Raw genomic sequence first — 1121129 nt, 5'->3', positions numbered from 1 at the left:
TTGATGAAGAACTGTGAATGACAACTATTCTCAGCAGTAAATGATCCAAGATCCAAAGGACTAATGATGAAGCATACTATCCACCTCCAAAGAAAGAACTGATATTGATTGAGCACTGACTGAAGCATGCTATTCTTTCATTTTTTTCTTTTATTCAAGTTTTCTTATACAACAGGACTAATATGGTAATGTTCTACTTAGTTACATATGTATAACCTATATCTAATTGCTTACCAGCTCAGGGAGTAAGTAAATCAATCAATCAATCAATCAATCAATCAATAAATAGAACAGGTTGTAATAGACTCCAGAAGACAGCAGGTTCCCTCTCACTAGAAGCCTTCACGCAAAAGTTGATTGACCACTTCTTGGATATATTGTCATTCCCTTTGAACTCACATTCATAATTCTGGGAAGAGATGCTTCAGATGACTGAGGATCTTCTGACTCATGCAAGCTAGATGTTTCCAGACTTCAGGGTATAATCTTCATTCCAAGGAAGCCATTCTGTCTAATGTTCCCCCACAGACTGGAAAAGATTACAAAAAATGGGTATTTGAAAGGGAGGGGGAAGGAGCAAAGAGATGTGGAATTTCTAGAAGTTAAGTAAGAGAAAAAACCAAGCTTCTGGTTCCTAGCTAGAAAGACTAATCCATATTTGAACCATCTGCCTCTCCCCTCACCACAGTGGCTACCATGAAGAATTTGGCTCACTGCCCTTGCCCTGAAATGGGAGCAGCTGAATAGGATTCCAAAGTAAATCCTGCAGTGGGATGGAACTAAATTAATTGAAAAGACTTTGCAAAATACTTTTTAAAAAAGTGTGGGCAGCCAAAACCACATTAAAAATATAGGGGCCTGTATCAAAGGATTCCTTGTGACACTGTGAACTCCAGGTAAACATGGAATTTTCTCACTAATTTGCCTCTTTGCTCTCACCCAGGCGTAATGTGAGAAATTTATTATTACCATATGCCTCCCAAGAAATAGCTGGGTGTCAATTAAAATGACTAAACTAATGACTAAACTAGACTAGACTAAACCAAACTAAACTCAATTAAAACTGACAGTTTGACCACTTAGTAAAACCAATATCCTAATTTTTCACAGCCTGTACAATCTCTAAGGGATACCCCTGGAATACTCCACCATGGGCAAGTCATTTAATCTCTCTAAAATTTACTTTCCTCATCTGTAAAATGAGGGTGATGATATCCATGACTGCTCAGTTTGGAAGAAAAGATTCTCACAACCTGTGTAACCTTGGGTGAGTTCCTTAGTTTCTTCATCTTTAAAAGTAGTCAATGAGGGGGCAGCTGGGTGGCTCAGTGGATAGAGCACCGGCCCTGGAGTCAGGAGTACCTGAGTTCAAATCCGGCCTCAGACACTTAACACTTACTAGCTGTGTGACCCTGGGCAAGTCACTTAACCCCAGTTGCCTCACTTTAAAAAAAAAAGTAGTCAATGAGACAAGTCAATGAAATATGACTATGGTTTGACTCTAAAGGACCTTTCTTGCTCTAAATCCACAATGTGTGGTATCTATCTCATAGAGCAGTTTTATATAGAGTACTTTGTAATCCTTAAAGGACTATGTAAATATATGCTCAGTTAAAGGAAATAAGGATGTTTTCCTGGAGAAGTCCTAGGGAGTAAAGGATTTCAAAAATCTTTCAAGCAAAATATTGCTAAAATGTTGAGAGAGTATCCCTGTGTTCTCACATAAAAATGTCCTGAAAACATATCAGTGAGCAGAACCAGAAAAACACTATACAAATTACAATATAAATGAAATGAACAAACACAAAGAAATTGAATGTTGCATAATTAAAGTGATAAAGGTGAGGCCCTAAAAAAGAGATGAGAATGCAGAGATATGAGAACATCCCTCCTTTCTTTGCAAAGATAGGGAACTGTGTGTGTGAAACATTGTACCTACTTTCAGGCTATATTGATGCTGAGATGCTTTTCCCCCTTGGTTTTGTCATTTATGTTCACCCATTCTCCAATTTATGGACACACATTTTTATTTCAAGTTCTTTGCTGGAAAAGAGTGATGCTATAATTATTTTTGTACATATAGGCCCTTTCCTTCTATAATTGATCTCTTTGTGTTATATACATAGTAATAGTGTTGCTGGGTCAACGGGTATGCAGAATTTAATAATTTTTAGAATATAGTTCCAAATAGCTTTCCAAAGAGATTAGACCAATTCATAGCTCCACTAATGGTACACCAGAGTTCTTATCCCGTAGCTAGTTCAAAATTTTAATTTTCTCATGAGATTCAGTACTCTCTATCTAAGTTCTGTTAATAGTCTGTCTTATTCTTTAATGTAGCTTTCTGGTAAGCTTTTTTTTTAAATTATAAAAGTATTTTATTATTTTCCAGTTACATGTAGAGATAGTTTTCAACATTTGTTTTTATAAGATTTCTAGTTTCAAAATTTTCTCCCTCCTTCCCCTCCTTCTTCCCTTCCCCAAGACAGTAAGTAATCTGATATAGGTTATAAATGTACAATAACATTAAACATATTTCTGCATTAGTCATATTTTTTTTTTGGTGAGGCAGTTGGGATTAAGTGACTTTCCCAGGGTCACACAGCTAGTAAGTGTTAAGTGTCTGAGGCCAGATTTGAACTCAGGTCCTCCTGAATCCAGGGCCAGTGTTCTATTCACTGTGCCACCTAGCTGCTCGCATTAGTTATACTATAAGAGAAGAATCAGAGCTAAAAGGAAAAACCTCAAAAAAAGAAAAACAACAGCACAAAAAAATAAAAGAAATAGTATGGTTCAATCTACATCCATATTCCACAGTTCTTTTTTTTTCCTGGATTTGGAGAGTCTTTTCCATCATGAGTCCCTTGGAACTATCTTGTACCATTGTATTGCTGAGAAGAATCAAGTTTATCATAGTTGATCAACACACAACGTTATTGACACTGTGCACAATGTTCTCCTGGCTCTGCCACTCATCATCAGTCCTTGAAAGTCCTTCTGGGTTTCTCTGAAATCTGCCTGCTCATCATTACCTACAGCACAATAGAATTCCATTACATTCATATACCACATCTTGCTCAGCCATTCCCCAATTGATGGGCAGGCCCTCAATTTCTAATTCCCTGCCACCACAAAAAGAGCAGCTATAAATATTTTTGTACATGTGGGTCCTTTTCCATTTTTTTATGATCTCTTTGGGACACAGACCTAGTAGTGGTATTACTGGGTCAAAGGGTATGTACAGCTTTATAGCCCTTTGGGCATAATTCCAAATTGCTCTCTAGAATGGTGAGATCAGTTCACCACTCCACCAACAATGCATTAGTGTTCCAATTTTTCCACAGCTTCTCCAACATTTATTATTTTCCTTTTTTGTCATATTAGCCAATCTGATAGGTGTCAGGTGGTACCCCAGAGTAGTTTTAATATGCATTTCTCTAATCAATAGTGATTTAGAGCACTTTTTCATATGGCAATAGATAGCTCAGATTTCTTCATCAGAAAACTGCCTGTTCATATCCTGTGTCTGGTAAGCTTCATTGGTATGGTACCAACTCTATAGATTAATTTAAAATATTGTCATTTTTATTATATTGGCATGGTCCAACCATAAGCAGCTAATATCTCTATTAATTTAAGTCTTTATTTCAGTAGAGGGTAAAGTTTATTCATATAATTCCTAAGTGTCTTGGTATGTGAATTCCTAACTATCTTATACATTCTGTAGTTATTTTGAATTTCTTTTTCTAGCTATCCCTTATGGGTCTTGGTAGCAACATAAAGGAAGGCTGATGATTTATATGGCTTTATTTTACACATTGCTACTTTACTGAAGTTCATTATTCTAATTCCTTAGAGTTTTCCAAGTAAAATAGCATATTATTTACCAAAAAATGATAGTTTTTGTTTCTGCATTGCCTATACTTATCCTCTCAATTTCTTTTTCTTGTTTTATTGACATAGCTAGAATGTCTAAGACTATATGAAATAATAGTGGTGTTCTAATTGGAAAGTCCTTTAGATTTCTCTATTAAAGATGAGATTAGCTCTTGGTTTTAGGCATATACTATATAATAATTTAATGCAAAGTACATTTACTCTGATGATTTTTAATGTTTTGAACATCAATGTGTATAGTATTTTGTTATGTATCTTTTGAAAAAGATGATTTTTATTGTTTTTCTTATGTATTATGTCCATGGTTTTCCTAAAATTGAACTTACTTTTCATTCCTAGTATAAATCCAGCATACTAATAGTGCATCATTTTAAAAAAATTATACATTTAGATTTTTCTGGTATTTTATTCAATATTTAAAAATCAATATTCATTAATAAAAGCTTGAGGTAAACCCAGAAGAAAGCCTATAGTTGTTCCTACTCTTCCCCCTTCCCCTCCTCCCACTCCTGCTTTATCTCACCTTGGTTTAAGTAACAAAATTATATTCATCATAGAAAAGGATTTTAGTAGAATACTTTTCTTATATTTGAAAACAATTTATGTAATATAGAAATTAACTTCTTTGAATGTTTAATAGAATTGATTTGAAAATTCATGTGTGGAGTTTTTTCTTCTTTGGGAATTCATTTATGGCTTGTTCAATTTCTTTTTTTCGTGGACTAGATTGTTTAAATTATCTGTTTCTTATCCTATTGATCTGGGTATTTTATATTTTGATATTTCATGTTTGCAACTGCCCAGTCATTACATGTAAGATATCTGCTTTCTTGACATATAATTGGGCAAAATAGTTCCTAATAATTTTCTTTTTTATTTTTGCTTTACCTTTTGTGCATCCCCCTTATTCATTTTTAATTCTGATATTTTGATTTTATTCTTTTTTCATCACATTAACTAACTTGATCTTAAAAAAAAACTTTTAGTTTTATCAATTCAATTTTAAAGTTCGATTTTATTTATATCTTATTTAACTTTCAGAATTTCTATTTTTATATTTAATTAGGATTTTTGATTGACTTATTTCTTTTTTTTTAGTTGTACACTTCCAAAATTAGATTTTTCTAGATCTCAAAGGGGTACATTGAAATCTCCAATGATTACAGTTTTGCCATCTATTTATCTTTAAGTACTTTAAGATACTATATTATTTGGTGTATATGTTAAGTATTAATACTATTTCATTATCTAGAGTACTTTTTTTTTTTTTGCAGGGCAATGGGCGTTTAGTGACTTGCCCAGGGTCACACAGCTAGTAAGTGTCAAGTGTCTGAGGCTGGATTTGAACTCAGGTACTCCTGAATCCAGGGCTGGTGCTTTATCCACTATGCCACCTAGCTGCCCATCTAGAGTACTTTTAAGCATAATTTATTTTCTGTGATTTTCTTTTTTACCTGTCTATTTTATCTTCAAATGTCTAGATCATTAGTACTTCCTGCTTTTAAAAACTTAACCTAAGATACAACAAATTCTGTTCTACCAGCCCTCCCCCATTTTAATTCTATATGAGTATTTATGTTTCAAATGTGTTTCTTATAGACAAGACATCATTGGATTCTACTTTCAAATCCATTCTACTATCTATTTCCATTTTATGGGTGAGATCACACCATTCACATTCATAGTTGTGATAGTTAATTGTGTTTTCATTATTATCCTCTTTTACTTCTTTAGGCCCCCCCCTTTTTTTTTTTTTTGCTTTACAGGATTTACAAACTATCATCTTCTGTCTTCTGAGGTATTATATTCTAATATTTTTCTCCTTTTTAATAGTTGTAGAGTTTGTGATCTTGACTATGGATCTGTGGTGTTTGAATTCTAATTCTGTCTGCTTGGAGAATTTTTTCTTTTGATCTGAAAGTTCTGAATTTAGGGTTTCATATTCATAGGCATTTTTAATGTGGGGCTTTTTTCAGGATATGATTAGTAAATTCTTATTTTAAATATGCCCTCTGGTTCTAATAGATTCAGGTTTTTCCTTTTGTAATTTCTTGAAATACCATATTCAGCATTTTAGTCATAGTTTTAGGGGAGCCTGATGATATTTTAAGTCTCTTATACTTGTTTTCCAGGTAGGTTTTTAAAAAATATTGGTTACCTTATATTTTCTTCTAACTTTTTGAATCTTTTGACTTTGACCTACTATTATTGTTGTCACTCAGAATCATTGAATTCTGTTTATTTCATTCTGTTTTTTAGGAAGTCTACTATATAGATAAGTTTTTCTACCTTCTTTTCTATTTGTCTCTTTCCTGCTCCAGGCATTTTCCTATGGCATTATCTGGATGTTTTTTGGAGTGATCGTGTCATGAGTTCGGGAGCTCACTGCCTTTCCTTTGCCATCTTTTCTTTGTCTCTTTCCAATTTTACTCTTTACAAGCTTTCATTTTAATTGTGATTTCATTTTTTTTTCAATCTCTTGCTTCCTTTCTTCCAGCCACTCTTGGACTTGTGGAGTTATTCTCTTCTTCTGGGTTTACCTCTTGTGCTTTTCTTAACCCATGGTAGTTCTTCATTGTGTTCCTTAAGTTCTGTTTGCTTTCATCTTCAGCTTCAATTTCTGGATTAAAACTTTAGGCTAGGACCAGGCTCTGTGCTCTCTTGTACTCTTGGATAGGTTGTACAGTCCCTATGTTTTCCCATGGTTGCTGCTATGTTGCAGTTCTGGATGGGGCAACTGAGACCAAACTCCATTATCTGCCACAATCCCTGGTTTATGGCTACTCTCCTGGTAGCTCAGGTAAGGTATTGGCCTTAACCCACTCTCTCATTTGTCTTGCACAATCCCCACCTGGGAGTTGGTTCTATTTCCTGCTATGGTCCTAATCAGACCCAGTTAAATAAAAGAAATCACAGTGGTCTCAACCCTCCTTCAAAGCATCCCAACAACTATGCCCAGTCATCAAGCTGGTCTTTTATTTTGCTTTGTCTCTCACTATTTGCAGAGCATACATAGCCTTACTCTGTCTCTCTACTCAATTAGAATTGAAGGCTGGTTCTGACCCCAGCTGTTGCTCCAATAGGCCAGGGTTTAGGTTTTTGGGCTTTAAACCCCAATTGCCTATGCTTTTGCTGGTTTCCACATCTTCTGGTGTTTTCCCACCCAGAGTGCCTGCACATTTCAGGTCTTGTGAGATCAGGCTGGTTTTAGGCACTTTAGGTACTTTCCCACTCAGAATGCCTTTTGGTTCCTGGCTGTCTTCTTGTGTACTATTCTGGCTAGATAGAAAAGCTTACTAAAATTTCCCTTTGGTCTTATTTACTAATGAACTACACGACACTCTATTATAGCTTTGGGGGAGTATATATAAGAAGAGCCAGAATCCATTGCAATGTCATCACTTTAACTGGTGGTATAATTTTTTAAAGGAGTCCTATACAGATTCAGAAGTCAGTGGACATGACAAACATTGAATATGAGAGAGAGAGAGAGAGAGAGAGAGAGAGAGAGAGAGAGAGAGAGAGAGAGAGAGAGAATGCATTAAGTGCAAAAGAGCCATCTAAGGAACATGTGCCATGTAATGTTCATGTTTGTTTATGGAACAAAAATAAGAAATGTACTTCTGGGGGCCGCTAGGTGGCACAGTGAATAAAGCACCAGCCCCGGATTCAGGAGAACCTGAGTTCAAATCCAGCTTCAGACACTTGACACTTACTAGCTGTGTGACCCTGGGCAAGTCACTTAACCCTTATTGCCCCACAAAAAAAAAAGAAAGAAAGAAAAGAAAAGAAAAAAAGAAAAAAGAAGAAAAAAAAGAAGAAATGTACTTCTTCTGAATCAAGTTTCCTAAGTCAGACATGATTACTTCATATTGATTTGGTACCATTTTCAAATAAGTTGGTACATAAAAGAGCTGGAATGATATCACATTTTAACCATTCTCACTTTCTACTCTGACCCCTCACCCTCACCACACCACTGAGAAAGCAAATATACAACAAACTTTTTTGTGTGTGTATGGGGGTGGGGGGCAATGAGAGGACTAATAGTTGAAAGTTACAGGAAGTCGGATTATGCCTCAATGTAAAGAAAACTTTTCAATTAGAGCTTTTCAAAACTGGATTGGGCTACTTCAAGAGAGACTCCCAGTTCCTGGAGTTGCTGGAGTTCTTCCAACTAAGGCTAGATGATGACTTGTTGAAGTTCATTCTGAAAGGCATGCTTGCTCAGATATAGAGGTATATCTAGCCTCAAAGCTAGAGCAGGTAGTTGGGTACAGTGGATAGAATGTCAAGCCTGGAGTCAGAAAGCTTCATCTTCCTAAGTTCAAATGTTTCAGACACATACTAGTTCTATGACCCTGGACAAGTCACTTAACCCCGTCTGCCTCAGTTTCCTCATCTATAAAATGAGCTGGAAAAGGATATGGCAAGCCATTCCACTATCTTTGCCAAGAAACCCCCAAATGGAGTCATGAAGAGTCAGACACAACTGAAAAATGACTCCACAATAACAACAAAGCCTCCGTGGTTCCATTCAGTTGTATGAGTCTACGATTGACAATTTTGTGGTCCTGTGATACTGTAGAAGGAATTCCTGGCTAGATGACCTTAGAGGTCTTGTTGAACTGCGAAATTCTATGATGCTCTTCTTTCCCGTTTTAGTTCCTCACTCCTCCTCTACCCCTTCTCTATTTGTCTTTTCTTTTCTTTTTCCTTCATCTTAGTTTAACCCCAAATCCTTGCATATATGTAATTCCATCCTTCCTATTAGATAAAACTATCCTTACTCACAGGAACTGTATCTTTCTTCCATATTTTTGTCTTTGGAAGGGAAAGGTAAGATTGTTAAAACATTCTAGATCTTTACTTCTCCAGCACCAAGCTTGAAAATGGCACCAAGGGTCTCTGATCGGCTTTGCTTTTGATGTGGAACAACTGTCTCTAACTTAGGAAACCTAACTCAGAAGAGTTTTTGTTTCATATCTCATCTCCATTCCTTAAAAAGGCATAAACGTTTCGTCCCACATTTCCTTTGTGTAGCTCATATGGCCTTGATGCATTTTCAAACCATTTGTATTTAAGAGCATAGGGACACTCGCCCAACATTATAGCAATATCTGCCTGTCATGATACTCTAGAGATTTTTGAAATGCAAGCTGTTAGTCACTTTACTTCTAAATAAAAAATGCTTGAAATGCATCAAGATTACTTGAGTACTTCTACTGAGGTGTAGGACAGGCAGAATAATGCCAGTTTACTGATGCTAATATCTTAGAAATGCCCACAGGTACATACTCAGTTCAATCATTTCTCATATGACCACTACCCTGGCCACTTATATTCTATTTTCACTAAACATCAGTCACATAGAGCACCTTAAGTTTATACAGTATTTTGTAGCTTATATAGCTCTTTCCTTACAACAATCTTATAAAGTGCATTGTGTGAGAACTTTTGTTCCTGTTTTAGAGATGAGGCCAAGGCTCAAAGGATTTAAAAGACTTACCCACAAAGATGTAACTAGTAGATATCTAGAGCCCAGGTTTCCTGATTTTAAATTAATCAATAAACATTTATTATCGTTGTTGTTCAGTCATTTCAGTCATGTCTGACTCTTTGTAACCTCTTTTGGGAGTTTTCTTGGCAAAGACACTGGATTGGTTTGCCATTTCATTCTCCAGTTCATTTTACAGATGAGGAAATTGAGGCAAACAGGATTGAGTGACTTGCCCAGGGTCACATAGCTAGTAAGTCTGAGGCCAGATTTGAACTCAGGGAGATAAGTCTTCCTGACTCTATTCACTAGCCCAGTGCTCTATCCACTGAGTCACCTAGCTGCCCCTACATAATATGTTAATTCAATGTATCCCACTCATGCATACTTTGGTGTTTCCAAAAGACTTGGGCTTGATGGATAGAATGAGTTTCTACAGGGCAAGAGACAAAGGACAAGTAAATCCATAGGATCATAGATTCAGAAACACCTTAAAGGTGAGTCCAAGACCATCATTTTACAGATGAGGATTCCAAAGAAGTTAAGTGACTTGTCCAAGGTCACACAGGTAACGTGGTAGAGCTGCAATGTCAAGTAGTCCTTAGGCACCATAGCCAGCACTCATTCTGTAGCACCACACAGCCATTTTGATTAGGAAGCAAAAATCCTAGATTCTCCTGTTAATCATATTCTTAGTTATCATTATTATGATTAAGGTCAGAACTTGTGGTTCCATTGGTGTGAGGAGTTCCTGGAGAGCAATTTCTACTGCTAATGCAGGTCAGTCCCTTCTCTGCAAATTATTGTCTTATAGAGCTCTCTATGAGGAAAGGTTAAGTGACTTGTGCAGAATCACACATCCATATGTGTAAGAGATAGAACTTTACCCAATGCTCCCTGACTCTGGGGCCAGCTCTCTATCTACTATGCCCTGCTGTCTCTCTCATGATGACCATTGTTACTATGGTCATTAATATTTAGCCTATAGAAATTCTAAAAGTGACAAGGCGAGGATGCCAAAGTCCATGAGAAGGGCATGTCACAAAGTAGGGAGGAATATTGGCAAGGGAGCGTTCAAATAGCTCGGGTGGGTTTAGTGTGGCAGAATTCTGGGCATGCTTGGGCACTTTGAAAATTCTAAGCCAACCAGTGAGTCAGTGAGCATGGATTACATGACTACTATGTGACAGGCACTGTGTCAAGTCCTCAAGGAGCTCACAGTTCAGGGGACTGACCAGCTGGTAGACAGATATATTGGGTATATTTATATTCTTTGCCTAAAATAAAATGATTCTACTATTTTTTTGTTAAATAAAAGATAAATTCAAAAGCATTTCTACTCCTGAGTAAAAAAATAGCCAAGGAATTTTCTAATACCCATTCATGCTATTTCCTGGAAATAGCATGCTTTGTGCTTATCACTCTCCATATAAACCCTGCTAAATCATTCAAACCATCACTGCCTCAGTTTCCTCATATATAAAAAGATGGGACTGAAAGATACAGTGACATTAATATGGTACTTTAAGGTTTGTATAGCAGTTTACATAATGACTTAGAAAAGTTGAATGACGGGCCCATGGCCATACAAATAAGTAAATGTCAGAGGTGGGAGTTAAACCTAGGTCTTCCTGACTCTAGGTATAGCACTCTCCCTTCTAACTGTCCTCAAGGAACTTATCATCTTTAAATATGTGAAACACTATTATTTGAAAGAGGGGTTTGATTTATTCTGCTTGGTCCAGAGGACTAATAGTTGAAAGTGACTGCAAGTCAGATTATGCCTCAATGTAAAGAAACCTTCAGTTTAAGCGTCTCTATATAAATGGGGGGGGGGTAATCTTTTGTTTGTTTTTAGGCAGCTAGGTAGTCCAATCGATGGAAGACCTGAGTTCAAATTTGGCCTCAGATACTAGTGCGTGACCCTAGGCAGGTCACTTAACCTTTATTTGCCTCAGTTTCCTCACCTGTAATAATGTAATAATGGGGGTAATAATAGCCCCTACCTAGTCCTAGGGTTTTTGTAGGATCAAATGAGAAAATAATTGTAAAGTGCTTAGCCCAGAGTCTGGCACATAGTAAGTGCTATATAAATGTTAGGTATTATTAATATTTGTAGCTGCAGAATGAAAGAGCATTTATTAAGCATTTACTATGTGCAAACTTCTGGACTTGTGATTTAATTGGTAGAGGAAACTCCCAGATAAGAGGACTCCCTTTACCAATGCTGGTCAATACCTTCTCTGCAAATTATAGTCTCAGAGGATTGCCTAGAAGTCAAGTGACTTGCCCAAGGTGACATAGTTGATATATCTCAGAGGCAGAAATTGAACCCAGTTCTTTCTTGCTTTAAAGCTAGTTCTCTATCCATCACAGGAGCACTTTTAAGTGCTCAGGACACAAACTGAAAAAGGAAAACAGGCCCAGATCCAAAGGAGTTCACATTCTAATTTCTCAAAGATCAAAGAAATAGTTTACGAACAATGTTAGCTCTGACCTCAAGAGCCCAGCATGTAGGCAGCTCAACACCATATGCTTCTGTACTTTCCTTTTCATTCTGGACAACCTGAAAAAAAGGGTACAATTTCAGTTCTCTCCCTGGCCCTTTGACTTTCAGAGTGCCAGTTCTTTCAATCAGGCCTTGCTTCACCAGTTACCAATGGACTGTTGAAACCCCTTTGATTTTCTCAAGTGGAAGTTTCCCATGGTGAAAAGATAGTTCCCAGGTTGCTCCTCCTTGGGTTACATGGAGAGAACAGATTCAGGAGCAGGAAAACACCAGTACTGCTACCAAATAAATCATTTTTAATGACCCCTGAAATAAACTATTGCAAAACCCCAAGCAACAAGCTGGATATTGGAAGGTGCAGCTATGAAAACATGAGGTGGGAAAGGTGACATATAAAGGCTCATTCCACTTGGGCAGAATCTCCATTTTCTCCTTCCATGGATCATCGTGTTTGCTCTTTTGTCTGCCTGCTGCAAGGAAGCAAATGTGTCTTACCTGAAACACATTAAGAATTTACAGTTAATCTTGGGTTGTGATGAGCCTTATCAATCTTGGTGCTGGTACATTTTCCATAACTGTGCCGCCTATATGCTCTGAGATTAGACTATAAACAAAACTCCTGTAGCCAATGGCAGCCTTCTCTTAGAATGTTAAATACTTAATGGAGCAGTAGCTGAAATGTAGAGCTCCCTCTCTTTCTTCCTCTCTCTGCTGTCTTTAGGTCAATAGCATTTGCCAGGGTTCAAAACCTATGCATTTGTCGAACCTGCTCTAAAGAGGTGGATGATTTCCTCCCAGGCATTTCCTTCAGTCCCTCCCTGATGAGGCCTGGGCCTGAATAGGTATTCATGATGCTGAGTGAAATACCCTGGTTTGGAGGAGAGTGAGGGGAAGATATCAACCAAGAGCTTCCTTTTGTGGGAGCAATCGAGATTCCAGTGACAGGGAGCCAAGATCAGGAGTCCAGTAAACAAGCTGAACTGCGGAGACAAAAGTGGGGGAAGCAGCACTAAAAGAGAAAACGCTAAGGTTTTGGAGGAGCTGTGAAATCTCAGATTCAAATTATATATGTTCAGTGCCTGGCAAGAAAGTATGATTTAAACCAGATTGAGGAATGATCTCAATTTGTTGTACTTGCTAGACTTATAGGGAAAGATACATTTTCAGCCCAGACATACCCTCTGGTCTCATCCATATTCCCTTTCCCATCACCATCACCATCACCACCTGCATTAATAGCCTCCCTCAAGCCTGGAAAGTATACAGCACATTAAGTTAAGCAGTTATTGATACTGCTTTCAATTTACTAGGATAGACTTCAATCTGTTTAATCAAGGCCAACAAATTTCTAGACCGTTTTGGCATTAGATAAAAAATTGCCTATCTCAGGTATTGGGGGCTAATAGCTCACATATATTTAGCCCTTTTAGATTTGCAAAGAGCTCTACATTTTATCTCATTTGATACAACTGCCCTGTGAGGTAAGAGCTATTATTATCCCCATTTTACAGATGAAGAAACTGAGGTGGAAACCAGTTAAGTGACTTGACCAGGGTCAATCTCCTGGCAAGTTTCTGAGGCAGGGTTCAAACTAAGATATTCCTGACTCCAATTCCAGAGTTTTATTTAATAAGTCCTCTAGGTGTCTAAGAGTTGTGTTAAGAGCAATGCAAAAGGATAGGGTTGAAGTCTGGGTAGGATACCATGTACTCAGGTGCCAGACACCAGTCACCATTATGCCTATCTTTCTAGTAGCTGCCACCACTTGAATAATGGTGTCTTGTGTTTATGCAGACAAAACAGTTATACTTATTGGTTCCTTTAAGTAGTGGGGACATATGCCAGGTAGCAAAGGGTTGACATCTGATTGATAACACAAATAGTACTGCTATGAATATTTTGTTATATACAGACTTTTTTTTTTTATCTTTGTCTTTTATCTTTTGCTTCCAACAGTGGGATATGGACTTTTCTTAAAGGAACATTTCTCCCCTTTTCCCCCCTTTGGGCATTTAAAACTCAATGTTAATACAATGTAAACTTTTAAAAGCAGTTTATAAGAATTCTTTCTCTAATTTCTCATGTATCAGAACCCTAGGATATATGATATATTAGAAATATGGCTGAACCAGGAGTAAGGACACCTAAGCTTTAGCTCTAGCTCTGCTGTTTGCTGGATGTGTGGCCTTGGGTAAGTAAATCACTTAGTCTTTCTTATCCTCAGTTTTCTCACTTGTAAAAAAAAAAAAGTGGACCACTTGATCCCTGAGGTCACTTCTAGGTCTAAAGCCTATGATCCTATGTCTATGAATCTTCCGTTACATATAGAAATAGAGTCACTTGGTCACGAACACCGGTAGCTGGGAAATGCAAAATAGCAAAGTTGGGCATTGCTATTTGTCAGCCAAGTCACCTTGCCAAATTATTTCCTATTCCCACTCCCAACTTGAATTTCCCCATCTATAAAATGTAGATGATCTCTCTAGTCCCTTTCAGCCCTAAAGCACATTATCCTATGATCTTCTGCCCCATAATCTTCTATTAAAATCCTATTTCCAGACCTATCATTTCATCTTACTCTCCTAGCGCTACACTCATTCATCTATGTGGCTTCCTAGAGCAAAACATCCTTTCCCAGCTACTCTTTTCCTTTGTGTCTTGTCTCTATCCATTAGAACTATAAAATCCTTGAAGGTAGGAATGGTCTCATTTTTTAAAATTTGCATTCCTAGTGCTTAGTACATTGCACATAGTAGGCACTTAATAAATGCTTTTTTCTTTCATTCACTCACTCATTCATTTATTCATAGATAATTTTTAAGAGATCTCCAAAATTGATTCATGGCTACCTAACATTCCAGATTTCAGTATTGCTTTGATTTCCATCTCTTCCCTGAATCCTGAATATATTACTTTTTCTTGGGTTTTCCTTTACTCTACCTATCTAATTTGGACTAGGCTTATATGCAGTCCTTCCCATAAAATCACAACTCCATCAATTGGATTTGCATTTACACAGAGAAGCAGAAAACATCTCCTTGATCCCAGAAAGAGAAGATAGGAGCTTTGTCAGCAAACAATTTTGTGAAAGCTTTAGTTCTGCTCTTACCTTCCCTAGGATGACATTGTTCATCAATTGCATTTGAACCTACCTTATAGAAAAGCATTAAGAAAAAGAGATATCCATATTTGATTATTCAAAACAAAACAGACGCTTAGTTACAGGGACACTATACCATAGGAACAGATATTGGGCTGTTCATGCATCTAGGAAGAACAAGGTGACTTTAGCCTAATGTACAGTCATTATTTAGAGGTTGGTTATCTGTTGTGTAAATGATCCAGACTTCTTACTTATCATTCTTGTTTCTATAGGCTTTTATCAAAGTCAGTTTTTGGTAGTATGTTACTTGAAGGTAATCTGAGAATAAAAAGTGAAAATTCAGTATAATATCAGTATTTCTGGAGAAAAAAATGTTGGAGAGAAAGAAAACTGAAACTCTTGGTTTAGAGATTTGGGCTTATCTGGGTTTCAACTACCCAATCTATATGTGACCACTTTTAACAAGGACAAGTAAGATTTCAGTGGAACTGATGAAGAATCACAAAAGGACACTGCCCTCCTACCCAGTCCTTTTGTATTATTTTTAAAAATATAAGTGAAGGACTTAAAGCTTAAAAGGGATAAATATAATCTAATTGAGTGCACCTCAGGAGCATAAATTTAGAGCTGAAAGGGACCTTATACATCATCTAGTCCTAGTTTCTAATTTTATATATAAGGAAACTGGCTTAAAGGCATTGGGATTTGTTAGAATGTGAATTCTTTTATCATAGGGATTGTTTTATTCTTTCTATTTGTATCCCCAAGGCTAATAGCACTTAATAAATGCTCATTTATTAAGGTGGTTGGTTGTCCAAGGCCACACAGGTAATTAACTGTTAGAGCCAGGATTTGAAACTAGTACTCTTTCAAATATGAGATCTTTTGAAATCCTGGTTTTTGTTATTCAACAAAAGTAGAAATTCTAGCTTTGTTCATCTACAAATCTAATAAGCATGGCATTTATTCTTTCATTTTAAGTCATTGATTTAAAATATTGAACAAAATAGGGTCAAGGACAAGACTTGATTCTCTCTACTAAGGCCTTCCATTAGTGTGACATTGATCCATTAATCAGCAATTGTTGGCTTTTGTTATATAATTTATGCCAAATCCATCCATATGCACTATGTGAAGTCGTGTGTGTGTATGTGTGTGTGTGTGTGTGAGAGAGAGAGAGACAGAGAGAGAGAGAGAAACAGAGAGGCTGAGACATAGCAACAGAGAGACAAAATGGCAGAATGATAGCTGTTATTCTAGGTTAGAGGTTCTTAATCTGAGCCCCAGAGACCCACAAGGGATATGTACATGGATTTAAGAGAATCTGTGAACTGGGATGGGAAAAAACGCTATCTTTATTTTCACTAACCTCTAACTGATATTTAGCTTTTTCTTCAATGATGAATTAAAAAAAGATATCCTCAGGAATCCATAGATATTACTAGGCTGCCAGATGGGTCTGTCCACCCCTACACCTCTGCAAAGGGTAAGAACCCCTGCTCTAGAGCCACTTTCAACACTTTTCTGTTGCTCTATTGTCATCAGCAGTAGCATAATGTGAAGGTCCAACCCCTTGGACACAGAACATGCTTTGATGATGATTCTGTCTCTGCAATATTCATGCTGTTGTATCTAGTATACTGGTGGTGCATAGGAGTGGATAGGAAGGAATTGTACAGGTGAGGACCATAGCATAGATCCACAGAAGAAAAAGTAATTCTGCATTATGGGGGTGCATGTGTTGGATGAGGGCAAAGTGCAAGTATATCAGAAGTGGGGAGTGGCAAACTGTTCATATCAAGCCAAAGGATACTACCCAGACAGTCAAAGAGAAAAGCCATGCCATTGGAAATGGCAAAACTGGGAGTCAAAGTCTTACAGGATGGGTGGTACCATTTCATGATTATATGACTCTAAAAGCAGTAGGAAGGAATAGAAACTAGCAGAGACTGATAAATTAGATGAATTAGAGTGAACTCAAGGTATCAGGAAAACCAAGAGAGTCCACACAATTCAGAAACTTTAGGAGCCTGGCATTGAACTGGTTTTAAACCATTGTTCCAAATAGAAACAAAAGAGATCTATGGTTTACTTATTCCATTCACAGCTTTAATTCCAATATCCGTTATGAACAGACTCAAGGTCATCTCTGTTTTGCTCCTACCTTCTCCTCATTCCTTCTCTTTTCCCTCTTCCTATCATGGAATTTCAGAAATGGAAGAGACCTTGGCATCCATCTAGTTCAACTTATATTCGAGAGGAATTCCCTACAATACCATAGCCAACCATTAGTCATTCCACTTCTCCCTGAAGACCTCCAATGAAAGAGACCCCTTATATTTTTAGATACCTCTAACTGTTAGGATACTCTTTTTTTTCTCCCATTAAGCCTAAATTTGCCCCTTTGTAGCTTCTGCCTTCTGTGACCCAAGAGAACAAATCTAATAATCTTCCACATGAAAATTCTCCAGAAACCCTCAAACAAGCTTGCCGGTCCTCTCCAACCCTTTCTTGTTACCTGCAAACTAACCCCCCCCCCCCCCGTTCTTTCATCTACTTCTTAGATGACGTGCACTTAGACACTTCATTATTCTCTGGATACCCTTCTCTGGATGTTTTCCAATTCATGACTATTGTCTTTATATGATAGTACTTGGTGGGGGGTGGGGAGGGTGGGCACAGCTAGGTGGTGCAGTGGATAAGGCACTGGCCCTGAATTCAGGAGGACCTGAGTTCAAATCTGGCCTCAGACACATGACAATTACTAGCTGTGTGACCCTGGGCAAGTCACTTAACCCTCAGTGCCCAGCAAAAAAAAAAAAAAGATAGTACTTGGAATGGAAAACAATACTCCAAATGTCACCTACTCTTGGCCTCTGTCTAGCCCCTCTCCTGAACCTGCTCAAACCCTAAAGCTGCAGATAGGGCTCCAAAGGCAAGCGGAGTTTGAAGGGGTCTGGCATTAAGCTGGGGCAGGAATCCTCCTGTTTTCTTCCTTTCCATCTTTAAGTCATGTTGTACCAGCCATTTCTACAAACTGTTGGTGGAGAGGTGTCTTCTGGACATTGTGTAGCTGCACTTCTGCTTAAGGAGTAAATATAGAAATTACAGGCATCTAGATTGTCCCCTCTTTAAGCTAAGATCTTTCATAGTCTTATTACTCTGTCTTCCAGCTGTAGACTCTTTCTCATCTACTTTGTGTATGTATCCAACCAAAGGTTAAAAATGTGGTGATGGGGGACAGCTAGGTGGCACAGTAGATAAAGCACTGGCCCTGGATTCAGGAGGACCTGAGTTCAAATCTGGCCTCAGACACTTGACACTTACTAGCTGTGTGACCCTGTGCAAGTCACTTAGCCCTCATTGCCCCCCACCAAATACATACACACACATATATACATATACAGATAGATAGTGTGATGAAATAATGAGATTTAGCAGATACTCAAAGACCCACCTGTAGATTAATCTAGACTGATTGAATCAAGTGAGAGTGATTAACTTCAAGTTAACTGGATTGTAATCACACCTTGAGAACACCTTCAGAACCAATGGATTTGGATGATGCCAACCAATCAGCTTGAAGTAGTGTGTAAGGACCGCCTCTGTTCCAGACCTATAAAAAGCTTCCACAATCAGCTTGCTAGAGAGTTCGTGATTGAACAGGCTTGTGGCAGAGGACTTGAGGAAGAACCAGACCAGGCTGGAACTCTAGGCTAAATAGGCTTTTTTCTTAACTTTCTGAACTCCATGGGAATATCTGTATGCTTTAATAAATGTTTAATGCCCAAGGACTGGTGCTAAAGCTTCTAATTTAAGGCGACCACAATTTAGATTTTAAACATCACAATAGATAGATAGATAGATGGTTTACTCAAGCTACACTATGCAAATACCTTAAGTCTCAGCAAGACTGGAATTCTCTTTTGTCAACCCAGTTCCCTTAATTTAAGAATTTATTTAGGAAAAAGACAAGAGCTATTATTTCCCAATAGAGAAATGGTCGATGGATATGAATAGACAGTTTTCTAAGGAAGAAATCCAAGCTATCAACATTAAATGCTCCAAATTACTAATAATTAGAGAAGTGCAAATTAAAGTAATTCTGGGGTTCTAGTTACATGCATTAGATGGGAAAAGATAATAAAAAAAGAAAATGGCAGTTATTGGAAGGGCTGTAGCAAAAGGGGGATGTATATCCTTAGAATTTGTTTTGCTTAGAACTAATCCCTCCCTCAATCTAATCTCCCTCTAATCCAGCCTCCTCTATGTATTTCTGTGTTAAATGAAATGTATTTCTGTACCCAACTTGGTGTGTATGTGTGTGTGTGTGTGTGTGTGTGTTTATTCTTTCTTCCTTTAACCAGGTCAGATGACAGTGAGATTGAAATGTCAGCTCTTCCCTCCAAAGCCTCTCTTTCTTGTTTATATAGATGTCTACTTGTATACCCTTAAACTTCTTTTCTCTTTCTCCTGCTCCCCAGTGTACTTCTCTTCCCCCTTCTTTCCATTTCTTTTTTTAAGATCACCAAGACATAATAGAACCACTCCTAGGACTAGACTCTCTATTATTACCCCTGATGATGATAAGGATCATATGGGACACAAGTATTATCTACCTATATTAGAACATGAGCAAGCTATCCTTGTTTAACCAATTATTGTTTTTTATTCAGGTTTGCTTTTTTATGTTTTTCCTTAATTCCTGTGTTTAAAACTTGAAGGTTTCTATGCAACTCTGGTCTTATCATTACAAATTCTTTGAAGGCCTCTATTGCATTAAAGATCCATTTTACCTATAGCATTATATTCAGTTTTGCTGGGTAAGTTATTCTTGACCATAAATTCAGATCTTTTGCTTCTAGCATATCATATTCCAAATTCTCTGCTCTTTTATAATGGCTGATGAATCATGTGTGATTCTAACTGTGGCTCCTTGGCACTTGGGTTTTTCTTCTTTCCTGAATGTGTGCAGTATGTTTTCTTTTGACTTAGAAGATCTGAATTTTAACTATGGTCTGCCTGGGAGATTTCCATTTTTTTTCAGGTGGTGACTTTTAGATTCTTTCTATTTCTACTTTGCCCTTAGAGTCTATGAGATCTGGGCATTTTCCAGGTCAGTTGTTTTTGCTGAGATGCCTTACATTTTCTTCTAATTCTTTCTTTGTCCCTTTGACTTTGTTTTAATGGAGTCATTGGCTTCTATTTGGTCCATTCTAATTTTCAGGCAGTTTATTGCTTGGGTAAGTTTTGCACCTCTTGTGCCAAGATATTAATTCCCTTTCCAATTCTTTCTTCCATCACATTTATAGTTTTTCCACAGTTCTTTCTTCTTCATCTTTCTTCTGTAGCTCTCATTTCTTTTCTATATTTTCCCCTCAAGTGCTCTCATCTCCTTGATAAAAACAACTTCAATTAAAAAAAAACCCCAAACTCTTGCTTCATCTTTTCCAGGAATTCTAATTGAGTTTCTGCCCAAGCTCTGTTTTTTCTCTAAGGCTTAGCTTGTATATGTTATGGTACCATTCTCTTCTGCATTTGTGTCTTGAGAGTCCCTGCTACTGTAAAAGCTCATTATGGTGGGGTTCTTTTTTGTTTGCCCATTCTTCTAGCCTACTTCTTGTCTTCAGACTTGGTGTTAGGGCTGTGTTCTGCACACTTTTGTAAGGAAGGTCTGGGCTAGTCCTGATGCTTCTTTCTTAGCATATTAAATGTTCTTAAGTGATCTCATGGACATGCTAAGGATCTGAAAGCTTTCAGCGCTACCTAAGTGCTTTGATCCAGGCAAAGTCTGATTGCTAACCTCCTGGTCTAAGATCTGCAAGTTTCTGACCTACGTTTTAGGTAGAATAACAATAGAATGCTTCCAGACTCACTCCTAATCAGCAGTTAGGAAGTTCTTCTAGTTCAGAATGTCAGAGGTGTAGGTTCCTCTTTGGTCTGGGATTCCTGGCCTGGTTTTCCTCCACAGCTTGAGCTACATGCTGGTGCTAGACGCTAGATCCTGCTCTGTTTCTGGGGTCTGAAGCAAACTGCTACTGCTTGCTTTTGAACTGCCTCCTTTCTCAGTACACCATCCAGGATCTCCTTCACCAGGAATTACCACCATGCACCTGATATGGGCCCTGGGAACACATTGGAATGGATCAGAGACCCCCCTCTAGCCCAGATGCACAACCTCTCCTTGGGCCTTGTAATGCTCTGCTCTGGCCTGACCTTGTCCCTAGTGCCAGCAGTCTTCTTTCTCTGACTCCCTGTGCTTACCTGGATAGGACAAAGGACTTGTGATTTTTTTATGGATTTCCCCATTATGACTGATTGGATCTGATGCATTTTCTAGGTCTGTTTTGGAGTTTTATGGATAGGAGCTGGCAATATTACCCTATGCTTATCATTTCTCACAACAGTCATATTCCATTACATTAGTGTACCGTGGTTTATTTAGGCAGCCTCCAATTGATGGATTTACTTTGTTTCTACTTCTTTGCTACCATGAAAATTGCTACTATAAATTGTTTAATGTTTTTAAAAAAAACATTCATGTTCTTGGGATATATGCCTAAAAGTTGAATCTCTGGGGCAAAAAACATATAATCATCGCCATTTTTGCATATTACCAAATTGCTTCCCCGAATGTTTGAGCCATTTCATAGTGGAGTGAACTGGAGGAAATATATTTGAATCTGAATGATAGAAGCAGAGGGAAAGTCTAAAGGTGGCAGTGGGGAGAAAAGAAGATGCCATTTCTTCATCCTGGTTCTGTGTTTCCTAGGTTGTAAGAGAAAGAACAACTAGTGCTGTAAAAAGTGCCAAGAGATGTAAGCTATATTTGAAAGACCACCACAGGAAAGAACTGTCTGAGGCCAGATTTGGGCTTGGGTCCTCCTTTTTTTGTGGGGCAACGAGGATTAAGTGTCTTGCTCAGGGTCACACAGCCAGTAAGTGTCAAGTGTCTGAAGCCAGATTTGAACTCGGGTCCTCCTGAGTCCAGGGTGGATGCTTTGTCCACTGTGTCACTTAGCTGCCCCATGATGACATCATTAGGGTAAAATTGAGGGGTGAGAGGAATGCACTGGGGGAGGGGGAAGGGGAGAGATAGAATGGGGTAAAATCCCACATGAAAGAAACAGGAAAGGGCTTATGGAGTGGAGGGAAAGATAGGGGAGGAGCAGAGCAGTAAATGAATCTTATACTCATCAGAATAGGCCCAAAGACCTTAATCTCATCAGAGTTGGCTCAAGGAGGGATTAATATAGACACCCAATTGGGTAGAGTAATCTAAATAATCTGGGCAGTGAATGAGTCTTACACTCATCAGAATTGGCTCAAAGATCTTAATATCATCAGAGTGGGTTTAGGGAGGGAATAACATACACACTTAATTGGGTGGAGTAATCTATCTAACCCTGCAGGAAAGTAGGAGGGGAAGGGGATAAGGAGAGAAGGGTAAAAGAAGGGAAGGCAGATTGAGGGAGGGGGCAGTCAGAAGCAAATCCCTTTTGAGGAGGAATAGGGTGAAAGAAGATAGAAAATATAGTAAATATCATGGGGAAGGGAATAGGATGGAGAGAAACAGTTAACAATAGTAACTGTGAAGAAGAGAAAAGAAAAAAAATTGTACAAAGAATATTTATAGCAACTCTTTGTGGTGGCTAAGAATTGGAAATCAAAGGAATGTCCATCAATTGGGGAATGACTGAACAATCTGTGGTTTTTTATTGTAATGGGATATTATTGTGCTATAAGAAATGACAAGCAGGATGATTTCAGAAAAAACTTGGAAAGACCCATATGAACTGATGTAAAGTGAAGTGAGCAGAACCAGGAGAACATCATGCACAGTGACAGCATTATCTCTCTAATTTCTATGAGCAATTGTGAATAACAACTACTCTCAGCAATGCAATGATCCAAGACAATCCCAAAGGACTAATGATGAAGTATTCTATCCACCTCCAGAGAAAGAACTGATATTGATTGAACACAGATTGAAGCATGCTATTTTGGGCTTTCTCTTATTTTTTACTTGAGTCCTTTTAGGTAAAATGACTAATAGGTAATGTTTGACATAATTACACATGTATAACCTATAGTGATTGCTTGCAACCTTGGGGAGGGAGGGAATGAGAAAGGGATAGAATTTGGAACTCAAAACTTTAAATAAATAAATGGGAAAAAAGAAAAAGAAAGAAGGACTGTGAGAGAAAGAGATCTATGAAAAATTTGTTAACAAAAGAAGAAGGTTTCATAGGGCACAATGGAAAGGGAGAGCAGAGAAGCCCAGAGACAGGAGAGGGATAGAGTTGAGTTGACTATTTGTAGCCTGGGTGACAGACTACCTTTGCCACACCCCTTCTCACCATCTCTTGTTCCTCCTGGGGGTTATAGAACGGGTAGCACCTTGGTGGTAGACTACCCCAGTGGTAAGGTGGCCTGGGATGGGATGTGATGGCCATGTGACCTTGGGGACAGGGAGAATGGCTCTACTACCCTGTGTTTGATCTAACTGATAGTTAATCTCTACAAAGGTAGAAAGTGCATTCTCAGATCCTTGAAATAAGTCCTTTTATGTTACTTATCCTTTTGAAATGTTATTCAAGAAGGTTTTTCCTTACTGAATTTTACAGCTTTCTTAAGGACATAACCCTGTCATGTTCATGTCTTTCCCTCTTCCTATAAACTCTCCTTTCCATGAGTAATATCAATCCAGTGATTCTTTTTTTTTTTTTTAGTGAGGCAATTGGGATTAAGTGACTTTTAGTAAGCATCAAGTGTCTGAGGCCAGATTTGAACTCAGGTACTCCTGAATCCTGGGCCGGTGCTTTAACCACTGTGCCATCTAGCTGCCCCAATCCAGTGATTCTTAATATTTTTATCTGTTCTTAAAAAGGTGTCCTGCCATATACCTGCCATTACCTGCAGCACTCTGTAAGCACCTAAGTAGGTGTTCTTCTTGACCATACTGGAATTTGAACTTTTGAATTTGAACTTTCTTGCCATATTCTGATTTCCAGGGCTAGTTGTTTTCTCAATCCATACTCTGACTTTATGAAATCTCAATTTTGACTTTTCCTCAATGTCCCACAGGGTCCAGACCCAGACAAGAGAAGGATTTAGGTGCATAGATTTCAGGCTAGTCGATGTGTGAGTGTGACTTTTATTTGAGTTAGAATATCCTCTTGCTAAATTCTCCTAGGAGATTCTGGGCTGAAAAACATGAATGTGAACAAGGAAAAGAAAAAAAGAAGCTGTTGTACTTTAGGAGGAAGAAAATTATATGCTGCTTTTCTGAGGTGACCCATTTATCATTTTGCTAATATACAAAATAAGTAATTGCCAAGAAAGTAATGAGACTAAGAATACATAGTGAAATGATAGTTGCTGATATATCCTTGTCATCTTTACAGAGCATCCTTCCGGGCCACACTGACTCAGTGCATGTTTATGACCACCTTGAAAGTGCTCACTATAGGGGGCAGCTAGGTGGCACAGTGGATAAAGCACCAGCCTTGGATTCAGGAGGACCTGAGTTCAAATCTGGCCTCAGACACCTGACACTTACTAGCTGTGTGACCTTGGGCAAGTCACTTAACCCTCATTGCCCCACCAAAAAACAAAAAAACAAAAAACAAATGAAAGTGCTCACTACAATAGGTACCAGACTTATTTGTCATAAACCAAGGCTAAGTTAAGTCACAACATACCACTTTAAGTTAAGCCCTAAGACTTCTTGAAGAGGGAAGCCAGGTTTGGGTGGATTCTGTCACCTGTGTCCCAGTGTAAATGAAGGGCTGAGTCTTCACATTTTCCTAACTCTTTTCAGAAGAAAGAGATTAGGTGACCAGGCCCTTCTGTCTTTTGTGATTTGGTCCTAGAATCTGTTAATAATTGTTTTCATTACCTGTCTTCTATCCTTTCTGGGCATCTCTTGTCTTCTCTGAATCCTATGATAACTAGAAGATGCATTCAGTAAGGGAAATGGAAGGGAACAAGCATTTATTAAGCACCTATTATGTGTTGGGCACTGTGCTAAGTGCTTTACAAATAGTATCACCTTTTGATTTTTCACTCCTTATCTCTATTTTATTATAGTTGAAGAACCTGAGGCAGACAGAGGTTAAGTGACTTGCTCAGAGTCACACTACTAGTAAGTCTCTGAGGCTAGAATTGAACTCAGTTCTTCCTGGCTCAAGGCCCAGTTTGCTATCCACTGTACCACCTGCCTCCAGAGAACAATGTCATCAGAGGTAGGGTTAAAAAGCCTGCGTTGCATACAGAGTCAGAGGAACTGGGTTCAAATCTCTTTTCTATTATTTTCTAGTGATGTGACTTTGAGCAAGTCCTTTAACCAATCTGGATTTCAGTTTTCCCATATATAGATGTGTGGATTAAACTAGGTGTTCATGTTCATCTGATCTTATTTCTACTTGAGACTTAAAAGTCCCTGGAGGGGACATTTTTGTCATGTTAAAGGTTACCAGTCTCTCCCATCTATAGTTAATTCATCTTACCCACCACCACCAGATTAGGAGCCTAAGATCTAGAGTTGGAATATACCTTAAGGAACATCTAGTCCCACCCTTACATTTTATAGATGGGAAAACTAAAGCTCAGAGAAGTTAAGGGATTTGCTCAAGGTCACCCAGGTAATGAGTAGGAGTCAAACTCAGATCCCAATTTTCTCTCTTTTTTTTTTGGGGGGGGGGTGAGGCAATTGGGGTTAAGTGACTTGCCCAGGGTCACACAGCTAGTAAGTGTCAAGTGTTTGAGGCTGAATTTGAACTCAGGTCCTCCTGACTCCAGGGCCAGTGCTCTATCCACTGCGCCATCTAGCTGCCCCTCAGATCCCAATTTCCCCCAAACATAGCATTTCCTCCTGTTCCAAAACTTAAAATGCTTCCCCATTTTCTATAGGACAAAGTCAAAATTCCTTAGCTTGGTCTTAAATATTCTCAAAATATAGCTGAACCTACATTTTCTAAAAAACTTTCTTTCTCCTCAATGTGTCCTCTTGGGTCCAAACAGACTTATTGTCCCTAAAACATACTATAAACATTCCCATCTCCTCATAATTGCTTCAGAGGTGTTTTTTTTTTTTTCTATTACCTCTCCAGGTCTGGCCTAACCTTTAAGATTGGACCTATCTTACCTTTTCCATGAAAACTTTCCTGATCATCTGAGCTCACAGGGACCTCTTCTTCCCCTAAATTCCTATGCCATTTGATGATCTGGATCCCACATCACATTTATTTAATCATAAGGAATGATAGAAGCATTGCATTTTATAGTTTGAATAACCCTTAAAAATGATTAGTTCAAAGCTTTCTTAAACTGTGGGTCATGACCCCACTTGGGGTCATGTAACTGAATGCGGGGATCATGAAAAATTTGGCAACAGTAAACGTTATATATGCCCATTTTATACACCTATCTACCCAGGGTCACATAAAAATTTCTCAGGCAAAAAGGGGTTGTGAGTGGAAAAAGTTTAAGAAGCCCTGATTTAGTCAAACACCCCCCAACACACACACACACACACACACACACACAAACACACAGAGTTTAAAAGCTGAGGAAGGGGCAGCTAGGTGGCGCAGTGGATAGAGCACCAGCCCTGGAGTCAGGAGGACCTGAGTTCAAATCCCGCCTCAGACATTTGACACTTACTAGCTATGTGACCCTGGGCAAGTCACTTAACCCCAATTGCCTCACCCCCCAAAAAAAATTAAATTAAAAGTTGAGGAAAATGAGTGCCAGGGAGGTGAAGTGATATGCCCATGATAACACAGCTAGTTACTGGGTTGAGCTGGAATTAGGGTCCAGATTATCTGACTCCTACATGGCTTCATCTTCCATCATACCACACTATCTCCCTTATTAGCTTGTATTATTCATTAATTGGTGTGTGTGTGTGTGTGTGTGCCCATTCATGTCTTATTTCCTTAGCCACACTGTCCTTGAGAGCTAGGGCCAGATATTATGCTGCTTTCCAGCTCCCACAATATGTAACACATAATAGTTACTCAATAAATATTTGTTGAGTGAATGCTCAATAGACACATTGTTATTATTACTATTGTTGCTACTATTAATAATAGCAATGATAATAATAGCCTCCTAGCAATCTGTTTTAAATAGGTGCCAGGCTCTGAAAGACTCTTTTCAAATGTCTTCCACCAGCTCGTTCCCCAGAGAGACAGAATGAAGTTGATAATGAGATTCTTAGAATGATCAGAAAAGGGAGAGGAACGATTGCTGAGTCCTGCCAAGTTTTGAATCTGTGTAGTTTTTTCAGCTGTGGTGGCGAGTAGTATGCTTTTTCCTGGGTTTTTCAGAACTGACACGTGAGCATCAAGGGGGGAATGTGATGGCGGGGAGGTTCACAGCTACACTGACCATGGATTTTCTCTTCTGCATGTAGACCTTTGGAGTCTATTTCAGCTCCTAAAGAGAAATTAAGTAAAACTGATTGTTGGGGCAGCTAGGTGATACAGTAGATAAAGCACTGGCCCTGGATTCAGGAGGACCTGAGTTCAAATCCAGCTCAGACACCTGACACATAATAGCTGTGAGACAATGGGCAAGTCACTCAACTCCCATTGCCCTGCAAAAACAAAGAAAAAATAAAAAATTGATTGTCCATGAAGAACAAATGTATCACACACATGCCAGTGTGTATATACAAACATTTAAGTCCATATCTGTGATTTCATTGGTTTAGGGAACTACTGATATGGAACCTCTTCTCACTCAGTCAGTAAGCATACATTAATTAATTGCCTACTGTGTGCCAAGTGCTGTACTAGATAGTAGGAATACAAAGATAAAAATTAAGCAATCTGTGATAAAGGAGCTGAAATTTTACCTGGGAGAAAACATGTCATATTGTATATACATGTTAAGTGTATGTATGTATATATATATATATAATATATATATATATATGTAGAAAATGCCATTTTAATTGAATGTTGGAGGGAAAAAAGTGAAAAAAAATGTACTGTTACCTGTCTGTAGAAAATAGGATTGCCGAATGCCATATGAATAGGGAATTGATTAATTGCAGGTGGTGACACCAGATTATTTACTTAGTAAGAAATTGTTTCCAGAAATTTTATCTTGTTTCAAGTCTGTGTTGTTGCCTTATTCAACTTGCAAGATTTTAAACTAGAGGTTAATGCAACCTCATGTTGTTAAGCTTTGGTGATGATAACAGTGGAATCAGCATGAAGGGCAGGAGGTGCTCGAATAAGATAATTGAGTGGGGACTGATGACATTTTGTTCCTTTGGGGCTTTAGCTTGCTATGAAGCAGGGATGAAAGGAAAACAGGAAAAATTGAACATAAGATAATCTGATTCCTTACCTAACATTTTTCTCACTATGGACTCTGGAGGCAGATGTGTGGATAGCAAGAATATCAATGTCATATTTGAGGAGACAATACGGTGTCATGGGAAAGTATACTGGGTGAGCCAGAGTCCAGTTCTGCTTTTCAGTAGTGCTGGTGTAAGTCCAGTTCAACCACCTGCCATGTGACCTTCACCAAGACACGTCACCTTTCTCAGGACTCAAGTTTCTTTTTTCTTGGCAAAATGAGAAGTTTGGATCCCACTGTTAGGCATATACCCAAGGGGATATGAGAAAAATAAAGGCCTAGGTGGCACTTTTTTGTAGTAGCAAACAACTCAAAACAAAGTAAATGCCCATCTATCAGGGAATGACTAAACAAAGTTGTGGTACGTGGATGTAATGGAAAAATACTGAGCTCTAAAATATAATAAGTACAATGTGTACAGAGGAGCATCTGAAAACATATATGACTTGATACAAAGTAGAACAGAAAGAAACAGGAAGCTATGCATAATGATTATCATAATGTAAATGGTAAGAACAACAATAGCAAAATACTTAAAACTGAGCAATATGAAATGATAATGGCCTAGCTTGGCCCCAAGGGAAAAATGTGGGGAGACATCTTCCCCTTCTTCTGTGTAGAGATGGTGCACTCAGGGTATGGAACACTATATATATGGTCATATATTTTCATTTGTTGGTTACTTCTGAACTGCTTTTCTTTCCTCCTTTTTAATTATTTGCTATTTAGAGATAGCTATCTTGTGGTGGGTAGGGGGAAACATTAGAAGATATAAATGATGTAAATACCAAAGATACAAAAAAAATTTTTTTAAATGAAGGGGTTGACTAAATAGCCTCTGAAATCCCCCAAATTAAAATTTTTTTTTTCTTTTCTTTCTTTCTTTTTTTTTTTTGTGCAGCAATGGGGGTTAAGTGACTTGTCTGAGGTCACACAGCTAGTGAGTGTCAAGTGTCTGAGGTCGAATTTGAACTCAGGTCCTCCTGAATCCAGGGCCGGTGCTTTATCCACTGTGCCACCTAGCTGCTCCATAATTTAAATCTTCTATGATTTTTTTTTAAAGAATGAATCCTGGGGGCAGCTAGGTGGCGCAGTGGATAGAGCACTGGCCCTGGAGTCAGGAGTACCTGAGTTCAAATCCGGCCTCAGACACTTAACACTTACTAGCTGTGTGACCCTGGGCAAACCACTTAACCCCAATTGCCTCACTAAAAAAAAATTAAAATTAAAATTAAAAAATAAAATAAAATAAAAAAAATAAAAGAATGAATCCTGGAATCAGAAGAAAACTGAAAGTCCAACTTTTGCCTCCAATCCAGGCAACATCTGAATAGGAATTTCAGCTGTAACATCCTTGACAATTAAGAAGCTGTTTAACTTCTACATGAAGACCTCCTCTGATGAAAAACCCACTGTCTCTTGAGATGCCCTTCTACTTTCAAGCAATTCTAATTGTTAGGAATTGTTTCTTTACATTTGGCCAAAATCTACTTTTTTTTGCCATTTCCTCTTGTTTTTCCTTGTTGTACTTTATCAGAACAAACCGGATCCTTTTTCTGCATGATGGCACTTCAAATATTGGAAGGCAGCTATCTTGACCCCTCTCTGCCCCTATCATTTCTTCTCCTTTGTAGGTTAAATACCTCCAAGGTGTAAGGGACTAAAATTCTAGCTAAACTACCTAAAATCTAATGAGTGGTCGCTAATAAATTATAAGCTTTAGCAAGAGTATTTAAATGTTTAAGTATTTATTAAAGAGCATTAGGATCAGAGAGAAAGGTAAAAATCTAACTATTTCTAAGAGACCCTATCACCCCACCCATCATGGCGAGTTTAGGAACCAAAAGAGAGAGACCCCCCCCCCCCGCCCCACTCTCCCCCTGCCAGCGTCCGCTCCTTACTTCGTGTCCTCCTCCCAGAAATGGGAGGCTCTTCAAATTGATTGGCTGGTAGCCTTGATAGACAATACCCACGAGCAAACGTCACTTCCTGATGCCAAAGAAAACCCACATGGCCTTGCCCTCAGAGGCCTTCTCCTCATGGCAGAGCCATCCTACAGTCAGTCTCCAGCAGGTGGCATCATTCCAATCGTTACAAAGTCATACTCATATGACATGGTTTTTAGTCTCTTCCCTGACTATGCTGGTCACTCCACTCTGAACAAACTTCAGTTTAAGTGCACTTGGTATCTAGGTGGCACAGTAGATAAAGTATTTGGACTGGAATCAGGAAGACCTGAGTTCAAATCCAGCCTCAGACACTTACTAGTTAAGTGATCCCTGGCAAGTCATAGCCTTTGCCTGCCTCAGTTTCCTCAACTGTGAAATGGGGATTAAAATGGCACCTACACCACAGAGTTATTGTGACAATAAAATGTGATAATATTTTAAAAGAACTTAACACAGTGTCTGGCACATATTAGGCATTTAAAAAAATGCTTGTCATGCTTACATCTGGAAAGAAAGTGACTCCATGTTTTCTGAATTCCTCAAGGAATAGAAAAAAATTGGAGACTGTTGAAATGCAGATTTATTCAACATTTTTTTTTTTGGTGGGGCAATGAGGGTTAAGTGACTTGTCCAGGGTTGCAAAGCTAGTAAGCGTCAAGTGTCTGAGGTCAGATTTGAACTCAGGTCCTCCTGAATCCAGGGCCACTATACTACCTAGCTGCCCTGAAATGCAGATTTAAAGTTAATTATTATTATTTTGGGTTCTATAACATTATTGTGGGAAAAAAGTTGTTATGCAATACTTAATTCATACACGCACCACAAGTTAATGGTAGATTAACACGGGGGGGGGGTGAGGGTGGGCTGAGCATCATGCTTTTGTCTATATACTCTTTGAGCTTTTTAAGTAAATTATGCCTGAACTGTGGGATCTTTTATCCTTTTTCCTTAGACTATAATATATAGTCTGTCAACCTGTGAATCTTCAAAGTCTGATTCAGGTATTATTGTATTCTTTGCTGTGTAATAAAAATATTTTTAAAAAATTGGCACTCCTAAAAAATGTTTGTTCCCCCCTACTTCTTGAAATGTTTCAACCAGTGTTGGAAAAAATGTTCTAGATTCTGTGTTGTTTTTTTTTGTTTTGTTTTTTTGGTGAGGCAATTGGGGTTAAGTGACTTGCCTAGGGTCACACAGCTAGTAAGTGTTAAGTGTCTGAGGCCAGATTTGAACTCAGGTCCTCCTGACTCCAGGGCCGGTGCTCTATCCACTGAGCCACCTAGCTGCCCCAAATGTTCTACATTCTGACGAAGACAAAGTATGTGATAGTCATCACCTGTGTTTTGTGACTGTTAATGTAATCAAAGATCAAATGCATTTTTTTGGTTGCCATGTCACATTATTGCTTCATATTGAGCATGAAGCCCACTAAGGCCACTGAATCTTTTTCATGTGAATAGTCTAGAACTATCTCCCTCATTCTATATTTGTGCTAGTAATTTATTAATCCAAGTGTATCACTTCACATGTATCATTATTTTATTTAGTCCTAAAAGATTCTGTTCATTGTCAGTTCCCTGTGGAGACAGACTTGCATCAAATAGGTCAACAGCTATCATGAAATCAAGAAGGTTAATGGATTTAATAAGCATGCCATCAATACTTTTATTCCTCACATTGGAAGTCTTCAAGCAGAGATGAACATGGCCATTTATTAAGCTTGTCTGAGTGGAAAGGTCCTTTTAGTATGTGGATTAGATTAGATGGTCCATGTGGTCCCTTCCAACTCTAAAATGTTGTGATGTCATTGATTTAAATGTTGAAGAGCAGGGACCCATCCCTGAGCAGCATGCTAGAGATCTTCCAACATAGTGCCATCAACTTCTTTTAATTATTACTTTTTAGTACTAGTTATTCAAGCAGTTGGGAATCTACCTGACTGTACATCATCTAACCTACATCCCTCCTTTCTTCAGCACAGCAAGAACAGCATGGAATGTGTCATTGAGTGGTTTTCTAAAATATAGGAATGCTATAGTGACGTCATTTCCCTGAGCTACCAGCCTAGTAACATGTCAAACAAAGGAAATGAGGGGAATTTTATTTGGCCTTTCCTTTTTTTTTTTTTTTTTTTTTTTTTGTGAGGCAGTTGGGGTTAAGTGACTTGCCCAGAGTCACACAGCTAATAAGTGTCAAGTGTCTGAGGCTGGATTTGAACTCAGGTACTCCTGAATCCAGGGCTGGTGCTTTATCCACTGTGCCATCTAGCTGCCCCCTATTCTTTTTTGAATAAAAGTATTTTATTATTTTCCAGTTACATGTAGAGATAGTTTTCAACATTTGTTTTTATAAGATTTCCAATTTCAAATTTTTCTCCCTCCTTCCCCTCCCTCCCCCCCTCCCCTAGACATCAGGTAATCTGATATAGGTTATATATATATAACATCAAACTTATTTCTGCATTAGTCATGTTATAAGAGAAGAATCAGAGCAAAAAAATAAAACCTCAAAAAAGAAAAACAACAGCATGAAAAACAAAAGAAATAGTATGGTTCAATCAGCATCCATACTCCACAGTTCTTTTTTTTTTTTTCTGGATCTGGAGATCCTTTTCCATCATGAGTCCTTTGGAACTTTCTTGTACCATTGTATTGGTGAGCAGAATCTAGTTTATCACAGTTGGACTTGGCCTATTCTTGTTGAAGTCATGCTAATTCTTAGTAGTTAGTTCCCTTCCTAAACCTCACAAACTGTCCCTTTAATCATATATTTTATAATTTTATCAGGAATTAAAGCCAACTTCACTATTCTATAGCTTACTGTCAACCCTCTTTACTAATTTTTTTTAAGTGAGGCAATTGGGGTTAAGTAACTTGCCCAGGGTCACACAGTTAAAGTGTTAAGTGTCAGAGGCTGGATTTGAACTCAGGTACTCCTGACTCTAGGGCCGGTGCTCTATCCACTGTGTCACCTAGCTGCACCTCCTCTTTACTATTTTTGAAAATTGTGACAATGCTTACCCATTTCCAGTTTTGTAGTACTTCAAAAATTCTCCATGATTATTGACAACAACTCAACAATCACTCTGGTCAATTCTTTCAGAAGCCAAAATGCTGTATATTTGGGCTTGATGACTTCAATTCATTGAGACCAGCAGTTCTCTTACAAGCTTCTTATTTATCTTGAGTTTTACTCCCTGTCGACCATTTTTGTTCTATTTTTCCCAGATTGTAGATTATTCTCCTGTATAGAGAAAAAAATCAATATAACCATTAAATAATTCTGGTTTTCTACCATCTGTTATCACCAAGCTATTTCCATCTAAACACCAGCCTAATCCCTTCTTTCATTTTTCTCTTGCCCCCAACATAGCTAAAAAAAATCCCTTTCTATTGCCTTTGGCATTCGGCCTCAAGGTTTCTTATAGGAATGTTACAGTACTCTTACATTCATGCTGTTGTTTTATCTTCTGTACATGGCCTTTAAAAATATCTTGAATGGGGGCAGCTAGGTGGTGCAGTGGATAGAGCACCAGCCCTGGAGTCAGGAGTACCTGAGTTCAAATCCAGCCTCAGACACTTAACACTTACTAGCTGTGTGACCCTGGGCAAGTCACTTAACCCCAATTGCCTCGCTAAAAAAAAAAAAATATCTTGAATGGTCAGTGAGTTACCTATGCATCCGCATTATCTCTTAGACAGATTCACCTTTTCTTCCTCATTCTAATTGTTCCATTAGAATTTTAATCTTGAGTCAGAAGGAGAACAGTGTAGCACAGTGAATAACAGGTTCTTAATAAATATTGTTTGAAGTCTTTGTTGAATTGAAATCAATCCTTCTGAATTTTAAAATCAGTCCTCAAAAAGGCCTTCCCCATGGTCTACATTTAAATATCATGTGCCTCCAGGAAGAACTTCAGAAAAATTTCCCTTACCCTTTGTTTAAAAAAGTCAGGAAGGGGGCACTAAAGTTTCATGCTGCAAAATTGTCACGATTCTTGCTGTGAAGTTTTGTGGGCACCATTTTTGCTTATATCTAAAACATGTTACCTTTTGTTTTTAAACCCAAGTCCAAACTGAAGAACAGCAACAAAGTCCAATACGGGTACTGTCATTTTCATCAGCATGTTTATTGAAAAGTAAGTCATATACTTAGTTCTAAACTGTATACAAAAAATATTGTGGATATTGTAGTTCCAAAGGAAAGAAATGGGGTTAGGAATAAGGATACTTGGTTTCTAGTCATGACTCTCCTTCTTAATTAGATAGTTGAATCTGAAAAATCACTTAACTTCTTTGCACCTCCATTTGTTCTTCTATAAAATGGGGTTAATTACATCTTGTCCTATCTACTTTATGATCAAATGAGTGAAAAATTATTTATTAAGTGCTTAATATGAACCAGATTCATAAACCACTTCATCCTGAAAGATTTCTTTAGCACTGGAATTTCCACTTCAGAAATACATCCTGCCCCTTTGTTGTCTTCCTCTGCTTGTATGGCTCCTCCCCAAACCTCCATTTAATGAGGGCACCTGGGCCAGACATCTCTTTATTTCTCACCAGGCTACCCTTGAGACTTTTCCATCATGCCCCCTGGACTGGTACCTCACCACCTCCCTTTTAGCTCTCTTTTATGTGTGGTTTTACCCATCTTAGAATGTAAGTTCTTTGAGGAGAGGGACTGTCTTTCTTTTTGTTTGTATTTGTAGTCCTAGTACTTAGCACAGTGCCTGGAAGTATTTAATACATGCTTGTTAATTGACTGGCTTTACTGATCAGTCCCTGTACTAGATACTGGGAATCCAAATAGAACCAAGCAATACAATCCCTACTGACAAAGAGCTGGTGTTCTAACAGAAGAAAGCAGCATATATTTGGGGTAGAGGGTAGCCAGGGAATGGTTTTGATCAGGGAAGTCACAGAAATGGTGGGTGGAGTCATGGAACAATGGTCCTTTTCAGGAATGGTAGTGTTGATTTGTTTGTTGTTCCAGAAGTGAAAAAGGGGAAGTTGGGTTACTCTTGGAAACATGACATGAGGTCAGTCATGGAGAAGCCACATCATGGTCTGGGTTCAGCTATAAATGGTGAACGATCACCCATGGCCCTAGGGAGGCTGAAGGAGTGCCATGTCTTGGCTATATAGATGTGAGATGACTGATAGGAAGGTTCTTTGGAAAATAAATGAAAAGCCCTGTGCAAATGCACAGCTGTCATCATTGTTAGAGCATTTGGTTGGAGAAATTAGAGTTCCATTCACAACTCTTCTACTGACTCTCATAGGTGCCTTTTGTTTTCATCTCCTTTCTCTCTGGCCTCCCAAGTAAAGTCAGCTTTTCAACATAGGTAGCCCTTCTGGATGAATAAACCAGAGGAACTATTAGCTCACCCACATTAGCCTGTGGCAACTCTCCTTGCTAACTCTTTTCAGCATACAGTCATTAGTTCTAATAAAAATACTTTATTGGAAATAAATGTCATCCCCCTGTTGTACCTGATATTATTACTCCTGACAGAAAGAGTGCATTACTCAGTGTCTCTAAGCAAGAGGACACAATAACCAAGAGGCACAGCAGTAAACTGAATTATATTCCAGATGGTATTTCCAACAGAGTGTGGAAGACTCACAAATGAAACAGTAATAACATATGAGATATTCTTTTATTATTTTTCAGGAGGGGTGTTTCTTAATGTAGATCTCTCCAAAGGGTTTTAATTAACTTGACATCTGATTTAGAGGAAAAATGAGCCAGAGAGGAGACTAGAAGCCAAATTAGATTTAGAGTTTTTGTTTTCTTTAATTTTTTTTTTGGCTATGATTCATTGTTGTTGTGGGAAGAAGATATACAATTCCCACTCAATATTTGTTGCACCTAAGAGAATGGTACATAAACTAATGGTATAGTGAATAAATAGCTGGTCTCAAAGTTAGGGATAGCCAAGTTCAAGTACCACCTTTGACACATCTTGGGTCAGTGATTTCACCTATCAGTGCCTCAGGCAGTTCTATAAAACTGTAAGTTTAAGAAAAGATTCAAACCTGTATTTGTAGAGGAAGTTTCTTCATTCAGGACTTCCTTATATCAGTGATATTATAGGTCCGGTTCCTATCCTTAGGGTAGAAATGAGAGTTCAAGATAACTTTTTTTTTTTTTTTTTTTTTAGGCAATGGGGGTTAAGTGACTTGCCCAGGGTCACACAGCTAGTAAGTGTCAAGTGTCTGAGGCCGGATTTGAACTCAGGTACTCCTGAATCCAGGGCCGGTGCTTTAACCACTGCGCCATCTAGCTGCCCCGATAACTTTTAATGGATGCAAAGTTTCCCAGAAGGAAATTGACAGGCTCCATTTCTTTCCCTACCAATATGTTTATTCCTCTAAAGTCCAAATCACCCTCCCTCTGGGGCCTCATCAGAAGTTAAGCTGGATCCTTAGCTCTCCTAGAAGTGGCAGACATTTTTCTCAGCCACCTGGGCTTTAAATATTAACTTGAGCTTCCTGGAGTCAATCCTCAGATGTCATTTTCACCCTTGATGCACCTGTTGATTCAACAACATGCCAGTGCACGACTCCATCTGTCACAATGGCGTGTTGCCTTTTCTGTAGAATGGCATGCCAGCATCCACCAGCCCTAAGCACCAGCCAAAGTGGTGTTAGCAATAATGCCCTTCATGATACAATAAATTGTATACCTATTCAGTGAGAATGTCCTCTTGGGGATTGGAAGGACTGCCAAATTAGGAACACATGGCCCATTACAGTGAGGAACACATGGTCCATTACCATGTGGACACCATCCCACCAGTTAGCTTTTTAAACTCAAACTGCTGTGATCGAGAGCTCCTTCAGACCAAGGAGTCCTGCCTTTCACATTTCCTGTGGAGAGCTGCCAGTCTTCAAAATATCAGGAAGTAACTCTCCAAAAGACTGCCCTTGAGGTTTATTCCATCCTTGCTTTCATTTACATGACTCTGTGTGTGTGTGGGGGGGGGCGGGGCTACAAAAATGAAAACATCATCCCTGTCCACAAGAAGATTAAAATTTAGTTATACATTAAAAACTCACTGACCTTAAACAAAGAATGATTTGAGACATTGTAGGATAAAGTGTTAAATAAAACATAATTAACTACCTTTTATTATTACAATAGGACAGCTGAATTTGCTCTTCTGCTTGAAAAGGCAATTACCACATGGACCAAAATACATCTTTAGGTTAGCCAATCAGGACTTTCTCTGCCTCTATCTCCATCTCTCTGTCTCTGTCTCTCTGTCTCTCTTTTTCTGACAATACTGGAGAGACATTGACACATCCATATTCCTTGTCCTCTTTCTAGATGCCTTACAAACCATGAAGTATATCTTGTCAGTCACATACCATAATGTCTAAGATGATGGTTTTTCTTAGTTGAATTACCTCAGCTAGTTTAGTGTGATTTAGGAGATTCACTACTCTCTTATTGAGATTCAAGAAATGCTCCAATCGTTACAGCACTCCAATTGCAAAACCACCTCTTCAGATGAATTACTTCTGCAGATGACCAATCTTTTCCATTTCATGTTGACCGTTGTTAGCATCAGTTTCAGGAGGTAACATTTTCTGATCTTGTTCCTCAGTTCTGGAGATATGCCTTATTTGGAGCTTGTGGCTACTTATTTGCTGATGTTTGTGTGAATCCCCAACATTCCCCCAAAAGATAAAGCTTGAGGGGGAGATTAGAAAATAATATGAAATAGTGCTTGATACTAATGGAGAAGGAGTTAAAAAGATTAAAGCATATAGTTGGAAATATCATGTGCATATGCATTTATGTATATGTAAGTTTGTAAAGTCAAGCATAGCATCTGGGTTACCCCCTCACACATGGTCCCTCAGAAAAATTAACCCACAACCAGGGTGCTCTTGTGCATCCATTCAAAAATCCTATCTCCTGAGCCCCCAACAATGCACTTAGTTTTATTAATCAGCCAGAAGATGTAATAAGCTCAAAGCAGACTTTTAATGAAATATCATTGAAAGAAAAAAATCAAAAGAATATTTCCCCACAAAAATCCAGGATATATTCTCCCATAAATATACAAATCATCAGGTTTTGGTTGGTTGGTTTTTTGTTTTGTTTTGTTTTTTGTGGGGCAATGAGGGTTAAGTGACTTGCCCAGGGTCACACAGCTAGTAAGTGTCAAGTGTCTGAGGCTGGATTTGAACTCAGGTCCTCCTGAATCCAGGGCCAGTGCTTTATCCACTACGCCACCTAGATGCTCCCAAAGCATCAGTTTGAAGTAAAAAGTGAATGTACAAAACTATCTGGTACTGACTAAGAAATAGAGTGGAGGATCAATGGAATAGGCTAGGCACAGGAAACACAGTAGTAAACGACACTAGTAATGTAGTAGTTGATAAACCCAAAGACTCTAGCTATTGGGATAGGAACTCAGTATTTGAAAAAAAAAAGTGAATGTACCTAGGGAACACTCATGAAAGGAAATGCATGTAGAAAACATGTATAGCACCTGCAAGGAGGAGGTAACTCATGCTTGTACTGCTGTGGGGCCATTGGTGCTTTATGCTTTTGCCAAACTTGTTTTCTGCTGCACTGTGGTGTACAGTCTCTGATGGCCAATATTCTGCTTTTCTCATCATTGCTACTAGGCACTATTCTGCTGGTTATGGATCTTCTCCCTGTTTCTAGCTTCTGGATTCCAGTGGAATTCTCAGGTGACACTTTGCCTCTTTCCTATAAAAAGAGGGGGAATCTACCATCTATGTTAGTTTCTACTCCTGAGGCCCATCACATATCTACTATCAGAGACGACCTTCTACATGAAGCCTTTCTCAATGCCCCAATAATGCTGTTGATTATCTCCATTTTACTTGTATGTGTTTTATTTATACATAGTTGTTTGTATGTTGTCTCCCCTTTTAGTTTGTGAAATCCTTCTGAGCAGACTATCAGTTTCCTTTTATTGTTTTCTTGGTGTTTAGCAAAGGGACTGGCACATAGTAGGTGCTTAATAAATGTTTATTGACTGACTGGTTATGAGGAAACCCTCAACTTCATTTTCTCTATAAATATAACCTGTCAGTTCCCAGAATTTTAAATGTGTGTAGCTTTTCTCTCTAGAAGACTCTTTGCCTCCAGAGACAGACTACTCTTTTGGAGCATAGATAAGCTGGTCAGATGATTAATGTAGAGTAATTTGCCTTGAACTTACTTCATCTCAGGCTGAATTGCTCTTTTGTGTCAGAAAACTATCTTATAGAGGGTTAGAAATTCCTTATAAATTTGGTTTAAAACCTTATGAGAATGCTGTGTCCTCAACTCTCATTTTGGTGAAAATCTTGCCAAAGAAATTCCACAAGAGTAGTATGGGTCTCAGAACCCAGGGTCATTCCTTCCTCTGTTCCTCCAAGATCCTTTAGTCCCCTATTTAATTAAAAGGGAGTAAGGGAAGATAAGGGATGAATGAAGAGAGATGGAGCTAATGTCACCATCCACCTCAATCATTTGTTCCAAATTTCTTCCCCAACTTTGGGCCACCTTACACAAATAGCAACACATAAAACACATATAACTTTTGCTACAAGTAGTCAGAAAGGGGAAAGACAAATGTTGGTAGGAGTTATCAGAGAAGGCTTCACCAGAGAATGACTTTGAGATAGGCTGACATAGGTCCTTTGTAGTAGGTTCTCCTTCACTAGAGAACTTCAAGTAGATGCTGGATATCTACTTGTCAGGTATATTATAGAGAAGATCTTATTCAAGTACAGGTTGGAATAAATGACCTCTGAGATCCCTCCCTGTTCTAATATTCTGTGATTGACCAGATTTGGATAGATGGCACTTCAAGTGTGTGAAACAGCATGAACAGAAGTGAGAAGAAAGGATTAAGACTAGTGACAAACATTCATGGGAACCATGAGGAGGAGACTGGTCTATCTGATGCAGTGGATGTAGGTAAAGGAGTATCGGTAGAAAGAGAAGGTAAAATCAGATTACAAAGGACTTGAGTGTTAAGATGAGGAGTTTGGACTTGATCCAATAAACAATGGACAGTCTTTGTAATTACTTAAGCAGTGGAGCTGAATGATATAGGTGGTACTTTAGATATGTCGGAAGAGATTACAAAAAGAATCCAGACCCAGGGTTATGAGGACCTGGAATAGGAGCAGGTAATGAGAACTAAATGTAAGAATTTAACCTGAGAGATTCTGCAAAGAAAAAATGGATAGGATAGCACATTCCTCATCTGGGGTGAGGCTCCAGGAGCAATGCAGCTACGAGATAGCTGGGTAGCACAGTGGATAGACTACTTGGACTGGAGTCAGTAAGACCTGAGTTTAAATCTGGCCTCACACATTTACTAGCTGTGAAACCATGAGCAAGTCACTTAACTTCTGCATGCCTCAGTCTCCTCATCTGTAAAATGGGGATAATTTTAGTATGTACCTCCCAGGGTTGTTGCAAAAGCAAGATGAGATAATATTCGTACAATTTTTTGCAAACCTTAAAGCAAGAAACTGCATCTTTTCATTGGATGGAAGGAGTGTGGGATCATGGTTAGAGGTCAGAATATTGGTTTTAAATAGTAATTCTGGGGGAAGTTGTTGATCTGGTCTGTAGATTCTAGAACAGATTGTAGAAAGGATCTTCTCTTCTGCTTTATTATTTTCTTCTTAGGCTTGAATGGAAAGATTGTCTATTCCACCTACTTGAGTATATATCCTGTAGGAGGTTCAGGTGCCTGAGTTGAATTTCCAGTGGCAAGAAAATTACTTCACAGATGGAGTATCACAGAGTACAAGGAACTCCACCAATTAGAACATTTCCATTTCTATTAAAGTTATCCTCCTTTTCTAGTATTTAGCTTTTGCTAAGTAACTTCTACCATATGCTTCAAACACCACTAATGCTCCATGATTTTAAAAATGAATCCCTTTTGGCCCTATAATTAGCACCACCAATTCCTTAATGCATATGTTGGGGGGGCTTATAGTAATACAAATGTTTTTAACCTTTGACTTGAACTAATGAGAATGAAGCCATTGTAGTGTAATCAATTCAATTTAATTCTACAAGATATAAAGTCAAAAATAAAGTGTACAAAGAAAATTATTATGAAATAATACTGGAAAGGTAATTGGGAGCCATGCTAGAAAGTGTTCTAAATATGAGGTTGAGGATTTTGCATTTTATTTGAGAGGCAATAGGGAGTCACCGCAAGTTATTTAGTAGTGGAGTGATCTCAACAAATCTGTGTTTGGGGCATACAAATTTGACAGCTTCATGGAGAAAGGATAGAAGTTAGAGATTAGATGCAGGGATACCAGTTAGGAAGGCATTGCTTCCTAGTCTAGGTTCCTATTTTTAGTCTAGGTGAAGAGTGATGAGAGCTGAGCTAGGTTGATGGCAGTGTGAGTGAAGAGAAGGGGACAGATGGCAACATTTTATGGAATGATGAACAGATGAAATTTGACTTGATGACTGACTGATATAGGGGGTGAAGGAGAAAGAAGAGTCAAAGATCACTACAAGCTTACAAATTCAGTTATACAGTAGGATGTTGCACACAACAGAAATTGGGAACTTTTGAAGGGGAGGTTAAGAAGAGGAGGAAATGATTAGTTTGATTTTAGACATTTTGAGTTTAAGATGCCAATGAGATGTATAGGAGCTATTTAGTAGGTAGTTAATAATATGGAACTGGAATCCCAAAGAGAATTTAGGGCAAGAAATATAGATTTGAGAGTCATCTATATAGACATTATAATTAAACCCATGGGAATTGATGAGCTCACCAAGAGACAAAGTATAGAGAAATAAAAGAAAAGAGGATAAAGCCTTGAGTAATACCCTGGTTGTACATTGGCAAATAGATGATGAACCAGCAAAAGAGACTAAGAAGGAGTGATCAGACATGTATGCGGAGAACCAAGAGAGTAGTTTCACTGAAGTCAAAAGAAAAAATAGTGTCCAGGAGAAGAACATAGTCAATATTTTAAAAAGTTGCAGATAGGGGGGCAGCTAGGTGGCACAGTGGATAAAGCACTGGCCCTGGATTCAGGAGGACCTGAGTTCAAATCTGGCCTCAGACACTTGACACTCACTAGCTGTGTGACCCTGGGCAAGTCACTTAAGCCTCATTGCCCTGGCAAAAAAGTTGCAGATAAGTCAAGTAAAATGAAAACTGAGAAAAAAAGTGATTTGAATTAGCAGTGTAGAGATTCTTGATAACCTTGGAGGAAGCAATTTCAATATAGAGGGAAGAGCACTGGATTTGATACTAGAAAATCTGAGTTTTGTTTCCAGTTCTGACCCATACTGGTTGTGTGACCAGTCACTTAACCTCTTTAAGCCTTTGTTTCCTCATCTGTAGAATGGGGATCATTGTCCTTATATCTCCTACCCTGGAAGGCTGTCATGAGGATCCATGGAGTACTTTTGAGACATTTGAGGATTTATAGCAAGGATATAACATTGGAGTCAGAGAACCTTAGTTCAAATCCTGCCTCTCATGCATGTTACTTGTATGACCTTAGGAAAGTCACTTGACCTCTTGATGCTTCACTTTCCTTATCTGTAAAATGAAGAGGTTAGAGTAGATGCCCTGTGAGGACCCCTCCAGTTCTACATCTAGAACCCTACAAAAGAAGAGGGAGTCAGTAAAACTAATACTTCCATGATTTTGTTTATCCTATTTAGTTTGAGTCAGAATTAATGATTTTACCTGGCTTTCAAATGTTCTTAGAACTTATTCTGACCAATGTGGCTACGTACCAATGGTCTGTGCTATAAATACATCTACCCCTACCACTCAAGTGCTAAAAGTAGCTCTCACCCTAGTTCCCAGTCTAACCAGAGTAGCCCACTCATTATCTTCCTCATAAGTAAGCTCTATCAGGAAGTAATGGAATCCCCTCATACAAGTCCTGCTCTGAAACCTCTGTAGGGTGGAGGTGACCTTGGGTTCTCAGTGCTTATAGCCCACTGGAACAAAACACTAACAGGTTCCATCATGCTTGAGAGGCTTAGAGGATGGCCTTTGCAACAGACTATGCCTGCTCTCTGAGGACCAGGCTGACCTGCTCCAATCTGCCATTCCTGGGCTCTTTACCACTTACAAACCTGAATGGAAGCCATGTTTTTTGGTGAGGCAATTGAGGTTAAGTGAGTTGCCCAGGGTCATACAGCTAGTAAGTGTCAAGTGTCTGAGGCTGGATTTGAACTCAGGTCTTCCTGACTCCAAAGCCAGTACTCTATCCAGCCTAGCTGCCCTGGGGCATACAAATTTGACAGCTTCATGGAGAAAGGATAGAAGTTAGAGATTAGATGCAGGGATACCAGTTTTACAGTAAAGAGAACAATTGTGGAAGAAAGTTGAGGATATGTTAGAGTTAGCTTTCCTTAATATAGGGATTCTACAAAGTACAATGTAAGGGGCAAGAATAAGAGTAAGTAACCTAGAAAAAAATGGTAGGGTTGAGTTGGATAGGAGAAAAGGGGTAATCAGGTTGCTATTGCAGTTTCCCAATGAGGAAAGGCCTGGGCTGCTGACATTTGCATTCGGAGTTAATCCTAGAACCACTTGAGCATCTGTAGAGGATTTAGCTCTTTCATGAGGTTTGACCTTTATGGTGAGACTCTTGAAGTGGAAGACTGAATTTCACACCTGGAATAGTTATTTCTGAGTACTTGGTGATGTTGTTCAGACTCTGCAGAACTGCTTACAGCATTTCAACACTTTGTCAGTGATGTTCCTTGGGACTTGCTTGATCATTCATAATAGCATGCCTTGATGAAATCTTAACGTTTTTTTTTCCCTTAAGAAAGCCTCAGGGAACACACCAAGGACATCCATCTTGTCTTATAGAGCCTCAGACAACATTATCTCTTTAAGACAATAAATGTAAGCTCCATCAGGAGGAAATGGAACCCCACCCCAAATCCTATTTTGAAGCATCTGTAGTGTAGAGGTGACCATGTGTACTCAAGGTTATGCAAGTGGGGTTCTACCCTGCTACAAAGGCTCAGAATGTGGTCCTGCCACAGACTGTGCCTGCTCTCTGAGGACCAAGCTGGTTAAGTGCACAGAAGTTCATCATTAATTAGAACAACACAGAGAAGATCCATAAAACATCTTCCTTGGGGGCTTTCAGAGACACCTCAGTAAGATCAGCACTATTAACTAGGAAATACCTCTCTTACCCAGACTTGCCAACTTTTGTAACTGGTTATTCTAAGGCAGTGATTCTTTTTTTTTTTTTTGGCGGGGCAATGGGGGTTAAGTGACTTGCCCGGGGTCACACAGCTAATAAGTGTTAAGTGTCTGAGGCTGGCTTTGAACTCAGGTCCTTCTGAATCCAGGGTCAGTGCTTTATCCACTGCACCACCTAGCTGCGCTGAAGGCAGCTAGGATCCCTTTAAAAGGGATCCATAAACTTATATTTTTAGTATTTTTATAATCATATTTCTTTTTATATTTCAATATGATTGATTTCCTTTGTACTCCTATGTAACTTATTTTATGCATTTAAAAGCATTTTCATGAGAAGGGGTCCATAGGCTTCAGACAGCCTAAGGGTTACATGGTACAAAACAACAACAAACAATTTTAAGAACCCCTGTCCTTTTTTCCATATGATAGTCTTATTTTCAAGGTTTCTTCCATATTTTAATAGAATATAAAATCTTTTAGGTCATCACTGTTTTTATCTTTCTTTGTCTTCCTAATAGTGCCTAGTACATATTAGCTTAACATAGTGCTTAGTACATATTAGCCACTTATTAAATATGTTTTAATTGCTTGGTTGATCGAAAAAAATCTCCTGGAGTTAAAACATTTCCCCCTAGGGAAATTAAACCTAGGTTCCATCAAACTAATTGTGACTGGTCTGTTTCAAAGAGCCATAGCTAGGGAAAAGCATCCAGGACTTTCCTCCAGGAACTGGGGACATACATGCTTCCTCTCTATAGTGTTCCAGAGAAAACTGACTCGGTGCCTTGTGGTTGTTTCTCTTTCATCCTGAGTCACCTTTAGGAGGTCTGTGTGTCGTGAGAGTAGAGGGAAGTCTCTGAGGAGAGTAAGGAAAACAGGCTGAAATTCAGGTCAGGAGGAGAAGTATGAGACACATCTCCCTCTCTAAACACTGCAACTATAGTAGACTGGTATCAGAGCACCATAACCCCCTACCAACTAATCTCTGTCATCCCATAACTCAAGTTAATTTGCCCTAGGTGCTGGACTTTCCAGTTAGAGTCTGTTGTTCCAGCACCAAAGGCTAGCACTTATTATATTCTTTCATTTTCCATTTGGAACAGCTGACACTAATGGGATAAAATTGTAACATCTAGGTCTGCAAGCAATTATCCATCAAGATGACCTTCAAAGAAAGGAAACATCTAATCAAAGGTGCATAAAAGACATCCAATGTGTTAATCACTCACCACTCTAGTCTTCTTATAATCCATGAGATCTTTATCAAGTCCAGGGGGGCTTATTATTCTTTTTACTTTTTAGTTTTGTAGTCATCCATTGCAATAGAAGTCAAGAATGGTCACTCAAAATGGTGTCAGGGGAAAGATCACTGGATTAAGATTCAGAGGATTTGTGTTCGGTTCTTGGCTCTGCTGTTTACTAGCTGTTTGATCTTGAAAAAGGCATCTCACCTCTCTGGGCTTCAGTTACCTCATCTGTAAAATGAAGAGGTTGGACTGGAGGGACCTATAAGATTCTTTCCAGTTTTACTATTTCTTGCTCCATATCCAGCTGTTAAGGTTGACATCCCCAGTATCTTGTGCTGTGGCCGGCACATTGATACTTAAATGCCTAGCAAATGAATCTAATAATACTTGCCAACTCCACTTTGGATATTGATTTCTTAGACCACATTTAACAAGCATTCATTGCGATCTCTTTGCTTCCCAGAATCAGCTTGACTCTTAAGAGAGGGGCATAGTCTCATCTGACTTTTAGATATCCTTTCCTAGGACAAAGTAAAAATCCCTAAAGGAACCTTTAATCAGAAGAAGAATGGCTACTATTCTATCTTCCACCTGCATAGTCAATGTAGCTATAAATAGAAGTGTCACAGCCATGGAAATCACAGGAGAGCTTCTCTCCCCAACAGTAGCCCCAGAAGATCAGAACTACAAGGTACTTTATTAAACAGCAATTGATATCCTACCCTCTTTCTCTCCTCTTCTCTTCATCTCGATTCCTTTCCCTCTTTACCTTCTCTACCCCTCAGCTACTCTAATGTAATATTATCTCTGGAGAGCAGTGTTAAAGTGTTACAAAAATCAGCGAAAGATGTATTTCAAGACTGGCCATGAGAAACCTGGTCCTCTGCCACCTGGCAGAGAGCTGTTGAAGGATGCAATTATATAAACATTTCTTAGAAGCCTACTAGGTTCCAGGCACTGTGCTAAGCACTGGGGACACAAAAACAGGCAAAAGACAGTCCCTGCCCTGAAGGAGCTTACAATCTAATGGAGGAGACAACACACAAATATATACAAAGCAAGCTATATGCGGGATAAACGGGAAATGATTAAAATAGGGGGAACACTGGAATTAAGAGGGGTCAGGGAAGGCTTCCTGTAGTGAGTAAGATTTTAAGTGGGACTTAAAGGAGACCAGGGAGGTCAGTAGTCAAAGCAGAGGAGAGAGAACATTCCAGGGATGGAGGAGGTCAGCCAGAGAAAATGCCTGGAGAGAAAGAGACAGAGACAGAGAGAGACAGAGACAGAGAGAGACGGAGGGAGAGAGAGACTTGTTTATAGATCAGACAGGAGGCTAGTCACTGGGTCAAAGAGTATATGTTGGGGAGTAATGTATAAGAAGACTAAAAAGGTAGAAGGAGGCTAAATTGTGATAGGATTTGGATGCCAAACAGAGCACTTTGTATTGGCTATTGGAGGCAATAGGGAGCCACTGGAGTTTATTGAGTAGAAGGGTAACATGATAGGACTGGTATCTTAGAAAAACCACTTTATTGGCTGAATAGAATGTATTGGAGTGGGAAGACACTTCAGACAGGCAGACCCACCAGCACACTCTCAATAATCAATAACTCAATAATCTAGGAATGAGGTGATGAGGACCTGCACTAGAGTGGTGGCAGTGTCAGAGGAGAGAAGGGAATATATTTGAGAGATGTTGCAAATTGACAGGATTGGCAACAGCTTGCATGGGAGGAACTCAGGATGACTCCTAGATCGTGAGCCTGAGGGACTGGGAGGATGGTGTTGCCTTCCATAGTAACTAACAGGAAAGGTAGAAGTAGAGGAGGGTTGAGGGGGAAAGAAAATGAACTAGTTCCCCAAGAGCATCAGAGATACCTTAAGCATCCAGAAATATAGGATTATAAATTTATAACTGGGAAAAACCTTGGAAGTTGTCGTTTTTACAGATGAGAGAACTGAGGGATAGATGTAGCTATAGAGATGGCTCACAGATCTATATATCCAGACTTCATAAATTGCCCAAGGTCATAGTGCCAGAGCAAAGGATTCAAATCCAGATCTTTTGCCTTTGGATTCAGTGCCTTCTCTGCCTCCTGTGATCCTCTGACCCAAACCTCCATCCTATTGAATCAGGGGGTGGGTGTTGGGCAACCCTCACTTCCCCTTTTGTTGCAAATCTGTATGCTCCTCTTGGAGTTGGAGTCTCAAAATTTGGTCTTGGGAAAGTGGATCTGATGTGTAATATACCTGGTAAAGAAGAGTTCCTTTTCACATCATGGCTTTCCTGCATGTGTTCATGTTGGACCAGAGAGATTTGGAGGTACGTCCTGAGCCAGCTACTTTAGCTACTTTAGCAGGTGTTGACATTCATTGATGAGAAGTTGACCTCAGTTCTGCCTGCAGATTCTTGTTCTTAGGCTTCCTCCTCACTTTAGCAGAAAGAGCAACTGAGGAGCAGTTAGGTGGCACAGTGGATAGAGCACTGGCCATGGATTCAGGAGGACCTGAGTTCAAATCCAGCCTCAGATACTTGACACTTACTCTGTGTGACCCTGGGCAAGTCACTTAACCCTCATTGCCCCACCAAAAAAAAGAAAAGAAAAGAAAAAGAAAAAAAGAGCAACTGAGATTGAAACAAACCTTCAGGGGCAGCTAGGTGGTACAGTGGATAAAGCACTGGCCCTGGATTCAGGAGGACCTGAGTTCAAATCCAACCTCAGACACTTGACACTTACTAGTTGTGTGACCCTGGGCAAGTCACTTAACCCTCATTGCTCTGCCAAAAAAAAGAAAAGAAAAGAAAAAAAAGGAAAAACAAAAAAGAAACTAACCTTCACAAATTAATCCATTCATTCAGTCCCTAGAATGGCCCCATTCAGGAAGATGGCAGAGAACAAGGGTACCACTTCTGCTAAAAGGAAGCTAGTTTCTGTAGGGTACAAGGCATAGCTTCCTTTTTATCCTTTCTGCTTTTTGAACTTAAACAGTCATTGCAAACAGAAACATTTCAAATTACAAAGAAGAAAGGGAAAGAGGATGAGGAGAAACCATGAACTTCTATTACCTATAGTTATTTGTTTGTTATTTTTTTTGTTTTGGGGGGGTTGTGGGGCAATGAGGGTTAAGTGACTTTCCCAGGGTCACACAGCTAGTGAGTGTCAAGTGTCTGAGTGTCTGAGGCTGGATTTGAATTCAGGTCCTCCTGAGTCCAGGGTCAGCACTTTATCCACTGTACCACCTAGCTGCCCCCCGTATATAGCTTTTAAAATATAGATATGTGTGCCTGAAGTTTAACAAGGTAGCAACAAAAATGCTCCACGTTATTTTCAGCAAATTTTCTTCTGTGCGTATAAAAATGTTCTTATGCTCTTTTTAAAAATAACTATCACTACCCACTAACCCACCTCTCTCCCCTAGTAGAAACTCTTCCTTGTTTTGCTCTCTTCACTCTGTATCACTTCATCCAACCCTACACTGCTCAGAATCTGTCTCTACTCTTGAGGGAAATGGAACTATCATAAGGACCAGCTACCCACATCCATTTCATGTACCAGCCAAAGTTAATTCCTTCCACCTGGCCTACCCTGACAAGCCAAAGTCATGAATTATGGCTGAGTTCTGTCATGATCTACATTTAACTCTGGCCCACAGTCCTTATGCCAGTCAGAATGGCTGTTTCTTTAATGTAGCTCAACTGAACACATTGAACTGGCCACGTGCTAGGATTTGTTTCTTTACCAGGAGCAAGCACGTGAATGACTTTTCAGTTGAGGAACAAGATGGCAATGCTCTCTGGTTTGCCTTATCCTCTGATAACAAAATTGGTTTTCGTTGTTGTTATTTTGTCCTTCATTTTGAAGAGGACCAATGACATCATGGGGTGATGTCTTGGATCATGCATGAATTGGATTTAAGTGAGGAAGAGTTGCACAAAGTTGTCAGCCTCACTCTCTTTTCCATAGTCTTCGAAGTCCAGTGGCAAGACAAAAGTCAAGATGACTAGCAATTCCCTGGGGTGCAGTGGATGACCTTGGTATCTTCATTGTCTGACCAAGCTCTAAGCACTTCACAGTGCCTACTTCAGCTGCCTTCATGGTTGTTGGAACAAATTGTTCTCATCTAGCCATTCCATTAGGGGAGGTCTTCACATACTTGGGAGAGACACCCTGCTAAGTCTCCCATGGGTTTGAGACCTGTAGATTCCCTTAACCTGGTTTAGCTCATCTTCTGAGACAGTTTTCCAAGCTGTGGCACGTGCTACAGTTTCTTGGAGCCACAGGAACTGCCAGGTAGGCACCAAAGGTAGATAGATGAGCAGCCCTGAAAAGGGCTCAGCAAGTCCTCACACCAGAGGTGTTGGTCCTCCTTGAACATCCTATACACACCTAAATATTGCCTGATTCATGACTCTCAGATTTCCTTGAGAGTATCTCTGCATTCTCTGGCTCCTTATACCTTGCCAGGTTACTGACCAACAGCCTTGGTCCTTAATTGTTGGTACATTTCTAAGGCTCTGTTCTGGGCCCTCTTTTTTCTATGTACTCTATTTCTTGGTGACCTCATCACAGGTTTAATGATCATCACTATCCAGATGGCTCACATATCTATATATCCAGACTAAGTTTCTTCCATGAGTTTTAGTGTCACATCACTAATTGCCTATTAGACATTTCCAACAAGAAGTCTCAGAGACATCTCAACCACAGCATGTCCCAAACTGACAATCTTTCCACCCAGACATACCCCTTTTCTGAACTTCCATATTTCATTTATTTATTTGTTTGTTTGTTTGTTTATTTATTTTTCAGGGCAATGAGGGTTAAGTGACTTGCCCAGGGTCACACAGCTAGTAGGTGTCAAGTGTCTGAGGCCAGGTTTGAACTCAGGTCCTCCTGAATCCAGGGCCAGTGCTTTATCCACAGTGCCACCTAGCTGCCCCAACTTCCATATTTCTTTTGAAGGTATCATTCTTTTTCCAGAACGCCAGGTTCATAACCTCATTGTTATCTTCAACTCCTGCCTTCTTGCTGTTTCTACTCCACAGCAGCTCTTTCACTCAACCCCTACCCTATGCACACACAGCTATCACTTTAGTCCCAGCTCATACCGCTTCTTGCCCAGATTATTGCAATAGCCTATTAGGTGGCTGCCTTGCCTAAGGTCTCTTCCTGCTCCATTCCATTCCCAACATTGTTGCCAAAGTCACTTTCCTCTAGGATAAAATACAAACCCCTTTGTTTAGCTTTTAAAGCCCTTTGTAATTTTACAAAGGCTTTACTACCTTTCCATTGTTATCATACTTTGCTCCCCTTCACACACTCTACACTCTAGCAAGACTGACATTCTCTCTGTTCCTCACCCAGAATACCCCATCTCCCATCTTTTTGCCTTTGCCCTGGCTGTCTCCCATCCCTAGAAAGCACTCACTCCTCATGTCTACTTCATAGATTCCTTCTCTTCATTTAGGATTCAGCTCAGGGTCTATCTTCTACATGAATTTTTTTCTTATTCCCCCTATTATATTTAATTTTAAAAAATATTTATTTCCTCTAGACTCATCTACATAGTGGTTGTGTCCTCTATTAGAATCCTTGAGAGTAGAGCTTATTTCATTCTTTTTATTTATATCCTGTTTGGTGTTTAAAGGCCTTTGTCCCCCTTCTACATTTCCAATCTCCTCTCACCATACTCACCCCCATGTTCTTCAACAATACTGACCTTCTCAATGTTCCTTCCACAAAACATTCCATCTTCTGGCTCTGGGCATCTTCATTAGCCATCCCTTGTACTTGGTATTCTCTCCTTCCTCATCTCTTCATGGCTTCCCTGGTGGCTTCCTTCAGGTTCCAACTAAAATCCCACCTTCTGGGACAGCTAGGTGGTGCAATGGATAGAGCACTGGCCCTTGAGTCAGGAGGACCAGAGTTCAAATCTGACCTGAGACACTTGACACTTACTAGCTATGTGACCCTGGGGAAGGCACTTAACCCCAACTGCCTCAAACATCCGGGGCCATCTTCAGTCATCCTTATGTATATCTTGCCACTGGACCCAGATGACTCTGGAGGAAAGGGTAAGGCTGGTGATTTTGCATAGCCCTCCTTCACTTAAATCTAATTCACCTCAAGTCATGACATCACCCCCATGTCATGGTCCTCTTTGATAATGAAGGACAAACAACAACAAAATCCCACCTTATACAAGACGTCTTCTCTATCCCCCTTAATACTAGTGATACTAGTGATGTTGATCATCTCCAATTTATACTGTCCATATCTTGGTTGTATGTAGTGGTTTTCATGTTGTCTCCTCCTTTAACCTGTGAGCTCATTGACAACAATTTTTTTTGGCCTTTCTTTGTATCTGAAGCACCTAATAAATGCTTATTGACTAACTGACTGATTGAGAACCTAGCACAGTCCTTGGCATCCTATAAACACTTAATAAATGCTGATTAATTACTAGGACTTATATGCTCCCCAACTCCTGTTTATCTGACTTCTCTCACTAATTGTGATTACCAATATGTAGGCCTTCTTGGGGATGTCTCATTGACTTGCTAGGGGAACTAGACTTGAGGCCATCTGCCTTCAGGTTATCTGTGCTTCTCCTAGAGATGTGAAGAGTTGTTTCTGCTAAAGGCAAGGACCACAAGCATCATGAATTTAACATAGAACTGAGGAAGAGCCATGCCATGAAAATTATTACTAGGGTATTTGACTTCAGGAAAGCAGATTTTGTGGACCCAAGTAATATTGTCAGCATGAAGTGGGAGAAGGAAAGCCCAGAATCCAGGTGCTGTAATAAAATCTCAGTAGGCCCCAGTGCCCCTGAACATAGAATTTCAGGGACAAGAAGCATCCAGCATGGCTTCTGAGAGAAAAAAAATAATTTGTAATGGGAGGGAAGAGAGCTGAAAAAGGAATAAACTGTTATTACCAGTTAAGACTCTTGGGAGGAAGAGGCAGAAGGGCAACTGCTGAGGCAATATTCAGTGATCTTGCATGCCTTACTGAGCTAAGCAAGGGAACAGGAAAACAAGGTTGTCGGTGATGGACTGGGGGGATGTAGCCAGAACCACTTGAGTTTCCCATACCAGGCTTTTCCCAGCAGTAAAGCAGAGAATGTTCTGCCTCCCAGGGGATGGCTGTCAGGGAGGCTGTGAGGCACAACTGATGAACATAATCATAAAACAATTTGCAAACACGGCAGCTCACTTGTCTAAAGGTGTATTTGTGTATCCCTTGTGGAGATCTGGTTTCAAAGAAGCTTCATGTCAGAGAGTAGAAAATAATTTTTTGTTTGATTTTCCTGAATATGAGAGGAATCAGAGTTCTGAGCCTAAGAAGTAGTGAGGTGGAGTGGATAGAGTGCTAGATGTTGAAGTAGGAAGATCTGTGTTCAATTCCTGCCTCATAGACTTATGGGATGTGTGATGGTGAATGAATAAAAAACCATTTAAGTGCTATATATATATATATATATATATATATAGCACTGGGCTAAGGCTTAGAAAAAAGACAGACAGTGCTTTGAAGGAGCTTACATTTGAATAAGGAGAAGTAACATATATAGAAGGTTCAGCCAGAGGATGGAGGGAAAAGCCAATAGTCCTGAAGATACAACAACCAGGGGCAGCTAGGTGGCCCAGTGGATAAAGCACCGGCCCTGGATTCAGGAGTACCTGAGTTCAAATCCAGCCTCAGGCACTTGACACTTACTAGCTGTGTGACCCCGGGCAAGTCGCTTAACCCTCTTTGCCCCACCAAAACAAAACAAAACAGAAAGATACAACAGCCAGGTAGATGATACAGTTCAGAAGTCTGGAGGTGCAGTAGTAGAGCATGCCTGGAGGTCCTTAGGGCGGAAGCCTTTTCTCTTTTTATCCTTCTTTCCTCCCCTCCTCCCTTCCCCCCTACCTACCCTCCTTTTTTCCTCTTTCTCTTTCTTCCCTCCTTCCTTCCTTCTTTCCTTTCCTCCTTCCCTCCCTTCCCTCCTTCCTTCCATTATTCTCTCTTTTCCTTCCTTCCCTTCCTTCCTCCTTTCTTCCCTTCCTCACCTCCTTCCCATTTTCTCTCCCTCCCTCTTTCTATCCTTCCATCCTTCCTATAGGGGAGGTAGTAAATTAGGAAATTCCAGTGATTTCAGTGGCAAGTAATCCAGTTTGTCTAGAGTTTATACTCTAGGGCAGATAAAGCTAATGTACAAATTAATTTTCTTTAATGTAATTCTCTTTCTTTTTTTCTTTATTTTTTTGGTGAGACAATTGGGGTTAAGTGACTTGCCCAGGGTCACACAGCTAGTAAGTGTCAAGTGTCTAAGACTGAATTTGAACTCAGGTCCTCCTGAATCCAGGGCCAGTGCTTTATCCACTGCACTACCTAGCTGTCCCTTTAGTGTAATTTCATGTGTTTTTTTGTTTTCTTTTGTTTTGTTTGTTTTTGGCAGGGCAATTGGGGTTAAGTGACTTGCCTAGGGTCACACAGCTAGTAAGTGTCAAGTGTCTGAGGCCGGATTTGAACTCAAGAACTCCTGAATCCAGGGCCAGTGCTTTAACCACTGTGCCACCTAGCTGCCCCCTTTTTCTTTTCTTTTTTTCTTTTTTTTTTTTGGTGAGGCAATTGGCATCAAGTGACTTGCCTAGGGTCACACAGCTAGTAATTGTTAAGTGTCTGAAGCGGGATTTGAACTAAAGTCCTCCTGAATCAAGGGTCAGTGCTCTATCCACTTCACCACCTAGCTGCCCCAGTGTAATTTCAATGAACAAAGTCATATACATTTCTAGCAAGGAACCATTAAACAATGTCAAGGATTTAGCAAAAAGAGAGAGAGAGAGAGAGAGAGAGAGCGCTTTCTTTTCCTTGTCTTCATCTTTTAAGCTCTCTGAGCCTGTTTCCTCAACTAAAAAATAGGGATGATAATAGGACCTATCTCACAGGGTTGTTTTAAAGCTCAAATGAGATGATGTACATAAAGCACTTTATAAACTTTAAAGCAATATATAAATCGTAGCGATTAACATACAAGATTTAGAACATTCTGTACCACTCATTTTACAGAGAAGAAAACTGAGGCCCAGAGAAGTTAAATGACTTTCCTAAGGTTACAAAGGTGGTGATTGCAGAGTTGGATTCATACCCAGGTCTTCTGACTCTAAGACCTCATACTCCATACAACTCCAAAATAATGTTTCAATATAACAATCTCTGCTTTTCACCTTTTTGCCTTGGCCAGCTACTAGGAGAGCCATGGATCTGATCTTTAGAGGAGGAGAATGTTTTTGGCCTGGTAAGTGTAAGAATCTGCTGGAGTTCAACAGAACATGATACTCCAAGTAATGTCTTGACTTAGCTCCTACAGGGATATACTTAATAAATAACTACTAGTGCTACTTGACTATTTATTCAGGAAATTTTTAAAAGTACTCCTGTTGCATCATCACCACAATCAACATCAACCCATGTTTCCCCAGCCACCTAGTGTGTGCCAGGCACTAAGCAGGACAATCAAGAGATCTAACTCAAGGGGCATTGTCTTCACAAGAGTTGTGATTTCACTGGAAAGATAGGACACATACTTAAAATGATCTGATAACTGGGAAGGATCTCTGACTTAGGCTGCTGTGGGGAATGCATTCTGCCAATGCAGATCACAACCATTTTCCAGGAAACTTCAAATTCTCAGTGAAGACACACCCTGGGTTGAAGGATTCTCTCTCTCCTTGTTTTAAATAAATGATTTTGAAGCATTGCACTCTGGTGGAAAACACACTAGCTCTGGAGTCAGAAAGCATGGATTCAAATACCAGCTGTAACATGAACTTTATAGCCTTAGGTGAACCATTTTCCTTCCCTGGGACTCGCTTTCTTCATCTGTAAAAAAGCTGGGATTGGATTAGATGACGCTGGGTCCTTCCAGCTCTAAGTGTAGCCTTCTATAATTTTCTATGTGAAGTCTCATATAGCAAGATGCCAATATGTCAAGGGTTGTTGATTTCATTGATGAGAGAATCCCCTCTAGTGTGGCAGAATCCACTAGGTCTGTAATTTGGTTATTAAGTCCTAAGGAATTGCCCAAGGTGGGTAGAAGTGAAATGACTTGATCAGGGTCACATAGCAACCAAGTGTCCATGACAGGATTTGAACTTGGGCTTTCTTGACTCCAAAACCAGCAGTGATAAAATAATGGGTTTTGCGGGTCCCAGAGGCTTTCCCACTTGAGGTAGCCTTGCCTGACTTGTTTCAGAGCCAGCCCAGAGTCAGTAAAGTTGAACCTTGGACTCTGAATAGGGACAATGGAGATTAAAACCACACCTACCTGAAAGCCCTTCCCATCAGAGGGTCTGTCCTCTGGACTCTGACCTCAGCACCTACTGCTCATTTTAATATGAACCACCCTTAAGTCCAATAAGCTAATAGATTTGAATGATGCTAGCCAATTAGCTTTGAGCAGTGTGTAAAGGCTGCCTCTGCTCTGGACCACAGGGAGTTGATGCTCTCTAACTCTCTCTCTTGGCCTGGGACACTGGAGGAGGCAGCCATATGCCTCCCCCCCCCATCCTAGGTAATGTAGGGCTTCTGAACTTTCAGAGCCATGTGCTCTCTCATTACTAATATTTAATATGATTTAATAAATGCTTAATGCCAAAAACTGGTGCGGTAGCCTCTAATTTATAAGTAACAATATATTAGAAATCCCAGCTAAGTTCCCTAAAACTTGGGACAGAGATAGGCACCCCCATGTATTTTCAAATGACACACTACAAACTACACCCTTCTGCCTCGATATATAAAAAGATAGATAACAGTAAAAGGGAGCATAACATAAATGCTAAATAAGTGTTTCAGTCACTAAGCACTACAGGAGTTAGGAAGGTGAGACCCTAAAGGAAAGAAAGATCCCAGTGTGGGACTGCGCCAGGATGAGTAGGAGATGAAGAAAGAAGAGGGGGGAATGTTTAGGAGGGAGCCTTTCAGGCAGAGGGAACAGCATGAGCAAAGCAAAGAGGCTATTGTTTGGAGCGTGCACATTTTCTCTTTAATCCAAGGAGCTCTCTGTGCCTTACAGACATTATTACCTCATTAACTCCCACTGTATCTCTTGGGGGCTGGGTTTTGTGACAAGTGCCATTACCCATGGAGTAACTGAAGCAAAGTATGTTCCAAACACAGCTGCCTGAGAGCCTTGGGTTCTGACAGGTCTGGGAAGTGAACCCAGGCCTGCTGCCTCTCAGCTCACTGCTCTAGTTCCATCACGAACCACTGCCCTGAGAATGCATGCGATTCCATTTTTGAAACAAATCTCAGATTCCAGGATTACGAAAAAAGAGAGAATTGACCATGAGCAAAACTCCTCTCCTCCCCTCCCACCCCTGACGAGGGCAGGGTGCTTCCAAAGAGAACAGATAAAATTAAAAATCACTTATCCTTGTGCAGTGACAAACTGAAGTTGCTATAAATGTCAAGGCAAAACAATACAAAGAAAATGGATGTAGTTACAGGAACGTGTTCATAAATTTACGTGACAATTGTGCTGCATGCATTCCAGTCGGCAAACAGCCTGATCTAAGGCAATATTAAGGCACAGTGTAATCTAAGTTAATATAACATTTCTCTGCTATCCAATTTAGATTTATGCCCTCTGTAGTTTATGGGTTTTAAACAGCTTTTTCTTTGGCATTAAATATTTAGCAGTTACAGTTAATTTGTCACTTTAATCTCGATTTTTTTTCAGCCATGTTGGGTGACAGAAGTTATCCAAGAGGAAAGAATGATGAGTCTGTAGCTACAGGTCATGGGAAGGAAAGGGAATGGAAGTGCAGAGGCCAGAAAACTTCTGTGCCAATTTTCTATATGCAAAATGAAGAGATTAAAGTCTTTTGTAATTGGTATATAAATGGTCATGTTGGATGGTAAAGTGGTACAATGGATGGTGTCCTGGATCTAATAATCTCTAGCTGTGTGACAATGGACAGATTACTAGCCTTCTCTGAACACCTGTAAAATGGAGATAATAATACTTGCATTCCTTACCTTGCATGGCTGCTGTGAAGAAAACATCATGTAAACCTTAAAACATTATAGAAATGTGGGTTATTCAGCATTTCTGATAAAGGCCTCATTTCTAAAATATATAGAGAACTAAATCAAATTTATAAGAATGCAAGTCATTTCCCAATTGAGAAATGGTCAAAGGATATGAACGGGCAGTTTTCAGATGAAGAAATCAAAGCTATCTATTGCCATATGAAAAAAAATGCTCTAAATCACTATTGATTAGAGAGATGCAAATTAAAACAACTCTGAGTTACCACTTCACACCTATCAGATTGACTAATGTGACAAAAAAGAAAATAATAAATGTTGGAGAAGCTGTGGAAAAATTGAACACAAAATGCATTGTTGGTGGAATTGTGAACTGATCCAACCATGTGGAGAGCAATTTGGAACTATGCCCAAAGGGCTATAAAGCTGTGCATACTCTTTGACCCAGTAATACCACTACTAGGTCTGTGTCCTGTTAAGGGCTAAAATTCTAGCTAGTCTGTCTAAAATATCTAATGAGTGGTCGCCAATAAATTATAAGCTTCAGCAAGAGTTAGACTTTTAAGCATTTATTAAGGAGAATAATAATTTGGTAAAGAGAGAGAGAAAGGCCTAGATTCCTATCTATTAAAGGGAGAGCACATTTCTAGCTCCGCTCTCCACCAGCGTCCTCAGGAAAAAGCGCAAGACCGAGCGCCAGTCTCTTCCTTCCTCCTCCCACTCGTCCGCGTCACTTCCTGATGCCTGGTCTTGCCCTCAAAGACCTTCGCTTCATGGGCAGAACTCTTCTACAGTAAGTCTCCAGCAGGTGGCGTTATTCCAATCGTTACAGTCCCCCCTGTTGTTCCTCAAGAAACAAAATGTTTCCTTGACGGAACAGTAAAAACAATATGATAACTATTGCTAACTAATAATATGTGAACAACAATATAGAAAAGGAAGAGAGGAAAGTTTTGTCCAGAGGAGCGATTTTTTTTTTTTGTCCTCATGAACCGACGCTTTGACATTAGTCTTGCAAAGGGAGGGCCTCTGCAGAGAATACACGTTACAGATGGTGTATATTATAACAGAAAGAGAAAAAAACAACAAATCAAAACTGTTCATTTAAAGTCTCTGAAAGTCTTTTCTCAGATGTCCTCTAGGTGTAGTTGTAGAATGGAAGTCTTTTCAGGGGTTGATGTGTGGATGCTGGTAATCAGCCAGGAAAATTTCCTACAAAATTGAGCTTAACACAACTTTAAAATAGCTTTGTCAATAATCAAATCAAACAATGAAAGTTCTCAAAAACATGTCTAAGGGAATATAGAATCTTAGTTGTTAACACGTGAAACATACAATAAAACAAAAATTGAACCATTCTTTAAAATTACATTATTATTACTATAGTCCCCCCCTTATGGAGGGTAATTGAGAAGACAATTGCTGCGATATTAATTATTAAAAATAATTTTTTATCTTTGTTTCATCACTTTTTGCATCATCTGCCTAATTATCCTCATGCCATTATGAGAAATTTAAAAATCTAATATAATTGGTAACAGGTGTCAAGGCCAAATTCAGCACTGTATTTATCATGACACCTGAGATAATTATGGGGGTTACCATAAAAGAACAGAGAAATGATGGGATATGAGCATTCCCACACTTGAGCAATATGTACTGCCCATACAGTATGCCAGGCTTAAAATAGGTGGATGGAATATATGTCCATGCCACCGAACATATTGGAGGAAACTGAGTCAGACTTAATCAGATGCATGGGATTGAAATGTCCATGGCATCAGGCATATAGGAGGGAGCATAGAAGCCAGGTGTAGAAGTGAGATGGGTGGGATGAATACTTCCAGCCATCTGTACAATATTGTGGGGAAAAAGAGAATAAAATATTAAACCAAGAGAATCCAACCTCAACATTTGTCAAAAGCCGTTCCCTCGGCCATACCTTGACTTCATGCATGTCTCCCCTCATGTGACAGTTCAGTGTCTGCTCTTGCATGTATTCCTCTTGTGACTGGATGGCATCTTGGTCAACTGGCATCTGATAACTCAGAATAAAGGCAATTAATGTCTTAAATGATAAGTTCCCATAATCCAAGTCTCATATGGATTTAAAATTGAGGATAATAAATGATTGCAAAAAATGTGAATACATCTTGACTCAAAATATAATATATAATTATGCAACAATTTCAAATAATACCCTTTTTTTTTACTTAGTATACAATTACTTTTGTGAAAAATCAGAACATACTTAAATACAAGTTAAAGCACAACAGAATCTCAAAGAAAACTTTTTTTTTGAAAAAAGAAAACTTTTACAAATGTTCCCCTCTTTTTTTTTTTTTGGAATATGCTTATCAAAAATAATACTTCTAGAATCAATTTACACTTGCCATGGCAACCAATTTGCCAAGGAAATGCTTTAAAGAGTTTGATCAAATAATCAGTTGAGAAAAAATAACAAAAACAAACAACTCAGAATATGGGAGCACAATACTCCTAGAATTAACATTGTATTATGAAATCAATACCATCTCTCAATTTTTTTTTAAATTAGATAAATGAATAGAAGAAAATACACATGGAACAATAAAAAACAGTGAAATTCAAACTAAGGAAATCTAAATGAGCATGAATTTAATATCAATAAGAGTATTATAAAATATAAACTTGATCACATGACTATAAAAAGCTTTTACAAATATTCTCCTTGTTTTACAAACTAAGTATAAGACACAATCTCAAAAGCCTGAAAATCTCTATGAAAATAAACCCATACCATTAATTTCAAAATGTATATGTAATAGCATAGAAATCCTATGTAACCTCTGAACTGATACTATCACTCTGAATGAATTCAGAACACTTTTGATTCCGATATCTAAAATCCCCAATACTCATATCAATACCTTGCTGTTTACTTCTACATTTCTGTAAAATATATATACTTCCATGGCAAAAGAAGTGGAGTCTTGAACTATGGTGATGATTGTCATTCTTATTCAGCTTAAGTTTTTCTTCTTTAACCCCTCTATATTGTCTGTCAGTCTTTTCACCATACAAATGCTTTATAAGATTACTAATTAAAGACAAAAGCAGGTTAGCAAAATTATGAACAAAACGAGCATATCTGGAATTTAAAGGGTTTTCTAAGGTTGTCTCAGAAGCACAGCCAGGCTGGGGAAGGGCTGAGCCTGAAGCTGCAAATGTAGTTAGAGAAAGTTGAGCATGCGCATTAGATCTTTGGACTTCCCGGGCAGGGGAAGCAATGGGCTTGGCCATGGGGGGAGTAGAGGGTGGGGTCTGGAGAGGAGGGGAGGGACCAGCACAATTTGAATCAGACTTGATTTTGAACTCAGGCCTGGATTCCTCTTCCCCCACTTTGCCTCCAGGTGCTAGGGGATTAAAAACTTCTAGAGGGTGGGTCATTGCCTCCAGGCATGCAAAATTAGAGCAACAATTAGTGTTAGAACTGGGAAAAGCTGCAGGAATCTCTTCAGGTTTCTCTGAAAAAGCATGGTTGGGAGAGTGGGAGATATTTCCTTGTGTGAGTATGTTGCTGGCTCTTTTAACAAAAATAAAAAGAAAAATAGAAAATCCAGAAAAACAAAGCATTAACATGATCTTATCTCCCATTTGTCTGGTTAAACAGACTAAAATCAAAAATAGGGTAATTAGGGAGTTTAAAAGGTCCATTTGAAAAAATTTAAAGGGAAAACACAGCCAGTACGCCAGTACTTAGCAGTTAAAGGGAGAGGGTAGAGAAAATGCCTTACCCAACCAGAAGATCAGAAGACTGAGGTTTAGCTTTCCTCTTCGTGGTCAGCCATCTGTTAAGGGCTAAAATTCTAGCTAGTCTGTCTAAAATATCTAATGAGTGGTCGCCAATAAATTATAAGCTTCAGCAAGAGTTAGACTTTTAAGCATTTATTAAGGAGAATAATAATTTGGTAAAGAGAGAGAGAAAGGCCTAGATTCCTATCTATTAAAGGGAGAGCACATTTCTAGCTCCGCTCTCCACCAGCGTCCTCAGGAAAAAGCGCAAGACCGAGCGCCAGTCTCTTCCTTCCTCCTCCCACTCGTCCGCGTCACTTCCTGATGCCTGGTCTTGCCCTCAAAGACCTTCGCTTCATGGGCAGAACTCTTCTACAGTAAGTCTCCAGCAGGTGGCGTTATTCCAATCGTTACAGTCCTAAAGAGATCATAAAAAAATGGAAAAGGACCCACATGTACACAAATATTTATAGCTGCTCCTTTTGTGGTGGCAAAGAATTGGAAATTGAGGGGATGATCCTCAATTGGGGAATGGCTAAACAAGTTGTGGTGTATCAATGTAATGGCATACTATTGTGCTGTAAGAAATGATGAGCAGGTGGAGTTCAGAGAAACCTGGAAGGACTTGCATGAACTGATGATGAGTGAGATGAGCAGAACCAGAAGAACATTATACACAGTATCATCAACACTATGTCTTGATCAACTGTGATAGATTAAATTCTTCTCACCAATCCAATGGAACAAGAATGTTCCAAAGGACTCATGATGGAAAAGGCTCTCCAAATCCAGGGGGGAAGAAAAGGAACTGTGGAATATGGATGCTGATTGGACCATACTATTTCTTTTGTTTTTGATGCTGTTGGTTTTCTGATTTCAGGTTTTTCCTTTGTGCTCTGATCCTTCTCATATAACATGACTAATGCAGAAATATATTTAATATTATTATGTGTATTTAACCCATATCAGATTGCCTGCTGTCTGGGGGGGGGAGGGAAGGGAGGGAGGGAGAAAAATTAGAAATTCGAAATCTTATATACACAAATCTTGAAAACTATTTCTACATGTAACTGGAAAATAATAAAATACTTTTATTTAAAAAAAAAAAGAAATGATGAGCACAGGTGGCACAGTGGATAAAGCACCAGCCCTGGATTCAGGAGGACCTGAGTTCAAATCTGGCCTCAGAGACTTGGCACTTACTAGCTGTGTGACCCTGGGCAAGTCACTCAACCCTCATTGCCCCACCCACCCCACCCCGCAAAAAGGAAATGATGAGTAGGTAGATTGCAGAGAAACCTGGAAGGACTTAGATGAACTTATGCTGAATGAGATGAGCAGAACCAGGAGAACATTGTATACAGTATCAATAACATTGTGTGACAATCGACTGTGATAGATTTAACTCTTCTTATCAATACAAGATAATTCCAAAGGACTCATGATGGAAAAATGCTCTCCACATCTAGAAAAAGAACTGTGGAATCTAGATGCAGATTGAACCATACTGTTTCTACATTTTTTGTTTTGGTTTTTTAAGGTTTTTCCCTTTTGTTCTGATTCTTCTTTCACAACATGACTAATGCAGGAATATGTTTAATGTGATTGCACATATATAACCTATATCAGATTACTTGCTGTCTTGAGGAGGGGGGAGGGAAGGGAGAGAAGAAAAATTTGGAACTAGAAATCTTATAAAAACAAATGTTGAAAACTATCTCTACATGTAACTAGAAAAAATAAACTACTTTTATGATAAAAAACAAACAACAAAAGAAATGTGGGCTATTTTATGGCAAATTCATACTATAAACTTGTTTAAGGGAGGAAAGGCAGGTGCTATTATTCCTATTCTAGAAAAGAAAAAACCTGAGGTGCCACAAAAAATTCTCTTCAGATTATAATTAGCAGCCAAGATCAAGACAGAATCAATCTTAGAGTTAGAGTCAATAGTTATTCCCAATTTCTCTGACTAATGGTCACACCTTTATCATTGTTGGCACAAGACTGCTTCGCCTAATCTTCCCAAGGAGGAGAATGGAAGTCTATTTTCTTAGCTCCAGAAGTGAAACCTAAATTTTTATTTATTTGGATCAGACCTGTGATTTCAAGGAAACAGAAAACTCCAGATGAGAAAATTGCCCAGATACCAGTGCTGGTATTTACCTGCTCTGCAATTTATAATATTAGTAGCTTGGGGGCACTGAGAGGTTAAATAAAGGACCTTAATTGGGCAGAACCAGGACTAACCTCCAGAGATAATAATGGGCAATGATGCAAATTCAGATCTCTTTCCTTTAATATATGCCCCCACCCTGCAAGATTAGGAGCAATATTTGTAAAGACAGAGGAAGGGGACAGTACTAGATATCAAACCACCAGAGTACTGATGACCAAGAGCCTGACCCTATTAAGTGAGGACAGTCAAATGATAACAGTTTTGCACTTTCCTCAGTGGTTATACAGTCTACCAATACAGAGAGGCCTCTGGGTTAACACTAAACTCTCTCCAGCTCTCAGAGAACTGGCTACTTCTATCCCTTGCAGTGTTCATCTCATTAGTCTAGGGGTATGGTGTATATGAATGTGAATCGTATAGATTCATATGGCTCATGGAACCTGCATCCATTGGGAAACTCCAGAATCTTCCCCTGGCGGCTGAGATTTGATATTCCTCCTTGTGGAAGCAGGTGCTACTGAATTGAACAGTATGCAAATGGTGGACCCAATTTAATATAGTGATATGTAATAGGGATAAATGTAAAGTCCAATACTTGGGTTCAAGCAATTAACTATGTGGTTATAGGATAGGATAGGGGTGGTGGGCTTGACTAAATAGCAATTTAGTTGAATATTTTTTGGTGAACAGCAAGCTCAAAATGAATCAACATTATTATATTAATAGAGGCATAACCAGAACACAGGGTGTAATGGTCTTTCTGTACTCTGCCTGGTCACACCACCTCTGGAGTATCCATTCAGCTCTGGGTATTATGTTTTAGGGATGAACTGGAATGTGTCCAGTAGAGGGAGGCAATATGAAGCACTGAGGATGCTTAACCTAGAAGAGAGGAGACGTGGGTGTTGGAGAGGAGGGAGAGACACAATAGCTATCTTCAAGTGTTTGAAAGGCTATTAAGTGCAAGAAAGATTTGATTTTTGTCTGCTTGGCCTCCGACTGAATGAATGCATGAATATATGAAAAATCATTTCTTTCAGCTCTCGCTATGTTCAAAGCACTGTGCTAAGCCCTGGGGATAGAAATAGAAATGTGGAGATAGTCCCTACTCTCAACAAACTCACATTCCAATAAAGGGAAATAACAAATATAGGTTTCAGCTACATCAGGTGAAAAGGCCCCATGGTCCTTAGGGTACAGCACCAAAGTACATGGTAATGTGTCTTTTTTAATGTTATTTCCTCTGATAAAAACCATATCTATTTTTGATGTTGAATAATGTGACAGTGTCAAAGACTTTGGTGGCCAGAATTTTCTTTTCTGGGTCTTCAGTGACTGTGTTTTCCGAGGTAGCAGGGGTTGCATCAACCACAGAAGCAACTGCCGGATCACATCACTCCAAGGGTTGTTTCCCAGCATGATAGCTATGGAGACTGGGCTGGAATCAACACTGGGGAGTCTGTGGATGCTGCTTCTTCAGGGGATCATGGATCGAAGCTGTAAAGAAGCAGATTTCAATTTGACATAACAAAAAGCCTGCTAGTAATTAGAGTTGCCCGAAAGTGAGATGGGCTGTTTTGGGAGGTAGTTTAATATAGTGGAAAGGTTAAACAATTGATGCTAAATTAAATAACCAACTTGGTGCAGTTTCCAAATATAACAATGGTGGGAAAATATTTTCAGTGGTAGTTCTTAAACCATGGATTTAACTCATATCTTTGATTTGTTGCTTTCCTTAAGAACAATGAGTAATCATACCCTTGAATGATCAAAACTAGCAGGAACATTAAGGAAATTGATTGCAGTGTTTGGGAGTTTAGAATCCGCCGCACACTCCCCCCATTCTGTCTCCCATTTGGCAGGACCTTGGCACCCCGGCTCATTTTTGACAGGAAGATGGAAGCCAGGGTAAGGAACTAGCAAAGAAAAGACAAAAAAGAGATCAGAAAAGAGAACCATTTCAATCAAACATGAGACGAGGGACTTCGATGTTCAAAAATTCTCATCCCAACATCCCTACTGATTGGCTGTACTGCCTATAAAACAGAGTGAGCGATTTCCACTACCTCTGAGAGCTATAGTGAAAATGAAAGGATTTAAACAAAATAGATGTCTCCATAATGCATTATCCACATTGAACAGAGAGAAGGGGAGAGCCATAAATTCTAGGCATGGATGATCGAAATCGACATTAACTGTTGGTGTCATCATTTTGCCCAGCCTTTCCTCTACAGCCCTAGGCTATGTATGGCAACTTGAACTTTCTGTCTTTTACCCTATTTCCTTTGTTTTTCAAAATTTTATTTTATTTTATTTTTGCGGGGCAATGAGGGTTAAGTGACTTGCCCAGGGTCACACAGCTAGTGTCAAGTGTCTGAGGCCGGATTTGAACTCAGGTCTTCCTGAATTCAGGGCCGGTGCTTTATCCACTGCGCCACCTAGCTGCCCCCTACCCTATTTCCTTTTGAAAATGCTATATTTTTTCAATCTCAAATTCATATATACATACAAACATAAGTGTGTATATATGTATATAAATCTGTATATGTGTGTATGCATATATATACAGATATATACGTGTATGTGTATATATATATATATATATATATATATATATATATATATATATATATATATATATATATATATATATATATATATATATATATATATATATATATATATATATATATATATTAGTAGGCTTCTGCCAGTCGCAGACGACCATGGATCAGTGCCTTGAAGAGCCACAGGCCACAGTGTGGCTGTGCAATCCGATATGGAGCTGCAGCTCCTGCTGCAATGAGGACATCAAGGACATCGGAAAACTGCGCTCTCTGTTGCCCGTCAGTTCCTGTGTCTCATTTGTTTTTCTTCCTCTCGAGCTTGAAGGCTCATCTCAGCTGCATGCAAGGAGCTCCTGAGTACTGAACTCCATAGGGCGAGGTCCTAAGCCATCTCCTCCCAGCTGCCGATGTCTATTCCCAGAGCCCTCAAGTCTCACTTGCATATATCTCTGTAGCGAAGCTGGGGGTGTCCAGCAGGTCTTTGGCCTGAGGCTATATATATTTATATGAAACAGGATGAATTACAGTGATTTCCTCACACACATACAGACACACATTCAACTGTAATGAAACAGTTAGGGGGAGGGTGCTGAGACCTGTACTCGGTTCCATTTAACGGTCATGAAGCTTTCCATGATTCTCCTGGTCACAGCTCCGTCCGTGGCAAACAGAAACACAGGTTTGCTTGCCAAGTTCCCAGGATCCTCTAGTCTATCAGGTTCTGGGAATTCAGTACCACGTTCTGTTTGTGTTTCTGTGTGTCCTTGAAACTTCCGTCTCTAAAAGAGAGTATTGTTAAAATGTCCCATAGGAAAATTTCAGAAACACCAGAGGAGAAATAAATTAAATAGAAAACAAAAATACTATAGAAATAAACAAGACTAAAGCTGATCCTTTGAAAAGACTAATCTAACTGTAGTATGGTTATATGGTGGTATACTGTGCAAATAATCCAGGTTAATCATTCTCTCTTGCTTATCCCCTATCCTGGTGTTAATTGGGCTACTCCTTATAAGCCATTCCCTTGGATCATTACTTCTCAAGGAGTGTTTTTTAAATAGCATTTTATTTTATTTTTCCCAATTACATGTAAAGATAGTTTTCAACATTTATTTTTGTAAGATTTTCAGTTCCAAATTTTTCTCCCTCCCCCCTCCTGAAGACAGCAAGCAATCTGATATAGGGTATACGTGTATAATTATGTTAAACACATTTCTACATTAGTCATGTTGTGAGAAAAGAATCAAAACAAAAGAAAGAAACCCACAAGAAAGAAGAAACAAAAAATCCAACAACAAAAGTGAAAATAGTGTGCTTCAATCTGCATTCAGACTCCATAGTTCTTTTTCTGGATATGGAGAGCATTTTTCATCATGAGTCTTTTGGCATTGTCTTGGATCATTGTATTGCTGAGAACTAAGTCTATCATGGTTGATCATCACACAATGTTGTTGTTACTGTGTACAATGTTCTTTTGGTTCTGCTCATGTCACTCAGCATCAGTTCATATAAGTCTTTCCACGTTTTGCTGAAATCTGCCTGCTCATCATTTCTTTTCTTTTCTTTCTTTCTTTTTTTTTTGGTGAGGCAACGGGGGTTAAGTGACTTGCCCAGGGTCACACAGCTAGTAAGTGTTAAGTGTCTGAGGCCACATTTGAACTCAGGTCCTCCTGAATTCAGGACTGGTGCTCTATCCACTGCGCCACCTAGCTGCCCCTGCTCATCATTTCTTACAGCACAATAGATTACATTCATATATCACAGCTTGTTTAGTCATTCCCCAATTGATGGGAATCCCTGCAATTTTCAATTCTTTGCCACTACAAAAAAGAGCAGCTATAAATATTTTTGTACATGTGGATACTTTGCCATATTTATGATCTCTTTAAGATATAGACATAGTAGTGATATTGCTGGGTCAAAGGATATGCACAGTTTTATAGCCTTTAGGGCATAATTCTGAAGAAATATTTCGATAACTTGCCTAATTTGGGGGGCTAATCTGACCAGGGTACTTAATCTGGGACTGTTGACTAACTGGCTATCTGACTGCTATTGTTTTAATATGGGCCGTTTATAAAGTTCCACCACACTGCTCCACTCCCAAAATTGATAAGCAAAAGATTAAGAAGCCTCTTAACTAAATAATCAAAGCAGAGTTTATTTATGAGATACTATTTAAAATTAAAAATACAGGGAAATAAAATGTACAACCTGACTGCTTTCTGGTGTCTCTTTCCACCTGCTGGGCCTGGAACTTTTTTAATACAATAAGGGCCTTAGCTACCTCTTGCTTCAGGGTATGTTCTACTTTCACTGCTCAGCTCCTTCTAACTCCACACCTCTTTCATTTTGTAAATCCCCCTGCTTCTAGCTTTCCTCTCCTTACTGCCACAGCTGAACCCCTGTGTTTCTCTCTCACCGACCTCTCCTTCCGTTCTCCTAGTGCTCCAGTGTCCTTCTGTTCTCTTAATCTTCGCTTTCTCCAGCCTGTACCCTGTGCTGACTGCTTCTGTGCTCTCCGCTGCCTCCTGTTCTGTCTGTCTGCTCTGTCAGTCTTGTCCTTCGTGCTCTCTATACTCCTAATCTTGTCAGTCTCTCCTTTTCTCTGTTCCAGTTTCTTCTCATCAGCCGGCCTCCCCTGAGTCTAATTCCCAGGTCTATATGTATTTTCCTTTTCTCCCCTCAAATCTCGGGGCTTTTTGTGCCCCCACAGACCAAGCTAATCCGCCAGCCAGGGGTGCGGCTGGGGCTGGGGGGACACTCGAGCATCACGTGCCTCAGCACAGGCTACGCCAGAGCCCAGCCTGGACAAGCCCGGCATCTCTCAGATAGATCCACTCAGGGCAGAGGGAGCTGGGGCCTTTTTTCCCCCAGCTGTCTGAACTGGCATTTCATACAGCCCACGGGGCTTTTTGGCTCAGCTGAAGTGGAGGGGGAGGGGCACCAGCACCTCCCACACAGAAGAGACCCTGAGGGCCTAAGGCTTTCTAATCTCAGCCCAAAGGTAGGGTCCCCAAATCAAAATAAATTTCCACAGTTCCAAAGTGCTCTCCAGAATGATTGGATCAATTCACAACTCCATCAACTGCATTAGTGTTCTGATTTTCCCACATCTTCTCCAACATTTATAATTTTCCTTTTTTGTCATATTAGCCAATTGGATAGGTGTGAGGTGGTACCTCAGAGTAGTTTTAATTTGCATTTCTCTAGTCAGTAGTTATTGAGAACATTTTTTCATATGGCTATAGATAGCTTTGATTTCTTCATCTGTAAACTACCTATTCATATCCTTTGACCATTTCTCAATTGGAGAATGAATTATATTCTTAATGATTTGATTCAGTTCTCTATATGTTTTAGAACCGAGATCTTTATCAGAAACACTGGCTGTAATGACCTCAACCCAAACTCGTGGGTTTTCCTTACTAATATGTTTCCCTTTGAAGTTTGTATAAGTGTATGCCCCCTATTGTTCATAAATACTGATCACATTTGTGAGAGGGTGGAACCCAGGTTTATGTGTGAACTTTCATGTACTGATTCTTTATGAATTTGCTCTATATTGATTACCTATGATGTACTTATTATTCCTGCTTTTGCCTTATTGTTTGGCAAATCATCGTGTTTAAGATCTAATAATATCATCCTTGCATGTGCCTGGTTTTATGAAAATGGGAATCAAACTAGTGGGAGATTAAGATTTACAGTGATGGACAGGGGGTGGTTTATTCCTTCACGATAGGACCCTGAGGGAAAATGAATGTAACTGAGTTGTGGTCGTAGTCCTTCTCTGGGAATATAAACCTACCAGTGTGAGGGAAATTTGGGGTAAGTGAGTCAGGCTGCACAATAAGTGTGAGATTCCATACTACATAACCAATAATGCTACACTTGCTTTATTAATAATCAATAACCATGCCTTCTATTGCTTTTGCTAACCCACACAATACCAGTTTGTATGTAGACCAGACATCTGATAAAACTATAGGTCCCTTCTAGCTTGAACCCTCTTTGATTCTATCATTCCAAATGGTTTTTGACTGACCACCTGCAAATTAGGTGAGGGCAAAGAAAGTCTCAGGCTTCACCTGAGTGACATTTACTATACTAACTGGATGGACCATCCTTAATAATTTGGAAGATTGCTACTTTTATTTATATCAGTATTTCTTCTGTCTGCCTCTGTGCCTTATTTGATGGTTTCATGAGTTAAGTTGTGGCCAAAAAACTCATCAATTGGAGGACAGCCTACTGATGAGTCTTTCCAAAAATAGCTAGATTGGTCTAAGGATAGCAGATATACAGTCTTTCATCAAGATTGTACTCAAAGTCTTTCCAGATTCACAGCACCTGAAGGAATTTTCACTGCTGACATAACCCAGGGCTACCTCCATAATATCATGAGGCATCAGAGTATGTTCACTGAAGTCATATAGCAACAATAACAGCAGTAATAGTAATAGCTGGCATTAAGGTTTACAAAACACCTTACAGGTATTATATAATTTCATTTTCACAACATTTACAGATGAGGAAATCCAGGCAGATAGTAGTTAAATGACTTACTCAGAGTCACACAGCTAACAAGTGTTTAAGACCAGAATTGAATTTTACTCTTCTTAACTCCAGGTCCAGCACTTTATTCAGTGAGTAACCTAGCTACCTGTTTGTGTTTGTGATATTTGCCAGGCTGTTGGGGGGTTGGGAGTGGAGGTACACTGCAAGCTCTACATTGTGAAAATTGTGTCCATGTGCCAAAGGACCTAGGGCTGTAAGGTGATGGTCTTTTTTTTTTAGTTCCCTTAGTGTCATGTTGCCTCTTGAATGGAAGTTGATCCACTGATTTATGGCTTCTGATTAGTTTCACAGCAATCAATTTTAGTCATGTTGAAGATTGACTCCTCCATTAACTGTTACTTACACATAATACAAAAGGGGCAGCTGTTTGACTTGCTATATTTGTTTCCATGCTAGGCTTCAATACTTCAATGAATCTGTGATCTCATCTATATGGGTCATTCCTCAGATTTGATGGATTACAACTCACAGACATTTTCACATCCTGAGTCACTCTTATTCTTATCCTTCCATAAATTTTCCAAGTGGGTCCATTCAGTGCTCTAGAGGCCTTCCTCCAGGTCATTTGATTTGCACGGATACTAACAGAATACATGGACTTTCCACTGTTTTTTTTCCTCATTCTTATTCTTGTTATATGACTAGCTGACCTCCTTTTCCTGTCATACCATTCTATAAGAATATTTTTTACCCTGCCTCTCCTGGGCAGTTCTTTATCTGTGATACATTGCAGGCTAATACCCACCATTCACCTCTCTTCATTGGCCTCCATTTCTTCAACACTTTAAATCTTCAGAGACAGTGGCCTAGCTCCTGACACACAGCAGGTGTTTAATAAATGTTTATTGATTGACTAACTGATATATTGATCCATATCCATATAGCATCATTGGAAGAATATTGGTGGTTAAAAAGATAGGCTTTTATTTCAGGGAGAAGCTGATGGGGTCATTGAAATATTGTGCAATTTTTCAAAGTCAATGTAGCATACTTACCTCTTCCTTTTCAATTCTGAGTATAGTTTATTGTCTGCCCAAGATAACCATATCTATATCTATGTATCTATCAACACACAGCTATAGATATATCTATATAAAGATATATACTATACATCTACGCATAAGATAAATATGTACTATATATGTGCATGTATGTGTGGATATGCATGCATTCATACAAGTTTGTATTTAAATATGTATATACAGAAGTTCATCCAACTGCATATCATAGTCTAGACGATAGAAGTTTTCTTTCATATGGTTTTTTCCTGTGTGTATAATTAGTCTGAATTCTTTTAAGCAGCTCTGAATTGTTCTGGGTCTGATTGACTCAGTATAAAGTTATTTGTAAAAAACACTATCCAGAGGACCTCATTATCTATAAGGAATCAATCTTTCTTTCATTTGAACTCTGCACTAGATATAGTCTATAATAGTGGGAAATACTTTTGGCAAACATGCCTCCCTCTCTTATTCCTTGCTTGATATTATTAATCAGAGAGTTATTGAACAAAGTTATCTCTGTAGTTATATCTTCCAAGGAAGCTTATATGATTTTGACATATGCATGAGAAATACCTTGTTAGAGAAGAGTCTGTAAAGCAGGATTTTGTTATGCCAAATCAAATGCTTCTTTTATAGTTGACAAACTATAAATTGCTCTAATCTTGTATTCTCTATACTTTTATATCAATTGTGTGACTAAAGTAAAGATGTGGTCTGCTGTAGAAAATCTTTCATCAAAGCCTGCCTGTTCCCTTCTCATCTCCAATGATGGTTGTGTATATTATTCATTTTATTAAATTTTGTAGTGATGGGTTGATCATTATTGATATTTTCTCCATTGCATCTTCTTTTTTGTTGATAATACCCATTTTTTTCCTTCCTTAATAATTTATTATCTTCTATCCATTCACAGAGGGCTTAACAATTAATGACTCAACATCCTAAAAATCATGTCACCTGCAGCATGGACCTCCTCTGTGTATATTTGATGTAGGGGTGTAGAGAGGGTTTAGGGAAGACTAGCTCTTCTGCTGTGAGGGCTTGCAGAGCTCTTTCCAGGGCTGCTCATCCACCTTTGGCGTCTGCCTTTCACCCAACTCACCTGTGCCTCTAAGAAGCTATTGCATGGGGGCAGCTAGGTGGCACAGTGGATAGAGCACCGGCCCTGGAGTCAGGAGTACCTGAGTTCAAATCCGGCCTCAGACACTTAACACTTACTAGCTGTGTGACCCTGGGCAAGTCACTTAACCCCAATTGCCTCACAAAAAACAAAACAAAAAAAAAAAACCCAACAACAACAAAAAGAAGCTATTGCATGCACAGTGGTCATACCCTGGTTAACTGGCCTGGCAGATGGGCTAAACCTAGTTGTGGATAACCAACAGGCTCCCAACCTGTCATTGAGATTGGGGGATGTCTACCCCAATCATGTGAAGACTTCCCCTGGTGGAATGGATGGGTGAGAATAATCTGTTACAATAGCCATGAAAATGGCTGAAGCAGGTGTTGTAAAGTGCTTAGAGCTTGGTCAGACATTGAAGACACAAAGGTCACCCACCACATCTGGGTTATTGCCAGTTGTCCTGACTTTTGTCCTGCCACTGGACTTCAATGACTCTGGAAGAGGGAGTAAGGTTGGCCATTTTGTGCAGCTCAGATTCACTTACACCCAATTCATGCACAAGTTAAGACATCACCCCATGATGTCACTGGTCCTCTTCAAAAGCAAAGGACAAACAACAACAATAATACTTGATTTAGTTCAGCTCCATTTTCATCTTTTGCTTTCTTTGGTGTCATTTGTTTCTTAGGCAGCACTTCTAGAACTGTGATGTCAGAGTCCAAAGGAAGTAGCTCTACTGTCATCAATAGGGGTAAAGAGTTTGTCATAGAAATTTTAACAGATTTTTTTCACTCATTTTTATCTTTTCATTTTCCTTCTTCCAATTTCATCTTTAAATTTGGGGGGGATGATATGGCTTGGTTAGGTCTCTCATAGACCTTTCACTAACCCTGTTTTTTTCTTCACTACTTCTTAGTGTTTTGTGAAGCAATACTGCCCATAACCTTTCCATTGTCCTTCTGGGTTAGGTTTTACAATTGAGTTTATGTTTTAAACTGGTATTGTCCTTGGCTGTTGCATAGCTCTTTTTGGAAAAAGGATCAAGGGTTAACTGGCTAAGTTTTTAGGCTTTTTGATCTTCTCATTGGGGTGATTGACTTATAGCCATTAAACTTCCTTTAAAAATGGTCTGGGCTGATGTCTGTTCTTTTAACCTATTTATATAAATTTTTTTGCTTCAACAGTGTGTTAGGTGAAAGTTACCTTAATTGTTCCCTATTTTTCCTAATATTTTTATTCTTCCTTCTTATTTTGTATAGTTTTTATCTTTGCTTTAACACATAAGTTGGCTTACCTTAGAGATGACTGATTTGCAAATGGCTCCCACATTGATAACCTTTCCTTCTTTAAAAGGTGATTGACTTCATTTTGGGGATATTATTTGATGCTCACCATATCGATCACTTTTCAACTCTCTTCTTGAAGAAAATGTTCAGGATATGTGGGCATGAGGTTTCTATATGCTCTCCAGAATTCTACTCTCTCCCATTTCTTATCCCTGACATGTTTACATGTTTTTCAACATGCTTTCCATTATCCTTCCCTAAACCCACACATTAATTTGTCACCAAGGATTAAAATACATGTTGATTTAATTTGGAGAATTGTATTGAATTCTACATTAAACTGCTCTACTTTTTTCATCCTCTGCCACAGATGTTGGTTTATAAGCTACAGTTATTTTCATGGTACTAATGCTCCTTACTTTGTGGATACTTACCCAGAGTACTGCAATACAAGATGACACAGTGTGCCATGACATGATCTTTTTTATTGCCTTTGAAAAAATACTATCAATTCCCTTAGGTGTCTCTCCAAGAGGAACCTGTGTGCCATCCTTTCATCTAGTTGAAATTTCCTCTTGTCTTTTGGTTTCACTTAGATAATTTTCATATTGATATGATCTATGTCTTCCATCATCACATTTATTTATTGGTTACAGGGAGTTCTTAATCTGGAGTTCATGAACTTAGGTGAGAAAAATACATTTTCATTTTCACTTAACTCTCATTGAGATTTAGTGTTTCAATTATGGATTTTTTTTTTTACAAACCCATTATTCTGAGAAGAAGGTCATAGGCTTTACCAGAATGCCTAAGAGGTCCTTAACACACACAAAAAAATTTTAAAACTGATAGACTAGATGACCTCAAACCTATGATTCTTAGTATTCTATGCTTGCTTCTCAAATTCCCTGCCACCCTCACCATAAAAGTAGAATGGGCATATCCAGGACTGAGAACCATTTGGTATTTTCCTTTGTTTTATGCGTCTCTATACCCAAAGAATTTATCACTAAGTGACCACCCTGCTGGTGATAAAATCCAATACACTTGGCTAGGCTGGGTCTCTGAAGGTAGACTTAATTTGTTTCCTGACCTGCATTTGAAGTATTTCCATGACAGAACCTGCCAGAGCTTGTTCTCTGCTGACTCTGTAGAGATCCATGTTAGGCACTATGATAATATAATGGCCCCCTAGTCCAACCAATAATATATGAATGCCCTTTCTTTTTTCTGAGAATTTCTAAATCCTCTGGTCATTTATTGCCATGCTAAATTTCTTGGATTAACTCATCCTCACCTTGAAAGCAAGGCCTAGGGTAACAGTTGTGTGTGCCGATCTCACCAGAAGAGGAAAATTCCAGGCATTTCAAAGTCTTTGTTATTAAAACTGCACACACATTGGGGTGAAATAATGATTGCAATCTGATCAGGCAGCATTACTAGCCTAGCTTTATATAAATACAGATTATATTACTCAGATGACTTCTGCATTGATTTAGTTGGGACTGTTATGATAACTATCTATAAGCTCAGCCTAAAGGATTTATCACCTAGTGGTTCTGCTGCTGAAACAAGAGTCCACCTAAGATATGATCAGGGGTTGATTCAAGAAATTGAAGTTTAATATGATTTTCCTATGAGAATTTATCATCCTCACTTCCCATCTTGCTTGTCTGAATTCTCTCTGTAGGAGATAAAGGAGATATGATAGTTTCAAATCAGCAAGGTCTTAGGACTTTCCACTGTTCTTGTTCATAGGACAAACTTTCCACTGGATCTGAGCTCTGGAGGGGAAATAGAGACACTTTTTTTTTCCCCCGGGGCAATGGGGGTTAAGTGACTTGCCTGGGGTCACATAGCTAGTAAGTGTCAAGTGTCTGAGGTCAGATTTGAACTCAGGTCCTCCTGAATCCAGGGCCATTGCTTTATCTACTGCGCCACCTAGCTGCCCCCAATAGAGAGACATTTAAAAGAGGAAGAAGCATTCAAACAGGGACAAACTTTGACAGTAATCAAACCTGGTCCAGCTACAGGATGCCTCTTAGCAGGTGATTATTGCCAATGGATAAAAGAAGCAGCTGGTAGTGGGAGCTGTCCAGCTGCCGCAGAGCTGGAGGGCAGGACAGACCTCACATAATGGGGCAGAAAAATGTTTGTGTTCATAGAAAATGGAGGGCAACACATTCCACAAACTAATCCTTGGATCTCTGCCCCCTCCCTCTTATCTATCTCAGTGTCAGACCTCTGCAGCCTGACTTCATGTCTTCACTCATTCTTTCAGACTTCATTCTTTTTTTTTTTTTTTTTTTGGTGAGGCAATTGGGGTTAAGTGACTTGCCTAGGGTCACACAGCTAGTAAGTGTTAAGTGTTTGAGACCAGATTTGAACTCAGGTACTCCTGACTCCAGGGCTGGTGCTCTATCCACTGCGCCACCAGTCTGCATTCTTGATCCTAGTGCTGAAGTTATTTCCACCCTAGTGTATTCTGCCTCTGCTTCTGCAGCTCAGCTCCAAGGAACCCCGTTATCCACACTGACTTATTGTGGGATGTTCCTGCCTCAGAACTCTTATGAACTTCCAGTCTGTAGTTTTACCTTACTCCCCAAACAGGGAGGTATCAGTCTCTGTCAAAAAGCTTTAGCACATGGCAGGTCTCATACCTGACCTAGATGGAACAGTACACTCTCTACCCCACGCAGAAAGATGTGAAAGCTTATCGTTAAGAGAGAAATTCTTTCTACTGTCCCAAGTGGTAAGTACCTCACACAGTCCATGATGTCTAGGTGCCCCCAGGCATGCTTCACTTTACTCCTCTGTCATCTTCTGGATAACCAACCTGCTACAGAACCTTCTAAATAGAGATTATTCCTTAGAAGACACTATTATTATTATTATTGAGGGGCAATGCGGGTTAAGTGACTTACCCAGGATCGCATAGCTCATGAGAGTCAAGTGTCTGAGACCAGATTTGAACTCAGGTCCTCCTGAATCCAGGGCCAGTGCTTTATCCACTGCGCCACCTAGCTGCCCATTTCCTTAGAAGACTTAACTCTTTTCAGATTCATAATTCCTGACCTCTCTTTCTCCACAATGTCTCAATTAGTGAGTACTTCACATGGCCCATTACATCTAGGCAGCCTCTGCCATGCTTCATTTTAGTATTGCTCACCTCCCACAGACGTTTTCTCACCAGCCACCCTGCCATGGCATGTACTCTTGCCATCTCCACCCAACCCCACTCCCCACTTCCAATTCTGGAACTAAAATCAAATTAAAACTACCACTGCAGGGCAGCTAGGTGGCACAGTGGATAAAGCACCAGCCCTGGATTCAGGAGGACCTGAGTTCAAATCCTCAGACACTTGACACTTACTAGCTGTGTGACCCTGGGCAAGTCACTTAACCCTCATTGCCCCGCAAAAAAAAAAAATCATCTGATGTAACCCTTGTATTTTACAGACCAGGAAATTATTGCCCAGAAAGATCACATACAAGCAGGACATAACAGAGCCTCCCTTCAGATTCATGTGGTGCTCCTTCCTTTGCTCCACACCACCTCCCAAGCAGGAGCCTGTATCCTGGACCCACAGACTAGAGAGCTGTGAAGGTCTCTGAGGGACCAGAATAGGTTTTTTCCCTCTGGTCCTAGGGTTTTTCACGACTCCACTCAAGATAAACTAGAGTAAGCACATTTGTGGACTGAATTTCCAAGATGGATTTGAAAGGGGAAGGGGCGATTACTCTCATGTTTCAGAGGCCAGCATGGGGGGGGCGGGGGGAGAAGACAGTGGGAGGCAAAGAAAGATCTCCATTAGTAAAGAAGTGCTGGACAGTGGGTGACAAGGAACTTGATTACAGGAGCAGCTGCACACACAACTCTCTTCTTCCCCATACTTCCCTGTCATTTAGAGAAAAGACAACATGCTTTTTAAGGACACAGAAGATTGCAAGGGATTGATGGACCACCGTGGTTGGCTGGGCTGGTGATTTTGTAATTATGAAGCAGGTTTTTTAGACAGAATGGTTACCCCAACAGTGTAATTAAGAGGATCGTTAAGAAATGTTGCTGGGCTTTGCATCACCCTGGGGCTGGAGCAACCACATGCTTACCGTAGAACAATGCAATCAGGCTACATCATGGGGGTACTGCTAATTAATTGAAACAAATATTTGCGCTAACAATTCCTTTGCAAGATATATGTGAAGCATTTGGATGCTGCATAGATCCATGGGGGTCTGGTCAGAGCTAAAAATTCCATTAAAAAGATGCAGAAACCCTTGGGATAGAGGTACCCAGCTATGACTTTTAAAATGAGGTAGTCACAATGTAGTTGGGTTAGGACTATACTTTGTGGCAGTAGGTTAAGCCCTTGTTCTATTCAGCCTATTCATCTTCAGAGGACTGTGGAAAAACTGGAGTATACCCAGGAATCAGGAAAACAAATTAAGGAGTTGGAAAACAGGGCCTATGAAGGAAGGTGAAATTATTTGGGGATCTAGTGAAAAGAAAGCTGGGTGAAGAAAAGATAAATATATTCAAATGTGTGATGGGTTCTTTGAGGGCAGGGTTAGTGCTTAGCAAAAGTTCAATTAAAGTATTTTTGTACCACCTTGCATTTTAAAAATGAACCCTTTATCACCATCCATGGCAAGATTTAAGACTTCACTATTAACACTATCAATGTAATGTTTTATAACGTCAATCAATACAGTGTTGCATGGACTCAGTTGTTGCCATGGAAAACAATCAGGGAGGTGGTGATAGTAAAACTCCTCTTAAATGAGGGTTTCAGAAGAAAGGGGAAGGAGGGATTGACTACACATAGTAGGACATAAAAACCACACAAGACAGGCCAACTGCTAATGGGAACTGAAGATAACTATTACTCTAGCTTACCTTCCAATTACTTACCCAGTACTGAACTGCGGAAGCCTAAAACCTAGACCTTGCCTCTCAGTGCTCTGTCTCCTGTCAGGCCTCCTTGTGATATTCCTGAGATAATTTTGTTTCTGCTTCAGATGCTGTTTCCTACCTATACAGTGCTCTGTTTGGTATCTAAAATCCTAACTGGCTCCTTGTGTTTTTCCAGGCTCCTGACACTTTGCTCCCCTCTGTGAACTCTGCAGTCTAGCTACTTCAACTTGACTCATGACTGTGTTCCCCATGCTTAGAAGGCTCTCCCTCCTCACCTCCACCTCCTAGCTCCCTGGCCTTTCTTCCTTCACCACCCCTGGGCAAATCACTTCTTCTCTCTTGTGCCTCAGTTTCCTCACCTGGAAAAATAAGGGGATTACGTAGCCTCTAAGATCCCTTCTAATTCTAAATACCATGATCCCCACTCCTCTACTAGCTCCTTGAACTTATCAGGGGATGAGTAGTCTGGAGAGGGACTTTCAAATTATGACCATGGTGCTCGCTTCGGCAGCACATATACTAAAATTGGAATGATACAGAGAAGATTAGCATGCCCCCCGCACAAGGATAACACACAAATTCGTGAAGGAAATTATGACCATGGACATTGCTCAGTAACAGTCCTTGATGAACACAACTCTCAGCCTTGCTTCTGATTGGGGCCAGAAAAAAAAATAATATATGCCAGAGAGAGGAGACTTTTAAGAATCAAAGATAGAGGGTAGTATTGTGCCTCAAACAGCATCCCACCTTCCTAGCCCTGTTCTGCCAAACAAAATGGTAGAACATTTTTTGCTAGGAATATTTTAAAGCAAGAGTAGATACCCATTTTTGAGCAATGTTGTACAGTGGAAAAAGTAGTGGACTTGTAGTCAGAAGACTAAACTCAATTCATCTCTGGTACTTACCATCTGTGGATCTATGGGTAATTCATTCTTTCAAGTCTGATTTTTTTTCTAGTGTAAGTCAAGTCAAATCACTCAACCTCTTGGTGATCTAGGTAACTCTCTAAGATGAGAAGATGTAGGGAAGGTACTAATCTGCTTTAACAAAGGGAGTTTCCTCACCTGCAAGTTCCCATTTCTAGCAAAATCACAGGTCCAGTTCTTATCCTCAGTCCTAAAATGTATTATTCATTGTGTGGGATATACATGTTACAATGATTGTCTTGTCCTCAGGGAGTTCATATTCTCAATCAGTTAAAGGACAAGCATTTATTAAAAACCTACTATATACCAGGCATAGTACTAGACCATGGAAATGCAGATAGAAAGAAATGAAACAATCTCTACTCTCAAGGAGCTTACATTCTGTATGAAAGTATATATAATATAATATAATGTAATATTATCTCACATCGTAGTAATGCTATATGATATAAGTATAAAAATGATATTATATATACATATCATATATCACATTGTATTTGTTGCATATTATATAATATACAGTTATATTCATGCTATATTATGTTTATTGTGTAACATGCATATTATATATATTATATTACATTTAATTTATATACTTACATATAATGATATAGAGAATATTTGGGTAGCTAGTGGCATAGTGACTAGAGTGCCAGGTCTAGAGTCAGGAAGACCTAAGTTCAAATCTGACCTCAAGCACTCACTAGGTATGTGACCCTGGGCAAGTCACTTAACCTTGTTTGTCTCAGTTTTTTCATCTATAAAATGAGCTGTAGATGGAAATGACAAACCACTCCAGTGTCTTTACCAAGAAAACCTCAAAAAGAGTCATGAAGAGTCAGATACAACTGAAAAAAAATGTCAAAACAAGAGAAACGTGAGTATTGGTTTTTGGGTTTTTCTTCAGAGGGTCCTGCAGGAAAATAGGACTGACGGCTATCCTGCCAGAAGCTCTATACAGAAAACACCAACAAAACCACAAGCAAACCCCTTAAAATGGGAACTCTTGCAAACATGAAGGGAGCCTATTGTGAGACAGTGCTACCTAGCAAAGGGCAAGGAGCTTCTCTCACCTCTGGCTGAGAAATGCTTCTAGGGTGAAAAAAAATGGATTCGAAGAGATCTTCTAGTGAGTGCAAAGACATGATGTGCTTCACAGGTAGAGTGGCTGTTTTCTAGGAATGGAACAGAGTGGAGGAGCAGCAAAAGATGCTATTTCTTCCACTTCACTTGCATAGCTCAACATCTCAGTAGGAGGGGCCTGGCCACACTCAGAGTAGAATGTTACCCAGGGTTCCATTATTCAGGAACACAACCCTTTACAATAAGGTATGCCCCCACATGTTGTCCAGCCAGAGAATAGCCTCATAAGTCTCACGAAAACCTGAAGACCTCAAGTAACCCTGATCACCAATAGCTTGGCCTCTTCCCCAAGGTGGAAGTGGAACATGCTGGGTTTGGGGTTTCCAAGAGTGCCTGCTGGTGCAGCTGTGTGTATGCAACCTAGCATGGAGGAATGGCTTCAAAGACATAGAGAGAGCCAATTATCCAAGCCAGCCAGCTCTCCCCAGATCACTGACAGAAGCAGGATCAGTTAGGAAGCTGGGCTTTCTGTTGTGATGAGTTACTCCCACCGCGAACCTGCTGCTTTGCAGGCAGGACACGTAGCATCGCATTATACATCTCCCAGCTTGCCACATCCTGTTATGTTGCATCCTATCAACCTAAGCCATGATGGAGGCAAACACAACCTGTGGTGACATAAAGCACTTTGTAATGCGTTGTAGCATTTAAATGTACATCAGCCAAGGTGCACACATTGGCTTTTACACTGGATGCTCATTATCCAGGAGAATGTGATCTAATGTGCAGGAGCTGCTGGCTGAGGGGATAAAATGTAGTCAAGTGACAGCTGCTGTGTTCGACTCCATCTGAGCACTAGAGTTCATCTACCACCTTGAATTACTGAGAGTCTGCCCTCAGTTCTCAGCTTCTGAAAAGTCCACAGCCATTGGACTGAGATGAGACAGGATTAGGAAATGGCATCAGTCTTCATAAATGAAGATGGTATTCCTGCTCCAGTGTTAAATGGTATGGGCCCTTGGATTTATTCCTCAAGTAGCAAGGACCAGTGACCAACAGGGTGCCTTTGTAAGATGGCTCCCATACTAAAGGCTGGATGGCAGAGCAAAGATAATTGTCTAATTGTTCCCCTTGGGCCTTCAACCTGTGATGTTGGCTTCATCATAGCTGTATTCTAACCTATTGAACCTAAGGAGAAGGGGACAGCAGAGGATGAGAGGGATAAATAATGTCATGGAAGCAAAAAACATAAGTTTGGACAGACTTTGAGAGATAGTAGAAGATAGAAGTACCCAGCATGCTACAGTCCATAGGACCATGAAGAGTTAGATGTGACTGAACAACTGAACAACAAAAATACCTGTTAAGTAGATGGGACATTGCAAAGGAATCAATACCCACTAAATCAATGAATGAGTATCTTGAGAAACTAGGAGCTTCGATATTGAAAATGACTCCCTATGCCTCATAGGCACAGGTAAGAAGCCACATAGGTGAACTAAGTCCTTTTTCAAGCTACAAAGACTAATATTATTTAGCCTCAGAGGTCAGCAGTGGTGCACAAATGAAGAATTTGGCTTGCTGTTAGGAAAAAACAAGTGTTGTCAAATAGGTTTTTCTGGAATAAGATGGATCCCTTCATTGGGGTCTTCAAAGACTGAAGGACAATTTATCAGGGTTGTCATAGGAGGGATTCCTGTTAAAAGACAAGCTAGGGGCAGCTAGGTGGTACAGTGGATAGAGTCAGGCCCTGGAGTCAGGAGGACCTGAGTTCAAATCTGGTCTCAGACACTTGACAACTTACTAGCTGTGTGACCCTGGGCAAGTCACTTAACCCCAATTGCCTCACAAAAAAAAAAAAAAGACAAGCTAGACAGGATGACCCTGGAGGACCCTTCCAACTCTAGGATTCTGACATTCTGAGAAAGCTTGAGTTCCCCAAATTCCAATTCAAGAGACAGAATAGTTGGGAGATTTGAAACCCAGTTGTTGAGAGCTTCTGATACGGTGCCAGAATTCAACAATAACAATGAGAACAAGGATTTAGATGCCACTTCAAGGTTTGCAAAATGTTTTACATGTTATTTCATTGTATCCTCATAACAAATGGAAAATCTAAAGCATGATAAGGAACTCCAACTTTTCTTAAGAGACTTGGGAAACTCTTCTTAGGAGAGTCTGGAATAATTTTGTTTGAGGAATTCCACAAGGACTCTAAATCTTTCTCTACCTTTAAATTAGAGAGAATTTCCATCCTATGCCTCCTGGAAAACCATGCTTGTGGAGGCAAGAGTTAGTGTTTCTTGCTCTACCTGTGATTTTTATGGGGCTCTTACATCTTATATATGGGGCTCTTAATAATAATAACTAGCATTTCTATAATGCTTTACAAATATTATCTCATTTTATCTTCTCAACAACTCTGGAAGGTAGATGACATTATTATCCTCATTTTTATTCTCCCCCCGCCCCCTGCCTCTTGAAGAAACTGAAGCTAAGAAAGATTAAAGTGACCTGTCCAGGGTCACACAGCTAGGAAAGTACCTGAGTACAGATTTCAACTCAGGTCTTCCTGACTCTGAACCCAGTCCTCTATCCACTACCACCTAATGTCTCCAATAAATATTTATGAATTTCTTTCTATGTGCCAGGTATGGGTCTAGATATGGGATATTCTGATAGTAGAACAGTTGTTTGGGCAGCTAGGTGGCACAGTGGACAGTGCACCGAGACTGTAGTCAAGAAGACTCCTCTTCCTAAGTTCAAATCTTGCCTCAGATACTTACTAGCTGGGTGACCCTAGGCAAGGCACTTAACCCTGTTTGCCTCAGTTTCCTCATCTATAAAATGAGCTGAAGGAAATAGTAAACCTCTCTAGTCCCTTTGCCAAGAAAACCTCAAATGAGGTCATGAAGAGTCAGACACAACTAAAATGACTCGACTACAACAAAAAAGTGTTTGTGTTCAGTAAGCTTACATTGAGCTTGGAGGACATGTCATGTACATCCATGCTATAGGTGCAGAGTAACTTGGGGAGAAGGCACTAGAAGCTGTGGCAATTAGAAAAGGCTTCATGTAGAAGGTGGTGCTTGAGTTAAACCTTGAAGTGTGATGATTAAAAATTCTAAGAGACATAATTTCTGAGTAATTTAATCATTTTATTAATAAAGGCAGCACATGTATTAATACAAGGATGGTCATTTGGCCCTCTCTGCTAGACCAAAGACAATCATGGTGATGGGCTCCTAGTTTATATATCCTTCAAAGAGATGGTGTTCACCAGGGTGGGAATCAACCCTGAAATATTACAAATATTTCAAATACTTAAATAAAACAATTATCACACTGAGGGGCTGAAAGTGACATTAAGTCACTATATAGTGACTATAGAGACTCTATATACCCAGACCACCCCAGCCTTGGGCAATCTAGACAAAAGGATCTGTCTCCATCCAAGCTTGATTGGATGGAATTCACTCTAGACTTAGAGATTCCTTTGTAGCCCTGGGTTGGGTTGGGTTGGGTTGATTTGGATGGAGAAGTTTAGCTGACCTTCAGAGACTGAGGTCTTGAAATGAGGACAGAGCAAAAAAGGGAACTCTCAATCTCTCCAAATCATTAGTTATTAACAATGATTTCTCTCAGAAGGAAACCAAGGATTCTGATATACAGAAGTGAGGAAGGTGTGTATTTCAAGCACAGAGATGGAAGAAGTGTCATGTATTGAGCTGCCTATGTAGGTAGATGAAATACATAGGAAGATTGTTGTTTGTCCTTCCTTCTCAAAGAAGACTGGGACTTCAGGCAAGTGATATCATGACTTGTAAATGAATTGGATTCAAGTGAGGCAGGGCTATGCAAAGTCACTAATCTTACTCTCTCCTCTGGAGCCATCTGGGTTCAGTGGTAAGATATAGATCAGGACAAATGGAGAAGTCCCTAGATGTGGGCAGTTGACGTACTTAGGAAGGCATCTCTTTCTTTTTTTTTTTTCCTTTTTTCTTTTTTTTTTTTGTGGGGCAATGAGGGTTAAGTGACTTGCCCAGGTTCACACAGCTAGTAAGTGTCAAGTGTGTGGGGCTGGATTTGAACTCAGGTCCCCCTAAATCCAAGGCTGGTACTGAGGTACTGAGTACTTTATCCACTACGCCACCTCAGTACCGGCCTTGGATTCAGGAGGACCTGAGTTCAAATCCAGCCTCAGACACTTGACACTTACTAGCTGTGTGAACCTGGGCAAGTCACTTAACCCTCATTGCCCCACAAAAAAAAAAAAAAAGAAAAAGAAAAAGAAAAAGATCTCCCCACCCTTATCCCCATTCCTTACATGAGAAGCCTCAGTTATACAGCCAGTGATTTGGTAAAAAGGTCACTGAGCCTATGTCACTCTGTCCTATAATCCATGTGTGTGGCAGCTTGAGATAGTAGGTAGACTGCTGGGTTTGGAGTCAGAAGACCTCTAGGTTCAAAATCTGATTCTGACAGCAGCTATGTCATTATGGGCAAATCACTTAATGATGGGATTGGACTAGCTGACTTTCCCGGTCCTTCTTGCTCTAAGACTGTAATCCTATAATTGTATGACCTCTCACTTCCAGTTTCTGCATCTATAAAATGGGGATAATACTTATACTATCTAACTCAGAAGCTTATTATGAAGACGGTGCTTGGAAAACCTTAAAGGTGTCAATAAATGTGTTATCTTTTGGTTTTCTAGTCCCTTCATCTATCTTCTGTCTTGACTAAATTTTTATCTTCTCTATATTCCCATCTAGCTAACATCCTTTTCTATCTCTATATATGCTCCATCTTTTCCCATATCATATTGCCCTACCCCTTATCTAAACTCCACATACTTATTTCCTTTCCCCCATGTCTCATTATCATTCATTCATTCATTCACTTATTAAGTGCCTATATTCAACACCCTACTTAGAGTTGATGGTGATACAAGCTTTTTGTCCTTCAGAGATGGTCTCCAAATCCACTTTCAGGAAGATTTTCTTGATTAAACAGAATGAAGTCCAAGATCAAATGCAAAATCCTATGGCATTTAAAGCCCTTTGCAACTTGGCTTCTTTTTACTATAATGGCCATCTGACACCTTATTACATTCACCGTATATATAAAACCCTGTATTTCCCATCTCCGAGCCTTTGCTTTGGCTGTCCCTCATTCCTATCATGCCCTGCCTCCTCATCTTGACTTCCTACCTTCCTTGACTTTCCTTTTTTTTTTTAAATGTAATAAACATTTTTATTCCTTAACTTTCTTTAAAATTCAGCTCAAATCTCACCTTCTTCAGGAGGCCTTTCTCAGGGCCTTCCCCTACCAACCCTCCCACCCTGCTTTCCCAGTCCCTTCCCTCTGAAGTCATCTTCCATTTACTCTGTATCTATATAGTGGAATTATTTGACTCTTGTCTCTCTTATTTAAAAGTGAGCTCCTTTAGGGCATGGACTTGATTTTTTGCTTTTCCTTTGCACCACCAGTCACAGTGACTGGCACATGGGAAACACTAACTGCTTATTGACTAATGGAAGTGTGTACACGTTACACAATTACAGTCTTCAAAAAGCCACAAAGGTTGTGTCCAAGCCCAAATCAATGATTCAAAGCTGAGCAGTGTGGTTGTGGCACTTGTGGGAGAGGAGGCATTAGGGAAAGGGCTGATAGCAGTACAAGTATCAAATTGCTTCAGATTTGAGCTAAGAAAAATAAATTAATAATGGGTCTATAGAGGGAAACAATGAGACCTGTAGACATTACAGAGATGACTTTGAGATGTACTTGAGTAGGACCCCTCTGGAAACAGGAAGGCAGGTCTCTGCACAAGGTAGATGGGTGGCTTAGTGACCTGCCACCTACTTCCACTATCTCTCATGTACCAATTTGTAGAGAGTTATGAAGGTGGCAAGATAGGAGGAAGAATTTATTGGCTGTTTTCCAGTGTCTGGGAATGTTGAGAATAGATATTTAGCAAGTGAGATAAGGAATCTTGTGTTTAGAGGGTGTTATCAGTATTATCACTCTGAGACATTACCACTTGTCTGCATGCCTTAGGCCAGCAAAAATTAAAGACAGAATGTTACTCTCTCTTTTGTCTAGACACAGTAAACTGAAAGGGAAAGAAGTGGGTTATCACAAATAATATTTTGGCTTTGGTACATATGTGTAAAATACCACAAGAGCTAAATAAAATACAAGGTGTTCCAAAAGTCTTAGTGCAGTTTTGAACTATTAAAGCTTAAAACTACTCTAAGAGTTTTGGGACACCCTGTAGAGCAATTCCATTTTCCCCCCAAAGGGAAGAAGAGTAGGGAGCTGCAAACATCTGTGGGTGGCAAAGCATTGATTGGCTCCCACCCTTTTCCTGGAGTATCCTTCCTTCCTCCCTTTGCCTCTTGAATTTCCATATAACTCAGTGCCCTTCCATGAAGCCTTTTCTGAATCCCTGCCATTCTCAGGTAATGACCTCTTTCTTCTCTTAGGATCTTACCATAATCCTATGTTTTGTAACTTCCTAATCTGCTTCTCGTGTAATACTGTGTTTTATAGTGTGTGTGTGTGTGTGTGTGTGTGTGTGTATGTTAGCATCTTACTCCCCTTCTAGCCTGAAAACTCCAAAAGAATAAAGGCCGAGTTTTGTCTAATCTTTATACCCTACCTCTACCACCTAGCATTTTGCTTTGTACACAACAGAATTCTGAAAAAATCTTGGAAGGACCCAGGGTTTTGGAAATTCTAGAAATAATAGGAAAAGAATTTTTACTTCAAAGTAGAATCACAATATCTCCTTTTAATTGTTTTTATTTAAAATACATTTGACCAGGGGGCGGCTAGGTGGCGCAGTGGATAAAGCACCGGCCCTGGATTCAGGAGTACCTGAGTTCAAATCCAGCCTCAGACACTTGACACTTACCAGCTGTGTGACCCTAGGCAAGTCACTTAACCCCCATTGCCCCGCAAAAAAAAAAAATACATTTGACCAGATAGAAGAAATTAGAGTAAATTAGAGTAAAATTATAAGAAATTATTTTAAAATTCTCAGTTTACACATTTGACCCTTTGAATTTAACAGATATTTCATGAATTATATCTTAAGGGTGTCTCATAAAATCTGTGATTCTAACATTAGAAATGTTTGTGAACTCCAGGGAAATTAGTCCCTCATCTTTCTTGGGAAAGGAAGTAGAAAGAAAAAAATGATTTTTTCACCATTTAGAAATGTACAATGTCCAAGTTTGCAGGAGAGAATCATGTTCAGTATATTCTTGATAAGATCATGAGTTTTGAACTAGAAAAGAAAGACCTTAGAGACCTGGTCGTCCATCCCCATTATTTTACACATGTGAAAAGTGAGGTCAGAAAAAGCTAAATGACCTGCCCAAAGGTACATACATCGTATAAAAAACAGCAGGGATTCAAACCCTGGTCCTCTGACTTGAAAACCAGCAAATTTTCCATCCAGAACTACATCATCTTAAGTTACTTTATTTGCCACAACTTAAAATTTGAAATTTAGCTGTTGGGTCCAAGCTCTGCTTTTGACTTCATTCACTCCAATCTCAGTCATGATTCTTACTCATCCAAACTGGAGTTGTACAAATTGCAAGCCCCTGAGCTAAGGCTTGAGAATGGAATTGGGCTAATCTTAAAAAACAAAACAAAACTGTGATGCCGCCTAATGGGTAGGGCTTGCCTCTAACAGAGCTCCAGCACTGTTTATTCTTCTATGCCCGTTAAGAAAATAATAGAGAAAATCTCCTTGAGTCATATATTAAATTATTTTTATGTCATTCATATATTTTATAGTCTTTTTTAAAAAGAAAATTTAATTGGTATTTTTTGTTTTTACATCCCTTAAATTTCCCTTTGTATTCTTCCCCCACCCCAAAGCCATTCTCTTATTTTTTTAATTAAAAAATTTTTAATTTAATTAAATTAAATTTTTTTCCAATTACATGTAAAGATATTTTTTTAAGTTCCAAATTTTTCTCTCACCTTCCTTTTCCTTCCCCCTCCCAAAGCCAGCAAGCAATCTGATATAGGTCATACATTACAATTGCATTCATTTATTTTTGAGGCAGGTAGGTGAGACAGTGATTAGAACACTAGACCTAAAGTCAGACAGACCTTAGTTCAAATCAGGCCTCAGACACTTAGTCACTCTGGGTAAATCATGTAACTGCTGTTTGCCTCAGTTTCCTTAACTATAAGTTGAGGATAATAATATAACCTACCTCTCATAGTTATTGTAAGATCAAACAAGACCTTTTGGTTTGTTTTTGTTTTACGGAATATTTTATTTTTCCGAATTACATGTTAAAACAAATTTTTAACATTTGGTTTTTTTAATTTTTGAGTTCTAAATTCTATCCCTTCCTTCCTTTCCTTTCCCCTTTCTTGAGACAGTAAGCAATTAGATATAGGTTATACATGCACAATCATGTAAAATATTTCTATATTAGTCATTTTCATATAAGAAGACTTGAAAAAAAGAAAAGAACAAAAGAAAGTGGGAAAATAGCATTTTTCGGTCTGTATTTAGACAATCTCAATTCTTTCTCTGGAGGTGGATAGTATGTATGCTTCATCATTAGTCCTTTGGGATTGTCTTGGATCATTGTATTGCTGAGAAGAGTTAAGTCATTCACAGTTCTACAAACAAGACATTTGTAAAGTGCTAAACACAGTGCCTGGCACACAGTGGGTAGTATATGTATACACATGTTAATCACTACATTATTATTCATATAATTGTTGTGATTTATTCATTAACTATGTAAGATTCATTGAGCGCTTACTATACATAAGGAATTATATCAGCTTTTATGGGACATAAAATATTTCATGAAGATAAAGTCTTGGGGGCAGCTAGGTAGCGCAATGGATAAAGCACTGGCCCTGGATTCAGGAGGACCTGAGTTCAAATCCAGCTTCAGACACTTGACACTTACTAACTGTGTGACCCTGGGCAAGTCACTTAACCCTCATTGCCCTGCAAAAAAAAAAAAAGATAAAGTCTCTGAACTCAGGGTGCTCACAAGATGTTAAGGGAAATGTCAAATGTACTAAGAAGTATAATATAAGGCAAAGAGTCAACAGATGTGAGGGAAGTGGCCTAACCCTTCATAATAAAGGCTAGACACCCGGATTGGATTTAGTCACGCTCAGGTCAAGAGAATAAAGGAGTCTTTTAGGGAGAGGGAAAAGGAATGTGTCCTACCTTCTTGGGCACAGCAGTGATAGGGTTACACAAACATTAGCAATGTTCTGAGAAAGTATACTTCATTCTGTAACTTGAGTCACCTCTCTGGCAGGAGGTAGGAAGCATGGACCACAGCTACCAAAGACCCAGAACAGAAAGTTTTTCTCATCACCAAAGTCCTTTCAAATGACTAAAGATCAGAGGCCATTGTGGCTTTCCTGATGGAAATTATAGTAGAAAAAGATGCATTCTCATCCACTGTAATGCTGTTCCCAAAGGACCCCTGGACCTTCCAATCTATTCTGTATCCCAGCCCTTTTACATGTGCCATGTCCCAGCATGTGAACTCTGAGAGCAAGGACTGTCTCAAGTTTCTCTCTGTATCCCCCAATGCTTAGCATAGTGTTTTGTATGTAGTAAGTGGCTTGGTAAATGCTTTTTCAATTATTCATTCATTCATCTATTGTGAGGGTATTATTAGCTCATTCCACGGAGAGACAGGAGAGTGGTTAGATGCAGAACATTTCCATTCTGCTTATTTGAACCCAGTAGACAGAAACAGGCTATGAAAAAATGTCTTGTTACTTGATACTTGGATGTAGACAAGCCATGGCATACCACCAGAAGAAAAGGTAATCCTTGACCCTCACCCTCTAGAAGGCTCTGTAGAGCCTCTAGAGCACTTCTGATGAAAGAGTATCACATTGCATCTGGCCAAATTGGACCTGACAGACAGGTAGGTTGTTTGGTGGAAAACAAGTATAACCAGTGGCTGGTAGAGATGTCTGTTGTGGTACCAAAGAGATAGCTGGCTGAATCTTTGAACATCATGGCTCTATTCCTCACCCATGGGTGGGTATAAATATCATTCATGTCACCATGCCTTTCAGATAGATGCCAGATAGAAGCAGAATAGAGAGACCCTAGTGACTGTAGCAGGCTACCCAAATGCTGCTAAATCCAGGGCATTATGGGCTCTTATCTTCCTACAATTAAACAGATAATTAAGACATAACAGCATATTTTCCCAATATAAATTGATAGATGTTGGTTGGTAATGTTAGCATTAGGAATAAATTGGGTCATAATCGGCAAAGGATGTTATTGCTATTATAAAAATAAAGATCTGTCTCCACAACCAATCAATTCAGCAGATATATACCAACAATCAAATTGTTAAAAAATGACTTCTATAAATTACCCAGTGTTCCATCTAATAGTGCCAGAAGCAGCTGTGATACAATTTAGGGCTGATAGAACCATACGTTGAGAGCGTTTTTTCATTCTGATGCTTTTCATTCCCTTCAAAGTGGTTATACCAGAGCTGGCATCTTTGTTTAATGTCCCCATGTGAAAACAAAGTGTATTTCACACCAGGTTAGTGGAGTCATTTTGGCAGAAACACTCAGGAATAGATACATTTAATATGGGAAGAATAATTCAATTTTCCTTCTATTATTTCAGCAATACTGAGGCAATATCCTTAATTCTTCATTAAGCCCTCTGGGTTGCAAGGAAGTTGCTATTCTTTATGAGCTGCCATGCCTCTTTCAAATGAATGTGTAAAAGACCCACAAAGGAATGGTTATAATCATGTATTTCTTAGTCATGTCTACCAGCCGTTTCTGTGGAGTCGGAACAGTTTAGTACCTTTGCTTGGTACCTACAGCACTCCCACGATCAACCTGTCCAAACTTTTATTGTCTGTGTTATTGTCTAATCGCCAGCCCTCCATGTGATTTTGCCAGTGGTCCACTTTCCTTTGCATATTCATGGCAACTGGAAAATGCTGCTAAATGCTGGCTGAACTGAAGGAAATTTTCCCAGCTGGAAACCCTCATACAGCAGGAATCTGTCTTTAGTGTGATGTTCCCAGGCTTAGCTCTCACACTGTGGCATAACTGCTCCCTGTATCGCACAAGGCAGCCTGAACTAGTGCCCAGGCTGGAGGAGATTTGGGTTTCTCTAAATATCATTAGAGAAATGACACAAAATTTAGATTATTCATGAAGAACTAAGCATCTAAAGACTAATCTCCCATAGGACAGATCTGCTTATTGAAAAACAATAACTTACTTTCCCCTCAAGGGTAGAAGTGGGATGCAAAGAAACCTAACCTTTCATCTTCTTCTTTAAATGGTGTGCTTCTCTCAGGGAAGGCGATCATCCCATTTCTTAGGTTTGCAAATTTATCAGCCAGTCAACTAACACAAGGCATTGTCCTACAAGCTTGGTGGCAACACAGAAATGTCCCTGGCCTCTAGGAGTTTACAATCTAGTTGGGGAAAGAAAGTCACATGATCATAAATTTAGAGCTAGAAGGGACCTTCATCATTATCCGATCCAATCCCCGCATTTTAATAAAATTATTATTGTTAGCTTTTATTTTTTTCAAACACCTTGATTGCCGAATGTATTCATTCTTCCTCCCCTTTGCAGCAAGCCATCCCTTGTAACAAAGAATAGAAAAGAAAGGGGTGGGGTGTCAGTAAAACTGGCACTTCAGACAAGTCTGACACCATATGCGATATTCCACAACCATAATCTCTCACCTCATCAAAGAAGGGAGGGAGGCATATTTTCTCAACCATTCTCTAAGGTCAAGTTGAGCACTGTAATAACATGTTCCATTTCTTTCTTTCTTACTTTTTGAGGTTATCTTCACTTTTATTGTAGCCTTTGTGTATCCTGCTTCCACGACAATCCCCTTATTTTTTTTTAAATTTTTTTTGTTTATTTATAATTTTATTTTTACCCCAATTACACATAAAAACAATTTTAACGTCCATTTTAAAAACTGTTTCAAATTCTCTTCCTCCCTCCCTCCCCCCCACCCCCCCCCCAAGAACTCAGGCAATTCAGTATAAGTTATAAATGTGTAGTCATGCAAAACATTTCCACATTCATCAGGTTATGAAAGAAAACAGACCAAAAAAAAAACTTAAGAAAAAGAAACTAAAAAAAATTTTGCTTCCATCTGTATTCAGATACCATCAGTTCTTTCTCTGGAGATGGATCGCATTTCTCATAAATCCTTCAGAGTTGTCTTGGATGATTACATTGCTGAGAATAACCAAATCCCCTTATTTTCTTTCTTTTTAGTGAGGCAATTGGGGTTAAGTGACTTGCCCAGGGTCACACAGCTAGTAAGTGTTAAGTGCCTGAGGCTGGATTTGAACTCAGGTATTCCTGACTCCAGGGCCAGTGCTCTATCCACTGCGCCACCTAGCTGCCCCATCCCCTTATTTTCTAAATGAGAAATTGTGGCCCCCAAGAGGTGGAGGGACTTGGCCAAGGTCATATGGGTAATTGGTGGCAGAGCCAGGATTTAGGGATTTAAAGGCACATACTCTAGCTCCAAATCAAGGGATCTTTATATGGTGCATAGATGCAAAAATAAGGCAAAGTAAGGCAAGAAATTTATGCAGGGGGCAGCTAGGTGGCTCAGTGGATGAAGTGGCACAGTGGATAAAGCACCAGCCCTGGATTCAGGAGGACCTGAGTTCAAATCTGACCTCAGACACTTGACACTTACTAGCTGTGTGACCCTGGGCAAGTCACTTAACCCTCATTGCCCTGCAAAAAAAAAAGAAAAAAGAAATTTATGCAGGCCAAATAAATGGCATATGCAAGGGACATTTGGGAAACATGGAGGCAAAGATCACTTCAAGGAGGAATAATCAAGGTAGGGATTGAATCATATTTGTATATAATCTACTTCATAACCAGAAAACACCATGCCCTTGAGGAACTTCTGCTCTGGTGCCACATTCTCCTGATTGATGACTGTCTCTTTGCCAGCCAATTCACAGATAAGTGGGCACTCTTTCCACCTACCCTCCTCCCCCTTTTGGAATCTTGAACCATGACCAAATCACATCTGTTCTTGTTCCTGCAGGGGGTTTGTTGGTCCACTTCCCCATTGCCTGAATCACTATCCCTGTAAACTTCCACAGCAAAGTGTCTTTTCTTTGGCTATCACTCCAATATATGAGCAGTTTCCCCCATTATAATATAAGCTCCTTGGGGGCAGGCGCTTATCTTTTCTTTTGTTTTTATAACCACAAGACTTAGCAGTAAGTGTTTTTTCATGAATTCATTATGATTTGTTGTATGAGCAACATTTCTTTCTGTCATTGACTTCCTTGGAGTGTAAAGTGTTCTAGAGCCACTGGATCAGAGTATGAACAATTTAGTGATTCATTTTAAGTAATTCTAAAGGGTTTTCTAGAGCAATTATACCAATTAAACAGTTTTAGTATGCCTGTCTTCCCCCCAAAATCCCTTCAACACGAACTATTTCCATGTATTAACTTCTTTGCAAATTTGATGGTTGTTAGGTGAAATGACAGAGACATTTTAATTTAATCTTACTCTTAGTGATTAGGATTACTTTTTCACATGGTTTCTGCAACATATTTTTCATCTCATTATCAGATTAATATTCCTCATATATAGATCTTATCATGTCACTCCTGTATTCAAAATACTTTCATGGCTCCCTAATTTCTACCAAATGAAATAGAAATCATTTTTCTGGTGGTCAAGTCCTTAAACAATTTAGAACCACCTCATCTTTTCCGGATATATTATACTACCAGGCACTATATACTCTATGGCCCAGCCAGACTAGACTAGTTATCATTCCCCCCTACAAGTCCTGTGCTTTCCTAATCTGTGTCATTCACACAATCTTTTATACCAGAAATGTCTCCCCTCAAATCTCTGTATATTGAAACCCTACCATAGATATGCATAGACTGTGTGGCTCAGGTATGCCAGAACACCCCAGGATGAGTTTTACCATTGGCCTTCTGCTTCTCTACCTTTCTTTCATCATTTCTACTTTGTACAAATGTACTGGGGCTTTGTACTGGATATTTTCTTCCTTTGTAAATACAGGGAAGGGGGAAGAGACAATGGAAATGCTTACCCCAGGGTATATCAGCATACCCAGGCCAAATTCTTTGCAGGCCTATGAACCCAATATATTCTTCAAGAGCCATTCAAATGCCACTTCTTATATGAAGATTTTGAGATTCCCCTCATTTGGAAATGCTTTTCTTCCAAATATCTCATATGATAGTTTGCTTACATTTTATGTCAGTCTCACGTTCTCACCAGCTATGTGACCTCAGACAAGTCACTGAGCTTCTATCTGCCTCAGTTTCATAATCTGTAAAATGGGGATAATAATAGCACTTACCTCCCGTGGTTGCTGTGAGGACAAAATAAGTCAATATTTGTAAAGCAATTTGAAAATCTTAAGGGATTATATAAATGTGAGCTATTAGATTTTGACATCATAATTATTACTGTATGTGTACCTTGCTAGATTACATCTCTCCCAGTTCTACAGGTATAGTAACCAAAAAAACCCTCCAGTAAAACTCTGTAGATGAAAGGGAGAAGGTGGAATTGCTTTGCAAGTGACTGAATCACCATTTCTAATATATGGAAACAACTTGCTAAAAAATTCTAGGACTGGAAAGGGTATTTGCTGTTGCTGTTAGCTAGTAAGCTGACTCCCATATACTGTAGCTTTGGGCATCTGGGGACTCAAAAAGAAGTTAGCCCAGAAAAGAAGAAGAGAAAAGGCAGGTATTGCTGTTTGGGTGATCCAGGAGTGGAGGAAACCAAAAGTGGTGGTCCATTCTTCTCTTAGCTTCCTGGTCTCTGTTTGCATGCAAACTTGATGCAAGACAGACAGAAGAGAGATTAGAATGTTAGTGTCTTCTATTCCCTCCCTCATTTTTTTGTGCTGTGACTGCAATTGTTGCCTATAACAGTGTTCCTAGATGGGGAAAATCTCTGATAACACTAATCCAGAATCAACCACAAGTTTGCTTACCTGAATAAGCACTTTTAGACTTCTTTCCCCTTCTTTAGGAGTATGTCTAAGTGATCCTCATGCATGACAATTGCTTAGTACAATGTTCTCCCTATAGAACATGCTTAATAAGTGTTTGTTAAATATTATAGGATGAACTAAGTCAGAACAATCTTGATCTTCTTGCAATAAAGGAAACCAGGAGACCGAAAGAAGTTGATGCTAAATGGAATGTTGGTTCTCCTTGAAGAGGAAAATAAGGACTGACAGAGGTCATTTTATCATATGACCAAATGCAAGAAGAAATGTCATTTCACAGAACATTTGTTCATCTTGCATTACAATGCTTATGATAAGTATTTGTAAAATGACACCATGAAAATAATTATATCTCCTTCCTCCTGCCACTGTAGACATGGAAGACTGGGGTATGAAATACTGTATATACTGTCAGATGTGGTTCATGAATTACTTAATTTGATTGAACTGCCTTTTTTCTCTTCCTTTCAAAATCTTTGTTACAAGAGAGGGCTTGGCGAGGGGAGAACATATTTGGAAATAACAAGTAGCATTTATATAGCAACTTATTGTTTGCAAAGCACTCTATATCTATATCTACATAGAATTTTGATCTCCAATCTTATGAGATAGGTGCATATTACTTTTTTTTTGCAGGACAATGAGGGTTAAGTGACTTGCCCAGAGTCACACAGCTAATAAACTAATGCCTTTTTTGCAGACAAGAAAACTGAAGCATACAGGTTATGTGACTTGCCTAGGGTCACATTGCTAATAAGTATCTGAGGCAGGATTTGAACTCAGGACTTCCAGAATTCAGGTCCAGGGCTATATCAACTTTGACAACAAGTGACTCAATAAATGTGATATAAAAAGAAAGTGGAGGACAGCTAGGTGGTGCAGTGGATAGAGCACCGGCTCGGGATTCAGGAGGACCTGAGTTCAAATCTGGCCTAAGACACTTGACACTTATTAGCTGTGTGACCCTGGGCAAGTCACTTAACCCCAAGTGCCTCACTTTAAAAAAAAAAAGAAAGAAAAGAAAAAAAAAGAAAGTGTACCAGTGAGTGGAGAAAAATCACACCTTATGAAATAACATTTATTGCTGAAGATAAGATCAAGAAATCTTATAAAGAACTGAATAAAATCCTCAAAATTAAATCAACATATACTATGATACTTAATGACTTCAGTTTTAAGATGGTAATACCTGAGGGTGGTGAGACCCATCTAAAATAAGAGGGATAAAGGAATAAGGAATGAAAGAAGTCAAAGATGTATAGTATACACTGAAAATCTGTGTGTGTATATTATAAACACCTTCTTAAAGAATAGAATTGGGAGGCCCTGGACATGGTAAACAATGAATATCACCATAGAAGAATGAAACTTGTCATATAGGTTAGATATCACAGATAGGAAGGATCTTGTTACTGATGTGGGAGTTATTCCTGAATAAATTCTGTATTAGCAGAACACTCATGTATGGAACAAATATCAAAACTAGTACAAAGCTCAAAGAATAAAAACAAAAAAAGAAAAAGGATGCAATTAAAATAACTATAACCTGACCCACTTAAGCAAGTTTTAAAGTTTTTTTTTAATTAGTGTCTTTCATTTTCTAGCACCTTTGTTTCTAAATGTATCTGCCTCCCCCACTGAGGAAGCACTTGTAATAAATTAAACAAGTTATTGATGATAAAAAATGAGACATGGGTGGAAGAAATGACTGATACTAATTACAATAATTAATATAGACATTTAATCAGTATAAGTCAATTGCCATAACAAGGAAAACAAAAGATCATAAAAGACACCTTAGCAAACATCTGACTTACTCCCCACACAAAGAGAGATGAAAGCCAAAGGTAACTCCAGTTTAGAACATAAACTTGTTTATAAAATCTTACTGCAAAGGATAATGGAAGATTATGGGCAGTATCACCTCATAAAACAGAAAGAAGCAGTAGAGGATAAAACCAGTTTAAAGGAAGCTTGCCAAGATATTCAATGAAGAAAAGTCAACCCAAGAGCATTTAAAGATGAAAACAGGAGGGAAATAAACAGAAGAAAAACAGAAGAGAGCTACAAGGTTTGGTTTGGTTTGGTTTGGTTTTTAATCACAAACTCTTTTCACAATCAAGGATACCAAAACCTCCACACTTGGACTCTAACATCAACAATCTGAGATGTGCTCATAGGGGAGGGAGAAAATAGCAACAAAGATATCAAAAGTAGGGGTAGCTCAGTGGCATAGTGGATAAAGCACTGGCTCTGGATTCAGGAGGACTCTGAGTTCAAATCCAGCCTCAGACACACTTGACACTTGCTAGCTGTGTGACCCTGGGCAAGTCACTTAACCCTCATTACCCCCGCAAAAAATAAAAAATTATATATATCACAAAGGTAGGAAGACTCTCTGGATTAGAGCAAGTGTACATGCTACAGGTAATGAAATTTTGAGGACCAGGAGAGATCAATTTACAAGGTAGCTGAAGGAGGAAGATATCAAAATGCATATTAAAAAATTCCAGACCTCATTTATGCAAAAAAGACAATCAAAAGAGCATTAGCATTTACCAATCTAAATGCCTACTTTCCTATCTATACACATTTTTAAAATGAGAATAACATACATACACATCAAAGGCATCCTTGATGAAGTTATTAGGGAACAGAGAAATGTTTTCAAGCAATATTCCATGGTAAACCATGCTTTTATGATCATATAATTAACTAAGAGATATAGAAAATAAAAGATCCTGCTGTGCCAAATTAATGTTTGCCCACTATTAAAGAAGCTTTTGTTCAGGTAGAGCAAAATGATGACTTCAAGGCTCTCTAACAACAAAGTGTCTCCAATGTATGCATCAAAATTATGAAAGGTTGAACACGCAGTTTTCTGATGAAGAAACCAAAGCTATCTATTCCCATATGAAAAAATGCTCTAAATCTCTAATGATTCGAGAGGTGCAAATTAAAACAACTCTGAGGTACCACCTGACACCTATCAGATTGTCTAAAATGACAAAAAAGAAAAATAATAAATGTTGGAGAAGCTGTGGAAAAATTGGAACACTAATGGATTGTTGGTGGAGCTGTGAACTGATTCAACCATTCTGGAGAGCAATTTGGAATTATGCCCAAAGGCTGATAAAGCTGTCCATACCCTTTGACCCAGCAATACCACTTTTGGGTGTTTTTCCCAAAGAAATCATGGAAAGGGGAAAGGGACCCACACGTACAAAAATATTTGTAGCTGCTCTTTATGTGGTGGCAAGGAATCGGAAGTTGAGGGGATGCCCATCAATTGGGGAATGGCTGGACAAGTTGTGGTATATGAATACAATGGAATACTATTGTGCTGTAAGAAACGATGAGCAGGAGGAGTTCAGAGAAACCTGGAGGGTCTTGTGTAGGCTGATGATGAGTGAGATGAGCAGAAACAGAAGAACATTGTACACAGTATCATCAACATTGAGTGTTGATCTACTGTGATGGACTATATTCTTCTCACCAATGCAATGGTACAGAAGAGTTCCAGGGAATGCATAATAGAAGAGGATCTCCAAATCCAAGAAAAAAAAAAAAGAACTGTGGAGTATAGATGCTGAATGAACCATACTATTTCTTTTGTTTTTGGTGCTTTTGTTTTTTCTATTTTGAGGTTTTTCATCATTGCTCTGATTTTTCTCTTATAACATGACTAATGCAGAAATATGATTAATGTTATTATGTGTATATATATATATAACCTATATCAGATTGCCTGCTGTCTAGGGGAGGGGGGAGGGAGGGGAGGGAGGGAGAAAAATCTGAAGTTGGAAAGCTTGTATAAACAAAAGTTGAGAACTATCTTTACATGTAACGGGAAAAAAATAAAATACTTTATTTATTTAAAATTAAAAAATAAAAAATAAAATTATGAAAGGTTCTCTGAAAGATATAATAGCAAAGATAACCTAATTTGATGACCCTATGACCATTGATATCAGGAGAGACATAAAACAGGGAGAGAAATTTTCACCAAAGATGTTCACCATTGTCATGGAGTGTGTGTGAGACAGACAGACAGACAGACAGAGAGAACACTGTTCACCTTCTACCACAATTCTATTTTCTCTACTAAAAAGAATGATCTTCAAACTGGAAAAGGGTGAATAAATTTGGTTGAGAGGGCCTTAAAACCCAAGGGTGGCTAGCTGCTTTTAAATGAGTTCAATAATCCTGGTCCTAGCAAATTATATTCCAGAGTCAGAGGGGTGGAGATATGGGGCAAACCTTGTCACTGAAATAATAATAAAATCATAGAATTTTAGAGTGAAAAATGTCATAAAAAGCCATCTAGTCCAATTTTTGCCTAAATCACAAATCACATCTTCAATGTGTAGACTTTGATGTTATTCTTGCTTCCCAGTTCTTGGACCAAAAGGGACTAAGGAGGCCATGTGACATTAATGATTTAAAGCTCATGTTTAACTCTTTTTTAAAAAAGTATTTTATTATTTTCCAGTTACATGTAAAGATAGTTTTCAACATTTGTTTTCATAGGATTTTTAGTAAATTTTTCTCCCACCCTCTCTTCCCTCCCTCCTTCCCTCCTCTCCACAACAGAAAGCAATCTGATATAGGTTATATATATACAATCACATTATATATATTTCTGCATTAGTCATATTGTGAAAGAAGAATCAGAACACAATGGAAAAAATTCAAAAAAGAAGGGAAAAAACAGCCCAAAAGTAGAAAGAGTATAGTTCAATCTGCATTCATAATCCGCAGTTCGTTTTTTCTGGATGTTGAGAACATTTTCTATCATGAGTTCTTTGAAATTATTTTGGATCATTGCACTGCTGAGAATAGCTAAGTTGTTCATCACACAATGTTGCTGTTATGATGTACAATGTTCTCCTGGTACTGCTCCTCTTAGGTAGCATTAGTTCATTTAAGTCCTTCCATGTTTCTTTGAAATACTCCTGCTCATTGTTTCTTACAGCACAATAGTATTCCATTACATTCATATACCACAACCTGTTTAGCCATGTCTCAATTGATGGATATTCCCTCAATTTCCAATTCTTTGCCACCACAAAGAGAGCTGCTATAAACATTTTAGTACCTATGGGTCCTTTTCCGTCTTCTATGATCTCTTTGGGATATAGACCCAGCAGTGGTACCACTGGGTCAAAGGCTATGAACAGTCCCATAGCACTTTGGGCATAGTTCCAAATTGCTCTCCAGAATGGTTAGATCAGTTCACAGCTCAACCAACAAATGTTTAACTCTTAATCGTGGAGACTTATAACAAGGATAGGCTAGTACTTTAAGTCCTGCTATCAGTGAATACAATGAAAAGTGGTATTAAGAAGTAGATGTAACCTTAGAGATCTTCTAGGCCAATATTGATGTTACAAATAAAAAATTGAGGGCCTTGGTGGTTAAGTGACTTTCCCCAAGATCACACAGGCAGTTCTTTGGACCTGGTGATCGTTTTTGTTCTTATGGGAGCTATCGTAATGATCTGGATCATTGTTGGGGGAGAAGACCTGAGGAGGTACACCTGTCAATGTGTTCATATGTAGCAAAAGAGTTGTTATTTTAAAAATTATCTGCCTCATTAACTCAGTCTCTCCAAATCTTGACCTTGTGAAATGAGTGTGAACCTGCCTTAAAATACATGCCTTGCAAACAGCTTTGCACACATGATTGATCACATTTGATTCTCACAGCAACCCTGTGAGGTAGGAAAGAGGTCAGACCTTCTCAGTACTGCTTTGTCTAGTATTCAACAGAAGCAAGCCTTAGTGTGTTTTGCCTATGAGAGGGGCTAAGTGACTTGCCCAAGTTCACACAGCTAGTAAGTAACTGAGACAGGATTCCTGACTCCAAGTCCAACACCTTATCCACTGTGCTTAGGTGCCTCTTCCATTTATTGCCTGCTGAGTAAATTAATGAATTAAATTATATCCTAAGCCACATGACTAGTAAGTAGCAAAGCCTGGATTCAAACCCAATCTCCTGTCTCCCACTCTGATGCTCTTTCTACTCCTTTACTTCGAAATTTCAGACTTTTAAAATTCTAAAATGCAAACTGAACACAGGAGGGAAAGCTGACCATCTCCTTTTGCCAGATTCCTAGAAACCCAATTCAGAGGATGGTGAAGAGCTACTACAGTGCCCAAGACTAACCAACGCCCAAGGTTAAGAGTGGTTGAGGAAAGAGGTCATTTTAAAATTCCAATCCTTTCACCAGATCATCAAGATGGCCAGATGCTTGGGAAGCCTCCCATATTCCCTCCTCAAGGATGAGCTTATTTGACTCTGACTTAGCAGCAAGAGCTCCCTATGGATTTGCCAATGAATCAGAAGCTGCTTCAGCCCAGGTCCCCACAATCCACAGCTTGTAAGTAACTCTCAAATCTAATTTATTAAAAACTCATTTATTCTCAACAACACCAGATTTCTGATTAATTTCCTAGCACCATGGGTTATTTAATGTAGTGAGTTTCATTGTCATTTCAGATTTCCCAAAGTGCTTGATTGATAGAAGCTATTGTGGGCTTAGTCTACTGATGTATTGTCCCCCTGTCAGATGACAATAAGAACCTTATTGATGAAATTGCTAGGTGTCTCTTAAATAAGGCAGTCATTGTACAGCACTGCTTTCTCCTCTTTCACCCTTTCAGGTGCCCAGAAATGCCCAGAGGAACTGGCAAAATTCATGCCAAAAAAGTTGACCTCAATTTAAGAAGAATTCTTCCCCTTATACACACATACACACACACACACACACACACACACACACACACATACACACACACACACATCTTCCCACCCACAATGATTTGCCTGCAGTTGTGTCTCCTGATCTGATGTTAATCAAGGAAAGAGGCTCCTTTTATTTTCATTTTGTCTTTTTATGAGGGCTGCAAAAATGAAGTGATGTAGATTCAGGACCATAAATCACTTTTAAATTAAATCAGCCTTTTGGTGTTTCTTGGAGGTTTTTCTTTAAAGCTTCCAGAGAGTTAAAGACCCACTGGGATGACTTTGAAAGTACCTGACATGACACCTTATATCCTTGTAAAGAAAAATAAGTTCCCTATGTCCCCAGGTTAAGAAGAAGACCAAGGGTAGTTCTATAAAATTCATACTTTAATATTTCAAGGAATAGTGAATTCTATTAGTGAGGGTATTCCCTCCAGGTAGACATATTATAACCTCTCCACATTTTAGTAGATAGCTTCAGGATTTGATCCAGCCTCCCAAAACTCATCATTGACTATCTTGGAATGAGCGTCTCTGAACTAAGACTGACTTAGATGATAGCTGACACAGTTCAAGGCTACACTTGAAAACTTTTCAGCTTGGTAAGACTTGCCAGAGTTTGTTCCCAACTGACATCACCCCCATGGCATAGTGAGGTATCAGAGTAGGATTTCAGTGAAGGCATGAGGTTTATACAAAAATAATTCCCAGATTAGGTAAACTGTTAGCTCTGTCTCACCAGTCATTTTCAGTCATGTCCAACTCTTTATGGCTCCATTTGAAGTTTTCTTGAAAGAGATACTGGAGCAGTTTGCCTTTCCTTTTCCAGCTTATTTTACAGATAAGGAAACTGAGGCAAATAGGGTTAAGTGACTTGCCCAGGGTCACACAGCTAATAAGTGTCTGAGGATGGATTTGAACTCATTAAGATGAGTCTCACTGACTCCAGGTCCAGTGTTCTATCCACTGTACCACTTATCTGTCTCACAACTTTGCTGTCTCCCCTTTGGTCATGGGATGGCACTTTAGAGGTCATATAGTCCAACTCCCTTATTTTATAGATAGAGAAATAGGCCCAGGGAGGTTAAATAAATACAAAGCAATTTCATTGGAAGAATGGGGTAAGCACTGACATCTGCTAAGATGAGGAAAGGCTTCATATAAAAATGGATACAAGGGGTAGCTAGGTGGTGCAGTAGATAAAGCACCAGCCCTGGATTTAGGAGGACCTGAGTTCAAATCTAGCCTCAGACACTTGACACTAGCTGTGTGACCCTGGGCAAGTCACTTAATCCTCATTGCCTTCGGGGAAAAAAAAGGTGGACACAAGCTGAGGCTTGAAGGGGTCAAAGGATTCCAAGAAGTGAAAAGTGGTGAAAATGAGGAGGAATGCCACTGTAGGTATGGCCATTCCAGCAAAAGGGCACAGAGGAAGAAGAGGAATACCTTGTATAAAGAAGAACAAGTAAACCTGCTTGACTGGAATGGAGGGTATTTGAGAAGGTCCTCAGGTATGCCCAGGATTGTGGCAGGTCATGACATAACTAAAAATAGCAGCCAGTCTCCTTTTTAAAAATCTGAGCTCTTAGTACTTTTCTTAAAACTGAACCTAGTATAAGAAGCATAGGGGGATTTATAAGACCATAGATTTAGTGCTGGAACTGGATCTCAGAAGCCATTTACTTCAACCATTCCTCTCCTCTTTCCTATAAGTAAGAAAACAAGATATAAATTAAGTCAACTCTCATGATCTCAATACGTGCTACATTTGTGGAACTGAAAAATGGGGTTCCTATGAATTTCTAAGAAGCCCTTAAATACTGAAAAAGAGAGGGCTATACCAATGTTTTCAAGTCCCTTGACTTCCAGAGCTTGGTAAATTACAATAATGCCTAGCATTTATATGGTGATTTAATGCCTGCAAAGCATTTTGGAGATATTTTGTCTCTTCTGAACTTCACAAAAATCCTGTGAGGTAGATACTACATCTATCTTTATTCCGCATTAAAGAATGAGATGAGGAACCTTTGCCTGGTCACATAGAAATTACAGAAAGCAATATTTATTTTTTAAAAAGAAATTGTGTTGATTTTTTTGTTTTATATTATCTACATTCTAGCAGCAGCAGCAACAGCATCCCAACTAGCATTTATATAGAACTTTAAGATTTATAAAGAGTTTTACAATATTATCTCATTTTTTCCTCACAACAACCCTGGGAGGTAGGTCCTGTTATCATCCCCATTTTATACATGGGAAAACTGAGGCAGATAAGGTTAAGTAACTTGCCCAGTGAAAGGCATTGATTATTCACTTTGGCTGGATTTGAACTCAGGTCTCCTTGATTTCAAGTCCAGAGCTCTATCTACCATACCACCTAGATGCCTTATATATTAATGACATACTGACAATCTATCGATGATTTTTTTTCTTTAAACACTGACAGTTTTCATTTTTTCCCTTGAAAATTTGAGAATCAATGTGATAATTTGGAAACGTTCCTATTATTTTCCTCAGAAAAGCAATATATTTGGTACTTCCAAAAAGATTGCCTGCAAATTTTTATTAGCTTCTACAAAATGGGCTATATTGTTGCTAACTGTGTTGGTTTCTTATCTCCTAACTACAGGAAATCTAAAAACCATATGATTTAAGAATTCTCTGCCTCCCTTTTCTACCCATATGCCACCATCACTACAAGAGTAGAAAGATGTTACAGAGGACTAAGAACCATTTTGTATTTTTCTTTGTTTCATGTATTGCTAGGGCCAATGAATTAATCCCACGGTCTCCAGGCTACTCATGAAGAAACTCTAAATACTTATGTAGGTTGGTCTTTGGACAGGAAGTATAGATAGTCTATACCTAGGACCATACTCAGTCTTTTCAGCATTGTAAGGACTGTCAGAGTCTCCACTGGCACAACCTTTAAGAACCTATGGTCACATCTACATCATGATGAGGCATTGAAATAAGACTTTAAGTACTCTTCTCAGTGTACTACTTGCCACTCAAATGTCCAAAGGAAAAAAATGCAAACTATTAGTGCTTATATAAAAAATGCTTAATCACTCATAATAAAATAAATGAAAATTAAGGTTTTACTTCATACCCATCAAATTAGTAAAGATGATTAAAGAGGGCAACAGTCAATGTCCCAATAGGACTAATGGGAAGACAGAAGCAGTAACACATTGTTATTAGAGCTGTGAATTAGTCCATCTGTTCTGGAAGACAATTTGGAATTAATGTTAGAAAACTCTCCACTATTATTTGATAAAGTTCTGGAAATTCTATCAATAATAATAATATGAGAAGAAAAAGAAATTAAAGGATTAAAGATAGGTAAAAAAGATGTAAAACTATCCCAGTTTGCTGATGAAAACATGGTTTGCTTAGAAAATCCTAGGGAATCAGTAAATATACTTATTGAGACAATATTTTCAGCAAAGTTGCAGGATACAAAATGAATCCTCAAAAATCAACAGTATTTCCAGTAGAAAAACATAAGAAGCTGTGATGTTTAAAATCTAAATTGTGTGGTCACCTTAAATTAGAAGCTTCCACACTCAGTTTGTGGGTAGTTTGTGACTGAAGCAGGCTCATGGCAGAGGACTTTAGGAAGAACCCAACCAGGCTGGAACTCTAAGCTAGATAGGCCTTTTCTTAACTTTCTGAACTCCATGTGAATACTTGGTATACTTTAATAAAATGCTTTAATGTCCCTTCGTGGTTGCCATCTTCAAAATATAACTCATACTCAAACTTTTTATTTATATATATATAACATCACATTCCCTTCCTTTGGAGTTTGAAGGGACAGGGTAGGGGAAATTTCTTACCCAACCGGAAGATCAGAAGATCGAGGTTCAGCTTTCCTATTTGTGGTCAGCCAAATTCCAATAATTTTACCACAAAGCAATAATAGGTAGTGAAATTCCATTCCAAATAACTACAAAATGCATAAAATATCTAGGCATAAACATCTAAAAGCAAACAAAATAATTCTATAGATTCAATTACAAAGCGTTTCTTAAATAAATAAAGAAAAACTTTAAAAGTTGGGAAAATATTCAGTGTTCATGGCTAGGCCATGCCAATATAATAAAAATGACAATACTACCAAGATTAATTTACACTTTTAATGCAATACCAATTAAATTGCCAAGGGAATATACTTTGTGGAACCTGATAAATTCATAAAAATTTTATTTAGAAAAACAAAAGATCTAGAATATCAGAGGAAATGATGAAATGAAGCAGAGATGAAAGGGGAATAGCACTTTCATATCTCAAACTATATTATAAAGCAGAAGTCATCAAAAACATCTGATGCTGGCTAAAAAATAGAGAGAACTGTGGAACAGACTAGACAAGAGAGTGTCAGAAATAATAGAACTCAAGTGTTTGATAGAAGTAAAACATAAATTACCTAGGGAAAAACTCCTTAGCTCATTAAAAAAAAAATCTCCTGGGAAAACTGGAAAGCAGTCTGGCAGAGATTTAGATTATACCAACACCTTGGGCCATATGCCACAATATATTCCAAATGAATCCATGACCTTAATATTAATGATCATACTATAAAAAAGTTAGAAGAGAGACATATCATATACCTCTAATAGCTATGGGTAAGAGATTTACTCTTAAGCAAACAAAGATATAGAGGCAATTACAAAAAATAAGATAAACAACTGATTACTTGAAACTGAAAAGTTTCTGCACAAACAACATTAGTGCATCTAGTATAAGAAAGGAAGTGGTCAAATGGGAAAACATCTTTGTATAAAATTTCTCTGATAAGGGTTTGATATCCAAGATATATAAACAATTCAAAATACATGACCAATACTCATTCCCCAATAGATAAATGGCCAAAGGATATGAACAAACATTTCTCAGAACTATAAAGTATTCACTACAACATGAAAAAAATGCTACAAATTAGTAATAATAAGAAAATTAAAATCAAAACAACCCTAAAATTTCAAACCATACTCTGCTAACTGGCAAAAATGACAACAGATGGCAATAATGGAGTTGGAGCAGAAGGCTAGCCACACTACTATATTGTTGGTAGAGCTGTGAAACAGTAAAAAAATATTTGGGAAGGTAGTTTGGAATTATATAAATAAAGTGACTAAAATCTCCATACCATTTAAATCAAAGATTCCATTAATGGACTTATACCCCAAGGAAGTCATCAATAAGGAAAAGAATCCTCATATCCTCCAAAATATTTATAGCAGCACATTTTGTGATAGTTAAGAATTGGAAATAAAATAAACACTCATTAACTGGGAAATGGCTTAACAAACTATGGTACATGAGTATAATGGAGTATTAGTATGCAGTAAGAAATGATGTATGTGACAAATACAGGGAAGCATGGAAAGTTCTAAATGATCTGATGCAGGGTGAAATAAACAGAGCCAAAAACCCCCAATATTTACAGTAACTACAAAAATGGAAATGGAAAGAACAACCATATACACAAACATCAAAGGTAAATATTAAATTCATCACTTTTTTGGCAAGAGGTGAGTGATATGAAAATATCTAAATTTAAAACAAAACAAACAAAAACCTCTGGATGTGGCCCAACATGTTTTTAAAAGTGATTTAGAGGCAGGTGTGATGGAACACACATAATCCCTGCTATATGGGAGGCTGAGACCGGCAAATCTTTTGAGTTAGGGTGTTCTGAGTTATAGTAACGTATGCCCATTGGATCTCCACACTAAATCAGGCATTAATATGGTAAAGTCCAAGGTACAAATAGATGCCAAGTTGCTGAAAAGGAGTCAAATCAGTCCAGGTTGGAAATGGAGCAAGTCAGAGTAACCATACAGATCAGTAGTGATATCTTCCTCTACATGGCCCTTGCATTTCTTTTTGTTTTTGGAGGGCAATGAAGGTTAAGTGACTTGCCCAGGGTCACACAGCTAGTTAAGTGTCAAGTGTATGAGGCTGGATTTGAACTCAGGTCCTCCTGAATCCAAGGCCAGTGCTTTATCCACTGCGCCACCTAGCTGCCCTCTGGCCCTTGCATTTCTAACCTGGGCAAGATAAGGAGACATAGTCTTTTTTAAAAAGTATTTTCTAAAGTTAAATTCAAAGTACTATATGAGTTCTGAAGGGAAAGGTCATAAGTGATAGGGGAGTAGGAAAGGTTTCCTGGATGGAGTAGAATTTGATTTGGGTTTTAAAGAAAATATAGGAAATCAAACATAAGAAAAAGAGGAGGGAGGGTTTTCAGAAATGGAGAACAGTAAGACTGTAGCATGTGTTGGAGGGGAGGGGCAAAAGTAGCCCAGTTTAGTTGGATTATGGAGTACATAAAGGGGTGTAATATAACACAAGGCTGTAGCTTCATGAAAGCATACAATTGTAGAGGTCATTGAATGCCAGGCAGAGATGTTTGAACTTTACTCAGTAAGAAATTGAAATTGCTGAAGAATTTTGAAAGAAGGAATAAAATGAGAAAGATTGTTTTGGGAAAGATATGAAGGATAGATTAGAAGAGAATAGAGAGAGAGGGGATACAGAGAGATGAAAACATGTAAGTAGACTATTAAATTAGTCCAAAGTCACATTAGTCCTATGCCAGGGTGGTAGCAACAGAAGAGGAGAGGATAGTTTGTAAGCCATGTGGTGAAGCTGGAATCTAAAGGATTTGGTAAGAGATTAAATGTGAAAAGTGAGGGAGAGATCAGTGAGGGAAAATGCTATCCACATCCAGGAAAACAACTGATGAAATCTGGATGTGGATTAAAGCATACTATTTTCACTTTATCTGTGTGTGTGTGTGCGTTTCCTTTTGGTCTATTTCTTCTTTCACAACATGACCAATATAGAAATACATTTTACATGATTATATATGTATATATATACATGATTATATGTGTATATATAAAACCTATAACATGTAATGATTGGAATGACGCCACCTACTGGAGACTTACTATAGGAAAGTTCTGCCATGAAGTGAAGGTCTTTAAGGGCAAGACCAGGAGTCTTTTCTTTGGCCTCAGGAAGTGACGTTTGCTTATGGGAGGAAGAAGGGGGGAGCCTGGAGCTCTGAATGGGGCTTTTTCCTGGGGACTCCAGCAGAGAAGGGAGCTAGAAATGTGCTCTCCCTTTAATAGATAGATGAATGTAGGCCTTTCTCTCTCTCTTTACCAAATTCTTATTCTCCTTAATAAATGCTTAAAAGCCTAACTCTTGCTAAAGCTTATAATTTATTGGTGACCACTCATTAGATATTTTAGACAGACTACTTGAATTTTAGCTTTAACAAATTGCTTACCATTTTAGGGAGGGAAGGGAAGGAGAAAAATTTGGAACTCAAAAATTTTTAAATGAATGTTAAAAATTGTCTTTACATGTAATTGGAAAAAATATTATTCAAAATACTATATAAATAATTCTATGTACAGCATACTATATATAAATAAAAATACTCTATAAATTTGTATATATATATGTGTGTATGTATATATATATATACATATACACATACTACAAATAGAAGCTTCTTAAACTGTGCGCCCTGACCCTATATGGGGTTGCATAACTGAATGTGGGGGTTGTGAAAAATTTGTCAACAGTAAAAGGTTATGTATGCCTACTTTATATACCTATATAACAGGGGTTGGGTAAAAATTTCTTGGGCGAAAAGGAGTTGCTAGTGGGAAAAGTCTAAGAAGCCCTGCTATAAATAATACTCTCTCTCTCTCTCTCTCTCTCTCTCTCTCTATACATATATATATATATATATATATATATATATACACACACACACACACACACACACACACATATACATATGTAGAAAAGTAAGGGAGAGGGAGAAGTCAGAGATAGATACAAAGTGGTGAATATGGGAGACCATGTTCTTCCTGAAGACAGAACCTTGGGAAATGCTCAAATTAATGAACCAGGGGAAAAATGAGTGAGTGGTTCAAAAGGGAGAAGAAGAACCAGAAAAGAAGGTGACATAATTTCTGAACCTAAGAGAGGAAAGACTTCAGTAGAGGTGGGTCAGTAGTGTCAAAACCTGTAAATAAGTGAAGAAAAAAGAGGTAATGATTCAGTCAGTCTTTGATGATCTCAGAAAGAATAGTTTCAGCACAGTGGTGGGGGTTAAAGTCAAGTCTCTAGAGGCTGAGAATAAATATTGAGGATTTGCAAGCATCAAGTGTAGACAACTTTTTCAAAGATGAGTAAGGTTGCTAACCTGAATGACCAGAAAGATGGTAGTGCCCTTGACAGAAAATGAGAAATCTGGAAGAGGGGCAAGTTTGGAAGGGAAAGGAATGAGTTTGCTTTGTACACGTTGAGTTTAAGATTCTTATTGAACATCTTTGGAGGTGTTCAAAAGACAAGTGGTGCTGTGGTGATCTGACCTCTAAAGAGAGACAAAGGCTGGATCATCTAGATTTGGGAAGCACATGCATAGAGAAAATAATTGTGCTTGTGGAAGTGTTATAGAGAGAAAAGAGAACAGCATCCAAAACAGAGCCTTAGGGAATAGACACTGAGTACTGGAAGCCAAAACTCAAATTAGGTATAGATTTGACATAAACATCAATCCAGAAGATTCTGGATCATTTCCATGAACTTTAGATGTACTCTTCCCCCAGGAGAAATATGCCACTTTCTTTCTCTGATTTTTGAGATTGTCCCCTATTCCTGGAAATGAGAAGTAGAACATCATACAGAAGAAAAATGTCAATTTTTGAGGGTTGGGACTATTCATTGTTTTTGTCTCAACAGTACTTTTGACAGGCAGTTGGTGTAGTAGGTAGAGTACTTGACTTCAAACTAGAAAAGTTTGAGTTCAAATCTTTGCCTCAGACACCATGTTAACCTCCCAGCCTCAGTGTCCTTATCTGCAAAATGGAGATAATAATAGCACCTATCTTACAGGGTTCCTTTGTGTCTCAAATGAGATAGTATCTGTAAAATTCTTTGTAAACCATAAAGATCTATGTAAATGCTAGCTCTTATTACTATTTGACAGGGCTAAATTAATATTTACTGAATCATTCAGTTTAACCTCTGCAACTTACTATATGTGTGACACTGGGAAAGTCACTTAATCTATGGGGTCTTAGTTTTCTCATCTGTAAAATAAATAAGTTGAATTAGATGATTGCTGTTTCTTTTCCATTCTAAATCCTAAGTTGTTACAGAAAATAGTCTCTGATTATAAATAGGCTCTTTCACACATTACTTGGCTTAGATTACAATACTGCCTGCAAAGGAAAATATTTTCCTTCATTCTTGCCAGAAAAAAGAAAGAGCAGGACAGGTGAGTGCTGGGAAGCACTTTCTTTCTCCCTCCACAAAGCACCTTCTCCATCAGTGGGCTTCACTCCCAGGCTGTTGTCAACATTTTCTGTGTATTTCAGCCTCTGAGTTCTCTCTATCCTTTGCTAAGTTGCCCCAGGAATACTAAGGGCATTGTGAACACCTGCCTACACAGAAACAGCTAGAGGAATTGCCAGCCAGTTTCACAGAAGCCACTGAGCAGCCATTAGATGCTAATGATTCTTGGCCGCCGAGCACCTGGGCTGGATTGGAAGTTGATGCAGTGAGTGGAAATCTACCACAGCTCATTGCCATTCCCATAAGCTATCTGGGTCCCCAGAGGCCTCTCAATTGTAGTTTGTCAGCTGACTAGGCTGTTCGATGTCCATTTTCTAATCTCATTGCTGCCCTTCATTGTATAACCAGAAGTAGGTGTCTGCCCAACCATTTCCCATTAGCTCCTTAGGTGTTATTTCAAGGTCAGTCTTGAGGTCTACAATGGCTTATTCAAATCATACATGTGGCCAAGCTCAACATTACTGATTGAATTGCATGTGGTCCAGGTGCCCTGGTTCTCAGTATATCATTTCCTTGATTTAAAAATAAATACCATATACCCCAAGCCTGTTACACTGATTCCATCAGTTGTGACTTCCTAGCAACTCTTCCCCTCTTGTCCATGCAGATCAGAGGTGGGCCTTGACAGGAAGTCATCGAACAATCAACATCCCACCTGCTTGTGGCTGGATTATTGAAAATCAGTCTGGGTTGTTAAGCTGCCTCCAGGAACCCACTGCTATGGGCTTGTTAGACACTTTGTGAGGCTGGAAGGCAGGTGGCTTATAGCCTTAGATGCTGTAACACAATTGCTTATGTCTTTGGGTGCTGATTGCCCTGATGAGGTTGTAACATGTCATCAGGCTCTTGATAAACCATATGGGGATTCTCCATTTAAAAAAAAATTATCCATAGTGCTTTTAAAAATTGATCCAGTTAGGGAGCAGCTACGTGGCGCAGTGAGTAAAGCACCAGCCCTGGATTCAGAAGGATCTGAGTTCAAATCTGACCTCAGATACTTGACACTTACTAGCTGTGTGACCCTGGGCAAGTCACTTAACCCTTATTGCCCTGCCAAAAAAATTTAATTCAGTTGGTACTAATGAGGCCAAGTTTATGGGTTTGATCTTTACTTGAGTTCACATCCTCTGCTTCTGCTCCTCTGATCCAGTACTCAACCCTTTGCAATTCAGCTTCCAACCTCATCACTCAATTGAAATGGCTCTCTTCAAAGTTACCAGTGATCTCTTTATTACCAAGTTTAATGATCTTTTCTCAGTTCACGTCTGATTCCATCTTTCTGTCGTATTTGACATTGTTGACCACTCTCTCCACCTGAATACTCTCTATTCTCTGGGTTTTGTGACAGTGTTTTTTCTTCCTCTGTATCCTTTGCTGGCTCATCATCTATATAATTTCTACTAATTGCAGGTGTTCTCCAAAGGTTCTGCCCTAGGCTGGCTTCCTCTCTTCTCTCTTTCTCTCTCTCTCTCTCTCTCTCTTCCTGATGCTAGTACTCTCCCTCCAAAATGATCCTGTATTTAGGTACTTTGTATATATTTGTAATTATTCATTTTGCATTTGCTAATATGCAAAATGCATATTATATATTTTATTTAAGTATGTTATTTATATATTGTATATATATTGTATTATATATATGTTATTTATATATTGTACATTTATTTTTATATTATTTATATATTATATATCATATTAGCATTTGCTAATATGCAAAATGCATATTATGTATTACCTGCTCTATATATAGGGTATCCAAAAGTTTTAGTGAATCTTTAAGCTAATAAAATTTAAACTTTAGAGTTTTAAGCTGAAAAGCTTAAAATTATGCTAAGATTTTGGGAACACTTTGTTCAACACCTCCACCATCAGAATAGAGTTCCTTGATGATAGGGATTGTTTCATTCTTTATACTTTTATACACTTAGTACAATGCCTGAGACATAGTAGGCACTTAATAAATACTTGTTAATTATTTAAATGGAATTAAATGTCCTCCTGAGCCTTTGCATTTACAGCTAAAGGAGGCTTTCTGGATCTTCTGAATAAACTTGAGCTGTGAACATTTCTATCTCCTGCTAGCTTTTCCCTAATGGGGAAAAAACAAAACAAAACTGTTTGTCCAGGTGCAAACACTAGCCCTCTTCAGATGTATGCCACTGGTCACAAAGGGAGCTGGACTGAGAGGGGGACAATTTGAATGATTTAATGTAAATCACTATTATTTCAGGAAAATCAATCTAAAGTATATATCAGCATGAAAAAAAAAACTAATCTCTGTCACTTGGACCCTAGCCCTTGACATAATGGAAGATAAGGGCCTCTCTCAAAAACAATCTCCATAACTCATTTTATTCCCACCCAGAGTTTCTTCTTGGAATTTTAGAATTTGGTTTGGATATCTCTAAGGTCCCTTAGCTCCCTTTACCAAACGTTCATTCCAACAAAACATCAGATATAGGACCAGTTTTATTTAACTTAGCTAAAAAGCTTTGCCCCAATCCACAGGATGAGCTGATGTCCAAGTCCTCTCAATGGATAAGAAAATTCAACTTCCCTTATTTGAGGACAAAAGCAATCCTCTCCTCTGGTGGGTTCCATCTTCCCTCTGGGTCTGTACAGTCCATATGACTCAGTACCAGTCCAGGCTGCTCCTAGGTGATTGTGATTCCCTAATGTGTCAATCCTTCTTTCCCTTTGGGGCCACACAAATGCTGTCCAGTGTCCTGAAGGTCTCATTCTAAGTATGAGACTGACCATTTCATTCTTGTCTATTGATTTCTGTAATTGAGGCACTGAATCCCTTTCCTCTCTGTCTCTGTCTGTCTCTGTCTCTGTCTCTGTCACTGTCTCTGTCTCTGTCTGTCTCTCTCATTGAGGCTCTGTCTCTTCTTCCATATCTCTGTCTGGTTTGGCCTCTAGATTCATGTCATCCACACCTGATTTAGAAAATTCTACTAAATGGTTAGTAGAGGGTGCATATTTGACTCTTCTGTGTTTTTACATCTGGATCTGCTCACTATGCAAAAACTGAGGAAAATTATTAATGTAGGATTTAGTGCTAAGATTTTAGGGATCATCCAATCCAACTCCTTTGTTTATTTGATTTAGAGGCAGAGAGGTAGCACAGTAGATAGGACACTGAAGCTAGAGTCTCAAAGACTTGTGTTCAAGACAAGACACCAGCTGTATGAACAATAGCTGTATGTACAAGTTACTTAGCCTCTGTCTGCCTTAGTTTCCTCAGCTTTAAAATGGGCATAGAATAGCATCTACCTCCAGAGTTTTTACATGGATCAAATGAGATAATAGATATAAAACTCCTTTGCAGACTTTGAATTGCTCTTATTGGGATAAGGAAATTAAGGTGCAGAGAAGTTAAATGATTTGGCCAATGTAACATAGCTAGTAAGTAGCAAAGTAAGGATTCTAACCCAAATCCTCTGATTCCAAATCCAGCTGTCTTTATACTATGCTCTGCTGGCTTATCTCTCATTTCTTTTCTTCTTCTTCTTTTTTTTTTGGTGGGGCAATGAGGGTTAAATGTGTGAGATTAAAACTTTCATATTTTTTACCACAAGTGACTTGCCCAGGGTGACACAGCTATTAAGTGTCAAGTGTCTGAGGCCAGATTTGGACTCAGGTCCTCCTGAATCTAGGGTCAGTGCTTTATCCACTGCACCACCTAGCCGCCCCATCTCTTTTTTCTTTATTAGAATATCCTAAAGGATTCATGCATTCATTCATATATATAGTCATTCATTCAATAAGTATGCAATGGTTACCTACTATGTATCCTACACTGTGCTAGGGATTTTGGGGTTGATGAAAAAAAATGGAAGACAAGGTCCCTGCCCTTCTAAAGCTCACTGCTTGGTTGGGGAGGCAAGAAATATACATATGAAACAGCTAAGTAATTATGCAATGTGACCAAGCCTTTCATATAAAAAAGTCTGAAGGAAGGAGAATTTAACAAAAAGATAAATCCATTTGTTATGCATTGGTTTCAGAAATAAAAAACAGTCCTTCACAGTGTGTGTGTTGGGACTGAGTAAAGAGAGGAGAGAGTGAGTGGGAATGGGAATCTGGCCCTTTTAGAAAAATATGCTTTAAAGGTTAGTGGATTTCACAACCCTAATAAACCTAATCATAGAGTTTACTGTTAAAACTTAACTCCATCATTCACAGTGAGCTGCAGAATCTATAAAAAGTCTCTTCCCACACTGCCATTGCATTTGACCAATTATCACAGTCTTCTATCAGTCTTCCATAGACTTTCAATGTCAACATATACAATTTGAATTTTTCTTTGTGGGGAAGGGTGAAGAAGAAGAAGGGCAAGGTAGACAGGAAGAGAGTTAGTAGGTATAAGGATAAAGGTGAGAACATGCTTACCTTGACATAGATCTAAGTCTCTAGAATTATTAATCTAACCAATAGAGGCATTTTTATTAGAAGGACAAACCAAGAATTCACAAAACAACTGGTCAGATACCCAAGGATAAATTACAGCCTAAGTTCTCTATTGGCATATATAAAATGGCAAGAAGACTAAAAGGAAATCCTTGGAACATGGGGTAGATCCCCTGTGGGGGAAGGCAATTATTTACAGGAGAATTTATAGGGGGAGTTGCCTTGGAGGAGAGAGCATGGTTAGTTTCTTATCTGTACCATTGGAGAGTGTGTCTTTGTCAATAAGATTACAGAACCTTTGAGGTGGAAGTTTTGAAGTACCCAGGGATGCAATAAATTTTTAATTTTTGTTATCATTAGCTGGGGGGGGATATGCCTCTTGTCCCCAGTTGATTATAGTTACATTTTGCCCATTTCTCTATCTAAAAAATTAGAATATGCAAATGTTAGTTTAAAATATGCCAATATAATGGTGATTTGACTGGGAAGAGAACAATGGGGCCAGGTAGCCAACTGAGTAATGCCAACAGCCTAGGGAAGGTCATATGGATGAAGAGATAAATGAAGCTCTTTAAGATATGTGGGCATGGGGGGCAGCTAGGTGGCTCAGTGGATAAAGCACTGGCCCTGGATTCAGGACTACCTGAGTTCAAATCTGGCCTCAGACACTTGACACTTACTAGCTGTGTGACCCTGGGCAAGTCACTTAACCCTCATTGCCCTGCTCCCCCCCAAAATTATATATATATATATATATATATATATATATATATATGGGCATGGGAGGCAGCTAGGTGGCCCAGTGGATAAAGCACTGGCCCTGGATTCAGTTCAAAGCCAGCCTCAGACACTTAACAGTTACTAGCTGTGTGACCCTGGGCAAGTCACTTAACCCCCATTGCCCCTCAAAAAAGAAAAAAGAAAAATAAAAAAAAGATGTATGGGCAGCTAGACAGAAAAATATCAACCAGCTGGGCTAGAAAAAGCTTCAGAGTAGGGTACTACTTCAGAGAATTTTCCAAGATGGGGGAATGTTTCTAGAGAAGAGGAGAAAGTACTTGATGGTGGGATTTGGAGCTGGAAGGATCATGGGTCTAGGGCTGGAAGGGGCCTCAGAGCCATTATGTACAATCTTCCTTTGTTACAGATGAATAAACTGAGGCTCAGGAAGAATAAGGGGCAGTTAGGTAATACAATGAATAGAGTGCTGGGCTTGGAGTCAGAAAGACCTGAGTGCAAATCTGGCCTCAGATGCTTCTTAGCTGTGTGACCCTGGGCAAGTCACTTAACCCTGTTTGCCTCAGTTTACTCATCTGGAAAATGAGCTGAAGAAGGAAATGGCAAACCACTCCAGTATCTTTGCTTAGAAACCCTCCCCCGCCACCCCCGAAAAGGGGTCACAAAACATCAGATGCAACTGAAAAGGACTAAACAACAACAGTAAGAATAAATTACTTGCCCAAGGTTAACTGGGTAATAAGCATCAAATTCGTGAATTGAATCTGGGTCTTTTGACACCAAATTCAATACTCCTTTTACTGTACCATGATGGAATCTTGAATATCCTTCACTCTAAATCTTTCATTTTATAGATAAAAAATGAGGCCCAAACAGGTTTAGTTCCTGCTTGAGGTTACTCCAGTAGTAAATAGCAGAACTGAAATTTAAATCCAGATCCACTGACTTCAAATCCAATGGTCTTTTCACTATATCACAATGCTTTTCCTACATGCAAACTTGTCACGAACAATTTCTTGGGCTGTGTGTTAGAAAGAAGACTGTTTTATAGGAGCTGTTGTGGAAATGTTCAAGGGGATGAGAAGGAAGCTAGTTAGGGGCTTCCAAGAGCCTAGAATTGGGGAGTGGGAATGAGAGAGGGGTGGATTCAAAAATAGAGAGGTACAATTTACAGAGAAGCAGAAAGAAAGAGAACATGAGTCCTTATAATGTGGGTAGATAAGTTTATTAAACTGAATCAAATTGAATTAAATAATGTGACTATCTCCAATTTGCCTACTTGAATATAGTTTGCATCCTAACACTTCTACATGGTATTAAAGAGGTTTCTAACTTTAACCAGATGACCATATGTATGGTACTAGAGACTTGTATGGAGGAAAGAAGCATAGAAAAAAGATTATGTTCTCCTAGTTGTGGTCTTTAGAGGAAAAAACTGAGTCTCTGATGGTAAACAAGATGGTTACCAAGGTTCTTGAGAATCTCCTTTCTATCCCAAAGAGATCTGCACTGCAATTTTGTCCTACTAAAACAATTACCTAAAATCTTTCCTAGAACTCATTTCTTTTACACTCAACACATCCTTTTTGTTTTCTCCATCTTCCTCTTTTCCTCTTTCCCCACCCCAATTGCTATTTAATGTCTTTATCTTTCATTTTTACCCTCTTTTAATCTTCTTTCACAGGCCCAGAAGAGGAATTTAAAGTGTTCATCATTCAACACTTTAGATTTAACTGGGTTTTGATTAATATCTGTAGATTAAGGTCAGATCCTTCATCTGAGATCTCTGGCATAGTGATGATGAGAGTGTAAATGAAGTTCTGCCTTGAGGCACCAACCGAAAATGCTACAGTAAATCTTACCTCTCCCAAACTCTGACTACCCTCTCAGTAATTCAATTCCAGATCACAACCACTGGCTTGTTTGAAGACAGATTCCATCGAACAGAAAACTAGCCCAACAAATCACCTGTCAAAAAAGTTATATCCTGTAACAGGATCATAAGGGCTAGATTCATAATTTCCATAGGTCTGATTTTTACTTTATCAGGCTCACACGGTAGTTCTCAAGCAAACGCTATCCTCCATAACTGCAGTTTTTTAGTGAAATGCTTTGTCTGACAGGTTGAACAAACACATTGGGTACAAATTTTTCTTGGTGGCATAGGTTAATTAAAAGGCATCATAGCAAATCACTTTATCCAATAAGTCTCACCTTTTCCAAACTCTGTCTACCCTCTAGGGCAATTCAATTCCAGATCAGACTTACTAGCGGATACCACTGAAATCTACCATTCCAATGATCTTTCCATTTCAGAGATCCTGAAATAGAGGGCCTTCCACATGACCTCCTATTCTGCTCTACACATATAAAACCACACCATAAGTATCTTGGGGGTAATTCTAACAAGTATTCACTGAGAACTATTCCAAAAAAGATGTTATTTTATAGGATAGGTCTATAGTTAATTTCTGAATCTTATTTTAGCACTGTCTGTATCAGAAAATCCAAGTTAAAATACTAGATGCCACAGTCAGAGCTACATGGTGATATTGGTCTGCTGAGACCCTTTATGAAACTAACTATATATTTTTAAAACTGAGAAAATTTTCCAAACTCATCTCTATTTGAAATTGTATAACTTTTTCCCCCAGATAATCCCTTGGGTCACCTCTTCACTCTGGAAGTTTTTTAATGACTTTTAAAATTTTTTGATGTTTTATTTTCTGCCCAATTACATGTAAAAACAATCTTTCTTTTTTCTTTCTTTTTTTTTGTGGGGCAATGGGGGTTAAGTGACTTGCCCAGGGTCACACAGCTAGTAAGTGTCAAGTGTCTGAAGCTGGATTTGAACTCAGGTACTCCTGAATCCAAAGCCAGTGCCTTATCCACTGTGCCACCTAGCTTCCCCCACATATAAAAACAATCTTAACATTTCTTTTCAAATTTAGAGTTCCAAATTCTCTCCCTCCTTTCCTTCCCACCCCCAACATTGAGAAGGCAAGCAATTTGACGTAGACCATACATATTTTGCAATGACTTTTGACCAAAGGCACTAAAAGTGTCATGGAAGTCCCAGTGTTTCCCCAGTAGTCAAGTCAACAAGTTAATAAACATTTAAAGTGCCTCCTCTATGGCAGGTATTGTCCTAAGATCTAGAATTATGGAAAATACCGCCCCTTCTTTTAAGAGGTGGGGTAGCATAGGTGTAGAAGAGTGTCTAAGTGGAACAGTGGGAAAACATCAAACTTTTTTAGTGAGCTGTTCAGTGTTCCTAAAACTTGTTTTCCTCTTTTTTGTTCTTTGTTATAAGGGATGGTTCTCTAGGGGAGAAATGTGAGATGTAAGTAATGCAAAAACAAAAGACATCATTACAAATTAATTTTTTTTTTTAGTGAGGCAATTGGGGTTAAGTGACTTGCCCAGGGTCACACAGCTAGTAAGTGTTAAGTGTCTGAGGCCGGATTTGAACTCAGGTACTCCTGACTCCAGGGGCCACCTAGCCGCCCTGACAAATTAATTTTTAAAAGAAATTACTTTGTGACTTGAAAGCTCATTGTCTTCAATAATGTTATGCCATTATCAGCTAACAGCTTACCAAGATTTAGTCGACAACAAAGAAGAAAAAGTTTTGGGTACAATTGAAATGCCCAGAGGCAGTGTCTGGGATGCAAAGGAAGGATTGCTACTCTTCCCTCCAAAAAATGGATAACTGCAGCCACCTTCAAAGTAAGTCCATCAATTCATTGTTCCTGAGGTACGCAATTCTCTCTGTATATATAACTAGTTCCAACTAGTTTCTGCTAAATATTTCATAGCTCAATGATTGAGGTCATAGCTTGATTGTTTTCCACTGAAGGAGGTAGGAGGAGGCATGATGAGCAGCACACTATTGCCTTAGAGTTAGCCTCAGACTGGTTCTCTGTGTGAAACAGATCATCAGTCCATATCTTCTCTCTCCATGGTGTTTTCATGACCTTTCTCTGAATAGCCTTCTCTGGCTTTGGATGTGAAGCTCCCAAATTCAGATCATGCTCTCCTTCCTACCCCCTTCAGATTGCTGCCTTTTGACCTGGAGACTGCATTATTGGTTATTCTCTTGGATCTCTTTAATAGGGCATTGCGCTTAGATCACACCTCTCAGGCATTCCATGTGGGATAACCTAGATTAAGTGAGGGTCACCAAGGCAAAAAAAAAGGCAATGTCTTAGGTGATCTCACTGACATTAATAGATAGAGGCTCAAACAGGGTTTTTGCTCATCCAGAGTTTTAGGGTATCCTGGCAGATGCCTTCATACTATATTACATCTTAAGTACTAATATGTCCATTAATTTTCAAAAGCAAATAAATGGAAACACTAAAATAACATTCAAGATGGTATAAATGGCTATGTATTCAATTCAATAACCTAGGAGATCTGTGGATTTGTGGTATAGTTTGGGTCAAAGCAGCCATTAATCTGGCCTCCTGAACCAAGACCTAATTCTCCTTCATTACTGAAAATCAGACTATTAGAAACTATAGCTTCTTCAGCTTTAAAGTGTATGTGTCACACGTTGGCAAATATGGCAGCTTTCTATATTAATAAGTTTAAATTTAGTCAACTCAATAGTCAATAGTCAATAAATATTTATTAAATACCTACAAGTGCCAGGCACTGTGCTTGCTGAGTGCTAGGGATCCAAATACAAGAAAGAAAGACAGGCCCCCAATCTAATTGGGGAAGAGAATATGCAAAAGAAAGCTGAAAGGGGGTGTGGAAGGGGAATACGAGGAAGGTGCCTGGTGCTTGAAGGTATAGTAGCAGCCTGGTAGACCTGGGTCCAGTTAGGGATGCTCTGGCCCTGAGGGGGACACTATGACCATGGAGAAATACAGTTGATCAGCTTTCTGGGGTCAGTGAGAGATTACTCTTTCCTTGAAGAAGCAAAGTAGTCAATTAGCCAGATAGTGGTTAGTCAAACAGATAATAAAGTAGACATGTCAGGGACACCCAGAAAGCTGGGTGCCTTGAATTTTCAGCATGAGCTTAGTTGGAAGCCAGTTGTGTCTGCTATGTGATTAGGACCAGGTAGTAACAATAATCTCAAACTAGAAATGTGGAATTTTTATTATTCATATATCTAGATAGCTAACATCATTATTTTCCAGGCCAATGTAACTTTTCAGTCTTAGGTCTCTCCCCCCACCCTCTTCTTGCCTCTATAAAATTGTCATCTTCTCCTTTGTTCGGGGAGTTGAAGTTAGACTTCTTCTCCCAACCATATCTCTATGTGCTGACTGATTAAGGAACATACCATAAACTTGTTCCTCCCCAGGAGTTGAAGTCTAGGCTTCTTCTCCCAGCCATACCTTTGTATGCCAAATAATAAAAACTTTTACTTAAATTTTGATTGGATTGTGTGAGAGAGTAATTCTTTGAAAGAGGAATATTTTCAGAACCAATTTGGAGGGACCAAAGGCATAATGGAAAATTTTAAAAAGTAGAAGTGATTTTTGCCAGGTAAGAAATGAGAAGTCCCTCCTATGCCCCTTCCTCAAATGGAAGTTGGTGAGTTCATGACTCTACCTTCCAATCAGAGGGGCAGAGCTACTAATGAGATGTGAGTACCAAGGCTGATTGGATCTTGCAGGATGATGAGATGTCTCAATGGTGAGGTTCCTAGGGACAAGGTGGAGATGTCAAAGAAGTCCAAAATGAAAATAGCCAAGGGGGAAATGAAGAGGGCATTGCCTTTCCACATGGAGCATCAGCTGTACCTAGGTACAGATGACATTTCCAAGGCAACATGCTCTTGGGAGCCTGCATATCCCAGCATACTACGGTCCAGTGGTCATGATTTTTGTCTGAGTACTTTGTGACTTTGCTTGCTTATAGAAAAGATAACACAACACCCTTCTCCACATCCTGCAGCAGTTCAAATGGGCATCTTTTATATCTTTGGTTGTTATTGTTCAGTCATGGTTTGCCATTCCTTTTCCAGTACATTTTACAGATGAGAAAACTGAGTCAAACAGGGTTAAGTAACTTGTCCACAGTCATTCAGCTAGTAGGTGTTTGAGGCCAAATTTCAACTCATATCTTTCTGACTCCAGGCCCCGAGCTCTATCCATTGTATCCCTTAGCTGCCCACTCTTTTATATCTATTTCTAGTTGAATAGGCTAGGAACGTTAGCAGAAAGACAAGAAAATGTCTTTAAAGTTTCTACCCTTTCAAAGACTACTGCAAAGCATTATGGGGAGTCAAAATGTCCATCTTCCATTAAGACAGAAATCAAGTCTCGGGATCTTTCCAAATAAGTTTGTATTAGTTTGTTTATTGGTGAACCTACACTAAAGGCAACCACTATCTCTCACTGCTGTGATTTCACAAAAAGGAATTTTCAGAACTAATAATATCTTGTTTTCATATCTGGGCAAAAACTTAATTCAAAGACTTTTATTTAGGGGCAGCTAGATGGCGCAGTGGATAGAGCACTGGCCCTGGATTCAGGAGGACCTGAGTTCAAATCCGGCCTCAGACACTTAACACTTACTAGCTGTGTGACCCTGGGCAAGTCACTTAACCCCAATTGCCTCACCGAAAAAAGAAAAAAGACTTTTATTTAGCCAGGACTAAGAGTTCAGATTCTTATTTTGTATTTCATTAGTGAATAAGCATGCCAATTAACAAAAATATATTTAGAAGTACTTTGGTAAATAACCACTTGTCCATTTGTCTTGGGAAAATGATAATTTACATTAAGCAACTAGTACAGGGATTTGATTTCATTTCTTTTATTATCTGGACTTTTTAAAGGGAATAGTTGATAGACTGAAATAAAATAAAATATGCAGACTGGTCAACCTGGTCAATATCATATAATTAGAAAAACCTTAGAGGTCACCCAACTTAATCTTCCAATTAATACAAAAATTTACATCTGGGATAGTCACCTAGCTGCTTCTTAAATATTCCCAGCAATACAGAGTACACTTCTTCCTGAAGCCATTTTTCCATCGTTGGACAACTCTAATTTATCCAATGATTTGCTTCACATTCAACCCAAAGATCTTCTGGTTCTTCCCTGTATAGACAAAAGAGAATATCTACTCTCTCTTATGCATAATAGTGCTTTCAAATATTTGAAGACACCTCAAGTTTTCTTAGCTCCTTACTTGTCCCTTCCACTATTCTTCATATTTCAAAATGTTTTTACCATCGTAGTCATCCTCCTTGGGACATGCTCTAGTTTCTCATTCTTGAAGGTATTTATTAGGTAAAGTAGAAATGATAGTATCGGGGCAGCTGGATGGCGCAGTGGATGGAGCACCGGCCCTGGAGTCAGGAGTACCTGAGTTCAAATCCGGCCTCAGACACTTGACACTTGCTAGCTGTGTGACCCTGGGCAAGTCACTTAACCCCAATTGCCTCACTAAAAAAAAAAAAAAAAAGAAAGAAAGAAATGATAGTATCTCCAGAATCAAGTGTAGGTGGGGAAAGGGGGATGAGGCAGAGTAGGTTCCTGGAAAATAAAGAGGTAAGAAAGATTATTTTACTGAAATAATTTCCTACTGTAGATTAATGGTACTGAGCATTAGCAGAAGTAGACTTCATGAAGGCAGAAGTAGCTAGTAGCAAATCCACCAACAAAGAATGAGATACAGACATAATTTGGGTTCAGGGAACAGAACCAGACTAGAAGCTATGCTCAGCAAAAAGTAAGAAAAGTCCTTTCTGATCTTAGTGATTTTTGAGGGCTGATATATACATCACTGACATTTGTTACTAATGTGAGGGGTAAGAATATAGACTGGATCTATGATTTCACTGGCAGAGAGAACTCCCTCTATCAATATGTCAATACTTTCTCTGCAATGTGTAGTCTTAGGGAGTTGCTTAGAGCACAAGAGCTCAAGTGCCTTTTGAGAAATCACAGAGTCAATACATGTCAGAGGCAAGACTTGAGCCTTGGTTTTGCTGGGTCCCTAACCACTATCCCATACTGTCTCTATCAATTATCTAATTATAGCAAGTACATGGCTTACATGTTGGTATCATCAATGGCAGTGACAAGAGATGAGGCAAAGTCCAGCAACTGGAAATGATCTAGAGGTTTGAAATTGATGAGACTTGGTCCATTTACCAACCAAATGCAGGATCTGATGTCCACTGTGGGGCAGGATCTGTAATTATAAAAAAAAAAACCTAATATTCACAAGTTCCTACTATTGCTATATTTTGTCATACTTGGAAAACCAATTATGTCTACATCAGTCACTCCTCAACATGTTCTTGTGCAAAGTTACCTCTTCTCTGTATAGCACTCTGTTGGGAATGGATTTGATTTTTTAAATAAAATTGTCAACAAATTGTCTGAACATGCTTTAAAGGAAAGAGTGTGTCCAAAGGAACTGAGAGGAAAAATGGAAAAGCTAATCTCCTGCAGGCTGCCCCTCTTCCTCCTCCTTCCTTTTTCTGCTTATTTCCATGCCCTCTTCATTTATTTGAGGATCCCAACTGAGAACTTCTTTTCTATCCCAGAGAGAATTGGAATGGTAAGGCCTTCTTACTGATGTTAACCACCTCCTACCTTAGTATGTGAACATTTTCCATTGTCTCCAAGGTTTGCATGGTTCATGTTTGTATAATTTATACAGCATATATGTAAATGTTACCACATGCAGAAACCTGCCCTTTATAGCCAGCTGGGCCCAGTTCAAGTGTATTTGAAAGTAATCAAAGCCCCCTGTCTCACAAGTACCTTCTAATGGATTCATAATCTTGTTTATATTTGTTAGTCTGAAGCAACTTGATAGTAATGCAACTATTTGTTGAATTGAACTGTCAGCTGCCTTCCAAAGTGTGTTGATAATAGTTGGTTTTGAATGGTTATAATTGGCTCTTGGCACTTGGACAGGGTTCACCTCATCAGTGTAGCTAAGTCATTTATCTATGAGAAATCGGGCATTTTTCCATCTATAAATGACAAAGAGAGACTCAAATGTGTTCTTTCCATCTGAAGATGATGCCTCTCACAGTGATGACTATTGGGTTTGCAATATATGACTGGAGACACACATACAAGCTAAGTTATCTTCCATATTGTGTTCACATGGTGAATGCTTTTGGGTTTTTAGTAAAGTTTAATGTTTGAAGATCCAATGGCTGTTTGAAACATTACCCTTTTAACTCAGCTTCATGGAGTGGTCAAAAAAGGTTGTTCTTGGTTGCTATACACTGGGCTTGTTTATCCCCTGCCCTTGTTTCCTAGCAAATCATAGCAGTACCCTGTTGTTTGAAGCAATGTTTCAGAGCATCCTTAATGGTTAAAGCTATACACAATCCAGTCAAGGGCAGTCTCTAATGGGCAATTCCATCTGGTAGCTAACCTACCACTGGCAAAGCACAGGTAAAGTGTGTATTTGATTTGTCCACATCCAGTCCAGCATCCTTGTGATACTGTAGATTCAGGATGACTCACTATTTAGTAGCTGAAGCTCATAGACAATAGTATTAGCAAAGTCATGATCTCCCCACTTAACAAAGCTAATCCAAAAAATCGAATTCACAATTCTGTGGATTCATGCACTGGTGAGGCTCTAAAAAGATTTCACTCCCATGCTGAAGAGTAGTGGGTATTACTTTTCTACCAAGTGGTTTTTGTTCATTAAAATAATTAGGGATTGGCAAAAAACTTGACTTTGTGGAAGAATGAAACATGGGTGGGAGGAGAGGAAGATTCTTAAACTGACCTGAGCAAGATCAGCCTTGAAACCTTTTGTAGATCTCTGGGTCCGGTCCTCTGGGACTCCCTAACCCATTTTCCTCACTTTTGTTGCTGCTAAGGCTGCTGTTTTCTGACCTCTAGAGCCTCTATGGAGTTGTGAACTGATCCAATCATTCTGGAGAGCAATTTGGAACTATGACCAAAGGGCTATGGGACTATGCAAACCCTTTGACCGAGTAATACCACCCCTAGGTCTGTATCCTAGAGAGCCTCTAGAAAACATTCCTACAATGTTTGGGTGATTCTGTGCAAGGTATTTCATCTTCATTCAATATAAATGGATTAAGGGACACCTCAAGCCAAATTCTCTCCTTAATTTTCTTTTACAGAAACAATAGGTTCTCCCCAAATAGTGCATAAAGCAGAAGCAAATGCAAATCTAAATCTAAAATTTTAATAATAGATTTTAATAGAGCTGGAAGGAACTTCAGACATCACCTAGGATAAATTGCCACAGGTGGATGATAGCGCCTGGGTTAAAGTCACGTAGTAGATGCAGATAGGTTTCCCACTGGCAAAAAGAATACAGAAAACTTTATACATACTAATGTTTTTCTATAAATATAACTTTAGCAATAAACTATGTTTACTGACAATACAGGTAGTACTTAATTTTTTACTCCTCATTTTGTCAGTCCACTGATTTGACACTACCTAATACAGAATAATTTATATCACTATCCAGATAGAGAAGTCAACAGTAACACATGGGTAATCAGTACAAAGAACATGTGGTCAGATTTTTGCCATATATACAGTCGGGAAAGCTTTATAGCCTTAAATAGTTTATGCCCACATTGACATATGATTTGGAGTAGAAACATAAACACTTAATATACTAATTGGTACTTTCTCAATATTCCCTAATTTTAAATAGTTACTGCTTCACCTAAATACGGTTCTACTATATCTTTGATCTTAAATATAACTGTCCATGGCATATCCGCAACCTTGAGGCTTTGAACCATCTCCACTGGCAATCAACACACCTAGAATCTTTCTTCTGCTCTAGACTTTATCTAGGAAACTTTTCATCACCCCAGGCTCTGCTAAGGGCACCCAGGTGGTATAAGTGGATAGAGTGCCAGGCCTGGAGTCAAGAAGACTCATATTCCTGAATTCAAATCTGGCCTCAGACTCATTAGCGGTGTGACTCTGGGCAAGTCACTTAACCTTGTTTGCCTCAGTTTCCTTATCTGTAAAATGAGCTGGTGAAGAAAATGGCAAAATATTCCAGTATCTTTGCCGTGAAAACCCCGTTAGGGGTCACGTAGAATAAGATACCACTGAACAACTGAACAAAAGGCTCTACTGCTTTGCTAAAGCAATTCTTACTATCTAGGTTAGGTAACTAAACTAAGCTTCCAGGTGTGTGTATGTGTATGTGGTTTTGTATGTTGGAGGAAATGACTTTCTATTGGTTTAGCATACTGAAAAGAGCTATCTTCCCCCACCCATTTAACTACACACTGCAGCAGCAAGAATCCTCCAAAATGGTCCTTTTACAATTAAAAAGTAGTTCCATATCTTTTTTAAAAGGTAAGCTCCCCCTCTGCCTTCCTGATATTTACCCTACATTTGCATACAATTGGTCTCCTTAGAAACAGCTCCACCAGGCTTCTTTTTCTGCTGCTCAGTTTGGCCTCTTTTCACTGACTATTCTTAAAGGGGCCATACACCACCCACACCCCCAACACATTTTTACAGAACGAGGTCTTAAAACAATTAACTGACAGTGACTTGTTGAAGTATACTATCATTCCTACAAAGAAACTTTCTTTTTCTCCCACCTTTGTGAAGCCTGGAGTTCTCTCTGACAGACTTTCAGCACCATGGCTAGCACACATTTACACTTCTACACCTCCTTAAAGCCAGCTAATCTCATTTCAAAGCCAATTTATCAGCTTTATCAGACCCAAACCATTAAATCCTGTTTTTCCTGTTGAAGCAGATTGAGGGAGTTGTTCAATATCAAAGACACTGGGGGAAGTTTTTCTAAAGTCCCTGCTGTAAAGATGGTAGCAGTGAAAGGGTTATGTGAGGACTTTTAGATAAGCAGAAAACATGCCAGCTCCTGCTCCTAGAACTGTCCTAGCATTTAGGACAGGGGCCAAACAACATGTGATCAAGAGTGGACAGTGTTGATAACAGTGTAGTTGATTGACTTACTCTGATTTTAGTGGATGCTGAGGAAATTAGAGTACTATATATGTTGCTTTCATGCCCCTTCCTGGTTCTAGAATCAATGAGAATATAAAGGACAACTGTATTTAACAAGGCATGCTCTCTCAGGGCCAGGTCAAGTACATCTCCCTCCTCCTGAGAACCCTCTTCCCAGGGTACCCTAAAGGGGTTGAAGTGTCATGTCTTTTCTCTACCTTTAACTGGAGACCTCACCTGCTGTGTTCTCTCCTATGGTAAGGGAGACAATGACTAGCACCCTGAATTAAATAATTAGCATCAGGTTAGCTATTATAAAGAAATATTTACTTCAAGTTCTCTCTCTTCAACACCTTTGTATTTACGTATTATTCATGTTGTATATTATGTACATTTTGGCTTGCTTGATAGAATGTAAGCTCCTTTAGGGTGAGGATTAGTTCATTTGGGGGATTTTTTTGTACCCTCAGAGCATAGCACATAGTAGACACTTAATAATGCTTACTGACTGATCAGGGTTAAATTAAGTTGATTAGATTTGGGATGTCACAAAAACTCACATCTAAGTGCCTAAACCAATGAAATCAAGGATGCTGGAATCATTGAGGCAAATCTATTTTTTTTTTTTTAGTGAGGCAATTGGGGTTAAGTGACTTGCCCAGGGTCACACAGCTAGTAAGTGTTAAGTGTCTGAGGCCGGATTTGAACTCAGGTACTCCTGACTCCAGGGCCAGTGCTCTATCCACTGTGCCACCTAGCTGCCCCTGAGGCAAATCTATTTATAGAAAACAGAGAATAGGTAACCATTTTCTCACCTATCCCTGGTGAAACTGGTTACCGATCCTATGTACACAACAAGGTAGTAACTTCCTGAAAGGCACAAGTTTCCAAAAGCAGGTTAATTACCTCTCTCTACAAGGTCCTCAGGGTAGGAGGGAGAAGGCTATAATTTTGGGTATAGACCACTCAAGCTGCCAAAGAATGCTACAAGGGATATGCACATAAACGTCCCTGAAGACAAAAAGCCTTGCACAGTGGTATCTGCATTTATCTGTACCTGCTAAATTATCTGTAGCATGGTACCCTGCCAAGTCATCTTGAGACCCCTCCTTAAAAGTCTCCATCAGGACCTCCTCTTCTCAAGGCAAAAAAAGCTCTCAACTGGTAGAAATTGTTCATGTACTTGAGCAATAGCCTCACTTCCTGCCTATAATCACAGAACCATTACCAGATACTCCACTTAGGACAAAAGTCAACATCTCTGAGAAGGCTTTCAGGGAGATGGAAGAGAGTAATTTACTTAATGAACAGAACCAGGCAAGGAGAACAAATCCCAATAAAAACTCCATTCATTAGTGTGGGTACTCCATCCACAGACACAGATTGCAACCCCCCTTATACCTCTGCAGATGGTGTTTGGGAGTTTTTGTGATCTCAGAAAAGCAAGCTTCTCAGTCTCTATAATCTGGCTCCAAACCATCTTTCCAGCTTTTTTTTTTCCCCGGGGCAATGGGGGTTGAGTGACTTGCCGGGGGTCACACAACTAGTAAGTGTCAAGTGTCTGAGGCCAGATTTGAACTCAGGTACTCCTGAATCCAGAGCCAGTGCTTTATCCACTGTGCCACCTAGCCGCCCCCCAGCTTTTTAAAAACATTATTTCTCAAAGAAGACTGTTAGCTTTTCTCTGTTGTTGCATAATACAGTGGAAAGTATCCTGCATTTGGAGTCAGAGGAACTGAGTTCAAATCTTGTCTCTGGTATTTAATACTTATGAGACATTGGGCAAGTTACTTAATGAGGGTATTGGACTGGATAACTTTCAATTTCCCTCTCATCCCTAAATCTGTGACCCTGAGTATTGTAACGATTGGAATAACGCCACCTGCTGGATACTTACTGTAGAAGAGTTCTGCCCATGAAGCGAAGGTCTTTGAGGGCAAGACCAGGAGTCAGGAAGTGACGCGGACTGGTGGGAGGAGGAAGGAAGAGACTGGCGCTGACTCTGGGGCTCTTTCCTTTGGACTCTGGTGGAGAGCGGAGCTAGAAATGTGCTCTCCCTTTAATAGATAGGAATCTAGGCCTTTCTCTCTCTCTTTACCAAATTCTTATTCTCCTTAATAAATGCTTAAAAGTCTAACTCTTGCTAAAGCTTGTAATTGATTGGCGACCACTCATTAGATATTTTAGACAGTTTAGCTAGAATTTTAGCCCTTAACAGTATCATTCCTCACCACCATGGGTACATGCTATCCCCATGTGTGAAATACACTCTATCAAGAATCTTCTTTCAATGTAATGGAATACTATTGTGATATAAGAAATGATGAGTGGGCAGATTTCAGGAAAACCTGGAAAGACTTAAGTGGACTGACTGATGCTGAGTGAAGTGAACAGAACCAGGAGAACGTTGTTCACAGTAACAGCAATATTGTACAATCATCAAATGTGATAGATTTAACTCTTCTCAGCAATGCAATGATCCAAAACAATTCCAAAAGACTCATGATGAAAAATGCTCTCCACATTCAGAAAAAAGAACTGTGGAATCTGGATGCAGATTGAACCATACTGTTTCTGCTTTTTTTTTTTCTTTTTTGAGGTTTTTCCCTTTTGTTCTGATTCTTCTTTCACAACATGGCTAATGCAGAAATATGTTTAATGTGATTGTACATATATAACCTGTATCACACTGCTTTATGTCACGAAGAGGGATAAGGAGAGGGAGGGAGAAAAATTTTGAATTTGAAATCTTATAAAAACAAATATTGAAAACTATCTTTACATGTAACTGGAAAATGAAAAAAAAACTTTTTGGGGGCAGGGCAATAAGGGTTAAATGACTTGCCCAAGGTCACAGCTAGTAAGCTAGTAAGTGTCAAGTGTCTGAGACCAGATTTGAACTCAGGTCATACTGAATCCAGGGCCAGTGCTTTATCTACTGTGCCACCTAGCTACCCCTTATCAAATACTTTTATGATTAAAAAAAGAATCTTTCAAAACTCAGGTCAGGTCCCATCTCCCTACTGAAACCATTCCTGTTCTCCTAAGGTATATTAGTTGTCTCTCCTTCCTCACCTCATATTTACTTATTTATATAGTTCATAATACCATTTTTGTTCAGTCATTTCAGTCATGTCTAACTCTTCATGACACCATTGTGATTTTCTTGGCAAAGATGCTGAAGTAGTTTGCTATTTCCCTTTGCAGATCATTTTACCAATTAGGAAACTGAGGCAAACAGGGTTAAGTGATTTGAATTCAGGAAGTTAAGTCTTCCTGACTCTAGGCCTGGTGTTCTATTCATTTCACCATCTACCTGTCCTTTATATTCCCCTACATGTTGTAATGGATAGAGTCAGGAAGACCTGGGTTTAAATCTGACCTCAAACACTTACTAGCTCCATGACCCCTGGCAAGTCACTTAATCTCTGTCTTCATCAGTTTCCTAGACTGTAAAATTGAGGTAATAGTAGCACCTACTTCCCAGAGTTGTTGTAAGGATCAAATGAGAGAATACTTGTAATTACCTTCTCTAGGTGAGTAATGTGGGTCTGATACTCTTCTGTCTGAAATTTCTTCTACTTCTACCACCTTGAATGTAAGCTGTGAGATGCAGAATTCAGGAACCCAATTACTTTACTTGATAGAAATCCTTCATAGTCTGTATAGTAAAAAAGAAAAGCTCTGATGATTCTTTCAAATAAGCTTTTCATCTGCTAATAATGTGAGGGGTTGGAAGCATCATCTTTTCATTCTTCAAAAACCTTAAAACTCTGCACTGACACAATCTGTCTTGAGGTCTCCTTGAGGTGGGAAAACAGGGTCCTTTCTTGTCTGCTGTAGTCATCTATTATCCAATAGGGAGAGCAAGAGATAGACAGGAGGAAAGGACAGATAAACCGCACGGACAGAAGAACCTCCTCTTTGGGGAGAAGAGTAAAGAGAATATTTCCATCTTTTAGGAAGAAAGTATAAGCCGAAGATCTCTAGGATCTAACCTCTTTTCAAAAGGGGAGGAAAAACTCATGTCTCAACTTTAAGGGTTTTTTTTGTTTTGTTTTGTTTTGGGGGGGGTTGGGGTTTTTTGTGGGGCAATGGGGGTTAAGTGACTTGCTCAGGGTTACACAGCTAGTAAGTGTCAAGTGTCTGAAGCTGAATTTGAACTCAGGTACTCCTGAATCCAGGGCCGGTGCTTTATCCACAGCGCCACCTAGCTGCCCCCCATGTCTCAACTTTAAAACCCAATTTAAGATGCTGAACTGATCTATCTTAAAGTTGGTTTCAGGAACCAGATCCTTCCAGGAAAGGTTTTTAACTGATTACTTTCTTGGTGGAAGCAGCATAGCATCCTGGGTTGCACAATGGGTCTGGAAAATCTAGATAAACATCCTAGCTCTGAATTTGCTATCTGTGTGGCTATTCATTTCACCACTATGCCCTATGTGCCTTGAGAAAATGTCTAGGATTTATCAATTAAGTCATAGGTGAGTTGTCAACTCTGATGGAGGGATTTCCCTCACTGACAAAATCATAGCTTCCTGAGCCAGGAGGATGTCAGTTACCTTCTTGGTGGTTAATGTTAAAATGAAGTGGATAAAATGCTAAAGTAGTTTATGGATGTAATTCCTAATCACCTTTTCTTTTCTCACCATGTCTCTTCCTGGGTTTTTCATTTTAGGTGACTGAGCTTGTGTGATCAATGTTGCCTTCAACGGATACCATGGAAATAACCTGTTTATCCCTTTGTCTTCCATAAGCCTTGTGATTCCTTGATTAGGGTGGCTTGGCTAAGTGATAAATGTGTTCCTTGTCTTTTCCAAGGCTTATATTGGCAGTTCTTAAATTGGAATGTCACCAGGTGCATCTAGGTCAGCTGTTTTATCTACAAAGACTGATATTTTGGAAATACTCTGTTAGGGTGAAGAAAATGAAGCATTCCCAAGAGCCCTGATGGAGCAGGATCCAATGTGGAGGGAACATAGCCAAGGCTGAAATACAACCAAATAGAACTTATCCCATAGAGCTATACTTTGTAAGGTACTAACATTTTCTTTTCTTTTCTTTTTCTTTTTTTTTTGTGGGGCACTGATGGTTAAGTGACTTGCCTAGGGTCACACAGCTAGTAAGTGTCAAGTGCCTGAGGTCGGATTTGAATTCAGGTCCTCTTTAATCCAGGGCCAGTGCTTTTACCACTGCACCACCTAACTGCCCCCTAATTGAATCAATTTTTTAAAGCATTATGGATAATTCCCCAAAAATGGAGAATCCCCACATGGTTTATCAAGAACCTGTTAACACATTACAACCTCGTCAAGGCAATCAGCACCCAAAGACATAAGCAATTATGTTACAGCATCTAAGTATATAAGCCATCTGCAGGATGTCCCAAAAGTCTTAGTACGTTTTTTGGTTTTGTTTTTATGGGGCAATGAGGATTAAGTGACTTGCCCAGGGTCACACAGCTAATAAGTGTCAAGTGTCTGAGGCTGGATTTGAACTCAGGTTCTCCTGAATCCAGAGTTGATGCTTTATCCACTGTGCCACCTAGCTGCCCCCAGGTACTGGTATTTTCATCAGGGTATTTATGGATGCTGGGTAGTAGGAGCACTGTTAGTATACAAATCCGTGAACACAGAAACTGTTTATTTGAGGTGTGGAATAGGTGCACTAGAAGGGTGTATCTACTTGGTGTAGAATAGAGGGCATTACTTATTGTGGAGATAGCACTTAGGAAAGGTAGAGAAATACCTGAAGAACTGAGATTCATTGAAGCTGAGAGGTTCATGGAAATGGTATCTGAGAATAGAAGTGCAAAGAAAGAAAGTATGTATGTATGTGTATATATGTATATGTATAGTGAGCAGAACCAAAACAATTTATACTATAATAATAACATTGTAAAAACAAACATTTTGGAAAGATTTATTATGAATTCTGATCAACATAATAACCACTATTCCAGAGGATTGGTGACTTAGAATGCCACCCACCTTCTGACAGAGAGGCAATGAATCCGATATGAATAGTGAGATACAAATTTTTGGTCTTGGCCAACGTGGGCATGTATTTTGCTTGACTATCAGTTTTCATTGCATGTTTTTTCAATGAGGGGAAAATTCGGACAGGAAAAGGGTAGAAGCTCATTAATTAAAATATGTACATATGCCCCACCCCAAAAAATTGTCATCACCACCATCATCATCATCGAGTGGAATTTATTTATTTATTTTTTGTTTGTTTGTTTATTTATTGCACAGGGCTATGGGGATTAAGTGACTTGCCCAGGATCACACAGCTAGTAAGTGTCAAGTGTCTGAGGCCGGATTTGAACTCAGGTACTCCTGAATCCAGGGCTGGTGCTTTATCCACTGCACCACCTAGCTGCCCCCTGTTTATTTATTTTTGTGAGGCAATGAGGGTTAAGTGACTAGCCCAGGGTCACATAACTAGTAAGTATCTAGTATCTGAGGTCAGATTTGAACTCAGGTCCTCCTGAATCTAGGGCCAGTGCTTTATCCACTGTACCACTGCGCCACCCCTCCCCAAACTGAATTTATTTTTAAAAAGACACGTGGTTTGAAACATATCAAAAGATAATTGATAAGGCAGGACTTATGGGATATAAGAGAGCTAAATATATAATTCTGAGAATCACCTATATAGAGATGTTGGTTAAAGAACTATACAAAGAAGAATGGAGATACAGTTCAGTTCCTCTCTCATTTATCCTTAACCAATATCAGTCACTGCTTATCATGTTAATCTTATTCCTAGACTTGATTGTAAAGCTTCTTTCTCATCATCCTACATACTTATCTCAGAATCAGTTCAGTTTAGGGTCAAAATTCCTTCAAGTTTCCCATAGCTCTTGGTTCTGTGTATAGCAGTTTAAGAAATTATTTTCATGACTGTCCCCCTTCACAGCTGCCACTGAAATGAGTTCCCAGTTTCTAGCTCCCTCAGATTTCTTCTTTCATCTCTTCCATACAACAGGAAGAAGAAAGATTACAGCTGCATAGGGCATCCAAACACTTTAACATGAAACCACTAATGACTAATTCTCTCCAATCCCAGGTTTCTCTCCACCTGACTGCTTCTAATCTTTACCAGTTTTTTCTTTTTGAGAATATTTTCTTCAAGCTTCCCCTCTTCCTTTTGATCAATATCTTATTTTGCAAACAATGACTTCCCTTATTAACTCCCTAACAACTTGCAACTTTTATAAACTGTCTTTATAGAAATTGCTCACTGAAAGAGCTGCTATCTTTACCACAGAGCTTTATTTTTTGAAGAATGTTTTTAAAGAAAATTTAAGGCTTTTAAAATGAGATTTTTAATGATTTCACGACAACAGGATTGGAGCAATTATTGGGATAATGCAGGTAAAAAAAAGCCAGTGGGGACCTGGTTTTGAATAGACTACCTCTTCTAAAGGAAGCCCTTACTCTTACCCATAAAAAAGAGGATTCATCTGTAAGGCTCAGGAGGTTGCCACAAATATGCGGTCCTGGGAAACTAGCATTGGGGAATGGCAATTCACTTCAATTCAGAATATAAAACATACATGTATTAAATGTCTACTATGTATAGTAAACTCCACTGACAACCTTCTCTGATGGGCAAAAGTCACAGTGTTCTCTAAGGTTATGCTTATATATCATAAGGTCTGAAATATCCTACTAGACTGGAAAAGCTTTCAGTAGGGGATAGACTGTATGCCCATATGGTCTGAGGGTCAGTCTAATGAAATTTAAAGAGGCTTATCTCCAGGCTGACTGCAACGTTATGAACTTTTCAGCCACAAATCTTTAAGATTGTGTATGAAGGGGCAACTAGGTGGTGCAGTAGATAAAGCACTGGCCCTGGATTCAGGAGGACCTAAATTCAAATCCAGCCTCAGACACTTGACACTTACTAGCTGTGTGACCCTGGGCTAGTCACTTAACCCTCATTGCCCTGGGGAAGAAAAAAAATTGTCTATGAAGTTGGAGAGAGTCTTTGGAATAATGTAAAGATAGCTGGACTTGGATTCAAGATGCCCTGGGTTCAAATACTTCCTCAGACACTTGCTGACTGTTTGACCCTGAGCAGATCACTTAACCTCTCCTGGACTCAGTTTCTTCTTCTATGCAGTTCTCACTTTAAGTAAGAGCTATTTCACAGACCTCTACATAAAATAATTTTTTACTAATACAGATTTGCCCCAACATGTTGGGAAGGGAGAGAGGAAGGAAGGGGGTCCATACACATGTGGAGGGAGGGGACAGAGCAGGAGGAATGCAAGGGGGCCAGGGACAGACAGGCAGTACCCAAACAGGCTTGACTTGCCATCAGGTGGGGAGATGGAGCAAAGGTCTCTTCTCTTGGTGAAGGAGGTCTCAAGTCAATCCCCCTATCTAGATGTGGCTGCAGTGGTCTCTCCACCCATTCTTCTGCTTTCACTTGGAGTGCTTTTTTAGGGCTTTTCTTGGTGGGTGGGTGGGGTGGGAGGCCACAGAGCACTGAACTGAGGGTTGAGAGAGAAATAGAGAGACAGAGAGAGAGAGATAGAGAGACAGAGAGGAAGAGACAGAGACAGAGAGAGAGAGAGAGAGAGAGAGAGAGAGAGAGAGAGAGAGAGAGAGAGAGAGAGAGCACAGTACTGTACAGTAAAGTTAACATAGATGGGGGTTTTTTTGGAATGGGGGTTTAAAAATAATAATAATAAACATTTTTTTTTAAGTTTTGAGTTCCAAATTCTATCCCTCCTTCCCTCCCTTCCCTCTCCCCTCCTTAAGCAATCAGATATAGGTTATACATGTGCAATCATGTAAAACATTACCATATTGGTCATTTTGTATAAGAAAACGGAAATAAAAGAAAAAACGAAAGAGTGAAAATAGCATGCTTCAGTCTGTGTTCAATCAATATCAGTTCTTTCTTTGGAGGTGGATAGTATACTTCATCATTAGTCCTTTGGTATTGTCTTAGATCATTGTATTGCTGAGAATAGCTAAGTCATTCACAGTTCTTCATTGAACAATTTTGCTGTCACTGTGTACAACATTCTCCTGGTTCTGCTCACTTCACTATACATCAGTTCATCTGAGTCTTTCCAGGTTTTTCTGAAATCATCGTTTGTCATTTCTTATAGCACAAAATCATGTACCACAACTTGTTTAGCTATTCCCCATTTGGTGGGTATTTCCAATTCTTATCCACCACAAAAAAAAGATCTGCTATAAATACTTTTGTACAAATAGGTCTTTTTCTCTTTTGGGGGGATATCTTTGGGATATAAGCCTAGCGGTGGTATTGCTGGATCAAAAGGGTATGCACAGCTTGAGAGCCCTTTGGGTATAGTTCCAAATTGCTCCCCAGAATGGTTGGATCAGTTCACAACTCCACCAACAGTTGATTAGCATCCAAATTTTCAGAATGGGAATTTCCTTCAGAATTATTTATGTAAAGTAAAATTTATGTAATGTGAATTTTTGTAAAACAAGAACTGTCTGTAAAATGAGTGGATTGAACTCAATGACTTCTAATGTCCCTACTAGCTCTATATTCAAGATCCTCTGGTCTGAGGTGTTTCTGGCAGTTCTTACACTAATGAAATTAACGGAAACTTTAAGGATAGCTCAAGGTCTGGGATGCTTGATTCTGGCCTATTTATAAATAATAAAAGGAGGAATGTGGAACAAAGAGTACCAAGTAGAAGGACATCTCATCACCACAATTTCACCTCAGATTTTCTTTCTTGCTTTTCCCTTCACTTTCATTTGCATGGTGATATCAAGGAATATCAGGCTGAGGACAAGTTAAGGTCTTCTTTCTGGGGTTTCTTTAGCAGATATCCCACCTAAAATGAATATAGGTAAACTCTGAACAAGGAAATTAAATGATAAGTACAAAGAATTTTGTTTGGTTGGTTTTTGTTTTGGGGGGAGGTAATTGGGGCTAGGTGACTTGCCTAGGGTCACTCAGATGGTAAGTGTCTGAGGCCAGATTTGAACTTAGTTCCTCCTGACTCCAGGGCCAGTGCTCTAAGTACAAGGAATTTCTCATCCTAAATAAGATTGTTGTCTGGGGTAATAGACTGTGATTCATCTCTAACACAGTAAGTTCAGAGATAAATGCCTTCAGGAAAGATTCCACAGTGTGATTCTGTATTCTGAAAGATCTTGGCCCCTGGAAGCAGAGTGTTTCTGGAGAGAAAAGTCATGCATAAGGACTCCAAATATTGACAAATAATACTCATTTCATGGGGAGAAAGGCATTTAAAGGTTATTCGTTAGTCTGATACTAGATTCAGGTGGCCTGATTCCTCAAGAGGCTCTGGGCTCTGAGATAAAAGACAACCTATTTTTCTTATGGGGAAAAGGTCCTCATTGGAGGACTCCAGGGGAATCTAGAAATCACAGAGAGAAACTTCTCCTGCAGCTAGATGCCCGACAGCAACCAGAGAACCAATGGAAAATCACCCAGCAGAGAATACAGCACAGAGGAGACCAACAGGGAGCAGGCCCAATGAAAGAACCATGAAGACATCACCAGAAGACCTTGTTGGCCTGTAGCATCAGAAGCATAAGTTGGTACTCTCTGCACATACCCTGATCTCACATATTCCCAGCATGTATGTTTTCCCATGTTTATGCCTTGGCCACATATTCCTATGTGTCTGTCTCTTCATTCATATCTGCTAGGTATATCCTCTCTTTCCACTGACTGTATGTATGTGGGACAGTGTACTACCCCAGGTTTGTAAATAAAATGTTCATTTGCGACTTTCTTATTATGCCACTTCAATAAATGCCTTTGCTTTGAATTAACTGTATCCTATGGTTGACTAACAAAAGAAAATACATTGGTGAAGGCTCAGGAGCTACAGACTGACAGAGTAATTTTTGTTTTGTTGTGAGGCAATTGGGGTTAAGTGACTTGCCCAGGGTCACACAGGTAGTAAGTATCAGGTGTCTGAGGCCAGATTTGAACTCAGATCCTCCTGAATCCAGGGCTAGTGCTTTATCCACTGTGCCACCTAGCTGCCCCCAAAGGCAGCTCTCTTTCACTGCTCTTTTATTCCTCCTCTGTGCACACGTGGCTCCTAAATCCAGAACACATTTTTCTGCCTTCCCTCTTTCTGTTTCATATGATATTTTGGTTTTGATCTTTGAATTGTATCAAATAGTTGGCTATTTGGACCTTGGATGGGGCATTTTACTTGGATCAAATAACTGGGTCCCTGAAAAATTTGTAATCCTTCTCCCTCCTGTTAAACGTGTACAAATCTCTTTCAAGGGAGCTAATTCCCTCCTGAAATTCACAGGAACCAGTGACTACTATAATCTCCAATTATGCAATCATGGGCATCCATTTCCTATTCTTCTGCTAACATGACAACTCTGTTGAAGTCCCTTTTCTACTTCCTGGCTCATTTTCCCCACCCATAAGAATGACTTTTTAGGATCACAGCTAAAATGAATAACAAGAAGTCACTTTACTTCATTCCTTTGAGTTTCTTCAAGAAAAAAAAAACATGCATATACATGCATATACACATATGTGTATATGTATACACACACAAATATGCATTATGTATGTATACACACACCATACATACATACATACATACCCCATGGACAGCTAGGTGGCACAGTGGATAGAGTGCCACGCCAGAAGACACTTACTAGCTATGTGACCCTCCTTAACTCATTTAATCCTGTTTGCCTCAATTTCCCCATCAGTAAAATGAGCTGGGAAGGAAATGACAAACAACTGGAGTATCTTTGCCAAGAAAACACTAAAAGGGGGTCAGGAAAAGTCAGACATGACTGAAAAATGAGTGAACAACAGTAATACATGTGTACCTATATTATATAGATGTATGTATAAATATAGGTATATGTCAATATACCTATATACTATATGTGTGGATATTTGCATATATACCTATATAGGGGGTGTGTATACATATATGTGTACATATATACAAATGTGTATATCTAAATATAGTTAAATACACACATATGGATATGTGTGTGTTCATGCCAAAACAAAGGACCAAATCAATTGACTGATAAAAACTTATTCCAAACAAGACCAACCCTCAGCTGCTGAAGAAATGCCATGGTCTTGGTATTTTATTTAAAGGATCCAAAAAGGCAGGGTCAAGATGGGGGCTCGGTTTCCTAGAAAACAAGCAAACATTAGCTCTTAGAATATGTGCAGAAATGCAGTCTAAAGTTCAGAGGATAAGAGAGTGGAAGACGTTTGGGACACAGTGGCAAGGCTGGGTAGGCAATTCCAGGAATGAAATTCACCCAACCCCACAAGCAAGCAAAGAGCCCGATGAACAGAGGAGGCCTTCTCCCTACTTTGCTCACTTGGGAGCTACATCTGGCAAGCAATCTTTAGATAGTGTTTCAGTTGAATATTTCTTAAGCATCTGACAGTGGGGCTTGGAGGGAGGTGGGGCTGGTCAATTTGTGCTCTAATCCTGGCTGAACAGTAAGAGCATCTGGAAGGCTTTTAAAGCTGCAGCAACAGCCTTGGCCTATAAGGTAGGATATAGAAGAACTTTTAGAACTTCTAAACTGGAAAGTACCTTAAAAATCAGTAATCTTCTGGTCCAGTCCCTGCATTTTACAAATAAGGGCATTGAGGTATACAGAAACTAGGTAGTACCAAAGCTCTTTAATCTTTCCTACTGTGTAGGTTGTTTGGGTTAGAAGCATATTTAAGGGCAGGCATCTAAGTACCCAGAATTATTTGTCTCTGGAATATAATCAATCAATCAACATTTATTTAGTGTCAACTATGTGCTACACACTGTACTAAGCGGGGAGGGGGGCACAAAAAGAGGCAAAAGACAACCCCTGCTCTCAAAGGGCTTAACAAACATACAAAAATGCTATATACAAGATAAATGGAAAATAATTAACAAAGGGAAGGCATTAACATTGAGAGGGGTTGGGAAAGATAGAATTTTTGTTGGGACTTAAAGGAAGCTAGGGAGGTGAGAGAAAATGTCTAGAGGTGAGAGATGGAAAGTCTTGTTCATGGAACAGCAAAGAGGCTAGGCAAGGAGTGAGATGTAAAACTGGGGAGGAGGGGGATAGCTTATAAGAGGCTTTGAATGCCAAACAGAGGTTTTGCATTTGGTCCTAGAGGTGATAGGGAGACACTGGAGTTTATTGAGTCACCCCCTAGGGTGACATGGTCAGACCTGAGCTTTAGGAAAATCACTTTGGTGATTAAATGGAAGATCAATTGGAGTGGGGAGAGACTTGAAGCAGGCAGCCCCACAGTAGGCTACTGTAATAGTCCAGGCATGAGGTGATAAGGGCCTGCACCAGAGTGATGGCAGTGTCAAAGGAGAGAAGGGGGGGGGGGGCCGTATGATATGTTGCAAAGGTAAAATCAGCAGACCTTGGGAATAGATTGGATTGCGGGGTTCAGAAATAGAGAGAAGTTGAGGATACCTCTTAGTTTGCAAGCCTGAGGGACTGGTGTTACCCTTTCCAAGGGGGGAGGTTTTAAGGGGAAAGCTAATGATTTCTGTTTTAGACATGTTAATTTTGAGATGTCTCCTGGACATTCAGTTTGAGACATCTAGAGGGGAATTAGAGATGTGAGTTTGGAGATCAGCAGACATGTTGGGGTAGAATAGGTAGATCTGAGAATTGTCAGCAGAGAGATGGTAATTAAATCCATGAGAGCCAATAGGATCACCCAATACAATAGCATAGAGAAGAGAAGAGGACAGAAACCTGTAGGGCACTACTGTTAGAAGACATGATCTGGATGAGGATCTCGCAAAGGAAACTGAGAAGGAGCAGTCAGATAGATAGGAGGAGAACTAGGAAGATCATCTCAAAAACCTAGAGATAAGAGAACATTAAGGAGAAGAGGGTGATCAGCAAGGTCAAAGGCTATGAAGAGGTTAAGGAGAATAAAGACTGAGAAATAAAGACTGAGAAAAAGACCATTGGGTGTGTCAACCAAGAGATTATTGGTAATTTAGGAGAGATCAGTTTCAATGGAATGATGAGGTCAGAAGCCAGATTATAAACAGTTAAGAAGAGTGTAGTAGAGAGATAGAGGCACCAATGGTAGAGAGTATTTTTAAGGGGTTTAGCCACAAAGGACAGAAAAGACATAGGATGATAGTTAGCAGGGGTGGAAGCATCAAGCAATGGGTGTGTTGGGTTTTTTTGAGCATAGGGGAGATATGGTCATATTTGTAGGTAGTAGGGAATGAACTAGTAAACAGAAAGAGATTTAAATAAGTGAGAGTGGAGATGAAATCAGGAGCAATCTGTTGGAGAAGACAGGATAGAATTGGATTGCTTGAGCAGGCAGAGAGTTTAGCCTTGGTAAGGATTAATGCCACCTCATCATATGAAATGGGTTAGGAGGCAGTGGCAGAAGACATATAAGTAATATGGGATAGGGGAAAGGGGAGAAGGGGAGCTCATGAGAATGGCCTCAACTTTTTCTGTAAAATATGTTTCTTAAGGTTCTTGATTGAGCGTAGGGGAAGCTATGAGAGTTTTGAGAAGATGAAAAGGTTTGGAAAAGCTGCTGTGGAAAATAAGATAGTGAATTGATAAGACAGGTTCAGAGAGCAGCATTGAGGGCCCATTTCAGGTTATATAGCCAAATTTTTAGTGGATCCATTCAGAATAGTTGCAACATCTTCTCCATCTTCATTCAGTAACATGAGTAAGAGAATGGAAGTAAATGGTGGGAATGACTCAAGGCAGAGGTTTGGCAAAGTGTAATTGGTGATAAGGGGACTAGAGATTCAAGAGAGGAGGACAATATAGAGTTGAATTGGTTCACCAAGGGGTCAAGATGGGGAAAAGAAAAGTGGCTAGTGCAGGAGAGATAATCTAGGAAGGAACTGAAGGGTCAAGTAAATAGAAATCTCCTCCTCAAATCAGAGCATGCACAGTATTCTGTTTTCTGCGGGTTGACTTGGTGGTTTAGATTGCCATCATGAAGGTGACTGAAGCAGACTCTGGTGAGTGCTTAGATCTTGGTTGGACATCAAAGACAGCAAGGGCTGCATCTGGTGCTATCACCCACTGGTCATCCTGACTTTTGTCCTGTCACTGGACTTCAGTGACTCTGGAAGAGTGAGGCCGAAGATTTTGTGCACCTCTGCCTCACTTAGATCCAATTCACTTGCAAGTCAAGACATCACCCCAAGATGTCATTGGAAACAAAGGAGGAACAACAACTTAGGAGTAATAGAAAGCCTTTTATGGGAGGTGAGTGTGCATACAAAAGTCTTGAAGTGAGGAAAACACAAATTCACCAACAAATACTTTGTTTCAGCAAACATTTGCTCAGTATCTCCTGTCAAGGAGTTTGTAATCTAAGAAAAAAAATAACCACAATAAAAATAAATTATTAAAGTTCAGTAAGAATGGTACAAATATGCCATAGGAGTTTGGGAAAGATAAATCACTAACTAATTGCTTGAGGGGAAGGGAAACTCAAGAAAGACTTCATGGAGTAGATGGTAGTCAAGCTAAACTTTTAAGGAGACTTAGACATTGTATAGGCAAAATATGCATGGAACATGGAAAAAGAAAAGCCAGGGAACATACAGGAAACAACACTTTCTCCCTCTTAAAATAACTTTGCATATGCTTTATTATCTACTTACTTGTGTAGATGTCCTAAGCCTGCTGGGAGTAGGAACATTTTTGTCTTTGTATTGTCTATCTGGGAGGTGCATATAATTATGGATGTGCACATAAATTATTTTTAAGCATTTGTTGAATTGAACTAAACTGAATTTTATAATCCTACAGCCATAGAAGAGATAGATATTGTATATGATCCTATGCAAAAATTCTTTATATGGTTAGAAATGTTTTTCCCAATTTAGCAGGTCTATCAGGTTTTTGAAGGAGAGTATTGAGAGAAAAAGTAGGTCAGAGACAAACATGGAGGCCCTTGAATGGTAGGCAAAAGAATTTTGGACCTTTTTCCAAAAGTCCAGTAGGTGGTGGGAACATGTTAACCATTTTTAAGCAGAGTGAAGATCTTGGTGATAAGGCTGGGGGAGGTCAATTATAGCCCTTTTTGTACAGTGTCCAGGTCAACAGTAATTGAGGGATTGAAAAGAAGCAGACAGACGAGATAGATTGTACAACTCTAATAGAGTTGTACAAAATAAGTTTTGTTTTTTAAGATATGGGAGAGGGGCACTTTTTTTTCATGGAGAAGGAAAGATTGAAGGCAAAAGAGGGAGTTAAGAGGTAGTTAAGTCACAAGGATCTACATTTTCTTTGTATGGTATTTGTTAATTTATTTACCTCTAAGGATTTAGTGTTACTCCTTTTGGTGTATTATTTTTAGATAATTATTAAGCTTATGCTTTAAGAGTCAGTCAATGAATGCCCAAAGGGCAATAAAGCTGTGCATACCCTTTGACCCAGCAATTCCACTTTTAGGTTGTTAAGGGGTAAAATTCTAGCTAAACTGTCTAAAATATCTAATGAGTGGTCGCCAATAAATTATAAGCTTTAGCAAGAGTTAGACTTTTAAGCATTTATTAAGGAGAATAAGAATTTGGTAAAGAGAGAGAGAAAGGCCTAGATTCCTATCTATTAAAGGGAGAGCACATTTCTAGCTCCGCTCTCCACCAGAGTCCAAAGGAAAGAGAGCGAGACTGAGCGCCAGTCTCTTCCTTCCTCCTCCCACTAGCCTGCGTCACTTCCTGACACCAAAAAAAAAGACTCCTGGTCTTGCCCTCAAAGACCTTCGCTTCATGGGCAGAACTCTTCTACAGTAAGTCTCCAGCAGGTGGCGTCATTCCAATCGTTACAAGGTCTTTTGCCCAAAGAAATCATGGAAGGGGGAAAGGGACCCACATGTACAAAAATATTTATAGCTGCTCTTTACGTGGTAGCAAGGAATTGGAAGTTGAGGGGGTGCCCATCAATTGGGGAATGGCTGGACAAGTTGTGGTATATGAATACAATGGAATACTATTGTGCTGTAAGAAATGATGAGCAGGAAGAGTTCAGAGAAACCTGGAGGGTCTTATGTGAGCTGATGATGAGTGAGATGAGCAGAACCAGAAGAACATTGTACACAGTATCATCAACATTGAGTGTTGACCTACTGTGATGGACTATATTCTTCTCACCAATGCAATGGTACAGAAGAGTTCCAGGGAACTCATGATGGAAGAGGATCTCCAAATCCAAGAAAAAAAAAAGAAAGAAAGAACTGTGGAGTATAGATGCTGATTGAACCATATTATTTCTTTTGTTTTGGGTGCTGTTGTTTTTTTTTTCTATTTTGAGGTTTTGCATCACTGCTCTGATTTTTTCTCTTGTAACAGGATTAATGCAGAAATAGGATTAATGTTATTATGTGTATATATATATGTGTGTGTATATATCTATATCTATATGTATATGTATAGAAATATATAGATATAACCTATATCAGATTACCTGCTGTCTAGGGGAGGGGGGAGGGAGGGGAGGGAGGGAGAAAAATCTGAAATTGTAAAGCTTGTATAAACAAAAGTTGAGAACTATCTTTACATGTAACGGAAAAAATAAAATACCTTATACATTAAAAAAAATAATAAATTTTTTAAAAAAAGAGTCAGTCAATGAACATGTATTAAGTATCTACTATATGCCAGGCACTGCACTAAGAACTAGGGATACAAAAGAAGGGATAGGACCCTCAAGGAGATCACAATTTAATGGAGGAGATACATAAGAAGAAGCTAAAAAGGACAGGGGAGGGGGGCAGCTAGGTGGCATAGTGGATAGAGCACCTGCCCTGGAGTCAGGAGGACCTGAGTTCAAATCCAGCCTCAGACACTTAACACTTACTAGCTGTGTGACCCTGGGCAAGTCACTTAACCCCAATTGCCTCACTAAAAAAAAAAAAGAAAAGAAAAGAAAAAAAAAGACAGGGGAGGGGCAACTAGGTGGCTTAGTGGATAAAGCACCGGCTCTGGATTCAGGAGGACCTGATTTCAAATTCGGCATCAGACACTTGATACTTATTAGCTGTGTGACCCTGGGTAAGTCACTTAACCCTCATTGCCCTGCCCAAAAAAAAAAAAAAAAAGACAGGAGAAGGGGGTTACCGAGGCAAGGCATGAAGTCATTCATCAGGCTGGGAAATTATATGAGGAGGTTTGAATTTCTGAGTTGATTTCATCTTGCAGAATGATGAGTTTCAGTAAAGTAGCCTGGTAGGAAATGATCTCACTGACATGGGTATATGCTCCAATGAGGCAGATCGCCACTCACCTATGACTTCCCATTCTTTATGACTCTTATTCATATCTGTAATTCTTCCATAGGAAGTATACCCAATGTGCTGGGGCACTTCTTCTAGATCTCTTGAAAATTTGTGGGTACTGATGGAGCAAGTAAGCTGTCCATGACTTTTAAAAAATCTTTTTAAACCCAGCTACCGTGGTTCACAACCTTAGTTTCATCCTTTTCCCCCCCCCCAGTTTTTTTATAACGTAAAGGTATTTTATTATTTTCCAGTTACATGTAGAGATAGTTTTCAACATTTGTTTTTATAAGATTTCTAGTTCCAAAATTTTCTCCCTCTGTCCCCTCCCACCTCCCCAAGACATAAAGCAATCTGATATAGGTTGCATATGTACAATCACATTAAACATATTTCTGTATTAGTCATGTTGTGAAAGGAGAATCAGAACAAAAGGGAAAAGCCTCAAAAAACAAAAACAAACAAAAAAAAGTAGAAACAGTATGGTTCAATCTGCATTCACATTCCATAGTTCTTTTTATTTTGGTGAGGCAATTGGGGTTAAGTGACTTGCCTAGGGTCACACAGCTAGTAAGTGTTAAGTGTCTGAGGCCAGATTTGAACTCAGGTCCTCCTGACTCCAGGGCTGGTGCTCTATCCACTGTGCCACCTAGCTGCCCCCTACATAGTTCTTTTTTCTGGATGTGGAGAGCATTTTCCATCATGAGTCCTTTGGAATTATCTTGGATCATTATATGAGAAAATAATAGGGTTTTGGGAATTCCCAAAGGCCCCAACTCAAGGGGATTAATTGGAGTAAGATTGATCAAATTGACTGACTTTGCTGATTAACTCACTTTAAAGTTAATTCAATTAAAACCCACCTGCCTGGCCCTCAGAGGGTGTGTTCTCAAGAGGGTGTGAACTCTGACCTCAACCCGGAACCACCCTCAAGTCCAGTAAACCAATAGATTTGCATGATGTTAGTCAATTAGCTTTGAGCAGCATGTAAGGACCACCTCTCCTGGATGCAGAAAAAGCTTCCACATGCAGTTACTCTCAGTTAGACACTCTCAGAGGCACTCTTGGTGGCAGAGGACTTAGAGGAAGAAGCAGACCAGGCTGAGCTCTATTCTCTCCTCTAGGCTAGACAGGTCTTTTCTTAATTTTCAGAGACATGTGTGCTCTCCTTACTAATATTTAATATATTTTAATAAATGCTTAATGCCCCCAAACTGGTGCTAAAGCTTCTAATTTATAAGTAACAAGTATATTAGGAACCCCAGCTAATTTTCCCCAAACTTTGGGACAGAAATACGTCGACCACATATAGTTTTACTCCCCACAATTGTATTGCTGAGAAGAGTTAAATCAATCACATTGACTATCACACAATGTTGTTGATACTGTGTACAGTGTTCTCCTGTTTCTGTTCATTTTGCTCAACATAAATTCATGTAAGTCTTTCCAGAGTTTTCTGAAATCTGCCTGCTCATCATTTCTTACAGCACAATAGTATTTCATTACATTCATATACCACAACCCCAATTAATGGGCATTCCCTCAATTTCTAATTCTTTGCCACCTTGTTTTATCCTTGACTCTTTATTCAGCCCGCATATGGAATCATTTGCCAAATCTTGTCATTTCTACCTTCATTGATGTTCCAAGACTCCAAGTTGCATGAAAAAAATGTCAACCTACATTGGTAGAGGGAGTTTCCTTATTAGGACTTCCTTATTCCAGTATCATCATAGATCTAGTCCCTTTCTCTTATGTACCCATTTATTAATAAGTTGTTTCCTCCTTTAGAATATAAATTCTTAGGGGTGGCTAGGTGGCGCAGTGGATAAAGCACCGGCCCTGGATTCAGGAGTACCTGAGTTCAAATCCAGCTTCAGACACTTGACACTTACTAGCTGTGTGACCCTGGGCAAGTCACTTAACCCCCATTGCCCCGCCAAAAAAAAAAAAAAAAGAATATAAATTCTTCAAGAGCATAAACTGTTTGGGCCTTTCTTTATATCCCTAGCACTTAACACAGGTGCTTGGTAGATAACAACAAATGTTGATTAACTGATTGATTGACAAGCATCGCTGGTGAGTATCAGAGCCCTTGACCAGCCTCTGGGAAGTTTGAGACTGGATTGGGGATGGCTGAAACAACAAAAACAGCAGCAACCCTGACAGAGCTGACCTGGGGAGCTGATGCCATAGAGTCCTTTGTATTTCTAATAACCTGAACCAGTGTCAGTCTTAAGGATTTCAGTGGCAACTAAGTCTGTACCTGGAGGGGAAAAAAAAAAAAAGCAACCTCAGCTTCTTGAATTAGAAGGATGTCAGTCCAGGTCTTACAGCTTACTTGATCCTCTCCCTGCTGAACTTTATAAACATTGCCTGCTGAGAAGTATAGAGATCCATAATGGATAGAGGTTCTGAGTTCTGAGAGGGGGAATACTTTGTGTCAATCATGAAGGTCAGAAATGGAGGCAGTAATAAACAACCCCAAAGGCTTCCCATTTCTTTAGTCCAGTGTTCCTTAGACTTAATTGCCTTGAGTGCTTCCCAGGCTGCTTTCAGTTGTTCCCAAATTCTGCAGTTAAATTGATCAACCTGTTCTTTTATTGATCTTTAAATTCTTGGCCGAGATTTATGGAGCAGGCTATATAGCATTGGTTAAAGATTGGTTTTATTAGGGTTTAAAATATATCTATTTACACTACACGTTTGGGCTCATTAATATTAGCTCATGGTTTGATGTTTTAATAATCAGGGCTGAATGTTAAGCCCTAGAAGGGAAGAAAAATTAGAAAAAGAGAAAAGGGAAAATAAGCATCACTAAGTAGGCTCTTTGAGGCCAATGACTGTCATGCATTTCTCTTGTGTCTGCCTCAGAGCACAATGTCAGGAACAAAGCAGGAGCTCAATAAATACTTGCTGAATTGGATTTTAAATTACTACACTGCAGATGTAATAGTTCCATGTATTAGTTGTAGAATAGCAAATGAAAGAATAGACAGGTTTTGAGTGAGAAGACCTGAACTCAAATCCCAGCTCTGCAATTTACTAGCTATGTGACCTTGGGCAATTAATATAAACATGGATTAAGAGCTGGTAGGGACCTTAGATGCCATCTGGTCTAATTTCCTTATTTTAGAGTGAGGAAATTGAAGCCCAGGATAAATAAATATTCCCATTGTCCTACAGGTAAGTCAATTAACTTCAATGGGAATCCATTGGAAGTCCCCAAGACTCTTTTAGGAGGGTCAAAGTCAAGACGATTTTCATAAGAATACTATGACATTATTTTCCCATTAAAAAACTCCTCCCTTCTCCAGCTACATATCTGTGTGAGGCCAGATTTTCTTCATATACTTCAACCAAAACAATGTATTGCAAAGATTGAATGCATAAGCAGAGAAGAGGATCCAGCTGTCTTCTATTAAACCAAACATTAAAAAGATTTGTAAAAATATGTAAAACAATGTTACCCTTCACACTATTTAAAAATATATAAATATAGTCATTTTAATTCAAAATGTTATTTATGTTATTATATCATGGATTTATTGTTTCTATTTTAAAATAAATGTTTTTAAATTAGGAGTTTCAATTTCTAATATAGTAAATATTGATAGAAGTTATGTGAGGTACCACATAAACAGAAACTCTTAGGGATCCTCAGTAATTTCTTATACTATATATGGTTATGGTGATGGAATGTTAGTGTGCTATAAGAAATGACAAGCAGGATGATTTCAGAAAGGCCTGGAAAGACTTGTATGAACTGATGTATAGTGAAGTGAGCAGAACCAAGAGAACCTTATACACAGAGACAGCAATATTGTTTGATGAAGAACTGTGAATGACTTAACTATTCTCAACAATACAATGATCCAAGACAATCCCAAAGGACTATCGATGAAACATACTATCCACCTCCAAAGAAAGAACTGATATTGATTGAACACAGACTGAAGAATGCTATTTTTTACGTTCTTTAATTTTTTTCTTTTATTCAAGTTTTCTTGTATAAAATTACTAATATGGTAATGTTTTACATAATTGCACAAGTGTAACCTATACCTGATTTCTTACTGCCTCAGGGAGGGAGAAAGGGAGAGAGAGAAGGAAGAAAGGATAAAAAGTGAAACTCAAAAGTATAAATAACAATATTTATTATTTAAAAAGGACTTTATATGGGTTCCAAAGTCAAAAAATTTGAGAACAACTGAACTAGATTATCCCTAAGATTGCTTACATCTCTAAAACCATGATCCTAGATTCCTTCAAAATATGTCTTATGAGGAAAGCAGCTTGTGCAGAGCCAAGATGGAGGAGAAGAGGCAGACACTCACTGAAACTCACCCAAATTACTCTCCTAACAACTTAACACCTCAAATCAAACTCTAGAGAGCCAATAAAATGTTGAGATGAAACCATTTTCTAGTCCAAGACAACTTAGGAAATCAGCATGAAAGGTCTGTCTCAAAAGGTGGTGGTTGGACCCAGAATGCAGCACCAAAGCAAGCCTTGGAAGCAGCTTCAACAGTATTGGCAACAACAGCTTTGGGAATTCTGTGCCCATAGATGAGAATGGGGTCAGACAACTGATCAGAAAGAGATTACAGGGAACCTTTCACTGACACTGGATGAAAAATCTTGTTATATTACTCAGATGCAGTTCCAAGTCTCAGTTCAAGGATGAAGAAGAATTACCACAGGGAATTAGGGTCCTTGGTCTCATTTCTAAGCAGAAAGGAGAATTAGCACTTGTAGCAGCAGGAGAGCAGGGAAGCTGGTCACAATTCCAGGGTCAAGAGGAATATGCTATCGACTATAGGGGAACAAGTTCCTTTCCTTGGTAAAGACCAGAGCACAGTCCAGGAGAATAATGACCATGCCTCTTCTTAGCTCATGCCACCTTGGAAGCACAAAAAAATTACAGAACCCCTCCCCCCATAATTAGTTCTGAAAACAGCAGAGAAAAACTTTAACATAAATCTAGAAATCAAGAAATAGGTTGCAATAAAATGAGCAAACAACAAAAAAGGAACCTGACAATAAAGTTACTATTGTGACAAGGAAGATCAAGACACAAACTCAGAAGAAAACAATGTAAAAACAGATACAAACAAAACCTCAAAGAAAAAAAACTGTGAATTGAACACAAGCCCAACAAGAATTCCTAGAAAGCTCAAAAAGGATTTTAAAAATAATTTAAGATAGGTAGAAGAAGAATTGGGAAATGAAAGTGACACAAGAAAATTGTTAAAAGTGAGTCAATAGGGGCAGCTAGGTGGTGCAATGGATAGAGCATCAGCCCTGGATTCAGGAGGACCTGTGCTCAAATCCTGCCTCAGACACTTAACAATAACTAGCTGTGTGACCCTGGGCAAGTCGCTTAACCCCAATTGCCTCACACACACACAAAAAAGTGAGTCAATAGCTTGATAAAGGAGGCACACAAGGACAGCTAGGTGGTACAGGGCAGCTAGGTGGTGCAGTGGATAAAGCACCAGCCCTGGATTCAGGAGGACCTGAGTTTAAATACCTCAGATTCTTGACACATACTAGCTGTGAGGCCCTGGGCAAGTCACTTAATCCTCATTGCCCTACCAAAAAAATGAATAAATAAATTTAAAAAAGAGGCACGCAAAAATACTGGGGAAAAAAACCATCTTAAAAACCAGAATAGTCCAAATGATAAAAGAGGCACAAAAATCCACTGAAGAGAAGTAAAAAAGTGGAACTAGCCAAATAGAAAAGGAGGTACAAAAGCTTACTGAAGAAAATAATTTCTGAAAAATTAGAATTGATCAAGTAGAAGAAAGTGGCTCCATGAGTCAACAAGAAACAATAAAACAAAGTCAAAAGAATGAAAAAAATGGAGAAAAATGTGAAATATCTTATTGGAAAAACCACTGACCTGGAAAAGATATCTCTCCAAGAGAGATAATCTAAGAATTATTGGACTACCTGAAAGGCATGATAAAAAAGATCCTAGACATCATCTTTCAATAAATCATCAAAGAAAACTGCCTTGATATTCTATAACCAGAGGGTAAAATAGAAATTAAATGAATCCACACATCACCTCATGAAAGAGATCCCAAAACAAAAACTTCTAGGAATATTATAGACAAAGTCTTAGGTCAAAGAAAAAAGATTACAAGCTTCTGGAAAGAAACAATCCAGACATTATAGAGCTACAGTTGAGATCACATGGGATTTAGTAGCTTCTACATTAAAGGATCAGAAGGTTGGGAATATGATATATTGGAAGGCAAAGGAGCTAAGATTATAACCAAGAATAACCTGTGCAGTGAAAATGAGTATAATCCTTTAAGGGAAAAAAATAATATTGAATGAAACAGAAGACTTTCTAGCATTCCTGATGAAAAGACTAGAGTTTAATAGAAAACTGGACATTCAAGCTGTGAAAATTGGATTGACGTCCCCTGCTGGAGAAATACTGTAGGAAAGCTATGCCGTGAGGAGAAGGTGTCTGAGGGCAAGCCATGTGGCTTAGAAGGTTAGTTCCTTGGCGTCAAGAAGTGACGTTTGCTCATGGGTACTGTTGATCAAAGCTACCAGCCAATTAGCTTGGAGCTGTGTGTGGGTGGACGGGATGTTTCTGGTTTTCACAGGAGGCTTGTGGGATGAAGAAGGGGTGAGGCCCTCTCTCTCTTTTGCCAGGACCTCATGAGGAGTGGAGCAGAAATGCTGGCTCTCTTAAATAGATAGATGTAGGCACCTCTGCCTCTTTCTCTCTCCTCACCAAATTCTTATGCTCCTTAATAAATGCTTAAAAATCTAAACTCTTGCTAAAGCTTCTAATTTATTGGCAACCACTCATTAGATTTTTAGACAGTATAGCTAGAATTTTAGCCACTTTACAGACAGCAACTATTCAAAGCACAAGACTCAAGAGAAGCATAAAAAGGTAAATATAAAAGAGAAATCATAAGGGAGTCAATGAGGTTAAATGTTTGTATTCCTATATGGGAAGATGATAATTTTAATTCTTTTTTTTATAATTGTAACTCTTAAGAATTTTATTACTATTAAGACAGTTAAAAAAGGTATATATAGACAGAGGGCAAAGGTATAAGTTGACTATGATGGAATGATTTTTTAAAAAATAAAATTAAGAGATAAGAAAGAGGGATGAACTGGGAGAATGGGATAAAATTATCTCAAATAAAAGAGGCATGAAAAGAAGAACTTTTTACAGTAGAGTGGTAAAGGAGGAGTGTTAGGCAACAGTTGAACCTTACTATTATTGGAATGGGCTCAAAGAGGGAATAACCTACATACTCAGTTTAGTATAGAAATCTATCTTACCCTACAGAGAAATAGGAAGGAAAAGGGATGAGGGGGGCAGATGGAAGGGATTAAGAGAGACAATGGTCAGAAGAAAAATAGACTTTTGAGGAGGGACAGGGTGAAAAGAAAGAGAAGGATAAATGGAAAAAAATAAGATGGAGGGAAATACATAGTAATCATAACTAAAAAATGAAGAGTGAGTTCACCACCAATGAAGATGAAATTAAAGCTTTATTAATAGCTATTTTGCCCAATTATATGCCAATAAATCTAACAATCTAAGTGAAATGGATGAATACTTAGAAAAATATAAATTTCCCAGTTAACAAAAGAAGAAATAAAATATTTAAATAATCCTATCTTAGAAAAAAGAAATTGAACAAACCATAAAGACCTCCCCGAGAAAAACATTCCTGGACTAGATGGGTTCACAAGCAAATTTTCTACCAAACATTTGAAGAACAATTAATTCTAATACTATATAAACTATTTGGAAAGAAAGGCAAAGGAGTCCTATCAAATTCCTTTTACAACACAAATAAGGTGCTAATACCTAAAGCAGGAAAAGCAAAAACAGAGAAAGAAAACGATTGAAAAATTTCCATAATGATTACAGCAGGTGTGATTTCTACCAGGAATGCAGAGCTGGTTCAATATTGGGAAAACTATCAGTATAATTGACCATATCAATAACAAAACCAACAAAAGTCAAATGATAATCTCAATAAGATGCAGAAAAGGCTTTTGACAAAATACAACACTAATTCTTATTAAAAACACCAGAGAGCAGAGGAATAAATGAAGCTTTCCTTAAAATAAAAAGTAGTATCCATCTAAAACCTTGAGCAAGCATTATCTGTAACAAGGATAAGTTAGAAGCCTTCCCAATAAGATCAGGGGTGATGCAAGGATGCCCATTATCACTACTATTATTCAATATTATACTAAAAATGCTAAGGCAATAAGAAAAGAAAAAGAAATTAGAATAAGCAATGAGGAAAAAAAACTAACCCTCTTTGCAGACAATATGATATACTTAGGAAATCCTGGGAAATCAACTAAAAAACTGGTTGAAATAGTTGACAACTTCAGGAAAGTTGTAGGATATAAAATAAATCCAATGAATCATCAGTATTTCTATGTATTACCAACATAGTCCAATGGGAAGTGATAGAAAGAGAAATTCCATTAAAAATAGCTGCAGACAATATAAAATACTTGAAGTTTACCTGCTAAGACAAACCCAGGAATCTTTTAAATATATTTACAAAACACTTTCACAAAATAAAGTCAGAACTAAACAATTAAAGAAATATTAATTGCTTGTGGGTAGGCTGACAATTCTACCTAAATTAATTTACTTATTCAGTGACATACCAATCAAACTACCAAAAATTATTTTATAGAGCTAGAAAAAAATAATAAAATTTATCTAGAAGAACAAAAAGTCATGAATATTAAGGAAATCACCCAAGTTCATAGCCTGAGACTTATTCTTATCTCTTCTCTCACCCTTAGCCTGCAAATTCTATCAGTTGTCCAGTATTGTTAATTCTACTCCTACAACAACTCTTGTACATGTCTTCTCAAATGACCACCATCCTGGTTCAGGTCATCATCATTTCCTACCTAGTCTTTTGCTTGCATTGTTGTTTAGTCATTTCAGTTGTGTCTGACTCTTCATGATCCCATTTGGGGTCTTTTTTGGCAAAGATACAGGAGTATGCCATTTCCTTCTCTAGCTCATTTTACAGATGAGGAAACTAAGGCAAACAGGGTTAAGTGCCTTACCCAGGGTCATACCTCTAGTAAGCATCTGAGGCCAGGTTTGAACTTAAGTCTTCCTAACTCCAGGGCCAGAGTTCTATCCATTGAGCCACCTAGCTGCCTTTTTTTTTCACTTGTATAGCTTCTTAATTGGGCTCCCTATTTCCAGTCTCTGCTGAGAAGGTATATCCTCTACCCAGCTGCCAAAATTTACTGCCTAAGTCATGGGTTTGATTTTCACCCTAACTCTCAGTGGATTGCTATTGCTCCTGGAATAAAATGCTCAACTTGGACTATCAGACTCTCCATGTACAAGGCACGTTTTTAGGTGCTAGAGATGAAAAGTAAAAAAAAAAAAAAAACCAGGAAACTGTCTCTGCCCTCGAGGATCTTATATTCTATTGGACAAGGAGAGTGATGAATAAATAAGTGTGGACATTGTCATTCATATGGTGCTTATGAGTATTTGATGTGTTTTGAGCCTCACAACAATCCCATGAAGCTGGTACTGCATATGTTCTTGTATCTATTTTACAGATGGTAAAACGAAGGCTCCAAGCTACTCAATGAGTTACCCTTAGTCACACAACCTACTGTCAGAAGTAAGACCTGATCCCTCATTTGTTTGATCACTAGCACTCTGTCCATTATAACACTAACATTGGTGATATGACAAATAGGACTTTAGCAATCTGTAATGAAAAGTGGCATTGAAATCAAAGGGGATAAGACAGTTACCGAGACAAAACCATAAGGTGTGACATATCCCAACTAAATGTTTATTTCTTATCCCAAAGGTTTTCTTCTTAGGGAAGATTTTAGAGAGGAAAAAACCAATCACTCATTGAGCACACAAACTTTAAATACATCATTTCCAAAAATGTCTTCAAAGATGATCATTCAAATGCTTATTTTTCTGCATATTATAAAGCAATTTGTCACTTCTTTTGTGTTTTGATAGATGTTTCCTAGTGTTTAGCTCCAGAAATGCTTCCTTTCATGCATTTGAAACATTGTCATTTCCTAGAGATTCAAGGGATGCTTTTTAAAAATAATGCACAGCTCTATCTGTGTGACCCTCTCTTTGAGGGAGGTACCTTACACAGGAAAATGAGAACCTGCTAGTTTGTCAGAGTCAGGACTCTGCCAAAGTTAGTTAACAAACGTCTGTTAACAGTTGTGTGCAGAGCCCTGGGGCTAGGAGAAAAAAGAAGTGAGGTGGGAAAATAGAAGAGGCTGCTTGTAGTGGTGGTCAAGAGTAACTATAAAAAGAGAAACATTATTGTAAAGGTGGCATTGTCAGAGTGGCGTGGATAGAAAGTTGACCTGGCAGTCAGAAAGGTTTGGATTCAAGTCCTGCCTGTGATGCTTACTGGCCACAGGACTCTAGGTAAATCATTTAACCTCTAAGCACCCACAAATGACTCTCTAATATCCTAAGTCATAAATGGACTATCAGTCTATATGAGTGAGGGAATTTTCATACAGATGAGTGAAATCATAGGTCCAGATCAAATAACAATCATAATTTTAGAACTATTTCTGTTCTCTGTATGACAGTGGTATCAAACTCAAATAGAAACAGATCCCTACAGACTGCATATTAACTTAAAGCTCATAAATTGGGGCAGCTAGGTGGCACAGTGGATGGAGCACCAGCCCTAGATTCAGGAGGACCTGAGTTCAAATCCAGCCTCTGACACTTAACACTTACTAGCTATGTGACCCTGGACAAGTCACTTAACCCCAATTGCCTCATCAAAACAAAACAAAAAATCATAAATTGGGGGCAGCTAGGTGGCGCAGTAGATAGAGCACCGGCCCTGGAGTCAGGAGGACCTGAGTTCAAATCTGGCCTCAGATACTTGACACTTACTAGCTGTGTGACCCTGGGCAAGTCACTTAACCCCAAATTGCCTCACCAAAAAAAAAAAATCATAAATTAATGTTATCAGTTTTATTGTATTTTTTGTTAAACATTTCAAAATTACATTTTTTTGGTGGGACAACTTAACCCCCATTACCCCACCAAAAAAAAAAGAAAAAAAAAGAAATAAGTTACTCATTCAATATCCAATTCTTATTGTGCATTGGGTACCTCGTGTATTCCCCAATTTGTGGCAGCTATTAGACTTTGGAGCCACAACCTTTGCTATAATTGTCTCTGTCCCTAGGATTGGAGTTTTAATGAGCTTATGATTGTGAATAAGAAGAGTCATTTTTCAATAATGGAAATGTTCACTCACCACCTAACCTGGCACAATCCACGATGACTAAGTTCAGAACAGGGAGTGGTACAACTGTTCAGTCTCTATTGCCTCAGCAACAGTTTTTTCTTATTTTTTTTTCATAAATTACTTTATTTTTCCTCTTGTAAATAGTATTTTTCCAATTACATTTAATTTTGGGTTCCTAATTTTCTCCTTCCCTCCCCTCCCTTTGCCTCCCCCTCCCTAAAACAGCAATCCATTATAGTCATAGTTGTGAAAGAAGAAACAAAAAAAGCAAAAAACCATGAAAAAAAAAAAGAAAGTGAAAATAGTATGGTTTGATCTGCATTAAAACTTCAGAAATTCTTTTTTCTGGATGTGGATAGCATTTTTTTATTTTTATTTTTTTAGGCAATGGGGGTTAAGTGACTTGCCCACGGTCACACAGCTAGTAAGTGTCAAGTGTCTGAGGCCGGATTTGAACTCAGGTACTCCTGAATCCAGGGCTGGTGCTTTAACCACTGTGCCATCTAGCTGCCCCCTGGATAGCATTTTTATCATGGGTCTTTTGGATCTGTCTTGGTTCATTGTATTACTAAGAAGAGCTAAGTCAATCATAGTTGATCATCGCACAAAGTTCCAGCAACAGTTTTTTGGTGTTAGTCATTTCTGACGAAATTTTGAAACCTTACTGTGATGATCCTCACGAATGAAAAAGTTTAAGTTTGTAAGACAAGCTAAACAGAGGTTGATTAAGCTCTTGTAGGTTCTATGCTAGCTGATTGGCAACAGGCCCAAGAGCTGAAGTCTTCTTGGCCATGGATAGCTCAGATAAACAATTATATAGTATGTTTTTCCTCTGCTATTGAATTTCCTACTAAAACAAAACCCAACCAATCATATATTTTGCTCAATCTCTAATTTTTACACATATTAAATGTTAGACTTGGGTCTCACCTTCTAATACATCTTAAGTCTGGTAGCAGTCATGCATAGATACACCTACTTCTAATTGGAGTCACAAACTTTATTTCTACTTCTCCAGGCTTATTTTTTTTAATATAGTTTTTTTAATTTATTATTATTTTTTTTTTTAGTGAGGCAACTGGGGTTAAGCAACTTGCCCAGGGTCACACAGCTAGTAAGTGTTAAGTGTCTGAGGCCGGATTTGAACTCAGGTCCTCCTGACTCCAGGGCTGGTGCTCTATCCACTGCACCACCTAGCTGCCCCCAGGCTTATTTATATTCCAAACATACCTAACTTGAATTTGCAGGCTTAGTGTGGATCACAGGTGGAAACACAATACAGTTATGTACAACATTAGCAGGAGACCCACCTAAGCAGTCAACTTAAAATTTTAACTCTGTAGCATAAGCATTGCAATACTTTACTGGGCACCATTTGTAGACAGAGGACATTAGAGAGAAAGTTCTCAGATGCCAAAAAGAAACTTTGCCTGATTTATGGTTGTATCTAGAGCTATTACACAGATTTCCTCTACTATTTTTTTGGTCTCCCTTTCTCTGCTAGTCCCTCTATTCCAGCTATCATTCTATAGAGCCAATAAAGAGTAAAATGTGTTCATGGTATCACTACCATCATGAATCCCAGACATGGCAAGCCTGGAAATTCAAGACAGATGTGGTTGGGACAGGAACAATTATGAATAGGATGCTTGAACTTCTCAGGAATTTCAGCAAGTAGATAGAGTTCTAGTAAAAAATCCTAGCATGGAGGGAATAAAATATCAGGACATTATAAATCCATGCAATACAGAATTGTTGAAAGATTTTTATTTGTAGCAGCTTTTTTGAGGTGGCAAAGAATTGGAAACTGAGAAAATGCTCATCCATTGGAAAATGGCCAGGGGCAGCTAGGTGGCACAGTGGATAGAGCACCAGCCCTGGAGTCAGGAGGACCTGAGTTCAAATCCGGCCTCAGACACTTAACACTTATTAGTTGTGTGACCTTGGGTAAGCCACTTAACCCTCATTGCCCAACCAAAAAAAAAACAAACAAACAAACAAAAAGAGAAGTAAGAAAATGGCCGAACAAGTTGTGCTATATGATTGTGATGGAATAGTTTTGTGTTGTAAGAAATGATGAAGGGGATGGTTTCAGAAAAACCTGGGAAGACTTACTTCATCTGACACAAAGGAGCAGAACTAGGAGAAAATTTTACATAGTAGCAACAATATTGTAACAATAACCAACTATAAAATATTTACTCTGATCAATCCATGATATCCATGGATTAATTCATGATAATTCCAAACGATTCATGATGAAAATTGCCATCCAAAGCCAGAGAGATGGACTCAGTACAGATTCTAGCATATTTTTTTCTCTTTTAAAATTCTTCTTGCTTTTTCTCCACAACATGGCTAATGTGGAAATATGTTTTGCATGATTTCATATGAATAATGGGTAGGAATAATATTGAATACAATTTGAATAATAATGAATAATATTTCTTGCCTTCTCAATGGATTGGGGAGGGATAAAGAAAGGGAGGGAATTTACAACTAAAAATAAACATTAAATTAAATTTAAAAATTAAACTTAGTCCCAATTGCCTCACCAAAAAAGAAAAATTTAAAAAGAAAAACAAAAAAGTAAAATTAGCCAATTCATCAGTCTATAATATAGTGCCAGAGAAGGCCCTACAGAGATAAAAGATTGAAATTGCTTATTGCCCATTGAGGAGTTGGTTAGGCTATTTGGCGAGCAGGAAGAGAAAAGCAGTAAGTCAGCTAAGTGGATTTTAAGAAGAGTCCACCCACTAGTTGTAGATGTTAAACTGGATATTTCATGTGAAGGCTTCCAGATAATTGACTTTGATGGGGGGGAAAGGGGTGGGAGAAACACTATGCAATGGTGTCCAACATAAAGTTAAAGACAAGTCACTCAAGTCTGTTCTGAACCATGGGGGCCACTTTCCAGCCAGAGAAATAAGGATGAACATAGAGAGCATCCCTTCCTTGTCTAAAACTCCAGCAATCAAGGACCATAGGAAACATGTGGGCCCTAGGCCATCCCTTATGGTTAAAATAATCATAATCAGCCTTGACCAGCCACAGGCTAAGATCTAAACTAGGAGGGCTTACAGTACCAGGTGTACAGAGCTATACTAAGGTAACAGTGGAAATGCCGGTCCTATTTAGTGAATGATCAAATTATTTTATGATATTTTAGTCTATTGTTGGAGTGCGTGTAATATGCAGTTTTGTGCTATATTCATGCTATGTTATATTTCCTTGCTATATATGCTTATATACTAATACTATACAACTTAATTGCAAAAATAAGAATAGTTGAGGATGAATGAAAAAAAAAGTCTTTATTAAGTACATACCATGTACAAAGTACTGCTATAAGTCCTGGGGATATAAATACAAAAGCCAGACATGCTCTGTCCTCAAGAAGTTGACATTCTAATAGACATTCATTCAGATAGGGGACTAGCTGTGTGACCCTGGGAAAGTCACTTAACCCTCATTGCCCTGCAAAAAGAACACAAAACAAACAAACAAACATTCAAATAGAGGAGTGGTAGCTGGGGAGGGGCATTTTGCTTTGAAAAGTCTCAGGGATAGTCATAGTAAGCAGAGCCAAAGGAGTGTAGATTGATATATCCTTTCCAATAGCAATAGTAGCATTGGTTTACTAAGTAAAAGCGGAAAAGGAGAGGGTTGGGATATGGTGGGACAGTTGGTCAAAGTTTAAAGTGCATTATAATTGGGGCTAGCTAAATAGAGTGGATCGTGGTAGATACCAATAGGTACAGCATAGATACCAAGATGGGAGAATAGTGAAATTGATGTGGGATGGAAATAAGGTGATCAGATTGATCATGAGGCATCCCAAAGGAATTACAAGACTTGGTGACTCAGTTTCCCAAGTTTTATTGCAATACTGTGAGGGACCACAGGGAGAGCACTCAAAGGAGAAAGGTGTCTTGAATAGGGGGATAAAAATAGTTATATTTATAATCAGAAAATAATTTATCATCTCCTCATTATCCTAATCTCCACTTTAGGGAGGTACAGGGGAGGGACTATCCTAATTTGGAGTTCCTGGGGACTTAAGCTAACCCCTGAGGCGGTACCTTTTTCCCTGGAGCTGTGTTTTGGGGGTTTACGTGTCATAAGGTGAACCAAAGGACACATTTGATCCTTTCTGCACATGTTCCTAAAAACATACCTCAACCTGTGAAGGTCAGAGTCTCTGTGTTTTTGATCTCTATTTAGGCCTGGTTTCTGGGCATACTGTCATCTAATTTAAACATTTCAATTGTTGATTACCAGTTAGGGTCTCTGTGACCTGTCTCTGTTAATAGTGAAGGTTGATAGGGACAAACCCGCTTGGTTACTATAAGAACACAAACCTTAGTTTCTCTGTTAACCCTTTTAGGTACTATTGATAAGGACTCAAACCTCAGTTTATCTGTTAACCCCTTTTTGCTTCCTCCGTCAAAATATGTGTGTAAACTTTTTGCGTGTAAGAATATGACAATGCTACTCCCCCCAGAACGCAGAGATATTCTCTGCCTATTTCTCTGCTATATATAGCTCATAATAATATTAGCTTTAAATAACATGTTAAGATTTGTAAAGCATATGCAAATATTATCTGGTACATTTTTTTTGGTGCATTTTATTTTATTATTTTGTTTTGTTTTGTTTGCAGGGCAATAAGGGTTAAGTGACTTGCCCAGGATCACACAGCCAGTAAGTGTCAAGTGTCTGAGGTCGGACTTGAACTCAGAACCTCCTAAATCCAGGACCAGTGCTTTATCCACTGCGCCACCTAGCTGTCCCCACAAATATTATCTATTTTATGCTCATAATAACTCTGGGAAGTAGGTGCTATTATTTTTTCCATTTTTCAAATGGGTACACTGAGGCAGATAGAGGTTAAGTGACTTGCCCAGGATTACACAGCTAGTAAGTGTCTGAACCCAAATTTTAATTTGGGTCTTCCTGACTCCAGGCCCAGCACTCAACCCACTACACCACCTAGATGCCATCCCTGAGCTGAGTCTCCTCGATTGATGGCTAAGCCTGAAAAGCTGATGCCATGGGCTCCCTACTCAGCAGCTTTTAAAAAGACAAGATATGATTAGAGTTGGAGGAAGCTGGAGAAAGGAAGGCCCTCCTCTATTCCAGCTTATCAGTGGGACTGGGACCCTTATAGGCTTGCTCCCCAGATGGAGCATTTACTCAACTCACAGAGGCCTTTGGCTACTTTTCCTTTCCTTTTTGAATTTCCTTTCATCTAGCATTGGCCTTGTGAATGTCAAAAGGTCCTAGAATGCCTGCTAAGGGCCCTGCCAACTGGAACAGTAGCTGTTGCAGCAACAGCAGCATCAGTGGGCTTGTCACAAGGAAAGGGTTGGCATCAGAGAGGCAACCCTTCTCATGCCCCCAGGAAGATCCCACATGATGTTTAATAGCACTGTGCCCAGCGGAGGTGAGATGTAAATGGCTAATTAGCAGCCTTGCAATTAAGAAGCATTCACTATTAGCCTCCCAACTGATTGTGGTATGACTAGTGATAAGTTAATGGATTCTGTTTTAATCACTTTTTGGTTCTTTATTCCTCAAAGGAGTAAACTAGTGAGTCAGTAAACATTTATCAAGCACTGACTTTGTCCCAGGCACTGTACTAAATACTGGGAATGCCAAGAAAGGTAAACAACAGCCTCTGTTCTTAAAGTGGCTCACAGTCTATCAGGGGAGACAGTATGGAAACAACTATGTACAAATAAGCCAAATGCAGGATCAATTTTAAATAATCAACATAGTTAATGTCTGAGTTATGCTCCCCTTTAGGAGGGGAGACCCTAGACTAGAGCCAAGAATAGGATTGTCCCGGGAGTAGTTGAGGGTAGTGTGGTTGAGAAGTCAAGGGATGTGAGAATTGGGGAGCTTAATTCCTCTATCATATTGTTATGGGCTTGGGGGGAACCTCAGAAGAACCTTCTCCTTGAGAAAGTAAACCAAAGGACAGACACACCTAAAGAGATGAGTAGCACCGGATCTGGACTGAGATAACTCCAGGACCATTACCCTTCATTCCAGTCTCCCCCACCCCTTGAGGAGATAATCCTATCAGGCTTGGCTGCTGCCAAAGTGGCAGGAGGGAACAGAACAATCGCTTCCAACCCATCACCCAATAAGGGGACTATCCACAGTCAGATGATTCCCCCCATCCGATCACCATGGTCCTCTATAAAAGTATCTGCTCCAGGGGCAGCTAGGTAGCACAGTGGGTAGAGCACCAACCCTGGAGTCAGGAGGACCTGAGTTCAAATCCGGCCTCAGACACTTAACACTTACTAGCCGTGTGACCCTGGGCAAGTCACTTAACCCCAATTGCCTCACTAAAAAAAAAAAAGTATCTGCTCCAGAGCAAATAGGTATCTCAGAGAGCCATGCCTCTGTGCCATGCCTTCTTCCCATGAGAAGAAGTCCAAGGACTTCTCTCTTGGTTTCCTTTCCCTAGCACCTAAATAAACTTATTTTATTCTGAATGGATTTGCGTGCAAGAGGGTGCAATTCTTTAAAGAGGAATTCCTAAGAACTTATACCCCAAACCTCCATCTATTTCCCCCATAACAATATTGTCAGGTAGCCTCAGAAAAGAGAACACATGAGAAACCCCGAGGTCAGGTAAAGGACAGGGAGTGGTACAGGTCATCAGTCCTTGTGGCCTTAGTCTTCCAGTTGCTTCTAGTCTTTATTTTCAACCTATCTATATGCTAGTTGTATTCTCCCAGTAGAATGTAAACTCCTTGAGGGCAGGGACTGTTTCTTTTTTTTTTTTTTTGTCTTTGTATTCAAAGCACTTCAAATTGTGCCTTCCATATAGTAGGTGTTTTTAAAAATAGTTACTTTCTCCAAATAGTCACACTTCTGGAGTAATTCAAAGGAGTGAATCTGATAGAATTTCAAAACTAGTGTCTAGATAGGGGATGCAGATGGGAGCCTCCCTAAATTATACTCTATAGATGGGCTGCCTTTTTAATTTATAGCCATGACCAGACACAGATATGTCAGAGGAAAGGAGGAACAGCTTATACCTGGGTAGCTTTCAGTTATTTTGCTGAATTTTTCTTCAGAAAAGTATGTGCAGGTTATGTGCTAGGTGGCGCAGTGGATAAAGCACCAGCCCTGAATTCAGGAGGACCTGAGTTCAAAACAGGCCTCAGACACTTGACACTTGCTAGCTGTGTGACCCTGGGCAAGTCACTTAACCCCCATTACCCCACAAAAACAAAAAACAAAAACCCAAAAGTATGTGCAAATAGCTTTAGAGTTATAGTTGATCTTTTCGGATGTTGGCCTGGGTGTGAACTGAGAGCTAGATTGAACAGTGATTCAGCAGGTGTTGAGAACATGTTATGATCTGGTTAAACTGGGCTCCATCCCCCAGAGGAAAAAACTTCTCATAGCTGCTCTTCCTGTTGAAATTTATTGTTACATGTGCAGGAGCATGTAGACAGAAACAGCCTAAATGACTGATGGATCCATGAAGCTCCTACGCTCCTGACACCAAAGAAACTTTACCGAGTCCCGCACGGCTCTTATCTGGCCTACTCCTGAGGAGTATTTGTGATATATATTTTTTTATTTTGAATTTAACAAACACCAGATAAAAAAAGAATTTTCGTTACGCATAGCAGAACAGAAAAAAGAGGACTGCACACAAAACTAGGATTTATTGTTAGGTACAGCTTGTTTTTCTTTTAAAATATATAGTAAATTCAACATGTTACTTTCAAAGCTGCCCTGCTTGTGTGTGATTCTTTCTCACCTTCCTTCTGTTCTTTTCTCCACATTTACAAGCATGAGAACAACACTTCCACTAAATACGTCAGTGATCCTCCCTTCTTTTCTTTTTCTTTCTTCAATTTTTTTAAGCAACCTTATTTCTTAGGGATCCTCTACCCCCTAAAGCTCTCTGCCATTCCCCCCCACCCACACTCCCCCTCCCCCAGCAAAAGGAGGCTTCTCATCATTGCTTTTCATGTTAGTCTCTCTTGCTGATTGGTGGACTGACAGTATGGAAGGGAGGCCAATCTCCCGTACATAGTCCTCCTTGAACATGGATTCACTATGCATCTAGAGCAGAGCAAAGATCCTAGACTCTGTGTGTGGATGTGTGGATGTGTGTTCACTCTCCTTTCTCCTCTTTCCCTCCTCTCTGTCCTTTTTCTCTCCTTTCTCTTTCCTTTACCTCTCCGTTCTCTCTTTCCTTTATCTCTCTTTTCTTTTTGCTTTCTCTCTCTCTCTCCTCTTCCCTCCTTCTCTCCCCTCTCTTCTCCTCCCTCTCCTTCTCCCCCCTCCCCCTCCCCTTCCCTCGACCCCTCCCTCTCCCTAACCCTCCTCCCCCCCCTCACAAATCCATTCCTACATTGAGTCTATGTTAGTCTGCTTCTCAAGAATTATGGTTGGTTATTAGATTGATCACAGTATGATCATTCAGAGGTGATTGACATCTGCTCAATAGACTAGTACATTTGTTCCATTTCCTTTTTTTCTACTTTCCTATAAAACTTCAAAGACCCTAAGGCTCCAGGCCAGCCCTCAGAAGTAGTCTGCAAGATTTGGGGAAGGGCAAGTTGCCAAGGATTATTATGTAGGCTGCTTCAGCTCTTCAGAGCCAATACTGAGCTCCAAGGAGGTAATTGAAGCATATATATCATCAGTATCCTGTGTGCACTAGATTGATTTATCTACTATCAATTAACCCTATATTTAGATCAACTGAGCATAAAGCTATGTCATTGTACCTTGAAACTTGGGACCAGACTAACAGAGACTTAGTAGAGGAAGATGTTTATGAATAATTACACACACACACACACACACACACACATACATGGGGACAGAGACAAGGCATACATACTAAATCTAGGAGCTTTGTCCAGCTCCAGATGTATGGTGAGTCCATTTTGAAGGAGGACTCTGTCTGAGAATCTGTGTTCTTGTGTGTAGTCTATCTTTTCTCCTCCTCCCCAACCCCCAATCAGCGAGAGAGACCAATGTGAAGAGCCATGAAGGGAAGCTGCCAAACAGATATGGTTTCCTATCACTTAAATGAAGTGAAATTGGCTATGTTTGGGGAAGACAGTGCTCCTGAGGCACACCTAGATAATGTGGCAATTATGATTACAAGTATTAGGGTTCTTGGATATTGGCAATTTGCATGGGTTCTTCAACATTAAAGCATCTTATCTACATTTGATTGACAAATTCACCAGGCGAATTCCTGTGGACAACTAAGGATTGGCAGAACTCCATTGTAGGGCTGGGATGAAAGTTCAACTGGCTAAGGTGAGAAGGCACCATGGCAAGGTGGAAAGAAAAATGGGCTTTGGGGGTAGGAGAACTCAATTGAAGGCCTAGTTCAACCACCAACTAGTGTGGAAAAAAAGAGTATGGAATTTGAAGTCAGAGAACCTGGTTTCAAATCTTTGGCCCTGCCACATAATCATAGGAAAGCATCATGGCTTCATAGTTAGACTTAGACCCAGGAAAACCTGGGTTCAAATCCCACCTCTGACATTTACTTACTGTGTCACCATAGGCAAGTCATTTACCCTCTCTAAGTTTCAGTTTCCTTATCAATTAAATGAGGATTGGATTTTCTGGTTTCTAACATCCTTTCTAGAAAAATGCATTGTTAAGGAAGGAAACCAGCTACTATTTGTCAGGCTGGACTGAGACTTTACAAATATTGTCTCAAATGTTGTTTCACAACAACCCTGTATTATCACCCCCATTTTATAGTTAAGGAAATGGAAGCAGTTAAGTGACTTGCCCAGGGTCCAACAGCTAATGTCTGAGGCTAGATGAGAACTCAGATCTTCTTGACTCTAGACCTGAGTGCTCTATCCACTGCCCATCTAGCTGCCTCCTTATTAAGTGCTTTCTGTTTGCTAAGTTCTGGAGATATAAACAGAAAAGCAAGACAGCCCCTTCTCTCAGAGAGCTCACATTCTAATAAAGAGAAACTGTATACATCAAAAGTTTTACCCTCAAGTTAAATGAAAAGTCCCCAGGGCTCTCCGGACACAGCTACAAAGTACAGGATGATACATCTTCTTTCACATTATTTCCATTGATGAAACCATTTCTATTTCTGATGCTGAACCATTTGGCAGTGCCAAGGATTTGGGCAGCCAGATATTGTTGCCCAGGATCTGTGTCTGTTGAGGAAGTTGGGGCTACAGAACCTGCAGAGGCAGTCATCCCACTTCATCCTCATAATGACTGCTCCTCTAGATGATGTCTGTGGAGACCTGTCTGGAAGAAAATCCTGGGGTCTGAGAAGTGCTGAGTTTGGAAGGGAGATGGCAGTTGAGGTGCCAGTAGTTTGAGCATCTAGTGTATGCCTCCCCCTGTGCTAAGGACTTTATAGCAATTATCTCATTGTATCCTCAGAACAAAACATTGGGAGGTAGGTCCTAATATCAACCCTATTTTACAGTTGAGGAAAACTGAGGCAAAAAAGGTAAATGACTTGCCCAAGGTCCTTGGGCCTGTGAGAATTAGAGCACTATCAACCTGTTGAGAAGGATACTGTAGGAAAGCTCTGCCATGAAAAGAGAATGCATGTGACTTAGCATCAGGATGGTCAGATCGGCGTCCGGAAGTTACCGCCTGTTAGTTATGTCAATCAGTGCTACCAACCAATTAGATTGGAGCTGTGTGTGTGTGGGTGGCCCTGCTTCTGGTTTGGGAGGGGGCTTCTGGGAGAAGCTGCTGAGAAGTGGGGCCTTTTTCAGTTCCGGACTTTGGCGTGGTGGGGAACTTCATGTGGGCTGCTAGGAAAGGAAGGTTTTTTCTCTCTGGCTATACCAAATAGATGTAAGCTAGGATTTTCCATGCTATAAGGAATCTGTTTTCCTCTCTTGCTCTCTTCACTAACTTCTAATACACTTTAATAAATAATTAAAAGGCTAAAATCTTGCTAAAGCTTCTAATTTAAGGTGACCACTCATTATATTTTAGACATCACAGCTAGAATTTTAGACCTTACAGGCCCAAGGCCCAAGGTAAGTATCTAAGGTTAGATTTGAATTTCAGTCTTGCTGACTCTAAGCCCAGAATGCTATCTACTTCACCACCCAACTGCCTATGTAATAATAGGTAATAGTAGCCAACTTATATAATGCCTACTATTTGCCAGGCACTGTGCTAAGTGCTTTTCAAATATTGTTTCATTTTATCTTTCCTACAAGCCTTGGCAGTAGGTGTTATCTCCATTTTACAGTTGAGGAAACAGGCAAATAGAAGTCAAGTGACTTGCCCAAGGTCATAAAGCTAATAAGTGTCTGAGGCCAGATTTTAACCCAGATTTCCCAATTCTAGACCCAGCACTTTGTATACATTATGTCACTTGAGCCTCATAACAACCTTGTGAAGTAGGTGCTGTTATTATCCCCCACCCCTTTTATTTTATTTTATTTTTTTTAGTGAGGCAATTGGGGTTAAGTGACTTGCCCAAGGTCACACAGCTAGTAAGTGTTAAGTGTCTGAGGCCGGATTTGAACTCAGGTACTCCTGATTCCACAGCCAGTGCTCTATCTACTGTGCCACCTAGCTGCCCCTCCACCCCTTTTATTAAACATATGTGGACTCTGAAACTCAGAGAGCTTATGTCCTACACCACACCCACTACATCACACTGCCATTTACTTAACACCTGTGTGACCTTGGGCAAATCTCTTAATCTTCTTGGGTGTCAGTTTATTCATTTATAAACTGAGAGAGCTGGACTTAATGACCTCAAGAGCTCCTTCCACCTTTAAATCTATGTTCCAGCTTTGGTTCTACTTTAATTAAAAGCTCCAAATCCTGGTCTTTGAATCAATATGGTACTGTCTTATTCTGTGTTTGTTTTTAGTAATTAGGACAGTGGTTAGGTAGCTAGGTAGCACAGTGGGTAGAGTGGCAAGCCTGGAGTCAGAAGGACTCATCTTTCTGAGTTCTAATCTGGCCTCAGATACTTCCTAGCTGTGTGTACCTGAATAAGTCAATTAACCCTGTTTGCATGATTTTCTTCATCTGTAAAATGAGCTGAAGAAAGAAATGGCCAACCCCAAATGGGGTCATGAAGAGTTGAAGATGATTGAAAATGACTGAACAACAAAAGTTGGGACAATAAAGCTACCTGGCCCTTGTTACCTATTTCCTCTAGATGCTGAGAGGCCTTGTGAGATAAAAGGTACTTTAGGATTCAAGGTGAAAAGTGCTGTAAAATAACAAAGTGTTATTATCCAAGCACACAGCACACATTACCCTTTTAAAACTATTGCATTTAGACAGACTGCACAGAGTATGGCCCCCTGGGAACTTGCACTTTCAACAAGAAATGGTTTATTATGATAATGGAGCATTCAATTACTGGGACTGGGGGGTGGGGGAGTCTGGAAATTCATTGTATTAATTTAGAGTTTTTTGGAGGAAAATAATTAAAATTGTAGGACACCTATGGGTGCTACATAATGCAGATGATCTAGTGTGGTTATAATGGGAACATAATACATTTTATTTATGCAGTCTCTAGCCACAAAGAGTATATTAAGTACTTTGCAGTAGGGCTCAGAAGCCAAAAACAAACAAGATGAAAATCAGCAATAAACCAGATCACTAGATTCAATAGTACAGCTCAGCAATAAATCCAATGTAAAAACCTACGTGATGGGCCAAAGGGCTCTGAGCATCTTCTCTAGAAAGATGCTCTGTGATGTTTTGGGTTAGGGATATGAGGAGTGGAAAGAAAGTCTGGATGGTTCTGTGTGTGTGTGTGTGTGTGTGTGTGTGTGTATGATAAAGGACACATTAATATGGGTAGAATAACTGTAATCATCCATTTATCTCTCTTCTAGGTGTTTTCTCCTCAAAAGAATATCAATTCCCAGAGAGCAAGGGGATTTTTTATTTTTGTTTTTGTATGCTTAGCACCTTACCCAGTGCCTATCACATACTAAGGACTTAGCAGAGGTTTGTTGAAGTGAATTATAGAATGTTAAACTGGGAAGAGACCTAATTATCACCTAATACTAGTCCCTTGTTTGGTGCCCATATATGCTCCCTAAGTGGGAGTAGCCCTTTCTATTGGTACATGTTATTTGCAACTGTGTCCCAGGTTCATAGGGGGAAATACTTTATTGCTACTTTTCTTACTATACTGTTTCATTAAGTACTTACAAAAAAAACAACCCACCTAACTCTCTTCTCTGACTGCTTCAGTAGAAATAGATATGTTAATAGGGGCTTGTGACCTATGGTTTGGCGTGAATATAGACCCAGAGAGTCCATCAAGACTGGGGTTCCTTTGGGGGATCTATGTGCAAGGTCAGAGGTCCTTGTTGGCTTTGTATAACATGGCATTTTAGTATTCCATAAAGTTTAATGTGCTACATTTTAATCATTCTTACATTATTGGACATTTAGGTTGTTAATATTTCTTTATGTCTCATTTCCTGGTCAAAATTGTAGGTTGCTGGCACCTATTTTTAGATTTCCTTCATATCTTACATAGGATAATATGGGGACACAATAGGTTGCTATTTTAATGCTAGGTATTTTTTTATATATTATATATATAAATCCATTTCCATAGTAAAGGAACATGAAAAAATTTCTTCATCACTTCTGCTCCTAAGATGTTTATGATTCTTAGTATATGGAAAAAAACGAAGTCACATCAGAACTAGGACTGGAAAGATGAAAGTTTTGAGTAGACTCATCTGAATCTAAGGATCTAAGAGGAATGTAGATATAGACACCTCCTGGATCTCAGAGGAGTGTGTGTACATATGCATGCACATACATACACATATACACATATGCACCCATATATACACACAAATATATTATATATGCATATATTTCTCTATATATGTGCCTCTTAGATCAGAATATAACTACATGTATATTTAAATATTATTTATTTTTAATTTATGGAATAAAACAAGCATTTCCATAACTATGAGGGAAAAATTCATCCTCTTCTCAATAATTCTCAGGAACTCATTAGCGAGGTGACAAAGGCTTTATTTTCTTCTCATGAGAAGGAGGCACCCTAGTGTGCAGCTAGTGGATGCCCCGAAATGGGACTCAAAGGCCCTGTTTTATACCCTAGTCCCTAACACAAATGGACCCTCCCCTTTTTCATCACTGGTGAGGTTACAATCTGAAAAAAACTAGCTAATCCGGATGCAGTATTCCCACCCCTCTTCCTTGTATGGGCATGATTCAGGAGTGGACCTTATACTCCCTTATATGGACATAACTCTGGAGCAGACCTTATTGAGACCAGGGCTCCTTGAACCATGTGACCTTGCTAACCTGAGGGGGAGGAGGGGATCTGAGACCTTTGTCCTACAAACAGGTCAGGGGGAGTATGACTGACTGTTATATCCACATTGAGAGGAGACAACTACCCATTTCTCACAATAACATACTATAATAAAAAAGATGATTGCACATGAAACTGCAAATCTATTATGTATGACTTGCTATTGCTTTTAAATATATAATAAAATTATCATATAAACTTTTTTCCTTTTTTTTTATTCTTTCCCCCTTCCTCTCTAGAGATGACTACCATTAGGTACAAATAGGTAAACTCTTTACACGTATATACATATATTTCTCTGTATACTTCTATTTGTCATTTCTTTATTTGGATGCAGATAGTGTTTTCCTTCATACATCCTTTGTAGTTAATTTGAGTATTTATAATAGTCAAAACGACTTTTAAGAACAGCTCACAAATCTGACCATATCATGCCCCTCCTCAAGAACCTTTAAAGGCTCCCATTACTTCTAGGATAAAATATAAACTCCTCTGTCATTTAAGCCCTTCACAATTGGATTCCAATTTATTTTGGGGGTTGATTACACTTTACTGCCTTTCACAAATGTTCATACTCCAGCCAAACTAGCCCACTTTATGTTCACTGTTCAGAGAATTCCAATTCCTTCCTCCCTGCTTTTGTCTGGGCTGTGCCCCATGCCTGCAATGCCTTCCTTTCTCACTTCTTCCTTTTGCAAGACTCAGCTCAGGTATCACCTCCTACAAGAGGTTTGTGGGGTTTTTTTTAATTGCCTCAACTATTAATGCTACCACCAACCCACAAAAGCTATTTTGTATACTTATTTTGTATAACTATTGTAATTTTGAATCAGTATACAGTATTTGCTATTTCCTCCAATTTGAATGTAAACTTTTTGATGTCAAGGAATGGTTTTATCTTTTGTTATCTCCATGGTACATAATGGGTGCTTAATAAAAGTTTACTGAATGACTGACTGACAGTCAAGGAATGGTGTCAAAGTCTGAAAAGTCAGAAGTAGAGCTCAGAGAGAAGGAAGGATGATTGTCCTTGGCTCTTCCTCAAAATGCATGTTCCTGGAGGAATTCACTAATGGGAGAAGATGTTTCCAGAGTAAAGAGGCCATTAGCACTTTATCTCCCACCCAGCTGATTTCCAGAAACTCACCATCTTGACAGCTTATATCAACTCTGGAATTTCCACTTCTTCAGTATCTCCAGCCCCTAGGTCCCCTCACTCCCTCTAATTAGAGGGGTTGGATATTAGAGAGCTCCTCCCAGATTCTCCTTTTAAAAAGGGTGTCCCGGGCAGCCATCTCTTTGTCTTCCATCCAGCTATACTACCCCTGCTTTTCATCCTCTTTTTATATGTTGACTTCTCCATTAGATTGTAAACTCCTTGAGGGCAGGAACTATCTTTTGCCTTTTTGTATCCCCTGCATTTAGCACAGTGCCTGGCTCATAGTAGGTGCTTAATAAATGTTTATGGATTGTAAAACACTTGTTGTTGTTGTTTTGTCCTTTGTTCTCCGAGAGGACCGTGACTTTAGGAGATGATATCATGACTTGCAGAGAACTGCATTTAAGCAAGGAAGGGTTGTGCAAAGTCACCAGCCTCACTCTCTCCTCCAGAGCCATCTGGGTTCAGTGGAAAGATATACTGATTGATTGACTGACTGACTGAGGGAACTTCCAGGGTGAGAAGGTCCCTGGCAAAGTGTCAATGTCTGGTGAATCAGAAGCAAGGTCAGGTGAGGAAAGAAGTTCTGCCTTTTTAAACTTTAGTTTTAGTTGTGCTCTTTCAAGTGAATTGGAAAGGTTCTAATTCCTCTTCCATAAGACAGCCCTTCAAATAGGTGTACCTCTTTATGCAGATCTCAATTATTCTTTTTGTTGTTTGTCCTTCAATAGGGGTTGGAATGATCATTAGTATATCAATCAATTACCATAAAGGACCATCTGTGTGACAAATATTGTGCTAAGTATTAGTGATTCAAAGACTTTTAAAACAAAGGTCTTTTCCCTCAGAGAGCTTACATTCTCTAACTATAAGCACAACTGTAAAGGCTATGGCAGAATTTATCTTCCTTACCCCTAAAATACAGACTGGGGCAATAGAAGGAGGGCTTGCCTCAGCATTAGGAAAACTTGTATTTATCCTTCCTCAGACACATGCTGGTTATGTGAATGGGCAAGACGCTTAACTTCTTAAATAATCTAGGCAGGTCTCTAGATCTTTACTGATGAGCTGTGGAATAAATGAATTAAAAAAGCCTTTCTTGAGAGCTTGTCATGTGCCAGGCAGAAATCAAATAGTAGCAAGCAAGACAGTGCAAGGAGCTGACGTTCACATAGGGATGACAAAATATAAAGAAGAACTAAAGTTGGAAAGGTGGGGCAAGGTATCTGTTATGGGGGAAATGGGATATAGGGTAGGATTAGGGGTAGAGGTTCTTAGGAATTCCTCTTTAAATAATTATACCCTCTTGCACACAAAAGCAGTTAGAATAAGATGGTAGTTTATTTAGGGGCAAGGGAAGGGAAGGGGGGCTGGGGGAAGGGAAACCATGAAAGAAATCCTTGGACTTCACATGGGGAGAGAGGTAAGGAACAAAGCACGTGGCTCTGAGGTACCAATCTCCTGAGTAGGAGGCTTTTATAGGGGACTGATGGGAGTGACCATCTGCCTGTGGAAAGTTCCTTTAGTGAGGGAGGACCATCCCCCACTGGTGGTGGCTGGAGGAATTGGGTGAGGAGTGGAGGGCCATCCTCCACTGGTAGTGACTAGAGGAAATGGGTGAGTGGTAGCTAGGGATCTCTCAAGCCATCTCTCTCTTCAGGACACAAAGGCCGCAGCCACACCCAAAGTTATCTCCCCAGGGGTAAGGGAGATCAGAATGAAGGGTGGAGGTCCTGAAGCTAGCTCAGTCCAATCTGGTTCTGCTTATCTCTCTAGGTGTACCTGTCCTCTGGTTTAGTTTCTCAAGGACAAGATTCCTTGATGTGCCCCCGAGAACTTCTGGGGTACTTTGGGCCCACAACAGTATCTGTGAGATTTGGAAATGGCAACCTGGTTTTTGGCAGTCCTCTGTTCAACCAGCAACATACTTGCCACCTCCACTCTGATCATCACCCCCACTATCCTGCTTATAGGAACCCTGGACTCCACTCCTGAAACCATTCTGGGCTCTGATAGGCGATCTTTCACCTTATCTTCCCTAGAATAACCATGCCCTCTTCTAGCTCCCCTTTATATCTAAATGTCAGTTCCTTAAGGGCAAGGATTGTCTCATTTATATTAGTATCTTTAGCACTTAGCACAGAGCCCAACACATAGTAAGCACTAAATAAATTATCTATCTATCTGTCATATGTCTATGTATCTATTTATCTATCATCATCATCTAACTAATTAGGTAAGATGAAATCACACTTATTAGGACCCAAGGTTTCAAGGGCAAGAGTCCAAATTCCAATGGGAGGAACAGAAGGGCAAGGGTGGCTGGGAAGTACTATGGGGACCTAATTCCAGAAGTTCACCTAGTGGTAGCTCAGGGTGGTCCAAGGGGCAGAGTCCAAGTTCATTGGAACCTTATGGTAAATGGAAATTCCCTACATTAATCTGAAGTCCCAACACAATGAAAACAAAACTCCTAAAGTGCACACTCTAAATCTTCTCTAACATTCGCTGCTGTTTTATTTTCATTTTTCCCCCCACTTTGGCAGGGGGTTGAAGAATGTTTCTTTGTAATTCTTTAGTAAATGCATTATAGCAGCAGATATTTTTTTTCTCTCTCTTAGCATTTGCTATTGTTTTTTCAGTCTTGAAATGAGAACTCAAAGTGCCTTAGTTAAATGGATTTGATGTTGACTTTCCGAGAAGTGTGTTGTAGTCCCTGATGAGCTAGGTTAGAATGTTCTCTTATTATACTGGGTCTGGGCCACTTATGACAGGGTTAGCTTTATATAAAATCATGGAGTAGATGAAGCTTGTTTTCAGAGGCCATCACTTTCTATTTTGGCATTTTTGGCTTTTGATGATACTCCCTCTTAGCTGTCGTTGCAATTCCCCCACCTTCTTTGTGAAGCCTTTCTTGATTACCCAGGCAACTAGGACCTTTCCTTCCAAAATTAGCTTGCATTTATTTTGTGTATTTCATTATATGTTTTTGATGGTGATGATGACAATAACAACTAGCATTTATGTGCTAGAGACAACTAGGTGGTGTAGCTGATAGGGCAAAATTTGAAATCAGGAAGATATGACTTCAAGACCTGTTTCAGACATTTATTATATGACCCACGGCAAGTCATTTAACCTCTGTCTGCCTCAGTTTCCCCATCTGTAAAATGAGGATAATCCTAGAACCAACCTCTCAGGGTCATTGTGAGGGTAAAATGAGATAATATTTGTAAAGTACTTTGTAAACCTTAAAAGCTAGCTATTGTTATCATATAATGTTTTAAGATTTGCAAAGTATTTTACATGGGCTCATTCATTTGCTCCTCACAATAGCATTGTGAAGCAGGTAGAGTTATATCCATTTTACAGATGAGGAAACTGAGGCAGATAGAGGGTAAGTGACTTGCCTAGAGTCACAGAATCAATAAGTATCCAAGGCAGGATCTGAACTCATGTCTTCCTGATTTCATGCCCTGTGATCTACTCACAGTGCCACCTAGCTATCTACTTATCTAGAATCGATAACTAGAACTAGAATACTAGTTCCTTGAGGTCACAGGGACTATTTCATTTTTGTCTTTGTATCTTTCTGAAGCATAGGCAGGCATACTAGCACTTTGCTCATAGGACACAGGGAGCTAATGATGATGGATTAATTGAGTCTTAAGGGGACAGCTTCTTCATTGTCTGTGAACTAATAAACTAGCTCTCTTGCTTGCTTTTGCTCTCTTGTGGACTGTGAGAAAACAAATTAGTATGTAGTAGAGAGGATTGCTTGATGGGGTGGCACAATTTCTTTCCCTGAGAAACAGAAAATAGTGACTTGTGGCAGAAGCACATGGCAGAGATAGAAGTGTACTTACATGTATTTTGAGAAAGTTCATGTGTCATAATTGTAAATTTCAATTCCTATGTAGGAAGAAGGAGAGTTTTGAATTCCCTAGGTATCATAGTCCCAAAAATCTATCTTCTTAGTCAGAGAAGGGGGATTGACTTAATGCAAACTCTGAAAAACATAACAAAAATGACATGAATTTTTCAAATTATTTTGAAAAGGAGATGAGCATGTTTAGAATAAAAATTTAAGAAACCTTTTTGAGTTTGATAACATATATTCTAGTTTAAGATGCTTTAAATTTATGGATGATGGGTTAAATTTTGAGAGAGCTATTGTTATTATTAATACTATTCTTATTACTGGGGTAGTTAGGCAGCAAAATCGATAGAGTTGCTGGCCTGGAGTCAGGAAGATGAATCTTCCTGACTTCAAATCTGGCCTCAGACATTTACTAGCTGCATGACCCTGGACAAGTCTTTTTGTTTGTTTGTTTTTTCGGGGCAATGAGGGTTAAGTGACCTGCCCAGGGTCACACAGCTAGCAAGTGTCAAGTGTCTGAGGCAGGATTTGAACTCAGGTCCTCCTGAATCCAGGGTGTTTTATTCACTGCTCCATCTCGCCACCCCGACCCGGGACAAGTCTTAACCCTGTTTGCCTCAGTTTCTTCATTTGGAAAATGAGCTGGAAAAGATGGCAAACCATTCCATTGTCTTTGCTAAGAAGATCCCAAAAGAAGTCACAAAGAGGTGAAACAACGTGAAAAACAACTGAACAACAACAGCAACAACTCATTACTATTATCTTGTTCTCCTGTAGAGTTTTGGGGGTTTTTTTTGGTGGGGGGGGGAGTATAGTTCAAATATAAATAGTACCAGTATTGTTCATAGGGCCATAGATTTAGAATTTGATAGCACCTTAGAGGCCATTGAGTCCAAAACCTCATTTTACAGATGAAGAAACTGAGGCAGAGAGAGATGTTAAATGACTTGTCCAGGATCACACAGCTGGTAAGTTTCTGAAATGGGATTTGAATAAAATTATCTTTACTCCAAGTTCAGTGCTTTATTTACTATACTACTTATTATTGTTGTTATTAGTCATCATAATCTTCATCATTCATATTATTAATTTAATGTTTTGGAGATTGCTGACTTGGTGGATAAAATAACTGCATTTTGCATTTTAGTAAAAGTGTTGGGATTGTGATGTTTAAAATCTAAATTGTGGTCGCCTTAAATTAGAAGCTTTAGCACCAGTCCTTGGGCATTAAACATTTATTAAAACATACATATATTGTCATGGAGTTCAGAAAGTTAAGAAAAAAGCCTATTTAGCCTAGAGTTCCAGCCTGGTCTGGTTCTTCCTCAAGTCCTCTGCCACAAGCCTGCTTCAATCACGAACTCTCTCCAGCAAACTGATTGTGGAAGCTTTTTATAGGTTTGGAACAGAGGCGGTCCTTACACACTGCTTCAAGCTGATTGGTTGGCATCATCCAAATCCATTGGTTCTGAAGGTGTTCTCAAGGTGTGATTACAATCCAGTTAACTTGAAGTAGGCTAATCAGCAGTTAATCACTCTCACTTGATTCAATCAGTCTAGATTAATCTCCAGGTGGGTCTTTGAGTATCTACTAAATCTCATTATTTCATCACAGGATGTAAGTTTACTTTCTATAGGCTTACTGAAAACGTCTTCAAGAAAAGTCCAATAGCCAACAAGGTGATGGTAGTATACCTTCTCTTTTGCTCAAGTGATTTTGATCATTTAATTTGTTTTGTGGATCAGTGCTATTCTGGGGCTACTCTGGGCATCGTGTCTAATAGATCTTTCTATACCAAATGCTTATAATCTCTGGGCAACATAGAAGGAAAAATATTCAAAGTATAGAGCCCAAGCAAAAGAAATCATCAATAAAAGACTTAACACACCAGGATGTCCACCCCTTCCCTCTAATTCTCCTGTCTGTACTAAAGGGCCAGACTCAATACAGTTTATTTGTTGACTTCTCAAGGATATTTTGAAGTCTGTATTTGTAGTTATGCCTCGAGGGTAGGACCCCTGGGAATGCTACCCCAGGCTATGCAAGCAACCCATGAGTACAGAACCATGTGTCTGTCTATCATTTACAGCCTTAGATTGTTGCCTGTGCCAAAGAGAGGTTGATTTCTCTCAGGACCACACACCTAGCATATTTTACAGATGGAAGATCACAGGATGTCCTGACTTCCAAAGTGACCCTCTCATCATGACACCATGTATGGAGTTGCCTTGATTCACCTATGGGAAATTGCAACCATTGAAAACTGTTGTCAAAATTAGTCTGGAGGTTGGGATTTCAAAATAATTAGTCCCTGATAGGGAGAGCCAGGGTGACAGAGGCTCCCCGAGTGCTGACTACAGGGCTGGCTGCTCTACAGTCTTTCTCCAGTTTATTCTCTTTGCAATATAATTTGCAGCCCAGATAGATGCCTAGCGAATAGTGATTTGATACAGATCCCAAAGAGGCTGCTGAACTGCTAGGCTGGCTTCACTTACACACTTCATTTATCTACAATAATAAGAATATCAATACTGTGGATTTATCTTCAGCTTTTCATCTGAGGAGGTCAAAGCATTTTAATTTAATTGTATGTTCCCCTGACTTTAAGACCCACTGGGTGTATTTACAAATGTAATAATAAGAACTCAGCTCCATCCCAGTTCACAATTGAGCAGAAAACATCAAATCAAAATCTACACTAGTTCCTGCCCTGACTACACAAGCACCTCAAACAGCTTAGCCTGGGGTTCAAGAAACTGCATTCATTCTAAATTCAGCACACATTTTTTGATCACATACTGCATGCAAAGGGAAAGGTTGTGAGGCTTAAGAGATGGAGGTGCAGCCTTGGAGTCCAGAGGACCTGGGTTCAAGTCCATCTTCTGACATCCAGTTGTGACTGTAGACAGGTCACTTAACCTCTCAATGCCATGGGCAGCTTTTTAAGAGTGAATTGCTGGGGTGGCTAGGTGGCACAGTGGATAGAGCACTGGCCCTGGAGTCAGGAGTACCTGAGTTCAAATCTGACCTCAGACACTTAACACTTACTAGCTGTGTGACCCTGGGCAAGTCACTTAACCCCAATTGCCTCACTAAAAAAAAAAAAAAGAGTGAATTGCTGAGGAGTTGGGGATTGATGCTAGTAGAGAGAGTTTACACACTAGTAGTTCCTACTATAATGAAATCACAGAATCTTTTCCTCCGACCTCTGGAAATCCAAAAGAGAAACAAACCAAAAGTCACTTATAGTCCTTAACACAATGGCTTCTCTGATGAGCCACTGTCCACCTACAAGGCTGTGCCTTTGCTTGCTGCTCCCTGCTAATTGCAGTTTATAAGTTTTTACTTTCCCCTCCCCCCTTTCTAATCTGCTAGTTGACAGGGCATGCCCAAATGCCCAGTCTTAATTCCTGGTTCACCATTTTCTAGAAGGAAGTGAAGGCAAATCTTTACACCTCTTTAATCTTTGATGAGGTTTAGTCGTCCTGGGTTTTGGCCTCCTAGTTTTTAACCCAAGGTAGATGTATAGAGTTTGATGTCTTTCCTGAATTCTGTGGCCCAACAGTTACTTGATGAGAAAGGGAGCAGTATAAAGAAACTGGGGTAGCAAAGGCTGAAGAGCCCTGGGCGTTATAGGTTGAAGTTTTAATTTAGAGTTATTGATTCAAGGTAGTATATCACTAAATCATCTACTTGGCCTGCTGCCTTTGTTCCTTGCCTGACTTCAATTAAAAAAAAAAATTGCAGTCTTTGGAGAATGCTGATTCATAACACTAGGATGTCTGAAACAATTTGATTTCCGTTCTTCTCAGAAATTCTTTAATCTTCATGGTTATGTGTGTGTGTGTATGTGTGTGTTTTTTACATTTCTTGGAATGATCTTTTTTCCAACTTCTCCCTCTTCATCTTTTCTCTCACTTTTCTGTCCTTTATACTTTTTCTCCTGGCTTTTTTTTTTTTTTATGCTTCCACATTTGACATAGTGAATGAATCTGTTGTGTGAGACCTAAGAGAGCTCACTGAGTAAGGTTATTAAGTTTCAAGTAATGTAAAAAAGCCAAAAAAAAATTTAGCCAGATTAATTATTATCATTTTAAATCCCCTCTACTTCATTCTGCCAGAGGAAAGGGTAATTTTAAAGTTTTAGACAGTTAAATTGTACTTCCTCTCTGTGTTTTTAGTTTTATCTGGAGATGCTGGAACATTGGCATAAGCCAAATGTGTAAATCAACCCCCCAAAAGGGTAGAATTAAAAATGTAATTTTAATACAGCCCCAAAAGAAATTTGTATTTTTATTAAATTTTATACACTCTTGGGTCTTGAGTTAAAATGCCTTAAATTTAAAAAAATCAAACTTCTAGAAAATAGGATTCTGACTGTTTAGGGATACATCAAGACTTTTGTCCCCCTATGTGATTTTTCCCCTCTGAGAATTCCTTGAACAAGTGGATAGTAATTTCAAAAACTCCACAAAGATCTTAAAAATCACGTGAAAAACAACTAGGTCAAGTATAATAAAAAAAATTAAGACCCGAATAAAAATAAATGAATAGCAATGATCGTGAGACTTTATGAAGTTGTCATTGACTTAATTTTCCCACGCTTCCAGCGCATGCTACAGGGAAATGATCTTGACAGCGGAAATTCAGGGTTCATTGACAGGACTACAAGTACCAACATGCTTTGCGGGAAAGTGCTTGCCGCGCCACAGAAGCTTGAGACGCACGATCCCGCCTTCCCACTTTCGCTATTGGGTCTTTTCACGCACAGCAACGCCCCAGCCCTCTTGAGATTGGTAAAAACTCCTAACGGGTTCGCGCTCAGTGGTTGCTCGTCCTTTTTCCGCTTCTTCCCTCCTTTTCACCTCTTCTCCCCGCCCCGTGCCAAGATGGCGGCAGAAGCAGCTGGTGGGAAGTACAGGAGCACAGTCAGCAAAAGCAAAGACCCCTCGGGGCTGCTCATCTCCGTGATCAGGTGAGGGAGGGCAGAGGCAGAAGGCCGCACTCAGGGGCCGGGGGCCGGGATGTCTGGACCCCGGCTAAGGGACAGGGGAAGGGCTGTCAGTGGTTCTCATCCTCTGGACCCTCCCCTTGCCTCCCTCCTCGCCTCTGATGGGAAGCTCGTCCCAGGGAAGGTATTCCCCGCCTTCCCCCAACTCCCACGGTTGGCAGGGGTGCCCCTGCGGTCCCTTGGCTTCCAGCAATGCCAGCTGGGAACACGAGGCAGAAAACCAAGGGGTTTCCATCTTTCCATCCATCCCTCCATCCAAACATGTACTTGGGGCCCTGAACGCCGAGTTGTAGGAGTGGAGCTCAGGGAGGTGGTCTGCAAACCTTGCCTGGGTTTTGGGAGTCTCTGAGGCTCCCGTCAAGAATTGTAGCAGCTGCCTTGGCTTATACCTCCTTGGGCACCCAAGGCCACAGGTTTGAAATACAAAAATTCTTGGTGAAAGGAAGGCATGAGCATACTCATCTTAAGGAGTTATATCTCCTTCAGATCCTGTCCAGTCTCCACCCAGCCTGTCCCCTTAACAGATTCTATACATTTTATTGCCTTGGTCTCTGATTTCTTAGTGTTAGGCCTTACAAATTAAATAGTTTTCAAGTCTAAATGAATTGACTGGGGCAGGGTTGGGGCTGGAGAGGACAGAAAAGGAATCCTTAGGTTCAGGATCAAATGAGATAAAGTACCTAAAGAAATAAGACACTGTTTCAGCCGGAGTTGTGAGGCTCATCATCTACTCCATTATTTAGTTTTGAGAAGGCAAATAGGCAGATTTCATTTTGCATTTAGTCAATTTCATTCTAAGCTTCTCCAGCCCTAGACTGATTCCCCTTTGTGTTTCTGCATTGCCAGGGGATGTTCCACATATAAAGAATTAAGTAAAAAACATGTTGAATAAAAAGTTTTTTGGAGGAGGTGGGAATAAACCTCACCTCTTTTTTGGGGTGGGGTTCACTTGATAATTCTTTCCAAAATTAATATTTGAATTTGCACTGAGGTATTCCCAATTAAAAAAAAAACAACTGTAAAAATAAGGCCCAATTTTCATTGATGTAAAATGTAGCAGATGACACCGATAGATTAAATGCCACAATTCATTTATTCTTTGAAAAAATGTTTACTGAATAAGTTTTGTCTTTGGCACTTAGTGGCATCCATATAAGACCTAGTCCCTGGCCTTAAGGAGATAATGAAATTAAACCCATCTATCTAATTCATTGTAATTTTCTGACCCTATTTATGAAAGTAAAACTGGAGAAAACCAGGATGAGGATCAAAATTTGTAACATTAAAACATTTGCATCCTTCCACTACTATAATTTCCACAAATATAGAGAAGCATTTGCCGTTAGTGTTGCCATTGGTTTCTAATCTTTTTGCTATGGACTTGTGGGGCAAGAGAGGGGTGGGGTGAAGACCTGTAATCCACTTCTGTGGTTTTTTTTTTTTAAGACAGAATAAAACATGTGCACTTGAAGAATTTCTGTGTTTGTGTTTGTCATAGCTAGGTTGTTATGATGCATAGTGACTGATTAAGGCTGATGCACAATTGACCCATGCCTGCCATCCATGGGTCCTTGGTTCTTTTGTTTAGTAAATATTTTCATCATCTGTCAAGCGCCTTAGCATTTTGTGCTTAGAGTGTGATCATTAAAAAAAAAAAACTAGTTCTAGTGCCTCAAAGTAGGATTTCTTATGGTTTTATATTATTATTGTATATGAGACTCTACTTGCTTGGTCAAAATAGATGGATTGTAGAGAAGATGGTCTAAGACCAGTACAGGGTTTCTGCCTTCCAAAGAGGAGAAAATTAAATGTCTTGGATATGACAGAAGGGTTTCTCATTTCCTTTTCTTCCCTCATATTTTGTTGCTTTTTTTCCCTGTATTGAGTCACTCTGTAAGAAATAGAAGTTATGAAAATGGCTATTTGAATCCTTGGGACCCTGAATTTGATGGTGAAATGAAATCACAGATCCATAAACCTTTGTCACATAATCTTAGATTCTTGATTTCACAGAATCTCAGAGTTGGGAAAGACTTAATGGATCCATCATTCATTCATTATTCAACAGACTTTTATTGAGTGCCTGCTATATACAAGGCAATGTATTCAGTATTGATGTTGCATTCAATTTCAACTACCAGGACAACTATTCAGTCCCAATGACCTATATTTTCCCCTCATGCTTAGCCATCCCTCTTTTCTATCTAACGAGGATCTCCTTTTAGTCAGTTCACATCCCATGATTGCCCTAAGTATGGGGCTAGAAGTTTTGATAATTGAGAAGGACTTCAAATGAGAATGGAAGAACAATCCTCCATCTGCTACCTCAAATACTGCTGGCTACCTTTATGCTGGTTAGAACATGATATTGCTATCGTTAAACTGATTACCATTCAACTTCTTAACACTCTGCTCTTGCCCATTGGGTGAAGGCAACTGGGGGAACTGTCATGTAGTAAGATTGGGATAGAGAAGGGTGGGATATTGTGGCATACAGATTCATACTGAATGTGAAGAAGCTGGTAATCCTCTGCCTATCTGCTCAAAAATCCCTGAGTAGTATTATCATACTTGGGGCCTAGGTATTTGTTCATTTTGATTTCTTTGCCCCTGTGTGTTACTGACTGTTCCTTCCTGTTTCTGTCTACTCTAGACCAAAGGGACAGTGCTTTCTATCAAAAGCTGAGGATGAAAGGGAGTACACATGCAGGGTGATTATGTTGTGAACTGGGGGATGAGGATCAAACCTTTACCTCATTATCCACAAATGTGGGTTAGGTTGGTGGTGTAATGTTTTTATCCTCCTGTCAACATTTGCTGAGTGGCACTCGGGAAAACTCAGACCTGTTGTCCTTAGTTGTCTTTCCATTGAAATTAAGTTTCTGTTTCTACCTCATACCATAACTGGGGTAAAAGTCAGTGTCTGTGGATGAGAGAACAGTGACATCAATCGCTTTGAATGGAGAGAGAATGATGAGAGATGTTTTTTTAGGTACTTCTGGGGTGAAAGTTTTACTGCTCCAGTGAAAATACAGTTTGCATTTTTGGTAGCACCCACTCAGTTGGGACTATTCCATTGCTTCTTACTAACCCAGATGAAACTCCCTCACCCTATCTCTGAGCACTTCCAAATTTGACACCAAAGGTTGTAGCTAAAGCACACTGTGTATGAGGATAATTTCCTTGGTGTTCTTGTTAATAAACCGAAAGAATATAACTTGAGCATTTTCATATTTGTTTATGCCATAGTAGCTATTATAAAACTAGCTGTAGTGTAAGTACTCTTCTTTTCTAGGTATTCCACATTAGTGGGAAGCTCTCACAAGAATCAAAACATTCCAAATACCAGATTCTCATGCAGAATTGGGAGTGTTGTGGGTAGGACTTTGTTGCTGCTGAGATTACCTGGGTTAGTTTGTCTAGGTCCGGTATTCCCAACCTGTAACTTATGAGAAGCTTGTCAGGGGGCTGTGCAGAATATTTGTTAGTTATTTTATCCTATTTGAAATCAGTTAATCTTTTTATTTCTTATGTGCATATGATTGGCATACATATTTCTTATGTGCATATGATTGGTATGCCACTCTAGTTATTTCTTTCACTTTCAAAAGGGGATATGGAAGAGTTTTACTTATGTGTTATATATGGCAAAATTTTTTTCTTTTATTTAATTAATAAAGTATTTTATTTTTTTTCCCATTACATGTAAAGATAGTTCTCATCTTTTGTTTATACAAGCTTTACAATTTCAGATTTTTCTCCCTCCCTCCCCTCCCTTCTTCCTCCCCTAGACAGCAGGTAATCTGATATAGGATATCTATCTATATCTATACACACACACACACACACACACACACACACACATATATACATACATACAAATAATAACATTAATCCTATTTCTGCATTAGTCATGTTATAAGAGAAAAAATCAGAGCACTGATGAAAAACCTCAAAATAGAAAAAAACAACAGCACCAAAAACAAAAGAAATAGTATGGTTCATTCAGCATCTATACTCCACAGTTCTTTTTTTTTTCCTCGGATTTGGAGATCCTCTTCCATCATGAGTTCCCTGGAACTCTTCTGTACCATTGCATTGGTGAGAATATAGTCCATCACAGTAGATCAACACTCAGTGTTGATGATACTGTGTACAATGTTCTTCTGGTTCTGCTCATCTCACTCATCATCAGCTCACGCAAGACCCTCCAGGTTTCTCTGAACTCCTCCTGCTCATCATTTCTTACAGCACAATAGTATTCCATTGTATTCATATACCACAACTTGTCCAGCCATTCCCCAATTGATGGGCACCCCCTCAACTTCCAATTCCTTGTATATGGCAAATTTTTAGAATATATTTCCTCTCATATTGAATAGGATGTAGGGGAATATTTATGGAAAGCCAAGGAACATGGGGACCAAAAAGGTTGGTCTAGGTTGTAAAAATTAGTTAAACATTCATGTTCAAATGATGTAGAAAGAAAAGGATTGTAGAGAAGCACAGAAGGGCTTCATTTTGCTCCTGTGCTGAGAGTAGATCTCTTAGATCTCTTCTAAAAGTAAAATCAATATGCTGTGGAAAACTTAGACATTAGTGATATTGCAAGTGTGTGTTAGTGCAAGAGCTTTAAATGGAAGAAATAGAGGGAGGGGATGGGGCAGCTAGGTGGTGTAGTGGATAGGACTGGCCTTGGATTCAGGAGGACCTGAGTTCAAATCCAGCCTCAGACACTTGACACTTACTAGCTGTGTGACCCTGGGCAAGAGACTTAACCCTCATTGCCCTGCAAAAAAAAAAAAAAAAGATAAAATATGGTGATATTATAACAGTACTCTACATATATTTTATATGTTTCTGAGTTCCTAGGCTTGAAGTCAGGAAGATCTGAGTTCAAATCTGGCCTCAGACACTAGCTATATGGCCTTAGGCAAGTCACTTAACTCCCCCTGGCATCTTGGGCCATTGCCACTCGTCTTGCCCTTTTTCTTGCCACTGGACTTCAATGACTCTGGAGGAGAGAGTGAAACTAAGGACTGTGAAGTTTTTCCCATTCATATCCAATTCACGAGTAAGTCAAGCCATCACCCTTGTAATGTCATTGGTCCTCTTGGAGAAAGAAGGATGAACAACAAGGATTCTGCATGATGTCTCTACACAGAGAGAAGGACTTCCAGAGAAGGTGTTGTTTCTTAAATATGTGCCTCATTACAATTATGGTGATTTAAGTTTACTCCTCCCATGGAAGCTGTATTTATGGGAAGGAGTGAGCTAGATTCATAGGAGAATTTTTTAAAAAATTAACTGTCTTTCTATGTTATCTTAGAAAAGTTGGGGACTGCTGCTATTTCTCCAGCTTATTAATCAATCAATCAGTTAATTAATTTGCTTGCTCACTTATTTCTTTATTTACATTGATTTTCTTTTTCAAGAAGCTGGGACAGTTCACTTTTTGTCCTTTGTGGTTTTCAATTTTGATTTCTTGAAATATTGCCCTGGAAAGACAGACTTTTTAAAAGCTCATTGTGTTTTAAGTAGAGCTACTTGACTCCACCTTAAAACCCAAATACTCTGGCTTTCATTGAATAATAACTTTGGTAATAACCCCCCAAATAGCCATTAATAACCCCATCCCAAGCCTCTGTGGCTCATTATTTAGGTTTTGATGGCTTAAAGAGTGTAAATAGCAATTGTTTTCATTTCTGGTCAGAAACTTTGAGGATCTTCACTTCCCGTATTGATGTCTATATGATGATAAATTGAGCCATCTTTTGTTTCAACTCCTACCCACCCCTCAGTCTTTGATTGTGCTCAGCCTTAGGCAAACTGAGACCTGGGAAAGACCTTAATTTAGAAAGGCCAAGGTCACCCACTGCATCCAGGGCCATGGCCGGTTGTCGTGACCTTTTTCATGTGATTGGACTTCCATGACTCTGGAGGAGAGAGTGAGACTGATGATTTTGCACAGCTCTGATGGCATTAGTCCACTTTGAGAACAAAAGATGAACCTCAATACTTAACTCCTGTTTGTCTTATCTATGAGATTGGGACATACCGGAGAAGGAAATGGCAAACCACACCAGTATCTTTGCCAAGAAAATCCCATGGACAAAAGTCTATGAGATCATATAGAGTGGGCTGTGACTGAATAACAGAGTGACAGAACAACAACATCATCAGTAGCAGCAGCAACAACAACAACAACAACAACAACAACAACAGCAGGCGGGGAAGACTGCCAAGCTAGATACCATGGAGAGTAACTTCAGTATAGGAAGAAGAAAATCAGGAGAATCACTCAGAAGTTCACAGAAAACAAAATTCAAGAAAAGAGCTAGTAACAAAACCTATTGCCTCAGATTCCTAACACACAAAGTACAGTTATCCCTTCCAAATTGCAGGGGTTAGTGGAGCAGCCCCCCTGCAATCTGGAAAATTCACAGAAAATTTGTTGACTCTCCCATCATACCAGAGAAGAAGTCTGAATTGTTATGGTATTAAAAGATAAAATATATTGATGTTATAACAGTACTCTACATATATTTTATGCATTTCTGAGTTTCTAAACTTTTTCAGTGCTGTCTTCTTGCCTCTGTGTGTTGTCTGAAGCTTCCACACAGCTCCCCCCAAATTCCCATTTAATTTCTTATGCTGACCTGTGATATATCAAAACTGAAATGGGGAGAGTTGCAATGTGGAAGGGATAACTATATAGGGAGCCAACAAGATGGCCCAGAATGCCTATTTGCTCGGAGACCTCATTAGAACTTTTCCAAAAAGGTTGTATGACCACTTGTCAGTTATGTTGTTCAGAGTTCTTTTCTGTGTGTGGGTTACCCTAGATGTCCACTGAGGTTCTTTCCAAATCTGTCATTCTGTTATTCTGTGCAAAAAACAAATTTGACCTCATGAGTATTGCTAAACCTTGGTAGAGTGAAAATGATGACTGGAATATGGCTCTGGAAGGGCATAGCTTATTCAAAAGAAAGAGCATGGGTAAAGGAAGGAGGAGCATTGTGTGTTAAGGAGATATACTCAGTGAAGAAATTCAAGAATCTGAGGGTGAAAACATGGTGGAGAGCTTTGGGTTAATAAAGACAGGAATTGAAAGGTACTCAAGCCAAAAAGGAAAAGAGGAGGAGTTCGGGAAACATCACAAGCTTGGCAAGAGCTATGATATGGTAGTGATACGGCATTTCAATTTATCAAAGCACCTGCTGGAATTCTCTCACTGCCAAAAGCAGAGCAGCTAATAACTTCTTGACTTGACTTAATTTCATCCCTAAGAAAGGGGAGAACTTACAAGGGGGAGACATTCTGGTCCTGATTTTCTCAACAGGATAAAACGTTGGGCCAAATCTAATCTCATTTAGTAGAGATAAGTAAAAAAAAAAAAATCTCATGCTTCGGTTAAAAACAATCAGCTTCATGAATACAAGATGGAAGAGGCATGTCTCCGTAGCATTTGTCTTAAGAAGGGCTGGGAATGTTAGTAGCTTGTGCTTGATATGAGAGCAGTGATGTGGTAACCTTGAAAGCTGTTTTAATCTTAGGCAGCATAGAAAAGATATTCTAAACCTGGGCCCTGTGAACTTGTTTTTTCAATAGTTTGATAATTGTATTTCAATAGAATTGGTTTCCTTTGTAATCCCGTATATTTTATTTTATACATTAAAAGTTTCATTCTGGCTAATATGACAAAAAATGGAAATGTTGGATGTTGGAGGGTATGTGGGAAAACTGGAACACTCATCCACTGTTGGTGGAGTTGTGAACTCGTCCAGCCATTCTGGAGAGGAATTTGGAAGTATGCAAAAGAACTATGAAACTGGGAATGCCCTTTGATCCAGCAATGCCACTTCTATATCCTAGACATCCAAAAAAAAGGGAAGGGACCTATTTGTACAAAAATATTTATAGCAGCTGTGGTGGCTAAGAATTGGCAATCAAAGGGATGCCTGTCAATTGAGTAATGGCTGAGCAAGGGGTAGTACATGATTGTAATGGAATATTATTGTTCTATAAGAAATGAGAAGCAGGATGATTTCAGAAAAACCTGGAAAGACTTACATGAACTGATATATAGTGAAGTAAACAGAACCAAGAGAACGTTGTATACAGTAACAGCCATACTGTTTGGTGAAGAATTATGAATGACTTAGCTATTCTCAGGACAGTCATAAAGGGCTAATGATGAAGCATACTATCCACCTCCAGAGAAAGAATTGATATTCATTGAACACAGACTGAAGCATGCTATTTTTCACTTAATTTCTTTCATTTTTCCTTTTATTTGAGTCTTTTTATATGGAAATATTTTACCAAATTGCACATGTATAACCTATATCTAATTGCTTATTGCCTCAAGGAGCGGGGAAGGGAGAGAGGGATAGAATTTGAAACTCAAAACTTTCAATAAAAATGTTTACTTAAAAAAAACCCCGTATTTAACCAGAGGAAAAAAAGAAACAAAAAACATCATTCTGAGAAGGGGTCTATAATTGTTTCACCAGACTGCCAGAGAGGTCCTGATATTAAGGTTATGAACCTGTGGTCTTACACTTAGGGAGGAGATTGTCTTTTGGTGCAATACTGTGTCTAGTTTGGGTTGCCTTAGTTTTAGGAAGTGCATTGCTAAGTTAGAGAGCATTCAGAGGAGCATAATGAGGATAATGAAGTGCCCTGTGTCTATGTTATTTGCGAATCATTTGAAGGAAGTAGTCTGAAGTATTATCTGAAATATTTAGTCTGAAGTAAAGAAAGCTTGCAAGGGTGGGAGCTGGCTGGGTTCACAAACACTTTGTCTTCAAGTATTTGAAGGGCTGCTCTCTGGAATTAAGGAGAAATGGGTGGAAGTTACAAAGAGGCCAGTTTAGGCTTAGGATGCAAAACAAAAGAAATCCTCATAGAGCAATCCACAAGTAGAATGGGTTTCCTTGGATATAGTGGGTGTCCCTTCCATTGGAGATCTTAGTTCAGAAGTGAGATGACCATTTCTTGTCCTTATTGTAAAGTTTATTCTTGTCCAGGTGCGGATCGGATTAAATGGCATTTGTGATTGCTTCCAACTCTTGAGGTTCTGTGATTCTGGAGTCAGTGTTTATATAAAGCAAGGAAAATTCTTTTCTCCCCTTCTTCCCCAACAGCTTTTGGGGTTGCCCAGACAACTTAAGTATTTAGACTCAACTTTTCCAAAGCTGAGCCCATCACTGTCTCAACATTTATAACCTGTCAATGATGTGGAAGTATTGCCACTACTACGATCCTGCTGTAGACTGTCATCACCTCATGCCTGAACTACTGTAGTAGCCTGGTCTGTCTATCACAAGTCTCTTCACTCCAGTCCATCTTTCATTCAGCTGTCAAAGTGATCAGTGATTTTCCTAAAGCCCTCGTCGAACCATGTTATTCCTACTCCCTTTCCCTCATTCCCGTCAATAAACTGGAGTGTCAGTAAACTTACCTTCAGGATCAAATGCAAAATCCTCTGTTTGGTCTGTCTTAACTTAGCCTTTCTTTCACCTTTCCAGTCTTATACTTTACACTCCCCTGCCCCTATATTACTGGCCTTCTTGCTGTTATTTTTTTTTTTGTTGTTGTTGTTGGTTTTTTGTTTGTTTGTTTTGTTGGGCAATGAGGGTTAAGTGACTTGCCCAGGGTCACACAGCTAGTAAGTGTCAAGTGTCAAGTGTCTGAGGCTGGATTTGAACTCAGGTCCTCCTGAATCTAGGGTGGGTGCTTTATCCACTGCGCCACCTAGCTGCCCCCTTGCTGTTATTTCTTGAAGGAAACACTCCATCTCTTGACTCTGGGCATTTTCACTGGCTATCCTCCATATCTAGAATGTTCTCCCTCCCTGTCCCCACCTCCTGGTGACCTTGGTTTTCTTCAAGTCTCAGCCAAAATTCTCTTTCCCTTTTTTTTTTTTTGGTGGGGCTGCGAGGGTTAAGTGACTTCCCCAGGGTCACACAGCTAGTGTCAAGTGTTTGAGGCTGGATTTGAGTCCTCTTGAATCCAGAGCTGGTGCTTTATCCACTGTGTCATCTAGCTGCGCCCCCCCCCCCAGTCCCTCTTAATTCTAGTGCCTTCCTGCTATTGACCATTTTCTATTTATCCTGTATATAGTTTGTACATAGTTGTTTTCATTTCGTCTCCCTCATTAGATTGTAAGCTAATTGGGGGTGGGGTGGGGTGGGAGGGAAATGCTGTCTTTTGCCTTTTTTTTTTTTTGGTCTTAGCATAATGCCTGACATAGTAGGCACTTAATAAATGCTTATTGATTGATTTGCTGGTGTATAGAGAACTTGGTTCCTTATCTGAAAGGCATAATGGTTTTTTTCTCAGGAATTTTATTGAAAGGATAGGAAGAGTAGGCAGGTACATATAGATAGATATAGATACACACACACACACACACACACACACACACATATATATATATATTTTTTTTTTTTTTTGCAGGTACATATTTGTAAAGCACCTGGAGGACTTTGGAGGAAATTGATATTGTTTGTAAAACTCTGAACTTTGGGGAAAATATTTGTATTTATTCTTTCCCAGAGTGAAACTTAGGGGTATAGGGATGACCTCAGGTTTGCATAATGGTATTTTGAGAAAGCCATAGAAGTAACTGAACAGGATGAGAGAGAGGGGATTCTTAAAATTTCATTATATACCAGAAGGATGTTGGGTCACAGTGCAGCCATTAGATCAAGGTTTTGGTTGTTTAACCTTGCTACTAGCCTTTTAAAATGGAACTAATTGGATGGACAGAGTTCTGGCTACCTGCTGTTTTTGTTTTTGTTTTTGTTTTTTCCTATATAGAAGACATTCGCCTCCATTTATATTGATTTTTCCTAACCTTTTGTTTGGTCTGAAGTTTGTGGAGGCAGCCTTTTTACATGTAAAATAAGCAAGCTGGCATTTTGGAGATGCTGTTTTATTTTTGCTAGACATTGTCAGATTTTTAATTGGAGAATGTGTCTGCCTCTTACAGTTAGGTGATTCGCTTTCCAATTAAATGTTGTTTTTTTACAAGTTGGCCTTTAATAGCTGCTTTAATTGGGAAGACAAACTTTGGTTGTGACTTGAGAAAGAGACCTCATTGAAACCTCTGAGCAGAGCTTTTCAAGATCCAAATTCTGGTTACAGATGACAAGGAGGATTGAAGACAGCCAAAGTATCAACTTTTATGTCTTCACGGAAGTCGGACTTTCAGAAATCCTCTGAAAATCCTTTATTTTAGACACCTATAAAATCCCTTTCTCAGAGGATTTTTTTGGTTAGCACAACATTTAATTCAAAGGCAACTTTGCAGCAGAGGTCTAGTCTTTGATGAAATCTTTGAAAAAACAACCTTGATGTCAGTGTCATGGTTGGTGGAAAGAAAGGAGCAACCTCCATATGGTGGCCAGGGTTCATAGCAGAGTTGTCAGAATTGTGTCCAACGCCATTTCTGGCTCCTTTTGCATGTGTTTGGGGTAATATTTTAATTTTTCTTACTACATTTCTAGTTGGGCTGGGGTATACTCCAATTTTTGAAAACTATTTCAAGAATACCTACTAGCTGTGTGACCCTGGGCAAGTCACTTAAGCCTCATTGCCCTGCAAAAAAAAAATACTTAGAATTTAATTCTTCATAATTGAATTATTCATAGAAAATCTCAGAAATTTCAGAGCATTTGGATGACAGATGTGAGTTTAAAGGAAAATAAATAATCATGTTTTTAGGAAAACCATAAAGTACTAAAACCTTAGTTATCCAGAAATCCCTACGTGTAGCTTCTGTTCTAGGTTCTTTCAGTCTAGGGCAGGAGAACATTTCATGGTGGATAGGAAGAGGAGTGCAAGTTCATCTCCAAAAGCAAATTAGGTAAGATTCTGTGTTGTCCATATTTTCTCAAAAGTAAACTGATGTTTCTACTGCCCAACCAGTGAAAACACAGCTGAGGCAATTTTAGACTAGGCAGTTTGTTAAGGACTGTTAAGAGGTCCCTTAAACGTGTCTTTTTGAGTTGTCATATGTTCTGGAAACACTGGACTAAGAGCATGCAGGAGGCCTCAAATGTGTCAAGGAAGAATCTGACCTAATTTGTTGTTTGCATCCCAAACTAGACTCCCTGTGTGTCTTTGGGAGTCAAGACAGGGTTCAGATCCTCTGCACTAGGCTTGTGCAGTTGGGCCCTTGTAGATAAGCAGGCCATCATATCTTCAAGGTCTAGCAGTTCTCAAGGGAAAAGAATGTGACTTTTGTCCTTGCCTTGCTCCTCCCCTTTGGGTGGCTCCTCCCTTTTGGATGGCCACAAAAGGGAGAAGAGATGTGACAGCAGCAAATAGAGATGGACAGAGCAAATGAAGAGTTTTTCGAGGGTGGAGGAGATATGGGCATTTTTATAGGTAATATGTAAGGAACCAGTAGACAGGCAAAGATTGAAGACAAAGGAAAGAATAGGGATAATAGAGGGAGAAATCTGTTGGAGAAGACAAGATAGAATAGGATCACCCATGCACATTAAAGGATTGGTCTGGTCAAGAGCTATTTCATTTGAGATAGCAGTGAAGGACCAGATGGTAGTAGAAGGAATAGCATGATGGGAGATGAGGAGGGGGGAGAAGAGGGAGCTGCTGACGAATGGCCTCAATTTTTTTGGTTAAGTATGAGACAGGTTCTCACCTGAGGGTGGGGGGGAGGAGGAACTATGGAAGGGTTTGAGGAGGATAACAAGTTTGAGAAAAACAGCTCTTGTGGGTAGGATAGTAAGTAAATGGATTAAAGAGGTGTGAAAGGATTGCCTTTATGCAGTGAAGGCTTGGTTGAAATTATGCACCATAAATTTCTAGTGGACTCAGTCAACATCATTTCATGATTTTTCTCCATCTTTGTTCAGTGTAACTAGGAGCAGGGGCTGCAGATGGTGGAAATATTATGAAGCTGAGGCTTGGCAGAGCAAGACTGTTGACAGAATAAGAGATTCAAGAGAAAAGGCTAGAGTAGAGTTGAACTGTTTTAGCAAAGGGTCAAGCTAGGGAAGGAGGGGAAGTATAGCCAGTCCAGAGGTGAAAAAGCTGAGGGACAGTAGTTTGCAGGAAAGATGAAGAATAGGGTTTGGGGTGGCAAGGCAGAGGGAGAAGTGGCGTGACAACATATGGCTGTCAAGTAAAGGAATTTCAGATTCATGACCATAGAAGTGGAGCATTTTTAGATGATGACTTACACCTCTGAGGTGGGGTGGAGTATGTCTTGGGAAATGAGTAAATTGAGGAATTAGGAAGTAGGGCATTTGAGGGAGTATCAGTATGTATGTTGAAGACCCCTAATAGGAAGGCAGGAATTGGGGAGGAGAGAAAGACCATGAGCCAGGCACTGAACTCATTGAGGAAGGAAGGAGAGGGTCCTGGAGTCCATAGAGAATAGCCATTAGAATCTTGACTGGGTGATAATTCCTAGAATGCATTTCTTCCTTCCCTGTGCCTCCCAGAATTCTTTTCTTCCTTCAAAATGAAATTCAAGCACCATCTACAAAAAAATCTTTCCTGATTCCGTTCACTATTTTTTTCTTGCAGGGCAATGAGGATTAAGTGATTTGCCCAGGGTCACCCAGCTAGTAAGTGTCAGGTGTCTGAGGCTGGATTTGAACTCAGGTCCTCCTGAATCCAGGGCCAATGCTTTATCCACTTTGCCACCTAGCTGCCCCCACAATTAACTTTTAGTATCCTTGCTTCCTATCCTTTGTATTCTTTTTATTTTCCTTCTATATACTTATATATGTATTTGTCTTTCTGTTATGGTGTAAGCTCCTTGTGAATAGGTAATTTCTTTCTTTATACATTTTATTTTTGCATATTGTATTTGATTCCTACAGTGCTCAGTATACAAGCACTTAATAAATCAACAAGCATTTAATAAAATTGGAAAAGGAAATGGCAGACCACTCCAGTATCTTTGCCCAGAAAATCCCATGGACAGAGGTCCATGAAAAGTTGGATACAACTGAAACGACTGAACAAAAACAAAATTTAATAAATTCTTGTTGATCAATAAGCTCCAATAGTATTGATTATGACAGTAAGGCTTTGTCATGCCAGGCATTCATGCTCCTAGCCACTGTCTGGTTTTACTTATTGAAAAGTTTTGTGTTATTTCTTCATCTCCTTGAGATGATCAGGTATCAGTGAATTAATTAATGCCAACTTAAATTCAGAAGAGATGATTTGCATATTAGCAGTTCATTTATTAATTTATAATAAGAATCGTAACTGCCAAGATGGAATGTTTGTATTGACTGTCAGCAGTTTTCTTTGTAGTATGAAATTTGATTAAGATCAAAAGATTGCTTCCCTGAGGGCAATTATTGTTAACTTTTGGTCCCCAGTGCCTTGGACATAACCAGCATTTGATCAATGTTTGTTAAATTGAATTGAATTGGTGTATATAGAATCATAACAAAAGGGAGTAGAGACTTTTAAATATGTATCAACCTTCTCCACCAAAAGGATACTCATGCCAAGTATACTGGATGTATCTGTTCAAAAATGGCAGTCTCGGAGCTGGGGAAGGAGGTTGAGACTCAGGCCATCTAATTCAATTTGTGCCTGAAAAAGAATTCCCTTTATGACCAAGTCAACACATGGTTTATGCAACTGTTTCTTTTTTTTTTTTTAAAGTAGTTTTGAAAAATTGATTTCTGCCCTTTTTTTTCACATAACATCAGTTCTCTTATATTTTCATTCCCCAATTTCTCTATATCTATTTTTATTAACATTTCTTTAGTACCATGAAAATGTCTGCAGCTAATATTTTGGTATCTGTGGGGTCTTTCTGTCTTTGAGGTGTATGTCTAACAGTGGAATCTCTATGTTTTCACTTATTTTCCTATAATTCTAAATTTCCTTACATAATGGCTGGATCAGTTGATAGCTCCACCAGCAATATATTCATTTGCCTTTCTTTTTGTAGTCTCTCCAGCAAAGATGATGATTTAGTGAGATGACTGAGAAGGAATTGTCAGCTATTTAGAAGAGCCATGAGTGAAAAAGGAAGAAGTCCAAGAAAAGGCCTCTTCATTGAACAATTACATGATTTCTTTTGAAGAGCTGTCATCTGGAAATGTGATTAGATTTGTTTTACTTGATTCCAGATTAGAGAATTAGGTGGAAATTTTACAGTGGAAGATGTCAGCTTAATGTAAGGAGAACTTCCTAATGGTTTAAGTTGTCCAAAAGTGAAACCAAGAGGTTGTGAGTTTGCCACCACTGGAGATTTTCTAGCTCAGGCTGGATGATCCCTTTTGGGGGATGTTGTAGAGGGGGATCCTGCTCAGGTACTGTGCTTAGGTACTAGATCTTACCTCACATGGAGGTCTCCTCTAAGCCCAAGATTCTATGATTCTTTGAAATGTCAAGAATTCCATCCAATGAGTGACCTGGTGGGATTTGAGTTGGTCCTTCACAAATGAATAGAATTTGGATAGACTGAGGGGAATGGAATTCCAAGTTGTCAGTGGTAGTATAACTGTGATATCTGCCTTATGTGTTGTAATGGGGCTGATTTTACTTAAATTTGGATACATTCTTTTCACTTGACTCTGCAATTTATAGCTCATTGTCACCAGGAGTGTTCTGTATAACTGAGTTAATTGAAATATTGAAAAACTGCTTGTGTCGTGTGTAGTAATTGGCACTAAGTGCTGTCTGGAGCAAGACACCAGTGATTTTTCAATTGCTATCAAGAGGGAAATTGTTTACTGTCACTTTGTATAAAATGGATCTCTTTGTGCTGAATTAAAGGATGGGGGGTTTAGTGTGGGAAAATGTTTTCAGAGGGACTTTCCCCCATGTTTATGGAGTCTGATGAAGCCAGATAGAAATTTGCAGTAAGAATATAACCCTATCACAGAGTAGTTTGATGGATTTTTGTCATGCTTTGGATCAAGTCCTATTCCTTGGGTACATAGTGGCGCTCCTTAGAACCTCTCTCACCCTGCCATGAAGAGCCCATAACACATGATTCTTAGCTACCTATACTAGCATTATGATGGACTTCTGTTATATTTGTAGTTCACCGGTAGTACTAATAGTGTCCTTACTTAACACTGACTAAGTGCTCTGCTGAGCATAGTTTGGCAAAGATCATTTACTTACTTTCCACCCGGGTGTCTAGTGCTTAAATACTTTGCAATCTCTTCTCAGTGTCGTCCTCTTCAATCTGCAGTTTTACTCAGCTAACACTTTCAACTGACCATGAGTAATACCCATGCTGACAAAACCGGTATATTCTGCTGTCAGACAACAGTCTTGAGTTGGCTAGTGCACACTTTAAAGAAACAGAAAATCTGTGAACCTGACACCTTGAAATGCAGGTTAAATAGATGGTGTAGCCCAATCTAATCTCTCTTGGTTATAGGCAGTATGGGGAAGGAAATGGAAAAAAAGATTATGAAAAAACATGAAAGCTGGAAGACATCATCCTTCAGTTAATTTAGCTTAGTTATCAGTTCACCCAGATGGGCACACACACTTGAAGCTCTGAACATAGTAGAGTGCTAGGGAAAATGAATGTTATGTCCCTTGACTGTCTATGATTCAAGATAGTACTTTAGGTCCTACTCCTTAGAGAGAGGACTGAAAACCTGTTTATCCTTGTTGCATTCATTTACAGTATTTAGTTTTAACTTAAACATCTTTTGTGAGTATCACGACTTCTCTGGGCTTCAGGTTTCAGTTTCAAACTTATAACATCAAGACTGTAGACAAATCTCATCTCCTATTCTGTGTGAATTATCATCTAGATTATAACCAGCCTTGAGGTCAGGGTCTGTTTATACCTTCTATGTTGTGTAGAACTTGTAGATTTAATTGATATCAACAAATCCCACATGTAGTGGTGGCGATTTCATTTTTAAAATTGATGCCTTTTTAAAAAAATGCCTGTTATTTCCTCATAGATTGTTGTTCCCTGCCTCTTGTTAACCCATTCTTCAAGTTCATCCTTTGTTCCAGGGAACCAAGACCTTTCATTGAAGTTATTCTGTGTTCAGCTACCTTTTTGATATTTTTTTTTGGGGGGGGCAGGGCAATGAGGGTTAAGTGACCTGCCCAGGGTCACACAGTAAGTGTTAAGTGTCTGAGGTCAGATTTTAATTCAGCTCCTCCTGAATCCAGGGCCTGTGTTTTGTCCATTGTGCCACTTAGCTGCCCCTCCTTTTTGAGTTTTGACAACAATGTAGTCATTGTGTATATTGTTTTCTTGGTTTTGTTTATTTTATTTTGCATAACTTCCTGTGTCTAACTATTTCTCATGTCTTTCATTTCTTAGGACACATATTCTATTACTATTTTATGTCCATAACAGTTCTCCAAATGATGGTCACCCACTTTCTTTCCAGTGGATTTTGTGTATATGTGTTTGTTTTTGCTGCCAAAAAGAGTTTATTTTGACATATACTTTTGGTAGACCATTCTGTCATAGACTTCTTTGGGTTTAGCATCAAGCAGCTAAGTTCAGGTGGGAAAGTCTTCATTTTTTTAGGGTGGGTAGTACAATAGTTTCCCACATAAGTGAAGGTAATTTACAATCATTGAATTATTTTAGAAAGGTATCTATCTGAGTTACTTCTTATCTCACAATTGGAGCCTTTTAATTTTTTTCTTTTTGGTCTTAACTTTTTTGTGTGTGTTATAGACTCTGCATCCAGGTCATTGAATAGTTAAATTAGGATAATCCAGGTAAGGTTTGAATATAAAGACAGGTAGATTCTTTGTGTTCACACTTAGAATGAGTAAAGGAGAGAAGGCAAATGCCTTATATGTGTAATGTCATTGGGAATGAGGCTCCACATAAATGGGGCAGCTAGCAAGTGTTAAGTGTCTGAGGCCAGATTTGAACTCAGGTACTCCTGACTCCAGGGCCGGTTCTTTATCCACTGCACCACCTAGCTGCCCCCACCCCATGCAGTCTTAACCCCATACCCATACCCTAAATGGCCCAAACCTAGTTTTTGAGGTCTTGTGTCTTGTGTCTGCTTTCTCTTTTATTGTATTTATTCTTTCTTCACTATTCAGGTATCAGTTGTCTTTTCTTGCTGTTTGTTGGCTCACTTATTCCTAGTTGTGCTTTCCTCCTTTTATTTGCTTCATCTGATCTGCTTTGAGTTTAAGAAAATAGAGCAGAGATTTTTAGAGCTGGAAGGGAACCTTTCAGATCACCTGATAAAAAAATAATTATTCTGGTGCCCTCATTTTGTAGATGAGGAACTTGAGGCCCAGAGAGATTAAGTGAATTACTCAGGGTCCCCAGGGTGGTTAGAGGCAGAGCAGAGCTGGATTCTAGAGCTGCATGCCTCTGCGATGTCTCTGAACTTGGTAGACTTGGGGCTAAATGCAGAGTGTATTGATATTTGGGCCTCTGAGGAAAGTGCATGTTACTTGGGCTTTTCAGGGGCCCATTAATTCTTTCTTACTTTCTTGGGTTATCAATCATGTTTCCTATAATTGGAGTCATGAGATTAATGATTGCCAAAGTTTTTTGATCAGAGTGGCTTCAGTAAAAAAAATTTTGAATACCTCCCTCTTCACCTATGTGCATCTTTAACTTACAAATGATACGCATGCACTAAAATTATAAAACTTACACAAAAATAGAAATTAAAAAAGGATTAAAGATGAAAAAATATTTGATTCCATAGTCCACATGGTTATTGTTGTTGTTTGTCCTTCATTCTTGAAGAAGACTAAGACATTGGGGTAAAATCATGACTTGAAGTGAATTGGATTGAAGTGAGGGAGGGCTGATAAAGTCATTAACTTAACTCTCTCCTCCAGAGCCATCTGGGTCCAGTGGCAAGATATATATAAGGATGATTGGAGATGGCCCCCAATGTTTTTTAAGTCAATTGGGGTTAAGTGACTTGCTCAGGGTAATGCAGCTAGTAAGTGTCTATGGTATGATTTGAACTCTGATCCTCCTGACTTCAGGGTCAATGTTCTATCCACTGCGCCACCTAGCTGCCCTGGCATGGTTATTAGATGTGCTTTAGGAGAAATACTTTGGCACCTCTGTGGAAGGAGAGCCTAGTAGACTTCCACCAGTCGCGGATGACCATGGATCAGCACCTTGAAGAGCCACAGGCCACAGTGTGACTGTGCAATGCGATACGGGAGCCGCAGCTCCTGCCCCAACGAGGACATGGGAAAACTGCGCTCTCTGTTGCCTGTCGGTTCCTGCATCTCATTTGTTTTTCTTCCCACATCTGTCTCTCTGTGTGTCACACAGCCACTAAGGTCCTTATTGCCTCTCCCCTGGGCTACTGGACTAACTTCCCAGTTTCCTTACCTCCAGGCTCTCCTTTCTCGGGAAGCCACAGGTGGCTGTGTAGAATGGATTACTATTCACATATGTGTTGATCAGTCATTTTTTTTTGTCTCCATCAAAGCAATGGTCAGATAGAAACATTCTTGAATTTCAGCAGGTTTCTGGATATCATGTTCATGAGATGTTGAAAGTGGTGCCACTGTAGTGCAATCTCCTTTCCTCATGTCAAGTGCCTCTAGAAGTCAAATAATCCATCCTTCTGTCCTCAAGCATTATTTTGTTACAATTCTGCTTGAAGGTAGGAGAGGGATTATTTGATTCCTAGAAACCCTTAAAACTCCGGTGATTTGTATTTACTAAACATTTAGTGAAAAGTGGAAGACCACTTTGAATAGGCTATTCTTGTTTATAGTATCATCTGGAGGGGACCTCAGGGATCATCTATTCCAACACTCGTGTTACAGTTGAGGAAACTGAGGTTCAGTGAGACAAAGTGACTTGGCTAAGGATATAGATAGTAAGGAACAAAATCAGGATTTGTACCCAGATCCTCTGACTCAAAATCCATTTTTCTCTCCTCTCCACATAATGTACACCAGGACTATACAGAATTTTTTTGGGGGGGTGGGGCAATGGGGGTTAAGTGACTTTCCCAGGGTCACACAGCTAGTATCAAGTGTCTGAGGCCGGATTTGAACTCAGGTCCTCTTGAATCCAGGGCCGGTGCTTTATCCACTGCACCATCTAGCTGCCCCTCCCTTCCCCCCCCCCCCACTATACAGAATTTTTAAAAAGTGTTCCTGCCTCCTATTCACAAATAAGGGTTCTGAGGTAGCTCAGGATGGAGGTGATTTGGAGAGCCTTTGTGTTCTAAAGGTGCTATGACAGTTCCTATACCTTAGTAATATACTTATTTATTTGAGTTGCGTGGTAACAAGGGCTCTCTTTCTTAGCATGTAGTAGTGTTTTTAGTGATGCAATTGTAATGAGTTTGTTGGGGGCAGAATAGAAGGTCTTGATCCTGTTACTCTTTGTTGGCTACACAGATGGTGGTTTTCCTCCTGAGTGACAGATTACACTTAGGAAAAACTGATCTTATTTCCAAAGATTTGTTTTTTCATTGCTCTTGGGTGCCATCCATCTTTTCAGGGGTATACTGACTTATATATTTGGCCTTATCTGGATTCCATTACTTTAACAAAGTGAAGACAAAATTATATCAAGAAGGAGCCAGTGGCAGTGACTAGCTATTTTCCTTTCAAGTTGCTTGATCCATCTTTTTGAAACACATGAAAAGTAACCTGACAAACTCATACTTACACCTCCATGGTTATTTGCAGAGGTTTATATGCTTGACTGTAGGACCTTTTTGGAGTTGACAGCTATGGATTTAGTAGAAGAAGCACATTGTACATTAGTGTTTATATTTTGTATCAGTTTTGTTAATGCCAGTACCATGGATAATGCATTCCAGAGCCTGTTGGATAAATAAGTGCCTCCCTGGGAAACAATTAGACATCTTTGGAGAGGTATTTTTCTATTTACTATTATTTAATTAATTTATTTTTCTAAGGAAGTAATTTACTGAAAGTGCTCAAGTTGCTGCACAGAGTCTGGCTCATTATATCTAGCATTTGGTTTAATATGTTTGTCTTCTGTGAACTTAATCTTGGTTGTCATCAGATTTTTGAGGTAGAAATGGAAAGATCCAGAGGGAGGCTCAGTGACTTCAAAGAAGACTGGGATGACGGAGCTCAAATCAATTTTGCCCCTCATTTCTGAGTTCATGTTATGTATGCCATATCTAGTTACAAACACCTGCTACCTTTGCCCTAGACTTAAGACTCTTGCAACTTTAGAAGCTGCTTGGAGATTTCAGTTATGCTTCGGACTTACTCTTATCTTTATTAAGTGCCTCTAGTTGACCACTGCCTCTCTCTAAGGTACTACTTTGACATTAACTCTTTTGATTGAGAGTGAGATCCAGCACCAGGAGTTGAAAGCAGGACATGTTGTAGAAGACAGGTTTTTTTTTTCTTCCTGGTTTGGTTTTTTTTTTTTTTTTGGTGAAGTTTAAGCCTGGGTTTTTTTTTGTTTTTTTTTTTTAGTGAGGCAGTTGGGGTTAAGTGACTTGCCCAGGGTCACACAGCTAGTAAGTGTCAAGGGTCTGAAGCTGGATTTGAACTTAGGTACTCCTGACTCCAGGGCCGGTGCTCTATCCACTGCGCCACCTAGCTGCCCCAAGCCTGGGTTTTTAACAGGGATAAATATGAAGTCTTCAAAAAATAGATGTGTAAGTGTAGAATGGGAGAGATCTGTATTGGCTGAAGTTTATGTGAAAAAGGCACTGGGATTTTAATTAATTAGATACTTAGCTTGAGTGTGGAAAAAAAGATAATTTAGTACTGGTGCTTGTAGTGATTTTCAGCATCTTCTATCTCACCTATGTTCTATCTTTTAAAAGAGTAGTTGGACAATCAAGATCATAAGGAGTCTGGATAGTATGCCATTCAATGAATAAGGGACTGTGGATAAGAAATCTAGTGATGGATGAGAAGACAAAATAGAGATATGAACATTTTCAAATGTCCAAAGGGCTATCATAAGGAGGAATTTTGCATTGTTCTAGAAGTGAGAACTAAGACCAATAGATTTAAGTTATAAGAAGGGTTTTGGATCAACATAAGAAAAAACTTTTACATACTTAGAGTTGTCCAATAATAGATTAGAGACAATGGAGCAGATCACATTGATAGGTATTGAGTTTCCTGTCACTCAGTAAGAGGCTAGATGACTATTTTTCAGGGGTATTATAGAAAGGTTTGATGCATTGGATGGGAGGTTGGAGTAGAAGTTACTTCTATTTCTTTCTAATATTAAAATTCTCTGAATTCTGTCAAATAACTTAGTTACATTACTTACCAAGACAGCTGTAGTCATACTAATATGACCTTGAACTTTGCTTGCTGCATGTCCTAGTAATTGCATACATCATAACTTTCTATAATGAATTAGTTTGATGAATTCAATTTTTACTTAGTTACCCTGCACAGGGTTTTGTTTTTGTTTTGTGGTGAGGCAATTGGGGTTAAATGACTTGCCCAGGGTCACACAGCTAGTAAGTGTCAAGTGTCTGAGGTCAGATTTGAACTCAGGTCCTCCTGAAAACCAGGGCCGGTGCTCTATCCACTGTGCCACCCAGCTGCCCCCCTGCACAGGTTTTTGGCCTTTATTTGATCATTTTGCAGAAGAGGGAAGTGAGGCATAAAGTAGCAGTTGCTTCATTCAGGAATAGTAAAAGGAGGTCTGTTTTCTAACTTCCTGGTTCAGATGACCATGTATTTCAGTTTCACATTTCCCAGATACTTGTTTCTGAATTCCCACTGCTCACAGGCTGTTCCCATCTGTTATTTCTAGATGGCTATTACCCTCTCTCTATATGACATGTAAAGAAGTCAACATGGTGTTGCTTTGATTCATTTGCATCTCTGTGAGTTGAAGCCTTTTCCTTGGCTTCTTAATTTTTGTTTTGCGGAACATTCTGTTCCTTCTACTGTAACTGACTAGGAAAAATTTGAAAAGTGACCTTGCCTAAATCCAAGGAAGGGAGAATGATATGTATATTTTCACTTGTTTTTTGATATGGATGTTTTCTCTGTATTTGAAAACACAAACCAAAACCAAAGTAAGCATAATTTACTCTCTAGTTTGCATATCAGTAATCCTCTCCATGTCTTAAATACCTCATATCTACCTCTAACTTGTTACTGTGGTAGTTGACAGAGAGGAGTGTGTCTTCTCTGGGCCTTTTAATTAATGGATATTTCACTAGTTAACCTAAACAATGTGAAATGTTTTGTACTTTTCCTCTCACAAATGAATAATGTAGGGGATATAGAAAGAAGCATGTGACAGGGGAGAATAGAGAGAGACTCTTGTAAAGCTGTAGAGTGATGGGGAAATTGATCTGGTGGAGCCCTTAGCATACTGTTTACTTTTTTTTTTTTATTACCCCACAGTGACAGCACAGTTAAATATTCAAGAAGCCATTCACCTTGGGACATTTGACAAATTGAAAGAGTTTTAGGATCTTGCTTTGCATTGGACTTGCCGCCTGGAAGCCTTCAAATTTAAAGAGCAGAGCTATGCATCACAGATGCAGCTGATAGACTTCCTGGGCTATTATTCTGGATTTCAATCTTGAAAGTAATCTTTGTAATCCTAATTTTGTAGTTGAATTTTCCAAGTGCTTTTCCATCTTTGCTTATTTCCAGTCCTTTCTAGATGCTGCTCTTTCTCTGTAGATACTTTATAATTTCTACTTATTGCTTGATGACTAACTGATTACTTTTCACCCTATACCTAGTCTGTAGGATCTTTAATTCAGCCTTAAAATGGTAGTAACTCTGTGACCTTGGACAAGTCATATAACTTCTTTGAGCCTCATGTCCCTCATCTGTAAAATGAGGGGAATTTGTACTGGATGATCCCAAATCTCCCTTCTAACTCTTAATCTCCTGCTTTGTAAATATTGAGGCTGCTCAGATTTCCCCTAAATCCCTGGTAAGAAGGAACATTTTTATGCTAAATAGCTCCTGAGTTGAGATCCCTTGCTTAAATGACATTTTGAAGAAACTTCTGTATTTTTCTTGGAAATATCTGAAAGTGGATTTATAATTGACTTACTGACTGGCCCATCTCTTAAAGGAGCTCTATGATGGTCCCATAAATGAGGGCATTCATCACTGAGAGTCTAAAGTACCCCTCCCAAATTAAAAAAGAAAATGAAATACGCTGGGCTGAGGGTACAGAGGGAATTTAATGAAACACTTGAAATTACAGTAACTAACAGATAAGGGGAAGAGGGCTTTTTTCTCTGTTACTGAGTATAAAAGTGAATTGAAAAAAATTACACTGCACATAAGATAATGGAAGAAACAAAGATTTGGCTCATGTATCAAACTAGGTTATTGAGAGATTTTTTAATAAGTGCATCTACCTTATCCTTTGGTTATTGTTCATGTCTATCAATCTCTTAATGCTGGTGTTAGAATAGTAAATACAGTGACAGTTTTTGTGTAGAATTCTGAATTTTGCAGCTGCAATATTTTCCCAGTTCATGTAATCTTTTGTTCTGGTCCAATGTTTGTATGATAACTAGTTCAGTAAGATCAGCTGTTCTTAATCCTCTGAGAAAGGTTGGTAGTTTGCAAAAACCACTTTTGTTTCATATGTGCAACATGCTCCCTCTGCTGTAGGCACAACCCCTCCCCCTGCCTTGCACCCCCATTTTGCCTCTTTTCTGGACTCTCCCAAAGCTGGAAGGCTCTGTATTGGAAACTTCCATGCTATGGTAAAGTGAGAACCTCACTGGCCAGTCTCTAGCATGTCTTTCTGAGAACAGGAACAAGGTGTGTGAACAAGATTCTTTCCATCCTCTGTTGTTAGGGGACCCTTAGGAAAAACAAAATAAAATGGAACTTGGCACTCAATTATATTACAGCGTTGTCTAAGTATAGAGGATGGAATCTTTTAATTAGGAGGAGGGATAACTGTTTCGTTATTATAAACCTAGATTATCAAGGCCTGAGAATGCCCTCTCAATGGGCCATTGGTGATCCCCTTCCCCTTTTTTTCATGGCTTGGAGATTGTCTTCATGCCTGAGACCCCAGGTGACTGAGACCCAGATGTATCTTCTGCCCTGAGCTTTTCCCCCCTGCCCTGATCCTCTTTGCCCCAAAGCCCTAATTATTTTCAGTTAAGCTATAAGGAAGGCCTACTGCTTTTAGTGATACTGGCCAGTCTGACTCTTGTGCCTCAATGTCCTGAACTAGGTCAAAACACCCTTTTTTTTTCTCAGGAAGTAGTTTTTCTTTTGGTTTAACTAATTTTGGTCTATTTGTTGCAATTAAACTTTGGATGTTTTTCTAGACTGTTCTTTTCCTTTTTTCCTTATCATGCATTCTCTGTCTCTGTCAGGACTCTATCTACGAGTGATGATGTGGAAGACAGAGAAAATGAAAAGGGTCGTCTGGAAGAAGCCTATGAAAAGTGTGACCGTGACCTGGATGAGCTGATTGTCCAGCACTACACCGAGCTCACGACTGCCATCCGCACCTATCAGAGCATCACGGAACGCATCACTAACTCTCGAAATAAAATCAAGCAGGTGAATGTCTGACTTTTGTTTCCAGGGAGCGTCTTTCTTAAGTAGAGCCGCATGGTGTAGGGGCCATGTCAGGTTATTTTCAGCCCTTATACAAATTCACAGAGCTTTGCTTTCACTCTTGTTTCTACCCTGTCCTCTTTCCATTTCTCTGCCTATGTGAGGTAGCACAGCATGGTGGGGCAATTATTGGATTAGGAAGCACTGGGTTTGAAACTGCCCCCTGACACTTGTGCCACCCTAGGCAAGTCACTGAATCTTCCTGAGCTCGGAGTCCTCACCTATAAAATGGTCCTATTCCTATCTATAGTATGGACTTCACGTGATTGTTGATGGCCTCAAGTGATGGTCATTTTCCCTTTTTTATGATCTCTTTGGGATACAGACTTAGTAGTGGTATTACTGGGTTAAAGGGTATGCACAACCCTATAGCCCTTTGGGCATAGTTCCAAACTGCTCTCTAGAATGAATCAGTTCACAACTCCACCAGTAACAGATATTAGGCTTTTGGTTCTGGTGTGCCTGGAGCTGTGATTTCATCAGTAGGGAGCCTCCTTCACCAACACAAAGTGGCTTGTTCATGGTCATGTGGCTCTTATGTGTCAGAGGCAGGACTTAAGCCCGGTGTTTCTGACTAGAGTGCTGGCTCAAACTGGGAGATTGCCTCAAAAGAAAGTGTGTTTTTGATGGGGCCAATGCAAGCTGATGAAATAGGTGCCACAGGATTTCTCTTAAGTTACAATTATGTTTGTTTGTCTTATCATTTTACTAGGTTGCAAGATCACGGCGGGTAGAGATTGTGCCTTAGCTAAATTTTCTCTCTCTCCCAATGCTCTGTACATAGTAAGTGCTTAACGTTAGTTGGATTTAATATCTATTAAATGCCTGCTGTGTTTGAAGAATTTATCCTTTGTATATTGTTTTTCATCCAAATGAGAAACTGGCTTTAACTTTCATAGATAGTAAATAATGGAATGAAAGTATTTTGGTTATGTGCTTGCCCCTGGGGTATCTCTACTTTCATAGCCACAGCAATTCTGTTTCCTATATTTTCTGTCCTTTAGAGCTTACAATGTTGAGATTTTGGAGGCAGATACATAAATTATTGTTTTGTTTGAGGAGAGCTGTGGAGATCATGGTTTTCCACCTTTCAGAGCATCACTGTGGAAGCAGTAAGCCATAACCCTATTTGAGACAGAATGCTGACCTTGCCACCTTGTAAAATTAACTTGAGTATTTCCAAAGGGAAGGCTGCAGCTCTTATCCTTTACAAGTCAAGAGTTCATCCTATGGATTTATGTTTGAAACCAGGGGAAGCTTGAGATCAATTGCCCTAGATTTCAAATAAACTGTAGTCCATTTTGACCTAATTTTTACTAAGCTCCAGAGGGGTCAACAAATGAATGTATAGAGCCACTGACCTTTTGGCTTTACTTAGAGTAATCACAGCTTGGGTGAAGGATCTTTTGATATTTGTGTTTTCTGATTAGTTTTGGTTGATGTGTACTAAAAGGACTTTGTTGTAATCTCGAGGGAAGAACCCACAATGATACCTGACTTGACTTCTCTTCCCTTTGAGTTGATATTATCTTTGTGGCTAAGAAAGAATGTTCACATTGGAACAGACTTGAAAAGACATCATTCTGAGCTGATTTTTCTAATCCCTTTTTTGATTATTTCTGATGCTTGTATTGGGAGCCAAATCCTTTTCTACCACCTCATTCTCCTTCTAAGTTTGGCAACAAAAATGTAAACACAATCATTACACTAGGTAGTTATCAGGAAAATAATTGCCACATAAGAAATTCCAAATTTTGACAACTCTCAGATCATATGGGAAAAGAATTAAAGGGCTAGAGCCCTTTAAAAAAGGATAGATACCTTTACTAATTGGCAAGCATGTGAAGAAAAAATGATAGAAAAACAAATGAAAGGTGAGTGGATTTGTTTTAAATTGGATAATTTGACAATTTCTTACCATGAAAGTCCAATTTCAATGCACTAAGGAAACACTGACATTTCTTTACTAACCTTTTCCTCTTGCTTTTTGGTTTTAAGAGAGTCATTGATTTATATATATATGCCATAGTTGTTAAAGATATGAATGTGAATGATTTCGTTGTCTGGCCAATTGCCCAATGGATTATTTGGTTCCTTTAGGGACAAAGACAGCAGAACATTGAAAAAGCACTGGGCCATGAACTAAAATTTTCTTCTTGCTCTTAGCCAACAGAGTATAATTAGGAAATGGCAAATTCTTTCTTTGCTGTCATGTAGAACATGACACCATAGTATTTATACTTTGAGTGGGGTGGCAACATCCAGATACTGAGTTATGAGAGTGTTTACATATAGTCTCATGAGGCTTTGTGTATTTGGTAAAGTCTAAACTCTTTTTGATAATATAGATAGACAAATGGATTTGCATTAGGATTAACCAACTAGTACTTTGCCAAATGCAACTGATTCCTTTTTCAGATCATATAAAATTCATTGGAAATTTTGTCCAGTTAAGAAATTTACTTTCCAACAAAATGACACGATATTTATTCAGTCCAAATGTGGATTTTTAATCAGAGTTGGACATTTTTGTAAATAAAGTCTTATTGGTCTATATGAAATTTCAGCTGCTTTGAAACCAGTTGATTTTTAAAAAACCTTTATGGGAATTAGAGTTTTTTATAGCATCAGAACTGTAATGGGTAAGTACAAGTTGAGGCAAATGAGTTGTGATGCAACAAAGACCTGAGATTGGAAAGGATCTGAGATCATCTAATCTAACCCCGTCATTTTACATATGAGGAAACTAACGTCCCAAGGTGTGGAGTGATTTAGCCAACTCCACATAGTTAGAAAAGAGCAGATCCAGTTTTGCTGACGACAAGTCCAGGGTTCCTTTTCATTTTACTAGATTAGATTGCCTTATTAGCCTTAAAGCAGATGTGTTAAGGTCGGTTTTGGAATAGTTTTTTTTTTCCTTCTTCCCTATCTTGAGATCATTTTAAAAACAGGATAGGTTCTAGTTTAGGAACAGGATAGATGAGTGATCTCTCAGCAGTTTTTCCAGTCTTAGGATTTTTAGCTTCCTACTATTGTTGCTAGTTGGGAAAATGTTGAAAGTCAATGGTAATCTGAAGATATATTGTAGAGCCTTCCTCACTATTCTCTGTAGACTCTCTTTGTATATTGGAAGATTAATTAAATGTTAATACTCTTGAATTTCAAAAGTGGCTCTTGAATCTGAAATGGAAAGACATTGAAAGAAATCTAATCTTAGGATGTGTCCTGGTAACTTTTGTCTTGGAGCTTATTTATCAAAAAGGACAATTTCTAGTCACATTTTCCCCTTTAAGTCAGTTAGGATGTATATACATTTCCCTGTGTTGATTTAAATAAAGCTCTCCTTGGAGGCATATGACCCCTTGGAGTCCCTTTAAGTCTGAGGATTCTCTATGGAAGATTAGAGAGGAATAGCAGCGTAAAGTTTTCATTTCAGTCATTTCCCCATGAAACATATTTAACATTTACATAGCACTTAATATTTTCAAAGTGCTTTATATCATTAGTTATGTCTTATGGATTCACTCAGGGGTAGGTCAGGAGTAGTATTCTCATTTCACAGCAGAGAAAACACAGACAGAGAGAGGCGAAGACTCATCGAAGTGAGTCAGTGTCAGAGCCAGGATTAGAACTCAGAAAACATACTAACCCAGAGGATTAAGGAAAAGTGGGAGTTAGCAACTGTTAAGTACAATTAGCACCAAGGAACAATGTTAACTGGTTAGTGGGCTTAAAATGGAGAGAGTTTGGACTGAATCAAGATTGAAATTGCTCTTTTCCAGGTCAAGGAAAATCTGCTTTCCTGCAAGATGTTGTTGCATTGCAAACGGGATGAACTCCGGAAGTTGTGGATTGAAGGTATTGAGCACAAGCATGTCCTAAATCTGCTGGATGAAATTGAGAATATCAAGCAAGTGCCTCAAAAACTGGAACAGTGCATGGCCAGCAAGCACTATCTCAATGCCACGGACATGCTGGTAAGATGTAATTCCTTCTGCTAATGGACAGTTCTTCCAGGGCCCAGAAACACTCCTGGTACCTCAGAGCCTTTTTAGTCTTGCTAAATCTGGTAATGCATGCATCCTATTACAGATTTTCCTTTGAGGATTCAGTAGTTCTTGGCAGGTGATATGGAATAGTCTTAACTATTACTTTAAGCTTTTTAAAAATCATCCTCTGTCTTTGGAAAGCTGGGCTTGGCACCAAGTCGTAGAGTGGTGCAAACCCAGTACTTAAATTATGTTGGGGGAGAGGCACAAAGACTCTTGGTTTCAACAAAAGGTAGTAGTTAAAAGGTAGTTGTGTTTTGTGTTCAAGACTCAAATGAACATAGGAGGATAGAGTAGTACTCTTGAATCGGCTTGATTTTCCTGGAATTCTTTGAGAGAGCTAACAGTAGGTCATAAGACTGTTGGCCTTTAAGTAGATAAGAAAGGAGAGGGATTGCTGCAGTTATTGTGGGAGGCAGCCTTGGTCAGGAGGTCAAGCAGTAGTACTTTACAGCCTGGACCCTTCCCTGAGCCCTGCTACCTCCTTCTTAGAGATGAAATGAAGGCAAGGTGGCATTGGAAGGTGGGGGTTTGGTCTAGCCTTAAGAGCAACCTAGAAGAAAAGAGAAAACACCAAGTGTGCTTTCTACTTAAACGCTTTTCTCAGTTCTGTAGGGCTTTCTTTACCCTAATTCTGTGAAGCACATATATGTAGGATTCTGGTTTTACACAAGAAAACTGAGGATCAGAGAGATTACACGTTTTGTCCACATCTGTGCAGCTACCAGTTTCTGGAGCCAGCATTTGAACCCAGGCCTTCTGATTCATGCTCCGTACAGTTTTCACTGTGCCACAGCCTCCTATGTCTGTGACCTTTATCCAGTGCCCTGCCGTCTTGCTTCTCATTTGTCTCTACTCTTTTTCTTTTTTTTCTCTTACATCTTAATCTTCCCATCTCTATTGACTATTTCCCTACAAAGATGCTCAGATTTCTTTTACTCTGAGTGATCTCTTGAAACAAATTCCAAACTTTACTTGATCCTGACATCCCCTTATCACTCCTTTTTACTTTCTGTCCTCTTCTTGTCACTTCTAGTCAGACTAGTGTATGCTTACTGCTTTTATTTGCTTAATATCTACTCATCCTGTAACTCTTGTTTTCTGATTTCCAATCCCATCACTCTACTGAAATTGCTTTCCTCAAGGATAATAGCCACCCCTGAATTGCCATCCCCTGGCTACGTAATATTTCTTTTTTTTTTTTTTTTTAGTGAGGCAATTGGGGTTAAGTGACTTGCCCAGGGTCACACAGCTAGTAAGTGTTAAGTGTTTGAGGCCAGATTTGAACTCAGGTACTCCTGACTCCAGGACCGGTGCTCTATCCACTGCGCCACCTAGCTGCCCTTTTTTTTCATTTGTTTTTGTTTTTTTAGTGAGGCAACTAAGTAATATTTCTAATGCACAGATTTAATCATTGCAATACTCCATTGTTCAAAGTCTTTCAGTGTCTCCTCATTGCCTGCCATGTAAAATAACAAGTCCTTTTCCTAAAATTTAAAGACCTTTATATTCTGCCTCCAGCCTGTCTTTCTAACTTTATCTTATCATATTCTTATTCATATACTTGAAACTCTGACCAAACTGGTTTACTCCTTGATGGCTTTTCTTAGCTCCTTGTTTTTGGACATACCATCCGTTTCCCTGAACTGACTCTTTATATCGCAACCTGTTGGCATTGGACCTTTTTTCGTTTTTTTCAGACCTACCTTAGGTAGTTAGTTCCTCTTTCATGAAGCCTTCCCTGGAAGACCTCCACTTCAGGTGGTTTCTCCTTCAATCTGTCTGTTTGTTTTTTGAGGGGCAGTGAGGGTTAAGTGACTTTCCCAGGGTCACATAGCTAGTAGGTATCAAGTGTCTGAGGTCAAATTTGAACTCAGGTCTTCCTGAATCCAGGGTCAGTGTTTTATCTACTGTACCACCTAGCTGCCCCAGGCCATCTGTTTGACCTCTACTATCCATTTAATTATTTTCTACTGGGCATTTTCACTCAGCAACTTCTCTTTTGAGATTCACCCTATTATCCAGTTCTGATCCTTGTTTTGGTCATCTACTGGCTTTCCCCCTCAAGTTGTTTAGCTTTTGCCTTAATTTTTTGGCCACACCCAGCCTCTGCCTTTGTGTTTGGGGGATTCAGTATGTACATGGGAGTCCCCTTAAAGTGAGTTGGTGTCACAGGTTATTTATTGTCTTAACTCCCAATATCCATTATTTTCATTGTCCTTTAGCTTACCCACAGATATAATCATACTTTATATCAGAGGTTCTTTTTTTTTAATTCATCAAATATATTATTATTTATGATTCAATACATTTTGCTTACATTTATATGCCACCTTTTGTTCAATTGTTCCCTAATCACTACACATATTTTAATTTTCCTTGATAGGACATAATACAATCTGGGAGTAAGCTAACTTGTCCCTGTGTTGTTTTGGAGAGATGGGAAATGCTAAGATAAGAGAGGTTTATTGTTCCCTCAATAGGATGAAAGGCTGAAGGCTTGTTTTAAATGTTAACTACATCAGCGATTCTTAACCTGGAATCTGTGAACTTGTTTTTAAAAATATTTTGATAACGAATTTTCAATGTAACTTATTTTCTTTGTAATTCTGTGTTTTATTTTAAGCGTTTAAAAACATTGAGGAGTTCTTTAGGTTTCATCAGATTACTTCGGTGGTCCGTGACACAGAAAAGGTTAAGAACCCTGTGTTAGACCTTAGCGTCACCCACAACCATGCTACTTCAGGGATCCTGATCTTTCTTTGAACATAACCTCTACTACTTCCATCTTTCCTTCTATCTTAGTCTTCCTGAATCCATCATCGATTCTCAGCATAACTTTCAGTTTTTACCTCTGATTTTCCTAGTTCATCCCCCATGCTATGGTCTCTCTTTCATCCCTTCATAGTTGTCTGCTTGTCATTGACCCCTTCAACTAGTCATTGTCATGTACCCTTGAAACCCTTGTCTCTTTGTCCTGTTTCCATTTATACTTTGCCAAATCATAGCCCACCACCTGCTGCTTTCTCTTCTGTACATGTAAAAAAGAAGGAAGGAAAGAAGAAACAAGCATTTATTAAATGTATTTTACGTGCCAGGCATTTTACAAACATCATCTCATTTGGTTCTTACAAAACCCTGGGAAATACCTGCTATTAGTGCCCCCATTTTATATGTGAGAAAAATGAGGTGTACAGAGGCTATCTAAGTGACACATCCAGAATCACATAGCTAGGGTCTGAGGCCAGATTTGAACTCGGATCTTTCCTGCTCCAGCCCCAGTGCTCTTTCCACTTCCATCTGTTTTGCTGAATGAACCTAGAGGAAGTCATTCAGTCATGTTGCCTAGGCCCATTACAAATTTATCCGATTTCAACTAGGCCTTCATTATTTGATGACAATCCTTTTGTGTCATAGATACTGTATTACCCTCCCTGGAACAACTCTTGCAGACTTTTTCTTCTTTCCTCAGTCTCATCATTCAGCTCCTTTCTCCCTCCAATTTAGTAGAATACCTTGCCTCCTACTTTACTAGCAAAACTATGTTATTCACTGTGAATTTCTCCTTCTATATGTATATCTCAAAACCCCTCTGCCATTTTTCACCTCTTTTGCTTCAGTCTGTCTGTTTGTGTATCTATTGCCGTGTCCCTATGAGAGACTATGCTCATTAAGAGAAGAGATTGTGTTACCTTTCACTTTTGTGTTCTCAGCACTGAATACAGCACATTAAACATAATACGAATGAGCGGACTGTTATCCACAACTCAGAATTGTTCATGGTTATGGGCCACACAGGAGCTCAAAACTACATTTAGAGTCAAAGGTTGTACAACTCCATGTTAACTCTATAGTTATTTTTCTTTGAAAGAATGGAGATCCTCTTTTTTTGTTATGCCAAATTAGAGGAGCTTGCAACACTAGAACATACATGGAAAGTGACTGGAAAGGGAAAAGGTGAAATGATCTAAGTGAGCTCTCAAGTCTTATTTCTCCAGTCTAATTTATTCATCCTTTCAAGAAGCATTTTGATAAAAGTCCTTTACGAGACGCTTTTAAGCAGATGTGGTAGCCATGAGGTGAGAAGTGCTGTGACATCCTGTCATGGACTAAAACCTGCTTATGGCTTAAGGAATCACTGGTCAATTTTCACAGCGATTCTAGGTTAATAGTGTTCTGCCCTTGGGAGTAGTACAAGGAATGCTGCTGATTCACGGTAACTTGCTCAAGGTGATAGCATCTGTAATAATGTTGTACAGGATTCCAATGGAAGTCATCTTTCCTTTAGTATTGGTTTATGGATTTTGAATACATGTATATTATATGGATGTCTAAATGTAAAAAGCTTATTCTTTGTTACATTTCTTATAGTTTGTGGCTGTTTTGGATTAAGTACCTTCTCCCCCCCCCCCCCTCCCCCAATCCAGCAGAACATCTATGTTGAAGGCAAGGAAGAATAAGGCATGGTCTTAGCACTCATAGAGATTATAGTCTAGTAGGAGAGATAAGACATGAACATGATTTTCTTTTAATGTAGGAAGTCAGAGAGGTGCGAAAAGACACCAAATATCATGGGATCTTAGAGGAAAGGGAAAGATAATTTTCATGTTCTCCAGGTTCTTACTTCCTGCCAACAAATATGCAGATTTCTGAGGGTATAAGCTCCTTTATTTTTAAGATACATGCCAATTAAACTTGTGATGTGAAAAAGTAGAAGACAGATTAAAACAGATTTGTTGTTGAAACACTTCTATGTGGTCCAGTTTTGAATTAGATTCAATTTCAAGTGTAGTCATAGTAAGTAGGTCATTGAAATTTTTTTCAGATCTTTATCCCTTTTAAGATTTCACATTTCTGGTTTGAGCTAAGTAAGGAAAGACTTATCTGTTTACTAATTAAAAGTTAAATATTGAAAAGACTTCCCTTTGCCTCTGACTCCTTGATTTATATTGTTTTGGAAAAACCTCAACAAGGCCTTAATAGGCTTCACTTTATATTTAGACACTGACTGTAGGAGATGATATAAGGTAGAAATTTATGTAAGTGACAGTCAACTAGCTAATCTTGAGCAGTTGAGTCACAGGATTGTACTGTATATACATAGTATATATTATATACAGCTCCTGGCTCATTTACTGCAATCCTTAAAAGGGATTTACTGTTATCCTTAAAAGGATCCATGATTTCACTTGGCCCAGTTCATATTATAGCTCCTTGACAACTTAGTAAATTATCTTCATGAGTTGATGTGGCCAGACAGATTCACGTGTTAGAGACCAGCCCTGTGTTGATGGGTAGTGAGCTTACAGTATAATGGAACTTGAGTATTCTTTGTGGCAGGGTGTTTTCATAAAGCGTTTTGTACACACCCTCCCCCCACTCCCAGGGGCATAGAGGTGGTATTTGGTACAGAGAGAGAAGGTGGGAAACTCAGATGGATGGGTAGACTGTGACACTGTAAGCCTAAGGAATCCAGTTCCAGTCTTGACATGGGAAAGGTTTGGTTTCTGTTTCCAGGGAATCCGGTAAAGTTTATATAAAATTATAATTATATTGTTAAAAACACCCTACAGCATTCTTAGTATCATATCAATTCACTTCTCTGTTACGTGAACTTGACAGTAGAGGGAGTTGGAGTATTTGGACAAGTCGAAGGAATGGCACAAGTCAGGCTAAGTGCAGATTTGTTCATGTGGGCTGGTAATCCCAGGGATGGTCAGTCTCTCCTGCCCCTCCCTTGGGCATCTGAGGCTGCATTAATGGCAGGACAGTGTCCAGTGCAAAGACAGTGACAACCTCACTATAGTGTCCCCCTCTAGGTGCTGAAATTTAGAATGGAAATTGCCAAACTGAACTGTGTCTACAAGAATGTGACCAGGATTATGAGGACTCAAATCTAGGCCATGTGCAGATAAGATGAGGGAAATTAAGGTATTTAGGTTGAAGATGAGGTGACTTTACAGCTGTTTGTAAGAGCCGCATTTCTCTCCCATCTTGAGAAGAAGTAATGGGAGGGAGCTAGGACTGGTTTCACAGTTTTATGGTGCTGGAAATGTTGTGACTGGAAGTCCGTGGGAGAGGAGAGGTGTTCTTTGTCATATCTTTTGCTATGCTTTTGGGGGGGGGGCAATGAGGATTAAGTGACTTGCCCAGGGGTCACACAGCTAGTAAGTGTCAAGTGTCTGAGGCCAGTTGTGAACTCAGGTCCTCCTGAATCCAGGGCTGGTACTTTATCCACTGTGCTACCTATGTGTCCCTTTTACCATGCTTTTAAATTTTTATTTATTTATTTATTTTTGGTGGGGGCAATGAGGGTTAAGTGACTTGCCCAGGGTCATACAGCTAGTACTTGTCAAGTGTCTGAGACCGAATTTGAACTCAGGTCCTCCTGAATCCAGGGCTGATGCTTTATCCACTGCACCGCCTAGCTGCCCTGCTATGCTTTTTTTTTTTTTTTTTTTTTTTTAGGCAATTGGGGTTAAGTGATTTGCCCAGGGTCACACAGCTAGTAAGTGTTAAGTGTCTGAGGTTGGATTTGAACTGGGGTCCTCCTGAATCCAGGACCAGTGCTTTATCCACTGTGCCACCTAGCTGCCCCTCCTGCTGTGCTTTTAAGTGGCTTTTACTTTGTGGGGGAAAAAAAAAGATGACTTGGGAAAGTCAGAAGAGGAATTAGGTACAGTGCAGTATTGTTCAAATATTTAAATAAAGGACTGCCGTATGGAATTAGGATTATTAGTCAACAAGAATGTATTTTAAAATTCAGCTTTATTTTCAGTTCTGAATTGTCTTCCCCTCTTCCTTCTTTATGAAGACAATAAAAACAAACCCATTTCAAATATTTATAGCCATGCAAAACAAATTCCTGCATTAGCCAAGGTTCTCCTCCCCTCATTCCTCCAACCCCCCCCCAAAAAAAAAAGTAAGAATGAAAGAAAAGAAAATATATGTCATTCTGCACTCTGAGCCTATCAGCTCTCTGTGTGGAGGTGGATAGCATGTTTCATCATGGGTCTTTGACACTGGTTGGTCACCGTGTTGATCAGAGTTCCTAAGTCTTTGAAATCGCTGAGCATTTATTAAATGACTACTGTATGACAGGCACTGTACTAAGTGCTAAGGAAACAAAGAAAGTCCCCCCCCCCCAAAAAAAAAAGTCCTTGGAAGGAGCCCACAGTTTAATTGGGGAGACTACATGCAAACAACTACATATAAATTAGACTTATATGCAAGCTAAATGGAAGATAGTCTCAGATGGAAAGCCCCCAAATTAAGGAGGACTGGGAAGGGCTTTTTATAGAAGGTAGGACTTTAGCTGAGACTTGAAGCCAGGGAAGCTTGAAGGTGGGGATAAAGGGTGGAGAGAGGTTTAGTTATGGCGGACAGCCAGGGAAAATGACGGGACTCAGGAGATGAGGAAGAGCAAGAAAGAAGGCTGGTGTGCCTGGATCACAGGGTAGATACAGGGGGAACAAGGTACAGGACTGAAGAGGTGGGAAGGGGTCAGGTTAGGAAGAGCTTGAAAGCCAGATGGAGGATTTTATATTTGGTCCTGGAGTTAATAGGGAGCTACTGGAGTTTATTGAATGGGGAGGGGGGGGGGGGATAACATGGTCAGAGCTGCAATTTGGGAAGATCAATTTGTCAATTGAAAATAGAGTGGCCTGGAGTGGAGAGAGACATGAGACAGGGAGATCAATTACTATGATATTGCATTGTATTCTCCGAGTGAGGTTCTGAGGGATTATACCAGGGTGGTGGCAGTGGCAGAGGAGAGAAGGAGGTGTATACAGGAGATGTTAAGAGGATAGAAATGACAAGATTTGGCAACTGATTAGATGTGGGAGGAGTTAGAATATTATATTACGAAGAGTTAAGTATGATCTCTAGATTGTGAGCTTAGGTGACTGGGAGAATAGTGGTGCCATTCACAATAATCAGGAAGTTTGCAACTGGGCTGGGGGGTGATTTTTGGGGAAATAAATTGAGTTCCATTTTAGACAAGCTTGAGTTTATGATGGCTATAGTACCTCTAGTTCAAGATGTCCAATAGGCAGCTGAAGATGACACCGAAGGTCCAGAGAGAGGATAGAACCGGACAAATAGCTCTGAGAACCTGGATCCATGAAGAAGTGAACAGGGTCCAGGGCAGAGCCTTGGTACATACCCACGTTGGGTAGACATGATCTGAATGGACATCCAGCTAGGGAGACTCAGGAGCTGTTAGGTAGGAGGGGAACCAGGAGAGCAGTGTCAGGAAAACCCAGAGAGAAGAGAGAGAGTATCAAGGAGAAGAAGGTGACACCAGTGGTGTCAAAGACTGGAGAAAGGTCCAGAAGGATGAGAACTTAGAAAAATCCATTATTACTCTTCTGCTTAAGCTCAAAGGTCAGGGTCAGAGGTTGGAAATTGTGCAGAGGCAGATTTCAACTTAATATAAGGAAAACTTACTAACAGTGAACATTCTTTAGCTTTTCCATTTCATTCCTTTCAGTGTCTTCCCTCTCTAACCCATCTGTCCTCTCTATTTTCTTTATTATATTCACACTTTTAGGAAAATCAGCTGTCCAGCACTTGTTTAGGGGTAAGGGTGAGGGAAGAGGAATGGAGAATATTGGCATTCTGATATTTGCTACTTCCATATTCTCTCTTGTGTAGTTACATATCCTTGCTAATATAAATGTTGCTGCCATCTGAAGAAATGGCACCTACTCCATCCTCTGTGGTTGAGTGCTGCTTGGCATTATCAATGTGAAATCAGTGACTTAACAAGCATGCCTGTGCTGGGTGAGGGAGGGCTGCCTCTGTTAAACAAGGAGGGGATGATCCTCCAGGGGAAAGCAGGGTATTCTCCCCAGGTGATGCTCTTGTCCTGTCCAGGGAATTGGGATTAGTGGCCTCTTTGCCATAGGTGTCTGCTCTCCCATCCACCATTGCATACTTCCTGCCATTTCCAGTCAAAGAATCGATGCCCATTTTCATTACGTGACCCAAGTGGGCAAGGACCATCACCTTTCAGAAGAAAGCTGGAAGGAGGAGAAGACGTCTTTCCCGTCCCGACTGTTCTCTGTTCAGATGACTAGGAATATCATTGGCTCCAGCCTTAAATCTTGAGAACAGTTTTAATACCTTTTGTGGAAAAACTACCTAACTTCCTGGAGGGACTGGGGAGGTTATGGGATTTGCCATCATTATTGTCTGGAGATACTTTGATTCTTCCTTTATCGACTATCACCCTCTCTATAGCTGTCCTCAGTCCTTCAAAGCCTTTTCCCACCCTGTGTCTCCCAGTGGATCACTCCACTTCCTACTTTATTGAAGGCTCGTCTTGCATGAGGTATATAGTAAATGTTTGTTGCATTGAATTGAAGTAGATTGTAAACCAAAGATTTAAAAAACAGAGTGATAGTGTAGGCAGCTTAGGCAAGCTTCCATTGTCAGTTCTACTGCATTCATTTGACTCTATTGAATTAAGGTCTTTATAGTCAGTTTCTACTTTTTTTTTGGTGGTGGTGGGGGGGTGTCGTGTTTTTGGGAGTTGGAGTGGAAAAACAGAATGGCAAACAAATGGTTAACTTGGCAGACCATGCATTCTTTTTGGTGATCTCTTTGGGATACAGACTATTATTGGTATTGCTGGATCAAAGGGTATGCACAGTTTTATAGCCCTTTGTACCATATATTCTTTTGGTTAGAAACCCTTAGTTAAGCCTTGAACTTTTACCTCTTTTCACCACTAGATGGTGCATCTGTTTTCATATAAGGAAGGTGAATTGGTGAGATTTCTTTGTGCTTTTTAAGGGACCCCTGCTGAAACCTGACAAATGAGGGGATTAAAGAGGTTGAAAACAGAAATATAGGTCTTTTTTAAAAGCTCTGTTGAATGAGTGGAGCACCAATATGCAAAGGATTAAAAAATCTGTGCATTGCCTCTACTTCATTTTTTGGGGGCCATATTTACCTGCTTATTCAATGGTTTTCACCAAAGTAGTAATAGTAATATGTAACATTTACATAGCACTTTAACATTTGCTAAGTGCTTTATTTACATAATCTCACTCATACCTCATAATTACCCAGGGAGGTAAGTATTACACTATTACAGGTATTTTAAATCTCCTTCATCTAAAAGGAAACTGAAACTTGCTCAAGGTGATTTGCTCAAGGCTATTTAGCTAATAAGTGTCAGAGGAGGTGTTTGAACTCAGACTTTTCTCATTTGAGGTCCAATATACTCTCTATGATAACAAAATATTCTAGATGAAGAAGACCGCCAATGTGTAGCCAGGACCCAGCCTGTGCAAGCTGATTCACGTTTTGATGCCTCAGATTGGGGTCTCATCTATAAAATGAGACGATCGGACTAGATGATCTTTAAAAGTCATGCCAGCCCAAAGTGTGTATCCAAGGTCCAGCCTAGCAAGGATCCAACACTTGTTTAGTTGGGATTGACTACACTGTAGTCTTGCTACAAGTGCACTGTCTCTACAGTACATTGGATCTGAAACTAGGATTCACCTATAAAAGCTGCTCTGTGTATTTGGGAAAGCTTAACTGCTTCTGCACACTATCTATCTATCTATCTATCTATCTATCTATCTATCTATCTATCTATCTATCTATCTGTCTGTCTATCTACGCACACACATACACACATGGCAGAGGGGAAGAGGCATTGGATTTGGAATCAGAAGACTTGGATTCAAATCCCAGCTCTTCTGTTTACTCCTTTTGACCAGAACTGTCAGGCCTCAGTTTCTTCATCTGTAAAATGAGGGTGTTGGGTCCCTTCCTTGCTCTAAATCTGTGATTCTAAACTGCAAGAAAACTATCTTGGATAGGTTATAAGCAAAGCTCTCAGGACACGTGGAAGACTTGGAAGGCCATGATCAAAAGTTTCATTGGCATTAGAATTTGGACTGCTAGTTCTAGAGAAGAAATTCTTAGCAAACGTTAATTAGGGCTCTGTTTTTAGTTCTTTTGGGAAGCATTTCCCTTACTAACTTAGGTGACAAAGCTGTCTGTCCATAGACATTGGTGAAGGTAGGCCCCTACTAAGAAATGGACTTGTCCCTTTTTCAAGTACTTATAAAATTCAAGCACCACCTTTTATTGACAGGCACGAATGCTTTTAATAAACCTGAGACTTCATTTTAACAGACAGCTGTTTCCAGTTAACAAATAAATGTAAAATGGCCTAATTAATGGATTTGTTGATGGCTGTTAACCTGGTGAAGGATATTGGCCCAAATTCACTGTCATCTGTTTGGATGGGGGTGTGTGTGAAGGGAGTGGGACAGAGGGAATATATTAGTAGAAGAGGTTGGATGCCAGCAACATTATAATCATTTTGGTGTAAGACTCTGGAATCAACACTTGAGATTTGTTGGTGGGAAGAGAAGAAAGGGTAGACTCAGATGATGTCTGTGACATTTATTCCTATGCCAAAGAGAGGCCCTTGACTGAAAATGTTTGAGAGCTACTGATGTAGAATTAAGTTTAGAGATCTATTTTGGTTAACATTATCCTACCTTTATAAACTTGATTGCAGTGGTTTGGCTTCCACAGTCTTATTGCCATCATGTGAGCTCAGGGGAGCATGAGTTCCCTTTTAGGGTAATAGAGAGAGATTAATATCTTCAAATATTCCTCTAAGCTGATTATGCACCTTCTATGCATATTCTTTTTAGGGGGACTTTATCAGTTTGTTAATCATGAAACGACTTGATGTTACTTTGCTGCAGTGTATAGGAATCCATTTCAGTCTGAAATGTAGAGGTTCTTAAATTTTTTTTCAAGCAATCCGTTTTTATTGTTAGATGCTGGGGGTGAATTCTGCTGGTGAAAATAGGATGAAGGGTGGGGTGTGGAGGGAAGTGTCAAAAAGTTTGAGGCTTTCAATACTACTATCTTTAAATAATTGTCATTCTAATCGGGGAGATGATATATGAAAATATGTCTAACAATATGAGACAGTAGAATGAACAATTCCCACATGAGAAGAATGGTTAGCAAGTGCAATTGGAATTCAGAGGAAGGAAGGTTCACTGTGGGAAGGCTTGGTCAGGGAAGAATTTATAGAATTAAGATTAGAATTGGCCCTTGAGGTCAGTTGAGATGATGTAGGTAGGCTAGATATGGACATAAGTAGGCTGGGTTAACAAAACTAACAAAGATATGTTGGTGGGAAAACATGAGAGAAAAAAGTTTATGAAAAAAGATAACACCTCTTTATATTAAAAATATTAAAAAGCATAGAAATCAATGGATCCTTTATTAATTTAGTAAATAGTATTTGTTTAAAATCGAGAGCCGTTGCTCTTTATGTGGTGGCAAGGAATTGGAAGTTGAGGGGATGCCCATCAATTGGGGAATGGCTGGATAAGTTGTGGTATATGAATGTAATTGTGCTGTAAGAAACGATGAGCAGGAGGAGTTCAGAGAAACCTGGAGGGTCTTGCATGGGCTGATGATGAGTGAGATGAGCAGAGCCAGAAGAACATTGTACACAGTATCATCAACACTGAGTGTTGATCTACTGTGATGGACTATATTCTTCTCACCAATGCAATGGTACAGAAAGGTTCCAGGGAACTCATGATGGAGGAGGATCTCCAAATCCAGGGGGAAAAAAAGAATTGTGGAGTATAGATGCTGAATGAACCATACTATTTCTTTTGTTTTTGGTGCTGTTGTTTTTTTATTTTGAGGTTTTTCCTCATTGCTCTGATTTTTCTCTTATAACATGACTAATGCAGAAATATGTTTAATGTTATTATATATATATCCTATATCAGATTACCTGTTGCCTAGGGGAGGGAGAGGGAGGGAGAAAAAGCTGAAATTGGAAAGCTTGTATAAACAAAAGTTGAGAACTATCTTTACATGTAACAGGAAAAAATAAATAAAATACTTTATTAAAAAAAATCGAGAGCAAGTGTTATGTGTATTCAGAAAAATCTAGAGCCCTTTGCAATAAGATTAGTCATAACAAGAATACCCACTGTCATTTCTCTATAGTTCTAAAGATGCTAGTCATAGCAATAATACAAGAAAAGAAATTGAGGGAAGGAACATAAGCAAAAAAAAGATTGATTTTTGCAGATAATATGGGGACCTGCAGAGTCGACTAAAAATCAATTGAAACAATAACCAGTAAAGGAGCAGAATATAAAACAGCCAAAAGATCCTTAGCCTTTCTGTAGATTGCTAACAAAACCTAACAGTAAGAGATAGAAAGAGAAATTCCATTTAAAAAAACTATAAACTGTATAAAATATTTGAGAATCTACCTAACAAGAAAAAAAATACAAAAAGTATTGAGTATTCTTTACAAAAATAAAGACCTAAGTAATTGGAAAGATTAATTGTTCATGGTTAGATTGTACCAATATAATAGAACTGACAGTACTATAAATTAATATAGTGATTCAGTGCCATACCAATCACACTACAAATAGTAACTTTATGGAACTAGAAAAAATAATAACATTTCATCTGGAGAAACAAAAGGTTAAGAATATCAAGGGATAATAAGAAAAAAAAGTAGGAAAGGAAGGAGTCTAGTACTACCATGTCTCAAACTGTCCTGCAAAACAGTAATTTTCCAAACTATTTGGTACTGGTTAGAAAATATAAAAACTGATCAGTAAATCAAGATTCAGAAGCAATTGAACATAGTAGCATGGTGTTTGATAAGGCCAAGGACACCATTTACTTATTTAAGGATTTACTATTTAACCCAGAGTGCTTGGAAAGCTGGAAAGCAGTCCGGCTGAAATTAGGTTTAGATTAGCATGTAATACTATATAACACAATCAGCTCCTTAGGGATAAATGATATACTTATATACAAAAGATTGGAAGGAGGGAGGAAATTATTAGCTGGGGAAAAAAATCTTTGGAACAGATTTTTCTGATAAATGTCTGATATCTAAGATATTTGGGAAGTTGATAGAAATATATAAGAAAAAAAGCCATTCTTCAATAGATAATTGCTCAAAGGATTTGAACAGGACAAATAGTCTCACCAGAATTAAAACAAAGAATGGTTCTGGTATTAGTGGCACACTGTTAGGAAAAATATTTTATTCTAGAAACAAAAATATAGATATTATGTTAAATTAATATGAGGAATCAGCCTGGCAACCACTTAAAGTCAAACTTTGGCAACCAAACTTTTTAAAAATAGTACTTCATTCCTCCCACCCCCCCAATTATATGTAAAGATAATTTTTAGCATTCATTATTTAACATAAATATTTTTATTATTTTCTAGTTACATGTAGAGATAGTTTTCAACATTTGTTTTTAGAAGATTTCTAGTTCCATTTTTTTCTTCCTCCTTCCCTTCCCTGCCCCCTCCCCAAGACAGCAAGCAATCTGATCTAGGTTATATATGTACAGCCCCATTAAACATATTTCTGCATTAGTCATGTTGTGAAAGAAGAATCATAACAAAAGGGAAAAACCTCAAAAAAGAAAAAAAAAGTAGAAACAGTATGGTTCAATCTACATCTAGATTCCACAGTTCTTTTTTCTAGATGTGGAGAGCATTTTCCATCATGAGTCCTTTGGAATTATCTTGGATCATTGTATTGCTGAGAAGAGTTAAGTCTATCACAGTTGATCATCACACAATGTTGTTGATACTGTGTACAATGTTCTCCTGGTTCTGCTCATTTCACTCAATATCAGTTCATGTAAGTCTTTCCAGGTTTTCCCCTCAATTTCCAGGTATCCCCTCAATCTCCAATTCTTTGCCACCACAAAAAGAGCAGCTATAAATATTTTTGTACATGTGGGTCCTTTCCCTTTTTTTTTATGATCTTTTTGGGATAAAGACCTAATAGGGGTATTGCTGGGTCAAAGGGTATGCACAGTTTTATAGCCCTTTGGGCATAGTTCCAAATTGCTCTCCAGAATGGTTGGATCAGTTCACAGTTTAACATTCATTTTTACAAAATTTTGAGTTCCAAATTTTTCTCCCTCCCTCCCCTCCCTTTTTTCTAAAACATTAAGCAATTTGATATTGGTGATATATGTATAATCATGTAAAACATTTCCATATTAGTCATAGTTGTGAAAGAAGAAACAGACCAAAAGGGGAAAAAAAAAACCTATGAAAAAAACAAAGAGAAAATAGTATGCTTTGATCTGCATTCAGAGTCCATCAGTTCTTTTTCTGGATGTGGAGAGCATTTTCCGTCATGATAAGTCCTGTGTAATTGTCTTGGATTGTTGTATTGCTTAGAATACCTAAGTCATTCATAGTTCTTCATCACACATTGTTGTTGTTATTGTATACAATGTTCTGGTTCTTCTCATTTCACTTTGCATCAGTTCATACAAGTTTTCCCAGGTTTTTCTGAAGTCTGCCTGGTAATCATTTCTTATAGCATAGTGGTTTTCCATTACATTCATATACCACAACTTATTCAACCATTCCCCAATTGATGGACATCCCCTCAATTTCCATTTTTTTTTTGCCACCATGAAAAGAACTGCTATAAATATTTTTGTACATGTAGGTCTTTTTCCCCCTTTTTTTGTGATCTCTTTGGGATACAAGCCTAGTAGTGGTATTTACGCACAGTTTGATGGCAACCAAGCTTTCTAACATATATTTTTTAAAATTTTATTTATTTATTTTTTTTAGTGAGGCAATTGGGGTTAAGTGACTTGCCCAGGGTCACACAGCTAGTAAGTGTTAAGTGTCTGAGGCCGAATTTGAACTCAGGTACTCCTGACTCCAGGTCCGGTGCTCTATGCACTGCGCCACCTAACTGCCCCTCTAACATATTTCTGTGTCAGCTTTTTGGGTAATATATAATTTTTTTTTTAAATAATAAATTATTTTTTTTCCTGTTATATGTAAAGATAGTTCTCAACTTTTGTTTATACAAGCTTTCTAATTTCAGATTTTTCTTCCTCCCCCTCCTCCCTCCCCCCTCCCCTGTAAAAGACTCTGCTATCATTTACTAATTGCCTTATTCCAGTGACTCAGCAGGCAGAACAAAGATTTAGGTTGTGGGGTATATGTAGATAGAAAAATAGGTAAAGAACCTTTTTTTTTTTTTGGGTGAGGCATTTGGGGTTAAGTGATTTGCCCAGGGTCACAAAGCTAGTAAGTGTCAAGTGTCTAAGGCCAGATTTGAACTCAGGTCCTCCTGAATCCAGGGCCAGTGCTCTATCCACTGTGCCACCTAGCTGCCCCAGTAAAGAACTTTTAAAGTACTTATTGCTAGGCCCTGTGCTGAGTACTGAAAATACAAATACAAGGAACCCCCTCCTCCAAATATCCCTACCCTGAAGGAATTTATATTCTAATGAGGGAGCTGAGAAGTTTGAGGGGTCAGTGATGGGAAATACCTGTGTAGTGATAAAGACCAAATGGAGCCTGGCAGAGTGTTGGGCTATACCATATTTGCATTGAGCATGGTTGGTTTGGAGGTTTCCTAAAATGGAAGTTCAGGGATGAACTAACCAATCAGAGGAGGAGACTGAAGAGTTAAAGGTGTTGCCAGAGTGAGGAAGGCTGCTGGGGTACAGGTAACATTGATTACAATTAGTGAGTATGTCAGGTATTTTTGTGAGCTGGAATCTTGGAACTGGTATTAACCATTATTTTATACGGCAGTTATCTTACCTATATGTATTTTTTGTGTGTGTTGCAATGTATGTTATTTGAGTTTTGATTAATCTGTGTTGAAAGACTTAACACCAGTTAAGGTTCGTTATTTTGACTGAGGCATGCTATAGAACATGTAGACAAAATGACCATTCCTTTAGAAAGCTATTGGCCCATCTTATTTCCTGGCTGGTTTTCTAGATCACCCTTTAATATTTCCTTCTTTTTTTTCCTTCCACAATGACATCTCTTCATAATGATTTGGTATGTAGTTGCTACATCATTTTAAAAAATGACTTACTTCATGGAGGAAATGGCCCAAAGTGAGCTTTGAAGAGGGATCTTTGGTCTTGTTTTCATTCTCTAGGACTATGGCGAAAAGGACTACAAAGGGCAATAATGGCCCTTTTGCAAGGCTTTCGTGGAAAAAAAATATATAATTACATTTCTTTCTTGCCTAGTCACTTTGGCAAGCAAAATCTACTTATGGCCTCTCAAGGGATCAAATGGAAGTCTTTGCTGAAGGATACCATAAGGAAAGCGATGACAGAACATAGTTTAGTTCTTAGATGTCAGTTCTTCCTTTTACTTTTTTATCAAAAGATTTTATATCTTCCATTTCAAGGAAGATGCTGAGTATATTACACAGGAAGCGCAGTAAATGTAATCCCTATCAAGAGCAGGGTTACTAAATCCAAAGTAAATAAATCAGTGGGTTGCCATTGGGTATTGCCAGCTCCTCTTATCTCCTCTTCAACATCAGAATGATATGTACATCATCTTGACTGGATTTATTTTTACTTTTGATATGGTAACTCAAATATTGTATGAAATAATTAAATTGTCATAACTAGGAATGTTTGCAAATAGGCTTGTCCCTTTGTTTCCTTCTTCAAGGTAAACAGCTGCTGTTGGCTTATGAAAAGCTAAAAGTGATCCGACAAGAAGCCTGTTTCCGACACATTGAAATCGGAGACTTGATTAATATTGTTGCCTGTAGCTTTGTGATATGTACAGTCTAAATTAGACCTTTGCAGTCATTGTGCTGGGTGGATGCAAGCACATTAATGACATAATTTCTGGTTGCTGCATCACATTTCTGCAGTCTGTCTTTTGTATTCCACTCACATTAATTGAAGTAATTTTGCCACTGAAGCGTGTTTCAAACCTCTGCATTTAAATTGAAATTTTAATTCCCTTATTGTCTTGAAAAGACGGCTGAAGATGCCTTGTTACAGGTTTCATTATCACTCAAAACACTCCAGCTGCTGGTTCTAATGTACAATGACTGATTAATTCTGGGAAGAATTATTAATATAAGAATAGCAGCTTTTCCCTGGTGGCATAAGCTAGCCAGGAAGGTATTTCTGTGACAGCTCATATTTTTATGAACTTAGGTTTGTATTTTTTAAAAGAAGTTTTTGAAAAAAAAAATAGCAGTTTGCATCAAACTAAAATTGCACAGATGAGATTTGAAAATCACTTATCCAAGTTCTGATTTATCAGCCCATAGAAGTCAATTCATAATTGCAATGAAGCACTGCAAACCAAGCCAATGAGAGTAGTTTGGGAGCACTTTAGCTGACAGTCACAAGGCTTGTGACTAAAATAATATATATTTTTTCCCTTTTCTAAACCTATTTCAGCATGTGAAGCTTTGAATGTCTTTTAATCATTTTATTTGTCTCTTTTTTATTTATATGCCTTTTTAAAGAAAACTATAGCTGCACAGTCAGATAAGGATTATTATGATAATTATAATAATAACATATTTATATAGCTCTGTTCCTCCCTGAGGGTCCCAGAGTACTTTGCTGACAACGAGGATTTATTTGACTCCTACCATTGACATGAGGTTATATCTGGATTAGATTGAGTGTGGCTACTCTATTAATTGGGTAGATTTTGTTACAGGGTAATGGAAATATGCTGCTGAAACCTTTTCTGTTTTCAAAGCTAGGTTAGGTTAAAGACATGGAGGTAGACTCCATCTTAAAATGGAGGAATTGGTTTGGTGGTTGAATTATAGTATTTTCTTTTGAGTCCTTGAGGGAGTTAATATAGAAAGATTAGCATTCTGACTCCTTATCTTCCTGATGGAGAGAAGCAAGGGGAAAGACCCAGAGGCCATCTGCTTGGCATCATTTTAGCACATAAAAGTTTTCTTTAAGACTTTTTATGGTTCTCCATTATGGGGATAGTGGAGCTGTATGATGATATGTGCCTGCCAAGTCACAAATTTAAAGTATAATTAATATCCTGAGTTTTATTTTTGGTGGGAAAGGGTAGAGGTAATATTTTGGTCATTATGTAGTATGTCTAAATAGGATATTCAGGGATCTCTGAATAAAGACATCTTTATTACTGCCATGTATGTATATGAAGTTGTACACAGATATGCAGCAAAGAAACAAGACATGCTTCACACATCTTATTTTATCTGATCCTCACAATAACCTTATGAGATACAGTATCTCAGTATTATCATCTCCATTATGTAGATAGGGAAACTGAGGCAGAGGAACAAAGTGATTACATGTCAAGCAATTACTGACTTAAACCTCCTGAGTCTCCTGTCTTCTGGGACTGGACTCTTCATTATGTTCTGCTATTCCTCTTATGCAATTGAAACCCACCCCAGCTTCACATTAGAATCCTGCAAGGGCGCAGGTATCCCCAGGAATGTTTGAGTGCAAATCTTAGATCAAGAGTGAATAAAATGCCTGGTGGTTGTGTGTCACACAAAAACTTTCATTATTTAGAAGTCCCATAACTATTGGAAGGGCTTTTGGTATAGCTTGACAAGGCTGATTTCAGTGGTGGTGAATGGCTTCTGGTCAAGCATCTCCCGCTTCAGGCAGGCCCAAGACCTGAAATTCTCTAATTGCTAATGGTGTTTTTGTAATCTCTGACTCTTGTCCTTAAGCAAATATTTCAGACTAGAGATACATGCATTTAGCATATCAGAGTATATAAGAATACTTTAGCATTTATTCAGTAAACACTTACTGGGCCACTGCTGTTTACAGACTATTGAGCCAGGCCCTGGGCAAGAGGCAGAGACACAGCCCTTGCCCTCAATGAGCTTATAGTCTTGTTGAGTATTAAAACACAAAGTAGACAATACTCTGCATTATAGTTTATTAGTTTTAAAACTGAAGTGCTGGGTAAAATTCAAGGGAGAATTCACTTCTACAAAGACTATGGTAAACAGGGTATTTGAAGTGGGATTTATAAGATGGGTAGGAATTTATTAGATGAAGTAAGAAAGGGGGAGGACATTCCAGCTACTATAAACAGTAACCACTCAGGGCCTGGACTCCTTCCTTGGGCCCCAGTGGGCCCTTCCTTTCCTTCCATCAACTGCCACATTCCATCTTCAGCAGCCTTATTTTGCTTTATGTATTGGTTACCACTTTAATCTTAAAGCCAGTAACTTTCCTACTTAAATTCCTCTATTAACTCAAAGGCTGGAGACAGTTATTAGAGTCAGCTGTTGTAGGTCAGGCTCTATGATGGGCTCAGAGAGCCCTTTAACAAATGTCTATAAATGATCTGTTAAGTAGCAAGCACTGTGCTGGCTTCTGGGGTTACCAAGACATAGGTACAGACAAAGGCAACAATTGTAACTGTTGAGGGCTCGATATACCTTTCCATATTCTCTTAGCTGTGGCTCCCTGGCAAACAGAAGAGCCTCTTGTGGTTCGATTTTTAAATTCAAAGCAGTTTCCACTGCAGAAATTCATACTCAGGAGACTGAGGAATGTTTTTGCCTTTCTTTATATTTCCAGCCCTTTGAACAGTTCCTGCCACATAGTAAGCCCTTAAAAATGCTTTTTTTTTTTTGACCCATGGAAACCTGATTAGAAATTAAAACAACAACAACAACAAATCCCCAAAACTTGTTAAATCAATGACCTTGACTTTACACACACAATATGGAGTAAAGAAGAAAGTAACGGTGCTTATAGCCCTCTCCAACATAGTGAAGTGCTTGTCTTTAATATACCTACTGCTCAGTCCTTTTCACTTTTAGCTTTCAAAGCTGTCTTGCTGGAAGTCTGACCACTGCATTTGTGGAACATTTACCGGACTAGCCTTAGTTTCTTTCTGATGTTGAAAGAAGATATTTTGATGTAAAAAGTAATTTTACTTTTTAATCTTCCTGTTCCTTTATTTACAACTTGTATAGTTGGTATCACCTTTTGCCCAGTTGGAAGTAACATGAATGTGTTCCCTTTTGTGGGGGTGGACAATACTGACTTGCTGTTTTAGTTTCCTAGCATTTAGATCTCAGAGGGAGCATCTGGTCCTAATTTCTCATTTTATAGTTGAGTAAACTGAGGCCCATAGAGGTTAAGTGACTTTGCTAAAATCATATAACTAGTCTGATTTGTGTTTCTAGTAGTAGGGGTGGGTCTCTGATATAGTTGTCTTTGGGAACCAATTGCACATTTTATCATGATGAAGGGCTTCCTTAAAGTGGTAGCTTGTGGCAATGGAACAGAAGAAATCTAAATGTCGGTTTTATTGGAGGTTACCCAACTGAGCTAACCAGACACAATCAAATGTTGAACTCTTTACATGATATATAGACAGACCTTACCCTCATGGTCATGTTCAGATTTCCTTTAAAAAATTCTGTAACATTGGACTTGCTTTGTTGCCACCTTCTGTTTTAGCTCTGTAATTGAGCTGATGGAGATTTCACTAGCATTTGCATTTCATTGAGTGTTCAGGCTGACATAATCTGTTAAGAATATGAGCTTGGCTTGTTGTTAAATTAGGGCGTTTTTGATCTTTGTGCTGATTTAACATGCTCCAAAGCTGCCATGTTTACCTTTTGCATCCTGATGCTGTGATATTGAATCTTTGCTATGGTTTAGAATCTCATTTATTGAAATGAAGCAAATTTCTACATAACCTTGCCAAATTGTTATCACACCAGCATCTCCTTTGTATGCAGATCTCTGCCTCTGGTGGCTCTAATGGATAGAGCACAAGACAAAATTGTTGATGGACAAAATGCTGAGAATCCTAATATATGTAGGAGGACACCCACTCAGTAAATTGAAGAAGACCAGCATATCTTTCGGGATGCTAGTTAATGATGTGATTCCAATGACAAACCAAAATAAGAATGCACGGAGCATTTCTAGTACACACTGGTAATTTAAGAATATTCCAGGTGGTTCATGTATTAGTTCAAAATGCAAGGTTAGGGTGGGTCTGATCTGGGCTACTGTTTCCAGCCAGAATAAGGAAAAGAAAGGTGTGTGTAATGAATTGGGGAATGTGAGAGCACTATTTACTCTTAAGTGATTTTATTGGTGGCAATTTGTCAACCTAACTAGAACATTGAACCATTTCTGATCTGCTACTGGCATCATTGCTAGCATAGGTTTTTTGTGGTTGTTGATGGGTGTTCTATGTCTGGACTTGATGACGGGACCTGATGATGCTTTGGCTTGGCTTGGCAAGATGAGAGCTCATTAGGGGAGTCAGTTTTGTTTGAGATTCTGTCCAGTACTAATTAGTTGTTGTTGCTTAGCTCTTAAAAATTTTTTTTTTTAAAAGCCATATTCTATTGAGATTCCCTTGTAGGATTTTAATAGTTTATATCAGTAAAGTGTTACCAGGAGGCTGAACACTATTAATGGAGTTGGGAGCGATCTTGCAAAGAGTAGGAGAAATTGCTATGATTTCAATGCAACTCTCAAGTGAGTTTCTATGTTCTCTCTTGTTAGCCCTTTTTCATCTTGATCATGGACTTTATATACGTAAGGTACCCGAGACATCATTAAGTCCAACTACACTGTGACAGATGAGGAAACTGAGTCCTAGAAAATTCATGTATTTTGCCTAAGGTCACATAGCTAGTGTCACAGTGAGGATTTGAGCTATATATGGTAGAAAAAGGGCTGGATTTGGAATTAAATGACCAGGGTCCAAATCCTGCTCCTGATACTTATTACATGTCACACAAGATCAGGCTGACAGATTCCTGGACAGAAAGGAAGTGCACTTATCAAAGGTTGGCCAAAATGTGTTTCTAAGGGGTTTGCGAATTTAAACAAAAAAGACTTTAAAGTAGGAGGAGAGAACACTGCCTCTATATATCCCCCAAGTTAGATAGCATAGTGAGTAGTCTCAAAAAAGTAATAAGATTAGCAGCTGGGACACCCACAGACTCACAGGAAACAAAATTCAGGAAAGAGGCCTATAGTAAAGTCCAAGGCCTCAAGCTTCTATACAGAATTTAGGGAACAAACAAAAGGAATTATAGGTCCCAACACAAGGGGCCAAATTTGATCTAAGTGATATCACTAAAACTTGGTGAGATGAAATCCATGACTGGATGATGGCTCTGGATGGGGATACTTTGTGCCAAAGGAGGATGAGGGGGTAGCTTTTTGTTACAAGAGTACACTCACGTGAGGAAATCCAGGAGCCAGAAAGGGAAAGCATGATGGCAAGTATTTGGATGAAAGGCAAAGGGAGGAGAGACAGAAATGGTTTTTGCGTGTGATTGAGCTGCACTGGCCTGCTTGCAGTGACTCAAACGCAACACTCTATCTTCCATTTCTCTGCCTTTGCAATGGCCATCTTTCATCTCTGGAAAATTTTGCTCCCTTAGCTCTTATTTTCTTTGGTTTCCTTAAAGACTTGGCTCAGATATCACCTTTGGCAGGAGGCCTCTTCTGGTCTCCCATCTCCTAATTTCAAATTACTGTCATCTGATCTGTAGATGTCTTATCTGTACCTAGTTTTATATGTACCTATGCTTACACCTATATATATCTATATGCATATGCACACACACACCTATACCTATATATATATATATATATATATATATATATACACACACACATACACATGTAATATATTACATGATATATACAATATAATGCATTATATTATATTTATATGATACCTGTATTCAAGTCATTTCTGTCATGTCCAACTCTTAATGACTCCATTTGGGGTTTTCTTGGCAAAGATGCTGGAGTGGTTTGCCATTTCCTTCCCCAGCTCATTTTATAGATGAGGAAACTGAGGTAAACAGGGTTAAGTGACTTGCCCAGGTCACCCACCTATTAGTAGGTGGGTGTCTATTAGTAGACACTTACGTGTCTGAGGTCAGATTTGAACTCATGAATATGGGTCTTTCTGACTCCAGGCCTGGCACTATCTACTGTGCTATCAAGAACATACTCTTATTGAGGACAGGGATGATAGTATTTTTTATTTTCTTTCTCTTTTTCTTTATTTCTCTAGCACTTCTCATAGCGCCACATGGTAAAGGCTTGTTGACTGATCTTTGATGTGACTACAAACAATACTAAAAGTGTTTTGAATATGTGAACTATTTGATGTATGCTAGAGTTGTGGGGTCTATTTGAGCCCTTTTTTATATTCTTAAGTGATTATTTGGATTCTTTATGCCTTCGTTTCCACATTTAGAAAACAAGGATGGCAACAGTTGCCTTTTAACTTCCTCACAGAGTGTTGTACAAACAAATTAATTTTTCAGACATAAGAATACTTTTAAAAGATTTCCTATAGAGATTGGGCTTGTGTAAACACAAGAAGGGTGCTTAATTATTATTATCATTATTTCCTCCAAATGATTTTCTTTTTTATTGATACTTTTTGTTTTGACAGACACATTCCAACAACTTACCCCCTCTTCCCCATTCAAAAGTGGTTATTGATTATAGGACCAATTATGAAAGTTGGGCATGACATGCTGTGGTAAATTATGTAGTTATATGATTTACATTCCAGAATCAGTTAAACAGGTTTGCCAGCCAAATTAATTTTCACTTGCCTTGCATGAAAATTCTAGCACAGTAATGCAACTGATGGCAGTAAGTATAACTAGCCTGTAACTTAGTGCTTAATGCAGTGGGTCATAGTGTAGACAATTTCTTATTGCTTGAGACTGATCATGTGGCTGATCCCACTCAATTAACATTCTCGCCCACTTTTGCCCATTAGAGGTTAGAGCATTGGTCTGGAGTCAGGAAGATCTGAGTTCAAATCTGGCGTCAGACATTTAATAGCTGTGTGACCCTGGGCAAGTTTGCCTCGGTTTCCTCATCTGTAAAATAACCTGAAGAAGAAAATGCCAAACCACTTCAGTAGCTTTGCCAAGAAAATCCCAAGTGGGGTCACGAAGAGTTGGATCCAACTGAAAAGGACTGAACAGCATCTTAAGATGATCTCCATGCCTTTGTTAGAGTGGAATCACTTCGAGGGCATGGATCTATGCCTTTATTTCATTTTCTTTAAAAATAATTTCTATTGATTCATTTCTTTTTTCTCTACCCCCTTGAGTCATATCTCATGATAAAAAATTTGAGAAAACTCAGAAAAAGTTAAGAAAACTTAGAAAAAAAAAGAAACCACCCCTGGTAACATATTCTACACCTATGATTTCCCCCCACCCCTTGACTGAGATGAAGGATGGGAATGTCATCATTTGTTCTTGGTAACAAAAGCAGTGAATTTAAATTAATTTGAATTTAGATTTTTGATATTGTTTTCATTTACCTTGCTGTTTGTCATTTTGTATGTACTGCTTCCCCCCCATTCTGTATCACTTCATGCAAGTGTTCCTATGTTCTCTGAATTTTTGAATATTTGTTGTTTCTTATGATGTAGTAATATATCATTATGTTTATATACTAAAGTTTGTTTAGGCATTCTTGAATGAGTACCCATGTTTTCCAGCTTTTTGCTACCAAAACTAGAGTTGCTACAAATACTGTATATGGGATCTTCCTTTATAAAAGCTCCCTTTGGAGTACATGCCTCATAGGAAGATGGTGAGTTAATGGACATAAACAGTTTAGTGACCTTCATTTCTTTTCTTTTTCCTCTTAGTCTCTAGTTGTAAGTGTACAATAGGTGTTCAGGAAAAACACTGTTTATCCCTTTTCTTGCACATTTTGATCTAATTTCAGAGAAGAGAATTGGTGGGAGATCTTGACCATGACTCCTCAGTCTTTCTGAACACTTGTGTGCTTCTTAACACAGTTTCAGATTACATTAGACTTCTTGGCTGCCTCTTCATAATATTGATTCATATGGTATTTTCAGTCTACTAAAACTGCAATATCTTTTTCATTTAAACTGCTCTCTAGACATGACTCCCTTATCTTGTACTTGTAAAATTGATTTTTTTGATCCCAAGTATGACTTTGCGTTTATCCCTATTAGATATCATCTTACTATATTTAGTCTGTTCTAGTATATTATTTTTTTGACTTGGTACTATTATGACATGTTGACTATCCTTTCTAGCTTTGTGTCATCTATAAAATTGATAAACATGCCATCTTTACCCAAGTCATTGATAAAATTGTTGATCATTACACTGCCAAGCACGTGACACTGATGCTGACAGAAGTATTAATGAATGCCCTTTAGATCTCACCTAATTTTATATAATTTAACACATCTCTCCTTGTGCTTAAGAATATCATGAGAGACTTTGTCAAATGCTTTGATAAAAGTCAGTCAATAAACATTTTTAAAGTGGTTACTATGTACTGGGCACTGTGCTAAGTGCCAGGGACACAAATGCTAAAAACAAAGACTGCCTCTGCCCTCAAGGAACTTACCATTCCAATGGGAGGAGACAGTACAGAAAAGGAAGCTGAAAAGCAGGGCAGTGGGGAGGTACCTGGCTGGGGGACATGTTGGAGAACTACAAAGTCGTGAAGCTGGCCTGGGCCTCCTCCTTCAATGGAGCTTTTGGGAGGCACTCTTTGCTGTACCCTCTAATCAGAGCAATCAAAGAGGCAGAGCATACTAATGACATGTGAGTGCTGAAGCTCATTCAGTCTTGTGGGATCATGAGGTTTCTGATAATAGGATTCCTGAGGGCATATTGGGTATCCAAAGGAGTGCAACCAAAAAGGAAATGAGGGCCAGCTTGACTGGATCTACAACATTGCCCTGATACATAAAGGAAATGAATTTAGTTTGCCTCTTTGATGATCTGTAACTGTTCTTTTTAATGATATGTTTTCTAGATTGTTGCCAGCAATTAAAGTCAAGTTCATTGGTTTATATTCTTTTCCCTTAAAAAAAAAAAAGTTGAATCCTTCAGTCCTGTAGTATCTCTCCTGTTCTCCACAATTTCCACTTGTCACTGAGTGTATTTTTTTTTTTATTTTTAAGAAAGTTACTAGGGACAAAAAATTACAGTTTAACAGTTTGTCCTCAGACATAATATTTCTTGTACGGTGTAATAAGATCATTTTGTCCAACTTATTTGTTGAAGGTGTTTGTCCATGTCATTGAAACTGTCCTGCTTAATGTCCACAAAGAGAAGGTTTGTCTCTTTGTGGTGTTCTTCAATTCCCAATGACATTATACCATTTGCATCTAGTCCTGGAATTCTGTTAAGCCTCCTTAGTGAAATCCACAGTACTGCAAAATAGCATGGTCCAGTTGTTCACACTGAAAAAAAAAGAAAGAAAAGTGCATATTGCTTAGCTCATGATATGCAGCTGGATGGGCAGCCTGTCAAATTAGTCCTTCAGTAGATCCATCCTGGACAAGTGCTACAGATGGTTAATGAGTTGGGCTGGGAATTTAGTAGGAGGAGGAGATTGGGCTTGATTGCATTTGGAAAACTGTGCAGTGCTTTCAGTGATCCTAAAATTTCTTTTACTGCAAAAACCCATTTCTTTAATACCAGTATTTTCCCAATGATACTATCTGACTTTGAACCTTGAAATACAGTGTTTTCAGAAGAATTAAAATTATAAACAAACAAAAAGACAGTGGAAGGTCAAACAGGTAGCAACATGTTACCACTAGCAAAATGCATTACAGGAACTGTCATAAAATATTTTTTAGAATTTCTTTGACTAGGAAAAGAAGTGGGATGGTTTTGTGTCAAGAATGAAAAGCAACAAGTGGACAAATAAATTGCTTCATTTATAATCTCAAGCTATATGCTGAAAGCCAGTGTCTTGTACTTAGTAGGCATTTCATTTTGTTTGTTGAATTGAAGATGTTAAAAGAATGAGAGGAAGGCCTTGGGTGCATTGGGTAGATATTAATTTTTTTTTATTCATTTTGAACTTAAATACATGAAGGCAAAAAACAAAACAAAAAGAGAGACCATTTCCATGTACACAGCACAACATAAAAAGAAGATTGAATACAAAACCATAAATTTCCATTTCACAGATTAGTTTTTTGAAAAACTATGTAATAAGTACTACACATTGTTTTCAAAGCTACCCTGCTTTTCTGTACTTCCTTTTTTTTTAATAAACAATTTTTATTTACAGTTTAAAGTTCCAAATTCTATCCCTCCCTCACTTCTTCCCTCCCCAGAAGCAGGAAGGAATCAGATATAGGTTATACATGTGCAATTATGTCAGTTTGTATAAGAAAGTTCAAATAAAAGAAAAAAATTAAAGAATGAAAGTGAAAAATAGCATGCTTCAGTCTGTGTTCAATCAATATCAGTTCTTTCTTTGGAGGTCGATAGTATGCTTCATCATGAGTCCTTTGGGATTGTCTTGGATCATTGTGTTGCTGAGAATAGTTAAGTCATTCCTAGTTCTTCATTGAACAATATTGCTGATGCACAACATTCTCCTGGTTTTGCTCACTTCACTATATATCAGTTCATGTAAGTCTTTCCAGGTTTTTCTGAAATCATCCTGCTTGTCATTTCTAATAGCACATTGTTTAGCCATTCCCTACTCGACGGGCATTCCTTTGATTTCCAATTCTTAGCTACCACAAAGAGAGCTGCTATAAATATTTTTTACAAATAGGTCTTTTTCTCTTTTTGGGGATGTCTTTGGGATATAAACATACCTGTGGTATTGCTGGGTCAAAAGGTATGCCCAGTTCTATAGCCCTTTGGGCATAATTCCAGATTGTTCTCCAAAAATGTTGGATCAGTTCACAGTTCCACCAACAGTGAATTGGTGTCTTAGTTTTCCCACATTCCCTCCAACATTTGTTGCTTTCCCTTTCTATCATTTAGGTCAATCTGATAGGTTTAAAATGATAGGGTAAATTCTTTATGGAGGACTTAGAGGGGAGGTTTGGACAAGCATTAATGTAGAGTTAATGTAGAGTGAGCAAGCTTTGTTGGCATTTCCAACCACATCAGGTAAGTAACTAACCCACACTGATAAAATCATGGCACCATCAAAGTATCATGAAGTTTGAGAAATTATATCATTTTGGGAGCTCTTGACAAACAACATCTTGGCAACTTGGGAAAAAATAGATTCAGCAAATGCTTAATGAGTACCTGTTTTTTGTACCTGATGCGATCCTTGTTCTCTAGGAACCAAAAAGCAAAAGGATGAACTTTGGCTTTAATAAAATGCCTTGGCTCTTTAACCTTGTTTTACTTGTCTTTCATTGATTTCCCCCTGTCCCTCCCCAAAGACCAACTCAAAAAACAAAACCTCTGTGCTTTTGAAAGAAGCAGAGTACTTTTTTTTTTTTTTGGTGAGGCAGTTGGGGTTAAGTGACTTGCCCAGGGTCACACAGCTAGTAAGTGTCAAGGGTCTGAGGCCGGATTTGAACTCAGGTCCTCCTGAATCCAGGACCGGTGTTTCATCCACTGTGCTACCTAGCTGCCCCAGCAAAGTACTTTTAATGAGAAGTTTGGTACTCTAGTACTGGTTCAGATAATTATTTATATATATATATATATATATATTTTTTTTTTTGGTGGGCCAGTGAGGGTTAAGTGACTTGCCCAGGGTCACATAGCTAGTAAGTGTCAAGTGTCTGAGGCTGGACTTGAACTCAGGTCCTCCTGTATCTAGGGCTGGTGCTTTATCCACTGGGCCACCTAGCTGCCCCTAGATAATGATATTTTTGGTGAAGCTGAACTGTGACATTTACTTGCTCTTGGGTTTTATTTCCTGTGATAGGTTTGGAAGAATCTTTAAGGTAGAAATTCACCAGTAAATGGCCTTTTCTTTGACAGCACTTTATCTGTCAAACCTCTCCCCACTTCGTGCACTTATCAATAACTTCATCTCATTTACTTTATCCTGTAAATTCCATTATCTCTGAGGCAGTCTATTGCATTAAGCTGTTAGTACCTCATATCACCTCATTTACATTGACACATGCTTGACCTCAACCCTTCTACTCTCTTAGTTAATGCCCCAACAAGCACTGATATCCCTCTGGAGCATTATCATTTGGCTGTTAGCTCAACTAATAACAACCATTCATTTGAGCTGATGAAGGTTTATTAAATAAAAACATGCAATAACCCTGGCAGTAATGAAGGTAGAATGGCAGTAGATAGCATCCTGGTTTTAATGGTGAGAGTGTGCTGAGTCCACATTATAGATATTGGGTTTCCTGAGGGAAAAGAGAGGGCACCCCTGAAAGTGATCAATATTTTGTTATCAAACTGATTTAGAAACAGGTCTGTCTAAATGCCTGAAATGCTTATTGATGATTACAGTACAGACTAAATAATAATAATAATAACAATAATAATGATAGTAATAATAATACATTACTTCTTGCTCTAGGTAGTTGAAATTGCCTTTGTGATGCATCTTCCTTAGAAAGTTTCTCTTCTGTTTTCCATTTGGTAGCCTTGAGGGCTTTGGATACAAAACAAGCCAAAATGTCTCTGTGTCTTTTCCAGTGAAATGGAATTACCTTTCTGAACCTCACTTTCTTTATCTGTAAAATGAGATGGTTGAACTAGAAAAATCTTTCAAGTTTCTTCCAGCTCCAAGTCTGTATGATAGTTTACATTTATCTAGGACCCCAACATACCATAGTTATCTTATTTGATCCTCACATAGCTGTTTATAGGCAGTGTAACTGTTCTCCTTATTTTTATAGGAAACTGAGATTCTGAGACATTAAAGGGCTCACTTAAATGGCTCCTCTGATTTGTGGACTAGCTTTCCTCATCCAAGCAAGTTACCTTTCAGATTTGACTCTATGGGTTACAAGGCCAGTGCATTAGGACAAATAAGGGCAATAATCTGAACTACTTCCTCTTTGAAATTTGAAATTTGTACTTGTATGTAGCATTGTATCTTTTTTTTTTTCCGAGCAATAAGGATTAAGTGACTTGCCCTGGGTCACACAGCTAGTAAGTGTCAAGTGCCTGAGGCCAGATTTGAATTTAGGTCCTCCTGAATCCAGGGCCTTTTCCACTACGCCACCTAGCTGCCCCAGCATAGTGTTTTAAAGCTGAGATTTTTAACCCTAGAGTACTATTGACTTAAAACTTTTATGCTGATGTGCAATAGGCTTCCTCCTCCTTTCTGCTTTTGTTCTTTTGTGTTAGTGAACAAAAATAAATCAATGCTGTAAATTTATAGAATCTGGTTAATGATCTTTTTTCCTTTCCACATGTGCTGGTCCAGATGATCACAGTCATGCAGGCCTAGAGATCTTTCTTTAGCTGAACCAATATATTTCTTAATTTGGTAACTCCTGGGAAATTGGTGTCTTCTCAAAGTTATAAAACTGGGAGCCTTTATTTTGTAGCCAGTTTTCTAATACGTGATATATGTTAGATTCTTTCACCCATGGAGCCCCTGGACAAATGGGAGCATTTTATTCTTGAGGTGATAGTAAATGCATCCTTGTCCCTAAAAGCTTTTGTTTTGGCCTGTTCGTTATGTCTCTGAACTATTGGCTCCAGTGCTGGGAAGTCTCAGGAGGATTTTGGTAATATAAAGTCTCTATATTTTGGGATTTCTATTTTCTGTCTCTAATCTCTCCCAGTATTGGAAGATAATTGGTTGTGACCAACACATGTGCTCTGATTTCCCTTGCTTCTACACCCCCTCCCACATCCATCTGTGCCTCCTTAAATATCTCTCCCAAGTGCACTTGGGTCAGGTACCATTAATATGCAGTACATTACCAACATTAGTTTTCATTTCACGTTTTTTTCATGCCTGGGTGGTTTTCCCTGCCCCCCAACCCCCACCCTGCCCCTGAGTTTTCCACCAGTTTCCTAGTGACTGTCTTTTCATGTAAAGGTGGTTAGTTCCTGTATTATGTAGCTGAGAAACTGATCCCTTTAAATGAGACTTAATCTTGCTATCTCTCTTTCAAAATCTGTTTTTCTTCTTTCTGGTTCTGTCTTTCCTGCTGGAGGAGCCATTTGTAGCTTTTTAATTAATCTTTTTAAAAAGTGCTTTGAAGATAAAAATGCTCTATAGAAGTATTATTATTAATTTGTTACAGACAGTGTGACTGCCAAGTACTGAAACCTGTAAATAGATTGCTGCAGGGGATGGTAGTTTTGTAAGCTTTCTAGGGAAGCTGTATTTCTATTTGTTGAGTCTGGAGGATAGTCTGTATTTTCCTCCTTCCTTCAGTTAATAGAATACTCTTTTGACTCTAATGAGTTTATAGAAGTATTTCAACATATATTATTGAATATACACTGTGCTGGGCTGTCAGAGAGATGCAGAAATGTGGAACACAGCCTTGTTCTCAGAGTTTTATAAACTCTGTTTAACGATTATTAAGCACCTACTACATGCAAAGCATTGTTGTAGGCACTAGCTATACAATGAGGAAAAACAAACCAGTTCCCTCAAGTTTATGATCTTGGAGGTTTGTATGTACACATAAAAAGGTAAATGTCTGGGAGTGGTACCACTTGCCTGTAATCCCTGCTCTTGGGGGATACTGAGGTTGGTGGATTGTTTGAACTTGGCAATTCTTAGCTGCAGTAAGACTAAAGCTGATTCTGTGTCAACACTGTGGAGTGGTGGCCCACCCAAGGGTGAGCCAGCCCAAGTTGGTTATAGGTCTTGAGTGGTTGCTGCAATTCCAGCCGGGGCAAGATGGGGAGACTCAGTCTTTCTTTAGGGAACAAAAAGGATAATTGACTTAATTTCGTGCCCCTTATTTCCTAAATTTAAAATGGACTTTTAAGATATGTTTAGAATTGAATAATAGGGGCAGCTAGGTGGCGCAGTGGATAGAGCACCGGCCCTGGAGTCAGGAGTACCTGAGTTCAAATCCAGCCTCAGACACTTAACACTTACTAGCTGTGTGACCCTGGGCAAGTCACTTAACCCCAATTGCCTCACTAAAAAAAAAAAAAAGAATTGAATAATAAAATCACTGGTTAGCACTAGACTAGTGGTCATTGGGTCCAGTCTTTTAGTTTTATAGATGAGGAAACTGAGACCAACCAGATGTTGTCACACAATGAATTCTTGGCAGAACCTAGATTAGGACCTGTATCTCTTGACTTAGTGTCCAGTGGTCTTATCACTATACCATAGTATCAGCAATTTAGATAGCCCTGGCCCTGGTTAAGTTGCTTTTAAAGACTGTGTGGTTCTGGGTCGACCTCAGCCTTCATTTATCTATAGCCATATTGTACTTGTTTATGCAGGACTACTGGGATCTCAGGAGGGAATCCAGTTCTAGTAGTACCTGTAATGATCCAAATCAGTGAGCTGAGACATGTAGTGCTTTATAGGAGCAGTTTGAGGCAGTGACATTGTATTTTGGCGTTTGCATAACTCAAGCTGCCAGATTACAGAGAATAGGAGATAGGCACTGAATGTTGAAGTGTGACCTTGGTTTCTTAGAAATGTTGCTGTTCCCCATGATATTACCAGCCTGTCATCTGTAGATTATGACCTCTGAGATGTTTTTTCTCGTGTTGACGATCTGGAAGAAATGTGGAAAAGATATCGGATAACATCTGATCAATTATGAAGTTTTTCTCTTAATTGCTATTTGCCTGCAGTGATGGATAATGGATGATGGATTTCCTGGAACTACCCATACACACTATCTCACCCAGTTCTCTTGGGGCCAACTGCAGTCTATGGGAGCAGAATTTTTCACTCAGCTGCTTTGTAGAGGAGTATCTTGTCTTCAGCAAACCCAGCCTAAGAAAATATACACAAAAGATAAAATTAGGGAGCTCATCACAGAACTTTAAAAGGCTTTTGAGATGATCTAGTTCACCCTTCTTATTTACACAAAATGCCATTGAGACCCAAACACATTAAGTGACTTTCCTGAGGTGGTAATTTGTAGACTGTTGGGATTCACTGTTCTCAGTTCAGTCCATGTGTCTTGGCATCTTACTTCCTCTCTCCATCGTAGACAAGAGATTTACAGTGGGATTTTTTTAAATAGAAAGTTTTCCTCTTGCAATGAAAATAAGATTTGGTTTACAAAATTTTGTTTTATTTACAACTTTGAGAAAACACATATTGCATAGCTCCCCAGGGGGATACAGTGTACAATAGTGGCCTCATTATTAATAACAACAACAGCAATAAAAGACAAGCTTGCATTTTTATGGTGCTTTTTCGTTAAGAGTACTTTCATGTTATCTCATTTTAATCCCATTAGTTCCCTGCTTTAACTAGGTGACCTAACAGGCTCAGGTGTGTTGTTTCAGGCAACAGGAAAACCTGCTATACTATTGGAGCTGTTCTGTTCTTATCTTTTGCTGTTCTCTTTCTGACATAGAGACAGACATGGGGTGATTTCTAGTCACAAAGTAACAGGAGTGCTAAAATGACTGCTTTAGAGAATGGAGTGTTTCCAGAAGAGAAGGACTGAGAAAGTAACCTGGGTTTCTTGTGGTAGTCGTACAGCTTCTGCTGGGCCATGAAAACCTCACCCAAACAGAGCTGAATGAGAACACCAGAAGTAGACTAGCTTGGCCATGGTGACTGGGGAGACTCAGGTAGCAGGTCTCTGGAGGAAGGTCTTGGGGGACAAGAAGGTTGATGAATGAGTAGGTACATCTTTCCCAAGCTGAGTGCTTGTAACTTGGAAACTTTGTTTGTTTAGTTTCAGAATTAGTGCTATGCCTCTTTCTCTGTATCATCTATCTTTTTAGTTTTGGTGATCCCAGTCAGTAAAACAGAAAGATTCTGAAGCATCTTGTGTCTCCTTAGACATGTTTATGTATCATCATGTTACTAGGAGAAGGTATAAATCCTCTGTAGTGCCATCTGGTTACATACATATAAACTATATTTTAAATTTTATCTAAAGAAACAATTACAGAATGCCCACATTGTCTTATTGGTGAATGTTTCCAGGAGAGGTCACATACTGACTTATCAAAAGTGACAAACCATATTAAAAGTCTTTGGTTATCTTGACAGTCATAAAAAAAATGTTTATTTCGGCCACAACAATTCCCCCCCCCCGCCACCCCCCAATTTTCTTTCGGAAAACAAAAAGAAAAGTTACTAAAGAAAATATTTTATTAAGTAACAGATGGTATAGTTGTAAAGATGTTAAATTTTTTTTGGCCTAAATCAGATTCTTATTTAGAAACACTTGCTAATGTCAACTACCTTTGAGTGTCTTAGACAACATCTCCTCCCTAGGTTTCTTCTACAACTTTTCTCTAATGAAACAGGTGTTGAAATTGGCAAAGCTTGTCATTGCCTCCATTATATTTCAATTGGTCCATCCAAACCAATGAAGATAAATTATTTCTGTTTAGCTGGCATTTGTGAGAAAGACTGAGAACACATTTTAAATTCTCTTCTGTTCACTATAGAAATAGCAAATGACACCTACATTTTTGGCCCTGAAATGAGAATGTGAAATAAGTTATGAGAAAAAAAAATATTTATAGATAATATTTCTAACTTGCAAAGATTTTTGTTGTTGTTGTTATGTTTACAATTTATCTTCCAAAGGGTGAAACCAATAGGTTGTTAGAGCAGGAAGGGACTTCAGAGATCATCTGGTTTGTTCAACTTCCTTATTTTACAGATGAGGAAACTGAGGCCCAGGAAGGTCAAGGTTTAAAAATTTTTCCATAGATGGCATAGATCACAAGCAGTGGACTGGGATTTGAACACAGAATTGACTCCACATTGAATCCTCTTTCTATTAGATTAGATGGTTAGATTTAAATGCAAATAGCAAATCATCAGCTTTATGCTTCAAAGTTAACAGATGACAGAAATCTGTTATTTAGAATTTAAAACTGTGCTTCCTGTATTTTTTTTTTAAGTTCATGTTACCATCAACCCTTTCAGAAATTTATACTTTGAATGGATCTGTGATCTCATCAGTGTGGGTATTCCTGCCACCACTGTCAGCTGCATCTTAGTCAGACCTTCTTGTTTTGTGTCTATATCATTCCATCTGTCCTCTGCAGAAGATCATACCAACATATTAGAGGGAAGATGCTTACACAAATATTCATCTGAATTCTGCACAGTGCATAAATACTATTTAAATAGGATGCCATAACTCAGATGAGAGGAAATTCCTGGAAGCATAAATTTTGGAATTAATTTTAAGAAAGATCCTTTGGTAGCATGGCTTTTAGCTGTCATACTGCTCTTTGTGCACTTTGGCTAGCATGGTGAGGGCAAATGCACTATAACTTGAATAGCATCATAACCTAAATTAGTGACACAACTGGGAAGAGGATTGAGGATTACCTGGGATCCTGTATGTTGAGGAAGATCATATCCCATCATAGCAGCATTAAGACTTATTACTATATCTGCTTTTCTTTTTCTTTTCTTTTCTTTTTTTTTTTTTGGTGAGGCAATTGGGGTTAAGTGACTTGCCTAGGGTCACACAGCTAGTAAGTGTCAAGTATCTGAGGCCAGATTTGAACTCAGGTCCTCCTGACTCCAGGGCCGGTGCTCTATCCACTGTGCCACCTAGCTGTCCTATATCTGTTTTTCAAATAAGAAAAGTGAACCCCAGAGAGGTTGACTTGCTTTTGGTTCCATAATTAATTAGTTATCTTAGTTAAGATGAAGGCATCATCTTAAGGTAATCATTCTTCAACCTGTTCAGCTGAAAGTAGAAACTGTATTAAAAGCAAAAGGTATTTTTTAACCTAAGGATATTTTTAATCCTATAAATTATGGACCATTTTCTTTGTGTTGGTAAAGGCACCTTTAAAAGTTTTAAGCTGATATAGTAGCTTAAAAAGACATTGAATAGATTTTTTTTTTCTGTCAGTCCACATGGGAATATAAGAAATAGATTTCCCCTCTTTCTTTTCAAGTGTGGGAATATTAGATGGTAAGATAAAAAATCCTTTTGAGTGCCTAGCTTTAAAAAAGGTAAAATACAGACTTAAAAAATCCTACATTAGTGGAGCCCAGATGTGCAGACGTGAAGATGTTGGGGTTGGAGCAGAAAGTAAACTGCTACTTAGCCTCCAGTGAAGCAGCAGCATCCATTGGCTTTGGAGAAGTTGTGTTTCCAGGCTTGTCTATGCAACCTGCTCGTGGGACTTAGAGTTTGAAAAGACCCTTGAGACTGTCCAGTCCATCCCTCAAGAGACAAGTATGAAGGATGTATTGGATGGATGATATAAGCAGGCTAATAGAGTGGAAAGAATATTGAATTTGGAGTGTTTCCTCCTTATCTGAAATGTGGGGGCTGTGAGATTTAAAATTGGATATTAGATCATAAATCTCCCCTGCTTAACCTTTCCCTTAATTTATCTCCCAGACTAGTAAATGGAAGAAGCTTCTGGTTTTCTAGTTAGAGCTTTTATTCTATGGTAGTCACAAGGTGATGTTGATTAGAAGGATAGGAAAATAGAAATACAATACAAATTGTCTTAAGTCTAGGCTTAGTCTATATTCTGTATAAAACTCACCAAAAACTGAAGGCCACCTTTGGGGAGAGAGACCGAGTCAAGCACGTGCTGTTAACCGAGAGCCGGGCTGAGTCAAACTCTAGTCCGCGTCTGTCTGTGCAGCGCAGCCAGGAGACCAGCAGAGCAGGAAAAAGATCCCACTTCCGTTCTCTCCTTGCCTTTTAAGCTCGCACCCCGGAAGTGGAGTGCTAGCAGGCCGACTGGCGTGCGTAGCTCATGCCGTTGGTCTCCTCCCCGAAAGGGTGGTCCTTAAAGAAAAACTGGCGTCTCTCCATTATCGCTAACCATTATCGCTAACCGACTGTTAAAACTTTTTACCACACGGCATTAGACTAGATGATCTCCCAGTTCCCTTCCAGTTATAGACTTCTATGGAACTGAGTTCTCCTTAGTTTGTGAGATTTGTGTTGGGATCTATCCAAAATCAGATCGGAAAATGGCAAACCTTTGATGATCTGGAAATGGGGTGTTGAACTGACAACCACTTACTTTAGATTGGGGGTAAAGTGCATAGAGAGCCAGGCCTGGAGTTAGGAAGACTCATCTTCCTGAGTTCAAATCTGGCCTCAGACACTTACTAGCTGTGTGACCCTGGGCAGGTCACTTAACCTTGTTTGCCTCAGTTTCCTCATCTGGAAAATGAGCTGGAGAAGGAAATGGCAAACCACTCCAGTATCTTTGCTAAGAAAACTCCAAATGGGGTCATGAAGAGTAGGGCACGACTGAAATGACAGAACAATAATACTTCAAATTCATTGATGTGCCACTTAGAAAGGTTAGAGTTATGGAGGACTCTGATCTTACAGAGTGCTTTTGGTATAGCTCTACAAGGATTTTATTACATGAAGTCTTGTGGTAGAGATTCATGTTTTTTTCTTGAGTGGAAATGAAAGATCTGGGGAAACTTCTGCCTGGATTTGTATATCTCCCACATTATTAATGATGAATGTAGGATACTGATGAAGAGTAATTTTGCTCATTATCAGAGCCTCTTAAAATATATTTAACGCATTTTTGGAGGGAGTGTAACTGATTTAATAAGAGCTTTGAAGCATGTTTTCGACTGTGCTTGGGTGTGGCATTAAAGCCAAAGTATTTGTAATACTTATTTTTCCTGAACTGGCATGTTTCCTGAAACTAATGTTAACTTTTCAACCAGTATATTTTTCTAATTTTCACATCTCACTTCACATTTGCTATTTCTAAATTTCTTATGCTTTCCTAGAAAGCCACTGGAGTTTTACATTTTTCTGTTGCCATAACCTGAATACCTGAAATCTTCACAGAGATTAAACACCATGCGGTGCTCAGCACCTGGAGATTTAGTAGCTTGTGACAGTTCTGAGTCCCTGCCTCATTCTATATTGCTTCTGGCCACAAGGAATGTTATAGAGCTAAAGTATGTGAAAATGTCTGAAAGTGCAAATGGTTAGAAACTTCACTTAGAGGTTGGAATTTGTTTAGGGCTGGTTTTTTGTTTGTTTTGGTTTTTTGAGATTTCTGTATACATTTTTGGCACATTGACAGAATGGGCCTTGTCTCTGTCAGGTAAGAAGGTCTCCATATATTGCCCTTTATGGAAGAGGAAACTTAATTGAGAGATAAAGTGTTGGAATCTGATCCTGTTTCTCCCACCTTTATCCAGTTAGCCTTTTTACTGTTTGAAAGGGATTGAAGGCCACTTACAAGGTTTCATTGCTATCCACTGGTCCTCATTTGTGTAATTATTAAACTTCTAAAGAAACCTCCATGCAGAGGTGAGAGAGCTTGACTGCCTTTTAGGCCCTTAGTTTGGTTTGGAACTCAGTACTGTCTATGTTGCTATCCTGGTACCTGTCAGCTCCCCTATGTACAAGGTAACATGTTTAATTAAGCCGTTGACTTACTTGACTACTTAGGGCTATAAATATACAAATAATAATCAGGAATATTGCATTTGGAGTTAGAGGACCCAGCTTGGATAGTTTGAACTTTGGCAAGGTAGTTGCCCTCTTTGGGACTTAGATTCCTTATCTGAAAAATGAGAGCCTTAGACTAGATTATCTTCCAGTCCCCTTGCAGTTCTAGCCTACTCTGGAAATGAGTTTTCCTTAATTTGTTAAATTTATGGTGTATTTTATCCAAAATCAGATTGGAAAATGGCAAACCTCTAGTGATCTGCAGATCAGTTGTTGGGTTGACAACCACTTACTTCAAATTGTGCTGCTTACTAAGAGGGGTGGAAGGATTGAAAGTCATAGTGAGGACAAAGAATAGAGGGAAAGATGGAATTACAAAATAGAATAAGAGAAGGGAATTTTGGAATTCACAAACAAGGAAGTGAAGCATTTGTGTGTGATGGCAGGACTAAGTTTCTGACTGTTTCTGGGTGTAGGCGAGGTGGAATGTCTCAGTAGGTCATACCTATTGGGTAGATTGGAGAGCCAGGAAGTTAAGGTATTTATATTCATTTATATTAGTCTCCTAACATGAAGGCATGAGTCAAGGTGGGGAGAAAGACTGAGCTGGACACTTCATTCATTAAAGAAAGGAGAATGTCCTGGTGACTGATATATAATAACCATTAGGATCTGGATTAGGTAATAAATTTAAATAGTTTGAACCTCAAATGAATAGATGGTGCTGAGTGATAATGAAAGAGGGTGAGTTTGAAAGAGCCAGTGGGAAGGAAGGGGTATTTATTCCTATCTCCCACCACAATCAGTGAGTTGGAGGCATGAGTGAAAGTATAATCAGTGGATAGGATGGTGAGGGGTGCAGTGGCATCAGGAAGGAGCCAGGTCTCAGTAAATACCACAAAGATGAAAAGACTGAGAGAGGAAAAAGTTTTAAATGAGAGCTAATTTGTTAATTATGATGCAGATATTCCAGAGACCACAGCAGAAAGTGTGGTTCGGTCTGGACTGAACTAATTGAGTGTCAGGGTAAAGGGGCATGGTAGTGAGGGACCAGGAAGTTGAGGATGAGGAGCAGGGTTTGCTTTACAGCAGGGGATTAAGAAAGACTGGAAATGGGGAGAATGTGAAGGTGGGAACATGGTAACCATTGAGAAATGAATTAGGGCAGAGCATCGGTATCCTAGAATGGTCTGTTGAGGGAAACAGGTGATTAGACCATTTCAGGACCTTCTCTTGGAGGTTACTTTGAGCAGGTAATGATGTTACATCCTGAAAGGTCTAGGAGGACCTTCTCCATGGCATTGTACACATATAAGTAGAAATAGAATCGATTGTTCTTTATACTTTTCCAAATAATGTGTTTTGTATCTCCTTGTGCTCTAAAACCTCATTTAAGTTCTTGAAATAACTAATTGTAGATGGCATTCATCAGCTGATAGGAAAAGGTTCTAAGCTTTTGACATTTTTAATGACATATGTCACTATGGTTGTTGCAGTCCTTTCTAATAATTCCTTTGGTTTTTATACAGTCATTTCCCAGTATGCTCCCCCATCCACTTCTACCCACATAAAAAATGAAAGTAGTTAAAGAACCGAAACAGTGAAGGGCTGTGTTTGCGTTGTGCCTCAGAGTTCCTCATCATTACTGAGAGCATGGAGAGAGAATGGAGAATGTTTCCTTTTCTGGCACCAAGATTAGTCATTTCAGTTAGTCTAAATCTGGTTACCTTTTACTGTTGTTTTCTTTACATTATTGTAGTCCTTGTGAATGTTACTCTTCTGACTGTGTTCTCTTCCTTCAGCATTAGTTCATACATGTCTTTCTATGAATTCTTTGTATTCTGAATTTCTTATATTGCAATAATATATTCAATGACACAGATATACCATACTTTGTTTAGACATTCCCAAGTTGAAGGGTTGATGATTTTTGCAACCTTAAAGAATACTTTTTTGGGGGGGCAGGGCAATGAGGGTTAAGTGACTTGCCCAGAGTCACACAGCTAGTAAGTGTCAAGTGCCTGAGGTCAGATTTGAACCCAGGTCCTCTTGAATCCAGGGCTGGGGTTTTACTGTGCCACCTAGCACAGTAAAGAGTACTTTTTTATGAGTATTTTATACATATAGACTTTCCCTGTATCATCTTTTATCATCTTGCACGTATGCCTATTAGTTGGTAGATGTTACAAGATACATACAGCTTTGTGATTTTTTTCCCCCACAGGATTCCAGATTGTTTTCTAGATTGAAAAATGTTGGTCTTTTGGAAATGTAGTATTTTTCATCTTTGTTAAGAAAGTATATGCAAAGACGGGCTTAGATGCTCACATAAGTAATATGGATCACAAAATGGGCTGTTACTGATAGTTATTTCCTGGGCTTTCATCATTTCTAGAATGAATTGTTAGTCATTGGGTAGTTTTGGAGGTTGTGCTTTATCACGTAATTGTGTATTTGGATCATGAGCTCATGAAGGTAAAAACCTTCTTGCAAATTCCTCCCAACAAATTACATGTATCTGCTCAGGGGGTGATTTTAAAGCTCCAAATCTCATCTGGCTTTGATTATCTTAAGGGATAAGGCTGCATGATGGGACAGTTTACCAAATCATTTTTTTCATTTTCTGGATCTCGATGTCGCTAAAGGTTAATTCATCTTCCTTTTATTGCCCAAGACATGGGTTAAAATTTATTCTAGAACGCCAGGACAAATATATTTATTGTTCTCTTTCTCCTTGGGGAATGTTTGATCATTTTGTGAAACTGAATGAATTTTCATTTTGGAGATGTTGGCAGCTTGCAAGTAGCCCAGGGGCAATGGCAAGTCAGACTGAAGACAAACTGGTTAGCTTCACAAGGCAGAATTGGCTCAGGGATTATCAGTCCTGGATCTCTGGGAGTTTATCGTTTTCATAGTCTCTGAAGTTAAGGAAAATGTCTTTGCTACTGACATTTGAATAGAGAACTCTTTGCAAAACAAAATATTAATTCAACAGATATCTATTATTAATAAGTACTTCCTTTGTGAAGAACACCAAACGAGACACTGGAAGAGAGAATACTTTTTTTTTTTAAAGTCCAGTCCCAGTGCTCATGGAGTTTATATTCAAGGCTTGTAAGATAAATGTAATATACAACAATAGAGATCATGGAAAAATCCAGACTATTGTGATAAATGTATTAGAGACTTCTAAAACAACTGCTATGTGGGGTAGTGGTGTGAGGGGGAAGGAAGGTGGTTTTTGTCCAAGTGGACATCATGGACAGGATCTGGAAGAGGTGGCATTTGAGTTGGATTTGAAAGGATAGCTAGCTAGGAAAGGAAGAGGGCATAAACAGCAAAGTGTAGGGACCAAGGTATAGAAGCAGGAGAGTACCAAATGTGTTGGGGAAGCATAGAGTAATCCAGTTTTGGTTTAGCATACAGTGTGTAGAAGCTAGCAATGGAAGACTGGGCTGAAAATCAGGTTAATGCCAGAGTGTGGAGGGCCTTATGTATTAGGCAGAGGGATTTGAAATTGACCTGGTAGATATAGTAGGGAGGCACGGAATATTTCTTCAGCAGAGGAGGGATATGACTATGCATATAAGATATAACTATGCATTTAAGAGATAAAATATGTATGTATTTTGTATGAAGTAGCATGGATTGGAGAAGGAAGATCTGTGGGAAAGCTCTTGTAATAATCAGGGTCATTTGAAATGAGAGGTGGGAATAGATAAGTGAGAAAGCATGGGAAACTCATTGTTCAGATGCATGGGACTGGATTTGGTATGAGGCTATATTTATAGATGGGCTTGTCTCCTTTTTTGGCCTTATTTCCTTAGTCAGGCTTAATGCTTGATGCATCACCTTTCCTGGACCACTGACTTTGGTTCTGTTTGTACTCTCTGGGCTCTAGAACCAAGTGTAGGACTTGAGTGAATGCTTTATGTTCTGATTAATTTTCTTTTTGGTCACTATTGTATTTTATGGTGCACATAAAATTTTGGCATAATTCTATCCAATATATTCTAGTCAGGCTCCTTTAAACTAGGGCCCTGTAGGATATTAAAATGATTTTCAGCTTTTAGCTCTGTTCTTTTTCATATCCCCAATGTTTTCCTTTCATTTTGTAGTTCTCCCTTAAGAGAGTACCTGCTACATAGAGTCTATATTTGTATTTCAAGCCAGGGTGTCTTAGATTACCTGAGTTCTCCCACCTTCTGCAGTGAGTTGCTTCCAAAGCTTTTTCAAAATTTCTTTATGTCCTTGGCATACTTAGCAGTACTACTCTCTAACCTGTTGGGCTCTTTTCTTTCATCTTTCTTTATTCAAATGCTGCCTCATTCATGAAAATGGATAGAATTGGGGAGTGGGTAAATGACCTCTCCTGTCCTACGTTGCAACTCCCTTGGCTCACCACCTCTTAAATTTTTGCCTTTCATATGTATATGTTATGGCTAACGGCCAAACTCTGGCTAGTGGCCACCTAAGAGGAGAACAATTAGTAAATTCATGAATTATTCTTCTATTTATCCTATTCCCTAGAGTAGTTGTTTAACTAAAGACTTGTACATTGATTAACACAGTTATTCCACAGTTATGTGGAAATGTTTTCTGAATTTTCAAGTATGGGAATGGAAATTCAGATATGCTGGGATGAATGCATAGAATATTTCCCTTTGTTAAGGGTCTTTTTCATACCTATATCCATTCATAGATAGAATATTTTTAGACTGTCCTTTTGCAATTTTCTCTGTCCATATAATTTGTGTCAGAATTGTTTCTTAGATTTAAAACCCCCAAGGGCAGGATCTAAGTCTTTCTGAATTACTCCAGGGCAAAGCTTCTTAAACTGTGGGTCAGGACCCCATTTGGGGTCACATAACTGAATGTGGGGGTCATGAAAAATTTGGCAACAGTAAAAGGTTAAGTATACCTATTTTATATGTCTATATACCTGGGGTTGCATAGAAAAAGCTCAGATGAAAAGGTGTTGCTAGTGGAACAAGTGGTTGTTCTTGAAGTCAATCTGAGTTCACAGATCTTTGAAAGTCATTTGTCTTTAAGATATCATTATTTGCTACATTATTCTGTTGGCTCTGTTTACTTCACTTATCAGTTCATACAAATCTTGTTACATTTCTTTGAAATTATCCCCTTCATAATTTCTGGTGGCACAATAGTATTCCACTTCATAATTTCTGTTGGCACATATAGGAGATTTGTATACCATAATTTTGTTCAACCTTTTGTCAACGGATAGACAACACTTTAGTTCCCAGTTGTTTACTACTACAAAAAGAGCTCCTATAAATATTTTTGTATTTTGGGGTCCTTTTTTTTCTTTGATTTCTTTGGTGATGTAGGTCTAATAGTGGTATTTATAGGTCAACAGGGTTGTATAAATTAGTCATTTTTACATGCAGTTTCTACAGAAAAAGGGCTTAGCTACAAAACCTTTGGGAGCCATGGAAAATTACCAGGAGAGAAATAGGAAGGAGTTACATTATGCAGAATGGGAAAAGAGCTGCTGTGGAAATTGATGAAAGATGACAGGGAGCTATGACCAAAGCTGCCTGTTGGGAGCCTACCTTTTCAGGCTTTACTTTGCACCCCTCTATGCACTTTGTGATTCAGTGACACTGGTCTTTTTGCTATCCTTTGCATGAAGTACTCCATCTCCCAACATCATCCTTTTCATTGGCTGTCTCCCATGCCTGCAATAATCTCCCTCCTGTTCTCTGCCTTATGGCTTCCCTAGATTATTTCAAGGTTCCATTTAAATCATCTCTTCTGCAAAAGGCCTTTTCCAGGTTTCATCAGTGCTACTGTCTCCCCTGTGAGGTTACTTACAATTTATCTTGTATATATGTAGTTGCATGTTTGTTTTTTTTTAATCCTTAGGCCTTAATATTATACTGTCTTGCACATAGTGAGTGCTTTATAAATGTTGCTTTGACTTTTTGATTTGCTAGTTCTAAATTGCTTTTTAGAATGGCTGAACTAATTCACAGCTGTAACAGTAGGGCTGTTAATTAATGTGCCTATTTTCTGTCAGCCCCTCCAGCATTTATAATTGGGGGGTTTTTTGGGTCACCTTTGCCTCACCAAAGGATGTGAGGAAGAACCTCAGAGTTGCTTCAAATGGACTCTTTATGCATTACTTTTGTTTTTTGAGTGGGGTGAGGCAATTGGGGTTAAGTGACTTGCCTAGGGTCACACAGCTAGTAAGTGTTAATGTCTGAGGCCAAATTTGAACTCGGGTCCTCCTGACTCCAGGGCCAGTGCTCTATTATCCACTGCGCCACCTAGCCGCCCCCCCCCACATTACTTTTTTGTTTTTGTTTTGTTTTTGTTTTTGCAGGACAATGAGGGTTAAGTGACTTGCCCAGGGTCACACAGCTAGTTAAGTGTCAAGTGTCTAAGGCTGGATTTGAACTCAGGTCCTCCTGAATCCAAGGCCAGTGCTTTATCCACTGCGCCACCTAGCTGCCCCCACATTACTTTTTGGTGAGGTATTTTTCTCATCTCCTTCATTCATGTTGTTGGAATGCTACTCGTCTGTAACTGGTTTCCTTTTCTTTTTCCAGGTGTCAGCAGTAGATTCTTTAGAGGGCCCTCTCCTTCAGGTAGAGGGGCTGAGTGACCTGAGACTGGAGCTTCACAGCAAAAAGATGAACCTTCACCTGGTTCTCATAGATGAGTTGCACCGACACCTGTACATCAAATCAACTAGCCGCGTTGGACAGCGGAATAAGGAAAAAGGAAGAATGAGGTTGGTGCCAAAACAGTTCCCTGCAAACCTAGTATCACTACTTAGGGATCTGTGGAATGTTCTGTTTTCTACAAGTATCTGTGTTTCTTTTGTCTTGTCTTTTACCTCACTGATCTCCTTTCACTACATTGATGATAAAGTAAACAATAATTATGCTATTATATGTGTACTAGGTCTGTCTTACCAAAGTCTACGTTCATGACTATAATTTTCTGGAGTGTTCTAAGGGCACAAGGAAAGATGGCTGAGATGAAAAATTCATCGATGCTTCTTTTTTATTTGAAAAAGTAACTTGTGTGGGGAATGGAAGAACACAATTGTTTCTCATTGTTCCTAATTAGGAAATGCAGTGATATATAAGGAAGTCTCAAAATGCTTGTCTTCTTAGGATAACATTCAGCTTTAACAAGTTTTACCTTTTGGAAATTGTTTAGGAATAATATGAAGAATAATAGACTTTCCTCCCATTTCTGCTTTGGTTTCACCATAGTATTTAAAAGGTGCATGTTAGGAGTTGGATAATTCAAGAGGGTATACTTGATTTTGCAGTATACCCAGCAGAGAATTAACTTTGCCCCCAAGTTAAATTTCATCTTGTGATGGCTCATTCTCTATAATGGAGGATCTTTGGTGGGTGGGGCTTCAAAACTTGATATCAATTCTATATCTGACTTGGCTTCCTATGGAAAGAAGCTGATTGTTTTTTCATTTCATTTCATTTTGTTTTGGATTTAAGTCCCATGTATTCTGAACCTATTTTCCAAATGATCTTTTCAGATTGAAGATTCTGTAATTTTACCTCAGTGTTGTCTATTGTCTAGGTATAAAATCTGTTTTCTTCCTTGTTATCTTTTATTTTGACCTTTTCCCCTCTTGGCATCTATTTTTCTTGCATCTGTCTCATTTTTGTCTTGCTTTTCTTTTCAAATCCTATGCTTTTATCCATAACACATCATTACAACCTGTCTCTTTATTTTTCATTCATTCATTCACTCACTCATTCATTAAACAAAACTTTTCATCTTGGAAGATCACTTCAATCCTGGAAATCACACTTTGGTAATGCCAATTCCACCCCCCCCCCCCAATCTCTAAATGGCTGGCTCCTCTCAGAATCTCCATTTAGGGAGGGTGCGCCCAGGCCAGCGTCTCTTCATTTCTCACCATACTGAGCTCTGGAATTCTCGATCATGCCCAGAGCTGGCTACCTTCCTCTCCCTATGCCTTTTCAGTCTCCCATTACATGTTGTCTCCCTCCATTAAAATGTAAGCTCCTGGAGGGCAAGGACTCTTTCCTTTTCACTATATTTGTATTCTTGGTACTTAGCACAGGGCCTGGCCCCTCATGAGCTTGGAGTGATTGTCAAGAACAAATATTGATGAAAAGTTTACTATGAGTAGAGAACTGTTAGGTGCTGGAAGAGAGGTTTGAAAATGCAATAAAATGTGATTTCCTTATTATCTTAGAGCTTGCAGTCTGATATATAACACATATACAGGGGGCAGCTAGGTGGTGCAGTGGATGAAGCACTGGCCTTGGATTAAGGAGGACCTGAGTTCAAATCTGGCCTCAGACACTTGACACTTAACTAGCTGTATGACCCTGGGCAAGTCACTTAACCCTCATTGCCCTGCAAAAAACCCCAAAACCCCCAAACCAAAAACACACATATAAATACCTATAATATAAAATAATAAATCTTAAGTGTAGGAGAGGTATAAAAAAAATGTTTTGTGAGATTAGGAAAGGAGGATTATTTCCAACTGAGGAATAAAGAAAAGTTTCCTGAAGAGATGATGTTTGAGACATAGTGACTGTGTATCACTTCTATAAATTTGAGAGTCATTTGTGTACAGATGACACTTGAAGCCATTAGTATGAATGAAATTTTCGAGGAAGAGAGGATAGGAAAGAGGAGGTAATCTGATGGAAAACCTGTAATGGTCTACCACTCTCTTCCTCCTCATTTGATCCTTGTCCTGTACTTTGAGACTGATCTAAAACTCTGGCTTTGGGTACAGTTGGGTTACAAAGGTATAGATATGTAGTGGGATGCTGGGCATTCCCTGCTTTGGGCCACCTCATGTGGGACTTTTTTTTTTTTTTTAGTGAAGCAATTGGGGTTAAGTGACTTGCCCAGGGTCACACAACTAGTAAGTGTTAAGTGTCTGAGGCCGGATTTGAACTCAGGTACTCCTGACTCCAGGGCCGGTGCTCTATCTACTGTGCCACCTAGCTGCCCCTCATGTGGGACTTTTTGTTGTTCCTTTTCCACCGTCATTTCCTTTGTCTTACTACCAAGGTTTTGGCAAGTTACTCCTAATTGTTAAAAGATTTATACCCAAGGGCCTGCTCATTGCCTGTGCTTTTTAGTGTAACAATAATCCCCTGGCCCCTGATTCAAGATAAGCTGTAATTTTTTCACAGTTGGACCTACTAAGTGCTGGTGCTGAAATTAATTTTTTTGATGAAAGCAAAACACTTCTGACAAGCTATGAAAGCTTATAAACCTCCTAGATAAAACACATTTATCTTTGCATGACCCAGAAGCACTGAATCAAAGTTCCTTAAAATTAGACTCCTGCTGGCAACAGCTATTTAGCTTGTTGATAGTTAGAAAGTCTTGAAGTGTGTGTGTGTGTGTGTGTGTGTGTGTGTGTGTGTGTATTAATTTACTACAATACCGTTCCTCTTTTCACCTGTGGTTTTGGTTACCTTTGCAGTTATAACCAATAAGCCTTATTTAGTCAGAATGTCTACAGCATTGAAAATCTTCCTGGTTAGAGCTATGCTGGATTCCTGCTTCCTGTTGGCTAAAAATTATGAGATTACTATTTCCAGGAAATGGTCTTTGTGGCTTAAGTTAGTCTGAGAATTTAGTTTAGACATGAGATAGCATATGCTTAAAAATAAAAATAACTACGACCCACTGATATCCCTTGCAAAATGGAGTATTTGGAGCATTTCTGATGATTAGAATCCCTCCCCACCCCAACAGAGTGGTATCATAATTTTTTGTTTTGTTTTGGCATCTTTTCTCCGAGACATTAAAAATTTCCTTATGGATATTAATTAATCCATTGCCAACTTTCCTTGTGATGTATGGAGAGGAGAGAGATTTTTATACCATTAAGCCCAGATGGAAATTGAGGCATAGTATATTTAAAGACGCTATTGGGGCAGCCTTAGTGCCTTCTGTGGCCTCTTTGGGACAATTCATCTTTGTGCTTCCTGATAATTCAGTGAATAACTGGGACACGGATGGGGCTTTTTCTCTTGAACTCTTTAAAACAAATCTACCAATTAAAAAATCCTATACAGAACTACTTGCCTTTGGGTCAGTGTTCACAGAGGAGAAAATTGAAGCCTATGGGAAAAATTTCAGAGAAAAGGAGAGATAGATATGAGCACATGAAGATAGTTTTGAAGCAAATTGGCTTTCCCCCTCCTGGCACCTGTGATAATGTCTGCAGGTGATATTGCTTTAAAGCTATGCTAGATAGAGATTCATTATCCTGTATATAACTAAAATATCTTTTAAATTTATGGCCGAAATATCTGTAGATTTTATAATATCAGTATGAACACATATATGTCTAGAGATATATGCAACATAGGCTTCATTGGCAATGTTCTCTAATACCTTATTGGAACATGGAGGTGACCCAAGTTTTTGAGAAGTGCAAACTCTGATAGACCTAAGCTAGAAAAGCTTTTGATCCAGGCCTTAGCAGTTCATTGTGTGTCTTTTGTCTGTGAAGCTCATTACCACAAGTTTGGTTACCAATTAATGGGGTTTTTGGCCATAGCGACACATAAAGATTGTTGGCTGATGTGTTGAAAGTTTTACAATCTGTCTTTGTGGAGAGAGGACTTAAGTGGATGAAAGCACTGATCTTTTTAAAACAGAAATCATAATGCCCACATATGTATATGTTATATATAATGCATATGTAAATCTATCCATGTATATATGCGTGTATATATATTATAGATAGATAGTTTGTGTGATATGTATGCACATTTACTGGGCATCATCATGTAATGATGTGTTCCATATAACTGAGTGTTCTGTATAACTATTATTTCCCCCTTCATACATCAAAACTTTTTTATATATGTTTACCAGTATTGGTGAAAATCTTATGTTTTATCCTCCCCTTTGCCTTCTAGTGTATGCTCAATATAATTTAACCCCTTTTTTTATTACTCTAACTCATTATTTTGAATATCAGTGGTTGGGCTTGGTGTTATATTACCCTAAAGTAGTGGTTCCCAATGGTTTTGTTGTTGTTGTTGTCATGCTTTGAATCCTGTTGAATAACAACAAAAATTGTGTGGTGAATTCCCATGGTAATTTAATAAACTACATGTAACAATATTCTTTTAGAATTATTCATTAAGGGGGCAGCTGGGTGGCTCAGTGGATAAAGCACCAACCCTACATTCAGGAGAACCTGAGTTCAAATCCAACCTCAGACACTTGACACTTACTACCTGTGTGACCCTGGGCAAGTCACTTAGCCCTCATTGCCCTGAAAAAAAAATTAAAAAAGAATTATTCATTAAATGTTTATGACAGGGGCAGTTAAGTGGCACAGTGGATAGAGCACCAGCCCTGGAGTCAGGAATACCTGAGTTCAAATCTGGCCTCAGACACTTAACACTTACTAGCTGTGTGACCCTGGGCAAGTCACTTAACCCCAATTGCCTCACTAAAAAAAAAAATGTTTATGACAACTACAATGGTAATCTTGCCCCCTCCCCGAAAATTTACATTATATAATTATGTAATTTTATTTTGCCTATAATTATGAAAATGATAAAATTATAAACTCAAATTAGAAAATATTTACTAATATTTTTAGACATTCTGTAAGATTTAAACGATTTAATTCAGCAAGATCTCACGTATTTACCGTTTTCTTTAAGACTTCATCTTAAATTTATTTTACAAATTTTGTTGAATATAAATAGCATTTTTTTTTTTTTAGTGAGGCAATTGGGGTTAAGTGACTTGCCCAGGGTCACACAGCTAGTAAGTGTTAAGTGTCTGAGGCCGGATTTGAACTCAGGTCCTCCTGACTTCAGGGCCGGTGCTCTATCCACTGTGCCACCTAGCTGCCCCGAATATAAATAACATTTTAAATGAACTAAGTTGCAACTTGGAAGATGTTTAACATTCTAAAATCATATAGAAACTTTATTTCAATGTTGAATTTTTTTATTTATACAAAGGTTTCCAATATTTGACTCAGCACTAGATAAGCAGTTTTAAATTTGATTCCACATTGAGTTTTTTTTTTTTTTTTTTGGTGAGGCAGTTGGGGTTAAGTGACTTGCCCTGGGTCACACAGCTAGTAAGTGTCAAGTGTCTGAGGCTGAATTTGAACTCGGGTCCTCCTGACTCCAGGGTTGGTGCTCTATCCACTGCGCCACCTAGCTTCCCCCGAGTTTTGATTTAAAACAAAAATAAAGTGAAAATGTGCAGTCACATAAATATGTGGGAAATGGCAGAATTTTATAAGCTCTCTTGCTGAGAGATGGAAATTAACTTTTAAAATTGTATATGCCTAACAAGTTGATGAATAACTAGTTACAGTATAAAAGTTATTTTTCTATTGGCTAATGACAAGCACTGTATTAAATGATAAATGAATGCAAAGTTCAATTGATTTTTAAGTGTTTATCTTTAATTTATCCATAATTTAACCTTTTTAAGAAAATAACTTCTTTAGATGGGACTTTCTTTTCTTCTAACACTTGCACACTGGCTACATTCTCACAGAAAGTCTACTAAACCCCTGACCAGTGTTGCCAGCGAGTTCATTTGAAAATATATCAGATAGAAGAATTAAGCAGAGGATCAATTTAAATCAGAAAATGATCTTACTACTGCAATGAGACAATCAATATCAGGTTTGTTTCAGCAGAACATTTGTGATGGTCCATGAAGATTTTGAGATGGCTTATTACGTGCATGCTCAGTGATCATAGTTTTTAAGTAGCTGACCTTGGTGCTGCAAGAATTGAAATGTTGGTAGTATCTTGATCAGTTTTTGATGACCTAACTGATAAGGTACAATTAGAGGGTAGCAGAAGGGATCCAGGGGACTACACTGGTCTAGTGTCTAGGACACAAATGAGCTAGGTGCAGGTGTCTGCGTATGTAACCCTTAGGATGGTTTGGAAGCAGTTTCATGATAAGGTGGCAAACTGTGAGAACAGGTTGCACTTAGAAGTGCATGGACACCAATATCATTGTACCCATTATAGTGGTTATTTAGCATTGCTGCAGAAACAAGCCCATAATGACTCAAATATACACAGTCGTTGTCACAGATGAAAAATGTATTTGTAACATAAGTGCAGAGCTATTGATTACTTAAGGTACCATTAAAGAATTTTTACTGTGAATCTTTTGGACCATCATGGGACAACTAAGTGGCTACCATTGCCCTGAGGGGATATTGTGTGTAACTGTTTGTTACTACACCAAATTCCCCTGGTCTGCTGAGCTTTTCGAGTTTTTGTATCTGCTTCAGGTTTCCCTCATGTCAACTATTCCATGTGCCTACTTCTCCTTCTTTGTTTATCACCTAATTTAGTACTTTTAATTACCCTAGGTTGGGAAAAACAGAGAATGAAGCTTTTTGTAACTCTCTGAAATAATAGTAAACAGGCCCTGAGTCTTTTTTGTAAGTGTAGATGAACTTTAGTTTATAGATATTTGTTACTTTGTCCCTTAGCTCTAGACGAGGGTCATTCAGATAAGTGGGTGAGTTATGATACTGTACACATTGATATATGCTCTCATAAGTATATGTATGAATTGGAAAGGTCTGTTTTCATGTTTCTTAAAGAGTAGTGTGGTTGTCTTATAATGGTTTGAACCTATTTTTTAACCACAAAACTACTATAGAATAGTGTTTGCCTGCATTCCACCTCGATTTTATTTGAGTATTTATTTTTTTTGGGGGGGAAGATGATTCATCTTTAGATATTTAAATTTCCTGTGATTGTCCATGAACCACTAGAACTTTCTTTAGTAGCTGTCATAATGTAAATTCTTCATGATGGTACAGCTAGGCACAGGCCTTTTGAAAAGCTTATACTTTACAAAAATAATGAAAAAATGACAAGGAAAATGGGAGAGGAGAGAAATAAAAGAGGACTATAAATGAGAGGAAAGCAAAAGGAGAGAGGTTGGAAATAGTGATGAGAGACAAGGAAAGATTGGAAAATTCTTTTTATTACTTGGCTTTGTTGGGTCTGACTTCAAGGTTAATAGACAGCTGTACCTGGGCTTCCAACTCTTGCTACTTGGATGAATTTTTAATTTTTTTTTAAGGTCATCTTTTTCTGAGGCACCTGACACAAAATAGGCACCTGATTGATTGATTGATCCAAATTACAAACCTATATACACTATCTCATCTTGAGAGATCATTGTATACATTTTTAATCTATCATTTTTCATAGAAGAGCTATGTAATACATTGAAGCATTCTGTTATTATTATTTTTAATATCTCAGGTTTCCATTGAAGAACTTGGGCCAGCTATTTGCTGGTTATCATTTCAGAAACATGACTGGCCCTACCTTCTTTTCAGGTTATTCATAATAGTGGCTTATGTTTCCAGCTTATTGCTGGTAACATGATGCAGCCCACTCAAAGCCACTGTGCATCTTTCCATTGCTATTGGAGCTATTTTACTTTTTTCTAAGACCATAGTCTTCTCTGATTCACAGTCACATAACTGAGATTTAAAAAAAGAAATAATTATGTATCGGATGAGCTTTTTTCAGTAGTGAGTGGTTTGGGATCATGTAAGGTACCATATTTTCCCAAATTTGATCTAATAGCCTCCTTCTTTCTGTCAATTCCTGACTCGTTTATAGTACATGTCTGTAGCATCATCTTACCATGTTGATAGATTCATTCAGCAGTCTTCTTTTCTAGGTCGGGCAGTATTTGCTTTGTGCTCCCTTTCTTTTCCTTAGGTTGACGGTTATTTAGCCCAGTGTCATCACTTTCAATGAAGAAGCTTGTAGTACTCTGGGGTTTAGTATGATTAACACAGTGCTAGCTGCCAACAAGAACATGTGCAGGTCAGACAATTGGGGCACACCCATTTCTTCTGCATGGCTCTGTTGACTTGAGAGGTTCATGGTACTTATCCTCTCTGGTGCCAGTGCCCTCGCTGTGGGGAAAGGGGGAGCTGGATAGGACTGTATCATGCATTTCCAAAGTTAAATACTTTGCCAAGTCCTCTCCTTGGAAATTTTTGTTACCCCAAAACCAAATTTTCAGAACAAACTTTTAAAAACTCTTATTTGTTATAAAATAAACAAATCTCTAGTTTTACCTGCTTTGACTAAAATATGTAAATGCAGTGCTTTGTGGCTTGTAAGACTGTGTTTATATGAAGGATATTTAAGCTTTGGTGTAGTCCAGCACAGCCCCTGCCTAGCTAGGCCAGGAAGGACAGAAATAAGCATTTACTAAGTTCTCACTATGATCCAGGTACAAAAATTTTTTTTTGTAAAATTTATCAAAAAATTATGCAAAAATTCTCTCATTTAATATCCACAGAAGCCTAGGGGTGGTGGTGGTTGCTATTATTATCTTCATTTTACATTTGAGGAAACTGAGGCAGACAGAGGTTAAGTGATTTGCCCATTGCTAATAATTGTCTAAGACTAGATTTGAACTAAGATCTTCCTGACTCCAGGCCCAGTGCCCTACCGACTTGCACCACCTAGCTACCTCTCTGGCAAAGTAGATAGTCAGCCATTCAAAAAATAAAGGTTTGGGTTTCTTAGGAAAAGGAGGATCACTACTTAAGTTACATGGTTAAAGGATGCCTTCAGTCAGTTGTCTCTTGAAAAGAGAAGTGTTTGATATACCAGTTGGGAAGGGTGTCTTGTGTAAAGAGCAGTAGTGACAGAAAGGAAGGAGTAAGAGTTAGACCACAGCATGCTGCGAATAGGGGCACACTTCAAAATGGGGGATAACATTGGAGCAAGTGCTAAAGTCTGATGCTTTCTTTCTCTTCCTTGCAGCTCTCTTGTGAAAGATTCTTCCCCAGTCCCCCTGATCGATGTCACAAACATGCCTACCCCTCGAAAGTTTCTCGACGCTTCTCAGTTTGGTACTCCTGGAAGCTCAACTGGTGAGTATCAAGTTGTTCAGTTACTCAAGTTTGTGTTGGGTTTTTCACATACTTTTATCTTTTTTCATTTCTCTGTAATTAGATATGAATTATTCTCTACTTTGATCTCCGTAGAAACAATTGTCCATATTGGTTGAAATGTATCTTAGCAAACTACAAGGGATTATCCAAATTTAACCCATCACTCAGTATTATGTATTTTTTAAGAGCTTACTGCTAGGTTAGTGGGACTACAGACACAAAACCAACTTGCTCGAGGATCTCGAATTCTAATGAGGGAGACTACATGTGCATCTATAAATCTGTAAAGAATAGATACAAAATAAATGCAGGGCGATTTGGGGAGCTTTTTTAGCAGCTGGGGGAATCGGGAAGGGCTTCATGTTGAAGGTGATGATTATGGTGATTCTTGAAGAAATTAAGGGATTCTAAGAGCAATAAGTGAGGAAGGAGGGCATTCCAGGTATGACGTACAGCTATTTTAAAAACTCGGAGGTAGGAGATGTATTGTCATGTGTGAGGAACAGCAGTATGTTCAGTTTAGGACTTCTCAGAATGGAAGTTAATTATAATGAAACTGGAAAGGTAGGTCAGAGCTAGTATATGGAGAGCTTTTAATGCCAATTCTAATTCACAAACATTTATGCATTACCTATTATTGGCAATCTCCACTAAAGTACTATTTGGATGACCTCTTGTGACAAGGAGGTGTGGTCTAGGGGTTCTTTAAATAGAAGCCAACAGAATACGTGTTCTGGCAAGCCCTTGCTAAGCTTGAAAGCATGTAAGCGTTGTCCCCGTGTACTTGTCTGAGAGGCAGCCAGCAACATTCAAAGAGGCCCATCTCCAAAGCATAGGTCCCCAGGGGGCATATGTTTTTGGCCACAGCAACTCACAAAGACTGTCTATTCAAGCTTGGAGGGTTTGCCATCTGTATTGGTAGCAGGAATCCCCACAATGATCAAATCGCAGACTACTGAAATATGTGCAAATGATTAGCAACAATAATAATAGTAACCATGATAATAACTGATGGGGATTGTTCTATGGTTTGCATATATATTCTCCTTTTCAGTCTTCATAATGGTACTGTGGAGTCAGTGTTACTACTTTCATTGTACAGATGAGGAAGTCGATGCTCCTAGATTTTAAATGACTGACTTGTAATCACATAGTAAATGAGGGAGGCAGGATTGGAATCCTGGAGGGTCCAAATCTTCTTGGTTTAGAGTCTAGCACTCTTTACACAGTTTCCTATTGACTTTTTTTAAAAATTTTAGTGAGGCAATTGGGGTTAAGTGACTTGCCCAGGGTCACACAGCTAGTAAGTGTTAAGTGTCTGAGGCCGGATTTGAACTCAGGTCCTCCTGACTCCAGGGCCGGTGCTCTATCCACTGCGCCACCTAGCTGTCCCTCCTATTGACTTTTAAAGTCGTGTGTGTGTGTGTGTGTGTGTGTGTGTGTGTGTGTGTGTGTGTGTCTTTCAATTGAGTAAAGTGGTGAATTGTATAAAAGATTATAGTATGCCATGAAAATTCAGAAGAAACATTTTTTTTTTTGTGATTTGTCTGCTTTTATTGAGAATGCATGCATTGCCTGTGGTTTGGAAATCATCTTTTTCTTCGAAGATATTTATTGCAAAAGAGTTGACTGCTGAGACAACTAGGTAGCATAGTAGACACAGTAAAGGATTTATTGTAAAGGATTTGGAGTCAGGAAGATATGAGTTCAAATCCTACCTCAAACTTTTACTAGCTATGTGACCTGGAACAATTCAGTTGGCTTCTCTTAGCCTCAGTTTCCTCATCTGTAAAATGAGATAATAATAGCACCTGCTTCACAGGGTTGTTGTAAGAATAAAATACAATTAAGTGCTGTGCAAACCTTAGAGCTCTCTCTCTATGTTAACTGTTACTTTTAAAATTATTTTCTAAAAAATAGTTCAAACACAATTCATTAGAATTCTTTCTTTAGATAGACAGGAGGAATTAAAGAAAAAATTGCATTTAGCTTGTATTTTGTCTTGTGGGGAAGCTAAATCTGTTACCCTGGAGGATGGAATTTTTAAAAAGTAAAACATGGGGCGGGGTGGGGGGGGGCAGCTAGGTGGTATAGTGGGTAAAGCACCGGCCCTGGATTCGGGAAGGACCTGAATTCAAATTTGGCCTCAGACACTTAACACTAGCTGTGTGATCTTGGGCAAGTCACTTAACCCTCATTGCCCAGCCCCCCCCCCCCCTGAAAATTAAAACACTCATTTGGAAGCACTTGTGCTTACATGTAGGCAGCTTCCAACTTACTGAATGGAATGCATTCTGAAAACTTAGCAGTAAGTCAGTTTGTGGGAACTTGCTATGGGAACCCATTGAATTTTATATGGTTGAGTTCCTGTGCTAGTCCACAAAAACCTATTTAATCCACAATGTATTTCAAGTTTCATATTATAATAGTTTATTTTATTTTATTTTTTACCAGAGAAGCTAACTACTTTGCGTATTATTGTTTCTTTGGAGAAGTGAATTCAGAGTTAAATATTGGGAAATCTGAAATACATCTTTCTTATGTGGAATAAGTGTATCTCCCCATATGCCTACTAGTAAGTGGATGTGCGGGGTTCTCCCACTCTCAAGCCTACCTGTGACTTCAATAGCCTAGGTCTGGGCTCATTTGGGGGGTGGCTGAGAGGATGGTGGTGGAGAGAGGGGCAGTGAGAATAGATTCCAATGATGACTGGGATAGGGATAGAACTGTATGTAAAACTTTCAAAGCATTACTTGTAGGAAATCTGCTGAAACAAAGGCATGCAAATGGGTATGCCTTAGTAGTGCGTAGACTGATTTGGGTGGAGCTAGGATTTATGTAGGATAGTACTGAGTGAGAACACTAGGAAGGTAATTTGGGGAAGTCTTTAAATCCTGTGCAAGGAACGTTTCCTCTTGGGGGGAGCTTTTGAATTTTTGGGGGGCAGATTTGTGACACAATAAAAGTAGTATTTTTATAAGATTAATTTCTTAGAGGCACCAAGATGCCAGGATAGATTGACTGGCATCATGAGAACATGGCGGTTATACAAAAAGAAATTAGGATGAAGCATTAGTTTTGGTGGAAGATGATGAGTTTGAATTGGCTTTGCTGAGATTAAGGTGAAAATGGAAAATCCAAATGGAAAGGTCTAGTAGGCATTTGAGGATTCGGGACTGGAGCTTGGCACAGTTGTTAGGCATGGAGATGTGGATTTGGAAAATCAAGTCACGATCCTTGAAGACACGAGAAATGGCTCTGATCTTCAAGAGACAGATGAAATAGGAGCAGAAGGCTCAAGACTGAGCCTTGGAAAAGGTCCTTATTCACATATGAGAAAAAGAAGAAAAATTCAGGGTCATAAATTTAGAGACAGATTCTTGGAAATCGTTGAGTATGCCCCCTTCACATTACAGATGAGGAAATGGAGGCTCAGAGAAGTGACTTTCCCCAGGGAGTTACTTAGCTGGTAAGTGGAAGAGCAGGGGTGTGAACTCTGGCCCTTCTGACTATCATACAAAGGTTTGAGAGGTAGAATGAAGCAGTGTAGAATAATAGAAAGTACATGTGGATAATCAACCACTTCTAAAACTGGGAGCTGGTCAAGGAAAATAAAGATGAAGAAGATGAGACCAGTTTCCTTTCAGGTGCTAGAAATAGGCACTAGACTTAAGCAGGATGGAATGATGAGGAAGAGACCAGGTGGCAAAGGAGCAGAACTGAAGGGGTTTCCCTTTGAAAGGAAGAAAAAAAAATACAGTGGTAGATATAGGGGGCATTATGGCCAAGAGATTTTTTCATTCATTTATTTATTTACAATTTTCCCCCACCTCACATGTAAAAACAGATTGTAACATCAATTTTTAAAACTTTGTGTTCCAAATTCTCATCCTTCCTCCCTATTTCCCCCATAAGAACTCAATCAGTATGTTATACATGTGCAGTCGTGCAAAACATAGCAGACCAAAAAACTTTAGAAAAAGGAACTAATAACAACAACAACAAAATAACTTCCATCTGTATTCAGGTACTATCAGTTCTTTCTCTGTAGATGGATTACATTTTTTATAAGTCCTTCAGAGCTGTCTTGGATCATTACGTTGCTGAAAATAAGTCATTCGCAGCAGATCATCTTACAGTATTGCTATTATTTTTGTATACAGTACATTTCACTTTGCATCAGCTCATGTAAGTCTTTGCAGATTTTTCTGATAGCATACTGCTCATCTTTTTCTTTTTTAAATAGTAAACTACATTTATATAGTACTTAAAGGGAGATTTCCTTACAAAACACCCATGAGGTTGATTATTACAACAACAATAATAGCTAACATTTATATAGTACTTTATACCTGGCAAAGAATTTTCTTCACAATAGCACAGCAAAGTAAGTACCACCAGCACCAGCACCATCATCATCATCTTATATTGTTCTTGCCTCTGCTTCAAATTTTTTCCCCCAGTTACTATAGCTAACTGTTTTTCCCTCCATCCTATTCACTCCCCATGATATTTATTCTATTTTCTTTTACCCTATCCCTCCTCAAAAGTGTTTTGCTTCTGACTTTTCCTCCCCCAATCTGCCCTCCCTTCCTTCATCCCTCCCCCCTTATCCTCTTCCCCTTCCACTTCCTGGCAGGACAAAGTATATTACTATACCTGTTTGAATGTGTATGTTATTTCCTCTTTGAGTCAATTCTGATGAGAGTGAGGCTCATTCACTTTCCTGCTCCTTCCCCAGCGAAGATTTTTTCATACATGCGGCACACATGCATGTTTTTTGTATATATATTCATTCATTCATTTATTTTTGAATCAATCAGGATTAAGTGACTTCCCCAGGGTCACATAGTTAGTAAGTGTCAGAGGCCAGATTTGAACTCAGATCCTCCTGACCCTGGGGCCGGTGTTTTATACACTGTGCCACCTAACTGGCCCATATATATACATGCACGTTTGAAAGCAAAGGAGAACACCGAAAGAACCGTCTGCATTCTGACTTGAGTAATGGAAATGAAAAAGCCACCAGCAGAAGGCCAAATTCTATACACCTGAAAAACTGAGAAAGTCTCATTAAATGAAACATCCTCCTCATAGCAGAGAAGAGGAGGCCTCCAGGGGCAGGATATGATAAATACCAGTTTATGCAGGCATGATCCTGGACAATTTTGCTTTGTCACAAGAGGGAGGGCTTAATCTGGAGGAGGAGGGGTAAACTTCCCCTTCCCCCTCCCCACCACGATGGTTGGGATTGAGAGACAAAGACATATGTTAAATGTGTGTGTGTGTGTGTGTGTGTGTGTGTGTGTGTATTTTTTGTGTGAAATGTGTATATTTTTAAAGAAAAGTAGAGGGGAAATCTAGAGAGCAGTAAAAGAATTTAACTGGAGAGAGCAGTCTTGGAGGAATAAGGAAGGGATATAACCGTAAAGGGGATAGCTCTGAAACAGTGAGTGGACAAGGTTTCTTGGGATTAAGAGGTAAGGAAGACCCGGAGGAGAGAATATGTGTTTTGACAGTTTAGTTGATATGAAACTTTGTATGTATAGTAACAATATTTTCATAAGGCATCCCATTTAATTGCTTCTTTGAGTTGCTGTACTCAGTGATCTCATATTTCAAGATAAAATTTTCTTATGCCTTAAGCTTAATTAAAAACAGCTTCCGGGGCAGCTAGGTGGTGCAGTAGATAGAGCACCAGCCCTGGAATCAGGAAGACCTGAGTTCAAATCCGACCTCAGACACTTGACACTTACTAGCTGTGTGACCCTGGGCAAGCCACTTAACCCCAATTGCCTCACTAAAAAAACAAAAAACAAAAAAACAAAAACAAAAAACAGCTTCCAACGTTATGTACAAAGAAATGTTTTTGTTGTTCAGTCATTTTCAATTGTGTTTGACTCTTTGTGACCTTATTTGGGGATTTCTTGGTAAAGATACTGGAGCAATTTGCCATTTCCTTCTTCAGCTTGTTTTATAGATGAGGAAACTGAGTCAAATAGGAAAGTGACTTGCCTAGGGTTACACAGCTAATAAGTATCTGGGACCAGATTTGAATTCAGAATTATGAATCATCCTGACTCAAGGTCTGGCACTCTGTTTACTATGCTACCTAGCTGCCCTTACAAAGAAATATGGGGATGCCTGAAATCCAAACAAAATTCTAAAAAAATTAGTGTGTGTGTGTGTGTGTGTGTGAGAGAGAGAGAGAGAGAGAGAGAGAGAGAGAGAGAGAGAGAGAGAGAGAGAGAGAGAGAGAGAGATCAACTATCAACTTGCGTTAGTATATATTTCCCTGCCTTTGTTGAGTACCTCTCTCCTTTTACAAAGCACTGCAGGTATTTTCATCCATGCAAGAACACTCTGAGTGTCTCATTTGTACAGTGTTTGGGAAAATGTTGCCACTCCCGTAGACAGTTCAGAGAAATGTATACAGAAGCAGATCCCGAAATAATTCTATGTAGAGACTTTACAATATTCATTTCTTTTATTCTTCTATTGTTGAAAAGTATATATATATATAAAATAATAACCTTTCTTTTTGGCTATCTCCTAATGAATAATTTTTATATAATATTCCAAATTAGTTCTTTAAAAAATATTATTATACAACTCTAAAAGGATTGTTATTGCCTCTGTTCCTGGAATCAAGAAAAGTATTTTGCTATATGGTGGAGTTTATTCCACTCTTTGCAATCTTATATAGTTTTAGAATTAGGCCAGACCTTCTCTCCTTGCCTCAGGTTGATATTCCCAGTTGTTACACTGATGCCTTTTTCTAATGTGGATCACCACATTATAGCTCCGACAGGTCGTCAATTAGATGTATTACCAAGCCATGACAAATGATTCTGTTTAAACATCCTAAAAACCTGCCAAGTGAAATAAAAACTTCTTACTGTTGATAAAGAAATAATTGGGAAATATTGCAAATGAAAAGTACTTTAGGAATACCAAATATCAAATGATAATAGTGGGGGTAACTGCAGTTAAGTGATAGTATTTTTATCTTATCCATTTTCTAATAGGGCAGCTCCTTTTCTCTTGCTGGTAAATTTTTTTCCCCCAAGCTTCAGAGCTTGTGGTTAATTTTGATTTTTGTGGTGGAGATCGTGACAATTCTTGTGACTCTAGCAACCTGTTTTCCCTTTATTATGAAGATCTTTAAAAACTCCAAATGATGGTTCTCTGTCCTGGGGGCCATGGTCATCTGTAGAGCTATGTCAAATAAAGTGCTCTTTTCCCAAGAGACATTTGCTTTGCAGACTGGTGTTCCTGTTTTTTTCTATGAGGCAGTGAAAGAGAAGCCAGTGAAGAAATGTAAAAGAAAGGTAAAAGATTTTCAGCATGGCTCCTGCTCCATCTAAAACTATTTTCACAAAGCAGTGTGTATGGATTAGAGACCCTGAAAGTGAATCAGGCAAAGACTTTCATCACATTCCTAGACTTTAGGATCCTATCAATCCGTATCACCTTATCTAAGAGGATTAGTGCCAACAAAAGGGTATAATTTGGGATGCCATAAATCATGTAAGGAACTGCGTAACATTTTACTGGGTACATGTACAGTCATGGGACTAATGAAATATACCATGATAAATGGCAGCAATTTGGTATCATTTTTAGGGTTGAAGAGTCAGCCCACAAAGCTTATTCATGACTGTACAAGGTGGTCTGGTATATAGCAGTTCTTACAAGCCGGACTTTAACAAGAGGCTTTAAAGTTTCCTCCTCAGAGTGTGAAAGAGCAGACATGAGGGTGTCATTCATTACCAGCGGCATTTTTATGAGGTATCTTCCAACTGGGGATCCTATAGCTGAATGGCTGCTTCTTATGAATTAAATGAAAATTTTGATTGTTTGAGAATGGCCTTTTTCAGATGTCTTATTCCATTGCAGAGTTCCAAGAAAGACTTTTTGTTGAGAGTAACCACTTCATTCAGTTATCAAGGCTTACTCTTGCATTGTCTTGTCAGACATTGTGTTTACAATGCAAGGGGGAAACCAGTGTCTAATTTAGATAGAGTAATTCAAACATAAACTGGGTAGAAAGGATGGAAAAGTGTAGGGGAAAAGCCAATAATAGTAGCAATTTGTTGGTTTAAATCTTTGGACCCACAATATATTTTTTCATTTGGCAAACTGCCTTTGAAACATTTAAACTGAGCAATTACTCCCAGGGCACACAGGCATTTCATTTGTGGTTTCTTTATTCATTTTATTCAAACTCCTGTTGGGATTGCTGTGAATATGACTGTAATGAAACTGGAGGCCTTGCTTCTTTTCTCTTTGGTTTTGGCAAAGGTTATGCAATAATAAAACCTTTAGAGAACACAAATCAAATGACTTGTTACAGTGCTTATTTAACTGTCTCCTTTCACAGCTGTTATCTTGACTTACATTTTCTTTCATAAGGCCTTGTTCAAAGATGGGATTTCTATCTTCAGAATTTTGTGGTCCAAGATGCTTAAGATTCTCTTCATGTAGAATGAGAGAGAATATGTCTTAAAACCTCTGGGGGGATAAAATTTGTCTTCTTGACAATCTGGCAGAGGATTGGGATAGTGGAAGTCTTGATAATTACTTATTTGAGCTACTCCCAGTCCCATGCCAAATCCTCCTGGCATTTTCAGTTCACCTTTTCTGCATTGTCTGCTGTGGTTGTTCTTTGGCCATCCTTTACCATCTTGTTTGAGAATACTACCAGTCAGGTAGAGGGGAGTTGGAGGAATATGAGACAATAGAGTGTTAGACTAGACTCCCTTTCAGCCATTTGGAACATGACTCCCTCCCACAAGTCCTGAGGTCTAGCCAAACGGGCTTTCTTGCTGCTTCTTACACAAAAGGCTCCCTCCTGCCTTCATAGAGTATTGCCCCCAACTGTCTCCCCTGCCTGGAATGCATTCACTCCTCCCTTTGCGAGTCCTGGGGAACTTCAGGACTCCGCTCAAGTCCTTCCTTCTGCATGAGGCCTTTCCTGGTACCCACACCCTGCTTTGGCCTTTTCATCCCCGGGGTCCAGTATAGTGCCTGGCATAGAGTAGGTTTTCAATTAATGTTTGTTGACTGAACATTTTTAAGTGAGAACTTTCTGATTGTGTTTTACTTCTAGCATTTTGTGAGTAGAGACTTAAGCCTCAGTATAATCTTGAGATCAAAGTGCCCGTTCTGTGACCTACTCCTTTGGAAGCTGTGAGAGGGACTATGGGAAGCCATGTGGTTCGGTGGAAAAATCCCCGGGGCCTTTGGAAGGCCTCAGTTTTTTCATTTATAAAATTAGAGAATTGGACTAGATAACCTTGCAGGTCCTTTACAGTTCTAGATTTTAAATTCTCTAATCCATGGCTTTTCTAAGCTTATTTTTTTCCTGTAGTCGCAAGTGCATTTTTGATACTTCAGTAGACCAAACTATTCTGGACAGGTCCTTGATTTTTCCCCTTTCTAGCTAAACTTCTGTTGTAGAGTGAAAAGTGTTATTCCAATTTGACTACAAATCTAGTGCTCTCTCAATTATGCTATTTAGACCCACTGAGGTATGAAGAGGCTGCCCAGAAAACAGAAATAGTGATGCCTGGCCTTTGCTAACTTCGCAAGGATGTTGTCAGTAATTGTTAGATTAGACTTTGAGTTCCCTTTTCAATTTTCTTCCTATCCATTTTATTTCGATTTTCATTTTTGCATTGATGAACAGGCTTGGTTCTTTTTGGGATTTCTGATTTAGGAAATCTCAAGAGGGAAAACACAGGTGTTGCCAGAAGATATAACCATTTATTTCAAGACTTTTAAATTTAGTACTAGATTGTGGACTCAGTGAAGACTTGGACTGTCCTTTGTAAATATTGTATTTCATTTTTCTCATCCTTCACCTTCCACCTGGTACCTAGTAGTATTAGGTACATCATAGGTACCTGATAGTTATTGATTGTTTTCAATCAGATTGACTACTTGATTTATTATCACCAAATAAAAATTGAAAGAAATTCCAGAGTATAGCTTCATAACCCTTTTCACATAAATCAGGTTTCATTTGGTGGTTTATGTTCCCTCTCCCGTATTAGTAGGGAATAATTTGTCCCAACCAAATTGGTTAGTGTTCCCTTGCTCTCTGCAGCTCTCCTTGTAAGTTTTGCTGTATGCTGAATTCCTTTGTCCCTCTCTCCTTGAATCGACTTCTTTCTTATATGTATTCCTTTTGTCCTATCACTCATAAATTCTAACCTCTTCCCTTATCGTATTTTCCAAGATCTTTGTATTAACTGGACTTAAGTACAGTCTTTTCCTTCATCTCATCTTGAATTCTTCTACTTCTCTGTATTTGTGCACACTTTCCCCTTGGGCAGGACAACATTTCCTTCTCATTTCTCCTTTCTAAAATCTATCACCTTTTTCAGGTGTGATGCAGCAATAAAAAAAAAAAATGAGTACAGTGATAGAGTACTGGGATTTGAGTCAGGAAGACCTAAGTTCAAATTTGGCCTCAGACACTAACTGTGTGACCTTGAGCAGCTCACTTTACCTCTGCCTGCCTCAGTTTCCTAGGTATAAAATGAATATCATAAGAGCACCACTCTCTTAGGGTTTTTGTGAGGATCAGATGAGATAATACTTGTAAAGCATTTAGCACAGTGTCTGGCACATAGTAGCCACTTAACAAAAGCTTATTCCCTTTCCAAGTTGCCATGTTATGTTAGGAGAGGCATAATTAATGTCCATTCCAAGGTTTTGCAGTAAGAGAAAGATAACACTGCTACGGACACGTCTGAATGGCCTACAGAATGTGAACACATGGCAAATATACAGGTCAAGGGGAAATGTTGATATGGTGTGGGAAGCAAGAATAAAAAGTGTCGTCTTGGTGTGCTGATTGAGTTACGTCACTAGACATCCCGTGTTCTCTAGAGGTGAACTTGTAGGGCTTTTATGTAGAGACTTAGACCTGTGCATCTGAGATGTTACAAGTTATTCGATACATAGATTTCAATGCCTTTCTCGTTCCACTGAATAGAAGAGCTTACTTTTTATAGTCTTGTGCATTATGGTTATGGAAGAGGTAGCAAAGAATTAGAAAGAAAGATAGTTCCTATTGATTGGTGAATGGCAAATAGGAGGAATTCAGAAAAACATGGGAAGATTTGTATGAACTGATGCAGAGTGAAATAAATGGAACCAAGAAATGAATGAACACATTCAATGACTACAACACTGTAAATGTTGTCAATACAAATCACTACAAGGAAGTTGAGCTCTGAGTAATGGGAAAACTTTGAAATTGATTGTGTGACATAGGAGGCCCTGGTGCAAGACTGCCTAGCATGGTGTGCCCTCCTCAGAGAAGGTGCTATGCTCTGTGAGAAAAGTAGAATTAAAGTAGCTCAAAAGAGATGTGAGAGACACAGATTTAGAGCATCCACCCCACATGTTCACATGGACTATTTGTGCCTGACCTGTGGTAGAGCCTTCCGAGCTCTTTTTGGTCTGATCAGACATACTGTAACTTGACTCTAACATAGTGATGTCATTTTGGTCCTCTGAGAACAAAGGACGATAACAAACCAATGGAAGAACCAGTGAAAGTTCTGAAGAAGAGTTTATGAAACATATGTTTTCCTTCATGGCAATGATATGAGAATGAACTATTACAGAACATCATATAGTCAGTCATGGTCTCTATTGGATGTTTTTGGTTAATTATTTTTTTGGTCACAAGAGAAGATATAGTACTGAAAGAAGGAAATGGGAAATGACCACAGTGTCAAGACAATTTGATTCAATGAAACTTTTTTTTAAAAAAAGAAAACAGTGCCTTTTGTGGGCCTCAGAAAGCTGAGGTTTTTCAAACTTACTCAAGGGAAGTTAGAGATTTAAGGAAAAGGAGAAGCTATCATACATGCCTCCAGTTTTCACTCTCGTTTATGTCTTTGTAATTCTTCTTGTTCATTCTGGGAAGATAATTGGTTATTTCTAGACTACTTCTTTTATTATTTTTGTAGGATCTTTCACTGGTGACAGTTGTTATTCAGAGAACCCTTTCTTCAGGATCAGCAAAGACTTACCATCTTTTGTACTGCATATATGTATCCCATAGAAGAGAAAAATGATTTTAAAGAAGACTCAGTTCCTTATTTCTCTCCCCTGAAAGCTTTTCTCTTTCTGAAGTCCAGTGACTTAGCATATATGGGGAACTAGCTCTTCTGTTGTTTTTATCTCTGCTGTTTTAAATTTAATTATTTATGTGTTTCTTTTAAGTACTCCATTTTTTTTCATTGTCCTGAGATCTAAGTAAGTGATCTGTTAGTTGACTTCAGGTAGTGACTTTCCTCTGAAGTTTACAGTGAGGATGTTTAGTTTTCTTAATCAGTTGACAGACAAATGAAGTGACATGTTAGGCAGTTGAAGATTCCCCATGACAGACTTGCCAACTGTTTGTTTAATTGTTATAAATATTTCCTGTCTTTCATTCTACATTAATTGAGATGATGCAAATAGGGATATGAATGTTATTTTGAGAATGTGGGATAGGTACTGTACAAATATGAAGACATATTTCTAATGAGGACATCTTCATTGGTTACCTTGTTCCTCCTAAGGAAACATGAAAAATAGCCGACTCGTTTGGTTAGGACTGCCTTTGTAAATACCAGACTTTTTACATTTGATGTTTTGTGTGATTTTCAGTCAGAGAAATGAACCTGCAGGACATCAAAGAAGATTTGGAGCTGGATCCAGAAGAGAAGAGTAACCTCTTTATGGGCATTCTCATCAAGGGGCTAGCCAAACTGAGGAAGATTCCAGAAACAGTTAAAGCCATCAAGGAACGCCTGGAACAAGAGCTAAAGCAAATTGTTAAGAGGTCCACGACTCAGGTAGCAGACAATGGCTACCAGAGAGGTGAGAACCTCTCTTTGGAGAACCAACCAAGGTATGTGTGGGATCATTTGTGGCATAAAGGTCTGAATACTTTGGCTTTACCTGTCTCTGCCAGTAACTTGTGACTTCTCCTGGCTTTAGATTCCTCCTTCAGATTATAGGGTTTCATTTTGTGATCCATAAGGTTACTTCTCAATCTCAGATTCTGTCATTTCATTATTTCTCCCAGTATACCTACACCAATCATTATGAAAACAAATGTTGTAGGTCTGCATGTTGGCTAACCAATCATCTTGTTTCTAGATAAATTTGAGGAGGGTAATAAATTTGGAAAACAAAATAAATTCCACCCCTAAGTAACCAAATGAAATCCTCTTTGATGATTAAGAAATGTTATATGTCCAAGATCCAAGCTATTTCAGGAATTTATCAATAGGAGACCCAGGAGCTTCAGCTATACAAAATAGCTAACAGGATTTAGAAAGACAATCCTGTTGTATAGGGAGAAAGAAAAAGACATCAAGGGAAAATACAGATCCTAATTAGGTTGTACCTTTATCCCTGATTAATGCACAGTCCCCTGGGGAAAACCGGGAGTGTATGTATAATCCGGGAGTCAACCATGCAAAAAACAGAGAGAGACGGAGGGAGAGAGGAAGAGAGGGAGGGAGGGAGGGGTATAGAGGGTTGAGAGGAATGGGATTAAAAGTGGAAGTTTCATACAAGAGCCCTTAGTGCAGAGTAGGTTCATTTACTCAGTGTTTGCTGGGAAGTCTGAAAAGTTATGGAGGAAGAGGGGTTGTGTTTCCTCACAGTATAGGTCAACCTGTGTTACCTAATTGACATCTTATTGTCACCTTTTTAAGAAAATGTGAGATAGTTGAGGACTGTTCTTGAGTATTGTATAGTTCTGCCTTTGTATCTCCAGCCTTATTCAGTACTTGGCATGTAGTAAGGACTTCAAGAAATGCTACTGACTTGTCTTAAGTTTCAGCTTCTGAATCTTGAGACTTCAAATAAAGAGGCATTTCTTTTTCCTTAATTTATGCAGTCTAAAAGCTCCTGGATTCCCTAAAAATTTTATTAAATACTCAAGATATTAAAACAAAGGTTTTCCTCCATTCACATTTTAGGTTCACTATTTTGAATCATGTTTAAAAAATCTTTCAGACATTAATTCTCCTGAATGGCTGTAATTCATGTGTGGTGGTTTTTGTTTGTTTGTTTGTTTTTGAGGGGGTGGAAGGGGAAGGGAGAAATAATTGGCATGGTAGGAAAAGGGGTTAAAAAAGAAAATAAAGTTTTAAAAGTCTGAATTCTTTTTTAAAAAGTCTGAATTAATTAGTAAGTCACTGGCTGTAGATAGATAGCAGTATAGACCACTCCCAACTTTCTTAGGTTATTCATGCTGTAATAGGGAGAAACTTAGGGAAGGATTCTGAATTTGAGCTTTCCTGTACTGTGTCCTCCCCCATGACTGAGTTCTGGCAATGACCTGTTTGATTCCCTCTTAGACACTCCCATACAGGGGCTTGCTATTTACCCTCCTCCAGTGCTCCAATTCCTCAGATAACCACAATATGCTTTCATAGGGAAATACATTACTAAAGTATATATTGGAAATAAAACAAAAGGGCATGAATCGATAGCTTTTCCACAGAACTCATTATAGTGCCCTTAAAAGCACTGTATCTTTCCCAATATTTTAACTTCCTCCTCCTGCCTTCTGTAAGCCCCTCCAGAATTCACACATAGAAATTACTGCACCAGAAGTGGATTTTCAGTAGACTGCCCCAGGAAATAATAAATGTTCCTGTACAAGGAATGAGTCAGCAGGAGTTTTTATTAGTTTTGTCAGTATTTAAGATGGCTCTTGTCGGCAGGACACATTGGACACTAACTAGTGAACAAGCTGTTTACTGTGGTTTCTGGTTTGTGATATGACCCCATCTTGTAAAATGTACAACTCCCACCTTTGTTATCAGAAAACCTTCTGTGACTACATAAAGTAGTGGAGAACTTGTACGTTTTTCTTTGAGAGATTGGAATTTAAATTCTTCAGTTATTTCCATTGAAGCTGATTACTTTGATCCAATCTCCTACAGCACTGTGGTACCACCTAATTTAGCTTAATGGATAGTGTCTGCTTCTAAAGCGATTTGAGAATTGGCTAATAATGGAGATTTAAGGTTAGTTTGCTAGTCTGCTTTGTCAGAATTACATCTGTGAGAAGCTTACATTCATGATTTCTTGGTTTTGTCAACTTTGACTCTTGTGAGGATGAATAGCCCTTGCTTTATAAATAATTAAAACCCCTTAACTTGTCAGACTATAATATAGCTAAAAGAACCCTAGTACTAATCTCTAACTATAAGGATTCTTTCCATATTCTAGCCTTAAGAAAAACTGAACAACAGCACATGAAATACAAACCCTCCCATACTTCCACCTCTGAAACAGTCTCAAAGTAGAGCCAAATATAGTAATTTTCCCTAAGGGCATCATTGTAGAACATAATCTCATTAAATACAATCTGGTTGTGATGCATTACATCCATGTTTGCATCTGTCTTTATGTAAAGGGAGTTAATGTTGCATGCTGGTTTGTGGGAAATGCATAAGAGAGCAAGGTAGTGAATCATCTTGCTTTAAATTCTTATGGAGGCTGGACAGTTTTTTCAACCAGTTCTCACCCACTTAGGAGAACCCCTCATTAATGTAGTTTTGCTTCTAAAAATGTCTGTTCCCTGTTTTCAGCTGAGGCACCCTTTCTCCTCTCTTCCTTCAGTTTCATCGTGATTTTGTCAGCTATCTCTCAGCTACCAGGGTCTTTTTGGGAGGAAACTTGAGCATACTGTTGTCTTCCACGAAAATAAACAACCATATATGATGTTTCTACCTTAGTGCTGCCACAACCACCTGCCTCCTGTTGTCCCCAAAAGCCCTGCCTCCTACTACAATTCTGCAGTCTGTTTCTCCAACCTCAGCTGTCTCATTACTACTTCTTTTCCAAAATAAGTCTAGTAACTTTGGTATTTCCTGTTTTGGAAGAGCCCTTGTTTCTAAAATTCGTAGTGAATTAAGAATGACTTGAGAAAGGGTTTAAAGGTGTGTGGGGGGGAGGGTTTCTTCTACAGGTGCAGTGCCATGTTTCAAGGATAGGAAACAGAGGAAAGTAGATGGAACAGACAATTAAAGGTATGATTAGTGTGTGTTTGAGGAAAATACTGCTTATCTCTGGAATTGCTCTCTTTAAACATATTTTGAAATCTTCTGAAAGCAAAAAGTGTTACCCCTTTGAGAAAGAGCCAGAGACCTGATCTACCTGAGGAAAGAAACCTATCTATGGAGTGTTGATTAGACATTCATTGAGGGGGAATTGAATAAGTGAAGAATTTGGCTACTAAGGAAATTCTTTTTTGTTTGTAGAGAGATCAGTATTGGATTTTTACATAGACTCAAGGGACTTCATTCATTCATTCATTCTTCTTTCTTTCTTTTACTCTGGATGACTAAAGAGAGAGGAACTAATAGGGGAACAGTGGTTGCAGGGTAAGGGGGATGAAAGCCTTACCTGATGGATATTAGTAGAAATCCATTTCTCATTCATATACACAGAAAGATCAGATGGGGCACTCCAGAGCTTATTAGGAGTCCCGAGGAAGCAAATTAAAACCTCCTCTTTGATAAGTTATGAGCAAGTTTAAAGTTTAAATCAAAGAAACTGGAAGCTTCGAGGCACATTTCCTGTTCAGCTTCTGATTCTGAGTAAAGCTTCAGGATGAGTTTTCTGATTGAGCCTAGGAATTAAAAAGCGGGATTACATTAGGCAGTGATTTATAATAGTTGAAATGCCATGGCAGAACAGTACCATTGTACTTCGGCATTTTTATTTCTCTAATTCTTTTCATATTCTTGTCTCTCATTGTTTATTCTTAGAAAATAGTGATTATATTAGATTGCAGACGGGCAAAGCCTCAGTACCAAATTGTTTGCAGGTACAGAAGAACATCCTTTTTGGATGCCAACTCTGGAACACATAGCATGGATTAGAAAGATGCGTGGCGGACCTAAGTAGGCTGCACCATGTTGCCAGCAATGAGAAGTGACAGAAAAGACATTATTGTAGACAGAGGTCACACTGGAAAACAGGGTGGACCTGTCATATAGCAGGGATGAGAGAAAAAAAAGGGATAGCTGGAGGAGTATATTTGTACCCTCAATATACTAAAAGATGGAGTGGAAAGCCTGCACTATGATGGGTTGATCCTCTCTGAAGGATCCATAGGAAGGCATACACAAGAACTAGACAAAGAGAAGGGAAGTATGGAAGAGTTGTATTCATTGTCAATGGAGGGACTAGTCGCTCACAAATAATATCATAGAATTACCAAAATTGAATATTGAAACAAAATTTGTTTTTATTGAGGCATATTGCTTTTGTAGAAAAGATATTGGCTAGATGAAAATTGTAGGCATAGTGCTTAAAAGAAAAGGTGATTTTAGGAAGCCTAGTCTTTGAGAAATAATGTCTTAATGTGAAAGGCACAAACGTGGGTAGGAATGAGTAAAAACAGCACATAGTGCAGGCACTGAAACCAAGAGTATCTAAGTTATAGGACAACTCTTTACAGACTCCCTCTCTCCTTTTTTCGCATTATGAAGGAATATGGCATGTATGGCCTCAATTTTGCCATTGTATCTGTAGCTTGACTTCTGCTAGGGTTCAGTTACTTAGCTCATCCTTTCATCCTAGAACTAAATGGAAAGACCTTTAGTGAAGTTTCAGCTGTGATCTACCTGCGACTGTAAAGGACAAAAATGGGTGATAGGGAGTTGATATCTGAGATGAGTAAATGGTTAGAGAATATCTAGCAGTCTTGAAGGTCATTGTACCCACATGAATTATAGCCATGGGTATTGAAAGAACCGACAGTTGTGAGATTTCTGAGCCATTGTCAATGATGTATGAAAACTTTAGGGAACTAGAGAAGTCCTGTAGTACTGGAAAAAGGCACATGTTCCACGGATTTTTTTTCTTAAAGGGAAAATGATGGAGTTTTCCAACTCCAGTGAACTTGACATTGCTTCTTGGCAAAATTCTGGATCATATGATTAAAGAGATAATGAACAGGGAGAAGCCATGATCAGAAAAAAACAACTTGTTTTCATTAAATACAGATGATGGCAAACATTTTCTTTCTTTTTTTTTGATAGGGTTACTGTATTAGTAGATCAGGAGAATACTGTGGATATGGTTTATTCAAGTACTGTTTTGGATTTTAGCAAAGCAATTACAATTTTTCTCATTTTATTCTAGTGAATGTCAATAGTGTGGGCTACATCTCAGTCTCTGCTACTTCATTTGGAGGGGGTAGCTTCCATTATTCTCCTTCCCTTCCTCTTTTCTCTAGGTTTGTGGCTGCCTCCCACCAGCCAACTAAAAGAAAAGTGTTTATAACTTTGATAATCCACCTTTCAAAGGGTTTTGGCCTCCTGATTAGGTGTAGTGGTGCCAAGGAATACATTGTTTCATGGAATGTAAGCTATTGGGCAAAGATGCACTGAAACTTAAAATAACCAGATTTGTTAGAGAATCCAATTCAAAATAAGGTGGATCTATCTTGTATCCCATCCCAGGCAGGATTTGATGTCTTTTGTATCCTAGTGATGTCCTCTGATAAGTTCCATTAGATTGTAAGCTCCTTGAGAGCAGGGACTGTATTTGTTTTTGCCATTCTTTTTATCACCAGTGCTTAACACAGTGACTTGCACATAGTAGGTGTTTAACAAATTCTTCTTGTCTTGACTTGGTATCATTTAAGAGAGAACACTGGTATGGACTCTATACCCCTGGGACAGCATTATAGTGAAGGTAAAGCATATATCTAAAGAGAAATTTGGTAAGGGTGGCTTATAATGCTTAGTAGACCTGCAACAAGCATCAGACTTATTTCGGTTCAAACATAATAATATTCCCTTTGGTCTTTCTTTGCTGCAATAAGCATTTTTTTCTTTTAAGTATCTGAAGACCCTGTTTAAGATATTTGGGGAATTGGTTATTTTCATTTAAGGAAGAATAGTTGAAGAGCAGGATTGAGGCAAGGTCAAGAAGAACCTGTCCTTGGGGCCTCTTGTAGCCATTCTCCAGCAGTGCATGTAGCACCTGGACATGCTTGGAATCAGGAAGGTCCTGAAGGGCATTGAAGTGACTGGTTAATTCGAATCAACGCGAGGGAAGCAAGCAAATTTAACTTCAGTGATTATGATTCCATTTGATTAAGTCTCTACTTTTGATTGCATGTGACAGTGGAAAGATGCTTTAAATATACCCAAGAACCAAATATGGGAATGGATGAATAGTTTGAACAGGGGGATACATAGATGAAAACCTCCATGCTGAAACCCCAGTCTATTTTCAGAATGTCTACTAAGATATTTTTAAAAGACAAATGACAAAAGTTATATGATTTGAGAGCAGGGTGGGACCTTAGATATCTTCTAGTCATAGTATTAGAGATTTAGGCATGGCAGATTGCTCCTATGTTACCTAGCCCATCCCCGGTCATATCACAGGTGAGAAAACTGAGATGTGGAGAGGAGAGGGCTGACCTCCCACTTCATAACTGTGATAACAGAGACGTATTGAGCTTCCTTAGGCTCATGTAGTCAGTGAGTAGAAGAGCTAGGACTAATAACAATTCACATTTGTATAGCATTTTCCTCACAATCGTTCTTTGATGTCTAGGGAATGTAACTATTATCACTAATTTTCATATAATGAAACTCAAGCTCATTGAGGTTCAATGTCTGCACATCTAGAAGGTAAATGGCAGGAACTGGATCTTTGGACATTCTTTTGGGTGCTCTTTCCTCAACATCAAGCTGCCTCCTCATTAAGAAGGAATATTTCTTTACATCTTGGGGAGTAAACACAGGGAACTTGTTACTTTGAGACATGGTATTAGCCAGAAAATATCTATCATTTCAGGAAGGGTTCAATTCAGTTTCATAAATATTTATTGATCACCTACTTTGTGTAAGGGATTGTGCTTGGTGCTGGGAATACAAATACAGAAATGAAGGAGCATGGTGGGTGGTGAGGATGTTGTATTTGTGGCTAGAGAACTCAGCCCCTTAGGGTCTTTGTCCTTTGGACAATTCAGTTACTTCTGGATTTCAGTGTCCTCATCTGTTAAATTAGGTTTAAATGAGATGACTTCTCAGTTCCCTTTCAGCTTTAAATGAAGGCAAACTCATCTAACCTAGATTTAGTTTGCCCCAGACATCCCATTCGACCCACTCCTCCATGGGTCTTACTATTTGTCCTGGCCTTCTTTTTCTCCCCACTCCATCCCATTCCACCAGTCTTTTTACCTCTTGCTGTGGGAAGAGAAACCAAACTAATACTACCATTAGTCTTGAAAAAGGCATGACGGTGGCTACTTGTGACAGCATTCAACATCCTTGTGACTCCCCAAACAAATTCCCTCCCCCAAATCTCTTCGTGTGTGTGTGTGTGTGTGTGTGTGTGTGTGTGTGTGATCTTCCTCATTAGAGGATGAACTCCTTGAGGACTGTTTGACTTGTGAGCACAGTGTCTGTCACATTGCAAGCACTTAATAAATGCTTTTCTATTCATTCATCATGTAGTGGAACTATATGAGATTCTCCAATAAACCTCCATCAGCCCTGCAACAGAATATAGGCTGTTCTGCTATAACAAAACATATATGTTCCCTAGAATTACCACACTATAAAAAATTGAGCAATAAAAACCACAGAACTTATGGGAAGATGAGGTTAGGGACATGATGCTCAAAAACTTCATCAGTAACCTTTTTTTTTTTGGGTGGGACAATGAGGGTTAAGTGACTCAGGGTCACACGGTTAATAAGTGTCAAATGTCTGAGGCCAGATTTGAACTAAAGTCTTCCTGAATCCAGTAACATTTTTTTTTAAAAGATAGGAACTAAATAAAAATGGTCACAAAGTTTTATAAAAGGTTAAGAAATATATAAATATGATAATAATTAGTGGCTGCATCTGTGGCCTTGGGCTGCTGCTGAGCCTGCTCTCTGGGCTGTAGGAGCAAGTTAGGCAGGGCAGGCCACAGCTGTAGGCTGTGACAGAAGGGGTAGGAGTGATGTGGACCAACTGTTCTGAGTTCCCTACTCCTTCTGTACCTTTACCTCCACAGAGACCTGAAGAGAGCTTGCGGAAGTGAACAGCAGAGGGGTTGCGGCTTGTGAGTTACTGTGAAGAGGTGCAGTTTTCTGCATTCTTGACATTTCTCTTGTAGAAATTCAAGTTGTGCTCAAAATGTTTCCTAACATATCAACTGCATTGGAACAAAGTCACATTTTTGAAACACAAATTATAGCAGAACTGCCTGTATTAATACAGAGAGACCACCGGCGTAAGCACATCTCTGTGCCTACATAATCATATTTTATCAACTTGAATTCCAAGTTAGAGACCAGACCAATAAAGGAAATATTGATAAAAATCTACTTAGTGAATTGTTTGATAACCTCATTCAATTACCAGCCATCACATTGTATCAAGTGGTAGTTCTTCATTGGGCAGATAGGGAGAGCTGCCTCAGGACTCATCCCTTTCTGGTTGTGTATTTGCTAGGTGCCACAATAGGGAAAATGCCCCTGACCTAAGTTCTTGCACAGGCTGAGTCCCACTTTTTTTACTTCAGATGCCTGCTTGGCTTAGGTCCTTGAACCTAAGAGGGAAATGCTTGTGTAGAAAGCAATTCATCCCTTGATGGTGGTGGTTGTGTTGTGTATAGTTTGGAGTAGATTTATCGTAAGAAAAAGGGTTGGAGGGGGGAAAAGCCCAGAGAAAATAATGCCACTTAGTGTAGTTAGTTCATGATATTCTCCTTTTTATATAATCTAATTTATATTCATGTAATGGTATGTTACAATATCAGGGATAGAAATATCTGTGCTTTCATTGGTCAGTGAGGAAACGTCCTCTTTCCAGGGAAAGTCAGTACCTAATTGTCCAGAACACTGAGTGGTTAAGTGATTCCACTGGAGTCACACAGCTAATGCGGGTCAGAGGTGGTACCCGATCTCAGCTCTTCCTGTCTTCTTAGTTGGCTCTCTTTCTGCCATGACTTGTTCCCTCTCAGTTATCACTATAATAACTCCACATAGTTCTAAGGTTTGTGTAGAGCTTTCTTTTAAAGGAAGTGATATAATGAGGTCCACTAGCATACATGTGGCAGGTACTGTGCTAGGCACTAGGAATGCAAATATAGAAGCAAAAAAACAAACAAACCAAAAACTCCTTCATATGTTCTAATGGGAGAAGACAACACCTAAGCAAAGAAGTTGAAAAAGATGGAGAGGGAAGAAGTGGAAGAAAGTGTAAGGGCTAAAATTCTAGCTAATCTGTCTAAAATATCTAATGAGTGGTCGCCAATCAATTATAAACTTTAGCAAGAGTATTTAAGTGTTTAAGTATTTATTAAAGAACATTAGGATCAGTGAGAAAGGTAAAAATCTAACTATTTCTAAGAGACTCCATCATCCGACCTGCCATGGTGAGGTCAGCAACAAAAAGGAACAGTGCTTCCTTCTTCCTCACCAAAGCCTCCTCACACACACAGCTCCAAGCTAATTGGCTGGTAGCTTTGATAGACAGTACCCACGAGCAAACGTCACTTCCTGATGCTAAAGAAAAGCTACATGGCTTGCCCTCAGATGCCTTCTCCTCATGGCAGAGCTTTCGTACAGTAACTCTCCAGCAGGCAGTGTCACTCCAATCGTTACAAAAGTCTTGAGTGTCAGGAATCTAGCCTGGAGACTAATGAAGGGTGAACATGGCTAGACTGGGCCCATCCTTAAAGTGGAGGTTCTGGGACTCAGGGCTGCAGGAGTGGAGAGATCTTCCTGGATGAGAAGGCTGCTGGCACATGGTAGAGAAAGTAGTCTAGAGTCAGGAGCAGAGCCTGAGAATATAGGCCATCCATTGATCTGTAGTATCTTCACTTTATAGATGAGGAGCATACAGCTAGAAGGCCTCAGAACCAGGACGACAGTCTGGGGTCTTTACTCTTAAGTCCATTGTATCACAAACGTATAGTATCTCATTTGCGCCCTTTAACATCTCCTGAAGTAGGAAATTCAATTATGTATCATCTCCCATATTATAGGTCATTCTTTGGACACAAATTGGAAGTGTGAAATACATTTATTGATCCTTTTCTATTTCACATATTAGGCATCTGTATGTAGGCTCAGAGAAATTAAGTGACTTTCTACAACTCCTATGGATTATGATGGAGAGAAGACTAACACCTCAAGTTTCCTGTTTCCTAAGCCAGTGTTCTTTCCATTAAACCAAAATGCTTCCCGTATTTGTGAAGATTGCTGACTAGAACATCTACTGATTTTCCCCCAAGAGTGGTAATACATTTCCCCACATCCATCCTCATTCCCATGTAGTGCTCATTTTGATTAGATATAGGCATTTGTGAGATAATTGTTTATGATTAGTGGTACAGCCTGTGGACACGAAACTGAATAAAACTGACTCACTCACATTTACACACAAGCCATTGACCTTTGCATCTTCAGAACTTTCTTCTAACAAACTTTGCTGGAATCTCTATATATAGAGTCTGAGTTAGAGCAGTTTGATTGAAAGTCTGGGGGCCTAGGTTTATTTCCCTATTTTAGTCACTGATTTTCCACATGACCTTAGAAAAGTCTATTGGTTACTTTGTGACTCAATTTCATGACCTTTAACACAGGATGTTTTATGGTATGGCATGCTTCCAAAGCGCTGTGAGCTAAGGTATGGGTGGGGAGAGAATGCAATGTAAATGTATAAAGCCATTTAAAAGTTATTGATAGAGAGACTAGAACGGATATTCAATTTAAGAACAAAAAGTAAAGTGACAAAGAATATTTTAAATTTTAAGCCAAAGCTGACTAACATAGGATTATGCTGTTATGATATAATGAAATATATTGAAGCTACTAGAAGCAGGAAAGAGAGGCAGAGGGAGGAGTATGCCAAGAAGAGATCTTTGTGTTTCTCTTCAGGGAGGCTGTGTTGTAGGTCTAGAAGGGAATTCAAGAGGCTGTCCATGCCAACCCTCCGGTGATAGTCTGAGGGTGATAGTCTACTGAAAGCATTTCAGACAAATACCAGTCTTGTTATATTCCTGAACATCTTTAGGAAAGAAAATTGAAGAGTTTTTCTGTTAGTCTAGTCATATTTAATCCTATAGTTTTTGTTTTTGTTTTTTACAGGGCATTGAGGGTTAAGTGACTTGCCCAGGGTCACACAGCCAGTAAGTGTCAAGTGTCTGAGGCCGGATTTGAACTCGGGTCCTCCTGACTCCAGGGCCCATGCTCTATCCACTGCGCCACCTAGCTGCCCCCAGTCTAGTCATATTTTAAAAGATCAAATACAACGTTTTTCCTATGTCTGAACTATATTACCTTTCTGTAATTTTTTTTTTTATTTCTTAGAATCTTCATATTTTAGAGCAGGAAGGAGACTTAGAATCTAAATCTGTCCTTATACAAATGAGGAAAGTCCAGCTCAGAGAAGTTAGGTGACATCCCTAAAGTCACATGACTATGTAATTCCATAGTTCAGATTAGGACCTAGGTCTCTTGAGTTGCACTCAAGTTCTTTTGTGTGCCAGCCCCTTCAGGGGCAGTTTCTTCTTGTCTGATTCTAAGTGGAGATGGAAGCTGCTGGTTATGTTTCTGTATTGTCTCTTCCCTTTTCACTTAAAGACCTATTAATGAATTATTGCCATTATGGAACTCAACACTCCTGAAAATAGGCATTATATAACCTTTTAGATGATTAGTGACCTACAGTTCTTTTTTGGGGGGTGGAGTGGGGCAATGAGAGTTAAGCGACTTGCCCAGGGTCACACAGCTAGTAAGTGTCAAGTGTCTGAGGCTGGATTTGAACTCAGGTCCTCCTGAATCCAGGGCCAGTGTACCACCTAGCTATTCCCCCTATAATCCTTTTGAAGTCAAAAATAACTACTGAGTAGTCAGCATCATTGATGTATGGTGAGAATAATGTAGGAAGAGCTGAATCCATTGATTTATAGAATAATTGGTGATCAGTTTATTTTATAACTTAATTTATAATAATCTTTTACATATAATTATTTGATTTACTTCATATATTTACATATAATTAATAATAGTCATTTATTAATAATAAGTATAGTATAAGATCTGAGCTCAGGGTTTGCTATTATTGCACATTTCTGGACTTAGCAGTAGAGGAAAACTCCTTGGTTATTGTCTTTGCCTGTCAATAGGAAAGTAGAGAACCCTGAAATTAAGTTCTCAGTAGGTCTGTAGTAGAACTGAACTGATTTGTACCTCATGCATATCTTTGCTTCGTGACCAAGTCAGGCATATTTTTGGCTACAGCACTGCATTTTCTGGCCAAGTGACTAATTCAAGGTTCTTTATGTGCTAAATTTAGGTTTAGGGGACTTTTTCCCCATACCTTACAAATTAAGCATTTTTCACAGTTTGATAAAGTGTCTTTAGACCATATATACTCTTCTTGTCTTTTTTTAAAACCATCTACACATATTCCTTTAAAATATCTCCTTTCTACCATTTTGCACTTTTTAAAACATTTTTATCCTTTTTTTTTTTAAATTTTTTTTTTTGGTGAGGTAATTGGGGCTAAGTGACTTGCTCAGGGTCACACAGCTAGTGTCAAGGGTGTGACGTCCGATTTGAACTCGGGTCCTCCTGAATCCAGGGCCAGTGCTCTATCCACTGTGCCACCTAGCTGCCCCTGCACTTTTTTTTTTAAAGGAGACACTTAAGGATTAGTTATCATAGGGGAAGTACTTGGTATAAACAAAGCAAAAATTTGTGATTTTAATGAAAAGAAATTAATAGATTAACTTTCACTCCCTCAGAATCAATCAGAGAATCAGAGAGATTTTAAGGATGCATTCTTTTTCTATCTTAGCTCCTTTTCTTTCATATTCTGGCCTGATTGGCCATTGTTTGGCCTCTTAATGGCTCTGAGTGAGTGCAAATAGCAATTGTGTCTGTTTTGGCCAGAAACCAAGAATGCCTTCTCCTCCCAGACTCCTTCCCTTATATCATATTGTTTGATCCTCATGACAATGCTGTGGGGTTGGTGTTAGCATTATTCCTAATTTACAAATGAGGAAGCTGTCCTCAACATTCTAGAAAGATTTTTTATTACAGTATTGAGGTTAAGTTGTATAGGCTGTCTATGTTCTTCAGCTTATAGATATTTCATGTTAATATTTAGATGAAGAAACTGGGCTCCTTAGTAGGAATTCTATATGAAATATTTTTTTGTAAACTATGATAGCTGTTCTTTGTCATTATTATTTACTTAAGAAGAAAAAGTAGTCTTAAGTTTCTGGAATGAGTAATTGACATGCTCAGATTTTATCCTTTGACAATTAAATCTCTCCATAACCATTTATAGCCCTTTTTTTTGGTATCTGCCACTTTAATAAAGTTGCACTCATTAAAGTCACCAGAGACTTGCTAATTGTCAAATCCAATGTTTTTTTCTAAGTCCCTGTTTTCCTTGACTTCTCCATAGTTTTTTATGTTTTTGACCTACCTCTCCTTTTTTTAAAAAAGTCTCTTCCCTCACCTTCATTGACACTACATAATCCTTGTCTCCCCAGTATTTGTTCTTTTTGCTATTCTTCCTTCCATCTCTCTTTTCCTAAATTCAGTCATTCCGTGTGTGTATGTGTGTGTTTAGAGAGAGACAGAGAAAGTGACAGAGGACACACAGAGAGAAATACAGACAACCAGGAGAGATCTGTTTCCCATCACTTTGATGTGGGGAAATAGGGTAGGGAGTTTGGGATAGGAGTTGGGGTTAGGGGTCCTTAGGAATTCCTCTTTAAAGAATTACACCCTCTTGTATACAAAAGCAATAGAATAAGATAATAGTTTATTTAGGGGCAGGGGCAGGGGCAGGGGAAGGGAAACCAAGAGAGAAATCCTTGTACTTCTCATGGGGAGAAAGGCATGGCACAGAGCATGACTCTGAGATACCCTCGAGCAGGAGACAGGCAGATACTTTTATAGAGGACTGATGGTGGTCTGATGCGGTGATCACCTGACTGTGGAAAGTTCCCCTATTGAGGGAGGACCATCCCCTCTGGTGGTGGCTGGAGGAGTTGAGTGAAGGGTGACTGCAGATCTCTCAAACCATCTCTCTCCTTCAGACACAAAGGCAGCAGCCACACCTAATCCTATCTCCCCAGGGGTGGAGGAGACTTCAGTGAAGGGTGGGGGTTCCAGAGCTGGCTCAGTCCAGTCTGGTTCCACTTATCTCTTTAGTGTGTTTGTCCTTTGGATTAGTTTCTCAAGGAGAAGGTTCTTTGACATACCCCAGAGAACTTCTGGGGTGCTCTGGGCCCATAACATCTTCACGAGGTATGGCTATACTAATAAGTCTCAAATTAATATTTCTAGCCTTGTCTTCCCTCCTAATATCCAATTGTGCATCTCTCTCCACTTGTTAACATCTCTCTTTTTTAAAAAAATTATTTAGGGGCGGCTAGGTGGCGCAGTTGATAAAGCACTGGCCTTGGATTCAGGAGGCCCTGAGTTCAAATCCAGGTCAGACACTTGACACTAGCTGTGTGACCCTGGGCAAGTCACTTAACCCTCATTGCCCCACCAAAAAAACCAATTATTTAAAGTTTTGAGTTCCAAATTCTCTCCCTCCCTCCTCCCGCTCCCTCATCCCTGAGGTGATAAGCAGTAAGATATAAATTATACATATGCAATTATAACATCTCTTTTTTTGCCTCAGATTCAGCATTTCTAAACTCACTCCCCTCTCCCCTCAACAACTGTTTACAAATATATTGTTTGCTCCTCATGACAATTCTGTGGGGTTGGTGTTAGCATTATTCCTAATTTACAAATGAAGAAACTGAGACTGAGAGAGACTTTTGCCAGAGACACATGGCTAGTGTTTGAGGTGGTCTTTGAGTTCATGTCCTCCCAGCTGTCTGGACATTGACTTTTAGCTTTTTTTTTTTTAAGTGATTCTTTGAATCACTTTAGTTCAAGATGCAGTGGTTTCCTGCAACTTTCTAACTACTTTATTTGCTTCTAATTTCTTTTCTTTCAGTCTACATTATTCACCACAGCCAAATTATTCCAGAGGTCTATCACCTCTTACTTTTCAAATAATTTCCTTAACTTCTTTCTCATTTATTTTATGGTTAGATTTATATAACTGATTAGAGAAAGAATAAATTGAGATCTCCTACTAGTATAGTTTTACTGTCTGTTTCCTATAAGTCATCTAACTTTTCCTTCAAGATTTTGTATGCTATGTCATTTGGGGAACAAATGTTCAGTACTGATATTAATTCATTATATATGGTACCTTCTAGCAAAATGTGGTTCCTTGATTATCTCTTTTAATTAAGTCCATTTTTGCCTTTTCTTTATCTGAGATCATGATTGCTATCCCCCACATAGTAAGCACTTAATAAATACTTATTAGTCAATTCCTTAATACTTCAGCTATCTTGAATAAGTATGTAACTGGTCATTATTGTTAAGGGCTAAAATTCTAGCTAGTCTGTCTAAAATATCTAATGAGTGGTCGCCAATAAATTATAAGCTTTAGCAAGAGTTAGGTTTTTAAGCATTTATTAAGGAGAATAAGAATTTGGTAAAGAGAGAGAGAAAGGCCTAGATTCCTATCTATTAAAGGGAGAGCACATTTCTAGCTCCCTTCTCCGCCAGCGTCCTCAGGAAAAAGACCGAGACTGAGCGCCAGTCTCTTCCTTCCTCCTCCCACTAGTCTGCGTCACTTCCTGATGCCTGGTCTTGCCCTCAAAGACCTTCGCTTCATGGGCAGAACTCTTCTACAGTAAGTATCCAGCAGGTGGCGTTATTCCAATCGTTACAGTCCCCCCTGTTGTTCCTCAAGAAACAAAATGTTTCCTTGACGGAACAGTAAAAACAATATGATAACTATTGCTAACTAATAATATGTGAACAACAATATAGAAAAGGAAGAGAGGAAAGCTTTGTCCAGAGGAGCGATTTTTTTTGTCCTCATGAACCGACGCTTTGACATTAGTCTTGCAAAGGGAGGGCCTCTGCAGAGAGTACATGTTACAGATGGTGTATATTATAACAGAAAGAGAAAAAACACAACAAAAACAACAAATCAAAACTGTTCATTTAAAGTCTCTGAAAGTCTTTTCTCAGATGTCCTCTAGGTGTAGTCGTGGAATGGAAGTCTTTTCAGGGGTTGATGTGTGGATACTGGTAATCAGCCAGGAAATTTCCTACAAAATTGAGCTTAACACAACTTTAAAATAGCTTTGTCAATAATCAAATCCAACAATGAAAGTTCTCAAAAACATGTCTAAGGGAATTCAGAATCTTGGTTGTTACACATGAAACATATAATAAAAAAAATTGAACCATTCTTTAAAATTATAATATTACTATAGTCCCCCCCTTATGGAGGGTAATTGAGAAGACAATTGCTGCGATATTAATTATTAAAAATAATTTTTATCTTTGTTTCATCACTTTTTGCATCATCTGCCTAATTATCCTCATGCCATTATGAGAAATTAGAAAATCTAATATAATTGGTAACAGGTGTCAAGGCCAAATTCAACACTGTTATTTATCATGACACCTGAGATAATTATGGGGGTTACCATAAAAGAACAGAGAAATGATGGGATATGAGCATTCCCACACTTGAGCAATATGTACTGTCCATGCAGTATGCCAGGTCTAAAATAGGTGGATGGAATATATGTCCATGCCACCGAACATATTGGAGGAAACTGAGTCAGACTTAATCAGATGCATGGGATTGAGATGTCCATGGCATCAGGCATATAGGAGGGAGCATAGAAGCCAGGTGTAGAAGTGAGATGGGTGGGATGAATACTTCCAGCCATCTGTACAATATTGTGGGGAAAAAGAGAATAAAATATTAAACCAAGAGAATCCAACCTCAACATTTGTCAAAAGCCGTTCCCTCGGCCATACCTTGACTTCATGCATGTCTCCCCTCATGTGACAGTTCAGTGTCTGCTCTTGCATGTATTCCTCTTGTGATTGGATGGCATCTTGGCCAACTGGCATCTGATAACTCAGAATAACGGCAATTAATGTCTTAAATGATAAATTCCCATAATTTAAAATCTCATATGGATTTAAAAATTGAGGATAATAAATGATTGCAAAAAATGTGAATACATCTTGACTCAGAACACAATATATAATTATGCAACAATTTCAAATAATACCCCTTTTTTTTACTTAGTATACAATTACTTTTGTGAAAAATCAGAACATATTTGAATACAAGTTAAAGCACAACACAATCTCAAAGACAACTTTTACAAATGTTCCTCTCTTTTTTTTTTTTGGAATATGCTTATCAAAAATAATACTTCTAGAATCAATTTACACTTGCCATGGCAAACAATTTGCCAGGGAAATGCTTTAAAGAGTTTGATCAAATAATCAGTTGAGAAAAAATAGCAAAAACAAATAACTCAGAATATGGGAGCACAATACTCCTAGAATTAACATTGTATTATGAAATCAAAACCATGTTTCAAAATTAGATAGATGAATGAATAGAAGAAAATACACGTGGAATAATAAAAGACAATGAAATTCAAACTAGGGAAATCTAAATGAATATGAACTTAATATTAATAAGAGTATTACAAAATATAAACTTGATCACATGACTATAAAAAGCTTTTACAAATATTCTCCTTGTTTTAAAAACTAAGTATAAAACACAATCTCAAAAGCATGAAAATCTCTATGAAAATAAACCCATACCATTAATTTCAAAATGTATATATAATAGCATAGAAATCCTATGTAACCTCTGAACTGATACTATTACTCTGAGTGAATTCAGAACACTTTTGATTCCGATATCTAAAATCCCCAATACTCATATCAATACCTTGCTGTTTACTTCTACATTTCTGTAAAATATATATACTTCCATGGCAAAAGAAGCGGAGTCTTGAACTATGGTGATGATTGTCATTCTTATTCAGCTTAAGTTTTTCTTCTTTAACCCCTCTATATTGTCTGTCAGTCTTTTCACCATACAAATGCTTTATAAGATTACTAATTAAAGACAAAAGCAGGTTAGCAAAATTATGAACAAAACGAGCATATCTGGAATTTAAAGGGTTTTCTAAGGTTGTCTCAGAAGCACAGCCAGGCTGGGGAAGGGCTGAGCCTGAAGCTGCAAATGTAGTTAGAGAAAGTTGAGCATGCGCATTAGATCTTTGGACTTCCCGGGCAGGGGAAGCAAAGGGCTTGGCCATGGGGGGAGTAGAGGGTGGGGTCTGGAGAGGAGGGGAGGGACCAGCACAATTTGAATCAGACTTGATTTTGAACTCAGGCCTGGATTCCTCTTCCCCCACTTTGCCTCCAGGTGCTAGGGGATTAAAAATTTCTAGAGGGTGGGTCATTGCCTCCAGGCATGCAAAATTAGAGCAACAATTAGTGTTAGAACTGGGAAAAGCTGCAGGAATCTCTTCAGGTTTCTCTGAAAAAGCATGGTTGGGAGAGTGGGAGATATTTCCTTGTGTGAGTAAGTTGCTGGCTCTTTTAACAAAAATAAAAAGAAAAATAGAAAATCCACAAAAACAAAGCATTAACATGATCTTATCTCCCATTTGTCTGGTTAAACAGACTAAAATCAAAAATAGGGTAATTAGGGAGTTTAAAAGGTCCATTTGAAAAAATTTAAAGGGAAAACACAGCCAGTACACCAGTACGTAGCAGATAAAGGGAGAGGGTAGAGAAAATTTCTTACCCAACCAGAAGATCAGAAGAAGACTGAGGTTTAGCTTTCCTCTTCGTGGTCAGCCATCTGTTAAGGGCTAAAATTCTAGCTAGTCTGTCTAAAATATCTAATGAGTGGTCGCCAATAAATTATAAGCTTTAGCAAGAGTTAGGTTTTTAAGCATTTATTAAGGAGAATAAGAATTTGGTAAAGAGAGAGAGAAAGGCCTAGATTCCTATCTATTAAAGGGAGAGCACATTTCTAGCTCCCTTCTCCGCCAGCGTCCTCAGGAAAAAGACCGAGACTGAGCGCCAGTCTCTTCCTTCCTCCTCCCACTAGTCTGCATCACTTCCTGATGCCTGGTCTTGCCCTCAAAGACCTTCGCTTCATGGGCAGAACTCTTCTACAGTAAGTATCCAGCAGGTGGCGTTATTCCAATCGTTACATTATATAAAATATATTTTAAAAGCTACTAGGAAAGAGGAGAAGATTTCATGAGAAGATTTCACTATCTCTACATTTGACAATCTAGCATCTTGAAAAGGTAAAGCTAGAAAAAGTAGCTGCACCTGATTTGAGTTGCTAAAGAAGAAATGTTTGCTGCTTATACTTGGGTATAAAATCTCAAAATGTCACAGAAGTGGAAATATGGGGTGAGGAAAGTGGGAAGTGTATCCCAAGAAATGGGAAAGACTAGGGATGACATTGTTTAAAAAAATGAACAAACAAAGCCAGCAAGGTCACAGTAGCAACATCTGAATTTTTCTAAAACATTTGTATGATGATGGTTTATGCATGACAGGTATCCTTGATGAAGATAGAAGGGAGAAGACAAGATTTTAACAAATAGTTTTCTGTAATTGACCACATCTTTAAAGTCACACAACTGAATCAGAAGTGTTAAGAAAAGAATATCCTGTTCTTGATTGTTTATTGATTTCTAAGAATGCATTTGATTCAAAGTAAAATGATGTTTCAGAGGTGCTTCTCAATTAAGGTCTCTTCTTTGTGTACATTAGAATCAAATAGGACAGACAACCATGACTAGATGTGATGGCAGAGCTAACTTTATTTGATGATCCCATAAGTATTGATATCCAGAAAAGTTTTAAATAGGTGTGTGTGTGCGTATATATATATATATATATTCTCCAAAGGACTTTGCTTGTATCACAATTGTCCTCTGTAAGATCCAAACAAAAGAAGGATTATTGGTGGTAAGACTCTAAATGTTGCTTCCCCATAACTGGATAGCATTTTTTGTTAACAGTGGCACTGTATTTTTTATTGTGTCATGTCTGTCTTTAGTTCATTGTTAATAACTTTTTGATCTCTTTCTTTTATTCCTGTGCAAAAATCAGCAATAGGATTTTGGGATCACAGAGTACAGCTAGACGGAGCCTTGGAAGTCATCTGGGTTGGGGTGTGTATATGTGTGTGGGGGGGGGAATTTTAATTGAGTGACTTTCAAGGAAGGAGAGGTTGTCGAGTGATGGTATTAAAGGGAGAGGCTAGAAGTGGCTGTGGGGGAGCCAGAAGTATTCCAACTTCCTCTTCAATGCACAGCTAGTGATTGAGACGATCACTGGAGATACAGTGTCATCATAGGGAAGACAAATCTCACTGAAGATTAGTAGATGGAAGGAGTTTGAAAGTAAGGGGTCCAGGATAAATGGACATTTTTTCACTATGGCATGGGAATTACATAGGGCACAGTGGAAGTAGTGTTTAACTAATAACATAGTTAATTGGAAGGTGTCATATTCAGTCATATTTTTCTTTACATGATGCTAAACAAGTCTTTTCATTAGAAGCATTTTTTTGGGGGGGGGGTGAGGCAATTGGAGTTAAGTGACTTGCCCAAGGTCACACAGCTAGTAAGTGTCAAGTGTCTGAGGTCAGATTTGAACTCAGGTTGTCCTGAATCCAGGGCCAGTGCTCTATCCACTGTGCCACCTAGCTGCCCCAGAAGCATTTTTAAATTTTTTGGTGGGGCAATGGGGGTTAAGTGACTTGCTCAGGGTCACACAGCTAGTAGGTATCAAGTGTCTGAGGCCGGATTTGAACTCAGGTACTTCTGAATCCAGGGCCAGTGCTTTATCCACTGTGCCAACTAGCTGTTCCCAGCATTTTGTTTTAAACTAAATTTACTCCTTTTGGTCTTGGGTATAAATGTAGCCTTACTGGTCTAGTGTAATGTTTTCTGAGTACAAATATTATTTGAAATTAAGTTTTACAAATTAGATCCTAACCCAGAACTTACTCCTCAGGAACATTACTCTCATCTGTCTTCCCATTGGATGACATTATGAGAACATTTCAACAACATATATAGAGGAAGCAAAAATTGGCATAGGTAATTGTGTGTGTAAATATCAACTGCAGACTGGAGAGGATAAAGAAAAACCTGCCGTTTGAAAGGTTAGAATGATTGCTCACCTGTACTGTTTTATATATGTACATACACAATGTAGACCAATGTGTAAATTTCCATCGATTCTTTCTCTTCTAAATTACAATGTCAAGTGTAAGTTGGTATTTTATCACAAGATAGTTATGGGCTGTTGCATTGGTACATTAATTACAATAATTGGGCAGTAAAGAAGCCATAGGAACAGATTATATGCTGTACGTTTTGATGAGGTTGTAGTTATGGCCTCTTATGTATGATAATAAAATCTTGTTAATTGACACTTCTGATGTGCTCTCTTGCCTCTCATTTCTACTTTTCAGGTTGGTTTATAAATCTTTTCAGGAACTGTGCATCTAGAGTTTACAAATGAACATTTCCTCTAATCCTCTGTTGTTACACATTGAACTCATTTGTTCATTCATTCAACAAATACTCATTGAGCACTTTCTGTGTGCAAGGCACTATGCTAGGCTCTGAGAGGCACAAAATCTATTGAAGTCAGGGCCCCTGACTTTAATGAGCATTATAGTCTAATAGTGACTATTGTATGAATTACCATAACATAAAGCAATGTGTAATAATTGGGCACAAAGTACTATAGTTTTGTAGAGAGTGATTGATCGGTGAAGGCTAAGAGGGAGATAGTTTAGTGGTGGACAGGCTTGGGTTTTTTTTGTTTGTTTTGTTTTGTTTTTTGTTTTGCAGGGCAATGGGGGTTAAGTGACTTGCCCAGGGTCACACAGCTAGTAAGTGTCGGGGGTCAGATTTGAACTCAGGTCATCTTGAATTCAGGGCCAGTGCTTTATTCAGTGCGCCATCTAGCTGCTCCTTTCCTAGTTTTCTTCTTCTTTTTTTTTGAAAGAAGATAAAATTTAAAAAAATTGTTATGTAGCATCAGTTTTACTTCTTGATTCCTATTCCTTGTCAGAGATCCCTCCTTTTTCATTTAAGCACAAGAGATGAAGCCCAGTCGCCATAAGTGAACAAAGAGGAGTCATCCTCCTCCTGTTTTCTTATATGTAAAATGAAGGGGTTGGACTCAAAGATCCTTTGCGGCCTTACGGGTGTTGTGACCCCTTTCTACTCGATATATTTGGGTGTTTGTTGTTTCTTTTCCTTGAAGCAGAATGAAAACCGTTTCTCTTATTTTGTTGTAGATTGCTTCTGGAGCTTCTGGAGCTTCTGTTCGACAAATTCAATGCTGTGGCTGCTGCACACTCGGTGGTCCTGGGATACCTCCAGCAGACTGTTGTGCCCCCATCAACTCAGCATGAAGACATCAAGTTGTATGATATGGCAGATGTTTGGGTCAAGATACAAGATGTCCTGCAGGTGAGGTTCCCTTCTAAAAGATGTTGGTATAGAGTAGGATCTTAGAAAAGTGTCACCTCCCAAATAGGACCTTTAATGAAAGGAATAGGCTGAGAAGATAATGTCCTTATATCAGGTGACCTGGTGCTGCCATGGACATCTACCAACAACCAGACATCTCATGGCCAAGTTTTTGTACTGCACATGAATAGACTACTGGCTCACAGCTTTTCTTTCTTTCTTTTTCATTTTCTTTTTTTTTTTGCGGGGCAATGAGAGTTAAATGACTTGCCCAGGGTCACACAGCTAGTAAGTGTCAAGTCTCTGAGGTTGTATATGAACTCAGGTCTTCCTGAATCCAAGGCCCATGCTTTCTCCACTGTGCCACCTAGCTGCCCCCAGTTCACAGGTTTTCAAATGGAATGTGATATCCAACTATCTCCCTGTCTTGCCCTTTAACTCACAGAAATCAGTCACATTTCTGGATAATTTTGTAATTACTATGCTTTCTCATCTCACTGTTTTATGGACAATATGAGCTTGTGTGTAAGTTCCTTTGATAGGCTTATAGGAGTCTAAGTTATGTAAGGAGGATTTTAATTAATGAATTAGTACATAATGGCTTCCTTTTTGCACGATGAGCTATATATTTAAGAAATGAAACTCCATTAATGCATACTGGTCTTATAAATGGGTATTGATGAGATATTATGTTCATAGCCAATTTTATTATGAAGTCTTTTGAATTGTACTTTTCATTTTCCTAGTTCTCCACATAGTTCATTCCTTATAAATTTATATTTCAAATTACACAGGACAAAGTATGAACATGAAACCTAGGTAAAGGGCTGAAATTTTCCATAGCAAAAATATACATATTAACTTACCTCTTTTAATTAAAACCTGGTAATGTCTGTTTTCTCACAGTCCTTCCCAGGAGTTAGCAGTGGTTTAGAAAATCAGTTTTTGAATGTATTGAAAATATTGTAACTTGTTCATTGGGATACTGTCATGTACTATTTGATCAATGGAAAATAGATAGTAGGTTAGATGTGCAAAGTAAGAATGCTACTCATGGGATCAAAAGCTATGCTTTTTTTTTTTAAGTAGGATAAAGTCTCTGATATTGTAAAAATGGTTCACTCTTCTTCTTTTTAAAATTTCTTGTCCTTTCCCCATTTTTTTCTTCTCTTCTTTTTCTCATGCATCAGCACTTTAGGCACAGTTCCTTTAACCCACATTTCATCTCTGTGTGTGCTCTTTGCTTACTAGCTCATCCCTCCATGTCCAGTGTAATTCCACTCACCAAGTTCATAAAGTGTTTTGGGACAAGAGAGGTGATGTGTTAGCTTCCTGGTCATTATCAGACTTAGTGCTTTTCTTCAAGTTCATCAGTTATTCTAAGCAGTAGTAGATATTCAGTCTTTCTGTAAAGAAATATTGATTGAGCATCGACTGCCTGTAGGTTATGGCAAAAAGAAGATGACATGGTCTCACCCTCAAATAATCAATCAGCAAGTATATTTTAAGCTCCCAATGGGTCCTAGGCACTGGGAATACAAGTATAAAGAAGGAACAGTCCCTATTTAGAGGTACCCTCTATTCTAAAAAGTACATAAATAAATATATACAACATAAGCCTACAGCACATAAATACAAATAGTGTGTCCCAGAAATCTTAGTTTAAGCTATTAAAACTCAAGACTTTTGGGATGCCCTGTCAATGCAATGTAGTTAGATACAAGGTGGGTTAGGAGGGAAGGGACTAATGGGGGGAGTGGTCAAGAAAGGCTTCATATAGAGTACATTGCTAGAGCTGCATCTTCAAGGAAGAGAAGAATTCCGTGAGGTAGAGAGGGAGCACATTCTAGGCATGGCACAGATAATGGAGATGCAGTATCACATGTGAAGAAAAGAGAGAAGACCTGGTTTTTTGGATCAGAGTGTAGGAGGAAGAGTCATTAATGTCCAGTGAGACCTCTCCAAAGAGATGTTGGAGCCAGGTTGGATAGGGGTTTAAAAACTAAAAAGACATTTTTATTCTAGAGACAATAGGAAGATACTGGAGTTGGCTGAGTAAGGGTGTCATTCATTGTCAGATCTGTATTTAATCTTCTGTTCATTCATTCATTCATTCATTCATCATCTATCTATCTATCCATTCATTCATTTGTTTATTTGTTCATTAATTCATTCATTTTTGTGGGGGCAATGAGGGTTAAGTGACTTGCTCAGGGTCACACAGCTAGTAAGTGTCAAGTGTCTGAGGCTGGATTTGAACTCCGGTCCTCCTGAATCTAGGGATGGTACTTTATCCTCTGCACCACCTAGCTGCCCCCTCAGATCTGCATTTAAGAAAATTATTTTGGCCGTGGTATGTAGGTCAGTGTGGAATGAGGAGAGACTTAAGGTAGAGAGGCCATTGCGATAATTTAATTTAGGCGAGAAGTGATGAAGACTTAGACTAAAGCGATAGCTATGTGAGTTCAGAGAAGGAGGTCAGATGTGAAAGTTGTTGTGTTGCTAGAAACAGCAAGATTTAGTAACTCATTGAATATAGGTGGGTTGAGGAAGAGTGAGTAGTACAGCATTATACTGAGGTTATGGACCTGGGAGACTGGAAGGATGTGGTGCCTACAACAGAAATAGGAATGTTTAGAAAAGGAGAAGGCTTAGAGAGCAAACTAATGAGTTCAGTTTTGGGCATGCTGAGTTTAAGATGTCCCTGAGACATTCTCCTTGAAGTGACCCCTAGGCATTGTGGGCCAGAAGCACAGGAGAGAGAGACTTGGACTTGAAATACTCATGTGGGAGTCATCTGCATTTAGATGATAGTCAAACTCATGGGAGCTGGGGAGGTTACCAAGAGAGATGTTGGAAGAGCAGGAACTGGAGCCTTGAGGAAAACCCACAGACAGGGTTATCATCTGGATGGTAAAGCTGCATAGAAGTCTGAGAAGGAGAAAATCAGAGATGAGAAGGGAACTAGGAGAGAGTAGTGTAACAAAAACACAGAAAGGGGAGAGCATTCAGGATGGGAAGGCCATTCAATGTGTCAGATGCAGCAGGGACACAAATTCAAATCAGTGTATGATAACTGCCAAATGAATGCTTTTGTCTGCCCTGGGAAAGGAGATGTCTCTTCTGGTTGGTGTGGAAGATTCCAAAGAAGAATTGTGATGATGAGGTCATCTTTGGGTGATGGAAAGAGGCCACGGGTATTCAAATGCACATAGGAATAGAAGAGGGGATGGTACTTTCTCAATGGGAAGAGGAAAAACATGAACGTATTTAGGAAACAGTGAGTGTGTCGGGCTTGAGCTAGGGGTTCATGCAGAGAAGTAGTTTCAGGTAGAATTGAAATCACGTGGCAGGCCTTAAGTGCCACATTAAGGAGTTTGTATTTCATTCCATAGGCAGTTAGCAGCCTTTGAAGATCTTTGAACTGGAAAGGTGACATTAGAAAAGTGCCATTTTTTAAAAGATTAATTTGGTTAGAAAAGTGGGAGACCGGAGTCAGGGGAGACTTTATCTTATCGTTAATGTCGAAATATTCAACGTTAACCTAGGAAGCAGTTTACTCTTCTACAGTATTGGACATGGCATATTACCCTAGGCAGTGGCAAGGTTTGATGTGCACTTTGTTTAGTCGGCTACGGCAAGGAGGAGAGGGAATAACTTTTGTTTCTTTCTTATCGTCTTATAAAAATGCACAGATGTTCCAGGGTCTGTGCCTCTTCAGTTCCAGCGCATGCAAGGATATTCACGGTGAATACCTGTCCACTTTCATTTGAGCAGAGTCCTCAGCACTGTGGCTTTTTCCTCTGGATTTCATAATGGCAGTCAAAGGATGGTACTGAGAGGTAGCTAGAACATAAATTATGTTAAGGTCTTTTTATGTGTAACGTTTAGGAAAGACTGCTTTTGTTTTAAATATTTCATAGACTTTTATACTGATAGTTTCATTCTAAAGGAGAGCTGTTGGTGAAATCCTCTTTGGATAATATAAGCTACTTTTGAGAACTCATTATTGGTTTGAGAAGAACGAGACACCTGCTGCTAAGTATGAAACAACATGAATCACTGAGGTAGCATATTATGATTAATGGAGTTAAACATTTGGGGGACAGAATTAAGGATACTTACTTGAATTATCTTTTTTTTTTCTTTTTCTTTGTCAGAACGTCGAAACATTCCTTTGCAGAGTAAATTTTAGAAAAGAAAATATTGCCTGGTAGTTAAAAGATGCTGATGGTGGAATTTACATTTTTTCTATGCCTCACCCAGCAGGTGGCATCCAGCCTGTGGTTGGAAGGCTCATTTGTCTCAGCATGTTTGTGTCTGAGGAAAGACAGCTGGGAGACAAGGCCATGGCAGTAACAGGGTGTCACAGCTTCCTCCTGCCTGGTGTCAGTCCTTCGACTTCACACCATTGCTCTCCGTTTTCAGGTTTACACTCTTTTGGAAACTGTGATAATAGAAATACTTGTCTTGGCCTTCAGAGCAACAGTAGCACCTTCTGAAATGTCACCTACTTGGTGGCATGCCTGTCATCCTGTCGACTGCACACTTTCAAGGTATGCAACTCTGAGGTTCACTGGAAAACACAAAACATCCCATTGTGTCATGCAGTACAAAAGATGTGGCAGGATCACTTTGAATGAAGTATGCTTCTGGTACTTGTGCCTCAGAAAAAATAAATGTAGAACTTGCTGGAGACAGGGTCCCATTTTAAGACAAAATAATTCACATAGCTGTTGGGGAATGAGTTTTGTATCTAATTGTGTGAAGGGGTGGCTGTGAATTATGTGTTATAGAGGTTTTGAATTTTGATAGTAATAGCTCGTATTTACTTGGAGTGCTTTAAGGATCACAGAATCAGGAGTGTAGAGTAGGAGGGAACCTGAGAGACTGTGCATTCCAAAGCCCTTGTTTTTTTAGATGAGGAAATGAGGCCTAGAGAGGTTAAATGATTTGCCCAGGCTCATACAAGTCGTGAGTAGCAGAACTAGGAAAACAAATATGTACAAGCAATGCATGCACAGGATAAATGGGAGGTCTTGATTAGTGCAAATAACTCATTCTCTCTGAAGTGATCCCATTATCGGAATTAACACTGCATGTTTCCAGTGCTCTGGAAACAGTATATTTTACATCTGTAGGGTGTGAATTTGGATGCTAGCATCTCCTTCAGGGGATTCATTATTTGCTTTTGTTAAGACTTGGCTGAAACCAACACAAGGTAGATGTTGGCAGGCATGGAGGGGTGGAGTCCCAAAAGGCTTGTCATGGAAAAATAGATTTTATGTGGGACTTGAAGGAAGCCCAAAGGCAGAGACGGGGAGGGAGAGAATTCCAGACATTGGAGATGACAAGTCAAAATGCTCAGAGTCAAGAGATGGGGTATCTTGTGAGAAACTGCAAGGAGACTGGCACCATTGGGTCAGAGCAAGATGTTGAGGTGGAAGGTGGAAGAAGATTCAGATAGGACCAAGTAAGCTTATGACGGGCTTTGAACTCCAAACAGAGGATTTTGTGTTTGTTCTTGGAGATGAGAGGGAGCCACTGAAGTTTGTTGAATGGTAATGCTGGTGTGTGACAGACTCAAATGTATGCCTTAGAAAGATCAATTTGATAGTCGATTGGAGAATGGACTAGAGTGGGGAGAGACTTGAGGCAGAGAGACCAGCTAGCAGGCTATTGTAATAGTCCAGGTATGGAGTGATGAAGACCTGCACCAGGGTCATAGGGATGAGGGGCCATATATGGAACGTGTTGAAAGGATTTGGCAACAGATTGAATTAGAGGTGTGACAAAGGGATCAAGGATGGTCCATACATTATGAGTCTGATTGACTAGGAGGATGGTGGTACCTTCAACAGTAGTAGAGCTTAACCCTGATTGCCTTGTTAAAAAAAGGGGGTAGGCAGCTAGGTGTCACAGTGGATAGAACACTGGCCCTGGAGTCAGGAGGCTCGAGTTCAAATCTGGCCTTACACTTGACACTTACTAGCTGTATGACTCTGGGCAAGTCACTTAACGATGAGTGCCTTGAAAAAAAAAAAAAAAACACCAAAAAACCACCCCTCAAAAAACAGTAGTAGAGGAGTTTGGAAGAGGAAAAGATTCATGGGGAAAGATAGTGAGTTCAGTTTTGGACAGGTTGACTTTAAGATGCATACAGGAGACCCAGTTTGGGATATCCAATAGGCAGTTAGAGATGTGAATCTGGAGATTGGGATAGAAGTTAGGGATGGATAAGTAGATCTGAGAATCATCAACATGGTGAAGATGTTTGAATTCAAGGGAGCTGATGAGATCATTAAGTGCAGTAGGAGAGAGGAAAAAGAGAAAAGGGCTCAGGACAGAGTTGTGGGGGCCCTCCCATGGGTAGCAGGCATGATGTGGATGAAGGTCCTGCAAAGGAGCCAGAGTAGGAGCCATCACCCAGGTAGGGGGAGAACCAGGAGAGAACAATGTCAACAAAACCTTAGGGGAAAAGTGTCCAAGAGAAGAGGGTGACTGACAGTGTCAGAGGCTGTAGAGAGTTCAAGAAGACTGAGCACAGAGAAAAGACCATTCAGTCTGGCAAATGGAAGTCTTTGTAGCTTTGGAGAGAGTAATTTCAGCTGACGGGTGAGCTTGTGAAGGCAGTTTGTGAGAGTTAAGAAGAGGGAGAGGAGGGCAGCTAGGTGGTGCAGTGGATAGAGCACCGGCCCTGGAGTCAGGAGGACCTGAGTTCAAATGCGGCCTCAGACACTTAACACTTAACTAGCTGTGTGACCCTGGGCAAGTCACTTAACCCCAATTGCCTCACTTAAAAAAAAAAAAAAGAGGGAGAGGAAAGGAGATGAAGGGAGATGAAGGGAGATGAAGGGATTGATTGTACACAGGCTTCTCCAGGAGTTTAGCCTCAAAAGGGAAGAATGAAAAGTGAGGATAGCTCGAGAGGATGGATGGATAAAGTGAGGTGTAGTTTGCTCTTTTTAAAGGATGAGGGCATAGGCATGTTTGTAGGTAGCAGGGAAACAGACAGTGAGAGAGCAGATGTCATAGAAGGGGCAATCTGCTAGTCCTTTCCCCCGGGTGATTATTTTCAATTAATCCTATATAGATCTAATTTGTTCATAGTTGCTTGCATGTTGTCTCCTCCATCAGACTGTGAGCTCCTTGATAGCATGGGTCTGTCTTCACTTTTCTGTGTCCCCACTGCTTAACACTGTGCCTGGTACATACCTGGTACTTAATATATGCTTGCTGACTTGACTGATTCCAAATCCATTGTGCTTTCCATTATACCATGCTGCCTCAAAAGACTTGCCAAACAGGAATTGGAAATTGAAGTGTTGCCCATCAATTGGGGAATGGCTGAACAAGTTGTGGTATATGAATGTCATTGAATACTATTGTGCTGTAAGAAACGATGAGCAGGCGGATTTCAGAGAAACCTGGAAGGACTTGGCATGAACTGATGATGAGTGAGATGAGCAGAACCAGGAGAACACTACACAGTATCATCAACATTATGTTTTGATCCACTGTGATAGACTTGATTCTTATCAGCAATACAACAATACAAGATAGTTCCAAAGGACTCATCATGGAAAATGCTCTCCAAATCCAGAAAAAAAAGAACTGTGGAATATGGATGCAGATTGAACCATACTATTTCTTTTGTTTTTTGATGCTAATTTCTTTTTTGAAGGTTTTTCCCTTTTTGCTCTGATTCTTCTTTCACAGCAAGACTAATGCAGAAATATGTTTGATGTGATTGTACATATATAACCTATATCAGATTACTTGCTGTCTTGGAGAGGGGGAGGGAGGGAGAAAAATTTGAAACTAGAAATCTTATTAAAACAAATGTTGAAAACTGTCTCTACATGTAACTGGAAAATAATGAAATACTGTTATAATTAAAAAAAAAACTTGCCAAACACCTTTTCTCAAATTGACCTTGTAGGCATGGTGAATATTTTTATCCCAATTTTATAGGTAAGAAAACTGAGGCTAACTTAAAACTTAAAATTAAACCTTCAAGTTTAAATGGCTAAGGGGCAGCTAGGCGGCACAGTGGATAGAGCACTGGCCCTGGATTCAGGAGGACCTGAGTTCAAATCCGGCCTCAGACCCTTGACACTTACTAGCTGTGTGACCCTGGGCAAGTCACTTAACCCCAATTGCCTCACTAAAAAAAAAAAGAAAAGAAAAGAAAGTAAGAAAAAAAAAGTTTAAATGGCTTGCCCATTATCACACAGCTAGGAAATATATGAGGTGGGATAAGATCTCCTTATTCCAAGCTCATCCCTTGGGCCACACTGTGATACCCTGGGCCAGTAATTTTCCTTTCAAAAGCTCCGTTTCCTCAGTCAATTCACGTGGAGAGACAATATAAAAATCATGGTGAGGCATCTGAGATATGTCAAGTGCTGCATGAATGTTTAATGGTGATAAAATTAACCTGCTGGACAGGGAGCCTGAAAGCTGCTGACAAAGTTACGAAAAGTAGCAAAGACAAATGATGCTGACTTGTGGCCTGGAGGGCATTTTCCAGGAGACAAATGCAGTTTTTGTTCTGTGTCTAAGTCTAGAACTGGGTTATTCCGAGGTCTTTGCATATTCTGCTTAGTAGAGAACCGTACTTTTGCAAGTGAAGTTAACTTCCCACAGTGTTTTAGGCCACATAACATATGAGAGGAAGGCTGGATAAGCTGTTTTTCATCTTTGTTGGCCATATAGACAGCCCCTGTTATTTTGGGGATCTTAATTCTCTAGGAAGACGTTATAGATTGCATGATTTTCTTTTCTGCTACTACATTTATAACTTCATCGCTGGATGATGTTTTACTCAGATAGAGAACCTGGTGATTATATATACTGAAGGATATAAGACAGCTTGTGAAGCTTAAAATGAAAACATCTTCCCCCAAATTAGTTTACAGACTAGACATATTGGCAGCTGAGTCCCCTGCCCCTATCTCTTGGCAGCCCTTGATGCTTAAAGCAATAACTAAAAGGTGGTATGGGGGTTCTGTTAGTCCAAGTTCCCTATAGCTGATGAGGTACAGTTTTTTGGCTTTGATTTTTGTTTTGGTGCTAGAATATTTGATTGGTTCCGTTGCTTTGATATGAATGAGTCTCAACACACTGAGCTGATTTGGAAACCACAGAACTCTCCTAGTCACCCCAGAGTTGCTGGTAGGGATTGAAGGAGGCCACTTCGCTTGCAGGTACTAGCTACCCTGAGAATGCTACTAAACTTCTCTTATTTTAGCAGTTTCTAGAAAAGGCAGTGATGTTGCAGTAAGATGATTGCTAGATAGCAAGTCAGAAGACTTGAGTTTGAATCCTACCTTTCCTGCTCACTAGTTCCATGACGTTGGACAAATCATTTAATTGTTTTAGGCTTCAGATTCCTTATCTTTAAATTAATTCTAGATGTCATTATTATCTCTAATTCAGCTCTGAGTCTGAAATATTATGGGTAGAGAGAAGGGTGAGTGATAGGTTTTCCTTCAACTTGTTGTTGTTGTTGCCATTCCTCATTGTTTTACTTTCTGTATTCCTGATTCTTCTGCTTACTTTTCAGCCTAGAAGTTGCAGCAGGAGTTGAAGGCCAGAGTGTTGCTTCATTTTTGTCTTTATACCCCTAGCACCCAGTAGACTTCTTTTCCAATAAGATGCTTAATAAATGCGTTTTGAATTGAACTGGAGAGTTTATTGAGATTTTAAAGAATTTTCATTTAGAAACCAAGAATGCTCCCCTCGGGAAATATGGTCCTAGATTTAGAGCCCACAAGTACCTTTAGGGGCCAGCTAGTTTCATCACCTCATTTTACAGATTAGGAAATTGAGGACTAGAGAGGTTAAGTGACTTCCTAAGATCATACGTGCTTTCTACATCCCAGTCACAGTGGCCTGCTGGTTGTTTCTAGCACGTTTTACCTCCTATCTCTGTGCCTTTGGACAAGATGTGCCCTATACCTGGAATAGATAGAGCCTCCCTACTTTTTCCTTATTAGAATACCTACCTTTTTTCAAAACCTAGGGTTCACATGCCACCTCCTGTAGTGAGCCTCCTTTCATGATTCCCCCAGTTTCTAGGGCTCTCTCCCCAGAAATTACTTTGTTTATATGTTTGGTAGTTAATGTCTATGTACATATTTCCCCCAATAGAATGTAAGCTCCCAGAGGGTAGGAACTGTTTCATTTTTATATTTGTATTCTTAGTGCCTGGCCTGGCACATAGTAGGTGTTTAATGCATACTTATTGAATTCAGTAATTGAGTTATAGAATTGCTTCTGGTACTGAGAGGTTAAGTGCCCTGGGTCACACAGCCAGTCTGTGTCAGGGATGGGAATTGAACCTAGGACTTGGAGGCTAGTCTCTGCCAATCACCTCAATCTGTGCTGCCTCTCATTCAGTTTTTCACCATTTAATTATTAAATGCTTGTTTTATGTCAGGCACTGTGGATAAAAAGAAAGTAAAAATGCCACGTGGGCATAATAGGTAATTGTATTTCCTAGTGTTGCTTTAATTAGAATTATGCATAGTCCATGTTGTTTATGGGGGAAAATATTTTAGCTTATTTGATTCAAAATAGCCTTTGGTTCCAGTTACAAAAATAGTCGTGATTGACTTCTTTGAGTTTCCTTTTAGTAACTGAACCAGCGCTACACCGATGTGAAACTTTTGCTAGGTCTTCATTACAAAATAAAGGTCAACATTTTATTCCTGCTTTACCTAGGCTTAATTGGTTGGAGAGCATTGAAATGTATAGCCAGCTCAGGAAATGTTAACAGCTTTGGTCAGATTGAAGCAATCACCATTAAAGAAACATTGAGAGAAATAGCAGCACCCTCTCCCCCCCACTTCCTTTTCTTCCTTCCAAAATTGTTAGGCACTCAGTTTCTGAGGATTGTTAGAGTATATTATACTCTATATTTTGTCTGTCACTTTGTTTTAAGGAACAAAAATTGATCTATACATCTTTTCACAAATCTTCCTTTTTTATCATTTGTCACATTATCACCATTATAGTTAGGGAAAGTGAGCCATGAAATTCACCTTCAAGCGGCAGTGTATGGTAGTGGTAGGCTCACTGGCCTTAGAGTCAGGAAAGCCTGACTTCAAGCTGTGCTTCTCATATTTACAGTTGTGTGACCTTGGGAAAGTCATATAAGTATGATGTGGCTCAGACAGCAACCTGGTCCACCTGGCTCCCTATTCAGATAAAGCTGGAAAATAGTACACAGAATTTAGGTGTAACGATTGGAATGACGCCACCTGCTGGAGACTTACTGTAGAAGAGTTTCACCCATGAAGCGAAGGTCTTTGAGGGCAAGACCAGGAGTCTTTTCTTTGGCGTCACTTCCTGACGCGGGCTAGTGGGAGGAGGAAGGAAGAGACTGGCGCTGAGTCTCGGGCTCTCTTTCCTTTGGACTCTGGTGGAGAGCGGAGCTAGAAATGTGCTCTCTCTTTAATAGCTAGGAATTTAGGCCTTCTTCTCTCTCTTTACCAAATTCTTATTCTCCTTAATAAATGCTTAAAAGTCTAACTCTTGCTAAAGCTTATAATTTATTGGCGACCACTCATTAGATATTTTAGACAGACTAGCTAGAATTTTAGCCCTTAACAGATGGCTGACCACGAAGAGGAAAGCTAAACCTGTCTTCTGATCTTCTGGTTGGGTAAGAAATTTCCCCTCCCTCTCCCTTTAACTGCTAAGTACTGGTGTACTGGCTGTGTTTTTCCTTTGAATTTTTTCGAATGGACCTTTTAAACTCCCTAATTATCCTATTTTTGATTTTGGTCTGTTTAACCAGACAAATGGGAGATAAGATCATGTTAATGCTTTGTTTTTGTGGATTTTCTATTTTTCTTTTTATTTTTGTTAAAAGAGCCAGCAACTTACTCACACAAGGAAATATCTCTCTCTCTCCCAACCATGCTTTTTCAGAGAAACCTGAAGAGATTCCCGCAGCTTTTCCCAGTTCTAACACTAATTGTTGCTCTAATTTTGCATGCCTGGAGGCAATGACCCACCCTCTAGAAGCTTTTAATCCCCTAGCACCTGGAGGCAAAGTGGGGGAAGAGGAATCCAGGCCTGAGTTCAAAATCAAGTCGGATTCAAATTGCGCTGGTCCCTCCCCTCCTCCCCAGACCCCACCCTCTACTCCTCCTATGGCCAAGCCCATAGCTTCCCCTGCCTGGGAAGTCCAGAGATCTGATGCGCATGCTCAACTTTTTCTACCTGCATCTGCAGCTTCAGGCTCAGCCCTTCCCCGGCCTGGCTGTGCTTTTGAGACAATCTTAGAAAACTCTTTAAATTCCAGATATGCTTGTTTTGTTCATAATTTTGCTAACCTGCTTTTGTCTTTAATTAGTAATCTTATAAAGCATTTGTATGGTGAAAAGACTGACAGACAATATAAAGGGGTTAAAGAAGAAAAACTTAAGCTGAATAAGAATGACAACCATCAACATAGTTCAAGACTCTGCTTCTTTTGCCATGGAAGGGTATATATTTTAGAGAAATGTAGAAGTAAGCAGCAAGGTATTGATATGAGTGTTGGGGATTTTAGATATCGGAATCAAAAGTGTTCTGAATTCACTCAGAGTATTAATGTCAGTTCAGAGGTTACATAGGATTTCTATGCTATTATATATACATTTTGAAATTAATGGTATGGGTTTATTTTCATAGAGATTTTCATGCTTTTGAGATTGTGTCTTATACTTAGTTTTTAAAACAAGGAGAATATTTGTAAAAGCTTTTTATAGTCATGTGATCAAGTTTATATTTTATAATACTCTTATTGATATTAAGTTCACATTCATTTAGACTTCCTTAGTTTGAATTTCATTGTCTTTTATTGTTCCATGTGTATTTTCTTCTATTCGTTTATCTATCTAATTTTGAAAAATTGCAAGATGGTTTTGATTTCATAATACAATGTTAATTCTAGGAGTATTGTGCTCCCATATTCTGAGTTGTTTGTTTTTGTTATTTTTTTTTCCTCAACTGATTATTTGATCAAACTCTTTAAAGCATTTCCCTGGCAAATTGGTTGCCATGGCAAGTGTAAATTGATTCTAGAAGTATTATTTTTGATAAGCATATTCCCAAAAAAAAAAAAAAAGAGGGGAACATTTGTAAAAGTTTTCTTTTTTCAAAAAAAAAAAAGTTCTTTGAGATTCTGTTGTGCTTTAACTTGTATTTAAGTATGTTCTGATTTTTCACAAAAGTAATTGTATACTAAGTAAAAAAAGGGTATTATTTGAAATTGTTGCATAATTATATATTATATTTTGAGTCAAGATGTATTCACATTTTTTGCAATCATTTATTATCCTCAATTTTAAATCCATATGAGACTTGGATTATGGGAACTTATCATTTAAGACATTAATTGCCTTTATTCTGAGTTATCAGATGCCAGTTGGCCAAGATGCCATCCAATCACAAGAGGAATACATGCAAAGAGCAGACATTGAACTGTTACATGAGGGGAGACATGCACGAAGTTAAGGTATGGCCGAGGGAACGGCTTTTGACAAATGTTGAGGTTGGATTCTCTTGGTTTAATATTTATTTTATTTTTCCCCACAATATTGTACAGATGGCTGGAAGTATTCATCCCACCCATCTCACTTCTACACCTGGCTTCTATGCTCCCTCCTATATGCCTGATGCCATGGACATCTCAATCCCATGCATCTGATTAAGTCTGACTCAGTTTCTTCCAATATGTTCGGTGGCTTGGACATATATTCCATCCACCTATTTTAAGCCTGGCATACTGTATGAGCAGTACATATTGCTCAAGTGTGGGAATGCTCATATCCCATCATTTCTCTGTTCTTTTATGGTAACCCCCATAATTATCTCAGGTGTCATGATAAATACAGTGTTGAATTTGGCCTTGACACCTGTTACCAATTATATTAGATTTTTTAATTTCTCATAATGGCATGAGGATAATTAGGCAGATGATGCAAAAAGTGATGAAACAAAGATAAAAAATTTATTTTTAATAATTAATATCGCAGCAATTATCTTCTCAATTACCCTCCATAAGGGGGGGACTATAGTAATATTATAATTTTAAAGAATGGTTCAATTTTTGTTTTATTATATGTTTCATGTGTAACAACTAAGATTCTGAATTCCTTTAGACATGTTTTTGAGAACTTTCATTGTTTGATTTGATTATTGACAAAGCTATTTTAAAGTTCTGTTAAGCTCAATTTTGTAGGAAATTTTCCTGGCTGATTACCAGCATCCACACATCAACCCCTGAAAAGACTTCCATTCCACGACTACACCTAGAGGACATCTGAGAAAAGACTTTCAGAGACTTTAAATGAACAGTTTTGATTTGTTCTTTTTGTTGGTTTTTTTTCTCTTTCTGTTATAATATACACCATCTGTAACATGTATTCTCTGCAGAGGCCCTCCCTTTGCAAGACTAATGTCAAAGCGTCGGTTCATGAGGACAAAAAAAAAAAATCGCCCCTCTGGACAAAACTTTCCTCTCTTCCTTTTCTATATTGTTGTTCACATATTATTAGTTAGCAATAGTTATTATATTCTTTTTACTGTTCCGTCAAGGAAACATTTTGTTTCTTGAGGAACAACAGGGGGAACTGTAACGATTGGAATGACGCCACCTGCTGGAGACTTACTGTAGAAGAGTTTCACCCATGAAGCGAAGGTCTTTGAGGGCAAGACCAGGAGTCTTTTCTTTGGCGTCACTTCCTGACGCGGGCTAGTGGGAGGAGGAAGGAAGAGACTGGCGCTGAGTCTCGGGCTCTCTTTCCTTTGGACTCTGGTGGAGAGCGGAGCTAGAAATGTGCTCTCTCTTTAATAGCTAGGAATTTAGGCCTTCTTCTCTCTCTTTACCAAATTCTTATTCTCCTTAATAAATGCTTAAAAGTCTAACTCTTGCTAAAGCTTATAATTTATTGGCGACCACTCATTAGATATTTTAGACAGACTAGCTAGATAGGTTAGAGAGCCTTTCTCCTCTAATTGTGTAGACCTCTCATTTCCATCCCAACTTTGAGTACTTCCCTGTCCTGCTGCCATTTATTTAAAGGGATTTTACACAATTCTGCTAATAAAGTGAACGGAACTTGAACTTAGGAAGGAAGTGTGTGTCACACAATTCTCTTGAGGCAGTTTTTAAAACTGGCACTATAGCAGTCAGATGGACAGCATTTGGCTTTTGACAGCTCAGAATGAACTGTTGGAGGTTTTCTGTTGATCCTTTTTCAGTGAGGTAAGATGTTGACAAGGCTGTTTTTTTAGTGTGCTCTTTTCCAGAACCCATCTCTGTCTTCTGCAAGAAACTATGGCAAGAAAAGATGTGACATTACTTCTTGTATTCCTTGTTTATCCTAGTTGTATGATTGTATTTCAGGTGATAATTCACCCAACTGCTTCTCAGTGGTATATTCATTTGATGGTCATTTTGGTTTTGTTTTGGTTTAGGTTTTTTGTGGGGTTTTTTGGTTTGTTTTTGTTTTTGTTTTTTTCCAGGGCAAAGAGGGTTAAGTGACTTGCCCAGGGTCACGCAGTTAGTGTCGTGTGTCTGAAGTCACATTTGAACTCAGGTCCTCTTGAATCCAGAGCCAGTGCTTTATCTAGTGAGCCACCTAGCTGCCCCTGATGGTCCCTTTGGTAAAAGGGTTGCATTAAGCATTGAAGTCCTCCTGGAGGACAGAGCTCTTCCCCCTTCCCAGTGACAAAGCTTTTCCCCCTTCCTAGCTCAGTCTTCCCTTTTCCCCTCCCCACCTTCATAACTGCTACCGTGTATGTCCTATATACTTTAGAGTATATACTATTCTTGATACCGTGGGTGGAATGGCTCATTAGGATTGCTTTCTTTTTCAAAAACTGAATCCAATGGCTCTGGTAGACTTTGTATGGCTAGGGTGACATCATTAAGGGAGCCATGCAGAACTGGGAAATTTATCTTCTATACAGTGTTTTAGAATTGGGGGATATTCCTTACTGCGTATGTGTGAAATTATCTACTTCACATTGTGTGCTTTTAGGATATTTAGGTTTTTGTAGGGATAATAATTTGATTTTATCGATAACACAGTGTTCACCAAGGGAGAGGTGATCAGTGTATTTTGGTTGATTCTGTGATTGGAAATTCTTGGATTCTTCATTCATACTTTTGGACTTCCCTTTTATTCATCCCATTCATGAATCGTCTGTTACTTCACAGGTTAATCTAAATATGACATCATTCCCTCCTCTGACCTGCCTTGACACACTACCATGTGTTGGGATGTGTCTTTTGTTTGTCTTTTGTTCTTTCTCCTTAGATGGATTGTAAATCCCTCAAGGTTGGGGACCACTTTGACTATTTCGAGTACTTAGGACATGACTATTAGCAGCAGCTATAGCTACAGCAGTGACTATGACATTTACATAGTACTTTGGTGTTTACAAAGAGCTTTATATACATGAGCTCTTCTGAGCCTCACAAGAGGTACTACAGGTATTATCGTCACCATTCTTTACAAATGAAACTGAAGCTCATGGAGGTAAAGTGTCCATTGTCACATAGCCAATAAGCATTGGAGTTACGATTGAAGCTGGGTGTTCTGATTCCAAGTTCATCTTTCTCTCTGAGAATGGAAATGGTGGTGGTAGTAATGGTGGTGATGATGATGGTGGTGGTGGTGGTGGTGATGGTGATGAATACCTTTTCCTCTCTGGGCTTCAGTTTCCTCATGAAAAATGAGGCAATTAGGCTAAAGGACCCCTAAGGTTTGTTGCTTTAAGCTCTAAATTTTATAAATTCTGAAATCATTAAGTGTGTATTTGACATCTAGCTATACTTTATCATTGTGCAGGGTTTTGTTTTGTTTTTAAGTAAAACAGTAAAGGATATGACTGATGTACCTTGCTTTTATGTAGTACTTATCTGCAAAGAACTCAGATTACTTTCATTTAATGTTCTTGTTGTGCCTTAGAGGGAATGAATCAGTCTTCTTCCTAGTTGCCTCTCCGTTGATGGGATGCATTTTAGTAGTGACTAAAGTATTTGTTTAAAGGAGTTGAAATTATGAGCATAATTTGAGTATGCAAAGCTTAATTTTAAAATTGAATAGAAACTAAGTTTCTGGATATTAATGTTTTATGACCTTAACCTCAAACCTTCTGAGGCAAAAGGCAATGAAAAGTTTGCTATTATAATATTCTTTCCAATTTGGCCTATAAAATCTCTGTTAGTTAAATGGATTCTGCTAATGAAAGAAGCAATGAGCATTTCTCTCAGTGGTGCTTTTGGCTGAGAAGGGTTGAGTTGCCATGGTTAAGTGGTTGGTGAGAAGTTTTGAAGGTTCAGAAGGCAGAGACAAGGCCTCTTGTGAGCATTTGAAACCCACGATTCATTCAATTTTTTTTCTTATAAGTGTGTTTAATCCAGTTGGATATATCTCCTGGTTTGTACTGCAGCAGTGATTTTCAGTCTTAGTTATTCGTTTTTTCTTTGTTTTTTTTAGTTTTTCCAGTTCTCTTAAAAAAATATTTTAAAAAGATTTAAAAAAAATATGGCATGTAGCACTTTTGAAAGGGAGGGTACATGTTTGATAGGTATTTCAAAGGAAAAATAAATAGAATTCGATGAATGATAGGAGATGAAGACAACATGAATCAAAGATGACTGAGCCAGGGTGACAAGGAAGATAACAGTGTTGTTGCCATGAATGTGGACTTCAGCAGGAGGAATTAGTATGAGAGGAAATTGCTGTTAGATTTAGGGGTAGTAGCTGGGCAGTGAAGTTTAAATGTGTAGTGGGTGGAGCTTTGATGGAGCTTGGGTGAAAGGTAAGGGCTTGATAAAATGTATGTTTGGGAGACTTCACTCCTAGCACCCTTTCTGGTTGGAATTCCTGCCTTGGGCCCCTGTTGTACTGATTTGTGGTCACCTCATTCATCAGGATCAGCTCCAGCCCTGCTTCATTTTAGTCTTTGCCCATCTCATCAGGTGCCATAGCACATCCAAGTAACCCCTCTTCCCTTTCTACTTGTAGAACCATAATCCAGTCAAGTCTATGGTTACTCCTGGAAAGGGTGTTCCAGTTCCTTGTGGCTCTGCTAACCATTTCTGTAACTTTTGAAACCAAAACGTTCCTCTTTGGCCACCACTTCCCTATATGTGCTGTCTCATCCTGTAGAAGACTGGTGATGTATGGTTTTTCCTGTTCCAGATTTCTCACCAGTACTTGTGGATGATGCTAATGACATGTCATAGAGGTAAATATTATTATAGTCTCCTCTGGTACCTAAGCAGAATACCATAAGATGAATTAACTAAGTAAAGCTTTTGAAGTGTTTTGAGTATTGAAAAATTAAAAAAAATATATTGCACTTAAAATAATTAGCTCTTAATAGTAAGGAACTTGCTGCTAAGTGAGCTGCAGCAAATCAAGAAAGCTCTTGTGAGGGCTATCTGTCCACACTGGGGACATGCAGGGGTGATAATTGACAGCAGATTAGTGTGTTAGCAACGTGATATGGCATTGAAAAAGGCCAGTGCTATTTTTGTTAGCGCACAAAATGTAATAACGTCAGAAAGCTGAGAAGCGATAGTCTCTTTATATAGAGTTCTGGTTATGGCATATGGTTCATTTCCTGCAGTTTTGGACATGTCAGGACCAAAATCATACAGACAAGTGACTGGGAATCCCCAGCAGAGCAGCCAAAACAATTCGAGAATTAAGCTGAGGAAAGATTTTGCGTGTGTGTTTTAAAAATTTGAGTGAATGGTATGCACAGGATGGTGACAGTGGTAGATTTTTGGGTCTAAGGAAAAGACTTCCTAACAATTAGAACTGTCCAAAATTGAAATGGGCTGCCTTAAAGGCAGTGAATTCTCCTTCATTTGAGTCTTTAAGTTGGGGCTTATTGACAACTTTTCAGGCATATTGTAGTGTGTTTTCCTGTTCAGGTATGGGCTGGACTAAATGACCTCTGACCTCCTTTAAAACTCTGGTTCTTTCAAAGGGAAGAAAGTGATAACCTTTATTGACTGGGGTAGTAAACTGCTATTGAAATAATAGCAATGTTAAGCTAGACACTGGAAGTGAGTTACAGCCTCCTAATAAATTTTCAGTGGTTTAATCTCCACACTTCAGTGGAGTTACCTTGGCATTTTCACAGGTGATAATAAATAGATTGATTTAAGTCTTATATACAGCAGGGGCCAACAGATTTCTTCAAGGACCCTGATGTTATTTACACTTGTTTAGGTTTTTCTAGACCATCCTCAGGTCCAGTAGACTAGAACATTTTCTTGAACATCAGACTATCCACCTGTGTCATGTTTACCAAAGGACAAAAAAAGGAAAATATTTTACAAGGAAAAATGATTATTGCAGGTAATGTGCATTTTATGGGTATTTCAGATCCAAGCTTAAAATTTGGAAATGATTGAGTTTATAGTATTTTTAAAAATCCAAATATAAGGAAAGAGGAAGAATTAGTCATCTCCCAGAAAGGACATAGATGAGGTACAGCAGAAAGGAATCAAATGCAGACTGTAGGGAATGCCAGGGGAAATTCCTGACAGTGAGAACAGTTGGGTTGTAGGATACTCTCCAAGGGAATTGGCATTGTATTTCTTTGTACATTTGAACCCATATTGGAGTGAATGTAATATCAGTAGGGTTACTGAATGAATGGTCTATTAGATCTTTTTCATTTCTTCTTCCTCAGACTTTGCACCTGTGATGCTGAATTGATCACCTACTGTGATCAAAAAAGGAATTGTGTCTCTTGGTTTTATAACCCTGGTCCATTTTTAATGTTGCTGAGGTTGGCAATGACTAAATTGACCTGTGGTGTTGACTGGGACACCATTCTTCTTGTTTTTGGGGGTGGTGGAGGAAGGAGGATTTCCTTTCCATAAAAGAAATGTAATAAGTAATATGAGACTTTGCTGGAGTGGGATTATATTAGTTCTGGGAAGTCTGGTCCATATGAGGTCAGATTTTGATTTTAAAGAGAACTGAATTCATAGGGAGTGGAAGCTTTATGTCTGGTGGGTGTCTGGCCTTTGGAATTGAGCAGCTGCAAAAGTGAGTGAAAGCCTTGGTTAAATCTTCCAGTAAGCAAGATTTTATCTTGAAACTCCCACCCAATGCTCTCCAGACTAAGTGACCACTGCCTCAGATAGTGCCAGACTCTCATCTCAGTGCCTCCTTCTATTTCTTCTTCTTCTTCTTAAAAGTGACTTGCCCAGGGTCACATAGCTAGTAAGTGTCAAGCGTCTGAGGCCGGATTTGAACTCAGGTCCTCTTGAATCCAGGGCTGGTGCTTTATCCACTGCACCACCTAGCTGCTCCCAGCCTCCTTCTATTTCTAAGGGAACACGTGTTCCTAAAATGTTGCCTGTTGTTTCCTTGTTCAGAAACCTTTAATACTTCTTTACAAACTATGCAATAAAGTCTAAATATTCCTTAGCCTGATGTTAGAGACTATTCACTGTAGTGGAAAGAGCACTGAAGCTAAAATCAGGGACCTGGGTTTGAATCCTGATTTTGCTACTTAATGTGTAGTAATAAACAAACGAGTATATAACATCTTTGGGTCTCACTTTGATAGATCATATGAAAAGTTCCTTCGAACCCTGAATTATGATTCAGCAAACACTCATAGAATCTCTTCACCTTCATCAGTCTCTGTTTTCCTATATGAATTCTTTGCTTCAGTAAAACTCTAATGTAGGGATTTTTTTTTTTTTTTTTGCAGGGCAATGGGGGTTAAGTGACTTGCCCAGGGTCACACAGCTAGTAAGAGTCAAGTGTCTGAGGCCAGATTTGAACTCAGGTACTCCTGAATCCAGGGCCGGTGCTTTATCTACTGTGCCACCTAGCCACCCCTAATGTAGGGATTTATAACTTTGGGTCCATGAGCTTTTAAAAAATATATATTTTAATAACTATTTCAGTATAAATGATTTAATTTGTAACCCAATGTATTTTACCTTATTAATTTAAAAACATTCTGAGAAGGCAAATTTCACCAGACTGCGCAACAGAGGTCCAAAGAAACATTAAGAACTTCTCTAATGGAAAGTGACTTCTCTCTTTTTTCCATTCTTAGATTATTTGCTTATAGAGCTTATTGCATGTGTTACATATTGCTTCATGTTGATAGTTTCTTTTTTGTGTATTATCTGATGCCTCCAACTCCCTTATAAAAACTCACTATGGGCAGGAATCCTGCCTTTATATTTATTTGTGCTTTAAAAAATATATTTCATTAATGCCTTTTGTTCCACTTAAAGTTCCACTCAGTTCCAAATAACCCTGCTCTCAAAAATGAAAGGAAAACAGTGAAGCCAAAATGAGTGACAGCATGATTATATTTGACAGTCTCTGTAGCACTTCTACCCCGGAAGACCTTCCACCTTCTTTCCAATAAGAGGGAAGTGTATTTAATCATCTCTGCTCTGGGACCAAGATTGGTCATTGCAATTAATTTGATTTCAGCTGCCTTTGAGTCTTGTTTTCTTTTACATCATTGTACTCATTGTCTATATTGTTCTCCTGTTTCTGTTTTCTTCCCTCAGCATTCATTTCCACGAACCTTCCAGTGTTTCTTTGAATTCTTCAGATTCACTGTTTCTTAATGTGCAATACCATCCCATTACATTCTTGTGCCTAATTTATTTACTCATTCCCCAGTTGATGCCTACTCAGTTTCCAGTTCTTTGTTAACACAGAAGTATTGTTATAAATATATTTATATATATTGCATTTCATTTGGGTATGTGCTTCAAATGGAGATCACTAGGTCAAAGAATACCTACAGTTCAGTGACTTTTCTCATATAATTCTAAATTGTTTTCTGAAATGGTTGAATTTCCTCACAATTCTACCAGTAGGGTATTAGTGTATCTACCTTCCACTTTATTTATGTTTCCTTAGAGTGGTTAGCGAGTCTCTTTGCAAGTATTGGTTACATATTAATTATATATTGATTAGCATAGTGGGCTTTCAGATGCCATGTAAAACTGGTGTTCTTTGGTGGGTGTCAAAGTTAGTTTTTCATCATTAGAAATTTGTGTCATAACATTTAGGTCAGATTTTAGGAGGTCAGCCCATCCAGCTTTCTGTCCCTTGAAAGTCATCTTCTGAAATCATGCTAAACTGAAGAATATCATTCAGATTCATGCAGGCTTGCCAATATGGAGCTCAAATGCTAGGGGCGAGCAAAAGGTTAATGAACAATGTTACTGTCATGTCACCAGTGCCTGGCATCATGCATTGTTACTGACTGCATTGTTGCCCTGTTTCCTTAGTAAGTGTGGGAAAGGTAGTCACAGTTTTAAATGTGGATAAATTAAAGAAAAACCCCCCACTGTTCTCACAGTTAGCCTATCATTTTCTTAAAAAGCTTCTGGTACAGGAGATTTCACATCCACCCTGTCTATCATCCTGCTCTGCCTCATCCTTGGCTAAATAGTTCCTCATCATATTTTCACCTGGCAGCCTCTGTTCCTTCTGTTCCTCTTTTGTCGTCAATTACTTCCTCCAATTCTTCCTTCAATATCTTTTGAGTTTCCAGTCTATAACTCTTGAGTAGTCAGGCTATTTAATCAGGGAGTGCATTTCACCTGAGGGGCAGCTATACTTCAGTGGTGTCAGAGGGGTTTCTCTAAGTGTAGTTTGTAATATGTTTTTGTGGTCCTCTGGGAGGAAAGGTGCTATAGAAATGTAAGGCTATTATCATAACTCCAGTGCTACTATCCAGAACCGTGCTAACATCGTTGATGATTCTTTTGCATAGCCAAAGAATTAAACAAAAAAGTCATATTAATTTTCAGCTCCATTAGAGATGCAGGGGGAAAAAAAGATGTTTGCCAAATGGAAAAGGGCTAAATTGGTAAGGGAAAGAAATTTTAATTTCAAGCTTCATGAGAATATTACAAATAATGGAGTGTAAAAAAAAAAAGCTCTACCAAAAAGTGCTTGACAGTGTCCTTTTAAAGTCCAGTTTAAAAACAAAAAGAGACAGAAAGAAAGAACCAAAAGAAGATGAAATTCAAATTCCTTTAATTGTGTCACTTTATGGTAGCAAATGACTTGTGAGAGCATAATTTTAAAGATACCTAGCTGATCTCTAGTAATTAGTATCATTTTAGTCATGTTTACCAAGTATTTATTTTATAGTCACTGGCCAAATACTTGTACCTTCTGGATTTCCCCTCTCTGAAGGGTTGAAGAGGACTTCTAAAGAGGACGGTCTTTAAAGGGGCAGAATTAAACTGCTTTCTTCTGAGTGGGACAGTGAGGCACAGTGTTCATAAGAAGGATTGAAGCCCATATTTACCATATAAAGAAGCAGTGGGAGAGAGGTGGGATAGAAAGAGCACTGAATTTGGAGTTCAGAACATGAAGCTTGGCCCCAGCTTTGGCCCTCACTATCTATGGACCATGGTTATACCTAGCTACCCCACCTGCAAAATGGGGATATTGATGCTTTCAGTTGAAGAGCTATGTAAATAGCAGCTCTCATAACTTTTCTAACCTACAGATAAATGTAGTGAGCAGGGTTAATAAATGAGGTGGTAGTGCTCATCTTCTAGGACTATGAATCAGCACAGGTGAAGAGGAGAGATGTGTAAGTATATGCCATTGTGAGTGTTATTCTTTACTTTTTCTTTTTTTCTTTTTGTTTTGGTGAGGCAATTGGGGTTAAGGGACTTGCCCAGGGTCACACAGCTAGTAAGTGTTAAGTGTCTGAGGCTGGATTTGAACTCAGGCCCTCCTGAATCCAGGGCTGGTGCTCTATCCACTGTGCCACCTAGCTGCCCCTGTTCTTTTCTTTAAACACACACAGACACACACCCCCCAAAACAAAGCTGCGATGTCTGTCAAAAAGTCTGCAAAGTCCTCATTAGTTATGTATGGCATTCTCAGCTTGGACTTTTTAAGATTCTCTGGCTAACCAGGATCAGGTTGCTTATGCATGGTTTGCAGCATTGATGGGAGAGAGTTAAGGGAACCACAGAAGTATGGCAGTTGTTGATGTGCTGAGCTTCTTCACACATTGTCCCGTTGTGACTAGCTCTGGAGGCACGGAGATGCATCATCCAAGAATATATGAAAAAGATCTTTAGATTGGGAAAAGGCCATATGCTCCTCATGCCCACGATCAGTGGGGTCTAATCTGACAGTGAGTCATTTGGGGTTTGTGCTGGATAAACCTCATTACTGTTAAAGAGCTGCTGACACCTTCTGGAAAACAGAAAAACTTTCTGTTTAGAGATTACTCAGACAGATGCTTCTCCCCACCCCCTTTTCTTTTTATCACATATGTACCTTCTCAGGGCATAGTAAGAAAAGGCTAACACAGCAACATACAAATACTTTTTGGCATTAGCCTTTTTGGACTGCATCTTCATTAAGAGGAAGCCTCAGAGTTATGGCACTTTCTGAGGTCTGAAAATGTGATGTCAGGGAAACAGCCCCAGTATTTATTTAATCCAGCTAGCCCTGGTACTTACACTTATAATCTAGTGAGCATTTCTCAATTGGCTGAGAAGCCAAAAAGTAATTTTAGGACTTTAGAAGCCAATTATTGGCATAATAGATGCCATTGGTGGCAAGATGGTAGTATTAGTAAGAACATTGGACTTTGGGTCAGAGAACCTGAGGTCAGATTCCATTTCTGTTCTTTAACTAGCTTTGTGATCTTGGATCTCATTTTAAATTCCCTCATTTTATGAGATGGGATTGGATTAGATAATCTCTAAGGACCCTTAAGGCTCTAACCCTTCTGCTCCCGTGATTAAATCCCAGAGCATCAGCAAAGAATGTGTACATTGAACTATGTTCTTAACAGTCCAAATCATTGGCAAACAGAAAGGGTTAATATCAGCAAATCCTGTCTCCTGACACTGAGTAGTGGTATGACCTTTGAAAGTCATTTTGCCTGTTTCTGCTCCTTTCTTGATATCTTAAATGCAGTCATGAAGTGGCTACACTATCTTATTATTTCTCCAAACCTCCCCCTTGCAGTCAGTAGTTGAGACTGGGATGATAAGGAGAAGAATTATTTATTTCCATTGATGCTGAACGATAATCATAAGTTTTGTTTTGTTTTTATACAAATAAATAAGTTATATCTAGGCAATTGAGGAGTTAACTAACGAGCTAAGTAATAAGTGCAAAGGGAGATACTCCTTTGTTACTTGCTCTTGACCTTTTAATAAGCTTGATGTCTTAGGCACTTTTCTACCAAGAAGCTCCAGGTACTCCCTAATGCTTATTTTTCCCTACTAAACTTTAAGCTAATGAAGGCAACAGACACCTTTATCTTCACTTTGTATATCTCTCCATAAAACACTCCTGTAGTGCTTTGCTCCAAGTGCTTAATTGTAGAATGACTGTTGAGTCATACTTTTACTCACAAGTTCTGTATGAGGTATGTAAAATACCCATTTTACAGTTTTCTTACCCACTAAGAAATCTAGCATAAAAATGAAAGTCATTTGGAAACTGGGGGAGGTTATGCTATCTAGCTCTGCCAGACAGAGCTTGCTTATGTTACAATTTTTGCCTCTTCGTTTGATTTCCTGTGAGAGCAGATCTGCTATCCTTTAATAACAGCTATGAACAAAGATGAGAAACAGAAGAAACGATGAACAGATTTCCCCAAATAGAATGTTCTCCCTAGAGTTTCATGTACAATCATATATTTCCTTCTTCCATAATATTTCTTCTATTTTCCATTTCATTTCCATTGCCATAGCTTTTATTCCCTACCTTCAGACTTATTCTTCAGTCCTGTCCTTTATGCCTAAATCTATTTCTCACATAGTAGATAATCTTTCTCAATCTTAAAATTGGTTTTTGGTGTCAACATGTTATTTAAAACCTTAATTAAGGCCCCTCAGCTGTGAACTCAGCTATTTTTATATGACCTAGTACAGGTCTACACAAAAGCAGGCACCCAGTGAATTACTACTCTTCCTCTTCTTCCTTCTTCACTTCCTCCTCCTCCAACTACATATTAGCTTGATTTTTTTTTCTGTCTCGGAAAAGTAAATTCATTAAATTCCCTCACTAAAATTTCCCTGTGTCATTCTTAAAGTTCTGTTCTTGCCATTCTTCTAGTTCAAGCTGACATCCCTGTTCCTTGTTCTTCAACCGTAGACCTTCTTTTTTTCAAAATTTTGCTTACATGAAATCTGGTTGCTGATCCTGATTGACTGGTTGACTGACATTAGGCAAATCATGGAACCCGCAACTGATCTCAGTTTCCTCATCTGCAAAATCGCTTGTAAAATTAGGGAATTGGGATAAAGGAATCCTAAGGTCATTTCTAGCTCTAAAATTCTGTCTGTTTAAATCCTCCTTCACAAAAGAGGAGCTTCTAGTCACCTCCATCATTTCAAAAAATACTGTGGCTATGTCCATACCCACGTTAATGATGCCAAAGTTTTCAGTGATTTTGTCATAAGGGGAGAATTTTTTTAATCATAAAAGTATTTTATTATTTTCTAGTTATATGTAGAGATACTTTTCAGCATTTGTTTTTTTATAAGATTTCTAGTTCCAAATTTTTCTCCCTCTCCCTCCCCAAGATAGCAAGCAATCTGATATAGGTTATATATGTACAATCACATTAAATATATTTCTGCATTCATCATGTTGTGAAAAAAGAATCAGAACAAAAGGGAAAAACCTCAAAAAAGAAACAAAACAAAACAAAAAAAATCTAGAAACGGTATGGTTCGATCTGCCTCTAGATTCCACAGTTCCTTTTTCTGGATTTGGAGAGCATTTTCTATTATGAGCCCTTTGGAACTATCTTGGACCATTATTATATTGCTGAGAAGAGTCAAGTCTATCACAGTTGATCAACACAGTATTGTTGATACTATGTACAATGTTCTCCTGGTTCTGCTCATCTTACTCAGCATCAGTTCATGTAAGTCCTTCCAGGTTTCTCTGAAATCCTCTTGCTCATCGTTTCTTACAGCACAATAGTATTCCATTACATTCATATACCACAGTTTGTTCAGCCATTCCCCAGTTGATGGGCATCCCCTCAATTTCCAATTCCTTGCTACCACAAAAGGAGCAGCCATAAATATTTTTGTACATGTGGGTCCTTTTCCCTTTTTTATGATCTCTTTGGGATAAAGACCTAATAGTGGTATTGCTGGGTCAAAGGGTATGTACAGCTTTATAGCCCTTTGGGCATAGTTTCAAATTGCTCTCCAGAATGGTTGGATCAGTTCACAGCTCCACCAACAATGCATTAGTATTCCAATTTTTTCCACAGCTTCTTCAACATTTATTATTTTCTTTTTTGTCACATTAGTCAATCTGATAGGTGTGAAGTGGTAACTCAGAGGTGCTTTAATTTGCATATCTCTAATCAATAGTGATTTAGAGCATTTTTTCTTATGGGAATAGATACCTTTGATTTCTTCATCTGAAAACTGCCTATTCATATCCTTTGACCATTTCTCAGTTGGGGAATGACTTGCATTCTTATAAATTTGATTTAGTTCCCTGTATATTTTAGAATTGAGCCCTTAATAAGAAATACTGGCTATAAAAATTGTTTCCCAGCTTTCTGCCTCCCTTCTAATTTTGGCTGTATTGCTTCTGTTTGTACAAAACCTTTTTAATTTAATGTAATCAAAATCATCCATTTTGCATTCCATAATATTCTCTATCTCTTGTTTGGTCATAGACTGTTCTCCTTTCCATAGATCTGAGAGGTAAACTATTCCTTCCTCTCCTAATTTACCTATGGTATCACCTTTTATGTCTAAATTGTGTACGCATTTTGACCTTATTTTAGTGTATAGTGTAAGATGTTGGTCTATGCCTAATTTCTGCTATACTATCTTTCAGTTTTCCCAGCAGTTTTTGTCAAATATTGAGTTCCTATTCCAGAAGCTGGAGTCTTTGGGTTCATCAAACACTACATTCTATAGTCATTTACTACTGTGTCTCCTGTGCCTAACCTATTCCATTGATCCGCCACTCTATTTCTTAGCCACTATCAGATAGTTTTGATGACTGCCACTTTATAGTAAAGCTCCAGGTTTGGTACCGCTAACCCACCTTCCTGTGAATTTTTTTATTAGTTCCCTTGATATTCTTGACCTTTTTTCTTCCAGATGAATTTTGTTATTATTTTTTTCTAGCTCTATAAAATAATTTTTAGGTAATCAAGGGAGAAAATTCATACCACTTTTCTAGTTATAATCTGAAGTGGGGTTTTGTTAGGGTACTCAAGTCATTCCATAGGCTTTTTGGAATTCGAGTTGGAAAGGACCTATGACACAATTTGTTCCAACCCATTCATTTTCTAGCTGAGGGAACTGTAATGCAGAGGTGACCCATTTCTTCCCAAGATTCTACCACTGGTAAAGAGTAAGAAGGACTTGACACTTACTTCTCTGACTCCAGTTCCATCAGTCTGCTCATTGTATGACCTTGCTCCCTCTGTCTTGGAACTTTGACACACAAACTATTAGTCCAATATCTTGGTGCCTTGTTTTATTAATAATCATCTACTTAAAGATTTTTTGTTCTTTCATCTGCTCCCATTCGCAGCAGTCTCTATAATTTTCATTCAGTTGGATTGCACTTTTACTTTGGGGTAAAGATAGGGAATGGGTCATAACCTTATTTTAATTCCATTTCCATTGTAGAATTCTTTCCTGCATCTCAGATAGCAAAGGGAACAGATGTGAAGCAAGACACCTTGAATGAATGCCTTCTGGTTTAATTCAGCTTGCTACACACACACACACACACACACACACACACACACACACACACACACAAACTCCTCTCTAAGCTGTGGAAGCAGACTAAATGACCTTCAGCCCTTGTGTGTGACCTTAAATAAGTCACTTATCTTTCCTGTGCCTATTTTCTCAAAAATGGAAATGTTTACTTAAATTACAGGAAATGCCCCGTGGCTTAATTAGTATCTCTAAACTGATTAGAGAATGTAAAGCAGCATTCAAGTGCTTATTATTTTTTAATTACATTTATAAAGGTTAAAGTATGGATAACTCAACTATTATTATCATCATCATTTAGAATTTGTATACCATTTATATTTCCAAAGTGCTTTCCTCATGATAATTAGCTCTTTTCATGACATTCCTGTGAATTATGCTATTATTATCTTCAATGAAATGTTGCCATTTTTCCTGTTAGCCATTATTCTACCATGCTAAACTTAGAGAGGAGGATGAAAATGACAGATCTCTTTGGTATTGAAAACTGCAAGAGTAAATATCCTTTAACAGCCTTCCAGATAACAAAGAACCTGGAGCTCTTTAAAATGACTGTCAGGCCAGTAGTTAAGATGGCAGCTATGGGCAGCTAGGTGGCGCAGTGGATAAAGCACTGGCTTTGGATTCAGGAGGACCTGCGTTCATATCCCGCCTCAGACACTTGACACATACTAGCTGTGTGACCCTGGGCAAGTCACTTAAACCTCATTGCCCCACAAAACAAAACAAAAACCAATTTATTTAAAAAAAAAAAGATGGCAGCTATGTTATTTTTTACTTTAGGTATAGTAAGTGCTAAATCTCCCCAGTCACCCAGGCTTGATTCTCAGAGTCATCTTTGAATGCTTTCTCCCTCATCCCCTACATCCAATTTATTTCCAAGTCATTAAAGAATTTTCTGCATCTGGCTTGTCCTCTCTATTTTACTACTTTCACCTTAGTTCAGCTCTTCATCATTTCCCACATGGAATATTATAATAACCTTTCTTCCTTGCTTTAGTCTTTCCTCTCTAATCCATCCTTCACATGAGTCCCATACTGATAAACTGGTTTGACCATGTCTCTCTCTTGATCAAAAACCTTCAGGGGCTCCCTGTTGCCGATAGGAGAGAATACAAAGTCTTTGGTTTGGGGTTTAGGTCTAATTCTCCCTTTCTAGACTTATTTATGAATATTTTTCATGTACTCTAGATTTCATTCATACAACTACTAGTTGTTACCTGATCTCTTTATGAACTGTCCTACCTTCATGTGCTAAGGTAGGCTGTCCCTTGAGCCTGAAATGAACAAATCTCTATGTTTCTAGTTGCTCAGTTCAATTCAGTTCATTTATTGTCTGTTGTCTTGATATGTCTCTTCCTTTAAGACCCAGTTCAGGTACCATTTCCTCATTACATAAACTTAGGCTTGAAGTCATGAAAAACTTCCTGATGATTAGAGCTGTCCAAAATTAGAATGGGCTAGCTTGAGAGTTAGTTGATACGTCCTGTTCCTGGAGGCCTCTGATTAAAGAGGCTACTTTAATTAGCTACTTGTTGGATATTTTATAGAGGAAATTCTTGTTGAAGGGACAACTGAGTGGTTCAGTGGATAGAGTGCTAGAACTTGAGTCAGGAAGACTCATTTTCCTGAGTTGAAATCTGGCCTCAGACACTTACTAATTGTGTGACCCTGGGCAAGTCACTTAATACTATTTACCTCAGTTTTCTCATCTGTAAAATGAGCTGGAGAAGGAAATAGCAAACTTCAATATTTTAAAACCCCAAATGTGGTCACAAAGAGTTGGACATGACTGAAATGGCTGAGCAACAACAACAACAACAACAACAACGTTCTTGTTGAGTTATGTGTTGTGCAGAGTAGAATGTTTCTGAGGGCCCCTCCAGCTCTGAGATTTGGGTGATCTACAATAAAACTTTTCTTAATGTAGTGTGAAAGGCATTGTAGGTTCCAGGGATACAAAACAACTAAACAAAATTAAACAGAATGCATTCTCTGTCCTCATAGACCTTAAACCCAGTGAGGAAGACAGAACATAGACATTATGGATATATATGAAGGAAGAAAATGTTATTTTCATACATGAAAGTCATTCATTCCTTTATAGTTTCACCATGAATAATGAACAAATAGATATGTATTTATATATCTATAACCAACCCTTTATTACTATTAACCAATAACCAACTGGGCAGTAAAGACAATAAGTAGTATCAGTTCAGAGACAAGAAGATCACTTTGAACTAGAGTAGAGAAGGGAGGCTTTGTAGAACAGACAAGCCTCACTTGAACTTTGAAGGAATGGTATCAGTTAGACAATTGGAAGGCAAGAATAAGATACCTCTGCCCAGGAAAGTGGGATGACCTCTGATGGGAAATTGAATGGTCTGCTCTGTAGTCTTCTTAGTAGTAGAATGGTTTGGCCGAAGTAGAGGTGGATGGAGGAACAATGGGAGAGGAAGTTCAGGGATTGAATCATGGGTCATCAGATTTTGGAGGACCTTAAATACCAGGTATGGGAATTTGGATTTTATTCTTAAGACATTTGACAATTCTTGAAGGTTTTGTCCCTTTTCAAGATCCAGTGGGATATAAGACACAAACACAGAATTTTTAGGAAGATTCACATGGCCATAATGAGTAGTTTGGAGAAAGTAGAGAATCGAAGCAGGAGTAAACCATAAGAACAATAGAAAACTGTTGTAGTAGTTCTTTTATGACTTGATGAGAGGGGAACCTAAGGGTTTCTAACTTATGTCTATGGATTAAGTTATTGAAGACCTTCACTGGCTAAAATGGGGACTCTGATCCTGGTTATCCTGGATATAAAATGCATATTATAGGAAGTCATCCAAATAAATATAAACTAGTGGAGGTGTTGCATTCACATAATCAGCAAATATTCAATGCTTCCCTATTGTCTACCCAGAAGTGTAATGACACAAAGAATGAGACTCGGACCATTCAGAATGGTGCACAATGATGTGCTTCCTGCTTTCTATTTCAGACCAAAATGACTGTCATTGACTTAGTATCCACTTGACTGAAGGGTCTTATCTCTTTCCTCAGTATGTTGCCACCACTTCAATATTAGTAACACTACATCTTTACATTTGCATTTGGCACATTACAGCTTATAAAGCACTTTCATAAATGCTATCTCATTTTTTAAAAACAATTATCAACAGCGAAAGCAGGCATAATTATCCCTGTTTTATAGATTAGGAAACTGAGGCTGAGAGAGGCTAATTAATTGGGCTACCATAACACAGCTAGGACTTGAATCTTCTGTTGCCTAGTCCATGGCTCCCTCCATCACACCATATTGCCATATATCATTGCAAATCCTTTGCTCCTCTCTTCCTTTTCTCTTCTCACTTCTTGACAATGGTGACCAGATCTCTTTCAGGACTTGCCATAGATCTTTTTTTTTTGTTCCAGAAACTGGTAGAAGCAGAATCCTTCTACCTGCTCTGTATTGCATGATTAATTGGAGCTACATGGTGGGTTGATTAATGAGGGAATGAAAGGACTTGTATATAGAAAAGTAAAAAGATGAATGTAGAGATACATGGAACATGTAGGTGATAGATGGTAGCTATGACAGGGTGAATGGTCAGGAGAGAACAGGAAGCAGAAGAAAGGAAAAGAGGAAAATAAAACAGAGGAAGAAAAAAGAGAGTATGTACAAAAACGGGCAAGACAAAGGGCAGAGGAAACTGAAAACACAAGAGACATAGGAATGTTGGATTTCTGAATCTTCTAGTTGAGGTTAAGTTCTTGTCCCTTAAAAAGTGCTTGCAAATGCAGAAGGGAACACAAATTTTAGTTTTGCTTCTATTAAGCTTAATATATACCTAGATAATGTAGCTAGATAATGGAAGCTTACAGTTTCTTATAGAACCCTCTTTTCTGTTATTTGTATCTTGAAATATTTGTGTTTGTTAATGATTAATTTCATAATACAAAATAGGTTCGTGTTTAAAAAAATTAGTTTTGATCAATGCTAGAGAAATCTAGAGTAGTAATAGAAGCTTCTTAGAGACTTTTTCCTCAACCAAATGTATTATCTGATTTTTTCATACCATTCTGGAATGATTCTTGAAAGTAGTGATCTTTTCAAAAGAACATCAGTTGCATTCAGCATTTTCCTTTGGTTTCTGTTTTCTACTTCCAGTCTAACCTCCACTCTCTTGAGCTTTTGTGCTTTAAAGAGGTTCATGGCTCTTCCACTTCAGTATTCCAAAAGGTCAGAGACGACTTAATTGGTCTCTCTACCTTTGAAGATTTCAAACCATCATATGTCAGTTTAGAGTAAGTAGTCTTCATGAGTTGTTGTAGCAAAAAAAAAAAAAAAAGAACAATAAACTGAAACCGAAAAGACCTCATGGTCTGGTGGACAACCCTTTTTAGCACGCAGTAGGTTATATTGCATTTATAGGGAAAGCATTTAGATAGGGAAACTCTTCCCCCTGATTTTAGGATAGTTGACATCAGATATTACTTAAAAAGCTGCCTTTCCTTTTTTCTGTGTCCATCTGTGACATGATTTAAGCTTCTGCAACTTCTTAATACATTCCTGAATTTATTATTTTTAATAGCTGCTGTGTTTATATTAGAACTAGCATATTAATTACCCCTTTTAAGGCAAGTCACTACCCAAAACACATTAACTTCGTCTGCACTGAGAACTGTGGCAACACATTTTCACCTGACAGAAGGGGGTGGAAAGGAAATTAACTAATGAAATAGTTGTTCCAGCCTGGTCTGTAATTAAAGAGACTTTGCAAAGCTCTTTGGGAAGCTAGATTACTGGGAAAGTGTTAGAGAAATAGCAGTCATATATTGCAATACTAAATGAACATCTAATAGAAATGAGTACTTTTGGAAAAACTATTTAAAATGAGAATGTCAGAATTACATTTTTTCCCCACATGGTAATCTAGATGAGAAGCTATACATGAGCCCAGAACTTCATTTTCATATCTCTCAGTTATTACAAAGTACCTATATAGCTCTTTATTGTGCCAAACTTTTATTAATTAAATCTAGAAGGCATTTATTAAGCACCTGCCCTGTGCAAACCCCTCTATTATGTACTGGGGAATACAAAGACAATTCTTGTCTTCAAGGAGATTACATTCTACTGCAATAATACAGCATGTACACACGGATAAGTAAATACAAAGTCATTTTAAAGGGGAGAGAAAACCAGCATTCATGGGTCCATTTGGTTGAAGTTGAAAGGGACAGTAGAGGCAGGGTTCGTTAGTGGATGGGCTTGGAATCCAGAAGTCCCAGGTTTAGTTCCTGCTTCTGTAAAGTCTGACCACTTTAATATATCCTTCACAAAGCTGCCAAAGTGGATTCTCCTCAAGTACATGTTTGACTCTCTTATGCTTAAATAGAATCTTTTCTGACATTTAAAAGTCTTTACAACTGACCCCCTTCCTGTCTTTCCAGTTCTCTTACTTATTACTCCCCCTTCATACACACCAACATCTAATTGTGTTGGCCAATTGCCTTCTCTCCCCTAAATGGTCAGTCTCTGGTCTGCTTCCCTAGACACTGGCCCTCTCTCTCTCAGCTTTTCTTGGACTCCTTAAATTCCTTCAAGACATAGCTCAGAAGGGGGCAGCTAGATGGCGCAGTGGATAAAGGACTGGTCCTGGATTCAGGAGGACTGGAGTTCAAATTTGGCCTCAAACACTTGACACTTACTAGCTTCCTGACCCTGGGCAAGTCATTTAACCCTCATTGCCCCGACTGGGGGGAAAAAAAACCATAGCTCAAAGGTCTACTGGGGGGAAGTGTTTGTGGTCCTGCCTTCTGCTTACTCTATATTTATTTGTATCTACTAGTTATTTATATCTCTATCAGAATGTAAGGTCCTTGAGGGCCAGAACTGTTGTTGCTTCTTCTCTGTATTCCTAGCACTTCACCCACCATGCTAGGCTCATAGTAAGTGTTTAATGAGTGATTGTTGATTGCTTGCTAATAAGTGCTCTAATATTTGATGTTTATTCTGTTACACCGTGAATTAATAGCAGAATTTGATGAGTGTGTGTGTGTGAGTACTTGCACGCTCATGCTTATATGGTGCCTGGGACCCATTGTTGGTAAGCTTCCTGAAATCTGTTTTGCTTTTTTCACTTGCCTTTTGGAATTTGGGGCTTCCTATAGAATTTTAGAGCTGGAATAGGCCTTAATGAATTAAAGGTATTATCCAACTCATTGCATATAAATAGTCACTTATCACATGTGTGTATGCATCATTTTCTTCACAGGTTAGGTATAAGTTTATTAGGTTCCTCTTACTTAGCCTATTTATGCTTATGTCTCTGGGAAGAAAGAGGGACTTCTCAGTTATGTGGAAGTCAGTCTTAAAGAGATCTCACCAATCCACAACATTGCTGGATAGTAGACTATGAGCAACAAATGGCTACTTGAGTAGCTAAAATTAGAATCATAAAAATTAAGAGCTGGACAGGACCTGAGAATCCATCCTCTTAATTTCAGATATGAGGAAATTAAGTCTCAGAAATCAATTTGCCCTACATCACAAGTGGTTGTCACATAGTCCACATAGTCAGTTCGGTTTGACCATCATCTATGAAATGCTGCCTGTGTCTATAATAGTAGACTTAACTCCATATATCATGGGACCTCTCTCAGGTCTTATTTATTCCTTTAAAAACCAGCATCTTTTGTTTTTACAACACCTTCATTTCCTACAACCTGCTCTAGATAGCAGTAACGTTCCTGGACCAGCTCGCCAAAGTCTATTGAACCAGTAGGATAACTGAAGTTTAATTCTTCTCCGACTAGCTTGAATTCAGAGTCCCTAAAGGAGGCAGCCATGTGGTATAAAGTGAGGTGCAGAAAGAGTGATTCATCTTCTTTTTTGAGCACAAGATTACTGTTTGGAAAAATGTTTAAATTAATAGATTCTATATAGGTTACTCTCTCACCTCCTGGTACCCTCTTGCCCACATACTTAGAGCCCACATAGCCTAAGCCTCCCACTGTGACAATTCTAGCTACCTCCACCTCAGAATATTCTTTGCTCTAAAATTATTTACCACCTTTGCCTCCCAACTAAAGCTCCCATTCTTTTGTGGTGCTAAACTAAGAAAGCAGTCTGATTGAAATAATTCATATTGTGTAAATGACTTATAGTCTCTTAACATTCCCAGAGTTACTTGCATTTTTAAAAAAGGATGCTTATTAACTCAATGAATCTTAAATTGGTGGAATTTCAGGCAGTGTGTCAAATAAAAAAAAATTATGGAGCATGAGAAAAGATATTTTTAGCAGGCAAGCCTGCCTGGGATTCTGCCCCCAGGGTCAGTTTCGCTGTGCTGTTCCTAAAATGTTTCCTATTCTTTCATCTATAAACCTACTGATTTTCTAGAAGCTCTCAGCTTTTTCATAATGACTTCTATAACAGGCAGAGTTTAAAAATATATAGGGATTGCCATTTATAAACATGGATTTTTACCGTAACACTGTCTATAGAAGTCACAGCTTATTATCTTTTATTGGGAGTAAGTTTTCCACACCCGTTTTCAGGGCCTATTTACTCATATTTTGCACATAATTCTAATAAGCTTGACTATGTGCTTTCCCAGCTTAAAGCAAATTAGAAATATGGATGGAGGGACAGGCCTTTTAGGAGCACTGACAGCGACAGCAAGGTATGACAGCTGACAGTATGACAGCAAGGAAGATTTAGGAAAACTTGAATATTTAAATTCAAGAACTCCAAACACTTAAATGACATTCTGGGACCATTTAATATGGGAGCAAACATCTTTATAGCTGACTCTGAGGTATTATAGCTTAACACAATAATTGGTATCTGTAATTCATCAAGGAAAAGTAAACTTCTGGATCAGAAAATGATGTTTAGCATTGGAAATGACCATAGAATGTTATTTAATTCAGTCTCTGTCATTTTACAAGTGGAAAAACTGAATGCCCATGGTCTCACAACTAGTTAGTGGCAGAGGAGGAGCTTATTTTTAAGAAGGTAGAGAGATATGTAGAATATTTCAGAAGGATTTCTTTCAAATGTAGTTTCAAAATGGCATTTAAAGTTCAGTTATGAGGGGAAAAATCATTTACACTGAACATCTCATTCCTCAATTATGCTGGACAGGTTATAGTTATGACAAGATTTATGCTTTCAATTGGGACAGTCCAATAAGCACACCTTATTAAGCACCAACGATGTGCTTGGTGAGAAACAGCATGGCATAATAGAGAGCTGACTTGGGAGTCAAGAAGACTTAAGTTTCATCTCTGACACCTCCCAGCTGTGAACCCCAGGCAAGTTACTGAATTTCTTAGTGTCCTAGGAAACTTTTCCAATTTTAGAGAAGGTACTGCTATGCCCTGCTAGAAGAAGTTTCTTTCTGTTAATTCTTTTTTGTTGTTGTTGTTGTTGTTGAAGAAATTACAGGTCCAGCTGAAAAGAAAAATGTACTAATGCTTTGATCAATGTCTAATGACCTGTCTCTCTCAAAAGAGGCTAGAAATTGGAAGAGGCCATGGGCTGAGGTCTCTCCGTATGCCATCTTGGCTTGAATCTCCCTCTTAGGACAGAGTAGGTCTTGTAAGTTTTCTGAACCCTCCTTGAGACCATGTGCAGTCTCTCTGTGAGACAGCTTGGGTCTTCTGGGGCTTTTCTCCTGCTCCAGTGAACTGCCATGCTTAAGCCCTCTCCCTGCTTTCTCTACCATGCAGTCAATTCTTTACTGGTATATAATACCAATAAAATAATAGTATGCTGAATCAAAACTGGTATCTATAGCCAAAGCAATTAATTAAAAAAACACACATAGTTTTAGCTTAATTTAGAAAAACAAATGGGAAAACCCCCCAAACCTATTTAGTCATTGTAGTCCATGCTAGGAGAAAAAATGATTCTGGTCCTCTATGAATGAAGACACAATTGACTTGAAAGAGATTCGTTTCCTCTTAGAAAAAGATGTGTATAATTTTAGGGTCCATTTTGAATTCCAGTCCTCATATTAAATACAAGAAATACAACAATTTTCTTGAAACACCCACATACATAAATACATACTTACGTGTATGTAAACATACACACATGTATCATTTTATTTTTCCCCAATTACATGATAAAACAGTTTTTAAACATTAAAAAAAGTTTTGAGTTCTATATTCTATCCCTCCCTCCCTCCCTCCCTTCTCCCCTCCCTGCGACAGTAAGCAGTCAGATATAGGTTGCACATATGCAATTAAGTGAAACATTTCTATATTAGTCATTTTGCACAAGAAGACTCAAAAGAAAAAAATGAAAGGAAATGAAAAATAGCATGCTTCAGTCTATATTCAATCAATATCAGTTCTTTCTCTGGAGGCAGATATGCTCCATCATTAATCCTTTGGGATTATTTTGGATCATTGTATTGCTGAGAATAGTTAAGTCACTCACAGTTCTTCATCATACAGTATTGTTGTTATTCTATACAATGTTCTCCTGGTTCTCATCACTTCACTTCTTGAAACAGTTTTAAAGGCTTTTCTGCTATTTGGTGACATCATTTAGGATGTTTGTGAAAGACCTAACCCAGTCTAGGAAGGGTCTCATTGAGCCCTATCAGTTTCATGTGGATTCCAGGTCTTTCTGTGAACCTGATTCAGACAACCTTTGCCTTTGACCCCAGACCTTTCACCTTTATTGTTTTCTAAATCTAACCCTCACCTATGGCATTGAGACTCCTGTATTTTCCTGGCCCTTGAGACTTCTTTACTTCCTAGGTTCAAAGATTTGCCTCACTTAATCCCTTTCTTCCCCTTGCTATTGCCACTGGGTCTTGGAGCCTAGTTCTAGTACCTACAACCTCAGTTTCTCTCTTATTCTAGTTGGTACATACTCCATGTCACAAAAGCATATTTGGTAGGATTTATTTATGAAAGAAAGTGAGGCAGAGGGGAGTACTAGAGCACTGGTCTTAGAGTTAGGAAGACTTGGGTTCATGTCTTGCCTCTTACACATTGGTGGCATAATCTTGGCAAAGTCAATTAATCTCTCTGTTCTCTCACTGGCTAGAATGTTTGGAACAGTTGACAGTCTGTATTGTTAGAGTGATTTTTCACTGGTAGTGCCCCTTACATTCAAATTCAAATCAAGACCTGAATAGTTAACGGAATTGGGATTCAAATCTAGTGTACTTTTCCCAGTGTACCATGTTGTCTCTCTCTACTCCAACCTGCTGGATCAAGTGCTTTCACCCCTTCTACAGTTCCCAACCTACCTTTCCAACCAATTCAGCTATGAACCATTAGCTTACACTTTTTATGTTGCTTTAAAGTTAAATATTTATTTTGCCTCGGATAGCATAGCAAGTTACTGGTGATCCACCAAATAAGTAGATAGATAGTTTCCTCTCTTGGTTTAGGAAAACAAGCAAATGCAAAAGGCATGGCAAGTATTTCCATCACCTGAAAAATAAAGAAATCCAATACACATTAACCTCAATTTCACAAAACAGAGCACCTTTGTTTTCTGAGTACCTCTGTTCTCTGATAATACTTTCTGATAAAAGTATTTTATTTTTTTCCAGTTACATGTAAAGATAGTTTTCAATATTTGTTTATATAATATTTCCAATTTCAAATTTTTCTCCCTCCCTCCCCCTCTCCTAGACAGCAGGTAATCAGATATAGGTATATATATATAAAATAACATTAAACATATTTCTGCATTAGTCATGTTATAAGAGAAGAATCAGAGAATTGAGGAAAAACCTCAAAATAGAAAAACAACAGCCCACAAAACAAAAGAAATAGTATTGTTCAATCAGCATCCATACGCCACAGTTGTTGTTTTTTTTTTTTTCTGGATTTGGAGATCCCCTTCCATCATGAGTCCCCTGGAACTCTCCTGTACCATTGCATTGGTGAGAAGAATCTGATAATACTTTCTTCCAGTGTCATATCTTCTTTTAGGTGGGCCTTTTTTTTTTTTAAATATAGTCACAATTGATCAGGTAGAAACTCTCCCCCCCTTTTTTTTTAACTTCTGCAAAACCTACCACTTAATTCATTGCACTGAAAGACCTTTCTGATCTAGCTCAGGTAGCCTGCGTTAGGTAATCAGTACAGGCTATTTCCTTTGCTCCAGCTATTGGGAAGGGCTGCATGAGAAGAGAAGTGTAATCAAAATCCGATAAACCTCCCAGTAGGTTAGTAAATAGATCAATCATTGTTGTTCTTACTCATAAGCTTGACTCTCTCCATTGCTCATAAGGGATTGTAAAATAAACTAGCTGATTTATAAATGTTTAGCTAAAATATAATAACAGGATGATCTCCCTTTACTGCTGTGATTTGGAACTGCCTTTTCTTCACTGGCCACCATTTTGATGGCCTCCTAAAAACATTAGCATTCTAGCCACATTCTCTTCTGGGTTCTGTCAAAATTCCATTCTCTTGTGCTAACCTCAGTTGATGCTCTATCCTAATTCAATGTGGCAGTTTTTTCTTCTGAACCTGCCTATTATACTAGTGAGAGCAGAATCACGCATATGAATGTCTGCATCACACACTGCAGCTTCCCTTCTAAGCACAGAGAGTTCTCTCCCCAACTCCCAGACCCCCATCTTCTGAAAGCAGTCATGTAGAGTACCATGAGCTGGGAGAGGCAGGTGATGCTGGAGGCCATTTTATTTTATTTTATTTTATTTTATTTTATTTTATTTTATTTTATTTTATTTTATTTTATTTTATTTTATTTTATTTTATTTTATTGGTGAGCTACAAAATGTTTTCAGCAATGGTCAGAGGAATTGATTTGCTTTTGTTTTCCTGAATATTTTCATAATTGTTTTTCTTGAGATCACTGAGAAGAGCATTTATTGCCTTCTGTTCTCCTCATGTTACCCCTGATACAACCTTTTTTACTGTAATATTTTAGCAGCTGGCCTTAATCAGACATTTGGCAACCTGGCACATAACTATGACCACTCAAGTCATTCTTTCTTTCCTTCTATATATTTTAATTACCCATGGGACCTGGTGTTTGAAGAAAATTTCTCTTTGGCCATGAGAAATATTTGAAATACTCCATGCTTCATGCCTCTGCTTTTAATTGACTTGACCAGGGACTTTGAACCATAATACTTGAAACCACTGGACTTTGTGGAGAATCTTCCTGGAAGTTGCATTTTGAGAGTTTGACATTTTTAGGAGGGTTATGCTTAGTAATTAGTTTGTACTTACAGTGTTGCTTTCAGAAAAGTTAAGACTTGATAACTTTTTTGTCAAAGAAACTGAGGCAAGGGGGCAGCTAGATGGCACAGTGGATAAAGCACCGGCCCTGGATTCAGGAGAACCTGAGTTCAAATCCAACCTCAGACACTTGACATTTACTGGCTGTGTGACCTTGGGCAAGTGACTTCACCCTCATTGCCCTGCCCCCCCCCCAAAAAAAAGAAAAAGAAACTGAGGCAAGGAGAACAGGCTGTGCCTGGATTTCCATGGCATATAAGGAATTTCTGAGATTTCATCTTTCATAATCTATTTTGCTTTTCCCTTTCTTCTCCTCCTTTGCTTCCTCAGCCCTGTCCTTACCATCCAGAGATGATAGTTTACTGAGTAATTGCCCAGAAAGTATACATTTTAAATGGATTTTCAAAATGCCTTGTGAACAGTTCATTTGGAATAGTTGTGTTAATGGTTTAGGCATGTGTTTTAAGGTAGGTCAGAGTCTTATTTGTGCTTCTTAAAACTCACAGTATATCAGTTTCAGAACTGGTAGGAGAGAAGGAAGAAAATACTATATAGAGAAATATGCTCTGGGCTGGAATTGCAGTAGAAGGAATTGAAGATATTTTTTTCAAGGTCATTTAACCAAATGTATGTAGAGCTTTAAGTTAGAGGCAAGTGTGTGTGTTTCTGTGTGTATATTCAGACATGTATATGCATATATTATTTGCTCTCTCTCTCCTATTTTCATTCTTTCCAACCATAAGGTTAGGGTTATTTCTAGGTTTTTTGGGGGGAGGGGCGTGGCAACAGCGGTTAAGTGACTTACCCAGGGTCACACAGCTAGTAAGTGTCAAGTGTCTGAGGCTGGATTTGAACTCAGGTCCTCCTGAATCCAGGGCCGATGTTTTATCCACTGTGCCACCTATTTCTAGGTTGGTTTTTTTTTATGGGGCAATGAAAGAGGAAGGTGGGGCTATATGAAAATATATCTACATCAGCAGATATAAATTTATATTTCAGTAATTCAAAAGTTCTGTGATATCATCACTATAGAGATTCTATCTTTCAGGGAAGATTGCAGCCCCTCTCCACTTTTGTAGAGTAAGTTTGTGAGTTGTGGTGAGTAAAAAAAGAAAAAAATGGTTACCTTACCCCAACCTTATGGTGACAAGTCCTGTGATGGTGGACATAAAATCTATTGCCAGGCCCATACTCAGAACCATTTCAGCTTCATCAGTAAGACCTGATAATCTTCTATTATGTAACCTTTGATAACCCAGTTACCTTTATATCATGAGGAATCGTCTGCATAAGACCCGATGATTCTCAACTTTAAAGGAACCAAACAACATTCTTAGACAATCTTCTGTTATTGAAGGTTCAAACCTCCTGTGGCTTCACTGTGTTTGGTTGTTTCAAACTTTGCTTGCTATGAGTTATAAAGAGGCAAAACTCCTGTGGTTACATTGAAGAATATCCAGCCTCTTCTGCCCCCTTCTCCAAAATAGGTCAAAGTACATGTCCTCTCTACTGACAGAGTTCCCTAACAATAAGAGCTCTCCAGGAGTGGAAGAGGCTAGCGTAGTAGGTAGTCATTTTCCTGTCTCTGGAGTTTTTCAGTCGGAGGCTCAGAGATGGCCACTCACCAGGAACGTTGTAGAGGGAATTCTTTCTTCAGTTAGGAGTGGGTTGGAATAGATGACCTCAGAGGTCTCTTCCAGCTCCAAAGGTTGCTGATTTAAGATAAATATAAGTTTCTAGATTCATAACTCGCTCTTTCTATGGACCACATTACCTTCCTGGATCACTTTTTGCTGCTCTGCTGTCTTCAGTGGTTTGTGATTAGATTCGGAATACCATCTTGAAATCTCTTCATTAAAAATAAATGTTAATAGTCAATTACTCATATTATATACTCTTTCCATTCCAGTATTCTTCCTAATACCTCCCCGTGCCGTTAGCACATCCTCTCACTTGTGCTGAATGCTTACCAGGTGCTCTCTTGGGTTGTGTATCCATAGACATACTGTGTTTAGGACTTGGGCATCAGAAAGAGAACAATTGGAAAGTCTTTGCAAGTCATCTAAACACATATTGACTTCTCAAGAAGGACATTTATACAAAAATCTCAACATCAAATACCCCTACAGAGCCATCTGCAGATTATAAGGGACTTATCTCCAAGGTCACAAAAGTATGCTGATTTTAGTTAAAGATGTGTCACAGTCAAATGGAACGTCCTAGTGTATGGGGGGAACATGGGCTCAGCTGTTCTGACTGAAATGCTTGACTGCGAGCTAGGCGACTAGACTACATGCCTGTACTTATTGCCTTTTATAACACAGAATAAATGGTCAAGGCAAATGTTTTTGAATGTCTTGAATGTTTTTATTTTGGGTAATGCAATTTATATCCTTACGTAAGGCGTGTGAAAAGGTGTTGAAGTCTCTGTCTTAAAGTGGGTGTTTAAAGCACACAAGCATTATTTATGGGAATTCCTTTTTATGTGTCATTGTTCGGCTACCGTGCCCAAGTTAGTCTAGCTTTTCACTGGATTTCTAAGGTGACAGAACAATGTGTTAGTTTTTGCACATCAAGTACTTTTTCAGCAAAATTCTTACACTATTTGGCCAATCCTTCATATACTGGAGGTATTTTTAGGATAAGTAATGGAGTTCTGCAAGGGGTCAGTTTCTAAAGGAAGGGTAAATTGCTTTCTTTTCATTAGATCTAAATATGTTTATGTTTCCAGCTCGTTCCCCTCCCTTTCAATTATGAACCCCTGCATTTTTTCTATCCAAGTTTTTATAATGACTTTTGGACTTTGGCGTGGCATCTATTTATTGCTAGATATCCAGGAATAGATTTTTAGCCTTTGCCCAAGGTGACAGCCAACACTGATTCGGCAGCTAAACAACTGAATGTCAATAAAAATCCTAAGGTATAAAATTAAATCCTCTTTGAATTAGCTTATTAAGATAGTATCCAGGTATGAGTTTAAATTCAAGGGATTCTGGTTATGTATGTGTATGATGAGCCTTAGAAGATAGTGGAAATGTCATATTTATTGACTTAATGAAACTTTTCAATAGAAGACTAATTAGTAACTAATATTCAATTCCAAAGACTGAATTCAGTCACCCCTCCTCACTTTGAAAGTGAAATCCCAAAGTAGGGCATTATTGTCAAAACTAATTCAGAGCAGTAGTAATCTTGATTGCAGACTACTAGGCAAGGGCCACATCTTACTCTCTAGAATTCTGTGCCAAAGGAATTGTTGATACTTATTCCATGTTTAATAATACCATTATTTGCCATTGAAATGTGGCACGTATACTTGACTTAATGCCACTGCTTTTAGGAAAAGGATGATTGGCATTTTAATCAGTGCAAATGTTTAGAACCTCTGTGTTGCTTCTCATCTGAAGGAGTGTATTTTCAATAACATAGACTTGTAAGATATGTGGTTCAGCACCAATTCAGTGGGGAGAGCTCCATCTACTGAAGCCTTATTTCCAGTGATTCTTTCTGTTCAATTCAGCGATTTTCCCCTTTGCACACCTCATTGAATTTTCCTTTAATTTATAAGCTCCAGTGAAAGTTGTGCTTTAACTGGTCATTTGGTGATTTCCAAACCAAATCCCTTGTCACTTTGCTTAGTGCTTAAAGCCAAAGGAGTTTGCTAGTGAGTAAAGCACTGTATTTAATATACTTTTTTTTTTTTTTGCAGTGCCTCTGCTGTTATGGTAGTTTTATTCTTTGTATTCCCCCAAGGGAAATCTTGCCATAGGAGATCTCCCCTGTTGTTGCCCCCTATCCCTTTTATCTCTATTTGATGTCTTTCCTGGATGCCTCATCCCCTGCTTCCCTGGTGTTCTGTCTACTTAAATCTTTCCATTCCTTGCCTTTCACATAAGACTTCTTGCTATCTCTTCTACCTCTTCAATCTGGCCACTGATGCTGGTGACTGAGAGAAACTCACTTCAGGTTGTCAGGAATGGCCTTGGACCTCAGTGGTAATGGCAGTAGTCAGCGATCTGGTGGCTGTATATAATAGTTACTTTGAGGCTCTGTTGTATGGAATGTTTAGGCAGAAAAAAGTAATAATAAAGTCCCTTTGGAAAGTAGGACTTATCTCTACTATGTGGCTTTGTGGCATCCGCTCAGATTCCAGTGTGCCCATGGCATGGGTTGTCTATCCATGATGATAACTTATATTTATATGATGCTTCAACGTGTAGGATACAACATGTTTTTTGCATAACAACCCTGTGACATAGGTAGTACAAGTATTAATCTCATTTCTCATATGAGGAAACAGGCTCTGAGCAGTTAAGTGATTGGCCTGTGGTTACACAGACACCAAGCATCAAACCCAGCATTACACCATAGATGTTTCCTGTCTCTAAGTCTAGCATCTTTCCTGTTGCATCATGCCATCTTGGCCTTGCTAGTGGACTCAATTACTCTCTTGGATATCAGATACACAGTGATGTATTCATGTGTATCCATATACACGTGTGCATCTATGTGTGTGTATAGACACAGAATATAATTTAGATAGAATTAGCATTAGGCTCTTCATACTAGTAGGTGATACCGGCATCATTTTTGCACAAATTGAATTGTTGCTACAGTATAACCTAACTTATCTAGATTGTTTTGCTGTGTAACCCAACAGGCACATGTCTCTCTGTTCAGCCCTTCCATAAGGGATTTTTATATTGAAATAGGATACTTGGAATGCCCCATTACCTTTTTACAGAGTGGTCTGTCTCCCTGTTACATAAAACATCTCTAAACTCCTCCCCATGCAGTGGAAGAATTCTGAGATGTCTGCACTCATTATTCACAGCTGACCCAGACATCTAAATATATGGGATGGGGGGCAGCTAGATGGTGCAGTGGATAGAGCACTGGCCCTGGAGTCAAGAGGACCTGAGTTCAAATCTGGCCTCAGACACTTAACACTTACTAGCTGTGTGACCCTGGGCAAGTCACTTAACCCCAATTGCCTTTAAAAATAAAATTCCAGGGCTATAGAAGCCCCCCCCCCAAATAAATAAATATATGGGATGGAATTACATGGAAATGTTGGCATTACTTTAACCATTTGAGGTTGTCTTTCCATCTGAAGTTCTGTCCTGTTTGGATGATTATAGCATAATTTTAGTTTCTATGATATAGTACAATGTTTTCTCTTCTTGCCAAAATCTGGAGTTTGAGACTTAAGGTTGCTATAACATACTATATAATATACTATATAACATGCTATAAGATACTTGTGTTAAGCATTATACCAGAGCCTTGGTCCAGCTATATGCTTGATAAACTTTGTTTTAGGGGGAATCTAGGGGAGTTTTATTTCAGAATCTATTAGCATAATTGGGGAAGGGGAGAAGAGATATCTTTGAGAATTCAGAGTGTGACTCTTGTTAGGCACTTTGGGGGAATCATAATTATTGCCCCTAAAGGATAAAGCTCTACCTTTCTCCTTGGGCATTCATGTAATAGAGAGAATAACTGCTCTGTTAGAGCAGTAGTAGAACCTTTTCCCCTTTGTCCCCATCCCTTATAAACTCTGACTCCTGTATCTGTACAGTAGAGAGAGACTGTGCCAGGCTTTCGCCTGTGGCCTTGGTTCAGTAGAAGTACCCCAAAGCAGTCCTCTAGTGTACTGTTCCAATTGCATTCTCCACTAACCTGTTATTTCTCTCTGTTCTAGTGAAAATGAGGACTGAGATTAATTTAATTGTAGTAAAAATGGAATGAAGAAGTTGGACTAGATGACCTCTCAGGTTGTTTCTAACTCCTAATATCTCCAATATTAGGAAAGGAGGCTAGGGCATCAGTAACAGAATTATGTCACTGTTTGAATATGGAAAACAGGGGTGGACAGAGTAAACAAAAACTAGAAGGCAGCTTGAAGGTTGTGAGCTTGAGGTATTAGAAAATCAAAGTGACATTCTGTGTGAAGGAGGAGTGGGAGAGAAAACAAATGCTTGTTAATTTAAAAAAAGGTAAAATTTAAATTAAAAAATGCAAAATGGGGGCAGCTAGGTGGTGCAGTGCATAAAGCACCAGCCCTGAATTCAGGAGGACCTGAGTTCAAATCTGGCCTCAGATACTTGACACTTAACTAGCTGTGTGACCCTGGGCAAGTTACTAAACCCTCATTGCCTGGCTCCCCCTCATCGCCCCACCAAAAAAAAAAGTAAAACAAATGATAAAGAAATAGAGAGTTAAGCAGAGGGAGCCACTTTTGCTTTTAGACACTTTGAATTTGAGGACAGTGAAACAGCCAAGTAAGGAGAGAATTTGATGAAATTTTGGGTAGTTTTCTTGGGAGGTCAAGAAGAAACAATATTAGCCAATTTGGTGATTATTGATAACTTTTGAGAGTGTAGTTTCAGGAAAGAAGTGAGGAAGGAAGCCAAATCTTAAGGCATTAGAGAGTGAATGTGTTGAAAATGTAGACAATTGGTATAAAACATATTGAAAAAAGTTTATCAGTGATTGGAGGGAAAGAGGTCTGTAGCTTGAGGTGCCTCTATAGGCATACCTTGGAGATAATTGTGGGTCTGGTCCCAGACCACCACAATAAAGTGAGTTACATGAATTTTTTGTTTTCCTGATGCATATAAAAGTTATGTTTATACCATATTGTAGTCTATTAAATGTATAATAGTAGTATGTCTTAAAATGTAAATACTTTAATTAAAAATACCTTATTGTGGGGCAGCTAGGTGGCGCAGAGGATAGAGCACTGGCCCTGGAGTTAGGAGTACCTGAGTTCAAATCCGGCCTCAGACACTTAACACTTACTAGCTGTGTGACCCTGGGCAAGTCACTTAACCCCAATTGCCCTGCAAAAAAAAAAAAGTAATATGCCATTTATAATGGGTGAAAGAGACTGGTATATTGGTGAGGGTAGTATTGAAGTGTTTGATCATGGAGACCAAGGAAGTCAAATTTAGTTGGAGTGAAGGATAGTGGTGTAATGGCTTGGGGAAAATTGGAGGGGCCTCAAATGACTATACATGGACATCAGCAGTTGGTCAGTATAGAAATCAGATTGATAATATACTTTCCAGCCAAAGGTGGAGAAGCTCTATAAAGTCAGTTAAAACAAGGCCTGGAACTGACTGTGGCTCAGATCATGACCTTCTTATTGCATAATTCAGACTCAAATTGAAGAAAGTAGGTAAAATCACCAGACCATATAGGTATGACCTAAATAACATCCCTTATGCATATGAAGTAGAAGTGATGAATAGATTCAAGGGATTAGATTTGGTGCCTGAAGAACTATGGACAGAGGTTTGCAATACTATACAGGAGGCAGCAGTTTTAAAAAACAAACAAAACAACCTCCTAGAGAAAAGGAAGAGAAATATGCAAAATGGTTTTAAAAAGAGCTTAGGGAAGAAGGAAAGCAAAGATATATATCCAACTGAATGCAGAATTGTAGAAAACAACAAGGAGAGACAAGGCTTTCTTATCTGAAAAGAAATAGAAGAAAGAATAGGATGAGAAAGACGAGATCTCTTCAAGAAAATTGGAGATATCAAGGAAATGTTTCATGAAAAAAATGGGGATGCTAAAAGACAAAAATGGAAGAGACTTAGCAGAAGTAGAAGACATTAAGAAGAGGTGGCAAGAATACACAGCACTATTTACTGATCTAGAGCCAGACATCCTGGAGAATTAAGTTAAGTGGGCCTTGTGAAGTTTGCTAACAATTAGGCTAATGGAGGTGATGGAATTCCAGTTCAGGTATTTAAAATCCTAAAAGATAATGCTGTTAAAGTGCTACACTAAATCCATTAGTAAATTTGGAAAAGTCACCAGTGGCCACTGGATTGGAAAAGATCAGTTTATGTCCCAATCCTAAAGAAGGGCAATGGCAAAGAATGATCAAATTACTAAACAGATGCCTTCATTGCACACACCAGCAAGGTTATCCTTCAGATTCTGCAAGGTAGGCTTCAGCAATATGTGAACCAAGAATTACCAGAGGAGTAGGCTGGTTTTCAAAGAGGCAGAGGAACCAGAGACCAAATTGCCAACACTTAATGTATTATGGAGAAAGCAGGGGAGTTTCAGGGGAAAAAAATCTATTTTTGCTTCATTGACTACATTAAAGCCTTTGGCCCTGTGGATCATGACAAAATGTGGCAAATCATCAAAGAGATGGGAATACTAGATCATCTTACTTGTCTCCTTAGGAACCTGTATGTGGGCCAAGAAGCAACAGTTAGAACTGAACAATTATTGGTTTAAGATTGGAAAAGGGTACAACAAGGCTGTATATTGTCACCTTATTCATTTAACTTATATGGAGAATACAACATGGAAAGTGCCAGACTGGATGATCAAAAGCTGGAATTAAGCTTGCTGTGAGAAATAGCAGCAATCTCAAATACCAGATGATATCACTTTAATGGCAGAAAGTTAAGAAGAATCAAGAAGCCTTTTGATGAGGACAAAAAAGGAGAGTATAAAAGCTGGCTTGAAGCTTAACATAAAAAACAACAGCAACTAAGATCTTAACAACTAATCCCATCACTTTTTGGCAAATGGAGGGAGAAGAAATGAAAGCAGTATCCTATTTTATATTCTTGGGTGCAAAGATCACTGTAGATAGTGACAATAGCCATGAAATTAAAAGTTGCTTTTTCCTTGTAAGGAAAGCTATAGCAAATCTGGATTGCATGCTAAAAAGCAAAGACATTACCTTGTTGACAAAGGCCAACATAGTCAAAGATATGGTTTTTCCAGTAGCAGTGTATGGCTGCGAGTTAAACAATAAGGAAAGCTGAGTGTTGCAGAATTAATACCTTTGAATTGTGGTGCTGGAGAAGACTTTTGAGAGTCCCTTGGACAACAAAGAGATCAACTCAATCAATATTTAAATTAATTCATCACTAGAAGATCAAATACTGAAGCTAATGTTTAAATATTTTGGCCACATAGTGAGAAGTCAGGACTCATTGGAAAAGACCCCAATGTTGGGAAAGATTGAAGGCAAAAGGAGAAGGGGACAGAAAAAGATGAGATGGATAGATAGTGTCATGGAAGCAAGGAACTTGAGTTTTGATAGATTTTGAATTAGTGGAAGTTAGAAGGACCTGGTGTGCTATAGTCTATGGGGTCATGAAGAGTCAGATATGACTGAATGACTGAACAATAACAAAAACATGACTAGGGATATTGGTAAAGGCAGAGAAATTTAATTTGCCTGAACTTTAAATACTGTTGAAGAATAGACAGTGTAAACCTTCCCTCTTCTCTCTTTTCTCTCCTTCCCCCTTATTTCAATTCCCTTTTCTTTTTTCCTTCCTTTCCTTTGTTTACTCTTTCTGTTCTCTTCCTTTTCCCCTTCCACTTTCTCTCCCCATACTTCATTCCTCCCCCCTCCCTTTTTTCCTTTTCTAATTCTCTGCCTCTCCTCCTGCTTCTCCCTCACTTCCCCTTCTGAATTCCCTTATCTCCTTTTCTTCCCCTGATGGTAGGGGCTGGGTTTTTTTTTTCTTTCTTTTCATCCCTAGCACTTTGCACAGAGCCTGGCATATAGTAAGTGCTTAGTTAATGATTGTTGATTGGCTGAAATCATAAATTACCCTGATTAACAGAGTACTAGACAGATATTTTAAATAATTGAATTTCAGAAAAGTTTAAGTGAACTAGTAACAAAATAAATCCATAAAAATTAACAGTATTTCTATATAATAATAACAGAATCTAAGAGGGAATAAAAGAAGGAAAGGTTCCATCAAAATCATTATGAACTTCATAAAATATCTGGAAATTAGTTTACCAAAGCATACTCTATGCCTATGTAGGTATAGTAGCAAAATGACTCCTTATTTTGGTTGTTAATTTAAAAATTTTTATTTTCAGTTCCAAATTTTCTCTCACTATCTACCACTTTTCCATTTCATTGAGAATGCAAGAAATACCCATTAAAGATATGAAGATATAGAAACATTTTCATATTAGTTATGTTGCCAAAAAAGAAAAAAATCAAGAAAACAAAGAAAATGAAAAAAAAGTATGTTTTAATTTGTACTCAGAGTTCCTCAGTTCTCTCTTTGGAGGTGGGTAACATTTTTCATCTTGAGTTCATTGAAACTGTTGTGGATTGTCTTTCATTTTTTATTATTGTTCCAGTATTACTTTTATTTTGTACAATGTTTTCTTGATTCTGCTCACTTCACTTTACATCAACTCATATAAGTCTTAATATTTTTATCTGACATCATCTCCATCAATTCTTACAGCACAGTACAATATTCCATCACATTCATATATGACTACTTGTTCAGACATTCCCCAGTTCACGGGTATCTCCTCAGTTTCCAATTCTTTGCCACCACAAAAAGGATTGCTATAAATATTTTTGTACCTATAGCTCCTTTCCCCTTGATTTCTTTGGGTTATAGACCTAGTTAGTGATATTATTGAATCAAAAGGGTATGCACAATTTTATAGCCCTTTGGGCATAGTTCCAAAATGTTCTCTGGAGTGTTTGGACTAGTTCATAACTCCAACAATGGTGTATTAGTGTACCTACTTTTCAGCATCCTCTCCAGTATTTGTCATTTTCCTTTTCTGTCATGTTAGTTAATATGATGGGTCTTGTGTACCTTAGAATTGTTTTAATTTGCATTTCTTTACTTATTAGTGATGTAGAACATTTTTTCATGTGATTATTGATATCTTTGGTTTCTTCTTCTGAAAACTGCCTGTTTATATCCTTTGACCATTTAACAATTGGGTAATAGTCAATATTTGACTCTTAAAGAAGTAAAGTATAACTTAATAATTGGAGAGATATTTTCTATTCATGGCTGGGTCGTGCCAATATGATAAAAGTAAAAATATGTTAGAAGGAATAATAATGAAAGTCTTCTGGAGAAATAATCTAAAATTTCAAGGGAGGTAATATAAAAAATAAAAATAGGAATGGGGGGGGGAATAGCACTGCTAGACTTCAAACTACTTTACAAAACAATAATCATCAAAACTCTTTGGTACTAGTTAAATAACAGAGGACTAGGGGCAGCTAGGTGGCGCAGTGGATAAAGCACCGGCCCTGGATTCAGGAGTACCTGAGTTCAAATCTGGCCTCAGACATGACACTTACTAGCTGTGTGACCCTGGGCAAGTCACTTAACCCCCATTGCCCCACCAAAAAAAACCCCCCAAAAAACCAAGAAACAGAGGACTAGGGGGGCAGCTAGGTGGCACAGTGGATAAAACACCAGTCCTGGATTTAGGAGGACCTGAGTTGAAATCTGACCTTAGATACTTGATACTAGCTGTGTGACCCTAGGCAAGTCAGTTAACCCTCATTTCCCTGGAGAGAGATAGAGGAGTAAAATAAGAGAACAGAAAGTCAAGGAAATCTCAGAAATAACTGAACAGAGGAATCCACCATTCAGTAATCCCAACATAAATCACCTAAGAACAATTCTCTGTTTGGTAAGAACTTCTGGGAAAATTGGAAAGCATTGTGGCAGAAATAAAATATAGAACAATACTTTGTATTATACGCTGCAATAAACTAAAAATGAAAACATGACCTGAATATTAAATATTTTACTATAAAAATGAGAAAAGAACTAAATCATGTACCTTTCACATATATGACTGGAGAAAAATTCCTAACTCCTTAGGAAATAGAGGTGATTATAAAAAAAATAAAATAGATAACTTTGATTACATGAAATTGAAAAGCTTTTGCATAAAAAACCTAATGCAACTAGAATAAAAAGGAAGTAGCCGACTAAGAATAGAGATTTTATCAATCATTTTGCTTAAGAGTTTGATATACAGATACTTAGCCAACTAATAGTAATATGTAAGACCAAAAGCCATTCCCCAATAGAAAAGTGGTAAGAGGATTTGAAGGAAGGATTCTTAAAATAATTGTAAACTAGTTACAACCATATGAATGGATGCTTTGAACTGATGATAAGAAGAGAAATCTAAATTTAAAAACCCAGAGATTTTGCCTCATATCTAGCAAATTCTAAAAGCTATATAGCTATATAGGACAGGAATAATCAGTTTAGGAGAGGTTTTAGAGAGACATATTAGAGAAAATTGTTGGTAGAGCTGTCAATTGATCTGCCTGTTATGGATAACAAATTGGAATTATGCAAATTAAGTGATTAAAATGTCTGTGCCACTTAACCCAGAGATTTCACTGTTAGGCATATACTCAAAAGAGATCAATTACATAAATGAACCAAAATATTTATATAGCACATTTTTTTTAATAGCAAAGAAAAAGAAACAAAATACTGTTTAGTTGGAGAATGGCTAAGCCAATTATACATAAAGCTAATGGAATTTTATTTTACACATGATGTGATGTATATAGAGAAGCATGGTAAGATCTTTGATATGATGCAAAATGATGTAAGCAAAACCAGAAAAACAACATTTTTGCAGCACACAGGCGTATACACATACACATATTTATGGCTAAAACAAAATAAATTGAAAGAGAATAATGAAAAACCATTGGAAATTAATATTGTGAAATTATAATGTCCAGGCTTAGAACCAAAGCATAAAAGGCCCCTCCTCTTGCCTTTTTTTTTTTTTTGGTAGAAGTTGGTTACTGTTGATATAAACACTATATATAAACTAGATTTTTTTTCAAAATACTTTGCTTCTCCTTTTAAAATGCATACCATAACAGCAACATTGTGCAATGATCAACAATGATAGACTTAGCTCTTCTCAGTAGTACAATGATCCAAAAGATTCATGATGGAAAATGATATTCACATTCAGGGAAAGAACTATGGAGTTTGCAGATTGAGGCATACTATTTTCACTCTTTTGGTTTTTTTTCCCCAAAAAGGGAGTTAAATTATATAATAGAATGTATTTCTTTGATTAATGTTCTTGAAATAATAAAAAAAGTATCCTTCATTTTCTTTGAGGTGTATGTGTCTACTCATCTGTCAAATATTTGAGTTCTTTGCTCAAGATTACAAACATCTAGCTTTTCAAATTATTTTCCTTCCTTTGTTTAGAATCTGCATTAGGATAGACTTTTGCCTTTGAATACAAGCAATTTAAGAATTTATAATCTTGTTCTATTTTCTGTATTTTAACTTCACTACCAGCTCCCTTTCTTCTTGATTTTTAATTTATAATTCCTCACTAGTAATTAAGAAGCCATAGCAATTCTCTGGACTTACTGCATAAACAAAATCCTACCAATATATTTTTGAATCCAATGGCAAGGGGCAACCTATAGAGGAAGTGTCTGAGTAATGATTTTTTTTTCTTGGCTCAGTGCTTAACATACCCAAACTCCATCCTGTCCTATTTTCCCCCAGGACTCCACAATCAACTCTCTTTCTCCTTTTAAAAAAATACAGTACATTTAGTGCTCTGAAATTTGCTATTACTGTCTTTACTCTTTCCTCATCTGAATGTGAAAGTAATTGAAAAGTAGCATGGATTGTGCATTTGGCAAGTTAGGTCTTTTTGCTTACTTTGCTTTTATTTTAGTCTTTGGACAGCTAGGTAATCAGACTCAGAAATTACCTTCGTGTTCTTCTGCTGAGACATCATGGTATTGAGGTCACAACATTCTTTAAAAAGAATTTCTTACCCGTATTTTTAAAAAAGAATGTTCTAAGAAGGAGAGTTTGGTAAGCTGCAGAATGTTCTGGTGAATAAAGTCTAGATATTAAGGTTAGATTAGGCCCAGTTATGTACTGATTCAATGGTAAAGCATGCTGTTAGCAAACTTATTTGAGAGGAGTTTTGTCTATCTTAAAATTAAAATTATATTCATGGGATCATTTTGTAAGAAAGTTGAAAAACTGTCCAGAGTTCAGCAAATAAGAAGTTTGCTTTCCCTGTATTGAAAAATGATTCAGGTGAGACTTCCTGGAAAAAATGAACCTGAAGAAGTAATTTGAAGAAGAAGCATACTGAGATGTATGCAATGAATTGTAGACGAAGACATGTGTCAGGTCACAGGACAGCCAGGAATACCCAGAGAGGGTCACAGTGGGAAAAGTGTCTTAGATATAAAATTTTATTTCAGTTCATTAAACATGGTGCCTGGCACATAATAGATACTTAATAAATCATTATTGGTTGTTGTCATCAGAGGGATTGTTGAAATGACCAACACTAGCACTTTGTGTAATTTTTGGTAGAAGAAAGAATAGGAAGGGTTAAAGAGATTGTAAATGATTTGGAGGAATCATTGTGACTGGTTGCCACACATAATTTTATGTGTTATGACACAATGAATAGAGTGGCACACTTGGAGTCAGGATGGCCCTGGTTTAAATCCCACCTTTAAAACCGGAAGTGTGAAAGGGCAGGACATTTAATTTCTCAATTTTCTTTTTTATAAATAAGAACAACACTTTCCTTATGGTGTTGTTGTGAGGCCCAAGTGAGAGAGTGTATTTGAAAATTTTAAAACATTTGATAAATGTCTGTCGTAACAATAATGAAAAGAAAGCTTTAGAAAACAGAATATATATTTTTTTGGCTGTCCATGATACTTCTGTTGAGCTGATTTAAGGAATTAAGCCACCACCCAGATGAAAGTGAGAATCTAGGAGATGGTAAGGAGCTGGAATTTGCATAAAAGGGTCTTAATCTTAAGGGCAGTGTTATGGGAAACTTTTTTTTTTTTTTGTGCAGGGCAATGAGGGTTAAGTGACTTGTCCAGGGTCACACAGCTAGTAAGTGTCAAGTGTCTGAGGCTGGATGTGAACTCAGGGCCTCCTGAATCCAGGGCCAGTGCTTTAGCCACTGCACCATCTAGCTGCCCTTAAATTGTTAGTTTTTTTGTTTGCTTTGTTATGGAGAACTATTAGCTTTGGATGAATGAGGAGTGTATATAGCAATTAGACATTTAAATGGAGTCTTACTGCTGTTTCTGTGGCTATATAGGAACAATAAAGGCTGTAAATTAGTATATTAAAGTTAGAGAGGGATTGTACCAAATTCTATATCTCAGGGATAGATCAGTGTCCCAAGATGACCTGAGGAAATACATCACTGTCCTAGGAAGCAGACTTTAAATACCAACCCAACCCAAACCCAAACAAAAACCTGTAAGCCTAAGCTCAGGGACATCCCCTGCAGGGCAAGGATACTTATTAACATGCCCAGGCACTAAGTGGGTTGATGGGGTTAGCAGATGTGAAGGGGCTAAAAGAGTTCAGTATCTCTCCAACAATTCTGTTATCTTTTCTTTGGGGAAGGGAGATAGTTAACATGCTGAGGTTGAAGGTAATCTGGGGCTCCAATGGTTCAGGTGATAGGTAATTGGATATGGAGTGCTTTTTCTTTGGGCCATCAGTTCACATCTAGTAAGAAGATGTAGAGGTGAATAGCTGTTACTGTCCAGTGGCTCCGTCCTGACCTATTTGAAATGAGTTATTGCCATTCCTACTCCAAGTACTTAAGTGTTTATGACACAAAACCACCACCTCTTTCATAATCTTTGGCAGTTTCCATGGAAAAGAAACTAGACACCTAGTCCTCTTAAAAGAGAGAAAATACTGTATATGTTGTTTGGGGGAAGGCTTGTAGTATTTCCTTCTCTTTATCTTTAAAGGTTTTTCTGGTAAATCCAAAGATATTTTATTCCACAAGCTCCAGTTATGTATGTGTTTTCTAACCTTTTCTCTGTATGTACCTCCTGTGTTAAACTCCCGATTCTGTCTTTTAAGCCCCCTTTCAACCCCAACCCTACTTCTCCCTTCCCTAATAGGTATTGATCTTGAAATTGCATTAATTTAAGATATATGGATGAGAGCAACAACTATATTTACCTAGTAATCTAGCTAAGTGTACCCTAAATATAAAGGGAATGCATAGATAAAATCTTGTTATAACAGTGGTACCAGCAAATTAATCTTAGTAGAATTTTGTTTAAATGGATGAGTTATCAAGAAAGAATACCTATTTGCAATAAGCTTATAGAACTGCAAGAACGTTAGGGGCAATGCTAATCTAACTGAAGTGACAGTGTCCTTTTTTCTTTTTCTTTTTTTTTTTTTTTGGTGAGGCAGTTGGGGTTAAGTGACTTGCCCAGGGTCACACAGCTAGTAAGTTGTCAAGTGTCTGAGGCTGGATTTGAACTCAAGTTCTCCTGACTCCAAGGCCAGTGCTCTATCCACTGTGCCGTCTAGCTGCCCTGACAGTGTGCTTTTTAAAAAAAATAATTTTTTTCCAATTCCAAATTCCCTTTCTCCCTCTTCTACCCCCCTCATTAAGAAGGCAAGAGAAATAAATCCCATTACAAATATGTATAGTCATTTGAAATAAATCTGCACATTAGCCATGTCTAAAAAAATAAAGGAAAAGAAAAAAGTAAGTCTTCAATCTGAACCCATTAGTTCCCTATCTGAAAGTGAATAACATGTTTCCACTGTTAGTCCTTTGAAATTATATTTAGTCATTGCGTTGACTGGAGTTGCTAAGTCTTTCAAAGCTGATTATCTTTCAGTATTGCACTTATCATAAACATTTTTCTTCTGGTTCTACCGACTTCACTTTATATTAGTTCAGACAACTCTTCCTAAGTTTTTTTGAAATGGTATCTTTCATCAGTTTTGTTTTGTTTTGTTTTGTTTTGTTTTGTTTTGTTTTGTTTTGTTTTGTTTTTGGTGAGGCAATTGGGATTAAGTGACTTGCCCAGGGTCACACAGCTAGTAAGTGTTAAGTGTCTGAGGCCAGATTTGAACTCAGGTCCTCTTGACTCCAGGGCTGGTGCTCTATCCACTGCACTACCTAGCTGCCCCACCTTTCATCAGTTTTTAACAGCGTAATAATAGTATTCTATGACATTCACATACCATAATTTTCTCAACCGTTCTCCAATTGATAGACTTTCCCTAAGTTTCCAATTCTTTTACACACACACACACACACACACACACACACACCTGCTAGAAATATTTTTGTACATGTGGATACCTTCTGTCTTTGATCTCTTTGTGGGTTTTTTCTTTTCTTTTTTTTTTTTTTTGCAAGGCATTGAAGGCTAAGTGACTTGCCCAAGGCCACACAGCTACTAAGTATCAGATGTCTGAGGTCAGATTTGAACTCAGATCCTTCTGAATCCAGGGCTGGGTTTTTATCCACTGCGCCATCTAGCTGCCCCTTCTTTGATCTCTTTGTGGTAGAGACCTTGTGGAAATATTGCTGAGTCAAAAGGTCACAGTTTAATAGCTTTGAGGGCATAGTTCTGAATTGCTTTCCAGTATGTTTAGACTGGTTCATAGCCCCATCAGCAGTGTTTTAGTCTACTTATTTTTACCATATCTCCTCCAGCATTTGTCTTTTTCCTTTTTCATCATGTTCACCAATCTAGTGAGTATGAAGTAGAGCTTCAGAGTTTTTAAAATTTGCATTTCTCTAATTATTAGTGATTTAGAATATTTTTCCAGTCTTAATAGCATTTTATTTTTTCCAGTTACATGTAAAGATAGTTTTCAACATTCATTTTGAGTTCCAAATTTTTTTCCCTTTCCCTTCAGTTCCCCTCTCCCCAAGATGGCAAACAATCTGATATAGGTTATTTATATACAATCACATTAAACTTTAGTCATGTTGTTAAAGAAGAATCAGAACAAAAGGGAAAAACCTCAGGAAAGAAAGAAAAACAGAAAAAATTAAAAATAGTATGGTTCATTCTGCATTCAGATTCCACAGTTCTTTTTCTGGATATGGAGAGCATTTTCCATCATGAGTCCTTTGTAATTGTCTTGGATCATTGCATGGCTGAGAAGAGCTAAGTCTATCACAAATGAAATTTAGAACATTTTTATATGACTATTAATAACTTGGATTTTTTTCTTATGAAAACTGACTATTCATATATCTTTGAATCTTTGTCAAATGGGGAATATAAGTTTGACCAAGTTAACTTTGTATCCTATAAATGAGACTTTTATCAGAGAAACTTGCTGAAAATATTCTCCTCAGTTTCCTATTTTTCTTCTATTTTTAGCTGCATTGGTTTTTTTTTGTGCAAGAACTTTTAAATGCTATGTAATTCAGATTATCCATTTTACCTCCAGCAAATATCACTATTTCTTGTTGGGTCATGAACTCTTCTATCCACAGATCACATAGATGATTTCTTCCCTGCTCCACTATATTGCTTATGATGTCAGTTATTCAGTCTGTAAATATTTATTAAGCGCCTCCTATGTGCCAGATACTGTGTTTACCACTAGGGTTACAGATAAAAACAAAGATAGTGCCTTCTCTCATGGAACTTACAATCTAATGGAGGAAAATAACCTTCAGAAAGAAACTGAAAAGTGTGGTTGGGGGGAAAGGAATTCAATGTGGAGGCATGATGGAAAGTTCCAAAGAAGTACAAAAGTAGTGTAATTGTTGAGAAGGAGAAAAACTGTGCTTAGCCCTCTCTTTAAATAAAGACCCTGAAGTTAATGACCCTGACTTTTGGTCCGAGTCCAATCAGAGGGGCAGAGGGTACTGATGAGATGTAAATACCGGTAAGATTCAATCTTGATGTCACTATTTCTAAATCATGTATCTATTTTGAGCTTATCTTGGATATTGTGTAAGATGCTATTCAATACCTATTCATACTACTTTCTACTTTTCCTAACAGTTTTTGTTGAATAATGAGCTCTTGCCCCAATAGCTGCAGTCTTTAAGTTTATCAAACACTGGATTTCTTACTACATTAATTTGCTTCTGTGTATTGTATAACTAATCTGTTCCAGTGATCACCCTCTCTATGTCTTATCCAGCACCAAATTGTTTTGGTGGTTATAGCTTTGTAGTATAGTTTGAGACCTGTACACCAGGCCCCACTCCTTTACATTCCCCCCGCCCCCCCCCATTAATTCCCTGATATTCTTGACCTTTTCTTCCTCCAGATAAGTTTTATTATTTTTTGAAAATGTACTTTGAAGGAAGTCTATTATTATCCTAAATGTCTTTTCTTTTGACTTGTGATAAGTAGACTAGCATGTTGAAAAACTCATTTATAATATATTTAAAGTTAATTAGGCTTTAAAAATTTTGGTTTCATGAATTTGAGAGAAATTTAAAAAATTAGTCAAACTAATTCCTGACTATTTTAATTCTACAAGACAAACACACACACACACACACACACACACACACACACACGCAACTTTTTTTCTAGCTTAAGTCAGAACCAATAAATGATCCTAATGATTTAAAATGTTCCTTCATGTGATGACTCTGTGCTGTTGGGTACTCCCAACCTTACCATTTGCTAATAGTACTTAATAAAATACCCTGCTGGAAATTAAAATTTCAATCTGTGTAGAAACTGGAGTCATAACAGAATGAACTCTTAGCTTCTTGTAAGACTGAATAGAATTAAAAAGGTAAAAGAAATGTTGAGGGGCAGCTAGATGGCGCAGTGGATAGAGCACCGGCCCTGGAGTCAGGAGTACCTGAGTTCAAATCTGGCCTCAGACACTTGATACTTACTAGCTGTGTGACCCTGGGCAAGTCACTTAACCCCAATTGCCTCACTAAAAAAAAAAAAGAAGAAAAAAGAAACGTTGAGTCCTGTAAAGGAAGGAGGGGAGATACCATATATGTGTGTGGCCTACTTGCCTGCCCTACTCTTCCCTTCCTATCATTTTTCCTGCCTCTACCTTCCTAAGGTCCTACAACTTTTTGTGTGTGGGAAGCTGTTTTAATATTTGCTGCGGCCCGGGGGGGGGGGGGGGGGGGAGGCGGCGGCGGGCAGCTAAGTGGTGCAGTGGATAAACACCAGCCCTGGATTCAGGAGGACCTGAGGTCAAATACAACCTCAGACACTTGACACTTACTAGCTGAGTGACCTTGGGCAAGTTACTTAATCCTCATTGCCCCCCCCCCCCCCCAAAAAAAAAAAAAAAAAGATTTGCTGGGAGAGTTGAGGTGGGTTTGTCCTGTAGATTAGTGTAGAGGCTTCACCTTTGTTCATTTTTCTCTTTCCCCTAGTACAGAACAAACTATGGACTATATCTTCCATATATATAAATATATCTTACAAGGATGAGTAAAACAGGCTTCCAGAGCCAGAAAGAACCTTAGAGATAGTTTGTTCCAACTCCCCTAAAGCAGGGATTCCTTTCATTTGAAGCTGCTGATTCCCTTGAACAGATTTGTTATAAAGGATTATTCACATCAGAGAATTTGTTATAAATGGCAACAAAGCATGATTAATATGGGGGCATCTATGAGAAAAGTCAATTTAATAAAATAAAAATTATTATGTAGTTCATAGTATCACAGGGATTAGATTTGTTTTGTTTAGCCACTGAGGGCAATGTGTAGAAGCTGCTGGAGTTTCATTTTGTTGTAATGAAAAACTTCTTAACAATGAGAGCTGTCTAAAAATGAAAAGGACTGCTGAGGCAAGTAGTAGTTTCCCCCTAACCAAAGGTCTTCAATAGTTTCCCTTTAACAAAATAGCAAGAGTTCTAGAGGACAGTCCTCCCCACCCAAGGGGAACAAAAAAAGCAAGTCAGATGTACTCTCTGGGAGATTTACTGAAAGTGGACAAACGTAAACAGATTAAAGTGTAAACAGGTTTTGATCTTTACCATTAGAATAGTATGGTACCTGTATGCATGATATAATGGATCTTTTGAAGTGTGGAAGTGTGTATAAGATACTATGCTAGAATGTAGAAATAGATTTATCATTTAGAACACTTAGGATGATAGAAATTTTATCTATGTATTGTTCTGGAAAGGATATCTTTTATGTTACCTGCAAATTGTTGAAGGTAGGAGGTTTAGAGAATCTCAACTGTTGTTTGCATTACTTCTTATAGTATGAGAACTTGGGTTTAAACTCTCTGCTCCTTAACAGTTTGATCTTGGATTTTAGCTTCTTAATTGTAACATGAGAGTTTGACTAGGTGACCTCAAAGTTCTCTTGAATATCTAAATTTATGATCTAATACTATGACCTATGAATACATTAACCTCTAGCAGTACTATATTTGAGAGTCCTTTAAAAGTTGCTTTCAATTTCATGCTTTAGTTTTAGTATGTTCAAAACCTGTCACCTAAAGTTGATTTTAATCTTCACCAATACTTTTCAGGCATCATCCTCCAGCCAATCATATGTCTTTTCATAATAGGAAGGCAAAAAGTTTGCTGTGTAGGCTTCTTTTTATTAAGAAAATACAATAAAATACAATACAATAAATTTAATATACGATATAGAAAATACAGTTGAAAAAACCCAAAACTCAAATTTTTAGTTGTTAAATCAAATTATTCAGTCATTTTTGGTGATTGGTGATTGGGTGAGCCAAAGGCTGAACTCACAAATCGTTACAAGGGACTAGCAATACAAAGAGAAAATAATATATTCCCTACCTTCAAGGAGCTTTTAATTTAACAAAGGGGGATACACAAATAAATGATATAAGGCTCAATGTGAGAAAGGTTTAGACAAAGTGTTGTGAGTAATTGGAGGAAAGAAAGATCTTTTTTTAGGGGGAGGGGAGGGGGAAGAAAGAGAACCTCACATTGGAGGGGGCAGCTCACTTCTTGAAAGGGGGGGTGGATTACAACAGGTGGGTGGTTAGAGTGCAGCTTCATTCTAGGTATAGGGGGTATGGTGAGCAGAAGCACAGAGGTGAGAATGAAAACAAGTAGGATGAGAATGGATTACTGTAAATAATACAATTTAGCTGGAACATGTAACAACAATAGCAAAACAGATATTATTTGTATAATACTTTAAGCTTTGTAAACTGCTTTGCTTTATATATGCTATTTCATTTGATCCTCATAACAGCCTTAGGCGGTAGTTGCTGTTATTACCTCCATTTTACAGATGAGGAAACTGAGGGTGAAGATTAAATGACTAAGATTAAAAAGGTGGGGTGGACCCAAATCTTTATACTTTATTCCTAGACATTGGGAAAAAAGATACCTTGTATAGTGTTACAGAAGGCCGAAATCAGTGAAATTATAATCATACTGCATAGGCCTGAGTTTAAAACCACAATTTCTTAACATAGAGGTTATCTAGGTTACATGTTTTACTGGCTCCTACAGCATTTCAAAATGACCCAGTTCAGAATGACATTCAACTTAGAGAAAACTGATTGAAATGGGCATTTGGCAGAAAATCCTTTGGGGATTTATGGAGCAATTAAAAAAAGCCAGGAATCTCATTCTTTTTAATAGTTTAAAAAGGAAAAGAAAACTCTGGCAAGAAAGGGTTTTAAAGAAGTAGATGAAGGTTACATCTTACATGGAAATTTTGGAAAAGGTATATGTTTCTTTTTTAAAGGAGGGAAGAATACATAATTGGGCCTCCTTTTAATTCATAATTTGGGCAATTGATGGAATTAATGGAATTGGCTCAAGATGAGCTAAACGATTATTTTGTAAGAAACTTTTACTTATAGTAACACTAAAAGAACTCATACAGAGAAGTGAAACATACAGATCACCTCAATCCCAGTTTGAACATTTTATCAACAAAGTTTTGCAGAAAATCAAATTTAGTACCAGCATCTGGTATTTAAGCTTTTGACCGTTTATTTAATATGTCATGTAGCATATTATTCTCAATAAATAATAATTGATGAGGAGTTTGAACAGCTTGATTATTTTTATTTATTTATTTATTTTTTATATATAAGGTGTTTTATTTTTTTCCGTTACATGTAAAGATAGTTCTCAACTTTTGTTTATACAAACTTTACAATTTCAGATTTTTCTCCCTCCCTCCCCTCCCTCCCCCCTTCCCTAGACAGCAGGTAATTTGATATAGGTTATATCTATATATCTATATACATATCTATAAATATATATCTATATATATATACACACACATATATATATCCATAATAACATTAATCCTATTTCTGCATTAGTCCTGTTATAAGAGAAAAAATCAGGGCAGTAATGCAAAACCTCAAAATAGAAAAAAAAAAACAACAGCACCCAAAACAAAAGAAATAGTATGGTTCAATCAGCCTCCATACTCCACAGTTTTGTTTTTTTTTTCTTCTTGGATTTGGAGATCCTCTTCTATCATGAGTTCCCTGGAACTCTTCTGTACCATTGCATTGGTGAGAAGAATATAGTCCATCGCAGTAGGTCAGCACTCAATGTTGATGATACTGTGTACAATGTTCTTCTGGTTCTGCTCATCTCACTCATCATCAGCTCACGCAAGACCCTCCAGGTTTCTCTGAACTCCTCCTGCTCATCATTTCTTACAGCACAATAGTATTCCATTGTATTCATATACCACAACTTGTCCAGCCATTCCCCAATTGATGGGCACCCCCTCAACTTCCAATTCCTTGCTACCACGTAAAGAGCAGCTATAAATATTTTTGTACATGTGGGTCCCTTTCCCCTTTCCATGATTTCTTTGGGAAAAAGACCTAAAAGTGGAATTGCTGGGTCAAAGGGTAGAACAGCTTGATTATTATACCCATTCTTTCGCTCTGAAGTTTAGCCCTTCTGTTTCTCTTGCCCCATTCAGATTCTTCTCCCTGTAACCCACCTTTGACCCAAGTATGAAAATACTTGAGGTCATTTATATATCATCCATAACTGCCACTCCCTTGATCTTGACCTTGAAGCTTCCCTTTCTTATTAGATTTCTTTTTGCCACCTATTCATCATATTCACAACCTCCAGTTTCTTCTTCTATTCCTATTATCCTAGTGTATTACCACTGTTCTGATCTCACCTTCCTGCATTCAGTCTTGACCCTACAGTTAACTAATTCAACGTTATTATACGCCACTCTTGTATCCTTTGCTTCCTTCTCCTACTTTCATTTATGTCCTGTCCATCCTTAATTCTGAACACTCCTCATCATTTAGCTTCTCTGCTCCTATTGTCGTGTTGCTGAAGAAAGTTGCCTTTTTTTAACTGCATACGCTTTACATTTATGTTATCTCATCACAGTTGGCTCTTCTAAGTGGAAATCTTTTTTTTTTTTTTTTTAGCCCTTCGCTGACTCTTTTATATATTACCAACTGCCTTTCTTCTTAGTCCCTCAGGGACAACCATAAGAGACTATCTCTTAACAAATCACATTTACTTTTTGGCTTTCCTGAGAAATTCAAAGTCATATCTCTCTATCTCTCTACATCTTCAGCTGCAGTCTTCCTCTTTGGTCCTGTCCCTGAGGAAGAGATGGTCTTTCTCCTTGAAAACCCCCAAACCCCTTTCTTTGTCCCTTTGATCCCATTCCCTCCCACCTCTCCGGAACTCTATCCCTTCAGGTTCTTGTTCTTTCTCTCTCTCCTTCTCTGTCTGTCTGTCCTTCTCTCCCTCCTCTCCCCTTTTCCCTTTTGTCTTTCTCCTCCCTCCCTATTTCCTGGCTTCTTCCTTGTTGCATACAAAACATTCCTGGCTCTTACCATCCTAGGAAGAGCAACTTGATCCTAACATCTGTGATGAAATAATGGGATTTAGCAGATACTCAAAGACCCACCTGGAGATTAATCTATACTGATTGGGTTTTTTTGGGGGGGTTGGGGTTTTTTTTTTTTTTAGTGAGGCAATTGGGGTTAAGTGACTTGCCTAGGGTCACACAGCTAGTAAGTGTTAAGTGTCTGAGGTCGGATTTGAACTCAGGTACTCCTGACTCCAGGGCCGGTGCTCTATCCACTGTGCCACCTAGCTGCCCCTATCTATACTGATTGAATCAAGTGAGAGTGATTGACTGCTGATTAAGCCTACTTCAAGTTAATCAGATTGTAATCACACCTGGCTATCCCTTAAGAAGGTATTGTTCTCAGAAACTAGACTGTGAACTCAACTTGAGAACACCTTCAAAGACAATGGATTTGGATGACAACCAATCAGCTTGAAGCACTGTGTAAGGACCGCCTCTGTTCCAGATCTATAAAAAGCTTCCACAAACACCTTGCTAGTGTGTTCCTGATTAAAGCAGGCTTGTGGAGGAGGACTTCAGGAAGAACCCAACCAGGCTGGAACTCTAGGCTAGACTGGAGCTGAAACTTCTGATTTAAGGCGACCGCAATTTAGATTTTAAACATCACAATACTCAGTTCAGGCCAGGTTGAACGTATGAATAAAGAACTTAAGAGTATGATTGGCAAATTATGTACTGAAACCCATTTGAAATGGCCTGATGTTCTACCATTGGCATTATTCTATCTACACAGCAGACCAAGAGGAGAACTTCATATATCTCTTTATGAAATGCTTTTTGGTCACCCTCCTATCCAAGATAAAACTTTTCCTCCAGTTTATACATCACTGGTGGGAGGTGATACTTCTGTTGCCTCCTATATACAGGAATTACAGACCAGACTACGTGAACTCCATGAGGCAGGAGCTGTGGTCCAGGCTGGTCCTTTAGATTTTTCCTTGCATGATTTAAATCCAGGAGACAAAATATATGTAAAGAATTTTCAGAGAACCAGTAGAACACAGCCTGCTTGGGAAGGACCTTTTCAGGTATTATTGACAACTCCTACTGCCATTAAAATTGGTGAAAAAGACTCTTGGATTCATTGTTCTCATGTAAAGCCTGCACCATTCATAGGTAAAGAGATTTCAGATAAAACTCAAGTAGATGCTAAAGAGCAAAAAACCCTAATGATAGCAACTATTAAAGAAGTATAATTTCATGTGTTTTTTTGTTTTGTTTGTTTTTGGTGGGGCAATGAGGGTTAAGTGACTTGCCCAGGGTCACACAGCTATTGTGTCAAGTGTCTGAGGCCAGATTTGAACTCAGATCCTCCTGAATCCAGGGCCAGTGCTTTATCCACTGCGCCACCTAGCTACCCCTGTAAACAGAATTTCTAACTATAAGATGTATTAAATGCATCCAGTTTGGTACAGAAGTAGGGTCCTTCTACCTCTGATATTTGGTGTATCTATCACTATATTTCAAGTTTTGATAATTCCATGTTTACTTTTAAAAATTGGTGATCCCAGCCCTTATTGAGGATGGGAGATGGTATATAATCCCTTGAATTTTACTACTAATTAGACTGCTGAATCTAACTTCTTGCGTTTCTACAGATGGCTTTGAGTCTGTCAAAGAAAGAGTAAGATAAATATTTTCTTACAAATATAAAAGGAAGAATAAAACACTTATTATTTAGACACTAAGCTGATAAGCATATTACATTGTTTGAGACACTAGAAATAAACAAATTAATTACATGCAAATAACTGTTACTTAGGAAGAGTTGGATATTAATAGTATCTGTTTGAATGTTTATGGGCAAGTTTATTTACAATATGGTTTGATTTCCTAGCTTTTTTTTTCTTTCAGAAAATTATAAATATTAGTTTCCATTCTTTTGCTTCTGTCTTTCAGAAACATTGAAATTTTTTGAAAAACATTAACCAGTTTCAGTATCATTCCCTTGCCAAGGACAAACCTAAGGATAATATTTCTGTGTTTTGAATTAAGGACTATTATTCACATGTTTTTTGCAGCCAAGAACTGATGAGCATCATCAGTATTGTCATCAAGGACATACTTTCAAAGGACATGCAAAAAAGATCCTTGTTATGTTAAATTACTTTTTATGTTGACCCACCTGAAATTGGTTTTCCGATCATTTTTTTCATGGACATCTGATGTCAGTTTATTGGGGAACTTGGGATACATTTTTTATATTACTGGATTAGGGCAAGACATATAACTGAGCAGTGCATGTTGACAGTGTGATTCCCTCTTGGGCTGTCTGTGTCTTCTCAACCCCAAGGCTGAGATGGGTAACAATTGTCAGTGTTACCTGACTTCCCGCAATTGCTTTAGGTATTGAACGATGTTCACTTCATGTGATTCAAAGGCACACTAAATTTAGAGTTAAAGGTTTTGGCTTTCAAAGCCTGACTCTGCTACATGCTACCCATGTGACCTTGGACAAATCTCTTCACGTCATCGATGCCTGGTCTGCAAGTTATATGATGAGGAGACTGGATTAGCTGATTCCTTAAGTTGTTTTGAGGTCTGTGCCCTGTAATTCTATGAATAGTCTGTACTTAATTGGAAAATCATGAAATTTTAGATATTTATTTAGATAAAAATAGAAGTTTTAAATTGAAGTCTCCTTAGGAGTACATCTAATGGGAAAGCTGAGTACATCAGATGGGGTAAGCTAGTACCCATGCTGGTAAGGAAATATGGACAAGGTGACATGACCAGGAAATGGCAAGGCCAAGCCAAGAACTGAGGTCTCCTGTTCGGTCTAGTACAGACTGAGCACAGCATGCTTTCCTGCCCTTTGACTAGTATTGCATTTTGAATGATTTGTTTGATATTCAGCATATGCGTATTGACTAGAGAATTAGGCTTGCTTTTTATGAATTTTCATAGGTAGCTGTGACCTTTCAGCATGAAATTTTAAAAAATCTTACCTCATGGATGATGATAAACTAGTCACTCTAATTACTCATGATTTGTGAGCCACAAAGTCGCATTTGCTTCTAGACATGGAATTCACCTTGTGCTTTGATTGGTTGTATAGCAGTAATTTTGTATTTAATTTAAAAAGGAACACTGAAGCTGAGCACTAGAATGTGTATACCAGTGGTTCTCAAACTTTCATGCTAACAGTGGACGATGTAACACAGACTAGTGATGGGGGCTTGGGCGCTCCCACCACTAAGTGTTATTGTGTAAAACCCTCATCTTCCCTTTCATATTTCTGTATGGGGATTGTCACTCCTGCTTTTGTTTCTGCCACTTTTACTACCCAGTGATTGCCACTTTGGAGATGATTTGGGGAGGCTAGTAGTTTAAGAATCTTAGCCCCTGGGGGCAGCTAGGTGGTGCTGTGGATAAAGCACTAGCCCTGGATTCAGGAGGTCCTGAGCTCAAATGCGGCCTTAGACAGTGGACACTTACTAGCTGTGTGACCTTGGGCAAGTCACTTAACCCTCATTACCCCTCACCAGAGAGAGAGAGACAGAGAGAGAGAGAAGAGAAAGAGAGTCCAAGCTCTTGTCATTGTCCTTCAGTTTTTTTTAACCCTTTCATTCAATTTAACAAACATTTATTAAATGCTAACTACGTGCACAGTGCAATTAGGTGGCACAGTATTTAGAGTGCTGGCCCTGAAGTCAGGAACATCTGGGTTCTAATCTGGCATCAGGCACTAGCTGTGTGATCTTGGGCAAGTCACTTCACCCTGTTTGCCTCAGTTTCTTTGTTTGTAAAATGAGTTGGAGAAGGAAATGGCAAACCACTCCAGTATCTTTGCCAAGAAAACCTCATATAGGGTTATGAGGAGTCAGATATGACTGAAAAGACTCAACAGGAAAGTGCACAATACTGTGCTAGGTATTGGGGATACAGAGCTATATTAGGCAGCTCTTGGGCCTTGATTTGAGATCTGCTGATATAGATCAAACTTAAAGCCTGTTTTTGAAATAAGAAAAATCGATTAGTTGATATCTGGGTAATATTCAGTGCACTCATAAAAGAGGGTGAGCGATATAACTCTTTTGTTTGCAAATTATTTGCTTTCAGCCTATGATGCTTTCAGAGGTTTGAAATATGGTATTTAACTTCTCAACTTATGACTGATAGGATCAGGCTAAAAGTGCCTCAGCCTAATGGGAGTTTATAATGTGGCTTTCAGAATTGCTGGATCCCACTTGACAGTGATTTGTATGTCTTTGGATTATTAAAACTTCAGCATGGAGAACGGCCTAATTTTAAAGTTTCCAATTTGCTTTGCTTTGTATGGATAGCAGGAACTTTTATCCATTGCCCTTGACATTAGAATCTGTGCTTTCAATTAGGGTGGTTGGTCTTTGATTAGTGCCCAGCAAATAGAAGTCTTGAGACTGTCTATCTCTGACAACTCAGCCAGAGTCGCTTGCTTCCCCCCCCCCCCCCCCAGTCTTGAATTCGGGCTACCAGGCACTCGCTTGTTACTGATCTTTGTAATTTTGCATAAGTATGCATGTGCACACACTCTTGCAGTGACACAGACACAGACACACCATAACCCAATCACTTGAAGTGATTACCTAAACACCATTTGCTGGCAAATAGTGATCATACCTTTTTGGTATTTTTCTTATCTACTGAAATGGCTGCAGAAATTTGATACTTAAATATGTGCAATATCAAAACTTATAAATCATGAAACTGATTTAATATATTTTTTGAAGACTTTCTTAATGTAATTTTGGAGTGGTATCTGTTTTATTATGCAGTAAATTAAGTAATAGACAAAAACATCAATCATTTATTCCGGAAATATCCATCAAACATGTAATAGCAATACTTAACGTGCCCCATATTGGATTCCTTGCCTTTTCCTTGAAACTACTCTCGCTCCAGTTTTCTCTCTTGTTTGAGGGCAATACCATCCTCATAGTCAACCAGACTTGAAGCCTTTATGTCCTCTTTAACTTTCCCTTTTTTGCTTCACTCGGTTGTCAACTCCTGCTGACTCTATTCCCATGATATTTTCTTTATATCTTCTTTGCTCCAATTACACTGAACTCTTGCTCATAAAACCTTCGGTGACTTCCCAATGACTATAGGATAAAATTTAAACTCCTTAACCTGACATTTAAGTCTATCCACTGGTTCCTATTTACCTTTCCAGTCTTATCTCAACCTCCTTTCATTTATGCCCTCTATGTACCAACCATATGCACTATAATTCTTTCTTTTTTTTTTTTTTTAGTGAGGCAATTGGGGTTAAGTGACTTGCCCAAGGTCACACAGCTAGTAAGTGTTAAGTGTCTGAGGCCAGATTTGAACTCAGGTACTCCTGATTCCAGGGCCAGTGTTCTACCACTGCGCCACCTAGCTGCCCCTGCACTATAATTCTTAATTTTGACTTCTCTCCATATATTCACACAGACTTGTGTCTATAACAATCTTACTCCACAACTCTGTCCATTAAAATCCTTTCCATCCTTTTAAAATACTAGTTTTCTTTGATCCTTCCCAATTGAAAGTGATCCTTCCTACAAAATTTTTTTTTATGGCTTATCATGCTTATTTTGGGGGGATGGGCGGGCAATGAGGATTAAGTGACTTGCTCAAGGTCATGCAGCTAGTAAGTGTCAAGTGTCTGAGGCCGGATTTGAACTCAGGTCCTCCTGAATCCAGGGCTGGTGCTTTATCCACTGTGCCACCTAGCTGCCCATGCTTATTTTAATATATGTTTTATCTACTTTATTAGCTTGTAAGGCAGGGACTGTTTTTCATATTGGTATTATCAGTGCTCAATGCAGTTCTTTTGTATGTAGTAGACATGAACTATGCGTGTATTTAATGAATAATACCCTTCCATCTCCCAAATGCTATAAACGTTCTTTTTATAGAAAAATTATCTTATGCGTCCTATAAACAAATTTGGATACTTGTTGATCAAAGGAAATGTAGAAAAGCAAAAGTTCTACATCTCAAGACCAGAGAGAATAAGGACAGGAAGACCTAGACAGACATGAGATGAAAGGGATTGAAATGACTAGAAAGGTGGACTGGAGGAAAGAAATGAAAAAGCAGAACCTGGAAGGCCATTCGTGAAGTCAGAGTAGGAGAATTAAAACAGTGACAAACTGGGTAGAAGAAGAAACCTCACATAAGTGTGTACAATTTCCGTGGGGACAGTCGCTACCCAACTGTTTTCAAAAACAAGAACTGAGAACTGGAGGTGAGATGCTTTGTCCATTAGGAGACATAGCCGACTTAAGTGTTAAGCCAGATGAAGCTTGTCTGTTACTATATACCTTTAGAGAGTTAGACTACCAACATATCATGCAAGGCTCGAGTTCCTCACATTGTAGTAAAGTAGACTTTGGGTTCCAGATGGTTTGCTGTATTGGTCCTTTGTTCTCAAAGAGGACCAAAAATGACATCACTGTGTTGGAGTCAAGGTAGTGTGTCCAACTGTACCTTATCAGAGCAATATGAGCTCGGAAGGCTCTACCACAGGTTGGGCACAAATGGTCCATATGAACACTTGGAGTGGAAATGCCTCAGCCTGTTTTATCTCAGTTCCCTCAACTGTAAGATAGGGACAATAACAGCACCTCTCTCACAGGATTGTTGTGAGGATCAAGCGAGGCAATATTTGTAAAAGTGCTTAGCACAGTGCTTAGCACACAGTAGGTGCTCATTCTCTTCCCCATGGTGGCATTCCTTAGGTTTTTGAATTCTTATCCTACTCTGGGATTTTGAGAAGGAGGATGGTGGTCCTTTGCATAGAGGATCTACTTTAATACAGAATTATGTGAAGTTAGCATAGCAGGTACCCTTTACAGCTTCTCAGTCAGTCAGTAAATAGTAAGTACCTACTATGTTCCAGGCACTGAGCTCAGCATTTATCATTCCATTCAGCTCATCCCTATTCTTGTTTTAGACCTTACACTGCTGTGCCAAAGGGAAAAACTTTTAACTTTGCTCTAATGTTTTAATTCATTTTAATGTTATTTTAATACTTACTCATAAAAAATTAGCTTCTTTTTCAAATATTTGATTTTGTTCTAAAGTCTTAAATTATTTATTAAATTGTGACCAGTTTTTAAAATTTTTTCCTTCTGAATGAAACATGGCTTCAATTTTATAGTAAAAGTTAGTGAGAAAGTCGGATTCAATAGCATAGACCTCTTAGAAACAATCTTTTCAGGAATTTTTATTGTGCAAAGTGAGGCTCAGCTTGGTTACAAAAAGTGAAATTGAGATAATGAGAAACTGGAAGAACTTCCTCAGGAATTATTATAGGTGGCTTTGGAAACTCCATACCTGGACCTTTTTAAGAAAAGGAAAAGCATAATTTCAACCACTCAAGCTTTAGCGACCACCAAGTATGTGCTAGGCCCCAGGAATGCATTGACAAAAATGAAATGGTCCCTTATCTTGAGGAGCTCCTTTCTTACAGGGGAGATGCCATCTACATATGTCAATATGCGCAAAGCTCCTGCAAAGCAGGGACACAGTAGCTTTAGAGGGGATGGCCCAGGCAGTTGGAGGACTAGGGAAGGCATCGTGTGCAACTTGGTGCTGGAGCTTAGTCTTAGAAGAAGCCAGAGACTCCAGGAAGTAGAGTTGAAGAAAGAACATTTTAGGCCAGGAGGATAATAGCTAGTGATGGGCAGTGGAGTGTCATGTATGAGGAATAGTTATTATGACAGAGAGGCAGCATGGATTATTCTACATGGAGTCAAAAAGACCTAAATTCAGATCTCACTTCAGATGCCAGCAATGAGATCCTGGGCAAGTCAGTTACTTCTTCTGGGTCTCAGTTTCTCATCTATAAATGAAGGGGGCAGGGTTTAAATTGAGTGACTTCTAAGGACCCTTTCAGCTCTAAATCCATAATCCTGTGATCCTACAAGTAGCCCAATATGGCTGAACCAGAGAGTACTGGGTAAGATGGCTGTAAAGTTTGGAACAGTCCAAGTTGTAAGCAGGTTTGGTTTTGTTTGGTTTTGTTTTTTGGCTGGGCAATGAGGGTTAAGTGATTTGCCCAGGGTCACACAGCTAGTAAGTGTCAAGTGTCTGAGGCCAGACTTGAACTCAGGTGCCCCTGAATCCAGGGCTGGTGCTTTATTCACTGCACCACCTACCTGCCCCTGTAAGGAGTTTTAAATGCCAGCCAGAAGCATTTATATTTGATCCTAAGGATAATGGAGAACCCACTGAATTTTATAGAGTATAATGGGTAGGTCATGGGGAGGTAACATGGTCACCTTTACTTTAGGAAAGTTAGCTTGGCAGCTGAGCAGACATTGGATTGGACTGGAGGGAGTTGAGGTTCTGATATCACAAGAGTTGAAGCCATTGTAGTAGTCCAGATAAGAGGTGAAAAGGACTTTAATGAATGTGGTGGGAGAGAGAAGGGATGTATGTGGGTGTTAGAGAGACAGAAAAGACAAAATTTGGCAATTGGTTGGCTATTTATGGTGAGGGAGTCACTTTTGTTTAATGACAAGTATACTTCATAGCATACTTGTATACTATAAATATAGTATACTTGTATATGAGGGCAGCTGAGTGGTACAGTGGATAGAATGACAGGCCTAGAGTCAGGAAGACCCATCTTCTTGCATTCAAATCCAGCCTCATATACTCATTTACTGTGTGACCCTGGGCAAGTCACTTCACCCTGTTTGTCTCAGTTTTGTCATCTGTAAAATGAGCTAGAAGGTATCTTTGCCAAGAAAACCCCAAATGGGGTCATGAAGAGTTGGACATGACTGGAAAACAACAGCATGCTTTATATCAGTGGTGTCAGATTCAAATAGAAATAGGACCACTAAACTGTGTATAAGGCTCCCTGAAGCTGCATGTTGACTTAGAAAACCACATATTAACATCATCTATGTTTTATTGTATTTTTGTTTATTTTTAAGAAACATTTCCTAATTACATTTAATTTGATTCAGCAGTTTTTGTGGGCCTCCTGAGCATTTGACACCTCTGCTTTGCATACCTTTTTGGCTCTTTTACTTCTCTAGAGATTAAATGATCTATATTTTGTTGCATTTGAAAAAAGCAACCACTTTATACCCAGTCTTCTTTCTGAGCCAAATGGTTCAGAGATGACACAAAACCACCTAGTACATTGTTTACTGCCAGTTTTTATCACGGTGTCAAGGGGGTTTTACTGACTTTTAAAGAGTGTTTTTGTTCTTCTGAAGTAATTTACATGTTTACTGCTGAGGACAGCACTCACAAAACAAGAAAAACAGTTTAAATAACTGCATTTATTCGGGGAAGATAAATCGCTGTCGCCCCATCAATAAATAGATAACTTTCATAGCTGCCAAGATTATTAGATAGTAGAAGACAATAAATTTGCATGCTCCCTCATGAGTCACAATGTCTTAAAAAATTCACAACTAATTATCTTAAAGTGAGACAAGCTAATGCAGGTTTGCTATCTGCTAGTTTCCCTTTCTTTCCTAATCACCCCTGGGTATGGTAGGAAACCAGTCTGTATCAGGCTTTTTTCCCCTCATCCCCCATTTTTTCCAAAGTAATATATGTATAAATTAAATGTAGCATGGCGTAAGTAAGCATAGATTACTCAGTATCTGCAGCAGTGTTCATGGAAGCCACATTTGCATGTTAAGTGGAGTTGGGTTCCATGAAGGATAGGTTTATAGACTGAACCTGTAATGAAGTCGAGAATTGCTGTGCCGAAGCTATGGATGGTAGGTAGGAATCTAAAGCCTTCGAATACAAAGAACATACATTTCACTTTCCTTTGACAAAGCCTTTATTTTATGTGGGTTTTTTAAGGAAGCATTTGGTTCAAATACTTTAGTAAAAAATTCACACCAAGGGAGGGACGTTAAGACATTGATTGAAGATACTTGCTTCTTTTCACTTGAAGCCTTTGGTTCAGACCAGAAGAGATGCCCAAGGTAACCCAGGCAAATAGGTTAATGAGCTTTCTATTGTTTGATGATGAAAGGACAGTGCTCTTGGACCATGTGTTAAAATGAAGGACCTGTGTGGCTTGTGCTCTAGGAAAGGCCATTGTGTTTGATGTAGGAGGCAAAAAAGGGTTAATAGAAAAATCTAAGACCCAAGCTCTAGTACAGATATTTGCTCTAAAAGGGAGTCAGATCCCAGTTAATGGATAACTTATGTTAGGTTCTCATACCCATAGTGATCAACATCCATAAGGGACCAGAACGGGTCAGGTCAAAATAACAATAATGGAAAAAGACAACCTATAGAAATTCTAATGAAAAATGATGCTATTTTGAAACTAGCCATGGGAATCAGAAAGAGACATGCGCAGAAAAGGCCAAATTTGTCCCCAGATTCACCTTATGACGTATAAACCCCCAAAACATACCTCCACTGAAAAAGGCACCCACCTAGGGGTTTGGCTTAGGACCCCCAGGAACTCCAAATTAGGATAAGCCCTCCCTTGTAACATCCCTAGGCGGAGAATATTATAATGAGGACAGGCCCTCCCCTGTACCTCCCCAAGGTGGAGATTATTATAAACAAACTGATGATCAATTTATCCATACTATAACTGTCTTTCCTTTCCTTATTTGAGAGATACCTTTCCAATATTCTGGTTCTCTCCCTGTGGTCACCCACAGTATTGCAATAAAACTTGGGAAACTGAGTCACCGAGTCTTGTAATTCTTTTGGGATGACTCACTATCAATTTGACCCCAAATTCTACCCCACATCATGTTGAGAACATTGCCCATGCAGTCCTTGCAGACTTTGGGGAAACCATCAAAGCTGGGTCCTTCTTGAGTGGGCAGGGAGGGGGCTTCTACAGAAGCTTTGCACAATTCATGTATCTTCTTATATCTTGTTCATTCTAGGTACTTAATAAGTGCTATCTTTGGTTGTCTTCTGTTATACCTCCAGTTAGAAAAGTTCTTTCCTTAGACTTTCAGAGCATTTTGTTTCATTTAGGCACTGTCGGTATGGTATTTGTTATATGTTGATTTCTCTCCCCCCCCCCCCCCCCCCCAGCTTCCTTTTACCTTCCTTTTAGATTGTAAGACAAGGATCCTGTCTCATTGATCATTTCCCATCATCCTCAGTGTTTAGCATGGCGCTTTGCACATAGTAGGTGCTTAGGAATTGTTGCATGAATGAATTATGCTAGTGCTGGAACTATTTCTAGTTTACTCACATGCTGATACTCAGTGACTCCTCGTTTTCAGTAGTCTTAAAAGTAGATTCATTACTAAAGATTCATTCACTTTTTCTTATGGTTACATATGTTTGAAATGCTTCTCAGCCTCTCCCAGTTTCTGTTTGGGATTTTGTCATTCCCTCAACCACCACGGGCTGAAAGTAGCTTCATCCCATCTTTATCATCCCATCTCCAAACATCCACCAACAGTTACTGAGTCCTCATAGGATAATCATCTCAGAGGCAGAAGTCACCTTGGGAGTCCTCTAGTCCAACTCATACTTAAAGTCATACATCGTTTATTTTTATTTTTAAACAGTTTTCTAGTATCTCTGAAGATTTCTAGTGACGGGGAACTTGTAACTTCAGGAGATTTCCCCTTCCCCTTGGAATCTGTTCCTTATTTTCCATCTTCACTTCCACCAGCCTAGTCCAGGTACTGACCACTATGATTCAGTTTGCTATTGGGAACTCGAAGATCCAATAGCAATCTAGCGGCACCTCCACATCTTATGGTCTTCATTTCCTAGAACACTGAGAAAAGATGCTAAGTGACTTGCCCAAGGTCACATAGCCCTGGGTGTCACAGGCAGGACTTAAACTTGGGTCTTCAGCTTCTCTGTCCACTGCAGCATACTCAAACTGTGCAGTTTGTAAAAAATATGTTCCCATTCACAACCTTCACTGGGATACCTGCTTCTATTCCTTTTCCCATCCATTCTGTAAGATTTCATCCTATTGTTTCCTTGTTCAAAAATCTTTGATGCCTCATCCCTGACTTAAGTATCAAATCCAAATTCCTGAGCCTAGAATTAAAGACACTTGGCAGTATGGTCTCACTCTAACAGTCCAACTTCATTTCCTACCTGGGATGCAACCAGGCTAATTCCCTCACTCCCTGCCCCCCAAACATGCTATGATTATTCTGGGTTCCAAGCCTTTGTTCTTGGGGTCTGTCTACCTGCCTCCCCCCCCCCCAACTGAAATGTTATTGTCCTTTCTTTACCTTCCCCAGGCTAAACCTTTCTCTATCTTCAAAGCCCAGCTTGACTTCATCTTCTACCAAACCTTCCTGACCCCTCCAGCACTCACTGATCTGCTCATTTGAATTTCTCTACCACTGTTTGTAACACAGCCACATATCGCCTTCAATTGTTACTTCCCTGTTTCATGTTTGTTATGTCTTGTCTCCCCAAGGGACTAGAGCTTACATTTCTTTTGTATCCCCTTCAGTATTTCTTAAAGAACTCTTATGTACATGCGAGATGTTTGGTACATATTTGAATAAATGAAAGTTTTAGAAAATCTGCTTTCAGATATTCTAATACTCTAATGTTTAGTTAATTTTTCACTTAGACTCAAAGTTCTCTCCAGACACTACACTATTTTGGTCAGATGCTGCTCATTGAACAAGCTTTTCCCCATGCTTGTTACAATTATACATGGAATAATACAAGCCCACTGCTTCCAGACCTTTGATCTCACCTTCCCCTATGCACACACAGACTGAGCAAGTCTTCTACATCTCCTGTAATTTTAGCCCAACCCCTGCCCTCCATATAGTTTATGTTAGCACATTTTCATATTTTAATTAATATTAAATAATTTTTCTTATGCTTACTCTTATCTCACATTCTGTATCCCTGTGTACCTTATATTTTTTCTACATTTAGTTACTTTTTTCACTTAATAGCATTTTATTTTTTCCCAATTACATGTAAGGATATTTTTCAAGATTAATTTTTGTAGGGTTCTGAGTTTCAAATTTTCCTCTGCCTGTCCCTTCCCTCCCCTCTCCTCCCTAAGACAGCAAGCAGTCTGATATAGGTGATACAATACAATCATGTTAAACATATTTCCACGTTTATCATGTTATGAAAGAAAAATCAGAACAAAAGGGAAAAACCATGAGAAAGAAAAAACAAACAAAACAAACCAAAACAAAGTGAAAATAGTATGTTTTGATCTACATTCAATCTCCATAGTACTTTCTCTGGATGTGGAGAACATTTTCCATCAGAAGTCTTTTTGGAATTGTCTTGGATCTTTGTACTACTGAGAAGCGCTAAGTCTATCATAGTTGATCATCTCACAATGTTGCTATTCTACATTTAGTTATGAAGCTTATGACAAAATTTTATCATTAAATCGCATATCCTCTATTAATAGACATGTTATAGCTATTTACCTTGAAACCATAGTTCAGTGAAAATTCAATAGTATGAAGTGCCTTGTATAATATGCATTTCAGAGAGTAGGCCATGTGCAAATGTGGTTTGACGCTGGAGCTGATGCAAGTTAGACAATATAAGTAGCCTATCTCTCTCAAAGCACTAATCGCAAACCACTAAATTAGGGTGCCCTAATCAGCACTCTGCAGCAGTAGTTTAGTGCTCCTCATTAGTCATTTGCTGAAGTTGGGATAGCTCCCGATGGTGCCATACTTACATTGCAAAACACAATCTGTTCCCCATCTTCCACTTATATCCCTAATGAAATCTTATTTTCTTTCAGCATTCCTATGAGGCAGGTAAGTTAGCATGCCTGTCAGGCTGTTGAAAGAAATCTTTTGGTTCCTTGAAAATATAACATTAAGTGAAGCAATGTTGCAGGAAGCAGTTAGTTCCATAGGAATGATGGATTTTATCTAAGTAAGTTAGCGTTAGAACCATGTTAAATGGGGTTTCTCAACTTCAAATTGTGTTTGTTATAAAGTATTATGATCTTTTTTACAAAATTACATTGTGTGAATGTGTGTCTGGCAGTCTTATCAGTCAACAAGTGCCTACTATGTGTTAAGCACTGTGCAACGGTTTACCTGTTTTTCACATAGAGATTTTTAAAGAAAATCTCCTTTTGATGATAGTGTGTGACTTTGTGGGAAGATCTCAGAAGTCTAAAGCTTACATCCTAGCTCTAGGTATTAGACCTGCAACAGTGAGAAAATGCTTTTCTCTGGGCCTCAGTTCTATTACATATCACATGTAGTTATAGTTATCTTATATTGGCTGATTTACGTATATGTTGTCTCTCTTCTCATAAACAGGCTATCCACAAAGCCTCAGTGTGCAGATTTAAGCTTTTAAAAGCTTTTATAGGCTTAAAAATAGCACTAAGGCTTTGGGGACACCTTGTATAAGCTCTTTGCGGGCAGTTTTTTTATGTGCTCCTATTGGACAGCTAGGTGGCACAGTAGATAGAGTGACAGGCCTGGAGTCAGGAAGACTTCCTGAGTTCAAATCTGATCTCAGACACTTACTAGCTCTGTCACCCTGAGCAAGTCATTTAACCCTGTTTAACTCAGTTTTCTCATCTGTAAAATGAGCTGAAGAAGGAAATGGTAAACCATTCTAGCAAGAAATGGTAAATGGTAAACCATTTTTTGCCAAGAAAATCACAAATGGGGTCATGAGGAATTGGATAGTACTTTGCATATAGTAAGCACTTAATAAATGCTTGTTAATTTATTTATTAATTGATTGATTGATCTTTTAAATTCTAAAGATATATGCAAATGTGGTTCCCTTTGTGCTGGATAAAGAGGCACTGGGCCAATATCTCTGGTGTTCCTAGTAAAGCCAACAGTATATTGACTTGACACCCATTTCAGAGCTGAAGACTTTTTTTTTTTAAACTGGGTTCCTAATAGAGCCACACATCATATTACAGGTTCAGTTAAAACACTGCTGAATTTAGCTGATGGGATAGGGATTCCACTTGGTATTGTCTACCTCCATCAGCTCCTTGTGCATTTGGATTGAGATGCTGGGCAGAACTAATGGTATTCTCTACCTGTTGGATAAAGAGGTAAAATGTAAGGGAAGATGCAACAACAAGCCTGTCAGCCTCATTCCTCTTTTACTATGAGGATATATATTTTTGTTCCTTCTAAATACTCAAGACATAATCTTACTAATGAAAAGAACCCAATAAAACTCAATTAATTTGTCTTATTAGAAATGAAGGAATTTGAAGGAAGTCACATACTCTCTTTAAGATCATAGTGATATAGGCCTAATTCTGTCTCGGGATCTTCAGAATTATTGGGCAACAATTCTTTTGTCGAGCTTCATTTTGCAAAGAAAATTGATGGAAGGAGGAAAGGAGGTTTGAAGCTGAAGGGGGTTTCTTGAAGCAGAGATACCAGGTACCAACCTGCTGTCCATTTGATTCTGTTTTTGCTGGATGTCAGGGTTGCTAAATAAAAAAGGGAGGGGAAGGGAAGATCTGTTTAGCTCAGAGAGTGTGGAGAAAAACAAGCAAAGCTGATGAACAGACTACTACTCCTTCCCCCCCCTCCCTTGAAAAGAAATTATTTGAAAAGAGAAAAGGGTTAATGCATGAAAGCTTAGAAGGATTGCAAACGTCCTTGCCACCCATTGTACACAGGAGAGTTCCCTTGGCGCTGAGCTCCCCCCTCTGGCATTGGAGCCACATTTGTTTCTGTTTTGAATCCTCCAAACTTGAGAGCTCCTCTGTGCCTTCCTGTCTTCTTCCCTATGTCATGGGGGATGGCTGCTCTTTCTGATATCTAGACATGGAGGCAAAGAAGGACGCAGGGGGCAGAAGAACAGACTTTTTCCAGCTGAGTAGAAAAACTGGAAAACTCAGTGCAGTGCCGTTATCGCCTAAGCTGGGCTTGAGGAGCCCTTTCCCAAGTGTGCCCTGCTGCTTCTGTGTAAGAATCCACATGTAGCTATCCCCCCAGACTCTCAAGCACTGCCTATAGGAACCTCTGCTGTCCCATGAGACTAGATACAGGAAAACCCTTTCCTTTCAAGGCAAAAAAGACATCCTTAGAACTTTTTTTTTTTGTCCTAATGTTATTTTTGTTCCAGTGGACTATTACTTTCTTATGGTGGTGCAATGGAGAGAATATTGGAAATGAACAAAAATGAAAAGAAAGAATATGGGATTTGGAATCAGGAGACCTGGATTCAAATTCCAACTTCTCATTTAGTAGCTGTGTGGCTTCTAGAAGAGTCCTTTTACCTTCCTGATTTGGGTCACTTTCATCTTTTTTTTTTTTTTTACACTTTCATCTTTAAAAGGGTGAGGTTGGACTCTATAGGTCCTGCCCATTCCCTCTCAAAATCAGTTTGGAAACACATTGCTAACCACACCTGGTACCTTTTCTCTTTCTTTCTTTCTTTCTTTCTTTCTTTCTTTCTTTCTTTCTTTCTTTCTTTCTTTCTTTCTTTCTTTCTTTCTTTCTTCCTTTCTTCCTTTCTTCCTTTCTTCCTTTCTTCCTTTCTTCCTTTCTTCCTTTCTTCCTTTCTTCCTTTCTTCCTTTCTTCCTTTCTTCCTTTCTTCCTTTCTTCCTTTCTTCCTTTCTTCCTTTCTTCCTTCCTTCCTTCCTTCCTTCCTTCCTTCCTTCCTTCCTTCCTTCCTTCCTTCCTTCCTTCCTTCCTTCCTTCCTTCCTTCCTTCCTTCCTTCCTTCCTTCCTTCCTTCCTTCCTTCCTTTCTTTTTCTTTCTCTCTCTCTCTCTCTTTCTTTCTCTTTCTGTTTCTCTTTCCCTTCCTTCCTTCTTTCCTTCCTTCCTCCCTCCTTTTCTGAAAAATGAAATATGCCCAGACCTAGTTTATACAGAATTGTGTGAACATGAGGTATTTCACATAAATGAATTTTCAGAGAACCTGTTTATGGTAGTGTTAAACAAACAATGGGCTCAAAATCTCTAGGCCTGGATTCAAATCCTGTCTCTGAGGACTGATTATATATTAGCTTTGTGAATGTGGGCAAATTGCTTACTCTTTCTTTCCTGTTGTCCCAAACAGCATCTACCTTTCCTAATATGGAAGTTAATTATCCAGCATTTGGAGCAGAGCCAAAAACTTGTAACTATTATCTGCTACATAAGGAATTAATATTGTTATTTTTAGCAGCTTTCCCCATTTTTTATCGTCAACACTATTGCTTTAATGGAAGTTTTTATTAAAGTGATTTCATGCATTTTATTTTAAAAATACGCTAAACATAATTGAACTTTTTCTTTATCCCTTAGGATTATCATTATGAGTGTTAATGATGATATTATACCTGAAGACCCTGATGTGTGGCTATTTGTCTTACATTAAATGGCCCCAGACTACTTTGCCTTTTTTATTTTGTTGCAATGTTCATTTAAAAAAGCTTTACTCATGCCCCCCCTTTTTTTTGCATCATTCATATTCCCTGCTGAGCCTTCCTTTGTGACTCCCCCCAAACCAGTAGGTCAGCCAAACTGTCTGACAAACATGACTGTCAGGATATGCAGCATTCTGTATGTGTGGGTCCTCATCTTTCTACAGGTGTGTTCAGTACCAAGAATAATCATTATAACTAATCTGATACAGCTGCCTTTTACTGTTGCTTTCAGTCACATCATTATAGATATTATTCTATTGTTCACTGTATTCGGCACCTTGTAAAATTTTCCCATGTTTCTCTTAATTTCTCCTATTTGCCATTTTTGAAAATGTCACAGTAAGATCTTATAATATTCATATACTTCAGTTTGTTTAGCCTTCCTTCCTTCCTTCCACCCGCCATTCCTCCTTTTCCCTCCGTCACTGAAAAGCTGTTAGAAATGTTTTGGTATGTATAGGACCTCCTTCCTATCTTTTACCTGTTTGGCAGTAGGTGTGTAGCCGTGAGATCACTGGGTCAAAGATTTTTCTCACATTACTTGAAATTCTTTTCAAGAATGATATGATCAATTCACAGCTCTCCAAATAGTATATTGGTGTGTCTGTATGCCCATAGCCTCTGTAACATAGCATGTTTGTATTTTTTATCATCCTTCCCAATTTGATAAGTGAGATGAAACCTGATAGTTTTTTTAAATTTCCATTTCCAGTAGTATTAGTGATTCTTTGCCTTTTTAGCCTTGACTAAACTAAACTAGGTTTTTCAAAATTATGTTAAACTAGGGTTTTTCTTTTTCCTTTTTTGTCAAGAAGTCAGCTTCCCTTACTATTTATAATTACCCTCCCCTTCCTAGGTTAGCAAACTCTCTGGCTTCTTTAGGATTCTTATTCTATTTAAATATTGTATTATCATTAATGCATGTGATATATAACAATAATGATGATGTATTAGTATTCCACTTTTTGGCAGGTAAGAAGATAATCAATTTTGGTAAAATTATGTATTTTGTTATTATTTTGCCTCCTCTTTGAATGAGGATTTGAGATTTTCTCCTAAGGGCAAAATGCATGATCTAGTACATGAACACTTGGCAGTCATTTGACAGCCTCTAAATGTTTTGTTTTTTTTCTTGCTTGCTTCTTGGCTATACTATATACAATTAAAAATGAGGGTCTCCAGAGAAGTAAGTGGTTACTATTTTTACATTAAAAATAATATAAGACATGTAGCATTATTCTGGATATATCTAGGTTTAAATGTCTCAAGCATGGTGCATATTTCATCCTTCTCAAGTATTCCATAATCTAGTGAGTTTTAAAATTTCTGACAGTATTAGATCTGTATATCATCTTTTTGATTTCTATTACTTCTTTTTAGCTTTTCAAGTTTATTAGGACCCCTGTCTTCCTTATGGTTCCTATTCTATTTTAAGATTTTTATCTCTTATATGTTTTTGACATTAAGCTACATGTAGAGCCGTTTATTTTTCCTCTTAAATTACTTTTTGATTACTTAGATTGCCCTTTTCTTCTTCCCCCTACCCATGTTGGTGATTGAGGTTTTAAAAATTATTATATTCCCCAAAGGTAGAAGAGTTTGTCCTTGGTAGCTGTTACAGTAGAGTGATCCCGTCTTGCCATCCTGTGATTTTCTAAAATAATGTCTTCTGTTCTCTTCAAGCAGGAACATGATATGGGATAATTTGGGTCGTGAGAGATAGTTGGGCCTTCCTATGTCTTCATTCTTCACTCAGAGTTCTTCAGAGTTTGTTAGTCTGGAAATGGATTGAACATATACTATCCCTGACTTTTTTTTTTGGGGGGGGGTTTAATGGTTTTTTTTTTTTTTAATGTGGGGCAATGGGGGTTAAGTGACTTGCCCAGGGTCACACAGCTAGTAAGTGTCAAGTGTCTGAGGCTGGATTCGAACTCAGGTCCTTCTGAATCCAGGGCCATTGCTTTATCTACTGTGCCATCTAGCTGCCCCCCTATCCCTGACTTTTAAATTATAATTTCCAAAGGGGTCTTTTCATAAGCATCTCTTATTCCATCTGCTAGTCCAAGGCTCTAGTCCCTTTCTAAATGATATAGCTGCTGGTTATTGTTTCTGAACTTGTGTTTTCCTTTTCTTCCCCATCAGAGATTGATAAGTTCCTAGACATATCTCTGATTCTTCAGAATTGTCTTGGTTGAGGATACAAATGTTCTCTCACTAGGGAGAAGAGGAGTCCTGTCTTTGTATTTCTGCTGCAGGCCAAAGGATTCCCACTCTGTGGAGCCTGAGAGTTGTAAGATTCCCTTGCTAATTTTATAGAAGGGGCCTTGTGCACTATGTCAGACCCTAACTCTTTAAAATTTGCCCATTTATTATTTCACATAAGATTGTCCCTTTTTTCCCTCCAATTTATATCTCATAATTCTGCCTCACTTTCTGTCAACCAGTGCCCTCTCATTCTGGGCCGTGTTCCCCTTAATATGTGTTCTTTCCAGACAATGACCTGTTTTTTTCTCCGTCCACGCATGGGTGTGTTGACTGTGTTTCCATTTTCTCCTTTCCTTACTCTCTATACCAGATGAATTTTTGTCTCTGTGGAGGAAATAGGCATCAAGTTGTCTTGAACCTTGTTCAGGTGTTGTTTGTGGCCCATGAGGAATCTTCCCCTGTGGTAGTACTTCTTCCCTTGGATTTCTTATTTTGGGGAAAATATTTGAGATTACTAGGGAGGGGCATTAGAGAAATATTTCCCAGAAAAGATAGGTGCTTTTTTGTGAGTGAGGGCATGGTGTTACTCTTCATTTTGGGTGGGGTGGGGTGAGGCAGTTGGGGATAAGTGACTTGCCCAGGCTCACACAGCTAGTAAATGTCAAGTGTCTGAGGTCAGATTTGAACTCAGGTCCTCCTGAGTCCAGGGCCGGTGCTTTATCCACTGCGCCACCTAGCTGCCCCTGTTACTCTTCATTTGCCAATGAAACTATAAGCTAATGATCAACATAGACAGTTGAATTAAGTCTGAATTAAAAAAAAAATCCAGGTTATCTGTAACACTGTAGGGATGCAAAATGCTCCAGAAATTAGGGACCCAGCCTTAGGGGTAAATCACTGCTTCTTCCAGGGACTTTTATTCAATAGCGCCCAAATGACTTCGGGGGAATCCAGGACTGGAGACAGTCTTCATTATCTTTGGATCTTTCCTATCTAGACCACGGAATAGATAATTAGCAAATGTTTGTTGTGCAGCTTTAAATTGAAACTAGAGCTTCCCATTTTAGATAGAAAAGATTTAGGAAATCTTCTCCCTCTCTTTATCTCTTTTTTGCAGGACAGTGGGGGTTAAGTGACTTGCCCAGGGTCACACAGCTAGTAAGTGTCAAGTGTCTGAGGCCAGATTTGAACTCAGGTCCTCCTGAATCCAGGGTTGGTGCACTGCGCCACCTAGCTGCCCCTAGGAAGTTCTTTCTCTATCTTCCATTCTGGAAGAGAAATATTTCAGTCAGGAATAGGTGGAAACTCCTCTCCACTTTCACTCAAGAATCCCTTCCATAAAGATGTTTTTCTAGGGAGTTATTGGCACAATCTTGGATGAATTGGGAACATGCCCTTACCTTCAGTTTCTTTCAATTCCCAGCTTAAATCTTACTTTCTATAGGAAGCCTTTATGCAATCTCTCTTAATGTTGATTTCCTACTTAGCCTGTGTATATAGCTTGTTTGAGCATGATTGTTCACATGTTGTCTCCCACATTAGACTGTGAGCTCCTTGAAAGCAGGGACTGTCATTTGATTTTCTTTACATTCAGAACACTACGTGCTTGGCACGTAGCAGATTCTGGTGCATAATAGGTTATTTACTGGTCAACTAACTGATGCTTGTGGGGACAGAGCAGGAATATCATGCATTTGCAATAGATCTTTGCAGAAATGACCGTAACATCATCATTGGACTATTGCATTTTAAAGCTGGAAAGAAACTTAGAAATCATCTGTCTAATTATTTTATTCGTGAACAATTTGAGACTCAAGGCACTAATAGAATTTGCTCAAAATCACATCCTTAATCTACAATAATTGAGATCCCTGGATGCTTTTCTTTGGAATTCTTGATCAAATACTTGACTCCATCTTTGTCGGCTTGATTTTTCATATAATTGATGTTTATAATTGCTTATATAAAATCTGATCAGATTTAGTACTTTTCCCTTATTTTGTGAGGTAACTGTTCCTTTGAAAGATTCCCATCTGCATGACAAGATTTTTTTTTTTTGGATCATTCTCCAAAATATTTATTTTGTCCTGTAAGCAATACAATATCATATCATTCTCCCCCTTCCCATTTTTAGAGCAATTTGAGATCCATATATTGTGTTTTTCAGTCTGTTCAGGTAAGATTTCCTAATTTTCTAGCAGGTGAAATGATACAAATGATTTTTCCATGCTGTGTTGGTCTGATTCTTTTTTTGGTTGTTTGTTTTTTGGGGGTTTTTTTTGTTGTTTTTTTAGTGAGGCAATTGGGGTTAAGTGACTTGCCCAGGGTCACACAGATAGTAAGTGTTAAGTATCTGAGGCTGGATTGGAACTCTGGTACTCCTGACTCCAGGGCTGGTGCTCTATCCACTGTGCTACCTAGCTGCCCCCGGTCTGATTCTTAATAAATTGAACACTGGATAACAAAAATCTACATGGTAACACCCTTGATTTATTATAATTAAAGCAATGAAGTTTTGGGTTTGTTTTTTTTTTTGCTATTTTAAAATTTTCTGTGATTTTTTTAATGATGTCCCTTTTGTTTTAGATTATGTGGCAGTTGGTTTTCAATTCATTTGTTTGACAAATGAGCTGGAATTAATTTTTCCAAAAGAAATTCAACTACATGTTGCACCTACAGTGCAAATTTATGACATTCTATCATTATTCTTTCATTTTTCAATTTTCTCAAATATGTTATCTTTGTGTTTATGCATTTTCTTCTTTTGGGGGGATTTTCTTCTGTTTATGGTTTATGATTCTGCTATTCTCCAGATGTTCAAATATTTTGCTGTTTTCTATTCCATTATTTCACAGAATTCAGGCACAATTTAGTTGTAACCCCTTCCATCATAATAAAAGTTTCTGCTATAATGAAATGAAAATGTAGGGAGACTTCTGTTAAGAAGGCTGAGTGAAAAGTGGCATCTAAACCTAGCTTCCCCTCACTCAGAACAGGGAGAAATATGCCATATAAATAAACAAAAAAAAAAGATAAGTAAGGAAATAATTCCTCACAATGTTGAGCCTATAAAAAACCAGCAACAAAGAAAGGCACATGATTGATCATGTATTCTCCCAGTCCTGCAGAGGACTGCAAGTGGGCAGTGAGCAGCCCAGCAATGCTGGACCTGATCCAGTGCTTTCTGGAACAGAAGAGAAGGAGTTCTTAGTCAGAAGACAGAATAAATGTATTTTCTAAGATTCCTTCATCTCAATATCTGTGATCCTAGGATTCTACAAGAGGGTAGGTATAAGCCTAGCCCCTACTTGGCCCATCAGAATAACTAAAAAGGAACCATTTTGAATATATAGTAAAGTACTATAGCATAAGAATGTAGTAAAGGAATGATTGAGTGAAGGAATAATGATGAATTGCAAAGGGGAATTAGGATAGAACTTATCACAGGAAGACATCACAGATAAACCAGAAAAGATACTGATAAAGGAGGAAAAATGAACAAAAAAGTTTTAGAAAAGAAGCTAATACATTGAGTAAAAATAGTAGAAGTAATGAAGGAAAGATGACTGAAATTTCTGATGAAAGAAATAATATATTTCATAAGATTCTCAGAAATCACAATGGAACTATGTATTAAAAATCTCCAGCCTAAATGTACTCCCGAAGTCATTGAACTTCGTATATCCATTGACCTATTACTACCACTCCTAGGCTTATATCCCTGTTTAGAAATCAAGAAAGGATGAAAAAGATATGTACATAAAATATTTATGTTGATTGATTTCATAGTAGCAAAAATGTAGACACTAATCAGATGCTCAAATATTATGGGAATGGCTAAAAAATTGACATGAATATAATGTTATTATGTCATAAGAAATGATAAAATGAAGTTTCAAAGGATAATGAGAAGTACCATAGGAATTAATATAACATTAGGTAAAGAGAATGAAAACATTTCCTACAATAACAACATTATAAAAATGAAGGACTTTAAAACCACAATTCCAGAGGAATCTGCATGAAAATGAGGCACAATGCTCACCTCCTTACAGAGGGAGGATGGACTCAAAATACAAAACGAGACATACATTTTTTGAACATGGCCAATGCGAGAATTTGTTTTGATTGATTATGCATATTTATTATGAGTGTTTTTTTCTTTTTATTCATTTGGGAAGGGATGTAAGGGGGGAATGATTATTAATTGGGAAATAATTAAATTTAATTTATAAACATAAAAATCTCCAGTCTGGAAAATATGAATAATACAAAAATTTCATGAAGACAAAGATAGAAATTGGAGGTCTTAAAGAAAAAAAAAGACAAAGCAAATATGCAATTTAGAAAAAAATTGCAGAAAACTCAAAAAAAGAATGTGTTCTGAAGAAAGATAATGGCAGGTTTGAAAGCAAAAATGCATAAGTAGAAAAAACTTGAGAGAACAAATTTTTTTTTCTCTTTTTTTTTGGTGAGGCAGTTGGGGTTAAGTGACTTGCCCAGGGTCACACAGCCACCTACCTGTCCATAAGGATATTTTGATTTTTTTTTTTTTTTGGGCGAGGCAATGGGGGTTAAGTGACTTGCCCAGAGTCGCATAGCTAGTAAATGTCAACTGGCTGAGGTCGAATTTGAACTCAGGTCCTCCTGAATCCAGGGCCGGTGCCACCTAGCTACCCCTACAAAATTTTTAAAAAATAGAATTAGAAGAATAAACACCACACTAGCCAAGGAAACTGAGTTTACAGATAGGATATAAAGAGACAATGAAAAATTAACTTTTTTTTTTTTTAAGAAAAATACATTTAAGAATCAGAATGCTATACTTCTGGAAATCATACAAGAATGTTTCCAAAATGAATTGATAACAGAGGGTAAAAACACATGGCTAGAGCCAATAGTAGAAGATTCACTAACAGCAAGTAAACCACTAGCTTAAGAATTCTCGTGTTAAATAACAAATATTGAAGGCAGCTTAGAGAATCCTTTTTACATATCAAGGAAAATTAGTCCAAAGTCTCAACTACTTCTTGTTTATGAAAACTCAAAATCAAAATTGGAATGTTATATTCTAATAAGGAGATGGTTTCCTCTACCATTCTCCTAAAAATACATCCTACAAATCTCTGCTTAATTTTTGTTTGTTTGTTTTTTTGTTTGGTTTTTTTTTGCAGGGCAATGGGGGTTAACTGACTTGCCCGGGGTCACACAGCTAGTGACAAGTGTCTGAGGTCGGATTTGAACTCAGGTCCTCCTGAATCCAGGGCCGGTGCTTTATCTGCTGTGCTATGTAGTTGCCCCTCTGCTTAATTTTCAAAGAAAAGAGAGGCTTTTGAGATAAGGGAAGAAATGGAGTTATTTTTTCAACAGAAATCAGAGTTGATCAAGGCATTTGATATGCAAACTCATGAAACAAAAGAAGCACATAAAATGTAAATATAATTATCAAGAGGAAAAGGTTATGAAATCTATGCTTTCATGTTTCTATGGCTAGACAAAACTCTAGACAAATATGGTTTGAAGACCATTAAGGAAACAGTAATTGATTTTGTTGTTGGTCAGTTGTGTCTGACTCTTTGTGAGCCCCTTTGGGGTTTTCTTGGAAGACATACTACCCCCAGCTATTTCATTTCTTATAAAAAATTCTCACCCAGAGTAGTAAATATAGTGATGACCTGAATTATATTCACCTATTCCCTTACATTTAAGTTTACTGGCACCCAAGATGTCTTTCCATCGCCTGTTTGACCATATCTAGCTTACCTCGGTTCATAGAGCTTATATTCTGGGTACCTATGTAGTATTGATCCTTACAGCCAAGGACTTTCCTTGTCACCAGACACATCCACAGCTGAGCTGTCTTTTGAATTTGGCCCAGAATCTTGGGGGGGGGGGCAGTGAGGGTTAAGTGACTTGCCCAGGGTCACACAGCTAGTACATGTCAAGTGTCTGAGGCTGGATTTGAACTCAGGACTTCCTGAATTCAGGGCCAGTGCTCTATCCACTGTGCCACTTAGCTGCCCCTTGGCCCAGAATCTTAATTACTCCTAGAGCTACTTGTAGTTGTCCTTCCCAGTAGCATGGTAGACACCTTCTGACCTGAGGGGCTCATCTTCTAGTGTCAAATCTTTTATCATTTTAATATTGTCAAAAGAATTTTCCTGGCAAAGATACTGGAGTGATTTGCCATTTCCTTCGGCAGTGGTTTGCCTTTTGACAGAACTGTCCACTATGAACTGTTTGTCTTGGATAAACCTGCATGTTATAGCTCTTGGTTTCAGTGAACTATGCAAGTCCCTCCGCCAAGACAAGGCAGTGATCCAGAAGGGCACGTAAAGATGTACAGATGGCTAAATTTGATTTCAAAGTCGCTTAGCAAATTGTGAATGACAGTTATAAAGAGTAAATGTATGTCATGAATGAATGTAAAAAGTCAAACACGTTAAACACATTACTTTTAGAATATAATACAATAAAAGAGCAATTAATAGAAACTTGAACAAAAGACACAAACAGAAGTTAAGTGGATCAGAGAACAAATGATAGAAATCTTAATAGTGTGATAAGATGTAACAATTTAGGTAATGCAACTAATGGTCCTTAAGAGACAAATTTTCTTTTAAAAAATTAACCAAAAAGAAACAATGAATTAAGAATGAAGCTTATAAAAACAGAAAACCAATAAATTAATCATATTCAAGTACAAAAATCTTTTAAGAATAAGGAGAAATAGATAAAAATGGAAACTAAAAGACTTTTGAACTGATAAACAAAAAGCACTGACTTTTAAAACCATTAGTTAACTAAATTTAACCAGATTTTAAAATAAATAGGAAAACCAGATTACCAAAATTAAAAAGAACAAGTTGCCCTCACAATGTAAAATAAAGACACAATTATATGCCAACAATACTTGGAATTTCAATTAAATAGATGCTTACATACAAAAGTAAGAAGTACTTAAATTAACAAAAAAGAAATAGAGGTATTTAATAATTCATAATTTTTTCTTAGAAAGAAAAATCTAGGAAATCTTAAATGAATAATCAGCATTTTGGGAGAAAAAACCTTTATCCAGATGGCTTTACCATCTTTTACCTTTTCCTTTTTTTTTTTTTTTTTTGCAGGGCAGAGGGTTAAGTGACTTGCCCAGGGTCACACAGCTATTGTGTCAAGTGTCTGAGGCCGGATTTGAACTCAGGTTCTCCTGAATCCAGGGCCGGTGCTTTAGCCACCTCGCTGCCCCTTTACCATCTTTTACTACCTTGTGTTTCAGAATGATTTATACCGATAGCACAAATAATATTGAAAGAAGATATTTTACCAAACTCTTTAGGACAAATATGACCTGATATATAAACTAGTGAAGGATCAAACAGGGACAAAGAAGCATAGAGTAAAAAATATAAATATTGACACAAAAATGGAAATAATGGAATTACTTAGGAATTTTTAGGAATGAAACTGTAGAAATATTAAAATTATTTATGTCTTCTGATTTTGGCACTCTACACTACTTGACACTGTTGACCATTATCTCCTGCTGAAAAATCTTTCTTCTTTAAGGTTTTGTTTGCAGGCTGGGAGGCAGAGAATGATGCTCTGTCTTGCTTCATTTCCTATTTGTATTATTATTCTTCAGCCTTCTTTGCTGGATTATCATCCGTTTATTCATATCACCAGTGAGCATAATCTAAGACTGCCCTCCAGCGTCTTTTCTTTTCTCTCTGCACTTTTTCACTTGGTGATCTCATCAGGTATTTATCTTCTCTATGTAAATGATCCTAGATTTATCCATCTCGTCATATTATCTCCCCTCAGCTTCAGTCCTATATCACCAACTTTTCTGCTGAACACATTTGAACTAGATGTTTCATTTTCATCTCAAACTCAATATATCTTTTTTTTTTTTGTGGTTTTTGTTGTTGTTGTTTTGTTTCGTTTTTGTGAGGCAATTGGGGTTAAGTGACTTGCCTAGGGTCACACAGCTAGTAAGTGTTAAGTTTCTGAGGTCGGATTTGAACTCAGGTCCTCCTAACTCCAGGGCTGGTACTCTATCCACTGTGCCACCTAGCTGCCCTAAACTCAATATATCTTAAAGAAGACTCATTGTCTTTCCCCTAAAGTATTCCTCTCTTTTCATATTACATGTTACTGTCACAAGAACCATTAGAACCACATCTCTTCCTTTGTCTACTCTTGTAGCCAACATCCCCGTTCAGGTCCTTCCTTAACCTTTTTTGGAACTATTGCAGTAGTCTCCTATTTGAGCTTTATATTTTAAATTTTTCTTCTCTCTTCTACATAAGTGATTTCCCTAAAGCCAGATTTCATCATGCCATCCAACCACTTAATCAATTCCAGTGGGTCCATATAACTCTGGGATCAATTATGGGGCAGCTAGGTAGCATAGTATATAGAGCACTGGCCCTGTTGAGAGGACTCAAGTTCAAATTTGACCTCAGGCACTTAGTAACTGTGTGACTTGGGCAAGTCACTTAACAATAATTGCCTTAAATATATACTATCTGACAAGTAAACTAGCTATTCCTTGCTCTCCTAATTTGCTTATGGTATCACTGTTTTTGTCTAAATCATGGATCCATTTTGACCTTATCTTGGTATATGGCGTGAGATGTTGGTCTATGCCTAGTTTTTGCCATACTATTTTCCACTTCTTCCACCAGTTTTGGTCAAATAGTGAGTTCTTATCCCAGAAACTGGAGTCTCTGCGTTTATTTTTATTTATTTATTTATTTATTTATTTATTTATTTATTTATTTATTTATTTATTTATTTATTTATTTATTTATTTATTTATTTATTTATTTATTTATTTATTTATTTATTTATCTAATCTATCTATTTATTTATGGGGCAATGGGGGTTAAGTGACTTGCCCAGGGTCACACAGCTAGTAAGTGTCAAGTGTCTGAGGCCGGATTTGAACTCAGGAACTTCTGAATCCAGGGCCAGTGCTTTATCCACTGCACCACCTAGCCACCCCCTTTGGGTTTATTAAACAGTAGATTACTATAGTCATTCACTACTATGTCTTGTGTACCTAACCTATTCCACTGATCCACCATTCTTACTTGGTACTTAACTAGTACCAAATAGTTTTGATGATTACCACTGTGTAATAATAGATCTGGGTTGCAGCTAGGTGTCACAGTGGATGAAGCACCTGCTCTCAGTTCAGGAGCAGCTGAGCTCAGACAAAGCCTCAGGCACTTGACACTTACCAGCTCTGTGACCTTGGGCAAGTCACTAAACCCTCAGGGGGGGGGCAGTGTATGGGGGGGATTAGATCTGATAGGGCTAGGCCATCTTTCTGTGCATTTCCCCCATTAATTTACTTGATATTCTTTCACTTCCATCTTTGTATCCTTAGTTTTTATCAATTAGTAGGCACTTAATAAAGACTTATTGATTGTTTATGCCAGTAATGTTAGGATGGTTCAACATTAGGAAACAAAGCTTATACAATTAATTGCACAGATGAACTAAAACACGCAAAATGTATCCGTAACGAGCTGAAAAAGCTTTTGACAAAATACTGCCCCATTTATATTAAATACCTTGCAAAACAAGCAAAGGCCCTTTATTAATATGATGAAATTATATCTCTGAGACCAAAAGATGCTAACATTATTTTTCAGGGAGAAATACCAGAAACTTTATTACTTTTTGGGGATGAACCAAGTATTCTCTGCTTCCCCATTGTTATTTAACATAATATTGAAAATACAAGGTCTAGTCATAAAACAAGAAAAATAAATTATGGTAATAGGCATCATCTATATTTTCAGAGGCTATGATGGTTTATTTGGAAATAGGAAAGTTCCTGGATTTGTACCCTTGGGTCATACTCTAAACTCTTCATTTTTCCTCACCACATATAACAGTTCAGTTGTGAAATCTTGCTACTTTTCCCTTCACATCTCATGCATCTGACCCCTCCTCTGCCCAGTTCAGCTTCCACCATAGTTCAGGCCACATCACCCTTTGCCTAGATTATTATAACAGCTGTCTTAATTAGACTCCTAGCCTTGAATTGCTCCTCACTCTAGTCTATCCTACGTAGGACTTCCTATATGAAAATATGACCATGTGAAAGCCCTAGCCAGCCAGCTCTAGCTTTTTATTACTTCTGGGATGAAACACAAACTTTTTTGTTTAGTTTTGGAAGCCCTGAACAATCTGACCTCCATCTGTTTATCTAGCCTTATTGGACATTACTCCTGCCTACACACTGAGATCCAGCTAAACTGGCCTTTTCTCTGTTTCTCTCACATGTCATTCCATCTTACAGCTTTTTGCCTTTCACTGGCTATGCTTGGGGTGTTCTTTCTTACCTGGTACTTCCAGAGTACATTTTTTCCTCTTTAACACACTTTAAGCATACCATCTGCATCAAATTGTCATAGAGAAATTGACCAAAAGTAGACTGAGGCATGTTTTCTGGCAAGCAAGATACTATTTTATTAACAGAGGTACTACCTGCTAAAAGACTCATTAAATGGGTGATTCACATTAAGCCAAAGACCCTGAGAATGGAGACTTAGCTCCTTTTTATAAGATTAGAACAGTGAACAGAACAGAGTAGGTGAGGAAATAATACAGTTGGTTACTTTGGATAGCAAACCAGACATCCTTGAAGGACGGCTTTGTGGTATAAAGATAGAAAGTAGACCAAACTTCCTCATGTCCACCAGCATCCCCCAAGGACAGCTTATACAACTTACCTTGAGCCAAGAATAGAGCAGTGATTAACAGAACTGGATTTCCAAACTTAACTCAGTATGACAGGTCAACTAAGTTTAGAGACAACGAACCATGATTTTGACAATTACAGGACAAAATCAATGAAATGTTCATAAGATCCATAAAAAATGATACAGAATCAATCTAATCTCAAAATCTTTCCTGATTCCCCAAATTGTGAATATCCTCCTTTCTAAGCTACCTTGCATTTAATTTATTCTTATAAATTTCCATTTACTAATTTTTTTATTTGTGCCATATGTTTTGATATGTACTTTTCTTTCCCATTAGAAAGTAAACTCCTTGCTAATAGGAATTGCTTTAATAATGGCTCATTATTTGATTGATTTTTCCTATCATTTGGCTCAGTGAGCCTACTCCTGAGTTTATGTATATGTCAAAATATTATTAGTTGTGGTTTTTATAGTTGCAAAAATCTGGAATTAAAGTAGATGTCCATTGGTTAGAGAATGACTGAACAAGTTGTTCTACTTGAATTTAATGAAATATTTTTATGGCCCAAGGAACATCATCAAATATGAGTAATTCAGAGAAACACAGGAAGACATATCAAATAATGCAGAATAAAGAAAGCAGAACCAGGAAAACCACATGTAACTAAATTACTTTAAATAGAGCCAACATTAAAAGTCAATAAAATTCAAATTAAATGCAGTGACTGAAGGTAAAACACACCTCTTTTTTTTTTTTTACTAGAGATGATATAGACTACCTGGTCTACAGTGTTGCATATACATACACTCAGTTGATTCATTTTAAAATTGTTCTTGTTTTATGAAGGAGAGGGTTCTGTGGTGGTTGTCGTGGGGTGTTGGAATGTGATTAGGGTGTAATATATAAAGTGCTGCAGCAATATAAAAGTTTAAAAATGAAATGTTTACAGTCTATACATTTTCTTAAAGGTTCTTCTATAATTAACATTTATTGAGTACTTTTTCTATGCTATGTGCTAGGTTATGATGGGGAATATAGAAATACTATACATTAGTTCTCTCATGGATTTTACAATATACAGGAATTGAGGAGATAAAATAGACACACATACGGAAGGGGCACCTTTTAAAGTTCCCTGTAATGAGATCTCACTTGTGTTGCCATAATCTTGTCAGAAAGGAGATTTCCATAATTGCTCTTTTTAACTACTTTAAGATTGATAGTGTATTTTCCTATTCAATTTGCCCCTACCCCCATCTTCAAATCTTTTGTTTCCCCACCTTTCAGTGATATTTCTACTGTGATTGTAAATGAATCAGCAAGTGTGTGAACCAATTCCCTTAGGAACCTAAACTTCCCATCATCCAAGCTTCCTGATGGGTGTATGTTCAGCTTTATCAAGTGCTCCCCATCTGCTTTTTGTCAGTCATTATTTCTGCAAAGTCTTCATTCTCTCCTAATTATACAAATGTCTTCATTTCTCTTGTCAGAGACAAATTAAAAAGAATTAGTTCAGTTTGGGAGCTAGTTTAGCATCTTCATTAATTCCATGCCCTACCACATTTATAAGTAGCATTTTTCCACCCCAGGCTTTTTTTCCCCCTTGATAATTTATAAAAGCCTTTCTTATGCCTAACTCATTTGTGTAGCATTAATCCATTCACTACCTGTACCTTTGGCTGGTAAGCTTTGACTATAACAAAGATATTCTGTGTCTTTTGCCTTTTGTACTCATCACCACATTCACTGTAGTTCTGTCTTTGTCTTTGGATACTTGAGTAGTAATTTGTGAAGACTGCATTAGGTGTTTCTTGTTCGTTATCATTTCCTTACTTCCCCCAGAGGAATTATTATCCTTTGTGCGTTAATTATTTCATTATCCTAATGATGTCTCAAGACACTCTTGGCATCTTGCATGCTGATGGATTTTAATCCATCGTCCTAGGGCATCCCATAATTCTTAATTCTTTAAACTTTGCTCATTTAAAATCTAATATCCTTTCTAAGAATTGGTTAGCTATGACTTTTTCTCTTTAATACTCAAGCACTTGAGAATCGCCTTTCACTCAACCAATGTACCAATGAGTATTTATTAAGCATCTATTATGTTCCAGCTATGGAAGACAAAAATGCAACCATCTCTGGCTTCAGGTTGCTTAATGAACTGTTAGGGGGATATGGTGTGTACAAATGAGTATATTCAAAATAAAAAGAAGGTAATGGGGGGCACTGCAACTGTAGGGATCAGTAAAGGCTTAATGCAGAAGGTGACATGTGAGCTGAGTTTTGAAGGTAGGAAAATATTTTAAGGGATAAAGGTCATGAGAGGCTCCATTTCAACCATGGGGCATATCTAATGCAAAGACCCAGAGATGATAAATAGACTTTCATATGAGGAACAATAAGAAGACCAGTTTGGATGGATGGGTCTGTCTGTCTGTCTGTCTGTCTGTCTTGGTGAGGCAATTGGGGTTAAGTGACTTGTCCAAGGTCACAATATATATTTTATATTATATAATAGGTGATGATAGTATATGTGTATACATGTTATAGATAATACCATGGTATATTAGAGTCATGGACTGAAAAGGTAGGTTTGGGCCAGGTTTTTTGTTGTTGTTCATTTCAGTTGTATCTGACTCGTCGTGACCCCATTTGAGGTTTTCTTGGCAAGGATATTGGAATGATTTGCCATCTCCTTCTCTGGTTCATTTTTACAAATGAGGAACTGAAGCAAACAGGGGTGTGTGACTTGCCCAGGGTCACAGAGCTAATAAGTGTCTGAGGCCACATTTGAACTCAGGAAGATGAGTTCCTGACTCCAGGCCCAACACTCTATCCACTATGAGGTTCCTTTATCAGATCTGGGAATCAAGTGATCATTTATACATTTTGAGAGAACAGTTTCAACTGAGTGATGAGGTCAAAAGACAGCTAGCAAAGGGATGAAAAGAAAATGAATAGAGGCAGCAAACATAGATGGATTTTCAAGCAGTTTGACTGAAAAAAGGTTCCTCAACTGTAAAATGACAGGATTGGACTCAGTGACTCCTGAGGACGTCTCCAGCTTTAAACATATAATCCTATAAAGAGAAAAGACAGGGAGACAGAAAGACAGACAGAGGACAAAGAGGGAGGGAGGGGAGAGGGGTGGGGAGAGAGAGAGAGAGAGAGAGAGAGAGAGAGAGAGAGAGAGAGAGACAGAGAGAGAGAGAGAGAGAGAGAGAGAGAGAGAGAATGAATGATAGCCTACGAGGTGGGTAGAGTCTGCCCTACCATCTCGTGTATGTTTGAAGTGAGCTGATAAACAATCAGTACATAGGGAATCCTTAAAGACTAGAGAGGGGGGCAGCAGCTAGATAGTTCAGTGGATAGAGCACTGGCCCTAAAGTTGTGAGGACCTGAGTTCAAATATCACCTCAGACATTCACTAGCTATGTGACCCTGGACAAGTCACTTAACCCCAGTTGCCTTAAACATCCAGGGCCATTTCCAGTCATCCCGATGTATATCTTGTCAATGGACCCAGATGGCTCTGGAGGAGAGAGTGAGATTGGTGACCTTATACAGCCCTCCCTCACTTAAATCCATTTCACTCTAAGCCATGATATCACCTCAATGTTATGGTCTTCTTTGAGAAGGAAGGACAATCATCAGAGAGAGAGAGGGAATTATAGTAAAGGGAATCTGATGGAGAAAACAGGAAAGGATAAGATTAAGGATACATATATACTTTTGATTTATTTCTTTTCCTTGTGCCCATACAAAACCATTCTTGAAGTTCTCATTTTCTTTGGTGTTTATTTTGTAAAGATATTTTGATATTCTGTTTCATTAGTACCAGGTAGCTCATGGAAGTAAGTCTCCATTTCTTAACATAAGCCATTAAATAATTGTGGCCAACATAACTGAAGGTTACATTTGCATTTATTTTACATTAGATATTTTAGGAGGGGTATAATCTAAAGACATGTTATTTTCATAATTATAATTTATTATATATGACTTTTTATGTTTGTTGTCTTATCTGTCTATTGATTTACTGGTAGCTAGGTGGCTTAGTGGATAGAGTACAGGGCCTGGAGTTAGGAAGACTTAAATCTCAACCTAGCTATGTAACCTCTAACAGATCACTTAACTTCTGTTTGCCTCTGTTTACCTAACTTTAAAATGGGGATAATAAGGGCACCTGCCTGACAGGGTTGTTATGAAGAGAAAATGAGTTACTAGTTATAAAGTGCTTGGCATGATGCCTACTATACAGTAAGTATTGTATAAATACTAACTACTCTTATTAGAGTCCTGAGGAGATGATGCACTGGAGAACACAGGAAGAAAAAACATTTGCTGAGTATATATAGTCATGCTAATGGCACAGTGAGGGCACTATGTTTTGCTGACCTCTCCCTGGGGATGCAAATACAAAGATGAGAGAGTCCCTGCCCTCAAGGAGTTTGTAATTTAATAGGGGGAGAATGATAACCAGGGATGAATATTTTGGTTTTCTTAGTCTTAGGAGCTGGTAAGTAGAACCAAGGAGAGTTGCCCCATCAAACAGCAATGGTAGTATTGCTTTTGTTACAGTTCCCAGGGGAAGAGGTCAATGAGGGATTTGGAATAGAGGAAGAGGAGGATATGTGAATGGTGGCAGTGTAGATAGCTGGGATGGATTCTGAAGCATGACTGGCATTGACAGGAGATAATGAGCCATCTCTCCATGTGAGTCTGTGCCTGAGCACTCAGCCTTAGCATAGTCAATTGTCCTGGGTCAGAGTTCTAAAACTGAGGGAGTGGGGCAGCTAGGTGGTGCAGTGCATAAAGCACCAGCCCTGGATTCGGGAGTACCTGAGTTCAAATCCGACCCTGGGCAAATTACTTAACCCTCATTGCCCTGCAAAACAAACAAACAAACAAATAAATGAAAACAAAGCTGAGGGAGTTAAGTCCTCCTAGGACATGGTCTTTGGAGATGTGGAGGTTCAGAGACTCCATTGGCAATGGTGATAGCTGGGATGGGGCATCAGGTATGGCTGGGGCCAATGAAGATTATTATATCCCCATACTTCATGAAGGTCCATATGTAAAATTAGATTTGGAAACGAAATACAAGCTTTGGGGTTCTTATTTCTAATTCTAGAACTTCTGCAGGATTGTGACCCCTGTGACCTGGGTCAAACTTCTTCCTGTCTCCATTCCTTTTACTTTGAGATAGACACACTTGAAGTTAGAAAAAGAAAATATCCATACAATGAGGATCCATCATTGTTTTCAGTACAGGGAATTCCCTCTGTCAATGCAAATAGATTACTGTTCTGCAACTTTCAAGGTATTGTCTGTGGCCCTCTGAGGTTCAGTATCTTTTAAAAATATATAATAAACAGTTGTGGGGTTTTTTTTGGGGGGGCAGGGCAACGAGGGTTAAGTGACTTGCCCAGGGTCACACAGCAGAAAGTAATAATGTTTATATCATTTATGTAATGCTTTACCCATGTTACCTCATTTGATCATTACAACAGCATTGTGAAGAAGATGCTAATATCATCCTCATCATACTGATGAGGAAACTGAGGCTGGAAGAGGTTCAGTGATGTAGTCAGAGCCACATTGCCAAGATGTATGTGTCTGAAGCAGGATTTGAATTGAAGTCTTCCTGACTTTTAAGTCCTTTTTGCTGTGCCAACCAGCAACTTTTAATCAAGAGACAATTCCAGTAATGAATTTACAGTTTACTGCCTTTTGAAACTTGGGCAAATTAACCTTTCTGAGAATCTATTTATCTATAAATGAGGATAATAATACTTGTACCTCTACTTCTTAGAAGAGATACTAAATATGGTGAGGGGGACAGCAAATACAGTCACTCTTAAGAGCAAAAATTAGAGTCAGTGATGAAGAGGGAGAAGGTAGTTTGTAGAAAAAAAGATGAGGGTCAAGCAGCTTGCTCTGCATCTCTGAAAGCATGAATCCATCACATCTGTAATATATTATCTCATATGTTGTGAAAGTTAAGCACCTTTCTTTACCTTAGTACCACAGGGCACTGATGTGCCATGCTCAAAGAATACATACAGGTACTACCACAATTAAGATGTAGGGGATTAGGAAGGGACTAGGATTGGGATTGGGGTATATGTCTAGGAGTAAAATTATCTAAGTCATTCAAGTCTGTACCTCATCATTTATTGCTAACATCCAAAACTATTTTCATTAATGATCATAATGATGAGCTAGAATCTTCAGAACAGAGTTCTTGGAATCATACTAAGTAGTAGAACCCTTAGTTCTACCCCATTTTTATGGGCCCAAATCCATTGCTCTTTAGTATTCCATGGTATCATGTTCAACATGCTCTACTTCAGAAAGGAATATACATACACAATAATTGTAAATTTATATGTCTATGTATATGCACATATTTACATGCCATAAATTATATATTTTATATTATATGTTTATATATATAAAATTTTAGAAATATTTTCATTAAAATATAAAAAGTTTCCAAACTTAAAGGGTTAATCCCTCCCCAGTTATTTGGATAGTTACTGCCTATCCATAGTGACCCTTTTCCCAGATAATTCTTCTAAACACAAAAGATTTTGTAAAATTTTCAAGTCAGAGTGCCTGATTTCTCTGATTCTTTAGTCTCTTAAGTCCTGGAGCAAAAGAATTCTTTCTGACCATGAGTGTTTGAATCCCTGGCATCATAGATTGCCTCATAGAAGCTGATGGCCTAAGAAACGTGCTTAAAGTTATAATAACCAACAAATGTCATTTGTATGGGAACTTGTGTTTAATTTCAGCAAAAGTGCATTCTACAAATGTTTGAAATATGCATCCTCCTTTTAAGCGGCACAGGGTAGTCTCTATTTGTACAGTTCTATATTTTATTTTAAATAGCCTTTTCTATGTGCAGGGTACCTCATGGCACCAGTGGTAGTTCACTAATCACACTTCCATTGAATGTTTGAGCTGTGTGTATCTGCCCAGTCAGGTAGACTACTCTATGTGTATATCTGGATAAATAATGTGTGTGACTTCTTGGCATGTTTACAGTATGTTTTTATTCTTTGTTGGAATGGTAGAAGCCATAAATATGAACTAAATTTATAAAGAGCCTAAACATAAATCACTAAGAAAAATTATTGTGCAACATTTTCTGAGAATATAGAATGCTCTATAAATAATAGATAATACAGTATGGTAATGCCAAACAATTTATTTGTAGACAGGAATGCTTTACTATTTTCCACATTTGGACTCAGTAATCTAAATCTGACTGGTTTGTCTGGGCTTTCAGCAGAATACAGTGAAAAATTCTGTTCAGAAGCTTATGGGTAAATTGTTGATAGCATGGAGCATTGATGCCCGCTTGCTGGCAACATATTTACTTTGTATTGGTCTCAGATACTTTGTTTTGTATTCTTTAGAGAAACCTCAATTTATCGGTAGCTGTGGTTAGATAAAGAAATCAAGTTTTATTATAGAAAACTGTAATCTTTTTCAGAATAAAAATTTTCCCTGTAGGTTTCAGTACTTGTTTTATGATCTCATTTTATTAAGAGGCAATGATTGAGGCATGGGTCATTTCTCTGAGATGAATGATTGAGTAAGAGTACTTTGGGCGGCTTGTTTTGTGATGTGTCTAGCAAACCCATTTTATTAATCATTTTTCTGTTTCATTTCCTTAAATGAGATTTTTCAAAGGAAAATTAATCTTAGAAGCATAACACAAAGGTAGTCAACCTTTTGTTTGATGGATGCTATCTTTTATTAATGCATACAGGGTAAAATCTTCTATACTACCTACCAGTGGTAGCTTTTCAATAAACTTTTCATCCCATTTGTTAATGACTGTTGCATGTTCTTTAGAATATTGCATGATTCTTAGGGATAAATACTATTAAAGTGAATAACTTTTAGATGGTTATGTAAATTGAAGAGAGAAAAACTTTGATGAGGGAGCATTTGCATCATTTTGTATGAAATTTACATTGTGCACACCAGTAGAACATCAGTTAGTAAACATGTATGATATCCTTAACACTGTGCTAGGCTACTTGGGGAATACAGAAGGAATAAAATACATGACCTGTGACTTTAGACTCCTCATGTTTAGTGGGAAGATGACTAAATCCATATTTCAGCTGCTCAGTTAGAAGATTAAGTTAATGCTTAAGCACCACTTTCTACAGGAAGCATTTGCTGTCAGCTCCTCCTCCGCCACTACCACCATTGACTGTTGGGGCTTTCCTTCCCAAAATTTACTTGTATCTGGTATTTATGTATGCACGTATACATGTATGTATGTGCATGGATGTATGTATATTTGTATACATGCATATGTTATCATATAGAGGCAGCATAGCATAGTGGTTAGAGAATTGTCCTTGGGTTAAGGAGAAGTTGAGTTTAAATCCTGCCTTTGACATATAAAATCTGTAGGATGCTGGGTAAGTCACTGAAGCTCTTAGTGCTCCAGACAACTGCCTAAGACTAAGTTATAGAAAAGGTGTGGAAGTTCTCTGTCCCAGTGAAATATCAGGTCCAACCCCATCCCTATCCTTTATTTATGTATACATATATGTGTGTATGTGGATATATGTATACATGTGGATATGCATGTTTTCTTCTTTGTTAGAATGTAAGCTCTTTTCATTCTTTTTTTTTTTTTCAAGTGAGGCATTTGGGGTTAAGTGACTTGCCCAGGGTCACACAGCTAGTAAGTGTTAAGTGTCTGAGGCCGGATTTGAACTCAGGTACTCCTGACTCCAGGGCCGGTGCTCTATCCACTGCGCCACCTAGCTGCCCCAGAATGTAAGCTCTTTTAAGGCAGGAACTATTTCATTTTGATATTTTATCCTTAGCAGCTGCCACATAGTGGCTGCTTATTATATTCTTGTTGATTGATTGAAGGATGAGTAGGTGAAAACAGAATTGTGAAGGGAACTGTATTCATGAAAGTACACTGATTGGAATCAGTTTTTCCTGTTTGTGGGACAAACTGGCTAGAGTAGAGGGTATATGTTGGTTATAGTATGTTATATAGATGGAATGAGGCTATAGTTTGGAAACTTGTTTGTTTCTTTCCTATTCTTATATCTTTCTCCAATTCATTTGGAATGGTTAATGTTATTGAGGGCAAAATTATGGGTTCTTTTTTAAGATTCCTTTTAAAAATGTTTGCCTTGAGAAATTTTATTTTATAGATGGTTCTCCCATGCTATGAGTTATAAGTGATATCAGGCAAGAAATGTATAAGAAGTGCAAATCTGTGCCTGTCCAGCTTGAAACTCAGCTCTACTCTAGTCATCTTATATCAGTCAGTAAATAGGACTCGAACCTATTAGTTTGAATTGGGCAAAGTACTCTCAAACTGTTAGGACAAGAATATATACACGTATATATTTATCTATAATGGTACATATGCATATATGTATATACATACACATGCATACACATATACACACATACATGCACACATGCACACATACACACATACATATCTTTGTCACCATATCTAAACTCATAGGATCCATAGTCCCTGAGCTATCAGATTGTGTCATTCTCAAGTGGTCATTGAAAAAGAAGTTTAAACCCTGTAAGAGAGAAACAAGCTCCATTTAGCTCCATTTGCCATAGCAAATTATAGAACAATGCACTCCTTCCTTGTCTTTTTTCTTCCTAAAGCAGATCAAGTGATGTTTAATATATGTAAAGTTTTACACTGTAGAGTTAGCTGTCATTAGCCTTCTCAGCATCCCCATCATCTTCATGATATTAACTGGCTCCATTGACTTTGTCTTTTGACTTAAGAGGTTTTCCAAGGTAGAGCTCTGACCTCTTCTCTGTTAAGACTCTATCATTGGTCTGTTAATAGCAGAAATAGTGGTAAGAATTTATACTTTTGTTGCAGAAAACTCATTGCAGTTTTCATTGACTTTTTATGGGTGGGGAAGGACATTGAGGGTTAAGTGACTTGCTCAAGGTTACACAGCTAGTAAGTGTCAAGTGTGTGAGGCCCGATTTGAACTCAGGTCCTCCTGAATCCAGGGCCGGTGCTTTACCCACTGCGCCACCTAGCTGCCCCTGAATTTCAAAGTAATGAACATTTCTCAAACCTAATCTAAAAGGGAAGCAGAAGAATCAGAGAGAAAAAGATAATAATATTAATTCTTGCATGACCAATTTCATAATATTGTTGTGAGAATAAAATTCAATGATTTATGTAATTTACTGAAATATAGATGGGCAAAAGTGGAGGATCGCAATTTAATATATTGATAAGGGCAGCTGGGTGGCGCAGTGGATAAAGCACCGGCCCTGGATTCAGGAGGACCCGAGTTTAAATCTGGCCTTAGACACTTGACACTTGTTAGCTGTGTGACCCTGGGCAAGTCACTTAACCCTCATTGCCCTGCAAAAAAAAAAAAAAGGTAAATTTTAAAAAATCTACATTTCATTAAAATTTTATAATTTAATTTGCTAGATTTCATTCTTGATTTAAAATGCTCTTTGCTTATTTCTTTTATTTATCCTTCATCACAGTAATTGCTGTTATCTCTCTGTTACTCAGCTGGACAATCTGGAAATCAAGGTTATAGTTGACATGAGAAGTCTTCATGGGTTTGAGATCTCTCCTTTATCTCTCTTGAGCACACTGCCTCTCACAGGCTGCTTTTTGTAGTGCACCCCAGGGACACAGTCCTACTTTTTTATGGGGTTGACGCTATAGTTGCTCAAGCATGTTCTTTCAGAGAATCATAAATTCTTCTTGGAATTTGAAGCTGTGTCATGTTCATTTTTCAGCATGTCATTCCAGGGACACAGGTGCAGCACATTTATGGAGGGAAGTAACTTGTGTTTCTCCTTGTGATTGAAATCCTCTGTCTTTAAGATTACTCCTCAAGACAAAGCAATTAAGGCTCTCTCAGTATAACACATTGAACCATGGTTGTAAGGGTTTCCTGGAGCATAGATAGGGACCAAGTCTTGAAAGGAAAACAACAAACTTTTTTTTTTAAAGACCTGTAGATACCTTCTCAAAAAAGAATACCAAAGCACTGGTGGAGCGAATATTGTACATTTTTAGTCAAGTATGTGATTAAATTTGACATTTGAAAATAGAACTTCGCGTAGAAATAAGTATGGTACTTCTGCATGTTTAATTAAGATGTTTAGTTCCTGTCAAGGCTGATAGTTTTTTTTTTCTTTTACTCTGTGAAGGGCAATATATTCTCAACTTCTGGAATTTCAGAAACCTGTACTTAACCTTTAATCGTCATTCCATTTACATAGAAATCTGATTAATAACTTTTAAAGTTCAGGAGCTCCTGGTAAATGCAATTAAGACCTTTTTGGAGTCTGTTATTAAGAACTGGCATTTAATGAAGACTGGGGCCAGGCTACCATTTCTGTCTCCACCAGAGCAGGTTGTCTCAAACAATTAGCAGACAACATGAAATACATGAATTGTACTGTATTATCTCTGAGTTAACATGGTTGGTATTTAAATAGCATGCTGCCTTTTTCTCCAGTTCACTTTATTGAATGTGCTTGTTGTCCAATGATAGAATAAGACTTTGGATAATTAGGTGGAGTCTGACACTTCTCACTGCTTCTCTCAACAGCAAGGGCTCCACGTGCTCTGTGCTTGGGATGCTTCAAAGTTGTGTTTACAAACATGCCCTCATTCATCCCACTGAGCCAAGTTAATAATGCAAATAAATTGTACTGGTGGTGGTGGGGAGATAGACTGGAGGCTATTACAGCAGCACCATTAAGAGAAGCCCATTGGAAGAAAGAAAGGAAATATAATTCACATATATTATGTTGACCTAACCAAAGAAGAGGAGCTTGAAATTGATGGTGAATGTCATGGCTAGTCTAGGTTAAACTTTTTTTTTTTTTTTTTTTTGCGCGGGGCAATGGGGGCTAAGTGACTTGCCCAGGGTCACACAGCTAGTAAGTGTCAAGTGTCTGAAGCCAGACTTGAACTCAGGTACTCCTGAATCCAGGGCCAGTGCTTTACCCACTGCGCCACCTAGCCGCCCCCCTCCCTTTTTAAATAAAGTATTTTATTTATTTTTTTTTCCATTACATGTAAAGATAGTTCTCAACTTTTGTTTATACAAGCTTTCCAATTTCAGATTTTTCTCCCTCCCCTCTCCCCTAGACAGCAGGTAATCTGATATAGGTTTTATATATATGTATGCATATGTATATATATGTGTGTGTGTGTGTGTGTGTATATGTATATATATATAATAACATTAAACCTATTTCTGCATTAGTCATGTTATAAGAGAAAAATCAGAGCAATGAGGAAAAACCTCAAAATAGAAAAACAACAGCACCAAAACCAAAAGAAATATTATGGTTCCTTCAGCATCTATACTCCACAGTTCTTTTTTTTTCCCCCCTGGATTTGGAGATCCTTCTCCATCATGAATTCCCTGGAACCCTTCTGTACCATTGCATTGGTGAGAAGAATATAGTCCATCACGGTATGTCAACACACAATGTTGTTTTTTTTTTTTTTTTTGTGTTTTGTTTTGTTTTGTTTTAGTGAGGCAATTGGGGTTAAGTGACTTGCCCAGGGTCACACAACTAGTAAGTGTTAAGTGTCTGAGGCCGGATTTGAACTCAGGTACTCCTGACTCCAGGGCCGGTGCTCTATCCACTGTGCCACCTAGCTGCCCCTACACACAATGTTGTTGATACTGTGTACAGTGTTCTTCTGGTTCTGCTCATCTCATTCATCATCAGTCCACACAAGACCCTCCAGGTTTTTCTGAACTCCTTCTGCTCATCGTTTCTTATAGCACATTAGTATTCCATTACATTCATATACCACAACTTGTCCAGCCATTCCCCAATTGATGGGCATCCCCATAACTTCCAATTCCTTGCCAGAACATAAAGAGCAGCTATAAATATCTTTGTACATGTGGGTCCTTCTCCCCTTTCCATGATCTCTTTGGGAAAAAGACCCAAAAGTGGTATTGCTGGGTCACAGGATATGCACAGCTTCACAGCCCTTTGGGCATAATTCCAAATTGCTTTCCAGAATGGTTGGATCAGTTCACAGCTCCACCAACAATGTATTAGTGTTCTAATTTTTCCACAGCTTCTCCAACATTTATTATTTTACTTTTTTGTCATTTTAGCCAATCTAATAGGTGTCAGGTGGTACCTCAGAGTTGTTTTAATTTGCATGTCTCTAATCATTAGTGATTTAGAGCATTTTTTCATATGGGAATAGATAGCTTTGATTTCTTCATCAGAAAACTGCCTGTTCATATCCTTTGACCATTTCTCAATTGGGGAATGACTTAGATTCTTATAAATTTGATTTAGTTCCCTATATATTTTAGAGATGAGGCCTTTATCAGAAGTACTGGTCATAAAAATTGTTTCCCAGCTTTCTGCCTCCCTTCTAATTTTGGATGCATTGCTTCTGTTTGTACAAAACCTTTTTAATTTAATGTAATCAAAATCATCCATTTTGCATTTTATAATATTCTCTATCTCTTGTTTGATCATAAACGTTTTTCCTTTCCAAAGATCTGAAAGGTAGACTATTCCTTTCTCTCCTAATTTTCCTATGGTATCACCTCTTATGTCTAAATCATGTATCCATTTTGACCTTATTTTAGTATAAGGTGTAAGATGTTGGTTTATGCCTAATTTCTGCCATGCTGTCTTCCAGTTTTCCCAGCAGTTTTTGTCAAATACTGAGTTCCTATCCCAGTAGCTGGAGTCTTTGGGTTTATAATACATTACATTACTAGTGTCATTTACTACTGTTTTTCCTGTGCCTAGCCTATTCCATTGATCCTCCACTCTATTTCTTAGCCAGTACCAGATAGTTTTGATGACTGCCACTTTATAGTAAAGCTCCAGGTTTGGTACCGCTAACCCACCTTCCTGTGAATTTTTTTTTTCATTATTTCCCTTGATATTCTTGATTTTTTGTTTTTCCAGATAAATTGTGTTATTATTTTTTCCAGCTCTATAAAATAATTTTTAGATAGTCTGATTTGTATGGCACTGAATAAGTAAATTAATTTAGGTAGTATTGTCATTTTTACTATATTAGCTCTGCCTATCCATGAGCAATTGATATCTTTCCAATTATTTAGATCTGATTTGATTTGTGTGAAGAGTGTTTGGTAATTGTTTTCATAGAGTTCCTGGGATTGTCTTGGCAAATAGACTCTCAAGTATTTTATATTATCTACTGTTACTTTAAATGGAATTTCTCTTTCTATCTCTTGCTGCTGGACTTTGTTGGTCATGTATAGAAATGCTGATTATTTATGTGGATTTATTTTATATCCTGCTACTTTGCTAAAGTTGTTAATTGTTTCAAGTAATTTTTGACTTGATTCTCGAGGATTCCTTAAGTATACCATCATATCATCTGCAAAGAGTGATAGTTTTGTTTCCTCCTTGCCTATTCTAATTCCTTTAATTCCTTTCTCTTCTCTGATTGCTAAAGCTAACATTTCTAGTACAATATTAAATAATAGGGGTGATAATGGACATCCCTGTTTCACCCCTGATCTTATTGGAAAGGCCTCTAATTTATCTCCATTGCATATAATGCTTGCTTATGGTTTTATGTAGATTCTGTTTATTATTTTAAGGAAAGCTCCACCTATTCCTAAGCTCTCTAGTGTTTTTATTAGGAATGGGTGCTGTATTTTGTCCAAAGCTTTCTCTGCATCTATTGAAATAATCATGATTTTGGTTAGTTTTCTTATTGAGGTGGTTGATTGTGTTAATAGTTTTCCTAATGTTGAACCAGCCCTGCATTCCTGGTATAAATCCCGCCTGGTCATAGTGTATTATCCTGGTGATCACTTGCTGTAATCTCCTTGCTAATATCTTATTTAAGATTTTAGCATCAATATTCATTAGGGAAATTGGTCTATAATTTTCTTTCTCTGTTTTTGCTTTGCCTGGTTTTGGTATCACCACCATATTTGTATCATAAAACGAATTTTGTAGAATTCCTTCTTCAGCTATTTTTCCAAATAATTTGTATAATATTGGAATTAATTGTTCTTTAAATGTTTGGTAAAATTCACCTGTAAACCCATCTGGCCCTGGGGATTTTTTCTAAGGGAGTTCATTAATGGCTTGTATTTTCTCCTTCACCTGATAATTCTGGACTTTGGCTACAATATTCCTTGGAGTTTTCCTTTTGGGGTCTCTTTCAGGAGGTGATTGGTGGATTCTTTCAATGATGATTTTATCCTCTGATTCTATAATATCAGGGCAGTTCTCCTTAATAATTTCCTGGAATATGGTGTCTAGACTCTTTTTCTGATCATGGCTTTCAGGCAAACCAATGATTCTCAAATTGTCTCTCCTGGATCTGTTTTCCAGATCAGTTGTCTTTCCAATGAGATATTTCACATTTTCTTCTATTTTTTCATTCTTTTGATTCTGCTTGACTGATTCCTGGTGTCTCATGGATTCCTTATCTTCCAACTGTCCAATTCTAATTTTTAAGGCATTGTTTTGTTCAATGAGATTATGCACCTTTTTTTCCATTTGGCCAAATGAATTTTTTAAGGCATTGTTTTCTTCAGTGAAATTATGCACTTTTTTTTCCATTTGGCCAGATGAATTTTTTAAGGAATTGTTTTCTGCAGTCAATCTTTGTGCTTCCTTTTCCAAGCTGCTGATTCTTTTTTCATAGTTTTCTTGTTTAGCTTTTATTTCTCTCCCCATTTTTTCTTCTACCTCTCTCAATTGATTTTTAGAATTCTTTTTGAGCTCTTCCAGGAAGGCTTTTTGTTCTTGAGTCCAATTCACCTTCCCTCTTGAGGCTTCACATGTAGGCAATTTGAGGGTATTGTCCTCATCTGAGTTTGTGTTTGCCTCTTCCCTGTTGATACAGAAGCTCTCAATGGAGAGGGCTCTTTTTTGCTTCTTACTCATTATTGCAGTTTATTTATTTATTTTTCAAGTTGAGGTCTGCTCTGGGGGTACCAGGGTCCCTGTTTTGGGCTTCTTGTGCAGGGGTATAGGTGCTGTGTGACCAGCTTTTTACACTGAGTCCTTTATGGTGTGTGCAGTTCGCCCCCCGCTTCGTGTCTGAGCGCACTAGGATTAGTGGCCTAGTTGTGCCAATCCTGTTCGTGGCTCTCCAGCTGGCAACTTGCCCCCTTGGCTGGTGCAGGTAGGTTTTCCACTGTCCTGCTGGGCCACCAGATTGTTGAGCCAGGATCCAGGGGCATCAGTTCGGCTGTGGCCCGCAGCTTTCTGCTGACTTGCCCTGACGCCCTCGGAGCTGGGCTGCTGCCCTGTGCTGCGTCTCCCTTGCGCCCGAGTCAGACCAACCTTTCCTGCAGTCTTCTAAATTATCTCTAGTTGGAAGACTGTGTCTCTCTGTCTCTTTGCAGGTTCTGTAGTTTCAGAATCTGTCCAGAGGCTTGATTTAATGTTCTTTTTGAGGGAACAGAAGGAGAGCTCAGGCAGCTTGCTGATTCCTCTCTGCCATCTTGGCTCCGCCCCCCCCAGGTTAAACCTTGACTAAAACCTAACAATTTCTGGCAGTGTATTAGAAATTACACTGAGTCAGGGAGTAAAAACATCTTATTTGTCCATGGAAGGAGTTTCTTCCTAGGGGTAAGGCACTTTGAGAGAAGTTTTAACTCCCTTAGATAGTCACACAGCATTCACTTAAACTAAGTATGCTCTTACTTAAAACCAAGATGCTGACTCACCTCTTTTGTGAATGGATGGGGGTAACCAACTGGCATTTCTTAAGCACCTGCTTTATGCAGGATATTTGACTGTGGAACCTTATAGAAGCATATTCAGTTGAATAGGAACCTACTATGTACCAAAATTTGTTCTGTACACTGAGAAGACAGTGACAAAAAATGAAATAGATTAACCTGAAGGAGGTTATATTTTACTGGGAGAGCACAACATGTACAAAATAGAGGCAGAATAAATAGAAAATAACTTTGGGGCTAGGATAAAACATTAACACCTGAGCAGATCAGAAAAAGGCATCTCAGCTGTGCTTTGAAGGAATCTAGAGATTTTGCAAAACCAAGGAGAGGGGAGAGAGTGTGTTCCAGTGTGGAGATAATTTTTGTGGGAGGTAGAATGTCATGCATGGAAAACAAGAAGTAGTCCAGTTTGGTTGGGCCAGAGATTCCTGATGTGGAATAATGTGAGATTGATCTGGAAGAATAGCTTGAGTAACAGATATGGTTCCTTCCCCTGAAGAGCTTACAGTGCGAGGAGAGAAAAACCAGTTAGTGCTTATGTAGAGTATGAATAGTACTGAGAAACAGATTGAGGCCTCTTGTTACACATGCATGTTTTCTAATTTCAACGTAGTCCTCATCTACATTGTAATCATTTTAGTTTTGTTTGAGAGTCTTCTATTATATGAGCCACAGTATCTCTTTTTAAGTTTCTATTCTCATCTCTATATTATTCTACTGCCGGCACTGTCACCTCCTACTTAATTGAGAAAATTGAGACTATCTCTTTGATCCTGCTTCACAGTTCAGAACCCCTCTGTGCTATCCCATTTCCTCCTCCTTTGCTCCATTCTTGGAGGAAGACATAGACCTTTTCTTTGTCAAGGTCAATGTCTCTAATTGTCTACTTGACCCATTTCCTCTGAATGATTTCCTCTTTATAATTATGTATTTTTCATTTATCTTCCACATCCATTATGAATTGGCTTCTTCTTTGCCACTTATGAATGTTCCCAGGTCTCTCTCATCCCTAAAAAGTACCCCTTTACTTGATACTTTAATCCCCTTAAGACACTTTCCTTATTCCTCTCCTTTCACATTAAAATTCTTAGGCTTCTATACACTGATTGCCTTCATTTTTTTCTCCTCCAACTCACTTCTCAAACTCTTCCAGTTTGACTTCTGATCCTATCCATTTATTGAAACTTTTTTTATCTTAACTACTAAGCCCTACCCCATGACCTTTTCTCAGTTCACATGCTCCTTGAGTTCTCTTTAGCTTTGGACACTTGGTAAACATTATAACTTCCTCAATATTCTTTTGTTCCTTGGATTCTGTGATACTCTTGTATCCTGCTTATTCTCCAATGTGTCTGATCAGTCCCTAGTTATATTATCATCCATCTCTCATCCATTAAACATACATGCCTCATCCCCAAGTCTTGCACTCCCTTTTTCTCTCTGTGCTTTCTTTCTTTATGCCTCATCAGCTTCCATGGGTTCAGTGACCATTTCTAGGTAGATGACTCCAGATTGTCATATCTAGCTCTCATCTGTCTCTCAAACTGTTTCCAGTGTCATATTTCTTACTGATGGATGGTCATTTCCACCTGGGTAATTAATGCATTTATATTTCAAAGGCAACATATCTAAAACAGGACCTCATCTTTTTCTCCATAAACATTTTTTCTCCAACTATCACTCTTTCTGTGGAGGGCACCAACATCCTTTCAGTCGCCTTGTTTTGCAAATTGGAAATCTTTGATTCTTTCCTTTCATTCACCTACCATATCAAATTAATTGCTAAGTTTACTACCTCCATCACACTTCTCCTATCTACCACTCACATAGCCATTGTTTGATTACCCCAATGATATCTTACTTTGACTCTTTTTACAATAGACTACTAAGAAAGTTCTCCAGTCTTTTCTCTCCCTAACCCATTCTCTACCCTAGCTATGAAATTAATATTCCTAAATTACAGATCTGACCACTTTATTCCTTAGCTTTAAATATCTTCCACCCCCACCCCCCAACCCTAGTGGCTCCCAATTGCTGGTAGGAGGAAGTATAAACTACTCAGCCTGGCATTTAAAGCCTTCCACAAGCAGAATCCTATCTACCTTTTCAGAACTACTTCATATTATTTTCCTTTATGTACTTTATCTGTCAGTCAAAATGACCCATAGTTGTTCCCACAAAGCAGTATGCCATTTCTCTTCTCAACATGCTTTTGCATAGACTTCCCCCCTTGCCTGGAATCTACTTTCTCTCATTTCCTCTTCTCAGAATCCTTAGCTTCCTTGAAAGCTTCTTCCTTCTCAGGGGACGCTTTGCTGAACACCTTTGTTAGTGTTTTCTTCTGCAGTGAATTTGTATTTATTTACCTGTCTATGTGTTGTATCATTGGAGTGGGATGTAAGCTACTTGAGGGCAGGAAATGTTTTGTTATTGTCTTTCTTATCCCCAGTTCCTCACACAGTGTCCTGCCCATAGTAGGTATATAATAAATGTTGGTTGAATTGAAATGGAAGAGGGAAATTTGTTCTAAAATATATTGATTCAAGAGATATTCCAGTTTGGGGACTCTTATATTTCTATATTTAAACATTACATTTGAGTTAGCCAGACAGCCAACTTGTTTAACCTTATTAGAGATGGGGCAGATGGGGCAGTTGCAGGAAATGAAGTGATCTTTTGCCTTTTTTAAAAAAATATTTGACATTTGACATTCCTGGGAGATTGGTGTGTATTAGTCATTGCCCCATTTTGGATCTGGCAGTAAAAGTGAAATTGACTTCTTACAGAATCAGAAATGTTCTTTTTTGACCTGAATGCTACCGGATGGCAGTTGGCAAAGGTAGGTGGTGCAGTGGATAGAGTGCCAGGGCCAGCAGTGAGGAAAACTCATCTTCCTGAGTTCAAAACTGGCCTCAGACACTTACTAGCTGTGTGATCCTGGGCAAGTCACTTAACACTGTTTGCCTAAGTTTCCTCATCTGGAAGAAGAAATGGTAAACCACTCCAGCATCTTTGGCAAGAAAACTCCAAATGGGGTCATGAAGAGTTGGACATGATTGAAAACCAATCAACACTGAAAAGCTTTCACTAGTTTCTATCTAGCCTAGAGACTAGGCTTTATCACTTTCAGATGTTCTAGTAGTAGCACTTGTGCTGTGGTCAGATTTTTCTGGTCCTTAGCCTGAATAAGTGGAGGCCAGGAAAAATATTTTTCTCAGTCAAGATATTAAGAAGCATTGTCATATATTATAGGAGAGCTCAGGATGAAGAGTCAGGAGACCAGGTTGAATCTAAAGCCTTAGTTGAGTTATCAGGGTCAGTCTCTCTCCCCCCCCCCCTACCCCCCCCCCTCTCTCTCTCTCCCCCCCTCCCTCCCTCCCCCCCTCTTCTCTCTCTCTCTCTCTCTCTCTCTCTCTCTCTCTCTCTCTCTCTCTCTCTCACACACACACACACACACACACACACACACACACACACACACACCCCTCTCTAAATTGAGGGGCTAGACCACATGATCAGCTCTCAAATTCTTCTAACTCTAATGGTCTATGACTGAATGCCTCACTTATGTACACCACCATTTGAAAGGATTATGGTATTTGTAACTTTAAGAAACCTTGAACATCATCTAGTCGAAGTCCTTTATTTTAAAAATGAGAAAGCCAAGGCACAGGAAGTTGAAATAGGTTGTTGTTGTTTGTCCTTTGTTCTCGAAGAACCATGACATGAGGATGATGTCTTGACTTGTAGTGAATTGGAGGGCTGTGCAGAGTCATTAGCCTCACTCTCTCCCCCAGAGCCATTTGGGTCCAGTGGCAAGATAAACATCAGGACAACTGGAGATGGCCCCAGATGTTTAAGGCAATTGGGGTTAAGTGACTTGCTGTTAAGGGTTAAAATTCTAGCAAGTCTGTCTAAAATATCTAATGAGTGGTCGCCAATAAATTATAAGCTTTAGCAAGAGTTAGACTTTTAAGCATTTATTAAGGAGAATAAGAATTTGGTAAAGAGAGAGAAAAAGGCCTAGATTCCTATCTATTAAAGGGAGAGCACATTTCTAGCTCCCTTCTCCGCCAGAGTCCAGAGGAAAAAGCCCCAGAGTCAGCGCCAGTCTCTTCCTTCCTCCTCCCACTAGTCCGCGTCACTTCCTCCCGCCAAAGAAAAGGCTCCTGGTCTTGCCCTCAAAGACCTTCGCTTCATGGGCAGAACTCTTCTACAGTAAGTATCCAGCAGGTGGCATCATTCCAATCATTACATTGCCCAGGGTCATACAGCTAGTAAGTCTCAAGTGTCTGAGGCCAGATTTGAACTCAGATCCTCCAGACTCCGGGGCCAATGCTCTATCCATTGTGCCACCTAGCTGCCTCTTGAAGTTGAAATAAATTATCTAAGGTCATACAGAACTCTTGTGTCATACAAAATTTTCTGTCCTTATGTTGCTTATTATCTCATTAGGAAGATAAGGCATTTGTAAACAGAGGATTATGATATTTTTAGTCAAATGCAAGAGATGCTTGTATATCTAAAATTTATGATTAAGCAGTTAGATGGCTCAATGGATATAGAGCACTGGGTTTGGAATTAAGAAGACTCATTTTCCTGAGTTCAAAATTGGCCTCAGGACACTTACTAGCTATCTAACCCTGGGCAAGTCACTTAGCCCTATTTGTTTGCTTCAGTTTCCTTATCTATAAAATGACCTGAAGAAGGAAATGACAAATGACTTCCAGTATTTTTCCACGAAATTCCCAAATGGGATAGCAAAAAGTCAGATATAACCAAAAAATCGACTCAACAACAAGCAATTTACAAGTAATCAGCAATCTGGAGTGGGAAAATGCATTAGTTAGATAAAAGTTTCATAGATGAAGTGGACCATGAATTATAATCTGAAGTATGATTTCCATTTGTACTGGTCAAAGGAGATGGTTAGAAGGACTACTGTGGAAGCCTCCTCTTAAACGAAGTGGGGAGTGAGTGAGAGAGGTTAGATTATTGAAAATTAGCTTATTCTAGCTCTTACCCTTACCATGCACCCCCAGGGAGTACTTTCCTTTTTTGATTTGCCCTGTATTTTTATTAGAAATATTCCAAAAATAAGATATCAAAACTTTATGGATTCTTCTTATGATCAGGCCAGTATTTCATTTTCAAAATAGCTTCCTAATGTTTTAGGCTATACATCTTGCCAAGGGCAGGTGTTTTTTTCTTTGGATCCAGCTTGCCGTAGATGAAATTCACTACTTTGTAAATCATTTAGTAATGCTTTCCCATAGAGGTGTCAACAGTACTACTTTCTTTTGAACAGGTAAATGTGCTTGGGCTATAAATAAATTTTATATGTCTTTTTAGGAACTCTTAGTTTCAGCTTCTTTTACTTGAGTTTGTATGTTGAAGTAAAAATGACCTTAAATGTATTACTCTTGTTTTTATTAATAATAACAATTCCTTTCATTTATATAGCACTTTATAATATGCAGAGTACTTTCATATGCATTATCTTGTTTGGCCCTTTGGGCTAAGTTATACAAGTATCATTATATCCACTTTATAAATGAACAAACTGAGGCTCAGGGAGTATAATTGATATTCCTCGAGGCTCTCAGCAAGTAAGTATCCAATTCAGAACTTGAATCCTGGTTTTTTTACTCCAAGAATAGTGCTCTTTCTTGCTGCAAAAATGAACTTTGTGTTATAGTCCTTCCCAATCAGAATTTTGATATGGGATCATTTTTGATGTCACCCACATCTTGGGACTGCTCGTTTTCTCCTGCACACGGAAGTAAGGGACTATTCTCAAGTTCATACTAATGGCTGTTTTAATTGAACAATTGACTTTCATAATGAATGTAATTGAGTTCAAAGCTATTCTATTACTGAAATGACTGTGTTTATTTTATTTTGTTTCCTTATAAAAATACTTCTCCATTTCTATACCATAGGGAAATTGGGCTTCAAATTCCAGAAAATTAATTCTTAACTCTTTCCCTGCTTTTCTTCCTTATTCCTCTGGGTTTCGTTTTGTTTTCTGCTCTTGTTTACTTTTCTGGGGTTGTTTTTGCTGTTAAAATTACATACATGGGGGCAGTTAGGTGGCGCAGTGGATAGAGCACCAGCCCTGGATTCAGGAGGACCTGAGTTTTCAAACCCGGCCTCAGACACTTAACACTTACCAGCTGTGTGACCCTGAGCAAGTCACTTAACCCCAATTGCCTCACCCCAAAATAAATAAATAAATAACATGCATAACAGAGCATAACACAAAAGCTTGATATTAATTGCTATCTATATGGAACCAATAATGTGTTCATTTTCTTCTTTGAAATGAATGTTCCCAAGGCTATGATATGATGCTTGGGATATGCTGGCAAATTGTTGTCAGATCTAGCCTTTTGTATCCTTCATTACCCTACTATTGTTGGTAAATTGCTTATGAGCAGTGCTGACTCATTATCAAAGGTTGAATGAGTAGAAGTAATAAGTAGGAACATTGGATTTCTGAGTCCATGGACTGGGACCTGGTTGTTTGCATAGTGACCACATGAGGAGGGTTCTGCACAACAGAAGATGCCATATAAACATGAACTTGTTCTATAGGTAACAATAGGAATTGAGAAAAAAGTATTTGAGTCAGAGAGACTGGGAACCAATTCTAAACTGATCAGTTTTTTTTTTAAACTTAGACATTTATAAATATAACGTGACACAACATATAGAATTCAAACTCCCTACCCTGGTTGTCAGACCTTCTCTAGTCCTCTATCAACCTACATTGTATATGGGGTGTTCAGGCAACACTAACACCTCTGATATGAGGGCTTGTCAAGATCTTTTTAGGACTGCCTATCTACCTTTGGTGTCTACTTGCCACCCAACTCTCACTTGTGACTCTAAAAGAAGCTGTAGCATGCTCAGTGGCCATACCTCAGTAAAAACATCTTAGTAGATGGGCTAAATTAGGTTGAGGGTAATTGGCAGGCCTCAAACCCATAGGTAAGGTAGGTGGATATCTGCCCCCAAGGATGTGAAGACTTTCCCTGGCTGAATGGGGAGATGAGGGTGTTTTGTTCCAGTGGATAAGAAGGTGGCTGTGGAATGCTTAGACATAGTTTAGACATCAAAGATGTGAAGGTCATCCATTGCATCCCATGCCATTTTCCGTTGTCTTGATTTTTGCCTTGCCACTGGACTTTGATGATTCTGGAAAAGAGAATGAAGCCGACGATTTGTGCGACTCTGCCTCACTTAAATTCAATTCTAGAAGGGGCAAGACATCACCCCGTGATGACATTAGTCTTCTTTGAAAATGAAAAATGAGCAACAACCAACCTACCCTTTCAGCCTTATTTTTAGCACTATTTTCCTTCACAAATTTTAAGCTCAAGTCACTGTGTACTGTTGGCTCTTTCACAAATACAACTCTTGAGTTCCCACCTCATTGTTTTTACTCATACCATTTTTTGTTCCTGAAGCTTCCCATCCTCTTTAGAGAATTAAAGAACAACTTAAATAACCAGCGGAATGTTTGGTGATCATGACTGGGCCATACTGTTAAGGGTTAAAATTCTAGCTAGTCTGTCTAAAATATCTAATGAGTGGTCGCCAATAAATTATAAGCTTTAGCAAGAGTTAGGTTTTTAAGTATTTATTAAGGAGAATAAGAATTTGGTAAAGAGAGAGAGAAAGGCCTAGATTCCTATCTATTAAAGGGAGAGCACATTTCTAGCTCCCTTCTCCGCCAGCGTCCTCAGGAAAGAGCGCCAGACCGAGCGCCAGTCTCTTCCTTCCTCCTCCCACTAGTCTGCGTCACTTCCTCCTCGCCAAAGAAAAGACTCCTGGTCTTGCCCTCAAAGACCTTCGCTTCATGGGCAGAACTCTTCTACAGTAAGTATCCAGCAGGTGGCGTCATTCCAATCGTTACAGTCCCCCCTGTTGTTCCTCAAGAAACAAAATGTTTCCTTGACGGAACAGTAATAAGAATATAATAACTATTGCTAACTAATAATATGTGAACAACAATATAGAAAAGGAAGAGAGGAAAGTTTTGTCCAGAGGGGCGATTTTTTTTTTTTTGTCCTCATGAACCGACGCTTTGACATTAGTCTTGCAAAGGGAGGGCCTCTACAGAGAATACATGTTACAGATGGTGTATATTATAACAGAAAGAGAAAAAACAACAAAAACAACAAATCAAAACTGTTCATTTAAAGTCTCTGAAAGTCTTTTCTCAGATGTCCTCTAGGTGTAGTCGTGGAATGGAAGTCTTTTCAGGGGTTGATGTGTGGATGCTGGTAATCAGCCAGGAAAATTTCCTACAAAATTGAGCTTAATACAACTTTAAAACAGCTTTGTCAATAATCAAATCAAACAATGAAAGTTCTCAAAAACATGTCTAAGGGAATACAGAATCTTAGTTGTTACACATGAAACATATAATAAAACAAAAATTGAAACATTCTTTAAAATTATAATCTTACTATAGTCCCCCCTTATGGAGGGTAATTGAGAAGACAATTGCTGCGATATTAATTTTTAAAAATAATTTTTATCTTTGTTTCATCACTTTTTGCATCATCTGCCTAATTATCCTCATGCCATTATGAGAAATTAGAAAATCTAATATAATTGGTAACAGGTGTCAAGGCCAAATTCAACACTGTTATTTATCATGACACCTGAGATAATTATGGGGGTTACCATAAAAGAACAGAGAAATGATGGGATATGAGCATTCCCACACTTGAGCAATATGTACTGTCCATGCAGTATGCCAGGCTTAAAATAGGTGGATGGAATATATGTCCATGCCACCGAACATATTGGAGGAAACTGAGTCAGACTTAATCAGATGCATGGGATTGAGATGTCCATGGCATCAGGCATATAGGAGGGAGCATAGAAGCCAGGTGTAGGAGTGAGATGGGTGGGATGAATACTTCCAGCCATCTGTACAATATTGTGGGGAAAAATAAAATAAAATATTAAACCAAGAGAATCCAACCTCAACATTTGTCAAAAGCCGTTCCCTCGGCCATACCTTGACTTCATGCATGTCTCCCCTCATGTGACAGTTCAGTGTCTGCTCTTGCATGTATTCCTCTTGTGATTGGATGGCATCTTGGCCAACTGGCATCTGATAACTCAGAATAAAGGCAATTAATGTCTTAAATGATAAGTTCCCATAATCCAAGTCTCATATGGATTTAAAATTGAGGATAATAAATGATTGCAAAAAAATGTGAATACATCTTGACTCAAAATATAATATATAATTATGCAACAATTTCAAATAATACCTTTTTTTTTACTTAGTATACAATTACTTTTGTGAAAAATCAGAACATATTTAAATACAAGTTAAAGCACAACAGAATCTCAAAGAAAACTTTTTTTTTTTGAAAAAAAAGAAAACTTTTACAAATGTTCCCCTCTTTTTTTTTTTTTTTGGGAATATGCTTATCAAAAATAATACTTCTAGAATCAATTTACACTTGCCATGGCAACCAATTTGCCAGGGAAATGCTTTAAAGAGTTTGATCAAATAATCAGTTGAGGAAAAAAAAATAACAAAAACAAACAACTCAGAATATGGGAGCACAATACTCCTAGAATTAACATTGTATTATGAAATCAAAACCATGTTTAAAAATAGATAGATGAATGAATAGAAGAAAATACACGTGGAATAATAAAAGACAATGAAATTCAAACTAGGGAAATCTAAATGAATGTGAACTTAATAAGAGTCTTATAAAATATAAACGATCACATGATTATAAAAAGCTTTTACAAATATTCTCCTTGTTTTAAAAACTAAGTATAAAACACAATCTCAAAAGCCTGAAAATCTCTACGAAAATAAACCCATACCATTAATTTCAAAATGTATATATAATAGCATAGAAATCCTATGTAACCTCTGAACTGATACTATTACTCTGAGTGAATTCAGAACACTTTTGATTCCGATATCTAAAATCCCCAATACTCATATCAATACCTTGCTGCTTACTTCTACATTTCTGTAAAATATATACCCTTCCATGGCAAAAGAATCGGAGTCTTGAACTATGTTGATGATTGTCATTCTTATTCAGCTTAAGTTTTTCTTCTTTAACCCCTCTATATTGTCTGTCGGGCTTTTCACCATACAAATGCTTTATAAGATTACTAATTAAAGACAAAAGCAGGTTAGCAAAATTATGAACAAAACAAGCATATCTGGAATTTAAAGGGCTTTTTAAGGTTGTCTCAGAAGCACAGCCAGGCTGGGGAAGGGCTGAGCCTGAAGCTGCAAATGTAGTTAGAGAAAGTTGAGCATGCGCATCAGTTCTCTGGACTTCCCAGGCAGGGGAAGCTATGGGCTTGGCCATAGGAGGAGTAGAGGGTAGGGTCTGGAGAGGAGGGGAGGGACCAGAGCAATTTGAATCAGACTTGATTTTGAACTCAGGCCTGGATTCCTCTTCCCCCACTTTGCCTCCAGGTGCTAGGGGATTAAAAGCTTCCAGAGGGTGGGTCATTGCCTCCAGGCATGCAAAATTAAAGCAACAATTAGTGTTAGAACTGGGAAAAGCTGCGGGAATCTCTTCAGGTTTCTCTGAAAAAGCATGGTTGGGAGAGGGAGAGATATTTCCTTGTGTGAGTAAGTTGCTGGCTCTTTTAACAAAAATAAAAAGAAAAATAGAAAATCCACAAAAACAAAGCATTAACATGATCTTATCTCCCATTTGTCTGGTTAAACAGACTAAAATCAAAAATAGGGTAATTAGGGAGTTTAAAAGGTCTATTCGAAAAAATTCAAAGGAAAAACACAGCCAGTACACCAGTACTTAGCAGTTAAAGGGAGAGGGAGGGGAAATTTCTTACCCAACCAGAAGATCAGAAGAAGACTAAGGGTTAGCTTTCCTCTTCGTGGTCAGCCATCTGTTAAGGGTTAAAATTCTAGCTAGTCTGTCTAAAATATCTAATGAGTGGTCGCCAATAAATTATAAACTTTAGCAAGAGTTAGGTTTTTAAGTATTTATTAAGGAGAATAAGAATTTGGTAAAGAGAGAGAGAAAGGCCTAGATTCCTATCTATTAAAGGGAGAGCACATTTCTAGCTCCCTTCTCCGCCAGCGTCCTCAGGAAAGAGCGCCAGACCGAGCGCCAGTCTCTTCCTTCCTCCTCCCACTAGTCTGCGTCACTTCCTCCTCGCCAAAGAAAAGACTCCTGGTCTTGCCCTCAAAGACCTTCGCTTCATGGGCAGAACTCTTCTACAGTAAGTATCCAGCAGGTGGCGTCATTCCAATCGTTACAATACCAACATAAAAAAATGACAGTATTCTCAAAATTACTTTAGAGTGTTAATGCTATACTAATCAAAGTACCTAAGGAATACTTAGAACAGAGGTCAGCAAGCCATTGTCCAAATCTCGGCCACCAAAACTTTTAAAGGAAAAAAAAGATCTAGGCTATCAAAGGAAGTATTAAAAAGGTATTTATGAAGGAGGACTAACACTCCTAGATCCTCAAACTATATTACAAAGCTGTCTTCATTAGGCCAATTTGGCATTGGCTAAAAATTTAAAAAGTAGATTATTCTGAGAAACTAGACAGGGGAGAATGGGAAATGAAACTCAATTACCTAAGTGTTCAATAAACCCAAAGACATAAATTACTTAGGAATTAGCTCCATGATTGATATGATAAGAACTCATAAGAAAAACTGTAAAGCAATCAGGCAGAAGTTAGGCTTAGACCAGTAACACTCTATATTCCACAATAAATCCAAAATGTATCTATGCCTGGAATACTAAAACCCCTATCATGAAAAAAATCAGAAGAGTAGCAGATTATATTCCTTTCATAGCCATGTGTAAGACATGAATTCTTTTTTTCCAATTCTTGGGGGGGGGCAGGGCAATGAAGTTTAAGTGACTTACCCAGGGTCACACAACTAGTAAGTGTCAAGTGTCTGAGGCTGGATTTGAACTCAGGTCCTCCTGAATCCAGGGCCAGTGCTTTATCCACTGCACCACCTAGCTGCCCCCAGGAGATGAATCCTTGAAAAAAATTTGGTATCCAAGATAGGTAGCTATCAGAAATCTATAAGACCAAAAAGAATTTCCCCAAAAGAGAAGTGGTCAAAGAATACTCAAAAGAATTGCAAAATATCAATTACCCCCCAATCATCAAATATGTTGGAGTTATAATATAGGCACACTAATGCATTATCACTAGAGCTGTGAATTAGTACAAACATTTTGAAAATCACTTTGTAATTATGCAAATAAAGTGGCTATAATGTCTACATTTTTTGACTTGGAGATTCCACTCCTGGTCATATACCCCAGAGCTATCACTGATAAAAATAAATGCTCCAAATACACCAAAATATGTATAGCTCTTTTTTGGGGGGAGGGAGGGGGTTTGAAAAGAACTGGAAAAAAATATGGGCTCATAGATTAATGAATGGCTAAACAAATGGTGGGGCAGCTGGGAGGCACAGTGGATAGGGTGCTGGGCCTGGAGTTAGGAAGATGTATCTTCCTGAGTTAAAATCTGGCCTCAGACATTTACTAGCTGTGTGATCCTGGGCAAATCATTGAACCCTGTTTGCCTCAGTTTACACATCTGTAAAATGAACTGGAAAAGAAAATGGCAAATCACTCCAGTATCTTTGCCAAGAAAACCCCAAGTGGGGTCACAAAGAGTTAGACATGACTGAAAAGCAACTGAACGACAACAAATCAAATTGTTGTATGTGAAATATAATGGACTGCTACTATGCTGTAAAACATGGTGAATACAGAGAAGTATGAAAAGACTTTAAAAAATGGATACAAAGTGAAGCAGAGCCAAGAAAACAAATGCCAACAGTGATATAAATAGAATTAACAAGCACAAAACAAACGAAGATGAATGTTGTTGAAAATTACAAGGAACAAGCTTGTCCCCAAATAAAAGATATGAGAAAATTCCTTCCTCCATACCCTTTTGCAGAGGTAGTGGGTTCCTGAATGTGGAACATTCAATATACTGTCAGATGGTTTTTGATTTATTACTGGCTTTGTAGATTTTATTCATTTCTTATTTTTCTTTTAATAAATAATTCTTTGTTTTAAGAGATTACTCTAGGAGGAAGAAGGGGGATAGATATACAAGGAAATTTAGAGTCATCATAGAAGAGGAAGATAACACTAAAAATTTATTTTAAAAAATAAAGGCTTATTGTTTGATTCAAGAGTGAGCTTATAAGTTTCCTCCTTGAACAATTTTCTCTAATATTTATGGTCAGAAATGATCTTCCTTTCTTGGAATTTTCATCATACATTCTTTGTCTCTCTCGTATGCTTAATACATTTCACTTTTTATAATAGGGTTGGGTTTTTTCCCCCACATATTTCTGATCTCCCTATTGTCCATTGCTAAACATTTTATTTAGGGTAGCTAGGTGGCACAGTAGATAGAGCACTGAGGCATGGAGTCAGGAGATTCCAAGTTGGCATCACACATGAGCTATGTGACCCTGTGCAAGTCATTTAACCCCATTACCTGTTTCCTCATTTGTAAAATGAGCTAGAGGAAGAAATAGCAAACCACTCCAAAAAGAACCCCAAATGGGGTCATGAAAAGTTGGGCACAACTAACATGACTGAACAACAACAGCAAAAAGTACCTTATTTATCATTTTACCTCCCTCAGTGCCTAGTACCATGCGGTGTATGTGGGTGTTTTATAAATGTTCGGTGAATCAAAGTAGGGGTGGTTGAATTCTAATATTTTAAATTCTAAATAGGGAATACTTGTTCAATATGGCGATATTGTAGACTTTCTATTGAGTTATAAATCTCAAAATCCTGTCTCAGATTTACACATCATGAGCTTTTTGACTGATATCTTAGCAACTGCTAGTAAAATGTTACAGCAGACATTAAAGAGAACAATAGTGTTATATAAATTTTCAAGTACTTTCCAACTGTGACTTTTTTTGTGTGGTTTTGTCACTCCAGCTAATAATGCCTTTTAGATTATTTTAGAATCCCTCATAAAATATGACTTTTATTATGTTAGAGTGCTTACCTACCAGAGAGAGTTCTTGTTACTTGAATTCAGGAAGTAAAGAATACCAAAGATTTAAAGAGACTGATAGTTAACTAGGATTACAGTATGAGCTATTTTACATTTTTGGTAGAGATTGGAGTGTGCCTTGTGTATCTGTGAACATCAAAGATGTAATGTCAGCTGATTTCTTTAAGGATAACTTTAATGTGCCTCAGTTTTCTTATTTGAAAAAATAGAAACGAATTCACAGGGGTTCAAGGAGGAGTATTTGTATAATAATTGTAAGCTATAATTCATCATGTAAACTTGGAAGTGATATTTATAAAGGAGACATTAAATGGTTAGCTTCCATGAACTAGCTAATATGATTTGCTTCATTGTTCTCCTTTTGGAAGATTCAGCATAATCCAAGCTAATTTCAAGCCTATCTAAAATACAATATGAGATTGTCCCATATTAAATCCCATTTTTTTTCCTGGGATTTAAAAAAACAACTTTATTCTTAATGTCTTGCTGCTATTACTTTTGCTGTGAGAGCAATGCTTTATATGTTTAAAAAGTATGTTAAAAAGCCAACGCTTTGAGCCATTGACAAATAAGTAAAAACTGCCTCAAACAAAAACCCCAGTTTTTTTTTTTTAAACCCAGTTCTTTGTGCTACGTGGGACTTTATAGGGAAGATTGCTGTCTTGCTATGTATGGAGTATGCACCTCTCTTCATTATTTAACCTGTAATTTTCAGTTGATATATAGCTTTGTATTAGTAGCAGCATCTTGCCACATAGGACTTATTATTCAATTAATCAAACAGTACATTTATTGAGTACTTACCAGCTATACTAAGGCCTGAGGGTTATACAAAGAATCCTAATCATTAATGAGGCCATTAGGTGGCATGGTGGATAGAACACTAGACCTGGAGTTGGGAAGAACTGAGTATAAACCCTGCCTTAGACACTTGGTGACTATGACCCTGGACAAGTCAGTTAACCTTCATCTGCCTCAGTTTCTTCCTTTGAATTAGGAGGATAATTCCATAGGGTTGTTGTAAGGATAAAATGAGATATTTGTAAAGCACTTTTCAAATATGAAGTACTACATAAATATTCACTGTCTTTTGTTACTATTAGTAGTAACCCCTTCCTTTGAGGAGCTTACTTACAGTTTGGTTTCAGAGACAACATCACAAAAAGATAACTGATAATAGGCAGTACATGAGATGAGTCATTTTAGTGCTAGAGGTAATACATGCAATTCAGGTTCAGTTTGGAGGAGAGGTCACTGTGGAATGGGGGAGTCAGAAAAGAGTAACATATAAGTAGAGGAAAAGACTTATGTTTGGGCATTTAGGGGAGGCAAAAATGAGAAGGCGGATTAGGATTAGATTGTACAGTATCTTGAATATTAGACCTATACATTTGGACATCCTTTAGAAGGTTATTGAAGGTTTATGAGCAGAAGAGGAAGTGATGAAAGCAGTGATTGAGGTAGCTTAGTGTGGCCTTTAGGTGAGTTAGTTATTCATTTGTAGGTAGGACTGCCAAAAGCTTGGGCTGTTATGCTGACCCACCCTTTGAGAATCCAGGCTCACCTTCATTCTGCTACAAAGCAGTGGGGTAGGACTTGGGTGGAGGGTCCTTATCTCTAAAGTAGAAATAAGAACTGCCCTACCTGTTTCAGAGGGTGGTTGTGAGGAATGATGAAATCAGAACACAATGGGTGTTCTGTAGAGTAGGAGGCAATATAGCGGGGGAAGTGGCAAACCATGCTGAATTTGAAGCCAGCTTGGTCACTATGATTTTAGGCAACTAATCTGATATCTCTCCACCTCCCTTTCCAATGAAGTGTTTGTCTTGGTCCGTATCTGGGGTTGTAAAATGAATGGTACAAAGCATCATTAAATAGGCGGTCCTATTGCCCTTCTACTTCGAGGACACTGCCACCATTGCAATGAAAAGCAGAGACCATTAAATTTGGAGTCAGCTCTGCTTTTTCCTAACCTCTGTGACTTTGGGCAAATTACTCAGCCTCTTTGGGCCTCCATTTCTAAAATGAGAGAATTGAACAAGGGGACCTCAATCTTGCTGCTTCATTCAGCTATCCCCAAACAATACCTTATGGGTTTCCAATTGTTTGGGGGGTGCGGTGGGTACTCAGGTCAGCGCCAGGTTAGCTTAGGTTCCACAATGAGGTCAAAATAAGACAACTACAGGGAATTTAACAGTGAACCAAAGGAAGTTTACTTAGCCGTAGTCTAGAAAGCATAGTCAACAAGCCTATATCAGCAGTTAAGCTTGTATATAAATAGCTCCCCTTAGCTCCCAATGGAAATTCAGGTGTCAGCAGGGCAGGTGTGATCTTGGGACATCTGTTAAGTGTGAAGGGCCCCAACTCCAGGTGATTGAACATTCTTATGCTTTTAGTTGACCAGGGAGTTGCCATAGAAGATGTATCAAGGGAAGCATAGCTTGAATGAACCTCTCCTTGCCACCCCCTTCCCATCAAATCCTTGTTTCATTTAAGTTTCAGGGACAACTGTGTAACCTTTTAGGATGAAAAAAACAACAAAAAATACCTAGCCTAAAATGTAGCAGAGGGAAAGGGAAAACCTTTTAGCTATTGATCCTGTCATAATATCCCATCCTACCACCCACCTCCTCATGTTTTCTATTTCTAGCTGTGGGAAGAGTAATCAGATCTACTGTGATTGCTCCTGGAAAACTATGCCAACTCACTGACTCCCCTGTGACCCCACTCACCATCCCTGTGGCTTCCTAGACCAATACACCAGACCAACACTTCCTTCTTATATGTGTTGTCTCTTTTCATTAGCATATAAGCTCCCTGAGAAAAGGAACAGTATTGCTTTTGTATCTGTTTTCTTGGATTTAACACAGTATTTATCATCAGATAAGTACATAAGAAATGTTTTTCATTCATGGCTTTAAATCTGTGTTCATTTGACCTAGTCTGGTACATAGTCATCTGGTCTCTAAGCTATAAAGTGATTTGTTTTTAGATTTTAATTTTGGTTATTATTATTATTATTATTATGGCAATGAGGGTTAAATGACTTGCCCAAGGTCACACAGCTAATAAGTGTCAAGTGCCTGAGGCCAGATTTGAATTCAGGTCCTTCTGAATCCAAGGCCAGTGCTTTTATCCACTGTGCCACCTAGTTGCGTCCGGTTTAAAATATTTAAAAAAAATAAATGCCTAAGGGATGTGAACATATCTTTTTGCCCATGTCCTAACTATTCCTTGCCCTGTTATTTTTTATTCTTAAACAAATCATTTTAAAGTGACAATCTTGCTTCCACTCTGTGCCAAAAGTATCACCCAATAACTAATTGTAAATTTTCTAGGCTTTGTGTTTTGTTTACCTAGGGTCCCTCTAACTCTCCTCTTTGCCAAAAGCCTTTCCCCCACCTCAGGTTCTTTTCTCAGTTCTCTTAAAAAGGAAGCTAACAGGAAAGAAAAAAATACACCCCCCCCCCCAACCATCAAAAAAACCCCACAACACTTCCCCTGTGACCCTCTGGATGATCACTTCTCTTATTGCTGTTATTTTGTCTCACAGGGAAGATGTAAAAGGTTTTTTGCTAATATCTTGTTTTCCCAGCAAGAAAGAAACATTTTCCCTCTTTACTGTCTAGGAAAGATTGTAGGATCAAAGGATTTATAACTAAAATGGACAAGAGATAGAACAATGCTCTTCCTTTTCTTTTTCCCTTGTCTTTTAAAATTAAATTTACATAAGATCTCTGACCTGACTTAGCTAACAGTCTCTTTTACCATGTTGCCCTTAGGATTTGGCTTTAGATATAACTGCAGTTATGCAATTTAAAGTGGCCCTATCTTTTACAATAGAACAGATTTTTTAAAAAATTAAGTTATTTTCTTTTTAAAAAAAATAACAGTAAACTTTTTTATCCACAATTTGGGGTTCCAATTTTTATTCCCTCCCTTCCCTCCCCCTTCTCTGAGGTGGCAATCAATCAGATATGGGTTATACATGTATGATTATGTAAAACATTGCCATATTTGTCATTTTGTACAAGCAAATTTGATTAAAAGAAAAAAAATGAAAGTGAAAAATAGCCTGCTTCAATATTAGTTCTTTCTTTGGAGGTGGATAGTATGTTTCAACAGATTTTTTTTTAAGGAAGAAATTAACAATAAACCCAAACTTATTAAAACAGTGAATATATTAATGTATTTTTATAATTCACATTAATGTATTATCACATTAATGTATTTTAGGGGAAGGAGAAGGGAAATAAGCACTTATATAAATTCTTCTGTGCTAAGCACTTTGCAAATACTATTTTATTTGATCCTCACAACAGTCTTGTAAGGTAGGTGCTGTTATTTTCCCCATTTTAAAGCAGAGGAAACTGAAGCAAACAGAGGTTAAGTGACTTGCCCAAGGCCACGCAGTAAATGTCTGAGGTGGTATTTGACTCATAGAGTCTTCCTGACTCTATCAACTGTACCACCTTTTTGTTTCTATTTCAGGCTGGTAAATTTGATTCTGTTTACAATGGGAAAATTAGGATCACTAGGTCTGTAAATTCTTTAACTATGATTCATTCATTAAAAACCTTGGTACTGGAAAAATGTCAGTTAATTCCAATCCATGTGAAGTTCTGGAAGTGGACTTCTGGTTAAGTGGATATAATTATGTTCCCCTGCCTTAGCAAGTAAACTATATTGTACTTAATTGGACTTTTTTTTCTACAGTTGAAGGTATTATAGTTATTTCTGAAACATCAATCTCATTGTATAACATTATAGATGCATAGGAAAATAGCATTTAGACTGAATAACAATAGCTGAGGTTTATATAACACTTTCAAGATTTCAAAGCACTTCCATATGTTTTCTTATCTGAACATGTCCTTAGGAAGTTATAATTTTTTTTAAAAGAACATATTAACTCCTCATACTGCCCTCTATTTTATAGAATTAGATTGTTGAGAAATTTTAGTTAGGTTTTGCTAGGTATTCTGATTAATCAAGATTTATATTATAATGTATCAAACTAGGAGGGACAAGAAAATATAATAAATTCTATCACATTTCAGCGCTGTAGATATTAAACCCGTGTGCTTTAAAAATACTTGCCCTAACAACTGAAGTACCTTCATTTTCTCCCTTTATACTGTTTTTTTCCTCCTGTTTAAAAAACATCGCCTAGGTCTTAAAAAAAAAAAAATCTTTCTTGACCCTGAAACTCCTCCAAGCTTATTATCCTATGTTATCTTCTCCCCTTCAACCACAAAATAAGTAAATAAATGAATGAAAAAACCGTAAAAGACTTCATGTTTTACTCCATTTTCTCCCCTCCCTTTCACTTTACATTCCCAGGCTATCTAACTTCTGACCTTGCCTCTTAAGTAAAATTTCCCTGTACAAGTTTGTCAGTGATCTGTTAATTGCTGAGTCAAAAATGGCTGCTTCTCATTTCTTAAATCTTGGCCTCACACTTGACTTTTCCTGTTTCTTAGGGCCCATATCTAATCAGCTGCCAAGGATCCCATGGTTAAGGATCTAGAGCTAGAAAGGGACCTTAGAGTCTACCTTGTCCAGTCCCCTCAGTTTGTTATTGTTCAGTTGTTTCAGTCATGTCCACCTCTTCACGACTCATTTGGGGTTTTCTTGGCAAAGATACTGGAATGGTTTGCCATTTTCTTCTTCAGCTCATTTTATAGATGAGGAAATTGAGGCAAACAGGGTTAAGTGACTTGCCCAGGGTCACTCAGATAGTGAACCTCTGAGGCTAGATTTGAACTCAGGAAAATGAGTCTTCCTGACTTCAGGCCTGGTGCTTAATCTACTGTGCCACTGAGCTGCCCCTCATTTTACAATTAATGAAACTAGGAGATTAAGTTACCTGTCTGAGGTCACACCCCTGAAGCACTTGGAGCTTGGTCAGGCATTCAAGGCATCGAAGTCATCCACTGCCTCTTCGGGCAGTCCATGCTTTTGTCTCGCCACTGAACTTTGATGACTCTGGAAGAGAGAATGGAGCTGATGACTTTGTGGAGCTCTGGCTCACTTAAATCCAATTCATCTATGAGTCGTTGCTCCTCTTTGAAAAGGAAAGGGACAACAACCATCACCTGGTTTATCTGTTTATTTCCTTTTGCTTGGACTATTGAAATAGCTTTTTTCAAATTGACCTTTCTGTTATTTAGACTCTCCCTTCACCATTCCAATTTCCCGATGTCTGGAATGCCCTTGTTCCTCAATTCTGCCCCCTTTGAATACCTAACACCCTTCAGAATACAACTTAGGAGCCACTTCCTACATGAAACCTTTTCTGATTCCTTATTTTTTTTGTGTATTCTTTCCTTTTGAAGTTACCTTGTATTACTTTGTGTTTGCTTATCTGTGTATTTGTTGCATCCCTTGTTAGAATAAGATCCTTGAGGGCAGGGACCTTGGTTTTTGGTCTGCAATGCCTAGTACAAGGCCTTTCAAAAGCAGATGATTAATAAATATTCGTTTAAGTGAAGGGCATGTCTTTGCTCAATCACCCCTTTGGTTAGGGTAAAAACCTTTCTATCTCCTCTTCTTCTACCATCTTGTTCTCCTTCCCCTAACCCTTTAAGTGAGGGGAGCAGGAAATTGACCAGTTATTAGAATAGTCTTCAAATGAGAATTTAAAAAAACAAACAACAACTATGGAAAAACTGAGACTACCTGGTTTAGTACAACTTTGGCTGTAATGAGATGGAATTGGATTGTTTATGTATTTGCTGATTTGTGTCTTGTTAGCTTATTAGAACTGTATATATTAAACTGTTTTGTCTATTTGTTAGATGCTGCTGACTGAGTATTTGGATATGAAGAACACTCGAACAGCTTCTGAACCATCAGCTCAGCTTAGTTATGCCAGCACAGGACGGGAATTTGCAGCTTTTTTTGCCAAAAAGAAACCTCAACGGCCCAAAAACTCCCTGTTTAAGTAAGTAGTAAGATGGCAGATAGGAGCAAGTGTTACATCCCCAAACCCACTAGGACTTAGAAGTTGCTTGACAGTAAATTACAATGTTCATTTAAAGCATTGGTTTGAATGATGTCATAGTAAGCTGATTTCTAAAGGCTTTCTTCAGTTCTTTGCACTACTGTTTCTTGTTAGTTAAAGCTGTAGTGTCTGAAAGTGATTCTTGGAATATCCTCACTGTTCAATAAAAAATTCAAGGAGCCTCGGGGAAATTAATGGGAAAGGAATATTCTACCTTCTGAGAAAATCTCTAATCTGAAGTATTTATTCTTTTTTAATAAGACTCCACATTATTTTTGTTCTTTCTTGCTCTTTGGGTACAATATTGATTGGTCAGAGGAGAATTTCTTTCCCTTTTTTCCCTTTTCCACCCTGTTTGTCTCAGTTTCTTCATTTGTAAAATGAGCTGGAGAAGGAAATAGCAAACTACTCCAATGTCTTTGTTGAGAAAATCCCAAAAGAAGGTCATGAAGAGTCCGACACAACTAGTCAATAACAACAACAAATCCTTTCTTTCCTTTTCTTTAATATTATTATTATTTAGGAAAAATTCAGTTTCCACTTTTTTTGTTATAACTGGTTTACTAGCACATAAACACTGTCCACACTCCTCCATTCTACCGAATATGAGTGAAACACATACTATCTGTTTTCTCCATTTAGTATATGAACTGGAAATGTAGTTAAGATTTTGTTGTTGTTGTTTTTTAAAATTGAGTTTCTATTTCTTATATATAGTTGAGCCTTCTGTACACTTTATTGAATTAATTTTGGAATTGATATGCATTTTATATTTTGTAAAGAGTTTAATTTACTTATTTTGTAGTTTGTTCATTTCTCTTTTCCATAGGAATTATTCAGTTACATATAGCTGGCATGGGTAGTGTGCTTCATGCCTTCTACTAGTCTTTATGTGAAGCATATTAAGCAGTTTTAAGGAGTTTTAGGCAAAAGATTCTTGACCTCTAATTCTCAGCCCCAAGTTTCACACACAGCTCTGACATATCCATGATCCTCTTGAGATTGTAGGTCATTGACTGCTAGCAGCTAGAAAGGATTTCAGAGTGTCCAAAAATCTTTAGGTTATTAAGGGTTAATATGTTGGTGAAATCCCATTATTCTCAAGTGCAAGAAGTACTTTATTATCTTTCATTAATTGTCTCTAGCTAAGGTTAATTGTGTGTATTTAATAGCTGTCTTTTCTTAGCATGTTTGTCTTTCCCTTTTCACAACCCTGCTTTTCTCTTGGTCTCTGGCCAGCAGCTCTCACTGTGCTTTTTGGAGGTCACTCCTATCTCTTCTGCAGTTGACTGGCAGGTAGCATATTATGGTAGAAGTAGCCCACACCACCTTACAGCAGGCTTTCGGTGCCCATTTAGTTTTTGACTAGTACACAGAAAAGCATTAAGTGTAGTGATTATTTCTATTAGAATTTTTTGCGTAAGTCAGTTTATTCCTTTCCATTGCCCATGAATGACCTTTCTCAGTCCTCTAGTTGTTAGGTAAAAATATGATCATGCAGCTCCCCTGTAATGTAACCTAGCTCATTATCATCTCTTAGTGACAATGATAGTTAAGAGGCTTTCTCTGTGTCTGACAACTGTCTGTGGAATTTTCGTGGCAAAGATATTGGAGTGGTTTGCTCTTTCCTTCTCCACTGGCAAATAGAGGTCAAATAATTTGCCCAAGGTCACACAGCTAAAAGTTTCTGAGACTGGATTTGAACTTACCTATTTCTGATTCTAAGCCCAGCACCGAATCCACTGCACCACTGCTGCCTTGCCTGTTTACTTTTTCATGTCTCTAGCTTTCCTTTTTTATTCATTGTTTCAGATTTCAGGAACCTGTTCAGTTTTGTTTTGCATCCTTACTTTTGATTTAAGGCCCTGAGTATTTTTCTTATGTTATTCATTGTTTCAGATTTTAGGAATCCATTCAGATATGACATGAATTCTCTCTATGCCTCCTCTTTCAGGGCTTTATAAGGTAGATAGCGACAACTTCCCAACTTGGTTCTTATGAAATTGTTTTTGTGGAAGATAGAAATATTCATTTTACAATTCTTGTAAAAGTGTTTTACTTGATACTTGGTAGAGCAAAAAGTGAATGGTATTTTAGTAGACATATTGTCTCAAGGGCACTAAATTGCAGTCTGTGGCTGGTCTTTTCTTTGGGGTAGTTACATTACAATATTTCTAGAGTACTCCTGATAAACAGAAGCTTTCTGAGAATGACAAAACCAGAATTGTTGTCCAGTAACAGAGAGCAGGATTTTTAGGTAAGGGGGAGCTGTGAAATATTGAACTGGGCAGTGATATGCTCATGATGACACAGAAAATGACCCAAAATTCTGGTCATGTCACTTGCCTGCTCAAATATTACCAGTCCCTCCCTATTACCTATAGGACAAGGCTTCAGCTTGACATAGTATTCTACAATCTGACACCAATCTCTCTCTGCACACATATTTTATGTTACTTCTTTTTTTGTACTCTGTGTTCCTGTTCCCTGCAAATCAGTGCTTTTGCACAGACCTTCCCTATCCTCTTTTGTGCTCTATTAGAAGAACTCTTAGCCCCCCTCAAGGCCCCTGGTTATTAGGTTCTATCTATCCTTTAATTACCTTGTGTTTACGTTGTAGTGTTTATTGGAGGAAACATGCTTTTATGGAGAAAGTATTGAACCCGGAGATGGGAAAACCTGTGTCCAGATCCTGCCTCTGACTCTTCCTACTTGTTTGATCATGACTGGATTATTTAAGTTTTCTGAGTTGTTTCCTCCTCCATAAAAGGCAAATGATAATATCCACAGCACCCTCTCTTTAGGATGTTGTGAAGTAATGTATGAAAGCACCATACCAATATTAGTCCTACTGTTACTCTCTCCTCTCACCCCCAATATAAGGTCAACTTGTTGAGGACAGGAACTGTCTTGTACACCTATCTGTTTGCCTTTTCATCTTTGCATCTCTGGCATCTTGGGTAATGGCTTGCACATAGCAGTCACTTAATGGATCTTTGTGGGATTGTTGATCTATTGAATATAGATTAAACTAACATGAGAAAAGGCCTGCCAGGATACTGAAGAGAGATCGAACAGTTCAGCAGAAGTCAGACACTGACCTAGGTCTTGTTACCTGTTGCCATCATCATTCTTTACTTCCCATTGTTTTCTTGGCCACGGCTCTGGAGGAGCAGTTGTGGGTTGATTGGGGTGGTGGATTTTTGGTGTTCTGTGCTCTTCGTATGTAAACCTTTCCTGGCCTTCTGTTCCACTGTAGGTTTGAGTCATCCTCCCATGCTATCAGCATGAGCGCCTATTTGCGTGAGCAGAGAAGGGAGCTGTACAGCCGCAGCGGAGAACTTCAGGGTAGGTAATAAAACTTCCGAGGCAAAGTTATTTTGATGGGCAAAGTCTGAAGCTTTTCTGGCTTGTGAGTTTATAGCCTCTATTCACAGGGTACTTTCAAGATAACAGAAACTTAAAGACTTGATAATCTGTTTCTTCTATCGCTTACCAGCATCTGCTGTAGGGCAGCTCAAACTGTCACTGTGGCCACAGAATTCAACCTAGTTGCTATTCAAGAAGGAGCTCAAGGCAAAAGATGGGATCAGACCCTCTATGCTCAAAGCTGGCAGACTTGGGCCTCGTCAGACCCCAGGAGAATTCCAATCGTCTGCTTCTGTCTGTCACTTGATTTTCGCTATTATTTTTGAGGATTCCTGGAGGATACAAGGCATGCCTGAGGATTGCAAATGGAAAAATTCAAAGCCCAATACTATGAAAGGCAAGAAGGATAACTCTGGAGGTTATAGGCCAGTCAGCTTAATTATGATACTTGGAAAGATACTAGAACAAATTATCAAGAAATTGATTTGCAGGCACCTAGAAGAGCACAAGGTAAAGGAATCTTACATGAAAGTAAATAATCTAGGTTTATGAAAAGCAAATCATCGTCCTAATAACACCGCCTTCTATGGCAGAGTGATGGTCTTGATAGGTAGAGAAGAAGCAATACATGGTGTGCGATTGAGCTTTGCTAAGGATTTTGATTTTGTATCACTTCATATTCTCAGTAAATGATACTATGGAACCTGAGTCAAAAAAAAAAAAAATCAGTTCCGCGGGCGAAGAAGTGGTCAGACTGATGTATCCAAAGGCTAGTGATGGATGGGGCTTCATCATTTGGGGGAGAATACTTGTTAATTGGTGAAGTAAGAGGTCACTTTTGGATTCGGTTTTATTTCATATTTATATCATGAGCATGGATGGTAGAAGTAGAGGTGTGTTTATAAGGTAGGGAATGTAGCTTGATTGCTGGCTTGGGCTCATCCTTTGGATCACCAACTGAGTGCAAGTCAGCAATGCAGTGCTATTCATGTGATACTGGAGCAGATTAGTAGAAGCATGGTAGCCTGTGGATAAGTAATCTTTATTTTCTGCTTTGTTATTGACTGGATACTGAGAAGAATGCGGCATCATATTTGGATTTTGGATCCTGCATTTTATGTGGGATATGGAGAAATTGGAGGCTTCCCAGTATAGAGGAGCAAAAGTGACCAAAATGATTAGAAAAAGAAATTGTTGTGAAGGTTGTTAGGTTGCGGATTCAGAGAAGATTAAAGGTTTATATCATAACTCCTTTGAAATGGAATTCATTTAACCGACACATTCTTGTTGAGCACCTGCTGTATGCAAGGCAATATTTGTGGCCTGATAGTAGGCAGGAAATTAGTGTCAGGTATGTGCTACAAATAATAAATGAGTACTACAGGATCTCAGGGTATGGAAAGGTAACATTTTATTGCAAATGAAACCACAGACAGGGGTTTCAGCTAAATGACATATACTAACACTCCTTTGCGTGATTAATGATGATTTAAATTGTTTTTCTAAAGGAGATTCATCAGTTGAGGTATAACTTCTTGTATGAGTGACAAATATACAGTACAGAATACATTGGAGCTGAGCAGGAATATGAGAATAATGGGAACCCACTCAAAATGTGGTACTTGGCAGAAATATTCTAATGTAATAACTAATGCTTACTGAAATATAAGGAAAGAAGTAGTGTGCAAATAGGTTGAACTAACTGTTAAAGAACAATTTTGGCTCTTTTGCCAAATCACCTGACAGGAAAGCTACCCTGTCAGCTAACCTGATCTTTTAAAAAGTTTGCTAATATTTCATTTGGGAAAGAAAGTTTCTATGCTCAATGGTTTTAACATTTCAACAGGCAAAAAAAGGAAAAACCCTACCTGCTTTCCATGATGAACGATTGTTCTTTTTCAGCCTTTCTATTAATCTACCTGATCCATGGACCATAGTGATATCTGCATTTTAGCTTTACCTTGAAAAATTCTAATTGAATTGTTGAGTCAGATTGGTAGACAGTGGTGGAAGGCTGTCTCTTCTGTGAATGCCGCACAGTTGTAAGTTTCTTTTCACAGCAGCTTAGGCCACAGGGGTTGGCTGTTCCCACTACTCCATAGGAGCATGACAAAGAAACCTACCAAAAAGAGCATCAAAGTAACATTAAAAATCTCATATTTTAAAAAAAAAAAGTCCCTGCCAACTTTTCCTCCTACTTCTTGTTCAATTAAAAGTGTCACCCATCCCAAAAGTAAAGGAATTAAAAAATGAGCTTTCCACTCTATCAGGTCTTCCCAATTGGGCCTAAACATTGTGGTACAGATGGTTCATTATCTCTTCTATTTTTAGGGGTGAGCAAATTCATTTTGAAGTCCTATGGGATAACAGGTAGACGGCAGACTTCTGTGAAGTTCTCTGCTTTTGTTGGTAGCATCCTGTTTCTCTGAATCTCTCTAGGAATGTCATTCTATTTAAGTAAGTGTGTTGTAAGATAACAAGAAGGATAATTATTTTAATAAATATTTAGTATAACCATAGCTTCTTGAATCTTAAATTGCCTGATAGATATTAAAATACATAAAAGTGGTAGTTTACCTCACTTTTTTTTTTGTTCAATTCTACAGGAAAGGAAGGTAATTGATTAATAGAGGATTCTTTGGGAAAAGCCTGACCCCATCTCTGCCACCAATCACTTGGGTGACCTTAAGCGAAACCTCTTATACCATTCTTATATTTTCCTCATGTGGAAAGTGGGAATAATTATACTTGATTTACCTGCCTTACATGTTGTTATGATAAAATTAAACTATATATAAATATATGTGCTCTTAGAAAAAATTTTTTAAATGTCAAAGAAGTTAAAGTGGGGCTATTATTTTTGAACCTAAGAATTTTGCTTTCTTTATTTCTGAATCTTATCTTACTTATCACAGTAGGTATGCATCTTACATATTTGTTTAGTTGTGAATCATAGTTTATAAGAGTCCTTGTTTTCTCCCATTGAGAGGGGAAGGGACATGAAAAATGGCTAAAAGTGCTTTTACTTGCTTTGATTTAAATGGAAATAATGCCATGATGATTACTACTCCTGCTTCCACGTCTATGACTACTTTGGACTTTTGTAATATATAGTTTAGACTATTGAATGATCCAGTCTTTGGAATAATCTGAGCTTATTGTTTTAGAATTGATCTCCCAAAATAGCATCATAAGAGTTGGGAGCCAGGAATACCCATGAACTAACCTGGCTTGATCTGGCTTTTGGCTTATTTTTTGAGCCTATTACATTATAGTTTATTGGTTGGGTTGTGAAGCCTTAAAATTTTTGAGTAGTGTAATTTTCATCTCTACTTATGCCTTGCCTTATGTATAAAAATCTATATTTATGATGGATCAACTATTTACTTTGCATAAAAATTCACTAAAAATACTTTGAATTAACAAACCCATTAATAGCATATTTAAAGAACTACTTCATTTGTACACAACTTTTCAGTGACATGCATTTTACATAAAATGAGGTACCTTTGTGTGGTAATTTTATACCTGTGCCATGTAACCCTATCACATGTATAGCTTTATTTGTTGAAGCTGAGTGAGAAAATATTTAAAGATTTGTTCACTGTTTGCTTCGTGACTGGGCAAACTATGCATGAAAACATAAAGAAATATACTTTTTTCTAAAATGTGCATAGTTAACTGTACAATTGTTCTAGACTTTCATGTGCCTACACTATTTCAGGCCATAGAAATTCATATAAAAAATAACTGCTGAATACCTACATTTAGGTTCTTGGGATTTTAACCTTGCCACTTAGTTTTAATCAACATAAATATAACATTTACTCAATAATAAGATATACTTTTTATTTTTTGTGAAGGGCAATGGGGGTTAAGTGACTTGCCCAGGGTCACACAGCTAGTTAAATGTCAAGTATCTGAGGTTGGATTTGAACTCAGGTACTCTTGAATCCAGGGCCAGTGCTTTATCCACTGCGCCATCTAGCTGCCTGAGATATACTATTATAGATACTTAGACCTAAAATCTCTACTGTGGAAATTTCCACTACTGGTACAAATTATGTACATTTCTATCTCTAAATTTTCTTTTTATTTTTTTCTTTAAAAATTTTTAAAAATTTGAGTTCTCAATTCTCTCCCTCCTTCCAGATAGCTCCTCCTCCACCCATTCTTTCTCTAAATTTTCTATGGGAATACACCCATTATTCTGGAGACCTTTAATATTTCTTGAATATGAAAGGCAGTAAATACTGGAGCTATCCATCCACTATGCCTCATTCTTACAATATGGCTGCTCCCCTTCCTTTCTAGAATCATTGGATAACTAAGTTAGATCTGGAAGGGACCTTAGAGATCAACTGGCACTTCACCTTCCTTTTCATATGAGGAGGTGATGTGATTTGCCTAAAGGACACTGAATTTCATTCCAAGTATTGATTATTGATGATTTGATCTTGATTTTAAAGGTCAATATGGATTCTTTTTCTAGTTTGCAAAACATTGTTAAGCCCCAATCATTAGGATCATTCATAGTTTCAATAATTATGCTCTTTATTCAGTCACTGGAAAAATACTAAGTAATAACTTAACTGCCATGAGATACAGAAACAATTCAACATAAAAACAAAAGTTTACATGCGACTGTATGTAGTATGATAAGATTCCAAAGGAAACTAATTATCTTGAAATATCTTTTAAACTATCAAAATAAAACAAGTTCACTAAATCCAGGTTAAACCCATGTTAACACTGTTTTAGATCATAATCTTTAAAGAAGGGACCTTACCATTCATTTGACAAATGAAGAAACAGAGCACCAGAGCACTTGCCCATGGATGGACAGGTTGGGCCTTGCTTATATATTTTTCCCTGCTCCTTATGGGCAAATGATGATTGGTAATATGGTACAGTGCGTGCACCCCACCATACAGTTTTCAGTTGTTTTTTGTGTCACCTGTGGTTGTGATTTTTCTGAGATCATGATGTTCATAATTTATGGCCATATATAGTATCTGCGAAAGAATATAGTCATTATAAAGATGGGCTTTCCAAAGAACTAAATACAAATTAAATGCACTTTGAGGGAATGATTAAACAAGCTATCGTACCTGAAAGTAATGGAATTTTACTGCATTGTAAGAAATAGTGAATATAAGGAATTATGAGAAGCACAGGAAGATTTGTATGAACTAATAAAGAATGACATGAGCAGAACCTGGAGAATAATATTCAAATGACCATGATGATATAAATGACAAAATCACTAAAGCAAAGCTGAACTCTTAGGTGACTGTAATAACTTTTCCTGACCCTTGAGATCAGATGGTAAAATATACTCTCCTCATCCTTTTGATAGAGAAGTAGGAGACTGAAAATGCAGAGTGTTGCACATCCATTAGATGGGACAGCTGTTTTCACTTAATGGGTTTTCTGGTACAAAGGCTGGGTAGTCATTGTTCATGTTAGGATTTGTATGTGGAAATGACTGTGAAGCAAAAACAAAAACACAAGAAGGCATCAATGAAACTTACTTTATTTATTTGTATAAAGAATAATAATTGGCTTGTCAATTTTCCATGGATGGTTCTTACCTTAGGTATAGTTAGGACAACCCTGACCAGCTGCCTCCTTCTTCATTCCCCACTGCTCTGCTTTCTGAACACTGTCCATCTGAGGTGGGGGTGGGAAAGGGATCTTGGAAGTGATCATAGATCTGGCTCCAGAAGTACCCTCCAAGGTGGTCTCATTTTACAGATGCAGAAGTGGAAGCATAGAGAGATTGTGACTTATTCAGGTTCATATAACTCTGAAGTGTTTGAATCACTCTTTGGACTTGGGTTTTACTGACTTCATGTCTAGCACTTGATCTGCTCTATTATTCAGTTGCCTGATTTTAGAGATAATCTTGCTGCCCCTCATTCTTCTCTAAAGACAACTAATGGAGTTATCTTTGGATAGCCCAATCAGCTAAGAAAGCATTAGAACTGCTTTTGTTACATGCAGATCAAGAGATTATTTACTTCAGGGTCCTTGGGACTTTTTAAAAATTGGGATGCTGTACCAGGAAGCTGGCGGCTCTGAACATAGTTCCCCTCTCTGTTACTGTTGGTACTAGTTTGATCCAGATGTTGTAATTTCTGGACAAAGAGGAATATGTAGAGGGCTTAGGCTATACTTCAAGATCTCCAGGGCGAAATCCAACCTCAAATTCCTGGATTAAAAATAGAATATTCATCTTAGACTGCAGGTGGTGGCGGCAGCTTGGTTATGTATGGAGATTGCAAAGTTCTCTGTGCATATTTAATTTTAAGCTTTTAAAGTTGTGGTATGGCTGTAAATAAATGCAGAGTGACTTTTGGCTTCACCACAATTTTAGGCTTGAAAAGCTTATATTACAGTAGTATATGTGAATGATATATGAATATTGTAATAGTCATAATATAGGATGTTCATTCGTAGATTTGTGATGACATCTTCTGAATTACAGCCTGCTCATTTGCATATTCCTGTATGATTAGCCCACATAAGTCCCATTTTGTTTGCACATTAAAGCTTTCTTCTGACATCAGTCAACTAATTTACATATTCCTATTTGGTTGGATAGTAATATTCAGCCACAGAATACAAGACTCTACTTATAGGCAGAGTAGTTTTTAGCTTCACATCAGTTCTAAAATAATAAAGACTGGTGAACCCTTCACAGTACTGGTCTGTAGTATGGTATCCCATCTCTACTGCTGATAGACCTTATTTTAACTCTTAGCTTCCAGTGTCAGAGGCTGAAAGATAGAGAGGGCTTTCCCAGTCAGAAACTTAGATGCCTTTGTTCACTTTCATTTATTTATTCATTTATTTTTTGTTTGTGTATTTATTTATTCATTCACTCATTCATCCATTTATTTATTTATTCATTATTTTTTTAAATTTAATTAAAAAAAAATTTTAGTATCCAGTAACACCACAGGGTCCAGTGGAAAGAAAGCTTGACTTTGGAGTTAGAAGTCCTGGGTCCATGTTCAGGATCTCCCATTTATTCCCAGTGAAACTATTTCAGTTTTCTGGACTTCAGTTTCTTCATATGTAAAATGAGAGATCAGTTGTTTCAAGCTTAAATAGAAACTAGGGCCACTAAACCATGGATAAGGATCCCTGCAGGCCACACACTAACATAGAAAGCCACATACTATTATCACCTATGTTTTCTTGTGTTTTTACTTATTTTGTTAAACATTTCCCAATTACATTTTAATCTGATTTGGATTGCATTTTGCATGCTGTGTGTTGAGACCTCGTGTTTGGTATCTCTGTTTTAGATCACTGGAAATGAACCTTCTAGCTATAGTTCTGTGTCCTTGTGATCTTGCTGCAGTCATAAAAACACATTGGACTTTGGGAGTTCAAACCTATGCACAAGTTAGGTATATTATAGATATTTTTATCATACCAGTGGTTCCAAGCCTATAGGCATTGGGTCCCTGGATTGATAAGGGAAGGGGTTTGTGCACCTACAAGTAAATTCATAAACAAGCAAACATATCTTCTACAAACATACAGTCTGTCCCCTATTTAAGTGTAAGCTCAGTGTGAGTAAGGATTGTTTCATTTTTTATGTTTGTATTCCCAGCCCCTATCAGAGTGTATGATTAATGTGTATATCATTCTATTTTTAAATGCATAGAGATAATTACTGTGATTCATAAAATCCAAGTTCTTTTAAACTTATTATCACATTCATAATGGCTTCTTTTTATTATGTATATTCATGGTTTATAAAAACTTAACAGTACAATTGCTATCCTGTGTTTATACATATACTCAAAAATAAGAAAAGTAGAGAGAACTAATAATTGTTCCTCTGACCAACAGAAGTACTGGGATTTTTCTCTCTACTTCTTCCTCCTGGAAAAATTGAGGCATCCTCATGCTCTTCATTGTTCTGTTTTCCAGGGGAGGAGAACTAAGCTAAGATAGAGAACATGGTCAGAGCAGGGCCGTGAGGCTGCAAATTTGGTTGACCAGAAGGGAAGAGAAAGGAAATTGAGGGAAAAGGCCCTGGAAGACCCGGTTAGAAGTCCTCTCTATTACTTTTAATCCAATTCTATTCTCTTACTCATATATCTTCTTGTTAAGATCCAAGCAAGCTCCTCAGATCTTTTACCAGGGATGATCTTATCTACATTCTAACCTCTGCCAGAGAAGGAATCAGTTTTGAATCAAAAACAGTCCACTGCTATTCATATAAATGGCATTAAAAGTGTTACAGAAATCTAAAATCAAGAATCCTCCCACGTTCATAAACAGAAAGCTGTCCTAATTTGGGACCCATTGGTGAATACTTTTTAATTGGCTGGAGCCAAATAAGGAAGGAGATATCTCCTCCTCCCATTTCAAAGGACTAGACATTGTCAGTTTTTAGCTACTGTGTTTCCAAGGACAGATGAGCTGAGGAAACCTCCCAACAATATTGGCCACATTAGCGGAATACATTATCCCCGTCCTTAAATTTTATAACAAAATAGTCTTGCTGCTTTCCTTTATATTATCTATGTATTTAGCTCTTACTTTAACCAGTAACATTAGAGTAACTGTGGCAACAGTCACTAGAGAATTCAGCCAGAAATTGATTGTAATCTAGCACTGACAAAGGCTCGCTTAAGACAATATTTGAGAGAGTCTAATGGACCCATTCGATGACCTTTTACATTCTCCAGGTGTTATTTCTGTATTGATAGATTATCAGAAAGCAAAGTATCTGCCTTGATTTCTCTCATCCTTTTCCATAAATGCCCTCATGAGTCACGCCAGCATACCATGCCACCAACATTTCTAGAGGGTCATGGAAGAATTTTCTTTTTTGAGTAGCACTGATTGCTTTTGTATAGCTGTAGTTAAAAACCATAGGCTTGGGGTTACTGAGGGACTTTGATACAAAGATCCATACAATATATTCTTCCTTGAGTTCAATTCCAGGGAAAAAATTGTCTCTACAAATGAATTTGCATACTTTCTTTTGTAAGACAATAAATACCATATAACCCAGCATGTTTCTCTTTTTGCATTAGCTGCCAGGAAATTTGAAGCTAAATTTAGTAATTAGCTCATCTAAAGTGCCTGGTAACTGCTATTTCCCATTCTCTTCTTAGGTTATCTTTCCTGATTTGAATGGCTAATTTTTATTTTCAAATTGTTAATTTTTGTGTATCTCCTCAACTCCTTTTGGACATAGATGGAATTTATTTATTAATCAAACTTAGTAAATGGAGACTTTCTTCAGTAGCCTTACAACCTTTAACCTTTGATCTGGGATCCTCTTTTTTTTTTTTTTAAGTCCCTTTACCATTTACCCAGTATCCATTAACTCTCCCTCCTCCACCCCTCCCAGATATTACCCCATCAGATATAGCTCATCACAGTGGTAGGACACATCAGTGGTACTGTTCCACTGATGTAGATAATCCCTCCAGTGATACAGGTTGAAATCTAGTTAGTTCCTTTTTATACTATGTGACTCTTGTCCATGTGCTTCTATAGTTCTCTATGGAAGCACTATACCCAAAGTGATAGGGATCTTCTTCTATATCACCTGATATATCATGTGCTGATTGTATTTGATCACACTACATGACCATCTCCTTCTTTCTCCACCCCCCCCACCTTTCTTGCTCTCTCATCTCATCTTTCTCTTAGTTAATGTTTTGACTCCCCCTTTTTAGGAGCAGTTTGCCATTGGTAATAAGCTATAGCCCATTTTTTCCCACCATGAGTTTCACCATTACCCTTTGGATGACCTGAAATTTTGATTCATTAGAGACTCTGAATATCCCATGACTTGTAGTCATAAAAAATTGCCAGAAAAATACTGATATTAAGAAGAATATTTTAGGGGTAGAAGCAGGGCATGGAGATGCTTAAGATCATTGAAAATGCTATACAATTTCCCAGATTCAATTGATCCTGCTCTCTCTTCCTCTTCATTTCTGGGCCCCCTTTTTGTCCATCAGTCACCTGGAGACAATTGGGAACATGCCCATACGCACCCAGATTATGAATAGATCAGTCATGTTTCCCGCTCAGATAGCATGCACACTGCAGTGGAATGACTGCTGACTTTGGGGTCAGAGGAGCTCAGTTTGAATTTTGCCGCAATGGGCAAGTTATTCAGTCTCTCTGGGTTATTGTTTCTTTAGCTGTAAAATGAAGGGATAGGACTAGATAACTTCTAAGTCTCCTTCCAATTCTAAATCTAGTGTCCTTTGACTCAAAACCTAGCAATCTTTCCAACCAAACATTGATTCTTTTCATTTATATTTTAAAATAGAATCCTTGGAACACCTCTCTGAAGATGTCTAAATATCCTCTCTTCTGTCTACCCCCAACCTTGTTCATCTTCTGGCATCTAGGCCCTTGAAGCTCATGATCCTATTACTAAATATAGGTCTAATACAAAACCATTCTGGTAGAATCATGATTCTATTATAGATCAATGGTTTTGATCACCCCTGGGTATAATCCTCCAGTCCTTAGATTCACATATTCCTAACCTATTGCCATAACCTATTTTATTTATAACTAAATACCTAAATAACATGGGGAGTATGATAATTATTATTCTGAAAAGTTATGTGAACAGTAAGAAACTAATTATGACTCAAGGTTTCTATATCTAGCTCATTTTCCTGTGCCCTTTCCAAGTGCTCACAGGCTTTCATGATCTTACTCTGATCAGGGACCTTGTCTTTCCTAAGGCTTCCTGAATGTCATGTTTCTGCTGACACTAGACAATAATAGACAATAGACAATCAATTCTGCTGACACTCCCTTGGGTAAGGTTGTGACCAGTGCCACGCCTAGTTGGTTGGTAAGGTATAGCGTTTAACTTTTACTGAACTTTGTCTTGATTTGCCTACAGAAACATAGGTACGTTATACTCATTGTTACAAGTCATCACAAGGACTCTAAAGGTAAAAGAGATCGTCTTTTTCTTCACAAGATCCTCCTCTATTTACTCTTAGGCAAATAATTATCTCTCATTGCCTTTCTTCCCTCCCCCTTTCAGCAAGAAGCTGTAACTTTTTATTACTTTAGTAATATGTGCTTCATTGTTGTTGTTTTCTAATCTGCCAAGTATTTCCTCAGCAGGTTAGTGGGGATTTGCTTTCTTGTCTGGGTCTGTGATCTCTATAAAATCTGTATTCTCCCGAAGAAAGTAAAAAAAAAATATGTAACCCATTCTTCCACTCTACTACCCCCACCACTAGAAAATGCTATTACCTCCAGTTTGCTAGAATTTCTTGGGTTTTGTGAGAAAATAATAGAGTTTTGGGGACACCCAAAGGTCTCTCCCTCCTCCCCATTGATTGGATTAAGATTGATCAGATTAACTGACTTGCTGATTAACTCACTTAAAGTTAATTCAGTTAAAACCACACCTGCCTGGTCCTCAAGAGGGTGTGTTCTCAGAGGGTGTGAACTCTGACCTCAACATGGGACCACCCTCAAGTCCAGTGAACCAATGCATTTAGTTGATGCTGGCCAATTAGCTTGAAGCAGTGTGTATGGATCGCCTCTCCTCCAGACCCAGAAAAGGCTTCTAGGTGTAGTTATTCTCAGACTCTCTCTGAGGTGCTCTTGGTGGTAGAGGACTTGGAGGAAGAAACAGGCCAGGCTGAGCTCTATTCTCTCCTCTAGGCTAGACAGGCCTTTTCTTAACTTTCAGAAATATGTATGCTCTCTTTACTAATATTTACTATACTTTAATAAATGTTTAATGCCCCAAACCTGGTGCTAAAGCTTCTAATTTATAAGTAATGACTATATTAGAAACCCCAGCTAATTTTCTCCAAACTTGGGACAGAAATAAGGTGACCACATATAGTTTTACACGCCACAGTTTGGTGTAGAATTGATACCAATCTTATAGCTTTTTATGGTATATAAGGCTAACTATAGGGTTATTATGTTTAGGGAGATACGATTTAATCTGTGACATATCTAAACCATAAGCTTGTAACATAGTTTTCATTCATAGATTTTCCATATAAGCATGCATTAGGAAGTATGTTGATTATTTTGATTATTTTTTTATTATTGTTTATTTTTATTGGCAGTTATTGATGCATCCATCATTAAGTGTAACTAAAGATTTGGGATTCTTTCATCAGTGCTAGAATTAATTCCTAATTCCTCTGCCTTTGCTTTATTAGCCCAGAACTTTTTCCCCTAGGGAGACAGTATAATGAAAGGAATCCTGGATTCAGTGTCATGCTGGGTTATAAAAAATGAAAACTTAAAAAAAAAATCCTAACTCAGTAAGATGCAAAATATTATCCAAACTGATTAAATCCTGGTCCTTTCATAAACTTAGAGTCAGAAGATCTGGATTCAAATACAAACTGCCTCTTCCTGGCTGTTTAACCTTGTTACCTTCAGCACATCCTTCTACTGGGCTTGCATTTATTCAGCATCCATCTTTACCAGGGACAAAGCAAAGCAGTAAGAACCTCTTCAAGGATCTTATAGTCTTGTGAGAGGAAACAACAGCTACACACCTACATCATTACCAAACGTATGCAAAGTCATGACAAACGTAATTTGTTAGGGAAAAGCCATAAAATTTTGGAGGGGGTGGATCAGGTAAGGCTTTGGATAGGACTTGAGTTGTGCCCTGAAAGGAGCTAGAAGCAGAAGGTGAGGAGCGCTCTCCATGCATAAGTGACAGACAGTCTGTTCAAAGGCCCAGAGGTGGGGAATGGGATGGGATGTTATGCAATGTTATCCACAATAAATAGGAAGTAGACCAAGAGGAAGAATAATCTCCTTAGTCCTCCTTGGACCTTGGGTACCTGATACTGCTGATTTTATCAGGTGTGGTCAGGCTTATTGGTTGTCCTTTTCCCCTTTGTTACAAAGAAGGGCTCAGTGGGAGACAAGGGTGGATATAGGGAAATCATTGCAGAATAAAAACAAAAAGGCATCAATAAAACTTTTTAAAGACTTCAGTAAAATGGGCATGGGGATGAAGTTGCCTAGATGGTTCTGATCATCTTTTTCCCCTCTGTCATTCTTTGGCTGCCAACTTTTATGCAATTATTGAAGAAAAAGGAACAGACTCTACAGTCTTACAAATCATTCTAAAAAAAAAAGTGCTCAGTACCAATAATATAGATAATATATGTTGTTGTATCAGTCCAACATCTTCTGAAATTGGTTCAACATCAGTGGGTCCTAGATGAGCACTGCTCTATAAATGGAAATTCCCCATTTAATAATTAGAGGAATAATGCAGTGTTCTAATTAAGACTTTCTTTTCTGTGCGAGTGCCACCTTGGCAGCAAATGGCATCCCAAACTGATGAGCTGTAAATTTAAACCTGCAGAATGCCAGGTCTGGTCTGGGGGAAATGAAGTTATGTGTAGGTGCCTTGTTCCATTTAAATTAATCAAAGGGCTGCTGGTGTAGACCAGCTGTGTTCTCTGATGACAAAAACGAATCTTGACATTTTGGATAATGAAAATTCAGTTCAGCACCTCTTGGAGATATATATGATAATATATTGTCAGTCTGAAGCAAAGGGAGAGGGAAGCAAAATCCTTGTCTTATTAAAATAGACAATGTGACAAGTGGACAGTCTCAGATCCCTAGTTACCAGCTTGGGGAGGGGTAGGGGAGGGGGAGCTAAGGCAAAGCAGTTCAAGAAAATGGTGGGAAATGATGTTTCAGGAAGTGAGGAGAAAGCCGTGACATGGTGCCTTACCTCATTGATAGTTGTCTTTGTCTGTGATGCTTCATTCTATGGCTTATTTTGTTGGGGTGTGGTGAGGTCCTGGGAAGAAGAGTCACTTTTTGGGTTGACAGTATTAATGCAATCATCTAGTTCATACCTTGTAAGCCCACTTATTATTTCCTCTGCGTGTGTTTTTTCTGGTTTAGCGGATTAGCTGTACTGTCTCTTCAAAGGCTATCCAATCAAGGAGGGGTTATTAAAACCAGGGCGCTTTATGACTGAGAATTAATTAGAGAAGCATTTTCATGCAAAACATCCAATTTTTTGATTAGCAATGGAGCAGGGCCGCAATTAACACTCTAGGAAGCTTAAATTTCCAGCTTTTTGATTCTCAGGAAATGAGATTATCAAACCAGGGTCAGGCACTTGACAGCAAAAGGGGAGATTATGTGTTAAATTTTTTTTTTTTTTGTTCCTTGATTTTGCTTCTGAGATTGCTATTAAGGCATTGGTAAATTCAGAGGAGGGGAAGAAAAAAAAAGATCCTGAAAATACAGGAAACAGACACTAGCTTCATTAGTCCCCTATTTGCTATGCCAAGTGTCTGCCTTCCATGTTTGACTGAATATAATTTGAAAGCACAGTAATAATTTTTTATTACTGTATTATTATTTTTTATTATTCAGCCTTTACTAGTAATTCATTTGGGGGTATTTGGTGGTTTTAAAATATTCAGGATATTTGTTTCCTTTGTAAAGTGACAAATCTGTCCCCTTGCTCCCCCCCCCCAAAAAAAAACACAACAACAACACAACTCCAAAAGATTTGTATGTGAATGGTACTGTTCTGCTGGTGAGCAAGTATATTTTTTTCATGTGGCTCTTGGAAACCAATTTAAGCCAGAGTTTAGGTAGTGAGATGTCTCTTGATATAGATTACTGCTTATTAAAGCATGCCCTTTGTCAGGTTTAGGTGTCTGTGATAAGAAACAGGGCATCCCCAGAACTGTTGTAAAACAGTTGCAACATCAACATAATTAGTGCTCCTCAGGGAGGTGAAATGCAATGAAGAAATTGATTTGGTGCTAGAAAATATCTCTTTTCCTCTTTTTGCTCATAATTCAGATTTTTTGGATTGGGAAAAAGGAAGAGAAACCAACCCTTCATATTAGATGCTCCTACCACTTTATAATCATATTTAGATCTGCTTCCTTTCCCCTCCACTCTGGTGTTCCAAAGTCTAACAGTTTGTTTACTATTTAAGATCTCCTAAATATACATCTTAGAAAATAACATATTATTTAATATTCATCTCTTGTCCTTAATATCTTCATCTGCAAAGTGATGGAGTTGTACTAGATGGCTTTTATGGTCCCCAGTTCCTAAGTGCTGAAAGTCCACAATCATAGGAGGCAACATGGGACAGTGGAGGGAGCACTGGATCTGGGGGCAAAGGAGGACCTGGGTTCAAACTCAAGATCTCCAGCTTAGTACTTTTGTGACTGTGGGCAAGTCACTTAACTTCTATTGCCCTCAATTTTCTCCTGTTATTTTACTTATATGACCCTATGATTTTTTTTTTTTTTTTAGTGAGGCAATCGGGGTTAAGTGACTTGCCCAGGGTCACACAGCCAGTAAGTGTTAAGTGACTGAAGCCGGATTTGAACTCAGGTACTCCTGACTCCAGGGCCGGTGCTCCATCCACTGCGCCACCCAGCTGCCCTGACCCTATGAATTTTTTTTTTCCTGGTAGTTAAAGATTTCCTTGTATTTTAAAGATTGCCTTAATTTCTAAGATTTTTTGTTTTTTCCTCTAATTAAATTTATGTGACTTCTGCCATCCTTTGCCTTGGTATTTCCATTTTCAAGGAAGGATGGCTCTTATAATAGGGATTTTCATTTAAGAATAACTGCTTGGAATAAAAATTATACTGTGAGATCCTTAGATGTTATGCCAGCCCAATGAATAGAAGTGAATATATAATTTCCATACCACCATTGGCTTTAGTTATTGAATTTTCCCCCTAAAACATTTCTGATTTAGGAACATGATTCATTGATCTAGCTTTTCATCCATACAATCCCACTATGGATCTCAGCTTTGTATGTCAGTCTTGCTTAATCCTCCTTCCTTTGTTGTTGAACCGAATCTATCACTCCTTGGATGAAAATTGGCTGCAGTTTAATCTTGAGGAAAGAGAAGAAACTGTCAATCAGAGCTTGTAGAGTTGATCTTGTCAAATTTGTAGCCTTAAGCCTCCATGTGGATCTTCATGTCTTTGAATGGTGATGGTGATAGGCTTTTTGGTGCTCAATAAATATTTGCTGAATGAATGAGCTTACAGTGATGTATTCATAGGCCTTCCCTTGTATTAGGAAACTCCTCTGTCCATTACAGGGTCCTTTGTTTTCTGTTGGCAGAAGGGCAGATATCATGTCTTCTTTTTCTTTTATATTCTCCAATGATATTTAACCCAACACTCAGCTCAGTAGAGATTTGCCTCTACTTTTTATAAAGCAAAATAATGTTTAGCAAATTCTTTCAATTGATTTACACTATACAATTAAATGATAGGAGAAATAGACTCTACTTTGCAATTGAATCATTACTATAAGAATTCAGCAAATGTTATATAATTTAGAGAAAAATAACTTTCCGATAAAAATTTACATTTGTGAAAAAGATCCCATACCTAAGCCTTTTCTGTTCAACTTAGATTTAAAAGTGTTCAAAGGAAGGAGAAAAAAAAATTAATCTGAAAGAGTGAGTAATGTAAGGAGAAAAGAAGAGCTCCTTATAGTATGAACTTAGTCACCCAGATAGCGGAATGTTGTTTGTAAGAAAGAGTCATGTGATTGGAAGCAGGCTTTCATAGCTGGTGGAAAAGAAATTCATTGTGATTATTTATCTTTTTATCTTCTGACGTGGAAGCAGAAATATCATAGTTGACTTGTGAATTGCAGACAATAGTGCCTCTGAAGAATTAACTAATCTCTAGGGGACATGACTTATGAATTCAACCCTATTTTAATGATGACAGCAATGATACTTGAAGTAAGAGAATATCATTGACATTGTGTTAGATTTGAAATACTTGAAAATTAAAATAATGAAGGTAAAATATTTCAGTTATTGCTATCTCTGCAGCTTTAGTAATTTTAAGATTTTTTTTTTCCTGGCCTTACAAATCTTTACATGTGAAATACTTTGGGGAGGAGTGGAGGGGAAACTTCCGCCATCTTTTGAACATATTAGTCCCTTTCCAGACATCTTTACCTAATTATAACTGTACAGTTTATTACAGAATCCTTGAATAGGAGGAAGCTATAGCAGCACATGAAGCTCAGGACTAAAATATTCTGTCCTTATTTAGCAATTCTGTCTCGCTCCTTTGTCTCTTGGGAGATGTCTGATAATTACCTAATGTCTGAATCTAGAAATTAGAATCCTAGAATCTTATAGTTAGAAGAGGCCTTTGAGGTCATCCAGCCCAGCCATTACCTAAGCATCAATCCCCTTTAGAGCATGTCAGACAAGTAAGAATACTGCTTCCACTTGAACACCTCCAGGGACAGAGTTCTCACTGCCTTATGAAGATTCCCATTCTCTATTTGGACAGATCTGATTATTAGGAATGTTTCATATTATATTGAGCATTGTTTACTCACTCTCTCCTACTCCCAAAAGAGAGAGAGAGAGAGAGAGAGAGAGAGAGAGAGAGAGAGAGAGAGAGAGAGAGAGAGATTGATTCACTTCAAAGTTATTTAAATACATTTTCAGGGTTTCCCCAAGAAAGATATCAGAAAGGTTCTACTGAATATTGACTATTTACTTTGGGCTATATAATAGTAGTGAGGGAATAAGAAAAACTGCAGATTCAAAACTAGGGCCAATGATATAGTCCTTATTTATTTATTAATATCTTTTGTTTTTACATAACCTGAATTTCTGAATATATTCCTTTTGCCTTCCCTACCCAGAAAGTCATCTCAGGGGCAGCTAGGTGGCTCAGTGGATAAAGCACTGGCCCTGGATTCAGGAGGACCTGAGTTCAAATCCAGCCTCAGACACTTGACATTTACTAGCTGTGTGACCCTGGGCAAGTCACTTAACCCCCATTGCCCCACAAAAAAAAAAAAAAGAAAAAAGTCATCTCTTGTAAGAACTGCAATGAAAATCTAAAGTGGGTGAATAAAAGCAATTCAGAAAAACTAACAAATACATCAGCTGAGCTGGGAGTAAATATAATGTTTTATACTCATCTTCTTCTCTCTCCTGTCCCCCACCTCTGTAAGGAAATGAGGAAAATATGTATTTTCTTCATCTCCTATCAAGGGCTATGTGTAATTTTATAAGGAATTCTATACCTTTGATCAGGAGCTAATAGGAATTAGGCTTTGGAGCCAGAGTGACAGGACTCTGCGTGACCCTGAGCCAGAGGTATTTTAGTGGAGTAAACTAAGTGGTCTGATTGCATCCTGGGAGGTGTGTAGTTCTATGAGAGACCTAAACACTTAGTATTGGAGTTTTAGTCAAATAATGTTATCACATAGGTTGCAGAGCTGGAACTTGAGCCCAGTTCTTCAGAATCCTAATCCAATTAGGACCCAGCAGTATGGAATTGACAGGGTTAATAGTGTCTGAGACCAGCTAAATGAGGGCAAAAAGTTTGACTTGTGCCAGCAGAGTAGACTTTTTTTTGGAGACATCTGTTCTCTGCTTTGTTGGAGAGAATTACTTAGTGGGAACTTGTAGATCAAATATTCAGGATTCATTCCTCTAGGGTGGGGAGAAGGCAGGATACATGTCTGATGAAACGAGTGAGTCAAGTGAAGAAGAAAGTCGGGACACTTGGGGCCAAGGCAGAACAGGAATACTAATACAGTTAGAGGTCAGAGTCAAGGCAGGCCCAAGGAAAAAGGATAGCATGTCAAAAGTAAATCTAAAACCAGAGGAATCTGGGGAGGGTTATAGGGTGAGGGAATGCCTTTCGAAGAGATGAGTGACCCTTGTGGCCCCACATTGTCTGATTCTTTAAAGGGTTGCTACCTTTAAGTTCCCAATAACTGGTTTAGATCTAACATTTATCATAAGATGGTTAGGTCATAATTTTAGAGCTAGAAGGGACCTGGAAAGATCATACAATTCAACCTACTGTTTTATAGATGCAGAAACTGAGGCCCAGAGAGGTCATATGGTTTGTCTGAGGCTTCACAGGCATCAAGTAGAAGAGAATGTGGTTAGGTTTCTCATTTCTTTTTCTTCCTATCCACAAAAATGGGCGGGAGGATCATAATCCTTGTAATTAATAATTGTAATCAATGAAAATTAAGCTTCTCATTTGCCATGTCCAAAAATTTTTGTATCATTTTGACCTTGAATCTAGCAACTTTCTTTCAGGACAGGAGTGACATACTTCATAGGCCCTTTAGTGTCAGGACTGGTCATTGCTTTCATCTTTATTTTCCTTTCCAGTGTTCTCCTGGTTCATCTTCAGTATACATCAATTCATAAAACTCTTCCCAGTATTCTCTGAATCCATCTCTATAATAATTTCTTACAAAGCAATAATATTCCCTTATAGTCATAGACCATTATTTGTTCGGCCATCCCCCAATTCATGGATATAGTCTTAGTTTCTTGTTCTTGTTTAATTTCTTATATTCTTTTAGTTCTTTTGGCTAAACCATTATCCCCCCCCTCCCCCCCAGTTTGTACTTTTAGTTGTTGTAGAGTTATTCTTTTCTTCTAGGTTTACCTCTTATGTGTTTCTTGACCCATAACATTTCTATGTAATGTTCTGTTGTCTTATATCTCCTTGCTTATTTCTTGATTTGGGACTTTGGCCCAGGTACAGGGGCTACCCGTTCCTGCCTTCTTGGATGGAGGTAGTCATTTCCTGTTTTGTCCTAACGTCAATATCTTAGGCTCACCCTGCTGGCTTCTGCCTCTCCTTGTGTCATCTTACTCAGTGCACTGATAGCTTTCAGATTCTCCTGGGTTGCCTTGGATCAGTGCACTGTAATCATCAGGGCCCTTCAAAATGGCCCAGCTCAGATTGCTGTAAACTTGTGGCTCCACCGGGACATCCTATTCTTAGAACTCCTGTCTGCATCGCGCTATGGGTTTCCAGCTCCCTCTTTTTCTTCCCCATCTGGGTTTCCTGTCTCTTGGGAACAGAATGCTCTAGTGACCTCAAAGCACTTTTGGTCAGAGTACTGGCAGCGTTCTGGGCTTGTTTACCTGCACTTGTGCTGCCTTCATTGATGCCCACAGGCTCTGGCTGACTTTTTCTGGGCTGAGCCAAGGAATTGACTTTGTTTGCTTTTGAGTTTTTTAATTATTATTTAGTCTGATGCCTTTTTACATTTTTACTAGAGTTTATATAGGAGAGCTGGTGTCTATAACCTTTCGTGCTGCCATTCCAACCAGAAGCTCCCCTTGTTTAATGATGACATCATTTCTTTAATGGAAATGGCCTGTTCTTGTGGCATTGACTCACGAAATCAGTATAGCACGTCAACTTTCCTTTATAACAGCAAATGTCTGTCTGTTTACTCATCATGAACCTTCTCTGTAGCCCAGCTGGTTGCAATTCCTCCCAAGTTACTGAGAGAAACCCACGCTAATTCTGTTTCTTCTAACTAACGACTACTGCTCAGTACTTTTGCAGATCTCATTAGTGTTTTCAAATTTCTCTCTAATTGCTTGATGGTATAATAACAAAAGCTTGATGTTCTATAGCTGGATTCCCTTAAATAATATCAAAAATATTATAAGTGATTAGAAGCTTGGATGACTTCCCGTGTTTCTCTCTGGGAATTTTTAATTGCTGTGATTCTGTGGTTGTGTTCAACTTAATTGTCATTAACTACTGCTAAAGTCCTCAGCTCATTCATTGTAAAGTCATTGCCTATCCACAGCATTTAGGGAAGGGTGAACAAACAGTCCCTTCTTTGTGTATTTAATGAATATATAAGTACTTTCAAATGGATTCTCCCCAGACTGGAATTTTTGTTTTTTTTTCTAATAAGGAGAAATATGCTGGAAATAGATTTATAACACCCAGTTTGGTAGTTGTAGAATTTCAGTCAGGATTTAGAGTACTTGAGTGGATTAAGAAAGCTTGTATCTTGAGAGAGATGAAAGACCAGATGCAAGATAAAAGTATAGTTTCCTAATATTAATTTTTCTGTACTCACAGTGATGTTAAATGTACAAGTGGAAATTTGAGGGTGTAAATCCCCTAGAAAAATGTGACTTCTGTGGTGTGTGTGTGTGTTTTTAAATTTAGCCATCTCTTATATTTGAAAAGCTGAGCCAGGAAGAGTGAGCCTAGAGTTCATTGAGTTTGCCTTTTTTCAGGAATGTTTTCATCTATATGGGTAGATGTCCATCTCGGCTTGCTGAATTTTAGCACTTGATGCATTTTATAAACATCTCATTTTATTGGCACAGGTGACCTGTGTAGTAGAGTGTATTATACTATAATCCAATTTTACACGTGTGGAAGCTAAGATTCATAGAGGTTTCATCAGTAGCTAGTGACCCACATCTAGGAAATGGTGCCTTTGAGGACTCAAAGCTGTTTCTTCTCACCATCACAGTGTGGTGGGAAGTTTTTTGGCTCTGGATTCCAAGGACCTGAGTTTCAAACTCGCCTCTGATGCTTACTTCCTTTGTGACCTCACAAAAGTAAGTTACCTTCTCGGAGCCTGACTTTCTTCATCTGTCAAATTAGGGCTTTGTAGTGGGTGGCCTTCAAGGCCCCTTCCAGGTCTAACTCTGTGATCCCTTTCCATTAGACCTTACTGCTGAGAAAAGAGATCCCACGGTCCCAATTGGGTAATTTCTTAAAGTGTTTAATCATCTTTAGAGAAGTTGTTTTGCATAGTCATCTATGACTTGCCATGCTACTTTAACACTGTGACCCGTTCAACAGAGTATTCTTTCTGTTATACTGTTACCTAGTGACATTTTAAAGGGGACCATGACCATAGTATTCCCCATAATTTTGAACTTAAAAAGTTTTTCAGGGGCAGCTAGATGGCACAGTGGATAGAGCACCGGCCCTGGATTCAGGAGTACCTGAGTTAAAATCCAACCTCAGACACTTAACACTTACTAGCTGTGTGACCCTGGGCAAGTCACTTAACCCCAATTGCCTCACCAAAAAAAAAAAAAAAAGGTTTTTTCATTACATCTCATCTAAATTCCCTAAATTTGACAAAATGCCTTAACAAACTGATTTAATAAAAGCATATATTTGTAGTAGCTGGAAAGTAAGCAGCAGCAAGATGCTCTCTTCTCCCATACATTAATATAGCAGATGAACCTGGCCTACAACTGTGGATCCTCATGACATCTCTGTAGGCTAGACTGGGAGTTGACATAACCTGCATTGTACGGTATCTGCTGAAGGTCACACCGCAGCAGAACCAGAAATTAGAAACTGATTCTGGTTTGATGCTTTATCCAAAAAACACAACATGCATTACCAGATTATAGGACCTGGTTTGTTTTCTGTGCAATATGTGCCTGCTTTCTGGTGGGTGGTTATCTGTACATGGGAGAAGAATAAATGCGATGTTCTGTTAAGCACTGTCCTTGTCAAGTTATTCTACAGCATTTTAGGAAATGACAATAACTTAAGATGACAGGAATTCTAGTGTATCCCAAAAAGTTTCATTTTATTCTACAGATCTGGGTGTTTGTTGCTAAGATGTAAGGTGATGATTCCTCTCCCTTTTCCCCTTCCCTCTCTCCCCTATCATTCATTTTGACCCTCCCTCTCCCTTTGCCCTCCCCTTCTTCCCTCTCAACTTCCCCCTCTTTGTTTCTCTCTTTCCAACTAGAAACACATTAAAAAAGCCACGCAAGTGTAAGATTTAGATCTAGGAGGCAGCTAGGTAGTGCATTGGATAGAGTCCTGGGCCTACAGTCAAGAAAGATCTGAGTACAAATCCAGCCACGCACACTTATTAGCTATGTGACCCTGGATAAGTTCCTTAACCTCCGTTTGTCTCAACTTCAGATGCAAAACGGGGATAATAATAGCACCTACCTCCATGGGTTGTTGTGAGGATAAAATGTGATAATATTGATAAAGAACTTAGCACAGTATTTTTGCTGTAGGTGCATATAAAGGCTTATTGTTGTTATTCTGAAGAGAGCTTAGAGCTCCTTTAATCCTTGTCCTTGGCTTTGTTGCCAGTTAATTGAGCTGGTCATTGGCCAGGGGTTGGCATTGGCCGGATTTGTGGATGCAGTTGGGTAGGGGAGGATAGATGCCAGGTCCGTTGGGGGCTTTTTGCGTTCTGCTTTTTCTTTCATTCCCAGAAATATCAGCTCAGAGGCTGTTTTATGCTTACTACCTGAGTGTCGTTTACACGTTCAGGTTCTCAGGTTTAGCTGGTGGTAATGACAGGACACCCTACTTTTGTGGAGTGGTACATGACAACTAACATGGGAAACGGTGTTATAACAGTGGTTAGTCCCATGGCTGAGAATTAGCCCAAGGGAGTTAATGTCACTGCCACTCAATTGCTAACCAGAATCCTTGCTGACCACTTGCTTTTCTTTTGTTTGATAGCCCAAGCAGGCAGGCTTTTGAGTGTTGCATCAGAGTTTGATTTAATGTATTTATTTTGACATTGGGAAATAACGTGGTCAGGACAGATTTCTACAGATTATGCTAGTATTCATGAAAGGTGACAGTATGATACTGAAGAGAGCTCCCTCCAGGGAGGACATTTCCAGGTTGAACTCCTGCTGGCTGTGTGAGCTTGGCTAAGTCACTTAAAGTCTGAGTGCCCCAGAAAAAACTATTTAAAGCCATTCATTGGAAGAGGAAACTGGCTCACTGAGAAACTCCCTCCACAGATGAAATCATTTGTATGAATCCTGTACAAACCCAAACCTGCTTATGGGAATTACTGATGTCTTTATAGTGATCTGTAAACAACACATCACATACTCCCTACACTCCTAACATGTACAGAACTCCATGCTAGGCTCCACAGTGTATACAAAGTTTGAATGGAAAGATATGGTGTCAATCCAGTTACCTATAATAGTCAATATAACATACATGCTTTAGAGATGTGTCATCACAAAGTGCTGTGTGAGATATGAGGGGAACATCCTAAGTAGCCTGGGAATTGGTCTATGTGACCAATTGTCAAAATCCACTTCTTCACAAGAAGAAGTAAGGAGGGAGTGGGAAGGAGGAGGGAGGCATCTTTAATGTGTTTTAATATTCTTCTCTCTCCTTTGGATATATCTTGAACTTAACCAAACATATTTTGTTTCTTCTGAAGGCATGGTCAAGAAACATTATAAATAACACAGCATGATGAAATTAACTGAGGAAAAAAAGAGATGGGAGCTTTTTTTCCTTTCAAAATAGATGCAAATAGAAGCTGATAAGCAAATTCTCATGTATTTGATGAAAGTCTCTGCAGTTGGAATTATAGGGTTTGATTGTATGTATTCGGAGTTAATGATGCATTTGGGCTGAAAGGAGTGTAGGGGGAGGGAGAAGCATGGATGTCGTCCTGGAGAAATGGAGATGGTTAGTTCAGACCTTTGATACAAGAATGTTGTTATTTGGAGCCATCAATGCAGAGTATTGGATTGTTTCCAAGCATGAAGTTAACCCTTTAAATAGTACCTGGCTGTTGTGTAGTGACACGGTAGTGCTGATGACTAGATATTTTTTTCATCCTTTCCCCACCTCTCTGACTGCTGAATCCTTATTCCTGCTTTAAAGTGGACTTCAATGCCATTAATTATAGGAAGACTTCCTTTGACTTTCTTGCATCTCCTCTATAATGATTTCTTCCATAGCAGTTAATGACATTATTCTCCTTAATTCAATTCATTTAATTCAAAAACCATTTGTTAAGTGTCTGTTCTGTGCAGATGTCTACACTAGGGGCTTGAGATAAAAATGCCAAGAGTTAATCAGCACCTGTCTTCAAGCAGCTTCATTCCACTAGGTGAGCCAGTATCCTGAGAGAAGGAAACAGGATATTTGCCATCATACCCCATATTATGCCTATACCTTTCTTATACACTTAGATATCATTTTTGTTTAATTGAATGTCCATGTTGACAACATGGACAATATTTTATTTCAGTTTGACAATGTTAATAGGAATCTATTTTTATACTTATAATCAATCATACTATCTGTAACACAAAAAATTCTGCCCTACCTCTACTCCCAAGACTTGTGTATCTAAGAGAATGGATCTCAGAGGTCATTTAGTCTGACCCTTCCTCAAATTATTAGTCTCATCTACAATATCCAGTAATAGAGAATTTACTACTGTTGAAAGGAAAATTCTTCCTTTGGTTTATGACCCTGGTTAATGATGCAAAACTCAGGACAAAGAAAATTTAAAAGAGTTTATTACAAGTACCTCCAGGTAGCATCACATTAACTGGCTGATCACTGGAGATCAGCAGTGGTTCTAAGGTGGAGCCAGCTTTTACTGGTGACTTTGTAGTGAGGTAAAGACAATTTAGATAGGTCCCTGTCAGCCAGAGGTTGAACTCTTGTATCTCAGTTCCTCATCCAGCTGGCAAGTATGTGACAATTTCCAGGTAGGGGTTAGAAACATCACAGGGAGGAGTATGTAGCAAAGAGCAGACAATGTAAAAAGCTGCATACATAGCATCGCCTTCCCAGCCAAGCCTTCACCCACACCAATGGACAAGCAGGGCTGGTAACCATGGGCCACTGAGTCAACCATAACTTTTAATACTACCACCAAGCAGCCTATGACATTTGGGATCTCTCTCGTTGTTAGCAAGTTCTTCCTTACGTTAACCTTACAATCTTTAAATATTTTTTCATAAGGAATTCTCTTGGATATTTGTTCTAGTAGATTTTGTGGTAGAAGTGCTGCTGAATGATAGAGAGATCCCTTGATCTTTAAATTACTGTGGGCAGAAAGACACAGAGAATGAAAGTGAAAAAAAGGCCCAAATTTTGCCAAGCCAGGATAGAGTATCACAGTTTCTGAGTTTAAAGGGATTTCAGAGCACATACAACTAGAGGAGAGGAGAGTGGAGGGCTCATGATACGTATTTCAAGGGTAGTCTTGTGGAAGAAAGATTAGAATAGTTCCTTTGGACTCCAGAGGGCTGAACCAGCAACCACAGGTAGAAATTTGTAAAGAAGAAAATTTAAACTTAATGTCAGGAAAATTTCCTAACAGAGCTGTCCAAAAGTGAAATGAGCTACCTTGGGGGTTAGTCAGTTGTGTTTTTTTGTTTTTTTTTTCCCTGAAAGGAAAAAGCAGCAGGAGCCATTTCTAGTACAGCTTAACTTCCTGAACATTATACCTTTTAATGTGTTTTGAGTCTTTCCACAACACAATAATACATATTTGTTTGTGTAGGTTTCAACCATACCTTAGTTGTGATTTTTCTCCATTACGTAATGAATTTCAGAAAATACATAATGATGGTTTTTCCTGGTTACAGATAAAAACATTAATAGGATGGAGTGATCAAATACAAATGCCTTTTTAATTTATTTATTTACTAAGAAATTTATTCATGTTTTATTTATAAGTCAATTGAAGGCATTTATTTTGAATGGAAGCCTTGTTTTTGTGAACAAAAAATATGATATTATCATAAAACAGCATTCTGGGGATGGGGAGGACGTGATGAAGACTATACTTAAGTGGATTCTGTGGTCACAATTCAAGTGATTATGCAGTGTTTGTTTCTCATAGAGTAATTATTCTGACAACAACGATACAAATCTGGTGGGCCTAAAACACTGACCAGGTCAGAAAACACACATGCTCTGTGCAAAGAGAGAAATGGTATGTTTCTCTTCAGGTACAGAATACGCAGATTCAAAGATTCAGAAATACCTTTCTTACAAAACCTTGCATACATAGTACTTAGAAAGGATTCTGTTATAGGACTGCTCAGAATAATTGGGGAGCCAGGCTACCATCAAGATGTCCTAAACTAAACTCATCCCTAGACATCTGGTGGAATAGTAGACAGAGCCCTGCTTTTGGAATCAGAAAGATGGGAATTCAAATCTAGCCTCAGACACTTACTAGTTGTATGACCCTGAGCATATCACTTAAAATGGGAATAACAGTGGCATGTACCGCGCCCCCCCCCCCCAGATTGTGAGGATCAAATGACTTCTCTCTCTTTCCTGAGGAGCCAGCCATTATAACAAAGAATGTACAGAAGTGAAAAAAAAATGTAAACCAAAACTACAGTGTCAAATTTTGACATTATACTCAGCGATCTGCATCCATAGTTTCTACCTGCTACACAGGTGAGGGGAAGAGGTGCTTTCTCCTGTTTCTTCTTTAGCACCAAGCTTGAGCGCTATAATTTCATAGCATTCTTTTTTTTTTTTTGGTGAGGCAATTGGGGTTAAGTGACTTGCCCTGGGTCACACAGCTAGTAAGTGTCAAGGGTCTGAGGCCAGATTTGAACTCAGGTCCTCCTGAATCCAGGGTCGGTACTCTATTCACTGTGCCACCTAGCTGCCCCAGCATTCATTTTTGCTTGTTTTGTTGTTCTTCCCATTTTTGTGTATTGTTTTCATGGTTCTACTTACTTTAAATAATTTCATATGTCTTGCCATATGTGTTTGTGTTCATCATATGTATATATATATATTGTTTCTTATAGCATAGTAATATTCTATTTACATTCATGTTCTATATGGATGATACTGGTTTATGACTTGGGGTAAGTCACTTCACTTTTATTTTTTTGACATTCCCAACTCATAGGCTTGCTTTCTATATCGTTACTACTATGAAAAGTGCTACTAACTAATTTTTTGATGACTGTGAGATTTTTCTTTTTGTTTTTGATCTCCTTGAGATATATTGAGAGCAGTAGAATCTCTGGTAAGGGTCTGAACATGAGTCATTTTCTTCACATGGTTTCAAATTGCTTTTCAGGATTGTCGGGCCAATTCAGAGCTCCACCCAGAGTGTCTGCCTTCCCACAACTCCTCCAGCATCAATTAGCCCCATCTTTTGTCATCTTTGCCAAATGTGACATGAAACTTCAGAGTTGTGGGAATTCGCATTTCTCTTAGTGATCTGAAACATTCCTCTATATGGTTGTTAATCATTGTAATTTTTTTCCAGAGCTATTTGTTGGTATCCTTTGACTATTGGGAAAGTGGCTTTCTGTTAATTGTCTCCATATCTTGGATATCAGACATCAGATCTTTTTTGGAGATATTCATTGTAAAGGTTTTCCAGTTGATCACTTAATTTCTATTCTAGTTGCATTAGTTTTGTTCATGCATAAGCTTTTCAATTTCATGTAATGAGATTATTTTTTTGTAACATTATTTAATATTCCATTCTAAATTTGCATTTGCAGGTAAATGATGCCATTAACTAACCAAAAAATCATCATTACTATTACTGTTCAACCCCAGCTAAAACTCTTTTCTAGTGGTTATAATGTTGTGTATAGATTACAGTTTAGACTGTGGTAGTAATGGCATGAAAATTTTACTTCTAAGTTACTTTAGGAGAAGAGATTAGACCTAAGAGAACAAAATATCTCAACACATAGAATCTGATATTCATAACAGATGAACAATGATTACTCAGTAAGTCAATACCTCTGGCAAAACAAACTGAAAATATATCTAACTGCAAGAAGTATTTAGATAAATTGTTTGGGTTAGAAAGTAATGGTAGTCCTTTTAGGGAAATGATCAAGCTTTTGAGCTGGAAGGCCTCTTTGAGATTACCTGGTTCACTTTTTCATTTTACTAGTGAAAGAACTGAGGTCCACAGAGATAAAGTAGCCTCCCCCACCCAAATCAGTTGGAAGCTTTGTGTAGCCGAGAGTCAGTCACAAAACCAGGAAGTCTCATTGCAGACTGGTACCTGCTTTGTGGTTCTGGGCCAAGTCATTTCACATTCAGGGTTCTAGTCAGCTCCCCCAAACCAGAATTTGCAAAGAAGGTGCGGACCTGCATTGGTAAAAAAGGGCTTCCTATGCCAGTAAAATAATGGGTCTATTCTTTAGCTCTGTACCTGTCCTGATTCCTACTTTGGGTATATCCTTGTGTCTGAGCAGATTATAAGGACAGTACGGCATTCATTTGCATTTTGTGGTCTAAAAAATATTTTATTTGCAACAACTCTTTAAAGTATATAGTTTATTATTATCCCTGTTTTTACAAATGAGGGAATTGAAGCCTGTTAACTGTCATGCTCTCCTATAAATTGTTTATTGACATCACTGTCAGAGAAAAACTGCTGGATTGGATGAACCCTGAATGTTGTCTCTGTTTGTTAATATGTTTAGTTTTAAGGGAAGGGAGGCATGCTATGATTTAAGGTACAGTAATGTTTAACAATTCCAGTGTTACAGGTTACAAAAATTAGGGTATGGCAGTTTTTCAGAGCACTTATCAAAAGGTTCTTTTTGTGATTTTACTTAATGTATTAAAATATAAATTACAAATTATTTCACAAGTATATCCTTAGTAGATATAAATTAGAAATATAAAAATATACCTTAAATCTTTAAAGACCCTGATTTTATAATATCATAGGAAACAATTTCCAAATCTAAGTAGAGTTTGTTTTGTTTTTTAACCTATTCAGTCTTAAAAGAGAAAGGAAATTTGTTGTTCAGTCATTTAAGTTAGATCCATCTCTTTGTGGCCCCATTTGAGGTTTTCTTGGCAAAGATACTGGAGTGGTTTGAAAATTCCTTCTCCAGCTCATCTTATAGATGAGTAAACTAATAACTTCCTCAGAATCACACAACTGGTAAGTGTCTTGTGGCCAGATTTGAACTCAGGTCTTCCTGACTTCAGGCCCAGCACTCTATCCACTGATACACTTTTCTGCATACAATTCTTTTAACAAAACATTAATTCTGATAACTTGTACTTTTTCTAAAATAATAACCATGAAATAAACCATAAAATGCAAAACACAAAATAAAACTGGTAACATGAAAAACATTTTTTCTCTTTAGTAATCTCTGAGAATTGTGATTTTTTTGTTGTTGTTGGTAATATCCCAATTTAAAACATTGATTTCAGACAATTTTCACTTTTTAATAACACTGAAACTATAGTATCAGAAATACTCTACCCCATTTGAAAAAAAAAAGGAACAAAGAAAAATAAAAGCCTTGTAATAAATATGCTTAGTCAAACAAGACTAATTCCTGTATTGGCCTGTCTAAAAATATGTCTCAATCTGCATCCTTAGTCTTTGGATAGCCTGTTTAATTGTGGGTCCTCTGGAATTGTGGTTATTCATTGTATTAATCATAATTTTAAGTCTTTCAGAGTTATTTTTATAATGTTGTTACTATGTTATAAATATAAAATGTAGTCAGTCCCTAATAAGGGAGCATTACATAAATGGCACCAATGCCAACATACAAACATCAGAGTTGGTTTTGAATTTTCAGATATTGGAAAGATCATCTGTGATTTCCTCAGCATGGGGAACATCTAGTTTAGAAACTTCCTCTACCAAATGAAACCATGACAGTGATTTGGCATATACTTGATTTTGATTTTTTGTTTGTTTTTTGTTTGTTTTTGGTTTTTGGTTTTGGGGCAGGGCAATGAGGGTTAAATGACTTGCCCAGCTAGTAAGTGTCAAGTGTCTGAGGCCACATTTGAACTCAGGTTCTCCTGAATCCAGGGCCAGTGCTTTTTACCACTGTGCCACCTAGCTGCCCCCAGATTTGGCATATACTTGAAATAACTGCCTATCACTTCTGTTTGTTTGTTTGTTTTTCTGCACAGCAATGAGGGTTAAGTGACTTGCCCAGGGTCACATAGCTAATAAGTGTCAAGTGTCTGAGGCCAGATTTGAACTCAGGTACTACTGACTCCAGAAGCAATGCTTTATCCACTGTGCCATCTAGCTGCCCCCCTGCCTATTACTTCTATAGCAGAGGGTAAGCTCCTTGGAAGCAGAACTATTTTGTTTCTGTATTTTTATATATTTTGGCACTGATCAGAGGGCCTAGCACACTGTAGGTACATAACAAATGTGTGTTGATTTGGGGGAAAACCACAATAAAACATGGGAGTCAAGGGTAGGTTTAGGCAGAAGAAAAGGTTTTAGTGTCCCTTAATACTGTTATCTTTGATACGTGAAAGTGAATGAAATCTTAATATAGAAAAACGGGATAGCTGAAAGATAGCCTTATGCTTTTTATATAGTGGTTGATGGCCATAAAGAATTATAAAGCAAAGTCATCAGAATTTCCGTGAAAAATGGACTTTTGGGGTTCATTTATAAATATAACTGAGAGTTATCTCTTCCTATTTTTAGGGACAATAAAAGGATTTAGAAATGTGCAACTCATCCTTATTCCCCCTTCTGTCTTAACAGTATTTCAAACATATGCTGATAAAACAAAGCTTTTTATGATTTGTTATATACACATGTAAATATATACATATGTATGCATATATGTATAGATTCATATATATGTTTTATAGTAGCAGTAATGATTCATTCAACTCATGATCTTTGAGTTCAGTGATAAATAATGTTTATATGACTAGCGTGAGTGTCATATCTAAACTGGAGAGAGAACTTTTGGTTCATAGGCCCAGTTTGTAGTTGTGTTTTCCCCTAGTTTCAGCCAGCCTGGAGATGAAAGATATTTAAATCTTCTTAGTTGGCCAATCAGATTCTAAATGTACAAGTGAAACTACATATGGCAAGCCTCTCACTTAAGACTTTTGGGCTAAAAACACAATCAATAGCTTCTGTCTTAATTCATGCATGCTGCATTTCGATGCTGAAATATGCCACTGTACCAGTATCTACATTTCATAGTTTGTTAGGTTCATCATTAAATGTTTTTCCCTAACCTGAACAGTCACTGGAGTTTCAAATTTTATTCTTTTCTCACTTAATTTTCAGATTTTTTCCTATGCCCAAACTTTTGGAAGGAAGAGTTCCTCTTCTAACCTATTGTTTCATTCATTATCTTGATAATTTAAGGTTTTATGAAATTTTATTACAAAGAAGGGTTTTATGCGTGAAGGTGGTCATTCGGTAGTGTCTGTAATGTTTTTAAAAGGTAGCATCAATAAAACTTGCACAAAAGAAAAAAAATAGACTAGACTGGGGAAATAGTTCTTCCCCAGGGTGAGGAAAAATAATTTATCAGCATACCCAAGTCCTCAGATCTAGAATTCTTTGGCTAAGCAAGGGTAGAAGAAACTAGAGAACATATACTCTTATGGGGGGAAGAATATGAAATGATTTTTTAAGCACATGCCACTAATATAAGCCCCAGATCAACTCATATGTAATTGAACTTTTTCCCTGCACTCCTGAATGGCTGGAATTTGTACATATTGGTTTTTATTCACAATATATTTAGTGTTCTGAACAGCAGGGAATAGAATATAGCTCATTAAGACAGAAGATGTTATGCAAGGCTCCCTTAGCATGCAGAAGAATAGTGAATATGTTCTGTAGTCTAAGATCTCAAGTACCCATTTCTTTACCACCTAGTGTTTTCTTGCTTTTATTCCGGCCCCATTGCATCTTTGAATGATGTTCACAGTTTCTACCAGCTGTTGCCTCTTTTTTATTCTGTTATCTGTCTCCTTTGGCTTTTTATTAAGTTTATGGTGTATCCTATGCCCGATGCAGTTAGTACTTGCTTAGTTTGACTTTTTTTTAACTGAACTTTTGATTTCATTGGTATATAGGGCTTCTTGCAAGGAATTTTCTCTATCAATACAGGTTGGCATCTGCTCTGCCACTTAAAGTCTTAGAGAATTGCCTTATTTTGACTTATCACTGGTTTAATGGAACCAGCAGGTCATTCAGTCAGCATCTAACTGAGGTTTGACTCCAACACAGGTCTTTCCACCTGTGAGATGAGCTCTCTCACCACTAAGTCAATGTTACCTCTCTTATTTTATAAATTAAGCTGTAAATATAAAACACAACATTCCAAGAATGATACTCTTTCTTAACAGGCATGCATACAAATGTACCGTAGGGCCCATGCTAAGGACACAACATCATTAACTACTTATAGACATTTTAGGCGACTGAGACTGACAAGAGAGTATTCATCCAAAGGAGTGCAGCTCTAGAGAGATCTTGTGATATGACCCTGGTGGAGCTAAGAACTTTCAGGGTTCTAAACCTAGGACAGAAATCTTCTATACCATCAAGGATGAATATCATCATATATACACATACACATACATACATACACACACATATGGCATATGACATCTGTGTCCATCCAGGTACCCTTATATGTTCTTTCTTTGTCTTCCTCTTACCCTGTATGACCTCTCTTCCTCATGTCACCCTCAACGCAGTGCAGTAAAGTAACTACTGGAGTAAAAGCAGCTCTCTTGCTGGCCCAAAATTAGCTATGTCAATACCCCATCAAGGCCTTCCCTCGTCCCAGTGCCTTATGATCCAAAATTATCTGAGATGTTGCCTCCCCTTTTCTCCTTGACTCAAAAAACACCTTACACATACCACAAAATAATTTCCTTTTCTCATCTGGATCCAACTTCTCCTTAACCTTTCTTCCCATGCCACCTTCTCCTTTTCCTCTCCTGGTTTTATATTAAACCTCATTATCATTTAGAAGACATCCTTCTGTATCCCACCCATCCCCTTCCCCCATTAAAAAAACAATGAAATGGGCTAAAATGAGCCTCAAGAAAGGAAAGCTGAAGGAATCATTAGAATAACTCCATAGGTAGAGATTCTGGAACTCAACCTGTGATGTCATTGATTTAGGGAACTCCTGAGTGAGAAACTACTTTTATGATACAAGGAAGCACCTTGTTTGAAATTGACAACTCATTGAGTTGCCTAGAATAGAGGTGTCAAGCTTCTCAGAGGAAACCAGATTAAAATGTAATTGGAAAATGTTTAAAAAAATAGAAATAGGGGGCAGCTAGGTGGCACAGTGGATAAAGCACTGGCCTTGGATTCAGGAGGACCTGAGTTCAAATGTGGCCTCAGACACTTAACATGTACTAGCTGTGTGACCCTGGGCAAGTCACTTAACCCCAATTGCCTCACTAAAAAAACAAAAAACAAAAAAAATGTAATTGGGAAATGTTTAAAAAAAATAGAAATATAATAAAACATAGATAACATTATATTTTAAAACTAAGTAAATATGTGGCCTGCAAGATCCCTTATGCATGGATTAGCATTTGAGTTTTACTCCACTGACTAGAGCATTGGGGAAGTTCAGTATCTTGCCTCCATTCTGTATCTGAAGAGGAACCTTAACCTGGGTCTTCCTGCCTTGGATACCAGCTCTCTTCTATTCATTATGTCATGTTGCTTCTCTTAGAAATTGAGTTCAGAGAAAAAAATGGAAACTTGAGAAAAGTTGAAATATAGTTTAGGAACATATTTTATATAACTAGAATTAATGATAAAATAATCATATTTGGTATTTGCTATTGAAAAGGATATTTTTAGATAATTTCATACTTAGTAATTGAATTTCCTTTTGAATATTTAACTTTTTCTTATAAATTGAGCAAAAGTTGTTGTACTTTGAAGAATCCTGCATTTTAGTTTTTCTTTGTTTATGAGAGGCAACCCAAAACTTAAGAACATGAGGATTTTAGATTTTTTTTTAAAAGGTATTGCTACTTCCACAGAGCTTGATGGTGTCCCAAGCCCCAGATTCCAGCTTCCAGCTAGGAATGAAGGGGATATGGCTAACATGTTTCAACTATAAAATAATATAACTTAAATTATCAACTGTGTGATAAGTGTTGTTGTTTGTTTATTTGTTTGTTTGTTTTGCAGGGTCACACAGCTAGTAAGTGTCAAGTGTCTAAGGCTGGATTTGAGCTCAGGTCCTCCTGAATCTTGGGCTGGTGCTTTATCTACTGTGCTACCTAGCTGCCCCAATTGATGAGTGTTTTTAAAACTTTCATCCATGACCCCCATAATACCTTGAGTAATATTTGAACTTACTAACTTTCTTTTTTTTCTGGATTTTCAGTAGCCCTCCAGTTTTGTTTTGTGAATAGAATAGCATGTGAATTTTGATACCCTGATTCCCTAAAGAAAATAGAAAACTGTATTTACTAAATTTGTCTTCTAAAAAGGATATGGAATTTTGGTTGTAGCATTCCAAATTTACCTAAGCACAAGTTCAAAAACTGAACCTGAAACAAAACCTTAGAAGGAGAAGAATGGTTTACAGCTATATAATTATTTTGTTCTGTAGAGTTGATAATTGACTTGTTCAGAAATAATGAGATAATTCAGATGTAAATTTATTTTTGAGAAGGCATTCTAATAATGGATAATTAACAAAATTGTGTTATAAGTGAAAAAAAAAAGACTATTTACCAAGGAATAAGGAACATTACTGTTGGAGGTTGAAGCCCTCCCTCACTTTGTTGCTAGAAAGAGATTCTGTAAATACTGTATGTTCTGAGATTTGGGGGTGAGAATTACATGGATTGAACTTGACCCAGAAACAGCCTTGAAAGTGATTGCCACTGGGAATGCAATGATTAAAGACCTGCCTCTTCTGATTACAGAAACATAGGGTGGGAGATCCTGTTTTCTTATTTCTTTTGTCCTTTTAAGAGTGTTTAGGAATTTTACTCTTTTCTATCTCCTTTCCTTGTATTTAGAAAGTAAGTGTCATTTGAGGTGCCAGAGTGGGATCTTTTTGTTAGCCTAAATAGTACATTTCAACACTTTTGGGTCCAACACTTAGTAAGGGATGAAGATCCCTTACCCCATTGGAGTCATGATTTTTTATGGCTGAAAAAAGTCACCACCTGGCATCCAACCTGAGAATGTCCTTGCTTACTTCTTGGATGACAGGAGCACATATTGTCACTGGGCCCATATTTGAAGTCTTTCCACCTTGATAGGACTTGCTAGATAGAGCTTATGGTGAGCTGGCACAGGGGAAACCCAGAGTCACTTGAACACCACAATGAGCCATCAGATCTGAACTTCATTGGAGTTAATATTGTCATCAGTTGTCAAGAAATTATGCATGAAAGTTTATGTTGTGGCTGACTCTCACGCCTTGCTGGAAAAGTACTTGTTTTCTCATTTTTTGTTCTATTTAATCTCTTTTCTTTATGGATGTTTCAGCTTAAATAGCTCTTGTTGCACAATGCCAAAATGATATGTGGCTATGCCTAGATAATGTAGAAGTCGAGTGTTAACACTTTTCCTATGACTCTCTTGGGTATAGTTTAGCATCTGATGCTGTATGGCAAGGTTTGAGTAAAACTGTCTTTGGGAATTCAGTTTAATGTGGTCAACAGTAAAAATCGGATGATACTATCCAGTACCGAGCATGAACCATGTATTCTTATGTTATACTTGGGCAGTGTCGTGACTCAGGCAACTTTGTGTCAGGTGTGCCTGGTGGCAGAGCCTGTAAAATTGAGGAAGTTGTGGCTTGCTCTTCTTCTTTCATCGGCTTTGCATAGATGTCACGGTATATTCCATAATAGAAGAGGGCAATGTCATGGGGACTGATTTATGATGGTGCCACTTCTTTTTGCACTTGCACTTCAGGAAAATCCTTGTTGTACTTCTGGGACCATTGGCCGGAGTGAGAAGGACCAGGTGGAAAAAACAGTCATAAAAGTGGCTAGTCCCATTTTGTTACCTGCACATTTTAGATTCTAGTTCACTCTACTCAGCGATTCTTCTCATGTTCTATGACACCCACCTTAGCCTCCTTGCTTTGAGTCCTGGGGAAGATATTTTTCTATGTTACTTCCAAGGATTATGAGCATATGGTGGGTGTATGCACACATGTACACACGCACATAATTCCTAGGAATACTTTGATGAGAAAATCCCAGGTTGGCTCATTCCCTGCATCTTTGAATACCTTCGCTTAGCTTATATCACTGCAATCTCTCACATCAGCTCTGAGAGATCTTCAGTTTATTTGTAGAATTTCTTAGCAATTTTATAATCAAACAGAAGCCTTTACCTATATTTACTTCCGTTCAACGGACATTTATTAAATGCTTTGATCAAAACTTTCCATGTATATATTCACGCCTTTGCTGCTGACTGGTTCTGTGTAGGTCTTGATTGGTAGTTCTATGTGTATATTGAACTATGTCCTCTGGCAGTATGTAGTGGGGCTTTTTTAATTGCCTGAGTTCGTAGATCATCAGGAAACACATATTTTTCTTGTTTCCTCTCTGTTTCAGATGTACAAGTTTGACCCAGTTGTTTTCAATGCCCTTCCATTTTGTCCTCAGTTGAAGAACCTTGGCTAATTTTAATCAACCCTGAGCTGTCAATCTTGTTCATCAATGTCACATTAACATCATTCCAGTTCATCAATGTCATGTTAACAGAAAATCTGAACTCACTGATTAGCAAAGTGGATGGAAATCACAGCTCTGTGTGTGGCCAAATAGCTACTCATCAGGCAGGCTTGTGATGGGGACCAATCGTTTAATGCAGGCCTTAATCAAGGTCTGAGCCTTGTTTTCGCTGCACTTAAACTTAGTAGCTTTGAATTACAGTAATACATAAACGCACTCATATACGTGTACACACAGACAGAGCTTGTTTTATGTCAGTGTTAAAAGGCAGTCAGACTTTATCAAACAAAAGATGCAAATCAACAGAAATTAAAGGTACCTTATCATTGATCACAGGCATGCAAATAAAGACAGTGCACTTTTGATCCCAACACAGTAAGAAACTCTGATTTGGGGGTTGTCAGATGCTGCACATTGAGAGGTAAGCTATTAAAATCTTAGGAGGTGCCAGAGTGGGATCTTTTTGTTAGCCCAAATAGTACATTTTAACATTTTTGGGGCCCAGCACTTAGTAGGTGATTGTTACTTTGTGGTGACCCCATTGCATTCATTTCAGAGCCTCCAAAGATCTCTTTTTTCCTTAGATCCCTAATTGTGCAGGCCAAAGCCTGGTGTGCAAAAGGTGGGATGGTGCAGTAGGAAGAGGGTGCTGGCCTTTCGGTTTGGAGACCTCTGGGAGTGTCCTTGTGCTGACTCTGTGGCCATCTATAGGGTACCTCTCTGTCTTTCAGTTTCCTCTTCTATAAAATGAGAATAACAGCACCTACATCCCAAGATTGTTGTGGTGCATAGTGCTATAGAAATTTTAGCTGTTAATAGCTATCATCACCATCATCTCATACTACTTATCTCATTGGGTAAGGAAAATGCTTTGTAAATTTTAAAGTTTTGCTTGAATGTGAGTTTTTACTAATCTCATTCCTGCTCTATATCAGGAAAATTTGTTTCTTTTTTCCTGGTTCACTCTTTAACTTTGGGCAGATCTCCTAAATTCTTTGGGCCTAGTCTTCCTGTTTAGGTGAATTAGTAGTTGTCAGAGCCAAACCCATCAAGAATGTAGACAAGTCGAGAACACGAGTAGAATGGTGGCCATTCCAAAGACAAAGAGAATCATGTGTAACTAAGTGCTGAACGTTTGTAATTTATATTATTCAGCACCTTTTTTTGATTCTCCAGTGTATACTGAGCTGGTTAATATTGGCCAGTAATATATACATATGAGGCTGATGCTTGTAAGAGATAGGCCCATACTAAGTTAAGAGACACCACTTACCCTTGCTTCGAGCTCCTATTGGAATCCATACACATTTTTCTCTTTTTTTTTTCTCCCTCTTCCTTTCCCCAAGGTTCTATTTCTTTCTTAAAAAAATATGAGAGAAGATGACAAAAAGAAGCACTGAAATATCCTTAGTTCTGCCATATGACTTTTTTTCATAATTTCTATTCCAAAATCCTGACTGTAGATAGTCCTTATCGATATTTGTCTAAACCCAGAAGGGTCTGTGGCCTTGTCAGTGGAATTCTGTATTTGTGGCTTTGAAGGGTACCTTTTGATTACAGATATATTTTGTGACTGCTAAGAGAAATACTTCCCTAGAGCAAACTCAGAACACCAACTGTTCTACTTTTACACAATACTTCTTCAGATATTTGAAGACATTTGCCATATTTTCATGAGTTTTTTCTTCTGAGAATCTCCAGTTAGTTCAACCATTCCTTACAGGATGGTGTTTCCAGACCCCTGAATATTTTGTGTCTGTTAAAATATAATCCTATCTTTTGAATATAATACTTCATAATACAGTACTCAACTCCCTTGCTAGTTCCCCACTAGCTGACCAGCCACACAAATGACAAACCTAGCCTGGGAGGACTTAGCTCTTTCATACCTGTGGCTCCTGCCCTGTGTTCCTGCTGTCCTGATTGATGTTTGTCTCAGCTGTCCACTATATCTAAGCCTGAGCTGCAGGCAATAACTTACATCCATTTTCCCAATAGTCACCTTGCCTCTATAATTAAATAAACTCTTATTGCTCCTGGTAAGGATGTGTCCACTCACCAACCCCATAACTTTCCAAACTAAAATACTTCCTAGCCACAATTCCCTTTTATGTGTCATCTCTTTCTTATAGAATGGAAGCTCTTTGAGGGTAGGAATTTTTATTTATTTATTTATTTTTGGTATGTCTGTTCCCCCAGCTTAGCATGGTGCTTGGCACAGAACACGTACTTAATTAGTACTTTGTTATTTATCCATATCTGGTCTCAGGACAGAATTCTAAGAGAATAGGAATTTTAAAATATTTTTAAAATTTTTTATGCTATTTGTTTTTATATCATTGTCATTTGCGAGTCTATTAATCCTTCTCCTCTCAAGCCTTCCTCTGAAAAAGAATAACAACCACAAAGAATAACTTAGTGACCACCTCCAACAATATATGCAACATTTCCCATTGACAGTCAGGAAAACAATAGGGAATAGAGTAAATGGCATGAGGAGGGAATAGGATGGAGAGAAATACAGTCAGCAATAGTAACTGTGAAAAAAATTTTGAAGCAAGTTTGTGTGATAAAGGCCTCATTTCTCAAACATATAGCGAACTGAGTCAAATTTATTGAAATAAGAGCCATTCCCCAATTGACAAATGATCAAAAGATATGAAGCGTTTTCAGAGGAAATAATCAAATCTATTTATAGCCATATAAAAAATATGCTCTAACTCACCATTGAATAGAAAGATGCACATCAAAACAGTTCAATTATACCTATTAGAATGGATAATAGGACAGCAGAGGAAAATGACAACTATTGTAGGGGATATGCAGAAAATGAAACATTGATGCACTGTTGGTGGAGTTGTAAACTGATTCAGATATTCTGTAATTAGGAACTATGGCCAAAGGGTTATAAAACCATGCATACTCTTTGACCTAGCAATACCACTACTAGCTCAGTATCCAAAAAGATTAAAATTGTTTTTACTTGTAATTGGGGAAAAAATAAAATTTTAAATAAGAAAAAAAGAAACTTAATGCTATGAAATGATAATGGCCAAGCTTGGACCTAAAAAGGAGATAGGAGAAGACATCTCTACCCCCTTATTCTTTTTTTTTTTTTTTTTGTAAGGCAATTGGGGTTAAGTGACTTGCCCATGGTCACAAAGCTAGTAAGTGTTAATTGTCTGAGGCCGGATTTGAACTCAGGTACTCCTGACTCCAGGGCCGGTGCTCTGTCCACTGCGCCATCTAGCTGCCCCCTACCCCCTTATTCTTAAGGTTGAGGGGGACTACAAATTTTATAACATTCTACATATAATGTCAAATGTTTTCAATATATTGGTCAATTTAGCTGAATTGTTTTTTTCCCTCCCTCTTTTTTATTGTTTATTATAAGGAATGATTTTCTGGAATAGAGAATAGGGAAGTTTTTAATAAAAAATTAGTTTTTAAAGTTCTGCTGTGGATATTTTGCTGTATCTAGATTAAACTAGGACCTTCCTTATTGTCTTTGACTTTGGGGAATACTCCCAGAATTGGGTTCTCTGAGTCAAAGGATGTGAATAGCATAAGTTGTTTTTTCATTAACCGTTAGGTATAAAGCCAGATCTTCTCTGTCCTGGTCTAATATACTTGATTTTTTAATTTGAATTTAAGACCATACACATATCTGTTAAATTTCATCTTATATAAAATTGCTTCTAATATTATGGTTCTTTGAAATGATTTTGATTCTTTTGTATACTATGGAATGTTAGCTCCTGCTTCTAGCTTTATTTCAAATGAAAATTTGATGGGTATATCATCTTCATGCAAATCATTGATTAAAAATATTGTTGAGCATAGGGTTTGTTTCATGCCCTCCTTTTGGGTTCACATTGTACCATTAGTCAAGACTCTGGCCACAGTTTTTCAACCAGCTATGAATCTACTTTAAAAAGTGTTATACAATTAATGTTTTACTATCTTAGTCACAAAACTGTTATGTGAGTCTGTCATATGCTTTACTGAAATCAAGTAATAACTCTCTTCCAACCTAGTTTAACCTATCAAAAAGGAAATGAGATGAGTTTGGCATGGTTTATTCTTTGTGAACACATGTTGACTCTTAGTGATCACTTTTTTTCCCCTGAATATTCACATACCATCTGTTACAGAATTTTTCCTAGGGATTGATATCAGATTTATTCATTTGTAGTTTTCACAATCTATTCTTTTCCCTTTTTGTAAATCAGAATAACAACGATTAGTTTCCTATCTTCAGTGACCTCCTCAATTTCCATGGTTTCTTAAAGGTTATTAGCACTTGAGCTGATATTACATATATAAGTTCCTTTAGCATCCTAAGGTATAATTTAAAATTTCAACAGGCTCTCATCTTGAGAAGCAGATCCTTCTTTGTTGCTTGTTCTATATACTCCTTTTAAAAAAGACCATTCATTTCTCTGGAGAAGAAAAAAGGAGTCCTTAACACCTCCACATTCTTTTTTTTTTTTTTTTTTTTTAGTGAGGCAATTGGTGTTAAGTGACTTGCCTAGGGTCACACAGCTAGTAAGTGTTAAGTGTCTGAGGCCGGATTTGAACTCAGGTACTCCTGACTCCAGGGCCAGTGCTCTATCCACTGCGCCACCTAGCTGCCCCCACCTCCACATTCTTAATCAATTTATTTGTCCACTGCTCTGTTTTGAAATTAATATAGGAACTCTATGTTGCTTAAAAATGTTAACAAGGCATCTTTCCTTTTAAATTATTAATATGCCAACAGAAAGATAATCTCCCCACCTTCTCCAATAACGAATCTTATTTCTATTACATTTTTCTCATCACTATTAAGAGGGTATCATTTAAAAAAAAGAAAAAAATAAATAAGTGACCATTCAAAAAATAAATAAATAAGTGACCATTCAAAAAAAAAAAAAGAGGGTATCATTTATAGTCTCCACATGATTAGGAGATCTGTTGTATGCACCCAGATAACATTACTTGTTTCTCTCTTCTACTGTTACAATCTCAGTGCACTTTTTTGTGCTCTCATACCCAGGCTTATGGATTCCCTTCTTTGTCTAATAGTTTCCTCCTCTCTCTCTTTTATAAAGATCTCTTTTAGATTTAATAGATTCTTAGTGGTGCCACTATGGCCGTGTTATCTGAGTTTGCTTGTGTTTTGGGAGATCTGCTCCAGGACTGAAGGAGCTCTCATGTCCTCCAGAATCCCTGCCTTTCCTTAAATCATGCTTCAAATTCTTTCATCAGAGGAATCCTTTGAATCTGAGGTAGGATGGTGCTTTACACCTTTAGCATTTGAGTTTCCTGTCCACTGAGTCCTGATCTGACATATTCCATGGGGAAACCTTGTGGAGGCCCAGGAATACAGCATTTCACCTTCTTTCTCTGTGCCTTTTGGTATATAAGGTCATCCTACTTGTCCAAAATGTTTTACCTCTTCCCTTCTGCTCCTTTTAACCCTTAATGCTCTTCAAGGTTCAACTAAATTCTCTTTTCCTACAAGAGACTTCCCTAATTGTCAATGCTATAGTTTCTATTTTGTATTTGTTTATCTTTGTACTTGCTGTCTAACTCCCTCCCCACCCCTAACCTCATTTCCACTCCTTGAGGGTAGGTACTGTTTTCTTTCTGTTTCTGTTGTCTTAGTACCTAGTACATTTTCTGGCACATGGCAGGTCCTTAATAAATGCTTACTGAATTGACTCGATCCCTTTTGAACAAAGTGTACCCTTACATTCCTGTAGCCTAAAAGGCAGAAAATTTCACTGACTCTGAGGTACAATCATAGATTCACAGAATCATGGCATTTCAGAGGGACATTTGAGCTGCTGAATGATCATTTTATCCAGCCCTGACATCTTATCGACAAGGAAAATAGAATGTGAAGGGCCAAGTGCCTCACCTGGTAGTGAAAGCTAATTAACAAGAGAACCTCACCTGGAGTCCCAGTGTCCAGACTTCAGATCCAGTGCTCAATTTCACTTTGATTGTTATCCCCAGTGTGTGCATTGGGACAGAGATGTGGGAGGCAACATTTCTTTCTTTCTTTTTTTTTTTATCTTTAGTATCCATTTATGTACACACAGGCATGTAAATATACATATATGTATATATTAGTAGTATTTGTTTCTACACAATAGGCACTTCCCAACAACTACCCAAAGTCAAACTATCTATCTATCATCTATCTATCTATCTATCTATCTATCTATCTATCTATCTATCTATCTATCTATCTATCTGTGTGTGTATATATATAATGAATTTTATAATACATGGTATTATCTACTATACACCTATATAATAGCTTTGTATTATTCTATAAATATAACACTAATAAAATGCCTATTATTATATTAATGTATATCAGTATATATTATATAATATGTATACATACAGATAAATATATGTATATAGATATACATACATTTAGTGATATAGTTTGACATAATAGACACTTTTCAACAAATACCCAATATTTATGTGTATATATTACATTTATATGTGATATGCACGCACACACACACACACACACATATTCAGATTGTAGCACATGTAGAACTCATTGGCCTTTCTTATTTTCCCATGATTAGGGGCATATTAGAAGGGTTGTTTGTTTGTATCATATCCTTCTGTTTCAATTTGGCCATGAGAGCATTTATTTCTTTTCTACCTTCCTAACAAGTGAGAGAGCTGCAGAAGAGGTCATTAGAGAGCAGTTATGTATATTTCTCAAGGGCTGGAAGTGCTTTCTGTGAAGGGGGCAAGGGATGCCCTTGTGCTAACATTTTATGACATATGTTCCATCAGGTTGTGGGCTGGGAATTCCAGACCAACTTTGCCTGATATTGCTGGATCAAATTTGTTTAATTCCACTTTGATAATGGGTAAAATTTGACCCTATAATTGTTCACTCTTGAAGTATATCTTCATATCATCCAAGCGCAAAAGTAGCATCTGTATCAGTTAGGTGGGAATTGTTTCCTGGTTAAAATTAAAAGGAAGAAAAAGAATGGGGTCCTCAGAGAAGCCCTGCCACAATAGACTACTCACTAATCCTCAGCTGTGTCACTTAGAGCCATTATTGTGGCTTCACTATAGCTTTTATGAAAACTTCGGTGAGCAGCCTATGAACACCAGTCTCCAATGGACAAATGGTCAAACAATAGAGAAAATGTGAATATGAGGAAAATTAATATGATTCTGTGTTCTATATTTAATATTATTTTGTAATATGCCCTTTTGGGGCAAAACTCCCATCTTTATCATTCAGTCATGTCTGATCCTTTGTGACCCCATTTGGGGCTTTCTTGGGAAAGATACTAGAGTGATTAGGGAGCAGCATTTCTTTTCTTTCTTTTTAATTTAAAAGTTTAAAATTTAAAAGGAGAGTGGAGGCATTATTCCTAACCAACTTTTTTCTTATTTTTCTATTTAGAAATACTTGTCTTGGGCAGCTAGATGGCACAGTGGTTAAAGCACCAGCCTTGGATTCAGGAGGACCTGAGTTCAAATCCGGCCTCAGACACTTGACACTTACTAGCTGTGTGACCCTGGGCAAGTCACTTAACCCCCATTGCCTGCAAAAAAAGAAAGAAAGAAAGAAAGAAATACTTGTCTTCACCTCTACTTTCCTGCTTACTGCAATATTGTTCTTATCATATGATCATAAATTGAGAGTTGAAAGCGACTTTTTCTGTCATTTACTTTAGCTCCATCCTTTTATAGGTAAGAAAACTGAGGCCCAGAGAGGTTAAATGATTTTTTAGGGTCATAATTTAGGTAATAAGTGATAGAGCCAGGATTTTAACTCAGGTCCTTTGAGTTCTCTAGGTCCTACCATAAATCCCTTAACTTTTTCTACTGTTCCATGCCACCTTCCTTCAGTGTATATGCTAAAGTTAAAATCATGCATCTTTCTTTAAAACATCTCTGAGGGCATCTAATTTGAACGGTGCCTGTGAATCATACTTAATTTTCTATTAGAGCAGGGGAATATTGTTTCTTTTTTCAAATTCTGGAGTGACCCTTCTTGAGGGGAGCCTCATTTCTTTTCCTTGTTATCAGATATTATAATCTCCAATTCATCTACCTCTTTCTTCTTATTTTCTTCTACGTTATTAGAATGTTTTTTCCTTCTAACTTTGCTCTTTCTATCACAGTGAGAAAAGGGTGATTCCCTGGCCTCAAGAAACTGAAGATGTCTTGAGAGATAAATAATATGTAGAACAAATAGTCTACAGCTTCATCTTATGGAATCATCCAATATGGTACGATCTCTGAGTGGGTGTTTTGTTTTGTTTTGTTTTGGGTTTTTTTGCAAGGCAATGAGGGTTAAGTGACTTGCCCAGGGCCACACAGCTAGTAAGTGTCAAGTGTCTGAGGCTGGATTTGAACTCAGGTACTCCTGAATCCAGGGCCGGTGCTTTATCCACTGCGCCACCTAGCTGCCCCTCTGAGTGGGTTTTTAACCTCCTCTTCATTCTCCTTCATGCCCAGACCCTTGAATATGTGCTGACATTGGCCATCTCTATCTGTTCTGGAGACGACTGCTTCTTTGTCGTATTTCCACACACTTAGGCTTGATTTTTGTTTCTTCCAGTGTGGTACTTCTTGCCACAGGATCATATATCTTGATCTGAAAGGACCTAAAGGGCAGATTTAGACATGTTTTAAAGGATCCTGTAGTCCCTTAATTACAGGAGAAAAGCCGTGGAGTGCTTTTGGGCTCCAACAAGGAAGTGTGCCTCATCCTCTCCTACTTCAAACACTGATGTTTTGATTAAACAAAGGTCTTTCTCTCTCTTAGTATTCTTAGTTGGTTTCTGAAGACCACTGCTGCTTCTGCTGCATCTGTTTTTACCTTTATTGTTACCTCTGAGGCCAGCATTTTTTCATTCCGTATGACAAATGAAAATCTCTAACCTTCAAAATGAACACACACTGGTTCCAGAGAATCACATTCCTTTGTCCTTTGTCTGATTGTCAGTGCTTACATGTTGTTGACTTAAAATCCCTTAATAATGTAAAAAGAAACAAGCTGAGTTATTTAATATCAATATAAAACATGAAAAAAATGTACCCAAGCTTTTTTTTTTTTAAAGGCTTGTTGATGGACCAGAGTATGATTATATGTTTTGAAACTACTTTGGATTTTTTCCTTTTATTTCATTATGTTAATTATTGATCATATTATTAGTAGTAGTATCTTATTATAATTGTGTTATACTAATTATCATATTATTGTTGTTGTTAATATTTTTGAAAGATGATATGCCAGGACATTGGAGAAATAGTGGTAAGTTGCTGACCCTTGTGAATGTAACCAGGAAATGAACTATTGCTTTATACTAGATTGGACCAGTTAACCACTAGAGTCTCTTCTGGTTTTGATATTCTCAGATTCTATGAGGAATTTAGGTTCTTAATAAAGTTTGTGAAACACTAGAGCCAGAGATTTGTGCAAATTCCTTACCACAGGAATTTATGTATATATTCTGATATCATGTGAGTGTCTTCGAAAAGGCAGGATGCAGGTATAATCCAGTTTTGGCAGCAATGGGATGCAGTAGATGACCTCTCTGGGACTCTTCTGTCTTTATGAAAGAAGAGTTCCTATGGCATGCCATTTGATAATTCAGCACAAAACCCTCAGAAACAAAAACCCCTTACAAACTACCTGAGGAGGAGAAATTAGATATTGCTTGCAAAGAGTTTTGAGCACTTAGAAGAAAGGCATTAGATAAACATAAGGCATTTTTATTATTACTATTGCCATTACTTGTTATCATTTATGTAGCACCTGGGTCACTAATGCAATTGCTTACAGGAGCTGCAATTTTACTCCTGATGGCTTCTTTTTGTCATTATGTAATCTGTAGCAAACCACAAACTATCTAAATGTTTCATTGGATTTCTTTTTACCACCTAAACACTGGTCCAAAAATTCTATTTCAGTTCCATTTATCAATGAGCCACTAATGGAAATTTTTCAGCAACACATAATATAGGGTGCTCAGAAAAAAAGAAGGCATATTAACTAATACAACTTGAACTGATTACCCCATCATAGTTCTTATTACTTCAGAAAACTATTAAAAGTGCATTAATAAGGTTCTTGTGCATGGTTTCATTTTTTGTAGCTTGCCAAATTGCCATTTTATTCACTATCAAAATGACAAACATAAATTTTAGTCCTTATGATTCCCTTACTGATGCCTTACTCTGCCTATTGGCGTGTATCTGTTGTTCTGATTTACTGTCATTTCTCTTTTGTTTTTGTCATTTGGGTCTTTTTACCCTGACCAGAGTCCCTGTATCATAATTGAACCATTATTGGTTTCAGAACTACTAGCAGGCCTCAGTTTGCATGTTGTGGCACATTGTGATTAACTGATGGACTTTGTCAATTCCACTTGCAGAATTATTAACTTCCCCTTATATAGGAGAGAATGAAATTTTTATTCAAAAAAATAATGCATTGTTTAAAGTTTCATCAGCATAGTGTTATTTTCTGTATTTTGTATTCAAATTAATTGATACTTTGTCTTTTCCCCCAAGCCCCTATTTTTTATTTTCCTTCGTTTAAAGTGTTGTCATGGCTGAAGATGTGACCACTTACTTAATCATCAGCCTACTTATTATGTTCTTCTCCATAATCAGCTAAGTTGATCTTTGAGAAATTGATAATAGTCTGTTGCTAGTACCATACTCAAAGTCTTCCCAGCATATAGAATCTTCCAGAGCTTGTGTTGAACTTCCATTCTCTCTAGGAACCCAGTAACAAGGCATTGACATAAGAGTTTTGTGATATGAAGTCAGATGGACAGCCTACACAGCTAATCCATCATTATACACCCTTTGCACAAACATAACCAGTGGACAGTAAATTGGAACAGGAATTGGTCCAACCCAGGAGAGTGAGTTGAATAGCATTAGTGAAATTGTGTTCCACCTTCAGTGCCCCTCCTCATACCCACCTCAGCTAATCCTTGAAAAACAAACCCATCTTTTAAACTGAAATAGAACTACGAGCTCCTCATTTTGGGAGTTACACCAGTGATGTATATCTAAACCCATGACCTCCCATGAGGTATCTGCAGGAAGTCCACCAACATTCTAGAGGCTTTCCTTGCTTTTTCCTGGTATCGTAATGCTACCAGGGGAGAAATCTGGCTTTCCACCTGTAATTTCTTGTTCTCACCATATTATCAATACATCTTCTCCCTTTATCCTACATCTCTCTAATGACATTCCTTACTCTTATTCTTCAGAATTCTTTGTTCATTGTATTGCATCCTGATTACACTGACAGTGCATTTCTCTATCCTTCTTTTAAACACCAGCACTTAATTAACTTCAAGGAGCATCATTCCCTGTTTAGTTAGTCCATCTTCCCTTCTCTGCCCTCATTGTCTCCCTTTCACAATTATGACCTTTTATTAATAAAGGAGTGTTGACAGACTGATTGTAATTTATCATTTCAACTATACTCTATCCTCTTCTTACCTTCCCACCTTTTCTTATCATTATTTATGTGTTATCAAACCCCAAACCTGAATTTTTGTGTTGTTCAGTAATTTCAATCATGCCCAACTCTTTGTGACCCCATTTGGGGTTTTCTTGACTAAGATACTGGAGTAGTTTATCATTTCTCCAGCTCATTTTTACAGATGAGGAAACTGAAGCAAATAGGGTCAAGTGACTTCCCTAGGGTCACACAGCTACTAATTGTGTGTGACCAGATTTGAATTTAGGAAGATGTCTTCCTGACTCCAGGCCTGTACTTTATCCACTGTACCACCTCCTCTACCATATACTTTCTCAACTTCAATTCATATACTATTTAATACTGTCAGAGAATTACATAATCATTCCAATTAGATACCCTGCAAATTATTATTTGATCTCCACTGGTTGTCCTTTTGAATGGCAACCCTTTTATTTCTTCCTGATTTACTTTCTATCATACTCTCCACAAGAACTAATCTAGATCCTCTTTTTCTTTTCAAGCTTTCTATATCACTCCTTTCTGTCTCTTCCCAGCAGAAGTTACTTCGTATTTTACTGAGAAAACTGAATGTATCTGTACATAGCTCCCTCTTGTCCCTTAATCCATACCCCCAGACCCTTCTACACTAAATTCCCATTCTCATCTCCTGTGCCTAATTTGTATTGAAGAGGTAGCTTTCTTCTAGCCAAGGTCAACCCTTCCACTTGTGCCTTGGAGCCCCTCCTCTCCTATCTTCTCCTACAGCATACATGTATGACTCCTTTCCTGGTACCTACAACACCCAATCTTTAGAAACCCTTTATTTAACCTTGCTATGCTGTCAAATTGTTCTCTCTCCTTCATAGCCAACTCTCAGGAAAAGTCATCTAGGTTATTGCCTCAATTTCCTTATCCCTAACACTTCTAAATCTCTTAAAAATTGGCTTCAAACCCTCTCCTTGACTTGTACCATTCTCTCGAAGGTTATCAAATAATCCCTTTACTTTAAAAGCTTTTAACTTTTTTACCCCTCAATCCTTTTTCTGTTTGATCTCTCTGCAGCTTTAGATACTATTGACCGCATATAGAATGCTTTTCTTTTCTCCTATTTTTTAAGAGTTTTAGATGGTATAAGAAAATGTTTAAGTCCTAGGTGTGTGTGGGAGATTGTTTTTGGCAGGGGTAAACCTTTTTGGTTTACCTTTGGTAGACCTGGTTTACCATGCACAGATAATATCTACCTCTGTCATGGAGAGAGTGCATGCTGACAGTAGAAGGGAACATCTACATGGAAATACTCAGAAAGGTCTGGTAAGGTGATTGTGTTTTAAATTGCTGGAAGTGAAAATTGTTTCCTCTTCCATTCATTTACCAAAACAATTTTGCCTTTTTCTTCCTAAGTTTTTGGCTGTATAGACACTTCAGCACCAAACTTGAGAGTATATGCTATTGTGGGGCAGCTAAGTGGTGCAGTGGATAAAGCACTGGCTCGGGATTCAGGAGGACCTGAGTTCAAACTCGGCCTCAGACACTTGACACTTACTAGTTGTGTGACCCTGGACAAATCACTTAACTCTCATTGCCCCACAAAAAAATAAGTAAATAAAAAAGAATATAGGCTATTGAATGTGTTAGGAGGAAATATACTGGTTCTACATCTTAATCTCTGCTCGTGAAAGTGAATAGTTTAAATGGATTTCTTTCTGAGCATCTATCTCAGTGGAAGCATGACAGGCTTAGGACTTTTCATACCTGCTCCTGAAAAACCCTTGGCCAGATTTGGGCTTTTGTTCTGATCGTGTTGTCGTATAGGAGGAGGTTTGAAGGTTTAAGAAGATGAAGAAAAATTCCTGAGAGCTTGGTTCACAATCTCACTGAATGAATTTCTCTCATTTCAACTCAAATGACTCCTCTTTGGATTTATAGAGAATGGCAGAATAACAGAAGTGACAGGGACCTCTTGTTGTTTCCTAATTTACCTTCATGGTGCCACCCAGCCAAGGCTATACATAGCACCTGACCCTCCCACATAGCTTACCAGTCTTTTTCTATTCTAAAAGGCCTTCAGGAAAAGATATTCCATGTCCTGTCAATGCCGAGCTGCAAGATAGATAGACAGACAGTTATAGAGATAGATATGCATGCACTCAGAAGTTTCTTTTTACATTTACTGGAATCCTTTCTGTCACAATTTAAAGCCATATTCTCCTGGGTGGTTTTCTTTGAAGAGCAGCTGCTACCATCCTCCATGTAATAAGCTTCCATATATTTGATAGCTATTATTAAGTTATCTCAAAACCTTCCTTTCTCCAAGCGAAATCACCCCCGGTTCCATTAAACATTATTTACAAATTCTCTTTTTCCCTAAGCCTTTGTAATTTTGGTGGCTTTTCTTCTAGCTCTTCTTGGGAAAAGACTAGTATAAGACAGTAAAATGAACCTGCTGTTAGAGGTACCATCTGCATTTATCCACTATACCAGTCAAATGCTTTGTGGTCCTTGAACAGAAGGCTCCATGGAAACATTTATTATTTGTTCAAGTATGGCCATAAAAATTGACTTTCCAATCATATTTGAATTCTCTTGACAGGCCGTGAGTGACAGAAACTAATCTTATCTGCTGGGTAGCATTTTAAAAATGATAAATGGACCCTCAGTCTTTAGTTAACCCATAGATGAAATTAGGTTTATCTTATTTAGCCCAAGAAATAGCATTCCTTAGAAATTTTTGAATTATACTGCTGTAGTAGAAGTTAAATAGCAAAGGCCAAGGGCTACATTTTGATGGTGATAATTTACATATATTTTGGGGCCATCTCTGAGCACCAGATAGTGGGTGCTTTGGGAAAAGAGATTTGGTTAAAGGTCCCAGCATTACCTCCTCTGAGCAGAATACAGGATTCTGGATGCTCCAAGTATGAGACTGAACCTTTAAAAAAAAAAAATACCTGGGTCGATTGAAAAAATAATTGTTCAAGGTGAATTTTGCTGTGCACTTGTGCTCACCTGAGAGTGTATCATAATCCCAGTTTCATTTTTAGAACGTAAAATAAATTTTTGAAATGTGTATAATCACAGCATGCCCAGGGCTAATATCTTCATTGTTTTGTCTGTGTTCTCCCTGGTCCCTTAATCATTTTAACACCAAGTTAAATTGATTTCTGGTAAAATTCATGCTGTTAAAATGGCTTTTCTTAGTGACTTCCTCAATCCATTTGTTTCCCCAGTGGGAAGCTGATTTACCTGGCTTCTCCATGCGATTCTATTATCTTTGTTTTGAAATTGTCTTTTCTTTTTCAATCTGGATCAAGGACTTCAGTACCCATTTTTATCACTCCTATAACAAATTAAATTAGGTCACCTCACAGTATCCCCTATTTTTTTTTTTTATTCTTTCATCTTAACTCAAATTTCAGGGCACCAGCACTGTTCTTTTTCCCCCTATTCTATTCTTGATCACCAGGACCATGCTAATAAGTTCATTAGATGGTTTTGTGCAGTATGTGAGGTTTAGCCGAATGATGGGAATTAAAGCAATAACCTTTTGTATTCTGCATCTTCAGCAACGGGATATTGATGTGCTGGGATGAGGACTGTGGGAAAGCTTGTTATCCTCAGGTTTTGGACATTTCCTCCCCTTTCCTGGTCAGTGGGCTTCAGGGCCTTTCCCTTTGGCCCAAATAAAGGAACATGGAGATAGAGGTTGGCTGATTAGGAGGATGACTCTTTGCCTTTTGTTCCGTTCCTTCTCATTCCATTTTACTTTTAAAAAAGTCAAGGGACCTGAGAAGGATTATTCTCTATTTGAAAATTTTAAAGCTGAGTAAAAGGCTCTTTAAGCATTACTACTGCTTTACAGATTAAGATATGGGATAAAGTTATTCTGTTAAACTCATAATTTAGCTCCAGCTTTTCACAAGGACTTCTTGCTTTGGAGAGAGTATGTCCCATCTATTGGATTTGTTTGGGGAATGAGACATTTTGCATAAGGGAATATTGCAGATATTTGAGGCTGGCCCATTTAAACAGTAGTACTTATAAAAGTTTGACCATTTAAACGAGAATCTTACAAAAATATTTTGCTCACTCCTCTACCTTGAATGTTGTCTGTTGATTATTGGATCTTTTCTGTGGATGATTATACTGTGCTGCAGTACAGTACTCATAGAAACCATGAATGTAGGTTGTGTACTTAGAAGTATGTATGTTAACATGTAAGGTCTCTGTTCCTCTATTCAAATGACTCCATATCACTTATGTTTCTCTTCCTCCTTTTCTCCTTTTCCTTCCTTCTTTCCTTCTTCCCTCCCCTAGTTCACCCCCCCCTTCCTTCTTTCCTTCCTTCCTTCTGCCCACCTTCCTCAGACCAACCACTCCCCCAAAATGCTTCCTTTCATCTCACATAGGTCAGGATTTCACAGTCCAGTTTATTCAAAACTACACAAATTAAGCTTATTCAACCCATGTCTAGCCTTCAAGCAAATGAGGTCTCATTAAGTACCTGAAGAGAAGTTTTATCTTTAATAAAGTATATGTGCTCTGTTTTATAGACTTGAATTGACTTTTTTTTTTTTTTTTGGCAGGTCCACAGATATTTTTGTTTTTCCCATTTTCTTTGTTTCTCAGATATGGTCCAGGTATAGCAGAGGGTTATCAGTAAGTGAAGTATTCCTATATGAATACTATATCAATAGATTTTTATCTCATCAGCGATAGAATCCTGCATTCAATCAACAGATATTTTTAAGTGTCCACTATGTGCCAAGTACTATGCTAGTACTAGTATTTTGTGCGGACATGTTAAGTTGTTTTTTAGTCATGTCTGATTCTGTGACCCCATTTGTAGTTTCCTTGACAGAGATACTAGATTAGTTTTGCCATTTCCTTCTCCAGCTCATTTTTCAGATGAGGAAACTGAGGCCAACAGGGTTAAGTGACTTACTTGCCCAGGGTCACCTGACTAGTAAGTGTCTGAGGCCAGATTTGAACTCAGGAAGATGAGTCTTCCTGCCTTCAGGCCCAGTACTCTCTGTATTGTATCACCTGGTTGTCCATTACTAGTACTAGGCTTATAAAAACAGAAATGAAGCAGCCTCTCTCTTCAGCGATCTGTTATTCTATTGGGAGCAACAACATACGCATAGAAAAGTAGGCCCAAAATAAACATCAGTAATCTAGGGTGGGGAGGGAGATTGGAAAGAGCTCCATGTAGAAGGTGGGCCTTGAGTCTTTTCATTCTCTGTATTTCTTGCAGTATCTTTCTATAGACCCTCTGTAGAGTAGCATCCCAGGGCCCTGGAGACTTTTAAATGTTTCATGGACACCAGTGCAACCCCTGGATTATTATCCCTGACATTTGCTACTTGACTGGCTCATCTCAATTTCTAGTCCTAAGCATCCTTGATCATGAGTTTTCAATGAATGAGTGGATCAGTCCTTTCCTAGGCCTTTCTCTCTCTCTCTCTTCACCAAATTCTTATTTTCCTGAATAAATGCTTAAAAGTCTAACTCTTGCTAAAGCTTATAATTTATTGGCAACCACTCATTAGATATTTTAGACAGACTAGCTAGAATTTTAGCCCCTTACAGATGGCAACCACGAAGGGACAGGGTAGGGGAAATTTCTTACCCCACCGGAAGATCAGAAGATGGAGGTTTCAGCTTTCCTGCCATGATAGTGTCTTACATTCCGTGTGATGCTACATGCTTCACAGTGGCAGACCTCTTCTCTGCCTTTTTCTCCATACCAGTACATGAGGACTTCCAGTATTTATTTGCTTTCACCTGGAAAAATACACAGTGGACCTGGACTAGACTCCCACAGGGGTTTGTAGACAGTCCTACATTATTTTCCCAAATTTTACAGCAGGATCTGGCTTCCATTGCCTTTAAAGGCTCCACTTTAATACAATATGTTGATGACTTACTTTTAGCCTCCCCTAATGCTGAAATCTGTCAGGAAGATAGCCGTCACTTATTACTAGAGCTACACAAGAGAGGCCACAGGGTGTCCAAGTCAAAGGTACAATGGTGTTTGCCCCAGGTAGAATATTTAGGATTTATTCTGGCTGCTGGAACTCGCTCTGTCTCTCCTAAGCAAGTCCAGGCCATTCAACAACTTTCTGCCCCCACTATGAAGAAGCAGTTAAGAGCCATTCTGGGAGTAGCTGGGTATTGCAGACAATGGATACCCTCTTTTGGTGAAATTACCAAACCTCTTATAGCTCTAACAAAAAAATTCTGTCCTAGAAGCTTTACAGTTGGATTCCCAGCATCTCTCAGCCATAACAGAATTAAAATGGGCCTTACTATCAGCACCTGCCCTAGGACTCCTAGATTACAGTAAACCCTTCATTCTCTTTGTGCATGAACAAAGGGGGGTGGTTTCTGGAGTTCTGACTCAATCACTGGGGCCTAAACAACGCCCCATAGCCTACTATTCAACCCAACTGGACCCTGTTGCATCTGGGGCGCCACCTAGCCTTAGGGCAGTGTCAGCCACAGCCCTTTGGTAGAAAGAGCCTCTGATTTGGTTCTAGGTAACCCTCTAATTGTGCAATGCCCTCATGAAGTAGAGGCTCTCCTACTAAGTCATAGGACACAAGCCTTTTCAGATCAAAGGCTGGCTAAGTATGAAGTAACCCTGTTAGGCAACGAGAATATCACTCTAAAACGTTGCACAGTCCTTAACTCAACAACGCTACTCCCTAACTTACCACTCTCAGGGGAGCCATTGCATGACTGTGCTTATTTAGTAGATATGGCTGAGAAACCCTGTGAAGATCTTTTGTATAACCTTTAGAAAATCCTGATATTATCCTCTATATGGCTGGTTCTTCATTTATGAAAGAGGGGACCCATTTCACAGGAGCTTCTAAATCAGTATTAGTAAGCAAACCAGACCCTGGATGTAAAACTGTAGGATCTTTGAATGTGGTAGGAGTCTCGGGAAAAGCCCAAAGATTGGCAAAATTAACCCCTCGCATGGTATCTATGGGGCTTTTAACAGTGGAGCATTCATTTTTACTTATGCCTGATGCCCCTGTTAATTTATTAGGTCGTGATCTCCTATGCAAGCTCAGAGCAACCATATCTTGTGTTCCATATGGGGCTGTCTCCCTACAATTGCCGGAGAATACTGTTCATTTATTACGAATTTTGCTTATAGAAGCTCAAGGAGCAGTAAGGGATGTATCCAAAATCCCTTCTGACATTCCTGAGTCTTTATGGGCCTCATCCCCTATGGAGGTGGGGCTCCTTAAATCTGCCATGCCTGTTACCTTTAAAGTTAAAGGGGGACCACCCCCATCCATTCCACAATATCCATTATCTAAAGAAGCCATAGAATGGATCACCCCTTTAATTGAGGCTTTGAAAAGCTGGGGTATTATTGTTCCATGCCATCACTCTCCATGCTATACTCCCATTTTGCCAGTTAAAAAACCCAAGCCTGGGCCAGATGGTAAACCTGTTTATCGTTTTGTGCAGGATCTTAGAGCGATTAACAATCATGTTATTTCTAGACATCCTATCATCCCAAAGAGTCCAGATTTCCTGATGAGTCTAGACCAGAATCCGGACCAGAGTCTGGTTTTTTTCTGATGACCACTCCAAGAAGACAAGATCTCAGAGACTTTAAATGAACAGTTTTGTTTTGTTGTTTTTCTTTTTTCCTTCTGTTATTATATACACCATTTGTAACGTACTCTCTGCAGAGGTCCTCCCTCTGTAGGCCAGAGTCAAAGCGCCGGTTCATGAGGGACCGCCCCTCTGGACAAAACTTTCTTCTCTCCCTTTTCTATATTGTTATTAACATATTGTTTGCTAGCATAGGGTATTATATTCTGTTATTTTTGACTGTTTCATCAAGGAAACACCCCGTGTTTCTTGAAGAAACAAAGGGGAGACTGTAACGATTGGAATGATGTCACCTGCTGGAGACTTAATGTAGGAAAGCTTTGCCATGAGGAGAAGGCGCCTGAGGGCAAGACTTGTGGCTTTTCTTTGGCGTCAGGAAGTGACATTTGCATGTGGGAGGAAGAGGGGGCGAGGCTGGTGCTTGCTCTCTTTCGCCAGGACTCTCATGGAGAGCGGAGCAGGAGAACTGTAGCTCCCCGAGATAGATAGATGAATCTAGGCCTTTCTCTCTCTCTCTTCACTAAATTCTTATTCTCCTGAATAAATGCTTAAAAGTCTAAACTATGGCTAAATCTTATAATTTATTGGCAACCACTCATTAGATGTTTTAGACAGACTAGCTAGAATTTTAGGCCCTTACACTGAGAATATGAGACCCAGACCTGTAAGTGACTTGCCCAAGGCCACAAAGCTAGTTGATACTTTCCATTGATTATAAGCAATATGAATGCCATTCGTTTTCTTGTTTAACCCTTTCTTGTGAATCAAATCTGAAAAAAAAATAAGTTGTAGAACAGTTCTGTATTTTAGTTTAAAATCTTTTTTTGTTGTTGTTATAAAAACCTTGTGGTTAAGGATCAGGAATTGAAAAAAATGTTACCACTACCTATACTGCTCTTTTCACTTTCAGGATTCCAATGATAATCATTACAGCAGACCTTGAGTGGCTTATGTTATTATGCAGTTCTAAGACTCTCCTTGTAATGTTGCCTGATTACAGACTGTATCTTCTTCACCATTGGAAAACCTGTTAGGAATCACCAGTGTTTTTAGTTTGCAAGAGAGGATCGCTCCTTTGGTAGTAATTTTTGAATTAGAATTCACTATTACAGAACGTATTCCACCAAGGAACTGAATCAGTATCTTACTTAATAACTTTTTTTTTTTTAAATAGCAGAATCAGATCTCTATGGTTATATTTCAACATATCCTCTGCCATTACTTCATTTTCTGTTTTATGTGTCCTGGCAAATGCATTTCCTATTTCTTCATTTTAGGTTGCATTTGATATGTTGACCAGTACTGTGTTCCTGAGTTTCTAAAATTTTTTGTGGGAAAATTGAATAGATTATATAGTTGGTATACAATCAGGAAAGCTGAGCAGCCAAATCAGTATTCAGCTGCCCACTCTAGGTAGTTCAGCTAATGAAAGCAGCCTCTCTAATTTGCCCCCTTCTGTGGCTTGCTGCTGACGTGTTACCCCAGAGGACTGAACTCCCCTAAAATATCTTTTGCCAAGGAGAGAGTTTCATAATATCTATATATTGAGGAAGTAAAACTACTCTTGTGGGACAGTTTTTAGAAAGAGATTATTGCCCTAATCCAGGAATCAAGAAAAAGGAAGTAGTTTGCCTCTCTTCCTATCTTTTTAACTTAAGAGTGACTTTATATTTACATAAGCTTACCATCTTTTACCACTTCCTAGTAATGGGGAGAGCTCACTCAAAAATATAACATCCTACCATCAATATAAACTCTTCTAAGCGTCATTCCTGAAAAGGGCCCATATCTTTTTAAAGCAAAATTTAAATAATATAAAAGCACAGATTTTTTTTTTAATCCATCTATTTTCATGATGTAAATGGAACAAATCACCTTTCCTTTGAATGAATATGTTTCTACCTGAAATGTGGCCCCTAAAATATCCTACTTGATGCCTCCTACTTGATATGAGGATTAATAAAATTCTTCTTTTATCTTTCCTAGTTAAAAACCCAAAAAAGATATTTGCTCATCAGAAAAAAACAACACTGTAAGACATTTAGCAAATATTTGTAAAATGAGAGAATAAATCAAGACCACATGATCTGGTGGATCTTGGAGATCTTGTCACACACATCCATTCGATAAGTGTATGTGTGTGTGTGTGGGGGGGTGGGTGTGTGTGTGTGTGTGTGTGACATAGTGGATACAGGAGTTGTAGTCAAGAACACTAAGTTTCAAGTCTTTCTAACACATACTAGCTGTGTGACCATGGAAAAGTCATTTTTCAGTATTCTAGATAACTCTATAAGACTATAAGCTGCAGAGCAATTATTGATCTGTATCAGAAAGAATTTCCATGCTGAGAGTTACATAGATGAATGTAATCACAGATCTGAATAAAGATAACAAAATCTTCAATATACTGTATAGAGGTGAATTGTTATCATTATTTATCAAAATTACAGAGTTTGGCCTCTGATACACACTTGACTTAAAGTGAGGTAGGTGGAGAGAAAGGAGTAAACATTTATTAAGCATTCACTATTGTGATATTTAAAATCTATATTTTATAATCGCCTTAAATTAGAAGCTTTAGCACCAGTCTTTGGGCATTAAACATTTGTTAAAGCATACAGGTATTAACATGGAGTTCAGAAAGTTAAGAAAAGGCCTATCTCGAATAGAGTTCCACCCTGATTGGGTTCTTCCTCAAGTCCTCCTCCATGAGCCTGCTTTAATCAGGAACTCTCCAGCAAGCTGATTGTGGAAGCTTTTAATAGGTCTGGAACAGAGGCAGTCCTTACACACTGCTTCAGCCTGATTGGTTGGTGTCATCCAAATCCATTGGTTTTGAAGGTGTTCTCAAGTTGAGTTCACAGTCTAGCTTCTGAGAACAATACCTTCTTAAGGGCTAGCCAGGTGTGATTACAATCCAATTAACTTGAAGTAGGCTAATCAGCAGTTAATCACTCTCACTTGATTCAGTCTAGATTAATCTCCAGGTGGGTCTTTGAGTATCTGCTAAATCCCATTATTTCATCACACTATATATGTCAGGAACTTGGCTAAGTGGTTTATAAATATTATTGCATGTGATCCTCCTAACAGTCCTGCAAGATAGATGTTTTTATCCCCATATTGCAGGTGAGGAAACTGAAATGGAGGTTAAGTGACTTACTGAGGGTTACATTGGCAAGAAGAATCTGAGGCTGGGTATGAACCAGTTGTTCCTGAATCCAGGCCCAGTGCTCTATCCACAGTTTGTTCTACCTAGCTGCCAGTATGGTACCATGGAAATTGCCCAAGGATTTATCTATTTTGGATCGTCTCTTACTCTGTCTGGATCTCTATTTCCTCACTTGGAAAAGAAAGGAGTTTTGAGGGCAGATAGGTGGCACAGTGGATAAAGCACCAGCTCTGGATTCAGGAGGACCTGAGTTCAAATTTGGCCTCAGACACTTGACACTTACTAGTTGTGTGACCCTGGGCAAGTCACTTAACCCTCATTGTCCCACCAAAAAAAAAAAAAACCCACAAACAAACAAACAAAAAAAGAAAGAAAGAAAGGAGTTTGACTCAATGATGCCTAAGATCCTTTCTAAAATCTTCAGTCTATGGTTCCATGATTCTCTTTATTTCCTAGTTTTTGTTCATATGAGCATTTCTTGGGCTCAGAATATAGCACAGATCTGTTGTTGTCATTGGGTGTTGGAGTTTGCCATGTTCACTTTTTGGAAGGAGAGGAAAGAAGCTGCTGTGCATTTTATGTTTACTGCTCAGTAGTTAGTCTTAGAATATGTCAGAACTAGGTTTAAAATGGAAATGTTTGAGGGTTCCAGTCCAGGGAATTGATACAGAGGATATGTCAGTTGTTCTGAAGTAGCATTCCAGGATTTTGTCACATGTTGATGTCGTGCCAAAGCATATGGATCTCCATATGGTGTTTCTTTCTGATTTTATACCACCTGTAATTTAGCTGATTTTCAATCACTTGAATTTGCCCAAGAGGTAAAGCAAAATAAATATGGAAATGAGAATAAGATGCCAGTGTTAAAATGCTGAGTTTTGGTGTGAGTTACTGTTATTACAGTAATTACTAAAGGAAAAAACAAATTTATTTAATGAGTGCATTAGTAATATAGAAGTCATGTTTCTAATACCTCATTAGCAGCAGGGAGCAATGTATCCATTTCTGAATTGCTGAATAGAGAATGAAATTCATTTTTTTTATTTTATTGAGTTTTCAGGAGAAGATGGAGTTAGTTCATTTTGGGCATCTTTAAGAGCAATAATAATAATAATGAATTTAAATGCGTTTTCATGGTTCAGGAATAATGGTATTGTGAATGACATTTGGCATTTTGATTGAATATAAAAAGTAATAAAGCCGGTTGTATTCTGACTGTATGATATTTGCAGTTGTTTTATGTCATTAAGAAAATGTGACTTCAAAAATAGGAAAAAGATGGCTTTATTGAACCATGATTTTCATAACTCATAAAAACGGTCCCTGAAACTTGAGAAAGAGTTATTAGTTTATGTGTCATCTAGCATTGTTTTACATCACATTTTAAATGGCTTAGGGTTTATTTTTTTGTTTTGTTTTTTTAAATAATTTTTTTCCCAAAGCAGGATCAATTCAGTGAGGCTACACATACAATGGATATCTACATCTAGTCCTAAGGTAAAGTGGGATTATTGCCCTAAGACTTGTGCTTTTTCAGGTCTCTCTGATTCTCTAGTCTGGGGCTTACTAAACTTTTTCCATTCGTGACCCCAGGTACATCGGTATAGAAAATAGGTGTATATAATCTTTTACTGTTGCCAGGTTTTTTGTGATCCCCACATTCAATTATGTGACCCCATATGGGGTTGCAACCCACTGTTTAAGAAGCTTTGCTCTTTGTTAAGTGGTTGGACATGAGATGCAGCTCATTGGCATGGGAAAAACACGAGATTTGGAATCAAAAGAACCAACTTCAAGTTCAGTCTCTCTGAGCCTCAGTTGTTTCATTTGTGAAACAGGTTGAACAATACTTTCACAGCCTCTTTTACAGAATTTAGGGGATAGAATGTGGGTACGGTACATACACCAACACATTGTATTAGCCAAGCAAACTGCAGGGATCTATGCATGTGACAGACCCCCCATTGCATGAGGAAAGCAATTTAAAGTACTATATATACTTTGTAAATGTGAGGTATTATTATATTTGAAAATGCTATGTAAATATGATTTGTGATTATGTTTAATAAGGATCAAAATCAAGGCAAATTATCAGCAGGATAGTTAGTGGACATCTAGAAAATAAAGTGGTGGTTATAAAAAGCTAGTATTTCTTTATCAAGAATGGGTACTGGGGGGGGCGGGGGGGGGGAGGCGGCTAGGTGGCGCAGAGGATTAAGCACTGGCTCTGGATTCAGGAGTACCTGAGTTCAAATCTGGCCTCATACATTTGACACTTACTAGTTGTGTGACCCTGGGCAAGTCACTTAACCCCCATTGCCCTGCAAAAAGAAAAAAAAAAGAATAGGTACTGGGGCAGCTAGGTGGTGCAATGGATAGAGCACTGGCCCTGGATTCAGGAGGACCTGAGTTCAAATCCAGCCTCAGACACTTGAGGCTTACTAGCTGTGTGACCCTGGACAAGTCACTTAACCCTCATTGCCCGGGCGGGGGGCGGGGGGGGGGGGGAGAATAGGTCCTGTAATATTAGCTTCAACCCCAGCATAGACATAACTTGTGCACAAAGAATGGGAGTTTCCCTTAGGACAGTGAACCATGGAGGACACTTAATTTAAAATAATGCTTTTAAAAGATTGTGCTATTCTAAAATTTTTATCATTTTCATTTTGATAGCACTTGGACTCCTCCAGCAATTTAGAAACAATAAGCTTAATTAATATATAATTAGTAAAAACGAATCTGTTATAATAGAAAACTATGAAATGGCTCACTCCTTATCCCCAGCAGTCAATCTCCATGTGAACTACTTCCTGGCATAGCTACACCCTGATCCGCTTTGCATTATACAACCCTTTCTAGTTTTCCCAGCAGTGACTGAGGCCTTCTGTGGTCTTTCCTTCAGTGGTTTCTCCCACTCTCTCAGTCCAGTACCCAGGGGTCTCTCCTCACATTCAGCTCACTTACTTTAAGTACTATTTGTATTATTTTCACATCATGAATTACAAAGCTGATTTGAGGGCAAAGTTCATTTTTCTTGCTGCTTTGCTCTAGGCACCAAAATAGTTAGCTACAGTTTTGTTGACAAGGTTATTAGATTGATAGATGAAGGGAATGACTTAGATGTAGGTTACCTAGATTTTAGAAAAGCTTTTGAAAACATGTTTCATGCCAGTTTTGTGGACAAGATGAAGAAATATGGTCTAGATAGGTACAGTTAGATGGATTTGGTACAGGTTGAATGATTGGACCCAATGAGTAGTCATTAATGTTTCAGTGTCGCCTTAGAAGGAAGATTTTACTGTAATGCCCCAGGAATGTCCTTGGCTGGTGCATGTGTGTGTGTGTGTGTGTGTGTGTGTGAAAAAGAGTTTTACTTGGCAAATTCATTTGGTAACTTGATTATTATATGATTATCATATTCATTAGTTCAGAATAAAAGTGGAAATTGTATATTATGCCTTTTTCTAAAATGCATTCATATCATAATTTTTGTTAATTTGTAAATGAAAAATTTGAGGCTTCAGAGAGAGTTATACTCTAGCTCTGAGGTTTTTTTCCTCTTTTTTCTCCTCATAACAATTCCATACTTACACTAAAGTATGCAGGGACATCAGTTCATATGAGTCTTCCCAATTTTCTCTGAATCCCTTGTTGATCTTTTTTTGATGCAGTAATAATTCTATTACATTCCTATACCACAATTTGTTTAGCCATTACGCAGTTGATGGATACTTCCTTATTTTCTAGTTCTTTATTATAACAAAAATGTACCTGCCTGCTTTTTAAATTCAGGTACTTGGGGCTAGCCCCATCTACCTCTGTCTCCCTAAGGAGACCCGTGGTGAGAGTCTTTGGCCCACATGCCTGTGAATGAGAAACAAACATGTCAGAAATTGTGGCAGACAGATGGAAGCCACAACTGGAAATCCCTTCCAATCTGACTTATTTGTATTTTTATATGCCCCATAGCTATTTTTGGCCCCCTTAATACAAATCTTGTCAAGGATATGCTTCTTATAGTACTCCAAAAAAAAAAGTAGATGGCCAAAAAAGAGTTTCTTTGAAAAAATATATCCGTTGTTTTGATATTTATACACCAGTATTAGAAAGGCATCTCTAAAACCTTATCTCTTTCCTAGACTAAATAAACCTTGCTTTCTGTCAATATTACTATATTTTCCTAATTCCACTAAAAATGTTTTTAAGACATTTTATTCCATTTCTTCTGTGACATTTTTTTTATGGTTTCAATTAAAAACAATTTATTTTTTCTTCTACCTAATATTGAAAAAAAGAAAAACAAAAACCTTGTAAGAAACAAGCATAAGTCGAGCAAAATAGACCCTTATATTGTGTCTGACTCTTCATGACCCCATTTGGGGTTTTTTTGGCAAAGATAATGGCGTGGTTTGCCATTTCCCTCTGTAGCTCATTTTACAGATTGGGAACTAAGGAAAATCCTGGCTAAGTGACTTTTCTTGGGTCACGGCTATACGTGAATTCAAATCCTGCCTCAGACACTTCCTAGTCTAAACTTCTCAGTCTGATTTTCCTTACCTGTAAAACAAGAATAATAATAACACCTTTTTCACAGTGTTGTTGTGAGGATTAAATGAGATAATATGTGTAAAGTTCTTTACAAATCTTAAAGTGCTATAGAATACTAGCTATTATTGTCATCACTATTGTCAACTATTAATATATTTTAGATTATAAATTATATGATGTCAGAAACAAGGCTAACAGCTCAAATAAGTGTTGCAGCTCAAATAATCCAAGTAGGCAACAGAGTGTGGTTGAAGGCTTCTTTAATATATCTTCACAAAGGTGAGCACTCTCCTGAATGTGACTAGAGAGTACACAAAAGTGATGACTCACACAGCTATTTATACACACAAAGGGTCTCTTCCTGACCAGTTGTATTCCAGTATTTACCATCCCCCTATTTACATACAGTTTCGACCAATCACATTGTACCAAATTGACATTCCACCAAGTATCAACCAATCAGATCGTACCGTGTTGACCAAATACATTGTACTGAGTGTTGACCAATCACATTTCAGTATTTACCATCCCCCTATCTGCATATAGTATTGCCCAATCAGATTATAACAAGTTGACCAATCACATTATATGAAATACGATATCAGTTATTTACATAATCTGGGCAATAGTGTCTGCTCCTTTTTATCACAATGCTCTGTGTTAGCATACCTTACATAACTTTCAAGAAAGGAAACTTAAGTTGGGATTTGAAACTGAACTTGCTTTCTGTTATGACTCTGAGAAGAGTCCAAATATGGTCTTTTCTCTCATGAAATATAATATAGAAATTTAATTAATGTTAATATATAATCACCTGTAATAATATAATGATCAATATTGAAAATAATAATAATAATAACAATAGTAACAACCACAAAGTGCCTTCAAGGCCCTATGCTACTAAGAAGACAGAGCCCTTGCTGTATTGTACATGAACACATGACCTCCTGGCTATATATTGCCTATTTGTATTATCTTTAAATCTTGAAGATCGTCTCCTTGATATTCACTTAAACCAGGTTTCAAAACGTATTCAAGGGAGCCTGGTATGGTTTCTTCCGGGTTTATGACAAGTTGTAGCTTTTGGCTAATTTTCAGGTGTCAGAGAGCATGTTGCCCTCTTGGTTGCTCTTCCAAGTCTAGAGGCAGCCTCCTCTCTGTCCTATAAATAAGACTACACAAAGAAAAATGCCGACAATGGTCCGCATTCCTGGAGTACTTCACAGTTCTAAAGTGCTTTTGCCTTATTTCTTCCCCATAATAGCCCCAAGAGATTGGAAGTTCAAGTATCATTTTGCTAGTTGGACAGATGAGGAAATAGAGTTGGCTTTGCCAAGATCAAAGAGAAAATACAAGTGGCTGTATTAGAACTGAAACCCAGATCTCCTAATGCCTAGTTCAGAATTCTTTCCTATTATTCTACCTCTTTGTGATTTATCTATTTTTAATATTCTGGAAAAGCTCTTTGTCAATTAAATCATAATTTAAATACTTCAGAGGAGTTTACCATTTAAAGGAACAATATAATGCTTTTTTTTTTTCATTTTAGTAAAGTGTAAGATCACTGCTTATGTGCAAAGATTACTCCACAGTTTTTTCCAGGCTTATAACTTTGGATTTCTATAAATTGAGTTTTCTCTTATCAAGTCATGCCTGTTGGATGGTGGCACCTCTAGGCACAGTATAATATTGAAGATGAGTTCCATTATAAAATACAATAAGACCCTACTAGAAAATCTCACTTATCAAATGTTTTCATATAAGCGTGGTCCAATTTTTAGGTCTTGCCTCTATGCCCTTACAATGCCATTTTCCTTTGAGAAAGTTTCTCTGAGTAAGTTTGGAGGATCTAAATATTTGAAAAGATCTCAAAAGCAGTGTTGAATGTTTAAATTATAGGGCCCCAAATTAAAAGAAAAAAATCCAGGATAGTCTTTTGACTCATTCCTAATCACAAAAATTTTGAGTCTGTTAAAAAAAAAAAACCCAAACCTAAATGAAATTTATATAATTAAGATGACCAAGGTTGGCTCCAGAGAAAATGTACCTCCCTTCTTTCTTTAAAGAGGTATGGAACCATGCATATTAATATCGTATATCCTATTGGACATGGATCACATCACTGGACATTACACTTCTTCCTGTTTTATACAGTCCAGTGAAACTGGCTTTATCTGTCTGTTGTACCAGGTACTTCCTTCCAAGTTTCTCTGCACTGGTAATCCCACATGCTCGGAATGTACTTCCTCGGGGCAGCTAGGTGGTGCAGTGGATAAAGCACCGGCCCTGGATTCAGGAGGATCTGAGTTCAAATCCAGCCTCAGACACTTGACACTTACTAGCTGTGTGACCCTGGGCAAGTCACTTAACCCCAATAGCCTCACCCCCCCCCAAAAAAAAGAATGTACTCCCTCCTGCCCTCCCACAGTCCCTCTCTTCCTTTAAGCTGTAGCTTCTTTTTGCATAAATCCTTGATTTCCCAGAACTGCTAGTGCTCTTCCCAAATTCCTGTGTATTTAACTTAGTCTTTATTTGTACTTTAGTTATAGGTCTTATATTTATATATGCACTTACTGTTTTCCCATTAAAATCTAAGACCCTTGCAAGTAAAGACTGTGTCATTCTTTGTACTCGTAAACCTAGCACAGTACCTGACACAGTAGGTGCATATTAAATGCTTTTTGATTGATTGGTACTTTTTCTGAAGTGCTTTTCTTGCCCTCTTTGTTTAATTTTAATTTTTATTATAAGAGATGGTTCACTGGGTAGAGGAGAAGGTGAGACATCTTCAGAAATCAATGTAATGTAAAAACAGACACCATAAATAAAAATAAGATTTAAAAACAGAATCTGTACTCATTTCATTCCCCCATTGGAGCAGTTGCCTCATTAGTATTGATACCTATACTCATTATGCTTTCTAATATACTTCAGAATAACTTTTTTTTTTTTAAGTGAGGCAATTGGGGTTAAGTGACTTGCCCAGGGTCACACAGCTAGTAAGTCTGTAAAGTGTCTGAGGCCGGATTTGAACTCAGGTCCTCCTGAATCCAGGGCCGGTGCTCTATCCACTGTGCCACCTAGCTGCCCTTAGAATGACATTTTTTAACGTGATTTTCATGAATCAGAAAACTTGTTATTCAGGCCTCTGTATTATTAAATATGTGGAAACCCTCCCTAAACTGTTCCTCATCCTTCCTCCTTGATAATGGAATAGCTATTATCAGGCCTTCTTCCTCATTATAGTGATTTTGGTTTTTTTGTTTTTGTATTGTTGGTTTTTGGTGAGGCAATTGGGGTTAAGTGAATTGCCCAGGGTCACACAGCTAGTAAGTGTTAAGTGTCTGAGACTGGATTTGAACTCAGGTCCTCCTGATTTCAGGGCTGGTGCTCTATCCAACTGTACCACCCAGCTGCCCCCATCATAGTAATTTGATGATAAAATTATGAAATAGGAGCAGGCATGTCTGGTTCTTTGGGAAGGACCATTATTGGCATCATGAAATGGGGGGCAATCACACTTTCAAAAGGCACAGAGAGGAAGTATCGAAAATGGTACAGAGACGGCAGCTAGGTGGCGCAATGGATAAAGCACCGGCCCTGCATTCAGGAGGACCTGAGTTCAAATTCGGTCTCAGACACTTGACACTTACTAGCTGTGTGACCCTGGGCAAGTCACTTAACCCTCATTGCCCCACCAAAAAAACAACAACAACAACAAAAAAAATCAGAAAATGGTACAGAGGCAAAGATCCATGGTGTTGAATGATGGCAGTGTTGGGGAAGAGGAAGGGGAAGGGGAGAGGCAGAGAGTATCATTTAGAGTAGGAAGCTCTAGGTAGCATGGACCCAATGGAGATGGAAGAGGGCTGGCGATGGGTGGGGGTGGGGTAGGAGTTTGAGGTCTCATTTTTATAGGGTTTGGGGGGAAAACAGTCAACTCCTCTATGTTCCACTTTAGTTCATTAACATATCCAAATCTTCTCAAAGTTGTTAGTAAAACTTCAAAAGCACCATCCAAACTCATCACCACATTTGTGATGTGCTGTGGAGGTATGGATTTTGTCTGGAATTTATATATCACAGGACCAGAGCTTTGTTAAGCAGTGCCTACATGGTTTACCCTGATTCAGCAAATATTACCATGATGTGGATTTTCGTTAATATATGGTACAAATTGTAAATTATATTCCTTTGATCTTTGGGACAGTTTGTATGTGACTTCCAGTTCCCCTTTGACCAGAAGGGGAGGTGGTAGTCAGGGGGACCAGAATAGGATACAATTTTAACACAAATGCTTACCAAATATAGTTTTTAAAGAGATTTACCATTACCTTGACCATCTATATCCCACATGTCACAGGGCAAAGAGCCCTGGATTTAGAGCCAAAGGACCTAATTTTGTGTCTCCTTTAATACATCTATGACCTCGAACAAGTCTTTTAACTCAGCTTCTGTTTCCTCATCTATAAAATGGCAAGTTAGACTCTGTGACCTCTTAAGTCCCTTTTAGTTCAAGAGCTGTGATTTCATGATTTCTTATGCTGGTTTTTATTAGGGAAAGAAAAGCCTTTTGTATTGATACAATGGCCTTTATACTTCTAATATTGAGATGAATGGGGCAGGTAGGTGGTGAAGTAGATAGAGCCCCTCACCCTGGAGTCGAGGACTTGAGTTCAAATCTCACCTCACATACTTACTAGCTGTGTGACCCTGGGCAAATCACTTAACCCCAATTGCCTTAAACATCTGGGGCCATCCTGATTATCTTTCTGTCTGTCTGTCTATCTATTTATCTTGCCATTAGACCCAAATGTCTCTGGAGGAGAGAGTGAGGTTGGTGACTTTGCACAGCCTTCCCTCCCTTAAATCCAATTCAGTGCAAGTCATGACATTACTTTCCGTTGTCATGGTCCTCTTCAAGAAGGAAAGACAAACAACAACAACATTGAGATGAATGAGATGGAGTTTCTGAGTAATTAGTAATCAATTTATTAATTAGGCTACCTGAAAATCAATAAATTGATGGTCAGTGGTTTTTCTTGGTAACCAGACACCTAATGGAAATACTGAATGCCTTAAGTGTTGTTAAAAATAAGGGAATGCCCCTGACAACAGCAATCAGCCATGATTGGTGAACAGTTAATAAGGGATTGGACATATTAATGAGGAGGTGGGCTAAAAGTTTTCAGCTCCTCCTGTTGAGAAGGTGGCTTCATCATGAGACTTAGCCACCTCCACCAATCTGGACAAAGGAATCTCTCTCTACCTAGACTGCTCTGGTTGGTTTTCTCTTTCTTGAGGTGGGTTACCCTATAATGCTTTAGGGCTGGAATGCACCCAGATTAGATTCTGTTTATACTCTAAACAAAAGTAAGGTCTTCTAGCTGGGAAGGGTCCTGCCCAAGATCAAGGTTAATGTTCGGGGGATTTGGACAATCTCATCTATCAGCAATGTCCGTCAGAGACTGCCTGACTGGTCCACAGGGGCTGGTCCCTGAGTGATGAAATAGGAAAAAAACCCCTTAATCCTAATTGAATAATTGCTTATTAATATAATAGAAAAATAATAAATTGTCTCAGTACACTGTAGGAAATCACTTAGCTTCTCTAGATTTCTCATCTGTAAAATGCAAATAAATATTCTTTTCAGTGCTGTGCGGAAAGTGCTTTTTCAATTTTAAAGCTCTGAAGAAAAACACATTGATGATGACAATGATGATGATGGTGGTGGGCAGTAAATAGAACTCTTGACTGCAAGTCATGAAAACCTGAGCTCATGTGCAGCCTTAGACTCTTCTTAGCAGTGTGATCTTAGTTAGGCAAGTCACTTAAATTCAGCCTCTCTGTTTCCTCATCTGTAAAATGGTGAGAACAATAGCACCTACCTCAGTAAGTTGTTGTTAGGATCAAATAAGGTAAGGTTTGTAAAGCACTAGATACACCATGAAGAGCTAGATAAATGCTAGTTTATGATATAGAAAATATTTAGGGATATACTCCTTTAGATACCATTAGAGAAGTAGACTATACATCAGATTGGCCTAGAGCTTTGCATTTCACTGCTTATCTGGGAAAAATCTGGTTTAAATGACTATCAACAAACATTTTTTTGAGTCACTATTGTGATCCAGACTGTGCAATTGGTTTAAATGTGGGAAGTAGTTATCCAAATGTAGAGGTAGCATGAAAGCAGTTTTTCATTTTAGCTAGCTTTGGCCAGTGGGTAAGAAATAAGTAGACTATGGGGTGGTTAGGTGACACAGTGAATAAAGCACTGGCCCTGGATTCTGGAGTACTGAGTTCAAATCTGGCCTCAGACACTTGACACTTACTAACTGTGTGACCCTGGGCAAGTCACTTAACCCTCATTGCCCTGCAAAAAAACAAAAACAAAAAAAAAGAAAGAAAGAAGTAGACTTTTAATTTGAACGCAATTCACTTTCCCCTAAAATGAGAAACCTATGGCCTTATTTCTTCTAGAATTTAAAACCAGTTCGCTTTTCCCTTTGTAATAGCTGATTCAGTTATCCATCATTCACTCATATTCACTCACTCATATCTTTATTGAGGGTCTATAATCTGCAAACCTTTTGGAGGATAAAAGAAAAATAAGATATGGTCCCTGCCCTCAAGGACCTGCAGTTCCAGGAGTTATAGTCCATTAGGGGAAATAAACCCTATACAGAGATAACTATACCACCAGGCATAATGTGAAAGTGTAATAAGATAGCTCCGGAATATAATGGGAAGAAGAGATTACTTAAAGCTGAAGTGATCTTGTCAAGTGTCCCAAAAGAGATAACATTTGAACTGAAAGTAGAAGGGTGACTTGGAAATAACATTGTCATTGTGGTGGTGGTTATCATCAGCATCAGCATCCCTTGAATTCATATAGTGCATTTGCAAAACACTTTTCCAATATCTCCCTTTATCTTTGTAATAACCCTGGGACATAGGCACTGTATTATCCCCACTTTACAGAAGAGGAAATTGAGGTAGAGAGAGATTAAGAGATTTGCCCAGGATCACACAGCTAATATGTGTTTGAGGGCAGATTTGAGCTCACGTCTTCCTGACTCCAGGTCCAACCCTCTATCCATTGAGCCGTCTAGTTGCCTAGTTAGACTGAGGTGAAGAAGAAAGCTAATCTCCGTGGTGTGGACAGTGTGAATAAAATCATGGAGTAGCAAGGCATGGGGATGTTTAAGAAGCACTTGATATTCCTGTTTGGCTATTGAACTCCAGGCTCCTGTGTCTCCCAGTGGTCAACAAACTGCTCTGCCTACAATAGCTACGTGGGATAGGTGAATGGTGATATGAAATAAGACTAGAAAGGTTTGGTGGTACCAGATAGTCAAGGATCTTGAATGTCAGAATAAGGAGTTTTAGAGTTTCATTTGTGTGTAGTAGCCATTGACAGATTTTGAGCAAAAAAGTGAAATTGAAATACAACTGTACAGTGTTTTAATCTGTTAATAATGTGCATGATGTTTTGGAACAGGGAGAGAGAGACTTTAGGAGACTGTTTCAGTCAGGCAGGTGAGTTTGTATTAAAATATTACATTGAGGTTTTTCCCCATTGCTCTGATTTTTCTTGTAACATGACTAATGTAGAAATATGTTTAATGTCATTATATATATATATATATATACACACACATATACATACATATACATATATATGTATATACACACACACACACACATATAACCTATATCAGATTACCTGCTATCTAGGGGAGGGGGGAGGAAGGGAGAAAAATCTGAAATCGGAAAGCTTGTATGAACAAAAGTTGAGAACTATCTTTACATGTAACGGGGAAAAAATAAATACATAAATAAAAAATGTTAATTATAAGTAGAAATACAAAGAGAGGACAGGAAAATCACAGATTCTCAGAACTTCAAAGGTTATTTAGTCCAGCTCCTCCCCCAAGCCTGAATACCTTGTGCATCATCATCAATAATGATGAGGAATTCTCTGTCTCAGTAGAAAGCTTATTCCACTTTTAGATAGCTCTGGACATTTTCCTCTTAAGACACTGAAAGATTTTCTTCACCTTCCAGATACTACAGGGGTAAAAATCTAGATTGAACATCTCCTGTGCGCTATCTACTAGATGTTACTGGGGAGTTGGTGAGATTTTTTTTTAAAGAGATGTTTTCATCTCTAAGGGATATTACATTGAATCAAGGAAAACTGTTTTCTAAACAAGTGTTACTGGATATTTCTGTAAACACAGTTCATAGTACTTGGCAACTAGTAGGCGTTTGATAACTACTTGTTCACTCATTGCGACACAGCTTCATGGAATTTCATATTTGGAAGGACCTTTGAGAGTTCACGTGGTCTAACAGATCATGACTTCTCCACTTTTGTTGTTAAGGTGACATTTTGGACTCAAGTTAGACTAAAAAGAAAAATTCTCTTTTCCCAGACATAGAATGTGGGTCTCCGTTTTAATTACCATAATATTGAAAATAGCTGCCTCTTAGTTTATGTATTAACTCTGCCTTTCTCCTGAGAATTGACCAGACATTCTAGGCTTTTCCTAGCTGAAATGAGCTGTACATCACAGAGAAAATAATACTGACCGAGGTGATTTTATACCAACTTCATCGTTCCTGTCGGTTGTTGCCCTTAGTTGAGTTGTTGCAATACTGCCTGGTACCTGTACTTTTTTACTTGTCACCAGATGTGTTTCTAATGGATTGTTGTCACTTTAATGAAATCCAGTCTTGCTGAATCACTAAACTCGCTTTCTTCTGGAAGGCTCTTTATTGGGACCTGACAGATCACCTCTCCAGTGCTTCCAGACGGCCTGGCTCTCTAATTCTTCTCCATAACGAGTTTTGTGCTGCATGATAAAATATTCATGTTAAAATAGGTTCTAAACTAATTATCTGCAGCCAGCAGTTGCCTCTGCAGTCATTTGCTGTTAGCTTGGCTGAAGTTAATGGCTTATATTTCAGTACAAATAGTCCCTTCTGGCTGTTTCCTGTCGCTGATTCTTATCCTAAATGGAATTTCCATACATATCGAGGGTTAATTCTTCTTATTTTGAAAGGAGCTTTCTTGTCCTACTTTTCCACACCCCATTCCTTAAAGATTAGGTCAGAATGGCCCCCCCCCCCAAAAAAAGAAAGAAATAAAGAAAAAGAAATCTTGTAACTGCCCTTGCTTCCTACCCTGAGACAAAAACTCCCCAGCCTCTGTCTCTGCATTTAGTGAGTGATCCCATTAGGCTTTAAAGGGAAACAAATAAAATAAAAACTTGGTTCTTTCTCAGTCTGAAATCAGTTATTTTGAACAGAAAGTACCCTAATAGGGAGTGGCCTGCATCCCAGAAAGAAAAAAAAAGACACATTGATGGATTGGTCTAATACATGTCTCAGTGAAAATGGGATGAGCTGTCTAAGGAGGGCATATGGAAAAGGGTGAAGGCTTCAGGGGATACCTGAAATTAGGAAGTAGAAAGAAGAGGAACCAGTAAAGACAGAGGAATAATTGTCAAAAGAAAAACTAGAAGAAAAAGCTGTTATAAAAGGTAAGGGAAGTGACAAATTGAAGAAACTGTCAAAAAGTGTGGAAGAAACTAGGAACTGAGGGAAATGCTCCAACTTTGGATAATACCAACTATGGCTGTAGAGAGAAACTATCCTGGAGAGGGATCTAAAGTAATGATTGAAGTGTTTCAAGTCTCAACCTTAAAAGAACAAAGAACACACCTGTACAGAATGCCTTTTCTGTTGTTAAAATCTTATGAAACAAATTCCTAAGGCTCATAAAATCATCATTCTGATTTGACCTAGCCTCTAATTTATAGCCCTTTTTTTTTTTTCCAACTGCAAAGAGGGGAAAGAGGTCATTCAAAGATAGATAGTGGGTTGGTCTGTTGGAAGACTTCATCTTCAGGGTGTGTATTTAAGGGACATTTGACTTTTGACATTTCCAAAAGGTATAATATAGTCAGATTTAAAAACTGACAATTATTATTAATTACACTTATGAACTTCTCATTGTACTTGCTTTTGCCACCTTTTGTACATGACCTGTTTCCACTACTAAATTATAAACACCGTTATATCTTACTCATCTTTGTTACCTCCATAATGCTTTTTACTTAGTACGTATACAATAAATATTGGCTGGATGGATGAATTTTGTGTTGATAGTTGAGATTTCTCTTCATTGTATAGATAGTATTCTGGGCTTGGAGTCAGATAGAACTGACTTTAAATCCTGTTTCTGGTATTTATGAGCTAATTGACCACGAGCCTAGACAAATCACTTGTCCTCTCTATGTTTCAGTTCTCTCATCTATAAAATGAGGGGATCACACCTTCTACCCACTCTAAATCTCTTATTTTATTATCCTCTGACTCAGCAAAACCCTTAGAAGCAACATGTATGCATTTTGTTGTTCCTCTTAAAGAGCATGGATAATCCTCGGAGACTATTTTGGCAACTGTTGATATTTGTTTGGCCTGTTAATTATTTTATTTATTTTAAAATTTGTATTTGCTTAGACTTTTGATCTTTGTTAGCTACTTCTGGGTTATTCAAGTTGAATGCATAGCAAAAATACACCTGAAATATGGACCAGTTTCTTAAACCACTTTGTGGGAATAACAGAGGTGTTGTTCACAAACGGGTGAATGATTTTAGTTCTCACTCTATGGGGCATTGTACTGGTCATGAGAAATATACAGAATTATAGAAGACACTATCTTTTGGGTATGGATAATTTAAATGGAGAAGTCAGCTCTAGCAAATTTTTAACTAGGACATTTATTCATGTTTATATTTCCTCCCATAATAGGAAAATATTTTTTCCTATGTAATTCTCCCCAGGTCTTCATTGTTGTTCCCTCCTCCCCCTTGCTTTGAGAGGCACAAAGCATAGTGAATAGAAAGCTGGCCTTCAAAGTCAGGAATGACAGGGGTCAAATCTAGCCTCTGATCTACTACTGCTGTGTGACCTCTGTGATGTCCCTTCATTGTTTAGTGATCAAGGCAAGTGATGAGCTTCTTTGGTAGAAGGTATTTCCTCAGCAGGGAGATCCCTATACCCATACAATCATAGATCTAGTCCCTTTCCAACTCCCATGGCTTCAGTTTTATCTGCAGAACTATATATCCAGCCTTAACTTCTCTCCTGAGCCCTATTCTTGCATCACCTTAAATTGAATGTCCTGTAGACACCTCCAACTCAACATTTCCAAAGCAGAACTCATTATCTTTTCCTCCCAAACCTTCCTCCTTTCAGTTTCTCAAGGGTACCCCAATCCTCTCTGTCACCCAGACTCATATCCTCAACTTCTCTCTCAAACTTATTAAGATATATCCACTGTTGCCACACCTTCTTGCTTCTACTTCTGCAGCCTCTCTCCATGTCCACATTTCTCCATTCTCAGAGCCAGAGTCTGGAACAGACTCTCATTATCTCACCTCTGGGCTGTTGCATTTTCCTGGTCTCCCTACAGCCTCCCTTCTCCTCTGCCACAGTGGTTCTCCTAAACCGTAGGACTGACCCCTTTGGCTCCATTGTTGCCCTTAGGGACAATGCATAAAATCTTCATTCTTCCTGAGCCTGCTTCCCTCCATGTACTTGATGATCCATCTACAGCTGCCTGCCCTTGAACATGACATTCTGCTCTCTCCACTTCTACCTACTGACCTCCCTGGTCTCCCCCAGCCCTCACTCTGTTTCCTTCCCCCCGAGATGATCTTACAGTCATGGATATGTCTTGTCTAAATATTTTCATTTGTATGTTGTCTCTTCCATGACAATGGAAACTCCTTTAGTTCAGGGAACTTGTTTTTGTCTTACTTTGTGTTTCCAGAGCCAGTTAGGTAGAGCACTGGGCCTGGAGTCAGGAAGATTCCAGTTCAAATCCAGCCTCAGACACTTCCTAGCCATGTGACCCTAGGCAAGCCATTTGACTTCTGGCTGCCTCAACTTCCTCCACTGTAAAATGGAGCTAAAAATAGCACCTTCATCCCAGCATTGTGATGAGGACCAAATGAGATAACATTTGTAAAGTTCTTTAGCACCATGCCCGCCACATGGTGGGCGCTTAAGCAGTGTTCCTTAACTGATCTTATCCCTTTGAAACAGTAGCCATGGCCATTGACGGAAGCTTCTTTGGGGCCTTCAGAGCATAAAGCAGTTTAACATTCTTTGTCTTTGCAGGCAGAGTTAAATTAGAGGCTGATCCAGTTGTTTTTCACTGGCTAAGGTGGTTTGATGCCATGGATTTGGGGAGAGCCCGCAGATGGGCACCAGGTGTCAGCTGGTATCCTCTTGGGCTTCTTAGCGCCATGTTGCAGAAAGGGGCAGGTATCTTTACTTGCCTTCATTTTCTGCAATGCTTGACTGCCTCCCAGTTCCCTAAGCAGGCAGATTGGCGCAGCTTTTGCTGAGCCTCTGTTCCTTTCTTGCACTCATACATGTTGCAGCCATTATGATCTTTAACCTCGCCACCCTCAAAGGAAGAAGTAGCCCCACTAATGGGACACAATTTCAGGTTTGGCTGGATTCTAAGCCATTGAAACACGCGTGTCATATACATTCTGCTTCTGACTTAGAGGTATTCCAAGCACAGAATTATAGTAGTTTTATTTTTAAATCAGAGCCGTCTGTTTCTTCGTGGCCTTTTTTTTAATGGGATTTTATTTTGAATGAGTATAGTTATTGGAATCGTGCCATTACTCAGGGACTGTCAGTGTGCTGAGATGCAGGTGTGCAGTGAATAAAACATGGAGTGATTTTTATAGGGCCCTGAACATTGAATATTAAAGAAAACTCTCCAGTTACCAACTGCCCAAATCCAACAAGCCATTCTTTATTGTCCTTAAAATAATGCAAGCAGAGGGAATTGGTATCCTAAGCATTTTCCCATCACGTACTGTTTCTGACCTCTGCCATATGTTTGTTAATTCAACTGCTTTTCACTTCTTGATCAAAGCAGAAAGATGCCTCTTGAAACACCCTCTATGAAATTCTTCCTGGAAGGAAGTGTTAGTTGGCATTTTGAGTTCCTTCATTTTGTTTTTCTACTCAAGGAGCTTTTAGACATCGAAATCAGCAACAAATATATATCCCAGGCAAGTGCAAACAGAAAATGCAATTCAGAGCAATAGAATCATAACTTGTTCCAGAACATGGATGTTTTAATATAAATTAATATTGAGAAGTAATAACATATTTTGTTTTCTGTATGTTGCCCATGCGTTAAAAGAGTAGTTGTCTTCCTGTTTTTATGTCAAATACATTAATATTCTTTCAAGTTGAATGCTTTATTAATCCCCATGGACAGTTTTGAGTAGACTAGACACAACAGTGCAGTAAATGACCAAATCTCAGCACTTCAAGGAACCCCAGATGCCAACTGGTACAGCTCATGTGTGAACAAGAATGCAACCTTTGCTTGAAAACCTCCAGTAGAACCAGAATTTGAATCTGCTTCCTCTGATGTTAAATCTAATGTTTTGGGGCATGCCGTCTCCCCATCTCCCCCCCACCCCTCACCCCCACCCCATCCCCTTACTTCAAGCCTAAATTTGACTCAGCAATTTCAGTGCATCACCCTAGCAGCAAAATCAGTTTCTCCTTTGTACTTGAGGTATTGATTTTTAATCCAAATATATGATTTTATATTTCTCCCAATTACTTTTTCATATTAGATTTGGCCCAGTATTTTAGCCTTTGAAGATCTTTCAGATCTGGACTCTTATCATCCAAAGAGGTAGCTGCCTCCCTCAAAACTTTGAGTTAGGGGCAGATTTGACAAGCTTGGCGTTCCTGCTTTTCACCAAGTCATTGATAAAAAAAAAAATTAAAAACAGTCAAAGCACAGATCCCTGGGGCATTCCACTGGAGACGAAGATGGAAGAAGACCATCTTCCAAGTTGATGTAGAAACATTAATGACTACTCTTTGGTTCTTGCCATTTAACCAGTCAAAGTCCAGTTAACTATACAATCACATAACTCATGCCTCTATCTTATCCACAAGAATATTAAGAGAGATTTGAAAAAATACTGGTCTATTATGACCTGTTCTTTGTAAAGTCATACTGCCTTATTGAGACCATTCCTCCCCATCTTTAGTGTTCAGTAGCCCTCCCTTTTATCACATAGTCTAGAATTTTGGCCAGGAGACAATCCCAGTCTTTATCCAGTTTGAGGGAAATGCCTATTAGAATTGGGGGGGGGAATGTTCATTGGTAAAATAGTTTCTTCCATTATCTTCTTCAAACAAGTACTATATCCACTCACATATTCTTTCCCACCCCTCTTTCCTTTCCTCAATTTTGAGGAGTGAATTAAGTACTTTTCCCTGCTTTGAATAATTTATCTAGATAAGTTTTCAGAAGCATCAGCAGTTCTGAATCTCTGAAGGTTTATGAAAATGCCATTGAAGAGATATGAGCTTTGTTTGATTGAACCCTGTTTGCTGAAGGTAAATGGAAGGGAGCTTGAGTATTATTGTTCACAGCTATTCAACTACTTTTTAACAACTTTCACCCCTCATAAAGAATACTGCTATCTCCTCTCCCCACAAAATGCAAGAGTTGGTGGTTATCGTATTCTTAGCTACAACGATGGGAACAATATCCCTGTTTAATTTCTCTCGTCATTTTAAAGGTAAAATATCTGTGAAGATGTTGGCCTGAGAGAATAAGTGAAGACTTGAAATACTAATCAATTTTTCCTTTGCATGTTCATGGGATGATTTTACCTAATATGAAAGAGGACACGGTCTTTTCTTTAAGCATCTGCTAATATGTGGGAGATGAAGTGATTAGAGCAAAGATTTCCATCTCTGGCTTTGAATGTCCAACTTTATTTAGATCATGTAAGACCCCACAACTACCTTATTTTTCATCTGCTGAGGTTTCATAAAAACTCGACTTTTATTTCTGAGCCTGCGAAGTTTGAATCAAGTACTTGTATAGTCTCTTTCTTTCATTCATAGACCTAGGACTACCTAGTCCTAAGGCTTACTTTTTCGACCTTGAAGTAAGCTTGAAGTAAAGCTTCAGTTGCTTTACCTTAAAGGTGTCTGGCAGACGTGGAACGGAGGAAGGGGCTTAGTCTGGAGAAGCTTGTGTTTAAATTCTTTCCTTTATAGGAAAGAAGTAAGAAAGAAAGAAATTAGGAAAGGAAGAAAGAAAGGAAAGAAGAAACATTCATTATGCACTTACTATGTGCAAAGCTCTGTGCTTTTCATCTGGGAATGAAAAAGAGAAAAACAAGGTATTATCTGCTTTCAAAGAGCTCACATTAGAATAGGGAAAAGTTAACACATGGAGGCTGTTTTAGTTGGAGGTCAAGAGGACAGGCCCAGTGTTTCTTATGGTATAGCAGCAGAGCAGTTGGTAAGGCAGTGTCTTTGATGTTATTTCCATGGCTAAACTCATGCCTCAACTTTGGTGGCAAAAGTTTTCTTTCCTTGGGCTTCACTAGCTGTGGTGCTTGAGATATCAAGGATGGTAGCTCTGGCAGAAGCTAGGTCTCTAGGTGGCATTTTTATAAGGGTTTATTCCCTGGATGATAGTTGGAGGGCCTGTGATGGACCGAGAACCCATAGTCTGTGAGGGACAGACACTATTATTCCTGGGCCTCTTGGGCTCAGGGTTGTCTCCACTGGGGTTTGAGGAGAGGTGGTGGTCAAGATGGTGGGTGTAGTTTGATTTGCCTTCTATGTCTTTCTCAGGACTCTTTGCTGCATCGTCTAGGTTCGCTTTCCTGCTTTTTTAGATGACAGTCACTCTCTAGTTGGTGGGGATCATTGACCCTTTCTTTATAACATTTGTTCCTCGGGATAATGGTTGTATGATCTGGGATCATCCCAGAACCGGTGCTCTGAGGTACTATTATTTCTGGGATTATGGGGATTACTTACCTCTTGGTCAATGGTGTTTTGTCATCAGTCGGTATTCATGGTGGGTTCATTCTTCAGAAGGTGTGTTCCCCTCAGTGATAGCCATAGGCTACAGATTGGAAGCAGGGCTGGTGATCTGTGGGGTATGGGCTGTCATCAAGCTTCCTAAACTTGCCAGTTGTATAGCCCTGTGGGATTCAGTTTCCTCATCTCTAAAATGGGGGTGATAATAGGACTTACCTCCCAGGATCGTTTTGAAATTTTAGTGAAATAATCTTTGTAAAGTGCTTTACCAACCTTAAAGAACTATATAAATGGCAGCTATGATTAGTAATAAAATATTTCTCTTTTTGTTATTATCTTGTATGGATTCTCTTCTCCAGCTGTTCTACACCAATAGACACAGCTGACCTCAGGTAAACATTGCCGCTTCATATTTATGAATGTGGTTCTACAAAACCTGTTCCCCCACAGCTCATAGACTCAGCCCTTTAATTCTGTTGTACTGCCTCAGCAGTTACTGTATAGCACTAACAAATGCAGCTCTTTCTTATTTAGGAAAAAAACATTACCTTTATTTACTCAGAGCAGTTTTCACAAACATGCAAAGAGGCAGAAAATTGCAATTAGTCTCAGGCTGAAATGTTCAGTACTAGGTAGCAAATAGAAAGACAGATTGAAAGCATTGAGTCATCAGAGTTCTTTCTCTGATACAACTAATGCATTATGGGTCTTCTGTTTTTTTGCACTAGGAACTCTGCTGCTTAGGAATTCTAAAACAAAGGGTTCTTAATATGCCATTAGTAATCTTCATGCCTCTTAATAGAAGCTTTTAATTTCTATTCCCTGAGTCATCACATTTTTTTTTTCATTGCTAGCCCCCTGTGGCCAAACCAAATACTTTTCTAATTAATTTTAATAATAGAAAGGTTCATTAGGGATGCACTGGTCTGTTGGGAAATGATGACAAGTAGGGCCAGGAAAGGAAAATGAAATCATTTTGGTCATTTCAGTGACATGACTTGTTAAAATGGCCATTTCCGACTAACGAGGCATATTTGTGGCCAGCAGTCAGGAGGTTAAATGTTATGTTTCATTTGTTTGATTTGGAATTGTTGGGTTGTCTGGCACTGAGAAATGGTGGGGTTTTAAAAGTCCATGAAGAAGAAAAGCTTCAAATGGTGGGAGTGACCTCAGATTGGGAAGGAAAGTATGAATGCATTTTTGACAAAAAGTTTTTAAAGAGTCCCAAATAAGTAGAGGCTTAGGGGTATTTTTTTTTCCTTTAAGTCCCAAGAGTTGTGTCCCTTAAAAAGTGAATCAATTTGGTTTAAAAAAAAATATCCTATGAACATCTGTAAACTGTTGAGCTTAATTGGCCCTGCAGCTGTTGTTGATTGTAAGGTTTGTGGCTTTATTCCCCAGTTCCCCTTTCTTCCATTTTTACATGTCACTTCATTTCCTCCTTCCTACTGTTTCCTGGGTCAGATGGGTTTGCTGGTGTATAAAAATGAAGGAGCATTTAGTTTTTATTTGTGTTTTTTTAAGAGCCCTAAAGAGAAGTGTGCTTATCTATAAAGCCTTTTCCTCTAAACACCTGTTAACAGTTGAATTTAATCTACACCAGCTGTAGCCCAATTATGTGTGGAGTGAGTGGGAGGTGTCTCTTATATTGTCTTCTGTCACTGTTTTAATTTTTATTTCATTGCCACAGATTTAGGAAAACTGGGTGACATAAGAAACTGAGAAGAGTGATGCCCACTCTGATGGGTTCCAATAGGCTGGAAAGGGCCCAGGGTATATATTGTTTGAGTATACTTATCTCCTGGTTCCCTGCAGGGTGAGGAACTTTTAGCCAGTGGAGGGAGAATCCACAATGACCAACCTGCAGTCCTGGAAGTATTGACAGAGACCCTGCAGAACTAGGTCTGGAGAATGCACGGGGGCCACATCTGCTCACATTTTTTTCTACAGGAACTACAGAATTGAACTAGTAGTAGAAATTTTTTTTCTTTCAGGGCAATGAGGGTTAAGTGACTTGCCCAGGGTCACACAGCTAGTAAGTGCCAAGTGTCTGTGGTCAGATTTAAACTCAGGTCCTCCTGAATCCAGGGCCAGTGCTTTATCCACTGTGACACCTAGCTGCCCCTAGTAGTAGAATTTTGCTTCTGTCTACCAAGTGGTGAAAAGTTTTCGATTCCTGTAGTAACTAAAGGAACAGATCTTTTGTTCCTCAAAACTAGAGCAAAACAGAGTGCTTGGCATTTATAATTAGAGGAGTGAGGTCAGCAGCAAAGCCTTGTCAATTACCACCCATACACTGAGAACAAGATTTGTAACACCTCAGGGCCACAGTTTCTCCTTCTTTAAAATGATGAGATTAGACTGGCCCTTCCAAGTCCCTTCCAGCTCTGAAGAGATGACCATCTGATCCCGGACCATAGAACACCTTTGCCAGTTGTAGCAACTCATTAGCATAGTCCTGAGGACTAGAAACACTCCAGAGAGAAGGTGCAGATGCTAAAATTTCTTTGTCTGCTCTTATTATTAATTCATCATTATTTGGCAATGAATTCAGCAAATATGGCATATTATTTATTGTGAGATCAAAGATTGGTTACTTGTGGATTTTTTAAATTTTTATTGCACAATGCACATTAAGAGTAAATATCATCGGGCAGCTAGGTGGTGCAATGGATAAAGCATCAACCCTGGATTCAGGAGGAACTGAGTTCAAATCCGGCCTCAGACACTTAACATTTACTAGCTGTGTGACCCTGGGCAAGTCACTTAACCCCAATTGCCTCACTTAAAAAAAAAGAGTGAATAAAATCTCTTGAAGCTTACTTTTAAGCGGATAATATGTGATATTTAGATCTGTGTATAAGAAAATAACTTACTTGATTTGAAATATACAGCATCATGTCCAAAATTTAAAATTTGAGGGTAGAGAAGAACCTTAAAATCCTGAATTTTTGTAATAATCAGCCAACAGATATGATAATGTATTCAAAATAGAAGAATGATTGGTGCATAAGGAAGGCACAGTTAGTCATGCACTATTGATTACACGGGGAGGATGAAAGGTCAAAGTAAATATAGATTTTGATAATTGGAAATTATATAGTTACATACAACTTGTGTGCACTTAGAAATAGGAGGATAAAGTAAATACCTGGAAAGGGATGAAGGATGCATACACACATGTATGTATGTATATACATACACATACATGTATGCATGAATAATAGTGGGTAGATTACTGGTTTAGGAGTAAATGTTGCCACCACATTTATAATAGGATAATATAAGACTCTAAGTAGTGGCATTGTAGTGGAGATTATAAAAATGTTATATGTCAGTTGTTTTTTTCTTAAACCCACAAGTTATATGATGAATTTTATAGTAAAGTGATCATAGTATGCAAGCATATTTGCTATGTGAAGTAAAAGGGAAGGATTTTGCCTTATTTAATTAGGGGCTTTGTTGTATCACACCTTAGTGAATTTTAGATCTGGTGTTTTTAGAGCTGGGATTTGAGATAGTTCCAATTGGTTACTCATTTTCTGTGTAAAATTCTATGTTGGTTAATGGGGAAATGGGTGAGTTGGTGTAATTAAAGAAGAAGCTAAAGGTTATCTGTCCTCCATCTCTTTCCTGTTATACCACATACATCTTAGAGATGAGACCTTTGCCATAGCTTTCCTGTACCAGTAATATTTAATGACCAGTAATATTTAAAGTAGCTTAAGCCTTTACTATGGTTACCACCCTTATGGAGCACTATGTCAGAAGAAACCCCGCTAACATGATATGGGTAAGAACAATCAAATTTTTGTGTATTTATTCATTCTGATGCTATTTGGCAAAAGCTATAAATAAACCAAGATGAGAGAAAGTGTGTTGTGTAGAGTATCTTATTTTACTGGGAGATATTTTTTCCCTGTGACTTTAAAATTGAAATAAAAGTTAAGAATATCTGAAGGAGCAAGTTTTAACATATAGTGGAGGATGACAATGTCAGCTTAAAGGAATTGACTAAGAAATGGATGAGAAATTTTAACATCAGTTAGTGTACATGACTGATCTCAGAATAACATGATTTCTTTCTCTTGGTTCTGTCACTGACTTAACATGGGAAACTCGTCCTTTATCCATTAGGGAAATTTGTACCATGAAATCGAACAGCCCACAATTTGTTGATTGAAAAATTAATCAACATACTTTCTAACTTTTGGCGATGTTGTCAAGATTATGTATATGTTGATGATATATGAATAATATAATTGATGCTAATTATATATTAGTAGCTGAGTCCAAAATCCCCTAAGTTTAAGATTAGAGTAAAAAAAAAATAAAGGACCAAAACATTAGGTGAGGACATCTAGCAATCAGTTGACCCTGTGGTTTTGATGACTTTTGAGAGAAGAGAAAAAAATAAAGAATATGAATCAAAGAAGGCTAAAATAGGAAATACTATAAATCTTGGTTAAGATGGCCAAGTCTGTTGTGGTTTGAGAGTGTAAAAGGAGATCAATCAAATTATGTTTGGGAAATTGTGCAGATTGTTTTAAAGCATCATACATGAACACTAGGACAAAAGTGAATTGGATTACAAAAGTGGGCAGATATGTCCAGTAGATTTATTGATAAGAGATCAGTTTAACTTTAAAAAAATAAAATTAAATAGATGACATAATATTCAAGAAAATATATAAACACAGATATCAGAAACCATGCACGAGCCGATAGGTGTTTCCCACTGGGGAAAGAGAAAAACTCAAAACTATGTTTAAAACCAGAGCAGCTTTGTATACTTGCTAACTAGGAGCTAATACAGTCAAGCAAAACAGTGTCAGAGTTTTTATTGGTATTAAGTAAGGGAGAGGTACTTTGCCTATTTTACCATAAGAAGTATGTAGAGTTCATCACAACTCTTTTTAGCACCTTCCAAAATATAGGCTTCAGACCTGTTGTGTTATATGAGCAATGACATAGCTCATATATCCACTTCTGATAGTTCTAGAATCTCTCTTCATTTTGAGCCATCATCTATTTCTTTTTCTTATTTGAACACTATTTGATTTATATCCATTTTTTTTCTCCTTTCTCAGAAGAGTTCTCAGAACCAGAATATCAGCTGCCTACTAGACTTTTTACCTTGGATCTCCATCAGGCATCTCAAACTCAAGAAGACCAAAACAGAGCTCATTCGCTTCACACCCAATCTCATTCCTCTTCAGAATGTGCCTATTACTGTAGAAGGTACCTCCATCCTTCCAGTTACCCTGGTGTTCAACCTCAGCATCATTCATAAACAACTCCTTCCTATCAAGCAGCTGTCTAGTCTTGTCCTTTCTACCTTTGCCAGATCTTTTGCATATGTCCTCTTTTCATGGCTCACCTAGATACCACCTCAATCCTGGTTTTCATCTCTTCTCACTTAGACCGTTTGGTCTCTTAAATGATCTCCATGTCTATGCACACCTGCTGATGTACAGGTCTTAAACCCAGGCCTGACCATGGCCCTCTCCTACTTAGTAAACTTCAGTGGCTCCCCCTTTCCTCCAGGATCATAAATGAACTGCTCTGTTTGACTTTTAAAGTCCTTCACAACCTTGTTCCACCTCCCTTTTCTTTTTTTTTCTTTTTTTTTTAAATTAATTAATTCAATTAATATTTTTTTAAGTTCTACTATATTTAAGGCACTTTGATATGGTCCTCTGTGGTGATACAATGATGCATAGGTTTCAAAGGGAAAGGGATCACAGTTTAGCAAGAGAGATAAGGGATATACACAAATAATTATGATACAAAACAGGATGTGAAAATCTTACAAGTGTAGTGTTTATTTATGACTAGGGGATGGAGACAGCTTCTGCCAAAAGAAAGAGGAGAGAATGGAGGGAAAGAGGGGAATCACCACCTCCCTTTTCAATAGCATCATACATCTCCTTTCTGAAGTCTGCACTCTAGTTACTCTGGCCTTGCTGCTGTTCTTAACACATGGCATCCTAACTCTGTCTTTTTTTTTTAATTTTTATTTAGAATTTTCCCCAAGCTACATGGTTGGTTGTTTTTTTTTTTTTTAGTTTTTTTTTTTTAAGTAAGGCATTTGGGGTTAAGTGACTTGCCCAGGGTCACACAGTTAGTAAGTGTTAAGTGTCTGAGGCCAGATTTGAACTCAGGTACTCCTGAATCCAGGGCCAGTGTTCTATCCACTGCGCCATCTAGCTGCCCCCCCCCCAAGCTACATGTAAAAAACAACAACAACAAATTTTTCACAAAATAAAAAAACAATAATTTTTTTTCACATTGATTTTTGGGGGGCGGGGCAATGAGGGTTAAGTGACTTGCCCAGGGTCACACGGCTAGTAAGTGTCAAGTGTCTGAGATCAGATTTGAACTCAGGCCCTCCTGAATCCAGGGCCATTGCTTTATCCATTGTACCACCTAGCTGCCCCAACATTGATTTTTTAAAAACTTTGTGTTCTAAATTTTCTTCCTCCCTCCCTCCTCAACCCTCCCTATGAAATGAAGCAATTCAGTATAAGTCATACATGTACAGTTATGCAAAGCACCTTCACATTAATCAGGTTGTAAAAGAAAACAGACAAAATAACTTTAGAAAGAGAAACTAACAAATAAAATTATACTTCAATCTGTATTCAGATACCATGAGTTCTTCTTCTGTTGATGGTTTGCATTTTTCATACATCCTTATGATAGCATCCTGCTCATCATTTCTTTCACAATTACTATTGCTAACTGTATTACCCTCCATCCTATTCCCTCCCCTCGATATTTACTCTATTTTCTATCTTCTTTCACCCTATCCCTCCTCAAAAGTATTTTGCTTTTTATTGCCCCTCCCCCAATCTGCCCTCCCTTCCTTCACCTCTCCCCCCCATATCCCCTTCCCCTCCCACTTTCCCTCAGGGCAAAATATATTACTATACCCACTTGAGTGTGTATGTTATTCCCTCTTTGAGCCAATTCTGATGAGAGTAAGGCTCACTCACTCCCCTGCTCCTTCCCCATCTTCTCCTCCACTCCATAAGCTTTTTCTTGTTTCTTTTATGTCAGCTACTTTACCCCAGTCCACCTCTCCCTTTCCCTTTCTTCCAGTGCATTCCTCTTACCCCTTAACTTTATTTTAAAGATGTCATCATGGGTCAGCTAGGTGACACAGTGGACAAAACACCAGTCTTGGACCCAGGGGGCACCAAGCCCAAATCCGGCTTCAGGCATAAGCCACCCCGCCCTGCCTGCCCCACAAAAAACAAGGATAGACAAAAACCAAATGCTTTACAGATATCATCCCTTGATATTCAATTCACACTTGTGCCCTCTGTCTAAGTATGTTCTTTTCAGCTGCCCTAATACTGAGAAAGTTCTTATGAGGTAGAAGTATTATCTTCCCATGTAGGAATGTAACAGTTTAACCTTTTAATATCCCTCATGATTTCTTTTTCCTGTTTACTTTTTTATGCTTCTCTAGGGTCTTATATTTGAAAGTCAAATTTTTTATTCAGTTCAGGTCTTTTCATCACAGATGCCTAAAAGTCCTCTTTTTCATTGAAGTCCTATTTTCCCCCCTGAAAGATTATACTTAGTTTTGGGGGCAGCTAGGTGGTGCAGTGGATAAAGCACTGGCCCTGGATTCAGGAGTACCTGAGTTCAAATCTGGCCTCAGACACATGACACTTACTAGCTGTGTGACCCTGGGCAAGTCACTTAACCCCCATTGCCCGCGGGGTGGGGGTGGGGGGAAGATTATATTTAGTTTTGCTGGGTAGGTGATTTTTGGTTGTAGTCCCAGTTCCTTTGACCTCCGGAATATCATATTCCATGCCCTCTGGTCCTTTAATGTAGATGCTGCTAGATCTTGTGTTATCCTTACTGTAGATCCACAGTATTTGAATTCCTTTTTTCTAGCTGCTTGCAATATTTTCTCCTTGACCCGGGATCTCTGGAATTTGGCTATAATATTCCTGGCAGTTTTCCTTTGGGGTTTTCTTTCTGGAGGTTAACAGTGGATTCTTTCGATTTCTATTTTTACCTTCTGCTTCTAGAATATCAGGGCAATTCTCCCTGACAATTTCTTGGAAGATGATGTCCAAACTCTTATTTTATTCATGGTTTTCAGGTAGTCCAGTGATTTTCAAATTCTCTCTCCTGGATCTATTTTCCAGGTCACCTGTTTTTCCAAGGAGATATTTCATGTTGCCCTCTATTTTTTCATTCATTTGGATTTGCTTTATTTTGTCTTGGTTTCTCATAAAGTCACTAGCTTCCATTTGTTCAATCCTAATTCTTAGGCAATTATTTTCTTCAAAGAGCTTTTGTACCTCCTTTTCCATTTGACTTTTCAAGCTGTTGACTTTTTTCTCATGACTTTCCTGCATTGCTCTCATTTCTCTTTCCATTTTTTCCTCTACCACTCTAAATCTTCCTTCTATCTCTCTTACTTTCTCTTCAAAGTCCTTTCTGAGACCTTCCCTGGCCTGATAGCAATTCATATTTTTCTTGGAAGCTTTGAATGTTGGAGCTTTGACTTTGTTGTTATCTTCCTCTGAGAGTGTATTCCAGTCTACCTTGCCTCCAGAGAAGTTTTTTATGGTCCACTGCTTTCTCTGCCTGCTCATCATGACCTGGAAGCAGATGTCTGATTGAAATCTGATTCTCTATGGTTGGAAGCTTGGCATGCCTGTGTCCCTACCCCAGTGGGCTGCTGTCACTTGAGTCAGCTTCCTGGTTCAGAATATGGACACTCTGCCTTAACTCCGGCAGAGATTGTAGCTATTTCATCCCAGCCAACCGTGAAGCCCCTCACCAGTTCATGAGCTAAGTTTCAGAAGAAGTCACTGGCACTGAAGATTCCGAGGCTCTGGAGGAGTGGTTTGTGTCTTGCACTGAGTTCCTCTCTCAGCCTGAAAAACAGGTGATCCCAGTCATCTAATTAAGCCATCTTTGGCTGGAAAATAGTCTCTGTTCTTTTTGTGGGTTAGGCTACTCTTGGAGTTGTCTTACGGCATTATTTTTAGAGTGTGTGGACAAGTTTGTCAGGAGCTCAGGGGAGTCACAGCCTTTCCTCCAACATCTTGGCACCGCCCCCTCTGGTCTTTGCATTAGCTCATCTCTTGCCTGATAGGCAGCCAGGCAAAAAAGTTGCACAGTGGGTAGAGCACTGGGCCTGGAGTGAGGAAGATGAGAGTCCAAATCCAGCCTTACATACATAATTGCTGTCACTCTAGGCAAGTCATTTCACCCCTTTCTACCTCTCTTTCCTCATCTATAAAATAGGGATAATAATACAACCTATTTCTTAGGGTTATTGTAAGGATCAAATGAAATATTGTTTCTTTTTGTTTTTTAGTTTTAATTGTTTTACTTTATTTGGGGACCTCTCAGAAAAGTGGAAGTAAATGTTTGGAATGCAAAACAACAACAACAACAAATTCCCTGAGATATTATTTGTAAAGCACTTAGCTAAATAAGTTTGTCTGTCCTTCCTTCCTCCCTCCCTCTCTCCCTCTCTTCCTTCCTTCCTTCCTTCCCTCCTTTCTTCCTCCCTCCCTCTCTCCCTCCCTAGAATCCTTTACTTCCCTCAAGGATGAGTTCAAATATTACTTTCTACATGAAACCTTTACTAATTCCCCAAACTGTTGGCGTCCTCCCTCCCTAAACTACCTCGTATTTATTGAAGAACAGGGCTATATCTTAGTGGATTGGGAATCCATGCAGCATCAAATTTCACTTTTTTTCCCTTTGTATTTTTAGCAGCCAGCACAGTGCCTAGCACTTAAATATTTTTTGATTAATTCATGCGGAAAATCTTTCTGTAAGTGAAGCTAAAGGAGACACTGTTCTTTTCATCAAAACACTAGCATGTTGTGGAAAGTGACATAAACATTGCTCCCTAATGGCATGGGAACACAGGGGATTTAGGGAGCATCCAAAATCAATGAGGTATAACTCTTCAAAGTGATCAAAGTCAGTTACCTGTCAGGAAGAGTATGTACATGCAGAACTTTAAATGAACAAAATTTTTTTCTGAAATGTTTGCATTTGAAATCATTTATTGATGAAAATGCTAATTTATCACTATGCAATTATGTTGATAAATATATTATAATGTCAAGTCAGTTTGTATTTATTGAACCTACTGTGTGTCCAGTGCTATATACTCAATGTAGTATTAAATCCAAAGATAGTATAAGAAATTAGACCTGTTCTTGACTTTACAGTCTTATTGGGAGAATAGACTTAGACACCAGAGAGATTTAGAGAATAATGTAAGGCAATACATAATAAAGTCCTAGATAATTTGATTAGAGTTATAGAGTATGCACACACACAAACATCTATTTATTTGTCTGTTTATGCATCTGTCTGTCCGTCCATCCATCTATCTAGATAAAAACAGTCCTTTACCCTGGTATTGAATGATTGAGTACGAATAGCCTACAGAGAAAAGAAGATACTGAAAATCAATAATTTTAGAAAAATCCCAGGAAGGGTGCTCAATACACAAAAAGCAATTCTGCAAACATACTTAATAACTAAGTCACTCAGATAATTAATCCTCTTATGCTGAATGACTTACTTAAAGAGAAATTGATAGTGTCCTTGTGTCTGATCAATTATTTCTAATTCTTAATTAGCAAGACTATTGATAACATAAAGGAAACCAATACAGAAAAACAAAAATACTTTTTCTTCCCCCGTAGTAAAAAGTCCGTTTAAAAAAAAAGTAAGAATCATAGAGAGGATATACCATTGATTTAAGATGTTGGAATTCTGGGAATTATTTGTGAGGTCCATAAATATCTCAATATTGAAACAGTGTGGATATGATTGATGATCAGGAATCAAGGAATAATACAATATTAATATGAGATTGAATATACAAAATAAAACATGACTCACATCTTAACTTCTTACAAGTTAATGAGTTCAGCTATTCAGTTCCTAGTATCTTTTGTGGCAAGCAAATGTTACCTTTACCATGTTGCAATTTTTGAAACGAGAATATTCTGAAATAATGAATATTTGGGAGAGACTTACGTTTTAGTGGGTTGTGAATTCACAAAGCAACAAGCTGAAGTCCTTACTTTAAGATAATACTTAAGGATGAATAACATGGAAGAAATCATTTACTCCTCATGGGTGATTTGAAGCTCTCCATCATTCCCCAGACAGCTTCACAAACCCACAAACTAATAATAGAAGGAAATATGACAAGTGGATAGTTATTTCTGAAATGAGTTGAGTGAATTAATCAATTGTCATGGTATATCTGTGTTTTAATACTTTGATCTGGCACTGCCCTTCTGCCTTTGGTCCCTTGGCTTCTGATTGATTGGTGAACCGTCTCCATTTCTAGTCTTACCCCCACCACACTACTTCTCCTCAGCCGTCTTCAAGTCATAACTCCTTGTACACTCCCCTACTTTCTTGTCTTCTCTTTCCCTTTCACTGCCTTTTATCTCTTTCTCTAGTAATTGCGATTAACATTTTGAGGAAAAAAAAACACCACGGCAGTCATTTGCTCTGTGACACCACTCATCAATGAATCCTTCTATTTTTCTGAATAATAGACATCTCCTTGGGTCACCACTTCATTTTTTCCATTATATGTAGTTATCCCTCCCTTTAGAATATATGCTCACTGAGGTTAGGGACTATCTTGATTTTTTTTTTTTTTTGGTATTTGTGTCTCCAGAACTTTGTCTGTATATATTAAGAGCTTAATTAATACTTTTTTCATCTATTAATTCACTTGTTCATTTGTGATTCATTGATTTTGGTAATTCCTCCAACAGTACAGATAGAGTTCAGCCTATTCACACCTTCTCATCCTGTGTAAATCATACCTATGTCCTCCCATAAATCTTCTAAAGACAGTCTGTCTAGTGTACTCAAAACCTTTCTTTAGATCCCTTGATATTTTGTACATACCATTTCAGGCAATGAACTGTTTTTTTGATTGTCCCACTTCCTTTGCTTCATCATAGGATCATGGACTTAGAGCTGGAAGGAAACCAGCTGGTGGGTTATGTAGACCAACCCTCCATTTTTCATATGTGGAATGGGACGCACCTCCTTCTCTGGTCATAGTTCTGTCTCGTGATACCTTTTATGCCAGAGGTGTCAAGCATTCATCACACAGTTCCTGAGCATGGCCTGAACCAGATTAAAATGTAATTGGGAGATTAATGCAGAAATAGGATTAATGTTATTATGTGTATATATATGTGTGTGTGTATATATATATATCTATATGTATATGTATAGAGATATATAGATATAACCTATATCAGATTACCTGCTGTCTAGGGGAGGGGGGAGGGAGGGGAGGGAGGGAGAAAAATCTGAAATTGTAAAGCATGTATAAACAAAAGTTGAGAACTATCTTTACATGTAACAGAAAAAATAAAATACCTCATACATCAAAAAAAAATGTAATTGGGAAGGGGCAGCTAGGTGGCCCATTGGATAGAGCACCGGCCCTGGAGTCAGGAGGACCTGAGTTCAAATCTGGCCTCAGACACTTAACATTTACTAGCTGTGTGACCCTGGGCAAGTCACTTAAGCCCAAGTGCCTCACCCCCCAAAAATTGTAATTGGGAAATATTTAACAAAATAAATAAAAATATAATAGAACATAGATAATAATAATATTATTTTCTAATTCAGTCTGTGGCACACAGGGCTCCTTGTGTATAGTTTAATGTCCCCCATTTCTATTTGAGTTTAATTCCTCTACTTTATGCCACTTACAGTATGAAAACCTTTATTTGTAATGTGCTATAATCTCACACCAACCATGTATCTCATCATTTCCTTTGAGTTAATCTGGAGCTTGAATTCTTTGAAGGCTGGTATTCCATAATTCAACACCACAGAGTGTCACTGAAGCATTGGTGTTTAAAAAGATGGGCTTTTGGCTCTGAGAAATTGGATGTTGATTAAAATCATTACACAGTTTAAAAAAAAATGTAATCCAACCTCTTCTTTTCCTCTAATTCCTGCATTAAGAACAAATTAATCTGAGAAACAGAACTAAATTAAAGATAAAATAGTATAAAAGCATGGATAGCATCAGTCTTTGAAATTCAGAGTCCACTATATCTCTGCACGGCTCCAGATATTCCCAGACAATCACTCTTGTTCTGGCTATACTTTAATTCCGTCACAATTTTGTCTCCTTAGTGAACAAGTTGAATTTTCTGCTATCTTCTTCATCTTCTTTTTGCGCTTGTACTGTTTTTACTCATGATTACCAAACTCCAACACTAGATCATTCCCACCATCTGCCTCCTGTTTTCTGTTTGTGTTGCTTAAATGAGCTTGAGGAATTGGTGCATTCATGCTGACTGAGTCCACTACAAATTGATCTACTCTCAAATGGCCTTCACTGCAGCAAGGTATTCTTCAAAATTCTCATGAATTCATATTCTATCCCACTCCCCATAGCAACTGTTCCAAACTTTCTCTTCCTTCAAGCTTTTAACAGTGTCATCTCTATCCACTTTCAGCAAAGGACTTTGCCTCATACTTTAATGGGAAAAAAAATGAGATCTTTCACTACAAGCTTCTCCTTTCCTCATTTTCTTTACCTCACCACCCCTTGATATCATCCCTCCACCATGTGAGGCAGCTTAGTGATACAGAGGATAGAGTGTTGGGCTTGGAATTAGGAGGACCTGAGTTAAAATCCTGCACCAGACCCATACTTAGTTTCCTTTCCTATATCTGAAGATAGATATAAAATAGTACCTACTTCATGGGTTATTGTGAGGATTAAATGAGATGATATCTGTAGGACTCTTTAAAGTGCTATATAAATTCTTCCTTTCATGCTCTCTTTTGCTTCATTCTCTGGTGAAGAGCTGGTCCCTCTCCTTGCCCTGACACATGCCTCTCAGGGGCACTTGACCCTATCCACTCTTCTCTCTAGCAGGTTGCCCCTACTACCATTCCCTTTTTCTTTATCTTGTTCTACCTGATCTTCTGTTTCTCTCTGTCTCTTAGTTCCTTCCTTGCTGCTTACAAGCCCTCACCATCATTGAAATCCCTCTTAGAACCTACCATCCCCATTAGAGTTTTACTCTTCTCTTTTTTCTCCCATTCTCAGACAAATTCCTTGAAAAAGCTTCATGTACTCATTGCCTCCTTCCTCTCTTCTCTAAACTCTCTTGAATCTGGCATCCCTCCACTTAAATTACTTTCTCCAAGTCACTAATGATCTCTTAATTGCCAAACCTAATGGCCTTTTTACAAAACTCATCCTTCATGACCTGTCTGCAGGATTTAATACGTATGACTCTGCTCTCCTCTTGTACACTTTTTGCTTTGCCTTCTGCTGCTCCTTCTCATTCTCCTTTCTTGAATCTTCATCCATGACCTCTCCATTCACTGTGAATGTATCCCAAGGCTTTGGTCTGCATCCTCTTCTCTCTTCTTTCTACAGTCTATTGATCGATTGTCCACCTCATCAGCTCCTCATCTATATAGAAGGCATTTTCTTGAGTGTTCTCACATGTATATCTGCACCCTTAATCTCCTGAATTTCATTTCCTCATCATCTAAGTGGACATTTCTAACTGTCCCATTAGGTCTCTTAAACTCATCCTGCTGAAACTTCCCTATTAAAGTTGAGGGCTCCATTATCATTCTGGTCACCCAGCTTTGTAGCCTCAGGGTCACCTTTAATGCCTTGTTCTCACCATCACACATGTTCTTTCATTTGCCAAAATGTTCATTTCTGTCTCTACAATATCTATCACATACATTCCTTTCTCTTCACTAACACAGCCATCGCTCTAGTTTAGATCCTCATTACCTCTTGGTATATTGCAATAGCCTCTTAATTGATTTTTTCTGTCTCTAGTCTCTTTCCACTCCATTCTCTCCTCCATACAGCTTATAACGAAATTTCAGTCATGTCCAGTGACTCCCAGTTATCTCTAGGATCAAATATAATCTCTTCTGTTTGACATTTTGGTCTCTTTACAATCTGGTCCCATCAAGCCCTTACAACCCCTGGTTTTCTTTAGTAATCAACTCAAGTGCCACTTTCTGCTTGAGACCTGTCCTGGTCCCTTAAGATGCTAGTGCCTCCAAGGTTACTTTGTATTTGGGTTGATTATGTTGTGTGTGTTTGTGTATGCATGCATGCATGTATGTTGTCTCCCATTAGAATGTAAGCTCTATGAGGGTAAGGATTGTTTTAATTTTTTTCACATATTAAGTGCTTTAATTGTTTATTGATTGATTAAATCATTCTACTGTCTTCTGGATGAGTAAATTGAAGCACATGGTGTTATACCTTGCCCAAGATTAGGTACTTGTCCTTGATGAATAGCAGCTTTTCATGGCACAATGTGACAATGAAGATGTAGTCTGATACACTTTGTCCTTATGTGTGCAAGAGAATGACCAAAATTATTTGGAACTTGATGTTCTTTAGAATACCTCTCCTGAAACATGCTGGTTTTGAATAAGAAGGATCTGCACTCTAAAATAAAGCGATCACCTTCAGCTCCAAACACCAACCTTATAAATTCTTTGGTTACCTTGTACTCTAATTATTCCAATTATTATTTAGTATTTATAAAACATTTTGTATTACCAAAGTGCTTTTTAATCACATTACTTATTAAATAAGACTTCTAATAAGATGCTGCTCCTATTAATAGAGTGAGTGATTGTATATGATTATTTGCAAGCAGCATCTGGCATTAATAAGTAGGGGTATTGTGTACAATTTTGAAAAAAATTACTCTGGCTTCTTGTAAGTGACGAAAAAAGGGGCCATGTTACATATCTGGAACACTGCTTGCAACTCCTATAGACATCACAGAAATTTTTATTTACTTAGTGTTCACCCATCTTCATCATCTGGGAGAGGTTGGATTTATTATAGCATTAAAACTAAGGTTTAATTGTGGGGCTTGAATGAAATGATTTTTTTTTCCTGAAAAGAAGGTGGTACCCTCAGAAGCAACCAAAACATTCTAGGTGCTGAATTTTCCCCACTCAGATTTTTCAAAAAACCCAATATTGTGTGCTTTGGAAAGGAGACTATTACATTGGGGGACATGGAGGGAAGACATTCAGAAATGAAGTCATAACACATCTGTATCCAACACAGAACAGCTGCTGTAGTTTTTTAAATAAATAAATAAACAAACAAGTAAATAAATAAATAATTTTAAGCAATGGAAGGGATTTGATGAGAGGAAAAGTTGTATTGTAGAGTGTTGGTCTCAGAATCAGGAAGACCTGGATTTAAATCTTGCTTCTAACACATGTTGGCTTTGACTCAGAAAGCTCTCCAAGATTCTTAGGTGCCTGTCTGCATTGGTAGGGATTGTTTCCTCACCTGGGCTCTACACATTGATGAAATCATAGGTCTAATAATTTTTTTTTAAGAAAGCAGTCATATTTATTTAGAAAACCTCCAAAAAGCACTAAGTCACAAGCTTCTTGAGGGCAGGACCATATTTTATACAACTTGGTATACCACATGACACTTGTCACTGTGCCTTTCACTTAGGTAAATCCTTAATTGAAAAATGTTACATGAATGATGATGGTACTAGCTAAAGTTGGTGTGTTTTCTTCTAAAGAACAATAAAAGAATTTGAATTCCTGTGTAACCCTGAGCTCTCTCATAGGTGAGCTTGTTGCCTTATCTTTGCTGGAACATCACTTCTCATCTGTTTGCAAACCATGCTGCTTGTACGCTGGCCATTTTCCTCATCTTTCTCCTACCAAAACTTGGGTAATGCTTCCCCGGCCTCACTTCCTAGCTCCTCCTTTAGTGTTGTCTTTCCTTGTTAGAATGTAAGCTTCTTGAGGAAAGGGACTGTCTTGTTTGCTTCTATTTGTATCCCCTGACAAAGAAGATGTAATTAAGAAATGTTTTTTCATTCATCCATTTATGCATTATCTAAATCTCTGTAGAGAGTGAGTTGTCTGACCCAGTGAGCATCTTGGCCTGTCTTTATCCTGGAGTTTTTACAGTTGAAATTTTACAAAGATGAAAGTCATGGCCATAACAACTGTTGCTTCTACAAAATGTAAGACTACTCGATCTCATTAATGCTGGGTTTTACCATTCATCAAAGCCATACTTATGCCTCATGCTGACTTCTGTTCTTTGCTTCTCTTCATCCTTCTCTCATTATAACTGTGTCACCACCCTTTGCACCTAACTGCTCCAGAGAGGGTGACACCTGCAGAGACATTCTTTGGTGAAAATTTTGTTAACCTTTTAATAGTTGAAATATTATCCTTCAGCTTCAGTGGGCATGAGAACTCTATTTGAAACCATTCTTTGCAATGAGGTGTTTTTTTTTTTTTTTAGATGTGCCATTTGGAGCCAATAAAAGCATTGTAGTAGTAAAGCATGATTACAAATGCCTGTTCATTCTCTGCCTTTAAATTATGGATAGTGTTACCATATTTGAAAGTATCATATGGTTATTTTCAAAATTTTGTACCTATCTAGCCCTGCCTGTCCAATTCTTAGCCATCCTCCCACTAGCTCAAATACCACATCCCCCATGTTCCTCTTCTATGATTCCACCCCTTAGCTAAAAATAAACTCTCACCTCACACCTCTTAGTACCTCTCCTCATATACTTTTAAATTCTGCCTTGTACTATTGTAACTTCTGCATGCATTATCTCCTACACTAAATTGGGAGCTCCAGGAGGCCAGGGACAATGCCTTATTCTTTTTTTTTCCCCAGTGATCCCAACAATAGCTTGAATATGATTGGTGTTTAGTATAGAATGAAAAAAATATATCAGAAGGAAGCTAAAAAGTATAGTTCTTAGTATTAAAAAAAAAATGAAAGTACTGCCTCCCCTTCCCCCACTCGAGTTTTTTTTTTTTCTTTTGGTGAGGCAGTTGGGGTTAAGTGACTTGCCCAGGGTCACACAGCTAGTAAGTGTTAAGTGTTAGAGGCTGGATTTGAACTCAGGTACTCCTGAATCCAGGGCTGGTGCCTTCCACTGCACCATCTAGCTGCCCCTCGAGTTATTTTTATTAGGTACAAGCTGCAAGCCAAACACTTTTTTACAAATTTGTGTATTTTAAAATTTTATCTAATCTGGGGGCAGCTAGGTGGCGCAGTGGATAGAGCACCGGCCCTGGAGTCAGGAGTACCTGAGTTCAAATCCGGCCTCAGACACTTAACACTTACTAGCTGTGTGACCCTCGGCAAGTCACTTAATCCCAATTGCCTCACTAAAAAAAATAAATAAATAAATAAAAATTTATCTAATCTGTCATTCCTTCCTATTCTTATAATCTCCCTCTTCCTCTTTTCTCAAGCCCTCATTATCTCTTCATGCCTAGGTTCCTACTATAGATAACGGCTCCACTCTTCACATCTGCTCTATCATGTGTGCTACTTTTTTTGGTGGGGGGCAGGCAATGAGGGTTAAGTGACTTGCTCAGGGTCACACAGCTAGTAAGTGTCAAGTGTCTGAGGCCAGATTTGAACTTAGGTCCTCCTGAATCTAGGACCAGAGCTTTATCCACTGTACCACCTAGCTGCCCCGACGTGTGCTACTTTTGAAAAACAACTGTACTCATGTGTAAAAAAACCTGTTTGTCTTTGGTAAATATTATATTTAAAAGGTCTTAAGTAAGAAAAAAAAAAACCAGACAGTAAAACTGACTCCTTTAAGAAAAAAACAGTGGTAGTCAGGCCTGGAATATAAAAGAGAGGAGAAGCATCAGTTGAGGTAAAGGGAGTAGTGACTGAAAAGTTAGATCCTACAGTGGCAAGGCCTTTGTGTAGACCATTTAATAGGTTTATATTTTTCTAGCTCCAAGACTAAGACCTCAGCATACTAGGTATGGCCCTCAGTAGGAGAAATTAAAAGAGATGGGGAGAAAGAGAGAGATAGATCTGCTCACATTTAAACAGAAACATCAAGGCAGCAGTTGAAGTTTCCCCCTGATCATCAACTAAGTGCAATTCAACAGTAAATTTAGTTCATCAAACATTTATTTAAATATCTACTATGCAGCATTAAAAGCCCTCAGAGAATTTACTTTTTAGTTGGCAGATGACAGGAGTATAAGATAAATACAGAAATAACTCATTCAAGTTGTTTTTTGTTTTTTTTTTTTGCAGGAAAGCATAGAAGAGGTCCAGAGAGAGTGGTGTCAGTGGTTTGATGGGCAGGGTGATGTGGGTGAAATGGACATTTGAGATGAGGATCCAGAACTGGAAGGGACAGCTTTTTCTTTTATTTGTTTCAGTTCTGTCTGACTCATCATGCCTGCATTTGGGGTTTTTTGGGGGGCAGAGATTCTAGAGTTCTTTGCTATTTCCTTCTCCAGCTCATTTTACAGATGAGGAAACTGAGGCAACCAGGGTTTGGTGACTTGCCCAAGGTCACAGGGTAAGTCTCTGAGGCCTGATTTGAACTCATGAAGATGCATCTTCCTGCTTCCAAGCCCAGTGCTCTATCCACTGTGTACCTCATTGCCCTCTGGGAGGAACAGTAGGAGCCATCTGTTCTAGCTTCCTCATTTTTGAGGTAATGAAATTGAGGGTCAAGGAAGATAGGTGACTTATTCAAAGTCACATAGGTATTAAAAGAAGCTTTCAGTGGATGACAATGTGACAAGATATTATTTGAAGCACAAGAGATAATGTGGTTTGAATTCCAGTTTTTCCACTTTGTAGCAGTGAAACTTTGGATGAGTTAATAACTCATGGTTGGATAACCTTTTATTGATATTGTTGATGGATAACCTTTCTTTGAAGTTCAGTTTCCTCATCTGTGAAATGAGTGACTTCTCAGATCTCTTCCTACCCTAGAGCTCTGATCTTAACATTCAAAGACATTGAAGAAGAGGATAGTAAAAGGGTAGAAGATAGTAGAAGATAGTAGAAGAGCAGTTTGTTTGGCTGGAAGATAGCATATTTGAAAAAAAAGATATGTAATAAGGTTGGGAATATTAAAGTCCGGAGCTGGTGAGGAAATCCTGGAGCTCTTCTAAAGGGGAGAGATGTAATGTTTAGATAAGCTGGTTTGATAATAGTTAATGACTAGGGTACTTAACTAAGTGTTGTATTATTTGTGTACTATTGTACATAATGCCTAGTATATATTAAGTTTAATGAATGCTTATTGATTTTCTTAAACATGATTTTTAATTAAATTTTTGAGTTGTTATAAATTTGATTAAATTATAAATATTTGACAAAATTTTGACTGAATTGTTATAAATAAAATAAGTATACATTTTTTATTAATTTTTAATGAATTGTTATAGACCATAAAGGTGAATTGGGATGTGCTATTAGAGTAATTTTAGAAAAGAAAGACTATCAATTATCTATATACCTGCTTTCTCATCTCTATAAAACCTCTATGAGGTTGTTCAAAGATATTCTTTTGCTTTGGGCCCAATCTTTACAATCACATAACTGCCTGAGAATATAAAATCCATCTGGGTTTATTGATTATTGATTTTAAGAAAATATTTGACTTGGTAGAACAAAATACAGTCTCGAAGCTCATCCTCCAACATGATGTTTTTCCTACATATAATATGTCAAAACTATATAAGTTCCCAAGACAAATCTTTGGTGCATAATCTATACATATCAAGCAGGGTGTTAAACAGAGAAAGGAATATTAACAAAGGTGTTATTCAACTTCATGGAAGACATCCTGCCTAGGTCCAAACAGAAGGATTTCCTATTGATAATGAGGCTTTGCAAATGCTTCTATTCTCACGTGTTAGCAAGCAGTTACTCTGAGCCCTGGTACACATAATAAAGACTACTAACTGACATATACAGTGATTTGAAAGACTTTGGTCTAAACCACCATTTCACTGTCAAACAAATGATCATTTCCTTTTTTCTTCTTGTTCAAAAACCTGCAGTGCTTTCCTGTCACCTTTTGAATTATGACTAAACTCCTGCCTGACTTCCAAAGACCACAATCATTCTGCCCTACTCCCCACCATAGATTCTATCCTCATATCAGGCTGGTCTTCTCACTGACCTTCAGAGGTGTACCATGTTTAGTTCCATCACAGTAATTTTGTTTTTGCTGGTTTCACCTTCTTTGCCCATCCAAAAATTAATCACGATTTTAAGGTTACATTAGCCCTCTAGGATTTAGAATTAAAGGAACATTAGAGGTCACCCAGGACAAATTCATTATAATGGAGTCTTTTCTAGTCACCAGAGTTGACCCTATTCTCTGAAATCTTTCATTTAGAGGCTGTGCCATTCAATTCAGCCCTTTGTGTGCTGTCTTGAATAGCCTCAGCTAGGTAGTAAGCTCCTTGAGGTGCCATGCATTATTTTTTGGTATGATCAACAACGTCCAATTCCAATACTGAGCATATGATGGTTATTTAATGAGTATTTTTTAGTTTGTCTTGTCTGACAGTTTTGTGTTCTTGGGTAAGCCTCTTCAAGTCTGGACTTAAGTGTCATTAAAGATAAAATTTGAGGATTTGCTATTTGCAATTTTTCCCTTTGCCTAATCACAATAGCCATAGCTTATATTTAGATAGTATTTCATAGTTACAAAGAAAATGTGTGTGTGTGTGTGTGTGTGTGTGTGTGTGTGTGTACACACATATATAGTAATCTCTTATGTCTGGAATGGACTCCTTCCCATCTGCCTGAAGATTCTTTGCCTCCAAAGCACAGCTCAGGTGCCACGTCCTACAAGAGGTCTTTTCTGATCCCGTCCAAGTTCTCACTCCTTGAAATTACTTTGTCTTTATTCAGTTATAAATTTGATTTTTTCCCCTTCCACACCCTACCGGAATGTAAGTTTCTTTTTGTCTTTGTCTCCCTGATAGCATAGTACCTAGCACATGGCATGCCCTGGCCAGAGGTGCCCTGGAATCTAAGCATGTTCTGGTTGACCACTTTTATGCTTTGGGAACTCTTTCATCACCTCTTTATCTTCCTACCTCTGTGTTCATCTGCTCAAATGGACCCTTCTTGGGTCCCATAAGGCCAGTCTGCTTTCACATTCCTCGGTTTTGATTTCTTTTGGCAGTAAGAAGAGATGTGGTTGACAGATTACGTCTGAAAAGGGCTTTGGTAATTACTCGTTCTGTTCAATGACTAAGTTGCTGACAGATGGGCATAGTGAAAGCTGAAAATATTCTGGACCTCAGCATGGTCCTTCAGCTTGTGCGTTGTGAGGACTGCCAACATTTTTGTTATTATCTATTAGCCAAAAAAAAAAAATCTGCTTGGATCATTACATCTTTCTGGACCTTTAACAACATCACGTTTATGGATGACTTCCTCCTCATTCTCCTACCTCCTATACTCCTCCTTTGTTATTTTATTTTCTTTTATTTTTTTTTGAATAGAGAAAATCTCAAGATGTTAGTACAGGCTGGCATGAATGAGTGCCAACTGCACTTACATACTTGTTAAAAGATTTATTTTTTGCCTGAGAATTACACATATGGCCCAGAATGGTAATATTAGGGTCTGTGGTTGAGCTAACTGGCAGATCACACCTTAAGAAAAGTGACTGGTTGCCTTGTCTTTCTAATTTTAATCTGTCATTTATGTCATAGTCTTTAGAGTACTATTATGTAGTAGCATTGGAGCACATTAACATTTTTTTTTCACTTATTTAACCCATTTATTGAAGCATCTGTTATCTGAATTAGACTTATTTAAAGAATTCTCCTGTATTTGCCAATTTAGTAACACAGTCAGATAAGCCCAAGTAACATAAATGGGAATCCCAATAATAACAGACCATTAAGACCAATTTCTCAAGTGGCAAATGAATAAGTTTGCATCTAAGTATTTTTGTAATCCTAGAGGAAGTTTCAAGCATTCAATCTCTGTTAAAAAAAAAACACCAAAAAACAAACACACACACACACACACACACACACACCACACCACACCACACCACACCACACCACACCACACCACACCACAACACAACACAACACAACAGACAGATATATGAAATGAGAAAGATGACACCTAAAAAATAGTTCCAGGGGGCAGCTAGGTGAAACAGTGGATAAAGCATAGGCCCTGGATTCAGGAGGACGTGAGTTTAAATCCAGCCTCAGACACTTGACACTTACTAGCTGTGTGACCCTGGGCAAGTCGCTTAACCCCCCCCCCCCAAAAAAAAGTTCCAGTAAAGCTGTTTTATAATCATTGATAATAATTATAAATAATAATAATTTACATTTTTATCACAAAATGCTTTCACATGCACTGATCCTTTGATCCTCACAGTAGACCTGTGAGATGAGTAGTACATGTTATCATATAACAAGCTGATATTTATACAGTACTTTAAAGTTTACAAAGTACTTTACTTTATTATCTTCTTCAAGCCTCCCAACCAGTCTGGGAGGTAGTTCCTCTGGCTGTTATTATCTCCATTTTTCAGAAGAACAGTGCAGTGCTAAGGTCCATAAGAAACCCAAACTTACACTCACAGTTTGTTCTCAGACCCAGATCTTCTGATTACAAGTTCAGTACATATATATACACTTATTACCTTATCTTAGATGAGGGGAGCTAGAGCCAAAGATGATCTGATATGAAACTACCAGAAAGTAGACTACGCGCCTCTAGAATGGTCAATAGGAGGCTCTGGGCCCTAGTAGACTGTTTCTTTCCTATCTGATCCTTATGGATCATCTGGAGATCTAGAGCATGATAAAGGAACTACACATCTTGCCTATGGTCCTATGGGACCTAAGTATTTTTGTAATCCTAGAAGAGGTTTCAAACATTCAATCTCTGTAAAAAACAAAACACAACACAACCACCACCAGATAGCTATGTGAAATGAGAAAAATGACACCTAAAAACAGTTCTAGGAAAGGAACTAGGAGCAATAATTTTAAATTGCAGAAAGGGTCGATTTTAGTTTAACATAAGGGAAAACTTCCTAACAATTAGAGCTGTCCCATGGTGATCCCACCATGGCAGCCTCAGGTAATTTTAGCAGAGATATCTACCTCAAGTACAATACTTACAGGTGATATAATTTCTTATTCCTGGAGGCCCATAAGCAGAGACGGAATGACCACTTGTCGCAGATGTTGAAGAGGGAGGGCATGGATTCTTGCTACTCTGTGGGTTGAATTAGATGATATCTGAAGTCTTTTCTAACTTTGAGAATATGGAATGAATTTTAAAAATAGCTTTATTTCATTCAATATTTCTCAATTATGTTAATTTTTTTACATTTCTTTTTTAAAATTTTGAGTTGCATATTCTCTCCCTCTTTCCTGACCCTTCCATGCACCTTGAGAAGCAACAATATGATAATGATTATGCATGTGAAGTCATGCAAAATTTATTTCCACAAAAAAATAAGACACACACATCCCAGTCAGTCAGCCAGCTAGCATTTATTAAGCACCTATTACATACCAAATTCTGTGTGAAATGTTGGGGATACAACAAAAGGTAAAAGCCTCCTCGTGTTTTTAAGAAGTCTAATGGGAGAGATAGCATGAAAACAACTATTTAGACTTAACTCTTCTCAGCAATACTGTGATCTAAGATAATTCCAAAGGACTCATGATGGAAAAAATGCTCTCCACATCCAGAAAAAAGAACTGTGGAATTTGGATGCAGATCGAACCATATTGTTTCTACTTTTTTTTTTCTTATTTGAGACTTTCCCCTTTTGTTCTGATTCTTCTTTCACAACATGTCTAATGCAGAAATATGTTTAATGTGATTGTACATACATAACCTATGTCAGATTGCTTTGCTGTCTTGGAGAGGGGGGAGGGGAGGGAGGGAGAAAAATTTATAACTAAAAATCTTATAAAGTCAAATGTTGAAAACTATCCCTACATGTAGCTAGAAAATAATAAAATACTTTTATGATAAAAAAGCAATCTAGCTTAAAAAAAGAAAACAACTATTTACAAACAATTTATATTCAGGCACTAAGAATAAAGAGGATTAAGGAAGGTTATGAAGGGCTTTACAAGCCAAACAGGATTTTATATTTATTTCTGGGTGTGCTAGGGAGCTACTTGAGTTTATTGAATGAAGGTTTGTATGTGTGATATAATCATACTTATGTTTTAAGAAGATCCGTTTGACAGCTGGTTGTGTGACCTGGATGAAGATCCAGCAAAGGAGAAAAAAAAAAAAAAGGAGTGGTCAGACAGGTAGGAGAACCAGGAGGGAGTAGTGTCATGAGTAATAAGAAGGTATCAAGAAGGGGGTGATTGACTGTGTCAAAAGCTGCAGAGCTATCAAGAAGGATGATGACTGAGAAAAGGCCATTGAATTTGGGCGAATAAGAGATCATTGGTAACTTTGGAGAGCATTTTCAGTTGAATGATAAGGTCAAAAGCTGGACTGGGAAAAGTTACAGAGTGAGAGAAAAGAAAAAAGGATGCACCTATTATAGAAAGCCTTCTCAAGGAATTTAACCACAAAATGGAGGAGAGATTTGTGATGATAGCTAATGAGGATGGATGGGTTGAGAGAGGTTTTGTTGAGAATTAGGGATACATGGACATATTTTTAGGCAATAGGGAAACAGTCTAGTAGATGGGGAATTATGAAGATTAGTGAGACTAAGAATTATAGAAATAGTCATCTGCTAGAGAAAATGAGGTGGAATGAGATTACTTGTACAAGGTGGGCCAAAAGTCAAGTTGTTTTAATAACCTTTTGCTCCACACAGCAGGTGGAAATAGTACAATGGTCAGGGGGGAATGGAGAATGAGATTTGAACAATGTCAACTGAGGGTTCAGAATCACTGTGTTGGAGTGGGTCTAATGTGATGGATGCATATGGATCATTGACTAATGAGTTGAGGTCAGTTATTATTGTCCACAGGGGTTCATCCTTGGCTAGAGTTGACCCATTGTCCCAGGGAATTGGGTGACTTAGTGTTTTTGGTCCGTAAAGTAGAGCTGATGCTTGGGCAGGGGCAAGGCAAGTTCTTTGGAATGTAGTTAGAAAAGATAACTACCTAGAATATTATAGAAGGGTATAGATGCTAGCAGCCATGGATAAGAAAAAGTTTTACCTATAAGTAGCTTTGAAAGAAACCTAGGGATTCCAAACTAGAGCTCCCTCACACATACAATAAATGTGTATATATGTGTATGTATATGTGTATGTGTATACACACACACACATAAACACTATATATAACACTATACTAGTGTAACACTATATATAGTACACATACTATATATAAAACATATATTCATGAAGAATAAGTACTGAGAAAAGGCTGCTGAATTTGTCTTTTGAGCAATGATTGGGGTACTTCACTTCAGTGTTAAAGTCAGAGGCCATATTGAAAGGGGAGAAATGGGTAATAAGAGAAGTGGAGACAACAAATATAGACAATTTTTTCTTGGAGTTTGGCTGTGGAAGGGAGTAGAGACATAAAGTAGGATCTCAGATAGTTAAAGGAGCTGGTAGGGTCAAGTTAAAGAGGGGTTAGACTATTAGAGACCTTTCCCTTCAGTATATCACTCTTCCCTAGGAACCTATATGGTCCTCATGACTTGTAAACTCCTTTGGTTGGGGTAATAAAAGGGAGGTAGGTCAAGGTTGGCTCCTTTTTATTGGGCCCCTGTGCTGCCTGCCTCTTGCTTCCAGTTGTTGATTTCCTACCCCTCTGTTATGATCACCCTCCATTTTTAGTAGGTATCTTGGATCCTTTCATTGCTTCTGTCTTCACCCTCTTCCAAGTGTCATGGTCTATCTTTCTTGGCATATTTAGCTTGGTCTTGCTTCTCTTTGCTATTTGGTGTTTGTTGCCTTCTTTCCAGAAACTATGTTTGGCCATGGTGCACCGGAGCCTCAACTGACATTACTAGAATTCTTTCACACCTTGTTGGAGATAGTTAGGAGAAAGAGCCTTTAGTGTCGTCCAACCTTGTACACCTGTGTAACAATTATATTAACTGGGTCTTAATCTGTGAACTCCTGGCTGGCTGGCTCTCTGACTGCTATGAATTTAATATGGAAGAGCCAATTGGGAGGCTCCCCCTCCCTGACTGCCTCCCAGCCTGATAAGAAACAGCCTCTTTTCAATTTAAGCAAATTCCAGGGTTTATTGAGGTGAACCAATTTAGAAATAAGAATAGAAGGGAATCTGGGGGTGGCTAGGTGGCTCTGTGGATAGAGCACTGGCCCTGGAGTCAGGAGTACCTGGGTTCAAATTTGGCCTCAGACACTTAACACTTACTAGCTCTGTGACCCTGGGCAAGTCACTTAACCCCAATTGCCTCACTAAAAACAAACAAACAAAAAAAGAATAGAAGGGAAGTAGGATAACACGATCTGTGCCCCCAGCTGTGTCTCCTTCTCTGGTAGCTCTGTCATCCCCCTCATCACTGTCAGCCGCCCCCTTGTCTCCATAGCGTCCCCCTTGCGTCTCCTCCCGATCTTCTTCTACCAACCACCCCACCCCACTTCACTACCTCTTACTGTCAGCTGCCCCCACTAACTCACTGGAAACCCCTTCTTTTCTCATCAGCAGCCTCTTTCCTTCTCAGCTCACTGCTTCACTCTTTTTTCCTCTCACTCTTGCTGCTCTGCACTTCTCCTACCATGCCTGCTTTTACTACTGACAGACCATCTAGGGTCTCCATCCCCCAGGCTATATATCCCTTCTCTCCCCACAAACCTCAGGCTGGGCCACCAACACCCACCAAGCTAATTCGCTGGCACCCCCAGGGCACATGTCCAAGGCCTCCAGGGGCACAACTCTTGTGTGCATCCTCCCTGAGCAGGGTGTGGGCCCATGGGGCTTAAGTGCCTGAGGTGGTTTAGGGGAGAGTAGTGGCCCTAGGGGAGGGGTGGCCTATTCAGGATGCCAGAGGCTAATTTAGCCACTTACACCTGGACTTCATTCTCTTCCTGTCTGGTCTCTACTGAATACCCCAATGTGTTATTACCTCCCCCCTCCCCCAAGTTACTCATACTCTTTTTTTATGTATTTATTATATACTTATATTACACATACTGATATGGTCATATTATTTCCCCCATTAAAAGGTAAGCCTCTTCAGGGCAAGAACTGTTTCGTTGTTGTTGTTACATTCCTTAGTAGTATGAGCTTAATAGTAGAATAGTAGGATCATAGAAGGCGCTAAATAAATAATTATCAATTCAGTGATGTTTCTTGGCCAACTCAGAGGATTCTGTTTTGCATTCTGACTTAGCTAATGGGGGATTTGTAGTAATTTGTCTCTTTGTTCCACCAGCTGCTATATGGTTTACTGCCCACTCATGTCAGCATCTCTTACTGAACCTTTAGAAATTCAGGAAAGCTCTTCTTTTCTCCTTTCAGTTTTCCTCTGAGAAGACTGGGTGGACTTATATAAAATTTTCCGTGCTGCTTTTTGATGGGATAGTTTCAGAAAGAATGATGGAGAGACCAAGATGACAGCCTTTGGCAAATACTTATAGCACAAGTGTCTGTAACTAAAAAGAAATAAGGTAGTTGGTCACTTTCTTAAAAAACAAATGTTATTTATACATTTTTATTGAAATATGTAACTATTATATTTTTTCTCAAAATGACCAGTGGTTTAGCTGTAATAATAATATCTTTTAGAAAAGAATCAGTCTGAAATAATTTATGTACTTTGGAGAACAGCTTGAAATAAATAGGTTAGGGGGCAGTTAGGTGGTGCCCTGGATTCAGGAGGACCTGAGTTCAAATTCAGCCTCAGACACTTAACACTTACTAGCTGTGTGACCCTGGGCAAGTCAGTTAACCCTCATTGTCTCTCAAAAACAAGAAATAGGTCAGTTTTACTTCTTTATCATTTAAAATTGACAGTATTGTTACTTCCCTTTTTGGAATTTTGGATCATTTATAAATGATGTTTCTTATAACTGCAAATCCAAAGAATCCAAAATATTGATATTCTTTCCAAATATAAGCTATGTTCTCCAAATCTGGTTTGCTTAAAGCCCGAGTATAACTTTTAATCAGTATACTTTTCCAGTATATATCTATTTTACTTTCTTCCTTTCTGAGGGATTTCATTTGAAAGAGTTGTCTTATATTTGAATCAGTGTGGTACTATTTTCTTAAAAATTCATTTGGCTTAACTTATTAGTCAATATTCCCAGTGTTACTGATGCTCCTTTCAGTAGATTGGGAAGGTATGGGTAGGGCACATTGGGGTCAAAATGTTTAATAAAATTGGTATGTTTTTATTTATTTTGTTCTCTTGGATTTTGGTAAAGTATAGATGTAGGAACTATATTAAGTTACTTTGGGTACATGAAGAAATATAATGCACTCTCAAAGTATAGGATAAAATGACTTTCAAATACCAAAATCACTTGTGTCCTCAACTCAGAAAATGTCGTGTGTATTCAGTAGCTCTTGTTAATCTGAAAAAAAAAATCACTAGGATTACATAAATAATGAATGGACTAAAATACATTGGTTTTGTAATGTAGATTAAGGTAAAATGTCATGCCATGACTGAAATTTGCATATTAGAATAATTTCGTTATCCTATCTTGTCTTCCAAAGAAGTGAAATAGCTATGAATATTCATAGGTTCAATTAAAATATTAATAGCATACTGATACTTCAGTTTTAGGTCTCTAGTCATCCATAAACAGTTTCATTTAAACATGATTAAGAGTGAAAGGATATTGTGGCAGTGAGGATAAAATATTGGCTTTCCATCCCCTCAATGAGAAGGCCATTTCTGTCATGAGTAAATGAGGTGTTTACTCTCCTAAAGTAGTTTCTTCTTGGTAAAAAAAAAGTTCATCCAGTTATGTAAGGATCATAGATATAAAGCTAGAATAGTCCTTCAAAATCATCTACTTAGGGGGCAGCTAGGTGGCCCAATGGATAAAAGCACCGGCCCTGGATTCAGGAAGACCTGAGTTCAAATTCAGCCTCAGACACTTGACACTTACTAGCTGTGTGACCCTGGGCAAGTCATTTAACCTTCATTGCCCCGCAAAAATAATAATAATAATAATAATAATAATAATAATAATAACAATAATCTACTCTTATCCCCTCATTTTACAAACAAGAAAACTGAGTCCAGAGGATAAATAACATAACCAAGGCTACACAGTAAATGAGCTCTTTGGACTCGTAATTCAATGCTTTTCCCCTCTGCAGCAGGTGGCCACTTTTCAGTTTGCTTATTTCACTATGGGAGCAAGAAGACAATGTGGCATGGTAGATAAGAGTCCTAGGCTTGGAGTTGGGAACATATAGGTTGAATTCCCACTTCTGACATTTTATATTTTCTTCTGTGACCTAGGACAAGGCACTTAACTGGTCTGTGCCTCAGGCACTTCCCTGGTAAATACAAGGTAGGTAGCATCTCTTTTGAAAGATTTGAAAGTTTCCACATCTGGAGTTCTGAACAGTAAGGAAATCACAGGTCCTTTAGCTTGTTCATTTAATTGTTGAAGAAAATAGGTTTTATTTGAGGCCTCAAGAGTTAGAGACCAATGTTATTTCACTTCTCTGGTTTATTATACTAGAGTTGAAAAGGGAGAAATGAATTGGTTTCATATGAAACTTCATGTGAATAAAAAGTGTATTTTAAGTTCTATTTCCAATTCCAGTAGTTTTTCTTTTTTCTTGTTGCTTTTTTATTTTATTTTATTTTTTTGCCAACATATCCTTTGATATGAAATCATGAACATTTCAGGAGCTGCCATTTTAAAAGATGACTTAAAAGAGATTTATTTGCAGTTTTCTTAGCCAGATTTAATAAGAAATACTAACCACAGTAGAATTAACCTTATTATACCCTATAGAAGACCCAACTGCCTCATGAATTCAAAACTGTTGTGATTTTATTTTGAAATATAAACTGGACGTTTTCCTTAATATAATCCATAAAGGGGAAAATGTACATTGTCATTTAGTGTCAATATGAATAATGTTCAGAGTTCTCTGAAGAAATTTTAAAAGGCAAAACCCAAAAAAACCAGTCATATACAAGTGGTCAAAAGGGACTCATTTGTTAAAGCAAACATATTTCTAGGCAACAATTATGTCTTAATAAAGGAAAAATAACAAAAGATGCAAAGAAAAATGATGGGAAATAGCAGAGCTTAGCTGATGGGAGATGCATCCCAACCTTTCAAAATACAAGTAGTTTAGGGGCAGCTAGGTGGCACAGTGGATAGCGCACCGGTCCTGGATTCAGGAGGACCTGAGTTCAAATCCGGCCTCAGACACTTAACACTTACTAGCTGTGTGACCCTGGGCAAGTCACTTAACCCCCAATTGCCTCACTTAAAAAAATATACAAGTAGTTCTAGCTGAAAGGAAATGTGGACATCTTTTAATTCTTACTCATTTTCTAGATGTGGAAATTGAGCTGCTTTTCTAAGAGCTCATTCCCCTGACCTGGAAATGATCACTCCCTGTCCCTCTGTTCTTCTCCTTTACCACCTCTTCCACAGAGACTTCATTTATATTCACATCATCATTTCCTGAAAATGACTCTTAAATTTCTATCTTCCTCATCTCTAACTTTAGATTCGCCACTGCCTGACTGACATTCCTACTTGTATGTCTTGACAAATTCATCAGATCTCAAATCCATCATTTCATCTTTCTCTATTCATTCACTTTCCATTAAAATTTTTCCTTTTCCCCTCATTTCACTCTTTCATTCAGTCACCAAAACCTGTTCATTTTTTTTTGAAGTGTTATCATATCTCTTTTTCATTTCCAGCACCTTAGTTTAGGTCCTTATTCTCTTCCTACTCAGCTGTTTTATTGCCTGCCAAGTGGTCTTTCCTCTAGAATCTTCATTCTCTAGTACCTTCTGGTAGTATTATACTACTTCCAGATTAGTCTTCCTAAATTACTGATTTCATTATATTATTCTACTAGTCAAAAAATCTTCACTGACTTCTCTCTATGAGATCAGTTACAGTTCTCTTGGCTTAGCACCTTGCCTCTGTACAATTACCTCAAAACCCCCTTTTCAGTCTCCTTTCCTGTGTGGTTCTATTATATGCATTCTATTACTCTCTGAACTGATTGGCTAGTCCTTCCTCAATCTGATTCTAACCCTCCTTTCCTTCTATGTGCATCTGTATGTTATAGCCCCCAATAGCACAGCTCCTTCCTTTCATAGTTCTATTTGATCTTTCCTTTGTTCTTTAATGATTAGAGCTCACTGATTTATCTAGCGTCCTAAAATTTACAAGAGGCTTTTATTCACAAAGGTCCTTATTTGTAGTCCAGTTCCATGTAGTTCTCTTTTACCCACTACTAGATTGTTATCTTTCTGAGGACAAGACTGTTATTTTCCCTGTCTGTTACCTCAGTACTTAACATAGTGTATATTTAGTGTGTGTATATATATATATATATATAGTATCTATATTTAGTACAGAATATATATGTGTATATATATATTTGTGTGTGTATATATATGTTTAGTAAATATGTGACTTGATTTGTCAATTGCAGTTCTCTTCTACAAATACAACAACAACAAAAACCCAAAGCCTTAACCTTGAGTTTTATCTATCTGGGCTTCAGCTTGATCACTTATAAAATGAGGAAATTAGGCTAGGTAATTTCTGTGGTTTTTCAGCAAAAAACGTGTATGATTCTGTCATGCCAAAGAAATTTTCCTGCCTAAAAGCACACAGCTGGGTAGCGAAAAAATTGCGAGGTTGTATTATATGGTCTCTAGGGTACTCTTCATGTTGTACACAGGGATAATGTAAGAAACTTTGTTAAATTCCTCATTGAAATGCAGTTCATTGCGTCCATAGCATCCCCTTGATTTATCCTTCCATTTATCCATCCCAAGTCTACTTAAAGATTCAATTTATAAGACATTTATTTAGTCACAAGTTTTTAGGGATATTTCTGTTGTTCCAGAATTCCTGCATGTGATTTGGAATTGAGCTTACTCTACTGTGATTTCCTTGAATGGTTTTTGGTTGTAGCTTGGTAGAAAATGGAACTTTGAAGACCACTTTTTTGATCAGAGACTAGAATTACCCTACATATCCTCCATTTATCCAGAACACTCTGAAAAAAATTACTTCTGTATTTTTTTTTTGAGAGAAAGCATTATACAATGGAAAGAGCACTGAATTTGGGTGATAAGGATGTTGCTTTGACTCCCAGCCCCATGGCAGATCAATCAATCAATCAGTACACATTTGGGGGGGTGGGGCAATGAGGTTTAAGTGACTTGCCCAGGGTCACACAGCTAGTAAGTGTCAAGTGTCTGAGGCCAGTACACAGTTATTAAGAGACTACTATGTGCCAGGCATTGTGCTAAGTGCCAGGAGATAGACATATGAGGGAAAAAATATCTTTAAGGATGCTTCAAGGGCTAATTGTGAATTATGACTAGAATCCAGATATCTCCATCTGTTTCTTTAAATTTTCTTATTACTTTGTATGTGTAGATGGGGTTCCCCAACTAGAAAGTGGGCTCCTTGAAGGATTGCTGCTTCCTTATTGCATTTAATAATTTCTTATTTCATGTACTTACCATGCGATTATGAATAGTTGCTAGTTAATTAATTACTGTCCCTCTTCATTCTCAGCAATAAGATTTCCCATAGGTGAGGTTAACTAAATTCAAGAGAAATGCACAGTTTTCTACACAATTATGCCTTTTATTTCTATCAAATATGTTTTCATTAAAACTGCTAAACACAAATATGGAAGAGAACTGTATGCAGAATTGAATGAAGAGAGTAACATTGCCTTTGAGAAATTGCACGGTACATTTAAGGACTCCTAAGAATCCCCGTGGAATAAAGGCATGTCTTTTGTAACACCAATCTGCTTATGATAATGTTATAAGGCAGAGCTTATGGAATATCACAGCCTCTTAAGATTTCAAGTTGAAGCTCATCCAAAAGGCTATGGAAAGACACACGTTGGGTGTGAATATGCTACAACATGTTACCAAAGAAGAATTGCACAGGAGAAGGATGGGGTAAAGCATATAATCACAGAGATAGATGTAGGGCCATAAAAGGCAGTGGGTCTGCCATACAGTGAGAATAAGAGATAACCTGTAGACAACACGTGCCCCTTTGGTATCAAAACACAATCCAATCTAGAGGTGCCCTCTGAGCACATTCAATAAGCCCCTTTGTGGAGGAGACATGGGAACACATAGATGGGTCTCATCAGATTGGATGGCATAGATGGGTTTGATCTGCCATGGAGATGGCAGGGGGGCTGTTTGTTTCAACAGGATCCCCTCTTCACTGAAGTACAATTTGAGGCAAAATGTAAAGTGATATTATCATCTAAGTGTACTTTGCTTTCTTACCAGTTCTGAACTATGAGAAATGATTAGTTCTCTTCCTTCATTACCAAACTGCTTCTCCTCTGTGCTTACCTTATTAGAAGATGGAGCTTTAGGCTCTGACTCCTCTGGCTCTTACATTCCTCGAGTTTTCTTTCACAGTTGTTGCTATTTGAAATTTTCTTCCAATAAGCTTGGCTAAATTGTTTTAGAGACCTATTAATACAAAATGATAAACTAGCAACTCAGAGGGCACATTTGGTATCAGTAATCAGTTAATCGTTGGTTAAAATTTGTAATCTTTGGTAAGCCTGGAATGGTGTAATGGTACCTTTACATGCTATTGGTGGGAAACAGAACATCTTAAATCATATTAGCCTGCTTCAGGGGTCGGCAGACTATAGCCTTTGGATTAAAACTGGCCTGTTGCCTGTTTTTTGTACAGCCTGTGAGCTGAGAATGTTTTTTACATTTTTAAATAAAGTTTTATTGGAATATAGATATGCTCATTCATTTATGTATTATCTTTTGCAACTATAATGACAGTGTTGAGTAGTTGCTACAGAGACCATATGTGATGCTGCCATGGCTTCCCAGTGATGCTTGGTGGACTACAGATCATGGTGACATAGTTCTAACTTGACAGAGTTTTGAGGCAGAGTGGTTCACCGGAGCATTTAAAAATTTTTTTTAAACTAGTGCATTCCCATCCTGTCAAAACAAGAATAGGGAAAAGTATTTTTATTATGATTTTTTGTGTGTGTGAGTTTAGGTCTGAGTTTGAAGTTTTTTTGAGTGAGAATTGCTCTCAACCACTATTTTCCAAAACTGAATGGCTTTGGAAATTAGCTTTTGCTTCAGACTTGATAATGTTTCTTAATTCAACCCAAAAGTATAAGGGAAAAAAGCACTTATATGTAGAGCTTACACTGCATTGTCAGTTTGATAACAATATTGTTTGAATCCCAAGTAAAATCAAGTTGTTTTATACAATTTCCATGCTGTCAAAAGGTAAATAAAGAAACAAGATCTCCATTCCCACACAACTGTGCAGCAGATATGTTTTCTGAGCTCAAACTACAGTTCCAGCAATGTTTTTTGGACCTCAGTGAAATTGCAAAAAAACCCTCCACATTTCTAAAACCATTTAACTATACAATTGAGGAACTTCTACCTAAGACTCAATTGGAAGTGATTATCACAATACATGTAATAGAATATATGCTAAATGGCAGATATCAAGAGAAGAATCTAATGTAGTACTATATAAGCCTTCCAGGTGATGAATATATTAAATTAAAATTGTATGCTTGTGAATTGATATCAGAATTTAACAATATTTGCCTATGTAGAGACATTTTCAAAGATGAAATACACAAAATCTCAGTACAGATCAGCATGCATAGATGAATTGCAATTGATTTTAATGATATGATCACTAACTTTGAATCTCTATTAAGTGAACTGTTACCCCCAAAGGAATTCCATTCTTTCCATTAGTAAGCCTCATGGGAAAATTGTACTCTATTATTGTTATTTTTAATTTTATCAAAAATTATTTTTTTTATTATATAATTATCTTTATAATATCCTTGATTTTCCCTCATCCCACAAAGCCTAAAATATTTATCAGGTGGCCTTTTAGGGAAAAAGTTTGCCAAACATGGTCCTGTTCATGACTAACTGAAACACAGGGTTTGAGATCAAATGAGACATATCAGTAAGATGCTAGCGTGACAAGTGTTTTGACTGAATGACTTTTTCATCTGTAACTGGTTTGCATTTCAGGAGACTAAATCAGTGTGCTGGATAAGCCGTAACTTTAGGGTCAGATGGTTCAGGATAGAATCATGATTCTGCTCAACCTATAGGACTTTGGGTCTTTTACTTTGCTTCTTAGGGCCCTATTTTCATTTGTAAAATGAGGAATTGGACTAAATTCCTCAGCACTTATCTATCTTTGAAATTTATAATCTTCTAAGATTATAAGGACAAAGTTGAAAGGCAGCATGATTTAACAGATAGAATTTTGAATTTGTGGTAGAAGATATGAGTACTAGTCCTAGCTCTGTGGCCGTGGCCAAATCACTGACCTCTTCTTAGTTTCATTCTCCTCAACTGTAAAAGGAAGTTTGAAGACCAGTATTTACCTTACACGGGGTTGCTGCAAGACTCAAATGAGGTGCAAAGTTTAGAATTCATTTTGCAAACTCTGAAGTTAAACAAATGTTAATTATTAAAAGGGCTATGTTTGATTGCTAGAGTTTGAGCTTGATGCTAAAATCAAATTATTTCATTTAGAGTTTGGATTTTCATTGGTCTCCTACTGGATTTCCTTGCTTTTTGGCATTTTGCCCAGAAATATGGGGTAAAGCATAAGAAGAAAATAGGTTTTAAAATGTGGAAATAGTATTTCCACTCCATTCACTCCAAAAAAGAACTGTCCTGGGAAGAGTTAAATTTCTTCTCAACAGTGACATGAAAGCTATGTTGTTGCTATTGCTTTTGTTTTGAACTTTAAAAAAAAATCCACAGAACATTGCACTTTGATTAGTTCTAGCAGGTTTTCCCCTGAGGGGAAACTGTAGAATGTAATTTCATCACAAAAAAAGTGGTGCCTGAGCTCAGACCAAAGTTTGAGTTTGTTTTTCCCTCGGGGAGTTGACATTTTCTGTTTCCTGACATTTTCCCCATTGTTAGACACACTTCTTTGTACTCCTGCCCTCTGCCCAACCCCTTTCAAGAAACTATATATTTGATCTTCTAGAAGGCAGGAACGCCTTCTGTTTTGGACAAGCCACTTAATTGTTCAAATAAACTAAACTATTGTGTAATAGACCAGTCATTGGAAACTGGGTCATGTGACTATATTTATATTCACAGCACCCAGAGCCCCAGTTAATTCTAGGAAAGACATTAAATACAAGTTAGGCAAAATGAATGATTTATTTTCCTTTCACCTTATTCTTTCCTCTACCTTCATGGTCCCTCCACCAACCCTTCATTATTTTTAAAAAAAAAAATTTTTTTTTGATAAAAACAAGCAAGAAATAGAAAGTGACATAAGTGCAGTGATCTTAAAACTTTTTTTGGAGGGGGGGGGCATCTAGGTGGCACAGTGGATAAAGCATCAGCCCTGGATTCAGGAGTGCCTGAGTTCAAATCCGGCCTCAGACACTTGACACTTACTAGCTGTGTGACCCTGGGCAAGTCACTTAACCCCCATTGCCCCGCAAAAACAAAACAAAACAAAACTTTTTTTGGTTGTACACCCCAATCAAAAATTTTTTTTTGAGCACCCATGCCCAATATATGTAAATTTTCCTTGTTTTTAAGTTATAGGTATATAATTCTCTACTAATTATAAAACACAGAAGAAGTAAACATTTTATTTGGATGAGATTTGACCCTAGAGTCAGCAGGGAACCGTTAGAGTTTATTGAGTGGGCAGGCGACATTTATTTAGAACTGCACTTTTGAGAAAACTGTTTTGTTGGTCGATGGAGGTTGGATTGAAAAATGCAGAGTCTTGAATTAAAGAGAAGTTTAGAAAAGTGGTACAATAGTCCAGGCAAAACGTGACGATGACCTGAAGTTGGGTGGTTTCCATGTGAGTAGAGAAAGAGGACAGTTATTGTAGAGGGAGAAATGACAAGAAATGTCAATTGATTTAATATGTGGGATGAGTGAGGAAGAATTGAGGATGAAACTGAGGTTGCACACTTGAGTGACTAGAGGGGTGATACTGCCCTCAACAGAGATAGAGAAGTTTGGAAGACAGATTTTTTGGGGGGTGGGGAGGGGAAGGGGGAATAATATAATGGGTTTCTTCCATGCTGTTTGCAAGCTATTGATGACTGATCATTCTGTGCAACTCACACAGCAGAGTGGAGTTAGAGGGTGTTAGGAGATAATGAATGAAAAGGACAGTGTGGTTGTGTTGTAGAAGAGCCTTTCAATTAGCTTTTTCCTGGAGGATGGGGTGAGATCCTTGCTCCCACCCTTGGTTGGCTTCTCAGGGATCCATTGTCATGCAATGATGAGCTCCAACTCTGGGGATCATTGATTCTAAATTTGGATTCTATTGAGGACATCATTGCAAAGCATTCCCCCCGCCCTTAACCTATATAGTTTATAAAGTAGTACACATATCTGGGATTATAAGGAGTGATGTGGGGAGGCTATTCCAGCCTGTCCTTCATGGGTGTTAAAAAAATTAAAGGTCTTAGACCTGAACGTCTGGGGAAACCCATCTTGAAATTCTAATATGGCTCCTTTTAGGCTTCAATTTAAATGAAACATAGATAAAAATACTATAAACAATCACCACTACTATTCTATAAAGAGGGGTTATGGCAATGTTTTTAGTGCAAGATTTAGAAGTGAAGTGGGAGAATATACCACATGTATGCAAAGAGATTTGTCAAGGCAAGATGGGAGATGCTACTTTATTGTTCTGAGTGTGGACCCTGACATTTCTTCATTAGTTCTTAGCATTTCTGTACACTATCTGAAATTAACTCTGTTAATCCTTACCCAGCAGGCATAACCTTCAGAGCCAGAGCTAATCCAGCTAGAAATCTTCAAGCCGTGGGCCATGTTGCTGCCAGAATCAGTAATGTGTATATAATTATAAAACAGGAATCGGTTTGTCTTTTGGCGTTGTGCTGGAGAAGAATAGAGGGTGGAATTCTATTGTCAGATTTGTACAGCAAATTATGGTTGAGGCTTTTTATGGATGAAAACCCTCGAATTATGTTCTTTGGAATCCCTCCATACTGCAAATTGTTCCTCAATCTAGTGTTTACCATTCTTTTCATATCAAAGGCTTCAGAAACAATCCTTTTTCTTCTTACATTAGGTCATCACAACTCCTGCACTTCTCACTTCCAAAGTTCCTGAAAGGATTTACTTCCAAGATTGATGGAAGACTGTATACCATGGTCAAAAATAATCTAATTATGAAATATTTTACATTCTTGAAATGAAAGTATAGGCTTCATGTCAATGAATAAGGCACATTTTGGGAGATGTTAATTTTAATTTGGGAGGCATTATTTTAATTTTTACTTGGAGTCACAGATATTTCAGTGGAAAAAATACTGTCCAAAGAAGTGCATGTGTAGGATAGTAAGGGAATACCAGAAAGCTCTCTAGCTTAAAAAATTTCCTCAATATTATCCACTAATTAAATATCTGTAGCTATCAGAATAGTCTTTTTTTAGAAATTTAAAAGCCCTTGGAAGAATTAAACCACCACCTTCTCCCCCCCCCCCCTCCCCCAGCTGCCACCATGCTCTCTTACCTCTCTGTTCTTTCTTTTATCTCATATACTTGTTCCTTGTCTTCTTTCTATCCACCTGTGATGGATGCTCTGCAAGATGCTGTCCTTGGCCCTTTTCTCCCTACCTTACTCATTTATTTATTTATTTGTTTGTTTCCTTACTCTTTCCATTGGTGGTCTCATTTCCTTCCATGGTTTTATTTGTTATGTCTAAGGTGGTGATTTATATATTGGTATCAGTAGCCCTGATTACTCTCCAGAGATGCCAGACATTTCCACTTAGACCTCCTACTCCTTCCTTGGACTCATCATGTCCCAAGTAAAGCTTTTTAGCTTTCGTTCTTTCTTCTAACTCCCTCATTTTTGTCAGTGACACCATTATCTCTTTGTCCTACATTCTAAACCTTTGGCCCTTTCCTCTGTCTTTTGTATCAAATCAATTGCCCAACCTTATCTATTCTATCTTGATAGGATTTGCAGCAATTCCCTTGTCTCTTTTTCTGCTGCCACCATCCCATTACAACCCCTCATTACCTCTTGGTAGAATTTGCATTGGCTTTCTAATTCATTATACCACCACCATTCTACCCTCTCCTTTCCATACCATCCATACTGTGCTACTGTTGGATTAATTTTTATGCATAGATCTGGTCTTAAAATTCTTCTACTTTGTAGGGGCCCTGTTTCTTACCAAAGCAAACTTAGAGCCCTTTGAAGTTTGTCACCAACCTATCTTTCCAGTCTTACCTCAACTGGTTCTCTGTTCTGTGCTTCAGCCATACTCATCATGTACCATCCATGGAATTAGAGGATAGCTAACTATTAAGGTGGCTGTCTTGTCTCTGTGCCGTTGCCCACTAATCAGTGAACAAAAATCCTGGTCTCCCTTCAGCCATCTGTTGAGCTTCTGCCCATGCTTTATAGTCCATTTCACATGCTGTGTCACCCATGAAGGTTTCATTGATTTCCTTTCTTCAGGTGATAATGATCTTTCCCAGGACTTCATATAGCATCTTGTTTGCACCTAATTTTGCAGGATCATATACTGTTTTGTATGAAGTAAGTATGGGGGTAGGGAGGAGGGGTATTCTTCAAGTAGAGGAAAACTCCATGAAGACAAGGACCACAGCCAACAGAGTACCCTGCATATTAATAAATGTTAATAAGTATTTGTACAAGTGAATTGAAGTCTCATTTGAATTTAATCAGACAACCAGATTAATAAAGAAACGCATCAGTCAAACAACCTTGAGTTTTGATTGGTGCATGGAAAGTGAGGGATAATTTTGGATCTTGAGGACATGAGAGGGAACAGGGTTTCTATTAGGCAAGGGAGAGGAAATAAATCCAGTCAGTTAGTAAGACTAAAAAAAAAAATGGACTTTTGTCAGTTTTTACATTTTGCCTAGATATCAATAGCTCCTGATAGGCCATTGAAAAATTATACCCAATTCTGCCTTTGGTATCCTGTTTTATATTGAGTGGACTTGCGTTAAGATATCAGAACTAATTTGGAAGACAGCAAACCATAGCTATTCATATTTCAGCTCATGTCCTCTTCAAGGTATTAACTAAATAAGGAGGATCCTATATGCCTATTCTTCTTAACTGTGCTCCCCTCTTACATGGAGGAACTGACATAAGACCCCAGAATATGGAGTCCTTGAAGCATTCCTGATTTAAACCTTCAAAGGTTTGCCTGGCAGCTGTCACCAGAGAACTTTACTATACAGTGTCATCTAGGAACTACTCTAATTCTGTTCCACTTTTTAGTACATTCTTGTTTTTTTTTTATCCTTCCCAATTGCACCCTGTTAATATTTCCTTCCTGTATCCTCTAGACCCTAGCTTCTTAAACTGTGGGTCATGACCCCATATGGGATCCCATAACTGAATGTGAGAGTCACAAAAATTTTGGCAACAGTAAAAGGTTATGTATACCTATATACCTGGGGTCACATAAAGATTTCTTGGGCAAAAAGGGGTCGCAAGTGGAATATAGGTATATAAAATATAAGTATAGAAATCAAGCATTCACTGCCAAATTTTTTGTGACCACCCCCACATTTAGTTATAAAACTCCATTTGGGATCACGACCCACAGTTTAAGAAGCTTTTGCTCTGGACATTGAAGTTGTAACCTATGCCCAAGTATAAAACTGATTTATTAATCTTATTTTTTTAAAGTAATAAGCATTTTTATTTATTGTTTTGGGTTCCAATTTTTATCCCTCCTTCTCCCCCTCCCTTCCCCCCTCCCTAAGGTGGTAAGCAATCAGATATAGGTTATACATGTTCAATTATGTAAAACATTAACATATTAGTCATTTGAGATGGTATTCTAATATATGAGTTTAGGTAGATGGAAGCCTGGAATTATACATCTTTTGAGTTTCCATCACATTTTAATGTAGTGACAAAGCTTGGTTTCACTATTATCATAATGAGACCTTAAAATTATACAGCATATTATTTCCAAAAATGTTTTACACCTTTAAAAGAGTTTTGATGAAAATGTTGGCTGTTTTCTTACATTTGTTACTCTGCTGTCTCATTAGAAAAAGAGGTAAAAAGATCAAGTGATACTGCTCCTGTTTTATGCATGGAGAAAAAATAGTAACAGCAGAATTTCTATAGGGCTTTAGGTGTTACAGAGTGTTTTCCTCACAAGCACCCTGGTAGATATGTAATGCCAAGTGTTGTTTTTTTCTTATGTTACAGATAAAAAAAAAAATGAAGCTCAGAAAAGTAAAGTGACTTGTCCAAGGTAGTAATAGGATTCCAGATCAGTTCTGGTGATCCCAAGTCCAGTCTTCTTTTCACTAGACTTTTCATGTCCTCCTCTTTGTATGCTCTTCTTTTTTTTTATTCTTCTCTGTTTCTTCATTTCTTCTCCCATTTTCCCTTCTCTAATTCTGGTCTACAGGCCTATAAATGGTACAAGCACCAGATATGGAGTCAGGAAGACCTGAGTTCAAGCCTGTCTCTCACACTTAGGAGCCATGTGATCCTTTTTACCTCTCTGTGCCCCATGTTCCTCATCTGTAAAAATGGAGTGTGACTCAATGACTTCTAAGATTTTATCCACCTCTGCATCTATGATATATGATATATATCTTCTCACCCACCCTCAGCTTAAAAACAATTCTCAAGGGAAAGATTCTTTTCCTGTTCTGCTGACGACATATATAAGCTTGATAAAAAACCAAACTAATGCAGGCAAGTTGGTGTGCACTCCCACAGACCAGTTGGTGAAACTGCCCAAGAGAAGAGGCAGGTAAAAGAGACAATGAGGTCTTAAAGAAATTATAAAGAAATGTTATGTATACTTTGTTACCCTACTTAGAGGCAAGAAGAGGTTTTTCAGTCAAATTTGATGGAATAACATAGAGGCCACATTTTGGATAACTGGTGGTCCTTTAAAAATCCAGACACTCTCTAGGGAGTAAGTGGAGCCAGGGACAGCTATGAAGAGTGTTCTAGCAACAGAGAAGAGAGCCATCTATGAAGGAAGAATTCAAGTCTTGAGAACCAGCTCCTTACCTTTCTTGTTGTACATAGGGTTTCACAATTGTCAGAGGGAGTTGGGGAAGAAAAAGAAATATTTTCTCTCCAACCTCCATCAACTATAGTGTCTTAGAGTATACTTTTATAAACGGATCCTTGGATGGCACATACATAGTCTATCCTCTACTCAGACTCTAGATTGGTAAAACCTGCCAGACTTTGTGTGTTACTGCTTTGGCTCTCAAGAACTTTGGATTGTAGCCATGCCACAATGAGGTATCTGGATAGGACTTTCATAGAGGCTCTGAGACTGCCAGTCAATAAAATCATCCCCAACATACACATGCACAGTCACACTCTTATAAGCTAATAGAGACTGAATGTCCACCCATATCCAGGTGTCATGTAGTTTCAAGGTGACAGCTAAAGAGAAGAAATATCCGATATTTCAAGTCAGATGCATGGAGTTACAGTCTCACCCAGTTCTACCACTCAGTACCCATATGATTCATCATGTAACTTTTCTGAACCCCATTTTTCTCATGTATAAAACAGGGCTTTTAATCCTTGCACTTGCCTTCCTCACAGAGAGAGCAGTATTCAAATGATGGCAATGAGGGTAATGCGTTTTGTAACCACAAAGTGCTGGGCAGATGTAAGGTTTGACTTTAAAGCTAAGTATTTTCTCTCTACTTACAAGGCTGTTATCCTAGTTCAGGCCTTTCCTGGGCCATACCAGGAATCTCATCTTGTCTTCCTACTTCAGTCTTTTCCTGCTCCTGTCCACATAGTCAACAAAGGGATTTTCCTCAAGTCCAGGTCTAACCATAATACCCCCCTATTCAGTGAACTCCACTGGCTCCCTGTAACCTAGCATCCAATAGAATTGCTGTGTTGCATTTAATTCTCTTCCTACCCTTCTAGTCTACTTATACCTCACTCCCCTCCAGGTACTCTCTAGTAAGTTCAGCCTGTTTGTTGTTCCACATGCAGTTGCTGCTGTCCTCCTGCTCCCCCACAGCCCCCAGCCTATCTCCCTTTGCTCTGCTTCTGGAAGATGCTTTCTTCTCTCACTTCCACCTCTTCAAGATTCCGCTCAAATACTACTATATGGAACCTTTGCTGATCCCCTCATCTGCTAGCGCCTCCCCTCCCAAACTGCTCTGTGTTCATTTGGTATTTAGTTTGTACATATTTATGTGTGTACATATTGTCCCTCCCCCATTAGAATGTAAACTTATTGTGGGCAGGAACAATTTCCCTTCAGTCTTTGTGTTCTTAACACAGATAAGGTGCTTAATAAATATGTTTTGAGTCATGTAAACTCACAGCCTCTCTCTATGCCCCATTTCATAATTAGTTTTGCTGGGATAAGTTTCTTTCTTGCTGGGATGGGGAGAACTTTTTTTTTCTTTCCTCTTCCCCCAAACATTCGATTACTATTTTGCTCTCCCTGTCTCCTCAGGCTCTGCCCTTATGGGCAGCCCTGGATATTTAGGGTCATGGCTTTTGTCATTTGGCAGGGCTACAACCTAAAAATAGAACTGGTAGCAGAACTGATCCAAGCCATGTAGTTTTCTGAACATCTGGGCTTTGTGTCCTTTGCCAATCTGAGGCTCAACATCCAAAGTGCTCCATCCCAAATTCCTGTTTTGAAGAGAGTTCCTGGACTATCTCTGCACTGCGGGGGTTATCCAGCCCCGATTCTGCACCTGTCCTCCCAGCTGGGCCTCAGTCATTTGGATACTCAGGGTGATTTCATGACTTCTGATTTACATGGATGTATGTGTTTATACATACACAGTGTTTGTGCATATTGTCATGCAGCAAATTAGTATGTATAGAATGTGTGTTATATCTATTTGTAATGTTTCTGGAGTTTGCTAAATTAGGTTCAGCGTGATGCTGACACACTGACTTTTATGAAATTGGTTTTTATTAAAGTCTGCAGGTTGTTCTTGTACTGGCAATGGCTTTGATTAAGCACTGTATTAGGGTCATATCCTGAAATAACAGCATTTTGAAATCCCTGGCTGTGTTTGAAAGAATTGTGATTAAAGTTCTGGCTGTTTTCCCGTGATTACTAATGTCTGCCGAGGGTTGAGTTACCCCGGTTGTTATTGGCGATTGAGTTGTGTGGCAGCCCCTTGTGCTTTCTTGCCAATATCAGTGGCATTCTCTAGAGGAAAGTGATTTTGCATTGAAATGCGAGAACTAAAAGCTGTAACAAAATTAACACTGGTGTCTCGAGTTTCTGATGTGACTAGAGAGCCAGAGTGGTGAATGTTTTTCTAATGCCTAATTCAACTCTGATTGAATTTCAGACTAAACAAAGCTACCATGATGAGGAGGTAGGGAAACCCATCTAAAAGAGATTATGGATGAACAGGTTGAGGAATACTTTATGACAGGCTAGATTCGAGGCAATCAGATCCGTTCTGACTTCAGCTGGATGTTCTTGCTGCATGTGCTTCGTGCTTTGGCATGAACACCTCCTCATTCAATGCACATGAGCACCCCCATGCTCTTAGCAGTGAAAGCCTCCTGCTGGGGAGTGAGTTAATTTTGTGAATGTTAACGCAGAGCTGTAGAGGGTATCTTTTAGTGGGGGAAAAAAAAATTTTGATTTTTCAGCATCCCTCAACTGGGATAGCTTTTAAATGCTATGTGAATAATGACTCACAGAGCTAGCAAGTTAGGCCTGCCAGTCTGACAAGATTCCCTCATTTTGAACTGGCTCAGTTATTATAATCCAAGGAGTTAATGTTAAAGGTCTTCTCAATAAAGAATAGTTGTGTCTCCTCCCTTTCTCTTCATGGTGCCTTGTCACACCCATTAACAAGGGTGCAACATATCTTATCATGCAAGCTGGGGTGGGGGAAACATATATGAGATTTTATGAACTCTTACCCACTTTAAATTGTTCCTAGACCTGTCACAAGACCAATGGAATCTTTAAGTCATTTATATGGCACAGTGCTTTGTGCATCATAAATAGTGAATACATACTCATTCTATATCTATCTATCTAGTAATCTATCTACCTATCTGTCTAGTTATCTAAATATCTATCTATCTATCTATCTATCTATCTATCTATCTATCTTCTATCTATCTATCTATCTATCTATCTATCTATCTATCTATCTATCTTCTATCTATCTATCTATCTATCTATCTATCTATCTATCTATCTATCTTCTATCTATCTTCTATCTATCTATCTTCTATCTATCTATCTATCTATCTATCTATCTATCTATCTATCTATCTATCTATCTACTATCTATCTACTATCTATCTATCTATCTATCTATCTATCTATCTATCTATCTATCTATCTATCTATCATTTTCCTCATCTGTAAAATGGAGGACTTGGACTAGTTGATTTCACTCTAAATCTGTGATCATATAGTATATGGTTTTTTCCCTGACTTCAGCTTCTTGAAGATAGTAACCATGTCCTCCTTTTCTTCATGTTATAATACCAGAAGTTACAAAGGGATTTCAATATTTAATAATTTCTTTATTTTAAATTTACAATACCATAGCATCATATATAGTATATAGAACATGAGTTTACATTATGTGTGAAAAATCAAATTTCATAAATGGTGAAAAATAAAGAAAAATAATTTCCAAAAAGTCATTAAGACATCATGACTTTTGGCCTAGCCTGTACATGCAAAGCAAACAGTAAATATTTGTTGATTGATTTGGCATTTAACCTTTCCTTCCTAGGTCAGTAATATATTCCAAATTCTTAAGAGGTGAACATACATTTTAAGGAAAGCTCCATTTATTCCTGTGCTCTCTATTGTTTTTAATAGAATTGAGTGCTATATTTTGTCAAAAGCTTTTTTACATCTATTAAGATAATCATGATTTTGGTTAGTTTTGTTATTGATGTGATTGATTATGTCCAGCCCTGAATTCCTGGTATAAATCCCACCTGGTCATAATGTATTATCCTGGTGATCAATTGCTGTAATCTCCTTGCTAATATTTTATTTAAAATTAGGGAAATTGGTCTATGGTTTGATTTCTCTGTTTTGGCTTTTTCTGGTTTAAGTATCAATACCATATTTGTGTCATAAAAGGAACTTGGTAGAACTCATTCTTTCCTATTTTCCCAAATAATTTATATAGTATTGGAATTAACTATTCTTTAAATGTTTGGTAGAATTCACTTGTAAATCCATCTGAAAAGCTGAACACACAAACCCCAAATTTTTAAAATAGACTTAAGATCTGTATTATGTTTAATAACCTCTTTTTTGAAGAAACTACATGGCTATAATTAAATAAATACAAAGCATTTTCAAAGTAATCGGAAAATAATTTGGTGGTCAGGTGCCCTAAAAACTGGGGAGAGGATTAGAAAAAGCTTTAAGTTAGAGGGAATATTTGGCCTAAACCTTTAATGGAGCTAGGGATTTTCAGAGAGAAGGGTGAGGAGAGTGTTCTAGACCTGGATAACAGCCTAGCCAAAGGCATGGAGGTGGGAGATGAAATGTTATTGAACTGAATTGAAACTAGAAGAATTTTGAATCATGGTAATCATAATTCTTTTATTTTTAAAAATTATCTAATTTACAATATACTTTATTGATTCATTAATAAAATAAATATTTTCTCTATCTTCTATAGTACTATCTGTCAGGAGCTAGTATATGTATGATGTATAATGTGTTTTATTGATTCTTCAGAAAACAAACATTTATTATATGCCTTCTACAATAACATGTATTGGGCACAATGCTAAGTATAAAAAACAAAAAAAAGTCCTTCTTTTTTAAGGAAATTATATTCTACTGGCTGCCGGAAAGCAACATGTCTACAGATACATACATTTTTAAATATGCAAAATTAATACAAATTAATATCTCTTGTGGGCTGGGAGGAAGGTAAAAAGGGTATTATATGTGTATGTATATATGTACAAAAAATTTAGACAATTTGGGGAGTATATTCCACTAAAGGCAGACTGGGTGCTTATTCATTCATTAGCAATAAGGAAACCTTGTGTTCAGTTTTGGCAAATGTTGATGCTGCTGACTGGCATAAGTATAGGAGGCACCAGTAAGGGCAATTACCTTCAGACCAACAGAAATAGTAAATATGGGAGATGACAAATGCATTAATCAAAACTCTTATTACACTGGCCTGTTGAAAAAAATACATGAATTTTAAGTAGATTATGTAGTTGAAAGGGGACTTTACACATGTGTCTGACATGCTGATCAGATGATAAAGTGAGGGAAAATTTAACCTTAACCTTTTTACTTGGCTTGAGAAAGTAAAGGCACATTACAGTTTTTTGATGCAGATGGAATGTGAACAACTAATAAATCAGGTTTTGAAACATTGAAGAACTTATTTGAATGCATGTGGTATTGGATCTCAGACAAGATAGTATTGGGGAATAGAAATAGATCAGGCACAATGATATCAGAAGACCAGTGTGCCTAAGCATCAACTGCATAACAATATTTAAATCCATTACATGGCATCATACTCAGAAATTTTGTAAATAAATGATTATAGTTCTCCAAGAGGAAGCTTCCAGATCTCCACTGAGAATTGTTCATCAGAGAAATCAGAATGAAACTGTATTAAAAAATCAGCTTTCTATGATCATTCTTTTATTTTTGGATCTGCTAAACTTCACATGGAACAGAAGGATATAATGACTCTATGGATTTCCTCATCAGTAGGAGTGGAATTCTATACCCAAATAAATAAATTTTTGTCAGTGCTGATAAATATTCTTCAGTCATCTGGCAAGACAGTTTCTCCCACTGAGCATCAACATAGCCTCTGAGTATTAGGGACCACTGTAGTCTCTTAAGAGTGTGTACCCTGTTTAGAATAAAATTTAAAAAATAGGCTTCTTTACAAGACCATGTTGAGAGATTACATAAAAACAAAAATGAAAGCAGGAATGCATCTGAGACTGGGATATTAATAATTGCCAAGAATAGACTTGGAAGAAAATCTTTTTTATGAAATTAAGTCAAGATAAACAGGTCTTTGTCAGCCATTTAATTTTATTTTGTTTTTCAACTCTTAAGTGGCATAATGAAACTTGCCTTTAAATTTTCCTAAACAAGTCCTATCTTCTTTCTGGTAGTGGAACAAGATATTTGCTATTTGAAGATCCTTATAGTCATCTAACAGTATTTACTTGCCAGAGGACTTTTTTTTTTTTTTAAGCTAAGCATAGCTAGGCGTTTTTGTGTATATGTGTGTGTGTTTGTGTGTATTTGAATGGTATCCCAAGACTATTTTTTAGAAGATGAACTGAAAAGAGTTATTAACATGCTTGATGATTTGGGGGAAAACAGGATGAATCTTAGCATATGTCCCAAAGTGAATGTTTTTATAAATGATCTTCTGTTTTAAGTGTATGCTTGATTAAAATGGGAAATTAATTTATACTCCAATTTGTGGTAACACTGGTCTTACCAGATTGATTATAAAATTTATCATTCTTATCTCCTGCATAGAATACTGATTACACTAACATTAGAGAAGCCTTAGAACTTACTTACAGGAGGTGCAGTCTCTGGAGAAAGAGAACATGTATAGAAACATTCATCTGTCCAAAAGAACAATTAAAACAATTGAGCATTAACAGAGAAAAACTAAAATATTCAAATCATCCATGGAAGAATATAGGAGCTTGCTACTGAACAGTGAAAACTGCTATCTTGAACCATAAGAAATTGTCCAAGGAAATGCAATTTTAACTACCAAGTGGCACTTATAGCCATTCACTCAGGTGTCCAATACTTCCTCACCCTGGCATTTTGAGCATGTCCAGCTGGGGTGGAAGTCCTGGTTAAATGTCTTTCTCTCTGTTGTTGATAGTAAGTTAGTGGTTTATTCCTCAGCTTTGTTTCTCTGCATAGGGCATCACTTACTTGTTTCTTTGGAGTACATGGATTTGTGGATGTGCCAGTTAGTACTTAGCTTTGAGCTCCCAGTCTCTATCCTGCCTCCTTTTTAATTCACTCTATTTCACTTGATACTCATTCCATGATATTGTCATGTGTATTGTAAAGGCTTTTCATAGAAATAGATCTCTGTGCTAGGATATTTAGCATGCAATCATTAAGCAAATAAAGAAATCATAATAACCAGAGCCCAATGAATATTAAATATATAAAGACCTATCAGGGGCAGCTAGGTGGTGCAGTGGATAAAGCACGGGCCCTGGATTCAGGAGGAACTGAGTTCAAATCTGACCTCAGACACTCGACATTTACTAGCTGTGTGACCCTGGGCAAGTCATTTAACCCTCATTGCCCCGCCAAAAAAAAAAGAAAAAGAAAAAAGAAGAAAAGCAAAAGATCTACCACGCAAAGCTTATTGTTTCTTTACATCCTTTTTTTTTTTTTAAATGTTCCCCATTGGGGAAGTAAAGGAGTGAAATTTAGATTCTCTACCACTAGATAAAGTGGCATAGACTCTGAAAGAGCTCTTATCTTGGGATGAAATAAAAATCTCAGCTCAGAATAAATGTGGAACATCATCTGTGGTGCAACCTGGAACTCAGGGGGCTTTGTGCCTTCCCAGTTTCAGTAATCTGGTTGCTTGATGGGTGGGATCTCTGTCCTCTGGTCACAGGTAACCAATCACAGAGAAGCTTTGGCAAGAAGTTATGTGGTCATCCAAGGTCTTAGCTTCTCATTTAATGACCTTTTACCTTTAACACCCTTCATTTCCTCTGCATCTCCCTTTAACACTGTCACTGATCCTAGTTCTTCTTCCCCACCACCAACTCCATATGACAGTGTGTAGGAAAGGAAGACAGTGACGGAGTAATCAGAAACCATGCCCAACATTTGTCCACTCACTGCATATTCTGATGGGGAGAAATCCTTTGGTCATCAGCTACAGTTCCATGCATGGTATTCTGAAAAGCATATGTCCAAGCTCTTGCTGGTATGTCTTTTGTCTTCATTTATCTGCGGCTTAACGATGAGACATAAGGTAGCCCCTTGTTAAAAAGTGGATGTCATGCCAAAAAGCCAGGACTTTTCCAAAATCTCAGTATAGTGCAGCAAAAATATTTGTAAATGCCTCTGGGTTGAAAGTGCTTCATGTTGGAGTTTAGGTTTTTTAAAAAAACGATCCCTGTCCTCAAGGAGCTTTTTACACTCTAGCAAGGTGATAAGTGCAGATTGCTGTAATGTTGTTATGCAGTTTTCAGGCAGGCTGGGGCATCATTGCTTTATTTAAGTAACGAGGGGTAATTATCCCTAAAGAGTCGAGGTTGGAGATAGGTACAGTGATTTGTAATCCTTTAATTATTGGTTAACGGTAAAATGAGCATAATGTACTAGGAAAAAGCAAATAGGATATGGATGAGCAAAGATCCTATCCCCAGCACTGGAAGATGCAGGAAAAATTTTAATTGTATTGATCAAAAGTAAATGTAGGGGCAGCTAGGTGGCGCAGTGGATAGAGCACCAGCCCTGGAGTCAGGAGTACCTGAATTCAAATCCGGCCTCAGTCACTTAACACTTACTAGCTGTGTGACCCTGGGCAAGTCACTTAACCCCAATTGCTCCACCCAAAAAAAAAAAAAGTAAATGTAACTGCTCTCTAGAAATGGGGATTGACACTTCTCAGTGTTGTCTTGGTCCATGTAAAGGCATCAAAAGCACTTTTGTATTCTCTCTTCAGTGTTAACATATTAAAACGGGGATAGCCTAGAAAACTGATGGGTTATATAATGACATAACCCAATATTCAGTCATAAAAAGCCAGAGAATGGCAAATCCTATTGATGCAATTCATCATATTGTAAGTCTGGAATGTACACACACTTGATTGGAGCTCATAGTCTGTGAGGTCTTGATCCAGATATTTCTATTAGATAATATTTTGGCTTTTATGAAGGTAGCACATTCCAATTATATGCATGTTATTTCTGTAATGAGCTGGAAACTACTAATAATTTTCTATTATTACTCTTACAACAGTGCTGTGACAACCACCCTATTTGGCTTAGCCTTATTGTCCAGTGAACATTTTGAAAAGCGGAAGACATTTGAAAAGCCAAATTAAAAATACATTTGGGGGGGCGGCTAGGTGGCGCAATGGATAAAGCACTGGCCCTGGATTCAGGAGTTCCTGAGTTCAAATCCGGCCTCAGACACTTGACACTTACTAGCTGTGTGACCCTGGGCAAGTCACTTAACCCCATTGCCCCGTAAAAAAAACCCAAACAAACAAAAACAACAAAAAAAATACATTTGGACCATTTTTTTCTACATGAATTTGCATCTTATTTACAAATTTTACACACCAGAGCTGCCTTGACATGGCCTCTGTGTTAATATTAATACCTTGAGCACTTTTTTCATTACCAGCATAGAATTGGCACTTAAAATATAACCAGAAATGAAAGTGGGACAGTCTTCATTATTGGTTATTTTTGTAAAACTGAATGATCGGGGCAGCTGGGTGGTGCAGTGGATAAAGCAACGGCCCTGGATTCAGGAGTACCTGAGTTCAAATCCGACCTCAGACACTTAATACTTACTAGCTGTGTGACCCTGGGCAAGTCACTTAACCCCAATTGCCTCACTAAAAAAAAAACAAAAACAAAATTAAAAAAAAAACTGAATGATCATTGGAAAATCAAAATCATCACTTCTTCAGCAAAGTGGAAAATCTACAACTTGTCCCCTTTCTATAAGGAAAATACCGGGCACTTTGGGTTTCTGTGATGTTAGACTTTTTGTTAACACTGAAAAATGGTTGGGAATATGGCGTTTCCCCCCCACATGAATGCTATTTTGCTTTTTCCTCTTTATAGTATAATTGCACATTTGCAATTCTTTGTAGCTCTGGCAAAATATGGCAGCATGCTCACATTGAAGGATGTAGGCTCACTAAGTTGAATTCATAGGGGTTCTGTTACATCCTAGAATAAAGCTCTGTGATTTGGACCCAGTTTTCCTTTGAAATTCATTTCTCTCACTTTGTAGTTTAATGCTCATGGGGATCAGCCAGGTGCCCATTTCAATAGTATAGTTCCAATTTCTCAGTTTTATCAGTTTGTAGGGGGTGGGGGGATATGAATGAGGGAAAGATCTGACTTTAAAACTTTATTCTCTTCCTACTCTAAGGAATTTCTTTTTAATTTACAAATTATGAGACAAAATGCTTCTTTCATATGACTGTTGTTTAGGTTGACTTGTTACGTGGTCATAAATTTACATGTACCTCCCTTCACACTATTCGTACATTCATCCTGTAGCCTCTTAGATTAAACAGATGGTGTGTAGATCTTTTAGACTAGACAGATGGACCAGGAATCAAATACTTTTGTACTTTTCTAATCCTATCCTCATTAATCTTAGTTTAATTTCTAAAAGCACTTGGTGGTAATGCAAAGAAACAATCAATAAAGAGATTAAAAATGAACCTATAAAAGACACAAATATAAAGTAATGAGCCAATTTTTGCATTGGTTTCTACATGAAGACTTGGTTCTATAATCATATTTGTATAATGATAGTGTATTTCTAATGGGATTTCAATGAATGTTCATTAGTTTTTCTGCCTTTTTATTATTTTGTATTGGACTGAATCATTATTTGTCTATATAAACATGTTAATTTTTGGCCTTTGGGGAAATTCTGAAATGTCTATGCTAGGACAAAGTAAGTTATCAAGGATTAACTTGCTATTATTTTACCTGATAATATTCTCTTTAGTCTTTGTTTCATTGGAAGCTTCATTTTTGGATTATCCTAAACATGTTTCTGCTATCAAACTCAGATGGAAAAGGGGGATATGAGCTACTGTAAAAGTACATGAATATACAGCAAAATACAGATATAGTGATTACTTTAGAGAAAGTGTTTTCAGAGTAACTATGTATACACTTTCTTTTAAAATAGTGTCTTATTGATACCTCTTGTTTTTTTATATCGCCTTCACTTTCTCCTCTTTCCTTCCTTTTCAATCCCTGAGAACCATCTGTTATAACAAAGAATTAAAAGGAGAAGACACAGCAGGGAAAAACAATCAGTGCTTTGAAAGTGTAACATATATACATTATCTACACATTCATAGACCCTCACTCTGCAAAGGCATTGTTGTTCAGTTGTTTCAGTTGTGTCCAACTCTTTGTGACTTCATTTCTGGTTTTCTTGGCTTTTCTTTGAAATTTCTTTTTCAAGTTCATTTTACATATGTAGAAACTGAGGCAAACAAGGTTAATTGGCTTTCTCAGAGTCAGATAGCTGATAAGTGTCTGAGTAAGATGAATTTTCCTGGCCTGGCAATCCAGGCTTGGCACTCTGCAAAAAAATAAGGGTGGTTTTTTTCTCATATATTTTGAGGTCAAGCACTCTCTTTACCCTATTGTAACATTCAGTTTTCGTTATTTTGTGATGTTTGTTCTTTTGATGCATTTTGTGGTAGTTATTGTACATATTATTTTTCTGATCCTGTTTATTTTCCTTTGCGTCAGTTCATATAAGTCTTTGATGCTTTACTGTAATCGTTATTTTAATTTGTTAGAGTGTAGTAATATCACATTAAATATGCATGCCACAATTTCTTCAAACATTCCCCAGATGTTGGGTATTTCATTTCCATTTCATTGCTTCCATGAAAAATTCTGTTATAAATATATTCTAGTATAAATGGAGTCTTTGGGTTTTTGTTTTGTTTTGGTATTTTGGGTTGGTTGGTTGGTTGGTCGGTGGTTGTTGTTGTCATTGTCCTACTTGGAGCATGTGCCTAAAGGTGGTATGTTAAAGAGATGAACATTTTAATCACTCTCTTCTCATAATTCCAAATTGCTTTCCAGAATAGCTGGGCCAAATTACAGCTCCACCATCTTTCCATCTTTGAAAGGATAATTCCTTTCAATATTGACTATTCCCATTTTATTTCATGTTTGCCAGTTTGTTGGTTATTAGATGAAACCTCTGAGTTGTTTTTGCATTTCTCTTATTTGTAGTTATTTGGGGCATTCTTTGATATGATTGTTAAGTTTGTAATTCTTTGAACTGATTGTTCATATCTTTTAACTCTTCTCTATTGGAAAAAAGTTTTTCATCGTATATATTTTTGTTAGATGTCTGCTTATTCTGGATACCAAACCCTTCTTAGAAATATTTGATTCAAAACTATTTTCCTGAGTTAACTACTTCTCTTTTTGTCTGATAAAAATTGATTTTGTTAATGCAAAACTTTTTTCTGTTAAATATAATAAAAATTATCTACTTAATTTTTAATTGTCTCTTTGCCATGTAGATTTTATAATTCATTTCTACCTATCCCTGTGAAAAGCAAATGACTTGCTTCTCTCAAACATTTTTTTAATGATATGGTTTTGAATATGCTAGTTTTGTATCTGTTATGAATTTATTCTGGAAAATGGCATACACTGTTGATATAAGCCCAATTTTTGATAGATTACTTTCTGGTTTTCTCATCACTTCTTATCAAATAGGAAACTCTTTCCCAAGTAATTTATGTTTCTAGATTTATTGAACATTGATATTTAATTCATTTATTTTTGATTCCTTCTTATCTATTCTGTTCCATTCGTTGTTAAAGCAAGTACCTGATAATTTTGATGGTTGTGCTTCAAGATCTGGAAGTGCTAGTCTTCCTTTCCCACATTTAAAAGTTATCATTTCCCTTGATATTCTAGATCGTTTGTTCTTCAAATAAATTTTGTATCATTTTATCTTGCTCTCTAAATATCCTTTTTAGTAGTTGTATTGCATATAGCAGTGAGTCTGTAATTTAATTTAAGTAGTATTGCCATTTTTATTATATTGGTATGGCTCAGCCATGAGCATTGAGTATTTTTCCAATTACTTAAGTTTTTCTTCATTTCTTTAAGGAATATTTTGTAATTTAATGTAGACAGATTTTGAATGTGCCTCAGTAGATTGATTTCCAGATACTCTATGTACTTTGTGGTTATTGTCAATAGAATTCCCTTTTCTATTATTGTCTTCTGTTTTTATTATATAGAAATGTTTTTAATGTGTGTTAATTTATTTTGTAGCTTGAAGCAGTGCTGAAGCTGTTGTTTCAGTTAATTTCTTTACTTATTCCCAAGGTTTTCTAATATACTACCTTGCTATCACTAAATAGGGATAACTTTATCTTCTGTTTGTTTATCTTTATATCTTTAATTTTATTCTGTTTTCTGTATTTTTATTAGTGCTCCTGTTCAGGAGGCACAGATCTTTAGCTCTATGTTCTCTATCAATATGTTCAATTCTGTATTTCTGTATTTGTTTATTTTTCAGTTAGATGTTTCCAGCTCAGAGAGGAACATTAAATTCTTCTTCTATTATTCTGTTACTATCTAGGTCTTTTCAAAATTTTTTTTTTCCTGTGTGAATTTAGATGCTATAACATTTGGTGTAAGTCTACCAACTTCCCCCATAATGTCCCTATAAACCATTATAGACATATACTTCTCCTGTGTGAATACTTTTCAGCAGAACTCTTTTTCCATTGGATTGAGACATCCTCATTTCATTTACTTTTTTCAAGTTACTCTGCTTGACTACATTCTCTTTGCCTCTCCATTGAAGCTATTTGTGGATTATTTCAGTTGGTATTTTGGACAATTCCTGACAGTTTTCCTATATTATTTACTGAATTATAGGATTTGTATCTTTGATTCCTCATGTTTTAATTGGAAAGCTATCATTCTTAAGTTGTCTCTGATCTTCTTGCCTTTTTGGTGAATGGTGTTTGCTTGTAGAGAGATTATAAGTTCTTTTTAACAATATTGCATTTTGCTTTTCTTTTTCTTCTACTTGAATATATTTGTGTTCCAAATCTGTTCTCTTTTTCTCTCCTTTGGAGAGACTCACCATTATTTTTTTCTTTTCTGCTAATTATTATTATTGGGTTTTTTTTTACTTGACTATATTTTATCTACTTTCTTTTTTGTTTGTTTTGTTTTTATCATAAAAGTTTTTATTATTTTCTAGTTACATGTAGAGATAGTTTTCAACATTTGTTTTTATAAGATTTCTAGTTCCAAATTTTCTCCCTCCCTCTCCCCTTCTCAAGACAGCAAGTAATTTGATATAGGTTATATATGTACAATCACATTAAACATAGTTCTGCATTAATCATGATGTGAAAGAAGAATCCTGCACAAAAGGGAAAAACCTCAAAAAAGAAAATAAAAAAAAGTAGAAACAGCATGGTTCAATATGCATCTAGATTCCACAGTTCATTCTTCTAGATTTGGAGAGCATTTTCCATCATGAGTTCTTTGGAATTATCTTGGAGCATTTCATTGCTGAGAAGAGTCAAGTCCATCACAGTTGATCATCATACAATGCTGTTGATACTGTGTACAATGTTCTCCTGGTTCTGCTGATCTTATTCAGCATCAGTTCATGTAAGTCCTTCCTGGTTTCTCTGAAATCTGTCCACTCATCATTTTTTACAGGACAATAGAATTCCATTACATTCATATACCACAACTGTTCAGTCATTCCCCAATGGGTAGACATCCCCTCAGTTTCCAATTCCTTGCCACCACCAAAAGAGCAGCTATAAATATTTTTTTCCATGTGAGTTCTTTTCCCTTTTTTATGATCTCCTTGGTATAAAGACCTAATAGTGGTATTGCTGGGTCAAAGGATATGCAGTTTTATAGCCCTTTGGGGATAGTTCCACATTGCTCTCCAGAATGGTTGGATCAGTTCGCCCTGCTAATTATTTTTACTGTGCAGTCTTTGTTCCTTACATTTGTTCTCTCTGAACTTTATTTTTTTTTAAATATGTCTTTCATTTATCTTTTGATCCATTTTGGAAAGTCTTGTTTTTGTTTTCCATGCTCTTTTGGGGATTCCACAGAGTCCTGTGAAACACTGAATCAATTTTCTATGTATGTCTTCTGATGTTTTTTCCAAAATTACTCTCTACAAACTTAGTAACAATCTATTAGTTTTTAAATCCAGTGGCCCTTTCTCAGTCCTAATTCTCCTTGACCTCTTTGTAGCCTTTGATACTCTGTATTACTCTCTTCTCTCTGAGGTTTTCTCGACACCATTCTTTTCTGGTTCTTGTCCTGCTGTATGACCACTCCTACTTTGTTTCCTTTGCCAGATCCTCTTCCAAATCACATACTCTAACCATACGTTTCCCTCAGTGTTCTTTCTTGGTTCCTCTGCTATTCTCCTTCTATACTACTTCACTTGGTGATCTCATCAGCTCCCATGGATTTAATTAGCATTCCTCTGCTGATGATTCTCATATACAGTTTTCTTGCCCCAAACTCTCTGTTGACCTCTAATCTAGAATCTCCAACTGCCTTTCAGACATCTCAAACTGTACGTCTAGTACATATCTTAGGCTCAATAGGTAAGTATGCTAGAGATTAGTTCCTTCAGATTCTTAGTTATCATCTCTTCAAATTATTTATATTTCTAAGGCATAATGCTTTTGTCTTGTAAATCATTGTAGGAGTAGTGAATGAAGAGAGAACAGTGCTCCAATTTTTCCCACTTTCCTCAGCTATGGGAAATACATGCTCTACTGATGCTTTCCATAAAACATAAAAATTAAAAAGCAAATTTATAAGATGATCATAATTACGGTGTGTAAAAATGTCATCCTAAAAAGATACCAATTATTTTATTTTCCAAAGTATAACTATTATCCAACAAAACCAGAAATGGAGTTGACTGCCATTTAAAAATCCATTAGAATTATTACTTATGAATATCTTTATGATTGCAATAATTGGAATACATTTCTGCTAGGAATAGGTACTACTTTAATTATATTTATGCAGCCTCAAAAAACCCAAACAAAGTCAAAAGGTTGGAAATATTTTAAAGTACATTACATCACGTAGCAAATGGAAGTTTAATAGGATTTTAAGATACAAGGCAGTTTAGAGACCGTCAAGTTAGCTGCTTTATATATCACAGATGAATTGTAGCAAGTCATATTCCTGGGGAGACCATAGCCCATGTTTTCTGACTCCTCCAAGGATTTTTCCATTATGTCAGCTATGAATAAAATTGTTAATTTTGAAATGTTGAGTTATATCTATTACCTACTTCATTTGTGTTAGCTTTTTTTTTTTTTAACACCTTCTCTGGTGCTTTTATTGACAAATGGTACTCCTAGTGAGAAATCTTCTGCCTTTTCAGGTCACTGACTTCTCTACTACTTAAGCAATTGCCTGAGGGCAGTGACAGGTTAAATGTTGGAACCAGGGTCATTTGTCACAGGTGGGATTTGAATTTAGGTCTTCCTGACTGAGGCTGGTTCTCCATCTGCTATGCCTCTCTAAATGGCCTCACTCCTGGGTTATTCATTCTCTTCATATTATTGAAAGTTATTTTGTTAAATAAATTATAGACAAAAGTGTTGTTGCTGAGGTGTGACCAGTTGTGCCTCCAGTGCAGTGTTGAATTTTAGGAGAAATTATTTCATAGCTTTTTCAAGCTAGAATGGACCTGATAGAACATTTTTGTTGTAGAGAAAAGGAAGCTGACTCCCAAGGGTTATTAGTGAGTTGTCATGGCCAAGCAAACAGATGGCAAAAAAACTGATCATAGAATCCGGGGTCCCCTCCATTTTCCATGATACAATTTTAAACTGTTTTGCCCAGGCTACGTGGGGTGGGAGGTTGGAGGACCTTGGATGGTCTAACTCAAAGTGCACAGATGTTTCTCCAGTGTTCCACTGAATCATTCATCTTATCCATCAGTCAAAGTACTACCTTCAACAATGCATATTACAAGCCATTCACAGATAACTATCTTGTATAATTGTCGTCCATGTTCTTTAACATGCAAGGACCATTCCTTTCTTTCTCTTGACGTTAAATGACACTGGGAACACCAAACATGGCCATCAGTTATCCCTGTAGTCCCCCTTCACTCATTCTGTGGTCAGGTCAAATTGGCTTCTCACCACATTTGTCTGTAATGCCGGTGCATGCGTCAAGCAGATTATTACTTAAGGTAACTAGTGCACAAGAAGCACTAATTAGACATATTTTTCAATAGATGACATCAAGCTTTATTAACCAAAGCATGCAAACCATACCTTTTTTTTTTTTTTTTTTTTTTTTTTAGTGAGGCAATTGGGGGTTAAGTGACTTGCCCAGGGTCCACACAGCTACTAAGTGTTAAGTGTCTGAGGCCGGATTTGAACTCAGGTACTCCTGAATCCAGGGCCGGTGCTCTATCCACTGCGCCACCTAGCTGCCCCAAACCATACCTTTTAAGAACAAACCACCACCTAAGGTTCTGAAGGATCTCACTCTGCTCAGCCACCTGTGGCTCCTTTCAGAGAGAGTCTCCAACATTCTGTCAGCCAATCAGCCGAACTTCCCTCTATCCAACACAGGATTTGCTCATGACTCCTGTGTAGAGAATATAGGAGCCAGCCCTAATTGTGCCTTAAGAAGAGGGTGTTGGCTAGAGTCTAATGTGGTTTTTGTTTACTTTAAGCCGTGGGTGTTCCTGAGTTGTTAACTACAAGATTTGATTGGTAGTTTAGTTCAAAATTATGGATAGAATTGTTTATAGATAACATGTTTTCATTGGTAGTCTGTCTTATCAGAAGGTCTACTTATGTTTATCTATTTTTTAAGACTCTATAAGTGTTGCTTACTCTGTTATCCAATGCAGGTGCTTATCTTACTATTAAAGAACAACTATTGTTGTAGAACTTATTGTTCTACAGTGTAGAAGAACTCAGTCACAAAAGAGAGGTGAACTTTCTCTTGACATCTTATTAAGGTACTAATACTTACTCTTACTACGTTATCTCCTATTGATGTAGGAGGCAAAAAGGACTTAACAGAAAAACCTAAGACCCAAGCTCTAATTCACATATGAGCTCTAAGAGGGATTCAGATCCCAGTTAATGGGTAACTTACAAGTCAGGATGCTAGGTTCTTGTACCCACGGTAATCAGTACCCGTAACGGAAACAGAGGGAGCTAGGCTGTGACGGCCTAAGACTATAACAATGATACATCGACAGGCTATAGAAACTTAGACTAGAAATAAATGAAAAATGAAGATGTTTAGAAACTAGCTATGGGAACCAGAAAGAGACATGTGTAGAAAAGGCCAAATTTGTCCCCAGATTCACCTTATGACTTGTAACCCCCCAAAACACACATCCACAGAAAAAGGTACCCGCCTGGGGTGGGGGGGGGTTGGCTTAGGACCCCAGGAATTCCAAATTAGGATAAGCCTTCCCCTGCACCTCCCCGAGGTGGAGAATATTATAATGAGTATGATAGGCCCTCCCTTGTACCTCCCCAAGGTGGAGATTAATTTAATGAGACTGATAATCAATTTATCCATACTATAAATATAACTGTCTTTTCGTTCACTATTCGAGAGATACCCTTCCGCTATTCTGGTTCTCTCCCCGTGGTCACTCACAGTATTGCAATAAAACTTGGGAAGCTGAGTCACTGAGTCTTGTCATTCTTTTGGGACGACTCTCGATCAGTTTGACCCTAATTCCATCCCACATCACTGCACTGTGCTTTTATACAGTCTGTCCCCGAGTGTGCTCCCTCTTTATTTCTACTCCTCAGAATCTTTGCTTCCTTCATAGCTCCAGTTATATGCCACCTTCAGGATGAGGTCTTTCCAGATTCTCCAAGCTGTTAGTAGTTCTTACCCACTACTTCTTCTCCCATCCATGCTGCTGCTGCCCATTACTTTGGCTTACTTTTTTGGTATTTGTTTAGGTGTGGACAATGTCTCTGATAGAATGTAAGCTCCAAGCTCCATCGCAGAGGAACTATTTCCTTTTTTATTTTTGTATCTTTACTGCATAGCCCAGTGTCTGGCACATAGTAAGCACGAAACAAATGCATGTTATTGTTATTCCAGCCCATCTTTTTTTTTTTTTCCTGAGCAAACATTTCATATATCTCTGATACTATCCTGTATACTGCTTCTCCTGCAATAATTCTTCATTTGCAGAATTCATGGCCCATCATGTGGCCTTTCCACATTACATATCAATTAATTCCCTGTGATCTCTAAATCTTATTTTATGATTAGTGACTCTATGTGTGGTTAGACATAGAAAATCAGCTCAGAACTTCCCAAATGCACCCAAATGTATTAGACTAATATATAAACACATCATGGAGTGTTTCCTTTAGTTTTTAACCTCAGAAAAGATTAAATGTTAACTATCTTAAATTAAGTAATTATACTAGTGCCCTTACCCTCCTCTGACACTCTCAGAACTCTGGTGCAGGGCCCTCATCTCCTCTGGGACTATTACAGTAGTAGCCTGCTGGTTGATCTCTGCCTCAAGTCTCTCCCTACTTCAATCTATCCTCCACTCAGCTGTCACATTGATTTTCCTAAGGCTTAAGTCTGACCATGTCACCCCCTATTTAATAAACTCCAATGGCTTCTTATTACCTCCTCTAGGTGGTCTCTTTGGCGCTTTAAAGTCCTTTACAACCTAGGCCCCTTCCTGCCTTTCCATTTTCTTATTCCTTACTCCCCACCACCATAATCCAGGGACAGTGACTTTCTTGTTGACTCAGGGAAATTTCAATGGCTGTTCTCTTCTAGCATTTTCCCTCCTCTTCATAACCTTTTTCTGGCTTTCTTGTCCTCTCTTTAAGGTCCAGCTATAAATTTAACCTCTCCAAGGAGCCTTTTCTAATCCCCCTTAATGCTAGTCCCTTCCCTCTGAGATAAATCTAAAATTTATCCTATGTTCATCTTGTTTGTAGGAAATTGTTTTGCATGTTGTCTCTCCCACTAGGTTGGGGACTGTGAGGGTAGGGTTGTTTTTTCTTTCTTTGCCTCCCGACCGCTGTAGGCTTAGCACAATGCTTGATACACACTAGGTACTTAATAAAAACTTGTTGAACGGAATTTAAGATTTCGGTCAAAATATTCATGAAAGAGCGTTTTCAAATAAAAAAATGAAACAGAATCTTGATGTTAATGGTTTTTTCCAGGAAGGCGCACATGAACTGACCACACTAGAAGCTATCTATTTATTGACTGACCTAGCCAGTCTAACTGAATGATGGGAGGAGGCGGTGAAGAATAATAGTTTTAAAATCTGAAGACATGGCATTTATTCATTCACCAAATATTTATTCAGTGTTAATTAGGTTAAATGCTGTGGTCACTCAGCTAGTAAGTGTCTTAAGATTGGGTTTCAAACCTAGATCTCCGAATTCCATGGTTCTTGATACCATGCTACTTTCCCTGGAGTTGGCAATTCAGCCAGTGGGTTGAAATACATACAATAATAATACAAGACAAATTAGAATGTCTATTTTTCATTAGTTGTCCCTCATCCCTGTAATTTTCTCCCTCCTGCTTCTGGCTTCGCTGACTTCCTTAGATCTTGGCTAAAATTCTACCTTCAGTCCCCCTTAATGCTAGTTCCTTCCCTCTGAGATACTTGAAATTTATCTGTATATATCTTGTTTATACTTTGTTATTTGCATGTTGTCTTCCCCATTAAATTGTGAGCTCCTTGAGGGGCAGGAACTGTCTTTTTGCCTCTTTTTGTATCCCCAGAGCTCAGCACACTGCTTGGTGTACAGTAGATGCTTAATAAATGTTTTTCTACTGACAAATATTTGAAGGCAGAACAACACAAAATGTCTTATGATTTCCAAGCTAGAAATAGTCATTACTGACTGTAATTCTTGAAAGAATTCATGATGTTGGGGAAGATTATAAAGTTTTTTTACCCATAGTCCATGACCTCAAAAGTTAATCCTTATTTTGTTGAATTACTGTAAGACAGTGCCAAACCAGGAAGAGGCATGGTGAAGAGTAAAAGCAAGTAATGGGTAGATTTTTCCCAGGGAGCTAAGTTTGGACTTCTCAAGGACAATCCACTTTCATGTCCTAAAAAACACAAAATGTGGTCTCCTGTGTAAGATTAAGTAAATAAAACCAGGACAAATAATTAGACACATCTCATGGATTTTTGCTATCATGAGCCATGGGACTATAGTGTAGCTAATAAATTTTTATTTTAGAAGTTACTGAAATGATGAAAGTGAGGCAAAAAGTTTGTCAGGTCAAATAGTGTTTTTTCTTTCTTTCATTCCATTATTTTCAGTTTCCTGCGTATATAGGCTTGCTTTCCAAGACAGGAGGAGGCCTGCCCTCCAGGGAACATGTAGAATGTTGACATATTCGATTTATTAAGTGGTAACGGCACTGTCAGACATAAGAATGGCAGTAATTGTCGTCGTCATCATGATCACTAGCATTTATATAGTGCCTATTATGTGCCAGGCACTGTGCTTAGCACTTGATAAAGATTTCTCTCATTTGATCCATACAACAACCCTGGGAGGGAGGAGCTATTTTTATCCTTATTTTACATTTGAAGAAACTGAGGCAAACACAGTTTAAGTGACTTTCCCAAGATCCTAACTAGTAAGTGTCAGTGGTCAAATTTGAACTAAGGTCCTTCTGACTCCAGGTCTAGTGCTTTGTCCACTGGGTCAAGTAGCTGCCTAGAACTGACTAATTCAGAATAAGAAAGGGGTGGAGGGATAACCAGTTTCACTAAGATGCCGAAAGTATGAGTCTTAGGATTTTTTGTTTTTAATGCAATCTTATTACCTTTAAGTAAATATAACATCTGAAAGCAATCACAGAATTTACACTTATAAAGGATCTCAGTTGTTCAGCTCTTATATGAAACTACTATAGCATGTTGCAGCTCAGTGGCATAATGGACAGAGCACTAAATTTGGAGTCAAAAAACCTCAGTTTGAATCTTCATGGGACACTTACTATCTGTGTGACCCTGGGCAAGTCACCTTCCAGCCTCACTTTCTCTATCTATAAAATGTGAATCATCATCGTCATGAATTTAAAGGATTGTTTTGAGGATGGAGTGAGATACTATCTATAAAACACTTTGCTAACCTTAAAGCACTATGTGAATAGTAGCTCTCCTTGGTACTGGACAAGTGACTCTCCAACCTCTATTGAAAATCTCCAAGGAAGGAGAACCCTACAGTCTTTGAGACAGCCAGCCCAAACCCAAAGGAGCATTTCTGCTGTGTAAGATTTGTGCAATGCAATGCAGTGAATCATCATTATGCACCTGCTCTGTAAGAATCCTGTGCTAGATACTAAAGACCCAGAGTCCAAGTCAGACTCAGTTCCTGTCCTCATACTGACAGCTAGACAGATCTTTTCCCAAGCACTTTCCGTTTATTACCTCATCTGAGCCTCACAATTACTGGATAAATAAGGTACATAAATAAATAATAATAAATAAATAAATAATGGGCATTATCATGCCCATTTTAAAGATGAGGAAACTGAGTCTGAGGAAAGTTAAGTGTTTTACCCTAATCATTCAGTTAGTAAATGTCTAAGAAAAAATTCAAGCCTCAGTCTCCTTATTTCAGGTCCATTATTCTTCATGCCATGATGCTTCTTGTGAAGTTATAGAGAAATAGGGAGTCGCAGTACTTAAAAGTAACTATAACACATGCTAAGTGCCTCAGAGAAGTACAAAATAAAGAGCTTTGTGACAGTCAAGGGATAAAAATGCATTATCGATTAGAAAGAAGACCGGTTCCCTGAGGATTTTGTATGAGAGCCAGGCTTCAGTGGGTGAGTAGATGCCCTCACCTCATCTGGGGTTCTCATCATTTAAGAAGGACATTGATAAATGGACGAGTATTCGAAGGAGGGACAGACAACCTTGAATCCATTTCATAGGAGGATAGGTTGAAGGAACTTCATACATTTAGCCTAGAGAAGAGATGTCTCAGGGAGAATATTATAGCTGCCTTCACGTATTTGAAGGACTCTTGTGTGGAGAAGAGGTGAGACTTGTTATGTGTGGTCCCAGAGGATAAAACTAGAAGCAATGAATATAAAAGTCCAACCTAGACCTGATAACCAAAAACAAAAAAAACCCCAAATAATTGAACCAAAACCAACCAAACAAAACCCCTTCCTAACAATGAGCAGTGTCCAAAAAGGCAATGGGCTCCCTGAAGAACTCTAGGGTTCTCTTTCCTTGGAGATTTTCAACAGAGGCCGGACAATCACTTGTCCAGTGATGAGGATGAAGTTGAGGATGAGGATAAGGATGATGGTAGGTAGTATTTGGATAACATTTTATTTTTTTGTTTGTTTTTGCGGGGCAGTGAGGGTTAAGTGACTTGTCCAAGGTCACACAGCTAGTAAGTGTCACGTGTCTGAGCCGGATTTTGAACTCAGATCCTCCTGAATCCAGGGCCGGTGCTTTATCCACTGCACCACCTAGCTGTCCTTTGGATACCATTTTAAAGGAAAACCTCAGTCCAGGTCAAAATCACTATAAATTCCAAATCACTGCAGTATAATTGAATGGCCTTTTACACAGAGGTAACCTCACTGTTGTTCAACAGCCATGACCATTGAGGTTATAAATAGGTTTTATAAGGCTACGAATGTTAGTAAATAAAAAAAAACCCAACACTTTATATGTCTTTAGGATGGACAGCTGTTGTGTGTGTGTGTGTGTGTGTGTGTGTGTGTGTGTGTGTGTGTGTGTGTGTGTATCCTATGTGTGATAATTCAGACTTGAGAAATATTTTAAGTATAGATGAAGATAGTATTTTACTACAGATGGATCTGTAGCTAAATTTGCAAAGTTTCATCACCATAATGTCTGTGGATTGATGAAATGTGAGGCCATACCAACCCTTAAAGGACCATCTAAAGTTATAGTAAGGGTGTGATCTGTATGAGGGGGAGGAATATTTACATCAATAAAATTAAAGACCTTTGCAGTACTGAAATAAGAAAACCGGCAAGCATTTTTTGCACACCCACTCAATGTAGGGCACTGTGCTAGACACTGGGGTTACAGTGACAAACATGAATCTGTCCCTTTTGTCAAAGAGTTTATGGCCGTACGTGGATGACGATAAGTGTTTAGTAAATTTATGCAAAACCATTTTACAGGTTGGCTCTAGCAGCTTGGAGGATCAGGAAAGGCCTCCTACTTTATTCTTTAGGAAGGAGCCATAATATGGCCCTTTAAAAAATAATGATTTGGGGGCGGCTAGGTGGCGTAGTGGATAAAGCACTGGCCCTGGATTCAGAAGTACCTGAGTTCAAATACGGCATCAGACCCTTGACCCTTAACTAGCTGTGTGACCCTGAGCAAGTCACTTAACCCTCATTGCCCTGCAAAAAAAAATGATTTGCCAATAACATTGCTCTCAGCTGCTTCTCCAGCTTTATCTATTTTGAAGTAATGAAGAGCTAAATGTTTATGTTACTTTGCTTGTGTGACAACCAGCATCCTTAAGCAAATGGACCTTTTCTGCATAAAGATCATAGTTTTGTCAGATATTCTGATTTGGAGAATTAAGATATAGGGGTTTTTGACAGTGATATAGTCTATTAAAATGTCTATCATCTTACTTTTTGTGTTTATTCAATTTATATTCACTCTGTATGTGTTCATACTAATCAATCCTTAACCATTTATTAAATACTTACTCTGTACCAGATGTATTTCCCCTGTTAGAATGTAAATTCCAGGGAGAACTTTTTCTTTTGTATAACATGGTGCCTGGCACAGAGTGGGTAGTAGGCACTTAATAAATGCTTATTGATTGATTGATAAATGTTAGGACTGATGTAATTGAGGTATTTCAATTGATCATTTCTTACTTTGGGAAGCTCTGTCCTGTATGTGGTTCTACACCTGGTATAATAGAGTATTTGAAGCCTGAGTATTAAAATATGCAGTTTCTTTAATAAAAACCTATTCATTAAATCCCAGGTAAAAACAATTTACAAGGGAGTAAAAGTAGTCTCAAAGAGATATAAACAGATAAAAGTAGTTTGCAAGAATATTCTCTGAGGTCTCAGTAGTGAGCTTTCCATTTGAGTCCCAGAACTGTCTTTGCATATTCTCTGTTCAAAGAGCCCATGACTGCGGCCCAATACAATCCACCTAAAGGTAAAGTTAATGTAAACATCCTGAGGTTTTCTGTATATCAGTAGTGTCAGACTCAAGTAGAAATGTCTCCTCTAATCTGTACATAGGGATTCCTGCAGGCAGATTATTTACTTAGTTTCAAATGTAACATTATCTATGTCTTATTGTGCTTTACTTATTCATTCATTTATTTATTTATATATCCATCTGTCCGTCCATTTATTTGACTATTTAGTCAATCATTTATTCATTTATTTACCCATTCATTCACTTATCTATCTGTTTGTTTGTTTATCTATCTATTAATTAATTAATTTGTTTGTTTATTTTTGTTGGATATGTCCCAACTACACTTTCATTGCTTCAGCCATACTTGGGAATTTGGGGCGGCTGTATATGTGTTTTTCATGCCTCTGTTCTATAGGATCTTGATTCACAGTAACCCTTGATGATGGTGTGGAAGTGTAGGGATTAGCTCAAGTCATACTATTTCCATTAGTGTTCAGGGCCATGCCTGTTAATATATGAGATTATATTGGTCATTGGAGTCACTGAAATCCAAAGAAGGCAATTATATCAATATTGGGTCATCCAAATGAATTATGTGTATGATTCCAATATATTCATTTCTTGTCAGTGTCTTAGAACATTAGAAATTTGCAGTGTTGGAGACAGTGCATTGCGTCCCACTGATTATCAATTAAGTAATTAATTAATTAAATGTTTATTGAGTTCATAATATATGCAAGGGAGTATGGTGAGTGCTGTGAAAGATACCAAGGCAGAATATTATATCCATGTCCTAATAGAGTGTTTCTTAGTAATTGACATGAGCTGTCAAGACAACCACAATATCATGTAGGTCGTTGTGTATAACGATTGGAGCGACACCACCTAAAGCTCTGCCACGAGGAGAAGACGTCTGAGGGCAAGCCATGTGGTCTTTCCTTGGCGTCAGAAAGTGACATTTGCTCGTGAGTACTAGCTATCAAAGCTACTAGCCAATTAGCTTGGATGGGATGTTCCCAGTTTCCCAGGAGGCTTGTGGGAGGAAGAAGGGGCGAGCTTGACTTTTTTTCGTCAGGACTCTCATGGAGAGTGGAGCAGAAATGTGGGCTTCCTGAGACAGATAGCTGAATCTAGGCCTCTTTCTCTCTTCACCAAATTCTTATACTCCTTAATAAATGCTTTAAAGCCTAACTCTTGCTAAAGCTTATAATTTATTGGTGACCACTCATTAGACATTTTAGACAGACTAGCTAGGATTTTAGCCCCTTACATGTGCTAGAAGCCATAATATACTCTAGAATCTCAGGAAAGGAAAGAGATTACTTCTGGTTGGGGTGACTGGGGATTTGAGATTTGGACCAGGTTTTGAAGAATGGTTTAGGATTAGGGACAATGTAAGAAAAGGCAGATAGAAGGAATGGTGTAAGTGAAGGTGTCAAGGTAGGAAGATTCATTTTACATTCAAGGAACGGTGAGTTCACTTCGGATAGATTATGGTACTTATGATAGATAAAACTAAGAAGGTAGTTTGCAGTCAAATTATCAAGGGTAATCGATGCTAGTTTGGAGGCGTTAGGACTTTATTTGGTAGACAGTGAGGACCCATTGAAACTTTTTGAGCAGAGAGGTTGTAGGTTGATAGCAGCATTTGGAGTAGATTAATCTGGTACCTTTCCACTTAAATCCCATTCTGGTGTCTCATCATGGTATAAAGGCTCTGAGTTCTTGAAGGCCATGCTAGTGGAGCATTAGCTCTGTCGGGTCCTGCCAAAGTGATACATAAAAACTTCAAACAAGCTCTGTGACATTTCCCTTGTGAGGAACAGCCTGGCTAAATTTGGAGAGATTCATCTCCAGCGAGGCTGCTGGGGGATGAGAGTTTTGGCCAGAGTTACTCTTGAACACGTGTCTCTCTTTGCCTCTTGCCCGGATTATTGCAGCAGCCTCCTTGTTTGTCTCTAGTCTCACCCCATTCCGGTCCATTCTATTCACAGGTACAATGATTGAAACAGTCCCTACTCACAAAGACCTTACAGTCTGATGGGAGAGTCAAGTACTTATATACAGAATAAATATTAAGACAACAAATGCAGATAAATGCAAAGTAGTTAAACCCAAGGTAGTTGGGAAAGAGAAGACTAGCGGATGGGGAATTAGGAAAGGCTTTATGTAGATGGTGACTGAACCGCATCTCGAAGCAAGAGAGAGAAGGCTGGTGTGGCTGGATTTCAGAGTGCAGGAAGGGGAGTCATGTCCAATGAGGTTAGAAAGACAGGTTAGAGCCAGGCTGTTCGGGGATTTAAAAGCTAAATAGAGAAGCTCATATCCTAGAGGTATAAGGTAGCTGCTTGAATTCATTGACCAATCAAAAAACCTCATTATCTCTGGGGATGGGGTGGGGTCATGAGAATATGAACTAGGATAGTGACAAAGGGAATGGGCCAAAGAAGTTCTGTCATTTTCCTGTCTTTGTTGAATCTCGGCAGTCTTCTCTGTTAGAAATGAGCCCTTTTCTCTTTGCATCTTGTACAGCACTTATCTTTATTGTGTACCTATCTTATTCTTTTAAAAGAGTTCTGTTTATTTATGTTTGTTTTTGTTTTTGCCTCCCTCCCCTACACTGTAGTCCAAGTTTCATGAAGGCAGGGATACTTTCTCATAATCTCTGTATTTTACCCTCGATACATAGTTGGCATTTAATAATTTGTTCCCCTAAATTTTTATCATCATTATTTGGATTAATACATAATTGTTATTAGCCCAGGGTACTACTGAGTCAGAAAATACCCATTCACATAGCAAGCATTACCAGCAGCAATTCTGAGTGATATCAATGTCATAGCTCTTAGCTGTCTGGGAAGATCCACTTTGGTTTCCTGTGGACATGCTGAGAAAATATGTCCTTTCTTGGAATGACTAGGAAGTTTACAATTGCTAATTACAACTAAATAGTGACTTTGGGTTTGATGCTAAGAAGACTTAAATCCACCTATGCCTCAGTAGTCCAGATGCTTCCAATGAGGCATAAAATCATGCTGTTTCTGTTAGGAAGCCAAAGCTGATTATTTTTGTCAGGAAGGTAAATGCTGCCGTGTTTTGCAAAGAATGTTTTGCATTTGCTTTGTTTGAATAGCATTATATCTAACCTATTATTGTTTATATTCATTTTAGCCTTGCTTTAAATTTGCTATTTCACTTTTGTTTTCTCCCGAGTTGTTAAAAATGAGTCTCTTCCACTGTAGGGAGTGTTTGTATTTAAGCATGCCCCAGGATACGTAAAAGGCAAAGATAACTTTTACCAATGACATCTTTCTTCTGTGATCTAAGTATATTTATGTACTAATCTTTTCTGGTACCTTGGGCTCCAATGTAGACCATTTCACAGGCGAAATAAGATTGATGATCTCAATCTGTTTCCTGCTTGATGCTTATCCACATCATAAATCTACCACTCAACTGGCAAGTTATCATCAGGAGACACCCATTACTAGCCAAACATAAATGTTAGGTCAGCATTGAGGTGTAGGCAGATCTGATTGGAGAATTTCACTGCATCTTGTCTTTCTTCATATAGCTCTTGCTTTATTTTAACTAGAACTAGGAACAGTAAAACCTCCTCATCTGAAACTAGAGTGAAGAGAGAAAGCTCATTGGCTATTTTAATCATGAAAGATGAGCCAGCCCTGACATTTCTTACATGGTGCACAAAACGCCAATAGTTTTCCAATTCTACATCCTTGATATGCTACTGCCATCATCTGTTAAATCTGATAGTACAAGCTGAGTAGTCCACATAACTCACAGGACTAATACATTGGGGTACTCAAGAGGGCCAATTAAAAATGTTAAGAGTTTGACAAACGTGAACATTCATATTCAAAGAACAGAAAAGATTGTATGTGAAACCATTCCTCTTACATACAACTTTTTAAAAGTATATAATAAATATATAAAATGTATAATGTATATAACAAGTTCAAAATATTAGTTTCAAAACTGTCCTGCTTGTCTTCATCTCCCTCTGAACTTCCTTCTATTTTCTTCTGTTCATTAAAAAAAAAAGTCTCATTGATTCATTAAAGTTCTTTTCTTTTAAAAAAAAAGAAAAACTTTTTGGGCATGATTATTACTTTTCTCACCCTTCCCCCCCCAAAAAAAATGCATCCCCCTTGTAACAAATAAACATGGTCAAACAAAAATAACATGGATGGAGCTAGTTATTACAACTAAATACCCCTCACTCCACCCAGCATTTCTGGTTTGGTGAAAATTAGGTTGGCTTAAGTATGAAGAATCGTCTTAGGCAAAAGAACCAAAAAGCCATGTGCTACCTGAAGTAGCTGGAGTATGAATGGGGATAGGGACTTAGGTAATAGGGATGGATTGTTTATAGATTGATTTCATATATACATATGTATATGCCAACTCTATATACGTATTCCTATAAAGAGACATCTATATGTCTATATAGACATCTGTGAAAATATGCATCTGTGTGTGTATATATGTATATAATATATTATGTGTCTGTATATATATGTATATAGAGAGAGAGAGAGACAGAGAGAGACAGAGAGAGAGAGAGAGAGAGACAGAGACAGAGAGAGAGAGAGAGAGAGAGAGAGAGAGAGGAGAGAGAGAGAGGGAGGGAGAGAGGGAGAGAGGGAGAGGGAGGAACATGTGCCTTTGGTACATTTTTCAGCTGATGAGCTATATCCCTTAGCTTCTGATGAATTTTTGAAGCTGTGATGATTTCACAGGATTCATTGGCTCTTAGCATGGATTATGATGGGTAGGGTCAACCCAGTGCATGCAGATGTTTAATGGGGACCCAGCTGATTCCTATCGAATCGTCTGGGTCTTCATGTATCACTCTACTGGCCGCTAAAGAGTACTTAATAGGTTTGAGATAATTAGGTCAAAGGAATTGGTAAAGAATAGAGGGAGGGGAAAGAATCAATGCAATCTTCGTATATAGTCTTAAAATAAAGTGAATTACAGGATAATGTCACTAAACTAGGAACATTCCACAAAGATTATCAATTAAAGTTCCTTTTTGCTTTATTGATCAGCCATTTTCCAAATGTACATCCAATGATTGTGATTTCTTTAGTAATTCACTCATATCTTATATTTTACTTTTCATAGAGCAAACGATTTGCGATATATTTCCTATGAATACATACATCTATAGAATTAGACCTATATGTCTAATTCATGGAGCATGTCATTTCAGACATTTTAGACATTTCAGCATTTCTAAAATGGCATGCCTCATGAATTTTGAATATATATACATGTATATTTGTATATAAAATTCAGGCTACTGATGCACCCATATTTGCCTTCCATTCCAGCCATTTCTTTGCATCCTAAAATTGTTTCTCTAGTTAATGATGACCGAGACCAATCCTGGTCTCAATCTGTTTTGATAGGGTTTATGAGGGAAAGGGAACTCAGGAAAAGCAGTGAAAATCCAAGAAGGGAGAAATGCTGAATAAGGTTAGACATAAGGTCTTGGAGGAAGGGGGTTAGGTTCTGTAGTATTAGTATTCTTGATCAGGTACATTAGGGGTTAAAAAGACAATTTTGTGGGCTGAACTTGGGCCCTAAGCACCACTTATATTATTGATTATAAGGGAAAAATACTTCCTGACTTCCAAATAACCAACTTAGAAATAAACTTTAGTGACATAATTTGTTTATAAATGGAGAACTGTATTTTTTTAAATGTATGTTATAGCTTTCTTTATCAACAACTAACATTTATTATATGGATATAAGCAATATATGACTACATTAATTTTATTATCCTCAAATTTGTGAGCAACATTATAGATAATATTTGATAACTATTTTTGTTGCCCCCTTTGTAATTGCAGAGTTGTTTCATGAAAGTATGAAAGCATGCAAGATGCATTTGCTTCTCAAATGTGGTGGAAATTATCCTTTGGAAGAGTGTCCTCTTCCAATAATAGATGTCTCATTCTGTCTTCCTTCAGCATTTTCTGAACTGATAAAGTAGAGTACGTTGGGTGTGCACTGTGGAAAAATCTAAATGCCTGGGGCTTAAGAATACCTTTCAGAACCATAGAACATTGGAATTAAAAGGAATTGTAGAGATCATGTTTCTTCTCCCTTACTTAGTAGGCATGGGGAAGTCACTTGCCCATGGTTATATCCCTGGTTATCAGCAGAGCCAGAATGTGACCCCAGGTATCCTGATTTCCAACACAGCCCTCTTTTCACTATTCCCTGCTACTAGTAGTCAAATAAGCAGAGCATTGAGCTAGGAGTCATACATAGCAGTAATATTAACAATTGACAAAGTACATAGTGCTTTCAGGTTTGCAAGGCATTTTGCATAAACTAGCTTGTACAGGCCTTACAAGATCTCTGGGGGTTCGATAGTCTAGTCATTATTGTTCTCTCTAGAGGTGAAGAAACTAAGGCTCAGAGAAAGCATCTTGCCCATCATCATGTAGTTAGTGAGTGTCATTGTCAAGCTCCGAATCCAGATATTCCTGTGTCACAAGTCCAGCCATTTCTTCACACCCTAAAACTTCTACTCTAAAGTTCATCTCTAGATTTGCTCTTACCAATTAATGATTCAGAGTGTATTCTGTGTTCAGAATATTGAGTGTGTATGTGTCTTCTGTTTACTTCCCAGAGACTTCCTTCTTTAACGGAGGGAAAGTCATCACCAACAAATCCTATACTTTTCCTTTTGCTTTCTCCTTTTTAACACCTCCATACCTAATTAGTGATTAGTAGTAATTAAAACTTTGAGAGAGAAGACTTATTTAATACTCTTCAACCAGTGCTGGCTCCACACTTGCATAATGTTGCCAAACAGATAAGACTGATGTGTTTTATTCATTGCTATAAAGTTAGTCGCAGTCAGTGATAATCATTAGTGCTGGGTGACTTAATGTAACAGGAATAGCACCCTTTTCTTAATTTGAACCTGCATTTCCTAGTTCATGCTTCAGTTGTTCATGCTTCAATTACTTCCTTGATAAGTCAGTTAGTGACTCAGTCTATTGGAAATTGCAAAGTCTTTTGTTAATAAGAATCGGATGATACCCTTTTGATGAGCTGTTTCTCTTCTTTAGACTTCTTCCCCAAATGCAAATTCAGTTATGTATATATGAACTTAATTATTTTTTTGGATTATTCTTGAGTTAAACTTTAGAAAACCTGCTTTTGGAAGGAACTCTTCTTTTAATTGATCAGATAACTGTTTAGAATCTCATATTTTTATTCACTCTTTTACACATTTTGGTAAAACACATACAATTTCGTGGCAACTTTAGTATTAGACAGCAGGAAATTGAAATAAATGTCAAATATTACTGTAATATGTCTTAAACACTTCTCAGGTTAAATAAATTTGAGGACAACATATAGTTACCACTATATCCAGATGCTCCTAATAGTAACTAATCAACATTTTGTACATCCATTTCACTGAAAAATTGTCTTTTTTCTCTTTACATATTTGCTAGCAGTGTTTATCTCAGAAATGAACTTAAACTATCTGGTTCTTATGATTAATTGACTTTGTTCTTAATAATGACATGAAAAGATTTACAACAGGAATAGCTTCTCTATGGACACATTTTGTCCCATTTAAGAAGTGTGGAATATTGGATAGAAATCCTGCCTAATTTCAAGAAGACCTGTGTTCAATTCCTGTTCAAGTATATCACATATTATCCTTGTAAGAACTGGGCAAGTCAGTTAATTTCTCAATGTTTTATACAACTCACCAATACTAAACTACAGAAAAATTGCTGATTTGTATTCTGATGAAATCAGAATCAGATCTACTACCACCACAACAAACTACTAGTAACATTTATTTGTGAAATACATCTTAATCAAGGCAAGGCAAGGTAGTGTATTTCTAAATGTTTAACACCCAGCTCTTTGGGGAAAAAAATATATGCACAACATAATTTTGAGTTTTAGCTGAATTATTGACATGTTCTTGATCACTTTTTTGGGGGGGGAGCAGGGCAATGAGGATTAAGTGACATGCCCAGGGTCACACAGCTAGTAAGTGTCAAGTGTCTGAGGCCGGATTTGAACTTAGCTCCTCTTGAATCCAGGGCCAGTGCTCTAACCACTTGGCCACCTAGCTGCCCCGTTCATCACTTTCTTAAGTATAGAAAATCAACAGAACAATATATCAAGCCCAGATTTGGAGCATCTGCCAGTTTCTGAGGTGTATATGCTCACACTGAAAAGTTAACAGTGGTCTCTCATAAAATGGATTAAAACTGGCCCTAGCATATTGTGCTTAGTAATTACTAACCTTGTCTCCTTTGAATAATACTTGATTTTAACTTTATAAAAGTCAAAGCTTTGGATTCTTCTAAATAATTTATTGCTTTTTACCCTTAAAATGTAAGAAAATATAGAATAATAGAAACAGCTAACTTCATAACATTTTACACTAAAGGACCATGTCTTTATATAGCATGTATTTCCTGAGTAGCTCATATTAACCATAGAAGTCTTCAGTATGTCTTGGTTTCAATTCTGAGTCCCTTGAGTCATCCTGTCATGTTCTCATTTTTTGAAACAGGAAATCTAATTGGATGCAGTCCCCCCCCCATCTTTCTGCTATATGTATTTCATACATAACACTATTGTCAATTTTCCTTTCATTTCGACTATCGTATCATCCACATTTTTCTTTGATGTCTATCACCAGAGTTGCCTATCGCCTAGCATTCTGACAGAGAAGATTAAGCTATAAACATAATAAATGAGGGACAGGGAGAATCTGCCTTTCCTTTCTGCTCTTTTGGAGACTGAACAGCACGCTACTTGAGAATGTCCATGACAGAAACTTTCAGGTTACTGGATTAGTGAAAGGTTCAAGGAGAGAGGCCAGTCTTGTTTTTCAGTCTGAATATTGAAATTTGTGCCACTGAATCATGCCACTTTTTCCCAGTGTACACTGTTGATGGCTACTGTCCTCCTATTCATTCTATATTTCTCTATGATTCTGGCACATGGTTCACAGGCTTTCATGCCATCCATTCTGCTTATATCATCCTGAGAGGTTTCAGCATCCACATTGGTAAGCCTTCTGTCACCCCTTCTTCACAGTTTTTTAAACCCCTCTAGTCTCAAGACCTCCATCCATTTCTAGAAGTTTTACACTTTAGGAAAGAGCAGGCATTCACGGAGAGGGCATTTTACAGGCTAAACACATAAAGGAAGCATTTAAACTTCTTGAAGGAAACATAGGATTTAAATGACTAGAGAGGTTTGTCACATAAGGGGTGGTAAGGGAAGGGAGTGAAGGGAGGCTAGAAGCAGTGCAGTTTGAGAAAAGGCCTCAATGGAGAATTCATGGGGTATGTTCAGGAGCTAATGTGCCCACTTCTTAGGTGTGGCTAGATTCATTTATTGAGCAATAACTGTGTCCTAAAGAAAGTTTCTATATTGAACAAATTACTATGCTAATTTGGTGGGGTTGTGTTGGGTTAATAAGGAATTACTTATGCTTGGTTTTGGAGTAGATTTTTTTCCCTTCATATAGTACTATTTAGTGACTCAAAATAAGCTTCTAATTTTCTTTCAAAGTTATATGGGTTATTGAGTCTGATGAAACAAAAAATATGGTTGAGTTTCTTAGGATTGGCAGTGAAGAATGGGGATAGAAAAGGAAGGGGGAAGATGATTGATTGACGAGGAATGGAGACATGTTTGTTTAAAAAGGTACCATCACCCTCTTTTTTTTTCCTGTTTTGCATTTTTTTCCAGATGGTCCTTAATGGTAGTTTTTATTGTTGTTTTTAAATTTTAAAAAGTAGCTTCCTTGCCAATCTGGATACTTTTGACTCAATGACGTAATTGAACATGCTGACATATCCTACTTTTACTTTGTATATAATGGCTCGCTCTCTCTCTCTATTTTTTTTTTTAAACTGGCAGAGAAAAGCTTCTCAGATTGCCATGTAGAACTGTACATCACATTCTGTATAGCAGCCTCTTAGCCAAAAGAGCAGTGCTCTAATTAGTTGGTAGAAATAATATGGCAAATATCTGTCCATATCCTTATTTCCTAAAGTAATTTGTCCAAAGAACAATTTGGGTTTAAAATGTATTTCTAAAGCCTACAAATTCTGGTCTGAGGTATGAAATATGCCTATTTTGGAAAATTTGGAAGGAAAAATAGTTTTAGTACTAGAAAATTGTCAAATGTAATCATTATTTTTTATATTTATTTTTATACTTAATTTCCTAGGAAGGAAATACCTATAGCACAAAGATGCACTCCCATGTGGAAGATCCATGCTTATACCCATGATACTTAAAACTACATCAAGCACAATTTAGCAAATGTCTGTGCAGATACTTGGCTTTCCGAAAAATCTTATATTGTTGCATTGATTTCTAGGTCTTAAAATTGTATACATATGTAGATCAGTTTGCAGTGTGTCTCCTATAGAATTCAAATAGTTGAGAAGTTAAGTATAATTTATTTTTAAGTGTAATTTAAAAAAAATGTGTCTGGCACCATTGAAAAAAATTATTAAAATAACATTTGCAAATGGTGGATTTATGTTTGTGTTTCAGAATGTAAAGTAATGTGATGCTAATGAAGGTGCAGATGGACATTCCCTGATGCCCTTATTTTGAGAAGTAGGGTCAAATTCTTAAATTAGTCTCAGTGTGTTAGTAGGAATTGTATCAATTGTATCTATGAGAGTTGAAATGGATTTTAGAGACCATCAAGGCTCACCTTCTTCATTTTACAGGAGATAACTGAAATTTACTTGGTTTGTAGTTTCAGCAGAGTACTTAACCTACCTATTGCTAAGACTTCTCACCAGTAAAATAAATATAACTATAGCAAGTTATAATACATGATAGCTATGAAGAATAATAGATTAAAATGATATTGAATCATTTAATCAATATTATTTTATTATTTTCCATTTTTCAAAGAGAGTGCTGCTTGCTGACAGTATGTCCCAACCTCTATGATCTTGTTTTATTCCTTATTTTAAAAGTTAAAGTTAGGGGGTGGCTAGGTGGCGCAGTGGATAAAGCACCGGCCCTGGAGTCAGGAGTACCTGAGTTCAAATCTGGCCTCAGACACTTAACACTCACTAGCTGTGTGACCCTGGGCAAGTCACTTTACCCCAATTGCCTCACTTAAAAAAAAAAAAGTTAAAGTTAGGTAAATTATTTTTTAAAATCTTTTTTAAAGGAGGACCTGATGACAACTTAATTGAAGGTGGAGGAACAAAATTTGTCTGCAAACCTGGAGCCCGAAACATAACTGTCATATTCCATCCATTACTCAGGTAAGGTGGAACCTGTGATTGGTTCTTATTTTTATTATTTGTGTCTATATGCTGAGTGCCAATGGTGTTATTTTTCAGTATTCTACATGGCTTTAAAAAGCCCAGTTCCATTTTCTACAGTGTCTATCAAAGTTAGACAGCTCATTGGAAAGAAGTAAATCATCTGAGTGTCTTATCTTCTCAGGTCTCAGAAGGATAAGTTCCTAAGTCTTTATATTTGACTTTTTTTTTCTATCCTGAGAAAATGCATCCCTAATTTATAGTACAGAAATCTTTTGTGTATCATGAGGTTTTTGAACAAGTATGGTTGTTCCCACCCACCCACCCACACTGGGAAAAAAACAAGGACAGTACGTTCACATTTTCAGTGTTTTATAATGAAAACAAACTTGGTGGTATGTGGTGTTAAATCAAGTCTTGAAATATAAAGTATATTTTGGTTCAATAATATAGGACATAATATCTTTTTCTGTTCAAGAAATATTAAGCCTGAAAATATTTATTGTTATGGATGATAATATTTCTTATCTTCTTTATTGAATTGGAAGATATGGGTACTGTGTATTTTCAGATAATAACCCAAATGTGATAAAACTGGTTAACTTCTTTTGGAGTATAGCTTAGTTGCCTTTTCATTAATTCTTTTTTAGTTCACTCAAATGCCATTTCTAAGTACCTGGAATAATAGTTAATAGAGGCTATAAGCACTTTACTTTTGGTATTTTTACCGCTATCATTATAAACCTTCTTCTTTCCACATTAAAAAGAGCTTATTAAATCCATTTTCTGGGAACTATTCTGTTTGGCTAGGGATTAGACCTCTACATAGTTGGCTAGTTCATGAATAGCATCTTCAGGTTGAAGTCAGGAAAACCCAGGTTCAGATCTTACCTTTGACACTTACTAGTTGTGTGATCCTGCCCAAGTAGGTCACTTAACATCTAAGTGCTCTAAGGGAACTTCCTAGACCCTTATAATTAGAATATTTGTATTTGTGATTTGGTTCATAAATGAGTTTCCTATGCTGAGGAAATCCTAGATCCTTTCCTTTAATATTTGATACTTCCCTAGACACAGAGGCGATAGAATTATTGTTCATTCAGAGCTAGTCAAGCAACTAGTTATTTTAAAAATCATTTTGATTCAAAGTTGTTTTCTTAACAACAACAACAACACAGTTTGAATTAAACTGGAATTTTGTTTGCAAATCAAATTTTATGCAAGAATACACTTTAAAAAAGAAGTTGCAAACAATAAAAATGGAGGTTGTCAAGAAACCTTTTCAATCTTAAAGAGATAGTTTTTTATAATAAGTGTTATCATTAAATTAAGTCCCTTATATATGTGTGTATGCATATATTCATAAATGTATATGTATGTGTATATGTATGTGTGTGTGTAGATAGATAGGTAGATAGGTAGGTAGATGGATGAAACTGAGCCCTTAATAGATCTATCTATGGTAGGGGCTAATTGATAAAGGGCTTCTGATAACAATTGTCATTGGTGACTTACAACCTTAGACAGTTCCCGTTTAAATAATCATGGTAGTAAAAATCAACTGTCTTTGGTAATTAGTTTATTGCCTTCAATTTCCCAATTACATTGATCTTTTTTAGCCTAGTGCTGCTAATTGTTAAGAAGAGCACATACACACACACACACACACACACACACACACACACACACACACACACACACACACAACCTCACCTTAATTATTAAGGCCACTTCTTAACCTAAATTTAACTCTACGGCTAACTAAGAATATATAGACTTCACATACTTGTATGCCTTAACTCTGCACCTTTTGTTACTTATTGTTATTGTTATAAACAATAGCTACTCGCCTTTAGGAAAGGCCTTTTCCAAATTTTAAGCATATTTTCTAAGGCTGAAAGGAAAGATTCATACAGAATCATAGGGTTGGAAGGAACCTCAGACCTTCAAGTCCATCCTGTCCTTGAGGAGGAATCCGCTCAGCAGCATTCCAGATAAGGGATCAAACAGTGTAAGCCTCAAAACTTTCTTCGCTTTGATTCCCAAGATAGACCCACTCCTGGGTCAGCTTGACTTACTCTATCATGTGATGTTCCTTACAGCATCATGTGAAAATCTGCCTCTTTTCATCTAGTACCCATAGCTCTATTTGTTGTTTAGAATACTGATGCTATATGGGACATAAAACATCTTGACAATGGTTTTGTCTTTTCTTATTTATGCTGTTTTACAAGAAAGTTGTCCAATATATTGTGGTATGATATCACCTTTCTCTGGATTACTAATCTAACTTTTAAGGCTTATTGTGTCTCCCACTGGTTTTACTTGTTCATTTGGTTTCTTCTACCTTATTGAGTTATAATGTATTATTAATTAGAATTGGGAAAAACTTACTTGTAGCTTTACTAAATTGTTTATCCTTCATTATCTGCATAATGCTTAATATAAAGCTGGAAGAGTAATGTGTACATTCCAAGGTAAGTTAATTCCTTGATAAATAGGTACCAGGTACAGAGTACAAATTAGCCCATGTTGCACATAATTTCTCCAAATATGCACATTGTAGACTATCATTGGATAGTCATAGAAAAGTTCTTGGAACTTAAAATGATTGAAATGTTTCAGTTGCAAATACAAGACCATTTTAAGTCTTAGGAACTGGATTTCCCTTTTTATATTTTATTATGAGCTGAGTAGTTTCATCTTAATGGCATTTATGGAATAATGGTTTTCCTTCTGATTAAAACAGAGTTGGCACTTAATATTATATTTTAGCTTTAACATTTCTCTTGTGCCTGTGTTTGCTTCCAAGTAGATGTGCATACTGTCTTAAGAGTAGTTTGTTTAAATTTTCATGAAATTCCCTAAAGTTCTCATAGGTTGCCAATTGAAAATGAGATCCTTTGTGATCTCACTCAGTAGTTACCTGATAAATTTTATCTTCCAAAATTTTCTAGAGTATTTTAAGAAATATTTACTTTGACTATAAGGATATATTTGACCATTTGTGGTTATAAACATAAACATTGATGTAGAACTCAACAATTTTGCTTCACTAAGATGCTTTATTAGAGCATCTTAGATTTTCTGTTTCTCTCTTGCTTTATTTTTTTTTCTTTGCTTATCATTGTACTCCCCTGTCTACTCCTCCACCCCCAGCAATACAAAACAAAATCTAGTCTCTATACCTCCTAGGAAAATGTTATGAAATTCTTTTACCTGTTCTTTGTACTCTAAATGTTAAGCATTCACCTACATGTATCTAGTACCTCAATTACCCTCACTTGCCTAGTAGTCCAAGGTCTATCTTTCTCATTAAATGTAAGGTTTGTTAAATTTATTTTACATGGCATTTTAAAGAAACTTACTTATTAAAAGGTAAATAATCATGACAGACATTTAAACTGTAACGATTGGAATGACGCCACCTGCTGGAGACTTACTGTAGAAGAGTTCCACCCATGAAGTGAAGGCCTTTGAGGGCAAGACCAGGAGTCTTTCCTTTGGCGTCAGGAAGTGATGTTGGCTAGTGAGAGGAAGAAGGAAGGGACTAGTGCTCTGTCTCGCTCTCTTTCCTGAGGACGCTGGTGGAGAAGGGAGCTAGAAATGCGCTCTCCCTTTAATAAATAGGAATCTAGGCCTTTCTCTCTTTACCAAATTCTTATTCTCCTTAATAAACGCTTAAAAGTCTAACTCTTGCTAAAGCTTATAATTTATTGGTGACCATTCATTGGATATTTTAGACAGACTCGCTAGAATTTTAGCCCTTAACAAAATAGAAAAAGGTTTGTTATCCTTATGGCTAATGTTTTAGGAAATCAAGATTTTTTTTCCTGTGGTAGGACATACTTTTGATGTGAGTCATTTAAAATTAGCATTTTGTTTTGAGTTTGCTATTGTGCTTGGTACGTTGTTCATCTGCTTTCTTTCTTTAAACTTTGCACACAACATTTTGATTCATTTTGATAACCAAAAATATTGACTCTATAAATTCTCAAAGTTGATTATGAATTTCTGTAGTTGATAAAATTTTCTATTTTAAAAAAATGTTATAATGACAACTTCCACTAGGGCTCACATATCATTTTAAACAAAATGTGTACCATGTCACCAGTAGTTACAGTTAATCAACACCTCATCCTTTTACCACAGATCTAATAAAATACCATATTACTTACTTTCCATAACATTTGTATGTTGTTCCTCTAAAGACAGACATGGGTTAAAAATATTTCTCACTTGATTCTAGCCAATCAGTCAGAAAGTTATTTTAAAAACCAGTTGTTTAAAGTTGTTTTCTTGAAAATATATTTGTAGTCCATGTAAATCGCCAGTAATCAAGGTCATGAACTCACTTTCTAAAGAAACCTGGTAGCTTTTAGGATCCTCTGTCTTCCAGAAAGTCCTTATTATTAATTCTAAAACTGTTGTTGATTTCATCTCATGAAAAGAGCTTCTCTACTCTCCCTCTTCATTCATTACCCGATGAAAGACAGAAAACTCTTTGTTTATACTTAGTGACAAGTAATACCTTATTAATTTATATATTCAATGTATTTTTCTAAGATCTTTCTCCTAGTCCATTATTGTCTCTCTTAGAGACAAAATTGTAGAAAGGTAAAATTGTAGATAGAGGGTAAAATTGTAGAAAGCAGGAAGCATATCTGTTTAACTCACTTTATATTATCCATTGCTTAGTGAAGCATTATATATAATTAGAGACCTAATGAATGCTTTTGGTGATAAGAGGTCCTCTAATCTATTCCCTTGCCCATGGGCCCAACTGAACAAAGACCATTGCAGATAGATGGCCTCCTATCCTCTTCTTAAATGGATTCCATAATCTCTTCTCCAGAAGTACAGACCCTGAAGATGATACCACTTATTCTCTTTCTTTGTTTTCTACCTAGATATTTGTCATTTGTCAGCTTTCACCAGAAGCCTTCGGGAGAAATGGATGAGTTCATTTTGATTAATGGAATTTACTTTATCCTCCTGGGCCTTTAATTTAGGGGTGGGAAAGGAAATATGGTAATGATGAAGCTTGTATGACATATTTTTTCCCCTTTGACGTGCAGATTTGGTCTGCATTTAGATTTCTTCATTGCATAAATGACTGGTAATTAATAGCCTCTATGTAAATAAACCTTCAGTGAGAGAAGCATATTTCATAGAGACATCTAACCACTTTCTGACACAGAGCGACACTTGTTATAATGAGCTGCACAATGGGATCATTTGTCAGAGGTATTCTGATATTACTCTTTGACTGGTATTAGTAGTACAAGTACATGGGGGAAAAATTCCCTTTTTTCTTCAATTGAATTTTTTCTTCATATCCTTTGCCAAGATTGGCAACCTGGTGCTAAGTATACCTGGATTCTAGCTAAGCCTCCTTTCAGTGCAGTACTTATATGACCCATGTCAGTTAAATAAAACATTTTGTGCTTAATTTTCTCATCTTTAAAATGGGGGTGCTACCCTCTGTTATTTCTCTCACAGTGTTTTGTTGGATCAAATATGAGGATTTATGTGAAAATGCTTGTAATAGCAAGATCTCATGCAAATAAGGGATTGTTTCTATTTTCACTTTTTAATGAAATGTACTTTGGTAAAATAATCATTTTCCAGTTTAGTGTTGCTCTTATTAACTGGCAACTGAGGACTTTTGAAATCCTTTATTAACTTCTTTACTTTAAGGATAAATTATTTGACTACATTCAATTTTAAATGTAGTCAACCTTTTTGTCAGTTTTGACTTAATTGTACCTGCCATCTCACAAATGCATGCTTTTGGGTATAAAGACACTAAGAAAGTGTCACTAGCTCACATTCCATCACCTTAGTAGAGAAGAAATACAAAGCTAGACCATGAGTTGACAACTAAGACATGTAAGAAGGATGGCAAGGAGAATGACTCAAAGAGAGAATGCTTCTACTTATGAATGGGAGGCTACTTTGCATAGTGGACAGTGAGATAACCTTGAAGCCAGGAAGACCTGGGTATTCTATTCATGTGCTGTCTCTGATACATACTGGCTACATGACTCTGAGGAAGTCACAACACCTTATTGCTTCATAAATCTCTAACAAAATAAGTTGCAAAGCCGGTCCAGACTTGCATTGGCAGAGGGAATTTCTTCAGCCAGGAGTTCTCTTTGTCAAAGAAATCACAAGTCCAGTCTCTAACCCTATAACAGAAGTGAGTGAACAGCTCATTTTTTTCTCACCCAACTCATGACTGTGCAATTGGGTCAAACTAGGAAAGTTGGAGCACTTAATGGCTCCCTTTATCTGAGTTTGAACGGAAAGGAGAACTTAGTATATACTTTTATTTCTTTTTTTTTCTTTGCAGGGCAATGGGGCTTAAGTGACTTGCCCAAGGTCACACAGCTAGTAAGTGTCAAGTGTCTGAGGCCGGATTTGAACTCAGGAACTCCTGAATCCAGGGCCGGTGCTTTATCCACTGCGCCACCTAGCCACCCCTAGTATATACTTTTAGATGACTATAGGAAGTGCAGAAGGGCTCTTAAATCTTATATACCTTGAAATTTGGCAGGCCAAGTGATATATCTTTTTTTAAAAACCTGTTGGGTATTCTCTTTGCTTGTTTGCTTCAGCTGGCTTTTGAAAGTGACTTGATTCTTCAGGGTAACACTCACTATACATATGCTTTATGAAGTATGTTTATTACCAGATGTCTTGTGTCTTAGGGGTGGTGGAGGAGAGGCAGGCAGCGAAAGATGTCGGGAGTGATGGCATTTGAAATTGCAAAAATGACAGTGATCCTTGTGTTGTTGACTAGTAGGAGGACCCAGAGTATAGGGGGGTGAACATCTTGCTTTATTAAGTACAGCCATACTTCATTAGGATCAGCCAGCAATTAAAAGTGCTCTGCCATGGTAGATGTAGTCACACACTCCCTGGGTGAAAAAGCAAGTGTGTGTCAGAATGAGGGGCACTGAGCGTCAGGGCCCCTTGTTTTCTTGCTGCTGGGTAGCATCCATGCTTTCCACTGCCTGGCTGCCTGGAGGTGTCACTGCAGTGGAATGACCAATTTTACAATCACATCATCTAATTACAGAGAAGGGCAGCTAGTTGAAATGAAAGTATCTTGCTAGATCTTGAAGCCAGCAATCATATGGGAAGCCATCTTAGGCACATACTTTCCTGATCATGGTTGTTTATCAGCTCTGGTGCGTGTATGAGTGCGAAGGGCTTGAAGTTTTCATATGTGAACGTGGCAGAAACAAGGCCCAGGCTGTTGCAAAACATCATCAGAGAGGAGGGCCTCCAAGGAGCCATTTGTAATCGCAGAATGATTTTGCAGAGTAAATCACACCGGCATCTTGGATTTCTCTCCAAATAGCATTTTGTGCATTATAAGTAATGCATGCGGGGCAGCTAGGTGGCACAGTGGATAGAGCACCAGCCCTGGAGTCAGGGGGACCTGAATTCAAATGCAGCCCCAGACACTTGACACTTACTAGCTGTGTGACCCTGGGCAAGTCACTTAACCCCAATTGCCTCACCAAAAATAAATAAATAAATAAGTAGTACATGCTAAAAGGGGACGTTGCAATGTGGTTGTGCTATTAGCAAATAAAACTCAGGACTGTAGAATTGTGTGCATACAACCATCATTTTGAAATGAAAGAGTGCACCTTTCTGAAGTAAAAGGAGGCTGTTTTGGCCCCTTAGAAGAGTAATATGTCTTGACTAAAATGGTTTTCTATTTTAAATATATCGGCCAATGATTTACTCTTTTCAGATAGCTGAGTCCTCCTCACCTGGTCTTTCCCAGGGAGGATTCAGTGATATCTTACCTAGGATTTGTCACAGAGGTTACCGTTCCCATTCATTAAGCTATACAATGTCTCTGGTCACTCAACAAGATAAATAATAAAACATTATCGAGGAGAGAGAAAACAAAGGGAAGAATATAAACAAACAGGCCTAAGGAAACGACTAGGAGAAACCTTTTGGAGAAATTAAATTGCTTCAAAGGTATAGAGAACCTTATGAAACTTCACCATGTAGGACATTTCAACGTAAATAGAGTTACACAAGTCTAAGGAGTCAATGGCATCTGTATTCTAGGTCTCATTGTTCTGTGTTTTGCTTCCCTGAGTGAAATAAAGAATCTTCTGAAAAGATGTTATACCTTGTAAGTTGGGTTTTTTTTAAGTGCAATGGAAAATGTAAGTGGAAATCTCAAAAGGGGATTCATTTACTTGGGGAGAAGTGACAATGCAGCAAACATCATTTATTAAGTCCCTGCTGAGTTCTGAACCCTGCCCAAGGTAGTGAGGGAGGTAAGACAATTTAGACAAGGTGCTGTTGCAGCCAACAGGCTTAGAATCTAGTGGGAGGATGCCATCAACAAAAATATCTTTAACTGTAGGGTTAGAGGTATGTTAGAGAGGTACCTTAAGCCTGAGGGAGAGGGCTGTTAACCAACCAGAAGATCAGGGAAAGTTTTCTGGAAGACTTGGCATTTAATTGATTTTTAATGTAAAGACTGGCTTAGTATTTAATAAGCAAAGAGAAGAGAGGAAGACATTCCAGACATAGAGAACAGTTTGAGCAAAAACACAAGGTGAAGGGCAGCTAGGTGGCACAATAGATAAAGTATCGGCCCTGGATTCAGGAGGACCTGAGTTCAAATTCAGCCTCAGACACTTGACACTTACTAGCTGTGTGGCCCTGGGCATGTCACTTAACCCTCATTGCTCCACAAACAAACAAACAAACAAATAAATAAATAAGCAAGTAAATAAACAAGTAAACAAATAAATGAACAAGGAAACAAACACATAAATAAATGGATGAGTCGACAAATAAATGGATGAATAAAAAAGTGAAAGGCCTTTTGTTTTTGTTTGTTTTTTTTTTAAAAGCACAAGGTGAGAAAGTATGATGTGTGTTTTGGGGTTTCATGCAGATTTGGTGTGGTGGCAGTGGAGGAAGGCAGCCGAGGGATTCAGCTGCAAAAACCCAGCGGATGTGAAGTTCCTGACAAAAACAATAAGATGCACCTGATTATGATCCTTGAGTGTGTGTGAGATTGCTGCAAAGGATGACTGACAAACAGACATTTTGGAATCCCAACAAATTGGACAGAATGTGGATTGGCTGGAGTCCAGGAGAGGATTTTTGCAGGTTTATTCTGTAGCATTTGGAAAAAAGCCTGCCACCTGAGTCTTCTCTCCAATGTTGGTTATGCCACTGTTGTGTTTTACTTACTCTTTAGTTCTAGAAGGAAAAGGAGAAGGAGGATGTGAGGTACCCAATCACGTAATCGTCTCAGTAAGAAGACTTACTCCACCTTGGGTGTCTCTTCTCTATCCTGTGACTTCCTGGGGAGAGGATGTTCTTTGTCCCTGGCTATATTAATGACTCCTCTGTGGAGCTTCCTTTCTGCTTGTTGCACATAGCCTAGTGAGCCAGAATTCATAAAGAGTTATATGGTTGGAAGAGATCCATTTCCTTGTCTTCATTTTTCATAGTTATCTAAGGTCATGGGGAAATATAAATACATACACACACATATAGGTTAGCTTCAGGACAGTGGGGAATATTCTTTCTCTTTCTAACCCAGTACAATCACAACCCAATTCCTGTAATACTTGTGTATTATCCATACTCTGTGCCTCTACCCCTTCACAAACCATCAGGATCCACAGCAAGTCACCTTCCTCCCCCTTCCCCTCCTTCAGTTTACCAGCCACCTTATACCCCTGCTTTTTTGACTTCAGCTGAAGCATAATATATTCTGCTCCAACCTTTTACCTTTACTCTGTGGGTATCTCTCTGCTTCAAATGTGTTTCTTGTAAACAACATATTGTAGGATTCTGGTTTTTAATCTACTCTTGTGATTCACTTCCATTTTATGGCAGAGTTCATCCCATTCACATTCACAGTTATTATTAGTAACTGTCTATTTCCCTCCTTTCTATTTACCCCCTTTGTACTTCTTTTCCCCTTTCTTTCACCCTATTCCTCCTCACCAACGTTTTGCTTCTTACCCCTGCCTCCCACCAGCCACCTCTTCACCTGGTCTTCACTGGGTCTGTGGAAATATTTCAGGGGACCCATGAACTTCAACAGGATGAAAAATCCTTTGGTGGTGTTTATAATGCTATATATTTTATTTTATTCATTTAAAAATATTTTTTCTGAAAAGTTATCTGGAGACTTCCCCATAGTGCCAAAGAGATCCATGGGACAAACAAGGTTAAGAAGTCCTGTTACAAAGGCTTGATGCTGGGGCAGCTAGGTGGCACAGTGGATAGAGCACTGGCCCTGGAATTCAGGAGTACCTGAGTTCAAATCTGGGCTCAGATGCTTGACACTTACTAGCTGTGTGACCCTGGGCAAGTCACTTAACCCCAATTGCCTCACCAAAAAACAAAAACAAAAAAACAAAGGCTTGATGCCCTTGATGGAAAGGGTTTGAAGGAGAGAAAAAAATAAGCCATGGAGGATATAGTATACCAGAATGTGAGACTCAGACTTTTAATCCTATTTCTTTGTATTTCTCAAAAACGTTGGCCTATCTTAGGCCTCAAAGACCTTTGGTCTTGGAAAAATCTCCTTTAAAATACTTACTTCATTCTTCCCCTCATTCCGTCTCATCCTGTGCCTCATACTTCCTAAACCATCAAAAAGGCCTCCAGTTCCTCCATTACTCAGTACTTTATCAGCCTGTTAGACCAGCCTGGTTTGACTTCATTTCATTCACCCTCCCATTTCTGGTCTTGACCTTGTATTAATTATTTCAGCACAACACTCTCTGCTCTTGAATCTCTTTTCTCCTCATCTCTCGTCAAACCTTGCCTTCCATAACTCCCAACATACACTTCTTTCTCCATTCTCACTCAGTTGAACAAAGCTGGTGGATGTCACACAACTATTGCACATTTACAGTGTTCATTATAAATTCATGTTACCTTTTTCAAGTCATCTCTCACTCCAATAAGGCAGTCCCTTTATTTCTGCCTAATTCATTCTCTTTATCACTTACCACAGAAGTATTTCTAAATCTCCTTTTCCTTCTGAAGGTCTCTCAACACTTCCCTGCTCCTGCTCCTCCCCTCAAGATGAAAACTTTACCTCTTATTATACTAGAAAATGGAAGACATTCAACATGAGCTGCCACCTCTTCTTCCACCCTCCTACTCTCAAAACTCCTTGACATCCTTTTTCCTCCCACTGTGTCTGACAGTGAGGTAGCCTTTCTCCTCACCAATATCAAGCCCTCTACCTGTACTTTTTAATCCATCCCTTCCATCTTCTTCAGCAAATCACTGTCTCAATCACCTTCTCTTGAATCTTCAGCCTCTCCTATTGGTTCCTTCCATATTGCTATCAAACATGCTTGTCTCTGTAATTCTTTAAAAACCCTCACTAGACCCTATTGTCCCCTCAAGCTCCTGTCCTATTTTCTTTTTTTGTTTCTGAAATTGCTAGAAAAGACTGCCTGCAATTGCTGTCTCTACACCCTCCTCTCTTCTCCACTCTTTACCATTTGGTTTCTGACCTCATCACTTAGTTGAAACTGTTCACTCCAAAGTATCATTGATCTCTTATTTGCCAAATCAGATGACCTTTTGTCATTCCTCTTCTCAGTATATTTGCTACATTTAAAACTGCTGTCCCCTGAATTGTGACATTGCTGTCCCCTGATTCTCTTCAAACCCATATTGTCCCACTTGGCTTCTTTTCATAGGTTATCATTCAGGCCATGCTCCTAAACTGTGAGTGTTCCTCAAGGGTCTGTTCTATACTCCCTGCTTTTCTTTATCTACATGCTTTCTCGGTAACTTTATCAGCTCCTGTCATCTCTGTGCAGATGACTCTCAGAGCTGTGTATCTTGAACCAGTGTCCCCTGAGCTTCAGGACACACATCACCATTTGCCTAATAGACTTTTCAAACTGGATAGTCCAGAGATATGTCCTACTGAAAATATCTAACTAAAGTTGATTTCACTATCTTTCACCCTGCAAATCCCCCATCTCTTTAAAACTTCTCTATTACCGTTGAAGGTACCACATTCCTTCTAGTGTCCCAGGTTTGCAATCTTGGTGTTATCCTGGACACGTTACTCGAAATCCTTCCCTCCATATACAGAATCAGTTGTCACATTTTGCCTTTTCTACCACTACACATCATCTCCCATATCTAACTGTTTTTCTCCAGCCTGCCTAGATCAGTCAGAGCATTATTAAGTTCTTTCAACGTGCTAGACACTGTGTTAAGTTTTAGGGACATGAGAAAGAGTAAAATCAGTCACTGCTCTCCAGGAGATCACCTACTTTGGGTAGAGCCAATACATAATTATAACTAGGTACATACAAAATACATACTTAGAGAATAAATAAGAGATAATCCCTAAGGGTGAGGCATGCAAAGCTAGGCTGTGGGACACAGGAAAGGCTTCTTGGCGGGGTTTAAGCTGAAACCTGAGGGACATCAAGAAAACTAATAAGTGGAGTTGAGGAGGGGGTTGGCCAGAACAAAAAGACGGAGATGGTGGATGGAGTGCCACATGTGAGGAGCAGTGAGTAGGACGGTGGCACCTAGACAGATGGTAGAAAGAGGCCTGTCTTTGGAGGGACATGACCCTTCCTATTGCTCCCCCAACACTTGTGTGATGACTTTGGACAACAAATTACACCTTTCTGTGTCACACTGGAGACTTGGCATCTAGGGTTTCACCTAACTATAAATCTCTGATCCTATGATCTGCATTTCAAGAGAGGTTCAATAGCAGATCAGCAGGGCTATCGAATTTGTTTTTCACATGTGGATTTATAATAGGGTACCAAGGAGTCATGTGGTAAGGTATGAAAATTAGGCCCTGATTGTAATAGTTTAAATTCACATGGTCAGTAACAATTCCTTTTGATATCCTATTTTTGATAATTACTTATCTCTTGCTGCCTTTCCATTTTGTAAAAACTTATTTTGAAGATAATTATTCTCCTTTTTTGCATAATCTTGAAGATTTCTTCCATTTATTTTTCCATATTTTTATTTGTTTTTATTTGTTTTTATTTTCCCATGACCGTTTTCAGTAATCATAATTTAAATACAATTAGTTAATAATGTTACATTACCTCACCTTCAAAGACCCTGGGCATATATTAAGAATAGGACCAGACTCATGATCTCTTTGGTCCAAGGAGCTCTCTTTGAGGAATTTCCTCAGGTGATACAGATAGGCATGCTTTCTCTGCAATTTCTAGTCTTAGAAACTCATCCAAGGCACTGAAAGGTGAAAGTCACATTGGCAGGATGTGGTATACTCTACTGCAAGTAAGTTTTCTTGAGAGTAGTTACCTGAGATCTTAAAACTGCGAGTAACCACCAGGGTCATCTGGTCCAGTCATCTGGAAACATTTTAATGATGAAAAAGGTGTGCTTTGGAGATGCAAAGTGACTTGCCTTATACCATAGGAGCTAGTTAGGGGCACAAGTATTATGTGAATTTCCTTTGTCATGTCTGAGCTTTTAAAAAAAAAATCTTCATATTTGCTGTTAGTGAAATGTGATTTTCTTGCCTATTGCTCAGTATACTACAGGGACTTTGCTATTTAATTGACAACTGAGTAAAGAAACTTCTTTGATACAAATCTGAGACAAACCAATAATAGAGAGAAATAGGTAGCAGCTGCCACAAAAGACATTAGCCTTTTTTGCTGCCTTAATCTCATTTTTTTTGTAAGCTAGAGCAGCAGCTTCAAACTTAAATTTGTGAGAACACTACCTAGTAATTTGTCTTGTGATTGAAATAGAATCTGGAGCTCTTGATGTCCACAAGTGGTTTCTAGCACTCTGAGTGGGAGATAGGCTATCTCCCTATTATATGGTAGTAACTGTGATTATTGGCCTTGTCAGCCTGCTTATTTGAACCACATCCACGTAATTGGCTGCCTTGTAAGGTGGGGGTAGAAAATAATAGGAGGATGACAAATAGACTTGGGTGTAGGTTCAAAATGTTTCTGTATTCCTTTTCTAGAAAATCAAAAAAAAAACTATCAATCTATGGACATCTACTAAATTCCAGTATGTTGTGTTCTGGAAATAAAAATATAAAAGTAAAACCGTCTTTACCCTTAAGAGACTTCCATTTTACTAGGAAAATGCGTTATCTGCAATCGACTAATTTAGAGTTCACATTAATTCAAATTTAATATTAGTACTTTTTACTAAGAGGGTAAAAATAATTGTTCTATGAATTTTGGGGATCTATTAAGTAAGAAAAATCTAGCTTAAAATGAATATCTCTCAAACCAAATATTAATTCTTCCAGTGTGTCTTCAGGATCTTAAAGTTAATTCTTGTCTATTCAAAGGTAGATATTACTAATACTATATAATATTAAGCAGAACAGGGCTTACCATGAAACTTTTCCATTTACTTCATTTAACTTATGCATGTTTATATCTTAATTTATGATGTACTCTAGTCCATTTCTCAACAAATGCAATTCAGACTTTTTGCCAAGTCAGACTGGTCTCTTCACTGCCTCCGTAATTCTTAAATAAGGAAACCTTACTAACTGTACCCTCTTTAATATGTATATATGTAGATATATTAGAAATAATGTCAGACATCAATGAAAGCAATTATTCTCGCTCAGTAACTATTTACATTTAAATGAATATCAACACGTAAAATGTCACGATACTTTTTTTCAGACCCTCTCTCAAGGTCTCTATCATCAAATTCCATATTTATAAAACTGATAAATTAGGGGACAGTTACAACTGATTTCTCCATTTTTCCAAAGAATACACCACATATTCCCTTAAATTCAGGGATCACATGAAAAACACTCTGTAGACCTTGAACGAATCCTGTGGAAATATGAGTTTTCTCCCTCCACATTTCATACAGTGCGTCTTCTTACACTCCATGAGGTCTGTTCTGTACAGAGCTTCTAGTACCTTCCCACCAAAAAGGTACTTGGTATTTTTATATGTAATACTTCAGTAGTAATAGCTGACATTTATATAGGACTTCAGAGTGTACAAAGTGCTTTACATATGCTAGCTTATTTGATCCCCACAACAACCCTTTGAGGTAGATGCTCTAATTATCCCCACTTTACAGATTGAGGAAACTGTAGCTGAGAGAGATTAAATGACTTACCCAGACTATACCGCTAGGAAATCTCAGAAGCAAGATTTGAACTCACATTTTGCTTACTACAAACTCAGTATTCTATCCATTGTGCCACCCAGGTTCCTCATAGCACATATATACTTTCAGATAAACATGGAGTGTGAGGTCCTTGAGGACAGGGACCACAGCACGTAGGCCACAGGTGTCTGAAAATAATAGGTACCTAATAAGTTCTTGTTGATTAAATAAGTGATCATCAGCACTGCCCTCTGTAACTTTATCTCTAAAGAAATAAAATAAGTTAAACATAGACCTGGCTATAGTCAAATGAGGAAGATTTGGAAATAGAAACCAATGGAAATATTTCTTTATCAAGTTTCCAATATGCTCTGATTGGAAAAGTATGCTTTATATAATCCTTGTTTAAAAGGAATAGGCCTAATTGAAGAGAAGAGAGAATGTAACGGAGAAGGCATGTATCTGTATGGAAATCAAAGGATTTGATTGGGAAAATAGAATGGAGAACATTTGGTTGAGAATAAAAGGAGGAAGAAACAGAAGTGGTGTCATTATATGAGTTTACATATTGTCCAACCATATGGTAGGTAGAGATGAGTTTTTCTTAATATAGATTATACAATGATTATAGAGCCAAGATACTATTGGCAAGGGAGGGGGCAGGCTTCTACTCTTTTCTGCTAGAAGTCTCATTCTGGTAAAAACACAGCATGTAATACATTCTTAACTCTCTTCTTGAAAATGTTCTTCTCTATGACATAGAGCAAGTATTGAATGTACAACAGAAACCATAATACCTTGTGTATAGGATGGCTTTCCCCCTTTGTAAACCTAGAGCTTATTAAATGATTCTAGAATATTACTTTGTTCCAGACCCGTTAGGTCATCGGCATAGAGTACCCCAAGAAAAGTGCCATGAGCAACTCATACATAGGTTATACTCTCAACGAGCTGACTGGGAAACTGAAAGAATAAGCGACTTTCCCAATAGTCGTAAAGCTAATATGTTTTCAGAGAAGAGTCTTTATCCTAGGTCTTCCCAATTCCAAGGCTGACCCTCTATCCATTATATCGTGATGCTTCCCATTTTAGGAGATGTGTGTGTGTGTGTGTGTGTGTGTGTGTGTGTGTGTGTGTGTGTGTGTGTTGTCAAAGGTAGGACTTGAATCCAGGTCTTTCTGACTCTCAGGCCAGCTCTCCCCTACACTATGCTACTTCAAATGTTTTGAATCAGCCTCATCCGTGATCACAAAGTAGTTTGCCAAAATGGCTACAGAAATGATACCACAGATACTTTCAGAAGTCTTTTGTCCATGCAATAAAACCTTAAGAAACTCTTGTTCTTTGCCTTTCCCATGAATATAAAAACCATGAGCCTTGTTTATTTATAATTTTCCCCTTCCATCTGCATGTCTATGATTATCTATTTCCCATTTAAAAATCTTTTCTCAGTTTAGCAATTGTTAAAGACTCCTGTGAGTTTTTATGAGAATTTTTTTCCTAAATATTTAGGTTCTTAGAAATGTTATTTTCTATTTAAATATGAAAGCAGCAGAATCCTCTTACATTTTAAGTTTGCTCCCTTCCCCAGGGCCTAACCAGCATGCTTTCTTAATAAATGTTTATTGTCTGACTTTCTCATCTTCAGTTGCTCCAGTTCCTGAAAGACATAGCATAATGGTGTACTTTTCAGTGCACATTTGGATAAAAGTACTAGGAACTATAGCTTATAAGTTCTAGAGCTGGAAGAGACCTTAGAGATATTATCTAGTTCAACTCCTTAATTGCATGGGGAAGGGGGATGTAAGAAGAAACAAAAATTTTATGTGCCCCTGTACTTAAATGCTTTTCAAATATGATTTCCTTTGATCCTCATAACAACCCTGCAAGGTAGGTGCTGCTGTTATTATCCCCTTTTTACAAATGAGGAAACTGAGGCAAAAAGAGGTTAAGTGACTTACCCAGGGTCACACAGCTAGTGTCTAAGGCTGAATTACAGGCCTGATTCCATGCCCAGGGATCCATCCACTGAGCCACTTAGCTGCCTTTATAGATGATTAAATTGGAACCCAGGCAGTTTAAGTCCTAATATTTACAGTTTGGAATTGGAATCCACATCTCCTCTGCCTTCAAACTGCTTTTTCCAATACATTATGCTTGTGTTGTTAGTTGTTCAGTCGTGTCTAACTCTTCAAGACTACATTTTGGATTTTCTTTTTTTTTTAATTATAAAAGTATTTTATTATTTTCCAGTTACATGTAGAGATAGTTTTCAACATTTGTTGTTATTGTTGTTGTTGTTTTGGTGAAGCAACTGGGGTTAAGTGACTTGCCCAGGGTCACACTACTAGTACATGTCAAATGTCTAAGGCCAGATTTGAACTCAGGTCTTCCTGACTCCAGGGCTGGTGCTCTATCCACTGTGCCATTTAGCTGCCCCTCAACATTTGTTTTTATAAGATTTCTAGTTTCAGATTTTTCTCCCTCCTTCTCCTCCCTCCCCCCTCCCCAAGACAGCAAGTTATCTGATATAGGTTATGTATGTACAATAACATTAAACAGTTATAGTTCTCTTTTGACAGTTATTTGTGAAATCCCATGGGGGCCAAATCCATTTCCAGACATCTTTTGCTACTGCATTGGGGAAAAGAGGGTTAATTTTGATTCAAATTTTTAGTAAAATCACAAGTGTTTTTAAAAATTGTTTTTATTGCTGTATGGGACCTGAAAGTCAGGACACCTATGCTTGATTAAAAATGACAGTTTGCAAAAATCTTTAAGATAAGCAGTTCATTTGCTGTGATAGCAAAAGAAGCACCCCTCTTCGTGCCTGCCTCAGCTTCTTCCCACCCTCCCCACAAACATACCAGAAGATAACTTTGATAGGTATTTGTCTCACAATGCTGTCAAAAAAAAAGGTCTAGACCCAATCAGTTAGGTTTAGAGTTTGCACAAATATGGTAACTGAGTGCAAATCACATAGATTACCATAAAACCTGCACTTCCTGCCGCACCAATCTCTCCCCCGAAAAGAAAGACATTTCAGCTTAGGTCACCAGGAACAGCTCGTGCAAATGATTGGCACATTAATACAGTGTACTAGTGTGTATATAATAGCAAGGCAATGTATGAAGGCCTATGTGGAGTGGACAAAGATAGTTCTGGTGGCAGACAACAATTATGGGGCCCAGCTCATTTTGAGAGTGTGTGTGGGGAGGGAGGGGGAGGGGGGAGGGAGAGGGAGAGAGAGAAAGAGAGAGAGTGAGCGAGCATGCATAGAGAGAGAGAGATGGACAGACTGGATTGCCACCACTTTGGGGTTTAGGAAAGGGATTGTGGCTGAGTGTTCACTCACTTTGCTCTCTTCAAGGAGAAGAGGACTGGGGTTTAAAATTATATTTTTCTATCATCACACAGCAGATATTTGTGGCTTAGGGGTATATTTCTTATGTTGAGGGTTGAGGATAAAATCAACTTTCTCTGGTCATTCTGGGTGAGAAGTCATTCTGCCCCCAGACCCAGAGGGTAAACAGCCTGCTTTTAGCCAGTTTAGCTCCTTCTCATTAAGGACTTATTATACAAATGACAATTACAGATAGCAGATAATGAGCAAACATATTTATCAAAGCAAACAGTAAAACGGTTATCAAGGTAATTATATAGATTAATGTAGAAAATGGAATATGCAAAATTAAGTAAGCCCCTTGAGTTGTGAGCAAGACAAAATCTCAGGTCATCCAAGGAGAGGGCAAATCTCACCCGAGCAATCCATGGCGGAATTCCAATTCGGATCCACTTCCTCCACCCCACCCCCTGCCCCAGACTGGCCCTCCTTTCTTCATGTGCCTATAGTCCCACTTAGGACCTCCATGAACCATTTAAAGTCCACATCTTCAATATGTCTCCCCTCTCTCTAGTCTCCCTAAAGTCCCCATCTATCTGTATCATCAACTCAAAGTTTCTTAGCTAATCAGGATTCCTGTCTTCTTCCACATGCACAGAACACTGTGACAGGGAGGTCCTTCAGGGGACAGCCCATCCCCCCATGTGGATAGGGGCTGTTACCTCACATCAAACCAAAATATCAAAAAACATCTTGCCATATGATTTGGGATATCGGCTGGGGTGGGGGTGGGGCGGAGAAAGTGAAAGCACAAAGAGAAAACACTTCGTGTTCTCTCTTTTAAATAACTGAGTTTATTTCATTTTCTGATTTCTACCAAGATGCAATGGCTAGCCTTCTCTTCCAAATGCTCCCTTCCCCCACCTCCAGTGTCTCAAAGTGTAATGTTTCTCTTTTCCTTATGCTTTTTTTGGTTTGTGTTGCAGTGCTAAGAATCTTTCCTTTCCGTGTCCATTTAAGATCACATTTGCTTTTTAGAGCTTTTGGTTTCAGAGAGCATTCTAGGCATTGGTTTATGTGGTTAATGATTGATGAGCAGCTCTTGAGCTAGAAGCTGTTTGTCCTTTGGCATTAATAAGCCGTCCCTGTCCTCTAGGAGTTTGCATTCTGTGCCAGCCAAGCTGGTTGGATGCCCTCTGCAATGACAAGCAGGGGAAAGAAGGTGCATTTTTAATGCAATCAGAAAATCCCTCCATAATTTAAATATATTAGCATATCCTAAGAAATCCTGCTATTAGCATGTCCTAAGATAGTACATAGTATCTCCCCAACAAACATGATTGAATTACTAGACGCAGCACATTAAGACAGTAGGAAGGGCCCTTAATGGAACTGCTCTGTCTATACTCATTATTGCAGCAAATGCTAGGAGAGCCATCACCAAAGCCATAAGGAATCTGATTATTGATGCTGCCTCTAGTGATTTCACTCGCATGCTTACATCCAATTTGCCATGAAAAGTTTGATGACATGCAAACACTGAACCCCTGAAACATTTATATTTTCTTCTTCTTGTAAGTAGAAAAAATGAAAAAAAATGTGTCTTGAATCTCTTATAGTTTGGATTAGTATCTGTTACATAAAACAAAATGCATAATAAGTTATGAACATTTTTGACTCTAGGAAAGTTGGGTAATGAAGAATAGAATTAACTCTGAATGCACATCTGCAGTGTCTGGCATAAGCAGGCTTGTTATGTGTTATTCAGAAATATCAAGGTCTTAGTTTAGTTAAGGAACTGTTCAACTCCAGCCCATACCACCAAATCTCAAACTTATCCAGACATCTACTGGAAGGAAGCTTTTCTGCAATTAGAGGAATTAGTCCTTTCCAACCATTGCCTCACCATACAGCCACTACTTGGGCCATCTTCAAACTCCCTCTACTACCATCACCTCCAGCTTCGCAAGCCTGAACTCTGTTTCTGGGTTTCCAGATTCTCATAGGTAAACTTTTTTTTTTTTTTAGTGAGGCAATTGGGGTTATAAGTGACTGCCCAGGGGTCACACAGCTAGGTAAGTGTTAAGTGTCCTGAGGCCGGATTTGAACTCAGGTTACTCCTGACTCCAGGGCCAGTGCTACTATCCACTGCACCATCTAGCTGCCCCATAGGTAAACTTTTAAACTTATTATTCTGGGAAACAGGACTATTCTATTTCCTGCATCTATTTCCCGAACATCTCTGCATACTTGCAATTCCTGAGATGATGCAAACCCTTTCAAGGTTAAAACTGTCTTGCTTGTTGGTACTTATATTCCCAGGGATTAACATAATACCCTGGCATATAGTAAACATATTCACTCTCTCTCCCTCCCTCCTTCCCTCTCTCTCTCCCTCTTTCTCTCCCACCTTTTAATCCTTATGTTCTCTGGAAATATCATACAACAACAGTTAATAAACAGGAGTTACCTAAAACCACTGTCAGGCTGCAAGATGATGGCATATGTCTAATCTTTGACTAAGAGAATCTAGATTAAAAAAAGTCGTAGCTCTCTCAGGGTTATACATGTATTATAAACCCAGAAAAGATTAGTCTTTATTGGAATAAATAATCTCTAGGGCTACATGTTTAGATTTATTTTTAAATTAAAAATGGAAAGAATACAATCTAGTTCTGCCTGGTTTTTAGGAAAGATATATCTAAAAAGCAAATTCGCAGATTAATGAAGGAATGATTATTTGCATTATTAAGTGGCTCTTCGATTTTCAAAAGTATTCAAAATAGTGGTCTTTAAGTGAATGTGTGAATGGAGTCAGTCTCAGACTTAAAAAGACTGCCTTTTCCAAATGTTGCCCATCCAACAATAACCTCTACCAAATCCCTGCCAAAGGCCTCCAGTGAAGAACAAGTCCCTACCACGTGAAGTAACCTCTCTCACTTTTTGGACAGCTCTCATCATTAGAAATTTTTTTCTTTCATTTAACAAAAATCAGCTTTATGCACCTTCCATCCCTTGCTTCTTAATCATTTTGGGGTTTTTTTTTGCAAGGCAATGAGGGTTAAGTGACTTCCCCAAGGTCACACAGCTAGTAAGTGTCAAGTGTCTGACAGGTGTCATTGTTCTTTTCTCGTTGAGATCTTTTTATTCCCAATTATGTTATCTGATGTGTCAACTATGCCACTTAAGCTCCATGCTGTTAACAAATCTGGTAAACATATCATCAGTGTCTTCATTCATGATATTGACAAAAATGGTGAAAAACACAAGTTCAAGGACAGATTTCCTATGGCCTTCCTGTAAAGGTCATCCTCCAGGTTGACAGTGATACCTTAATTACTCATCTTTGGGTTGGGTCATACGACCAGCTCTGAATCTATCTATAACTTTATTAGCCTCTAGTCTGCCTTTCTCAATGTTGTCCACATGGATGATTTATAAACTGCCTATAAAATGCAGGAATCTAGATACATACAGTCTAATCTACTGGTCTAATTTCCCAATTCCACTTAAAGATTCAGTTTATAAAAGATTTATTTAAATACATCTCTTTGGGGACATATCTGTCCTATAAAGAAATGCAAACCTGAGTTTAAGTTATAGAGTACTGTGCTGTGAGTCTCTCACATAGCCTTTGGCTGAAGCTTGGTACAAAGCAGAGATTATTAAAAGCATCTGTGCCAAAATCTTGAAATATGTAAGCCCCCCCCCCACCCTCATCTCCATGACACTAGAGTAAATCATATCTAAGTCAAATAGAAGCAGAGCCCACCAGACCATACATATGGATCTCTGTGTATTGATTTAGTTTTAATGTAATATTATCTATGGTTTTTTTTTAATTTATTCTTTTAAATATGTCTTGGTTTCATTTTAGTCTGCTTCAGGCTGTACTCAGGAGTGTTGTGGGCTGCATATTGGACACTTCTGCTCCAGAGAATGTCAACTCTGGATCTTTATATTGGAATCATGCAGTTCTCTGTGTTTTGTTGCATCACGCTGACTTTGAAATTAACTGCCATCTTTGTGATCTCTCCCTCCTCCCAGATTTGAGAAATGGGACTTTGATCTTAAATATTCTAACCCCTTATTACAAAAAATAATTGACTTTCAATATACAGTTTCCCTGATGTTGGATATTTTCCTTATCCACTTTTCTGTGATTTGATTTTCATGTTCATTTTAAAATATAGTGTCTGTTTGGAGCCTTGAAGGAAAAGAAAAGCATTTCTGGATTACTGTTCTGTTAAAGATAAAAGCCCAAGGGTTTGTGCTTCCATTATTTATTGCCCACCCTGCCAATCCCAACTTCCTTTCTTCTTCCTGTCAGGGATCGAAAGCAGGGGGGAAAAGTCTCCTTTTAGAGTAATGTCATCAAATAGGTATTTTGTTTGGGGAGCAGTTGAAAGTTACATTTGTGGAAAGTAGTGCTGGAAGCAGTGTGTAGCACCCAAAAGGCCACAATAACCTTATTTCTTTTTCCTATTTATCTGTTTGATTGTATCTGAGCCTTTCCATCTTCATCTCTGGATATGAAGAAGAAAAAAAATGAAGGGAGCAATTTTCTCTGTGGTAGATTAAAATAAAGGTTCAGTAGACTTGGGTAGAATGCTTTTAGGATAGTTCAGTAATGCCATTGGGGGGAGGGAAAGGGGGAAATCAGTGAAATCATTTATTTTTATTTGTTGGTTTCCTCTTCTGATAGTTTAATTTTTTTAAAAGGGCATTAGATTAACATTTTATTAGGTTGTTTAGCATTTGAATTGACTGGCATCTCTAAAAGTTCACAAAAATCGTCTGGGAAGCTCATTCCTGTTTTGTGGAACCCTTCCTCTCAAGTACTAACAAAAATGGTGCACTAATAAGAAAGGACATGATTCCTTTTCTGCCATTACATTTATTTCTTGTTCTCTTTACATTTAATTACATTTCATCTAGTTTTCAGTACATGTGAAGAGGCTCATAGCCAAACCAACTGGCATTAATTTGGCAGCCAATCATTTCAGAAACTGGCTGGTTTAGCTGGCTTTCTTGGATACTGCTTTGTGTGAAGTAGTCCTACTTTTTCACCACTAAAGAATATTTTTAACCGTCACTTCTTTTCTGCTCATTTGTGTCACTGAAGAAGATGGTTGCTCCTTTTGTAGTGCTTCTCTTGGATTTCTTCTTTCAAGACCCATTTTCTCTTGAATGCACATGTTTACGTGTGCAAACACACATGCACATGCATACCCCTTTTGTCGCACCACCTCCCTCCCCGCCAAGACCATAGGGTGAGAAAGGACCTTAGGAGATATATAGTTTTGTTTTGTTTTTTTTTCATTTTTATTTATTTTTTTTTTAGTGAGGCAATTGGGGTTAAGTGACTTGCCCAGGGTCACACAGCTAGTAAGTGTTAAGTGTCTGAGGCCGGATTTGAACTCAGGTACTCCTGAATCCAGGGCCGGTGCTCTATCCATTGCGCCACCTAGCTGCCCCCAGAAGACATATAGTTTTGTTCACATCTTTTCTAGATGAAGAAAATGAAGCCTTTAGCCCTGCCTCACATAGGTAGTAAGTAGCAGACCAAAGATTCAGATGCAGTTCTTTTGACTATAAATTCAGTACATTTTCTACTGTGTGTGTGTCACGCTGTAGGAATTGTGTGCATTGCTTTTCAGAATAAAATGTGTAGAAAATCTACAGTGAAGTCTCATAGGAAAGACCTCAGTTAACTCATTACTCACTAAAGGGTTTGATAGTACATAAGGAATAAAAAGATGTTTTAGTAGAAATAGTGTTAGGTTAAGAAGAAAGAAAAAGAATGGACTTTAAGAGGCTATGTGTTGGAATGGATAGAGTCTTGAAGACTTGGATTTGTGTCCTGCCTTTAATACAAATTGTATGACCATAAGTGAGTTGTTTAACCTCTGAACGCCCCAGGTAAATATGGAAGATGCATGGGGAGTTGCTGATCTGCCTTGGTGGAGGAAATGTCCACATTCAGAGTTCTGTCCCCAGTGAAATAATAGATTTCTATCTCTACCACCAAAATAAAAGTAACTTTGTCTGCAATAACTGAAAGCAGTGTTTTTGCAGTGGTCCTTGTTCTAAATGCAAAACTTTTTTTGAGATCAAGGAGGTTTGGGTTAGTTGGAGTCTTAAGGGTTATCTGTAATTCAAAAACCACTTTATTTGTGCCCAGAGTATTCTTAAAATACTCTTTTATTAGATCACATTGCCTTTTTATTCTCCCCTGTTTTCTGCTTGAAGGTTCAGTTTTATATCTCAGATCTGTTGCCATTCTTTCCTTCCCAGTTTAGATATTTCCCACACATGGCATGATTAGCAATCTTGTGTGAAATGATTATGTGGCAACATTACTGGTGAATTACACTTTCTCTAAATACTGTATGTTTTTGCTTGAGAACATTGGCTCTTATGTGTTTGTTCTACTTCCGTGAAGGAGAGAGTCCCTATGATAAATACAGCCAGATTTAATTTGTGAAATGGGAGCTTTTAAACTAGATTGTTCTTCTTCAATAGTGGCCAATGGATGATTTCTTATTCCCTTTCTGAAACAGCAACAGCACCCTTTGAATATTGCTCACTTAGGCCTATTTGTATCTTCAAATTGGTGTTTTCTTCTAAGAAGGTACTTAAAGCTTTACTTGCATCCTCTGTTGGGCTTCCGGGGCAGTGGTGAAGATGATTTGGAGGGTAGTGTATTTGTATTCCTATGTTTTACAAGAGCTAAAGCAGCAGGTTGAAATAGTGCTGTTCTAAAACTCAATGGAATAGCTATTACAGGAATCCTAAAAAAAGGAAGTGAAGTTTTTATTATGATTTTATATTGGCCATCCTAGCTCACTTCTCCTATAGCAAAGAAGTCTAATAAATGCCAGTCATGCTACTTGAATCAGAAGACTTCATCAAATCACCAACACTTTTGACTGTTCACTGCTTGGGGAATTAGCTCTAATCCATGAAATAGCTCCAAAGAAAGAGAGTGTCAGTGGATGAGGGAAATCCAACAAACTCTAAGAGACATATCTTTGTTTTCCTTAACATTTTCTCCCTCACTAGAGAGAGACTGCTCTTGTCCAAACTTCCCAGGACCATTTTCTTCACGTTGATGTTTGTTAGCTTTATTTTTAGAAATGTTCATTCTGTCCAAAAGAAATGCGCTTCTTTATTAATTTAATTACTATGAGCATGAAACAGCTTTTTAATCTTTCCTAGAAAACAATGAATGTGAAAAGAAGAAAGACTGAAAAAAGCTTCCTGATACCTCCTCCCCTCTGCCCCCCACCCCCTACAAGAGGACCTGAGAATGGTAGAATAAAGTCACTCTCTCTGCCTTTCCCAGTGTTTGATGTAGGTGACTGACAGTATATACAGAGACCTGGTCTTGTTAGGGTCCCAGCTGAGGAAGACATCATAGCTGAGAAGATCAAAACTCTTCCCTGAAGCAGAAAAGTTTCCATTCAGACTTTCATAAATCTAGGGGGGAAAGGATGATCCAGCTTGAAATAATTAAAAATTAAACACACACACACACAAGTCCTCATATACCCAAGGGCTCTTGAATACTATAGAATCCTTATTTTAAGTCAAAATCAAGTCAGGGAATCATTAGAATTCATTACCAGTCTGAAAAAATGTCCATTTTTAACCTAAGAAAAGGATTAGTAGACTGTGATTTGGAGATGACACTAAAGAAGAGAGAAAAGGATACAAAATCTACCCAGAAAATCTTAGTGTAGATTCTTCTGATCGGTGTGGCCACAGCAACCTACCAGCAAGAAACTGTTCTCCAGAGTAGAGCGGCCAAAGTAATACCATTCTATGGCCTGGGGGGAAAAATCAGTATATCATGAAATACTAGTCAGAAAAGTTATATAGTCTATAATAGTTCATATAATCTCCCTCGAAGTATTCCTCAAAACTTAGTGACATCTAATTCATCCCAGAGCTCAGTGTATGTCTTATTTGGCAATTCCTCCTAGTTATCTCTTCCATTTTCTAATAACCTTTAGTGTTAGGAATTTTTTTCATAATGGCAGAATTTCATCTCCCTTGTATTATTGTACCTTCTGTCTTGATTGATTTTCTTTCAATCAATCCTCATTATAGATGAAAACTAGTCAGAGAACTTACTATTCACAATTCAGTAGTTATATGCATGATCACACTGTAATTCCTCATTTGTAATAACAGCTAGTTCACCTCAGCTCTGAATGTCTTCAGTGCCCTTCGTGTGATCTTCTTCTTAAGTTCTTTGGACACTAGAACTCTATGACTTGTAGCCATACAATATCCACTGATAAATAAAGATACAAATAAACAAATCATATGAATAGGACCCACAATTGAGTCTGGCAGTTTTCTTTAAGCATAAAAGGTTTTATTGCACATTTAACTTCTATAAGGTTCAGTTCCTCCATTTATAAATTGCATTACTCCTCAAGAAACCCACCTCACACATTGTTATGAGAATCAAACATAATAATATAGGTACAAAGTACCATATAATTATAAATTAGATAGAATTAGTTATATAGTGTGAGATTTAAAATTGGATATTAGATCATAAATCTCCCCTACTTAACCCTTCCCTTAATTTATCTCCCAGACTAGTAAATGGAAGAAGCTTCTGGTTTTCTAGATAGAGCCTTTATTGTATACAAGGTGTTGTTGATTAGAAGGATAGGAAAATAGAAATACAGTACAAATCGTCTTAATCTAAGCTTTAGTCTATATTCCTTATAAAAACTCACCAAACCGATTTTAAGTGCCACCTTTGGAGTGAGTCAGACCGTCTGTTGCCGCGCCGCCAGGAGTCCCCGCCAAGCCGGGTAAAAAAAAGCTACTCCTCCTCAAGCTGTTTTTGGAAGCTTATTTATAGATCTGGAACAGAGGCCGGTCCTTACACACTGCTTCAAGGTTAATTGGTTGGCATCATCCCAAATCCATTGTCTTGAAGGTGTTCTCAAGTGAGTTTCATAGTCTAGTTTCTGAGAATTAGACCCTTCTTAAGGGACTAGCCAGGTATGATCACAATCCAATTAACTTGATACAATCCAATTAACTTGAAGTAGGCTTAATCAGATCAGTCAATCACTCTCACTTGATTTTAATCAGTCTTGATTAATCTCCAGGTGGGTCTTTTGAGTATCGCTAAATCCCATTATTTCATCACATCTCCCCCTTGTTTCTTCTAGGAAGGAGGTGTTCCTGATGAAACAGTAAAAATAATTAAGTCTTTGGAAGTCTTTTCTCAGTTCTCTTGTCTTCTTGGAGTGGTAAGATGTCATCAGGAGGAAGCTGGATTCTGGTCTGGAAAGCTGGATTCTTCTTCTTTAACTGAATTGCTGGATTTTTGTACTAAACCTTAGCATAGCTTTGTCAATGATCAAATTTAGTACATTCCATTACATTCCCTCCTTTATATAATAGAGAGTTGAGGTAGTTATGCAATCTATAACACTTCTTACCACCATGTGTCTGGATCAAAGCCAAATTTAGTAACGTGTTTATGTCACCTGAAAATGTTATGGAAAGGTTATCATACCACATCTCATGGTTTCGAGACATCCAGTAGGCCATAGGTGGATGGATTCTGACTATGCCATCAGACTTAGTGAAAGAAAAAGAAAACTTTTAGAATGGGAGAGAGGAAGAAACTGGACTGTGTCCAGCAATTGTGGTCTATATAGTTGCCATCATAAGCAAACCATAGACTTACATGTACCTGTCTCTCCTCCTGTTGTACATATATTCTCTACAGGCCTATATCAAACTCATTGTAAGAGCAGTTAGTCTCTGAGATGATAAGTTTCCATAATTCATAAATCTCATATAATTTCACCAAAGACAGTATGATGGTAAAAATGCATGTTATGCTGCATAACTGATGATGTACTTGTAATATTATACAATAATTCCAAACCATACCCACAATGTACATAGTCACAATGACATGTAAATGATATATGAATGTAAATGACTGATAATATTAGACATTATTACATAATCTTTTAGCAAGTAAACACATTATCTTATACATGAATTCTCTATCCTAGTATGACAGTAACAGATACTTAAAGTGATAAACAATTTCATTAAAAAGAAATGAGTCAATATTCAATATGTCCATTGATAAATCAAGCAATAGGTTTTAAACATTAATACCATAAACAGACTCATTAAACTCATGGTTCAAAAAACAAACAAACAAAAAAGCAGTTTACCCTGCAGAAGGAAAAGCTTGTTAAGGTTAAAGTATTTAAGCAGTCAGAATTTGGGTATGCCACATTGTTTCAAATGGTTCTCCAATTTCTGTGCATGTCAAAGTGGCAGGGTGTTCTGAATTGTCATTAATTTTTCTAATGCTATCATAATGTTCTTTATGGTAGAAAATGTGGAGTTCTGTAGCATCAGTTTTGTCCTGTGCCACTGATTTTTCAATAAAGGCTGATTAATTGATGAAACCCACAACATTCAGCTGATGCTGCCTTAGGCAAATGCTACAATTGTATCATTTCCTCCCCACTTTCCAAATTTCTTTAATTCATCAACATATTCTTCAAAAGGGGATTCATTTACTATAAAAGACTCAAAACTCTTGTCTATGATTAACATCTAAGAAGCAGCTTCTTGTCTGTGGTCTGAGATGATTTCTACGCAGTGACCTTCTAGCTTGTCTGCTAAAGCCCCTAAAAGGCAATTTCCGCTTCTCCTGATACTTTACGAATGGACTGAGTCCCAAAGCATTTAACTGATCAGTGGGGATTATTAAATGGGAACTGCCTTTTTCCTCTGAACTCTCTTTGCTCCTTTAACAGTTGCTATCCTTTAGGGTTTTTACCTCTTTAGCGTCTAACCTCAGGTCTATCTGAAATCTCTTCACCTATGAATGGTGCAGGCTTTATATGAGAGCAATGAATCCATGAGTCTTTTTCACCAATTTTAATGGCAGTAGGAGTTGTCAATAATACCTGAAAAGGTCCTTCCCAGGCAGGGTTGAGTTCCACTGGTTTTCTGAAAATTCTTTACATATATTTTATCTCCTGGGTTGAAGTTATGCAATGAAAAGTCTAATGGTCCTGCCTGGACCACAGCTCCTGCCTCATGGAGTTCACGTAGCCTGGTCTGTAATTCCTTGTATATAGGAAGCAACAGAAGTATCACCTCCCACCCAGTGATGTATAAACTGGGGAAAAAAGTTTTAGCTTGGGATAGGAGGGTGACCAAAAAGCATTTCATAAGGAGATATATGAAGTTCTCCTCTTGGTCTACTTCGTAGATAGAATAATGCCAATGGTAGAACATCAGGCCATTTCAAATGGGTTTCAGTACATAATTTGCCAATCATACTCTTAAGCTCTTTATTCATACGTTCGACTTGGCCTGAACTTTGTGATGGTAGGGCGTGTGGAATTTTGGAGTCACTCCCAAGAAAGAGTAGATTTGGGATAAAATCGAATCAGTGAAATGTGTGCCTTGTCAGAATCGATGCGGGCTGGTGGGCCAAAACGAGGGTACTATCTCTTTAAGAAGAATTTTGGCAACAAAGGCAGCTGTGGCTCGGGGGCTGGGAAAGGCCTCCACCCACCGAGTGAGCTGATCAACTATAACAAGGCAAAATTTATAATGTCCTGCTTTTGGCATAGTAATATAATCAATTTGTAAGTGCTCAAAAGGTGTATATTCTAGAGGACGCCCTCCATAAGCTTTGGCCTTAAAAGCATACTGATTATAAGACTGACATGTGGAGCAGCCCGAGCAGATTCGAGATGCTGTATTAGTCACACCTGGTGCTATCCAGGTTCTCTTAATAGAGTCTACAATGCCTTGTGTACCAAAATGGCCTTTTCTGTGAACAGAGAGGCATACCTGGTGGTAGAATTTCCGGGGAAGAAATGGCTTACCTCCGGAGACACCCAGATGCCATTGATCTGTTTCGCCTTAAATTTCTTTTTCCACTTTTCTACTTCAGAATCGTCATAGGTTAGGTTGGAAGGAATATCCTCAGAAGGTGAAAGGTTAAATACATGTTCAGGAGCTTCTAATGCAGCAAGCTTGGCTGCAGAATCGGCTCGTGCATTTCCCTTTGAAACAGGATCACTATTCCCTGTGTGGGCAGGGCAATGTACAACGGCTAGGGAAGAAGGCAGTTTTTTTAGGGCATCTAAGAGGTCCTTGATAAGGTTCCCCATTGGCAATAGCCTTGCCCGAGGATGTTAGAAAGCCTCGTTGACGCCAAATCATACCAATAAAGTGGCATATGCCAAAGCCATATTTCGAGTCAGTAAAAATGGTGGCACTCTTATCTTTATGCTATATTACAGGCCTGTGTAAGAGCCACAAGTTCAGCAGCCTGTGCACTAAAATGGGAAGGCAGAGAAGCTGCCCAGAGGGTGTCATAATCAGAAACTACAGCAGCTCCAGTAAAACGGGTTCCCTCTCTCATAAATGAGGAACCATCTGTATAGAGGACAAGATCAGGATTTTCTAAAGGTGTATCAAAAAGATCGTCACGGGGTTTTTTCAGCCATATCAACTAAAGAAGCACAGTCATGTAACGGTTCCCCCGAGAATGGTAAGTTAGGGAGTAGTGTTGCTGGATTAAGAACTGTGCAGCGTTTTAAAGGTGATATTCTCATTACCTAACAGGGTTATTCATACTTAGTCAAGCCTTTGATCTGAAAAGGCTTGTGTCCTGTGACGTAGTAAGAGAGCCTCCACTTCGTGAGGGCATTTGCACAGTTAGAGGGTTACATAGGACCAAATCAGAGGCTTTTTCTACCAAAAGCGCTGTGGCCGCCACTGCTCTAAGGCAAGGTGGCGCTCCAGCCGCTACAGGGTCCAGCTGAATTGAATAGTAGGCTATAGGACGTTGGTTAGGCCCCAGTGACTGAGTCAGGACTCCAGAAGCCACCCCCCTTTGTTCATGCACAAAGAGAGTGAAAGGCTTACTATAATCTGGCAGTCCTAGGGCAGGTGCTGATAACAAGGCCCGTTTTAATTCTTTTATGGCTGAGAGATGCTGGGGATCCAACTGTAAAATGTCTGGAACAGAACTTTTTGTAAGAGCTATGAGGGGTTTAGTAATTTCACCAAAAGAGGGTATCCATTGTCTACAGTACCCAGCTGCTCCCAGAATGGCTCTCAACTGCCTCTTAGTAGTGGGGGCAGAGAGTTGTTGAATGGCCTGGACTCGCTTAGAAGAGACAGAGCGAGTTCCAGCAGCCAAAATAAATCCTAAATATTCTACCTGGGGCAAACACCATTGTACCTTTATCTTGGAAACCTTGTGTCCTCTCTTGTGCAGCTCCAGCAGTAAGTGACGGCTATCTTCCTGACAAATTTCAGCATTAGGAGAGGCCAAAAGTAAGTCATCAACATATTGTACTAGTATGGAGCCCTTAAAGGTAATAGAGGCCAGATCCTGCTGTAAAATTTGGGAAAATAATGTGGGACTGTCTACAAATCCCTGTGGGAGTCTAGTCCAGGTCCACTGTCTATTTTTCCAGGTAAAAGCAAATAAATATTGGAAGTCCTCATGTACTGGTATGGAGAAAAAGGCAGAGCAAAGGTTCTACCACTGTGAAAACATGTAGATTCATAGGGAATCGATGAAATTATCGTAGCCGGGTTTGGAACTATGGAATGTCTAGGAATAACATAATTATTAATCGCTCTAAGATCTTGCACAAAACGATAAACAGGTTTACCATCTGGCCCAGGCTTGGTTTTTTAACTGGCAAAATGGGAGTATTGCATGGAGAGTGATGACATGGAATAATAATACCCTGGCTTTTCAAAGCCTCAATTATAGGGGTGATCCCTTCTATTGCTTCCCTAGACAATGGATACTGTGGAATGGAGGGGGGTGGTCCCCCCTTAACTTTAAAGGTAACAGGCATGGCAGACTTAAGGAGCCCCACCTCATTAGGGGATGAGGCCCACAAGGTGTTGTTGATTAGAAGGATAGGAAAATAGAAATACAGTACAAATCGTCTTAAATCTAAGCTTAGTCTATATTCCTTATAAAAACTCACCAAACCGATTTAGGCCACCTTTGGAGTGAGTCAGACCGTCTGTGCCGCGCCACCAGGAGTCCCGCCAAGCCGGTAAAAAAAAGCTACTCCTCCTCAAGCTGTTTTTGGAAGCTTATTTATAGATCTGGAACAGAGGCGGTCCTTACACACTGCTTCAAGGTTATTGGTTGGCATCATCCAAATCCATTGTCTTTGAAGGTGTTCTCAAGTTGAGTTCATAGTCTAGTTTCTGAGAATTAGACCTTCTTAAGGGATAGCCAGGTATGATCACAATCCAATTAACTTGATACAATCCAATTAACTTGAAGTAGGCTTAATCAGCAGTCAATCACTCTCACTTGATTTAATCAGTCTTGATTAATCTCCAGGTGGGTCTTTGAGTATCTGCTAAATCCCATTATTTCATCACAATAGAAATATGTTATGTTGTTATATATTAATCACACACATATATATGAATTATATAGAATTGTACATGTTCTCCATTGAGATTTCAAACTAGATATCTCATAAGCATCTTAGTCACAGCATGTCCAAATGAGAACTTGTTATCAAAAATCTCTAAATCTTTCTCCATTCTTATTATTTCCCATTACTATTGAAGACACCAATGCCCTTTCATTGACTCTGGTTCACAGCCTCAATTTCATTCTCAGTTGTTCCACATATGTAGTAAGTTGATGAATCTTGTCATTTCTTTTTTCATATTTTTTTATCTGTCCCTTCTTTTCCCCACACAACCCTAATTTGGTCCTCATCACCTCTAACCTGAAGTATTGCAATAGCCTAACACTTGGTCTTCCTGCCTCAAATCATTCTCTTCTCTGACCCATCCTTCTCATGACTACCAAAAGTATTTTCCTAACGTGCTGCTATGGCTCCATCACCCCCTTTACTCAGTAAACTTCAGTGGCTCCCTATTTCTTTGATCATGAAATGTAATCTCTTCTATCTGGCATTTAAAACTCTTTGCAACCTTGCTACTTTTCTAGTATTACTTATACCTTGTTTCCTCCTACTTCCTTTCCTCTTACCTAGTTTCTTAACTAACTTTTTGTAGTTAGATCTCATTCTGACCTCATCAGTGACTTATTCTCTCTCTCTCTTTTTTTTTTTAAGTGAGGCAATTGGGGTTAAGTGACTTGCCCAGGGTTACACAGCTAGTAAGTGTTAAGTGTCTGAGGCCAGATTTGAACCCAGGTACTCCTGACTCCAGAGCCGGTGCTCTATCCACTGTGCCACCTAGCTGCCCCGACTTATTCTCTCTTAATCGCCCAATTTAATGACCTTTTCTTAACCCTTCTTCACAGGATCTTTTCATCATCTACATCTCTACATGAGATCTTTGACATTGTCAATCACCCTCTTCTCTGTACTTTTTGGTGACATTACCCTTCCCTGGTTTTCTTCCTGCCTGGCTGACTCTCTGTAGGATCTTCCTACACATCATGCCTCCTAACTATGAGAGTCCCTAAAGGCTCTATCCTGGGTACTTTTCTCTTCTCCCTCTGTATTATTTCACTTGATGATCTCATTACCTCCCATGGATTCAATTTTTATTTCTATGGTGATGATTTTTAAATCTACTTATGCAACCCTAATCTCTCTGCTGACTTCTAGTCTCCAACTAGTTATTGAATTCCAATGAATTTAACATGTCCACAAGTGAACTCACTGTTTTTCCCCAAAACTTTCCCCAGTGCCTAACTTTGCTGTTACTCTTGAGTGTACCACCTGATCACCCAGACTTGCATCTAGGTATCATCCTTGATTCCTTAGTCTCCTCACCCCACCCTATCCCCTCCATATCTAATCTGTTAATTTTGTCTTCATAACATTTCTCACACACATTCTCTTCTCTCTTCTCCTGCACCCTTGCTACCACCTTAGCCTGGATTATTTTAATAGCTGCTGGTGGGTCTGCCTGCCACAAGTCTCTCCCCACTGCACTCCATCTAATTAGCTGTACGTTATTTTCTTAAAGATCGTGTAACCTCCCCTCTACACCCCTTCCCCCAACCCAGTTAATAAACTCCGGTGACTATCACCTCCACAATTAAATATAAAATCCTCTGGAATTCAAGGTCGTGTATGACCTGTCCTCTTGCTAGCTAATCCCCTCTACATATCCTGTGACCCAGTGACCCAGTCCTTATTGTTGTTCCAAATGAATGGCACTTTATCTTTGGACTCCAGGCCTCTTCTTCTCGCTGTTACCCTTGCCTGGAATATTGTCTTTCTTCCTGGCTTCCATCAAGTTCTACCTAAAATTCCAGAAAGCCTTTCCCAGTCCTCCTGAATCTTAGTACCTTTTTTCTGGTGCTACCACTAATTTTTCCCATGTGATCTTATCTGTACATATGTGTTCTTGTGTTGTTTCCTCCAGTAGTCTGTGAGCACTTTGAGATGAGGGACTGTCTTTTGCCCCTCTTTTTGTGCGCAGCTCTTAGGACAGCTTAGTTCCTGGCCCTTACTAAAAGGGTCTGTGGGTAGAGGATTATTTATTGAGGAGGCCCAGAATGAGAGGGCAAGGAAAATGGCTGAAGCTTCCTTGAAGTAATAGTATGTGAAAAGCAATCACCAGTCAGGAGAGTGGGAGTTCCAGGGCAGAAATCCTCTAGGGCTTGTTCTCTGGAATAGGTAGTAAGGCTTTTGGCAAGGTGACAATGAAGGAAATGTCAGGAGAGGAAGAAGTGAAGCATGACTGATGCTTTCCTGAAATGGTGGTCTAGAAGAAGCCATCTCCAATCCAGAGAGGATGCTCTGGGGCATTTGGTTTGTCTGATAAACCATTTGCCTTAGTTACTTGTTGGGCTTTTCCAAACCCATGCTTCTCTTTTTCAGAATCTCTCTTCCACCTTGGACTCTACCCCTGGGACCCTTAACTCTACTAAATGGTCCTTATCTTGTCCCCAACTAGGCCTTCTTCCATTAGTATTTGAATTTTAAAAGAGAACCCACTAAAGAACCATTAGTCAGCTAGGTGGTACAGTGGATAGAATGCTGGGTCTGAAGTTGGGAAGACTCACCTTACTCAGTTCAAATGTGCCTCAGACACGTACTAGCTATGTGACCCTGGACTAGTTGCTTAACCCTATTTATCTCAATTTCCTCATCTGTAAAATGAACTGAAGAAGGAAATGTCAAAACATTCCAGTATCTTTGCCAAGAAAACCCTAAATGGAGTCACAGAGAGTTGGATCCAGGAATGACTGAACAAGTAACAGAGGATTGATTTAATTAATGTTATTTCCTAGCCTTTTCTAAACCTTGAAGCTTTGTTTGTACCTCCCCATTACCCTTTCTAGTTCCTTTTTGTGTCATCTTCTCTCAGAGTGTAAACTAGACAAGGGCAAGGCCTTCTAGTTTGCTTATATAGTGTGCCTTCCATATAGTAAGCAATATATAGTCATACATATTATCTACCTCATTCAAATGTAAACTTCTTGGAGGTAGAGACTGATTTGCTTTTGTCTTTGAAATACCAGAGCTTAGCATACTGACTGGCACATTGTTGGCACTTAATTGTTTGTTGATTGATAGAAAAAATAGACACAAAGACTGGAAGATTTTCAGTGCTGTAAACTATATAAACATTATGTACCCACCTTCAAAATTATCTTTTTGCCTACCTCTGAATGGTCCCATCTATTTGTTACAGGCTCCAGAACTTTAAAAATAACTTCTCCTAAGGTAGTTTCTCTACCCTTCTGGCAGACAAGAGAAAACAGACTACTGGAAAAGTAGATCAAATTTTTGTCTTCTACCTCTTGCAAAACAGTCTCTCATATTTTAGACTCTACTGCAGAATATGGAAGGCAACAGAATTGGGGGGAGGGAGGGAGTGTGTTTTGTTAACATCTCCTTTTGCAACCATGAGTGAGAAAAAAGGCAATATTTCTTGGAATGGCAAAGACTGGAGTGGTTGCAAGAAGAGGCTGGAAGAGGATTGTCTATGTCAAGATGAATTGGTACAGAAGGCATAATTCCTTTGGATAGTATTAAGAGGGAGAAGTAGTGACATTCCTTCTGTATTATATACAAACATTCCCCTTCCTAGAGGCATATATATATATATATATATATATATATATGTGTGTGTGTGTGTGTGTGTGTATGTATGTATATATGTATATATAAAATATTCTTTATTTTAGGGTGTCACATTCATGAAACTATGCAAATAATGTATTAAATGGCTCACACTTGTTAGTACTATTCATGTTGGCATAAGCAAGTGTAAAAACAAATCTATCCAGGAAAGAATAGGTCTGAGAAGAGGATTGAGTTACTTAGGAAGAATGTCTCATTTATAAAAGCTAGCCTGAGGACTTAACTTTTATTTTGTGCTATTATGGACAGGGACAAAAATAGACAGAGTTTGTCTTTGGGATTTCTAGGTCAAACTCCTTTCCCCCCAACCGTTCTCTTTGTCCCTTTCCCAGGAGGTACCCAATGCTGTCAGCTTTTCTATCACTGTTAGAAAAGTATTAAATTCTTTCACACTAAATTGGTCAGGACTATTACCCCTTTCATTAGTATTTGCATTTTAAAAGAGGACCCAGAAGGGAATGTTGACTAAATTAAAGGAATGAATCCTTAGAGTATAATTTCAGGTTTTTGCAAGGGATTGATAAGAAGGTTAAGGGTTAGAGATGTGGTAGAAGTCCTTTCCAGAATTCTCTAATTCATCATTGTTTCTTCCATCCACTTACAAAATTTTGGTGAAATTATAGGTTGGAATCACATTTACACCAAATAATATAATACTTTCTGAGACCAGTAGAAGACTCAGCAAAAATCCACCAAAGGTAGAACTTTTATATCTATATTTACATCAAAGGTAGAATCTCTTTATATGTATTTTGTAAAATTCCACATTTATTTATAACATGTTGATCATAGATTGTATACTCTTAAGAGTAAGGATTATCCTTTTTGTGTTTGTATTCCTGGATCTAAGCATAGACTCTGAATAAATGCTTATTAGTTCTGTTAGTCAGTAACACCTGTTTTCATCTTCAGCAAGGTAAATTTGTAAGTAGTCAATTGACAAGAATTTGTTAAGGAACTGTGCTAAATTGGGAATATAAATAAGAGAAGAAAGAAAAATAGTCCCTTTTCTCAAGGAACTTAACTTTATAATGGGAAGAGACAACATTTAAACAGGAGCTGGAAAGGGGGGTGGGAGTAATAAACCCCAGAATGGGCCATGGAAGAGAGAGTTCAGTGGAGGTGAGTCAAGCACATCCTGGAAAAGAATGAAGACTTGCTTAGCTTGGCCCTCTTTCTTAAAATGGTGTTTCTGGGAAGAACCAGCAAACCAGAGGGAGAGGTCCCAGGAAATGAGGCTGCTTCCAATATGAGATGTAGTACAGGGGTTAAGTGAGCTTTCCAGATGAAGAGGGTTTTATGACATAGTAGAGAAAGTCCTCTGGAGATGAGTCTGGAGATGAGCCTAGAGAGTAATGAAATTATGAGTTTACGTATTGGAACTAGTGAAGAGAGATACCAGTAAAAATAATCAATTATAATTAAGAACCACTTCAGTAGTGTTTTCTTTTAAAAGTTAATATAATACACACATACATATCTTTTTCTATTTTAAGGGCAAGGGGGAAGGGAATAAGAATTTATATAGCTCTTAATGTGCTAAGCAAAACCCTTACAAATTTGATCATTTGATCCTCACAAGAACCTTGCAAGGTAGGTCCTACTATCATTATTTTATAGTTGAGGAAACTGAGGCAAACAGGTTTAAGTGACTTGCCAAGGGTCACACAGCTAGTAAGTATATGAGGCTCTTCCTGACTGGCTGCTCTGCCCACCCCCTTTTCCCATCGATGAATTCCTCCTGGAGGGCAAGCAGCCAATCCTCACCCCATTTCTGGCTATGTTTTTGACTTTTCAGGATTTCAACTGGCTTTCTACTCTATACCTTCAACTTCCCCATCTCCTTTCCAGCTCTCTTGTGTATTATCTTCCCCAGCTCTGGTTCCTTGAGGTTTTAGCCACTGTTTGTATGCTCAGTACTTATCATAGAGCCTAGAACACAGTAAGCACTCGAGAAGTGTTTGTTGCCTTGCATACCAGCCAGGTAGATAGCAGAGCTGTGATTTGAACTCAGTTTGTCAGGCCACAAATCTTTAGTCTGCTGTAATTTCCTATCTTCTAAGTTCTAAAACAAACCAAAACAAGACGAGGTCCTTTCCTCTTTTTCCCTTTCTACAACTTCCTTTTACAGGGATACTCCTAGTGATGGGAAAGAAGTAACAGTTGCTTTTCTTTCTCAGATAAGGCTTATCGTTACTGGTCATCTCTTTCCTCACAAGCCAGAAAGCTGAAAGGTTAACCTCCATTCACCTCTTGCCTTCAAAATAAAGTAGCTAACAATATCACCTTCCTTTGCCTTAAGGTTTGTTCTTGCCCTTGGGCACTATGTTCCAGGCAAGCTGTCTGAATGCTAATAACAATGTATAAAGGAACTCAAACTTTTCTGTGCATGTGTGTTTCCATTAATTCCTTTTCAACCTTGAATTGATTGCTTCCCTTCTCTCAAAGCATACCCAGGACAACCTTGATTTAGAGTGGCTTAATCAATAGACTACAGAATGAGTCATTTGTTTCCTGTTCATTTCTTTACTCAGTCCTTTCAGAGCAAGGCCAAGTGGCCAGGAAACCTATAGACTGGATGAATGTGGGGATGAGAATTGTTGGCAACTGCTTTCCTGGTTCTGATAACACCTATAGAAGTGGCTTGTTTAAAACTCTTCCTTTTGGGTTTTTGGTGTTGAAGTTCCAGATATGTCTAAATATCACAGGTTTTCTAACCAACACCCTGTTATTCACCTCACAATATAGATCTTTCCCTTTCTCTAATGCTTGTGGTTCCTTTGATCCTTCAGTGATACTCTGCTCTAGGGAAGTAAGGTATGGAGGAGGGAAGGACAGAGGAAGGACGCTCCCATTCTCTTAGTACTCCTGGGCAAGTTACTTCATCCTTTTTGTCTCACTTTCCTCATCTGTGAAATGAACTGGAGAAGAAAAGAAAATGTCGAACCGTTCTAGTATCTTTGCCAAGAAAACCCCAAATAGAGTTACAGAATCAGGCACAACTAATGGAGGAAGGAAGGAAGGAAGGATATGAAGGAGAGGAGAGAGGGAGAGGCTTTTATAAAATGAGAAAGGAAAAATGTGTGAGTGGACATGAGACCCATTTGTTTATGCTCCCAAAGCTTAGATTTTATTAATTTATTAGTTGTTGTTGAGTTGATTAGTGATGTCCAACACTTTATGACCCTATTTGGGATTTTTTTGCCAAAAATACTACAGTGGTTTGCCATTTCTTTCTCCAGCTTATTTTATAAATTAGGAAATGAAGGCAAACAGGGTTAATTAAATAACTTGCCCAGGTTCATACAGCTAGTAAGTGTCTGAGGTCAGATTTGAACTCAGGTCCTCCTGACTCCAGGGTTGGCCCTAGATCCACTCTACCACCTTATATCATCAAGTAAATCTCTGGATGCTTCCATACCTTACAAGTCTGATTTCCTCAGAATGCATCTCCTTCCTTGCTCCCTCCATGAGTTGCTGTGCCCTAAAGAGTTCATCATCTGGCAACTTTTTGATGAGGAGCCTTTCCAAGCTAAACAAGGCTGCTCCTGGCACACAGTCTCCTGCTGGGTTTGTACTTGAAACCTTCCTCCCATGGTAGGACTTACCAGAGCTTGTGCTCTGATGGCAGGGTCTGCCAGAATCTAAAGTTCTGCCCCTTCATGATTCGACTTCCAATGAGAACTTTATAGGAAGAATTTGTGTGACAATGTGTCCAAGCATTTTAGTTTTTTTTTTCGGTGAGGCAATTGGGGTTAAGTGACTTGCCCAGGGTCACACAGCTAGTAAGTGTTAAGTGTCTGAGGCCGGATTTGAACTCAGGTCCTCCTGACTCCAGGGCCAGTGTTCTATCCACTGCGCCACCTAGCTGCCCCAAAGCATTTTTTTGTTTGTTTGTTTTGTTTTGTTTTGTTTTTTAGTGAGGCAATTGGGGTTAAGTGACTTTGCCCAGGGTCACACAGCTAGTAAGTGTTAAGTGTCTGAGGCCGGATTTGAACTCAGGTACTCCTGACTCCAGGACCGGTGCTCTATCCACTGCGCCACCTAGCCGCCCTGTCCAAGCATTTTAAAAGGTCATGTGGAAAAGTATCTATAAAAAGGATGTGTAGTCAGTACACTTAGAATAACCCTGATTAATGATAGCAAAAAGCTAATTCCAAGAGAAGAGAATGCCTTTGAAACACCATTAATTGCTTGTGGTACAGTGGGAAAAGTATTGAGTTTAGAGTCAGGACTTTGATTTAAACCCCTGCTCTCTTCCACTTCCTAATTGACTGACCTGGTCACTAACCAGTCATGTTTAGTAATAATCATGAATCCAGCCCCAAGTGGGAGGGGGAGAAAGAATATACAGATAGTAGCAATTAATTTCATTTCTCTCAGCCTCAGTTTCCTCATCTGAAAAATGAAATTGGACAAAGTCCAGTTTTACCTCTGAGTCTCATACAGAATTCTGATTTTTAAAAATATTATCCTGTTGTTCAAATGAAGCTTCTTCAAAACTCACCAAAATGCTATTATCCTCAGCTTATCAACACATCTTTTCTGAAAGATCCCTGCCTATTAAGAGCTTGGTGTCTTGTCAGGGAGACAAAATGTATTAGGAAGCATGTGCTAGGTCATATGAGCAGGAGATGCTATAAGGAACTGTGGAGAAAGAGAGATAACTAAAGTGTATGGAAGCTCTCAGTTATTTGTATATATCTACGGGGCATGTATGTCTGTACTCCAATAGCCTGGTTACCTAAGTTTAGAAGGGCTTATCATCAGATTTGCTACAGGATGGTTTTAGTCATAGCAACTATTCAAGGCCTTAGAGTGAGTTATAAGGAGAATATAATGTAAATCAATGGAGTTTCTGCAGACAGAATCATATCCTATTGAAATATTTAAGCATTTTTTTTTAGTAAGCATTATTGTTAATAAAAATATTACTGGGGCAGCTAGGTGGCATAGTGGATAAAGCACCAGCCCTGGATTCAGGAGGACCTGAGTTCAAATCTGGCCTCAGACACTTGATACTTACTAGCTGTGTGACCCTGGGCAAATCACTTAACCCCAATTGCCCTGCAAAAACCAAACAAACAAACAAAAACAGACTAAAATGAGGTTGGGTCAGGATAATAAACAGGTTAATTGACTCTTTAAAGTCCTTTTCCTTGCAGTACCCTAAACATTTTACACGTTGATTCAAATTGTCACCAAAAACAATGTGTTATAACAGAGGGGACAAAATATCCTTCCCTTTTGGGGGAGATGGGGGACGATGCTATCTAAAAATAAACAGCTAATCCCTAATGGAAGAGCAAATGTATCTAGGAACCTTGCTTCCTGTGTCTCTCATCCTTTACTAGATCTGACCTTGGCCTGAAATGGGGCAAAACCATTTGCTCTGTTTTGACAGGTGTCAGAGCTGCCAATCATCCAAGTTGCTGATCAAGGCTGTGTGTGTGTGTGTGTGTGTGTACACGTAGATAGATATACACACCTCCGGATCATTGAGCTGTAGCCTCAAGTTAACAATTTTCCCACCTCAAAGAAAAGTCTCTGAAAGTGTTCAGTTATTCATCTCAGCAAAATCAAGCCTTGCTTATGAGACCCAGCATGAAAAGCATGGCCTGGCACCTCCAATCTTACTCAAAGCCCCTTTGGCCAACAGTGGCTTGAACTTATCTAGATTCTTGCAAGCCTTCCCCCCTCTTCTAATGCATCAGCCCAAGATAGATCTATGCAGAGTTGTAATGATTGGAATGACGCCACCTACTGGAGACTTGCTGTGGAGAGCTCCACTATGAGGAAAATGCCTCAGAGACATTGTGCTTTTCCTTGGCGTCAGGAAATGACGCTTGCTCATGGGTGCTGTCTATCAAGTCTACCAGCCAATCAACTGGAGGAGCCTCCTATGGTCTGGGAGGAGACAGGAAGGAGGAAAGGGAGCCTGCGCAGAGAGCACTGGCCTTTTTTGGCTTCCGGACTTGATGGTGGTGGTGGCAGAGGACTTCACAGGAAATTTGAGGAAAGATAGGAATGCCAGGCTGTTAGAATTCTGTTCTCAATCTTTTTCTTTCTATTTTCCAATAAACCCTTAAAAACCTAAACTCGTTTTATCAGTGATTTTTAGTCAGTTTCCCCCAAACTGGGGGAACACATTAGAATCCACATTTAGAATCTTAAATTACACAGAGTTCAGCAAAGGGACCCAGCAAACACATTACACTGTGTAATACCGGACACTAATAGTCTGTGACAAATTGTTCTCTGTTAACTTGACCACCACCAGGTGGTGATTGTCCCCGCCTTTGTCACAGTGACAAGAGTATCCAAAGTATCCAGTAGTGCCAAGAAAGAGCCTCTGAACTGTCTTTAAGTTGAATTGTAGGCTCTCTTTCTTCACCCCTTTCTTTATAAAAGGACTTCTAATTACTGTTAGCAGTATCATGGTAAAGTGTAGGGGAGTGGATGTGTCATCTACTCCCTCCACTCTACCAACAGCTTGTTATGAGCAAGATGCAGTGCAGCATAATGGGAAAAGGACATGTCTGGGTGGCCAAGATCTCAATTCAAGTTTTGCCTTTGTCACATTGTAATCTTGGGACCAAGAGCAAATCACTGAATGATATAGTGTCTGTGCAATTCTTTAAGACTTTAAATTACTAAGTAGTTTGCTGATTTGCATAATAGAAGAATTTTCTTTTTCCACACTGGGAGTTTCCTCTACCAGTGTCCACAGATTGAATTTAAAAAGCAACTTGTTGGGCAGCTAGGTGGTACAGTGGATAAAGCACTGGCCCTGGATTCAGGAGAACCTGAGTTCAAATCTAGCCTCAGATGCTTGACACTTACTAGCTATGTGAGCCTGGGCAAGTCACTTAACCCTCATTGCCTCATTCCTCCCCCCCCTCTCCCCCCCCCCCCAAAAAAAAAGGAGTGATAAGCTCTCTAGCCTTGGATGTTCTAGTAGATTTTCTATTATGGGCTGAGGAAAATGTGAATTTTCTACTGCATGGAAATTCTTCTTTGCTGAAGAAGAGTCAGGAGAAGGTTTCAAGAATTAGACCTAGGGTGTGTGGAAGGACTGCAGGCTATGCTAGACAACACACAGAGGCAAATTAGAGAGATTATTTGTTCCTCCAGGGGTGTTTTGGTGAAAGCACACGACAGTAAGTTAGTACTGTTTGTCATTACTCAGAGAAAATGGTGCATCAGTAGCTAGCTATTGGAACAAATAAGTGGCCTCTGTCCTTCCTTGAATTGTTCCCCCTTTTTAGGTTCTCTTTAAAAGAAGCATAACCTTGTTGTTGTTTTTTGGGTTTTTTGTTTGTTTGGTTGGTTTTTGCGGGGCAATGTGACTTGCCCAGGGTCACACAGCTAGTAAGTGTCAAGTGTCTGAGGCCGGATTTGAACTCAGGTTTTCCTGAATCCAGGGCCAGTGCTTTATCCACTGCACTACCCAACTGCTCCAGAAGCATAACGTCATAATCATCAAATCCTCTTACAATTCTCAAACCAGAGAAGTGTGTATTTTTCATACTTAGATACCCTTATGCAAAATATCACTCCCAATGAGACATTCGGCTTTTGTTTGTGATAGAGCAAAGGAAGAAGCCAAAACCAAACCAAACCCTAGTTCTTAGATACCCAAATAGTTAATTAGGATTGTTGATTATGCAATGCCCATTTTTCTTTTCTGTTTCATATTAGCTCTCTTCTTTGACTTATCTGGTCATCTGTTCATGTAACAACATGTTATATTATTCTCTCCATTCTTTAGATGATGAAACTAAGGCGTTAGAGAAGTTCAGTGACTTGTACAAAGCTATACAACTAATTAAGGGCAGCATTTTGTGTAAGAAAGAGCACTGGCAGGCTTTGGTGCCAGTCATTTGGCAGGAAACTTTTGACAGCTTTTAAATATGTGAGAGTTATTTGAGGTTCAAGTTCATCCTCAAAGGAAATAGGACAACTCAGGACTGTGGTCTGCCAATTCTGGACTCAGTTGCATTATCTATTACTTCAGAAAGCATCCACCTCAGCTTCAGACCTACACAATGACACAGCTGTATTCAGTTTCTTATTACTGGGTGATTTTATAGGCCAGAGTATTAAGTTCAGTGTCTAATTTCACCATTGGAATTTAAATAACCTTTATTAAAAGGCACAAAGATCATAATAAGATATATCTTGAGAACAACACCCAATAAAAAGCAATGCTAGTCTGGGAGTAAGGACCCTAGGACTCATGCCTCTGAGTCTGCCGCAGAATATGTCATGTGCTATGGAGCCCTGGGCCTCAGTTTTCTCATCTGCAAAATCAGTGAATTAGACTAAAAGCTTTCTTAGAGCCTTTCCAGCGTCAAACTACCTTGGAAATCTGAGGTTCCAGTTTGGCTTTTGGGATTTTCAAACATGCACACCTCAAACTATATAATAATTTAAGGCAGGCTGGTGTTTTGAGGTACCTGTTCAGAATGTCAATGTGACTTATGCATATTGCATTTTTAGTGTTTGCTTCTCAACTACTTAGAAGACATATTATTTCTCAGCAATACTCTTTAGCAACACATCGCCTCCCAGATCATGAATCTTCCTGGATGCTTGACAAAAATAACATCCTCATTTGAGACAAAATAAAACCGTGGAGTACTCCATTTCTACTAGTCCAGCTAGACTGCTATCGTTCCCAACAAGATTCTGATAGTCTGTGAAGAAAACTCACTGTTGCTTTTCAATCTTGTACTACTTTTAAAGAATCAAAAACCCAAACAAACACCAGGCCATATCTGATTGTAGTTTAAGATGAGGGGCCCCATGTTGTCAAAGCCAGTTTCAAGATTCTAGTTTTTCCCTCCAGTCTGCAAAATTCATATTCTAAAAACCCATTTCTCTCTCTTTTTTAACCCATTTGCTCTTATTTGCAGTGCTAATTCATTTCATTCAGCTTGCCCCACATGTTTCACTTTTATAGCCCCATATAAAGTGGAGTGCTCTGCCATATTGATTTAGTGGTATGTTTCAATAAATTTCCCCTGTTACAGTGCTTTCTCCACACCAGGCAGTCAAGGGGAAAAACAGACATATGTGCTGGTTAACTAATTTTAGAAGAGAAGAATTCTATTTTCTCTATCCTTTAATGTCATAGCTGTCCCACAAATGACCTGATTCTGAGATGTATTAGGTTCCCCCTGACATATGTTGCAGGAAGTAGTGACCTGACCTTTTAAAATTTTTATTAACATTTATAAATTTGTTTTAGTGTGTTAGGTTGGAGGCAATGATTTTTCACTGGAATGGATTGGGGTGACTGGTATGTGGATTGATAGCCATGTCATAGATGAAGTTGGTAGACATTTTGTGGAATATCTTGACCCTACATTTTAATCTTGTTCTTAACTGCTTACTACATTTATCTCTAATATTAATAGGAGTGAAGACATTCAGGCTTTCCCTTTGAAGCATTCTATATGTAAGTAATGGTATATAAGTCGCTGAGAAGCTCATCTGCATTGGTATGAGAAGTTTCCATACTAGGAGATCCCTAATTGATGAAATCATAAAGCCCTATCACCACGCCCCAAAACAAATACCTGAGGGGGGACCCTAACCCCCAGCGTGTAGTTGCTCAAAGTTTGTTTACTGCTTTTTTTATAGAGATAGAAAATGAAGTTTTGAAAACAAGTAGTAATATTAAGAACACAAGCCAGGATTTTTCAACCTCAATCCTATATTCAGATCATAAAAATATATAACTTCTTGTCTATAATGATATCTTGCCTTCATATCATGTTTTACAACATGGTTTCCTTATAAATCCTATTCTATTATTATGTTTTTAGTGTGAGTGATTCATTGCCTAGATGAGGAAACATACTCAGTAAAAGTTAGGTGACATTGTAAGTTTAAACAGATAGTAAAAGTCAGTACTAGAACTTGAACTCAGGACTTTGGCCTTCAAATCCAGAGCTCTTTTCACAGTTATTACAGCTACCTCTCCTATTACATTTCTACTCCTTATTAGACATTCCTTAATTACAGTTATAAATTTATAAGTATGATACTTGAAAATAGCTTCTTGATGAGTGAGAGAAATGAATAGAATCAACTAGATCTCTTCAGACTTCCTGTTGTTCACTGTCGTCCCTTTTTTTCACCATCTCCATAGAACTTCAGTTCTTGAGTTTTAACTTTCTGAAGATAGCTGGCCTATATACAGTGAGCCCTGTGGGAAAGCATAGCAGCGATTAAAGCTGCCAGTCTTGTCTTTTGCATCATTTATGTACTGTAGATAATTTGCTTACTATGATATCAGTTGTTGTGATTGTGATTGTAATGATGCTGCTGCTGGTGGTGATTTGCACTTTCAGCTATTCCCCACCACCTTCAGAATGCTTTTAATTAAGCCACCTAAAACTTTTGTGTGAATATGAATTGTTAGCTTTATGCCAAAATTAAATATTTGTAAATTTTATAAACAGGAAAATGAAGGCTTAGAGAACTTATAGTATTGTGAGAAAAGTGCTTTGTAAGCCTTGGGCAACAACATAAATTCTATTTTAACATTTCTCTTGCTTTTTTGTATTCAGATTTAACAGTCAAATCTTTTTACTTTTTTTTTTAAAAGAATACTTTTTATGTTTAGAGTTCCCAGTGAGAAGAGCTAATGACTCTAATCTGGATAAGGGTCACCTGGAAGATTATGTACGGAAAGTTTATGGTACCATATAAATATAAACTCTTTTCTATGAGCCATAAATATGGGACAGAATTTCAAGGGACAGAGACGAAGACCCACACTCAGTTGACCTAAAGATGATAGAGCATGAGAGGATTTAGTGAAGCAATCATTCGGAGGTTGCATGTACACTAACTGCCACCCAGGGTCTCTGTATTGATTCTAGTTCTTGGAAATGAAGCAGCACATGCCATATTTCTGACCCCCCTGCCCTGCCCAGAACTTTGCAGAATGGTGGGCTAGGATTAACATCTGAGTGTCCTGAGATAAGCAGAACTTGGAGCCCTTTACCAGTGGACCAACCTGAGGCAAGCAGACTCCAGGTGCCTCTGAATATGCTGCATGATGAGCAAATCAGATAAGGAGGATTGATGGTGTTTCCTTCATGATGGGAGCTGGACTTCACGCACCAATCCATCAGTCATTCTCACTACTTCTGTCTCCATACCACCCCTCTTTTCTCTGTCTCAACAGACTGAATCATAGGTTTTATTTAATGTAATGAAGTTTTAATATACATACATACATACATACATACATACATATATATATATATATATACACACACATATAGATAGATAGATAGATAGATAGATAGATAGATAGATAGATAGATAGATAGATAGATGTATATATCCTGACTCCCAGGTTCTTTTCACCAGATTTTATTGGCAAGATTCAGAAAGTGAGATAGAATAGATAGATATAGATATATCCCCAGTTACACATTATAACCATTACTTCTATTATAACTACTGCCAAAACCTGTCCTCCCTTACTTCCTTTCTTTCTTCCTTCCTACCATAGAAGAACCACTCAATCTATTTCATTTTTTAAAAATTTCATTCCTTGTATCTAATTCATCACTGGTATAGCCTGCTTATAGACACTAGACATCAATTTATGATCCTTTACCCAAGACCAAGATTCCTATTCCTTCTAACCATTAGCGTTGGCCATTTTGCCATCTCTCTTCCTTGCCTCTCCAAATATGCCCTCCCTGCCCCTCCCCATTCACCTCATGCTCTGGGGGAGAATAGGATTAGTACCACTGTTGCTTCTGGAAAGGACACACCAGCTGATACCCCATGGATCCACTTACCATGCCTGAGACTTCCCAAACTAGAACACCATATTCTGGCCATTCCCTTATATGTGTCCTTCCTTTCCCAATGTATGGTCCTTGAGGGCAGAGACCATCTTGCTTTTGTATTTGTATCCCCAGCACTCAGCTTTGTTTAGCAATAGTGAGCTTAACAGATGCTTTTCAGTCATAGAAGAAGTTCACACAGTAATGGTGTAGTGCTGGATAAGGAAAAACAAGAGCCAACAATATGAGCTGGTATTATATAGTGCATTTGCAAAGTACTATACAAAGGTTTCCTCATTTTGGTCCTCACAACTGTTATTGTTCCCCTTTAAAGATGAGAAAACTGAGGTACAGGTTAAGTAATTTACCAAGGATCACACAGCTAGTAAGAGTCTGAAGTTAAATTTGAACTTGGCTCCTGGCATTTTCTCTGGTTCTCCCCATGCCTAGAATGCTCTCCTTCTTCTACTTGGCATCTACTGACTTCCATGGCTTCCTTTAAGTCCCAACTAAAATCCTACCTTTTAAAGGAAGTCTTTCACAACCCTCTTAATTCTAGTTCCTTCCCTCTGTTAATTATTTCCTATTTACACTATACCTTGCTTTGAATGTTTGTTTACATGTTGTCTCTTCCATTAGATTATAAGCTTCTTGAGGGCTGGTACTGTCTTTTGCCTTTCTTTGTATCCCCTGAATTTAGCATACTACCTGGTACCCAGTAGGAGCTTAATGAACGTTTGTTGATAGAGATTCTAGGGGGCAGCTGGGTGGCACAGTGGATTAAGCACTGGCCCTGAATTCAGGAGAGCCTGAGTTCAAATCCAGCCTCAGATACTTGACACTTACTAGCTGTGTGACCTTGGACAAGTCACTTAACCCTCATTGCCCCACCAAAAAAAAAAGAGAGATTCTGACTCTAGGTTCGACACTTTTAATACATTAAAGTAGCTTGAGAGCAACTCATTGAGACTTTGGGCAGAGCAGTGAGATAATGAGAGGAAACTAAAGCTCTACTAGGTTTTAAAATCTTCTCAGGCACCAATGCCGAATCGCCAAACTGCTCTTATGGGAGCAGATGAAGGCAAAATCTCAAGGGACAGATAGATGCCTAAGAAAATCTTTGCAATCCAAGCACTGCAAAAGCTTTTGCTAACCACTGAAGGCAAATTCATAACCACAAGCAACTTCATAAAATCCCTGAAAGCACAGATGAAAGTGACAGTGGATTACACATATTACAGAAGATAAACATAGACACACGGTCCCAGCCCAATGGGCTTTCAACCTAAGACAAACCGATTAAGACAAAACACACAGTAATTAAGGCATGATACGGGAAGTTGATAGGGTTGGTAGATCCCTCACACGCAGTGTATTTTGTATTCCCTTGTTGTACTAATTGTTTTCTTTTAAGGTGTGAATTATTTTGCAGGCCTGTTGCCTGGAGATGATAAATTCTGAAATGAGGTGCAGCTGTTTAACCTTATGACTCGTATGCCAGTTTATGTGCCCTGCCAACGGCAGGTAACTTCCAATGTTGGTGCCCATTAACCCAGCTGTCTTGCTTTATTGCTGCGATATTACAATGAATGTTCTCTGTATTTTTTTTTTTTTGGTAGAGTGCCTATTAGCAACACAAAGCTTGATATAAGGAAACTCTTTGAGTATATGAATACAGTTCATCTTGGTGAATGAATTTAGCACTTTAATGCTATTTATTTACTCCACACTATAAAATGTAATATAATAAATAATGGGTCCCATGGGGGTGTTGGAAAACTTAGTGATCATCTTCTCAGCAGGAAGAGGAACACAACTCGAGTGCAGAAATAATGATCAAAATTTGCAGGGCTCCCTAGGATGCCATTTATATACCTGAATCTAATAAAGGAAGAATTACAATGCTTAGCACAGTGCTTAGTATTTGGCATATGAATGTAATGAGACTAGGAGAGGGAAAAGACAATCCCATTAGCAAAAGATCCTATTAACCTCAAATTAGCAATCTGGGCAACCAGAAGTTTTTAAAGGCTGCAGCCCTTGTCTGTAAAAGCATTGTTTGTCCCGGTCTGAAGAAGTCAGGGAACACTAAATGAATGGAGAGCTATTTTGCATGCACCTTGCTTCTGAAAACCATTGTGGCAAAGTAGACCTTTTCAAGCTAAGGTCATATCTCAAGAATCTGAATGATCTGCTGGATACATTTCCTTTAGTGTCTCTGGGCCCCATTTCCAGTCCCCACCATAGGGCATAGATTCTGCTCAGTGGACAACAGGTCCATCCCAGAAAGTTGTTGAACCAAACTCAGAGTGTGTTGATGTGTTTGACTTTATCCCAGGCTCTATAGATATATGTATATTCTATTCCAGGTGAATGCTAGAAACATTTCTCCTAAAAATCATTGGTGTCCAAGTAAACTCTAAATGCCATCTTTTGCATACAGTGAAAGAGCTGTCTAAGCTAAGAGTAAATCAAACGTATCACTGAGTTTTATTATAATCAATGTACTTCTCTTCCCATTTGGTAGTTTAGAAAGACATTTTTGGCCCTACAGGTTTCATTTCAGTTCAGAATTCAATTATCAAACCCCTACACACTGTCATTGTGACCAGGATACTATCAGGTGGGATAGAGGCATCTACTCGAGGTAATTCAGATAGTGACAAAAGAGGTAAGATGGACTCTCCCTGTCAAGAGCTTTCAGTGTATTTTTTGTGTTGTATTACAATTTCATATTAATATTCCATGTGTGTGCATAGACTCTTAGTGGTATGAACTCAATTCAGCATGTCCAGAATCGAACTCATTGTTATGACTTCCCTGTTACTGTTGTAGGCCTCTATCCTTCCAGTCACCCAGGCCTGCAACCTTCCGTCAGTCAGTATTCCTAAAATCTATTTGATATGCCCCTTCTTGCGTCAGCTCTCGTGTCCTCATGCCTGGACTTTCGCAATAGCCCTTTGGTTGATCCCTCTGTCTCAAGTTTCTCCCTACTCCGGTCCATCCTCCGTTGTTGGACTGCCTTAATTTGTTGGAAAGTTTCATCTTAAACTGATCCAAAATATTCTTTCCTATAAAGTAGTTTTGTTTCCTAGAGCAGAGGTGTGAAGCTCACAACCTGCTGGCCCAGGCACACACGAAAAGCGACAGGGGCAGGCCAGTACTCAGGCAGCCCACTCCAGAGCCATAGCGTGAGACAGGGTGGTAAGGCCAGTGTCCAGGCAGCACAGTCGTCAGGTGTCCTACAGCTGAGTCCCAGCAGGCCTGAGTGTTACTCAGCTCTGTACCCCCTGAACTGCAGCACCCAGTTAGCCCATGTATGATTCATAGCAGTAACCACAACAGGAGAAAGGACCACAGGTTATATCGTCTGGGAAGCAAGGCGCCACAGGCCATTCATTGAGTCAGTGGTACACTCATCAGCATCTGGTTGGGACCTGTCTTGGGACAGGAGGGATGGAACTAACTCTAGTTCGGGAATTCACTCTGTGCAGGCAAAAGGAAATAGTGAAGAGACCAAAGCCAGAACCCATGTGGATTCCTTCAAAGGATGAGAACTGCTCCTAGCCACTTCATCCAAGACCAAGCAAGACTTGCTCACATCATCCAAAAGGATGATGTTCGCTCGGCCCCAATCCCAAAGCTGAACTTGGAGCTAAAAGGAAGCAGAAGACAAACTAAATACAATGAAGGAATACCATAGACTGTGAGCCACCCCTCAGCAAATGCAAGTAGAGTCTCAGAGAAAACAGTCACCTGGCCTCAAGGAGTACAAGAATAAAGCAAGGGATTCAAAATAGCATGTTAAATATATTGAGACATTGGAAGAAAAGAATGAGGAGAAAGTAATAGCTTAGAAGGGAGCAAGTTTAACCAAGTTTTGGATTCCCTAAAAATTAGAATGGGCCAAACAGAAAGTGATGATTCCTTGAAATATTAAAACAAAATCAAAAGATTGGAGTGGAGGCGGTTGGGGGGAGGTACGGGAGGAAAAGCCAAAGTATATATTATCAAAACAACTGACCTGGCTAACAAATGGAGTGATCATTTGTCCTATGAGATTTTTTTCTTCTCAATCTTCACCATCCCGGCCACCTTTTCTTAAAGCCGCCTTAGCTTGTCTGTTCTTAAAGTAGAAGCTGAGAACTGAACAAAATACTTCGGATTTGCAGCGTGCCATGGGAGATCATGTCATATCATGGAAACAATACTGGATTTGGAGTCAGAGAACCTGGTTTTGAATTGAGTTCTTCTGCTTAACACATATGGCTTTTTGAGTAATTCACTTCCCCACTGTGGTTCGCATTTTCCTCACCTGGAAAATGAAGAAGTTGTACTAACTAGATCCCTAAGGTCTCTTTCAAGATCTAGATTCTGTGAGTCTTATTACTGTGATTCTTAGAATCCCTTAAGGGATCAGGTATTATTTTGAACACTCTTTCCTTTAAGGAAAAAAAAAAAGTCTCAATTTTTATTCTTGCACTGAATAAGTATTCTTAGTGACAAAGTAGAATCCTGCTTCCTAGAAGTAGCCTTTATATAGTTACCAAATCATAGCAACTTTCATTTCCAAGATGTTGTCTGCAACTAAGGGGTTTTTTTTTTGTTTGTTTGTTTTTTCCTAGAAGAACTTTTTATCAAGCATTTTTTTTTTTGAAAGCTTTAAGAAAAATTCAAATAAATTGTCACTTGGGACTTCCAGTTTACTCTTCCTTTATGATGAGAGCAAACCTTTGAGTCCCCAAAGCTTCTGGCTTTAGCCTTCTTCATGTTGGCAGCCATGCTGATTTATACTGATTTATCTGCTTTACTCAGCTTGCATATTCCTCACCTATTTGGTCTCCCTTTCCCCCAGGCAGCAGAGTGAGATTGGCAGCTTTGGTAATCCTTGGGCTCAGTCTCATTTTAAAATTTTGAAACACATGAGTAAAAAAAGGGTCTTCCATTTGCATCTTTGTAGTCCTCAGAAATCGTCTCTGAATCAAAGAACAGATGATCAATCCGGATGCCCCTGCCATTCTACACTGCTGCCCATTAAATTCGTGGGCCAAGTCATCCCGTCCAGGTGATTTACTGTGCTTGATGTGTTCCTTGATTTCGACTTCAGACACTTCAGTCTTTGTCAGGGCCATGTGCTGCCCTCCCCCATAGGATATCTATTTGGTGTTGGTGGTTTCCAATTAAGTTTTGTTTGTTATTTTGTTCTGTTTTGGAGGGGGAGGAGAGGCTGCTTGGTATAAAGCAAAGCTTCTTAAACTATGTGGGGGTTGCTAAAAATTTGGCAACAGTAAAAGGTTATGTATACCTATTTTATGTACCTATATACCCGCGGTTGAGTCAAAATTTCTCCGGTGAAAAGGGGTCACGAGTGGAAAAAGTTTAAGAAGCCCTGGCAAAGAGGATAGACACCTGACCTTAAAGCCAAGAAGACCTGGCTTCAAAGTCTGCCTCTGACACATACTGTTTGTGTGGCACTGGGCAGATCACTTAACTTTTTAGTGTTTGGGGCAGTTCTCTGAGACCACAAGTCAAAGGGAAGTTACGCAGTGATAAGGAAGCCCCTTTCTTTTTTTTTTTTTGGCAGGGCAATGAGGGTTAAGTGACTTGCCCAGGTTCACACAGCTAGTAAGTGTTATGTCTGAAGCTGGATTTGAACTCAGGTCCTCCTGAATCCAGGGCCAGTGCTCTATCCACTGCGCCACCTAGCTGCCCCCAAGGAAGCCCCTTTCTGAGAATTCCTTAGAACTCTGAAATCATGACTAATCCCTATCCCTATCTTTTGCTCTTACATCTGTAGTTCCCATTCTGTTCCTTTCTCCTTCTGTTCCTTATAACAAAATACAAAAGGGGACAAAAACCAAAACAATTCATAAAACGAAATAACATATTAAACAAGTTTAATGTTATGTGCAGAAATCCCACACTTGTGGTTCCACACTTGTGAAAAGACAAAAAGAGGTTGCCTTTTCCTGCCTCCTTTAGGACCAACTTTGGTCATTTTTTTTCATCATTCAGTTTTGATCATATTGTTGGTTTTTTCCATTTACAATGCTACATTCATTGCGTATGTTGTTTTCCTGGTTCTCCTTACTTCACTTCATATTTTTTCATCTAAATCTTTCCATGTTTTTCTGTATTTGTTGTTTCTTATTGCATAGCAATATGTCATTATATTCACATACCAAAATTTGTTTAGCCATTCCCCTCAAGTCTAACATTTTAGCTACATTTAAAAAAAAATGACTTGTATCTATGCTTTTAACAATAAGAATGAAATTTAAATTTCCCAAGCCTTAATTCATCAATCAAATTAATTGACAAACATTCATTCAGAGACTAATTTTGTACCAGGCATGGTGCAGAGTCCTGGGGACACAAAGAGAAAGCACAAACAGTCCTACCCTCAAGGAGCTTACATTCTAATTAGAGAGACAACGGACACATAAATCTGTGCTTACAAGATTCATGCAGGATATATAGAAAGTAATTTTTGTGGGGAAGGCACTAGCAGCTGAAGGACCAAGACAGATGGCCTGCAGGGAGTGACTAGAGCTGATTCTAAAAGGAAGCTGGGGATTGATGCTAAGTGATAAAGGTAAAGAGGGAAATCAGGTATGGGGGACAGCCAGTGAAATTGTAGTTGAGTATGAGTGACTTTAAAGTACATGGAGAGGAGTAATGTATAAAATGTATAAATGTATAAAAAGACTAGAAGGGTAGGAAGGGGCCAGGAGATGAAGAACTTAATTTTTTAAACTAATTAAATTAAATTAATTTTTTGTTGTTTTAGTATCACATCACCTACATATAACCTGTATCCTTTTCTCCACTATATCCCAGAGAGCCATGCGTTATTATAATAAAGAATTTTTTTAAAGTAAGCCTCTTTAAATGCCAATGTTTATATTCAAACCTAGAGGTAATAGTCAGCCATGCAAGGTAAGTGGCTTATTGATAAGCCCTGTCCTTTAGGAAAAATTATTTTGGCAGCTGTGTGAAGAATGGATTGGAGTAGGGAAGAGACTTGGGACAGAGATTCCAATTAGAAGGCCACTACAAGTAGTCCAGTTGCAAAATAATGAAGGCCTAAAGTAAAGGAGGTGGCTGCTTGAGTGGAGAAAAGGGATATATTTAAGAAATGTTGTGGAAGAAAATTTTACTAGAGTTGGTCACTGATTGGGATTGATTGGTTGGCCAAGAGTGAGAAGTCAAGGATGACAGCAAGGCTTAGAACTGAAAGCTATCTGTCCATTTTCAGAAGTTTTCATTAGTCCAGGTTTTCATCCTTGTTACTCTTTCTTCCTGTTTCCCAGATTCTTTCTTCCTCATTCTTCCCCTATTGTTTTCTCTTTCTGTTAATTCTCTTTCACTTTTCCCAAATAGTACTAGAGGGATAGACTTAATTTATTCTTATCACTCCTGATGGTTGTATTTTGTTCATTTTGGCTTCATTCCTTTCACTGGTTGATAAACATATTATGTGAAGGCAACTCTTTTAGTGAATTAGATTATTTGTTGAATGCCCAGTAATATGGTTAATGGTGCTTTCTGGTTAAAGTGTAGTATAATTGCTTAACAAAGTTTCATTTACTGCTTTGAAAAAAGCTTTATTTACTCCCTTATTTATTGAATTATGCAGATAAGCTATACCTAGGTCTTCTCTAATAGTACAGTAGTGGGTTGTTAAGTCAAATAGACCCTCCTTTTGGTTAGATTTAATCTCATTGAGAGAAAACTTGCTATATCATTAGAAAGCATCCTAGATAGGCTACATTAGTTCACAGCCTAAAACTCAATCCTAAAAAATGGGGAAATCTTAGTTAACCAATTGAAACACTCATTTGGATGAGAACTTAAGCAAGGTTGAGTAATTCTCAATTTCCCACTTTGCTTGCAAAACAGTGTAAGTACTGAATTACCCTCTTCACAGCTTATTGCACTGTGTGTTCGCTCACAAGGAAATAATTTAATGCAATTTACTCCCAACTGTTTCCCCCATGCTGACCCCTTTATTAAAGGAACTGATCTCTCAAGGTAATATTTTATTTGGAAATTATTTTGTTTTCTCAGAGGTCATGAGCTTAATCATCACACTAACAACTATAGCCCCCGCTAAGCTTAGGATTCCACTTCTCCTTTCTGTGGGATCAATCTAGGTGTCTCTTCACTACTAGGTGAAAAAACAAAGAGAAATGCCTTTTCATCTGTAAAATGTCCACCTCCCTGCCCCTGATGCTAATGGTAAGTTAAGCACAGGACCCTTGAAGATTGAGTTTGTCACCACTCTTCAGTTTGTCCTTGTACTTTCTGACTTTCAATAGGCAGCCTTTCCCAGGGATCTAACCTAGCTCTAGCATACGTCACACATTCTACTACTACCTTCCACTCTCTTCTATTCTTCTTTTCCTTCTTCTAAACGCTTTATTCTTTATCTTGCCCTCCTCCAACTCATCTCACAATTCTTTTTGTTCTCTTGATCCTTGTGCCAGTTTTGCATCTCACACTGTGAGTTTTGTTCTCTTATACCTCTGACATAGCTAGTTGAGCCCAGCTTCTTCCCATTCTGCCCTAGTTTGAACCTGGCGTGCCCCAACCTGGGTATCTCATGTCTTTAAATTCTCTTCTTGAGAACTGCATAGTTTACATATTCAAACTATGCTTACACTTAGAATTCCTCCTTTATATTTAACTATAGCTAAGGATACCTACAAACTTGATGATTTTCTTGATTTAAAATCTAGCACTTTAAAATTTAGGGATGATCCCTGAGTTAAAAGTATTATTAGAGCAATTTCTAAAATCTTAGGAAAAATTAATGTCTTCAAAATTTTTTAAAGCCATTTTTACCTTTCGCCGCTTGGTTTCAACTATGCTGTTGAACTCCGTTTTCCCTAAGCATTTTTATGACAACAGTTGGTATCCTGAAGCTTTCATCTTTATTACTGATTTTGATCTATAAATCCTAAGATTATTGGAGCTCTGGTTACCTTTGAGATTTCTCTCACCATGGCCTGCTACCAGAGGCCAAATGAAATAGTATGTTTCCAGCCATTTTTGTCTCAGAGCTCACATCTGTGGAGAATTTTTAGCTCAGAATCTCAACTTGAATTCTTCCTTCCCCCAACTCTTATTCTCTTGGAATGGTCTAGGCTTTATTAACTGTGTGGTTTATCATAAGTTGGTTTGGGATACTGTTGCTTAAGGCAGGTATTTTTTTCTTAGGATTTGCCATGTTCTTTCTTACCTTTAGGTTTTGAGAGTGAGTCTTAGAAATGTACAAATAACAAATCTTGGTGAAATAAAAATGATCTCAAGGGCTTTTCCAGCTCTTACCTCCAATTTCTGTGGTTATTGGACACTTCAGGAAAACCACTGAGAATAGCCAGTCCATTACACTAACAGGATACCCGGGACTGCTTGATTTCAGAAGTGAAAGAATAGATGGCAATGGAGTTCTTGGTTTAGGCTGGTAAAAATTAAAAGTACCAAGATTCAATATAGCATCATCATTCAAACTTAGGCCAACAGACTTTGAATGCTTATTGATTTTATTGATTGGGTTTGTATAGTCTTTCCTGCAAAGCCTTCCTTTTTCCTCAGGTGTTTCTGGGAGATAGGCAAGAGCTAACATTCTTGTTTTAAATGTGGAGACTCATCAGTGGATACCTCCAATTAACAGTATCAATGCATAACCCCAATCACTTCTCAGATGGGTTGATCCTGGTTTTGATCCAAAAGCTGAGTTAAATTTATTGTAAAAGTAATGAAGGTTTAGTTTCTTTTGCCACCCCCAACTCTCCATGCAACTGACTCACATATAGCAATTTTTTGGTTGGAATTTGCCATGTGTTTTTTGCATTCCTTTGCCTCAAATGCTAGCATTTCTCTTAAAATTCATTTAATACAAAAGCAAACATTTTTAAACTTTTAAAGTAAAGGATATAAAGTATTCTACTGAAACTGCGGGGCCAGTAGTTCACACATGCTTGGCCTAATATTTTCCTCACCTTACATAAATCTCCAGAAAAGCTGTAGGAAGGAAACACATTCCCCAGACACATGACAGGATGTAAAATGGACATAAACCAATTACTTCTTGCAATTCTTAGAGCAGTCTCAGGAATACTGACCCTTCTGACTTCATTTTCAAGTAAGAACTCTCTACCCCCATACTGCACGGAAAAATAATTGAGCTGAATTCCTACTCAGAAGCAAATCTGGCCTTTCAAAGAATAATTGTGTTAGGACCTATGGAACAAATCACCTCTGAAACCTGCTGAGGTTGTTTACTTAAATACATTTAAGCCCCTAATCACTGAGGCCTCTGATGAACTTTTCACACATTAAATACATTAAAGTAAGCAAAGGGAGTGGAGAAAGCCATTAGAAAATCATTATAATAAACACCAACATTGATCCACTTCCTTTTCCCTTTGTCTCTTCCCTTCTCACACACCCTTGCTGCCCACCCCCTCGCTTCCACTAACTGCTGAGATTATTATACTCAAAGAACCTCCACCAGCCTATAGCTCTGAATTCTGTATTAATTTTGTTGTTAAATGGTATTTACCAACATTTCCCTTATTTAGAATTTAAGGGACTCTGTCGCTACTACTAGTAACCCATTTTCAGCAGGGCCTTTCAGCTCAAACCTTTTTGATGGTAAATGCTCTCTCCTCCTTATGCCTCTGTGTTTTGGTTTTAAAAATCAATCTCTGAGAAAATGGGCTTCCATCTCCCTTTCAGCCCTGTCTCCTTTGATGATTGATGTTAATTCACTAAGCTGCTGACCCAAGAAAAAAGAATTGTTTGTGCTGTTGTTTTGAATAAATAAACTTACAAAAGAATCAATGGCACTGGCTTAGAGAAATTAGATGGCAAGGAGCTGAAAGCTGCTCTCTAGCCCTGATTCCCATGTAAACAAAAGAGGCAAAGGGCATTCCAGTTATGCAGTGACTCTGTGAATGACATGAACTTGCTTAGACTTTTCTCAAGTCTAAAGGAAAATGCTTTGTGCTGGTTGCTGCGAAGGAACTGTCCTTGTGATACTATCTGGAAAGAATGCTGAATTTGGAGGCAGAGAAACTGGGTTCAAGTCCTGACTTTTCATCACCCCCTGCTCATTCCAGCCTGGTGAAACCTTCAAACATTTTTTTTATTGCTTTGGAAAGTTGAAGTTGGAATGAATGCCGTCCCATTATGCTGTCATATTATTTTATTGGTAAAATTACCCTCTCCCAAAATCAGTACTTGATTCGTTCTTTGTTCACTCATAAAATTAGCATGTAGTTCATAGGACCATGGGTTTAAAGCATTTGAGATCACCTACTTCAATGTCATTTTGTAGATGAGGTAACTGAACCCCAGAAAAGTTAAGTGATTCGCTTCAAGTCACACAAGGTAGTAACTGTTAGAACAGGGATTTTTTTCATTTTATTTTATTTTTCAATTAATAAGCATTTATTTTCTCTCACTCCTAATTTAAGAGGGAAAAAAAAAGAATATATGCAGTCAAACAAAAAAATCTCCCCATTGTACATGTCCCAAATTATATTCTGCATCTTGAAACCATTACCTCTCTTTTAGGAAGGTTCTAGCCTAGTTTATTATTAGTCTTTGGGATTGGTCATTGCATTGATGAGCGTTCTGATGTTCTTCCAAACTGTTTTTCTTTATAATTAGTTGTTATTCTACAAATTTGTTTTCCTCATTCTGTTCACGTCACTCTGTGTCGATGCAGAGGAGACCTCTGAACTTAGGTCTTCAGACTCCAAATCCTTTGCTCTTTCCTTGGTATCATTATAAAAAATATATTAAATATGAAAGAAACTTTTCATAATTTTAGGCTAACTTTAAAAAAATTAAGTTTGAATCCAACTTTTCCCTCCTTCAATTGTCTATGAAATATTAGTCCTCATTTAAATGGCTTCATTTTAGGTGGGCTTTTCCTGGTACCTGATATCTTCAGATAATGAGGACCTGATAAATCCTGTTCTAATAGGCCAGAGGACTTGGCCTAAGTAATTTTTTAGATCTGCTTGTGTCACCAGGTTGCCCAGTGGCTCTGCCTTTTCTTTCCCTGTGCCATGCAATGTCTAGCCGCAGGACAGGATGTTACAGCTATGGATAGAGATAAGAAACCTTAAATGTAATTATTACTATTTTCCAAAAGGGAAAATGCAACATGGTTGTGAATGCAGATAACTACATAGTAGCTCATATTTCTTTAGTGCTTTAACGTCTACAGAGTGTTGCCTCAAAAGAACTCCAAAAAGTAGGTAGAGATAAAATTTTCCTCCCTATTTTCAGCTGAAGAAACTGAGATTCACAGAAGTTTCACAGGGTCAAACAGCTAGTAAGCATTAGAACAGACACTTGAGCTCAGGTGTCAGGTATCTAACATTCCTTTCTGCCTCCCAACAAGAGAGGCAGTGAGGGTCATAGGGCAGTACCTGGCTTTCAATGAGGAACCACTTACTGTTAAGTGTTCTAGAACTTCTGACCTTGGGCCTTCATTGCCATGCTATATACATATTTTGCTAACCATTCCTTTAGAGCTACCCATTAGAAAACCATACTTATTCTAAGGCTAAAAGAGGACTTTAATAGTGCCTATGCAGTCAGAGTAAATGTAGAGTTAAGGTTATGTCTTACAGTGATCAGCCTTAAAATAGAATTTCCATGAGTATCCATCCTTTGCAGGTCATCCATCCTTTGCCTAGCAAATTACCATACCCTAGATATGCTCAGGTGAAGATTAGTCTGCAAACACTGTTAGGAACAGTTCTATCTAAATTGGTGGAATTGCCCACTTAGATTGGAGCAGATTTGTACAAAAAGCATGTGTGTGGATACATATAAATATTTTGAAGAATTTAATATTGAGTGTCATTCAACACATTTAAAATACTGTTATAATAATAATTTTTTTTAAGTTAACATACTTTTAGCATTCAAAATTAGGCACTGAAAAGGTTTAGGTTTTCATAAATGTATTACTTTTATCAAAGAAAGGAGGTTGATCTTATTTTCATGTCACAGCAGGATTCCTAAGCAAATCTGTATGATTGGATTAAAGAGCTATGGTTAAAAACTGTAGATTTTTCTCGGCAGATTTTTCCCAATCTATTTGGGGTTTTGAGGGGATTTGTCCAGGGGAAAAAAAAAATGAAGCTTTAATGTGTTATTTTTCCTTAGGACAACATTTAATCTACTTAGAATGATTCCCTGCATCTATTCTATTTCATGATTTCAGCAACTATTTGTCTCTCCAGGTCCTAATTCAGATTTTAGTCTCATTCTCACCAGGGGATCCATTTATAATGATAGTTGCCTATACATTTAGAGCTGGAAGGGACATTAGAAGTCATCTAGTCCAACTTCCTCATTTTACAGATGGAGAAATTGAGGCCCAGGCCATTGCTTTTTTCTACAGAACTATATTCTCTCTGGCATTTGTCTCAGCTGGTTCTCCTATAATGCATTGTACTTGTTTAATAGTATAAAACCTGCATTATCATTTCAGAGAGAAGATATATATATATATATATTTTATTTGGAAATAATTCCATAAAGCAGTGTTGTTAATATGCTTTTGTTTGTGAAATAGTTTTTGGTAGAGTGATAAGATTGCTGGACTTGGAATCAAAAAGAACTGAGTTCCAATCTTGCCTCACATACTCACTAGCTGTGCAACCATGGACAATTTATTTGGCCTCTCTTTGTGTTAGTTTTGTCATGTGTAAAATGAAGGGATTGGAGTAGGTGGTTTCAAAGGTCCCTACAGCTCTTTGACTAAGTGTGGAGAAGGGTAGTATGTCATATCTGAGTTGGGTGAGGACTGGTGAAAACTATGACTGAATGGCTTTTGGAAACCATAATAAGATCTTTTAGCTTTATGCTGACTCAAAAAACCAAACCTAATAATAGCATATGTTTTGTGGAATGTTTACGCTTGTAAAACACTTTACCATTCTCAATCTCATTTGGTTCTTCAAGCAATTCTTCCAGGTAGATAGTATTAGTGTGTGTACCTAAGGCTCAGAATAGTGGTGGAGGGGAGACTTTCAACTGTGTATTCTGACTGTACTATTTCTCATACATCACACACCAGTCTTCTGCTCTTGGAAGAGGCAGATCTGTTATGTAGACTCATAAGCCATTGAATCTCAGCTTGATGTTTCGTGGAATCAAAGGAAAGGGAAATAAAAAGGCCTGCTATGCTTACGCCTCTATAGTGAGCGGTATCTCATGTTATGGAGCTCCCTTTCCTAAAAATCTTAAAAATAGAATGGTTCTTAGTAGTTACTCTACTTGCCACAAACCAGACATACGTTGGTTTTTATCATTAAACACAGCAGGTACCTACTGTATCAGACTTGGGCTATAAGGCAGTGACTTGAAAGTCATATCCTTTAGGTCTGAGATGTGAAGGGGCATCCTCTATTTATCTCAAGGACCGATTCTGCACAGTTTTGTGGTGACATGTAGATTTCCATTCTGTGGACTGGAGCATCAACATGAAAACACAAGATATGTTCTTTTAAACCAAGTTGGTGCTCTAAGCTTGTGGAGTCCTTGTTAGTCGGGACTGTGTTTGAGAGGGAGAAAAGTGTGAGGACTATGGTCAAAGCCTGTGCTCCCACCTGGATCTTCTTGGTGTGCAGAATTTTCTGACACTCTTTTGAATGTCAAACCCTCTTTTCTTTGCTCCATCTTTGTGCGTCTCTTCTTTGGTGCTATCCTTTATTCCTTTCCTAGACTTCACCTCTTTTCCTGGATATGTTTATGTTATGCTTATGTTACATGGTTTTTTCCTACTGACACATTTTGTTAGTGTTATCAGACAGATTAGAGGGAATCAAATCAGTATGAGTGTTGTTTCATATTCTTCCAGGTCAACAGTCTTATTTTCAAGGATAACGCTCCCTGATTGCTCTGCTAGGGGCATAATTGATCAATATCAAGTTTGCTTCTTATGCTACATCTGACTTGTTAATTTAAATCAGCATAGACTCATATCTTAGGACATAGCACCTTAGGTGAATATTAAGCTCTCTCATCAGGCCAGCAGTGGGCAAATTTGATCAGCTAAACCACAGCGATTTTTTTCTGTTTTTTTAAAAAAAATCAAATAAAAATTGAGCATTGTTTTGTGGTTTAATTCAAGATATAAAAATTTTAACTAACACTCCTTTCTTTTGCCAGGCCCACACACTCCCTTCCTCATTTCCTAGCTTTTGAGTTTCTCGCCTCATCCCCCCCCCCACTCCAAATACTTTAGACATTCTTGTATAAAAACATCTTCCTGTTCCAAGTTTGTTCTCTCATTTTGTGAGATGCTTATCTGGGAGAAGGCCACTAATATATTTCTTGGGGGCAGCTAGGTGGTGCAGTGGATAAGGCACCAGCCTTGGATTCAGGAGGACCTGAGTTCAAACCCAATCTCAGACACTTACTAGCTGTGTGACCCTGGGCAAGTCACTTAACCCCCATTGCCCTGAAAAAAACAAAAAAACAAAAACAAGAAACAGAGCATGCACTTATATATTTCTTTTTTTTTTTAATTGAACAGTTTTATTCTGCCTTAGAATAAAAACCTAGCTTTAATGTTGCAAGTTACACTGCAGGTATGCCATGCTGCCAGTTATTAGGATACAACATACCCCACTCATTTACCCAAAAGGCTAGGGAGACGCACCCCAATTCATACCTTCATGGCATGTATCACTGGTATTATTTACAATTTCTTGTTTAAATAAGACTGAGACGTCTCAGTCTGCATAGTTATAGCAACAGTACAGCACTTGTCTTTATGTTCAAAAGCCCCCAAAAGTTGTTCAGTGCACTAATATATTTCCATAGGAAAAGAGAAAGCTTTTAACCACCCAACGCCTGAATATTCCATGTATTGGAAAGGCAAGGGGGAAAAACCAACTAAAACAATAACAAGATCATCGTCATCATCATTTTTAGAATCTTTTCCTTCTTTTCTCAAGAGACGCCATAGAATTTAGAAAACTCATCCCGATGTATTCTCAAGAGAATGCTCAAAAGGAATTTTACTCAAAACTACCAGCTTGTTCTAGGAAGAGCTAAAAGGAAAAACCATCTCTAGGATGTTTCGAAGATTTGGTATGAACTCTTCATTCAGCTAACCTTAGTATCTCCAGAGTTCATATTGTTCATATTCCCATTTCCCGACAAAACTTCCCATGACATTTTCTATATAAGGAGGCACAGAATCCCAGGCTGGAAAAGGACCTCATAACTCATTGAGCCCTATTTATATATGAAAAGATGTCAGTCCACTAAAGTAGTTTCACAAGTGACCGTCCAGCCTTCACTTGAACAACTCCTGGGATGGGAGATTCATTACTCCCTGAAAGATGGCTCCTTCCACCTTTCGACAACTCTTCTTGTGAAAAATCTTTCCCTCGATATTGAACAAATCTGTCTCTTTGTCCTAGACTCCTACCCACTGTGGTTCTTGGTTTTGTCTTAAAAATACATGTGCATTTTTCAACCTATGCAATGAAAAATAACAAAAAATTATTTCTACAACTGGGAGATACAGTCTTATATTTTTCCATACACCATTAACTATTTAACTTTTTTCTTCCACCTGATACTTCCCACACAGCTTTTTTACCTATCTGCACTCACATCGTTAGACTTTAAGTTTCTCTTTGCCCCACAAAAAACAAAAACAAAAACAAAAAACAAACCAAAAAACCCCACAAGAATGTACGTTTCTTTTTTTTTTTAAGTGAGGCAATTGGGGTTAAGTGACTTGCCCAGGGTCACACAGCTTGTAAGTGTTAAGTGTCTGAGGTCGGATTTGAACTCAGGTCCTCCTGACTCCAGGGCCGGTGCTCTATCCACTGCGCCACCTAGCTGCCACAAAATGTAAGTTTCTTAAGGACAGAAACTGTTATTTCTTGTCTTTGCAATCCTACATCCTCCTCACCAGAACTTTCAGCTCCATCCCTAGAACCACCATGCGTTCTCTCTCATATGTAAACTTATGACTTCTTTCCTAGAACGTAGTTTCCACCTTTCACCCCTTGGCCCACCAGCTCCAAAATATGCCATTACGTTTTGCAATAGATGTAATTGTTAGGAATTTTTTTTTTCCCTCTGGACATGAAGCCTAAATTTACTTCTTTGCCACCTGTAGCCAATGGACTTTGTTCTACCCTCCTGGGCCAAAGAGAACAAAGCTATCTTTAATATGAAAAAATGTTGTAGATCACAATAGATAGGGAGATGGAAATTAAAACAATTCTGAGGTATCACCTCACACCTATCAAAGTGGCAAATGTAACAAAAAAGGAAAATATTGTATGTTAGAGGGGATGTGGGAAAACTGGGACACTAATCCACTGTTTGTGGAGTTGTGAAAAGATCCAACCATTCTGGAGAGCTATTTGGATCTATGCTCAAATGGCTACCCTTTGATCCAGCAACACCTCTGCTAGGTTTATATCTCAAGGACATCCCAAAAAAGAGAAAAAGACCTAATTGTACAAAATATTTCTAGCAGCTCCTTTTGCGGTGGCTAAGAATTTGAAAGCAAAAGAATGCACTAAACAAGGAGGAATGGCTAAACAAGCTGTGGTATATTATTGTGATGGAATATTACTGTGCTATAAGAAATGACAAGCAGGATGATTTCAGAAAGGCTTGGAAAGACTTGTATGAACTGTTGTATAGTGAAGTGAGCAGAACCAGGAGAATATTGTGTACAGTGACAGCAATATTGTTTGATGAAGGATTATGAATTACTTAACTATTCTCAGCAATACAGTGATCCAAGACAATTCCAAGGAACTGATGATGGATCATCATCAAAGAAAGACCTAATATTGATTGAACACAGACTGAAGCATGCTATTTTAACTTTCTTTTATTCAAGTTTTCTTGTATGAAATGACTAATACAGTAATGCTTTACATAATTGCACATGTATAGTCTATATCTGATTGTTTGCCACCACAGGGAGGTGGGAAGGTGAGGTAGGAAGGAGGGATAGAATTTGGAACTCAAAACTTTAAATAAAAATGATTGTTAGTGTTTTAAAAAATTTACTGTATTAGAAATAAATAGTATAGATTTTCAAAGTATTTATTCATTTAAGGAATAAACTCATATTTTATTATAAATGACATTTTAATAAAAACAAAACAAAAAAATTAGTGGGAAGAGAGTGGCATTGTTTTCTGTGTTTTTGCAAGTCTCTTAATTTCTGGCTTAATAGAAGACAATTGAACTATCATATCTACTTCTGCATTCAGTCTGTTATAATATGTAGCTTTAGTTGAAGTTTATTAAAAAGTATGGCCTCGGGGCAGCTAGGTGGCACAGTGGATAGAGCACCGGCCTTGGAGTCAGGAGTACCTGAGTTCAAATCCGGCCTCAGACACTTAACACTTACTACCTGTGTGACCCTGGGCAAGTCGCTTAACCCCAATTGCCTCACTAAAAAAAAAAAAAAGTTTGGCCTCACAAATATATGCATATATGTTTTATGTATACTCATACATACAAATATATGTCTATGTATGTATATTAAAATGCTCTTCCCTTTTCAAAATATGGAAGTATATATATGTATATATGTGTGTATGATACACATACATTTATACACATAAACATACATATACATATACACATACACACTTATACACACACACACACACACACACACACACACACACATATATATATATATATGGAAAAAGTAGAAGTATTTAATACATGGAGGATCCCCAGAGGTCCTGGGACCACTCCTTGAGCATTGTTTCTCTAGCCAGTAGGTAGCCACTGTAGTTTTGTTGAGTGGGGTTCTAGGGATCATGGAGGGGGAACATGATCACACTTAAGATTTGGGAAAATCATATTGGCAGTCATGTGGAGGGTAAGATGAGGGCCTGACTCAAGTGGAGTAGTGGTCGTGGCTGTCTGAGTGGAGAAGAGGGGACATATCACAACCATCTAGAAATAGAAATAACAAGATAGGGAATTGATTAGCTATGGTGAGAAAGAGTGATGTTGAGGATGACAGAGAGGTTTTAACCCTGGGTATCTATTTAGATTTGGAAATCTATATAGAAATGATAACTGAACTCATGAAACTTGAAGAGGTCACCAAGAGAATGGAGAGAAAGGAGGACAAAACCTTGTCTGTCCCCTCACAGTTGCTGATCATAGCCCACTGAGAACAAGTGGTTAGACAGATAAGGAAAGAGCCACCAGAGAGCAGTGTCACAGAAGCCCAGAGAGGAGAGTGGTCCGGAGACTTTAAAGAAGTATGAGGACTGATAAAAGCCCATTATATTTGTTGGTGAGAACATTTCTGCTAACTTTAGAGAGAATCATTTAAATTGAGTGATAAGGTCTGAAGCCACATGTCAGTAGCTAATGAGATTATGTATGGACAAATCTCTCAACCTTTCCAGAACCTTGGTTTCCACATCTGTAAAATGGAAAAGTAATAATAATAATTCTTGTCTTATTCTGCCTTACTGTTGTGAAGAAAGTACTTTGTAAACCTTAAAATTCTATTTAAATGTGAAGATATTGATCCTGAAGAGAAGCTGCATATAAATAAATGTCATTTTATGCGTGAGAGAGCACCATGTAATGGTGCGATGGACACCACCCTGTCTGGTACTTTGGATCTAATGGCCTGCTTACCTTGCCTGTCTTGAGCTTGGTTTCCTCCTCTGTAAAATGAGGGAATTGGACTAGATCTAAGATTCCTTCCAGTTCTAAATCCTATAGTCTTGTTTGGTGGGGCTGGGAGAGGAGGAGAGATATATAAACATGTAAAATCTATGTGTGGGGCAGCTAGGTGGCGCAGTGGATAAAGCACCAGCCCTGGATTCAGGAGGACCTGAGTTCAAATCCAGCCTCAGACACTTGACACGTACTAGCTGTGTGACTCTGGGCAAGTCACTTAACCCTCATTGCCCCACCAAAAAAAAGGCCCCCCCCCCCAAAAAAAAAAATCTATGTGTAGTATCTATACCCAGAGATTAAAATAGAAAGGACAACCTTATTTGCCTTGAAGCTATCTGGAAACTGTCTAGAATAGAACTACTTAGCATTACTTTACAGGCCATTGAACTCAAAGTTAGACTCATGATTGAGACACCCTATAATGCAAATAGAAATGTCCTGAGGTCATTCAGCTATTTTATTAGACACTTCACCAAGCCAGAAAGGAGAGTGCAATAGGTTTATAGCACAATTAATCCTAAAAAAACTTTCTGAGAAAAAGCAGGTTTTAGAACTGAATTCTAGGTTTACGAATTCAACACTCTGTAAAGTATACACATGCAGAAATTATGCATGCATCCACATGCAGTTTATCTTTGTACAGGGCTCATATGTTTAATAAAATCTAATGGAAACTTCCACAAGAGGAGAATACATTTTGAAAGAGTGATGAACGAGGGCAGCAGTAAAACAACAGCTTGCAGCATTTTGCTTTGAGTCCCTCTAGATTCGTGGTTTTATTTTACATTAGAAATGACAGTACAGTGATGATTATTGCTCCTTGGGGACTGATGGGAAAGGAAACAGTGCCCAATTATATTAGTCATTAGTATTCTCTGCAGAGTGAGAGTCTCCATAAGGATAGCAACACAGGTTGAGATGTAGATCTTAGTTGTATTTTTTTTTAAGCTAGTCAGCCATCTTTCACATAGGTAAAAATAGGATTTCAGTTCTTTTTTTTTTCCCTTCCTTTGAAAGAACGGGAAAACCAAGCACCCCAAAACCTCAAGTCATCCAGTTTGCTTTTTATTATTTAAGTGGAAGGTATATTCCAATAGTCTGGGCCCATTCCTATTTCTCAAGAGATGGTTCTATGGGCCCCGTCTTGACATTTTTCACTTTTATATGGCAGTCTGGATGTTTTTGAAGCTGAAAGGCAACCAACCAGTTCCTTGGGGATCAGTCGGCTGGAGGCCATCTATCTGTCAGCCTCCTCGCCTGCTGTTAAAGCCACCCAAGGAGCCAGCAGTAGTGTGACAAAGTACCCTTCCTCAAACTTATTTTTTTAAAATCTGTTTGCATCACCTATCTTCCCCTCAGCCTGACTCTACCAAGAAACAGACAAACAAACAAATCAATAAAGTTGATTTTTTTTAGGTTTGCCCCTGTGTATTAATTTGGGGAAGAAACCCAAGGAAAAGCTTCTGCCTAGGAATCAGATTTTGCTTCCAAAAGCAGGGCCGGGCTGCCACACAGCAATATGACAGTGAGAGGCAGGTGAGCCTCTTTGGCTTTCTTTCTCTTCCTAATCTCAATAGTACATATTATCTATAGACCTCATTTTGACTCTTAATTACATGATTCATGTTTTCCTACTCTCCTGTTTGTGTGTTGTTGTTGTTTTTTAATTTTGCGTTGAGTTTTCATTTCTGACCTAAATTAGTTTCTAGTTTCTTCTATTAGGAGTTTTATTTCTCTTTTTGATGGGTACAGTTGAAAGAGTGCTGAAATAAGAATGTTGAGTGTGGTCATAGGGGAATTCCTCAAGCCAGAGAGGTCCTAGAATTCTAGAGTAATTCTTCCCATCTTGTCCCTTTGGATTGGAGGTCAATAAATCTGGGAGCCAGGCTAAAAGATTAAAAGTTTAATTGACATCAGCTGAAGGCAGTAGCCTAGTGAATAGCAACTCTTCAGAATAAAGAGATATATAGTGGTATACAGGATTTAAAACAGTTTTAGGGCAGCATTGCAGGCTGCAAAACGGAGACATTTAGTGAAGCTGATTGGCTGGTCCATTTCCTAACTTGGGAGGTTGAGTAATAGGCACCAGATTTCAGGTGATGATTTGCTGGGGAGAATGTCTTAAACTTGAAGTTGTAATCTGTCAGACTTGTCTGAGAATTTACCAAAGGTCATCTCTTCTGGTGCTGTATCTGATCAGACCATCTTGGTGAGGTAGCAGGTAGTAGAGGTCTCTAGTCAATCTTAACTGAATATCCAGGTGAGATAGGAGGTCTTCAAGGTAAAATCTGTGGGTCTGTCATATTAAAATACAGACTGATGATCTATTAATACAACATTGTAGCTCCCTTTCTTTGATTTCTAAGGCTATTTTTTATGGAAAGATGTTTCTCTAAAACTCATAGCACATAGTTTTTATCCATTTCCTCCACAGGTTCTCCTCTCCTGGATGACTGCCTTGTATAACTCAATGAAACTATGAGTTATGCAGTGCAGGGTTACCCAAAATGGACAGGTCATAGTAGAGAGTTCTGACAAAAAGTGATTTACTGGAGAAGGAAATGGCAAACCACTCCAGTATCTTTGTCAAGAAAACCTCATGGACAGTATTAAAATGATAAAAAAGATGACATTGGAAGATGAACCCCTTAGGTTGAAAGGGCAGAGTACAACTACAAACGGCTTTAGTCCTGGAAGCTGCTGGGCCAAAGCCAAAAGCAAACTCAGCTGGGGTCCTGTCTGATGATGAAAGGAAAGTCTAATGCTATAAGAACAATATTGCATAAGAACCTGGAATGTAAGATCTATGATGTTTAAGATTCTGCAAGCTAGACTTTAGCAACATATGAACTGAGACTTGCCAGAAGATCATGCTGGTTTTCAAAGAGGCAGAGGAACTAGAGACCAAATTGCCAACATTTACTGGATTATGGAGTTGTAGAAACAACATCTACTTCTGCTTTATTGACTACACCAAAGCCTTTGTGTAGATCACAGCAAAATGTGGCAAGTCCTCAGTGATAAGAGAGTACCAGCTTATCTTACTTGTCTCCTGAGGAACCTATATATAATATAAGAAGCAATAGTAAGTATCAAGCCTGGAACAACTGATTTGTTCAAGATTAGAAAAGGAATTCAACAAGGCGGTATCTTGTCACCTTATTTAATTTATATGCAGAGTACATCATGTGAAATGCCAGGCTGGATGAATCAAAAGCTATGGAAGTAAGGTTACCTGCAGAAATGCCAATGTATATGCAGATGATACCACTCTGATGGCAGAAAGTGAGGAAGAATTAAAGAGTCTTTTGATGAGGATGAAAGAGGAGAGGTAAAGGCTAGCTTGAAATTTAATATCCAAGAAAACTAAGGTCTTGGCAACTGGTCCCATCACATCCTGGCAAATAAAGGGAGAAGAAATGGAAGCAGTGTCAGGTTTTATATATCTGAGCTCAAAGATCACTGCAGACAGCTACTGCAGCCATGAAATTAAAAGATGCTTGCTTCTTGGAAGGAAAGCTATGGCAGATGTGGATATCATACTAAAAAGTAGAGATATCACCTTGCTGACCAAGGTCCATTTAGAAAAGCTATTGTTTTGCCACTAGCAACTGTTAGAGTTGGGCTATAAGGAAAGCTGAACACTGCAGAATGGATACTTTTGAATTGTGATGCTGGAGAAGACTTTTGAGAGTCCCTTGGACAGCAAGGAGATCAACTCAATCAATACTTAAAGAAATTCAGACTCTTTACTGGCAGGCCAAATACTGAAGTGGAAGCTTAAGCTTAAGTCCTTTGTCCATAGGATGAGTTTTAGGACTCATCAGAAGAGACCCTGATGTTGGGAAAGATTGAAGGCAAAAGGAAAAGGGAATGGCAGAGGATGGGATGGAGAGATAGTGTCATGGAAACAGCAACCATGAATATGGATAGACTTCAAGAGATAGTGGAAGACAAAAGTACCTGGTGTGCTATAGTCTATGGGGTCACAACAATTGAACAACAATCACTACAGGCCCTTAGTTCAAATTCTGACTTCAGTTTACTAGCTGTTTGATCAAATAATGTGCATTTGTTGTTTCTAAAGATGTATGTTTACATTTTACTATCAAAATTAGTTGAAAAGATGTCCAAAGCACCAAACAAGTGTGCTCTGTAATATCAAAGAACTTACCTGGGGATGTTGAGCCTTTTATCACCTCAATTTTTCTAATTAGGTCTCAGTCTGTGTAGTACCATTAAAGTTTAGGGTTCCAGGGATTGTCATCACTATATAATCCCTTTTGAAACATGTTTTAGTTGATAAACTATGGTACATACCTTCGTACCTCAGGGAAGCAAATGCAACTAGGGAAGGGGAGATATTTTTTAGGTCTTCTGGCTGTCCCACATGTGATCCAAGATGTACCCTAGCCAGTTGTATTCAGCTCATCTTTGAACTTTCTAGAGAATCAGTCACAACGTATTTTCACTAACCCTCATTTTGGATTGTAGGGTATACTTTGGGGCAGGCTCCTATATCCAAAACCAGTTGGTTGTGTTTTATTTAGCTTTTTCTACCCAACTCAGTCAGGCATAAACTATTCTAATGGTCCTAAGCCATATACTTATTACTGCTTTGGGTGACATTCAAGAACTTGTGACTTGTCTTTAGGGTTTTCTGGTTTTGTTTTATTACCAGTACTATTATTAACGCCAATAAGTCAGTCTACAATGTTTTTCTTTTTTAGATTCATAGTGACAGATATAGTATAAACACTACCAATGGTGAAATTATAACAATTGTATTAGTGAACTAAGAATGAGCTATGTTCATGAAACTGTATTATACTATTACTTTTTGCATGGCTCATTCCCTATAATATGACATGTTCTTAGGTGGCTCCATTTAGCTTTGAATATACGATATCCTTTTCTCCTGTGTGGCCATTTCATCTCCAGTTCAATTTCTTTTTTTTTAAAATCACATCCTTCTTTTCAGTGACTAGAACTGGCATTGACCAGTCTCTCATAAGTGAACTTGGAATTATTTGTGATTGGGCTGGCAGAGTCAGAAAATATTTAGTCATTTTAGACTCTAAATAATTAATTTCAAACTCAATTACCCGCACTAAAAGAACTTTGGGGGTTATATCCATCTCTATAATATGCCTAAAAATTCATATTCTCTTTAATGAGCTTTCTTTAAAGCCTGTGTGATAGCAATTGCTTAAAGTAAATTAAATTTCCTTTGTATGGATACAGAATAAAAGGGAAGCAGATATTATTACCCATATTGTACAGATGGAAAAACTGAGGCACAAGATAGGGAAATGACTTGCTTAAAACACTGCTGTTAAAGCAGCACATAAGACATATAATTCCTACATATTATACATGTATAATATGAGACCATAATATTCCCTGTTTAAGCTAGACTTTTGTAGTAAGTAAAAGGAGCTTTACTCATTGAATGAAACAGTATTTTTAAAGGACTTTGATTGTATGTTCTAATCCTTGTTCTGCTATTGACTTGCTGTGTGACCCCAGGCAATTCTTTGGGCAAATTCTTAATCTACAGATTAAAAAAAATAATTCTCTTCAGTAAGTGGTGTTTTTAAGGAGACCCATGTTCAAAGAGTCGAATTAAAGTTGGATTAGTAAATTTGCATCTAGTCACTCTTCTAATGAAGGGAGGCAATTCTTATGAATCAAATCACATCCTCACAAATGGCAAGAGTTGACCAAAATTCTTCTGTTGTGTTAAAATTTTGCTATCAATTTATTGCTTGAAATAAGTGGGTTCTGCTGAGTTCTACTGTTCTGTTATAAATGGATATAGGTGTAAATATAGACACAGTATTGTCAGAGACACTCTTCTATTGGAGGTCAGTTATTTTAGCTTTAAAATGGCAAGGAGACTCTGTTATTTTGGTTTGACAGGAACTGTGCTCTTAAAACTGACACTTATGTTGTAGGTTTTAGCAGTGTCTGTTTTAATAAGATTCAGATTTTAATTTCCAATTTAGCTCTTTGGAGATATTGTATAAATTTGAGTGTTATAAAAGGGTGGTGAAAGTTTGTAGATTTTTGGAAGAGAAAACATATATAGGTTGAATGATGAGAGGTAAAAGGTAAGGGAGAAAAACAAAATTAGATGAGAAAATACACCAATTAGAATCTATAATGATCACACCAGGAATAGATTTTTGGTATAATGATGGAACTAGGGAATGACTTTTTAGAAATTTCTTCCTGGAAGTAGTGACTCAATTTAATTATAGAGAGGGAAAAAGAAAAATTTTGTGAAATTAAGGGACAAAAAGGAAAATAGAATTTGTTGAATTTGAATTTCAAGGGAAAGGAGGAAGCAGAATACGGTCAAAGGACTAGAAAGTTGGGGACATGTAGGTTCTCTTTCTTGTTGAATAAATTTACCTTTGGGTAAAATACAAGCCTCTATGATCCTCAAATTTCCTAATCGTACAGTGAATTGAATGGACCAGTTATACTACAATGTCCTTTTCTAATCCAAAGGTCCTTTTTAAAAATCATTCCAAGATGGAAATGTCAAGTAAAAATGAAGAGTTTGTAGAATTTGATGTTGATATGAAGATGCTTAAAGTGTAACTATGATGTTATTAGTATTATATTGGAAATAAACATGCCCAAATTTACACATCCAAAAGAATCTTCTTCAGAAGCAATACACACAAGAACATTGTCACTCACTGTTCAAAACATGTTTAGAATATCTTTTGAGCATATCTCTAAGCCATACAATCAAACCAGTCTCATTATATTATAGTTTGTGATGATTAAAAAATGTTCAAGAGACATAGTTTCTGGGTAATTTAATCATTTTATTAATAAAGCCAACACATTATCAATAAAAGGATGGTCATTTGGCCATCTCTCTTAGACTAAAGATCCTCATGGCAGTGGGCTCACAGATTATATATCCTAGGAAGAATAGGTGTTCTGAGAGGGACTGAGAGTGACATCCTATCACCCTTGGACAGAGAGACTTAGCTCAGTATGCAGACCACCCCCAGCCTTGGGCAATGTATTCAAAGAATGTATGTGCCAGCCTAGACCTGGGTGGGGTCTTAAACAAAAAAGTTAGTCCAGTCTCATTATCAGCAGTGCCCTTCAAGAGACTGAACTTTTAAAAATCAGAACTTTAGGAGAAAGAGCTCTGGATCTCCCCAAATTATTGGTTATTAATAATAATTTATCTCAAATCTTACCTTGTTTCTGTGAATTCAAGTTATAGTACCCTGTTTGATCACTTATTTAGCAAATTCACCTTCAAAGAGCCAATGCTTTGTTGCTATTGAGAATATTTAAAGGAATGTAACTTATCCCATTAATTTTGAGAAAGACTCAAAAATCACAATGTGATAATATTTGTTACCCTGGCACATCATTAATGTATCTATTAAGGCAGGTATTAAGGCCTAGTTGAGAAATGATCAATGAATATTTGCCAATCTCATCCCCTTCTGGATTTTAATGCTCCTGATATGCAGTTCTTATAAGATTATGCCATTCTTTTGTAATTATCCTTAGTTACTTACCCCTACTTCCATCTGTGTATCCATATTTGTCTATTTAGCCAGATTTCCTTTTTTTTCCTTTCCTTCTCAGGATAATTTCTATTTAAATCTTAATTCTTAAAAGTTTCCCATCTCTCAGGACAGTTTTCCTTGCCAAATATTTATTAGACCATTGAATCCTAATTTTTTCCCCTCAATCCTTGGAAAACTACTCTTCCCAGATCTGGGGTTTATGTGGGGTAATTGCATAGTGTGTTTATTCTCTATTATTTACTCTGATGGAATAGTCACTTGCCTCCAAGGTACCTATCATTTCTGTTTCAAGAAATTATTCTTCCCATATATGTATTTCCTTTTCTGCATTTGGTTCCTAAATTCCATTGTTTCTCTTTCTCTAGTGAGAGATTAAAATATCCTTTATAGTTAAGTATCCTGTACATAGTTTCCATTATGTCTTTGTACAGACATAACCTATTATTTAGTCAATAAAGTGATTTATGTTTGCACCCAATTGGCTGTTGGGACTAAAACCTTCTAAACCACCCTTCTAAATAACCCGTATGCCCTGGATACAAGCCTAATATAAAATTAGGGCAAGGACATGCATGAGGGCCCTCTTTAAGACCACCTAATATTTGGTGTAATAAGTGACACTATCCTGTTAGGAACCTTTTCCTCTGCTAAAAATATAAGAGAGTAGATGACAGAGAATAAGTAGATGGCCTTAGTCTTGGCTTTGATTCCTGGATGCTTACTACTTACCCCCCAAGTAGAGAATCTTGGTCAAGAAGCTACATGGCAGATAACCCTTGAATACCTATGCTTCAATTCAATTTAATAAGCATTTATTATTATTATTATGTACTCTCTCCTGCTTGTTATTATTGGAACACATGACACCTTTGGAGTCTTCAAGAGACCTCTATCTCTCTGCCAAACTCTGAAAAGAATCTGCTCACCTGGACTGATAGACCCTACAAATCAAATTCATCACCATGTAACCTGCTGCTAAGAAACTTTTAGTCTAAATATGAACAATGCAAATACAGAAAGGCAAAAATCTGCTCAGAAAACTGATAAAACATTCAGAAAGGTCATGAATTTTCAGTGATTATTTGAAAACTGCCTTTCAGTTACTTATTTAAGGGGGTGCTCCTCACAGTACTTTAACTGAGCCTGACTTTAGCATCTACTTCTATTTACTATGAATCAAGTGCAGTAATACATATTGTCCTTCCATAATAACTACTTTACAATTATAAAACCCTTTTGTATTTATAATTATATAATTATGAACTTATATTGTAAATTATAAATTTCTTTTCCTTATTATAATTATAATATTTCTTCCAGTAATAGGAAACCGATACTCAGAGAAATTAAATAACTTCCCTAAGGTCACATGTTTAATAAGTGCTGAAGCTGGGACTTAAACCCACATTGTGTCTGACTCCAAGGCCAATGTTTCATTTTTGGTTTTTTGTTTGTTTTTACTATACCACACAGAGGAAGAGGGAATATAAAGCAAGACAAACAGCTGGTTTATGAGAAGAAATGGACAATGCTGGAGGAATACTTTTTTGCCAGAGGAGTAAGCTAAATTAGTTCTTTTTGTTTGCTGACAGAAGCAGAATTTTCTAAAATTCAGGTAATCTGTAGTCCCTGCTGAGCCCTTTGGAATAGGGGAAGAAAAATTCACCAGTATCCAAAGTTGCAGACAACTTGCAGAGATGGCATGTCTGCCGCAACCCACTAAGCTTTCCATTAGCATTAGCATTCTTAGTATGCTGGTTTGGGAACTAATGCTGTATAGAGGATAGATTCTGAGTAGTCTGAGTAATTTGTTTCTGCAAAGAGATTGCAAATGGACTGCAGACTTTTAAGGCCAATTAATATGTTCATGAAAATAGGCAATGTGAAGAGACAGCATTTTGAAACTTTTAGCTTTAACTGGAGGCATTACAATATGCCAGGCTCTCTTAATATTAGATAGTATGCTAAATGTCCTTTCTCCCTAGTCTGTTCTTTATTAATATAAAAGCTGAGGCCTGGAGACTCATTTAGCACATAATTAATTGTCAAATGTTTTGAAGGGCTTCCAGTTAAAACCCTTGTCCGTGAAAGCAAAGACATAAACTTAGAATAGTGATGAACTGAGAAAATGTTAGACAAGCCATTGCTAGACACACAGAAGAGACTGAAAGATGATATCCAACCATCAATTATTTTCTCTTTTACATTTAAAAAATATAGATTCTAACTAGTTGGGCTTTCCCCCCCACCCCGTTTCTCCAAAGGAGATTAAAAAAAATAACATTGTTTTGCTTTGCTTTTTTCTACTCTCTCTCATGTGTGTAAGTTGAACTTTTGGAAGCCATTGATGGATGGCTCCTGCCCAGTCATAGAATTACAGAATTGTGCTGTTGTGAGGGACCTTAGCCATCATTTGACCAGTTCTTCTGTGAATCATGAATCTGCTCTTCAACATCCCCACCAAATCGTCGTTCCAGTCTTTTCTTGAACAATTTTAGTCATGGAAGCTCCTTACCTAAGGAGGCATCCTATTCTCTTTTTGGACAGTGTTAATTATTCAGAAGTTCTTACTTATATTGTTTCCAAATCACCTTACGATAATGTTTACCACTGATTTTAGTGTTGCCCCCTGCAGGCAAGTAACATGGATAATTATTCTCTTTTCACCTGACAATCTTTCAAATATTTGAAGGTGGTGATTTGAGCCTTTTAAAAGGACTTGTTCATGGTTGTTTAACTGTTGCCAGCATTCCAGTACAGGCCTTCTGACTCCAAATTTAATATGTGTTCCACTTTAGCCTGATTCGAAAGTCAGGAGGCTTTTATCAAGTGGTTCCTAGAATAGTTTACTATTCAAAAATGTAGCCTTTTGTGAAGGAAGAAAATAGAAGAAATGACTTGACAAAAGTTTTCTATGATCTTTGCAATAGTTCTGCATACCACTGCAACCTCAGATTCACTGAAATGCGTCTGACAGATACTTGAAGGTAAATTCTTGTTAATTTGTCAAACTGGATCTTTTGTTTATATTTGATTCACCATGGTCACAGCTAATACTCGCCAGATTTTGTATTGCATAGTTTATTTTTCTACATAGTCAGGAGACCAACTTCAAGAAATTTTTATTGAGTAACTAGAATACATGACATGCAGTGTATTGTTATACTCTGATTGAAAGAACTTAGGTGAGCATTTGTCATATTTGTCTCTGCCTCAGTTTCGTCATTGGAACATATTATGCATTAGATGTCATTTAAATAATAATTGTGATTTTATACTACATGATATTTTTGTCATTAAGTAGTAAAATTGGATAACATTAAGGATGCCACCACCCCCCTTTTTAAAGGATTATAGAATTTTAAACTGGAAGGTACCTGAAGCATCTTGTTCATCCCTCTACTTTTCCAGATAAGGAAATGGAGGTTCAGAACTGTTAAGCAATTTGTCCAAGTTCTCATGTCTAGTAAATGTTGGCAGCAGGCTTTTAAATCAGATCTTTGGTTTAATGCCAGTTTTCCCTGGTGTCCTCATTAACCTATTCTTGTATCTGCAAGAAAGTAGCATCATGAGTAGGCAACTTTTTCCAAAAATTTTACTATGAATAATAGGTGGCCTTTACATAGTGATTTCAGGTTTGCAAAATTGCTTTATATTTATATATGTTATCTCATGTAATCCTCACAACAACCCTGGGAGATAGGGGCTATGATCATACGTATTTTACAAATGAGAAATTTGATGCTTAGAGAAAAGTGACTTGCCTAGTGTGGGGGGGGGAATGCCACAGCTGAAGGGGGTAGAAAAATCAAATTGGTTTTGTTTTTTTTCCATTGGGGGAAAATGAGTATGTTTGTAGACCTATAGGAAGAAGCTAGTGATGAGGTAGAAACTGAAGACAAATGAGAAAGAGAATTTCTGCAAGAGTAGTAGAGAATGAAATTAGGTGTGCGTGTAGAGGCATACATATATACACACACAAATATGTGTATATCTATATACAAACATATATCTGTGTATATACAGGTGTATATATATTTGTGTATAGTTATACATTTATACATGTATACATGTATATCTACACACGCGCGTGCGTGTGTGTGTGTGTGTGTGTGTGTGTGTGTGTGTGTGTGTGTGTGTATACCAGCCTTAGTCAAGTGCAGGGATACATTTTGTTCTGGAAGCGTAGGTAATTAGGAGACAGAAGATGTTGCTACAGGTACATTTGGGGTGTCATGAATAACATTTTCTTCAGACACTTTCTTTTACATTTCTCATATTCCCACACACACTCACAAAAGTATTCATGTTAACTGTCAGGTTGCTTGGCATTTTATCTCCTTTTGATTGGATACATCACATTTCTCTACAGTTCTCCAGTCTCACCCATTTATATCAGTTTTATACATAAAAGGAATTACTTTTAGAGTGTTTCTAGCCCAAGGTATCTTGTAAATTAATATATGCAATAAAACCTCAGTAATGTTTGGGGCAAAAGACTAAGCAATAATTCAGCAGTGTCAAAATAGGTGATACTCATAGGTCATACAGCTAAATGTCACCAAAAACTTTCAGCTCTTTGCTTGTTTAGCTTGTTCTTTAAGGTTTCATGCTGAATCTTCTCTCTTCTTTATAGTTCTGAACCAGTCATCCTCTGATATCCTAGTTATAAGATGATTAGTTAGTTATGAAATGACTTAGTCATGGAAACTAGTTGAAATACCAATTCACAGGGTCAGAAGCTAAATTCTCATATCTTGAAACTTGACAAAAATCATATATACAAGCAAATAGCAGTTAATTGAGGTCCTTTCATCTATTTTCTCTAACATTACTATAAGCCATCTTTTTATTTCTTTCCTTTATGGAGTAATCATGAATTGGAATATCATTCCACATAAAACACTTTTTAAAAATCTGGGATTTTTGAAAAATTCAATAACTATTAATATAGTAACAACAAATGAAGGAAGAGGTAGGGCAAATTAAGCTTGTTGCTGATCTAATGGGATTCCATGGATTGGGGTACAATATGCCACACTATCCAGGTTGAACAAAAGCAATAGAAAATGAACTATATAATTTTTCACTGACTTGTTCTGTTGGTGATTGAGGCATTTCAGAGCACAACCAGGAAAATAATAGGTTGCTCACACAATGGTAGAAGTTTAACAAATGCTCAATCATTCACCCTACATCATCGCTGTCATTGGTGAGGGCTTTCGTGTATGATATTGATGCCTTGCTTCATTCTTATTGCCGTATTCTTTTCAGATTCAATCAATCTGTCTGCAATGGACCACTAAACATTTCAATTTGCTACCTGTAGAGCTGGATTGCAATGCTCAAGCTAAAATACGAAAGAAATGGATTTAGTGAGACAGAAAGTAGAGGGTGTTTCATGGATTTCTATATAAGGCATGCACAAACTGAAATTCACCGATAAGACACACGTTCACTTTTGAATGGCTCATAAAAGTACATGGTATTAAGCAATTCAGGGATGTTTATAGGGAAAAATATGTTCAGTCGGATCCTGATAAGACCCCCTGCATTTCGAGGAACTCTGAATCTCTTGTCAAGCAGAAGTGTACTTTTCTTATCCTCGATGCCATTATAATAACCTAAGGTACATTTCCCTATGTGCATTGCTGTTATCATAACTGTAGAATACATCTAAAATGATACTTGTTTGGATGTTCTTAAGAGAGAACTCATCTGAAGAGATCATCATCAGAGTGATTTGGCACTTACCTAGCATAGTCCCTTGAACAGAGGAGCCATTCAAAAATTTTTTTGAATTTAATTCAAAGACCATTTGAAGATTGATTTCTTTTTACATATCCAATTGCTTTGATTAAGATACTATAAAAGTAGGATTTATAAACTACATTCCCTGATGCTTAGATTCCTACTTAGTATTACACTCTGTGACACTGAGGGATTAGAGCATGAGATCTCTTCAAAACTTCTTCCCATTTTCCTTGTCAGGGCTGGCTTAGGGATAACCCTATGAATTTGCCCTTTGATAAGAGGCTCATGGTTCATGCTGCACTGTAGACTATGTTTGGCCCTTTGTCCAGACATCCTAAATGTTAATAGTCATGTCCCTTTATGAATAGCTGGGAGAGTGACTCAAAAATTTCAGGGGGTGCCCAATTTTTTGGCCAGTTATAGTTATGGCCCCATTGGTTATTGATTCTGTCCTGCTGTGATCTTTGAGCTTGGTTTTTACTGTAAATCTTATGTGTTCTCTAACATGTGACTTAGTGACCAATGTTTGGTCTCCTCCATCCTCACTGGTTTTTGTGCCCCAACTATAAGCTAACTTTATATCCCAGGTTGTACCTAAACTGCTAGTTTCTAGATACTTCCTTTGGTTTATTGCATACCTTGGCATGTTCCTTCCATTCTTCCCAGCTTGGTCGTGGTTCTCTCAATCTCAGACCTGTGGCCAATCTCGGAGAACTACTGGCATCCCCCCCTTCTCATACCAATGGCACATGCAATGGCATTGATAAGCTGATAATAATGGTAGTTCTAAACCCACTGAACAGTATCCAAATGTGTCCTAACTTCTATGCTATGATCCCTAGATAATGTTATCAGCTGTTGAAACAATTTTGATTTAAGAAAGAAGAAAAAAACAGTGGCAGAAAGTGTACTTGATGTGTCCGAGCCCTGGGTCTAAAGAGATTTCTTATGTCATTGCTACCTTCTGACTTCTTCAAAGTTGTTCTTTGTATGTGGATTTATCTAAATTCTCAAGAGGAATAGTAAGCTCAGAAAAAAATTTTGTGTTAGTCATAAAAGAAACTAATGTATGAAAATCCATAAAATTCAAGTCTGAAGGAGCATTGTAAACAGGAAAAAAAAATTTGGTGCCTATGATAAAATTTCTGATGGGAGAATAAAGTCCCTGAACCAACCTAATTAATGTCCATAAGTCTTGAGAAATCTGATAACCCTGCTCATGGTGATACTTTTTGTTTAAGTTATTAGCTTATTTATTTAGCTGTTGTCCCTTTTAGGAACTCAAAATAATTAATCTCTTATTCACAACAAAAAATATGAACTGTCAGCCATGAAAATAAATGACCATTGTGTCACAGATGTTATACAACTGTTGTTAACTCTGAAAAATACCAAATGGCTCATAGAGGTAATACCCCACCTTTTAACTGTAAAAGATAAAATAAAACCAAAGAGATAACTGTGGTTTTATAAGCAAAAAGCTTTCTTTATTCCCTTGGAGGAGGGAAACTAGACTCGCCTTAAGGAGGAGACCCACTTTAATGAGGCCAGGCCTTGATGCCTATAAGAGTGGCAATGCAGTGAGTGAGTTGTAGCCATAATAGTGAGGGGTAACAAAAACAGTAAGACAAGTTTGATTCATAGCAGGGTTTCATGACCAGAACATGATTCTTGCAGGTGCTTGTCCAAACTCAGGGACCACCTGGGGCTAGTGTGAAACATTTCTGATTTTGCTGCACTAGAGTTCATCCAGAGGGTGAGCACAAAGGATTGTTATTATGCCAAGCTCAGGGCATTCATTGCTTACTGAGCCTCAGCTCTGGAATAAAAAGAGGGTGGTTTTTGCATGGGGCTCCTGCCAGAACCTAATTTAATTCTTTGCCAGTCTCAATACACTTAGACATGGCCCATAAAAGAAGAAAAGCTATCAGTTAAAACAAAAATATTTAGGTTAAGAACTGAATTTCAACATAAAAACCTTCTCTTAGCCCATTATTTTTTGTTTTGTTTTTTCTTCTTCCTTGTGGGGCAGTGAGGATTAAGTGACTTGCCCAGGGTCACACAGCTAGAAAGTGTCAAGTGTCAGGTCCTCCTGAATCCAGGGCTGGTGCTTTTATCCACTGGGCCACCTAGCTGCCCCAGGTTAGCCCATTGTTGAGGCATGCATAACTACAAGATTAGAATCTTAAACTTCTTTGGGGAAAAAAAAGAGAGAAAATGAGGAGGGAGTGCTAAGTGAATGATTTACAGTTGATGAATCATTTGAGTAAGTCATTTAATCTCACTGATCTTCAGTTTCCCCACCTGTAAGATAGGGAGAGAGAAATCATAATATTTTTAACTAGCTTTCTCATAGGACAAAAAACAAACATGTAACCTTAAAGGACAAAAGAAATGTGAGTTGGTATCATCCTCATAATTATAATCATCATTATTATCAAATTTGGATTTTTGTCCCTTAATGCCAGTAGAAAAGAATATACATGCATTTGTATATTTCTCTTAGGTGCTAGAGCATAAGTGGCCCGGGATTGTGGAAATAAAACAATGAACCAATACTAGGAGCACTCAATCAATGGCTTAAAGGGCCAAGTCATCACTAAGGGTCAGAAGAAGCAATAAAACTGAAATGCAGGAAGGTTGTATAGGCTGGGAACTTACTTCCTTGTATCATGTAGTAGTCTGAGGGTTACTAGATAGAAGCTGTATAGTAGTATGGGTGTTATACAAAGAGTTTGAGCAGCAAATCTGAAAGCATCTAGGCACAGAAAGGATACAAGCACTGACCAGGACCTTGTTCTTTCTGGCCAGAGCTTTCCTGTGATTCCTATTTCCCAAACACCCCAAATCCAGCTCTCAACTGGTCTTCCATATTCTTCTTCCCTAAGCTAGGCAGTGCTAAATAGCCTGTGCTTTTGTAGTGGTGGGAAGGCAGTCCTGCGAAAGGACCATCATATGGGTGCCCTCAGGGAGCTTTTTGCCTTTTTCAGGTGCTGGAGTCAACTGCCTGCCCTGCCCCACCCCTCTGCTCCCACTGCTTGGGCACTGACCAAGTGTTCAATGCACACTTTTCCTCGGTAATCTTTTATGGGCTCAGCAAACACCATGTAGAGAAAGTGCTTTCCATTCATACCTTCTCTGTAATTCTGGGAGAGTGGAAGGCCCCTTGATGCTCTAGGGTAAAGCCTTGCTGGCCCCTTGCCTCTATAGAGTCCAGACTAGGCCTTAAGTGAAAAATAAGATAGACTAATAAGGATTAATAAGACTAGTGAGCTCAAGAGTCTACTTTGACACAGGGCCCTGCTGACATACTGAGGGCTGACAAAAGGCAAAGGCTTTAAGAAGCTTTTTAATATGATGTTTTAAAACTGTGTTAAATTGTACACTTAGTTACCTCAACTGACTATTTTGTTTCTGGAAAGCCGCAGGCAGGAATAAATGACCCACTTACAGCATCTACTTCTAACCCTTCTTAGAGAGGGAAGTGGTAGCAGAGCCACTGGCCCTATGTGCTACAATTTATTCAATTCAACAAACTTTTATTACACATTTACTGTGTGCTAGGTTCTGTGCAAAGTCCTAGGGATACAGCTAAGAAAAAGAAATATTTTCCCTGCCCCAGGCAAGCTTACAATCTAATGAAGGAAGATAATGCATAAAAGGAAGTTGTTGTTGAGTATCCTAACCTGAGTTAACCCATGATAATGAAATTTCTGGTGATTATCTTAGCCTGGGTGGGGCATCATGTTCTGTGGGTCTAAACCAAGGAGAATTACAGATGGAAAGTGGAGAGTTAGCTGGAAAGTGCAGATTCCAGCCCTCTATAAAGGAAAACTTTGGGAGAAGTTTAGTGCCCCCCCCCTCCAGCAATCTAATCTGAGAGAAGAGGAGGGTGAGGAAGTTGGGAAGAAGGTGAGTATCCAAAGCTTGACTTAATGGCATGATAATGAGATTTCAATAATCGACCTATTGAAGACTTTCTATGCAATACAGAAATGCCAGCAGTCTGGCAAAAAAAAAAAAAAAAAGAATTACTCCAAAGTGGTGTTTTTCATTGTAATTTTTTCATTTGGTTTTGATGAATAGCTTCATATAATGTATATGTATATGTGTACATGTATATATATTTAATTCCTCATTTGTTCATTTAAATTATAGTTAGTAATAATAGTTAGTATATAGTTATTAATAGTTAGTAATAACTTGCACACAACTATACAGTGTGTCCCCTTAGGCCTAGACTTATAAGAAATGGAGTTATCACTGAAACCTATTTGTCTTGTTAGCAAGCAATTCTATTTAGCGTATCCTATAGTCCCAGATTTTGTACAAAAAAAAAAAAAGGGATTCCTGACAATGATTGATTGCTTGAAATCCACAACAGGTGACCACCATTCTGTCTCTCAGTCTTCCACATGTCTTTCACAAATGAATGAAATCAGTAAAGTGAAATCAGCATTATGGGCTACTTCTGGTTATTAATTAATTCTTGATCATTTAATGAGATTTATCATTTTTGCAAATGTATAATCCCCCTCACTTTAAAAAAATTAAATTCTTTCTTGTTATATTTTAAACTCCAAACTCTCTCCCTCACAACTCTGCACTAGAGAAGGCCACCATTGTACCCAGATACAGACAGACACACACATATAGAGGCATACTTTGCATACTATTGATCAGTTCTTTCTCTGGAGGTAGATAGCATCTTTCTTCATAAGTCCTTTCTATTTGGTTTGAATATTTATAATACTCTGATAACTTAGTCATTCACAGTTACTCTTTGAACATTATAGGCATTACTGTATACAACATCCTAATTCATTTTTAAATGGACAGAGTGGAGTAGTGAAAAAAAGTACTAGATTAATTCTGGAAGACTTGGGTTCCATTCTACCTCTGGTCTATACTTACTTCTCTCAGTGTCCTTGTCAACTCTCTAAGATCGTAAATTGTAAAATGGTTGGTGATCTGAGTTAATAGATGGTAGTTACTCACTGGAAGTTCCCTGCATAGATGAAATCATAATTTGGGATCCCCTCGTCCCCCCAAAAATCAATTTAGTGATAAACCTAAAGAAAATTAATTAGCTTATTTCTTTCTATTGTAACTCAAAATAACATGTATATGCACACAAAAATGAGCCACTCAACTAAGGTTAATGCCCATGAACATAAGAAAAAATAGCACGTTAGTTAGGATTGTATTTTTTGCTTCTATTTGGTAGTCAACCAATACTGAGAACTTAGTATGTGAAAATCCCTGTGTTAAACAAGACATAGTCCTGGGGCAGCTATGTGGCCCAGTGGATAAAACACTGGCCCTGAATTCAGAAGGACCTGAGTTCAAATTTGGTCTCAGACACTTGACACTTACTAGCTGTGTGACCCTGGGCAAGTCACTTAACCCTCATTGCCCTGCAAAACAAAAACAAACAAAGAAACAAGATATATTGTATACCTCAAAAGGTATACAATAGAGTTGGAAGAAAGACCCACACCTTCTAATAATACTATCTCACATCTTGATATTGTTTTGTTTTGTTTTTTTGCAGGGCAATGAGGGTTAAGTGACTTGCCCAGGGTCACACAGCTAGTAAGTGTCCAGTGTCTGAGGTCAGATTTGAACTCAGGTCCTCCTGAATACAGGGCTGGTGCTTTATCCACTGCACCACCTAGCTGCCCCCCTTGATATTGTTTTGCAGTTTATAAATTACTTTCCTCATAAGAACCTCATGAAGTAGGTCTTGATCTGCACTTATCACAGTGCCCTGCACACTTCCAAATATGTAATATCCATATGGGGCCTCCTTCCCATGTTGCAAATAGTAATAATCCAACCACACTTTATCATACTGAGTGACTCTTGTCTAATTCCTCTGATAAATCCTCCCTGGGGTGATCCACTCAATTCACAATTTTGTAGTGCAAATACTACTGAATTAGTACAATAAATAATAATACCAGGGGGCAGCTAGTTGGTGCAGTGGATAAAGCACCAGCTCTGTATTCAGGAGGACCTGAGTTCAAATCTGGCCTCAGACACTGGACACTTACTAGCTGTGTGACCCTGGGCAAGTCACTTAACCCTCATTGCCCTGCAAAAAAAACAAAAACAAAATAAGTAATAATACCAGGTAGGAAAGGATAGGGGGCCAGTGGGTAATGCTATAGGGAATCAGTGATAGTTCAGAAAAGAGAGAGAGTGATCAGGGAATGCTTTATTATCTTTTTAATACGGGTAAGATTCAGATAGGCAGGTAGGAAAGCATTAAATTCTTTTGGGTGATGGACAAGGATGGCATAAGCAAAAATTTGGAGCTGGGAATGTAAGGGAGGATGGGGCTGCATTTCTTTCCTTACCTTGACTGTAAGACTAAAGGACTTTGTAATTAATCTTATAAACAGCAAAGAGCTATTGAAGGTGTTTGATCAAGGTAGTAACATTAAAAAGTGGGATTTAGGAATACTAATGTGACAGTGAATTGAAAGTAGAATAGACTGTTGTCAGAAAAATTGTCAAAAGACACTAGGGGGTGGCTAGGTGGCGCAGTGGATAAAGCACCGGCCCTGGATTCAGGAGTACCTGAGTTCAAATCCAGCCTTGGACACTTGACACTTGCTAGTTGTGTGACCCTGGGCAAGTCACTTAACCCCCATAGCCCCACAAAACAAACAAACAAACAAACAAACAAAAGACACTACCTTGTGTGATCTTGAGCAAATCACTCACTGCCTCTTCTGGCCTCAATTTCCTCATCTTTAAAACGAGAGGATAAAACTAGATAACCTCTTCCACCTTTATGTCTCTAATCCTCTTAAGGAACTTAATAATTTTTGACCAACTGTTATCTCCTCCCCAACACCCCCCCCCCTTCTTATTCCTCCATATCTATAATTCCAATTAGAGTTTTCCTTTCAGGTCCTTGTCATTCTCTTGACCCTCCTTTGATAGGTAGAGTTCAATTTTAGTCTTTCTGGAAAGCCTGTTGCACTTGAAGCCAGAAGAGATGAGTTCAATTGTGACTTTGATATTTACTATTTATATTATCTTGGCCAAGTCACGGGAACTCTTGGCCCTTGTTCCCTTAACTGTAAAATGTGAATGAATAAAGATCTTTTTATTAGGCTTCACAGGAATGTTAGGAAACCACTCTGTACATTCTAAAGTGCAACATGTCAAAACAAAACAAACAAGCAAAAGTACAACATGTGAGTTTTTGTTATTAACATTGGCATAAAGAGGACCTGAGTCTGGAAGGAGTTTGAAAGATACGATGTCATACCCAGTCAATAAGATGTCATACCCAGATTAGCTGGAATGATACAAAAAGTATATTCTCAAAAAGGTATTTCTTTAAATGATACTCCTGGGAAGCTTCATTAAGACTTGTTGTTAGATACTTAAACAGAATCTCATCATTTCCCATAATAATGTAAGAAACAATTTTTATCAGAATCTTAAACTTAGATGGGTAGAATCCAGAATCACCTGAATTCATATTTGGCCTGGAAAATATAAAGTATGGCACCAATATAAGTATAGACTACAAGTGCTTAATCTATGAATAGTTTTGAAAGTCTATGAATGAAAGCCTATGGAAGGTTTTAAAAATTATTTTGATAATTCTTGATAAACTTTAATCAAAGTTTAATAAACTTGATTTTGATAAGCTAATTCAATAGAATTAGTTTGTAAACCTGTGCATTTCCTTTGTAATCCTGTATATTTTATTTTAGTCATTTTAAAACAGTATTCTGCAAAAGGGTCCATAACATCAAAAAGGAGCCCTGTTCTAGGCCTAAGAGTAGTACTGTGGCTTCAATAACCCTCAACCTCTAGCTCCCTCCCCCCCATACACACAATGAATGTAAAAGCATATACCTAAATATCTACTCGTGGCAGTTGTTTTTAAAGCAAAAAACAAACAAACTCCCCCACCCCCATAACATGAAAAGAAGGAAAGTAATTTTTGCCCCACTTTTGGATCACCTTGGACTGTTGAATACTGAATACATAAATTCTAAAGAAGGGATGCCCTAAACTGTGCTAATATTTTGCCCTCAGAGTCTAACAATTTTGACCAAAGCAACGGATTGTGATTCAGATTAAACTGAATTCACATTTGAGAAAAGAAATCTTTTTGGGCTAAAACAGAACTTCGGAGAACTAACATAGAAATCTTCAGTGCTTTAAAATAAATACAAAAATAAAGATGAAATTTGAGAAATACATTTTTGTTGTGTCTCCTTTTGCTTTATGCTGTTTTTGACTTACATTTATTCTATGGCCCCAATTAGGGAAGAAAAGGGAGAAATAGAAATGCAAAAACTACCTCCTTCTTGACATCACATTAATGGGTAGCCTTTGGTTTGGGTTGAGAGACTTGGAGCATTATTTACATTTTTCCATTATAATTAACAGCAATAGTCTCATTTTGTACATCTACCCAGCAATGATCTCATTTTGCAATTTGTAACTCTCTTATACTCAAAAGGGCTTATTAAAAAGTGACTTTAAAACATTATAAAGCACATTTTTCTTTGTTCTGTTTACCTGTTCAAAATTCCTAAGCCCTTAAATTTCAGTAATGGAAATCATTAGTAAAGGTGGCAGCCTCCTGTAAGGGAAAGAACGTCATTAGTGGATTTTGGATCTAATCTGGACTTTGCTACTGTGTTCTGTCTGACACAAACCATTTTGCTTTCAAATTTTAGAGAAATGTAGCATGTACAGTGTGATCTTTAAAGTAGGTTTCAGTTAGAATGAGGTTCTAAGGACAAAGATCTTTGACAGTTAAGAAGCAGTTGTGTAAGATAATGCAACAGACCAAAACATTTCAGCAAAATTCATAAAAAAAAAAAGTTATCTTGGGGCAGCTAGATGGCGCAGTGGTTAAAGCACCGGCCCTGGATTCAGGAGTACCTGAGTTCAAATCCGGCCTCAGACACTTGACACTTACTAGCTGTGTGACTCTGGGCAAGTCACTTAACCCCCATTGCCTTAAAAAAAAAAAAAAGTTATCTTGAAAGTAGCTTTGTCCCTTCTGTCTCTCCATGACAGCAACCAGGCCTTGGAACCTTGTATTCACATCCTGTGATTTCTTCCACTTATATGATTATGTGATTCCAGGTATATTTTTTTCACTCTCTTGTTACTTAATAGAGGAATCTACTAGGTATCCTCAAGTCACACCTCTAAAAAAAACCACTTTATTAAAGCTTCCTATCAAGAGCAAGTGCCAGGAACAAACCATCGATCTGGCCTTCTCTGTGATTCAAAGTATCTCTAATTTTATACCATTATGATTGCTTTGGACTGGGAAGGAAGTTGAAGGAAACATTATATAACTTTATTTTTAAATTGTTCTGTTTGATTGAAATGAGTTTGAATGATCAGAGAGAAAAAAAGACATGTTAAAAAAATATTAATAATAAAGCTAATCTTACCAAGGCTTGAATCAGGTAGTTAATGATTAGGCTTGCCAGGATAGTTTAAAGGTAATCTTAGCTATTCTGCATAAAGTAGCTTTTATACTATCAGGCAGCTTAGTTGGGAAGTCTGAATGCTTAAACATTAATGGAAGAGGGAGCTTGGGATTGGAGGAGGCAGGGGTTGAGGTGAGGTACTTCTTTATGACTGGAATGAGAGCATAAAAGAATATTGGTTTTGTTTGTGTTGTTGCTTTTCTCTGCTTGCCACAAGAAACATGGGCTTTAAGAGTAGGGTGGAGAAAAACCGCATGGGCCTTCTTGGCCAAGAGGGTGTAGGAGATTTTGATACCCAGTAGTAGCAGGTAACTAGAGTAATTAACCTAAGAAACTAAATGCTTTCAAGAACTGAGGGAAGGTTTCCTGTTAGACCACACCAGAAAGCTTTTATATTCAACCCCAGTCATGCTCTTAAGTTACAGACATTGCCAGAACACGTATAGACTGAGAAATTTCTGATTCCAGGGAAGGATACATGGCCATTTTCTTCAATTCAAACCTATAAACATTTGTTAAATATCTACCATGTTCAAGGTTTTATTCTAGACCTTGCAAATGAAATAAGAGATAGTTCTTCCCTCAAGCAGATTGTAGTCCATTTAGGAGAAATAAGACTTGTACGCAAAAAAACCAATATATTTCCTAACATAATTATTATATAAAGTATATAAAACATAAAAATATTTTTGCAAATGTATGCAAAATACATCCAACACAATTATTATATATTATTACATATGCAAATAATAATAAATATCCTATTATAAGTGCAAAGGACAAATTAGAGATATATGAGTGACTTCAGGAGGAAGAGGTCACTTTCAGTTCATGAGATCCAGGAATGTTTCTGGGAAGGGATGGTATCAAAGCTAAGTCTTGAAGGAACTGAGAGATTTCAGTAGGCATGGGATTAGTGGATAGGGAGGAATTCCATACCAAACAAAAGGGATTGTGTGAGCAAAAAAAGAGAGAGAGATGGAACAGAACAGAGAATGGGTGATAATGAGCCCAGTTTGGCAGAAATGTTGAATGTGAAGAAGGGCAAGATTAGGTTCCAGCTATTTTGTCAAAGTACTTGAATCCAAAGCTAAGGAATTTATTTTTTAACCTGGAGGCTGTTGAAGGAAGGTATGTGATCCATTTTTTTAGCCAAATCTCATAGACCTGAATAAATAGATTAACGAGAGAGAAAGAGATTGGAGGCAAGACAACCAATTAGAAAGGTGTTGTAGTAGTCAGTTACAAAGGTGATGTGAACCTGAACTAGGACAGTTATAGTCAGCGTGAAAAAGGAGCATGTTTGAGATACATTTGTGAAGATAGAGCGAACCAAAATCAAAGAGTTGCATTAGTTGAAACTAACTGAGAAGGAGGTCCTTTTGTGCTGAATTATTGATATTGGATCTTGTTCTATATTGTATCACTTTGTTTGACAAAATTGACATTTAGTGATTTATGTTTTTATCCTGTGATTTCAGCGTGGCATCAACATTTACCTAATGGTAGCCTGGAATTTTGTCTAGAAGAAAATCATCAGCCACCATTGGACTCTTGAAAAATTCAAACCTGTTGAGTGATAAATGTTACAGGATTCCAGAAAACCCCAAACACAGTAATAGCTTATATTGATATAGCACTCTATGGTCTACAAAGCACTTTTCTTACAACAGCCTATGTAAGGGAGCGGGCAGTGAGTGCCCCTATTTTATAGATGAGGAAAATGATGCCGAGATTAGCTGTGACTTTACAGAATCCAAGAATCTTAGATTTGGAAAAGACCTTAGAGAATCTCTTTTTGCAGGGAGACCATATGATACAGTGGGAAGAATACCAGATTTGGTGTCAAAAGAAGCAATTTAGAATCCTGGGTCTACCAGCTGTGGGCTCCTGTCATTTAACCTGTATGGGTCTCCTCTGTAAAATGAAGAGGTTGGACAAAGTGACTTCTAAGGGCCCTTTCAGTTCTAAATTGGTGATCCTGGGAAATCAGCTCCAAATGATTGTGTTAATTTGTATATCAGGCAGATCTGGAGTTTGAACAGAGACCTTTCAAATCAATTATGTTATTTGCCTATGAACCCAGAGTTAGTCATTGTTGGAATCAACCCTGAAGTGCAGGTCTTACCAAGTACAATACTCTTTCTCATTCTGCTTAGGGTATACTTCCACAATTTATTCTGTCTCCTAAATTTGGATTCATATTTTCTACTAATAAATGCCCATCCATCTGATCCAAATTGGGACTGGCATCTCTGACCGTACTTCTTTTTTTGCAGTAAAACTCTCCATGACCCCATTTGGGGTTTTCTTGGCAAAGACACTGGAGTGTTTTGCCATTTTTCCCTCCAGCTCTTTTTACAGAGGAAGAAACTCAGGCAAACAGAATTAAGTGACTTGCCCAAGGTCACACAGCTGGTAAGTGTCTGAGGCTGCATTTGAACTAAGATGAGTCATCCTGATTTCAGGCCTGGCATTCTATCCACTGTACCACCTAGGTGCCCCAGAACTGGGTGAGGGTGTTTTCATTTTTCCTAACTTCAAAACAAGAACCAGAGGAAACAGTTGGTAGGACATGTCTCTCTTGCTACAGAGGAATCAGGGACGTATCAACCCACTCTGGTTTCAGTACTTTGGCATCCATGCTTTTCTGTAATCCAGAAACATTTTTCTTTAACTGTGTGTAACATTTTCCTGGTTTTAGATGAGGATTTTACAATTTCTACTGGAGAGGAGTTCACCCTTGTGTAATGCCACAGGACCATTGGGAACTTTGCAGCCATAAAGCCATTCTTTTTCTCAAAGCAAAAATCACATTTTGTAAACCTATTCAGAAATCACTTTGGATTCAAGAGTTTAGAATAAGACAAGTGACCTTGCCGACACATTTTCAGACAGTTGCCCTAGATTCATTAAATTCTTAACGCCATTGACTTTACCCAGGGTTCAGTGGAAAATCAAAGTTCTGCAGTGGAGAGAGACATGTTAATTCCTTTCTCCTTTCCTTAGAATCAGGACTCCGCAGATAGAGGTATTTGGGGGGAAAATGTATAGATTTCAAAGGAGGAGGAAAAAAGGTATTGTTAAACTTTGCTTTAGGCAATTACAGGTTCCTATCAGCAGCCAATCTCTGATACAGTATTAAAATGTTAGGACTATGGGATAATAAAACTGCTGCAATAAGCAAGAGGTGATAACTGTTAGGCTATTTAACTGGAGTTTTAGGGGTTTTGGAGGTCACTGGGAAAGGGAAAATAATCCATTAATTCTTTTACTAGTGTGTTCTTTAAATGTCTTCTGTAAAGATCAATGTAAAATTTCACTGTCATTCAAGATGCAAAGTGCTATATAATATCTCTGCTCAAAACTGCCCTAAATGGTTGCATTTTTAAGCAAGCTGCCTTTGAGTGAATGCCCTCACCACATAAATTCAGTTTTGAGATTGGATTATCACCATGTGTATGCAATAGCAAGAAAAATGAATTCCTGTCAATCTGAATTCAACTTCAGCATTTATTATTAAAACTGCTCTTAACCTTTTCCTAGGTCAGTGATCATCTTGCAGATTTGCTTTTATTCTCATCCCTTGGCAAATAAAAATTCCTTTCTTTATGAGGATTATTTATAAGCCAAATGTTACTTCTCCATTTACATTAATCGTGGTAAATTATTTACATACTTTGGAATTCATATGTTACAAATTTGCTAGATGAAAGCTGTCAAATGAATGAATATATTTGTTGCTACCAGTCTGCTGCTCATTAATGAGACAGTCCTCAGGGTCATTGGTTAAGAAAAAGAATTGGGGTGAAGGGCAAAGATGAGGAGGAAAGAGACAGATGGCCCAAATCAGAGGAATCAGTATCTTAGCTGGGACCAATTGGCTTTGGGGCAATTTCTGCCTAACCTTGAGACGCTGAACTCATCTCCCACCTCTTATGTTGCCTCCTTGACTAAACTTCAGGTTAATGATTGGTTAAGTTGGGGAAATATTATCCTGGCAAAAATAGATTGGGCTACCAATATAGACTCTTATTTCTGAAATAAGTCATTTGGGGTTAAAATTGATCAAACAGCTATGTAAACCAGAAACTCTTTTTTATAATCATGGGAATCAAAATTAAATAAGGGCCGTGCCTAATATTATCAACATTAATGATTAGGCCCAGACTCTGAACCTTTCCATTGGCAAGCCCTGTCATTGAGCAGGGAAATGCAATTTGTGGCTGTAGGCTGATAGGTCAGGTACAGTTTTCACAGTGTGACATTTCAGATGACCATACAGCCTGTGACCTTGAATAGTCACAGGAAATGATGCTCATTCTCTGAAATCTGCTGAGAATCTTCCTTGTGCCTATTTTCTACAAGTCACCTGAACAGAGATCTCAAACATTCAAATCAGTAACAAGAAGATATATTTATTCTTCTTCCATATGTATTAGAATGGTTTCAGGATCATCATTAAACACTCTTTGGTAAGGTAATGGAGAAAAATGGTAAAGTAATAATAAATTTCTGTGAATTTATGGAGTTGGATATTCATTTCACCTTTGTATATCAGGTTCTTTTAACACATCAGAACATTAAAGATATTGAATACAGGTGGTTTTTGTTCCTGAGAAATCTCTAAGCATTGGTTTGTAAGTACAGACTTGTTTTTAACTCTAGCTCAATGACAGGTCAAGTGACTTCTCAAATGTTCATAACAATCTTCTTTTGTAAAGCTAGATTAATATTATTTCAAGATATTGTATAATTTAACTGGTCAGTGCTTTAGTAGTTCTCTCTCTCTCTCTCTCTCTCTCTCTCTCTCTCTCTCTCTCTCTCTCTCTTTGGTGAGGCAATTGGGGTTAAGTGACTTGCCCAGGGTCACACAGCTAGTAAGTGTCAAATGTCTGAGGTTAAATTTGAACTCAGGTCCTCCTGAATCCAGGGCCAGTGCTCTATCCAATGCGCCACCTAGCTGCCCCTCGAGTAGTTCTTTTAATATAAACAAGGCTTACTTAGTTTATCTATTGGAGCCCAAGGTCTTAAATTAATTGTGGCAAACTATTCTTTTCTTTCTTTGTTTTGTCTGCCAAACTGGAAGCTTAATACTAAGCCTCAGATTCTTTCTTTGCCCCACAGCACTACTTTTCTGGTTAATCAACAGAACCAGTAAGGAGTGGCATCTAAGATCAGTACCTAAAAGTTGGGTATTTTTTTTTTTAATTAGACCTTAAATCATAATTCTAAAAATTTATCATGGCTAAGAAAAGCACATGATGAGATAAACCTTTGGTTAATAACTCTATCAGCTTTCTGCTGCAGGGAGCATATTTGTTCCTACAAGTGATTGTTTCTCAAGAATTTGTCTTTAAAAGATTGCTTCTCAGATGAAATGAAATAGTCAAGCTTTTGTTAAGACTTTTAATTTTCACTTGGAATTTATTGAAGATAATTATGTATCTCAGGATTTTAGAATGGAGAGAGAGAGAGAGAGAGAGAGAGAGAGAGAGAGAGAGAGAGAATGAGGCTTTAAGTGGGATTTCCAACGCTTGAGAATGTGTTGCATTTATTAACAGTTGGTCTAGATGCATGTAAAATTCCCTTTCCATCTTCTCATTCCTTTGTTCTTTCATTCCTTCCTTTATTTATTTGTTTAATTGTTGGTTTTTTTGGGGGGGGGCAATGAGGGTTAAGTGACTTGCCCAGGATCACACAGCTAGTAAGTGTCAAATGTCTGAGGCTGGATTTGAACTCAGGTCCCCTTGAATCCAGGGCCAGTGCTTTAATCATTGCCCCACCTAGTTGCCCCCATCTTCTTTTTTATAACTTGTACAATGACTATTTATAATGTGATGGAAAATTCATCTGGTTTATAATCAAATATGATGCATTACGTTCAGTTGGATGCTTAGTGTCTGTAATTTAAGATGTGGGGGGAATTTTCTACTAGAGTAGACTGTTGCCACACCTTCAATTGAGGTCCAGGACAGATTATATAAAAAGTAGGCAGAATGAATTGGAAAGGGGTTAGAAAATAAGGGCTCTTAGGGGCAGCTAGATGGCGCAGTGGATAGAGCACCGGCCCTGGAGTCAGGAGTGCCTGAGTTCAAATCCGACCTCAGACACTTAACACTTACTAGCTGTGTGACCCTGGGCAAGTCACTTAACCCCAACTGCCTCGCTAAAAAAAGAAAAAAAGAAAATAAGGGCTCTGAAATACAGCAATATTGAGGCAGCGTGGTACAGTAGTCAGAGGTCCAGAGAAGACCTGCATTCAGTTTCTCTCACTTTTGCCAAGTCACTCATCCCTCCTGGAGCTTCCATGAAACTCTATAAGACTTTAAATTACAGTGGAGTTACCGCATGGATCAGAGGAAGAGTTTTCTACATCTAGAGTTCCCTACACTGATGTAATCACAAGTCTATATGTATAAACGCAATCAGACAACCAAAAGAGTCCCCAGCTTCTAGTCCCAGTGTGAATTTAAGATGGGACAGGTTCAGGTCTCAAACTAGTTCACCTTTCATGATACATCTGTACCTTTCCTTTATAAACTTCCAGTCAGCCAATGACTTATTGGTGTCCACTGTGGAACACACATCTATCTAGACTAAGATGAATTGCAGTTTTAGAACTCGATTTCCTCTGGTTTTGTCTTCCTTTGCACCCAGCACCCAGTCCTCAGGCAGAACTGCTCTCTAGCCTGTGGGTGGCTCAATAAATGGTTTCTACTCACAATTTCCTGCCCTTTAATTCTTTCCCAGATTTAGTTTCCAGAAAGACCAAAAATAAAACAGCAACAACAAGATAACTCAAACTATAAAAACCCTGGTGGTCATCCTGCATGAAGAAAAATAAAGGACTGATTGACAGCTGCTTCAACAATGGTTCCCCCCACATAAAAAAAACCCAACAAAACACTTGGTCCATTTTTCTAGTCTTATGTTTATGAAAAGCTAGTAATTGCATTTGGTATAGTATATAATTGTTAAAATACTATTATTTATGAGTCTGACACTAATCATGCCTTTGGACTCATTTTGGGCTATTATGCAAATCTCTTTGGAAATTCTCTTTTGAGGGGGGAAAATTAGGTATCTTAGATGAAGGATGCTGTCACATAAATACTTATTTATCTAGAAAAAGACAACCCCACCAAAGCCCTGCACGTCAGGGAGCCATACAAGAGCTTTTTTGTGTTTGTTTATATATTGTGGAAATTGTATTCTTTGGGATTCCTGGGAGGTGGCACTAAGCTATCGGTTGCCTCACTGTGGTGATATGAAGGAAAATTTTTCTAAAACTTACTTCATCTACATTTTCTTTTCACTCTGTGGTCGATTTGTGTTCAATTAAAATAAACAGGCATCATATAATACTAACACACTTCCTGCCCCTAAGTTTTAGTTGGTGCTAATGTATTTCTCAAAAGACAAATGTTCATTCATTCATTCATTCATTCATTCATTCATTCATTCATTTATTTAGGGGTTTTTTGCAAAATGGCAAAAGAGTTTTTGCTGTCAGGCAACTGCCTTATAGGGTAGTGAATCCTTGCTCACTGGCCTTCAAGCACAGGCTAGATGCCATTCATTCCTCTTTGGCAGGAGACGGGTAATATACATCATCATTCCCTGGAATCATTGGTCATTGCAATGATAAAAGTTCTCAAATCTTAGAAAATTAGTTTTACTTATGATGTTATTACTGTACAATGCGTTCTCCTGGTTCTGAACATTTCACTCTGCATAAGTTCACAGAGGTCTTACCATGTTTCTCTGGAATTGTCAATTTCATAATTTCTTATAGCACAAGCATATTTTATTATATTCATATAATTTGTTTAGCCATTCTACAGTACTTTTACATGGAAGATGATAGTTAGGGTTTTTTTTTTTCCCCTTTTTGTTCGTCATGTTAAAACCCTGTAATGATTCCCCATATTGGATAGTATGGGATTTTGATCAAAAGCTATTAGAAAAACTTAAAAAGAGGATTGTGTGGTACCACTAGTTCTCAGAGGTCCAGTGGCACTGTGTACTTTGAGACCCCAAAGCATAATTAAAAAAAAAACAAAATTAAAATATATGAAAGAAAAAAGGCAGTTCACAGATTCATAAATTAGTGGATCTGGGCATTTCTTTCACTGATATAGGTAACAACTCCCTCCACACCTAAAAAGGACACTCCTGATGAGTTGCTGTGGCCAAAACATTTGTCAACTTGTAGCCTGCCTTCTGGTGATGAGCCTCTCTGAATTTGGCTAGGCTAATATCCAAATAATAAATCAACAAATGATGTTGCCACACCTTTCCAGCTTGGTAGAACCTGCTGGAATAGCCGTAAATGTCAAGTGTTTGAGGCCAGATTTGAACTCAGGTACTCCTGAATCCAGGGCTGGTGCCTTATCCACTGCGCCACCTAGCTGCCCCCACATGTATTTTTTTAATCATAAAAGTACTTTATTATTTTCTAGTTACATGTAGAGATAGTTTTCAACATTTGTTTTTATAAGATTTCTAGTTTCAAATTTTTCTCCCTCCCTCCCCCTTCCCCAAGACAGCAAGCAATCTAATATAGGTTATATATGTACAATCACATTAAACATTTCTGCATTAGTCAGTCTGTGAAAGAAGAATCAGAATAAAAGGGAAAAACCTCAAAAAAGAAAAAAAAAGAGTAGAAATAGTATGGTTCAATCTGCATCTAAATTCCACAATTCTTTTTTCTGGATTTGGAGAGCATTTTCCATCCTGAGAAGAGTCAAGTCCATCATACATGTATTTTTAACAATTATCTTCCTAATCTTTTCCCAGTACAAATGTGCTAATTATTGGATACAGTTTTAGCTTTCATGCTAGGTTATACAATAGTCTAGCAAGACAATTAAAATGACCTCATTTTATCCTGAATAGTCATAGTTTTGTTTTGTTTTTTCCTTTATGCTAAATGTGAAGTCCCTCTTCAATTTGAGGTTGGAACTAATGATTAGAACCCAGGAAAAAGAGTGGTCAGCCTTAATCTAACTCTTTTTTTTTTTTTTTTTTTGGTCGGGGCAATGAGGGTTAAGTGACTTGCCCAGGGTCAGACAGCTAGTAAGTCTCAAGTGTCTAAGGCTGGATTTGAACTCAGGTCCTTCTGAATCCAAGGCCAGTGCTTTATCTACTGTATTGCCTAGCTGCCCCCCTTGATCTAACTCTTGATAGCAGACACCTTACTGCTAATACACATGTAAAAAAAAAAAATAATGCCAAATGGCACTAAGACCCAAAGTCAAACCTTTTAAGGTGTTTTTTTTTTTTTTTTGGTCTGCTTGCTTTTTCAATTGCATTGTGATAAGAAATTTCCTTTAGTTTAGAGAACATTTTTCCTTAGCAGAAAAAAGATTCACTAAATTCTTCTTTTGAACTTCATTTGATTTCACTGAACTAAATAGCCAAACATTAAATAATGCCAGATAGTGGCCATCCTAATGGAAAAATAGAAGATTGGGGAAGTGAGTGTGTGTATTTGTTGGAGGGAAAGGGGGGGAAAATGGGGCAGGATGTTGTTTGTATTTCTTCAGACTTTACTAGTAACCTGTGTAATACTTAGATGGATTGGCCTGTGAAGATAATGCAGTTATTCAAAGAGATAATCAGATCTTACCCTGTGGTAATTTTTCTTCCCTGCAAAACCTTTTCAACTGAACATTTGCAGTGTTTATTGCCTTTGTTGACTTTCTTTTGTTTTCCTGGAGACAGAAAGGAAAGAGACTTTTGGTCTCTTTTAGGACCTAACTCAAACCTTTTTTTCTTTTGTACTAACAGGCTGGTGCCCAGTAAAAAATGTCATCTTGATTGCCAAAGCCATTTAAATCAAGAAGGGTCTGTGATGAGGGTTGGGGGAGAGGGAATTAACGATTGTTTCCTAAAATGAAATTAATGATATTTTTGATTAATAAAGGCTATAGAAAAGCATTCTTCTTACATATTCTTCTAACTATGCTTATGAATACTATCACATAGACAATTGCATCTTTTAATTGCCCCTTGGCAATTGAAATAGCTTACTGCACCTGCTAATTAATCCAACTAAATAAAATCCCTCTTCACATTCTTTTGCCAATTTTCAAAAAACAAATCAACATTTGTGAAAATGCAAAGACACGTATGTGTAAACATACCCACTCATAGTCTCTTTCACTGGTCCCTTAAGGGATGTTAGTTTTCCTCCTACCAAAAATTACTCTGCCTTGTTGAGTGAACCAGCTGGAAATGTTGACAAACTTAAAATGACTATAATGCTACTTTATCACAACTTGAAAGAGCCCAATTTAAAAAATATGCCTTTAGTCACCTAACCCTGACATCATTTTCTTTTAGATGTAGAGCAATAGTAAAGATTGTTCACAGTAAGATAAATTCCCTGGACCTGTAGTACCCAATTCCCCTTTTCATATAATTCTAAACTTAACTCTGACCTCTTCCATTTTGCCCATCTTAAATGTGTCTTGTCTCTCTCCCCCCCCCCCCATTTGTTTTGCCTTATGTGAAACATGCATGGAAGGGTACTTCTCTCTCTATTTGGGTGGGCCCTCTTTCAGGGGTGCTAGTATCACTTTCTTTCAATTGCTTGGATTATGGCCACACCCCATTCCCTTCTGTCATTCTATTTACCTAAATGACCTTTTTTCTTCTCCCTTTCCAGTGTAGGTGGCAAAACCAATTAAATGGGATTATTCTAATCTTCAATTCACCCTTCATTTAAGCACATTTTAAAGCCTTCAGTTTTGCCCTGAAGGAAAAACAGTCCCTACTCTCAAAGAGTTTACACTCTACTGAGGTAGGATTGACTAGGGGAAGAAAACACCAGATAATTTAAGAGGGGAGGCAACAGGAACTACTAGAAAAATCAGGAGCTCACACCACAGAGTAAATAAATATGTTAAATACAGAAACTCTTATCATCTCCCTAACCCCAGTTTCTTATTTGTGGATCTACTTTCCAGGTGCCTAAACTGCAGGTACACAAAAGGCAGTGAGCAGCGAAGTTGAATTGACTGGTGAAGCTGAAGGGCTAATTAGATTTGCACTGGGGTTGAGGCTAGCCTTGTTGGGATGAGAGGGAAGCTGGTGGAACTGAGGGACTGAGAGGGGCAACCAAAGACAAAGAGGGAGAGGAGGTGAGGTTCTCTTCTAGGGATAGAGCAATGGTTTTTAACCTGGAGTCTGTGAGCTTGTTCTGTTCTTTAAAAAAAAAAATGTATACCTTTGTTTCATTGTAATTGGTTTCTTTTGTAATCCTATTAATTTTATTTTACACATTTAAAAACATGATTCTGAGGAGTGGTCTGTAGGCTAGAACTGAGTTCCATAGGCATTCATGAAACAAAATGGGTTTAAGATGTCTTAGTTTAGGGGGAAACACACTCAAATAGAAATAGGACAGCGTAATGCAATGCAAAGAACACAACCGGATTTGGAGTAAAAAAACAAAAACAAAAATCATAGGCAAACTCTGCTCTGATGATAGCTTTGGGGCATTTCTTAAATCCTTTTATCACTTGGGTTCTCTGTTCATTTGTAAAAGGAGAGGGTTGAATTAGTTGATCTCCACGGTTCCTTCCAGCTCCCAGTTCTATGACAAATAAGGGATGGCAGCAGGATTCATAGGAGGCATGATTGTCAACATGATCATGGCTAACTAGTGCTTCCCTTATTGCAGTGACTGAGAAAGTCAGGAGGGTCCATTGACCAGACCTCCCTGCCTTCCCTTTGTTGTTTGATGAGATACAGCTGCAAGTTGTAGACAGCTATGACAGGGAGTGAGGGATGTGACTATGTCACAGGCATCCCCACAAAAATATATTTTTTAACCATTTGCTTACCAATATGCATCATTTTAATACTATGCAAATGACAGAAACATGGCATAATATTTTTGAAAAAGTGGTTTTCCTACGTGCGTACTTTTATCATATTTGATGGTTAAAAAAATGTTTTAAGAGCCCTCCCCAAGAAAAACATCCTTTTCTGCCAAACATGTCTTTGCTTTTTCACTTAAGTGTGGCCCTGTGACTGAGGAATATGAAATTTAAATCAAATTCTTATAATCTAGAAAGTGCCAAAGTTAACAACTTAAAAAGAAATGAAAGGGCTATTTTACCAAGTCCATAATTGACATTCTGTCACTGCTTAGAGACTTTATTTCATTTCTGCTCAACTCAATATATGGATTTTTATCCGAACCATTTACCAAGCACTAGACAATAGCGCCTTTGGCAGATCAGATCTGAACAGGTAAGTTGTTTGTTACCCACAGGAGAGCTTCCTCTTGTCACTTAGTTTCAGCCAGCTGCTCAGAGTGACAGTTGGGAACAGTTAAGGACTCATCTTGATGTGAACATCTCGAATAATAGAAAAGCTTTGAAATGAAATCATTTGTGTTTGTGTGGTCATTATCACATTAAGAAGGGAGAAGGTGATGACTTCTAAATTGGTTCTCCATTTTATTTAACACCTGGCTGAATTTAAATAGTATCTTTGAAATTTCTTTTTCTGACTATAATTCTTCACTTAAAAAAATCTAGAAGAGGCTGAAGCTTAGATGATCTTTATGTACTTTCTGTGGCTCAGAAGCTATGTGGTGAGAAAATTAGACTTAATCTTTCTCTAGTACCTTCCAAAGGCCCATGGATTTGGTTTATAATTCTTTTCCTTCCCTAGTGATTTTATGATTTTATCTTACTTTATGAAGATTTGAGGAACTTAGTAGAAAGTAAATTTCATTGTCATCCCCAACTCTTTTAAAAATTATTGCTGCCTTTTGTTTCAATATCATAATCAAACTTAGAACCCACCTCCCATTGAACCCATATATATTTACATAGAACAAGATTTAATAATAAAAATAATAGCATTTATATAAAACGTTTTGGTTTGTAAAATACCTTACACGTATTATCTCACTTGATCCCCACAACAACTCCTGACATAGGTGTTACCAAAAGAAAAGAAAAGCCACTAGCCTATCAGTTGCATCTGAGTTGGTATTTACCAGTGTACAGTATATCATATTCCGTGCCCCTGGCCCTGGCCAACCTCTTTGCCAAGAAGAGAAGATATCTTTCATTATCTGTTTTCCAGACCTGAAATTGTCATCAAAATACGATTGTTTTTAATGCTGTTGTCATTTACAACATTGTAATCATTATGCATGTTCTCTTGGTTCATAAGCATTGTTTCATAATGGTTGAGTCTGTTAGACTGATAGACTCTTCTGTGGCATTTCAATCCAAATGCATATAATAGATCTTTAATTTCCCAAGTCTGTGGATAGAGGAAGGCCATTGAAAACATAACTCAACCAACTCCATCTTTCTCTTTAAAGATGTGCCTGGAGGGGCAGCTAGGTGGCCCAGTGGATAAAGCACCAGCCCTGGATTCAGGAGGACCTGAGTTCAAATCCAGCCTCAGACACTGGACACTTACTAGCTGTGTGACCCTGGGCAAGTCACTTAACCCCAATAGCCTCACCAAACAACAACAACAACAACAAACAAACAAACAAAAAAAGATGTGCCTGGAACTCTTAAGTTTCTTGAAAACCTGTTGCAGGCGACTGTCTTGAGAGTTTACTCTAACCATCCCTGGGAGTCCCTTACTACCACAGGAGAAAGCAGTTTATTTCAAGATTGCTCAGTCAACTTTGCTTACATAAAATCTCTCAGAATCATAGATTCCTTACCTCTGTTTCTGGATAAGTACAGGTGTCACATCCAGTCAGGAGCATTGACCAGGCAATGATTACAACCACAACTGGAGGAATAAGAAGAGATATTTGCATGTTGCACAGGAGGGTGAGCATATTCACTGAGAAACTGTGTCAGAAGCAGAAAGGTTTAATGTAGGCAGCATAGGAAGCTGGGGCTCTAACAATGCTTGGCATATAGTAAGCACATACTAAATGCTTCTTGACTGACAGTTGGAGGTTCAGAGAAAAGGTGATCTCAACATCCCAGTGGAGCTAGTGAGTGTGAGAGGTGAATATTCAAGGTAAGATTAAGTACCATTGGATTTTGTAGACAGAAGCAACATCTGAAAGTGATGGATTCAGTCAGTTTTAAAGAGTTAGCAAAATCACAGAAGATCATTTCATTGACAGTGGACAGGCTTGGTTTATACTCTAGCAAAAGGTCCCTAGCATAGTCATTTCTGCATGTACTGGCATTTTTCTGGGATCCATTGAAATGGAAAGGAATAATTCAGTTGCTCTTATAATGAGTAAAATCACTTACCCACCTAGCTCTCTAATTATGAAAACTCAGTTTGAAGTACTTGAATGGGAAGAAACCTTTGTATGAAATATTTTTGATAAAGGTCTGAAGACTAAGTTATATGAATAATTGACAGAAATATATGACCAAAAACCATTGCCTAATATATAAATGGACAAAAGATATGAAGAAACAGTTCTTAAAAGAAAAATTGCAATCTATTAACCATGTAACAAAATGTCTCATCACCAGTAATATACAAATCAAAACAGCCCAGAGGTTTCATCTCACATTCAGCAAATTGGCAAAGGGGACAGAACATAGGAATAGTCAGTTCTGGAGAGGTTATGGAAAGATGGGCGCAGCTGCATTGTTTGTATTGAGCTGTGAATTAGTCCAACTGTGATGGAAAACAATTTGAAATTATGCAAATAAGGTGACTAAAGTGTTCATACCTTTGACCCAGAGGTCTAGGGTCCAAGGACCAAGCATATCTTCCCAGGAGGACAATGACAAAAAGAAAAATGTTCCATATGCACCAGGTTATTTATAGTAGAACCTTTTTGTGTTATCAAAGAAGTAGAAACAAAATAGATACCCATTGGTTGGGGAATGGCTCAAACAATAATGATACATGAATGTAATGGAATATCATTATGTTATAAAAATGAACATGATAGACACATGAAGCATGAAAAGACTTATGCAAAATGAAGTAAACAGAGACAGGAAAACAATATCACAGTTGCTACAATAATAGAAATGTAAAGAACAGCCACAAAACAAGCAAAATTATAATTACAAGTTGGCCCAAAGAAGAGATATATGAGAAGCCATTTCTGACCCCTACCTCTCTTTAGAAAGAATATGGAACATGGCATATAACATTAGACTTTGCCATTGTGTTGATTGGTTTTTACTCAAGTTCAAAAAAAATTGTCCTTGCTTTACATACAATATGTATATATGTATATACATACATAAATAATGTGTTTTGCTTTTTATTTTTTTACAAGGGATAACTTTCTGTGAGGGATTAAGGAGAGGGATATAGTGGGAAAAAGTAGTATCAATAGAAATCTGTTTAAAGAAAGGATAACCAACTTTCATCTATTCCAGTTTTGTGAGATCCTAATAGTGTGTCCATCTACCTTTTCTCTATTCACAGCTGGAAAGTAGGCCTGTTGGTGTTGTTTTTTTTTTTTTCATGTACAATTGTCCCTCATCTCATTACCACAACTATAGAATGGGATCTTTTTGTTAACTGAAATTTTCTATTAATTGCGGGTTAATCTTTTTATGTAGCATAACAATTGGGGCAATAATATCCTTTGGGGCTATTGACCTCCATCCATTGGCTCATTGTGCATGGTTGTATTTGGTGGTCTCTCAATTATATATTCATAGAAATAGAGTACATAGCCACAGCTTTTCCATCAAGTAATGTCAACACAATTTGAAAGTGACCTCATAAAAACACTTTTTTGTTAACCTTACAATGCATTTAAGCAATCATATACAGAGTATATTTAGAGATAAAAAAAATAAATTCTTCCCTCATACCCTTTCCCCAATGTTTTCACATAGAGGGAAAAAACTTTTATTTAAAAAAAAATTAGGTTGATTTAAAGTATAAGAAACATTCTGAAAAATGATTCTGGAAAAAACCCATCTAGAATAATTAGGAAATACTTAATAAAGTAATTTTTAAAGAGTCAGTAACAAACATGTAAATGTCAGGTTGATTAGCTTTCATAGATAACAGATGAAGAATTAAATTATTTATCTTTCCGATCAAAACAATTATCTAGATATTGAAAGGAAGGGAAAAGGGAAAGAAATAAATATTTGCAAAGTATTTACTATGTCCTGGGCACTGTGTTAAGCACTTTACAAATATTCATTCAATTGTCTCCACAACCCTGGGAGGTAGGTGGCATTATTATGCCCATTTTGCTGTTGAGGAAACTGAGGTAGATGGTCGTTAAGTTACTTATGTAGGGCCACAATGTTACAGTGATCCAGGTAAGAAATGGCAGCAACAACAACAAAACCTTTAATGAAAAAATGAGGGGAAGATGATTGGAAAAGACAGGAGAAATAAGTCCTTTTGTCAAATCAGGCTTACAGACCTATGGTTTTATGTTACCTATCTGCTACAGAGATAATAGCAGAGTTACTAGTTCCCCTTGAGGAGTAGGAGTTCATTACTAGAAAATTCTTCCTGGGATAATGAAAGAATTGACAGATTGGATTATTGAGCCACTATCTTGAAAATAGCATTGAACAGAGGATGTGGAAGCAGACTAATATTTCCCCCTCCAACCCACTCTTTTTTTTTTTTTAAGAAATATTAAGAAAGTATTTTTAAATCATCCTCATTTGAAACCTTTGGTCTAATCTGAAAGAGGAACTAATTTTCTGCTTTTTTCTCCAGATCAGCCCAGGAAGGGTTTCTTCATGTAGTACTTAGAGTATGATTGAACAAGGGCCGGAGACTCTTAATTGATCTGCCATGATCTTATTAGGATAGAGATCCACCTAAGAAATCTCTTTGATTACTTCAAAGAATAAAAGTGACTCTTGGTCATTTTTTGCTATCTCCAAAAGAGAAGCCTTAAAAGGAGTTTGGAGGAAACAGATTCTTCAAGGGTATACTGAAAGTTAATTGACTTGGTTTGTTTGATGAAACAAACTCTTAACTGAACCTTTCTTTACCTTGCCCTGAGTTCCATAACTATGTTCCATCATTTTGTGGATTTTTCCTTGTTCAGGTACTATAAATAATAACCTTGAAAGGAATTTGTGAAAGAGACATCTTCAGCCATGGGGTAGCTAAAGTCAGAACCCAAAGCAAGCACTTACTATGAGCTGCACTATGCTTACTGCGAGGGATACAAAGAAAGGCAAATACATCCACTGCCCTCAAAGATCTCACTATAATAGTAGCAGTGGTGGTGGTGGTGGTGATAGGTGGCACTTGTATAGTGCTTTACAAATATTTGTTTTATCTTCACAATAATCCTGGGAGGAAAATTATATTCCTATTGCCATTTTACAGATGAAGAACCTGGACAACCGAAAGCAAGTGACTTACTAGAGTTACCTAGCTAGTAAGTGTCTGAAACTGGATTTGAACTTAAGTCTTCCTGACTCCAGATCCATTGCTTTATCTGCAGGCCCATCTAACTGCCTGCCACTAATGAGGGAAGACAACATGGAAACACTTTTTACAAGCAAGATATAGATAGGTTAGATTGAAGATCAGAGGGAAGGAGCTACTGTATTTATGGAGAACTGAGAGAAGCTTCTGGTGGGAGATAGGATTTTAGCAGAAGTTCATAGGAGACAAGGGATACCAAGGTAGAGATGAGGAAGGAGAGAATTCCTGGCATGGAGGACAACCAAGAAATTACTAGGAGTTGGGAGACAGAGTGGCTTGTGTAAGGAAGAGCAAGGAAGCCAGAGTCACTGGAGTATAAAGTACATGGAGTGGCAGATCACCTGGAATGGGAAGAGACTTGAGTGAGGCAGGGATGTCAGTCAGGAGCTCCTGAAATAGTTCAGCCATAAGGTAATGAGAGCCTGTACCAGGGCAGTAGCAGTGCAGAAGACGGAAGGGGTTCTCTCAGTGTTTGGACTTCTCTTTCTCCAAGCAGAAATACTTAGATTAGAATAATCAATATTAATAAAAATTATTTCTGGAAACCTTGTTCCTAAAACTCAGTATAGTATTTTCCATATGGTTATCAAATTTAATCATAACACAAAACCATAGCATTTGTTGACAAAGTCGGTATCCAGTAACAAACACCCTTAACATTGTAGGATTGAATCAAATGTCATTTAATAGGGATAAATGTAAATTGTTATGCTTAAGCTAAAACTCAACTTTCTGAACCACTGTGAATACACTATGCAGGTTTTACTAGGTCACTTTGTGATCATGCGTGATTATAGTTAAGACATCTAAAAGCCATGAAGAGTGCTTTTAAAAATCTTTTCCCTTTGTTTGAGGATTGAAGCTAGGTGTCTTTGGCATTCATATATTCTAAGCAATGTAATCTCTCCTTGTTCCTTGACTAAAGTGTTAGGTGTTTTAGTATTAGTTAAATAATCTTGAAAATGTGGTTTGTTGCAGGTCATTTGTAGCACAAAGCATTCTAGGATGCTGTAACATGGTTTAAAGGGACTTTTCTAGACAGGTGCTTTCTTTCCTTTAGTCCATTAATGTCCTGAAAAGGATGTCCTAAAACACTTCCCCAACTAGGCAGAGCTTTTTTTTTTTTTTTTTTTTTTTTTTGTGGGGCAATGAGTATTAAGTGACTTGCCCAGGATCACACAGCTAGTAAGTATCAAGTGTCTGAGGCTGGATTTGAACTCAGGCCCTGCTTTAGCTAATTCTTCCTTAAAAGGTATTAAAACCATCCACTGGGTCTTAATTGGTCTGGGCGGGACAAGGAAGCAGGGGCTCATTCCTCAGGTTTTTGACTTATTCACCAACATGACTAACACAGGTATAAGAAGCTATGCTTAGCTGAATAAATGCTATATTCTTACTAAATATCCTTTCCATGCTCAGGTTAAGTAAATTTCTTCTTGTTAACTGCTTTTTTGGCTACAACTATCTCATTTTTGTTCCTATCTAGAACCTGAACCAGCATACTCGCTTGAGTGACATCTGGCCTATACCTCTTCTTCAAAGCTTGAATTAAAAGCAAACATACCTGACCAAAAAAAATCTGTATTTTAAATATAACATCCATACTTTGGGTTTGGTAGCAAAATAAATATCAGAAAATTAAACACAAAATTTTTAGGTTCTTTAGATTTCTCCTGTCTTTCCATGCCTTCCAATTACTAGATCCAAAATGTCTTTATGCTGGCTGTCTTGAAGGAAATGAGATTTCTCAGCACTAGCAAACAACAGTGTCAATCTATTTGAGAGTGTTAATGACTCATTTATAATGCTGGCAGACACATGAGTGCAGGAAAAATTAAATGTGTGGCATCATTACCTTTCTTAGCATTGCTGGGAAACTGCATACTCTTTTAATGTAACATTTCATAAGCTTGGAAGAATTCTCTTACTCAAATAAACTTTATACTTGAGGGTTTGGATAATGACTGAGAAACTGATAACTTTTTACTCTTTGGACTGACTGGCATAGAGCTCACTCGGTGATTTGCTGTTTATATTCTGCAAGGGTTTTCGCATCATTATAGCCTATTTTGCATATAGTTTCTTGACACGTATTTTTGGAAGTCTGAGGACACTTCACAAAGTATCTATTTAAATAATGTAAAAGAAGTGTGTAGTAGAGCTATTCTAAAGTATGTTCAATCTTTCAAATCTGAAGGCAATGCTACTGCCAAGGATACCATGGAAAGGACTTCCAGCACTGTAGGAAATTGAATTGATGACCTCTGTGGAGTCTTCCAACTTTAAGTTTGAGAATTCTGTGACTGTTCCTCCTCAATCTTTTAATATTTCCAGCAATTCTTTTACAGCAATTATGATTAATTTCTGTTTATTCCTTTGTGCTAAGTTGGTGCCTCCTTCAACCATGAGCACAAAAGATAATAATAAAAACATTATTACCATTATTATTAGGATTAAACAAATGATTTTGTCACAATAGATTTATTTAATGGAACTATAAGTTTATTATAGTAATTCAAGAACAGATCATTCCTACCAGAAATTATCAAAATTCTCCCCACCAGCTCTCCATTGGAAAAAGGGGAAAAAAATACCAACCTTATAAAAAATAGGCATTGTCAAGCAATCAATCATACATTGGCTGTGTCTCAAAAGATATATCTGGTTCTGCATATTGTTCTAGCACCTCTTTGTCAAGTAGTTCGTAGCATTCTTTATCATTTCCCCTCTGCAATCATAGTTGATCATTGTATTGATCAAAGTTCTTAAGTTTTAAAAAACAGCTTGTTTTTACAACATTGATATTTCAGTGTAAATTGTTTTCATAGTTCTGTTTACTTCAATCTGAATCAGTTCATACCAGTCCTCTATCTAAAAACTGTCTTTTTTCATTCCAATAGCCTAGTGACATTCCAGTACATTTATATGCCATAATCAACCATTGTCCAAATTATGGGCACCTGCTCAGTTTCCAGTTCTTTGTTATCATGAAAACAACTGCTACAAAGATTTTTTCTATACATAAAGATGGTTTCTTTAATCTCTTTTGGGACTAACCCTACTTACTAGTGGTATCAATCAGTGGGTTAAAGGGTATCTTCAGCTTAATAACTTTTGGGGCATATTTTTAAATTGCTTTTCATAATGGTTATACCAATTTACAGCTCCACCAACAGTATTCCTTTTCTCCCCATATTCCCTTAATGTTTGTCAGTTTCCTTTTCTGTCAGCCATCAGAATTGCTTTCTATGAAACATTTTATAGAATTGCTTGGCGTCCTTCCCTCTCCATATCCTCAGACCAATTATCAATTCCATGAATGGCTCTCATTCTCATAGATTTGAATCAGTTCCATATATTCTAGAAATAAGACTTTTATCAAAGAAACTTGCTACAAAGATTTTCTCCCCCACGTAACTTTTTCTCTACTCTTAGCTGTATTGGATTTGTTTGTGCAAAAACTATTCAATCACAATTGTCCATTTTATCAAGTCAGAGTTTTGTCCATTTTTATCTTCTGTGATTTTCTTTGCCCCTTGTTTGGTCATAAACTTTTTTCCTGTGCGTACATCTGAAAAGTAATTTCACTTTGTTCCTCTCATTTGTTTTTGATGTGACATCTAGATCCCTTATTAGCTTCTTGGAGCTATTAATCTTGGCATGTGGAACTAGACTTTGTGATCAAAGCAACTTTTACAAGAAAATGGTAAAAACTATGAACTATGAAACATATCTCTTTAAGTTGCAAAAATTTGGCAATCATTGAATACTTATGTAGCAAGAGAGAAAGATAGAATGTGAGCCTATTGTGAGAGGGAGGCCTACCTGTGGCTAGAGGGCTGATGATTTTTGGCTCAAAGGAGGCAGAATAGACATCTCTAGCCTCTTCTCTCCCAACTCTTCTCCAAGGAAGATTCCATTCCTGCCCAGAGGGCAAGCAGAAGATTGGGGCAGGAGGTCAGTCTGTTTTCTATAATTATAACTGCTCCTTTAAATATTGTTAGTCTCAGGGGGTATGATTTGGTTTCATCTAACTTCTGATTGCATTGTCATTTTGTTGGGAGTGGGTGGGGGAAGGGGGAGGACTCCAAGTTCTATATCCAAGGCTTGACCCCTTTGCCACCAAATACCAGTTTGACATAGAAAATAGCAAAGAAACCCATTTATCCAAATCAGAGCAAAATAGGAATCAGAGAAGGTATGCATAGAAGAATATATAGGAGATAATACAGAAGAAAATGTTCTTCCATTGGGAGTGAGGTAACTCACCTCAACGAAGAGAGTGTGTCCTGGATATTACCCAAGGGGAAACTCCTGGCAGTCTCGCCAGCTGAGAATAGAGACTTGGACATTCATGGAATAAGGCAAGGCATTCATTTCCACCAATAAGGAGAGAGCCCTATACCAGTGGGGCTTTGGGACAGTGGTTATACTCAGAAAGAAGTATCAAGTGACCAGAATTATATTTCTTTCTCATCATATCTTTAACCTAATTATAGATTGATAAATAGTTAATGTTTTTATAAATTATTTGAGAGATATATTAAAAGAGATTGGATTTTGGAAGGGGGATTGGCTACAGATTAGACTAGTGTCTACTCTAGTTTATTTCATTGCTATGGAGAACTCACAAATTGGAAACTACCTTTAATGATGCACATGAATAAACTCATCTGTCACTTTGGCAGAAACCTATGTAGTTCCCTGCAGCTCTCTAGGAGTTTAAGGTGCTTGCCTGTGGTCACACAGGATATATCAGAGGAAGGATTTGAAGCCTGGCCTTCTCAACTCCAAGACCAGCTCTCTGTCCATTCCATCATACAGTGTCTTGTTCTCAGTAGTTGTTGGCTGTTTGATTTCTATTTAATTTGTATCTCTTGAAATATAGCAAATGGTCCAGAAATGCTTGTTTGACTTCTTTGGGGTGTGCTTAAATAGCCTCCCTCCCTCCAAAAGGTGAAATTTCCTTACTACAACCACAAACCTGTATTCCTAGAAGGAGTTCTTTTCAAGTCAGCTTTATTTTGTGGAACAAAGTGACTTTCAATTTCTCCCTGACAAAGATGACACAATGACTGTTAAAAGCAGGTTCTGGTAATGTTCCAACATTCACTGCAAATCACACAATAGAGCTTTCTTTAAAAGTTGAAGTTTTAACTCCATCAGCACAGTATTTTTAAAAAGGAGAACATGCACCTCCAAAAGATGTCACCTTCAGCCTTTTGCTGTTTTCCTTGGAGTTGTTGACCTGAGAGTTCTGTTCAACTGTGTGCTGAAAACAGAGCAGAATTTCATCCTCACTTCCAAGGCAAAACAAAGCCGAAGAGGTTGTGTGCTTTTCCCCAAATGCCCCCTGTGGCAGAAACACAGCTATAAGATGGGAGACTAGAGGCACATTTAATAACAATAACAATAATAGCAACAGCAAATAGCATTTATACAGTGCTTATTATGTTCCAGACACTGTGCTAAGCTCTTTACTATGATGATCTCATTTGACCAAGATGCTTGCAGTATAGCTACTCTGCTAGTGACTCTTAGCAGGAACAACTCTAGCCTTCCTTAGCATTTGATTTGGTACAGCATAATCCCAAGTGCTCCCGAAAAGGAAGAGTGGGATATTGGGTTCCCTAATTGCATTTTGCTTCCCAACGGCATCTGTTCTTATCATAGCAGCACCAGACCCTACTAGCTCAGTCAATACTTGTATATTAACAAGAGACAATCAATAGAAAAATTAAAAAGGAAAGTCAGGGTAATTAGGCTAAAGCTGCTGCTTATGAGTTTTCAATAATTACTTTAGCTTCCTCTTGTTTTCCCATCTCCAGAAAAAAATAGGGCCTGATTGAAGAAGTGGATCGAGTTTGACTAAGGACATGTCAAAATTACACAAAGCCGAGTAGGAAATAAAATTAAGCCATATTTGTATTGGAACAGAAAGAAGGTCCTTTAGAGAATGGCATGGAAAGAATAGACTTTGATTTAAATGTGCCAATTAGTGGCCGGGCCATTGTTGCTACCTGTTTTGTGTCATCACTTTTTTCCCTCCTGTCAGAAGCCCTTTGACACTTGCAGCTTCTTATGTTTCTGAATGGAGCTTTATGCACCCAAGGTGACTGGATTTCTGAAAGATGAGGGAAATACCATGGCTTACAACGCTGCTGTACAAGTCAAGACCTGGAGTCTGCATGTGGTGTTGGAGCTAATGTATGCGATGGTTTTACGTAGTTGCAGTTGGAAATTATCCAGTCACATGTTTTAAAGAGCTATATCTTGATGAACAGGGCTTGTTCTTACTGAGCCCTGAGTTATGGCTTCATTCATTAATCGCTTGCTTAGGCTGACACTGTTTGTAACTGCTCCTGAGACACCTGTTCTTCCAGGACCTTCATTTATGAAGATCTCCTTAATTTTGGGATGTTCCATGTTAGTTTTCTTGCCTACCTCTTTAAGGGAAGTAAGAAGTCAAGAATTCTTAATTTGGGTGAAGAAAAAATTAAAAGAGAGAGGAGATATTCCAGGTTTTATTTTCATGCATAATATTGCCATTCATCTGGAAGAATTTCAAGGTACTTTTCTAACTTTACAACCAAATTATATACCAATATTATTACATTTACTCCCGAGAAATAGCTGTTACACATCTGCCAGGTGCATATATCCTGATGAAAAATGAAAATGAGTCTCAGCTCCACTTAAATTCATAGAACAGATTCATGGGTGGGTGAATATAATCAATAGATATTCAACACCTGCTGTGTACATGATATTCTATTAGAAAGACCAAGAAGAGAATTATTTCTTGCCCTGGTGAAGCTAATAATCTAGTCATATAAGATATAAAAATACAAAAAAGTAAATAATAAACCAAGGAGTGTCCAAAGAGTTATGTAGGACCACTATAGAACCACTGAGCAAAGGAAAGATGGTGCCTGCTGTGGTTATCAGGGAGACACTGGGATTTATGTTGAAGAGATAGAGTTCAAATGAGTGGGATGAAGGGGAGAACTAGGGGTATGTAGTATGACCAAACGCCAACATGTACAAGGACTATTGGGGCAGATAAACCAGTTGGGCTGGTGTGGCAGGTTCAGTTAAGAGTTAAATTTATTTTTGTGGACTAAGGACTCTTGTGACTTTTAGCATGGTCTTCCCCCATATTTCCACTATCCTGTATTAGAACTTTAAAATAATGGCAATAGGCCATACAGAAGTAAGGGCTGTCTTTGGTGATGCGTTGTAAAGGACCTTCGGTGCCTTTTAGGCTGGGGGGCAGGTGTGTGTGGGGGGGAAGGTGTTGTTGTTGAAGGTATTTAAGCAGAGCCATTACCTTATAAAGTGGTGTTCTGGCTATGGTGTATTGCACTAGAGGCCTATTGGAGACTAAAGGCAGAGAGTTGAGATGATAAAAATCTGAACTAGAACAGGGGCACTGGTAAAGGAAAGGAGGGGATGATTGGGCTGAGTGTGTGAAGGAAAGGGAATAGACAGAGATGATTGAAGTTTTGGTTCTTTGTGTCTAAACTAATAAAAATAGAAACTGACACAGTCCGCAAATTGAATTTAAGAGAATATTATAATAATTTATATGACGCCTTGAGGTTTACAGAGTGCTTCACAATTTCTCATTTTCCCTTCACAACAACCTTGGGAGGTAGATGTTACTATTATCCATATTTTACAGATAAGGAAACTGACTCACCCAGAGTCACACAGTTAGTAAATGTCTGAGGCTGTATTTGAACTCAGGCCTACATGCCTTCTAGTTCAGCAATTGAGCCACTGCGCCACTAGCTGCCTCCACGTGTTGAAATGTGGAATATGGAGTGATATTGGGACATCAGGATAGAAGTGTCATAGCATTCATTTGGAGACGAAGAACTAGGACCTGGGAGAAAGGATGTAAGCCCTCAATGTAGACTTGTGAGTCATCTCAATAGAAGTGATAGTTGAAGTTGTGACTAAAGATATTTGGCCTGCTAGAATGTCCTAAAGAGGAAAATGCCAAGAATTGAGCCTTGGGGAAGCACCTACCAGGTTTAGGAACCTGGAGGAAGAAGAGGAACCTTTGGAAGCAAACAAATGAAATGATAAGGCTGGAACATTAAATTCAGGGAAGCATATAAAGATCTAGAATGAACAGTCAAGTCATGAATGACCCAACAAGTCTCTGCTCCAAGTGCTGAGTGAATTAAGAAGATTCTACAATATAATGTCATGGAAAGGTCCTTTCCTTAGGAGGAAGAGCTGTCATTTTAGTCGTGGCCATATCATCTGTGAGATGTCTAGACAAATCACTTTGCTTATTTCAAACTTTAAATTCTCCATCTGACAATGCTTTCCTATGACTGAAGATATGATTAACTAAAGAGGGCCGTGGAAAGAGTCAACATGGCATCATGGGAAGAGGTCTGTATTTAGCTAAAAACACTGAGTTCATTCCGGGATGTGCCACATTCTGTCCCTCTGATCTTGAGCCCATCATACAACCTTTTAAAGCTTCAATTCCTTCATATCCAGAATAGGAATAACATCCTTTTTCTACTTAATAGCTGGAAGTTATAGGGCATTAAAGGTTTATAAAATGCTATACATGTATTATCTTCTTTTTTTGGTGAGGCAATGGGGGTTAAATGACTTGCCCAGGGTCACACAGCTAGTAAGTGTCAAGTGTCTGAGGCCGGATTTGAACTCAGGTACTCCTGAATCCAGGGCCGGTGCTTTATCCACTGCGCCACCTAGCTGCCCCCTTCCCTGTTTTATTGATGAGGAAATTAAAATTTTAAGAAGTTAAATGCCTTTTTCATGGTTCCATAGATAGTAAGTGTCAAAAGTGAATTAAAACTCAGATCTCTCTTTACTCCAAGTCTAGCATGCCTTTCTTTAAAAAAAAAAAACTTTTGACATCTTTTATATAAATCACTGACATTTATGTAAACCACCTACATCTATTTCCTTTTTTATTCCTCCTTCAACCACCTCCTAGAAATCCATGCCTTATAATGAAGAAAACAAAGAAAAAGGGGGGAAAAAGTATCATAAAACTAATCAACACGTTGAAACAGTATGACACCATATGCAACATTCCATACCATGCTTCTCCATCTCTGTACACTGTTACTTCTCTCCTTGGTGGCCATAAATGGTTATTTTATTTTTGTAGCAACCAGTCTCTGTGGTTTTGTTGTTTCTATTTATATTATTATAGTCATTGTATGTGTGGTTTTGCTGCTTCTGCTTGCTTTACTATGCAGCTGTTCATTAAAGTCTTCATATGCTTTTCTGTCTTCATCATATTGTTATTAGCACAATAGCATTATGCTGATGTGCCTCAATCTCTGGGCATCAACCCTGTTTCTGACTCCCTGCTATCACACAAAGTGTTACTCTGACTATTTTGATACATAAAGAGTCTTTCTTTTTTTATTACTGACCTTCTTGGGCTCTATACCACAAGCAGTGGGATCTGTGGATCAAAGACTCGAGATATTTTTGTAGCATAATTCCAAACTATTTCCCGAGGTGGTTTGACAACTTGATAGCTTTATCAACAGTACTTCAGTGTGCCCATCTTTTTACAATGCCTCTGAATTGAGCATTCTCATCTCTTGTCATGTTGCCCAATTTTCTGCGTATGAGGTGAAACCCTGTGGTTGTTTTAATCTCATTTGGAGCATTCTTTCCTATGGTTGTTCAGTTTCTAGCTCCTTCACAACAGTTCTACCTCAATCAAACACACTCAACATACACACATAATTTCATGAATATAAAATGCCACATAAATGGAAGCTTTTTATTATTTTGAAATTATTTTTATCAGCTATTTCCTTTGTAATGCTTGTAGCACATCAGGACTGAATTGCTGCTATAACCAGAATTGATTTTTCTCTACCTGGACTTTGTTGTCTGGTGGGGTTTTCTCCTTCCTACTAAACTACGTTTTTTTTCCTATGTCAGATTGTTACACACGCTATGGGGAGAAAATGATGCTAGGTTATTTTAATACTGACTCTACTTATCTATGCAACTTGGCCTGGACACCCAGCACTGAGATTCACATGGTTATAGTTTTTATCGCTCTACCATTCAAAGTTCATTCCCTGCCAACCCCCCCAACCCCACCCCTACCCCCCATCCTACCAAGCTTCATGGAAACAAGGTTGGCCTTCTATAGCCAAGCACAGAGAGAATTCAAACTGGATGTGAAAACCTTTTCATCCTGTTGCTAAAAATGTTCAAAGTAACCCAGATGCAATCCATCTCTCCCTACTTCTGCCATTCATAGGACCAGACTGCCAGAATGAAATCCTGCCTCGCTCTTTGGGGTCTGAGTACAATATACTCTTATCTGTAGAGATTTCTCTTCTCTATGAAGGTTGTCATTAAAGCACTTTGGAGAAGAAAGAAGATAAAGAAGTTGAGGCCAGGGAGGGGCTAGTTAAGGGAAAAGCTGATGTCTTTCCCTGACTCATCTCCTTTCCCATAGGTGAACTGTTGTTGGTTAATGGAAGGATTTAGGTTTGTTGAGATGTGATGCCTCTCCAAACAGCATCTTCAAAGTATCCCTATCTCCAAAGTACACAATACAGCTGCCAAAATTACTTCCTCTCAGTGGGACATTATTATCCTGAGAAGTGGGCCTGCTTTGTGTTGGATGTACGGACCTTTGGATGGGCAGGCTAGCCTTTATTTGGATGTGTCAGTACCTCACCTTTGAATAAGTAGGAGTATTTGTGCCCCAAAGCAATTTATCATTAGTAATTTTTTTATGTTTTCTGTAAAAACTTTGGAGGAGTACTCTGTAATTACAACATTGGAGTTTAAAAACTAAAGTGAATTATTCTTTCACCTAATTAAAAAATGTTGCTAGTGAACATTAACCATCCATGGTTGTGAGAACTCCAAGAGATAATGTGAATGTGTTTAGAAAGCTGTGAAGTACCCTGGGATATCACAATCTGGCTGCAGCCCATTTTTCCAACTTTATTACACAATGTTCTCCTCACGCAGTCTGCTTTGCAGCCAAAGTGGCTGCCCTTCCAGTGATCCGAACAAGATGACCCCATCCCCAATCTCTGTGTTTTTGCATGCCTCATCTAATCCTTAGCTTCTTTCAAAGTTCAACTCTTGCCACCTCCTACAGGCAGCCTGGCCTGATTCTCCTCACTTTTTAGTCCTCTACCCTCTTCTCTTACACTTTGTACTTTACATATAATTTGTATTTATTTTTCTGTATACTCTGTTCTGCCCAATAGAATGTAAGCTCTTTGAGGGGGAAGCACCTCTTAGTTTTTGTCTTTGTATCCCCAGGACCCCACATGGTGCCTGATTATGTAGGCACTTAATAAATGCTTGTTGATTGAATGAGTGAATGAATGAATGAATGGACTATTATAAATATTTTGACATATCTGGGATCTTTCTTTTTTACTTCACTGGGGTACATATCCAGTATTAAGATTAATGAATAAAAGGGTTTGAATAATTTAGTAACTTTTCTTGCTTAATTCCAAATTGCTTTCCACAGATACTGGATCAATTTGTAGCTCTATCCATAACATCTCTTTTCCCACAGTTTCTGTCTTTATTGTCTTTGCCAATTTTCTGGGAATGGGGTAAGACCTCAGTTATTTTAATTTTCATTTCTCTTATAATGAGGGATTCAGGACTTTTAAAAAATATGGTTGTTGATCATTTATTTTACTTCTTTTGACCATTTGTTCGTATCTTTTGAGAAATGGATATTAATTAGTTTTACATTTGGATTTTACTGGAGATTTCTTAGAAAGTGTACTCTTCCCCCCATTGATGGTTATCTTATTTAATTTTCATTGATTTTTGGCCTATAAAAGCTTTTTGATTTGTACATAATCAAAATTACCTCTTTTTTTCTTTTGTTATCCACTCTTTCCTTTTATTGGTTATTAATTCTACATCTGTGATCTTTCCATTCTGTTTCACTCTCTGATGTGATCTTTTACTTTTAAGCTGTTTATTCATTTGTGGTTTATAGTGTAAGATGGTGGAATAAGCCTATTTTCTGCCCAACTACTTTTTGGGTTTTCCAGCACTTCTTGTTGAAAAGAATCATTTCCCTAGTAGTTTGTGTCCTTGGACTTATAGAACACTGAGCTACTGTACTTATTTGCTTCTGAGTGTTACTTTTCTACCCTATTTTAGTGATATTTAAAAAAAAAATTTAACAAGGATCAAATATTTTAAATTTTTTTATGATTATTGCTGGACAATACAGTTTGAGATGCACTAATGCTAGGTTCCCTTTATCCCTAATTTTTTTCGTTGTGTCCCTTGAAATTCTAGCCCTTTTGTTACTCCAAATGAATTTTGTTATTATTTTGTCTAGATGTGTAAAGTAATCCTATAGTATCTGGATGGGCATATCACAAAATCTGTAAATTAATTTAGTGAGTATCATTGTATATTTTATGTTGGCTTGGACTGACCTTGAACAGTGAATATCTTGCTGATCATTTAAGTTTTATTTTATTTCTATAAAGTATTTTTATTAGTAATATTTATACAAATCCTGAATGCAACACAATTATGATCTGTCATTGTCACTGTCAATAAGACTTAACCTAAGATGATGATTTGTGTCATTGTGCTTCCTGCATTTAGTTAATCCTTATGTGGAAGCTAAAGTATGATACTATCTGGTATTTCTCAGTGTCATTCATTTTGGTAAATATGATTTAATAAGCTAGTTGTTTTAAAAAAACACTCCAGAACTTTAAAAAAAGAAATGTTGAATACAGCTTTAATAATTTGAAATGTTTAAAAATTAAATTTAAATTTAATTATCTTGTAAATTTTTATTAGAACAGACTTTATTAATAAATGTTCTGTGAATGAGATTTGTTTGTTATAAAATTAGAATAAATTATTAATTTATTTGAATAAAATAGAACTACAGAAATTATTTTCATAGATTGTTTTATAAAAGGGTGGAACTTTTTTTGTAACTTAAATGAGCATTTTTCGATAAATTTTTGCTCATTACTCAATTGAAATTGCTCTGTCTGGAGTTATTAATGGTCTCTTCATTGCCAAATCTGATTTCTCAGGCCCCCCCCCCACCATCCTTCTTGATCTATATACTGCATTTGATGTCTTTCTGGATACTGTCTTCTCTTTGGCCTTTTGTGACACTACTCTCTCCTGCTTTCCCTCATATTTGTCTAACTGTTCTGTCTACTTTAGGAGTTCATCTTCCACATCTCCCTGTGTAATTGTAGGTGTTCACAGTTGACGGTGGGCCCTCGCTTCTCTTTTCGTACTTTTTCCCTTGGTAATCTCATCAGCCACTGTGGTTTTGTGTTTCCTTTTTAAATTTTGAACTTAACCACCAAATTGAATGAGAATTTTCATATGCCTTATAGCTAGTGCAGAAGGATGAGCTTGTACATGAAACTAAAAAATAGCCCTATTTCAGTTAATTGTTTTTTTCTTTGCACATGGGAGCAGGTCACCCCTTTCGTCCATCCTAGTGTATCATTTGAAATATTGTGGGACTAGCCTATTATTGGGGAACTAGGCCGGGGTTTTGAAGAATATTGTTTCTTATAAATGAATGGCTATTGCACAAGTTTGGGTAGTAAACATTTATTATTCATTAAGATCACATATTACTAAAGTATTGACGGTGTGTCTGACTAACTTCCCCATTAGTTACAGGCCTAAGTAATTACATACCCAGCATGGAGTAAGAGTCCCAGGAAGCAAAGGAGAGGACACATGCCTAGTTCAAGAGTATCTCCAGTGCAAGAGAGAGAGCATTTACTGCATTTAACACTAACTGAACCCCCCCACCCCCACCCCCCTCCCAGTACCATATTGTCTCTAAGAGAGAGCACATGGCCCCAAGCAGAGTTCAGAAACTCTACATTACCTAAAGAGGAGAGCACTCACAAACCGGACAACATTCCTCTTCTAGTGTGCCACCCAGAGTGGCATTCACCTCAAGATTTCAGTCTCTTTTCCTCTTCAGATAGAGGTGACTCTTCCATACTGATCAAAGCTAATTGGCTAACGTCATTCGATTCCATTGGTTGACATGACCTGAGGGTGGTTCATATTAAAATGAGCTCTACCCTGGGGCAGCTAGGTGGTGCAGTGGATAGAGCACTGGCCCTGGATTCAGGAGTACCTGAGTTCAAATCTGGCCTCAGACACTTAACACTTACTAGCTGTGTGACCCTGGGCAAGTCACTTAACCCCAATTGCCTCACTTTAAAAAAAAAATGAGCTCTACCCTGCTGACATCAGGGTCTAGGGCAAAGAAAAACCCCCTGAGGGCAAAAGCACTTTCAGATAGGTGTGGTTTTACTCTCTTATTGAACTAAACCTTCTAGTGGGGGTGAAGAGAAAGCTATGACTGGCTCCCCGTGTCCACCCCAAGAAATCCATTATGAGTAATTATTTCCTCACACTAAGTACTGCATGGTCCCTGAAAGCTTGAAAACCATGCTATTTGTGGTCTCATTTTATTACTCATAGATGATTTATCCTAGGAAGTTGTATGGAAGTTCAGAGAAGTTAGGATTTCTCATTGTAACACATGAGTAAGAAAGCAAGAATTCAGAGTAGGTCCTCCTCACTCCAAGGCCAATCCTCAATCCATTATCTCATGCTACCAACAACAACTGTCATAATCCACATAGTGTTTGGGTAACCCATCCATGTATGGGGAAAATTTATAAATGTTTTTCCTATTCAGTGCTGTATGATTTAAAATAGTTTGTTCTTACACAAATTAAGGAGACAACAGCAACTACTTAGCTTTTTAAGGAGCAGATGCTTTTCTTGCTGACCTATTTTCTTTGTGTTTTCTATTTTTTAATTCTAAACTTAAACACCAAATGAAATAATCATTTGAGTATACATAATAGAATAAGAAGATTATACATGAAAATGTAGGTATCCATTATGCATAGCTTACTTTTTAAAATACAAAACGAGTTCAACCTTTCAAAGCTCTCTTGTTTGTGCTTCTTTCTGGTTTTCCTTCTCATCTTTTTTCCTTTGCTCTTTTTTTTCTTTTTTTTTTGCTACCTTATAGCTATCCCCTCTTGTTTCTCCCACTCCCCCATTAGAAGAAAAAAAGAAAAAAAAATTCCTTGTAACACATATGCATAGTTCATGCAAAATAAATTCCCACATTGGTGGTAGCTAAAACAGTCTATCTTATAATGCATCTTGAGTCCATTTTTTCTGTCAAGAGACAGGTAGCAGGCTTCATCAAATCAATCCATTAGAAGATCATTGAATTGTTCAGAGTTTTAAAAAAATGTTTCTATTTTTTTCCTTTTTTTTTTTTTAAGGTTGTTGTTACTCTATAAATTGTTCTTTTGGTCTGGATCCCTTCACTCTTTATCAGTCCATTCAGATCTTCCCAGTTTTCTCTCCATCCACTTCATAATTTCTTTTGGCAAATAAGTTGTTTACTCATTCACCAATGGAAGGGCATCCTCTTTAGTTTCCACTTTTTTACTACTGTGTTTTTTTAAAAAATACTTACTATTGCTTTGACCAGTTGGGGGAAGCATAATTTAATTTCTTAATATTATATACCAGTAAAGGATTGACCGCCCTAACTTCTCATGGTCCCAGGCCATGTGGTAGAGAAAGCAGGGAAAGAGCTTCAGCATGGCAGTTAGCACATGCAGAAGAAAAGCCCCCAAATATCTAGAAGACCTACAAGACCCCCAAGAGAGCACCAAGGGTTTTTAATCTTTCTGTTGAAGCAGGTCATTATACATTGATCAAAACTAATTGGTTAGCATCATTCAATTCCATTGGTTGCCATGATTTGTAGGTGATCTAAATTAAAATGAACTCTACAAATGACATCAGAGAAAAGAATACAAAAGCCCATCATTGAAGTTGCTCAAGGCAAAGTCCATTATCTAGGTGTGATTTGATCTGCCCTTCATTGAGCTAGACCAAAGAATCCATCTCCATTTCTTTTGTTCCCTTGGGTTTATTCCAGATCTAAGAGAACTGGACTTTCTGGAGTGGGGAAAAGTACTGAGAAACTGATCTCTGGTTTCCCCAAGAGATCCATTATTAATCATTATTTTCTCACACTACTATGAAAAGAACTTCTAGAAATAGATTTATACATATGGATCCTTTTCCTCTTTCCGTGAGCTCTTTGAATTCCCCCAGGTTTAACCATCATCTCTATACCAGTTGACTCCTAAATCTATATATCTAGCCCTAGTCTGTTGAGCTTCATTTCCACATCATCACTTGTTTGTTGGGCGTTTCAAAATGCAGATCCAAGAGACATCTCAATATCAGCATGTTCAAAACAGAATTTAGATCACCTTAATCTACTGCTTTTGCAAACTTTAATAGTCCTATTGAAGGCATCACCAGTTTTCCACTTTGCCAGGTTCATAACCTTGGCATTTGCTGTGATTCCTCACTGTCCCTAACTCTGCTTGTCCAATCATTTGTCAAATGTTTCTGCTTCTACCACCAGAACATCTCTTGCATCTGCTCTCTTAGTTCATATAGATAATTTTCCACCCTCATGTTATGGGGGGGAAATGGGGTACGGTTTGGGTTAGGGGTTGGGGTTCTTAGGAATTCCTCTTTAAAGAATTATACCCTCTTGCACACAGAAGCAGTTAGAATAAGATGGTAGTTTATTTAGGGGCAAGAGAAGGGAAGGGAAGGGTGGGGAGAGGGAAACCATGAAAGAAATCCTTGGACTTCTCATGGGGAGATAGGCACAAAGCATGTGGCTCAGAGGTACCAATCTCCTTGAGCAGGAGACCATCAGGTACTTTTATAGGGGGCTGACCATCTGCCTGTGGAAAGTTCCTTTAGTGAGGGAGGACCATCCCCCACTGGTGGTGGCTAGAGGAATTAATTGGGTGAGGGGTGGCAGTGAAGGTTGAGTGACTTGCCCAGGGTCACACAGCTAGTAAGTGTCAAGTGTCTGAAGAAAATTTGAACTCAAATCTTCTTGAATCCAGGGCTGGTGCTTTATCCACTGTACCACCTAGCTGCCCCTATTGATACATTTTTAAAATCACTGCCCTAAGTGGAAGCTCAGAGTCAGATGGCTTATTTACTAGTTTTTCCTCTAGGACAAATGAGTGACCTTGGTGTTAGCATGTTGTTGGAAAGGCCAGAACCCTCCTTGCTACCCTGGCTCTGTCACTCCAGTTAGAGGGGTGCCTGAAACACCAAGTAATATGGGGAAGGGAGACATCATTTGATTTTTCTGAAAGGGAGGTTTAAAAAGCCCATATCTGAGGAACTCAAAGACTCTTCAAACATCATAACTAGTTCATTTGGACTAGAGTGTCTTGTGTGTTTTTTCCCCCCATACACATTAATACCACCATGAGAGAGAGCCATCATGCAGCATTCATTTCCCACCCCCACACCCAATACTGTTTTGCTCACCCTTTGGAGACCTTTGTTTCAGCTACAGACAAAACCAACTAAATGTTTGGAAGGCCATCTCATTCCCCCCCCCCCGCAGCCCCCCAAGAAGCCTTTAATTGCTTGTATGAAGTTGGTACTTGTCTTTCTCCTCTCCCAACCAAATGACATTTATTAGCATTTCTATGGTGGTTATTAGTAATTGCACTGCTGTTCACAGTGCCCAAATGTTACAATTAAATTATTTGTGATCCTAGTCACATTGCTAAGCAGCTGCACCAAATTACAGCTGAAGACTTCTGCTTAAAATCTGGAGTTCCAATTAGTAAAATATCTAGGGTGGGAAGGGCTCGCAGTGGGGAGGAGGGGTTGGAAAGACCTAAGAAAACATATGGCCTAAAATAGTCCAAAATTCTCTTATTGCTCTCCTGCTGCCCCGCTTTGGGTTTTGTCAGCAATGCAAGAGGGTATCATGGCTTCGAAGAAGCTGCTCGGCTTCTTTTCTCAAAGCTTAATTATGTCCATGTTATTTCTGTGTGTTCAGTAAACTCCAGTCGTTCTCCATTGCTTCTAGGATCAAACATAAAGTCTTCTGTTTGGCATATTTAAAGCTTTTTATTACCTGGTCCCTTCCTATCCTTCCTATTCTTGGACTTTACTCCCCTGCACAAATTATAATTCAACTATCATGCCCTACTTTTTTTCTACATGCACCTTCATCTTCCATTGCCATGCCTTTGCCCCACTGTCCCCCATGCCTTTCTTCAAGTCCCACCTTCTGTAGGAGGCTTTTCCTGGACTTTCACCCCCCCCCACCTCCCCGTGCTCTGGATATGCTATCCTTTTGATATTACCTTCCATTGACTCTGTATACATCTTGCATGAATCTAGTTATTTCCATGTTATTTCCCCCCATTAGAATATGAGCTTCACTGGGGCAGGTTCTCTTTTTCCCTTTCTTTGTTTCCCCAGTGCTTAGCACAACTCTTGTTACATTATAAGTAGTGGATAAATGATTTTTGATTAAATGATTTCATGGACTAACCTAGAGCAAGAAGACAGAGGATCCATGTTGTATGTACGGGTGTGGGGTATAAAGAGAGAGAATAAGAAAGTTACCAGATGTGGAGAAGCTAGTCATGTGAAAGAAGGACCAAGTGTTTTCTGCTTGGCCTCAGGGAAAATAATGGGTATAAGTTGCACAGGTTGATTTTGACTTAATGCAATGAAAAACTTCCTCACAATAGAGCCATGAGACCTGAGAAGGGCAACGGAGGTTCTTCCAGCAAAAGCTGGATGAGCCACTCTCAGAAATTCCATAAAGGGAAGTGTTATTTCCCAGGTACAAGTAGGAGTATATGCGTCATCTGCATGATGCACTAGCATAAGGAGTATTTAACTGGCACTGCCATAAGTTTTTTTGTTTTTTGGTTTTGGTTTTGGTTTTGGTTTTTTTGGTGAGGCAATTGGGGTTAAGTAACTTGCCCAGGGTCACATAGCTAGTAAGTGTCATGTGTCTGAGGTCAGATTTGAACTCAGGTCCTCCTGAATCCAGGGCTGGTGCTCTATCCACTGTGCCACCTAGCTGCCCCCATTGCCATAAGTTTTTATTAGTTTATCATTCAGATACCACAAAGATCAAAAAATTGGATTCCAGATGTCACAGTGGGTTAGAAGTCTGGACCTCAGGTCAGGAAGACATGAGTTCAAATGTGGTCTCAGATACTTAGTAGCTGTGTGACCTTGGGCAGGCAAGTCACTTAACCTCAGCTGGCCTCAATTTCCTCATCTGTTATGAGAAAATATAATAGTACTTACTTCCTAGGGTTCTTGTGAAAATAAAATGAAATAATACAAGGGCTTTGCATACCTTAAGACATCATATGAGTATTAGTTATTATTAATTTCTGAGAAAGAGACAACTGATAAATAAACAGATGTAGCTTATATTCATGTAGTACTTTATGTTTACAAAGCACAACTATATCTCATTCGATCTTCAAAGCAACCTTTTGAGGTGGGTATTATCCCTTTGAACTGATAAGAAACTGAGTCTCATAGAAGCTATCATTTACTGGCTGTGTCCAGGAGATATTTAGTATAAATGCACTTCATTGAATAAATATCTTATAACTGTGAAGATGAAACAAGGTAAGTATGTAGGAGTATTTTGTAAATCTCCCAACTCCCAGACTAAGATAATGTGTGGTCAGTGGGAGCAGCAGTAGCAGCAGCAACATACCACTATTCCCCTTCTCTAATTGCAGGGTCTTTTGAATACCATGTTTTAAGACCAGTTGCCTGCAAGTGGGCCATACATCTCATGGGAATAGTATAACGATAAGGATGAGAATAATTATAATGATAACTCACATTTACATAGAGCTTCAAGGTTTTCACAGCACCTTACAAAGACTCCCTCCTTTGATCCTCACAACCCTGGGAGGTAGATGCTATTATCTCCATTTTACAGGGGAGAAAACTGAGGCTTGAAAGCAATTGAGTGCCTTGTTCAGGGTCATACAGTAGGTATCTGAGGTAGGATTTGAATTTGGGTCTTTCTGACTACAAGTCTAATATTATAAAAACTCTACTCAATAGCTGCTATATTCTGATATTAAAAAAAAACAGCCAACTATAAATGTGTTATAATTTTTAAATGTAAAGCTATGTTCACATCCTATATAATAGACATAATCATATTTGAAACAGAGGTTTTACAAGTGGTCCTATGTACTTTAAGGTGTGAATAGCAAAACAAAATATAGTGTAATAAATGCAACTTTACTATATCAAATTTTGTTTAAAATTAATATGCTAGAAAAAGTAAAATACGAAATGTTCAGTTACTTGAGGGTCCAGTTTTGGGGAAGATTTGGTTGGTATACATCTCTTTAAAAAATGTCTAAGGAAGTTTGATCTGATCTCTTTTTCTCTGTGCCCAATAAAGCCTTTTCTTCTAAAGCCTTCCAATGATACAAGAGCTATACCCAAAGTACTGTTGGAGTTATTCCATCAATGTTCATAGCTTCTGATGGAGTTTATTCAATTCCTCTAAAGAGAAAAAGCAAGGGCTCTCTTTATTCTTTCCCATCATCTTATCCAATACTACAAGTAGAGTTATCACTAAAGGTCCCTTGGAATCAGTAAATGATTTAAGGTCTTGCTATTTCATTCTTTAGTATCTTAGGGCCTACTTGATGCTTTTATTCACTAGTTATCAGACCATATCACACTTCATTGGAAAACAATAAAAGAAGTTTAACACAGCCTTTTCTAAAAGAAGCTTTCATCTACCTCACAGAATTCCTAAGACAGGCAAAAGATAATATCATGATATCCTAAATTTTACCTTCTTTGTGTTTTCACAGTGGCAGAAACCATACACTAAATCGACAATTATTTAGTAAGTACCTACTGTGTATAAAGTATTATACTAAATGTCAGGAATGAAAAATAGCCCCAGCCCTACCGCGAGACCATAACTGATATTTAAAGAGCATTTCAACATTTGCAAAGCTTTGTGCCTATATCATCTCATTTGATCCCTGATCCTCAAGGCAGTCCTGCAATCTAGATGCTATTATTATCTCCATTTTCAGAAGAGGAAACTGAGAACATCAGACATTAAGTTGGTTGGCCGGAGTCACCTAGCTCTTGTGCCTAAATCAGGATTTGAATCCAAGGCATCCTCACTTCAAGTTCAACGTTCTCTCCACTACATGACTTATTTGCCATCCAGAGGTCAGTTGAGTATCAGATTATGTGAGCAGGGACTTAGGGGAATGAGGAAGAGTGTCTATAGGATATGGCGCTTAAGTTGAGCCTTGAAGGAAGCTAAGGGTTTTGAGAGGTAAAAGTGAGAAGAGAGATCCTTTAAGGCACGGACAGGATGGCCCGTGCAAAGACAGGGGGAGAGAAGTTCAAAGATAGAGTTCAGGGAATAGCAAAGAGGTACTTCAGCTGAAACACAGAGTGTCTAATGGAAAGTAATGTGATATAAACCATTAAAGGAGGTGGGAGGGTTTTAAGTGCCCACCTGAGGAGTTTGTGGCACTTTGAGAAGCAGGTTTCAGAAGGCATTTCATGAATTGAACATGAGAGAGATGGGGTGGCCCAGTTGGGCTTGACACCATTGCTTTGGGGTTTAATCCAAACATTGAACCTTTGGTTATTTGATCTTAGGCAAGCCTCTGAGACTTTAGCTGGTTCATTAACATCCCCTGATGCTTCATCATGATGTGGGGGTGACTCAGGTTTTTGACAGTTATGCCCACAGGCTACCAGTTCTGACAAGGGTCACAAAGCTTGAAGGCTTTGAGGGTAGAGACAGCAATAGACTCTTGTCCAAAGACCAAGCTAGTTAAGTGGGAAGAGACTTATCACTGGAAAATTGGCTAATGGGTAATGAATAGTTTGGAACAGGTCAACTCGTTATACCATCTCCTGAGGGATGAAGAGGTTGCATTCTGCATTGATGGATGGAATACTCACATGATGACTCTACAGATTCATCTTTTGAAATATTGAAAAAGCCACTTTCTTCACTGTTACCTCATTTAGTAAAGTGGTAACTGAGAGAATGGTCTAATAGATAATACTCTGTAGACTGTTATGTAAATATTGGCTAAAATGGATTGCAATAGGTTTAAACTATTTGGGGCTGACGTGACAATTATTATTTCATTTACAAGGGTTTCTGGGACTATAACTAAAGTATTGGTGACCGTTGGATCTGTTCACATAATTGCCAAGTTTAGACTTGTAGTAGAAATAGGGGGGAAAAACATGGACAATATCACGATTGCTTTGCTGCTTTCAACAAGTAGTTTATTAAAGGACTAAATGCATTCCGTGTGCATTAGAAACTGTATCTGTGCCATTGACTATTAGAGATTTTCTTTTCTGTGCAAAAGGGAATGAGCAGATGTTAACATGCTGCCTTAGTACAGACGAAGCTACTTTTTCACAGGCCCTTTTCCTTTTATGGGAAGACAGTGAGATCCCTGCTTTTGAATGAGATTATTGTGGGGGAAGGGGTAAAGTTACACCTAAGTCCTTAAACATCAATGACATTTTATAGCTATGGTTAAATGGCTTAAGAGTTTTCTGCTGAGGTGAAAGAGGCAGGGGAAAAAGCAATTAAACACATCCCCATGCAGCAAGGCCTTTTTGGGGGGTGGACTGTTGTTTTGTGATTTAGATGTTTAAAGTATTGTCATGAGGATATATATGAATTGTAGAATTTCACTAAATGAATTATCTTCCTTTCTCTGGAAAGGTTTCTAAGTCAGGTTGTGCTAAAGCATTAGTGATGTTATTGCCAGTTGAACAGATGCGGATATTGAGTTAAAGGGAATTGTAACCAGCCGAGGATTACACAGTAATCCTGTATCATGCTAGGCATTTAATCCAAAATGAGTAATCAGACAGGATTCTTGTCTCAGCAGACAGACTGACAGCATCTACAAACTCAGTCAGTGAAGCTGATCTTCACTTATTCTCTTATCACACAACTTTTTATAAGAGGAGTCCTGGATTTATATTCAAAACCCCTGGGTTCTAGTCCTCATTTTCCCATGTACTTCATTGGTCAATTTGCTTAACTACTTTGGGTCTAAATGTCTTCACCTATAAGACTGACCATATGATGCCTAAGGTCCCTTCCAACTCTCACATTCTCTGATTCTCCAGGTACTTGTCATTCTCTGGTTGAACAGATGCAAGGGTACAAATCTCCCTATAAGCAGGCTAAGACTATCATAATTTAAAATAGATCCCTGCAGGACCAGAATGAGAAGGGAACAGTCATCCTGTCAAAACCTGCCCGAAACTAGCATTTTCCCCCCTTCTTTGTCCAGAGGTAACATGGCAATGCAGAGTCAAAAGACTTGATATAGAGTCAGGGCTCTGATACGTAAAAGCTTGTGACATTGAGCAAATAATTGAATGGTCTCTTTCCCTCTCCCTCTGTCTCTCTGTCTCTGTGAGTGTGTTTGTCTGTCTCTGTCTGTCACATACATACATACATACATACATACATACACACACATACACTCCTACTCTTCTTCCCCATTTCTACCCTTAGCTACTTGTTATCCTCGTGATTAAATATCTTCTTTCTCTCACAGAAAAAAAAAATCGCATTAACTACTTAATAACACCAAGGCGTTATTGTCAGGACTTCTGGGAATATCTGTATTTTAAAAGAGGCATAGCTTAACTTCTCCACAAAATGTCCTTGGCTACTCCAGTCCTCCTTGATCTTTCCTCTGAACTACCAGAGCATCTAGTCAATACCACATAACTTAGCACCTAATGATGTACCACCTTCTATCGTTTTGCTTCTCTATTAGTTATGTATCTGTTGGAGAGGCAGCTTGGTGCAGTAGACTGACAGAACATGCTTTGAGCACACATTGTAAACCAAAACCTGTGCTAAGCAAGCAAACAAGTAAATCATCCCCTCCAGGAACTTACATTCTAATGGGGAAAGACAGTAGCTAAAGGAGAACTTGAAAAGGGATTGAGGAGGGAAAATGCTTTGTAGATGGCTGGGCAGTGGCATGGAGAGCTGGTACTGGGCGGGGTACTTACCTCTCAGAGTCTGTAGTCCAAGGGCAGTCCCAGATTCCAATTAGTGATGTGGGGCCAATATGTATATGATGTCTAGCAGAAGTCAGCATGTTAGGAGATTGGCTGAGAAGATTTTGAGGCACTTAGATGTGGTTTTGAATCCCATACCTACTTCTTACACTTACGGGGTGTGTGATGCTGAGGAAGTGACTTGACTTCTGGGGCTCAGTTTCCTCATCCAAGAGGATTGAACTTTATGGCCTCTAAGGCTCATACATCTCAAAATCTGTGATCCTATGTTCTCCAGCTAGACTGCCAGCTGCTTGAGTCATACTAATTCTATACACTCCAACTTGGTCAAGTGACCTCTTGGAAAGAACAACACTTAACTCAGAGGAATGGGAGGGTTTTAATTCAGTAGGCATTTATTTATTCACTTATGTGCTGAGCATTGGGGTAGGTGTTAGGGATGTGAAGACAAACATGAGACAGCCCCTATCCTGGAGGATTCTGATGGGAGAGCTGACATTCTACTTCATCTGTCCGAGTGGGGCATGTATTTGGGGGCGGTAATCACAGTTCTAACATCAGAGAGAAACTTCGAGGTCATCTGGTTTAATCATCTCATTTGATAGGGGAGGAAACTGAGCCTCAGAGAAGTGAGGCAACTTCCCCGAGGCCCTAGAGCCAGAAATTGACACACACATACCCCCCCCCCTTTGATTCCAAATCCAGAGTTAATTAACTAACTACATCTATTTTTTATCTCTTATTCAAAACAGAGAACCGATTGCTTACTTCAAACAGCCAGTCCTGACAAACAGGATTTGGGGGCTTCTGTAGGAGGAACCCATATTGTATTTACTATTCCTGGGCCTACCTTACACGCTGTCCTGTTCTGCTGTACCACTTAGAACTGGGCTAAATGAGGACTTGAAAAGTTCGTATAAGATGACGAATCAGAACGTTACAGCAAATGCCCCCTTCTTTCTAATTTTTATTATATTTTGATTTCTATATGCTACTGTGAAATTCAATCTGAAAATATTCCTCTATCAAGGAATTACTCGCACATACATTCCAATCCAGATTTAAGTAAAAGTTTTTATTATTTGGCACACAGAGGTATGGCTGGGAGAAGTCTAAACTTCAACTCCCCAAACAAAGGAAAGAGTGATCGTTTTATAGAGGGGGCTGGGGACTCAGGACTGAAAAGTTACAGCTGTTTGGGGAAGGAGGATGCTAGCTATTTGGGGAGTGGAATACATGAAATAGTAAATATGCTACATTCTTAACTCAAGATTATTGTCACTACCTGGTCCTAATCACATAGCAAACACAACTGACTCATGCTATAAATTTCAAGGCACCCATCTTTCTGGGTGTCTGTGACATGTCTATTTTGTTATCTGTTTGACTGACCACTATCTGGTTAATTAACTACTTTGCTTTTCCAAAGAAAGAGTAATATCTAATGATTCCCCAACAAGCTGACCATATTTCTCCATGATCAGGGTGTCCCCCTCAGGGCCAGAGAATCCCCAACTGGACCCAGGCCCACCAGACCGCCACTACATATACTTTATCTCCTCTTCCTCCTCTCCCCAGTGACTATGTGAACCGGTGTTAGTCACAGACATATTTATTTGGGCTTGAAATTTTCAGAGCATAGACTGCATTGCTGAATATGATAGCAATACCTATACGCCGCATTTATATAATATTTTAAAGTTTAAAAAATCACTCTCAAGGTCACAAACAAAATTATGAGTGCTTTTTTTCAGTCATAAAATAAAATAACTTTTTTGATGACTATCCTTAGGTACTCTTGCCAAGAACAAGGAACCGTATTAGGTCGCCATCACACTTAGGCAATAAACATTTATATGAGTTAGATACTTTGTAAAAACACCAAATTATTTTGGGTCATAGGATATCCTTTTAAGAAGCTTAGTACTCTTGAGGATATAAAACAAGCAAATATGAAACAGTAGCAAACAGTATAAGAAAATAAATTCAAAACAAATCAACAAACACTTATTAAATAACTACTGTGCTAATAACCAAGGACATCAGAAAACATGTCTTGTAGGAAGTAGCACCTGAGTATGTTTTGAAAGGAGCTTGGATTCTAGGAGGCAAGGAGAGGGAGTAGATGTCCTACGATAAGCACCACTTGTGCAAACACAAGCAGATAGGAGATGTAATAAGGTGTACAGGGAATAGCTCTCGTGTCCCCAGCTAACTGGGTTGGAGAATTGAAAAAATATGAAAGGGAAGCATTACTGTGGAGGACTTTAACTGCTAGGCTGAGGAGTTTATATTGATCCCAGACTTAAGAGGGATCCATTCAGTTTGGGTTTTGCTGTTTTGGGTTGTTTGGGGTTTTTAAGTATAGGGAGATGTCATTACATCTAGGTTTTAGGAATATCAATTTGGTAGCTGTGTAGAGGCTGGAAGCAGAAAGACCAATTTGGAGTCTATTCCAGTATTCCAAGTGAGAGGTAATGGGACCCTGGACTATATTAGAGAATGTGTGAGTAGGAAGAAGAGAATGAATACAAGAGATGTTGTGAAGGTAACATGGACAATACTTGGCAATTGATTGGTTATGGGATTGAAAGGAAGCGATGAGAGGACTCCAAGGATATGAACCTGGGTGACAGGAAAGATGGTGTGGTTTTTAAAAAAATAATAATAAACATTTTAATTTAAAGTTTTGAGTTCCAAATTCTATCTCTGTTTCCTTCCCTCTCCTTCCTACTTCCTGAGGCAGTAAGCAATCAGATATAGGTTATGCATGTGCAATTATGTAAAAACATTACCATATTCGTCATTTTGTATAAGAAAACTTTAATAAAAGAAAAAAAATAAAGAAAGTGAAAAATTGCATGCTTCAGTCTGTGTTCAGTCAACATCAGTTTTATCTTTTGAGGTGGATAGTATGCTTCAATAGTCCTTTGGGATTGTCTTGGATCATTGTATTACTGAGAATAGTTAAGCCATTCACAGTTCTTCATCAAATATTACTGTCACTGCACAGTGTTCTCCTGGTTCTGTTTACTTCACCATACATCAGTTGACATAAGTCTTTCCGGACCTTTTTGAAATCATCCTGCTTATCATTTCTTATAGCACAATAATATACCATCACTATCACATACCACAGCTTGTTTAGCCATTCCCCAGTTGATGGGCATTCCTTTGGTTTCCAATTCTTAGCCACCACAAAAAGAGCTGCTATAAATATTTTTGTACAAGTAGATCTTTTTTGTCTTTTTTTGGAATGTCTTTGGGATATAAACCTAGCTGTGTTGTTGCTGGATCAAAGGGTATGCACAGTTTTATAGCCCTTTGGGTATAATTCCAAATTGCTCTCCAAAATGGTTGGATCCATTCACAACTCCACCAGTAGTGGATTAGTGTCCCAGTTTTCCCACATCCCCTCTAACATCCAATGTTTTCCTTTTTTGTGATATTTGCTATTCTGATAGGTGGAAGGGTGGTGTTCTTCGACAGAAATGGGAAAATATGGAGAACGAATAGATTTGGGAGGAAATATAATGAAGTAAATACTAAAGTGTTGTTAACATTTCGAAGAGAGAGAGATCAGTGGGGCTTACATAGTCACAGAAGGGGGAGGGACAAAGGAGAATATTTCAGAGAAATGCATAGATGTTGCCATGGGGCAAATTTTAGGTCAATAAAAAAAAAGAATTTCCTTCAGAAGAGAAATGAGTAACTTTGGAAAGTGGTACATTCCCCATCAATGAAGGTCTTCAAACAAGACTGAATGATGACTTCTCAGATTGTAGAGGGAAATTTTGATCAGGAACTATTTTGACTATATGACTGCTTAGGCCCCTTTCAATTTTGATCTGAGTCAGAAATGTCAAAATTTTTGTAGCTTGTGTAAATGAGGGAATGGTGGTGTTATTTTTAAGAATAAGTAAGTTGGGGAAGGGGGCAGCTAGGTGGCACAGTGGATAAAGCACTGGCCCTGGATTCAGGAGGACCTGAGTTCAAATCTGGCTTCAGACACTTGACACTTGCTGTGTGACCCTGGGCAGGTCACTTAACCCTCATTGCCCTGCAAGAAAAATTAAAAAAAAGAATAAGTAAGTTGGGAGGAATTATTTTGTGAACTATATCTGTATGGCTTAATGACTACAATAAAATGATTGATCCTAGGTAATAATTCTGCATATTAATTAGAACATATAAGCTGTATATTTGCAACAATATTTATGTGCCATCTGTAATAATATGATTAAAAGTACCAGACAACTAGCAATAAACATTCTAAAACTGTATATTATGTCAGCCAGCCAAAGTCACATGTATCAGTAATTTGCTTGTGTAAATAACATACAGTGTTTTGCAAAGCAAGTCAACATTTATAAAGGATTCCTTTTATTGTACTTAAATTACAGCAGAAAGTATAAAAACAGGAGAATTCTTCATGAGACAGAGCTCTCGAAGCAGGAGTCCTGGGTTCCAAATCTACCTTGCTACTTTATACTTGTGTGACCTTGGATAAATCACTTTACCTCCCTGGGCTTCAGTTTTCTTATTGGTTAAGTGAGGGAGTTGGATTAGATAGCCTCTGAGGACCCTGTGATCCTAGACCCTCCACAAGCTTTTGTTTTAGAAGACTGAAATAGCCCCCTTTTCACTTTCACTTTCTTTCCCCTTATCATTTGTAAATATAACATGCAGAGAATATTACTTGATATTTTTTGAAAAGATTTAATATTTTAAGGATCTAAGATTTTGAAGTCATGGGTATACATGCCCTCTACTGATGAAAAGTATAGTCTCTTCCATGACTTGGGAGGTAGTATTAGTGAATTTATGCAATATTAGTCATTGTATAACAGACATATGTCTATAACATTTCCATGTACCTGAAACTTCAAGCTTGGTGGGATCTACCAGAGCTTGTTATATACTCACGAAACATTGGAGCCTAAAGACATTTCTATGCTGTGATGAGATGTTATTGTAAAATTTTAGTGGCAAAAGTGTAAATAAGCATTCCATTAAAATTCAGTGTATTTTCTCTACAACTGCATTAATAAACTTCCAATCTAAGACTTTGAATGTCAACTTTGATGTTCCAGCATAGTTACTGGATTGGACAATTTATAAAATATTCAACAGTTGACTAGTGCTTTACTTTTGTTACTTCACCTGATCTTTTATAAAAAAGACTCAGCTTTGTTACTTCTATCAATATTTGCGGCAGCAAAGTGAAGGTAGACCAAAAGTACTTTTCCTTGTAAGAAAATTTGGCCTGTAATGCACAGTTTTGCATGATGATGATGGTGGTGATTGATGGGAGAGAGACAGAGAGTAGACAACTTCATCTCTAAATAAATAGTCAACCTATTAATGACAACCAAGGGAGCAAACAAAAAATTGAGAATTTGGTGATTATAGTGTGTGTGTGTGTGTGTGTGTGTGTGTGTGTGTATCTTTATATATCTACATCTATATATGTGTGTGTGTATATATATGCATATGTGTGTTTGTATATATATATGTGTATATACACACACACACACACACACACATATATGGGCTTCGGGCTTCTGCCTTCCCTGATTAAAAAGTATTTTGAAATATTATCATTTTTTCTCTTGTTTATCCTTAGAATTTTAGAAGAGACAAAGTTTGAGCAAAAGATACCCCAAGGAGCATTTTTTGGAAGAAGTCCAACATTGCACAGATGAATTGATTTAATTACCTTAGATAATACCATTTCTCCTGAAATATATGAAACAGACTCATAAAACTCATATGTTACTTGCCTTTGGTGTAATATTTGAGAACTTAAGGATGCTTAAGAGTCTGCTTATGCAGAGTTGCTATGAGTCTCCCTTCCTGAAATGAGGCCTTAGGCAAGTATCTAAAATGATGAAGAAGTAGGTTTCAGGCCAAGTCACCCTGATTTATCATTAAAATGTGCAGCTTGAGAAGCATTTAGAGGTCATGTAGTCTAGTCCATTTTCCTCATTATCAGATGAGGAAACTGGGCCCCAGAGCTATAGTGACCCTGCATTCCATGCACTCAAATATATGCTTAGGTTAGAAATTTCCATCCCAGAATGCAGTAAACTTAAGCCACTGAAATGAAGGGTTTCAAACCCACTTCTCTGAGCCCCATTTTGAGGAGGGAAATTACCTTCATCTTCCGTCCATCAATGGCAAGAATATGCAAAAGAACTATACAAGAAAGATCTAGAGCCAGATCTCCTGGAGAATGAAGTCAAGAGGACTGAGTATCCCAGTCAGTGGTCATCTTTGGGGAGGAGGGTTGCCAAAATTGTTAGCTACTTTGGTGATTGGAAAGATATCCTTTATTCTGATTTAGACAGCATGGTAGCATGACACTATCAATGTACACGAGTTTGGAACATTCTTCCTTTATATGTCTCCCCCCCCACACACACACACACATTTTGTTCTTTTACATAGATAGTGTATTTAATGGAGTTCCTCAGATAGACTGACTGTTCAGCTAGAGATTAGACTAGAGAACTACAAAGGTACACAGCCCTGAGATTCTGTAGTTACATAGCACTTAATGTGATTCCGCTAAGCTGAAGCTGTCTCATGTTGTCAGGTATTTTTTTCATCTCTTTAGCCAAGTCACTTAACTATCCTTGAGCCTCAGGTTCCTTTTCTGTAAAATAAAAATTTAGAGACATCAGCTTTAAAATGTCATGCCTCTGTGAGAGTATACAGTTTAGCATCGCCCACAAGACCTTGTTCGTAAACGAATCTTAGCAAATATAAATTTAAGTTTTTCAGAAACGTCAGTTTCAGGACACAATTTACCTTTCTTCCAGGAGACTTGCTTTTAAAAGAAAGGAGAAAATCTCTTATAAATAACTCCTCTATAGCTTCACCCCGCCCATGCCCACAATTTCTCTAGAAGTATTGGAATTGAGAGTACTAAATTCACTCATTTTGGAGTATAACAACCTAAAATGGGTGGAAATTGCTGCATCCGCGTTTTGAAGCATTTAGTCTTAATAGGAAACTTTAGTGTATCTGCAGCCATTTCCCTGATTTGTAAACATCATTTGAGGGTCTTTTTCATTACTGATAAATGTATATAGCTTTTATTTAGTGTAATAGTAGTTATGTAGACATATGAAAAAATGACAGGCATCAAAGTAGATATTATGGTGAGTATCTAGCTAGTTAGCTAATAACAGAACTCTGTGGTCTTTTTTTGTCATCCCATTACTTTACTGTATGATGCTGGGTGAGTAATCTTGCCTTTCTTTTGTCATTGAAATAACTTACCATGAACCCATTTTATCAGCAAGTCCCACCCTGTAGGAGACAAGGAAAGGAAATATAGATTGGTTTCTGGTTAGGAGTGTTTTTCTATTTTCCTTGAAGGCAAAGAAAAATTAATATTGAAATAGATTGGAATCCATACCCTACTTTGACTTCATTTTGTTGTTTCCATTCACAATAGGTGAGTAGGCAGTAGGTAGCAAATGTACCCTATTGTCCAACAATGCAGAATGCTTGGGTAGTGGTTGACCTGTAGTCACCTGCCTTTATGCAACATAGAAAGGTTACTAGCTCTTATGTAAATGTATCTCAGTATTACAGATTTAGAGATGAGAGGGACCTTCAGAGACCATCTAATAATAATAAGTTATTAGTGCCTAATAATATTTACACAGCCTTTGTCACTGTCCATCTTCACCAAGGCATCTGGGAAAGGGCTCTTTTCCTGGATTCAGGGAGAAGACAGATTTATTCCCGACATGCTCATACAAAACTCCAAATGCATTTCCTCCCCGTAGAAACAATGTTTTTAGTGTCCTTTAGCTGTATTTGAAACCATACTCTTAGTACTTTTAGTACAGGTACATAATAAGCTAAAAACCAGACTTTTATGGGGCCGCCTAGGTAGCCTGACCACCACTGATAACATGACTTACTTCATAAACAAGAAAATGTACTTCGAGTTCCTAACACCTGCCTTAAAAATGAGCTTTTGAGGTTCAACACCTCTGTTGTTCTAGACATGCTTACCTATGTAATATACAGGACTGCCTGACTGTTGAAAATGAAACCAAAAAGCGTCATTTCCAGGCTTTTAGCAAAACCTCAGAACTCTTAGCATCCTTCTGAGAGAAAGAAACAATAATCCTTTTAATGAATAGAGAAACTGAGACAAAGGGTTTTATAAGAGTAAATAAGTGAAACTAGGACTCTTTCGAAAGGTAGTTTGTCACAGCTGACTGCTCTGTGGGCTGCTTTTAGTAGCCTTTCTAAGATCAGCCATTCCCCTGACTTGTTACGCCATGTCCAATTTTTATATAGGAGTTTTTCTTGGATGTCTGTGACAAAGAACAGGAAAAGTACATTATGAAGTAAAATGCCATGTTTAGCCCTGAGGAGGAAGAAGTACATTTTGCAATGGGAGTAGTAAATTGGCAACTTAATTTTAAAAGTTAAAAAGCAGTCTTAAAAAGACAATTATCACTTCTGGGCTGCTACCTGGGCCACTGAGGATATTATGGATTCTACGAAGACATACCTTTTAGGGAATCATTAATGGGAAAACAAATAGCCTTTGGAAGTGAGATAAATCCATTGCTTTATAGTAGTGAGAGGATTATGTTCAGATCTCATAGTTCCCACTGACCCCCCCCCCTCCCTTGGCCCCTGTCTCTGAAGATGGTCAACTCGAATAACAGGAAGACTCACTCAGGTGTTTTAGCATTGTTTTATAGCCGTGTTGGTTTTAGAGGGATGACATGCTTAAAATTTATCACCGGCTGTGTTGAGAAATCAAAGAAATCAAATAAAGAATAGAAGAATACCCCATTGTGGGGACCCTGGGGTCAAGGGGATTCTACTCTGAGAGGGAAAGATGTGTCACAAACCATCTGGGCTCAGCTTCATTATCACATCCTGTGCTTGTTTGCAAAAAAGTATAAAAATGGCTTGACTTATTGCTTTGGGGTGTCTCATGTCTTGATAGCATGAGCACCTTCTTTCGAAAGAATAAACGCATTCTATATGCTTTGGCCTCCTTTCTTCCTGAGTCCCGAGTATTGAATTGGTGGGTGAATTCCCCGACCCACTCAGTAGGAAAGGCAATATCCATAGACAGAGAGGATTTTGTTGTGTATACTTCAGCATGGTGCAGAGGAAAGATCTCCAGAGGTCAATTTACCAGCCACTACCAGCTGCAGTTGCTTCCGTTCCTTCCTTGGCTCAAGAACTCCTCAATCAGAAATGGCTAAACAAGTTGTAATATAATAGAATACTACTGTGCTGTAAGAAATGAAGAGCAGGCAGATTTCAGAAAAACCTGGAAAGACTTACATGAACTGATGCTGAGGAGCAGAAGCAGAACATTGTACACAGTAACAGCAACACTGTGAGATGATCAGCTGTGATAGACTTAGCTCTTCTCAGCAATACAGTGATCCAAGGCAATTCTAAAAGACTCATGATGGAAAACACTCTCCACATCCATAAAAAAGGACTGTGGAGTCTGAACGTAGATTGAAGCATACTATTTTCACGTTGGTGGTGGTTGTTTCTTCTTTCTTGTGTGTGTGGTTTTTTTTCCCTTCTGTTCTGAGTCTTCTCTCACAACAAGTTAATGGGAAAATATGTTTAATATGATTATAATGTGTAACCTATATCAGATTGCTTACTGACTTTGAGAGGAGGGAGGGAAGGGAGAAAAATTTGGAACTCAGAATCTTATGAAAACAAATGTTGAAAACTATCTTTACATGTAATTGAGAAAGAATAAAATACTATTAAGGGGAAAAGTGGGGCAGGTGAAGAACTCAATCACTTCTCTACTTCCTCCAATGCCTACCATCACTAATGTCTTGATTGTAAAGGCCTTCTACCTGGGAATAGTGTTTGAGTATAACCCTGATCTATATATTTTTCTCCTTTCCTGTTCCCTGAGTCCCTATTTTTAGCCCCTTTTAAAGGATAAGCCCAAGATTATAGTTCAGTGAATTTCACCTCATCAGGGAGCCCCAAGGGTAGCCTATTTGGGTAGAACAGGGGAAGTAATCCACATTGTACCTATCTTACATAGTTGTTAGAGTAACAGAAGAGATGGTATAGATAAAGCACTTTGTGCTCCCCATAAAACTAGCTGTTTTCATTACAGATTTCACAAGGTTATACTGGACTCTTGTCAGCTGGAAGGGATCATCATACCCTAGTACTTGAAGATAAAAGGGACCTTAGAGAGGATCTAATTTCATTTTACAAACAACTAAACTGAGGTTTAGAGAGACTAAGAGACATGACCAAGATCACTCTTGTAGAAGTGGAGGTAGGATGTGAACCAGGTTCCCTGAAAATTCTGTGCACCCATAGAGTACTAAATAAGTATATGGGATTCTTAATAGTGTTCTTCTAAGAGCAGAGAATGTCACTGTGTAGGGATGGCCATGATTAGATCTGGAGTTCTGTGAATTGAATACATATAGCCAGATGACTTCAGCAGGCTTCGTTTCCTATACAGTGGATTGAGTTTTATTTTTCATTTGCACTCAGTTGCCATTTAATTTTCTCTCATTAAATTCTGAAATAAAAAAAAAATTTGTGTATTTTCAAAATTGATGGCTTTTCCAGCTGAGAGAGATTTATTTGACATTAGCTAGCTCAGCCAGGAGTTGCTTATTATTGACTGAAAACTTGGTTCCCTGGGAAAAGATACCTATACCTTTTCTTTGGTACCTAGTGATGGCTTTCCTGCTCTGTCCAAAAGATATTTAAAAAAAAAAAAACACACCAACAAATTTGTTCAACTCTTTAGAGCCGTCCAGTTAGCAGTCTAGTTCCTCTCTGGACAGCCTCTATATCTCATAATTACCCATTCTGTAAACTAACTTAAATATCTCCCAGGACCTCACACAATGCCTTGCACTTAGTTTTGTTTTGTTTTGTTTTTAATCTTGAGACAGGCACTTACCAGACAATTCACTTGATCTCTCTGTATCTTATTTTCTTCACCTGTAAAATGGGGATAATAACAGCACCCACCTCATAGGACTATTATGAAGATCAGATGAGTTAACATAAGTAAAACAATTTGCAAACCATAAGCCACTATATAAATGCTAATGATTACCATCATTATTAATTTATATATTTAATTATTATTAACAGACTCAATAAACTCACCATATTTATGTATTGACAATAATATTATATAAAAGAAAATAAATATCAACATTTATTAATAGTTTAATAATGATGATGATAATAATATTTGACCCATCCTTACATAGAAACTCTTTCTGCACCCCTCTGTGGAGTTCAATAACTCATCAGTTGGTCTTATGGTCTTGGAGAATTAGGGCACTGAAAGATTAAATGACTTTCCTGTGGTCAGATAACTAGTATGTTTAAGAAAGAGGACTTGAACAGAAGTTTTTCTGTTTCCAGTGCCAATCCTCTCCTATTACATACACCTTGTTGCTTTTAGCAGATAATGGACATTGTTTGAAAGAAAATAAATCTTGTAAAAAGTGGGAATGAATGGGGGGGGGCCTGGCACATTCTAACCTGAAATTATCCTACAAAGCACTAATCATCAAAATTATTTGGTTCTGGTTAAAAGTTAGAAAGGTTAAAAGTGATCTAAGTTCAATGGACAAGATAAGTATAGACCCAAAACAATTTAATCAATATACCCCAAAACAGAAAGTACTTGGGGATGAATTTCCTGTTTTTTTAATAATAAATATTTTTATTTATAGTTTTGGGTTCCAATTTTTATCTTTCTTTTATCTTTCTTTCCCTCCCTTCCCTCCCCCCTCCTGAGGTGGAGAACAGACATAGATTATACATGTATGATTATGTAAAACGTTACCATATTTGTCATTTTGTACAAGAAAACTTGATTAAAAGACTTCTGAATGAAGGCGGATCATTTCTTTTAATGGCCTGGTCCTTCTTTGGGAGTCCCATTGTAGGCTAATAAGATACTGAATTCAGTATACTCATAGCAAAAGGCCAAACAGCCAGAAGCTCTGTTTATAAACCTAATACTTAACATACTACCATAAGCAAATCATTTAATCTTTGTTTCCCAGTCTCTAAAATCTTCTTATTCTTTCCAAGTGTTGTAAAGATAAAAAGAGGATGGTGTTTTTAAGATCCCCTTGTAACAGTCCATATAACAGTTAATTCTTATGTCAGAGCTGGAGAACCCTCCGGAAGTGACCTCCTTCAAACTCCTTTGTTCAGGTTGGTCACCTTCCTTCATCTTATAGCCTTTTATGTATGAAAACTGCCAAATTATCTTTCTATATCTCCTCTTCCCTAGGTAAAATAAGCAATTCCTGTAAACTTTCCTCATAAATTCTATTTCCAGCTTTTTAATATTTTATCTGTTGCTCTTTGAAGCCTTCTGGGTTCCTTATCTGCTCTTGTTTGCTCTGGCTGACAGGTTTCTTAGGGAAAAATCACTGCTTGTCTTTGCATGACTGGAGTTCGACTTAAGTAGTAGTTTAACCCTAAGTGATTACTCAACTAGGAGAATCATGAGCTATTTGGAAGACTTCAGAAGACATTAAAGGACATTATAAAAGGGGACTCCAGATTCTGCATGGGTATCACATGGAAATTAAAAATATTTAAAATGGGACTTTGTAGGACTACCCAACATGATGAAAAAGCTACAATCCAGTAAAGTGTAGCAAGCATTAACCACAGAAATGGGTATCATTTTTCACCAGGAATTCTGGATGAAAGTATGTTTCTCTCTCTTCAAATTGTCATTTATTTGGTTTCTATGACTTTAGTATGGATTTTAAGGAGGGTCTTATCTAGAATTTCTTTTTTATGATTACTTTGTAAAAACTATGAAGAAGGGAAGAAGACATCAGCAAGGCATATTACAATTACTTTGTCATGCATCTGGTTATGTTGGCATATTTGTTTAATTAAATTCCCTGCTAATTATAACTGTATGTACTTGTGTTAATTATTATTTGCTTAACATAGTCAACAGTGTAATTCTTTTAAGGAAAGCAACATGCTTTCTATTTAAATTAAATTACTGATTTCATATGCTTTCTGAAATAATTGTGATGCCATTTTGTGAAAATGATGGCTTAAAAATTAATTTAATTAGAATTGATTTAGATAGACTAGAATCTAAAAGTTGTTTTACTTTTAAATGGCAGCTTAAGACATTAAGAAATCACTAACCGATTTTGTCCCTGATTCAACTATCCAATGATAGATCTCACCCTTTATGGAACATCATTCTTGCCCTTTTGAACTGCCTTATCACCTGCTATTTAAGAGGGAAAAAAGAGTTAGTTCCACTGATTCAGAGAGACTATACAAGTTTAATACAGTAGCACTCTCTTCTGGTGTGCTCCTAATATATCCTCTGAAGTATTTGCTTAGGGTCGTTTTCTCCAGTAGTTTTGATTCTGAGTGCTTTGCTTTAGAGATTTGGTCCTTTCGTAGGTAGTCTTAAGGTTAAAGAGAAAGCTTTTTCATCTGCATGTAAAGCTAGTCGCCAGTGGTGAGCAAATTCTCTTCCATCACATTTCCTCTTAATTCCTCTCTCTCTTTTAATTCTCCTTTCCCCATCTTTACTACCCAGTGAATATGTTGCCCTTCACCTGTTTTACCATTATCCAGTATGTATAAACGACTCAGGATCACTTATAACTTGCAAACAATAACTGAATATATTAATCCTATTTCGTTTTATACATTACATTTACATATGTTTTGTCTTTCTTCTCTTTCTCCCTACCATCTTTTCTCACAGCGTGTTACCCTTAAGCAACACTTTAGCTAGATGAGCTTTGTTGTGTGGAGAAAAGCTCTTTGTTGACTTTTATTTCCCTGGGGATCCTGTGAAACTCTTGGATCAAAACATTATACAGTGGTCAGAAAGTTTTCTAGTCCTTTTTCCTAGGACATCCCTAAATCTAAGACAGGTAGCTTGGCTTCTTTCTTTTCTTTTCTTTTCTTTCTTTCTTTTTTTTTTTTTCCATTAGCAAGACTTGAGATCAATAGAAGTACCAAGCTCTGTAGGGGAATAATATCACTTCCTTAAAATCTGTTTGTTTCGGGGCAGTCAGGTGGCGCAGTGGATAGAGCACCGGCCCTGGAGTCAGGAGGACCTGAGTTCAAATCCGGCCTCAGACACTTAACACTTACTGGCTGTGTGACCCTGGGCAAGTCACTTAACCCCAGTTGCCTCACCAAAAAAAAAAAAAAATCTGTTTGTTTCTGTGAAGTTCGCATTCTTAATCTGGCACTGCCTTACGCTTTGTTATATCTGGAATACAAGTTGGCATTGTTATCTTCTTTTCCTGGTGCCCCCTGAGATCCTTTCCCAACTGGTTCTTCATCTGCTTGATGTCTCTAGGAGGAAGATGTAAAAGATATGCTCATGCCCCTAAATTGTTTCCAGAAGGTTGTTTTTTTTTAATGCAAGTATCAAGTTACAATCAAGTCAATTACTAAGCAACGTGTCAACATATATTATTTTCATAGCATAAGACAATTAGATGAAAGCCCTGAGTGCCAAGAGTTAGAATAATCAGATTTTTTTTTTTATTAGTTAAAGAAGGCTTCCTGGAGCAGGTAATTGAGGAGGAGGGTCTTGAAGGACATGAAATGGTAAAAATGAATAATGAGAGCTTCCCAAGTGAATAGGGGGTACAATGAATAAATAGTGTAAATATATAATAAAAATCATGATAATCATTGACATATATAGTACTTTAAAGTTTTAAAATTCTTTATAAAAATATAAAATACAGAAAGTAAACATTTTTAAATGCTTTATATTCATGATCTCATTGGATCTCAGTAAATGCTTTTTTTTGGTTTGTTTGTTTTCTTTTCTTTTGTTTTGAGAGGCAATGGGGGTTAAGTGACTTGCCCAGGGTCACACAGCTAGTAAGTGTTAAGTGTCTGAGGCCGGCTTTGAACTCGGTCCTTCTGAATCCAGGGCCGGTGCTCTATCCACTGCACCACCTAGCTGCCCTCGGATCTCAGTAAATTCACAGAGAAAGACTTATCAACAAAGCATGGATGGGGGAATGACAAGACAGCCTTAACTTGATTAAAGGAGCTAGTAAGTGTTCAACAGGAAATGAGGTGGGATAACCTGGGAGACAGTCCATAGAAGGCCAGGGGTTTGGTTGAATGTTGAGTGTAAAGAATTCTGGAGGTCCTAGGCTGAGGTCCTGACTTAGTCACTGACCAGCTGTGATTAAGTGATTAAGGTGATATTGCACTGATAAGCACATTAAGTCTCTGAGCCTGTTTCCTCATTTCTCAAATGGGGATGGTAGTTCCAAGGCTACAGACTGCACTTTGTAAATCTTAAAGCCGTGTATAAATCTTAGATTTAGAATAAGATGAGTTCTCAGAGGTCATCTAGTCTAGCAACTTCATTTTCTGTTAAAATATATGCTGTTATCTTTTGTTTTTTTATATCACTAGAGTTTCCCCTAGTATTGCTTTCCCTTTGACAGCTATCCTATATAATAATATTTTTTTTTTGTGGGACAATGGGGGTTAAGTGACTTGCCCAGGGTCACACAGCTAGTGTCAAGTGTCCGAGGCCAGATTTGAACTCAGGTACTCCTGAATCCAGGGCCAGTGCTTTATCCACTGTGCTATCTAGCCGCCCCCTATAATAATATTTTTTAAAGAAAAAAGAGAAAAAATTAACAAAACTAATCAATACATCAAAAAAAAGTCTAAAAATACATTAATTGTACTATAGTCATATATCTCTTCTTTGGGGCTTTGTGTATTCTTTGTAGCTTTGCAAAATTTACTTTTAAGTGGTTTTTAGCTATTCTTTTCATTTATATGGTTGCAGTCGTTACTTAGCTTTTTAACTTGACTTCATTCTATATCAAGTCATAACTTTTTACATGCTTTGCTATATCCATTGTGTTGATCATTTCTTAAATCACATACTATCCTGTTACACTCATGTACCACAATTTGGCTAGCCATTCCCAATCTATCTGTCTTTGATTCCATGTCTTTGCTACCACAAAAAGTGATTCTATAAATATTTGGGGGACTTTCTTCTGTGAATTGCCTCCTTGGAATATGCTGATAGTGGAATTGCTTGGTCAAAGAATATGGATATTTTGGTCACTTTATGTGCATAATCCTAAATTATATTGATTGTATTGATTCAGTCATAGAATCATCAGAAATGCATTAGTGTGCCCGTCTTCCCACAATGCTTTCAACATTGATTATTCTCATCTTTTGTCTTCTCTACCAGTTTGCTACGTGTAAAGTGAAGCCTCATGGTTGTTTTGATTTGAAGTTCTTACTGGTGATAGGAAATAGTCTTCCATATGGTAATTAATAGATTATAATTCTTTTGAAAACTGTTTCTTTATATCCTTTGACTATTTATCTAATGAAACTCTCTTCATTTTATTTTGAGGAAATTAGGGCCCAAAGTGGTCAAGTGATTTGCTTGGTCACACAGGGAATAAATACTACTTTTTCATACCCCAGATTTAATCACAGCACTCTTCCCACTAGACCATTCACCTATTTCTAATATTAGTTTTCCCTCTTTTCATTGTTGGGATGGATAGTATGCAGATATTGTGCAAATTTTTAAACAGGTAATGTGATTACAATGGTGTTTTCAAAGGATTATTATTGTCATGTTATATGAGTTTCCTATTGCCATTTGGGCCCCACAACTAACTGATAAATAGTATGGAGCTCCAATTGCATGTAAATTTCAATTTGGGGCAGCTAGGTGGCACAGTGGATAAAGCACCGGCCCTTGGATTCAGGAGGACCTGAGTTCAAATCCGGCCTCAGACACTTGACACTTACTAGCTGTGTAACTCTGGGCAAGTCACTTAACCCTGATTGCCCCAGAAAAAAAATTTTAGTTCAATTTAATAAGCATTTATGACAATGACCAAACGACCTCTACCTTCATGGAGCTTATGTCCCACTGAGAGGATGCAAAATATACCCGAATGAGTACAAAATACATTCCAATTTCTAGAGCATTATGGGGGCGTTGAAAAGCCACACCAACTGATTTCTGTTCATGATTCTTGGTGTTCTCCCAAGAATAGTTCATTAAACCCAATGCATCCATCTTGTGGGAACTTAGAGGTAGTCCCCTTCACTTTCCAGCTCTTGCCAAGAAAATGTAGTGCCTTTAAAATAACCAAATCCCAAACCATTACCTTATGGCTTAACAGGAGATGTTACAAAAGGGAAGTTGAGTTAGCCCTTGAAAAGCAAACAGCCCATGTGGAAAGAATTTCTCTTTGCCCTGTTACTATAATGATTATTCCCTAGCTTTTAGCAGTGAATTTAGTTCACTGAAATTCATTGCTGAGCTGAGGGGTTGGCTGCTATTTGGTGGTGCAATAGACACAATAGACACATCTTCACACCAAGGCCATGTTCAAAGACACTCACCCTGAGTCTTGAAAATTAGAGAATGTTCTGACTGCCAAGAAAGCCAACTTTCAGGCCTTGATAACAGTTAAATTTGCCAACCAATGTAGCAAGTGATTATGCTGGTAGAATAGAAACTTACAACCCCAGTTAATGCACCCTTTTCTCAGGGGTTTTAAACAGACAAGTTCTTGATCCATCAACTCTTTCTGTCCTGGGGTTGTGTCTGGTTTTCATTCCTGTTTTAAGATCTGTCTGCACGCATTGTGCCTTAAGCCATGTAGCACCATAGAGAGACAAATGAGATCATTTTGTGCAACTAAGGGGAATATTTAACATTTATTCAAAGATGACTTACTTGAGAGGGACTTTTGGTTATTTTCTAATGAGAGAAAATCTCCCAATGTAATATTTCACTGCCCACTGTTTCCTGGATAACAAAGCAAACCTGAAACAGGATTGAACTTTTCCCTTATTCTCTCTCTGTGTCATGAATGTTTAATAACTAAAGAGTCCAGCCACGTTTTGTTCAGCATTAGCTTCCAAGTTTGAAGGGCTGTTAGTAATTACCCCAGGGAGCCTTGGGCTCTGATTATAATCACCACCTTTCTCCTGAATAGAATTCTTTTCTGTGTACGTCTAGAAACAGTCTTTGTTTCATCAGCCCTGGGTCTTCCTGCTCTTGTTCAAAGTATATTGAATTCAATTCAACTAGCATTTTAAGGGTCTAATATTAGTGCAGAGCACTGTGCCAAGCACTGGGGTACATAGAAAGTCTAGCTAAGATACTCATACTAAGAGTCAGAAGATCTGATTTTAAATTCCAGCCTTGTCTTTGGTGGTATAATCACAATTAAGTGACTGGTCTTCTTCAGGCCTTGTTAGTCTCATCCATAAAATGGGGGAAATAATGCTTGCCCTATCTGTTTTACATGGTTATAATGGGGAAAATAGTTTGGGAAGTCTTGCCCTTTGTGTGAGGGCTTTCAATCTGATTCTATTCTAAGCTTGACTGATCTCTAAACCTTAATTTGAGCAATGAAACTTCTAGGTGGTGAAATGGCTGGCATGCTGAAAATAGCATCAGAAAGATCTGAGTTCAAATCATGTTTCCGATACTTATTAGATCCTTAAAAACCTTTTTAGCTCCTGAGTTCAGAGGTATCATACTCAATCCCTAATTACCTCTCCTTTTTCTTCTGCCACTACCATTGTGTCTTGATACATATTCCTAGCATGCAAAACTTATTGGCTTTGTGACCATAGGCAAATCACTTACCTTCTCTGAAACTCAGTTTTCTCAACTGTGAAATGGATGTATTACTATTTCTAGTACCTACTTCACAAGATTGTGAGACTCAAATGAGAGAGAATGTATGTAAAGCTAGGTTAGCTTAGGAGCCTAGGTTAGACTTGGAGTCTAGAAGATGAGAGTTAAAATTCTGCTCTAGATCCTTATTAAGTATACAACTCTGGGCATAAAATTCCTTAAGTCTTCCTTTGCCTTCGTGATACTTGCTAGACTTAATCTCTTTCAGTCTCAGTTTCCTTGCTTGCAAAATGAGAATAATAATAGCACATACCTCAAAAAAGTGATCAAATGAAGTAACACATGTGAAGGCTATGTAAACAATGCTATCACTATTACCAATTAGTATAGAGAGCTATAATCGCTATGGAAATATTAGTTACTATTACCTCATTATTATCTTTTTCTATACAGTTCAGATAGAAATGGTTGAAGGATGTCGCTGTTCTGCTATTATTATCTGATATCTCATTGAACAGATTGATTAAATGATAATTTTTTGAAGTGAAATTAGAGTATTGGGTATGAATTCATCTTTAAATTGAATGAAAGCATTTTTTGGACAACTTTGTTAGTAGAGAGAATGACAGAGATGACATAAACCTCAGCTTGCTCCCAAGTGCATTCAACTTTTCCCATTAGGTCTCTAGATTTTCAAAAGTTTTCATATCATATAGTTTATAGATCATGAGAATTTAGAATGGGATGGCCCAGGGTTATACCTGTGTGGTATTATTGCTTATTATTAATAGCATTGCTGTTATTATTACTAATGCTGCTGTCTTTTCCTCCTTCCACCTACAGATATATGCATATATAGAGAGACATATACATATAGATACACACATATATATGTGTGTGTGTGTGTGTGTGTGTGTGTGTGTGTGTTTATTTTTTGTGGGGCATTGGGGGTTAACTGACTTGCCCAGGGTCACACAGCTAGTAAGTGTCAAGTGTCTGAGGCTGGATTTGAACTCAGGTCCTCCTGAATCCAGGGCCAGTGCTTTATCCACTGCGCCATCTAGCTGCCCCTACAGTTATATTTTGTAGACCACAAGTGCACATTATCTACGATATATTTTAAACGTAAAAAAAGTAATATTCTGAGATAATAAGAATAGAATTCTGAGTAATCAAGACATATAAAACCATCTAATACATATGAGATTGTACCTGGACTTAAGTTTTTTTTGAAGTTAAAATTCTTCAAGCCTTCCTTAGCCTTCATGATTCTTCTTAGATCTAGAACCCATTCCCTTTTTGGCCTACTCCTCTCATATCTTGCTCCCTTCCACAACAGATTTCTCCCACCCCTGGGGTGATTGTAAGCTCAAATACCTGAGTATCTTAGAGCAGAGGTTATTTATTCTGCTAGCCCTTAACCACTCAAAAAGCCTTCTGATTGCTGAAAGGGTGTTTTTTGTTGTTGGTGGTTTTTTTTTTCCTGAGGGGGAGAAAGGGGACATTATATTTATATTCCTACTTAATTACCAACTAGTTAGTTACCCAAAGAGAGAAGTGGAGGGTGGAGGAGAAGAACTTAAAATATTCTTAATTCAGCACCCAGTTCATCCCTTATATTCTTTTTTTTTTTTTTTTTTTGGTGAGGCAATTGGGGTTAAATGACTTGCCCAGGGGCACACAGTTAGTAAGTGTTAAGTGTTTAAGGTCGGATTTGAACTCAGTCCCTCCTGAATCCAGGGCCAGTGCTCTATCCACTGTGCCACCTAGCTGTCCCTCACCCCTTATATTCTTAAAATATATCCTATTTTTCTCTCAAAACCATTGAAGAGTTTAAACAGCACTGGTGTATGTAGCTAGTATTTATATCTCTTTAAGATTTGCAGAGTACTTTGAATATGTTATCTCTTTTGATCCTCACAACAACCCATTAAGGCAGGTACTATTTATTATTATCCCAATTTTACAAAACTAAACAGAATTCATAATCTTGCCCAGAAAAAAAGTTTTAAAAATTAAAAAAAATATCTTGCCCAGAGTCATATAACTAATAAGTGTCTAAGGTAGGATTCAAACCTTCTTTTCTCCAAGTCCAGTCCTCTATCTACTGACCTGTCTTGCTTCCCATGTCCAGATCTTAACATTGTGAAGATTAATCACACACACACACACACACACACACAAATGGGAAGAATAGATGGAAGATTTAGGGGATGAATGATATGGGAAAACCTTTTAGTGGTTTATCATAATATCATAACATTGAGAAATGGAAGGGGCCTTCAAGGTTTGCCAACACAACCCCCAAAAGGGGAGACTGAGACTCAAAGAGTTGGGGTCAGATTTGCAATTAAAAACCACGTTTCCTAACCCAGCACTCTTTCTACTATTTCACACTACTTCCTAGATATAAAAATATTTTTAAGGCACCCGAATTCCCCACACTCTACTTCACTCCCACATGCCAAGTCATGTCTTTCCTTGACATCATCTGGTTTCTCTTGATTTATGTAGTACCTGGACTTCTGGTTAGTTCTAGAGTGAGGGTATTGAATATGTTAAATATCCAAGCCATCAATGAAGTCTATTATTACATTTTTGTAAAAAAATTGCTACCTTTGAACAAGCTATATCCTAGGGCACTGAAGGAATTTGCTGACGTATTTGCTGAACCTGTCTGTGATCCTTGAGGATAAATATTCTAGGTGGGTAATAATGGGAATTCAGAGGAAAGGAAAAACACAAAAGTTGCTTCAGAGATGGAGTTGAGGGAAACTGATATACAATGTGGAACAAAAATAACACCAGAGTTTCAAGTGCTAAAGACAGAGTAAAAGACTTTGCAAGTGACAGAAGTAGTGAATTCAGAAGGAGGAGCAGGTTTTGGGGGAAGGTAAAAAGTTGATGGTAAAGACTAAGAGAACAAAAAGGAATTTTTGTGAAGAATTTAAGATGATTCTTGAGGGCACTAGGACAGGTCCCTTGTTTGGCCATTCACCTAGTGAATTGATCAAGCTTCTGACTACTGAAAAAGTTATTTTACATTCTCCAGGCTAAGAGGAAAGGTGTAAAGGGGAGAGCAGCCACAGAGAGGCGATGGGCCAATGAAGGAGAGAGTATACGGAGAGAGAGAAATGAGGGTCAAGGAAGGAACGGTGAGGCCTACCTACTCATCTCAAAGATCAGAGAGAAAAGGGGTCTGTAGGAGAAGGAGGAGCAATTAGAGAGAAAGGAGAATTAAGAGAGTTGGTCTTTAAAAGTCTGAGGAGGAGAATTTATAGGAGGAGAAGGTAGTCAGCTGCATCCTATACTACAAAAATGTCAAGGAAGTTGAGAATTGGAAAAAAAAAAAGGCTATTAGATTTTACAATTATGACATTAATGGTGACCTTAGAAAAAGCTGTTTCCGTATAGTGGTTGACAAAGAAGCCAGATTCCTAGGTATTGATGAGAAAGTGGACAGTGAAGACCTGGCAGCCCTTGGTAAAGAAGTTTGACTCTGAAGGGGAGAAGTGGGACAAAAGCTGTTTGGAGTAAGAGGGTTAAGAGAGAACTTATTCAAAAGGATCTGTTTGTAGGTGAATAGAAAGTATTCATTTAAAAGGCTTCACTACGAGGCTCCAGTGTGCCTTCTAGGCTTATTATTCCCCTTCATGTGCTCTTCATTCCAGGTGGACTGGCCTACTTAACTGTTTCTCAACTCAGCTGTCTGTCTTCCTCCTGTGTCTCCACACATGCTGCCCTCCCTGCTTGGGATTCACTCTCTTATCAGAATCCCTAGGTTCCTTAAAGGCTCCAATAATGTGCCATTTATCTGTGGGAAACATTTACTGACCCTCCTGCTTCCCTCTCCCTCCTCTTCAGATGATTATCTCTATAACTACCTGTCCCATGGTATATCCCCCGGTAGAAATAAAGCTTCTTGAGGATGTAGACTGCATTAAAGTTTGCCTCTCTGTCCTTAGCACCTTAGCACAGTATGTCTGTACATGGTAGATGCTTAATATGTGTTTGTTAAATTGGATTGGATTGGATTGGAGCCAAGGGAGAATTAGAGATTGAAAATGCAAGAAAGAAAGGGACTAATGTTGGATTAAGTCCCTGGTGAGGTAGGAGAGGGTAACATTAGGGTGATTTAGAAGAATTAACTCTAACAAGGAGGAGCAGTGCCTCTTCCTCTGAAACAGGAGACTAGGAGAGAGCAGGAGATGATGCTAACAAGTTTTCAGGAGTAGAAGGAATTCTTGAGAGAGCTCTGCTTCAGTTTTCTCTGAGGAGGGCTAGCCATCTCTTCTTAGTGTGGGGTAGGAGTTCAGTCTGGGGCACAATGTTCGAAATGGTAGGTGTAGGGGAAGAAAAAGAATCAGTAAGCAGAAAATACAAAGACTGTTAAGCAGTAATGAGGCATCACTGTTATATAGCAAAAACATATATGGAAAAAGTGAAAACTCAAGGGTTCTGGATTAAATCAGAGTCCAAAGATTTCTGCATGCACACAGTCAAGTAGCATTTACTAAGTGCTCATTATTTGCCAAGCACTGTACCAAGCCCTGGGAATACAAGCAGAGAGAAAGTCCCTGCCCTCAAGGAACTTAGATTCTAATGATGAAATGTTAGTTACTTAAGCAGACCTTTAGTAATACCTTTGTACATTTTCTTTCAATCACATTAATATTTTGTAATCCTCTAAAGTAGTGGTTCTCAAAGTGTGGTCCGGGAAGGTCGTCAATGTGATGCTTGGGTTGGCAAGGGTGTGATAGGATCAACAGTTTTGCTTGGGATGTAGTTGATGACGACTACTTTTGCCATTTAATAATGATTTTCCTGCTTAAAAAAAATAAACCACAGCCTCTAAGCCTCAGTGTTATTAAAAATAAGACTCTTTCCACTTATTTATTGGTTTGCACATGGGAACAAGTCACCTTGTTGGACCCATTCCAAATGCTGCATGGATACTGGAAAGTTTGAAAATGGGGTGTGTGTGTGCATGTGTGTGTGTGTGTGTGTGTGTGTGTGTATTTCCAGATCTGTGATTTGCTCTTCATAGGGAACTCTGTAGAGATGTTCTCCGCCAAAACATATTGATGACTCTTCTATAATTTATTATCTCATAGAGTGGAGGCTCTGAATGGTTAATTGGCTTGACTGTTATAAAACATTAATTAGAGGTTAGATTTAAACCCATTCTTCCTGACTCCAAGGCCAGCCCTCTATCTACTGTACCATACCACCAACAGCCTCTACTATAACCTGCACACTCTTTTATTCAAAGAGTAATGGACCTATGGGGAAAAGTTATAGAAGGTTATCCTGTATATTGTTGTAGGACCTAAAGTAGTTGATTTTTTCATAAACTAAGAAGGGAAAGCTAGGTTGTACAGTAGATAGTGTTATGCCTGTAGTCTCTGAGTTCTGAGTTCAAAACTGGCCTCAGACACCTACTAGCGGTGTGCTCCTGGACAAATCACTTTAACCTGTTTGCCTCAGTTTCCTTATCTGTAAAATGGGGATAATAATAGTACCTAACTCACAGGGTTGTTGTGCAGATCAAATGAGATAATAATTATAAAGTGCTTAGCACATAATAAGTGCTGTATAAGTGTAAGTTATTAATATTATTATTCAGATAATACAAAGTATATAACTTTGGGGATAGCAGATGTTTTTCTTCTGAATTTATACAAACACAAATAAAATGGGCATTGGAAAATACATAATAGAACAGAAAAAGAAGATTGTACATTAAACTTTAAAACTCTGTTATGTACAACTTGTCTTTCTTTTTAAAGCATATGATTTCAACCTGTAGCTTTCAAAGCTATCCTCCTTATCTGTGCTCCTGCCTTTCCTTTTGTTTTTATCTCTTAGCAATTATAAATTCTGCTCCATATCATGTAGCACTCACTCCTCTGCTAGATGTCAAACTCTCTAAGGTCTATAGGGTGATTACTACCTCTATCACCTAGCTCTACCTCTTTTGTGATTTACCATCCTAATCTCAGTCCTGAAGATTAATCCAATTAGACTTGTATTATCCCATACCCATTGAGACATTTCCTCCCTTCTCTATCCTGCTGTATTTCAAAGAATTTTTGACGTATGAGTGTGGCATATTACATATGATCACATGACATCCTTTTTTTTTTTAAACCTGGATCTCCCCATTTTGTTCAGGCTGAAAGATCAGTGGCTCCTCATGGTCCGGATTTCACTGTTGAGAAGTAGGAACTTTGACTTGTTCCTTTTCTATTCTGATCTGGTTTGACTTTCTCTTGACAGCCTGGTGGTGCCCTCCTATAGGGGGCTTGTCATGTTGTCACCAATATTAGTGGGGCACCTAAGTGACTTTAGCCAACTGAAGCTCAGAACTCCTGAGCTCAAATGATCTGCTAGCCTGAACTTCCTCAATAGCAAGATAACTGACATCTTCTTCCTGTTGATTCCGGAAAGAGAACTTAGCTGCTCATGGGATCTCAAGCTCCCAGTGCTACTGGTCTTCCATTTTTGTTCCTCTATATCAGTGAGAGCAGTGGTGCAGGTCCCCAGAGGGTATAAGCAATTAAGGTTTCCTAGTCCTGTCTAGTACCCCCAATACCATAGCCTCATGCTCTTCTCTCTCTCCTTGCTCCTTCTCTTCCAGAGTCAGTGCACTAACAGAACTTTTCATCATTTCTATCTCAAATCTTTGCTTTTTTTTTTTTTAATAGAAGCTTTTGGGGCTCAAATCTTTGCTTTTTTTTTTTAATAGAAGCTTTTGGGGCAAGACTACCCCCAAACCCAAGACCAAAATCTTGTTTCCTTCTCCTTGCATTTCTGAGGGGAAAAAAGTGTATGTAAAGTGTGTGTGTGTGTGTGTGTGTGCGTGTGTGTGTGTGTGTGTGTGTGTGTGTGTGTGTGTTGAGGAGTGTTACAAGATCACTCAAGAGTAAAATTAAGTAGATAATAAGGATTGGGGTTATTTAATTCATATCATCTATAATGATTATAGCTGGTGGTCCAAAGGTTTTTGGGTGCAAGAGGCAAGAGGGTCCACAAGTTGTTTAACAATATATCCAATTTATATTGTAATAGCCCTTCCCTTCACTTCCTAACTATGGCTGAGCCCGGCCTTGCTTAGACCTTTCACTAAATTCCAGTGTCCTTTGGATTATATTATGTAATATTTTGACAAGGAAACAGCTGAGAAGCCTTGAGAGGGTAATTTCCATTCCTCCTAGATTTAGGTACTACTTCATCTTGAACCTCTTCTCCCCCCCCCCCCCCCGCCCCGCCCCGCCACACACACACTTAGAGATACCACTAATGATTCCCTTGCCACAGCTCATTCCAAAATAAAATTAATTGGAAACTGGATAGTTCCCTAAATCCATGCATATTTTTTGCATAACAGAAGGAAAAAGGATTAATTTCTTTGTTCTCATTAATAAGAATTAAAGCTGAATCACAATCTATGGTGTAGCGAGATGAGAGAAAATAAGTCTCATAAGTAATTGTCATGGTTGTTTAGGTATAATTGTTTCATTATTGAGTTAATAGTTTTTACAGACAGCTTCCACTTCCATATAATATTTCTGCTCTAGCTCTTCCCTGCAATTGTCTAGTCTGAAGACGACAAGAAGTTGTTTTAGATCCATCACTTGTCTAAAATGTGAGCTCCAAAGTGGTTGGGGGGTGGGATGGAAGGGTAAAGGAGGGAGGAGTTGGGAGTAGGGTTGGATTGAAATCAGTTGATTAATAAGACAACAAAATTCATTCACCAGCTTGTTTCAAAGGAGACTCTTATTATTCTGGAGAGAAATTAGACATCAGATCCCTCATAGGCCCCAGGCTCTGACATGTGTTTTATAATGACAGTTAATTAGATGCTGTCTGCAGCAATCATAGGCTGTCATTCCTAATACATTTCTGGGAAGTTGAAGGACAGGAGAAGTCACCCCCCCTCCCCATCTTTCCCCTTCCCGTAACTGAAATCGGTTGCCAAAATTAACTATGAATATATGAGGCACAAGTTCAACAATTATACAGCCGTTGTGCACATTTTCACTCCCTGCTTAGTATGTGCTCTGCATTCCAGGCTGTGATGGGCCTCTTCTTGGAGACAGACTAGTAAATGCTGTTATAGTCATATTTAGGAACATCATACACAGCACTTTTCTAAACACCTGGTCTCATGAGAGATGCTACCTGTCATTGCACCTCTTGCTTTCCAGCATGAAGAATCTTTTAACCTCACAAAGCTGCCCCAGATACTTTCTCTAGAGTCAAAACAGAGCTGAGAAGGCACTGCCAAAGGAAATCCAACTCCTATATGATAAAGAAGCATATTTTTGGCTAGTGCCAGGGACATTTTGTGTCGGGCTTTACTTAGCTTGGTCCAGTGGTTTAGGCTCAGAATCAGAACAAAGCATGACATTCATAGTCCAAACAACATTTAACAAAAATACGTTTACTTAACAGTAGCATGGAGGGAGGGAGAGAGAGAGAGAGAGAGAGAGAGAGAGAGAGAGAGAGAGAGAGAGAGAGAGAGGGAGAGAGAGGGAGAGAGAGAGAGAGAGAAATAGTCCATGGGATTCTCTAGACTGCCAGAGGAGTCCATGTCATAAAAAAGGCTAAGAACTCCTGATTGGTAGAAACAACTAAAGTAGCGTAGAGAGGATACTCAGCAAGGATACATTGATTCAGCTAGGCACAGTTACCCTGCCCCTGTCTCTTTGCCACAGTGGGGTGACTGGGTAGCAGGGTGTGCAGAACTTAAGGATCCCTGACTAGTCATACTTTGGGCTGCTTAGGACTTGCTCAACAAAGGTTTCAATAGTCAGAGCCTTAGTCCCCTGAGCCAATTAAGCCTCAAGGATAATTAGATTGCCTTTGACTTAAAAACCATCCTCACCTACATGAAATAGATTTTGCTCTTTCTCCCATCCTCCCTCTTGTTTATACTGAACATCATTATTGCCTTAATCTCATGATTATGGAATATTGTCTTCCATGCCTGTGTACCCATGAATACCTATCTATCTACATACTGCATTCTTCCCCCTCCAGGAAGAATAAATCCTTTTTTTGTATTTTTATCATCAGGCCTAAGACAGTGCATTGCCCATAGTAAGCATTTAATGTTTATTGAATCGAATTGTGTTTCACTGAATGTTTGTTTCACAAATTGAATTGGTGTTTCACTGATTGTTTGAGAAGGGAATAGAGAGAATAATCTAAAAAGAGCTTAAGTTCCTCATATCAATGGGGTAGATCTGTTGTAGGTCAGGGGCTAGGAAATAGTAAAGGAGATAGATGTTGGAATGAGAGGAACATGGGGAAAAGAAAAAGGAGAGACTTGTGGCAGCAGGGGCAATAGGCCCATGGTAACATTCTCTTTTGTTTTGTTGGGCAATGAGGGTTAAGTGACTTGCCCAGGGTCACACAGCCAGTAAGTGTCAAGTGTCTGAGGCTGGATTTGAACTCAGGTCCTCCTGACTCCAGGGCCGGTGCTTTATCCACTGCACCACCCAGCTGCCCCCCACTGACATTCTCAATAAGGCAAGATTACTTTGTTAGTTTTGATTAGCCCACCTACCCACCTTTCATTATCCTTCCTTTTTATTATTTACTAAACAGTTCTTTCAAGTTTTTACAAGGCACTTTTACACACATTATGGTGATGCTGACAACAATACTGTGAAGTGATATTATTATCCACCTTTTGTGGATCAGGAAGTTAAGGCTCAAGTTAAATGACTTGCCCAAACTCACAGAGGTATGCATGTGAGAACTGGGACCAGAACCCAGAGTCTTCCAGCTTTTCATCTAGTTTTCTGTTCATTGCACCAATTACTTACCTAATTTGTCCTGTAGGAATATATTATCTATTTTCTTTTTTCCCCACATTATTTTTATTTATTTAATCTTTTAAAATTACAATTTTATCATAAAAGTATTTTATTATTTTCTAGTTACATGTAGAGATAGTTTTCAACATTTGTTTTTATAAGATTTCCAGTTCCAAGTTCTTCTCCCTCCCCCCTCCCCAACAGGTTATATATATGATTTATTTTTCAAAAAATAACAGGGATTTAAGATTGAAGGGAAGGCCTTGAGCAAATTGGTTATACTCTTTTTAAATGATTTATAGAAAACATGTGGACAGGAATCTCATAAGATATGATAATTTGGATGTGATACAGTCTGCAGAAGTGACAGAAAGTATTATTAATGAGTTCACAAACTTGAAGTGTCAGAGGAAGAGTTTGAGAGCATGCCAATGTAACACCATGTCTCTATGAACATTGGTGAGGGGACTAGATGTGTATTAGATACTAGATGGACTAGATATGCATTGTGTGGTCAAGGCATGGCTCAAGCTGTAGTATTCTGTTGTTCCCTACATATTAACAATTAGCACTGCCGAAGGTATTCAGCTTTCATTTCTGTGGTGACCACCATATATGTATGATCATTTGGGGCAGAGACCATGGAACTCTAGTCAGTGAAACATTTTAAAGTCATGCATTAATTTATTTTCTTAAAATATTATTTTATTTTTTAATTAAATATAAAAACAACTTTTAACATTCTTTTTAAAAAATTGTGAGTTCCAAATTCTTTCCCTCCCTCACTTCACTAACCTCTCTCTCAGATGGCAAGCAATTTGATATAGGTTATATATATGCAAACACACAAAACATTTCCATATTAGTCATGTTGTAAAAGAAAATAGAGACCAAAACAAAATATGCACGCATACACGCACGCACACACACACACACACACACACACACACACACTCACGTGAAAAAGAGTATGCTTCAATCTTCATTCAGACTCTGTCGGTTTTTTCCCTGGAGGTAGATAGCATTTTTCATCATGATTCCTTTGGAATTGTCTTGGATCATTGTATTATAGAGAATAGTTACATCATTCGCAGTTCATCATTGCAGAGTATTGTTGTTACTGTATGCAATGTTATTTGGGTTCTGCTAATTTTACTTTGTATCAGTTCACGTAAGTCTTTTCTGAAAGCACCCTGCTTGTTATTTCTTATAATACAGTAGTATTCCATTGTAATAATATGCCACAAATTGTTCAACCATTTTTCAATTAATGGGCATCCCCTTAATTTCCAATTCTTTGCCACCGCAAGAAGAACTGCTATAATTTTTTTAAACAAATAGGCCTTTTTCCTCCTTAAAAAAATCTCTTTGGGATACAGATCTAGTAGTGGTATTGATGGGTCAAAAGGTGTGCACAGATTTATAGTAGCCCTTTGGGCATATTCTGCTAATGCCCAAATTTCTCTCCAGAATGTTTGGACCAGTTCACAACTCTGCCAACAGTATATTAGTATCCCAATTTTACTACATCTAGTCTAACATTTATCATTTTTCTTTTCTGTCATATTAGTCAATCTGATAGATGTGAGGTGGTGGTACTTCAGAGTTGTCTTAATTTGCATTTCTATAATTAATAGTGATTTAGAACATATTTTCTTTTTTTGTGTGTGCGTGTGTGTGTGTGTGTGTGTGTGAGGCAGTTGGGGTTAAGTGACTTGCCTAGGGTCACACAGCTAGTAAGTGTTAAGTGTCTGAGGCCAGATTTGAACTCAGGTCCTCTCTACCAACTGTGCCACCTAGCTGCCCCTAGAACATATTCTCATATGACTTTAGATAGCTTTGCTTTCTTCATCTGAAAATTGCCCGTTCATATCTTTTAACCATTTCTCAATTGGGGAATAGCTTATATTCTTATAAATTTAAAGAAATGAGACCTTTTTCTGAAATACTTGCTATAAATTTTTCCCCAGCTTTCTGCTTTCCTTCTACTTGACTGCATTGGTTTTGTTTCTATAAAACCTTTTAAATTTACCATAATGAAAATTATCCATTTTATAGCTCCTAATGCTCTCTATCTCTCATTTGGTCATACAGTCTTCCTTTAGCCATAGATCTGACAGGTAAACTATTCCATGATCCCTTAATTTGCTCATGGAATTACCCTTTATGTCTAAATCATGTACCCATTTTGACTTTATCTTGGTATATGGTGTGAGATATTGATCTTTACCTAATTTGTGACAAATTGTTTTCTAATTTTCTCAGCAGTTTTTGTCAAGTAGTAAATTCTTGTCACAAAAGCTTGGATCTTCGGTGTTATCAAACATGTGATTACTATGGTTATTTTATCATGTACCTACTCTATTCTACTGATCCACCACTCTACTTCTTTGCCAGTACCAGATTGTTTTGATGATTACCCATTTATAATACAATTTGAAATACGGTACTGCTAGGCAACTTCCTTCACATTTTTTCCATTAATTCCCTTTATATTCTTGACCTCTTGTTTTTCCAGATGAATTTTTTAAAATTATTTTTTCTGGCTCTATAAAATAATTTTTGGTAGTTTGATTTGTAGGACACTGAATAAGTCAATTAATTTAGATAGAATTGTCATTTCTTATTATATTCATAACCTATCTGCAAGCTATTAATATTTTCCCAATTGTTCAGATTAGACTTTATATGTATGAAAAGATATTTTGTAATTGTATTCATAGAGTTCCTGGGTTTGTCTTGACAGGTAGACTCCTGTGTATTTTATATTGTCTACAATTATTTTAAATGAAATTTCTCTTTCTATGTCTTGCTGCTATACTTTGTTGGTTATATATATAAAAGAATGTTGATGTTTTATGTGGGCTTATTTTATATCCTGCGACTTTGCTAAAATTGTTAATCATTTCAGTTGTTTTTTTAGTTGATTCTTTAGGATTCTCTAAGTATACCACCATATTATCTGAAGAGAGTGATAGTTTTCTTTCCTTGTTGCCTGTTTTTATTCCTACAATTTCTTTTTCTTGTTTTATTGCTATAGCTAGCATTTCTAGTACAATATTGAATATTATTGAAGATAACGGGCATCCTTACTTCACCCCTGATCTTTTTTTTTTTTTTAGTGAGGCAATTGGGGTTAAGTGACTTGCCCAGGGTCACACAGCTAGCAAGTGTTAAGTGTCTGAGACCGGATTTGAACTCAGGTACTCCTGACTTCAGGGCCGGTGCTTTATCCACTGCGCCACCTAGCCGCCCCAGTATTTCTTTTTTTTATTCTTTTTTTTTTTTTCAGGGCAATTGGGGTTAAGTGACTTGCCCAGGGTCACACAGCTAGTAAGTGTCTGAGGCTGGGTTTGAACTCAGGTCCTCCTGAATCCAAGGCTAGTGCCTTATCCACTGTGTCACCTAGCTGCCCCCACCCCTGATCTTAATGAGAAAACTTCTAGCTTATTCCCATTAATTACAGATAATGTTTGCTGATAGTTTTAGATAGATACTACTTATGTTTTCTAGTGTTGTTTGTTTGTTGTTTTTTTTAACAAGAATGGGTGTTGTATTTTGGCATTAATTTCTTTATTTCAGCTCTGAAGTATCTGCCTGACTGACAAGGAAATGAAAACTTAAATCTGTTAGGTCAACCATGAAAGCCCCAACTTATAGTCTCACTGCTATTTATAAGTCATTCTTTGGGATTAGCAATGCATTTCTTCTTTAAAAAACAGTGTTATAAATGGACCATCCAGTAGAAGGCTATATTATTAATACTTGACTTCAGTACTTAAGAGATCCATGGTTTGCATGATTTCACATCTATAATTGAAGTCATTTTGCTTACCTTCTCAGTGGATGGGGATGCGGTTGGAGGAAGGGAGGAAATTTGGAACTCAAAAGTGTAAAAAGAAAAGATCCTATAAATAAATAATAATTTGGGGTGAAATAATAAATTTATTTGGAAAAATGCTTTGGGTACACAATGAGTGAGGCTTGACTAGACAGTAGCTCTTGTGAAAAGAAAATCTGGGAATCTTAAAGGACAGCAGCCTCAGTATAAGTCAACAGATTGACTCGGTGGCCAAAAAAAAAAATATATATATATATTATCTTGACCACATCAAAAGAGGCATAATATTCTTGCTATTAACTCTCTGAAGGGCTGCCATGTGCAAGGGATTATATTTGTTCTGCTTATTCATAAATGTCAGGAGTAGTAGTAGTAGTAGTTGAAGTTGCAAAGAGTCAAATGTAGGCTTGATATAAAGAAAACAGTCCATTCAATTGCCACAATTAAAAAAATCAAGTGTTCTACTTCACAGGATAGTAGGTATTCCTTTCAAACAGTGATTGTCGTGCCCATTTGTCAACCATGTTACAGAGTTTCTCCCTGGTCAAATGTGGGTTAGAATTAATCATCTCTGAGTGTACCTCCTAAGGGTTTCATAATCCATTTCTACCTTTGCATGAAGTTTTTCTTTTCACCTCTGTGGGTATTCACCTTTTTTTTCTGCATTAAACACTAGTCTTGAAATAACTTAATCCAAGGATCTTAATATCATTATCTTTCAGTTAACTTAGCTTTAAAATGAGGGTAGAGGTGGAGAAAGGGGCACTTGATGGTTTGGGTAGATGCTCTTGAAGGTTCCTTTCAGGTCTGGTAGTCCATGATGCATTTAGTATACTTACTTAATCAACTGCCTTAATCAGTAACTTCAGTGATGGAAAAGCAGCAGGAATCAAGGCTGCTGAAGTCCCTGAAGATCAAGACACTTTATATCTTGCTGTTCACCCAGGCTTGAGTAGAAAATTTATACAAAGCATGGTCCACTTTAATGACTCCTTGAACGAGGGAGTGAACAAACACAAGCTTCTTATCGGGTGCAGCCTGATAAGATTTTCAAGGGCTTAAGGTTGCTGCAGTATTCCTTTGTAGAATGCTTAATGCTTGTTGAACAAAGATGTTGAGAAAATGTATACAACATGAAGGCTATCAAAAATCTAAACAGTGAGTCGTTGGTATTTGATGAAGGGGTGTTCATATAAAATAGCAGACATCTTGAGTCTTCAGGAAAACATCATAGAAACTTTTTTTTGTTCAAATAACAGTGTGACTCCTGTCTAAAGGATGAAAACAAATTTTACTTCATTTCCAGAGCAAAGATAAGTGATGGTCCCTGAACCAAGAATGCTGGAATTGTTTGTGGGTCATCCCATCACCTCTTGCCTTCTATGTGTTGTGATGTAATGGAATGTATTATATATTCTTCTTTGGTTTGCCAAAAATCTTCCATGTAGATTCTGTGCCTAATGAAGGTTTTTCCTTCATAGCCCTTCTTTCCCATTCTTTGTTGCTATTCTTTTTCATTAAACACATAAGAATTTTTAAAAAACAAAACAACTGAAGTCTATTTTTCCTCAGGTCAATAGAATGATATCACTTGTATCCATGGTTTTCAGAGCCTTAGTTATTTGAAGGACTTCTGACTGGGGGAGGGGGAGTCCTAGGGGACAGTGGGTATCAATGTGGCACTTTGGGGCAGGGTGTGAGAGGTGTTTTATATTCATTTTCCTTCTGTGTGTTGGCATATGTTCCCTACATTATGTAGTACCACATGTCAAAGTTCCTTAGTCATAATTCAGCCATCATTGCTATAATCCTCTCTATTGGGAAAAAGAGCTGAAAGACAATGAGAATGACAGGCAGATCTTTCACATGTATGGATTGTCACATAAATCAGTAAAGTTTGCATATGCCATGCCAGGCTGAATGCAAAAAGAATGACGTCCAAGTCACTTGTCATGCCTTCCTTTTAATGTTGTCAGCTCGAAAATCCCACAGGAAATTTGTGAACATGGGAGTGCTTCAGCCTGTGTCCGCAGTGAGCATTGGCCTCACCATGCTTCTCTGGTTTTTCATCCTCAATAAAGTCAGACAAGGAGATAAATTAATTTCTTCTGCCAAGAGTCATAACAGGTGCATCTAGCAGAATATTGCTATAATAATGTTGTCTGTAATAGGCTCACCCTTACTTTTCAATAGCTTTGGTGCAGCAAGGGAAAAAATGTGTCTTAGTCTTAGACTTGAAACGTGAAGTGCACAATCCATTTCTCTTCTCCCACTGTCCCAGATGCTCCTAGAATCCCACAAACCCACCCACTCAGTCTTCTGTCACCTTAACAAGGAATCGCTAAAAGAAAGCATTTCCAATTCCTCTTTTTGACACTGGGTGCCATCATATACATGAGTACATCAGAAATAGGGCTTACCACCTAACTGTAGGTAGTTAATGATTCCAGGCCATCTGTGAATGCCTAGTGTCTGTTAAAAGCGAATCGCGGGTTGATTTCGAATTCTCCAGGAAAGCATGTGCCAGAAAATAGGAAGGATGCTTAGTTATTGGAACGAAAGGAACAGCTTTGTTTTTCTAGAAGGAAACACAGTAGCCTTCCTCTTATTTACAGTTTGACAAATCTTAAAGTTCCTTCGTTATCTCCTGGTGATTTTTAGATGAAAATGGTACTATAAATAGGACAAATAAAATGAGAAACTAAGGCATTGTGGGAGGAAAAGCTTAAAGCTGGGGCAAGAGGCCAGAGCGAGGAGAGAATAGAAACTGTTAGTATGAGATTTTAAATGATATTTTAGCTGGTTGAAAAAATCAGGTTGTCGGTTCCCTTACTTCTGTGTCACCTATTGTTACATTTCCTTTCAGGTGTCAGATCAGAAGCAATAACTTTCCAGCCTTCAGTGGCATTGTCCTCCTCCCAGGACTGTGGCTGGCTCAGTACAGAAATGCTGCAGCAATCTCCATGCAGCCTACCCTCCTTTCCACTCCCCCTCTGAGTTGCCATTAGCCTCTGACACTGTGGCATCACAAACCCATAAATCGGTGTGGTTCTACATGAATTAACCCAATCATGCTTAGGAGTTAATAGAACATCTCATTCTTAGTTCCAGACATTCGGTAGCATTGCCCCAAGCCCTCTTTCATCTTGTGGATTATGGGACAGCCAAAGAAGCCTAATTGAACTCTTTGTGAATGAAGGACTTTAAAAACTCAATGATGAATTGGGTTTCATTGTGAATTGTGGACCTGATTCATTCCCTCTTCTCTGCAATTTTCAAGATAGTGTGTAATTTATGAGAAATTCAATCCATGTTTGATTTGTATCCACTTAAATCATCAGCCTATTATTTTTTAAGAGTTATCAAATGTTCAAGTGCTAACATTTGGCCCAGAATAAAACTACCCAGATGCCAAATGATTCAGGTTAAACTGAGAAGTCTCTTGTCTTGGGTTCCTAGAGGGGTCTCCACAACAAAGCAAGTTTCCCTTCACCTCTCAATTACTAGACGGATCCACTATGTCTCTTGAACTATTGAGTTTTTCTCTCTACTTTTTAATGTGGTTATACTGGCTCCAACACTATCAGACTTTTTAGTTACCATAATCTTAGTGCCTTTGGAATCTTCCTTTGAAATAATCTTGGTAGAAAAAAAATGTAAATTCCTCTTACTTGGGAATCTTTGAAGAGAGTCTGGAGGATCCCTTGAGGGGGATATTGTAGAGGGAATTTATGTTCAGTTTGGACAAGCTGACCTCTGAGGTCCTTTTCAAATCTTAATATTCTTTAATTAACTTAATTCTAATTATAAGGCCATTTCGTGCCATTGAATGTTGGAGCTGGAAAAGATCCCCAGAGATCATTTGCTTCAAACTCCTCTTTTTATAGATGAGAGGAAGTGACTTGTCTGGAGCCACACCAGTGGGAAATGGGAAAGCCAGGACTTAAATACCAGACTTTTGTGTCCTGGTCCAGGGCCTTTCTACTACACTAGCACCAAGAAATTTTATTAATTTATTACTAATTTATTTTTAATTTTATCTTCTCATAATTACCCATTATTATTCTTGATTTCACGTATGTAGCTTGTCCCCAACTTAAAATGTGTTTTCCATTAAACCTCTCATGGAGAATTATTTCCACAGAACATCAGGGCAAATTTTTTGAGATCAGGATCTGTTAGAGGCTCTGTCAAAATTGAATAGCATCTACTACACTTTGCTCATTCTTCTAGGTCGATGCTAGTTCTGCAGGGAGCATATTCTTCTTTTAGTCAGTACGCAGCTTCTAGGTAGGGGTACTTTTCAGAACCAGTGCCTGTGGACCTTATTCTTGGATTCTAGTTTCTTGTTCTGATTCAGGCAGTCTGCATGTGGGAACAGAGAGTACCCTTTTGGGCCTTGCTATATAGTGGAAAATTGACTTCTCTCACAGGGATCGTGTGAGTAGTTGTTACTACAGAGCAGAAAAGTAAGTTCAAGCTTTCTCTGAAGTGTACCATATGATGCAAAGCATTATACCACCAGCGTCAACCTCTCTGCCAAGCCTCACTCCCACATTTCCACCTACATGCTCTGTGCCTCTCTACCTCACTGTCATGTTTTCAATTCAGCATATCCCAAACTGAACACATCACACTCCCTTCCCAAACCTGATCGATGTAAGAAGCTAGAGATGTTTAGCCTGGAGAAAAGAAGCCTCAATGGAGATAGAAAAGCTGTCTTCAAGGATTTAAATATTTGTCATGTGCAAGAAGAAAAGGTTTGTTTTGCTTGGGTTACCAAAGGAGATCTAAGAATGAGTATAAACCTTCTTTTTGTTTTTCAGTCATTTTCAGTTGTGTCCAACTCTTTGTGACCCCATTTGGGGTTTTCTTGACAAAAATACTGTAGTGGTTTGCCATTTCCTTCTCCACCTCATCTTACAGATGAGGAAATGGAGGCCAATAGGGTTAAGTGACTTGCCCAGGGTCACACAACTAGGAGGTATCTAAAGCCAGATTTAAACTCAGGTCTTCCTGATTCCAGGCCTGTGCCACTATGCCACCTTGCAGAAAAAGGGATTAATCTCTATGTACAAAGAAGCAAGCAAATAAATAAAACTTCTTAACAATTAATGCTATTCAAAAGTGCGATGATTTATCTCAGAAGCTAGTAGATCCCTCCTCATTCAGGTCTTCAGCTGGAGGCTGTAAGTTTTGGGCCAGGTACTGAACTAGACAACCTCTGAGGCCCCTTCCAACATGGGGGATTCTATCAATGACATCAAGTCACTTAAGGATGCAAGGTCCTTGAGGTAAGGGATTCACCTTTTTGTTTTTCCCTTTGTATTGCCAGGGCTTTAAACAAAATAGTTGCTTAATAAATACTTGTTCAATTTCATTAAATTGAATTCAGGGTCTCTCATAATTTGTGACTAATGATATTCTTCTTGGTGCCAAATGTTCCCTTTGCTCAGACTAGTCACACAGTTAGAGTCAATAGCTAATAATAGCACTGTACCACCTTTACTCTTTCCTTTTACTGATGGCCCTGTACTCTTCACCATTAGGACCACCACCACTACAACCAGATACCAAAAAGGTTCCTGCTTCCTCTACTTTCTGTCCAGTTACGCTTACTCTTTTATTTTTATTTTTGTTTGTTTATTTTTGTGGGGCAATGAGGGTTAAGTGACTTGCCCAGGATCACATAGCTAGTAAAGTTATACTTACTCTTGAGAAAGAATCACTAAGACTAAAATACATCTTTGTGTCTTAGGTTAGACCCAATTCTTGTAATGGACCCCCAACCTCCATCACCATCTGTTAATATCTCTTTCCTACAAGACCCAAGATGGGAGAGTAGATAGAATGATAGAGTAGGGAAGACCCTGAGTTTGAAACCCACCTCAGATATTTACTAGTTATGTGACCCTGGGCAAGTCACTTAACCTTTCTAGGCCTCCGTTTCTCATTTGTATAAAGGGGGTAATAATGGTACCTATCTCACAGGTTTATCTTGAGGTTCAAATGAGTCGACATATGTAAAATACTTTTCAGAATTTAAAATGCTATATAAATATCAGCTATTATTATAGCTATTATTAAATTAAATACCACCTCCTATATGACATCCAGCATCTTCTCTCTCAAGTGAAAGTTATCTTTACACTTTATACTTTGGCAAAACCTTTACTTTGCATTTATCATGTTTTCCCTATTACAATTACTTGTGCATTTTTCTGCCACCATTCCTTGAAAGGTGGGTCAGTTTTATGTCTATCTTTATATCTGCAGGTCCTAGCGTAATGTCTTGCATATCTTAGATGTGTGATTGAATGAAGGGTTAAAGTTTCCTCCTACCCCAGCTTCCCTCTTTTAAAAATTCCACTAGGGGGCAGCTAGGTGGCACAGTGGATAAAGCACTGGCCCTGGTTTCATGAGGACCTGAGTGCAAATCCAGCCTCAGACACTTGACAGTTACTAGCTGTGTGACCCTGGGCAAGTCACTTAACCCTTATTGCCCTCCCCCCCAAAAAAATTCCACTAAACTCTTTTTGCCCAGTGACCAATGAGGGGGTCTCTCAAAGTGCCAGCCCTACTAGGTTTAGTCAGACATGACTGAATACAGCAGACCTCATCATCCCCACAGTACCCAGACACTAACTTAGCTCACCTGGAGTCAGCTGGAATTAGGGTCAGCATTTTTGCCTGTACCTTGCACGTGTAAATAGAAAACAAAAGTGATATAAAGTACATACAGTAGGGAGGGAGGTGGTTCTAGAGAGAGCTCACCTCACTTGGGCGCTGACACTTAGACAAGGAGCAGCAAGCAGGACCATTTGCCTGGCCTGTAGAATGAATATGCAAGGGGGCGTCATGTGTAATAAGCCTGGAGATTTAAGCTGAAGGCCTTTCAGTTCCAGACCGAGGGAGTTTTATTTGATCTCAGAGTCAAAAGGAAGCTGTCTGAGACTCTCGAATGGAGCAGAAGTGGGAGATACATGGTCAGGCCTGTGCTTGAATTCTACATCTGAGCAGTCACTCGAACCTGAGTCCCAGTCATTTCTTCTCCAGCAACTATTTCTTTTTTGTTCGTCAGAATCAACTCTAGAAGAGCAGCCCTTCTTGCACTTCCCCCACTAACTAAATGGGCATTAAAGCAAGTCAGAAATGTGTCACTGCTCTGTTCATGGCCAAGACACTAACAGATGTCTGGAGAGCTGAAGTGCTTATCACTGTGCTATTGTTTCTGTTTGTGGTCTGCTTCCTGAACTCATTATCTAATTCCTCCTTCATTGTTGCATCCATATCATTCATTATCGTCTCACCCTCTACTGATCACTTATATATACTCCATGCTTAATAACCCTTCTGGTTTGTAAATGACTTCACATTAGTGTACTTAATGTACACCAGTACTCCACTGCACCTTTTAGCTAATCTTTTGCCTTTTCTCTTTTGAATAAGGGCTGTCTTCCCAAGGCCATAGTCATATTATGGTCCCATGTTACAAAGTCTCAGGGACACCTTTGAAGTTGAATTTGCCTCCTTGTATGTCTTCTTGGAGTGGAATTAAAGCTAAGATCCCATTTCAACTAAGACTTGTTATTCTTTTCTAGGGAGTAGATTCAGGCTGAAAAGGAAGGGTCAAATCCAACCTTCTCATCTTAGACACTCTAGAAAGCTGTGCCTTTTTGCTACCACATCACATGACAGAACCAATGCCCAAGCTATAATTGCTTTGTCTAATCCCTTATTAGTCTGTAATGTGGTTTCTGCCATGTCAGTTTTTTTTTATTTAATTCTAATAAAACACTAACAGTGTTTCCCTCCTGGTTTATTTCCATATAGGCTGCTTCAGAGACTTTTAAGTCAATTGTTACAGCATTAATTATGATTTCATGGTCAGGCCCCGTTTGTCTGTAGCAATGATATGATTTTGCCCCTTTTGCATCTTTAAGAAAGGAATCCTCAAACATCCTTGTGATGTCTCCTGCTGGTTTAGAGGATTTGATATAATGGAGGGATGATGAAGCAATCAAACCAATTCTATTGATTCATCTCTGTGAGTATAATTCATGCATCACTGAACACCTTGGATGGAAAATTACCTTTGGAGTTTAAATTTTCCATTCCAGAGTTGCGTTACAAAGGTAATTTTGTTTTGGTAGGCCACAGGGTTTTGCTGTTAGAGACCATGAAATTTATATCCAGTTGCCAGCTTCATTGTGTAAGTGAAAGGTTTAAATACTATGTTTTTAATGTCCCAGTCTATAAAAGTGAGATTTTTTTATGGTTTACTCAATACTATTAACTCTTACTTTCGTTGCTTTGCTAGGTCAGTGGTATGGATTGATGGCCTCATAAAAAGAAAAGTGTAGGAAGAAGAAAAGGAATAACTCTAGTTTCCTGGAAACTGGTCAAAATGGAGTCAGGCCTGTGGTTCACTTAGGAAATTTCCATTAAAAAGTTCTTTAAGATTAGGTCACAGTATGTCACCCCATGATTTGCTGGAGAGCACGAGAGTTGGTACTACAGAGATTGAAAGGGCAAGAGTTTGATCCTACAGGGATGGATTTTCCTGACTGATAGTTCTATAATAAAGTTCAAGTTCACTGACTGTGCTTCAGAATCGGTCATTTTCATGTCTAGTTGTCAAGCAGGTACTTCAATCCTTGTGGTCTTAAAAGTTGGTGTTCATTTCCCAAGGTTTTTCTTTTCGTGATACCTTAAATAGTTTTCACTTCTTTTACCTGCTATCTAAGCATCTCAAGGCACTTGGGAAAGTGCCACATCTTATTATCACTTAACATTATTGGATGAAGAGAATAAATGAAACAGTTTTCCAGTCTGGAGAATGGTACTCAACAACCTTAGATGTATGTAGTGAAGACTCTTAAAAATTATTGTGGAAGCTAGTGACCAGATGGGCTTAGTAGTACATGAATAAAAGAAATGCTATTTAAAATTAACTAAAGTCATCACTCTTTCAGCCTCACTATCTCTCTCTGATTCCCTAGGAGTCTACTAGGGTTTTCTGACATGCTCCCAGCTAATAGCAGAGGTATCTTACCTTGAGTATCTGAGCAAGTAAAGTAACCTGACTGCCAGGTAGTAGATTGGTGGGACTCCCTCCCAGAATCAGGACAGACTTAGCTGAGAAGCTGACTCCTTTAATCCCAGGGTATGCTCCATAATGGAAGGAGCTGGTCCCATAGGGGATGAGATAGGCATTTAACAGAGAGACCACTAATAGAGGTCGGTAAAGGGGAATCTGACTTTTCGATGGGGACAAACTCAAATGCTGCATTTTAGGACTGAGTTTACTCTGCTGGAAAGAGGAGGTAAAGTAGGTTGGCAAAGGCATCTAGATGCTCTCATACCGTATGAAGATGCAGCTGAAATAAATGGGGATGTTTAGCTTGGAGTGGAGAAGGGTTGAGGGAGAAGAATCCCCTGTCCCTGCAGGTATTTGAAGGACTGCCCTGTGAAATAGATTAGACTTTTTCTTCTTGGCCCTCAAAGGCAGAACTAAGAATAAAGGGTGTTGAAGAGGGACTAGCTGTCAATTGAGGTCCCTTCTGATGCTGGAATTCTGTGAGAATTAGTAGTAGTAAGGAGAACTGCCTTTGTGATATGATTTCATAGGCAACAGTAAGCACTCCTTAGCTCTTTGGTCATTTCCTATCCAGCCACCCTCATCATTCTCTTTCCATTTCCCTCCAAAAGCAAAATATTCTTAGTTGTTTTTGGTTTTCTGCAGGACAGTGAGGGTTAAGTGACTTGCCCAAGGTCACACAGCTAAGTAAGCATTATATGTGTGAGGCTGGATTTGAACTCAGGTCCTCCTGAATCCAGGGCTGGTGCTTTATCCACTGAGCCACCTAGCTGCCTCCAAAAGCAAAATACTCTTGATGTTAGGAATTCCTTTTAATAGCAGATAAATCTTTCCTTCCAAAATTGAAGTTAAGGCTTAAAATGCAGAATTCCTCATGTGAAAGAACTCATTTAAATTCACACTAAGGTATAAATATCAATATGTAACATTTCCATATGATACATTTTGCTAGGACAAAAGCAGTAGATATCTAGTAATAATAGGAAGCATCTTAACATAGGACAAAAGGGAAATGGACAGCAATGGTTGTGGTGATAATCATGGTGGTGGTGATGGTAGTGGCAGAAGAGATGTGTTGTCCTGGTCAGCCTTGACTGGTAGACTAAGGAGATATAATGGCAAATGGAAGCACCATCCTGCAGTTTAAGCAGTACTGTCTCTGGTGACCAAGTGGTAGAACTACAGCCTTTGGGAAATAAGGAAACAAACGGAAATATGGTTCAGACTCCTTTCTCTTCTAAGACTCAGAAGAGAATATTCAGAGTCAGCTGGAATTCACAATCCCTGCCAAAATAGAAAGGACATTTAAATGCTAAAACTTTTTTTTTTAAATCCCCTTTCAATACAGTTCAAGAAAATGATCTCATTTTAAAGAGAATCTCCATGTCTAGAGGCACAGTCAGAAGCAACATATATTTCTTTTTACAGGGCAGTTCTTCGTTGTCAAGGACAATAAAGTGACAATGAGTTTTTTCCTCCTCAGTAGCTTAGAAAGAGTTTAGAATAGTCTTAAAATGGTTTTTTTGAGGCATTATTGCTGCAGGTGTTTTTTCTCATTAGCTTGATTTCTGTTGAATTAAAATTTTAAGGTTGTTCAAAAAATCAAGGTTAAAGTGGGGAACATTGAAAAACAAACTAAATTTATATAGCTATATCATATACATATATGTATAAATATATGCTTATATAAAATCATAGGTACAAAATTTAGCATATTCCATGCCTGTTCTAATGCGGAATATATTATACATTCTCTATAGAATGTGTTTTATGTGTTTATATATATATATATATTTGTACCTATTATTTCTTTGATGGTGGGGAAGAGGGAAAGGCTATAATAACTTAAAGTCTTTCTTAAGGCACTGAAAGATTGTTACTTACCCATAGTCCCACAGATGTTTCAGAAAAAGGACTTGAATTTAAGTCTTTTTGACAGCAAGACAAGCACATGCACATACATGCAGATACATACAAATACATACACACATAAATGTGTGTGTGTGTGTGTGTGTGTGTGTGTAGATGGGGGGGCACCAGAGTTGATCCTGTGATCTCAGAAGTTCTAGAAGCTCCTTTCAAGAGGTAGCTCTGTATTTTCTTTAACTACACTTGAGATTTCATCTCTAGATAATCCTGGCAAACATCCCCCCTACCCCAATCCAGAGGGGCAACTTCTCTGTAATGTATAGTTTCAGAGAATTGTTGGACCCCCTACGAGGTTAAGTTAGTTAAGTAGAGCCCCAGAGCCAGTATATGTCAGAAGCGGGATTTGAAATCAGGTCTTCTTAACGTAGCTCTTCAACCACTAGGCCCAGCAGATCTTCTGTACCACATAGTGACGTGGTGTTTTTCGGGCTTGCAGAGCTCTTTGCATCTTTGATCTCACTTGATCTCACAACCTCATGAAATAAGTGCTATTATTATTCCCATCTTACAGATAAGGTAACTGAACAGAGGCTCAGAGAGAAGTATGCATATGTTTTCTGTGACCATGTTTAAGTTGGTATAAGTATATTAGCACAGTGAAAAGACCTAAGGAAGAAATTTATTCTTTGAACATTTCAGAGAGTTCACTAATTTTGGAATTTGTTATGCTATTTCAGTGTATGTATCTGGATATATCTTAAATTTCTCTCTGACAACTTAAAATTGTGACTAGAAAAGCAGCATCTCCTTATGTCCTCAGAACTTGGCAGAACCTTTTCTTGTGTCTGCAGACTTTGACACTCTGGGGAAGCCCGTGGACCCCTTCTCAGCATCATATTTTTCAATGCATCAAATAAAATACATAGTATTTAAAAGGAAACCAATGATACTGAAATAGTTATCAGAATATGTTTTTTAAAAAACTGGAGCTCCAGGTTATGAATCCTGACTAGGACCCTATCCTGTGTTATTTCCTAAATCATAGTTCTTCAAGGTTCTGCTGAAACAGCTTCAGTTTTATGCTTTGCAGAGTGGAAATCATGGGGCAGGGATAACAGTCCAGACCTTGCCAGGAAATCAAGTGCCCTCATATCATAAATGTAGAACTGGAAACAGCTTTCTTGATCACCTAGTCTAATTCTCTCATTGGGTTAGTTCCAAAACATCTCTTTTTATGAACATTAGCACTTATGTACAGTGTTAAAATGGATTTCAAGACTCTGGATAAAGAAACTAGCTCATTGGGAACTTTCATCCTATGTCGACTAGAGTTTATCTTTTAAGCCCTTTCCAAATTAGACCAATCCTGTCATAGCCCTTGGCTGCCACTCAACCCAAGCTTTCCCGTAGGACAAGTGCAATAATCTTTCAAGTGCTTTCATATGTTCTGTTCTCTGTTCTTGTATTCCAAATGAGAGCCCATTTAGGTCCGTCCCTTTCCCTTGTTCATCAGGTTTTCCAGAGCTGTTGCCCACCTTTACCACTCTGACTCCAGGAGGGAAAGAGAGAAGCAAGGAGGTAGTAAAAGAATAGCCAGGTCCAGAGTAGGCCTACACACATATGTGTTTAACTTTCTTATTTAATTTGGATATACTAGGAGGATAGTTTTGCTATTACTGCTGGGTTACTATAATGGGCAGTAACCAGTGTAATAATGCTTCCCCCCAGAACTGTTTAGAAAGGGCATTTTTAGTGTGAGACCCCCTTTTCTTCAAATGAGCATTCATTAGTAAAGGGTTTTCACTTTGAAGGAAGTAGATTTTTCTGTAACCCAGACTGGACCGTTTTAAACCTGCTTGTTACCAATGAGAAGTGCCTCCCATGCAATATTCAAAGGTTAGGCCCTCAGCAGAGAGGAAAGAAGTCCAGGAAGTCTTCTTAACCTTCATAGTCAGTATCAGCCTTAGTGAGATCAGTGCCTGATCATTTGAGTGCTTCAACACCAGGGAATCACTTTATCTAAGATTCACAAATTATTCATCATAAAATCAGTTAGAAGAAAAGGTTGCTCAGAAATGCCAGGCTAGTGTCACTGTCCTGGGGGCTTTCTACTTCTGGGGAAAACATCTGTCTTTGGTTGTGATGCCCGAAGTGCTGTCTTTACTCACCAATTGGCCCTCTCCACTGGCTACTGCTCCTGTTTTTCATCTTCTAGGTTCATGATCATTTTAGATTGCTGCCAAAGAAGCAGGTATTTCAGGAAGGGAGCAATTCTGAGAAAATTCTACTCTGCTGAATGAAACAGCATGAAACACACATCTTAGCTTTGCTTGTGGGTTTTGCGATTGATGCCATTTCTGTTTGGAAGAGTGGCAGCTTGCCTTTAGGTTCTTGTCCTGTGAAGGGGAAACATAAAATTTAGTCACCCTCCAGCATCACTGAATATAATGCATTTGACACTGGCTCACATTTCAACAGAGAGTTTTTGAATTTAGATATATGTACCAATAATTAAATTCCTTAATGCAGCGAGGGAACAGACAATTCCCTCTGAAACAGTTGGTGGTTCAGTAGATAAAGTACAAGGTCTGGTCAGGAAGATCTGAGTTCAGTGTTCACCTCAGATACTTACTAGCTGTGTGTCCCTGTACAAGTCATTTAACTTCTATCTGTTTCAGTTTCCTCCACTGTAAAATAGCACCTACCCTGCAGGATTATTGTGAAGATCAAACAATATAATATTTGTGTTGGAAAAAAAGCACTTAGCGTAGTACCTGGCATATACTAAGTGCTATAGAAGTACTTGTCCTCTTCCCTAACCCTACCACCTTCCTTTTTTATTTTTATTTTTATTTTTTTGATGAGGCAATTGGGGTTAAGTGACTTGCCCAGGGTCACACAGCTAGTAAGTGTCAAGTGTCTGAGGCCAGATTTGAACTCAGGTACTCCTGACTCCAGGGCTGGTGTTCTATCCACTGCACCACCTAGCTGCCCCCCACCTTCCTTTTTGAAAGGGTGGGTAGCTGCTCAAAACCTATTTGTTCTCTGATTGACCCTTTGTGCCTTGATGATTTTCTGAATTATGTTGGCCTGTTCCTACAGTGAGAGTTGTAATTGAGATGATAATCATTACAAGTAATAGAATATTGGAAAATAGTAAATTACCAAGATATCCTTTAATAGAATGGACTTACAGATGTATAAAGTAGCTTCTCTTGGTGAAGCTTGGCCCTGTTATAACCAAGCATGCCCATTATAATTGTCCTTTAGATCCTGTTGTGATTGGAGCTTGAATGGATAGGTTTTGCTTTCCAGATCCAGAGTGAGTGAGGATCCTATAAGACCTTCCTAAAGAATGGAGTTCATTTTTCATGGTGCTCCCTCATACATCATTGCCTGACTGCACAGATGAATGCTTGCTATCAGTCTCTCACCTTTGAGGCACAATATGCTTGCCGGCCCTTCAGGGCAATGAGGGTTGTGATTTGCCCAGGGTAAGTGTCATGTGTCTGAGGCCAGATTTGAACTCAGGTCCTTCTGAATCCGGGACTAGTGCTTTATCCACTGCACCACCTAGCTGCCACCCCCCCCCCCCCCGGCTAATTTTCTTTTGACTGAATACAAGTAAGATCTTTGTTTCAATTCAATTCAACAAACATTTTCCTATATCCTACTATGTGCAGAGCGCTGGAAAAATCCGAAGTTTAGATGACAGGACCTCCTGCCCATATGGTTATTATAGTCTATGGGCACAATGTAAGGATAAGTAAATTAGGTATGAAACAAATTCTATTTGATCTTTGCGTTCTTTGAACATTCCAGAACAGTGACAGATTTTGATGAAATTTGGAATGCTACTAAACTGTATCTGGGTGTATCTGAAATTCAATTTGTGGTACATTTGGACACCTTGATTCATAATGATGATCAATACAATTTTTTTTCAAATGATCAGATCCCCTGTAGTTTTATACCAGCTTCAGTGAAACTTCTCATAGGATCAGAGATCACAAAAGCATGTGATTGTATCAGACATGGTCTAGATGTGGTTTGTAATTCACAGAATCAGTAGATGGAACGTGGCATAGTAGTAAAAGCTCTGGGTTAGGATTCAGGAGGTCTTTTTTTGAGTCCCAGCTTTACTACTAACTAACTGTGTGGCCTCAGGGTTTTTTGGTATTTGTTCTTATTTGTTTGTTTTGTCCTTTAAACTTGATTACCTCCAGTTTTAAAAAATCCAAGAATCTTTTGGATATTATTTAGCTACTTTAAAAATGTTTCTCTCCTCCTTCATCCAGAATGTGCTTTTGGCTACAATTTCATCTGGAATAGTTCCACTAGTAAACCCTGACATGTTGGTTTTTTAAGAGCCCTGAAAATAGCCATCTAGGGAGTGTTACCTATTCATGCCAGGAAAGTAAAAGGGAAAACTGGTTGCATTAATTTTACTATGATGAGGGAGGGAAGGAGGGGAGAGAGAGAGAGAAAGAGAGAGAGAGAGAGAGAGGGGGCTTAGTAAGAAAATATAAGCTGTTAAATAATTTATACATCTTTGCAAGGCAAATGTAAATTATCTAGTTGCTGACATTCCTCTCTGTTAATGTAGAATAGCCCTTTTCTGGGAAAGTCTGGGGTTATATTTTCCTTTAAAAAAAATATTTTTTTATTTGAAGCAGAGATAGTTCCAGTCATCTGCTTGACCCAGGGGGTATGGAGGCATGCCATTTTTTATTCCAGTACTTCATTACATGATTGTGGCCAGCCCGTCACCATTCATGCTTTCCTCCATATTTTTGCCTGAGCAATGTATTTTTATTTCATGTTTCAGTGATAGCTGTCCCCTGGGCAGCATAATAATTATTTCATTGTAAACTCCAAGCATTAGGAAGGCTCAGGTATTTGTTATTCCTGGGGAACTCTTTGTAGTAGGTAGGGTTTCCACAGCCCTTGTATCTTGGCATTGTGTCTTTTTATCCTGGGTGACGACTTTGCTAAGTAAATGACATTTAAACAAATTCTTCCCTTCCCACTGGAAAGAGATCAAGATATTTGCCCAAACCAAATTGGGGAGAATGCTGTCCATTCTTAATGGGAGGCAGTCCTGACAGATGGTCTTGGAGGTTACAGAAAACTGAATTCTTTCATTTCATAAACCTTTAGAAGGCTTATTTTACTAAGCTCATTTTGGAGAATCATTTGCCATTGCCTTTGCCTCTTTGAAAGATATTTTTTTTTTTTTGCCCAGGAAGGGGAGCTTTAAAAAGGAGTAATAAAAAAGGAACTGGCTGTAGGGCTAGAGGAACAAATTATGAAGGGTTAGGATTGACCAATCTAGATGGAACTGTCCGCAAAGTGTCTGACCTAGCTATGGCCCATCCGCAGTTTGGAGAAGGAGGATCCCTTGAAAATTAGAGCAGTTTTGATGGTCATTGGGAATCCAGACTCAATGAATGAGACAAAAGTGATCCAATTCCTGCCTTCAAAGGAGCCTTACTTTTTTTTTTTTTTTTTTTGAGATGAGGCAATGAGGGTTAAGTGACTTGCCCAGGGTCACACAGCCAGTAAGTGTCAAGTGTCTGAGGCCTGATTTGAACTCAGGTCCTCCTGAATCCAGGGCCGGTGCTTTATCCACTGCACCACCTAGCTGCCCCAGGAGCCTTACATTTTAAGACAGGGAACAGCATGTACACATTTACATGTATATACATACACTTACACACATGTACATATTTATGTATGTATATGTGTGTGTTATGTGTGTACACACACACACACACACACACTCACACAGAAAGGATCCAAACCCTAGGCCTGGGCCTAAAAGTAATCTGACCTCTTATGGGGCCTGATAACCACAGTGTAGTACAATGGCCAGGGCCACTAACTAGCTGTGTGTCCCTAGGCGACACACTTCTTCCTCCTCCCAGTCCTTGTTCTGTAAAATGAAAAGGTTGGGCCAGATGAGAAGCTGCAGACTGGAGAAGATCGAGTGCATGCTGGAGTTGAAGGCAAGCATACTTATTGGGCTCCATTCCTGAGTCAAGTTTCCTGACAGAGCCTGCTGATTGCTTATTGCCTGTAGGATAAAAGAAATCCTCTTCCGCTGAGCATTTAAAGGTCTCCCTCCACAGTTCGGCCCCTTTCTGGCCTTCCAGCGTTTTCACACTTTTTTCCTTTCCATGTCCTCTACAGTTCAGCCACACTGGCCTCCTTGCTACTCTGCACATTGTGTTGCTCCTTAGGCTCCTGTCTCTATGCCCTGAGTCCACTCCCCTCATCCTTTCCTTGTGGGGTCCTTGGCCACCTTCTCTTCTAGGTGCACCTTATATACCTCCTTAAGCTCAAAGTCTTTCCTGAGCCCTCTAGTTATGAGGGCCCTCTTTCCCAAAACCATATTTATATATGTTACACATATATACATGCATGTATACATACACAAGTACACATGTACATACTTATATACATAGAAATTGTCTCCCCGGTTGGAATATGAGCTTTTTGAAGTCAGAGTTCGCTTGACTTTGTCTTTGCTTGCCTAACACTTAGAAAGCAAGTGATGAATAAATGCTCATTGTTTCTTGATTGATTGATGGATTGTGTGACCCAGAGTAAATCACTTAGTGCCTTTTCTTCTACCAAATGGGGATAATACTACCTATAGTACTTATATCACAGAACTACTGTGTTATCCCATAAGATTACATCTGCAAGCATTTTACAAGAGTGCTATATAAATGTCAGTTTTCATTATTATATTTGAGTTCTTTTCTAGTTTCAACATTCACTGTTACTCCAGTTGTCCCTCCCTGGAGGAGTCTGTTTCAGCTTCTACTACCCCTTCTCCCCTTTATATACATAGGCTTGTGTGCACACACAGGCACACACACACACACACACACACACACACACACACACACAAACACCACAGACCTTCCCACTCAGAACTTAAATTGATCTCTGACAATGGGAGTAGTGGGACAGACCACAGTCAATTCAAGATGAACATTGATGCTCAATAAAGAAAGGAACATAGCTATTGGAAGTCTTGGAGTTAGAACTACTCAATTGTGTTCTTGGCTCATTTGCCTTTGGATGAGTCGTTTAATCTCCCTACATGACCATTTTTGTACTAGGAAAGATGCTTTCCTCCTCAGGGTGCTGTTAGTTAACTGAAATACAACATGAAAACCCTGTCTTCTAGGCTCTTCCAGCCTTTATATCCTCTTTGTCATCCTTGCCCGTCCATGCCCCCCTCATCTGCCTTGGTCCTTCTACCTCTTGGAAGATGAAGTTTTACCTTTGTTAAAAGCAAGTCTCAGACTCTGGAGTGTTATGAGAATTTTTTATTTCCTTTCATTATTCAGGACTCAGAGCCATTCCTCCCACAAATGGTGGTTAATATTAACCACACCTGACTAAAACCTGTCCTAAAGCAAATGAAAATTTACTTAAACAGTCTTTAGATAAGAAGCCAGAGGAAGAATCTCACCTGACCAGGACTCCTTGGTGACATGTTAATCCTCCTCCTCCTCAGTTGGCCTATTTGTCAATCTTCTAAATGTAGTTTAATCTGTAACCTGACTTAGTTTACCCATAGAGTTTGTTTGATGAGGTTTGTTTCCTTGGGGGATTTATGAGATTATGACTCTGTTTAACTAAGATTGTTCAATTTTTATGACTCTGAAGGAAGCATTGAGATTATGAATATATCTCTTCTTTAATATTTTATGGCCTAAGAGGAATGTATGAGATTGAAATGTGTAAAATAATTATTTCTCTGTCACTCTGATGTAATTTTGCCTATTAAGAGGACTTGTGAGACTGCTCGTAGAGGTTCAGATTTTCTCTGAGGCCTGAACCTATGCTTGAGCATAATAACAGCACCTAGGTTTTTACCTCTATAATTTCTTTTTTGAGTTAAATATATTTTTAGCAGCAGTTACCCATCACATGAACTCAGAAAGGAGTTGTTTCTTCCATAACAGGATAAAGAATTGCTTAGGAGTCAGCCCCTCAGGTATTTCTTGGAGAGCAGGAGGCTCCTTCTAGCCTTGAGGGACCTAGCAATTGCTTGTTTGATGGCACTGTCCTCCCAGAGCTGTTTTGAGGATCAAATGAGATAACATTTGTAAAGGGCTTAGTATGGTGCCTGGCACACAGTAGGTGTTTCAGAAACGCTTATTCCCCTCTTTTTCATATTTATTTGCCCAAATAATACATTAGGAAAAATGTCATCCTATTTATATGTCACTAGATTTCCTAAAAATGAATGTAATCTCAAAACGCATAGTCAAACTGGCACTCAAGCTGGCAGCTACCTCAGAATTAAAATAAATATCATAACTTTCCTTTTTAAAACTCAGAATGAAAGCCATTCTTGTTACTATTTCAAATAATTAAATATACCCATCTTTGGGACCTTAAGGGCATTAACATCAATCGGGAAGGCAAAATTCAATTAGAATTTATGTGAAGCTTCCTGCAAGCCAGTCTCACCTGGCAAGTAACCATTTTAGCAACAATCTCCTAGAACGGATGATTTGGATAAGGCAGGCCAAGTCAAGTGAGGAATGAGAAAGTTCCAGAGAGGTGGTCCTACCCAAAGATGTAAAACTTTTCTAAAGGTCCATCCATTGACATGGGGGAGAGAACAGGTTGCATTGTTTGGACCACCTGTAACCTTTTTACTTAAATACTTCAGGGAGCTACTATTTTATTTATGTGAGTGCTCTTCCATCCCCCAGGCCTCTAGCCCTGAGAGACGGCCTTTTTTCTATTGTTGTGGGGGGAAAAATTCATCAGGCTGCAGCCAACATTTTGGTGAACCTCTCCTCAAACAGTACATCTACAATCCTTTACGAGGGCTGTACTTAAACTTTTTTCAGTGTAGTAGCAGCTAATGCTATGTTGGCTTAGTTCTTGAACCCAGTATCATCTCCATTCCACAAAGAGATTGAATATTGGTAGTGTCCTGGTATGAAATGACAATTTTAGAAGAGATAAGAGGCACTTAATGGAATTGGCTTTTTCATCATGACTGTCCCCTCCTCTCCTGGTTTGATCATTGGTTGATCCTGACATCTTTCAGATTGATGGACTAAGTCTCTTGTAATTCATAAGAATCGCATTGAAGATCTTTTTTTAAATCATTAAAGTATTATATTTTCCAATTACATGTAAAGATAGTTTTCATGGGATTTTTAGTTCCAAATTTTTATCTCACCCTTCCTTCCACCTCTCCAAAATGGAAATCAATCTGATATAGGTTATATATGTACAACCACATTAAACATTTCTGCATCAGTAATAATTTGAAAGAATCAGAACACAAGGGAAACACCTCAAAAAGGGGGAAAAAACAGCCAAAAAGTAGAAACAGTATGGTTCAATCTGCTTTCAGAATCTATGGTTCTTCTGGATGTGGAGAACATTTTCTATCATGAGTTCTTTGAAGTTGTTTTGAATCACTGCACTGCTGAGAAGAGCCAAGTCTATCACAGCAGATCATCACAGAATGTTGCTTTTACTGTGTACAATTTTCTCCTGGTTCTGCTCTTCTCACTCAGTATCAGTTCATGTAAGTCCTTCCAGGTTTCTCTGAAATCCTCCTGCTCATTGTTTCTTACAGCACATTAGTATTCTATTACATTCATATACCACAACTTGTTCAGCCATTCCCCAATGGATGGGCATTCCCTCGACTTCCAATTCTTTGCCACCACAAAGAGAGCTGCTATAAATAATTTTGTACTTCACACTGAAGATCTTGGAGCACTTAGCTCTGTATCTTTCTTTGCCCCAGAACTCCAAATGGCCTGAAAACACTTGGTTCCAATTCAGTTCAGTTCAACTCAATAAACATTTAAGAACCTATGATGTGGGGCAGCTAGGTGGCGCAGTGGATAAAGCACCGGCCCTGGATTCAGAAGGACCTGAGTCCAAATCTGGCTTCAGACACTTGACACTTGCTAGTTGTGTGACCCTGGGCAAGTCACTTAACCCTCATTGCCCTGCCCAAAGGAAAAAAAAAAAAGAACCTATGATGTGCCAGACACTGTGCTCAGTCCTTGGGAATGCAAATAAGAAAAAGAAAGAGTCCCTGCCCTTGAGGACCTTACCGTTATAATGGGGGAAGTGAGCACACAAAATGAAGCTGAAGGTTGGGAGAGGGGGCTATGTGGAGTCAATCCAGTCATGTAGATCAGGGGAAATGTCTGTGCTCTGAGCTCCTTTTGCCTTTCTTCCCATCTCCATTACTTAACACAATTCCTAACAAAGTGTAAGTATGGAATAAATGCTTGTTGACTCAATGACCATATTGAAGCCAGATTGTGAAGAATTTTAAATTGGGAGCTACTGAAAAATTTTTGAGGAAAGGAGTGACTGCATCAGACTCGTACAGTAGAAGATTATTTTTGTAGCTCTGTAATTAAAGAAGAGAGAGACTAGACATAGGGATGCCTGTTAGTACGCTATTATAGTAGTCTAGATAGTAGGTAAGGAAGGCCGAGCCTAGTGTGGCTGAAAGAGTTTGTCACAAGGGATTCATATAATTGATGACAGTTATACAAGTATTATTATTATCCAGAGTAGTCACTTTCCCAATTTTATACATTTCAAAGCACTTTCATATACATAATCTCATCTGATAAATATGTTGCTTAGTGTTACCTGTGTTCATATTTTTATCACTCATTTATGTTTATACTTTTACCACTCCCATCGTCTCTTCCTTTCTGGATAGAAGGACACTTGTGAGGAGGCCAAGGATTATGACTGCCTGTGTGTTCTCATTATGTTCTAATGGTTAAGACTTGAAGAGGCAAGAGGACATGGAAGGGTAGGTAGGGGGACAAGGAAGCTAAGATACCTTTGATAATTCTATTGGATTACAGTAATTTAGCAAGTATCCTTTCTTTAAAGCTCATGGTCCTAGGCGCATTGTTCTGATCGTTTATTGTACTTTATCTATATTTATTGTACTTTAATCTTTACCCTCAGTCGTTGTTTTTCTGTTAATCTTCCATGAACAAAGTAAGGTGTAGAGCCCACTAGAGGTGAATATGAAGAAGAAGGAGGGCAGGCTATGACCTGCATCTTTATGCCTTTCTCCCTAAGTTCATACCTCTTCTACGTGGTGTGCTCCATCTGGGGAGCTGACAGCACAGGCTGGTTATAATGATGCTTTCAAATTTCTTCACTGAGTCTGTAATTAAATGACATCACTGAGTCTTAAATGCATCTGCTGTGAAAGTCAGAAGGCTAAATTATCCCATTAAAGGGAGAAAAGTGTTACTCAGTGTTAAAGAAGCTCAAGTTTAGTATGCTGAAGAGTTGCTTCGGGAAAGCTGTTGAAAGCCAGTTGAGCATGGTACATTGTGGAAAGATTGGGAGGCCGGGAGGCCATGGGGTTTAGAACAAGCTGTTCAAGAACTACAGCTGCACTCTGGCAAACTTAAAAAAAAAAAAAAGAGTACCGCTTTCTCTCAAATGTAGTTAACTACTTGGCTGCTGGAATTAGCTCCCAGCTGCTAGAATTAGCTCCCAGCAGCTGGGATGTCATAATCCACTGGGACAAGCAGGCCACCCTGAGAGCTGTGGTGGGAGGTAGCTGCTTAGGGCATAGTGTTAGTGAGGTTACAGGTTCAGTCCCACAAGGGCAGAAGTGTCACCCGATTTTATGACCACAGATAACTCACTAGCACTGGGGATGCAGTTTCCTCAAAATATTTTCCCATGGAATAAAGGGGACCAGTCAAGAGAATGTCAATGGATCGATACAAATGCATCCATGTTATTATAATAAGCTAGCAGCCATGGCAGGGATGTGTGTAGAAGCATAAGCAGAGCTCGTTTAAGAAAATTTATCTGGGCCCCATCTTCCAGCTTGAACAAAATGATTCTGTGATTCTACTGTGAAGAGGTGACTGGTTGTGCATTGATATTTTTCACCCATGTATGTGGATTTGGCAATCCTCTGTAGCATCACCCTTTTTAAATGCAAAAGATAATTATAATGATATGAGTACTTAAATAATCTTCAGCCTTTTCAGTGACTGGTTTTCTAAGCATTCTTGTATCATTAGGAATTTTCATTTCTCCCAACCTGTTTGTTTTTCTTCCCATTTCTACATCCAGTTGACTGTTAGATCATAATGATGATAACTGACATTTATATATTATTTTAACATTTGCCTGGTGCTTTGCAGCCTTCTCTAATTTTATCTTAACAATCTTGTGAGGTAAATAAATGCCACAGATATAATTATTCCTATTTCCCTCATCTGTATAATGGGGATAATAGATCAATTTTTACCTTTTTTTTTTTTTTTTTTTACTGTTCCAAACAGTTTATTCAAGGATGAAACGTATATTTGTAGTGATCAGTACTGGTGCTATTTGAAGGAAGTGGCTGTCCATGATAGCTACAGCTATAGGACACAGTGATGTAAGGTAGTTCTTGTGTAAAGCAAGCCACTAGGGGGCAGCTAGGTGGCCCAATGGATAAAAGCACCGGCCCTGGATTCAGGAAGACCTGAGTTCAAATTCAGCCTCAGACACTTGACACTTACTAGCTGTGTGACCCTGGGCAAGTCACTTAACCCTCATTGCCCCGGAAAAAAAAAAGAGTCATGGAGACAAGAAAATAAATTATTTTTAAAAATAAATAAAGCAAGCCAATAGGTTTGTGTTTTTTTGGGGGGATGGGGTTCTCTAATGCAAAGTTTCTTAAACTGTGGGTCCTGACCCCAGATGGGCTCACGTAACTGAATGTGGGGGTCATGAAAAAGTTGGCAGTAAATGTTTGATTTCTATAGCTATTTTATATACCTATATACCTGGGGTCACATAAAAATTTCTTGGGTAAAAAGGGGTCACAACTGGAAAAAGTTTAAGAAGCCCTGCTCTAATGCATGCACTGACTCAAAGTATAAGTCCATGACCCAAGAAGCATCATGGCATTAGTAGATAAAACACTAAACTTAGAATCAGGACGACCTGCCTTCCAATCCTGCCTCGGACACTTAGCAGTGCTGGGACCCTATGCAGCAAACCTCTGAAGTAGATGCCAGAGCTGTAATTATCCCCATCTGTCTCACCTGTATGATGTGGTTAAATGAACCCTGGGCAAGTTGCTTTACCTCTCAGTGCCCGAGGCAATTCTCTAAGTACCAGTCTGCATTGGAGGAGGCAGTTCTTCACTTGGAACTCCCTATTTGGCTGAAATCCCAAGTCTGTTGACCATTTCTCCAAAAAAGATTCAGATTTTTTAAAAATTATGGTCAAATATTATATTAGAGTATCATAATATATGTTGTTCTATAAAATAAATAATATGCAATGATGTAAAAGTTAAATTATTATATATGGAGGATGAAGAGATCAGTTAATGCTTATTTTCTCTTTTACTATAACTCTGCTCACCCCAAAATGCTCATTATTGATAAGACCTAAAGACAGTTTATGACTTGATGCTCACCGTCAATTCCTACCCACAGCTTGCCTGGTTCTGATGTTCTCACTAACAGTTGAAACACTAGCATCTAACAATTCTTTAAATCAATATATACTGAGTGACTACTTTGTGCAAGTCCAAGTGCTAGACACTGTTGGGGATGTAAAAATGTCTACCATCTCTGACATGCAAAAACCTACAATCCATTAAGTCTTGTACTGGAGCATATTGCCTCCCTATTTCTCATCTGCCATTTTGGCAGTCCAGTGGAATGCAAATTCCTTGAGATCAGCCATATTTTTTCATTTGGTCTTTGCATTTTCATCTTTGCATCTAGGATACAGTAGGTATTTAATAAGTGTTTGTTGAGTTGATGTGTTCTATAACCATAAGGATGTCATAAAGAAATTCAGTGTCATTATGTATGTCATCATGCTCAGATCCTTTTCTCTAAGCTCCTTCCTCACTAAGGTACAGTCCTCAGTCTTCTCAGCTAAATTAGCAATACCAATCATTTTCCTGGATAATTACAAGAATAAGAATTATATTCAATAAGCTTAAAGAGTGTTTAGTGTGATTTTAAATAATTGCACTTCCATGCCTGCATACATACACACACAAATAACTGTGGAATGGGTTTATATGAATTTAGAATCAGCACCGAGGAGAGGCTAAGAGTGGGGACTTTTACAGGTTGAAAATCAAGTGTCAAAGGCACTTCCAGACTAACATCTATTTTAGAAATATGACTGAAGCCTTTAGTAGTATGTGCAGTATTATGGAAAAATAGCCCTAGGTTGCATGTTCAACATCAACAAAGGCAAGCCTCCTTTTTTCCCCTTTGCATTTTCCCAATATGCTCATTCAACTCTTCCCCCAAAGACAACCTGCATTTTGTTTTTCACCATAGTAACTCTCTCATTTATCAGTTTCTAGCAGGTTTTGGAATCAAACTCAGTCAGCATTATGCTTTATCAGCAAGTGTAGTAGTGACATCTAGTGACAAAAAGAGGCGAATATGGTGTAGTGGAAAGAGCACTGAACCTGTCTGCCTGCTTGACCACTTACGTGACCTTGGGCAACATCTCTGAGGCTCTTTGTTCATGGGTAAAATGGAGATAATAATACCTGTGGAGAAGAAAGTATGCACTATAAGCAGACAAGAGGTTTCTGAGTACTTTGGACTCCAAGGTTTTGCTCATCTTAAACCATATTCCTCTTTTTTTTTTTTTTTTTTTGGCTATTCTTTCCTGTGCTACAGAGTAGTTCAGTTGATCTTGTCAGATTCTTCATAGAATTTCTCTACTTCATCCTCTCCAACAGAGATTGACAAATAAGCTTATAAGCTATGCTTATGCATAGGCATAATAGGCCAATTATGTATGAGTGCTGCAATGCCCAAAATAGGCAAAGATTCAGGTAATGTCTTCTAGAGCTTTTCTATAGAGGATTTAAAGAAAGTTATGAGGGGAAAGTCCCACTGGATGAGAAGTCATGGAAAAGCTGTGCTCAACGCTGATGGCGAGGAGTACCCATAGATAGGGATGAGAGCATAGATTAAATAAAATACTCAAGTATTAGCTTTCCAGTCTACCCCCCACCAAGATTATTGTGAAGATTAAATGAGATATTCTATTGGAAAACTGCAAAGTGTATATATGCATGCATATTATATATCTTATGTGTGTGTGTGTGTGTAATATTTTTCAAAGGTAATTGCAGGTTTTTTTCATCTTCATAAGCCATTCTAACCATGTAGGAGTGAATGACAGAAACTTTGTGCATTGTGGTAATAAGCAGAAAGCAGAGATAGGTTGTGCATTTTCATCATCAGAACCTGTTCATTCAGGTCAATTCAGAAAGCTTCCATTAAGTGCCAGCTATGTTTAAGTCACTGTTCTCATGTTGATCTATATTTATTGGCCACAGGTATAAGTCATTAAGGATGGTTTTATTCATCCAGATTTCCACTGTTTTCAGCCTGTTGTCCAGATTAATAGATAATGTAAACGTTTTGTTATAACAAAGCAAGACTATTTGTGTGTAACTTTTGTGTCAGAAGTGACACAGAGGGTTCAGGTTTGCTCAGGGCAAACTACATATCCTCTGACTTTCTATGTCTACCTAGATAATCTGGAAAAATTCACTTTCTGACATCACTCAATGTGTTATCACTAACTCCCTTTGCAAGCATATGGTTCATAAGGCTTAAAGAATGAACAGATTTATTTACAAGTCAAAGCAAACAAATAGTACATAGTACAAATCAGTACATAGAAAATTGTGGCAACTTCGAATGGGTAACCTCCCCCAGAAGCCCGTGTTGCCTCAGTTTTCTCTGAGGAGGGCTTTCAGAATGCCTCTAGTGGGGTTCCTTAGTGTATACATTCTCCTGAGGCTCCACAGAGGGACTGTGGCTCCAACTCATTTCTACATCTCACCACAGTTAAGCCTAGAAATTCTCTAAAGATGGCGCCTGATAACCTGTTCACTAACTCTGAGGCAGAAGTGGCAATTTGTGTTTCTCCTGCACCTCTCAACAGGTGGTATCTGTCATCCTCTACTTTAAGCTCCCAGCCAGTAATGATAGGATCATAGGTATAGAGCTGGAGAGGACCTACGATGTCATATAGTCCAACCTACTTATTTTATAATGAGAAAAAGAAGGTCTGGAGAGTTTGTGAGTTGCCTAAGGTCCCACTAACCTGCTCACAGGTTCTGTAGCCTCCTGAGCCAGAATTCAAACCCAGTCTTGTTCTTTGTACTAGAGCAGCCAGTGAAGAGACCCCTAAGGGGAAGCCTTCCCTCAGAATGTTGCTCCTTTGCTGCAGGGATTCCCTGTCTTTTGCTGTGAACACTTGACCCACCCAACACCAATTTTAATGTAGTCACAAACAAAACCTCACCAGCATTTCTGTCTTGTACTACAGTCAGGAGTGTCCTGGAAGCAGTTTGTAGTGGCTGGGCATTTATACTTTGGAAATAAGCAAATGCTACACATCAGAATTTTATTTATTGTTCTGTTGATTGTCTAAAACAAAGTGATAGAGAAAATGTTATGATTCGGATTATGCACAATATGGTTTTTTTCCAGAGAGCAAGTTGTTAAATATTTACTAGTACACCACTGGTTCTATCAAATACTCTCACATAAGCTTCCCAAGTGATAAGGAAAACACTTCTTCCTTTCCTCTTCCCCAAGGCCTAGTAAAGACAATTCCTTACCTCACTTCACACACCACCCCATTACCCTAGCCCTAGCCCTTAGTGGACTGGAAGACAAAAAAAACCTTTATAGGTTCCCTATGTATTGTGTCTGGGCACTCTTCTGCAATTTGGAGAGTAATAAATAATAAGTGGAAAACTAACCCAAAACAACCAAATCTTTCCAGCTGAAGGACACTAAGAGCAGATGCTTTCTCAGAGCCTTCAATATGGTGAGTGAATCAGTGACTGCTGAGTGTACAGTGTATACACAGCTAAAGCAGCAGTAGACTCTTAGGAATAATAAAGCATACATCAAAATGTGAAGGGGAAAGACTGATGAATTGATTTTCAAGGGAAAACTTAGGCAGAGATGTCTTTACTTCACAGTGCCTAATGTTACTGAAGCTTGGAGCTATGGATCTGTCTATTCCTTGTGGATATTTATGTATTTCAAAGCATAGAGTGGGAAGGAGATATTGCATGTGTGTTATTTTCTAGAACCAGAAACAGCTGGGCTACTCGTCTTAATGCCATGAATTGCACTGAAGTTATGGGATGAAGAACTCGTTCATCGCCAGGTGATCAGACTTCAGATGAGTGTCTCTGAAATTAGCCAGACTGGTCTTCTGACAACAGACAGGCATGGTCTAGTGCCAGGCCCTTGGGCAAAGGCTGTTGAGTTCCTACTGCCATAGCTTTCAAGAACCCAGGGAGGGTGCTCTCCACATCATGATTGCTTGACCCTGTGTCACAAATTCATCCCTATCCCAACCTGTCAGCCCAACTTCAAAGGTTTCTTCTGGATTCTAGTCAAAGTTCAGTTACATACTTAATGGGAAACCATGGACAAGTCACTCTTTTAACCTACTATTTCCTCATCTGTCAAATGAAGGATTTGTCATAGATAATCTTTGGTCTCTACCTCATTCTCCCTGACCTGAAGCTTTTGATAGTTTTTCTAGCTTGCCCTGCAGTATATATCCTTCTTTTACCCTAGCTTCAGGGATATCACACTTTCCTGTTTCACTTCTCTTAACTATTACTTCTCTACTACCTTCATTAATTCTATATCCTCTTCCTGACCCCTAAACATTATTGTGTCTCAAGGGTGTGTCCTCAGCCTTCTTGTCCTCTCTATCTTTTCTTTCTTGGCTCTCTCATTCACTTTTATTGCTTCGACTACCACTTCTATGCAAATGGTTCCCAAGCTTTTATCTGTAGACCTGACCACTCTTTTGTGCTTCATACTGAATCTCCAAATCCCTTTAGCCCAAACTCATTGTGTTAGTATGTCCAAAGGAAGCTTATCTCCTTCCTGTTGCTGACTTCACTGTTTCTGTGGCACCACCATTGTCTCATAACCTTAATATTATCTTTGACCCTTCTCACTCCCTCACTCCTCATTCAGTAAATTACTGACTCCTCACTATTCCACCCTCACAGTGTCAGCTCTCTTCTGTTTTCCATCACCATAATATATACCCTCCTCACAACTCCCCTGCAATATAGCCTTCTAATAAGTTTTTTGTTCTCCACTGTCAGTGCCCTCCAATCAGTCTAAAAACTGCTGCTGCCAGAATATTTCTTAGAAACTCTATCCACTGATCAAAAATCTTCATAGGTTACCTATTTCCTTCCAAAAATAAAAGTTCCTATTCATTTGCTTGGAATTCAAGGTTCTCTACAATTAAGTACTATTTAAATCTCTAGACTTATCTCTTATTACTCAGCTTTGTACCATTTTATGTTATAGCCAAACTACTCTGACGAGCCATTGGCTCTTCCCCTATATGTAGAATGTTTTTTTCCTTCCTCTTCTTTGCCTGTTGAATTCCTAGTCATCTTTTAAATTCTAGCTCAAATGCTACTTTTAAGAAGCCTTCCTAGATCTCCTTCCCTTTCACCTTGGACATTACATGATACCATGTCTTGCAAGCTTACATGGTGTTTCTACCAATAAAATATAAGCTCCTTAAGGTCAAGGGCTATTTCATTTTTGTCTTTTTATCCTCAAGGCCTAGCACAATGTCTAGAATGCAGTAGGCATTTGTAAGTGCCTGCTGATTTACTGCAGCTCTTTAGTGTGCTTATCCTGTATTTTATTTTATAATTATCTGTGTTTTTGTATTGTTTTCCCACTTGGCTATGTTTCATGAGGAGATGAACACTCTCTTACTGAACTTTTTACCCAGCCCATGGAACAGTGCTCTGCATATAATAAGATATTTAAAGGTTTGTGAAATGAATGAATGTTCTAGCTCTAATTATCTGTGTCTCAGTTCAGTGTCACCTTTTAGTTGTTATTAAATGCTTATTGATTGATTGATTTAGAGCTGGAACAGATCTCAAAAATTATCTAGTCTATCTTCCTTATTTTAAAGATGAAGCTAACACCCAGGGAGGCATGACCTTGTGGTCATACAGATAGTAAGCAGCTACAATTCTAGCCCTTCAAATCTAGTGCTACTGTGAACATCTGGAGTCACTGACAAGCATCCCATGTGAAATGAGGCACTGAGTGACTTCTCATGCTGTACCTTGAAGAGGTGCATTCAGCCTCATTCCCCCAGCTCATGTTTTCTGCCCTCCTCTTTATGAATTGGAGGTTGAGATTTGTGCTTTATTATGCCTGGGGCTCTGTAGAACTTGATTTTCAGATAAACAGGGAACATCCATTCTCTGGAATGTCATTCCCAACAGCTTTCAGAAGCATTAAACTCACTTAGAAAATAATTAGTAATCAAAAAGGGCATTTAAATTCAATTCTCTGAAGCGTGGAGGGAGATGTACTTTACATCGATTGAATTATCAGTACAAATATCTGCTTAGTTGAAGTAATAGTAATTAGGTTTTAGTGAAAGAAGACATTTGTGTAGATTTGGAGGATGTGGGATGTTTTAATCATCTATGCATCATTTTTAGTAGGTCCAAAAGAGAGTGGCTACTAGGGGGATTTGAATTGAGGGTACTTTCTTCTCTACATGGAATCATTGAACTTCAGAGTAAGAAGGATAAAGTTAATTGTCCTCCTCAAGGTCATATAGCTAGTTAGTGGCAGGGTCAGGTACTTTATCCACTGCACCACCTAGCTGCCCCTTTCCGGAGTTTTTTGTTTGTTTTTTTACCAAGTACCCAATAATAATGAATTGTAACAGGTAGTCTAATATTCAGGAGTCAAATTTCCATTATCATTAACAACTTAGTTTTGAATTGATGCTCACTGGATTCTTTCTTCATATACAGCAGGGATGCCAAGATCATAACAGATTTTGTTTTTACCTGCAAAGGGATTCCATTTAGGGATATCTGACATTTAGAAGCGTGGGTCAGGCAGAAACTGTTTAAGTCATTTGTCTAGCCTTCGTTCTCCAGAACTGCCTTTCACCTTTTGCTACTGCCCAAGTGTTAAAGAGTCTGTAATGCATTATATTTATGCATTTACACATTTAAGTTGCCCATAAAAGAGCCTTCATCATGTCCAAAAAGGGTGATTACTCTATTTTGCAGTTGAGACTTTGTAAAAACAGTGAAAAGCAAAATTCTGTTATAGAAGAAAATTGTTCACAAGGATTAGAGATCTGAATTACCATCATATTGCCGTTAAGTGGAACTCTTTTATAATATGCAGTAGTATTCCAAAATGGAAATGAGAACAGGATAATTGAGGAAAATTTGAGGCTATATAATTGAATATATATGTTTTCTTTTTTAAGTGTATAGCAAAAAGTGAGCATGCATTTAAAGTCTTTGAAGAGATGGCATTATATAAAAGAAAATAATACTCAATTTTTGATTATATGAACTAATGGGTTAGAGCATTAGTGCAAATAGTACTGAATAGTGCATAAACTTCAAGGAGCTTTCCACCTTGCTATATTATTTGGATATTAGAGACAGATATTATAACAGTAAAAAAAAAAGGCAGGGATCTATGTGTTAGTTTCAGATTAGGTTTTAGAATTAGGGTGGTGAATTTAGATAATTTTCTCATTTTAAAAAGTATATACCTGGGGGCAGCTTGGTGGCATAGCGGATAAAGCAGCGACCCTAGATTCAGGAGGACCCGAGTTCAAATATGGCCTCAGACACTTGACACTTACTAGCTGTGTGACACTGGGCAAGTCACTTAACTCTCATTGACAACCCCCCCCCCCCAAAAAAAAAAGTTTCCATTTTTTTTCTTGTATCTGAAAGAAATGTTGAGATTAGTAAGAAAGCAGACACAATCTCCTTATTTGGCAAACTTTTTTCCCCACAAATGATCCACAGATCAATTTCTCAAGGTCCCTTGAATAATTTCAAAGTGGTATTTAAGGGCATGCTTATTCAGTTCAACATAGCAGACATATTAAATTCTTACTCTGGGCTTGGCAATTGGAATACAAAAATGAAATAAGACATAGTTCCTGCCTTCAATGAATTTATCATCTAGTTTGGTAGAATAAGACACATACAGCTAGGTAGGTTCCAATTAGTATGAATAATGAATCCCATGAAGTAAATACCATATTTGAATTTTCATTACATAATTCCACTGGACTAGAACCAATTACCATATTGTACACGAATAATTAGGGACAGCTAGGAGGCATTATTGGATAGAGCTCCAGCCCTGGAGTCAGGAAAGCCTAAATTCAAATTCAGCCTCAGACACTTAGTAGCTGGATGACCTTGGGCAAGTCATTTAACCCTGTTTGCCTCTGTTCCTAATCTGTAAAATGAACTGGAGAAGGAAATGGCCAGTCACTCTAATATCTTTTCCAAGAAAACCCCAAATGGGGTCACAAAGAGATGGATACAACTGAAACAATTGAACAGGACCACATATAATTATAATGTAAATCAGAATATGATAAGTATAAATAAGAGATCTGAAGAGAGACCAATTACTCTAAGATGAAGATACAAAAATCTAAGAGTACTTCTGATCTGGGCCTCAGGGAAGGGAAGAAAATTTTAACAGAAGTCAGAATTTTAGTGGAAATAGGGATAGGAAGAATAACATTCCATATAAAGGAAATGGTGTGAGCTAAGATATGGAGACAAATGCAAGAATGGGAAATAATTAGTGCAGAAGTTCAGATAGAATAATGTGAAAAGGAGCGATCATAAAATAAGCCAGGGAAGATGGGCTTAAGTCAGACTATGGAGGTTGCTGAATTCCAGGTTCAGAAGTTTATATCTTATATGCTAAGCAAGGGGAGCCACTGAAGTTTTTTAATAAAGGAGTGACATAATCAGGAATGACATAATCCTTCAAGTTCATAGCTGGTTGATTTCCTATTTAATTAAAATAATAGAGAAGTAGAAAGTGCAAACAGTCTTACAATGTGAGGCTACAGAAAGAGAATGGGGAAACAACTGTCTGCCAGGCATGTGGCATAAGGAAAGTCAGCAGTGAGGAGAGTAGTGCAGAAAATATGTGTAATGAATGGGGCAAAAAATCCATATAGGAATAATTGAGAGTGGATAAATATTCTATGGAATTCTCCCTGATGATCCCTGTTCTTATCTGAGGACATCGTATAGTGAACACTAGATGAGTAATCAGCACGTCATTTTTTGTTATGTGATTTTGGGCAAATCTCTTAATGTCTCTGGGCTTCAATTTTCTCATCTATAAAATAAAGATCAATTGATTACCAGGCATTACTGGAAATTTATTACTCTGAGACAATGTTATAGACTCCATGGAGCACACAAATAAATAGCAAACTTGCCTCTCAACGAGCTGAAATTCCAACTGAACAGACAATATATAATCAACATTGTCTTCTTTTGAACTCAACATCTAATCTCTATGTTGTAGTTTTCTACTGATAATTAATCATGTACTGCTTTGTGATACCTGTAGTATTGACAACAAGCTTTCCTGTATGACATCCTGAGCCTCAACATTCCAAATTATAGAATAAGGGTAATATTTGCTTGACTTGCCTTATGTGGTTATAAGGAAATCACTCTGTAAACCTTAAACCACACACACACACACACACACACACACACACACACACACACACACACACACACACACACATATATGAGCTATTGTTGTTAATGAGAGAGGCAGATTTGCTGAGTCTATTTACTGCATCAGTCCAAGAAGTTTTTTATATCTTTTCTATGTGCTGTATGGGTAATGACATGATTTTGAAAGGATTTGGAGATTATTTAGAGAAATATGGCATGATTGGAAAAAATGATTAAAATTACTATCCAAAATAATCAAGGGCAACTAGGTGGTGCAATGGATAGAGCACTGGCCCTGTATTCAGGAAGACCTGAGTTCAAATCCAGTCTCAGACACTTGACACTTACTAGCTGTGTGACCCTGGGCAAATCACTTAACCTCAATTGCCTCACCAAAATAATCATCAAGGGTAAGATCAGTAACTACTGACCTATTGGCCTACTTATCTCTACAAAATCTTTAAGAATAGTTTACACACATTTTGAGGGCATCTTTTTTTTTTTTAATCAGTTCATATCCTTTGATAACTTTTCTGTTGGGAAATGGCTCTTCACTTCATCTATTTCTTTTAATTCTTGGATGTCAGACTTTTTTTTTTGTTTGTTTTGGTTTGTTTGTTTTCCAGGGCAATGAGGGTTAAGTGACTTGCCCAGGATCACACACCTAATAAGTGTCAAGTGTCTGAGGCCGGATTTGGACTCAGGTCCTCCTGAATCCAGGGCCGGTGCTTTATCCACTGTGCCACCTAGCCGCCCCTGATGTCAGACTTTTATCAGAGGCATATGGTGCATTTTTTCATAACTTATAGTTTCTTTTTTCTCCTAATTTTATTAATTTAGTTGATGTCTTTTTCAATATTATATAATCATATTTGTTCATTTCTTATTTTATGATCTCCTTAATTCCTTATTAATTTAAATTTCCCCCTTTGCTATACTTGTAAAGTTTTCTCCATAAATTTTACTCTATATTTTAATTGACGCAACATTTTACATTTACATTTCATATCCATTTTGAACAAGTTATGGTATATGGTGTAAAATAAAGCTTTAAACTTATTTTTCCATTTTTTGAGCAAGAGGTTTATAGAATGAGAAAGCATGGACCTTGACTGAATTAGGAGAAGAGAACAGGCAGATTTTGGGGGGGGGGGGCGCAGGGCAGTGAGGGTTAAGTGACTTGCCCAGGATCACACACCTAGTAAGTGTCAAGTGTCTGAGGCCAGATTTGAACTCAGGTCTTCCTGAATCCAGGGCTGGTGCTTTATCTACTGTGCCACCTAGCTGCCCCCTAGGCAGACTTTTATAAATCATATTCTCTGGTAGACTGCATCTTTATGTTCATACAGTTGACTCAGTGAAACAGAGAACACCATATTTCACTGTACTTAATGTTTGTGGATTATAAAAATGCATTTGATTCAGTGAATCAAATTGCAGTTCCTATGGCTCTTCAGAGTATCTCTAATGAATATGTTAAGATCGATCAAAATTCATTGATACTACAGAGATAACTTTGTTAATATAATAATCAGTTGTTTATCTCTGGTTTGGACAGTGTCCAGCCAAGTGCAGATGAGAGAGTCCCTATAGATGAGGAGATATTTGAAATGTTCATCTTTGTGAATGAGATCATGCAGATTGCATCAAATTTTTATTTATTTATTTTTTCCTAATTTATTTATTTATTTAAGTTTTCAACCTTTGTTTAGATAAGATTTCTAATTTCAAATTTTTCTCCCTCCCTCCCCCCTCCCCTAGACAGCAGGTAATCTGATATATAACATTAAACATATTTCTCTGATTGCATCAAATTTGAGAATATTTCATAGCCTTTTCAGTGAGACCTATAATCATTCAGAAGAGTTTGGCATAACTGTCTTCCCAAGAAAAGCTAAGTGAGGGAAAAATTTGTTTAGATGATGACATATCGTTGGCTGGACGGCCCATGTAGCTGGTCTGTGAGTACCTTAAACAAACACTGTAGATGGTCAGCTAGGCCTAGAACTGACAGATTGCATTTGGGAAATCATTCAGTGCTCCCAATGATGCTAGGCTTCTCCCTGAAAATAAAATCATATCCTTGTAACATCATTATTTTTCCACTTTGAAACATGAAATACCACAACTTCCAGGAGAAGAAAATTATAGATCACTTAAGGGGCAATGGATAGAAATCCTGCGGGCATATGTAGGCTGTAGCATATTGTGAATAAGTGCTTGGGAAACACCATAAATCATATCAAAAATATGTGTGGTGGTATGGTAGTATCCAGTAAAATGTCAGTAGATATAGACGAAGGCTCCATGGACAATTTATCAGAGGACACAGACAAGAGTTTTAAAGGATAAGAAGTTATGAATGTGTTCCAGTCGGCTTGAAGGAAGACCCATGTGTTTTTGAACATGAACTCACTGAAGAATGGAAGTATTCATTCCAGGTCCATCCTCAGAGAAGTCTCATCTACAGACCTGTAGCAAGTGAGACCCTCTGAATGTGGGAAGTAGTGACCCTTTCCCAGTACCTCTAAGGGTTTTTCCTTGTGTTTCAAGGAATGCCTATTAGGAAATCAGCAAATTTGCATTAACATTCAGGATATTCACAGGAAATAGGCTGACATTTTCATCTTTGGTTTGGAAATCAAGCCCTAAGAAAAGTCGTGATCCTAACTTAGAAGTTATTTTTCAAGTCAGTTTTGGGATCTGCTATGTGAGTCTTTCTTTAACTGCATATGGGACAGTTCATCTTAATGGATACATTGCATTGCCTACCCTCATTCCATTTCATTAATTCTCAATGCTTGCAAACTCCCAATGCTAATCCAAATTGACTTTTTCCTGATTTAGACTTTAATTTCTGGGCTCTTTGGTCCTATCACTTAGAACCTGATAGGTCCTGCTCTCATTCACTTATGGTTTCTGCTTTTCACTCTTTCAAACATGTTTGTCTTCTTGTCATTGTATTTGTTTATTGGGAAGATGGCCAGGCCGGCTGCTAAGGGCCTTAGTGCTGTACAGCTGACTGCCACTGATACTTTCTCGCCTTCAGTTGCAAAACTGCTGGGCTGAGTGTCTCTCAGCCTGTGCCTTCTCAGTTTTTCAAGGGACTCAGTACATTGCTGGTGCTTACTTCCATGTTGAATAATAAGAGAGCACAGGAGCTCTTTTCAGCATGTTTGCCTGCAATGACCCTTCTCCCCAACCTGCTTTGCCCTGTGACAAAGAGAAACAGACATGAGTGATAGACAAGATAATTGCTTCTTGTAGCACATGCAACATTTTGTACCCATAATTACCTATCTCTCTGTTAGTAGGAGTGAAAGGTGTTTCTCATGTATTCTCCAGGAGTAAGGTTGGTCTTTGTAATCAATCTTAGGTCGATTATTGTTTATTCTTGTTGTGGTTATTGTAGACGGTCTAACTGGACTTTGTATCAGTTCATATGAATCTTGCCATGTTTCTCCGAGTTCCTCCCATTCCTGGAATCTTATAATGTAATAGTATTTTATTACATTCATATTCCATAGTTTATTCAACCATCTCTTATTTGCTGGCCTCTCATTTTGTTTCCAGTACTTGACCGCTGCAAAGAGTGTTACTCTTTGGTCTATAAAATAACTTTCTTTTTGTCTTTGACCTCCAGGAAGTATAACATCATCTATTTTCTTAATCAGAGATTGTGTGTATGGCAAAACTGCTATCATGTGGAAGTTCACAAAATTATTTTTCATTAAAAACAGAAAGAGAAAAGTCAAATATGATTCTAGTAGTATTTTGAAACTGGGGGCCTGGGTTCGTGTTGCTACCATTATTATAAGTTGGGGGAGGATATGATGAGTTCTGTTTTGAACATGTTGAATTTGAAGGGCCAAAGGCACATCTTTGTGAAGCTTTCCCTGATGGTTCCAGCCCACATACTTTTCTCCCTTCTCTGAAGCCTTAGAGTTGAAGTCAGAAAATCTGGGTTAGAATAATGGTTCTTCCATGATAAATGATGATGATGACAATAACGATGACAGTTTCATAGCATTTTGAGGTTTGCTATATTTTCTACCTGCATTGTTTCATTTGATCTCCACAGCAACTTTCTGAAGGTAGTGCTTTAGCTGTTATTATCCCCATTTTGCTAATGAAAAAACAGCCTGGGTCTTAGTAACTTGCCTGTTTTCACACAGCCAATATCTGAGGTGGAATTTAAATCCAGGTTTTCTTGACTCTAGGTCTTGCACTTATTATATCACTTTAGTTTTTAGGCCTCAGTTTGCTTTTTCATTTTTTTTTTTTATTTTAGCAGGGCAATGGGGGTTAAGTGACTTGCCCAGGGTCACACAGCTATTATGCTTTTTCATTTTAAAAATTTTGTTGGCGTTGTTGTTGTTGTTGACACAACAGACCCTTTCTAAAAATGCCCAGATAAATCCTCTCTAGGGTTTATTATCTCATCTATTAAAATAATGGATTATGTGCAAAAAGGAGTGATGTATCTTTGAACTCTGGCAGGATAGTGGTAACATGGAGTGTTAGATTTGATCAGAGTTTATTGATGTCACTTACTTCACTGTAGTCATCGTGTATATGGCTTCTTTGGCATTGGTTTCTTCATTCTTCATTGTTTCATATAGATATGCCCATATCTCTGAATTCTTCAGCATTCTTGAATCTCTTTTACTAGTGATTTTGAGTATTTTTTTTCAGATCATTATTGATATACTTTGCAAAACTGTTCATGTTCTTTTTGGGGTATGAGCCTTAATTATATAAAAATTTTACTTAATAGCCCAGACCTATGATTTCATCAGTCTAGGAAACCCTCAGTGTAGGAACTTCCTTTACTGATATTTTGGCAATTTCTTTGCAACTCAAGAGACTTACAAGGTCATCTGGGGACACTGAGAGGTTATGCAGATTGCATAGCTATTTCCCCATAGTATATGTTACTAGTATGTTACCCTCTAGTATATATTACAAGCAATCATTGAGCACAGGTCTTCCTGACTTAGCCTAGGCTGGCCATCATGCTACCTCCCTGAGCTTATTATAGTTGTGGCAAGTCATAGTAGATTTTTGGTGTCAGCCTTCTTTCAGCAATATTTGACTTTTTCTAGTCTGTATTTCTGATTCTAGCTTCCTAGATTTTACTTGTGTAAAAGGCTTTTAATTTTATATAATCAAGATGATCTGTTTTATCATTTTTCAATCCTTCCCAATCCTTGTCTAGTTCAAAATGTTCCTCCTATCCATCACTGTGGATATAACACATCTAACCTTTTTTCCTCTAATTTTTTAATAGTGTGATTATCTGTCTGTCTCTAAGTAAATATCTATCTATTTGGTTCCTCCAAAAATCTGGGATTTTAAGAGCAGAACCTGGATAAAAGCTTCTGTGCATCTTAATGGAGGTTTGAAAATTACCCTCCCACATCTCAAAATGGCAGACCCTCTGAATTACTATAGCCAGTGGGCTCTGAGCCTTCACTATAACATCAAAGCTATATGATGTGAAATGACTTATTACAAAGTAAATACCTTGGTGTCCTGAAGCATAGACACCTCCATCATTAAAGCTTATCTTCCCTTTCTTGTGGTTTCTTGGTGATTACCTGCATTCTAGAGGGGTCCCCAGATCATCATCAGAGTGGGAGGGAAAAGGCCCCCTGTAGTGAAGTGGACAAAACATCCTTCCCCCTTTCCTCTTGAAAGAAGCTGAGGAGGAAGGGTCTATAGTCAGCCCAAAGTTGAGCTGGAGGGGCTTGCCTCCTGCATGGTTGTACATGGATGAAACTTGGGGTTACAGGACTTTTTTTTAATGACCCATGTCTGTGGTTTCATGTGAAGAACACCTGACTTCAGAGATGGACTCCTTCCCCAGTTATGTGCCTGGAAAGCTAATTATTCAGTCAGATGGTAATGAAAGACCCTGCCATCTGTCTGCTGATTTAATGGAGTGTCAGCACATCCCAAATAGGAAGTAATTGGATTGACAGACACAAAGCCAGTTATTAGACCGTTATTATCTGATTGGAAAAAGCAAGCAGAGGAGCATACAACTGTAGCAAAACTAATCTGATGATGTCTGTTGTTCCCGGAACACGCAGTCTGCCACACAGAGAATTCATGGGCTTTGAAACCCCTGACCGGCTTAGGAACGTTTGGAGTGCCTTTTCTCTGAATTCATCTCTGCATTCTTATTACAAATCATTAGAATGCAATCTAATAAAACACCGTTTGCATAAAGATGGGGCCCATTTATAAAACTGTCACCGCAGCCACTCTATTAATAGAGCCATTTTAAAGATTTATTGTGAGCATATGTTACTTTTTACAGGGGGCCAGATTGGGAGCTGCAGGATTTGAACACGTAAGAATGTGCCTCTGGTCGTTATGATTGGGAAAAATAAGTAATCCTGCCCAAGGAATGTCATGAGAATAGTACTTGGTTTTTGCTTTTCAGGTACAGCCATCCAACAAAAGTCTTAATGAAAATGTAAAGAAAAGTGTCTAGGTCGGGTGCAGTGTTGTGCAAAGAGTGCTTACACACTCACACGTGCTCCGGTTTTGAGTCTTCTGCCTGGAAATCTTGGAAGTCAGGGGCACATTGCTAGGGCTGGGTGTCACTCTACAAGCCAGAACCAAGGCCTGGATGTTTTCCTCTCTCCATAGGATGCTAATGAGATGGAGCTGATGGGAAAGGACCAAAGAGTCATTGGCTCTTCCTTTTCATTAGTTAAACAAGAATCACAATGCTATGTGTTATGGTTCCTGAAATTCCAGGAGTTCTTGGTCTTGTGGAGAGAGAACTGGGCAATAAATCAGAAAACTTAACATTCGATGTCACTAACCAACCATATTACTTTAGACATGCTACGTAATATTTCTGATCTCTAAATTAAGGGATTGTATTAAATAACGTCTAATGCTCCTTTGAGTCCTAACAATCTATCAATAGATACATGAATAGTAATAATAACTTGCATTTATAAAATACTTTGTGTTTATCAAGAATTTTCTTCACAACAAACACATGAAACAATGCAATGGTTGATTATTATCCTCATTTTTCACATGAGAAAACTGAGGTCCGGTGAGATAAAATGACTTGTTCAGGGTTACATGAGTACTTGAGCCTGGCATGTGTGACTTCTGTCAAAGAAGAGTTTTTAGTGATTCAGTGTCAACATTTCACTTCAATTCCATAAATATTTATTATGCACATACTATGTGCCAGGCACTAGTGATAAGCCCTGGGAATACAAAAAGAGGGAAAAGACAATTTCTACCCTCAAAGAGGTTCTAATCTAGTGAATATGACAGGAAGTCTCTAGTGAAAACTGGGCTTGTCCCAGGGTTATTTAAATTTTTATCAATTATATATATATATATATGTATATATATATATATAATTTATATATGACATTTTCATGAAGTTTGTAGATGACACAAAGGTAGCAGTGGTAGCTAACATACTAGATGCTAAAAGAGATCTTGACTGAGGAGAGCATTGTTGTGAATCGAATAAGGTGAAATTCAATTGGGATAAATATCAGTTCTTACACTTTGAGTATAAAAATATCAACTTCACAAATACACTGTCGGGGAGAGTGTGAAACAGCAGTCAGTCTGAAAAAGATCTGGAAGTTTTAGTAGATTGCAAGCTCAGTCAGTCAACAGTGTGATATGGCAGCCAAAAAAGCTAATACCATCTTAGGTAGCATTAAGAGAGACATACACAGGCTCCAGGAATGACAAGGTAGTAGTAACTTTGTAGTCTACATCACTCAGACCTCATATGGAATTCTGTATGAAGTTCTGGGTGCCACTATTTAAAGAAGTACATTGATAGGTTTGTTCTCTGGATAAGCATCCAGAAGGAGGGCAAGCAGGAGTACAAAGGGCCTTGCATCCACATCACATGAAGATCAGTTGAAGGAATAGGGCATGTATAGCCTGGAGAAACAAAGACTTGAAGTACGAGATCATCATAACTCAAGTATCTGAAGGAGTGTCTTGTAGAAAAAAGATTGGCCTGTTCTGTTTTCCCCTGAGAGAAGAACCATGGGTGGTGAGGCAATTGAGACTTGATGTGAAGAAAAACTTTCTAACAATTAGAGTTGTCCAGAAAGTGGGATGGGCTGCTTTGAGAGATGGTGGGTTGGCCTCTTTCCTTATAGGCCTCAGGTCTCAGAGTCTGGATGGTCCCTTGCCAAATATGTTATAGTAAGGATTCCTTCTGGGTACAGGTTGAAATAGACGGCCACTGAGGTTCCTTCTAATTCTCAAATTCTGTGGTTTCCAAGTCCCATGCCCTTTTTACTATACCATACAATATCTCACAACACTTGTATTGATGGGATACCTACAAGTCACTTCCCCTCTCTTTATTTTCCAGTTTATTAAATAGCAGCAATGCTTCCTTTACTTAACTTATGGAAATAAATTGGAGGGAATTTTGTGATAATAAGGGTTTTTTCATCATGAGTCCTTGGGAATTGTCTTGGATCATTACATCACTCAGAGTAGGTGAGTTATCCACAGTTGATGATCATTAGAACATTTCTTTTCCTGTGCACAGTGAATTCCCAGTTCTTCTCAATTCACTTCACATCAGTTCATAGAAGTCTTTCCATGTTTCTTTTTCTCAAACAATCCCCCTTGTCATTTCTTTGTTTTTGTTTTGTTGTTTTTTTCAGGGCAATGAGGGTTAAATGACTTCCCCAGGGTCACACAGCTAGTAAGTGTCAAGTGTCTGAGGCCGAATTTGAACTCAGGAACTCCTGAATCCAGGGCTGGCGCTTTAATCCACTGTGCCACCTAGCTGCCCCCTCCCCTTGTCATTTCTTACAGCACAGTGGTACTTCTGAACACTGCCTCCCTTAATCCAGCATCCCTTTTTATCACCTTACCCATATCTCTTATCCTCTTCCCCTCTTATTTCCCTGTTGGGTAAGATAGATTTCTATGCTGAACTGTGGGCATAATATCTTCTTCCCTCTTTGAACCAGTTCTGATGAGACTGAGGTTCAAACATTTCCACCACCCCATTTTCCTCTCTATTATAAAAATTCTTCCTTGTGCATTTCTTTTAGGTGAGAAAATTTTCCCTGTTCTGTCTCTCCCTTTCCTCTTCTACTAGTGGATCCCTCTTTCTTGCACATTCTTTTTTTTTTTCTTTTTTGGAGATTATCCCAACATAAGCAACTTACACTCATGCCCTCTGTCTATGAAGACTCCTTCTAATTGCCCTAATAATGATAAAATTCTCAGGATACACACACACACACACACACACACACACACACACACACACACAAAATCTTGCCATAGGAACCAGTTAACTTTATTGAATCTCTTATGATTGCTCTTTCATATTTACCTTGAGTGTTGTGTTTGAATGTCAAATTTTCTATTCAGCAATAATCTTTTCATCAAGAATGCTTGAAAGCCCTTTATTGCACTAAATATCCATTTTTTACCTCTGAGGGATTATATTCAGTTTTGCTAGGTAGATTATTCTAGATTGTAGTCCTAGCTCCTTTGCCTTCTGGAATATCATATTCCAAGCCATCTACTTCTTTAATATGAAAGCTGCTAAATCTTCTGTGAACTGACTGTGGCTTTATGGTATCTAAGTTATTTCTTTCTGGCTACTTGCAATATTTTCTCCTTGACCTGGGAGATCAGGAATTTGGTTTTACTGTTCTGGGAGTTTCCATTTTGAGATCTCTTTCAGGAGAGTATTGGTGGATTCTTTCAATTTCTATTTTACTCTTTGAATCTAAAATATTAGGGCAATTTTCTCCTTGATAATTTCTTGAAATAAGATGTCTAGATTCTTTTTAAATAATGGCTTTCAGGTAGTCTACGAATTATTAAATGATCTCTCTGTGATCTATTTTCCAGGTCAGTTGTTTTTCCAATAAAATAATTCACATTTTCTTCTACTTTTTTTCATTCTTTTGACTTTGTTTTTATTGTTTCTTGATGTCTAATGAAGTCATTATCTTCCACTCACCCAATTTTTATTTTTAAGAAATTATTTTCTTCATTGATCTTTTGTATCTTTTCCCATTTGGCCAATTCTACTTCTTAAGGAATTATTTTCTTCACTAATTTTGTGCCCTTTTTACTATCAGGGCAATTCTGTTATTTTCTTCACTATTTTTTTGCTTCCTCTTTTACCAAGATGTTGATTCTCTTTTCATAATTTTCTTTCAAGACTCTCCTTTCCCCCCATTTTTCTTCTAATATTATCAGTTTCTTTCACCTTTCTGGGAATTCTTGTTGGGCTTTGGACCAATTAACATTTTTCTTTGAGGCTTTGCTTGTAGATGTTACCTTCTAAATTTATGTCCCCTACCACTGTAGTAACTTTTTGTGGCCAAGTCCTTTTTTGTTATTTACTCATTTTTCCAGATTATTTCTTGACTTTAAACTTTACATTAAAGTTGGTCTCTGCTCTCCTGAAAGTAGAGAGACATTTTCTCAAGCTTCAGACTTTTTCATGTTACTGTCTCCAGAGCTAGTTCTAGTGGTCTACAAGTTTTTGGTGCTTCCAAGATGGTGTGATCCTGCAAGAAGTATGGTCACTGCTCTCCTCATCTTAATTCTGGCTGAAGAAGAGCCCCCACTCTCCTGCAGCCACAAATACTAGCATTCCTCTCTGCCTTGGAACTAGGAGAAGGGTCCCTACTCCTTTGTGAATGATTGTAAGCAGTCTTCTCTGCCCTGGAACTATAACCCAGATCTGCTTATGACACTATCAGCACCAGCTACACCCAGAGATACCAAAGATTCCCTTGTAATCATTTTCTGGCCAATTGTAAGCCCCCCTACTATCTCTGGACTGAGAGCTTCTGAAGCTGTTGCTGCTGTTGCCAAGGCCACCTCCACAATCCACTAGTGCTCCTAACATGCTCTGAGCTGGCTCCCCTGCACTGTTACAGGCCTCTCCTACCAACCTTCTAAGTTGTCTTAGTCTGCAAAAATATCTCATTCTCACCTTTTATTGGCTCTATGACTTCAAAATGTTATTTGAGAAATTATTTTAAAGTTATTTTGATGGGAATATTGGGCAAATTTGGCTGGTTCTTCTAATTCACCCTTGGCTCCCATAAGCACTATAGAGCAAAGCTTCTTAAACTGTGGGTCACAACCCGATATGGGGTCATGTAACTGAATGTGGAGGTCGTGAAAAATTTGGCAACAGTAAAAGGTTACATATACCTATTTTATATACCTATATCTGGGGGCCATATAAAAATTTCTTGGGCAAAAAAGGGTCATGGGTAGAAAAAGTTTAAGAAGCCCTGCTCTAGAGTTTTACAGAAGTTGGGGAGCAGGATGGACTAGAGTCATCAGAAAGTGAAGGGCTTAAGGTATGAAAGTGGTATAGTGCTTGAACTACACCTTGGCAAATTGATACGTGAGAAAGGGGGGCATATGGGGAAGAAAATGTAAGTGAAGAGGTGAGAAGGAGGAAATAACCATGACATCTTTGTGGAACATGAAGCCCCAGCTGGCTCTGTCTATCAGAAAGGGCATGTTGGAGAGTAGTAGGGAATAAGAATGAATAGATGGTGTGGGGGGAGGGCAGGGGGATGAAGATTTCTGATTATGCATGTCCTTGAAAGCCAAGCAAAAGCCTTTAGATTTCCTGCATAAAGTAGGGATCCATTCATTTTTTAACTTGTCCTCCCCCCATAAGTGGAGAGCTTGATAAAAATGATGTTTAAGGAAGATTAAACTATCAACAGTACCCTTTGAGTGAGAGTCAAGAAACCCTGATAGGCTATTGCAAGAACTTCAGTGTGAAACAGAATACAGAACTAATAATTAATAGGATCTTGACAATAGTTGTGCCAGTCAGAATCAAGAAAAATGGTACATTGGGATCTATAAAAGGGAAAAATTATTTTTTAGTCTGTTTCTTTTTTTTTTTTAATCTAATGTTACCTCATTAAAACAATGAAAAGTACACTATACAGATTTAAATAAGCTCCTATTTTGAGTAGCTTTCCATACAAGGTTTAGCAAAACTTTTCTGGGCTAGTGAATTGGCTGTCTAAAGTCTTTCAGAATTCAACCTCATGGAGGTTATATGTCTGTTCATTTATCCAGCTATTTCCTTAGCTACAGGCACCTTTATCCAGGAATAGCTCATCTGTCCAGAGGAAAGTAGGTTCAGGATTCACTGTAAGGAGAATGATATAAACAGTATTGGGAGCAGAATGAATGGGTAGGTGTACACGACCAAAAATACACCTACTTCACAGTTTTGCCTTAGACTTACCCAGTCACTTTGCCTTAAAACACAATCACCTAACTGGATTCCACAAATGACTATAGTCATCCATTTCATTTTAGTATATTCTGTAAAGGATGGAGAAATGTTAGGTGTATGTTCTATGTAGAAGCTCATAGAGTAGATTCACCATAGTCATTCCCAGCTCCCAGGCAGTGCTACCCCTTCCCTCTGATAGACAAGTTAGAACAGTGCTTTGTCTTATAACTTAGTAGAACGATCAGTGGACTAACGTTATGTCAAACATTCTGGGTTCTTATTCTAATTATGCTAATTAGTAGTAATCCTAGTAATTACTTGTAATCCTGGACTAAACTCATAAACTGTCAGAGTTAGAAGGTATCCTTAGGGCTTATCTAGGGCAACCTCTCTATTTTACTCATGAAGAAACTGAGGTCCAGAAAAATGAAGCACCTTCTCTAAGATCACACAATATGGTAGTTACAGAGCTGGAATTAGAACATAGATATCCTACCTCTCAGTCTAATGTTCTTGTCTTTTTCTCACACTGTCTCTCTCATTTAACTTCCCTGTCTCCTCCATAAATTGGAGATAATAATACTTTCCTTGTGTTGGGATTGTTGTGTGATTCAGGTCAGATATATGTAAAAGTACTTTGGAAAGTGTAAAGCACTGTACAAATGCGAAATGGTATTATCTCTCTGTCATCCCCTCTGCTACCTCTTAAAGCCATGTTTAGGTGAGACAAGAGAAGATTCATTGCCCTGTTTGAAGAGATAGATGCTGCACAACAAGCCAGTGCTCCACTATCCTGACCCCATCTGCATTTTTAAGACAACCTCTTTAACATAGTGGATGTGCAGCGGAGAGGCAGATGATGAAGGGCTCACATGTGGGGTCAGGCTGCTTATCGCCCAAGGATGGAACCCATGCCATCTCATTCTCAACAGTACTGTATTCTTTATGCTAATTTCGTGAGAGGATGGGGCGATCAGAAATGATTTTCCTCCTCATGGCTGGGAGCAAGACATCATTCACTAACATCCCCTTGTTGATGCTTTGCTAGTAGTTAAGTGTGTTATGTGTTAGCTTCACAAATAATCAAAAGGTTCCTTTCCTGCATACCAATGCAACTAATAAGGGGCATGGTTTGGGTTTTTTTGTTTTGTTTGGTTTTTGGAAAAACATTGTCTGCCATTTCCAGCCTATACTGAAGTTATGTACATATGGAAAGGAGTTAATTGCAACTTGAAAGAATGAACCTTTCTGTAAATTCTGATGTTGTCACATGGACAGGAAATGAAGGATGCATCTGCCTCAGGATATGTTACCATCAGACCCCAATACCAGCAATAGACTAAATGACCTTGATTTGTGCTGAACTAAGGCCTGTGGTAAGCAAGTTAGCAGGTTTCATGTATGTTCAGTGTCACATTGCTCTCTCATTTTTCATTTATAGCATCTGTCTTCCTATATTCTAAATCTCAAATTCTACCAAATCCCTGCTTACTTAACTTTTTGACCCTCTGGGTAAAATTCCTAAGGATGGCACCACTAACACCAGCTTTCTGCAATTTCAGTCCTTTAGTACACAGTTTAAATGTCACCCATTTCATATCACCTTCCTTGATTTCTCCTCTCCTTCTTCCCAACTAGAATCTTTATTGTACTTTGCAACCTCATATTCTTCTTTATATCATATTTATTTGGGTACCTTTCTTATTCTCTACACTGCCCCGCCCACCCCATGAGATTGTCAGCTTTTTGAGGCCAGGAGCCATAGCTTTTCCTTTTAGGTCCCCTAATACCCAGAAACCTCAGTATCTCATACATAGTAGGTCTGCAATATTTTTAGTGAATTAACCTGAATAAGATAATGTCTTCAAGTGGTATTGATTTCACCCCTGCTGAATGGTGCAGGCACTTAATAGTTACAAAAGGCTTCAATAGTGTTCGAGAAATAGGCGACATGATCCAAAGGGAAAGAAAAACAACAATCCACATTCTCATAGGAGTCAGTCTGGCTAACATGGTTTTGGTTTTGGGTTTTTTTTTGGGGGGGGGGTCTGGTGTGGCATATTGAGACTTTCTGATAAAATCATAATTTTAGCAATGAAATCAATCTACATTCAGTGGTCTGCTGTTGAAAATGATGCTTCCTGACCAGCTGTTTGCACTGGTGTTCATTAATATTTCACTGAGTATTAGAAAGACTCCAAATTACTAAACATGATTTTTTCCCCAATATAAACAAAAGCACTTTTGTTTCATAGTACTCTAGAGACCTGCTTTGTGGGCTTAGATTTCATTAAATGGAATGACTCTTAGTTGGGTGCATCAACAGAATAGACCCCTGAGAGAATTGGAATAATTCAGGGCTCTGCTGTTGAATAATCCTCTAGTTTAACCAAATTTAATCTCATTACCTGAGTAATTGTGCTATTAAGGGAAGTGACCGACAAGGCTAAGGGGAAAACAGCACTGTCTAATTATTGTTTCTTTTTTTGTCAGTGGAGGATGTGACAGGACTCATGGATGCTAAGTTTCCTTCTCTATTTTGAATGAGTTTTGGCAGGTGCTATGTCAGTTCCAGATCTAAGGGATACGGGGTGTCATGGTGCTATAGCACCATCCTCAGGGCACTTTCTATAGAAACATTTCACTTGTTGGCCAAAGAACCAGATAATAGGATTGTAGAATTTTAGTGCTTGAAGGGGCCTTCAAGATCTTCTGGTTCAGTGACCTCTTGGGAGACCTTCAAATCTGGCTTCAGACATTTACTAGTTGTGCGACCTAGGCAAGTCACTTAACCCTGTTTGCCAGGAGGGAATGGCAAACTGCTCCAGTATCTTTGCCAAGAAAAACTCAAATAGGGCCATGAAGAGTCAGACACGACTGAGCAATTAGAATGTGAGCTCCCTGATAACAGGGTCTGTCTTGAATTTCTGTTTTGGGCAGCTAGGTGGTACAGTGGATAGAGCCCCAGGCTTGGAGCCAGAAAGAGCTGAGTTCAAATTCAGCCTCAAACACTAATAGACGTGTGACCTTGGGCAAGTCAACCCCATTTTCCTCAGTTCCTTGTCTGTAAAATGGGGATGTACTGGAGAAGGAAATGGCAAACCAGTCTAGTGTCTATGCCAAAAAAACCCCATGGTTTCACATAGAGTTGGACAGGACTAAACAACTGAACAGCAACATGGGCTTAATAGATACTTGTTGATTGATTAATTTTTTAAAAATAAGCTGAAACAAGGTTACAGAGAGATTAAGTAACTTTGCAAAGGATACAGAACTGGCCGAGAATAAATGAGAAGTAGGAAGTGGCTCTTTTGAAGTCCCATCTCATGCTCTTCCCTCTCTTTTAGCAGCTTGGCAGAATGAAACACAGTTTCCTCCCTACCATGAATCCACATTGCCCATTTTCTGACTTTGCCAGGATTTTGCAGCTGCTCAGTAAGCGGTAGCTTAGGACTGCTTTTTTCCAAAAATTCTATAAACTCTGTTCAGGATTATTTTTGAAAATAGGCTTCTGTCCTATTTGTATGGGAATGCTCTCAGGCTCACTATTTGTTTCCCTGCACATTGCAATATGGAATTGTGCTACATCTCACATTGGTATAATACTTCCAAGTGCTTCCATCAACATCATTTCATGCTATGATTATGTAGGGGTGATAACATGCTTCAAATTGTGTGTACCAAAGAATCAAATGCATTATATGTGATATATTTTGTATGGAATTAAAATGTATGAAAACAGTTATTACAAAGAATTAGTCAGACTCCATTATTAATTACTGTGAGAAGAGTAGCACCAGTGAAATACACTATTACAATACAAAAGAAATTAAAGATATTTTTCTTGCCTCTAGAGAATTTACTATCTAGTCAGAAAGAGAAAATATGGGAAGGGATTTTAGCACACTTAAATAGTAGCATATCATTTCTCAATGATATGCATTCTCATCAATATAAGTACTACCTACAATAGTACAGATAGCAGCCCATCCACACTTTCTCATTTAAACAGAGATCTCCCATAAATACTAACCAAAATGTTGAAGCCTTCTTCTAGGCCTCTTAATAATACATTGAGGGGCATTTAGGTGGCACAGTGAATAGAGCACTGGCCCTGGATTCAGGAGGACTGGAGTTCAAATCCGACCTCAGAAACTTGACACTTACTAGCTGTGTGACCCTGGGCAAGTCACTTAACCCTCATTGCCCCGCCCACCCCCAAAAATAACACATTAATGCCGGTATAGCATCCCCAGGACAGTTCACAACCTCGTTGTCCCAGTAGAGCCATTGCACTTCCTTTTTGTCATCCTTTGTGCCAATGCTTAATAATTCATCAATGGCAATAAACAGTCAATAAACATTTATCAAGTACCTTCTATGGCTAGGCACTTGTTAAGTGCTAGGGATACAAAGAAAGCTAAAAGATAATCTTTGCTCTCAAGGATGTCACCTCTAATAGAGGAGACAACATAGAAATAACTGTATAAACAAGCTATGTACAGGATAAATTGGAAATCATCAAAAGAAGAAAGGCATCAGAATTAAAAGGGATCAGGGGCAGCTAGATGGCGCAGTGGATAGAGTACTGGCCCTGGATTCAGGAGGACCTGAGTTCAAATCTGGACTCAGACACTTGACACTTACTAGCTGTGTGACCCTGGGCAAGTCACTTAACCCCAATTGCCCTGCACAAAAAAAAAAAAAAAAAGAATTAAAAGGGATCAGAAAAGGTTTTCTCCAGAAGGTGAGATTTTAGACTTAAAGAAAAATTAAGGAAGCCAAGAGGCACAGATGAGGAAGAGGATCATTCGATGCAGGGATTACAGCCAGTGAAAATGCATGGCATTGGGAAGTGGAGTCTCCTGCTTGTGGAACATCATGGCCTTCTTAAAGAGTTTAGCCACAAAAGGCCGGAGAGAAATGGGACAATAGCAACATGATATGGATCAAGTGTTTGTCCTTTGTGCCTTGGATCACCTATGATTTTCATTCTTTGGAGACTAATAGTATTCCATGAGTTACAGTCATACAATATCACTGAGAGAATATAGGTATTTAAAAAATGGCTGTTGTTTCAGGGAGAAACTCGGTTACATAGCTTATTTCTACCCATCTAATAGGCAAGTAAATATCTCAGTCCTTAAAACTGGCCTGCCAGGAGAACAAAGTTGACCAAGGCTGCTTTGGAGCCCGTTTGACTTCAACCAGTTAGTTCACATTGCATTTCATGGTCATGTATGCATCCAGTCATTGGTTGCCATGAATTATGGAAGTGTAATTTTATATAGAACAGGAATGTATACATGCAAAAAAAAATGAAGAGCAAATTAATTGGGTGAAGTTAAATAGCCTCAAAGGTAGCTCTTAGACCTTTTGCCCATGGGCAATTTACTTCATAGCAGGCCAATTGTAATGTCTGGGATTTTACTAGGCTCTTTTGCAGGTGGAATAAGTTGCATCAGAATAACCTGGCTGTGTTGAATAGGCCAGAAATTTCTTCTTACACGTGAAGTCATTTTCAAAAAAATGTATTTTTTTAATTAGCATGTACAGCAGATGTGAAAGATTATAAAGAATTTAACTATTTCTTAATTTTTCCATTTCTCTGAAAGCAAGAAGCATTTTTTTGTGCAAAAGGAATGCATAGGTGGCTATATATGGAATTGTTATGATATATACTACTCTGATTTGGCTTTTCCTCTATCTCGTCCACATTCAGCTGCAATTCCTAGCCGCAATCAGCCCAAGAATATAACTCAGTGAACACATATTAACCTTCATTCAGTCATTTCCTTTTGGACAGCTGGTTTATCTTTCATATGGTTTAGGTATTTGTCATCAGCACATTCCAGAGAGAAATATCAGTTCTGCAGGAACTGATAATATTGTAATCAAAATTATTCCATAGGGTCTAGTTTTTCTTTGGACATACTGTGTATTCCATCATTTTAATGTCTATAAGATTGATGGATAGTCGACTGCAAATAATCTCTGGCACATCAGCTAGAGTAGAGATTTTTCTTATTATTTTCACTGTGTTTATTATTCTGTATACAAATTTAATAATCCCTGCTCTTTGGCAACTCAGGTTCCTGAGTAGAATTTTTACCTGGGATATGCCACAAATAGGAACTTGAATAAAATGAGATGTATAATAGTGGGAATTATAAGACCTTTAATCCCTATCTAATCAGAGGAGCCATTTATGAAAGCAGACATAAGGAAGAAATTGTCTGTCTGGTGTCTGACTTCTGCAACAAAACATTAAACTTCTGGAGAATTTTAAGTTAAGGTTCTATGAAAATGAAGATTTTAGTGTTCAGCTGGTCCCCCCAACACATTTTGTAAATGCTAGCATCCTGGCCAAAGAGGTGTAGTTATAGGGTGTCAGAAGATGGACCCTTGGAAAGTGTATGGCTTCAGGAAAAGCAACAAGCATTTATTAAACATAGCCTATGTTTCATGTACTATGCTAGGCACAGGGGATACAAGTACAAAATTAAGAGGCCCTATCTTCATGGAACTTACATCCTAATTGACTTCCCTAGTCATCAGAACTAGAGAGGTTTGAATGGTTAAAATAAAATGACTTTGTGAATGGCATCAGAGAGGTTTAAAGCATGCTGATGGAGGTAGGAGGCAGCATGGATATGTGGGAGGAAAAGCAAGGACCATGTAGGTACAAGGAGGTCAGTGCAGGTTCAGCAGAGAATGCATTTAAAATATATATATATGCATATATACACATATACATGTGTATACATACATGTGTGTATATGCACATGTGTGTGCATGTGTGCATATATACCTATATGTACACATGTGTACCTATATATGTCTATTTTTTTTTAATTTTTTTTTTTTTTAGTGAGGCAATTGGGGTTAGGTGACTTGCCCAGGGTCACACAGCTAGTAAGTGTTAAGTGTCTGAGGCCGGATTTGAACTCAGGTACTCCTGACTCCAAGGCCGGTGCTCTATCCACTGTGCCACCTAGCTGCCCCCTATATATGTCTATTGTTCAAGAACTAGCCTAGCTAAATTTTGATGAGACTCATTACCAGATAACTGACTACCAAACTGTGATTTTTTTTAAACTGCCTCATCCAATGAAATCACAGCTCTTGTGGCCTACTGAGACGTATATTTCTCTCACTATGTGGACAAAATTCATCCTTGAAAACTGTCCATTCAGGGGAAAATGCCATGTTCAAAAACTCTCTTTTTGTCTGTTTTAATGGAAAAAAGATTATAGAGCATTCCTGTATCTCCTTCCCCCAAAAATCCCCTGAATATTATTCAAATAGCAAACCCACACTCAAATTGCTCTTTCATTAGTAGCATTTACCAAAAAGGGGGAAAAAAGACTGTGTTGAGGTGGGGAGACAAAATAGCTGGGATAATTCATTCTGCTTCTGAAGGTGAAGAACAACTTGAAAGTGATGCTGATGCTGATGCTGATGCTGATGCTGATGCTGATGGTTGGGGCAATGGAGAGAAATTGTTCCACTGACAGTCAACCTATCAACCTCTACAGGACCTTGAACATCTTAATCTGGATGGTTTTGGAGAAAAGTTTGCCATTCTTTAGTGTCACATGGGATGTGAGAGAACTGAAGCAGCTTTCTGTGACCATCAAGCTATGAAAAAAGGCCCAGCTGTTGAAAACTTCCAAAGATATTTGCCTTTACAATGTTGTTATTGTATAGACTGTTCTTGTGGTTCTACTCATTTGTTACAAGGTTTTACTTTTCTTTTATTCTTCATTTGGGGTGGAGGTGAAAGAAAAATCCTTATTAATTTAAAGAGGAAAATAAAATAAGTTGTTTTTTTTTAAAGAAACCTTTTGGACCATCCATGGCTGTCTTCAAATTTCACCACTTGTCATCTGCCTTCAATATTCCACTGTTTGTCTCCTGTGCCTGAATAGAAAGGAACTTATCCATATTAGCAATTACAAGCACAACAATAACAAAACAATAATAATAGTTAACCCAATGAATGGCAGAGTTAGGATCCAAGAAGATTTTGACAAGCTAGAAAATTAAGCAGAACCCAAAAGACTGAATTGTTTATCCATACTTAATGTCAAAGCTTATCCTAACTAAAAAAAGATAACTTGGCGTAATGTATGGAGAAGGCCTGAAGTAAGAAAGGTTAGTTTGGTCTGTGACACATATTGGCTGTATGACCCTGAACAAGTTATCTAACCTCTTCCCTAATTCGATGAAACTCTAAGAATCCAAGTTGAAGAACATTTGATGATCTGCTTTAATGAATGAAATCACAAGCCTGGACAGAAAAGAAAAAGGCTTTTATTGGATCCATGCCTTCAAGCCTTTCTTTCTTTTAATTTTTAAAAAAAATGTTGGATTAAAAACAACATTGAACTAGTCCGTACCACAACTTATGCTTATCCTACATAGACATTGATAACCCAGAGTCATCTCTAATAAATCAGTAAGCACCGAGTAAGCACTTACTGTGGGCCAGGCACTGTGCTAAGTCCCGGGGATACAAAAAAAGGCAAAAGACAGTCCTTGCCTTCCAGGAGATCACAATCTAACAGGGGAAACAATATAAGCAAACAAATATGTAAAAACAAATTATGTGTATGGGATAAATAGGAAATCATTAACAGTAAGAGAAATAAGGAAAGGCTTCCTGTAGAGAGTGAGATTTTAGTTGGGGCTTGAAGGAATCCAGAGAAGCCAAGAGGCAGTGAAGAAGAGAGAGCATTCCAGGTGTGGGGTACAGCCAGGATCTCATTCATGGAGCCACAATGAGGCTCTGAATCAAAGCATATGTAACACGGGTCGGGTATGAGGTATAGAAAGACTAGAAAGGTGGCGAGGGGCTGGGTTATGAAGGGCTTTAAATATCAAAGAGAGAATTTTGTGTTTGATTCTGGAGGTGATAGGAAGCCACTGGATTTTGTTGAGCATTGGGGGTGATATTGTCAGACCTGCAACATTAGACTAATGTTAGTGGACGGAAATAATCCCACGAATACCATGAAATCATGGGAAATGCTGTGATCGAATCTAAGTAGAGAAGAGTTCCCCAAAGTAACAGCCTATGACCTGTCAAAAAAAGAAAATGAAGTTAGTCTAGCATGACATGCTCTTAATAAAGGCATGCTGGCTTTTGGCAATCACTTTCTTTTTTTCTATATTTTAAAATATATACTAGATGAATTTTGAGAATCATGTAAAGATTTCTTAAAATATCAAATTGCCATTTGACAATATTACATTGGTAGAGAGTTCTCTACATTAATCAAATCACAGGTCTGATTTTGCCAGCAATCAAAATCAAACTCATTTGCTGCCCTACAAAATTCAAACTCAGCTTTCTCCACCCCCACCTTTTTTTTTTTTTTTTTTGAAAACTGGGACATTTACCCCTCTTCAGGCCTAAGACAACCCTCCATTTTCCCACGATTTTTGAGATCACTGAAAGTGGTTCAGTACAACCAAGAGCTCTTTCATTATTTCTGAATAATTTTTGAGATAAATTCGTTATCTCAGGATAATAATCTTTTGGGGGTCAGATAACTTTGCTTCATCAAGGGAATCTGTATATATTGTATATTTTATGTTTGTACTATAAGGAAAGAAGACAAATGGCTTTCTCCTGGGAAAACAAAGCGATATTAGAGTAACAGTTTTGCCTTCTTTCTGTTAGCCATTATTATTATTTCACCCACCTCACTCATTGATCCTATCCTTTCTTGATTCTCAGATAATGGATTTTTGGGATTTAATAGAATTGTTAGATTTCAAGGAATATAATTTGACTTTTATGTGTCCTATGTCCAATAATAAACTCTCTTTATTACATAGTTCTTCTGTATTTATATTTTCTTTGGAACTTGAACCATTGGGACATCTACTTGCTCTTGTTTGCACGTCTCCTGTCTAACCCTAATTATTCCACTGTCATACCTTTGAATCTTTGAAAGGTATGGAAAACCATACCTTTGAATCTTTACCAATATAAATGAACATGTCTATCCTTTTTCTGTTGGCCCATCTCATTAAAGTAAATGTTAAATAAACAATGAATCACTAGCCTTAGGAGTGAGTAAAGCTCAGGAATAAAACTCTAATGTTGACACACCACCCCCACCAAAAATAATCTACTCATTCCCAACCAATCAGCAAGTGTTTTCTAAGTACATACTATATGCCACACACTGTGCTAGGCACTGAATATACAAATACAGTGAATTAAACAACATTTACTTGAAAAAAGGCGTACCTTCTTTTTTTTATTCTGAATTTAATACCTAATAAGATAGGCCTTTGTCTATATAATATAGACAAAAATGATTATTCTTGAAAGTAAAGCTATTTATTTCTTACAATTTACTTTTCTTTTAATCATATAAGTTTAGCTTGGAGCTTTCAAAACTAAATTGCTTTACAGTACTTGTTCTTGGCCTTCCTTTCTTCTTTGCATTTATTTTTAAATGCCTCAATGGCCTCCCTTTCTTCCGTTTCTTTTGTGGCCTCATGCCCTCTTCCCCACTCCTCTAGTTGATAAATTTAAAGGGGGTCAGGGTAGCCCTCGTAACAAATAGTTAGATAAAGCAAATCCCCGCTTTGGCTATATCCAGAAATGTTGTCTCATTCCACATCTTTCTACCTTTCTGTCAAGAAATGGGGTGCAAACTTCATGATTAGTCCTCTAGAATCAGAGTTGGTCATTTCAAGGATCAGAGTTCTCATGTCTTTCAGAGTTGTTTATAAAGTTGTGATTGTATATTGCTCTCCTATTTCTATATTGGGTATGAGTGATACCTATTTCTAGTAAATGTCCTTTGCATCATTTGGAAAACTAATAATTTTCCCTTATATACTATAATTTGTTTAACCATTCCCCAATTGATGGATTCCCCCTTTATTTCCAGTTCTTTGTCACTACAAAAAAGAGCTACTATAATTTTTTTTTTAATGTACGGGTCCTTTTCAGGGTTCTTTGATCTTCTTGGAGTATAGGCAAAGCTATGGAATCATTGGATCAAAGGATAAACAAAGTTTAATGACTTGAGGGGCATCTCTCCAAATTGCTTTCCAGAGTGGCTGGACTACTTCACCCATTGGGATACTTGTTTTCTTGAAGCTCTTCTGGCAGTTGTCATTATCCTTTTTGTCATCTTTGCCAATTGATGGGCAAAAAGTAGAATCTCAAACCTTCTTTAATTTTCATTTTTCTACTAATTATTTGAATCATTTTCTTTATGTTTGTTGATAGCCTGGATTTTGTCTTTAAAAAAACTTTATGTCCTTTGATCGTTTATCTATTAGAGAATGACATATGTTCTTATAAATTTCAATCAGATCCTTATTATACCTTGGATATGAGGTTTTTATCAGAGAAAATGGCTGTAATTTTTTCCTGTTTTCCTTCTAAATTTAATTTGTTTAATTGTTTATACAATTTTTTTTTTTTTTTAGTGAGGCAGTTGGGGTTAAGTGACTTGCCCAGGGTCACACAGCTAGTAAGTGTTAAGTGTCTGAGACCAGATTTGAACTCAGGTACTCCTGAATCCACGGCCAGTGCTCTACCCACTGCGCCACCTAGCTGCCCCTATACAAAATCTTTTTAATCTCATGTAATCAAAATTGTCCATCTTATCTTTTGTGATTCTGTCTGTCCCTTGTTTAGTCTTGAATGCTTCCCTTATCCAGGGATCCAAAAGGTAATTTTTAGTAGCCTATATTCTAATGTGTTTATCATGACCTGTTTTGTATTGCAATTACCTTTCTTCGTGTCTTATTCCCCATACTAGTTTATACACCCTCACATATGCTCCAGGAGAGCTGTGACCATATCTTACCTAAACTCATCTCCCCAATGCATAACAGAGTGTTGCCTTGCACACAGTAGATGCTTAGAACACAGATGTTGAATGAATGAATGTCCCTTTGTTGCATTTTTTTAAAAGGAAGACTAAAGTAACTCAAATTTAAGTATTGACTGCAGTGGGAGGGAGAGAATGGAGAGTCTATTTTGCATTAATAAAGGAAATTTAAAAGATAAATACACAGAATTCTAGGTCTTTGAAAAAGAATTATTTTGTGTTTGTTTTCTGGGGTGTGTGCCAATAGCCCTTTTAAATTTTTAACATTTCTGGAAAAGTAGTTTGCTTAGTGTTAAAGTTTAGAGTTTGAATCACTTAAATTTCTGTAATGATTTACTTTAAAAAAATTCAAATGATTGTCATTTTTTTTTCTTTAAAGAGGGTTACTTCATTTTATCTAAAGTGCTTTTCTGTCTAGTGGGAACGCTTAAGTGTAGTCACAAATCACCTGCAGTATATTCATAGAAAGATTAGAATAAGTTAAATTTGTTTATAAGCCTGCAGGTTCTAAATTTCACAGATAATGTTCCTTTTTTTTCCTCTCCTTGCTTAAAAATTTCATCCTTTTTCTCTTCTGGTCCTAGGCATGAATTTCGTGTAGCTATAAATGTGAGCACCTGAATACCATTTTATTTCATTGGGAGAGCAAATTACCTCCTAAGGGTATAGGCTATGGACAGAGTCGTAGAATTTTAGAATTGAAATGGACCTTAGAGATCATCTGGTCCATGATCGTCTTCTAGCGATATGAAGCTTACTTTGCACTTTTATCCGGAGAAAATTTCAAGTACATGAGGAGCAGATAATAGTTTCTCTAAATATATGCAATTATGGAGAGTTAGAGGAAGACTCTCTTCTTGACATGCCCATGACTTGCTCCCATGAATTAAGTGGTGAATATGCCCCAAAGTGCATTAACCTTTATGGATTTTTCTTTGGTTTTCATGTTCCACTGATTTATGATCTTAAATATGGCTGTTGCTGCCGTTTCTGAATGAACTCCTTGTAAATCATTTCTAAATGATCCTTTCCTAGTCAGATAATCCAAGTAAATTGAATACATAGCCAATCAATTCCTCTGAGGTTTCGATTCCTTTGTCAGAGTTGTTTACCTGTGTGTTGTGCATCTAAAATTTTCTATTTGGGGGTATGGGGACCTCTGAGATTGAGATCTCCAAAGAACTACATTTGGCCTGACATTGTTTTCTATATAGATTGTGCATGTGAGGGTCTTTGATATGGTTTTGCTTAGATTTTATTCCAAAGGAATGAAGAGGGACTACAAAAGATCTGCTATACAGCTCACTGTGAAAGATCTGGCTGAATTCTGGATGTAGGTGTTTATATTCAGTATGGTTATGAAGGGCGTACTTGATTCAGATAGAATATACTAGGGATTTTGAGTGCAGTGTATTGAGTGCAGTGTACATCCTTTAGCTTTAAGAAGTCATTGATTGATTTAAATGAATCTTTTTGGGAATGTCATTTATATATTATTAAAGTTTGAATCTTCATATTATGTTGGCTTCTCTTTTCACTGTTATATAAATTTTAGGGAAATTCTGCATATGACCTAAAATGTTGAATTCTCAGTCACAGGATTACAGGACTTGGGATCTGGAAAAGACCATTGAGATTATATAAAGCAGTCTCTTCATTTTGTTGGGTGAGGTGGGAGTGGAGGTATGGGTGTGTTCAGTTGTTTCAGTCATGTCTGACTCTTCATGACCCCATTTGAGGTTTTCTTGGCAAAGATACTGGAGTGCTTTGCTATTTTCTTCTCCAGCTCATTCTATAGATAAAGAAACTGAGGCAAACAGGGTTATGTGACTTGCCCAAGGTCACACAGCTAGTTAAATCTCTGAGGCCAGATTTGAACTCAGGAAGATAAGTCTTCCTGACTCTAGGCCTAGCAGTCTATCTACTGGGCCACCTAATTTTCCCCTCTCTTCATTTTACAAATGAGAAATCCAAAGTAGAGTCCAAAGTGCAAGGTGTTGTTTTAGCCTCTTATTAGTCTATTGGGTTGGAAAAAAATCAGGGCACCTAGGTTCAAGTCTTGGTTCCACTATTATTATGTATGTTTCACCTGACCTCTCTGAACTTTTCTTCTCTCCCAAATGAGGAAGTTGGGATGCTTCCTAACATTAGCTTCAAATCCTATAATTCTGTGGTTCTAAATAAAGTTTTTGCTAATTTTTTCTACATATAACTTACTTATATTGTTTTCCATTTTTCTATTTTACTATAAACCAAACTGCAAAATGGAAATGGAAAATTTTAGAACACTCAAGTCTGAATTTTGGTTTTTGGAGCAATAGCGTTCCACCTTCACTTAGCATATTACTTTTATATTGTTAAATTTCTTCTTATAAGTACCTTATTTCAAAAAATACTACTCTTTTTATATTTCCATACTTTGTTCTTTATTTTACTTTGATTATAAGTTGTGATAGTGTAACTTAGCATAGAATATAACTTAAAAATGCTGTTCTGTTTGGAATATTTATTTTCTCCTTTACAGTACAATAGTATGTTATTTTCCTTGCTTCTGGTTTTAGAGCCTGGAGAAATGTCTGGGTCATCCATTGTGACCTCTCTGTATTTTGTAGGACCCTTCAATATATCATTTTCACTAATGTATTCTCTAATCTAGTCTTGACTCTCTGCAACAATGGTACCTTGACCACCTCCCTTGGGATTCTTTTCCACTGCCTAATGGATCTTCTTGTTAAGACATTTTCCATACAACCTTTTTTCCTTTCCATCAATTTATGCCATTGTATCAATGTGAAAAGAGCTCCTGAAATGTGCTATGGGGCCTGCAGAGAGAGTGTATGTTACTCTAAAGTAGTCTGGCTTATTCATAAATATGCCCATGTTTTCCTGTTTACCTATTCTTTGAATAAAGACTGTATGTGTATATTGTTAGCTTGAGTAGTTGACCATGGAATTTCAAGTTAGGGTCTAGGCAAAGACATAGTTATTTAATATTAGTAGCTTTCTTCAGAGGAATAAAAACTGTTCCTTTACTACAAATCCCATAATATACTGTCAGCCCACTCTGCTCAAGAATGTTTCTAGTTGGTCGATGCTGCTAGACTTGGCTGAGATGGAATGGGAGAAATGGAGCTTTACAGTGAAATGGAATTTGTGATGATGAGCCTCAGCTAAGCAAGGGACTTTGCAAATCAGAAGCACATGCAGCTTGAGTGAAATTTTAATTAGTTTAGAATTTCCCCAGTGGCACTCTCTGAAAAGCAATGGAAATGAAATCAAGATAGAAGTAGTGGAAATTATTGGGGAGGGGGGGTGGGGAGAGAGAGAGAGAGAGAGAGAAGGTACATATTAATATACTATTTATTTTTAATTTTTTCAATTTGCAAGCATGTATTTTCTTTCTTCTTCCCATTGAGGAGAAAAGAAAAAAAAACCTGTGACAAATATATATAATCAAGCAAAACAAATTCTCATATTGTCCATGTCTTTAAAAAAAAAACTCATTCTGCATCTTTATTCACAAACCCCAAAATACAAGTATCTCACATGTGAAGGCTTTTTAAGTCCTCTCTTTGTGATTATGAGAACATTTCTTATCCATATACTTAAATACAGCAGGACTTCTTAACCTTTTCCCATTCACAACCCCTTTTTGCCTGAGAACTTTTTACAAGACCCTGGGTATATAGGTTTACAAAATAGGTATACATAACCCTTTACTATTGCCATATTTTTCACAACCAAACATTCAGTCACATGGGATCACGACCCACAGTTTAAGAAGTTTTGTAATATAGAAACCAATATAATCTTTAGGAAATGAACATAAATTTTAAGGTACAAAAAGGTAATCTTTTCACATAATTATTTGTTTTTCTTATTTTCTAACTCCCTATAACCTTGCTTAGGACAGGGTTTCTTAGGTGTGTGTGTGTATATACATGCATACATGCATGCATGCATGCATACATGCATACACGCATACACACATACACACATACACATACATACATACATACATACATACATACATACATACATACATACATACATACATACATACATACATACATACACACATGCTTTATTTTATCTCCCTAACTAGATTGTAAACTCCTTGACTAAAGTGACCTGCCTTATTTATCTTTCTGGAATACCCTTCCTCTCCTAAGTACCTAGGATTAGAACTGTGCTTACAATTGGCATTCAGTAAGTTTTCATTGAATTGAATTAGAACTAATAATAACAATTATAATGATGGCTAACACTTATATAGCATTTTAATGTGCCAGACACTATGCTAAACTCTCTACAATTATTATCTCATTTAGTCATCATGTGATGATCTCAAAAATATATATTTTTTTAAGACTTGTAATTTCCTCAATGTGGAAACTCCCTACACTAATACAGATGAGCAGATCAATAACTTTTGTATAACATACTCTGAGAATTCCTGAGGCATTCACATGTTAAATCCCTTCTCCATGGTGTCAGATGCAGGAAATTAAATAAGGTCTTTCTGACTCTAAGGCCTGTTTCTATCCACTGTGTGGTTCTGATTTTCAGTAAAGAGATTCTTAGGAATTTATTAATCCTGTCTTCCCACTTTGAGCCGTTTAGGAACATTCTTGGAACACAAGAATTTTTGCTGATTTCTAGTTCCTCCTCAATCTCATCCATTCATTCAATGAAAATTGATTGAGTTCTTTTTGAGCTCAGTGCTGTGTCAGATACAAAAATATATAAGGCTGTCTAGGATCATATATTTAGAGCTTCAAAGTCATCTAGTTCAGAAGTGTCAGCCTTCTGTTAAGCCGTATGCAACCCACAACAACCCCAAGTGCCATGATCAGATTTCACCAGATTAAAAGGTAATGGGGAAAGATTTAACAAAATAAACAAAAATGCAGTAAAACATAAAGGACATTACATTTTAAAAATAAAGTCAATATTTGCGGGCCCCCCCCCACCTGGGATCTTTATGTATAGACTAGAGTTTCTCATTTCTATTTGAATTTGACCCCACTGATCTAGTCCAACCCTCTCATTTTACAAATGAAGAAGCTGAAACCCAGAGGAGGGGAGTGATTTGCTTAGGATCTCACAGAAAGTAGGTGACCTGCCAGGATCTGACTCCAGATGCAGAGATTACCCTCTTTCCCTGCCCTTCCCACCCCCTCCCCCCAAGCACTGCCCTCTCTTCTCAGGGAAGTCATGCAAAACACCAGCCCCCTCCTCCGGCCAGAGTGGACAGAAGGAGAAAATGAAGGCCATTTGCCTCCTCCCTGTATAGAAGTTATAGACTAGGGGCCCATAACCCTGCAAGCACTTACTATCCAATCTAATTTATGGCTTGTTTCACCCTTTCTTGTTATGGGTAAAGATTATTGGCACGTGATAGTGATATAAAATAAATATAACATATGATTATAAGATATGTTGAAAATAAGAAATATATATATGTGCATATATATATATAAACAATTTTAAAAATTTAATGCTACAGATTCACACATGTGTTACTATTGTCAGTCCTAATGAAGTATCCTAAGGACCACAAAGGCATTTTTATCTTTCTTGATCTCTAGAATTCCCTAGTCAGAATGAGACATAATAAAGTCCTAATATAAACAAGGAATTAAAAATACTGAGATAATTCTTTAACTCTCACCACTCTTTTCATAAGGAAAAAACTTGAAGTTTGAGACTTGGGTTTTTTTTTAATTCTTCAAAGAAAGAATTAATCTTCCCATATTAGCTCCCTAATTATAGTATACGTTCTTTCATATACTGTTTTACCTGTACCCACTAGCTATATGACCCATACTTCTGGCCCATTCACAAACAGAATGAAGACCATTCTAAGCAACCAGACTGTTGACATCCCGGAATTTTCTTAAGAGACATTTGTCTCTTAACGGTCAGATACTTGTTGTGAAGGGGCCCAGAGGAATCCTCCAGAGGAATTTCAACCATATCAATGTTGAGCTCAGTCTCCTTGGAAAGCAGGAAGAAAAAAAAAAGACTTCTAGTGGACAAATGGTGGAGAAATCCAAAAGAACTTGCAACTGTATGCACAATCTGTAGTCATGCACAGAACATGGTCAAAGGCATTACCCTGGATTTTTGTTACAAGATAAGATCTGTACATGCTCACTCCCCCGTCAGTGCTGTTATTCAAGAGAACAGCTCACTTGTTGAAGTCAGAAATTTCTTGAGAGAAACATATATCCAGAGTGAGCACAAGACCAGGTGTTGCATGTGCTGTTCCTCAAGCCCCAGAAGATGAGTTAATAGGAAATGAAATTGAACTTGTATCAAACCCAGCTGCCCTGATCCAACCAGCCACCCCCATCAAAAACAAAGATATCAGAAGAATTTTGGATGGCATCTATGTTTCTGAGAAAGGCGCAGTGCTGATGGATAAGTTGGAAAACATGCCAAAGGCAGTGTCCTGAGGAGTCAACACTCATTCAGATGTCAAAACAAAAGTACTTTCTGTCTCCCCCCACCACCACCACCACCACCACCAAAAAGAGTAAATCAGTATTGGTTAACCTCAATGATTAGGTTATGTTGGAGCCTCAACCTGTTTATTACATGTGATTGGTTCACCTACGAGAGTGACTAATTTCATTGAGGTGCCAGAAATCAGTTATCATGCCTGCCTTCCCATGGTTTATGGCCCTTTCTAGCAGGGAGCGAGAACCATAGCTGGAAACCTTTGGTATGATTTCCTGCATATGAGCAACTCACTTCAGGAGCTCCTAAGAGATTGGGACCATGCAAATATACTGTCAGCTCCATTCTCACTCTCTGCTCCCACTGGTTTAGCACTATTAGCCCAGGCCTTTTCTCCTAGCCTTTCTTAATATTCCTATCCTAAAGCCTAGAGACCCAAGAGAATAGCCTTAGAAAAGCAGGCTTATCATTCAGTTGGATCACAGGATTTAAAGCTAGAAGGAACCTTAGAAATAGTAAAATCCAAACCCCATACCTTGCATTTGTGTTAAATGAAGTTCACAGAGGTTAAGTAATTTGTTCAAAGTCAGAAAAATAAATAACAATTTCTGGATTCAAATAGATCTTTTAACCCTTAACTGTGCTGCTCTCTCTCACTTATTAACCTTTGTTGATATCTATCTATGTAATATATAGGTAGATATAATGTATGTAACTATTAGATTAAAGAGCTGTGAATCAGAATTTAAAGTGTTAATAGAAAAAGTAATATGTCAGTAGATAATTTATTAGACCCACAGTTAGGGTCTGTGGCTACAGTGACTGACTGGTCATTTAACTTAGCAAGGAAATAGTAAATAAGGGTCAGAGAGTTTAGAACAAGAAGGAATCTGTGAAGGATTCTAGTCCAGTCCCTTAATTTTCTACATTAGGTAACCAAGGCCCAGAAAAATAAGATGACTTGTCAAATCCCACAGTTACCAACAAAACCCAGGAGCAAGAGATAGAAAGAAAAATCCCATTTAAAATAACTGTACAGAAGAAAAAATAATTGGGAGCCTACCTGCCAAGACAAACCCAGGGATTATTTGAACACAATTACGAGATATTTCACACAAATAAAGTTAGATCTAAACAACTGGAGACATATCCATTGCTAATGTGTAGGCTGAGCCAATATAATAAAATGACAATTCTACCTAAATTAATTTACTTATTCAGAGCCATACCAATCAAACCACAAAAAAATTATTTTATAGGACTAGAAAAAATAATAGCAAATAAATTCATCTGGAAGAACAAAAGGTTGAGAATATCAAGGAAATCAATAAGGGGAAAATGTGAAGAAAAGCAGCCCAGCAATTCCCAATTTCAAACTACATTACAAAGCAGTAACCATCAAAACAATCTGGTATGACTAAGAAATAGACAATAAGCCCAAAGATCCAAGCTTTTGGGCTAAGAACTCACTATTTGATAAAAAAAAAAAATTACTGGGAAAACTGGAAAGTAGTTTGTCAGAAAATAGGCATAGACTAACAGCTCTCACCATATATACCAAGTCAAGCTTAAAATAAATAAATGATTTAGACATAAAGTGTGATATCATAAGTAACTTAGGGGAGCATGGGAAAGTGTACCTATAAGATCTATGGATAAGGGAAGAATTTCTGACCAAAGGATAGAGAATATCACAAGATGTAAAACAAATAATTTTGATTACATGAAATTAAAAAGCTTTTGTACAAACAAAACTAATGTAGCCAAAGTTAAAAGGAAAGGGGCCAAATTTACTGCAGGTTTCTCTGATAAAGACTTCATTTCTCAAATTTATAGGGAACTGAGCCAAAATGATAAAAATAAGAGCTATTCACCAATTGACAAGTGGTCAAAGAAAATGAAAAATAGTTCTGAGAAGAAGAAATCAAAGCTTTCAATAGTCACATCAAAAATGCTCTAAATCACTGCTATTTAGAAAAATGCAAATTGAAACAGCTCTGAGGTACCACTTCACATCTGCCAGGTTGGCTAACTTGACAGAAAAGGGAAATGATAAATGCTGGAATTGACATAGGAAAATTCAGACTCTGATTCACTGTTGGTTGAGTTGTGAACTAGTCCAACCATTCTGGAGAACAATTTGGAACTATGCTCAAAGGACTATAAAACTGTGCATAACCTTTTACTCATAAATAGCATTACTAGGTCTGTTCAAAGAGATCAAAGAAAAGGAAAAGGGGCCTGTTTGTATTAAAATATTTAAATCAGCTCATTTTTTGGTGGCAAAGAATTCAGAAATTACTCACCAAATGGGTAGTGGTGAACAAGTTGTGGTTTATGATTATGATGAAATATTGTTTTGATCTAAGTAATGATGAGCAGGATGGTTTCAGGAAAACCTGAGAAGACTTTCATGAACTGATACAAAATGAAATAATCAGAACCACGAGAACAGTGAACACAGTAACAGCAACAGTGTTAGGACGATTAACTGTGAAAGACTTAGCTATTCTGATCAAGACTGATCCAAGATAATTCCAAAGAACTAGTGATGAAAAATGCTGCCAACCTCCAGAGAGAGAATTAATGAACTCTGAATGCAGATTAAAACAAACCTTTTTTTAACTTTTTTTCTTTCTTTCTTTCTTTTTTTTTTTTGTCTGTGTTTTCTTTTGCAACATGCCTACTCTGGAAATGTTTTACATGACTTCACATATATAATAGGTATCAAATTGCTTGCTTTCTCAAGGGCAGGAAAGAATTTGGAACTCAATATTTTAAAATGACTTAAAATAATTTTACATGTAATTGGGAAATATTTAACTAAATATTTTTTTTTAAAAAAAAAGCAAGTTTGGTGCACTAACATCTCTATAAGGCATTGAGTTCCTTTATCTGAAGCGAAGATCAAGAGGAGGCTTTTAATAAATACTTATAGAGAGTTGACAAGCCCTCAGAAGGAGGGAACTAGATCATCTGTTTCATATTTCCAAAATTAGGTGTATGTTTTTCAACTACATATTAAATTGATCTATGGATCTTATCTAGACTGATTTTATCTAGAGAACTATTTGGGTTTGGGGTTTTTGTTTTGTTTTTAGAAAATGACAAGCCTGCATACCTAGGGGAAACCAGGAAAAGTATACTGGCTATTTTTAAGTCCTATGGTCAGTACCTCAAAGAAGATCTAAGGACATTTCTTTTCTAAGATCTTAGTTAGAACCTCTTCCTCAAAGGTAACAGGTTGAAGAATCTCCTCAGTGGAGAATTTAAGAAAAGGCTAAATGAATTTGTCATTGATGCTGAGGGTGTAATTCTTGTTCAAATATGTATTGAACTAGATCTCCTCTCAGGGCCCTTCCAAGTCTGAGATTCTATAAACTGGCAAAATGAGATTAAAAGAGGTTGAAAAAAAATATGGGTCAGTATTTCTTCTTGCCTCTACTTCTTCCTCCAGTCTTTTTTTTTTTTTTGTCGCTTGCCATCTTCCCTCCAGTCTTATTAGGAAATGCCAACAGATGCCAGGCATTTATTGCTTCCTCAGTAAGCAAACATTGCACCTTATCTGTGTCCTCTCTGCTCAGAGAAGAGCAATTTTTAAATTTTAAATAGTTTCTCACTGTTATCGACTGGGGTAAAGCTGGTAAAGCAGCTTTTTTGTATGGGAAATTTTTCTTGTTTGGGGGGTGTTGTTGTTTTTGGTTTGTTTAGTTTTCTATCTCTCTTTCTCCTTTTCATTCCTTTACACACTGAGGTCCCTCCTGGTTCTAAGAGCAGATTTGGAAACTTATGTTAAATGGGTCCCCTCGAGTTATAGATGACAGCATCAACCTGGATATGTCATTTTAGACTGATGAAGTCAACATAGTATAAGCTTTAGGGAATAGATGGTGTGTGTTTGAAAGAAATCACTCAGCTGAAGTTGACAGGAGGCACTTCATCAGTGCTACTCAATGAAGTTTGGTATTCTAGAGACACCAAAGGCAACCAAGCAACTGGGAAGGAAAAAAAATAGATAATTAAGAGCATTGTATTGATCTGTTTAGGGGCATGGTGACCAGTAAAGGGGAAAAAAAATCCCTCTAATAAATGTTACAAGTTGGAAATGTGAGAAGCACTTATTATTCAAAAAGTATCTGTTCCAAAGATACTTTTTTCCAAGCATTTCTTTGAAAAGAATAAATCAATTAATTGTGATTCTGGTACTTGATCCCCATAACCAGATTTCCCTTTTTGAAAAAGAAACGTTTCATGAATTCCATTATCATTGTATTCATAAAGGTAATTTGCTTTCAAAAGCAAGGCAGAATAGAACAGGGATTTCTTTGCAGGCTGGCTAAGACTAGAGAGGTTAGGGGTACTGAGAAATGGGGACTGCAAACTAAAAAGGAATAATAATCTCACCAGTGTCCTCTAACCAGCAATGATAGGCCAGCAGTTACCTCTAAAAACTGCTCTTTCTCAACTATCCAGCTTGCTTCTCCATTTCCTTTGCCTACATGTTCAAGCCTCCCTTCAGTAGTTTTTGTTGTCTTACAGTTGGACAAGTCACCCTATCTACCTTCTTCTGGATCCTCGTAGATATTAATTATATAAGTTGAGAGGGCTTAAAATTTTTTCTCCTTGGCTGCTCCCACTTTCTTGGATCACTTCTATTGTGACAATTTTGGTTGTTCTACCCCAGAAATTTGTGAATAGGTTTGTCTGGTCACCTTCAGTTTCCTAAATTAAAAAAAAAAAGGCCATTGTTGGCAATGATTCTAGTCAGTTATCAGTCAACATGCCTTTAATAAGCACTTAATTTATGTCACATGAGATACAACAGAGATCGAAAGGCAAAAGAAATTGTCAGTCACCTCAAGGACATCATATTCTAACGGAGGAGGCAACATGCAAAATAATAGTTCATACACGATATAGCTTGTGCAAATGGAAGATAATCTCACTGTAGCCTTCTGTTCTTAAGAATTCTCCCTAGAAAATCAACATTCTTGGAATTTCCCCATTTACTCTCTAAAAGTACCCCAAGTCTGTTGATACTTTGAAAGAATTGTGAAAATTTTTTATAATTGACCCCTTTATTCAGTGACTTTACTACATGTGCTTTCTCTCCTCAATTCTTCTAGGTTTATTCAAGAGATTGAGCATGCCCTGGGACTTGGCCCAGCCAAACAGTGTCCTCTTCGAGAGTTTCTCACCATGTATATCAAAAACATATTCCTCAACCAGGTCTTGACTGAAATCAACAAAGAGATTGAAGGAGTCACCAAAACTTCTGACCCTTTAAAGATCCTGGCTAATGCAGATACCATGAAGGTGCTGGGAGTACAGCGGCCTCTCCTACAGGTAGCTATTATTGTATTTTTGCTCTTATCCCGATGATTTTCTAACTTAAATAACACAAAGGTTTCAAACTGAGTCAAAAGCCTTGTGTTTGAGTCCTACCTCTGATACTTCTTTTGATTTTGAAAAATCACTGAAATGTTTTATCAGTTGTTAAATGTAGAGTATACTTCTACTATACATTTCCAAGTATGCCCTATCTACCTCATAACAGGCAACGTGACGTAGTGACTAGAGTACTGGTCTTAGAGGCAAGAAAACCCAAGTTCAAGTCCTGCCTGTGGTGCTTAATGATTGCATAACACTGGGCAAGTAGCTTAGTCAAAGAACATTTATTAAGTGCCAACTGTGTGCAAGACATTGTGCTAAGCACTGTGAATACAAAAAGAGAAAAAAGACAGTTCCTGCCCTCAAGGAGCTCACAAAGAGGAGACAACAAGCAAACAGATATGTACAAGTGACCTATATACAGGGTAAATAGGAAACAATTAGGAGAGAAAAGATGCTATAATTAAGTGTTAGGAAAAGCTTCCTGTAAAAGATGAAGTTTTATTTGGGACTTAAAGGAATCCAGGAAAGCCAATAGGTAGAAATGAACAAGGAAAGTATTCCAGGTATGGAGGAAGACAGCCAGAGAAAGTGCCCAGAGCCAAAAGATGGGGTCTCTTTTTTCTAGAACAGCCAGGAGGCCAGTGTCACCTGATTGAAGAGTAGATGGCAGGGAATAAGGTGCAAGAAGAGTAGCCACAAAGGTCTTTGAATGCCAAACAGAGGATAGGAAGCCACTGGAGTATGTTGAGTGGGGGAAAGGGGCGACCTAGTCAAACTTTTGGTTTAGGAAAAATCACTTTAGTGGCTGAATGGATGCTGATTGCAGTGGGAAGAGACTTGTGGCTGGCTGACCTGCCAGCAGCTATTACCCATTAAGAATATTAATTCATTAATATATTAAGAATCAAGGTGTGAAGTGGTGAAGAGATAGTACTGGAGAGAGGATGTGTCAGAGGAGAGAAGGGGGCTATTCAAGAGATGTCACAAAGGTGAAATTGACAAGCCTTTGTTTGCAATAGCTTGGATATGCAGGGTGAGAGATAGTGAGAAATCCAGGGTGACTCCTAGCTTGTGAGCCTGAGCAACTAAGAAAATGGCATTGCCCTCAAGAGTAATGGGGGGGGGGAGAGGAAAGGGGAGGGCTTTATTTGTTTACTTAGCTATTTATATATCTTGGATACCAAACCCATATCAAAGAAATTTGATACAAAGATTTTTTTTCCCATTTAACCACTTAGCTGCTTATCCCAGATGCACCAATTTTATTTATGCAAAAGTGTGTAGTTTTCAAATAATCGAAGTTATCTATTCTACTATCTTTTTGTAATCGCCTCTATCTTGTTTGGCTAAGAATACATGTCCTACTACACATGTATAACTTACATTGAATTGCCTGCGTTTTTTGTTGTTGTTGTTGTTGTTTGTTTTTTTCGGGACAATGAGGGTTAAGTGACTTGCCCAGGGTCACACAGCTAATAAGTGTCAAGTGTCTGAAGCCAGATTTGAAGTCAGGTCCTCCTGAATCCAAGGCCAGTGCTTTATCCACTGTGCCACCTAGCTGCCCCTGAATTGCCTGCATTCTTAAGGGAGGGGAGGGTGGGCAGGGAGGGAGGAAGAGAATTTGGAACACAAAGTTTTTTAAATGGGTGTTAAAATTGTTTTTACATGTAATTGAGGGAAAAATGAAGTTCTAAATTTAAAAAAATAGAATAAATGTCCTACCCATAGTTGTGAGACATATTTGATATTTTCTTTTACAGTACAACCTTTAATATTAAGGGTACACATCTGTTTAGAATGTTTCATGAAACATAGTATAAGGTGTTGCTCTAACCCTAATTTCTGTTAGACTTCTTTCTAGTTTTCCTAACAGTTTTTGTCATATAAGGAGTTTTTTCCTAGGTAATTTGTTTTCCACTTTTTTCAAAATACTAGATTATTGAGTTCTTTTGCTTCTGAATCTCCCTTGTCTAGTCTGTTCCATCGATTTAATTCTCCATTCCTTAATCAATACCAAATGGTTTTCATGACTGCTATTTTGTAAAATAATTTGAAGCATGGGAGTACAATTCTTTGGGCAAATTTTTTAACCTAACTGAACTTCAGTTTCTTCATATATAAAATGAAGGTAACTGCTACTGCAGTACCCACTTTGCAGAATTGTTGTTAAGAACGGGTTTTGTAAACTTCAGAGTGCTATATAAATAGTTTTTGCTGTTGTTTTAGGGGAATACCATTGATTCATCTGATTAAGCCCCTGCTGTCAAACAGGATTAAATCTAAACCAATTCATGACTATACTGGCAATTACTCAGCTGTTTCAGAATGAATTTGAACCTAGATGCAAAATAGGTTGTTTTTAATGAAATGAAATTGTCTTATTTAGAAGATGAGCTTGTTTGGAGATGAAAATTTCATTTTCTCTATTGACATGTGACCTCATTAGCATAGATCTAAGTAAGGATTCAAGTAAATAGGCCCAAGATATTTTTCACAGACCTCTTGGCTTAGCACGTTGGTCATTCATTTCTCCTAAAACTTAATAGACAACGAGTGCCTTAAATGATGGGTATGTGTTGACCAGGATTGCAATGCTATTATGGAATCTCTTTTGTCTTCCTTTAAGAAACTGTTGGACATATCAAGATATATAAGAATGTAAAGTGCTTTGATTGTCATGGAATCCTCTGGTATCAGAGCTAGAAGGAACTTCAGAGATCATCTGTTCCAAGCCCACTTATTTTACAAGTGAGGAAATGGGCTCAGAAAGTTTCCCTTTTTTGCCCAGGTCCCCTAGCTAATAAGTAGGACTAGAGCCAGAGCCTACAAATTCTTACTCTAGGATGTTTCCCATTCTACTGTGCTACCGTCTACTGTTCTCTGGTTTCTTATACCCAAGCTTGTTAAACTATAGGTCACAACCTCATATGGGGTCGTATAACTGAATGTGAGGGTTGCTGCAGCCTTGGTTCTGAACACACTTGCACTGTGCATGACATCACGGGGTCGCATAAAAATTTCTCAGGCAAAAAGGGGTCATGCATAGAAGAGGTTTAAGAAGCCCTATCCTAGACAAGGGATTCTCACCCTTTTTTGAATGATGGTACTCTTCCTGTTTTCATGATAACTAAGTCTTGAAGTACTAGGTATCACATGTGCATCTCACAGTGGTTTCCCTTAAGTCTTTGACCTTTTGGGGGGGGGAGAAGGGCAATGAGGGTTAAGTGACTTGCCCAGGGTCACACAGCTAGTGTCAAGTGTCTGAGTCAGGATTGGAACTCAGGCCCTCCTAAATCCAGGGCTGGTGCTTTATCCACTGCACCACCTAGCTGCCCCCAGTCTTTGACCTTTTAAGCCCTACTTTGTTCTTATTATCTCCATCCCTAAGAGAATATATTGCAGTGATATAGCTTTAAAATACAAGTCTTATGGGCAACAAAACTGTTAGTTTTTCTATTTCTAGAAAAATGGTTCATTTTTTTATTATTGGAGAAATGAGGTTTATGTTTTAGGGTCCCCAGAGACTTGAAAAACAATGTATGGAGTACCCACTTAGACTGTCTAATACTCTGTTACTAACACCCATGTTGATTTTTGTTTGTTTGTTTGTTTGTTTGTTTGTTTTTTAGGCAATGGGGGTTCAGTGACTTGCCCAGGGTCACACAGCTAGTAAGTGTCAAGTGTCTGAGGCCGGATTTGAACTCAGGTACTCCTGAATCCAGGGCCGGCGCTTTAACCACTGCACCATCTAGCTGCCCCACCCATGTTGATTTTAATTCTGATTCCTTTCTCCTTAGGATATACTGCATGTGAAGGGCAAAGGTGTCAGAGTTGTAGGTTATAGGGACCCTCAGTTAAATGTATAGTAATGAGCATAGGACTTGTGTCACAGCAAGGGAAAGTAACCATTTTTCAAGACTTTAAAGGGAGGAAAGTTGAATAATACATATGGCATCAGTTCATGTTTTCCCCCTCATCAGCAAAAAACCTTTAAGCCTCTCTCCACATGTAGCCCTCTTTGTGTTTATTGTATCAAGATAGTTAACCAGATTAATTCAGAAGCATTGGATTTCAAAGAAGAAGAGGGAAATCCTAGCCTTATCTCTAGAAATCATGTGGAGGGTATTAATATAACTATGATCATCACTTTTTTACTGTCTAAATATTTCAACACTTAAAGCATCCATAATTTTATCAATTGGGGCAGTCCTGCTGAATCAGACTGCATCCCCTCACCTAACAACGTTAGGATATGCTCCTCAGTATGTGCTGTGCCCACCCTGGCCATGAGCTCCTCTGCCCTCAGGTAGATCAGTCTTCAGACAGCAGACATACAGCTCATCACAAGGCCCAGACTCCGGGCCTTTCCAATTTAGTCATACCTGCTCCAGCCTGCCCTTGAGAACTCAGGTCATCCCCACACCAGGATGAGACAGTGCAGTTAGACCTGAATACTAAAAAACTATGTTAAAAGTTGTGTTACAGCCTGGAATATAATCTGAGCACACATGAGTCATAGGATCTATCAGTCTACAAGCGTTTACTAAGCACTCACTGTTTGCTTGAGCCCTGTACTGAGCACTGAGGGTACAAAGAAGTGAAGCCACAACATCACAAGCCCTAAAGGGGGAGACAATATGTGCTCCTAAAAAGGTACATGCAAGATAGATGGGGGGGGGGGGGCGCGGCTAGGTGGCCCAGTGAATAAAACAGCAGCCCTGGATTCAGGAGGCCCTGAGTTTAAATCCAGCCTCAGACACTTGACACTTACTAGTTGTGTGACCCTGGGCAAGTCACTTAATCCTTATTGCCCCACCAAAAAAAAAGATAGATCCAGGGCAGATTTAGAGCTAAAAAGGACCTGGAGATCATTTAGGTCACACATACATCCCTTTCGTTTCAAAGTCGAGAGCCTTGTCCATAGTCTGATAGTCAGTTCACAACAGAGCCACTATTTAAGCCCACAGTGTGACAATCAGCGCATAACAGACTCAGCGTTCAAGCCAGGTCTTGGATTCCAAAGGCAGTGCTACTTCTATCTTTCAAGGCCAGCCATGTGAAATAATATCTCTGAGCAGGTCTAGTGGGTATGTATATCACATCACTCATAACATTGTCAGGGGCCATTTCTAGCCATCTTCTTCTTGTCCTTTAAATTAATTATTCCATCCTGAGAGTGCACGAGAGCTGTGAGTTGACCTCCTCGTTTGGATAACCTTGGCAGGGTTAGATAATTATATTGCAATATGTGGCTGTGTTAACCTTGAATCCAAGGCCATTCCAGTTATTAACCTCACAAATTTGTTTCTGGAAGCTAAAAAAGCCGTTGTGTTATTTGGCCGTTTAGCTGCCCTCTCACTGAGTTCCTTTTTATGGGTATGCAAATTGGTTAAACCATATCAATAAATTTGTTTAATATTCTCAAAGTGTTGTGAGGCCAAAAAAGCAAGCTGGATGTTGCTGAGGGGTTTTGCCCATATTGAGAATTCTTGTTTAGTAATGAATGTAAATCATTTCCTGAAGCAATTATTCATGGTCAAGATTCTGTGTCTCTTAAATGTGTTTATATGACCCTTTGATATGATTATTCCTAGGTTTTTATAAGTGCCTAATCCGAAAGAAGAATAAATAATCGACTACATGCATTTTGCCTCAAGAGTCCAAGCAAAAGTGTTAGGAGATGGGGAAAACAGAGAGGGGAATATTAAGTATTTGGGTATTGAGTTTTTTTAAAGCCCTAAAATGTATTTTTTCTATCAAGTTGGCCACGTTTAATCACAACAGCAACAAAATAATGTAGCATCAGCTTCCCCCATGGTAACATCTGCTGTCCTGTAGCATCAGTTAAGTCCAATTAAACAAGTATTAGAGACCAACTGGGTACAAAGCACCATGCGAAGACTGGGAATCTCAAATAAGGGGAGGAAAAACTATCTGGATTCAGCTGTGTGGACACATGTCTAGGAGGTGAGGCTGCTGTCACTGCCTCACAGTACTGTAGAGTTGAAAAAAGGGCAGCTAGGTGGCCCAATAGATAGAGCTCTGGGCCTGAAGTCAAGAGGACCTGAGTGCAAATCTAGCCTCAGACACTTACTATCTGTGTGACCCTGGGGAAGTCACTTAACCCTGCTTGCCTCAGTTTTTTAATGCTTTCCTTCTTTAAAAGGGAATGGTGCACCATTCCAGTGTCTTTGCCAAGAAAACCCCAAATGGGGTCACAAAGAGTTGAACATGACTGAAAAAGGACTGAACAACAACAGAAAGAGTTGATAAGGACCTCATAGGTCATTTAGTCTAACTCATACTTGCATAAGAATTCCCTTTATACTGCCACCAATGAGTGATTATGTAGCCCTTGCTTATAAACAGCCAGGGTGAACCCACTACCTGCTAATGTAATTCTTATGGATGTTCCTAATTATTAGGAAGTTTTTCCTCATATCGTGCTAAAATATTCCTCTCTGCATTTTCTACCCATTGCTCTAAGTTCTGTCTTCTGGGGCCAAGCAAAACGAATCTAATCTTTCTTTCAAACGATAGCCTTTCATATAATTGAAGATAGTTATCATCTCCTCCCACAAAGTTTTCCTTTTCCAGACAAAATATCTCCAGTTTCTACAACCAATTCTCATGTGACCTGATGATCAACCATTCTTCTCTCTTTGCTTCACCCTCTTTTTAACTTGTTATCCTTTCCCTTACCTAAATGCGATGCTCAACAGAAGACAGTAACCCAAATCTTGTCTGGCTAGGACTGAATACAGCAGGTACAACAGAAATACTCTCATTCTATATGAATATATGTAATAATTTTTTAAAAAAACATTTATTAAGAACTTACTTTAGGTAAGTTAGGTATTGGGAATACAAATGCCAAATTGTTAAAAGTCCCTGACCCCACAAAACTCAAGTTTAAATAGAGATGACAGATAAAAAGAGTGATAGCCAGGGAAGGGACCCACAGGGCTATCCGTTTTCAAACATTTTTCTAGTGATGCTATCAGATGGAGTGGGTAGCATGAGTTTGTCCTCATTCACCCATCAGGATAACTCAGCCTGCCCCAGCATGGGCTCCCCCAGGGTCTCTAGAGCTCTGGTCTGGAGATGAAGTATGTTTCTTAGATGAGCAGCCACTGTGGCCTCTCTAATCTAAGATAGGATGGGATTCACTTTGTTGGCTGATAATACTGGTGACTTATTTGGAGTGCACTAAAATCCCTGGATATTGTTTCATAAGGAACTATTGTCTAGTCACACCTCTCCTTTCTCGTACTTATTAGGTTGGTTATTTGAACCCAGATGTTGGACTTAAATCATAGTGCCTGGTACGGCAATGCTGATTGAATTGAATTTATTAACTATTGACTATTAAATTCAACTCTTCATTCCAGTTTATGGTTTTAATCTATTAAGTTTAGCCCATTATTAACCTGTTTAGATTTCTTTGGATCCTAGTTCTCATCCATTCTGTTAGCTATTCTTCCCAGTATTGTGGGATCTGAATGTTCAATAAATATGCCTTCCAAGGCACTGCTCAGAAGAACACTGAATAACCTCGAACCAAGTACTCTTTTTTTTTTCTTTTTTGCGGGGCAGTGAGGGTTATGTGACTTTCCATGGGTCACACAGCTAGCAAGTGTTAAGTGTCTGAGGCTGCATTTGAACTCAGATCCTCCTGAATCTAAGGTCGTTGCTTTATCCACTGTACCACCTAGCTGCCACCTGAACCAAGTACTCTCTACAATAGTCCTAGTGAGTTGTCATCCAACCCCTAATGATAGGAAACTCCCAGCTTAAAAAGTTAGGGCATTCCATGTTTGCACTGGTATTTTTTTTTCTTTTTTGTGGGGCAATGAGGGTTAAGTGACTTGCCCAGGGTTACCCAGCTAGTAAGTGTCAATCGTCTGAGGCGGGATTTGAACTCAGATCCTTCTGAATCCAGGGCCAGTGCTTTATCCACTGTACCACCTAGCTGCCCCCTGCACTGGTATTTTTAGAACGTTTTCCTCATATGGCACTATCATGTTTACCTTTCCACCCACAGGTTCTTCAAAACTTATCTCAGGACTGTTCATCCTTAGCATTCTTGAATTCTATCCCCAGCAGTGCAGGGTTAGGTGGGAGCCTTTTGAGGGAAGCTTATTCATTGCTTAGGGTTGTAAAGGATGCTATGACATTTCCTGCTTCACTTCTTTAGTAGAAGGGCTCTCCCTCATCTGTAGGCATACTGCTGTGGTCATCCCATGGCTTAAGGAATGTCTCCACATCTGTATATCACAGATATACACAATGAATGATATATAGTACTGATAACCAGCATTGTGTAAACCATGCATGAATACCAGCTGTGGTGGCAACTCTTAAAATTGAGGCCTAAGTCTATTTAATGATCACCCATTCATCTTGTAAGGGGGAATTCTCAATACCTCAGGGTCAGATACATATGTGTGGCCTTGAGAGAAAAGTGTCATTTCTAGTGACCAAGCTCTTAAATCATTCGTCTCTCCCCCATAACACAAATGATTGTGCTGAAGGATAGAAGAAAAGCTTTTGATTTAACATAAATTTTTGAGCATCTTCCTGACCTTTCTTCAGAAGTGTAAAGCAGTTTCTATCCTGCTGTGATCTTAGTTTAAAACTCACAAGAAGTTCAGGGATTAAAAATGGAAGCTTAAAAGTTGGTGGCCTTCTGATTTCTGCTAGCATGAAAAGTGAAAAAAAAAATTAGCATTAACATCTCTTTCCCTTTGTTTTCTATATAGCTGCCATGGCTGTGTCCGGTGGTCTACACCAGCTCCAAGGCTGAAACTTACTGATTTGAATTAAGGGGAAAATTTCAAAGTCCCTTCTTTCACCTTAGTGAGAAATGTTTCTCATCTTTTGTATTTTGAAACTATAGGCCTAGAGTTAAAAATGGACCAAAGTAGATATCCCTTCATGTCCTGCTAATGAATGAGTTAATTCATGGTCTACTGGAGGGTATCAAAGGCTTAAGGTCTGTTCATCACCGTTTTGCTGGTTTATTATTGACCTGGGAGGTATAATTTAACTTCTTGGCTCTTCATTTTCTCTGCTTAAATATGAGAGTAATATCAGCTCCTGCTTATCTGGCATGTGGTTAAAGAGAGAGAGAGTGTGTGTGTGTGTGTGTGTGTGTGTGTGTGAGAGAGAGAGACAGAGAGACACAGAGACAGAGACAGAGACAGAGACAGAGGGATTGATTGTAAGATCAGGGAGTCGTGTGGTATGAATGATATCTGCCCTCCTCTGGAACACTAAGTGTATTACTACTCTGCTGAATCCCCAATTCCATTACCGTTGTTCAGCATCTTTCTGTGGCTCTCCCTTGCCTCCTGGATTTCCTGCAAACTCATCAGCCTGATACTCCAAGTCCTCCATATTTGGGCCCTAACTTATCATTCCAAACTTATCGCTCCCACAGATCTCCTTCATGTACCCTGTGCCCCAGCTGAGGGAAAATATTTTTTGTTCTCTAATCACACTCAGTGTTTTCCCAGCACCAGGCCTTGGCTCGTGTCATTTTCTCTACTTGGAATGGTCTCCCCTCCATCCTCACCATTCCTGATTCTACCCATCCTTCAAAGCTTAAGTACTACCACCTCCATGAGACCTACTCAAGCCTCCTTCACATTGATGTGGTCTCTTTCTCCTCTAATCCTGCCTTATCTCTAAGAGCTCAAAACCATTTCCTTCATTTTATTGCAGTTGTTTAAAATTCTTATCTCCCCTCTCCTACCCCATTTAAAGCTCCTTGAAGTGGGAACTTATACCTTTCATAGTGGTTGATATAAGGCCTTATGAAAAATGAGAGATCAGTTGCTGTGCATTAATTGGAATTTGTTGAGGCAAAGTAACAGTGGTGGTAGAGAGTCTAATGGTGGCAGAAAAATCTAAAAGTTGATATTTGTATTTGTATTTCCTTTGCTAGGAAGTTCCTTGGAAGTGTTGGTATTATTACATCATACCCCAGGCCTACCCATCTTCTGCAGGCTTACAAGACTTACCCAGTGTCCTCTAGTAGAGCTCTGGAACAGTTGCTAATGCTCTGGTTGAAATCTTATGGAGAATTCAGCCTACATAGCTCCTGGCATTGAAGTTACTCCCTGGCAATAAGTATGATATTCCCCAGACTAATTATCTCATACCCCAAGCTAAGAAACTGCCAGGGACCACTTGCAACTTTCCCAAGGAAATGTGGCTAGCAGAAGTAGCATATTGTTTTCATCTAATCAAATTATGTTTATAAGAAAGAATGACTGAAATGAGTGCCATTTGAATGGTGACCAGTTGTTATTGTTCCTCTCTCTGGTACTAAATAGATCTAGCTTTTATTAACTTCGACACATTAGTCCCATTTCAGGTCTGCTGGAAGTCGTAAAGAAAATCATTAAGTTGAGATGAGGTCTAATCAATTGAACTTTTTTTAAATTATTTTTTTCTGAAAAGTGCATATAACTGAGACATTCAGTGGATGGTTATAATAGTCTAAGGGCAATAATGAAACATATAACCCAGACATCCCTAGACTCCTCTACCTTACTCTTACTGAGTTAGTCCCCACAATGGAAAAACAAAGGACCAATTCACCATGATTATCATTTTTTCTCCATTGAAACATTTAACAGTAATTAGCATTTTTATATTATTCATCATCAGGTTGGCTCCCTCTGCAATAATTTAGGATTCTCATGTAGCCAACAAGAAAGAGGTCTTATGTTCTTTAATCCCTGGTAATATTCCTGGTCTTTGGGGGGAGGGAGGAATTAAGATGAGACTCACAGTGGCACTATATTCCTGCTGGTTTTTCTTATTTAAATGTTTCCCTTGGTTTCTGGGTTATGGTTTGGTTGGTTCATTTGGAATATCACTTAGCCACCTTCTATGGAATGTGAAATTGTGTCAGCTCCATCCAGCTGAGCTTCTTCATGTTGTTGTCAGTGTCCAAGTACCTTATGATCTTAACATGTGCATGATGAGACATCCCCTCTCCATTGTATTATTATTTACATTACTCAGATTAGTTAATAGCTTACATTTTTGTAGTTCTTCAAGGATTAGAAAGCCTTTTCTGGCCCAGGCAGTTCTTAAGGACTTTATTTCTCATAAAGTGTTTCACCTTTATTTATAGTTCTCACCAATATTAGCTATTGACAAGTATTTCAGTCTCTAAGCTTGTATATTTAGCTTCCAGTACCTGTTCCTATACCATTTCATAGCCTCATTGAACTGATCCTACAGAAATGCCCCTTTAGCATTAGAAGGAATTTCCTGAAGGGATTGAGAAGGCATAGAAATGTTTTACAGGGTTTAAGTATTTTTTCCATAAAATGCATACTTTCTACCGGTCACTAATCTAATATCCCCTATTTTGGTTCACAGAAATAATCAATATCAGAATATTATAATTATTGATTGTTCTTCAACTGCCCCACCATTGAATCCTTTTAAATGGCCTAAGTGCTTTCTCTTATCAGGTTAAGGAACTCTATCATTTTAAAATCTGAGTTTTCAAACAGATAATATAACGAGTTGCATCATAAAAGAATTTTTCAATTTAGAAAAAGTCATGATAGGTTCCTTTTTGTTGTTAAATCACTTTTATTCTAATGTCTCATTTAATTTGTTTAGTTGATTCAATAAACATTTATCAAGTACCTACTATGTGTCAGGTACTGTGCTAAGCACTGGTTAAAACTTTTAAAAATCATTTGTAACCCCTCAGTGGACAGTCTTCTCTAGTAGAATACTTTCGTTTACCAAAGAATATTAATTCAGCAAAATAAACTAACATATCAACCATGCCTAAAAATATATGCCTCATTCTATCCTTGTAATCCACCTTTTTTTTCTGCCAAAAGGAGGAAGCTATATTTCACTATCAGTCCTCTGAAATAAAAATGGTTCATGGCATTCATTGGTTCTTATCTTTAAATGTTTTCTTTATATGATTGTGGCTATTGTGTAAGTTCAATAAGTCAACATATATTTATTAAGCACCTACTATATTCCAGACAATTAAAATGAATGAAACAATTCATACTTGTTAGAAGCTCATATTCTAACAGGAGAAAAAAGTATGTATACACATTTATATAGATCAAGTGTTAAGCAAAAAAAAAATACAGATATATACAAAATAGTTCAATACAGGGTAGTTTGGTAGGGAAGGCACTAGTAGTTGTGGGGATCAGGAAGGGCTTTCCATTGAAGATAGCCCTCACACTGTATTTTAAGGAAGAGACAGGCTCTGTTAGACCAAGATGAAGGCGTATATTTTGGGCATATGGAACAGTAAATGCGGAGGCATGGACACAGGAGATAGAGGAAATATGTAAGGAAGAGAGAGAAGGCCAGATTGGCTGGACTCCAAAGTGTAGGAGGGGAAGTAAGTAAGGCTGGAGAGGTAAGTTGAGGCCAAGTAGTATAGCCCTGTAAAAGCTAAGCAAAAGAGTTTATATTTCATCCTCAAATCAATAGGAAGCCATTGGATTTTATTGAGTAAGGATTATATGATCCTAAGGTGCTAAAGAAAAAAATTTCTGGTTAGGGTGGACTTGGAGTAGGGAAAAACTTGAAGCAAAGAGACTAATTAGGAGGCTATTGTGATCATCTCAATGAGAGGGAATGAGAGCCTGAACTAAAATGGTGGCCTTGTGAGTGGAGAAAAGGGGACAAGCAAGGCAGAGGTTATGAAGGGTAAAAAAAAAGCAAGATTTGGCTGATGGCCAGAAGAATAAATGTTGGAAAGGAGGAGGATTTGAGAGGGAGAGATAATGAGTTCTGCTTTGGATATGTTGAATTTAAGATGTCTATAGGATATGCAGTTTTTAAAAAGTCCAACAGTCCATTTGTGATGCAGTAATAAAGCTCAGGGCAGATATTAGAGCAGTATACATATACACACAGAAATACACATATATGAGTGTTTATGTATGTGTTGTGTGTATGTGAACTTGTGAACATGGGTTTGGATATGGAGTTGAGCTACATAGAGATGATTGTTGAACTGATGACAGCCGATGAGGTTGTGGAGAAAGAATGTAGACTTTGGTCTACTAAGAACCCTTCCCCCAGATATTTTTCAGAATGACTGTTGTTGAACCATACTTTCCCTTCCCTATTTCTGTGAAATGTGGGGGGGGGGGGTTGTACCCAACTTCACGTTTATCTTTATTGAACTTTATCTTATTGGATTCACCCCAATGTTCTATCCCACCAGGATCTTTTTGGATCCTGACACGAGTATATTAGCTATCATTTCCGGCCTTGTGTCATCTGCAAATTTGATAAGCATGCCATATATACCTTTATTCAAGTCATTGATAAAAATATTAAAACACAACAGAGCCAAGTACAGTTATCCCTGGGACACTCCACTGGAGGCCTCCTCCCACATTGATAATATACCATTAACAACTACTCTTTGAGTCCAGCCATCCAGCCAATCCTGAATCCATCTATTTGCATCATTCTCTAGTAAATATTTTTCAATTTTCTACATAAGAGTAGTATGAGATATTCTATCAGAGGCTTTGCTATCAATTATAAATGATTGGTAAATGACAGATAAACTACAGTGGGTAAAACTTGCAACCCAGATCTACTTTGTGTTGTGAAACATTTGTTTGCCCAGAGGAATATCAGAATGTCATAAATATGAGCCCTGGGCTTAAAAACAAATACTGGAATTTCTTTCCCATTGCAAGTAAATATTGAAATTGTGCTACAATTGACAGAATACAGAACTAGTCATCAAAAGAACTAGATTCTAGTCCAGATTCTACTACATTACTGCATACCTCTAGGCAAGTCACTTGATCACTGTGAGCCTCATTTTCCTCATCTGTAAAGTGAGAACATTGAATTAAATTAACTGTAAACTTCCAGTTGTCCGGTGCTGTGATTCTGTGAGTATATCTCTACTGATGGCTTTCTTGGTTATCACTTAAAGCATTCTGTTGGAATTTACTCCATTTGGGCATTTTCAAGAGGTGGTTTACCTCAGGGTGTTGATTGGCCGCTGTCTATTTTGATCCTGCTACAGTGGATTCCTTGGTGGTTAAGCGAGAGAGAAGGGTAATGACTTATGACAGATCTGCTGACAAGGACTGAACTACATTAGCACTCTGTCAGTCAGATCTTTGGAGAGGTGCTTTTGCTTGAAGTCTATATGACTTTACTTGTTAACAAAGGCATCTTCAACTACATCCCCCACCCCCACCCTGATGTGTCTTAGAGAAGCAGGAGCCAATCAAGAGATAGCACAAATAGAGAAAGGAAGAGCTAGAGCCAGAGCCCAAGCAAATGATTGCTATCATTCTCCTCAGGAGAAGCAGAGTGCTGATCCACTAAGATTTACTGTGAGGAACCAGCTGAGTATGTCCACAAAACTGCAGCTGTTGGGAAATTTGTGAGCTTCATCTCATCCTAAGTAATTTCTGCCCTGACTAAATATTTTAACCCAGGTGAAAAGCAGCTTTGGTGAGAAAGAGAGGAGAGGAAAAAAGACTTTGGACATGTAGCTATGCAAAGACACTAGCTATTATCCCTGATACCTTCCATTCTAACCTACTCAAGAAACTCACGAACATTTATATCTTTGTACCAGCAAGATGGGATCCTTAAATAAGACTGACTCAAGTCCTGCTGTAGCAACAGACACTGTTACTAGGCCACATATTTAATCATTCACTAGGTTAGTAATGGGCAGCTAGATGGCACAGTGGATAGAGGGCCGGCCCTGGAGTCAGGAAGGCCTTAATTCAAATCCAGCCTCAGACACTTACTGGCTGTGTGACCCTGGGCCAGTCACTTAACTCTCTTTGCCTCAGTTCCTCTTCTGTAAAATGAGCTGGAGAAGGAAAGGGTAAATCACTCCAGTGTCTTTGCAAGAAAACCTGAAATTGGATTGCGAAGGGTTGGACATGACTGAAAAATGACTAAAGAACAAAAAAAAAGATCAGTAAACTCTGTCAGGAAGCCACTGCACTAGCTACCATAGGGCTACAGAAGCATAGAGGAACCCGTTATAGAACATTAGTGTGGGGAATGGCGGGCTAAAAGCCCAAGTTCCATGTCTCTTTCTCATCTCAGAAGGGAGCACACCATTGCCCAACAAATATTCATAAAATAAATGAATGGCAGAAAGCAGAAGGGCTGCAGTAGAGTCAGATAAGTGAAGACTGGAAGACAGAGTTGGGAATGGTTCAGTTGAGGTCCTGGCTCTTCCTCTTGAAGGACTGACTGGTAAGCTTTGACTAGGTAGAGGAGAGAAGAAGGCATGGAGACGAGGAAACCAGATGAGTGAAGACGCACCACAGGAGGCGAAGGGGGTCTGCCTGACTAAGGCAGATTGGATGGGTTGGGGGTGTAATCAAAGTTTGCCTGGGTGGAATGGGGTCAGACTGCAGAGGCCTTGGAAGTCACTCATATGCAGATTGGATTGAGAGTCGGGGGAGGGGCTGAATCGGAGGGTTAGGGAGGACAGTGAGAAGTATGTCACAGTAATTGGGGTGTGAGGTGAAGACAAGAATGTGCTAGCCAGTCTTTTTTCTCCACAGCTGGAGGCTTTGGCTGATGTCACGATAGCTGTCTGACATTTGGCGATTGCCAGCGTTTTACCTGGTTCTGCCTTGGAAACCAGGCTTGATTGATTATTTTAATTAGCCCAACAGCCCAAACAAGCTGCCTTCCTGGGATAAATATTACATTCATAAATCTTCATTCAGCTTCCCTTGCTGAGCCCTCATAGCCCATGTGTGGATGGGGTTCTCTGTCATCTCTGTGTCCACAGGAGTAGCCATTTGGCTGGGGCTTGTTCATATTTGTTTAAAGATTAAGCTGTACATTTCTCATTTATTACCTTGTTAGGCACACGAGATCCCTGCCAGTAAATGCCCTGATTTGGGGGGAAAACCGTGGCTAGCTCATTAACAGGTTATCTGTGTCATGCCTTCTTCTATGGTTGGTACAGATTGGAAATTTAGTTTTTTGAAAAAAACCATCTATCCTTCTTAGTTTTCTCTTTTCTTTTCCTTTTTCCTTTTTAATCTTCTTTTCCCTCCCTTAGTGACGGCTGCTTCTATGATAGATGGTCATATCTGTAGGGTCCAGAACGCTCTCCGCATTCACTTGCAAATAACTACAAAGGCTAATTCAGATAAACTGCCATTAAAAGAGAGACCAACCTTACCTCTCTTGATTGGATATATAGTACCTCTCTTTATCCAGTTTTTAGGAAGGGAGCTTAATTCCATCTTCCTTTTGAAGTGTTTCTGAATTCATTCTCCCCTTGGTCAGTCCAAGGTCAAGACTCCCTATCGTACTGTTGCAGAAATACTCCGGTGACCTCCTTTTTCAGTGTTGCAGGGCAGGGGTGGGGGTGAGGGTGGTAGTAGGCCATGGCTATTTACTAGCAGAGAAGGGCAGTTTGGTACAGAGAAGAATGGGGGGCCTGACTCTATTACTTAGCATTTTACCTTAGAATAGGTGGTGTACTATATTTTCATGGTGATGCTTTAGAAGTGGAAGAAGTGAGTTTAGCAAACATGAAATTATATGCTAGTGTAGACCCTGCTTAATTCTCTATAGAGAGGGAAGAAAACCCTTTTTTCTTTTCCTCCCCAGATTAGGGAGAAAAAATTCCCTATGTGCCTGCTTCCATAATCCCGCCTGTGGATATTGTAAAGGTTGTATATGACTGGGGCTGTCACCAGGCTTCAGCTTATGGTAGCATGAGGGGAAAATGAAGGATCCAGAAGAGCCTTGTATAGAGAGACTCCTGCCTACTATTATTAATTGGTTCTGGAAAGGTATTTTATTTGGGAAAATGATAGCATGTGAGGTAGTCCCATAGGACCAGTGTTATAAGTGGGTGATCATAGGGACAGCATTTTAGTTGGCTTTAGTTAAATTATTTAGTTGTTATTAATTTAACTAATGACTTAGTTAAGTTTTTTTTTGTTTGTTTGGGGTTTTTTGGTGAGGCAATTGGGGTTAAGTGACTTGTCCAGGGTTACACAACTAGTCCATGTCAAGTGTCTGAGGCCGGATTTGAACTCAGGTCCTTCTGAATCCAGGGCCAGTGCTCTATCCATTGTGCCACCCAGCTACCCCCTTAGTTAAGTTGTTGTTTTTTGGTTTGGGGGGGGCAGGGCAATGAGGGTTAAGTGACTTGCCCAGGGTCACACAGCTAGTGAGTGTCAAGTGTCTGAGGTCGGATTTGAACTCAGGTCCTCATAAATCCAGGGCCAGTGCTCTATCCACTGCACCACATAGCTGCCCCTAGTTAAGTATGTTTTTTAAATGTCACTGTTCAGGCCACCGCTGTACAGGATGTATCTGTGCAGAGCACCAGAGTATCTTACATGACATAATTTTCCACTTTTGGAAAGCAACTACTGACCCTGATAGAGAAAGGAAAGAAAACAGTTGTCACCAGTAGGCTCCAGTCTTTTATCAATCAGATGTTTTCAAGTCAAGTTGAACCTAGAAGGCCCACCAAAAATGTTTCTCAGTGCCGCCCCCCTCCCCTCAAAAGGCAGCAGTTACTGTAAACCCTTTGCCATGGTACAGTGAGAGCATCTTATTTGGTATCAGAAGGCTTATGTTCAAATCCTGGCTCTCACCTGTGATCTTTATAACTTCCCTGGTCTTGGTTTCCTCATCTGTAAGATGACTCAATGACCTCTCGGGTACTTCCAGCTAAGGAAAATCTGTCAATCCATGAACCGCTGATACTCCATGTGGGCACCCAGACAAGTTAAGAAAGAATGAATATAGAAAGCAGTGTCAGGACTCATTCAAAGCATCTTGGGCCCTGTGAGGAGGCTGCCACATCTCTGTTTCAATGTTCTGTTCCTTTCTGCTCTGCTCAGATATGCTGCTTTACAAAGCACCCACATACTGTAGCAGAAAGAGCCCTGGATTTGGAGTTAGAGGGGGTGGTCGTTCAGTCAATTTTCAGTATTATCTGACTCTTTGTGACCCCGTTTGGGGTTTCCTTGGCAAAGATACTAGAGTGGTTTGATATTTCCTTCTCCAGTTCATGTTACAGATGAGGAAACTGAGCAAACAGGGTGAAGTGACTTGTCCAGGATCACACAGCTAGTAAGTGTCTGAGCCTGTATTTGAACTCAGGTCTTCTTGACTCAAGGCCTTCTATCCACTGATCCACCTAAATGATCTACAGAAGCAGAGGATCTGGGTTCAAATCCTGATGCTTTCCTACCTATGTTCCCTAGGAAAACTCACTTAATCTTTCTGGGCCTCATTTTCCTCACCTGTAAAATGAGTCTTTAGGAGAAGATAATCACTAAGATCTTTTCCAGCTAAATGAGAGCCAAAAACAAATAATCCCCACACTGCTAAGAAAGTGCTATAGGGATTCAGGTGGAGGAGGAATCATGTCCCATTTGGGAAAATATGATCATGAGGAATACACATTGAGAATATAAAGAACATATCTTGGGGCAGCTAGGTGGCGCAGTGGATAGAGCACCGGCCCTGGATTCAGGAGGACCTGAGTTCAAATCCGGCCTCAGACACTTAACAATTACTAGCTGTGTGGCCCTGGGCAAGTCACTTAACCCCAATTGCCTTACCAAAAAAAAAAAAAAAAAAGAACATATCTTCCTAGCTTCTGCTTTGGGTGGAATAGAAATTTCCATGCTGTAGAGAAAGTGAGAGTACTGGAGGTCTCTGGTGTGCATGAATAGGACTCCATCACAATTATGTTTTTACCAGGTCATTTAGAGATGGCTATGAGCAAAACTGTCATCAGCTACAAGAGGGTAAACAGTTGGACGCCATGTCTGGGCCTTTAGATGCCCAAACCACAAGTGAGATTTCACTGAAGACCTTTAAGCTAAATTCTACAAGAATTGGTCATGATATTCTCACCTGATGACTAACAGGACACACACAGATAAAGGAATGCTAGATTTAGTGTTAGAGAAACTCCTTTCACACCCTACTCCAGCCACTGTGACCCTTGTGGCCTCCAAGAAGGCACTTCACTTGTCTAAGCCGCCATCTCCTCACGTGTAAAATGAGAGGACTGAATTAGATATCTACATCCCAACATCTTTGTCTGTGCTCCCATTGGCTAACTTTTTCAAACGAAGTTTTACAAACCCTTTCCTTCCCTTTTCTCTCTAAAAGCAAATCATATTTCATTCCAAAACCAAAAGCAAGATCCTGCCCAAACACACGTTAATTTGTGGTTTTCAAATTCTTAAAAATGTTTTCCCCCACTTGGAGTCCAGAATGCTGTCTGCAAAATCACAATGGTTTAAATAATTGATGGCTACTTTATGAAATTGTCAGCCTGGATCCATCCTTCTCCCTCCCACAGCCACAAGTCCTTGAGCAGCTAATCCTTTTATGTCATATTACATTTTTTAAATGTTTCATTTAGATAATTGTATTATTCACCCTGGAATATAATTGCCAATATATAGTGATAGAAAGAAAGGGGGAGGTAGTTGGATGGGAGCCGCCTGCTACCGGCATCTGCAGGTCTTAACGTGTCTGTTACGTTCTAGTCTCTAATTTCATTGCCAACCCGCCTTTTAAAGGTTTAATTATGCTGGTGTAAAGGTATAATTTGAAATGTGACTTCTAATTCCTGTAAAAGATAAAAGATGCATTAATCCATTGTTAAAATCAAGGTGTCATCATGGGGGAAAGTGCTTCAGACCTAAATTTCAGGAGCCCTGAGTTCCAGTCTTAGTACTCTCACCCCATCACTACAGAACCTCACTGACCTTTTCTGTAGTGTGATGGAGTTAGGCTGGTTGATATCAGACACCTCTGAGGTGCTAAAATGCTCTGGTTTTAAGAAGAAGGGCTATACACTGGGTCACATGCCCAAGAGAAGGCGGGGTGGAGCATAGCTCACCTGTGAAATCAAGTCAACCACATATGCCATCTTATGATCAAAGGCTTTATTTGTCCTCTTCTTCTCTTCTAAGTCTACTTTACCCAAAGGTACAAAAATGAAAACATCTCTTAGCTGTTGAGAAGGGTCTTCAAGGAACAATAAATTCATCTGTCCCCCATTGACTGGCTCCTGAAGCTTTTTTCCGAGTTGTTTGGGGTGGAGATGGGAGATTCCTGTTCCTAGTTTTTAAGGCTTACCCTACAGATACAAACTTTAGTTTTGTGGCCTTAATGGTTCAACTTGGCCTTTGGGGCAGAGACAGCAAGAGTGTTGGGGAGAGTTGCGTTCAGACTCCTAATCTTATACTAGGGGTCTGTAAGGTTGCCATCTGTAACGGACTAAAATTCTAGCTGTGATGGCTAAAATCTAATGAGTGGTTGCCCCAAATTAGAAGCTTTAGCGAGAGTTTAGACTTTTAAGAATTTGTTAAAGAGCAATCAGAGGTAAGTGAGGAGAGAGAGAGAGAGAGAGAGAGAGAGAGAGAGAGAGAGAGAGAGAGAGAGAGAGAGAGAGAATCGATCTATTTCTAAGAAACCCTATCATCTGACCTCTCTAATCCAAGGTCAGGAACCCAAGAGACCCCAATGCTTCCTTCCTCCTCCCAGAAGCCTCCTGTCCAACAGGAAACAGGGCCGTCCACACACACAGCTCCAAGCTAATTGGCTAGTAGCTCTGATCGACAAGTCTAACAGGCGGCTCTACAGATGCAAGTTCCTGGACACCAGCCGGCCAGCTTCCAGACACTAAAGCCACATGTCTTCCAAATCACATGCCTTCTCCTCATGGCAGAGCTTCCCTACAGTATCTCTCCAGCAGGGGGTGCCATACCAATTCTCACAGGTCTCTGGACCATAAAGAGAAAAATGTACTCCAAGAGAGGAAAATACTTGTTCATTTGTAATCCCGGGAGCCATTGGGCACAGAGTCCTTGTGCCTGTTGAAGAGTTGAGCACTAGTCTGAATTGGATATAGAGAAACAGAACTACAGAACTGAGAAAGGAAGAAAGATGGGAACACAAGCCAAGCAAGGGTTTTATAGCTTTAAGGGAATAGGAAGGAATGATATTCAGCTCTGTCAGATTCTTGTATGTCTGAAGAGTGTCAACCCCAAATGGCAGCATGTTGCCTGTTACAAATGGAAAGCAAATAGCACATGAAAGGGGAAAAAATGGATTTAGAGTGGATTTTACACTGTGTTTATTTTCAGGGAACAAATCATAACCCATTTGCCTTATTGGAAAAATGATTTTCCTGTTACACTAGGGGGAAATGGAGTATTTAAAAAGGAAATGAATGTGACAATCAAATGGACCTGGTTGAACTTAGCAGTTTTCTTTCCTTTTTATTTGCTATTTATTTGTTGTAGGGGGACTGAGACATGCCCTTGACCTGCTTCTGGCAATAATCACTTTTCAGTGGAAAACCCAGGTATCTGGGCACAATAGGGAGGCAGAAGCCCCTGGCATCTAGCTAAGACTAAGCAAGACCCTTCCCCCTTCAGAAAAACCATGTTAAAATCTTCCGCATTGTGTCCTTTACCTCTTCTCTTCTTCCCTTCACCTTTTCTTCCCCCAGTCTTCAGAAGCAGCCTTCTCCATGGCTCTGCCAGGTGCCTGTTCTGTCTCCCTACCTTTGTGGCCTAGTCACAGGGCTTGAGAGTAAGAATGCTTGTTTCTAAAAGTTAGATTCCATGTTTCAGAGAGAGAGAGAGACAGAGACAGAGACAGAGAGACAGAGACAATTTAGTAGAGTAGATAAAACGCTAGACTTGGTGTCTCTAACATCTGGGCTAAAATTCTGAATTTGACCCTTAAGTCATTTAACTTCTTAACCTCAGCATCATCTCAAGACTGACCTGCTCAGGTACTGAAGGGTTGGGACTTGGCTTTCTACATCACAGATCCTGAGGTTTGGACGTATACACGTGTATACATACACACACACCCCCTGAGATGTAACATGTAAACACTGATGATATTAAAAAGGATCCTGATAGCCATCTAGTGCCTTACAGTTTACAGAGCACTTTCATGTTCTTCACCTAATTTAATCCTCAAAGCAGTCCCATGAATTATAAGAATGGCACTCATGTTTCCATTTTACACATGAGTAAATTCAAGCTCAGAGAGTGAGTGAGTTGCCTCAGGTCAGACACATCCACATCTGGGTCGTGGCAGAGCATGGCCCATCCTGGTCTTCTGGTTCCATGTCCAGGGGGTTTTATGTTGCCCCAAACTGTCTCAAGACCCCTCACAGCAGTACCTAAGTACTTTGAAGAAAGGGGAAAGGAGGGCATGCCTTAATAATAGTAGCATGGCCCCTCTTTCTCCTTTAATTAAAAGTAAAATAATCAACTTCCCAAGTATAAGATGGAGAAATCATGGCTAGATAACACTTTGCTTAAAAAAAAAATACGTATGGTTTTTAGTGAATTGCATGCTCACTATGAACTGACAAGAGGTGTGCTGCCTCCAAGAAAGCTATCATGGGCTTTCTCAAGAGAGGCACAGGGTCCAGAAAGAGGGAGGAAAAAGCTGCTGCCGCCAGCTCTGCTCTCATCAGAAGGAGCTCCAGTATTGTGCTCACTTCTAGGACCTACCTTGTAAACATTGCTCAGGATATTAATAAATTGGAAGATGGCCAGAGGGAGACAGGCAGAATGGCGAAGGGTCCCTATGTCCTGCCACCTGAGGATGTTAAAAGAACTGAGGGGTTTTTTTGCCTTTTGTAGGGGAGGGAAGGTGATAGCTGGTGTTTACGAGTGTCACGTGAAAGAAGCCAGTTCTCCTTGGCCCCAGTGGGCGTAGCTAGCAGCAGTGAGCACAAGGTGTAAAGAAGCAAGTTTAGACTTTATGTAAGAACTTCCTAACATACAAAGCTGTCCATCCCAGAGTAGAACAGACCACCTCCACAGACCAAGCTTTCAAGCAAAAACTGGAGGACCTCTTGTTGGGTAAATCATGGTGGGGAATTCTTGTTCTGGTTGGATTAGGTGCTCTCTGAGATCCCTTCTGACTGTGGTTCTGGGATTCTGCTGATCCGTGTGCCTTGATATGGCACAGGATGGCTTGGAAGGGGTGGTGACTTTGCCTGGCTTGGGCACAGTGACACCAGTTGTTTTCAGATGTCTCCTTGGTAGCCAGAAGTTGATGGCACTGCACTGTACTCCACATGCACATCTCTTCCTGAACTCTTGGTCCTCCTTTGTGTATGCATGTTTCTTTTATAACGTTTCTTGCCATATCATCTGGCACTAATCCATATTTGGGTAATGAGCAAGTTTGTTGTGCCTGCAATGAAGAAAATGATTTAAAATGTTTTTTTAATAAGTTAACAGGAGCAAGTGTTGAAATTACTGTAATGAGATAATGACAGTGCAGCATATTGCTTTGAAGATTGTGCTCTGGTGAAAAATGGAGACTGTTAATAAATTCATCTTCACTTTATTTTCCTGTCCTGCATTGTTCAGAGTTTGCCTGTTTATCTGCTAATAGTGAAATGGGTGAATGAGCTGGGGGGGAACAAGGACCCAAACTGGTCATGTAATTTAGTTTAAGAGGATAGCTGAGCAATGGGAGATTTGTGGCGAAATACTGTACTTGAATCACATTTGGTCATAGGTGTTCTCTCCCATTGGGCCCTGCTTGAAGAGGACTCAGAATGTTCTCTGTGGTGAGCATTAGGTGGGAGGCTTGTCCAAAGAACCAGAGGGGCAGAGGCAGAAAGCACATTCATGCACTGAACCATGGCTGGAAAAGCTGGAGATCCGCTAATGTTCCAAGGGGAGAGGGAACACACCACGGTCCAGCACAGATGTTGTAGGTAGGTTGCTTGGGTTGGGTTTCCTTGTGTTAACTTCCCACTGAGCTACAAGGATGTGCCGGTCCTCATCCCCTCTGCCTCATCTCCCTGTCCCCAGTCTCTCCACAGTTGTCACCTCTCCTCACATTGATGGACATGGGCACTTTCCTGTCAACCTTGTCCCATCTTCTTCCCCACCAAGCCCCAGGATCCCCTTCCCCCTCCATTAATTTGTGTTCCACACTCTCGGTTTGGAACCTGGCTCATACAGAGCTCATTCTTTCCACTGAACTCAAGAAGCAAAAACCCTGGGTGCTTACCTTAATGGATTAAAGGCTCACTTTATTAAACATGTCATGAGAGTTCAGGCCAAGATAACCCCCGTCATCTTGCAGCGAAGTCAAGAGTGCTGACTGGGCAGGCTCGGCTCTTCCAAGGGATCTAACGTGTCTCTGGTTGACTGCCTCAAGTTGTCAGTTTGGTTGGATTTAAAAGAACAGAAAAAAGGGACATGTGCTCTGCAGTAAACCGGCAGCATTTACAAGGCTTCCTGTGAGAACTGTCTCCTACCGCCCAAGACAGAATTTAATTCCCAGTAAAAGAAAGCAAAATACCATGTTACTTTTTATAAAGACAAAAGGAAGCTTTGATCACAGACGGCTGTCAGTGGAAGGGAATAAAGTTGATGGAATTGATAAGAAAAGACATCAGTGCAGTAAGGCAGATTGAAGGATAGACTGGGGCTGTAGTATGTCTTAAATTCCAACTTTGGTACTTTTTAGAGACACGCACACTACATGATCTTTAGCATGATTTAATTTTGTTCCTGTGCATCCCAAAAAGACACCAGGACAGAGTTACTACCAAAAGCATCTTTGTGTCAGTGGTTGTTTTGCATATAGTAGACATTCAGCAAATGTGTTGAATTGAAATGAAGCCTCAGTCTACTCTGTAGTATAATTGAAAGTCATCTAGCTACAGGGCATTTACCACCAGCAGCTCAAATGAAAGCAGATGAACCTAATGTCTTGTATCCTGAAATTTGTAGCACTTCCGGGGGAAGCCTTAACCTCTAAGAGTTGAAATTGGCCATGTTATGGACCCTAGCAGACCTCAGTCCAGCTTCTAACAATCTGTGGTGGTCCACTGTGGGTAGAAAGCAACTTTCAGGTGGAAAGGATCATGTTCATTCTGCCCATCACTGAGAATTCCCAGGGTGAACTGGTTTGTGCCTTACAAGAAACAGTGGCTCATAGCCTATTGGCCAGACCCTAGATCTGCCTCTTCCTTCCAAAGTCCCTTTGCTTATGGAGCTATTCCCCCCGGGTTTGCGTTAGCTAAAAGGAAAACTTCTGAGTCGATGCCAGCAGCTCTTGGTGTGTGCTGAGGATTGCTGGCTTGTACAAAGTGTAAGGAATGGCAAATGTACCCACGACTATAGAATGCTTTCCAGGAGGGATTTGGTGCCCTGAGGGGGATATCACAATGAAGTTATATTAGTTCCCCAATTTATAAGATAAACAAGGACATCATGCTAGTCTCTCATTCGGGGAGATATGAGAGGAAACAATGAATGAAATTTATTTTTAATATAATTTAATATAATATAATTTATTTTTAATATAATCTGGCCTCAGACTCTTACTAGCTGTGTGACCCTGGATACCTGTTTGTCTCAGTTTCCTCATCTGTGTAATGACCTGGAGAAGAAAATGGTAAATTACTTCATTATCTTTGCCAAGAAAACTCCAAAATGGGGTTACATAGAGTTGGGCATGACTGAAAGGACTGAACAACAAAAAAACATTTTATATCACAAACTATCCATTCCAGCCAAGTGGTCTATTCATAGTTTTCCCTGAACATATCTGATACTTTCTTGCCTCTGGGCATTTTTTAATACTATTCTACTCCCCCTTTCCAACTTTGGAAATCTTCCTCACTTCTCTCTACCCATTAACTCTTGCCCATCCTATTTTTGTATATGTCTTTTTAAAAAAAATAAGTTTATTTAACCAAATTTAAATTTTCAGTGCCACTATGTGCTCAATTTTAGAATGAGCAGAATCCCATTCTTCACAGCCCAACTCAAACTCTACCTTTTAATAATAATAGTTAATATTTATACCAGAGACAATATATTGTACTGGAAAGATAATCAGCCTTATAAGCAGGTAGGCCTGGATTCAGGTTTCACCTCTTGTCATATATTGGCTGTCATATGTAGATTAAATATGTAATCACATACATATAAATTGAAGAGAAGGTGCCGTTCTACATTGGTAGAGGTGATTTCTTGACTAGAAGTTGCCTATACCAATGAAATCACAGACCTGAGAGGAAAAGCCAAAACATACATATGCATGTGTGTGTGTGTGTGTGTGTGTGTGTGTGTGTGTGTGTGTGTGTATCTTTAAAATTGGAAAGATGCTTTAGACACCTTTCTCCACTCTCTCTGAGCACCTTGTGAGGTAGTTACTGCAGGTGCTTTTTATTGTGCCTCCCCTTTACTGCTGCCCCCTGAAGTGATTAACCCCCTCAGTCCAATCATTTGCCATTTAAGATTCCCTATCTTATATTGTTAAGTACCTTCTTATATACAGATGAATTATCTTCCCCAGAGAAAATTTGAGTTCCTTGCTATCAGGGACTAATATTTACCTGTCCTTGCAGCTCTCCCAGGGCCTAACATGTAGTAGGTATTCAGGTAGACAGTGTTGGTTTTTTGAAGTCCTTAACAGCCTTGTTAAATGTATAGGGAGCTAAGATCAAGACAAGAATACAAAGTACCTTGAGCTGTAGGTTATTTTTTTTTTAATGGACAACATAAAGAATTTTCTCTATTACTCTTTAGCTACCAAATCTTCACAGCATCCTTACTCTTCAGAACAGAGAAGCAAAGTGTTAAGATATGTTTTTGTTTTTGTTTTTTAGCAATCTGATTTTCTTTTTCCTTTTGATCAGCTTTGGAAATGTGCTGTAAACATCCATATTCAAGCACTTACCCATATGAAATATTAATGTTCTCAATATATTGAAGCCAGCATATGTAGCATATCCCTAGGCAGGGCAATCGAAGAAGCAACTATTATTATAACTATGTTAAGGGATTTTTTTGTCAATAGAATATGAATTTCTTTGATATGCCTCTGCTGTACACATGCACTGAACCAACAGAATATTACCAGTCTCTTGTAGCTAAGGATTATCTATGTAAAATATTTTACATTTGTGCCAATTAGAGCATCGACTGTGTATACCTATAGCTTCTGGTTATGTAAAATCGGAATTCAAAGCCTTTAGAAGTAAAGGCAACCCCAAAGAGGAGAGGGTGTTGTTCTGCAGGCTAGAACACTGCTCATTTCCCAATGAGATATTGAGACAGTTTAGTAAAAATTCAGCATCAGAAGAGACGTTAAGGGTCCTCTTATCTAATATCTCATCCAGTACTGGAACCCCTTCTTAAGGCATCCCTGACAGATGGTCTCTTAGTATCTGTTTGAATATTTCCAGTGATGGAGATTTTACTTCTGCAGAAAGCAGGATATATCACATAGACAACTTTAATTATTAGAAAACTTGTTCTATTATGGGGGAAAATAATACACCTCTATAAATTTCTACTCTTTGGTCTCATTTAAATCCTATGGTGCAGTTAAAAAATAGTCTTCCCCCTTTCCCACAAAGCAGTTCTTCAGATGTTTGAATATGTCTCCCCCATTTCCCCTTTAGTCTTCTCCAGGATCGATATTGTCACCTCCTTCAACTGCTCCTTGTAAGGTATGGTTTCTTGTGACTTTGCTATCTCTCTCCGTCACTTCTCCCTGAATACCCTCTGGTTTGTCATTGTCCCTCTTAAAAAGTGGCACCTGGAATTGAAGACAGTAGTCCACGTCTTATGACCAACCAGTACAATGTACAGTAAAACACTGCCATGATCACCTGCTTCTAAACACTGAAGCTCTAGATAAATGGCTGTGTCAGGGATGAGAACGATGCTATGTGCCGTAATCTCTCAGTGCAGCCTAAGATCATGTCTGCTTTTCTAACAGCCCCCAGTATAATCAATATAATGTTGGGCAGCTTTAATTTTCGAACCCAAATGCAGTACTTTATGTTCACCCTTGGAATCCAGGTGAGACAACACTGACCATAAAGTCACAGGCTGGGGAGTCAGAGGCTGCCTTTGATGCTCACCTTTGTGAGTCTGAGCAAGCCACTAACCTCCCCACTTCAGTTTTCTCTTCCGGAAAATGAGGTGTTGGACTGGATAGTTTTGGGCCTCTCATCCACCCCAGTCTGACTCTCTCTGATCCCAGGAGTCTGCATTTCTTCTTTTTGGTTTCCACCCAGAATTCCAGCTTGTCAAGAAAATTGTTCATCTTGGTTCTTTCATCTATAATATTTGATATCCTGATGAGCTTTACCTATTGGATATAGGTACACCTCAGTTAATATCATTTATCATTTTTATACAAAATGACTGATTTTAAATTAAAAAATGTTACATAGGGCTGTTAATTTCATAGAGGCAGAGAAGAGCTAGCGGGGCAGGTAATATTAAACCCACAGTAGTAATTGAGCATTCTAATGGCAGCATAGCTAGGCTTCTCATTTCCTTGGTAGGTGTAATCATGGTGTCATAATAGTTTGTGTGTGTATGTGCTTGTTTGTTTTTTAAAGTGATCTTTTTCAGGATAATATTTGGGTAGGGGATATACCTACATTTTTGCCTTATGTGTCCTCATACAAAACTATGGATAAAATGTTGAACAAAACATGGCCAAGCATAGAGTCCTGTGACAGCTCACTAGAGACCTCACTCTAAGCAGATATGAGTATATTAACCAAGATCCTTTAGTGAACTTGTTTAACTAGCTGAAAAATCTAAATTCAGTCCATTTTTTTTTTACCATTCTGTCCACAAAGATGTCTTGAGAGGCTTTGTCAAAATCAAGCATATGCCATTATCTTGAATTATTAGATACTAAACCTATTTAAAAGTGAAATGAGGTTTGTTTGGTTTGTTTGGCTGTTGAGGCCTTTAAAAATTTTGTCTTTTTTTATATTAATAATTTCTGAATAAACTCTCCTCCCAAGGCCTCCACTTCCCATAGTGAACCCTCCCTTATGACAAATAAAAACAACTCACTGGATCATAGATCTAGAGTTGACAGGGGTTTCAGAGGCCAGCTCTTCTAGCCTCCTCATTTTATAGGTGAGAAAACAGCCCCGGGGAAGTTAAGTGACTTGCCTAAGGTCACACAGACAGCAACTGCAAATGGGGGGTTTGACCCTTCACTGACCCAGTGGCTGCATTTAACAGTTTGTACAACATGCCAATGTTTTCTCTCTCTCTCTCCAGTGAAAGGAGGGAAGTTCCTTCCCTTACCTCTTTTGTAAGGCCATGACTGGTCATACAGTAGCACAGTTTCCTGCTTTACTTTGTTGTTCTTTTAATTTCCATTATTCTAGTCATTGTGTGTATTGTTTCTCTTGTTCTGTTTTTCCTGTTGATTGATTTAATTTTAGGGAATCCATATTGTGTCTAGGCGTAATTAAAATCTTTTCTGAGAATCTGAATTCACTTTATGTCCATCTCTGTGTTCACAAACATTCTGGAGCATCCATTTTAAACTTCTCCTGTGATAAGGGTGAGGTTAATGTGAAATGATTCCAAATCCCTTTGAGAATACGCCTTTTGAGGCAAGCTAGGTGGCGCAGTGGATAGAGCATGGGCCCTGGATTCAGGAGGACCAGAGTTCAAATCTAGCCTCAGATACTTAACAATTACTAGCTGTGAGACCCTAGGCAAGTCACTTAACCCCAATTGCCTCACCAAAAAAAAAAAAAAGAGAGAGAGAGAGAGAGAGAATACGCCTTTTTCTAACTTGACAACAGAAATAACCTAAGTTCTCATCGACTGGAACACCTTTGCATAAGAGCCAAATTTCCAAAGCTTCCCTTCATTTCTATATGGATTTTTGAACACCACCCTTCAGAGGCCCATTATCTCTATCATTGCCACCAGATTACAGCCATGAGTAGCCCATTTTCCTGAGTCCATTGTGTCAGATGCATGTTGTACTAACTAAAAATGGCATTCCTTCGACAGCTAGCACCTTAGAATCTTCCACTTCTTCCTAACAGAGCAACAGCCTCCCAATGTATTTTGTTGCTGGCATGTCTGTTAGCATGGAGATGCTCTTGAAAAGATTCTGGCACTTCAAATTCCCTGGTGGGCGATATTTACTGTGTTTACATTTGCCTTCCGGAGATGTGGTGCACTGAGAATGCATCCTTAACAAGGAGTTGGTATGCAGCTGCCTCCTTGTACAGGGTGAAGTGCAAATGGCCCAGCCAGTCGGATGATGGGAACAGCACTCATGATGACTTATCAACAGCGTCCATTCAGCACATCCCCTATTCCAGTTGCAGCTATTTATTCTTCCATGTATCAGAATGAGTACAGGGTAGAACCATGGTTGTTAAATGAGAGAACATATGGGTCAAAGTACCTTGGCGACCACTGGTGAGGATGGCTGAGAGTTTTGTCTCAGAGCCAGTAGTAACCAGAATGCTTTCTGGTCCCTATTGGTCTGGGAGTTCCTAGGTGTTTTTCTTCAACATTATTTAGCTTTGGCTCCCTTGGGCTAAGCTTTTAAAATTTGTCTTTCACATGGTATGAAGCTAAGAAGAGTATATAAGGGAAGAAATTTAGATTAGATCTGACGGTTTCTTTGATCATGTCATGTGCATTTATGTGTATGTGCGTGCATGTACGCACACCTTGGGAATTCAGTTCACTCCTTTAATCTATTTGGCAGACATTTTATTTTGAAAACACAACTGCTGCTATCAGTATAATCCAGAAATTCATAGACCCCCCGAAAGCACTCTAAGCATGGAAACTGTCTTAACTCCCTTTCTTTCCTTACCCTCAAACAATCCTTTTTATCCTTTGGGATTTCAGTGTCTCCTTTCCCTCCTTTACTTTCTACCTCTTTCCTTCACTCCCTAACAACCATTGGAGAAAAAAACACAATTTGCCTTTTTATATTAATTAAAAGAAGATGATTTAATAAGCCAGACTATGTACTAGAGATGTGAGCTATAAATTGGAATGCCCACCGCTTATATAATTCCCTTTCAGACACCTCTTAGTGTCTGTTTCTCATTTGCAGAATACTTAACATGATGCTGACTTCTATAATACTACAGCATTACAAATGTTTTCTGCCTGCTACTCTTCAGGTACTACTTTTTGAGCTGATTTTGTCACCAAGAGAACTACTCGAAGTTATTCTTCAAGGACTCTTTCTTCCCAGACACTGTACAGAATACATCTACTACTCTTCACTCCTTTAGATCAAGCCTTTTATTCTAGGAGGCTTTAAAACCAGGAAACAAGCTTGGTTTCACTTGACAATTTCAATGACCACCTTCCCATTGCAACAGGTTGCCAGGGTGAAGTGACAGATCTTATGAGAACACAGCTATCTTTATGCTGGCCCACCCTGGGACATATAAAATTGGTTCTTTATTCTAGTAGTTATCTGTATCCTGTGTTTTGAGGTAAGGGGCTCTAATCCACATTCTTTCCTTTAATCTTTTAAAATACTAAATTTCACTTTGTGTCCCAGTTTCAAAGTAGTGACATGTTGGTACGACTTTGAAAATTCAATAGAATATAATTCTTCTTAATAATGGCCAGTAGTATAAAAAGTGAAATCACACAAAGTAGAGGAGCATGGAATAAATTACCTGTCAGATATGTAGATAAATGAAGATTTCACAAACAGGCAAGAGATAGGGAAGTTCAAAGGAGGTAAAGTTGATCATTTTGATTATCAAAAAAAAAAAACCCAAACAAAACCAATGCAACAAAAATTAGATGTAGAAAATTGAGGGGAGGAGGAATCTTTGCAACATGTTTCTCTGATAAAGGTCCCATTTCTAAGATATATATATATATATATATGGAATTTGTTCAAATTTATAAGAATAAGAGCCATTGCCCAGTTAATAAATGGTCAAATGATATGAATAGGCAGCTTCCAGAGCAAGAAATCCAAGGTGCCAATAACCATGTGAAAAAAAATACTCTAGGGGCAGCTAGGTGGCGCAGTGGATAGAGCACCGGCCCTGGAATCAGGAGTACCTGAGTTCAAATCTGGCCTCAGACACTTAACACTTACTAGCTGTGTGACCTTGGGCAAGTCACTTAACCCCAATTGCCTCACTAAAAAATAAAACAAAACAAAACAAAAAATACTCTAAATCACTAATAATGAGAGAAATGCAAGTTAAAACAACTTTGAAGTAGCATCTCACAACCATCAGATTGGCAAAGTTGACAAAAAAAAAAGGAAAATATCAAATGCTAGAGGGGCTATGGGAAACCAAGTATATCAGTGTATAGGTGGTAGTGTTATAACCTAGTCTACCTTTTCTGGAAAGTAATTTGGAACTCTACCCAAAAACTATTAAACCACGAAGAGGTGGAGATGGCAGAGAAAAGGCAGGGACTCACCTTAGCTTTTCCCAAAACTCTTCCAAATAACTCTAAGTAATGCCTCAAAACAAATTCTTGAGTGGCAGAATCTATAAAAGGATGGAGTGAAACAATTTTCCTGCCTGCAGCAATTAAGAAGGTCAGCAGGAAAGGTCTATTGCACCACGGTGAGAGTAGAGCATACTCTAGGGAAAGAGCAACAGGCCTTGGGGGGTGACTGAATCAGTAGCAACAGTGGCCATTTCTGGGCATCTAAGCCCACAGATAGTAAGAGGGTCAGACAACTAGTCAGAAGATTATAGGGGGCCCTTTGATGGTACCAAAGGCAGGACTGTTGCATTGCCCATACTTGGATCTGGGTTGCAGCCCTGGGTCTAAATCCCAGGGCAAGGAGTACCAGCATACCAGAGGATGCAGTCACAGTGGGCTAGGACCCCAGGCACAGTTCCAGGGTGGGAAAGAGTGCTTATGATCACTCACAGACAAGAGGACAAGAACAGGAGAGTGGTAAACATATGTTTCCCTAGATTATACCACAATGGAGGAATCAGAACCTTATAGGTCCCCAGAATTACCTCTGCAAACAGCTACAAAAAAAATGAAACTTGGGGCAGTGCCCCATGTACTTCAGAAGCAGAGCCCCATCTTAGCATAGAGTTAAAAGGCAAGAAATTGGCTTGGAAAATAAGCAAATGGCAGCAAAAGATTCTGACTATAGAAAGTCGGTGATAGGGAAGATCAAAACACATATGCAGAAGATGACACTAAGGTTAAAATTCCTATATCCAAAGCCTCAGAGAAAAATATAAATTGGTCTCAGGCCATGGAAGGACTCAAAAAAGATTCTAAAAATCAAGTAAGAGAGGAAAAGGAAAAATTGGGAAGAGAAATGAGAATGATGCAAGAAAATAATGAAAAACATCAACAGCTTGGTGAAGGAGACAAAAAATACTGAAGAAAATAACACCTTAAAAAACAGACTAGGCCAAATGTTAAAAGAGGTACCACAAAAAAAAAAAATATGGAAAATGCTTTGCACCACAAAGAAATAATAGTGATAGCAGCAGCAATATTTAGTCCTAAAGATAATCAAGATCTCCTTTTTATGGGAGAAAAGTGAGGTAGTGTGGTAGAATCATGGTGGTTCCCGATTTTTTGTCCCTTGCTTTACAGAGGACTTCTCTCACAACAACCTTGTAAGGAATGCCATCTGAGTAGATGCAGATAAGGAAAGGGCAGTTCAGTGATTTGTCTCTGCCCGCTTATGTGGTAAATGGCAGGGCTGGTATCCAAATCCAGGTCTTTCCAATTACAAAGTAGAATTTCCTTTCTGTGCTGCCTCTAGTGGAAAGCCAGGCAATGAAGAAAGAATGAGAAGGCCTTCCACTGCCACTTAATGTCTTTGGGCCACTCTGTTTTGTAGATGTTTTACTGGTATGCTTTTTTTTTTTTTTAAGATCCCTATCACTTCCCAATGACAATGACACACCTTTCCTCATCCACTTATTGAACCCTCACTTGTGACAAGTAAATAATCAGCAACACAAATCAACACATTGACAATGCCTAAAAATAGTCCACAATCTTTCAGCCAGGAAGCGGGAGGCATACACCATCAGCCCTGAGAAACCGCCATTTTTTTTACTGCCTTGTTCAGAGTTCTAATGTCTTTCAATGTTGCCTCACTTTTTTTCATATAAAATCAAAGCAGTTAAATTATATGGTTTCTAAGATTCCTTCCAGCACTACAGTACTTTGGTTTTGTTAGAGGAAAACTATCTTGGCTCCCCTATTTACAGATTTTCCCCCTCAATGCTTCCATCCCCCTTCTGGGAGATGAAAATAATTAACCCTATACTCCCCTTACTCCTTAGGGATGTTGTTGCAAAATCATTTATATCTTTTATTTAAATCATGACCTAGGCACACAAATAGCAGGGAAATGTATCTAGTACTTTGTAGCAGCTTACAAACAAGAAAATATTTTAAAAATGTAAGATATTGTTATTAGCATACATAGTAATTATTGTACCATCATTTCATAAATATCCATTAATAGTAATGGAAAGAGAAACAATAATAAACCAAAATAATTGTACATTGACAGACTGATATAATAGAAGCTTGCATGAAGTTTATGGCCCCTGTTTTATCTCTGCATTATCAGCCATTCATTTCTGCAAGTCTCTTGGTGCTCTCTCCCATGATAAACTTTGATACAGGGCCAACAGTGCTGAGGCAAGAGCTTATAGTTAAAACACGATTCTCAAAAGCAATGACTTTGCGTGTGATAAGCAAGTCGGCTTGGATGACTGGCTCCTCCAGAGCCTGGGCTTATTAGTCGATTGATTCTGAAGATGACAATTCTGGTGCCTTTAAGCATCACCGAGAAAGAATCCTACGGCTCTTTGGGAATTTCCTTGCCTTTGAGAGGTCTTCCTGCAAAGCTTTCATTGTCATTTCATGTTAGCTAAGCTGAACCCCATGGTATTCACTTAGTTAATATCAATACTAGTCCACATCATGGTGCAGTTCACGGTTTCAGGCTTCTCTTATTCTTGGGCTGTTGTGAACAGCAAATGGAGTCTTGTTGTTGTCAAAGCTTCTCCCCTCCCGAGCTGCGTTTCAAATTTTGATCACTTATTCCATGACAGCCTTCTACCCTGAGGGTCCCCTCTTTTGCCACTATTGGCCCACTCAGGATACCACATATTCTCCCCCCCCCCAACTCTTCAGGATCCCGCACCAGTTTATTTTTCTGTAGACCTTATTTTGTTCGTTTCATTGATCCTTTTCGGTTGAGTTAAATCTGCTGCCATTGTTTGTGCTGCCTTAGCTCCCTGAGCAGCCGTTAGAGGCGAATGGCACTGCAGCCCCTGCTACATTTCAAGCACATATCCCGGAGGTAGCAAGACATCCCATCAATCTTATGTGCCACCTGGCTCCCTGATAAGCTTTTGTTTTATGTGACTGCGTTGTCAGGAGCATCAGTCCCCCTATCACCACCACCTCGCCCGGAGAGCTTTTCCAGATATGACAACCATCTAAAGACGAATTATCTCCTCTCCAAGTTAATTTCTGTTTCTCAGTGGGGTGCCCCAGGGCCCCCCACTGGGTTTGGAAGTGCTGCTGTTTGGTTAATGGATGAGTGTCTCTTGGATCTGGGTACCCAGGCTGGAAGTGCTGAAGAGCCCGGCTCTCTTTTCTTTTCTGCTTTAATTTGCTTTAATTTCTCACTTGCAGCTGGCTTTAGGAGACCTAAATGGTTTTATTCACAGGACAGTAACTTGACTGTCATTAGCACAGAGAGCAAATCATATCAGAGGAAAAGGAACAGAGTGCAGCTCTCCTGCTGTCCTTGACCAACTAGGAGGGTTTGTTTTTCCCTGGAGAGTAGGGGAAGCTCTTCTAGAGAGTGGACCAAATGACCTACTGCAGGAATCTCTTCTCTGACTTGGGGAGATCGGAAATGAAATGGAACCCTTTTCCACTCTGCCCCATCCTACCTTCTCAGGCACTGTTGTAAAGATAAAATGAAATAGACTTGAAATTGCTTTGAAAAAATAAAAGCATTATATAAACATAATGTGTTCTATGCACTATTAATTTAAAGTATGGTAATTTTTGTAAAAGGTGTTATCTTCTAGATATAAAAGACATTGGCAGAGTTGCATGACCTCCATAGAGTAAATTAGGCATACTCACAATATGTGAAAGTCTGAGTAGACTTTCCAGAGATCTAAAAGGCCCTGAAAATTCTATTCCAAGCATGCTTCTTCAAAAGACACAAAGAGTACAGCCAGTGACCAGTTTTCTTCTGGAGGAATTTAACCCTCTTATAACCTATATGGAGGGGAGCAGAGGTCTTGTGGAGTAATCTGCTTTTGTATATGTAGGAATATAGTATGGTTATTTATCAGCTCAGAGGAAGTGCAGCATAGTGGATACAGAACTGGCCACAGAGGCAGGAAGCCTGACTCATTCAGGCTGTGTGACACTGTGCACATCACTTAATCTTTCTGTGCTTAAAAGCAGCTAAGAGCCTAAATTCCAGAGCGGGTGAGGAAATAACAGGCCCTGTCGCCACCCCCTCACCCCCCCCCTCAAAAAAGGAATCTGAGAGTTTCTTCCTAAGAATTGGCAAACACTGACTAAGACTATGGTCTGATTGACAAGTATCACAAAAATCTCTTTCCAACTGTCATTTGGCCTTAAATAAATTGCTTCCCCTTTGAAGTTGAAGGTGCTTATTTCCCCCATTGTTTTTAACTTACTATAAAATCAAATTAATAGAAAATCAGAAATCTTTAGATAAAAAAAAATTATCAAGCAGAGTGTTAAACTCAATTAGTACCCTGCAATTCTAGATATCCCTAAAAAGTACCACTTGGAGTGAAAAGCCCTTAAAAAAGGAACTATTGTACAGGAAGAGGTATAGTCTGTATATTTTTCTCTTCTCCCCGACTACCATGTTTAGAGGGAGGAAGAGGCAGTGATTTTTTTTTTAATGGCATTGACATTTAGGTTGTCTTTTTCTTTAATGTTTTCAGTTAGGATTAAGCACTTTTGGTCTAGGGGGATGACAATCCTTTGTATTCATAGAGCATTTTATACTTTTATATATATATTACTCATAAGGACTGGGCAGCTGTTACAGCACCAGTTCAGTGCTCATGTTTCTCCCAAGGTATGTTTAGAATTTCATATAAATATCTACTCAGTAATAGTTGCTACACTTCACCACCAAACACCTTTGGCTCTAATAGTCAGGGGGAGTGGTCATGGAGGTAGATGAAAAGGAAGAAAGGCAGGGGATAGAGACACAGTTGAAGTTAAGTTCCATCTCATTATGTTCTTGCATCTCCCCGTAGTAAGTATAATAAGTGTTTGTTAAATTGAATTGGATTTTCCACTGCCCCCAAACCACAGATGGCTGCATCCCTTGCAAAGGCCTATTCCCATTTATCTGGATGCCTAAACACTCTCCTAGGCACCACACCCTCATCTATAACAACTTCCATGACACTTCCACTTTGAGGCTTTGCTGGCACTTCAAACTCAATAATCCAGAACTCAGCTTGTATCTTTCCCCCTTGTTCTTTCTTCTGACGTCACTGCTTCTTTCTCTGGCACTACCATTTGCCTTGCCTTCCGTGCTTATAACACCGAATTTGTCTTACACTTCCTTCTCCTTCACCTCCCACCAGGTCACATTGGTTCTTCTCAGCAACATTTCACAAATCCATCTCCTCTCTTTTCATATTACCATCATCATGGTACTAGTAATTATCATGAGCCTAGACTCACTCTTTCAGAGGCCTTCATTCAAATCTTCCACCCTCCAAAATCTCTTCCTCCAATTCATTTTTCATAAAACTACCATGCTAATTTTTGTTATGCTTCAATCTAGAGAGGCAACATGGCACAATGCATAGACAGTTGGCCTTGGAGTCAGGAAATCCTGAGATCAGGTACAGCCTTTGACACATACTAGCTAAATCATGCTAGGTAAATCATGCCAGGCATTTAATCAGTCAACGGACAAGGCAACTCTGAGACATTGCAGAAAAATTACAAATCTACTTAGGCAGAAAGATTTCTGGTCAGGGGGTTCCCTGCTCTAAAGAAATCACAGATTGGGCCGCTAAGTGGCACAGTGGATAAAGCACCGGCCCTGGATTCAGGAAGACCTGAGTTCAAATCTGGCCTCAGACACTTGACATTTACTAGCCATGTGACCCTGGGCAAGTCACTTAACCCTCATTGCCCTGCCAAAAAAAAAAAAGAAAAAAGAAATCACAGATTTATACTACTGCTCACTCCTGAACCCCCAGGATAAACCTACACATCTGGACATGTTCCTCCTCTGCTAAGAAATCTTCATTGTCTCCGTCTTTATTCCCAGGAAAAGTGCAAAGTAATCCACCTAGCATTTAGGGTCCCCTGTGACTAACCTTTCCAACACTATCAAATATAATTCTCTGTCATGTCTTATATACTCCAAATAAACCAAATGCTTTTTTTTTTACATCTACATTCTTAAATGTTCATATGTTAGCTTAAGGTCTTCTCTATGCCTGGAATAACCTTCCTCCCTCTTTTTACCCATTGAATTCATAACTATCCTGTAAAGCCCATCTCAGACGACACTTCCTTTTGTAATCCTTCCCAGTTTCACAAGATCTTTGACAATTCCCTCCCTGCTCAGACCTCTCATAGCACTTTGTTGTATGATCTTCAAATACATTTATTTATTTTATTTAATTATTTTCCAGTTATATATTACATATAAGGATAGTTTTCAACATTGGTTTTCACTGGATTTTTTAGTTCCAAATTTTTCTTTTCTCCCCCCTCCCTTTCCTCCCTCCTCCCCAAGATGGAAAGCAGTCTGATATAGGTTTTATATGTACAATCACATCAAACATATTTCTACATTAGTCATCTTGCAAAAGAAGAATCAGAGCACAAAGGAAAAGCCTCAAACAAGAAGGAAAAAAAAACAGTCCAAAAGTAGAAACAGTATGATTCAATCTGCATTCATAATTCACAGTTCTTTTTTTCTGGATGTTGAGAACATTTTCTATTACGAGTGCTTAGAAACTGTTTTGGATTGTTGCACTGCTGAGAAGAGCCAAGTCTGTCCCCATTGTTCATCACACAATGTTGCTATTACTGTATACAATGTTCTCTTGGTTCTGCTCCTAAGTCCTTGTAGGTTTTTCTGAACCCCTCCTCAAATACATTTATTTTGTAACAATAATAATAATACATCATACTTTAGCATTTACAAAGTATTTACATAGTTGTTTCATTTCAACCTCACAACTGCACTACAGATATTATTATCCTCATTTTACATATGAGGAAACTGAGGCTCAGGGAGGTTAAATAATTTGGTGCCTGAAGCAGGATTTGAACTGAAGTCTTTCTTAAGATCCATTCCTTGTCCACTACACATATTGTATAGATTGTGATTATCTACATTCATGTTTTATCTTCTTCCTAGAGTATGAGCTTCATAAGGATAGAGACCTATCTTAATACAGTCCTCTGCATTCAGATACTTAACAAATGTTTGTTCTATTATTTGAAAAAGAAATTCTTCCTATATAATGAGACATAGGTTGTTAATGCTGAAGCACTTAGGATTATTCTCAGTACTTCTAAGTATGGCCTTAATTGCAAATTAAATGTGAAAAAACACTTAGGGAATATATATATATATATATATATATATATATAAATATGTGTGTGTGTATATATATATATGTATGTATATATATGTGTGTGTGTGTGTGTGTATATATATATATACATATATATATACATACATATATATATATATATATATATATATGGCGCAAGGAAAATATCAACAGAGAAGTCTGCGAGGTACTTCTTTCGATTTGATTGGCCAAAATAGATACTTCCTCACCTAGCCAGAAAGTAAGACATACTGTTTAAGCTTCATTCCAGTTAATGCCTTTTCAGTAATACAAGATGGAGGGAGGACATTCTGGGCACAGGGAAAAGCTCAAACAAAATCATAGTTCAAATGCTTGTTCACCAGGCAGAGAAAAGGTAGAACTTTAGCTGACCCTTGAAAAAAAGTCAGGGATCCTAACAGGAACAGGTGAGGAGAAAGAATGTATTTTATTATTGTGTGTATGTGTGTAGAGTGGGGAGGGAGGGTTAAATATCCTATAAAAATATAAAAAGGCAAGAAATTGAGTGGCAATGTTAAGGAATAGCCATTAGGCCAGTTTGACTAGAATATCAATAGTATGAAGGGGAATCACGTATGATGATTCTGAAGAGACAGCCTGGAACCAGGCTTTGAAGGGATCTATGTACTACACCAAAGAGTTTGTATTTTAGACTTGGAGTATAAGGAGACCCTGAAGATTCTTGAACTGAGGTGAGGGATGATCCAGCTTCTGTTTTAAGATGATTATTTTATCCCCTATGTAAAGGATGAACAAGAACAGGTAGAGACTAGAAACTAAACCAATCAAGAGGTCATTACAGTTGTCCAAGTGAGAGGGGAAGGACTATGCTGGTAGCTATGTGAATGGAGAGAAGGTAGAGTTGGTAAGAATTTGCAAAATATTGGCTAAATGGGGAAATGGGGTGAGGAAGAGTGAGGATGATTCCAATGTTGCAAATTTGGCTCATTGAAAGATGGTGTGCACTTAATGGTCACAAAGAAGTTGGGAGGAGGAGGAGGTTTAAGAGAAGAGATCATGAATTCCATTTTGGACATGTTGAGTATGAGATGGAATGCATCTTCTTTTGGAAATGTCCAGAAGGCAGCTGTTGATGAAAGAGTGGGCCTCAGGAGAGAAGTTAGGTCTAGATATCTAGATTTAGGAGTCATTTTTGTAGAGATGACATTAAACCTATGAGAACTGAAAAGATCAAGGAAAGAGAAAGGAGAGAGGAGGGCCCAGGATAGAAGGTTGGGTATGGCAACAGTTATGGTGTGGGTTATAGATGACGGCCTTTCAATGGATACCGAGAATTGTCTATCCAATAAAGAAGAAAAGAACCATGAGAAAACCATTTAACTGAATTGAAAAGGAGAAAGGGTAAGGGAGGTGAGGGTGGTAAAGGGAGGTGTCTAGAGCAGCAAAGAGGTCAAGAAAAAATGAGAACTGAGGTGAGGATAGGCTATTTGCTTTAGCAATTAAGATATCAGTGTGTAACCTTAGAGCCATTTCAGTTGATTGGTGGGTCTGCAAGTGGAAGTGAGAAGTGAGTGGGTAGTAAAAAAGTGGAGACAATGAATGGAGAACTTTTCTAATTTAGCTTGAAAAAGAGAAGAGCTACAAGATAAGAACTTGAAGGGAGAAAGAGGTGAAACAAAAGGGGTTTTTTCTATTATAGAGCTTATTTGTAGGTAAGAAAAAAGTAGATAAAGAGAAGCATATGAGAGAGAGAGAGAGAGAGAGAGAGAGAGAGAGAGAGAGAGAGAGAGAGAGAGATGCAAAGTGAGAAGAGGTTGAAAATAGAGGAGTAACTTTTGGCAAAGAGAAGGGCCACTTTTGGTTAGAAAATAGCACAGAAGAGTTGAAAGTGCAGGATGCTATTGAAGGTTTTTCAGATAAAGAATAGGGGAGGAGCTCATAGTAGGATAACCTCAGTTTCTCATGTTTCTCTTTCATAATAGATTAATTCCAAATTTGCCTATCACTCAAGGCCCTAATTAAACAAGTCCCATCCTTCATACCATGGTTATTCATTTCTGGGGGTGGGGTGGAGCTGGTTCCTTAAGTTTATCTCAATCTGAAAAATCTTCATTAAAAATTATATATAGGGGGCAGCTAGGTGGTGCAGTGGATAAAGCACTGGCCCTGGATTCAGGAGTACCTGAGTTTAAATCCGGCCTCAGACACTTGACACTTACTAGATGTGTGACCCTGGGCAAGTCACTTAACCCCCATTGCCCTGCCCCCCCAAAAAAAATTATATATAGATTATGGGGGCATCTAGGTGGTGCAGTGGATAAAGTACTGGCCCTGGATTCAGGAGGACCTGAGTTCAAATCCAGCCTCAGACACTTGACACTTACTAGCTGTTTGACCATAAGGAAGTCATTTTATCCCCACTGCCCCGCAAAAAACAACAACAAAAAATTATAGATTATAATGGTATAGCTAAGAGCAGCATGCTCTCAAACTTGCCTTCTGATCAACTTTGTCTTATGAGAAAGACACATTTGGGAAAGGTTCTACCATTTCAGCTCTTTCTTGGGTTTCTTTTCATAGACTGAATCATACCATCTACCAGCACAAGTTTTCTTGAATATCTCCCCCAAAATGTCTGGAGCTAGATTATTCTTTATGTACTATGAGAATTATATTTTGAACTCTGTATTCATCTTCTTCCATTAAATAATGCATATCATCCACAGTATTCTGACCCATTGTGTGTTTGCTATTTACTTCATCATCAAATTCTTTGATTTCTGAAACCTAACCAGGGAAGTATCTAGCACCGTGAGGGGATAGTTAGTCAAACATAGCTCTCCTAAGAACTCCAAAGACTATTTCCAGTGGTAGCTCTGGCAAGGCCTGAAGCCATAGTGGGTATAGAAGCAATGGGCTGATCTTTGATGCTTTCTCCATTCTATTCATCTCCAATCACTTCGACCGATCCAGTATAGTAAGCTGGAGTATGATTTGTTAGGGGAAACTTAACATCATACTTGTTCATTTTGTGAGCAAAACCTGACCACAAAGTCACATCTCTTTCTAAATGTACATAAGCTAGCTGGCAGATATGTCTGTTGGTGACTGGGGCTATAAACCTGTATTTCAGTGTGTCATGCTTGCTTTTATTCTGGACTAACAGCCATTTGTTTGCATAATAATCTTCTTTTCCTTCTCTTTTTCTCCAGATTTTCATTTACTGTTTCTTGAAGTAATCTTTGTTTTCAACAATTTGGACCAACTACATTCCATGGGATAGCTTTGTCCTAGACCTGGCTCAGACCCTTGGGCCCTATATCATTAGGGATAGGAGTGAATGCAGAGCAGTTTTTCTTTCTTTTCTTTCTTTTTTTAAAATTTTTGCAGGGCTGTGAGGGTTAAGTGACTTGCCCAGGGTCACACAGCTAGTAATTGTTAAGTGTCTGAGGCCGGATTTGAACTCAGGTCCTTCTGAATCCAGGGCTGGTGCTCTATCCACTGAACCACCTAGCTGCCCCAGTTATTCCTTCTTCCATGTTTTTCCCCTTTAATCTACTTTTTCCAGGCAGAGTTCATTCTCCTATAACCTTTCCTTTTCAGTTTCAGGAGCACTTGTTTGCTATAACAGGCACTGTGTTAAACACTGGGAAGACCAAAAAAATGGTGACAACACAATTCTAAACCTTTCGGGGGCTCACATCCTAATGGTGGAAACAATATCTAAATAACTGTATATATAAGATAGATACAATGTAAATGGAAGACGATCACTGAGTAAAGACCCTGGAGTTGGGGGAAGAGGGGAAAACAAAAGCCCTCTTGCAGAAAGTAGAATTTTATTTGGGTCTCATTGGAAGTCAAGGAGTCTAAGGGGCAGAAGTGAGGAAGGGAAGCATTCCAGGCATGGGGGGCGGCCAGTGTAAATGCAGAGAGTTGAGAGGTGTATTTTCTTTTCTTCTTCTTCTTCTTCTTCTTCTTTTTTTTTGTGAGGCAATTGGGGTTAAGTGACTTGACCAGGGTCACACAGCTAGTAAGTGTCAAATGTTTAAGGCTGGATTTGAACTCAGGTCCTCCTGAATCCAGGGCCGGTGCTGTATCTACTGCACCACCTAGCTGCCCCAAGAGATGTATTATCACATGTGAAGAACAGCAGGAAGGCCAGGTCAGTGACACCAAGTCATGGAGTGCTTAGAAAGGAATAAAATGTTAAGAGAAAAAGTAAAGAGCTGGATTGAGAAGGGTTTTAAATGTCAAACTGAAGACCTTGTATTTGATCCTTCAGGTAATAGGGAGCTACTAAGCTTTATTGAGTGTGGGGCAGAAGTGGTCACCCGTGTGCTTTAAAAAGATCACTTTCCACCTAAGTGAAGGCTAGATTAGAATGAGGAGAGATTGAGGCAGAAATCAGCCAGAATGCTGTTGTAATACTGGAGGTGATGAGGGCCCCCACCACAGTGGTGACTGTGTGAACAGAGAAGAGGACATGTGTATGAGCTGTTGTGAAGTCAGAAATAACAAGATGTTTTTACCTATCCATATACTTCCCATCCTTCAGATGCCACCTTCTTACAACACTAGTCCACTTTGATCTCTACCTTCTTTAGCAGCTTTCACACATTTGTATCCCCAAATGACCGATTTCTCATAAACTGTCATAGTCTTTGTTTCATGTGTATATGTCTTATCTACCCAATTGGGCTCTAGCCTCTTCATGGGCAAGGAGCCCTTTACTTCTTTTGGATCTTCTGTAGTGTCAAAAACAGTAAAGTAAAAATAGTTGGCAGTAAATAGAGACTACTGTACTTAGCTTCCTTAAGGGCTCCAAAAATTTCATTTCTATGGATAATTCTAGCAAGAATTACGTCCACTAACTATAACACCACCATAAGGATCTATTGACCATAAGGATCTAATCCAACAGCATACTTCTTTGTCAGAAATTTCATTACTGGATATTGTGATCTGTATCTGACTCAAGCTGCTCCCCTGATAGTTTAGATCCATTATTGAAACAAAATGAGGCACTTGTAAGTCATTCAACAGTTAACAAAAGGAGGCTCACTAAGCCACAGCATGGAAATGATACTCAACAAAGATAAAGCACTTTAGAAGTGCCCTTCTTTCCCCTCATCTCCATATTGAAACACATCTGGTTAGGAGGACTGAATGTTGTGACTCCCAGCCTTGGGACATCAGACAAGTCTGACAGCAGAAACAGCACTTTTTATGCCCTCGGGTAATGAGAAAGCTAACACAGCTTCAAGATCTGAGGCCACCAGGAAGTTGGGTCAACTGTAAGACTTGACTTAGCTCATTGGGCCATTTGAGTCTTGAGGAAAGACTTTACCTTTTAGGGAAAGAACTAAACCCAAAGGAAGTATGGAAGTTACCTTGGTAGATAGACTAAACACGGGATGTCTTGTCAGATGTCAGAAAAAGCAAGAGCCAAAAAGGCCATTAGCTACTAATTCAACATCGGAATCAATAAAATATATGAGAAGGAAATGAACAAGTAAGTTTGGGAGAGAAAGGTCAACCTTTGCTTAGATAGGAAAGTGAGGGAAGGGGCTCTCTTGTATGTATGGAGGAGTGTATTTGCCAGGTTGACTATTTCAGAGGACAATGGGTGGGGAAAAAAACAAAAACAAAAACAAAACCTTTTATTGCCTGTAGCTCCTGAGAAAAGACCTGAATCTAAAGCAACTGGTACTGAAGTAGGAGGCAAGGTAAGGAGGGTGGGAGTGGAGATCTAGGTGAGTGGCTAGTATTATGGAATATAAGTGTGAATTCTTCCTTTCCCCATAATATTGGGAAGAGTTAAGCAATAGGAGGGCACCAGGGAACTGATATAGGGATCCACAAGGGCCAGAATGAGTCAGAGACAGTAGCCCCACCTTTTTGTCCAAAGTCAGGCCTCATTTATCTTAACCTGTGGGATAAAAATAGGAAGGCATGCCAAGACTCCTAAATGTGGCTCAATAGTAACATTATGTTGGAGCTCCTTGATTCCTGTACACAGAGCTCCACAGGGTTTACAAATGGGGTTTGTTTCTTGAACGTCACCAGCTTCGTTGTCTTATTCCCAGAGGATTCGTTAATCGAGGTATCACAGGACTTGTTGGTTGGTTTATTGATTGATTGAAAAGCCTCACCACAGCAGAGCAAGGAAGGAGCTTTAGGTGAGCTAGATCCGTGCATCCAGCTGTGAAACTGATTGATGTCCAGAGGTCCCCCACGAGCCTCTGTACTGCAGCCAAGGTTACCTTTTAAAATCAGAGGGAGGGAGAGCAGGGGTAATACAGTAAAGAAACATTTTTCTTGAATTCCTTTTCAATATGTGTGAGCCTGGTAAAGGAGGAAGAGAAGTGAGGGATTACACATAAGCTAATATGTATACACACATATATATATATATTAGCTTATAGATACACATATATGTGTATAGGCATGTATATGTATGTGTGTATATATACATATCTATGTACACATATGTTATGTACAGTATTTATACACACCTATTAGCTTATGACCCCTCGTCCTCATTTACCAGGCTCACACATATTGCCATCCTTCCTCTGTAGACATTAACTTCTAAAAGATGGTTGGTATTCATTTTCTGACAGTTGTCCTTCTTGTGGAGAAATTTTCCAGGCTCTACAGTTTCATACTATTGCATGACAAAAATGCTTTTGAGTCCAGAAAGGGAAAGTGAGCAAACGATATAAAGGGGAGAAAGCAGCAATTGAGCTTTTTATTTGTTTTCCATTTGTCCCCATTTATAACAGTGTGAGCCATAATCATAGGTATGTACAGCATCTCTCTTTTTTTGTTGATGTACCCTTCCAAATGCCAAGATTTGTCATTTTTCAGTGTGTGGGATCATTATCGTTAGCCGCATCATTAGTTCTTCTCTTGATAATTGTTGGCCATGTGCTAATTTCTCATGGCTAATTATCATATGGGGAGGATGACTGAGATATTGTTTATTTGTAGTATATCAGAGCAATGTTGTACAGCCTTTGCTCTTATTTGTGCTTGTGCTCTGGCCATGAGAAACGCATAAGGAAGACAGTTAGTGATGGGTTTGTTATTCCAAAAGCTGATGATCCTCCCATGATTGTCAAGTCCACTAGTTTATCTGTGAAAGGGATTATAGATATGATGAGATTCAAATTGGAAAGGGGAGTGTCCTTATGGGAAGTTGATAGGAATGACTAAGTAGTATTACTGCTTCCTAATCCACTATTAATTAGTGAATTTTGGCAAATCATTTCACTTCTCTAAGCCTTAATTTCCCTATCTGTAAAATTCAAAGGGGTGGGAATAAATAATCTCCCTTCAAACTCCTTAAAATTTGGTATCCACTATAAACTTGTCTTAGAAAATAGTTGACTTTGGTAGATTATAGAAACGTCACTGATTGTTCCCTTTCTGGTATCAGCAGAGGTGGAAGCTACTTTATTATATGTCTTTTGGGAATTTATTTTTTTGGCACAGTCTGTAGGCCATGTTAATGAAACACGAGTCCATAGAATATCCAGCTTTCTTGTTATGTCTTATCATCACTAAAATCTTCACCAAAATTAAGGTTACAACCACTGTTGTTGCAGCAGCAGACCCAAGGACTTGACACATTATAACAACAAAACACACATCCCAGTCTTCCCTTCTTCCTTCTAGTGCCTTGGAGATCCACTTCATCCTGTGGAAATATGCCCTGCTTGTGGGAGGTATTGCTGCCACAGCCCTTCAGAAGCAAAAGCCTAGTATTTAGCCCAGTGCCTAACACATAGTAGGTACTTAATCTAAGTTTATTGATTGGGAACCATGACCCCATAGGAAAGCTCTGAGTTGCCAGTGCTAGATGGAGAGCCTTGTAATAGCAGTGCTACAAAGCTTCAAATTGCCAATGCTGGGCTAAAGAACTAAAGAACACAGGGAACAGAACACCAGGACAGAACACCATGGCAGGGAATGAGGAGGTTCACTATGAAGTACTCCACTGAACCTGAAGGAAAGAGCACAGATTCTATCACCCAAAAGTTACCTGTGACAGAAACCTGCACTGGGGAGCCACGAATTTCCCGTGTGGAAAGATATTGAGAAACTTTGGGATCCAGCACCCAAGGATACCACAGTCAGAAGGGAAGGAGTCAGAAAGTGAGTGGTAGGGGAAAATAAAATAGGAAAAAGACTGAAGTTACCAAAGATTTCAGGAAGGAGAAAATGCAAAGATCTTCATCATAAGCAGATAAATCAACAGGGAAAACAGTAACAGAAGAAGGAAATATGGCCTCCAGATATATTTCAGGCATTTATGAATACACATTGCTAAATAAAGGAAAATGATTCAACATTTGGTGAGACTGAGAACCCCAAAGAAATTGAGGAGAACACTGTTCTTGAGTGCTTCAAAAGAGAAACAAGAACTATGAGAGCAGAATTTATGGCCTGCGCAGCAGAAATAATAGGTAAAACAGAGATGCAGTTTACTCTATAAGAGAGATCCTCAGCCCCTCACTCAGAGACTGATGTATTCTACATGCAATCCTAACAAACTTGCTTATCTGGCTTTCTAGTGCACAGCAAATTAAAAGTAGCACATCAGATATGGAAAACAATTGATGGCAAGGAGTGACAAGATAATTGTTTCTAAGTGACAGCTCTCAATCTAACAGTAAGAAACCAGACCAAAAAATTATAAAACTGGGTACCAGAACTAAAATCACAGCAATTTGAAGCCATTTCATATTAAGCAGCTTGACAGAAGAGGGGGAATCCCCCACACACCGTCTTCTACCAGAGGTTGTCTGCTGCCCCTACCCAAATCTGTTTATTTTTAGTACTCCTGGAATCTTTTTAGGTATTGATCATAGTTTGCTGACAAAACTAAACATCACAAAATAACTATGCAATTTTTCTTAAGGAAATGATTTAATGAGGATAGTGGCATAAAATTTATTACGGGAATTTTTAGTTCAGTGAGGCACATACCAATTTTATATAAGTTGAACTACCGAGCACATAGACTACCAGGTGAATTATTAATGTAATGAAACTAGAATATTTAACAGTCATCCCAAACACATAAAACATGAAGATATTCCTGGAAATAGGAATCCTCATTCTTCATTCCACATCCTCATTATGAAGGAATCAGAAGCAACCACAACATAGCCAAGTTTAAAAAGAACTAAGGACACCCCCTAATTTTGGTCTAGGTGAGATAGTCTCTGCCCTCAAGGACTTTTTATCCTTATTTTGCTAAGAATGATAACCTTGAGAGAAGGTTAAATTATGTTCCTGTCCTGTTTACAAAGGCAGCATAGTTTCTAATACATTTTTCTTCCTTGTTAGAATGTAAGCTCCCTGTAAGTAGGGATTGTTTTATTCTTTGCCTTTGTACCATCAGTACCTAGCACAGTGATTGGCACATAATTTGTGCTTAATAAATGCTTATTAATTGACGGATTGATTTGAGAACCATTTCCATCCAAAATAGCTTAATTTTTATAAATGGTGTCATTCGCGTACTACGAACTAAAAGAATGTGAAATCTCTTTTTATTAAATATTGCTTTGAAAATAGGTAATGCCAGTAGGAGTTGGCAGTCTTTTAGTTTTACATAGGTTTTTGTTGTAATGGGCTTTTTTCTTTTTCTTTTCTGCAGAATCCTTGCCTGAAAAAAGGAAGTCAGGATAATCTTCATTTAATTAAAAGGCAATTATCATGGTGTAGGCCTTTTGTTTTTCCATAGGTAAATTCCATGGGACAGAGCTATTCTTTTTCATAATTTTCATTTTCTAGTCAGAAACTCTCGAGGGATCTGGAGTAGGTTTTATTTTTTGCTGAAGTTCTTGTTTTCTTTCTCTTTTAAAAAATTGAAGCCTTATATCTGGAATAATGAAGATTAAGAACCTCAGTGGGCGAGAAATTGAAACAAACAGCTGGAAGGTATGGTTGCTGATGACCTTATCCTCCAGGGCCCTTCTCCTGAAGCATGCTCAGAAATGATGATATGTTCAGTAGATGCCAACAATTATTCCAAATAGTGATAAATGGTCTCTAATGGTTTAGTTAGAAAGCTTCTTTTGCTCTTGAAATACCACTGGACCACATTCTCTCCCCAAGTCATGAGTTTCAAGTTTGAATTTGATTCGGTACCATATGGAAATGCCTGTGTGACCAAGTATGTTGTTAACTATTCTCCTTAGGGTACTTCTGTCGATGACTTCTGACTTGATCTTGGGCATATCTTTCTTGTTTATGTTTAATTTCTATAACTCTAAGGGAGTAAACTTTGTGTTTATATGTCATATTTAAGGGAATTAGAAGGATTACAGAGATTAAGAAAAGTTAATTTTCAAAGTGCTTTAAGCTCTTTTTATGAAATACATTATAAAATTAGAGAGTGTTATTATAACATCTTGATTTTTCAAAATTTTTCATTTTTTATCTTGATTTATGATTTATATACATAGGGGAACAAAGAGAACAAAGCAACAAACATTTATTAAGTGCCTGCTCTGTGTTAGGCACTATTTTAAGTGTTGGGGACACAAAAAAAGGCAAGACAGTCTCTGCCCTCAAGGAGCTCATAGTCTAATGGAAAGATAACAAGAAAACAATTATGTACAAACAAGCTATGTATAGAATAACTGGCAAATAATTTTCAGTAAAAGCCATAAAATTTATAGGAATTGGGAATGACTTCCTACAGATATTTTAGCTGTGACTTGAAGCCAGGGAAGCCAAGGAGCAGAGATGAGGAGAGAGAGTATTCTAGGCATGGAGAACAGCCAAAGAAAATGCCTGGAACTGAGAGATAAGAGTGTGTTCTCAAGGAACAGCCAGGAAATCAGTGTCACTGGAGTGAAGAGGACAGTCATTCCTCAACTTTTCCAGGTTTCACATTCACAGTTGTGGTTATTTGTGGGTTGGACATCAATAATTAAATGAGATTTTTTAGAGATTCACAACATATTATGTAGGAAATTGTAGATGACATGTGTATGTAAAGAAAACTAAAAAAACCTGTCATAAGCACATAAATACTGTATGCTGTTAATCAGTTTTATCGTTTAATACCATAAGTATACATACATAAATTTATTATAAACAGTTGAATTTTGCCAAAAGTTTCAGTGTGCAAAAGAACTACAGGCTATGCACTGTCTTTGGGAACACTTCCTCTTTGTCTCTCTACCATCCAGACTCAATCATGTGATCATTGTATCTTACGTAAAAGAAGGCAATCCATGAAGCATTTGTTGCAGCTGTACCTGTAGCTGTGGATTGCATGGTGTGTGAGAGATCTCTCCAATAGGAACTGGAATTTTTTATGGGTACAGTGTGTTTTATATGTGTGTTAAATAAATATGATCAGAATTATTAAAAATGAATATTTGGGGGTAGGGCCTAGAGATATTGGCAGTTTTTCACATTCACAGAAGTCCTGTGCCCCTAACCCCCAGGAATGTCATGGGATGACTATACTTTTGGGGAGTAAGGTGAAGAAGCCTGGAAAGGTAGTAAAGGGACTAGGTTATGAAGGGCTTCAAATGTCAGAGGATTTTCTCTTTGATCCTGAGGATGATAGGAAGCCACTGAGGTTTACAGAGTAGAGGGCTGACATGGTTGGACCTGCACAAATCAAATCACTTTGGCAGCTGAATGGAGAATGGATTGGATTGGGGGGGCGGGGTCTTGAGGCATTCAGGCCCACCAGCAGGCCATTGCAATAGTCCAGGCATAAGAAGATGAGTGCCACCAAAGTGGTGGCAATGTCAGAAGAAAGAAGAGAGCATATTGGAGAGAGCGCAAAGTTAAATTCAACAGGCCTTGGCAACAGCAAGAGATAATGAGGGGCTCTGGATGCCTCCTAGATTGTGAGCCTGAGGGACTGGGAGGATAGTGTTGACCTCTATAGTAATAAGGAAATTAGGAGGTAAGGAGATGGTTTAGTAGGAAAAGATCATGAGTTCAGCTTTGGACATGTTGAGTTTAAGCTATCAACTAGACATCCAGTTCAAGATGTCTGAAAGGCAGATTGGAGATCAACAGAGAAATGGGGACTGGATAGGTGATTTGAGAATTATCAGCGTAGAGATCCTAATTAAATCCATGGAAGCAAGTATTTTAGTGCTTTGGTAAATTGATCCCCAAATTATTTATGCGTTTTATAGTTATTTGGAAAGAGACTTCCCTTTCTACAATTCTATTATTACCTCTTGGATTTTGCTATTATTACTTTGAGATATTGTTGATTTGGTGGGGGAGAGGTTTCTTAGAAGGAGATATTTTGTAACCTGTAACTTTGTTGAAACTATAAATTATCTTAATTAGTATATTTGCTGAATCTCTTGGGTTTTCTTAGTAAACCATCATGTCATGAGCAAATAGGGATAGTTTTATCTCTGCTTTACTTATCTTTGTGCCTTTAATTTCTTTCATTTGTCCTTTTGCTATGGCTGGCATTTCCAGAATTATATAAAACAACAGCGAGAAAAGTGACTATCCTGGATTAGTCTTGTATTTTGGGGGAAATCTTCTAGTGTGTGCTCATTGTATATAATGCTTGCTTTTGGTTTTAGGTAGATAGATTTAATGATATTTTAAAGGTCCCTCTATGCCTACATTGTATAGGGTTTTTAGCATAAGTGAGTTTTGTACTTTGTCAAAGACCTTTTCTATATCTATTGAGATAATTGTGTGGTTTTCTATGTTATAGTGTTTAATATGATTAATTATTTCAATTGTTTACCTAACATTGCATCATCCTTGAAACTCTGGTATAAATCCAACTTCGTTATGATCAATTTTTTTCTTGAATTGCTGTAATCTATTTTTCAGGATTTTATTTAAAATTCTTGAATCAGTATTCATTAATTATATTGGTTTATAGTTCTCCTGTACCTTATCTTTCTATTGTTTAGACATTGGGACTACATTTGTCTCATAAAAGATGTACGATAGAATGTTTTTTTCCTTGGATTATCAGAATAGTCTCTGTAGTGTTAGTGCTAATTTATCTTTACATTTATGGGGGGGCAGCTAGGTGGCACAGTGGATAAAGCACTGGCCCTGAATTCAGGAGGACCTGAGTTCAAATCCGACCTCAGACACTTGACACTTACTAGCTGTGTGACCCTAGGCAAGACACTTAACCCTCATTGCCCTTCAAAACAACAACAACAACAACCAGGGAATTATAGGAAGGGAATATCTTTACATTTGCGTGTGGGATATACATATGTATTCTTGGATTTTTGTTTTTGTTTTTAGGGAGTTTCACTGATGGGTTTTGTTTTTTACATTAGAGACATTTAAAAATTATCCTCACTCTTTAAAATGTCTCCTAAAAAAGTAAACAAGTAAAACTAACAAAACAGTGATTTCATCTGAAAAGTGCATGTAACATTCCACATCTATAGTACCTGTCCCCCAGTCTGTTTTTAATTGTCTTTTCAATTAAGAGAAATCTATTTTTCTCCTTCCTACCTATCATCCCATTGAAAAAAATAGGGAAAAAATTCCCTGTAACAAATATACATAGAGAAGCACAACAGAGTCCTGCATTAGCTGTATACAAAAATACATGTGCCTTATTGTGTACCCTAAATCTATCACCTCTCTGTCAGGAGGTGATTAGGATGTTTCATCATCAATCTTCTGTAATCATGGACAGTGATTGTATTTATTATCATAGCTCTTAACACCTTCCAAAATTGTTTATCTTTATAATGTTATTGTTATCATATAAATTTTTCTGTTGATTCTGCTCATTTCATTTTCATTGGTTTATAAAGTTCTTTAAAATTGTTTGTTGTGATAATATTTATGTTATAGTATAAATTTTTCTTCTGATTCTACTTGCTTCACTCTGTACCAGTTCATAGAAGTCTTTCCATGTCTCTATGAAATCATCTATTTCCTCTTAGTAGCATTCTGTCACAAATTCATGTGTTATAGCTTATTAAGCCATCTTTCAACTGATGTATTCCCTTTACATTCCAAGTTTTTTGTTTTGTTTTGTTTTGTTTTGGGGGGGGGAGTTGCCACCACAAGGGCTGCCATGAAAGGTTTTTGTACATATAGAACCTTTTCCTCTTTCTTTGATCTTTGGGGTGGGAGGTATGGGTCCAAATTAGTCAAAGGACTTAGAATATTTAGTAACTCTTTGAAGGTAATTCCAAATTACTTTTCATATTGGGTGTGTACTTTCATAAGTCTACCAACAGTGCATCATTATGCCCTGTTTTCCCACAGCCCCTCCAACATTTATCATTTTTCTTTTTTGTCATCTTTGCCTCTCTGTTGGGTATGAGATAGAATCTCAGAATTGCTTTAATTTACACTTTGCTAATTAGTAGAGATTTGGAGCATTTTTTCATAACTATGGCTAGTAATAGCCTGGTTTTCTTCCCTAAAGAACTGCTTTTTCACAGCCTTAGATAGTTTATCAGATGAGGAATAACTCTTATTCCATAAATTTCTCTTACAAATAAATTGTAAGCTTCTTGAGACCACAGAAAATATACTATATATCCCTTGTCACATACAACATAGTATCTGGCACGTCATAGATGAACTTATATTTATTTCTGAGCATTAATCAATCTATAAGAAAATAGAAGTGACATTTACATAGCAGGTGGGACCTCCAGAAGTCAACTTCTAGACTTAATTGCATCAATAGTGTCAGTGAGGGGGGATCCTTTTCTTAAAGACTTTTAATACAGGAAACTCTAGTCCTAGTCAGAAAATAAGAGAAATTTTATATTTTTATTTAACTTGGCAATATATTTTAAAAAATGATTTCCCAAGATTCAACACTTTAAAATACACCAGCCCAGAAAGAAAAATTTTTTCCTCTAATGAGTTAGTTTCTCTGGCTCTTCACATAACCCATGCCACTTCATATAACTCCTACCTTCTACAGGGTGCAAAAAAGATCATTTCAGGTCTCTTCTCCATGAGTCCTGCTGTCAGGCCTCCTAGACTAACTGAAGATGAGCAATTATAATTACATTTACAACTAGCAAGCTATACAGAGCAGTATCATAGGTCAACCAAGGATTGGTTTTCAGTTCCCAGGTGACAAATGGTAGGTTGTAGTTGAGACAAAGTTGAAAAGACTTCATTTTTTAACTGAAAAATAGAAGCAAAGCTATTAACCTCTGGTAAAGTTTGGGTGGAACTTATGCTGAAACTCTGGCTTCTTCAGTTTCAGTTAATATAACAAAGGATATTAGTCAGACTTTGACTACTAGGAAAATTAATGTGAGAATAAATATGTAATATATTGTTTTCTAACAAGTGAAATAACATTTCATTTTATAGGATTTTAGAATTCAGTTCTTTTCTTCAATCACTTATTTAAGCATCTACTTAATGTGCCAAGGTATTGTTCTTGTGAAACAAGCATAAAAATAAAGCAGGTGGGGACAGCAGATAAAGCACCAGCCCTGGATTCAGGAGGACCCGAGTTCAAATCTGACCTTAAGACACTTGACACTGGCTGTGTGACCCTGGGCAAGTTACTTGACCCTCATTGCCAAATAAATAAATAAATGAATGAATGAATGAATGAATGAATAGATAAGTAGATAAATAAAGAAAGAAGGAAAGAAAGAAAGCAAGCAAACAGGTCTGGCCCTGGAGGAGTTTACATTCTACTGGGGTGAGTGTATTCAGAGTATAAGATATGTAGACAGAAAATGAGCCTGGAAGGATGCAAAGGACTCCTGTGGAAGTGAACATGGAGTGCAGTCAGGTTATGGGAGGCTTAGAGATAGAATACTGGGGATTTTAAAATGAGAACATAATTTAGGACTTAGGTGGTCCCAACTCTTCATGTTATAACTGAAGACATGGAGGTCTAGAGACTAAAAAATGACAAGTCACACAAATTAATGGCAGAACCAGGACTAGAAGCTAGGTTTCCTGACTCCCAGACCCCACTCTATCCATTACCTTTTTTTTTTTTTTTTTTTTTTTTTTTTTTTGGTGAGGCAATTGGGGTTAAGTGACTTGCCCAGGGTCACACAGCTAGTAAGTGTCAAGTGTCTGAGGCCAGGTTTGAACTCAGGTCCTCCTGGCTCCAGGGCCGGTGCTCTATCCACTTTGCCACCTAGCTGCCCCTATTACCTTTCTTTTTAAAGAAGTCAAAAAAAAATTAGTTACTCCACTATTGCAAATTTGATGTGGGTACTTGTGAAGTAACCTGTATTTTAGACATTCACCTTAAGGCTCACAAACAAAAAGCAATATAGTATTTTTGAAAATCTTTGAGATTGCTCAAAGTGTTTATGCAGATGGTCATTTTTTTTTATTCTGAGATCAGAGGAACAACTGCAAAAAATCAAACAGATGCATGAAACAATAGCATTAACTAACTGGACATAGAAAGTATTTAGCCATGATCCTGGCCTTAGGAGCAGTGAATCAGTCTAATGTAAAGTAGTTTGAGTTGATTATAATGATCTAATTATATGCCAACAATTAGGAGAAAACACCACCAGCCTGTTATGTTCAAAATGTCTCTGCAAACCCAATCTGCCCCTTCCAGATAAGTCAGCAGTTTTTCTCCATTACAGAACTCAGACTGTAACATATAAAATAATATATGAGAGAGTGTTTGTTTATAAACTGTTAAGCACTTCATGAATGTATGGTATTATACTTTACCCCATTAAGGATAGAAATTGTTGTAAGACAGTGTGGCATGGTAGGAAGAATATTGGATTAAGAGATCTGGGGTTCTGTTTCTGGTGCTAATTATCAGTGTAATCTTGGGCTTCAGTTTCATTTGTTGAGCAAAAGGATTGAACAAAATGATCTCTATAATCCCTTCCTGTTCCTAACACCCTATGATTAGGAATTTTGTGCTGATACAAATGATATCTCACCTCCCTTGAATCTGAAATGCTATGATTGAAAATCTTTAAAGTGTTTACAGAGATCGTTAATAACTAATGCAATGGTAACTATTTTGCAGACTTTTGGAAAATTGTTCTGGGTCAGGAGAAGTCTAATCGCTTGAAAATTAGAATTTCTCTGGGTTTCAGCCAGAAGGGTCACTCCAGCACATTTGCCTAACAAAAAAGGTGACCTCCATGTAACTCCTGAGTGAAGCCTTTCATTTGCAATAAGCCCTTTCATCAACTCTTTGTGGAACCTTCTACCCATCAGTTGGCAGCTATTCTCCAATGTGAAGTGAGCAGCACAAATTAATACTAAAAATAATAGCATTTCAGAGCAGTGAGAGACCTCTGGGATGTGGTACATAGCCACTTCTTTTTGCAGTGAGAAAACAGAGACCCCAGAGAGGTTTAATGATTGGACCAACAACACGTTGTTGGTTAGTGGCAAAGATGGCATTAGAATCCAGGGCTCCTGACTCCTTAGAAAGTATTCAGGTTCCACTACATCACCCACCTAATCCTTCTGACAAGTGATATAAAATTGAGACTCCTGGGGAATGCAGATGTTGGCTCCCAAAGAAAGGAGTTGACTATCCAATATCACAAGTCGACTACTTGCTAGCATTTATTTCCTAGGAAGGGGGAGAGTTTCTCAGTTTGATTGACTTTGCAATCAGGGATTCAAAAAGTAAAAGACTTAAACCTTATCTGCCAAGGCATCTTGTTGCATTAAAGTATAATCAAAAGCTTTAGTTTCAAGAGAATTAAAAGTTCTTTCATGGGAGCTGAGGCTAAAAGAAACCTTCATTCAGGGTTGCACTACTCATAAAAATGATACAGAATTTTTCTAGCTTTAAAGATTTGGGTCATCAAATCAGACCCTTTCAAAGGGCAAATAAATATAAGCAATCCTGCACTATCCTGGAAAGGGAAGGCGGGGGCGAGTCAGAGAGGAGAGAGATGGCAATGGAAATGACTATTACCGAGGCAGGTTATTTCTATTTAATCTTGTCAGTAGTCAGGCACATGGTGAAGAGATCCACTGCAAGGGTGGTCCTCATTCCTACAGTCAACTGAGGATACTCCCCAGCAGAGTATTAGTCTTCAAAGGGCTTATGGCTCTCACAAGTGATGGAGAAATGGCTTTTTGCAGCATTTTTGACCTTAGGATTTGTACTTAAATGCAGTCCTGTTATCTGCGTATGATTCTAACTTGTCACATAAGGAGGCACCAGAAAGAGCTAGATTTTTAATATGCTTTAAGACCTGCAGGAAGAATATAAGAAGAGAATGAGAACTGAGACTATGGAATAAATCAAAAACATTTCTTCTAGCTCTAAAAGTCTGTAATTCTGGGGTTGTCTTTTCCCCTCTCTCTAAAGTGCTCCTCACCAAGATTTTTCTTATTTTCCTTATTTATGATTAGAGTTCTTTATCATTAGCATGTGCTGAATATTTAGATTGTGTACTCTAGTCTTGGATAATTTGGGGTTAAATTTCATTATTACAGGTCCGTTCTTAGATTCTCTATTCTGTCTTTCCCTCTATTTATCAATTCATTTCCATTTAAATCAACATTTATTATACCCCTATTGTTTGTCAAGCCCTGTGCTACAGATAGAATTTTTTAAAAAATCACGCAGCCCCCTGCTCTCAAAGAGCTTACTATATTCTATTGTAGAGAAATAATTTGTCCATCCCTAAGTAGGCATACTATGTATGCAATGTGAATACTTTGTTCTGGGGCAAGGGAGAAAGAACCAACAGAGAAAGGGCAGGGACCAAGAAGGCTCTTATATAGCTGGTGACACTTCAACTGAGCTTTGATGGGGACTGGGGATTCCAACAGGCAGAGATGAGGAGGGAAAGCTTTATAAACAGAAGATACAGAAAATGGAATGTCATTTAAAGAGAACAGCAAGTAGACTAGTTTGATCTGAACAGAAGTGCTTGAGGTAGAGTAATAGGTAGCCAGTTTAGAAAGATAGATGGAAAATAGGTTGAAGCCAGAATGTCAAAAGCTTTAAATGCCAAACAGAAGCATTTACATTTTCGCTTAATCACAGCAGGGAGCCACTGAGGTTTTTTGAGAAAACGAATGACGTTCTCAACCCTGTGCATTAGGAATGTTTATTTGAAAGCCTCGTGGAGGATGGGTAGAAGAATGGAGAAATTTTTCTGTAAGACCTTTTAGGAAGCTATTGCAATAGGCCAGGCAAGAGGTGAGAAGGGCCTGACCTAAGATGGTGACTGTGTGAGTGCAGAGAAAGGGATGCATCTGAACACTGTGGAGGTAAAATCAACAAGACTTGGCACCTGGAAATTAGATGGAAATGCACAAGAAGGAAGAGTCAAAGATGATTCAGGGTGATTGGAAAGATGTTGGTGCTCCCATCTTCTCACCATAAAGAGATTTGGTTCTTGTCCTTCATACTAGAAGAAGATCAAAATGACATCACTATGTTGGAGTCAAAGTACAGTGTGTCCAACTGGAGCTGATCAGACCAGTATGATCTCAGAAGGCTCTACCACAGGTCAAACATAAATAGCCCATATGAACATTTGGGGTGGAAACGTCTCTAAATTTGTGCATCTCATGTTTCTTTTGAGCTACTGCAATTCTGCCTTGAGCCATACATAGATGTATAGCATAGAGATGGAGTAGATTAGTCTAGGAAAGAGTGACAAGGGATGGTCGGAACACACAAGCCCATGTAGCAGAAAAGTGATCTATTCCTTTCCTGGGCTTGTTTCCTCGTTTGGTTCTTTTTTTTTTTTAATTGAATTCTGGTGGCATTCGTTAAAGGGGATTCTCATTTTCATAATTATAATTTTTGCTCATCTCCAACTGTCTACACATGACATGCATCATAGTTATTCTGAAGACTGTTTTCATAGCAAGTCACCAAACCACTAACAGTTTATAGTCAAAGCAATAGAATAACGTAGTCATTTATCTCTCCTGCTCCTGTAATCATTTCAGTCACCAAATACATCATTCTGTACATTGTCTTTTTATTTGAGGATATTAAATTCTCTTCCCCTTTCGTCTTAGCTCCACTACAGCAAAAGTGTTATTAAGTCCAACTCTCTTTGATGCTGCCTTGTCTACTGCTTCCCCTTTTCCTAGACAACCTCCCTTGAGTAGACTGATGAACAGAGATATGATGTTATGCTGACTAAAGGGCAAAAAGCTAATAGGGTCATAAATTTAGAGCTAGAAAAGACCGTATAATATATCCAGTCCAAGCCCTCTCCCATTTTACACATATATAAACTGAGGTACAGAGAAGTTAAGTGACTAGCCCAGTGTCACAAAGGTAGTAAGTGTTTAATTCAGGTTTTGTACCCAGGTCCTCCTGGGTACAGTCCAGTGAACTTCAGGAAGTAAGAAAAGTGGTTAAATTTATTACCATCATTGACTATGAGTAAGAGATTAGAAGACAGAGTAAGAGAGAAGGAATGGAAAGTGGGGGGAATAGAAAAAGGTGAATGTGACAGAAGAAATAAAAACAAACAAAGCCATAAGTTGTCAGTGGTTAAAAATATATGATGAATATTATATTTTCTCTCTAAAGTGTAAGCACCAGGGAAATAAAGAAATAGTTTTGAGAATCTACACACAAAAAAATCCCATTTTGATTAGAGTAATTGAATCAGCCTTGATCTGGATTTTATGCAGTAATTTCATTGTCACACATTTAAAGCACTTTGGCTGAATGAAGTTTGTATTGAACAGAAGAACCATAGAGACCCCAGACAGATATGTATATCCATATCTATACAAAATGTCAGTTTAAGAACCCAAGTGCTCATTTGTCTGGCCATCTGGAAATCTCCAGTGATCTGAACACTTAATTTTACCCTCTTTTTTTTTTTTTTAAACAAATGGGGGAACAAAGAGAAAGAAAATGGTCAGTCCAGACATTCTATTTTTTATTCCTTAAAAAATAAATCTTAGTATTGCCAAGAGTGGAGAGATTAAAAGAAAAAAACAGATAGATAAACTCCATTAAAAGTATTTGAATGCTTGCCTTTATTTTCTGGAGAGTACTATTGTTTTCAGTTGCTTGGGAAGTGTGGTAATTTTATGAATCATGAGAATTTTCCTTCCAAGTAACATCCATGTACATGTAAAGTACTTTCCTCCTAAATTTCTTACTAGAAGGGACTTTTGAATGATTTTATTATTCTTTTGAGTCTTTTTGAGCTCTATTTTAATTTCCCATTTTTAAAAATGTTAAAAAATGTAATAGGTCAGACAAAGATAGCATCATGAGCAATAGATCTTTGGGTACTATCATTTTTTTTTCTTTTTGTCCTTTCCACATTATGTATTAGCCCTTCTCTGCACTCTCTGGAGTGGAATTGACAATGTTAAACAGTAGTTTCCTGGGCCTCCAGCTTTTTAGACTAGAAAAATGAATGGTTATAGTGGCAGGATATGCAAAGTATACATTTTCCATTTAAAGACAAGAACCAAGGATAAGAAACCTTTGAACGTTGTCTTTTTCTGCCCCAGGATGGGTAAGAGGAACCTAGTTAAGACTGCTCAACTCTTTAACTCTGCCAGCCTTTGACCCTGAAAGGCACCGTAATTGGCAAGCCATACTGTGGAAGAAGAATTTTGTGCAAATGATATCTAATAAATCCTGGTATTTTTATTTCCCCCACTTTAGAGAAACATCAGTACTTTGTAAACATTAACTATTCCCTTCCTAGTGAGTTAGCTGCTTCCTCCCCAAAGATAAATGTAATCCATGGGGAAAATTTACTGTTTCAGGCTTTGAAAAAATAATAGTATTTTAGGACTAAAAAGGACATTAGAGTTTATTTACTCCCTTTTCTGTCATTTGACAGATGAGAAAACAGCCCAGAAAAGGGAAGTGGCTTTCTCACAATCAGATAGCTAGCTTGCATCAGAGCCAGGATAGTAATAGGATAGAAATGGTAGTGATGGTAATAGCCAACATTCATGGTTCTTTAAAGTTGTCAGAATACTCTCTATATGTTATCTCACAACAAGCCTAGGAGGTAGGTGCTATCATCATCATCCCCATTTCACTTATGGGGAAAATGAGGCAGAAAGGTTAAGAGACATACCCAAGGTCACATAGCTAATAAATACCTAATGCAGAATTTTAACTCATGTCTTGTTGACTCCTAGTTCAACTCTATCCTCTCCACCAAATGGCTGCTTCATATTTATGCTTTAGGGTTGAACTTAGGTCAACAAACATTTATTAAGACCTTCCTCCTTGTGCGGCTCCCTCCTGCTGTGTGTGAGGGATAAAAACAAAAGGGGTGAAACAAAGAGTCCTTTTTCTCAGACTGTTTACCTCGTGTGCACAGATGAGTAAATTCTATGTTTGAAGAAACCACTGGCAACTAGTGGAGGCAGAGAAGTGTTCATGGATAAATGGAACTTTAAAGGAAGATAAGACTTCTGAAAGGCAGAAATGAAGAGGAAGGATGTTCCAGGCCTTCGAAAAGGCATTTAAGTGGTACAGTGGATCGGTCTGGAGTCAGGAAGACCCAAGTTAAAATCCAGCCTCAGACACTAGGCTGTGTGGATCATTTCATCTCTTTCTTTTCTTCTTTTTTTTTTTTTTTTGGTGAGGCTTAAGTGACTTGCCCAGGATTACACAGCTAGTAAGTGTCAAGTATCTGAGGCTGGATTTGAACTCAGGTCCTCCTGACTCCAGGGCCAGTGCTCTATCCACTGTGCCACCTAGTTGCCCCTAATCTCTACCTTAATTTCCTCAGCTTTAAAAAGGGATAAGAATAGCACCTACCACCTAAGGTGTTTGTGAGGATCAAATGATGAGATAATAAATATTTGTAAGGTTCTTAGCACAGTGCCTGACATGTATTAAGTATTATTAAGCAAAAATACTCATTCCCTTCCCCCACTTATGCAATTACATAGATGTAAGATGTTCCTCTTGTTGAACCATTTTTAGTGGTATCTGACTCTTTGTAACCCCACTTAGGGTTTTCTTGGTAAATATACTGCAGTGGTTTGCCTTTTCCTTCTCCAGCTCATTTTACAGATGAGGAAACTGAGGCAAACAGGGTTAAGTGATTTACACAGGATCACACAGCTAGTAAGTGTTTTGAGTCCATATTTGAACTTGAGAAGATAAGTCTTCCTGACTTCAGGCCTGACACTCTATCCACTATACCACCTAGTTACATAGCATAGATGTAAGATAGATAATAACAAGTTTGGGGAACCAGTGGTTAGTACAATTTGGCTGAAATATAGAGTGCACAAAGAGTAATAATATGTAATGAGCCTAGGGGCAGCTAGGTGGCGCAGTGGATAGAGCACTGGCCCTGGAGTCAGGAGGACCTGAGTTCAAATCCGGCCTCAGACATTTGACACTTACTAGCTGTGTGACCCTGGGCAAGTCACTTAACTACAATTGCCTCACCACCCCCCCCCAAAAATGTAATGAGCCTGCAAAGGTAAAGTGGTTTTATAGTGAAAGACCTTCAATACCATATTTGCTTTTTTGTTTGTTTGTTTTAATTTGAGGGGTGATGGGAAGTTCCCGATTGTTTTTGAACAGGGGACTGCTGTGGTAAGATGTGAAAGGTGATGAGGGCCTAGATTGGAAAGAAGTACAGATTCAATTCATGTTGTGGAGGTCAAATTTAATAGGCTTTGGCAACTGATTGGCTTCTGAGGATTAAATGACAGAGCCAATCAAGCAACAAATATTTATTAAGTGCCTACTATGTAACAAGCACCATGCTAGCTGCTCAGGGGTCAAATACAACGAATGAAACCATCTCTACTTAGAAAGAGCTTCCATTCTTAATTATCCAATTACATTTTTTGTTTTGTTTTGTTTGTGGGGCAATGAGGGTTAAGTGACTTGCCCATGGTCACACAGCTAGTAAATGTCAAGTGTCTGAGGCCAGATTTGAACTTGGGTCCTCCTGAATCCAGGGCTGGTGCTTTATCCACTGTGCCACCTAGCTGCAAGAGCTTCTATTTCTAACAGGGGCGAGGACATGTGTAAGTATAGAAAATTAGGATAGGGATTGGATCTATGATTTTATTAGCACAGGAAATTCTCAGATGAGGAAACTCCTACTACCAACATAGGTTGGCACTCTCTTTGTACCTTATAGGCACTGAGATTTGCCCAGAGCACTGAGAGGTGTGTGGTGGGCTGCTGCCACAGTAATTGTCCTTAAGCATAGATCAGACCATGTGACTTCTCTACTCAAGTAATTCCAATGACTTCCTCTAGTATACAATGTAAAGCTTCCAGCTATGTCTACTCTCTCACTCTGCCTCTCATACATATACACGGATGGAATAAATATAAAGTGAATCAATACAAATATGTGCAGAGGAGTTAAATACGAAGTAGTTTGGGAAGGCAGGCACTAGCACTTTGGGAAATCAGCAAAGGCTTCATGCAGAAGATAGCGCTTGAATCGCTTCTTAAAGGAGGCGAGACTTTATGACGCAAAGGTGAATAGAAAGGAATTCCAATCATGGAGTCATTCAGTGCAAGGGTACAGAAACAGGAGAAGTCGTGTTGTATTTGAGGAACAGAGCGAGGCCAGTTTGGCTGGATCAGAGAGTGTAGGAAGGAAAGTAATATCCAGTGAAGGCCACAAGATAGAGTGGAGCCAAGCTCAATGGAGTTTATGTTTTATCCTTGGGGCAACAGGAAGCCACTGGAGTTTATGTAGTAAAGAAGTCACATGGTCTGATATATGGTTAATGACTTTGGCAACAGTGTGGTGAATGGCCTGAGGTAGGAAGAGAATTTCCCACAGTTAAGGGGCATGATCTGAATGATGAAAGAGAGAGAGAGAGAGAGAGAGAGAGAGAGAGAGAGAGAGAGAGAGAGAGAGAGAACGAGAGTGTGACTATTATGAGAAAGAGTACTCAGGCAGAGGGGAAAAGCCAAAACAGAGCAGTATCTTGAAAGGTTAAGGAGAAAATGAGAGGAGAAAAAATGGAAACAGTGGGTACAATCAGCTTTGTGTGCAAGAGAATCTGATGAATAGAGATAGGACAGGTTCTTGAAAGGATGATAGGGTCCAGTGAGGCCTTTTGAGGTTTCTGGAGAAGAGAATGAGCCAATAGATAAGGAAAGATGGAAAATGAGAAATAGAAAGGGGATGACTGTGAGGGCAGGCTACTGGAGGAGATGAAAGTAGATGGAATCAAGCATACATGTGGTAGAGTTGGTGCTTCATAACGGTCTTTGATCCAGGTCTTCTGATGCCTCAGCCAGTAATTTCTCTACTCAACTAGCCTTCCACCCTGCTGCTAAATGACAAAAAGGTATCTGGTCAGCACTTTAATTTAGCTTTTCACAAGAGCCTTGGAAAAAGGCAAAGGTTGTTTCTTTTCCTTTACAAATACCAGTTAGCTCACTTGGTTAGAGTGTAACATCATTAAGCTCAAACTCTGGAAGCTCTAGACAAGCCATTTCATTTCACATGAAGAAAAACTAGACCACAGATTACCTACCCCACCTGCCAGCTCCAGCCAACAGTCTTAAAAACAATTCTCTTTAATAATTATAAAATAGAAGAGATAAGAGATAATGTAGCTTATTGAGTGAAAAACTAATGCCAACACTGGAAAAAATGAGTCCATGCCCATTTCCCTTGGCATAATCTTTATTTATGAACAACAGTACATTGAAGCTGAGGGAAGGGGAAGCACCTTGAGTGCTGATGCAAAGTAAATTAAAGACAAAGCTGGCTTTAGGACAGTAGACACTTGGCTCTCCTGTGTTTTTGCTTTGTCTTCTGCCCCTATATTATTCTGTGAAATGTAGCCATGCTATGATGGGGAGTGCCTTGAAGAAAAGTTTCTACCTGAATGGCCAGAATCCTGAGGCCGATCCCAGTTAGTTTTCTTGAACCTGAAAACACTTTTCTTTGGATTTGGCAATTCTCAAGTTTTTTTGGCTCCCCACCCAGAGTGATAGTTCAGCTCCTTCCCCACCCCAAAGCATCCCCAACATGGAGGTCGATGCATGTGCACACATATACATATACACATGTATTCCTTGCCAACAATTCCATATGTTGCATTTTCCTGGAAGCGAGGCTCCCTGCTCATGTGCTTCCTTGGAGTATTCCACACCTCCCTTCGGAGGGACATGAGTAACTGATGCTGAAAGGATTTGTATGGAAACTTGTCAGCATAATTGATTATTATATGGCATGTGCCACCAAAGACAGGTGAGCCGGCACAGAGCGGAACAGATCTGCGTGGGGCATGCATTTCCCACTGGCTCAAGCTGGACTTCCTTCCCTGACATGGTGATTGATAGATGTGCAGCTCTTCCCTAATGAATAGTGCCCCAGCATGGGTCACCAGAGCCCCCTGCTGAATAGACCCTGACATTGCCAGTAAAGAGAGGAAGGTTTTCAAGGTTTTATGTTGTGAATTTTGCAGTTGTTTGGGTGCTGAGGGATATGGCTAAGGATATGTGAGGGGTTTTTTTCTTTAATAGCTACAGCAAAATATATAATTCCTTAAGAATCACCACCTCAAGAGAGGAATTTCCATGACCACAGAAAATTCACAGCATGACCCAAGACACATAGCAATCGAATGAGAATTTTAGAAATTGAACAAAGTGAAACCATTTCAGGCTAGCCTTATTTTTTTTTATCCTGATGTTCTAGAGCTCCTTGAAAACCTCTTTCTTAAGTCTTATGTTTGTCCCCTGAAAACATCTTGTTTAAACTGTTAAGCTATGATGGAGATGATAATGATTCTCTACTTTTCTTACAACCCGTAGGGAGATAAATTGAGATATTATTTGTGAAGCACTATGGATTCTTGAGGAGAAGTGTTGAATGACTGAACCTATTGTTAAAAGGATTGGGAAATTATGCTAAAAAATAAAAGTACTTACAGACAGAATTTCAGGCTAGATGGATCACTGAGTTGAATTGGTATATGACTTCTTTTGTTCTTATCAGAAATTAGAAAATCTCTTCTCTTGGACCCCCAACTCTGGTGACTCTAGAGGAAGAAAGAGTCAGGAAAATGAGATAGGAAGAGCTTTTGGCAGCCACACACTGACATGTGCTTCTTACCTAACAATCAGTGAGAGGCATTTGGGGCTTTTGAAATTATAATACTCTAAACCATAAGTTTTTTCCTAATTTAGAGAAATGTCATGATTGGTGAGAGTGATCCAGCCTTCACTTCACCTCTACAGGCTTCTCTAAATATGTTTCTTATTTCTAGGACCAGACAAGGAATTTTGTGCACAGAACAACATGGAGCCTGGTCTCAGTGGACAACAGTGGAGACAGATATTCTATCTAGTATACCAACATAAGGCTGTTGCTGAGGAGCACATCATATGATTGTAGAGGGAGGAGGTTACTTTAGCCTACCATCCAATAGTTTTTGGGTTTTTTTAACTGTTCTTGCCATTTATTTTTATTAGCTAAAGGACTGTAAGTTTTATCAATACACTTTAAATTTTATGCCCCAGGGCAAAGCACTGATCACTCCTCCCTACTTATGGTTCTGCTTATTTCTTATATTTTTATGCATAGTCAGATTTATCAAATACATGGTCTATATGCCTGTTGCTTTCATTATCTTATTATCTATTTCCTCCTTAATACCAGGCAATCTGTTTTACCCCATTGTTCTGCACAATTGGTAATAAACTAATCCATAGGAGTAGGTAGAATCAAAAGGTGAAATATGCCATTCAACTCTTGCAAGAAGGGCAAAGAGCAAAGGGCAATGAGAGAGAGAGAGAGATTTTTCAGCAACAACCAGTGTAGGAATTGTTTCAGTGAACTATCACGTTTACAGTGAACAGTTTTGCATTTTGTATGTTTGGTTTTTGGAGGGGGTTGTGTGTTTTTTCTTCTGTTTTTGTTCAGTGAAGGAGGATATTGGGAGAACAGATTATAAATGCATGCTAAGGTGGATGTATTTTTTAAAGAGAGTAGATAAAATCAAGGGAAAGCATATACACAGAGCAAAGAAAATGCCCTAGCACAGAAACTCAGGTAACACCCTTACTTATATGGCAGATGTAGGAAGATGAACCAGTAAGGAAACTGAGAAAGAACAGCCAACAAAGTTGGAAGAGAATGGAGACCAGTATGATGGAAATGACGAGAAGAAAGAGTATCCAAAAGGAGGGGACAGTACATAGGATCATATGGTGTACAAAGGTCAGGGAGGATAAAGACTGAGCAGAGACCATAGAATTTTGTAGTTAAGAGGTTACTGGTAACTAAGGAAAGAGAAATTTCAAGAGAGTGTTAGAGAAAGAAGCTAAGGTCCAGTTCTGCTACTTAGGACCTGGGTAACCTTGAGCAAGTCACTTCTCTGGACCTTAGTTTCTTCACTGTCCATGTTCTCTCATAGTTGTGAATCTATGATTCTACAGAGAAATGATCAATCAGCAACCATTTATTAAGCACCTCCTGTATGTCAGGCACCATATGTACTACATGCTGGGTGATGTACTTGTGGGTGCTGTGATCAGGAATGAAGATGAAAATGTGCCTTTAAATTGGGAAAGCCCCAGCTTTAAAAGCCAGTGAATACTAAAGACAACCTTTCTTGAGGGCTGTTAGGATGTCTTGGAACTTTTCCCTTGTTTTTATTGTTGTTTTCAAATTTTGCTCCTTATACATCCCCCTGTTGGTTTGATTTCATACTGTTTGAAATCTGTGACTTCATCGCTATAAGGAACTCAATATGAGAAAACCCCACCAATACAAATCAACAATCTGTCTATAACTTCCAGTTTTGGAAAGTTTCCTGGGAACACTAAGAGACTAAGAGACTTGCTCATAGTTATACAACTAGTACACGTCAGAGGCAGAACTGGAACCCTGCTATCTCACATTGTTTTTCTTAAACTTAGCTCATCTAAAACTGAATTTTGGGGGGAAGCTAGGTAGCACAGTGGATAGAGCACTGGCCCTGGATTCAGGAGGACCTGAGTTCAAATTCGGCCTCAGACACTTAAGCACTTACTAGCTGTGTGACCCTGGGCAAGTCACTTAACCCCAATTGCCTCACCAAAAAAACAAAAACCAAAAAAACTAAATTGTTCCCTCAGTTACTCTCCCCCTTCCTACCTTCCCTATGACTGTTGAGGTCACTGCCATCTTTGTAGTTACCCTGGCTCATAACCTAGCTGTCATCCTCAACTCCTTTCTCTTTCTCACTCCTCACAGTCCAATCTGTGGCCAAATCCTGTTCACTGTACCTTCGCATCTCTTGCATGTGCCCCCTTTTCTTCTCTGACACTGTCAGCACCCTGGTGTGGGCCCTTGTAACCTCACACCTGGACAATTGTAATAGCCAGATGCTTGATCTGCCTCAGGTTTCTTATTCCTGCAGTCCATCTTCCACTCAATTATCAAAGTTCTCTTTTTAAAGCTAAGGTGTGACCATGTCTCTCCTCTAGTCAATAACCTCCTGTGGTTCCCTATGACTGGTAGGATCAAATATCCTACCTTTTTTGCTATTCTTTGTGTTTGTCATGCTTAGCATCATGCCTGGCACATAATAGGCATTTAATAAATGCTTGATCACTTGATTTGACTTCTTGATAGCCCACTCTCCCAGATGTAATGCTCCCTCACCTTGTTATTAATAGTAAAATAGGAAAACCTCAAAGGGACTGTGTTCTTGCTTCAAAGTCAAGGTCGAGAGGGTAAAGGAGAAGTTTTGAGAGTGTGGGAAACAGAAATCTTGGGCAGAAGAAATCGTTTTTAGCAATTATAATAGAAGTGGGGAATCCATTTCCTAGTTGTATGGAAGAAAGGAAAAGTTATGACCACAGGATTGGTCAGGGGGAAGATTATCCCTGGAGATTTACACCCAGACACCTACCCCTGGCTGAAATAATTGCCTTTGCTTTCTTAACAGATACAGTTTCATATGAACATTTTAAAGATTATACAAATCCACACAAATAAATAAAACTAGTTTAATTTCAGTTTCCATCATCATTTTCATTTTCTTAGTAATTATCATGATTGCTTATAACTGGCTACAAATCATAAATGACTGTAGTTTTTTAGTGATATAGTAATCTCGGGTTGGGCAGCTAGATGAGTCACTGAATAGAACTCCAGGCCTAGAGGTAGGAAGAAATCTTCCTGAGTTCCAATCTGGCCTCACACACTTACTAGCTAGGGACCCTGGGCAAGTCACTTCACCCTGTTTGCCTCAGTTCCTTTAGCTGTAAAATGAGCTGGAGAAGGAAATGGCAAACCACTCTAATATCTTTGCTAAGAAAACCCCAAACTGAACCTTGAAGAGTGGGACATTACTGAAATGACTGAATGACAACAACAACAATTTTTAAGTATGATAAAGCCTACTGACCTATATCCAAAATATATGTTTGGCATACACCCATCAGCTACAACAAACATTCATTCAGTTCTGAACCCCTAAATGCTGGTGTCCTGCTAGAACGAGCCCTGAAGATAATGGAATAGATGCAAAAAAAACCCTATTTGTCAGGATCATACTTTATTTCTCTTGCATCAGTATTTCAAGGACATACCTAGTACTGCCTCATGAAATACAAACTCCCTACTCTAAAGACTATGAGTCAGTTGTTTTTGTTTTTCTGTATCCAGTTTTTTATTGAAAAACCTAAAGGTGAGAGGCATGCCGTAAAACTAAGCAAGGCCACTTCTCAGAAGAACCTGACTCCTAGTGTTATCTTTCCCACCCACTTCTTTTGTGACCTGGGACAAGTCACTTCCCCTCCTCTGGATCACAGCTTCCTCAACTATAAAATGATAGGACTAAACTTGATACACTGGACAATGCTACAGTATAGAGGGTAAGGGGGCCTGGTGGTGGTGGGTGCCTAATAATAAAACCATTACAAATCCATAATTGGCTCCATGCTTCTTAACTACATTTATCATCCTCTGCCGCCCAGTATATACCCTTCATTGCCACCAAACCAGCTCATACGCAAACCCAAACCTGTTCTGTCTAAGCATGACACTGTCCCTGTGTAACCTTGAGCAAGTCACTTAACATTTTGTTGTTGTCAATTGTTTCCATCTGTCAAAAGTGAATAAATAATTCCTGCCATTTCTACTTGGGAATGCTGTAAGCATATTAGAGAATACATTTTAACAGTGCTTTGAGATGTTCAGAAGAAATGCATTATTAAATCACTTAATTTTTTTTTCCTTTTTAACTCACATTCTAGTTACCGCAGAGATCTTTTTTTTTCTTTTACTGGAGAATGGCTCCTGAGACAGCACACCATCTTCTGAATGATTCATTTGTGCTATATCTGGAGATACCTTCATTCTCTCTCAGAGAGTTATGTGGGCATTTGATCTTGCCCAATTAATAAACTCTGTTCTAGGAACATGAATTAGCTTTAAAATGTGAATTAATGCCACTACACAAAGTCACTCTGAGCAAGTCAATCTCCACTAAACCCCTTCTCTAGCTAATGCTTCCTTGTGATGGACAATGACTGTGAATCCTTGAAGACAATGCCAGAGGAGCACAAGCTCAGGTGTAGGAAGGACCTAACAAACTGAAAAGCAGTTTGAATCTGCATTTCATGATATTCTATTCAGCTTGGCCCCAGAAGGCAGCAGGAGCAACTGGTAGAAAATTCAGAGCCAGAGTCTAGTTCAGTGTGAGGATAACCTTTTCAATGGTGACAGCTGTCAGTAAATGGGATGAGCTACCTCAAGGTGTGGAGGTCAGTACAGGAGGCTTCAAGCAGAGGTTAGATAACCACTTAGTGGGGACGTTGTCATCGAGTTGGTCGGGCAGGGCTTAGACTTTTTCTACTCAGAGCCCCTTGGATTCTGATCTTGTCAGTAACCCTTTCTCCTGACATCCTAGAGCCCTTTCCCCCCACCTATTTCCCTCCAGATACATGAGATTTTAAACAACTCTGTGTCTTTATGGAGCACTGCTGAAGACACAAAGGCCGAGCCACACAATGAGGGAATGCTGTCAGTGCTCGTGAGGCAGCATAACCTGTATTTTGAATCTGGGTGAAATTTTTTAGATTCTTTTTAGCAGCTTGGGGACATGGAGCAGAGCAGAATCAATTTCTGTCACTCACAGGCAAATATAGAGGAACAGGATTATGGATCAGGGTGAAACTGCAGTGCTTTAATCTTAAAATCAATATAGAAAAGGAAGTTGTACTTGTGGGGATACTATAGAGACAGTAATTTGGGCTCCTATGAGGTTTTGCCCTACAGAAGCTAGCTCTTCTCCCCTTACTCCTCTCACCTTCTGATTAATATACCACCAAAAAAAAAAAAGGGAATGAAAGAAAGTGAAAAAGTCTGCAGAATTGAATAAGAATGCAGATATAGCTCATAGCTATAGCTAATCCTCCCTGGTCTTGGGGAAAGCTGTGTGCATATGTGTTTTATACCCTCATTTCCTTTCCTTTCCTTTTGATTTTCAAAAGAAATAAGAAAATCCTATAGTTTACACTGATAATTTTAGGACTCTACAGTTTCAATGTTTCAGGTACTTCCTCCAACAATGTAGATCATATCCCCTCTATGCCTTCTTTTCTTTGGCAACTCATCAGTCCTTCTCTACATGCTTCATAGAGTATCCACCCACCGCACAGAGGCCTTTCCTTTGGTTCCTTTAATACCTCTGTGGCACCATTATTGCACTCAGAATATCCTTAGTTGTTTTTGCTTGTCCTCCCTAGCCAATTGGCCCCATCTCCTTTCCCAGTCATAAGTTGTGCTCAGTGATATCCCATTCGCAAGTCAATCTCGGAAAGATGCTAGATCTCTTTACATTAAACATGAATCTTTGCACTGTCCTTGGAGTTACTTAGTATTTTCCTTCTTCTGAGACTGTAGAGAGTGATGACTCATAGCTGTATGATGTCATTGAAAGAATGAATATTGCTATTCAAACTATAGGCTTTGACAGCAGCAAACAGTCTGGGATTACTGAAAGCACTATGTAATTTCCCAAATATGACTGGTCCTAGGTCGATGCATAATAAATGCTTATTGAATTGAATGGAAATGTTATCCAGCCTGATTTTCTCCTCCTATTCAATTCTGTGCCCAGTTTGTGGTTTATGTCCTCCAGGGCCTTTCTTTGTGTGTAAACCTACATAGACAGGGAAATAGAGGTATCAGTATACAGTCACACATGTGTACATAGTTATAGGTATACCTATATTCCATTTTGTAGCTCTTTGTTATCTTCTTAATTTTAGATGGTTCCACTCATTGCTCCTTTGACCTCCCAGTCCAGTTACCACTCTGTTACATAGGTTCTCTTCCCTTAGTAAGAGTATAAGCTCCTTGACAGCAACAACTATCTTGCTTTTTTTACATTTGCATCCTCAGTGCTTCATAAAGTCTTTTTCATCTGCCCTTCCATCCATTCATCCCCAAATACTCTAGAAGTGTTTTAAATTAGCAAGATCTCATGATGAACTGTCTACAGACTCGTTTTCTCCTCAACTTCTTTTTATAATTTTATGAGTCATACTTTACTCACAGTCTTCCATAGTCTTCCCAAATAGTTATCAATTTAGGCTTCCCATAGCTGCAGTGTCTCCCCTTATGGTAAGAGAGGATAAATGTTTGCTAGTAGAAATGGTTTCTGAGCTCATTCTACCTCTTCGTTGAGGGGAATGGTTTACACTGTTTAAACTTCTCTAAAGATTAGTGATAGATGAATGTTCTTACTTTTTTCTATTTCCTACTTTTAAGCATTAACAACTTGTTTAAAAACAATATAGTCTGAGAAGAAAATATTCATAGCAAATATCTCTGATAAGGATCTCATTTCCAAGAGATATATATAGATATATAGATATACTCTGTATATCTCAAATTTATATAGGTATATATATGTATATATGACCTAATGCCATTCTCTAATAGATAAATGGCCAAGCAAATGAACAGTTCATAAAAGAAGGAATGCAAATTATTAACAACCATATGAAAAATGCTCTAGATCACTAATAGTAAGAAAAATATAAGTCAAAATAAGAGAGGTTTTGCCTGATACTCAGCAAACTGACCAAGATTACAAATGGAAATAGTGTTGTAGGGGTTGGAGTAATGTAATACATTGTTGTAAATTGGTCCAACAATCTAGAAACTAATTTGAAATTATGTTGGGGTGATGTTTACAGCCTTTGACCCAGCGATACCCCCAACCGAAATATACCCCCAAGGGATCAGTGACATAAATAAAGGTACCATTTAAGGCAAAATATTTATAGCAGCACTCTTTATGGTGGTGATAAACTGGAAGCCAAGATGCCCATTAATAAGGGAATGAATAAACAAATGAAATTCATGAATCTAATATAATATTTCTATGCTGTAAGAAACATTTAATGTAATGAATACAGGTAAATGTGGGAACCCTTAAAGTGAAGTTAACAAAACTCGGAAAACAATATTCACAATGACTAACAAGGTAACAACAAAATATTCCTAACAGAATGCTGAGAAATTATAATGACCAAGTTTGTCCCTCAAAATGAGTTATTCCCTCACTTTTTTGTAGTAATAGGAGATTGTGGGTTGGAAACTGCATATAGACTTTTTCTTCTTTAAAAATTCTTTGTCATAAGACATGGCTCTCTCTGAGGGAAAGGGGAAGGTGATACTTAGGAAAATGTACAAGATGTAAAAAAAAAAGCAGTAAATTTTTAAACTCAGTATAGGTTAAAGCTTCTGTTATCACACACATGGTATTTAGTTTGACCTTTGCTCTAACCAATCATTTGACAGCATACAAAGAACTGATTCCAAAAAGATTTCGGTATCTTTAACTAGTTTTTCCCGCCCTGTCAAGATATAATCAATTTCTTTTTTTAAATGATGTCATTTAGGACTGGCTATTGCTTTCTGACTTTTCTTAAAGAAGTTTTTCATGTTGTGAAGCATATGGCTTCTCAGTAATCTATGAGCCTTTGGCCTCTTTCGTTTCTTGGTCTCAAACCACTTTTACCCAACATAATATTAAACTAGACATATTGCAGCTGACCTATCATGTGGCCAATTGTGCACTATCCTGAGACACAGACATACTCCTAGACTCCCTTCCTGCTGATTCCAGTTTTTATGCTTCATTCCTACTCTGAACCCAGAGATCCATGTGCTCTTTTTAGCTAGCCCAGCATAGAAACCATTTATAGAAGAAGCAGAACAGACCCTATTTCCTCTAACTCCTACAGTTGTGATGATGCAGTCATGGGGGGGGGGGTGGAAACAGGGCAATAAGGATTAAGTGACTTGCCCAGGGTCACACAGCTAGTAAGTGTCAAGTGTCTGAGGCCGGATTTGAACTCAGGTCCTCCTGAATCCAGGGCCTATGCTTTATCTACTGTGCCACCTAGCTGCTCCGACACTGAGCTGTGTAATTAAAAAATTCCCTCAAACTAGCACTTTGAAAATCATTTTATCTTTACTGTGGCCTCCATGGAAGTATTGTCCATAAGTACTCTCCTACACAACTGTTGAATGAAGGAGTCCAGGCTATTGAGCACAAGGCTATTATTTCACTGAGGTGGAAGATCTACAGGAATCAGTTGTGTGATTCTAAGGCATAAACCCTTCAGAAGATAGTGTAAATGAGGGGGTTAAACGGTGCAGAATGGGGAATCTTCAAGTTTACATTCTAAGGACAGTTGCACAAGGATATCTTTTTTCAGGTTTGACATGAATAAATTCCTAAGTAACAAATTCCTACTGGTAAAATGTGGATGTTATTTTTCCTTCTTTTGTCATTTTTAAAATGGACAAAATTGGGGGCAGCTAGGTGGCACAGTGGATAAAGCACCGGCCCTGGATTCAAGAGGACCTGGGTTCAAATCCGACCATAGACACTTGATAATTACTAGCTGTGTGACCTTGGGCAAGTCACTTAATCCTCATTGACCCACCCCCCAAAAATAATAAAATAAAATTGACAAAATTCCTAAAAGAAATAATGTGGTCAAATAAAAAGGGATTTGTCTCAAAGTCAGGACAAATTTCCGGTTTTACTATCCCCTGTACAAATAAATGGAAGATCCTTGAGAGTAGGAATTTGGTAGGGGTGGGGAGGTGAGGGACTTTTGTATCCTTAGTGCCTAGGACAGTGCTTGACTCAGTGAGAGCAATTAATAAATGCTTTTTGATTGATTAATTAACTTTACTATTACCTGATAAACCATGGATAAATCTGTGCCTTAAATTCTGGGCCTTACTTTCCTCATCTATAAAATGGAGATAAGGATACCTGTACTATCTTCCCCATAGGATTATTATGCAGGTAACAGGTGCGAAAGCTTTAAAAAGTTCCTTTAAAACTCTCCATTAATTTAAAGTGGTACTATTACTGCTTTTACAACAGTAATAAAGCCTTGCATTTATGTAGTTCTTTTCTTCTTAGGTATTCAAAGCACTTCTTATGTGGCATATTGTTTCAATATCCTTGGGAAATAAGGAATAGCCAGGAAATATTTTCCTCATTTTATACCTTTGAAATTTTACTATATAAACAATAAAGTGTGTTTCCCATAGTTCCTTGCACAACCAGAAATTGATGCTTCCAAACATAAATCTACTTTGGCTGGCTCCCAAACAATTTGTCTTTTCTTTAGATGGGTGATTTTCAAACTTTCAAAGGTTGTGGAATCCTTCTGTGTTGTCCTCACTGTCCTCACCTGGCTCTCTGATCTTTGCAGCAGAGCAAGGAGGTGATCTAGTAGATACAAATTAGACACGTCCTCCAAAACCTGCAGAAATGTCTAACTGAAGCTGAGTAGCACCATTGGAACCCTCCCAAGTCCCTGAAAGAGCAGCCCTATGTGAAATGTGTCTGCTGACTCTGCTAACCATTCTTCTTATGTTGTCCTTTCCACTTAGGGCAATATCAGCATGTCTGTTTCCTTCTATCTCATACCCTGAGGAAAGATCTCACCACCTTCTATTCTGTCTGCATTTCCTTTTCCAGAGCACAATAATTGTGGAGAAGACTGTGCAAGATCTCATGAACCTGATGCATGACCTGAGTGCATACTCCGATCAGTTCCTCAACATGGTGTGTGTTAAGCTCCAGGAATACAAGGACACCTGCACAGTTGCCTACAGGTAAGAAACTACTTTTAGGAGAAGAACACATCCATTTCAAAGATTTAGTACATCATTGTTTGCTAGTAGAGAGATTATAATCTTTCTTACTCATAGTTCTACAGCAAAACGTGCAACCCCAGGTTGGTCAGAGATCTGAAAAGTATGTATGTATAGTCACACAACCTAACCCCGGAGCCCTCAGTCCACTCACCAAAAGATGAAAACTATAGGGTGTGACAGGTTTCTTATGATTCCTTCCGAATGGCTTAGGTGAGGCTTCATAGGTCTCTTGATTTCCATGCAGTCATGAAATCTTCAGTCGGAGTGGGACCTACAGCATTTCTATAGTTCCTCATCCTTCTGCCTCTTGTTAATGAGCACCAGGGAAAGAAGTTGAATTCCCAAACTCCCTTGCTAAACTCCCTTAGTTCTTTTCGTTCCTCTCAGTCAAGAAGTTCTTTTTCGTCTGTATTTCTTGCTGCCTCTGAAGCTATAGAAGGAGGCAGATTTGGGTTCAATAAGAGGAAATGCTTTCTTTTCATCAGTGGGGCTGTCCATTAGTAGAATGGGCTGGCAGTGTCCGGGGTAGTGACTTTCCCATCACTGGCATTCTTTCAGTGTGGGCAGGATGGCTACTCGCCAGGGATACTAGAGGTAGAATGTCTTCTTGTGTGTGAGTTGGACTATATCAGGGTAACCTTTTTGGGGCTATGGACCCCTTGGCTATTCTGGTGATGCCTATAAAGCCCTTTCTAAAAATCATGTAATAAATCATATTTATAAAATAAAATACCTGAGATCACAAGGAAAAACAAGAATATTGAAATAGTCAAAAAATATTTTTTTAACTTCAAGGATTCTAGGTTAAGAAGCCTGAGACTAGACAATGACCAGAATGCCTTGCCACTCTGATGTTCTGTGATTTTGAGCCTGTTTCCTCTTGTTGACACTTCAGTGGATATGGAAAACGTATTAAGTAATTTTTCAGCCTTCTTTTCTCTGAAATAAACATGTGTTTGTATGGGAGGTCACAGTGTTTCTCTTGAAGAACCTATAAAAGGAACAAGTGGGGGGAAAAGTCTTCTATAGTTCAGTTGTCTGGGCAGTTAAGTTCTTATATAACACTAACCACAACAATGTCCTAAGACTCTGCTAACTCTGGAAGGTAGTATTAAGCTTCTGCCATGCCCATCACTGAGGGTCTGTTATATGCCTGGCATTATGGTAGACAGTATAGGGAATGCAAAGAAAGTGGAAAGACAAGACACGGTCCCTGACTTAAGTAGGAAGAATGCCTATACAAGTCATGAGGGGCCACTTGAGCAATATAGTAAATGCATGAAAAAGGAATGAGATCAGTATTGGTTTCAGTAATTAGGAAAAAGTTCTTAGAGAAGATTCCATAAGCTAAGCTATGAAAGATGGGTAACATATAGTTAGGTGAAGAAAGAAGAGGAAATCTTTGGAGAATTAGGAGGAATTGGAAGAATGAGTAAAGTCTCAGATTGAGGAGTAAGTGAACATGGAGAGCAGTGGAGACAGTGAAGAGAAAAGAGAGTTTACAATTTAAAGTAGGGATTGGATAGGTAATAAGGTGGAGCCAGGTAATACAACCTTGGCATTGAAGGTGAGGATCTTAGAATTTTTGTGGAACACAGGGGCTGCTGTAGTGAATGTGGGTTGTAAAATGGATTGGAGTGGAGAGAGATGGGGGCAAAAGGTCACTTAGAAAATGGTTGCCATAATCCATATTGTGAGATGATGAAAATAGAAAGAGGCAATTCTGATAAATGTTATTTTTTAAGTCTCTTAAACAAAGCCAATTGGATAATTATAGAGCGATAATTAAAAGCAAAAGCAATGACTGAATGAGTTCCCCATGTCCTTATCTACACTTCTTAAATTGCATTTCTGATCTACAGCACTCCGGTAACAAATGATTTTTCTTCTTATAAGGTTATGGTTCAGATCTAGATAGTCTATTGTAAAAGTATAGACTATTCTTTATGGGAAAAGAATCATCTATTCTTTGTCAAAGAACCTCTCTGCCTACACTTCCGCTTTAGTAAGGCATGTGCTTTGAGCTGATTTTCTCACAACCATGCTGCTAACTCAAGCGTAGATTGACACTGCCTCCCTCACCATCCTCTCTTCTCTGATTGGAGAGGATGAAGGGGGGGATACCAAAATATTCCCAATGCCTTCTTTTATAGATGGCAGAAACTGGACTCTCAGCTCACTCCTCTATACATCTTCTGCCCTACTTGGTTTCAGCTCCATGAAACAAGATGCCCCTGGTACTTCCCACCACTTTCTTGCCTCCTTTTATGCATTGTCTCCCTCTACTAGATTGTAAGCTCCTTGAGGTCAGGGACTGTCTTTTTATTAATTATATCCCCAATGCTTAACACAATGCCTGGCATATAGTAGGCCTTAATAAATGCTGATTGATTTGATTGGATTTTCTTTGTAGCACAGATATAATGATTTGACTTTTTTGTCTTAACTGCACTAGAATCAAGCGTAAAAAAGTGCCTAGACCTAGAAGTGTAGTCTGTAGATGTGAAACAGAAAAGAAAAAAAACAACCAACAACAACAAAGAAACTGGGCCTTGAGAATTGAGTTTACGACCTTGGCCTCATTTACAGCAGTGCTCTAACCTATAACAGACATTCATTTGTCAACATTATTTAAGCCAGAAGAGAAAAAGAAAATGACTTGTTATTAGTCTTCACTGACAGGTCTCAGAAGAGTGCGTCAGAAAAATAAGTGGAAAAAAAGGACCATTTCCCTTATAAAGAGCAATTTTTAGAGAATCTGTACTCAGTCATCAGGTTTTATTTTCTTAAATTCCTTCCATCCCCTAGTGCCTTAATTAAGACTATTAACAAATCTTGAGCAGCTTCTTTCTCCCTCTCCCATCATCCACATAATCAAAGGATATCTTTTATTCTAAAGGTTTACTGGAAGAAATGAAGTGTAATGCACCCCATTAAGTTCCCTACACTCATATAGATACCAATCACCTTATTCTTCACCTCTCAAATAGTGTTTTTGTTTTGAGGGGTTTTTTGTTTGGTTGTTTTGGTTTGGGGGGGGGTTCTTTATAGGGCAATGAGAGTTAAGTGACTTGCCCAGGGTCACACAGCTAGTAGGTGTCAAGTGTCAGAGGTCAGACGTCATATTTGAATTCAGGTCCTCCTGACTCCAGGGCCAGTGCTTTATCCACTGCGCCACCTAGCTGCCCCTCAAATGGATTCTTTTTTTTTTTTCCTCAAATGGATTCTTGACGTACTTTCATAATTGGTGGCCCTGCCTCTAATTTCTCCTTACTCCAATCCCTCCCACGCCTCATCACCAGAGAATTGTCCCTAAAGTTCAAGTCTAGCCATGTCACATCTCTGTTCATGGAACTTGATGGCTCCCTATTACAGAATAATATAATTGAAGAGTTGAAAGGGACTTTAGCAATGGTCCACTCCACCCAGCCCTCAAAGGAATCCCCACAACAATAGACCCTACAAGTGCTCGTCCAGCCTCTTGCACTTTTGAACTGCTCGGATTGTTAGCAAGTTTTTCCTGACATCAGACCTAAATCTGCTTCTTTGCAGTTTCCAGCCAGGGCTCTGGTTTTTCCCACTGAGACCCAACAGTGAATGTATTCATTCTCCACATGACAGACCTTCAGATACTTGAAGATGACCCTCATGTTTGCCCCCCGAGTCTTTCCATCTTCAGGCTAAATGTATCCAGTTCCTTTAACTAATCCTCCTATGCCGTGGACTCCAGACCACCCTGCTTGCTGTCCAGTGGGTACTTTCTAGTCCTTTTAAAATTGTGGCATCCGGAATACACAGTATTCCAGATGAGGGCTGATGAGGGGAGACTACAGTGAGGCCTCCCTCTTCTCAGAAACTGTGCATCTCTCAACATAGCCCAAGATTGCACTAGCTTTTTGGACTGCTATATTGCACTGCTAGCATTGAGCTGTTTCGGGGGGGGGGGGCAGGTTGTGGGGCAATGAGGGTTAAGTAACTTGCCCAGAGACACACAGCTAATAAGTGTCAAGTGTCAAGTCAGATTGGAATTCAAGTCCTCCTGAATCCAGGACCAGTGCTTTATCCACTGCATCACCTAAGCTGCCCCCCACCCCATTGCAATCTACTTTAAACCATTAGCACTTTGTCAGAACAACGACTCCATGTCCCCTCCATATTATACTTCTGAAGTTGATTCTTTGTACCAAAGTTCAGGACTTTACTTTTTATTCCCAGTGATTTTCACCTTTTTAGCTTCAAAGCTCTAGCCTATCAAGATCCTATTTGGGTCCCGACTATGTCATCTTCTGAGATAGCAGTCCCTCCCAGTTTTGTGTCATCTTCAAATCTGATTAGTATACCATCTGTGCCTTTACTTAAGTCATGGATAAAAATGTTTAAAAGTTCAGGACCAAGCACAGGTCCCCAGAATATGCCACTGTAGACCTCTTGCCCTGTTGACATTGAACACTAGCAACTGCTCCTTGAGTCTGTCCATCCAACTAGTTCCCCATTTGATTATACTTTTGTATAATTCATATCCCTCCATCTTCTCCACAACAATAGTATGAGATGCTTTATCAAAAGTTCTGCTAAAATCTAGCTAAATTACATCTACCACAGCATTTCCCCCATCTACTTGTTTGGTAATCATGTGGAAAAAGGGAATTGAGGTCAGTCTAGCATGACTTGTCCTTGATGAAGCCACACTGACTCTTTCTAATCACTGCTTCCTTTTCTAAATGTTCACAGCTATCTCTTAATGATCCATTCTAAAATTTTCCCAAAGAATCAAACTCAAGCTTAATGGAACATATTCTGTGAACTCTTTTCTCTTTCCCTTTTTGAAACTCGGGACCATTTTTGCCCTTTTCCCATATTCTGGTATATTTCCAATTTTCCATGATCTTTCAGATATGACTTGCAATGGCTCTGTCATCACATCAGCCAGTTCTTTCAGGATAGGAAGATGTAATTCAATGGTGCCAAGTAACCAGAATTCATGAAAAAGCAGCTAGGTAACCTCTTACTATCCCTCTACTTGTCTTGGGTAACAGGTCCTTCTTAGTAATATTATGCTGTCATTCCTAATGTAAAAGTATCCTTTGCAAAGAAAAAAGATAACAAGATAAGTTCTTCTCTCTCTGGCCAATTCTCATCATCCCATCTACCCCAAACAAACCCTATCCCAACTTGGACCCTCCTTTTCCTCCTTATTCCTCTTTTAAAACATTTTTTGTTACCTTCTTTCAGTTTCCCTCACCAGCTTCAGCTCATTACAAATTTTGGCATTTCTCACATGCTTTGTTCTTCTGATACATTTTCTGTTGCCTGATCTCAGTTCCATCTTCTGTAAAATTATCTTAAAAGTCGAAGGTAGTTGGTGAGTTCCCTATGCATCCACATTCATCCCTTTGGATCAGTCCCATTTTTCTTCCTCAGTGGAATTATTTCCTCTTGTCTCCAGATTTTCACTGTTGAGCATCTCCTATCAATCCTGGGCTGACTTGCCCTGAAGCATCTTGCTCAGTGATATCCATCTATCTTTTCCTCTGAACTCTTTGAAATCTGCTTTCCTAAAACCTAGGGGAAGTGTCAGAGTAGGCCCAGATTTTCTCCCCTACTACCTTCTTATTCTACCTGCCTTATCAGGTATTATTTCCTCTTAAGGTTCTTGTTGTTCCTCGTGTAATTTTCCATCACTGTCTCTGTGCCTTTTGCCTACACTCTCCCCCATGCCTGGAATGCCCTCTTTCCCTACCTCTGCCTCTTAGAATCATTAGTTCCCTTCAAAATTCAGCTCCAATGCCACCTTCTAAATGAAGTCACTCCTGATTCCCTCCTCCTGCCACCAGAAGCTAATTCCTCCCTCAGCCTGGTATTTATTTTGTACATATTTATATGTGGACATGTTGCCTCCTCAAACCTCGAGGATCAGAGCTGTTTCATTTTTGCTTTGACATCTCTGATCCCTAACACTATGCCTGACACAGTAAATGTCAAGTGTCTGAGGCTGGATTTGAACTCAGGTCTTCCTGAATCCAGGGCTCTATCCACCACACCATCTAGATGCCCCAGTAGGCTCTTTTTTTTTTTTTTTAAAGTGAGGCAATTGGGGTTAAGTGACTTGCCCAGGGTCACACAGGTAGTAAGTGTTAAGTGTCTGAGGCTGAATTTGAACTCAGGTACTCCTGACTCCAGGGCCGGTGCTCTATCTACTGCGCCACCTAGCTGCCCCCCAGTAGGCTCTTAATAAATGTTTTTTGACTGAATGGCTCCTAAGAGATCTCCAAGGATTTCTTCCCAAGACAATGGCTATCTTTCCTATCATTCTTTGCAAATGCCAATGGAAGTGGTAGTCCTCTGATGCTCCCTGCCTATTTTATCCCATCCCTCAAGCAGATGTGGTATTCTTCACTTAGCTTTTGTGCACTAAAGTCCTCAAATGACATGCCAGTGGTATGTATGTATGTATGTATGTATGTATATGCGTAGACATACATACATACATACATACATACACACATATATCTTAGAGATGGGTGAAGTGACTCTTAAAAGCCTTGAGATGAATAAATAGGAAATTATTTTATGATTGTTAGACAACAATGCACACATACCCTGGTGTGTATGGCTTGTTACCTAATCAAATCTTACCAGCAAGGGAGAAAGTGTTTTCCTTTTCAATGAGTATGAAAATGCCGAGTGTCCTTTCTCACTTCCTCTCTCCCTATTTATTGCCCTCCCCAGGATTGGCACCTGCTGAGCAGTAATTAGGGCAGCCCTAATTTGGACAGCCAAATCCTGATTACAGTGAGAGGAAAAACAGGAAATGTTCTAGTTTTGCTGCCAGCAAATGACTGACTTAAATAGAAAGCCATATACAATTCAAATGATCCAAAAAGATATAACGGGATTGGGGGGTGGGAGGAGTGCGCCAACCTGATTCTTTTATCTGCTTCTCAGCAAATATTCTACAGAAATTACCAAACCCATAAGCTCATGATGCCCTCTGGTGAAAGTGAATGTGTCTTCCAAGATTTCAGCTTGAGAACCAGAATTAACAGAGAACCGTGAGGTCAAAAATTTCTCACCCACCTATGAGAGCCACTCCAAGAGGAGAAGCAGTGTATAATAAGAGAGACCATATTTATTATACACTTAATTTCATGTTGGGGACAAAAGGAAAAGGCTTCTTATAGAAGATATACTCAGAGATATCAGGATGAATTATATCTCAATTTGGCCCAGAAGATAGTCTAAAAAAGCTGTTATAAATTCCTTAGGTAACTACATCATAACCAGTGTGTTTTTTTTCTGTCTAGTTGTTCATCCTACGATGAGTTTCTCTTTGCCTTTTTATCCTCATAGTGCAGGCACTAAATGGGCAGCTAATGGTTCCCAAATTCACATTTTGAAATGCAAGTCCTTTTAAAAGCTTTTTAAGGGGATTCTGAGTGCCCTTTAAAACATAACAACAACAACAATAAGAGTAGCTGGGATTTGTATAGTGCTTTAACTTTTGCAAAGCACTTTATAAGTATTATCTCATTTTATCCTCACAACCACCCTGAGTGCTAGCTGATGCTATTCTCCCCACTTCCTATTAAAGGAACCTGGAGCAGATAGAGGTTAAGGGATTTGACTAAAGTCACACAGCTCATAAATGTTTGGGACCAAATTTGAACTCAGGTCTTGATTCCAGATCCAGCACGCTATCCACTTTGCTTCCAATTTGTCAGTCAACAAATACTTATTACTGGGAGGTGCCATGGTATAGTAGAAATAGGGGACCCACATTTAAGTCCTGATTCTACCACCTAGTCCCAAGGTGACCTTGGGCAAATCGCTTCTCTGGGCCACAGTTCCCTCCTCTATAAAATCAGGGGAGGGAATTACAATTATTCCTTCCACATCACAAGGGTTAGGGGCATGGCAACCTTGCAATCTGGAAAATCCATGCAAAAATTTTTGGCCTCCTTTTCATACCACGGAAGAAGTTCGATTTTTTTTTCTTTTTGTTTTATGGAGTGTTTACAATACATTATTGTGAAATTTGGGTTGATATTATACAATACTATACATATATTTTATACATTTCTGAGTTTCTAAACTTTTCCTGTGTCGTCTGCTGGTCTTCATGTGTCAAGAGGACCTGAGTTCAAGTCTTACTTCAGACACTTGCTGTATGACCCTAGGCAAGTCATTCAACCCCAATTGCCTTAAATGTCTGGGGCCATCTCCAGTTATCCTGATATATATCTTGCCACTGGACCTAGATGGCTCTGGGAGAGAGGGTGAGGTTGGTGACTTTGCACAGCCCTCCCTCACTTAAATCCAATTCAGTGTGTGGTAAAAAGTTTTAACAGTCGGTTAGATAATGGAGAGACGCCAGTTTTTTTTAGGACCACCCTTTTGGGGAGGAGACCAACAGCATGAGCTACGCACACCAGTCTGCCTGCGATGCACGCCAGATTGCCTGCTGAGCACTCGACTTCTGGGGTGCGAGCTTAAAAGGCAAGGAGAGAACGGAAGTGGGCCTTTTTCCTGCTCCGCTGGTCTCCTGGCTGCGCTGCACAGACAGACGTGGACTGGAGTTTGACTCGGCCCGGCTCTCGGTTAACAGCAAGTGTTTGACTCGGTCTCTCTCCCCAAAGGTGGCCTTGGGTTTTGGTGAGTTTTATACAGAATATAGACTAAGCCTAGACTTAAGACGATTTGTATTGTATTTCTACTTTCCTATCCTTCTAATCAACATCACCTTGTGACTACCATACAATAAAGGTCTATCTAGAAAACCAGAAGCTTCTTCCATTTACTAGTCTGGGAGATAAATTAAGGGAAAGGTTAAGTAGGGTAGATTTATGATCTAATAAGTGTAAGTCATGACATCACCCCGATGTCACGGTCCTCTTCAAGAAAGAAGGACAAACAACAACAATCATATGTCATGTGCAGCTTCTGCAAAACTCCCACAAAATTCCCATTTAATTTCTTATGCCAACTTGCGACATGTCAAAGCCACTATGGGGAAAGTCACAATGTGGAAAGGATGGCTGTAGATGGTCCCTGCTGTACCTTTTAGCTCTGTGTGTTCAACACAATGGAATAGACATAATGACGTGTAAGCAATAGCCCCCCTCCCTAGTCAGAACCCAGGGCACTACGGGGCGAGGCTAGGTCCATAAAACCTTTAGAGAACAAGACATCAGCAGTGCTTCACTAATACAGAAGTGAGAATTCTGGGGACTTCCGTCATTCAGCATGTAATAGTAGACCTATCGTCAAAATCTCTGTGGCAAATAGGAGTCACAAAGCATATGTCCTTTACTTAAGAACAATGGAGCCCATGACAAAAGTTGACTGTCTGATGTGCATTTCTCTTTATTTTTCTCCTTGGTGTATTGGAGCATTTGTGTGTGTAAAACTCATTAACCCCCCCCCCGGCCCCCAAAAAGCAACCAGCATTAGGCTCTAGGCCATAAAGTTATGTCTAAGGTGACCGATTATAAGCAGTGATATCCCGATAGTGCTAAAAGGTGACAGTGGATAGCAGAGGAAGGAGAAAGAAATGTGTCTGATAACTGGGTCTAAAATAATGGGTTTGTGGTGGATGATTTCTAAAGTTTCTTGCATCTCTTACTACACTATGAATTGATGCGATGCTGGTGATAGTCAAAAATATTCTATGTTATAGGTTGTAATAATAATAATAATAAGCTTGTGGGGGCAGCTAGGTGGCCCACTGGATTCAGGAGGACCTGAGTTCAAATCTAGCCTCAGACATTTGACACTTACTAGCTGTGTGACCCTGGGCAAGTCACTTAACCCTCATTGCCCTGCCCCCCCCCAAAAAAAAAGAATCAGCAGCAGGCCAGGAATCAGAAGATATGGGTTCAAGTCTAGGTTTTGACACCAATTAGCCATGTGACTTCAGTTTTTCCATGTGTAAAATGGAGATGTGTTACCTTCACTGCTTTATATGGTTGATATGAGGAAAGTCTGTCAAAGACTATAAATGAATGGAGAGGGGTGAATCATTATTATTATGATTAACCTAAAGAGTACAAAGAATTTTGCCTGACTATTGGTCTACTAGTTAAATTGCTGCATCTAATTTGGACAGGCCTTGTCTATCTGCCTCAGCAGCTCCCAGATTCAACCTGCAGAAGTGAATGCCCTACCCAGTCTGTCACCAAGCAGTTGAGTTCAATTAGCCCTACCTGCCCTTTAGTTGTTTACCTAATGAAAAGGCTCAGCACCCCCGCTGTGTCCAGGGACCATGCTCCCTTGCACTTCACAACTGTTCCAGAGAAGCAGCTCCCTTCAGAGCCCGTCAACAACACCACCAGATGTTTTCTGAATGGAATTCACCGAGCTGTGTCGAGGGGATGGACCCTCCTCCATGCAGCACCATCACCTGTTCCAAGAGTTCCACCTATTTTCCTCTTCCTCTTGGGAGCGGGTACAAATAGTTACACAGATGGCTCTGCCTGTGGCCTGTTGAGCTGTGAATTAATTAGTAGATTATGGCTTTGGTGGTGACAATTAACCCTACTCCTCTTGTGGAATAATTGCTTGGGACTTCTCCCTCTTTGTGTGTACACGCATGGCTATTTGGATATGTTCTGGATATTAGTAATGCAGATGATATGGGACATCACAGACTCATAAGCTAATAAATGAAATTATTCAGGGGCAGTAACCTTGCCACCTAAGTGGAAAGTTATCATTGGGATCATTTTATGTTGCCAAAAAATGCTACCACTTTCCAAATTCAGAGTTGCTGATAATATTGTTGTTAGCTCCATTCTAAATTTATTGTTGAGTAGTGTGAATATCCAATATGTTTAACTAGTGTGAGCAGTAAAGTACGATTAAATTAATCCAGGGTAAGTGGGTAAATGAATCTGTGGCCCATCTATTCTACTGAGTGGTAGAATGAGAGGCATTGGTCAGGAAACTACATATTTCAGCACATATCCATGGAACCCAATTGAGTTCCTAAACCATTTAGGGCACATGAACCCAATGATCCAAAGAATCAAAACTGGGTGAGGTTTATGTTTTCTATTGTCTTACCGGCCAGATCTAAATTCTTTTTGTTGTTGTTGTTTTGGTTTTGGTTTGTTTGTTTTTATTTTTTGATTTTGGTGGGGCAATGAGGGTTAAATGACTTGCCCAGGGTCACACAACTAGCAAGTGTCAAGTGTCTGAAGCCAGATTTGGACTCAGGTCCTTCTGAATCCAGGGCTGGTGCTTTATTCACTGTGCTACCTAGCTGCCCCCAGATCTGAATTCTTAATGTCAGGCTAAAATGTACAATGATTCCTGGGACAACCTCCAGACCAGAAAAGGCTTCCTTGACATTAACCTCATGGCACATTTCAAGAAACTGGTAAGAGTATTAACTTAGGAGTCAGGAGATTGGGTTCTGATTCTAGGTCTACCACTGTCTACATTGATGACCTGAGTTAAGTCACTTTACCCTCATTCATTGTTTCAGTTAACAAGCACTTATACTCTCCCTCTCCTTCTTTCTCTTCCTCCCCCTCTCTACCTACAATAAAAAGAATAACAAAACCCTGAACAAGCATTTATTGAAATGCCCTCTGCCAGGCTCTGGGAATGCAAAGAGCACAAAAGCACTACATAAATTCAAGGTGCTATCTTATTATGATCCACATGCCTCACTTTCCATACTGTTGTTGTTTGTCCTTCATTCTCTTTTTTTTTTTTTAGGTGAGGCAATTGGGGTTAAGTGACTTGCCCAGGGTCACACAGCTAGTAAGTGTTAAGTGTCTGAGGTTGGATTTGAACTGAGGTCCTCCTGACTCCAGGGTCAATGCTCTATCCACTGTGCCACCTAGCTGCCCCCTTCATTCTCAAAGAGAACCATGACATGGGGAGGTGATGTCATGACTTGCAGTGAATTGGATTTAAGTGAGAAAAGGCTGTGCAGAGTCACCAACCTCACTCTCTCCTCCAGAGCCATCTGGGTCCAGTGGCAAGATATACATCAGGATGACTGGGGATGGCCCCAGATGTTTGAAGCAATCAGGATTAAGTGACTTGCCTAGGTTCACATAGCTAGTTAAGTGTCATGTGGGGGGCAGCTAGGTGGCTCAGTGGATAGAGCACTGGCCCTGGAGTCAGGAGGACCTGAGTTCAAATCCGGTCCCAGACATTTAACACTTACTAGTTGTGTGACCCTAGGCAAGTCACTTAACCCCAATTGCCTCACACACACACAAAAAGTGTCATGTGTCTGTGGCCAGATTTGAACTCATGTCCTCCTGACTCCAGGGCTAGTGCTCTATCCACCGCACCACCTAGCTGCCCCTGCTTTCCATGTATGTATTCGTGGAAAGCGGAATGTACTCCCCTGGTTAGACCATTTCTGTAGTATTGTGTTGAGTTCCAAGGGTCATGTTTTAAGAACATTAATGAACTAATGTCCAAAGAAGGGCATATAAGACAGTATATGGCCTTGAGTTCATGCCATATGAGGATCATTTGAAGGCATTGGTAATGTTTAGCTTTGAGAAAAGAAAACTCAGGAGTACATGAGAGCTGCATTTAAGTATTTGAATCGTTGTGATATGGAAGAGGGATTAGACTTTCTCTGCAGAGCCCCAGAGGAAGAAACTTACTTGTATTTGGCTACATGTTACTTCCCTGTCTTTCAATAGAATGTAAGCTCCTAGAAGACAGGAACTGTCATTGGTTCTTTATCTGTGTTTCTCCAACACCTAATATAGTGTCTTCTACACTGTAGGTCTTTGTTGAACGAAAGAAAGAGCTTTCATTAAGTGCTTATTATGTACTGAGAATTAAGCTGGTGATACAAATACACCCAAGCACCCAAGTCCCTGCCCTCAAAGAGCTTATATTCTAATGGAAGAAGACAATGCATAAAGGGGAGCAGGGGAGAGTATCTTTTTTGAAAATTGCAGAAAGTGGTGTGGTAGCCCATTTCCAGGCAAGAAGAGTCAAAAGCTCACCTATCAGAGCTCAGAGTCACAGGGGCAGAGTCCATGTTTTGGTGGGAGGAGGATCAGGAAGATCATCAGAATATAAGAAACACGTTTGGAAATGGTCCAAGAAGAGGTGGAGTGGCCTAGTTTCAGGCAGGAAAACGTGAAAGCTTACCTATATATGTGAGCCTAAGCTCAAGGTCAGAGTTCCAATGGGAGAGGGAGGAGGGGAATGGACAGAATAAAGGGGCAGGGTTTGGAAGTGGCCAAGAAGTGTTGAATGTACCTTTTATTATAATAACTCTACAGCTAATTCAAGAATAGGATAGTTTAGTATTATATGGGATAGAGAATAAATGCAAAACAAGTTAAACAAAGGAAAGTTTCTTATAACTAAATAGTGAATCCAAACCTATCTCCTGGTCTTTTCTTCCCACTGCTGTATTATCTAGACAACAGCAGAAGACTTCTAATCCCTCTTCCATAGGAAAAACTTATAAATACTTGAAAGTTGCTATCCTAGTTTTAGTTTTCTCCTCTCTAGGCTAGCTATCCCTAGTTCCTTTATTTAGTCATTGCATGGCATGGTTTCAAGTCCCCAAATCATGCTTGTAACACTTTTCTTTTTTTCTAAATAAATCTATTTATTTTTAACATTCTTTTCCTTTTAAAATTTGAATTCCAAATTCTCTCCCTCCCTCCCACCCCTCCCCCACCTGCTGAGGAGGCAAGAAAAAGTATGTCAGTTATGTGTATGAAATCATCCAAAACATATTTCCGTATTATCCATATCACAAAAGAGGCCCCAAAAGTGAGAAAATTATTTAATTTACACTCAGCATTTATCAGTTCTCTCTCTGGATGGGGATAGCGTTTTTTTCATCACAAGTGCTTTGAAATGGTCTTGGATCATTGTATTGATCAGAGCGGTCAAGTCTTTCACAGTTGATCATCATTACAACATTGCTGGAACTGGGATTACTGTTCTTCTTATTTCACCTAGCATCAATTCATATAGGTCTTGCCATGTTATTTTTCTGAAACCACCCTCCTCATTAACTCTTATTACTTCACTATAATCATATAGCCTTTTTCTAGGTATACATCAGTTAATGTCATTCAAAAAATATGGAACTCAGAACTGAACATCTACTCTAATACTCAGAAGGAAAGACTCAACAGAAGACCATTCATTCTGCACAATGTGCCTGCATTAAGGCAGCGTAAATTCCAATTTAGATTAGTTTTTTTAGGTTGCCATGTCACACTACTGACTCTTATCAAACTTGCATTCAACCCCTTAATGTCTTTATTTTGTACATTAGTATTCCTTATGTTGGATTGCCTCAAAGCAGGGCACACCTGTGTCCATTCAGTCACTCTTGTGAGAATATGTCTAGACTGCCATATGCATTCCTCAATGAATATTCTGATTTGTAGCAGTTAAACTGCTTCTCACTGTTGAAAAGAACCTTGTAGTGAATCCTTGCGTAAAGAAAAAGTGATTTGCCTAAGTGCCAAATTACTTGATCACTTGACTAAGTCCTTTAATGAAGAGATTTTGAATGTGTATAAACACCAAGGAAGGAAAGGAATTACATAAGGCGATGACAGTAGGTTACAGACTCCCAGAACTGAAAGTTATCTTTCCTTGTTTCTAGATCAAATGACATGTAGCCCATCCATGCAAATTTGTTTCTGTCTTATTCTTAAGACCTCTCGCCAAAATAATGTCATGGTCCTTTCTAGTTACTATTTCCTGTCTTTGACTTTTTTTTTTCCTATTAAGCAGATTTTTATGACATCTAACCTAGAGGGATAATAGAAACCAAGGATAAGTCTATAATATTCTAAATGGTCTTTCAGGATCCAGTGAAATATTGTTCTTTGCAAAGAGCTGCCTTATGTTTCCTAAACTGGTGGATGAGAACTCCAGTGATGTAGTTTACCCAGATTTTAGCAACACATGTAATATTTCATGCTGTACTTGTAGAGAAGATGGAGAGATGTGGATAAGGCAACAAGACAATTATATGGATGATGCAAGAGTGGTTGGATAAGTTGACTCAAAGAGTAATCAGTAGTGGTGTGATGTCAGCATAGAAGAAAGTCTTCACTAGACTACCTCAGCAATCTGTGTTTGTCTCTTTATTATTTAATATTTTATCAGTCTTGGATAAAGCCATAATTTGCATATTCATTAAATTTGTAGATGACACTAAACTACAAGCTATAACTAATACAGTGGATTAAAAAACAAGATGCAAAAAGATCTTTACAGGCTGGGACATTGGACCAAATCTAATAAGATAAAAAGCAGTTGGAATGAATGTTAAGTCTTGTAATTGTGATGTGGGATATATTAATTGATCAAATTGATCATGAGTCATCCCAAAAGAATTACAAGATTCAGTGACTCAGTTTCCCAAGTTTTATTGCAATACTATGAGTGACCACAGGGAAAGCATCATGGAGGTGTCTCTTGAATAGGGAAAGAAGAGACAGTTATATTTATAGTATGGATAAATTGATTATCAGTCTCATTATAATAATCTCCTCCTTAGGGAGGTACAAGGGAGGGCTTATCCTAATTTGGAGTTCCTGGAGGCTTGAGCCAACCCCCAAGGCAGATACCTTTTTTCCGTGGAGGTGTGTTTTGGGGGTTTACACGTCATAAGGTGAATCTGGGGACAAATTTGGCCTTTTCTGCATGTCACCTTTTCATTCTCATGTCTAGTTTCAAAATATTTTCATTTATCACTTTGAATTTCTATACCCTTTCTGTGTATCATTGTTATAGTTAAGGTCTCTATGACCTGCCTCTTTAGGTTCTTGTTATGGGTGGTAATTAATGTGGGTAATGAGAACCTAGGCCCTGACTTGTATTAATGAAGACTCGAGTCTTAAGTTATCCATTCACTGGGGTCTGAATCCCTCTTAGAGCTCAGATCTAAATTAGAGCTTGGGTCTTAGGTTTTTCCGTTAACCCCTTTTTTGCCTCCTACATTTGGGTACCCTCCAAAAAAGCAATTTCCATTAGTATAATATAGAGGAAGCATGTTTAGATAGCAGGTTGTCTGGAAAAAAAATTTGGACTGCAGATCCAGTATGAGTTAGCATTGTGATATGGCAGTCTAAACGACCGCCGTCTTGTCATGCACTGAGAAAGGCATTGTTACTAGGAATGAGAGGGTGATCTCTGCACCTCTGTCCTCAGCCTTTTTCACATTTCATCCATAAGTACTTTGTTCAATCCTGGGCGTTAATTTAAGAAGAACATTGATAAGTTAAAAGTGCTTAGAAGAAATCACCCAGGATATTGAAGGGCCCTGAGCCTATGCTCTATGAAGAATATTTGGAGGAATTGGAGATGTTTAACATGGAAAAGAAAAGATACCGGGAGAACACAATAGAGGTCTTCAAGTATTTAAAGAACTGTCAAGTAGACGAGAGATTATATTTGTTCTGTTTAACCCCAAGGGACAAAACCAGGAGCAGGAGGGTAGGTAGAAGTTGTAAGGAGGCAAATTCAGGCTTGATATTAGGGGGGAAGCTTCCTCACAATTACAGCTCCAAAAATGCAGTGGACATGAAATTAGTCTCTAAAGGTTTCCAAGAATCTCTGCGGTTAGCACCCATCCTAAATGCATCACTTGTATTAAGTAAATGTATGTCCTTTGCTAATAAATCTTTTTCATTTAAAGGAGAAAAATGTGTGAATTTCCCTCTTGCCAATCAATCAACATTCATTTTTTAAACACTCATTGTGTACCAGGCACTATGCTAAGTAGTAGGAATAAAAGGAAAATAAAAATATGGTTCTGCCCTCAGGAAGCTCACATTCTAAAAGAAGAGATGACTTGCCAACATGTTATATTCAGTATAAGTAGGAGATAATCCAAGAGAAAGGTGGCACTTGCATTGGTTGTGAGATTGGGGAGAGAGGGAAAGATCTTTTGCAAAAGGAAGAATTTAAGCTGAGTTTTGAAGCTAGGGAAATGAGGTGGCAGAGGGACAAAGGAAAAGCTTTCTAAGCATAGAGAACAGCCGCTGGAAAGGCACAGAATTAGGAAAGAGCTTCACGTTCAGGAAAGCCAGGGTCGCTAGATCGTAAGTGAAAGGGAACAGAGGATAAGAAAACTGGAAAGATAGGATGGACCAAATTCAGGAGGGACTTAAAATACCTAACAGAACATTTTATGGGGGCGGCTAGGTGGCACAGTGGATAAAGCACCAGCCCTGGAGTCAGGAGTACCTGAGTTCAGATCCGGCCTCAGACACTTGACACTTACTAGCTGTGTGACCCTGGGCAAGTCACTTAACCCCCATTGCCCCGCAAAAAAAAAAAAAAAAAAATTTATATTTGATCCTAGAGGTAATAGGGATCCACTGGATTTCATGAAGTTGGGGGAAGCGGTGACGGCCAGATCTATGCTTTACAATGATCATTTTGGCAGCTGAGTAGAGGATGGATTGTAGAGATCTGAGACAGAGGGACTAACCAGAAAGCTATTACCATAGTCCAGGCGTGAAGTAAGGAAGGCTGACATCAGGGTGGTGGATGTGTAAGTGAAGGGAAGGTGATGTATACGAAAAGTGGTGTAAAATTAGAAACATCCAATCTCAGTAACATTATATACCTGGAGTAAGTGCAAGATTACAAGCGAAGCAGAAAACTGGGAAAGAATTTTTGAAACAAGTATCTCTGATAAAGGCCTCCTTTCTCACATATATAGAGAACTGAGTCAAATTTATAAAAAATACAAGTCATTCCCCAATTGATAAATGGTCAAAGGAAATGAACAGGCAGTTTTCAAAGAAATCAAAGCTATTTATAATCACATGTTAAAAAAAAAAAAAAGAAGTTGCAAGAAAGGAGGTGATGGTGGCACTGATGCTGGGTAAGCCTGAGTGACTGGAAGGGTGGTTGTGACCTTGATAATAATAAGAAACTTGGGAAGAAAAGAGGGTGTAGGGAAAAAGATAATGAGTTTTGATTTGAACATATTGAGCTTGAGATGTCCGAAGGAAGTTGTTTAAAATGTCGAAGAGGCAGTTGGTGAAAAGAAGTCTTGTCTATAATCTGGAAATAATGTTTTGTAGCCTTTCCTATCTTCAATTGTACATAGTAGGTGCATAATGAATATTTCCTCAGTTGTTGAATTTAGTTGTTTAATCAGTGACTAATTAGTACTTCCTAAGTAAATAAATTTCAATTATGTCACTGGAATTACTAACCAGATTTGGGGCCATAGAAATTAATTATTCTGACACAAATGTTAAATGAAAAGCCAATCATTATAATTAAGATGAAACTGAAAACTAAATGTAGTTTTTAAAGTACATTCTGATAGCAGAAGCTATAAATAAGTAAGCCAGGGGACTTATAAAAGGATATGGAATCTTTTAACTTTGGGTCATTAGTTTAGCTGTCTCCAAGATAATGTAATCAAATACTATTTCTACTCAACAACTAATGGTAGTCAGGAAAGTGGAAAGTTGATGATGACGGGCCTTATAATAAACAGGTGACAAAATGTCCCTATATAACATGGGTAGTGTAAAGTGAGAAGCCAAGGAATGGCTCAATCCCAAATGTTGTTGTAAGAGTGGTATAGCTGACAAACCATGCTCAGTAACTTAATAATAACCCTACATTATGGATTATCATGTTCAGTCTTTATATAATATCTGTCTTCAAAGAGGCCAGTAGGACTTACAGATGGTATCTTATTCATCCTTAGACTTCTTTGTATCTGATTTCTAGAAGTTGATACCCAAGATGGCCCTTAAGTTTAGTCACTTTGTGTAAGCCCAAAGCCAAACTAAGTGTTATGATTCCTTATCCAACATGCCTCATTTCCTCCACATTCATACAGTAGATTTTTTTTGTGTGAGAAAGATGAGGATAATAACTTTCACCACAGAAGAAGTAAGGAATGGGGATAAAGAATGATTTTTTGAATATTGTAAATTTGATTAAAATGTATGATTTTTTTCCCCTTATGCTTAGGAGTATTGCCCAATCAGAGGAGAAACTGGTAATCAGTGCATCCTGGGCAAAAGATGATGATATCAGCAGACTTTTAAAATCTCTGCCAAACTGGACTAATATGGCTCAACCCAAACAGCTGAGACCTAAGAGAGAAGAGGAAGAAGACTTCATAAGGTAAACAATCTTTGTTCCCAAAATATTCATGAAACAAAATGAAGTTTTTGTTTTAATTCAGCCACTAAGAATTATATGTTTGCCCATGTAGAATTATTTATTGACACAAGTGGAATGTTGAAGTTAGCCAGAGTCACTGATTTACTCTGAAGAAGCTACTCTTTTTTATGTGACTAACTTGCCACATTATAACATCCCCACCTCTGTGTCATTTTGATCTGTATTAAGTTGTTAAGTGTTAAACATATATGTAAAATGTTTTGATGTATTAAAATCAAAGTCAGAAACTTCCAGAAGAATGGTGGAATGAGCCATCCTGTCTATGCTGAATTCCTCTTCACCATCTTCAAACAACAAATGCACCAAATAAAGTAAGAGAACAACACCATGGGTGAAAGGAAAGAAATCCCTGCAGATAAATCAGCAAAGAAACTAAAGAAATAAGTTAAGTAAAAAAGACTTCCAAATAGAATAAATAAACACTATGAAGTATAAGATATTAAGAAGAAATCTATAGAAGGAAAAATTAATACAACAAAAACAATAATTAAAAGATCTGACATCTATCCAGATGAAAATTGAATCTCTTAATATATGGACAAAAATGAGACTCAACTCCTTAGTACAGGAAGTGGAATACCTTAATAAAACAATGGACTTTCTAAGAGAGGAGCAGAGGTGGAACACAAAAAAGCAAGGATAGAACTCATCCCACATCACTATAGGGAAGACAAAAGACAACAAAAATAGAACACGTGAGAACTCTATAGAAACAAAGCAAATGCCATGAAGGTAGAACTTTATAAGATAAGCTAAAAATGATTGAACTCTCTTTTTAAAAGCATGATGAAACAGTGAGATTGAATACAATATTCCAGGAAATTATATAAGAAAATTGCCTGAAAATATTGGAAACTGATAGGGGAAATACAAATCAATAGAATCTATAGAGAGCAGTCAAAGGAACCCCAATATAAACTCCCCTGGAAATATAGACAACAACTTCCACAACTTTAATATCAAAGGCAGAATGGAAGAAGCAATTCACATATCAAAAAGCATAACTTTTAATCATTCAAACATTATTCTTTTGAAGAGAAATGAGAGAGAAGTCTGAAGTACAATGTTCCATGAAGCTCATAGATTTAATTCTGGAGGGAGTCTTATGGGTCATATAGTCTAGCCTCATCATTTTAAAGATGAGGAAACTGAGATCCAGAGAAATTAAGTGACTTGCCCAACATCATACAATAGGATTTGAATTCATGTCCTTTGACTATAAATCTTCTACTTTTCCCTTGTCACCAAAAAGCAAATAAAATTAGCCTACATCCAAAAAGTATATAGGCATACTTCATTTAATTGCACATTGCTTTATTGTACTTTGTAAATATGGCATTTTTTACAAACTGAAGGTTTGTGGCAACCCTGCATTGAGCAAGTCGCTTGGTGCTATTTTTCCATTAGCATATGCTCACATTGTCTCTCTCTGTCACATTTGGGTAATTCTAACAACATTTCAAACTTTATTATTATTATCATTATATCTGTTATGGTGATCAGTAATTTTTGACATTACTATTGTACCTGTTTTGAGGTACCACAAATGGTACCCACATAAGATGGCAAACAATGATAAATGTTGCGTGTGTTCTGACTCCTCTACCAACTGGCCATTCCCCCATTTATCTCCCTTTCCTCAGAGTTACCTATTTCCTGAGACATAACAATATTGGTTAGGTCAATTAATAACCCTACAGTGGCCTCTAAGTGTTCTAGTGAAAGGAAGAGTAAATCGATGTGGCAAACTTCATTGTTATCTTATTTTAAGAAATTGTCTTAACCACTTCCACTGTCAGCAACCACCACTCTGATCACTCAGCAGCCGTCAACACTGAGTCAAGACCCTCTAACAGCAAAAATATTATAATTCCTTGAATGTTTATATGATGGCTAGCATTTTTTAGCAAGAAAGTTTTTCTAAATTAAAGTATATATTTTGTTTGTAAAACATAATACTATTACACACTTAGTGCAATATGCAGTATAGTATAACCATATATATGTAATGGGAAACCAAAAAATATTGGTGACTTGCTTTATTATTATTTCTGTGGTCTGGAACCAAACCTGCAGTATCTCCAAGGTAGGCCTGTTCATCTTGCAAAACTGAGCATGCTGCCTTCATGAGAAAAGATAGATCATCAATAGGATCACAGACTTTCCCCTATTTTTTCTTGAGTGGGGGGAAAAGGCAGAACCAGGAAGGGATTTGACATATACATCTGCCAAAAGACAAAAACTTAAGAGATAAACAAGATAATATAGAAAGAAATTGGTAATTTCTAGCCTGACTACTAGGAAAGAGATTCTCTATTTGACAGAAACTACTGAGAACACTGGAAAACAATTTGATGCTTAATGGGTTTAGACTGACATTTTATTCCACATAGCAGAATAAAATTCAAATAGTTTAAATGATGAATATGAAAAGTCACAATGTTTAAAAATTAGAAAAGAATAGAAAGTTTTCTCTCTCAAAACTCTGAATAAGATAAGAATTCATAATTGACTATGGCACAGAAAATATTATAAAAGACAAAAGAGAAAAATATAGATCATAAAGGAAATTTCATACAGACAGAATTAAAGATATGATTAATTAATGTCTGACATTCAGTATCTGTAAGAAATTGGCAGAAATCTATAACATTAAAAACCATTCCTCCATATATGTGTACTTAGGCTATGAACAGTTTTCAGAAGAAATGCAGACCATGACCAACTATTTGAAAATGTGTTCAAAGTGTCTGAAACTTAGAGAAATCCAAATTAAAATGATTCTCAGGTGTCATCTCAGTCCCATCAAATCAACAAATATTAAAATGTTAAATTGTATATTAAAATATTTTTAAAAGATGGAAAAATCCAATGTTGGAAGGGCTGTGGAAAAACTGGCACCACAATGAGAACTGTGAATTCGTTTAACTTCCATAAAAGAATTGAAGGATACAAGAAAATATACTAAATGGTTCATTTATTTTAACACAGCAATCCCCAGTATTAGGTTTTATACCTGCATAAGGTTAGTGACAACAAGAAAAGCCTCAGGTACAAAAATATTTATAGCAACACTATTTTTAATAATAAAAAACCTGAAACAAGCTACGTTCCCAACCACTAGGAATTAAGTACCTTAACAAATTGTGGTGTATTGAATTCATGTGTCATAATGAATGACAGTCTGAAGAATGCAAATCAATATGGGGAGGTTTGAATGAAACCGCTACGGACTGAGAAAAATAGAACCAAATGAACAGTGTGTACCACAGTTGCAAGTGTATAAATGAAGCCATCATTAAAAGTCAGCTTAAGGGGCAGCTAGGTGGTGCGGTGGATAGAGCACCGGCCCTGGAGTCAGGAGGACCTGAGTTCAAATCCGGTCTCAGACACTTAACACTTACTAACTGTGTGACCCTGGGCAAGTCACTTAACCCCAAGTGCCTCACCAAAAAAAAAAAAAAAAAAAAAAGTCAGCTTAAACCAGGTCCAGTATGTTGGACAATGTTTGTACCAGATTGCTAAAGTTAAAGCACAAATCTGTCCTTTTTGTTATGAAATCATAAATTACAAAGTGGAAAATTATATGTACTATCACAATTATTCTTTTAGGAGCTATTGCTTAACTAAACATGGTGGGAGAGGAGTGCCCTGTGCATCGGAGGCTTAATCAGATGTTGGGATGTGCCCACTGTGCCAAAAAAAAAATCATTTTTAAAAAATAGTGTAAAGTTACCTCACACACAAAAAAATGTAAGATTCATGGATACTGTCTTTTGCCTATTCACATGAACTCATAAAGTCAAATATTTGATGAGCTTAAAATAAATAATTGTTAACATTTTGATATGATTCATCATAAAACTAAAATCTTCATTCTAATAGTCTGGAGTATCATGTTTTAATGTATATTTACTGTTTGCAAATTCTGGGGCAGCTAGGTGGTACAGTGGATAAAGCCCTGGCCCTGGATTCAAGGAGACATGGGTTCAAATCCAGTCTCAGACACTTGATATTACTAGCTCTGTGACCCTGGGCAAGTCACTTAACCCTCATTGCCCCATAAAAATAAATAAGTAAATAAACTGAGTTATTAGTTTTCTCAGCATCATGATATGTTCCCCATAATTTGCCATGAGATCCTCATTCCTTCTTTTTTCTCCCATATTGGTTAGATTGACCCAAAGAAGTTTGACTATAAGGGCTGTCAGCTGTCTATATTCTAAGGGGAAAGCAAAACATTTTTAAAAATTTTATTTGAATAACTTCACATATTGAACCAAATTGTACACTCATAAACCTTCTAAACCCTTTGTAGTTCTCCACTTTCTACTTCATTTGTGGAATTCCATGTCAAAGATTGATTACTCTACTAAGGCTAAGGTATAATGTCTGTATAATGATGGGAGAAATTTGCATGAGAGTGGTGGAGTATGTACCTACAGATATAACCACTTTAGAGGGGAAAAAAATGACTAACCTTAAGGCACTAATCAAACTGTAGGGTTTGACCCTTTCACAGTTTTCTATACTCACAGATATTCAAGTGGCTCCATAATCTCCATTTGGGATTTTCTTCAGATAAAGTAGGTCAGAAATGTCAAACTCAGGAAGGCGGCTGCAGGCCACATGTAGCCCCAAACCTGCTTGAGTGCCCCCCAACCAGATTAAAATGTAATTGGGAGGGCAGCTAGGTGGCACAGTGGATAGAGCACTGGCCCTAGATTCAGGAGGACCTGAGTTCAAGTCCAACCTCAGACACTTTACACTTACGAGCTTTGTGACCCTAGGCAAGTCACTTAACCCCAATTGCCTCTCTCTCTCTCTCTCTCTCTCTCTCACACACACACACACACACACACACACAATGTAATGGGGAAATGTTTAACAGTACAAATATAATGAAATGTTTATAATGTTCACCTGTAGTTTTCTGCGTTCATCTACAGCATGCATGGATCCATTTCTATTTGAGTTTGACACCACTGATATAGATCACAACTTATCCATGCTTGCCCGTCCTGTGTGACTTCTGTTTATCTGTCTCTAGAAATTCACCATACGGGCAAGCCCATCAAAGGTGCTACAGGCTTCCCTCACTTTCTCCTGACATCACAAGGGAGCCATTCTGGTTGTTCACCTGCCGTCCCTCAGTCTTGCTGCCTGACCAAGCTATGCTTCCTTCCCATCATACAGTTCTTGATGACATCCTTGATTCTTGCTCTTTTGTGGAATTTGTTTTGGGTTGGTTATATGTTCCAGCCTGCTCATGTCCATCATGCACTCACTGCCTTCTGTGTCACTCTCCTCTGTTGTCCTTTATGCGCCATATCTCACTGCCGTACAACAACCATAGGAGAATGTTAGTATTAAAAAAAGATGGGCCTTTGCGTTCATAGGAAGCTTGGGAAATAAATGAGCTTTGTAATTTGCAATCTTCCCAAAGCAATCAAGCCCCCTCTCATCTATTCAACTCCAGGCCCTAATCATCCATCTGTACTGTCTGTTCCAAATTTAAGTACTGTTGGACAAGCTCTGTGGAGTGTCCATGCAGATGTATGTGGAAATCTGGGCAGGAGACATTCTCCATTCATAGCTTTTCCTATCTACAGTTTTCTGGATAAGGCCAGAAGTTGATTTGACCTTTGATGGTTGCAACATTTGCTTCACCCTGTCTCTTTTAGGGGCATATATTTAACAATAGCTATAATTTTAATGATTATGTTTATGTTAGAAAACAATTTCTGCTATATACAACACATTTTCTGTAAGCTTTCTGATTAGATAAAATGAATATATTTCTTCTTCCCATTTTTCCACATGCCATTATTCTATAACATTGTATTACATTTTGCATTTAACAAAGATTTTTTAGTGACTTTTCTACTAAAGTGGGCTGCTTTGGGAACTAGTTTGCTCACTCACTGGAGGTTTTCTAACAAAGGCTAGTTGGCCACTTGCAGGATTTATTATAGAGGAAATTTTTGTTCAAGTATAGGATCCAAGGGTGGTCATAGATTTAGGCCCCCTGGAGGAACTGTAGAAGCTGCCTAGGCTAACCTCCTCATTTTACAGATGAAGAAACAGAGGTACAGAGAGGTTAAGTGCCTTGCCCAGGGGCACACAGCCCAAGTGTCTGAGACAGGGCCTTTAATCAGATCTTTCTGCTTCTAAGGCCAGTGTTTTATGCCAAACTACTAGATGGCAGCTAAGGTGCCTGATTCTGAGACTTTGTGTCCAGTTAATTCTCAGAGTCCTTTGGAGGTAAAAGTTGAGATTTGTAGTCTTGTTTCAAAGTGAAATCTGAGTCAAACAGAGGAAGTCATCCGCCATACTTGAAGGTTGGGGAAAGGCCACATTAGCATTCAAGGCTACGCTTTTCTGGATTATCCTTTAGCCAGTTGAATCATGCCTCTTCCCAATCTTGCCTTAAGTTCTACTAAAGCTATAATGTTTAAGAAAATGTCAAGGGAAGAGAATGACCTGGAGGTCTGTTCTGTTTTGTGTGGGATTGATTTTATCATCTTAACCGTCACACACTCCATCGTGATTAAAATTTGAAAGCCCAGGTAAGTACTAGAAAATTTTTCATGAATATTCCAGTACTGTGGGCTTGACAATGACCTTTAATTAAGCACGTTATAGGACCATGGAACTCCGCATGAGCCAAGAGGAGTAAGAAGGCAGACTTCATTTCCTGTAATTAATTTTCAAAACTCTTACAGCTCCTTGGCACTTGTATGAATATGGAGAATAGTGCTCTTTGCATTGACTGAAGGTTAGAAAGCCCCCATTACTAGATGAAGCCCTTCTTTCTTCTTGTTTTTAGCTTTGAAAATATATGATTTCTGGATGAAATTTTGAATAGAAGGAAAAATGTTTCAACAAAGGTTTTAGTGAGAGGTTGTGTGTTATAGTGGATACAGAGCTGGCCTCAAAACCAGTAAGGACTGAGTCTGAGTCTGACCTCTGACCTCGACTGGCTGGGTGGGCCTGGACATGTCTCTTATCTTCTAGGTCAGTGGTGTCAAACTCTAACAGAAATCAAGACTATTCATTCACACATAAGGATCCCTGCAGGCTGACTTAGTATTAAACTGTAATATCATCCATGTTTTATTGTAATTTTTTGTTAAATATTTCCCGATCACATTTTAATCTTGGGGGGGGGGCACATTCAGGAATGTTGTGAGCCTCCGTGCAGTCACAGGCTGGGTGTTTGATATCCTGGCTCTCCATAACTCTAAAATTACTTTGCAGAAAAGGTGCTCGCTTCTGTTGGTAGAGCTTTCCTCACCCAAGAGTTCCCTGTGAAATCACAGGTCCAGTCCCTAACCCTATCCTTCATTAGTATAAAAAGAAAAGAAGCAGATAACCCTTCCTTTTGGAGAGCCTCCTTTTCTTTTGCATTGCTTTTCTAGATCCTAGTTAGGTTTCTTTTTTACCTAATAAAAATCCCAGTGGTCCAGGTGCTCCAAAGATAGGGGTATGCTGGAGCCAGTTCTAGGAATGAAAACTGATTGTTAACTTTCCATTGTGAACAGTTATATTTCACAAGTAAACAAAGTCTAGAAATCAGTTTTTTGGTTGTCTATCAAATAGGCATAGAAGCATATGTAAGGAAAAAAAAAAGAAAAAAGGGGGCAGCTAGGTGGCTCAGTGGATAGAGCACTGGCCCTGGATTTAGGAGGACCTGAGTTCAAATCCAGCCTCAGACACTTAACACTTACTAGCTGTGTGACCCTGGGCAAGTCACTTAACCCCAATTGCCTCACCAAAAAAAAAAAAGAAGCATATGTAAGAAAATATGAAATCCATTTGTTTAGAGAGACATCTATTTGTTCTATTCATAGACTAAGATATATATGTATATGTGTGTGTGTGTATATATATATATATATGTATGTATATATGTATGTATGGTTTTTTTTTCTTACAGCAAGAAATTCCTTAAGCAAAAGGATGTGTGACTGGTGGGACCAGATTATTCTACCTATAAGGTCTAAAGAACATACATAAACTCTAAATCAGAGAGCATTTTACCGCCTTACAGTCAGATGAAGGATCAGAATTTAGATCTGTTAAGGGATTAGAGAGGTTACACAATCTACTAGAATAATAGCAATCGACCAGCATAATAATTGACAAGGAATTCAATGTGCTTGGGAATTAAAACTCATGCTCCATCAGCTAGTGTCATCCAAAGCTCCACCACTGGTACTCTAAATTCAACATTTTCTGTAGCTCACAGGGCTTTCTCACTTGGCTTCCCTCTCATACTACAGCTTTTGCTTTTTGTTAATATTGGTCTTTTGATGTATTAGGAAAGCACATCGGAAACCATAAAATGCTATAGAAATTTGAACTTCTATTCTTATATATTATGGTCGCTATTCTAGGCAAGAGCTCTGGTGAATGTTTGAACACATTATTAGAATATATCAAGGAGAAGCAATGTGATAGAATACCTAAAAGCTATTTATTTTTCTAACCCAAAGGCAATAAAAATGGGAAATCTTAACAGTAGGAAAGGGAAGGGGAAAAAGGTGGTGACTGAAAGAAAAAACTAGGAGAAAAGCCTAAAAGTAAATATATTCGGCTTGTTTTGGAGAATATGCAAAAGTAATTGCAAGGAGAAATCAGGAAAAAACATTACAAAAAAATAATAATAACAAGACCATAAGACCTAGGAATATTTGGAGATTTTCTAAAATATTCTTTATGTGTGAGCTGTTAGATGAGTAGAAATTGTGTTGAGATTTATTTTTACTGGTTTATGAAACAAATAAATTAGCATGATTAAAAGACAACTAAAATATTCTCTTCCCAGTGAAGCAAGCCTGATAATTACCACTCCCAAACTTTTCTTTGGCATAGTGTTTAAAATTTTAATAAAAGAATAATGAAACAAGAGCAAGAAAAAATTTGAATCCTCACAAGAAAAATTAGTCACCTTTCAAGTAGAAGAAGAAATATGAAGAAAAATAAGGAGTAAAATACCCTAAACTAGAGGAGGAACAGGAGACCAATCCTGAAGATTTGGAGAGCAAATATGAAAAGCACTTTCTGTCCTGGCTTAGACAAATTATGTCAGCTCCCTGAGCTTTGGCATCTTCATTTGCAAAGCCAAGGAGTTGGGTGAGATTATTTGTAAGATCTCTTTCAATACTTAAAAAAAAAAAAAAGGCAGACACTTTTAAAGGCTCTACAATCACTTCAGATCAAGAAACTTTGCTTTAACTGCATGAGTTCAATCTGAAAGGTTTCAGGGAGAAAGTTTAGACAAGCTAAATGCCAATATAAAGAAAAGAACCAGTGGTTAAAGGGATCCAAAGAAGACCAGTAAGAAGAGAATCTTTAGATGTACTTGAAGGAGGAAATAAAAGATTGTTCTGATGGAATAATTTCGACTTCTTTTGCCAGCTATGACAAAATGCTTCCTGGAATGGAGACATTTACTTTACCATATCAAAGCACCTTAATGTGATTTTTTAAAATGTAATTATAAAAAAGATGCACAAGGAAATATAAATATATTAAATTAGGACAAGAGAAGAAAGGCTTTACTAAAATGAATGTTTTGCTTGATTAAATGAAGTCAGAGATGGATGTAGGAGCACTGCCAATCAGACCTGAGTGAGAAAGAGACCTAAATATCAAAATTAAACATAAAACACTGGTAATTAACTGGGAATCAACTAAAAACATATCCATTAATATCCAGTGATTAAATTAGAAATGTTATTTATTATTATTATTATTATTATACTACAGTGATATGACTCTGGTTAACATAAGATTGGCATAAATGAAAAAAAATCATAAAATCTGACCTAGACATTACATAAATACTAATCTAGTGAGACTTTTTTATTACTTAAAATAAAACAAAAAAATAACATGTAGAAAACACCAAGCTCATTGACTACATGCTATTTTTTGTTTTATTTTAAGTATTAAAAAATTATTCTGAGCATTTGATACTATGAAGGTACTTAATAGTGTCAAAAAAGCTCATGCCTAATCTTATTCAGTTCAGCCAATATTAAGTGCCCATTCTGTGCAAGACACTGTACAGTCATCCCTTACTTAAATGGGGTTTTTTGGTCGTTAAACATGACACAGAAGGAAAGGGGTAGCAACCCAGGTAGGTAGACAGGTATGGTGAACCATTTAGAAGGACATAGAAACATTGCTAAAAAGGCCTCAGGGAAGTTTCTTATGGCCATCTTCAGTTTTGCCGAGTGCCTCGGCCAATGTCTGAGAGACCATACAGGCTTAATAATACTTTCTCTTATTATCTCAGATCTGTGTAAAGCTGTGGATGGAACCAGGCCCAATAGAACCTGTCATTAGGCTTGTCCCTTCTTTCTTAGCCTTACCTCCTTTTCCAAAAGCATAGTCTCAGTTCTCTGCAGATAGCCTCTTCTGTAACACAAATCTCCTGCTAGAGTTAGTTTCTCTTTCCTTAAGCCTAATTAAATGAAAAAAGCCCACTCACCACAACCCCACACTGTACGCTTTCCATTGCCAATCCCTTTCTTTTCCACAAAATCTCCTATCTTTCGTCTTTCCCTGGAAGGCAGCCTCCTCTTGCCAGTCTCTTCACTGTTCTGCCTCTCTTGCACCTGTGGATCTTTCTTTTTCCAATAATTTCGTCTTTCTTTAGGAATTTAGAGTCAGAGGACTTCAGTTCAAATCCGGGCCCTGCTATTGATTGCCTGTGTTATTTTGACTAAATGACTTCCCTTTACTAGGCCACAGTTTCTACATCCATATAATAAGGGGGTAAGAAAAGAACGAGCTCTGAGATCCCTTCCAACTTCTAAGTCTGATCCAATGACCCTTTTGTTTCTCTCTTTCTTTGGGACTCCTATCTTTTTTTTCCTATTGAATTCTCACCAAGAATTGAAAGCTCTTCGGGGGTGGGCATTGGGCAGGTCAGCTGGAGATTGACGCAAAGTCAGTGTAGTGGGAACTCTACCTGTGGGAACACCCCCTTTTCTTCCCTTTGTCATCTGAGCCCACCCACAGCTGGCTGTGGACCATCCGCCCCAAGGGGTCCATGCGCCCCATTGACAGCCATGGCCCTGGCTCCCTGCCTCAGGGACAGCAGAATATATATTTTATATATCAAAAAAAAAAAAAAGAATTGAAAGCTCACTTCAAATAATACCTCTTCCACAAAGCTATTCCTGATACCCTCTTCCTTCTTTCTACCCCCTAATTCCTCCTAATCAGCAGCAGCTGAGGGGGGGGCGGGACCATCGCTTTTCAGGCCCCCTCCCCACAGTATGCTGGTGTTAGAGTTACTGTGTACCTGTGCACTAGGCCGTACACTGCAGGAGTATAAGAGCCATATCATATTCAAATGGTAGGTGGGGCTTGGGCTTTGGAGTCAGAAAATCTGAACTCACATCTCTGTCAGTTGCCATCTGTGTGACCTTAAGGAACTCCCTTCAATTTCCTCATTGGTAAAATGGCAAGAGTTGGACTAATGACCTCTGAGATCCTTCCAGGTCAAAGATCCATGATCTAAATTTTGGATTTTCTCTATGTCTAACATAATGCTTTACATATACTCTGGGTTTAGTAGATATTTGTTGAATGGAATTGTTTATTTTAACCCTAGACCAGTTTCCTCTATTCCAAGACTATTGACTTGGGCTCAGCCATGATGAGTAACTTCTCTTAAGAGATTCAGATCCTTTCAGAGACGATTGTACAACCATTCGAAAGAGCACTGCGAAAGGAAGGAAGTTGGGGTGCTGAGAAAAAGTATGATGATCTAGAAATACTGTCCATAGGAACTAGCTTTTTCAAGAACACCAGAGGTGAATCCTTCTGCAAAGCAAAGAGTCAGACAATAAGCAGATAGTTACTGAGTGCCTGCAATGTAACAAATGCTGTGTGGACATAAATGTGCAGGAGAAACATAAAGGATCCTTTCCTTCTTTCCTGCCACCCACAGCAAGGACCCTAAAAGCTACTTGGTAAAGCAAAGCATGTGTTCAGCAAAAAAGAAGTAGACAAGACATAGTTGTCTACATGGGTTGAATTCCTAGTCCGATCCAATTGGATCTAACAAGCATTTTTTAAACAAGCCTACTATGGGGAAAAAACACCATTCTAGGTATTAGGGATATAGAGACAAAACAAAAAGCATGACCCTACTTGGGGTTTTCTTGGCAAAGATGGTTTGACATTTCCTGCTCTAGCTTATTTTACAGATGAAGAAACTGAGGCAAACAAGGTTAAGTGACTTGCCCAGAGTCGCATAACTACTAAGTGTTGGAGGCTCATTTTGAACTCAGGTCTTCCTGAGTCTAAGCCCGGAACTCTATGTACTGTGCCATCCACCTGCCCTGGCATACATTATGTATGTAACAAATGACATTTTTAATGAAGGTGTTCAGAGGCCTTCACTAGAAACTATTTACAACTTTTTTTGATTTTTTTTTTTGGCGGGGGGAGGTGGACCAATGAGGGTTAAGTGACTTGCCCAGCGTCACACAGCTAGTTAAGTGTCAAGTGTCTGAGGGTGGATTTGAACTCAGGTCCTCCTGAATCCAAAGCCAGTGCTTTATCCACTGCGCCACCTAGCTGCCCCTCAATCACATTTTAAGAAGGAGAATCATATGGTGACATGGGTCACTCTAGTCCAGCCACACAACTTGGATTACCACTTGAATCAGGCTGACCTCTGGCAAGTGCAGGTGCATACATTATCAACCCCAACACTCTGTGGAATAGAAGTGGTCGTTACCTTTCACCCCTTAGAGTTCACCATATTGTTATTTTATGGTTGCTTCCTATAGAAGTGCTTTTCATTATTAACCCAGCAACTCCACAGACATTAATTTATGGCTACAATATCGTGGTGAAAGAGGACAACTAAAGGCTTTTCCTGAAAGGTGTGATCCCAATTTGGAAAACATATCTAAGTTCAAAGGAATGATTCTAAATGCCTCTGATAACTACAGGGGAAAGTAACTGGGGAAGAATAAGACAGCAGTTAATTCTTGAGTTCCAAAACTTTAATTCTGCAAAGTTTTATTAAGTACCTGTTATGGGCATGACACTTATAGGTGTGAGAGATGCAAAGATTAAAAAATAAGTCTCTGGCCTCAAAGAGTTTATATTTTAATGGGGAAGGGGGTTGTATATATATAAATAAAAATGATACAAGGTAGAATGTGTTAGGGATAAAGGAAAACCAGACAGAGTAGCATGGAAAATTTGAGAAGGTGGAGATCAATATTTTCCTGGGGGACAGGATTAGGGAATGTTTTAAGCTTTAATTCCACAAAACTCTCCCAGATTCTAAGAAGGCAAATAAACATATTGCTAATTAAATGTTTGCTTGTGTTTTGTATAGCTAGCACATTTGTTTTAAGTCATAGGATGATGGATACAGATTTTGAGCCACATGGGACCTTAGAGATCATATAATAAAACCCTCTCATTTTGCTGATGACAAAATGATGTTTAAGTGGTTTAATGGCTAATATCTTACTGCTAGGAAGCACCAGATAAGTAATTTGAATCCATGTCCTCTGATACTAGACTAGTCTTCTGATACTAAAGCTATCATTTTTTTCCATGTTGCCAAATGTGTAACATAGTAGAATTGCAACTTTAGGGATACAACACAGAGAGACAAAAAAAATATTAATAGCTGATGTTTATATTTCACTTTAACATTTGTAAAGCACTTTGCAAGTGATAGGTACATACATAGTGAAACATGTGAAAAGAAATGGAGAAAAATTCACCTGTTTCCATTTAAGACATTATCTGCCTAGATAAGAAATTAGAATTGTGGGTAATTGTGGTTGGGGTAGGAAGAAGACTAGAATTGATGCAGATTTCTGACTATAGCTATATTAACACTGTCCAAGTTTAGAATTTGATATATGAATATACAAAAACATAAGAACGTATTGCATTCATTTGCCATACATGTAGGAAGGTACTATTTCCAAAAACTTGCTGTCCTTAGAACTCCTTTCTGGAGTTTTAATTATTAGGTTAAGGAAAGTCCATTATTGTCCCTCTTCAGTTCCATTTTCCTAGTAATTATCCCAGATTCATTACTGGCCTAGCAATAATTAAAGGGAATACCTAATGTTGAAAGGTGAACATAGCACTGAGTGATTTTAAAACTATTGCCAAGGACCCATCAGAGGCCACATTCTTGATAGCTTTCTGGGATTTATGTGGACACTTGGCTATGTTCACTCTTGGCTAAACTAAAATGACTTCACTGTGTGAAGGTAATCTTAATTTATCACAAATGTTCCCATTAGTCATCTTGTCCCCTTTCTATTACTTCTGGAAATGTTAGCATCAGGGAACAAGATGGGTGGTTATATTTGTTCTTCAAGATGTTTCACAGATAGTGATAAATTTCAACATTTCCAGAGTGTGAGTCTATTAAACACATTTGTTTTTTCTATGGTCTGTGTATTTAGCCTATATATTAAGCACATATGTGTTTCCTGTGTTAGTAACTGCCCACCCACTGGGTAGATATCATAGAGTTTTAGTTTTTAAACTAAAAAGAAAAATAAAACTTCCTCACATAAGAGCAACGGATAGGTTTTGTAGAGAATTTTCCTCTCAGTTAAGGGCACTGACCTTCATGTCACTCTTGACACCCTTAACCTTGATAAGAGTTTCTCAGTCAACCAATATTTCCTTGAACAAAATATATGTTATTGTGCTTTGTCCTTCATTCTCAAAGAGGACCATGACATCAGGGACATGACAAAGAAAAGAACAGATTAAAAGTAGATTGACTGCTTTTCTAATGAAAAACAAATGCTTAGAATGAAGGAACTACAAATATTTATTTGCAATGGCTAAAATAGGTTCATTGATAGAAAACCTCCAAGGTGTTTGTCAGTAACCCAGATGCTGAAACATGTTAACTGTGTGTCCAGGTCTTACGTTGTTAACCCCCAAGCAAGATAAACCATTCATGATAAACCAGAAATTATGCCAAATGTCTATTGAGGGTATTTAATGGAACAAATTCTCAGCAATAGAATAATAGATCCAGAAATTGAAGTGACCTTGGAGATTCACTAGTCCAGTGGGTGCAGAACGTGGCTCCTGTGGCTCCTTGCTCAGTTTTCTTTCTACTGTATCATGGATACTTTTCCCAGTGTCTACTCTGGGGTCATGTTCATTCCTAAACCTTAGACCTTCTCCACCCTATGCATATATTGTGTGTGTTGAACCCAAGTTTTTTGTCTCCTTGTCCTCCTTCTTTCCCACCCTCCCCCATCTGCTTCCTTCCCACCCACCTTATCCCATCTGTCCCTCTCCACCTCTAGACTTTGAAATTAGTTATTTGGCTCTAAACACGTTCAGCAGCTCAGTCGAGTGTTGTTTATGTATAGAGCTTTAGTACTACGTCTCAGTTAAGCAATCTTCAGTCAGTCAAGCAAGTTGTTCTGGAAGGGTGGCAAAGGGCAGAGAGGACATGGTTTGTTTTATAAAGGGTGCTGTTATCTGTGTTTTGACAAATCTGTGTCATGTCTTTCTTCCATTAACGCTTTTAGAGTTGATTGTTCAGCCAAGGCCATTCCACAGCTAGAAGTGATTTGTGGATGACTTGAAGAGGGTAGATCTGAATTACTGAAAAAAGACGAGAAGGAGAGGAGGATTCATTCAAGTCATCAAAACTCTTTTTTACAAGACTATACATATGATTTGAATCACAGGGCAGGAGGCCAGAAACAAGAAACTTGGCTTCTGCTTTTACTTTTATTATTGGTGGGTTTTGTTTCATTTTGTTTTTTAAGCTGTGTTACCTAGTACATGAGGCAGCTAGATGGTACAGTGGCTAGAGCCCTGGGCCTGGAGTCAGGAAGATATGAGGTCATATCTGGCCTCAGACACTTAGTAGCTGTGTGACTCTGGGCAAGTCGCTTAACTTCTATTTGTCTCAGTTCCTCATCTGTAAAATGGAGATAGATGGAGAAGAAAATAGCAAATCACTCCAGTATCTTTGCCAAGAAAACCCTACGTTCAGAGTCTATGAGGCCACATAGAGTTAGGTGTGACTCAACAACAGCAATCAGGTACATCACCGTTGACCTTCTTCATTTTCTCTGTCTTCAGAACATGACACAAATATGTCATTACCATGCCTTTAAGCAATATACTGAGAGAATTAAATGGAATAATTATTATGTTGGAACTAAAGCTAAGTTCACTAAGAAAGGAGGAGAGGGGATAGAAACTCAAAAAGCTAATAGCAGAGTCCAGAGTGTAAGACTCTAACCTAGGGCAATAACTGGAACTAGAATGTAAAACATGGCTGGGGAAGGCTACCAACAACCTAATAGTTCCTTTGTGGTTAGAATCAGGCAACAGCATCAACCAAACTATATTAGCAGAGCCAGGCAGATATTAGGCACCAGGGTCAGAGCAAAGATAAACTGAGTCAAAGTCCAAATCTTGGTCACAGCCTAGAACAAAATTCAAAAGTCAAATAAGCTATGGATAGTAGAAGACATACTGCCAGAATAACACAGGCAGGCAGGTGTCGAAATAGTTTTATAGCAGTCTGCTCACTTTTGTGAACATCAACTCAAGGACCTGGACCGTTTGTGGGTGAAAAGGAAGGGTCAAAGAAAAACTACGGGTCTGCACCTAATAACAGCACATCAAGCATAAGGGACATCAGGGGGTGGATTGAATAGGCTAGGTGGAGAATCTAATTTAGAAAAAAAAACACACAAATATCCTAAACCACTTTAAGTAGGAAAACTTATAATCAAACCAAAGTCTTCTGGTTCTAAATCTTATTCTCTTTCTACTATAGCGCTCAGAATCTAATTGGAGAATCCCTTTGGGCAGTTGGAGTCAAAAGAATGGGGTCAGGAATACTTAGAGAGGAAGTAATTGACGTTATGAAGGAAAAGGAGTTGTGATTTGAATATATAATCAAGATGTGAATGACACCGGTTTTAGCAGGTAGGTGATAGGGGAGGGAAGACAAGAAATAAGTAACAAGTAAGGAGCTTGTGATCAGACAGGGAAGCAGAGAAGTACAGTAAAGCTAACATCACTATGAAAAAAATACCTTTTAAAGTCTGATGGAATTCCCAGAAAGAAAGAAAAAAAACCTATTTGTACAAAAGTATTTATAGCAGCTCTTTTTGTGGTGGCTGAGAATTGGAAATCAAAGGCATGCCCATCAATTGGGGAATGGCTAAACAAGCTATGATACATGATTGTGATGGAATATTTTTGAGCTATAAAAAATGACAAGCAGGATGATTTCAGAAAAACCTGGAAATACTTACATGAACTGAGGTACAGTGAAGTGAGCAGAGCCAGGAGAACATTGTACACAGAGACAACAATATTGTTTGATGAAGAACTGTTAATGACTTCAGTATTCTCAGCAATACCATCCCAAAGGACCAATGATGAAGCATACTATCAACTTCTAGAGAAACAACTGATATCAATTGAACACAGACTGAAGCTTATTATTCTTTGCTTTCATTTTTTATTTTATTTGGGTTTTCCTATACAAATGAATAATATGGTAATGTTTTACATAATTGCACATGGATAACCTATATATAATTGCTTACCACCTCAGGGACAGGAGAGGGAAGGGAAGGAGGGATAAAATTTGGAACTCAAAACTTTAAATAAAAATGTTTATTATTTTAAAAAATCTGATGAAAATGACTAATAGATTGGGTAACTGCCCCATGGTTATTTACTGTCTGGTACCATAGTTTAAGTAGAGATCAGGTTTTGATTAGTACTGGCCCAATAGCCTTCCACAGGACAAATATAACCATTTTTGAAAGATGGAAGAATGAGCAATTATAAAAAGCTGAGTGATAGTTGAGAGCATCATTATCACAACTCCCAAGAATCAATTACAATCATTAAGGAGGTAGATGGAGCCCTAATCTTATTATACCCTTTATCAGTCTGATTTGCCGTTTCCTTGTATGTGATCTTGGACATACCACCTCGTTCATCTCAATCCCTCCATCTATATAATGAACCTTAATTACTTCAAATGTAGTAGAATTTAATATAGTCTTGGTGGTTTTTAGAACAGTCATTTTAGTGAGCAGAACTGCAGATAAATCATTCAAACTTTGTCAAAGTGACAACTGAACAGAAGTGCCATTTCTATATGAACACCTCAGGAACTCAGGTTAGTTAGCATCCAAGTATGATTGTTCCACTGTCCTTAATGAATAAAACATTTTGTTGAGATAGTTTTTATGGGGGCAGCTAGGTAGCGCAGTGGATAGAGCACCGGCCCTGGAGTCAGGAGTACCTGGTTTCAAATCCGGCCTCAGACACTTAACACTTACTAGCTGTGTGACCCTGGGCAAGTCACTTAACCCCAGCTGCTTCACTGAAAAAAAAAGAGAGAGAGAGAGAGAAATAGTTTTTATGAACATTCATTTCCCATTTTTCTTCTGATATGTAGCCTTCATTACATTTTAATACTTACATGCTCTTGGGATGATATGATATGGTTGGATATTTTGCCAAGCTCTCTTTAGAGTGGGTTTTTGTTGTTGTGCAGTTATTTTTCAGTAGTATCTGACTCTTCATGACCCTGTTTGGGGTTTTCTTGTTAAAGGTACTGCGGTGTTTTGCCATGTCCTTCTCCAGCTCATTTTACAGATGAGGAAACTGAGGCAAACAGGGTTAAGTGACTTGCGGGCTTGATTTGAATTCAGGTCTTCCCAGCTTCAGGCCTAGCACTCTATCAACTGTGCAAACTAGCTGCCCCAAAGTGGGTTATGCCTTCTACTATTTTTTCCTGCCATATGAGATAATACTGCTCATAGTGGTCCATCATTCTTCATAAAATTTTACAAGTGAATTATATTTCAACCTAGTATTGCTTTTGGCAGGCATTTCTCTAAGGCACTTTCTGGGCTCTTTTGGTTTCCTTGTTGTGTAAGTTAATTTTCATTGGTTACACTGCTATACAAAAATCTACTGGCATAAAAATGATAAATATGAAGCATTTAAGGAATATGGAGAGACCTATACAATGTGATGCAAAGTGAAATCAGATTTAGAACTATGTATATACTTCCTGCAACTATATTAAGAAGGGAGGAATAGAAGGGGGAAGGAGGACAGGATCCCTGTCAAGATGATACAACTCTAGGTAGGCCTAGAAGGAGACAGAATAAAAAATATTTTCTTTTCTTAATGATTGTTAATTAAATTATTTGGTTTTCCCTTTTTAAAACACTATGGGCTTGGAATCGCATTTTGCTTTGTTTTATATGTATTATGCTGCATGACCCAAAATTGAAGGATCTGCATTTACACAAACTGGGTTCAATATTACAGACATCTCTTACTACCACCACTTTGGCTCTTGCTTTCACCCACTATGTCCCCTGAGAACATCAGATTTCGGCTAGGTTTTTGTTTGTTTGTTTATTTGTGGGTTTGTGTTTTTTTTCATGTAGACCTTCTCCAAGATAATCAGATTATAGTTTGTGTCTCTGTGTAGCCTAGCTAAATAAGGAAAAGCTCATTTCCAGTAGGCTGGCTACTTGGCAATGGGTTCTTTGACCATGAAAACTTAGGAGACAAAGAAAACTCCAAGATGGTCCCCAATCTTTTGCAAAATGACCCCCTTCCACTTCTGCAGTGATGAATGCAAAAAAAGGGATGGGGCAAAGCCTTCTAAGAATCACAGTTTTTAGGCTGTCTGTCAATATTAATTTGGCTATTGGTTATCCTAATGTGAAATTCTTATCCAGTGACTAATGGTGATATACTAGTAGAGAAACTGAATTGTGTCATTCTTGTCATTCTCCCTGTAATCTATACCAGAAGATGAAAAGAAGTTACAGCTAAATTGATAGATGGATAACATGCTCTTCTTGATGAAGCAAATAAAGGACTTGGCAGAGCTCATTTTATTATGTGTCCAAAAACAACATGAAACATTTCATGAGATATTTAGTCATCTCACAGTGCAATGCCCATGATAAGCATTTGCAAAAAGATAACCATGAAAATAATTGTGGATTATAAGTTATTATCTTTGTGAAGGATGAAAATGTTAAGAAATTTCTTGAAGAACTCGATAAGACCCTCAGAGTTAAGCCAACACCCAAGATGTATCCAGAGAGAGAATGGTTATTTGTCCGCTGATTATTTCTGTCAAGCAAATTCTAAAACAAGAAGACATGTTATCTTCAAAGGTGTTTACCACTGTCTTGGAGAAGGTCCAACAGAAAGTCAGAGTCAAAGAGGGATTCCCTAAAGATCAGGTATTTCAAACTCAAATAGAAAAGAGGGCCACTAAGCCATACATGAGAATCCCTGCGGGCTGCATATTGACATAGAAAAACGCATGTTAACATCATCTATGTTCTATTGTATTTTTATTTGTATTGTTCAAGACTTAGCAATTACATTTTAATCTCATTCTGGCAGCACTTGAGAGCCTGCAGGCCCTGTGTTTGGCACCTCTTCTATAGAAGAAAAGGTACTTCCGGTGCTTCTGTTTTAGAATGACCTTGTACTAGTTGTATCAAGCCACAGAACGCTGCCGAGTGAGATCCGCCACCTGAGCAAGATCCACAATCGATCGTAACAGAGTTTGGCCTAACAATCGTCATAGGAAAAGCCAAGTGGACAAAGAGTTCCGAGTGCATTTGGATCCCCCTGAACATCAGGAAATCTTCACTCGGTAGTCCCTGCAAAAGATTATCCTGCATCGCTCCCTCTTTTCACCACAAAACTTGGAGAAAAAGCTGCCAGTACATTTTACTTCAATTTCTTCTTCTCTCATTGTGCAGCATTCAGCCATCCGAACTCTGATCTCATCATCCAACTAGAACTGCTCTGTCCAGTTACCAGGACCCTTAACCACCAAGTCCAGTGGCTTGTCCTCGACTGTTAGTCCTTCTTGGTCTCTCCGAAGCATTTAACACTGCAAATGATGCTTTTCTCATAGATAACGCTTTCCTCAAGGTGTTGTGACACTATTCTGTTAATTTTCTTCTAACTTGTCGAAAAACTCTTTCTCAGTCTTCTTTGCTAAATCATTGTCCATATTGTTGTTGCTCAGTCATTTTAGTCACATCCGATTCTTCATAACCCCATTTGGGGGTTTTCTTAGCAAAAATACTGAGGTGGTTTGCCGCTTCCTTCTCCAGCTTATTTTACAGATGAGGAAATTGAGGGGTCAAGTGACTTGCCCACAGTCACACAGCTAGGAAGTTTCTGAGGCCAGATTTAAACCGAGGAAGAAGAATCTTCCTGATTGCAAATCCAGTGCTCTATCCATTGAACCACCTAGTACCAATTTCCATATTACCAAATTCTCATTGTGAATGTCCCACAAGTCTTTATCCTTGAGCCTTTTTTTTATTCCCTCTCAAAAGCCTCATTTATCTCCCTTCAATTACTAAAATCATCTCTCTAAAAATGACTGCCAAATCTATCCATCCAGCCTTACCCTCTCTCCCCTGTCCCTACATCACCAACTACCTACTAGATATTGTCAGACTCAAAGCAGAGCCCAAAACAGAGTTCATGGTCTTTCTTTTAAAACCTACCCCTTTGCCATTTTCCCCTACCTCTATCTAGGGCAACATCATCCTTCCAGTGCCACAGGTTCACAGCTTCAGAATCTCCTCTCATTGCCCCTCACCATGAATATGCTATAACTTGCCAAATCTTGTGGATTCTACTTCCACAATATCTCTCATATCTGTTCCCTTTTCTCTTGCTACCTCTATCCTGTACTATTGTTGTTCGTCTTTTCCGTCATGTCCAACTCTTTGTAACCCCATTTGGTACTGTTGCAGTAGCTTCCTAATTGGTCTATTCTCCCTATCTATTTCATCCTCCACACAGTTGCCAGTGATATTCCTAAAATAACATTCCTAAAAGGTCTGGCCATGTCAGTCTCCTGTTCAGTAAACTCCAGTGGCATTGTATTATCTCTTTGATCAAATTCAAACTCTCCTGTTTGACAAATGTCAGTTGAGTGGAGTCATCTATCTAACCCTGCAGGAAAATAGGAGGGGAAGGAGATAAAGACAGAGAGGCAAAAGAAGGGAGGGCAGATTGGGGGAGGGGACAGACAGAAGCAAATCCCTTTTGAAGAGGGACAGGGTGAAATAAGATCAATAATAGAGTAAATATCATGGAGAAGGGGAAAGGATGGAGGAAAACAGTTAACAATAGTAATCGTGAAAAGAGAAAAGGGGGAAAATTGTACAAAAATTTAGCCACTCTTTGTAGTGGCTAAGAATTGGGAATCAAGGGAATGTCCATCAATTGAGGAATGACTGAAGAAGCTGTGGTGGTATATGATTGTGGTGGAATGGTCTTGTCCTATAGGAAATGACAAACAGGATGATCCCAGAAAAACCTGGAAAGATTCATATGAACTGATGTATAGTGAAGTGAGCAGAACTGGGAGGACATCATGCACAGTGACAGCAGTATTGTTGGATGAGTAATTGTGAATGACTTAACTACTCTCAGCAATAGGACTAGCTCCTGCCTAGCTCCTGCCCAGCTTACCAACCTGTTCATGAATTCTTTGGTCCAGCCAAACTGGCCTCTATGCTGTTTGTCATCCCATCTGCTCCTCTCCCATGACTGTGCTTCTACCAGAGCTGTTCCCCATACATAGAATGCACACACTCCTCACTTCTGCCTCTTAGAATTCCTCTTTTCCTTCAAAGCTGTTCTCAAACAATACCTACTTGAGACCATTCCTGAGCATCCCCTTTACTAGTGCCTGCCCCTGAGATAATAGTGTATTTGATCCTTTATAAATTCATGCGTATTTCTATACCTATGTGTAGTTCACATTCATAAAGTGCATGTGTAATAAGCAGAAGACATCCCCTAGGAGGGGATAAGATTGATTCAAAGGCTGACCATTGGCTGTTCTGTAGGTATGCTACCCATTTTAGTAGACTGGTGACCACGTCTTCCACAGTCCTTAGCCACGTGTCCTACCATCTCTGCACTCAGCCTTTCCAACATTGTGCTGAATGAATAGCTATTCTCTTCCCTTGCTGAGCTTTTGTTGCCCATTTTCCTATCTTGTAGACTCCTAAAGTGTGAATTTACAAGGTTCTGCAATTCCTTTAAAAAAAAATTGGCAGTGAAGCAGCCCAAAGCAAACCATTTCAGAATTCTGTGGGTGTAAGAGCCCTCCACCACCACCTTGCATGCGCACAGATCCTTGAAGGAATAGGGTTTCTGAGTAACTGGCTACAGCTGTCGATCAATTATTCTCAATGTCATGGTCCCTGTGCTCTTTTCAGGTTGTTAGGGGCGGTTACAGATTCCTGTCAAATGAGATGTCTACTATATATTCAACATGAGGCCCTTTGTATTTTCTCAGTCTATGGCTCTCAAGGCTTAGGAGGTTAAGCAAATTTTAGCAAGCCAAATGGAACACAGACTAGGAATGCCATGCTACAAGTATGCACAACAGACATGCCAAAAGCTTGAAGATGGCTGCACAAGCAGATTACAATTTTATATAAATACACTCATCTTGATTGTCACATTCCACCTGGCATTATCCCTACATGCATAAAAATGACCCTGGGCCTAATTGTCAAAGAGATTTGCCTCCTTATTGCAGCTTTTAGCTGTCAAACACAAAAAGAATTTTGTGTGCTATATCTATCAGAAATGATTAAGGAGCTAGAAGGATTGATGCATGAGGATAGATTAAGAAACCTAATTCTTTACAACTTGGCTGAATGCCAGAAAAGTGGGAGATAGGAGAACCATCTCCTGGCTCAAGGACTACAGTGAGGGATAGGGAAGTTGCTTAGCATGAGCCCAGGAAGCTGATCTAGAAGCATGAAATGCAGAAAAAAGCTTACTGAATACCAAGAAAGCTTCTTTTAGGTAAAATTGTCTCTGCTAGTATACAGTTAAGCATTCCAGGAGATGAGAAGTCTCCCAAATCTGAGGCCCTTTGGAATATCTGGCATGGCCTTGTAGGTTTGGCTCAGTAAGGCTAGCTGTTTATGTATGTAGCATAGGTTGGCCTGTGCATGCACCAACCATTTAAAAATATGTCCATATGTGGATAACTAAGGGCATTTTAATCTTTGTCTTACAGAAATACATATTTAAAGGGGCAATTCAGAGGGGCTGCAGGTTTAGGGTGGAGGGAGGAGAGTTAGAACCTATAATTACATTATTTTCCTAGTGTGGAAATTCCTGCTATGCGTGCATATATGCAACTCATCTGTAATTTCTATTCTTAAAGAATTGCCTTGACCACTAAGAGATTAAATGTCTAGCTCAGTGATCTCACAGCAAGTTTGTGACAGAGGCAGGACTGGAATCTTCCAGCACTAAAGCTGGCTGTCCGCTTATACCATGCTGCCTCTCATAAAGATATGTGCAGTCTGTAAGATTTAAAGACAAGTGCCAGGGCACCAATCAAAGAATTGTAGGTATAGAGCTGGAAGAAAACTGTAGAGGCCATTGAGTTCAAAAACCCCCTTCATTTTTCAAATGAGAAAAATTAGGCCCAGAGAGGGTAAGTAGTTTGCTCACGGTGACACAGTGTCTGACGTAGGATTTGAATTCAGATCTTTCCAATTCCAGCCTAATACTCTGTCTATTCTACCAACTAGCTACCTTTCTATCATTATTTATTATTTACTACTGTTTATTATAAACCCCGAATTTCCTTATTCTACTTTAAGGAGAACACTTCTTTTCTTCTCACTTATCATGCTTTGACTATTGAAAATTAATGCCATGGTATAATTGAAAGACCATTGGACTGAGGGTCAGAAGACAACTGAGTCATTACTCAGCCATTTCTTAGTTATGTTTCATAAGACATCATTTAGTCTCTCCGGTTCTCATTTTCTTCATTATAAAGTGGGGATAGCTCCAACTGATTATCCCCTAGACAGCTCAAATTTACCATGTCCAAACAGATCTCATTATTGCCTTCATTTCCTCCATGAATCCTAATCCTGTTCTACTTTTCTTTCTCTGTTTCTATTGAGGAAGACACCACATCTCTACAGTTCCTCAGGTTTGCAACCTCAGAATCAAAATCAACTCCTTCCCTATCTCCTATCCTCACTATATACACACTCAGTTGCTGAGTTTTGTTAATTCTTTTTTTTGTTGGGGGGGGGGGGTGGGGGGCAGGCAGTTGGGGTTAAGTAACTTGCCCAGGGTCACACAGCTAGTAAATGTCAAGTTTCTGAGGCCACATTTGAACTCAGGTCCTCCTGACTCCAGGGTCTGTGCTCTATCCACTGCACTACCTGGCTTCCTTGAGTTTTGTTGATTCTGCCTCTACAATATAGCTCATATCCATCCCCTTCTTGCCATTCACATGGCAGCCATCCTAGTTCAGGCCTTTAATATCTTACCTAGGCTACTGAAACAGCCTTTTAAACGGACTCCCTGATTCCAATATCTCTTCCCTTCAGTATTTCCACACAAGTGGCAAAATTCTTCTTAAAACGCGAGGCTGATAATGTCACACCTCTTGTTAGAGAACCTTCAGTGGCTCCCTATTGCTTCTGGGATAAAATGCAACCTGCCAAGGTTGACTTTCAAAGACCTTCACAATCCAGCTCAATAATTTTTCATCCTTATTTCACAATATTCTTCACACAGCCCAATTCCAGCCAAACGGTCCTGTTTGGTCCCCAAACTCAGTTTTTCATCTCCTGCTTCCATACCTTTCCAAAGACTACTGCCCCACCCATGCCACCTCACCTTCCTTTTCATCTTCACCTGTTAGAATTACCCTCTTTCTGCAAGGCTCAGCCCATACAGATCTTCATATGGGAGGCCTTTTCCTAATGTCCCTAGCTATTAATGTTTTCTCCTTCAAATTACCATGTACTTGCATGTTTATAGATTGTCTCCCCCTATCCTCATGCCTTGTAGAATGTAGTTACCTTTGGTCAGGGACTATTTCCAGTTTCACCTTTGAAACCCCAGCAGTAAGTACTTAAGAAATGCCTGTGATTGTATTTGATAGGGGATTTTGAAGCTTAAAAATATTCACCTAGCAAAACTTGTCAAGGGTCCTCATCACTGCCTAAAGAAGAAAAAGGTATGAATTCCAGGGTTGAAGTGACCTTGTACAATAAAGAAGTTCCTGGGGCATGATGGAGAAGTCCAGAGGAAGGCAGCTGGGTGGGAAATGACATGCCTTCAAAAATCTTTAACTATTGTATCAGGAAAATATATACTGAACTCTGGATGCCCTGTTCTGCCATTAGAGCCCATTTCTGTTCCATTTGGGAGAAGGAAATGATTCTCTTTTCTTTGTAATTTTATTTTCCAGCCTAAAAATGAAGGGGGAAAAGATTATGGGGACACTGTGTGTATACATATGTATGTATGTATGTATGTATGTGAATGTACATACATATGTATGCATGTGTGTATGTGTGTAGATATACATGCACCTATATATATATACACACACATGTACACATACACATAGCATTAGAAATCTCTCAAGGCTGTCTTTTTCCAATTAGGAAAAGCAACTCTCTTTATTAACTTACCTTATCAATTGATTAGTTCCCAATCTCAGTTGAATCTGTTTTTGCTGACTGTCTTACAATCTCTCTCAGATCTTTGGCACAGACTGATATTTTCTTATTGGGACCATGCACTTCTAAATACTTGAACCCCAAACAAGAGCTTTTAACCAGAAATATTTAATGGTATCTTCCCACTGAAAATTAGAGACAATAAGACATAGCAGGAGAATAAACACAACTTGTCCTGTCCTGCTATGGGATTAGCATGTTAGATGTGAACGAAACTATCTTTCCCCATTTTTAAAATTCTCACACCATTTTTTATGTATGTTTTCAATTTGTGTTTCAGGGCAGCCTTTGGAAAGGAGTCTGAAGTTCTCATTGGGAACCTGGGTGATAAATTAATCCCACAACAAGAGATCCTACGTGATGTCAGTGACCTGAAGGCTTTGGCCAACATGCATGAAAGCTTGGAATGGTTGGCAGGACGAACAAAGTCAGCTTTCTCCAATCTTTCAGCATCTCAAAGTAAGTGCCTGATACAGATTGTCTCATTTAGGGGATGGCCAAAAGGCTAAATAGTCATTTCATTCAGATGTGCTGATTGCTGGTGATATTGCACTGCCCAGTGGTCTGTGCTGTTTGTTAGAAATGGCTCCACTTCATAGAATTCCTAACTTTCTTCAAAGTGTAACTCATGTCACTACATGAAGTCTTTCTTGATTCCCTCCAAGGTGCATTAGTAGCTCTTGAAATTACTTTGAATCACTCTATCTATTTATCACTATATCTAGATATTTATTTCTCTATATCTCTTTATGTGTGTACACACAGAAATAGTACTTTCTACATAGTAGGAACTTAATAAATGTTGAATCAAAGTACAATTCTATTTTTGTTCTCAGATCTCTTTGTGATCTTAGGAAAATAACCCATCTCCCTATTCCCTTATGGAACACAGAAAGCCAAGGAGGTCTATTTCAACTCAACTTTTATACTAGACCTCAGAAATGTGTACTGGAGGCCAAACTGCAGCATCTCCCCAAAATAAAATCTTGTTAAGGGGTAGAAAGCTATATTCTTTATCCTCACCACAATAACTTAAAAACAGAAACTTGAACAAAAGTGCTACAAATAAGCATTTCATATAGGATTAGATATATAGCATGTACTTAATAGAAAGTGACTCACTGGAAAATTTGGGGGTGGGGGAGATCTAGAAGACAAGAGAAATGAAGATGGAAAGTAAGATTGAAAAGTAATTATTTTTTAAGTAATAAACATTTTTATTTATAGTTTTGAGTTCCAATTTTTATCCCTCCTTCCCTCCCTCCCTGAGGGGGCACACAATCAGATATGGGTTATACATGTACGATTATGCAAAGAAAAGTAATTATTTAGGACAAGAAATGAACGAGTAACCAAAGAAGATTATTACAAGGTTGTTCCTTCGGGAGAGAAAAGAGAGAGAAAGTAAGGAGAGACAGAGGAGGTGGAGAAAGTAGATTTCTGAGGTGACTCTTATGATACACTATTAAAAGAGTGTTGGGGGGGGGCGGGCAGCAAGGTGGCACAGTGGATAAAGCACCGGCCCTGGATTCAGGAGGACCTGAGTAGAGTGTTAGAGGTAAAGTATTTTGGTTATACCTTGCTATTTCCTTGGAATGTAGGTTTCATAGTAAATTATCATACTAGCAGTATGGCAATAGTAATAGCTGACAATTTATTGACTTTAACACTTCACAAAGTACTTTGTGTAAACCATCTCTTTCAAATTCCATAACAACTCTGTAAGGTAAATAGGAAAGGTATCATTGTCATAGCCAGGAAGTTGGTAGATTTAGGAGTCAAGCATGTGTGTTCTGACTCAAAAGACAACAGTCTTTTACTGCATCACAGTTAGCTGGTCACAGCCCAAAAGGTTCCTCCTTTTGACGAGATGGTCATAGAAACGAACCAGGGGAAAATAATTTCTGGGCTGCAGTAGCAAGAGATAGAGAAATTTCTCAAAATGGGATACTTTCTGAGAGCCAGTTATATCTAGCCTTTGGGCCTACAGCTGTCCACTTCTTCAGTGGGGGATGCCAGACAGAGTAAATGGCTTAAATTTCAGTAGAAGAAAGGTGCACAAGAGATGAGATTTCCAAGGCTATGAGATTCTAAAAACGACTTCTGAAGGAAATCATCTAATCTTCCCTGCATGACCCATAAGAAAAGAAAGCACATCTATTTCAGGATGTTTGAAAGTATTGCTTGAAAGCTGGATGTTTGGTAGGTGACTTTCTGATTCTCTGTTACAGTACAGCAAAGAGTTAAATCCAGACACCCAAGTACAAATTTCAGAAAAAGCCCCATGGCCCTTGGTTAATTGTGAAATAAACACTTAATGTCACCCTCCCTGCCATCTCTCCTGCTTCGATGCAAGGGCTACTTGGTTGTCTTAACATCAGTAATTGTAAGAGCTCATCTCATCGGTAGGCCTTCTGCCCCGAGGAGACAATTACCTAGTGTTTCCAATAATACAGCCTTCCAAATTTGATGTGTTCTGGACTAGAACTGCTCCACAAAGCAATATAATAGATAACCTCTATAGCTAACTGCTGAGTGATTCACACATGCTAACCTAGAATCAAGTGTTTTCAAATGGCAAGAGATGCTCTCGGAGCTAATGCTCAACTTTGTAATTGCACAATTTTGCCTGTTGTGTTCATGTCACTAAGAGCACCCTAGTGCAGTCGACGTCCAATTCTTGTCTTTAATCACCTGCGTGATTCTGACAAAGACCTATTCTACCAAACCTGTTAATGCTTCTGATGTGCTCAATTCCATCTCATAATATAAGTAGTGTGCTCAGTTTTTCGCTTCAAGGTAATTATTCCACCCAGTGAGTGATTTAAGTAACTGTCATCCTTCTGATACACACTTTGGAACACTTCAAGTGATCTGGTTTATCTTGCTCCCAAGTCCAGCCCATCCTCTCTTCCCTTGTCCTCTGGCATCCTAGCAGCTTGTTGGCAGAAAACAGCAATGGACGTGGACCCCCAAGGACCTGGATTTGAACTCAGTCTTTTCTATTTGTTCTGTAATCTTGGGCAAATGACTTAACCTCTCTGAGCCTCAAGAGAAGGTAGGACTTGATAACCACTCGGCTCCCATCCAGTGTTAAATCCATTAAATCCCTATTCCCTTATGTAACATGGAAAACCAAGGAGGTCTCTTTCAACCTATGATGTTTCTGTGTGGGTGTGACTCCAGGAGGAGAACTGCAGTTGGCCACATGATGACCATACTTTCATCCTAGAGGAAGAAAAACTTGCAACCAGAGAAATCACTTTGGCTAGTCAGAAGTCCCTTTAGGACTTGAAAGAAGGATTCTCACTCACCTGAACTATTTCATGTTACCCTAGACCAAGTCTAGACTTTGTGAGGGATGGACAGACATAGCTTGACCAGGGGATAGAGTTCACCACCTTTTCTTATTTATTGCCTACTTAATCATTCGATAGCAGATTGGATCTCAACATATCCTCTTTTTATTTTATATTGTAGATTTCCTTCATACTTCAGATCCAAATACAAGTCACCGTCTATCTTTTTTGACCTTACCAGTAATCTGTCTTACACTTTATTTCCTTCATTCTGTATTCTACCTTCACTTTCGGAGGGGTTCCTTCTTAAAATGAGCAGAACTGTGTGAGCCATGCCAAAAGTCCACCCATTCCTGGGCTACATTTTGTATCATACCTCATGTCACCTCATTGACATCACCTCAGACTAAGTTTTTCCCCTCTCTTAATATGTTTGTATGTACATAATTCTATACCATTCCTTGATAGCCTGTTCTGATATTTATTCTTTCTCACCATCTAGAAGGTTATCTTTATCATTTCTTTATGTCTAATTGCCATCGCGTTTTGTGTAAAACCTATTTCCTCTATTTTGTCATATTCAAAAATGGAAAACAAACCTATTATAATTCTAAAAACTCTTTAAGTCCCAGAATCTCAAAGTTGGGAGGGATCTTAGGAGCCATATAGTCCAACCCATACTTGAACAAGAAACCTGCCTACAATATATCCACCAAGTGCTCACCTAGACTTTTTTTTGGGGGGGGGGGTGGGGCATGAGGGTTAAGTGACCTTGTCAGGGGTTGCACAGCTAGTGACAAGTGTCTGAGGCCAGATTTGAACTCAGGTCCTTGCTCCCTAGTCCAGCCCATTCTCTCTGCCCCTGTCCTCTGCCATCCTAGCAGTTTGTTGGCAGAAAACAGCAATGGACATGGACCCCCAAGGACCTGGATTTGAACTCAGTCTTTTCTATTTGTTCTGTAATCTTGGGCAAATGACTTAACCTCTCTGAGCCTCAAGAGAAGGTAGGACTTGATAACCACTCAGCTCCCATCCAACGTTAAATCCATTAAGTCCCTATTCCCAGTGCTTTATCCCCTGCAATGGTGCTTTATCCACTGTGCCACCTAGCTCTCCCAAGGGTTCTTTATATATCCTGGACAGATGCCCTGGTAAAACTGCAGACCTCTCTCTCTTGCTATTATCAAGTCAACAAATAGCTGCCTCATTATCCCTCAGCTGGAAGTCACCCAAGAAATCTGTACCTCTCTTCTTCACCTGACCCTTAACTGAATGGCCTTTCATCTCCTGTGGATCTATCTTGTCATTCAGCAGGGTCAGCAGCTGCTCCTGCTTCACTGGAGAAGAACTTTATGCCTAAATAAATGTTCAGTGGTCCTTCTGGCCTTTCTTCTCTCATTCTTCTAGATTCCTGATACCTTTTGCCTCCTCAGATCCCTTTTCTTTGTTTTTTGTTTTTTGTTTTTTTTTTCATATGGAAGCTCTTGGGTTTTGTACAGAACACTTCCTTTTCCCCAGTAACCTGGAGATGAGAGAGGTACTCTTCAAGCACCACTTACCTTCTCTTCTAGAGCCTGATTCTGTATCCTCCATTCTAGGTGAAACAGCCAGCCTCCTGTAGCCTCTCCTCAGAGTTTCGTTGCAGAATGAACAGTCTTTTAATTGGCATTTTGTTTCTTTTGCCTTTGTTACCTTCTGAACGTCTCACCAATGTAATTAAGAGATTTCTCTAAATGATTCATATCTTGGGGCTGGCAGAAACTAGTGTTCCTCTCCATCATCTCAGCTTACGCTTGAGAGCTTGACACCCAGAGGTTGAAGCATTTAACCAAGATCCCTAAGCTACTTCATGGCAGGGGATTGAACTTGAACTGGGGTCTCTTTTCACCAATCAAGAGCCTTTTCCTCTCTACCAGTCTCTGACCACTTTCAAGTTCAGCAGAAAGAAGACTCCTTAGAGAACTGATGTCCTGATAATCCTGTCAATGTTATTTTTGTGTTTTAAATAACAAAATCTAATTGCTATTCCATATTCATCTTGTTACCCTTCCCCTACCCCCAATATAAACTTCTATACGAAGTTTATTTTCAACCTTAAATTCTCTCTCCTGCCTTTGTATCTTAAATTCCATTTTCATATAATTTAAGCTGTCAACTTTCATTCTATTCTTATCTTCTAGGTTTAGCGAGCCTACCTACTTCTCTCTCTCTCTCTCTCTCTCTCTCTCTCTCTCTCTCTCTCTCTCTCTCTCTCTCTCTCTCTCTCTCTCCCTCTCTCTCTCTCTCTCTCTTTCTCTCGGCAGTGAGGGTTAAGTGACTTGCCTAGGGTCACACAGCTAATGTCAAGTGTCTAAGGACAGATTCGAACTCATGTTCTCCTGAATCCAGGGCTGGTGTTTTATCCACAATGCCATCTATCTTCCCCCAAGCCTACCTACTCCTGTGTCATCTTTTTGGGAGGTTTTGGGGTGGGGTTGGGTTTTTTTTGCAGGCAGTGGGGGTTAAGTGACTTGCCCAAGGTCACACAGCTAGTAAGTGTCAAGTGTCTGAAGCCGGAATTAAACTCAGGTCCTCCTGAATCCAGGGCCGGTGCTCTATCCACTCCGCCATCTAGCTGCCCCCTGTCATCTTTTTTTTTTTTTTTTTTTAGTGAGGCAGTTGGGGTTAAGTGACTTGCCCAGAGTCACACAGCTAGTAAGTGTTAAGTTTCTGAGGCCGGATTTGAACTCAGGTACTCCTGACTCCAGGGCCGGTGCTCTATTCACTTTGCCACCTAGCTGCCCCTCCCTGTGTCATCTTAATAACACATGTACATGTCTGTGAACTAGAACATTGGCAAAGATTTTAAGTAATACCAGCCTCAACGCTGGACCCTTTAGAACACTATATAATATATCCAGCTATGATTATGCTGAGCAATTGATGACCACTTTGATTATGTCTCTCTAGGCAATGTGATTGCTACCTCATGGAGCTTTGTTTTTTGACTTTATGACTTGTTCAAGATATTTTATTTTCGGGGGCAGCTAGGTGGCGCAGTGGATAAAGCACTGGTCCTGGATTCAGGAGTACCTGAGTTCAAATCTGGCCTCAGACACTTGACACTTACTAGCTGTGTGACCTTGGGCAAGTCACTTAACCCCCATTGCCCCACAAAAACAAACAAACCAAAAAAAAAAAAACATATTTTATTTTCTTCCTGCACAGTTAAGTACTACAAAGCCAGTTATTCTACTACAGAATTAAATTAGCCTCATGGTTAGGATCATAGATTTGGGGCCTGAGGAGCTCAAGAGATTGAGTGACTTGCCCAGGGTTACACATGGCTGAACTAGGGTTTAAAACCAAGTCCATGGACTCTGAATCTAGTGCCCTTTCATGGCATCATGCATGTTAGTAAAAAGCCATTTTGGCAGCCTTGTTCTCTTCTAGATGACTGAAGTTGCAATTTACTCATATGATTTATCCAAATATCTTCTCAGATGTTCAGGTCAGTTAGATGTACAGTCTCTGATTTCCAGAGTTCATTATCTTGCATTTTTAAAAAATGACTATTATGTTTGTTCTTTTCTAGTTTTGAGAACTTGCCACAAAAACAAATGAACCATATCAGCTCCTTAAGTAACTATACTAGGTTCTGTGTTACTGGTCCCTTCTGATACCCCCAAGTACACAATCTAACTTAGTGAATTTCTCCTAAGTATCTTCCCTTTTCTAGTTGGGCTTTTCCCTATCTTATCACAGATAACTCTTATCTAGGTACCTCTTTCAACAACTCGTTTTTTTAATTAGGTCTATGATTTCATTGATATCAAGAACTCCATATGAGGAAACTCCCTCTACTAACATTAGCACACAATCTGCAATAATAGTCTTAGAAAATTACTTGGCACACTGAGAGGTTAAGCCCAAGATTGAAGGTGGGACTTGAACCCATATCATTGTGACTCTAAGGCCAGATCTTTATTCACTATGACATGTGGCCTATAATTGCTTTCATATGAAGTATGTTTATTTTTCTTTAGAAAGAGAACAACTTCAGTAACATCAGGGACATATTTTGCTCCGAGACGTGCTTGCATCATGAGGAAGTGATGCTGTTGATGGTGAATACAGTCTAGTGTAGGCAGGGTTGTCTTCAAACATCAGTGTGGTGGCAACCATGTTTACTTCATGAGCCTATGTGAAAGTTGTCCCTTCCTAGGCATCTCTAGTCATTCTCCATGAGCTTGGTTACAATTCTGCCTCTTGGTAGTCATATTCTTTAAGAAAACACTAATAAAGTCAACCTTACACTAGTAACTTCAAATATAGCCAAATTAATATAGAAAGAACTGTGTCTAATGTTTTCTTAAATTGCTATGAAGGGGCAGCTAGGTAGCGCAGTGGATAAAGCACTGGCCCTGGATTCAGGAGGACCTGAGTTCAAATCCAGCCTCAGACACTTAACACTTACTAGCTGTGTGACCCTGGGCAAGTCACTTAACCCCAATCGCCTCACCAAAAAAAAGGAAGAGAAAGAAAGGAAGGAAGAAAGAAAGAAAAGGTTTTTAAAAAAATTGCTATGGGGGCAGATAGGTGGCCCAATGGATAAAGCACTGGCCCTGGATTCAGGAGTACCTGAGTTCAAATCTGGCCCCAGACACTTGATACTTACTAGCTGTGTGACCCTGGGCAAGTCACTTAACCCCCATTGCCCCACAAAAAAAAAAATTGCTATGAAGTCTAGCCAGCCTCCATTAGATTTTTTATATAGAATTGTAAATCAGCAACTAATTTTAAAAGTTAAACTTTTACTGGGAAATGCCACTTTATAGCCTCTAAAATGATCTAGCTTTTTGTTCTCCTATATTATATTTATAATTTATAATTGTAATATTTATAATTGGACATTTATAATTGGAAATTGCTTTGTAGTTATTTTCCTTCTTATTCCTCCATTCTTGGAGGAGTAGATTGGTATTATCTCCCCCATTTCACACACAGGGCACCAAAATGTTAAAAATGGTGTAATGAAAAGAGCCCTTCATTGGGAGCCTGGGGCATTTTTAAATCTGATCTAATGATCATGGTTGCTGTATCTTTCTCCCTGCATACTTCTGCCTCCCCCTTGATCTACACCAACCCATTGTATGAAATTGGGCAAGTCACTCTTGCCTCCCTCCATTTCTTCATTTGTAAAATGAGAGAGCTATACTCCAATACTCCCAGTTCCTTTCCAACTCTGGTTGGAAATCTAGAAGGCCACACAGGAATGATAACCCACCTTTGCCTGCTTAGACTTACTCTCAACCAAATCTGATTAAAAGTAGAGTGACTTCTTACTCCTGCCCAGCTTGTTATATCTTAGGCATAAAGTCTCTTTTGATATCAAGATCTGAGAAAACCAAACCAGTCAAGTGAAAGTGAAACTTTCTACCAATTGTCACCCTAGAAATTAGAGAATGAAAAGACCCAACTGTTCTATATTTACACCTGATCAGAACTCTGTATGACTTCCAGTTTCATCTGACCTAAGGTTTCCTAAAAGGCAGAGTGTGATTTCCACCTTAGAATTCAGTCAGAGCTTTTGTTGTGCTTTCATAATTAATGAATTCTAAAATACAAATCAAACCCATTGATGTGTTTCTGCATAGCTACAGAATTGACAGTAATAATTTGCCTAGCCAAGATCCCATGAGGTATTGCCCAGTTTCAGCTTTGTGTTTTTCCTGAACCATTAAATACTGTTTTCCCCTCTCCTAATTCCATTATTATTATTATTAATTAAAGCCCTCTGTATGGTAATTCCTTTCCTACTCAGGTATTTACAAGTTCCAAATATTTGTAGACTATTATCAGATCCTCTTTAGTCATTGCTCAGCCTAGCTGTACATATTTAGTTTCTGTAATCTTCTTTCCTAAGTTAGGCTTTCTGTGCCTTTAATCATTTTCTGTTCTATTCTTTTTCATTTTCTCAAGCCAACTCATTTAGCAATTTCCTCTTCTTATGCCTAACCTCTCCAGGTCTGTTTTTATTATTTCTCCGTTCTCACCGCTGTTGGCCATACCTTCTAAGTCAGTGTCATCTGTTAATTCCATTATCTTTCTGCTTGCCAAGAAAATCACCATTTAGCATTATACTTTTGTTTATGAGTTTTCTGCCCATTGTCAAGCTGAATGACTTTGTCCTCACCCAAGCTAATTAGAACCAATTTTACTTGTAAATTTTTATGAGTCTTTATCAAATGCTTTTCTAAGGTCCAAATATATATCTATATTGTCTTTCCTTTCAGAGCTAATCGTATTATTTTGTGGGGGAAAGAAACACTGTGGCAATTTTATGAAGATTTCATCCTTATTATTCTTCAGGCTTAAGTAAAGTTTGTTCACATATAAAACCTCAATGAAATGTATATTAAGGAAAAATGAATGTATGGAACCCCCGCATTCAGTGTGCTGACCATTCTGAGGACTCTTATAAAAATGTTGTTGCCACTGACAACAGAAATAATGGTTATTCTCTTGTTAGTTTCTGAGTAGGAACATCTGGGGTCCTCTATTTCCCTCTCCATGGCTGACATTATTACTGATTATCAGCTAAGCCTCAGCTGGACATGAATGGATTTTTCGGGCTTTGAGTCTTGAGCATCTCTGGTTTTTGCCATAGAAAGTGTACTGTCTGTGTGTACAAACGCCCTGGCTTCTGTACCTTGTACTCACAGATTCCTCCTACAGGAATCCCTGAGTCTTCCTAAGCTCCCATCTCCTCTGCTATTTGCTCTGTCCACAAGCACTTTTTTCTTTGATCTGGGTTTTCTGCCTCCCCTTCAGCCACTTGACACTTTCACCACTTTGTTGTTGTTCAGTTATTCAGTGACTCTTCATGAGTCTGTGTACCATAGCCCACCATGGGGTTTTCTTGGCAAAGATACTGGAATAATTTGCCATTTCTTTCTTCTGGGGATCACCCATCCGTAGGCAAACAAAGGTTAAGTGACTTGCCCAAAGTTAAATAGCTAGGACGCTTCTGACGCTGTATTTGAACTCAGGTCTTCCTGACTCAGAGCCCAGCACTCTAGATGCTTCTCCACCTACCTGCCCATAATTAGACTTGAAGGTTTTTTTCCTGTGCTTTTGTTTTTCTTCCCTCTTTAAGATATTGTTGTTGTAGTTGTTATTCAGTCATTCAGTTGTGTCTCACTATGCATTACCCTGTATGGAGGTTTTTGGCAAAGAGTGGTTTGCTGTTTTTTCTCCAGTGGATTAGGCAAACAGAGGTTGTGACTTGCCCAGGGTTACACAGCTAGTGACTTCCAGGACCATATTTGAACTCAAGGCCTTCCTGACTCCAGACACAGCACTCTATCTACTGAGTCACTAAGCTGCTTCATCATAATTTAATATTTGCCATTGTTGTAGTTCAGATGTTTGGTTTTGTTCAATTCTTTGTGACCCCATATGGGGTTTTCTCGGCAAGGGTACTGCAGTGCTTTACCATTTCCTTCTCCGATTAATTAAGGCAAACTGAAGTTAAATGACTTGCTGAGGGTCACACAGCCAGTAAGTGTCAGAGGCCAGATTTAAACTCAGGCCTTCCTCACTCCAGGCCCAGCACTCTAACCCCAAGCCATCTAGCTTCCTACAACTAAAATACTTTACAACCTTTTCCATCCTTTTTCATCTCACAACCATTCATGGCTCATTATTGATTTTATTAATGTCTCCGTGTTCTTGTACCATCTCCAAGAACAAATTAGATTATCTATGTAAAGCATTTTATAAACCTTAAAGCACTATTAAGATGGCAGCTGCTGCTATTATTATATTATCACCAGGGTGATTATGGCTCCCTCTACCAAAAACAAACAAACAAACAAAAAAAAACCACATGAATGTGTCTTTGTCTTCTGAAGCTTTATGCCTATGTGAATATAGATGAGACTCTCTTCACAGGGACCCAGAGGTCCCTAGTCACCAAAATATGTTTAATGCCACATCCAAAATGCCCAAATACAAGCCCTTAAATATCATCATCATGATACCCTTTTGCAGCATGTTACACCATGTGTGCCTCTACTGTCTTAAAAGAATATCTCAGTAATTCGCCCCCCGCCAAAGATGGTTTTGAGCTTTAGAGAAATAAACCAAACTAAGATGGTCTACATAAGTTTAGGGTCTTATGGATTTTAAATATATAAAGAAGGCTTTTGAAGTGCAGATAATTATAATCATGAAGTTTTTTTAAGATGATAATCAAGGAGCCTTGATGAGGTATATGGTGAAAGGAGGGAGAGAGGCAAGTAAGCTGGGGATCCAAGATGATGGATTGAAAGAACAGAGGCTCACACTGAGCAGAGGAAATCATTGGAAGTTAAGATTTTCTAGTGAAAGAGTATGGGATGTTTGTCAAATTAATAGGGAATGTCACCATGATGACAACTGAGTTTGGACCAGAAGCCAGGAGGGAAGAGTGTGGGAAGGAAGGGAAATTTTGCACCCAAATAGACAAACCTCTAAGGACTATCACATGGTGATAATAGGAGGTGCTGAGAAAGGACTGTTGGTATCATTTAATTGGAGCCATCACCTGAAGAGGTCCTGTATGTACTTTGTTGGGTTTTGTTTGTTTGTTTTTAAATGTTTATTACTTTTTTTTTTTTTTGCGGGGCAGTTAGGGTTAAGTGACTTGCCCAGGGTCACACAGCTAGTAAGTGTCAAGTGTCTGAGGCAGGATTTGAACTCAGGTCCTCCTGAATCCAGAGCCAGTGCTTTATCCACTGTGCCACCTAGCTGACCCCCTGTATGTACTTTGAAAAATCAGATTAGCTAACTAGGAAATGTGAAAGAGTAACTCGTATAATAATCATACTTATAGAACCTATATCTTAACATTTCCTTATACTATAGAGGAGTTTAGTTGTACCCCAAAGCCATATTTGTAGGTTGCATGGATAAGATAAAGAATATTGGTCAGGGTGAAGGATAAGGAGACTGGTTGGGAATAAGGAACATGAATTTTCATAGGAAAAATTTCCCCCATTTTTACCCTTTGCATCCAAAGGGTAAATAGCAAAGATAAACCCAAGATCATCTAGGAGACAGTGAGACAAAGAACCCCAGAGATGAGTCTTTGCCATGTTTTGACACAAAAGCAAAGGGGATTTGTTTAGTAGAGTCCCCCATGTGTTTGTACTATGATGGGAAAGTGGTATGGATGCAGATAAGATGCCCATGTGTAGAAGAATTAGAAGCAGTCGATGTCAGGGACATGTTTAGCATACTGAGGAAGTTCTCATCTCCAGCTGCAGCTGGAGAAATCTTCACCTCTGGCGCCTCTTAAAACAACATGAGTCAGAATTCTATTGCAGAAATAGCACTGGTCTTCCAAGTCCAAAGATCTGGCTTTAAATCCCAACTCTTCCATTGACTAGTTCTATGCTATTGGGAAAGCCCCTTCCCCCCTTCATCTGAGCCTCCGTTTCTTCATCTATATAGATAAAGATATATATCTATATAACGGTATTGGAAACAATACCGAAACTCAGAGAGAATAAGTAGCTGACCCAAGCTCACAAAACTGGGAAATTAAAGAGCCAGGATTTTGAATGCTTTTGACTCCAATTTGAGAGTTCATTATCTTCCTCCCCAAGCCCTCCGTTCTTCCTGACGTCGCCTATTTCTGTTTGAATACCACCATTCTTCTAGTCATCCAGGTTTACAGCCTCATACTCATTCTCCACTTTTCTCTTTTCCTCGCCCCTGGTACCCAAACAATTGTCAACTCTTGTTGATTGGACTTCCACAATATCTCCCACATCCATCCCTTCTCCCCTCACTGGGCTGCCATGCTCATTTGGGCCCTCATCACTTCTTACCTGGACTAAGGAAATAGTCTCCTAATCCATGTTCCATATAGTTACCAAATCGATATTCCTAAAGCACATTCAACAAACAAACATTTATTAAGTGCCTGTTGTGTGCCTGGCACTGTGCTGGTGCTTGGGCTACAAAGAGGAGAGTAAATCATTCCCCTGCCTCAGGACGTCTACCTTCCATTGGACAAATCCAACCATATGACTCCTTTCAGGAATCTCTGGTGGCTCCGTCTTCTCTAGGAGTAAATACTAACCAACTTCTCCATTTGGTTTTCAAAGTCCTTTGTAACCTGACTCCGGCCTACCTTTCCGGGATTTATTACACATGACTTTCCTTCCTATGATCTGCTTTCCAGCCAGTTGGTCTAAAGACTGTTCCCTGAAGACAGTATTCCATCTCCTCTGTCTGCCTTTGGATAGGCTCGTTCAGAAGGCACTCCCTGCTCCCCCTACCCTCAGAGGGTCTCAAGCTTTCTGTAATGTCCCACTCAGGAAGCACAGCCTATTCCCTCCTTTTCTCCCTCCACCTCTGGATATTGCCTTATATCTATTCCATGTTTTTCTTAGTGTATGTGTTGTTCTGCACTCCCCCTCCCCCACCCCCGCCACAAAGAATGCAAGCTTCATGAAGTCAGTGACTGCTTTGTTTTTGTCCTCTCTGTGGAAGGCCAAATACCATACTTGGTCTATAGTGGCTGCTTAATGTTTAATGAGTTTAATTCTTTTTCTACTTAATGCAGGGCTGTTGCAAGAGAAAGTTCTTTGTAAACCTTAAAGCTCCAATCAATATGACACCCCCAACCCCATCATTATCATTATTACTATTCACATTGCTGTGAGCCAAAAAAAAAAAATTACATGACTCTCACACCTCTAGTTTCAATGTAAGTAAGAGGTTTATACCCGGAGCTGCAATCATTGTTGCCTTGGCTTTTCAGAACCAGTGCATTCTTTTTATCATGCACCATCATCCCAACAATCTCCCCTTCACTTTAGGAGAATATCGCTGGTAGGATTTTCGTTTACAGTTTGAAGTTGGTTGCTACAGAACTGAACCTAGAAAATTGTTCTTCTTGGGTAGCTTGACTCATCATCAGTGAACAAAGATCATTTTCATCCAGTCTGCCTGTAATGAGTGAGGAGGTTCACCTGCAGGCTATGTGCATATATTGTCCTCACAGGATATTATGAGGATAATAATAATAATGCTTAACATTTATGGGGAGCTTTCTACTCACAAGGACCTTTATAATCATTAATTCTTAATCTTCCTCACGCCCCCCCAACCCTAAGAGACAGGTCATCTTATCCTCTCAGTTGTATAATCAAGGATTGTTTAAAACATGAAGCTTCAGGGATTTTCCCAAGGTCACAGACGGAGTAAATGGTAGAGCCAAGTTCCTACTTGACTTCCTCTGAATTGTGAGGCCCCTAAGCAGTTGTAGAGAGCAGCAGGACAGAGGAGAAAGCGGTGCTTTTAGGTTTTCTGCTACCAGGGTGTCCCAGTTTCCCCACCTGTAACACTGAGATAATAGTGCTTTCTGGCTGTCTCACAAAGGGCACTGAGACAGATGAAATGCCTTGAGACCATGGCAAAGCAGGGATTCGTGGACTCATAGAACAATAGAACTGGCAGGTTTCTCAAGTCCACCTCTCCTCGTTTGGTATATGAAGATGTTAAAGTCCAAAGAAAGAGAAAGACTTGTCCTTAGTCACAGACCTGGAGAGTGGGGAGCTGCACCCAGAACACAGGCCTCCTAATTCTCAGCCCAGTGTTCTTTCCACTATGCTATTTTGCTTCTCTTGGTATAAATTGAAAATAGTTTGAATATTATTTCACTCACTATCAGAAGCCAAATCTTAACTATGATGTCCCAAAAGGGATGTGTTTGGGGACAGAAATTCAGGACTCATATTTTCAGGAAAAAAGTCTTTTTGCTTTTATATTCTTCACTATAGCAATTCATACAATTAAAATGAAAAGGAAGCCTCTGTGAATAAGATGCAGGTCTTAGCCTATATTAGGTCCAGGGCTCTCGGGCGCAATGTTGCTTATTAATAACAGCTAATACTGTATACTAGCATCTTGCCTCTCTATTCAATGAAGCCTTGGTGGATTTGAACTGAAGTTCTTAACTAGCAGCTTAATCCAGTTTTTATGAAAAGAAGAATAACCTGGGGGGTGGGGGGCGGGGGAGACAAGCCTGGTGGAAAACTAAATGCCTTTGTGGAAACAAAGACTGTCAGCCTGGCTTCTTGGAGGAAGTAAAAAACACTGTGAATGTCACAAATCAGTTACATACTGGAAAGTGGGAAACCCCTCTGGTCAATTTCATCTAAAGAAGGTACTATATGGAGGTGACTTTTTGGTGAGTCTGTCAAAGGCTCTTTGCTACAGATAAAAATTCAATAACCTTTCACTGTGGATGTGCCACAATTATCACTCATTTAAAAACAGTTTCTCTAATAGAGTGTTTTATCATGCTGGACAGTCTCTGCATTGTTCATTATTTAGTGTTTGCTAAGCTGATGGCACTTCCACAGTGGTTCCCTTATCTCCTCTTCTTCAGAATTGGATTTTATATTTCCGAACCAGTCAGATATGACAAGTCATTTTCTCCTCTCTTGTCTTTTAAGGGAACGCAAACTTCTTTTTTTTTTTACCCCTTCTTTCTTCTTCCTTTTTTTTAAAACAATCATCATTTAAGGATTAAAGTTATTGGAAATGTCCACATTAACCAGAGTCAGACCACAAAATGGGGAGGGGGGATTATGTTTTAAATGGAATTGGAGTTTTCCCTCTTATTTTTTGTTCCTTTCTTTCATAATATCTGTATAGTCTACATCTCTTTAGAAACCCATCCTTCTAAAACACACAGAGGATACCAGAATATGGTATTATGTAGCATGATGTGGCTAGAAGACAAGGCAAGGCATTATCAGAATTATTATATTATAGAACCTCAATCAAGGCAGTGATAAGGTGTGTAAGTGGATCTGTCTGCAAATACAGACTATTTATATGAGAAACTTATGGAAAGGAAAAGAAGATAAGGTCATTAGCCTGCCACATGGGAGATGGATGCCAGTTCAGACACCTTTTTTTTTTTCCCCAGAATTTAGTAACTTTTAATTTGTTATTGACAATTTTAACTACATAGGAAGTTTGAAAAGCCCTGTGGGGTGATGAGATAAAACTCTTAAAATGTGGTGTAACATAGCAGATAGAGTACTGGACCTGGGTTCAAATTTTCCCTCTGATACTCTGTAACTTGTGATGCTGGGCAAGTCATGTAACTTCTCATCTATAAAATGGGCATGATTAACAATACCCATGTGACAGAGTTGTTGTAAAGACTGAAAGTAGTGTGTATAACTTGCTTTGTAAAAACAGCTATTGTTGTTATCATTACTAAAGTAAATATTATTTGTTTGCATAATGTTTTAAAAGACAAATATCAAAGGATTTTCACCATGTATCTACCTAATAAATAAACACAGATTTTCCTAGGCCAGTATCTTCTTCACTTATAGTTTTTGGTCTTGATCAAGGTATAAAGGTTGAAAATGCGATAACAGGGAATATGGAACATTGAAAAGGCACTGGATTGGAAGACTGGAGACCTTTGTTGCAGTTCCTACCTCGGTCACTGTCGCCGATCAATAAACATTTGTTAAGTGCTTAGTATGTGCCAGGCACACAAAAAGAGGCAAAAGACAGTGCCTGACCTCTTGGAGCATCCAATCTAATGAAGGAGCCAATAGGCTAACAAATATATACAAAACAAGCTATTTACAGGCTAGGTAGGAAATCATTGTCAAAGAGAAGCACTGGAACAAAGAGGGATTGGGAAAGGCTTCCTGCAGAAGGTGGGATTTTAGTTGGGACTCAAAGGAAGCAAGGGAGGTCAGTGGTCAGAGTGGACAATGGAGAATGTTTCAGACATGGGAGATAGCCAGAGAGATGGCCTGGAACTGAGACAGTATCTCATTCATGGAACAGCCAGAAGACCAGTGTCACTGGATCGAAGAATACTTTTGAGGCGTCAGGCGTAAGGAGACTAGAAAGGTGGAAGGCAGCTAGGATGTGACGGGCTTTGAATGCCAGACAGCGCTTTGTATTTGCTCTTGGAGGCAATAGGAAGGCACTGGGGTTGATTGAATGGGGGAATGTGTGACATAATTGGACTTGTGTTTTAGGAAAATCACTTTAGGGGCTGAATGGAGTAGGGAGAGAATTGAAGCATGCAGGCCAAGCAGCAGGCTATCACAATAGTTCAGGTGTGAAGTGATGAGACCCCAGAATAGTGTCAGTGTCAGAGGAGAGAAGGGGGCATAGCCAAGAGATTTAGCAAAGGAGAAATCCAGAGGCCTTGGCAACAGATTGGTTATGGGGTGGGGGGGACAATGAGAGATAGTGAGGAACAAGCTGACTCCTAGGTTGTGAGCCTGAAGGAGGGGGGGGGACGGTATTGTCCTTTATAATAATAGGGAAGTGGGAAGAGTTTAGGGGGAAAGAGAAATGAGTTCTGTTTGGAATATATTAGGTTTAAGATAGCTACTGGAAATCCAGTTTGAGATATCTGAAAGGCAGTTGGAGTTGTGAGATTGGAGGTCAGCAGAGAGTTTAGGATAGGACAGGTAGTTTTCACAACCAGGCCTTTAGCTATCTTTCAGGCCTCACTGATTATTTCTCTCCCTTTCTCATTGTCTGAATAAAGGGAAAGGGTCAGGTGTGAGAGCTGTTGTGAAGGTCAAAAGGGCAAGATATGACGATGGATAAGACATGTGGTAGAAGGGAGAGTGCAAAGTCAGGCACAATGCCTAGGTTATGAATTCGAGAAACTTGCAAGCCTTGAAGTGCTTAATAAATGCTACCTCTTAGTAGTAATTTAAGGGGGAAGGAGAGGGATGGCAAGAGGACACACAACATGTAAATAGAATTGAGAAATGACTGTAAAGTATTTACCTGGAAACAGATGTAGAAAGTATATACTGTTTTAAGTAATCCTGAAGTGAAACAACTGGTTGGCTTCCTTAGGGATCCCAAAGGATTCTAATGACAGCAAGTAGTTTGATGAGAGGAAGTGTGGTCTAGTGAATAAAGAAGTCAGGAAAATGTGGGTTCAGGTTCTACCACTGAAACATGCTGGACATGTGATCAGAGGGAATCTGCTTAATTTCTTAATGCCTCAGTCATATCACTAAGACTGTAATAAGTTAGAGATGAGTTGCTGATCTGCATCACTGAAGAGAGTTTTCATACTAGGAATTCCCTACATTAGTGAAGTCACAAGTCCGGATTAAACAACAACAACAAAGTAGATTATTTGAAGTTGAGAGGTTCAGGAAAGACAAATGTATTTTTTTTCTTGGTTCTCACCTTTTGGCAGGGGGAGGGTTGGTTGTGGTATCTCTTTTGGTAATAGAAGAAACTAACTGATCCCCCCTCTAGAAAAAAAAAGCAATTTCCCCCAATCCTAGGTTACCCAACTCTCCAGAGCCCTCATCAGTGCCATCTCTGAAGGAGGGATTATCTTTGAGCAATGCAGTGGCTGAGCTCTGCTATCCTCTTATTTGTGTTAGAGGTACCACAGCCCTAATTAACGCGTTCACTCAAGCCAACAGCACATGTGATTTTAATGGGAAGTGTGGTGATGTGCTATGGAAACACCCCCACAAAGGGGCTTTGCATATGCTACCAGAGCTGCCTCATTGCAGGAAGAGGAGCACAGTTCACTATCAGACAGATGGTTTCCAACAGCTCCACAGCAACACGGAGCTTCTCCCACCACCTCTTGCCCCTAGAGACAGGGAGGGAGAGGTAGAAGTCATCAGCGCCCTGCCAAGACCGGCTCTCCTTTCATATGAGCAGAGCCACATATCTTGAGGTAGAAACTGTTGAATTCCTCTACTTGTTTCTGCTACTTAGTACCATTATCTTGCTCATTCTCTTTTGAAAATACTTTCCTTTTGGCTTGCTCACTTGAGTGACCAGTACTTACTTCCAGAGATATTCAGCTAATAATGCCCTTATCTGTGCCTGATTGGTTCCTTTTCTCAGAGCCTACTGATTCAAGATGGTGAGGCCATTCTCTGAGGAGTAAGCCATTCATCTTATGTATTTTATTCCAATGTCAAAGGGTCTTCAGCATGGATCATTTAAAATTAGATAGAAAGTCCCTGCTTTTGATATCTGCCCGACGTTAGTGGTTACCTCTGAGTGCATATATAGGGTAAGACAGAACATTTTCTGAGAATCATAGTGGGAGATATTTAAAATTATAGCTCTTGTATCTTCTTTCTACGTACACTAAAATTTGTCAGGAGACAAAAAATTAAACTGAGTGCTACATTGTATTCTGGAAAGAATTGGAATTAAAATTTCCAATACGTCTGGTATAGCCAGCTATTCATAACTAAAGCTCAGGGAAGTTCTGGTCTCTCGGTCTGTTCATCACCAGAGAAATAGGTGCAGACAAAGGTGGACTTACAGAACTAGCTAAGTCAAGACAGCAAGCATTTATCAATCAGCTGCTATGAGCTAGCACTGTGCTAGCTGGGGATATAAAGAAAGGCAAAAAATCTCCCTCAAGGAGCTCACAATCTAATGCGAGAGGCAACATGCAAACAACTGTGTACAAAGTATGAGAATAAAAGGTACAGAACAAATTGGAGTTAAGTGGGAAGGCCCTAGAATTGAGAGGGACCAGGGAAGACTTCTTGCAGAAATTGGGATTAAGCCAGGAGGGAAGAATAAGAGGAAGAAAAGTCCACCTGTGGAAGATAGCCAGTGAAGATGCCTCACTTTGGTGATGGAGTTTCATGTGAGGCTAATGTCACTGGATCACAGAGGACATGGAGAAGAGTGAAGTGTGAGAAGACTGAAAAGGTAGGAGGTTAGGAAGGGCTTTAAACATCAAACAGTATCTCCTATTTGATCTGGGTGCTAGGGAGCCGCTGGAGATTATTGAAGATTGAGGGTTGGAGGGAAAGGAGGTGAAACTGTCAGACTTAGGCTTTAAGAAGATCACTGTGACAGCTGTTTAGGGGAAGGACTGAAGCAGACAGAGATCTGAGATAGGGAGCAGCTGATTACAGCAATCCAGACCTAAGGTGAAAGAGAGTGAGAAGTCAACAATGATGCCCTGATTGTGGGTCCAGGTGACAGGGAAAATGGTAGTGCCCCTGACATTGACAGAGGAGTTAGGAAAAGAAGAGTCTTTGAGGGGAAAGATCACGAGTTCAGTTCCGGACATGTTGAGTTTAAGATGTCTTAAGGACATCCAGTTCAAGTTGTCCTATTAGCAGGTGGAGGTGTGAGACTAGAAGTCGAGAGAGGTTAGAGCTAAATAAATAGATCTGAGGATCATCTTCATAGACTTAGTCATTGAATCCATGGGAGCTGATAAGATCACCCAGAGAAATGGTATATAGGGAGATGAGAAGAGGGCTCAGACCAGAATCTTGGGTTACCCACAGTTAGTGATAATGAACTTGATGAAGATCCAGACAAGGAGACTGAAAAGAAGACAAGAGGAAGACCAAAATAAAAGAGAATATCAAGAACAAGGATGTAGAGAAGTCAAGAAGGATGAACACTGAGAAAAGGCCAATGGAATTTGTAATTAAGAGGTCATTGGTACTTTGGAGAGATTAGTTTCGGTTGAATGGTGAGATCAGAAACTGGACTACAGAGAATTCAGAAAAGAATGGGAGGAAGGAAATTAGCTTTAATCAAAATTCTATAAGGCCTGAGCTGGCCCCAACTCAAAAGACAAACAGATGGGCAAATTAGTATACCATAGTCTCTAAGGATTGCAGTTCTCTCAAGGCACTAGGAGTAGTAATCTAGAGGCAACCCATGGCCTGATGTTTTCCAGAAAGTTCTGGCTTCCTTCATACTATGAAAGAACTGTAGTGTTAAATGCAGCACAATATTTTGTACATTGTCATTCCAAATGCAGGATTCAACAATATAACACAACCAAAAAAAGTTTCATGTTATTTCATATGCATTATTGGAAAAGGAAATAGTTATATATCTGTTACTCATGGGCCCAAAACTTATTCACATATTTTCTATTCATTATGCCTGTGCTCCCATCCATTCCCATCTAAGCTTATATAGAAAGTATTTTTCTACAAGAAATTTATAAGTCTTTGCAGACATGTCAGTAATCCTTATTACATGAACATTTCAAGGTAGAAAGAGGCAAAGAAGTGTATTAACATCGTTTCAGAACTAAAGGAGCTACAATACCAAGTGTCTGAATGATGTCAGTGATGAAGTCCCCTAGTCTTTTCTTCTGACTCCTGTTTTAGGGCTACATTTACTAGACAATGCTGCCTCCAGATGGTTGAGTTAAGAGACCACAGGGGCAGCATTGTCCTGAACACATAAGCCATTGCCTTATGCTAGAGCTCTTAAAAGGACAATTTCCAGGGCTATTGAGAGCCTGCTTCCTATTTTAGAGAGTAGATAATTTTGTTTGAACAAAGGGATGGGAGAACAGAGTAGTTTCAGGTGAGATGAGATATTCTGAAGTTGGGAGAACAGCAATGGAAAATGTTCATGGAGGGGCAAGGAAGGTGTAGACCATAAGGCCTGTGGGAAGAAAGGAAGAGAAGGTGGGAAGAATGATGAATCTGAAAGCAGAGGACCTGGGTTTGAATCTCGACTCTGTTTACTTATTGTCTGTGATCTTGGTCGAGTCACTTCCCTTTCCTTGCCTTTGATTTCCTCACCTGTAAAATAAAGGGGTCAGACTAGATATAGACCTCTACGGTTCCTTTGATGTCTAAATCTATGATCCTATATTCTTGTGAAAACTGAGCAAAAAGCTGAGGGAAATGGATCCTTTACTACTCAGCCATAGGAGGTTTTAAAATATATACATACTTTATTGATGCTTTTTCTTTTGTTCCATTTTCAATGACTTCTTAATTCCCCTAACACCTCATGGAGCCCTTCCTTATAACAAAGTACAGTTAAGCAAAACAAACACCTTGGCTCTGTGTGATAATGCATGCCTCATTCCACATGAAGTCTTCTCTAGAAAAGCTTGGGTACCTCCCAGGAAACAGCAGCCTCAGGTCCTATACTAATCCTATCATGTAACTTGGATGATGTCACAGATTTCTCTGGCTTCCCGGTCCTCCTTTTACAAAATAGCAAAACCGGTAAATTTCCTTCTGCTGTAAACAGTATCAGAAAGTTGTCTTTATTAAAGTATTTTGAGATTTTTTTTTCCCATTATTGTAGTCTTTCTTCTTTTAACTCCTCGAATGTAAAACATGCCATTGCCCATGAGAGGGTGAATACCATTGTTTGTATGCAAGCTTTACAGATGATGAGAGGAGATATTAGAATATACAGCAGCAGTTTTGTAATTAATAGGTTGCGACCATGGAGAGAACAACTTTATCTCAGAGGTTTTTACAAATGATGTACTGGATTTTGTCAGTGTAGGCACAGCTAATCTACAACTAAAAGTGATGCCTTCCTTTTAGTATGCTTTGAGGACCTACTTGAAAGGGTCTTTGTGCTTAACCCCATGATATAAAATGAACTGAATTTTTTCAATACAACCATGTTTTCCTAAAGTCAAAACTTTTTTCCCCCATGGGGCAAGGTGGTGGGAGTGGTTAGGGGTTTAACTTGTAATATATCTTGTTGAATTGATTGCTCGTAGTGTTTTTTCTGTTAAACTTTTTATTAATAACTGTATTTAAAAGTCAGAATAATTAAAGACTGTTAAATGTCTAAGTGACCCTGAACAGCCCTGAGAAGGTGCTTGGAATACTGGTACTTCATTAATGCAATAAATGGTGTGATTTTTAAAAAAACCCAAACCATAAATCTACACTTAATGTGAAACATCTACCATTAGCTTCAAGTACTAAATTTTGACTGTGTGTAGTCTCCAATGAATTCCTATTGGCAAGACATAACTTAGTGTAAATGGGAGCTTTCCTTTTAAGAGCCTAAAGAGCACAATTCATCCCGGTCTGTAGCTTGAGAAGTCAGGATTCTTAAATGTTAATGAGATATTTTCCGTACTTGCTGCTTAGTTAGTAGATCGTTCAGTGATCCCCCCTGTATATCAATCCTTTGCTAAGGATCATTTACTCAGGTTTTACATAGAACACAAAAGACTTCATCAAGAAACAACTTTCATTCTCCTCCATCTGCATTCCTAATTGAAACACAGAAAGAGGTCAAGAAACACATTCCCTAAAATAGGTGCTATCCCTCTTCCAAACATAGTCATTAGAATTCAGTGCCTTGGCTAGGGAAGGGAATGGAGTTTGCAGGTAATTAGCTTGGATTTGTATTGTGTTAGTTACCCATATTGCATTTCACTTGTCTTCCTACCTCTCCCATATTTGTGGAAGGTCATCTGAGTTGGCAACCCCGACACCATTATAAGACAGTGTGCAGATGGGGCACTCAGGATCCCCCCCATCAGTGATAGAAGTCCTGTGTGCCATTTGTATTGTAAAGCTGGTTACTTGGTAAGAGTCACAGCTAAGGCACATACATGTCACTTGTCATAAATGTTGAATCTAGGGGATTCATGCCCTCTCAACACCTAGGGACTGGCCTAGGTGACCTCAGATGCCTGGAGTCTCACATTCTTGGGTTAGCAAGCAGTGTTCGAGGTAGTATTCTTAGCAATAATTGCAGTTGGGTGAGGGGAGTGAAGAATGGTACATCATAATTTTCAGGACTTGAAATCATACTGTCACCTTTTAGTAAAGCTACTTGTTAAATTTGTGTCTGTGAATAAATCATCCTATCTCCTCATTTCTCTGATTGAAACCTTTCCATTTTCTTTGTTCTCTCCTTTCAAATACTCATTAATCAATTTTAATATAATAATAGCACAGGGCTCTAGGGCATTGCAGTTGATTCTCAGCAGAAGGAATCAGAAGAGGTTGGGGGAGTGGGGGAGACAGCAGCAACCTGTAGTTCAGTCAGTCAGTAAACATCCATTACTCTAGGGCCTACTATGTGCCAGGCACTGTGTTAAATGCTAGAGATACAAAAAGAGGAAAAATACAGGCCTTGCCTTCTAGAGGCTTACAACCTAATGACAACAAGCAAACATAATATGTAAAAAACAAGCTATATGCAGGATAAATAGGAAATAATTAAAAGAGGGAAGAAAGAAAGTTTGGGAAAGGTTTTTTGTAGGGGATGGGGTTTTAGTTTGGACTTGAAGGAAGCTAGGATACAGAAATGAGGAGGGAGAACACTCCCATATAATACCATTCATTAACCAGGGGTGGGTGTGCTAGAGCTTGCTCCTTCAGGCAAGAGAGAGCTAGTTGTTAAATTTTCAGTGGGAGGATTTATACCTTAGAAATCAGCAAATGCTACAAATCAGGGCTTGATTTTTTGTTTTGTTTTGTTGATTGTGTAGGCTTAAAGTGATGGAGAGAGTGTTAATGTAGATTAAACTTAAAAGTATGTCATACCTACAGATTTGGGTCTTTTTTTCTTTTGGAGAGCTGGTTGTTAAACTTTTGCCATCACACATTTTAGTAAGACAATGGCCTACCCACATCATCTAAGATTCAGTGTCTTTCTTCTTACTCTGCTAATTTGAATATCTTCCCAACTTTTCCATTTGTCTTTGCATTCTCATTTCCATTTTTTGTCTTTGTATCCTCAGCACCTAGAACAGTACCTAGAATATAGTAGGCACTTACTCAATGAGTGGCTTCTCTGAAATTCATTCCCACTTCATTCTTGTCAGCTCTGGCGTTTCTTAGGAAAGACATAGTTCTCTCACTCACCTCTTCCAAGATACCTCCGTTTTCTCCTTCAAAACCACCTCAGACTGAAGGTGATGGAAAAATTACTGAACCAGACAGATATCCTTGTCAAGTTCAATGACTTCCTGAGCAAGATCAGCAACCCTGATTAGAAAGATGCTTTTAAGGTATTTTGGCCTTCTCTCTCTAGCATTGCATCTCCTGCTGCCTCTTTGTTAGGATCTCGAGTTGTCTAGTGCTTAAAGCCTTTTACAAAATTAAAAACAAGCTGCTTCAGTAAGGGGCACCATGGAATGAAGCCACAAGTTCTTCAGAAGCACTTTACAAAATAAAAGTCAGTGTTAAGCACCAATAAGTAGATAGCATGTTTTGACCAAATTTTACCTAGGCTGTTTTCCATATAAATTGGTAAGAGAAGACCTCGCCTTTTTGACGACGTACAATTTTTAAACACACATACATACTATGTATGTGTGTATATGTATATATAGACACATATACATACATATATGTATATATACACACACACACACACATATATATATATATATACAACATTTAAATGAGAAAAACTTGACAAACAAAATTGGACTGTGCTTAATATTTGGGGGCATAAATAAGTCTCTACTATGCTCTGTTTCTCCACACCATGCATTCTAGAGCCTTTGAGTTTTGAGGTATTTTAATTTTTTTTTCCCCTGGGAGATTTGTCTCAGCCAGGTGAGAGATACTGTCAACTCTTGGCAACACTCCCTCATAGAATGGTCTTTTTGTTACAGGTACATCTAAATTCAACAACCAGTCATCACAGTTTAAGACCCTGGCCACTGTTTTTTGGTTAAGATATAAAACAATTTCTTGAGAAATAATTCAGTAAGTATGTTTTCAGCACATATTTACTGAGCACCTACAGTAGGTCATCTACAAAGCCCTCTAATGTTCTCATTGAATGTTCATTTACTAAACACTTAATTTGTGAGAGACACTGTGCTAGGCACCAAAGGCCATAAAAGATCATTGAGATGTGGTCTCTGTCCTCTTGGGAAGCCACAATCTAGCCACAGCTGGGAGGGAGGATTGCTAGAATACATACACAAGAATAGGATCATTGTAATGCATAACAGCCTTCAATACGAGTGTAAGGCAAGTATGAAGCAGTTTCAAGGTTAGAGAAAGGACAAAAATAATTTCCAGTTAGGGGAAGCAAGAAGAATTTCTGGAGGAGGATCTGAAAACTAAAAGGAAACCAGTGAAAAGTAACCATATGGAGTAAAGTTACAAAATAAAGAGGGAGCTTTTAACTACAGAATGATGAATTTGTCCTCTTAATCTAGTCTGTTTAGTTCAGTTCCCTGATAGGATTTCCCCAAAACTCTGCTCTCTGAGAATTCTGCCCACAGAATGATCACACTCAGTTGAAGCCTTTTTGTATTTGATTAGTCCTTCTCCCTGGCACAGCTCTTACCTTGCCCAAAGGTCCCCTTTTACCTGCCTTGGCCAGTGCAGAGAGAGGTCTGTTTCCTTGGAGTGTTACTGCAGTGGTAGAATTGGGCTAACTGTTCCTTGTTCCTCTCAAAATGGCAGCACTGTGATCCGTGTGGTGTTTAAAGGGCCAGGAGCATGGTTTTCTTTGCTCTTTTTATTCTATATCAAATCTTATCTACCAATAAAGTTGACTATAAAAACAAATACACTCAAATGTAAACAAAATTGGTTTGGGCCACATGTGCATATTCTAGATCCGTATATTTCTTTGGAGGTTTCCGGAAACATGAACCAAGCGATTTATGCTTCATAGGCACAGTTTATATCATTTGAAATACTCAATAAAAATGCAGTCTCATTCTACAGATGGGTGTCGTTTAATTAAAATATGTATTTAAAATGCAAAGGGCTACATTAATTCAGCACTGTGGCTGAGATTTTAATTGCACTCAAGTTAGGAAATTCTGAGTTAATGCTCCCTTGGCATCTTTATGTAGCCTTTTTGCACAGATGTATTGTGATCAGAAGAGGCTTTCAATATGCTTTCACATGCTGTAAATGTAGTAATGACTTCAAGATACCAGGGTGGTAAGCAGTGTCATAATAGAAAGAGATGTTTCTAAATAGAGGAAACACTGTACGCTTGTGACTTTTCTTCACAGTTCTACCACTGGTTTACCATTTGGCGTCTGACTCATGATGTTCCTGTACCACACCTTACTAAAATATGAGCAATAGCACCTGCTAGGAATGTCTCAGGGCTCACTTCACCTGAACAAAGTACACCAACTTCCCAAAATACCACCAGCATGTGAAAAATGATACCAGCTATCAAGATACTAGTCAGACACATTTGTTTTCTTATTACAGCAATGGGTAAACTTGGATGCAGAGATGTTTCAATGAAGATTCCAACTACTTCATTTTTATAACCAAAATGATGTAGTCAGATAGATCCATGACATCATCCTTGTGGATATTTCTTTCAGTGAATAAATTACAAACCATCTGTGTCTGTCCCATCTGTAAAACTCTTGTCCACATTCTCCTAACTATCCATAAATTTATCACCATGGATCCAGTTAATGTGTTGGGGTCCATCTCAGGTTTCCCTTGACATCAAGAGGGCACCAGTGAAGGACATGGATTTTATGTTTTCTTCATTCTTATTACATGATGACCCCAAATTTGTTTATTATTTTTTTGGGGGGGAGTACTTGATTCAATATGATAAAATTGTACCTTTAAAGGCGATCTTCCAGCAAGGTTCCTCTTACTCATGTATCACAAAAATCAAAGATTCTTCAAAAGACATGACAATAGCAATAACCTTGTTCAAGGGCCCTTTCCTCTGAGCATAAATATCATATGAGTCATAAAAGAGGGAATTGTATGCTCACCAAAGGAAGCTACCACAGTCATGGGGAGATACAACACAGTATCCCGGTTGGAGACATTCCCCAAGGATGGTGAAGTGATCCAAGGACCCTTTTTCTGTATGACATTGTGCTAGTGACCTCAAGCTCCAGAACTTTTTGGAACCTCATTAATGAGACCCACAACCACTCAGAAGAACTGGCTTATCCATATTGTGACATACAGTTAGATGGATGACATATTATCATACTTATCTATTAGTGTGTAGATGTTTTTGTGTGTACCTTAGATTTTTGTTATCGAATCATTTTTCAGTTGTTTCCAATTCTCCATAACCCCATTTGGGGTTTTCTTGGCAAAGAGTATTAAGTGGTTTGCCATTTCCTTCTCCGGCTCATTTTAAAGTCATCTGACTTGTCCAGGGTCATATAGCTAGGAAGTGTCTGAGGCCTTATTTGAACTCACCAAGTTCAGTCTTCCTGCCTACAGGCCCAGTCGTCTATCCACTGCACCACCCAGCTGCCTGTGTCTTAGCTGGATATTTACAAATGGGCAATGAATTGGGCCCAAGATGAAACAGAAGATGGAGAATGGTCTGCATGAACTTTGGAAAATGACAGAGACCCTTTATAATGGCCCCAAACCACTCTCTGTTGTGACGTGGCTGTGTGTTATGAAACATAATCTTTGAAGAATTAAAAATTAATATACTCAGGGGGCAGTGGATAAGTATGTGTGAGCAAACTGGAACGCATAGCAAATAAGGAACTATGAAGAATAATTGGGGCAGCTAGGTGGCACAGTGGATAAAGCACCAGCCCTGGATTCAGGAGGACCTGAGTTGAAATCCAGCCTCAGACACTTGACACACTAGCTGTGTGACCCTGGGCAAGTCACTTAACCCCAATTGCCTCAACAAAAACCAAAACCAAAACAAAACAAAAAAGAATAATTAAAGAAAAAAATGCCATTAAAATGTGTGGCTGGGACAAAAAGCTGAAAATCTAAAACAGTTTATTTCTAAACAGTTCAATAAAGATTCATTCAGCAAATATCTATTAATCGCTTACTGTGTACTTAGCAATGAGCTAAAGGAGGTAGCATTGGAACTGGGTCTTAGAACTGTATCATCAATCAACAAAGGGCCAGTCATGCACTCATCACTGAGCTGGGTGCTAGGGATACAAAGGGGAGAAAAATGAAGTCATCTTTGCTTTCAGGGAATTTGTATTCTTTTGGAGGAGATATCATGTGGGGTTGTGTTTGTGTATGTGTGTGTGTGTGTGTGTGTGTGTGTGTGTGTGTGTGAGAGAGAGAGAGAGAGAGAGAGAGAATATATGTGTGTGTGTGTGTATACATGCGTATGTATTCATTTACGCGTACACATATATTCAGAATAAATACAAGGCAGTTAACCACAACATGCTTTGGGAAGCAGGGCACTGCAGTTGAGGAGACTCAAGGAAGGTTTCATTTAAAAGATGATGCTTGAGTTGAATCTGGAAGGAAATGAGAGATTCTGTGAAGAAAGAATGAGGAAGGAGTGTCTTCTAGGTATGCCAGTACAAAGGTACAGAGAGAGACAGAAAATGAAGTGTTAGGTGTCAGGAACGGAAAGAAGGCCACTGTGCCTCAAGCACAGAGTATGAGAAGGGGAGTAAATGTATGAGGAGGCTGGAAAGAGAGGTTCAGGCCAGGCTATCAAAGAAGGGCTTTAAAAGACCGATAAGCGTTCTGATCCGAGAAGCAATAGGGAGCCACTGGAGTTTACAGAGTCAAAGTATGACATGATCCCATCTGCCCTTTGATGGCTGTGTGGAAGATGGATTAGAGCAGGAGAGACCTGAGGCAGGGAGATGAATTAAAAGGGCATTGAAATAGTCAAGGAGAGGGAAAGGTGGCTGGCACCTAACAAAGGTGCTGTCTGAGCAGTGAGAAGGGCACAGAAGGGAGAGATGATATGAAGTTAGAAATGGCAGGATTTGGCTCTTTGGTTATACAGGGTGAGGGAAGGTGAGGAGAGCAAAGCTCTTTGCTTTTTTGTGTCATGGAACCCTTTGGCAAGGCAGAAGAAGCTCAGATTACAAAGGAAAGCAGTTATGTTGAAATGCAAATCTCCAAATATATATATTTTTTAAATGAATGGACCCCAGGTTGAACCTCCTACAGTCACAGGACCTGGATTCAAATTCCACCCTCTAATGCTTGCTTCTTTTGTAACTTTGGGCAAGTCATTCATTGTCCCTGAGGATGAGTTTCCTCATCTGTAAAATGAGGAGGGTTGAATTAAATAACTGCTGAGGTTCCTTCTGTCTCTAGATCTGTGATTAGAAGTAGCTGGAGCACGGGAGCTGGAGTCAGGAAGACCTGAGTTCAAATCCAGCCTTAGACACTTAATAGCTATGAGACTCTAGGCAAGTCATTTCACCTACACCTCAGCTTCCTCATATGTAAAATGGGTATAATAATAGTACCTACCTCCTAGGGCTGTGGGGATCAAATGAGATAATAAGTATAAAGTGCTCAACACATTGCCCAACACACAGTACATGCCATATAAATGTTATTTTTATTTGGTTGTTCTTATTAGTAGTATTAGTATTAGTATAGCATCTTAGTTACAAACCTTACAGAAATAGATAAAGGAGTGGGTTTGGAGAAAGATGAATTCTGTTTTATACATATTTTAATATAAAATCTGTGTTACTCTTTGTATTATTAAACCAAACCTTAAAAGCAGTGTATGCTTAACACGTACATCTTGCCTGATGATTCATATCAAATTCATTATACTGTAGCCATACCTGTTGCATGTAATATTGCCCTTACCAACATATATTTAAAATAATATTGCTGATACATTTTAACCAAATCCCATGTAACATTATGAAAACCCTTCTGTTAATAGTGTCATCTCAGCACCCTTTTAGAGCATTGTTTTTATTTTAACTTTATGCCCCTAAAGAGTTGTTTATTATAACACATACATATACACATTTTATACACACACACACACACACACACACACACACACCATGAAGGACAAGAATAAAGAAAATGGAAAAGTGACCAGAAGTATCATGGGAGTCAGATACATCGTCCCACATCAGTGGGATGTATGTGGAGAGCTAGAGAAATAAGACAGATAAAAAATAGTGAAATGATCAGAGAGGAGAATCCAGCAAGATGGAAGTGTTAAAGAAAAATGAAAATTTTCATTAAAGAAAAGTAGGAAGAAAGGTATCACTAAGAAAAAATATTGGTTTAATAAAATATTTTAAAATCCAGTAGCTATTTTGATGAGTTTAGGAACCTGATTAATTTGTATATTTATTTATTTTGTTTGGGGTGTGGTAATATAAGCAATGTTAAAGTTTTGGAGAAAATAAGATGTGGGTCATCCACAAAGGATGCATTCATGACAAGAATACTAAGTTGAAAAACAGTAATAAATGAGTGTATGTATTTTATGAGATTGTTTTATTATGTATTTGTGCCCCTATGAAATCTTTTTAATTAAAAATCTGTTTATCTGAAATGAGATAATATATGAGAAAGCACTTTGAATCCATAGGATGGGAGGCAGTATAAAAATCTCAGGGAAGAAAATAAATTTAAAATCCATGGAGGGAATGAATAGAAGGACCAGGAATAGAATTCAGGCTTCCTGGTTCCTACTCTCTGTCCCAATTTACAATGAAGTCTTTCTGACATAAATTTTCATTTTAAACATGATCAATTTAAGCAGGTTAGCCATATTGTATTCTGTTAGACCACATTTTGATTTTTCAATGCATTGTTTCAAAGGACTGTGCTTGTCATTCATAGAAGCACTCCCAAAATAAAGGGCTTGCTTAGATGCTAAAATAACTTTTCATTTATAGGTTCAGTCTCTAGGTGAAGAAGTGCCCCCCAAGGAAAAAGCATCTGGTTCTGGAGGGACTACCTCCACCAGAGCTGTGCCATCTTTAATGGGCAGCTGAGGTCATAAATACCAGAGAGGTGAAATATAATTATTTGTATCAAAGGCCCAGACTTGACTTCCAAATTCTGCAGGTGCAGATAAGGCTTGGAGGATCTGGTAAATGAAGGAAACCTAATCATCACTTTTAATGTGGAAGACTTAGTACATTGTAAGAAATTGATTTCTGTTTACAATACTGAAAATTAATAGGATGTTAGGTTTGTTGGGTGTGTTTTTTTAAACATTCCCAGTCATGTCATGAGATCCTATGCAAATCAGCCACCCGTGTGTGAAGGTCATCCTAAAAGACATGTACTGTCTCTTTTTTGTGGGGGAGAAGCGGGGTACAGTTATAGTGAGGAAGAGGGGAATAAGAATAGAACAATAAACAAAAGTCAGGTGTCTCTAAGGGTAGGTTTGAAAACACTAATGGAAAACAAACCTCTTTTAAAGGAATTGTTGCCTTTTTAAAAGTGCTAATTTCCATGTGAAATTGATGCCTTCCAGCAGAAGCGACAGAGGAGTATCCCAGGCAGTGCTAAAGAGACAATTCATTAACTGGCTAGTGTACACACACACCATAAAGGACATTACTTTGCAAAATGAAAAACTAATAGAGTGTTTAGCTGTCTCTTTATCACCAATGACAGTTCGTACTCTCTTCATCATTAGTGTTTGCTGAACTGATGGGGGCTGCAGTCCGACCTTATCGCAGCTCATCTCGAATGAGTTGACATCACTTTCTCAGCTTTGTTGGGCATCCTTCTTCTCTCTTCATTGAAATGAGCATTCCAACTTGATCCAGGAACCAGGAGCACTTTCTCCAAATTTTGTTTACCTCGTTTTCGTTTTGATTCCCTATTGGTCCCTAATGGCAATGAGAGCAACATTTCTGTAGTTGCTACTCTTTACTCATATCCTACTTTAAAAAGTCTTGTGTTAATTATCTTGTGAGCTAATTTGAAGGCGAGTGGTTTTTATTTCCATTTTACAGGTAGAAAATCTGAAGCACAGAGCTCAGAAGTGAAACAGCCTGGTATAGTAGCAAAGATAGATCTGGAAAGAAAGAAAAGAAAAGAAAAAGAGGACCTGGGTCTGAATGGTAGCTCTACAAGTCAACAGCATAGTTGGCCACTTGATCCATAGTGCTTTCCCTTAAACTAAGAAATTCCACCCCCTTCCTCTGGTTTTTCATCTTTTCTCCTTCAGTATTTCCCATGTGTGCACTCTACATTTTAGGTTATTGCCAAAAGCTTGACATCTCTGTGCATTCTAGTCTTTTGAAGGACAAAGGGAGTTTGCAACAATTCTTCTAGTCTGAAGCACTGGCCTAGATATCTTTTATCTTCCCTAGCCCTACTGACTTTCCTTTATAAAATCAAATCCTAAATTTCCAAGGATGAGGAAACTACTTTCAAGGTTACTCCTGGTCTTTCTTTCCCTCCTCACCTACTTTTTTGGCTGTGTCACTGCTGGCTAACTGCAAGTAGTATTTGCCCTATTGACAAATTTAGAATAAACAAACTGTTTCCTTAAATTCAAAATTATTTAAGTGGAACCCTATTGCCACAGTGAATATAGAAGATATTATTTACTTGGGAATCTTTTTTCTTTAAATACAGCAAGTGCTTAGTGTAGATAATCATTTCATAGAGGTTTCTGTACATTGTTCAATTTCTGCTTTCTTGGGATGTGGGGCCTTTGAATCATGGTGAGTGAAAAAAATAGCAAAAGAACATAGTTGTTAGAGGTCATAAATTCATTAAATGCTGTAATAAATACACTTATACCTAATGAACTCCTTAGTATTTCTACCTCTTAATTGTGATCCCTGGATTTTCCAAACTGCCTCATTCCCTAGCCTGGCCCCTCCACTGGTCATCTCCACCAAGAACCCCAGGGACTTGTGAAAACACCTAAGCCATGAGATTTTTATTTTAACAGAATTTGTTAAAAACCAGATCAATGAAGTACAGTTTCTATAGGCTATGGTCATAAAAGCTCCTTCATCAAAAGAAGTATGTATTACAGAGGAATTCATTAAAATGGGGTTTTCAATAAGTATCATAAGTGGACATGTGTAAGGAAAAAAATTGTAACTAAAATCCATTTATTTTGCTCTTACCGTTCATTGGTAATTGGAAGGGGGAATGCCATCCTTCCAAAGGGATATTTTGTCATAAAATAATAAAATAGCACTTTGAGGTTTCCTTACAACAACCCTATGAGGTTACACATGAGTAATAATAAGATTTTATTAGTGTAGTTATTGCAGGTCAGAACCTGTTGTTATCCAATTTTAAAGATTTTTACTAGAATTTGACTGTGTCAGCCATAGTTTAGAATAAGCTATTAATATTAATAGCTGTTAAATTAATAGCTGGGGGCTTGGAAATTCAATTAAGTAAACATTAATTAAGTCCCCAAGACACTGTGGAGGATACTGGGGGAGTCTTAGACAAAAAAGAAGATAGTACCTGCCCTCATGGATCTGAAATACAAAGTAATTTGAGGAAGAGAACACTAACCAGGGTGGGTGGGAAGGTGTCAGGCAGGGGTTAGAGAAGGCTTCGTCTAGGTTATGGTTAAGCCTTGAATGAAGCTAAGGATTCTTGGAGGCAAAGGTGCAGAACTAGGATAATGTGGTCACATCACCGAAGTGGAAAGATTTAAGCTTTGTTGTGAAGATGGAATAACACAACTTGATGGCTCTTTTGGATATGGCGGGTAAGAGACAACAAAGAGTCAAGGACAACTGTGAGGACTTGGAAGTCTGGGTTTCCCTCAGTAAAAGTAGGGAAGTCTGGAAGGGGGAAAGGTTTAGGAGAGAAAACGAGCTTTGTTCAGTACATGTTGAATTTGAGATCATGTATGTAGAGCTGGAAGAACCCTTCAAAATCATCGCGTCTGATCCTTTCATTCTACAAACAAGACTCAGAGACACGAAGTGATTCATCCACCACCATAAAATTTGAATTGAGGTCTTTGGATTCCAAGTCCCATGTTCTTTTGTCCCTAAGGAGAATTTAGGATGTTGATGAGATAGCCAGGTGCACATGTGCAGCCGACAATCAGAAAGGTGGAACTAAAGATAGGGAAAGAGATATGGGCTGGTTATATAGTTTGTGGGTCATCTTTGTAGAAACCATCATCTCTAACGTTAATCACTTAAGATAGTACCTAGGAAGAGAAGAGAAAGGAGTGTGGGACAAAACATTAGGGGCTTTGACATTAGATCTAGAAGTTCAGCTTACTTTTGGTTGTTATCCACCAGACCTTTTAACAAAGCTGGTAAAGGGTAGCAAAATCGATTCATTTATCTTTTCCTTCTTTTATCTAATCATTTAGTAGATGGTAGGTAGGTTTGGAAGGCAGATCTAAGAGGTGGGGAGGTAAGGAAAGTTTGTTAGTTGTGATATAAAATAATGAGCATTAAAATGATCTGAAAGGCATGGAGCAAAAGAGAAACAGGAAACAATTTCCTAACTGAACTATCATTCTCTGAATGATAGAATTAACACTAATCTTAATAATTCTAGTGAAAGTTTAATGATGAGGTTTAACCTTTTGACTGGAATAAAGTTGTTGCATTAAGTGTGAATTTCATCTAGATTGATGAAACTTGAATTGGTTAACTCTGTCCCCTTTTATCACAGACGAAAACTGATTCTACTATTGATTTTACAGTTATTTATGTTTGATGTATGTGAAGTGCCTGCACCCAGAATGTCTGTAGTAGTAGGATTGTTTTGTTATATCACTCGGACAAATTAAAACCCTGAATAAAACCCTGTACTCTTTAAGTAGTATATTTAAGCATAGCAAAACACAATTCTCAAACACTGTGCTAACAGAGAAACAGTAAAATAGGTGGAATCGTATGTAAAGGAGCCATATATCTGTAAGGGGATATACTATAAACCAACTGGAAAGATAGATGATATGGATGATGCTTTCCTAATATAACTTACAGAAATGTCACAAAGATTGTCCTGATGCCTTCTGAAATTCTTAGTGTTTCCCTTAGATTCATTAAATACTTTATTCAGTCTATTTGAAGGAAGAGATTTAAGAAATGAGTTGTGGGGGGGGGGAGTGGCACGACTAGGTGGCACAGTAGATAAAGCACTAGGCCTGGATTCAGGAGGGCCTGTGTTCAAATCCGACCTCAGATACTTGACACTTAACTAGCTGTGTGACCCAGGGCAAGTCGCTTAACACTCATTGCCCCACAGAAAGAGACAGAGACAGAGACAGAGAGAGACAGAGACAGAGAGAGAAATTAGTTGTAGATGGAAATGAGGAAGCCTACTTATAGAATAGTAATAGGTTCCTTGTAAATACTGGTGTATCTAGTAGCCACTGAGGGTAGATTGGGGTTAGTTCAAAGTGAAAGGAAATAACAACAACAAGTTATTTATTTTTCTTTTCACTCTCTTCCTTTTTTACTCTAAGAGGACTCTACCATATGCATAGTAGTAGCAGTGGTAGTAGACTATCATCTTAATTGCTGTCAAGTTGCCATTGTTGTTATCATGACAATAATGATTCACTTATATTTTACTTTATAGTTTTCAAAATACTTTTATCATCACAAATATTATTCCCATTTTACTGCTGAGCAAACTGAGGCCCATGAAGGTGCATTGACTTGCCCAAAGTCCCATAGGTTGTAAGTATACCTTTGGGTTTCAAACCCAGATCTTCTGAATCCAAATTCCACTATACAGAGCTCATTCCCTAACAAGTCTTATTAATTCTAATACCAGTTAGAGTGTGTACTCCCTTTTGGAATCACAACCTTATTATTACTTCCAGAAAGTTCAAAAGTTGATGTTTTCCTCTCGGTGTTAACGTACATTAGCTATATGAATAACTAAGACTAATTATAGCTTCTTGCCCTTAGGCTTAATATGTGCTTTCTTCAAGGCTTTCAGGCAGTCTTCCTTTCTTGATTTTTGTGAGGTGCTTGCTTTCTTGTTATCCTGAGGGGGAGGTCTGCAGAGTTTTGTAATAGCTAGCCCTTTGAAGGTTTTATGTACCTGGGAGAGTCAGCCTCAGAATTCATAACTTAAACTTCATATCCTCTTAGAGTGTGTTTACATAGGAAAAGAAAGATATTTAGATTTTGAGGTAACTCAGCCTGACATTCAATAATAAACTAATAAATTATTCTGCTTTATATGACTTAAGAGCTCTATCTGTAAACTGGTATAGAAGCAGATTATAAATGTAATAGCTTTTAGAAAAGAAAAGACACTGAATATTAATTATTCCACAAACTATATGGTGAGTCTGAAGTGGGTGTAAGAACAGGCTTCATGGCTATTAATACATAGTGACAGAAATATGGTGGCACATTATTAACCATCATAAAGCATTAATCAATATGTGGATGTCACCAGCTCATCAATTTAGCCCATATAGGGAACATGTGACACCAGAGAGATAGAACTAGAACAACTTAGTGTTATCTTTACAGCACACCAGAGGGGTGTCTCCTCTTGTCCTCACAGATCGGAAATTCTACTAGGAAGATTACATATCTACTAATGCCGTTCTACGTACAAGGGAGTTCATCGTCTTTGCGTTTCTTCTTTCCTGACATGCTCATTTCCAGAGCATCTGGCCTCCCTGAAGACTGTGTCTTCAGACTTGGTCTAAAGACCATTCCAGAGTTATTTCAAAAATATCTTTCAGTCAAACCAGTGAGCCACAGTCTGTATCCAGAGTAGCTCAACACGAGAGATCAGAGGAATCCATGCTTCTGTGATCTTTGCTGCCATGAATAACACTGGTCAAGGTTTTGCCACCAGTTAAGTAGAGAAAGCCCCAATGTATTAGTACCTAAATAAAGAGGAAGGGGAAAGAGAAGAAAGATGGATACCTATTTTTTGGTAAACAGATAATCTGATCTGTTAGCTGTTTCCTGTACATGAAATTCCATCTTTGGACACATCTTTGCATAGATGAGTCCCCCATGGCTAGAAATCCTTACCTCCACATCATAGAATCCCTAGCTTCTTTCACAGTACAGCTCAGACACTGCCTCAGTTACTTGTATTCTCTCCATCCTGAAACTCCTCTGTGCTTTGTCCTTACATGCATACATATTCTATCTCCTCAATGGGATGTAAGCTCCTTGAGGCTGGAGAATTTTTTGTTTTTGTCTTTGCATCCCCAGTATCTAGCAATATGCCTTGTACATTGTACTTAATAATGTTTGTTATATTGAATTAAATATGTATTTGTTCATTGAAGAAATAATGATCAGAATTGAACCTATTATGCATAAGGAATTGTTAGGACATGAGGAGGGTTCAGAGAAAAGAAGAGATAAAGATTAATAAGATAAAATCCCTACTGTAAAGGAACTTAAAATTCAATAGGGGAGATGAGTTATACACAAGTTAATAAAGAGAATATGAGAAGTAAGAACAAGGTCCTTTCAGAATTCATACTTCAAAATTTGAATGGCTCTGTTATATAACTGATGTGGGTATTCTTCCATCCCATCCTTCATAGTTCTTATACTTGTTTTCTTCCATAGATCCCCCATTGGCAGCCTTGTTCCAGGTATTTTTTATATTCCATGGGAGCCAAGGTAGCATTTGGTGCTTCCTTCTGTTATTTCTCGCTCTTGCTAATGACAAGGCTCACCTTCTTTTGCTGTCATAATTTTTTTTGGATGAGACCCTAATATGATTCTTGTGAGCAGGTAATCATTGGAGGTAAAGCCTATTTGAGCCTACCATACATCTCTTCTCTGACCTTTGCAAAGATCACCCTCAACTTTTATTCTCTGGAGACTGTGCTGTTGCAAAATTTGCAAGTACACAGCACCACTGGGAGAATTTTTGACTTCTAGTCATGCTTTTATACTGGAAAGTATCTTAATATCATTTAAAATCACTACACAAGTTCTCATAAGCAATTAAACCCACTCTTATTCTTTTTCGGTCTTACACCTTACCCATTGTCCTTCTACGGTGGCTGACCCTGTCCCAGATTTATGTGCTAACTTATTGGACTTGTCTTCCAATTTCATATCATGGTTCAGTTTGGTTTGGTTTGATCTATTTAGTTTTTCTTACATGATTTGGAAACTGATCCCTATTGAGTGATCATAGATTCCATTGAGGAAGCCCTATAATGAATGTTCATAACTTAAAACACTCAATATCCAAATGAATCTCTGATTTTACTCATGTAAATTCCTTCCAACAGTGGAGAGTAGTACTGTCAGATTCAAACAGAAACCGATCCCTGAGGGGTGCATATCCATGTAGAAAACCACAAGTGAAGATCATCTATGTTGTATTATAATTTCTATTTATATTTTTAAACATTTCCCAATTACATTTTAATCTGGTCAGTGTTCCATGGAGCCACAGTGAGTTTGACCTTTTGATGTAGATCACTCCACAATCTATCTATACCTGCCCATGCTGTATGACTCCTGCCAAGAAAAATCAACCAACCAATGTATTGAGCACTATGGTGAGTCCTGAGAATTAAAAAGATGACAGGAAAATAGTCCCTGACTTCATGGAGCTTGCATTCTAATAGGGAAATAACTTGTTCACTTGGAAGTGTATACAGAAAATAGACAAACTAAATACAAAGTTGTTTTGGAAGGAGTTTTTTGTTTGTCCTTTGAACCATGACATCGGGAGATGATGTCATGACTTTCAGTGAATTGAAGTGAGGAAGGGCTGTGCAAGGTCACCAACCTCACTCTCTCCTCCAGAGCCATCTGGGTCCAGTGGCAAGATATACATCAGGACAACTGGAGATGGTCCCAGATGTTTGAGGCAATCAGGGTTAAGTGACTTGCCTGAGGTCACACAGCTAGTAAATATCAAGTGTCTGAGGCCAGATTTAAACTGAGGTCCTCCTGACTCCTGGGCCAGAGCTCTGTCCACTTCACTCCCTAGCTGCCCCTGGAAGGAGTTCCTAGCAGCTAAGAGAACCCAGAAAGATCTCTAGATGAAGGTAGTGCTTGAATTGAGTTTTGAAAAGAAACAGGATAATAGCAAACACAGAGATGTGTTTTGTATGACTATACATATTTGTAATGGGTTTTGTTTTTCTTCCCTTTCCATTGAGTGGGGAATGGCAGAAGGAGGGGGAGAATGAGGAGCTGAGGAAAAAAGAAAGAATAAAATGGTCTCTGTGCTTTAAAAAAATTTAAAATTTTTTTTTTTTAAAAGAAGCAGAAACCAGGGATTCTAAGAGGTAAAGGTAGGGGGCAGCTAGATGGCATAGTGAATAAAGCACTGACCCTGGATTCAGGAGGACCTGAGTTCAAATCCAGCCTCAGACACTTGATACTTACTAGCTATGTGACCCTGGGCAAGTCTCTTAACCCTCATTGCCCCACCAAAAAAAAAAAAAAAAATCCCACCTCCTGCATGAAATCTTCCCTGATTGCCCCAGATAGGAATGCTCTAAGAGGTAGAAGTAAAGAGAGGGACCATATTTTCTAGAGAGGTTAAGCAGTGCAAAGGTAGAGAAACAGGAGATTGTCTACATAGATAGAACAGCCAATAGATATGAATACAGAGTGCAAGAAAGGGAGTGAAAATGCAAGAAGCCTGAAAGGGAGGGAAAGGGCCAGCTTCTGGAAAGATTTAATGCTAGGTATCTTTGACCCCCCAATGCAATGGGCATAGAATTTGTGGTGATGTGATCAGAAGGCACTTCAGGAAAATCCCTTTGGCAGGTGGGATTGGTTTGGACGGGGAGATTCCTGAGGCAGGGAGACCAAAGGAGGCTATTGCCGCAGTTCAGGTGAATCGTGATAAAGGACTTGGCTAGAGTGATGACCGCATGAGCAGCGAGGACGAGACACAGGGAAGAAATATGGTGGCAAAAAGAGCAACGAGATTTGGCAGATGGTTGACTGTGGGGCAGAGTGATGAGCAGAGGACGGTACTGAGCTCACAAACCTGGGTGACTGGCTAGGGTTACCACAAAGAGTCCATTCAATGCACCCACCCATGCTTCCTCTTACTCGTGAGGCCATGCCAATGGACCACGTGGACTCTCCATAGGTTATTCCTCACTCTTACTCCAGAACCAGTTTATCTTCAGCTTCCCTATACTGAATTTGAATCCTGCTTACAATACTTCCTAGTTCTGTGACACTGGACTTCCTCATCTCCATAAGAAGGATAATAATAGTGGTTTATAAAGTGTTTTGCAAACTTTAACATGGTGTTTGTATAAATAGTCGGGCAAAATACAGACCTTGCTCTCAAGGAGCTCACAATCTAATGGGGGAAGACAACCTGCAAACTGTGTATAAACAAGCTACAAACGGAATGAATAGCTCCTTTTATATGTTTCACTTACTTATGTGTGTGTGTGTGTGTGTGTGTGTGTTTTATCCCCTCCTGGGTTCTTAGCTCCTTATAGACTTCTATAATGTCGTATCTAATCTTCATATCTCCCCCAAAAGCCAAGCACAGTGTTATTTGTTGAATTTAATTGAATTGGTCTCTGAGTCACTTAGTGAATAAACTACTCCCCTGAGGCACTTAGAGAAGTGCACAAACTCTACAGCTAGGAGGATATTCATTAAACACATCACTAAATGGTTACTGTGCCTTAAAAAACTGCATGGCCCCTTCAATATTGTCTCTGACCTAACCCTGACTCCCTTATTCACCTGGGAAAACCTAGTCAGGGTTTTGTTCATTTCTTAAGCTGTTCCTCAATTTGAGATTTTATGGAAATGCAAAATATTTATTTATAAAGTTCACAAGAGATCAGATTTAATATTAAAATAGTATCTTTCCAGTGAATGGCTAAAATGGGTCTGTTGATTTTGTCCCCCCCCCCAATTTCTCTTCCTGACATAGTAGTAGCTGAATTACTATAACCACATATCATATTAGTTGGTGATTAGATTTGTGCCAAGCCCTTGGGGAGGATTATTTGGAACAAAGGAGGAACAAAAATTAATCCTACTATTTTCCCCTAAGACTGAAGGAGCCTCTTCCCTGTGTTTTTTGTCCATGAGATTTAAGAAAGATGGAAATGTGATTCTTTAGAGAAGCGCCTGTTTTCTACCATGTACTGTGGACTGGCAGGTACCTAAAAAGCTTCATATCTTGGCAGGCCTGGGATTTGCTCAGTCGGTATTAACATCAAAGAATACATACTGAGAGACTTAGTGTGTCGCATTGAGCTATACCATGTACAAAGTATGAGTATTGGCTCAGATGCTAGAAAAACTGCATACACTTAGTCTCTTTCCCTTGTGGGAGCTTAGAAAACAGCTGTCCACTTTTACCTTCGTTTTGTATTTGTGTTACTCTTCAGAAAGAGGCCCTTCACAAAGCATCTCTTTTCATCACTGTGTATCTATATTTCTGGCACTTCTATGGTAATGGTGATTGATTTCCATAAACTTTGGAGCTTTAGTTTTGATAGCAATCAAGTTGAATAATAATCCTGATCAAAAAATACTTGGAAACCATTGGGTAAAGATTTTATGAAGTTTCTAGGAAGATGGTGGGAATAAAAATGTAAGTTTCATTCTTGTTTGGTTAGTACCCATTGAAAATTTTACCTTTCTAATATTTAGAGATTGTTTTGTAAAGATTGATTTTTCTTTGTCATTGGGTCACTCAAAAAAGACATCCACATAGGAAAAACACCACATGTTCTGAGTTAGTCTATCCAAAAAGACATTTACATAGAAAGAACACTACGTGTTCTAATTATGACATGCAGTTGCCTTTGAGTTAGTCCATCACTACATACATGTGTTATAATATGGCAGTTAGCTCAGTAGAGAACTGAATAGAAGAGAACATCGGGATGTGTCAAATTATGTGCAGCATTTTCAATGATCCCATGTTTCTTGATACCACAAAATTGTATTTTTTAACACCATTATTTTTCCAGTGATTCTGTATGCTTATCTTTTTTAAAGCACTATCATCTCAGAAGAATCCAAAGTGCCTTTGACCCAAGACCACTTCAAGGGAAAAGGGCCAAGTCTAAGTATAGTACTAATAGTGATGTGTGTGCAAGAATTATCATAAAAGACATTAGCAAGGACATGGGTAAGCAGAAAAAGAAGTAGCATGGTCATAGAGTGAAAATGAAAGAATGATATATGGACAGACCAATCAATGTCACACATAATATGGTGTCAAAATCAGAGGGATAGTGTTATCTAGCAGATCAGATAAGACTCATAGTTAGAGTGGTTTCAAGCTACATGTGTAGAAGGAACATCACAGATCCATCAAAGTATTAGGAAAATGAATAATTCACCAAATATTTATCAAGTATATGCTGTATACCAAGCATTGTGCTGAAAATGGGGAAATCAATAAAGTGTAAAGTAAGAGATAGCCCCTGACTTCAAGGATCTTACAGTTCAATTGGAGAAATAAGATATTTATGCATGAAAAGCTAATTAACAACTGAAGCCTGTCTACCATAACATATCTAGAGACTTAGCGATGAAAAAGACATAGCTATGTCATAAAAGATAGGACATAGTGAGAGGCAGCATGGTGCGGTGGATAGAGGGCTGGACATGGAGTCGAGAAGCCCTGTGTCTATGTCTGGCATCAAACACTTAGCAGGGTGGCCCACTGCAAGACACTTAGCCCTCTGAGCCTCAGCTTCCTCCCCTGTAAAATTGGGATAATGATATCTGTGATAGTGACTTTCTGAGTTGTTGTTAAGGCTCAAATGGTATGATGTCTGTAAAGCTCCTTACAAACATGAAAATGTTACACCAGTGTGAGTTAGCCCAACCCTTGTGTGTTATATGTCCCTGTAAACTCAGTGGCAATTCCTGTCTGCTATTAAGTACTATATGAAAATCCAAATGTAATGAGTAATAGGGGAGTTCAGAGAACAGAGGAATCATTCTGGACTGGGATGATCAGGGAAGAAAGCTTGGTGTTAGAGAGAGTCTATGATTTAGATCAGAGGCCTGCAATTCTCCTGAGTATGCAGGAAATCAGATTAAAATGTAATTGGGAAATATTTGACAAAAAAAATAAAATACAATAGAGCATCGATAATGTTAATGCATGGTTTTCTCAGTCTCTATGTGGCCCACAGAGAGTTTAATGGCCCCCATTTTTGTTTGAGTTTAATACCACTGATTTAGATAGGTGATCAGGAGAGAAGAGAGCTTTTAAATCAGGGAATAACATGGGTAAAAACATCAAGGCAGGGGTGATGAGTAGATCATTTGACGGGGGAGGGGGGGGGGCGGTTCATATAGGGGAGTAGCCAGAGATAAGACTCGAAAGGTATGTTGAATCTAGCTTGTGGTGCTGGACTAAAGATACTGATCATACAGGCAGAGATCTTTGCTCAGGATAGTAACATGATCAGCCGCATGCTTTATATAGAAAGTGGCCTGGCTTTGTTTTACAAGATTGATTAGAAGAGGAAAGACAGCTAGGAGGCTACTGTGATGATCTGGATATGAGGCGATAAGAGACTATTGAGTGATGGTGAAGAAATGGATGTAGACAAAGATCATGAGGGCAAGCTACTCTTGTGTAGAAGGAGCCAGCCTTCCCTACTCCCTGTCAGCCAGCTCTAACAGGCAAGCCAGCCTAGCTACAGCAGCAAGTCAAAGTACCAGCACCACCTTGGCTGCCATCTCCCTTTTGACCTTGATTAGATCGACTCAGTTTCCTGAATCCAAAAGCCATGGGAATAGGAATGCTCCTAGCCCACTCCTCTCAGACATTGCCCTGGAAAACAGCCCCTGAAGAGATGTGGCCTGCCTTCTGCAGATACCCCAACCACAGCTTCTAAAGACCAAGAAAAGAAATTCTTGCCACTAAAGTCCTTGGCATTGTCACTTCTGTTCAACATCAAAACCCGACCATTTTAGTAGAAGAAATGGCATTAACGAAAAGGCATTACCTTTTGCTTTGCTGCTGTGTCCTAAGCACTTTGGGACTTCTCCATCTGATTTGCAGTTAAAACTGGTGGCATAGTGGATAGCGCACTAGGCCTGGAGACTGTTCTTCCTCCAATCTGAACTCAGATACTTACTAGTTGTGTGACCCTGGACAAGTCACTTAACCCTGTTTGCCTCAGTTTCTTCATCTGTAAAATGAGCTGAAGAAGGAGATAGCAAACCATTCCAGTATCTTTATCAAGAAAACCCCAAACGGGGTCACAAAGAGTTAGGCATGACTCAAACAATAGAACAGCAACAAAAACAATCTGTATTATCTTCCAAATTAGAATGTGATATTGAGAGCAAGGAATAAAAACACAGGTCTCTGAACTCAAAGACCCTTTCTATTATAACACATTGCTTCTCAGTTCTTTTACCTCCAAATAATTTCTAGAACTGTATTTCAGCCCTCATATGTCTACCAGTTGGATCTTTCCATTGAGATGTGTCACTACCTTTTCAAAATATACATGCCTGAAACTAAATTCATTATTCTTTTCAACATTAGCTCTCTGTTTTTGCTTACCTATTTCTGTGAATGCTACAATTTCCCTCCACTGCTTGGCCTCAACATTTCAGAATCAGCTTTGGCTCCATCCTCTCCCTCAGGGCTTTCCCTGAAAACAAACTCAGTGATTCCTATTCTGGGGTTTCTTGATAATGCAAATCCAATCAGTACTTTACACATATATCTGTTGCATATTCCATTGACTGACTGAATGAATCAGAGGCTCCATTCTGGGAGAGAAGGAATCTATGAGGTAATAACATCTTAGGATCTGAATGTGAATTTTTAAGCACTATCATTACATCAACTCTGACAGAAATATAAATTTTTTATGATTGGATGTGTGATTTCATCTCCTGTTGATCAGGGTTGGAAACCCTCTGTGAGGAACTTGCTCTATCAATGAGAATCATCGTTTGCTCTATAATTTGTAATCTTGGGGCATTGCCTGGAGCCCTCAGAGTTTAAGCAATTTGCCCAGAGGCCTTTGTGTTTCAGAAGAGGGACTTGGACCCTGTTCTCTTTGACTCCAAGGCCGCTTCTCTATATACTTTGCTATACAACCACCGTGTTGCAGAAAGGAAAACTAAGAAACAGAAATGTGTGTACTTTTTCTGTGCGCCCCCCCCCCCAGTCATGAGTCAGAGCAGAGTTCACTAAGCTGTGTCCTACTCCAGTACTTTCAAAAGCCTAACATGTCATCTTCATAGGTACTCCTACAATGTAGATATTCTCTCTGTAGATCCCAATCCCTCCATGCCTTAGGGCTAAGGTTCTTAACTTGGGTTCTTCACAGACCCCCAAAGGGTCCAGGGATAGATTTAATACAGTACATGATCTGGGATCAGGAAAAAAAAACACAAAACAAAACAGGCCTTTCTTTCAATATAACATTTCCATTTTGAGCTTAAGTATTTTATTTTATGCATTTAAAAAAAATATTCTGAGGAGTCCCAACAGATGGCCAAGTGGGGTCCATGACACAAGGAACCCTTGTGCCTTATGAGATGGTTTTATGAGTTGCAAAAATTCATAACCTGTATTTTGGTCAGCTTGTTGGTGATGAGTCTCCCCATACTTAGCTAGACTGATCCTTAGATGAAAGACATACAGTCCTTTACCAGACCCTCCTCCAAGCCTTTCCAATTTGGCAGGCCCTTCCAGAGCTTACATTCTGATGTCTTAGCTTTAAGAAACCCATTTCATCTCTATGCCATGATGAAACATACAGGGAAGGCATTCATGAAGGGAATTATGCCATAACTTTGTGAAAACCTGAAGAGAATTCACAATTTCCCAGAATCATAGAATTTTAGACCTAGATTGGACTTCTGGAGATTGGTCTAATGTTCCCAGTGGGGAAATTATGGAGGATTATTTTTTGGCAGCTTTCTGTCTCCTAAAAAGCTTAGATTCAATGTGTTAACCTCCATTTTCCTGCCACAACCACCATCTTTCCCTTTTCAGTTTTTCACTTCCACCCCAGTTGGGACCAGTGCATAATATAACAAATTCAGCTAATACTGCAGATGTACAAGGACGTCCTTATATGGATCCATTAAAGAAGTCGCAGTAAGTTGCCATTGAAAGCAGAGCAGCTGCATCCTTGAAAACAGATGCTCTTCTGGGGCTGAATGAGCCCAATTTGGACTAATTTTAAGAACTAAACAGATTTAGGTCTTGTTAATATTTGGATGTGGAACCAACCACCTGAGACTTCCTAATGTCCTCAACTCATTGCTTCTCTATGGCAGCTAGCATTCCAGTTTTCCTAAAAGGTGTTCTGTAATTAATATGCCATTGGGAGTGGTCAGGTGACTTGGCTATTATCTGAAAGAAGAGATCCTAGTCCCTCCATTGCAGCAAAATGGACCACATTACATGGTACTGCTTGGATCAGAACATTTTATAGGACTTCTTACTTGGCCTATCCTGAGTAGTCAACAAAGTTAAGGTTGAAATTCTTAAAGTGCACTTCCAACTCTGATTACAGAGAAATTCCAGAACAACCAGAAAGTATTCCTTTCTCACAAACCTCACCTCTTTGTGGAAGGCACGAGGAAGCACAAGGGCTTGAGTTTTTTGTTTTTTTTTTAGTGAGGCAATTGGGGGTAAGTGACTTGCTCAGGGTCACACAGCTAGTAAGTGTTAAGTGTCTGAGGCAGGATCTGAACTCAGGTACTCCTGACTCCAGGGCTGGTGCTCTATCCACTGCGCCACCTAACCGCCCCTTGAGTTTTTAGATATGTCTAGGATAGCCTGGTATCTTCAGCAAGCCCTGGGCTGTGATGAATCATCCTTAGCTACTATGGACTAGCCCCCTCCGGAGCTACTGCCTTATAGGACCCCATTCAACACTTTTAATCATCTCCAGAAAAATATCCTGAATCTTCTGTACAATAGTGATGGTGATGATGATAAACAAGTCGCATTTCTCTAGCATTTTAAGGTTTTAAATATGGTTTGCTAATGAATTTAAGTAAGAGGACTTGAATGAAAGGTTCAGCTCTACTACTTAGTACCTGTTCGGTTGTGAACGAATCACTTCCCTTCTATGGGCTTCAGCTGCATCATCTGTAAAGTGAAAGAGTTAGACCAGGACTTCCTAAACCTTTTCCACTCATAACCCCTTTTCGCCAGAGAAATTTTCACACGACTCTAGGTATATAAAATAGGTATACGTAGCCTTTTACTGTTGCCAAATTTTTCATGACTCCCACACTCAACCCCATATGGGGTTGCTACCCACAGTTGAAGAAGCCAGGAATTCGACTTTCAGAGGTTCTTAATGTTAGGTGGGTAAACTTGTTTTTTTTTAATATTTTGATAACTATTTCAGCATATTTGGTATCCTTTTCAAGCCTAGATATTTCATTTTGTGTGTTTTAAAACATTATTCTAAGAAAGTCTATAGGTTTAACTAGACTGCCAAAGGGGTCCATGATACAAAAAAAGATTAAGAACCACTGGACTAAATGAGCTCGAAGAACCCTGTCAGCTCTAAATCTTTCATCGTAAGCAATTAGCACTTATTGTCCAGATGAGGTTCACAGAGGTTTAGTTGCCTCAAGTTGCACAGTTAGTATCTTTATAACTGGAGCTCAGATCTTCTGACTCCAGAACTTGTCATTTTTAAAAATTAAAAAATATTTATTTTCTCTCTCCCGCTTCTGTCCCTCATGGAAAATATAAAAACAAAACCTTTGTAATGAATATGCATTGTCAAGCAAGACTAATTCCTACATTGTCCCTATCCAAAAATATATGTCTCATTCATATCTTGAGTCCATCATTTCTTTTGTCAGGAGGTAAGTAGCATATATCATCATTGGTCCCCTGAAATGGTTGTTGGTTGTTGCATTGACCAGAGTCCTTAAATCTTTCAGAGTTGTTTATTTTCACAAGGTTGTTATTGTATTCATTGTTCTACATCATTCTCTAATTCTGCTCAGTGTACTTTGCATCTGGCTCATATATGTTTTCTAAACTTTCTCTGAAACTGTCACTTTCATTAGTTCTTATATTCCGACAATATTCCATTTCATTCATATCCCATAAATTGTTCATCCATTCCCCAATTTCTGAACATCCCCTTTGTTTCTTAGTTCTTTACCACCACAAAAAAAAAAATTACTATTTTTGTTCCTATGGGTCCTTTTCCTCTTTCTTTGATTTCTTTGGGATATAGAGAGTGCCTTTACTTTTCTACACTATGCTGCCCTCTTAACTATCCAATCTAAGGGTCAGTTTTCCACCCTCTTGACCTCTTGTCCACCCAGCAAAATGACCCACATCTTTAAGTCAGAAAGATTTAAGGAGCTTCAGCCTGATTTATGCCCCCCCCCTTCATAAATTACACACCTGAGCTCCATTAATATTTATCATTGTGACTACTTTTGTTTTTGTTTTTTGTTTTGTTTTGTTTTGTTTTTGCAGGGCAATGGGGGTTAAGTGACTTGCCCAGGGTCACACAGCTAGTAAGTGTCAAGTGTCTGAGGCCGGATTTGAACTCAGGTATTCCTGAATCCAGGGCCGGTGCTTTATCCACTGTGCCACCTAGCCGCCCCGCATTGTGACTACTGTTAAAATAAAGAATTGTGAAGAAAAACATTGTAAACACCTATGAAACCTTTAAATCAATTGATTCTATTTTACATACAGTAGATGTGTCCTAAAATACTGTCATAAAATTCCATGCCTGGAATTCTCATGCTCCTCACTTCTTAGTTTCCCTGGCTTCTTTCAAGGATCCACTCAAATCCCACCTTCTACAGGAAGCTTTTCTGAGGCTTCATTCTTCCTTCCTTTGTACCCAGTCGTCTTGTGAACACCTTTGAGGGCAGAGACCACTTTTTTTTTAACCTTTCCTCAACACTTAGCACAGTCCTGGGCATATTATAAAGTGCTTAACACATGTTTATTGTCTGGCTAATGTCACTGTGTTTAAGGAACAGCTAATACTCTGGTTTGACTGAAGCAGATTATCTGCATAAGGGGAAGTAGTGTGAGATGAGGTTGGTAAAACTACTTGGAATGAGATTGCAGAAGACCCCGAATGCCACCAGTTGTAACAGGGCCTTCTCTGTGCAGAGCCTGGGAAGAGAAGGAAACTGACTTTCCTAGAAGCAGTTTTCCTGCTGAAGAAATAAAATCTTTCAGTAGAGCCCAGTACTTAACAAGCAGTGCCAGAAGTCTGTCTCCAAACGCTTAAAACCCCAGAACTTTCAGCCTCCTGCGTAAAGGAGCTATTGGAATGAACTTTTATGCGTCTTCATTTAGCTAACCCCACTGCCCAGAAGCAATTCTGGCTTGAGTCAGATTTCTAAAGTGAATCTCGAATTCCTCAACACACTGCCCCCACCCTAAGGGAAACGAGCTGACATTTCCATCCATCCCCTGAGCCTTTAACAAGGTGCTGGCACACAGTCGTACAGTTGTCTGATTTCTTCTCCAGTCTAACACCCTCATCCCGTCCCTCTTCCTTTCTCCCACCTACACCTTCCACTTTTTAAGAGAAAATGATCTGTGCTCTATGTAGTAGCTGAATATCAGTTTTTCCTTAAGAACCTACCCTTCCCTCCTCCTCATCCCCTCCCTAGAATCATGTAGAATGATGTTAACATTGGAAAGACAATACCGTGTCACAATCTAGTCTCAAACAGAAAATAATGTGAGATGATCAGACCCATACTGTCCATACCATCTTAGTCCCCTGACACATTATGGCCAACAATATGCACTTGTGAATAGATAAAGGATGCTGTGTAGCTGCAGGGCAAAGATTTTCTGTGTGCAATAATACTAAGTGGTCTAAATGTCATTGAGCCCCCAACCTTTGCCTACTTAGCTCTACAGTGTAGACATATTGAATCTAGCCAGATCTTTTTTGCTCTGGATCTATGATTTCATCAGTTTGGTGAATTCCAAGTGTGGAAAATCCCCTCATCTATGCAGTCAAGTAACATGTTTGTAATGGATTGTTTTAGGTAATTGCCTGGGGGGGGGGGGGCTAAGAAATTAAGTGGGTTGCCCATGGTCACAGAGTTAATTGTGTCACTATGATTACTTGAAACCCACTCTTCCCAAATCCAAGGCTGGCCCTCTGTCTTGCTACCTTTCAGTGCATGATGAGTAGTAGCTCAGTGAACAAGAATGCATTGATATTTTTATATGTCATATTTTATTATAATAACGGCTAATCTTTAAATAGTACTTACTATGTGCCAGGCACTGTGCTAAACACTTTACAGTTATTATCTTATTTGATCCTCACACTATTCCTGGGAGGGAGATGCTATTATTATCCTCGTTTTACAGATGAGGAAACTGAGACAAACAGAGATTGAGTGACTTGTCCAGGATCATATAGATAGTAAATGTCTGAGGCAGGATTTGAACTCAGTTCTTCCTGACTCCAGGCGTGGTGTGCTATCCATTACACTAGCTAGCTGCTATACACAGCTTTTCAAAATACCTGCTCATGATGTTTCTTTAAATGATTTTGAACATCAGTTTCCTCATCTCTGAAATGGAATAATAGTATGTGAACTACCTACCTAACAGTATTGTGAAGAAAGGACTTCAACAAACCATAAAACCCTATATTAAAAATTATCAACTATTATCTTTGTGACCATATGAATTTCCTAGGTCATGTTGCCCTGCATACATAGAGTGGTCATGTGTTTACAGAGTAGAGCTAAGGAGGGTAAGGTTCCAAATTCAATCAGCATTTGAGCTAGTTAGCAAAGCCTCAAGAAAATCTTTAACCTACTTATCTAACCTATATACTCACAAGTGTTGATTATTGTTCATCAGGGGGAGGGGAGCATGTAAAGCCTAGGCATGATCACATCACTTCCTTTTGCTTCTTGTTTCCAGTTGTTCTGTGGCTTCCTGTTGTCTTTAAAATACCCTTTGTCCATTTACAACTTGACTCCCACCCGCCCATTCAGATCTCCCATTTCTCTCTCCAGTAATCCGTATTCCTGACCAAATGACCTATGTGATGTCCCCTGTGCATTCCATCTCACTGGCTGTCTCTTCTTACCTCTGCTTCTTTGAACCTCTTGTTACCCTGAAGTCTAAATTCCAACACTGCCTCCTACAAGAGGCCTTGCGTGGCCCCCTACTCCCTACATGCTTTCACCACCCTCCTTCCCCCACATTACTTTGTATTTACCTTTTACTTATTTTGTATTTACTTATGTGTGCATATGTTGTTTATCCCTAATAGAATATAAGCTTCTTGAGGGCAGGGCCTTTTTTATCTTTGTGTCCTCAGTGTCTGGCACATAGTAGACCCTTAATAAGTACTTGCATTGAATTGGAGATCAATGAAGCCCAGCCCCAGTAATAGTATTGAAGAGGAAGCAACTCACAATTCCGGTCCTTCCTATGAGGGGTGACTCATTTACACCATCTTTGCATCTGAACCAAAATATTGTGTTAAAAAAATAGTCAAATACAGACCATTGTACAGAAACATGCTCTAAAAAAAAAAAATGCATGTGTGTGCATGTGTCTGATGTTGAGAATCTCAACTGCATTCACCCTGAGCAGATCCTAGTCTTCTGCCACTGGTTCTTCTTGTATTTCCATTTGACATTTAGGAGCTACTTAATTATTTTTGGTTGTCTTCATTTGCACTGTTCAGAATTTCTTTACTCAGTACTGTCTCCCATTTAAAAAAATACTTCATAAATTTCAGTGAGCCCTAAGGAGTTCATAAAGCAGCTTTCCAATCAAGCTCTGGGTTTAATGCTCACTTGTTAGTTTTTGGTTGTTTTTTTTTTTCCCAGTAGAGCACAGTCTTTCACCATAGATTAGAGCCAAATTAAATATATCGCTAGCTAGTTTCTTTACTGAAATACTTTCATCCTACTTGTTATGGTTGGAATTCAACTGCTTCTCTGGGCCTATACCTCTATTTGTATCAGTTTCTTTAACTTTAAAGTTGGAAGTTGATCACTTGTTTACCACATAAAATGTTTGATGTTGCTATTATTATCATTATCATCATCACCATTAATAGGAACAGGAAAGATTAGAATTTCCTAGAAGGATGTTTAGAAAATGTTTGGGGAATAAAAAAAACTTTAAGAAGAAAAAAAGAAAATGTTTTTGATAGTGAAAGTAGTTGGTTTCAGGCCATGGAAGCTCTCAAAAGGGACTTTGAAGAGAAAGTAGGAGAAATAGAAAGAAGATGTAGAGAAAAGGAGGAAAGAATGGAAAGGGAAATGAGAGTGATGCAGGAGAGTCATAAGAAAAAAGTCAACAGTTTGAAAAGCCAAATGGAAAAGGAGATTAAAAAGCTGTCTGATGAAAATAACTGCCTAAGAATTAGGATTGAACAAATGGAAGCTAGTGACTTTATGAGAAACCATGACACAGTAAAGCAAATCCAATTGAATGAAAAAATAGAGGGCAGTGTGAAATATCTCCTTGGAAAAACAGCTGACCTAGAAAATAAATCTAGGAGAGATAATTTGAAAATCATTGGACTACCTGAAAACCATGACCAAAACAAAAGCTTAGACACCATCCTCCAAGAGATTGTGAGGGAAAATTGCCCTGATATTCTAGAAGCAAAAGCTAAAATAGAAATTGAAAGAATCCACCGATCACCTCCTGAAAGAGATCCCAAAAGGAAAACCTCCAGGAATATTATAGCCAAATTCCAGAACTCCCAGGTCAAGGAGAAAATACTGCAAGCAGCTAGAAAAAAGGAATTCAAATACTGTGGAGCTCCAATAAGGATAAAGCAAGATCTAGCAGCTTCTACATTAAAGGACCGGAGGGCATGGAATATGATATTCCAGAGGGCAAAGGAACTGGGACTTCAGCCAAAAATCACGTACCCAGCAAAACTGAGTATAATTTTTCAGAGGCAAAAATGGGATTTCAATGAGAAAGAGGTCTTTCAAGCATTTGTGATGAAAAGACCTGAACTGAATAGAAAATTTGACTTTCAAATACAAGATCCTGGAGAAGCATAAAAAGGTAAACAGGAAAAAGACTTCATGAGGGATATTAAAAGATCAAACTGTTAACATTCCTACATGGGAAGATAATCCTTTGAAATCATAAGAACTATCTCAGTAAGAAATTCAGGAACAGCTGGGGAGTGCAGTAATGGAGCGCCAGCCCTGGACTCAGGAGAACCTGGGTTCAGTTGTGACCTCGGATACTTGACAATTGATGGCTGTGTGACCCTGAGCAAGTCGCTTGGCCCCAGTTGCCTCACCAAAAAACAAAACAAAACAAAAACTCTTCACAAGAAATTCACAGAAGACAGGGCTGAACTGAATATGAAGGGATGATAGCTGTAAAGCATTTATGTTTTGTTCTTTGTAGGGCATACGGGGAGGGGTGTCTTATGTCTGGGGCTGGATTTGGGCTTGGGGTCCTCCTGGGTCCAGGGCTGGTGCTTTGTCCACTGTGCCACTTAGCTAATCCATGATGACATCATTAAAATAGGGTTGAGGTGTAGGAGGAATAAACTGGGGGAGGGAGAAAGGGAGAGAAGGTCTGGGGAGAGGTATTTCACATGAAGGAAACAAGAAGAAAGCTTATGGAGGAGAGTAGAAGAGGGGGAAGGAGTTGGGGAGTGAATGAACCTTAATATCATCAGAATTGACTGAAAGAAGGACTAACATACATATTCAAGTAGGTATAGTAATATACTTTTGCCCTGGGGGTGGAGAAAAGGTGGGGAAGAGAAGGAGGAAAGGGCAGATTGGGGGAGAGAGCAGTAAAAAGCAAAACACTTTCAAGGAAGATGAAGATGTTCTGCATTACTGCACCAGTATGACATATTGAATTGCTTGATCTCATAGGGAGGGTTGAGGAGAGAGGGAGGGAAAAAAAAAATTTAGAACACAGAATTAGCTCAGGTACCCTGATCTCATTGGAGTGGGCTCATGGAGGGAATAGCTTTCATACCCAATTGGGAGGAGCAATCTATTTAACCCTGCAGGAAAATAGGAGGGGAAGAGGTCAAGGAAGGAAGGGTGAAAAAAAAGGGAGTGCCGAGCAAGGGAGAGGATAGTCAGAAGTAAGACACCTCTGAGGAGGAATAGGTAAAAAGAAGATAGAGTAAATGTCATGGGAAGGGAGTGGGATGGAGGGACATAGTTATGATGATTGATTATAATGGCAAAATGTATGGTACCTACTTTGCTGGGCTTTTGTGAAGAAGATTCTCTGTCAAGCTTAAGGTACTATATAGAGGTTGTGATGAACAGGATGCTATCGGGAAAACTTGGAGAGACCTACGTGAGCTGAAGCAGAGTGAAATGTACTGTATACAAAATAACAGCAATAGTGCAGGATGATCTGCTGGGAAGCATGTGGTTGTTTTCAGCAAGGCAATGATCCAATGTAACCCTGAGGGACATATGAAGATTGCAGCCCATCTGCAGAGAAAGAATTGATAGTATCTGAAAACAGATGGAAACACATTTTTAAAAATTTTTTTTCATTTCTTCTTTGACAATTCCTTAATCTGAAGTTTTGGGTTTTTTGACTGTTTTCTCTCACAACTAGCTAATATGGGAATTTTTCCATGACTACTCATGTATAACTTATTTTGAATTGATTGAGTTCTTGTGGGTGGGGGGGTGGGAATGGAGGGGGGAAGAGAAGTTGGAACACAAAGGTTTTTAAAAATTGATGTTAAAATTTTGTTTTTACATATATTTTGGAAAATAAAATTCTATTCAGAATAAAAAAGAAAGAAAGAAAGAAAGTAGTTTGAACCCCAGAGCTGGAAAGAGAATTTCAGTGTCCTATTCTGAGTTCCCTTCATTTTTATGTGTGTAGCTTCTTTAGTTCTCTTTACCACAGATAATGCATCCAGAAAATATCACATAATAAAGGAGCCAGGAGGTTCAGTTAAAGACCTCAAAATCTTAGTAAGCCAAGAATCTTCCCTTGTTTTGATATGATATAGAAAAATAATAGAGAAAGTGCAGTATCCCACATCTAGTCTCCAGTAGATACATTTAGGTAACAGGCTAGATGATGCAAAGGTGGAGAGTGGCTAGTAATGAACATTGTTAAATCTTGTTTCTCCTTTTACATCAACTGCCTTGAACAAGGCTCCACTTTTACCATTGTTTGCTATCATCTCTTTTCTGTCCTCCCATTCTTCCATGAGGAAGAACACAATTATCCTACATTTAGATAACTCTAGAGTCCTGGACTATAAGGCAGCATCCATTTCTAGCCTTGGCAGGATCTTGGGGTGGATAACTCATCCAAACAGCTTGCCAGCACTGTGGAATACGGCTGCAAACAGATGCTGGGCCTTCCCCTTCCAGAAGAAACACCACCCCTGTTTTTGTCTTTGAACCCTCCATAAATAGCATATAGTAAACACTTAATAAATGCCTATGGAAATAAAATGGAGTTCAGTACAGGCCAATCTCTATAAGAGCATTAAAAGAGACACACCCTGGGGTTCAAAGCAGCAACTGACTGAATCTTGGGAGCCCGAGTCTGGAGAGCCCTGACTATGTGGGTCTTCCTGAATTTGAGCCTATCACACTTGCTTCAGTGTCTAATCATCTGCTAAAAGAGACGCTTCTCCATGTACTCCCAGTGCCTCCCATATCCATGGGAAGCCAAACTGGTCAAGACAGTGAGGAGAGATACCAGACAAGATGCTTTGTGTGTTTGTCTATTTAAAGTATATGCGCCAAGTGGAATTACTGATGTTTTTACCATTTCTCTTTCTTTCAGTGCCCTCCCCTGGTCAAGATAACCACATGAGCATGGATCTCCCTCCAGGGTCGGAACAGATCATGCAGACTCTCAGTGAACTGGCCAAGTCTTTCCAGGACATGGCTGACCGCTGCCTGCTGGTTCTGCATTTGGAAGTCAGGTGAGGCTGTGGGCAGGAGTTCTTGCCAAGTTGAATGCATTAGGAGTCACATGTCACTTTTTGGTTTCTAAGGGAGCCTTTTATGAGGACTTTTGAAAGTTTTAATCAAAACTTTCATTTTACAGACTGCAATTGAATGACAGAGTCTATCTTCAAATTGCACTTCCAGATATGCAAGGCATTGTGATGTGAAGAATAAGAGGCTCCCCTACAATATGCATGGAAAGAGAAAACTCAAATATGATAAAATAACACCACGATAGACTGCATAAGGCTGTCCGTGATTAGTTATCAAACGTCATGATTTCGGAGGAATGAGATATCAGTGTGGGACAGATTAGGCCTTCATCACAGAGGAGAAAGGATTTTAACTTTATGGTATTGTGATCCCCTCAAACTAAAGGATTTTAGCGTTAGAAAGCTTTAGACCTTAGGGGGTCCTTGGGGCTTCAAGTAGGCCAGTTGCATCATTGTGCAGATGAAGAACACAGAAACCCACACAGGTGAAATATTCTAACCCAGGTTCCTTGCATCCCCAAGTCAGTGCTCTTTCCACTAGACTACAGTGCCTGCTTCTTTCCTAGGTGCATCTTCCTTTCTGTCGTCTATCCATGTTCCCCTATTGGTAGAGGATTGCACATTTGAATCATCTTGCTTAGTCTTTTTTTTTTCAGTCCAGATGTTGAATTCATCTTCAGTTTAGGGGAAGACAGCCAAGAAGGAATACGCTCTCTGCTCATGTGGATCTGCAAGTGCTCTAGCACCTTGGGTCTTTGGAAAACTGCCTGAGCATTGAGAGTGGGGCCCAGTGGCCTCACTTGCCCGGGATCACAGTAAGCATGTGTCAGAGACAGCACTTGAACCCAGCTTGACTTGACTCAGTATTCACTACACCATGCTGCTTTTTGGCCTACTTTTATTTCCTTAATGTCTCTACCCCCTACTCTGCCTTTTTTTTGGTCTATCTTACCTTGTAATATGATATCACAAGGTTCGAGATGGCTGGTGGCAACCATGACATAGTTCTAGTCACTAACCCTAACCCTTATCTCGTAACCCTCAGATACTAGATACACGCAGTTCCAGCCTTTGGGATCTGTAGAGGCGTTCTCATCACTCTCCCTAAAGATGCACAATTAGTGTAATCAGATATTCCATGCAGAATCAGGGAGGCTTCATGGAGAAGGGGCCCCCTAACTTATGTTACTAGATTGCTGGGTTCTCACAGTACTCAAATACTAGATGGGCGAAGGATCCGTCCAGATGGCTCTTGAATTAACTCATTTTTCATCCTCTCCATTAGTGTAATAGTTGGGTAAAAGCAGCAGACTGGGAGCCTGGAGTCCTAGGTTTACATGCCAGTTCTGACTCCTGCTAACTCTGTGACCCCTTGGGCTCCATATCCCATATCTGTAAAATGGGCAAATGTCCATACATGTGTTAATAGCTACAAATCTGTGAGAAAAGTGTTATGTAGTCATCTGAGTTGTTAGCAGCAGCAGCATGACTTGTCTATTTCAGCTTTTCAGAAACAGTCCTGTTTCCTGCCTTATTGGTTTGTTTCATACCAGTTTTGAAATTTTTCTATTAATTTGTAAGATAGCAATTAAATATATCCTCTGCTTCTATGAATAGATCAAATGGAACGAGCTCTTGAAGAAAAAATACCTAATAACTTTCTGATGTGCCAAACTGCAGATTTGCAGAGTGGAGCAAATAGAACACCAAACTAATTCCTATCAAAATCCACAGAACTCAGGTTATTGATTGTGTAAATGTGCAGTATTTTTTAAAGCCAGAACTATCTATGTCATATAGCTAATTCCCAAGAGACATTTTAAACACATTGAGGTAGGTCGTTAACTCCTCTATGTCTGTCCCTCCCCTTCATTTCTGCACATTCTGACAATAATAATCATAACATTAGATACCATTTCATCTAAGGCTTGTTTGGGATGCTGTTAGGGGCTCTTAGAGCTGGAGGAGAGGGAATTAGAGTGTGACCACTTAAGAATATTTTGAACTCTAGAATCTGGAAAGGGATTTCTCCCTTTCCTCACGTCATTGAGCAAGACATTCAATGTCACTATCCCTTTGTTTTCCCTGCCCAACTTGGAGAGATTTGAGAGAGGTTTCCCAAAGCTTTAGTAGCAGTGGGAGCAGAGGACCAAGAACCTGAAGACCTAGATTTCTGTTTCTGTTTTGCCACTAACTCATGCTGATCATAGGCATGTCACTTAAATTCTTTTTCTTCTGTGTTCCCAATCTGTAAAATGGGAGTAACAGTGTCAATTCTACATAAGTCAATGGGATATGATAAATATTAAAGTGCATTGAAAAGTAAAGTCGAAAGATAAGGTCAAGTTGTTATTTTTATTATTATCATCATTATTATTTATTTGTTCCAAGAACTTGAAGGAATTTCTTCTCTTTGAGAAAGTTTCATCTCCACTAATATTGTTTGAAAGGAGTGAAAATGTTTTGGACTCCTTAGGTACTATGTGATTTTTCTTAATCAAAAGAGACACAACTCAGGGAACCCTATAGCTGTCTTTTAACATTTAAAGGCTATAACAGAGAAAAGGAAATTAGATTTGTTGCCATAGGATAGAATCAGGGCCAGTGAATGAGATTTGCATGGAGACCAATTTTGACTTGATGCAGTAAAAACGTTTTCATCACTGATGCTGACTGAGAGGAGCAGAACCAGGAGAACATTGTATACAGTAAACAGTAAACAGTTGTGTGATGAACAGTGGGGATAGACTTGGCTCTTCTCAGCAGTACAATAATCCAAAATCGTTTCAAAGAATTCTTGATAGAAAATATTCTCAGCATCCAGAAAAAAGAACTGTGAATTATGAATGCAGATTGAATCATACTGTTTCTACTTTGGGACTGTTTTTTTTTTCCTTCTTGTTTGAAGTTTTTCCTTTGTGCTCTGATTCTTCTTTTACAAGATGACTAATGTAGAAATATGTTTGATATGACTGTACATATACAACCTATATCAGACTACTCTCTGTCTTGGGGAGGAGGGAGAGAAGGGAAGAGGGGAGAAAAGAAAAATGTGGAACTAAAAATCCAGTGTAAACAAATGTTGAAAACTATCCTTATATGTAATATGTAACTGGAAAATAATAAAATAAAATTAGGAAGGAGGTGATCTTGTAACACCTCCCAGAAACAAAGAAACAAAAAATGCAAATTAGATAAGTGATATGCAGGCTCTGTGATTATGCAATACATTCCACAAAATGGATTGCTTTTTTATGTAGCACGTAAACTGATCAACATCAGCTTGAAGCAGATTTTAAGTTTATCTTCTGACAACTTGCATGGTGCCAATAAAACATGCATATTCTTGTCCTTGAAAAAAACAAACATTTTCATCATTGGTAGCTGTAACAAAGTAGAATGGGTTTGCCTAACAGACAACAAATCGCCTGCCCCTGGAGCCTATCAGCAGGAGCTGGACAATCTCTTGTCTGGTACATGGAGGAAATTTGTTCGACTGTGAATTGAACTGACTGGTGTCTGAGATCCCTTCCATCTCTGAGATTCTATAATGCCTCAGAGGTTCCATCAAGCAACAATCTAAACGAGAGGAGTTTTTCATTTCTTTTCTTTTCTTTTCTTTTTTTTTTGTGGGGCAATGAGGATTAAGTTGACTTGCCCAGGGTCACACAGTTAGTAAGTGTCAAGTGTCTGAGGTTGGATTTGAACTCAGGTCCTCCTGAATCCAGGGCCAGTGCTTTCTCCACTGTACCACCTATCTGCCCTGAGAGGAGTTTTTCAGTTTGTATTCATGTCCTTCCATGGCTTTTAAGAATCACTGTTGATGTTTAGACCCTACAGGGGACTTAATCTCATGACTGCAGGAGGCTTAATAAAATCATATCCAGAAAGATTCTAGAAGAAAGCTACAATGCAGGATGATATTACTGGGCTGCAATCATAATGTAAACTGTAAATATAAAAGGCATTACAAAGAACCTTAAAATGACAAATGGTTCACTGTTGGTAGTGAAAATACCATTGTTTCCAATATATTAAAAAAAGGTTTCAAAAAGGAAGAAATTTAAAATGGAGCATATTCAATATTGAGTCATTGAGGTAATGATCTTAAAATATAGATGTTGTCATGTTTAGCAGATGTTATTATAAGAATCTAGTGAGTAGATTTCCCCATGTTGTATTGCTTCATCTCCAGAGCCTGGTGCCGTCTATAACGGGTCTAATCCGTTTTATACCACTATGCTGAAGAAGAGGAAGCATGTGTTAGTCTGCCTGCCTGTTGCATCAGTGATATCAACTTGGGCTCAGTGTTTAAAATTCAGTATTACCACCATACCCACCATCCTTCTCTGAAGCCCAAGTGGAAGTCTGTGGCCTAGTAGGAAAGGGTGCTGGGCTTGTGTTCCTGCTACCTTATTTAACTATGTGACTTTGGGCAGGTTACCTAAAGTCTCTGTGCTTAAGTTTCCTCACCCAGAGAAGAGAGGGTTAGACCAGGTCACCTCTAAGATCCAATCCAGATCTAAATCTTGGTGCTAAATGGGAGAAAAAAGATGAGTTAAAGAAACCAAAGACAGTATTAAGGAGTCAGAGTTAGCACTGGGGGACATGAAAAAGCCACTACAAATTCCAAAATGGCACCGGAGGTGGAGTCAAACATTGGTTAGAGCTTTAAAGTGACAGGAAGGAAAGGCCAGAGAAACACCATCTGCCATATGTGATAGTGTCAACTACTTTGAATGAGAAAGAACCTCAAATTTCCCCCAGTCAGTGCCCATGATTGTTGGAGGCCAGGATATGTTTTACACAATAGAACTTTAGAATGTAACGAACTGAAAGTGACATTAAAATTCACCAAATCCAACTCCATCACTGTGTATCTACACAGTGGAAAGAGAGGCCTAGGGGAAAGAAAGCCTAGAGAAATGAAGTGAGAAAATGGGCATCATAATCATTTGGAATTACATAGTGTTTAAGGCTTGCAAACTATTTCTTATTACAGTCTCGTGAGGTAAACTATCACGAGTATTATTATTCCTCCATTTTAAAGATGAAGTAAACTGAGATCACAGAACAGATATGACTTAGCCATGGTTAATAGTTAATATGTGTCAGAACTAAGATTTTGAATCCAGGTCTCTTGGGTTTTGAAACCCCGATTCAACATTGCACTTTTTTGTTGAATTATAAAGGCAGTTTCCAGGGAAGAATAACACATTTAATGAAGTACCTAACACAGTTCTCGGCACATAAGTAGGTGTTTTGACTAATAATAGATTCATTGACTTTTCGGTGAGTTAATTAGCAGTCATCTGGTTTGAACTGACAGCCAAATAAAATTCAACATGAACCATTTTTTTTTTGAGATTCAAACAGCAAATTGCATTTGTTACTGCTGTTTTCATATTGCTCAGTATTAATAAGGTAGACACAGAAGTCTAGAGAGACTGAGAACACGACTGACCATCATAATAAATACTTACTATGTGACTCTCATTTGCTGAATATGCTATAAGGGACCTAGACTACATACAGGCCCTGCCCTCCAGGAATGGCTGTTCCACTGAAGTATCTCAAATTATTCCGACTTTTTTTGCTTTTATACAAGAAGCACCATAATATTAAAAAAAAAAATTTTTTTTGAAAAGCAAATAAATAGGCAACACATGCCAAGAATTTAGAAAAACTTCAAATGCCAAAAAACTCAGTGCTGTTCCAAATAATGTTATAATTGTGGTCCTCGTTATTCTTTAGCATTGTTAAAGTTCAAAACAGAAAACCTTAGCAAAAGCCAACAGGTTCTAATGAATTGGAGGACCCAGCTGAAAAACATTTGACATTTTACCTGAGAAACCATAGGTCATATTTAATCACAGGGAGGTCCCTTTTCCCCAGTTTAGGGGGATAGGCAAATGACACCCTAATTATTAAAAGACATTGCAGAGGGATTAAAAATTGTTGCAGTTTCCTCCCATTTGAACTCCGGAGGAAAAATGCGAACTTGCCATTTGAGTCTGGATGCTGAGAATGTCACCTTTATCAGCTGTTTTCTTTCCCCATCAGGAGAGCTTGAAGTGGGTGCAACAGCAACTGCCTGTGACTGGTGTAGCCTAAGCATGCACTTTCTGAAAATCAACCCTCATGCTGTGCAATCAGCAATGTTTTCAGAAAACCTTAATGCCAAAGTCATGTTGAGGTCAGCAGCCACTTGCCTATGTTAGAAAATAGCACAGGATTTTCCTTTTGAACTTGACACTTCTTTGTGACCATATTAATGCCCTTTTACAGGACTAATCACTTGGGGACCAGCTGATAACCCAAAATACCATGCCATTTTCCTCAGGGAAGTGATAGGCCTTTTGCCATGAGGTTTACAGTTCTTCACCTGTTGCGAAGAACTAAGTTGTGTTTGGGGCCAAAAAATAAATGGTATTGATTTGAAAGGATTTTTTTTTTTGGTGATGTTTTGTTTTGTTTTGAAGTCATACAAATTTCTTAGGCTTCATACTTTTCGAAGTGGTAGAGTATTTAAAAGTGGCCAAGAACCCACTATTTTCTCCAGTAAAATCTGTCATTAATAACTTACCTGTTTTCCTCTTTTTTCCCCAGAGTTCACTGTTTTCACTATCTCATCCCTCTGGCAAAGCAAGGGAATTATGCCATTGTTGCTAATGTGGAAAGTATGGATTATGACCCTCTGGTGGTGCGACTTAATAAAGACATAAGTGGCATTGAAGAGGCCATGAGTGCCAGTCTCCAGCAGCACAAGTTCCAGTATATCTTTGAAGGTCAGATTTTTGCCCATGTGATTGCAAGGAGAAAGGATAGAATTTGTACACATTTCTATCTTCCTTAAATTTGAAGCTGTTGGGGAAAGCATTGGGGGGGGGGGGCGGGGAGAGGGAGAGAGAGAGAGAGAGAGACTCTGTGTGTGTGTGTGTGTGTGTGTGTGTGTGTGTGTGTGTCTGTCGCTAAGGTAGACCAAAGTATGGTTACCATCTGCTCCTGATTGATAAGGCGATTTAATCAAACATAGTGCAGATGGCAGTCCTGCTGCCTCAATCATGTGCTGCTCGTAAGGTCTGGGTACAGGTGAGGAATGGGCCCTGACTTAATTCACGCAAAATTGAAGGGAAATAGGGAGAAGGAATCCTGAAGACCTCTCCATCATTAGCTATAAAAAACCATCTTTCTACTGTGAATGCCATCTTCCCAGAGTGCATCTTCTGAAAAGAGCACATGCCTCTGATTAACAAGGTTCCTTTGGAAGATTTAAGGGGCATTTCCTTTTGTCCCATGTTGGTTAATGTGGAGTTTGCTATGTGTGGAGGCTGGTGGTGATAGCTGCTGGCTTCTGCTTCAGAATTTAGCTAATTTCAAAAAAAAAAAAAAAGAATTTAGCTAATTTCCATGAAAGCAGGTATCCAACGGAATGTGATCATCTGAAAATAGAAAGAAAAAAAAAGTAGCGATGCATGGGTATCCCTCCTGTTTTGAATTTTATGTCTTCTAACGAAATTTGACTTTAAAATGACTCTTGTTTTCCCTTTGACTTCCATCATGAATTAGAGATTTGTTCCCATAGGAAGAAATCAGTTTGCTAAGGTGAAAACTTAGTCATGAGAGGCTGAATCTGGTGATAAGCTTAATATGGTGGGCTAGCTCTATAGTGGCTTGTCAGTCCTGGTACAGTTATGACTGCTGGGACTTGGAGGCCTCACCTAGAACTTCATTTTTCCCTTGCCACACATACTCAAGAATGTCCTCTCTGCTGTTGGCCACTATTCTATCCTTTCTTCTTTTGAAAAATTGTTTCCACATCCTGAATCCATGTTCATAACTCTTATATTTTTGTTCCCTTCCCCCCCCCCAATCTGGATAGTTTTAAATGCCCATTCCTGCTATGCTGTAGCAGCATACTTGATGACATGGTTCCATCTTCTAACACATACTGTATTCTAAGAATTCTCCAAGTGTAAGATTTCATTCTATGTAAAAAACAAAGAAACAAAACCCCCCCTCAGCCTGTGCTATTCAGTAGTTCAAAATTCATTACAAGTTGAGCTAGAAGAGACATGAATACCACTGGTGCCTTTGTCTGCACTCGTTTCAGACACCTTGTCCTCCATCTACAAAGTCAACTTCTAAGTTTTCCATCTCATATATTTTAGAAGAAAATAGCCTCAAGAAATGGCTCGCCCACATGAAACTTCATGTTATGCATACTGTTCTTCTACCAGTGACTTATAAAGTGATCTGTTGTCAGTCTGAGCTATTGATTGTTACAGCTGTTATATGTCAAAATAAGCCAGACCTAGACATGCCAAGTCTCCCACCAGAAGGCACATAGACATTTGGGCCATCTCCATGCCTCTCTTTCTTCCTTCCTTCTTTCCTTTTCTTCCTTCCTTCCTTCTTTCTTTCTGGGGCAGTGAGGGTTAAATGACTTGCCCAGGGTCACACAGCTAGCAAGTGTTACTTGTTTGAGGCCAGATTTGAATTCAGGTCCTCCTGAATCCAGGGCCGGTGCTTTATCCACTGCGCCACCTAGCTGCCCCCTTTTTTGTTCTATTTAAACCATTGTGTTCTACCTATCAATTGACAGCTTCTAGTAATAAATATACTTGCTGTAATTATTACTAGTAATAACTATACACACTGAAAGGGTCAATAATACAATAAGGATTAATACCAGTCATCAAATTCTAACATGTTCCTGTGTACTCATTGATGGTGTAGGGCCCTTGTGTCTTTCTCTTATACATCAGCTTTCTGACTGTATGAGGAAGAGAGAGTCCCCCCCAACCATTGCATCACAGTGTTATATCACATCCTGCCTAATTCTGTCCATGCGTTAGCTGGTCAGCAACCTGAGCAAAGGAGCAGGACTCAAATTCAATTTGACATCTCACAAAAATGTTGTGTGTTCTCTGGGCTCTTGGCACGGCAGCACTGGGGCTGTTGGCAAGGCTGAAATCAGAGAAGAGTCTGATGTTGTATCCTGTGTAATCTTCCTCCATGTGGAGCTTCTTAGATCATATATAGTCCATTTCCTAATGGATGCCAAAAGCAGCCGGGAAGATGCTGATTTCTCTTTCATCATTTTGGTTTAAGTAGGAGTAAGCATGGGCAGCTAGGTGGCGCAGTGGTTAGAGCACTGGCCCTGGAGTCAGGAGGACCTGAGTTCAAATTCGGCCTCAGACACTTAACACTTACTAGCTGTGTGACCTGGGCAAGTCACTTAACCCCAATTGCCTCACTTAAAAAAAAAAAAAAAGAGTAAAGCACTCGTGACTTAGGGCTGGAAAGAACCTCAGCCATTAAGTCCAACCCCCTCATTTTACAGTTAAAGAAACTGAGGCCCAGGAAAGTTAAATGATTTGCCTAAGGCCATATAGGCAGTAAGCATCTGTTCAAATGTATCCAGTCATACTGTTGGGCGGAGGAACTGCTCTGTCCCCTCTCTGTCTGATTCACCACCCCTGCTTTGTTCCAACAGGTTTGGGCCATTTGATTTCCTGCATCTTGATCAATGGTGCCCAGTACTTCAGGCGTATCAGTGAGTCCGGCATCAAGAAAATGTGTAGGAACATCTTTGTGCTTCAGCAGAACTTGACCAACATCACCATGTCGCGAGAGGCAGACCTGGACTTTGCAAGGTACAGGGAAGGCTAGGGGTCACGGGTAAACATGCAGTACACAGGAAGCCTGGGAGCTCATGAACAAGCACACACAACTATAAAGAGCCTGAGGTCCCAGAATGCAAGTGGTTGTTTTTTTCCATCTCTTCCCATGGTGCTCCATCTGAGTACAACTATGCCCATTGGGAGAGTAATGGGAGAACAAATGTATCCTACTGTTGGGGGACAACTCCCTCCACTGATGCGGTTTAACAATTGTCCTGCGATTGGTGACCTTAGAGATTTATTTGGGTCCATGGAGAAATTAAAAATAACAACATTATTAATTAATAATAATAGCAATAATAATAATAATAGCTTTATATGGTGCCTACTATATACTAGGCACTATGCTGAATGCTTTACAAATATCATTTTGTTTGGGCTTCACATCAACCCTGGAAGTTAGGTGCTATAATTATCATCCCCATTTTATAAAGAAACGGAGACAGAGGTTAAGTGACTTGTCCAAGGTCTCAATGCTAATAAGTGTCTGAAGTAGGATTTGAATTCATATATTCCTGACTTCAGGCCCTGTACTCAGTATGTGTCAGAGGCAGCATCTGAACCCTGGTCTTCCTGACTCTTTGTCCACCACTGTATCTGCTGTATCACGCTGCCATTCAGTAGATAAATAGACATACTATATCCCTACATACACACAAAAAACAGATGAATCCACTAGCTCCATCACTAATAGCCAATGGCTGACAACTCATAGTCAAGAAATCATCTTTTGGGGGGCAGCTAGATGGCGCAGTGGATAAAGCACCGGCCCTGGATTCAGGAGGACCTGAGTTCAAATCTGGCCTCAGACACTTCACAGTTACTAGCTGTATGACCCTGGACAAGTCACTTAACTCTCATTGCCCTGCAAAAAAAAAAAAAGAAATCATCTTTTATTTCTAATCTCTATGTCTCTCATTTAGCCTGGTGCTTTTACTGTTACATCTTTTAATCTGACTTCTTGAATTCTTGGGGTGGCCTTTAAAGAGATAAATAAATGTCCTGTCATATGGAAAATTATTACAATATTTGTAATACAATTATTACAATATTTATTGCATGACCCTATAGAGCGTATTTCTCTTCCTCCCTCTCCTCCTTTGTCCCCCTATATTTCTCCCTATTTGTGTGTGTGTGTGTGTGTGTGTGTGTGAGTGAGTGATAAACTGAATTAGATGGAAAGCCTTCCTTGCTCAGATTAGGAAAACCAGGTGTGACTGAATGTTGCATTTATTTGGCCTCTCTTATGGGGAATGATCTCATTATTGAATTAGTCTATTCATAATAACATTGACAAGGGGAAGTTAAGAACATGGAGGCCTGAGGGACACTGAGAACCATTACTAATTCTCTGTGGAATATAATTCCTAAATTCAATCATCCCTTTTTAAATGATTTTTTTTTTCTTTAGCTGAAATGTTAAGTAAATTAGCATGGTTTTTGGCAGACAGTGTGGGGCCCGGAACATGTGCTAACAGCAACTGGCATCTGTATTCATGCAATGCTGACTGAGCAGTATTTAGGTTCTGAGGTTGGCATCAGTGGGCTATCCACTGGTGAAGCATGGCTCCAAGCAATAATTAAATGACAACTGAGTTTTGCCTTTCCCAAATGTCTTGTGTTTTCTCTGTCTAGGACAGCTTCTTTTGATATCTTCTTTCATCAGACAGATTGGGAAAGGAGATATATTGGCATAAACATATAGGAGAGGAAAGCAGGGTAGGTAAACAAACTGATCCCTAAGATCATTTCAGGCTCAGACATAGTGTAGACCATGGTAACTTCACCCAAGGTAACCCTTCTCTGGAAAGGTAGGGCAAATCATCTATCTTCCTGCACAGGCTGTGATTTGACTGATAAGTTCCTTTCCCAAAAAGTGCCAGGCCAGTTTAGGATTTTAGCCTTCAGATCCTAGATTAGTGAAGAGAGAGTCAGCTTTAGAATTATGGAAATTTGGGTTCAAGTAAAGCCTCTTAATGCATATCAACTGTGTGACCCTGGGCAAAATCACTGAACCTCTGAGTGCCCCCAGGCAACTGCTCAGGCCATTAATTTACATGCACTGGTAGAGGGACTTTTATTGTCAGTTCCACAGGAGCAGAAATCTAATCCCATCCCTCCCTTTCTGGCTGTGCCATCCTTCGCAAATGCCTTGACCTCTGTTTACCTCTATTTTCTCATCTATAAAAAAAAGAATATTTGCCTCAGAGTCACGAAGACCAAGTGAGACCATGTCTTTAAAAGTCAGTTGAGAGGCAGCTAGGTGGTGCAATGGATAGAGCACTGGCCCTGGATTCAAGAGGACCTGAGTTCAAATCCAGCCTTAGACACTTGACACTCACTCGCTGTGTGACCCTGGGCAAGTCACTTAACCCCAATTGCCTCACCAAAAAAAAAAAAAAAAAAGTCAGTTGAAATAAAAACAGTAGACAGATTAAGAGATTATGAGGATTTTAAACCAGCCAAATCAAGGTTTACTTGGTGATAGATTATGACAGAATGTTATTTCATCTTTAGTACCTTGAAGTTGCTAACCAAGGACCTAAGAGAAGCTTTAATAGCCCCTGATATGGACAAATTCGAACTTGACTGAACAGAAGAAATCTCCTTTGGAACTTCTGCTTACCTCCCATATTACATGGTACATATGCACATACATGCATGCATGCATTCACACACACATACACATAATACATATATACATGCTTACATGTATATACCTGGATGTGTTTAATTCCCATATATAGGTTTCCTTTCCTCTGCATCCCACAATCATGGATGTATCCCTTCTATAGCCCTATGTCTTTCCCCCTTTGCTATTCCTGAGAGGGGCAGGTTCTGTGAAATGTATCCCATTAGTTGTACTGAATTTCAAACTATGTAAGATAAACCTAACAGCAAGACCCAAATAACCAAGAATAGAATGTTAGGAGTGTGCTAAGGCTCAGCATTCCTTAAACAGTGGCTAATCAAGCATGGACAGCATCTGTATTTCCACTGACTCTCTATAGGAATGTTATCTTCAAGCACAGTAATTAATCATTGGTTTGCCATGTGTCAGAAAACTTATTTAACAAGAAGTTGCAAAACTCTCATAGTTTCTCATTTTTGTTGTCGTTTTAGCTCCATGACCTTGGCCAGTGAAAAGGGAAAGCCTTTTCTATTACAGTTGTGGGGGACAGGGGTTTTGGGGGGCTATCAAGGGATAGAGGATGGGTAGGGCCTGGTGGGACAAGATTTCTTGTAATCCCATTTATGCTGGAACTATCAAGATAGTTTCTATGATGATTAATATTCTACTATGGATACCTTGGGAATGTTTACAGCATTTGTGACGGTGATAGATAGGTATTACCCATTCTTAGTTGGTTATTTCACTCTTTGCATACCGATGCCCTAATTTAAACTGTGAACAAGAAGATAAACCCCAGGTGAACAAAGGATTCAAAGCACCTTGCAGCATTACTAGAGTAATAGTGCGACCCTCCCTGTCTTCTATGGTAATGATCACTTAAGCCCTGACATGGGTTTGACTTCTTTGACCCTGCTGTTGATTTTCACACTCAGAAGGATAGTTTGTCCTGGGAAATCACCGCAGATTAACTAGAAAGTCAAAGGGCGTCATTGTCTGCTTTGTAATTCCTTTCATCGGACACTGTCTTAGCCAGAGCTATGATGTGATTTTCTAAATGTGATTCACAGAAGTATTGACAGGACCTGCACGTTCAATATTCTTGTATTATACTGGGAGATGTCCGTGTTGCACTTCAGGCCCCATATATATCTCATGGCAATGTTTAACAAAGGGACTGTGAGTCTGTAGGATTTTCAGACAAAGGTGATATACAAGATAAGTGGCCTAAAATTTCTTCTCCATCCACTGCCATGGGTGTGTCTTGTAACTGGATTCCCTCCATAGTACAGTTAAATTTCCTCATTCTTATTTCTCCCTGGTTGTCTGTCCTCACTGCTTTGTTCTCCCAAGTCACCATATGGAAAGAGAAAAGATGTGAGGTTAGAGGACCTGGATTTATATCCTGACTCTATGTCTTACCATCCTTATGACCTTGGGCCAGTCACTTAACCTCCAGGAACCATGATTTCTTCATCTGTAAAATAAAGAAATTGGACCAGATGGTATCTAATAAAAGATATTACATTCCCATCCATCTCTCATTGGATTAAATATCTTTTCTCTTTAGCCTAGCATTTATCAGGTTCTTGCAAAGCAAGACATGGCGCTAGAAATTCTGAACCAGTCAAGGATGAGCAGTATTAATTTATGATAAAATCATCTTCATGACTTGGAGGGGAAAATGTTTTGCTGACTTTTTTAGTAATTTTATCCCTTCCAAATATCCCTATCCACTCCCCATAGAAACATATCTTGTAACAAAGAAGTACCAGTTAAACAAAATGGAAACACCGACTCTGCCTTTCAGTATATGTCTCATTCCTTACTATAGTCTGCCACCTCCCTGTTGAGAAGAGGGGCATATGTTTCATCCTAAGTCCTCTGGAGTCAAGACTCATCATTGCATTGATCAGAATTCTGATGTCTTTTAAATTTGTTTTCTCCCCCATATTTCTTGAGGTGTATATACCTCAATATTTAGGATAGGGGTGGGTGTGGGTATGGGTGTGGGTATATACACGCACTGCGCACACAGATGCACACACAAACACACACATACACACACAGAATTCTCTTGATTCTGATTATTTTATTTTGTTTCAGTTCACATTTCCTTCTCTTCTATATTCACCTTAAATGAAGTGGCACTTTGTGTAGGTATGTCAGTCGAAATCTCAACCTCACATCTGCCTTAGAGTCTGGATAGAAGGTAGATAGGAGATAAAAATGCAGTAAAATTAAGAGGGTTCTCAAAGTATGATTTGCAAAATGCTACATTTTTGCAGTCACCCTTCAAGCTAAATAGGCTTGATGGGTTGGACAGAAACTATGGTGGTGCTCTTTACAACACAGACCTTTATAATATGCTTTCCACAAATAGTCACCTTTGTTTTCATGTATATGTCCAGTGAATCTCTTGGAATTTTATTATTGCACAAGTGAAATAATCCTTTGATTTTACTTTTCATTAATAAACAACCTCTATTCTTATATCATCAAAATCTACTACAAGAGATATTCAATTGAATTTGATACCTGAGGAAAAAATCTGTAATATACTATTAAAGGAATAGTTAGAAAACACCTAGAAAAGGCAGCAGTTGTCGTAAGAACCAGCATGATTTCATCAAGAATAGGCTACTATACGACCCTCATTGAATTCCTTTTTTGATAGGGTCACTAGCCTGGTAGATGTACAGAGGAATGTTGTGGATATAGGTTATCCAGATTTTATCAAAGCATTTGATAGTCTCTCTTGCCACTCATACAGAAAAGCTAGAGAGCTTTTAGTTAGATGTTCAAACAGATAGATTAAGACCTTTTCAAATTGCCAGTCCAAAAAAGTAATCATTGTTGATTCTATTTCATCTTAGAAAGAGGATTCCAGTAGAGCACCCAACGAATCTATGCCTGGCCTTGTGCTAGTGAAAATTTTTATTTGACTGGGATAAAGGCATAACTGGGATGTTTGTCAGCTTTAAAAAACACAAACCTAATAGTGGATGGCAGAATGAGTATTCAAAAAATTCCAGGCAAGCAAGAACATTGGGCTTAATATAATAAGATAAAATCTAAGAGAACCAATGCAGAGTCTTATACTTAGGTTCAAAAGATCACCTTGAGAGCAGACAGAGAAAGGTGAGGACCATAGAAAGTTTCTTTAGTAACAAGGAAGGTCGAGGTGCACCATCAGAAGAAGATAGCAGCGTCAGGGCTCCTACATCCAAAGCTTCCAAGAAAAATATGAATTGGTCTCAGGCCATAGAGGCATTCAAAAAGGACTTTGAAGATAAAGTCAAAGAGGAAGAGGAAAAAATGGAAAGAAAAATGACGGTGATGCAGGAAAGATATGAGAAAAAAGTCAACAGCTTGAAAAGCTACATGGAAAAACTCTCTGATGAAAATAATTGCCTAAGAATTAGGATTGAACAAATGGAAGCTAGTGACTTTATGAGAAACCAAGACACAATAAAGCAAATCCAAATGAATAAAAAAATAGAGGGCAATGTGAAATATCTTCTTGGAAAAACTGCTGACCTGGAAAATAGGTCCAGGAGAGATAATTTGAAAATTATTGGACTACCTGAAAACCATGATCAAAGAAAGAGCTTAGACATCATCTTCCATGCAATTGTCAGGGAAAATTGCCCTAATATTCTAGAAGCAGAAGGAAAAATAGAAATTGAAACAAAAGATCAACTTGAAGAGTACAAAGAGGGGAAGGTATGACTAGACAGCAGTTTTCCAAAAAAAACCAAAAAACTTAGAGGTCTAAGTACACTACATATTCAACAAGTTAGCAATATGAAAGCTACCATTTTAGCCATCTTAGGATTCATTAAGAAAAACATCGTTTTCAGTACTAGGAAGGTGATAGTTCCACTGTAGTCTGCCCTGCCCAGACCACATCTGCCTGTGCCCAGTCATGGGTGCCACATTGTAGGAAGGACATTGCTAACCTGGAGAACATCCAGAGAAGGGCAGCCAGCTAAGAACAACTCTTCAGATTGTGCCTCATGAGGATCCTTCAGAAGAATGGGGGATATTTAACTTGAGGAAGGCAAGACTGAAGGAACATAAAGTGACTGTCCTGAGGCATTTGAAGGGCCACCATGAGTGATGACGCTCATTCTGCTTGGCCCAAGAAAGCAAAATTAGGAGCAGGGGGCCTGGAGAAATTAAAAAGAAGCAAAAGTAGGAGACTTCAATTTAAACTTCCTAACAATTAGACCTATTCCAAAGTGAAATGGACTGCTTCAGGAGAGAAGAGCCTCCCCCTCCCCTGAGATCTTTAATCAAAGGTTGGGTAGCCACTCATCAGGTGTATTTTAGAGGGGAATTCTGGTTCAGGTGCAGGTTAGACTAACTGGACTCTGAGCATCTGTGACTCGTCCTGCATATGTGTTCTTACCATCAAAATTTTTGGCAGTGACACAGAGGAAGAACCCAATCCAGGACCTCAGGACCACCAGAGGGAAAACTCATCAGAATGGCCCCTGGGGAGGTGGCAGGGCTCATCGGTGAAGAAGGGGACTCCTCAAAGCTCAACTATAAGAATATGAAAGGTTATAATTTAGGAGAGTAAACAAACAGCCAGCGAGTTAAAAATCAGAGACTGAAATAAAAGCAACTCATATTTATGTAGTTCCTTAAAGTATACAAATTCTTTCCTCACAACAAACCTTTAAAACAGGTAGTAAACCCGAAGAATGGTGTCCCAGCAGTGTTTCCATATAACTTAAATAGGAAATAGATGACCCTTATGAATCTCTTCCCCTTTCCTACACTTATATTAGGTGGTGTTCTCAAAGCTATCCATACAAATAGCCCCTCACTTGTTCAGCTGCCTGTGCTGGTCCTGCAGAAGGTACCCATGCTACCCCGAGAGGGTGTTCTTTCCCTCACCCAAAGAGTCCTGTGGTTTTTCTGTTTATTGCATCACCCTCTCCTCTTGTTCTTCCTACCTCACCCTTGCTCTCTGTGCCTGACTTGTGATCCAAAAATTCTGCACAAGCATCTTAGGAGGTTCTTCCATGTGCTCCAAAGGAGACATTCTTTTTTTCAGGAAAAAAAAAATTTCTAAGAATCTGAATACCCGGGTAGCTTCATAACCACCCAAATAATATCAATAAAGTTATTTCCTTATATTTATGTAACACCTTTTTTTTTTCTTCTCTCATTTTATTTTTTCTCAATTACATGTAAGAAAAAAATGCTAACATTCTTATTTTAAAATTTTGAGTTCCAAATTCTTTCCCTCCCTCCTCCCTCCTCCCTCCTTGAGGCGGCAAGCAATTCGATACAGATTGTACCTGGGGCACATTTCTCCATAAGTCACAAGCGTCTTCTCGTTCCCTCCCTAAGCCTCCCATGTGGGGCACAAAGGTTATATGCCTTCCCAAAGGTCGCAGCTTTGGCCATACAGCCTCTGCTGGGTGCAGAGTTCTTTCTGACAAAGCCAGGGAGGGTGAATTCCTCCCAGAAGGGGAGATCTATTTCCCATATCCTTTTGGTCCTAAGATTATTGCTTTCATTTTCTGCAAGAAGGATTCCAGTTTTCCAGCTTGGCTTGACCACCGGGTGACATGATGGAGGAGGATGAGCAGTAACATGCTGCCATCTAGTGGAATCCCTTCACAGGGCTCCAGCCCGATAAATCCTTCCAGGGTCCCCTCGAAGGTTCAGGCAGGAGTAGACATCTCCCTGAGTTAAGCTTCAGGGGGTGGCTTTGTGGGAAAAGAAGAAATGCCTTCCGGGGGAAAACTATTTTTTTTAACAAAAAAATCGGTGTTTTTTTAAAAACAAAGAGCAGAGCCTTACACAGGATTTTCTCTATACATTTTCTGCCAATCAATCAGTAAACGTTTATTTATTAAGTACCTACCCTTTTCCACACACTGTGCTGTGCACCATGGATACAATAAGAGTCAAAAGGCAGTCCTAGCTCTCAAGGCGCTGCAAGGAACCTCTCCTGCTAGTCTTCTCCCGGGTTCTCCCACACCAGGGCCAAACATGCCCTTCAGAGGCTTTTGATCATGACTGTTACCTATGTGGGTTTGTGAGTGTTTGGATTTGTTTTTTGGTTTTTTGTTTTATGTTTTATTAGGTCAAGGACTAGGATCACCTCAAAAACTAAGGTTGCTGCTCCTTCCCAGTGATGCTACTAGAAAATCTGTGTTCTCTCTGGATATGTTGTCTGGCATCCAGTACGCACTGAATAGATTGTTTTTCCTCCCCTCATTCATTCGTACATTCTACAGCACCTGTTGTAATTAATCCACCACATCCTACCAGAGGAGAAAGAATTCGACTCTTAGAATCTTCCAGATTCTACTAATGGTCATCTAACCCAGCTGCCTCTTGGGGAGATGAATCAAAGTTGAATTCATTACCTTTCCCCTAAACCCACCCTCCTCTTAACTTCCCACTATTCTTCCAGTCACTTGGGTTCCCAGTTTCTGACTCCTCCTGACTCTTTCTTTTACCCCATATCTGGTCAGTCGCCAGATCTTGTCCGTTCTCCATTCACATATCTTGCATTCAGCTCAATCTATGCTCTCTCTACAATCGTCCTAGGTCAGGCATAATCACCTCTCACCTGCACTATTGCAATTCCCTTCTCACACCTTCAGGCCTCATTCTTTAACCCCTCTCCAGAACTTGCTACACCTCTGTTGGCCGTTCACTCTTCCCTTTCTATGCTGATGTCTGGTTGGGGTTTTCCGTTGCCTTTATTGACTACTTTTCTTCCTAACCAGATCAGGGTCTTTGGTCTTCTGGACTTCTTTCTTGACACTGATTTCCTTGATGATCTGATTTATTCGTGATTTCTACTGTCACCTCTAGAAACCTCCGACAAAGCTAGTTGCAGAACTAGGTGATCTTTGCGCTCTTCACTTTCCTTCCACTCCCATATCCAGCCTGTCACCCCATCTTTCTGTCTCTCAGAATCATTCTCCTTCCTCTCCTTTTTCAGGAACACCGTGTTGCTTGTTTAAGCTTTTCTCATCTTACACCCGCTTGTCTCGGTTGTCAGTTCCTTCACCCTAATGCATACTGTTAGCCTGTTGCAAACATCACAACTTTTCCTTACTTGGATAGGTATGGAGGGGATCTATCTCCTTTGATGGGCCAAGGCACCACCATCCTTGCAGTGACTCAGGTTTATAATCTGCATTATTCTCAATTCCTTACTCTCTCTCACCTCACATAGCAGATCTTGGGACTTCCATTACCTGACAATACACACCCTCTTTTTTAGGCAAGCCAGTCTCCTCACTTTTTCACTGTATGTTGACATACTCGTTCTTGGCTCACTCTTGGTTCTCTGCCTGCAATGCCCTCTCTCCTCCCCTTTGCCCACGTACAATCTTACATCTTCCTAGGCCTAGATTTCTTCCTTGAACAACATCACTCATACCTCACTCCTTCTCTCTGCTCAAACAGCTCTCACCTTAATTCAGGCCCTTATTACCTCTCATCTAAGTTACTTCAATAGCCTGTTATCTGGTCTCCCTGCCCCAATCTCTCCCCAGTCCTGTATATTCAACACACTGCTACCAAAGTAATATTTTAAGCCCTATTCTTACCTTGTCACTCCCCTACTCCACCAATTCCCGTGGTTTCTTATTACCTTTAAGATACAATAAAAATTCTTCTGTTTAGCTTTTAAAGCCCTATACCATCTCACCCCAGCCCACCTTTCCCAGCTCAGTGGACATTACTTCACCTCATCCAACCCAACAAGCTTTGTCTCAGTTCCTTACACATGGTACTCCAGCTCCCAGCTCTTTGCCTTGGCACTGGCCATTCTGCATCCCCGGGAATTCACTCTCTCCTCACGTCCACCTCCTAAGGTCCCTCTCCTTTTAAGATGTATCCCAGGCATCATCTTCTGCATAACGCCTTTCCCGATTCCCCCAAACTACTTTATATTTAACTGCTTTGTATTTACTCACTTTATATTTATGCTAAATGTATTTTATATGAGCATATTATCTCCCCTGTTAGAACATAATCTTCTTGAGAGTAGGGATTGTTTCATTCTAAGTACTTGTAGCTCTAGCACTTAGCATAGTGTCTGACACATAGAGTGCTCCGGTGTCTACCCATCAAGTCTAAATGCCTTTGCCTGACTTTCCAAATATTCACACTGTCTAATCTGTCCCCTCCATACCTATCCAACCTTATTTTTCCATTACTTGACATTGCACACACCCCTTTTCAAGGTGGGCCGGTTTCCTCACTTTTTTCCATATATGACATACTCGTTCCTACTTCCATGTCTTGTTTATGCTCGGTTCTCTGCCCGGAATACCCTCCCCCCCTCCCCTTTGCCTACATAGACCCTCTACATCTTCCTGGTCCTAGGTTTAAGTCTCACCTACTCCATGAAGCCATTTCCGACTCCTATACTCCATACTGACATTTCTGTTTTCTGCTCTACTTTTGCATTTTTGAGGAAATTTACCTGAAATTCCTTAAAGGAATTGGCTATTCTTCCCCAGAAGTATCTCTTGTATCTATCTCTCATCACATCATTTCCAATGCCACCACACTAGTTCAGACCCTCATTATCTCTCACCTGGACTATTGCAAGAGCCTTCTAATTAGTCTCCCTGCCTTCAGTCTCAGGTCCTTTAATCCACTCTAATCCATTTTATGAACTGCTTCCAGATCAAACATCCTTAAGCAGAGCTCTGATCAGGTATGGTTTTTCCCCCTCCCCATCCCCAGTCACACCATACTTCTTGTTATCTACAAGATAAGGTACAAAATCCTTGGCCTGTCATTCATATCCCTCCACAATTGACCAAAGCCTACCTTAACAACCTCATCCCTCACTGTCCACCTTCTTGTGCCCTGTGGTCCAGCCAGACTTGGTGCATGCTGTTCCCAAACGCTTCCAATTCTCCCAGCCCCCTTTTCTAATTCTTTTATCACTTATATCATAGAATTAATAAGCTATCATATACCACATTGGTGGGTTTTTTTACATTTCTAATTACAGATTTTAGTTCTTTTTTGCTCTAATTTTCATGTCTATATGTTTACATTCCCAGATAATATCTGCCTCGATGCTAAATACATAGAAAGCATTAAGTAATTTGATAAACTGATTTCATAGACCATGTATTACTGTCTTTTTCCTTTAATGCTATCATGTCTGAGTTACATATATATTTGGGGGAGCATCTGTGACCAAACCTAGGTTGATAAAAAACAGGCTTCGTATCCAACCAGTTTTTCTCTCTCGGCTCTCCATGTCAGGAAGGTTGGTCTCTCACAGTTTTTCTCCAAGGACAAGATAGCTTCTGGAAGACAGGTTCTTTCTACAGTGCTTGAAAAGCACTTTCTTCTCTCCATGCTTGCAAAGTCGGGACTATAGTTCAGTGCTCTATATCAGCCTCCTCTTCTGTGGTTTAATTTTTCAAATAGGAACTTGGTTCTAAAACACTTCCATTTTCTTTCTTGGTTTTTAAAATTTTTGTCTATCTAGTTCTCTTCCCTTCACTCCCTTTTCCATTGAACTCTGATCTCTATGATGTTTAAATTAACCTTAATTAACAGTTTTGCAGCATTGACCAAAAGTTCCAACCATTAAAGTTTCTTTTTAACCACCTGTCCCCTAGATTGCTTCCTTAGTTTGAGAGCCTGAGGCTCCCTTTTGACTTTCTGACTAAGAGCAGGGGTGGCAGATTCCAGGGTCATGGCCCAGGAAGTACACAGTGAGCTAGAAATAGCAAGTCATTCCTACCACATGGTGCCTGGTTAGGGCTGGTTCATTAACCTCAAATTTTTGTGCTTGTAAAAAATTCAACAAACCAACCTTGGGTTCTCTCTAATTATTAAATGTCGGGCCTTTATTCTTGTAGCCTGCTCCCTTCTGTCCTGGGTTCCTCTTGCTCTTCTTGCTTCTACTCACATAAGAACAGAAATTCTTCTGCAATATCACATTTGGATAAACCCCAAAGTGCTTTTCAACAATGAGTTTATTCATGTTCATAAAAGCCCTTCAGGGTAGGTCAGTATTATTGCTCTTAGTTTAAAGATAGAGAGGGTCAAGCAAAAATGCTTTGAGCCTAAGAGTTCTCTTTGGCTGGGGTTAAAGACCTACTCTTTATTTTGTAAAGCCTAAGGACCACAGTGTATATCTTAGAGATACCCAATAATTAGGCTCTACCCCTGTCTTTGTGATGTCAGGCAAGTCACTTACTTCATCCGTGATAGATCAGGATTAGAATAAGGGCAGTGATTGGACCAGCTCAAACCTGGCTCCTGAGAACCAGTGATCATTTACACCTTGGAAACTGGCAATGCTACAGATCAGGGCTTCATTTATTGTTTTGTTGATTGTCAAGACTTAAGAAAGTGATGGAGAAAACTTAAATGATACAGATTAAACTTAAAAGTGTCCCATGCAAACATTTTTTCTTTCAGAGAGCTGAATGCTCAACATTTATAAGCATACGACTGGCCAAAATCAGTCAATCAATTGTTGCTGTTGCTGTTGCTGTTGCTGTTGCTGTTGCTGTTGCTGTTGCTGTTGAATCAGTCAAAAAGCATTTCTTAATTATCTCTTAGATCCCAGACACTGTTCTGGAAGAGATCTTAAGGAGCAGTGTGAGGCAGGACAAAAGACAATGAATTTGGGGCAGCTAGGTGGCGCAGTGGATAAAGCACCGGCCCTGGAGTCAGGAGTACCTGAGTTCAAATCCAGCCTCAGATACTTAACACTTACTAGCCGTGTGACCCTGGGCAAGTCACTTAACCCCAATTGCCTCACTAAAAACAAACAAACAAACAAACAAAAAAAGACAATGAATTTAAAATGAAAAGATCTGAGTGTGAATTCTGACTTTGCCACTTATTAGCTGAGAAATCTACCTTTCACTTGTCATTGTCTGCAAAGGGGAGATAAAAATAGTCTACCTCACAGGATTGTTGCCAGGATGCTCTGCAAACCGAAAAGCCCTAACACAAATCTACACTAGCAATAAAATGTGGTGGTCAGACTAGATGAGTTCTAAGTACCCTCTGAATGCTCACATCCCAGGATTCCTTGAGCATAATTATCACTTGACTTGGGTTTTCTCCTGAAGTAGTTAGTGGAGCTAAATAGGAATTCTCAGAATTCTGGAACCCAGCCTCCGGAAACAGGCATCAAGAAAAAATAAGGAAATTGTCCACAAACTGGCTGTAGAAAGATCGGCCACCAGGGAGCTCTTGGCCACATTTGAGGAGCCCTGCTCCCCTGAGCAGTGCCTCCATCAGCCTCTCTCTGTGCTTGCGTGGACCAGAGACAGAGAGCAGCCGCCAACACCTGTACATAACCCATGTAACTTTTCCTCTCCGGCAGTGAACAATAGTTGAAAAAATAAAACGGCAGGCACCTAAAAATGTAAATGTCAAGTCTGCTGTAGTTCTTCATTTCTTTTGTTGTGCTGCAGTTTTCCGATTGATGGAGAGGTTTTATTCAGAGCAGCCATTTCAGTTTTTCCTGGAGGCACTCTTAATCTTTGGGCTTTAACCTTTAAAGATGCAGGCTTTTGGGTGCAGCAGTAATGATTTTCACTGCCTGGCATCTCCATATTTGGATTCCTCCAGAGAAATGTAGGCTTCCATTTTCCTAAACCAGAGATGGAGGAAAACAAGAAAAAAATAAGTCGGGGAGGGAGGGGTGCAGGGCTGATTGACTTTTCTTTCTGGCTATGTTCCGGAAGGGGGTTGGGAGGTAGGAGGGAAGGGGAATCAATGGGTTGAACTTTCCAACAGGCATTAAAACTGCTTCTCCTTTAGGCAATACATTTCACAAAGATGCTGATTACACATTTTGGGGTGTCAGGAGGCAGAGGGGGAAGGGAGAGTTTGAGGAACCTTAGTGATTAGAGAGCATTTTTATCCAAAGCATTAAAGGTTTGCTGATATATTTGAACAGAAATTAATTACAAGCCACTTTCCCATTTTTCCCTTAGGTGACAGTCTTCTGCTGATGTGAGCTGTAGAGAAAATAATAATAGGTTTCAAATGTTTATGAAAAATATGAAGTAATTACTTCTGGTGTAAATCAGTCATTCTAAGCCCCAGCCCCCTCTCCTGTCTTCTCAGTGTGTGTCTGTCTATCCCTCTTTGTTAACAGTAATTAAACAGCGTAGAAGGAATTTTATTTTGCTATATTGAGAGTTTTACTTCTCAACATCTTGGTTTCATGTTTCTTCCTGGGATGCGACCACAGAAATGATAACTACACAAAATGGATATTCGAACAAGAGAAACACATGCCTTTCAGGGAAATATTTGGTTCAGGTGTGAGCTGTTGGCTACGAGCAATTTGCCAAATTGTAAATAGTTAGAATTTGTTGTTATTGTGGAAAGGAATCCACTTTAAATCATTTTGTGGCTCCCATTTCTTTCCCTCCCCCTTCTCTGCCCCTTTCTAAAGAGGGGCCTTTGGGGAAAATACCTTATCCTTTCCTTCTTAAAACAAGAAGACTTAGAAATTGCTTCGTATTTGTTATATAAAAGCAATTGGCCCTCCCATGGTCTCCAGTGTATGAGAGCTCTCCTTTGTGTACTGCCTCCTCTAATTAGAACATAAGCTACTTGAAAGCATGCACCATCTTGATTTTCTACTTCTGTCCCCAGGGTTTTGTACATAGCACTCAATAAATACTTTTCTATGTATTCCATTCTTTTGTGTGTCCAATTGAGCCTCAGTTTGATGTCCATTGTCCCAACCTGGGGCCTTCAGGTTAAGTTGGAGGGGTCAGAGCTCAAGTGGGTAGACCTTCCTTATTTAAAAAAAAAAAAAAGAGCCAAGGGGCAGCTAGGTGGCACAGTGGATAAAGCACCGGCCCTGGATTCAGGAGTACCTGAGTTCAAATCTGGCCTCAGACATTTGACACTTACTAGCTGTGTGACCCTGGGCAAGTCACTCAACCCCCATTCCCCCCACACACACAGACAAAAGGAGCCAATGGGAAAATCCAAGGGTAGCAGCTAGAGAATTTAAGGGAGGAAAAAGAGGAGTAATATAGGTCCATTTCTCGAGGTCAAGAACTAAGAAGTGGGTGGGTGGGAGGGAAGAAGAATGAGAAATCCAGTTCAATTTAGTAAACATTTATTGAGAGCTTAATATGTAAAAACTACAAAAGGAAACACAAAGTAAGACATGGTAAATTTCAGAGACTTAAGAGCATGCAGTCTTCTAATTTCATAAAGCCTACCTTTTATTTGGAATTTTAAAGTTCTGTTTGCCAGTAGTTAATAATAATCATAATCACTTGCATTTTAACAGCACCTAATATGTATCAGGCTCAGAGCTAAGAGCTTTATAATTATGGTCTCATTTGATCCTAACAAGAACTCTGGGAGATAAGTACTCTAATTATACCCATTTTGAAAGTGGTGGCTGAGGCAAACAGAAGTTTTGTGACTTGCCCAAGATCACAAAGCTAGTCAGTGTCTGAGGCTGGATTTGAACTCAGGTCTTCCTGACTAGAGGCCCAGCACTCTATTCACTGCATCACCTAGCTGCCTACTAATTATTTCTCATGGCAGTTATGAATTAAAGGGAAAAGGTTTGAGCAGGCCTTATTCTCAAGATAAAATGTTCACCGGAAGAGTTTTGTTGCTGTTCGTTGTTCAGTCATTTCAGTTGTGTCTGACTCTTCATCACTGCATTTGGGATTTTCTTGGCAAAAATACTGGAATGGTTTGCCATTTCCTTCTCCAGTTCATTTTACAGATGAGGAAACTGAGACCAACAGGGTTAAGTGACTTGCCCAGAATCGCACAGCTAGTAAGTGTCTGAGGCCATATTTGAACTCAGGAAGATGAGTCTTCCTGACTCCAGGCCCATTGCTCTATCCATTGGGCCACCTATCTCCCCCAACAGAGGAGAATAAAAGCTAACAATTATGTCCTAGGCAACAACATAGCTGGGGAGATTAGATGACACGTATGAAAAGTCTAATAATAACAGAGTTGTACAGCTGCAATGAAGTGCCATAGGTGGGACAGACAGTAAGTGCTGTGGGTTCTTCAGAAGAAGAGATCACTGCACCAGAGCAGTTAGAAAAGACGTCATGAAGGAATCATCAGGGACCTTGAGGTTGGCCTTGTATTATGGCTAGACTGGATAGACAGAGAAGAGGAGGGATGACTTTCCAAACAGAGGGGAAAGTGTGAACAAACCCTCAGCGATGTGAATAAGCCTGTGATGTTCTGGAGTTAATGAACCACTTGGTCTGGTTGGTATGTAAGGCTCCTGAAGAAGGTCAGTAATAAAAGATAATGTTAGAAGAGTAGGCTATATACATACACACGTCGTGGAAGCCATTGACCTATTTCAGGAGATTGGGTTTTATCTTCTAAGCAAGAATAACGGGCTTCATTTGTACAGTGGTTAGAGCTAAAGCATCGTCACACACCACCATTATCTTACAGAAACCTCATAACACTTTTGTGGCATAGACAGAGCAGGCTATTTTTGTTCCTGTTTTTATAGATGAGAAGTGGTGGAATTCCCACACCAAAAGGCATTATGGAGTCTTGAAGTTATTCATGAGAAATGGCTCAGTCAGCCTCAGAGTCAGGAATACCTGGAATCAAATCCTACATTTGATATGTACAGCCTTGTATAACCCTTCATAATTCTCTAAGGCTCTAAGTTGCGGAGGGGATATTGACCTGGTTTAATTTTCATATACCAAAAAATGTCATAGGTGCAGTCTTTTAAGAAGGCAGGGAGTGCGGGGAAGGGGAGACAGTTGGATAGAATATGTTAGAGGTTATGAGCAAAGGAATGATATAAGTAGAAGGGAAACCCCTTGAAGGCAAGTCCTTGAGGGACTGTTTCATTATTGCCTTTATATTCCCAGGCCCTAGCATTGGGCCTTATAAGTAGGAGGAGCTATGAATGTCTGTTGAATTGAGTGTTTTAGGCAGCTTGGCCTTTCAGCAGTGTACAGGATGGCTTGGAAGGAAGAGATCATGGAGTCAGGGAAACCATTTAAAAATTATTAAAATGGGGGGGCAACTAGGTGGCGCAGTGGATAAAGCACTGGCCCTGGATTCAGGAGTACCCAAGTTCAAATCCGGCCTCAGACATGTGACACTTACTGGCTGTGTGACCCTGGATAAGTCATTTAACCCCCAAAGCCTCACCCCGCCCAAATTATTAAAATGAGTCAAATTTAAGATAAAGCAAAGCTCATCTCTTCCATTGTGAGAGGAGAGATGAAAAGGAAGGGATAGAAGCAAGAAGCGTTGTGAAAGAAGCTTAAGTTGGATTAGATGGAGAATGGAGAATGATGTAGAAAAAAGGCAAAGGTGATTTCTCATGTTTCACGTTTGAATGACTGGAAGAATGATGATTGACAGAAATAGAGAAATCTAAAGAGGGAGCCAGTTCATTCTTTGGGGTGGTTGTGTGGGAGAGGAGGACAGAGGAAATAATGAGTTAAGTTTGAGGTGATGGTTGGCAAGCAGAAGTGGCAAGAGAACAGGTCTAGAGAGAAAGAGGTGATGGTAGAAACTATACACATGGATAATATTCCATAGAATATTAGAGCTGAAAGGGACCTTGTAGGCCAAACAAATGAAGAAACTAATGCCCAATGACTAGAGTATAAAGAAAAGCAAACAAAGATCCAGCAAAGTAGAGAGCATAAATGTCTGAAATCTTGGATTTCCAGGAAACTTTTATAAGCTTTTGGTGGTTTAAGATAGTGTATCTATTGCCTGGCACTAGAGAAGGGGGTGGGGGAGGAAGAGAGAGAAAAAGATACCTGTCTTGCTAGTGAATTTATTGGATAATCTATCTTTTCATTAGCATGGTCTGAGTTATTCAGAAAGTATGAAGTTGTTCCATTACAAGCTAACATATTTTCCCAGGGAGAAAATGACACTGTAAGGAGGAGAAGAGGCTGAAAAGTAGAATTGCTACGATGCTGGTAATCCCCTGAAACTGCACCTTTAGGAAAATAGAGAGCAGAGGATAATGTATTTCAGGGGGGGGGGGGGTTGGAGTTGACAACAACCCTGTTAGTACAGTAGCTGCATAGGTATGTCAGCCTATAAAGAGAGAGACTCAAACTTGGTTAGTTCTGTGGGAGAGCTCTGATGGCTTTTTGTAACCTTGGAAGTGACAGAAACACCTCCATTTGGAATTTTTTTTCAATTGTTTAAGGGAGCAGATACAATAAGCAAGCTTTCAAGGTGGTTGCCATCAAAAGAGAAAGTCCTTTTGTAAAAAAACAACAGTTGTGGGCCTCTGTCACCTTCATTAACAGTGGATGACAGAAATAACTAGAAATAATGGCAGGTTGTACATGTGTGTTCCTGCTAGAGCTGAACATGTCCCTCTGTGTGAATTAATTTTATTTCACACTCTCATTTTGAGATATCAAGACATCGTGTGCTGAGAGGAAAAGGATCTCTCCCTGGAAGGGAGATGAGGCAGTGTTGGAAATTTAAGGTAGAACAAAAAAGAGGGAACTACATTAACTGCCCCCAAAATACTAGTGTGATCGTGGGAAGTAGCAAGCGGATATGTGGCAGGAAGATCACCTGCTAGTTTGAGAGAAGGTCACTTACTGGTAAGAAGAGATCACTGTAGTTTCTGGTTAGCCTGACTCTCCTGCTGAGTTCTTAGAATCACCAGATTTCAAGACTGGAAAGGACCTTGGAATGATAACATTGCACTCCTTTATTTGACAGATGATGAAACTAAATCCCAGAGAGGCTTGATGACTTGGCTCAAGACCGTGAAGGGAAGAGAGAAGGAAACATGTAGTTACTTAGTTGTGGAGCCAGGGTTAGAACAAGTGCTTCCAGATAACTTGTCATCTTTATTGTGCACAGGATGCATGAATTTATAAATGTTGACCTCCAGAGCTCTGAGGACGAGAACCATAAAGCTGCTGACTAAAAAAGAATCATTCTGAGGGGGGGCAATGTTGTGGAATGGAGTCACGTGGATTCTTACCCTGACCCCACTCTGTGACCTAGGGTCTATAAATCTAAGGGTTTCTTTCTGTTCACCACCATCATACTCTCACTCTGTTGTTATAATTGTAGATATACAAAATGAGATTTGCTGGAAATGCTTAGAACTCAGTGTTAATAGCATACGTGTTTTCCCATGCTAATCTAATGGTCATCTAAGGTGCTTGTGTGTTTTTGTTAAAGAAAATAGCGTAGAATCCTATAACATGCTTCTGTGTTAAAGAGATCTACATATAGCATGGATCAAAACACATCCCTACCAAAATATAGCAACTACAACTACAAATACAGTAAAAATAATCATTGTTTGCCTATCATGATGAGTTAAAATCATTTTTATTTGCTATAAAAGATATAGTCACGGGGCAGCTAGATGGCGCAGTGGTTAAAGCGCTGGCCCTGGATTCAGGAGTACCTGAGTTCAAATCCAGCCTCAGACACTTAACACTTGCTAGCTGTGTGACCCTGGGCAAGTCACTTAACCCCCATTGCCCCGCAAAAAAAAAAAAAAAAAAAAAAGATATAGTCACTAAACTCTACAAGGTGAGGCAGTCACATAGTAGGTTCTTAAATGCTTTTTGATTGAGTTCTGATAGAAATGGTTTAAATTTGATTGATTTCTTGTTGGAGATTGTCGGGCCAATAATGAACATAATTCACTTTTATGTTGGTTAAGAACCTGGTAAGGAAAGAAAAAAAAACCAAACATGGTAAGAAGGAGAAAGTTTGGAGTGATTCTCTTTTCAAAGGTTGAAGAAAGTAAAGGCACAGAAAAACCCACTTTGCTTTTATAGGAAGTGTGACTTGAAGTTTCTAACCCCTTCTGTGCTCCCTGGATATAAAGAAATGCTTGTGTGACCCAGTGGGGTTTTTTTATTACGGGCTGTGGCACCAAACAGAACAAATAATAGCTAGGAAACAGAAAGAGAGATAGAAAAACTGAAGAGAAAGAGACAGACAGGATCTTTATTTCTTTTGAGGCCAAGTTGGCATAGTCAAAAAAAAAAAATGACTCTCTTTCATGAACAGGAGCTGAATGTTCAGAGGCTGAAAGGACTTGGATGCCATAGTGAAGGATGATGAATTGATGGGGGTTTTAGAGAAGGAAACTTTCCTATCAGTTGGTCAGTAAGACTGTACTGGGGACCTTGTAACTTTGGCTAGGGACCAAGGTTAAACAGCTAGAGAAGTGTATGATAATTTATTTTTTTATTGTCAGCTTGTAGTGAAGGTCATCTTTCCAAACTTTATGTTGTGATATTAAATAAACAAATTCTAGTTCCTTTAACAAGCAGGTTTGGGGCTTTTTTCTGTTTTTGTCTTTTTTTTTTTTAACAAAATCATGCCATACTACATCTCTGACATCCCTTTAAGCCACACACCTCTGAATCTTTACTGTCACCTGGTGAGAACTTTTCTAAATTGCAAGGATATTTCCTCAGAGATTAATGAGCCCCTTCAACTGCTAAACTGAAAAATCTGCCTTAGAGTTTGGGAACTTAGATAAGCTCTGCAACAAACAAGTTGTAGCTGGGCTTCTAACACCAGTGTTGTAAAGGAGTTCCATTGTATAGCTTCCTGCTATCATGCAGAAAGGTTTGTGTTCTGTTAGTCTTTTTAGCAAAATTCTGTATATTGAAGATTTTTTCCACTGCCATATGTTTTTTAAAATTATTATTTCATTAAATTTTCCCAATTATGTGTAAAAAAAAATTAACATTAAAAATAATTGAGTTCGAAATTCTCTCTTTCCTGTCCCTCCTCCTGCTTTGAGAAGGCAAGCAATTTTATACTGATTATGCGTATAAAGTCATGCAAAACATATTTCCATGTTAGCCATGTTAGTTACAAAAGAAGATATGAAAAATAAAACAAATTTTAAAGTTTTAAAATATATATATGATTCAATCTGCATTCAGAGTTCATCACTTCTCTCCCTGGAGGTGGATAGCATTTTTCATCATGGGTCCTTTGGAATCGTCTTGTATCATTGTCCCAGTCAAAAAAGCTAAGTATCTCACAGTTGATCATCTTTATAATATTGCTGTTACTGTTTATAGTGTTGTCCTGGTTCTGTTCATTTCACTTTGCATGTGTTCATATAAGTCTTCCCAGGTTTTTCTGAAACCATTCTGCTCATCATTTCTTATCACTCAATAGAATTCCATCACAATCATATACAACAATTTGTTCAGCTATTCTGATGGGCATCCCCTTAATTTCCAATTCTGCTGCCACAAAAAAAGCTGCTATAAATATTTTAGCACAAACAGGTTCTTTTCCCTTTTCTTTGATTTCTTTGGGATATAGACCTAATGATGCTATTGTCAGGTCAAGGACTATGGACAGTTTTATAAGCCCTTTAGACATAGTTGTTCTTCAGAACGGTTGGACTAGTTCACAGCTCCACCAACAGTGCATCAGTGTCTCAACTTTTTCCACATCTCTTCTAGCATTTGTCATTTTCCTCTTCTGACATTGACTTTTTTTAAGGTAAGATGTCCAGAACCTTCAGCTGTGGGTATCCCATTCCCTCTGCTGCCAAACTCATCTTATTATTGCTTGCTGTGACCTCTGCTGAATGGCTGCTGTTGCCACTGCCATCATTCTGGTTTTGCTGATGATGATCCCTACCCCATGCTGTACCTTTCCACGTTCACCCTGGCACTGCCTCCTCTACCCTCTGCATGAGTTGGCCTTAGTAGTGCCTACTCCATCAAGAACTCTGACTCTTCTCAGATATGGCAGACAGAAAGGGGCACAGGCTTCACTAACTTCTGAGCTCCAATAAGCCTAGATGTGGGACTGGTTTTACCCTGAAACCTTAGTGGGGGGGGAGGGTTGATACTTTTAGCATTAATATCCTATCAATAAAAGTCCCAGTTCCATTCATCCCTTCAAAAATTAAACTTTCACTCAAGTCAATGAAATAATTAGAAAACATATCTAAGCATTGAAGACAGCAGCTTTCTCTGCCAGGCTCCTTCTCAGATGCCACAAAGAAAGAATGCCTCATTCATTTGAGGTTAGAAAATTCAGAGCAGAATCACTATTGATTAGAGAAATGCAAATTAAAAAGGTACTACCTTACTTACCACCTATCAGATTGACAAAAAAAGAAAATGATAAATGTTAGAGGGAAAACTGGAACACTAATACATTGTTGGTGGAGTTGTGAACTGATCCAGCCATTCTGGAGAGCAATTTGGAACTATGACCAAAGGGCTATAAAATTGTGCATACCCTTTGACCAACAATACTACAACTGTATCCCAAAGAGATCATAAAAAAGGGAAAAGGATCCAAATGTGTAAAAATATATATAGCATCTCTTTTTGTGGTGGCAAAGAATTGGAAATCAAAGGGATGCTCATCAATTGGGGAATGGCTAAACAAGTTGTGGTATATGACTGTGATGGAATATTATTGTGCTATAAGAAATGATGAACAGATGGATTTTGGAAAAACCTGGAAAGACTTAAGTGGACTAATGCTGAGTGAAGTAAGTAGAACCAGGAAGAGATTGTACACAGTAATAACAGTATGTAATGATCAACTATGAAAGACTTAGCTCTTCTCAGCAATATAATGATCCATGGCAGTTCCAAAAGACTTATGATGGACAATGCTCTCCACATCCAGGAAAAGAACTATGGAATCTAAATGCAGATCAAAATATACTGTTTTTACTTTATTTATTGTTGTTATTTTTTCTTTCTTTCTTCTGGTTTTCCCCTTTTGCTCTGATTCTTCTTTTACAATATGACTAATATGGAAATGTATATAACATGATTGTGTATATATATAAAAACATATATCTGATTGTATATATATACATATATAAACATATATCTGTGTGTATATATAAACATACATCTGATTGCTTGCCATCTTGGGGAGTGGGGAGGGAAGGGAGAAAGGGAGAAAAATTTGGAACTCAAAATCTTACAGAAATGAATGTTGAAAACAATCTTTACATGTAATTGGAAAATAAAATAAAATACTACCAAAAATGTTTTTTAAAACAAACAGAAAAGAAACTTGAGAGCATCTTAAACTATAGTAAGTAATTAAGGGCTACCCTACAGAGCATGTAGATCTTGAAAATGTCATTTATGGTTTCCCATCCCATTCCTTTGTACATGCCATTTCCTAACATATTGTCTATATTTAAGCTCTTCCCATTGGAAAAATTAATCCAATAGGAAAGATGGGCTCATGGGCTCAGTAAATTAAAAAGTGTCCATCAATAATTCAATAAAAAGGGATGATTAAGCAGGGAAAGGGGCAAGTGTAAAGGAGCAGTCCCAGAAGCATCCCATTTTTGCAGATGAAATTGAAGTTAGGTGACCCATCCCTGGACTATCCAGTCTGAGGCCAAATTAATTTTTGGAGGATGATAAGGTGACTATTAATTAAGCTAAGAGGTGATATCAGGGGCAGCTAGATGGCACAGTGGATAAGGCACCGGCCCTGGATTCAGGAGGACCTGAGTTCAAATCTGGCCTCAGACACTTAACACTTACTAGCTGTGTGACCCTGGGCAAGTCACTTAACCCCAATTGCCTCACTAAAAAATAAAAAAAAAAAGAGGTGATATCAAAGAAATGAAATTGAAGTTCTGTGTTTTTGTTTTTGTTTTTGTTTTTTTCCGGGGCAATGAGGGTTAAGTGACTTGCCCAGGGTCACACAGCTAGCAAGTGTCAAGTGTCTGAGGCCGAATTTGAACTCAGGTCTTCCTGAATCCAGGTCTGGGGCTTTATCCACTGCACCACCTAGCTATGCTCTATTGTTTAAATATAGGTAAGTCAGTGAAGCTGAAAAATAATCTGAACTTCTCTTTCAAATTCGAACCCGGACATGTCTTGTCCCTGTGCCTTGGCTTTCACTGTCCCCATTGCATGGAATGGACTACCCCACCCATCACGATTCCTGGCTATGGAAATTCTTCACTTCCTCCAAGACCCAATTAAGATATGAGGAAACTTTCCCTGACTATCCCATGTGATCTCTTTCTCCTCAAATGTATCATAACACTTCTCCCAAATGTTTCTGTTATATTTGCACTTAATATGTATTTCTTTCTGTCATTATTATTGATATGCATATACATGTATTTCTTCTATCAGATTGTAAGCTCCCTAAGAAAAGGTCTGTGTCATATTTTTGTAGCCCCAACAAAATGATAACTAGAAATCTTGATGTCCAAGGCAATTCCTTTGGGGTGATTGAGCAGGGAGATTTAAAAACCCTAAGACACCATGAGGCCGCTGCTCAAGGGCCTTCTATGAGAGAACGGGTGCACAGAGCATCTTACCCGGGGTAAGAAACACACCATTTGGAAGCATTGTGGTTTAATCATTCTTTCTAATTAGGTGATAAAGTCAGATGTTACTATGCTTCGAGGATGCAAGTACTACCACCATCCTCTAACTTTTGGTTCTCTGGGATAAAACCCCATCACCCCCACCCTACTTCTGATCCCCAGAATTTAGCACAGTACATTGCACTTAGTAGGTGCTACAAATACATTGTGGAGTACAATTTGTCAAGCCAAAGGATATATAAAATATGTGACTGGGATAGGTTGTTTTTGCCAAGTTTGTCCCTTAGAGTACCTCAGGAACATTTTGTTCACAGTTTTAAGATTGTGTTTATTTTTAAGATAATATACACACCATATATCTGATAAACACAGGGACGGGAACAAAGAGTTAAGCAGGGGAGTGCTGACACTTGCCAACAGAGAAAGATGGTGGTGTATGTTCACAGTCATGTTCCCCTCTCCAAGTGGATCTAATGTCAATTTAGAATAGATCAATGTACTGATAGAGCAGATCTCATTTGAAGCAAACATATAAAATAAGATAGCATCTAAGTACACGAGGTATCTAGCTCAGCTGATACTTCTCCTTTCATTATTACTTCTTCTAAACTCCAGTTCTGGGGCTCTCTCCATTTAAACTTGCATTATCTCAAAAGCCACATTGGCACTTAGAGCCCCACATCTCTAAGCCAGCAGTCGGTCCCCAGAGCTACTTAATTGTGCTGACTGTCATTAGAAAATTCTAAGAATCAAGGTATGAGCCTGAGTCTTAGTCCACAGAAGCCTTTAATCTCTATTGATGGTATTTAAGCTCTATCTCTATAATTAATGACTCTTTAGGCCATTAGAGCTAATAAAGCAGGAATGCTGTCTGTTTTTTCTTCAGATTCAATTCAACTACACGCTGAACTACAAAGGAACAATAGAATGACTTTATTTATAGTCCTGTGTCTGTTTTTCTTCTCTCCCAAACATGGACCTCTGAACTTGGAAACACATCCATGGGTTCCTTTTGCCTGACTTGTGTCTATTAATTTTGGATCCCCCAAATTACTACAGAATTGTCTTCTTCTTGCTTAGGCCCTAGGAGGACAAGAAGTTATTGAGCTTAGAATTCAGTGACTCCTGCCCCATGAGTTTTAAAGCACGATTTCAGCCTGAGTTTTCTTATTGACAGAACTTGGTTTTTATTTTGTTTTTTTTTCCTTTTTTAAGAGAAATTTTTATTAATGTCTTTTGTTTTTGTACATCACCACAATTTCCTCCCAACATGCTTTCCACTACCCCTCCCAGAGAGCTATCCTGTATAACAATTAGTATTTTTAAAGAGGAAAAAAGTAATTCTTTTCTCCCTTTTGAGTACAGTATATAATTGAATTGAATCTATTCATGTAGATCTTTCCATACTTTACCTTGTTTATCACAATGGTCAGTAATATTCCATACATTATGTTTTTGTACCTCAGTTTATTTAGCTATTTCCCAATTAGTGGGCATCTACTTCGTTTCTAATTCCTTGCTATAACAAAAAAGTGCTGCTATAAATATTTTAGTGCATATGGGAACTTTCTTCTTATACATAACCTCCTTGGGATATAAGCCCAGCAATAGAACCTCTGGGTCAAAAGGTATAGAAATTTTAGATGCTTTATTTGCATAATTCCAAATTGCTTTACAAAATGGTTGTACTGATTTACAGTTCTACCAACAATGTACTAGTGTACCTATCTTCCCCCAGCCCTACCAATATCAATTTTTCCCATGTTTTGTTAGCTTTGCCAATTTGTAGTGTATAAGGTGAAAGCTCAAGGTTGCTTTGATTTGCATTTCTCTTATTAGCAATTTGGAACATTCTTTTAAATAGTAGTTAATAGTTTTCAATTCTTTTGAGAACTGTTCATATCATTTGATTACTTATCTATTGAAGAATGGCTTTTGAGTATATATATAAATGTGTGTGTATACATCTCTGCATAGAGATGTAGATAGATATACACATATCTGTTGTTCAGTTGTATTCACCTCTGTGACTCCAATTGGTGTTTTTTTGGCAAAGATAATAGAGTGGTTTGCTATTTCCTTCTCCAGCTCATTTGACAGATGAGGAAACTGAGGCAAACAGGGTTAAGTGACTTGCCCAGAGTCACACAGCCAGTAAGTATCTGGGCCCAGATTTGAATTCATGAAGTTGAGTCTTCTTAATTCCAAGCCCAGTGCTCTATCCAATGTACCACCTAGTTGCCCAGATATATGCACACATACATATACATATATTTTGTATGTATACATATACACACCCATGTATGTATACACACACATTGTTTTTTCAATCCAGTGGCACTGGCCTCCTAGCTATTCCCTGAACAAGACACTCCAGGCTCTGGGCATTTTCTCTGGCTGTTCATTCCTGGAACTCTCTCTCTCTCTCTCTCTCTGCTGTGTCTGCTGACCTCTCTGGCTTCCTTTAATTCCCAACTAAAATCCCACCTTCTATGGGAAACTTTCCCTAACCCCTCTTAATTCCAGTGCTTTCCCTCTTTTAATTATTTCCTATTTATTCTGTGTATAGCGCTATATGTGTGTGTATATATGTTTGTTTATTTTCATGTTGTCTCCCCCATTAGATTGTAAGCTCCTTGGGAGCAGGACTGTCTTTAGCCTCTTTTTGTATCCCCAGTACTTAGCTCAGTGCCTGACACATAGTAAGCACTTAATAAAATGTTTATTGAATTAAATGTATATATCTTAGACACCAAAACCTTATCAGAAAAATTTGATAAGAGGTTGCTGCCACCCAAGATTTCAACACTATGTGGCCACCAGCTTGTTGGTGATGAGTCTCTATAATTAGTCTTGCCCTCAGAAAGCAATACGTTCTTGTTGCTGGTAACATACTCAAAGACTTTCCAGGAAGGCAGAACTTGGCAAATGAATGAATAAATGAAGTATTTATTGCATGCTTACTTCTGTGCAAAGTGCTAGGATGCAGACAGAGAAGTAAGACTGTCTCTCACAGCACTCTCATAGAATGAGGAAGACAACACATATGGAAGGAAGGTCTCAGTTGCAGATGAGGTGGAAGGGTTGCATGATCATTAGGGAGCAGTTGCAAAGCAGATAGTAATGCATCTTTAATGTCCTTTCCCCTGAGAAAACCATCACTTTCCTATTTTTAACCATTCAGCAGGGCCAGAGACTTTAGTGACTAGAACTTTCTCTTTAGGGTCTTCAAGAGATATGACTGTGGCACTGGCCAAAGCATTTGTCAGGTTGCATCTTCCCAGGGCTCACTTCCCTGGATGTTGGCTGTGGTTACTGGGATGGAAGCATTCTTATTCCAAGGTTTTGGGATTCAGGGTCTTGGGCTGTCTCCATCAGGGTCTGAGGGGAGATGGTGATCAAGGTGGTGGTGGTGGTGGTGGTGGTGGTAGTGCCTGGCACATGCTGCTTCCTGTCTTCACCTCAGGCAGCCTTTCTTGCTTCATTTAGGCTGGTCTACCTGTCTTGTGAGTGGCAATTGGTAGGGATGACAGGTTCCTTATTCACAGGAGCAATCTTCCCAGATGATGCCTGTGAGGGCAGAGCCAGAAGCAGGACTTAATCTGGAGTGGGGGTAATAACACTCCCAGGGCACCTGTGCTTGCTATCCAATGGTAGCAAAAGCTTGTATTCCACTGGCATAGCTTTCAAAAATACAGGGTTATGCCAGGCTTGGTGCTACATGTCTTACCAGAGAGGCTGAGGTGTGCATGTAGGAGTTGTGCCCTACAGAAGGGCCAAGCCAATCGGGTGTCTGTACTGAGTTCAGCACCAATGTGTGCTTTGGGAGCAGGGGGGACCACCAAAAGACTGACGCAGATCAGACATGGAGCAGATCAGTGCTTCCATGCCAGCCAGTAGTGGGATCAGGCTCATGAGCAGCCACTGCACTTCCAGCGTGGGCAAAATAGGAAGAAAATACCGGGTTATGTCCGTGCCACTGTGAGACGTCAGAGTTAGATTCGGTGGACATTGATTGACAGACAACATTGTAAAATATTCAGGGGCAGAGCAGAAGGATTTATCTCTCCATAAGCAGTATGTACACAGGAAAGAAACCAACAGAAGAGGGATAAAGCGAAAGCAAGGATAGAAACCAAAGGGGGAAAAGTAGGTAGTTTTGATCTGCTCTTTTCAATCAAAGACTGTGTACCCTGTTATCATATTACCCTGAGCAGAATCCCACAGAGTCTCAATGAAAGTAACTTAATTGAAATGGTTTCTTCACAGAGGGCAAATAGGATAATGTTCTTATTCTCTGGAGTACTTTAAATTGTAAAGAGACATCCAGAACCTTGAAAATCAAAAAGTTTAAGATTGTATTTCCCCAAACCTCGAAAGTCTTTTGTAGCTTTCCCTAGCAAGGTAGCTCAGCATTTCAGATGTATTTTCTCATTCATCCACATCATTCCTGAGATGCAGATGAAGGATCGGTGGAATATAGGAACATACCCAAAGAGAGAGACATCCCCTGAAATTTGGCATTTCTGGCTTTATAAATAGCCATAGGACAACCTCTTTCAGAAAATGGTTAAGAAATAAACTGTCCTTGTCCCGCTCCGGGAAGGTTCTGGTGCCAAATTGGAGAACTCATCTTCTTTGTTCTCTTTAATCCCTATCCTCATGCTCTTAGAGCAACACTTCTCCCCAAACACCCCCCCAGTCCCCCACAAACACTCACACTGTGAGGCACTTTATTGAAAAGGTAATGAAATGCCAACACGAGCCCAAGTCCACCATCTGCTTTTGACTGGTTCTAATTCCAGGCTGTAGCCAAAGAAGCTGGAAAAGGCATTTCCTTTAATCTGTGTTCCAAGGGTAGAGATGCCTGATTTTTCCCTCTGGATATTGTTACCTGCCATGTCCATTTTCTTTGGTTCTGGAGTGATTATTCAAAAATGACCAGCGCCTCCAAGTTAGAGAAGGAGCCAAAACAAGAGGCCACTAGCCCTTTGCATGCTACATCTTTCAAATATATGAATTAAAGCAAAGACCAATACAGTGTGGATCAGTTCCACCTCCTTTGGACACTTAGTTGAGTCAGACAGCAGATTCTGAAGCAGGTGTAGAAAAGATGGAGTTAAGGAGGTGAGGTATTGATTTCACACAGTCATTAGCATATCTGGCAGATGGGGACTGTCTGAGCACATTTCACTGAGTGGCATCTGCACCATACTGATTGGCATGGCTGAACTTTCACGCATCAGATGCAGGATTTCAACACACAGACTCTGATGTGACCATCAGATTCCTCCCTGAGAGCCAGTGCTTTTCAGCCAGGAAAGTTGTGAACATATAAAATGGAATGCACCCTTATTAATGTCAGGATGTGTTAGGTTTTAATACATATAGAGATATAGATATAAAATCCCCAACTGCTGTTTTGATACTATAGACGTGTGTGTGTGTGTGTGTGTGTGTGTGTGTGTGTGTGTGTGTGTCCTTGTGCTCTTCAGGAAACCACTGCATACTGTCAGTTTGATGTTGTTAGAATATCAAGTTTGTCTCACATGGTGCAATTAAAAGAGTTCTGGACTTGACATCTCTGGTACCTAAGTGCTAGTCCCTATTCATTCTGCCACCATTAAATACCCTTATCACCTTTAGCGTGTTTTTTGGTTTTTTTTGCGGGGCAATGGGGGTTAAGTGACTTGCCCAAGGTCACACAGCTAGTAAGTGTCAAGTGTCTGAGGCCAGATTTGAACTCAGGAACTCCTGAATCCAGGGCCGGTGCTTTATCCACTGCACCACCTAGCCGCCCCTAGCGTGTTATTTAACCTCCCTAGGCTTTAGTTTTCTCATCTGTAAAATGATAACCAGAGCTACAAGTCATGCATCTGTGCTGAGATTACTATGAATTTACACTAATTATATTTAATTTCACTTGGGCCCTTCCTCTAAGACAATCTTTTCACACTTCCTTAACTGATTTTCTGTAGAAATTGGCCTCAAACCTCCCATATTCTTGCTTCCCTCCACCCTCTCAGCTAAAGACTTCACCTCATACTTTACTGAGAATTTAAAAGCCATTTGTCGAAACTTCCACTTTTCATTGTCTTTGAAGAGGTAGCCCTTCATCTAACCAAGGTCAACCCATTTCCATGTACCTTTGAAGGTATCCCCTCCCAGCTCCCTCTATAGATTGCCCCTACAATGGTCCGCTCTCTCTACTTTTCTTTCATTTTTCTGTATCTGCTTGCTCCCTCCTTGCCTCCTAGAAAGACACACAAGTCTCCCCCATTCTCAAATAAAATCCTCATTTGACCCTCCTGTCCCATCAAGCTATGATCCTATATCTTTTCCCAGGGGAGGAGGGGGAACAACTCTATCTACATTGCTTTCATTTACACACACATACATGCACACACTCACACTCACACACACTCACACCCCCCACACTCACACTCACTTCTTAATCCTTTGCAGTCTGGCACCTGATGTCATCACAACTGAAACTGCTCTCTGCAAAATTACCAGGAATCTCTTAATTGCCTAATGGAATGCCTACTTCTCAGTCTTCATCCTTCTTGCCCAGTCTCCCTGCAGCATTGGTATATTCACTCTTCTCTGGGTTTTTGTGACCCTACTTCTTCCTGGTTCTCTTCCTACCTGTCAGATCCTCCTGCTGAATGAACCTCTTTCACTGCCTCATCATCTGTATCATATCTTAATTGTGGATATACCTCAAAGATCTCTTCTCTCTTCTCTCATCTACTTTCTAACTTGGTGATCTCATCAGTGACCATGGGTTTAATTATCATCCCTATGCCAGTGACTCCCAAATTTCTATATCCCCATTCTCTCCTGAGCTTTATCCCTCTTCCTACATCACCAACTGCCTATTGGACATTTCAAACTGGATATTCAGGAGATATCTCAAACTTAACCTGCCTAAGACAGAACTCATTATCTTTCCCCCAGATCTCTCTTCCAAATTTGCCCATTTCTGTTGAAAACACCACCATCTTTGAGTCTCCCAAGTTCACTGCCCTAACATTATCCTTCATTCTTCTCTCCTCATCCCATATATCCAGTCACTTGCCCAGTCTTTCTATTTCTACCTCCACATCTCTCTCAGTCATCCCTTTTTTTTTTGTCAGTCTTCCCTTTCTAACCTCTTACATGGCGACTACATTAGTTCAGCCCCTCATCACTTGTTGCCTGGGGACTGTTAAAATAGCCTTCTAATTGACCTCCTTGCCTCAAGCCTAAACCCATCTTCCATTCACCTGCCAAAGTTATTCTTCTTAAGTGCATGTCTGACCAAATCATTACTCTGCACCACAAGCTCTAATAGTTCCTATTGTCCTAATGATCACATAGAAATCCTTTGTTTTTTTAAAGTCCTTCACCCTACCTTTCCAGCTTCATTATACATTACCGCCCTTCACACACTCTGTCATCTCCCCAAACTGGTCTTGCTTGTTCCTCTCTCAAGACAATCCCTCTCCCTCCTTCCTTCTTTTTCACTAGCTGAGCCCCAGTCCTTGGTTGCTTTCCCTTTTCACCTCCACCTCAGGGACTCAGTTCCTTCAGAACTCAAGCACTACTTTCTACATGAAACCTTTTCTGATCCCTGCCCCCACACACACACCCCCCCAGATAGAGCCCTTCTTTCCTAAAGTGCCTTGTATTTATTTTTTATTTATTCTACCTATGCTTGTTTTGTTTTCTTTCCTAATTGAATGTAAGACCCTTGAGCAGGAAAGGCTTTGTTTTTGTCAGGGCACGTCTTAGTATCTGATAAATAATAGGCATTTAATTAAAGCCTTGTTGGTTGATTAAAGAAGCTTATACTCCATGGGAGAAACAACGTTTTGATCCACAAGTGGCTGTTTAATGCATGCAAAGATACAAGGTAATTTGTGGGGGACGAATTAGCAGCTGGGGGGATCTGAAAAGGTCTTATGTAGAAGTGTTCGAGCTGACTTTTTGTGGAGGCTAAGAATTGGAAATCAAAGGAATGCCCATCAATTGGGGAATGACTAAACAAGCTGTGGTGTATGATGGTGATGGAATATTATTGTGCTATAAGAAAGGACAAGCAGGATGATTTCAGAAGGGCCAGGAAAGATTTGTATGAACTGATAGTGAAGTGAGCAGAGCCAAAAGAACGTTGTTCACAAAGGCACCAATATTGTTTGATGAAGAGTGTGAATGACATAAGTATTCTCAACAATACAGTGATCCATGACGATCCCAAAGGACTATGGATAAAATATACTATCCACCTCCAAAGAAAGAACCAATATTGATGAGACACAGACTGAAGCATGCTATTTTTCACCTTCTTTCATTTTTTTTCTTTTATTCAAGTTTTTTGTACAAAATGACTAATATGATTATGTTTTACATAATCATACATGTATAATCCATATCTGATTGCTTACCTCCCCCAGGGAGTGGGGAGAGGAGGGATAAAAATTGGAACCCAAAACTATAAATAAAAATGTTTATTCCTTTAAAAATAATAATAATTTATAATACATCTCTTATATATATTAAAAGGTGCTTGAGCTGAGCTTTGAAGAAATCTAGGGATTCTAAGAAAAAGAGGTGTGTTCTAGGCATTGGGGACACCTTTGCAAAGACACAAAGAGAGGAGATGGATTGTCATGGGTGTGTTGTAGAAGAAAGACCACTTCTCTGCTTGGCAAGTCAGGGTGCTCCAAGTTTTATCAAAACACTTGTCGGCTGAGTCACCCATCTCTTTAGAAGACAGTTCCCCTGGACATAAGGTATATTGTCAACACAACAGAGGAAAAGAAAAATTGTATGTGCAAGAGGCCAAGATACCTGTTAGGGCCAAGCTAAATTGGGACTTACAACAGTTACAGAAGCAAAGAGGAGAATAAGCAGTCACTAAGGCAATGACAGGCACTTAATGGTTACATGGGAATCAGTTAGAGTGAAATTCTTCAACAGATGGTTTATACTTTTCTGAATGTAAGAAAAGTGGACTGTTTTTAAATGGAAGTACTTAGGCTAAACAGGCTAAGGACAAAGGGACAAAACAGACAACTAGGTGGACCATAAACTGTGGGAAGGGTAGTAGTATATAATAAATCTAGAAAAGTACATAAAGACAGGTTATGAAGCATTTTAAATGTGAAAGAGAAGCCTTTGCATTTGATCCTAGAAGCAATAGGGAACCACTGGAACTTCTTGAGCAGGAGAGTAACATGGTCAGAACTATGCTTTGTGAAAATCAGTTTGTCAGCTTTTTGGATTAGAGAGGGGAGGAGGAGCTTGAGACAGAGAACTCATTTAAGAGGCTCCTCCAATAGAGTAGGCTAGAGGTGATGAGCACCTGCAATATGGTGGTAGCCATAGTAGTGGATGGAAGAGATTGGATACAAGAGATGTAGACAGAGAACCAACAAGATTTGGGAATTGAGTGGCTATAGAGTATGAGGAAAAATGATGAGTCAATCATGAATGAAGTTGCAAATCCATGAGATAAGAATAATGGTGGTACCATTTACAGAAATAAGAAAGTTTGGAATGGGGAAGGACTTAGGGAAAGAGATAATGAGTTCTCTCTTTGGCATCTTGAGTTTGAGATGCCTATGAATAAAGCATAGTCCTTTTTAAAGGCATGGCTAATGTGGGAATTTGCTTTGTTTGATTATACTTATTTGTAACAGGTAAATAAATTTGCTTTCTCAGTGAGTGAAAGAAGGGGAGTTGAAAGGTTGAGATTTCAGAACTGAAAATAAAATTGAGTTAAAAAAAAGAGATGCCACAAGTGTAGATAATGGTGGCACTTAGATTCTCTGGCCATGGCCTCTCCTCATCTCAATCTGGAAACACATATGGTCATTAGGTCATCAGGGTATAACATTTGGTATGATCTTAGGCACCCACTGAGTCTACGAAGCACAGACTCCATGTGGCTGGGGCTTTTATGCCACTAGATGACTAAGAAGCTATGTTAGGGAAGCCAGAGCCAATTAAGTCCCAGAGGCAGCTTTATCCTGGGCTTACCAAATATTGGCTAGGGGTTGTAGAGGCAGGAAGAAAGCTTCATCAGGGAAGCCAAGACCAATCAGATCTCGAGGGCTGCTTTGTCTTTTAGGCAAAGCCTCCCCATTTATGGGTGGGAGGAAGAAGTTGTGTTGGGGAAGTGCTAGTAACTGCCAACTGGATGTGGGTAGACGGAAATGTATTTGGTGAGCATGAATATCAGAAGAGGAGGTTGTCTGGGAAAAGCCCTCCAGGCACAGAAAAGAAAATAATCCTTTTCAGCCATGTTTCCTTTATAAGGCCAGGGCCTGGCAGCTGCAAAAGAAAAGAGAGGATGTGCCAGTGAGCCAGTTCAGACCAAAAATATTCCTTGGATTTATCCCAACAGCACTTCAACCTCAACCTCCATCTCCTCCTTTCTGATCCCCACCCCCCACCTTACAATCTCCTGCTCTGTCCCCTACCCTGTTGAGCTCCTGACCAAGGCCATAGGAACTACCACCAGTGACTTAGAGTTGGGAGAATCACCATTCCCCATCTGGCAAGTAGGAAGAAGACCCAAAAAGGGGGCAAGGGGATTTGCCAATATCACCAAAGAAAGTAGACATAAGTTTTTAGCATCTTAAGTTGGAACTTGAAGTGCATTTTCCCACAAGACAAACACAGTATTTAGATTCTATAGAATTTTGATTGTAGGGATGAATTTCAGAGCAGGGAATTGTAGTAGGATGGAAAGAGCATCGGCCTTGGAATCTCAAGGCCTCAGTTCAGATCCCATTCTAGACACTTAGTAGCCATGTGATTATGGGGATGGGGAAGCAGAAGACCTGACTTTGAACCCAGGCTCTTACTATTTACTGATTATGTGACTTTGAACAAGGCATATCATCTCTCTGACCTTCATCTGTGATGTGGAGATAATACCTACACTCCCTGTTTTACAGAGAGTATGTGAGAAAACATCATAAACTAGAAAATGTTAAATAAGCATAAGTTGTTAAGGTCGTGAGACTGGCATGTGCTGCCATCCCACGTGTCAGAACTGGACCAGGTGGCCCCCAGTTAGACTGTCTCAGTCTGAATTACCAGTTGCTGTCGTAAGTTACCCAGACTTTGTGGATAGAGACTAAGCATTTGACATCTTCCTATCCCCAGTGCCTAGCATATTGCCCTCCACATAGAAGGTGATTAATAGACATACTCATGAATTGTCAAACCCAAGAAGAGCATGGCTGCTCCCAGACTCATTTCTTGGAGTGTGAATCAGCTGTCCCAAAGAATGCCCCCCAGCTCCCAGCTTTAACTTTCTAAAAGTTAAAGTTCCTTTTGACTCTTTAAGTGTTCAGAGGCTGAATGATCTGCCTCCTAGAAATATAGAAGAAATTGCTGCACTAGGTCTAAGGTTCAGTTGTATAGATTCACCCTTATGGTACTTTGGACTTAGGGTCAGGAGAGACTTGAATTTACATTCTGCCCTCCAGAGCTCACAGTTTTTGTGAATAACTGTGAACAAATCACTCATATTATGTTCTCATCAATAAAAGGATAACGTGGGGGCAGCTAGGTGGCGCAGTGGATAAAGCACCGGCCCTGGATTCCGAAGTACCTGAGTTCAAATCTGGCCTCAGACACTTGACACTTACTAGCAGTGTGATCCTGGGCAAGTCACTTAACCCCCATTGCCCCGCAAAAAAAAATAAATAAATAAAGTTTTTAAAAAAAGGATAACATAATTCTTTTTTTAATAAGCATTTTTATTTAAAGTTTTGAGTTCCAAATTCTACCCTTCCCCCCTCCCTGAGAGGTCAAGCAATCAGATATAGGTTATACATGTGCAGTTATATAAAGCATTTCCATATTAGTCATTTTGTATAAGAACATTCAAATAAAAGAAAAAAGAAATAAAGTGAAAATAGCATGCTTCCGTCTGTGTTAAATCAATATCAGTTCTTTCTTTAGAGGTGGATAGTATGCTTCATCATTAGTCCTTTGGGATTGTCTTAGATCATTGTATTGCTGAGAACAGCTAAGTCATTCACAGTTCTTCATCAAGCAATATTTCTGTTACTATGTAAAATGTTCTCCTAGTTCTGTTCAATTCACAATGCATCAGTTCCTATAAGTCTTTTCAGGTTTTTCTGAAATCATCCTACTTGTCATTTCTTATAGCACAATAATATTCCATCACAGTCACATACCACAGCTTGTTTAACCATTCCCCAATTGATGGGCATCCCTTCGATTTCCAATTCTTAGCCACCACAAAAAGATAACATGGTTCTTACCTCACAAGATTGTTCTGAGGATCAAAAGAGATAATGTTTTTTAAGTACCTGGTAAACTATAAAGTGCTGTATGTCATCATCATTATCCCTCTAATTTTCCTCCTCTTCATGACCATGGTGACTTTGACATATAGAGATGTGTGCTCACTAAAGATGCTTAGCAGTGTCATGGAGTGTGCTCATCCCAGAGTCCAAATGGAAAAGGAAATATTCCTCCAGATGCTACTATTTGCAGATGATGCTGTGCTCTCCACATGAAGCCCTGGAGTACTGCAGAGCCTTTGAATTAAGATTCACACTCCTCAAAAGAATTCAGCCTACAAAGAAGTAAAAACCTCTGGTTTCTTGGGCCTCATTGAGATCCATAAGGCTCTCAGGCAACAGGCTGCCTCTTCTATAGGCTTGACCCATCTTCCTGCCTGGTAACTAACCCCCTCCTTCTTATGGAACTTGCTCTTCCCAGAAGTGTCCGTGTTAGAAACTTCCATGTCCAATGCAAGCTCATTAACTGGTGGCTCCCTGGTGGTAACACTAGAAGTCGAAAACAAATCAGACATGCCTGATTCAGGCTCCCTTTCCTACAAAACTGCCAGCCATTGTCCTCATCACTGAGATGGCCTTTTGTTTGGGACCAGACCTGGTTGTTTCCACATAAAACCAGGAGCAACAAGAACTTGCCATTGCTGAAAGGCCGTTTCTCCTTTACTCCAATGGCAGTCCTCACTAGATGAGTTACATGTGCATCCTGTCCCTTTGAAGGCTGTAACCCAGGTGTATGCTTGGTCCTCTGGCAATTATGATCCAGACACATTTGCCCTGAACCTCTCTTCACTTGCACACCTCCTCACACCTCCAGATATCTCTGGTTAGTCAATGTGCCTTCCTTTGTGTGAGTAAAAAAGGCATCAGAAATAAAGTCCTATTGTTTCAGCACTGTTGACCAGTATTCCTCTTCTTTGCAAACTTTTAAATCCTAAACCTAGGTGAAACAGATTAGCACAGCCTAACAATTTACAGAGGAAAAACCCAATGTCAGAAGAAAATCTATTATTTAGATTATACTATGCAGTTGTAAATATTTTTATACAGATGGGTCCTTTTTCTCTTTCTTTGATTCCTTTGCAGTATGAACCTAGTAGTGTTATCCCTGGGCTAAAGGGTATTCACAGTTTAATAACTTTTGGGGCATAATTCCAAATTGTTTTCCAGAACAGCTCCACCAGCAATACATTAGTACCTGTTTTCCCATAGCCGCTCCAGCATTTGTCACTTGCCCTGTTTATGTCAATTTACCCAAACTATTGAGTTGTTTTAATTATTAGTGGCTTCATCCATCTTTTTTCCTATGGCTATTTATATATTCTGTGCAGTTGGATGGATAATCCTTTGAACTGATTCATCAATGCATGTATCTTTGACAGACCCCACAGATAAACAGTAAACCGAGCCCAGAATTATGTGAGTAGTTTACATTGTAAATAAGTGAGTAGCTTACATTGCATCTGAGAAATTAGTTTTCAAAGGTCAACTAAGTAGCACAGTAGAGTTCTGGGCCTGGAGTCAGGAAGACTCCTCTTCCTGAGTTCAAAATAATTACTAGCTGTGTGACCCTGGGCAAGTCACTTAACCCTGTTGGCCTCAGTTTTCTCATCTGTGAAAGGAACTGGAGAAGGAAATGTCAAAGCACTCCATTATCTTTGCCAAGAAAACCCCAAATGGGGTCTGAAGAGTCCAACATGAAAGAACAATAACACCAGTTTTCAATCCCATGCTTCTTCCTGAAGAAAAGCCCCATCTTTAATGTTCTTCCATTCATGTATTTTAAAAATAATAACTAGCATTTCTATAATGCTTTAAGGTTTACAAAGCACTTTGCCTATTTCACCTCCTCACAACAACCCTGTGAGATAGGTGCTGTTATTATCCCTATTTTGTAGATAAGGAAACTGAGGCTGCAGAAGGTTAAGTGACTTGTCTAGGGACATATAACTAATAAGCATGTGAGGCATTTAAGCTCAGATCTTCATGACTTCAACTCCAGCTCTCAACCCACTATTCTACCTAGTTAACAATTGTATAAGACTCATCTCCAACGAATCAAAATTGTAGGGCATTGAAAAGACAATGAATAAATGTGTAGTAATAATGAAGAGGCTTCAACATATTACCAGTTACAACTTACAAACAAGGAGTGAGCATAAAAATAAGATACCTTCAAAGAAATATATGATCAGAAAAGGAAGTGGACTAGATAGGAAGCAGGGGTAGGGGATGGACAGCTGGTGTCTTGCACTGTTACTCACCTAATGATGTAACCCTTAAATGAAGGACCCTAGCACACTGGGTGAATACCCTATGAAGGATTGATGGTAGGACATTATGGATGTAGGCTATGATGAGGGGCATGGATTAGTTGTAACCTGCATTGATAGAAGGAATACTTGCCTCTCACAGTCATAGATCCACCGAATTACTAATGCGTGTATGTCTATATACACACATGTATTTGGTTTGGAGCTCCTTTGAGCTCAGATTAAAGGTACATGTAACTTCTTGACTTGTGTTAGCAAAAAGAAAGATGTGAGCATAATCAATTTTGATCTTGTGAGCTGAGTACTTAGAAGACTCGAGACAGGCATTTTACCAATGGACCATGTCATGCCACATGGTTTTCAGCTTACGTCAGTTGCATAGGTGTGTTGACTTCTTGGAAGTGTAAAGTCCCAATCCCAAGTGAATATTTAGCACAACTGTCCCCACATTGACTTGTCGAGCCTTTTCCCTCAGATAAAGAGTTATATTCATGTCTCTCTGTGTTAAATGCCAGCAAATTTGAATGTTTCCATGTCTCTCCCTGATTATGGCATCAGGCTTTTGTGGATGGTTCCATACCAGTTGATTCTAAATAAGGGAAATTTTGCTGTGGTAATTGCCGTTCCCAAAGGGCACCTAGAACTGCTTCAGTCAGCAAAAAAGAAATAATACAATTTTTGCCTTGCTTTCCATTGAATTGCTGACTCCCTCCTCTGTAGACCCTATGTTCATTGCTACTCCTCCCTAATTTATGCGTGAGCCCAAAAGAAAATCACTTAATATTCTTTATAAAACTGACATATGGTTTAGATAATTTTTTACTATATGCAGTAAAAATGCAAATCTATGTGGCTTATTTGCCAATGTGGACATTAATAACTGATATTTAAACAGTCCAGATTAACTGTTTTACTGATATATGTAAAAGATTTTTCCAATCATTTGCACACTCAAAATCAATTTGAATACAACATGTAAATTGAATTTAATTTTTTTGATATAAAATTGTACTTATCAGCTGAAGCCATTAAATTTACTATTTAATATATGCTTTCCAGCTCACTTGGCTAGAATTTCATTGCGCCTTATCTGTATAAATTTAATTAGGCTTGATATCATCAGTATATTATAGAACTAATTAAAGATTTAGATAAGTGCTGAGGGGGCTTATTGAAAACTCCATAAAGTTCCATTTGGAAAATGAGATATTCTATCCTTCAGTTCATTGTGAGAGAGTGAAACAGCAAGAAGCGTTTCAAACGGTGTTTCTAAAAAATTATTTAACAGGATTTAATGGACTTATTTCATTCTTTGAAGAGCTTTTTAATTACTCTAGATCTTTGTGTGGTCCAAGAACAGTTATGATCTTTATTTAAAGGGTTTTAAATGCTCATTTTCCTCTTCCCCCACTGAGCCTTCTGCCTTCTGCTTCGAGGACTCACATGAGTGTGTACATGCCTAGCTGGGGTCTTGTGATTTGTGGTTAAAGAAGGTGGGGAGGAAGGTAATTCCTTAGTTCCTCAGGGAGAAGAAGGCATTAGAGGAGACCAGAAATACTTTAGTTAGTATCATCAAAAAGATAAGGAAAAGAGAGGGGGAGGAGCAGAACTAGTTGGTAGCACCCGGGCAACTGGTGTTTCTTACACTCAAGCTTTTGTAGTTTAAGGAAATTGATTTGCAGAGCACCCTTTTAAATTCTCTTATGTCGGCATTCCCAGTAAAGGATACAAAGAAGATTAGTTTAAAAGAATGTGATTTCTACTAAGTGCTTTGTATCTTCATTACAAAGCACGATGCAGCTCTGTACCACAATGGGCTGCTATTATTTTCAATGAATGTGCATTGAAATAAGGTTACAGGACCATGTTACCATGTATGTACTCCTTGCCTTCCCCAGAAGCACATTTTTGAAAGTATAAACTCAATACATAGTGAGGGGAAATACCCACAAAGGTGCCTTTATAATATAGGCAGACTTAAGAACAATGAAACTATAAATGATACAGATTGTGAACCTTAGCATTTAGTGTAAGGGCACCAACGGGGAAAGGGAAGAAAAAAAACTAGGGCATCATATGGAATGCTGCATCTTGACCAAGTCTACACTGTCAAAAGGACAAAGCAAAGAACATTAAGGCATTTTTGTTTTGGTTTGGTTTTTTGTGAGGCATTTGGGGTTAAGTAACTTGCCCAGGGTCACACAGCTAGTAAGTGTCAAGTGTCTGAGGCCAAATTTGAACTCAGGTCCTTCTGAATCCAGGGCTGGTGCTCTATCCACTTTGCCACCTAGCTGCCCCCTGTTAAGGCATTTTTAATGCCATAGAAGTGCATGCAGGCCATATGTAGTAGTATTCATTCCACATAACTATTTCTGAAATGTATTTCCATTTCACACTGCCCAAGTGGTTTTGTAAATATCTGCACCAGTTGGACTCAAGGAGCCTGAGAAAACATTTACTGAAACATTGGACCAGAAACCAATATTTGTTTAACCAACATACTCAAACTAACATTTTCAATTTGAAAACACTGGAAATATTTTCCAGTAAAACACATTCTCAGTGAAAATAAACCCTGGGCCAAAGGAGACATCCAGATAAACTACTTGGGGTTTCCAGACAGATAATTCATACAACACGTGTGTAATGTGTGAAGTCTCATCAATACAGTATGGCAAGGATTTGTGATTTGTCAGTGTGAGAATTCCCTCCGCCAATGCAGGTCACAACCCATCTAAAAATTAACAGATAAGTCTCAGGCTATGAGACCAAATGACCTGCCTAGTCATACAACTAGTTAATGCCAAAAGCAGGATTTGAATCCAGGTCTTCCTGACTGCTACTCCCACACTCTTGTCTCTGTAATACAATTTGATTGTACTCTGTCACCTTCAATGACTTTCACTCAAGGCTTCCACATTTTTATTCTTATACTTTGAGGTGATACATTTTGTAGAAGTTTGGTGGTGATACTGCTATAGTGTGATTGATCCAAACTGTTATATACAGGGTGACCTCGAATTAGAGGAACTGTCTGGGAATCAGCACCTGGTTAGATTAACTTTGACCCTGCCCCTGATTCATGGATCTCTCAGTGTGCCATAGCTGATGAATGAGTTGTTCCCTTGTTCCACCCTCTAAGCCCTAGCTTATTAAATAGTGGGGCTGTATAATTGAATGTGGGGGCTACCAAAAATTTAGCAACAGTAAAAGATTATGTCTACCTGGTTTATATACATATATAAACACACATGTATACATACATGCATACATACACACACCTGGGGTCATATAAAAATTCTCAGGCAAAAAGGGGTCATGAGTGGAAAAAGTTGAAGAAGCCCTGCTCTGAGCTGTTAGGTTCCTTTATTAGTTGGTTGGGTCAGTCAGGCCATAACTTGCTGGGTTCAGCAACTGCTATTGCCTTGCTTTGGGACTCCTCAGATGACATGGATGGCTCTTGCAGTCTTTCTGTTGATGTAGGTAGCACTGCCATCTCAGATATTCATTCACTGGTGAGCAGGAAAGAATTACTACAAAAGAGTGAAAAGAAACAGAAGTGATCTATGTTCACAGACATGTGGAAGCAACATAGGGCATGGTGCCATCTGCCCTTCCCCCATCTGGTAGCACACAGAAATCCTTTCCACTTGTAGGTTGCCAAGAAGAGCTGCCTTGTTTGATGGAACCTTTTGTGTCCACACTCAATTAGGTCTGTGAGGCCAATTAAAAGGCTGTTGTTACTACACAGTTAGCTAGCTGGATACCATTGTGTGCTCTGAACTGGGGGGAGGCTCCCTCTATTATTCACTCCCAGAAGTAGATTCACCAAGTCTCTACATGGACAATGATCAGGCAGGGAACATTATGCATTCTCTAAGGACAAGACCCTTACCAATTACATGAGTATAATTTGCTTTATAGCCATAAAAATTTATAAAAGATCAAATAGTTATTATGATTGAGTATAATACACACACACACACACACACACACACACACACACAATCAACCATTTAGAATAATGACAGTAATCCTCGTTACTCACTTTGGCTTGGCACAGAGTCCAGTGAGTGACATAGCTAATTCAACAGCTCTTCCACCACTGCAAACCAGTCAGTTAAGATTTTTTAAAGCACCTACTATGTGCCAATCACTGTGTTAAGCAAGGATAACATCTGATGAAAATATGGAAGGTGTAACAGTCTACATGGGTTGGAGGGAGTACCATCAAAGTACTATTGCTGATAATAATGTAGCAAATACAATTAGCCTTTCCATGGCCTTAAGATAAGAGCTTAGTTGAGATTGTAATTTTCACCCCAGCCCCAATTACACTGTTTTTCCAGGCATCAGCTGTTGTCAAGTAGCCTTTATCTTCCCCTGCTTTGTTCTTTCCCCTATATAAAATGAGGGAGGGGGTGGGGAGGACTAGCTAGACCCAGCTCTTAGACCTAAAGAATTTACTTAGGGGGGCAGCTAGATGGCGCAGTGGATAGAGCACCGGCCCTGGAGTCAGGAGTACCTGAGTTCAAATCCGGCCTCAGACACTTAAGACTTACTAGCTGTGTGACCCTGGGCAAGTCACTTAACAACCCAATTGCCTCACTAAAAAAAAAAAAAAAAGAATTTACTTAGTCTGACATTTTATATGTATTACAAAATAAGGAAACTGGGGCCCAATGAAGTTAAAAAGGTCACATTTATAAAATATCAGATAGCTTATAAAGCATTTAATCAGCCAACACTAACATTGTACCAGGGACCGGGGATACCCGTACAAAGAACAAAACAATCCTTACTCTCAAGGAGTTTACATTCTGATCAAAGAGACAAATACGTACATATATTGGGGAGCAAGAGGGGATGGACTTGTGACCACCTGACAAGGGAAAGTTCCCTTTGGTGGGGGGAAAGCTTGAAAGAGGGGTGGGATGTCTCTTTTGGAATGATAGTCCTGACCTCTGGAGTTATCTGTCTCCTAGCTCAGGTAGTAGCCACACCCAACTGACTTTCCTGCTAGAGAATTCAGTTTCCCCCTACCACTTAGATGTTTCCATCCTGATAGCTAGTTGGCCAGTTTAAACTTTAATAGTCCCTTGATTCCTTGATATGTCTCAACCCCCATGTCAACATTATGTCTAAACTCTGAAGTTCAGGCACAAAAATTAAGAATACATACTTCCTTAATATTTCCAAGAAGGCAGAGAAGAAACACTAAGCAGTCTACTCCAGATACCAGCTCTGTCCTTCCTGTGCTACGAGCCACAAGGTTTCTGTGTTCACACTCCTGTCATTGCAAGCTCTGACTGGTAGCAAGAGGGGGCAGTGCCACTTTCCACCTCCCAAGTCCCTGAGTTTACTCAGATAGTTACAAAAAACAATTCAGTGGGGACAAGTGTTGGGAGCTGTGAACAGAGGAGCCCACTTAATCAAGTACAATTTGTGGTAAATGTTGCTTTCTGAAGAGAAATGATGTTGAAAGAAAATTCACATTTATGACTGAGAGGGCACCCAGAGCTAACTCTGTACTAGTGAGCCTGCATAATTAACTGGCCTGTATTGTCACCAGCTGAGTGTGACTGTTCCCCCCTAATCAGAATGAGATTCTGCTTAGGAAATGCAGTACGGCCAACTGCAGTTTTTCCCTTCAAAGATAAAAATCTTTTTTCTTAAAGAAATTAGGGTTTAATTTTGAATTCACTTTACTGCCTTTGGAAACCTTTAGTTTTTGTGTGGTCCTAGACTCTAGGCTGGTATTAGCATTTAAATAGAGGCATTAAGAGCACTCAGAGGCCTCCTTCTCTTAGCATTGCCCTTTCAGGGAATTTTTTTCAAACTAGACACCCTTTTTCCATCCTCAAAAAGAATTCAAGAGAGGTAATTCTTTTTCCTAACGTCTCTTTTCTTAATATGCATGCTTAGGAGAGCAGTATTGCTGAGCAGTTTCAACATCAGGCTTTTTTTTTTTTCTCCTTATTTGGAAAGGGCCATTTAAAATTTTTTCACAGCCACCCTTGTAGCAGCTGATTTATTCTGCTATCATCATCTGAATCTCCAGCCCAAAGTCACAGCCCAGGCTCTATCAATAGAAAATTGCCAAAGAGGATTACTTTGGATGAAAATGTAGCCTGTGCCTTTATCCTGAGGTAGCTGATGTGCTGGCAGAATTTTCCTTTGGTTTTGTTCCCATCATACTATATCATTTTCCCTAGTCCCCTATTTTAAACCCCAAAACATAACTGGCACCCTTAAAATATAAAAACTATTTTTTCTGTACCTTTGGCACTCCTCATAACTATTAGGCTGTCAGTCACAGTGGTCTGAAAGAGCATCCCTTTCTTCCTTCATTAACGACTGGCTCCTAGAACTTCCCCTGTATTTAAAGAGACTCAGGATCTGCTTCATATAGAAAATGAAGAAGTTAGAGTGAATAATTTCTAAGGTCTCTTCCCGCTCTAGTTCACTGGCTCTCTGAGCCTTATGATTTTAATTCTTCTGTTTCCAACCCTTTCTTCCTACCTATGGCCACACAGTCATCATGGATTTGGAGGCAGTATAGCTAGAGACAGAGGAGTTGAGGCACGGTGTTGTAAATGAATTTTCTGACAGCTTGTTTGGGATTTGTTGTTGTTGTTCTTTGTTTGTTTGATTTTGCAGGGCAATGAAGGTTAAGTGACTTGCCCAGGGTCGCACAGCTAGTAAGTGTCAAGAGTCTGAGGCCGAATTTGAACTCAGGTCCTCCTGAATCTAGGGCCAGCACTTTATCCACGCTGCCACCTAGCTACCCCTTGATAGCTTGTTTTTGACCAGAAAGTAGCAATGAGACTGGGAGGTCCTAATGACCCAGAGAGAATGTACTTGCTAGGGCCATCTTTAGATGTCATTAGCCTTTCCTTTAGTTGCTGACTTGTTTGACAACAGTACTAGGGAGCTTTCAGCACAGTGGATAGAGTCCTGGACTTGGAGTCAGGAAGACATGAATTCAGATTTTGCCTTAGATACTTAATAGATGTGTGACCCTTGGCAAGTGACCTCGTTAAACTCTCTCTAACTCCCTCATCTGCAAGATGGGAATAATAAAAATACCTATCTCCCAGCGTTGTTGTGAGGATCAAATGAGATAACATACATAAATTGCTTTGTAAACCTTAAAGCACCACATGCATGCTAGCTATTACTATTATTATAAGAGAAGAGAGTTAGAAATAGGGAAAGTCAACGAATATTTGATGGAGATGTGGGGCACTCATTCAGGGTCAAAAGGTGAAAGTAAAGGAAACCAGCGATAAAAGACAGTCATTTCAAGTGTCTAAAGAGTCTGCAGCTGGAATAATGTTGAGGACTATGAGGACAACACCATCAAACTATGTCACATTAATTGAATATAAGAGACTGTGGATCTAGAAGGTAATCCATCTTCATATATTTTGCACCTCATAATCCCTACATGATCATGGGAGAAATCCCTTAGCATTAGAACGGAACTGTATTTGCAATAGCCTTCAGAAGAAGCTAGTGGTATAGTGGATAAAGTGGTAGACCTGAAATAAGGTTCAAATCCAGCCTCAGACATTTACTATCCATGTGACTCTGGGTAAGTCACTAACATCTGATTGCCTCGCTTTCCTCATCTGTAAAATGAGGATAATAATAGCACCTCCCTCAAAGGGTTGTTTCAAGGATCAAATAAAGTACTGTTTGGGGTTGTTTTTTTTAAAGCATTTAGCACGTGCCTGACACATAGCATGCATTATATAAATGGTTATTGCTTTCCTCCTTCCCCCTTTCAGTGACCATATTTGGGGAGAGAAACCACTGAAGAAGAGAGCAGTAGGGAGGTCTTTAATCCCATGGCACGGTTCTTAGAAGAGAAATCATCCCCATAGCCTTAGGTGATGGCGTAGAGTTCTCCAAAATAATTGGTGTCACTAACAATAATCCCACAATTTTTTTTTTAGTTCTTTGAAGGTTGCAAAGTGTTTTCCTCACAGAAATCCGGGGAAGTAGATAGTGTCAATATTGTTAGCCCCATTTTAGGAGGAACTGAGTCTGAAATTCAAATCCAAGTCTTCTAATTCCAAGCCAAATAATTTTTCCGCTAAGCCAAAGGTGTCAGGCATGTGAGCATGGACTGCCCAGAGCCCAAAATACTCCCAAGGACAGCCCAAACCAGATTAAAGTGTAATTGGGAAATATTTCACAAAAGAAATAAAAATTCAGTAAAACATAGGCAGTATTAATAGGTGGTTTTCCAAGTCAATATGTGGTCCATCCACACGGGTGCTTATGTTTGGTTTATTGGTCCCCAGTTAACCCCAAGTGGAGAACCTTTTGTTTGGAGCTATACTAGCATGCCTTTTCCACCTCACCACCAATCAGCCAGCCCACTTCAGAGCCAGCCTTGTGTAAACCATATGGTAAGGTTTAAGCCATGTATTGAGAATTTAAAAATCAAATGTCGTCCCTCAGGTCTAATGGGAGTAAGGGCTGTATAACACTGCTGGCCTGTAAACTACAGGTGACAAATGAGTGGTGCTGATGATAAAGCCCGTAGGAGAGGTCAGAGAGAGATCACTTCTGGTCATTAAAGAAAGCTTTCCATAAGAAATGGAATATGAGCTCAATATTAAAGGAGTTAGACTCGGGAAGGGGGGTGGGGAGGAAAAAGCTGTTCCTCACAGGTAGGTGAGCTTGAGCAAAGACACAAGCAAGGTCAGGAAAGCACTTGGTGTATCGGGAACTAGTAGGTTGACCAATTTGCTTCAAGTGAAGAAGAGTTCCTATAGAAGCCTTAATGGGTAATAAATATGGAAAAGTCCATTAAGGCCAGAATGCCAGGAGCTTGGGGAGCCACTGAAGATTGTTGAACTGGGAAATCACAAGTCTAATGTTTGTTTTAAAGGAACCAGTGCTGGTGTGTGGAATAGATTCGAGGTCAGGGCGTGGCAGCGGAGAAATTGGAGTCAGAGATATGCTATAAGACTAGTATAATAATCTAATCATGAAGTGAAGAAGGCCTGAATTCTAGGAGTGATGGGAAAATCCAGATAGTGAACAAACACAGGGAGAGATTAAAAAAAAATAAACATTATGAAGAAGGAATTGGTGGGACTTAATTAGTGATGTGATATAGGGGCCAAGGGTGACTGAAATAATGGTGGTCCGGTTACCAGAAATAGGGAAACTGGGACAATGGGGGATGGGGGTGGGGGTCAAGAGAGAAATGCAATTTTTTATTTTTTTATAGTAAAGTAGAAACTAGGATGCTAGAATTCTGGAGCAATTCTAGAGCTCTGAAGATACAGATTTAGGGGTCATCAGCATCTAGGAAGCTAAGGGAAACGTATTTCAAAGTGGAAGTACTCTGAAATGTGAATTGCAGCTAGCTATATCAAGAGAAAAAGTACTAAGAGATGGTTCCTCAATCCATAGTGACATGGCCTTCCTTAATCTCTGTATGTGCCTTTCATCATGTTGTGGGCAAGAACTGGATTGCAGGAGTTGAAGGAGCTGGTGATGAGGAAACAAAAGAGGTAGACATTTAGTCATGATCGAAAAAAGAAAATATGGCAGTAATGAGAAGGGGCAGTGGAGTCAACTTGAAGATTTTTCAAGAAAAGGAGGACCTAAATGCTTCTGAAGGAAGAGCGCAAGTAGCCCAGTGCCCAGGGGAAAGATTGAAGGTGGTGATGACAGACAAAGAGGTCTCAGAAGACACAGGTTAGCCTTGCAAACAAGAAACAAGGAATGATATTTCCTCTGAGACAGGAAGAAAGGGTAGCCATTCTTTATCCTCTATAGAGAGAAATATTTAAAGATGAAGATGATGAGAAATGGGAAAGTTCCTATCTCATAAAGGGAACCAGGTCTAGAAAAACTCTTGGGGGAGCCTGTTAGGGAGTTCAGGAATCTCTCATTCCCACTCTCCAACCTCCCTACCCACTGCATGTCCTCCACATCTTACTGCCAGGGCTCTCGAAACAAAGCAGACATACACAAAACCTCCTCCCTTCACAACCCAGTTATTTCACTGGTGCGCCACACACACACACAACTTCATCTCTTCCTGGTGCAATGCTGATTTCTCTTGTAGTATCAAAGAATCCCACGCTGCTATCATGTTGCTCTATAGCTATCACTTAAATAAAATACAGAGTTAATGCCTTTAATCTTCTACCCTCTGACAATCTCTCCATCCACATAATCCCATCTGATGCTATTTCCCTCCAATTGGCTCATGGCTTTCTAGGATGGGATGGTGGCACCAGACCACAAAATATAACAAAGAAAGGGATTATGTCCTTCCCTGCTTTTTAATATGTTGGTCAGAAAAGCCTCACTTTCTTTTGCTTCCACTTCATATTGCAGACTGACCAAATTTGTTGTCATCACTCCCTTCCTCCTTCCTTCTATGGGGACTGAAAGGTTGTGTTTTTTCCCCTGCTTAATGTTTATATATTTGAGATGTTTTCCCAAATAAATTAATTGGCATCTTTACAAGCTACAACTCATTTGTTGTTATTGTTCACTTGTGTCTGACTCTTCATGACCCCATTTGAGGTTTTCTTGGCAAAGATATTGGAGTGGTTTGCCCTTTCCTTCTCCAGCTCATTTAACAGATCAGGAAACTAAGGCCAACAGGATTACACAGCTAGTAATTGTCTGAGGCCAGACATTAACTCACAAAGAAGAGTCTTCCTGACTCCAGGCCTATCACTCTATCTACTGTGCTACCACCATCATCATCATCCATAATTTTGAATTATCTAAGCGTCTTTGTATTTCTTTTCACCTATTGGATGTGGTGCCTGTATGTCCTCTTTGAACCTTGGACCCATCTTATGTTCAGAAATGTGGTTGGCCTATATAGAGCAGATGGCCTCTGGGGTCCCTTCCAGTTCCAGATGTGTGTGACTGGGATTTCTCTTTCTTTTCATTTGCCTTCTCCAAAAGCCCTCCTCCTGTGCCTCGTTTTGAGGCAGAGGTACCCTTTGGTTCTTGAAGACTGGGCTTGTGAACCACAGGCTCTGACAGGTCCCACCAAGCCAGAAAGGAAGCGAGGACCAGTGACCGTTGTGTCTGTATCTCTTGAATCTGCTGAGCTAAGTGGAGAGTTACACCAAGTGACAAAGACCTTTGATCACATCACTTCCAACAATATCATCAAGTACAGAATGGAGGCCTTAGTGTTGGCACCAGTGGAGAGAATTCCCACACATATGAAATCAAAGACCTTTTGACATATTAGAGAAGAAGCGGTTATTTCAGCACTTCACAATTTTGTAACAAATGCCATTTAAGTTTTTAATGTTTTGTTCATGAGCTTATGGGGTAGTGTTGTTTTAAAAAAAAATTAACATGATTGTTACTTCCCAATCATCCCTCACCAAGAGAACCATCCTTCTAAATCCATTAATCAACATATACACATTTATTTAAGTGCCTACTATGTGTCAGGCACTGTGCTTAAGTACTGGGCATAATGTATGTAAAGGCAAAAACAAATCAACAGCTATCCTCAAGGGGTTTGTATTCTCTTGTGGAAAATAACATATACATAACATGGAAAATAACATGTATAACATATACAGAAAAATATATACCAAGTAAATACCAGGTAAATTTTTTTTTGGCACAAAAGACTGACTGTAGGGGAGATCAAAAAATACTTAATATAGGAGATAGCACTTGAAGTGAGTTTTGGAGGAAGGTAGGAATTCTGAGAGTCAGAGGAGGAGGAATGGTATTCCAAGCATACAAAGTCAATGAATGAGAAGGGAGAGGAAATTGTGTGTGAGAGAATAGCAAGTAAGCCAGTGTGGCCAGGGTGTAGAATGCATAACGGGGAATAACATAGAAGTCCAATACAGTTAGGCTAAACAAGCCAACACATCAACCCTGTCCGACCCAATCAGTAGCATTCAGAATCCGTAGTTCACTAGAGGCTTCTCTTGAAAGGAGGGAAATGTATTTCATCCTCAGCCCTCTGAAATCAAGATTGATCGTTGCATTAATCTGAACTCTAGCATCTTTTAAGTGTTGTCTTATAGGACTGTGGTCATTATGTATATTACTCTTTTGGTTCTATTCTCTTCACTCTGCATCAGGTTTATAGCATCAATTAAGGAATTAAGCAAGAAACGTTCTGAAACTAGTATGCTTGATACCAACTGGATGCTTCTGCCTCCAAGTCTGTTCACTTGCCTTTATCACTTGACTTTGTTTCTTTCTCAGGCCTGCCTGCTTCCTATCAGTGTGGCCACTCAGAAAGAATTCATTTTGCTAGTTACATTTTTTTAAACATGATGCTTCAGATGCTCTAAGATACCCAAATACAGGGCAGCCACAACAGCTTCTTCCCTCTCTAAGCTCATATTGCTATCCAAAGCTATCCGTCAGGTTTGTCAGCATATTTGGATTCTTAATTAAACCCTGCTGGATATTGTACGTGTTTCCATTAGCTTCTTCCTCCTATTTATTCCATTATTTTTCTAATTGACATCAGGTCTGACTCATCTGCCCTTGAATCTCAGGTGGCACATTTCACTGCTTTGGCTTACCCCAAGTTTTTGCTCTTTGATGAATAACTGAAGACTTCATACCCCCCCCCAGTTTGCCATTTCTAAACATCCTTGAATGCTTGTCACCAGTACCTGCTGATTTGTATGTGCTTGCAGTCTCCATATCATCCCCTGACTTTCTGTCAGCAATTATTTTTGCAAGTTCTCCAAGAATTCCTAATTAATATAGTCTTCCTGCCTTCATTTTCCCAGTTAAAGAAACATGAGTTTATTGCCTCCTGGACACTTCCCTACCAGACCCTCTAGTCATAAGTAGCCAATAATCTCAATAACAGGGAAGTCCTGGCATATTAGTTTATATGACATTTCCATGTGCAAAACACTGTCCTCATAATAACCTTGTGGGGCAGAGAATACAAGAATTATTATTTCCATTTTACAGATAGGAAATAGACTCAGAAAGGTGAAGTGTCTGCCTATTGTCATATAGGTTCAGAAGCAGATCTTGAATCCAGTTTTCCTGATTCCAAATTCAGTGTTCTTTCCATCAAAGCCAGTCCCTCAGGCACCCTTCCTGAGTGGTAGACTGGGGCTAACAACTCTAACCTTGGCACAGTGCAGAGCACACAGTAGGCACTTAATAAATATTTATTGAATTGAATTGAACCTTCCTTTTATAGGCAACACATGAAGAGATTAAAGGTTTTTAATTACTCCTTAAGCCAAGCAATGAATTGCTGACCTTCCATAGGCCTTGGGCTTAAGAATTATCTTTCTTTTTTTCTTCCTTCTCTCCCTCTCCCTCTCCCTCTCTTTCTTTCTTTCTCTCTCTCTCTCTCTCTCTCTCTTTTGTGGGGCAGTGAGGGTTAAGTGACTTGTCCAGGGTCACAGAGCTGGTAAGTGGCAAGTGTCTGAGGCTGGATTTGAACTCAGGTCCTCCTGAATCCAAGGTCAGTGCTTTATCCACTGAGCCATCCAGCTATCCCCTTAAGAGTTATCTTGAGTAATGGTGATGGGATCTGGTGAGCCATGTAAGGTTGCTGATCCAGCCACCTCTCTCTCTTCCCTCTTGCCTCACAGCATGTTTTGGAGATGGTGGGCTGGGGTCACTGTGCTGTCTGTGAAGGTTTTATGGGCAAAGCTAAGTGGCCCATGGGAGAATCAGCCCATGACCTTGGATGGGCATCATGCTTGAAGAATTTAACGTCTTTTGATCCCCGAGCAAGTGTGTGCTCACTAGGCTCTGTAGAGAATCCAATCTGGCTTTCAATACTAATCACTGTAATGTTTACTTTTATATTGCTTATGCCTTTTGTTCTTATATAACATTCATTCCCTAGTATCTCCCTCTACCAAAGTATCTTTCCTCCACTCAGAAAACCTTCTCTTATACCAGAGGAGAGGGACTAGGATAAGGACAGGACCTGAGATTTCATCCAGGTAGGATAAGAAAACTCCCTCCACCAATGCAATGTATGTATTAGACATTGCCTGGAACAATGAGAAGTTAAATGACTTGCCCAAGGTCACACAGCCAACATGCATCAGAGCCAGGACTTTAAATCCATATCTTTTAGTTCCAAGGCCAGTTCTCTATCCACCATGATGTACAGCCTCTCTATACCAAAATTTATTTTAATGCTGTTCAGCAAAACCAACTGACATTTGACAACATATGCATTATCTCATATCCATAGTCCCCTGCTTCTTCAGTAAAAAGAAAGAGGTACATTTCATCTTCTTTTCCCTTGGACCAAGCTTGGTCATTATCATTAATGTATAACATTCAATTTTTTAATGGTCTCAACAAACTTATTTATACACATACTTTTTCATGAAGGGGGAAATCTATGGCTGTAAATATTTCAGACATGTGATCCACATATAAAGGGCAACCACAGTAAAGTCAGTCAGAGACCTACCTTTTCAGCGATTTTATTGGCACCCAGAGACAGGCTAATATGAAAATTTCTTTTAAGGATTTTAATTCATTGAACCTCTGCTGCCTCTGAGAGCCAACCAAAAAAATGTTTGTGCCTAGACTACATTAGCTTTGCCTTAACACTGGACCCAAAGTAAAGTCTGCTCCCCGGTGTCCCTACCACCCTTGTGTCACCGTGGAAGCAGAGGAACCCCCATCTCTTCGACCTCTCAGATTGACTTTGTTTTATTTTAAAGCATTGGGGCAAATATTTTATGTCCCTTTGCTCCGTGTCCACATTGAATCACTTGTCTTTTTGAAAAGAATACGGTGTCCTTCTCTTTATGTGTAACATTTAATATCATGTGAACTCCTAAGAGAAAGTAAAGATGAAATGGGATTTAACTTTCTGACAACACTTGACATCCCTTGGGAATTCACCACAACTTTCATGCATACTTAGAATCAGAAATCATGTAACAGGACCTGTGACTTCCCAAGAAATCATTCAGTGAAAAGCATGATTTGCCTACTATGTGCAGAACACTAGACCAGCTTTATCTAGCAAGCCATAGCAATTTTCCATCAGATTCCTAATCTGGAAAATCAGAATTATAGACACATTATGCCCGCTGGCAGATTAACAGACTTCTTTGAGATTCACCATATATTAAAAAACACTATATATTCTGTCTCACTTAATTTTGGATAGAGTCCTTTAAAAAAAAAAAAGATTTTCCTAAGTGGTTTTCAGCACAAAATCGCTCTCCTTAACCCAGGTTCACCTTTTGGTAATCAAAAGCACATTTACAGGGCTATGAGACAAACACAATTATAAAAGTACATTATGAAATTAAAATGAAGAACCTAAATAAAAAATCACAGAACAAGAGGGTAATTCCATTCACTCTTTCATATTTCATTATTTGATAACATCAGAAGATGAATCCATCAGAATTACTTTGGCAAGTGCAAACAGGACTATGCCTGATCAATATTTATTAATACCTTCAAAATGGGAGAAGGAGTTGAGCAGACTCCTTAATGGAGTGAATAATTATTCATGCAAATAAGGTTTGGCCAAAGGCAGTGCCAGACCAAAGAGACACAGTTTTAATTGTACTGAATTAAAAATGTAGATCTTCTTCCAGCCCTGTCATAGAAAACTGTAATTAAAAAAAATAATCTGATGCACCAAAGAGTGACATGTGAATCCTCAAGCTGATGAAGTGAAAGCTTCGACCTCAAAGATTTATAATTTAAAACTAGTTCCAAAGGTGGGGAGCAAAGTTTTTAGCCGAGGGAATCAAAGAGAACCTTCTCCTCATCTCCATGACTGAAGCCAAGGATAGAGGAATGTCATTGCTTTTTAAAGGTAGCAATGGATACATCGTGGAGAAATTCTCTGGGGCAATCATACTCTCAAATGAGATGTACAACCAAGGTTCTGACTGCAATCCAGGCATTAAAGATCTCTTGTAACCCCCTTCATAAGGACACTAGTTCAGAGGTGGCCCATGATGCAGTAGACTAGAGCAAAGATTCTTAAACTGCTGGTCTCGACTCCATATGGGGTCCTGTGACTGAATGTAGGGGTCATGAAAAATTTGGCAACGGTAAAAGATTATGTGCAGCCATTTTATATTTCTGTATACCCAGTGTTGTGTAAAAATATCCCTGGCAAAAAGGGGTCAGGAATGGAAAAGGTTTAAGAATCCCTAAACTAGAGCACTAGATTTCGTGATAGAGGACCCGGATTCTAATCCCAGCTTTGTCAGTTATTTCCTCTTGAGCAGGTATATTAGCCTGACACTCATTTTCCTTGTCTAGAAAATGGAATAATACCTATCCTACCTATTTCGTTGTGTGTAAGGATTGAATGAAGAAATAGGTGAAAGCTCTCTGAAAACTATAGAAAATATTATAGAAATATATGAGGTCATGATGCTCATGGGAGTAAACTGTTTATTGTTGTTGTAAGGTTAATTGTGGTTTATGAAATGGCCCTGAGGAAAGCTGAAATGTTTCTCAAGTGTTGTTGAAGGATGTCAACTTCGTATTTCCCCCCTAATTGTTTAGACAAAGGGTCAGTAAACCCTGTGGGAGTTGGGGATGGGGATTGGGGAATACAATGGCATAAATGCTTGTGGGTCTGTCTTCATGCTATGTGGAAGATTTGAATGGTAGACCAACAACACAAGATCAGGAGAACCCAAAATCAAAAAGCCTGCTAACAGTTTATACCATCTGGAAAACTTTCCATCTCCACTACCTCAGAGAGCTCAGAGAAGGGTGTTGTATCTCCTCTAAAATATTACCACAGGGGCAGCTAGATGGCACAGTGGATAGAGTATCAGCCCTGGAGTCAGGAAGACCTGAGTTCAAATCCAGCCTCAGACACTTAACACTTACTATCTGTGTTACCCTGGGCAAGTCACTTAGCCCCAATTGCCTCACTTAAAAAAAAGAAAGAAAATATTACCACCAGCACCACTGCCACCACTGCCCATCCCCTCCCTGCCGTGGGTCCATAGCTTTTCCTATTATTTCTCCTGTGAGTGCCATGTTTTGTCCATGCCCACTTGAGTAAAACACACGCTTGGTCTGTTATTTCAAGTGCAAAAGCTATATTACCATAAAATAGTGTTTCCAATTCTGCCAATGACTCTGAAAAAAACAATTAATGGAACTGTGCCTTAATTTCCCCATCCCTGAAATGGGGATAATGATCCCTGCCTGCTCTCTGTTAGCATAAAACTGTGCTCATAATGCACTTTGAATTCTTTGGGAAACTAGTCAAATAAGAGGCACATCCTATTTCTCTGCTTAAACTAATTTGTCCCTCACCCAGGCTACATCTCATTGGTCTGAAAACAATTTCTGAGCTGCAGTTTCACTGTCTTAGATTGTTTCCTAACTAATAGTGACCACCCCATGATCTGCCCTTGTTGAAGAGAAGCCTGCATTGAGTTGTGTAGTAATCCTAGATTTGCAGTCAGAGGACCTAGAATCAAATCCTGGTTCTGCTAATTACTCACCTTTTTAATCTTGGATAAGTCATTTGTCACACATTATAAGAGTGCCCCAAGACTCTATCTTGGGGCCATCTTCTCTTTTCTCTCTAACTCTCTCTCAGTGACCTCATTAGCTCCCCTGAGTTTAATTATCATCCCTGCACAGATGGCTCCCAAATCTCTATGTGCAGGCCTAGTTTCTCCCTTGAGCCCCAGTCCTGTATCATCAGCTGCCTACTAGACATTTGGAATTGGGTTTCCCATAGGCATATCCTAAACAGAGCTCATTATCTTTCCCCTAAACCCACCCCTCTTCCAAGTCCTATTACTCCCAAGGACACCACCTTCCATCCAGGCATCCAGACTCACAACCATGGTGGTGTTGTGGACTCTTTTTTCTCATTCCATATATCTAGTCACTTGTGAAATCTTGTCCTTTCTATCTCCACAACATTACTCAAGTTGGACCTTCTCTCCACTCATGCCATAGTCATTCCAGTTCAAGCCCTCATCACTTCTCCCCTGCATCATTACAAAAGCCCGCTAATTGATCTCCCTGCCTCAAGTCTCAACCCAGTCCACTCTATCCTCCATATAATTGCTAAAGTTATTTTCTTATAACATAGGTCTGACCATGTCAACTTACTACTTAATAAACCCCAGTGGCTCTCTGTTACTTCTGGAATCAAATATGAGCTTGTCTGTTTGGTATTTAAAACTCTTCATAACCTGGCCCATTCCTGCTTTTCCAGTATCCTTACATCTTGCTCCCCTCCATACATTCCAAGGTCCAACTATGCTGGCCTCCATGCCTAGCTTCAGGTTTCATACTCCAAGTCCCATCTCCCTGTCTTTTCACTGATTGTCCTCCATGCTTTGAATGCACTCCTCCCTTTTCACCACTAACTCTTGGAATCTCTGATTTCCTTCAAAACTCAGCTGAAATGCCACCTTTTGCATTGTTTCCCAATCCCCCAACTATTAGTGCCCCGATTCCCAAAGCAACCTTCCTTTTGTTTACTTTGCACATATAATGTCCTTCTCTGAGATGACACCACCCTCAACTTGCATTCACAGTCACCTATAAGGCAACTGCTACCTCAGGTTCTAGGAGGGGCTGTGCTTTTAATACTTTAGCTTTTAATACTATAGCTCTCACCACCACAGGGGCAAAGAATTGGAAATTGTGGGGATACCCATCAATTGGGGAATGGCTGAACAAGTTGTGATATGTGATTATGATAGAATACTACTGTGCTATAAGAAATGATGATCTTAGAAAAATATGAAATGAGCACAACCAAGAGAATGTTGTATATAGTAATAACAATATTGTTTTAAGAACAACTTTGAGCAACTAAGTTATTTTGACTATTATAAATACACAAATTAACTACAAAGGACCTATGAAGGAAGACACTATCTATATCCAGAGAAAGAACTGATAAATAGAAGAATATAAAGAACAGTTTTACACACACACACACACACATATATATACATACATACATACATACATACATACATACATACACACATTTGTGGCTAATGGTAGCCATCTCTAGGGGATGAAAGGAGAAAGGGAAAAAAAATTTTAAAAGGAAGTTACATGATAACTATATATTTTAAATTTTTTTTATTTAAGTTCAGAATAAAATAAATAATTAAACAAACCAATAAACCAGTAAACAATTAGCTTTTATCAAAGGCATTTACTCAAACAGCATAGTAAGGATAGTTGTTACAAACCTGACTTATACTCTCCCACAGATATACATAGTCCCCATGGGAAGAGTGGGCTGAAGCTTTGCATACAGTGGTAGTGAGGCATAATAAGATCTATGTATGAATTATTGGTACTACTACAGGGCCTGAAAGTCCTTTCTCTTTTCATAAAATCTTCATGCTAGGCTCCTAAAGACTGCTTTTCTCCACAGCTGAACTACTTGCCAGTGCTACCTCTCAAACCCACATTCTCTTTCCAGTGGCTATCTCTCTGGATCTGTGTCCATCTGAAGTGTATCTATGTTTCTCACTAGATATATTTTCCTAGTGGTCCAATGTCCCCCCTTCAAAGTTACCTGGCCAATATTGGGGATTAAGGGGAGTAGAGTAGTGAATGTATCTGTTCTTTGACTAAACTGACTAGGAGAAAGAAATTCATTCCTTTCCCCTTCCAACACCTAATAATCTCTTTTTTCAGGCAACTTCTGACTTGCAATATCTCTCACTTGTAAACAGTTGTGTTATGGGCTAAAATTCTAGCTAAACTGTCTAAAATATCTAATGAGTGGTCGCCAATAAATTATAAGCTTTAGCAAGAGTTAGACTTTTAAGCATTTATTAAGGAGAATAAGAATTTGATAGAGAGAGAGAGGCCTAGATTTCTATCTATTAAAGGGAGAGCGCATTTCTAGCTCCACTCTCCACCAGCGTCCTCAGGAAAGAGAGTGAGACTGAGCACCAGTCTCTTCCTTCCTCCTCCTACTAGCCCGCGTCACTTCCTGACGCCAAAGAAAAGACTCCTGGTCTTGCCCTCAAAGACCTTCGCTTCATGGGCGGAACTCTTCTACAGTAGGTCTCCAGCAGGTGGCATCATTCCAATCGTTACAGTTGGATGAGCTGTCTCTGGGTCAGCCACTAAATATCATGCCAGATGAGAGGATGAAGAGAGAGAACCCTCCTCCTCCCTCTGCCTGCAGTGGTCTATATCTGCTCCTAATGGCATCAAGCTCCTCAGAGCTTCATTATCTAAAGCCCCCAGATGGGCTCATTGCTTTGCTGAGCCTATTGACTTCTTCCTTTCTTGACTCAGAGAGGGGTTGGAAGCTCCTAAAAGGATCAGGGTCTAGTGGCATCTGTACCGTTAGTTTCACATCTCGCTGACACCTTGTGATTCCATCGTGAGCTTTCTGTGAGCTGCTGGAGTGGGAGAGGAACCCCACATCCCCTCCCTCACATGCACCTTTCCAAATTAGAATCCATGAAGGCGGAGTCTGTTTTGCTCTTGTTCTATCACATAATGGGAGGAGGCTTGGTGGATTAACTGATTGGTTGGTTTCAGCTCCATGATGTTCAGTTTCCTAATATGTAAAATGAAGGGGTTGGACTAGGTGAGCCCCAGCTCCAAATCTGCAATCCCATGATTTCCCTCAGGGCGTCACTATCTTCAGGAAGCCTCTTCTGTCTCCTGCTGCCCAACTCAAGACTGAGCCAGCTGATAACTAGATTTTTCTGCCTCTGTCTCTTTATTTTCTCCTGTTTTCACTGAGTGATTTGAAAGCTGGTTCACTGCAAATCACTACAGGGGGAAATACAGGGTGTCCCAAAAGTCTTAGTGCAGGTTAAAGCCACTAAGACTGCACTAAGATTTTTGGGACACGTGGTATAATATAAAAGAGGTCTGGGTTTGAAAGTTGAAAAGGGTAACAGTGTTACAAGTTGAGATGATTCTTAGAGTTTAATCCCAAACCCAGCACCAGGTGCAGGCTGCTAGCACTGTTCTTCTTAGACTCCCTCTCACTGAACCTTCTACCTGGTGCTGTCCATGATATTATATGAGCTGGGGTGTTCTCAGTATGGACTTGTATGACCAGGCTCTGTATTTCAGTTCTCTTTTATCTTCTTCTTCACTCTTCACTTAGATGTATAGGCAGGTCATCCCTCCTGCAGCCAGCTTGGGGTAACACTAAACCTGTTGACTATGGCTTAAGAAAGCCTCTCCTAGTCCCACATTGTAACAAAGTCATCATCGTTTATCCTTCCTTCTCGAAGACCATGACGTCAGGGTGATGTCATGAACTGCAGTGAATTGGATTTAAGTGAGAGCCATTTGGATCCAGTGGCCAGATGGATGGATGGATGGATGGATGGATGGATGGATGGATGATATCAGGATGACTGGAAATGGCCCCAGATGTTTAAGGCAGTTGGGGGTTAAGTGTCTGAGGTGAGATTTGAACTCAGGTCCTCCCAACTTCAGGGCCATTGTTCTATACACTGTGCCACCTAGTCGCCCCACCAGGCAACAACTGCAACTGGGAAATACTCTTCCCTGTCTGGACCTTAAATCTGTCTTCCCTTAGGTTGCAGGTGTTGCTGCCTCCCTCTCTCTTTATTTGGACATCTTCATGCTCTGACCCCTGGAAACTATTCTCTTGATTTCAGCCCCTTTTCCATTGTCACTGGTTTGCTTGAAGCAAATTCATTTTTATTTGACCCTCTGTCCTACTATGAGGCAGCTAGATGTCTCAATGAATAGAGAGACCATGGGGCTTGAAGTCAAGAAGACCTGAGTTCAAATCTGGCCTAAGACTAAGTGGGTGACCTTGGGAAGGTCACTTAACCTCTGTTTGCCTAGGAGGCAGCTGGGTGGCTCAATGGATAGAGCACTGGGCCTGGAGTCAGAAAGATCTAAGTTCAAATCTGACCTTAGATCAACTTACTAGTTGTGTGACCCTGGGCAAGTCACTTAATCTTTGTTTGACTTAATTCACTGGAGAAGGAAATGGCAAACCACTCTAGTATCTTTGCCAAGAAAACCTCATGGACAGTATGGTCCATAGGGGTCTCAAAAAGTCAGACATTACTGAACAAAAACACAACGTCCAACTCTACCTTGGAGCCTGGAACTTGAGACCCCCCTGGACCTGAGAGGCCCCATACTTACTCATTCTTTAGTTCTGATCGGGCCCCCCTTCTGGGCTCCCACCTTACCTCCTGGACACCTTTTCTTATTTTCAGCTGGGGATCAAACCACTTCTCCAACTCAGGATGATGGGTCTAAAGCCCCTCCCACCCTTCTCAGGGTAAATCCTGAAGATTTTATGCCTTTACAGCCTACCAAGGAGAACCTCAAGGGCACTCTGCAGCATCAGCCTATTCTAGCCCCCTTGGTAATTGAGCAGGGTCACAGCATCGCCAATCCAGCCCGTGGGTTAGTCTGGCCCTTCATTTTCTCTTCTCTCATTTTACTGTTCATTAGCATATCTACTAGAGAGCTGGACAGAAAAAAAATAAGAGGAGAGGAAGCTCTAATCTGCAGGTTGAGCAGCATGTCTGCAGCTGGGTGAACATGTTCCAAAGACAGCAGAGGAGAGGTTTGGAAGCTATATCCAACATTAGGGTATCTTCAGGTCCCTTTCTTTCAGACTTCCAGTTAACACTGTCTATTTAATTCTTTTGTTAACTATTGTAGCCCAGACAGAACTTGAAGAAAAAATCTTTCAAAGCAATAACACTTAACTATCCATCTCCAGATCTTTATCGATACAGAAAGACAGGGAAAGGGTCAGCTCTGCTTAGGCTGGTATTTCACATTAATAGCAGGTATAACCTTGTCCCCTTCCATCAGGGAATACTCATTAAAAAGGAGTTGAATAGGAGGACTGGATGAGGTCTTCTTAGTAACTTGCTATTTGGTTTGAAGCTCCATGAGTTCCTAGGTTAGACACACCCATATTCGAATGCAAATGCAAAGGCTGTGTAAATAGATTTTCAATTATCTGCCTCACTGCTCTGTTCCATTAGCATGGAAAATAGAGAGTTGACTCTATATGTGGGTTTCAAGTTATTACTGTTTCCCATACCATGGTTGAGTTAGTTATACAGGTATCCCTTGCAATTCATGATTTTTCCATCTGCAGTTGTAAGTATTCATGGTACAATTACCATGTACCACCACTGTGCCCCCCACACCCACAACTGGGATGAGACTTGAATTATTATTTTTTTTTAAATCATGGATCTTCTGTTTATACAACCAGGACTTCAGAATGAATTGGAAAGGAAGGAGTGGGGGTATGGATGGGGTAGTACTGCTCTCCCAATCCACCTTGTTACCTTACTAGAGTCTAAAAGACATGGAGGAGATAACAGCTCAACTGGGGGGTTAGGGAGCAAGAGAATGGAATAACATCCATGGCCCCTTAATGTAGGCTAAACCTTATTAGGTCAAAGATCACTACAGGAAGAAGCTTAGAGACACTCAGAATGACATTTTCTACTTCACTCTGGGGGCTTCTAGCAAATGGAAGCCAAAAGCTCTCCTACATCATCCCCCCTCCCCCAGGACCCAAGTTTATTCATCCTCCTGCACACACTCAAGTATGCCCAAAGGGTGGTCTGTGCTTCTTCTCTGGGCCAACATCCTAGGTTATCTGCTAACTCACCTCCCATCCAGATTTACAGATCTCCTTTCTCCTGTTCCTCCCTCCTCAGGACTCAGAATTCCCTCTCTTGCCCCACTCCGAGTTCAGAAACTCCTCTTCCATGCACTCCTGGGAACTGACCCTCTGTCCGTTCCTATAAATATGTGGTTGTAAAAATGGGGACTTTTTGTATGTTGGAAACCTGCTCATGTCAGCGACTCTTTTTACTAATGTACATCTTACTAAAGATAGTTACACCCTTATCATTTGTTGTTATCTCTTCCATATATTGCTAACTTGACTACTGCAGCTACCTCTTGAGAATGCACTTTGAGAACCATTGTTCCCAAGGATGAAAGGGAGTGGGGATCATAGGAGGCCTAATGCTAATTTCCCCAGGCCCTTTCAACCTTACTGGTGATCCAGTGTTACCTTTAAAGAAACTCTGTTGGCAGAACAAATTGAAGGTGAGGAGGAAAGAGTGGGTGGGGATGGTCTTGCACTTGCCAGAACTTAAAGACTTGGTCCCTAATGAAAGAGAGTCTAGTAAAGTCTATCCAATCTATATTCCACAAAGTAGAAAATATCCTCACTTTCTCAGTGATCAATCAGTCAGCCAATATTCCTTAAGTACTTCCTACGTGTCCCCACGCTAAGCTCTGATGAGACACAGAAAAGTAAAAACTCATCTTTGGAAGGCTAAGATTCTGGGGAGGAAAACAGTTCATGTCCTTCTCACCCCCATTGAGACAGTGGTTACTGCTATTCTAATGGCTAATGATGAAGATAGAGCTCTTGTTTTCCTCAGGCCCCAATAGAGGCTGCTAAATTATTTATTCCAACCAGACTACAGAATTTAATGTAATTTTTACAGGACTGTTTTACTCTGGGAACACATTCTAATGGTGTGGAGCCTACAATTTCTCTGTTTTCTCCTTGGGCCACATTATATTGCCCCTCTCTCCTCACCTTCCCAAGGAATATACATACGGAATCTACCATGTTAATTTGAATTATTTTTTGCTACTGTATACCATTCTGGAAGATGAATGAATTTTTGTCTATTTTAAATATTCATGTTTCTTTATAAACTAATATATCATCACAGTTAAGGGAGAATTTTTTTTTCTCTCTAACTATTTGAAATACACTATCAGTCAACCTGTCAGTGGTGTATAATAACTTGGGTTTGCAGTTCCTGGGTACCATTCATCTGAAGATCTCGGAGTCTCTAAGTGTCTTCATTCTCTTCTTTATAGTGTCACTGTGGAGGAGATAAGTGTTTTCAGTGTATAGTAGATATTGGCACATTAAGGCAACAAGTGATGTGCCCTTTATCACTTGTCACATGATGGAAGAGACAGGGCGAGGCATCTCGCCTTTTTTTTTCCTGTGGCCTTATGTGGCCTTGGAACAAAATTCTCTCCAGATATCCAGCCCATCTACTCAACTAATAGAGTAGGTTTACAATGAAGCTTATTGTAATTCTCAGACAGCAGCATCCCTCTACCCTTCCACCAGCTGCCAAGAGATATGCCCCCAAGAAAGATTTAGAAACTGTTTTAGTTTAATGAGAACCTTTTTTTTTCAAGTTTATAATAATAGCTGACATTTATAGAGCTCTTTAAGGTTTGCATAATGCTTTAGATGGATTTGTAAATTTTCCCCATGTACCACTCGGTGATGTTAGCTGACTATAAATTTTATTGTTCCCATTTTACAGATAAGGATTAAGATAAGATTAAGTGGCTTGTTTTAGTCATCCAACTTGTGTCAGAGCTAAAATTTCAACTCACGCCTCCCCTGATTCCATGCACATTTTTTCTCTAGTTTTTCCCAGACAGACCTCATTGATTTCATTGATATGATTATTAGGCAGAAATGTTATAGACATAATACATCTTGATATTTGTAAAGTTTTTGACAAAGTCTTACAGTTACATAACTCGTTATGTAATTGAATAACCATTTCCAAAAAGTATAGATTAATGAATAGATGCTGGTCTGTAGCAGAGTCTTTAGAGGCATGCCACAGGACTCTGCCCTTCACCCTGTCCTGTTCACCACTTTGTTTTGTCAGTGACTTCTGTGTGTACAGATTAATCCAGACTTGTGCAGCTTCACCAATGGTCCCATTTCTCCAATCTCCTGTGTATAGGGGAACAGGGAAAATTGCTGAGTTCCTGGGCTTTAGAACTAATCAGGTGCCTTTCCCCTTCCACTTCAGGTGCCCTGGGAATAGCACTTTTCAATTGCTCACTTTCTCTGGGGAGGGTGTATTATACTGGCTAGATAACTCCCTTGCTCAAAAATCTGCAGTGATTCCTTATTCCTTATCAGATAAATTTAGAATTCCTTAACCTGACATTTCAGAGCTTCCCCAACCTTCCACTTACCTCCCTTTTCAGCTGTAGCTCATATTTTTCCTCTCAACTCATCTGGCCCCACTTTTTGTCTCTGCATTCACACATGCCTAGAATTCATTTCTTACCCTTCTCCACCTATTGAAATTATTCTCATCCATCAAGGCTTGACTTAGGTGTCACCTTCTCTGAAAAAACTTCTCTGACCCTTCACACACACACACACACACACACACACACACACACACACACACCTGAAAATGAGCTCTCCCCACTCACATTTCCCTAGAATACTTTATATAGCTCTCTCCTTCCCCCGTCATACTCTATAGCTTTAGAGCATATACATTGTGTGTGTGTGTGTGTGTGTGTGTGTGTGTGTGTGTGTGTGTGTGTGTGTGTGTGATTTACCCCGTAGGAGACTGTCAGCTCAAGTGCAGAAAGAGATTGTGTGGTTTTTTATCTCCAGGGCCTAGCACAGAGCACTACACATGTTGTAGATCAGTCGTTTTTAGTTTTATCTGACTCTCCATGACCCCATTTGGAGTTTTCTTGGCAGAGATACCAGAATGGTTTGCCATTTCCTTCTCCTGCTCCTTTTACAGATGAGGAAACTGAGGCAAACAGGGTAAAGTGACTTACCCAGGGTCACACAGCTAGGAAGTGTCAGAGGCCAGATTTGAACTCAGGAAAATTAGGTTTTTTTTTAACTCCAGGCTTGGCACTCCATCCACTGCAGTACCTAGCTGCCCATTGTACTACACAGAGTGAGTTGCTTAATAATGTTTGTTGAATTGAGTTTTGACTGAAAGTTCATCCCCCTTCTTCTCTAACACCCCTGTGATTACCCACCATCAGACTCCAACATTTTCTAATAGTACAAAGGATTGTAAACAATGGTGAAATTGCTTCCTCCTTCAGCCTGCTGCTTCATTGTTGAATCCAACCAAGTTAATAATAATAATTTAAAGTGCCTCTGTTGCTGTCTATTATCTGGTGATCAAAGCTGAGACACCAGAGTCTGGACATGCTAAAGATTGCACATAATTCCTTTCAGTGACTTCATATTGCATTTTTGAACTTTTCAATTGCAAAAATGTAAAAGCAGGGAAATTTGTCACTAAGGCCCTGTTTTTATATTTCTGCAATTGAAAAGTTCAAACTACAGCATGAAGTCACTGAAAGAAATGACAAAGCAATCTCCAAATAGGTAATATGCTAGACCTCTGCCTTCCAACAGAGAGGTGGAGGACTTTGAGGTCAGAATGTCATATATACATCGTCAGTCTCTGAGCTGAAGGTTTTTGCTCACTTGTTTTTCTTTGTTGCTAGGAAGGGCATGGAGGTGAGTCGAGAAATGACTGGGATGTAAGGATAAAAGTCATCAGTAAAACATCTTTTGGAAAGAAAAGAAAACAAATCCCCAGGAATACTCGTCTTACGTTCTCTATTCCCTCCCTCCATGCATTTGCCCAAATGATCCTCCTTACCCAAAAAGAACTATATTCTTTCTCTGCCCTTCTGAGTTCTTATCTTCCTCTTAGGGTTATCTCAGGACCACTTCTATGAAGCATTCCTTGCTCTCCTGAGCTAACAATGTTCTCTTTGTTCTCAGACTTCCCTAGAATCCTTTATGGCTCTCTCCTTTTGCCACTATCACTTCCTACCTTGTATTATACTTACCTGTACAGAGCAATTATTCTGTGAGGAAAGAGGAGGGAAATAAGAGAAAGTATAAATGATGCATTTCTGTTTCACTGGTTGTGTGACTGGGGAATGCTGGGGGCATCCCTACAGTTATTTTCCTATCTCCTTGTAGCCAGAATAACCTGTGTGCTCATCCTTGTTGGGGGTATGGGAAGTGCCCCCAGGAAGGCGTTCCCCACCCTCCTTGAGCTGCTACCAGAAAGCGGGTGGATCCTTCCTCACAGAGCAGTCCCAGGAGGTGGGATATGACAAGTAAAAGTCCTGGTCAGATGGAGTCTCTTGCCCTGTATCTGAATTGATATTTTTGAATCTCATCAGTCTCTGTATGGAATTAAGAGAATACCCCAGAAGCCCACAGACACCAAACTTAGGGTGCTAGGAGATTAACAGGAGTGTGTCTGGATCAGGAACAGATGGTCTATTTCTTTATGACCATCATGAACACTATATGAACAAGTAGCAAATGAAATTAGTTCTTGTTGCTTTTGGGTGCACAATAAAACCAACTCCTCTGGTTTGCTTCTCTGAGGACCATCTGTTGAACCCCACTTCCATTCAGGTAGAACTGCCTTTATAGTGAGAATTTGGATATTGGTGTGGCTCAGTGTCTTCAGCAGTCTGGTTACTCAGGCCAGGATTTCATCTTTAAAGTACTAAGAGTTAAATTAATGTTTATGTTCAGGCTAAAAACTGTAGGGGATTTAAAACTCTCTGCTTCCTCTTGTTCCACTCTACAACTGTCACTTGAGAAGTGGAAGGAGACTGCTCAAACCTAAGGGTCATTTCATGCCTTATGGGTCACCGTGGCCAGGGAATCTATCCCCTACTGGTGATGACACTCTGTGTCCTTAGCTGATAAAGTTGGCCAAAGGACTCATGACCTTCCCAAGTTTTCCCAGCTTGGTGGATCCTACCAGAGTTTGTCCTCTGCAGGCACAACCTTTGACCCCAGGACTACCTCTGCACCTTGCTAAAGCCTTAGAGCAAGAGGTCAAAGAAGCGATTGAGTCCATCAAGAAAAAGAGGAAAGGCTCGCCCCCCTCCCCCCTGCGTAGTTCTGAAGCACATACCCCCTTAACAAATAGAACAGAATCCCATCATAACGCAGCCTGTTGCTTAGATTCACAATAGTGCTTGTTGGTCTGGTCACGTTTCCTGGAACCTAACACAAGAAACCCTCAAAGTAAAATAAAATGAAGGCCATAATATTATAACATAGGAAAGAAACTTATAGAACCCATTACCCCAACAGATGTGAGAAAGAGAAAATAGAAATGAAATGGGGTGGGGGGATTGCCAAACTTATACATTTGTCCAATTTCTGAAGTTTAAAAAAAAATTCCTAAGGCAAGCTGGCCTATACTAAGCTTTAAGGTTGCCATCAGAAAGGGTAACAATAGCACCCCAAGGTACAACTTTTAAAACAGTAAAAATGAATAATAGTTTATTCACAGATTGGCAAGACTCAAAGACTGTCTAGTCCAGTGGTTCTTAGCTGGGGGCTCTGTGCATTTTTATTTAGTACTTTGATAACTATATTTCAATATAATTGGTTTCCATTATAATCCTATATATTTTAATTTATGCATTTAAAAGCATTATTCTGAGAAGAGGTCTACAGGCTTCACCAGAGTGTGAAAGAAATCCAAGTTTAAAAAAAAAAAATTAAGGATTCCTTGAATAGATGCATCAAGGATCTGGCCTAGTGAGACAAGTACTTTGTTCCCACTTAACAATTTAACCTATGAGCTCAGTTTCCTGGCACCAGAATTAAATTGATCCTAAAAGTAAAAAAGGAAAGAGAGAGAGAAGGAAGGGAAAGAGAAAAGAAAGAAGAGGAAGGAAGGAAGGAAGGAAGGAAGGAAGGAAGGGAGGGAGAGAGAGAGAGAGAGAGAGAGAGAGAGAAAGAAAGAAAGAAAGAAAGAAAGAAAGAAAGAAAGAAAGAAAGAAAGAAAGAAAGAAAGAAAGAAAGAAAGAAAGAAAGAAAGAAAGAAAGAGAAAGAAAGAAAGAGAGAAAGAAAGAAAGAAAGAGAGAGAGAGAGAGAGAGAGAGAGAGAAAGAGTGAGTTGTTTGTGTCCTTAAACACCGTAGGGGCAATTTAGGTTTAAAGCTTGATTCAAATATCACCTCCTCCATGAAGTGTTTCCTGATTTTCTCTTCCTCTTAGTAATGTTCTTTATTGATATAGCACTTTATTAATATTTCTTTTACATACTTACCATGTATTATTTTGTCGTGGACATATTTGTGCATGGGGCCTATTCTCCTCTAGAGACTTTGCTTCTCCCCCAGCAAGTATATAACACATTGTCCTGCATGCAGTAGGTGCTAAATAAATGTTTGCTGAGTTAAATTGAATGAGGCAATAGCCACCCCTATGCTCTCAATGTTTGGGGAGGGGTTTTCCCTATCTCTAAAATAGGTGCCACACTGGGAGGCCATCCAGTGAGAGCATACTCTAGCTGTTAAAAGTAGGAACCATATGGGGGGGGGGGGGACAGCTAGATGGCACAGTGGATAAAGCACCAGCCGTGGATTCAGAAGGACCTGAGTTCAAATCCAGACTCAGACACTTGACACTTACTAACTGTAGGACCCTGGGCAAGTCACTTAACCTTAATTGCCCTAAAAAAAAAAAAAAAGGCAGGAAACATGTTTGTAGAAGACCTGGAACCACCATGCATCTCCACCGGATTTGTTCTTAGGTTCCTTGGGGATCAACAGCTTCCTTACTCTAGCTAAATGATCTATTTCTTCACTACAAGGCCCCATGAAAGCAATGCTCTTTCTGTTCTTTCCCCAGGCAGTACTATGAGATGCTGTACAACACAGCTGATGAGCTCCTGAACCTGGTGGTCGACCAAGGGGTCAAGTACACAGAGCTGGAGTACATCCATGCCTTAAATTTGCTGCACCGAAGTCAAACTGGGGTCGGGGACCAGACCACTCAGAACATGAGGCTGCAGCGCCTCAAAGAGATCATCTGTGAGCAGGCCGCCATCAAACAAGCCACCAAGGACAAGAAAATAACCACCGTGTAATAAACACCACTGTAGTACAGGAGGGGCTGTGCCCGCCACAAGCTCCTCCCGCCATAATGGCCAGTGGCCACTACATGTACCCCCACTTTTGTTTTAGTATCCTTCTTTGCTGTGTTATCTGATCAATTCTGCCCTGAGGAATCCCTACTCATATTCCTAGTGGAAGGAAGGGCTTTATTTTTTTTTTCTTTTAATACCAATGAAATAACTAAGAAAAGGATTCAGAGCGGGAGTAGAGATTGTGCCAAATGGTTGGGATGTGAGTAGGGAAGGAAGACCACCCAATTCTTGTTCCCTCCTCAGCATAAAAACACTGACCTTTGAGAAGAGAGTTTCATTGATCCAAAAGACGTTAGAAGGGTTGTATTTCGTAGACAAAAAGGTTCTTACTCCCTTTATGCTATTAATTTTTAGTACAATGAATTATCTAGCTCTACATTCGCACTCTTTGCCTTTCTCTTGCCAAGGCCTACCGAGGCAGTTAATTGAGTAGTCAAGGCAGACCGTGGTCAGTCTTGGGGCAAGGAGGTATGACCAGAATAGGAGGCCTTCCCTCCACCATCATCGGAGGCTGGATCCCTTGTTCCTATTCTGCCTCACCCAGGGCAGTGTTACTGTGGAGTGTTTTGTTAGCTCTGTTGTCTTTGTCTCTGCTTTATCTGAACCAAGAGCCATCACAACGAATGATAAGGAGTACAACCAAATGTGGAAGCGGGGATTTTTTTTCTCCCCATTTTCCAAGAGGAAATGTTCCTTAAAGGACATAAGGACTGGTCTATTACCAACAAGTGAAATGGAGCTGAAATACTGCCTTACTCACCGAGTCAGTCCCAGTAGCCTCCTCAGATTCACACGCACACACGGGCACAAAGACTTAGGACATTAATACTCATCTTGGCTTCCAAGTCCAGCCTATTCTCAAATTGACTTGTGTTGCTACTCACCTTTCCTCTAGCACAGCTTGCCCCTAATCCCACTCACCCACCACACTCTCGAGTGTTGTTGGTCCTCAATATGTAAACATCATTGAAACCTTAGAAAGACAATGCACCGGGCACTGTCTGTGGTCCATCTTATCTGTCGAGGTGGAAGGAGGGAGAGCCACCACACCACATGATGCCCCTGTCACTGATGGTCTTGATTTTCGCACACTGCTTGTATGACTTTGGGCTTTGGGGAAAATGGAAAATTAAAGGACGTTTTGAGAATCCTTCACGTTTGTGTGTTGGGTGGTTTTTGTTTCAATTTTATTAGGACCCTGTGGCCTCTGAGTTCCCTCCTAGGCCCAAATCTTTGATCCCATAATCCTCCTAAAAGGCAGTGTGGAGCCGGGATGGCCTGAGGCATCATGGCCTAGTGTTTCAGGGGCAGGCCTTGGAATCAGCTCCTGTTATATGCCCACTTCCATAGAAGGAGAAAATGAAAACGTTTCTGTTCACAAGGGACTTGCAGGACAATGTGGGTTTGATTCAATTTAATAAACATTTATTAAGTGCCTACTATGTGCTAGGCACTGGGGATACAAATAAGAAAAAGAAAGACGGTTCCTATCCCCCACAGAGCTTTATAAGAAGACAGCACACAAAAGGAGGCAGGGAAGGGGTGGGAGGCTGGGGACCAGGGGCTATCTTGTTCCACAGAGTTTAAACCAGGCAGTGCAGCAGATGTAAAACAGAATGAACTGCAAGTCGGCTCTCTGCTCTCTATAAAGGCATTGGGAGGAGTTTGGTACCCCTCACTCCAGCCCTCCCATCACAGGGGAGAGAGGCTGAGGGAGGGGCTATCAGTCCAGGCCTGAGTTAACAGCATGATGATGAGATTAGAAGGGGTTATTTGAACCCAAGTCATTTGAGGACAGCTAGGTGGCACCATAGTGCATAGAGGGCTGGGCCTGGTCATCTTCCTGAGTTCAAATCTGGCCTCAGACACTACCTAGCTGTGTGACCCTGGGCAAGTCACTTAACCCTGTTTGCCTCAGTTTCCTCATCTGTAAAATGAGCTGGAGAAGAAAATAGCAAAACACTTCAGTACCTTTGCCAAGAAAACCCCATATAGAGTCTACAAAGAGTCAGACACAACTGAACAACAACATCTGAGGGTCCAGTACTTGTTGAACTACATTAATGAAAATAATTTCATTACCACTTCTAGAATTTTCCATCCCTTCAGGTATACGCAGATAGGTCCTTAATAAATAAATGTTTGTTGATTGAAGAAACTTTATCCAAACTCCCCTTGTTTGTGTAGTACATTGTAAAGTTCTCCTCTGGACTGGTCCAGAAGACCTTGCTTGGGTCTGTGGACTTTTGTTCTAAAAATATCTCGGTAACTATTTCACTATAATCAGTTCTGTTTGTAATCCTGTAGGTTTTATTTTATGTTTTTAAAGCAAAAACTATTCTGAGAATAATAAGGATAATAGCTAGCATGCAGTTAGTGCCATAAGGCTTAAAAAGCACTTTACATATGTTATCTTAAATGAGAAGGAGTCTGTATGCTTCATGAGACTGCCAGAGGAGTCCAAGACCTTGAAAAAAAAAAAAAGTTAAGAAACCTTGGACTAGGTAACGCTAAGATTCATTCTATCTTGGAAATTCTTTTAGTCTTTGATTTACAGGCATCTTTCACTCCTGAATCCAATTAAAACAACGACTTTTGGGCATTTTCATCTCATCAAAATTTTTATCCTGCTCAACTGTGGGATTTTTTTTTTAAGTGACTACATCCCAACCTTGCTAGAACAACTGATTTCAGGTGTGTGCCTCATTATATGCATCCAATTTTAGATATAACTAGGTCTTTTCCACATCTGATTACATACCTCATAATTAGGCACATCTCGTGATACCCATACCTTATGAGAAGGCAACTTCCAGCTCTTGAAAGACAGGTTGTTACCTGCTAGAACTGAGGGGAAAATAACAACAACAAGCCATCAGGGAAAAAGTTCAGCACTCCCAAAAGCCCCCAACTCCGAGAACGGCTATGTAGCTAGTTCCTCACCCGGAGCTACTGCCTTGTACTATGCGTTTGTTCACAGCTGCCTAATCCTCTCTCTGTGTTGGAATATCCCCGCCTAGAGTCACTGTGACCTTGGAAAGAAAGTTTAAGGAAAGAGCTAAATTAAGAGATCTTGATAAGCCCTTGTTGTGAAGCTGTACACCACCAAATTCCTTCATGCCACACAGTTTCTACTCCCCTCCCTTTGAGTTCTGTCTTTTTGAAATCAGGTCCCTGTAACCATACCACATTTCCATATTATACCTCTTGAATCAGGGAGCCTAAGAACTGGTGGTCTTGGACCAGGGGTGTGACAGTGCTAGTATATCATTTTGTTAAGTGTCTAGACTTGAAGTGATGGAGAAATTTTTAATAATGCAAATAAACTTTAAAATATGTTGTTTGTCCTTCCTCCTCCCCGCCCCCCCGCCCAGCCAATTCTTAAGCATTTACCAGCATAGTAACTTTCCTTTGGAAAGTTCCCCTAAACATGGTCTTGAGCTTATCTCCTCAGAACAGTGTTGGAGCTCCAGCTATGGGCTTCTGGGGCATAAGCAACGACTACCAGTTGTTTCAGGAGTCAGGAGCAGGGAATCCCACTAAAATAAGGCCAAGAGGCTCAGTATAAGCAGCCAACTAGCCAGATTTGGACCAGACTCTGATGAGGACAGATACTGGGATTTTAGGAGGCACAAAACGATTGTCCTCCTAACTGGGTTCAGAAACAAAATGATACCAGATTCTGACAGGGGCATTATGGTGTAAAAAGATCCATTGAAATTGATCAATCTGTACCTCCCCATTGGTAACATAAGAGGACCGACAGGCTGGCCTCCTACATCTTGGCAGGGAAGTAGCGGATGATGAGTGTAGCGTAAGGCATATATCTTCAGACATCATCAGTGTGCTGATTTATGTTTGCTTAACTGTTGTTGTTCAGTCATTTCAATACTAATGGACTCTTCCTGAATCCATTTGGAAGCCAAGGCTCTTTGTACTGGACCAGGCTGACTACAAGCCAGTGATCTTTCTCTTTTAAAATGTTTTACGGATGCTCTTCTATTTTTTGACATGGTTTCTCCAATTTTCCCACAATAGAATTCTCTCATAGCAAACAAGTACAGCTAAGGAAAAGGGCAGCTGGTTGGTGCAGTAGATAGAGCTCCAGGCCTAAAGTGAGGAAGACTCACCTTCCTGGGTTCAAATCTGGTCTCAAACACTACCTGTGTGACCCTGGGCAAGTCAGTTAACCCTATTAACCTCAATTTCCTCTTCTGTAAAATGGGCTGGAGAAGGAAATGGCAAATGACTCCAGGATCTTTGCCAATAAAATGCCAATGGGGTCACAAAGAGTCAGGCACAACTAAAATGGCTAATGTGGCTTCCTAGTCAACATGAAGTCCACAGGGTTCCTTATTTATGGTTTAATGGTGCCCGTTTATATCTGAGTTTGACTCCACTGGACAAGATAACCTCTTAGGTCCCTTCCATTTCTTTATCTGTGACCCTGCAGCTAGCTCTGTTTCCTCATATATAAAATAAGTATGGTAAAACTTGCCCTTTTGTGAGGCTCAAACACGATAATGTAGATGAAAGAATTTTTAAGGTAACATAGTATAAAAGTAAGCTATATCATCATCAACAGAGTCTACTTGAAAAAATAAAATGTGTAATGGAATGTACAAACCTGAGACTGATTATCCTAATTTGGTAGAGATGTGAGAGATTATGCATAATTTGAAAAAGGTGTAGTAAGTTGGTTTTAATGTAGAGAAGGTATAATGATATGCCAAGAACAAGAGAGTATAAAGGACAATTAGATTCAGGAAATATCCCAACCTTGTCCTAATTAGGCATCAGTGTAATAAGTGCATAGTTAATAAGTGTGTGATCAGATGTGAAGCCCAGAAGTTATGCCTAGAACTGAAGTTGTTCTGTGATTCACATAAATGAATGAGGTTGTCCTCATTTGGCTGGGGTGCAATGCACTTCCTGGAATTATGAAAGGAATATGATGAGATGTCTACCATCGGGTTATCCCTGGAAACAAAATGTTGTAATGAGATGCACACACCAGACAGCAGTTGCTCCAACCAGGCAGAGATGTAATGGGATGTGCCTAATTATCAAGGATGTAGTAAGATGCAAAACCCACCAGATTTAAGCCTGAAATAAAGAGGTGTAATGAGATGCAAACACCTGAAAGGAGTTTCTGCTAAGTGGGCTTGGGTGTAATGAGATGCACATAATTTGAAGGATTGTAGTATGAGGCCAAAACAACTGAGTGAGGGCAGGAAATTTAAAAGGTGTAATGAGGTAGGCATCTGGAGCAGGTTGTCCACAGTCCGGCTGGGCTGTAATGAGATATACATCCTTCAGTGAGTTCCAAGTCCAACAGATATAATTTATTGACAGTTAAAAATGAGATGGAAAACAAATAAAACAGTGAAAACAGAAAAACAGAGCAAAGGAAGGGCCCCCACTGGAGGTGGCTGTCCTAATTGGATTGGGATGTGTGTAAATGCACATCATTAGCAAGGGATATGGGGGTGGGGGGGAATCACCATGAAAAAGAATATTTCTAAAACTGTTAAGGGCTAAAATTCTAGCTAAACTGTCTAAAATATCTAATGAGTGGTAGCCAATAAATTATAAGCTTTAGCAAGAGTTAGACTTTTAAGCATTTATTAAGGAGAATAAGAATTTGGTAAAGAGAGAGAGAAAGGCCTAGATTTCTATCTATTAAAGGGAGAGCACATTTTTAGCTCCCTTCTCCACCAGAGTCCAGAGGAAAGAGCACCAGTCTCCTCCTTCCTCCTCCCACTACTCCGCGTCACTTCCTGATACCAAAGAAAAGACTCCTGGTCTTGCCCTCAAAGACCTTCGCTTCATGGGCAGAACTCTTCTACAGTAAGTATCCAGCAGGTGGCGTTATTCCAATCGTTACAAAACTAAAGGGGTGAAATGAAAACACATACCCCTGAAAATAGTTATCCTACTTTACCTAGGGCAGAATGAGATGTGGAGGCAGCCTAGGGTAGTGGATAAAGGGACCCACCTTAGAGCCAAAAAGACCTGTGTTCAAGCTCTAAGCAAGTCACTTAATTTTAAAGCCTCCTTGACAACTATCTAAGACTTAAGTTACAAATTAGTTGCTGATTTTCATGGGGGAAGACATTTCCTCAGAGGAGTTCCCTACATAGATGAAATCTAAGGTCTGGCTCTCTACCCCATCCTCAAATAAAAACAATTAACAATTTTATGGAGGTGAGGAAGACAATCCTGAGTCTTGGGTGGAAATGAAAAGGAGTAATGAGATGTTCACACTTGGATTGGGTAGAGCCATCATCAGCCCTCACATTCTACAGATCAAACACATTCAAACATTGTCTTTTTCCTGTTTGAATTTAAGTTCTTTGAGGTCAAGTCCTGTTTCTCTTTTGTCTTTGCACTCCCAGTGCCTAGCACAAGGCCTGGCACATAGCAGGTACTTAATAAGTGTTGATGGACTGATGATTGAAGTCGGCAATCCAAGTATTATCCCCTTTTTCATGATGAGGAAATGGAGGCTTAAAGAAACCTATTGGCTTGACAGTGGTTACAAAGGCTATAAGTCCCAGAATTGGAATCAGAATCTAGGTTTTCTGACTCCTAGCCCACAGCTATTTCTACTATGTTAAAACTGCTTCAGAAGCAAATGGCATCAGAAACCAGATTACAATTAAAGAGGGTGATAAGGAAAAAGAAGCAAAAAGAAGTTCATTCCTGGAGTGATACAGTTTGCCCCAACTTTTCTCTTGATTTCTTTTCCCATCTTCCCTCATTTTATTTTTAGAACAGTGATTCCATGTGGATAATTTTCAGTCCAATGCCTCCAGCTATTCAGAAAGCCACTATGTGGGTGTAACAAATAAATAAAAGTATCTGGTGTTATTCATATTAATAATTCTTAAACAATGATGCAGGGTCAAGAATCTTTAGCCAATAAGGGGCGTATGCACATTCATACTCTTCAGCTTTCTTTGAGACTACAATCAACTCATCAGACTGACCCATTTTTCTCCTATTGGGACTTTCAGTTCCTCTGCCATTATGGCATACTGTACAAAGTCTGTGAATTGAGTTGTTTTCATCCTCTGTCAACCTGGTTCCATTTACAAAAACATAAAATGACTGGAGGAAAATCTATTTTCTGTTTTTCCATTCCCTTCCCTGACAACTTAGGGTTATGTTAAACTTCCCAGCTGTCCTAATGGAAGCAATTGTTAATGTCTTCGAATGAGAGCTGAAATTACTTTTTTAAGATTAGAGAATGTAACATTAAAAAGCACCATTTTCAGGGACTAATAAAGCAAAGTGATGAGCCTTTGGGTGATGAAACAGCTGACTTTCACTCATCTATGACATGATATGATATTTTCATATGGTTCTAGAAATGACCATACATTTTTATGATGTTATCATGGCGGGGTATTAATTACCTTGTTATTTTTTCTTTTTAAAAATTTGATGACTATTATTTTTACAGCACATTTATTTCTTAATATACTCCTTTTCTCCAACCCAATAAGCCTTTCTTCTCTCTCTCTCTCTCTCTCTCTCTCTCTCTCTATATATATATATATATATATATATATATATATATATATATATATACACAGAGATATATACATACACATACATATATGTATATATACACACAGAGATATATACATACACATACATATATGTATATATACACATACATATACATGCTCATACACATATACATGTAAAAATAAAAAGTGGGCTACCCTGAGGTAGTTGTGTGATTTCCTTCCTTGGAGATGTTTTAAGGAGAAGGGAGATACCAATTGCCTGAAGTGGCTTTAGAGGATCAATTGATCAATTTATTAATGCCTACTCTGTGCTAGGCTAGGCACCATGCCAGGCACAAGGAATGAAATAATCCCTTCTCAGGGAACTTACATTCTAAGTCTTCTGGCTCCTTGGTTCCTTCCAGTATATTGTCTTAAAATATTATTTGATAAATGCTAAAGTGAGGCATAATGAAATTTAAGTTATCAATAATATCTCAAAGGTCTGACACTCTTTCTCAATTTCCAAAAGGGTCTGGCTTTGAAGAACTTCATTGACTTTGAACATGATTTCCATTCACCCCAGAAGCAGCAGATAACAACTTTTATACAGTAGAGGTATGTGAAGATGAAGCCATGGTTCAGGAACCAGGTAGACAGACAGAGTCAGGGGACACATAGCTTACTGGTGGTCTGGAGAAGTAGTGAGTCAGCCAATAGGAAGGTGGAAAAGAACCAGGAGACCCCAAGTAGACAAAGAAGGAGACAGAGTGCATAGTGAACTAGCTGAACAAGAATGAGGAGAGTGGTAACAAACCAGATGGAAATCAGGTTGGTTCCCAAATGGAGACCTAGGGCTGGGACATATGCTTTCTCTCACCTGGTTCCCCTTGTGATCAATGACATACATTTGTAAGGCAGTGTCTGGCTGGATCCAGGAAGTGGGTGAAACTCAGCCTACAGAAATCTCATATGGGACCCATGTCTCATTCATTCAGTACTCTAAGCAACTGAACTGATTCTGTAATGGACCAGCCTCTAACTCCAAAGCTATCTCTTCAGCTGGGGATAGAGTTACCTTTAATCAACCCACTGATTGCTGGTACAAATTGGCACTTATTATCTGGCTCGTGTAGTGTTATCTCTTATCATACAAAGAAGGGGAGCTTGCTTAAAATATGCTATTAATAACCAAGGCCATATTACCAGCTGTAACTTATTAATAATTTATGGTAGCATCTCTTGACTTAGTTAAGCTATAAAAGTACCTCATCTGCATGATTAGTTCTTACCTTACTGATTAGGAGGGGAAAAAAGGCTCTCTCGGTCATTGCACCTATCCTTTTGAGTAGTCCTTTCCAAGGTGGTTGGCGCTCCAAGATGGACTCCCAGATCAAAGAGACAGTGAAAAAAACTAAGAACAATATATTTTCTTTGATGAGTGAGATGCAAATAGTTCAAGAGATTAAAAAATAAAGCTCTAAGTTTTGGTCAAGAATGAGAGAGTCTGCCAATATGTGTGCATTTATATTCATGTACATGACCTTATACCAATAATTCACATATTGAGGATGACAATAATGGTGATATTTGTAAGGAAATACACTTTAAAGGAACAGGGTAGAAAGTAAAAAATGGCCCTGTGCATAATTGTACTCAGTGATTCAAAACTCTTGGTTTTAACCTTGGATAAGTCATTCTTTGCTTTCTGCCTCAGTTTCCTCTTCCCACAGCAAGAAATCTTTCTTTGGGGGTTCTGTACTACTCTAGAAAAGTTAGCAAAGTATGAGTATGATCATCCTATCCTAGTCCAACTTCCTTGGTGGGGCTAGAGTCCAAGCTGCTGGTAAGGAAACCCCACATTCCTCCACAATTAGGACCAGCTTGAGTGTGTGTGAACAGTATCAGAACAGCAGAGGCAAAAATGTGCTGTCATTTCATGGAGTCACAGATCAGCAGTCAGAAGACAAGAGGTTCTCTAAGGGGAAGGAAAGGAAAGCTTATCTATTAGGCTTAGCAGAAAGGGCAATCACAAAGCACTAAAGACATCAAAGAAGACCATAAGCTAAATCAAGATCCAGATGAGAAACATGAGCAAGCATGTGACATACATACAATGACATACAATGACATGCATTTGTAGATAGTGTCTGGCTGGATCCAGGAGATACTCTAAGCTCCCCTTTTTTATACTTTATGCTTATATTTTTCTTCTTTTTGAGGAAGTTCAAAGAGCTTTTACAATACAATTCATTTTAATATTGGTTCGTTTTAGTGAAAAGCAGCTAGGTGGCACAGTGGATAAAGCGTTGACCCTGGCATCAGGAGGAACAGAGCACAAATTCTACCTCAGACACTTCTTAGCTGTGTGACTCTGGGCAAGTCACTTACCCCTATTTTTGCCTCAGTTTATTCATCTGTAAAATGATCTGGAGAAAGAAATTGTAAACCACTCCAGTATCTTTGCCAAGAAAGCCCCAAATGGAGTCACAAAGAGTTGGACATGACTGAAAACAACTGAGCAAACAACAACAAATTCTATGGAAGGACTAACTAACAACTGAAGCTTTCCAAAAATAGGAATGGCCTACCTATAGAGGTAATGAGTTATTTTTTACTGGAGGGCTTGGAGCAAGGGCTGGCTCACTTTGTCAGGCATTTCCAGATAAAGGACTGAATGGTTCTGAAATGCCTTCCAACCCTGAGATTCTCTGAGAGTCACACTAGCTGTGTGATCCTAGGAAGAGTCACTTAACCTCTGTTGGTCTTAGTTTTCTGATCTGTAAAATGAATCTAGTAATAACACCTACCTCCCAGAGCTGCTGTGGTGATCACATGAGATAATATTTGTAAATGTTTTACAAACCTTAAAGCACTATGTAAATTCATCACTACCAATATTCACTAGAAAGAGGAAAATTAAAACATAATTGGTAATGATAACAATAACTTTACAAATGTATTGCACAACAGACCTTTACATGTATTATCTTATCTGATTTTACAAATGTATTGCACAACAGACCTTTACATGTATTATCTTATCTGAGAGCATGGCATAGTGGGTTGAAGGCTGGTAGAATTCCTGGTCAGGAAGACCTGAATTCAAATCTCACCTCTGATGGGAAGATGGGTATGATGGATCTCGCACATTGCCTATGTGGCCGTAAGCAACTCATTTAGCTTCTTATTACTCTAGACAACTCTATAGAACTATATATTCTAGAATAGTTGCATATCTCCACAGGTAAAGAGGATTTCCTCAAAGGCAGTTCTCTATCCCAAAGAAATAACCTCTTTACCACCCCACTCCAAATATAACCTCTTCTCCTTTACCAAGATGTTGTCCTATTCCTTTTGTAACACAGCACCCATGCTTTGAACTGATTCTCCCTGTGCTGGGAGAGCAGGTAATGTTTATAAACTATTTTTTTATTCTTTACATTGCATGGTATTGCTATGCTACAGCCATTTTCATGCTTCCTGCTCCTCCAACATGTTACTCCAAACTCCAATTTGGGACCTTGCATTTCTTATTAGTGACCATATTTAGCCTGAACCCAAAACCATGCTGCCACTCCCAAACCATCTTAATGCCATGTCACTGCATGAGTACCCTGCACCCCTCTCTTTTCTACTTAGCTTTCAGGATAGTAAGCAAATCTACACCACCAAAAAACTCCTCATTGACTACCATTACCCAATATATGTTGTCTTTCCCTATTAGCACATTTTTTAAAAAATCATTGAAGCAAAAAAAAAAATCATTGAATATCTGATAGTCACTCAGACTTTCTGGACTCTATGAAAGTGAAGGCATCAGACCAGAGGGCCTCTGAAGTTCCTTCCATCTTTAGACTTAGAATCCAATGCTTCCTCCACTGTTTTGCCTCTCAGTAGAGAATCCTAGAGCCAGAGTGAAGGCACACATGTACCTGTATGCACACATACACTCAGGCACTTGTATGCACCCACAACAGTGTCGGTGTGCTTCCCTAGCATTGCAACGGAAGTAGAACTATTTCCCATTGTTCAACAAAGAGCCAAAGGTCAAAACTGCCAGGCACCTAGCATTCTAGGCAGCCAAGCCCTCTATCTTCACGTCAAACATATTTCATGGTGCTCAAGACTGAGGAGCTGTGACAAGAGTAATCACTCTCCAGCTAGAATTAAAGCATGCTGTGATGCTAATAAAGAACTGCTAGTGAGGGGGGCTGGGAAATAATTTATGACTTAATCCCTTCGCTCCAAGGCACCAAACGACAACCAAAAAAACCCTGTGCAAGTCAAAAGGAACAGCTCTGGTGAGTCGTAGCTGTTCAACTTATCGAGCTTATGTTAATACTAACCTTATTAATTATCATGACTTGACCAACTTATTTTTGTTGTTTTTCAGTATATTGGTTGTATCTGACTTTGTGATACTGTTTGGGGTTTTCTAGGCAGAGATACTGGAGTAGTTGCCATTTCCTTTTCTCCCTCATTTTATTTTGTTTACTTATTTTAATAATTAGCATTTTTATTTAAAGTTTTGAGTTCCAAATTATATCCTTCCTTTCCTCCTTCCCTTCCCCCCTTCCTGAGTCAGTAAGCAATCAGATACAGGTTAATGTGCAATTCTATAAAACATTACCATATTAGTCATTTTGTATAAGAAAACTAGAATAAAAAAAAAATGAAAGAAAGTGAAAAATAGCATGCTTCAGTCTGTGTTCAATCAATACCAGTTCTTTCTTTGGAGATGGATAGTATGCTTCATCATTAGTCCTTTGGGATTGTCTTGGATCATTGTATTGCTGAGAATAGTTAAGTCATTCACAGTTTTTCATCAAACAATATTCCAACTCATTTTATAAAGGAGGAAACTGAGACAAATAGGGTTAAGTGACTTTTCCCCATGGCTAGGTAGTATCTGAGACCAGATTTGAATTCAGGGCTTCCTGACTTCAGGTTCAGCTCTCTATTCACTGCACCACCTAGCTGCCCCCTCTTCATTCAGATGAAGAAGCTGAGGGCCCAGAGTCACACATCTAGTGTCCAAGTCAGGATTCAAACTCAAATCCTTCTGACTTTACTTCTACCAAGCTATCTACCATGACAAGTTACCTCCTTAAGGACAGGGACCATTTCATTTTTGTTTTTCTATACCTAGTACTCAGCACATCATTGGGTATATAGAAGACACTTAATAAATGCCCATTGATTGATTCATAGGTCTTTATTACCTCTTGATGGGACTAATATAATAGCCTGCCAACCAAGTTCCCTACCCTAGTCTTCCCAGAGACCACTAGAGTTTGGAGTTATTCAGGGAAAAAATGGTTATCTAATATGAGGATAGATGTCTTTTCTGTCTCAAAAAATCCTCTTGTTTCCTTCCTTCTGGTCTTTGCCAGATACATTTTCTCTACTGGACCCTACCCCACTGGAAGTGTAATCTCTGTTTGGACGCTGCCCCTGTGGATAAATACCTAGTCTGGGCTGGACACTGCATCATCCGGCTCCATTGGACATAGAGTTGTAGAACTTCTTTCTGTTGTTGTCTTATAGCTTGAACTGGAGTACTTCCTCTTCCTCATGAGAAGACAGGATTCTTTCATGCTCTTTTAGTTTAAAGCCTGAAAACCTTACATATTTTTTGGAAAAAAGCAGCAACTCTTACATTCAATCTTGAGACTAAGGCCAGAAGAGGCTTTCAATCTCTAGTGGGAGGGCCTTTGCTCAAGGAATGTAGAACACACAGAGGGTCACTAGTAGAGCACTATGGTTAGCCGTACAAGGCTCAAGTATCTTTTGGACTTCGTTATTATAGTTACTGATGATGATGAAGATGGTGGTGGTGTTGATGACAGCGATGATGATCATGGTGATTATAACCAAGTACTATAGGATCTCTCAAAGACCTCACTTTACATCTCCTTGTCTATTGCAGAAGACTAGGCTACACTTATTTTTTTGTTTGTTTGTTTGTTTGTTCGTTTGTTTTTGCCGGGCAATGAGAGTTAAGTGACTTGCCCAGGGTCACACAGCTAGTTAAGTGTCAAGTGCTGGAGGCTGGATTTGAACTCAGGTCTTCCTGAATCCAAGGCCAGTGCTTTATCCACTGTGCCACCTAGCTGCCCCTAGGCTACACTTATTTAACATTTTGCCTTGGGACTGTCCTGCCAAAGAACTGCCAAGACCCTTGGAATCCAGGGTTCTCTAGTCTCTCAATTTCAAAATCCTTTCCACTCTTCTATGCAGACAAGTAGAAAGAAGTGGGTTTTTTGGGGGGAAGGTTGGAGAATTGGAGGAGGGTGGAAGACATGGAAGCAAAGGTAAACCCAGGGGGCAAGATCATTTTCTTTTCCCTGCCTATCTATATTCTTACCATTATTATGTTTATAAGACCATTCAGGCTATTTTCAGGCTTTTGGACTTATCCTAGTATATGGCATTGAGCTTTGGAATTTGGGCTTGGGGATTTGGGAGTTTGGGAAGATTCAAGTCTACTTTTGGGGGGGGGGGCAATGAAGGTTAAGTGACTTGCCCAGGGATCACACAGCTAGTAATTGTCAAGTGTCTCAGGCTGAATTTGAACTCAGGTCCTTCTGAATCCAGGGCCGGTGCTTTATCCACTGTGCCACCTAGCTGCCCCAAGTCTACTTTTTAAAAATGTGATTTCATCAATGTGACAGAACTCCTAGTGTGGAAACTACCTCCGCCAACATCAGTCAGAATTGTCCACAGGAGAGGTGTCTCAGGGAACCACATGTGAAGCATGTTAAATTAAAGCAACTTAAATATCAAAGGTCACAGAGCAAATGTCAGAGCCCCCTGTACTCATGATGCCTCATGATGAGGAAGAGTCTACTGGCACATAGAACTTAACAAATGCTTTTTGACTGACTATTTGAAGAGGAAGGGGGTGGGGGAGAAGGGAGAAAAGGAAAAGAAGGGGCAGGAAAAAGCAAAAAGGGCTCAGGTACTGTTTCTGCTATTTACCAGCTCCCTTACTGACCCTGGGCAAATCTTTTAACCTTTCCCTATTTCACTTTCCTCATCTCTAAAATGAAGAGGATTCATAGATCTGGAAGAGACCTCAAAGGCTATCTAATCCCATCTTCTCGTTTACCAAATGAGGCCAACAGCAGGTAGGAGACGAGATCAAGGTCGCCCATGTAATAAGCAGCAGAGGCAAGATTTGAACCCAGGTCCTCTGACACAAGAGCCAGTTCTCAGTCCACTGTACCAAACTGCCTAAATCTAGGATCTTATACAGTGTCTCAGGTCCATGCAGAAATGCCTTCACAGAAATCCATCTTGAAGCTATCATTGTACAGTACCAGAGCAATTCAACTGTGTTGAATAAAGCTTCTGTATCTTTTAGTAAGAACTCAATTTCCTTTATATAGGGCTCTATACCTGCCCCCCAAACCCCTCCTAAACTTCTACTTGAATGTAGTTCCATTGGGGGGGCAGAATATTCCTTATTCTATATTGCTCATAGAAAAATGAAATTTGTGCAACTCTGTACTTTTTTTCTTTTCATGTTAGTGGCTAGAAAACAGACCCAAATTTGTTACCCCAGTGTAGCAATCTGTTCGATTCTGGTGTCTGAATCTGTTTATTCCTTCTGCTATGGTTAGGAGTCTACTTTGTTTCATTTAAGAAGCTAATGAGTTATAGAGTACCATGTAAATGTTTTGTTAATAATATTGTCATTATTACTATTTTTATCTTTGACTTGTTTTTATCTGTAAACCAGATTCGAATCCTTTCAGAAACAGGAAGGGTGTATGTCTTAAATTGGTTATATTTTGGGGAATGGTATAAGGTATTCTCAGGGTATAACCAGTCATTATAATTATGGGCCCTCAGTGCCAATTTACAAATCAAATTCTACCCCCATTTCTGTTTGATAAATGCTGTGTGGTTTAAGGCAATGCTAGAGGACCACAGTGGAGACCATCCCAGAACAAAATTATGAAGGAAGCTAACAGAATGTTGTCTTTGGGATTCCCTTCCTCTAAACTTTCTCCTTCTACACTCTTCCGCTCTTCTTGGGGAGTTGCTAGTGCCCTCATGCTGTCCCGCCCCCCTACTGCTCCTGGCTCCTTGCCCAATCTTCTTCTTCCAAAAAGACCTAAGACCTATTTCTACCTCTCTCTTTAGCATCTACCAAGTAACAAATGTCTGCTGCATCAATGGTAAAGATCTGGTCAATGAGTTGGAAGGGACTATAGAGGTCATCTAAGCCAACCCTTCATTTTACAGATAAGGAAGATTAAGTGACTTGTCCAATATAATGGGCAGACATGACTCAAGTTGGTCTCATACAAGCATAGGCTCAATGTTGGGACAAAATGAACCACCATTCCCTGCCCCCTTCTCCAGTTCATTCAACAGTTAATAAAAGAAGGTTTACTTATGTGATGAAATAATGAGATTTAGCAGATACTCAAAGACCCACCTGGAGATTAATCTAGACTGATTGAATCAAGTGAGAGTGATTAACTGCTGATTAGCCTACTTCAGGTTAACTGGATTGTAATCACACCTTGAGAACACCTTCAGAACCAATGGATTTGGATGACACCAACCAATCAGCTTGAAGCAGTATGTAAGGCCCGCCTCTGTTCCAGACCTATAAAAAGCTTCCACAATCAGTTTACTGGAGAGAGTTCATGATTGAAGCAGGCTTGTGGCAGAGGACTTGAGGAAGAACCAGACCAGGCTGGAACTCTAGGCTAAATAGGCTTTTTTCTTAACTTTCTGAACTCCATGGGAATATCTGTATGCTTTAATAAATGTTTAATGCCCAAGGACTGGTGCTAAAGCTTCTAATTTAAGGCGACCACAATTTAGATTTTAAACATCACACAGTGCTCCAACAATGCAGCACTTAGCATGTACTATCTTTGGGCCTCCACACTGGCTGCCCCCCATGTCTGGAAAGCTCTGCCCCTTCACCTCTACTACTTAGTTATTGTGGTCTCCTTCAAGCTTCAGAACAAAGCCCGCCTTCAGCAGGAGGCTTTTTCCAGTCTCCCCAACTGCTAATATGTTCCCCCTTCAGGTTATCTTCCATCAACTCTGTACATGTCTTATATCTGCCTCATTTACATGTTGTCTTCTCCATTACAAGTTCCTAGAAGTGAGGGAATGTGCTTTTTGCCTTTGTCAGTTTCCCCAGATCTTTGCACAGTGCCTGGTACATAGTAAGCACTTAATAAATGCTTATTGACTATCTGATCAAGAAATAAGACCACACATAGATAAATGATGCAGAATTATGCTTGATAAGAATATGAGAATGTTGCAAAACAAAGTATATGGAAGGGGGCAGCTAGGTGGTGCAGTGGATAGAGTACCGGCCCTGGAGTCAAAAGGACCTGAGTTCAAATCTGGCCTCAGACACTTAACACTTACTAGCTGTGTGACCATGGGCAAGTCACTTAACCCCAATTGCCTCACCAAAGGGAAAAAAAAGGAAAAAGAAAAAGGGAAAAACAAAGTATATGGGAGATTCCAGGGGAAGGGTAGTTACTGACTTAGGAATAAGTTGCTTCTACTGAGTCTCCTCATTTCTAACTCTTTTTCTTCTAAACTTTCACGCTTTGCTTTCTTTCTTCCTAATCTTCCCTTTCTTCTCTTTTTGCCTTATTTCCCCCATAAAAATTAAATGAAAATTTCTTATTAGAATAACATCCTCTTTTGTGTATGGATTCAATTATATAATATTATCTTCTTTTTCCTTGTTGCTTGGGGGGAAAAAGTCTCCACTATATTTTGTAGCCAGAAAGAAAATGATTAGCAACTGGAACTGGAATTTTAATGACACTAAAAGTCTAAACATCATTCAACTTAAACTTTAAATCATATTCCTCCCTACACAAATCCCAATTAATTTATCATCAATATAATGTTGCTGCTTCTAAAGACTTTGACACCTAATTCCCTGCTTGTACAACTTTATCACCAGGGTGAAAATATACTGTCTCCTTACTTTCATTTTTTAAAAATCAAGCGCATTGAAAACATAAAATATTGCTTGGGAATTATATCAGATGATTTGGCAGGCACACTGAGAAATGGTTGGACTGGGAGATATAAATCACATCTTCTCTCCAAGCCTGAAGTTATTATTTGAATAAGTGGGAGGTGATCATAAATGGATAAACTATTGGGAAAATAATTTTATATAAAGTATGATTAATATCTTCTAACTAATTTTGTAAAAGATTTCAATAATGTGTTAGAGTGACAATGAAGCTCAGGAGCTATCTAATTTTATTGATGCTCCGTGGTCACTGACACAGATTCTATTTGTATAACCTGTCGTCTGGGGGGAATCATTTCTTCCTGGAATTCTAGGTCTGCAAATTCAGTAGCTCCCACCAGCCAGTGGTCGTGCCTGCTGAGGTTATTTAAGACCAAATATTTAAAATACCTTGATGTATAACTAACTGAAAGAATTAGTAACTGAGTATACAGAATCACAGAATACTAAGATTGGAAAGAATTGTAGAGGTCACCTAATCCAACTTCCTCATTTTTAAGTGGGGAAATGGAGGCCTACAGAGGAAAACTGGTGGGGCAGCTAGGTGGGGCAGTGGATAGAACACTGGCCCTGGATTCAGGAGGATCTGAGTTCAAATCCGGCCTCAGACCCTTGACACTTACTAGCTGTGTGACCTTGGGCAAGTCACTTAACCCCAATTTCCTCACATACACACATACAAAAACCAAAACCAAAACAAAAACCGAGGAAAACTGGTTTGTCCAAGAACACAGAGCACATTAATAGAACACCTGGGTCTGTAATATAGGTCTTCTGCCTCCTAGGCCAATGTTCTTCTCAAGATCTCACATTCATGACATATCTTGACAGCACTGTATTTAAAAGATCCAGGTTTAGTCTTGATCAATTTAAAAAAAAAACCCAACAACTTAGTACAATGCTTGTGTTATTGACTATTTAGAAGAAGAATAACCTCAACCCCAAGCCAAGGAGTCTGTGGCCTAGTGTGGAATAAGATAGATGGGAATGTTAAAGCTGAGTTAAATTGATACTAGGGAACAGTCTCTTGGGCTTAATTAGAGTGGATCAATCCTAGTCCAGGAAGGATTTAGAGGATTCAGAGGAATAGGATTTCAGAGCTACAAGGGACCTTATGCACTGACACAGTCTGGTGAAGGCCACCACCTATCCCTAAGGTCCTTTCTAGCTTCCGCAGAATAGGAGTGGGGAGTGGAAAGGAGTTAGCAGCAATACTCCTAATATGACTGGAGGATGTATGTGATGGAGTCACATATTACCACAGATAACATACTGATCTTGACATTCCTTTCTCCCAGTTTGTGTTTATCAGGTATACTAATGCAAAAGCGAGAAGTTCTCTATTTTAATCTGGTGTCTCTTGGGAAGAAACCACCTAGTCTTTGCCTGCCTCTGAACATAAAATAGATTTTCTCTGAAGTCCCCCTGGCTGCTTGCTCTTAGCCTAGCATTCTGGCCAGGGCTCATCTTTCCTGGATGTCTACTGTTCTTCCTGGGACCAGAAACGAGCATCTGAGAATCTCAGAAGGTGGGACACAGTAGGGTAGCTTTTATACTCTATCTTGTATTGGCCTTATGGCCAACCTTCTGGTGATGAGCTTCTGAGAACTAAATCAGTCTGTTGTCTGATCCTCAGACAATAATAGTTGCTGATCCTATACGTGGCGGCTTTCCAGATTCGTAGAAACTACCAGAACTTGCTCTGGTGCTAGCTTTCAGAACTAAGGTTCAACTCCATACCACAATGAAGCATCACAGTACAACTTCAGGGGAGGGATAACAACAACCACAACAAAGCAATTTAAAAAACAAACAGGAATTTTTTTTTAGGTTTCTAAAAAACTAAATTGATAGAAAGTAGGATTTTCCTGATTGAGAAATTACCTCAAAGAATAGAATGCTATGAGGGGCAGCTGGTTGGCACAGTGGATAAAGCACCGGCCCTGGATTCAGAAGGACCTGAGTTCAAATGTGACCTCAGACACTTGACACTTACTAGCTGTGTGACCCTGGGCAAGTCACTTAACCCTCATTGCCCTGTCCCCCCCAAAAAAGTGAAACTATAGGTCTTTTTTTTTTCTTAGTGAGGCAATTGGGGTTAAGTGACTTGCCCAGGGTCACACAGCTAGTAAGTGTCAAGTGTCTGAGGCCAGATTTGAACTCAGGTACTCCTGACTCCAGGGCCAGTGCTCTTATCCACTGCGCCACCTAGCTGCCCTGAAACTATAGGTCTTTAAGAAGAACCTTGAGAGACAGCAGAGTATGATAGAGACCTGACCTCAAAGCCAGGAAGACTTTGATTGGAGTGTCTCCTCTGATACCTTCTGGCTGTGTGGCTCTGGGCAAATCAATTAACATCATAGTGTCCAAGGCAACTTTCTAAGATTATAAATTGCAGAGAAAGTAACACCTGACATGGGCAGAGGGAATTTCCCCATCCCTATATCAATAAAATTAGAAAGCCTAGTCCCTATCCCCTAAGAAGCATATTAGAGATGTGTTTTTCTCATCACACAATTTCTGCTCCTAACTGAAGGCACCAGAAATTGGTTATGGATTTATTAACACAACAAGAGTAACTCCTTTGTTTGTTTCAGTTGTATGGAGTTTCCCAGTGCTTATAAATTGTACCCATCCTTTCTGTAACTGTTAAATTGGATAATGTGTCCATTTAGAATACTGAAGTCAAGCAAATAAGCTTTTGAAATCAAATGATTTCATTAGACATGGTGGTTCAAACAGAAATCCCCTGACAGGTGGCTCTAGTGGAAATGAAGCATTCATGCTGAGAGGTTTTTTTTTCCTTTTGGCTCTTCAATGGTTAACGATCACACTTCTTGATTGCACTTCTCAACAAAGTCCATGTTTGGGTGTCCTGATGCCTAGCAGGGTGCAGAAACATCATCAACTTGTCTTATAGCATGATTCTGTGTGTATGTATGTGTTGTACATATGTGGGTATTTCTCACTCGATTTGCCTCCATTCAATTTTAAGTGTTTGGTCTTTAATTTGAAAAGAAAACAGATTTTTATAATTCAAAATAGTTTTTAAAAATCTGCCTTTCCTTTTCCATACCCAGATCAGGTCCCTTCCCAAATTTCCTTGAGTATACTGGGCTCTGGAAGCTCTATTTTCCAGCAGGTATACTCCTAATATAATTCCAAGTGCTCAGTTCTTCACTGAAGGACTGCATCAGACATCTTATTTGGGAGGAAAAGTGCCATCATTCCCCTTTTCCTTGCCAGGCTGAACATATGGGATTTATGTGTGGTCTCTAGGTATGTGTTCCTGGAGTTCTCAATAATCTCTACTTCTGTTTGCATCATCATCAACTCTAAGAAGAGATGGAATGTTCTCCAGATGGTGGGAAATAAAGTCATGGAATCTTCCATGCAGAGAACTCATTAGCCCTAGATGGCTGGATTCCAGATCTAGAGAAGCTCCTACCAATGCTTTGAATAATTCTGCCGTTCTTCTGTTACAAGCTCCCCAGGACTTCCATTCTGCCCTTTATATATAGTCTGACCATATAAATAACCATTGCATCATTGCAAAATATTTAATTCTTCATGCTTTGGCCTGGGCGATAGTGCAGGCTCATCAGAACAAAAGTATGAAAGTAGTTCCTTGTTGGTCATGAGATGAAGACTTTTATGTGGGTAAAAGGCAAATGTACAAATTGTACTAAATGAGAGATTAGGATAAATCAAAATTCTTTAGAACATAATCTTCTTGAGGACAGGGTCTGTTTTGCCTTTCCTTGTAACCCCAGTTGTTTAGCACAGTGTCTGGCACAAAGTTAGTGCTTAATAAATGACTATCAACTGACTGACTCTTCTGAATGCAAGTGTTCTTTCTGTGAGCTCCTACTGTGTACAAGACAAAGGCCATCTCTGTAAGGGCAAGAAGACCCAAGGCACCATTAATGAAAGCTAACTGAAGAGGGATAAATGCAATGTCACGTGAAAATGGCCAGAGGGAAACCCTAGATTTGGAATCAGAAGCCCTGGGTTTGAATCCCAGCTCTGCTAAATGTCTGCACATTTGAGTAAGTTCATTTAAATCTCTGAGCCTCAGTTTCTTCATCTATAAAATAGGAGAGATAACAGTTGTACTCTCCACTTCACAAAACTGATGATATATGCTCTATCAAAGTAAGCCCTCATTATTATTATAAGAATGATCTGTTTGTGTGCAGTCAGATCATTTTTTTAATTAGAGCAAAGGTTAAAATCAATACCAAATTAAAAGAAAGGATAAAGATGAGAAGATAATGAATACCATTGGAAAAACTTCAACCTCACCTATCCAAATCATCTTTTTATGCTGAAAAATGAGAACCCTTTAAAGGGAGAGGCATTGACTCGTCTCTGTTTTGTAGAGATATGTTTAACTGATATAAAGCAGTTGTTATAATGAGGAAGCCAAAAGACCCCTTCAGCCACTGAAGTCAGTGCTGTGGGTATCAACTCTGGAACCACATGGTACAATCACGCAGTGGAAAAGAAACATGGCTTGAGCCCATCTAGTTGTTGTTATTCATTCTGCCAACTGTTGTTATTCATTCATTTCAGTCATGTCTGACTCGTGACCCCATTTGAGGTTCTCTTGGCAAAGATACCAAAAGTGGTTTGCCATTTCCTTCTCCAGCTCATTTTACCAATGAGGAAACTAAGGCAAACTGGGTTAAGTACCTCACCCATGGTTACACAGCTAGTGCATGAGGCTGGATTTGAACTCAGGTCTTCCTAACTCCAGGGCTAGTGCTTTATCCACCTAGCTACCTAGTTGCACCCTAGTCTACCAATAAGCAGTCAATAACCATAAATGAAATGACAAAGCTTTTTGACTGGAACAAAATGGCAAAATAACAGAAAGTTCTTGCGAGAGGATCATTCTCAGCACCCCCATCCCCTCCCCATCACTCCACATACACATATTCACTGGAATATCCATGCTCCAAGGTGGCAAAGAGCTTGAGTGCTGCCTACCTTGCATTACATTTGGGAGAACCCTGCTGCCCCAGTTCTCAGTTTCATCTCCTGGCAATTGACTCTGCCTCACTAATAGCATCAGCTATGCTTGCAGTGGTTCAGGGATCCTCTTGCACTAGCTCCTCAGCTGCTATCTGCTGAAGATCTACCCTCTGCCACTGACCTATACTTCTGATGCTGCTATTTGCTGATTCTCTGTTGTGCTGCTGCTGCTGCTGAGTTTCCATTCACTGGAGACCTGCTTCCTAGCCTCATCTAGCAGGTGTATAAAAGGGGCCCTACAGAAATGTCCTTCCATGTCCCTTTTGATCTCCCAAGACAGTTGAATCTTTTCCATTATCACTACCCAGCATTGGACCAAGGAAAATTCTGTGCTAAATTTTCCATGACCAAGAATTTAGAGTGGGTTTTAATTGTTCCTTCTATCTTGTGAGGCGGCCAAGTAGTTTGGTCTATAAAGTGATTGATTGCGGGCCTGGAGTCAGAAAGGTCTGAGTTCAAATTTGACCTCGAACTTACTAGACTCTAGGTGAATTATTTAACCTCTGTCTGACTTGGTTTCCTCAACTATAACATGGGAATAATAATAATCTACCTCACAAGGGTTTTGTGAATATCCAAAGAGATATTTGTAAAGCACTTAGCATGGTACATGGCACATAGTAGGTGCTTAATAAATACTTGTTTCCTTCCTTCCCATAACCATCCTATGCTGATGGCACTCCTTGGTCAAGGGAAGAGTTGGCAGTGATGGAAAGAAAGTGCCTTAATCCACAAAAGGTAATATTGGATCTATCCTGAAGCAGGGAAATAAATACTTTAATCAACCTTTCTGGTACTTGATTCCAATCTCCAGCTATCTTTGCTAAGCCAGAATGTAGCTTCTGTTCACTATTGCTATTGTTTTTGTTGCAATTCATAACTGACATTTATGTAACACTTCGAGATTGGGAAAGCACTTCACATACACTATGTCACTGATCCTCACAAACAACACTGATATCCAGATTATTATACAGATGATGAAGCTAAGGCCCAAAGAGTGACTTGCCCAGGGCCACATAACTAGTAAGTTATCTGAGGCAGGATTCAACACAAATCCTCCTGATTCTCCTATTAGAAGTGCTATGAGGGGCAGCTAGGTGGCGCAGTGGATAGAGCACAGGCCCTGGAGTCAGGAGTACCTGAGTTCAAATCCTGTCTCAGACACTTAACACTTACTAGCTGTGTGACCCTAGGCAAGTCACTTAACCCCAATTGTCTCACAAAAAAAAAAAAAGTGCTATGATATGCAAAACCTTTTGTTGAACAGGGCTTCTAGGTGATATAATGGATAGAATGTCAGGCCTGGGGTGGGGGGCAGCTAGGTGGTGCAGTGGATAAAGCACCAGCCCTGGATTCAGGAGGACCTGAGTTCAAATCCAACCTCAGACACTTGACACTTACTAGCTATGTAACCCTCATTGCCCCGCCAAAAAAAAAAAAAAAAAGAATGTCAGGCCTGGAGTCATGAAGACTCATCTTCTTGGATTCAAATCTGGCCACAGATGCTTCCTAGCTGTGTGACCCTGGGAAAGTCACTTAACCCTGTTTGCCTCAGTTTCCTTATCTGTAAAACTAGAGCTAGAGAAGGAAATAGCAAACCACTCCAGTAGCTTTGCCAAGAAAACCTCAGATGGGGTCACAAAGAGTTGGACACAACTAAAATGACTGAACAACAAAAATCTTCTACTTTGCTGTGAAAAGATTCATGTTATGAAAGGACCTGAATGGTTGGGCCAGCCCTTCCCTTCTGGCCTTTCTGGTCTGAGGGCTACTGAAAACCTCAGCAGAGAGGGACTCAGAACACATGAAAGCAAAACACTATCTGCATACAGAGAAAGAACTGATAAATAGAAATATGCATAGAATGGTTTTACATGTATATGCATATATATATATATATATATACATATATATATGTACGTATTTCTTTCTAATGGTAGCCATTTCTAGGGTGTTAGGGGTTAAGGAAGAAAACAAAAGGAAAAAAGAGTTACATGATAACTTTATTATATATGTAAAAGTATTAGCAAGTTGTACATAGGAGATTTGCAGTTTCATGTACTTTCTGCTTTTTTTCTATACTATGTTATGGAAATACTCATTTTATTTCTTAAGTTCAGAATAAAATAAATATAATTTTTTTTTAAAAAAGAGAGAGTCGGGGCAGCTAGGTGGTGCATTGGATAAAGCACCGGCCCTGGATTCAGGAGGACCTGAGTTCAAATCCTGCCTCAGACACTTGACACTTACTAGCTGTGTGACCTTGGGCCAGTCACTTAACCGTCATTGCCCCTAAACAAATAAATAAATAAATTTTAAAAGAGAGAGTCCTGGGGAAGAGAAGTGACAAAGAATGCAAGGGATCACTGGGTTAGGAAAAATATGCTATAAAAATGGAGAAGCGTCAAGGTAGGTGCTATAGCCTCAATGCCTTCAGAATAAACCCTGAATATTTTCCATAGCCAAACCTAGAGAAGATCCTAGAATAGACCAAACAAATGTCTGATGGCCACTTGTCAGGTATATCAGAGGGGGAATCCCTTTTTGTGTATAGACCTTTGAGGTCCCTTTCAATTCTGAAATTATATGATTCTATGATCGAGTTAGAGTTGCTGACCAGCATCTTTCATTTTCTTCAATTGCCCGGTCACTGAAGTATAGGCCTTTGGACAATGCCCAGCCCTGATCCATTCTGCCTTTGTAGCTCCAGCTATAGTTGTGGTGGCAGCATTGAAATGTTTGTTTCCAGTTTGGGGGCTTTGATACAGTTATCATCCATTAGGAGATGCATCATTTGCTCACCGTCAACACTGCTTCCTATTTCCCCATCAAGCTTATAGAAAAGTGACTCCTCCAGCAGGGCTAGTCTACAACTTCTAGGATGTTGTATCCTCTTGCTTCATTCCCCTGGATAGATTTATGCCTCGTGGGTCATTGACTATCATAATTTCCATCAACATAGCGGTGGCATACTTCTTCCATTATGTCTGTGTAATTTAAACACATTCTGATTTTGCGACGTGCAGTGAAGATCATGTTATGTTCTCTTGAGTTGAATGCTTTCTTATAGCCCTTGAATGTCAGGCAGATTGGAATTTGATGTTCATAATGTTTTCTTGTTATCTGGAGGTGGGAATGAATATAGTGGATGGTTAAATACCCTGGAAATGATGTGGCTTTGAGGATCATAGATTTTTAAAGTTAGAAGAGATCTTAAAGGTCACCAAGTCCTACCCCTTCATTTTACATGTAAGGAAAGGAAGGTGAAGTAACTTGCCCCTAGAAAGCAAGTGGGATTTGAACCAAAGTCCTTGGACTCTAGCTCCAATTTTCTGTCTACTTCATCATGTTTCAGCTCCTCTGGTCTTTCTTGAAATGCGTATGATCCTGGTGAGTATATTTAGTAGGAGAAGGATAAGTTATCTATAGGGGAGTGGGCCAAGGAACTCAGTTGATTATGGTTATTTCCCTGATCATCCCTTAAATAGCAGAATTCTTATAGATTTTCAGAACCAGTTTCCTTCATCCAAATGAATGAATGAAAAAGTATTTATTAAGCACTTACTATATACTAGGCACTGTGCTAAGTACAAAATGCAGGACTGTCGTTGCCCTCAAGGAGCTTACATTCTAATAGGGAAATAAAACACAAGTAGATGATCGTGGCAGCTAAGTGATACAGTGGATAGAACACTGGGTTTGGAATCAGTAAGACTCATTTTCATGAATCCAAATCTGGCCTCAGACACTTTGTGACCCTGGATTTGGCATCAGTTTCCTTATCTGTAAAATGAGCTGGAGCAGGAAATGGCAAACCACTCCATTATCTTTACCAACAAAATCCCAAATTGGGTCACAAAGAGTCAAATACAGCAGAAACAATTCAACAAACAAGAAGGAGTGGTAGCTGGGAAGAGATATCAACAGGGATGTCATGAGCATGGTGAGCAGTCATAGCACCATTGACATGTACTTTCTTCTTTCTTTCTCTTTTCTTTCTTTTTGTTCTTTCTTTCTTTCCTCCCTCCACCTTCCCTTCCTTCCTTCCTTCCTTCCTTCCTTCTTTCTTTCTTCTTCCTTCCTTTTTTTTTCTTTTTTTGGCAACTGGGGTTAAGTGTCCTATCCAGGGTCACACAACTAGTAAGTATCTGAGACTGGATTTGCATACAAGTCCTCCTGACTCTAGGGTCAGCACTCTCCATTATGCCACTTAGCTGTCCCTGTTATGTACTTTTCAGGAATGATAGTGTGGATTTAATCAGTGTTCTTAGCATTAGTGGAGGAAGGTAATAGTGAGGGTGGGGCTTGGAAAGAGGGGGTGGAATATAGAAGGTGGCATGGCATGAAGATGGGACAGGTCCAGACTAGGTTAGCTAATGTGAAAGCTCACCAGTCAGAAGCCCAGGTGTCCAAGGCAGGAAAAATAGGTCAGAGACAGAGTCTAGAGTGCAGGAGTATGGCATGAAGTGCCCTTCATGAGATGTACTCATTCAGGCTATATATAATGACGTCCAACACGTGAATAGTCCTTTTGAGGGATTGTCACGGCCAAGGTCCTACTGAGAGCCTCAGCTTCCTGGGAAATCAGATAAATTCCAGATGCATGTCAGGAGTTCACTGCTTCTTTGACCCCAGAGTTCCTCTCTCATATAATCTCTCAATTGCGACTTTCTAGACTGGCTCAGGTTATGAAGCTATCTGACCATCTTGTCACCAATGAAGCTAAACTCCTTGAGAGATATGCTATGCTTGGATATGTAATTACCTGAGCTCAAAAGTCCAGATGAGGTCTGACAAGAGCAGAGAATAAAATGGGGTTATAATTTCCCTGTTCCTAGAAGCCATGCCCTTCTTAACACAGCCCAAGATTGTATTAGCTTTTTTGGATTTCATATCACACTGTTGACCCATATTGAGTTTTCCAGATTGCTAAAACCCCCCAGATAGTTTTCAGAACAACAACTATCTACCCATGCTTTCTCCATCATACATTGATTTTGTTTAAATAGCGAAGTATAAGATATTACATTTATCTTTTTGGAACTAGCCCAATTCGCTTTGTTGTTGTTTAGTTGTTTCAGTTGTTTCCGACTCTTTGTGACC

At 38.6% G+C, this 1121129-nt stretch overlaps 1 protein-coding gene, 1 non-coding gene and 1 pseudogene across 2 annotated transcripts; all 3 read left to right on the top strand.

Annotated features, from left to right (window-relative positions):
- The first annotated feature begins 79762 nt into the window (after positions 1-79762).
- LOC122730187 lies at positions 79763-79869 on the top strand. The gene has a single exon (XR_006353400.1). It is a non-coding gene; the product is annotated as a U6 spliceosomal RNA (small nuclear RNA).
- Positions 79870-183413: 103544 nt separating this feature from the next.
- Positions 183414-1094582, top strand: EXOC4 (exocyst complex component 4). The gene is made up of 18 exons (XM_043968219.1): positions 183414-183533; positions 208862-209051; positions 212891-213085; positions 258898-259082; positions 268150-268259; positions 280956-281199; positions 303563-303737; positions 437094-437239; positions 440559-440647; positions 599826-599922; positions 834102-834321; positions 910763-910899; positions 929911-930066; positions 957034-957212; positions 1013230-1013371; positions 1019999-1020177; positions 1022889-1023048; positions 1093130-1094582. Exons 1-18 carry the CDS (start codon positions 183448-183450, stop codon positions 1093365-1093367), a joined length of 2928 nt encoding a protein of 975 aa, XP_043824154.1. The 5' UTR covers positions 183414-183447; the 3' UTR covers positions 1093368-1094582.
- Positions 828363-828971, top strand: LOC122727922 (annotated as a pseudogene).
- Positions 1094583-1121129: the final 26547 nt, after the last annotated feature.

This window comes from Dromiciops gliroides, chromosome 5, assembly GCF_019393635.1.
Source record: "Dromiciops gliroides isolate mDroGli1 chromosome 5, mDroGli1.pri, whole genome shotgun sequence".
Lineage (NCBI taxonomy): Eukaryota > Metazoa > Chordata > Mammalia > Microbiotheria > Microbiotheriidae > Dromiciops > Dromiciops gliroides.
The sequence above is the reverse complement of the archived record's forward strand: the minus strand, read 5'-3'. Positions and strand labels throughout refer to the sequence as shown.

What these genes read in the sequence shown, in the direction of transcription:
- EXOC4 (XM_043968219.1), top strand. Translation starts at nt 183,448, where the DNA reads ATGGCGGCAGAAGCAGCTGGTGGGAAGTACAGGAGCACAGTCAGCAAA. An exon ending in AAGGAAAAAGGAAGAATGAG is followed by an intron (nt 259,083 to 268,149) that starts GTTGGTGCCAAA and finishes TCTTCCTTGCAG; the next exon opens with CTCTCTTGTGAAAGATTCTT. An exon ending in GTTCCAGTATATCTTTGAAG is followed by an intron (nt 1,020,178 to 1,022,888) that starts GTCAGATTTTTG and finishes TTGTTCCAACAG; the next exon opens with GTTTGGGCCATTTGATTTCC.